A 1,075,083-nucleotide genomic window follows, 5' to 3' on the forward strand; every position below is an offset into this window, starting at 1 on the left:
AGGCAGTGAGGGAGGACCCTGACCTCATGTTGACAAACAAGCTTGGTGATCCATGGAAGGGAAGGACACTGTCGTCTGTAATTCGACTTGATTTGACCAATGCAGTATGAGTACAGTGACACATGTCACTTTGGAACAAAGGCCTCAAACACCACTGCCTGTCCCCACCATCGCTCTTTTACCACTGACTGACATGACCCAGAGATGGGTGACTCCGAGTTCCCGGGGAATGAAGATGCGGAGCTGAAGTTGGCCTTGAACCTCTCACATAAGTTTTAGTCACATGGTTTTAGTCGCTGGGATTTGGGGGTACTTTCCCGCTGGCAGCAGGACTGAGATGGAGCTCATTGATCCAATAGGCGGCAGACCGAACGACACTTAGAATCCTCTGAGAGCCTGTGGAACGGGCTTCTCAGGGTCTGACCCACTTAACAGTGATGCATTTCCTGTGAATTTTGTGCTATCACTCAAGGTTTCCCCAGAAATAAGACATTAGCCACATGGGCATTGTCTGGGAAGACAAAGGAGGGCTGTTTTGCCAAGTTCCGGGTCTCCCACGGCAGAAGGAAAGCAGTTCTGTTCCTGTTCTTTCTGGTGCCCCTCAGCAGCAGCAACTTGTGTGGGAGAGAATGAGAGATGTGAAGGTTCCTCGGGCCAGGAACAGCTCTTTGAAGCACACCACAAAGCGCCGAACGCAGTAGGCATGAAGGCAATGAAAAACTATGGGATGTAGATTACTTGCGGTGCAAAGCCTACTCCGCCTCATTTTCTAAAAAACGCTCCCTTAGCCCAGGCGCGACAGGGATGAAGAATAGGTACGCTACACTAGAGCTCAGTGAAACAGGTTTCAAAGGTGGCACGTAAACAAAGCACCGCCTTCAGGAAAGTAAAGAAGCCATCTATTACCCACACAAGGTACATAATAATAAGGACAAGCACTTCATCACCCGGGGTGACGGCTAGAGGTCAGACACTCCCAAGGAAAACACCATACAATTTCATACTTCAGCCGCAAAGGGCTGTGCCTGACTCGGAGGACTGTTCTGTGTCCGAGGAGATTCTTAAGTACCCCTGGACTCCTCATGACTATTACCTTTAGGCACTCATAGTTTTAAATCTTTTTATTATTGAAACAGGTCTGCACTAAACAAATTATCCTAATGACTTAAGGTGGGGAACATGAAGGACTAGCTTGCGAAAGATCTGCCCTGCAGTTCTTTGCTCGATGGAAAGTTATCATAGGAAACTACAGTTTATTGCCCAGTTATTAACACCCCCTAGTGGAATACGTTTTCTCTAAGAAAGTGTTCAAACTTCTTATCATTATAGCTTATAAGATTTTATTTGTTACTTAATGCTATTTATTCTTTACTAAGCAATTATTTGCTGCCAGCCTACTGTTTAGCAGGGGCTATTCTTGGAGTAAGGGAACAGCAAAGATTGCCCACCGGATAACTGCATTGTAATGGTAGGGGACAAAAACAAAATACCCAAAAATGGAAGCAACAGGAATATCTAATGTACATGTCCTGTGGCAATAAAGACTCAGAAAACAATAAGGCAGAGTATGATAGCTTTTGAAAATGTTTTATCATATTTGTGTGTAGAGAGAGAAGGCTTTCAATCCAGCAACATGGCTGGCTCTTCTAGCTGGAGTACAGACACACCCTTAGAACACACCTTTAATCCTAAACAATGAAGGTAAAGTCGGTTGGCAGAAGGAAGCAGCCAGGCTGGAGTTCTTTCCCGTGTTCAGTGCAGGTTGTAGAGAGAACAAGCTAGAAACAGGCAAAGACAGAATAAGTCAGGGAATGAGAAGGAGCCAGATGATTGGAACAAATTGCCAAAGTTAATATGAGGCCAAGCAGAGCAATTCAGTCAGAAGCTGAATGGAGTCACTGAATCAGTCAGCTTGGAGAGGAATTTTGAGCAGAAAAGCTGAGTTGAACCAACCAGCCAGAGTTCAGAAAGAACTAGAAAGGGTGAGCTTATTCAGCAATAAGTCTCAGAGGCTGAAAGCATTTTAGTCCCAGATTAGATTATACAGAGGCTAGAAGCTTCCAGGACTAGGCCTAGTTTAGCAAATGGAGGCAGTAAGCCTCCAAGCCGACATTTAAAACAGGCAAACACAAGTTACTTTTACATTTATGTGCTTGCATACCTACAGAAGCCGGAAGAGTATATAAGCTTTCCTTGGAGCAGCTGTGAGCTGCCCAATATGAGTGCAGGGAACAAATCTTGTGTCCTCTGGTCATGAAAGACTCTTTCTCTAATCTGATAGCTTTAATGGTCAACTTCACATAATCTAGAAACCTGGGAAGAGAGTCTCAATCAGCAATTGTTTAAACTAAGTTAGCCTATGGGGGCGGTTGTTAATTGGGTTAGTTGAGGTGGGAAACTCACGCTGAAAGTGGGTGACGTCATTTCATAGGCTGGACTCTAGACCGAATGAACAGAGGAGATCCACCCACCCACTAGTAGGCATGTATTTTCTCTGTGCACTTTACTGTGGATATGGCTAGCTGCTTCAGGTTCCTGTGCCATGATGGGCTGTTCTGGCATCTGTGACTTGGTTCTGTTTTGTTCTTTGAGAAACGGTCTCACTATGTAGCCCTTGGCTGGCTTGGAACTCACTGAGATTCCTCTGCCTCCATCTCCTGAGTGTTGGGATCAAAAGCATGTACCACCACACCTGGTATAACCTAGAACTTTGAGCTAAAATAATTCTTTCCTCTTCTAAATTGCTTTTGTCCAGGTATTTTATCACAGCAACTGAAAGGAAACTAGGACAGAGTAAGGACAGATAAAGAATTATTGCCGATGACTGGATGAAATAAGGACATTTTTTTCACTTTTATGAAAAATCCTGAGTAAACTAGGGGGTGGTCCCCCTTTAAAGAGTGGGGAATAGGGGTTACAACTCTTTTCACTAGAGCATAGTCCTGAATGGTTGTGTGTAGATTGTGCTTTATTTTAAGTATTGTATTCATTTATTATCCATTGCTAAAACAAAATACCTGAGGCTGAGTAATCTACGAAGAAAATGTCTGTCTCACTGTACTGGGCGCACAGCATCGGCCTGGCTTCTGATCAGACCTGGTGGAGACTTCATGACAGGGCAAAAAAGGAGCATGTTTTAGGGAGGTCACACAGTGAGACAGGAAGTTGGAGAGTCAAGAGGGGCCAGCCCACCCTCTCAGGAACTTGTCTGCTGAAGGTCCAGCATTCCTTCCGGCCAAGGGCATTGACCTTTATGACTTTAACACCTTGCCCTCAACCTCATTTTCAAAAGGTTCCACCACCAAATACCTTCCCACTGAAGACCAGACTTCCAACATGGGAGGCTCCTGTGAGTACGGGATGTGGTTAATTCACACCATATTAAACCAGCGAGCATTTTATCGAAGCCTGCTGTGATTTAGACAGAAGTCTGTTTTATGCCATGTGTAATTACAACAATCCACACTGCTGCTTAGTTGCATCTCTGAATGAACAATCTAAAGGCTTTGGGATTAGCACATACAAATTATATCAATTATTGCTCCCGCAATGCTGGTCCATGAAAGAGGACCCCCATGATTGGCTTGGCTTTCTCCATGTATTCTTATTTATCCTGAGAATGTTCTGGAAACATAGTTAAAAAAAAATTAGCAGCGGGTATGACCCAAGCCTCGGGTCACAGCTTCCAGATAAGGGTCATTCCACGTGCACTATGGCTTCTTTTCTTTTGAAAATGGCCTTTTCCTGGTGTATTAGCAAGAGTTCTATCACTGTAACAAAACACCAGAGTAATGAACTTAATAGAGGAAAAAGGTTATCTAGGCTCATGCTCTGCATTTATGATCTCATGTTCCAGCTGCTATAACCAGGAGTGTGCATGGTGAAGGAGGCCTGTTCACCCCACCAGTGATGGAAAGCAAAGAGAGAATGGAAACGTCCCATAATTCCTTTCAAGGGTATACCTCTGCTGACCTAAGAGCTTCCATCAGAGCCCATTTCTTCAAGGCTCCATCACCTCCTAACAGTGGCACACTGAGGATGGAGCTATCAGCACAGGCCTGTGGGGGACATGCCAACTTAATCTGGCATCTGGGTTCATTGATTGTTTTGAAAAGCTACACCCCTTCTAATTACAGAGGACAGCAAGTTTCCAACCTTGTTGCCGTAACATTTCAAAGTAATCTTTCTTCATAAGTTTTGATTTTATAACAAAAACGACCTAATCTGGTGGTTTCACAGCAAACCTCAGGCAGTGTGAGCTGTGATCGCCATTGGTAGGTGAGTATGCTGAGATTGTTGCCATTGGTAGAAACTTTACTGGAGAGAAGGCAAGGAGTCAAGAGCCATGGTTCCTGGTCCCCTGGCCTCTCGGCAGTATTTTCTTTCCTGCTGACGTTGGTACAAGAATAAGGCACCAGCCAAGGACAATACAGGCGGTAAACCTTAAACCCCTACCCAGATCTAGACAATGGACAGAACACTCTCCCCAGTAGAGTGGAGAGTGGGATATTACTTTCTCACATACTCTGGTGCCTCACCTTTGACCATGTTCCCTGGAGGGGGAGACCTGGTGGCACTCAGAGGAAGGACAGCAGGTTACCAAGAAGAGACTTGATACCTTATGAACATATACAAGGGGAGGTAATCCCCCTCAGGAACAGTCATAGGGGAGGGAATAAGGGGAAAATGGGAGGGAGGGAAGAATGGGAGGATACAAGGGATGGGATAACTATTGAGATGTAACAAGAATAAATTAATAAAGGAGAAAAAAAAAGAATTGGCAGATCCACCTTCCTAGTATTGCAGCCAATTTATGAATGGTAGTTTTGGAGTTCTGCTCCTAGAAGTGAGCCATTTTTTTCTCCTCTGTCCACAGCTGAGAAACACTCATGAACAGTCTAGACTATTGCATTGTTGCTGCCACGTGCTATTAAAGCTTGGTTTTCTTCGGGTTGCCCAAGATAGTGTTTTTCGCATGTATTTTCTTTCTTGAGTTAAATGGCACACCTGTAACTTTTAATATGTAAAAACACTTGTCTCTTAATGGCAGATTGGTTATTTTATAAGCAAAACACTTCCATCTTTATTTTTCAGATGTACCAGACCAAGCTTTTTTTTTAACCTTAAAAATGCTTACAGTTTATTATTTTTTTTTAAAAAAAGGAATCTGTTTTCTATTTTTTCCTGTGTGTTTTTTCCAAAAGAATCTATTTGTTTATATCTGGGCCTTGAATTAGGGTTTGATGGGATCATAAGACAAGCAAATTCCCTTTAAATCAAAAGACAACCAGATGGTAGAGATTTAAGGATTGAGTTTCCTTCTAGTTCTAGGCTGCGTGTGTGCGCGCGTGCGTGCGTGCGTGCGTGCGTGTGTGTGTGTGTGTGTGTGTGTGTGTCTGTGTGTATTTATCATCTATCTATCTATCTATCTATCTATCTATCTATCTATCTATCATCCATCTATGTATCTATTATCTATCTTCATCCATACATTACTGCATCCATTCACTGACCTTTTCAAAGTGATAGATGCTTGTTTTCTTTTTTCAAAGTTGTTTTTTTAAATGAATTTTCTCCTTGTTCTTCTGACTTCTATAATCTTGTATCATCAATCGTTAACAGGAAGCACACAATGACAGGAGGGGGCTGTGTTGGAGGCATGTCTAAGGGAAATAGAAGAGAAATCAGAGTGTTGGGGTGGATATGATCAAGATATGTTATATACATGTATAAAATTTTTGAAGAATAAATATTTAAAAAAGGATTGCCAACTGCATAGATTAAAACAAGCTTTATCTAATACATAAGCAATACATATATGTATTTTCTCATGTTAAATATATTTTGTTTATGTGTTACTATATGTGTGTGCACAGATATGCATGAATATGTATGTGGGGGCTAGAGACTGACATCTGGTGTTTTCCTCAATTGTTTCCATCTTAAAAAATATTTAATTATTGAAGTGTATTAGTGCATGTATTCTCGTGGTATGATATGGTATGGTGGTGGTGGTGGTGATGGTGGCTGTAGTGTGTGTGTGTGTGTGTGTGTGTGTGTGTGTGTGTGTGTGTGTTATACATGTGGGTGCATATTTCAAGGTACTCTGGGGTTGACAGGTAGATGAGGAGAGCTTTTACCCACTGAGTCATCTCACTGGCTCACTAGCTAAGCCAGCGCCTCTCACTCAACGTGGAACTCAAGAGACTGAGCTAGCCTCGCTGACCTGTGAACCCCAGGGATTCTCCTGTATCTGCTTGCCCAGTGCTAAGTCACTGTATGGCTTTTATGTAGATGCTGTTGCTTCACACTCAGGTCCCATGCTTTCATTGCACATACTTTACTTTCTCTCCAGATCCCTTTTTTAAAGCCCTTTCTTTGGTAAATTTTAGATTATAAATGGATACATTTTTTGCAGAGTGAGCACAGTCAAGTAAACACCATTTGGCTCAAGAAACTAGAGCAATTATCAGCAATCTAGAATCTTCCAACATATTCCCTCCCTGTCATTATCTTTTAAAAATAATTTCTGTTATAGTTTCTGTCACTGTGAGTTTTGTTTTGTTTTGTTTTTGTTTTGTTTTGTTTTGTTTTGCATGCAGTTCAAGAGAGTAGGGCTCCCTGAGCTCCTCCTATTATTCTAAGGGTCTAGGATGGAAATCCTGAGGGAGACTCTCAGTGTCAGGGCTGAGTTGGAACAGGGACTCCTCAGCAGCCAAGGCCCTCTCTCTTGTTTTTGTGTCCTTGCTAGAGTGGTGGTCCAGGACTTCTTACTCCTTGGAGGCCATGTAGGCCATGAAGTCCACCACCTTGCTGTAGCCATATTCATTGTCATGGCAGGAAATGAGTTTTACAAAGTTGTCCTTGGGAGCAATGCCAGCCCCAGTGTTAAACTGTGGAACAGTGGGTATCACTGTTGAAGTTTCAGGAAACAATCCAGTCCTCAGTGTAGCTCAGGATGCCCTTTAGTGGGATCTCTGAGGCTTTACCACTTCATGATGTCATCATACTTGGCAGTTTTCTCCATGTGGCATGTTAGATCCATGATGGACACATTGGGGGTAGGAATATAGAAGGCCATGCCAGTGAGCTTCCCTTTCAGCTCTGAAATGACCTTGCCCACAGCTTTGGCAGTGCCAGTGGATGCAGAGATGATGTTCTGGGTAGCCATCACACCACAGCTTTCCATAATGGCTATCCACAGTCTTCTGGGTAGCAATGATGGCATGGACTGTGGTCATGAGTCCTTCCATGATGCCAAAGTTGTCATGGATGACCTTGGCCAGGGGAGATAAGCAGTTGGTGGTGCAGGAAGCATTGCTGACCATCTAGAGTGACTTGTCATAGTTCTTCTCTTCCATACCCATCACAAACATGGGGGCATCAGCTGAAGGAGTGGAGATGATGACTCTTTTGACCCCACCCTTCAAGTGGGCCCCAGATTTCTCCATGGTGTTGAAGACCATAACATACTAAGCACCAGCATCAGCCCATTTGATGTCAGTGGGATCTTGCACCTGGAAGATGGTGATGGCTTTCCCATTGATGACAAACTTCCTGTTCTCAGCCTTGGTTGTGCCATTGAACTTGCCATGGGTAGACTCATACTGGAATATATAGACTGTGCAGTTGGGGACAATGAAAGGGCCATTGAGGAGACCTGGTGGCACTCAGAGGAAGGACAGCAGGTTACCAAGAAGAGACTTGATACCTTATGAACATATACAGGGGGAGGTAATCCCCCTCAGGAACAATCATAGGGGAGGGGAATAAGGGGAAAATGGGAGGGAAGGAAGAATGGGAGGATACAAGGGATGGGATAACCATTGAGATGTAACAAGAATAAATTAATAAAGGAGAAAAAAAATAAAATAAAATACACATAAAAAAAAAGAAAGGGCCATTGATAACAAAAACTCCAGTTTGCCAGATGAACAGGCAGCCCTGGTAACCAGGTGCCCAATACTGCCAAATCCGTTCAGTCTGACCCTCGCCTAAGGGAAGAGGCTGGCCCTGCACAAGAAGATACAGCTGTCTCTGAAACAGGGAGGAGCAGAGAGCCTGCTTGCTTTTTAATGTGATATGCATGTCCTTTTTTTATCTCCTCCTTCCCTCCAGTATCTGGTTAGATATTACCTGTGTCTTCCAAAGGTCTAATATCCAAAATATATAAAGAACTCAAGAAATTAAACACCACCAAACCAAATAACCCAATTGAGAAATGGGGCTTGGAACTAAACAGAGAATTCTCAACAGAGGAATATCAAATGGCTGAGAAACACTTAAAGAAATGCTCAACCTCCTTAATCATCAGTGAAATGCAAATCAAAACAACTCTGAGATTCCATCTTACACCCATCAGAATGGCTAAGATCAAAAATTCAAGCGACACCACATGCTGGCGAGGATGTGGGGAGAAAGGAACACTCCTTCATTGCTGGTGGGAATGCAAACTAGTACAACCACTTTGGAAATCTATCTGGTGCTATCTCAGAAAAATGGGAATAGGGCTTCCTCAAGACCCAGCTATTCCACTCCTTGGAATATACCCAGAAGATGCTCCAGCACACAACAAGAAAATTTGCTCAACCATGTTCATAGCAGCCTTATTCATAATAGCCAGAACATGGAAACAGCCTAAGTGTCCCTCAATAGAAGAATGGATAAAGAAACTGTGGTACATATACACTATGGAATACTATTCAGCTATTAAAAACAAGGAATTCCCGAAATTTGTGGATAAATGGATTGAGCTAGAAATGATCATAATGAGTGAGTTAACCCAGAAGCAGAAAGAGTCAAATGGTATATACTCACTTATATCTGCATATTAGCCCAAGGGGCATGTCCCACGAAAGCCTTCACTTACCAGGAAAGTGGGACAGAGGGGAGGACATTCTAGTGGGACTCTAGATGAGAGAAGCATGGGAGAATGGCAAAGTAGAAGGATGCAGAGGGTCCTAGAAGCCTACAAGTAGAACATTATGATAGGCAGATTTGGGCCCAGGGGTCCCGCTCAAACTAAGGCACCAGCCAAGGACAATACAGGCGGTAAACCTTAAACCCCTACCCAGATCTAGCCAATGGACAGAAGACTCTCCACAGTGGGGTGGAGAGTGGGATATTACTTTCTCACATACTCTGGTGCCTCATCTTTGACCATGTCCCCTGGAGGGGGAGACCTGGTGGCACTCAGAGGAAGGACAGCAGGTTACCAAGAAGAGACTTGATACCTTATGAACATATACAGGGGGAGGTAATCCCCCTCAGGAACAGTCATAGGGGAGGGGAATAAGGGGAAAATGGGAGGGAGGGAAGAATGGGAGGATACAAGGGATGGGATAACTATTGAGATGTAACAAGAATAAATTAATAAAGGAGAAAAAAAAGAAAAAAATATTACCTGTGTCTTCGTGTATAGTTAGAAAGCTTTTATTTTTTATCTTTTTTTTTTTTTTTTTTTTTTTTTTTTTGTTTTTAGTGTTCACCTTAGGAGTATGGTATTATCTTATATGCTGTCATTGATGGACCTTCAAATTTATTCTAGTTTTTTTGTAACCATGAACAATACACTTTATGGATATTTTTGTATGTTGTTAAGTACACCTACATATGTGTTTCTGTAGCTGCTTAAAATTGCAGGCCATAGGGCATGTTCTTAGAGCTAGTAGCTATTCTTAGGTTTTTAAAGTGATTGTACTACTTTACATTCATATCAGAAGATGCTTATATTCTTGTCAACACTTGGATCTTTTTAATTTTAGCTTTTTTAGTGAATATTTAATAAGCATTAATCATGGCATTAATTTGCACCTCCCTGATGATTGATACTACTGAATATTAGTCACTGTATCATTTTGCCACAAAAATGTTATTTTTTGTGTTGAGTCTTTCAAAATCTTTGGCTCTTCATTTTATTATATTCATCTTTTCTTTATTATTAAGTTATAAAATCTTTTACATTTTCTGGATATTAGTTCTTATCAGCGATAAGCAGTTTAGAAATGCATGAGGTTTTGTTTTCTTTTTCAGATGTAGGCATTGGATGAATGTAAGTTCTAACTTAGCCAAGTCAGTTTATCAGCTTTTTCCTTACGTCTAAGGCATTTGTATCTTGATAAAGAAATCTTTGCTTGCCCAAAGCGATAAAGATTTTCATATATTAGTCCATAGATTTATTTTCCCTTTTATAATTAGGCTCACAATCTATTTGGAATTGATTTATGTGTCTCTGTGAACTAGAAGTCAAGGTTGTACCCCAACTCCAATATGGATATGTAATTAATCTACCATCATTGACAATCATGCTTTCTCTTAATCAGAATAAGTGTTTGCTGGTCACAGCTAACTTTCTAGTCTGTTTCATTCATTTAACTTTGTATCCACACTATTTTGCCTTTCTTACAGTAACTCTATAATGTGTTTTGATATCTTAGCAGTATTTTGTAAAGACCCATGAATCTGAAGAGGAGTATGTGGATCAATGGTAGAGCACTTGCCTAGCAGGATAAGTTCTGGGGTTCAATATCCAATCACTCAAAAGAAAGAAATCCCTGAGATATTTTTATTATTTTAAATATTGCCATAGATATTCCTGTGAGTTTTTTTTTAGCTTAATAAAAAATTTAAACTAGTTTTTGAAATTTCCAAACAATGTCTTAGGAATTTTGTTTGTAATATTATTATTAAAGTTATTGAAATGGGTTGACATATCTACAGTATTGACTTTTCTCTTGGATTAAAAATGTCAAACTTCCTATTTAAGTGGAAAGTTTATTATGTAAAGAGTCAGATTATAAACACTTTAGATTTTGTGTGTATACATGTGTGGGCATATGGAGGCCACAGCACGTGTGTGGTAGTCAGAGGGCAACTTGATAGAGTTTATTCCTTACTGATCAGGGAAATGGGAAAGAAGCTCTTTAGAAATGGGCAGGGAAGGAAATACAGGAGGGCAAAATAACACTGAAGATGTTTGAAAAAGCCATAAGAAATCATACTATCAAGTCTGTACCTAAAACTCCCGTAATACACACAAGTATGTATATACATATTCATATATAGTTTTTCTAATTGTGCATTTTCCCTCTTTATCAAAAATAACTTTATTTTTATCTCAGTGGGAGAAGTTGTGCGTAGTCCTGTAGGGACTTAGTGTGTCAGGGTGAGTTGGTACCCATAAAGGACCTCCCCCTTCACACAGGAGAAGGAGAGGGGAGAATGAGGAAAGGAGTGTGTGTGTGTGTGGGGGGGGGGGGGCTGGGAGGAGAGGGGGAAGGGAGCTGAGATCAGGATGTAAAGTGAAGAGATAAATAAGTAAACAAACAAATAATAAATGGAGACAAAAAAAAGAATATGATCAAATACTGTGTGTGAAATCCCTTTGGAGTAAACTGAATTTTTATTTGAAATGGTTATCAATTGGAGACATTTTCTGGGTTAGGGATGGAGTCATGCATGTGTCCACTTCTTTCATTTCTGGCACCTCACCTGATGAAGGCTCTGTACAGGCTGCGTTGGTCTCTGTAAGTTCACGTGTACATAGATCCTGTTGAGTTTTACAGCTTTATTTTCTTGGCGTCCCCCATCCCCTCTGGATCTTACACTTTTTCTGCATTCCTTTCCATGGGGGTCTCTTAGCCCCGAGAGGAGGGATTTGATGGAGACACCTGTTTAGGGATGAGCATTGCAAAGCCTCTTACTCTCTACACGATGTCCAGCTGTGGGTTTCTGTATTTGTGCTCATCTGTTGTAGGGGGAAGCGTCTTTGATGATGGGCAAGCAAGACACTCATCTATAAGTATTGCAGAATGTCATTAGAAGCCATTTTTATTCTAATTTTAAATTTTTACTTACTTATAGAACAGTAGTGTTTGGCTTTTACACTAGGTCTCCGAGCTCTCTAGTTTCAGGTTCTTGATTACTCAAGCAGTATCAGGTGTGGGTTCCGCCTCATGGACTTGGCTTTAAGTCAATTCAGATATTGGTTGGTTACTCCCCCAAGCTTTGTGCCACCATTGCACTGGCAGATCTTGTAGGCAGGACACCATTGCAGGTGAAAGGTTTGTGGCTGGGTTGGAGTTAAAGTTTCCCCTTTGGAGCCTGCAGAATATTTTCCTGTACCATAGATGCCAGCATGTAGGCATGAAGGCTCTGTGCAGGCACCAGCTTGACTTCTTCATGTTCAACGAGTTGTGTTAGGTGTTATCTTCAACAACACCTGAAGGGGCCTTGCTATTAACTTGTAAAAATCACCCTATAGTCTTGGCAGCAGCCTGAGTTTGGGGATTCTCATGGGGCTCCTGTGGCCTACAATTCAATTATTTATAACTAATTCCTGGTACTGGTACTTGGTGACAAGAGATGAACAGTTTGGGCCCTGCCTCCCCCATTACTTGGCAATTTCATTTCTATCACATTCATGTATGTATATATTTTACAAAGCTTCTGCTATATTAGGTTTTCATTCTATTTCCCAAATGGCCCTTTTGATGTCTCTCACCATACTCTCTTCTTTGGCCCCCTCTTCCCTCCTTCTTGCAATATGAATTTCCCATTTCAGTCCCCCTCAAAAATCCCATCTGTAGCTGTCTATTCTATTTCCCTTTCCTACGAAGATTTAAGAGTCCTCCTGTAGTCTCTTTCTTTGTATGTAACCTTTGTGGCTCTTAGGGTTGTAGCTTGGGTATCATTGGCTTAACAGCCAATATCCACAAATAAGCAAATATATGCCGGTATTTGTATTTTTGGGTCTGGATTACCTCACTCAGGATGATTATTTTCTAGTTCAATCCATTTACCTGCATATTTCATGATTCAATTTTTTTAACAGCTGAGTAATATTTCAGTGTGTAAGCATACCACATTTTCTTTATCTGTTGAAGGACACCTAGGTTCTTTCCAATATATGACTAATGAACAGAGCACCAATGAGCATGGTTGAGCCCATGCCTCTGCAGTTAGATGAAGTGTCTTTTGGGTATATGCCTAAGATCACAATAGCTGGGTCTTGAGACAGCTTGATTTCCATCTTCCTTAGGAACATTCACACTGATTTCCAAGGTGGTGGTACAAATTTTCCCACCCACCAGCAATGGATGAGTGTTCCCTTTATTCCACATCCTGGCCAGCACGATCTGTCATATCTTTTATTGATCTTGGCCATTGTGGTGAATATGAAATGAATCTCAGAGTAGTTTTGCTTTGCCTCTCCATGATGACTAAGGATACTGAACATTTCCTGAAGGGTTTCTCAGCCGTTTCTCTTCTGAGAATTCTCGGTTTAGATCTGTACCCCAGTTTCAGTTGGGCTGTTGTCTTAATATCTAGTTTTTGAGCCTTTTATAAATTTTGGATACCAGATCTTTATCGAATGTGTAGTTGGTAAAAACCTTTTCATAGTTTGTAGGTTACCATTTTGTCTGAATGACAGTGTCCTTTGCCATACAAAAGCTTTTCCGTTTCATAAGGTCTCACTTATTGATTGTTGATTTAAGTGCTTGCGCTATTGGTATTCTGTTCAGAAAGTCTCCTGGGCCAATGAGTTCAAGGCTACTAAGCACTTTCTCATCTATCAAGTTCAGTGTATCTGGTTTATATTGAGGTTTTGATCCGTTTGGACTTGAGTTTTGTGCAGAGTATGGCTCTGTTTGGATTCTTCTACATGTGGACATGCAGTTTGAACAACACCATTTGGCTGAAGATGCTGTGTTTTCTAGTGTGTACTTCTGGCTTCTTTATTTAAAAAATCAGGTGTTCATAGGTGTGTGGGTTTATGTGTGGATCTTTAATTCTATTCCATTGATCAATTTGTTGTTGTTTTTTTTTTTGCCAAAATCATGTTGTTTTTATTACTATAGCTCTGTAGTACAATTTGAGGTCAGGGTGACACCTCCATGAGTTCTTTCATTATTCAAGATTGTTTTAGCTATCCTGTTTTTGTTTTGTTTTTCTTTCATTTTGGGGTGTGTGTGTGTGTGTGTGTGTGTGTGTGTGTGTGTGTGTGTGTACGTGCGCGTGCATGTGTGTGTGTTTCCATATGAAGCTTTCAATATCTGTGAAGAATTGTGTTGGAATTTTCATGTGGATTGTATTAAATTTACAGATGGCCTTTTAAAAAAAATTATATTAATCCTACTGTTCCATGATCACAGAAGATCTTTCCATTTTCTTATCTTCTTCAATGTCTTAAAGTTTTTATCATACAAGTCTTTTACTTGCTTCGTTATGTTATGCCCAAATTGTGAGAGATCCTCCCCTCCCCCAACAGACTACCCAAAAGCCAAGTCTAAATGCAATTGCAAGGAAGTCTTTATTGCAGGCTTGAGCCCAGGGCACATCTCCTATGCACTGACACAGCAGATGCAGGGAAGTGGCCCCAAGTCTCAATTGAGAAGGGTTTTTATAGGTTTTAGAAAAAATAGGTTTTATAGTATATGACTGGATGATAGAGATTTGGGCAGAAATCTGAAAGCGGGAGTTATAGCCTTGGTGTTTTGTGATTGGGTAATATGTGTAGGGGCAAGTTGACCTATAGAAAAGATTGCTTGAAGCAGTCATGGGCCATTAAGAACTTTGGCCCGGCTTCTCCTAATTGGTTGTTGCTATGAGCTTGTCAGCTCGACCAGCAGAGAGTGTATTTGGACTTTCCCAAGGTGAACTGATTGTGTTGCTAGGGGAATTTTTCTGTTTAGACTACTTTGTGGTTTTTCCTGGAATGTGGGTTCAGCCCTTGGCCAGGTTTAGCACAAAATGAAATTTCTTTTTCGAAATGGAGTTTGTTTGGTCCTTACAGTTAGAGTTACTCCAAGATATTTTATATTTTTCAAGGCTATTGTAAAGGCCGTTGTCTCCATGGTTTCTTCCTCAGTCTGGTTGTTGTTTTCATATAGGAAGGATACTAATTTTGTGAGTTAATTTTGTATTTATCTACTTTATTTGAAGTGTTTACTAGCTGTAGGAGTTTCCCTGTTGAATTTTTAGGGTCACCTATGTATATTACCATATCACCTACAAATAAAGATACTTTGATTTCTTTCTTTCTAATTTGTATTCTATTGATCCAATTCAGTTGTCTTATTGTCTAGTTTAGACTTCAAGTACGATATTGAATAGTTATGGAGAGAGAGGACAACTCTGTCTTGTTCCTGATTTTAGTGGAATTGTTTGAATTTCTCTTCATTTAAGTTGATATTGGCTATGCACTTGCTGTAAACTGCCTTTATTGTGTTGGGGTATATACATTGTATCACTAATTGCTCCAGGACTTTTATCATGAAGTTATGCTGGATGTTTTATGCCACTTAAATTTTTTTTTTACTTAGTGCTTCCCCCCAATTCCCCCCACCATACACCTCTTTCTTCTATTTTGTCTTCTGTGTCCGAGATTCTCTCTTCCATCTCTTGTATTCTGTTCATGATACTTGCTTCTGAGATTCTTTTTCAAGTTCCAAAAATTTTCACTTCCAGATTTCTTTCAGTTTGGATTTTCTTTATTATTTTAATTTCAACGTTCAGATCTTGAGAGGTTTTTATTAATTTCCTTCCACTATTTGTGTTTCCATAGATTTCTTTAAGAAATCTTAAGGTCTTTGTCTCATGATTCAGCTATGTTGCAATGCTCAGGGCCCAGTGACATCAGACTGTACACCCATGAAGTCTCAACAATATGGCTGCCATAATGTGAGCTGAACAAGAATGACAACAATGGTTATGACCAAGTGGACAGGAAAAAGCCCAGGAGGCTTCTACTCTACACAAAGAACTACAGACAACTGAGGAATGAAGGGATTGGGAGAGAGAAATAGTCTTCCTCAAGGAACACCAAGTGGTTGTCTAATACCAAGTGGTCAGCCCTGAAAACATAAATACAAGTAACATTATATGGACCCAAAGATTATATTTAGTAATGCATATGTATATGCATGCAGTAATAGTCAATGAAAAAGAGGCCATGAATTTGAAGAAAGCAGGGAAGAACATGTGGGGGAGGACTTGATGGGAGAAAAGGGAAGGGAAGTAAAATTAAAACCTATAGTCCTAGTTCTTTTTCAGGGTTTTTATCCTGAAGGAATTTTGAGCTTCATCTAATACATTTTGTTGCATCTATTGAGATGATCATGCGGTTTATGTATTTGGCTCTATTAATGTGAATTTGGTATATTTATTGATTCAAATATGTTGAGCCATTCTTGCACCCATGGAATAAAGATCACTTGGTCATGATGGATGTGTAGTGGAATGCAACTTGTAAGCATCTTACTGAGGTGTTCATACATGCCTGTTAGGGATATTGGCCTGTAACTTTCTTGGTTATGTTTTTTAAAAATCTGGTTTGATAACAGGGTTATATAGCTTTCGTGAGTTTGGTCATGGTGCTTCCACCTTTATTTTATGGATTGGCTTGAGAAGCATCGATGCAGTTCTGTAAGGCACCGCCATGACTTAGCAGCCATGAAGCCATCTGGTCCAGGGCTTCTCTAAGACACAAGACTGATGGCTGCTGCTTATCTCCTTGCTTACCGTGCATATAGTTTACTTGTTTTTATTACTTAATTTAATTTTAGCAGGTCATGTGTATCTAAAAATGTAGTCATTTCTTTCAAAATTACAGTTTGCTAGAATGTAGGTTTTCAAAGTATGCCCCAACAATCCTTTAACTTTCATTAACATTCTTACTTTTAATCTTTAATTGTTAAAAATTTGAATCTTCTCTCTCTGTTTTAAGTTTGGCTAAGAGTTCATTGATCTTGTTTAACTTTCCAAAGAACCAGCTCTTTTAAATTGATTTTTAAATTTGATTTTAATTGATATTGATATTGTTATCTTTGTTTCTATTCCTTTAATTTCTGTCCTGATCTTTACGATTTCTTTCTACTCGTGGTTTTGAGTTTGTCTTGTTCTTGTTTTATTTAAAGACACAGAGGCTTGTAATTTAGTTATTTATTTGAGATTTCTCTTAACAACCAACTTTTTCTTTGTGAATTTCATACAAATATTTAATGTATTCTGCTTATTCTTTCCCCCTCCTTCTTTTGTCTCCCTCCCACCCCTGCTAGCCCCCTTTCTTCCTTACAAATCTGTTTCCCACATTTGTGACTTTATTTTTGTTCTGTTGAGTTTAATGAGGGTTGTCTGTGTGACCGTAGGTTTGGAATTTTTTATTGGAGCCTGTGGTACTCACCAGTGGGTCCACATTTGAATGCTACTCCCAAAATATTATTTGCCCACAGTGCAGCAGTGAGCAATAGGGATCCATGCTCCTGTCCTCCCTTCCCTACCTCTGCACCTTATCCACAGCTGGCCATTGGCTGGGATAACCAGTGCCAGTAAGTGCAGCTGCTATGAGCCCATGATCGTTATGGCCACGCAGTCCTCAGAAGAAAGGATTTTGCAGTCCTTCTCCCTGTGCGGTGCAAATGCAAGGCCTCATTTATTGTGATAGGACAGTTTACGTATCCAAACTCACAAATGCCCGTCCAGGTTCCCTGGAAAATGGTTCTCAAGAGAGTTAAATCAGGAAAGATAAATCCACACCTGAACTGCCTTCTGATGTTGCAGAGCTGAGGCCCTTAATTAAGACCAGACCTGGGACGCTGTCCAGCATCGTTGTCCTGCAAGGGTGCTGCGGTGCTTGGTCCAGCTCTCCCAGGCCTCCTGAGGAAGTCCCACTCACACACCGCTGGCCATTAGCAAGTCCTGAGAGGAAGCACAGAGTACCTCTGTGCTGTAAACGAAACACTTATCTCTGCAGAGCCACACACATCTGTGCACTATTTTTAAAGGAGTGTGGAGAATAACACATCCTGTGAAGATGTTATCTTTTCTCTTGGTATGTATTTCAGTGAGTAGGCTGTTTCATATATGTCAGGTTTTTAAAAAAATTTTTTATTTTTATAAATGGAGTCTAATGTACACAAAGGTTGTCAGAATTTAACCTTTGTCATTAAGGAATAGTGTGAAAAGAAAAATAGAGTAAGCACTGGGGCTTACTGTATAAAACTCAGCCCCAAGGGTTTTTTGTTTGTTTGTTGTTTTTAGTTTTTTCCCCCCAAAAGACTTGTTAGCCACTATCCACATTGAAAAAGAATCTCAATATAATTAATCATTGATGAAATAGAAATTAAAAGCATGTTTAGACAACTCACATTCATTTGCATAGCTATTATCAAATAAATAAAATGACTAGCAAAACCTTTGGGCGTCAGTGAGGAAGTGGAGAAATGCGAAAACGTGAGGGAATATAAACTACTGTAGCCATCCTAGTCTTTAAGATTAAAGATGGGACACCAACCATAGACCAAAGAAAGGACTCCTTCTGCTTAAATCCAAGTAGGTGAATCAGTGAGTTCATCAACATTACTTCAGAAACATGGCTGGTAGTTACCTGCAAGGACGCCAGTGACCTGTGAAGAGCTGATTTGCTGTAAATTCCCGCACAACGTGGAGAGCAGCTTTACACAGGCCGAAACATCACATTCCTGTGTAGTCAACCTTTCACTTCCTATACCCTCTGGCATCTCTCAAGCTTACTTGTAATTGGGGGCAGGGTGGGCAGGTGGGAGTAATGCCTAGTATCCAAGGCAAGTGTCGTGTGATCATCTACCTTCCTTTACAGGGACTATTAATAGCCTCTTTACTCTCCCCCATAGACTTCTGTTTATTTGGTTGTCACAGCTATCAGGTCAAGGTAGTTTCTACTCCAAGATAGGGGTGGTCTGATCATACTATGCCCAGAGGAAAAAGTCACACTACTCCACTCCACATCCATCTCCCTAAAGTTTACCATGAAAAAGTGTGCCACACACATTTTATTACACACACTGGCAGTGTGTAATAGAGTTTGCATTTAATATGCTCCTTGATTTCATCAAGCTACCATGCGAAGTGATTGTCCTCCACCATCTGAATTTGTGTAAATATTCTCTAGAATGTTCTCCAAGGTCACATTGGCTATGTGACCGTCAGAAAATTCACACCATTTCTCTGAGACTCAGCTTTCTTACTTATAAGACAGCACAGCTAATTTCTTAAGTTAAGCCTGTGGAAAAACCCCTGTCTCTTGAGATTTGCTATAAAGACTGTACTTCACAAAGTGTCTTGGCCTCCTTTTCCTCTCTTCTTCAAGAGGATAATTCCAGCACTCAGAAGAACCTGCTTTGAGATGCACATTGAATTATTAGCAAAATGCCACCCATAGAGAGTATGGCCGGAGCACAGTAGGGAGTCTACAAAGAGAGAAAACTTCAGCTTGGGAATATTTACCCTTAGTAGCTAAATTTTCCTAGTGGCAAGTGGGGCTTGGCTGCTTGGGCCAGTATGCTTTCCATGGTCCTTGGAAACAGAGGCTGTTTGGTGGGGGGAGTGATACATCTTTGTGACAAAGTTCCTGCCAGGAGGGAATGCACATAACTCAGCCCTGAGCCTTTCTGTGAGCTCTGCCAAGTCTGTCGGGCAGGTAGCAAAACACTGGGAAGGAAGCAATGTCAGCGCCAGCCTGGTGACTGTGAACACCACTTCCTTAATTACTTTGCCTCGTGACAAAAGCCATTTGTCAAGCTTGAAATAAAGTGGTTTTAAAGTCAGAAATTTATTTGGCAGCCAGTCAGAGACTGTAATTTTGGAGGCATTGGCTTAAACATAAACTAAGATGAAAACAAATTGAAGAGCCAGCCAGCATTGCATATACACAATACCACTGTTGGCTTTATTTATTTTTCTGATTTCCTTACATCTTTCCACTATGTTTCGAGTCAGTTCTAACATTTTCCCCCAAACAACATTCTGCCCTAGATCTCAAAGGAAGATTCATCCTAGATCTCAAAGGAAGATTCATTAAGTTTACATTTTTTGTTATTTATCAAATATTTCTTACACAAATAATTACAGTGAGAAGAAGGCTGAGGGAGTCCTGGAGCAGTTGATTTATTTATTCAACAAATACTTACTGAGTACCTACTATGTGTCATATATAGACCTAAGGACTAGGGAAGTGTAGTGGTGAGCTGGCAGAAAGGGCTCTGCATTCCTGGGTTTACATGTATATAGGAGGAAAACATAGACATAGATGAGCAGAAATGGGCAGTGGTTAGGGTAACTGCACGAGGGTGTTCTGCTTTCCTTCTCTGTTCTTGTGACTGTCTAAGAGCAGCCTGGGAAGGAAAAAAATTATTGTATCTTATAGTTTCGTTCCATCATCATCGTCATCATCGTCATCATCGTCATCATCATCACCATCATCACCACCATCATGTACATCATTATCATGTATATCATTGTCTACATCATCATCATCATCATCATCATCATCATCGAGGAACTGTATTCTGTGGCATGGAGTATTTCCCACATCCCTCAGGAGATCCCTTCGTTTGTGTTCAATAAAGAGGGCTCCACTGTCCAATGAATATGCTGATGTCATAGGGGTTAAGTCACAAGAACTCGACATTGTGGTGGTGAACAGTTATGATGTGTGGGAAGCAGGATCAGTTATCTCTCTAGGCCCCTCATCCTACAGATAAGGTAAGTTGACTAATATGTCACAGTTAGTGGAAGGTCTTACTGTAGTACTCTCTGGAGCACAGTTCTCCCTTCAGTTACTCATTAACAAGATTCTTTTATTATTTTTGATTTTAACCCTTTCCCCCCTCTCTGTAGCATTCCTGTGCATGAAGAAGTGCATGTGCCATGGAGCTCATGTAGAGGACCTGAGAACAACCTCAGGTGTTAGTGTCTGCCTTCTACCTTGTTTGAGACAAGGTCTATATTTTTGTCTTTCCTTTGTGTGTTGACAGTCTGGCTGCACCACGATCTGATCACCCAGGAATTTTCCTGTCTCCACACAGCACACCTCTGTAGGTGCACTTACCACAGACACTCATGTGAATTCTGGGGCTTTTAATTCAGACCCTCACACTTGCAGTGCAAGGGACTTTATCCATGGAGCTGTCTCTCCATCACAGAATTTCTAAAGCAATAATTCTGGTCCTAGCGATGGATATTTTGAACTACAAAGGTGAGAACTGTACCTTCTAGGTAGGCCATCCCACACCTTGCTAGCTGGCACAGTTCACAGATGTGAGTGCATGGCAGGCTATGCCTCAAGCCTTGAAGAAGGTGAAATGTCCTTGGGCCGTCATTCCGAAAAATCACTACACCTGTGGACTGTTTGGAGCTTGGCTGAATGGTACAAGAAACCACCAGATGTGACTCATGCAAGTAGCAGTACGGCAAGAGAGACGAGAACAAATGCCCTAGACATATGGCAGAGGTAGCAACTTCCAGCCTCAAGAACATAGGATTCTACCCAGCATCTAGACTTTTTCTCAGACTAGCCCATAACAGTCACGCTAGACTATAATCATATCAACTGGAAACCCTAGAACTGTTAGGGTTATTGGGACTTCAATGAGCTAGTCTGGGTGCCTACTCATAATGTGAGTTGTCATAATGGGATATTTTATTAATTATTCCTCTATCAAATATAAAAGTATAACAGGGAAAGGGGGAGACTAATTTCCTTTATTCTGCTCCCACTTATTTTTCTTATGCCATAGTTTTTAAAATGTCTTCTTGGTATTTTCTATGTTTGCATGACAGTTATAATAACTACAAAGTTCATAAGCTTCACCAGAAGGTAACCTTTGAGGTGTCACCAGAGAAGGACAGAAAGCAAGCCGTGTAGCTGTCTGGAGAGGTGTATTAGCCAGGGTTCTCTAGAATGACAGCACTTATAACATGAATCCCTTTTCCTTTATAGGTCTTCAGCAGAAGGTGTGGGCCAGATTAAAGGTGTCTTCCCACATCAAGATCCAGAAAGAGGTGTGTGTCTTCCTACCTCAGAGGTATTAGAGGCGGATTAGAAGTGGATTCACTTCTGGATTAGAAGTGAATTCACCCACTTCAAAGCAAGCAAAAGTAATATCTCCCAGGTGTGCTTTCCATTTCTGGACTATAGTTCATTCCAGAAACAGTCAAATTGACAACCAAGAATACCCATCACAATGGGTAAGAGAATTTCAAGAAGAGGGAACAGCAGTAAGTCCTGGATGAGAGTGTGGCTCAAGGGCCTGAAGAGCAACAGAGAGACCTTACTCAGAAGTAAAAGGGGCGCAGGTGGGCAGAAGCAAGGCCCTGTGTGATCCCAGTCAACACCATAGAGAAGCCGTAGGAGGCTGCCAGGCAACGATCAGTTGAAGGATGGTTGGATTGTGAATTTGGACGGTGGTGAAGTGGAGAAGAGGCTGCATCCCAGATAAAGTTTGAAAGCAGAAATAGCTAATGCAATTTATTGTTGAATTCTTTGTGGTGCTTTAAGAAAGCAAGCAACCTCCAGATTTGATGACGACTATCTGCAATGATGTGCTTGCTAAGTTGTGGTGAGGTCAGCATTCAAAGCCAAGCATGATGGTTTGTAGGATCTGGGCTTCTCCTTCTATGCCCCCTGGTCTTGTGGACACTGTGAAACCACCTATGTTGTTGTGCTATGGTAAAATTTGTGCCCTAAGGTAAAGGGCAAAGGTGAGAATATAGTATTCCACTAAATTGTGTCTAAAAATCGCCTCTTTGTGGATTTTTTTTCCTTAGGTGTCAACTCCTTGTGTGTGCGAGGCAACTGCCCTACCACTGAGTGGCAGCTTCAGCTCAATTTATACTGCTCATTTCCCACACTTGCAAGATGCTCAGTAGAGCTTCGGTGGATCATTCTGAGGACTCTGGACTCACTGGTTGGGGGGTAGCATCACTAGCCCATCATTTTAGAAAGCTCTCTGATTCTGCTTTGGGTAACCACACTCTGTGCAGTGCAGTTCACTGTTCACCACACATCGATCACTTTCTGTGTCTTTTAATGAAAACACAGTGAAGACAAATGCGCTATTTATAATTTTCCTCCTGGAGTTATTTCAATTAAAAGTTAATTAAATGTCTTCACATGATAATTTTAAAGTATTCTTTCTGTAATAGCGAGACAATGTGAGAACTGTAAACCCCCGAGTCTAAATAAACTTCTCCAAGTGCCTTTTGAAATGCCACAGTGTGTACAGACAGCATTGCTTAAGCACAATTAATGCTTTCACAACTTTATTAATCATATTAATACAGTATTGGAGAGATGAGCCTGGGATTGAAGAGGGTTCAATTAAAGTATTCTTTAAGCGTTGAATTCTAGTGGCTTGGGCATCTAGTGTTGCATTTGCTAGCCTGGGGTTAGTCAGTCTCCCATTTGGGGCTGTAACAATTGCAATGGGAATGTCCCTTTAAAGGGTCCATATGTTGAAAGTTTAGTCCTCAGCTCACAGTGCTCTTGGATAGCCTTTAGAAGGCAGTGCCTGGAGGAAGGAAGTTAGCCCACTGGAGACCTTCCTTTAAGGAGAACATTGAGACCCATACTTGCCTCTCTCTTTCTTTTCTTCTCCTCTTCCTTCTTCTTCTTCTTCTCTCCGGACTCCTGACCCCCATGAGGTGAAGAGACCTCCTCCATCATGTATTTCCACCAGGATGTGCCATGCATGCCCAAAGCAATAGGGCTAAGCAACCATGGCTGATATCTCTGAAATCATAAGCCAAATCAACCCTCTCTCCCTTACAGCTTGATTATGTTTGTCACAGTGACAAAAAAAGAAAAATCAACTTATGGCTGACACAGGGATGTTACCAAAACCTGATTTGTTAAAGAAAATCACAATAAACTTAGCTCATTGGTGGCCAAGGCCTGAGCGAATGTTTGCATTAAATCTGGAGGTGAAGTCAGGTGGTGGTGGCGACCCTGGTGGTGGCGGCGTCAGCATCGGCGTCAGCGTCGGCGTTGGCGGTGGCGGTGGCGGCGGCGGTGGCGGCGGCAGCGGTGGTGGTGGTGGCAGCGGTGGTGGTGGTGGTGGCACACGCCTTTCATCTCAGCTCTCCAGAGACAGAGGCAGGTTGATCTCCGTGAACTGGAGGCCAGCCTGGTCTACAGAGCAAGTGTCAGAGTATGCAAGGCTACACAGAGAAACCCTGTCTTGAAAATCAAAACAATATCCTCAGCTAACCAACCAAAACAAATCTACAGGTGATTCCAGGTAACACCAAATTGTAAGAACCACGTTTTCCTCCTCCTTTGTATGGGGCCTCGTGTGTATATGCATGTCCATATGTGTATGGGTGCACATGTGTCTGTATTTGTAAGGAAGGTCAAGGGTGATGTTGGGAATTGCCTACCTTTGTCTTTTTAGGCAATATCTTGAAGTCAAACCCACAGCTCACTGATATACATAGTCTCCCTGGTGAGCTTGCTCTGGGAGTCCCTATCTTCTAAGACTAGAATTACATATGGACCGCCTTGCCCATTCAACCTGAGATTTATGTGGTTTCGGGAGATCAGAACTTTGAACTTTGGTTTATTTTCATTTGTTTGATTGTTTGTGTCTGTCTTTCTTTCTGTTTCTTTTTGGGGGAGCTGTGCTTTTTCAAGCAGTGTTTCTTTGTGTAGCCCTGGCTGTCCTGAAACCTCTATGTATGTTAGGCATCAGGCTGTCCACAAATTCAGAGATCCACCTGCCTGTGCCTCCAAATGCTGGGAGTGTGTGTGCCACCAATACCCGCTTGGTGTTCCTGCTTACTCAGTGAATGCTTTAACTATTGAGGCATTTCCTCACCTCTGAGACCAGCTTCTTAAGATCATCAAAATCCTTTATTCTTTTAGGTCAGTGATTCTTGGATTCTGGTCATGATATACCATAAGACTGAGACTGTGACATCTAAGGGGCTGGTACGTTTGGTGTGATGTCCAACTTCCACACTGTGGCTGAGGCATTGGCTTGTGGGTAAGCAGTCTTCGCACTTTCTCCCAAATATGTCCTCTGCTGTAGAAGATCGCAATTCCATTTTGCTGCTAAAACACATTATCTCAGGTAGCCATAACTGTGGCGGAAGGCTTGTGGGCCAACACCGACATCAGGAGTAGTATTCTGCAATCCAGGATGCCTCTGATAAAGTCTCTGCTGAGGAGGACACTTCCTGCAGGGCTGGGGAATTTTAGTTCTATATTCCACTCCAGAGGAGAAAGATGCTCTTCGACTTCCTGATAATAAACCCAGTAGTAAATGATAAGTACTGTTCTAAGAGCTTTCTGGGCAATCTTTTAATTATCCTTAGAAATCTAGGTGAGGGTTAGATTTATGCCTCCCCATGTTATACAACAGGAATAGATGTACCGATAACTTGTTGGGGGCCATCCTGTCTTTTATAGAAGCTAAGATTCAAACCCAGAATATTTGGCTGAAGAGCTTGTAAGCTTAACCCCCTTTATGGTCTGCTGCTTTCCCAGACTACCTGTCTGTATACCTTCTCTTCCATTATATTGGCCTCTGAACTTTGATAAACTGTAGTGCCTCTGAGAGACGGATCTGGGTCCTGTAGGGGCAGATTGTGGAGTGGTCTGATGTTAGCAAAATAATAGGACTTCCTGGGAGGTCTCCCTCGCTTGAGGAAGAAGGGACCAGGTGGGATGGAGCTTGCAGGGTGGTATCCAGCAGGAGTGCAGTGGTTTGACCAACCCTGTGCCTTACAGACAGCCATCCTGATAGGGAAGTACTCACTCTCCCTATTTACTGACTAGTTTGAATGTTGACTACTCTATGTTACTCCCATGAGTGTCAAGGTTTGCCTGATGACATGTCCTTGAGTCATCATGAACCTTCAAGAGAGAGCCACTTATCCATGAGGCTGATAGGTGCTTTGGCAAAGTAGAAAGCTGAAGGTCATTGGCAAGCCTGGCCCTTAAGTTATGGAATAGGTAGGGGTGGAGAGTGGGGGAGACACAGCAAATGAATTGAGAACTATTATATAGGGCAGGATTTCTCACCTTGATCCAAAAGGGATTTCACCAAAGAGAAAAATATAGCATATCCCCAGTGTTAAAAAATTAGTAGTATGGTTATTGGTCATACAAAGAAACAATTAATCCTTCATATATTACAATGTACCAAGAAAGTAGAAACAAAATTACCAGAGCAATAGAATTCTATATTAGATCGCCAGTTAAGTGTGAGGAATGATAATATTTTTGTGTAAAATACCATGGCTTATAACACATCCATGACATTGACACTGCATGCTCTCTGGGTGTGGCCAGCATCATTTTGGTGTTGTGGGATGACTCGGATCTCCTACCACAGTTGTCTTAGGAGCCATTGAAATATCTCTGTTTATGCAGGGCTGTTAGTGTTTATAAGTCTCCCCCGAAGTCAAAGACTTTTTTCCCTCATTTTTTCGAGATAGGGTCTCTCTGGAACTCACTCTGTAGACCAGGCTGGCCTTGAACTTAGAGATCTACCTGCCTCTGCCTCTAGAGTGCTGGAATTAAAGGTATGGGCCACCGGCATCTGGCAAGACCTTTTGGTTTTTTTTCAATTAAGAGATTTTTTCTGAGATAGCACCAGATAGATTTCCAAAGTGGTTGTACTAGTTTGCATTCCCACCAGCAATGAAGGAGTGTTCCTCTCTCCCCACATCCTCGCCAGCATGTGTGTGTGTGTGTGTGTGTGTGTGTGTGTGTGTGTGTGTGCGCACGCGCATGCTCTTGATAAAGATGCCCGGTAAGAAAATAGAGTCCTTTTACTCCTAGATAACTGTGCCAGTGCTGCCGACCCCTCTGGTGCTCCCTTTATCTCCTAGGTGCTCACCACGTTCTCTCTTCTTATCCATCAGCACATGGCTAGTGATGTCCTTTTTTCCATTCTTTCTTCACTGGGACTTCGCTATGGCCAGTTCCTCATGTCCCTTGGCCTATGACTACCAGCTCTCCTTCTTGGGATTCTCCTACTGTCCTGAGCCCTGCAATGACTTTTCAATCAGACCCTTTCTTTTTGGACTATGATGAACTTTCCTCAGAACCAAAATGGACGCATCTGTAACTCCCCAGAACTCTTTTGTTTCAGAAGCCTTAATTTTCCCTTGGCTCCCCTCTCCTGTCACTGTGACTACTAGAGAGTTCTTCATGAAGTGACTTCTTAAGAGTTGTCCTCTGTAGTGTCACTGGCTTTACTTTCTGGACATTTGTTTTTCTTCTTCTCCTTCTCTCTTTATTGTCACTTTCACTGATGCTTTTTGAAGTCTCAGTGGAGGAGAAGGAAGGGGGGAGGAGGGGATGTGTGTGTGTGTGTGTGTGTGTGTGTGTGTGTGTGTGTGTGTGTGCACATGCGCACGCATGCGTGTGTTTACTTCTACTTTTCAGTAACTTGTTATTTTCAAGTCTGTTCAATTTCTGGAGAGGCTTCTGTTTCTGGTTGTCAGCAGTTTTTAGAATCCAACTTCAGGGTCTTCTTCCCCATCACTCACAGCATAGGCCTGTGATGAATCATTTGCTGTCATGTTTCCCCCCAGTACATTTTGTTTCAATGCAAACTCACTGCTTCATAACTCTGCTATCAGCTCTGAGGGTTGCGTCGATGGCCCTGGGCTGTCACCAGGAGCTGAACGTGCATTGATTCCAGGAAGACAAAACAAGGGATCTGTGTTCACATGACCCGACTTGTGACAATTGCTCCACCTGATTTCTTGAATCTGAATGCCAAAGGGCTGATCTCTGATGTTCATGTCAATATCTTTAGCATATTTTTCACTCCAAGTGCCTTTCTACTGTTCAGTTTTTTAATTCTGTCTCTCCTTCAGTTTCTTCTTTCTTCTTGGTTTCTTTTTAACTCTCGGTGGGGCCTCACACATGACAATAGGGACATTCTTTACATGTTCATCTCTCAGAAGCAATAGTTCCAAAGGCTTAGTCCATTATCATCATTCAGGGAACATGGTGGCAGGCATGTGTGATGCTAGAGAAGTAGCTGAGAGCTACATCCTGATCCTTAGGCCAAACACAGACATTTCTGCTGAGATAGACCAAACAGCTCATGAATGAGTCCTTGGTACCAAAGAGGCCCTAGTACAGACTTGGATACTAAGTTGTTTTGGCCGTTCTTGGTTACAAGGGATTGATAACACCTACAATATACTTATTCATACTTTTCTTGATTTTTATTTTTTGAGGTAGGGTGTTGCGGACCATGCCTCCAGTGGAACTGGCACAGAACTACTGAAATGAGCAGGTTCAAAGCCTGGAAACATCACATTTGAGACTTAAAATATCCTAAGGAGGGAAGGTGAGGGACAAAGCTCTCTGTTTTTTGTGCCTGCCTCGGGAGCATGTGATACAGCCCCAGAGTTACAGGTGGTCACTCAAGGTTAAGGGTGGTCAGTCACATGAGCTTTTCTCCTGTTATTTTTCCACAACAAACACAGTATTGCCAGCATCCTAGTCCCAGTCAATGATATGCGTTCATCCTCCCTCCAAGCCCCTCCCACTGCCCAAGGTTTATAAGTCCCTGTTTCCCATGAAAAAAAAGGGAGAGCACCATCCACTTCACCAAAGATCGCCTGAGATTTGTCATTTATTCTTGCGAAGGAAGGGCTCCTCCTTTTTGAAGGATTTGCCTCTGGAAACCCAGGGTTGACTTCCAGCCAGGCAGCCATACAGGAACTGCCTTGGTCACTGCTGGAACCTACCAGACAACCCAGAGTGCAGGGCTCATCTGAAGGAATGAGCCGAGTGGATGATGATCTTCCAGAAGCAGTTGCCTGTCCTGCGTTCTGGTTGCAAACTGACCAAAACACAGAGGTGTTTACCTACATCCTCTGTTTTTAGCAGTTTAAATGAAGCGTTATAACACTGTGGTATCGCCACCATCTTGGAAGTTTCCCTGTACCTGTAATCTCATTTAAAAAGAGCTGATCTGGATCTTGAGGTAGCACTATTCCCACTTTTCTGAGAAAGTACCAGATTGATTTCCAAAGTGGTTGTACAAGTTTGCACTCCCACCAGCAATGGAGGAGTGTTCCCTTTTCTCCACATCCTTGCCAGGATGTGCTGTCCCTTGAGTTTTTGATCTTAGCCATTCTGATTGATATAAGAGGGAATCTCAGAGTGCTTTTGATCTGCATTTCCCTCATGACTAAGGACATTGAGGATTTCTTTGTTTCTCAGCCATTCGATAGTCCTCTGTTGAGAATTCTGTTTAGCTCTGTACCCCATTTTTAATTGGGTTATTTGGTTAGGTGGAATTTAATTTCTTCAGTTCTTTATATATTTTTGATATTACCCCTTTGTAGGATGTAGGGTTGGTGAAGGTCTTCTCCCAGTTTCTAGGCTGTTGTTTTGTTCTGTTGACAGTGTCCTTTGCCTTACAGAAGCTCTTCAATTTCATGAGGGCCCATTTATTAATTGTTGATCTTAGACCCTGAGCTATTGGTATTCTTTTCAGGAAGTTGTCTTCTGTGCCAATGAGTTCAGGGTTCTTCCCAACCTTTTCTTCTAACAGATTTAGTGTGTCTGGTTTTATGTTGAAGTCTTTAATCCACTTGGACTTGAGTTTCATGCAGGGTGATAAATATGGATCTACTTGCATATTTCTACATGTAGACATCCAGGTAGATCAGCACCATTTGTTGAAGATGCTATCTTTTTTCCATTGTATGGGTTTGGCTACCTCAAGATCCAGCCATAGCACTCCTGGACATATACCCGAAAGACATTCTACTACACGACAAGGACATTTGTTCAACTGTGTTCAAAGCAGCCTAATTCATAATAGCCAGAATCTGGAAACAACCCAGATGTCCCTCAACTGAAGAATAGATAAAGAAACTGTGGTACATTTACATGATGGAATACTCAGCTATTAAAAACAAGGAAATCTTGAAATTTGCAGGCAAATGGATAGAACTAGAAAAAATCATCCTAAGTGAGGCAACCATAATGACACACACGGTATATACTTACTTATAAATGGATATTAGTCCAATTTACATATCCTTTGAGAGCCTCCACTCAGTGAGGGATTGAGCCAGATCCTGGGGTTTGCTGCTGGACTCCAGGTGAGAATGGTATGGAAGAGTGGGGGCAGGATAGAAGGACCCAGAAGGTCCAGGAGCCCCACAAAGAGACCATCAAGGCTAGTAGATCCAGCCTGGTGGAGGGGGCGCTGCATGAACTGCTGCACCAGCCAAGGACAATGCATGCACGAAACCTAGACCCCCTGTTCAGATCTAGCCAATGGACATCTCATTCTCCATGGTTGTGGGGAGAGTGGGGACTGCCTCTGACATGAACTCTGGTGGCCCCTATTTGATCACTTCCCCTTGGTGGGGAGGCCTGGAGGCACACAGGGGAAGGGAAAGCAGACTATCCAGATGAGACCTGATAGGCTGTGGTCATATGGTGGGGGAGGAGGTCCTCTTCTGTCAGAAGTCTACGGGAGGGGAAAGGGAGGGCGGGAATGGAAAGATGCAAATAAGAGGATAACAATGGAGTTGTAATATGAATAAAGTATAATAAAAATATCTAAAAAAAAAGAGCTAATCTGTGACACAGTTGAAAATCTCTTTCCTTTGGGTACAGTGCTTGGTGGCAGCCTGGCAACAGGACTACAGAACTAACAGAAGCACAGTGTGTCTTTATGTCGCTACAGCTAGCCTTGAACTAACTATGTAGCCCAGGTGGACCTCTAATTTGCAACTTTGCTGACTTAGTCTCTTGAGTACTCAGGGTACAGGCATGGTCCAGCAGAGCTGGCTTATTCTTATTGTTTAGATTACTGTGAAGTAACATAAGCTCTCATGAAAAAACAACCTTGATTTTCCCATGTTCCTAGTGCTGAGAATAATGCCAAGATAGCTCCATCCAGTGGAAATACAACACAACCCATAAATACGAGCCCCATATGTAATTTAAAAGTTTCAAACAGCCACTTAAAAAGAAATAAGAACAAACAAGTGTAATTAACTTAATAATATATCTTGTTTGACTCAGTACATTCCAAAATTATTATATTAACATGTAATCAATATAAAATTACTGATTTAAATTTTTTGATAAATCTTTTAAAAATGTATATATTTTGGATTTAGAAAACATCCCAGTTAAGACTAACAACACTCCTGAAGTGTTTCCATGGCTAGTGGCAACTGCTTTGGGCAGCATAGATACAGAAGATAATAGATGCTCAGTAAATGCTTTGAAGAAGAATGCTGTGCAGATGACTAAAAGGCCTTCCAGGGCCTCAGGCCTTTAAGATGCCACCTTTGCAGGTTCTGGTGCTCCTTCCCACTTTATGTAGGGGAGCAGGAGAAAAGGCACTTAGCCTCACAGCTATCGTGGTCCTCCCACCTAGTCTTCCTTTCCTCTATCCTGCCTTGCTCCTCTGGAACCATGCTCACATGCAGAGTGCTTATCCCTAAACTGCAAAGCTCACGGAGACCTGCCCCTTGTTTGTATCTTCCTTTTAAAAAAATTTTTAAATTTTATTTTATTAATTTATTCTTATTACATCTCAATGGTTATCCTATCCCTTGTATCCTCCCATTCCTCCCTCCCTCCCATTTTCCCCTTACTCCCCTCCCGTATGACTGTGACTGAGGGGGACCTCTTCCCCCTTTATATGCTCATAGGATATCAAGCCTCTTCTTGGTAGCCTGCTGTCCTTCCTCTGAGTGCCACGAGGCCTCCCCATCAAGGGGACATGGTCAAATATGAGGCACCAGAGTTTATGTGAAAGTCAGACCCCACTCTTCACTCAACTGTGGAGAATGTCCTGTCCATTGGCTAGAGATCTGGGTAGGGATTTGAAGTTTACGGCCTGTATTGTTCTTGGCTGGTATCTTCCTTTCAAGACCAAGACAATGTCCAAATCCCTCGGCAGAGACTGGTGTTAGCCTTGATAGCATGGCAAACTTGCTTGCCTAGTGATTACTCTGTCCTCTTCTCCCTGAATGCTCTGCCTAGCTGCACTCACTCGGCTCTTTGCACTTCCCCTTTGTGCCTTAGTCCAGCTTGTTTCTTATGCTTACATGCTTTCTCTCTCTCTCTCTCTCTCTCTCTCTCTCTCTCTCTCTCTCTCTCTCTCTCCCTTTCATTCTTCATACTTTGGTCACTCTTACATATCTATCCAGTACAGACTAAAGTGTTGCTTCCTCCAGGAAACTGTCCCTGACCTCATGGTCTGCTTCACTTTCTGATCCTGCTGTTCTGCCCTATCTCTGAGATGTTCCTCATACTTACTCCTATAGCAAAGGCCCCTTTTCAGAGCCCGTGTCTCCTATCCCTTGGGATAGGAGATAAGTTATGGAGGATGAAGACTGATTTGGATCATAGTGGCCTGGGAAATTCCATTCTTGTCACAGATATGTTTTAGGAGTGTTAGAAGAACTAAAGAAATGAAAAAATTCCAACCTAGGCAGGAAACATGTGTTAGTGGGTTAGGGGTGTGGACTCAGTAATAAGGACAATACAGGCGGTAAACCTTAAACCCCTACCTAGATCTAGTCAATGGACAGAACACTCTCCACAGTAGAGTGGAGAGTGGGATATTACTTTCTCACATACTCTGGTGCCTCATATTTGACCATGTCCCTGGATGGGGAGACCTGGTGGCACTCAGAGGAAGGACAGCAAGCTACCAAGAAGAGACTTGATACCCTATGAGGCATATACAGGGGGAGGTAATCCCCCTCAGGAACAGTCATAGGGGAGGGGAATAAGGGGAAAATGGGAGGGAGGGAAGAATGGGAGGATACAAGGGATGGGATAACTATTGAGATGTAACAAGAATAAATTAATAAAGTAAAAAAAAAATAAAAAAAAATAAAAATAAAATAAAATGAAGGATAGTGGAAAAAAAAAAAAGAATGCTTGCATAGCTTGTGAGAGGCCCTGGGCTCTGTTCCTGTGGCACAAAAATGAATGAATGAGTGAATACAACATGTTAGATGAGCCGGGCGTGGTGGCGCACGCCTTTAATCCCAGCACTCGGGAGGCAGAGGCAGGTGGAGCGCTGTGAGTTCGAGGCCAGCCTGGTCTACAAAGTGAGTCCAGGATGGCCAAGGCTACACAGAGAAACCCTGTCTCGAAAAACCAAAAAAAAAAAAAAAAAAACAAAAACAAAAACAAAAAACAACATGTTAGATGACAGTTTAAGTAGCTTTCCAACCCTGCACTTAATGTACCAACCTTTGAGAATTCCTCTCTGCACTCACTGTATGGATGGGGAATTATTTCAATGGGATTGACTGGTCATATTTCTCTTCCTTTGGTAGAGAGACATTTGCTGTGCTAAACCTGTGCATACTGTGTCCTTGAGTACTGCAGTTTCCTCCTAGCTCTCTTAGCATTCCATTAAGATGACCTACAGGAATTATGTTCAGCCAGCACACCAACCACACCATTGCTTCTGAATCAAAGGAGCATCTTGGAATCACCAGAGTGCTTTCCTGAGCATGACTGTTTCATAGTTTCATAAGCACTCTTCTTTACCACCTCCCAAGGCCCAGTGCTGGGATCTCTCTGTAAATGGCTAGGCATGTACGCTGAAACACAGGCATCTCTGACAACTCTGATATGTCTTCTCTGTTAAGAATCAGTGAGTTAGGATAAGGCAAAAGCAAATCAGTCTGAAGGCAAAGGAATTGCAGGTTATAACAAGTGGCCTCTTTCCTAAGGCAGAGAATAGTAAATAAGGGAAGAAATGTTTGCTACTCCAGGAGCACAGTTTAGAAATGCCATTAGCTAGGGCAGGGGTGGACAGCTAGTATAAACAGGCAGCACATTCCAAATCAGAGGGACCAGATTTTATTTGTTCCTGTGTAACTCATAATCTTAACTTTTTATTGCTGCACAGCTGTCAATATGTTTTTATAATGCAAATAAAAGTCTGATATATGTGTATGACAATGTGTTTATTGTTCATCACTTCTATTAAGGGATAAAATACTTTATTATTATCATTCTCAAATGCCTACTGACAAGGACAAGCTAACAGTAAAATCTGACTGTAGAGCTGATATCACCAAGCTGTCAGTGCCTGTATATTTGGGTAGGGGTTGGAATAGACAAAGTATTTTTTTGTTTGCCACTATAGTATTTTATGTTCAGTAAACTTGTACTTACTCTTGGGGGAGCAGAGGAGAAAAAGATCCATACACCAAAATTCATGGCACTTACATCTCATGGGGGAAAATAGCGATAAACACAACATGACCAATGACAAAAGATGCTGGAGATGTGACAATGACTGTGGGGTCAGGTGAAAAGCTGTGAGAGTTAATCTGGGATGAGCACGTAGACATCTGGAGGCAACGTGTTCCAACGAAACAGTACGGGCAAAGGCTCTGAGTTCATTACTTTTATCATCACGAGATGACCAAACACATGCCAGCAACGACTTCAGAGAGGACATTTAGCTCAGTTCTTGGTTTTAGCCTGTCACAGTGAGGAAGTCACGGCACATCTCATGGTAGAGGGAACAAGAGGCACCAGCTTCTCAGAATTCAGTGAGTCACAAAGGAGAGGAGGTAGAGAGCTGGGCTGGAAAGAGGGGCCTGTCTGCAATCCTCAAGCGTACCCCGAGCAGCTAATATCTGACAACTAGGCCTCATGTTCCCAAACAGTAACACCAGCTGTTCATGATGGGGGGAGGGGAGTGGATTTCAGACCCATATCATAACCCATATCAGACCCAGATCCAAGGCAAGAGGCCATTTGGTGTGCCTATGAACTCACCAGCCTAGGGTTGGAATGGACAGAAAAAGGAAGAGTGTGGGGGATGAGGCCAAGGAACTGACAAGGGGTATGGACAGTCTGGGAGGCTCCAGCACGGAGTCAGCTGTCACCCTGAGTGAAAAGGTTTTGCACACCTTTGATTGACATGTAAGACGTGTAACTTAATTTTGAAGGGTAATCCTGGTGCTGGATAGAACTACATTCTCCAGGGACATGGGTGAACCAGTCCCCTGGGGGAATTGTTGCCGTTTCCTACAAGTGTCTTAGACCAGAGGAGCAGAGGTGGAGGTGGAGATGAGAAAGGACTGGATTCTTAAAAAGTGTTCTGGTTAGAGCCGACAGGATTTTCCGGATCTTGTGTTGATAAAAGAAAAGGATCCAGAGTGGGTTGGGGTTCTGGGCAGCTGGAAGGGTGGGGTCGGGGTCACTGCAATGGGAAGACTGCAGGGAGGTCCATGCTGCTGAAGGTCAGGAATCCACTGGACCATTTGAAACTGTGTCTGCCCAGAGATGCTGCTTCAGAATCACATCACTTCTGGCTCAGGCCAGGCATCCACCTTTGCTCATCATCTTCTTGGGTAGGAGATATTAATCTTCTCTGAGACTGTCTTTCCAATATAACCTTTTTTCTTTACAAAGAAAACTCTTGCAACATTTCCTTTAAGTTTGGGTAAATAATTTCTTAACCCTAACTTGGATGTTTTCTTTTTTGTGTAATTTCTTTTCTTTTCTTTCTTTCTTTCTTTTTTTTTTTTTTTAAAGCAAGGGACTGGAGTAATTTTTCTGTAACGCTTTCACTTTTTATAAGTATTTTAAATTTGCATACAAGCATACATAGTGTACACTGACCAGGTTAACTCCTTTGCCTGGTTTCATTTCTGACATCAGAGATCCTGCCAAGACTGCTTTAGCTATAAATTTGTCTGATGTTTCAGAAGGCTCAATCAACAAACACCAGGTTTCAAGCAGCATATAGGAACAGAGAGGCACTTCTATTGGGAGCTGCTTCTACAGGTGACCATTGCTGGTGTCAGCCTGTTCCGCATGAGAAAGACCATGAGCTCTACAGTCAGAGCTGAGTTGCATCTGAATTCTCATGTTGTTGAGTATTTGTGGTAAACCATTTAACGGTTAAGTTTCGGGTGATCGGCTGAAGAAAGACCCCAAGGCAGTATACAAAAGCAAAGAGTATTTATTCTGCAGAAGTTCCAGCATGCAGGGAATCCTCACTCTCTACAAGAGGGCGACCCCAAAATGAGCACGCAGGCTCAATTTATAGACAGTCAGAGGGATTTGTGACAAACTTTTCATCAATTGGTCACAAGTGAGTCCGAGTATATGAAGGGATTCAGGATCGGCTGCTTGTTTAGTTACTGGGGCCTTTTTGAGTTATTGTGATTTTGGCTCTTACTCAGGAGCCAGCCTTCAATTTGTTTGGATAGGGCCAGCTGTGTTCTTTACCAAGGCCATAAAGTAATAAAAAACATGGTATCTGGTCATTTTGACCTATAAATTGATTGGCTGTCCATAAGCTGTGGTTTTTCAAGGAATTGTTTTCCTGAAAGAGAAACTTGGCCTAGTTAGGCAGAGTGAAAGCTTGAAGCCTGTCATGGAGTTGGATTAGTCAAGCAAACTGGGGTCTTCGGGAGATCTAGGGGTCCCTGAGGGAAGGTCCCCATATTATCCCATGTTTCTGTTTCATTCATTATAAATGCTAGCAATGTATGAATCTGAGTTATGGCTCTGCATGCCATATAGCCCTCGATAGATACTTTACTAATGTTGGTGTCCAAATCTCTATTTTACTAAGAAATTGGGCCTGGGTGCCTAAGAGACAGGAATCATGGGATGGTTACTGAGAAGCTGTTTGGATGGGAAGATGTATTCTGAAACCAATTGGGTTCAGGATAAGGCTGCTCAAAGCCAAGGAGCTTGCATTATGTATTTGCATATGCAAGGAAGGATATGTATTTATATCCTGCTAGCTATTGCTAGTTCATTTTTGTCCATCTCTTTTAACCAAGAATTTTCAGGAAGGGAGGTGGCTATCACTTGTGTTGAGAACAGAAGTCTAAAAAAACCGCCATTTTATGTTTAGACCACATGATGCTGATGTGGATACCCAGGATAAGTGACACTGGGCATCCAGAAGACTGTGTGTCAGCACAAAAAGGCTAACGCTGGATGCCTAGGGAATCCAGAGATAAACAATGATGGAACATCACTCTTCTTGCCTATACCACTTTTGTGTGATTCTGTACAAATGTGGCCTTGAGGTCAGGAGTCTTGGGTTGAGCCTTTGAGTTCACCAACTTGCATGTGTTTGTCTGTAGGCACATGTGGCCTAGCTCTCTGTGGCCTGTGTGCTGATCTGATTTGTGCTCATGCCCTTCTGTATGCTCAGGTGTGTGCCTAGGTATGTACCAATGGCTGCCTGCTTGGTAGGCTTCATCCAAAGTATATCAGTCTGCCTGAGAGTTTTCAAACTCTCTTCAGTGCCTCAGCCTCCTATATGTCTCCTTTTTCCAGGCATCAGAGCATGGGCCCAACACATTGCCCACTGTGATGTTTGGCAGTGTCCCCCATGTGAGAATAAGGAAGATTACATGAGTGAATGTTGTTCATAAAAGAAATACTAGCATAAACACTTAGAAAGAAGGAGCTGAGCTCTAATCTAGGAACTTACTATTGGAATTGGAAATTTTTATCCTTTCTGTGCATAACAATGTAATGCCATTTATTGTCTACAAAACTGTGACCACGCTGTTTTATGGCATACTTCTATGAAAGTATGTTGCAAACATTTTCCAAATTTTATATACTTTCCTATTTTAATGACCACATAATAATTTTTGAGTATACATATCATACTCTTTATAGTAAACTAATTTATATGAACTTTATATGAACTAATTTCATAACACTAGATAGCAGTCTGTGTAACACTTTGTAAATATAAATAACATTATGTGAATGCCCTTGTAGTAAAATTCTTGACCAAATAACTTACTAGCATCTCTCCCTCAGTGCCTAAGTCCCCTCACCCCCTGCCTTAGAAATGACCGTCCTGTCAGGTATAGAGGTGCACAACTTTAATCCCAGCACTCAGCTGGCAGAAGCAGGCAGGTTTCTGTGAGTCTCACACCAGCCTGGAGAGATCTTGTCCCCACCCCCACCACAACCTTCACATGCTGTTTAAGGACACATAGGAGAAGGGTCGCTCATGCCCCTCAGTGACAAGGTAACATCTTGCATTGCTCTGTGCCACAACCAGGAGACTGACATCGATAAGATCCTTCAACACTCCATTGATGTTTTTGTTAAATGTTTCTGACATGCTACTGGGAAGTACTGTTTTGCTGATTTTTCGAGCATGCGTGCTTGTTCTGTCAACTACGCGTCCTGTCTCCCTTTCCCAGCAGATCCCTCTTGACTGGCTTGCCTTCTTCGCAGTAGTATTCTCACCATGGCGGCACACATGCGTGAGTTCTGGATCCTCAGAATCCCAAGCCCCATGTCCTCTGGCGTTCCCTGTGAAATGAGCTCAGAGCCGATTTCCCCTTCATGAAATTGCAGCCGGTGTGTTGTTGGTTCCTATACTTTAATACCTGTACAGATAACACCCGCAGCATCAGAGATGACAGCTATCACACTTACAACCTGTTGCTGATAGAGTCACCAACTAGAGGTGTGAATCCACCTGCATGGGTGCGTTTCCTCTGCTCTTCAGATTCCGGGAGGCCGTATTTTACATCTGTGAAAAAGGGCACCTGCAGGATAGTAATAAAATTTCATCTTAGGTGTGGATGACAACACAAGGACTTCAACTAAGACCACCAAGAATTGTGTCAACTCAAAGGAGAAGGGGAAGTCAGGGGAAATGGTGGCTGTGCTTCCCTCTGGTTTCACGGGAGCCCACTTCAGTGCTGTGGAGTGGACAAACCCACTGTGCCTTGTCATAAGGGCACTTCTGAAAATAGTGCTGATTCCTGTTACACGCTCAGCTGAGCGATCATCGCTGGTAAATTGGGTCTTTCTGTAATTGGAAAATAATACCATTCACATGGTAACTCACTGATTCTGGCGCTGGTTTTGGTACAGGTTCTGAGAAGATACTTGAATGGGAACGTAGTTGTAATGAAACACGGCGGAAACAAACATACCTACTACAGTTAATTTCAGAGAAAGCTCTTTGTAGACTATTACAGATAATGCCAAGGAAATTTAAGACTGCATTAAAGCAAACCTTGCTACGATGGTTGTAGATTTATGTGCTAGCATCTTCGCACTTAAAATTTATCCCAGTGGGAAAATTAGTCATGGATTATGCAAGTTTTGATTTATGCAAGGTCTTCAGTAATTTATCACTTACATAAAATGCACGCCCCTGTTCTGGGCTTACTCTATACTTCACCTATGACTGAAGTGTTTTGAGCAATTAAAATAGGGCTTTGAATTTTTTTTCACAATTTATAAATAAGATTTTAAAGTCAGTTGCTTGAAATTCAAGAACATATTTCTCAATAAAAAGTCCTAGTTAAGAACTCACAATTATTGATTTTACACACACACACACACACACACTCACACACACTCCCTCTCTCACTCAGTATTTTACATATTCCATTTTAATTTGGTCTTTTCAGCAACTTTGGAGACATCCCTTTAAATGTATAAAACTGACTTCCAAGAGGCACAGAAGGTCAGCAATCCAAGATACGGATATATGCTAGATTCCAGGCCCATGTTTTATTGGAAAGCCCATGGACCCCTGAGAAGTCAATAGATGGGCCATCAGGTGCAAAATTCCTGAAATTTGGTTATTCCATGTACTCACTGTTGGGGCTGGGAGGTCCATGTTTCCAACCAGACAACCATCTGTTGATCTCCCTCTGTTCCTTCCAGTGCCATTTACCCAAAAGTCACATCAAAATCACCCAGGTACAAGGAACTTCTTCACTTTAATCTGTGTATAAACCACTATAACCAGAATTCATGGCTTTGCAAAGCACCCCTCCCAGCAGAAAAAAAGTTCAGGAAATGGGCGTGCCTCTGTCCAGTGTTCTCTTGACAGTGGGGGGGGGGGGGGTAGAGTAAAACCCACCACCATTGTCTTGAGGAAAGTAATGATGACCTTGCAGCAAGATCCTTTAAAAAGCAGAAAGGTTCAACAAAGTGATTAGGTTGAGTTTTAGTAAGTATTTTACATTAAAAAATGAAATCACAATGCTGGGTGGCGGCGGAGAACATCTATAATCCCAGCACTTTGGGAGGCAAAGACAGGTGGATCTCCATGAGTTTGAGGCCAGCCTGGTCTACAGAGCAAGTTCCAGGACAGCCAAGGCTACACACAGAGAGAGCCTGTTTCAAAAACCCCCAAAATAAAATACAGTTATATTTTTTTAAAAAATGAAATTAGAGAACATAGTACTTTCACCATATTTAAACAGTGACAAAGCATGTATATGAAAAGATAGGCAGCGGGCTGTGGGTATAGCCAGCATAGCAATTAGGTAGTTGCCTAGCATCTGAAGCTCTGCATTCAATCCTTACTACTGATAAACTAAATTAATATTTTTAAAAATAAGTAATTACTTTCCCTTTACTTGATTTACTCGTCTTGCTATTTCCTTTCTTTACCACGGGTAGCCCATCTAATAATACGAATTTTATCATCTTTGCACAGTAATGCCTTAATCTTTCCCTGGACCAAGCCTACAGAGGAGGGGTTAAAAAAAAAAAAAGCATCCCCTCTTGACGGCTGTGCCCTCTGACTGGTGGCAGCCACAGAACTTCCTTCAGCGGGACCTGAAAAAGGAATTTCTCCTCGGGCCACACTCCTGAGACCACATACATCGCCCTCGCAGGAAGCTGTCTCTGACAACAGATCCAAAGTTCAGATGAATGAACTTGGAACGGCGCAAGAGGAAGGAACTCTCTTAAGTCTTTCTTGCCCTCTCCTGACCACACAGAAATTGCCTTGTCCCGTGGCTATTCATTTAGCCAAGCCCCTGCTGCCCTTGCGCCTGCCTTTCCTTTCCCGCTTTTCTGTTGGATGGTGTCTCCTCTGTCAAAATGCCTGAGCGATGCTTCCCTTTTCTCAGCTCCCACAGCCATGTCAAATAGAACGCCAGGGGCATCTGAAGTAAAAACAGCATCCTTCCTGGTACCATGCTAGCTGTAACTCAGGGCCTCGGCGAGGCTTACACATCGCAGCTGACATTTGTCAGAGGCTGTGAGTCTGTCTATCACTAGCACCCCCCCCCCCCAGCCTTTCCGCAAGAGGGTCTAGTTTGGATGAGCCTTTGTCTTGTTTCCACTTGTTGTGTATGGAGAGTGCTGCTCTTGAACCTGCCATGGATTTTACTGCCTTTCCCTGTAATGTTTTCCTGACCTCTGCTTGACTCAGTACCCAGCACACTGGCAACCTTGTCTTTGTATTCATGTTCAGGTCTTTTTTATTTTTATTTTTAATTTTTAATTTTTTGGACAGTCTCCTTGATGTTGATCTTTTGTAATGTCTCTCTGGGCTCTGTAAGCTCCTCTCTATGGTGGTCCCTAACTCACTGCACCTGTCTCCACTGCACCTGTCTCCCTGCGGCACTCCCCTCTGGAGGCAAGAGCTAAGCTACCCTCTGCTCTACCACTGGGCCACCCAGCATCCAGAACGTAGTAACCCTATGCTATGCATGCTGATTGCTCACTGATTGGCCAGTTCGTGCTTTCTGCTTGTGGTCTCACATGCCATAAGTTTATCTGTGAGTGACGTCTGTTCCAATATTTCTAACCCACTATTTTCTTTACCCCAAGTGACCTTGCTTATAAATTCCTCTCTGTTATTCCCTAAAATCTGCATAGTCCTGAAGAGTTAATGGGACCAAATGGAAGTTCTTAAATAGCTTGTGCAGTGTCGTCACTAAAGAATAACAGAATGTTCAGTGTTGAGGTGAGAGGTCAGTTTACCAGATCCCATTACTCTCTGGAGGGAGCCATGCCTTAGGCCAGATCACAAAAATAATTGAATGCCACATTCAGCAATATAGGTTCTAGTCTAAGGCCGGTGGGTGGTTTTTACAGTTTTAAGAGGAAAAAATCTAGAAAGATCTTAACGGGAATAAGGGTTAATCATGAGAAGCTGTATCACCTAAGAGATCCTGGTAGCTTGGTCACACTAGTGATGGCGAGAAAGGACAGAGGACTGACGCTAGCATGATGGCGAGGCATTCTTCCTAGAGCCTGTGGATGAGCAGGCTTTAAAGTCTCAGCCCTCGTTCAGCATGAAAAGCAAGATGAGAGGTTCAGGTCAGATGCTCCTGACCTAAGAACAGCTGTCACATAGAACATAAATGTGACGGCATTTGGAGTCAGAGATTAAAGCTGGGTGTCCCAGGACAAGCTGTGCGACATCTCTGAATTTCAGAGATGTACAATGAAGAAAATGAATCAAGATGGAATGTGAATGTCATCAATGTGACAATAAAAACCATGTGTGCATGCATGCCTGCATGCATCAGTGTGTGTGTGTGTGTGTGTGTGTGTGCGCGCGCGCGCATAGGTAGAGCAACTTGGGGATGTCATTTGCATACTGAAGGTGCATTCTGTGCTTGCAGAATGCATTCTGCATTCCGGTTCCTTTCTTTTTCCCAGGACTGTGTGTATAGATCCAGGTTGCTACTGTACGCGTCTAATCAATTGTGTGCTTGACATCCATTTACTATCTCGTGCTGGGCGGCCCTTACATTTTGCTTATTTATGTTTTCAGATGGCAGACCCGAGAGTGCCTATGCCAACCTCCCCAATGACACTATAGTGAGCATCCTGGAGCATGTTCTTCTATGGCAGCGGTTCTCACTGGGGGATGATTTTGCCTCTCTAAAGATAGTTCACAATATTTGAAGACATGTTGTTTGGTTGTCAAAAATAGAGGAAGATGTTCCTGGCCTCTAGGAGATGGAGCCCTAGGGTGCTCCTCAGTACACTGTAGTGCCCAGGACAGCCTCCCCACACTTATAGTTACTTTATCCACGTATTAGTTACTTTTATAGTGTTGTGATTAGAGTAACTTATAGGAGAGAGAGAAAGTTTATTGGGCTTATGGCCCCAGAGGGATAAGAAATAGACCATTATGGTGGGAAGATGTGGCAGCGGGATCAGGAAGCCAGAGATGATATCTCCAATATCACACAGGAAGCACAGAGTCTGGGGAACATGGAGACTGTGCTGAGGCTATAAAACCATGAGAGCTTCCCCTCGGTGGTGGCAGCCTTCCCCCGGCAAGGCTGCACTTCCTAAACCTTCGCAAACAGGATTACCAACTTGGGAACCAACATTTCTCACTCCAACCACCACAGTCCCAAATGTGAGTGGTGCCAAGAATTAGAAGCTCTCCCTATAGATGTGCATGATGACTTCCTGGGATGCGGTCCTGGGAGCAGGCTTGCTAGGTCAGTACACTTGCATTCCTGTCTCTGGTTAGCCGTAGCCAACTTCTAGTCAGCAGGACTGCATTGCTCTCTGTAGGGGTTGGTTGGTGCTATCTATTAATTGTTTATTGCTGCCCCCTCCTACCCCCACCAAGATCTGGTTATATGCCAGATGAGCATGTTCTCATGTACACCAAATGATGCTGTGTAATTTCACCTCTGTCCTTCCCCACTCTGCCCCACCCCCACCCCCTGCAGCTATCCCTGATGGGCTAGTAAAGCTGTTGACAGCCTGAGCAGATGAAAGGTAGGCCTGTAGGAGTTTCCAGGGTTTGGGGTCTGAGAGAAACCACAAGGCAGGAGAAGGGAGAGGAAGCATAAGATGTAGCAGGAGGAAAGAAGCAGGTCAGCGTGGCCAAGAGCAGCTTACGATGAGGACTATCCCGATGGAGCAGAAACAGCCCAACAGGAACATGTGCAAGTATTCATGGGGATTTTGGATAGGAAGCAGCCCAGCCCAGGTAGGAATGATGAAGGCAAGGAGCATGGGCTATGTGGCTGGGAGATGGTAAAGTAAGGGGACTGATATCTGCCCAGCCCCAGTGTTTTAAGGCTTATTATTAATCTAAGAAGTTCCTCTGTCTTTTATTAATAAAATGGCAGATTAAAGAATAATCTTTAATTGTAATAAAGATTACTGCCACTGTAATAATGGCCAGCGTTAATTAATATTGACAGAACTATTAATTCCATTTACATGTCTGTCCTAATTCAGAGGCTGTTGACTGCCTGCCTCCTATCACTGGGTTACCCTGCTATACTTGTCATCTCATATGTGTAAAATGAGACTCATTGTTGCTCTAACTTACACTTCTGTGATTATTAAATAGTTGGTTGCCTTTTCATTATGCTGTGATAATTTCTAGGGACGCTGAAATAGCACAGAATTATAAAGCCTAGAGCCTGTCATTTTGCTTTTTGTACAAGTTGTGACCAATATTTTGGGCTCTTTGAGCATCATTCAGAATAAAAACAGTGAGTTTGTGGCTGAAGAAGTGGCTCAGTGGTTAAAAGCATTATTCTTTCTTGCAGAGGGCCTAAGTTCTGTTCCCAGCACCCTCGTTGCGTGGCTCACAACCACCTGTAACTCAGCTCCAGGGGATCTATCACCCTATTGTCTGCTTCTTGGGCACCGGTACTCATCTGTGCATGACTCCCCTCACCTATACACACAGACACACAAATACACATAATTTTAAAAAATCTTTTAAAATGTACTGACTTTCTTATTTATTCTGATGCCATTATCTAATTATCATAATAAGTGAGATAATGAAAGCAAAGGCTTCTCTGGCACGCAGTAAGCACTAAACAAAAGTGCTATTATTATAACTTGGCCACTGTCTTATTAAATTATATAGCTCCAAGTGTTCAGAGTATAAAAGTGTTTAATTTAGCCTTACTGAGTAAAAAGCCAAGGGATCAAGGGAGAGGGGAGGCGAGGGGAGGAGAGGTGTGGAGGAATGTTGAGTGAATGTATCCAACGTCAATAAAGTGCTGATAAGCCAATCAGCTGGGCAGAAGGACAGGAAGTGGAAGGTGGGACTTCCTGGAGGGAAAAAGAAAGTTTGACAGTTGGGAGAGGAGAGGGAGTTGATGGAAGAGGTGGACAAGGACCAGGAGAGAAATTGCCTAGCACCATCATAGAGGCAAGTGCTTGGGGTATATGTACGTTAAGAGGTTTAGAGTAGTTTGTTTAGTTTTCGAGTAGATTAGAATCAGTTTAAACTCTGCCCAGCGAAGTGCTGGCAGCTTTAAAGTACTTTTCAGTCTCCCTGTGTCAGTTATTTGTGTGGTAGGCCAAACGGATACAGATTACTGTAACAGAGAGGGGAGGAGAGGGAAAGAAAGGGGAGGAGAGGGGAGGACAGGAGAGGAGAGGGAAGGAGCAGATGTGTTATAACTTGACTAACCTCAGATGGAGTGTTGCTTCTGTGGATGCTGTGAATCTAAGGGAAGTCAAATCCAAGGCTACAAGAGACAACCGCATTCTTATCACTTTCTGATGGTCACAAAGACAAAGGAGTTTGCATCTTTAAGGGAACATTCTGATTATTAAATGCTAGCAAATTCCATGTGTTTCATACATACATATATCATTCACTCTTCACAAGTGTAGATAGATATTCTTATCTTCATTTCACAGAAAGCATACACAACCTACCTGTGCTGGCTTGATTGAGGATGGTCCACATAGCTTTGGTCCCCAGTTGTGGAGCTGTTTGGGAAGGATGAGGAAGTGTGTTACTGGTGGCTTTCAGGGTTTAAAGGGTCATGCCATTCCTTCTTGGCTCTCTCAGCTTTGTGCTTGCTTCTCGAGACATAAGCTCTCAATTGCTGCTACAGTGTCATGCCTGGCTGGAACATGCTGCCATGTTCCCCATCATGATAATCACGGACTCTAACCCTTTGAAATTGTAAGCTCCAAGTAAACTCTTTCTTCTGTAAGTTGCCTTGGACATGGTGTGTTGTCATAGCAATAGTAAAGTAACTAGGCTACCATGCAAGCTGCCGCCTGGAAGATTTGAACTTGGGCCCTTCTGACTCCCCTCAATCTTGTTCCTCTTTACCCCAAACTCCAAGTCTGTTTTCAGAGAACATGTAATTTAGGCAGGTCAGGGACTACACCAAAGAAGCCACAGCCGAGGAAAGGTCAACATCTCAAGCTTTTTTATTTTGAGTATCTGAGATGTGTCTGACTGTATGCAAGTGTATAAAATCTAGGGAACTTGTGTTTGGTGTGTGCATCTTGTGACAGGAACTTCTCTACTGCTTCCATGCAAACGAGCTACATAGATAACATGCTTCATGGTGGATGTAGTGCGCAAGCCTGCTATGGTTTTGTGAAGATATGCAAATGATCTTTAGGCTTGGTCTTGAATCAGCTCGGATTTGATATAAATGGCAAGAGCAACTCAGAAATCGATATGAGGGTTGCACATGGACCATAGTTCTGATTTTCAACTTCTTTTTTTTTTTTTTCACAGTTGGGTTTACAAATTGCCGTTTTGACTCTCATGGAAATACTGTTTGTTTGCTCTCCTTAAAAACTGACTCCAGAAAAGGTTAATTCTGGGGTGCAAAAGGACTTGATCTTTTCCTTAACAAGCTTACTTCCTGCCTTATAAGTATAATGAGCTAATTAATAAACATGCTCTTAATTTGGCCATTCTTCCTTAAGCTGGGCAGGCAGAATTTTGACATAGAATGTTAGCAAAAGACAAGGAGAGAGCTTGACCGTTGAGCACTGAGCAGAGTCACCTTTCTTTGTTCCTGGTTCTTCGTAACATTCCTCTTATTTAAAGGCCAGAAGCTCAGATCTGACACCCAGGAACCTGAGAACTTGGCGACAACACCAAAATGAAAAAGAGATGCTTAATTACTTTCTTGACACCATCACTTGTTGCAGGAAGATAGCTATAAAATGCACTGACATGTTCTACTGCAAATGGCTTTTTAAACCATTAACCGTAACCTAATAAAGAAACGCTTTGACAGAGTAAAACCAAAGAGGTTATTTTTTTTGTATCATGTTAAAGCATTTATGGGTTGATATAAAAATACAGTTCAAGTGATGATAACCTGTGTGCTCTAGCAGACCACATCCACCAGGCCAACTCCTCTTTAGAATGGATTCATCAATTTTGAATCTTTTGTGATGTGTCTCAGGATGATTCATAAATTTGGCTTAGCATGGGATTCTTTTGGAAGACCCCGGTATCAGGAGTGCTCAAGGTATTTGTAAGAATAGAAAGTTCTACCAATTCAGAGCTACTCAGAGTAGCAGCGTTTGAAAGCTGGAGTTTTGTTTGAATGTGCTGAAGCTTCTCAGTGAGGCTTTCCACGGGGACACGGGGGTGGGGGGGGCAGGATTTGTTCTGGTGTGGCTGGGCACCAGGGTCCCAAAGCCAACACCAAAGACAACTCCTGTGTAATGGACGGGGTATGTAAAAACCCACACAAACATATTGTCCAAGGACTTTGACCAGACAGGTGGCTAGATTTACAGTTATAAACTTCATGGGTCCCTGGGACATAAAGTAAACTCATCAGTTGGACTTTATGGTACCAGGTAGAAAGCAGACAAGGACACATTTGTGGGTTTAGTTCTTTGTTTCTGTCCTGGCATCATCTCTTTCTTTGTACATATCAGAAACCATCTAGTTGTACTCATTTTCTAATGAAACTCCTTCAAGCTAATTTCGTGTCTCTTCCAACCAGAAAAAGACAGTGGTGGTGTTACTACGCATTCGGCCTTGACTCTTTGCTAACTAGCATTATGGAAGCTACCATCCGTGAAGATGGCAGGGAGTGTACTGAGGACAAGGGAGTGGCGAGAAGCCTTGTGTGAGCAGGCACGGCCATTTCTCACCTTGCACAGATTGGCGTGACACAAGAAGGGCCAATTAGCTTTGAAGATCGTGCATGCTGAAAGTCACTGTGGTGACACAATGATACCAAAAGGCTGTGTGGTGTGCCACGTAGAACCTAGGCGATGGTGAAGAGTGGGCTGGGTACCTGTGCTAGCATGATGCTGAACTGGAGATGGCATCTTGTTCAAAACACAGGTAAGCCAGGGCGGAAGCATGGACAAATTCAGAAGACCACTGTGTCATCCTAAGTTGTGTGCCCAATATAAGGAGAAGCACCTCCAGGCCAGTACTCTAAGGACACTGTGCACTTTGAAGCACATGGGGGATTCCCCTGGCAGAGATGGGGACCAGTAGGGTGACAGGGCTCTGAAGGGAGTGATGGCAACTGAGATTTGGGTGGTCCTGGTGCAAATGCACAGAATGGCCCTGTGACTTACTTCAACAGCAGAGGAAGGTGCATCCCCACGCAGAGGTTGGTCCAGACCTGGCTACCCTTTCAAGGCAGTACTTCTAAGAGCCTGGCAGAAGCCAGAGACATTCATGTGTGGGGAGTAGAGCTTCAGGGGGCGAGGGGGATACATACTATGTCTACTGGAGATGCCTGGCAAGGACTGGCACAGGCATGGTAATCATCGAGCCTTCTACTCACAAACTATCCCACCTAGCCGGGCTGTCCTGATCTTGCATTGTGTCCTCTGGGGTCTTTGTATTCTCACTTCAGCTGTATATGTGCTTTAGGCGTTTTGTTTCTAGGTAGTAAACTACAGCACGTATTTTTCCTCTCCCATTGTTATGTGCTCTTATTCTCAAAACTGTACATCTACTCTCCCTTTAAAAGAACAGATATAGTCTCCAAGCTTCAGTTCACATCGTTATGGCAAAGTTGCCTTGAAAGGGGCCAGGAAATAGTCTCACCTCCTGTTTCAAATGCTCACCTTGTAGGGTAGAAGGATCCAGGGACAGCACACAGGGAGCAGGCATAGAGGCATTCCAGCAAAACTGTGCTGGGTGTGGTCTTTGCCTCAACTTAGAACCAGAGTCCCAGTGGAATGTCTTTTAAATCTTTGAAGGTGAGTCCCAGAACAAGGAATTTCACCGTACAATCTCTATAACCGCAGTAACAGTTGATAAAGCTTTCCCTGACTTCCACTCTGCCTTTGTGCCTTTGACACAATTTAATCTGTTACAATCTATCTCACTCTAAAACCATGCTGGCCTTAATTCAATGCTGTGATCTAATGACCCACCAGAAGTTGCAACCCATCATGGGAGGCCGTGTTGATGTCTGTGGTCTGTGCTGATGCCAGAGGCCTTGTGGATGTCCGAGGCCCATGCTATTGCCAGAAACCACGTGGAGGTTCATGATCTGTGCTGTTTCTAGCTGTTAAAGGTAAAAATCCTTCTTCTGCAGTGGCATCTATGGCTTCAGTCTCACAGTTGAGAACGAGAGACATTGAAAGTGTCTGTGACACTGCCTCCCTCCCCCAAAGAAAGAGTCTAGACAGGAAGCCATTGATGAGAGCCATTAAAATTGTGATAGGGATTCTGAAGTGTAGCTTTTCACAGTTGATGACTTCTGGTGGGGGTTGGTGATGGTGGGGAACTCAGTTATCTCAAATTTGACATGATGTATTTTTAAATTTTCTTCTTTTTTGGGGGGCACAAGAGTAGGGGACATAGATGTGGGAGGACTGGAAAGTGAGTGATGGGGTGCTTTGTGTGAAATTCCAAAATCATATAAAAATATTATGTTGGAAAAAAGTTGCAACCCACAATTTGAAAGATAATGCCCACGATGTTCAGCCTAGGAGTGGTTCATGATAGTGAGACAGCTGGAGTCTCAGTTCATTTCATTGCAGAAGAAATGGTGAAATGAATTGCAAAATAATCACTTTGCTTTTGATACACACTATAATTTAATGTAGATTTCAGAGTAAAGAGAGGATAAGGGGTAGATTTTTCAGAGCCTAGTACAGAATAAGGATTGTAAGTCCTCTCTTTAAAACATTAAAAATTCCAAGATGGCAACAGCAGTACACTGAACCCATGCCAGGGCTTTGTAATTGCAAAGCCTTCTGTGACTGCAGAGTGACATCCACAAGGCCAGCCCTGCTTAGAGTCAAAGTGGTGAGTTTGACATAGCCCTTTACTGAAGAGGGACAAGGGGCAAAAGGAGAAAATGTGAGCTGAGAGGAGGAAAGGGAAGGGTCTGGGCATGGATCCATGTGTGCGTTGCTGTTAATTCAAGTCTCTGGTTCTTTCCAGGCCCTTTGGTCTTCCATTGAGTCTGCGTTCTAATGGTTTATCATCTCAGGGGTAGGCTTTGCTGTGCTGGCTGTTTTTTTCATCAGTATGAGGTACCCACAGTACCCTCTGCAGTAGCCATGGCACCTCTGTTTGTTACCCAGCACAAGAAATGACTGCACAGAGTGACATCCACAAGGCCAGCCCTGCTTGGAATGAAAGTAGTGAGTTTGCACAAGAAATGACCATGCTTGCTAGATGCCCTTATTTATTTCTTCCTTATTGGAAACAGTCTGTTCTCTACTCTAGGATTCCTATGCATCTTGAAAGGAAGCAGTGGGTCTCACCTGGACTGTTGATGCTCATGTACGAAAGGGTAGATTATCTGATATGGTAACTATTACAAGATGCCACAGCCTGGTTGGGTTAAACAACAACAACAACAAAACAACAAAAGAAGATGCTAGACTCTAGAGCTTAGAAACCAGTGATCGAAGACTTAGTAGGTTTGAGTCATTTTTGTAGACTGTGGGGGTAAGGAAAGGAGTTGGGAGGCAGACACACTGCGTGCTCCAGTCCTTGTTACTAACATCTGGGGTTTTGCTGGAAATCTTGGGTGGTCTTTTAATTATTATTATTGTTGTTGTTGTTGTTGTTGTTATTGTTATTGTTATTGTTATTATTATATTTTTTTTTGCCATATCCTCTATTTTCATCTTTCCCTAGTATTCTCCCAGCCTGTGTGTCAGAGCTCAGAGTTCTCCTTTTTATAAGGACCCCAGTCCCATTGCGTTCATGGCCCCTTCTTTCAGTATGACTTTATATTAGCCAGTTACATCTGCAATGATCCTATTTCCAAATAAGGTCTTATTCTGAGCTTAGGGGTTAGGATACATGAATTTTGTCAGAACACATCCAGTTCACACAGGAAGCAGAGCTGCAACAACACCCCACTGTGATGCTTAGAACAACAGCCCCGAGGGAGCCGGGCTCTTGGCTGACTAACTTAGCTGAGTTGAAACCCCCTTCATTCTTGCCTATGATTCCCTATGGAGTCCTGGGAAATCTAGACATGCCCCAGTTTTTCAGCCCTGCTGACCTACTTTGGGGTAAAGATAAGCAAGCAACAGATGTGTCTGATGGTGTCTGGGGAAGATTTCCCCTGCAGGTAGGAAGACAGAGAGGCCCATGGGAGTCATATTTCTGCTCTGCGGCTTTATGAGATGATAATGGTAGACTGTTCCAGGTCTGCTCCCAGGAGGAAAATACCATCAGATCCCCAGTCCCACACCAGCACTGTGGCCTCCTCTGCTCTCCTCTGCCTGGTTGTGATGGTTGCTGTGCAAGACACTTGATTGTCTACATTGTCTGAGATATCTTTGGTTGGGCACTGCCACTCCCAGCCAACAGCATGGCAATGGATATAGCTGGTCTGTGAAAAGTGCTAACACAGATTAGGGAAATGTTGAAAATGCTGAATATTATAATTTAGCTCATAGCAGCATGACTCTTCAGGAAGTTCTGGTGATCTTACTGACTCCCAAGTGTTTTTTTTTTAAACTGTGAAGAGACTTCTCTCCCACCGTCATTATCTCCCTTTATTCCTTCCCCCCTTATGAATACCTTTTAGATTTTTATAGAATTCCTCATAGAAAACGCTAAAGGTTTGGCTTCAGAAATACTTTTGGCTTCATTGAAGCTGAGAGTTTCTGACTTTGCTGAATGCCGATGCCGTCTTCACACAATGCCGTGTCCAATGGGTCCTTCTCCCAGGACTGGGCACCTCATGACCCCCACCCTCCTGTGGAGGCAGGGGGAAGGATGTATGCTTTGGCCCAGTCTTGGGGAGATAGCACATCCCCTGAGGAGCTCTTCTTGCTCTAAATGGCCTCCCTTGACAGAATAGTGGTGTCAAGGGAGCGCCTCTGCCACTTCTGTGTTTCTCTCAGAGACAAGGAGAAAAATGCTGGAGCCAGAGGCCATGCTGGAGCTGTCAACCCAGGAAGAGCCATGGTCTCCCTGGAGCTAGCAGGGACTAAATTCAGAGAGAATGTATGTACTCCCTCTCTGCAACACAGAATGTAGCAGATGGTCTATTAGCCAGAGTGTAGTTTCATTAGCATCCGTTCAAACTATGGAGAAGTGGCTCTGGGGAAAACTACTGGCAGCTTCTGAGGAAGCAGGTCACCTGGGCACAAAACACATGATCCTGTGTTATGTTTTTAATACTTCTGGGTGTGAGGCGGAAAACAAAAACAAGTTTCCACTGCCCTCCGTTTGCATGACCCTCCACGTCCAGAAGGCGATTTCCATCCGCTCTCGCTGTGGGGAGTTCCTTTACCCACCCCTGTGTCAGAGACGAGATCTTGCTTCTTCACCCATCAAGCCTGAGATTTGCATACTGTGATTTACTTAGTTCATCGTGTGGGGCACCTCCACAGAGCCACACATTTGAGTAACTTCCAGATGGAGCTCACATCCGTCATACAGTAAGTTTTCCCCGAAAGATAGGTATTGTCTCAAGGTTAGAAGCAGAGCAGCCTGCGTGCTGAGCCTATGCCTTGCACGTGGTTCTTTATTTTTTCTTAAGTTTAGGAAATGGCTTGTGTTAGGTCCCTACCTGCTGCAGGGCATGGCTGGCATACTCTGCCCTCTACTTAGGGCCAGGGCTTCCCCTTTCTCAGAGACCCTCCACTGTATAATCTAGACATTTTGGTTCCTCCCTGCCTTTTCTCTTCCATTCCAGCTCTCTGTCTCTCTCTCTTTCCTTTCCTCCTCCTCCTCCTCCTTGTCATGTTTATCTCTTTATCTGGTGCATTGAGACCCTCAGTGAATGAGATGAATTCAGTGGCTGGATGTTAAAAAGGAATGAATAAGTGATTAATAATAAGCCCATTCTATAGAAGCTTGAAATTATAGATTTACCTATATGATGTCTGAAGCTGTTTACCATTTTGACTTGACAACCGCTTACCCATAAAATGTATTTATATTATTTTCTTTGAGCATAAATATCAAAAACATGAATAATTAAAGCAAATGTTAAAAGATTCTAGATCTATCCCCTTTGAAATTTGAGCCAAATGTTGGCCATCCATCCCAGGCCTTCTGATCTGCCTTTGAACAGCTTCCATTTCTCATAGATCAAATATGTGAAAACTGCAGTGTGTGTAGAAGCTACACTAAGGCTTCATAGATACACAGATAATAGAGTAACACTGCAGCCATGTGACCTAACTTTGTCTTTTATAATTGTAGGAGGAAAAGGCAGTGTTTCTTTTATTCGTGAAGGTGGAAGTTCCTACCCACTATGGCAGGGGCGCTGTTACATGCTGAAGTTAGAGCAACAAACAATGGAGATGCCTTTGCTCCTCTGAAATGGGAAATCCGATTGACAGGAAGCAAATACTGTGGTAGCAGAAGAGTCTATGTGTAAGTTATGATACAAGCCAGGAATGAGAGATTCAGCATAGGAGACAGGGGAGCCTTCTGTCGGGGAGAAATAGGCTGAGACTTAAGTCAAATCCCAGAGGATGGGTGAGTACGTCCCAGAACAGCAGGACTTCATGATGGGGAACTGCCAGGCCTGGAGTAAGTAGGACTGGGTGATGGCAAGCTCTGCAGGCAAAGGGAGGCCTTGAGATTTTGTATTAAGGGCAGCAAGGGATTCTTGAGAACACAGATAAGATTTTCAAAAAGTGTGTTGCCCAATGGAAGACACGTTGGGATCAAGTAAAAGTGAGTAAGGAGGAAGCCCCTGCTGTGTACTGGACAGGAGATGGGATGGTGGTGGTTTGGAGGTGAGATGAGGTTAAAAAAAAAATAGAGGTGCGTAACTCTTTGGTGTTTGGTGAGAAGTGTCCCCTAGAGTGATTGAAGCACTGGGCATCTGGGAGTTGGAGGGATGAAGGACCCCAGAGTTTGTGTTTAATCAATTGGCTGGATGGACAGGCTGCTACTCAGAAGAGGACTTGGAAGGAGAGCTTGATAAGAACGCCAAGAAACACAAGCACATGATATCTGTTCTGAGTGTATAGAAATGGATCTAGCTTACTGTTCTTGTTCAACCACCCCCCCCCCCTTTTCAAAGCAGCTGTAGACTATATATCTATTGAGAAGGGAAATAAAATTTGCATTTGCAATCCTCATGTTTTAATTTCTTATGACAGACTTGTCAATGGCTCCTTCTCAGTAGCTGCTATGCAGACAGGAATATATTAGCCACCAAACATTCATTCTGCTGAGCTCTGACAAGGGAAGTGTGGGAAATCAGTCGCACAACATAATGATAGAAGTCTACTTGGCATTACGTGACAGAGATGTTGGCTAGATTCCTCAGACTGGAAGATATAAAGAGCAGTGGGGGTAGAAGTTTATTTATCCATCCCAAGTGTGAGAAGATAATTAAGATTCATTTATATTGGAAACCACTTTTTAAAAAAGATCTGTGGAGATGTTTCCAGAATCCACACTTGGTAGCATTAGGCAACTGCCAGTGGGCTTATGCATATGAGGAATGTAGTACTTTTTCTTTAGCCTGGAAAGGAGTTGGGAGTTCTTTCAAGTTCCACAAAGATGTTTATTTTGACATGGAAAGATTCATTTTGATTCTTTAGGCTTATAATGGGTAGAGAGATAAGATACATATTCTTAGGTTTCCCAGAACATCTGGAATGATTTTACTTGAATATAAATCATCTGGTCTTCTTTACAGTTGGGGAAACATGAGAGAAGGACTCTAAGGGTAATAAAAAGAATCACTTAATTATTTTTATCTAACTGACAACCTGAATCAAAAGACATTAGACATGTGACTATGTCCATTAGGAAGACTAGCAACCAGTCTCAAGAAATTCCAGTGTCACCAGATCGTGGATCACATAGTAATACAGGTTGTTTACTGATTGCATTCCAAAACACATAGGTGAAAAAATAAGCTTGCAATCTACTCATCTACCATTTATGTAATGCAAAAGCTAAACATTGTCAAAAAGACTTCATTACCTTACTATCTAGCAGAAAAACATTTTTGGAGAATGTCATGCAAATTTAAGGTTTTAAATTATTTAACATATGAAAATCCATCTGTGTTACTGTTCATGTAAGAAAAGGCTTTCCTGGTCCCTTGGCAGGGGAAATAAGCTCCGTTTTCCATGTCAAAATTTAATAATGACAAAGTATGGTCCATGCACTTGATAGATTTCCTATAAACAATAGACCTGTCTGATGAGTTTAGTATCTTTGAAACACTTTCTCACAGAATTGGGATATTTCAGATTTCAAATAGTCATGGAGCAATGGAATGGTTAGAGAGGGAAAGAGAGTATAGTTACAGAATGTAAGCCAATTGCGTGAAAGTGTGATTGTCTTTTAAAATAATAGGTGGTATTCACATTTTACTTTTATTACCCTAGTATGTCACTAGAGATGATATGGCCTTAGAAGCAACAGTGCTTGAGTCTATATGTGCCCAGCCAGCCCTCCTGAAGATTTAAATGGAGTATTTTTTCTGGCTTTGAAGAATTAGCCTGCCTCCATCTTAGGCTTGAAAGCCATCTTACAGAAAAGACAAACTAGGCTCATTCCTATTTATGATTGAACTGCTGATATTCAAGGATTGGGCTCTGCCCCCACTGTAACCTTAACTATACATGATTCTGTGCTGTCTGTTTGAGGAATGATGATCACGTCTTTGTTTCAAAGAGTTGTTTGTAATCATTTTGTAACCTTCCCTTTGTTTCAAAAGTTTATATGACCACTTTGTTATGACCATCTTGTAAACATGCCTTTGTTTCAAGACGTTATTAGGACTAACTTGTTTTGCTTATGATCTGCTCCTGTCATAAAAAAAGACATATTTATAAAAATAGCAATTTTGCTACTTTGCTTGTATAACCCCCCATTTGGAAACCCCGTACCCCTGAGCTATAAAAGCCTTGTCCTCCTCACATACAATGTTGACCTCTTGAACCCAACCATAAAGAGAGGCAGCTTTAAGTATTATTTGTTTTAATTAATTTAATAATCACTATTCAGAAGAGCAAGGCCAACTCATAAGCATATTAGCATATTTTACACAGCTGCTGCTCCCAACCTAACCCTGCCCCAGCTACCCTATCTCACAGACCAGCATTCCTCCATATAAATAAAATATTTTTATTTTAAATTATGTGGATGTGTGGATGTCTGTGGATGGGTATGATGGTCATGATGATTTGAGTCAGTGGTGCCTTTCTTCTCTCTTTGGGGCTAACAGTTTCTTCCAAATTCTGGTGGCTCAGGATACTCATGGCTTGTGACAGCATGCACATTCACCACATAAACAGTATAATTTTAAAGTTATATTTGAACCTAAGTGAAGCAGAATATAAATGCAATCATTTCTATGGGTGCCAACACTCATATCCTATGTATTATATATGCCAACAGTCATATCCTATGTATGATGTATAGAAAGCCACAGATTCTGAGCATCAGAGGCATTCAGGGAAGAAAGCTTAAATGAATGTGAGTAAAATCCTTGCTATTTACAACATGTGTTAAAATTCAGAGTTAAAGATTAGCCCTGAGCATCAGGAGTAAAGCTGAGAGGTCTTTTCTTGGTTTTCTCAGATATAGTATTCAATGCTATTATCCGACAACTTAAAGCAACCAACATGTGAAGTCTCGGTTCAGAGCGATCAAATCTGGAACTGTATAAGTAAACCTAGGGTGGAAAATTATGAGTAGGGTTCAGTTCTCGGGGCTGGAGACATCGCTCAGTGGTTAAGAACATGTCTTATGGAGGATCTGAGTTCAGTTCCCAGCAACTACATAGGGTGTCTCACAAGCACGTGTAACTCCAGTTTCAGGGGATATGATGCCCTCTTATGGACTCCACTGGCATCTGCACTCATGTGTACATACCCATCCACAGACATGCACATACACACACAATTAAACATCAAAGTATGCTTTAATTATATGGGGGGAGTGCTGGTCTGTGAAGTAGGCCAGCTGGGGAAGAGTTAAGTGGCAGCAGCTGTGTAAAATATGCGAAGTGTATGGGCTGGGCTTCGTCTTCCGAATAGTGAGATTTCTTCTAAATAATTTGTTTCCTTACTCACAGAAAAACCTGTTATTTCCTTCTTTCTAAATAAGCCTGGATGTTAATAGCATCCTTCACTCTTAAAATAAATCTGGAGTTATCCTGCCAATAAGGAGACCCCCCTACCTATACCCTGGGAGCCAGTGAGGGGTTCTTCTTTCAGGAGTGAGGCACAAGCTTGGCAGGACAGTGCTGCATCCTCCTATCCCTTAAAACTTATCTAGTTAATCAATACGTGTATATCAACCTAGAGTAAAAAAAAAATAGAAAAGAAGATAAATTATAGTTGTTGAGGAAGATGGAGCCTTCAGATTCATGAGTCCTCTCAGGGAGAAGCAAGGTCTAATCGGCAATTCTTTTCCTCTTGGCTGTGGCTCAGGTGATGGATGACAATGGACTGATGGACACAGGGTGACAGGCCTGCTGCCCCAAGAGTGATGAGCTTTCTGCCATGCACAGCCAGTCACTTTCCTGGAAAAGGAGAAATTGGTTTCACTTTCCCCCCTTTGTTTTCCTAGGCCTGCCGAACAGTAAAAGTCCCATTTTACAAAAGGGATTTGAGTTATCATTTATCATTTCAGTTTGGCCAAAAGAGAAATTCAATTCACACAAAGATTTTGAGATTTAAATAAATAATCCATGTGAACACCAACTAAAAAAAGGGCCCAGAGTGATGCCACTCATCTGTGTGTAGACGTGTGTGGAGACGGGAGGATCAGGAGTTCCGGGTCATTCTCTAGTTTGTAAGGCATTCAAGGCTGAGTTGGGCTACATAAGAATCCCTTACCCCATCTCAAAACAAAACAAAACAACAGAAACAAAACCCCCTAGTCAAGTAGGAAGGTTAGTCTACCATGAGAGACACATAATCACTGGCGTTCTCTCCTTTCCATAGATCACCTAGAGGGACACTTACCTTTCTGTATCTCGTTTTATGTACACAATTTTCATCCTTAAGCTGTCCTAGGTCTTCCCAGTGCTGACCCTGGCATATTTATAGTGCAGAGGATTCTGTAACTCTCTCCCACTGAAGGGGCAGTGGCAATGGCCTGGGTGAGTTATTGTGATGTGTAACTGGAAATGCATGCTTTCTTGAAGGGCATGGATGGTGGAGTTACCTGGGGGGGGGGGCGTTGAAAATGGCAAGGGCCTGTAACTGTGGTTTTGAATAGGTCATCCAATCTCTTTAAAGGCAGTGGGCAGCACATTACAGTTGCAAACAAGGTGCCTGGAATTTCTGTTTAGAGTCCTGCTTGGAATTTCTCTTAGGAAGGTGATATGGAGGTTGATATGAATGAGGTGAGAGATGCCCCAGGAATCTCTGTTGTTAAGGAGAAATACACCTGGTACCATCTTGGAGACTCATACACTTTCCCCCACAGAATGCCTCCCTAACCTTTTTTGTCTATTTCTCCTCTTGGTGGCTGGAGTCCTGGTACTGCCAGATTTGGGGTGAAATTAGACAGGTCAATAAAGAGAGATGTTGCTGTTTCTTCCTTACTCCATGTCTGTCTCGGTGTTTGTCTCTGTCTCTTTCTTCTATCTTTCTTTCTAATTTTCTTTTTCTTTTTAAAAGTTTCTTTACTTCAGAAGCAACATTTATTAAGCCACCAGACAAAGAGCTGCCTCTTAACTCAACATAAATTTAATCATGGCTTCATGAGTCCAGGAAGCCTAAGATCATAAAGGACATAGGGTTTTCTTCCCAGGTAGAGTAGGAAATTTCCCGAGGGCATAAAAAAGGGCATTTAGAACCTTCCATCTTAGAATCTTATCTGCTTGGGCCCATAGTACATTTACATTCAGTGGTTTTGAGTTAGGGGGCCTGAAAATCTCGTTTAATAGGCATCGTAGGTGATTATTTTAAATTAAGTTTTATAGTTTATTATTAATGAACACATATCACTTATTATTTATTTAATATATTGTATGTACATTTCAAGTTATTATAAACTAATTAAAATGGAGTAATAAAACACCATATGTCCATTACCCAGTTTCAATGATTAGAAACATTTTGCCTTTCATCTTTGTCCTCACTAACTTTTTTTCTTAAATATTCAGGTCTACATATTCAGGTTACTTCATGGTTAATGATTTAAATATACATCTCTTTTAGTTTTACATAATTGTTGGAGTTGTAACACCTTAACATAGTTCTGTAATATTAATGCTTATTCCACATTCAAATTTCCTAATTTATCTAATAATACATCTTTCTCTGGCTGTTTTGCTTCAGCCTAGTCTTAAGAGGCCCATATGCTATGTATAGATGTTGTATGTCCCAAGTCTCTCTATTCTGTTGGGTTTTCCTTTTTTTCTTTATGGTGTTGGTATGTAAATAAAAGGACCAGGGCTTTTATACATTAATGTGAACAATCAGTTACTTGCTCTGAATTTTATTGAAATTCAAGTCCTAAGAGCAGATCTGGGACAGGTTGTCAGTGTCCACATCTCCAGCAAGCTTGCAGGGGAAACTGAGGCAGCTGAGGATGAAAGAGACAGAGCCCAGGAGTGTCTACAGTCTCCATTTGCTCTTTTTGTTTATAATTTTTCTTTAAACTCTATGTTGACTCTAAATGGCAGTTGAGCTAAGAGACAAATAAGTTCAATTGCATGTTTTGAGTTCTGGCAATAATTATTTTGTAGGTGACATTGTCTTATTACTAGCATGTAATAAAATGAACAGTGTCATGGCGTTTCCTTTTTAGTGGTTCAGGCATGTAGGTTCCAAGTAACTACCTTTTACTTTGTTATATGATTTAGATCTGGGGATTGAGCCCAGGACTCCTTCCCTGGTGACGATGACCTCTACCCCTGTACTGTGTTCTCAGCTCAGATCTTAAGCTATACTGACTCCAGTGTTCCATGAATGACAGGATGGGCAACTTTGTCCTAAGAACAAGATTCTAGTAAAAAAAAAATAGTGAATATACTTGCCTACTGTTAATGAAGTGCTTATTATGGACAAATCACTATTTTAATTACTTGAAATTACCTCATCCTACAACAACCCTAAGAGGTAGCCACTGTTAATGTCCATTGAATAATGGAAACAGAGTCTTATGGCTGTTAACCAACTTGCCCAAGATCACACAGGCAGCATCTAAGCAAAGTGAGATTCAAACCTACATCAGCTCCTGTCTCCAAGTTATCGACCTGAGTCCCTGCCTTGACTTACCTCCGTGATAGGCTATAATCTTTGAAGTGAAATAAACCCTTCCTTATCCAAGTTGTGTGTGGTCATGGTGTTTTGCCACCACAACAGAACCCTAACTAATGCACTTGGTGTTAGCAAAGAGAAACAAACAGGAATGATTTGAGGGGTTATTAATGAAAAGACACAATAGAATCCTAGTTTCCTTCCTGAATCTTCAGAAAAGTTGTGGCACAGACTTTATAACCGGATTTTTAAAAGACTTCTAGGTCATTTACTATTTTTTTTCTTGCATCCCCTTTAACGAACTCAGGCAAACATCTCACTATAGTAGCATTTCAAGAGTGTCTGAGGATGGTCACTTCATCAGAGACCTTTGCGAAAATGTACAGTACCCACAGACCACTGAGTAGATACTGAGTTGCCTACTGGAGTGTGTTCTAGCACACAGCTGTGAAGTTGATCCCAAACATCTGCCTTTGGGTAGAGATGAGACTTTTTTCCTCGCCCCTTACCAAAGAAAATCTTGTCTTTCTCATCACTATATCCAACCAAGACCTGGGCAAACAGCAGGTATCCTCTGCAGCCTGCCCAGGGAACTGTGAAAATAATGGTTTCTATATAGACACCTGCTGTCTACAGTTTAGGATCCATTTGGAAGAGTGCTGTTTAAAGGCTCATTTTATTAGTTACTGTAACAGTTCAGTACTTCTTGAAAAAAACCAAGTAGATGGAATAAAAGTGAAACAGAGAAACTATCAAGGCATAAAAGGTTGGGAAACCATAGTGTTAATATATCCTATAGGTGCTAAAGGGCCCTGCTGAAAGGATAGTCAGCTGTACACAGCTCATGTCACGACTGACGAATAAAACTTTATTTTAAGATGAAATAAGAAACAATGACCTATCAAGTGTTGAGAATCACAGCTTTCCTGGTTTTTACTACTTCAACCACCTACAATAAGTTCCTTGCTATTTTATTCACAAGCCATATAATTCACACACTTAAATGTTATGGCTCAGCGAGTTTTGGTACATATATAAAAATATGTGTGACTTTTACCATAATCAGTTTAATAATCTTTTTATGACTTAGAGAAAAACTCTTTATTCCTTAAGTGTCATTTCCACACCCTCCCACCCCTTTCTCCAGTCCTAAGCAACCCATCTTTCTGTCTCTGTGGATTTCACCCTTCTGGGTATTTTAGATGAATATAATCATACAATACGTGATCTCTTTTGCCTCTTTTCTTAACATAATGTTTTCACGGTTTATCTCCATGGTAGCATGGATCAAAACTTTATCCCTGTATGTGGTTCATAATAGATCATTGTTTGGAAATGTTACATTTTCCTTACCCATTCATCAATTCATGAACATTTGGATCCTTCACATCTTTTGGCTATTACAACTATTATTGCCATGAACATTCCTGTAAAGGTTTTGTGTACATATTTTCATTTCTCATGGGCATATTCCTACGAGTGGAATGGCTTGGTTGTGTGATAGCTCCTGGTTTGATCATTTGAGGGGCTGCCAGATTGCTTTTCCAAATGCCTGAACCATTTTAACACCCCCACAAGCAGTGCTTGAGAATTGGGACTTCTCCATGTTTTCCCCAACATTTATTATTTTCCATTTAAAAGTTATTACAGCCATAAGAGTGGCTATGAAGAACTCTCTCACTTATGTGATCTGCATCTCCCTAATGACTAATGCATATTTGGGTATATTGGCTATTCGTATGTATTCCTTGTAGAAATATCCATGGCTGTTTTTGTTTAATAGTCAATTCTTTTTTTAAAAAAAGATTCCTCTGTAAAGTGAGATTGCAATGCCTCCTTGTTAATAAGAGTACAGGAAGCAGTATACACAAATGTCCAGTTCATGTCTACCTTTGCTTGGGTGATTCTAATCAATCACTTGTCTCAGCTTTTTTCCTTATATCTCTCATTCTGATTTTTTTGTAATTTTTCTGTAATTATAATTATGTATAGTAACTACCAGTATATTAACTTAAGTGGTGTTCTTTGCTAAATGTTAATTAATAAAATTATTTAATTCCTGATCGGTATCTGGTGCTGACCCAACACTGCCTGAGTCATTAATAACAATGAAAGGGAGGATATCCTGGGAATTCTTTTGGGGTTTGATGGCTATTTTTGGTTGTCAACTTGACACTGTCTCGAGTTAACTAAAATCCAAATGGCTGAACATACCTGTGAGGAATTTGTTATCTTTAAGTCCTTTGAAGTGTGAAGAACTACTTCTAATCTGAATGGATATTTTCGGCAGGCAGATCCACCTTTAATCCAGGCCATATCTCTTGGTGGCAGCCAATATAAAAAACATGGAAGAAGGAAGCTTGCTTCTTCTTTGCCTGTTTGCTCTCCTTTCAGTTGTCAATTTAGCACATCAATTTCTTCACTGTCACTAGAGCCTTCTTTGGGATACTGAAGACCAGCTGAGACAGCCAGTTTTATGGACTGAACAACTACTGAATTCTTGGAACTTCTGTTGATAGAAAGCCTTCTTGGGCTAGCTAGGCTATAGCCAGTAGCCATTCTAATAAATCTCCCCATCACACATACGAATAAATACATATATACATATATATACACACACATATCTACATATAAACACACACACACACACACACACACACACACACACACACACACACACACATTCTGTTCCTCTAGAGGACCCTTACTAATACAGACTTTGGTACCAGGAGTGATTCTAGAACAGCGTAAAGATAAGGATAAAATTTTAAAGGGATAGGATGTGCAACTTGCCAACACCTGCCTTGGCTGAAGCCTCTCCAGATACTGAAGCCTCTCCTAGAATCTCAGAGGCCTGAAAGCCCACAGTGTAAACTATTTTATAAACTGGAGGTGACAAATACATTTGGTTATTCTAATCCACCAATTGTGGTAATGTCCACAATGTCCACAATGGCCTGATCCATAATGGGCATCACAGGAAAAGTGAATTTTATGGTGATATGGGCAAACATGGAACTTTTCATACTGGGTAATCAATCATGGTGTTTCCAAGTGTGAAATAGATAAGATGTCTACTGAGGTTTTGTTTGATCTGTGTAAATGGAAAAATTCTCAAACAAAGGAAAGAGAGGCTCCATTGGGTCATGGCAAAAAGGAATCTCAGCCAGTGAACCAATTTCCAAATTGGAGCCAGTTTGCAATCCCAGAAACCCTTGAGTCAAGGGACAGTCAGGTTCCAGGTTCCTCCTGAGGAAACACCTTGATAAAATATATATGAGTTTTACTGTTAGCCTTTTCTTAGGGCTTACTGACAGCCCTTGACAAGTATACACTGGGGTAAAAGAAATATTCAGACTTTCTGGGTTCTATTGGATATTGGCTCTTTAAACAAAACTTTTTATGAGTTTCACATCATGCACCCCAGTCCTGCTCATGTCCCCAGCGCCCCCCCATATCCACCCTTTGCCCTTGCAAGCTCCCCACCAAAATAAAACACATACAAACAAACAAACAAACAAAAAACAAAGCATAGAAAACATCTCACCATGGAAGCTGTAGTGTGTTACAGTGTATCCCACACTATACCCCTTTTTCCACATACCTTCTCTTGCAAATGTTCATTGCAATGAGTCATTGGTCTGGTTTGAGTCCTTTGCCTTCTGTGATGCCATCAATATTGGATCCTCATTAGGACTTCTCCAAGTTATCCTGATGTTGTCCTGTGTCGTGGAGATCCTGCAGCTTTACAACAGCAGGACTGTCATTTTATGCATCTCAAGCATTTGCAGATGACACAGATTTTGGTGTGGGCCAATTCAGAGCCCTGGATCTGGGCCTGGATGGTAGCTGAGCTGGTTAGTTCCCCTGCTCCCCCTTTTTGGCACCGTAAGGGTAAGCTCTCCAGCACTGCTGTGGCTAGTCTATCCAGTGCCACCATCTGCAGGAGACAGGGTGAGCCTCATCCACTGTCATGTTTTTCCACATGGCCAAGGAACTCACTTCACAGCCAGAGAAGTGTGGCAGTATGAAAATGTCATGGAATCCACCAATCTTACCATGTTCCCCAGCACCGTGAAGCAGCTAACCTGATGGCAAGATGAAACAGCCAATGGAAGAGACAATCACAGCACCAATCAGGTGACAGCAGCCTGAAGTGCTGGAACAGGGTTCTTCAGAACATGGTATATGCTTTGGTCAGTGTCCAATATACAGAGTGCTTTCTCCCATAGCCAGGATCCATGGATCCAACAGGCAGAAAGGACACAGTGCCACTCATTACCACTCCTAGTGACCCATTAGGAAAATGCTTGCTTTCAGTTCACAAGACCTGAAGTTCTACTGGCCTAGAAGTTTTGGTTCCAGAGAGAAGAACACTCCTGTTAGGAGCCACAACAAACATTCCATTCAACTGGAAGCTCAGACTTCCTCCTGGCTGGCCGCTTTAGGTTTCTGATGCCCTTAAGTCAACTGGCTAAGAAAGGAGTAACAGTGTTAGGAGGGGTGATTGATCCAGATGAGGGAATTGGATTTCTAGTCCACATTGGAGGTAAGAAAGAGTATGTCTGGAGTGCAGGAGATCCTTTAGTTGCTGGCCTGATGATGTCACCATTTCCTGTGATTAAAGTCAATGGGAAACTACAACAACCATATGCAGACAGGATGACCAAGGGTACAGACCCTCCAGGAATGAAGGTATGAGTTGCTGCTCCAGGAAAGAGTCAAGACCATCTGAGGTGCTTGCTGAAGGCAGAGGAAATACAGAATGGGTACCAGAGGAAGGTAATTATAAATACTAGCTAAAGCCACATGACCAGTTGCAGAAATAAGGATTATAACGGGCATGATTGCTGCTGTCATATTTTATTAAGAATGTGTTTGCACAGATAGTTATGTTTTCTTTCCTTGCTTTCTTTATGATGTAATGTAACATCAATTTTAGAGAATATTAATGGTTATTATAATTTTTATATTTATATTAAGTTTTAACACACAGGGGCCAAGTGTGCAAGCCTCAGAATTTATATAAGTTAAGGAGAAGGCTGAAAGTCAATTAGGTGGAGTAAAATCCAAAGCCAACTTATGTAATTTAAAAAAAAAAAGAGCACTTTTATAGTACGTGCCATGTACCATGCCCTATTGGAAACAATATTCACATTGAATATATTTATGTAATTTCACATAAAATGTTTGTGAATAAACGATGAAAAAAAATACTTCACAAATACCTACCGTGTGTCAGATCCTGTGCTAAATTATGTGGCGTCATGGTGAGCAGAGAATACCAAGTCTCTATTTCCTGTGGTCACCACACACAAAGGGAGGTCAAGCTGCTCAACCATTCCTCCAGCACATGTGAACTGCACGGTGATAGAAGATATGAGAGAAGCCATTGACTCGTATCACACTGTGCACATGTATGAGGCGGGCACAAAACCTTGACGCCCCACAGAGGATCTTGGTCTTTATTCTGAGAGCAATAGGAAGTGAAATGGGATTAACTGTGGAGGGACAAAAACAGATCCGATGTCTGTTCCATTGGCTCCAGTGTGGGTACCAACATGGAAGAGCTCAGAAGGACTGGAGTGAGAGGAGCAGGTGGAGACATGAGGGAACAAATTAGAGAGGTTCAAACTCATCATGAGGTGGCTGACATGAAGTGTCTGTGTAAGGCTTGGCTGGGGATTTGTCTTCTCTGCCATGCTAGGAACTGTCTTCTTATTACCAGGTAGCACAGAAAAGGGGGGGGAAAAACCACATTCCCCAGACGCACAGCAGGAGAAAAGGATGCTAACGTGGGAAACCGAGTCCTTCCTGGTGCTGTTCCTCTCTGAATCCCAGCAGCTGAGGGCTGCACCCTTTCCTTCTGTTTCCCCTCTAGGCGTCTTGCAGGACACAACTCTGCGTTCCACAGCTTTCTTGATTCTTTCCCCTACCAATCGGCTGCCTTTGACCTCTCCTCTCTGAACTCTGTGTTTTGCTTTGGGGGGTTTACAAGGCCAGCAGTTGCTGCCTTTCCTGCATGAGATGTTACCCAAGAACAGAAGTCAATAGAATCTACCAGAATTACTGCACGCTAGCCTAGATGTGAATACATTAATAACCCTTATTACCACTGAGAGAGGGGCTTGTTTCTTGTCTGTTCTCAGTGCCGTTACCCAAACACTTGGAAGAGTTCCAGGCACAGTTAATGCTTAGTGGATAAGTGGATGACTGGGGAAGGGAAGGGAGGAAGCAAGGAAGGAAAGCATGAAGAGAGGAGAGGGAGGGAGGAAAGAAGTGTTTCCTGTAAGCCAATTGCTCTTTTAGGTGTTTACTTGATAGCCTTACCCCAAACTGAGTTTACTATGATCCTCTTAAGGAAAAAGTATGACAAATATGGGTTGAATTTTATGATGCTCATATTTTATATTTTTAAATTTATTTCCTTATGTTATGTGCATCACCTGTGTGCCTGGTGCCTGGAGAGTCCAGTTGAGGGTGATGAAACCCCTGGAATTGGAGGTACAGACAGTTGTGAGCTGCCAAGTAGCTATTGGGAACTGAATCCAGGTCCTCTGTAATAGCAACAAGTACTGTTAACCACTGAGCCATTTCTCCAGCCCTGGTATCCATATTTTAAAGACGTAAAAGGAGGGCGAATTTAACTTATTGGATATTATACTTACAGTATCTGAAATGTCATAGGTAATCTATGCAGAAATATTAGCAAAAATTTTAATGCTCACTCGGGAACACCATGTGTGTATTTCATAGTTACCAGGCCTCTCCATTCAGAATGGCTGCACCCCAAGTGCTCAACAGCCACACATGGCTATGGCTGCCATGTTGGCCATCTGGGCTCCAACAGGCAGTATGCCCAGAGAGTCAAGTTAGCATGCAGCAGACCTGGATTCAAATTGAGGTCACTTGGTTGTAGAACAGTGGACTTAAGCACCATGCATAGTACTCCCTAATGAGCTCCGCTGTATAGCAGATTTAAGAACACACAGAGAAGAAGGCAGCAGACTAAGGTTTAATCATCACCAAGTTCGCGTCAATATAACTGTGATCCTCTGAGGACCGAAAAGATTTTCTTCAGTTTCTGCAGAACCTTTTCTTGGCATCCACCTCCTCTGGGGCTTGTTGCCTGTTCCAGGACTGCAGGCCAGCTTGCTGTCAAAGCCCTTCCAAAGGGATGCCTCAGGCACAATTTCTCTCTGTGATAGCTGCAAATGGTAAAAAAACACCCCTGCTCACTTTGTTTAAACTGCGCAAAACTGAAGCACAGCTTCATGGGGCCATGACCAGGAGATCCAGGCGTGGTACATTCTCCTCTGCTGTTTCCAGTGTATGCTGATCAAAGAGCCAGAAAGAAAGCCACACAATTCCCCTGTGAGTGTCCTTACCATCAGAGAGATGCCTTCTCCTGTCACTTTGAACCCGGGGGCTATGCTATTTCAGCCTCCAACAGAATATATCTTTGTCAAGCAGTACATCTTGGTTAGCTAATACAGCCCCGTGTGTACTGACTGTTTTGGACAAAGACTTCTTTTCAAAAGGGAGGATTTAATATGTTCCCTGTTGTGAATAAAAATGCTTCTATCTGGCAATAATCATGCAATCGTTATGCCCGTCATTTAGCCGCAGTCATTGTCCAGCTTCTTACTTCTGTGAAACAAACCACCTCAGCATTTAGGGTCCTAAAAGGTGCATTTTATTTCACTCATGATTTGGTAGACCAGGGCAATTTTAAGTTGGACTCATCCCTGAACGATGAGGCCTCACTGGGGGCTAGCTGAGCAAAACGCCTGATTTCAGGATGCCCATGGCTGGTGCCTCAGGACCTCTTGGCCTTTTTTGTTTTCTTCTTCTGGCTGTCTTGTCCTCCAGGCTCTTCCCAGCTCAGCGTGGACCTCGCACAAGCGTGTGTTTCTTGGGGTTATTGTTCTTACATGATTACTGGTTTCCAAAATGCAAGAAGCAGCAGCTCACAGCTCAGCTAAGGACTGCCTGAAACAGTGGAACTTGTGCAGTCACCAGGCCCAAGTAAATGTCCAGCTCTTGATGACCATGTGTCACACTGCACAAAAGCCCGTAGGTGGGAAATATTGTGATGGCCATCTTTGGAAAATGTAATGTTTTGAGTCTCTGCTATTCCAAGTAGTATGTTTCTTCTCATCTGGGTATATCTTTCTGTCATTGAGAATAAAAGCATCTTATACTTTCTTATTTCTATTTTTTTTACGTGTATTTATTGTACATGTATTTGTGTTTGTGCACATGCACATGCACATGCACATCAACATGGATGTGGAAGTCCTAGGACAATTTGTGTAAGCATGTTTTTTTTCTGGGCTCTTGGGTTCTTGGAATTGAATTAAGGTTGCCAGCCTTGGCAGCAAGCACCTTTATCCATTTAGCCATACTGTTGGCTCCTTACCTCTAATATTTAACAGTCTCCAACAATCTCATAATAAGCACCGACTAGTTCTTTTTGGTTTGTTGACATCCACAGATACATTCATTGCTGGAATTTTGGGGAAATCTTAAATACCTACTTATCCTATATATAAACATCAGCTTTGGCCAAATGGTTCATTTTTATTACTCAAATAGTCGTGTTGTTTTCTTCTTCCTGTCCTTTCCATACCTTTCAAAACTCATAACCATTTTCCTTCATGCTCTTCTTTGCAGTTAAGTAGCTATTTCCTTCTGTGTATATTAAGTATATATAGTGTCTCCTTAGCTGTTTCCTGCTGCCACCATCCTGATGTTGCACCGACCTCAACTGCTATTTATAGTTTATTACAATCTTAACTTCTTGTTCTTTCTTCTTCTGGTCTTTATTTTAACATTCTTGAGATGAGAGATTATCTTTTGTTTCCTTGTGGTTCTTGTGACATTCTGCACGGTGGCTTGCACTTAGTCAGTGTTCCTATCTCATAGTTTAGGCGTAATAAAAGCTTACCAAATTTTTTAGTGGAGCAGGTAGTCAGAACAGCTTCAGCCTGACCTGGGTGGTCACATCACATCACGCAGGACGTGAAGGCTCACAGAGCAGAGGGGCCTTCTCCTTACATTGTCCCTGGCTACTCTGGATAACTCTATTTGTTAGTGTAGGAAGTGATGTTCTGACCAAAGTGAAGTGTTTAAACCTTATTTGAAAGTGCTAGAAACTATTTGGAACATGGGAATTTCTATGATCTCTTTCATTTTTCTTTGGTAAAAAATACGTGATGATTAATCTATGATATTTGGTCACAAGGTAGAAGTCATTGGAAGAAAACCTCCTTGCTCCTATATTGGTAATGATTCCTCACTAGACTTTTGTGTCATTTGGAGACGGTTAAAGGCCACCATAGTGGCTCAGATCACACTCACAGATGGACATTTCCCCATTAAGTATAAGAAAGAGTAAAACAAAAATCTTTAGTCTGTATAGCTTTCCTTAGTGTCTGTGATGCCTAGTTTTCATTGTCAACTTGATAGCGGATGAAAGGGAACCTCAAGTGAGGAGTTGCCTCCATCATATTGGCCTGTGAGTTGTTTTCTTAATTACTAACCACGGTAGGATGTAGGAGAGTCTAGCACACTGTGTGCGGGGCTATCCCTAAGCAGCCGAGTCTGGGCTGTGTAGGAAAGCTGAGTGAGGTAAAAGAAGAAAGCCACTGAGTAGCATTTGCTATGGTCTCTGCTTCAGTTCCTGCTTTGAGATGCTGCCCCAACTGCCCTTGATGGTGGAACCTGAGAGACAAGCTTTTTCCTCTCCAAGTTGCTTTTGATCAGTGTTTTATCACAGCAAAGGAAAAGCAAACCAGGACACTATCAAACAATGAAGCTCACTCATCCAGTCCCTAAAGCTGGCAATCTAAAGAACTGTGTTATGTTTGCTTTCATGCACCGTATGTCAGTGAAACGAAACACATTGCCAACTGCTATTACCAAAGTTTATCCAGATAATTCCACAATTGTCCCAATTCCTTTTTGCCTGGAAAGCTGACTTCCTTTTGTTGTGATCATAAATATTTGAGTGCTTCAATAATGTTTGGTGTTTTCTGATATTAGAGAATGATTTAAAATAAATCTAAATTATTAAAAATTTAAGGTATTTGCACATGCGTTTCTGGACCAGGAATTAATCACTAATCCATGGAGAGATAAATCAGGCTCCAAGGCAAAGTCTGTGGACCATTTTAAAGTTAAGAGATGCGTTTATAGCTTTCAAAAGTGTTTGAAAATTAAATGTTTGATTTATTAGGGCTGTGTACACAGAGGGCTCAAATTATTCATGTATCACTTGGGAAATGTAAAATGCTTAATGTGCTGACATTATGTGATAATTGCTATTCTAATATATAGTGTCTACTAAATCTTTCTGGGAGCGGGGAAGGGTGGCACTGATATACAGGAGCGCACGCTCCATGTGCCAGTAAATCATTCTTCCATTGAATTAAGGCCAAGGAGGGAGCACCGGGTGGAACTTAAAGTGATATTACAGTGTCTGGTGCTGTTCTAATCAAGAAATATATAGCAGTACCAGTGAGAGATGGGCAGAAACACAAAAATCCACTCAGGAGAAAATGTAATCCGTCTTATCAGTGGTGACTTTTGCAAAGTTTCCAGGAATCAGGACCATCACTCAGCAGGGCTGCGACCCACGCCTGATGCCATCTAATTGTCCCTTTCGCAATGGCTCCTTTCTGATGAAATTCTTTAGAAGCGTTGAACTGTTGTGGATGCTTGCTTTGTCGCTGGACTGGAGAGAACCCCGCACCCCCCTCGCACCCCGGCTCTATCACTAGCCATCTGGATGCGTCTGAGCAAGCTGCTGTGATGGCTAAGCTGCTGTTTGTCTGGTGGGAAGGGGGAGACAGTACACACAGTTACCTTACAGGACCCCTGTGGGTAATGAGATCACACACGTGGAACACCGTGACATGGCCTGGAACACGCTAAACACAATAGATACAGCTATTATGTACCTTCTGCAGATTATTATTATCTACCTTCCTGCAATTTTGATGCATTTTGGCACACTATGAAAGTTCCTAGAAAAATAGGAATGACTACAGAATTGGTACCAAATCCTCAAAGTACTAATGAATGCTAAAGGCATTCTCCACACAGCCATAAGGATGGAAGAAGCCCAACAAATCCGTATAAGAGCTTATTAATCCTATTTCTTTTGGAGTTGCAGGATCCTCCGGGTGAACTTTGTGAATGCTTTGCCTGGCCTGTATCAGTGCGCCGAATTCTTGACAAAAACAGGGCTCAGCACTTGAGGATAAAGAGAGATTTGGTTTACGGTTACATTTCTCCTACAGAAAGCAGCAGTTAGGGAGGTGGTCTGGGAATTTCGGTCAAGGAAGGGGTTGGGGCAAGGTGCGTGGGGACAGATTGGACCGTTGTTTTGTCAGTTTTAAAATCCTAAATCTGCTGAATGCTGTCACACAACCCTATAGTTACCCCATAGTCCCCAATAGTGGCAAAAATTCTAGTATACAATAAGAACACCAGAAATTATATATATATATATATATATATATATATATATATATATATAGTGTGTATGTTGTTTCGCTTGCATGTATGTCTGTATCACATGCATGCTTGGTGCCTGTGGAGTCCAGAAGACGGCATTGTGTCCCTTGGGACTGGAGTTACAGATGGTTGTGCGCCATTATGTAGGGGCTGGGAATTGAACCCAGGTCCTTTGGAAGAACAGTTAGTACTCTTAACCATTCAGGCATTTCTCCAGCCATAGCCCAGCTCACTCTGTCATCTTTTCTTGCTTTTGAGGATATAATCATTCTACAAGCTATTTGGCTAGATGTTCTTTTTCTTTCTTTTTAAAATGTTTTTATTGAAAAACAAAATCATTCATATTACATTTCAATTGCTATCCCATCCCGTGCATCCTCCCATTCCTCCCTCCCTCCCGCTTTCACCCCATTCCCCTTCCCTATGACTGTGACTGATGGGGACCTCCTCCCCTTGAATATGATGCTAGGGTATCAAGTCTCTTCTTGGTAGTCTGCTATCCTTCCTCCGAGTGCCATCAGGCCTCACCATCAAGGGGACATGGCCAAATAAGGGGCACCAGAGTTCGTGTGAAAGTCAGTCCCCAGTCACCACTTAACTGTGGAAAATATTCTGTCCCTTGGCTAGGTCTGGGTAGGGGTTTGATGATGACTGCACATATTGTCCTTGGTTGGTGCCATAGATCAAGCAGAACCCCTGGACCCAGATCTTGGCTAGATGTTCTAAGGATTTTTTTTTTATAAAGTAAGGTTCTCTACCCCTAACACCACCATTATATGTGTATGGGAAATTAGCAACTCTGGTGACATACTGGATTTTTACCATGTTTGCGATTCCTTAAATATCCGTTGGCACTAAGATTATTGAATCGTGGGTGTTCTGTTGGTCCTAGCAGGTGTTGGAGGGAGCAACATCCCACACAGTTAATAGTAGACACTCTAGAGCAGCGATTGTCAAATATGTTCTTCACAGGATCCATTTGCACAAAAAATGAGAGAGAGAGAGAGAGAGAGAGAGAGAGAGAGAGAGAGAGAGAGAGAGAGAGAGAGAGAGATAGATATCTGGGCAGGAGGACAGAGGGCCTGCAGAAAGAAGAGTGACCGTAGATGAGGACATCTCTGTGACAGGCTGGAGACCTTAGACTGGGCAGGCTTCTGGGAGGATGAAGGGGTGACTTTAACTGAGACTCTTAGTAGCAAGAGTCATGGAGACTGAAGAGAAATTCTGTAAGTAGACAGGACTCCTGGGGGGGGGGGAGGGGAGCCACCAACACACACACAAAAACTCTGACTTCCATTATCCAGTGCAACACTATCAAGAAGTGGATCATTTAGGGGTAATCAGATCATGAGCTCTCTGGTCCTACTGATCACATCAGTGTCTTTTCAAGGGATGGGGGAAACAGCCAGGCCCATTTCCATTCCTACCCTTTACGTCGTGAGGACACAGCAATGGGTACTATATTACAGGCAGAGAGAGCAGCCCTAGCCAGAAACTGAACATGCCGGACCTTGGAGTGTCTAGCCTCTGGACCCGTGTGAAATGAATTTCTTTGATTTAGAAATTATACAGCCTCAAGTTTTTTATATATTGTTTTAGCCATTCTGGCAAACTATGACAATTATATTTTCTTTTCTTTTTTTTTTTTTTTTTTACAGAATAGTATAAATGTTTATTTTCTATATGATTTATTCCTCTGCCCTGTTTTTACAATATAGAAAAGTGTATTTTTGAATAGCTCTAGTAAATATAATCTCTCTACTTTGGGATGTAAATAGGGCTTTAAAATTATATACCAAACCCTCCCCAAATAATCTTGTGAAATTTTCGAATTACTGTGGCTATTAACTTTGTTCAGCAATTTGATGCAAATGCCTAATACAAAAGTTGTTTAGTGGGAACCACACAGGAAGAAAGGGACTGATACTTTAGAAAGCTTCTTAAAAATCACAACTAGTAGCATTTGATTGCTCCTTCAAATTTTTACAAGCAAAACATTCTTAAGCAATGCCATCATACATAATCTACAATTATAATAAAAAATTCACAAACATTTTGTGCACACTGTATATAAATACATATCACAATGGTGCAATTAGAATGAACACATAATATATACAAAATGAACAAAGCTTAGGTTTAGACCAAAAACTTATTGCAGCCTTTTGAAAAATAACTTGATTAGATATTATTTTGTCCTCTTAGACTAATTTACATTTATACAGAGTTTACTTAGACACGCTAGCCTGAGGTGCTGAGAACGCCTGCATTATCTACATTTAAAGTTACTGCACTATAGTTTTATGAATCCACATTGTAAAAGGAGGATACTTTAATGAATAACGGAATCCTCTTGGGGTTAACTTCTATTACCTATATCTTTCATGTTCATATGAACATATATACATACTTACTACATACAACTATAGAGTCCTTGTAGGAAGGGTAATAACCATATGCTAATAATTACCAAGGATTAAGGTACCTTACAAAATGCCTCGATTCCAACATATTTCCCCCTTGTCCTAAAGACAATTATATTTTCAAAACAAGGAATTAGGAGAGTCACATTGGGGTGTGTGTGTGTGTGTGTGTGTGTGTGTGTGTGTGTGTGTGTGTGTAGCAAATCTAAAAAAATCTTTTTTTATTCAAGATATACAGATTCTCAGACTGGCTGGTTTCTGAGTTAAGTATGCTGTGATCTCTCAATACAATAAGATTACTACACATTTGTGAGATTGTGAGAACAAAAAGCAAACATCATCTTAGTACTGATATGAAATAATTACAAAATTTAGCCTTTAATTAATTAATTAATTAATGTGTGTGTGTGTGTGTGTGTGTGTGTGTGTGTGTGTGTGTATGTGTGTGTGTGTTGGTGCACAAGTGCCATGGCCCTGTGTGGGGTTCAGAGGACAACTTTGAGGAAGTCTCCCCTTCTGCTTTGAGTTCTGGGGACAAAACTCAGGTTTGAATGGCAACCATTTTACCTGCTGAGGCCTCTTGACAGCCCATGAAAAGGAATGAAGATGGGAATTACACTCTTTAAACTAATTTCAGAGGAAGGAAGAAGAGCGAATTACTCTTGCTGGCTTGGGAACCAGAAAGCTGACAGATCAGAGACAAGGCCATGGGTCTAGAATCAGAGCAGGTCCTGCCACCATGTGACTTGGAAGTTAACTCAACACTGTATCATGCTTTTTGCCTTTAAAGTGTCCACCATTCCCACCCACCGCCACTGACGGTGATTATGAAAATGAGACGTGGGCAAAAATGACTGGCTAAGGCAGGCGATCGGTTTCACCACCTGCTTGGTTTTCTCCTGCTGTTGAAGACCCCCCCCTTTCACTCCCTAACACCCCCAGCTTCCTCTGTCTGATGCAGCGGCTCTGAGTGGCTCTGGGCTCATGTTCAGCTGAAGGTTCAATGATTTTCTTCAAAGCTCCCCTTCCCACAGTCAAGGCGTGAGCACAGGGAAGGTGTTTGCGATTCAACAAGGCACTTGTTTGTTGCTGATGCATTTGGTGGTTTCTCTCCCTTAAAACTAGATTTAAAACCGGGAAACTTAAGAATAAAGATTGGTGAAAATATGTTGTTTTCCCCTGGGAAAAAAAAATTAAATTTAGCTGTTTCAATTGGAACCAATATAGATATCAAAGCAAATAGAACTTAAGAATTTATTTCAAGGTTCTATGGTATTTTTAGGTCAAAGTTATAATAAGGTTTATTTCATGTCTAAATTTAATTGAAGAGTAAATGAAAATATGGTAAAAGACTTTGCTGACATTTCAGTTTATAGAAATACACAGAGTAGGAAATTGCCTTTTAATGGTGGAGGGCACTGAGGAGCCTGGATTCATGGAACAGGACTAACGGAGACAGACAGTAGCTAAAAGGCATATTAAAAAAGGCAAGTGTTGCACCTACAGTTTGATTGAGGACCCAGATCAAAAGAAATCAATACAAATGCTTTGGTTTATTTTTTCTCCACTTTCACTGAAATAGTAGTCTCTAATACAATGAAAAACAGTCACCAAGCATATTTGAAAGGAAATAAGACAGATGATTCCCAAGGTAATAGGATTCCCAGAATGGGGTTCATACTTAGTGTAAATTTACCAGAGCCTTACTGCAGAGTCTTGTGGACGGGCAGGAGGGTGTGCCCATCTGAACTTAATGGGAAGAGGATACGTGCGGAAGATACTGACCCTGCTACAGCTGAAGCGTTTTTATTTACCGTGGGCTCAAAGACAGCACAAAATATGAGGCTTAACTTTGGCATGAAATGCACTAGAGCTCAAACGACAGAAACTTGTGTTGAGAACGAGGCGTAACATGACAAAGGCAAAATTTCCAGGATAGCAGTAATAGAGTTTATAGATGGAAGTGTTTGCTTGGTGTAGAACTACCTTGGGTAATGTCTGTGCTACTGCTGCTGGGAGGGCTATGCTTATGTCATCTTTTCCCACCAAAAGCCACGAGAGAAAATAATTGAAAGCATAGGGTCCTGAAGGCTGAGAAGCAAGTTCAGATTGAACAGTGAACTCCTCCTGACAAAGAGAGATGTATCTGTGCCCACAGGGAAAGGATTTTAGCCTTGACCAGATATACTAAGGATTCTGGTACTTGCAGTAATCATTGGAAAAAATGAATAACATTTTTTCATCTTTCCCCAAAAATATGTAGATCTGAAGACGCAAAGACTGGTTTGCTACCATTTGAACCCACAGAACCTATCTCTGTACCTTAGGCCGAATGAAAATAGCATCCACCCACTTTCAGCTTGTTTCATCCTCAAAGCGGTGTTCTGCCATCTATCCCAGGAGGCTCCCAGGGGGCAGCGTTACAAACACACCCAGATCTCCATCTCTCTCTTTTTTTTTTTCCTGAGCAAATCTATTTCTGATTATGTCCTCAAACGTGTCTTCAAGTTGAGGACACTACAATGCTGCCTGACACTTATGAAGCATGAGGCAGTGAAGCCATCCTCGGTCAACTGGAGTTATGGCTATGGATATACAGGATCAGGTATCCAGGGAGGTGTGCATCAAAACGGCCAAAGAGCTGTGGGTGGAAGTGAAATATGCTGCCTTCCATCCAGAACATTCTTTTGCCAATGCTACCTCACCTTAGAGAACTACAGTGATATGCTCCTTATCTCAGGCTCCTGTGGGGTAATATGGAGCAGGTGTCTTGCTATTTTCACCCACACCAACCACCTGGGTGTTACAGTGGTGCTCTGAAGTACCCTGCGAAGGCTCATGTGTTGTAGGGCTTGGTCCTCAGCCTGTGGGACCAGTGGGAGGTGGTGGAGCCCAGAAGGTGGAGCCTAGGGGAAGGAAGGTAGACCACCAGAGGTTTACCAATGAGGTGCCACATCAGGGATGTGCCTGTCTTCTGCATCCTGACTCCTGTGAAATGAGCAGCTTTGGTCTGCCACATGCTCTACGCCAGAATGTTATGGCTTTATCATAGGCCCTAAAACAATGGCGCCAGGTGACCATGGCCTGCAACCTTGGGAACTACGAACAGGATAAATATATTTTTCCTTTAAGGTGAATTATTTCAGGTATTTTGTCACGGTGATATAAAACTGACTATCACAAATTCATGCTGAACATATAGATGGAACAAAATATGAAAATTTCCCTTCTGGGATATGGAAGTTAGTCCTCAGCATAATATAACTTTTACTTTGACTAATATGCAGTCACCATTTGACTCTTCATCACAGTTGGTTATGAGCTGCCCAATAAGGGTCTAGGAATTGCTCATAAGCACTGAGCCATCACTTCAGGAGGATTTCCAGGACCTGCTGGCTGCCAGTCTAACTGAAAAACTTTAGTTCTAAATTCAGCCAGCAATTTTTTCCCTTAAACAAGGGCAGACAGTGGGAGAGAAAGACATCCAATGCACTTCTTTGATCTCTGTGGGTGTGCACGGGTGCATCCCCCAACCCCAGATTCTAGCTATGGCTTCCCAGGTTCTCCTAATCAGGCATGTTCGAACATTAGTGAAACGTTCAATGCACTGGGAGTAGGAACCAGTGTAAAGACAACAGAGCTCCCTAGCTCGACCTCAAGTCTCTCTGAAGCAGAGATAGAGTGAAGACACAGAATTGGTGATAAATAGGCCTGACCACTTTCTAAATGAGAATTCCAAAGATTGTAAATCATTTGAAAATTCAAGTGATGGCCTGGGAAAATAAGCCCCAAATTAAGAAATATCCAATGAGAGATGGATTAGAGGAAATAAAAGTATGATCTTAAAGTCGGATCCATGGGACAATTTCTTCACAGCTAGCTGGCTCGGTCTAGTTGGAGGAACAGGAGCTGTGGGGTCCATAGCAGACTTGAGAAAGGACTGGAAAAGAAGAGCCAAGGTTTTTTTGGTTTTTTGCTTTGGTTTTTCGAGGCATGGTTTCTCTGTGTAGCCTTGGCTGTCTTGGACTCACTTTGTAGACCAGGCTGGCCTTGAACTCACAGTGATCCACCTGCCTCTGCCTGTCGAGTGCTGGGATTAAAGGCGTGCGCCACCACTCCCGGCTGCAAGTTTTTAATATCATGTAAAAAGTTCATCTAGAATCCAGGGTGATTCAGCATCTTGCTCTGTGCCTATCATTTAAAAAAAATCAGTCTTCAATGGAAGGATTTCAAATGTCTGCTCCTTTAAAACTGATAGGTATTTAATCCATAGTCTTTTATGGATTAGATTAAAAGAAGGTGCAATTTTTGACCCCTATTGTAGAAGTTTTGGTTTCTTTAAAAACTCAATTATGGTCCTCTTCCGGGGACGGTGCTTAGAGACACTCAAAATAGTCCAGCGTTTGACATACCATCATAGGCTCTCCTACAATACAGGCTTTAACAAAACTAAAGAGCCCCTGGCAACAGAATTGTTTCCCTGTACACCCATAAGGTTGGGAAAGCACCTAAATCGACATGTGGTGTGTGCCCAGGCCGACTGTGAGGGGTTCGTGCTGTGAGGCCTAAAATCCTGATGAGACTGTGCAAGACAAAGAAGCACGTCAGCAGGGCCTATGGTGGCTCCATGTGTGCCAAGTGCGTCCGCGACAGGATCAAGCAGGCTTTCCTTATTGAGGAGCAGGCAATCATTGTGAAAGTGTTGAAGACACAAGCACGGAGTCAGAAAGCAAAATAAACACGTAGCTTTTGTAAGTAATAAAAGTCAAGGGTTAGTCTATAAAAAAAAAAAAAACCTCAATTATGTTTGATAAACATGTTTTTGTTTTAATCCCAGGCATAGGGTATGGAGGCTGCTCCAGTTTGTCCACAGCTGATAAAAGCCTCAGGAGAGGGCATGTGACCTTTGTCAGCTGGGAACTGCCTCATGTGGAGGTGTGGTCTTTGCCAGTCGGAAAAAAATATGAGAGGAAAGGGGAGGGGGAGGAGAAAGAGGGGAGGGGGAAGAGAGATACTTGGAGGAGAAAGAGAAGGATGCTGCTGCATTTTCTGTTGCTGGCTGAATATCCTGATAACGGAGATTGGTATTGCTCCGCCCCCCCAAACCTGATAACACTAAACAGCAGAAGCAGCCAAAGAGAACTCTGCCCCTTCTCCCCTCTCCCCTTCTTTCTCTCCTACCTGATATTGGGGTGTTGGAAGGGATTGGGGTGGAGGAAGGAAAAAGAAATATAAGAAACCAAAATAAAGTAAGTTTTAAAAAGATCAAAGCCTATAGTCTTACTGCTAGCAGATTCTACTTAAAGCATAGAAAGTATATCTATAGTTTGATACAAATATATTTTGCAGGTATATCGACTTTTATTTTTTCCATTTGTTCCCAGCTCTTTATTTTTTTCTCCTAGGTACTAGCTTATTTTTTTTTTCAACTCATGTTTGCAGATACTTGAAATTAATATAATTGTACCAAATCCATGAATTCTGCTGTGTGTTTGTGTGTGTGTGTGTGTGCACGCGCGTGCGTGCGCACGTGTGTGGTCACTTAAGACTCTTTTCTCTTGCAGGTTATGGCAGTGGTTGCCTCCTGTGATTGCTGACAGCAGCTATAGCAACAGCCAGCAGCACAATGTCTCAAGACTACGTAATCCACTAGAGTGTATGGCATCTCCGTGCTTCAGACAACAGCGGGCAGTGCACAGCAGGGCAGGGGCTTCGACGGTTCCACGGAAGGAAAGCAGAGTAGTACCAGCCTCAGGCACTAACTCCAGCATCTGTAGTCACTACTGCTGTGTTGCTCTGTCTGTCTAGGAGGAATTTCTTTTCCCTGCAAGGCTGTCTTTGTGGTTACTTGTAAACACACTTCATTTGCCTAAGCCCCTCAGGAAGAGAGGCAGAGGAGGGTCTGTGGTTTTCTTTTCTTGGGTTTCAAGTGGATTGTAAGCTTCAGTCCTTTGCACTCACCCTCTACTCTGAAGATGATCAGCGTATGTGGCTCCAAAGCACACCACTCAGGAGAATTATAGAATCCATAGACACGGCATGAGCTGGTTGCCTTTCCCTATACACCAGAAAACAGAGCATACAATTCTCCTTTGGAGCCATCTCACCTGGAAAGGGATACCAGTTTATTACTGGAGACAAAAACGCCACTGAGAACTATCCCAGCTAAACCCATGTGACTGACTAGCTCTTCCGTAGCTCCTTACGTGTTTGCCTTCCGGCAATTTGTTGCCCCTTCAAGTTCAAAGTCCCTCTCATCTATCTCGTCAGTTCTATGGAAACTATTGCCATTTGCTGAGATGGCATACAAGGTCAAGTCTAACCAGTCTTTGAATGACTCGTCACTGAGAGTTTTGCTGTTGTTGCTGCTGTTTTCTAATCTGATTTTTGTCAGCTTCATTTTTCAGGAGCCAGCCAAAGAAGCCTACCTAGGGAGGATAATGATACGGTTTCATCTTCCAGCCACATCATTTCCCCCATGCTTTCATTGTAGATTTTGAATAGTGTAACTTACAAGGAAAACTTTAGCTTTAAACAACCGTATGAAAAATTGAACTTGCATATGCAGAAAAGGTGTGTGCACTTACATGCACACACCAGCGTCCCAGAATAGAGAGTTAATGGCACCTAAGTCCAAAAGTGCCTGGAGCTCAGCCCTTAAATTATGTTTCTAGCTGTCTGTTCATGTGTCCCTCAGACCTGCCCTTTCCTGCACTGACTTCAGTCCCAAGACAAGTCTTTCTAAGAAATGACCAAAGCAAACACATATACTCTTTCTTTTAGATTAAAAAGATAAGTAGGTGAATTCTTACTTTTCTGCAGTTGCTTGGAGCTGTCATGCCCTGGTTCCGCCTGGTTGGTCAAGGGTCATGTCCACCTTTGAGCCTGGTTCTGAGAACATGGAAACGGATGGTGCTAGGCCAGACCTTGCCTGTACTTCTGGATACAAGGAAAGATGGGAGATGAGGGAAGGAAGTTGTATCCCAAAATAAAATAAAATAAAATTGTATTTTTACTGGAAAATTTAATTTCTGGAAATAAAACCTTTTTTAAAAAATGCACTGTGTACTGTAGCTACTGTGTTGACATCACTCAGCTTACAGGTTTATTTAGCCAATAGAGGCAAAAGCTGGGTTTATTTCATCTTCTCCAACGTATTAATTCATAAAAATAAAGAAGTCTGGTGCCAAAGAATACTTTCCTTTATTAAGCCTGTTTTAGAATCCAGGAGTGAATCTGCATAAATAGGGTTAATATTGATTTTTTTTATTAACCAGTGCCACACAGTCTGAAACCCTTCACGACTTCTATTACACACATCCATTTCACTGTAAGACCCAAGCTTGTCAATTTTGCCAATGTGAAGTGCATTGCCACATACATGGTTCATCATGTGTTTCATTATTTTATATTTGGCACAAGATTTTTTTATTGCTTTTTGTAATGAAAGTGACTAGTTGTCATCGTGCAGCTATAAATCAAAGTTCACCTTGACATTGAAGAGGCTTCGCTGGAAATAAAACTATGCAGTTCTGTGCCAGATTCCTTCACATTACAGTGAGTGGTGCAGGTGGGCTCTGGTCCAGCCCCAGCCTCTAAACTGATCAGGGTGATGCTGGCCTGTAATCCTAGCATTCAAGAATTAGAGGCATTTGAATAAAGAGTTTGAGTTTTCCCTTGGCTCCATAGTAAGGTTGAGACTAGCCTGGGCTACATAAAATACTGTCTTAAAAAAAGACACACACACATAAAACAAAATAAATTTTAAAAAATCCCAATATGCCAGGTGTGGTAACACATGCCTGTAAAACCCCAACACTCTGGGAAGCAGAGGCAAGTGGATCTCTGTGAGTTCGAGGCCAGCCTGGCCTACAAAGCCAGTCCAGGACAACAGCAAAGGTTACACAGAGAAACTCTGTCTTGAAAAACAAAGCAAACAAACGAAATCCCAAGGCCATAACTTAGTGAGCCTGCCTTCATGTTTAATGCAGAGTAAGAGAACCCTTTTCATAGTGCTTTGGAAGGTTCAATTAAGACACGTGACCATCTTTACAACATTGGCTAAGGTTCAATTAATGTTGGCATATTATATAAGATCTAGATGATCGATCACTAGTCCTTTTGGCAAGTACTTTGGCAACTTACTGTGGTATTTGAAGGTAGCCATGATGGTCTGGGATTTACAGCTTTCATAATCCTAAATGCATTCTTTATAATATAAACAGAACAATTTTAAAAAGTTAAACATTGCATGGCATTTTACGTGGAGACATTCTAACTCCTAAATTATAGTGAAAAAGAAAGATAAACCTATAAAAGGAATAGAAAAAAAAACAACATTCACTTATTGATGCAAAGAAAAGAAAAAAATGGGAGTGAGGAGATGCCACCCTGGTAAAAAGCTCTGGTTGCTCTTCCAGAGGTCCCATCTTTAGTCCCCAGCACCCACATGACAGCTTACAACTGCTTGCAACTCCAGAAGTTCAGATGTCCCTTTGGTGTCCATGGTCAATGTATACACATAGTGCACCTACACACGTACAGGCAAACATATATACGCATAAAATGTAAGTATTTTAAAAAGTATAGATACTTGAACACATAAGCCACTGAAGGACAAAAAAGGAGCCCCTTTCAAGGGACCCGGCCCCTCTTAACTGCACCAAGCTGCCAATGTGACTCTTTTAAGATACGGATCATTTGTTTCTTCTGGCTTCTGCCACTCACTATACTGGACTCTAAATTTTGGCGTCTGCCTCTTCGGCTGCTTCTTCCCTCCGCTTGCTCTCTCCTGGGAAGGTGTCTGCCTCAGAGGCTTCTGCTCTGTCTGCTCCTGGAGCCCGTGGCTGCTACAAAACTCACACTAGAGCATCAGCAGCTTTCCTGGCCCCCATCACATGGCAAGGGGCACCTCTCCTCCTGATTTGGGACATTTCTCATTGACAGGTCTCTTGGTCCCCTTGGGTCTACCCTAGATTGAAAGTCTTGTCACCAGGACATTTATCCTTCTCTATCCCATCTGTGCTCTCCATTCCCACCCCATACCCCCTTTTCCTAAAGTCTTCTTGCTCGGTTTGCTCCTGGAGCTTGTTTCCCCCCTCTTCCGATTGACAGCTTGGTTCAGTTAAGAGAGGCCAGGTCCCTTGAAAGGGGCTCTCCCTTTTTGTCCCTCAGTGGCTTATGTATTCAAGTCTCTATATTTAAAAAAAAAATTTACATTTTATTTTATGTGCCTGCTGGAGTCTGGGCTCCATGGGCTCGTTATATCTTTTCCTCCTCAGACTTAGATTTCTTTAAATCCTCAACATCTTACTGAAAATGGCTTGGCCTCAGTAAGGTTCAATGGCCATAGATGGCACAGTCAATTTTCAAGCCCTCACAGATTGTAACAACTTCTGCCCACAGCACAAACCTATGATCCCCAAATCTCTTCTCTCTAAACTTTCTCTGCTTTCCTGTCTCAAAATCTCTTTTCTCTAGGTCTTTTTTTTTTTTTTAACACTTTCTAGTCCCTCCTTCTGATCACTAAATCTAGTTTTTACAGAGATTCAAATATCTTTTGTGTATGGGTAATATTAAAAATGGACACATGGCTTTTCTACTTTATATATATACATATGAATTTTATAAATTCAAAAAAATTTAAATAGATTTTTTAATTGAAAAATTCAAAAATTTAAAAATTTATAAATATGTATTTAATATATGAATAAAATTTATGACTTTATAAAATTTTATAAATTTATTATATATAAAGCTGTCCTTGGAGCTGGCCTATTGTCCTCCCTTTCCAGACACAAGCATTCATGTTTAAAAGTTTCCTCCAAAATTTCTGTCCTGGGTCAGGTGGGTCACTTGACTTTGTGACAGGAAGGAGACAAAACAGATCAGCCCAGGAACAGATATAGTGTGCTTTAAAACAGCTAGAGAGCAAACTATTTCCCAATAGGCATTGCTTGTTTTACTCTCTAAATAATCTCTAAAACTTGCTAAAGTATATACTTTATCTCAAGATTTTTAAGATCATTGTGTAAACTTTCTGTATCTCAGGATTTTTAAGTTCATTGGGTGTGGTTAAAATCTGTAAACTATGTAATAAAAAGTAAACTTAAAACTTGTAATAGACATCTATAGCTCTCTAAAACATTGGAGCATCATCTTCAGCCTTCTGGCCCAGTGTATCTGACAGACATATTTGTGAGGCAGGAACCATTGAGGACTTGCTTACCCTGTTTTGGCAGAGTTTGGCAATCAACAAACAGCCAAAACACTATGAATGTAGCATGAATGTAATTCCTGACTGTTCTGTGGTTCTTTTTGCTGTATGTAGTTTATTTTATATAGGTGTAATAATATAAATGTATATGTAAAAAATAAAAAAATTAACAAAATATTTGTAACAGAAAGGGTCAACACTAAAAATCTAAGGCATGCTTGAAAATAACTTAGATTCAGCACATGTTTAGGAAAATATTTATTTTAAAGGGTATGTGCCTGAGGGTCTCACGTTGGAGTAAATAGCAACCATCTTGGCTGATGATCCCATCAGCACGGGAGCAATATGGGTGGCAGTCATCTTTACTAAGGTTAAAGAAGGCCAAATGACTTCACTGCCATTTTGGTTAAGGTGCCATTGGTTAAGGGTATAAACCAATAAGGTATCACCTCAAAAATCTTCTTAGACCTACTGAGCTCTTTGCTTATCATTGTGTCCTTTTTCACACCAAGGAGGCAACAGTAAGCCCCTAAGAAATTTTGCTTTAAGATGGATTTTTGTGAGGATTTTTTTGTCCTGAGAGTAAAAAATGACAGATGAGGACAAAACAATGAACAAGAATTATGGAAAATAAGACTGAAAAACAACATATATTTAATGATTCAGGTTTATAAATTCCTAAGGTTATAAAGGTCTACTCAACTCAGATTAACAGAAAGTGACTTTGAGGTTTATGTCTGAACATTTAAACCTTTGCTGTACTCAATATCAGGTTTCTAAAATTTTTTTAAAAGATAAGGAACAATATATATTAGATAAATAAAGTTTATGAACTCTTAGGGTCTATTTAGACTAGCAAAAACTGACTTGAAAATAAACATCTCACTTGGTAGACCGCTATCCTTCCTCCGAGTGCCATTGGGCCTCCCCAACAAAGGGACATGGCCAAATATGGGGCACCAGAGATCCTGTGAAAGTCAGTCCCCAGTCTCCACTTAGCTGTGGAGAATGTTCTTTCCCTTGGCTAGATCTGGGTAGGGGTTTGATGATGACTGCCCGTTTTGTCCATGGATGGTGCCTTAGATCAAGCAGAATCACTGGGCTCAGATCTAGCCATCATAATGTTCTTCTTGTAGGTTTCTAGGACCCTCTGGGTCCCCCTACTTGCCTATCCTCTATATTTTCCTCATCTAGAGTCTCAATAGGATGTCCTCACCTCTATCCCCGTTTCCTGGTAGGTGCAGACTTTCATGGGACCTGTCCCTTGGGCTAGTGTCTGGTAATAAGTGAGTATATACCATTTGACTCTTTCTGCTTCTGGGTTAGCTCACTCATTATGATCATTTCTAGTTCAATCCATTTGTCCACAAATTTTGGAAAATCCTTGTTTTTAATAGCTGAGTAGTATTCCATAGTGTATATGTACCACAGTTTCTTTATCCATTCTTCTACTGAGGGGCACTTAGGCTGTTTCCATGTTCTGGTGATTATGAACCACAGCCACCGTCATAGGGAAGGGGGATTGGGGTGAAAGTGGGAGGGAGGGAAGATTGGGAGGATGCATGGGATGGGATAGAAAATGAGATGTAATAGGAATTATTTTTAATTTTCAATAAAAATGTGTTATTAAAAAAAATTAGAAGTCACACAGTGAAATAAACATAATTCAAATAATCTTGCTCCTTTTATTTTTTAAACAATATTTTCCTCCTTATGCATGACATTTGAGCAGACAATAAAGTTTTTTAAATTAAATTCAAACTGATAACATTATTCTTGATACTAGAGTTTTGTTATTATTATATGTGAATAGTTACTTGTACAGAGAAAAATGTATATTATTGTCACTTCATGATAACTCATGTGCTGGGTGTGTGTATTTGTGTATATATTGGTGTGTATGTAAAATTTCTTAAGAGTGAGAGGTTGGAAATATACTTTTTAAACAAAACACTAAGCAAAAGTACAAGACTAATCCAGTATGTATTACCAATAAGCTGTTATGCTAACAAGCACTTATTTTCAATAAAAATTACATTGTAAAAAAATAAATAAACATCTCACCTCTTTGTTTTTGCTAACTTTGTTAAGCTTTAACTTTTTGAGATAAACTAAGTCTTACAAAAACAAAAAGCAAAAACAAACAAACAAACAAAAGAAAAGAAAACAAAAAATCCTGTGATCTTCTGTAAAGGCACGCTATGAAAGGACCAGAAAAACAAGGTCCTCAATTGCTCCCTGACCTGAATTTATTGTTTAAATTTTATTTTTATGCTAAAGGACTTTTAACTAAGTCTTCAGTTCAAATATCTAAGATTCAAACTTAAGGGGGGGATAACACTGTAAAATCCCAGCCTTATAAAAGGTACTAACCTGTTGCAAACTGTTAAAGATAATTAAGACACACATGTCAATGATCAAATTCTTAAACGTGCTTGGAGCTAAATTTATTGTCATGCCGAGTACAAATACAATTAACGTGTAGGGACAAGCTTCAGGGAGTCGTGACTTGGCTCCATCTGTCCCAGGACAAGTGGACTCTGGGATCTCTTTCCTCCGCTCTTGGGATGCTTTTCCACACCTCCAACTACCAGGACCACAGGCCTGAAAGTCTCAAGTCTACTACCAAGATAAAGATTTTTCCCCTAAACGCCTTGACTTTATCTTCAGTCCCAAGTCTATATCTTTCCCAGCATTTTTCCACTCAGCTGACAGACATCATCCAGGAATCCACTGTGGCCTGCAAACTTCTCTAAGAGGGGCTGCAACCCACCAAGCCCCAGGTGGTCCTGCAGAACCAGTGACCCTGGACTTGCTGACAGGCATGGCGAACCAGTCCAGCCGTGGGATTGCTCCCTGTCTCTTCAGATGCTCTGACAAATGCCTCCTGCCAGTGTCTGAATAGCCTCCCTCCTCCAGCCTTTGACCAGCATTCCAGCCTTCCTGGGCCCTGACAATACCCCTCCCTGCAAGGACTAAAGCAGTCAGAGGCTCTCTACCTTTATCATCAACAAAAGGCTGGAATGTGGGGTTTAAAGGCATTGCGATTACCCAAACTCCAACGGACAGTTCATACGTCCAGAAATAAGCTCTGTTTGGACTGTAGGAGGATTTTGGGGTGTTAGATAAAAGCCAGCATCCCTCATGAACTTGTGGAGCCAGTTCCCATCTGCCAAAAAGAGAGACTTCCCTTACCTCTGGCAAAAAAAGGCATGTGGCTTTCCAATTATCATATGTCTGTGGCACCTATTAGTATATCCAGGTCGATGCCTGCCTCTAGGACCCATCAGACCTTACTCAAAAGTACCTGTTACACATTTAAAAGTCCCCACCTGGTCTCCTGGTCCTTCCCTCCCCTCAGAAACTTACCCTCTTTATAACCCTTGCTAGTCTCACCTTGATCTCTCTATTCCCTGTCTCGTCCTACCCTCCTGTCTCTCAGAGATAGTTCCTTCTAGTTTTTTCTATCTCTACTCTGGACTCCTTCGGAAGCTTCTGAATCTTTCCACTCTCTTACACCCAATAAAAAGCTTCCTTTTAACCATAGCATGGTGCAATTATGTCAGCAGTTTCCTTACTGTGTTCCCTCACATCCACCTGGCTGATACCCTTGCATACAGGAACTGATTACAAAAATCTTTACATTTGTATTATTTATTCTATAATAATTATTAATTATTTGTGAATTTGTATAAACATGGACACTCACGGACACCATGCCCTCGCTCACTTGCGGAAGTCAGAGGACAGCTTGAGGATGTCTGTTCTCTCCTTCCTTCATGTAGCTTCTGGGCTCCCGACTCAGGTCATCAAGGCTTGGCAGCAAGTGCCTTCACCTGCTCATCCACCTAATCCTAGTTGTGAGAACTTTAAAGTTACTAAAGACTCTACCACTTGTCATATTGTAACTTGCGTAAACAGTTACACAAGGTCACAGGGAGAGAAGAGAGGAGAGAGCCAGGCTACCCCTCCTGCCTGCCTGGGTCTGCACAGTTGCACTTTCTCTTTCCCAGAATCTCGTTCTAGCCCTCTGAGGGTCCTCTGGCTTGACTGGGCTCCATGGCGTTTCTATTTTAGCTTCACGAGGTGAATCTGCTTTGGAGTCTGATGTATTCTGTCTGACCTTGGGCATGGGGCCCAAAGTTGGTGTCCCCAACTTTGTTGGGGTACGGTTGGTTCAGCAAGAAAGAAGAAATTTTTCCTGGTGTTTATAAGTTGAACTTTCTGTCTCGGAGACTGAAAGGCTTAGCATTTCTACCAGGACATAATTTATGTGACTGACAGGCTAGGGAAAATACTACAAATTGATACAAGAATAGTATTCGGTATAAAGGGATGGCCCTTCCATGGGACTGTGTATTTGACCAGATATGTGCATGTGACATTTCCTCTTATCTTTTTCTATTGACGTTTTTCTGTTTGAAATAAGTGGATTTTCACCCCACTAGGAGATACTGATGAGAAGAATTCTATAAGATGTGGAAAACAAAAACATGAGGAATTTAGACACTCATTGACAATCAAAATGTTACAAGAAAATGATTATCAATAAGTGTCTAAATTCCTCATGTAAGGAAATGCTTCATGGTACAAAACAAAAATTTAAAAATTGCCTAATGGGATAGGCTTCAATTATTACCCATTTTCTCTTGTTTTACTTTAAACTGGCTTTAAAAAGAAAGGTAAGTGAGTGCGGTGGCCTGCCCACAGTTCCAGTGTTTGCTGGTGGAGACAAGGAATCCCCAGAGCAAACTGCCTGACTAGACTAGCCGAATGCGAGAGATCTGGGTTCATCTAGAGACCCTGCCTCCGAAAATAACGTGGAAAGCAATAGAGGAAACACTCCTGACATCAACCTCTGTCCTCCACACATGAATTTACACCTGTACACACACATGCACCCCTACACATATGAACAAGAATGTACACACATACACACACACACACACACGTGCACATGCACGCACGCACATGCACGCGCACAGATACACAGAGTGACATACATCTTATTTTTTTAAATGCATAGAAGAAAGCTTTTAAGCAGTCTTTATTGTAGGCTCAATTTTCTTATCAATTATTTTTTATTATGAACTTATTAAACGAGCCTACCTCCCTAACAACCTGACTATCCCAAAAAAATCTGAAAAGGACATTAAAGAACACTATAATGAAACCTTAAGGATATCAATCCGGAGGAATGATTCTCCTGGCGTAATCAGCAGGATTTCAGCAGACCAGCAAGTCCATCAAAGTTGCTGCTGGAACCGGGGAGCCTCAACTGGAGTCCAAAGCCTTGAAGCCTTCCCTGGAGCAATTCTCTTTAGAAGCTTCTTGAAGTGCTGGGATGAACAGCCAAAAAAACCAAGTCCCAGCAAAAAGCCCCCTCTCCTATTTTAGGCTCATGTACATAAATTCTCTCAGTCTGTTCAAGGATATTTTTCACCAAGCTCCCCCACGAAGTACTTCGACTTCTAAGTGGAAAAACATCCGGCTTTCTCACATCTAAATGGTAAACATCCTGCCCTCTTCTCCATCCCACACTTGGGATCAAAACAGAAACAGGTTTATCTCCCCTTCATTTCATTTTTTTTTAAACCGGTGGACGTGATAAATGTGAACCACAAGACTGTTTGACACAGTGGACAAGATGTGCATTCAGAAAAGAAAAAAAAAACCAAAACCAAAACAACAACAACAACAACAACAAAAAACAACTTAACACTGTAGGAGCTCCTGGATGAAAAGAGGAGAAAAAAGAAGTGGGAAACCAGAACAGTGCACACCGAGAAACACAGAACCTTGGCTCCCTGAAGGGGGTACAACAAAGTGCAAGAGAGGCACTGTGAAGACCCAGTGATAAAACTGCAGCTTCCGAGGCCCATGAAAACATGCAATTCGATGAGTGCTAACTGTAAAAAGATGAAACACACAGTTACTGTTTAGTTTGCATTTTTTGTATGTGTATCTATCATGTTCTTAGAAAGAGGGAACTCCTGAATGCTGTGTCTGTGTTTTCTCAAGCCAGAGTGGTGTGCACTTACTCATGGCAGTGTGAAGTTTGTGAGCCCACTGAGACCCCTCAAACCTCCTGATTCAATTACCTGTTTTTCACCCTTTCTAATTTACTAGCAACCCCCGCCCCCTTTCTGTCTGCTGGCAGAACAACTGAGTGAAATGTCCAGGGGGCAGTTGGAGATATGGTCCAGATGTCAGAGGAGGTGCCAAGGTGACGATAATGATGTGGGAAGTAAGCTTTTAAAGGCCATTCATTCTGCAAACAGTCATTTAGCTCTGAGCTGATTAACCAATACAATTCACTCCACAGTATTTATTAGGAGCCAACTGCGTGCCAAGAACTAAATCAGAGGGAGAAGAGGTTTAAAACAATTCTCTAATTGCTCCATTCTTTGTATTCATGGAGTGCTTGCTGTGTGCATAGCCCTCTGACTTGGACTTTCACAATTTGTTTCAATTTGTATTAACTATATATTGAATTAAAATATAACCACATCATTTTCTCCTTTTCTTTCCTCCTATCTTTTGGCTGTACCCCCCTCATTTACTCTCAAATTCGTAGTCTTATTGTTATGATTTACATGTATGTAATAATGCCCATCTAGGTTTGATTGTATGTATATGACTTGAGGGATGACCACTTGGGATTGGATAACCAATTGAGGGGCTCATCTCTGGGATGACAAATTCTCCTTCTTCCGGAGTCATTAGTACTTGAAGTTCTTTGTCAAGCATGAGACTCTGAGATCCCTCCCTTCCATGATAGTGTATCTCTTGATATCATCATTGTCCAGGTCCTGCTTAGGCAGCCATATTGTTAGGGTGTAAAGCCAGTCTTCTGAGCTGGAGGTGGGGGGATCCTCTGGTGGTGGGGAACGAGCATCTTTGTGAGTACCAGGATCATTCAGGCTCCAAGGTAAGCTGTGGGATTTCCTGAAGAGGTCAGCAGGGATCCTAAAAGAAAGGATTAGACGTGGACAAAAGTGACCAACTGGTTCACAGGTTGTAGGGAAAGATTCTAAATGATGGGGAGCATTTTCGTGTGTCTTTAGTGCATATGGGAACTCTGTTTTTGCATGCTTCTCCCTACGGGTTTTTAGCAATCAAGTTGGGGGTTAGGAGAGAGATAAACAAGTAATTAGAAAATAAGACAATAGGCACAATCAAAAGGCTAGGAGAGTCCAGAAAGGGAAAAACACTGCTACATTGTATGTTAAATATTTACACCTACTCTTTAAGAAGTTGAGGTAACTGTTTTCATTGGATGGGCCAAACCATAACTGTTTTCACTGGATGGATCAACACATACTCAGTACCAGGATCATTCAGGCTCCAAGGTAAGCTGTGGGATTTCCTGAAGAGGTCAGCAAGGATCCTAAAAGAAAGGATTAGACGTGGACAAAAGTGACCAACTGGTTCACAGATTGTAGGGAAAGATTCTAAATGATGGGGAGCATTTTCGTGAATGAGCTCAAGTCTGTTCTAAGGGGAAGAGCCCAATTTCTGCTTCTAGATTGAGCATCTCTTCCTGAAGGATTTTGCAAGGATGTTGCTGCATCGTTCTGATGAATTTCCACATTTAAAAGTAAGACATGGGCCAGGAATATAGCTCCGTGGGTGAGGTGCTCTCTGTATGAGTGTGAGGCACTGAATCTAGATTTTCAGAACTCAGATAAAACTGTATGCTAGAGCAGTTCTCTGCAATCCCAGTGGCCTATGATAAGGTGTGCAGCAGAGGCAGGAGAATTCCTGAAGCTAGCCTGGGGTAGGGGACTTCCTTTTATGAACAAGGCAGAAGTGAGCTCACAATGACACATGCACACACACACACACACACACACACACACACACACACACACACACACATACACAGACATGCACACGCACACTCACTCACTCACTCAGAGGTGGGGGAGAGAAAGAGAGGTATACATTTGTTTTATTTTTGAATTCATCTTAGTTATCCAGTATGCGTTTTCACATCCATTTAATAACTGATTTTGATAGCATTATTTTTCCAAAGAGCCAAAGCCAGAATGGGCAGTTTAGATACTTGGAGCATCAGTACAATGCTGTGGACCCCAGCATCTGTTCAGATTTTGTAGAAATGCTTGCTGCAAGGCTGTTTCTTATTCATAGACAATGATAAAGATTAAGAGAAGGCTGAAGATGATGCTCCAATGTTATAGAGAGTCTTAGGTGAGTGTTCAGGCAGCAAACTGTCATTTTTTTCATTTTGGAAGCTACTAACCTGTACTTCCTGTTTACTCAGGTAATTAAGTTTTATTCCTTTTCAAGTCTCTGATGGGGTTGAAGACCAGAGAGTTTAGTCTTATAATTAAGCTTAGTTGTTTAGAGGTTAAGATATTTTTAGGTCTAGATAGAAGTTTTGAGCTGATAGAGATGAAATATGATAGATATCGATTTTCATTCAGAATAATTTTAGACTCACCAAGGTAGGAAAGATGTTTTCTTTCTTCAAGTTTGCCAAATACAAATAGCCAAATCAATATGAATGTAACATTTATATAATTCCTGATTGTTTTGTGATTCTTCTTGATGTATGTAATTTATTTTATTTATGTGTAATAATATAAATGTATATGTAAAAAAGAAATATAATAAAAAATTTGCTAAGAAAAAAAAAGAGTCGTTGTGGTTTTCTGAGTTTGCAAGACACTGTCCCATACATGATCTTTTATTCTCACAGCAGTTCTGTAAACTAAGAATCTTTATCATTATCTGTACCCTATAAAAGCCATCATCTCTACTCTATAAATGTAGACCGGAGGCCAGAAGTACTTTAGTGATGTTCCCTAAGTTACTAGGCAAGCCTTGCCATTTAGCCCAAGTCTTTGGTTGCAAACTAGGTGCCCTGGCATCAACCGGTGCCTCTCTCAGTACTCAAGTGTGTGTTCCTTTAACGTTTTGGTCAGCAACTATCAACTTGAAAAGTCACCGTGACACACCCCTTACCAACTTTGCCTGAAGAAGTTGGTGGATGCCATGCATGGGAGACTGTTGGGTTTTATTGTAGAAGTAATGGGCTGTCAATGTGTTCCCTGAATGGTACGTCTAGCTCACAGTCCTATGCCTTTGGAAAGCTCTGTAGATAGCGAATGAAATATCCTCTTGTTTTTTGTCCATTCAACCCTTTCTTCCACTGCGTCCCTTTCGGAAGCACTGCTTTTAATTTTCGGAGGCTTTGCAAGTGGGTGGAACAGTGCTGAGTGAGGAGACGCAGCAGGTGTGGGAGTTTCATTTGTCCAGGCTGGTGTCTGCTGAGCAGAGCGTCATCCCAGTTGCTCTCCAAGCACCGCAGTCCCTCTCTGGCAGCCTCTGTTGAGTGACTCAGGCCCTATCTGGTTTCTGGCAATCGATTCCTGTGGCATCTGCTGTAGTGCTCTTGTTCCACCTCAAAGTCACCTAGGTCTGGTGCTGGTCTTTGACGTCGTCTTTATAGAAAGGGCAGAGGTCTCGAGGGCCTCAGGGCGTGGTCAGAGGCCGCGAAGCTGTGGTAGCAACTCCGCAAAAAGCCCTTCAGAATTCTTTTTACATTTCTAGCCCCACAAAGCTGAGGAACTTCCTGACAAAGCCTGTGTTCTTCCCGCGCAGCACTGGGAAGGGCATTTGTTATTTCTCATTCAGACCTATCTCAACGCGACATTCACCAGGGTGAGCAGTGTGCAGGATTCCTTCTGGGAACACCATTGGCTGTCTTGTCTTCCTCAAGATTCTGATCCATTTTCTAGTCCAAAGACTTTATTTTTTTTTCTCTTCTTTCTTTCAGAATTCCACCCTTAAGATTTAGTTTAATTGCTACTTAGCTTATTTGTATTATCTATATGATAATTACTTGATTAACATTTTAAAAAATTTTATGTTCTTCCCTTGCTCCATACTTATAGTAAGACAACCATTTTGATTTATGTAAATGTAACTTGCATACCTTCTTAAAATCCATATTATTTTGGATATATTTAAGTGAACCAACATTATTTGCACAGCAACGCATACTGACAACGATTATGTTCATGAATTATGATTGCCAATGTGAGAACACTACTTCTCTTCTTTGACTGTCCTAGCCTTGTTGACATAGTTGCCGGTGGGGGACCGGCATGAAAAGTAGAAAGTTTTCATTTTTGTGGACACTCTGAAACACCTCCATTTTTTTTCTTACTTGGATAATTTATTCGTTTTAAATGATATGGAGGTGACGGTATAAAAAAAAATAGCCATTATTTCAGCTATCCAGGTAGCTTCTGGTTTTGACTCAAGTGAGGTCAGGATCACGTGACCTCCTGTGAGTGAAGCCTCTCAGCCTGTGTCAGCTCCTCTCATGTAAGGAGGTTAGAAGACAGTGTCAGGGACGGTGCTTGGGTTGAGAGGAGATGCGCTCACTGCAGCCTCTCCACAGAACCCTGCGAGTCAGCTCCTGTCAGAGCTGCTGCTGCTGCAGGCAGAGAAGACAGCTAATCCTGGTTTATGTGAAAGGAGATATTCCAGGAAATGGCAAGGGAATCTGAAAAAGGTACAGTGTAGATAAAAGAGTCCCCACGACACTCAGTCTGCATCTACTGGAAGCCTAGACTTGAAAGTTGTGCGTTCTGTGCTAGTATGTTCTTTTTCGGCAACTCTGACGGCACCTGAGGCTAAATGTGAGGAGGAGGTTTTATTTTATTTATTTCTTCTTTCTTTCTTATTTACTTTCGTTTATTCTTCATCAACTCTGTGTGTGTGTGTGTGTATGTGTGTGTGTGCGAGCGTGCGTGCATGCGTGCGTGTGTATGCGTGTGTCAGAATCATATAGGTCCCAAGAATCAAACTCAGGTCATCAGGCATGGTGCCCTTAACCTCCTGAATCATCTTGTTGGTGACTGAGGAGTTTGAGTTCACTGCTGGCTAAGTTTGGGCTTAGTTTCTGGCTGCAGTGATAAGGGATCAACATGGGCCTCCTCTTTGAGGTGAACTTTTAGCATAACCATCACCAGAGGGAACAACGCTGCTGTAAAAACAGATGTGTAAGGGCTGGAGAGACAGCTCAGCAGTTAAGAGCAACCCCTGTTGGCCAGACTCTGCAGACCAGAATTCTGTTCCCAGCACTCACATTGCGTGCCTCACAATTACCTGTAACTCCAGATCCGGAGACTCAGCTGCCCCCTTCTGGCCTCTCCCCGTAAGCTGAGGAATTGGGATCTGACAAGAGGATCTTAATAAAATGGAGATGACATTAGAAAAAGGGAAAGAGCCAAGAATTTTCTTACTCAAGAGTCAATCTGGCCTCTGACACCTAACCTTGGAAGGCCTTTCGTTTCTTCCCTACCCCTCCTCTTTGCTCTGATGGATGCTCCTGCACCACTGACCTTTTGCACCCTCTCCTAAATGCCTTGCAAAAATCAACTTATTTCTTCTCCCCTGCCAGGAGATTTTATATTGTTATCCCGGAACTAGAGCTGCAGAGGCCTTTGTCTATGTGATTTGATTTGCATAAAACTCAATTCACTCAGGCATTTCTGAGGCATCCTCTGGTAGGAAACTACGCTGGCCTCCTGGAAGTGCGGCAGGGCTCCTGTAATATGTTCCCAAATTTCTTGAGAGATTCAATTGTGAGGCCATCTGGTTCAGAGGCTTATGTCCTTGCCATGAGATGATTGCATTATCTACACGTCAGCAGTGTGTCCCCTTGAACTGAGTCAATACAGTTCCTGAAAGTGTTTTGAGTTGACCCTTTAGTTCTGACTGAAGGGCTAGATGTAAATGCAACTATGGACACACACAAAAAGAGGTTGAATGTAGCATTTCTCTGGGTTCAAGTTCTTCCACAGAGCTGAGCTGGGCCTCTTTTGCTTTCTTGTGTCCTGGTCCTCATCTGTCCTCCCGAAGACAATCTTATTAATAATATACACAACAGAAATGCCTTCTATAAGTAGTGACGATGGGTAAAGCAGGAATTTTTTTGTTAACGCATCTAGAGGCATGTCCTTGGGGGAAGTTGTGACCCATGACTCTGTACCTGGCTGAGACCTCACTACTATCTTTAAGGTAGCATATCTTCAACAGTATGTGGTTCTGACAAATGGGGCAAAAAGAAATGAAAGGTTTTGTTATTGGTGTGGGAGGACAGATGTGTGTGTGTGTGTGTATGCACACTAGTATGTGTGCACTTTGGCCACCATGCACTGTGTTTTGTTCACGTAGAGCTTAATTGAATAGGCTAGGTTGGTTAGCCAGTGAGCCCCAAGGACCCACTTGTCTCTGATTCCCAGTGCTAGGATTAAAAGTGTGCCACTGAGGCACAATTTTTCATTTTTACATGGGTTCTGAAGATCAAAATCAAGTTCTTGTGCATGCGGGGCAAGCAGTCTATGAAGCCAAAACCTTGTTTTTAAAACAAATGCCCTTGGGAAAAGGAGAACTGTTGTCTAAAAGCCTCATGCCCTATAGACAGGGAAACAGCCTGTACAGCTGATCATTGATGTTGAATTCTGGGATCAGCAAAGCATCCAATCCTTACTAGTGACCATTAAAGTTATTTACTTACAATGAAAAATATTACCAATGAGTTGTGGATAAGTACCCCTTATCAATCATTTCAAGTATGTAGACTATTGCCAGGAATCCAGAGCATCCACTCGGGTTGTCTTGAGGCATCCCGCCCTTGGTAAGGCTCCTCCTCCCCACCCCAACAGGATGTGCTGACAGCTCACTGTCAGGAGAATGAAGATAAGTGACCACTTAGAACGCCCCAGCGATTTAGACTATCACCGTTCTAAGTAACTAAAAGCTTTACACTTAGAAACCAATGGCAGTTTCTCTTCATCCTTTCCTGCTGTGGGATGGCCCCAGCACTCAGGCCAGCAGCGGCTGCTCTCCAAATGCCTGGACCAGGACTCTTTCAGAGCTGGGCTCCTTGCCCAAAATGTACAGGCGAGAAAAAGGAAACCACTCACGGAATGGCACTGGGCAGAATGCAGTCTTGTTTGGAATTCGTGAGGCCCCGCAACCTCCTCACCTGGCAGAAAGGCTTCAGGTGACCATGACTAAGGTTGATTTATCTGAGAATACAATCCTGATTATATTGTATATAGAGAGATTTCAGATATTTTAATGTGTATGATAGCTTTGAGTCCATTAGGAGAAATCCAGGTCCTAATTCCTTTGTTTTTCCTATTTTTAATCAGATTAAAAAAAAATTACCAGCACCACCATCCCATCTTGAGTTCTTCTCCACCAGGTGGGATCCTTATGCTTGGAGCCTATCCAGACCCTGGTGCTCCCATGTGGGTGGGCCTTTCAGCTGTGAGCATTTCACTCCATGGGTGACCTCAGTTTGCTGAGGAAGTCAGTACATGGCCGAGTATTAATGACACAAGATGGCTTTAGTGATTTAAAGTGTGTGTGTGTGTGTGTGTGTGTGTGTGTGTGTGTGTGTGTGCACATAAGTGTGCCATGGCACACATGTGGAGGCCAAAGGAGAACCAAAGGAAATGGGTGCTCCCTTTGTAGCATGTGGGTTCCAGGGACGGGAGTCAGGTTACTGGCTTGGTGGCAGGAGACTGAGCCGTATCGCCGATCCTTCAGTGTTTCTTCCTTTGTTTTTTCTTTTTTAAACATTTATTTTCATTTATATGTATGTGTGTGTATTTGTGTGTGCATGCGTGCATGTGCCCCAGATGTATACAGATAACCCCAGAAGCCAGATGAAGGAATCAGACCCTCTGGAGCTAAAGGTTCAAGCCACTCTGAGCCACTGGATGTGGTGCTGGGAACTCTGGTCCTTGGGAAGAGCAGCAAGTACTTCTGACCACTGAGCCACCTCTCTGTTCCTTTTTGATGCTTTGTAGGTAAGTGCAGTTTTCATCTTTTGTACCTTTTAAAGGACCAACAATGGAGGTTCTCTGTTTCCTTGGATGTTTCCTTGAGGAAGGCTTCCTTCCTCAGACATGAGCCTTTATGGGCTTTTAATCCACTCTGCATCCCTGGAGGCCAAGGCAGTTGTCTGATACATAGTATTTTTTTTTAATTTATTTATTTACTCATTTACATCCACAACATGCCCCCTCCTTCCTCTCCTTCTGGTCCTACCCTTGTACCCTCTTTCTCCTTCCCCTTCTTCTCCTCAGAAAAAGAAAGTGCCCCACCCTGACACATTCAGTCACATCAGGGCAAAGTGCATCCTCTTCCAACGAGGTCAGACAAGACAGCTCAGTTATAGGCAAATGATCTAAAAACAGGCAACCAAGTCCATGTCAGAGACAGCCTCCACTCTACTTACTAGGGGACCTATATGAAGACCAAGCTGGCCATCAGTTACATATGTGTCAGGGGCCTAGGTTCAGTCCACGCATGCTCTTTGGTTAGTGTTTCGCTCTCTGTAAGGCTCCATTGACCTAGGTTAGTTGATTCTGTTGGTCTTTTTGTGGACTTTGTGTCCCCTCCAGGTCATTATAATCTTCCCTCAACTCTTCCACAAGCTTCCGAGCTCTGCCTAATGTTTGGCTGTGGGTCTGTCTCTTCTACTAGAAAACAAACTTCCTGGGGGCAAGTGCCTTGTCCATATTCCAGGCTGAGTGCTTACACATGGAAGAGTGGCAGCACACAGTGGGCAGCCATCATCAAAAGTTCATTAGCTGAACAAAGGAAACACGGCTTCTCGCATGTGGCTTATTCAAAGGACATGGACTTAGTTTATCCCAGGCTGTTGCATGTCTTGTATCATTGTTCCTAAAAAATGCACTATGCCATATGTTTGTGATTTCCTCCACAAAGGCAGAACAGAAGCCATGTTCTTGAGGGGCAGTTCTTCAAAGCACATCATCTCTACCTTACTTGATTCATTTTTCTTTGCCTTTGTTCTTAAATTTTCAGGGTGAGACCATAGAGAGCAAGAGACTTGGACAGAATATACTAATTCTTCAGTGCCACGGTGTTTCGTTTATTGGGCAAGCACGCATGTGTGGTACCCAAGCCTCTCTGGTGACTAAGAACCATCTGCTCTAACTTAGTCTTCGTTTCGCAAAACACCTGAGGCTGCTCATAGCCTCGAGCGCAGTTCCCTGGATACCCTCTCCACCTGCTGTTGTTGTCTATGAATCGACTGCTTTTCTCAGACTTATGTGCCTTGGGATGTATATTTTTCGTTGTTCTACAGAACCTCTGAGCTTTCTTATTGTAATAGATGAAAAGAGGTGCCTGATTAACATATATTGGTGTTTTCCCATATAAAGGAGCATCACATGGTCTTGTGCTAAGAAAGAACATTTCTATACTGCTAAATATGTCTTACTTAATTAAGCCTTAGAATTCTTGGAGATTTACTTATATATTTTTGTGTATTTTGCCTGAATATATGTGTATGTATCATGAGGATGCCTGGTACCCTGAAGGTCAGAACTAGAGATAAGAATTTCTATGAGTCACTATGAGGATCCTGGGAACTAGACCCAGGTCCTCTGCAAGAACAACAAGGCTTCTTAGCTACTGAGACACCTCTCTAGTCCTTTAATTATATCTACATGGAAACTATAAGCAGAATTCTTCATGTTTCTGATGAACTCTGATGTTTGTTGTTTAACAGACACAAAGGAAATCAAACATAACCCAAAGTGCCAAGTGATTGGCAGGTACTACTCTCCAGAGGATGATTAAAAGTCAGAAACACCAAGAAAAAAAGAAGGGATTAGATTATGAATTGGAAAATTTATCTTCCAGTATTTATCTCTGCTGAGTTTGTGTCTAAGAATTAGAAGTCATTTGCTGGCTTTTCAAGTCACTTCACTGGCCTTTATTGCTGCCTCTTTTATAGCAGGTTTCTCTGATGTTGCAATACTCCATCTTAGGGGGAAAATTCATGAGATATAGGATGTAACAATGATGTGAAGCAGGACATTTTAGGAGGTGAAACAACTGGATGTTCTACATGGAGGTAAAACGCTCCACCCTGCAGGGAAACTCCTTAAGACAGGAGACAAAATATTCCAAACAGTTTCAGGAAGTCCCTGAAACTGACTAGATTCACTAGGCCACTTCCTTTTTAATCGTGTATAAGCAGTAAAGACTGCTGAGGGTCACTCCCATACAAGCAAAGCTGCAAAGGACACTCTTCAGAAAAGGCTCCCAAGACGGAACAGACAGAGAGTAGACAGAGATCAGCCGAAGTGCCTAGAGGAAACAGAGAGCAGCTGAGCAGCTTTGAAGACTCTCAGATCAACAAAGCCACCAATAAAAGACACCCTCCAATTACTGAGCTATTTGTAGGCTGTGCAGTGTGCTCCAGGTTTCCAGATATTCTGGGAGTGGAGGTGGGGAGCTTTTGGTAATTTAGCTATCGGTGAGTCATTTCTCTTCCTATAACTAAACCCTAACACATATTTCTGTAAGTAGTTCCAATAAAATGTGTTTGTTCACCAAACTGGACTTTGGTGGTATCTGTACTTTGGTCTGTCATCAGTCCCTATCCGGAATGAGCATGTTTTTTTTTTTTATGTCTCCCCAGGAATAGTGTCACACAACACTGGCTTTCCAGGGTGAAAGTCAAATTTAGCAGAAAAACATTCTACTTGCACAGTGCAGTTGATTTGCATCAATGTTTGGCTTAATAATGCTTGGGATTTTTTAATGAGAAGATGAACATTAAAATAATGTCTCACAAATGTGATGTAGATTTGATAAAAAACAATGCCTTGTTTCTGTACTTGGAAACACCTTTAAAAACTGCTTCTGAAAACCCATTTTCTCAGTTGTTTTGTGTTGGCACTGGAGCGTACATACCGTTTTCCAGCCAAGGATATGCTGCTTTCTATGACTTTATTGTTAGCCTTCTCCTTCATTTTCTGCTATACCTAATTTAGCAAAATTACATTTAAATGAGTCCCCAATGAGAGGACCTGGAGCTCACATTTTTGCTTTTAATAGACACATTTGTCTTCCTACATGGGAAGAGTTCATAAATGGCTTCTCATTTTCTTCTGGGAAGATAGCTATAGCACATCACTCAGTGCCTTTCTAGTCTTTCCTTAGGGAATTTACAGGGGTTGTCACTGCTTTGTACCTTGTATTGGTGCTCAAAATTGAGTAACATCTGTGTTCATTTCAACACGAGTCCTGTAATGGTTGCATTTGCTGGGCTCATCTGAGTCACCGAATGTTACTTTCCTTAGTTACCTGAAGGTTGCTGGTGCTTCAACCCTAGAGCGCAGATGAAGAGGAGCAGGGACGGAGGCAAGAATGAGTTGGTGCTATCTACAGGATCGTTCATGACCTGGCACTGGGGCCTCAGGACTGAGTCACTGTTATCTGACCAAGTGCAAGGCTAGTATGCTGGTGATATTAACTGCTCACATTAGAAAGTTGCTATACCAGTTAAAAGAAAAGAAAACGAGACTATCCACGATGCCACTATTGAGAGGTAAGCATTAACATTCAGAGCCCAAGCTTTATAGCCTTTTTGTCTTTGTTTCTCTATAAAAACAGAAGTGGAATCCTCTTATTAGAGACTGATGTGGGCAAGGCCCAAGCTTATGTGGCTTCTCTCTTGTTTTAACCTTGTCTTTCTCTGAGTGTTAGATAAAAGAAAGGCACTGTTTCTACCCTGTGACATCCAGATAGAGACGGACAAGGGCCGAGGGCTACTGTAACCAGCCTGACAACTGCCCTGCAGGAGCTGGTTCCTAGCTTCACTCAAACCTTTCCCTTCTCTCAGACAAGTCAACTCTTTGTGAGTAACTCTAACCCCTCGCACAGGAGCCCAGATACTTCCTTCGTGTGTTGGCCCCTTTCTGTCAACGAGAAGCAAACACATTTCTTTTTTTTTAATGCTATCTTGGTATAAATCTTTGCTCTCTGTGACCCTGGCTTCAGTTTATAACTAACAAAGGGGGGGGGGGCTCTATAATACAAACATATTTGTGATTACCTAGTATAAGTAACCATTAGCTGTGCCTCCCACATATAGTGCTTACTGAGAGAGGATGGCAGGCTACTGTCTTGGGGCACCAGCTCAGGTGACTAGCTTAACTATTGACTCAAAGACTCAAGAGAGAACAGAACCGTGCAAACACTGCTCGAGCAGAGACCTTTGTCACAACAAAACCAACGTGTGCAAGATAGCAGCTCTAGGATGGGACTGAGACTTACAATTCTCATTAGGATATATTAATTATAGTAACAATGAGTTTCCTTATGATATTTTCGCATAGTTGTATAATGTAATGTGAACGTCTTCCCTGCCTTACTCTTTCTTGTCTCCTCCCACTCCTATTGATTCCCTTTCTCATCCCAACTGGTACCCCTCCATTAATCCCCCAAACTTGTGTTAGGATTGTTTACAAGTGTGTGAGAGAAAGGTTAGTTCCAGGAGCACGGAGGACATCTTACTACATTACGTGTAAGTAAGCCACATTGCTTACAATGTCTCCCCTCCCCCAGCAAGTCATCCCCAGGGAAGGATGGGGCCTCCTGGTTCTCTGCCTTCTCTGAGAGAGAATATTGACAGATCCATCTTGTGCAGGTGATCATGACCTCTGTGCATTCAATAGTGCCGCAGCCAAATCATGGCTGGAAGGCACCTGGATTGTACATTCTCTTCATCTTCTCTTCTGTGATGCTCTCTGAGTTTTGGAGAGGGAAACTGGGCTTTCCCCCTAAAGATTCAGGCAAACGATTAGATTGGTGAAGTGTAAGTGGGTGTCATAAGGTTTATAGTTCTTGACCTTCTGGTTGCTACTTGCTAGTTGTCAGGAACTGGAAAGGCCTGATGTTTGTACCCTGCAAACACGCTAGCTATGAGCCTTATAAAACTCCATAGTTACTGGTTAAAGACGTAAGACCTTTAGATGAGGAACAAATGGCTTTCTACCTTAAATCGTGGCAAGATACATGAGATTTATGTTTGAACCATTTTTTTTCTTGTGCATCAAGGCCCTTTGAATGACATGGGGGAAGCCAAGTTATTTGTTTCCTGCAAAAATGAGACATTTCCTTTACTTCTGGTACTTTTCAATGTAGCTATCAGAATGACAGCTTGTCCTCAGATCAGTGATACAAACAATAAAGGGCATGCTCTTCCCCATTAAAAGAGAATGTGCTGGGCGTGAGCATCTTTTTGGGACCTATTCCCAGACTCGGTTGTGGAGACTCGGTGATTCGGTCCTTGCTTAAGAGGATGGCAGATCATAAATTCTCACAGGAGATCTGGGGAGTTTACACTGCGCGTTAACGGCTTCTCAGATGGTATCTCATTTGGGGAATAAACACCCTTGTCATTAGCCTCAAGATATGAAGAGGTGTTCATGCTAGCACCTTTGTTATCAGGATTTCATGCTGCCAGCCTCAGTCAGTTTAAAAAGCCTGAAGGTCTGTTCAGGAAGTTCCATTAAGACATCCTGTGTTTAGGATTGATTTCCATCCTGCCTATATGCCTAACATGATTAATACAGTGTATTACTACTTGCTTAGAGGATAGGAGTTTTGATGTCTCTTATTCCACAGCGTGCTTTATGATGTAGTGCTGACATACCTGGCAGGTGTGATTTCAGGCCCTGGTGATTTCAGGCCATGAGCTCGATGAGGCTCCGCTTTCCTCCTTGCTGATGAGAGCTTTGGAAAACTTGCCTTTCTTGCTGGAGCTCTGAGCTTCTTCCTGGCCCTATTGTTAGTTATGTCCACTGGAGGAGTGCGCTCAGCCAGCTTCTGCACTCTCTGGGAAGACTCTGTGCTCCATTCCCATTTTCATGTTGCACCCAGGCCTTTGCTTTGCTGTGTCCTAGAGGTGAACCTAAGCCATGCTCCAGGCAGTCCAGCCAAGGTGCAGTCTCTGACAACCTCTCTCTGATTAAAGCATCCCTCGTCTTTCTTATCCAAAGCCACCCGGTGTCTTTACTAACCTATTTGTCCAAGCATTCATTCCCCAAGAAGGCTGCATATTTTGTATCCTGCAAACAAGGTGGATGCCATTCTGGTGTTTATTCTAGAGTTTATTATATTAGGGAATACAGGCACATAAAGACTCAGCATTTACAACTTAATTACTGTAGTCCTATTGTCTAAAAAGAAGAAAAACCTGAACGCCAAGGGGACTCATTTTGAATCTTTTATATGTCTTTCCTGAGGGGGAAAGATGTAGCAAATGAATGAAACACTGAATTGGTCACTAGGAAAATGGACTCAAGCCACCCTGACATCCACCTTTTGTAGGAAGTAACGTATGCATGTCTTTCAGAGATGGAGGCCAGGAGTTAGCAAAGTAAAGGAACCACATTTTGCTGAGTAATAGAAGATTAGAAGTCCTTTGTTGACTTTCAAAGCCCATAGTGCCCATTTCTTGTGCACAGAAAGGGGATTCTTTAATTCACTTATGTGCAGACTATGAAGTTTGGTGACATGAAGTTCACCTTGTACTCTAATCTGCTATCTTAGAAATGGAGGGCCTGAAGTAAGTGATGAAATAATAGTGTAAGCACATAAGGGACTTGAGGACTATCCCAGGGAAATATATATATTTATATAACCACCAGAGGGAACACTGTGAAACAATTGATTTTAGGTTGGATGGTTTTGTCTTTAAGAGGGCAAATCCCTTAAATCACGAAGCCATCCAAAGGTTTATCATAAGAGACAACTGTGGGGGTGGGGAGCGGAGACTCCCGGGGAAGAAGGTAATTGTGGGTCCTGAAGGAAGCTGCTGCCATTCAGTGCCTGCATGGTTGTCACTGTGTGAGAGCCTGCAGTATGGTGGGCAGAGGACTGAACAAGATTTGGATGTAAGATTGATTTTTCAGGTTGCTATTTAGTTTACTTCTTGGCTCCTGCACATTTTTGATTTCAGGAGCATGGGTCAGACAAGGTCTGTGAATTTCAAAGTCCAGGCTCTGATCCTGTCAGGTTATTCTTTCCTAGCTTTCTTTCCAGAAGGTTGAGGTGTTCTGCTTTGATAAATGAAGGGTCTTCAGCCATTTGGTGATATTACAGTAAGTCACTTCCCCAATCTTTACCTTCTATTTATTCTGTGGGACATTAGGACTCAACAGTAAATAACTAATAACTCACTGGGCCCTACTGGTACAACTCTTTAACTCTGTAAACACGGCTACTTGGAAGGCTGGCACAGGAAGACCACAAGTATAAGGCAACTTAGTAAGACTATCTCAAAATAAAAACTGAAAACAAATGTCCAGGGATATAGCTTAGAGATTGGGCACTTAGTATGCACAAGTTCTAGGCTCCATTCCCGGGACACAGGAATTCATACCTCATTCGTCAGTGTTCAAATTAGAGTTGAGTCTTCAAGTGAACACATGATTTGAGAAGAGTTCTTACGGGTATTTCTAAAAAAAAAAAAATTATCAAAATGTTAATTTGCATCAACTTTCCAAACAGCTTATAGACAAACATTATTTTTTCATATTAAAGGCAGGATGCCTAATCGTTACTGGGAAATACATAAAATGTGCACCATCTGTAGGCTAGTCAATTATTTATAATATTAGACTACTTACTCAAGTATCAGTTAGCCTTTACTTATAGGCATATCTTAGGGTGCAGAGCAATATTGGCTGGGTTTTGTCACACTATTGATTTTGTACTAGGCTAGACGCCTTGGAAAGATCTGTAGAGTGTGGTGAGGCTCAGTTCTGAGATATTGAATAGTCTTTCCCCTCAGATTCATCATCTGTTTGGTCTTTGACCTAATCTAATCTTGTCACTCAGTTCAAGTCTGTCTCTGTTTCCATTCTTATGCCCTCATCTCCCTCCCACTCATCTTCTATGTAGGAATTCAAGTATCTAATTTCCAAGATTGTAGTTCAACTTCCGAAGGGAGGAAGCAGCCAGTGTTTATCTTATCACTAGATTGAGGTAAAGTTCTCTCTCTCTCTCTCTCTCTCTCTCTCTCTCTCTCTCTCTCTCTCGTTCCCTCTCTCTCTCTCTCTCTCTGTGTGTTATGTGAATAAAGAGTTGCATTTCTTTATTCCTTCCACAAACAATGGGCTTACTGTCATAGATAACAGAAAATCAGAATATCTCATTTTCTTTTCATCACATGATATATAGATTCTTACAAACCTAGATATTGGAGCAATGGTACCCAAGGACAAGAGGGAGAGTAAAAAGAAATAAGAAAATAGTATGTAAGAAGCTCAGTAGAAACCCCCCCCCAAAAAACCCCAACAAAACAAACAAACAAACAAACAAAAACAAAACAAAACAAAAAGAAGCTCAATAGCGAAGACAGATAAGGCAGAAGCAATCACTAGAGGCGAAGGGAGGAACCATGGGGGTCATGCCAAGCGAGAACCAATAACTGGTCAGTGAAGTTTTGAGAGCACAAAGTGTACTTATTTGCTAGTTGTTCCTGAACTCTCTGAATACAGCTCAGAGGCACAATAGGCAGAGGACTGAGTGGGAGGTGCTGCTGCTGAACTTGTGAAGTTAGACACAGCGTGTCGTCCTTGCTCTTGTATCCCAGCGAAGATTAATTCATCCTTATGTGCTAGTACTTAGGTATCTCAGCAGACACCTTCAGATGTTTCTGCAGACTGCCCCCAACTGTCACATGGAGGACTGCACTGCGATGGATTGCTGAGACTCTGGGCTTGTACCAGTGGAACCTTGGCAAAGCTTGCTCACCTAACTTTCTCTTCAGCTGAGTTCTGCTGCCTGATCTCTGCACTCTATTTCCTGATGCCAACTTCTGTCTTAGGGTTTTACCGTTGTGAGGAGACACCATGACCACGACAACTCTTTTAAAGGAAAGCGTTTCAATGGGGCTGGCTCATGGCTCAGAGGTTTAGTCCATTAATGTCATGGCAGGAAATATGGCAGCATGCAGGCCGACATGGTGCTGGAGAAGGAGCTGGGAGTTCTACATCTGGATCTGCAGGCAGCAGGAAGAAAACTGAGACACACTTCCTCCTCCAAGGCCACACCTACTGCAACAAAGCCACACCTCCTAAAAGTACCACTTCCTATGGGCCTATGGGGGCCGTCTTTATTCAAACTACAACATTTTAAGTTCTTCTGTGATTTTTGGTTCAAATGTTTCCAAGAAGGATAATACTGTGATTTCGTATTGAAGCCAAAGTCTAGATATTTATTATGCAAAGCCTGGAAATTATATTAAATGCAGAAAACGGCCAAATCCTCCATTCTAGATGTCACAATTTTCAAAGGTAAAAGAGGCTGGAGGGATGATTTGGGAATTTTACATCTATTTCTTTTTCTTAAAGATTTATTTATTTACTTATTATGTATGCAGGGCTCTGTCTGCATGTACACCTGCAGGTCAGAAAAGGGCATCAGATCACATTTCTTTTAAGCAGTTGCTTAGCACTGCACAGAATATATTGTTTAGAATGAAATGAAAATAGAATGTTTACTAATATTTTGAGCCTAAGTTCCTTAAGTCTAGAGGTTTTTAAATTAGTTTAGCCATTTTATAACAGTTAATGATCAGCTACCAAAAAAAAAAAAATGATAGTGATTTTTAAGCTAGCCTCCAATTTTAACTCCTTTAAAATTTAGCATGTAATTTTTGTCTTACATAAAATGGCAAACTCTGTTGGATAACATTTGCTAACTTTTAAAATTAACTTTCAGAGTTATTTATAATTGACATGCAGCAAAAGGCTCAGCTGTAGGTGTATAGCTTCTAGCTTCTATGCTTATGTCTTTAAAATTTTTATGTTAATTTATTCACTTTACATCTCAACCATAGTTCCTTCCCTTGTCTCCTCCAGGTCCCACCCTTCCTCCCTCTTTCCCCCATCCCTTAGTCATCAGAAAAGGGGAGCCCTCCTCCCTTACCATCTGATCCCAGATTATCAAGTCTCATCAGGACTGCCTACATCCTCTTCCTCTGTGGCCTGGCAAGGGCGCCGCACCACAGGGGGAAGTGATCGAAGATCAGGCAACAAAGTTCATGTGGGAGACAGCCTCTGGTCCCCTTACTGGGGGACCCACGTGGAGACTGAGCTGCTTATTGGCTGCATCTTAGCAGGGGGCCTAGGTCTTCTCCATGCCTGGTCCTTGGTTGGTGCCTCAGTCTGCACAGGTCCCAGTGGGCCCAGGTTTTTTTGGCTCTGTTGGTCTTCTTGTGGAACTCCTGTCCCCTCTGGTCCTTCTATCCCCCAACTCTTCCAAAAGAGTCTGGGCACTCTGCCAAAAGTTTGGCTGTGAATCTCAGCATCTGCTTCGATCCCCTGCTGGGTGGAGTTTTTCAGGGGACATCTGTGGAAGGCTTCTGTCTTGTGTAACCATCACAGGGATCAACGTAGGGAGCCACAGAGAGATGAAAATTGCTTTAAGATTCCATTTTACACTAGATCAACAACAAAAGTGACAGCTCATGCTGGGCATGGATGTATAGTAAGGGGAACATTGCCTCATTGCTGCTAGGAGTGCAAACTTGAACAGCCTGTCCATCTACTTCAAGACCTATTTATTCCACTTTTAGACATATACTCAAAGGACACCTCATCCTACAAGGACAATGGCTCAACCATGTCCATTGCCACTCTATTTATAATATACGGAAACTAGAAACAATCTAGATGCACCTCAACAAAGAAGGGGAAAAATGTACATTTACACAATGGACTATCTCTCGGCTATTGAAAAAAAAATGACATCATGAAATTTGAAGGCAAATAGATGGAACTAGAAAAAAAAATCATCCTTAGTGAGGTAACCCAGGCCCAGAAAGATAAATATGGTATGTACTCACTTATATGTGAAAATTAGTCATTAAATAAACAATAAACAACCTACAATCCATAGACTCAGAGAGGTTAGGTATAGAGGAAGGGACTAGAAGGGACACGTGGATCTCCCTGGGAGGCATAAATAGAGTACATTTTGTGGGTGGACTGGGGGCAGATGGAGACAAAATGGGAGGACCATGTGGAGAAAGGGAGAGGGGATGGGGTTAAGGGAGAGGGTATCTCTATCTAGCTGTCTCTCCCAGAGAGACAGCTGGAATTGAGGGACATTTGAGGATAATATGGAAACTTAATGCAGTGCAAACTTTCTAGAATATATGAAGGCGATCTGAATAATATCTCATAATAGGGGAGTATGGAGTTTCATCTGGGCATCTCTTGTCACCAAACAAAGCTTCTAGTACGGGGACTAGGTTGCATTCAGTTGAGTTGATGGCTAAGGGTGTTTCATGGAAATCCCCCAAACAACCCATGCTGTTGCTAAGACAAACTGATAGAGGGGTCCCATTGCCAACACAGCACCCACCCAACCAATTGGACATGGAGAAGTTGAGATGGTGCCTACATGGAGTTCTTACTCCTATATAGTAGTGTCTCTGGTGCGGGAAGGTACTCTTCAGCCTACCAATGGAGAAATGGAAACACAACCCAGCTACAAAACCTCTGACTTACAATCTGTTCTGCCTGCAAGATATACTGGGGCAATGATGGCACAGAATTTGTGAGAGTAGGCAACCACTGTTTGATTTGACTTAAAGCACACTCCGTGAGACAGAACCCATACGTGACACTGCTTGGGGGACCAAGAACCAGAGAATAGATAGGCCAGGAACCTAGGATGAAACCAAACACTACTGGTCTAAAAAAAAAAAGGTAGCAGTAAAATGAGTCCCAGTGATATTCTGTTATATGCATACACAGTGCCTTATTCAGTCACCACCAGAGAGACGTCTTCCTGCAGCAGACGGGAACAGATACAGAGATCCACAGATGGACATTGACTGGAGAAAGAGCCATTGGAACACACAGGTCTGAATGGGATATCTCCATCAAATTCCTCCCCTCAAAGCTCAGGGAACTTTGGGGAGGGAGAAAGAGTGTAAGATGCGTAAGAGATGGAGGACACTAAGAAAACAAGACCCTCTGAATCAACTCAGTAAGGCCCAGGGCAAGCAAAGCACCTACACAGGTCTACACCAGGTCCTCCGCATTTATTTTACTGCTTTGGTTTAGTGCTTTTGTTGGACCTGTGAGTGCATGAACAAGTGGCTCTCTGATTCTTGCGTCTGCTCCTGGGACTCCTTTTGTTATGTTGGGTTACCTTGTCCAGACTCTATGTGATCATTTTTACTTTATCTTATATATTTGATTTTGTCATGTTTGGTAGAAAGGGAATGAATCTGAAGGGGGAGGGGGTAGAGAGGGACTGGGAGAAGTAGAAAGGGGCGAAGACTATAATCAGCATATATTGTATGAAAAAAGAATCTACTTTCAATAAAGGGAAAAAATGAAAACAAAACCAAATATACCTCTTCTACCGCTTTCTTCTAACATTTTCATTTTTATGAAACCCCATTAACATAAAAAATGAAATGTAGCCTGGAGGAAAATGAGACCATTCCTCAAAAAACTGTCAAGGAACCTGGATCTGCAGGTAAGAGGGAAAAAGTGAGGTCTTTGGGGTCACCAACACCCGCCTGAGTGTGAACGCCTCCGGTCCGGTTCTGTATAATCAAGTCATTATTATTTTTTGCCTAGAGCCTGAAAACTCAGCAACATTGCATAGAACAATGTGATCAGAATTCACACTAGTCTTTTTCTAGAGTGGAGTGGACCAGGAGGGGAAGTGGTGAAGTTATTTTGAGGCTCACTTCAGTTGCCTTACACAAGAGAAGAATGAGTCATGTACTGTATTTGAAGGGAAGATGGGGTCAAAACAAAAAGGCTGGGTGTATTTTGAATATGTTTTAAAATTCTCTAAGCACACAATTCCCTCAATGTGTATGTGCACATATTCTTATATACAACACACACACACACACACACACACACACACACACACACACACACACACACACCACAGGATGCCCATGCATTAGAGAGTGAGGATGAAGACGAAGAGGAATAAAGTGATGACAACCACAGCCTAGGGAGAAGTGGATCACTATCCTTGCCACCATTTGTAAATGAGTTAAGGTGATTTTTCTTTTTCCTAGTAGACATTATCTTTCGCTATACAGTGCCAAGATTTCATACATGTTATTTAATTTCATTACTTGATTGTTACAATTGAAGATACAAGAAACTAGATTTCCAGTACACTTGGTGATTTCCTAGTTGGTGCCAATTATATTAATTTTATGAGAATTGTGCTTCCTGTATGGAATATATGAACTTCCACTTATGTTTTCTACTTATCTTATGAACCAATAAGGACAAAAAATTAGATGAAGATTCATGCTGTTTCACAAATGCATGCGCAGTTGGTTGCAGCCACTGTGGAACTCGTTGCAAGCAGGATGTCCATAGAGTGTGAGTGTAAATGTTTATTACTCAGACAGGGTACGGAAATGCGGGAGTTCTGTGGACAACTATGCTTCACCTAATGCCTCTCAGAGACAAATATGGAAGATAAACCCCAGTTGTAGCTGCTCAGCATCAGGCAGGATAACTTCTTCTCATCCACCTCTTTATCCTCTTCCTTCTCAGAAGCCAAAGACCAAGAGCCTGACTCCCAATTTTAGCTGCACTGTTTGATTCGGTAACCACAATAGCTCAACACATTGATTTGAATGGCTTTACTGTACTTGAAAATTGGATATTGCTAATAAAAGACAGCACAGATGGCAAGCAACAGACCAGAAAGGCATCAAGCCAGTCCCTAATAGCAAGAGTGTGGGTACTTGCCCTTGCCTACAAGGGAGAGCGTCAATTGCTCTAGGATGCCTTCCATGATTCTGCCTGAGGAATATTTTTAAAGCAAATGCTTTAGCAATTGGCTTGGCTTTCCAAGTATCTGGCCAATTTTAGTTCTAAAACCAAACCATTTTTACTACATAAAGAGATCAAAGGTTTTTGTTTGTTCGTTTTTGAGACAGGGTTTCTTTGTGTATCCATGGCTGCCCTGGAACTCACTCTGTAGACCAGGCTGGCCTCAACCTTACAGAGATCCACCTACCTCTGCCTCCCAAGTGCTGGGATTTCAGGCGTTCATCACCACTGCCTGGCTAGGAATGTTTTAGAATTCTCTAAGCACATAACTCCCTCGATGTGTATGTGCATATATTCTTGTATACAACACACACACACACACACACACACACACACACACACACACACACACACACACCACAGTTGCTGCCTCATGATACTTGTCTTTAGAAAGTACAAACTTTATGTTGTCTGACACAAACATTAGTGAGTGAAGCCTCACATTTCCACATTTCCATTAGTGAAAGCTGCTCATTTGAGGAGCTTGTCTATTTCATCTTTTTCTTCATGTAGCTTATATAAGGAGATGGTACCTTACCACTTAAACTATGTATGTATGTATGTGTGTATGTATGTATGTACATACGTATGTGCATATTTGAGACATGGTCTTATGCATCTTAGTCTGGCATCAAACTTGCTAAGTAACCCCAGATGACTTTGAACTTCTGATAATCCTGTCATTACCCCTTGAGTACTAGGATTCCAGGCATGTGCCACCATGCTCTGTTTATGTGGTGCGGGGCACTGGGATCAAATCTAGGGCTGTGTGCATGGTGGGCAAGCTCCCTAGTAACTGGGACACATAGCCAATCCCTTGAAAACCTCTGTTTTACATTTTCAAACATGTGTTAGATATGCTTTATAAACCATGATAATAACTCAAGCACTCATGAATTCACTTCCTGCTTAGGAGTGAAGTTTTCTTTTACCCAAACTGTTGAAGTTTCCTTCTTCTTCATCATCACATTCTTGTCACCTTCAAGAGAAGTCACCATTTTCTTGACTGATGTGTTTTTCATTTCCTTGATTTTTCATTTTTAATATAAAAGTCTACATATTCCTAAGCAGTCTAATGCTGTCCAACGTTCAGTTTTGAGCACTACACAAACTGGAATCAGACTGAATAGGATCTTTGCAAGTGTCTTTTCTGCTCAACATTATGATTCTAAAAAGATTTATTCATGTTGTTGCATTAGTCAGAACTCATTTATTTTCACTGAAATCTGATCGCTTATTATGCAAATATCTCACAGTTTACTGCACATTTTCTTAGCTGCAGTCTTCAGATTGCTCTCAGTATTTTGCTTTTGTGAAGTAGGTTGTGGAGAATTCTTGCCAAGGTCCTAGGTGCACATTTACAAGGACTGATGTAGGAAATGTCCCTGGGAATCTTGTATCAAAGGCTAGGTGTAAACGGTCATCTTGATGATGGCATGATTATTTCATCATATCAGTTTGCATTTTGAATGTCTCAAAGCAGGATGCTGAATCCTAGCACACACCGGAATGACAGGGCTTTTTCATTTTTAAGAAATGGATTAGAAACCGTGGCTCTTAATTTTTGTCCTCTCATTTACCTAAAATAAAATGTGCTTAAAATACCTCAGCTTTTTCATCCTTCTGGCCTATGTATTGCTCCTGCGCCATTGACGTGCTGCTGGAGAGCTGTGCTGTGGAGTGGGGCACACTTGGGACTCCCCTGTTTACTACAGCAGCACTTCACTTGTTCTTTGATTCCTTGTAAGTCTCATAGGTGAGGAAGGATGTGCCCAACGGCCTCTCATGCATTCAATCCCATCTTCTAAAAGCAGTGCTCTTAGTGTTGTCCCGACTGTGCCACATCAGGAGGTATGCCACACAGGGATGGCCTTCTGGGAATGATGCCACAATTAGTTGGTAGTCACCTCTGGAGTCCTCGCCTTAATCTTTCACTATTGATGATTGCTACTTGAACCAACTATTTTGCCTGATATTGAAAAGGAAGAATTTGCTTAATTCTATCATTTCCCCCACCTCCTACATTTACTCACTGGAATACTGGGAAGCTCAAATACAAGTGTGTGTGTGTGTGTGTGTGTGTGTGTGTGTGTGTGTGTGTGTGTGTGTGTGTTACATATGTGTTCATTATGAATTGGGGACTAATTATGGATTTTAAGTTTGTCTTCTCTTTTACTTACAATAAGCCACAAAAACCCACATCTTCACTTTTTTCTTCTGGAAAATGTGTATTTCTTTTTACCTGTTTGCTCAGATTATTGGATATTTATTTATCATCCCTTTCTTTCCCTACATTTTCCCCATGTGTGGCTGTGGTACCACGCTGTGTCTACCTCTCTTTTGCCCTACTAGTGCTGGCTTACGGAAACACTCTGCTCTGTCAGCTTCTCTGCAATATCTGAACTCATGTCCTTTACCAACTGAGCCATCCACTCAGCCCTGACACTTCATTCTTCATCACTGTCAATTTTCTTGCTGTATTTGTTGTCTATCCTTTTAACCAGATAACCAATAAGATGCTTCCGTTTTTATTTTGGCTCCTTTTCAAAATTTGTAATTGTGATTCATGGATTTCCATATCTGTCTAATACCTTTCCGTCTCTTGCAGCCTCAGCTTATCGAGTATTGCCATCATTTAGACTATCTTCAGCCTCAGGAATCTTTCTCTTTATGTTGACTCGTGTTGACCCATTGGCCGCCATTGGCCCCTGTACTGCACTGAACTGGCAGTGTAGTCGTTTCCTACCACTAGCCCTGTCCAGTCATGCCTCTAAGAAATGTTAATTCTGAGAGCATTACGTGTTCATGGTAATCTAGACACTTTGGAAATAACTGCTTGTATCTCTTTATGGCCGAAAGAATGAGGAATTAAGTGTGATTTCTGTTTGTTCTTAAGAAGAAAAAAACAGTCTTGAGTTTCTACTGATGCTGGCAATTGAAACTTAACCTTAGGACGAATTTCATTTATTTTTGTATCTTTTAACTTGGTATCCTGTGTGATTCCTGCATGAATTCCTGCATAGTTACAGCTATGATTTGAAGTGTTTATGTCTTCATTTCTCTTCTCTCCACTCTGTCCCTTTTCTGGATGTGTAAGCAGCTGTCGTGTTTGGGGGAAAATGTCCTCCGCAGGCTCATGAGTTTGGACTCGAGGTCCCCAGCTGGAGACACTGCTTGGGAACGATGGGGCCTGTGGGGGATGGAGCTAGCCTGCAGGCATAGTCCCAAGGGTAAGTGAGCCTTGAGTGTCCCTTTCCAGCTCTGCTTCCTTATCTCCTAGACTTGGGAAGCGGTGGCTGCAAGCTTCTGCCCCCAACACAGAGCTTTTGTAGTTCTCTGACGGAGCGTGCTATGCACCATTTAGGCTCACCCCAAGTTGACTTGGGGTACTAGTGAGCCAATAATACACCCAAGCTAAGCCCAAGATTTAAATTTATGCCCATCTGGCTCTACCCTTTCTAAGGAACTGGTAACCTTAGTCAACTTTCCATTTACTTGTTCCCCGATGCAGTATTTTTGTCAGCTCTATCGGTTTTATGCTGTCAAATTGTATACCATTTCCAAATTAATTTTCCTATAATCCCTACTATAATCAACAATTTTACAGTTAAATCCACTCAGGGCTCAGTTCGTTCTTTATGTCAAAGCTTGTCGAACAACGTCATCTTAATCCTGAGCTCTCTCTCTAGTAATAATGCTCAGGAAAGATGTCCTGGAATTTTTACACAGTTGTAACTGTTTGACCAGACCAGAACATTTACCACACAAAATTCTTATCTTACATTCTTTTTCTTGGACATTCTAAGTGTTCTACTGTTTTCCACCATTAAGTGTTTCTTTTGAAGTCTGATGTCAGTTTGGTTCTATGCTCCTCATCTGCAGCCTGATGCTTTTGTTTAGTGTTCGGGTAACAGTTTTTCTTTTTCTTCAAAGTCCAGTAGTTTTTTTTTTTTTAACTAGAGAATATTTTGTATTTAATTATGGAATACTTTATCTGGCTGTGCTGTGTGGATTTCTTGTATGAAAATTAAAGTATTTTGTATAAAAAATGTCTGGAATTATTTAATTTTTATGTTTCATTCATCTTTTCTCTTGGGTGCTCAAATTACAAGCATGTTGGACTGTAAATTTGCCTTTATTTTCTTTTTCTCATATTTTCTATCATCTTCTCTATGTTGTTTTACCTTTTAACTTGTTTTCTTTTTTATTGAGTATTTCACTCCTCAAAATTCCATAGGGATCTCTCAGCATTCCACTTGTTCATCATTTGCATTTTTAGTTCCTGAAGTGGAACAAATTTGCATCTTATTGTCTTACCATTTTATTTGTGGGCATATTCATTACTGTAAAATGACTTTTGTTTCTTTCAGATCATGTATGTATTTCTTGTTTAGTTGTGCACTGTATTTTGTGATTGATTTTTATCTTTTTAACAATAACTTTGTATAAGATTAGTGTATTCTTCTCCAACTGTATTTAAATGAGATGGATTTTGTTACCATGAACTAAGTGCGAAGACAGTTTCTGAGGAGCCGGTGGCTATTTCTTAAATATGCTTCTCTGGTTCACAGCTCGCAGCTCCTTGTTCTGTGATTATAACAAGGCAAATGGACAGCCTTTGAGGCAGTTATGATAATTCTGTCTCATTGAAAAACATAGTGCATGAGGTTTTGTTTGCTTGTCTTTTCCTTCAGTTCTATTTCCTAGCACATTAGTGACCTTGACTTAAAAGAAGGCCTTTAGCCAGGCTTGGTGGGACACACCTTTAATCCCAGCACCTGGGAGGCAGAGGCAGGATGATTTCTGAGTTTGAGGCCAGTTTGAACTACACAGAAAGTTCCAAGACAGCCAGAGCTATACAGAGAAACCCTGTCTCATAAAAGAAAAGGAAAAAAAAAAAAAAGGAGTGTTCTTGCTTTTGGACAAGCGCTGTTGTTCTTGCAGCCCCCCTTGGCACCACTGCCTCTGGCCTGCCCTTGCTGACTCCTCTCAGTTGACTGTCGGGATCATGTGGGCCTCAGCGGATTTTCATTTTGTTTCTAGTGATTTTTCTCTAGATGAAGTTTGCTTCTTTCCTCCCTGACCCTTCCCCTCTTTCCTTCCTTCCTTCCTTCCTTCCTTCCTTCCTTCCTTCCTTCCTTCCTTCCTTCTTTCCTTCCTTCCTTCCTTCTCCCCCCCCCTCTTTGTTTAAGACTAGGTCTCATGACATAGTCCTAGCTCATCTGAAACTCAAATGTATATCAGGATGGATTCAAACTCACAGATAAACTACTGCTTCAGTTTCCCAAGTGCTGGAACTAAACATGTGCATCAGTATGCCTGGACTTTCTTTTTTAAAAAATATTACTGTGTTTGAGTGCACATGCCAGTGAGTGTGTGTGTGTGTGTGTGTGTGTGTGTGTGTGTGTGTGTGTGTGTGTGTATACAACTGTGCATATCCCACATCATGCATATTGAACTCAGAGACCAGTTTGAGGGAGTAAGCTTTTCTGCCTTGCTGAGGCAGGGTCTCTCTTGTTTCTGTTGTTTCATGCTAGAGGCTAGCTGCATGCAGGCTTCCTGACAATTCTCCCATCTCTGTTTCTCATCTCTCTGTGGGATTGTCGGGATTACAGATGTGTGCCTGTAAATCCAGCTTTTTATATGGGCTCCAGGGTTTGTCAGGCTGGCACGGCAAGTGCTTTTACCCAGTGAACTGTCTCACTAGCTTCGTTTCTTTCTCTTGGAAATTGTACCATAAAAATTTTAGCACTCCGATGATGTCCAAGTCTGTTATCAATATGTCAATCCTTAATAGACATTAATTAACACACACACACACACACACATCTATCCTAAAAACACAATATGCTCCTCTCCAGCTGAGTAGATTACATGCTGGTATTACCTGTTATATTATTCTTTCACACAGACTCTTAAAGTTGACTTTGTCTTGTGGGTTTTATGAAGTCATAGGCTTAGAGTTACCTTTATCATTTCTTCTCACATTACAAACATTCGTTTTCCATTCTTTTTTTCTGTATGCAGTAATGAACAACTTCTATAATATCAATATTGACTTAAGCCAGGAACCCACTGTGTGCTCCACAATGGCCTCAAAGCCACAAGAACCCACTGTGTGCTCCAGAATGGCCTCAAAGCCACAGGAACCCACTGTACACTCCAGAATGGCCTCAAAGCCACAGGAACCCACCGTGTGCTCAGAATGGCCTCAAAGCCACAGGAACCCACTGTACACTCCAGAATGGCCTCAAACCCACAGCAGTCTTTTCACTTCAACCTTTCAAGTGTAGATCCACATCTAGTTTCAAACATTATTTCCTTAAAAATTGGTTCATTTTTTCTCAATTTTCGTCCTTGCAGACTCCAAATCACCCTATTTTATACTTTATGCTCAAGATTTAAGACATATCAGATATTTCCAAAGTTATTTGTGACTTCAAAATAATCTGTTGACTCTTATTCATGAAGACATTTTTTCATGCATTTGTGTGCAGTCTTAACTTTATAAGCTCAATGGAAGTTTTATTTAAAATTTTAAATTCATTTTTAAAAAAAGTTTTAGAGCTATTTATTTAATTAGTATATATATATATGAGTATTTTTACTACATGGATATTTACATATCATCTGTGTTCCTGGTGCCCATGGAGGTCAGAAGAGAGAGAGCATCAGATCTCTTAGGACTGGAGTTACAGACTCATGTAAGACACAAGGTGGATTCTGGGAATCAAACCCTGGTCCTCTGCAAGAACAGCAAGTACTCTTAACCACTGAGGCACTTTCCAGCCTTTAATGTCATTTCAGTTATACTAAGGTTTTAATACATTAATCATTTCTTCATTGTTGTAAAATTAAGCCATTTCCAAATTTTAGGATATAATATTATGATAAAGTTTTGTGTGCATAGACTTTTTTCAGTATTACTTCCTTGTACACACTTCATTTGGAATTACTGTAAAGAAGTACATGAGCATGCTAAAGGACTTTTGATAAGGATTGCCAAATTGCTTTGCAAAAAAAGCTATATCCATTCAAATTGTTGCCAGCACTGTATGAATATGTTTCAGGGCACTTAAGCCAGCATGAGACATCATCATTTGTCTATTAGTCAATTAGTGTTCTTATTGATTTTTAGTTTTCCTGTTGTTGGACGCTACTCAGTCTACCTCTTCGTGTCACTAGAAAGAGCTGGGCTGAGTGACAGTTGAAAAGATGGAGGGTAGAGGGCATCTCAGTTGTTTGGACATCTGTCACAGAATCTAACTGACATCTGTTTCCTTTTGGCCTACCAAAGTTCAGGTCACTTAGCTTCTTTGAACCTCTGTATTGTCTTTCTTGAAGTGAAGGGGTACGGCTAACCACCACCCTGGGTGTCATTTGGTCTCTGCTTTTCATACATCACTGGATGTGATCCTCAAATTTCAAATCGGTACAGTTATTTCCCTGGTTATCTTGCCAGTAGCAGTATACAGTTCTGTCTATCATGCATATTAAATTTTTCCTTGGTGTCTTCACTATAATGCACTTTACATTTTATTCCCCTTATGCACCCTTCCTTTTAAAAGTTATGATTTAAAATGCAAATATGGTATATGAATATTTAATATGAGATTTGCATTTAGCAAATTACACATGATCACATAATTCCCAATATGCCTTTGCATCAAGGAAGGAGTAAGGATATGTATTTTACATTAAAAGCATAACATTTAAATACTTTAATACAAACAAACTACATTTTAATCATATTAATCTTTTTCAAAAAAGACCTTGTAAGATACATTAAATATTTAAAACATTTTTTTTTACAAAGTTCTTGTATCCTTTCAACAGTTTAGTTTTTCTCTGTTATTTTTAAGTTTGAGGAATCCTGGTATTTTTCTGTGCATCTATTGTGAGTTGTGAATCTTTCCCCATGATTCTTTGCCTCTACAGGGATATGAGAAACTGACAGGCTGGCTGAGAATTCTCCAGGGCAGAATACAGTGTGAGCCCAGAGAGCTAAACACGGCAAAGAGGGCATCTGAATATGTAAGAAATGGAAGGAAACTGGTCAACATGCCATGCTCTGCCTAAAAACCTGAAATATAAATGTATACTTTTTTATTTCAGTAGCAAAGACTGAAACCAATGTTTCTCACTTAGCCAATCTCCCACTGAGCTATAGCCTCATGCCAGACCACAGAACCTTTGTACTGATCATGACTTTGAACGTCACCAGTTAAATAAGCTACCCGATGAAGGATCCAACACATGTGCTGATGTTTGGTCAGCCAATTACTTCTTGAATACTTTGAGTATTTGGGAGATAAACATTTTATTAAGCTAAGCCTACCTAGACTGCAGATAGACAGTATTAATTTGTAAAGTTGTTCCTGATTTTGACTTCAATTACCATATCCTCCCTGAAGCAATTAGTAACGAGGTAATTATCAAAATGATTTTGTGTAAAATAATATTCTATAGTCTTCTGTTTTTAATGACCAAAATAAAGTTTTATAAAAAATAAAAGAATAAGCTGAGCATGGCAGGGCACGTCTTTAATCCCAGCACTCTGGGGGCAGAGGCAGGCAGATCTCTGTCTACCAAGAGAGTTCCAGGACAGCCAAGACTACCCAGTGAAACCAACTCTGTCTCAAAAAACAAACAAACAAACAAACAAACAAACAAACAAGACCAAAACCCAAACCAAACTAAACCAGAAGAATGGCAGGAGCAGCAATGACATTAAAAAACAAACAAACAAACAAACAAAACCCTAAGGCATGAATTAGGAAACCAGTTGGGCATCATCAGTAGCAACATTGATGATAAGAACAGTGGCTCCAACAGCCAACCACAGCTATGTGTGTCCTCTGTGTCGGCGCTGGCAGACACTTCAGATGCCGCACATGCTTAACCTTATCCTGTGCTTATGGCCACCTCAGTTCTGTGCTGTTGCATGGTATACAGATGAAGAAACTGGAGCACAAGTAAGGTGCATCTGATTTTATAGGAGAGGGAATAAGTATGTATGATATGCCTCCTGGTGATTTAATATGAGGCCCATATGCTGAAGCCTCATACAGGGCTCTATAGAGGCTGACGCCCTATTACCTGCCAATTGCAGGCAAGAAACCTAGAAGAGTTAAGTGATGTATCAAATGCCTGGAAGCCAGAGAGCTTATGACATAGGAGTGTCTAAGGGTTGAGGACAACTCTGAGGATAGGAGACACCCCATCCACCCATCCACCCCCGCCCCAATGTCCAAGGTGAACAATTCACTCAGCCTTTTTGCACCTTTTTATTCCAAACTTGCCTGATGACTGTCAGTGGGACGGACACCTGCTTCACACAGTCTACCATCTCCAGTGTTACTATCTTCTGGAGGCATCCTCATAGCCTCAGAAGCAGCTAACCAACCACACGGATATTCCACAGCCAGTTCAACTGACAGAACAGTACATTCCTTTCTTCCAGTGCTCCCCACATAACTGGTAAATGATGGTGACTGGTTTTAAAATCAAGACTTTGTCCCCAAGTTTGTGTCAGAATGGATTTTGCTGCCTGCAGAATGCTATAGGGTGTCCATTTAATTTCTCATTTATTCAAAGCAAGATACTTTTGGGGGTTCTTTTGTTTTGTTTTGTTTTGTTTTCTTGAGACAGAATTTCTCTGTGTGTGTAGCCCTGGAATTCACTCTTGTAGACCAGGCTGGCCTTGAACTCACAGAGATCTGACTGCCTTTGCCTCCCAAGTGCTGATATTAAAACTGTGAGCCACTGCCACCCCATCAGGCCACAATACTTTTGAAAGTAAAAGAGCATACTAGTGATAGTTGCTCCTAGTACTACCTAGTTACTCTCTTCCTAAATGACAAGCTTGTAAGAAGAGCTCCGTATCACATGACAAGAAGATTATGATGTTATGAACTCATTAGATATCTAAGTAATTTTTTTTTAGAATGAGAAATAAATTACAATAAAAAACACCAAGGCTCAGAGTCAATTTTTTTTCTCTAAGATCTATTTGGAAAAAATTTCAGAAAACCACAGCCTTCACCTTGAATTCCTCCGTACTTGGGAGTATTTGACAACTCAACACTTTCTCTTCATATGTGTTGCAAATCTAGAGATTTCCTGAGGCTCTGTACACGAACAGTGTCATATTTTCACTAACAGAGAGTAAAAAGACAAGTGCTCACTGAAAAAGAAAAAAAAGAAAAAGAAAAGAAAAAAAAAAAAGAGCTGTTTGTGGTTCTCCATGCAGTTCTGTGCTCTCACAGATGCGAATGAAAAGCTTCTTCATGTTATCCTGGGCAATATCAAGCCCTCCTTCATTTCCGTTTTGTTGGACAGTCCCGCCTCCTCTATCCGAGGATAGAGGATCCGAGGATCCTCCTTGCGATCCTTGCTGTCTCTCACTTCCCAGTGTCTCTCATCTTAATCCTTCAGGATATCAAAGTGCCGATGTAGGTAGAAGAGAAATGCTACATCCCATCTCAGGGTTTGGTGGGGACGGTGGTGAAGTGAGGGGCTATAGTCCTCGGGACCCTACAGAGTGATGTGGAATAGCTGTAGATGTTCCTCCCTGTGGTCCTCAGAAACTTTCCTAGGGAGTCTGGGATCTGAGGCTCCGCTGCCTGTCAGCCCAAGTCGTTCATTATACGCTTGTTTGTCTTGTTTGGATTTTTACATCCCCTGGGCAAGAGGCCAGGCAGCTTTATTACAGTACCCATCTCTCTGTCAACACCATCTAAATTAAAGCAAACACTCTGTTCATATGGCACAGTTTGATCATGTCTCCCTGGGCCCAACTACTCGGGACCGAGAGATTTGAGTTAGCTATGACACCATCAAAATGGATTGGACCACAAATGACTGGGATGTTCCTGAAAAAAAAAATCATTTTCTTATTCTGACACGAGCTGCAGAAGACACATGGAAGCTGTAAAACACAGCTTTGAAGTGACTAATTTTAAAGCCTGTTTATACAGCTGCTCCACCGAAAGGCCGACTTTCATTGTAATTCTTCGTCTGGGAGGGCTTACCGTTTATTTAATTAAAAATGATCGGCAGGGCAGGTTTTTGATAGAGCGGGTCCACAGCGAGACTGTGAGGCAAGTGTAGTTGCAGCAGCTCTCTGACATTCTGCTTTATTAGATGTCACTTTATAATTAAAAATTTGAGTGGCAGAAGTATGAGCACCCAGAAAAATGATCTGGAGGACCTTCGTGCTTCGCAGCCATCTTCCGGAAGCAAAGATGAGACTCCAACACCCAAGGCTGTATTTGCATTGCCCGTACATTTCCTTTTGAAAGATGCAGAAAAAAGAAAATGCTCTAGGGGTTAGGATTGAGGAGAGGGAAATTCTTATTTGAAAAGGCACTGAAGCCATCCCCTGTTAGGTAAAGCTGCTACATGTTTGAAGCTATAGACATTAGAAGCAAAACAAAGGGAACCAGAACCCTCTGGGAAGGCGTCCATCTTGATTATGAAATTAATTAGAAAAATAAAAGTGCCTTTCCCTCTTCCAGGTACACTTGTTATTACTTGCACCATGACATTCACTTTATAGGAATGGTATTTAGAAATTTCTCGATTTTAATGAAAAAAAAAAAGAAAAAAGGAGAAACATTTTCATTTGTGCACATGAATATAACTATTTCCTGGACTTTGAGAATCATTGGATGTTTTATTTTTAATAGCAGGTTCTCTATAGTGAATTAAGCACAGCCATCAAAATTTTTTTCTCATAAAGGCAATTTATGTGCCTGAAGTTCACACTGCAAAACTGAGCTATTTAGAAACTTCTAGAGAGCCAGGCGAATGAATTGTTAATCATATTTGCAAATTACGCAATATATTATTCAAATAAATTATATATTAATAGACTCAGGATGACTTGCAATCTACTTTAAGGTGGCTGCCTTCACCACACTACACTACACTACATCTAAAAGATCAGCTGTTAATAATAAGAGCACAAGCAAAGAGCCCTTGAGTCTACTCTACTTGGATGGTATTTGATTACATTAAAGTGGCAGTTAAGGGACTTAAAAACAAAACGAAACAAAACAAAAAACCATCTTTTGTTATCCAGTATTGTTCAATATAGTGACCAATTAATTCACACATTAGGAAAAGTGTGAAGAGAGATTGTGCACGCTCAAAGACAAAAGACTGAGTTGGTGCTCTGCAGTCTTTGCGCGTCTTTTTTTAGGCATGGGTAGTAGCAAGAAGGAACAGCCATTTTCTGACATCATCAAGGTGATAACTCCCTGAACATTTTTAACACTCATTTGAAAGCCAAGTTCAGAAAATACCAGATCATATTAATTTCCAACAACTACAAATTGGCACATCTCTGAAGTGCCTGATGATAAATTCAAATGTGGTAGGTAAGTTGAGATTTTAAATGAAGTTTGCATGGTGCTCGGAGATGCCTTTTTTTTTTTTAAAGCAGGCAAGCTCCTCTCTAATTAGTTCCCAAGAGGGGAATGAGGTTTTTGGGATTGTATTTTATTTTGTTTTAAGTTCAGCTCTAAACAAAGTGAGCCAGCAGCATTAGTCACCCCTTGGCGCTCAGGTAAAGCACAGGTTAAAATTCTCCAACTCCTGTCACTAAAAGTGACACCACGACACACAGGAGACCAGCTGGCTCAGCTTTACACAGTGAGCTTCGTGATTCCTATGGTTAAAGCATCATCTACTGCTTAAGGCTCTCAGAACCATCATGTGGAAACACACACACACACACACACACACACACACACACACACACACACACACATTGTATGACCTTCCAAAGTAAGTGTAAGAGGGAGGCAGGAGCTCTGGGAAGTGGGCCCTGGGAGTCAGCGGGAAAGCACCACGGTGAAGGCTGAAGGGACTGTTCCACACACACACACACAAAAGCTTTCAGCCCTACTGGCAAACAATGCTCTCATCAAGTCCTGCTTCAAATTCCCTACTGCACTAGCCAGTTTGGCTGAGTCCCCTCTCATCCAGTTAATCGGCAATGTTGGAAAAATAAAAGGCTAGTGAAAGAAATTATTTATCTTTTGTAATGCGTGTTATGAAAGAGCAAATTTGGCTCTAAAACTCTTGGCAGAGAGTGCTAGTGTCCTACGTAATCCTCCGCTTTTTCTTTTTGCCATCTTTTTTGGTATGTTGCATGGAAGGTATTTTAAAATTTAGATTTTATTTTCCAGTTCAATAAAAGTATTTCTCCGAGCCCTACTGCCTCTCATCACCTTCTTATGATTTTGCGTTTTATTTTTTAATTATAATGACATGCAATCTTGGGGGGAGGGGATGCACAGGTGTATCTGTACGCACGTAGAACCGAGGAGGACATTGGGTCTGCTGCTCTCAGCCTCATTTCCTTGAGACAAAGTTTCTCACTAAAGCTGGAGTTAGGCCGCTGCCCTTCTCTCCGGGCTGAGGTTACAGATGCACACAGGGCTTTTCTTTTCTTTTCTTTTCTTTCTTTTTTTTTTTTTTTAAAAACTGTGTAGCCCAGGCTGGCCTCGAACTCGTGATCCTCCTGCCTCTGCCTCCTTCAGCAAATCCTACCGGCGTGTGCCACCACTACCGGCACACACAGGGCTTTTCATATGCGTGCTAAGGGTTTGAACCAAGGCCCTTAAGCTTGCACAGCAAGCTCTTTGGGCTGCTGAGCTGCCTCCCCAGCCCCCACTTATTTTTAATTTTAATAAGTACATGCCTTAGGGTACTCACTTAAAGGATTTGGGCTGTGGAATAATGGGGAAAAAAAATCATTGCAGCTGCCCCAACTAGCTTATTTGTTCATTCATTCATTCAGCACGAACACATGCAGTCCTCCTAATGTGTTAAAAACTAGAGACAGTCAAGTTGCTGGAAAGAAGAGTGATTACAGCATAAATCCTTCTTAAGGGTACAGTGAGACAGGACAAGACCAACAAATAGATAAAGACCTTGCAATACAGCAGCACAACAGTGGTAGGCAATGAAGGGCCTTTATCCTGATGAAGGACTGCTGTAGCCTCATGTGTTCACACACAATCCCCAGACAAACCCCGTAAGTCATCTACTTTTTTTCCAACCCACTTTCAAGGTAAACAAAACACAACAAATGTGTTCAAATAACTAATTCTATGCCGTGTAAATACGAGCAGCTGACTTAGGGGACCAGGTAAATGAATTACCTAATTACTGCTCAGAGGGACAATGCCTGTGTTTTGAAACTCTCGATTTACAGTCCCCTAGATCTTTCTCTACTTTCCTCCCCAACACATGGAACAAGTTCTTCTTTAAATCTTCCAGGGGAAATATGTACATTTTTGTGTTTGAGACAGTTTCTTATGTATTCCAGATATTCTCTCTCTCTCTCTCTCTCTCTCTCTCTCTCTCTCTCTCTCTCTCTCTCTCTCACACACACACACACACACACACACACACACACACACACACACACACACACACACACATATATATACCAGGAGCATCTCTAGCCCCTGAGACTACAGGTATGAATCTCCACCCATGACCATGCTGGGTATATGTGTTGCCCTGGGATTTGTGCATGCTAAGCAATCTCTCCCAGTTGAGCCATATTTTCAGCCCTAGGTCCTGTACCCTACAACTGTTCCTTCCTGGCCTGGGTTTTGGCCAGTTTCATCCTCCTGACTATGCAATGCAAAGATTGGTCTACAGATTAATACCTCATGATGTTGAAGCAGAGTAAGTGTGAGGCGTAATTTTCCCACTTACAGGAAAGATGTGGGGGGAGGGGGGAAGTATTACTTTGAGTTAAAAGTTAGAAGCTTCAAATCAGAGTGCACAGACATAGAGGAGTGTGGGATCTGAGAAAATGCCTGAAGCTTTGTAGTGTTCCCAGGGTTACCATGTATTTCTAATGTAAATTGGAAAACAAGGAGGCCTTGGTAGCAAGCTAGATTGGACATTAGCCTTCATTATGGACAAAGTATTTTCTATAGATTAGTTTTATTTATGGAATTGTGCTGCCTATTTCCTGAGACATAAGTCTCCGTCTTAATGTCTACACTCTTTGAAGGCTGGCCAGCCTCCTTACACACAGAGAGGAGACTGTGTCAGCTGCTTTTCTCTTTGTTATGAGCAAATACTTAACAAAAGAGAGGTTTATTCTAGCTCGCAGTTTGAGGAAATACACTCTATGATGCTGCAATATCCATGCACGCAGGTCACTCTACGGGAGCAGGAACATTTGGCAACAATTTGCTCACACCTCAGTGAAATTGGTACAGAAAGCAGGCCTAGCCATACGCCTTGAGGTTCCTCCTTTAGCTGCCCGTAACTTTCACCTAAGCCCTCCGGCTTTAAAGGGTTTACACCTCCCAAGGCAGCAGAACCAGCTGGGGACCAAGTACTCAAACACACGAGCCTACACAACTACAATTGCTTCTGCGCTGGAAGCTAAGCACTGGAATCACTACTTGGCTCAATGTGACTGAACCTAAGAAGACATTTGCCCAGACAGCCATTTCCCAGCAATGTATCCTGAAGGCTCTGCCTTTTCAGACAGTCTCCTTTCAAATGAATCTACACTGCTATGTTCTAGAACTCTTGACGAATGAAGTCTTGTCCTCACGGCACCTGATGCTTCCTGTTCACGTTGCCAATAACTTTAGCAATTACATCTCATTTTTTCTGAACCTGCCCTGTCTTCGAATTCAAGTTCTGTTCTTCACCACACTAAACAATTGTGTTCACATTTTTTTTTAAGATAGAGTTCACACCCCTTTTCTCAACAAACTGGAAATATTACCCATCTTGCTGCTATACTTTCTGGCTCTCATTGAAATTTTGGGGAAACATAGTATACAATAGCCATGCTGCTGCCTGCATATTATATAGTCTTCAGATTTCTCCTGCCAAAAGCCCAGTCCATTATTTTGGAACTCATCCCCACTTCAGTCATATTTTCAGGACAGGGCAGATGTAACTAGAGTCTTTGCCGGAATAAAAAAGAATGGACTCTTGCTTAGATCCCAATAAAGGCCTTGCTTCTCTCTAAAAGTCCTTGCTTACAGGGTTTCTGTATGCATTTCTGTTGGTATTTTTGTCGTTCGTTCTCTCACCAGAGATCCAGGAATATTCTAGTGTTTCTCTAGGCCTAGCCCATCCTCCCATGGCACTTCTTATATGGCTCACAATGACTATGGAGTCATATACCCGAATGTGGAGGTCACTGAAAAAAAAAAACATAGCAATGGTAAAATACTTCTAAATGAGCAACAGTAAAAAAAAAAAAAACATCAAATGTGTAATTGATCCCAGGTGTTTCTGGACATGCCATCATATTGTAAGACTGAATTGTAGTCTGGGCACACAACACACACTTTGTCATGTCATCTGTTGATGTTTTACCGGAAACATCTCAACTCAGACTTGAGACTTCCATATGCTAGGAATCACGGTGTTTTTTTTTTTTTGTTTTTTTGTTTTTTGTTTTTGTTTTTGCCAGTATCCAAGGTGTTCTAACTTTACACAAGACACTGGGTAAATTACAGAAAATAATTTTAATGTTTTCCTGCTTTTGACTTACTTTACCATTCATTTGTTACACTACCTGATTTTAAAAATTATTACTTAAATTCCTGACTTAAGCTTCACAAAAAACAAATAAGTTTTGATGTTGGGATAGAACAAAATTTCCACTATCTTCTGGAATGGTCCTAAACATACTTTCATAGTTATCTCCTATATATTTATGGAAAATGACATCTTAACACTGAGATTTATAAAATCACAATACAGATCAACTCTAAGAAACATTGAAGGTATCCTAGATCAGGCAATGTCAAATGTTCAGCAAAGATTTATTATTATATAAAAACAAATGCACTCATCACACTAGCAGGTGAATTTGTTAAACTTTAATAAATAATAAATATTTTATGTAATATGCACATAACAAAATATTATTTTTAATATATGTCTATGATTTATCATCAGTGAATGTTTGGTCTGTATACTTGCTTTACACCTCCATATGCCTGGGGCTATCTACAAGTTTCCTGTGTGTAAAGGAGTCATGAGTAGAAAGAATTTAAAAAACCCTGCTCTAACAGGGCCCCAAATGTTCATCTCTTGTCAGTACCAGGAATTAGTTATAAATAAATTGAGTTGTAGGCCACAGGAGCCCCACGAGAATCCCCAAACTCAGGCTGATGCCAAGACTATAGGTTGATTTTCACAAACTGATGGCAATGCCCCTTCAGGTGTTGTTGAAGATAACACCTAACGCAAATCGTTGAACATGAAGAAGACAAGCTGGTGCCTGCACAGAGCCTTCATGCCTACATGCTGGCATCTATGGTACAGGAAAATATTCTGCAGGCTCCAAAGGGGAAACTTTAACTCCAACCCAGCCACAAACCTTTCACCTGCAATGGTGTCCTGCCTACAAGATCTGCCAGTGCAATGGTGGCACAAAGCTTGGGGGAGTAACCAACCAATATCTGAATTGACTTAAAGCCAAGTCCATGAGGCGGAACCCACACCTGATACTGCTTGAGTAATCAAGAACCTGAAACTAGAGAGCTCGGAGACCTAGTGTAAAAGCCAAATACTACTGTTCTATAAGTAAATAAAAATTTAAAATTAGAATAAAAATGGCTTCTAATGACATTCTGCAATGCTTACAGATGAGTGTCTTGCTTGCCCATCATCAAAGACGCTTCCCCCTACAACAGATGAGCACAAATACAGAAACCCACAGCGGACATCGTGTAGAAAGTAAGAGGCTTTGCAATGCTCATCCCTAAACAGGTGTCTCCATCAAATCGCTCCTCTCAGGGCTAAGAGAATCCCATGGAAAGGAATGCAGAAAAAGTGTAAGATCCAGAGGGGATGGGGGACGCCAAGAAAATAAAGTTGTAAAAACTCAACAGGATCTATGTACACGTGAACTTACAGAGACCAACGCAGCCTGTACAGAGCCTTCATCAGGTGAGGTGCCAGAAATGAAAGAAGTGGACACATGACTCCATCCCTAACCCAGAAAATGTCTGCAATTGATAACCATTTCAAAAAATTTAGTTTACTCAAAAAGAAAAAAAGAAAGAAAGAAAGAAAGAAAGAAAGAAAGAAAGAAAGAAAGAAAGAAACCCTGCTCTAATCCACATATCTAAACTCGCAAATAGTTTATGGAACCACATGGTCACATTTATTATGGGAAACGACTTCACTTATTCTTAGTGCCAACTCTATATATGAATTGCTTTCCTCATCTCTGTGATCAAAGGCCTAAGAAACAGTAAGTTAGTGGAGAAGGGGCTTATTTTAGCACCTGGTTTGAGGATTACAGTCAACTATGGTGGGAAGGGCACAGCCACAGTGGCCTGAAGGCAGCAGGAGACTAGGAAACAGAGATGGGACAGGGAGAAGCCCAAGCCATTAACCCCAGGGCCCATGGCCCAGACACGAATGGTCCATAGTCTCCTAACAGCACCGGCAGCTGACGACCAAGTTCAGACACGTGAGCTCATGAGTCAGTGGGGGAATTTTACATCTAAACCCCAACTAGGACTAGACTTTGGATTAAAGCAGAAGGAAAGGGAGACTCCATTCTGGACATAGGGTAGTGTTGGGTGTATGGGGTGGCTGAGGGGGTGTCTTGTCATTCTCTGAAGAAATATTGGGGGTATCACTGGAAAAATACACGAACCTTTAGAACCTTTGCTCAGGATTGGGCCTGGGTCCTCAAGTCATATAACAAAAAAATGAAGGCTGTTTATAAACTTCTACAGTGTATGTGCCTTTACCTTAAAGATACATTTTTAGCTCAAAAAGAAAAATATTTGTCTATTATAAAATGGCCTCATTGCACAGAACACAACAATACAACACATTGACAACTCTCTACTGTACTACCCACATTACACAATCCAGGTTTTCTCCTCTATTTTCAGGGAACTATAGGTAAGTATTCGAGCATATTTCTTCTCTTACCATTATGCCCAAACTTTCATCATGTTTAAAGATTAATAATATTTTCAACTCAGTCTCTAAAAAGTGATAAAGTCATATTGGTCTTTGTGAATACAATAAGCATACGAATACAATAAAGTCAAAGTAGCCAAGCAGTAGATAAGAGGTTCAATGGTTTATTAATGATGCTATGGTTTGAAGAATTTTTGAACCCAATGATAATATCATATTAGTAGAATAACATTATTAAATAACATAATAATGTTGTTAGTCACACATGGCAAAGTGGAAATTTCACCGGCCTTGGACTAAAGAAGAGTGGAAGACAATTTCTAAATCTATCATTTTTACCTGAGTGATACTGGGCATTTCTTTAACCTGAGTATCACTCCTTATCTTTATATTGAGAATGCCAGTTGTCTGAGAAAGGAATTAAAAAAAATAACTGTATGTATACAAAATCCCTAATATTAACCATAAATTACAATAAATGATGGCTACTTAAAAAGATCTAAATTAAACTTTAAAAGGTAAATTTATTATTTTCTAGTTTATGTTTTATGTGTACTTTTAAAAATATTGTTTAAAATCAACTTTGATTGAACATTATTCAATATTGTAAGAATCTTATGGTGATAGAAACCATCTTCTCAACTAATTCAGGAAAATCGCTTTCAGAATTATGTTGTCAAATGCACAGATATTATTGGTTTGGGAACCACCCTCTGCAAGACCTTGTTTATTCCATAAGTTTCTTTGGCCCTTCCTTAACTTTGTGGCTGTCTAGCAAAATGAACTAGGAAAGTCCTATGATTTAAGTAGGCATGGGTTTACTCCTACTTAATTAACCCTAATTAATGAGTGATATTAAAAAGATGGAAATTTACCCCGACTCTGATGTGCAGAGGTGAGGCTTTGAGAAAATAATTGGGTTTGAATAAGTCATTAAGGTGGGATACCTATGACTTTAAATGAAAAAGAAGGAAGAAGAAGAGGAAGAGATTAGATGTGCAGATATACACACACATACATGTGTGCTCAGCCTTTACCTTGTCATGTTATGCTCTTTGCAGTGTCGGAATTTTGCCCTCAAAGCTATGACCGTATGAAAAACATTCACCTGCACAACTAAGGGCCAAAAATAGTTTTCTTTAAAAAAAAAAAGGATAGATTTATTTCTATTTTACATGAGCGTGTGTGTGCCTGCTTGTCTGTGTGTGTACCATCTGTGCAGGTGCCTGTGAAGGACAGAAGAGGCAATGGGTCCCCAGGAGCTGGAGCAACAGGCCATTGTGTACTGCCTGCTTGGTGCTGGGAACAGAATCAACTCCTCTGCCAGTGCATAAGCTGCTGAGTTCCCATCAGTCCTCAACTCTTTCATTATGAAGCTATCTTTAATACACACACACACACACACACACACACACACACACACACACACACATATATATATATATATTTATATATATAAATTTAATATTATCTCACCTCCCAGAACCCTATTCTTATTTAGGTCTCCAACTTGTCCCAGAGATGTCCCCACCCACAGTTTTTCTTTTCTCTGTAGGCCTTCTCAAGACCCAGCTGTACCACTCCTGGACATACACCCAAAAGTTGTTCCACCATACAACAAGGACCTTTGCTCAACTATGTTCATAGCAGCTTTATATGTAATAGTCAAAATCTGGAAACAACCTGGATGCCCCTCAACTGAAGAATGGATAAAGAAACTATGGTACTCTACACAATGGAATACTACTACTCAACTATTAAAAACAAGGAAGGCAGCTGGGAACTGTGGAGCATGCCTGTAAACCCAGCACTCAGGGAGGCAGAGGCAGGCAGATCTTTGTGAGTTTGAGGCTAACCTAGTCTACAAAGTGAGTCCAGAACAACCATGGCTACACACAGAGAGACCCTGTCTCATAAAACCAAAAATCAAAAACAAAAACAAAAACAAAAAACAAAAAAAATAAACAAACAAGCAAACCAAACAAACAAAAAAAGGAAACCATTAAATTTGCAGGCCAATGGATGGAACTAGAAAAGATCATCCTGAGTGAGGTAACCCAGACCCAGAAAGAAATGCATAGTATCTAGTCATTTATAAGTAGATTTTAGCCATTTAGTACAGAATGAACATACTACAATTCACAGACCCAGAGAAGATAAAGTAGCAAGGAGGACCCAAGGGAGGATGCTTAAATCTCAATCGGAAGGGGGAGTAGAGTAGACAGAGGCAGTGTTTGAAGAGAGGGAACAAGTTAGGAGAGGGAACACAGAGAGAAATAAAGATGGAGATCAGACCTGGGGAGAATGGGGATGGGAGAATAGAGAAGAGAGAAATTGTAGATGGGGGCATCTCTGTGATAAGCTGGAGAACTAAATCAGGATAGGCTTATGGGGGGATATGAGGGGGACTCCAGCTGAGACTCATAGAAGCAGGGGCCATAGAGACAAGACTTCTAGTGGAGGGAAAAGAATACCAACACACTACAAAAACTTTGATACAAAACTTACTCTGCCTATTATTATTAACATGTAATCCTGAACAATTGTCTACAGATGGATTGTCTGACCTGAGCTGGACTCATCTTTTCTGGAGGTGACTGGAGAAGTCAAGAATAGAGAAACAATACAGCTATCTTAATTCAATTTTAGATTTAAATTAGGGATTCTTTAATGGTACAGAAACAGCTACATGTAAGAAAAGCAAGAATTCATGTGTTGACTAAATACACATTGATGACACACACATTTTCCTGCCTTTGGGGAAATTGCTAGTTTACGTGTTTTGTGGAAAGAAGATGTATGTACATTAGTTAACCAATAGAAGTCCAGGAATTATCTTAGTGTTTAAATAAAATAGACAATATAACAAAAACTTTCCATACTAATGGAGTGTTAGAATGGGAAAGAACACTACAAGTAATTTAACACATTAGTTCTTTAACCAGAAGTCAATTAGGTACTGAATTGTATTGTGTAGCTATTACCTATTTATATTTATATTTATTTTTGAGTTAACTTTTTTATTTAAATAAGCTACATTATGGCTTAAATAAACTATTATGAAAGCATAAGTAAATCCGTTTTATGTGCTATAAATATAAAAACAAATTCAACAAAGACAAAGCAATATTTAAATTCTAGCTACCTTTGGAAGGCTCTGAAACTAAGCCCTGGACCTCTCTTTATTAAAAAGAAGATTTGCTGGTATTAAGGAACAGTTAAAGCTATGCAAGCACCAAGCTTAGACTTTTACCTTGACCTTTACAAAAAAGCTTAAAGGGACACTGAAAAGAAAACACCGTCCTTACTTTGAGAGTCAACATTATTTAACATCTGTTATTAACTCAGCTTTTATTTTAGTCTGGAAAAAAATCCAGCTTCTCGGAGATCAACATTTGGACTTGAGAACACAGAAACCTGCTTTCTCCTCCTTGCACCTGTCAGGGTAACCAGAAGTGGGACCCTTTTCAGAGGGGCTTGCCTATTCAGGGCATGAGCAATCAGAGCTGACCATTTGTGGATGGTGTCATGGTAGCAGAACATTCCCACCTTGCCCTCTCTTCCTGGATCGATCATTTCCTTTGCCTGATTTCCCTATTTGTAGTTAAACCCAGTGTATGTAGAGTATGGATTTGGAGGTTCTTGAAGGCAAGAGAATAAATAACTTCAGCGACTTAATGATTGCGATGAGTCTGGTCCTCCTCCTCTGCAGACTCCTATTACACTGCACCAGGAGAAGGGTGAACAGCTGGGGTTTTGCTATCACCCTGGGAACAGTTAATTTTGTCCTTGTCACAGTCTACCTGCTTGATATTCTGTGTGTCTTCTCATCAGAGAACGGAAGCAAATATAATATTCTGCTTTTTTAAAAATGTATGTGACACCAGAGCTCATGGCAATGCCAAAGTAACACACCAGGCCAGGGTGTGTCTCGGGCACACCACTCTTTCCCTGAGGCAGTTCTTTATCATATTTTTCTTATGGCATTTGACACTTCAGTGTGAAAGGCAAAGGGCCACATTGCAGCCCAAGAAAGGTTAGAAGTAAAATTACATGTGTGCTTTTGAGTTTTTAGGTCTTTTTGCCTCTGGAAATAAGTAATAACTTACGGGTTTTTTTTTCTGATTTGTTCTTTATTTTGATCCTCCTTTTTTTTTGATACTGAAAACCAATTTTCTATTGTAGTTTTCAAAACATGAATGAAGATTTGTATTGAATTAATTTCATCTTCACTACAAATGAAGATTTGTAATTAAATTTTAGAAGTCCGAAGGCTTTTAAAGTCCCCTTGCAAGGGTTTTCTATGTCCACTGTAAAGTCTCCACACACTTAGTATAATGAGACAACAATGGTTAAACACATTGGTTATCTCACATTTCTGGAGGTCAGAAGTCTGACACAGATCTCTTTAGCCCAACTGAAGGGGTCAAGCAGGCCTTGTTCCTTCTGAAGGCTCTGTAGGAGAATCTTCTCAGTGCCTCCTGCTTCCTAGAGGTGCCGGCAGTTCTGGGCGCCTGGCCTTCCACCTCCACCTTCGAAACCATCTGTGGCTGGAGGGGTTCCTCACCTTGCATCAATTTGACCATAATTCTCCCTCTGTCTCTGCTATGTAGGAACTGCTGATGGCTGTGGGCCTATGGGAGTCATCTTGGTAAATCTACTGGCTTAACGTCAGTCATCAACAATGAGTCTCTCATAACACTCTTAATTCCCCTGTGTCATTTAATATAATAGATGAACACATTTTAGGTAGATATCTTTTGAGAGGGCATCAATCTGCCTTTCAGAGTCCTTTCCTCAAAGCTAGATAGTCTTACATGTAAAAGTATATCTTGAAAAATATAAATTCATCATTAAATGATTATAGATCAGTTAGTGGATTTAAAAATCAACTGTACCTCATTATATAGATGCAACATTTTCTAAAAATAGTATATTTACATTTAAAGATATGAGTCATTGTAAAATATCAATATTTTATAGTTAGGAAGACATTAAAAGTCTTCTCCTACCAACCATTTGACTTTAACCCTTTATGTGCTTTTGGTATTGATTTGCATGTCAGCTTTCCTGAGATTCTGCCCAGCTCTTTGGTAGTAGTTTATATAGATATATGAAATTATTCTCAACTCACTTATCATTTATTCTGCTCTCAACACCTTTCTCTCCATGTTATCTCTGCATTTCTTTCTACTCAAAGGTTTTCAGGAAGTTTATCAGAGCAAATCTACCTCAAGCCTTTCAGTAAAGGCCTGTCTGCCTCTATCATAGAGGCGAGACTGCGCCTCACCCTGGTCTTGATGCATTGCCCAGTATACCAATATTCAGATTTTGAATTCCCTCATAGCACCAGCCAATATTGCAATCTGTCACCTCCTGTGTGCAAAAGTGCTACCAGAGAAGTTAAAGCATTCTAGACGTGGCTTTTCTTCTCAGGGGCACGGAGGAAAGAGGCAGAAATCACAGCAGCCTGACAATAGTGTTTTAGTACAGACTGACAAGACAAGAAATGCCAGAGGCAGCACATGATCAATGATTGATTGGCAAATCAGCGGGACAGGAAATTCGAATAATGAGTTTTGAGAAAGGGGAACTGTCTGGGTGTCCATTACCGACTACAACTTAATTAACTCCGTCAAGCATGCCTCCGAACCCATGGCAATTTTTCACACCATCATCAACCTGCCCTTGTACAGGAAAGATTGGGTATTAGTCATGAATAAGGTCATAGAGTTCATGCTAGGGTTTGGTCGTGCTTAAATGGTTTCTAGATGTCAAGGTTTATGGGGTCATTTCCAAGAAGAGGACAGAAAAGAGCTTGAGAGGAAATGAGCAACGAATAGCAATTGGAATTAAATAAATATGAATGTTAATATTAATATAAAATTCATTTTTAAAAATTCAATGTTTTTCAAGTTAACAGGCAATCTAATTTTTTTGCTGTATATTACTCAAGTACTTTCACAACTTTTTTCATTAACATGTGTTAAGTAAAATCAAACCCAGCCACATTTTAAGTAGTGTTTTCTACCCCAAGACAGACTTAGAACATTTTTGATCATTCTCAATTTTGATTTGTGTTTACCCACAGTGCTGGTATTATTCTATGTATTTGAATGGGAAAAAGCCATTTGGCTTTAATTATAAAATTTAGCTCCATGCTATGAAAATTGAAACAACAGGGAACCATCTTTTAAAAGGCTTTAACTGTTTAGTTCAGGGTGAAAGGTCAAGGTTTTCACCTGGAGTTGTTTTCATTAGATATTTATTTAAATTTTTTTCTATTCTCTGCTTATTTTTTCATATATATATATACACGAAATATATATATATATATATATTTTAGTTTTTTTTTATGTCTAAAATATTTTCTATAGAGTATCCCAGTTTCATTGTCTGAATCTGATTTCTGCTTTTCCCACATTGAGATTTTCCTGTTGATGTAAGTGGCACAAGAGATAGTTTTTTATGAGTCACCATGGTGCGACACAGGTGACTCTGAAAATACAATGTTTCAGCACAGACTTCATGAATAGTCTACTGTAACATGGAAAAAATCATAAATCAAGACACTTCCAAATGGATCAGTGGAAACCTTGGGTAGGCAAGCTACAGCCAAGCAGGGCGACCACCTTAGACATTGTCTGATGACAAGATTAAGCTTTGGGTGGATGGAAAATGGGTGTCATGTTTGTACATTACAAAGAGTATTTGCCTAATCATCACCATGATGTTAGGTCACACACAGAGGTGGGTAACAGATAGCTATTAAGGGAGTCTATAAATAAGCTAAGATAATTTGTGTCCCTAACCTGTAACATTTCAGACTGCCATAGTCAATCAGTCTTGAATGATATTTAAAACAGGTATGCCTCCAACCTCAGGACCTTCACCTCCATTTCTCTTTCAGTTTATCCACTGTACCATTAAATTTTTTTTCTGCATTTAACTCTCAGTAGGTCACTAAGTATTCATTTGCCATGGCTAAGAATGCGTACTCCCACTAAGAGGGTGACTACTCTATAGAGAACTTACTGGATTAGGAGGGAGGTGACTTGGTCTGCTGGAGACTAGCTCTGTACATACCAGATCCTTTCCCCATCTTCCGATTGAACTTCATTTCCCAGCCTTTGGTGCATGGTGGCCAAGGTACTATGCCAACGCATGTGATCAGAGGTGATGTGGCTCTCCTCGCTGGGAATAGAAGGTTGGCTTCCAAAGTGACTCTGGAGAGCACGTGTTGAACATGACAGGCACAGTGTAGAAGGATCCTGGGTCTCTGAATCACTGCTTAGAGAAGAGGTCTCCACTGCCTAAGCCAAGAGGTACCATGTTTTAAGTACAGAAGACAGCTGTTTGCTTTGAATTTGAGGCATTGTTATTTTGGTTGCAGATAAGAATCTTTGTCATGACTCCAGTTCTCTTTTTTACAAAATGAGGGAATTTGCCACATTGGTAAAACAAGGCTAATAAAGTCTAGATGAGGAAGAATATTAGCAGTTAAAAGTGGAGGGAGAGAGAGAGAGAGAGAGAGAGAGAGAGAGAGAGAGAGAGAGAGAGAGAGAGAGAGAGAGGGAGGGAGGGAGGGAGAGGGAAGGAGGGAGGGAGGGAGAGAGAGAACAATAAAATTGCTAAATAAAAAACAAATCTTGTCTTCAAAAATGAATGAGTGTGTGTGTGTGTGTGTGTGTGTGTGTGTGTGTGTGTGTGTGTGTGTGTGTGTCTGGAGGTCAAAGGATGATGTTGCCTGTCTTGTTCTGTCACTCTCTACCTTGAATCTTTCACTGAACCTTGAGATCACTGTTTTTCTGCTACAGTGGCCAAGAAGCCCCAGTAATCTCTTTGTCTCTGGCTCCCCTTCCAGTGCTGGGGTTACAGGTGGCCTTTTATGGATTTGTACATGCTAGGAAACCAAACTCATGTCTTCACGCTTGTACTGAAAGCTTTGTTGCCCACTGAATCATCCCCCTGAGCCTTATTTCTTTACTTTTATTTAATTATGTTAAAGTGTTTATTACTTTATGCTATGTTCACGTGTGTACCTGTGTGTGTTTGTGTGCACCACATACATGCAGGAGTCTGTGGAGGTCAGAAGGGGAATTAAATTACAGGCAGTTAATTTCTAGTCCCATCCATTTGTCCACAAATTTTGGGATTTACTTGTTTTTTATAGCTGAGTAGTATTCCATAGTGTAATGTACCACAGTTTCTTTATTCATTCTTCAACTGAGGGACATTTAGGCTGTTTCCAGGTTCTGACTATTATTAATAAGGCTGCTATGAACATGGTTGAGCATATATCCTTGGTGTATGCTGGAGCATTTTCTGAGCATATTCCAAGAAGTGGAATAGCTGGGTCTTGAGGAAGCCCTATTCCAGTTTTTCTGAGAAAGCGCCAGATAGATTTCCAAAGTAGTTATACTAGTTTGCATTCCCACCAGCAATGAAGGAGTGTTCCTCTTTCTCCACATTCTTGCCAGCATGTGGTGTCACTTGAATTTTTAATCCTAGCCATTCTGATGGGTGTAAGATGGAATCTCAGAGTTGTTTTGATTTGCATTTCTCTGATGACTGAAGATGTTGAGCATTTCTTTAAGTATTCCTCAGCCATTAGATATTCCTCTGTTGAGAATTCCATAATGAGTGAGTCAACCCAGAAACAGAAAGACTCAAATGGTATACACTCACTTATAACTGGACACTAGACCAAGGGACATGTCCCATGAAGGTCTTCACATACCAGGAAAGTGGAATAGATGTGAGGACATCCTATTGGGACTCTAGGTGAGAGAAGTATAGGAGAATGGGGAAATAGAAGGATTCAGAGGGTCCTAGAAACCTACAAGAAGAACATTATGAGGGGTGGATCTGGGCACAGCGGTTCTGCTCAAACTATGGCACCAACCAAGGACAATACATGCAGTAAACACTGAACCCCAATTCAGGTCTAGCCAATGGACAGGACATTCTCCACAGCTGAGTGGAGAGTGGGGACTGACTTTCACATGAACTCTGGTGCCCCATTTTTGACCATGTCCCCTTGATTGGGAGGCCTGGTAGTACTCAGAGAAAAGATAGCAGGCTACCAAGAAGAGACTTGATACCCTATGATCATATAGAGGGGGAGGAGGTCCCCTTCAGTCACAGTCATAGGGGAGGGGAGTAAGGGGAAAACAGAAGAGAGGGAGGATAGAGGGGATGAGATAACAATTGAGATGTAATATGAATGAATTAATAAAAAAATTTAAAAAATAAATTACAAGCAGTTGGGAAGCACCGATGTGATTGCTGGGAATCTTACCTTGCTCCTCTATAAGGGAAGCAAGTGCTCTTAATTGCTGAGCCGTCTTTTCAGTCCCTCTTTATTTTATGATTCATCATAAAATCTGGTCTTGAACTTAAAGTTTTCCTGATTAAGAGTGCATCATGCTCAGCCTCTGCCCCCTTCTAGAGAGTGGTTCCATAACCCACTCCACAAGTCTCTTTATGAATGACTTTGAAGGGGCTTCTGAGGTCTGGGAGGACTTTTCCTTTCGGTCCACAATCTTGAGGGTATAATTAGTGTGAGCATATACTGCTCCAGGCATTGGGCAATAGGCATTTGATGGTCTGAACAGAGAACAGATTATCTTCTGAGTACACATATCTGTGGCCTCAGACCTTTCTGGATGGAAGCAGCGATGTGAGGAAAGGGACCTAGGGTAATGGGGGGAGGGCGGTGCAAGTGCAATGGCCTTGCCACTCAAGGGCTGATATCGTCTTTACTGAGATTGCTGTCAGTCAGATCTATACTCTATAGATGTTGTCTCCTCCTAAGGGGAGTGATTCCATCATAACTTACAAATTTAATTAATCTTGCTGAAATTTTCAATTGAGGAAGTTGAATGATACCCAGCTGAATGCAACGTATTTACTGATACTTCAAACATGCACACGACACCAGTATGACATCTTCAATAAATATTTATACTCCCACTGCAGATGTGGGCTTAATCAGAGTGCTCCATGGAGAAAAAGAGATCCAACTCCCGTTTTTAATGCACTTTTGGTTTTAGGAAAGGTTATTTTATCATGAGAGCCATTCCTAGTACACTAAAATTAGCCACCATGTGATTATAGCATTTACAGCAACATCGCACTTGTGTCTGACAGCTGTGTCTGTCTCTTTGTTGATTCCTCGACCTTTTCACTTATTTTCCATGTTCTCAAAGGTTAATTGTGACGTTGGCTACTGTTTATATGAGGAATTCCTCGGTGAGTCTTAGTGGTGGTCACTCTGTGAGGCTTCAGTTCAGGTGAGGGAAGAACTTTGATCGTCAATCTACAACGTTCTCTAGAAGGCCAGCACATAATTGAATTAGCACCGCCCCGGCTGGGATATTGTTAGGCATAGGGAAATTTGATTTCCTTTCCATTAGGACTCTTTCTTTGGATTCTAACACACAGGCTTCCCCTTTTGCTAAATACTACTCTAGTGATTTATTAGTTATGTCCTGGCACCTTATCTTTTATATTGAAAAGTGTGGCTACAACCTATATGTATACTGGTTTCCTTTTGGTGTTCAAATTTGGTGTAAATAGTGTTTTTTTTTTTTTTCACATAGCAACACCATGAAATAAGCAAGATGCTGCTTCTCCCCATGCAGGTCCCTTCACAGAGAACAAAGGATTTGAGGCTAAATTGCAGTGTTAGGTGATGGAGAAACCAAACCATTTGAGATTCAGTGACTCTCACAGACTCAACTTTTTGATTCTGAGGTGGAAGTTGGCTGGATAGTAATTCTTCATTTTCCATGCCTTGGAGTCCTGTGTGTGGTGGCTGTACCAAGCTGTCATATTCACTGATAGGTTTTTCGGGGCTTGAAAGTATCTTAACTTGTTGTTGTCATTTAAAGATATGTGTATAATTAAAAAGGGGGGAGAGTTGAACCCAGTCTCTTGTGCATACTAAGCAAGCATTCTGCCACTGAGCCATATCCCAGATCAAAAACATATTTGTTCATAGCAAAACATACAGCAATAAATATAGGATGACATCCATCAGAGTATTTTACACTATCTAGGGCTTTTATATCTATTGTCACCAGCTAGAACTGAGGTGCTTTGAGGAGCTGTTGATAATGGTGTGTATGTGAGGACATCAGATCAATTTTCTCCTAGATAAATAAAGGCTCAGAATGGAGCTATCTGCCTATCACTCCCTTACAAGTTTAATGTCTTAGCCCTCGTCTCTTGAATCTTGAATCCATAGTTATCAGGGGATGAAGCTTAATAGCCTCACCCCAGCCCCCGTCCACAGGTTCAGTTGTGGAGTCCAGCCAGTACCTTGGCTGAGGTTTTTGTGGCAGACCCAAAGCATAGCTGTCCAGCCCTCGGCAGGGAAGCATCTGTGATTGCTGCACTGCCATGGTCTCTGGGTATGGGTTGGTAGCAGAAAATGCCAATCTCCCAGCCCTTCTGGCTGAGATGGACAGCTCCCAACAGATCTTTCATGAATAACCATAACCAGAACATCAAAAGACTCCCAGACGGTTAGGGATGAGTATGAGTGTGTAACTGTCCACACTGGCACAGGTGTGCACTTTTTAGGCTCGGAAAAACACCTAGGCAGCTTTGAAGCTCGCTTTCTGTAACTGCATTGATGAGTGGAGACTGTCATGGACTTGCAAAGCAGCTAGGATGAGTTAAAAAGAACCACAAAAATTCATAGATGTAAGAATAATTTTGTAAAAAAAGACTAGCTATAATGTCAGTGTTTTATGTGATTTTTTAAATCCACTTACTATTGGGTATGTGTGACATCAACCTGAAGGATCTCAAGTGATCACTCTATGGATTTAAGTGTGTGGCCAACATCTGACAACCAGCAGTTGCAGGCGTTCCTATCCGTTGCTGTTTTCTGCAAGTCTGGTAGCCAAGCCTTTTAAATCAAAGAGAATCATCAGGGAAAACAAAAGGTAAGACTCTGCTCTTGAGAGGTGGGCCCTTATGTTGTTCCATTAACTGTCTGCCTTAAACATCTGAATAGTTTAAGTAAGTGGAGTGCATTTATCTCCCTGTCTCTGTCCTCATTAGGCAAGATGAGCCGTGAATCTACACAGCAGTGTATGAGTGCACATATGAATGCTCTCTCTCTCTCTCTCTCTCTCTCTCTCTCTCTCTCTCTCTCTCTGTCTCTCTGTCTCTGTCTCTGTCTCTGTCTCTCTGTCTGTCTGTCTGTCTGTCTGTCTGTCTGTCTCTCTCTCTCTCTCTCTCTCTCTCTCTCTCTCTCTCACACACACACACACACACACACGGTGCTTATGTCACTGTTTGCCATACATCGCAGTGTATGAGATCTCTGTCATAAGACGTTCTATATCTCCAAAATCAGATATTGCTTCTCTTAGAAAAATACTTTTGGCTGGGCCTCTGGAAATTTAATTAAAATCTCTGTCGCAAAAACCAAAACAGCAAACAAAACAGACAAACAAACAGAAAACCAGAACCCTCACCATGTTATTGTATCTTAGAATGCAAACCGATGAGGTCAGGAGCCAGAGCTTGTTTGCCTGTTGGTAGGATGGGCGGGATGGTGTGACAGATCAAAGGGTTGCCCGGGCTGCTGTGATGGCTCTCAGGGGACTGTTCTTGGGAAAAATCCCCCATTTAATGAGGGCTAGTCCATCAGCCAGAGTCCCCAGGTTTGAAGATAATTACCCAAAGCACTCACAGATTTTCTTCTATTTGTGTCCTTGACATTGTCTGGGTCATTATGAACAAAAAACCTAAGAAGCTTACGGTGAACTAATTAGCAAATTCATTTACCTTTTTCAGTTATTCATGGCACCATTTAACTTCCCTCGCCTCACTAGATGGAGAGTCACAGGAGGACACAGGCCACACTCGCTTTTCCTTGCTACTTGTTCTTGGTGTCCTAGCCCAGAATACGGCAGTAGGTAGGCGTTCAAAAAAAATGTGCAAAGTTTGTAGAGGACTGTGTCACTCTGGGTGTGAGGAATTGTGACAGAGACCTTTGTTCTCACCTTCAAGGAGCCCACAGGCCACAGGTATCAGAAGCAAGTGGAAATTTGTTATGGATTTCTATTTCTTGAGTAATTTAGGATCTTTCAGATGCTTTTTATATTTTGAGTCACCCAATGACTCCATAAGTCAGCTTTTGGTTTCTTTTACAAAGGGGAAAACCAAGAGGAACTTTATTTATTTTTTTTAGGCAAGGTCTCCTGTATTCTGCTTGGTTGGCCTCAAACTTGCTAGTAGTGGAAGAAGGATTTGAACTCGGATCCTCCTCCTCGTCCTGAGTGCTGGGCCTAGAGGCCTGCATCACCGCTCCTGCTTTGTGTCATGCTGGGGTCAAAGCAGGGCTCCGTCAGCTGAGTTACATCACTAGCCTGGGGCTCACCCAAAGGCACAAGGCAACTAAATAGAGAATTCGGTCTTTTACCACAGGCCCGTCTGTCTCTAATCTCTTTGTATTGAACATTACTGCATTTTGTTCTGTCTTTTGGTTTCAAGGTTTCCCAGTGTTCTTAAAAGAAAGCAAGAGGAGACAGAAAATCATTATTTTTTTTTAAATAGCGTTATTACAGAAGGTGGTTCATGTTTCACTTCATCACATGGTCTTTGTCTTCAAGACATCCATCAGGGTTGGATTCTTCCCAAGTGAATGAAGTGGTGTTCATCACAGAGGGCAAAGGTGCCCTATGTGCTGGACTATTCTTATTCTCACTGTGTGAGTGTGTGTGTGAGTGTGTGTGTGTGTGTATGTGTGTGTGTGTGTATGTGTGTGTGTGTGTGTGTGTGTGTGTGTGTGTGTGAGAGAGAGAGAGAGAGAGAGAGAGAGAGAGAGAGAGAGAGAGAGAGAGAGAGAGAGAGATGGAGTGTTGGGCTGGGCAGACTATCTGGCAAATTCTCTTCCTCCACCTCTGAGGAATGGCCTGAGTGATCTTTTGTCACCAGCAATTAGTAAGAGGGGACCTGTCCAGTGCAGAGAGTTCTGTGAGTACTGAACCCCTCTTCCCAGGCCCTTGCACTTCTTTTAAGAGTATCTGTTGGAGGCATCATGTGGCAGCCTGGCTTCTGGCCATCCGTGTGTCCACACAACTGAAGTTCTAAGATCTGCCACTCACCCGGATGCTCTCTGTGATTAGGACTGAGGCAGCTGCTGAAGCAAAGGATGGTGGGAGTTGGCAGATAGAGCAGTGCTAATGCTGTGGAGTCCTCAGCACGCTTTCATAGGAATGCATAGAAAGTCACTCTGATGAGTGTTGGGACCCTCACTTCTTAGGAGGAAGGTTTTCCCTAACCAGATTTAATTTGCTGCAACTGGGTACCACTTAGCCACACATCCCATGTTCTAAGCCTTGCCCTCTCTAGAGCACACATGTGGCATATATTGGCTCTGTTGCAGGAGGTCTCTTATATTTTTTTGGTAAAATAATTATAGACTTGCAGTCTGTCCTTTTGTTCTACAGAAAAAGGGGCCAGTGGGTAGAGAGGTTGTATAAATGAACCACAAGTTTTAAGCTTTATTTTTGCCTTCACCTTTGGCTTCCAAATTCACTCAGGGTTTTTCAGATTCAAGCCTTGGGTCACACTGATTTTGTATGAAATTTCCCAATGGCTAGCCCACCATGACCCAGAGAGTGGTCAGCTCAAGTAACTCTGTTGACTGTGTCTTACAGCCATGGGCGGGCTTGGCTCCTCCTCTTATGGCCGCCAGGCTTTGTCACCATGATCTTGACTTGAAGTCACATCTGCGGGAGGTGAGAGAAGTCCCATCAGAGTCATGAAGGGAGATTCTCAGAGCATGCATATGGCTCTGCCTGTCTCATACTGCCATCAAGAGTGATTCCAAGAAAGAAGGAGGGCTGCTTTGAGCACCAGCAGTCATGAGTCATCCTGATGCCCCCTGCCCAGTCTACACTGACATTGACAGTAGCAAACTCTGAAGGAGGGTCGACATGTCATTGTATTCTGCACAGTACCTGGCATCTGCCTCAGTAAATATTTTTGGATGAATGCTTGAAGCAAATGGTCAAGAGGGGGAATAAAAACTTCTGGACAATAAGGAGCACTGGACTGTGAGAAGGGTTAGACGTGCCCCTAGGCAATATGTGTTTATTGAACATGCTTAAAGGTGAATCTAGCTTTCTTTAGCTGTCTGGCCATGGACTCCTTATCAATTAACATAAACACTGAGCTGCCCTTGAACTCAGGAGTTAAAGCAATAAATAGCTTAATTGGTCATCATTAATTCCGCTATAGATTTATTACTGGTAAGTGTGGCCTTGGAAAGAATTACACCCACATTCAGCCTGGGAGCATTTTATCCCTGAGCCTCTCAAAGATGCTCTTGTAGTAAAACAAATAAAATCAGTCTTCCTCCTCCCCCACCAGCCCCCCCACCCGTCCTCCCATCAATAGCATATTCACTATTGAATCCAGCCAAATGGCCATTTGCAAGGTTGGATGGGTAGTTAAGCCACACAGGCACCATGTAATATGACAACATCCCTCATGGTAATATCGTCCTCCACTCATTACATTTGAATATAGATTGCCAGAGCACATTGCCCACGGACCCTGCTCTATGCCCGAGGTTGAGTTCTTCAAAGAAGGTGAAGGCCATGAGTGCTCCTCAGAACTTAGTAGCCTGTTTGGAAGCCTAACAAGTTTGTGGCTATTGTCCTTAAGAAGTTAATTTGCTGAAGCTCTTTTCTTCCTGTCCTTAATTATAGACATATTTATAGGTGTAAGCCCCCTGCCTGCTCAGGGATGTGCAGGGCTGTACCTCTGATGTGCCACTTAGTGGCTCGGGGTTCTTTCTTTATGCTTTCTGCACTTCAGACTCTGTTTAAATATCAGTACTCAGCTCAGCTTCTAAGTGTTATGAGGGTTTTTCCCCCCTCTACTTCACGAAGAGCTGTATATAAGCCTTTTAGCATTTTATCTGAACTAAACAGTAGTGGCTTTTCAGGAGAAATGAGAGCTCTGTAAGTAAACCTATGTATTTATAAGAGCAAACTGCATTATAAAAAGAAGCAATGAATCCAGTTTTCTACATAAAAGGAATTAGATTTTCCAGTTTACCTATGCACTGGGATTAGTAAAACGTGCAACAAATAGCCGATGGAACAATCCATTTTGAAGTTTGTAAAGGCATCTGGGGGAGCTGGCCAGAGTACCCTTTTAATGTTTTCCCAACAAGAATTGATGTTAATATTTTATTCGAGCCTGATCCCGGAATGGCTGTTCTTAAACGAGCTCGTCTGTTACCTGCCCGTTTCTGCGTGGCTGAGCAAATTCACTGGGAAATGCAAGTTCTCTCCAATTCCATCAACTATCCATCTCCAAATTACAGAGAATTCATTCCTGAGTTGGAGAGGTGCCAGAAGGTTCTCGTCTCGCTGTCTGTGGGCTGCCTTTCTCTCTCTCCTCTTTGAGGCTCTCTAGTGCTTAGAGTGAGCTCAACTCAAAGGTTTCCAGCCTCACACACGCTCTGCATTCCCCCACAGGCACATCGGGCTCTGCGTTGCCGAGGAACCCTGTGCGCTAGCCTCTGATTCAGCCTCCTCTTTACCTGCAGGTGCTCTAGAAACTTCAAAATGCGACTGGTAACGTATTTGCTTCTCTAACATGCCACTTTCGGGTGCATTAGATGCAGCTGCTGACCATGTTTTTCTAAAGGTTTCTCTTTTGAATAGCATGCATGCAAAAAAGCCTATGAAAGGGGGCTTAAAGAGCAGGGGATTAATTGCTGGTCTTGGTGTGCGTGTGCACGCATGCCTGTTAACGTATGCATGTGTATAGAAATATGGGTAATTTATGTGCACATATGTCTGTTCAGGCAGCTTTCACTAAAGGAGCACGAAAGGAGTCTTGTTGAAAGCAGTACTTTTTATGCGCAGCCAGGTTTTCTAATCAGATCTGGAAAGATCTTCTACAGCAGCAGCAAGTATAAGAAAAATACATTCTTAAACCCATGCAGATGGCATGCTTTAGATAGCTATTCGAATCCTTCCCCCCCCCAAAAAAAAACAAATGAAAGAGGTGTGTGTGTGTGTGTGTGTGTGTGTGTGTGTGTGTGTGTGTGTGTGTGTGTGGTATAAGGGGAGGAGGCTTGAGGTTTTGAAGATTTGCCGAGAAGAGTTACCTGGTTGCTGCAGAGCATTTCCACCCCATGTCACCTGCCTTCTTAAAAGTCAGCAGTCGCTGAGGGAAGAGATGTGGCTGTGCGCTGGAGTAAGCCCAGGGGGACACGTTGAACTCCAGTGTTCCGCAGGCATTTTAGCTACTCTAAATATTAGTGCTCGCGTGATAGGTAGACAGAGTGGGTTTGCTGTAGCTGAATCCGGTAATGTGTTTTGGCTTGTAGGAATCACAGTTACGCAGTGCACAGGATGTGCCTGTGGTTGTTGAACCCCTAGAAAGCGGCATGAGTGTGTGGGCACTCACATAAATCACAGTACTTATTTCCTAGTGTTGGAAGTTAGATTCTAAAATTAAGAAATTACTTAGCAATTAATAATGCACTCGGCAGCCCTGTCTCATTGGGTGAGATTTACATTCTTGGGACTTGCGCCTCTAGTTATAGAGACAAATGATTTAAGGTGCAGGCTTAATTGTTATTTCAAATCCTCATGCTAGAAAGCTACTTCCAATACTTTATTTAAAAGGCTTGGTTTGAGGACCATGTGTGTGAGTGCTCTGTGGTGGTGAGCTAATTATGACTGTAGTGTGTTGTACGCCCAAGATAAAAACAACTTCTCATGAGCATTGCTCACCGAGGTGATAGCAACTTGCTTCTGTATCCTGGTCATTTTGCATGATTTTCTTGCTCTTGGAGACAAGTATCGACTACTTGTAAAGAGGAGAAAGTAAGCAAGTCAGAACCCACAAAGAGAAGCTATTTTCTAAGAAATTAAACAAAATGCATCTTTACAAACAAGCATCCTAAATGTCTACATTTTGGTATGGGTATTTGAAAAACGGAGGCTTCTTAAATAATAACCAGGCAAGTGGGAAAGTCTAAGTCTGTGTTGTGCTGTCTGGCAGTCTCTTGTATGTGTAAACAAGGTGGTAAATCGCCTCGTTATTCTATTATTGACTAATCATTATTTTTTTCCGTGATATTGACTATAAAATAAAAATATGTTTATTTTCTTTGAATTTAAGATGATTGAAAACTTCAGTAACAGTTTATCTAGTTATAATAACAAAAATAAATATTCCTGAAAGTTAGTGTGAATATCACTTTTCCTTCTTATTTTTCATAATTTAGTATTTTGGAACTTAGCTGTGTACTCACAGAGAACTATGTGTGATTTTTAATTGCATAACTTTTAATAGTGATTTTTACTGGACATGTCCAATTAATGTTTATTAAAAGTAGTATAGAGAATTTCAATATGTAAGGGTGGTTTCTTAAAACAGCACCGAGTACTAGGTGCCTTTAAAAACCAGTGTGAAACATTTGATGTTATGTTCTTATATTGCTCTGTATATAACTGGTTTTTATTTTGGGTACTATTTATTCCAGTTCTAGAAATACATCTAAGACTATCATGTGAGAATCTTGCCTTTGAATATAAGCCTTTGAATATAAGATGGTGATGGTTTCATCTAAATGCCCAGGACAGTTGAAGAATCAGTACAACTTTACATATATTATAATATGCTAATGTATGTTATTAAGAAGTGTAAAAAAACAATTTTTTGCACTCCGTCATATTATAAAACACTTTGCCCTACTTCTGAAGTTGGCAGTTTGTGTGAAGTTAGTTTTATGGGAATAAAAGAGGTTTCAAGTTTCTGAGCTCTTATGGCCTTGTGTGGAAACATTCTGTGCTATTTGGTAGGATGTATAATATGTACTCAATAGTGAAAAGAAAGAGTGTTTGCCATCTGCCCTTGATTAAGACTTCTCACTCACTTTTAGATGCTTTCTCGACTGAGTCTTTATTTTATAAAAACCCATTCATGTGGATCCCACACTTAAGTGATTAAAAGACACTTTCTCCTATGTAATAGTGTCCTCATTTGAGGACCAAACATTTCCTTTTTTATGCCTTATGTATGTTAAAAATATAACGTCTTGATTTACTATGTATCTGAAATCATTCATTCTTTAACCATCTACTAAGCATCACACTTCCAAACTGCTTCCTGGTCTGGGACAAAAGGGTGGGGAGGGGAAGTTTTTCTTCCTCAGAAGCAAGAAAGAATTTTTCTCCTTAGCAGCAGTGTATGAAGGCACAAACCCCTCAGCACGGTTTGAGCCTTACCCTATTTCTCATTTGTTTTACCTGGTTTCAAAATGGCACCGTCTGCAGGCTTTGTCAGATAGGACAGTCACACTAGTGGTGGGGAGCAACTCCTCACAGGATTATAAAGGAGAATGAATAGCCACTTGGGGTGGCTAGGAAGAGAAGATGGGAAGAGAGACATGACAGCAGCGGACAGGAAGGTGGGGCACCGTGTGGAGAGGAGCCGCACTGTAAGTAATAGGAAATGGAACTGAGAAACACATTGTGAAAATTATTTCAAAGTGTTTTTAATTATCTTCATTTGCCTTAATAGAAGGAAGTGAACAGCTTTCTGAAACAGGATCTGGCATGCGTGCCTATGTGTGTGTGTGTGATGTTTAATTACTCTTTGTTGAGCATGTTCTTCTATCTGTCATATGTGGGACGTGCACTGTGTAAGTATTGTGTCTTGAAGATTTGTCTATTTATTTTATGTGTGTGTGTGTATACCTGAGTGAATGTATGTGCAGTGCATTCAGAGGTCAGAAGAGGCCGTCAGGTCCCCTGCAACTGGGGTGACAGGCTGTTGTGAGCCACCATGAGGGTGTTGGGAACTGAACCTGGGTCTTCTGCAAAAGCAGCAAATGCTTTTAATTGGTGAACCTTCTCATTTCAGCGCCTGTGCTAAGTAATTTAAATAAATTATCTCACACAGCCTCCGGTCACTGTTAATAGTCCCATCCTGTACATGAGATACCCAGAAGTCATAGAGCTTGTATGGTTGCATAATGGACAAATGGACGAGCCTGGATTTGAACCTCGACTCCAGAGTCAAGTCTTCTGATCATTACAGAGCATAATCATTGGGATGCATCACCTCGTGTCTAATTCCAGTTACCAGCTGGCATGCCTAGTTGTTTACTAGATATGTCATTTTCATCCTCTGGGAAGAAATGATAAGAGCCTTAGTACACTAAATGGTTCATAGAACAATAAAGATGAAAGAGAAGAAATGAAAATGGCCATTGAATGGTTTTATACCGTATTATTGGCATCCCATGCTGGGAAGAAATGACCAGGACTTGTGTGTCTGTCGTGTTCTGTCACTGGTTGGCAGTTCCTAGGAAGAGAATTAACTTCTTTAACAACTGATTCATATCTGAACATTGCATATCTACAGACTTCAATTAATTGCATTTCTTTATAAACTGTATTTTATGTAATTATTAGTGCATGCTAATTGAACATATTAATGGGTTTCAATGTGACATTTCTATCCATACAAGTTACGTAATTTAAATTGTATTTAAGCTCCCAGACGTCCTCTCATGATTCTTGCCCTTCCCACCTTACTTCCTCCATCCCCTGTCCCTAGTAATCTCTCTACCACTTTCAGGTTGTCTTCCTAAATTTTAGTTATCTCATCTGCAAGAACACATGCCATAGTCACTTTTCTGTTTCTGACTCACTTTATTTAACATGATGGCCATTGGCTATATCCATTTTCCTGCAAATGATGTAGTTTTATTATCTATTATGGGAAAACAATGCTCCTTTGGGTATGTGTACTCTGTAATCTTAATCTGTTTGTCTAGTGATGTGTTTTTAGACTGACTCCATAGCTTGCCTATTGTGAGTAGGGATACAATAAGCTTTTCCAGTATTCAGGCATTTCTTATGCATGCATACCTCATTTCTCTTAGTTATATGCCCAGGAGTGGTACATCTGGATCATAAGGTACTTCTAATTATAGTTTTGTAAGAATTTCCATAATGTTTCATATGGTGACTATAACAACTAATATCTGCACCAACAATGTATAAAAAAAATCCCATTTTCTTTCTATCTCCAGCAGCATTTATCGTTTTTAAATGTAATATTCATCCTGGTGGCAGTTAGGTGGAATTTAGTCTTGAGCTGCATTTCTCTATTCTAAAGCTGTTGAGCACTTTCTACATAGTTACCAAGGGTTCTTGTTTCTTCTTTTGAGAAATGCCTGCTCAGATAATTTATCCATTTGCTGAATAGATTATTTATTGTATTGTTAAGGTCTTTATGAGGTTTTTTTTTGTATGGTATGGAATTGAATATCTGGCAAAGACTTTCTCCCATTCCGTATACTGTCTCTTTCCTTGATGTGATCAAAATAGTTTGGGTGACTGTGGCCATAGTATAGAGGCTGTGGTGACTGGAGACCAGCTGGATGAAGGACTCCTGCTAGAAGCCCATTTTAATTATACGTTAGAAGGAAACGAGATCTTAAACTAGGTATACAAAGAATGGGGAAGATGAAAAAATACAAGGTGTGCCTTTATGTGTGTGCGTGAGTGTGAGTTTGTAGTTGTATGTGTTTAAGATTTTGAGATTAGTTGAAGTCAGGGATAAGGAGAAGATAACACTCAGAAGGGTCTTAATAGTTTCCTTTGCTTTGAAGAAGCTTTTTTTTTCCAGACGGGGTTTCTTTGTGTAGCCTTGGTTGTCCTGGACTCACATTGTAGAGCAGGCTGGCCTCGAACTCACAGAGACTGTCTGCCTCTCCCTCCCTGAGTGCTGTGATTACAGGCATTCGCCACCATATCCCAGCTGAAGAAGCTTTTTAATTTGGTGTGCTCCTGTATTTCAGTTCTTGATTCCACTAAATGGTACCTGCTTGCAGGTGATATAATTTTGTACGTGGAAACCCCTGAAGATTTCAGCAAAAGACTCTTAGAACTGAAAAAGCGGTTCTTCAAAGTGTCAGGCTACAAAATCAATGTACAACCATAGAGATTTGCTCTCCACCAATAATGAACTCACCAAGAAAGAAATCAGCAAAACAGTCTAAAGTACAGTAGCTTAAAAATGTATTAGATCCAACCTAGTGAAGCCTTGATGATGAAACTCTATGTCAGTAAATAAAGAGGCTGAAGAAGACACTACAGCATGGAAAGGCACCCCCCCTCTGTTCATAGAAATGAGAATTAACAGCAAACTATAGATTTGGTAAAAACCACATAATATCAATGGCATTCGCCACAGTTCTAGAAAAAATGCCAAATTCATATGGATGCAGGAGACTCAAAGAGCTCCAGCTGTGCTGAGTTAAGACAACAAAACTGGAGGCATACATACTGATACCTAATTTCTTTTTTAAATTATTTTTATTTTTTATCTTTTATTAAGTATGTTTATTTTTTACATATATATATATACAATAAACTACCTATAGCAAGAAGACTAATGAAACAATCAGGAATTATATAAATGTTACATTCCTACTGTTTTGGCTATTTGTATTTAGTAGCCTTGAAGAAAACATCTTTCCTATCTTGGTGCATCTAAACTTCTGAATGTAAATCTATCTCTATCATATTTCATCATTATCAACTTAAAACATCTATCTAGACCTAAAGACATCTTAACCACTAATATAGAATTCAAATTTAAGATTATTCTTCACACACATTTTTATATATATATATATATATATATATATATATATATATATATATATATATATATACATATTACTCTAATATGAGGTATTATACCCATATATCTCAATTGTAATACAAGGTTTACTTCCAATACTTTGAAAGTACTATTATAGGCTGTCTAAGATAAAATAAGTCATACAAGTTAATTGTTAGTTGATCGAATCATGCTCTATTTTATTACTAGTCTATTTTTATCACAAGAATATATATCTTGGGTGCAATAGATAGATATAATTTATAGAAAGATAAGGTAAAATAGATAAAATCTCCAAAAGCATCAGAGACATACAGAATATTTTTAAATGTTTTTGTTATTTTAAAGATTCATAGACAATGACACAGGTTGACTCCTGGCAACACCCAGCCTACCTCGAAGAGGATGATGAGCATCAAAGAACCTCCTTATGCAAATGGCTTCAAATGTGGCAAACAAATCACTGGACAAAATGTCCTCATTTCTGCCACAGACAGGATTCTGCCTAAAAAAGGGCAAACTTGGATGCAGACAGAGTTGACAGCCAAACTCTGCTAAGACAGGGTAAGCAAGTCCTCAATAGTTCCTGCCTCACAAGTATGTCTGTCAGATATATTGGGCCAGAAGGCTGAAGATGATGCTTTAATGTTATAGAGAGTTTTGGGTGACTGCTCATGTAGTAAACTGTAGCTGCCATCTTCTCATTTGGGAAGCTACTAACCTGCACTCGGGTATACTCAGGTAATCAATTTTATTCCTTCTCAAGACTCTGATTGGATTGGAGACCAGATAGCTTAGTTTTACAATTAAGCTGATACCTAATGTCAAGACATGCCACAGAGGTGTAGCAACAAAAACATCATGGTGTTGCAATAAAAGCATACATAGATTGATGTAATGGTATAGAGCACATACACACAGGTATGCATCTACAGCCAGCTGAATTTTTGATAAAATAGACAAATAAACAAAGAAAAGGCAACAACTTTAACATATAAAGAGGAAGCACAGTATCCATTAGCAGCGCCCTCCCCCCCCTCCCCCCAGGCCCACCCTTACACCCTCTCTCTCTCTTTCTCCCATCCTGGCACATCACGTCACAGCAGGACTAAGGGCATCCTCTCCCACAGGTGATGCCAGGTATGGCTTTTGGAAGGAGATCTGAGTTACGTATGTAACCTTCTTTCTGACAAACCGGTATCTCTATGGAGTCCACTAGAGGAACTTAGGGTAAGATGTATGGGACACGGAAGCGAAGGCGCTTCCGTCTCTTAGAACTGGTGTCTCCTGAAGCATGGCGTTCTAGATGTCTCGCCCTCTTACCTGGTTCCCAGAGCCTCCTGTTCAGTGGTTCTCAGCCTTCCTAATGCTGTGACCCTTTCATACAGCTCCTCATGTTGTGGTGACCCCGCCAGAAAATTATTTTTGATATTATAACTGTAATTTTACTACTGTTATGAATCTTAATGTAAATATCTGACGTAAAGGCCATGACCCACAGCTTGAGAACTGCTGATCCAATTGAACACATCTCAGGCACTATTATTCATCTCCTCAAAACTTTGGTTAGTTGTAAATGTACTGCTATTGAGAGACCTTAAAAAATACTCCATTAAATAAAAGATTAGGGTATGGAATAAAAGTCATGTTTTCATACCCCTATTTTACTGACCAAATATACTTTTCTCTTTCTAAATTCAACTGTAAGGAAACATTTTCTTTGAACCCACATATTTCTAAGAGGCAGCGTGAGCAAATTGCATCATTATACTTTATTTTGGTACAAAGTTATCCTGGCTTCATCCAGACCTGATCTTGACTAGCAAGGCTGGTACAGGCTAGCCCATCTAATTGAAGGTCTCCGTTCATTTTGTGGGGAGACACAAAGGTCAACACTGTTGACAATGAGCTGTTTCACCTTCTCACAGGGGAATCTACACCGCTGCATTGTGCTGCCTAAATAACAAAAGGACAAAGAGTTGATCAAACACAGGCGAGGAAGAAGAAGACTAAATATCGTCACATACTATACAATTGAAAACCCAACAGAAAGAGAATAACAGGAAAGCCTGGATGCTAAATAAATTACAAGAACAGACATGAAGAGTGGGTTTCACAAAGATTTGCCCTGTAATCTGGGGTGCACAGAGCAAATATTTAATTGCTCTTAAAACTGATTGACTTGATTTTCAAATTTGCATATTCACCCAGCCTGTCATGTTTTATTGTACAGTGCAGGAAAAGCCTTTAATTAACTTTACATTACTATCATAATGTACAAAAAGAAAAACTTTTCTGGCTGAGACCAGTCCTCAGTGATAGAGTGCTTGTTACTATACATGAGGCCCTGGGTTCTACCCACGGCAGCAGAAAACAATCAAAATAAAGAAAGAAAACTTTAAAGAGATAAAACAAATTAACTGTCAAAGCTTACTAAATAACCATGTGCACTGGCCTGAGCCTAACAAGCTGCGATGATAAAGAGACCATCGGGTGAGGTGTTGTTTGCTCGCTAGTTGACTTTGAGAGGATGGTAACAGGTCTGATGGCCGTTCATAACTATGGCTGCCTGGCGTATATATCCGCTCTGACAGCCGTAGCATGGAACTTTCACAAGCCAAGCCTCCTTTTGGTTTTAGATATAGCTATAAGATATCGTGGTGGTTTTTTTTTCTTTTTTCACCAAAATAAAAAGAAATAAAACATGGGAGAGGAAGTGATGATGGATGGAGTGGGGGCATCTTTTGATTGAGGTTATTCTGTGCTTTATGTACAAACTTTAGGATAGAGATCTGCACTAGACAGTCTGAGTCTTAGTGAGAGCCTGTGGATGCTGGTCCTCTAGGGGACTTAGAGATGAGGCTAGTGAGGATAAGTCCACACAGTGGTAGTGGAGGGGTGTACCAGGATATCTTTGAACCCAGGCCTATGCTCTAAGATGCTGTGCCAGTGGGAGACTGGTCATGAGGAGACTCTCCTTGGTTGCTTTTCCTCCTGCTGCTGCTCTCATGTGTTATGGGAAATACAGGATTGGACATTCTAGACTTGTGGATGGGTAATGCTGCTCTTACTGAGGTTACTGTTGAGTTCTAATGACCTGTTTCTGCAATGAAGTAGATTTTTCCTAATCGCCGAGCTATACCCTTCTTTTCAAGGTGGAATTATTCATGTTTAGAATGTGAAGACATTAATTCTGTCAATGTCTGAAGAGGCAAAGTTTCAGTCAACATTGGGTAATTAGAGCTAGCATTTTTTTCTTTTGTACACAGAGTCCAGTTAGTACTGCTAATGTGAGCATAGGTATTGGAGCCATCCACTGGCACATGGGCAAGTAACCAGGCGCCACCCTCACAAAGGAAAGAGACTCTCCCTTCCCCAGCAGCCTTCTCTATTCATGCTTGACTTTTTAACTGGCGCCATCTGGTGTACTCTTGTGTAAGTGACTGTAGTGGCTATGCATTTGTGTGTACAGTGAGCGCACATGTCCAGAAGACAACGGTTCTGAGCATTCCCTGCCCAAGGCTAGAGGAACATAGTAACCTTGAACTTCATGGGGGAAAAAGCAAATTGCCGCTGTATGTTATATACAAGGATATGCATGTGATTAGGTGGATGCTAGCAGGCTGTTGGAGTGGAGTTCTGATGAGGGTGGATACAGCATAAAGCCACTTTAAACCACTGGGGTGCGAATGATATTTTCTTCTTTGTGTTTCTGCTGCTCTCATCACAGACTGGGTTTTTCGTAATGTGACTAACACATCATTAGGAGCACAGAGGTATAATGTACAATGTTTAAAGTATCTGACTCTGGGCCTGAGCTTTCTAAATTCAAACTGAACTCTACCGTTTGTTAGCTGGGTGACCCTGGGGATTTCCTAAGTTTTCTATGCCTTGTTTTTTCTTATCTGTAACTATATCAGTGTCTTCCCTGTAGGTGTTGGAAGAAATGGGCGCCTTAATGTGGGCAGTGCACTTAGAATGGTACTGACACACAGTACCGGTACCATGACTGTTAGTCCTTTATGAAATTCAGTTCTTTCCAACACGGTTCCTAAAGTGTTTAGAGATTTCCAGTATACCTGAGGTCAAACATTTATCACTTCTGATTCTCAAGGCCTATTGGCATTTAGTCCAGTGTCCACTGAGTCATTCATAACATGTATCTCTGGTTAGTAGTCTAGTTCCTTATGAAATCTATATCTGCATACAGGGTCCTCATTTCTGTGTTAGGGGAAGAGAAAATAATACAACTACCAAGAGAATGCACTCATATATGTCAATATTTAAACGCACAGTATTTGATGCTTTAAGATACTGTCTCACTTTACAACGCAGATTGGCCTGGGACTCACTATGTAACACAGGCTGGCCTCAAACCAGCAATGATCTCCCTGCTGGGATTGTAGTCATGGGCTACTTACTATACCTGGCTTTGTGACTTTTGACTTACGGATGTCACTTCTTTGAGAAGCTCCCTGCAGGGGGCAGGAGACACAGATCAATGGGTTAGAGCATTTGCTCTGCAAGCAGGAGGATCTGAAAGCTGGATTGGAACCCCTAGAACCCACATAAAAGAGCCAGGGGTTGCTGAACGTACCTATGATCCCAACATTGATCTGGTGTAGCCTTGTGCAAGTGACCGCAGTAGCTATGTGTTCATGTGTACAGCGAGCACGCATGTCCAGAAGACAATGGTTCTTAGCACTCCCTGCCCAAGGCTAGAGGAACATAGTGACCTATGTTAGGCTACAGGTACAGAAGATACAGGCAGTTCCCAAGAGCTGGTTGGCCAGCCAGCCTAGCTGGGAAAAAAAAACCCCAATCTTCCAATTCAGTCAGAGACCCTCTCTCCAGGCAATAAGAGAGAAGAACCCATTTGACATTTGCTCTGGCCCCCATATGCACACACTGGAACACATGCACCCACATATTCACATTCATTCAGCAAACACATCGGCATGCACTTATACATATATGTGACATTTTCTTGACATAACCACGTAATTAAATGAAGATGTGGTAAAAATTGCCCAGGATGCTAAAAATCTATAAATAACCAAATCCCAATCCAGAGAAAAACACTTCAATAATTTATGACCTAGCCATGTAATGAGATACTGCTGAGGAAAGTTTAAAATGGTGACAGCCATGCATATGGATGTGAAAACTAAAATCAAACTTTCAAGAGAAGAAAGGCATTTACAAGAGCCATCTACAAGAGTGGCATTGTATTAAACTAGATATTTATAGCCACTCGCTTGTGTAATCCTTGAAGATGTTCAAAGTCCATATGAGAAATCATCAAAGGGAAGCAGAAATATGCAGTGAGGGTTCTGCCTTTTGCTTCATGTGGACCATTTACAATTTTAAACATGACCCCATATCACTTTTATAACTTATCCTAATTTTAAAGTAGTGTCAAGAAAAAATCTCTTCTCTTCACCTTAAGATATTAGGTTTTGTTTTGTTTAATATTATGACGGGCAGATCTGGGCCCAGGGGCCCTGCTCAAACCATGGCACCAGCCAAGCACTATACATGCAGTAAACATTGAACCCCTACCCAGATCTAGCCAATGGACAGGACATTTTCCACAGTTGAGTGAAGAGTAGGGACTGACTTTCACACGAACTCTGGTGCCCCATATTTGACCACGTGCCTGGGTCAGGCCTGGGAGGCCTGGTGGCACTCAGAGGAAGAATAGCAGGCTACCAAGAAGAGACTTGATACCCTATGAGCATATACAGGGGGAGGAGGTCCCCCTCAGTCACAGTCATAGGGGAAGGGAGTAAGGGGAAAGAGGGAAGGAGAAATGAGAAGATAGAAGGATGGGATAACAATTGAGATGTAATATGAATGAATTAATAAAAAAGAAAAAAAGATTAGCCCTCATGCTACTATATTCCTAAGCCTTGTTGTACTATTTTTGAAGAATTGTGCCAGCTCTCACATGGAGTTAAAACAAAATGTGTATTAACTCACTGCCAAAGCTCTAATTTGCTTCCGTGGAGCAGAAACCAAAGTGAGTAACATCAACTCACTGGAGGGTTAAGTCCTGTGGCAAAGACCTTCTGCCCCTAGCATGGAAACATTAAGTCAGAGGCATTAGACAGGAGATGGGGGCACTGAGCCAATGGTTTTCTTTGGGACTTAATAGTGGTAAACTTGGGGAAGCGCTACCCGTGGGACTTCTTCACATTCAGGTTTCTACACATCTGTAAAATCTCACTCTGTCTTTTGCAAATCACTTATAAAAGGTACACTGCCAGGGTTGGGGCAGAAGCAGTTAGTATTCAGGTATGAAATCAGGACTTCTTGATCTTCATGCATTGGGAAGTGTGTACACATACACTATCTCATCCCATACTCACAGATCAGACACTGATGACAAGTATTATCAACTTCGTTTTCGATATAGGGTTCTGAGGCTTGCAGAGGCTGAGAGGTAGCGAGCCAGCAGGAAGCTGGACACACGAGGCCTTAGGTGATGCCTTGGGCATCCTTGCTATCAGCAGCCAAGAGCATTGACTTGTGGCAAATCACTTCTGTGGCTGGACAGTGGGTTGGCGTTAACTTCTTGAAATCATGTTTTCAGGTCTAGGAACACGTACCAGTGGCCACCTGAACTCTTTCCTCAAAGACAATCATCAAAATCACTTAAATATTATTATTTAAACAATTATATTTAATAGTGGTTCTCAACCTTCCTAATGCTGCACTCTTTAATGCAGTTCCTCATGTTGTGGTGACCCCAAGCAAAAACTATTTCATTGCTACTTTATAACTGTAATTTTGCTGCTATTATGAATTATAATGTAAATATCTGATATGCAGGCTATCTGATATGGGACCCCCAACAGGGCCACGACCCACAGCTTAAGAACCGCTGAATTACTAGAAGATGCAAGTAGAACTGGCTTCTCATTTGGATGCTATGTCTTCCTACCTATATAATCTTAGGCAACATTTTTCTTTATCTAGAAAATGAATAATTATAGCTTTACTCTTCCAACATTGTTGTTAAGAGTTTGGGTGAAATATGTTTGGAAGTACCTGACAGAGTAAATAGCAGAGTGTGGGTAAAACTTGGTGACAATAACAATGACTAATATTATAAGTAAATCTGCATCTAGGTTAGTAGGTGGGTCTCTGCTACAGCCTGCTTGGAAATGGGAGGCAGGAGGTCCTTACCGGAGTGGATGCAAATCAGGTTGTGCCCTAATTAAGGAAATCACCAAGAAGGCACAAAGAACCAACCAAGCACAGAACAAAAATTTCCTGATCCGCCCCCCCCATCATTAGTCAGTACAGGGTCTGGAGATTGATAGCTAGATGTCTTGCTTGAATCTGGGTATTGGCTGTCTAGTTCATGGTCAGTAATAGGATATGTGGGAAAGAAGACACAGCACATAGTGTCCTCAGAGGAGTTTCATCCCCCAAGAAAACAACCCTAATATTTTCTTGTCCTCAGTTTGTCTTGAATCTCCTAAGTCAGATCATGAGGGAAATTTTAGAAGCTAGACTTGAAAGTTGGTGTGTTGGTCAGTTTTTGTCAAACATGTGCAAACTAGAGTTATTTAGGAAGAGGGAATTTCTACTGAGAAAATGCCTCCATCAGATGGGCCTATAGGCAAATCTGTGGACTGCTTTCTAGATTGATGTGGGGGAGTCCATGCCATTGTGTGGATGTCATCCTTGGTCAGGTGGTCCTGGCTTATAAGAGCAAATTGAGCAAGTCATGGCTGCATCCCTCCACGGCATCTGCATCAGTTCCTGCCTCCAGTTCCCTCTGTGAGGAACTGTGATATGGAAGTGTAAGCCAAATAAAGCTTTTCCATCCCAAGTTGCTTTGGTCAGAATATTTTATCACAGGAACAGAAAGCAAACTAAAAGAATCTATATAACGAACAATGATGAACTTTCTGTGCTGTTTAAATCTAAAAGTACTATTTTTTTTCTTTTGAGTGTTTAAAAACTGCTTTCCTTTCCTATACAATTGCTTGTTGCTTACTACAAAAAAAGGAAATGTGAAAAAAATTAGAATCAATGTTCATATTTATTTGGTTTACAATATTAAAAATTTTATGAATAAATACATTAAATTTAATTAAATTATAATACACTGCAAATAATGTATAACCTTTTAAAATCCTATAGTGTCATGTGAATCCTTGCATGCCAATAAATGTCTTTCTATGATTTCATTTTCAGTAGTTATAATGTATTTCCCTAGGTAGACATTCTGAAACATTCTCTTGAATGATTAGGCTGTTTTCTTCTTGTAATAATATTTTTTAATTACTGCCTGGAGAGATTGCTCAGTGGTTAAGGACACTTGTCACTCTTGCAGAGGACGAAAATCAGTTCCCAGCATCTGCATGGTGGCTTACAGCTGCCCTAACTCCAGGTCCAGGGATCCACCACCCTCATTTGGCCTCCGTAGGCTCTAGACACAAATGCAGTGCACACACACACTCGTATATACAAGCAAGGTTCTCGTACATATAAAATAAGTAATTACTGTATAAACATTCAATTCTGTCTTTCAAAAAAAATTCCTGGAAGCAAAGCTTCTAAGTCAAAGTGTAAATGCACCTTTAAGACCCATGATATGCCATTATCTTCTAGTTACATGATAACTAACATTAGTCCTATTATTATGTGGCATGCAAGTAGATTAGTGACTAAGTAAATATGACTCTTACTTATGATAAAAGTTGAGTGACCTTCATAATAGCCTGTACTTCTAAGACAGTATTAAAGAATGTGTCTTGTGAAAACCAAGCCCTAGTTTTGTTTCTATGTTCCAGACACAATATAGCCTTAAGATAGTATGTTAGTTAATTGTATTCAGATGGTGGGTGATAATTATTGAGAAATGATTAGCTTTCGCTGCAGTGTCACAGAACCTGTGGAAATGACTTGTAGAGAGATGCTTACAAGCATCCTTCCCTGAAGTCCATTATTTCCACCCACATACTCTTTCTGAGGTGTGAGAATAAAACAATCAAGGGTGCAGAAACCCTTTGATTGTGGATCATCACATCAATTTTCTCCAGGGCTGGAAGCAACCCAGCCTGAGCTCTCTGTAACACAGCAAGCTTCATGGGAGAAGCATTATGATTGGAAGGTTTTCAGCAGAAATTACTCTTGATGCCACAAGCCCCACTGTCGGAGTGATTTCTGCTTGGAAAGACAGCATCTGAATTAATGGTCTAATAAACTGAGTTAGTGTTTCATCTTAGCGAAGGATTAATTAGGGGAGAAGAAACTAACATTTATTCTGTTTCCTATTTGACAGGCCTTTATTATTGCATGATTGCATTTAATATTCAGCATCAACCTAGTGGGTAGGCACGGCTGTGGGCATTTTACAATAAAGGACCTGAAGTTCCTTCAAATAAAGCATCTTGCCTGGGGCTGTATAGTTGGTGAGGTGCCCAGGTGGGTTTTGAACCTAGGCCTCCTGTGTCTTTTGTTCATGCTCTTTATCGTCCTCCCTTATCATGTGTACAGCAAGCCTGGCTGTTTTTCTTCTGGAATGTTAATTGAGAGCATGGACACAGTTTTAGCCAACTAAACTGTGGGTTTCCAATTTAAAAATCTCACTGTCAGAAAGACTCGGTGTTAGACTTTAAATCACTGTGACCAAACTACCTGATAGAGAGAGAAGAGCCATTTAACCTATGATTCCGAAGGGTTCAATCCACCATAGTGAGGAGATTGGAGCAGAGCCATTTGCCTCATGGCAGACAGAAGCAAAGAAGGACGGGAAAGGCCTACAGATAGGATAAACGTAAGGACTTGCCCCATGAACTACTTCCAGTTTCCACAAATAATGGCTCATTTGGAGACCACGCCCACAACACCTGAATCTGGGGAAGGCATTTTAAATTCAAACTATAACATGTAGAGAGTCCACCCAAAAGCAGTGTCAGTCGAGAGACTTTTGAAGCCTAGAAACACAGAGTCCATGATGCTGACCAGAAAGGAGAGGCAAGCTGTTCTAACAAGGTATCCTGAGCTAGAGGCATTCCTGCTTCTTTTCCAAACCTGAGTAATTTTCATTATGCACCAAGTTTTCTGCTCCTCCACCCTATGTTGGCTTGTAGGTATCTAGAGCTCAGAGCACAGCATCTTCATAAAGCTGAAAAAGACAGGGTGTAGCTTGGCTCTCTTCTCATATCTGTTCATCTTGAGAACAAGACAAATGTCTCATTGGCCCCGCTTCGTACTGCATTGCTAAGAGTGGGTCATGTGCCCCTCCCTAAGCCAAATATTGGCACCGGCACTGGCGATGGCTCAGCCAAGATTTCCTCCCTTGAGCTGGTGATACTGCATTGTGAAACCAAAACCAGCTTTGTGGCAGCAAGTGACAGCTCAAATGCTTGCACAGAGCTTTTGAGAGATTTCTGAGGTTGTTTTTTTATGTTTTCTCTTACTTTCTGTGGATACATAGGTGTAAAACTGTACAGCGTGGTGTGGTGTTTTGATACAGATATACATTGTATGACGATCGAGTCAGATAGTTTGCATGCCCATCTCCATAAATATTTATCATTTCTCTATGGTGAAACAGTTGGAATTCTCTCTTCTGGCTATATCGAAGTACATGTTCCACCGTGTTAATTATAGATACCCCACTGCGCAGCAGAACACCAGAACTTATTCCTCCTACCCAGCTTTAACTTTGTACCCAAACATTCTGAGTTCTCCCTTTGTAGTTAATTACGTCTGTATTCTGAGCTTCTCAGCAGCAGAAAAGATTCTGCTGCTTTTCTAGAAAGTTTTCTTTTTATATAACCACTTTCCACACATGAATTTGTCATTTTTTTTTCAGTCTGGTCTGTCAAATCCTTCCCTTTTCCATCAGCTTTATTTTGTGGACTCCTGAATTTTCATTCTAAACTACAATGCTTAACTAACTCTTCTTCGCTAGCACTCCTTGATGCACCTTCTTCCAAAAGTGTGGGGAAGTCAGGTGTGGTGGGATGTAATGTTGAAAGGGACTCAATAGTATCTGTCGAATCAAGTTTGCATGTTGGTTTTGCTCTTAAAAAAAGAAGGCTGTTGATTAGGAAGGATACTGATTATGAAGAAGCAGAAGAAGGAACAAAGGAAGAAAATGAAGGAGATAAAGAAGAAGGAGGAGGAGAAAGAGGAGGAGGAGGAGCAGCCACCACTGCTTGTGCCTACTTTTCTGTCTCTATCAAGTAACCTGAATATCCCTTCCTTCTGTAGGTCATTTAATTTTCCAAGTTGCAATAAAATACAAAACAATTGAAGAAGAGGGCTATTTATCAATTAAACCATCTGTTGATTAGAAGTTGCTCTTTTTTCTTTTGAGCTGGCATAGTAATTGAAATCAAATATGCAATTCAGTTCAACAAATGCGTTCCAGAGCCTATGGTGACCTATTGTAAGATGTACTACAGAAAATGTTATGTGATTGGTGAGGAAGAGCAGTAAGTAGTCAATGCATAACAGACATCTATTATAAACTATTGCACGACGTTATTATAATTACAAATTCAACAGCAATGATTAACACATTGAGAACTGATTGTGATCTAGGTTAGCTCTTATTGTACTTTACACGTGATTTAATTTAGTTTTCAAAAACTCCAGAAAATAAGTTGTTTTCCCGTGAGTCTCATTGTGTAGAGGGAAAGTTGAATAGGACGTAGAGGACTAAGAATGTCAGAGGCATGCAGAACAGGGCAGAAGGTTTCATCCACGGAAGAGGAGCACAATGTCATGGGGGAAATACAGGAAACATGACCTCCTAATCATGGTTGAGGGGGAAGGCCATGAAAAGCTAGTTCTACCATGGGAACAATGGCCCCTAAAAGCCTGAGGTCACCTTGGACCTGTGGACATCAGTGAGATGTGAAGCTGAGGAAAGCTGCCAGGTTGTCTGGACTTCATGTGATGAGCTAAGGACCCATGTCCTCCCATGAAAAGCTAAGCCTCCACTTGCCCACAGGTCTTATTAAAAACTCACAGAATGAATTGGAAACTGCAATGTAAAATACAACACTGAGAATAATTTAGGGAAACATCCGTAGGAAAAAAAAATCTTTGGGACCTGAGGCTAGGTGAAGAACTGATGCTGAAAAAGCACAATCCACAAGAAGAAAAAAATTAGCAAGCAGGGTTCATCAACATTCATCCTGTGAAAGATGTTGGAACAAAAGGCAAAGTGCAGGCTGGGATACAGAGCAAGTCACATATCTAGCAAAGAACTTGAATCTAGAATATATTTAAAAATCTTACAAACTTAGAAGCCAACAATATGGCTCAAACAATCAAACTGGAAAATGGGAAAAGTACAAAAACAAGCCTTTCACTGAAGACATGATAGAGATTCTAAACAAGCATGTGAAAATGTAGTACACCTGTGAACTACTGGTGCAAATGTAAATTAAAATGACAGAGACCTGTCACTATACACTGATCAAAATGGTTATTAGAAGAAGTAGCAATAACAGCAAATATGGAGCAACATGCAAAGACGCTGGATCACTCACACATTTCTTGTGGGGATGCAATATAAAATAGCCACTCTTGAGTAAAATGGGTCAACTTAACTAAAAGTGTGCTCATCATACACCATACCATTAGCTTTGTTACATATTTATCCAATAGAAACAAAAAAGCAAAACCTGACAGCTACTCAAATGAATTTAAAGGTGTAGCTAGCTAGGCAGTTTGTGGTGCCTCAGAGCGTGCTGACCCATTCAGCACTGAAAAGCAAAGAATCACTGATAATGAAGGCTTTGACTATTTTGGGGGGAATAATGATGATGGTTTTAAAAAGGAAGTATCAACACTTTGTTTTCTGACTCTACTCTTGTAAGTATCATGGAGTGATAAAACTACAGAAATGATGGATGAATAAGTAAGTGGCTGCCAAGAATTAGGGACAGGAGGAAGAAAGAGGATGCTATGAAGCAGTAGTATGAAGGATTCCTGTGATATAAAGTGTCTGCATCTTGACTGCGACAGTGACTATATGGACATGTACATATACATGAGATTACACAGAACTAAATAACACAGTGCCGGAAGAAATCTGGCTAATGGAGGAGGGTTGTATCAGTGTTAGTTTCCTGCTTATGATATTACATTACCATTATGCAAAACAACTCAGCAAACAATATACAGTATCTTATTGTGTTATTTTATTTTTTTATAATTGTGGATAAATCCTCAATTATCCAAAAATATTTTAAAAATTAAAAAAATGCAAGCGAGGGAATAAAGATGAATATCCTAGACACGGGAAATGCAGTGTGAATGGGTTTGGTTCTGAGAAGCTAGAATAGTCTAGTAAACTGTTAATAAATGGGACCTCACGAGGCTGAGAAGCTTCTGGAAGGCAGGAGACACTGTCAGGAGAACAAAGTGACAGCCTACAGCCTGGGAAAAGACCTTCACCAACCCTACATCTGACAAAGGTCTAATATCCAAAATATATAAAGAACTCAAAAAATTAAACACCACCAAACCAAATAACTCAATAGAGAAATGGGGCTTGGAACTAAACAGAGAATTCTCAACAGAGGAATATCAAATGGCTGAGAAACACTTAAAGAAATGCTCGACCTCATTAGTCATCAGAGAAATGCAAATCAAAACGACACTGAGATTCCATCTTACACCCATCAGAACAGCTAAGATCAATAACTCAACTGACACCGCATGCTGGCAAGGGTGTGGAGAAAGAGGAACACTCCTTCATTGCTGGTGGGAATGCAAACTAGTACAACCACTTTGGAAAGCTATCTGGCGCTTTCTCAGAAAAATGGGGATAGGGCTTCCTCAAGACCCAGCTATTCCACTCCTTGGAATATACCCAGAAGATGCACTACCACACAACAGGGACATATGCTCAACCATGTTCATAGCTGCCTTATTCATAATAGCCAGAACATGGAAATAACCTACATGTCCCTCAGAAGAAGAATGGATAAAGAAACTGTGGTACATCTACACTATGGAATACTACTCAGCTATTAAAAACAAGGAATTTCCAAAATTTGTGGACAAATGGATTGAACTAGAAATTGTCATAATGAGTGAGTTCACACAGAAGCAAAAAGAGCTAAATGGTATATACTCATTTATATCGAGACACTAGTCCAAGGTGTACGTCCCCATGAAAAACTGTACCTACCAGGAAAGTGGGTAAGAGGGGAGGACATCCTATTGAGACTTTAGGTGTGAGAAGCCTGGGAGAATGAGGAAATAGAAGGATCCAGAGGGTCCTGGAAAACTACAGGCGAGTCTGGGCCCTGGGGTCCTCTGCAAACTATGGCAACAGCCAAGGAAAATATAGGCAATAAACCTCGAACCCCTACTCAGACTAGCCGATGGACAGGACATTCTCCACTGTTGAGTGGAGAAGGAGATCTGACTTTCACACAAACTCTGGTGCCCCATATTTGACAATGTCCCTTGGATGGAGACGCCTGGTGGCACTCAGAGGAAAGATAATAGGTCACCAAGGAGAGACTTGATACCCTATGAGCATATACAGGGGAAGGAGGTCCCCCTCAGACACAGACATAGGGGAGGGGAGGGGAGTAGGGGGGAAGTGGGAGGAAGGGAGAAATGGGAGGATACAAGGGATGGGCTAATAACTGAGATGTAATATGAATAAATTAATAAAAAAACAGTCTTTACTATTTAAAAAAAAGTGTTTCTAGAATGTAAGACTAGATGCTGAGATGAAGAATACTGAAAAAAACCAAAAGGCTATTCGCATTGAAATGGGTAACTTCTCTATGAGCTTGCCTAGGGAGCATAGAGTCATTCTATTAATGACAAGGTGGATGCGTATCATCGACTGATGAAATGCCAGATGCTATGAGATCTCGTGAGCATGGTTTTCATTCTATTACAACACTTCTATGATGTCATTGCTATCACTGGATATATTTTATGGGTGAGGAAAGAAATACTAGAACTGTTAAATAAATTTGCTACACAGATGGTAATCAGAGGGGCTAGCTTAGGGTTTCCAGATGTTGCCTTCTCTCCAGCTCTAGAGAAGTCAGGATGAGAGCACAAGGTGTGTATTTCATTTCTTTCATTTAAAGTTTTGGCAGGAAAAGAGAAAGCCATGAAAATAAGAGAAGTTACCCCCAATCTACATCCAATTTCTGTATTGTGAGATTTATTGAAGGTTTTTTTCTTGTCTTTTAACTTGAGGTTTTCAGTGTCTGTTAGTAGCTTGTTTTCAAAGGAAATGCATTGATTCCATGGTCATGGTGTTGTAGGAGGGAGGAAGCTGCTTCTTGTAAGTATCCTGCTAAAATAATTGGTGGTTGAGGTTGGTCCATGATCCATCATTTACAGAATCAACAGCAAAGGATGGTAATTAGACTTGGAGTTGGGAAGTGGGAACCATGTTACAAGGGTGTCATACTGGAGAATCTAGGAAGAGAGAAATGGTTGGAGAAAATGCAGGTTAGCTTTGAGTAGATGAAATGAGATGATTCTGGAGCTAAGTTTTCAGTGAACTCACTTCCCTATAGCTGGCTGTCTTTATAATTTATCAATTAATCACTAACTTTTATAACACTGAGTAGATAAAACACTCCTAAAGACATGGATAATTCTAAGTGTGTACAGGGAAAATTTCAGAAAGAGTATTTTAGTTTGCTTCGGCTGGGTGATGGTTAGTCTTAATTGTCAGCTTGACACAATCTCTTTGAGGGATTGTCTCAATCAGATTGGCCTGTGGATGCTCATGACATCATCTTGAGTCCTTAATTGAGGACACAAGACCTATGTACTCCAGGCAATATCATTCCCCAGGAAGGAGATTCTGAAACTAAGAGGAAGAAAGAAAAGACATGTACACAAAGCTACTCTTCACACAGTAGCAACTAATAAATGTAAAAAATGATAGTAAAGATTATTAGCAGACCCTAAAATTATGTCATGAATTCAAATTGCTCTCATACTCTCCAAGTCTCACACCTCTGTGGACTTAGATTATTGCCAGGGAAATGTGTGCCTCCAAAATGGAAAGATCTTCTTGAGAATACAATATTACTCAACTTAGTGCATCAAGAGTGGAATAGCCTGATGTTATCTACTTCTTAATGCCTTCCAGGAAGAAGAGAACAGTATCATCTCCCCAGTGCTCTTGCCAAAACTGTCAAACCAGAATGCAATCATAATTCAATAGTCAGATGAACTCAAAACATCAGACATTTTATAGGACAAGTGGCTGGTATCATTATGATAATCAACGCCATGAAACATGATGAACAAAAGGCAGTGACACTAGTTTAGCTATAAAGGAATCAGAAAGGGAAAGAGGGAGAGAAAGAGGGAGGGAAGGAGGGAGGAAGGGAGGGGGAGGGGAGGAGAGAGAGAGAGAGAGAGAGAGAGAGAGAGAGAGAGAGAGAGAGAGAGAGAGAGAGAGAGAGAGAGAGAGAGAGAGAGAGAGAGAGAGAGAGAGAGAGAGAGAGAGAGAGAGAGAGAGAGAGAGAGAGAGAATATCAAAATGTACCCTGTGGACCTACTTCACCCCAGATTCTTCTTATACCTCCACTATGACAAAGACCATAGGAGACAGTGTAGAAGAAATAAGAGACAAGATATTCCTTGACTGTCTGTGAGATCTTATTAAGCTGATTGAGTTTACTTAGCTGGATAGTATATTGTGGTTGTGTAAGGTAATATTCTTGTACTTAGGAGACACACCCTGAAGTACTTAAAGGGAGGGACTGGGTTGTCATCTCTACAATGTACCTCCAAATAATGACATTTCAGTGGGCTTATAATCTGATGCAGTTGCCTAGAATCTTAATTTTGTTGTTTGCTTGTTTAGAATTTCTCATTCCTGAAATTTCAGCAGATTATTTAAAAGCCCTTCATGGGGCAGTCCAAGTTTTGTCTTTCACCTTTAAATGCTTCTTGACTACTTTTTACAAGCTTCATGCTTCCTCCACAATGACGAAGCAAAGTGCCTGAATTTGTGTAAACCTCTGGCGTCCATCAGCATTCTCTACACAGATTGAGACCACACATGTAGGTAGAACATAGATTAGTCCTTTTCCCATTGTTTGTCCTCTCCCTAAGGAAACTTGTGCCCAGCACCTGTGTACCAGGACGTTTCTTCCTTCTGGAGTCTTTTGAAATACTCCATTTTTTTTGTAGGCCATAGTATAACGTATTAACTAATGATTAATTTCTAGCCATGTCTCTTTTAAGAAGTGGAAGTGAAGCAGAACTACTTCGGCCACGGACAGTCCCTGCCTGCAGTCCTGGGCCAGGGTCTCATAGCAACCTATTCAGCCTATTGCTGAAGACACCACATACTTGAGTCTTAAGATATAGAAAAATCAAGCTAGTACTGACCCTGAAGCTTCATGCCTGGCAGCTAGCTCTCATGGTGCTGGGAGGTGCTTGCACACTATCAGAAGAGAAAAGCAATCATCCATCATACCCAGCTGTGAAGTCTGTGAGCTGCAATAGTAGTTAACCTGACATGATATGCCCATTTGTGCAACAGTGGCATAAATGTTATGGGAATCCTCAAACACTTTCTGATTTGGATTTAAGGCTTGCTCCTCCAGACACAACCCACACCCGGCATCATTACTAGGGCCAAGAACTTGGTCTAGATAGGTCATAAACTCTAGGGTAGAACATATTACTATTAGTTTGCTATGGTCACATAGCGTTAAACTGATTCCTAATGAGTTATCTCTAAATCCATAGTTTATTGCATGTCTCAACCCTCACCAGAGAAGCCTTTCCCCCCCTAGTAGGTGGCAATTAACAGAAACTGGTCAATATGTAGTGAATAAGAGACTATAAAGTACTTTGCCGTAAATGGGATATCAATACCATGTTCCTCCTCTCAAGTCTCAGGGATCATTGAGGACTAGAAGGAAGAAAAGATTGAAAGAGACAGAGGAGGTGGATGATTACAAGGAAACTGTGTTTTCAGGATGTAGCAGGGAAATTGTAAACATGATAGTGACTGGGACAGTGTGATGAAAATCCACTCAAGCTCAAGGCAGATAACATTCACCACGGACGGAAGGTGTGAGCATAAAGTCTGACTCGTAGCTGAGGATGTATTGGTGTACTATACCTCCTGGGTCAGTTTTCTTTAATGGTGTGACTTCTTTACTACAAGGGGTGGTCCAGAACCTAATATTGAGACAACATACATTGTACTAGATAAACTTAAAGCAGGGGGAAAAAAAAGACTTGATGCTATAGGGTAGAGGTAGAGATAGGGTGTGTTGGGGTAGGGAGATGAATTTAAACAAAATATATTGAATACAATTCTGAAAGAATTAGTAAAAATAATATTTAAATTAGGAACAAACAGTAAGTCCAGGAATATTAGTTGATTATTTAATTAGTTAATATTGTACTTGCTATAACACAGTATCTGACAAAAGTAACTCAAAGAAAGAAAGAAGGGTTTGTTTTGGCTTGTGGGTCAAAGGATATGACTCAAGATGGCTAGAAAGTTATGATGCTGGGAGCTTGTGGCAGCTGGTTATCTCACAATCATGAAGCAGAAAGATCTGGATGCCTGTGCTCAGCTCTATCTCCCTTAAACAGCTCATAACCCCAGTCCACGACATAGTGCCACTCACAGGTAGGATGGATCTTTCTGTCTTATTTAAGCTAATGCTGAAATCCCCTCACAGACATGGCCAGAGGCAGATAGTCTTGGTGATTTGAGATGTTGCTAAATTAGCAATCATTATTAGCCACCACATACGGGCGCCGCATGATTCGTTTGGTTCTAGAACAAAGTGTAGGCCTTGGGAAAAGCTGAGAGGACAGTTATCAAAGCTTACAGTAAGCTACCCCTCTTTCACTGTTGTGTGACTTTGCACATCTACAAAATAGAAAGAGTCCAACGTGTTGTCCTGAGTTGGTACACTGAGGAGCACAGCACACAGGAAACCCTTGTGAGCCCCTTAGGATTCTTGTTGGAACAGTGAGGTGAGGCTAATACAGTGGAAGACATGCGTACCTACTAGGTCCTAACTTCATGGACTTACATTGGGGAAATGGATTTGATTGAAGAGGGCAAATGAATCTTAAAGAAGTCTTTGTTGTTTATGGCTGGTTGTCATCATAACCAAGGTGATATTTAACTAGTCTACACTCATAATATAATATGAAATTATTCCTCATCACTGGTAATAGATACCATTTTATGAGAGCTCTCAGCTCCACTCTCCTGGCATCTACCTCCAAAATAAATTCACTGCACAAGTCTGGATGCTAAGCAATTGGCACAATGAGGAAACCATTACATATTTTGAATGTCTCCTTTTTACCGGTTATTATATCATTTCAGTTTTTGATATAAATCACCTGTTTTAAAAATAAGTTTATGCCCTAGAGCTTGTCCCACTGATTTTTAATTCTAGCTTTTAAAACCACAGTGTTAGGTGAAAACACAAAATGGTAATGTTTTTCTATTTAAGGTTGTCAAAATGGGTTATGATAGTTAATACTCTTCATCAACTTGACTGGATTTAGAATTCCTATGGTAACACAATTTTTAAAGTATTTATTTATTTATTATGTATATAGTGTTCTGCCCATATTTACACCTGCACAGCAGAAGAGGACACCAGATCTCTTTATAAATGGTTGTGAGCCACCATGTGGTTGCCGGGAATTGAACTCAGGACCTCTGGAAAAGCAGTCAGTGCTCTTAACCTCTGAGCCATTTTTCTACCCTCCCCTGCCCTTTTTTAAAAAGGGCAACACAACTCTAAATTGAGGATATTTAAATGAAGTTTAACTGATGAAAGACAATGAGCCACGCTCCTGAGTGTGAGTGTGAGCGACACCAGTGATAGATGGTGCCTGGATCTCTCTCTGCTGCCTGACCGTGGGTAAAATGTGACCAGCTGACTCCTAATCCTGCTGCCCTGCCTTGCCTTCCCGCCATGACAGATTTCATCCCCTCAAAGCGGGATTGAAAACAAACCTTTCCCTTCTTGAGTTACTGTTGTCGAGCACTCTTCTTTCAGCAAGAGAAATAATTACTATTTGAGTATGAATACAGTCCTTAGGGCTGAGTGCCTGATACAACAGGTGCTTGCCTTGGCAGTATGGAGATCATCAGCAGAGGCAAACTTGAAGGGAATCATGTACAGCGAAGGGTGGTGTTCTAGGTATTCTGTGCACGTTGTTAGTTTGTTCTCTAGGGAGCAATGCTACTCCACAGGCTGGAGGAGCTGACTGAAGGTGCTCCCTACCATCCTGTGCATTGCTCCAGCTGTTGTCTTACCAGAGCTTCGTCATTGCCTGCAGAGCAACAGCTAAGAAAGAGAGAACCTATTTATTGGAGAATACTCACTTATATCTACATGCCCAAGGGGCATGTCCCATGAAAGTCTTTACTTACCAGGAAAGTGGGACAGAGAGGAGGACATCTTATTGGGACTCTAGGTGAGAAAGCATGGGAGAATGGCAAAATAGATATATCTGCATATTAGCCCAAGGGGCATGTCCCATGAAAGCCTTCACTTACCAGGAAACTGAGACAGAGGGGAGGACGTTCTATTGAGACTCTAGATGAGACAAGCATGGCAGAATGGCAAAGTAGAAGGATCCAGAGGGTCCTAGAAATCTACAAGTAGAACATTATGATAGGCAGATTTGGGCCCAGGGGTCCCGCTCAAACTAAGGCACCAGCCAAGGACAATACAGGCCGTAAAACTTTAAACCCCTACCCAGATCTAGCCAATGGTCAGAACACTCTCCACAGTAGAGTGGAGAGTTGGATATGACTTTCTCACATACTCTGGTGCCTCATCTTTGACCATGTCCCCTGGAGGGGGAGACTTGGTGACACTCAGAGGAAGGACAGCAGGTTACCAAGAAGAGACTTGGTACCCTATGAACATATACAGGGGGAGGTAATCCCCCTCAGGAACAGTCATAGGGGAGGGGAGTAAGGGGAAAATGGGAGGGAGGGAAGAATGGGAGAATACAAGGGATGGGATAACCATTGAGATGTAACAAGAATAAATTAATAAAAAAAGGAAAAAAAAAAAAGAAAAAGAAGGACCCAGAGGGTTCTAGAAACCTACAAGAAAAACATTATCCACCAGCCAAGGATAATACATGCAGTAAACTTCAAACCCCAACCCAGATCTAGCCAATGGACAGGACAGTCTCCACAGTTGAGTGAAGAGTTGGGTCTGACTTTCACAGGAACTCTGGTGCCCCATATTTGACCATGTCCCCTGGCTGGGGAGGCCTGGTGGCACTCAGAGGAAGGACAGCAGGCTACCAAGAAGAGACTTGATACCCTATGAGCATATACAGGGAGAGGAGGTCCCCCTCAGTCACAGTCATAGGGTAGGGGAGTAAGGAGAAAATGGGATAGAGGGAAGAATGGGAAGATACAAGGGATGGGATAACCATTGAGATGTAATATGAATAAATCAATAAGATCAAAATAAATAAATTTTTAAAAATACAAGAGAGAGAGAGAGAGAGAGAGAGAGAGAGAGAGAGAGAGAGAGAGAGAGAGAGAGAGAGACCCTAACGCTGACCTTTGCTGACTCCCATAATACACCCTCAAACCCCCTTACCACCGCCACTCTTGGACCTTCCTTACTAAGTTTCACCAGATGTAGACTTTCTTTTGGGATCAATATTTTATTAACACCAACACTCCTTGCTCCTGTGCCACATTCAGTTAAACACAATTTTTCTTAGGCATAGCAAAGGCTAAACTCATTGGACTATTTTGCAGTGGATGTGAAAATATTTCTATTCAAGCTCCTGTGAGAACGTGGTTCTGTATAGTTTCATTCACCCAGTATTTGCACACAGCAGCTGCACGGGTCTTAGCTGCTGAGGGGTTTGATTGCTTTTGAGATTCAAAAAGGAAAAAAAAACCCATAGTAATCACAGCTGGTGTGAGGGGAACAGAACGGCTGTCTTTGTAGTTTCTCGTGCTGCCTTGTGGAATGCGTGTCATACCAGTAGCCGGCCAACAGCATGGTCACCTGAAAAGGTTTCCTTTTATGAACAAGAAATACAACTTGAGTGCTACACATCAGTTTCCAAGCTAATAAGATAATCCACTTTTCATTTCAAAGCCAGAGCTCTTAATCTGAAAACAGAAGTCTCCCTTCTCTGCTCTTTGCAGCAGTCCTTGGATGAAGATTCTGTTATCGTAATCCTATTAAAATGTACTCACTTTTGTGGCACGCCTCCGTAATAGTATTTATCCTTCTAAGCACTTAGGGAGAGGAATGATAAAAGCCAATGCTATTCAAGATTTCAGGAAAAAAAATAGTGGTAGAAATTGAGCAGTTATGATAAGAGCCCGAGAATGAATAGCAACCAATATGCATAGCAGGGAAGAACAGCCGTGAGTTTTTGCATCAGGCTTCTATTGAGGCTGTCCTTGGGAGAGATGGCAGTTTCCCCACTGAAATATCCTGCACTGAAAACAAATGTTGGCTGCCGCAAGCTTCGCAGGGACCGCCACACTTACCCGTAGTAGTCATGATATGCTTAAGGGAAGTCGCCATCATCGAATTCCCTTTAGTGAAAACACCAGGTGTCCTTCAGTTTTTAATTGGTTTATATATTATTTTTCTTCATTGCCTTATAGAAGAAAGAGGAAGATTCCTCATGAGTTGGGAAATCGTTGCTTTCAGTGAGGCTTTTCCCTTCCCACGTCTTTTTCTTTCCCTCCTTGCCTCCCTCTTGCCTTTTCTCTCTTTCTTCTCTCCTTCCTTTCCTTAATTTCCTCCCTTCCACTTCCCTTCATTCCTAACTTCTTCCCTTATCTCCTTCCTCCCACTGACAGAGAAGCTGAGTTCTCTGTTCCTGACATGACCACCCCACACTCATCCTGCTCCATTTAGGTAAAGGTTGCATACAAATCACTTTTCATTGCCACAGGATTTTCTCTGCAATTTTGTTCCAAGTGCATTTCCAATCATCTCTAAATCTTACATTAGCTATAGTACTAGTCTTTTCATTTATTTTTATACCAGCAGTCAGGCTTCTGTGAATTAATGTTATTTTATGTGTGTGGTATTTTCATCAATTGAGAAATAATCAATTTTTGCTCATGAATATTCTAAAAGTTACTTGCAAGTTGATCTAAACCCAATGTTTCCTCATGAGTCCAGAAATGAGCAAAGAGGATGTGAGGCAGTCAGTGACAGAGATCTTGTCTAGAGTGCACAAGGTCCTGGGTTCAATACCTAGCACTGCAGAAAACACACAAGCAAACAAAATGAAATTGTGGATTAGTCTCAGGAGAAAAGAAAAGGCTATGCAGGTCCATTGCCTCTTCCCCAACACGCCTGGCATGTTCTTCCTTCAGGTTCCTAATTACCGAGTCTCTGGCCTTTCTCTTAGCTTCACTCATTCAGTTATTCTATTATGCCTCCCCTGTAGACCAGATTTCAAACTGAGCCACCTACGTAATCCAGAGTTCAATAGACTCTGACCAGGAAACCATGGAGGTCTCATTCTTAATTTATTAACTCATTTACTTCTTTGTCCTTGTGAATATACTCACCATACCCCTCCTTCTTAAGACATCTCCCTGAATCAGGTTCCTATGGTAATATGTGATTCTTTAGGAGACACACCATTTTGGTATGTGTTTATGAGCCACCATGTGGTTGCAGGGAATTGAACTCAGGACCTCAGAAAGAACAGCCAGTGTTCTTAACCTCTCAACCATCTCTCCAGTCCTTGGTGTGTGTTTAAATTTATAATTTCTATGATCTGGTCCTCATTTTCTTAATTTTTTTGTATGTTTTGTTTGTTTGTTTGTTTTTGGTATAGCTTCATCACGCATTTCTAATCATTGTCCCAAAGTTCCTGCCCACTCAGAGCCTGCTTTCTCACCATTTCTTCATACCCAGGGTCTAGCTATTCAGCCTTCTTTATATCCCTAAGATATTACAAAGTTTTTGAAATAGCTGTTTGGTCTCCATGTTCACCAATTCAACAGCATTTGATGTTGCTCATTCTTTATAGATTTCCTCCTAAATGTAATAAAATTGGAAATACTGTGCTGGTTAGTTTTTATCAAAAACTAGAGTCAGTTGGGAAGAGAGAACCTCAACTGAGGAACAGGATTGGCCTGGAGGCATGTCTGCGTGGAATTGTCTTGATTGTTGGTTGATGTGAGAGGGCCCAGACCATTGTGGGTGGGCAGGATGTCCTGGGCAGATATAAGAAAGGTAGTTGAATGTGAGCAGATTTTGTCCTTGGCTCCTGCCTCGGCTCCTACTTTATTTCCTGTCCTGACTTCCCTCAATGATTGGCTGTGGTTGGAATGTGTAAACCTTTCCTCCCTAGTTGCCTTTGGTCATGGTGTTTATCTCAACAACAGAAAGTAAGCTAAGCCAGACGTCTCTCCTGATCTTTCTTCCAACATGTTTACGCCCCTGTTCTGTGCTGACTGGAACCTCTCCTTCCCTTGGTGATGCCAGGCTCAGACTTTACTAAGCTGCTGTGCTACTCAACAACCAAGATCCTAGCTTGTATCTGTTTCTTCTCTATTGAGTGGCTGACTTTTCAATTATTCATCTACTTGGCAATGTGATAGATTCTTATTAAAATACATTGTAGTTAATGAGTGAAACGAAGACCTAAGCTCTGAAACCAAGAAGTCCTTAATTCACACACACACACACACACACACACACACACACACACACACACACACGAAACCAGTAAGAAATCACATGCTCCTCTCACTTACGGTGTAACTGAAGCTCAAGAAGATGAAATGAGTTGTTAATGTCATACACAGATGAATTAGGAAAAGAGGCCTAGAAAGAATTTTCATTTAACTCATGAGATAAAATGAAATAAAATTTTTATTTTCATTTGTGAGGTAGTATTGTAGACTCAGAAGCCCTTTGATAATTTAACTACAATCACCACTATCATTCAGGTTTGTTTACTCCACCTCTGCTGAAGATGTAGATTGTAGAGGAAGAAAACATTCCAACTGTTATACCTACAAAATTCTGAATACAGTCTTGAAGAATCCAAATGCAAACATCATTGGAGTAAACAGGTACACTCTCTACTTCCGTGGAGTTAACATTCTCCTGATGAGCACAATAGAAACAAGAAAGGCATAGTTTGGAGTGTTGTTAAGGGACTTTGGGATGATCCTCTGGTGATGGAAGGTAATTCAAATTGATGCATCAAGACATTTGAACAAAGATATAAATGAAAAGCCATGGAAAATCCAAGCCAAGAGCAATCCAGACTCAAAGCTGGGGGGTGGGGTAGAATATAAGCACTGTGATTTGACCTGGGTAGACAGACTGATGCAGATGCGAGAGAGTGGAGGGGATGAGGTAGATGATTGGCACATCTCATGGAGCCTTATGAGACATTTGGGATCATTGAGGATATGATAGGGAACCATTAAAAGTTTAAAGCCATGGAGTTATTGAATTTTATTTTTAAAAGATCATTTCAGTTATTATAGTAGAAAAAAAAAAGGAATGAGAGATAAAATGCTGGTTAGGAAACTATGACAATAGCTCAAGGTAGTAGCCAAAAGTGGTTAATAGTTTAGATATCATTCAAAAGTAGAGCAAATACAATTTGCCAATTCATACATTTGTGCAGAGGAAATGTGATAGATGAGGTTGGGGAGTGAGAGGGAGGAAGATGTGATGAGCTGAGAAGAATGACAGAGCCATTCACTGAGGAGGTAAAGTCTGAGGGTAGAATCAGTGTTGGGTAGAGAGCCAGAAGGTATGTCTTAGCCCTGCTTCATTTGAGATATCTTCTAGACGTTCAGGGACCTTGTCAAGCAGGGAGTTAGAGTAACAGCCCAAGGCTCAGAGGAGAGATGCAATCTTAGGATATAGATACAAGATTGTCATCCATGTGTGGACTGTGCTAAAGTCAGGATCCTCGAGGGGCTTGTCCACAAATGAGAGGGGAGGACAAAGAAGGAAGACAAGCATTAAGGCTTAGTCCCAGAGGGCTGAAATGCTTAGAACTCAGGAATATAACATATGGGGCATCCAGTCAAAACAGACAAACAGGCAATGGGGTGGACTAACAAATGAGGTAGAAGGTGGAAAGAAGGAAGGAGGTGGGAGCCAGGGAAGTGGGAGAGAGAGAGAGAGAGAGAGAGAGAGAGAGAGAGAGAGAGAGAGAGAGAGAGAGGAAAGAAGAAGAAGAAGGAAGAGGAGGAGAAGAAGAAGAAATAGAAGAAGAAGAAAAAGAAGAAGAGGAGGAGGAGAGGGGAGGGAGGGAGAGAGGGAGGGAGGGAAAGAGAGAAGGAGACAGAGGGTACAGCCTTTTCCCTCAGAAATGTCCATCTATCTGCTAATGGTAGCTTAAACAGACTGCTTAAGTGTGGCAGAAAGGGTAGTAATTTGTTTGGTAATGCAATGTGCTGGGGAAAATGTCCTTGTTGTATGGTGGAGCATCTTTCGGGTTTATGTCCAGGAGTGGAATAGCTGGATCTTGAGGTATAGCTAGTCCCAGTTTTCTAAGAAAGCACTAGATTGATTTCTAAAGCAGCTGTATAAGTTTGCACTCCCACTAGCAATGGAGGAGTGTTATCCCTTTTCCCACATCCTTGCCAGCATGTTCGGTCACTCGAGTTCTTGATCTGAGCCATTCTGACAGATGTAAGATGGAATCTCGGGCATTTTGATTTGCATCTCCCTGATGACTAAGGACATTGAGCATTTCTTTAAGTGCTTCTCAGCCATTCAAGATTCCTCTGTTGAGAATTCTCTGTTTAGGTAATTTTTAATCAGGTTATTTTTTTTTTGCTGGTATTTAATTTTATGAGTTCTTTATATATTTTGGATATTAACCCTCTCACTCAGAAGGGGAAATAGAATAGACAGAGGTAGTGGTTGCAGTGAGGGAACAAGGAGGACAGAAGGTCTGTAAAGAAAAGAGAAACTGTGGGTGGGGGCATCTCTGGGACAAGCTGGGAGACCTAAGTCAGAATAGGCCTCTGGGAGATAAGAGGGGGACTATAACTGGGACTCCTGGTAGCAGGGGCCATGAAGACTGAAGAGGACACTCTCTGGTTAGATGAGACTCCTAGAGGAGGGAGAACACAAAAACTTTGATCCAAAACTTACCCAGTCTATAAGACATGCAGGGATAAAGATAAACCAACTAGAACAAAGATTGAGGGATAGTCCAACCAATGCCTGACCTAACCCAAGTCCTACCCTATGGAAGAGAGCCAACCCCTGACACTACTGGCCATATTCTGCTATGCTTGCAGACAGGAGAGGAGCCTATCAGAGTTGTCCTCTGAGATGCTCCACCCAGTAGCAGTTTGGAAGAGATGCTGAGATTCACAGCCAGACATAAGGCAAAGCATAGGGAGTTTGGGGGAAAAGTGTGGGGAAGGATAAAAGAATCTAGAGGTGACAAGAGCTCCACAAGAAGGCCAGGAGAGCCAACTAACCAGAGGGGTCTGTGGACTGGATCTAGGTGTTCTATATAGATGTAGGCAATGGGCAGCTGGGGCTTCATGTGGGCTCACTAGTAAGGGGAGTGGGGACTGCCTCTAACATTACGCTGTTGTCTGTTTTTGATCATTTCCTCCTGATAGGACTGACTTGCCAGGACACAGGGGAAGAGGACACACAGTCCTGATATGACTTGATGAGCTGGGGTGAGTGGGTAGCAGGGCTTCCCTTTTCAGAGGAACAGGGGAGGGGGGAGGGACGATGGGACTGGGAGTAGAGGAGGGAGGAGGCTAAACCCGTGTAAAGTGAATTAATTAAGTAAGTAATTAAGTTTTTAAAGTAGAAACTTCTTAAAAAGCAAGCAAACAAAAACCTCTCCAGCAGTAATTCATTAAGCTGGCTTAGTTAAGAAACTACATAAAAAATTTATTGGGGATTTCCATTCCCTAAGGTGGGGCTCAGCAGTAAAATCTCATCATATTAATACTTTTATACACCCACAATTTAGTCTGCCATCTATTTCAAGTCTGCCATCAACAAATGACTTTTCTATAAACTCGACGTATTTTCTTGTTTATGTTTTTATTCCTTGTCTTCAGATATCCGAAACCATTGCAATGAAAAATAGCCTTATCCGCCACATAGAGGGAATGGGATTGGTTTTGTATGGAACTGAGTGTGGGGTCAATTATTACTGAGTAGCATTTGATCCCAGGACTGTGGAAGACACTGTATGTATTAACGGATTTAAGGCTTTCAACGATTCTGAGGTGCAGGTGTGATTGCTCCTTATTTCACCAAATGACAGGAGGCGTTCACATGGGACCACAGGTCTCACCGGCTCAGCTTTGCCCTGTGTGGTGGAACTAGTGAGTCTGGGCCCACTGAACCTCATACACAGAACTCAGTGAGGTGGAGAGAAACTGTACCCGCCCTATTGTGTTATGATTTGCCCTTTTGTGATAAAGGTGGCAATTTTCTGAAGATAGACATCATACGCACTCTAGAAATTTAAACAATAAGTGGGCCAATTCTCTACCATTCCTGACCAGAAGGAAATAAAAGAGTGCTACTCCCAGACCGTCTAATATGTTGATGGCACGGACTGGGAGCGGAGCAGTACCGCTAAGGAAGGTGCCTGACTTACACACGCAAGCGCCGATGAGGTATTCTAGCAATCAGACGGGCTTTTTCTCTCTACCTCTGACTTCATGCTGTAGCGGTACCAGGCTATTTATAGCCTTCTGCGCAGCAGGCAGGGAGGTGGGAAGCGCAGCTGTGAAGGCCTTGCTTCCACCTGAGCCGTGCCACTTAGTGGATCGGCTAGGATCTTGGGCAGATTGACCTCCCTAAGACTCAATTTTTTTTAACAGGGCAACTGTCTTGTGATGCTTTAATGAAATAGCATACCAAAGTGGTTGTCGCCATGCCTGGGCGACATTTTCACTGTGAAAATGGCTGTTCTGATTCTCCTTGTTATCACTTCATTGCACAGGCTTTTGGTGCCTTTGTGTGTGTCTCCTGTGCATCTTCTCCCACTTAGTCTTCCCTCTAGAAAACACCTTCCCATATTTTCGAAGAATGTCACTTTCCTCACACCCAGCCAAGACACAACACTCATCCTTCTCCACTGCCTCTTCCTCCCCTTTCACTTGATTCTTCTGTGGCATTGCTCAGACCACCACAGTGCCTGTTTGCAGGGAAGGGGTTGTCCTGCAGATCTGGCCTGTCTTACCCAGCACTGCATCTCTCCCCAGCTCGTGCCAGTGCTTTGCAGCGCCTTCACAACTGGATTTCCTCCCACCCTCCTTCCCTCCCTCCCTCCCTTCCTTTTTTTCTTTTTCTTTTTATAAAGTAACAACATGATTTTTAAAAATAAACACACATGTGACCAAAGTAGATTATAATCAATATTGGACTTGGCATTTTAGAGCTAGCTGTCTTTATTTTGTAAAATAGAAAATCCTTATTAATTAAAAATGCTAAAGACAAGAACACCTCAGTGGTTTAGCTCACTTTAGAGCATCTCATATTTTTGCCCAAGAAAGAGCTGGGCTTCAGGCAGCCGGGGAAAAGCAGTTGCATCAAGTCAAGCATGATTTGAGATATTGAACGCTGACTTAGTGGGCAGCACAGTCTTGGCTGTACCTATTGTAAAGGGGCCCAAGGGCAGCAAATCTGGAAGTTTGGGTCTCTACTCCCACATCAAGTAGACATCTGCCACCAACTGAAAGAAAACTCCATCCTGAAATTATGAGTAAAGGAATTTTATGGTGACATCGTACACAATGGAGCTTAAAATGAAATGACTTAGTGCTAGAAAGTGACTAGTTCTTCAAGGTAATGGAGCACACAGCTAAGCTTACTGATGTGCCTTTTCCTCACAAGTCACCTTCTCGGGTGCATTGTATGGGACGCGTTGCCGCTGGTGTCGCCTTGGTGCTATTGATGCTCCTGACTCCAAGCTGAGGATGAAACTGGAGGTTTTACGTAACTGCCACGGTTGTGATCTGCGCTTGTGACTCCAGTGTTCTCCATTCTGGCAAAGCCTACAAAAACATAGAGTGCGTATCTCCTGATCTCTGACCGCCAAAATATGTAGAGTCCATTGGCGCTAGCGGTTGGAAATCGAGTATTAAAATAATGTTCTAATTTGGAACGATAGAAAACATTTCAAAATATGTCAAATTATATTGAACATATTGCTCTTTGGCCTAGTTTCTTTACCCTTTGGTTGTGGAGTTACAAATGGCAAACCATCTAAAGCCTTATGTAATAAATATGCAGTACTTCTCAGTCTGGCTTTGACTATATTCTCAGGGCCAGGTGCATTTTCTTTGAGAATCTCAAAAAGCTTCTCAAGGGGTTTTGTTTTGGTGAATGTGTTGTCAGAATGAGAAATGTGCCCCACAGGCTCATAGATTTGAATGTCTGGTTTGCAACTGCTGAATTGTTTAGAAGGGTTAAAGAGGAGGCCTTGTTGGAAAAGGTATGTCAGTGTGTGTGTGTGTGTGTGTGTGTGTGTGTGTGTGTGTGTCCTGCTAGTGGATCAGATGTAAAACTTCAGCTCCTGCTCCAAGCCTGCCTGTCTGCTGCCACACTTCCTCCTGTGACGGTCCAGTACTCATCCTCCAAAACTATAAGCAAACCCTTAATTAAATGCTTTTTTTTATTGAAAAAAAAAAGCATGTTGTCTTTGGTCATGGTGTCTCTTTACAGCAATAAAATAGTAGCTAAGACAGTGATAGTTTGAAAATCAGCCTGGACATCTCTGGACTATCCCTTCCCCATGGGGGCTGCATTCTGTTCACGCTGAGGTCAGCCATCTCCTCTTTCCCTTTAGAGGAGGAGCCAAGACTGAAATGACCGACTTCCCAATTAAAATCACATTGCAGAGTGGGATGGGACGGGATGGGACTCTTCAACCCTGTAGAACTTGGGTCCTAGCGGCTAGTGTCACCTTCCCGCTCCATGTCACTTAGTTTCAGCAAAAGACTACAGATTTGTTACATTTAAGTACTGCTGTTAATTGGACTTGGGGTTTTTTTGGGGGGGGGTTGTGTTTTTTTGCATTTAATTTAAATTTTTGCTCTGGTTTAATAGTCTCTCAAAAGAACAATAAGCATAAAGGGTTTAGTTTTACATATATACATATTTAAATAACTTTATAGTTTTTAATGTGAAGCATCTTTGTGTCTTGATCCCCTCCAATTATTTAAAAACAATTCATGTAATTAATGGAGGCTATTTACAGTTCTAAGTTTTCTGGAAGATTCTCTCAGTTAGCAAGTGCCCTTTACATGCTGCCCTGCAAGCAAAGTGGAAGACGGGGTGGAAGGATTGTAGCAGCCAGAGGGCTTGAGGTCCCCACAAGAACATGGCTCACAGAATCAACCAAGCGGGGCTCATAGGAGGTCACAGAGACTGAAGTAATGATCATAGAGCCTCCGTGGGTCTGAGCTGGGTCCCTTGCACACATGCCTTTTGTTTTGTTTAATTGTTTTCTTTTGGTTTTTTAGCCTGGGGTATTTATGGAACTCCTAACAGTGGGAGAAGAGGGTGTCTCTGACTCATCTGCTCATGGAACCCTTTTCTTCCTACTGGGTTGTCTCATCCAGACTTGATATGAGGGTGTGTGCCTGGTTTTATTGTATCTTGTTATGCTGTAAACATATGTTGATGTCACTGGGAAGCAGCTCTTTTCTGAAGGGAAGTGGAGGAGTGGTTTGGGGTAGAGGGGAGGGGTGGTGCTGAGAGGGGGGGAGGGAGGGGCGGCTATATTAGCGATGTATTGTATGAGAGGCTGATGATGATGATGATGATGATGACGAAGACGACGATGATGACAATGATGATGAGGACAATGATGATGACAACGACGACGACGATGATGATGATGACGACAACGATGATGATGATGATCAGGCACACAACACAGGCTTGGTGAACTGAGGCGAGTCCTTGGTTTTGTCCTAATTCTGTAGCAGGTTTGTGCAACAGTGAACAAGCTGCTCATTCTCTGACAGAAATAGTGATACTCTTTAAGCATCTTTCTGCCTCTTATGTAGAGTTTATAAACCCTAGAGACTCCTGCCACTTGTTTAGTTTTGGGCCTCACAATATTGCCTAGCCTGACCCATAAAATTGAGGTTTTTTTCAGGTTCTCAGACACTGGCAACTACAATGCCACATTTGAGTTCATTCAATCAATTTTCCTGAAACATGAACTCACCTTCCTTTTTGGAAGTTGAATGCCTTCCCCCTAACCCCCTTGAAAGAGAAAAATAAAATAAAATGAAAAGAAAACACTTAACCCAGACCTTTGGACACATAGAACTAATAAATCCTTTTGGGAAAAGCTTTAATATTTCCAACAAAGGTGGCTGGGCAGAAACTGAAGCACAGTCTCAGGCCCTCCCTGCCTCTGATCCCGAGGCCATCAGAACTCTTAATTGCTGTGAAATCTCCCCCAAGAGTGTGACAGACATGGGAGGTTGCTCTGCAGTCTGAAGGCCTTTGCGCTGAGAGATACATGCTGTGGCACTTCAATACAATCCCTGAGCTGAATGAATGTGCGAGCTTGTTTGAGCATCCACACCACGGGCCCCACGTTATGGGCTCATTTAGGGCCTGTAGAGACGGACAGGCATTGAGAAAGAGGAAATGCTCTGAAATGGTCAAGTAGCCCTAATGTAGAGCCTAAATCAACCTCAGAAGCCACCAAAGATGTGACCAGCTTAAGAAACGTCTCCTCTAATGCGTGATTGCTTCTGGTTAGTGCATGCTGGGTAGCAGATTAGAAAGAGAGAACGGACTCTTATTGTCACCTTTTGGTTGACGGGCTGTGGGTGAACTCAGCTTTGATTTGAAGCAAAACACTATGCCACAGAGAAAAATGTTTATAGTTGCCATTTGGTTAAAAGATCCCCCAGGCCATCGAACTTTATTATGAAATACTGTCTTGGAACAAAAGGTAGTCCTCCGTGCTTCTGTAAGTTAAAATCTGGTTTCTCCTTAGGCTTATGATTTGAAGTCAGGTTCCTGACTGAAGTGAGATCATTAAAAGGAAAAAAAAAAAAAAAAAAAAAAAAGAGGTGAAGGGATGATGGATGTGGCCCTCAGCCTTGGCATACAGAAAAGCCCTAGCTGTTAGTCTTCTGCTCAGTGTGCACAGCAGATTTATCATCAGGACAGCAACCATATTCAAGGGGAGGAAAAGAAAGAGAAGTTACATATGATCCCCGTAACAGCAGCTGTCACGGAGAAGCAAGTGAATATTCCTATAGGGACATTCTACTGAAAAGAATTGTCTCTTATTGTCCTCTGAGTTGCTTTATGTTCATTTAATAAGCAACATTGAGTTTAAAGATAGCTCTGCCCTTACAACACTCACGATAGGAAGTGATATTCTTGGCACCTCAGTACAGTGGGCCTAGACAGTAATTACATCATCAGTACCTGTCAGGAGCCAGTTGGGAGAGCAGAGGGGCTGGATGGGGAAGGCACTTAGACATGGAAGACTCACAACTCTAATTAGCTGCTGCTTATTCAATGATCTCTGACCATATAAACTGTACCGACTCTATGGAGCCTGAAGTGGTGAATAAGACAAATGAGGCCATAATAGGAAGAAAGCCACCCAAATATTTCTTTTTATGCACTGGGACATTAGGAGGCGGGGCAGTTACAGAACAATGCAAATACTGAATGGCATAAGCTTGCTAGAAACAAAAGAAAGTTAGATAATAATTCTAGCCGATTCTTCTTTTCAGCTCCATTCTCGTCTGCCGAGGATAATTCTATTATTTTCTTCTTCTTCTTTCCACCCCAAAGAAAAAGAAATTAGTCAGAGTGTTGCGCAAAAGTGACACCGGCTGGTTTGCTCACCCCATCTTTCCGAGTGCAGAGTGCTGCCAGCAGACCCCACGTTCCCTGCATAGGTGAGGTGACGATGACTTGTCTGTGAGGAAACAGGACAATGTATTTTGGGGAGTCCTTCGGTGTGTGAGTAATTCTTTTGTATTTTATATTTATAAGCAACGTCGGTTTAATTTCACGCAAGACTTCTTGCTTCTAAGTGATTTTAAGGAGTTTCTAGGGCTAACTTCTGAGTCCCTTTGCGCCCCCTCCCCCAAGGAGAAACCTTATTCCGGAAACATGCCTGGTCCTTTGAGAAACCACACCCCTTTTCTTAGCTTTGGCATTTTCCTTTTTTTCCTCTCTGCCAGTGCCTTCCTATAACTTAGGTAAAAAAGGAAGCAGGTCAGCAGCAAAACCGAGCAAACTCAGGTGGTCAGGTCTGCAGGAATTCTCCGCGCCTTGGGGGGTTAGTATGGAAAGCTTGCTAAAGTAGCCCATGTGTGAAAGCATCCCTCCCCGGGAGGCCTGCACGGTTTCCACGCCAGGCCTCTGCAGGAAATGCATCATGTGGTTCTGCTCTGCTCCTGGAAAAAGAAATGTTCTCAGTCGCCTTCCTGGGTCAGCCAGCTAGTTGACAAGCAACTCCCATAGCTTAGTGGCTTCAAAAAAAAAAAAAAAAATATATATATATATATATATATATATTTCTTGCCGCCTTGCCCCGCCCCCACCTGCCACCTCTGTCTGATTTGCCGCTGTTGTGAGGGGAGAGGATCTGCTTCCTCTGTGTTCCACAATGAGAGACCCCTTTCTTTTGTGGCTCTATCGTTGTCTAGGTCTCATCTTGTCCCCAAGTAGCAGAAGAATGTCAAAACAGAGAGATCATAAAGGATTGCGGAAGCGAGTTTTGAGGCAAGTCTTCCAAGTGGAATGCATGATTTCTGCTCAATTTCCAAGGGCGTCTTGGTGTCTTGGAGGCTCCATCACACTGCAGGGGGAGATGGAAGCCCAGCTGTGCACTCTAGACAGATACAAGCTGTAGTGAATAGGCGACACTTTCCATGTCACAGACAGTGAAATTTGGAGTTTTTCTGGTTCATTCCGATGAGGGGGATCAGGAACGATTGGAAGTCATGATGACAAACATGCACTGTCCTTGCCTGATCAGTGTCGTGAGGTTTTGCCTTGTTGCTTAGGTCTTTCACCATTGATCCTCCTGAGTCTTGCTTGTTTCATGCCATCATCTGTATCCAGGGAGCCTATGAGAAAGGATCGATCAAAGCCTACCCTGGTATTTGGCTTAGAGAAATACTGAAGGCTCTGTCTGCTCTTTCCAATACTGTCCTTCTTTTAAAGATCTGTGGGAGAAATAGAAGTTGGACCCTTCTCCTTAGCAGAGGGCATATCTACAGCCCCCTCTTTGAGTGAAGATCTTCCCAGGGAGGGTCACTGTTTTCAGCTAGCCCTGGGGAAAGGGTTAATAGAATCAGGAGGTCCAAGTGCTTTGACCTATATGGAAATAAGGCTAGAAGTCCACTGTACAAACTCCTTTAGTTAACATTCAATGACTGTTTCTTATTGGTTGCTGCAGAGTCTGCCCTAGTGCCCATATATGCAGAGCAATTGGAAAGCACAGTGTGTGCTTGCTGCCATTCCCTCCTCCCTAGCTTTTATTAAAGGGTGCACACCTTAATCCCAGCACCGGGGAGACAGAGGCAGGTGGATCTCTGTGAGTTGGAGGTCAACCTGTTCTACAAAGATCCAGGACAGCCAGGGCTACACAGAGAAACCATGTCTCTGAAAATAAAAAAGGCGTGTGCACCTAACCTTAAACTCTAGGGCACACTCAGTTGAATCCTCATAGGCATGGTTAATGAACCCTAGTCACCTAATCCCCTAGTTTCGTGAAATGTGCTCATGTTCGAACTTTTCTTTTGTTCTATGTTCTGCTAAGCTATCCCTGTTGCTGGAGATATTTAAAAGGAAACCCATGCATGCAGAGAATCTATGTCATGGATTATACCCTTCCTGCACTGATCCTTGACCTGTCAGGTCCAGGCTCTGGTTCTGTGATTTCACAATCCCTGGCTATTTTCCCCCTTATTCTCTACTTAGTTGAGTCTCCAATTTTATTTACCAAACTAAAAACCAAATCTTCTGTATGTACAAAGGCTATTATCTACTAAGAACTTGGCAACTTACCAAAGTAGCTCAAGTTTTGTGAAGTTAAAGACTCATGGTACAAGGGGAAAAAAAGGCCTTTGGACCAAGGCTTCTGTTTTGGATCTTCTGGTTATGAATTGTACATCAGAAACTTGCTTGGCAGGTTTTCAACAAATAGCTATTGGATGTCTACTATTTGATATATGATGTGCTAAGCCTCGAAATACAGAACCAAGCTAAAGAGACAGCTGCTGCCTTCAGAGAGTGTGTAGCCTATCAGAGAAGATAGTTATTTAACACGCAAAGTTCTAACAATTAACTGGAAAGTAAAGGTTGGTGGCTTTGCGGAGTCTACTAAATACTCTGGGTCACTACTGTCCCCTGTACACCACCCACATATGTTCTTCCTTATTATAATCTTTAGTTTTTGAAATTGTAATATAATTACATCATTCGCCCTCTCTCCCTTCTCCCATCCAACCCCTCTCATACTTGTGCACTTGTGTGTGTGTATGTGTGTGTGTGTGTGTGTGTGTGTGTGTGTGTGTGTGTGTGTGTGTGTTCCTAAACATAAAAAATACAACCTGCTCAGTCCATACACTGTTACTTGTATTAAGTGTTTTTAGGGCTGCCCTTTGGTGCACTCTTCCCTAAGGGAGAGTAGTTCTCCCACTCTCAGCTTTCCTTAGTTGCCTGTAGTTCTTTGTTTAGATGCGAGGCCTCCCTCAAGTCAAGAGCTTTCTCTCTTGCACATTAGCATGTCTCTTGGCGTGGTCCTTGTTTGGGTCATGTTTAGTAGTCCATGTTGTGAGGCTACATGTGTACAGCTTTTCTGATGTTTGTAGGAGACACAATCTCACAGCAGATTTCTCCAGCTAAGACAATCTTTCCTTACCCCCTTCCACAACGATCTATGAGCCTTGGAGGCAGGAGCTGTGTTGTAGATAATTCATTTGGGACTGGGGGCCACACCTCTGCATTTTGATCAGTTATGGCTTTCTGTAAAGGCCTCTGTTTATTTGAAAGAGAAGTTTCCTTGAGGAACACTGAAGACTATACTAATCTGTAGGTAAAAGGATGCATGCTGTAGTTAGGGATTTTGCTGGTTTAGTGCAGTTGTAGGTTCTCCTTTAAGATTCATGACTTCACCATTCTCAGGTAGGTGACTAGGCATCCGGTAACAGGCATGGTGTCCCTCTTGCTGAGTAGGTCTAAAGTCTAATTAGAGCTCTGTAGCTGCCAAGGAATGATTAAACGACTGTACCCTTAGGGTGATGGTGCCATGCTGGTTGGTGTAATGGCTCATAGGTATCACAGCTGGGTAGGATTATAGGTTGCTTCCCTCCTTTGGAGGCTTGAGTGACACCTGTTCTGGTACTAGGAAAGCTACTTGTCAGGCAAGAGAATGTCAGGCCAGATTCAGCTCTCTGAGTCCCATGTCTGAAGTGCATGGTGTCATCATCATCAGGGACGTACGCTTCCTCTGGCAAAGGAGATCAGCCAAGGGATCAGCCCAGTTTATCATGGTGTTAGAGTCTCTTGGACAACTTTGAGCAACAAATCAAAAAAGGGCTTCCCATGCCTGATATCAGGGCTTTGGCTATAGTCTATGACTCATGTTGGGGGAGTGGTGTCAGCCCACATGGGAAAATTTTATTAAGAATATCTATGTATATATGTATACAAAGAGTTCCATATATTATAGGTATTTTTAGGTAGACAGTTAATTGTATTATTTCCATATACATTCTTCTACATATGATTCTTTATTATTCTGGGCTTTTCCATTATCCACCAGCCAGCCTGCCTTACGATAACCAGATGTGGGTACAAAGTAGCTTAAAGTAACTCTCCAGATGCTTTCTCTTTCTCTAGACATCATGTTCTCTTTAATAAGATGAAGGAGGAAGAGCAAAATCCTGAGATGCCATGGAACAAGAACCCTCAGGGCCCTTCTGATAGCTTTCCTCTTCTGTACCACCAGCCATAGTACATCTCAAGGAAAGTGTGCTCAGTCACTGTTGAAGGGTATCTGTGATCCAACCATTGTAAAGTGTGCATACCAACCGGAGCATATTAGAGGATCTGTTACTTAGACAGAGGTGAAAAAAAAAATACTGTCCAGATATATTCAGTGTATAGTACTGGTTTGACAAAAGGAGGTTGATATGTTTGCTTGTCTATTATTTTGTCCGAGCTTCAGTTGGCTGCTACAGTCTCTCACAACTGGCCTTATGGGGTTTGAAGAGGTGCCTCATTTGGAAAGTGCTTGTCACACAAGCATGTGGATTCAAATTTTATCCCTAGCACCCAAGTTAACAAGAAATGCTGGGTATGAGTCAGGGTGTAGGACAGAGAAATTTTTATGTAGTACTAAAACTGGAGAGATAGAGAGATCTCTGGAGCCTAGGGGAGCATAATTAGCAAACTCCATGTTCGGTGAGAGACTGGCTACAAAAATATGGTGGACAGTGACTGAGGATGACACCCAACATTGGCTCTGGCCTTTCCATACAGGTCATCCAGCACATCACATGTGCACACATAGAAACACAAACACACACACACACACACACACACACACACACACACACACGAATACCAGAAATTATAAATTGAACCATAGTTCTTTAAAGTTGAATTTTTTTGTATGTGTATCTTTTCTTAGTTAACAATGAAAAAAAGCCATAAACAGACTTTTGACATGAATCTTGGCATTTAAGTTCTGACCTTTTGTTGCTTGCCATAGTCCTGGAGAAGCTGACACTTGGTAGAGAAGAAGAGGCAGAGTGGCTCTCCATCTTCTGCATTGTATAACACTGAATCCTGCAACACTGTTTCTTTCAGAAGAGTGTACCCAATGCAAGCAGTTCCCCATGAACTTCTTGGACACTAAGATTATGTCTTTATCAGAACAGGGTGCTATATCTTCAACTGTGGGGCTTACAAATAATATGCTTTTATGTTTCCTAGTTTGGGACGGAGGCTGGAAATCCAGGGTCAGGTTCCACCCGTCATGTGCTAGTGAGGAACCCTTTGCATTATAGGCTGCCAATTTTGTAGAGTCCTTACATGGTGAAAAGAAAAACTGAGGGCTCCCTGGGTCCCTGTTCTGAAGACATGGGTCCCACTCATGAGGGGGGGATACCATTCCTCACATTGGGGTTCAGACTTTCAATACATGAATTCGCAAAGGATGACTCCAAAACAATTTCCAACAGATTACGGACACAGATAATAATGAATGAAAAATGTCTATCAACCAAACTTTGCTGTCTGCAGTCCCAGTTTGGCCTAAGATTGGTGACAAGGAAACATGTCCCTCTTTTAATAATAAAGTATACTCCTTAGTGGGACTCTAGAAATGCATGACTGCCTTCCCCTTGCTGTTTGTTTTTGTCTTGTATTCTAGAAAATTTGTAGCCAAGTTGGTGCTCACACAAGTAATGTCTTACTTTGGATTCTGCTTTTAACCATCTTCTATTGAATACAGACTTTTTTTTTTTTACAGTAAACTGACTTTTGAAATATAGGTGAAATAGAACCAACAAATAAATAAGGCAAGCATAAAAGAGACAACTGCAGATTGTTTATTAGTGTCTTATTCCACCACAGCCGTTCCCTGAGGTGGGAGTAATTTGGGCTGTCAGATTTTTCTCGAAGTCTTTGGGTGGCAGAATGACACTCTCACTTTGGAAGTAAATAAATAAGCTTCACTCTTCAATCTGCTCATCTTTCTGCATTTTAACTAGAGCTTAAATCTTGAGAGGGGTTGGCATGAAGGGGCAATTACTACCAAGACAGGCGGTGATGGTGTTTATCATGGCAATGCTGCTTCTTTATTTGAAATTTTAGAGGGAGGCCATCTTTAGCTCAGTCAGTCCCTGAACTTGAAAAGCAGGAGTACTAGATTCCCTGTTTCTTCTAAAATAGCAAATTTTAAATGAGACGGGTACTACATAAGTCATGTTCCAGAGTACCACAGTGTTGTTAGCGGACAATACAATTAAGTGAAGTAAATATGAAAAGGGATATTTCTGTGCATTGATAATCTTTCTTCTGCCCCATCACTGTATATTTAACTTCATACCTCTAGTGGCTCCCATCTCACTCAAAATAGCTATGTGCGCCTTCTCTAGATTTCACTGCAGATGCTGAGGTCCCTGGATGCTTCTGCCCAATCAGCTGCTAAGACCTGGTGGGTTGGGGGCGGGGTTAATGGAATAACTGCTTCTCTTGGGTAAAAATAGTAGGTAGTTAAGATATTGGTTGTGTCCTGTGTCTCATGCCTGTCTTATGTTGTCCCACTTTTTCTAAATATTATTGCCTGACATTTAACACCCCAGGACAAAAGAGCAGAGTGATTCCTCACCGTTCTGGCTCCTCCATCTTCTTTTTTCTTTTCTTTTCTTTCTTTCTTTAAAAAAAAAAGATTTATTTATTTATTTATTATGTATACAGTGTTCTGCCTGCATGTACACTTTCAGGCCAGAAGAGGGCATCATATCACATTACATTATAGATGGCTGTGAGCCACCATGTGGTCGCTGGGGATTGAACTCAGGACCTTTGGAAGAGCAGTCAGTGCTCTTACCCACTGAGCCATCTCTCCAGCCCTCCTCCATCTTCTTTATGGACTGTTCCCAGTGTTTCAGAGCCCTTGCGGCTCACTTCTCCCGGCTGCCCATCGGGAAAAGTCCACTTTCCTCTCCACCCGTTTGACCACTACAGTCTTTGGTCTCTCCGCATCTGCTTGGATCCCATCATGATGGCCAAGCAGCTATGATTTTATCTGTGCTCTGGTTCTACTGGGGCCTATTACAACTTCTTCATTTCTCATGGGACTGGGAAAAATCCATCAGACAGAGAGAATTGGGGGGCTTACGGAAATGGTGCAAAGCCTGGTATTCTGGATCCACTGACCACTGTGGGAACCTAGGCAGGTTTCTAATCTCTGCCTCCCTTAGGCCTCTGTGTGTCGTATTGATTGTCGTTTGCAGTGAAGACTCATGAAATGCTCATAAAATCTCCTAGCACAGCTCTGGTACAAAAATAAGAGCTCAGGAAACCGAAGTTGTTTTTAATCTTGGCAGTACTTATTCTTTTAGCCATAAAGCAATCTGTTTGTGTTTTGAGATTGATCTTGCCAGTTGTACGCTACTCTCGGGATGAACATCAATTTCTCATGACGTGTGCTTATTAAAGCTCTAGGAACGGAAAGGTGGATTGTTCCCGAGCACAGGAGGCAACATGCATTGAGCACTGTGTGTTAGGAAGAGGGTGGGAATTGGAGAGTTTTATCCAATTTACTATCGGTAATTGTAAAATGTAGCTGAGCAATTATCAAAACTTTAAAGGCAAGTTGCATTGTTGATAGCATGCTTATTAGCTCAGTGGGAATGACACTTAATTAAAAACCAGTGGGGATGCCTTTGGGTTTACTGTTAAATGCAAACAATTTTGCTGCACTGCAGAAGTGTAGTGAATGTTCTGTTTTAATCAGGGGGTTCTGGAGTTCTGGGTTTACTTAGGTGATAAACGGCAATCATTGATCTTTGCCGGTTAGTACTACTGTCTATTTAAAAAGAGACCAGACCACTTTCGACCCATTATGTTTGAAAGGCCATGAAGGAAAAAAATTATGAAATTTGTGCTTCCTGGCCACTGGCTATCGTCTCTACAAACCTCTAACGCTATTCAGACTTTTTTTTTTTTCATTTCTTTTTTTGCTGGATAAACCACAGTCTAGAGACATGATTCTGTTATATTGTCAGACACATGCTAAAGTTCAGGCAACCATGAGGGAGAATATCACACAGCATATTTATATTGTTGCATTCTGAGGTAATTTTAGGCTAACATGAGCAAGAAACACTGAAGGCCCACAAAACGTTCATTCTGTTTCATCCAATGACAACTTCTTGACCAAGCATGGTCCAATACCATACCACATCCGGGCAGTGACACCGTCGTTGTCCCTGACTTCTGTCCTCCACCTTCTCCACACCTCTCTGCTTTTCCTAAGGCCTCATCTTGGAAGCAGCTGTGCTGGTTACTCTTCCTGCTGAGATCTCAGTGGGTGCAGCTGGGAAGGGACTCACTTAAATAGAAAGGTGCATTATACTTACTCCCAGATCTGGCAATAAACGAGGGTTCATGAGCTTTCACTCACCTATCCACATGGCTTTGCCCCCCACCCCCAGCATTTTTCCGTGTGTGTGTGTGTGTGTGTGTGTGTGTGTGTGTGTGTGTGTGTGTGTGAGAGAGAGAGAGAGAGAGAGAGAGAGAGAGAGAGAGAGAGAGAGAATAGGGTATATGCATAAGGGTTCTTGGGCTTTCATTCATCTATCCACATGGCTTTGCACCCCCATCTCTCTCTCCGTGTGTGTGTGTGTGTGTGTGTGTGTGTGTGTGTAGCTAATATGTATGTGCACGTGTGCATATGAGTGCATTTGCACATGTATGATTGTGCTTGTGGGTGTCAAGCATCCTTTGCTACCACTCTTTACCTTATCTTTGGAGACAGACTATCTCACTGAGCCTGGTGCCCGCTGATTGACAAGACTGGCTGGCCAGGGGACCCCAGGGATCCTCTAGTCTCCCTCTTCAGTGTTTCCTCTTGTCTCCCTCCTCAGTATTAGTGCTACAGGTGTGTGGGTGCTGGGTATTTGGACTCAAGTTGCCATGGGCAGCAAACTTTAAGTAGGGAACCATCTCCTCCTTGTGAAAGTAATTTCCTTTTGTTTCTCATGCCTTGCGTCAAACCTGTTCTAGATTTTTTTTTTTTAAGGGCAAAGGGGATAAAGGTGACATTGTCTTAGATGACAGCTGAAGAAAGGAGAGTGGACAGAGATGTGAGTGCCTCGTGGCCATTCCCTCAATATCCTTGTCTGAGACGGGATGCCAGGCTTATGGGTTGAGGTGTGGAAGAAGGGATATACACGCACACCTTACATTGAACCACGGTAGCTCCATGGGTATAGATTTATTTCACCAACGCCTACTATATGCTGAGAAGATCCAGGGTCAAATAGAAAGGGTCAGAGATGGTAGATCAGTCTTTGAAACACCCACTTTTGATTTTTGCAATATGATGGCAGAGGAAGACAGCAACAGGAGTGGAGTGGTGGAGTCAAAAATTTACTTCTGCATGGAAACAGATATTTTAGCGGTACTCTGGTTAACTTTATATTTATATATGCATACATCTATTAAAATTATGTCCCTTTTGTTACAAATTAGCTGTCTTTTCTATCTTGCTAAATAGGAGAGACTGCAAGACTATGCTCCTGTAGCACTAGAGAGAAGGAAATGACATCCACCTTTGGCAGCAGAACCTGCTTTAAGAGCGAGCGATTGTCTTAGAAGCTCACAACACTTAATTAACTGGATGCTAATTCTTGTCTTTGTTTATAAGTTCTTGGGGAAAATAAAATTTAGACTAATGATGGAAGATATTTGCAAACTTAATAAGGATTATCATAATAAATACTCGTTAGTGCTCTTCTCATTTAAAAATTTAAATATCATCACATCCTTGCTTAATCTCTCCCATGTTGCTAACATGGGTACTAGGCAGGCTCCATTCAGCGGATCAAAGTCGTTAATTATCACCTACCTTTTAGAAGAAGAGTGTTAATTACTTCTTTGAGCTTTAGCCTTCATCTGTAAAATAGAACTGAAATCTAACCCTCTTACCCCTTCGGGGGGGGGTTATATTTCTGGGGGGGAAATAACGCTTGATAGAATTGGTAAACAGCAAAGGGTATGCACGTGTGAGGTACAGTGTTGGGAGGCTGGCGTAAAGGGGTGAGAATACGCTTGGCCTGTGTTCTGCCACTTGAGCGAGTTCTGTAACCTGGAAGGAACAACCTAATTAGGCCTGCTGTCTGTGTCTGGCTGCCATCCCTCCTTCCGCGTTCATTCCCCGCCCTCCTCCTCACTTCCGTTTTCCCTGTGGTCTGAGCCTGTCTGATCTCTCTTGAGGTATCAAAGCTTTCTGGGCAGCTGGCTTGCAGGTGAGATTGGCCAGTGGAGGCACAGAAGGTCAGAAGACAGTGCGGAGCAGGGAGGCACTGGGGCTCTGTGCCTTCTCCCTGCCTCGGTGGTGGCTAGATTCTGGCAAGGGTTGGGGCTCCTTCCGCCTACAGTGCAGTTCTCACTGCTCTTGGGTTTCCTAAGGCCGCCCCCTCATGCTGCTAGGCTCTGAGCACCTTCACTGCCTCTGGCTTCTGTGCTTAGTCCTCTCCAGGCCCCTATGCTCTTCCTAAGGTCTTTTCTTGGTAGCAGCTTTGCTCCTTATTATTCTTGTGAGGGAACGTGGGAAGGGATTAATTTAACTATAAAGGCAGGCTATTTACTCCTGGATCTGGCAAACAGTAGTAATAAAGAAGAGTCTCCATCTTCGCCTTCTTTTTGTGAGTAAGGCAACTTCCTTTTACTACTCCTGCCTTGCACCAACCCCCTCCCCTCTTTACACCAAGCCCACCCACACTCACACACAAGGAAGCCATGGTTCTGCTGTGCCAGCTTTCCAGCCAATGCACAGGCTCACCCCCTCTGTTTGTAAATATGTTTTTTTATTAATTCCTGAAGATCTTGTGCTAACCAGCAGAATTTCTTCCCAAAACCTTATAGTCTGGTTTTCAGTTGAGAAAATCCTGCTTCTGGTTTTAAGACTGAGGACTATAGCTGGAGGTTACCTTGGGGTCATGTTTTTTATTTTCTCTTCAATACTTAATCTAGCCCTTTTAAGCCCCCAGGCAATTATGAAATGTGATTCGGGGACTGGGGAAATCGCTCAGCTAGTAAAATGCTTGCTTCCCATGCAAGAAACCCTACGTTCAATTCTAGCACTGCATAAATGGGGTGTGACAGTGAATGCCTACAGTCTCAGAAGTGGAGGCTGGGGGATGAGAGTGTAAGGAAATCCCTGACACTATGGTAAGCTCCAGGCCAGCTTGAGATACAGGAGACACTGCGGTCGAACCAACACAAAGGTGTCTGGGGAAAAGAGATCCGTGCATGGGTTAAGATGCTGTCATTTGAGGACCCTTCTGGTTAGGCTCTTCTTCTTTTAAATGGCTGAGAGAGCATAACTTTACATCTGCTTTGGTACTCATAACTTATTTCATTGCATAATTTCCATGAGAAAGATCAACATAATGAAGCTTCATGGCCAGAGACAAGCAACGTGATTGCTGGTGTTCTAGATACAGCCCAAGTCTGCTTCCTGCACATGGACACAGAGACTCCAAGGACTTCAGAGATGAATGGAACAATATTGATGACCTGGTCATCACTCCTAATATCAAAGGCTCAAAGCTAAGCCCTGATTCGATTGTTTGGAAAGACACCTGTTCTCTGTTTTTTTTTTTCAGGGATAAGAAAATCAAAAGCATAATCTAAGATTTGCTATTGACCCCAGGAAGGTGAGAAAGAGACTGCCACTGACTCTTTTAGAAAAACACAAAAACAAGACTGAGAAGTTCTCTGTGCTCCTTCGTTTACAACTAAGAAAATCCCAGTAAATAAGCATGGTGTGTGTGTATGTGTGTGTGTGTGTGTGTGTGTGTGTGTGTGTGTGTGTGTGTGTGTGTTCTTAGCTTTTGATTTTAGGTAACAACCCTCAAGTCTGGTCTACAAAGTGAGTCCAGGACAGCCAAGGCTACACAGAGAAACCCTGTCTTAAAAAACAAAAAACAAACAAACAAAAACAAAAAACCCAAAAACCCAAACAGACAAAAAAAGAGTGTGTCTATCTTTGATCTATGAATGACATTTACTTGTGTGAACAATTATCAGTTCAGTAAGAAAGGAAAGGAGGCATGAAAGCATGCAGAAAGGAAATAGGCAGACTTCTTTTATTTATCATATGTTGTTGGCACAGAGCCCAGGACACATGAGGCTCTCAGGAGAAAAGAGAGCAGATTGAAGCCTGAATAAGAAATCATTGGTTCCAAAATTCTTAGAGAATTCAGAAATTATATTAATAAATATTTAATTAAGCATCTCCTAAACTAACATCATGCCAGGTTCATTAATCGTTCAATTTAGTATTTATGAAAATTTCATGATCTTGGAAAACAGTTGAGGGTTAGCGCTTAGAGCTTCCCCTTTCACAAATTTCCAACTACCATGATAATTGCCAAGAAATCTTTGACGTTCTTCGTTAAACTAGGTTTTGGGCCAACTAATTTCCAAAGCAAAATTGTAAATAATTTTTTCTCATTTTACTTTCCTACCAAGAAAATTATACTTAATATGAGATGTGGATGCCAATGATAGTCACTATCTTATACGAAATGAGGTCTCTAAAAGCAAATGGCGGGCAATCTTTGAGGGACTTTAAACCTGTCCAGTGGCAAGAGGGGCAGCCCCTTTGTAGAGCACATGCATTCCTACACAAAAGGATACACATGCAGTGCCAACAGATGAGGAGCAACAGGGCCAGTAATGATCATGGATGGGAAGACAGCTAAGTCAATTAGTGCTTCATGGCATGAACGTGAGGACCCACACAACCCCGGCATCGCCAGTGGACCTCTGTCCTGGCACCGAGAGGCTGGACAAACGTAGATCACAGGAACTTAGCTTCCAGCCAGCCTAGCTGAACCAGTGAGCTTCAGGTTCAGTGAGAGATCTCAAACTATACGCTTACAAGGAGCACGGGATAGCTCAGTGGGTAAAGACACTTGCCTAATGATCTTACTGTAGTCACCAAGATCCACGTGATGGAAGGGGAAAACCACTTCCTGCAACACCATGACTATAAGCAGCCTTGGGAGGAAAAGGTTTATTTCACTTTACACATTATACTCCATCACGAAGAGAAGTCAGGGCAAAACTCAGAGCAGGAACTAGGACCGAAACCATGGAGGTATGCCTCTCACTATTTTTCCATATGGTTTGCTCAGCCTGCCTTCTTATAGCATTCAGGACAACCAGACCGAAGGTGGCACCACCCACAGTGAGCTCCCTCCTCCCATACACACGAGGTGTTGCCCACAGGCAAGTCTGGTGGGGGCATTTTCTCAATTGAGGTTTCCCCTTCCAAAATGTCTCTGCCTTGTATTGCATTGACATAAAAGTAGGCAGTACCATAAACACCACTACACACGTGTTTGCACATAGACTCTCTCTCTCTCTATCACACACACACACACACACACACACACACACACACACACACACACTAATGAAGCATGCATACTTTATATGGAGTGTGTCAGAAGAAGTGTTAGAAATATTTTATAACTTACTTGAATGTTGTTCAATATTAGCACCATGTTCATGGTACATGGGTATTATTAACAGAATAGGAGGCATTGGTGGGGAGGATCAGTGATGCTGTGAGAAAGTGTACTAATTATCTGTTGCTGTGTAACAAATGATCATATATCTAGAAGCTTCAAACACCGGATTTATTATCTCACAATTTTATGAGTCAAGAACCAAGGCAGCACTTAACTGAGCCCTCTGTGTAGCATCTTACAGACAGTAAATGAGGTGCCTACTAGGCCAAATTTCCCATCTGGGGCTTCGGGTGCAGGAACCTTCTCTTATGAGTGCCTTTGGGTTATAGAATGATTAACTTTTTGTGTGTGGATTTAAGTTATGACTAAGGGTCTCATCTCACTCTATTGGTCACATGCACTAGAGACTGGCCTTGGCTATCAGAGGCGACTGTAGTTTCTTGTCTTGTTGTCCTTGCCATTATGGGTATTTTTGTCATCAAGTCAGTAGGGAGAGGTCTTGAGTATCCTGTTAGTTTGACAGTAGTAGCCACGCAAACATCATAATCTATAAGTTTTGTTGCACTTTCCACAGCAGAAAGTAAGTCAGATCTCTTCCATACTCAAGGAGAGATGGCTGCACAGCAGCGTGACCACTAGGAGGCAGGGGTTCACAGTAGAACCACCTATAAGTGTGCCCTGTGCTCAGAGAATTCCTGGGGCCTGTGTATTCGCTGGATCTATTCATCTGTGTCTCAATTATTACCTAGGGAGTTGTGAAACAAAGCCAAGAGTGAATAGAAAATACAGGACCCCCACCAAAGCAGTTGTAACTTCTTTTAGTGGCCTTGTCTACCTTTCTAGGACCTTCGATAGATGGCTTGCTAACACTCACATGGTTTCCCAAGCTGCCTTTCTCAGAAGCTGTCCATACAGAGTCCAGACCTTCCCATCATCAAAATTTATGCATTTCCTCCCATTCATGTAAGTTGTGAGATACTGCTCTTCAGAGCAATGCTCACTGACTCAGCATTTCCAGATTGAAAAAAAACTGTATTTGAACCCAATATAAATTACATGGGCTTGTGAGAAATGTAGGGATTGTAATCAGACAAGACTGCCTGGAAAGATGTCTGGGCACTTTATACTAAATTCAAAACCTATAATATATCCACAGACTTAGAAAATTCCTCATTAGGACAGTTTTGTTTTATTTTTGTTTTTTGTTTTGTTTTGCTTTGTGTGTGCCAGTGGGAAGGGGAATGCTAGTGAACAAAAGGAAGTTGCTTTCAAGAAGTTATTTGGAGCCAGCTGGACTAGTGTGTGTCCCTGTGCTTTGGACAGCTGTGCTGGCAGCAGCCATCTTTCAACTCATGTTTCCTCAGAGAGTCCTCTGTTTTTTTATTTAAATTTGACACTTCCTGGGAGGCTTACTTGCACCAGCCTTTGGCTGACCTACCACTCTGATTTACTTTCTGAATGTCTTTTCAGTATCACCCTGTTCTCCCGACATCTAACCTCAGCTCTACCCAATAGACACTAGTTATCCCTCTACTGTAGCTTACAGTCCCAACCATGAACACTGGAATGTGTGGTTAAGGTGAATTAGTAGCTACTGTCATGACATCATAGCTCACCAATGGTATTCATTTATTCCTCAATGACACAACAGGGGCTCGGGGCAAGCTGCTGTGTGTCTCTCTCTCATAGACACTCAAGTTCCTTCCTCTAACACATGATTCTTCTTTTGCTATGTTTATCTGTTTCAAACTGTTCTGGAAGAAAGCTTGTGAAAGGCTGGATTAAGAGATTGTGCACTAACCTTGGCATGGTACCAAGCATTTCTCGCCTTTGCTGGGCATGCCCAAGTACAAATGGGTCTGCGATATGTAGTCTGTGTGGCCAGGGAGAAGGGAAGACATAGCTGTCCATTTCTGCCAAACAGAACCACTGACACTCACGAGGCTGTATTCATGTGCACAGTGAGCCAGCATCCTGGATAATATCTTTAGGGGAAAGGCCAGTGTCTAATAATTTATTCACTAAATAACAAACAGGTATAATATATCCGATAAAGATATAGAGCCTAAAGGCCTAAGTACTGTTATCTGCATTTACAGATGAAAAGCTGAGGCACACAGTGGCCAAAAAGATTTCTCAATATGGCAGGACAGTAGATGGCCACAGGGAGGATCTGAACCTGAACTTACTGATTTTAGAATCAGTGTTTGGTGACAACACATCACAGGAAGTGTGACACATGAGGAAAGATATTCTTATTGGTGAGGGAATTGGGTATCTTGGTAAGCTTCACCCAAAAAGGAAAGGTACTCCCTTCTTTCTGTGGTGCTGGGTGTTAAACAAAGTTCCATGTGTGTGACACAAACATTCTGCCATTGTGCTGCACCCTCAGCCAGGACTTTACTGTCCTTCCTTTGTAGATGACCCAGCCATCCATGGATGTGCTGCACAACCAGAGGCAATTAGTCTCTATGCTCACGCGGGAAGGTTTATGCTTCTCATTAATCTTAGAGCTCCTCATAGCCTTATGCAGGCTTTGTTGGGAACTTTGTACTCCCAGCAAAAATGCTATTCTGATGCTCCTTTATAGGCAAGAATCAGAATGCTCTATCTGAGCTTTCTTGCATCTTACTTGCATTTTAGTCAACTTGAGCTGCTATAACCAAGTGTCACAGACCAGGAGATTTATTTTTTTTAAAAAAAATCTCAGATTTCTAGAGGCAGAGAGAAATTCCATGTCTACTTAGCATCCGCTGTCCAGATGGCTCTCTTCTATGTCCTCATGTGATACATGAGTGAAAGTTCTCTGGGATCTCCTTTTAAGGGCATTAACCATTCAGAGCAGCTCCACCTTCTAATCACCTTTCCAAAGTCCTCCTCAGACCATCACTTTACTGGTCTGAACTTCCATACATAAACAGTGTAGCAGCAATGTTGCTAATGTTAAGTAGCTGCTTACTTAATCCAAGAGGGGAAGGACAGGCCTAAGAATGAATACCAGATGTTGCGACCTCAGACCTCCAGCTGGCATGGGGCCTTAAGTGTGGCATAAATTGGCCGCACAGATTCAAAAGGCTTTTCTGTGTCACAAGAATCCAGCAGCCACTGATGTCAAAAAATACAATGAGCTTCAGAAAATCCTTCACACAATTCGAGTTTGCTTATTGTTGAAAAATAACACCTAGAGCTCTTGGCGTGACCTTCATACAGAGAATATTTAAGAGCATCCCCCGGCCATGCACTGACCTTTGTGCTTCTTGGATCCATCTAGGAAAAGAAATCTAAGCTCAGTCTTTTAAACGTATGCCTTGGATCTTCAGACCTGGGACTGAGTTATCATAGCAGTGTCTTTAAAAACAGAAGAAAAGCAGAGCTGTATTCCTTCGGCACATTAATTACACTCATCACACAGCTCTGTAACTTCAGCTCTTATTTTTGGATTTGTGTAAAGAAGAAGAAGAAGAAGAAGAAGAAGAAGAAGAGGAGGAGGAGGAGGAAGAGGAAGAGGAGGAAGAGGAGGAGCAAGAGAAGGAGGAGGATGAAGAGGAGGAGAAGGAGGAGGAGGAAGAGGAGGATGTAACATAAGACATGTTTTCTTCCTTAGCTTTGCCTATTGAGAATTCTGGATTTTTATTTACTTCCGTCTGCTGACATTGATGGGAAAATGGACCCTAAGCTACCACTGTCAACACTTGTCCTGAAATAAAAAGAGGGAAAGAAAATGAATTCATTATGTCTGTGTTTATTCCCTTACACGTAGAACTATGTATGCAAACAAGTTTACTTTTTAAAAACCCCTACATTTGTGTCGCAGTATTGTTACAATTTTCACTGTGACTCCAACTGGGCTGGAAGATTCCCAGTTTTCACGTAGTGTCATGGATTTTTTCTTTTGCCTGATATGATTTACATGTATCTTTATGGTCCAGTGGCCAGATGGTCTGCTTTCAGGATATCTGGTGCATTGCACTTCCCCCTGGGGCTGAACTCCTCTTGCCAGAGCCCTGCCTGGCTGAGCTGCCAATGCCTAACAGCTGGGAAATAGCATTTCCATCTGTTGAGGCTGCTACTGTGAAGAACCAGGAGAACAGCATTCCCAGAGTTCACCAAGGAGACTTGGGACCCATTCCCCACTCCCTGCCAAGCGGTGGGCTGGACTAGCTCTTGGAAGCGCCTCCTAGGAGAGATTCTCTTCTCACCACAACCCCTGCTAGAAGCACCTGACACTGAGATGAGCCTTGAACAGACATGTACTAAGACCTAGTCTTGTAGATTTCTTCAGTGCTGCTCTAGAATTGCATCATATGGTAATGGAAGATCAGATAGGGGACCTAGCATCAGGCCTATTTCCCTGACAAAGATACAATACAGTAAAGGCATGCTGGCTGAAGTTGCACATCTGGGGACCAACAGGGCCAAGAGGTAAACCTGAGTACCTAAAGTTATTGAAATGTTCAAGTAGAACCCTACACAGACTAGCCTACATTCTAGCAACCTTGGGACAGCAAAATGGAGCAGAAAATACAGCATTCAACATACTCCAAAAACCAGCAGAGTGTCACTGGACACAGAGAGGATCGTCTGCCAACTTTTGACACCTCAGTGATGTTGGAATATAAATGGCTTCCTTCGGTTACTTAGCAACCTATGACTCAGAAGTCATCATTTTCCACTGCCAGGTGTGCCAGATCATAAAGGGGCCGACCTACCACCTTGTCTCTCTCTTGCTTAGGCTCTTACTCTTACTCTCTCTCTTTCTGTTCCTATGAGGCACCCTTCCTCTCTCCCTTCTTTTTCTCCCCACACCTCTACAATAAGTCTCTCCACATCATATCCGCTGAGCGACATCTCATTTTAAAATCCTAACAAGTGGTACATACACTACAGCTGCTGAATGCACATCAGTGCCTTGTGCACGCCCAAAGTCTCAGTTTGCATTAAGACTCACATGGTATGGTGTAGTTTATGTGTTTAGAAAAATGTATAGTGGCATTTTTAGGTCGCAGTAAGAACAGCCTTCTGACTTCAGATCCACTGCATGGTGAGCCCAGGAGAAGGAGAGGAAACCAGAGATAAGCCAATATGGATGAAGCAACTGGAACGCTATGTGTGTGTCTGTGAGTCACACTTGGCGTGTTGAAAGCCTCTGGTACCTTCTATAGCTTGAGTAGTTCATGCTATAGGACATCTACATTTAAAATGTACGTGGTGTAGCAGCACACAGAAGACTTGCACAGGTTCAAGCCGGACTGAGCCTCTGACTTGGGATGAGGGAGTGGACACAGTGTCCTTTAGCTTTAACGAAGACGCTATTGATCCCTCTGGCAAAAGGAAATCAGTTTTCTCCATGAAGTGTCACTGGGTATCTCAACCACACTACAGGGCTCGGCCCATGCCCAGGAGTAGTTGGCCAACACAAAACCAACTCAATCGTATTTTTGTAGCCTTTTGTTCTGTTTTGGCTTTTTTTTTTTCATTTTTGTATTTTGTGAGGTTTTGTTATTTGTTTTTAGTTTTGAAAGAGAAAGAGAGAAAGAACATAAAGTCAGATGGATAGGAAGCTGGGAAGGACCTGGGAAAAGTTGGAGAAGGGAAAGAAACATGATCAATATGTGTTGTCTAAAAAAAATTAAAATAACAGTAAGAATTACATGCTAATCCACAGTGTGAACTGTTTAGGTCATTTTCATTAAGGTACCTAAGATCAAGCATGGTATGCCAAAGACATAGTTTAAACCAGAAGCCCCAGGTCTTTAGGATTCCCGACATAGCCCTGGTGAGAGAGTGCTCTATCCAAAGCTGTATTTTCTTCCAAATCATCTAAGCATTCACTATGTGCGAAGTGTGCTGATGGGTTCTGCTAGAATCACTTCCACACATGAACAGTAATTGTAGGAAGCTACTTTTAGGAAGCAAAGCTCCCTGTGTGTGCTCATTAGCCCTTGGTCTATTGTTTCTTTGGTGCACATGAAGTTGAGTCGGTGCCATGGATGCATACCTCTTTGTAGCTAAAGGAAATAAACAAAAACCAGTGTCCTCCAGTTGGCTTGGCAACGTAGGCATAGACCGATGCTTTCCCTTACATCTTTGCATCCTCCTCCTGGGTTCTGCCTCTGTGCTGGTAGCACTAGCTCAGTTGCTTCCCTTGTACATCGTCTTAACAGTTCCTTGAAGGGGGACAGATGGAACTGTGTTTTATTTTGCAGTTGCTGTTTCAAAACTATCTGTTCCTGATCATGCTTTAACTCATTTCCTGAGGGTTCGGAATAAACCGAAGTTAAAAGGCCTGTTGCTTGTGTCCCATGAGACCACAAGGTCTGGTGCTTGTCACAGCACATGTGCAGGCCATGTGGGCCACCAGTGAATAGCTGTATTGATGACACCAATGAAGAAGAACAGCACTGTGAGCTGGAGAGCTTTAATCAGGCAGTGGTAATGAATCCACGACAGCTCTGCCCTGTGCCTTCGTCGCTTCCCCAAAGGCAAAGTTCTTAGTTATAAATCTACTGGGAGTTCTATACACTTTTTTTTAGAGGGGACATAGCATTGGATACAAGCAAAGCTCAACAGAAATCAGAGAGGAAAATGATGCCAGAACAGATGAGGTGATGTTACAAGTTGGGCAGTGGTTAGCTTGCAGATCTTGTATTGAATCATCTCATATTGAATCTAAGCCCCTTGAGTCCCCCCTTTACTTCAGCATCCTTCCCCCTAGTTATCTGAAGATAGTTATACAAGCACACTAGACTTGGTTTTGTGTAAAGGCACAGAATAGCTCACGTGCCTCGGGCATGTCTTAAGAATCACCAAGATTTCTACTATTGACCCTAAGCAAAACAGAGATTTGATTGACAATTCTCCGCCCTCCCCCCCTCACCAAATTCTCACAATAATCCTGTGAGGTAGGTTCACAGACATGATCAGGCTCTTCTACTGGTGGAGCATACAGGATGAGGGATACAGGATGCAGAGATGTGGAGTGACCTGATTCAGGTCACATTTCTGTGTAAACAACTGAGCTGCAGTTGTTTACTAGATCCCCTGACTTCTGATGTGCTTCTCAGTCTTACACACACACACACACACACACACACACACACACACACACACACACACACACGCCTGCATGCGCACACACACTCACACACACACACACACACACACACACACACGTTCACACATGTACACCACTTCCTATTACCTGTAAAACCACCCTAATGGAATGGGTCGGATGCTGTAAGGGCTTTGGACTTTGGGTAGGAAAGATAACCTCGATAAATTCAAAAGAAAATAGATGAGTGCTTTAAAGGGATCTTCTTTAAGTAATTGGCTATGAAGAAATAGCCTCATTTCAAATAAAGAAGCTGTGTGCTCTTTTACTTTGCTTAAATTATTTCCACGTTGCTTGAGGGATGCTTAAAAGTTTCCTTAACAAGAAAATTGTTTGAGTCTCTCTCTTTCTCTTTCTCACTGCCCCCCTCCCCCACCCTGCCGCCGCCCCTCCCCCACTCCGGGCCTGCAATGATGATGAGATCATCTTCTGCTTCCTTTCATTGGTGCTGTCTGGGTTAGCAGGAAATTCTACTTCCTTCATCTGTAGGAGCTTCAGTCCTTTGCTTTCTTTTGAAATCTGACCCCTGCACAAGGCTGTGCCATCCAGAAAGCAGGAGCTGAATTGATTTATTTCAGATTGTTGCCATGGTGATTCTCTACCAATATAGAAAGAAAATGAAGACTGGAAAGGAGCCTGTTGAGGACGATGGGCAAGGAGTCGGAACAAGGAAGGGCCTGAGAGCTGTGGGTGGAGTCTTCTGGGCTTTCTAGGAGTTCTTTGTGGCAAGCACCAATAATCCATTTCATTTTTTAGGAAATAGCGTTTTTCTCATAAGAGTAACAAAATGTACCATAAGTGGCTTTACAATTTCCAAAGATTAGTGAAAATGTATTTCAAAGATATTTTTTTGTGTGTGACCACATCATTTAGATTCTTAAAAATTGTTTTCTTGGTTATACTTTATTAAGATATTTTCTGAAATAGTAGGAAAAGAACTTGTCTGGAGGGGAAAAAATGTATAATCATTATACTAGGTTGCCTGTCATTCTTTATGCATTCTATCAGTTTTTGTTTTCTTCAGTTTTCCACTCATCCTTTCACTCACCATAATTCACGGGCCCTAGATATAGAATAGCAAACATAATACATATTAGTAAAGTTAGCATGTGCGAATATCGAGGCTTACCTGCATGCAAGACAACAGGTAGATCACAGTGGGATGTGGCTTTGAGGACTGTGAACAGGCAGAAAGCTCAGACCCACAGCCGGAGTCAGTGCTACCCATCTTGGTTATCAAAGCCACTGTGAAGACATTTCTGTGTCAGTGAAGGCTACATAAAAGAGATGAGGGGACCCCCCCCCCACTAAAGTGGGATAAAAGGAAGGGAATCTGTAGGAAAAGCATGCACTTGTGATTGAAAAGATATGACACTGGGTTCCTTTATGACTCAGATATTGATGGCATTTGTAGAAATGTCAGCTAGTTAGCTGCAGCTGAAAGAATGGCAAGCAGATGTCATCGGTTCAGGTGGAGGGAAAGGTGAGACGGAGTTGTCATAAACACTTGCTGCTTCTTGGAATTTAAGGGTGAAAACAGGAATAGGCAGTGAAATGTGACAGAACAGAATGCCACACAAAAGACCGTTGTGGAGACTACTTTTTAGGCCCTTTTCTCTCCTCATGGCCTCTGAAGATCTCCTTTATGTGAAAAAGAATTAGGAGAAGGTTGTTACACACATAACCTTCTAGTACGGTCTCTCCTTCACTCTGCCTTCCCATAGGGCTAGTACCTCGGATAATGAGGGGCAAAAATTAGGGGTATCTTTATTTCTTAAGTCTGAGAAGAACTGTAATGGTTTAACATTTGTTTTTAGTACGCAAATAAGAGCCCAAGGTATAAAGTAATTACATAGAATGATTTGAGCCTTACCAGCTCATCAGACAGAACATTCTTGGAGAGAACACTGTGATTCTATCTCATTTTGCAGCCAAGATTAAGCCATCAAGGGCTGTCTAGTGGGATTAGCCTCCTCGGCCTTCACTGATGTTAAAAATATACTTTGAGTGATTATCATAAATAATTCAATGTCAGTTATTAAAATAAATGAAAGGCTATATTCCTGTTTTTCATATGGTGTTTCCGCCATCTGTAAATCCACACTCCATTCAATTCCAGAATTTAGCCTGGAGAACATTGGATTCATTTTTCACATTTATATAATCTCTCTTTACTTATGTCAGTGTGGAACTTATGCTAATTTTGATGAAGTCAAGCCTTCATAGAAAAAGGAGGCTGTCTTTGAGCTCCTTTAGGAAGAATTGAGAGAAGAGACATTTGTTGGGAGCTAAGGGAAGTGCTGTTGTAATTTTCTCCTGGAGTCTGGCCTGAGCTTAAAATCCGGGCTCTGATGTAAAGGCTCTCATTTTCACCAGGTTGTAAGGAATCGGCCAGCACATGGCTTTTCAATCCCAGCCTTTGCTCCTCCACTTCCTCAAGCTGTACATCTTGGGGCAGGATAATAAGCTCTGTTCTCACATCAAGGCAGAAAATATAAGACCGTCCGAGACAGAGCACCAACCACTCTGGGCATCCCTGGGCTTTCTCCAAGGCGCCTGCTGTGAACTGGGGACTGACCTTAACCCAGATCCTGAACCATCCAGCAAACTGACTGCGGCCTCCTCGCATAAATCTCAGCGAGTAAAACTTCCATCTCTTCTTCCTTTGGAGTGAAGCTTTGACTGGTAGAGGAAACCTGAAAGGGAGGGGTAGTAGGAAAAGCACTGTTACAAAATAACAACGGTTGTTCAGTTCTAGATAAATGTCTCAGTTTATGCTCACATAACTAATATGCGCCGTCTTTGTGGTTGGCTTGTCTACATAAGTTTTGCATTTTAACTGGCCCTGGAAACACATGGCTGATGGTGTGGTATCGTTTCTAAGTGTGTTTACCAAAGTGGAATCACCAACTGTGAATTCATTTGTTAGATATTCTGCTAAATCCATTTATGCCAATAGTTTTCAAAGCCCACCCCTTAGACCAGCAGTATTAATGGTATCTGAGATACAGAAAATGCAAATTGGGCCCAGTGAGATGGCTCAGCTGGGAAAGGCACTTGCTGCACAAGCTTGGCCACTGGAGTTTGACCCCTGGAGCCCATGTAAAGATGGAAGGAGAGAAGTAATTCCACAAAGCTGTCCTCTGACTGCCATGATGTATGCCCACACATGCATATCAAGTACTTGTGTGCTCATACACACACAAACAAATAAGTGCTACTACTAACTATAAACAAACAAACAAATGTAGGGGCAAGAGAGATGGCTCAGCAGTTAAGAGCACTTCCTACTCTCTCAGAAGAGCTGAATTCAATTTCCAGCACCCCTGTGGGGTGGCTCACCTGTAACCCTGACTCCAAGTGATCCAGTACCCACTTCTGGCTTTTTTGGACCCCTGCACACCTATGGGAAACTCACCACCCCCCTCTCTGTCTCTCTCTCTCTGTCTCTCTCTATCTCTCTCTATCTCTCTCATTTTTTAAGAAATAAAGGAAGAAAAACTACTAGGCTCCATGCCTAATCCACTGAATTAGAATTGGATTAGAGTGACAGTAAGACCCAAATGGCCGTGTTTTTCCAAGTCTGTCTGTTAACGCAAGCTACGGCTTGAGAACGACCAGTTCATGGCATTGGTGAATATTAGCTATGTTAACTTGTTGAATTAGAAGTAGCACCTAGTTTTAAGGAAACAGATATCTTAGCTATATTGTGCCTCTTTGTTCATTGTTTATGGTTACTATGCAGACCTCAGATCTTTTCCTCATAATTTTTGACTGTTAGGAATCACACAGAATTGAAGCTTTATTCGTCGTCTTTCAGCCCTCCTTCCTGGGTCTCTTTTTCTTTCTTATCCTTATTTTCCCTTTGCTTCAATATCTTTCATACAATTATTTTTACCAGGTAAAGGTATTGTATTAAGTAAATGGATGTGTTTTTAGCATGGGAAATAAACAAAAACTCTAATACTATTTCCCGGCACTAGTTCTTAGCTGGTTCATTTTGTATACAAAGCCAAAGCTTCACTTGAGATGAGACGCTCTCAAGAGAATTTATAAGACGTAGGTTTAGATAGCTGAGCTCTTTGGTCTGATAGCACCCACATACAAAGTGATCCATTAGCTTAAATACTTTGAAACCCAGAAGTCTTTTTTGCCTCTCACTGGCAGCGCCTTCCCCTAATGGCAGTAAAGTTTTCCTCAAGGATTCCCTTGCCATCAAAGACACTCCATTTGACATTGCAAAATCACACCCATCTGGTGGCTTTATCAACACACCGGGTGCCACTTGTGATTGCCAACAATGGATTTTTCTTCAAAGAGCCATTGTTTCGGGAGGAAGATGCCAAAAGTTACATGCAATTTCAGGCAAAGTCTAGCTCCCAGCAGCCACTGGCTCAGAGGGCTCACCTTGGCAGACACCTTAATGAACAAAGTCAGGGTCGAACATCCTGCCAGCCACATCAGCAGGGTGACTGACAAGGCTCTTTCAGGTACCTTTTAGATGACACTGTTATCATCATTTAATTGTGTCACATCTGTGCACATTTAGCACACACATTTAATAAGAGTCATGTGCCCCTATATGTTTCGTAGTGGAGCTTGGGACTCCACTAAACAGTCAACTAAATGAAGGCTAATTTTCTTACTTTTAATTTTCACCCAGCCCACAATGGTTAATAATTTACAAGATACAAATGACTCAGAACTCCAAATGCCTTCTCTGCCTGCTCTCACGTGGGCACGCTCTCTGAGCAGATCCCACCTTATTGACTGTTCATTTGTACCAGAAACGACCCCAGAGAAAACAGTCTTCAATGTGAGCCGAGCTTTAATAAAAGGAGCAGCAGACTCTGGAGGCTTTTTCATATTTCCATATAATCCCAGGATCATTTGTCTGAAGCTGTTTCTGAATTATTCATACCGACCATAGCTCTCTCAGATATTGGATAGGAGCAGTTTCTGTGCTAGGGTCTTTTTTTTTTTATGGCGTTTTAAAAATAGAACATTTTTTTCCCTATTCCAGATAGCTCTTAGGTAGTTCCGGGTGAGTTATATTAGCAAAAACATTAAACATTAAGAAGCTGTTTGAGAGCTAATGCAAGACTTCCCTAGGTGAAAGGGAGGAGAATGGAGAATTAGAAAGAGAATGAACCATTCCTGGGAAAGTGCTCACTTTGGCTCAGCTTTTGAAACTCTGGGTCGGTCTCCCAGTGTATTGAAGAGAGGGGAGTCAACATTTGTTTTCATTCATTGCAGTCTTAGCACCAGTAAATTGGATTTAAGGGATTTACTCTGCAGATCCTATTGTTCTTCTGCCCCATTTGACATCAAGCCTTGCATCTGTGGTTTCAACTTCCAAGAGAAAGGCAAAGCTCTGCTGGGAGGCTTCCAAGGGTAGGAGATAGGCCCCTCCCTTCCCAACCTGCTGCACTCACTCCCCACCCCCAGGCCTGAGTTCTTTGTGGTCTCTCCTGCTCCAGGGAAAGTTTCCCTTGCTTTTCCTGACACAGATCCATTTGCCTAACATGCCCAACATGTCCAACCTAACCTAACAGTACCCCTTCTGCCTGCTTTCCCTCCATTTCAATTCTTTAAATCAGCTGTTTTCATCCTGTAGGTAAGTGACTCCTTTGGGGGGGGGGGTGTCATATACGAGATAGCCTGCCTATCGGATATTTACATTGCGATTCATAACAGTAGCAAAATTACAGTTATGAAGTAGCAATGAAATCATTTTACGGTTGCAGATCACCACATCATGAGGACCTGTGTTAAAGGGTCACAGCATTAGAAAGGCTGAGAACCGCTGCCTTAAAGGAAGATGAGTTCATATTCTCAGCCCCCACTGGGTTGCTTTGGAGCACAACTCCACCAGGCACCATTCTCCTCCCCAAGGAATGAACCCTCAAGAATGGAGGCAGATGGGTAGGGAGGTGGATAAAGGCGAATGAAGTTGCAAGGAACTGATGAATGCCTGCTATGATCTGTTTACCAGGCAGGACCCTGACGAGAAGTCAGGCAGAGGTAGGCCTGCATGGGAGGAGCCAGCAAAAGAGCAGATTGCAGCTCGGTTAATGGCTGTGACTCGTTTTTGGAGGCACAACATAGACCCTGGGAGCCTGGTGTGAGGTCAGCTTTGAACCGCTAACTGCAGAGAATTGTTGGTAGGCTCAGCATGACCCACAGCCATGTGTTGAAGCAGCAAGCACTAAGCAAGACATGTACGGGGCACCAGGAGCATCTGTGTCATTGCACCCCCATCCCTATGCACATCGATATGCAAAAATACTGGGTGTTGAGTGTCTCCAAGGCAACAGCTACTTAGCTATCTTCATACCCTTTATGTCCTATTGTAGCCTTGGGCCACAGGTACTTACCAGCCAATGTTGGCCAAAGCAGCAAACGATCGAATGACTCTTTTGAGCAGATCTACCCGAACTTCATTTCTGTTCCTTCCTCTAAACCTACTCTATGTATTACTAAAGTGTCTCCTTCCTTCCTTTTAATCTAACTTTCATGGTTCCGATGCACGCGTGTGTTTCTGAACACCTACCATGGTGTTTTTATATTTCTACCCTGAGAGCAATATGGCAGCCTGCCCATCCACTTCGCTGCAGGTACTTCTCGGTCGGGTGTTTCGGCTAAAGGAGGCCGCAGTATGGGATATACGGGCAAGAAGGTGAGGGGATGGGAGGGTGTTGGTGCATCTTCCTGCTTCTTCTTTAATGTTCTGGGATGGGGTGGCCAAAGGCCCCAGAGGTCTGGCTCTCTGGAAGGAGCAGAATGTCTCTTCAGCAAGGAGTTTGCCCAAATTCCCAGTGAAGGCAGATGTCTACTGCCCAGCTTGGTAGGCAGTATTCCCTTAACCAAGCCTCATTTTTGCATGTGTCCAGCCTGAATGCCAGCCAGTTTTTAGGAGCCAGGGTATCCTGCCAGGGCTCCGTGGATCCAGCCAACTTGGCTCAAGTCTACTATTTTGGCCTGATTCACTGGGCAGTGTCCTCAAAATTGCTGCAGCCTCACTCCTCTCTTCTCAAGCCATACTGTCCCACTACTCCATCTAGCCTACTTTGTCACCATCCTCCCTCTCTCTCCCTACATCTATCCTCTGTGGCATCAAGTTTCTCATGGTCCAGGTTCTGGAAAAGTTCAGTCAAATCACTTATCTATTCTGGTCTCAGCTTCATTGTGAAAACAAAATAAAATAGAAGAAATTTAAACTGAGTGATTCCTAAAACTCTGACCAAGTCTTGCATTCAAATTCCATGACTTGAGATTGTTCCTACTAGCCACTGGGAACTCATTTGTATGTATGCTATCCATCCTAAATGTGTTGAACTTCAAATGGTACAAAATTCTCCCCAAGGCATGTGGTGGGCAGCAGTGACACCACTCCTGAGGACCCACCCTGTGATGCTCATGTGTGGTTTGCAATGACACCTGTGGAGTTTTTGTGGCAGTTTGTGGAGTTTGTCTTGTGCTCAGAAGTAAGTGCTGAGCTGGAAATTCTGTTCATTCTGGCAACTTGGGGCTGTGGTTTCTTTTCTTGGAGGTCCTGTTCTCCACTGTCACACTCTCTGAGGACCACAGCATTAGAGGGGTGAACAGGGTTCTGAAGTACCCTCCATTATAGGTAACTGTGATTCTGCACCCAGAGTGAATATGGACATTGAAGCCAGACTGAAGATCTTATCAAATACAAGCCTATTTTTCATTTTTGCTTCTTCGAATCTCATTTTCTTCACTTAAAGCAAGTGGCTAATACCTGCTTTTTTAGCATTATATGAAATTAATTCCATAAGTGCTAATTGAGAACTTACTGTGGCCCAGATTATTTATATGTATTTATGGAAAAGAGACACAGAGAAAATCAACTATAATTATTGCTTCATCCCTAACTCAGATTCCAGTAAGGGACATAGAAATAATAATGATAACCTAGTCTGAAAAGTAACAATTAATAAAACATATCACTCATTTTCATAGAAACAAATTCCAGTAATATTTATCTTCCTTCTCCTTCCTCAGTAGGAAAAATAAATCGACTGCTAGAAGATGAGCTAAGATGGCTCATCACAGGCTACAGGCACCATACTACACACGCGCTAGTGCAAACTTTCATACTTCATACATATATCAAAGATTTTGAGTCCCATAATAGTACATCATTTTCATAACCTTGAGTCATTAAGAAAAGGTGAAATAATGTTAAAGAATCAAGGAGGTACAGAATATCTTTTTAAAACATTTTAAAATCTCAAAGTCACTAAATAGGACCTCTGTGTCACACCCTCTCTTCCCAGGGTCATTGCAGAAGAGGACACAGACGGATTGTAAGGGCCAAATGTGGTGTGACTACATGGTAACAATAATTTCCGGGCACAGCAGGGCAGTTGCTCTTATGAACCTGTAGCGATTAGGACAGCATGTACAGCCCCTGAACATGCTCACACAAAACCTCAGTGTGAAGAGGGTAAGTGGGGATGAGGCTCCACCCCCTTAGCTGAGGAGCTGTTGGCAACTGTCAGCTACTGCGGGAAGGGAGAGTTAGGACTCTTTAAGGATGGGGCCCTCCCCCAGTAGGTCAACCAAGCTCCAGTGCATAGCCACACACCCAGCAGTGTATGGGCAGCACAAACTGGATTTGACATAGATTTTTATGGATAGGTCATATTCTGTTCTATGCTCTTCCTCCTTCCTCCTCTCCACTTCCTTAGAATAAGTTTATGTTAACTAATTTTCCAGTCTTCCACAATAGCTGTAATCCGTCGATATTCTTTTGCTTTACTGCAGATTATTGTGTGAACTCAATACCAGAAGCCTTAAATGTCAATTTTAATTCCAGAAGACCGATAGTATTTTACAAAAATGAAATGATCCTGAAATCTTTAAAAAACATGTAATATTCATGCACCCAAATAGCACAGACAGCAGATGGGCATCCACAAACATTTATCCAGTGATTTGCAGATAATTTCGGGAGGAGTGAAATTTGGCTCTTTTGTCCAGTGTTGGAATCGACCACACATTTCGAAAGTTGAATTGTTGTCATAACACGTACACCTGAAAAGGATGGTGGGGACTGAACGCATGCCTTCTCATTTCTAAACGCACTCATGTGTTTAGCACTCCACACATTTTGAGAGCCTCCTGCTTTCATCTAGTTTCCTGTGTGTTTTCATTTAATATTCCTTAAGCTCTGCTATGTGGCAGATCAAAGAAATGAGAGGAATCGACAGACTAGGTTCTCTTTTGGAGGTATTGCTAATTTGTTGGAAAACTGAATGCAGTTTTTAAAAAAATGAGTAAAATGGGGTGAGCAGGCCAAGGAAGAGATGATTCAGAAGGCAGGCAACCTGAGGGAGGTAGGCCTTGAAGGCCTGGGCTCCACAGAGCCTGTGAGGGACTCATGGGCAAGGCAGGGAAGGGTCTTCAGCTGAGCAGAAAGGATGTGTTGGCTTCACAACGTACTTCAGGAGCAACAGGCAGATTCACTTGATGGTTCACGGTGGCGGCTGGTGAGGCAAGCAGTGAGAACCTGTTTCTGGAAAGTCTTGAAGAGCAGGCAAAGCAAATTGAACTTGATTTTTTTAAAAAACAAACAAATAAAATAAAAATAAACAAAAACAAAACAAGAAAAAAAAATGTCTGAGGAGACCACAGCCTCTGTGAAGTTGGCTCTGGTTCTTTTGTAGGAAGATAGTGAGTGCAGAGGGAATGGTGGGACGACAGAGCTCTGAGTGCCCTGCTTTCTTTTTTTACTTACATACTCATAAGTACGTGCATTACGCTTCTTTAAGAAGGCTCCTAGTGCTAAGGTTAGTACAGAGACTGATGCCAAGTCAATAAAAAGACAAAGGGTTTTGAGTACACCCAAGGCTTAGTTACTAAGAACTTGCCTACCAGATTGGATGCCAGAAGGAAGTGGTCTTAAGTCTTAAGTCTTCACAGCATATACCTGGATGCTTTAGAAGAGCAGAAAATCTCAAATGCTTAACTTTGGGTGGCACTGTCTGGTCTTTCCTCTGGCAAATTTACCTCCCTAATTGTGCTTTACTTAGCTCAATTCTGGCATTAGTCTGTGTTCCCTGAACACAAGTCTGGGCAGCAGGAGGAGGGTGGGAGAGAATAAGTGGAAGAAATGGAGAGGGAGGTTGTTGTCTAGGGAGCTGGCTCAGGACATGGAATTAGACGCATAATTTGCTCTGTGGGAAATTCCCCCCCATCCCCCCCCAGTAATTACAATCCACAAGGGTCTAGAAAACTGACTATTCCGTTGACAAGCTGTGGTAGGTCCGCTCCAAATAAATGTGTTTACAAGTGGCTGCCTTTGAAATTCATGAGTGCAGGAATGCACTTCTCGACTCTGTGTTGCAGTTAACTGTTTCTGGTGATTGGCTTTATTGGCTGAAAATAAGCAAGCAAGCCAACAAACAAACAAACAAACGGGACATTTAATGCTTCTGGTCAAAGGAAACCTTAGGCAACATGGCTTGGTACGAAGCCATTTGTCTTTACATAATGTAAGTAGTGGATATATGCTGGCCTATTCATGGGTGCCAGGTACAACTATAACGGCATTGTAACAAATCTGTCCTGGATAAGGCATTACATCACATGGCCTTGGCAGAAATGCCAATCTATAGGTAGAGACAGAGCAGCTTAAAAATGAATTTTTTTTCTTTCTTTTTCTAACGTCTGCAGAATTCCTAGTGGTCCACATTCAAGTTGGTCTCTTAGGCCTTTCTTTTTTTACACACCATACACACACACACACACACACACACACACACACACACACACACACACACTTTTCCTCTCATTTACACACGAGCGGCACATATACACAGCACAGGACATGTGATGCATGATTTCTTTCACATAGCATGTCCTGATGATGTTTCCATTTCAATACATAAAACCTTATTTTTCTGAAGGATCTAAATTGCATGAATGAATACACGCTAGCTTGTTGTTGTTTGTTTGCTTGGTTGTTGGTTGGCTCTTTTAACCAGCTTCCTACAGATAGACATTTGGACTGTTTCCAGTTTTTCTTCATTACAGCCAGTGACAAAAGGAATATTTCTATACTACTATAAGTCACCATTTCCTGGAAGAATTGTTAGATCAAAGAGAAAGTTTGCTTTAATACAGTGGATTAGTATACAGAAGATTTCCTTTCATATCAAAGCTTCTCTGTCTTATTTGTGTATGTGTGTGTGTGTGTGTGTGTGTGTGTGTGTGTGTGTGTGTGTGTTAATGATAGATGCACACAGTGGGTAATGCCAATTGGATTTTCTGTTCAAAATATTTATAAGGCACCATTCTGTGACCACCCAACACATGTGTCATTGGGCTGTGTCTTGTGACTCTCCCTTCTGAACCATAGCTGCAGTGGCTCAGTGATTTGTGGGACTGATGCACTAGAGTAGTGACTGTGCACTGGAGTGCTGACTGTGCCCTGGAGTGCTGACCGCGAACTAGATTGCTGACTGTGCACTAGAGTGCCGAGTGTGCACTGGAGTGGGTAGAGAATTCTACGGAATAAAGGAAACTTTGGGAGGTACAGACAGAAGAATATCTCTGAGACAGAAGAATATTTCCCTCATGATTGGCGTCACTAGTCAGAAGTCACATGGTGAGGCTTGCTTATGTCACTGGCTGTCCTTAGTGGCTGACTGGAAAGCAAATGTCAGAACTCAAACCTGAAATGAGCTTGGCAAAGTTGGTGGTCTTGCCATCATTGTAATACCAGCCCCATCTCTTCCTGGCAGTTCTTAACTTGGGGTCCTTGCAGTATGCAATTCAGGGATCAGTGGATCGCATAGGAGGGAAAACATTCATTTTCTTATCCCTGTCCAAACTGAAGCATTGCTTTCCACTACGAATATGGGTGCAGCACAGCCAGATCAGCCACAAGCAACCTTCTCACTGAAGGGATCACAGATGGAACCATGGCGCACTACCCTGCAAATCATCTGGCAGCCCACACACTCACTGTAAGATCACACACTGAGGCTGGTGTGAGGCACACAGTGCTCTCCTAAAGTGTGGACTTGCGCTTGCTCAATCAGGAATGGTGACGTGTGCATGGCCCTGGCCATCTGAGAGGTTGGTGTTCCCAGGCCTCTGGCAGCAGAAGGTTGAGTGGACTGCTCAAAGCTCCAGGAGAGCACGGGGTTGGGGGGGAGGTCATCGTGCGTGAGGTAAAAGAGAGGATCAGCATGGTCCTCCGCCATTCCTGGGTTTTCATAGGAAGACTCAGAAGGCACAGGGTCGAGCTTAGGTCTGTGTAGTTTGATGGACTCTGAGCTACAGGGGACACCCCAGTTGTACCTCACCTTGATTAGCTTGGTAAGCGAGCTTGATGGAGGGATGGTTGCGGTTATGACTCTGTTCATAGACATACTTTAGTTCTCGGAGGACCAGGAACTCAGGGATCAAGACCTCAGATGTCAGAGCATCAAAAATACAGAAAATAAACAAAGTGTGGCTACACCTGTAATCCCAATACTCAGGAGGAGGAGGAGGCAGGAGGATCTCAAATTCAAGAAGAGCCTGGGATGCAGAGGGTAAGGTTCAGGCAAGACTTGGACCCGAGATCTATCTTTAAAAAAAAAAATGGAGAAAATATAATCAACAATTTAATAGCTCAATTATATTCTAAAAAAAAAGACATTGAAAAGGTGTGATCCCAAAAAAGACATTGGAAAGCTGTGACCACAACTGGGATCTTAGTACTTCAACCTAATCAGCTTCTTTCATCGTTGATTTTATATAGTTGCATTGTCTTGAGGTAGAAACTACGCTCTCCACCGTGCTGCGTCAATAATAGGTTCTGAAGACAGAGATGGTATCTTTCCTCATTAAAATTGGTTTATTGATTAACGTCCAGAACACATGGGGCAGAACACACTGTGCTGTCACCCAATCCCTCCATCAACATCACCATACCACTTGTCGCCTGTGCTGGCTAAAGATACTTGTCATAACTATAATCTATTGATCCTTTCCTACTTGCCCGAAATACCTCGATACACCTTTCACATGCCATCTCATTTGCTCCTTATGGAAGTTTTATACAGTATGTGTAGCTCTCACTCTCATTTCACAGGTGAAGGAACAAGGTCCAGAATGTTAACCATCTGGCTGAGGCCACGCCCTGGCGGCAGGAACGTGCTGGCGTTGGGGCAGTGTGGATGTGACATGCCTGGTGTATGCATCCATTAATTTGTCCTTGTATGGTGTTGGGAGAAGGGATTCTTGGGTGATTGACAGCCTGTGTGTATAGAGGTTGGAAAGCCAGTGTGGGTACAGATCTAGCAAGCATCTGTCTTTAGTCTAGAAGCTCTAAGCCGCATATCAAAGTTAGGTAACTTGGTGATTTAGGTAAGGCAGCTGTGGAAATGAATTGATAGTATAGTTAAGCTGTGTTTGTTAATAAGTTATTTGCTAAATTAAGCTCACCTGAGCTGTAGCCACTTGAAACTCACTGCGTGTGACTTGATCAGGAACCGTAAAACAGAAGAGGAGTTCCAGGCCAGCCTAATCTACAAAGTGAGTCCAGGACAGCCAAGGCTACACAAAGAGACCCTGTCTCAAAAAACAAACAAACAAACAAACAAACAAAAAACAAATGAAGAGGAACTGGCTGACATCTCTGACAGAGCCGCGATCAGTGGCTAATGTTTTTGTTTGTTTGTTTGCTTGCTTGCTTGTTTTTGTTTTCAGAAAGAAAGAAGCCGAGGTCTAAGGCGTTCTCTCCACTCAACTTTCACATGCAGTGTCAGATGCTCCCAGTGTCGGAGTGGCTGTGGCGTTTTTGCTACTGATGTTCAGACATAATATTCCGTCCTAGTGTTTGTTGGGTTGTGTTTGACTTCCTATGTAACCTTGACTGACATGGTACTCACTCTGTAGCTTAGGTTGATCGCAAACTCATGGGAATCCTCCTGCCTCGGCCTACTGCCTGCTAGAACTATGGATGTGTATCACCAGGGTACCCCTAAGATTTCTGGGGTGGTCTTGAACTTGAAATCCTCTTGACTCATTTCCTGAGTAGCTGCAGTTTGGAAACTTGCACCATGAGGATTGGCTTCATTATTATTTTTTAAATTTTATGAAAAAATTCTCATTAACTTTCCTGTTGAGTCTTTTGTATGAGCCTATTCCAGTTGGGATTAGGTTTAGCTGTGTGTGAGCACAAACCCCCAATCACCGTAGACTATATTACATACAATATACAGTTCCCTATTCATCTTCCAGAGCCGTTTTAGAAGATGCATGATGATAAAGCATCTCCAAGATTGTAGTTACATTACCCTTCCATTTGGATGTAAGTATTCAGTCACAGTCTTAGCCACACACACTACTTGGGCATCTTAATGGTGGTTGGTAACACCACTAGAGTGGCACGTCATAAGCTCAGTTGCCTTCCAAGGCAAATTAATGCCTTGCACATTATATCTACCAACCCAAATATGGCAGTGTAATGCTGCCATATACCACAGAGTATTATGGTACCTGCCCTCCTGGACAGCATACTGTGCAAGGGTGACAAGTTCAAGCAAATCCTCTACACAGACAGCACCCTAAAGGGTGGTAATACCAGGTTCTCTGTATCCTTGAGAGATGTGTGGGTGGAAGGCTTTGCTTATTTCTTGAGTTCTATCACTCAGGCAGTTGCACATGCAGCTTGAACAGAAGGCAGTTTCTCTATTTTCATTTATGACAGAAACTCTATGGAAATAAGCTTCATTTAGGAAAGACTGGGCCATTGTCAAAATTTGTTAAAGTGCATTTTTTAAAGAAATATTAGCGTCTTTGAAGGAAGTAAACATGCATATATCTTCGGAAGCCTGGAATCAAGCAAGCACACCATGCATTCAATTGAGTCACTGGCTCATTTTCCTACTTTTTTGATTTGCAAAGGAATAATTTTATTGATGCTTTTCTCTAGCAGGTGGAAATCATAACAGAATCATGCAAGGCAGGAAAGAGTTGCTAGGCAACTATTTTCAGTGTTTAGAAAATTCCCAAACCTTTCTTTTAAATATCAGAAAGATTAGTTATTTTGGAAGCCGACTTTGAGTGAGACCTCTGTGGTGTACAGAAGTTGCAGCACCCTTGTCCTGTTTCCCACTCGGTAACAGCCTCCACTAGTGACAGCACGTTCTTCAAAGGCAGTTTCAGACCTGGGTCATGCTAGCTGAGGAATGCTGCAAATAGAGTTAAAATGCTTGATCCTCTTTCAATTATAGCTTTGTAAGTCTGAGATCTATTGACAAGAGGATTCTTACATGCTGTTTTCAGTGTCCTTGGATTTAAAATTATGCCTGCGCTGAGTCTTGGATAATTCAGAAAAATGAATTCACTGTAGGCATTGGGTTGTAATTAAGCTTTGATATCAAATCCCTTGACCTCCTACCCCTCCCCTACTCTGAAAAAATAAAATCAATTGGTTTGCTGTGAATAAGTTCAAGGATTTGAAAATACTGCTGGTCATTGTACCAAGGGCAGCCATGTGGGCTTAAGGGGGCGTTTACATGTATGTATCAGCTATGGTGCTGCCTGAGGCCTGGAGGATGGTTACCAAGGTTACAGACATATTTTATGCAAAGGGAAAATTGAATGCCCTCTTCAAGTCGGCCTGTGGCTGACTGTGATATCCACTGAGTCCCCAAAAGAAGACAAAAACAGTACTTTGGCATTCCTAGTGGGCTTCCATCATCATGACTGCCCACGGGCCATTGGAGATGATGCCTTGGCAAGCTGAGGCAGACCTGCTGCTAAGGGGCATGTGTTTAATGCATGTCCAGATGTTAGAGATGCGGGAGTCATTCGTTACCCTCCTCATAGTGTCATTGTAGCCTACTAGCATTTCCTAGTTTGGCTAGTGGTCTTGAACAAAGTGAGTTTTGACATAGTTTGCCTTTGACCCATGTTGATTTCTCCCTGTGCTGTTCCATCCAAAGTGTCCTCTGTTGACATTCCAGCTGCCCAGAAACCCCAGCACAGAATTCTCCTGCTGGTTGAATGCACTGTGCCTCCATGAAGTTTTTGTCATGAGTTTTCCCATTCCTCACAACACTTGCTTCCATAGCAACCCTTCCAGGCTAGGACAGAGGACACATTCTCTGTTTCTGATAAGGAAGACAGGTCATCTGCAAGCGCAGTTCAGTTTGGATCTGAGAACTTCCTGCGTTTGGCAGGGCTGGTCTAACCAAGGTATGGGTCACACACACACACACACACCTCTGTTCTATGTCTCTTTGTCAGCGGATTCCAAGAGACTGGTAACTTTGCGCTGTAAATTGAAAATATGTGAGGCAGGAGCTTGATTTCCCTAAGCTCCGGAATGTCTTACCCATCTGATCCGGTAGAGCCTGTGGATCTGCTGCTCTCCTAACAAGGTAGCAAGGGGGAGAAGTGGCTTCCCCATTGCCGTCGTTAGGAGCACTTCTAGCGAGGATCGTTAGAAAGTAGATCAAAACTCAAAACTCAGTACAATCCCATCAGCGTGCAAGTTCTTTCTGAACAATCATGAAGTTAAAAGTTGTAATTCCAATCAGGATGAGTCAGTGACATACAAAATAAACAGTTAAAAATCCCCATTGGGTTGCCTTGGGTAAAAAAAAATGACATTTCTTGGGGGCTTTGAATCTCAGCTGTGGAATTCAATGGCATCTTTAAAAGCAGCCAGTAGATGGGTCTCCAGCTAGGATGACCCCCTAAAATAAGGAGCTTAACTAAGCAAGGCAGTTCTAAAGACTCCAGGAGGGGTATTGGAATTCAATGTTGTTCACTTCATTGTTTTGAAATGAAGATCATAGCCAATAAGCTACCCCATGAGAAGGTCTGGTGCAGAGGACCACAGAGCCAGCCAGGGCTTTCTCTCATAGCCTAGTCACAAGCATCTGGCTCCAAAGCCTCAGCTGTGGGTTCCTCTCTCCAAAGCCCAATTTAAAAAGAGAGCAGTGAAGTCATCCATCATTTTAGTCTCGTCTAATATTAGCTTTCCAGTCCCAGCTAATTAAGGTGCAGTGTTTTCTTTAGTCATTCTCCTAGGCATGATTATATTTAAATAACTTTTCTGGTCTCTCCTTATGCCCATGGAAAGCTTTGTCTCCATTATTTTGGTCTTTCTAAGCTGCTAATTTAATAACCAGCCAGTTCCTTATAATATATTATCTTACCAATCAAAACCTCAAACTTTATTTTTAAGGTCATTATTCTTGGGTATCAGTTTGTGAAGAAATATGGACAATGTTTAGCTGAGTTAGAAAGTAAAAAATATAATAAGTCAGTAACAAGGTACTATTGAACACCAGCCCCTAATGAAATTAGTCAGCATATATGACCGTATGTGTATAATAACATGCACAGATGCACGCACAGTCCCCTGGTGTCTGTGGATTCCACACCACTGAATTCCAATAACTGCAGACTGATTGGAAATATTTGAGGAGGACTGAGAAGGTGACTTAATGTGCAAAGTGCTTCGTGTGCAAATGTGAATGCCTGAATTCAGGAGCCCAGGCTAGGTGCCACTTCTGTAACCCCAGTGCCCGAGGGGTAAGATAGGAAGATTCCCGAGGCGTGCTGGCCAGCCAGCCTAGGTAATCTGTACCCACCAGGCTCCGTGAGAGACTTCTTCTCAAAACTAAGATGGAGGGTGTTAGAAAGGACAACCATCTTTGACTTCTACCTTCCATATATTTACCTCCACCTGTGTATGTATAAGTGTATATATTACACACAAGAAAGCATTTTTTAAAGTGCACACATATTGAGTATGTACAGAATATTTGTCTTGTCATCATTTCTTAACCAATACTGCATAATGTCCAGTTACATAACACTTACATTGTATGGGCATTATTGGAAATTTGAAGATGACTTAAAGTATTTAGAAGGGGTTGAGTTGTAGCTCAGTTGGTAAAGTACTTAGCATGCATAAAGCTTTTATTGTGCTATCCCACAGAACATAAACCAGATGTGGCAGCACACACCTATAATCCCAGCAGGCTAGAGGATCAAGAAATTCAATCCCAGAACTCAGGAGGTAAACATAGGTGGATCTCTGTGAGTTCCAGGACAACCCAGGTTTTACACAGAGAAGCTCTGTCTCAAAACAACAACAACAGCAAAACAAAACAAAAGAAGAAGGAGAAGAGGAGGAGGAGGAGGAGGAGGTGGAGGAGGAGGAAGAGGAACTTGTTCAAGGTCAGTCTCCACTATATTACACGTTCAAAGCCAGCCTAGGATCCATGAGATTCTGACTTTAAAAAAACGCTATCTCAGAATTTGAATACAGGTGATTTGTAAGTGTTATGGTTTTTGCTAAGTAAAAGATGAGGATCGGTGGATGTTTGGATCCCAGGTGTCCTAGAACCAGTTCCCTGTAGATACTGACTAATGATGATAGAGACAGATGATTGATAGATTGAAAAGGAGATAGATGATAGATAGATAGATAGATAGATAGATAGATAGATAGATAGATAGATAGGTGATTGATGATAGATAGATAGATAGATAGATAGATAGATAGACAGACAGACAGACAGACAGACAGTAGACAGAACATTCTAGAAGCTTCCCCATAGGGTAATATTCTGAACTCTTGATTTCCAGCTGAGGGCGACAATTTTGGGAGCTATGGAATTTCTAGGAGGTGAAGGTCAAGTGTGAGAAGTAAGTCATTAGGAACAAGTCTTTGAACCTGCCCTCAGCTCTGGGTACTCTCTGCTTTATGGTGTGCTCTGATGTGAGGAGTCTTTCCCACAGCTGTGAACTCCACCATACCCTCCTCACTATGATTGGCTAAACCTTCTGACACTGAAGGCCAAAAGAAATCACTCCTCTCTTGAATGTTTCTGTCAGATTTTTTTTTCATCATAGTTATACAAAAAGAATAGGGGTGTGGGTGTAATTACAGCCACACAGGTACTTGCGCTGCATAGGTACTGTCCCTATCTAAATAGTCGATCAGACAGGTGAGCATTTATCAGATGCTCAGACTTCAGCATCTATCAGTTTATTAAACAAAGGTGATTTTTAGACCCTGCCCCTAAGATTCTGGGTGTGTGCTGAGAGTCTGTACTATTATGATAAGGTCCTAGATGATCCTGATGCCACAGATGCCGGAGTCAGGAGCAAACGCCACTACCTGAGACTGGTGGGCCCCAGCGCTGGAGGTAGGCTAGCATTCTGCAAGAGTACATCAATGTCTGTGTTCTCCACAGAGTCAAATCTAAACTCTTGGGACTGTTCCTTGGGTGGGTTGTAGAATACCAAAGGTTATTGTGTGTGGGTGGTGCAGAGCCACTGCTGTCTGGTTAGTAGTCTTCAGATTTGTGTCACCTTCCAAACCTCCTGGAAGGCTTGTCAAATACAGATTTCTGCCCCTGACCCAGGGATCTGACTCAGTATACATGGGGCTAGCCAGGGAAGTTGGAAGCCTAGGAACAACACAACATTGAGAGGCGGCTGCAATGTTTAGAGCGACTGCCCTAACAGAGGCAGAACAGGCTGAGCCATAACCTCCGTGCTCTCACTGCTAGCACACATTGTTTGAAAATATTGTAGCAATAAATGCTAAGATACATGAATACCTTTGTGGCTGTTGATCTAGTAATTCCATTTAGAAAACTCAATCTGAAGAAATAAGCTAGTTCTGGAAAGTAGCTATATGCTTGGTTTCTGAAACTGGTTTTTATAATGGTCAAAATATGACATAGCTAAAAATGTCTACAAGTAGGTGGTTGCTTTCATAAATCATAGTATATCCCCATAATGGCATAGCTGTGGAAGTTAGCAACATGGAAAAATGTTTGTCATTTAAATCTGATTTAAAAATACATAAGTGCTGTATTATAACCATGAAACAAGTGTAGAAAAACAGCACGAGGAAATAAACTAAAACAATAAATGTCACATTACCAAAATAGGATTATGTATTGTGTCTTTTCTCATTTTCAAATTTTCTACAACTGTTTAAATGCACGATGCATGTGTGTGTGTGTGTTTAGCTGTGTGTGTGTGTGTGTGTGTGTGTGTGTGTGTGTGTGTGTGTGTGTTGAGTGATGAGCATACCAACGAAATGGTATCTCTATCCACCATGCTTGCAATATCTAAAGAACTTACAAGACATGCCAATTATGACCTGATTTCTGTGCTGGGCCCACAAAGGAGGTAGGACTTAGTTCCCCATGTCACTACTTAAGACAATGTAGCAGATCAGCTTCCACGCCTGGAAATATTCTTTTATAAGACTGCTCACTGTATTGCAATAGATCTAAGGATTAGCTCTCCAGTCTTGCTCTGAAGACTGTGTTAAGACTAGACTACCTGTCATAACGCCTCATCCAGCTTTGACCATTCTGGACTAGCCTTGAGTGACACTCAGAGCTTAGACTGAAGAAAATGTGTTTACATTGTCCTCTGCACTCCTCAAACACCCCGGAATACCAGTACTAACTAATAGGATTTAAAAAATTGTACCAACTAGGGCTGGAGAAATTGTCTCAGGAGTTAAGAACTCTCACAGCTCTTTCAGACACCTCAGTTCAGTCCCTGGTACCCACATGATAGCTCACAACTTTCTATATTTCTAGTTCCAGAGGTCTCAATACCATCTTCTGGCCTCTTCAGCTACTGCATACACATGGCACATATACACATGCAGGCAAAACACTCATATGCCTAGAATAAAAATAGAAAGTTATACCAAGCATTGTTATAGTTTATTGTCAAAGCTATTTGCATCAATGCTGTTCAGAAATGAATTGTCTTTGAACTCAAAACGGGGATTTTAAAATATCATCAACCAAACCACTTACTGTATTTTTGGAGGGATTATTTTCTACTATCATCAATGCCTATAATAAAAAAAACATATTTAGATTTATAAATGAGTCTTATAAATTTCTTTGCTGACTCCTCTTTCATTTATTTCATTCTTTCCCGTTTATCTTTTTATGGAAATATGGTCCCGCATGGTAGTTCCTTCAGAGATCATGAGTAAAATTTTATTTCCTTAGTCCTCTCTCAATATTTTCATGCTCCTCAGCTAACTGAGACAGAAAATTCTGCATGTTTTCTTCCACACTCTGAAGATATTCCCCACTGCTCTGCACATCTCAGCTTACTGTCATCTGCTTGTCATTCCCTGTGAGAAATCCTTCTTGTCCTCAGATCATTTTTTGACTACCATATGTGTAGACAGATATTACATTTGATGCATTTGTGGGTTTTTGACCTGAAGACTTATTTTTTTATGACTGAAAAAAATTCTAAGTCATTATTCCTCCGGAATCATTTCTGCAGGTCCTACACCTGTCTTTGTCTTTTCTCACTATTTTCGTTTTTTCTGCAAAGTTTTCCCCATTTAAGCTTTTACTTCACTCTTGTCTCATTAATTTTCAATCAATCTACTGAGACTTTTTTTAATTCCATAACTTTATTTTTCATTTTTGAAGCATAAAGTGCTGTTGTTCTATATCTACTTGATCCGGTATCACATTTTCTTGGTTTTATTTCCTGCATCATCTACGAGCCCAGGTTAGTTGATTCTGTGGTTTTTCTTGTGGTGTCCTTGACCCCTCTGGCTCCTACGCTCTTTCCCTCTTCTGAAGGGTTTGCCTACGGTTTGCCTGTGCATCACTGCATCCGCTCCCATCAATTGTTGGACGAAGCCTCTCTGGTGACGATTATGTTAGGCTCCTGCTATACTCTGAACATAGCAGAGAATCCTTAGGAGTCATTTCATTGACTTTCTTTTGTTGTTCATATTTGGTTCCATACTAGATCTCTGGGCTAGCCAGCCATGTATTCCTGGCCTCCAGGCAATGTTAGGCACGGGCTCCCTCTCGTGGTGTGGGTCTCAAGCTGGACCAGTCATTGGCTGGCCATTACCACAATTCAGGTATCACCTTTACACTAAGCACATCTTGCAGGCAAACACATTGTAGGTTGAAGATTTTGTGGCTGAGTTGGAGTCCTAATCTCTTCCCTGGAAGCCTTGCCTGGTTAAAGAAGATGTCCAGTTCAGGTTCTGTATCCCTCATTACTAGGAATCTTAGCTAGGGTTGCCCTAATAGATTCCTGGGAGTTTCCATTGCACTAGGTTTCTGCCTTGCCTACCAAGTCCCTCCAATTGCAGTAGTTTCTCCCAGTACTCTTCCCCCTCCCCCCTCCCCCTCCCACCCCTCCCCCACCTGATCCTTCCTGCTCCTGTCCTCACCCAGCTCCTTTCTTATCACTGCGCCCTGGCAGCCACTGGTCTAGGGTCTCCCTCTCCTAGAATTGTGTTTAGAATCTTGATTTTGACATTTATTCAGGTTGTTATGAGTTAGTAGCTTACTTCCATTTATTGCCAAAAAGTAGTATTGAGGCATATGCACATTCTACAGTATACTTACCTGTCAACTAAGGGAAGTAGAGTTTGGCTTGCAGTGTGAGCGACCATGACTGGAGTTACCATTCTCTTACAAGTCTTTGTTTGGATTAGTGGAGGCCTTTGGCTAGAATTGTTGAGTTGTATGATACCCAGATGCGCAATGTACAGCATACTGCCATGCTCTTTCCCAAAAGGCTTTACCATTTTATAATCCTATTATCAATGCGTAAGGATTGCAGGTATTTCATGTATTTAGTCTTCTTAGCTGGTCATTTTAATTGGTGCATACATTTCCATAAATAACTCATTAATCATGTTGAACATCTTTTCCTGTACTTAATTTGCCACTCATATAAGACCCTTAGTGATGCTTCTGTCCAATTTTTTGACCACTTTTAACTAACTTGCTTATCTTTTTAATTCTCAGTTGTAGGAGTTCCTTATATATCTAGTTTTAAAGAACCTAATGTTTGATTATTAAATATCAAACTCATCTTACTACTTTCAGTGGTTGTATGTATTTATTTAAAAGGAATAGTAGATTTTGAAATGACCAATATGATTTGAGAAATACAAGTAAAATTTTATTTATTTTTTATTTTTTGGTCTTCTTCTTCTTCTTCTTCTTCTTCTTCTTCTTCTTCTTCTTCTTCTTCTTCTTCTTCATTTATTCAGATTACATGTGAATTGTTATCCCATCACTTGTATCCTCCCATTCCTCCCTCCCTCCCACTTTCACCCTATTCCCCTCCCCTTGGTCTATGACTGAGGGGGGCCTCCTCCCCCACTATATGGCCATAGGTTATCAAGTCTCATCTTGGTAGCCTATTTATTCTTTCTTTGAGTGTCATCAGGCATCCCCACAAAGGAGAAGTGGTCAAATATGGGGCACCAGAGTTCATGTCAGAATCAGTCCCTGCTCTCCACTTAACTGTGGAGAATGTCCTGTCCATTGGCTAGATCAGAGTAGGGGTTCGATGTTCAGTACTTGTATTGTCCTTGGTTAGTGCAATAGTTTGAGCAGATCCCCCTGGGCCCCGATCTACCCATCACAATATTATTCTTGTAGGTTTCTAGGACCCTCTGGGTCCTTCTATTTCCCCATCTCCTATATTTCTCTTACCTAGAGTCCCAATGGGATGTCCTCACATCTGTCCCAATCTCCTGGTAAGTGAAGACTTTCGTGGGACATGCCTTTTGGGCTAGTGCTTAATTATAAGTGAGTATATACCATGTGAGTCTTTCTGCTTCTGGGTTAACTCACTCATTAAGATCATTTCTAGTCCCATCGATTTGTCCACAAATTTCAGTATTTCCTTGTTTTAAATAGCTGAGTAGTATTCCATAGCGTACATGTAGCACAGTTTCTTTATCCATTCTTTAACTGAGGAACATTTAGGCTGTTTCCAGGTTCTGACTATTATTAATAAGGCTATGATGAACATGGTTGAGCATATATCCTTGTCATGTGGTGGAGCATCTTCTGGGTATATTCTAAGGAGTGGAATAGCTGGGTCATGAGGAAGCCCTATTCTCAGTTTTCTGAGATAGCACCAGATAGCTTTCCAAAGTGGCTGCACTAGACTGTATTCCCAGCAGCAATGAAGGAGTGTTCCTCTCTCTCCACATCCTCGACAGCATGTGGTGTCACTTGAATTTTTTATCTTGGCCATTCTGATGGGAGTAAGATGGAATCTCAGAGCTGTTTTGATTTGCATTTCTCTGATGACTAAAGACGTTGAACATTTCTTTAATTGTTTCTCAGCCATTCAATATTCTTCTGTTGAGAATTCTCTGTTTAGTTCTGAGGCCCATTTCTTAATTGGGTTATTGGATTTGGTGGTGTTTATTTTCTTGAGTTCTTTATATATTTTGGATATTAGACCTTTATCAGATGTAGGGTTGGTGAAGATCTTTTCCCAGTCTGTAGGATGTTGCTTTGTTCTGTTGACAGTATCTTCTGCCTTACAGAAGCTTCTCAGCCAGATAAGGTTCGATTTATTAATTGTTGACTTTAAGGCCTGGGATGGCTTTTTTTGTCTGTTTGTTTTGTTTTGTTTCTTGAGACAAGCTTTCTCTGGGTAGCCTTGGCTGTCCTGGACTCACTTTGTAGACCAGGCTGGCCTTGAACTCACAGTGATCCACCTGCCTCTGCATCCCAAGTGCTGGGGTTAAAGGTATTTGCCACCATGCCTGACCTAAAATTTTATTTTATTTTTTAATAACAGCTTTATTTTCTACTGTAGGGCATATACATAACTATATTCATAATTTTACATTTATTTCATCTATATTTAAAAATTAAGAGAAGTAGTTGAAGTTAGTTTTAGTAATATAATTTTAATTAAACTATATAAAATTTTTGCCATTTCAACACATACCCAATATAAAAGTTAATGAGATAATTTTACTTTCTTTCAGTCATACTCTGACAGTAGTTTAAAAGTGCTTTATCTTAAAGGCTTTCAATGTAGGAGTTGAAGAGATGGCTCAGTAGATAAGAGTGCTTACTGATCTTCCAGAAGATCCAAGTTTAGCTCCACACACCAATACAGAATGACTTTCAAACCCCTGGAGCTTTGGGGATCTAGTGCCCTGGTCTGTCTTCCGTGGGCACTTTCATACTTGTATCATGCACACACACAGACAAATATCCATACACTTAAATAAAAATACATCTTTTAAAAACGGTTTAAATATGGTACATCAACATTTTAAATGCTCAGTTGCTACCTCAGGTCAGAGGGCATCACTTTGGCCAGTACAGTTCTTGAGGGAGGACAAACCATTTTAGTTGAATAATCCACAGTTTGCACAATGTTCCACAAAGCAGTGATAAACTATATGAGAAGCACCTGAGTACTCAGGAAAATATCAAAACGTAATTTCAGCTTTGAAAATGAGTTTTCCAGAAGCACAGTTAGGAAGTCCATTATAACTTTGTCACATGATAGGACGTGGATCTTATGCTCAAAGATCCCAGGAATGACAGCAAAACTTAAATTCTTTAAAAAAGTGTTTTAGATCATTAAACAGAAAGCAGTAGGAACTATTTTAGGTTAGAAAATCTATGGCAAGTTTCTTGCTCTGGGCAAAAGCATTATTGTTTAAGAATGTGTTTGCTTAGTGGTCAATATCAGTAGGGTTCCTTCAGCATTGTCTTCCTGAGTTTCAATATCGCAAAAATTGCATACACAATGGAAGAATCCAAACATGCCCTTGCTTTCTTTCTTTTACCCAACGGTCTATGTATTATGTGCTTGGTTGCCACACAACTGTCACAAAGCTTAGTGGAAACCAGCAGCAGACAACACCAGCTAACGGGGATATGGAGTATCTGAGACTCTTGGACATGGCGGTAGGAAGAGACAATGGCTGCCTAAGATGCTGTGCAGTTTCTTAACTAATTTAACATGTTAATAAGATTAGCATGGGAAGTGTATGTGGACCACATGACACCATCAATGCATGTGGCACAGACTCATGTTTCTGCCCGCATCCTTTCTAGCCTTGGAGTAGGCCTGAGGCACACCTGCACTTGTAACAAGACTATGTATGTTACTAAGGCTGTGAATCTTAATGAAGCCCAACTTCTCATCACCTCTGGTGGTCAAGGGACCCATTCCTCAATATTGGGTGGTGCAGAACTTACTAGGTTAGCATTCACAAAAATGAGGCTTTTTAGCTTTCCCAGAACTAGGTGAAGACCCATGCCTCAGGAGAACAGAATCATTTCTTGACCTACATCAAGGCTCAAGCATAGGCCTCAGTGCCCACCTAAGAATCCAGCTACTTGGGGCTTTAATACCTATTCCTCACCAGCTTGAGGTCATCGTAAGCAAAGAAGGGACTCCCATCAGCAGGGCCACTCCAATGTATGCAATATCATGTGGTGCAAACTCGATTTGCTGAGGGTTGGACAGGGTAATAGGCATACGTCTTAGATGCTGGAACCTAACTCTGGCCAGATCCTAACATTACCATGCCTGACCTTGCTTCTGGATGGAGCCTCTGGAACAGAACTAATACCCGGCAGGCACACCACCACAATCTATGAGACAGTCACACCAGCAACTGCCATTGTGGTCTTGTCCCATTAGCCCACTTCAGCAGTCAGCAGCCCCTAACAGTAGTGACTCCGTCACAAGAGCTTGGAGTGTGCTTTTCTAAAAGTGTAGGCTACAGTGGAGCCCGTGAAAGGCCTACTGAGGGATTAAAAGTAAGACAAAATCTTGGCATATTTCAGTTTATATTGTATCCATGTTCTTGGCTACCTTAAACTCTGCGTCTGCTTCCTGCTCAAGTGCATGCTAACCACTCAAGGAATACTCAATTAAAGTTGATCATTTTTTCCCACTCCAAGATTGACATGGTAACCATCTGATTATCAACTAGCAGCTATACATCTTATTCTTTTTATTTTATTTTATTACAAATGCATTTATATCATTACACATATATACAATAAACTATGTACAGCAAGAAGAACCATGAAACAATCAGGAATTATATAAATGTTACATTCAAAGTGTTTTGGCTATTTGTATTTGGCAGCCTTGAAGAAAACATATTTCCTATCTTGATGCGTCTAAAATTCTAAATGTAAATCAGTATCTATCATATCTCGTTATTATCACCTTAAAACATCTATACAGATCTAAAAACATCTTAACCCCTCAACAACTAAGCTTAATTGTAAAATTAAACTATCTGATCTTCAATTCCATACATCGTATTCGTGATCACCATTATGGCATTTGGAATTTTCCAGTCATCATCCAAAACTTAAATGTGGACTCAGATCACTGATCTAAAGCCTTTTTAACTTTTGCACTTGAAGCCATGGTTTCTTGCGGCCACATGCGATCCCAGGAATATCAAGTCTGATCGACAAATGTCTTGTGAGAAAAGCTGCTGTCTTCTCTCCCTAACAAGGCTCTGCCTCTGATCTGAGACAATAGCCAACCACATTATGACCTGGCTGACGCTGCAAGCTGTGCAAGCCCTTGACCTTTACCTTTGTTCCTCCTTTATCTGACCTCAGCAGTGTTGCTAGGCAGCCAATCATTACATGGTTGGTTTTCTCCTCAGTGTGGCTGCACTGACAGCTCTGTCTCCCAACTCGTTGCTGTCTTCGGGGGTAGGTGGTTGGACCTACCTGTATGTTGAGATCTCCCAGACCCCGGCCTCTGACCTAGGACTCTCATATCAGTTCTACTCTAATGTTATACTATCTTGGCTGTGTGTTCAGGATGTGACACAGCTTGGTGGCATTGGTGGCATTGGTGGCCATAGGATCAAAGGTCTAGCCCATCCACATGGTCTCTACCAGAACCAGATAGAACTCTATAGTTCCTGACCATGTTACATGATTGCCCTATTCCATGGAGAGGCTTGTGGGGGCAGGCCTATTTCCAGGTACATATGGCTTTATCTGAACAACACACCAGCAATATACTTGAGACAAATTTGATTTCCCATTTTCCATATTTAATTCTTTTTCAGTGAAAAGTTGGGAGAGGCTGGGACATATTTAAGTGATAGCGCACTACTGTAGCATGCATGAGCCCTACATAAAATCCCCAGTATCAGAAAAATGTTTGGAGAGACTATGGGAGTGTGCGATCTATAATCTTCGAAAACTATGTAGCCACATTAATACATTATAACATTGAAGCATTTCTTTGCAGCCTATATATATATATATATATATATATATATATATATATATATATATATATATATATATATATATATATCCCAGAGTCCCCCACGTGCTACAGAAGCACTCTATCACTGAGATACTTCTCCAGCCTTTTAAATTCACTTGCATACTCATTTGTTTGTTTATTTAAGTATGAGTGCTCTGCCTTGATGTACATCTGCATGCCAAAAAAAAAAAGGGCATTAGATCCCTTTATAGGTGGTCATGAGTAAGCATGTGGTTGCTTGGAATTTAGCTCAGGAGCTCTGGAAGAGCAACCAATGCTCCTAACCACTGAGCCATCTCACCATCCCAACATCTCCAGCCTTTTAAAATGCTCTCTTTTGAAACAGCATCTTACTAAGTTGCCTAGATTGGGCATCAACTTGTAAACTTCCTATCTCAGTCGCCTATTTAAGAACTGAGATTATAGGTCTATATCGCTGGGCCTAGTTATATTTTTAATTTAGATGAATTTTGTCGCCAAGTGGTGTGTATATTTCTGTGCCTCATGCTCTTTTCTCGGTACCTCAGTAAAAACTCTCAATGAAATCAATGTTCTCCTGGATCAGTATCTGTCTGCTAAACTCTCCTCTTCTCCTCACAGCTTACACTTCTCCAAAAGTAGTCTCCAAATCTGGCATTCCCTGCGGATTTCCATGTATATTCTTGATTACTTCAAAAGCCTTCTCTCCAAGCCAACTCTACACTTTGATCTTCGTATCTCATGGCTGATGGTGGTGTCTTCCTGAGGTTTCCATAGTCATTCGAATGAGCACATCCTCACTGCCACATGCTTCTTGGTTTTTCCCTTCTATGCCCAAATGTTCCTTGAGTTAGCCATCACATAATTCGGATCATCTACCTACATCAGAATCCTTCAGAATCCTTCCATGTCCAAAACAGTAAGTCCTGTTGGCTCCTTTCTATTTCTCCTCTGTCTAGGCCTCTATTTGTACTGTCCTGGCTTAGACTTTTATTTACTATGTCCTGCATTCTTCTTATACAATCTCCAAATCGATGTTGCTTCCTCCAGTCTTATACGTTATTATGTGTGTACTGGAGTGAACAGCTTAGTGGGAATTTGACTATTTCACTTTCCTCTTTAAATCCTTTAAAATGCCAGCCCCTTGTCTTTACTGTCAAACAAAGTATTGTGCCTTAACATATATTTCAAGCTTTATGTGAGTTATCCTTTGCTCAATAAACTCAGATCCCTCCACAGTTTTTTTTAACTGTCCTTCTAACATATCTAGGCTTATTGCTTGACAACTATTTTAATTCAGTGCTCCACTGTCCCTCTCTGTCTCTCTCTCTGTCTATCTCTGTCTGTCTCTGTCTGTCTGTCTGTCTCTGTCTGTCTGTCTGTCTGTCTGTCTGTCTGTCTGTCTGTCTCTCTCTCTCTCTCTCTCTCTCTCTCTCTCTCTCTCTCTCTCTCTCTGTCTCTCTAAGGTAGTCTTTTTGGGGCCTATGAGATGGCTCAGCTTCATCAAGGTATTTGCTACCAAGCCTGATGACATGTGCTCTGTTCCCAGGATACACATGATAAAAGGAAAGAACCAACATCCACAAGTAGAACACACACACACACACACACACACACACACACACACACACACACACACGCATGTGCGCACACACAAGCACACACACAAATAAATACGCATGCAATAAATAAGTAAATAAACAAATAAATGTGATTTAAAAATAGTGGTCTGGAGAGACCACTCAGCAGTTAAACGTTTGTTGCTCTTTCAGATGATGCTGGTTCAGTTCCTAGTACTGAGGTCTGTAGCTCACAACCACCTGTAACTCCATCAACAGGGTGTCTGATACTCTCTTCAGGACTCCATAAGTACTTGACTGCATGAATGAATTTACCCACAGAAACCCACACAAATAAATAATAAATACTTTTTTAAAAGTGGTCTTTTTATACCTTTAAAAATTTGGCTAATTTTATTAATTTTTATAAACACTAATATTTAAAAAAACAAGAAATCTTCCATATACTCCCAATTACAGACATAGCCACAGAACTCTGCACCTATGTGCACCAATGTGGAAGCTATTTGTTTCCAACCTTGCTTCATTTCCAAATGAGAATTCTCCAGACAGTATTTGCCCATGGCAGGTGCTTGGTAAATACTTACTGAATGGAGTCCCTGGCCAGGTAGCTGTAATGAGGGAACTAAGTGATTGGCACGTGGAACAAGAGGTCATGAGTATGATGGGATGCATAAAATTCTGAGTCATGCCTGGGGAAGCACTTATCCGTAGGGTCCTTTAGCTTGCCACGGGGGTAACTGTGAGGCAAAGATAAAGTCAAGAGAAAATGTCATAGAGCTAGGAGAGATTGAAAAACCTTTACCAAAAAACAAAACAAAACAAAACAAACCCCGCTATTCATTTTTCTATTGCACGAGTCAAGCTTTCTTCACAGATTTGCCTCCTAGAGTTTGCTATACACAATAATAATGTATATTTGTACAGCTCGTTATACAGACTTTTCATAGCACCATAAAGGTTTTTTTCTCCTGACAGGTTTCCCTACATTCTGCCGCTGTGCTCCAAAGTGATGTCTTTATCGCCATGGCCCGTCTACAGTGTGATGCAGCTTATTCCTAGACAATCTCAGGAACCAGTCTTTGAAATGTCACGGATTCACAACTGACTTCTGCTTTCATGTCTCCCAACCAGACCTGCTCCCCTGATTCTTATTTTCAATTGCCAGAGTGGCCAGAATTCATTATTTAAAAAAAAAAAAAAAAAAAAAAAGCTCTTCACACTTCAAAGACATGGCTCAAGATAGCAACCTTCTCAAAGGTTCAAAACCTGCAGTGGGTTTTGCTTCTTAACGATGCCTCCTTTCCACGCCTTCCTTCAGTGGCTTCCTTACGAGATAACATGGAGACACAAAGTTCGTCCACCTTGTTATTCTGTGGCACTGTGCTTGAGAGATCACCTGACCTGTCTGGACGCTGTCCATTGGGTTGGTCCTCAGAGCCTAGCAGCCATGTTTAATTTGTCCTCATCTATCACATACCATCAGAGGACCACCAAAACGTCCCGTGTATCTGTGTATTTGTCATCATCCCTGCTCCTGCTCCAATCACCACCATTTCTTGGCTGGGTTCACCCAGAGCTTCCCAACTTCTCTTTCGTACAGTTATCTAGGCCACAGCTGAAGGGCAAAGCCCAAGTCAGGCTGTGACCTGCATGCGCTTAAAACAAATAAACTCATTAGTGTGTTCTACAGAAGCTGTCATCCATCTTGGTCTGCCTTTTAGGCTTCACCTGACAGTACCCTTCCTGGAACTCCTGTCTTCTTTGTGCTGTCCAAACAAGGCAAACAGAAGATAAGAGCCCTACCTGGAACCCAAATTACAATAGAAACTATTGCTTTTCTCTGACAAAAAGTTACTTATGAGATACAAATAGCCAAAACACTAAGAATGTAACATTTATATAATTCCTGATTATGTCATGGTTATTCTTGCTATAGGTAGTTTATTGTATATATGTGTAATAATATAAATGTATAAGTAAAATATAAAAAATGTTTAAATAATTTTAAAATGTCAAAAAAAAATTAGAAGCTCCAACTTCTGCCACCTTTAGAACCATAGCCCTATGGCTGTAAATAGGAAGCATCTAAGGTGTCTGTAGTTCACCACACGTGATTAGGGTACAGTCAAATATTACCTGATTTACAGTGCTTAAAAACTTGACCGACTCAAATACAAAGAGTCACATGACCATTTGCATGTGGCCACTGTACCTTATCACATAAGTTACTCCATGTAGTTACTTGCCTGTCTTCATGCCATGGTGACTGATTTCCCTGAAAGCAGGAGACCACAAATATCTGAAGTCTTTTCTGGAAGTCACTTGCTGCCACCTCTGTGGTGAGATGCAAGCCACTAAGTGCAATGGACTCTCAAAGGGAGAGAATTACAAACACCTCCTTCCAAGGCAGGGGTACCAGAGAACCTGTGTACAGGTTTAAAATCACCAGTTAGATATACCCATCAAAGGTGGACAGAGAAGGGAGCTGAAAGGAGTTAGCCAGGACTGAGGTGACACTGCAGTGACGGGCAATGCTACTGAGGCCAGAGCTTTCAGGGTCTGGGCTAGCTCTAATGCATCTGCATCAACCCAAGGATTCTGAATGTCCCCAGATGCCAGCACAGTGTGACACTGTGATCCCTGCTCTCAGCTATCAAGAGAGTAATGAGGGAAGGAGTGATTGAGTAGGAGCATGATGGCTAGATTTAAAATTGTCCCAATTTTAAGTATCTCATGCCATAGTTAAATACACTTTAATTTTATTTTAAAAAGTATTAGTGTTTCATGTGGTGAGTCTGCATATTTTAGGTTCAGCGAGCCATTTCTTTAACAAGAAGGTAGCACACCATGCAACAATTTGCTAAAACTCAAGCACCAGGGAAAGCAGTTTGAGCTTAACTGTATACCTGCCATTCTGTGTTTGTATGCATCAAATAGACGCTCCAATCAAGAGCGTGCCAAAAGCCTCACATATGAGGGAGGGAACCAGGCATTGCTCTGGAGCACTGGGACGTGTGCGCTCCTCCAGGCTCTGCAGACTCAGAAGATGGGAGGAAAGGTGATGTTACCATTCTGTATTAGCAGCTTTTGCCCCCTCCCCCCAGCCCCAGTGTGCTGAATTGCTGGTTGTTTTGAAAAGCTGTTTCCTGTCTAGCAGGATGCAGCTAATGAGAGAGCAGCAGTTTCTCAGTTGTCAGTCTGAGCTAGCAGGTCTGAGCCAGCTCTGCATGGCTGAACGTGCTGAGGGTGAGAGAAACAGAATGTCAGACCGGTCATCTTTGGAAGGCTATCTTCCGTCACGTGGCTAATTTTCTGAGAAAAGCAAGCCCTAGGGTGAGGCCACTGAGGTGTGCAGACAGACCTTGAGAAACTCTGCGTGTTCTGCTTTCAAACCCTGGGCTGGTGGTGGGCACTGAGTTCTCCTACTTGCCTTGGAGCCTCAATTCTATAGACAGTGGATTAGACATGCAATTCTCACCATTTTTTTTAAAAAAAATTTAGATAATTGTTCTACAGTTCAAGACATTTTGCAGCATTTATTTTATTCAACACATGTTTACAGAGCTCTGATTAAACATTGGCTGCTGTGCTAAGCCCTGGAATAAGAAGTGAACTGAAGAAAGTAGCTTTTCCTTCCATGGTGCTTAAGTCCAGCTGGTTATACCTGACTAGAAACTCAATATGGAATCAAGTAAGCCTGAACCTTCACTGCTGCAAGAGAACGAAGCTTAGGCAGACTTCCCGGAATGGAAACTCAAGCCTCTGTTGCTTAACTTCTTCATCCTTGGTGTTGCTCTGTTTTCAAACTTGTAAGCAAGCGCCTTAAAGGTTGGGACAACCCCGTCCCTTTCAGTGACTTTGTCTTTGACACAAGGAGGGTTCCATCATGGCAGGGCTTCTCTTCCTCATGCCCTGGTCAGCTTGGTCAGTTGGCCACAAGCCAACCTTGAGGCCAAGGCTCAGAGTAGGTCCAAAAGGTTAGCTGGAACTTTCTATGCTTGTCTCTGGTGGCTTTGTCCTCTGGGACATCTCCAAGGATGACACCAAAGGCCCTGTTCTCCACCTTGCTTCCTCTGGATGTGTGCAGTCTCAGAGTGTCTGGTGGTCTTGTTTTCTCGTTTCTATTTTTCATTTGTTTAAGCTTTCAGAGTATAATGTAGTAGTTAAATCATTTCCCCTTTCCTGTGCTCCCTCCAAGCCCTGCCATACATCCCTTCACTCCTCGCTTTCCTTATAGAGACAAGAAAGCTGAGGCACCTGGTGCTTGGTGTCCTCACACCCACTCCTGTCTGGAAGAAGAGGAAAGGATTTGAATGGCACCAGTGAGGCCTCCTGGAATCCCACTGCTTGGCTCAGTACATGTTTCTGGTTTTGTTTGTTTGTTTGGTTTGGTTGGAGGTACAAGAGGTTGAACCCTTTGTACATGCCTGGCAAGTGGTCCACTCTAACATATAACCCATACTCTTTTTAATTCTTTAGTTTGAGGAAGGGTCTCACTAAGTTGATCAGGCTGACCTTGAGCCACTGTGTAGCCCGGCCTAACTTCAGGCTTGCGGTCTTTCTGCCTCAGCATCTGGGGTAACTGAGATTATAAACTGGTGTCACCAGACCTGGCACATGCAAGAATTTTAGCCAAATTCCTGGGCAGGGTGAGTAGGATATGCTGTCAGCTAAAGCCAGGGAGAGCATTTTATCCAAACTGGGAATGGATGAATCCCCCCAAGCTCTGGCAGGCCTAGTGAGAAACAATTTCATAAAGAAAGTTCAGGTGCTCTGAGGAAAAGGAGAGGAGGGGGTGGTTCTGGATGCTTCGTCTTGCTCTTGCCATCCCTGGTCTTCTTCTCTTTGCTTTTATAAAATAAGCCTTTTAAAGACCATTTTTAGATGGACAAAAAAATTGGTAAGAGATTACCAAGGAAATTTCTACTAACGGCAGGCCTGATTTATCTCTTAATCTCTTATATTTCATAATACTTTTAATACAATTAATGGATCAACATTGAGGCATTCTTAAGTAGGGGCCATACCTTACTGTGATCATCTAACTTTTACTAACTGCCCCCTTTTCACTCCAAGAATCCATTCAGGATTCTGCCCCCACCTTCTTAGATGCCCTTGACTGTGACAAACTTTTTTTTTTCTTCTTGCTACCCTCTTCTTTCTTGTGACTTAAATCAAAGGTGACCTTTGCAAAGCCACTGCATCCAGCTCATAGTAGAAAGCTAAGGAAATATTTGCTGAGTAGTTAAATTATTAAAAGGCAATTTACATATTCTGTCTATTTAATAGCATGGATTTTTCTCCAGGGTAATTTGTATCTTAAACTAGAATGTGATCAAAGACAGCACAAAGGTTCACCGAGGCTGTAGTAATGGAGTTAGAAGAAGGCGTATTATTTTTTTTCTTCCTTCTGAAATGCAGTGGTGCACTGAATTCACACTGTACGGTGGGACAGGCCTATGCAAGCTTCCATGCCATGGGGAAGAACTTTAACCTAAGAGAGCCAGAGAGTAACTTATGTGGTGGAGGAACAGCTGGCAGAGTACCTCACCTCCTCCAGTCAAAGGGAAGGGAAGGGTGGAAATCGAGGCTAGGCTCAAATGCGTTATGAGTTGCATTTTTGCTACTGTCTTTTCTTCACTTGTGAGACCAGGGATTTGGCTTGAGCATTCTTATCAAGTTCAGCTATCTGTAATTAACAATCATGGCTTAGTGTTTAGTTAATAGCTAGTTAAAGTCGGCCTTGGGACATTCAAAGTCAGGTTGTTCTAGCAAATCTTTACTCTTCCATCTTTTTTATGCTGAACAGACCTCAGCCTCTAGGATAGAGGGGGCTAGAGACAGGCAATGTTGACACCAATAGAATAGTAAGTGAAGCTTTAGAAAGAAATGGTGTAATCAGTTCTGGTGACTGAGGCACACCTAACGCATTTCCCCCAAGATATTAGAGTTTAGTTTGGGTAAAGGGTTGAATGTTCCGAGTCCCTTCCAAGAAAATCCAAGTTTGAGTAATGCATAGAGGCTGCTGCACTGTCCCCCTTCTGTATACAGGCACCTGGTTCTCTGTGAATACAGTCATCTTGGGCTCCAACTCTCTGAGGTTATGGATGAAGCAGGCAAACCTTGTATTCTATGTTCTGTCCCCACGTCGGCCCTCACCCTGAATTCACGTGCCTCCTCCTTCAAAAGCAGGACCTTTATTTTAGAATCCTAAGACTCTGCTGTCTCCTTTTCAGCTTCCTCTCTTAAATGGTTATTTTATTATTTTAACATGATGTATATGTCTGTGTGCAATACTCAGTTACAAGCAGTTGTGGCCTGCCTGACATAAGTGTTGAGAACTGAAGTGGGTCCTGCAAGAGAAGGGGCTGTCTCCTCAACCCCTCAAATGCCATTGTAAAAGAATGATCTAGCTAACGTATTTGTATCCAGATAGGAATACATAAAAAGCTCTCAACGTTTGTCAAAGCTTGACTCTTAATAGTGGAGTTTCAAGCATTGTACAGACTGTGGCCAGGGTAGATACAGTGTTAAGTAGAGTCACCCCGACCCCTGAGTTTCTGTAGTAGATGGCCCTGAGCATCCAAGTCCACTCTGTACAAGTCTAGACATGGGAATGGAAATTAACACTGTACTTGGGAAAAGGAAGAGAAACCTCTTCTGTTGCTGAGGAAGACTCTTGGGTTTGTGGCATTCTTTGGTCCAATGGTCTCAACATTCTACTGGCAAATTATTAAGAAAACAGCTACTTGCTTAGTACTGTGCATTCATGTGCGAGCATTTCATTTAATAACTGGTGCCTGGGAACTGCTTCTGCCATGTGATATGTGAAGGTCTGTGGGAGTGATGCAGAGCTACCTTCTTATGCTTGCATTCTCATCTGGGAAGCCAACACTGAGTAAGTCATTCTGTTGGGAAGCCCATTAGGAAATCTATTCTTCCCTGGTGATGGACAGATGTGCAAAGGATGCAGTGAGGACAAGGAGGGGGTGATCTGGACCAGGAAGCCGTTCTTTAGCTGCATTTGGAAACGGCAGTGCCCTCTTGGATTTGACCGGTTTCAGGCAGTGTTTTAGTTTGAATGTGAAATCTCTCCCATGAACTCAGAGTTCTAAGCTGGTGTTGCTGTTCTAGGAGGCTATGAGGATTTTAAAAAATTAAGTAGCTAATTAGTTAATCAATGAATTATTCACTTTACATTCTGATTGTAGCCCCCCTCTCTCCACTCCTCCCAGTCCCACTCTCCTTCCCTCTTCTCCCATCCCCCTCCCTATTCCTCAGAAAAGGGGAGCCCCGCCCCACTACCAACCTACCCCAGCTCATAAAGTCCCATCAGGACTGAGCTCCTCCTCTTTCCCTATGGCCTGGTAAGACAGTCTTGCTTGGGGGAGGTAAACATAAAGCAAGCAACAGAGTCTATGTCAGAGATAGCTGCCTCTCCCCTTACAAGGTGGCCCACATGAAGCCTGAGCTGCCCATTGGCTATATCTGTGTATGGAGCCTAGGTCCAGTCCAAGCATGGCCCGGTCCTTGGTTGGTGCTTCAGTCTCCACAGCCCCTCTGGAACCTGGTTAGTTGGTTCTGTTGTACCTCCAAGTCCTTCTATCCTTCCCCAACTTTTCCACAAGACTCCCAACACTTCACCAAATGTTTGCTTGTGAGTCTCAGCATCTGTTTCCATCTACTGCTGGGTGTAGCCTCTCAAAGGACAGCTATGCCAGGCTCTTGCCTGCGAGTATGGCAGAGTATCATTAATAGTGTCAGGGGTTGGCACTCTCCCATAGGGCGGGTCTCAGGTTGGGCCAGGCTTTGATTGGACATTCACTCAATCTCTGCTCTATCTTTATCCCTGGTACATCTTCTAGGCATGATAAATTTTGGGTCAAAGTTTTTGTGCCTGGGTTGGTGTTCCCCTCCCTCCACTAAGAGTCCTGTCTAGTTAGAGAGTGTCCTCATTAGTCTGCATGACCCCTGCTACTAGAAGTCTCTGCTAGAGTTACCCCAATATTCTCCCAGAAGCCTACTCTGTCTTAGGTCTCTGGTTTTTCACAGCAATGCTTCGGCCCACAATTTCTTTTTTCTTGGCAGGGCCTCGGTCCTCCTGCCCCTTTTCTCCCTAGGTTTGATCTCCACCCTCATTTCTCTTTGCACTTGTTTCCTCTCTTCAGCCACTTCTGCAGACTATTCTATTTCCCCTTCTGAGTGAGATTTAAATTACATCCTCCCTTTGGTACACGTTGTTACTTATCTTCTTACATCTGTAAATTGTAGTATGTTTATCCTATACTACATGGCTAAAATCTACTTATAAGTGAGTGCATACCATGTGTGTGTCTTTCTGGGTCTGGGATGCCTCACTAAGTATGATCTTTTCTAGTTCCATCCATTTTCCTGCAAATTTCATGATTCTCTTGTTTTTAATAGCTGAGAAGTATTCCATCATGTAAATGTACCACAGTTTCTTTATCCATTCTTCAGTTGAGGGACATATAGATTGGTTCCAGATTCTGGCTATTATGAATAAAGTTGCTGTGAACATCATTGAGCAAGTGCCCTGTTGTATAATGGAGCATCTTTTGGGTATATGCCCAGGAGTGACATAGCCACTTCTTGAGGTAATACTATTCCTAATTTGCTGAAAAAGTACCAGATTGATTTCCAAAGTGGTTGTACAAGTTTGCACTCTCACCAGCAATGGAGAAGTGTTCCCCTTTCTCCACATTCTCACCAGTATGTGCTGTCACTTGAGCTTTTGATCTTAGCCATTCTGACAGGTGAAACCTCAGTCATTTTGATTTGCATTTCTTTGATGCCTAAGGACATAGCACATTTCTTTAAGTGATTCTTGGCCATTTGAGATTCTTTCATTGAGAAATCTCTGTTTAGCTCTCTACCCCAGTTTTAATAGGATTAGTTTGTTTATTGGTTTTTCATTTCTTGTGTTCTTTATATATTTGTCATTTGTAGGATTGGTGAAGATCTTTTCCCAGTCTGTAAACAGACATTTTGTTCTATACAGTGTCCTTGACCTTATAGAAGATTTTCAGTTTCATAAGGTCCCTAAACTTTATATTAAAAAAAAAAAACAAACAAACAACAGCAACAATAAAAACCCAGAATAGCTAAAACAATCCTATTCAATAAAAGAACTTCTTGAAGTATCTCCATCCCTTACTTTAAACTATATGACAGAGCAATAGTAATAAAAAACTGCATGGTTCTGGCATAGAAATAGACTGATTGATCAATGGCATCAAATTTAAAAATCCAGAAATAAACCCACACACCCATGGATGCTTGATTTTTTGCAAAGGAGTCAAAACCATACAATGGAAAAAAATATAGCATCTTCAACAAATGGTGCTGGTCTAACTAGATGTCTACATGTAGAAAAGTGAGAATAGATCCATATTCATCACCCTGCACAAAACTAAAGTTCAAGTGGATCAAAGACTCCAACATAAAACCAGAGAGACTAAATATATTAGAAGAGAAAGTGGGGAAGAGCCTTGAACTCATTGGCACAGGAGACAACTTCCTGAACAGAACAGCAACAGCTCAGGGTGAAGATCTTGAAGTCCCAGGGCCTAGATGACAAAAGTAGATAATTAAGGGAAGGTTCTTGAAGATGACCCTTGGCCATTGGTTTCACACTGTGGTCTCTACTTCCTGATCTGTTAGGATGTGAATGGCTGCCATTTGCTCCTTTTTCTGAGCTGTTCCCCACACTTTCCTGTGAGCCAAAGTGGTCTAAAATATATTTTCTTTCCCATAAATTGCTTTGGCAGATATTGTGTTATATGCAAAAGTAACTACTGCAGACAGTAAGTTATCCACAGGTGTGTGACCTGATGAGGCTGCAGCCATAGACACAAGAAATAAAAAGATGAAACAAGGGAGATAAATGAACAGTGACCTGTGGCTGAGGAATGCTTAGCATTGAGCTCAGAGCAACCTGGTCCCCACTTTGGTCTTATAGCTCATATGTACTGTAGCTTGTGCTGAGGTTTGTTTTGGTGTGTGTGTGTGTGTGTGTGTGTGTGTGTGTGTGTGTGTGTGTGTGTGTATGTGTGTGTAAATGCCTCATTGTCTCATTTATAAAGTCAGGATAATTAGCCAGGCATGGTGTCACACATGCCTGTAATCCCAGCACTCAGGGAGGTAGGGGCAGGCAGATCTCTGTGAGTTCGAGGCCAGCCTGGTCTACAAAGAGAATCCAGGACAGCCAAGGCTAACACAGAGAAATCCTGTCTCAAATAACCAACAATGACAAAAATCCAAACCAAACCAAACAAACAAACAAAAGAGAAGATAATTATAGTAGCTGACTTGCAGCCTACCATCAGAATTAAAAGTACACACAAGCTCATTATTTGGGAACATATCTGCTATATTTCAGCAGTTCAGAAAGTATTTTTGTGTAATTTCAGGTAATGCTAAACCTTGTGGCAAGTAAATTCCAGTGTTAACACAACTAGAAGTCAGCTTTTTCCCCCTTCATGTAACATCCTGTACAAATGCTCTTGTTCTGAAAAACATTCTTCAGTTCACAAGTCCACAGGATTCCAGAAAGCATAATATTTAGTTAGAAGGGAGTAGTGGGGGAAAATGTTCAATTTCTTTTAACATTTACCCAGGCCTGAGAACAGTAATAATTTGGTGAGAACAGGTCCCTCAGCCATACCTTATCCAGTGAGAAATAAGCAATCCTGTGCCTGGCTCTGCTCAGGGAAGAGTGACATTGGGTGTGGTAGCCATCCTTGGCTCCCTGGAGAAGATAAAGAGGAGGGGAGGTTAGGATTGGATGGTGGCATTCTTGCTTCCCAGACTGGGATACCTAAAATGACTTTGCCCCAGAATGTTGAAGGACAGCAAGGGCATTTCTATTAGACACCTTGTAGCACTCATTGTCCAGTTCGTCATGCTCCCCAGGGTGAAGTTGTGACATTTCCCAGGGTCCTTGGAGAAATCAGTCATCTTGTTTGCCCTGCTGCCACTGAAATGAAGTGGGCAACAGGATTGATAGCTTCTGCAGGCATGCGAGTTGGTTTATTGGAGTAAGTTCATGCAGAGGGTGAGCCAAACAGCCCTCCAAGTTGAAAAATAATAACACTGCAGTTTTATCTCTGCTTTTATCTGAGGAACCACAAAGTACTTCACAAAACCTGACAGCATCCCCCTGAGGTGACTAATATTATAGATATTTTAACAGGGAGATTTTATCTCTATTACAAGTTAGTATAAAGCCATTGTGAAAACACTCTGGCCAAGGTTAAAAATTCTCTTCAGGAAACCGAGGCTGTTGGACTCAAGTTCTATTTCCCATTCTCCCCATTAGGGACTATATAGAGTTCTATATTTTATCATTATGATGATTTTCTTGTCAGCATCTCCAGTACATTTCAGCACAGAGGAGACTGTGGAGGCCATTTGGAACCCTTTCTCAGATTTCGGCAGGAAATTATTTCCCTTAGGAAGCTTGCCTGCTTTCCCGAAGGTATGATACTGTGTCTTCTAAGTTGAAGAAAGCAAGAAGAAGGCCTTTCCTTTTAGCTAAATAAGTACCTTAGTTCACACCCAGAGATTTAGGGGAGTTTGATATTGAAGATATCTTTGTATACAATCTTGCATTTGGAAAAAATCAGAATTTTGGTCTCTTTAGACACACTCTGTTATCCGGGGTTTTTTTGTACTTGTTTCGTGCTGGAGACTGTAGCCAGACCTCCTGCAGGCCAAGTACTACCACAAATTCTACAACTGTGCAACACGCTTGTCCCCTGTTTAACAATAGCACAATTAGCAGGCAGACAAAGCATCTGCTACCATCAAGGGTGAAATCAGGCTGGGAGAAGTAGCTTTTATCTTACTTGTTCTAATCCCTTGATTGTGATGCTATGGATCTATGCTACCATACTTAAGACAGATATTTGCAGACAGGGTACCATTTGCAGATGGTGCCCTGGCTGCAAGAAGGAAGGCCTGCTTAAAGATATAAGTTGAACTGTGAGGTTCCTGTGACTAGTCCCACTGGGAACTCTGGAGCTGGAAAGGGCCTTCATATTTGTTTGGACTTGAGCAAGAAGAGATTTTATAGGAAAAAGTCCTTCATAACCACTGTGTGTTGACTACCTATGGAGGAGGTTATGAACCTGGACCAGGAAGTCCTCTTCAGGCAAGAACAATGTCTAGAAGAGATAATTGCATATGACCAGAGGCCCACAGGCTGCACTGAAGGAATGAATGTCTTGATCCTGAAGTGAGACTTTAAAATCATACCACGTTCCACACTGTTGCTCATCCCTTACATATGTGGATCTGCTGTGTTCAAATATTAAGTACACGCAATTTGGAAAAATCCAGGAGAATCTCATCAGCTGAAAGTTAGAAATTTATTCAAGTCCTTGTAGTAGAGCTGTTCTTAGAGGCAAAGCTGCTGCATATCTAATTACTCCGAGCCACTCATTCATCCATGAGCTTCCTGGTAATCTATCCTTAATTTCTTTGTGTTATATGGACTATGAAATACAGTGGTTGATGTTTGCCGACCAAAGTGGCCCTGATATTATGAGACACCCCAAGCTCTCATATCTGATGGGGCTGAATCCTTGGGTCACCAGCCTTTCTGTTTGTGACAGCCACATCTGACCTCTAAACATGGGTAAGAAATAACTACAGCCCAAGCTAGAGGGACATAGTCACTCTCGTCAGGTGGAAACCTGAAGACCTAAAAGGTCCAAAGTGATGAAGATGAGACCCAGTTTCCCTAAGTCAGCCACTACGAATGACGTCAGGATGTCAGCTGCATCCACTGGTTACAGATCCTCTCTTGCTATTGTACTGTCCTGAAGGATGTCATCTCCATGCTGATAATTCCATGAGACTTATGATGTTTGGCTGAGACCAGAAGATTTGAGCCTGCCCCGAATATGACAGATGCATACTCTGATGTCCCTTGCTGAATGGGTTCTGTGGTTCAGTATGATATTAGCTATGTGGTTTCACGCTCTAAGATCAAATATCGGAGGGCTTTTATACACTGGAAACAGAAAAGACAAATCTATACTCAGAGCACATGTCAACCTTAATTGTAATGAATCACTAGTCCCTTTTAATTAGAAGCGGTTCAGTGCAATAAACTTGCCACCAAGTGAATGTTTAGTCATCTCAAGGGACCATGCCATATGGAAGATCATTGGTCTTTTCTTTTTAACTAGCATGTGGGATATTTGTCAGTGGAAAGAGCTCAATAAAACTTAGCAGCAGAGAGCACCCCTGCTGTTGAGCTCATGCGTACCCTCTGTCCCCACCACCATGGCTGCTAGGCTGTATGACTGCTGTGCTGAAATCAGTATAACCATGACATAAGGTAAGGAGGTCCTCTATATTCTTTGAGATTTCTCTTTCTTCTGTCTCTGGATACCATATAAATGGTCTTGGAGAAAGACCTTTTGGAGAAGAGACTGAGGAAACTAACTTATCTACTTGCCATAATGTATCAACATCCTTTCTCTTACCTCTCTTCCGGTTAATATGGCATAGATATAACAACTCACTCAAAAATGAAAATTATGCAAGAAAGTTACACACACACACCTTGAGTCTCCTGGTAATCTATCCTTAATGTCTTTGTGTTATATTGGTTGACTTGTCTCTGGAAATACATATGGTGTTGACAATGACTGTTAAATTCTTTTGAAGACACTGATTTTGTCATTGTTTCTGATGCTTAAATATCATCACTCTGTCTCTTTCATATTAGGATCTTATCAAATCCATTATTATAGGGAGTCCAGTTTTATAAAATCTTCTACATTGGCTCTAAGCTTACAAAGGCTGGACATTGTTGATCCTCTTAATGATGCTTATACTCCCATCAGCTACACAGCAACATCCTGGATATGCTGGGCATTCTGAGCTGATTCTACTGAGTGAAATAATTACATTATGGGAGTTTTAGTTTTATATAGTCTATGCACTTTAGCCTACTACTGCTCTTAGGTCCTTGATATTTTTTTCTGTTTTATGCCATTGTAAGAATTCTATCAGCATACAAACACGTCTTCCAGCATCATCAGTAGGTCTTTCAATCTTACGGCACTAGAGAATAATCCCATGTATAAGTTATTACATTTCTAGCCTGAAGCAGTACCCATAGAATACAGTTCTACACATTCACTGCTAGGTTCTTTAGCTCTCCCTAGGGAACCATCACTTCATCAGCTGGTTTTGTTAGAACTGGAATCCAGATATTGGCCTGGTAGCCAAGGGAGGACATGGAGGGATAGAAGACCCAGGAAGCACATGTTTTAAGTTCAAGATCTCTGTCACATTATGACCAAGCTGTGATAGGAAGACGTAGGCATCTCAGATTAACTCACTGATTCACCAGGATCTGGAGTTACAAAATGGTTAAGCACTTTAAACCAGATTCCCATATTCCAAATATCAGGACCTTGTTTCTCTTCAAGGCTTTAGCAGCCAACGTAGAAGGTGGTAAACCCAAGTTTCCTTGAAATTTCACTTTCTTTATGAATGAGCCTTTCCAGCTTCTTATGACTTTCCTACTCTGCTTCCTTGTTCAGAAAAAGAATTCTAAATTTTATAGCTTTTCTGACATGTCTGGCCCTGGAATCAATTCCTATACCTGATCACGCCCACATACACATCCCCCAGAATTCTAGCATTAATGAAAACACTTCTTAAGGGAGTAGCCAATCATCCCTAGTCTTTTTCTAATACACTGGGCATGCACACACATCCAACGCATTAATAAGGGTTAGTGATTCTTTTCCCAGCATCTGCTAGGTTATTCCTTTCCCCTTACATTCCATTTCAGTGCACAACTGTTGAACATTTAAACCCCTGCACTAAGAAATCTTTACAGGGGCTGTTCATTCTTCTCTTTCTACTCTAAAGAGACTAAAGGTGACTTCAGTCAGGTGACTAAAGCTGGACCATCTGAAAAATCCCACTTAAGAGTCTCGGGTTGGGTCACTCATGACATTTAGGTGAGATTCCAAGGAATTGGATCTGAGATGAAGAGTCTTGTGCACAAAGTGAACTTTAGTGTGCTCAGGAATGGTTTCCATCAGAGAGTGATAGAATAGTGTTAACAGAGTTCCAGAAAAAGATAGATGAACTGATCCACAGTGAAAGTTGCAGAGTCCTGATGCTCCTTACGGATGTCAGGGAACCAGACTGCTGTATCCCTACAGTCACCAGTCATTGGCTGGTCTCAAGAAAGGGGTGTGGTCTTGTGTGAAAACAGTTCTTTTTAACCCAATGGCAGTTCATAGGGAGGATGAGACCCATGATCCCTCAGCAGAAGCAACATCCATGACAACAGGAAAATGAGTGACTCGGTGTCTTGAAAGCGCATCCTGGAAACACACTACCTCATTCACTACACATAGCTGGGCTGGAGATCCAAAGGTAAGCACCCCCTACTGCGAAGATAAGTAGACTTATTGCACACAGGTCTATCAGAGTGTCTCTTGAGTGGAAAATAGAAAATGAATATATTTTTATTGATTGACCTTTGGTAGGATAAATATATGACTCCAGTTGGCATGTCAGTTTGTTTTCCTGTTGATTATAAGCACATGGTACAGTAGTGCCTAGCAGAGAGCACTCAATAATGACATCAAAGACATACACAGCAGATCTTTACAAGGCACTTGCTCGGTACCAATGCACCATTCTAAGTTCTTTTCACATCTTAATGTGTATCACCCTCTATGACCGACAGTAATGGACTTCTCATTTTACAGATTAGAAATGTAACAAAGAGTTAAGTAACTTCCTCAGACCCGCAGAGTAAGAGCTAGAGCTGTGAACTTAACCAATTTCAGAGTCTGTGCTCACTGTCACGGTGTTATTTTACTATGATTGCCAAGAAGTGGCAGCTATGACTTTTAGTATCTTCCAGCAAGTCTGACATATGGCAACCCGATGAGAGAGGACTCAGGAGTATTACCATTTAGATCAACACTGAGGTGAACAATCTTATTTGACATGAGGGTCCTAGAGCTTGGGTATGCCTTTCAGAAGTGTGGTCTTCCAAACAGGCTGCATGTTAGAATCACCTGAGTCACTTTTAAAACTCCCCAAACTCGGGCCACACGCCAGAACAATTCAGTCAGAATCTTTGGGACCAAGAGACTCCCAGTGCCAGTAATTTTGGAATTTCTCGAGTTGATTGCAATACGCAGTCACGTTTGAAAACCGCTGTTCTGGGACCCATCTGGCAGCTCTGCCTCACTGCAGGGCTCGGTGTTTGGCTCTCTTCCCTCTCAGTGAGGGGTGTTTTCCCAAGGGGGTGTATTCATTTTCTATGTCTGTGATGGCTCTTGTCTTTCTCAGGCCTCAGTCTCATTCCTGCACTGCTTTTTGAAGCAGGCAAGATTGTTGTCATCTCTTTCAGGGCACTGAAAGGTTAAGCGACTTCTCAGATGTCATCCAGCTGGGCAGGAGGAGGAGGAGGAGGATTCAAACCTAAGCATCCTGATTCTAGAGTCCCTGTGGCTGACCTTTAACCCACACACCGCTGATTGTATCCATGGCTTGAATCTTGTTTGCTAAGCTGAAGTTGCCTTTCACATTCAGCCTTCTTCTAATGCTCCAAGTCTGCTAAAAAGGAAAAGAAATTGCTGTTTATCTTCCAACATTCTTTTTGTTTTCTTTCATTAAAGGCGCCAGCTTCATCTTTCCACTTAAAATGTAAGGTTTAACTTTGACCCCTGTGCTCCCTTCACCACATGTATATAACCAAACCATTAGGCAGAGAGAAAACTATGAACCATGAAGCTGATTGAAGTAGGAGGGAGACTATGGGATGTCTGCTCAGCCCTTCCTGGAGGCAGGAGTGAGTGAGTGAATGTGAAATCTAAATCCACCTGGATGCTACTTCCCATTCATTCTGCCCTCCTTGAACTGTCTTAACACCGTCATTTTCATGGCTATTACCCCTGCCCTAGCTCCACAACATTTCTTGTCTTCTAAACCATCACACGTGTCTTTGATCCAGATGAAGTTGGCTAAGACACGAGCATCTGAGCCTGTGTTAGGCCAGCTGGAGAGAGATGCATTCTCAAATCTGAGCACAGCTTACGAAACATCATTAGGGAACTCAGGAAAAGATGTGAATGCATTCAACAAGAATCAGAAATATAAAAGTAAAAACCTAAGGGTCATGTGGTACAGGACAAAAGCCAAACCCTGCTACCTCTAGGCAGGGTGTGTTGGTGTGGTGTGGGTGTACAAGAGTGCAGCAGTTTTCTGGTGACCACATTATTGCTTTGTGGCATTGAGGACCCTGTGCCAGCTTTTCCTGTGCCCCCCCCCACGCCAAGCCAGAAATTCCAATGCAGTGTTTTGGCCTTTAAATGCTGGCAACCCATTCCTATACGTTACTATCATAGTGTAGGTAAAGAAACCATGCTCTGCATTATTGTGTTCTGTGGGGTTGAGAACCAATGGTCCAGGGAAGGTTGTTTTCCCCTCTGGTTGAGTTGTAAATGCCCTAAGACCATGGATTTTAAAAGCAGGTCCTGTAAATTCTAATAAAAAGTGCTTTCTAGCAGGCTTTGAAATGAGCATTATCCTATTAAACAAAGACCGTGTGGCAGAAACAGAGATGTTCTCTCAGTGGTTATGGGCTAACTAGATGGACTGTGACATTTTAATCAAGGAGAAAAGCATGTAAACCGTGCTCTTTTCTGCATCACCATTTCCCCTCAACAACTAGAAAGAGGGAAGGAGAAAATGATGGTATCTAACATAACTGGGCATCTAGTGTAGGCAAGGCATGCCACAAATACAGTAAGCAATCCACTCCCACTGGCATGGCAGAACTTTCAATAATGGAGAACATTGTTCCTCTAGGTATGTTTCCATCTACCAATAGACTGGCATTACCAAGAGCTATTAGCTTTGCCAATCAGATGTTAGGGATTAGTTCTGAGATAAATGTCTCCAAAAACTCATTTCCTTGAGAAAGATGTGAGTTCAGGTGAGGAGCATGGCTCACTCCCAGTAGAGGTTAGACTTGGTGTATATCCATCAGGTTCTGGGTTCTTTCACTAGTGAAGAGGTAGAGAGGGGCATAAAATAACTCACCAAAGACTATAAAGCTCGTTATAGGTAGTAATAAGATTCACGTACAACTGTGTGGAATGCTAAAATCTGTGTCCTTTCTCTGGTATTTCTCTTTCTAATGAAGGAGGTTGAATGTTGAACAGTGCTGTGATAACTTCAATGATCCAGAGAAAATGCAAATGAAGTCATAGATTGCAAAGTCTATGAGTCCTAACTCTAGAAACTCTGTAACTTCTCACACAGTACAGAAAGTGGTACAAGCAGCTCAAACACCTGACTGTGCCAAGCACAGAAACCCATCAAAACACAGACTCCCTTCCTTCAGAAACACAACTAGACTGCATCTCTCAGCCTTCTATAACAGCACTAACTGTATGTGAGCTGAGACAAAGAGAGTCAGGGAGCTCTTTCTAGGAAATAAAAAAGAAAACTCTAAGCTGGGGCTGTCTGGATATAAATGGAATATAATAGTATTCCCACAAGATGAAAATCAAGCCCAGGCCACTGAATTATCACATGAAAGAAAGCCAATCACTAACGTGAAATGTCTATATTGGCTTGTATCATCAAGAAGTAAATTTTAGTCATTCCGAAGACGTCAGATGCCTGAGATTCAACTGTTACTATAACAGACTAAAAGTTGATGCCACAGCCAAGCGTGATCATAGCAAACATCCTGTACACAGTCCATTACATCTGCAGCCAGGCTGGAAAGGATTTGGGATTTCAGACTGGAAGAGTGGAGACTCTGGGGTAGAGCATTTGGGAAAGAGGTTCCATGTAGATAGAAGGTGGGCCATGAGTCTGAGGAGATGATGTTAGGGGTATTGTATGAAAAAAAAAGCTACGTGGTGCTGTGCATTTGCGTTCTGTTCTGCTGTACACCTGGTATTCAACCAAAAACCAATGTGAAATTTAAAATAATAAGTAATGTGGAGAATTCCAGAAAAGTTGTGTCTTTAATGAGCTGGAAAAGCCATTTTTCACTAGGATTATGTCATAAACTATATAACAAAGAGTGCATTGAACAATAAAACACAAAGACTTCCTACTTGTCACTCCTCTTATCTTCTGGATGCCTGTCTCTATTTACCCAGGGGGACTAGACCTTTTGAAAAGTGTTACCTTAGGGCCTAGGAAGATGGCCCAGTGGGTAAAGACTTGTTCTGCAGGCATGAGAATCACAGAATTCTCAGCACCCACAGAGATGCCAGCTGAGTATGGTACCTAGGCTGTAAGGTGGAGCCAGAGGATCCCTGGAGAAAGCCAGCTGAGTGAACCAGATAGCTCTGGGTTCAAGGATGAGAGAACATGTCTCAATATATAAGGTGGAGAACTACTGAGGCAGATACCTGAAGTCAACCTCTGGACTCTGCATGCATGTGTATACATGCGGCCCTGAACACGTAGGTGCATCTACACACAGGCAAAGACTCAGACACACATAAGCAATAAACAAAAAGAGGGAAATATTAACTTGGAATATCCTGAGAAACAAGGACATTCCCCCTCCCCCCAAAGAATACAGAGATGGAATGTGAAGCAGTTTCCATTATTGTAGATGGCTTTATATACAGATAACACAATAGGCATAATAATACTCACCCAAAAGGTTCTTTATATTTATCTCTGGAATGCACATGCGCCTTAGTCACTTTTTTTATTGCTGTAATAAAACACATGCCCAAGACATTAAAAGAAAACATTTAATTTGGTTCACAGTTTCAATGAAGGAACAGCTGAAAGCCCACATCTTGATGTGCAAGTGGGAGGCTGAGAGAGAGAGAGAGAGAGAGAGAGAGAGAGAGAGAGAGAGAGAGAGAGGAGAGAGAGAGAGAGAGAGAGACAACCCTGGGAACGGCAGCAGACATGTGAAACATCAAAGTCCACCCTCCCACCCCCAGCCCCAGTGATACACATCCTCCAACATAGTCATGCTTCCCAGTCTTCCCTTGTTCCACCAGCTAGGGACCAAGCCTAGGGAGCAGATTCTCATTCAAATTACCACTCTGTGGTAAAGGGGACTTTGCATGTGTGGTTGTTAAAGAGCTGGAGATTTCTAGGTTATGCAAGTGGACCCTAAGTGTAGTGTAGAGATTCTGTAAAAGAATAACGGACTATGTGATAAGCAACACAGTGTGTCAGAATTATAAAGGTTGCTGCAGTTTTAGCTTAGAAGTTGGAGGAAAGGACCAGGAGCCAGAGCGCACTTAGCTTCTGTAAACTGCAAAAGGAAAGGAGTCATCTCTCTTATAGAAACTTCAGGAAAAACACACCCTGTAAAGTGAGACCCATGTCTGAAGGAGAGATAAACATGTTTTTTTGTTGTTGTCGTTTAGATCACAAATGGGGGATGAGAAAAGATTTGTGAGAGAGCAGGTGATGTTTATCCCCTTAGAAGTTGAACCACTACGTGAGGGAGATTGGTTGTTAACCAGCTGAAAACCATCCTTGAACAAACTCTGAGAGGAAGTATAAAAATGAGCCAAAAACAAGAGGCGGGGCCTTTGGAGACTTGGGACAGTTTTGGCTGTTCATCGCTCCACTTCGAGAACGCTCCTAGAGAAAATCGCTCAAGGGAAGGCTTCGGGGCTCCAGCTCCTGCTAAGGTTCTGGGTTCTGGTTGCTCCAGGTTCCAGCAGAAGAAATCCTGCTGATTATGCCAGGAGAAATGTTCCTTGGAACTGAAATCCTTACGGTTTCATTATTGTATTCTTTAATCTCCTTTTCCTAATGTTTAGATTAGTTGGGTTATAAGTGAGATACTCTTGGTTAATAAGTTCATAATAAAATATATTTGCTAAGAATATTGAGCCTACACATGTCAGACTTCTGAGGGCCAGAATTGTAAGATAACAAAGTTGCTTTGTTCAGAGTTGCTAATTATATGACAATGTGTGGTAGTAACAACACAAACATGAAGACAGCTAAGATGATAACCATTACTAATGTGGCGAGAAGAACAAAAACTTTTCTCTGTCTTGATTGAGTGGGTCTTGCAGGTGTTTCTCAGATTGGACACTTTCATATTACTGAAGGGAAGAACTCTGTGCCGAGCCTCCCTGGGTGATGTTACTGAGTTACATTGGTACTGTTATATGATTAGCACACACACGTCTTCCAACTAGGAACTTAGTACTCTCAGGGTCACCATTAAAGCTTAAAGAAAAGAAGATCAAGACCCAAAGGGTTGAGGCTAGAGCATATATCTTAAGAGTGAGGCTTCTTCCTAACTGTGTGGGTTTTAACAAGATAGTAAATGTTTTGATGCTTCAGTTTTCTACCTAGAAAATGCATGTGGCTACAATTTCCATGTCAGACGGCAGTGAGGAGAAAGTAAACATTATGTTGATCACTGGGCGCAGTGCCCAGCACATGATAAATACCCAGTGACTGTAAGGTAATCTCCTGCTGGTTAGCTGATAAGCATGGAGTCTTAGCTAGTTATTGGTTATACAGTTCCAAAATCAAAATATCTTGTCTCCAGTTCAAGGATGTCATAGCTAGGGTTTGTATTGCTGTGAAGAGACACGATGACCATGGCAACTCTTATAAAGCATTTAATTAGGCCTGGCTACAGTTCAGAGGTTTAGTTCATTGTCTTTATGGTGGAAAGCATGTTGGGATGCAGGCAGAAATGATGCTGGGGAGGTAGCTGGAAGTTCTAATCTAGATTGCCAGGCAGCAGGGAGAGAGAGACACTGGGTCTGGCCTGATCATTGTAGACCTTAAAGCCCACTAGTGACATACTTCCTCCAACAAAGCCACAGGTAATCCAAGAAGGTCTCACCTCCTGATGGTGCCTATGGACCTATTGCGGCCATTTTCACTTACACCACCATAAAGGACAGTTTTATCTATGAGGAGAGAGATTTCAAGAAGTAGCATGCTGTGTTAGTTTAAACAGAATTTTAAAATGTCATTAAAATATAATTTTATGGTATTTTGAAATCACTGGCTTTGAAACAAACAGAATATCAAAGAGTTGGAAGCACAAAATTGCATTAATACAAACGAAACAGTGTTAGAATAAAGGGAGAAGAAGGTTTGAGAACAGCTTGTAGAGATTTGCTTTCCAGCCACCTCTTAGACCTTCTTCCCATTGTCCAGAATGTTCTCCATTCTATTTTATGTCATGTATATTTGTATGAGTAAATGTTCAATTTAGATCTGCATATGAGAGAAATTATGTGATACTTATCTTTCTGGATTTGGCTTGTTTTGCTTAGTAACATGATCTCTAGGTTTATCTACTTCCTTATAAATGATAGAATTTCCTTCTTCTTTATAACCAAATAAAACTACATGTATAAACACACACACTCACATGTGTTTATATGTATATTCATTTTTCTTTTTCTATTCATGTTTTGATGATTCTGCATCTTGGCTCTTGTGAGTGGTGTAGCACCAAGCTTAGAAGAACAAATATCTATAACTTTCTGACTTAGATTCTTTTAGTCTATACACAGGAGTGATATAGCTAAACCATATGCTAGGTTCAGTTTTCAGATTTTTGAGGAACCTCTGTTAATTTCCATAGGGTCTGAACCAACTGACAACTCTCACAAACGGCATCAAATTCTCAGCTGTTTTGTTGCCACACCTTTTCCTTTTTCATGATAGCTATCCCAAACCGGGCAAGATGGAATTTTAAAATTTTTCCTTTTCATTTGTTCTTCTTTCATATATTACATCCTGATGGCAGTTCTCCTCCCATTGCCTCTTGCCCCTGATCTACCTCCCACTTGACCTTCCCTAAGAAAATAGCAGGCCTTTTAGGGACAAGTAAGGCATAACAGGCTACAATAAGACCAGGTGTATACCCTCGCAGCAAGGCTGGACAAGGCAGCCCAGTAGAAGGAAAAAGGTCTCCAAGGCAGACAAAAGAGTCAAAGCCAGTCCCTGTTCCTACTGTTAGGAGTCCCACAAGAACATGGAACTACTTAACAATAACACATATGCAGAGGACCTAGGTCAGACCCATACAGGCTCCCTGATCTCTGTGAGCCCATTGGAGTCCTGGTCAGTTGAGTCTGTGGATCATGTTACAAGATGGATTCTTGATGTACTTTTCATTTGCATGTTTTAGATAGATAAGAATGCTGGATACTTTTTCTTTCATTTATTTGTTTCTTTAATCACTTTATTGTTTGATCCCAGCCCCCCTCCCTTCTCTCCTCCAAGTCCCACCTTCATACACACCCGTTTTTTAATTTGGGTCCCTTCAGGTATTCTCTGCCCCAAAACAGCTTTTAAAAACTTAAAAAAAAAAAAAAAGACGCCCTATTTCCCTTAAGGGGGGGTTGGATAGATTTTTGGTCTTTTTCTTGGGCTATAGATGTATATTGTTATTAAAAGGTATAGAGATAGGGGTTGTAAAAAAAAAAAGAGGAGTACAGAGATATGTAGGGATGATAGGACAAAAAGTAGATTATTGACTCTACTCCTCAACTTGAGGCCTTAATTGTTATTCACAAATAGGGTTAATTTTGTTCATTGATATAGAATTTTGTATATTGATACAAAGTAGGTTTAATTTAGATACATTGAAATGGAATTCAAATTTGGTATTGTTCTTCACACATTATATTTCTACTCTAATATGAGGTATTGCTCATATACAATTCAATTCATACATGGTTGCTATCGTAGGCTGTTTAGGATAATTAAATAATACAAGTCAATTGTTGATTTATTCATGGTCATATCAAGTGTAAAAATATACATACCAGGTTTAACAGATATGATTCTATAGCTAGATATGGTAAAATAGTTAGATAAGGTCTTCAAAAACCTCAGAGACCTACAGAATATGGCATTTAAAAAATATTTTTTATTGTTTTAAAGATTCTTTGACAATAAAAAAGTTAACTCCTGGCAGTACCCAGCCTAACACAAAGAAGATGATGAGCATTGAAGAATCTCCTTGTGGAGATGGCTTTGAGTGTGGCAAAACAGCCACAGGATAAAAATGTCCTCGTTTCTCCCAAAGACAGAATTCTGCCTAAAATGGGCAAACTGGGATGCAGGCAGAGTTGACAGCCAGACTCTGCCAAGACAGGGTAAGCAAGTCCTCAATGGTTCCTGCTTCACAAATATGTCTGTCAGATATACTGGGCCAGAAGATTGAAGATGATGCTCCGACATTGTAAAGAGTTTTGGGTGTCTGTTCAGGCAGTAAACTGTCTCTGTCATTTTTTCATTTTGGAAGCTGCTAACATGCACTTCCCTTTTACTCAGGTAGTTAAATGTATTCCTGCTCAAGTCTCTGATGGGGTTGAAGACCAGATTGTTAATCTTAAAATTAGGCTTAGTTGTTTAAGAATGAAAAAGATACTTTTAAGTCTAGATACTTTTAGGTTGATAGATTTGAGCTTCAATAGATGTTGATTTAGGTTCAAAACTTTAGATTTACCAAGATAGAATAGATAATATTTTCTATAAGGTTGCCAAGTACATTTTGATTAAAAATTATATTTGTAAGGCTTTTATAATTTTTCATAATTGTACTTACTGAATATATTAAAAATGACTTATTTAGATAGGAAAGGGGAGATGTTGGGGGATGGTCTGATGTATTTTGATGCTAATTAGTGCTTACTGTCTCTGTGACCAACCTTTTGCTTAATAAAAAGCCATTCCACCTGGACAGGACAAAAGAGCTAGGTGGGGCTAAGAGAGAGAGGAATTCTGGGAAGAAGAAGGACTGCCACCAGGAGAAGGAGACCTGAAATGAAGAGAGGAAGGCCACCATGGATTAGCTGGAGGAGAAGCACATGGCCCATGGCGTACATGGAGAATCCAGCCCAGATAAAGAACATGAACAAGTATTTGGGATTATGAATGGGAGGTAGCTTGATAAAAGTAATTAAAAGTAAATGGCATAGGATTGAGACAGGGATCCCATGCCTGCCCCACTATGGGAGGCAATTTAGAGGATTGATATCTGCCCTGCCCCAGGTTAACTAAGGTTATCTTAAAATATAACAAGTGTGCCTACAGATAATACTTGTAATTTTGAATACAATACACCGCCTACCTGTGGGTCTCACATTCTTCCTGTCCTCTCTTCTAGGGTGGTCCCTGAGGCTTAGAGAGGGTGGTATAAATGCCCTTTTTAAGACTGAGCAAACGTTGCTCCTCCTTACCCAGAGTGGCCATGAATCTCTGCACTCCCCACTGACCATTACAAAGACACACTTCTCAGCTTGAGGCTGAAAGTAGAGTTTGTGGACGTAATCCTGAATGTCTAGTAGGCAGTTCAGAGCCATCTGCTGCACTTTCCTGGGTTTCCCCTGCACTCCCCAGTGCTCTTCTTTTCCTTGATTGTAATGGAGTGTGTTCTTTGTTTTCTTATCTCTCCTTCCTTGAAATGGTTTGTTTTGTATATTACTTATTGGACTAAGACATTCCCAGGGTACCAGGAAGGCACACCTTTGAGTGTGTCTGTGGAGCCTTACTCAAAGATTAACGAAGACACCCCGCCCCTAGTGTGACAGCACAATCTCTCAAGCTCGGATACTAGTCTGAATAAAAGGTGAAGGAGAAAGGCCGCGAAACGATGGCATGTCCTTGTCTCTGCTGCCTGATCCACAGTGACGTGAGCAATTAGCATCCTGCAGTGTTCACCCTCAGACTCCGAGTCCAAGCAAACCCTTGCTCCTGAGTTGCTTCTTATCGGGCATTTGTTCACAGTAATGAGAAAAGTAACTAGTGTGTCAGATCACACACAGACCTGTCTCCTAATCCACCATCTTACCCAGGTTATAGTGATTTTTGATCCTTTCTTTCTTTCTTTCTTTCTTTCTTTCTTTCTTTCTTTCTTTCTCATTTCTTCATCAATGAAGTAAGGAGACAAATTGCTTGTTCCTTTGTCACACTGATGCTGTATTGGTAAGCAGGACTTACCTCCATGGAGTTTATGGGTTAGTGGACTCAAAGAAGCTTCCCCCTCCCCTCCCCCCAGCCAATGCATAGTGTCGGATCATGAAATACGTTGCATTGGGAAATGGGATGTTGCCCCATTCAAGGTATTTACAGTCCCAAGGGAGACACTTTATTTCTAGATTCATATTAATTTAGAGGTTATTTGAAATTATATGTAAGGGTGTGTGTGTGTGTGTGTGTGTGTGTGTGTGTGTGTGTGTGTGTGTGTGTGTGACTGTAAGCTTCTGGCTCTTCTTATCTCTTTTGGGATATTCTAAGAGAAGAGTAGAATACGCTAGAATTGAAGGGGCTAGAAATTATTTGATAGATTGCTATCATATTCTAAACATGAAAACTAAAAGGCCAGATGGAAAGAGAACTGGCGACTTAATAGCAAGTTCCTCGGTTTTGTTTTCCCCATGCCTCTTATGGATGACTCCTCCTCCTCCTCCTCCTCCTCCTTCTCCTCCTCTTCCTCCTCCTCCTCCTCAGGGTGCAGGTTGGTTATCTCTTGAAATGTGGAAAAAAATGGTGGCAATTCCTTCACGGTTCCTTTTGGTCTTGTTGGCACTCCCCGATCCACCTCTCGGCTGGCACAGTACAGGAGGCTGTGCAGCAGCAAACCGAGCAACCCATAAAAGCCCAATTGCTGCATTTGTTATGGAGCTAAGTGGCAGCTGAGCAGGACTGTACAGATTGCTGTATGAGGCTTTGAGTAGGAGAGGGCGCTGCCTTCATCAGCACTCTTTTCAGCCCAGTGAGCACAGCTGAGCCTAGACAAGCAACGGACTCTTTTTGTCTTATGTAAGGTTCAATGGATTTTTAATTGACTCTTACATTGCTAACTGCTTTTGGACCCACACTTGCTAACTGTTGGTGGATCTAGCATTCTGAGAAATGCCATTAGCTAAATCTCTTTGTATTGGCAGTTTGTTCTTACAAATGAGTTGAATGACTTTGGTTTGTTTATGTGGACTGTCCCTCTTTTATTCCAAGGTTAAGCCTCCAGCATCATGGAGTGAGTTTGGCATGGGTATTTTCTCTTTGTACAAGTCAATTAATTTAAATGTGTTTCCTAAAAGACTTGAAGCGGGAGTTTGAGCATGTCAGCAACAGTTAAGGAGATTATGCCTGCCTCCAATGACAAAGTCGGTGTTCCTCTGTTAAGTTGTAACAAGAACTCAAGTTCATAGCAGTGATGAGGGCTGGGCGCTTTAGCTCTTAGGTTTTCTGATTTAGTTTGTCCTGCTGTCACAACATGGTTCCAAATGTTGCAATAAACCCCCTTCATTTACTCAGAATCTTCTTGAAGATTAAAACTTAGACATCCCGCCCCTAGTGTGACAGCACAACCTCTGAAGCCGGGATACTAGTCTGAATAAAAGGTGAAAGAGAAAGCCAGCTAAGCAATGGCATTTCCTTGTCTCTGCTGCCTGATCCACAGTGATGTGAGCAACTAGCATCCTGCGGTGTTAACCCTCAGAACCCTCAGACTCTGAGTCCACCCACTATCTCTCACAGTTTTGTGGATTTGATATAAGTGTAGGGCACAGAGGGGAATGGCTGGTCTCTGCTTCTGCGTTGCTCTATTCTTGAGTAAAGTGATTCAAATGACCACAGGTAGGTTGGCCCTCCAATGTGTGATGCTCCTCAATTCACCACTAGATTACATTTTCAGAGTCCGGGACTTGTAAGAGGTACTGTGTGTGAATGGTTGGGTTGGAGTTAGTCAGCAATCTTTTCAAGTGGTTATCTTGAACCTGTGTTAGGTGGCTGTACACTTTTGAACCTGGTGCTCCAAGGTATAAGGAATGGAATCTATTAATGTCTAGAGCTTTGATACCCCAGGTTGTAGAGTCACTTTCACTGTATTCAGTTGGATCAGTCATTAGAACCTGCCCAGTTCCAAATGGAGGTAGCATATATTGCATTTAACAATGAAATGATTGCTGGAAAATGTGTGGCCATCTTCAAGTCTCCAGAATGATTCATGGGTCTATAAATTGCAGCTGAGTCCTCAGGGATAGAGAAAGCAAGATTTGTAAGGGTGGAAAAGGACTCTTCCTCTCCCCTGTTCTTGCAGAGTAGACTTTAGAAATAAAGGACTTGTGTGACCATGTGACTGGAGGCTGGAGGGGGTCAGAGAGCATGGAGGTTTCTAAGTAGGACTGATTGAATAATGTGCTTCAGTGTTCTGTTGGTAGTTTTTGTTCCTGTTGCTTCCTATGTTTGTGGGAGCACCAGATGCTATGGGGAGTGACAGAAACAAAGGGAAAGGACTTTCTTAGTTTCCACTCTGAGATTGTCCTACTGGCTTCACATGCTTGTGTCAGGTTGACAAGCAGCAAGACATTCCGTATCATGTGGCGTTTCTTTGGGATGATTTTGGTCAACTTCCAAAGTACAATAAATGGGTTTCAAGACTGCCTTTACCCCTTAAGTCAGCTGCAAGTTTAGAGGTCACAATAAACCACTGTCAGTTTCGATAATTTTCTTATGGGTGCCACAAAACTCCACGGAAGCTCTTATGGTCTAGGGAAAAGATGAGGTTAAGATTGACCAAGAAAGAACATCCAGGGCAGAGTTGAGAAAGCACCACTGCATGGCTTTTGTACCCTCCTACGGTACAGCAAACTACTTTTCAGTGTCCGACAATGCACAAAATATTTCCAGTGAAGAAAAACTTACCCAAACACCTATGTTCAGAGGATCTATTGAAATTCCATTATGTTGGAAAGTTCAATTGCATGTCTTTGGGACACTCTCCAGGTCAACTTATGTATGATCAGAAGCCCCTACCTAAGTAACAAATCTTAGAATTTGTCAGCCTCCACTTTCATAATACTGAGTAAATTTGATTAGCTCAGGGACCCCAGAAAGCAAAAATTACTCCTCAGAAGCTGAGTCGAATGTTAAGACTTCCTTTTCAGTGATATCAAAGTATTTGTTACCCAGTTTCACAATGAGACAGCAATGCCAGGGCATTTCCTTATGTGGATATTCTTTGGGACATCCTGGAACAAGGATAACATGTTTTTCAGTATAACACAAATTCTGGAAACTTAAATATTTCTGCTTTCAAATTGCCAACTGTTTCATGTTTTCCCTCACTCCCACCTTCTCCTTCATGGTGTTATCTGTAGCCCCACCCCATCCTTGGGTACCACCTATCTAAAATCATTGTGCCTAATGGCTTGCTGCCCTAGCTCAGCTAGTTGCCTTATGGAGCTAGGTCCATTTGCTCAGGGGCGGCACAACCCACAGTGGAATAGACTACCCCAGATCGATTATCAGTCAAACAGTTCCTCACAGACAAGACCACAGGTCATTCTGACTCAGGTAATTCTTCAACTGAGATTTCTTCTTCCCAGTTGAGTCTAGTTTTCTCAAATTGGCAATAAAACCAACCAATACAGTATCTAAATAGATACATGCCCTTTTCGGTTTTGTGCTATAAAGTAAAATAGTTAACCTCATAGTTAATAGTGTGCAGTATTTTGCCTGCTTCAGAAACTCTCTTAAAAAGAACTAGTGGTTTAAGCATCCATCTGAGGGTACTCAAAAAATATAGACAATAGCTCTACTGTTTTATTTGTCAATTGGCATTTTTCTTATCAATAAAATACGAGAGTTAAAAGCTATGCCATTTTAAAATAAAGATCTGTGGGTAATCAAGATACCAAAAAATGATCAAAGACAAAAATAAATGTCTAGTATTCTATTTTGATTAAAAAAACAAAATAAAAAAGATGACTTTGAAAATCACTCGACTATTACAACTTACGGTTTTCAGAGCTATTTCTGCTTTCATGTCATGGGAGTAAGGCATACATTTTCACTTATGGAAGTTGTAAATAAGATTTCTGATCATTCATCAAACACTGATAAAAAGGGAAGCTCTTGTTTGGGGAATGGAATAAACTGCAGCTAGAAAGATGTTTCTGAGAAGATCCATCTTTGGGGGACATTTGTGGTACTTTTGTTCTCCATCTGGTTGGCATTGGGAGTAGTGATAACTAAATTTACCTTGAACCTTTGAGATGCTTGAATACCATACTGGGTTATTTTTCCTTCCAGTGAGCATCCTCAGTGGACAAGCTGAAAACAAATGCTGCCAGGTATGACTTCATTTGCACACTCGCTAAGAAAGCAAATATACAGTAGTTTGGAGGCAATTAGGGCTATGGTGCACTGCACCACTATTTTAAAAATTATCCTTTAGCACAGTTTTGACAAGATAACGAATGTACATTGGCTAGTGTGGGAGTAAAACAACTTAGAAGGGAGGAAAAATGAGCTCATTGAATCTTCATGGACCATCAAGTCCAGAGACCTTTCAGTGTGAAAGTGCCCTGTGTGGGTGCTGCTGGAGAATTCCTGATAGATGATATAAAAGGGCCCAGGCTATTTCTCAAAGCCATCACCAAAGTAGCTGTACTATGCTCAGCCTAAATGGTCCTACTGATGCCTCGGGCTTCTAAGCAGCTCTACCCTCTTTCTATCAGAAGGAACCTCAGCTCCTATGCCTGACAGTTCTCAAATTGTCCTGTGTACCTCTGCCTGATGAAATGATCTCTGTGGTATTCTTGCCTCCGCTGCACTCCTCTGAGATCACACTAAGTAGAAATCTTTCTTTTCCACACCTTGTGTTGCTTATATTTTTAGTCTTTTCATAGGACACTCATCCCTCACACAGAGCATTGCTCTTAGACAATGACCTTCAACTTACAAAGAGCAATTTCATTTTCTCCCAGTTTCTGTTCATGAAAAGCTTTTGAATTAATTCAAGGGAACTGAATAATGGTTCTACCAAAGATATGCCTGTGTTCCAACCCAAGCAACATAAATCTGGTATAATCTGGAAAATTCATCTTTGCAGATGTCTGTTGATGTCTGGCTATAAGATTATCATGGATTAAACAATGTCTTATATCCAATGGTAAGTTTCCTTATAATCAACAAGACCAACATAAGGAAGAGAAGGAGAGAAAGGGACAAAGAAAGATGGAGGAAGAACTCAGAGCTCTGTAGACAAGATAAGGAATACCTGGAGCCATCAGTAAATGCAAGCAAACATTCTCCAGTGGCATTTGGAAGAATGTAACTCAGATGACTTTACTCTGAAGCCAAGAGATGACAATTTGCTTTCAGTTTTGAGGAGCCTAGATTCTAACTAATATATCTTAAATGACATAGTAGAGCTTTAAAAAAAAACAAACACACAAGATCATTCTGTGTGGCCCCTTAAGGCTTGTGTTTATGACCGAATGAAATAATCAAATAGAACACAGTTATAAGACAATTTACTTTATTTCATACATAAATATTTTACTGAGCTTCAATATGTTCAAGAATAAGAATCACAGGAAGATAATATGAGCATGACTGGTTATCAAATAGTTACTACAACAAATTATGCTATTGTGTGAAGGGGGCCTGTTAGAATGATCCACTGTGCGCTTTAACTATGTGGGACCCACCATTTTGTGGATGAGGAAAAGCAGGAAGTAGAAGGGGAGGAGTGGTGTATTGTATGTTCAATTCCCCAAACTTAATGTTAGCCCAGTCAGCTTGTGTGAAATGCATGTTCCTTATCTTTCATCTGTCCAAGGATGTGGGCTACTGTCACTTCCTAGTGACTGTGAATAGCGTGGCAGTAAGCACCTATGAACAACCATGTCTCCATTAAGACTTAGTCTTTGGTGTGTAGACCAAGTAATGGCATAGCTGGGGCATGTGGTAGGTCTCTTTCCAGGTTTCTGTGAAGCCTCTGTAGAGGTTTCACCTGCTTATGCTCCTCTTTCCCCACATCAGCATTTGTTATTTATTTGGCTGATGTTAGCCATTCAGATTGGGGCAAGACAGAATCTTAAAGTAGTTTTAATTGGCTCTTTCTTGATGACTAAGGATTTAAAGCACATTTTCAAATATTTATTATCTGTTTCTTCTTTTAAGAGCTTAGACCACAGTGCCTTGAACTGTAAGTTGCCCTGTGTGGCAGCACATAACTGAATATGACGTTCATAGAAAACGTAGAATAAGACGTTCAAATGTTTTAGGACACAAAACAATGAAAAATGAATTCAAGACCAAGGATGTGATGAATCCCAAATGTGTCTTCTGGCCATCTTGCCCATGTTGCATTTCCTGGCCTTATTGCAGCTTTAGTTCTAAACATGTTACATGCAACTGCGTACAGCATCTTAACATGAAACATTAATGAACACTGCCTGGCTCATATTAGTGACTGCTGTATATTATGCATTGCAGTGCTTTATTACGCAGTGTTGTGGTTATTACAGTAAACAACAACTTAATAGTTTACTATTGTCATTTTCAGCATGTATTGAAGAAGTGTGTCTTTGGATGATATTGTGTTTGAGTGCTTGATTTTAAGACTTCAGTTTGACTTGCTGTTTTCAGTTTTATGAAGTGTTTAAAGGTAAGTTTGATTTGAGGTTAGAGGGAATTTCCAACTATCTACCTGCAATGGCCCTAATGAGATCTCTGCCACATTTCATCACTTATTAATATGAAACAACATTCTCAGTATTAATGGTTAGATCAAGTTATTTATCATATCTGTGTCCTGGAGTTCAAATATTCAACCAAGATTTAATTGTTTATGAAAATAAGCGAGCATACCCATCAATCAATAGGCATAATTTGGTTTATTTTAATAAGTGGAAGAGCTGTATGTATACCAAAGAATTATTTTAAAATAAATTTGTGTACTTTTATCAATATACCTGTGTTTGTATACCTATTCTACATGTCTATATAACTATGGTTATATAAAATTTTCTCTGGATCCTGTGCTAGAACATGGGATATAGGAATCTAAATATCAATCTATAGTGACAATAGTTTAAGCTCTATAGAAAGTAAATAATATAGCACAGAGCATGGTTAACCAGGGTCTTAGTGGAGGATAAGCTTGAAACAGGCATTAGAAAGTGTTTCCAGGGGGCTTGGTTTCTTGACTTAGTCTTAAATAATTGGTATCATTAACACAGAATGATCGTGTGTGTGTTTTTTTTAAAGCCCTACTATGTCATTTAAGATATATTAGTTAGAATCTAGGCTCCTCAAAAGTGAAAGCAGAGATGTAGCTTTTGCTTTCCATATGTGCCTAGATGTAGTCTTGTTATTATAGGCTCCTCATCTGAAGAGACCGTGCTTTCAGTTTGGTGGCTCGGGTCTTTCCTTCCTCATCCAGAGAGCTACCTTGGCTGTCCTTGGGAAATCCCACTCTTCCTGACCCAATCTTCTGCTTCCACAAGTTCTGTGTCTCTGAGTTGCAGACCTCCCTGGTGACCCAGATGCAAAACAGGGCCACTACCATCTCTAGTGACAGGCTGCCCTGTCTTTTCATTCTTTCTCTTCCTGGTATTAACGGCATTCATTATTCCTGTATCCATGGAGTCAAACTCAGATGCCATAGATGACTCTCCTTTTTCATACTTCAGTCTAGCTTAGCTTATTCTGGCCTTCCACGGAGCACCTGACTCCGTCTTGCCTGCTCTGGATACTCCCTGTCAGTCACAGGCTTAGCGCCTCCTCCACCTGCAGTCTGTCTTGCCTGAACTCTTCACAGCTTTTCTTGCTAGAGTCACACAGCATTCACTCGTTTACACTTTTTTTTTCTTCAGTTTATTTTTCTGGCTTCAGATTTCTGTCTAACTACTGTTTCAAATTCAAGCTTTCAAAACACAAAACCCAGGCTGGATGTCTTCATCTTTCAATGATGATTCCGTTTCTCTGGGCACCAAGGCAGGCAGCTATGGAAGCCATTTTTCTGCGCCTTTTCCCATGCAGGAAACATGCTTGTTGGCTTCCAGACTGCAGAAGAAACGCTTCTCACCTTATTAGCAAGTAGCCAGCTGCACAGTAAGAGGTGGTACCTGCTGCTCCTCTGTGACCCTCAGGACTTGAGCAATGGCTCATAACTGTGGCTCTTATTTCTCCACCCCTACTCTCCTTTTCTGGCACCTAGAGGTTACCCTTTCTTCATTTTGAGTTTCTGCTATGTATCTGTAGTTTTTCTTCAGGTTCAGTCCTCATGTTTGGGCCCAGAGGGTGTGTTGCTAGTTCTCCTTTGTTTGCCATCCTCCTGAGAAAGCTACGGATCTAAGACCATTTCTAAAGAAGGCTTTGGAATGAAAGACACCCCTTTCCTCTATAATATCCTCTTTTCTTGAATTCCTCTAGCACAAAAATACTCACTGTGCTGTGGTCCGTGGCTGGGACTCCAGTAAAAATGGACAGTTAATGAAAGTATATCAGTTTACTTAATACAAATTTTACATAACCCAAGGGCCTTATGGAAAGAAGCCTTGAAGATGTGGGTAATCCTGGGAAGGGTTTTGCTCAGGTGTGACACACCAGCAGGTGGGTAGCAGGGCTTGCTTGAATTCTTCTCTATGTCCTTTCATCATCAGAAATCGAGCCACTTCTTCCCCTGCATAAAGCCTTTCTCTAGGTAGAGAAGGGTGCTAGGTTCCTTCTTCCACAGGGGTGCCTGAAACACCTTCGTATAAAATACTCAGTATTCCCCACTGCTGTATTTGGAGGGGGGGGGGGGATAACGTGTCCTGAATTGGTCAAGGGCAAAAACCATAGCTCTCATCCAAATGAAAACTGTAAAACTTAGCAAAATATTACCACCACCAGGTCAAACAAAAGCTGCTGGAGAGGGAAAAAGCAAGGAGGATGGGACAAGAGGGGTATTGAGGTCAAAAATAATGAAATGTGAGGCCAAGTAGAGGTAACTGTGCCTTTTTCCATAGTGAGAGAGAAGTTGATTGACCCTGCACTGGACAGGACAGTGTATGCATCTATAGAGAAGGATTGCTCTGCACTGCTGCCAGTTTTCTATGACCTATGGAGATGTAAAATACCTCAAGGATTATAACCGACTGGGCCAGTTAGCCAGGAAGAGTGCGCTGAATATGTCTGCAGGTTCCTAGTTGAAGCACAGTTCTCCCTGCCACTAAGTTAGAACCAATGTCATGTCAGGAACTGGGCTGGTTTGTCATCCCAGGCTCTGAGAAGCTTACCACTTACATGGGCATGTCTCACTGGGTGCATGGGACTGCATGAAGACACCCAGCTCTGGTGGGAACTGGTGGGCTTTCTCCACACCAATGTGTGTGTGTGTGTGTGTGTGTGTGTCAGAAAAAAAAACTAGAAGTTCTTCTGTCCTTCCTTATTCCCTTCTCTTGCTAACTCTGGACACACAGAGGGCTTGGCCCATGGGCCTCTGTCACCCTGTCATTAATCTATCATGCTCTTGTTGATAAAGAGCAAAAATGAAAGGTCAGTTGACCTTGTCAGTTGGGTCTAAGTTCTTAAGCCACATTTGCCGAAATCTCTTCCTTTTGATAAATAATGCTATCTTCTCCCCCCAGAATACAGGGAAAGAAAATTCTTAATTCCTCTTGATTTTTCAGAGGCTTCCATGTCTAAACTGCCTAATGGCTGCTGCCCCTTAGGTCCTGCCTTATCAGGAGGGAATCTTAGAGGCCTTGCCAGAAACACCATCAGTCAGGTAATTTGCATGAATAGTTCTTTAATAAACATCCAGCCCCCTTATCACCGTTCCCTGCAGGAGCCTCATTAGTCAGTAACCTAATTCAAGCTTGAAAGATTTCCATTATGGTGCCCTTTGTTTCCTGACCATTGCCTAATTTTCTGTTCAGCAGGACATTTTTTTTTCCTGCAGCCTGTGACTTGTTTCCTGACTGACATACATGCATTTCTTTTTTTTTTTTCAAAATAAATGACTGCACAGTAGCACACTTTCCATCTCCAGTTAATGGTGTGCTCACTTTGTCCACACAATAAAAGGTCACAGGCAAATTATCAAAACGACTTCTAAGCTTATCTTTAAAAACAAAATAATGTGATGTAAACAGAGAAGCCAGCGACCCATGAGTCTGTGTGAAGGTAAGGAGACAGCCCAGATCCGAGGGGTCGATTCAGTCACTGACAACGTACCTTCTTCCATTTTTATCAATTTGACAGCTTGATTATTTCTTCAAATTTGCTCAATAAATTGGGGTTCAAACACTAATCTGAGTTAGATTATTTAGTAGAAAAGCTGGGACTCTTCCCAGACCCTTAGCGCATTACAGACAGCATCAATCTTGCAGTTTCATCAGTAGCTGTGTATCACCGTCACAGATGCTTTTGAACACACTCCATACATCCATACTCTCACAGAGGAGGCCTAGGATAGGAAGCTGTGATTTTCCATAGGCGTCTACATGATTTTAGTATGTGCCCAGGGTTGGGTTTTTTTCAAGTACTTGTTTTCTACCACTCCTATAACATTTAGTTGTTATTTTCTTATTATCAAAAAGTTTTCTCCCAAAGTTCAAAATGGCTCTTCAAGACATGTCTCTTTGGAGAAGCTGCACTCTGCCTGCTGTGTCTGCTGGGCATGCTTTCATGGTCAGTGGGCCTTATTCTGCAGTCTGGACCTTACACATATTATCTAGAGTAATGATCTTGAATTTGCAATGTTGAAATAAAAACAGGATTCGTCTTGCAAGGCTTCAGTAAATCAAGAGCTGCCTCTTACCTCAGGCATTCTCCCTCCTTCAGCAGCACCCCACTTCTCAGTCTTCCAATCAGAACATTCTTCTCTATTTTCCAGGCTGCCTCACAACCTTCTTTCTACAACCTGTCATTCTCTCTCTTTTTTAAAAAATAATGTATTTTTATTTTATGTCCACTGGTGTTTTGCCTGCATGTATGTCTATGTGGGGGTGCCAGATCTTGTGGTTACAGACAGTTGTGAGCTGCCATGTGGATTCAGGGAATTGAACCCGGGTCCTTTGGAAGAGCAGTCAGCGCTCTCAGCTGCTGAGCCATCTCTCGCCTTTCTCTCTTGTTAGTTATTTTTCTAACCACCCATCCATGGCTTGAGGATGCACCTCTTTGTGGCAGAGAATGGGAGCTTGAGGCTGCCTGGCCTTATCTAGATGAACCAGGTGGCTGAGAAATGGGGCAGAAAATGAAACTGGGTTACGTAACCACAAGGCCCACCCCCCAATGGTGCACGTCACTCAACTAGGCCTCCTAAAGGCTCTAGAACCTCCTGGAACAGTCTTGCCAGCTGAAGACCAAGTATTCAACGTTAGTCCTGGGGGGACATTTTATGTCTAAACTATCACACCAACCAAGTCTTTTCTTCCCAGGTCACAGCTGAAACAGCATTCTGCGGGCTGACTTCCACTCCTGTCCTTCTTCTCCCCTCATTGCTTCCGTGTCCACAGACAAGCTTGCAGGGCTTGCTCATACATGGAGACACTCATTGGGTCATGTTGGCTTTTATCTCCTCTCAGGTCTCTCTCTTTCTAGAAGGTGACTTGAGGACCGAGACTAAACTATGTCACTACTTCAGCTTTGGTGGCTGCCATACAGCAGGGGGTCAGCGTTTAACAACAATAAATAAAGATAAAATATCTGGTGGTGCTTACCACAAGGCAGTTGCTGTTCTTAGTACTTTTAATTACTTGTCTATGCAGCCCTCCACAACAACCCCATGAGGTAATGATTGCTACTCTTCCCATTTGAAAGGAGTATTCACCTCTCTCTTCCCTAGGTGTAGGGCACAGAGCTATTAATTAGAATTGCTGAGATACAAATTTATGCATTGTGCTCCAAAGCTGATGGGTTCTTACATACTGTTGTACAAACATTGTATGTTAAAAAAAAAAAGTCATCACAAGGCCTAGGAACACAGTGTGTAGCTTTCACTGAGGACTACCCTAGAGAGTATGCTGAAACTTAGGCATAGTGGTAGATGGTTTCCCAATAGAGACTCATATGTGTGTAGGGGGCACTAAATATTTTTTCATCTTTTAAGGAACTAGGTGGCCATTTTACTTTTTAAAATGGTTGTGATGTGCACACAGTGCATCTTGATTGTTTCCCCTTTTCTCCTCCCTTCCATTCCCTCCAACACATTTCCCTCCCAACTTCACAGCCTCTTTTTTTTTTTCTTTTTTTTTTAATGGACTCAGTGCGGACATTCAATTTGAACACATGAGTAGACCGGAAGTCGTTTGGGGGAATGGTTGTGATGGCCTGAATGTCAGACAGGAAGCACTGTGGTACTGTGTATAACATGGATTTTTATTATACGTATAGTAGGTAAGATCCGGTGTCAGCATCCACGTGTGGCTTAATTGGACTATATGACGTCCTAGCTCTTTCTGACACCGACCTCTCTGCCACCATATATGAACTCTTGTGATCACAGCAGGCCCTAACTCGGTGTCTACAAAGCCGCCTTGCACATTTATGCTTAAGGAAACGCTTTCTCCTAGAAACGCCAGTCAAAATGACTAGGAAAAACGCCTCCAATCAGCAGCTATTCCCACTTAGTGGGCCAGTTTGAAGAGTATTGTGGAAAACAAAGGCGGACTCCGAATCTTTTCTCCAGACTTTGATTTTAATCAGGGAAAGTCTTCTTCAATGGAGATGCGTTACAAGGAGGATGCATTACAAGGAGGATAGCAGGCTTCTTCCTCAGCCAGGGGAAGGCTGGCTGTACAGAGTGTCGCCGTGTGAGAACAGTGTAGGGCCCTCTCTAAGCACTGAGTTGTCAGCAGAAGCGTCGCTCTCTTGACATTTATTTGGGAGACACGAGATCATTTGATACCCAGCAGAAAAGGTGTAACTAAAGCTTCTAGTTGTAAATTGCCAACCTAGAGAGCCTAATGCAATCCTTCTGACGAGGTTGGGCCTGTTGTCCTGTCTTAACGCTGCGGAGGGATTGTGCTCATTAGGTCAGTGATGTTAGGGGACTCATGTGTTCACAGCTGGGAAATGCTTTGTGGTCCAGGCTGAAATGACTTCATAGTGTCCACTTTATGTCCAGACCTGCAGTTCTGCCTTGACGGCAGCAGGCTTGATGACAGGGCCCCAGGCAAGAGAGTTAAAAAACACCCGCCTGATGGGATGCTTTCCTGCTTGCTGGCTGCTGTCTCTCCGCAGAAGTTTGACAAGTTTCTCTTTGTCCTTTATGGTTGTGAAATTCCTCCCCATTGAGGCACAAAAGAAGCCTGACGGTCTGTCGAGAGACCAGCACCCAGGCAGTGTGCCTCTTTTCTTCCCACGGCACAGATTTCTGTGACATGTGCGTCCTTAAGAGTCTTTGATAATCCTTTTTACCACCACTTTGTCAGACTTTAAAAGGCAGATTCAGCAGCCAGTACACAGGGGAGGGGGCTGATGGGACAGAGACGGTGAAACACTGTGTGCCTGGGGTGTCTGAACTGAGCTGTTTCCTTCAGGTTCATGTGCTGCCTCCTAAGCCCAGTATCTTACAGTGTAGTTGGAGACAGAGACTTTAAGCACAGGCTTGAACTGAGGCCATGAAGACTGGCACCCTAATAAGAAAAGAGAAAGACAGAACGGAAGCATGCACACAGCAGGAGGGCCAGTGGGACACAGCAGCAGATCAATTGTTTGCAAGTCAAGGAGAGGCCTCAGGAGAAAGGAATCCTGCTGGGACCTCCTCTAGGATGGGTAGCTTCTAGAACTGTTTAAAAAAAATCACTGGAGTGATGTCTGAGAGGTTAAGAGCACTGGGTGCTCTTCCAAAGGTCCCGAGTTCAATTCCCAGCAACCACGTGGTGGTTCATAACCATCTATAATGACATCTAGTGCTCTCCTCTGGCCTGCATGTGTGCATGTAAACAGAACACTGTATACTAAATAAATAAATAAATAAATAAATAAATAAATAATTTTTTTTTTAATTTGTTAAAGGAGCCCAGGCAAGCTACTGCAGTTTCTTGTTTATTCGACCTTAAGAGATGGAAAGTGCTGATGGTGGAGTGGACACTTCACTTCCACCATCAATGCAGTGAAATCCCAGCACCCAGGGAGAACCCATGGTGAACCTGGAACACAATCAGACATCAGCCATGTGGTTTTAGAACACAAAGACTGCAGGAGTTCCATAGTTTAGCTTCTGACTATCCCTGTGTCCATGTGCATGCACCTGCCTGTGAGTGTTGGAGTGTTGGAGCTGAGCTCCATTCTCAGAGACGGCACAGTTGCAGGACAAAAAGTTGTATTATGACCAAGCCAACTTGCTCTTTATGGGAGTAGGAAAAGAAAGTGGTCCTCAGCTGCGGCAGCGGGAATCTTATACAGGCCCTTCACGACTTTTGCAAGCAGGCAAAGCTTAATACAAAAACAGACTCATATTAGTGCATTCGGAATTAAAGAAGGATGCCAAAAGTCTATCGCCCTAGACCTTATATTTTTTGAGACACCCTCTCTCACTGAAGTTGAAGCTCACTGATTTGGCTAGGCAGGCTGGCTGATGAACTCCTGGGATCTGCCTGGCCTGACTTGAGATGAAGGAGTTACTGGCATCCCTGGCCATGCCCAGCTTTTTACATGGATGCTGAAGGTTAGAACCCTGGTCCTCTTGCCTTCCTAGGCAGTGATCTGACTCACGGAGCCATCTCTCCAGCCCTTTGCATGTTATTTTTAACCTTCAAACTAGAAAACAAAGAAGATAGTTCAGGAAACTTGCCTAGCTGCCAGGTTTTCAAGAAACAGGCTTCCTGGACTGCATGCAGTTCCCGTTGCAATTCCGTGCTGTATCCACATCAGCTGTCAGTTGGTTTTTAAGTACTTGGTTATTTTAGAAGTTGATTTCAAGTAAGAAGCCTTATGATGCAAGGGCACCATATGTATTCTGAAAAGAGAAACAGTCATCAGCATTTGACGACGGAGAATACAACAGCTGAGAGCAGTTGATCCACCGAAGCCAAAAAAAAAAAAAACAAAAACAAAACAAAAAAACAAACAAACGACACCTGCTTTTCTGCTTAGTTGTTTTCAGATTTTTGTATTTGTCAAACCAATACATAAAAGCAAGTCTTACATATACTATAGAACAGCATCTAATGTTTTCTCACATGGCACAATGTTTAAATCAGAATTATCATGTTCATTTCCTTGTTTGTCATTTCTTTATGATGAAAACCTTTAAATCCCATGGTCTAGCTTTCCCACAGTGCATAGTGCATTTTTTTTCCTCCCTACAGTCACCATTCTGTCCATTAGAGCAGCAGGACCCATTTCTCCTTTGAAACTGTATCCCTATCAGCCAGTCCTCTGCAGCTTCTGATAAACACTCTTGATGTCTATGACATCAACTTTTAGGCTCCTTGTATGAGTGACATCGCATTGCACTTCTCCTTCTGTGCCTGGCTTTGTCATGCCGAGATTACCCAGATCGCAAGACCCCTCCCAAAAGACCACCAGGACTTGATACCGATGCAACAAACACAAGGTCCTGTATTTGGACCTCAGAGCTTCGGATCACAATCCTTCCTATGGAGCAGGATAGGAGAGTGATACCAGAGTTTCAAGAGTAATGGGTTTATAAGGAAAAACTGTAATTAGGGGTGGAGGTCACAGGAAAGTAAGGAGAAAACCATAAGCCAGGCTCATGAGTCTCAGGAGTGTAGTCCTTCAGGCAGATTGGGTGGAGGCTGCATCTCCCGGGAAAGTTGTGAGTCTCAGGAGCTTTGACCTTCAGGCAGGTTGGGTCCAGGAGGCTCAATCTCCAGGGAAGTTGTTTTATCTCAGAGGATCATTGGGTGTTAATTGTATCTAATTGTTCCAGTGCAGTTTCTGGAGAGTGCTGGCAGGTGTCATTCCCAGAATGCAGGGGGAAGGGCACCTAGAGGACAAGTTCTCATAAGGACCATCATTAAGTGCAGAATGTAAATTACATATAGGATATGGCATTAATTTTGCCCCTAAAGCTTATTTCATTTACCCTAACAATCTTCAATTCCACCAACATTGACACCATGAGAGGATTTCATTCTTTGAATGGGCGAACAGTATTCCATTGTGTATTTGTATCACACATATCCATTCCTCAGCAGATGGACACTTAGGCTGTTTTCATCTCTTGCCCTTCATGACTAGTTCACCAATGAACAGGGACTGTAGATGTCTCTTGAACACATCAATTTCAATATCTTTGGCTATAGTCCAAGGAATGACATTACTGGATATTGTGATAATCACAGTTTTAATCTCTTGAGGAGCCTTTATAATGTTTTCCTTATCATTATACTAATTTACATTCTCATCAGCATTGTGAAGGGTCCCATCTCCTCCATGTCCTCACCAGAACCTTTTGAGAGTAGCCATTCTTACTAGAGCAAGGATGTACCACCTTGGGATTCTGACTAGCATTTTTCTGATGATTAGGGATGTCCAGCATCATTTTCCATGTGCCTATTGGCCACCTGTATGTCCTACCTAGACCTACTGGCCATTTTCAATTGGGTTGATATTTTCTAGTTCCTTGTATATTCTGGATAATAACTCTTCACCAGGTCATGTTTGTAAACATCCTCCAATGTTCTGTAGATTATTTCTGAACTCTCTTGATGGTGTCCTCTGCTATACAAAGTTTTTTAGTTTGGTATGACCCCACCTGTCTATTTTTGCTTCTCTTCCCTAAGCTTTTGGGAGGACATGTCTAAAATTCCCATCCATGCCAATGTCCTGAAGCATTTTCTCTATGTTCCCCACCCCCCATTCCCACCCCGGCCCGGTAGTTTCATGGTGTCATATTTTATATTAAGAACTTTATCCGTTTTTTAGCTTTTTCTTGTAACCGGTGAGAGATAAAGGCCTTGGTTAATTCTTCTGCATGTGGCTAATACTCTTGCCCCCATTTCCTGAAAACACTATCCTTTAGCAGTTGCTATTCGTAGCATCTTTGTATAGGTCAGTTGGCTGTGTGTACATGGGCTAGATTCTAGCTCTATATTCTGTTCTATTGGTGTTTTGTTGTTTTTAAATTTCAAGCAGAAGGTAACACAGTTTATGCTCACGGAGTTAGACCATGCCTGTAGTCAAGAGCTGAGCTGTTTTGTGTGCTTCCAGATAAATTTCTTAGTTCTGTAATTGCTTCTTCTTTAAAACATTCCTGGTTGGTATAGTGTCCTTATACTTTATGTCCAATTAATTAATATAATAACTATAGCAGCTTGACACCAAGTGCTCCACACCCTGTAGACTGCTTTCTCCAGCATCAGAGCGATGTGACAACAGACCTTGAAGGGTTAAGTAATACTTTCCTGAAAACCTGTTCTTAAAAGGGCCTGCATGGCCTTAGAACTGTGGAGGGAATACCTGCAGGTGATTGCTCCTGAGTGTCTTCCCACAGAGAGCAAAGTCTGTATAAGTTATAAACATTTCCTCTAAGTAGAGACAAACACCAGTGCTTTGAGAGGCCCAAAGGTCCTGCTTGCTGTCTCAAAGGCTCCCGGAGATTTAAGTATGGACCACCTGGCAGCCTTCAAGTCTTTCCCAGGTCCAGAGTTTTCAAAGCTGCAGACACCTGAAGTCTCACCCCAAAACAGACCCAAAAAGAGGAGTTTTTGAAGCAGTTTTTAAAAGCCATTCAATTTCATTTACTCTCTTCTGTCTTAGAGGGTTTGTTTGTCTATAAGTCTTCATCTCTGTTGAGGAGATGACAGTACCAAAAATGAATTTATAATTGTAAAATTGAGCATTAAGCAAGTAAAAACACTGAATAAGCACCCAGGTAATTCCGTAAGTGCAAAAGAAAGTAAAAAAGAAACATGCTGAAAATCCGAAGTAATTAAGGGAAAGAGAAAAAAAGGGAACTTAGACAATATGCTAAATATTGAAAACACATAGGAAGATCCAAGGAATTCAGTCTCTAAGGAGGAACACCAAAGGAAAAGTAAAGAACCCTGGAGCCACATCCAAATGCAATGTCTACCCACCACAAAATTCCTTCCCACTAGACAGAGCCAGTGTTTCTTGAGAGGAAATGGTTGGTTCTGGGTTTGTAGTAGGAAATGTGTAGGTTCAGACAAGTTTGCCATGACCAATTGTCAGGAAGTTGCCAGATACTACAAAGCTTGTGCCACAGAGACTCAAGGAGAGTGTTTAGAAGATTTGGTAGAAGAGGCTCCTATTGCTGCTAAGTGGAACCATTTTGGGTTTTCTTGCTGTTTGTTTGCTTTGAGACAGGATCTCCTGTAGCCCAAGCTGGCCTGGGACTCATTATGTAGCCAAAGAAGACCTGTACAACCCATCTTCCTGCCTCCACCTCTGAAGTGTTGGGATTACAGATAGGATACACCATGCTAGGTACACAGTGCTGAGAATCAAACCCAGGGATTCACTCAAGCCAGGTTAGCACCCTACCAATACAGCTGCATCCACAGCTCATATTTGTGTCTTATGGTAAGAAAGCCAAAGGTTACTGGAGATATACAACGTAATAATAATAAAAACGATTGCATCTGTTCAAATTCATGCATTCCTAACGATGGGAAAAATAATTGAGCAAGTGTGCAAGATGGCAAGGAATCATCTTATTCTGAAGGTTGAGAAAGAAAGGAAAATGCCAACATTCACCCTGCTGCCACAGTATAATGCAAATGAGGAAGGAAAGAGTGTCTAGACAAGTGTTTCACACAATAAATAAAAACATACAACGAACGTAGGACCTTGCCCACATCTCCCACACCCAAATGAATAGATTTATGCACTGAGCTTTAAGGGTTATCACCAGACCACCCTGAGCCTCCTAAGAAAGAATACCCCTGAGGAACAGCCTAGATCTCACCAGAGGGTCAAATTACATCTGAATAAGTCCCTGGATCCAGCCTCCAATTTAAGTTCATATGAGCATATACTCAGAAAAACCAGTCTAGGAAACTCTGTAGGTTAACCTGCCTGGGATCTTCACAAACTAACAGAAATGAAAAGAAAAACAATGCAGAGAAATCTATAAATTAGTCCAATACTATTAAATTTTAAAGTGGGAGATGCAGGATACTAGGATACTGGAAAAGACTTGGAGCAGTGGGGTCACTCATGTATTACTGGTAGGAATGTGAAATGTTACAATTACTCTGGAAAATAGTTTAACATATTCTTCTAAAATAAAAATCACACACACACACACACACACACACACACACACACACCACTGAGCATACAACCCAGAAGTTGAAATTGCACTCTTCAGTTATCATGGGGAAATAAAAGTTATGTTCATATAAAAATCCACACATAAATGTTCATAGCAGCTTTATTAGAATAGCTAAAAACTGGATTCAACTAGTGTGTTCTTCAATGACTCCATCCTTAAACCAACCAACATAACTGTTTAATGGCTTGCTACCCAACCATAAAAGAGCACAGCTATTGTTGGGCAAGGCTAATGGGCAAAAGGGAAATGATGCTATGTGGGAAAAGGCTTATGCTATATTAATTCACTCTTGAAATCCTTAAAGAGGTCATGAAGATGGAAAACAGATGAATAATTGTCAAGAGTCAGGAGATTTAGGATGAGAAGGGGTATTTGGGGCCGTAAGGGGATACTGTGAGGAGCCTAATGATGAGGAGGCAGTTATGTGTATTGATGAAGACTGTGGTTACCCAAAGTTGCATATGGGGTATCCTGTGACTATACAACATATCTATATAATTGATGAAATTCAAATAAATTCTGTGAATTATCAATGTAAAACAAAACCCGTCTCTCTATAGTCACAATATTTCTGACACCAAATGTGGATATGGCGTTTTTGTTTGTTTGATTTAGCCTTTGCACTAAACAATTCTCCATTTCTATGTGGACAGCAATGGCATATTTTGGCATCTTGCTGTGACTTGATACAACTCTGATACACATGGAGTGAAGGAGAGATAAACCTGTTTTTTAGGATCGCAAGGGTAGGATCGGAACGGTCTCGTGAGAGAACAGGTGATGTTAATCCACTAGAAGACTGACCACCTCAGGCGGGCGCTTGATTGTTGCCAGCTGAAAAGATCCTGTGAACAGACTCTGGGAGGAGATAGATAAATGAGCCAAAAACAAGAGGCAGGGCCTTTGGAGACCTGGAATAGTTTTAGCTGTTCATCACTACACTTCGAGATGCTCCTAGAGAGAACCACTCAAAGGTAGGCTTTAGGGCTCCGGCTCCTGCTGAGGTTCCGGGTTCTGGTTACTCCAGGTTCCAGCAGAAGAAATCCTGCTGATTACACCGGGAGAATCGTTCCTCGGAACTGATATCCTTACGGATTTGTTATTGTGTTCATTAATCCTCTTTTCCTATTGTTTTGGTTAGTCAGGTTATAAGTGACGTACACTCAGTTAATAAGTTATAATAAAATATATTGGTTAAGAATATTGAACCTACAATGGAGTTAGCACCAAATCCTATATATTAAAGGGCTCCAGCCATCGAGGCTGTTCCCACTGTTCAGAAGTCCCAGGCTGCTTTCTATAGTTGAGCTGACAGAGTACAAATTGAGGTTTCCCGCAATCTCAATCCTGACAGATAATTTTCTCAGAGAACTCAAGCACTTTAACGGTTTCTTATCAAGACTGCAATTCAAGCATTGAGAAATGACAGCTATGCAAAAGACAGCATTATGAGAAGAACTTTGGCGTTTCCAAGCTCTCTGCAGATGAGAAGTCTCTCAGGAGCTCCACAGCATTGCCAGGTCTTTGAACCCCATTTGTTGGGATTTTTATGGAGGTTCCATTACATAAGCATGATTGGTTAACCATTTGTTCATGATCACTAGTTAATAACACAACCAGTCCCTTCCTGAAGCCATCTAGGGACCCAGTCACTCGACAGCTCATTAACATATGAAAGGCATTCTTATAAGTTGGAGATGCCAAAACACTTATAAGCCACTTATCAGGAGTCAGGACTAAGGTCAGTTATTAAAATAAAAGATGCTGCCCAGGCTCAGTGTCACTGGCCCGTTTTTCCAGCATTTGGGAGGCAGAGACAGGAAAATTGCTGCAGATTTGAGGTGAGCCTGATCTGCACAGTAACACACTGTCTTAAAACAAACAAACAAAAACACCTCTGCCACCAACAAAATAAGTGTTCCTATTAAACATTTTTTCAGAACTTTCTCTGAATCTATAATTATTTCAAACTAATGAGTTCATGGGCTGAGGCTGTAGCTCAGTTGCTGGGTCTTGCCTGGTTTGCTTTAATAGCTAGGTTGGATCCCCAGTACCACAGAACATTGGGTACAGTGGCACATGCCTATAAAGCCAGCACTGAGGAGATGGAGGCAAGATGACCAGAAGTTCAAGGCCATCCTCCGCTATGTAAAGGGGGCATAACAAGAAGGAGAGGAAGGAACTGTAATGGAGGTAGACCATGTTGCTTTGGATCATAAGAATTTCCGTGATAATCCACCAGGCTGCCCATGTGCTGTGTAAGTGCCTTGTGTACTGGCAGACATGTCTTCTCTCTGCCTGTGCTTTTGTTTGTGGAGCATGGTCTATTGGATGCCAGTGACACTCAAGTGCTAGATTGCAGTCAGCTAATGCTAGGCAGCTGCTGGAAGCAGAGGGCTTAATGACATAGTGAAAACACTCTTAGCTTTATGTCTCTGTGTTAGAGGAAAACCTCCAAATGATCCAGGTTTAAGTAATAGCATACATTCTAAGCTAATAAAATCAGGCAGTTGTACGAGCGATGAACATAGCAAATGCCATGCTTCACCTTGAAAATGTGTGTTTTAAAAGATATTAGGATATCTATAGGTTTTGCAGTGGTGAATTACAATCTAATGAATTGTCAATTACCATAAATTATTTAGCTACCATGAAATTGTAGCTAACTGAATTCCAAGGTATATTAAAGCATATAACTCGTCTATTGATATCTTCAAAACCCTCTTGCCTAGAGTAAGCATCTTTATTATTCTGTGTGTGGCAAGGTAGAGTGAGATATCACATTCCTTCCCTTAAGGGAATGTTCCAGAATGTACTTATTTGACTCTGCTCAATTTACAATGGGGTTAATGCTGGGCAATATAATAGGCTCTAAATGCAGCATTATGGATTCGGTGGCTCTACTTCAAAGTTGTTGATAGCCAGGACCACTTGTCTGCACCTCAACAGATGCTGGCTATCTGGAGACTACTCTGTGTATCAGAGTCTCCTCACTGATTCTGGCTAGAGCATTCCTCAGAGAGCACTGATTCTGGCTAGAGCATTCCTCAGAGAGACTTCTAACAGATTTCTATTGAGCAAAGTTTCAATGGAGACTGCTGTAACTATTTCATGGAAAAACAAAAAACCAAAACAGAATGCAGTTCCTTTGCAACACAGAATGTGATGTCACCCCAAAGGCACTGGGAAGCTTCAGTCACTGCAGCACCTAGCATGCTAACCATGAGAATTTCATTGATGTTAATGACAACAATTTCATACTACATGAAGAATAAGAAAGCCTCGCCAGGAATCAAGTTAATGAGAATTGGGAAGAGAAAGAAGAGGAGTAACCAAGCTGGGAGTGAGAGCTTTCCAGGGCTCTGCATTGGAGGTTAGGGGTGACATGTGTGGACTTGATCCGTGCTGGGTAGTGGGGACAGCACCCAATGCTTTTCGTCCTGGTCTTCTCTCTCCTTCCTTGTTCTTCATCTTTAGATGACTCACTTTCCCCTACATATATCTCTGGTTTTTTGTTTGTTTTTGTTTTGTTTTGTTTTGCTTTTTAAGGCATCAGCTGTGCTAATCTCGTGAGCACATAGAGATTAACAATTTACATACCTAAAGGGAGCTATAATACCAGAGGACCCTACCAAGACTTGATGTCTTCTTGGAACTGAGACATTCTTTCCACACATTCTGCTATAACAGTCTAAAGAAAAGTTGTCAATTCTGTTATAGCTTGGTTCTCAGATAAAATACTTATCCATACCAAAGTGTTTCATCTTTGTGAAGCAGTTCGGAGAATGGCTAAGGCACAAAGAGGGGCTTTCCCTGGTGAGCAGAATGATGCTGTCCTGCTGGAAATGATACTTGCTTTTTGGCTTCAAGTGATGGTGTCCTGCTTCCATGAACCTAATATCATGTTGTCCTTATGTGGATTTGTCTACTCAAGAAAATCACCATTTGGTTTAGAATGTGTGATTTTACAATCTTGATCTTCTGCAAGCTCTGCCTTCTGGGTGTTACTAGCCACAGCATGGTACCGAGAGGCTCCTAATCAATTAACACATATGGGGAGAAACAGGTCCTTCTTCTTGGTAGTTGTGTCGTAGCTTGTGACAAAGCCCTCTCTGACACATTATCCTTTGTTTTCTTGTGTGCTCATCATCCCTAATGCCCACATTGGCAGTTAATGTTTGAGCTCTAGTGGCATTTCCATTGCTCTTTCCATGGTCTAAGTGTTGGTAGACCATAGAGAGCCATGAGGAATAGCTGCCCCCGTGAGCTCATGACTTTCGTTAGCCCTCCCAAGGATAACGTCTTGAAACACACATGCATACGTAATTGACTTGCAGTCTGCCCCCAGACTCAAAATGTATAAACCAATTTTTGAATAGGAACATTTCCAACAATTCCTACAGCTCATCTTTCCTCCTCAGCTGATGTCAGACTGTCACCCAGCCGGAGGATGGGGCTGTGTCCCCTGTGTCCTCCACTGCAGCCTCACAGGAAGAACAGTGCCTGACACTTGACTATGCTTGCTAAGTAATGGCTGGAATGACGAGCAAACGGCTGAAGGAAAGTTGGCTGATTTATAGCATTCCTTTACTGTCTTCCTTAGCTTTAATAATTGTTTTCTAGAGAAAGATTTAAATGAAGGTTTCAAAGTACCATGGGTAGGATTGGGACAGTAGCTGTGTTTATGTGTCATTTGGACCTTAAAAGCCTTTCCATCTAGGTTCAAAGGTATGTCTCCAAGTATGACATTTCCTGAACCTGCCCTCCAGGTAGCCAGAAGACTGGGAAAATTATGGGGACAAAAAGGAATGATTTGATGATGATCTGTGTGCACTATTGCATATTGTAGCGTATGCTACAGTCATTTCTCTTTTTAAGGATTTGATTTCTCTTTACTCTGTGAGGATTTTTTTTTCTTTTGAGATGGAGTCTCTATGCAGCCCTAGCTGGCCTAAAACTCAATGTGTAGACCAGGATGGCCTCCAACTCACAGGGTCCTCCTGCGTACCTCTAAAGTTGTGGGACTGAAGGGGTGTGCTGCCATGCTTGGACACCGTATTTTACTAAATCATCCAGGCTCTGAGGCTGACTCACTCCAAGATTTTGAGGGTCTGGCCTCTGGACCTCTAAATCTCTAAGAGGTTTATATGTGGTGAGGGTAGAAGGATCATGGGAAGGGGCTGAAGATGTATCCACAGCAGGATGCCGAGACTCTTCTCTGGGGTCCTGTGAGGCTTACGGACTTAGGGTCTACCTGTTAGTGATGGAGAAGAAGAAGAGTTCCAGGCAGGTGACTGTCCTAATAATGTTTGTATAGGAGGTTGCTCATGCTGGCCAGCAATAGCTTCTCAATTAAGGACAGAGGGAACATTGAACCACTAGGAAGTAAAGAGAAAGATATGGATTAAGAGTGAGCTGGGAGACGGTGTCTGTGCATGCCAAAGTCTTATCCAAGTATGAGAGAGGCCATAATAAGAGTGTAAGCAACAATGCAATTAACCTATTCTCTAGTGCACGGCAATGATTAGCATGATGTTTGAGCATCGTACTTCTTAGGAACTCTTGGAATTTGGGACAATTAATATCCCCATTTTATAGAAGATGCAACTTAGGCTCAGAGGGGCCACAGAGGCAGAACCAAGCAGTCCAGCACACCACAGGAATGATAAGTGAGATATAACGGCTATCTTCACTCTGAAATTTAATGACTCCCTAAGGATGTGAGCACCAAAGAGTATGCTGAACACTTTTAAATTTGTCACTGTAATTATTCCTCCGCAACAATGTGTGGTAGCCACTGATAACATCATCCTATAAATGATGCAACTGAGACCCAGAGGGGAGAGAACAGATTACCTAAGATCAGGACACAAGCAGGCAGGTAACATGAATGTGCCAGACAGTAAATACGAGTATATTGCAAATCATTGTAACATCTTTATGAGCAAGGTAATGTCACTGATTACCAGACCTCAGGCCTCAGCACATTTGTGGGACCAGAGTGGCAAGGGTTAAGGTGAGATTCTGGAATCTGGCCTCTCTGATTGGCTAATTACATCTTCTGCAAACACGATTTTGAGTGTATATGGGAATGTGTGAGTGTTCATATGTGTGCAGGTGTGTGCACGTGTGCCCACCTACATACAAGCATAGTGCATGCTTGCATTAGTGTTTGGGTGACAAGAGGTTAACCTTTGTTGTTCCTTAGGAGCTGTTCACTGTATTGTCTGAAACAGAGTTACTTTTGGACCTCCGAGACTTTCCGCTTAGCCTAGGCTGGCTAGCCTTAGGCCCCAGTGACCCTCTCTGTCTCACTTCCACATTTCTGATACTGTAAGCACGCAGCACCATACTGATGTGGCTCCTGGAGATTGACTGCAGGTCCTCACGCTTGCATGGCAGATACTTTACTGCCTGAGCTACCACCCGGCCCCTGCGGACAATGATTTGAGAAGGTAGTTTTGTGCAAGTAATAAACCTCATCAAATGCAGTAATAACAGTCATTCAAAGAAATGACATGTGGTTAGCTGTGGAAGGAAGTACTCAAATATATAATCCATGTTTTAAAATGAATTTTGAAGGATTTCTGGAGGGATAAAGGGACAAAACTGTATGTGTGGGGGAGTTGGGAGTGTTTTTAATCCCAAAGATTATTTTCCTTTAGGCTAACAGTAAGTTTTAGGAGAAAGATAAGACACTGCCGAATGATGGTTTGCTGCCCTGCATGGAGATGCCTTCCTGAATCAAGTATAAGCGAGTGGGAGCCACATGCTATTCCCACTGCCAGTGCACTGTCGTGGTCCTGCGGCTCAGGAAAGCTGGGCTTGGAACATGGATTCACTTCTCCACACTCGCTATTCCAGCTGCGTTCTGAGAGTTATTCATGTGTGAGATTATGCAAAGATACATAAAGCGCAAAATATTTGTATCCAGTACTCCAGGTTCCATCGACTTTCTTTTATGACTATCCTGCTGTTAAACTGGATATACTTTTTGAAAAAAAGTGTGTGTGTATGTATGTGTGTGTGTGTGTGTGTGTATGTATGTATGTGTGTGTATGTGTGTGTGTGTATGTGTGTGTGTATGTGTGTGTGTATGTGTGTGTGTGTGTATGTGTGTGTGTATGTGTGTGTGTGTATGTGTGTGTGTGTGTATGTGTGTGTGTGTATGTGTGTGTGTGTATGTGTGTGTGTGTATGTGTGTGTGTATGTGTGTGTGTGTGTGTGTATGTGTGTGTGTATGTGTGTGTGTGTATGTGTGTGTTTGTATGTGAGTGTGTGTGTATGTGTGTGTGTATGTGTGTGTGTATGTGTGTGTGTGTATGTGTGTGTGTATGTGTGTGTGTGTATGTGTGTGTGTGTATGTGTGTGTGTATGTGTGTGTGTGTATGTGTGTGTGTGTATGTGTGTGTGTGTATGTGTGTGTGTGTGTGTGTGTGTGTATGTGTGTGTATGTGTGTGTGTGTGTGTGTGTGTGTGTGTGTGTGTGCACATGCACTTGCTTGTATGCATGTGTGAGTAACAAGCCAGGAATGTTATGATCAAAGGACTGCTAATGGGAATCTATCCTCTCCTTTACCTTGTGGGCTCTGGGGATGGAACTCGGGATGCTGGGCTTGGCAGCGAGTACCTCTATTCTCTGAACCATTTATTCTCATCAACTCCCCAAATAACCTTTGAGTAAAGCGACCACTTTAAGATCATTATTAATAACGCCTAACTGTCTTAACGTTCTGGGTTTATTGGAGTGCATAAGATTACTCACAATGAGTGTCTTCATTTTTACAGGGGTAGGTAGCATTAGGATATGTGTGACCTGAAGTCATCAAAAGCTCATGATGACATGCCATGCCAGCTTAGAAAACGACAGAGAGGGCATTTCATTCGGAAGCATATTTTTCAAAATAATGTGAGGCTGACTCATTCCACGGCGTCTCTGGGTGCTGGTAAAGGGCTGGCCTGAGTGATATCATTGTCAGTGGATCTTTCTATAAACAACATGTACTCTAAGAGAATCCCAAGGACTGAGATCACCTCAGACCTGGGGACCTAGGACAATGACTCAGAAGTTTTAATTGGATTTTTGTGTAATATGGTCCCTTGGCATTTGTTTCAATGAGTTCAGGTGTTTGGCACTCGTATTGATGGTCAAAGGCTAGGGTGTCCTGTGAGTGTGATATGGGTGGTCGGGCAGGAATAAATAGTGAGCGATCATAATTCCTGCTGTGGCTTATGTTAGTAAGTGTCTACATTTACTGTGAGTAATAACTGCTGTGAACAGACACAGGCGGCCCCACACTCTCTCAGTCTCTCACCTGATGATTACTGCCATAAACGCACGACCCCCTCTACTAGAAGGGGGACTGTCAAATGTCCACAGAGTGCTAGGAACAGGAAAATGGCTTTTACAGTCTACCATCTTACCCATGTGCCCATCACTTACCTGAATGAGTCCCTTAAACGCGCTGTTGATGTAGCATTAGCCATTTATTTCTTCCTACAGAAATTCATGTTCAGCTGCTAGGTAACTTCCCGGTGTGAAATTTACAGGTCTGCCAGCCCTAAAGAACACAGATGCATAATACATAAACAAACTACATGCTCTTTTAACGGAAGATAAAAATGAGAAAGAAAATAGCAAAAGAAAAAAAAAAGACGAAGAAAAGGAAAACTTGCCTCCTCCGTTCTTCCAAAGGGAGAAAGCATAAGTCTTGCATTTTTATTTTTGATGCCTTTTTGCCTTTAAATATATGGGGTGACTATTAGTGCCCATATTCACAGCAGGGGTAAGGGGAAATGGCAGTAAATTGTAAGCACATTTACATTACAACAAGGCCCATGGAAGCGTTATAATTCACACAGTTATTTCAACAGAGGTTGGACTCCCTCCAATTTAATTTTCTGAAGTTGAGCCATGCAGCTGGGTCATCCCTGGTCTAATCTGGGAAATGCATCTCCTCAGGCTGTGGATCAGAATGCCTGCCTCCCAGCTGTCACCAAGGGGCATCATTTACAGCCACTGGGGCAAAGCATCAGGCTCACTTTATGTGGACACAGCAGCCTAGCTAGCTTCATAAACTCAGCTACAAAGAGCAATAATCAATATTTCATGTTTAATGATGCAGAGCTAAAATTAGTATAGATTTTATGTCTTCTGCTTTTCCAAATTATGCAAACATTAGTAACCCCCCTTTTAGTGCACTTATTATACTTCCACTTAAAAAAGGATCTGGTGGGGGAGGGGTTGGTGAAGAAACCTATTAATATTTAATTGAGTGATTAAATAGTCAAAAGCATCAAAAGTACATTTGGCCTTTAACTTTTGTTAAATAGTTACCCTTAGGTTAATATGAAATTATTGCCAACACACACACACACACACACACACACACACACACACACACACACACACCCTGATTTATGTGAGTGTCACTGGTTTTGTCACCCATTACTATACAATGAAGTAAAATTGTACTCACATTTTAAGGCTCCCTAGATTCCCTAGAGCATGCTGGGAATAACATGGCCAATGTGCAATTCAGACGATTTAAAAGGTTCTACTTTTAACATAAGACATAAGTGCACTTTAGAGAGAAGGCAATATTGAAAAGATTTCTGATTTTAAACCTGTCCAAACATTATACCCTACTTATTTAAAACAGGTGGGGTAAAGACAAGGAAATGAAACAAACGGACAGTTTGTTTGCTTGCTGAGCAGGTCCAGTAGCTGGGCATGGGGCCACAGGACTGAACTTGCCAGGCTCTTAGTTGTTTCCCACTGTGTTTGACAGAGCACTTGGCAAGATTAGGATGGGAGGAGGAAGCCAGACACAAAAGTCAAATGCCCTATTGGCCATTCCTTCAAATACTTCACATCCAAGTTACTTCAGAAAAAACCCTTCTTAGCAGTGAGAAGCATGCATGACAAGGAATCGGTCAATTATTCACCATAACAGTGTAGCCTGCTCTCCCTCACCACTCACAACAGATTTCATTTGGAAGAATTCTCAATACTGTGTGTATGGGTGGTACCCGAATAATTCAACTTGAATTTTGCAAGGATTTTGAGCTTACATTTTTGAAAAAAGACAGTAGCAAAATAGAGTTGAGTAGGAATTGCATTATTGTTGTTGTTGTTGTTGTTGTTGTTGTTGTTGTTATTTTAGTGAAACTGAGACATAAATTAAGTTTGGAGCTTTGGGTTGGGGCAGCTTCTCGTACAAGGGGTCAGCTTTGAGTAGATATGGATTCTATTATTTAATATGACTGATAGTTTTATTCATTGAACTTGGAATTGCCAGGAAGAGCAACCAAAAGCAACTTGGGATACTGGGAGTATTAGCCAGGGCCCAAGGCTAAAACAAATAACTCACATAAGTGGGCAATTGGAAAAGTTCCAGGAAGTGAGGGTAGAGTCTAGGGTCACACTCCAGGCTTGGACAGGAATCTGGGGCTGTCAATGGATGATTTGGAAAAGGGGAAAGGAAAGGTGGGAGAGGAAGAAAAGGAAAGGACAGAAAGTAAAGGAAGGGATGGAGGGAAGGGAAGATGTTGGAGAGGGAAGAAGAGTGAGAAGTTATGGGAATATGGCCACAAGCACCGTGTGAGAGGCCACCAAGAGCCATGGCCTTCACCTCCCACCTCCCAGCACACTGCAGCAAGAATGTACATCTGCTAACATGTCCTGCTCCTCTCTCTCATCTCGGTGCCTCCCTCCTGAGAGCCCTAAACAAAGGGTCATGGTTGACAAAAACCCAAATCACACGCTCCCCCCGGGACAAAGAGGAGAGTGGAAAACAAGAAAGGGAGTATTTAGAAGAGCCGAGACTGTAACCCCGGTCACTAAAGTGTCTGCATCTTTGCCACAACGACAGATTTGGTTCATTTATTCAACATGCATTTATTAAGCCATCTACAAATGCTTCGTTCTGGAGTAGATACACCAGGTGGATGAGTCAACAGCCCTGACCCCTCCAGGAATTTAGTGAGGGAGGCACACAGAAAGTAAAAGAAAACGAGAAGGATTGCTGAGCACCTGGGCCTGAAGACACAACCCTCCTTGAGGGTTGGGAAGACCTGTCTTCTACTGTGCTAAAGCCTCGGCCATGGACCCAGGGCCCATCCCCACAGCAGCAAGGAGCTACTAATGGTTTCTGGGGAGAGCAAAAACAAACAAACAAAAATGCCAGAGAGGACTAGTGTGAGAAACTGATGACAGAGACTATTTACATGTGTTTTTAAACGATAGAACTTTCCCAAAGACAAAACTCCCAACGGAGATTGTTGAGCAACCCAACTTCTCGATTCACCTCTGAGAAGATGAAGACATGGGGTGAAAGTTCCAGGCCAGTGGAAGTGAGAGGCTTTGTATGGTTAGCTTAAGTAACCAAAGGACAAAAATCAATCCCCAAACAGCCAGGAGAGCCACTGCTCAGAATGCTTGGGTTGGTCATTGACCTTCTGTTTGATATGATTTCCTAGAACATCGGTGGCCAGGGTGAATGAAGCACTGCACCAAAGCCTGCCCCGCCCAGGAAACTCCCACAATTGAAGAATGGAAGGAAGTGCCTGGCACCGAGTGCGCAAACCCTCTCCTTCCTGCTCTTCTCTCTTTCCCCCAAAAGGAAAATAACAATGTGTACATCACAGCACGTCATAGATGAGAAGGTGCTAAGACAACCAACAGCTGGCGCTGTTTATAACCTTAATGTGGAGGGTAAAAAGAAACCATGAAAAATTCACCTCTAGTTTTCAAAAACAATTATGATTTTCCCCACAGAAATTGCTTCTCTACAAAAGCAAGTCTAAGCACTATCTACCATTACATAGCTTGCATCTGCTGACTGTGCCATTGAGGGTGTGGTGAGGTAAGTGGAAAGGATCAGAGAGAAGAAGACAGATAGAAAGAATAAGTTTATAGAATGAAAGAAGGAATTTTCCCATAAAAGCAAAATTCTAAGTACAAAATTGAGAAGGGACAGTTGATTACCTACCAATATCTATTGACTTATCTATGTAGACTGGATGAAATCCCATAAGAAGCAGGGGTAAATAGTAGTAAGAGTAGCAGACAGAGCGAACAAAGCCCAGATGGGTAGCTGGTACATTGTCAGAGGAACTGAAGCCACGTAGGAGTAGAAGACTCTAGAAGACACAACAGGAGTGAGGAGGACCCATCCAGTCTCCAATCCATGCACTATGTAGCTCATAGGAAGGAATGGTCATCCTAAGTGGGCTTTGGGGAGAAGGCATACTGAGGGGCACCACTACGTTCAACAGGAAAATCCCATAAATGCTCAAACTCTTCTCTAAATAGTCTGTTGATCTTGCTCTCACAAGAACTCAGCTATTCCCAGAAACACAAGTCATGGCTCAAATAAAACAAAATAATTTAGAGAGTGCTCAAAGGAACTGAAGGAAGAAGTTGTTGCTGACGATAGACTGAAGTGGCAGGCAGCCCAGCGGTAAGGTTAGAGGGACTGGAGAGAGGTGGGGGGTTGGGTCAAGTTCTGGAGCGTGCAATGCAGTGCAGGTATGATGTCAAGGGAGTTCCAAGAGACGTGTAAGGTATATACAGAGATATGCCAACATTATGCCACTTTACACCTGGGCATCTGGGATACTGGAGTCCTTAGAAATCCTAGAGCAATATCTCTTTCAGGGAACACTTTCAGGGAACAGCCTACCTATGTTAGCCTAAGGGAATTGCCTACCCAGGAATAGAATACCTCACACCATCTTTATATTTCCTCTTCTATGATTATTAAGACTGAGGCCCTGTTGGCAATCGTGTCAAGTATCCACATCAACTTCTGTAATTTCCCTATAGCTGTAGAAATAAGATCACAGTGACTATAAATATTTTAAATTCAGAGGAGTGTGTGTGTGTGTGTGTGTGTGTGTGTGTGTGTGTGTGTGTGTGTGTGCGTGCACATCTGTACCACATAGAAAAGGTTACCACGATACAAGAGAGAATGTTTGTTACATGAACAAACCCAGCACACATTTGTTAGAGTCACATTCAGCAGACAGCAAACTACAGTGAACTCATATTTGGAAGTAGTATATAAATGTGGGCTCATAAAACCATGTCCACCATGGAAAAATAGTAAGAAGCTTTCTCCTTAGTGATGAAAAAATCAATTCATTTACATATCAATATCATATTCCAATTAAAGCAAGGATTAAACTGTATTGCATATTTAAAGACCTAACCTTTGCTACTTCTCCTCTCTAGAATCATCTCAATGTTGATAACAACTGATCTCAAATAATATTGTCCCAAGTACAAGGTATTAATTTGTTATTCTTTTCTGCTTTACAGGAAGAACTGAAAAGATTACAGAACCCTTTAGAACAAGTTGATGATGGGAAATATCTGCTTGAGAAGTAAGTATAACTTCAAAGGAGGTCACATTATTTGCTAGCTTGAAAAGACGACATGAAAAATAAATTCTAGCAAGGGAAAAATGAGAAAATAAATTTGACAGTTGCTTCTGGTATCCTTGGGCTATGAAATGTGCTCAGTTTGAGATGTAGGTAGATAGGTTAGGAATAGTTCCACTGACTAAGTGATCAGTGAAAATACAGAGATGTCTGCTGTGTGCACAACAAGTCCAAGATCTTGAAACTGAACCCCGTTTTGTCTTTGGCTTTAATCACAGAAAGCATCATTTTGGACACAAGGCAAGGACAAACTAGACTAATCGAGTATACATCCAAAATAGCACTTCAATATGAAATGAAAAAAATTGCTCTACAAAAAAAACCCCACAAAAAGATAAATTGTCTTACACTTACATTTAAAAACATGACTACTATCCAGGACAGGCAGGGCAGAAAAACCCTGTCTCACAACCCTCCCCCCCAAACAACAACAACAACAACAACAAAACAACCAACCAACCAAAATCAAAAACAAAAACAAACAAACAAACAAAAAACCAAAACACTACTATTTAGCGTCTATGAGAATTCTATCCTGATTTCAATTTAAGGCCAAAGGCTTTGAGGGTTTATTTAACTTTAGCTTATGACTGTATAAGGATGATAAAGCATTAATATATTCAACTAATAAACGAACGTGTGATCAAGACATAGGGAGAGAAAGTTGCCATTCTTTACAGAAGACTTACAATGTCATCTGTATCACTAACGCTTAACTGACGTTTCCTCCTCCAACTCTGATTTTGGCCCTTGACGTAGCAGGAAGATGACCTTTCCACAGATAAGAAAGGAGACACAGGCAGGTTTCAGTAACTTCTCCAAGTTACTTATCCTCAGCTAGTTAGCAAAGATGAGAATGAAACTGTGCTGGAGGCCGCCAGAGCCCTTGAGTCAACAACCATCAGCTGAGTCCTCATGTACTGCCAGCGTGTATAGGTGTCCAGTGTGGTTCTGGCCACTAAAAATGTATATTAGTGTCTTTGAAAACACAAAAGTAGGTAAATTACAGCCATGAGAGCTCTCAAATCTCCAAAACAACTACAGGGACTAAAGATGAGGAGCGTGGGAAGGAGCAAGGGGTCTCAGAAGAGACACAACGGCTGTTGTTAAATGCTTCGAGGGATGGTCCCTAAGCAGCAGCTAAGTTGCTCTTCTGTGCCAGAAAGTAGAACAAGGATTAGTGGGGGGGCGGGGGGGTTGTGGAAACAGCCATGTTATTTTTTAAAAAAAAAAAAGAATGATAACCATTTTGAAATGCCAGCCTGTACCACACCAGAGTGGACGTTCTTATTAAGAACTGAGGTGACAGGTACAAGGAGCGCCCCGTGAGAGAAGCAGTGACAACACTGAGGATGCAGAAAATATTCTGTAAGTGGAACACCTTAGGTGTGATCTCTCTTTCTGCCATTCCCTCGACTTGTGAATCCGGATACAGCGTTTAACCACCCAAGCCCCATGTTCGAGTATCTATTATAAAAGGAAGATATCGTCACTAGCTGAGAAGTCTTCCCCTAAGGCATCAGATAAGGCAGCCCAGGACAAATGGCACCATCAGAGCCAGCCCACTTACTTCCCATCTAGGTGGGTGGGTGTTTGGACAGGGCACCTCAGGTTTTCCCGTTTCTGTGGTCTATGGCTTTGCCACGTCACCTACTGAAGGACAGTGTTTCACCGTTGATTAGATGAAGTTTCTGAGTTACTTACTCATTTGACTTAGGGAGTTATTGCTGTGCCTGGTCTCATAATATGAGTAGATAAGAATAAAGGAACTTATCCATCATGGAAAATAGTGTGAAAGTTTCTCAAAAATTAAGAAAAGCTGAACTGCTTTTTATTATTATTATTATTATTTAGAAACCCCATTACAAGCTATATAGCCAAGGGAAATGAAAACAGTCTGTCAATAGACATTTGTACTCTCATGGCTACTACATCATGACTCTGAACCGCCAAGACATGGAGACAGCCTTGGGGACAGTGAACATATAAAGAAAATGTGGCACATAGACAGGATGGCATATTATGCGTCTACAACAGAATAAAATCCTGCCATTTGTTATAATATGGATAAGCTTGGAGACATTATATTAAGTGAGCAAGCCAGGTACTGAAAGAACCCTTTATATCACTCATATATAGGATCTAAAACGTTTGCTCTCACGGAAGTGGAAGGTAGAATGAGAAATTCCAGAGGCCAGGAAGGGAAGGGTGCAGGGGCAGAGAGCACTGGGAAATGAGTACTCTGTTAGGTACTGTTGGATAGGACCAAGAGGTTCCTATGTGTTTATTCCTTTGGGATGGGGTCTCTCCCTGGACCTGGTACTCGTGTTTTCTTGGCTAGTCTGTTAGCCTAACCCCAGAGGTCTTTCTGTCTCTAACACATTAGAGCTGGGGTTACAGGCATGCACAAGCCTCTGGGTTTGCCTCAAGGGTGATGTGGTCTGATCCCTAGGCCTCATGACAGCATAGCAAACAGTTTTAACAGCCGAGCCACCTGCCAACCCTAACATGTCCATGTTCTCTCCATTAGTTGAAAATAAACTTAAATTTTAAAAAGTTAATCCTTTCCTATCAACACTTTCACTGGCTACGCCTAAACAATAATAGTGATGATTTTAGCTCATTCGGGAAAGATTTTTTTTTTCTTCTCTGAATGCTGTAATGACATTAGGTCTATGTTATATTTCTTTCTCCTGGCTATTTAGAGTTATCTTACAGAAAATGTCCTGGCTGAAGCCCCACCCCAGTCAAACTAAATCTGGGGCCCTGGAGGTGGCATCTCACGGCTCTGTTCAAGTGGCTCTGAGGAGGAGCTGGTGTGAAGATCAGTGGGTAGATGCTTATTAGTCTTTGCAATTAGTAAACTCCATGAGCAGCTATGTTCTCTGAGGGTACACTGTTTCTGTGATGAGTAGCCCATTCATCTATTCAACATGGCTGTGTCTGTTTTTCATTATTGATTTAAATGTAGGAAATAAACTCCAAAAGTTGTTTTTTTTTTCCCCCTTGCTAATTGACCACAGCTCCATATTAAATCTCCCGTTACCACCACCATGTAAATCCCCCAGCTCTCTGATCTCAGGAAGACATGTGAACAATTGAGAAGTATGTAGGGTCTTCACCCCACCCCACCCCCAACACCAGCTTACTCTTGTGCTATCCGGAAAGCCAGGAAAGCTAAAAGTGGTTGAGAATAACCTGTCTGGTCTTACAGGTTTGTTGTGTTGTCCTGTGAAAGTGGGGGATTCTAGGCACGGGAACTGGCTCCCTTCAAAGCACACAGACAGGCACAAGTCCTTCCATGCAGGAGAAAGGTCAAGTGAAACCGCCCGGTTTCCTGGTTGTCAATGGCAGAGAGAAAACAAATGCAATGGGCACCAGACCCAACATTTACATGGATTTCTTCATACATTTGCATAGATTGCTGGAAGAGTTTCCTGGTTTGCTTCCAGGTAGGACTATGTCCTTGCAAGCTGTCAGAGTTGATTGAAAAAAAAAAAAAAGCCCGGGGTGCTTTGAGTGAGCAGATCAGGCATTTCATTGCAGCTGTAGCTGACTTAGGCACAGGTGTAAATCACCTCTGCTATTCAAAATGACCGTAAGTTAAGGGATCATTGTGTCGTAGCAGTTGATCGGTTATTCCCCCTTGGAACATTACATTTATTCCAAATGCTCAACAGGAGTTTGTGGTAGACAGTCAGTGTGAAGGGCAGGGAAGCTACAACTCCATACTGTGTCTGTGTGCACAGATGAGCACACATATATACACACACATACACACAGGTACAATAGAGGCTGGCAAGTGTCCAAAAAATAGAGACAAGTAATTGGTAATGCTGTTCCGTTGGCATCTCCGGTTGCCCTCCCCTTCCCCCACATGGTCTGTTAAATCCCACTGCTCTCTCCAACCCTGCCCCCTAGAAGGAAAGCCTCTGCATATTCTTAGCATTTCTGGGGATACTCCAAGCCCTCCCTTGGAGCCACCAGCTCCCCAAGTCCAGCAATCCTTACAAACCCCTGACTGCCATAGCTGGGGTGCAACTTCCTCTGGCTGCTGAACTCGCTCAGGAGCCTCAGTTCCCAAATAAACCTGCCCTTTTTATACCTTTAATCTGGCTTCGATTGGCGGATTGGCAGATTTCGGTCGGTGGAGATCACCCATCAAATGCTATTAATTAGGAGGCCTCTTGGGAGTCTACTGTTTATGATACTTACTTATTAGCTGAGTGCCTTTCTTTTTTTTGTTGTTATTGAACTAGGCTCTGTCTCTGGTAGGAGACTTGTGGCTGTATGCCCCACCATTTCACTGACCTGTCATGACTTGAATAACCACAGGAAATCATTGGTGACCAGTGCTAGTCAGTTTAAGCCAATAGATGTTTGCCATTTTCTGTTGTGAATGTTGCTGTTGCTTCCTTCGCTTGTTGCAGGTCATGTTGCCTATATTGCCAAAGTACTCTGCCAATTTGCTATGCTTAACAGACTCAAACTTTGTTGTAAGGTTGCTGCCTATAAGATCACGTGATCGTGAAGTGAGTCTTTGTATGCTCATTTACCTTGCATTGGGTCTGTTTAGGTTTCCTCTTTAATAGCATCAGCCACACACACAATTATACACATTAGGCACACCTTCCAGACTGAAAGGATGAGGGGGGCAGGGGGGTTGTGGTTGGTGTTCTCACCGTTTTGACCCCATGCTTTGAGTAATTTCTGGGACACACATGGCTGAACAGCGAAGAGTTAACAGCACATCCTGACTACCAGTGCCACACAAGGGGCAGAAATAGTTTCCTACCCCTCAACAATCAGGCCAAGCAACAGCAGAACTTTTTCGGGCTCATGGCGCCACCTAGTGGCCATATAGAATTTATTGGCCTTGTCAAGTTTTTCCACTAGGGGCTAAAGGAAAGACTACTCAAGTGACCCTAATAGGCTAGCTCTGGGATGCTTTCCTCCTTACATGACTCTGTTCTTTCCTGCTGTCTCAGTCATGCTTCTCATTAATTTATGTCGCTTTCTAATGAGTTTATCTCACTTTCCCTGGTCACCCTTGTTGTTATAAAGAAAGAAAATCCCAAAATGTTCGATTTTTCCAATAAAGACTCTGGCGCCAGATGCTGAGGTGAAAGCCTGCTAGCTCAGAGAGGCAAAGACCTTCCTACTCAGCCAATGTCCCAGATGGAAAAAGCCCCTTCTTCTTCTCCCTGCTGTCTTTAAAAACCCTCAAACTGAAAGTCCCTCCTTTCTACTTCCTGCATGTCTCTCTCTGTCCTCCAGACTTCCTTTTGATCTATGTTTTCTTCCCCCATGTTCACTTCTGTCAACTGGATGCTTGCTCCGACTCTTGACTTAGGGTTAACTTTATTTAATCCTGTTTACAGAAAACTCTTGGATTAAGGTGTGTGCTAGGGCTGAGCCACACCATAATTAGAAACAGTTTTTTCCAGTAGACAATCTCAGGGCTCACCGTGTGGCCAACTTTTCTGCAATAAGTCCCCTGCATCAGTCTTGAACATCCTGCCCAGACTCCTTGCTCTAAATCCTTTGCTTCCCTGCAGCTTTGGCTTTCGTACTGCACTGTAACTGGCTTGTTACAGCTTGGTAGGTCCCCACTGGCCTTTGAAGATGCCTAAACACACAAAGATATCAAAGTATGGCATAAGTTTTTTGTTCTACACACACACACACACACACACACACACACACACACCTTGCATGCACTCTATGACTAATATTATAGTTTGATTTTTCTGCTGCTGTTATAAGGCACCGACTAAAAACAACTCAGGGAGAAAAGGGTTCATTTCAACTCATAGCTAACCATTCCTTTCTAGAGGAAATGAGACAGAAGCTTAAGTCAAAAAACCTGGAGTCCGGGGCTCAAGCAAAAACGCTAGCCATAGAGGAATGCTGTTTACTGGCTTACTTCCAGGCTCATGGTCAGTTACCTTTCTTATAACTCCCATGACTCCTTCCTTAGGGGTGGTGCTGCCCACAGTGGGCTGGACCCTTCCACGTTAATCAATAATCAAGAAAGAAAATGCCCCTACAGACTTGCCTACAGGAAGCATTTTCTCTGTTGAGGTTCCCTCTCCCCATATGACTCTAGCTTTGTGCCCAGCTGACCGACATCTAGCCAGCACAAGAGGCATGGATCCTGGACAGTGCTACAAAAGGCCTGGCCTCTGAGCTGCACTGAATCAGAGTAAGTGTCTCAAGTGTGAGACCAGATCTTCCAGCCAGTGTCTTGCAGGGAGCGAGTAGCAAGACACAGTGTCGGTGCAGTTCTCTGCAGTGTGAGATGGACCACACCCAGCTTCTAATTTCCTAATTACAATATGACCACAAGATCTTCCTCTTCCTGCTTATTATTTCTTTGTATCTTTCCCCATTTATCATTCACTTCTGCTAAATTACTCCTTATCTCTGAAAGAAATAGCCTTTGATTTTTTTCTACTTCTACCTCTGTTTTATGCTTTATATTATTTCACTCTCAATTTCTTATCCAGTCTTTAAAACCCAGACAAGGACAACATTCACGCTGGCCAGTGAGAGACCACTATATCTACAAGAAGCGGTGGCCATGTGGCTCACAGTTCATGTTTCATTCACAGTGGGAGCTCAGAACCAGCTTACAGGATGCAAGGGGAAAGCTCCTTGGCAGTGGCATCTTTAGAGATGAATAAGGGGTAGAAATAAGAGGAAAGTAAGGGGCTAAACTAAGCTCTCTACAGCAGGCAGATCTCTGAGTTCGAGGCCAGCCTGGTCTATAAAGTCAGTTCTAGGATAGTCAGATCTATATATAGAAACCCTGTCTCAAAGAAAAGAGGGGCGGGGGCGGGCCAGGTTTCAAGCAAACAAATTCTCTACAAATACCCAGTCATTGCAAGGCATGCACCATTTCCCTTGGGTCTTACCCCTCCAGGAAGGGCCTCACCTTTCTTCTTTATTTCTACAAAAGAGGCATTTTCATGTTTTATCTGCAAATGTTTAGTTGAATAGCAGAGATGGGCAAAAAAAGGCAGCACAGAATGCAGCGGTTTCTCTCTAGAGTGATGTCACTCACTGCCTGCTTGCAGGATTTTGTTCCGTCTATATCACCTATTCCAAAACTGTGTAAGTTAGAAGTGTTATTATTGTAAACAGTGACTTTCTGTATCACGCTGCATTGACACATTATTTTTCTTTCTAGTCACCAGCTGGCTATGGATGTGGAGAATAACATTGAAAAATATCCCCTTAGCCTCCAGCCCTTGGAATCAAAGGTGAAAATGTAAGTCACTACAAAGTTACATGAAGCAGATAGTACTGCAAGTGTGTGTGTGTGTGTGTGTGTGTGTGTGCGCGCGCGCGCTTGTGAACACACTTGGAGTGCTGTGAAACAGAATCATGCATTTCTTTATTTCACCTTTGTGTGCTACTGCTTCATCCAGGGCCTAAGCAGCAACAGAGATGCTTTTGGCCCACACCGCCATCTACTGGGCAACGGGAGGAAGTTTGTTATGGAATATTCGCTCACTGTTTTTGCTTTTCCTTTCAAGTCGTTTTTATCACTTTGCATGCATGCACAAACACTGCATTTTAAAGCAAGCTTTTCATCCTGTTCCCATTCTCACCTCCAATGCTGAGAAAAATGACCCTCACCTCTCCTGTTCCTACAAAGGGAGTGATGCTTCTGCATAGCCCCTCCCAAGAAAGAACCATGCAAGCCCTGCCTCCTGTCGTAAGTGGTTACCACAACGAGATAGCGCTAACTACGCTGCCACATTAATAAAATGAAGCTGGTGAGGCCCGAAGTGAAAACAAACCCTACGATAGAGCAAGTTATCAGCCCAGTAAAGGTATTTTCACTAGAAAAAGAAGCTACCAGAATCTCTTTAGTAGTCACCAGAGTATTCCATTCACAACTGATTTCTGTGACTCTCCCCCGGTTCCGAGTCTATCTCAGAGGCACAAGAATAGCCAGTGCGGGTATACACAGTCCTCCCCTCCCCCACCTCCTCCCTACTCCTATTAAAACTCTAAGAAGTTTAGCACCCCGTAGAGCTCATACATGTTTGAACTTGAGGACTACGGATAGATCATTTGCAGAGAGGAAGTCTCTCTGAAGAAGGGTGCCTGTGTGTGGGGGGGGGGGGGGGCGTGGCTTGCGGAGGCAGCGCATCTCCGAACAGTATGTCATTGCTGGATTAAGGATTTAAACCGGAATGGAATGGTAGGTTTATAATGTCCTGCTGAGTGAAGAAAATAGCCATTCACACCACTACAATTTGTACCAGCCTTACACATCCTTAAGAAGATTGCCACAGTGTGAGCATCCAGCCTTCCCTCCGTGGTAAGCCAGACACAGCCTCTGAACCAGCCAGGTACCCCGCTAGGAAGTTCTGTGCCTCACATCCTGGCTGGAATTAATCTCGATATTGAATTGCATTATGCAAGCCAGGGTCACTTTCACTGCAGAACATGCCGGCGTGTGAGCACGGGTTGCCGGATGATTGTTAGCAGTCTCATTAAGATGAGCCCTGTTAAACGAAAAGCTGCTGCAAAGGGAAGTTGCTGTGTGGGGAAAAAAATGAGAGTGCATCATTGAGTGGTAGAATTAAGTTAGAAAAATGGCCTGGTCTTTTAAGAAAAGTTTTCATCATCTCCAATATATCAAGGCAGAGGAATGGGTGCCAACGGGAGGAATAAATAGAGAAGGAAAAAAAAAAAAACCTCTGGGTTTGTGAGTCTAGCTAGCTGAGAGAGCCGAGGCTTTATGATTCTGTGTTTGCTGGTTTGATGGAGGAGTCTCAGCTCAGTGAAGTATAAATGAATGCTTTTTATCTCCCCTAATAAGTCTGAACCCCATTTCCAGGGGGATGAGGGGAAAGAACTTAATCTTGCCCAATAATGGAATTTGTGTCCTATCAGAGAGTTTCCTCCAGCTCAGTGAGTTCTGTCTAATCTGGTTATTAAATTCTTAACTCCCAGGGCAGGTTGCACATCTCCCTTACACACACACACACACACACACACACACACACACACAGAGAGAGAGAGAGAGAGAGAGAGAGAGAGAGAGAGAGAGAGAGACAGAGACAGAGACAGAGACAGAGAGACAGAGAGAGACAGAGACAGAGAGAGAGAGACAGAGAGAGAGAGAGAGACAGAGACAGACAGAGACAGAGAGAGACAGAGAGAGAAGGGGGTGGGTGGGGCAGAGACACAGACAGAGAGCACACATCACATAGCCTGCACCTTCACCCCCTCTGTTCTCACCTCCTTCTCTATTCTCCTCTCTGCTGCAGACTGTCCCACATACACACTGGGACAGTTTACTCCCTGTGGCTGTCCAGGTTTCTTGCCAAAGATGTCACTCAGGCTTCTAGGCAGCTGTCTCCTTTAAGGTGGCTCCAAGGCATGGATTCCTGGAGGTTGAGGACACGGGGCCTCCCACAAGCCCTCACTACAAGAAGACTGCACCACCTCACTGGTTGTGCCTCTTGCTCTTCTGGGGATGTCTTTTGTGGCAACCTTCCTCCCAAGCCTTGGTATCTTTACAGAGGAGAGCACATCCATCCTTGCTTCCCAGGAGACAATGCTCAGGCATAGAGAGAGCTAACATCGAGGTGCCCTTTGTCTGAGCTCTTAGGGTCACCCTCCAATGTCACAGGCTTTGTCTTAGGGCCTTGGACCTCTGTTGGTGGTGACAGCATAAATATCTTTCTTCTCCTGATGAAAGAGAAGAGAAGGGGTCATTTTATCTTAAAATCTACTCCTCTGGAGACTTCTGCCTCTTCCCTGATAAATTGGCATGGTAGGCTCCAGCACAGGCGATAAACAGTCCTGGGCATCAAAGGCAGCGAGAGACCTTGGAAGGTAGATCTCCAAATGCAAAAGACAAACAAGAAGAGGACTTCTCTCCATGTGGGCAATCCATCCTGTGTGACTGACTAAGTGTGACCCCCCCAGCATGTGATGTGGGGCAGAACAAGATCCCCTCAGTTAGCTCCTCACACCCAGGATATTGTGAAAAGGAAAGCATTTGGAAAACAGTACAATAGTCATATGGTAGGGCAAAGTCACAAGAAAGATGGGGAATAGGTGACAAAATGGGGAGGCGGTTTGTAAAATGTTGGCAAAGGCATGCTGCCTGGCTCGCAAACAAGTAAGAGGTCATTCTGAGTTTTAGACTTGGACGATCAATGGACTGTATCAAGATGAGAAAATAACCAGGATCACACACAATTATGGAAGGCATGTGGGGGAAGTGAAAGGCAGGCTCCCCACACATCAGGTAGAGGCAAGCCTCCATCAGACCATCTAGTCTAATGAAAGCATGTTGATGAAGGATGCTGGCCCAGCTTGGGGAGGGGACCTGAGCAGGCTCTGAGTGGAGGCTAGAATGGTCTGGCCAGGAGTGTGTGCAACAAATGAGTGTCGGTGCCCTGTGGGAAGATGAGCCTCCTCTCAGCCCCTAGAGCATCATCTTTCATGTCTAGGTCATAGTTTACAGGTGATGCACATCAAAACACACCTTCCAATTCCAGCCATTACTTATGCTTTGAGACTATGTTCTGATAGAACAACATACAGATGGATTGAACATTAATACATTTTAAAATTTAAAATATAGTTGACAAATTTTGATAGCTTGCAAAGTAAACAAAACAGAACAAAACAAACAAACAAACAACAACAACAAAAACAAAGCACCACCTGTTGAACTTTCAGATTTTGTGACGATATTTCATAGGAAGCTTTGCCGATGGCATTGTAAAGGCACAATATCCCCCTGCTTGTGCTATCTTATATTAACGGATGCAGCTAGAGCCTCCATGGAAGAGTGAACCTCAGTGGAGGAGTCACCTCCATCCATCACGTGGCCTGAGGGTGTTTGCAGGAGCGTTTTCTTGATTAATGAGTGATACCAGAAGGCCCGGTTCACTGTGGGTGGGGCCACACTTTGGCAGGTGGACTTGAGTTACAGAAATCAAACTAAAGAAGCCAGGAGGAGCAAGCCGGTAAGCAGCACTCTCCCCACTCTCTGCTTCGGCCCTTGCTTCCGGGTTCCTCCCTTGAGCCCCTGTTCTGGCTTCTCTCCATGAAGGACCAATAAGGTGAAATTAAACCCCTTTCTCCCAGAGTTGCTTTTTTTTTTTTTGCATTTTTTCTCCTTTATTAATTTATTCTTGTTACATCTCAATGGTTATCCCATCCCTTGTATCCTCCCATTCTTCCCTCCCTCCCATTTTCCCCTTATTCCCCTCCCCTATGACTGTTCCTGAGGGGGATTACCTCCCCCTGTATATGTTCCAGAGGGTCCTAGAAGCCTACAAGTAGAACATTATGATAGGCAGATTTGGGCCCAGGGGTCCCGCTCAAACTAAGGCACCAGCCAAGGACAATACAGGCGGTAAACCTTAAACCCCTACCCAGATCTAGCCAATGGACAGAACACTCTCCACAGTAGAGTGGAGAGTGGGATATTACTTTCTCACATACTCTGGTGCCTCACCTTTGACCATGTCCCCTGGAGGGGGAGACCTGGTGGCACTCAGAGGAAGGACAGCAGGTTACCAAGAAGAGACTTGATACCCCAGAGTTGCTTTTAATCAGTGTTTTATCACAGCAACCAAAGCATGGCTGTAACCAAAAGCGTAGTTCCTAGGAGATCTGTGGGAAGAGTGGTTGGAAGCACAATCTTTGGAATATCAGCCACTAGAGTCAAACTCCAGCCCAGCTCTCACCTACCTTGTGGCATTTGGGACCCTGGCAGCCTCTGTCCTCCCTTGCATGCCTTCCCTCTCAGGGTCATAATAACCTTTCTGGGAAAGCATCAGAGAAAAATGTTTCGCCTACTTAATCTTCCCTACACATATGCATCTTTTCCAAACATGTTTCTATGTCTACCTGGTACTTAAAGCAAAGCCTGTGGGATTTTTAGGAAGCCAAAATAGCACACTGATGTCCCATTTGCACATGACTTCAAAGTGTTTGCTATGTCTTTTGTTTTCTTAAGTAATAATAATAGCTTCTCCAGACCTGCTCTGTTTGTCAAGTGTGGAGCTAAAAATGATGTGCGTATCTTACCGGTTGACCTCTTGAAAGGGTTAGAGAGAATTTATTATTTTGCCCCTGTTGTGGTTGAGCAAAATGTAGGCCACAGTGTTTAGCATTTTGCTTAAGGCCACAAATAATGAGAAGTAAAACCAGGCAAGAACATCTAGCATGCCAAACACACTTCCTCTTCGTGAGATAGAACCTTTTCTTTAAGCTAGTTCTGGAACAAGACGTTAGAAAAATGCGTTTGTTAATCAGCCACTCACCATTATCCCGGAACTAGAGGCCAGTGATGCGTATATGCAGGTGATCATTGCTCGGGGCGGGGGGGGGGGGGGGGGGGCAGGGGGCGGTTAAGTCTTGTGTGAGGAAATTGGACTCTCTGGGAAAGAGAAACGGTCTGATGGGCTTTGCTCTCAGTGTTTAATACCATCTTGGGGGATCTCTCCTCAGTGTTGGACTCCTGGCTCCCTACGTACCTCATATCAGAACTCTTATCTTCCTGAGGAGAAGAGCGTTACAGAATTAAAATTCAATTTCTCCAAACTATGTAACCTGTGGGAGAGCTGTCTTCACAGCCTGTTAGCTACGCCACCTGTAGCTGATACCCGCCTGCAGCCTGATATTATCCTCTTCTTCCTGCCTTTTCTTTCATCCCTAATCCACCCTTTGGATGCAACTCAAATCCCAGATCTCCCTGCAGCCTTCCCTGGGCATCTCAGCCCTCCTATCAAAGTCCTCGCTTCCACTCTCAGGTGTCAGGCTGTCAGGTGTCAGTGAGGATGGTGTCCACTCTCAGCCTTCTGTTGTAAAACATGGAAATAGACCAACTAAGGTCAGAAGCAGCAAATCACACAAGAAACAAGAAATAAGAACTGATAGCCAAAAAAAAAAAAAAAAAAAAAAAAAAAGACTTCAAAAAAATGTTCAACTTCTGCTACAAATTATATAGGAGTAACAAGATACAGTCCCTTCTTTTAACCAGTTTTTTAAAGCATTATATGGTAGCATAGATTTTAGATATTTTAAAAATAAATAGATTTTTTTTTCTGGTACAGTGAAACATTTTTTTCTTTTTAAAAAATTTTTATTTTATTAATTTATTCATATTACATCTCAATGGTTATCCCCTCCCTTGTATCCTCCCATTCCTCCCTCCCTCCCAGATATTTTAAAAATAGATATTTTAAAAATAGAAATGTCAATACACTGCATCATAAGAGAGATTCCTGAGTTGGGACTGTGGTAGAGCTAACAGGGTGCATGACTAGTGGGTGAGGCATGTCTAGGTTCTTTAATCCCCTTTCCAGCACTTAAAGATGATATTAACCATACTTGATATTGGAACACTTTACTGTTTGAAGGTCATGTTGGAAGTGTAGTTTAAGGTGAATAAGTAGTGTTGGATAAAAACACTTTTCTCAGGCCCAGAGATCATTAAAAATAATAATGTTATAATTTATTGTAATAGTCTAATTTGGCACAAATGGCTTGTTATTTTTAACCTCTGAAATAAGCTTAAAGGCATTATCCAGTCTGCAATGTAGTCTTTAAAATTACAATTACCAAGATCAAGAATAATAGGGCAATATGCTTTTAACTACATACAACTGTTTTTGTATTATATGCACAATAGCTACAAATCATCTGCTCAAAAATAAAATAATGTGTATTAAGGAATTAAAAGTGGCATAGAGATATTTTAATGTACAGTTAAAATATTAAATACTTTACTGTGTATTTTTATACTATTCAAAGATATTAACTATTGTTACAGTAATTTTTTTATGAAAGAAGTTATCTATCCACTTCTAAGAAATGAACCCTGCTTTCTTAATCTCTGATATAAGAAAAATTAGTATGTCATCCTCAGAATTCCAGAAAATCAAGATGGAAGAGGGGATGTTTAACCAAGTTCACTTTTGCAAACCCCTCACTTTGGGTTTGTTCAACATTGTTTGAGTCTCCTGTTGAGTTGTACCGCCCCCTGGTGTTCAGCATGCTAAAGTTTAACAAATTTCAAATGGCACACTTTTATTTTCTTAACATCTGCTTGTGTTTTTCCTCTCTTTTCTTTATATAGAAGGGTGCCTTAGAATCTTAAAAACTCTTGGATATTATATGGGCCATCGATATATTTTTTAAGTTTTCACTTTTTAAAAAAGGCAACATCTTTTTTGAGACTTAAATGATTAGGTTTATCCAAAGTGCTACTGAAGTGTACTGAAGTCTCCCAAAACTTCAGATCATGTGATTCACTAGTAGTTTCCAATAGTTTTCAGCTATACAATAAAGTATGTCCCAGAAGAAACAATGAGGCGACCACTCCTCTGTAGGATTTAAACATCTTAAACCTAAGGAAAAATTGAGGACCCACTTTGTTCAAGCAGTAAGGAATAAAACAGTGACCTGTAATCATTCAGAACAGAGTCAGAGCTTGCCTTGGGAAGGACTGAGCTCTATGTGAGGGACCCTTATCTTATGGTTTTATTGCTACAAAGAGATAACATATAAAGGAACTCTTACAAAGGGAAACACTTACGTGAAGCTGACTTATAGGTTCAGAGGGTTAATCCATTATTATCATGGTAGGCAACATGGCAGTGTGCAGGCAGCCATGGCGCTGGAGAAGGAGCCAAGAGTTCTACATCTGGCTTAGCAGGCAGCAGGAAGACAGAGAGAGACACTGGGCCTGGCTTGAACATTTGAAACCTCAAACCCTACCCCGAATGACACACTTCATCCAACAAGGCCACTGTAGTGAGAATTTTGGGGCTTTTGTTTGTTTGGTTGGTTTTTTTAAACATAGACATGTTTTGGGAATATGTTTTTGCTTTAGTCTCAGGTGTATGATATGGGGCTGTTTCACATTGTCCACAGAAGCAGACTATGATTTGCCTCATGTCCTGATAGGGGTGTTTTTTTAATTTTTATTTTTAATTTTTATTTTTTTTATTTTTGCCAGTTGTAGAAAGTGTATGATGTTTGGAATTCTGGGAACTCTTGAGAAGGTATAAATCCAAGAGCCCCAAGAGTGGTAGAGCTTCTGTTGTTCCTGATGCTGCTGCTACTGGTTGCTGCTGCTGTTTACTGTTTGCTGGGTCACTGTTTGCTGGTTATTGGTTGGAGATATCTTGATGACAAGCATTAAAATCGCCCCAACGAACTCGACACCCCTAATCAACAGGAAGTAGTCTAAAGACATCAATGCCCCCATTTCCTCTCTAGCCTTCTTTCTCTCCTACCTAATGTTGGGGGGATGGAAGGGAAAGGGGTAAACAATGGCGGTAGAAATAAGAACTCATAAAGTAGTGAAGAGTCCAGCAACAGGCCAGACCACCTAATAGTGCCACTCCCTGGTAACCAAGCATTCAAATATATGAGTCTATGAGAGTCATTCCTATTCAAACCACCACAGGACTTAACGATCTTTCTTTCGAACATAGACCAAGGACCTAGAAGAGGGATCTGGCCTGTAAGCATCAGCCCCTGTGATTCAGCTTCCTGGCTTCAGGGATTTGGCCCTCAACTCCAAGGCATTGTTTTCACAGTACCTTCTGGAATTTTACTTGAGCATTGTGACTCACAAAGCCTTAATTAATTACGAAAACAATTCGACATCGATAATATGATGGTGTGCTTTGCTCTTTATAACCTCTGGCTGTTGAGAAGTGATGGTCTTCCAGGAAGAGGTATCAGTTTATTCATATGCCAATAACTTTAATGATTCAGTTTATAGGAAAGAAGAGTGGAAGGTCTGGTGCTTCTAGGAGTCTAACAGAGGCCGTGGCAGATACAGCTATCTTATGACCTTAGAGTGCTGCATCCTGGAAGTTGGCATGCACATCCAAGTACCCAGGAAAAGCTCCAGAACATACACCGACCACTCACAAACTCACAGGTGTTAAAGCTTGAGATTGGAGCCAGAGATGCACGAAAAGTTCTTAAGCTTTCACACAGGAACAGAGCAGGTGCTCATTTTCCAGAAAGTTTTTTTTTTCTAATATTAAGCACAGGCTCAAAAGAAAAAAAAAAGACTGGGTGTCGTGGTGCAGGCCCCTAATCTCAGGACGCAGAGGCAGGCAGATTTCTTCAATCAAGGCCAGCCTGGTCTGGTTCCAGGGCAGTCAGGACTACACAGAGAAACCCTGTCCCAAAAACAAACAAACAAAACAACCCCCCAAACAAAACAAAACAAAGCAGAAAACCCCACCAAAACCAAACCGAACCAAAGAGTCACCTAATGACCTATTACTTTAGTGTCATAAAAGGCACAGGACACTTTCAGGTATTTCTTTACTACCTGTGTCTCTTCTGAAGTATGTCAAGCAAATGGCTGCAATGTTCTTGTGATCTTGTCACCATATCAGGGCCACCAGACCACTGCATCTGGCCCTATGTTGTGAATGACACCCTTCACCTTGAGGTCTGTGCGAGTGCAATCCCAGAAACGGCGCATGGAGTGGACCCTCTATGATCATGCATGGAACGAATGAGTATATAATCAGCAGCCAGCTCGTTCTTCTCAACGATGAGAAACTGAAAGATTTGGTGCCCCATAAATCAAGAACATGTAGTGTGCGAACCAGTCCGACTTTGACTGATGCGGGGGGCTTTCCCCTGTGTCTAAACTGACCTTTTAAGGCTGAGTTAGCCTACTTAAGTCTGAGAAAGACAAGCCAATTGGTTTTTGCTCTTTTATTTTACTTTGAAATCTGGTCTTGGTGGCCAAAATGGAGGAGCTACAGCCCAAGTGGTTGTTCTTGAAGCAGTTTCTCCATCTCTAAAGCCAATCCCCACCCCCTCGGCCCCGACCCCCCCCCCCCCCCTGTGCCCTTCTGAGTCTGTGGGTGATGACTGGCAGTGACACTTTGCTGGTTTTTTTTTTTTCTGCAGCATTCAGCGAGCATGGCGAGAGTACTTGCAGAGACAGGACCCCCTGGAAAAGAGGAGCCCGTCCCCGCCCTCTGTCTCTTCAGACAAGCTGAGCAGTTCGGTCAGCATGAACACCTTCTCCGACAGCAGCACACCCGTGAGTGTCCCCTGTCAGCTTGTTTGCACTGGCTTGCACGGCTATGGATAGCCGAAGCTCTGGTTCCAAGAAAAGATCGTGACCGTGGTTTGTGATGGTAGGCGGGGGGTGGGTCTTTGTTGCTTATTTCCTACACGGGAGCCCACGGCGAGGCTCTTGTCATCCTAGAACTAAGATTCATGAGCCCCAAATGAACTTGATTGCATCCACAGGGAGGGGATTTTGTGCCATCTCGCTTCTCTATCATGGAGGTGTGTGCGACCCCCTCTGCCTTTCTCTTACGGCGTGCTTCCTCTGGGATGCGCTTGCGTGGTGCTCCTCCAGTGGTTTGAGAGTCAGCTCCGATGTCGGGAATATGAAGAGAAATTTTGCCGGAAAAATTAAATGTGATCACAAACTGAAACGGTTGATATGGGTTGTGTGTCCGTAGCTAAATGGGTTCCTCAGGCCCCTCACGAAAGGGCTGCTGCCAGGGCTCTGAGAAACTTACTGCTATGTGTAGGTGCAGGCCAGATGTTGGCAGGCACAGCTCTCCAGGAGATGCCTGAAGTCCAGAGTTTTAAGTGATGTCAACTATTAAGATTTAAAAGAGAAACATGGTTCTTCACTCTGCAGTTCTCTCGCTGACCACCAGTTTAAGAACTTTCTAGTACAGGGTTATGGATTATTCCTTATGGAATATCTGCTACAAGCCTGTGTTTTATAAGCACTCAGTGTGGGAGGAAATTGATCATTAGGTGCTGGTAAACCGGAGATCAGTGAGTTTCGCCATTGTGATAATTTATTTATAAGTAGTCATTGAAATGACAAAAAGATGGGATGAGGTGATTGTTTAATGTATATATATATATATATATATATATATATATATATATATATATATTTTTTTTTTTTTTTTAATTCTTCCTCTACTTTGCTGGCATGCTTTTTCAGTCATATAATGAGATCAGGCAAATGTTACTTTCTTTGAAATGTGTTCAGAAGACTACATGGCTTGGCATATTATCTAATAGTTTTAGCTAGATATGAGCTGTTTATTTTTTGTTTGTTTGTTTTAAAAGAAATAATAAGCTGGTTTTACAGCTGTGGAAGTAGAAAAGGCAGATCTGTTTCTAATTGACCCCAGAACTGGACATTTGGAGAAACAGCTTGCGGTGACTGGCCTTCCTGTCACTAGAGGGCGCCTGTGAACCACATTGGAAAATGGGGGCCGGCCAAGCTGGGCAGTGCTTGATTTATGAGTAAAAAAGAAAGTGAGAATTGAGCACTTAGGATGCCTTTGCTGTGAGTGCCAATAGAAAAATGCAATTAAATGATTGTGAAGATTGTATTTGAAGGACGGAAACTCGATTCCAGAAATCATTTTGACTGTGAATTAGGGGTTTGGATTCACTGACCCTGTATTTTCCAAAGCAGTGGTTCTCCATCTGCAGCAAACCTTTATTTCCAAAAATATTTACATTACTGTTCACAATGGTAGCCAAATTACAGTTATGAAGTAGCAACAAAAATAAATCGCAGCATTAGAAAGGTCGAGAACCACTGCTCTAAAGGTCCTAATTCAGGGCAATTAGCCATCATGCAGAATCTGGTGACCCCATTGTGTGTGTGTGTGTGTGTGTGTGTGTGTGTGTGTGTGTGTGTGTGTGTGTGTGTGTGTGTCCTTCAGCCTTTGGGAGCTGTTGAAATCTTAGAATGTGTCTTAGCCTCACGTTTCCCCTGTCTCACTCCTTCATTCCAAGCACATCAAGTGTTTTGGTAGACCCTTGAGTAAATGGCTGGTCTCCTGCACCTGTGGGTCATCCTGTTTATTTGTGTCTGTTTGTGCTGTTGAGTTCTTTAACTCGCCCTATATCCTCAGTTCCCTGAGAACTTTCCTAAGAGAGGAGCTTGCCTTGTGCAAACTTCTTCCTGTCAATTGGCTTTTTCATAAGGTGTGTCCGGCCTGATAGTCTCTCTTATCATCATCTCTTAGCTCTGAGGGGTGAAGGACGAAGAGGTCTCTGGACTTCTACAAAATGTAGGTAGGAGTCAAACATGCTAAAAAACCATCATTGCCATCTGCTATCAGAAAGCAAGCAGAACTTGATCAGAGTTCTAATAGAGGTCATGGATTATATTAGTGACTTTGATACTCGTGATGGCAGTCATGTGATACCAAATGTACAAAAATAAGACATAAAAGATATATGTAAAATATGACATAAGCAAAATTAGAAGTTGAACTGTTTCCAGGCCTCCAGGCAGTCAGGAAGGCAAATATCCAAGACTTAATTGTATTCTCTCAGTGTTGGGCATCAAGCCTACGTGGGCTCTACAAGTATTCTACCATTGAGCTACATCCCTATCCTACAAGGAATATTTTTTTTTTAATCTGTGCTTAGTGGTTTGAAGTCAATACAACTGGAGAAATGTTCCTTTATATTCCATGATTACCATTGTAGCAGGGTCCCTTATAGAAATTTTATCTTTATATCTTTTGGGACTTGTAGCCCACATGGAAATAAAGTGGATTTATTCTGGCTTACATTGAGACACACTTCCTCCCATATCCTCTTAGGAGGTCTGTATTGGGAGGCTTGGTTTCCCTGCTCACTGTGAGTGGGGTTCACGTTTATGCAGGGTATAAGGTGGCCCCTGGTACAATGTGAACTAAACCTGTCTTAAAGACAGGAGGTCATCAATCGACTAACAAAATCTTTCAGAGATTTGGTGCTTCAAACCATCTGGCTGTTTGTAATCAAGTCACATTATGTTATCTGAATCAAGTCACATTATGTTATCTGTTCTTTACTTTTTGAAGCCTCCAGCCCAAGTCCACTACTGTGGCCACCCTGGAGAGTTCCTTGGGCCTGCCGTGTGCTTCTCTTCCATCTTTCTGAGCTTCTTACCGTTACTGCCTTGACCATTCGGTTTTCTTGAATTTGATCAACTAACTATCTTTTCTCTTGAGCCAGCTCTTCACATTGTTGTAGCTACAGTATCTTCCTGTTTGGTCCCAGGCATGCAATACATGGGAAGCCAGGCTCCTTGGTCCAACTGAATCCTCCCCCTGACTTGAAAAATGGTGCTTCTGAATACTTCCGCTTGTGCTTGGGCAGAACACAGTGGTTGATAAAGTTCTCAGAATACACCTGCTTTAAAATACGTAATAGCAGTCGCGTTGAAACACATGCTCTTGGCTTCAGCTTAAGGGTTGGACTGTCACATGCCCATACTGTCCATGTGTTACTGCATTCAGTAACCACCCTTGGGTTACACCCTGGAGCTTACACGATTCTCTCTTCCACTATTTCACATCACTTGAATACAAGCCTGCATTAAGGCATGGTCAAGCCAGAGGAAGAGCAATCAGCAGATGCTTTTATAAGACTACAATTTGATAGCTCTAAACACTGAATAAAACAATTGGAAAAACCCATTTGATTTTATAAATTGCCTTGTTCCATGCTCTTTGATTAAAATCTCAAACCTCAGCTGTTCAGCGCCAAATTAAAGAGCAACAGGAGGGAAGATAATATTAAGTTATGTTAGCAATTTGCATATTAAGTGCCCTCGTACTGTAGTGTATCATGTGGTAACTGGAAAGTTTTGGTTTAGAAATAAGAAACATGAAGAGCAACTGTTATTGGGGAATGGAAATTGTAGGTGTCAGGGTGAGAAAAAGTTAATGTTTCTGCCTCAAAAACATGCATTATTTTGCAAGAACAGCAGTGTGCTCTTTCTATTAGTCACAGCCCCATGTTAAACATACACCTAGTTCTCAGTTCTAAATGCTTTGTATTCTGTCTAATAAGGTACAGATTCTGAGACTGGTAACCGGTTTAGAAATCGCTAGCATGTATTCCTGCAGACAAAGTCAGAAAACTCTCTGAGGTCTTAGGAGAAGTTTTTAGTCTCATCTGCCTTAAGTTGGTTGCCAAGATACTTCCTGCCCTTATAGCCATGGCCACTTCCTCGCGATGGGTCTCATCTTGTCTTCCTGCCTGTAAGAGGTAGCGTGGCACAGGGACTGAGAGGTTGGCATGATAAAAATCATGTGACTAAAACAGAGTTACCCCACTCTTTCCGAGGGAAGACCTCCTTCGTCTGCAGCTGGAAGTAACCCCCACCTCACAGGTGGACTCGCATTGCTACGAAGATGAAGCGGCATGCCCTCTGTGAAACCTAGCTCAGCCCTTGGGCCCTTGCTCTCAAAATCCAGTCAAATCTGATCTTGGTAATATTCAGTGCACTTTTCTCATAGCACTGTGGAAAATTTGCACACTACAGAGAGGAAGTTCTTTTTGACTTGCTACTGATTGCAGCCCAACACCTGTTTGAGATTCTCCAATTTAATCCATCAGAATCAGCTTGTCCTAGAAAGAACGTGAAAGAACATGTGTATGTGTGTGTGTGTGCGTGTGTGTATGTACCTACATATACAAATATATACATGCATATATATCATTAAGCATGTATTTCAGTGTCATTCTGACCAAAGACTTTGAATTTCTGAGAATGAAGAAAATTTTGAGTCTGTGCTTCGGTGTTAGTGGGCATTTCCTGAGAGACCAGAGTTCATGCATAGCAAAGGGTTTGCAGATCATACTCCTCTTTCCAGAGGACTGGAAGAGCCTTGTCCACAGGAATGAGAGATAAGCTCCAACCGAGCAACTGCAGAAGCCCAGTCCCAAGGAATCACCTCAGTCCCAAGCAGTGGGATTAGAGTTGTGAGCAAGTTAGAAGAGGTTTGAACCACCCGAAGGTCCTAGTGCCTCATTCATACTGGGGGAAAAAGGTTGTCAGCTCTTTTTTAATACTGGCAATTGCTCAGCGGCCCTAGCTTTTAGCAAGAGTAGCTAGACATTCCCCAGCTGGTGACCATTAGACCCACCAAAGCTTTCCAAATACTCCAAAAAGTCAATGATACCCCCCTGAAGTCAGATCTACTCAAGTCTTATTACTCATTTTGGATCTCTAACCTGTGGACTTTAAATACACCAGGAGAAATATGGTGACTAAAGGGGTTTATAGACGAGTCATACCCACGCAGAGGGAGGGAACACGGGCCCTAAGAGACGCTTTGCAGTGACCCTTTCCAATACAAGCTCAAGTGTTGTAATTGCAGAGAATGCAAGCCGTGTGTGCATGTGCACTGAATAATTCAACAGCCTAAATATGCAGGTCAAGGCGAGTTATAGGCTGTTACAAATTTAGGCCCCTTAAGTCTTAGTGTTTCGGTACCCGAAATCTATCTTCCACCCTGTGTCTCCGACCCACAAACAACACAGAGAATAGAGTAACCATATGAAAAAAGAAAGAATTCTTATTTACATAGGAGCTAATACAGTTCTCTTTAAACCTGAGTGATCAAAAGTAAACTTTCAGGGTTTCGTAAATGATTTTAATAATGTATAAAAATGTGTTACAGTGTGCAAAAAGATACTTTTGTCTAAAAATGTCTTCACACACTTCTTATTTATTTATTCATAATACAGATTCCTTTCCACAATATTCCTTAATTTGTTGTTCGAAATTATTTTTCCCCTGGGATGTTTTTTTTTTTTAAACGAGCAAGAGCTGGGCATAGTGGCACACACCTTTCATCCCAGCAGTTAGGAGGCAGAGGCAGGTGAGTCACTGTGAGTTCGAGGCCAGCCTGGCCTACAAAGAGAGTCCAGGACAGGCAAGACTTCGCAAAGAAACCTTGTCTCAAAAAAAAAAAAAAAAACTAAAAATAAGCAAGCAAGCAAACAAACAACAACAACAACAACAACACAGCAACAAAAATTAAATAAACATTGTAAGAGCCAGAGAACCAGATAATTTGCTGTGAGATTTTTGTCTCCTACATATAACAGGAAGATACACCCATAATACTTCAACACTATGGCTGCTTAAACAAGCCATGAACAGTGACAACACTAGTAGACATGCTAACACAGAAGGAGAGATTTCCATGGGGCCTCACCCCTGGACAAAGCTCCACAGACAAGAAATAACAGCTGAAAAGTGGAGAGTTAGTCTTCCCTGGGGATGAGGGAACCGCTAATTGGTTATCCAACACCTAGTGCTCAACACTGAACTCATTTAAATACAAGCAATGCTAAACTGACTTAGCAGGTTGTATTTGTATATTTATGAAACCACACATACACACAGCAATAATAACTAAGAAAAAACGATATAGAAGGGGGCCTGAGGGGAATTTGAAGGAGAAAAAGAAGTGTAGATATGATGCGATTATATTTTAATGTTAAAAATGATAAAATGATATGAGGCTGGAGAGGTTGTTGACTGTTTAAACATACTGGCTGCTCTTCTAGAGGACCTGGGTTTGATTTTTAGCACCTATACGGTGGGCCTCTTCTGGTTTCCACAGGTGCCAGGCATGTATGTGGTTCACAGATGCTTATATATGCAGGCAAAACATACATACAAATAATAACAATGATGAGTATGATAATAATAATTAATAATAATAGTAATAAATTCTAAATTTAAAAACTGATATTTAAAAAATAAAAAATAAATAAAAAATTTAAATTTCTAACACTAAACCTTGACTGATGTGCAGAATTGTGACTTCATTGCTCACTGATTCCTTTACTCTCCTAATATATAATGGAGATGCCTTTGGTACCAAAAGCTTATGTAGAGGCCTATGTGTGGATGCAGAGCACTAGTTAACAGGTACCTTGCCTTTGATAAACATAGTAAGAAAGACATCTTGTTTTGTTGTAGTTTCCTCAAGTGCTGACCTGGCATTTGTCCTTGCTTAGTTTTGTCTGTGCTTTATAGCTTAAGTGAGAGAATATGGCAGGTCTTTGTCTTAGACCCACACTGCACCCTCATTACCACTGTACCGGATCACACCAGATCACTGTGTTCATTTTATGAGAATGAAGAAAGTGCCAGGGTCCAAAGAGAAGTGGGATGAATTCAACTCTTGTAGCTACTTTTCTTGGAAACATTTTGGACCTTGGGTTCCCTTGGTTTACTATTATAAATGAGACATCTTTGGTGGGACCAGAGGGCAGAGTTGCTCATATCCTGGATTAGGTCTACTTCTTTAAATTTCATTCACTCTTTCTGTAAATATCTGGGTGGCTATTATGTGCTAGGCCACTTCACTAGGACACTGGGACATAGTGATCACCACTAAACCAAGCAAACTTTACAACCTGTACACGTGGAGAATTCATATAATTCCTTAAGCATGATTGGCAGTTCTTGTAACAAACATGCTGGAGACACTCAAATTTTGTTTTTGTTACTTCTGTAGAAACTGGGGATATTTTATTACTAATAAAATCTAACTGCTACAATATCTTCCAGAGCAGAATTTTCCAGAAGGTGGTACCAGAAATAGTTTTATAGTTATTAACAGATGTTACTTGGAAGAGATATGAGATAATCAATTCACTCGGCCTAGGACTTTGTAGATTTCCATTGCTGTGTCACAGCCGACTTGCATGTGCAAAACTAGGCACTTCCCCACACTCCCAAGTTTATACCTCCACAAAAACACCATGTTCATTTTATCTTATTACAACTGATCCTTGGAACTCAGTTGGAGAGTCGTTAAAGAAAAATCACATGCGTTGGAATTCCTAAGTGGCTCAATAATAAAATTAATATGACTTGAGCATTGCATTGCTTAGTACTTTCAGCTAAGACTTTGGCATCCCTCTTTATAGGCCTATATTATAAACTATATTATACAATTTAATGTTTTATTGTTAGTTTGCACATAAAACTTCTTATATTGACTGGCTCATACAATTAGTATATATATACACATACATATATATATGTAATGTATATATGTATACACACATATATATGTACACACACACACACACACACACACACACAACCCAACCAAGTCCAGCCAACAAAACAATGTTATTGGAAGGTGGGGTTTTCAGTAGTTAGTAGATAGCTCTTTTTTTCCTTCTTGGTTTAGAAACTTTTTCTTGAGAGATAAGGGAGATAAGCAGAGGGAAATCCAAATGTGAGATTTAGTTCTCACCAGAATTGGAATCTTGGCTATAACTCAGAGGCAATACTGAGCTTCCTATTAACGGACTCCAGAATCGAAAACATTGGCTGAAAGATGCTGGCCTTACCCACAAGCAAGGTCAAGAGACTCCTGAGCATGGAGACAGATCGGGACCACAGAGGTCCTGGTTCCTAGTCCTTCAGCCTGAGTGACTCCTTCCCGCCTCATGGAGAGGAAGAAAGGATGGTCATGAGTGTCCACGGGCTCTGAGGGAAGTTACTCCTTAGGGAAACTTGAGGTTGCAAGAAGGAGATCCAAACACTCCATGCAATGATATTCTGACTTTCTATCCTGATACATAGCACCCTTATTTTTCATTTGCTTTTATTTTTAAATGCTTATATAGGATGTAATATGTTAATTATTTCAGTGTTGTATTAATAAGAATTTTTGTGACGACTTTTTAATTGATAATTTTATACAAGCATTTAATGTGTTTTGACCAACTCTACCTGCACTCCCTCCTCAGCAATTCCTCCCCTAGCCTCATCCCACTTTTTCCTCCCTTGCATGCTTCCCCCTCTTTTTATCCTACTGAGTTCACTTAGTTGCAGTTTATCAGTTGTTACTGAAAATCTTTAACTAGTGTATGTATCTAAATAGAAATAGAAAATAGGCACGATGCTCAGAATAAACATAGGCATTCCCATAAGTTCCTTAAACATATACCTTTATATTACTTGTTACAGTGACTGTTCAGATTATATGGATAACATTTTAATTATTTCTTCACTCTGAATTTAAAGCATCTACAAATGCTTAAAGTTCCCTCCCAACTTTTGAAAAAATTTTAAATCTTTCCAGAAGTAATAAGTTTTAAACACTTCTGAAACATTCTATTCCACTAAATAAAATAGTGTTGTGTTAGGAGTTGAAGGAAGTCACTTTAGCTTTTATTTTGCAGTCACGGTGATCCGATTTCTAAAAGACTACAGTTTTTTTTTTAAGTGCTAAAGATCCTGAATTGTTTTCTAAGTAGATTCTGTTATCTGAAGAAATCCTCTCATTTCTACCACAGCTCCTGGGGAGGAGAGAAAGGCCTTCATCACTCTTCTCCTTATGAGTTAATTATAATTACTCATTTCCTGAGGCAGCACCAGAAGCTCATCCTGGCTCACCCAGAGACTGCTTCACATGGGAGCTGCGAATTGATTTTCTCTTTGAGGCATTCTAGTGATAGGGTTAAACATATTGGTAGAAGACTGAATTATTTGATGCAAATAGATTTTCAAGAAAATCATTATGCTAAATACTTAATAGAAGGACTTCATCTACATATGGCAGCAACTGTGACCTGCCTTCAAGATGACATCACTGGGTGTCATGTGGCTCTTTATACATTTCAGCCTCAGAAGGAGATAATCTGTGAGAGGCAGGAGAGTCTGATCTTTGCTGTGAGAATCTTCAGCAGACGGAAGCCGGGACTAGAGGGAGGCAAAGCTACTTGCACAGTGTGTATGGTGCCTTGTGGAATTCTCGGTTTTCTTTTTCTTTCTTTCTTTTTTTCCTTTTGTTAATGTAGATTAAGTAAATCAGCTGCTTTGGACTAACGGGGGCTGTTCTCTTCATAAGTATCAGGAGCTTGTCTGGATTCCTCTATCCTCCTAGGAGCCTGGTCATCTGTGTATTTTTTATCCCAATTTAAAGAAAGCAGACAAAAACCAGGCAGTTTCATCTCTCTGGGAACTTACCCTTTTCTTCCAGTTTTGAAGATTTCTGCTCCAAAATTTGCTGGCTGGATTGCTAACCAAAGGGGAGACGCTTGCTCCCTGCAGTATGTGCTGTAGAAAGTCTCCAGGTAACTTTATCTGCTAACAAAGTGGCCCTCTGTGGATTCCCTTCCAAGCCAATTTCAATGAACAGCCCGTCCTTCTCAAATGGACAAGGGTAGCTCTTCAGCACCATGGAGAGGTCCGAGCAGCGTTTAAGGGCAGCGTGGGACTGTGACCCAGACAAACAATCTGACAGTGTAAGTTTTGCGCATCCAATCATCTATTACTTACCCATCACCCCAAGTCTAAGAATGTCACTCAAAAAGGACACTCTAAAATATAGGCTTTTGCCACATATTTTTCATTATAAACAACCACTTAAACTTATTTTAGAGAAAGTTAATAATGCAAGTTAAAGAATGTTTTAATATTGCATTCTTTGATGTGAATGCTTGTTCTTTGAATTTTGAATGTAAAAACTTAAAAATCCAACACCAATTAATTACAGTGTAATTAGACAAACCAGATGTTTTGAGAACGTATTTTATAATCATACATACATAGTTTCAAATGTGCAATTTGTTGTTGTTGTTGATTTTTTTTTTTTGTAAGCAGAAGACTCTTAAAGGGGTTTCTGATTTGTTGTTATCCAGAAGAACAGTTAAGCTCTTAGGCCAAAGACCATAGTTTCAGTTCCAATAGAGGCCTTACCTGTTCTAATGTTCAAACACATAGAGCTATTTGGTGATTTAAAATACTGGCAGACACATACAGTGAAAACTTAAAAAGTTACAAGCAGCCCTTTTTCTAAAAAAAAAAAAAACTAGATATGGGCTATTGAAGTTCTTATTTTAACATTACTGAAATATTTTATTTATTTTCAAAATTTTCCAACTTAACTGTTTAAAATAAAATTTCCAAAACAAACAGTTTATTCCCCTCAAGATAATTCCTTAACCACTTCTTTTCAGACCTTGAGATAACTGTATATTAAGATCTCATACAACGAATGGAGAAAATACTTTGAATTACTACCAATAATGACCCCAACAGATATTTTGGTTTGTTGTTCAGAGTTGTGTAAGAGAACACAGAACTATTTAAAACATAATTTAAGAAATATCTTTTTCCAGGCCAGTTAAATACAGTTTTAGACATTTATACTGGATCATTTACATTAAAGTATAATGAAGCTCTTTTAATGTTATTGTGACATAAAATTTACTCCTCTCTATAGTTCTTATATTCAAAAACCTCAAGTATAGATATTTCTTTCTATTATATATAATTTTCAGGTGAATTCTATTAATCTTAGCTCTTCAGCAAGTTGGCACTTGATTTTTAAATAAAGAATGCTTATTCATGAAACTATATGAAATGTATAATTTTAAAGCCTATGACATAATTTTGTATTAAAGTGATATTGTTATATATATTTTGTCAACTTCACTTAGAAGGTGCACTAGTGTTTTCCTAAATTGATCTCAAATTCAATAGATCTAAGCATTTTGAAATGTGTGAAAGGTAGATGTTATCACCCAGCTCTTTCAGTTTTGACTCCTTGGATTTTATGATTCTGCATAGATTTTAGGGAGAAGCAGTATTTTTTCCATAGTAAGCATGCTGTGTGACTTTAAGTTTTAATATCTCCTGTACTGTGAGCTCCGACTATTCCCTAGTGGAGGTGGACCTTGGGCAAGTCTTTCTGGGTGATGAGGCTGTCCTTCAATAATATGGACAATGTGATGCTTGTGTCATAACCTGTGCCTGCCGTATGCCCTAAAGTTGGGTGTGTGAGGCTTGCTAGATTCACAGATCTGTTATCTTTGAGAGGCTTCTCAAGGACATGATGCAGTGTGATATTGTCAGGAGTGTAACATTTCACATTTGCTCCTCTTTCGAAAACATTTTGGTGATATATTTATAATCACAGCTACCTAGCTTAGACAGTTTGAGATATGGTTGTTTATGTATCTGCTTAACAAGAAATTGTTGCTGCATGACAAACCACCAACAGATGTTAGCTCCTGCTCTGATAGCCTTTCAATCATTATTGAAAGAGTACAAATCATCCAAACAATAGAAAATACCCAGATCTATTTAGACTGGGAGCGGATCCCCATTTCTTTCTTTCTCTTTTTCCTTTTTACAGCATTCTGTTGGTAGCAGATGTGCGTGAACAGTCTTAAATTTAGTTGACTGACATTTTGTTTTTCTTGCCAATGTAAAAAATATGCTCACAGTTTTGTGGTCCACCCACCCTTGCAGGGCTCTGTAACCTTTGGCTGATTGGCTGAAAAAAAAAAAGAAAAAAAAGGGGGTGGGGATTGTGTCTGTTTAGCAAAACCCACCGTAGCTAAAATTCTTTGTAGGGATGCTGAACATAGAAGGGGATGATAAGTATGTTTCACTGCTATTTTTAACTTTTTTTTTGTAGCATTCAGAGAAGCTGGTCTTAGAAATGGTTCTTATCATTACATCTGTCTCCATCAAAGCTTCTTCCAGATGTGACATATCCAGTTACAGTCACAATAGAGGCTCCCCATAGGGGAGAGCTTGAGGGTGGGTTGTGGAGAAAAGAAAGCATCTATTTAGAGAGGTACTGGATTCCTTAAATTAGGATGTTCATTGGTCCCGTAGATTTCTAGACTTTGGTTTCTGCCACAATAAAGAGCACTCATTGAATGTCGGGGCCCTAAGTGCAGAACCCAGTTGCCCAAAGAATGTTTCTGAATTTATCCGTTCACTCAGCTCTCACACACTGAGCATTCATTATCTGCAATTCCTGGCACCACAGATAGTGAATTTTGGACTCAAATCCAAACATGCAATTAACTTATTTTCTTACATATACTTTATGTATATAATCCAAAGACTGAAAGTTTCAAACAATTTGTACATTACATAATTCCATGACACAGCATGATGCTAGTTCTCAAAAACTCAGATATTTTGAGAAATCTTGGACTGAGGATATTTCAGCTGTAGGTTCTCCGGTGGGTTTTATCTTGGAGTCTTCCCTAGTTAACCTTTATTGGTTATATACTCTGATCGCTGTATCAAAGGATAGATATGACTAACGGACCACTCCTGAGCCCCTGAGAAACAAATCATTTAAGAGAAATAAGTTAAAATAAACTTAATGGCTCTGTTTGTTTGGTTGTGAGCCTAGCCTTTAACAACTGAGCCATCACTCCAGCCCAACCTAATGGTTCTGTTTTAACCCTCAGGAGTTGGAAACCATCTAGGAAGCAGCAGAGGGAGATGTATCATTTGGAGCTGTTGGAAAAGGAAAACAATATGATAAAAGGAGCAAGCAGGGTCAGGAATATCATTTGTATCTTTGTTATTTCTACTACAGAGATGATGGACTATGTGGAAAAGAAACACAAAGCTAGGACATATCCATCTCTAACCACCTCGATGGTTATGCTCAGAGCCACATAACCTCCAGTTTTGCACCTTTGCCTGCATCTGCCCACCCTGTACACTGGTACTCAATAGTAGATCCTGAGAACCTAGCTGTCAACACTTCTCTTTTATAATTAGGAGGAATTCTGTAGCTGTATGCTATCCATTCATGAGCTCAATATTGTCAGCTTTGCTCTGAATGAAAATGTCTGTTTGATTAACTGTTTAACTATTTAAATACATAGTATATTTTTGGGCCCATTCACAACAAATAGAATGCCAAAGGTTTGTTTACTTTAAAAAAATATTAATTAATGTGTGTGGGGGGGGGTACAGAGGAGTGAATAAGATCCCTGGAGCTGGAATTATAGGCAGTTGTGAGCTACCCAATATGGGTGCCAGGAACTAGTTGAGCCATCTCACCAGCCCTTTCTCTTTTTAATGAGACAGCACAAGACCTTAGGGACTATTTATTATGCCCATGCATACATGGGCACATGAGCATGAGCACATATGTGATTGCGTGGGCATGCTTGCATATACATAATGTACATGAGAGACTTGACTCCAAGTCACTCAGATTCTTAGTCAACACTTCTTCGATAAGGCTACGACTGAACCAACACAAACTCTATCAGTTAGAATTTTGAGCCCATTCACAAAGACACCAAAGACTCAAAGTTTTCAACACCTCAATGCTCATGGAGGTCAGAGGGTAACTTTGGGAGTCAGTTCTGGCCTTCCATCTTGCTGAGTCAGGGTCTCTCTTATTTCTGCTGCTGCACTGCACACTGCAGGATAGCTGTCCTAGCCAGTTCTCCTGTCTCCTCCTCTCATCTTGCTGTGGCAACGCACACTGAGCATCCATACTTTGTACATGTGTTTGGACGATGGCACTCAGGTCATCAGTCTTACATGGCTAATATTTCTGTCACCCAGAGGTTTATTTCATAATTAGACATTAACACTGGATGGATGAGCCAGTCAGCGGAGCAGTAGTTTCTCCTACAGTTGTTCAGAAAACCCAGGATGGCACGAGGTCGGCCTTCTCTAGCACAGGGTTCTCAAAGCCAATACGCAATATGTAATTACCTTCCTTCCAGAAAACCAGAAGTGACAACACAAAGAATGAAGTGACATATGTGGGAGGTCTAGGTGATCCTGTTTGCAAAGGGCATACAGCACTTCACTCATATTATCTCTGGCTGAACCTACTGTCAGGAAGATTGGGAATGCAGTTCTCATTTCCAAAATAATAAGAAAAGGAAAGGAATTTTAGAGCACTCAATTCTTTCTTCCATACCTTGAACTCTGTTCTGTGTCTGCTTTAGTCTTTCAGGCTGCAAACTATGGAAACCAACCCTGGTTAATTTCAGACAAAAAGTGATGCATTAAAAACATGTTAATCCACAGGAATTCTGATGAATTAGCTTTAAAAATTAGACAGGAGCTAAAAGAATTTTATTTCCTAGAACCTCAGGAAAGGGACAATATTGCTAAAGTACAATATTATTTGGTGTGATGGCCACAGGATTCTAAATTGTCACTCATTCCTCTAAGAGACAGTTCATTCAGATTAAAGAGTTTGAACTTAATGATCCCATCACCTGGGTTAGATTGCTAAAATGCAGAAAGGGAAGGATGCTTCTGTAGGTAGAGCCTAGAGACATCTTCAAAAGTGACTCATCTGTGGAGAATGTCCTGTCCATTGGCTAGATCTGGGTAGGGGTTGGATGTTTACTACACGACATGAACTCTGGTGCCCTATATTTGACCCCATCCCCTTGATGGGGAGGCCCAGTGGCACTCAGTGGGAAGGATAGCAGTCTACCAAGAAGAGACTTTATACCCTATGATCATATACAAGGGAGGAGGTCCCCCTCAGTCACAGTCATAGGGGGGAATAGGGTGAAAGTGGGAAGGAGGGAGGAATGGGAGGATAGAAGGGATGGGATAACAATTGAGATGCAATATGAATGAATGAATTTTAAAAAGTGTTACTTCCATAATAAGCTTTATAATCCATAAGAAAGGGGAACACACACACACACACACACACACACACACACACACACACACACACACACCACACGTACGCACGCACGCAAAGACTCCAATACTGTGCCTGGGGCTACAAGAGTCTCTTGCTGCCTCATTAGACCTAGTGATGGCCCATGCTGGTTCTTATCCATTCCAGTTGGCCATATGCCCAAACTGCTTTATTGCAGTGCCGAAGACTAAGCCTCGTTGCCTCTCCCAGGATGTGTTTTGATGACTTTCACCAGTTGATGACTCTGATCCATCTAACATCCTGCGTGAGTCCTGCTCTGGCCCTTTTAGATGCTAGCTGAGCTTTTCAGGACCGATTCTACAACACTTGGCCTTGTTTGAGAACTCAATTCAGACCTGAAGCCTGTGTGATAAGTCTGCTTGGCTCTTGCCCAGACATTCGACCCATCTCCTGTGGGGTTTTCAAGTTTGTAGAATGCATAAAGTCGGCTCAGTTCCCATTAGTCTCAAAGGGACACCAGGCTTAACAAGATGGTGCTCCGAGATATTTGGGACACAGGGTGGCATTATCACATTATTATTTCCACAAGCTGTTAACCTGAATGGGGGAAAATAAAGAGTGGGAATTTAATGCCAGAGAAGTTTTTGGCACTTTGTCAGTTCGACATTAGCTTTGAGGGCTTTGGGAATCTTGCCTGCAATTTTCAGCACCAAGCAGCTAAAAGCTGTGCTTTTTCTGGGATCCTGATGGCCCTGACCCCAAAGGGACAGCATTCAGTATTTGTGGGGGTCTGAACTGTGCCAGGCCATCTTCCAGAGCCCACCAGCAGCTACAGAAAAGTGACATGCTGTGAATCGCTGCCTGCACCACTTGGTTCACACTTGGCATAGCACCTCTGACTTGTGCCAATAGGATACGGCTGGGGAAACAGCCATCCACACGTTCATGCGTCGTGGGCGTTCCCGGTTCCCTGTGCCCTGTGGGCTGTTTATGCCTGGGTGGCTTCTGGGTAGTCATGCGGACCCTACTAACAACCACAGAAACTTTTTAGGCTTTTCAAGTGTCACCGCTGGCGACTCAGCCACTGAATAGGCTAATTAAAATATAGAGCAGAGGTGTGCACCCTTTTGGAACTTAACTTCAATAGTTTTGGAAGAGAGAAGACAGGAAAACTTGCCTAATCCAAAGGAGCTGGTTCCAAATGGCTTCGGCCACTTGGATGGGATTCATTTTCAATTCTTAGGTTCCCATATTTGTGCCTGAAAATGCATTTACTTAGATCTTAGAATACTGATGTATCAGAGTGTAAGAATCGCTCAGCGCCAAGGGCTGCACAGCACTGCTTGGAACCTACTTGCTGTTCTCTTATTGTTTTTGCTTTTTGGTTTTTGTTGTTGTTGTTGTTGTTGTTGTTGTTAACTCTTCGAGATTTTGACACATACATACAATATATTTTAATCATATTCATGCCTCACTCCCTTACTCCAACTTGTCCTACTCCCAAATTCATTCCTCTTATTTAAAAAAAAATAATCCAACTAATGTATCCCATAAAACCTGGGTGTGGTGCCACCCACTAGAGCTGTTCATAGTCCTCAGCTTGGCTGGAAGCTGCCCTTGCCCAGCCAGGCTGGAATATTAATTGGCTGGATCTTGTATAAGTCTTGTGCAGGCAACCATAGCTGCTGTGAGTTTATGAGTTCAAAGCTCTTCTTAGGCCCAGAAAACAGTCTTGCCTCAGTCTTCCATAACCGTGGACTTTTCCATCACTTCCAAGTCTCTTCTTGAAAAACCCATTTACTCTTTTAAGTAAATTGTGCACCTTCATAAAGATCAGCAGGTACGAGATTCGTCAACAGACAGTGCTGCTTACGTCTCATAACCAAGTGCAGAGGCCTTTTAGGAAATGAGGCTTCTTCATAGCTGAAATATGTCGATAATGGCAAGCTACCTTTCATTAGTCAACACATTTTTTTGACTTTTTTTTTTGACACAGAGTCAACACATTTAGAGAGTTGTCTCCATACTATAAAATTTCCTGTCACATTTAAATCAATATTTATTGATTTCCATTTATAATATGTATCTATTTTCATTTTAGGAAATATAAACAAAGCTTAATAAACTATTTCAACTTTCATCAAATATGGGTACCCCCCCTTTTTTTTTTTAGTATTTTGATGTATTTCCCTGGAATTAAATATATAAATTAGGAAAAACTGGATATATACTTATGGCCTGAAGCAAGTATTTATAATATTTTGAAATTACTTTTTACTCAATATGTAAGCATTATACAATTTATATGATACCAAAATATGACATAACATCACACAAACATATTTTACTTTCACTTATCAGTTAAGAAAATTAATTTTAAAAAGAGTAAAAATAGAGATCAAATTTTTGTTTCTGTTGTCAAAATTTCTCAATCTTTTAGGCTACAGGAACAATAGTTATATGAATACACATGCTATAAGTCACTGAGCTATGCCACGATTATCAATGTCAACACCTTTGGGGATATTCACAGACTTTATATCTCCATTATATTATAAGATCTGATCGTGAGTATTAGATTTTTTTTTAACAACGTCTTCAAGATATTTGTAAATATTGTCACAATTCTAGAGCTACTTTAAAGTTATTCTGCTTGCATGTTATCGCATTGGTAGTTATAAGTACATATATGACTTAAAAAATAAAAAAATGAAATTTCAGCCATTTGTTATCTCTCTGCAATATTTTGAATAAGTGCTCATATATCCGAGGAATATATATTGAGCTTCTGAGCCTTGCTGGACACTGGCCAATGAGGGAAATCCGATGGACATTGCAGAGATGCAGTTCCTGTTCTCCTTAATGTTCTCCCTGTCTTGTCACTTCCTCTTGTACTTCTCAGACTTCATTTATATAATATAACTCAGATTGTCCCCATGTCTTTATAACCTTTGAAATTTTGGCCTTTGCAAGAACTGTGTTTTGATATTTATATTCTGTTTCAAGACACCACAATAACTACAACACTTAATATATGTTTTCATTTCATTTAAATTTATTTTTCTTTTCATGCATATTTATAATGCATTTTAATCATTCTTATTCCCTATTGCCCTCTTTCTCCTCCTGCTTTGCCACTGTTTATACTACACTTTTACTATTCTTATTTTTATTTATGTTCTACTCTGAAATGGTTTTATTACTTGAATATGAGAGTATGCATCTGTTAATTTTTATGAATGGATCGTATCAGGGCTGGATATAGGATTCTTAAGTCTGGGTATTCTGTATATTCTTTCATTATCTTTAGTATTTTGTGCAGTCAAGGGAATTTTAAAAGGAAAAAGCATCTTAATTTTGGACAATTTTGATCAAAAGGGTAGGATAGATTCTATTTTCCATTACTGTCTAGCACTTAGCTACGGTAACAATCATAGTAGCTTAACCATATAAAGGATTGCTCTGTTAAGGATCCTGTAAGTATATGAGGTGCACTGACCCCTCTTCACAGCAGCCTATGGAGTAGGTCCTCCAGGAGCTTGCTTTCCTCTCACAGGCAAATAACACGAGGGAGGAGTTGAGTAACTTTCTCTAGTTAGTAAGAGACAGAAAAAGAAGGCAGCCTGGCTCAGAACATTATTTCTTAACGTCTTGGCTCTTGTGCCTAGCCAAAAAATAAATGGGCAAATAAAAGAATTTTCTAACTTAAAATGGGAAAGTAAATGACTAATATTCAAGCGTGTTCTGTAGAGTTTAATACAGAGCTTCATATACAAAATCAATCTCTGAGGTGCTGTCAGAATAGCAGACAGCTGATGAAAGTGGAGCTTCATGGGCAAGTAGGAAATGAAGAAAAAAGGAGGAAAAGCAGGGATGTGTCAGATGTGATGTATGGAGCCCGATTTAATCTTCTCAATATCACATCGAGATACATTACATGGACTGAAGCTATTTAAAGGCATGTCACGGGAGTTCGAGTCCGTTATTCCCTCTGCTCTGTGGGTCTGAAGTACAGACTCTGTACGGGCTATAAAGAAAAATGAAACAAAGACACAACCAAGTGCAGTATAATGAATCGAGCCTCCTTTGGTGACAATATCATTTCTTAGAAACCAACTGATAGATTCCAATCAAAAGTGACATGCATGTTGCTATCATCTCTTGTTAGCTCGCTGATATTTTATTTAAAAAAAATCTGTGTAGCCACACTAATAGGTTAGAGTGCACTCGACATTGCGAGCACGGTAGCTGACGAACGTTCTGCGTGTTCTTACAGGATATGCACCAACAATAGACTCTGAGCTGGAGAGTCTTTGGCAGTTGGCTAGTTAATTAGGACAAATATTCCTTGTTATGAGTAATATACATCTTCCTTGTCTTTGCCAGCCATTCATTATGGCGAGATCAGGACCTTGATGGTTCTTAAAGGAAGAGTGAAATAAATGTCAAGCAAAGGGGGAGTGGCACTGTTGGAATCTAAGAGAGTGTGAGAACCCGGAGAGTAGAGCTAAGGGGCATTGGCATATTCCTAGCAGGAAAGTCACAAGGCCTAACTGTTCTCCAAGTGCTGGTGGCGGTGTCTAGAATGTAAATAAAAGTTAAGTAACTAAGACGATTTGCAAACATTTCTGACTACCCCAATTCTATGACTGCACATTTTCATTGGTGTGTTCATTCAGCGCATAGACTTCTGGCCATTGGCAGCAACTTCTATTGAGAGTTTTTAGGGACTCACAGGAATTACGTCATGTATACGAAGCCATAAGGTGATGAGAGAAGAGGGGGCTGTGGAGAAGGGGAATGGGAAGAGCATGAAGATCTTGAGAGCTATTTGACCTGGTTAGTAGATGCATGAAGACTTACCAAAATAGTCTCTCTGAATCTGCTAGAGCCAACTCTGATATCACTTCTGAAGCTACTTGCCGGAACTTTGCTATGCGATCTTAAATAAAGAATTAACTGTGCCCACCTGCTTCTAAATCCAAAGGGAAGGCATATCATGAAAAAAGGATGTCCCTGAGGTTTTTGTTAATATATCTAGGCAACTACATTTGCTTCATCCCTTCATCTTGAGCACCCGTGTCTATGCAGAGGCAAGAAGGAGAAGGGGGTGTGACGGGCAGCTTTGTTTCTGTTCTAAACCTGTGTCTCTGAATCACTGCTGCAATCCTGAGACATCTTGTTAACAATGCAAAGGAGCAGCCTGTCTGGAGGAATTATAAATGATGCAAGGAGCAGGTGGTTAATGCAAAAGGAATCTCAGACAAATCAGAGGCATAAGCCTTTTTCTTCATCCTTCCTTCTCTCTGTTTGTTGTCCTGATATCAAATTCCCTTCTGGAGATTGGGAGCCTGTCATGCTCAGTATGCCTTTCAGACTAATTAATTCAATAGTTAAGATAGAGACTAATCCCTTCCCCCAATTGAAATGTAGGAAATAGACAGAAAGCATCCAATGAAGAGAGATGCTCATTTCTTCTTCATGTAATGATTCTCTTTAGAGAAAATTAAAGTAACATAGGAGACTTCCAAGAACCAACAGAAGCAAGGATTAACAGCAGATTCCTGCTTTAAAATTCAGAATAGAAACCACAGAACAAGCTGGATCTGTCCTATGCCAAATCTAGTATTCGGCAAGAGCATGCATCTGGGGGCTGTGTGATCATGTGTTTGGAACTGTGTCATCATCCATCCTGAGTATATCATGTGGTGCCAAACAGCGTGGACCAAGTATTTAATCACTGCAGGCATGGGTGTTGACATTGGTATGATGAAAAAGTTGGATTAGTTGCTTCTTATGACCTTTCAGAAGTACTACTCTGGTGGCTTTGTATGCTAAGTCAGGTGGCACATTTCCAAAAGCCGCAAGCATTTGTTTAAAGCAGTGAAAGAAAATGTTGACTAGTTTCAGCCTACCAGCATCAAATGTCTATTTATTTCCACCTCCTCCTCAACAATAAATGGCAAATACTATTATCATCATGTTTGTTTGCACTTTTCAAACACTCTTACAAGGCAAGGCTGCTAATGAGATGCTTTAAGATATTCCCTGCCCTGCATGAGAAAACAACTTCAGAAATTACAATTTCAGGATATGTGGGCACTTATTTATAGCCCACCTTTTGGCTAAGATTTGAGATGACATTTTTCTTTCAGCAGAACTCTCAAGTGGCGCACCATGATTTATAATTTTATTTGTCTGCTGTCTGCATACACTGCAAAAAGCTGAAAAATTATTCAAATCCTGCCAAGTATATTTACAGTTATTTTTCAGCGTCTTCCCTCAAAACACTTTAAAGTCTTCATAGAGAATCAAGATCCAACTTCTTGAAGAAGGAAAGAGCGAATGGGAGGGAACCAGGCTGCTGATTTTACCCATAGAAGTAGGTCTCAGGTGCTCATACAAAGGGCAACAAGTCAATTTGCAACAGGGCCTACAGTCTCTATAGAAATATTTTATGTATTGTGTCTGTCTGGTCCATAGAATTGGAAACATGTAGATTAAGACTCTTATAATAGATCCCAAACCAGAACATGACTAGAGGGAGCAAGGAATAGAGGAAGGGAAGTAGAGAAAGAGGATGCCGGGAGGAGAGGGATGGCGGGAGAAGGGGAGGTTTTCTGGTAGGTACCAAGATCCAAACTCAGGCCCTTCTGCTTATGCAGCAAATGCTTTTGCCCACAGACCCATCTGTTCTGCTTTACAGCTCTTGTTCTCCGTTGCCGCTGCCCTGAGTGAAGCTGTACACATTCATGTTTTTTTCCTTATGGACTGTGACTGAACACAGATGTGGCTGGTGTTGGCCACTGTATCACCTCTCAAAAATTACACAGGTTAGATGCTGCATACATTTTAATGGAACCCGCTTGCATTTACTCACCATTAATATGTAATTTATAATAATCTACCTGACTATGCTAGTCAAATACTTAAGCAAGAGGAAAGATAAATGCGAGAGTAAAACAGTAAGACTAGAAGCCTCAGATATTACTAACATTTGGGTTTTGTGCCAGGTTGCGGTTATATTTCACTGTCCCAAATCTCTATTCTCAATAATAAATGATGATTTTCCTGAGAGAGGGAAAGAAGAAAACAACCAAGATTAAGGGAGGCAGTTTCCATACCTCAAAGCCTTTGTTCTTTATAGGGAAGAACATGCAACCAAAATTATTGCATATAGCAACAGACACACACATACATGTAACTGTAACACACACACACACACACACACACACACACACATATATCTGAGAATATAGGTACATATACCTCCTTTTAGCTGGATCTGAGTTGCCACATACACAGATCCTGTAGAGTGTTTATTTTTTTAAAGAATAAATTATTTTAATTTTTGTGTATGTTTTACCTACACATATGTCAGTGTGTCACACGCATCTAGTTCTAGTCAATCCAGAAGAGGGCAGTAGATCCTCTGTAGCTGGAGTTACAGACCATTGTGAGCCACCATTGTAGAACTCAGAACCATTGCAAAAGCACCAAATGCTCTTAACCACTAAGCATTTTGTTTTAAAATATTTAATTGACAAAAAGTTGCATATATTCAGCATGAAAGTTTGATGCACATAAGTATTATATACTGATTACCACCACCCAATTGGTTATCAATACTGTTACTACTTGTAATTATAATTTTGGCTATCTGAATGGTTAGAATGCTTTAAAGTCTGTCCTCTTATCAAATATCAAGCAAGCAATATGTTATTAATCACTATATCATAGTTACCATGATATATATTAATTACATCCTCAGAACTCATAACTATAAGTTTTTACTGCTTGACCATTTCCCAAGTTCCCTTATCCTTTAGGTCCTAGGATCCAACATTCCATTCTCCTTTTCTTAGAGTCATCATATAAGGGAGATCATGCATTATTTCTCTCTCCATGTGTGATTGATTTCACTCAGCCATTGTTCTCCGTGTTTGTTCATGGTGTCACAAACAGAAGGGATTCTCTCCCTTTAAGGCTGAGCTGTATTCTACCATACAGTATTTTCTTCTCTGTTCTTTCATTCACTGGCACTTAAATTGCTTCTGTATTCTGGGTGTTATGACTAGTATAGCAATGGGTATAGGTACAGATCTGCTTTAACAATGATTTCGTTGCTTTCACGATAAACCCAGAAGTGTGACTGTTGGCCCATTCACTAGTGTTGTGTTTAATTGTTTGGGGGGAACTGCCATTCTGATAACTATAATGGTTGATCTATCGACATTACCACCAACATTTATACTTAATGCTTTAAGATAGGTGTTACCATTCTAGTTATTAAGAGGGGGTTAAGCTACTAGCTGGGCTCGTTATAGCTGATAATGGCTCTTCCATTACATATATGGACCTCCCAAGTATTAGTGAGTTTAAGATTTTAAGAGAAAAAATGGTAGACATGCTGCTGCCCAAGAGAGCTCAGATTTCTTAAGTTTCTTTTATAATATAGAGACTAAAAAATTCTGTATAAATTATAAAGAACATGTTGATCTTTTGTAATCAATGTTCTCATCCTGAAGCTTTTCACTTTTGTTCCAAAAGTTTCTTTTCTCAAGGAGTTTGACATTCACTCCCTCACTATCCCCAGATCCCATAAACTAGCTTTGGGAAAAGAGAAGAAAAGTCTTGGGGGTTCCGTGGTAGGGAGAATTGAGCTGGTGGGGGAACTGTCAGTTAAAGGAACCAACTGTTGGTGAGCTATTAGTTAAAGGTACTAATTGTTGAGGAGAGATTGAGGAATGGAGGAGGAAAGAAATATTGAGGCCCAGGAATAAATAAGGGTGAAAACTGAAAGATTTTTCTAGCCCAGGAGAAATTTATTTTCCTTCTATTCTTCTATCTGTTCTTCTTGGGCCAACCCCAGTACTTTATTTAAAGTGAAGTTTAATTTTCTTCATTACATATTACATCATGATTTGCTTTTATCTTTTATAATCAACATGGCATTTAAAAACCAACAGAGCAAGAAAATAATCAAACAAATACAAACAGTTCTGTATAACCTACAGTAGCAAAATCAATCAATATTCAAGAAATGGTCAGCATTACCTGATTGTTATTTCTTAAACAATACTCAGGAAAGTGAAATCATAAATTTCCCCAAGTTTTAAGCCATTGTGTTTACATGATTATCATAACAACATAGCTTGAAACTAATTATCTTTAACACATAAAAACTTGACTTACTGTCCACCCCAAATCAACAGGTGTGCTATACATCTTTATACCTCAGCTAACTGCCAAGATATTTTATAGATATTGTAAAATATCTGTAAAGCATCACCTTCTAAGCCCACCTATTGCTTTCAAAGTAGGTTCTAAAGAAATTTTTTATTTATGATTAGAATAAGTTTTACTTTTCTATAGCTAACAATATCTAACCAGGTACTGTTATGTCAAAGTCCTAACTTTCTTTTTAAGCAGCTTCTGCCTGGCTGCTCACCATAGTCAGAGCCAAAACTCTCTCATTGTCTCAAGCCTTTTGCTGTATGTTCTCTTTCAACATCCTCTGTGGGAAAAAGTTTCCCAGTGTCTATTTCATTAGGGCTGGACTCAAAGTGTGAAATAGAGAGAAAAACAGTTTTAGGATAAAAAGCAGATTTCAAATTAGTTTTTAGGCAAAATTAGACCTGAACAATAAATAAGATTTAAGGGCAGTGGTGATTGGCCAGAGATCTTTGGGACTTTGTCAAGCAAAGCCTCAACAGCTGCTCTGGATGTCTAAAGTTCATGCTGGGCAGTCGGAGGTCTTCGGAACTTTGTCCAGTAAAGCCTCTATCACTTGTCCTTATGTCTCTGACATGTGGAGCTTTGCTCAAATGTCACATGCCATCTACTTAGCAGATTTTCCTTGGCCACCTTGGCAAATTACCAACTCCATCCCTGACAATGAAGCTTTATGTCTATCTATCACAGTCAGAGAAATCTCCTCCATAGGATATCTTTGTGTGTGTGTGTGTGTGTGTGTGTGTGTGTGTGTGTGTGTGTGTGTGTTGTGCATGTGTATGCAAGCATGCATGTGCACATACATATGTGAATATGTGTCTGTGCATGTGCATGTGGGTGTGTGCACGTGTGTATACATGTGTGCATGTGTGGTTGAGTATGTGTGTATTGTGAGTGTGTGTCTGTATGTGCATGCATGTGAATGTGTAAATGTGTGTGTGCTTATTTGCATATACATCTGTGTGTGAATGCATGTGCATGTGTGTGCAAGTGTATTTGTAGGTGTGCTTATTTGTCTATGCACATATGTGTGTGTTTGTGTGTGTGTGTGAGCACATGTGTGTTTTTCTTATCCTCTGTTCAATAATATGACAGAGTCTTCCTCTGGTATGTTCACTGATGTCTCTCTTGCATCCAGATTTTGCAGCTCATTTTGACTCCAAGGCCTAATGTTTGGGACACATGATTAGATAGGACTGTGTCACTCCACTCACTTAAAGCCAGTGTTCCTGAAGACTTCTCAGCACCTGCAAAGCCTGGCATCCTTCTTCCTCAGTTTATGCTCCTACAGTCTTGATGCCTCCTGCCTCTTACTCCAATACTTTCCCAACTGTTTCCTACTAGTCTTCCCCTTTCTGCCTTGGCAACTTTTATCACAAATGACCCACATGGATGTAGAGGTATTCCTACATGTAAAATTTCTGGTAACAAATCATACATGTATGTCATCTGCAGGCTTCCTGGCATGTTCATACTACAATGATTGATTCGTCATACAAGTTAGGGACTCTGAAACAAAAGTACTTCGTGGCCGATTTCTTTGTGTTATGTCATAACTTTACTAGTCTAATAGTTTTTTGCTGAAAGCATTTATAACATGCCCAATTACAAATTCTCACTGTGTTTTCCTCTTTGTGTTTTTCATCTACATAGCCACGCCCTAGATAAAAATCTAGACAATTATAATAACTGTTAATTTGATTTCCTCTGTAATTTAGATTTGAATCATGTCTACCCCGAGACATTGGTGTCATAGCCACTGGTGACAGAAGTTTAGAAGTATAATCAGTTGTAGTCTGAATATGAACTATCCCCCAGTGGCTCGTGAGTTGAGAACATTGTCCTCAGTTACTGGCACTATTTTGGGGGGTTCTAGAGGCTTTAGGAGTTAGGGCCTAGCTGAGATAGTAGGTCGCTGGAGATGGATTTCAGAAGCTAACGTACCACTGCCTCCATTGTGACCCTCGCTCTGCTTCCTATGCACCAACCTGTAAATAATGTGTGCTTTATACTCCTGCCACCATATTATTCTTCCTAAACTTAGGAAACCAGTAGGCTGTGGGCGGAGCTCTCTGAAATCATGAGTAAAATAAATGATCTCCCCACCCTTTCAAGTTGTCAATGTCAGGTGCTTAATAACAGAAGTGAGAAAGCTGACCAACACATGCCACGTCTTTGCCGATCGTGGAGTTAAGTAACATCTTGTTGGTGAGCCTTCTCTGTTGTGGTTGTCACCAGCATAAAAGGAGAATTTAGATGCAGAGACAGACTTGTGTGGGAGAATGTCACATGGGAATGATGGCAGAGGGCCAGGTGATGCTTCTGTAAGCAAAGGAATGCCGAGGGTTGCCAGAAGACCACTAGAAGCAGAAGGAGCGCCATAGGAAGATTTTTCTCCTATATTTCTCAGACGTTCCAACCCTACTGGTTGGCCTTGGGGTCCCAGCACTCAGAATCACAACACCATTGTTCAAACCATCTAGTTTGTAGTACTTCGTCATGGTATCCTTCAGAAGCTGAATCACTTGACTTCTCTCCTGCCATCTTGGTCTCTTCTTAAATTTTCCAAGTTATACAAGAAATACAACCTCCTTGTAAAAACTAGAACAATGCAATACGTACCAATTATAGGAAGCCACTGTTTGTGTGACAGACACTAAGTGCTTCAAATGTTATTTCATTTAGCCTCTAGGCTGACTTGTTCTATTAGCAGTGCCATTTTACAGAGGACAAAATTGACGAATGAGATATCGAGTAACTTCCCTCTGGCTTTATAGATATGAGACAGGCAGGGATTCAAAACCTCAGTGTAAAACATCATGGAATCATAGCCTGGTTGACTCCTATCTCCAGGCCATGTTTGGTTTATCATGTGTTGTTCCTTCCTGTATACATAACTTCCTGTTACACGAGTTTGCTGCTCTGATCATTTATGTTGCCTTGCAAGAAGCATACAACCTCATTTCTTCCTAAAAGGATTATACTTCACTATTTTTTTGCTTTTTTCCCTCTGCTTATCTTAAATATTTACCTATAACAGAAAGTTTTCTGCTTGTAGCTTACTTATGAAAATATGGTTATAAATATGATACCATGGATCCTTAAATCTGTCTGTTGAGGGCATGGAAACAGCTTTGTACATCCTTGTAATACCTCGTAAACAGTTGGTTGAACTAGAAAGCTCATACTAATGAGAGTATGGCGTAGAAGAAGAAGAGAAGAAAGAGGTGATGTCACAGACCCAGATTCTGTGGCTTCTGGTGTTCAACACTGCTGTCTTGTTCAGAAAAGTTTTGGAGATAAAGATCCAGAAACCCTAATATTAGGGGTTCATATTTACCTGGTTTCACTGTTTTCGAATGTGTTTGTTGTGTTTAGAAATGTAGAAACAAGGAAAGATAATGCTCTTATCGTTCCTTAGCATAGGATTCCTGGGTGAAAAAGATAGAATTAAATACAAAAATAGCCTGCAAGCACGATCACTATTAGAGTTGTTATCACCTTCACACTTGTTCTTGTTACTAGATATTGGAAATTACGCTTTGTAGGGTCCTTGGGAGAAAACCCACTGTGAGAGATTGTTTTGTGATGATGAAGTGAGGAGACAAGGGGGAAGATGCATAGATGTCCCAGGCCCTGGGTGAAGTCTAGATGCCTTCTGCTTCACACCGTGAACAGGTGTCTTTATCATCTAACTCTTTTTTTTCCAGTTTTTTTTATTAGTTTATTCTTGTTACATCTCAATGGTTATCCCAGCCCTTGCATCCTCCCTTTCTTCCCTCCCTCCCATTTTCCCTTTACTCCCCTCTCCTATGACTGTTCCTGAGGGGGACCTCCTCCCCCTGTATATGCTCATAGGGTATCAAGTCTCTTCTTGGTAACCTACTGTCCTTCCTCTGAGTGCCACCAGGTCTCCCCCTCCAGGGGACATCATCTAACTCTTTATTCAAAGTTCTGCATTTCCATCATGCAAACGCTAGAAGACTTATGACTGAGAAGCTTGCCAAACTTTCTAACAAAGACAGCTCCAAATCATTATTTAATTTTAAAGCATGCAGTTTATAGACCTCCCAGGATTTAAGAGGATTGTTTTTATGTGTGTGTGTGTGTGAGCGCGTGTACATGTGTGTATATATGTGAGAGTACTGTATATGTGTATGAGAAAGTGCATGCATGTGTCTGAGAGACAGTGCACACACGTGTGTGAGAGAGTGCATGTGTATGAGAGAGTGCGTGCATGTGTGTGTCTGAGAGTGTCCATGCATGCATGTGTGTGTTTTCACACTTTGCTCTCTCAGAATCAGTTAGTGAAGCCTGCACAGACACCATGTTCTCTGTTTTAGTCACCCCGGTGCCGCTTACCCCAGCAGTCTGAGCTTCAGCAGAGACTTACTTTTCAGCCACGAACAGGAACAGAAACATGCATCTACTTCTCCGTGTGAAACACAGCAGGCCCACATGTCATTCTGTCAAATTAAAGACACAGGTGGCTCTTTAAACACAACAGCGAAATATAAAAAGATGTGGGGAATTTGAAGAGTAAGTGCTAGAGCATAGAGATGCTTCCACAGAGACAGCCGCTGTCCTGAGAAGATTCACCAAGACCTCAGGAGAAGAAATGTGTTTCTCATTCCTGCAACTCGGTAGCTTCCTTCCAAGCTTCCAGTTGATGCTACATGATTTTCATACAGCACAGTGTGACTACACAGGACGATTCCTTTTGGGCTGTCTGGGTGGATCACTCCATGTGGGACAATGGTGGTAACAGGGGTTCCACATGCCTGCAGGTCCCTCCTGACCTTGTACAATATGTTTCGGAATGTCACAAATGGCCACAGGTAGCTCATCTCTGATGTTGCTGTGACTGTTGTATGGAGGAGTTATTTCACATACATTGTACCGCAAAGGGTTTTTGTTTGTTGTTTGTTTTTGAGACACCATCGCACTATGCAGCCCTGGCTGGCCTAGGATTTATTCTATAGTCCAAGCTGGCATTAAACTCACAGAGATCTGTCTGCTTCTTCCTCCCAAGTGCTCGGATCTCAAGGGTGACACTGATGATTTTAAATCTGTTGTGGAGGAAAGATATATATATTGCTAATTGTAGCAATTCCTAGTCTCTTAGGATGAGAAAAGGAAGCAAGAAGCTGAAGGCAGGGGCTTCAGCAGATTTTCCAGTGTTTCCTCTCCCCCAAGTTCTTCCTTTGACTCCTTTTTTCTGCAGTCTGCTTTTAATTTCAAAATCCTGTCCTTCATCTAAGAAATATATATAATTAATATATAAGCACACACACACATACACACATATGCCAACATGTTAAATGGTTGTCAAATTGATACCTTGAGAAGATGCTGTGGCACACTGAGGAACACCAGCCAACATAGTGAAGTCCATCTCCTCAGTGTGACATTACTGGAGGTAACAGCTCCCTCCTCCCCTCCCTCCTCCCCTTCTCCTTCCCTCCCTCCTCCCCTCCCTCTTCCTCCATCCCACAGCCCTTCTCTGCATCACTATCCAACCTCAACTCCTTGCATTTTCATTTGGCTGAAACTTAACTCTTACATGAAACTCTTGGAGTTTCTTCAAAATTTACCAACTGTTATGGCCAGTTGCCACTTACCATGAAAGCCAGTGAAGAACCACACTGTCTAGTGATGCTGCTGTGCCTCCCTCTTGGTCTTCTGTAAGCCCTTTGCCTTTTCCCTTCCCCCAAGCCACTAGTCTATTCTTTCTGCCTGGTGAATAGAGCACCTTTATCATCATTATCCACAGAAAACCCCACTCAAGCTACACTGCCTCTTTCTTAGCTAGCCGCTGCATGGCTTCTTAACCAATCTTGTGACATCCTCCACATTGTACCTTAAAATTAATTAGGGCATACTCATCTACAGCACGTACTGTGACAAGTGCTGTTTTAAGCATCACTTTGTATAAATTAACTCTTGAGCCTCACTTCAGCCTGTAGAACTGTTATTGTTTTTCTTCACTGGTGAAGGAATGAACCTCGGAAGAGCTAAGTAACTTAGGCAGCCACACTAGTGCTGAGGAGTAAACCACATTCAGACCTACTCCTCTACCCAGAGGCCTCGCTTCTGCTCCTCGACGTAGTTTCTTGATAGTTACTTGTAGGCTTGACTTGTAGTGTCCTCGCTTAGCAGTTTGTGGCTCTTGGCACATAGAAAGCATTCTCCAAAGAGTTTAGGAGTGAAATAACCTAGATGAATTTTTCTTGGAAGGCTGTAACATTCTGAATTTGGAGAACCATTGGCTATACAGCCTCTGGCTTTCTCGAGCCTGGCGTTTCTGGAGGCAGTAAAGGACGGCACGTGGATTTCTTCTGGAAGTGAGCATTTCCCACGGCTGTTCCCCATTCCTAAGTGCTTTTCCTTTCTTTGTTTTCTTAAGGCATGTTCACACTTATATTTTAAACACTGGAAATGAAAAGATCACTTGCAAATGCCAACTTGGATGAGTATTTATTTTAAACAATGCCGTTCCGTGTACCAGCTGCTGTTGCTATGCTTGCTCGTCGGTTGCTAGGAGTACCACCATGGAGAGTTAGGCTTGTGATGTCAGGGTGACAAGTTGATTCAACCCAACGTTCAATTGGCTAGCATTTTTCTGGGATGAAGAATCTTTAACCTTCTGCCACAACAAGGAACTTGATTTTAACTTGCAGAAATAATTCATACTGCAGAATAATCAATTAAAAATCTAATTGTTCTCTAAGGCCGGGAGGAAATTTGGCAATTTATAAGACATCTGTGAGCTTAGGATTCAGAACTTAGGACAAAGTTGTTTGTTTCTTCATTTCTCCTCAAGGCATAATTAAATCATTCTAGAAGGTTAATATAAATGTTTGGTATTTATCATGGATACATTCCACAATTCTCTTAGTCTTTATATTTTACTGCTACTTCTGAAATTTTCCTTTCATAAAATAACACAGGCTGATGTCTTCATAATTGTATTTGCCCACATATTCATTCTCACACAGCTTTCATATCTTTTTTTTTACCTGCCACATCCCTATAAAGAAACAAGACTCTTCACACCAATGCATGAATAAATTTGTATTGTCTCTTGTGAAGTAACAAAATGTGTTTCATTAAAGAAATACTGATTTCAATGGAATTTTAATTACTTTGGACTTTTGGCTCCATTTCCTTCTTTCTAATCCCCTTTCACACATTTTTAGCCACCCCAGAAATGTACCCTCTATCATGTCCGTAGTGTCAGGTTTATTGCTTAGCTATGCCACTTTTTTTTTTTTTTTAAAAAGACTCATTTCAGATTAACACTGTCTCAATTATGACACAAAATACTTTTAGGTCAGAAATCCCTGGGCTTCCAGTTAACACACCATCCTCGTCTGTGTCACAGCCCTGTCCTCATGGATGTCGCTCTTTACACTTATTGACATCTGTGGGTTCTGGATTCTTCTTAAGTCCTTAAGCTCTTACAGCCACATTCCTACGCTTGTTAAGTAGCTCCTTCAACTGCTCTGTTTTCTATGGCCTTTACCTTACAAATACCAGTTCTCCAGTCACCCACCCCACTGGATGCCTTCATCTCCTGCACCTGTTTCAAGGTCTGCTGGCTTGATAATAAAGGGTTACCACATAAAGGTGCTCTCCGATCCAAGCACGTCCTCGTGGTTTCTCATCAATCTTTTCTCCTGGGACCTCCTCTCCTCCTCATGTCCCTTGACTCTCTAATTCCTTATCTTGTGGATATTAAACAACCTTTGGTTTACTATCACAGAGAAAATAGGCTATTAGGTATAAACTTATTGACCTTCCCATCCTATATCTGTAAATTTATCTGTGTTAAAGTCAACTCTTATTTTTCTCTCTCTTTTCTCAGAAAAAAAATTGTTTCTCTTCTTGGCCAAAGCTGACACTTTCAGATTACTCTGTAGGTGTATCAAAACTTTTGATATTATGGAATGAAGTTGTCACCTATCAAGGTCACATTAGGGAAGCACAGATGAGTTAAAAGAACACACACACACACACACACACACAATCTCATAAGGCTTTAGTTAAGTTTACAATGCTGTGTTGGGGAGCATCCATAGCTATCCTGGGTATATACAGCATGTTGGTCATAGACTAGATGTAGCTCTCACCATCCATTCAATTCACCTGAAATCATGTCTCATCAGTAATAAGTTCTCTGAGTTTCTTCTTATAATAAGGAAGTATACGTAAGACTCTCTTGTCTTAAAAAGGAGTTTTAATAGTATCAAAGGCCTTCTTTCTATTGAACACTTGAGATTACATTGTCTTATTTAAACTCAATAACAATTTTATGTATTAGTTGTTATTACTTCCATTTGAGGCCTGATCAGAAAATCAAGATGTAGGCAGGTTAGTGGGACAAAAATAAGTAGCCAGTGTCAATGTCAGAATTGAAACTGGTATGTTCTAAGGCAAAGATATGAATGATGCTTCCATGAGCCTTGATGTCTCTTCATCACTGTATTTCTTAATTTATTAGTCACTCACATTATATTACCATCTGGTTTTCTAAGAGTTGTTTCTGTCAGATTGTTTAAAATGTGCCTGTACATTGAACACAGTAGCTTCTCACCCAACCTACATGAAACTTGGCCAGGCTGTAATAAAGCGGGAGAAGCTGCTGATGTTAGTGACTTTAGCTTTCTACATGACTAGTACAAATCACCTTCTGTAGTAACTCTCCCCACAGAATGGATCAGACTATCTCATGTATAAGGAATGGCAGTCAGTGGTGTGGTAGTGAATGCTTAATAACTGCCATCTGAATAAAAATTCTTGACCAGTACTGTTGGCTAATTTGTGTGGTATAAATACTGCCCTCATGAGGTCTGTCTGAGCACCCCCCAGGACACTACTGAATCAGCTGATTGCTTGTGATGGATATTCTTGGTTGTAAACTTGCCTACATCTGGAATTAACTAAAATCCAAATGAATGGGCACACTGGTAAGGGAATTTTCTTCATAATTAAGTCACTTGAAGTGGGAAGACTCACTTCTAGTATGGATCTTTAAGGTGGGAAGATAAACCTGTAATCCAGATCTTTTGAGGTGGGGAGATCCATCTTTAATCTGGGCCTTCTGCTGGCAGCCTATATAAAGGACATGAGAGGAGGAAGCTCTTGCTCTTTGCCTGCTGGCTCTCACTCTGGCTGGCAACTCCATTCATTCACTGGCATTAGAACCAATTCCTTGGGATTCTGGCATATACTGAAGACCAGCTGAGACATCAGTTTCACTGACTGAACAACTACTAGATTCTTAGGCCTTCCATTTGTAGACAGCCATTGTTGGATTAGCTGGACCACAGCCTGTAAGTCATATATATATATATATATATATATATATATATATATATATATATATATATATATATATATATATATATATATACACACACATTCTGTAAGTTCTGTTCCTCTGGAGAACCCTGAATGATACACCATTATTGAGAACTTTCCAAGTGTCACACATCATTCATAGTAGATGATATTAATAATGCTAAAACACACCCTTACATATTTCCCAGAAGAGGAAACTGAGCTTTAGTAAATTGTCCAAGGATATGTCCAAAACATGGGAATGTATCCTGTACTGGGCACCTAGCTGTGCTACTTTTCTTCCTGGAAAATAAATACAAATACTTCACTGCGCTAACCTTTGGATTTTTGATAATTTAGACAGAACTGTTTTCAGTTTTGTTATAATATAACTCAAGAAAAAAAATATGAAACAATTGGTCAATCTTTATTTGTATTTCAAATTCTTTCATTAATTCTTCAATTGAAAAATTTGACTCATAATTCATTACTTATAAGTTGATGAATAATGTTTTAGGAACAAAACCAAGCCTCATTATCTCATAGTCATGCTCCACAAAAGAAAAAGGAGAGAGAGTGTGTGCCTGTTTATTTTTTTAATCTTCCTTCTTTCTTTCTTTCTTTCTTCTTTCTTTCTTTTAACTATTGATAACATTTTCCTGTTCTTCCCACATTTTGCTGCACATTTTTCAACATTTTCTCCAGCATATGATTCTATCTCTTATCACAACTCGCAGGCTGTGCTAGCAATTGTGGCTTCTCCTTAGTTATATGCACATGAGAGGGAGAAGACACAATTATTCCAATCATCTTATGCCACATCTTATCACACGTACCCCACACATGGATCCCAATTAGAATCCATTTAAAGCAACATGAAAGACCATGAGAGGAGTTTGTCATGCTGTATTGAATTCTTATTACTTTGATTTGTGACATTATCAACTTGGATATAATGCCTTTAATTCCTCTTTTTCTATATATATATATATATCAGAACAACTTTCTATTAACTAATATGATGGTGTGGTTTTGATTTTTAGAATTTTAGTGTAAATATCCAGGGGAAATTCAGTTGATTACATCCAAAAGATAAATTGTCTCTTTGATTGGATTATAGTTATAGTTATAGTTATTTTTTTTACCACAGTATAATTATGTACCAGAAAGAATAGAACTGATATTCTGGTGGGTTTGTTTGTATACTTAAAATCAGCTTTGTGTTCAGCATACAAAAGTAATGCACAGAAAATGCTGAAATAGTGTTACTGAAATAATTCTAACTTGCTTATTAAAAAACCTTCTAAAACTTCTATAAGATGTATAGGCATATATATGGATTTACAATAACTGAATATTTTATGTTTTTATCTCTTGCCAAAATGAATGATACTTCTGGGAACTTGCCTATAGCAACTGACTATACACTAAGAAGAAGAAAACCAGGATTATGTAAGAAAATGTTCACTACAGTGCTACCTATATAGGAAGAACAATGAGATGTACATAAATATCCTGAAAGAGCAAATCTATTAAATTAAATAACTATTTCAAGTGAGTTTTAGTAAACCAATAATTGAGATGAGAAGTTGATTTATCAAGATAAAAAGGCAAAGGAAGGGTATAAAGTGACCATTCCTGTTTGTACCATGTAAGACAGGAGCTGCACTCTACAGTGGCCAAGGGTATTGGGACATTAGATTGAAACTTTTCAGAACTCAGTCTTGGGATCTTTTGGTTTATCAGACAACCTATTGCAAATTTCTAAGCTTTCCTAGGCCTTGGTTCCCCTTTGCAGGAGGTTTTGTGGGCTTTAAATTAGCAAGTGTTCAGAGGGCCACAGACAAAACACTGAGAACTGATTTGTTACATAGCACAAAGCAGGGACTGACAGGGAAAAAATGATTTAAAATATTGATGTTTTCAGTGGGGGAAATTTCCAGGTTAATTTTGAAATGATTTTTCTATTATGTGACACATCAACAATAGGAGAAAATCAGCAGCAAGAGAAATCCCTCAAAAGTAGACTACAAATTAGGCTTGTCTCTAATTTAAGTGCTATCAGTTCAAGTAGGCCCCATCAGCCCATTAGAGTACCACGATTCCAAGGGCAGCCATGGGCCACACTGATGCTTCTGTTTTCTGCTGTTCTCAAACTCTTGAAATTCTGCAGCCAGTTACTGGTTCATCCAATTTTCACCCCATGGATGTGGGTATGACTGATGAGTCATGCTCATCTGATAATGGTGATGAGCCTTGGGAGTCCCATTCCCATGAGTCGGGTGTTCTGTCCCTTCCAAGTTACTAGACCACACACAACTATTTCTCTTCCTCCTTTTATAATTTCCTTCTACCAGACTAAAATAGGAACAGATGAAGAAGGAACCCATACTATTATTCCTTGGTCTGAAAGTGACTAATAATGTTTTCAACACCTAACCCATAGTCCCAATAAATATGATTTAGCTGAACACGTTGCAAAGTCCATAGTGAAATGTTTGTGTCACAATTTAACTGAAAGCAAAGTCACTGGGTGCTTAATGTATCTGATGTCATTATGACAGAGTTCCATGTAGTAGAAATCAATAATAATTATCTTGGTATAAATTATTTTCATTCTGCAGGGCTTCAGGACTCTGAGAAGTTTTTCTAAGTCTTTACTTCAAAAAGATATAAAATCCAGAGTTCACTGTATGCCCCAAGCTTGTCAGCACCTGCTCAAATGTGAGAGCTGGCACTTTAGGCATGCCCAAACCTGCTTAGATTCCTCTTATTAGTGGGAATATTTAATTAAACCAAGATAGTCTTTGTGCCTGACCAGGGCATCTACTGATGAGAATAAAATTGATGGGAGATGAACAGTTAACAGCAGGAGACACATGAGAATGAGAAATAAAAGAGCCATAGTCAAACTGAAGAATATTGCTGTAGTATATTATATTTGACATTTACTACTGTGTCTAATAATGTATCCTTACTCTCCAGCAGGCGTGTTATTTCATTCTTTTAAAGTTTGAGAGCTTTTGTTTTTGAAAAGTGACAAAAATCTCAGCCCTTCATTCCTGTATAGAGTGCATGTTTAATTGTTTTCCTTTGTTCATTTTATTTGAGTGTTGCCATTCAACCAGAGGAACGCTGAAAAATTCATACAAATAGCCATGACTTGCTTTTTTTTTTGAGGTATTTAAAATTCTATTGTTGTTTCCATAAGCCACAGAGGGTGAGTTATTTTTCACGGACAGACAGTGCATTCTTCTCTTGGGGTTTTTAATGGACATACTGTATAAAATGATAACACAATGAATGGGGGACCAGCTCTACTATATCAAGGACTTAAATCAGCTATTTCAGACAGAAACTCAATGAAGTAGGACACGTTTCAAATAGGTCTGCAGGTGCAAGCTATAACACAGAATTCCAGCATGTTTTGTGATTAATTCTCATGAATGGTTAGTGGCATTCTGACACTAAGTTTCAGCTAAGGTGAAAGAGATTTTGATGATGTAGGTGCAGGTGATGACCTGAATAAAATCAATCTCATTTGCATGCCAGAATTAAAATAGATTGTGGTCTGTCTTTAGAATGGCAAGTGTTTGGATTACTGAGGAAGTACAGGAAAGGTGAATTTCCTCCTTGTGTATTCATGTCATATGATGATGGTCACAGTTCTACACCCACAAAGCCCACTCCCATTTCCAGACTGTCTCTTCCTGAAAGGGAAGGGCCTTTGCTGTCATTATCTAAGAAGAAACCATTTTAAGGTTACTTTCTAATTAACCCTGATGTCATCATTATAGTTAGAGCTTCCCTTTTATTGTCTCATTTTAAAACCTGTTTTGAAAAAAAAAGTTCAAATTGAAATGATTTCTTCAAACTATCTCAAAAGAGTGTGAAGAAATGTCTATTTGCAGTTAATAATGCAGAAAATAAGAATTACTCCCCATCTGGCAATAAACTATATATATATATATATTGTCAATTTGAAATTCATTTAAACAGAAAAAATTCACATGGAATTAATTTTTAATGCATAGACTTTAATGCAAGCTTAAGTTAATAGATGCACAGGTGATCAATTTCTCTTTTCCACTTATATTTCTCATGAGAATTCTAAGCTCATGGGTAGATTTTCTTTATCCCAAACCATTATGCTATATTGGTTTATGATATTAAAATGATCATTTGATAACTGAATTTATAACCACATGATAATAATTATAATGTACTATACAATATCCAGCAAAACAATTTTTAAATCATTGAACGAATTCCAAAGTGATATACTATGGGTTGCCCATTTAATCTTTTTTCTAATCACTGCAACTGATAGGTTCATAAAGAAATTGTATACATATAATATCTTGGGTAGAAAGCACATATTTTGACTATCTAAAAAAGTGATAGAAGAATCATACAACTTCACCTACTCACAAAATAAGATATTCTTTGTGATAGTCTTATTTCAGTCATTCCTTAATTTTTATCTCATACACTCCCAAGGAGGAGGCAAAAAGATTGCATAGGATTATAGTAACCATAGAGTTTAAGGTACAAAATTTGAAAGTGAACGTTTCATGCTCGTCAGCATATTGAGGTACATGATCATCTCGCTTATCAAAATTTCAAAGTACAATAAAGTGTTAACAGACAAGAAGACAAAAGGATAAAGAGGAGACAGATGCTGGAGAAACACCCAAACATGTCTCCTGACTTTGATCCATTTGGACACAACAAGCAACACTTAGCAGGTTGAGATATGGGTGCTTCTATATCACCGTTTTCTAAGTCATAAAACAAACTCTATTATTAATGGAAGGCTGTCTGTTGTAATAAGAAACTCACCAACTTCATCGGCACGAGACAAAAGTGTCTATTTCCACTCACACCATCAGCCATTATATCGGTGAGGGAGTAATGGCTAGTATGCCACAGTTCAGAATCCTCTAAAGACAAGGACTTCTTTCTCTGTGACATAGGACAAGCAATGGGCTTCTGAGGATAAGTACCTGGCCAGGGGAAAAAAAAAAGGGCAGAAGGCATAGAGAAGCAGTCACAGAGAAGAGGTCACCTGCTATTCTGCAAATGGCACTCACTTTTCCCATTGCCAGAACTAAATCCATACCTCCTCCTGTTTGCATGTGAGGTCTGAGCTATTTAACCAGAAGGAAATAAAAAATGGGTTTTGGGGCAATGCATAGCAAGATCTGTCAGTCCTCACCAGTTAGGTCACCAAGTACTTATTGTCACCATGGCAATAACATCTCATTGCCTGCACTGCTTCACACGTGACCCTCTGGTGCTCTACTGTCCTGCGATCTTCAAAGGCAAATCATCTATTCCTTGGCCCCCACTATATGTTCCATGAAACAGTGAAAAGCATCTTGGTTGACATTTTCTGCACGGAAAGTAGACAATCAACAGTCAGGCAGGAAGCAGTTTTCTTCTCTTTGCTTTCACAGAATTGTGTGTTTTTCTTTAGATTCAGTCACAAAATGTCATCTTTCTTTTTGGTCTTACTCCTCTTAAGAAACCACCAATATATTTGTGTCATATTAAGAACCTACTCAACGTGTCTGCTCTCATGTAGCCCAGATTAGCAACCTTAGAGCTACTTAGTAAATCCTCTACAGTCCTTATTCTTTAAACCACACAGCAGAGTTAACAAAAAGAGGAGCCTCTTTATCAGAGATTATGAGGATTGGGGAAGATTTATAAGACTAAACAGAGTTGAGAAAATTATTTCTGAAGTAAGATATGCAGGGAAGAAGGGCACAGTCTACAAACAGAGTCTTTTGCTTTTATGGCATTTGAATCATTGCTACATCTCCCGAAACTTAGATGCATTATGAATTTGTCTGTTAATCTGTTTACTTCTTAGGTACCATAGTGACAGTCACAAAAGTCACTGTTGTAAATAACCAGAAAAATATGTGAGTTTGATCATATCTACTGAATTTTCAGACCTAGAAATAAGAAAAGGAGAAGTTTTAAAATCGTTGCTTGGAATTTTAATTCAGAATAATTTTGGATTTAGAAGAGCTGTAAGCAAAGTACAGAGAGTTCCCTATGCCTCGAAACTGTTTTATTTTCTTCTTCTTAACACTCCCCCAAAAATGATAGCTCTAGTGAGGAAAGAGGATCAGTTGATATAATGGCACCAACAATATTGTGGACTGTGGATCTCATCCTGTGTCCCATGGCTGTCCTCTTTCCATTTCTGCATCAGACCCAGGATCCTAGTTATACTGCCTTCTCATGCCTCCTTCACTTCCACGAACCTCAAGCTGTTCTGTATCATTCTCTGGTCTTCCTGCATCCTATCACCTTTGAAGAACACTTGTTAGCATTTTAAGATGTCCCATAATTTTGATTCATCTGCTGTTTTATTGAGGTCACATTGAAGTTATGGGTTTGGGGTAAAAAGAAAACAACCAGCAATATAAATCCTATCCGCTTGTATCACATGAGTCATCTGAGTCTTCACTAAAGTGTTGTAACTGATCCATGGTTTCTATATCTTGATAGCCTGTCAGGTGACAAAGGGGCTTTCCTCTTTGTACCAAACAAATATTTTGAGAGGGAAAGTTCGGTCCAGTGCTTGCACTTTATCTTCCTTTGTAGATAACCTGATTCTTCCCATACTCTGGGTCATCGGCTGACCTTTCCTTTTGTAGATTACAGAACAACTGTAAAGTTGATTTTCTCTGTAATTTTGTTGAGTTTATTTGAGACCAGTGCTGATTCTACTTCTCAGCAGCAATCTGAAATTTGGTATTTGGAGTTCAGATATGTTCTGATTACATCAGTTGCTACATTGAGTTGTCCTAGTGGTCAGTGCCTTACGATTCCATTCCAGATGTTACTACAGGCCAACTCACATCATTCTGTTCCTTCGCCAGCACTTTCCTTTGGAACGGCTCTGCCACTGACTTTTGGCTGAGACACAAGGTAGAGTTGTGTGCTAGGACACTCTAAAGGAAATATTCTTTCCTAATAAGGAAATATAATTAGATAACAACTCACTTTCATAACCTCCATAGCTATAACTGTATATATGGGAGTCTGTTAGCTCTATGCTTTTCAAAATAAAAATAAAGACAGAAAATGCAAGCTGGAAAGAACTTTGATGCCAGAAACCATTTCTGAGTTGTTTTCCCAGCCAACCTTATGACCCAAGTATATACTTTTGTAAAAACACATGAACCAGCTAATAAATGGAAAACAATGTCTTTATGCTATTCTTAAAAGTGGCAAAAGAGAAAGGCAGCAGCTATGTGTGTCCTCTGAGTGTGCTCCTTCTTATCCATGCTTCTCATCAGTTCCTTTCTTGTGCTCATCCATGTTCTTAAAGATATGAGTTATTCTTTAGAACAGAACCTGCTGAAATCTATGACCTGTGAGAAACAAAACACACCAGCCAACTGGACAAGAATTGAGAAGCTCAATGGCAGAAAAGGTTATTTCCATCAGACCGCTTACTCAACGGTTATGTGAAGGGTTGGGTTGGATAGTTACCACATTTATTTTACATTTTTAAATTCTCCTGTTACTTGTATTCCATATCAACCACCAAGACCACATCAGAGATGGAGAGGCTTTGCTGACATTGATGTCCTAGAAAAAGCCTTTGATGCTAAGCTATCTGGTTCACATGTAAAGGTAGAGTATGGTGACATGAGGTGTGGACATTTTTCTTGAGAAAAGGACTCATTTTCCTACTGTGTTGAATTTAAACCAGTGAGCACTAATCAGGGTCACCATGACACATACTGAAGTACAAAAAGCCTCAGTTGTTTGAAGAAGAAAATGCCAAACAGGAGACAGCTATTAGAATCTAAAAATACTTTTGAGAAAAAAGTTCTTTATGTAAACAATTTAATTGGCTGTTATAAATTCCCACACATGTCTGCACACTTCCTGAAGGTGTGATCTTAAGCCCATGGATGATAGCCAAGAATGGGGCCAGATCAGTCACCCAGGACGTTAAAGCCCCATTAAAGTGTCAACAGTTAACAAATTTCTCTGCATTGATGTTAATATTTAAAGTTTAGTTGAGTAAGCAGATACTTTCTCTAACATTAAGGATTTATTTCTATTTGATTTACAAATTTGTGAGTCTTCTGTTAAAAAAAATTAAGCCCCCAAATGTTATTTTCTACTTTCCAAGTATAATTAGTGATAAAAGCCTTTTTCTCGAGGTCTTTTATAATCATGATTTCTTTGCTTTTCATTTGAATCTGTCAAGCAGTATTTAATGTTGGCCAATTAAGTGTTGAAGCATTTCACAGGTTTGCTCTGTTGACACTCGCAGCATCTCTTTGTGGCACACAGAGAGACATAAGTTGGCTTAGCTTCTGGTGTGATTGCTTATCACCCCGTACATTTCTACATAAAAACCTAATCAACAATGTGATGTTAGTACGAAGGGAGGCCTTTGAGAGGTGAATCTCTCAATAGAGTGGAGCCCTCATGAGTGAGTTCAGCAGCGTCTTTATTAAAAAAAAAAAAAGATACAGAAAGACCCTTCCAGCCTGTGAGGGCACAGGAAGAAATGGACAGAATGTGCCCAAAAGAGGATCCAGAAGGGATCCAAGCATACTGGCACCTTAGCTCAGACTTCCAACCTTCATCATTGTGAAAAATAAGTTTCTTAATTTTGTTTTTGAGACAGAGTTTCTCTATGTAGCTTTGGGTATCCTGGACTTGCTTTGTAGACCAAGCTGGCTTCGCACTCACAGATAAGTTTCCATTTTTAGAAGTCACCCAGTCTGTGGCATTTTGTTACAACAGCCAGAATGGACCAATAGCTTTGGCTACCTGGTTCTGGTGGTTCATCTCTGACCATCAGTCAAATGGCGGCAGCACAGCTCTTCATGGCATTTTGTCTTTAAGGACTAATTATGTCAGATATATTGTGATAAGTTGTAGTGTTTCTGTTAATGGATATATATATAAAATCTTCACTAATAGAATGATGAAAGAGTCTACATATGAAGTGCATTTTTGCCAATAGGCTACTTTCCTATTTTCTATAATGTTCAAAACATGCAGAAGGCATCAAGTAATGAATTTGTGCCACAGAGAATCATAGTTGTGATTTCAACAACAGCTCTCTTGTCACCAGCAGTGCAGCTCCTGGGAACTCCATGAATCTGCCTGGAGATTTAGATGTAATCATTTTAAAGTGGAAACTTGATATTCTATGGTTATTTTAATTTCAAGTAGTATCCCTCTTGTTTTCATATGTAGTGGGTCCTCAATAAGGAGAACTTTCATGTCCTGTGGTGACATGAGGATCTCTGTGTTTTAATTGAACAAATAACTGGGAACCTGAGAAATAAAAGCTTCTACTATTTCCAGAGATGGCTGAACATAAAAGATCACATTTTTTTTCTGTATATGAAGCATATTATGATAACATAGTTAAATGTGAGAAAATTACATATTTATTCTTTAAACATTTTCTTTATATTCATTTATTTATTATGAATATGTGCATATGTGTGTGTGTGCACACATGGCACATATGTGGAGGTCAGAGGGCAACTCTCAGCAGTCTGTTCTCTTCTTCTACCATGTGGTCCAGGGGAGTGAGCTCAAGCTGACAGGTTTGGCAGGGAGTGCCTTTGCCCACTGTGTCTAGGTGGCACCACCAATGATTTAGTCTTACAGAAAATAATTTAATATGAATTGAGTAAATGCCAATTTTTCAAAAATATATTATTCTTATTGGCTTCTAACCTTCCCTCTCAAGAAATTAGTGCTGTTTAGAGAAGATAAAATTATCTATTGAGATGGACTTTTGTAAGATTTTTTTAGACAAATGTATGCATTTGAACAATTAGGTGAAATACAGATTTTGGAATTTCTTTTCATAATTCTTTTGAGCGCAGTGATGTGATTTCAACACTGTATTTAGTAACTGCTGGTGATAGTTGGGAAATATCTCATGGATTACTAATTCTTAGCAAAGTTTTGGTCAGAGACTTAACACGAATATCTTTTGCTTTAAGTTCAGTAGGTATCCTTGCATAAAGCATTATTCTAAGAGCCGTCTTGGGCAATATTTACATCACTTTGCCAGGGCAGAAGAGACTGAGACTGTGGAGGTTTTAGAGCACAGGATCCAGTCTGGAGTGATGCCAAGCAGGAAGATGGAGGACCAGAGCCCGGATCCCCAGAGCATAGCATCCAGGCTGAAGTGATGCCAAGCAGGAAGGTGGAGGACCAGAGTCCAGATCCCCAGACCTCACATACATGCATGGCGGCTGTGGAGGCCTACCTACTGCAGCCTCCAAAGGCAGGGATGGCATTCCCAGACCAAGATTCCTGTCAAAACTAACCATATTGTTGAGCTTTGATATTCACTGAGAGAACTTGCTTCAAAGAACAAAGTGCTAGAGTATTAGAGCCATCAAAGAGATGCTTGACATCAACCTCAGGCTCCATACACACACACACACACACACACACACACACACACACACACACACACACACACACACACACACCAACCTACACACATGTGTACCCCACCCATTCAAACACATGTACACAGATGCATGCACTCCACACACATATGCATATGATAATAAGGGAAAGAACATACAACACTAGGGCTGAGTCATTAATGGATAGAGCATAAGGCTGCTTTCCTAGCCATGATGATGGGATGCTGGGACTTCTGGTCTGATGGGTTTGTGCTGAGCACCCATTGTGTGGTTGACACTAATTGTTTCAGCGATGTTGGCATCAGGTCAGTGTGGAATCCCCGAAATCCATGGTGAGGCTAGCATGAAGTTAAAATGGCTGGGGAAATGCTAATGCTAATGTGGTCTGCTTCTCCCCGTGAAGTCCACTGGAAGCCAGTTTGCTGCCTGACATGCAGCCATCTCTTTTGTTAGGGTCTGCGGGGTCCATACCATTACCAGCCAAAGCACTTGGTGTCACTGCTAAGTAAGATCTCCATGGGGTGCCACTGAGTCTTCAACCAAGTAAGAGTCCTTCTGAAGCTCAACAGATCTCATGAGGCAGCCCATTGGAGAAGGGAGGTCATGTTTAGTCAGTAGCTCACTGATGACTCAGTGTACACTGTGTGTTGCGGAGAGGTCCTCTTACATTCTGCATAAAAATGATCTGGGATGCTTTTGGAAAAGGCTAAATTAGGCATGATTTATACTTTAATACCCTCCCCCATCCTGCCTATGCCACATGATACAGCATGCAGCAGGTATCTAAGTGACTTTGAGAAGACACTGTTTGAGCTCTGCTTTTTGAGAGTGGAAGGGATAAAGGAAAAGCAATGTGCTTATATAATGATGTGGTTGTTACTGAACACGTGGGAGGCAGTGGAGCTTTGTTCTGAAGGTACAAACTGGGACTGCCATGCATTTCTGTCTGTCACTGTTGACACTTCAGTGGCCGTCAGAGATAACTTAGGGGATACCTCAGTTGTCATCCACAGTTCTGTCTTCAACTACACTTCTTTCACTTTGTTTTGATTTTCAAGGCAGAGCTTCTTTCGTTACAGTCTTAGCTGTCCTGGAACTTGCTTTGTAAACCAGCTGGCCTCAAACTCACAGAGATCCGCCTGCCTCTGCCTCGATTACTGGGATTAGAGGCCAGGCTTTCCAACTGCAACTACCCTTCCCTTGAGTACTCAAAATATGGTCTCATTGCCTTAGTTTTGGTGACTTAGTCAAGGGCCTAGAATTAAAATTACTGCAATGTGTTCTCATTATTTTTTACATTTTCACTTATTTATTGCATATGCATGCACACCCTTGAACCCGTACAGCACACTTGTCTTGAAGAGGTCATAGGGCAACTTGTGAAAGCAAATTGGTTCTCTCCTTCCACTACATGGGTTCAGTGGATTGAACTCATATCAGGCTTGACACCTCTACCTGATGAGCCACCTCAACAGTTCTGTTATATATCTGGTGGTGAAAGTTGCTTATTGATTTAAAGATCTTTTAAAAAACCTATTTATTTAATCACTTTACGTCCTGATCGCAGCCCTACCTCACCTCCTGGTTCCTCATCACACATCTCTCCCCCCATCCTCCCCTCTGTTTCTCCTCAGAGAAGGGGGAGGTATCCCATGTGTACCAACCCACCTTAGCACATTAAGCTGCTGCAGGACGAAGCATATCCTCTCTCACTGAGGCCAGACAGGCATCCCAGTTAGGGGAGTGGGATCCAAAGGCAGGCCTCAGAGTCATAGAGGGGCCCTTCTCCAGTTGCTGGAGTACCTACATGAAGACCAAGCTGCTCATCTGCTACATATGTGTTGGGGGGCTATGACCTGTCCCTGAATGCTCTTCGGTTGTTGGTTCAGTCTCTGTGAGCCACTATGGACCAGGTTAGTTGATTTCTTATGATTTTCTTATGGAGTCCTTAGCCCCTCCAGCTCCCACAATCATTCCTCTAACTCATCCATATGACTTCCTCCGAGCTCTATCTAATGTTTGGCTGTGTGTGTCTGCATCTTTTCCCATCAAACACTGGGTGAAGCCTATCAGAGGAGTTATGCTAGGCTCATGTCTACAAGTGTAGCAGAGTAACATTAATAGCATCAGAGATGGTTTCTTTCCCATGGGATGGGCCTCAAGTAGGGCCAGTCTTTTGTTGGCCATTCCCTCAATATTTACTCCATTTTTGTCCCTGCACATCTTGTAGGCAAGACAAGTTTTGGTCAAGGGTTTTATGGGTGGGTTGCTGTCCTTATCCTTCCACTGGGAGTCCAGCTGGGCTACAGGAGGTAGCCACTTCAGGATCCATACCCCTTGCTGCTAGGAGTCTCAGCTAGGGAGATCACAATAGATTTCCTGGGGCCTCCCCTATCTCAGGTGTGTGGTACAACCCAGAGATGCCCTCCACCTCAGATTTCCATTCTCTACCTAGCACTCTTTCTCCCCTGCTCTCCTTATTCCAAATCCCCATACCTGCTCCCCTCTCATATCCATTCTCCCACCCAATTTCTTCCTCCGGATCCACCTCCATTGCCTATTTTATTTCCCTTTCTAAGTGAGATCCAAACATCCTCCCTTGGGATTTCCTTATTACTTAGCTTCTTTGGGCCTGTAGATTGTAGCGTGGTTATCCTATCCTTTATGGCTAATATCCATTTATAAGTGAGTACATACCATGCATATCTTTCTGGGTCTGGGTTATCTCACTCAGAGTGATCTCTTCTGGTTCCATCAATTTGCCTGCAAATCTCATACTTTCCTTGTTTTTAATAGCTGTAAATGTGTAAATGTACCACCATTTCTTTATCCACTCTTCAGTTGAGGGAGATCTGGGTTCTTTTCAGTTTCTGGATATTACAAATAAAGTTGCTATTAACATAGTTGAGCAAAAGTACTTATATTATCATGGAACATCTTTCAAGTATATGCCCAGAAGTGGTACAGCTGAGGTAGAGCTATTCCCAATATTCTAAGAAAGTGCCAGATTGATTTCCACATTGTTGTATAAGTTTGTATTCCCACCAGCCATGGAAGAGTGTTCCCTTTGCCCCACATCCTCACCAGCATGTGCTGTCACTTGAGTTTTTAAACTTAGCCATTCTGATGAGTATAAGATGGAATCTGAGAGTCGTTTTGATTTGCATTTCTCTAATGTCTAAGGATGTTGAACATTTCTTTAAGTGTTTCTTAGCCATTAGAGATTCCTCTGTTGAGAATTTTCTGTTTATCTGTGTATCCTGTTTTGTATTGTTTTGTTTATTTATTTTTAATTTTTGGTTATTTCATTCGTTTAAAATTTTAAGTTCTTTATATATTTTGGATCTTAGCCTTCTGTCAGATATAGGGTTAATGAAGATCTTTTCCCATTCTATGGGCTGCCGTTTTGACCTATTGACAGTGTTCTTTGCCCTGTTTTGCAGAAGCTTTCCAGTTTTATGACGTCCTATTTATTAATTGTTGATCTTAGTGCCTGAGCAGTTGGTGTTCTGTTCAGGAAATTGTCTCCTATGCCAATTCATTCAAGGCTCTTCCCTACTTTCTCTTATATTAGATTTAGTGTTATCTTTTTTTGAGGTCTTTGATCCACTTGGACTTGAGTTTTGTACAGGGTAATAAATATGGATCTATTTTCATTTTTCTTCATGCAGACATCCAGCTAGACAAGTACCATTTGTTGAAGATACTTCTTTTTTCATTGTATGGTTTGGCACCTTTGTCAAAAATCAATTGTCCATAGGTGTGTGGGTTTATTTCTGGGTCCTCAATTTGATTACATTGATCCATCTGTCCATTTTATTCAAACCATACAGTTTTTATTACTATTGCTCTGTAGTATAGCTTGAAATCAAGGATGGCAGTGCCTCAGGAAGATCTTTTATTTTACATAACTGTTTTAGCCATTCTGGGTTTTAGTTTTTCAATACTAATTTGAGAATTATTTTAAGGTCCACAAAGAATGGTGTTGATATTTGATGGGAATTTCATTGAATCTGTAGATTGCTTTTGGTAAGATGGCCATTTTTACTATGTTAATCCTACTGATCCATGAGTATGAGACATCTTCCCATCTTCTGATACTTCCTTCAATTTCTTTCTTCAGAGACTTGAAGTTCCTTTTATACAGGCCTTTGATCTACTTGATGAGAGTTACTCCAATATTCTTTATATTATTTGTGGCTATTGTGAAGGGTGTAGTTCCCCTCCCCCCCTTTTTTTTAGTTATTTTGTATCCAGACACTTCACTGAAGCTTGTTTATCAGCTGTAGAATTTTGGAGGTCAATTATGAATACTATCATATAATCTGTGAATAGCAATACTTTGACTTTTTCCTTTCCAATATGTATCTCCTTCATCTCCTTTAGTTGTCTTATTGCTTTACTTGGATTTCAAGAACTATATTGAAGAGATACAGAAGAGTGGGCAGCCTTATCTTGTCCCTTATTTCAGTGGATTTGCTTTAAGTTTCTCTCCGTTTAATTTGATGTTGGCTGAAGGCTTGCTGTGTATTGCCTTTACTGTGTTTGGGAATGTCCCTTGTATCCCTGACTTCTCCAAGACTTTTAACATTAAAGGGTGTTGGATTTTGTCAGACATTTTAGCAACTAATGAGATGATCATGTTTTTTTCCATTCAGTTTGTTTATATGGTGGATTATGATGATGGATTTTCATATGTTGAACCATCCCTGTATTCCTGGGATGAAGCCTACTCAATCATGATGGATGATACTTATGATGTAGTCTTGGATTCTGCTTGTGAGTATTTTATTGAGTATTTTTGTATTAATGTCCTTAAGGGAGGTTGGTCTGAAGTTCTCTTTCTTGGTTGAGTCTTTGTGGCTGTGTACTCACAGAATGAGCTTGGCAACTTCTGTTTCTATTTTGCAGAATAGTTTGAAGAGTGTTGCTATTTCTTTGAAAGTCTGGTAGAATTCTGAGCTGAAACCATCTGGCCCAGGGCTTTTTTCGGTTGGGAGACTTTTAACGACTGCTTCTATTTCCTTAGGGATTATAGGACTATTTAAATAGTTTACCTGATCTTAATTTATCTTTGGGAAGTGGAATCTGTTTTTAAAATCCTCCAATTCATTTAGATTTTTCAATTTTCTGCAGTACAGGCTTTTGAAGTAAGACCTAATGGATTCTTTGGATTTCTTCAATGTCTGTTCTAATGCTCTTGTTTTCATTTCTGATTATGTTAATTTAGATATTGTCTCTCTGCCTTTTAGTTAGTTTGGCTACAGGTTTATCTACCCTGTTGATTTTCTCAAAGAACCAGCCCTTGCTTTTGTTGATTCTTTGTATTGTTCTCTTTGTTTCTAATTTATCGATTTAATCCCTGAGTTTGATTATTTCCTGCTGTCTATTTCTCTCAGGTGTCTTTTCTGCTTTTTGTTATAGAGCTTTCAGGTGTACTGTTAAGTTGCTCATATGAGGTCTCACCAATTTCTTCATAAAGGCATTCAGTGCTGTAAACTTTCTTCTTAGCACGGCTTTCATTGTGTCCCATCGGTTTGGGTATGTTGTGCCTTCATTTTTATTGAATTTTAGGAAGCTTTTTCTTTCTTTCTTTCTTTCTTTCTTTCTTTCTTTCTTTCTTTCTTTTTCTCTGACCTGGTGGTGATTGAATAGAGAGTTGTTCAGTTTCCATGTTTGTAGGCTTTCTGTTCTCATTGAAGTCCAGCTTTAATCCATGGTGATCAGATAAGATACAAGGGGCTAATTTAATTTTCATGCATTGAGGCTTGTTTTGTGACTGACCATATAGTCAATTTTGGATAAGGTTCTCTGAGGTGCTGAGAAAAAGATATATTCTTTTGTGTTTGGGTAAAAAGTTCTATAGCTATATGTTAATCCATTTGATTAATGATGTCTATTAGTTCCATTATTTTGCCCATTGGAGAGAGTATGGTATTGAAGTCTCCCAATATTATGTGGGGCTCAAAGCATGATTTAAGTTTTAGTAATGTCTCTTTCACAAATGTAGGTGCCCTTGTATTTGGGGCATGGATGTTCAGAATTGAGATTTCATTTTGGTGAATTTTTCCTTTGATGAGTATGAAGTGTCCTTCCACATCTTTTTTGATTAATTTTAGTTGAAAGTCTATTTTATTAGCTATTAGAATGGCACTCGAGCTTGCTTCCTGGGTCCATTTGTTTGGAAAATCTTTTTCCAGCCCTTTACTCTGAGGTTATATCTATTTTGTTGCTGAGATGTGTTTCATGTATGCATCAGAATGATGAATCCTTTTATACATCTATTCTGTTAGCTTATATCTTTTCATTGGGGAATTGAGTCAATTGATGTGGGAGACATTAATGGCCCAAGACTATTAGTTCCTGTTATTTTTATGTTGTTGGTAGTAGTAGTGTGTGTGTGTGTGTGTGTGTGTGTGTGTGTGTGTGTGTGTGTGTTTCTTATTTTGGTTTTGCTGCAGTGGAGTTACTTATTTCCTGTGTTGGGTGTAGTTGATTTAGTTGGGTTGGAGTTTTCCTTCTCATATCTTCTGAATGGCAGGGTTTGTTCATAGATATTGCTTACATGTGGTTTTTTTGGTGGAATAATTTATTTTCTCCATCTATGATGATTGAAAGTTTTTCTGGGTATAATAGTCTACGCTGGCATCTGTGGTCTCTTAGGGTCTGCAAGACACCTCTCCAGGCCCTTCTGGCCTTTGGAGTCTCTCTTGAGAAGTCATGTATAATTTTGATATGTCTGCCTTTATATGTTACTTGGCCTTTTTCCCTTGAAGCTTTTAATATTCTTTCTTTATTCTGTACATTTTGTGTTTTGATTATTATGTGGTGTGAGGGTTTTCTTTTCTGGTCCAGTATATTTGGTGTTTTATAGCCTTCTTGTATGAATGTAAATATTTCTTTCTTTAGGTTGAGGTAATTTTCTTCTATAATTTTGTTGAAAATATTTTCTGTTCCTTGGAGCTGGAAATCTTCCCCTTCTTCTGTTCCGATTATTATTAGGTTCTGTCTTTTCATAATGTCTCTGATTTTTGTTTTGCATGTTTTCTGTCAGGAACTTTTAAAATTTAACATTTTCTTTGATCAATGTATCTATTTCATCAATTGTATCTTCTATGCCTGAGATTCTCTCCTCCATCTCTTATATTCTGTTGGTTATGCTTATGTCTGTAGTTCCTGTTCTCTTTCCTAAGTTTCCCATCTCCAGGATTGCCTCCATTTGTGTTTTCTTTATTGTTTCTATTTTTATTTTCAGGTCTTGAACCATTTTAGTTATTTCCTTAACCCATTTGATATTATTTTCCTTTATTTCTTTAAGGGATTTATTAGTTTCCTCTTTAAAACCCTGCATCATCTTTATAAGGATAGATTTAAGGTCTTTTAAAAAATGTTTTCTCTGTGTTAGAATAACCAGTGCTTGTTGCAGCAGGATAGTTGGTTTCTGGCGATGCCATATTACCCTAGCTTGTTGATTGTGTTCTTACACTGGCCTTTAGCCATCTGGTTGTCCCTGGTGTTGAACACTGGCCTTTAACCATCTGGTTATCCCTGGTGTTGACTGGGTGTTCCTGGTGCCTGCTGGACTCCTTGGGAAGGAGTGTAGAACTGGATGATCCTGGGGCCTGACAGGTCTCTTCTGGAGGTGGGGAGATCTGTGGGCCAGAGGCTGAAAGTGGCTGTTCCTGGGGCCCAGCAGGCCTACTCAAGACAGTAAGTAGAGCTATGGGCCAGAGTCTAGATGCTCCTGGGGCCCCAAAGATTTCCTTTGGAAGACTGGTAGGGCAGTAGGCTGGAGAATGGATGTTCCTGGGGTCTAATTTAAAGGTCTTAATGAGAAAATGGTGATTATTTCATTATATCAGATATTGTAAAAGTTAGTGTGTGGCTCAGTTTGTATAGTGTTTGCCTATCACGTGAAAGCCTTGATTTTAGTCCCCAGTATCTCATGTACTAGGCCTGGTAGCATAAGCTTGTAGTTCTAATACTGAGTATGTAGAGGCAGAAGGATCATCAAATTCAAGGCCATCCTTGACACACATAGCATGAGCTGCATGAAACCCTGTCTCAATATTTGAATCATGTTTAGTTTTCATGATGGATAACTCATATAATAAAAACCAAAAAAGAAAATACATTTGCATCCCATCCTCATTTTTATATTCTCTTACCAAGCAGCTATTTTTACCAGTTTCTTGTGAATTGACTTAGAGATACTTAGGCTTGTACTGTTATATTCAATGCATATTTCCTGGCACACGTTGAACATTTCTTTATTACGTGATCTACTTTGTTGACTGTCCATTTATATACACATTCCTCTACCTCTTTCTTGTTAATATGTCTCCACAATTCCACTTATGAATGGAACACATTAGTAAATAAACTTCTTCTTTGGATGGACATTGGTTTTTAGCCCTATGATACATTAAGCAGTACTGGAATAAATATTTTTTATGTAGCTTTTGCACACTGCAGAAATAAATGAAGATCAACTGAGAAAAGCTAAGCCTACTCCAAGCTGGTCATTACTATTTGTATTTGGCAGATTATCAAAAGTTTGCAGAGGAGAGGAAAAGCTTGGAGTGGGGAAAGAGGCAGATTTCTCACATAGAGATACTGGTTGGAGACTGCTGGCATGGACATGGCCTCGCTAGGAGAGGGACAGCCTGTTTGATTGGTTAGAAGTGCATATCGGGCTTTCTCTGATTGGCGCTAAGTTAGAAGAGGGAACAAAAATTAGGGACACAGTTAGATTTTAATCAATAAAAGGTCATAATTGCTGAAGAAAATGCTGTTTAGCTTCCTGGATTGTTACCAGAGAAAGCAATCTGGCTTCCTGAAGTCCTGATTCATAGCCGTCTGTTTACTGAAGAGAACAAGTTAGTTTCCTGATCAGGTTGTTGTGGGTTAGAGTCCTATTTTTATATATGATCTAACGGTTATCAATTGATATATTTAGCCTTTCTGCACATATGTATGAGTATATTTATAATATGATTATTTAAAGCAAAATTGTTAGGAAAAGTTATCTACCCATATGTCAATATACATTATCTATCTATCTATCTATCTATCTATCTATCTATCTATCTATCTCATCAACTATTTATACTCAATCTATATGTAGGGAAGAGTCAGAGGGAGGGAGATGGGTAAATTATTTCTACAAAGTTAAATAAGTTTGTAGTGACTTTATATGAGTAGTGATACAGCAGATTATATTATTGTCCCTTTTCACCTCTGTGCTTCTGATAACTAAAATATAATATATAGGACAATTTAATTTGTGATTGAGGTTGAGAAATTTTCTGTAAAATTGTGTAGTTTCCTTTGAAGATTACCTATTCATTTTCTCGATATTTATTGTATATTCACTGTGTATGCATTTGAATTTCCCCCAGGATAAGGGACATATTGATAAAGGAATAATTTTCTGGCATTTGGTATTATCACCCTAAAAATTCAACCTGAAACCAAGAAGGGGCATGTCTTGAACGTGGAAATTAGATCACAGGATTTCTTACCTTATCCCTTATTCAGCACTCCTTTTAAAAGGTCTTTTTCTCTCATAGAAGATTAACAGTATAAAGTCAAAAAGTGTTTATGATGAAGGTAGAGCTGAAACTTGGGATTATAATTGAAGAAACTGAGAAACACAGCTATTTTACAAGAAATAGACTATCATTCATATGATTGGTCTAAAATTAAACAATGAAACAGAAGATATTACCTTTGACACTTCTATTTGATATAATTTGAAATAAAACTGATCAAGTATATGGTTAGTTTTGTGAAAAGTTGCTGTATTTATGAGGTAGCTGTGTTACAGCTTGAACCAAATATTGATAGAACAGTTTCCAATACATACAATACAAACCAATTCCATGTATTCCATACAGTATGTAATATGCTTACCACTGTGGCAGTTTTTGGAGAGGAATGAAACCCTGCCCCCATCTCTAGAAGCCATCTTAATTACTGAGATGAACATTAACAGTATTTTATGACAAATTCATGTATTTACCACAACTTCTCCAAAATATGTTCCTAGTTTATGGTTAAGCAAACACACTTGTTCATTAGGGGCTAATCATATATCATTTACCTTTAGTATACTCTACAGTGTAATATGTGGAATGGTGAACAATATGGCACATAAACTCTTTCATGCACATGTATGCTCGGATGTGTTTCCAGAATTCTCTTAGGATCTACTTTCCTTAGTCCAGGAAAGTAGGCTTAGGGGCGAATTATGATTATAATATATAAGGTGTCTGTGACTCAGAGGAATGTTGATTTTTATTTTTATTTTTTTCCTCCTTTATTAATTTATTCTTGTTACATCTCAATGGTTATCCCATCCCTTGTATCCTCCCATTCTTCCCTCCCTCCCAATTTCCTCTTATTCCCCTCCCCTATGACTGTTCCTGAGGGGGATTACCTCCCCCTCTATATGCTCATAGGGTATCAAGTCTCTTCTTGGTAACCTGCTGTCCTTCCTCTGAGTGCCACCAGGTCTCCCCGTCCAGGGGACATGGTCAAAGGTGAGGCACCAGAGTATGTGAGAAAGTAATATCCCACTCTCCACTCTACTGTGGAGAGTGTTCTGTCCATTGGCTAGATCTGGGTAGGGGCTTAAGGTTTACCGCCTGTATTGTCCTTGGCTGGTGCCTTAGTTTGAGCAGGACCCCTGTGCCCAAATCTGCCTACCATAATGTTCTACTTGTAGGCTTCTAGGACCCTCTGGGTCCTTCTACTTTGCCATTCTCCCATGATTGTCCCACTAGAGTCCCACTAGAATGTCCTCTCCTCTGTCGCAGTTTCCTGGTAAGTGAAGGCTTTCGTGGGACATGCCCCTTGGGCTAATATGCAGATATAAGTGAGTATATACCATTTGAGTCTTTCTGCTTCTGGGTTAACTCACTCATTATGATCATTTCTAGCTCAATCCATTTATCCACAAATTTCGGGAATTCCTTGTTTTTAATAGCTGAATAGTATTCCATAGTGTATATGTACCACAGTTTCTTTATCCATTCTTCTATTGAGGGACACTTAGGCTGTTTCCATGTTCTGGCTATTATGAATAAGGCTGCTATGAACATGGTTGAGCAAATTTTCTTGCTGTGTGCTGGAGCATCTTCTGGGTATATGGACTGGATTTCTGTTAATTATTTATTTATTCCTCACTATTATACCTTAAGAATGCCTGAGGTTCCCTTACTGTTATTTCTCCATAGAGTGCCTACAGCCCATTGTAGGCAAGTTAAATTCTGACTGAAAACAAGACAAACAAGCAAACAAACACAAACAAATAAACACAAAACACCATACACTCCAAGGATGTACCATTTGTTTACACTTTTCCCTTTAACATTTTTAGTTTTGAAAGAAAGAATTACTGTCCTCCTACAACGTTAACTGTAGTAATAGGCTTAGCACCAAAAGGCTTGGATGACTATAGCTATGGACTTTTACAGCTGAAATTCCTGTAGTAATTCACCTTTCATGTTTACAGTGAACAATGGTTGGGCTATTACAGTGTGTCAAGCTTTAAGAGGTTTAAATGCACACCTTCATTTATTCCTCATAGCAGCCCTGTCTATTAGTTACTGCTATTATTATCACTGATAGACAGCAGTACTAAAGCAAAGAGATGCTAAGTAACTGCCCAAGGTCCTGAGAAGATGGCGGAACTAGTTCACAATGACCATTCTTGACTACTATTCTAATTTGTAGCTGTAGTTCACTATTATTTCTTGTGAGGAAAAACAGTTAAACAGTTAAATCTGATGAATTTTTTTTATTAGTCTCTCATACAATGCATTCTAACCACAAGATCCCCTTCCTTCACTAACCTCCCCCAACCTCCCTTTGTCCTCAAATCCACTCTTCTTCCATTTCTCTTAGAAAACATCAAGCTTCACAGGGATATCAACCAAACATAGCATTACAAGATCCTATAAGACAAGGCAAAAACCCTGTTATCAAGGTTGGGTGAAGAAACCTAGCAGGAAGAAAAAGGTCCTAAGAGCAAGAAAAAGATTCAGAGACACTGTTACTCCCTCTGTTAGGAGTCCCACAAGAACACCAAGCTACACAACCATAACATATATACAGAGGACCTGGTGGAGACTCATGGAGGCCCAGTGATTGCTGCTTCAGTCTCTTTTAGCTCCTATAAGCCCTGCTTAATTGATTCTGTGGACTGTGTTCTCCTGGTGTCCTCAACCCTTATGGATCCTATGTTTTTTCTCCCCTTCTTCTGCGGGGTTCTTCAAGGTCCAAGGGAAGGACCCAATGGAGATCTATAACTTGGGCTCTCTCTCTGCCTAATGTTTGGCTGTGGGTCTCTGCATCTGCTCCCATCAGCTGCTGGAGGGAACCTCACTGATCCATGGGTATAGCAGAATTTGATGACTATTATTGTCTAGACTTTAAAGATAGGATTAAACATCTATTTAATACAGATAAACCTATTTAATATAGATTCTGAGCTCTATATTATTCTGTATTCTATTATTTTGTAGATTAAAACACACATAATAAAGGTATACTAAGCCAATCTTGGCTCCTTAAGTATGACACTTATTTTCTCTTATATGATATAAGAGACATTTTACTATTACAATTACATCCAAACATTATATTATAGGGTGAGCATTTCATTTCTCCATCTCTCTGCCCTACCCTTACTAAGGATGCCTCATAATTAAGTTGAAGTCTTTTACTAATTTAATAAGCATGCTAATTATGTAAATTATACATATTAATGATAAAGAAGCATTAAGATTAGATTTGTTTGATGTAGCAGTTTTATATGCATGGAATGCTAATTCAGTTCTCATAAAAACTACCATATAGTCCCTGTTGTTATTTTGATCCCTTTATGGAATGAGGCAGTTGAGAACCAAAGGCAAATTAGGTACCCGACACTAATATTTGGCTAAGCTCAGCTTTGCTCACAGTATGTTTATAGCTGGTTCTAGTTCCTTCCACAAAATGTTGCTTGAATTCAGCAGAGTGGTAAATGCAGCCACTTGCCATGCCAAGCAGCCCACAATAGCACAGGCCTGTTCTAGAGTTCATCTTCATGATTATGAAGATATTAGAAACTTAAAGAAAACAAAACAGAATTAGGATATATTTATTATATATATATATTAGGATATATATATTATAAAGAAATCAAAGGCATCTTTGAAAGTATGATTCATGGTAATGAAAGTTTTTATATAGATAGGAAGATGATTAAAATTTTAATTATGTGCTCTAGAGTTCATTAATTGCTGGACTGATAACTTGACACCTGAGAAGGGTCAAGAGGTTTAGTTGGAAGAACACAGGGTTTGCATTGGGAGCTCCCATTGTAGGGGAAGTAGTAACTGTTCTTCTTCCTCCTAGTCCAGTGAAATATAGTCCCCTCCGTACAGTACTCAGAAGTTCCAGGATAGGGGTAGAGGATTTAATTTTTGTTGGCATGCTGCCTGTAATGTTGTCAGTACCTAATAGTTTAGAGCTTTTTCTTCTCATGGGTGTTAAGAGGAATTTTTGTCTTCCTGAAATTTTGTGCACTACCTAGACTTTTAGTAAAGATTTCAAGTCAAGCCCCCCCAAAGAGCCAAGAACCCCAAAGCCTTCTAAGTTGGCAGGATCCCTTTAATTAAAAAGTCTCAATAATTCAGTGGGCAGGAGGATGGGAGCTGAAGTGGATGTGTGTGGCATAATTTTGTTGCAAATGCAAATTAGTTTTCCTGTCATTTACTAGCAAGCCCACTGTTTATAGTAACTGATCATAATGAACCAGGCCGATATTTTGCTCATACATTTTCCCTTGAGGCTTTAATAGCTCTGCTTCTGTGTTTTATGGTTACATGTGGTGGAGGAGACTCTGGTGGAAATACAATCCTGTTTTATAGCCTCTATAGAACTGAGGAACAGGGAAGAAACTGCCAAAAGAAACAAATCTGTGGTCTGGAGGGGTTCTGAGACAGAGAAGGATGGTCCATCAGCCAGGCCTCGAGGGTGTATGGGCAAAATGAAAGATGCCTCAGAAGTTCCCATCGCTGAAGTGATTGAGAAGAATTTAAAATAGAGACTTGAGCTAGGCCAGAGGGAAAACGTAGGTGACCTAACAAAAGAAGTCTTGTCAGCTTCAGTAAATATTATACCTGCTATTTCCAGACCCCGGTAAACCCTTTAGTTAAACTATCTGATATAGTAAGCATTAGTCACTTGTATATATGTGAGTTTAATTTTCTCATAGAAAATTAATAGTTCAATCCCTCTGATACGTTAACCATATTGTAAGCCATACAACACATGACAGATGACAATTGTCACTTGTAGAATATTTTCCTCCATTCCAGAAAGTCCTATTGGACCCCAAAAGCACATGGGTAACTAAAAGGAAACTCCTATTGTGAGGAATTTGCAGTTCTATAAGTCGGGATGACTAGAGTTGTGTTCTACAAGTTGGTCAGCATGCTGCTGTGGAGATGTTAGGGATCAGGTCAGGAGGTTTATGTGAGACAATAGTTAAATATAGTAGATGAGGCACAGCTACGCCAAGACTGGCTAGGCATAGCTGCTAGTTCAGGTTGTTGACAATCATCCGCATTCTATATTTTCCTCCAGAGTGCTAGAGTAGACTTATCAAAGAATCCACAGATCAGTCATTCTTTTTGCCAGTTTGAGAGGTTGCTTAGAAATGAAATTGAATACATGATATCTTCTAAGACTACACACACTAGTTTGGAAAATATTTGTCACAAGATAGATAATAAGAATGGTGGGTAACTTTAAGAACTCTTAAAAAAACACACACACACACTCACACAAGAGCTGTTATGATCCTAGAATCCCAAGGCTAACTTTTCTTCTTGTCAAATTAGAGTTTTTCCTGTTTCTTTCTTGCCTGTAGTTGAGATATTTTAATAAATATTTGACTTAGAACACTCTACTTAAAATTTTTAATCTTTGTAGATTTATAGTATTGCGATTTCACTGTCAAAATGACAGATCCTGATAGGTATTTTACGGTAATGTTCTATGATTATTTTTCAGAGCACTGTATCAATCAATGCCCTGACAGGCCATAAACTGTTACAGCTCATAAAGAGCCAGTAAATATTCAATTTTCAAGGTACAGGCAGAAGAATCATAAATTAGATTGATTATATAACTATAAAATAATTAGTCCAGTATTTCCAGGCAACTTTGAGAACTTTCCTGACACTCATTGTTATTGGAGAACAAGCTGGAAAGTCTTAACACTATCCAGTTCCCAAACTTTCCTGAGATTCTTTTTCATTTACGTTACGTTGCATCACCATCCCAGGCTTCTCTCCCCAAGGTGAACTCATTCCTTGCTTTGCCTCCCATCACCTCTTACATGTGGGAGTTTCTAAGTTTATCTCTCCTTCCCATACCTCATCTAGTACACATACGTGCGTGTCTCACGTCCGCTAGGAGTGTCTGCCTTGGTGGAGCTCTACAAGCTGACTCCCACACCAGGGCTTACAGTGATCTGAGGAAGCTGGCTCAGATCGCTCCAGCGGGAGCTTGAGAGGTGGCATAGGACTGAAGACCATAGAGAAGACTCCTGTGGTGGGCACCTGGCTTTGACCCCAATAGGGAATTCTGGGAGATGATATAGATGGCGACTTAGATTTACTCCTGGCCCTCATTCGTCACGCTCTGCGTGTCCAAACCCTGTTACAGCAGCATTCATCTCCATCCAGGCAGGAACTTCTCTCCACCCTCCACTACCAGCTTCCTCTCGAGTCTTATCTATTCTGCCTCATATGTAGCTCTAACTTGGACCAGTTTTTTTTTTCTGACACCATGTTACTTCATCCTAATTATTTTCTCCACACTTCATACGTTCACCTCCTCCTGGTTTGTCTCTCTGCCTCAAGTCTTGCCAGTGGTATATAATCCTTCCTGTAGACAGGATGAGACTACTAAACACAACCTGACTGTAACCCTTCTCTGATTAAAATCATCAGTAACCATGCAGGACACTGCAAAAGAGGCCCTTCATGTGGTCACTTTCCTGGCCTGACTCTCTGCTACATGAGCAGCTCCTGTGTCTTTATGTAGGCTCTGCTGGTCCTAGCTCACCAGGGAAGCCATAACAGCGCTTACCTACGCAGTGTCTCCTCCTGACACCTCATCTCTCCGTCCCAAGAAGAAGCTCACACTACTCAGCCAGCTTGGTGTTAGTGTCTTCTTGTCCATGTGCCTGACTCAGAACACATTCTCTGCAGACTGGCTCTCCATGAATCTCAATTTTAGAGCATTTTGCCAAGTGTTTGTTCATAGTAGGTATTCATTAAGTGGCTTTCAATCACTTTGCTTATCTTACCGTTGATAATCCTTTAAATTGCCCCATAAGCCATCCTGATCTTTGCATTAGTGATTCAAACACCTTGCTCAAAATCACAATTAATAACTTACCAAATTGAGATTTGACATCAAGTTAGTCTCAAAAGCCTATAGTCTTTCCATTAAATCATGTTAATATGAGTGTTGCAAAGCACCAAATATTTCTTCCGTTTTATCTTTTGCAGGAAAAGAGCCTGCATTTTTTTCTTTACTTTTAAGCTTTTTCTAGAGATGAACTGTTCATCCACAGTATAGCTGCAAGTTTGGTTGTGAACATCTTGCTGAGAAGGCCTTGTACTTTAGTAGAACTCATATGAACCACTTAGCTCTCATGATGCATCTGAGCTCAGGAATTTAAAAAATCTTGGGTCCATTGGACAGTAGAGAGGCACAGGGTTGGGGGGGGGGTTGGAGTGAATATATTTGGGACATAGCAGTAAATTTTCACACATCACTAAATGTGGAAGGGAGAAGATTATTCATTAGATTACCAAGCAGATTCATGGGTGTTTTGGGGGATTTCTGCATTATTTATAGATTCAGGTCCCCTAACAGAGTTATCTGTCTCAGTCTATTGTCTTCAGAGTGTGTTGGCATCACAGAGGAGTCACTGTGTTTAAGCCAAATGAGTGACACACAAGAATGTGTGGTACAATGCCGGGCATGGTGGCGCACGCCTTTAATCCCAGCACTCGGGAGGCAGAGGCAGGCAGATCGCTGTGAGTTTGAGGCCAGCCTGGTCTACAAAGTGAGTCCAGGACAACCAAGGATACACAGAGAAACCCTGTCTCGAAAAAACAAAACAAAACAAAAAACCAAACAAACAAAAAAAAGGAATTTGTGGTACAGTATAGTATTGTGTCACTTCTGAAACAAAGCCCATACCCTGGAAAATATAAGGAAATAACTTCACAAGATAAAACTGTGTCAGCCTCAAAGGGGTTTTCTTTTTCTTTTTTATGTTTTGCAACAAAATTCATCAATTTCCTTATTTTCAAAATAAGCAATATTCACTGAATTGTCTATAAAATTAAAATTGCAAGCATGTTTTCTTTATATCCATTTATGTCTGGGACACTTAGATCCCCAAGGACAGATATAAGGCTCAGAAATTCAAGCTCTGTGAGAATTTATAGGAGGAATAATTGAAAATATAAAGCAAAACTGTTCTTACAATATCTAGAATAAACAAATGTTTGCTGTGGGTATCACTAATATGATCTTATTCTTCTGTTATGTTGAAACCAATCAATATCTGACTATTAGCAGTGCACTCGTACACACACACACACACACACACACACACACACACATACACACACACACACACACACACACACACACACACACACACCATTGATGCTTCCTTTGAGGATAAAATTAAAATTCACAATTTATCCAGTTGTCATGGTTCTGTTAGACTATCTGTTAGACTAGGTCACAGGAGACATTAATAGGAAATAGAAGATATTAAAGATTGTTGTTATGAACATAGGCTTTCTTGCAATGATTGTTTTAGACACACTAGCTTGAAGCCAACCTTTAGGCCAAATTCTTGAATTAGCTTGGTATCACATGGTATCAACTTTTTGAAAATTCCATTATTACCTCAGAACTGAGAGATACTTAAAACTTATATTACATGAATTTTATATAACTTCTTAAATAAACATTGGCATATAGGAATGATGAATTAGCATTTAGTAGTGATGGGCTAGAAACATAATTCTGAATTCCAAGGATGAGCTCTATACATTTTACTGAGACAAACAGATAATAGGAGAAAGAACAAGACCTAAACACATTCCTGCCAGTTTTGAAACATGAGGCTCAATGGCTTAGTCAAACACACGGCCAAGGTCACCTGAGAGTGTGGGAAGCATCTCAGGTGAGAGTGCTCACCATCTAATTGTGCATATAGCACAGGGGAGAGGTGAGTAAGGGCATGGGTAAGGGTCAGTCATCCACAAACAACACTATCAGACACAGGAATTGATATGCATTCCTTCAAGGTTTCCCAGAGCCTGTGCTAGAGAGTCCTGCCATGTCTTTCTTGTTTTTCAATAACTGACATTTATAAAATTTTTAGTGAAAGAGTTTTGTTTTGATGAAAATTCCTATGAATTTTGACATATGTAAGTAGGTATTCAGGTTACCAGTACTATGATAATGAGGAAAAACAGTCATATATATATATATATATACTTACCATGGCTTTCTTACATTGATTCTTCAGTCAAACCAGCCTACGTTCCCTAATTCTTAATAAAGCTAACCTGTTCTCTGTCCCATGCCTTCTCCAAAATGGCATATAGATGGAGTTATCTACCATACAAGACTGACAGATTTCTTCTACCTAGTTTTTTGTTTGTTTTTGTTTGTGGGTGGTTTTGTTTTGTTTTATTGGTTTTTTGAGACAGGGCTTTTCTGTGTAGCCTTGGCTATCCAGGACTTACTTGTAGTACAGGCTGGTCTCGAACTCACAGAGATCTACCTGCCTCTGCCTTCTGAGTGCTGGGATTACAAGTGTGTACCGCACAGCTTCTTCCACCTAGTTGATTGCTTTTGAATGCCATTCATGTTTTTACTGGTATTTACCAGTAGTTTCAGCCTTTATATTGACGAATACTGTTTATTCCATTCTGTTGCATGGTTGTAATTTTGTTGGCTTATTCTCCCATTAAATGTTTGAACTGTTAGAGTTTATGCCTAATTAGTTACAGTTTGCTTAATGCTGTCATAAATGTATATATACAATTTTTGTATAAATGTAGTTTTTTTTTTGTTTCCCTTGAGCAAAAAAAATCTAAGTAGGTTGTCTGAGAAATTCTATACCCTAACGAGGCCTTGTTACAGTCAGTCACCTTAATTTTAGCTATCCTAGCAGGTGCTAATATGATTTTTTCAAGTAAACATTGGAATTCAGGAGATGATTAAGTTGTACTTACTTACTTAGTCCTGATGGGCTAGAAACATGGACCATAGTTTTATTCTTTGCCCCATTAAGGGCCAAGTAATAACTTTGTACCAAAATCCTTCTGTCAAGGAATCTTGAAACACATTCTTTAGTTGGTACTATTTGTCTTGTTTTAATTAAAACAAGTGTATGGTTAGTGGAGATAGACATGGATACCATCAAGCATCTAAAATACTTTTTATTGTTAGCCATAAACACACCCTGCTATTATCTAGATGGCATTTGTCTTTGCTTACACTGGTTTGGCTTAAGTGTTGACACTGAAAAAAATGTCAGGCAAAGAAAATACCCCAGTAAGTAAAGTGCTTGTTGAGCAAGAATGAGCACCTGCATTTGCTCCTCAGAACACAAATGGGGAAAGTGTGACCTGCTCATTGGTACTTCCTCACAATCCCAGGTCTGTGAGGTAGAGAGAGGTGGATCCCAAGGTTTGCTGGCCAACCAGTCTAGCTAAGTTGGAGAGCTCCAGATCTCAGAGAGAAACCTTGTCTCAACAAAACAAAATGGATGTCTCCTAAAGAATAGCACCCAAGATTACCTTCTGGCCTAAACAGCCATGCCTGCGCAAGTGCACATGTGTGTGTGTGTGTGTGTGTGTGTGTGTGTATGTGTGTGTGTGTGTGTGAGAGAGAGAGAGAGAGAGAGAGAAAGCGAGAGAGAGAGAGAGAGAGAGAGAGAGAGAGAGAGAGAGAGCGAGAGAGAGAGAGAGAGAGAGAGAGAGAGAGAGAGAGAGAGAGAGTGCATGCGCATGTGCACACGCGCACGCGCGCGCACACACACGGATAAAGACAGAAAGTCAAGGTGGAATCAATTAGCTTCATTTGTTCTTTTTTCATAACTACTTATGATGTAGCATAAGTCTGGTTAATTCTTTCACAACCCAACATTTATAAATATTTGCTGAGTTCTTTCTTTGGGCCAGAATTTTTATTGGTTACTGGAAATAAATAGATATAAATGCTTGCCTTTTAATGCAAAAAAAAAAAGAGAAATAATAATAAGAGATTAGGGAATTATTGAGTTTTGTAATCTTAAATAGGAGAGCCAGGGAAAGCTGTGCAGGTTATTGTTGAAGAAGATGGTGGTGAACCTTCCAGATAGTTCTGCTTCTGTTGAAAGGTCAAGGGAAAAAGTTGGTGGGCTGAGAGAGCAGCCTACATGGCAAAGACAAAGATCAGCTAAGACTCAGGGTGGTAGAAGTAAAAGTAAAGTGGAAGATGAGGGAACAGAAGTAATAGTAGACCATATTGAGTAGGACCTTAAAGCAACTAAAGTTACCATGAGTTTTATTCTTGGCCATTGCAAGTAGGACACAGGCTTAGATCCAGGAGTGAAAGCAGAAAAACCAAGTTAGAAGCTATTCTTGTAATCCAGGTAAAAAATGACAATAGTTTGGATTGTGGTAATAACCAGTGCAAACCTAAATCCATGCACACAGCTGTTCAGCTCTCTGAATGGTCTAATAGGATGTTGGGTTCTATGGCTGATCCTAAGACTCATTTTTAGCACATTGGAATAAAGTCAATGATTTTATTTCTCCAAATATAAAAGTCTGTGCTTAGAGAACATGTATTAAGCATAACATAATTCCCAGCCAAAGATACTTTGGAAACATGAGCGCATATACCCTGGAGATGGCTTCTAACTGAGGAAGAAACATGTTATTTCAGTTTGCTTCATTTTGATAACATGGTCCATCTCTAGTGTTGAGATCTTTCCTGACACTGACAGCCAACTGTGTAAATATTCCTAGGTTCCATAGATATCCACAGGCAGCTTGATGAGAAAGTGAAAAGAAACTAGCTCTAGCTCTCATCTGTTGTATCCATACCCTTTACATCAAAGAATTGCCATCTTGGGCCATTTCAGAAAGTACAAAGGTTTCTGAAATCTTCAAAATGATAAATCCTGTCTTTGCCAAGAATAACATAATTAGAAGAAAACCCCCTTGGTGTTTTTGACTAAGGTGACAGCACTGTGATGTTTGATCACACATCTGTTTCCTTGCTATTTTAGTAAAGAAACTCCTTGTTTCCCCTTGAATGAGCACTGTCGTTCGTCTCTGCCAATGGGCTTTTAAGTCTATCCAACGTAACAAGCATCCCCTTCTTCATAACTGCTGACTCTTTCATGAAGTTTCCTCAAGAGGCAGGAGGAGAGTTAGGAAGTGTCCCTCCATGGATGTTTTTTACAGAACACGAAGCTGTATTTGAGGCAGTGGTTCATGTATCTAGACACAATGCTCCCTCCCATGACATCTGATAGAAAGGCAAGCAGTCCATGCATTGACTTACTTAATGGACGTTTCAAGTCCATGGCACTCAAAGTGCAGCTACAATAATATTTGCCAAGGACTGTGAGGGCGTGGGTGGAACTTAATGGACTAAAGTTCACAGAATCTCACCTTGCTGTTAAGCATTCTCTACAATGAATATGCTTGAAAACACTCCATCTCCTTCCAAAGCTACCCTTCTCCTTAAAGCTATCTCAAATTGTGTGCACTGCATTTACCAGAATGTGACTCTCCAGGATTAAGGCATGTTGGTGTTGATTTTTAATAAGAAGACTGAGTCTAATAACTAGGTGCACCAGTTAGTTTATACTAACTTGACACACAAGCTACAATCATCAGAGAGAAGGGAGCCTCAAGTGAGAAACTGGCTCCATAAGATAGACTACAGGCAAGCCTGTAAGGTATTTCCTTAATTAGTGATGGGGGAGGGCTCAGTCCCTTGTGGGTGGTGCCATGCCTGGGTCCTGCATTCTATAAGAAAGCAGGTTGAGCAAGGCATGAGGAGCAAGCCAGTAAGTATCACCCCTCCACTTCCCTGCTTGAGTTCCTGTCCTGACTTTCTGTGATGATGGGCTGTGATATGGAAGTGCAAGCTGAATGAACCGTTTCCTCCTCGACTTGCTTTTAGGTCACGGTGTTTCATCACAGCAGTAGTAACCCTAACTAAGATACAGGGCAGCAAATAGCTTTACAAGTCACATAGTTTCTATTTGTCTTCAATACAATTGAAGAAGATCCGAAACAATCATTAATTGATAGATAATCAAACATATTATTTGGTGACAGATGCTGGTTGGTAAGCATCTAATTATTAATGACAGTCAACAAACGGATTCTTATCCATTCTCACATAGATTTTTCAGGCTTATTTAAAATGATAAATAGAAAAAGAATCAATGGATAAACCCTGTCTTATTCTGTTGAGGTAATTCTTGCTCAATTATAGATGATCAGATGAAAAATGATTTGATTCAGCTCACAAATATTATTCAAATAAAATAATTCAACCTTTAATATTTATCTCTCAAAAGTTGTTTTTTTATAATTTAGTTAATTTATTCAGATTACAACTCAATTGTTATCCCATCACTTGTATCCTCCCATTCCTCCCTCCCTTCTGTTTTTACCCTATTCCCCTCTGCTAGGTCTATAACTGAGGGGGACCTCTTCCCTCACTATATGATCATAAGCTATCTATCAAGTTTCATCTTGATAGCCTGATTATTCTTTCTCTGAGTACCATCAGGCCTCCCCACGAAGGAGAAATGGTCAAATATGGGGCACCAGAGTTTATGTCAGAGTCAGTGCCTGCTCTCCACATAACTGTGGAGAATGTCCTATCGATTGGCTAGATTTGAGTAGGGGTTCGATATTTACTGCTTGTATTGTCCTTGGTTGGTGCAGTAGTTTGAGCAAAGCCCCCTGGGCCCAGAAAAGTTGTTGTTTTAATAAAACATGGCACATCAGCAATAATAATGATAATTAAAATGATAATAAATGAGATCTTTAAAATACTGGAACCTTAATAATCAGGACACAACTTTAAAATTATTTATAATTTACAATTTTACAGAGAATTAGGTAGAGTAATCAATGAGGGGTTTTATAGTATAAAATTCATGTTGTACTCAGTAGGTAAATTAAACTATAAAATTGCTCACTCCCTCATTCTGGTGTCCACCCATACTCTAGACCATTTTACAAGGTCAGCGTGGTTACTTTCACCTCCTGTGGAAAACCCAGACCTCTGGGCCAGTTTGGAATCTACCTTTGTTGATCCTCTTCTCTCTTGTTTACAAGTCTTACTGTCTTACTACTCTTTGTACATTGTGATGTGTGTGTGTGTGTGTGTGTGTGTCCATTTTATATAAGCGATCAGCAGGGACTGAAGAAAATATAACACCACTTTCTATGAAGCTCTCGCTGTGGCTTTGAACTGTATTTGATCAGACTTGGAGCTTCCTGCACCTATCTCTCTCTGTGGTCCAACCCTCACTGCAGATACCTGAGAGGGAGGGCCTGGGCGTTCCTTTCAACATGGATTCATGCCAAAGCACTGGGAAGATTCCAGAAAGCCTTCCCGTGCTTTTAGAGGTCAGCTGCCAAGTCCTGGAGCCACGGGTGATGTCTCCCTGCTTACAGCCCAGCTGTTGGCTTTTGTGTCAGCCGGGAGCTGCCTTCATTATCTAGTCTTGTCACTTTTATTCTGCAGCAGGGGCAGTATCTTTAGCTGACTTGTCTGCAGCAGTGTTGCTGCCCTGTTCCTGGTGAAGACCTGGAATGGTCTGGAAGGCACACCTTTAGTTCTCTTGCTGCTGGCCACTGGTGTTTGGTAGTTGAAATCTCAGAGAGCCTCTGGGGTCCGCTGTTCTTCAGTGTCCCACAATACTTTGCACCTTTCAGGAGAGTTTGGCCTGGGACAATATCTACGTACTTCAAAGGGACATCGCCCTCAGCTTGCCTCCTTTGATATCCGTGCTTTGGACATATTTCCTTTCATTACTCCTGGGAGACCTGTGAGTGACTATGTAGATAAATGAATATTCTTAGAGATGATAGGCCTCCTGGGGGAAATCATCCATCATGCCAGCCCACCAGCAGCTGCTCAGTATTCATTTAATGTTGCCTGGCACCTTCCCACCTGTCTCTGTGGAGCAGCGATGGATCTCTACTCTCCCATGAAGGACTTGCCACTTTCTGGAGCTTAATTTAGGCATGTTTATACTCTATCAGGCTTTTTTTTTTGTTTCGGTGGGCTTATATATATATATAGTAATAATGATTACTACTTTTAATATCCAAATCAGGAGCCCTTTGCAAATACATATTAAAATGGATAGTGGCCAGCATTGAATCACTTCTTATCCAATTCTATAGTTCTACTTAAAAGTAATGCTTCAACTTGATCTTTAATATATGTGTGTGTCTTTTGTATATATATATACAATACATACATATATATACAAAAGACACACACAAATATATGGTGTCAAGAATTATATCTTTTAGAACTATTAACTTTATGATAAAAATTTTTAGAAGTTGGAGCTGGAGAAATGGTTCAGAGGTTAAGAGCATGTGCTGCTTTTGCAGAGGACTTGAGTTCAGTTCCCAGCACCCACATTAGGTAGCTCACAACTGCCTGTGACTTAGCTACAGGGAATCTAAAGGCCTTGTCTAACCTCTGTAGTCACCTGACCTCATATACATAAATCCACACAGAGATAGATCATTTAAAAAGTAATAAAAACAAAAGTTAAAATAGCTAGATGTCAGCTAAAGTGAAAAGAGAGAGATGTCCAGTTTTTCTGTATTTTTTTTTGGACCATGTGCCTGTGCTGCACTGACAGAAAGACCCATTGGTGTGATGCAGTGACCCAGCACTTTGCTCTTTTCCCAGAAATGCAAACCCACACCTGACCTATGCCTCTCAAAACTGTCAGGGTCATAAAAAATGAGAAACATCTCAGGAACTCCCCCTCCAAAAAAGGTATGCCAAAGACAGGATAAATGAAGGTAAAGAAGTGAAGGTGTCCTGTATGGGGGTCCAGCAGAAAAGGACCTGAGGTGCTATGGAAAGTCTGAGTTAAACAGAAACTTAAGCTAACAACAATGTAGCTATTTTTATGTGTTGGTAGTGTCAGATTTATATTCAGAGAAGATGCTAATAGTGGAGGAAGCTGAGAACTAGCTATGCTTTCCACAGATTTCATGTAAATGTTAAACTATTATAAAATAGAAAAAGTTTACTAGGAAACTTTAATTCTAGTAGGGGCTAGAGCAGTGGTTCTCAACTCTCCTGATACTGCAGTCCCTTAATATAGCCCCTCATGTTGTATGGTGACCCCCCCAACCATAAAACCGTTTTCACTGATACTTCCTAACTGTAATTTTGCTACTGTTGGGAATTGTAATATAAATATCTGTGTTTTCTGATGCTCTTTGGAGACCCCCTGGGAAAGAGTCATTTGATCCCCAAAATGGTTGTGACCTACAGGTTGAAGGAACACTGGTAGAGAGAGATGGCTCTGTGGTTAAGAAGGCTGGTGTTCTACTGACCCAGGTTCCAGGACCCACGTAGCTGCGTACAACAGTTGCAAGGGATCTGAGGCCCTCTGATAGCCTCCTTGGGTACTGTGTGCAGACAAAACACCCATCAGTAACATCTACAAAAGTACCTTTTTAAAACTAAATTATGGTGACATAGTGGAACATAATAAAACAAAAAGAATAGGAAAAAAACATTTTTAAGAAAGAAGATGCTAGTGATATGTGTCAATTAAGAAAACCAGTCAAAGTTCAAAACGACATGATTATTGCTAAAATGTGTCTCACTGTGGCCATTAGCATGTAAACTTTAACCATTTAGAGCTGAACATTCTGGAATAATTATCATGGGACTCCTTCAGGCAGTTATGGGAATATTCAAATGCTGGTCTTGATGCCAAGGACATCTCTTAGTGACAACATCTCTTAGTCTCCCTCTCACTTCACTGGATCTCTAACACACACACACACACACACACACACACACACACACACACACACACACACGTACACATGCATGCGCACACACACACACACATACACACACATGTCTGAGTGCCATCTGTCCTTCTTGTGGTTTTAATGTTCACCTCTAACTGTCACCCTCCACAGTCTCCCCATCACATAGTTTCACTTACTGGTTTGTGCATCTTGTGCTGGTAAAGGGACAGGAAGGTGCTCAAAGGGAGCCCAAGGGGCCGAAGAAATAACTCACTCCATAATGTGTTTGCCACTCAAACATGAGGACCTGAGTTCAGGCCCCAAGCCTATGGAAAAGGCTAGCCATGGTGGCTTGTACCTGCAATATCAGTGCTGGGAAGGCAGAAATGAGCTGGTCCTTGGCCTCCCTGACCACACAGGCTAGTGGAAATGGCAAGCCCTAGATCATAGTGAGAAAACCTGAATATATACATATATATATTCTCAGATACACATGTGTGTACCCTATATACACACACACACATGCACACACACGCACACATACACACACACACACACACACACACGCACATGCACACACATGCATACAAACACACACATACGTGCGCACACACACACACACACACATGCACACATATGTGCACAAACACACACATGTGCACACACACACATTGAACAGAACTGGACAGTAAGGATATGCTTTGGAATAGTAAGGGTCACCCACTAGGCTGCCGAGAACATTTGAGAGATTTTCCCAAATCATTCATGGTGAGGAATGAATGAAAACCCCATTATTTGCATAAAATGATTAGTAAACATCCCTTTAATGTTCTTTTTCCAAAGCAGTAAAACTTTCCAGAAAATATTGGTTTGACACTGCCATAGCTACAATGGCTTCTGGTGGCAAACCTCTTTCTCTATGCTTTATTTTATTGTTTTCTTGAGAGACCACATAACATCACATTTCTGGTTCATATGGCTTACAAAAAATGTCAGCATATTGTCAGTCATGTAATTGATACACTGCACTTCTTGACATGTCTATTTTTAATTAAGACACATTTTAATTAAAAAAAGGAGAGAGCAATTTTAAGAAGAGATGCTCTCTGCCAGATGGTGATTCCTAATTTACCTCAAATGTGTCGGGAGCCACTTTCACTTTGCAATAGCTTAGGTTTGTGCACTGTCGAGAATAGTAATTTTATTATGAAGAATAATCACCCACAGCATCTCCTCTAAGTGAGGGAAGTCGCTGGAGTCACTGGCATGCATGGGTATACCTTACGGCAATTCACCCTACAGTTCTAATGGCATGAGCAAGAGTTTTGTGTCTAAGCTTAACGCTTGCACCCTCAGTAAAGAAGTGGACTCCTATTTCTTCATTGATAAATTAAACCCCTGCAGTCTTAAATTGGGATTTGCAAATGCAAGGTGACTTTAAGTGCAAAGAGTCAGAAGCAGAGCACACTGCTGGTCAGGGGCCCATTTATGGTGGCCAGGGCTTCTACTAGGCAGGGTGGGAGGTTCTGTTGTTTCTTCTTTACTTTTCCCACAGCTTCACATCCAACTGACTATATATCTGAGTTCCTCGCAAACTTTGTCCTCCACAGAGACACCCCACACAGTCCCCATGTGTGGACTGCAGAGGTGTGCAACAGGAAGTAGTTCCGTGTCTGTGGGCTCCAGGAACAAGAAAGGGGGTGGGCCAGAAAGCAGTGGATGTTCTGATAAACTCCTCCCACTGAGAGGGAGCAGATGAAACTGATCATGAGGACCGAATCGCAGTCCTTGCACTTAGTCCTCTCAGACAGAAATGATCACAGTTGAAGCATCATTACAAGAAACTAGTCTTAAGAGACTCTTCGTCTCCATCCATCCATTCTCCAGGGCTACAAGGATACAGGGACACACCTGCCCACGGAGCTGTAGTTTTATTAGCAATGCAATATATTTTGGCATTCAGCAACATCTGTCAATCAGTTCTACTGGATTTGAATATTCTGTTATCTGCAAGAATTCCAGCGGTGTGAATGAGGTCATTGTCCTTTAATATCTTTGAGACTGTGGAGGAATGGGACAAGAAAAAAATAGTCTAGAGTATATTTAGAGCATGAAGCAAACCAAAATGGTTATTTTAACCAAGCTTTGGGGTTTATCATTTTAATCATTCACAAGAAAGGGGTTTTTTCCCCCTTTGCCTGGATTCAATCTCTGTGTCATAATCAGTGGTAAAATAGCTCAAAAGGGAGACATTGAAATAATTGTCAAGAACAATCACACCTTTCAAACCAAATGCCCAATGCCCACCCCCACCCCCGTTTTTTAATCCTGGAAGAAATATATCCCCATGTGAAAAGAGGGAATCGTTCGGTGAACTCAGTGAGGAGGTTGTGCATTTTAATGTCATTTCACAGGTCTGAGTGTTAGTTAAATGGCAAGTTCTGAGCACAGGCTTCAGGGATCATGGGCTTAGGATGATGCCCTGACTCTCAGAAGCCATAATGTGTGGCAGGAGAATTGACTTGATAAGCTGTAGTGAACTAGCATCAGCGCTGATGATCTTTGATAAAAACCCAGTTAATCCTCTCGTGACGCAAACCCACTCGTGGCACATAGCTCGCACCTTCCATGCAGGCTTGGATGCAAGCAAATCCCACAAACCCCACGTCACAAATTTTCCTTGATTAAAATGGGGGGGGGGTGAGGAAGTGGGATAGAAAAGAAGGCAGCACTCAGGTGTCATGGGATCTCAGGTTAATGTTAACCTGGCCAAACACAGCTCTATTTCTAAATATCAGACAGTATTTACACAACGGGAATAAAGAAATGGTTCATTACTTTTACCAAAATCCGCTTGATCTGGCACGGCTGTAACTTATCTATATAACGCTTTCTTTTTATGTTAGTTTACTTTACATTGGCATGATTTTGAGAGTTTTCAGATCTTTTAAATTTGCATTTCAAAGTAGCTGTAAAATATGTATCCCATTGCAAAAACATTAGCATAAAGTGATTCGATATTATACATTCTGTCGGAAATGCCAGGAAGAATTCCACAACTATTGCATTTCCATCTGGCAGCATCTTCCTACACTGAATATTTGCATAAATATTTCAGCAATAAAGTAAAATTATGAAACGTAAACTCTTTAGGTTATCTTCCAAATTGATAACCTCTTCAAAATTTAATAAACTCCGGAAGTATTGCTATAGTGCTTCCACCCATTTAGGACCGTCCTGGGGAAGCGGTTCCTTCTCCCACACACTCTTACCTTTTCTGTCCGTGAGGAATGAGCGGTTGAAAAAAAAATGAATTCCTACTCAACATATGTATGAATGTTTAATAGTCTGGCTGCCTTTTCAACAACACTACTCAACCCGAATGCAAGAGTTATGTGCTGGGTTAATGGCAGGTGACTGGTATAACTGGGAAATGATTGAGCAAGAATCTTCTATTTTGTTTAAATGAATGCCATCTTTTTGAGTGCAAAGATAACATTTGTCCTCAGAGCTACAATTTCCAGGTTGGGGATGATTGGCATGCTAACCATGTTTCCAAGAGCTCATTTGGTTTTCCCCAGTGGTAATAGACAGCATCCTTATCTGTACTTAAATTGTGAGGTGATGTTTATGGTCTCCTATGTAAGTAGGGATAGAGATAAGACAGGATCTTCATATGCTGCTTTTCTTAATATTATACAGCAAATGATATTTATACCTTAGGAGATAACTAAAGATCACCTAGTGTACTCTGACAGAACTGGTCCTGTCACCTCCTAAGGTCTTCCAAGTATGTGTATGTGTCCTTGAATCTCAAGGTGAGGCCTGAAGGTGATAGGCAAGATGCCATCTGTCTAGACCTACCTTTCCAGAAGGCATTTTGTCAGGTGTGAGCGGTGATTTTAGAACACTAGCCTTTTAACCTCTATCAGAACACTCTGGCCGCCTTCCCTCTCTGACTCTGTAGAGAGCTCAGCATTTGGTGAGCACAAGTGAGGTCTACTCTTGTCAGTACGAAGATAGTCCTAAAGAATATGACCATATAGTGGAGGAGGAGGTCTCCGTTTGGTCATAGACCTAGGGGAGGGGAATAGGGTGAAAGCAGAAGGGAGGGAGGAACAGGAGGATGCAAGTGATGGGATAACAATTGAGTTGTAATCTGAATAAATTAATTAAAAAAAAGAATAATACCCCACAGTTCTTTTGACCTCAGAGACGACATTTGGTCCTGTGTCTATAATGCAACAAACATCATTCTTTTATCTTTATATCTTCTCATCAAGGTTTTTATGAATGTGAAAAATTAGAAATGATATACTAAAAAAGAATTTCTAAATATTTATTCTAAAATGTGAATTTGAAAGTACTAAATTTTATAATCTGAAAAACATTAGGAAATGTATTTTTCCTTACTTTAAAATAGAAATGGTGTGAAGGATAGCAGGCTACCAAGAAGAGACTTGATACCCTATGAGCATATACAGGGGGAGGAGGTCCCCCTCAGTCACAGTCATAGGGGAGGAGAGTAAGAGGAAAATGGGAGGGAGGAATGGGAGGATACAAGGGATGGGATAACAATTGAGATGTAATATGAATAAATTAATAAAATGTATTATAAAAAATAAAATAGAAATGGTGAATATACAAATTAGAGAGGGCAAATGTCTTCTTTCAAATTAACCTGATATTTAAATATTAACTTTCGAAAAGAACTAATACACCATGATTTTTTCTGTAATTTATTAGGAAAACTTATTATTTTATTATTCTTTTCATTTAAAAATAAACATGGATAAATTGTACTCCTCTGAAAATGATTAGGAGCCATGACCTAAACACAAACATATAAACAATTTAAGAATAAATGTGTATATTACTTCAAATTGCTTCTCTAGTAAGAATATCAGTGTTTCTTCTCTTGAGAGACCTGACAGAAAGTTCCAGAATACTATGGAGGCAATGATGTGGCGATCTTGTTTTGACCAGTTTCAGAAACTTTCTTGTTCACATAGCTGGTGGACTGAGGACATAGGAGTTTGTGATGCACAGGTGTCATTTTATGTGCCTCCCCAGGCAGCACTGCAATTCCAAGGGTTATAGCTGTGTGGATGTAAATATACCAATTTTGCACACACAAAAAAAGTCAGTGTTTGGAGAGGCAAAGAGGCCTTCCCAAATTCCCTTGGCTGGCAAGTGACAAAGGCTGGGGTCTGTCACACCCACAGTGCTTCAATCCAAGTGCAGTCTTTCCCCAAACCACACGGCTTAGGGTGGCACCCATTTCAGCATGACTTGTGGTTTTCTGTTTTCTCAGAGTCAGAGGAAATTACCCAGCATCCTGTGCAGCACATACTGCCACAGAATAGCTGCAGTAGCTAGTGCATGTAGGCACAGGTGCTGTGGCATTCCGTGGATGCCGCAGTGGGGTGGAGATAGACTTGCAAGATAGCTTCTTAGACCAACTGTTTTCTATCACCTCCTAGGTCATGTTACATGAATACAGACCAATATGGCGGAGAGAAGGCATAGACCAACAGGGCAAAGGATTCTAGAATCTGTTAAGCTAATGCTATACAGAAGGGGGAGCTGATTTTTTTTTTTTTTTACAGGAAGAGAATAGCTCTGGTTACTCAGCTTATTTGGGGCACAGTATAATAAACACAACCATTGGTTTCACCAGTAAGGGGGCTACAGATCACTAATACCAGAGAGTTTTGGATATTACTGAGGTGAAAACTTTACTTACTGATCTATCTAATTTATATGTGTACATTTAGCGCGCGCGCGCGCGCGCGCGCGCGTGTGTGTGTGTGTGTGTGTGTGTGTGTGTGTGTGTGTGTGTGAATGTGGGAGGGCACAGGTCATGGTATGCATGTAGAGGTCAGGCAACTACTTCATCCTTCATCTGCCACCTTTTTAAAAACACCTCGTTACTGGTTTTCCACCGAATGCCTCAGGCTCCCTGGCCTGCAAGCTCTGGGAGACTCCTGTGTCTCCACCTCCCGTATCTTCACAGGATCACTGGGATCACAGACCCTTGAACTGCACACCTGACCTTTTATGTGTGCTCTGGGAATTGGAGCTCAACTCTTCATACCCGCACAACGAACACTTATGCACTAAGCCATCTTCTAGCCTCTGATCTATTTGTTGTTGTTGTTTTAATTCTTTCTACTAAAAGGATAAAAAGTGGCCAGGCGGTGGTGGCTCACACCCTTGATCCCAGCACTTGAGAGGCAGAGGCAGGCAGATCTCTGAGCTCAAGGCCAGCCTGGTCTACAGAGTGAGCTTCAGGACAGCCAGCGCTACATGGAGAAACCCTGTCTCAAAAGAATAAATAAATAAATAAAAATAAAAATAAACAGGGTTTTTTTCCCTACTATTTGGAAAGCCATGCTTTATCTAAGCCTGAATAGGTCCCTTGCTTTGGGGTGAGGTAGGGAAGGCATCACTAAGGAATTTTCCGTTACAGCACAAGGAGCAGAAGTCGCAGGGATCAGAGCTCTGATCACACCCTAAACTGTATGTGGGAAGACAACAGGAGCTTGAAACCCATACAGCATCTTGTCGGCTCCATTTCCCAACGGAACTCACAAGGCATCATTCAGTTTGATAACTATATCAACCGCGCTCTTGTCTCAAGCCCATGTGAGCATTCTCTGCCAATAATGTACTCACAAAGCTCTTCTGCTTTCTGTAACATGTTAGATGTATAATGACCACATAAAACACAACCTTGATGTGATGCTTCCCTGTAATCTTGACACTGGAAGAGAAGGTGAAGGCAAGGGGACCCCAAATTCTAGGAGAGCCTTGGTACATATCAAGGCCTCTTCTCACAAGGAAGCAAATAAGATATACCTGACCAATACTAGCATATCAGATAAACCATAAATACACATTAGGGCAAATGTATCCTAAATGCTGCAATGAACACACACACACACACACACACACACACACACACACACACACACACACACAAAACCAACTTGGTAATTGTCTGAAGGCAAATTTAACAGAGGAACTTATGTATTTTTTTTTTACTGTTTTTCATCTTAACATAATTAACAAAGTCATAGGTAGTTGAGAAAAAAAAACAATATAAAGAGATCTTGTATACCTCTTGCCTAGTTTTCCCTATGAGAACACCTTGCATTGACACATAGCACGAAATCTCAGTTTTAGTTGATTCAATTTGGTGTGAGCATCACAGTCAAGACACAGGACCACCATGAGGCTGCTGAGGTACCCAATATGTGCCATCACCTTCCTTCTTGGAAGCCATCGATCTGTTCCCATCTCTCATTTTGCTAAGAGATGACAATTTTAGTGGCTGTGTTTTCAACCTTAACACAGGAAAAAAATATGCTATATCAGAACCATGATTTCAATGGCACCACTTAGGATCAAAGAAACTTGGTGAGTTAAATTTTTTGAAAGTAGTCCATTTGAATGAATAAGGTAAGCAATAATTCAGGCGATACACGAGCTGGACCAAAACTGTGAGGGTGACAGGTAGGCAATGTGTTTGGGAGAGCAGTGACAAATACAAGGAGAATAGAGCTATCTGGATGGAGAGAGCACACCTGTTTGTTCACTCTTCTTTAATTCTAAAAGTCACCCCGAACTGGCGGGGTTTTCCAACCCAATGTGCAGGGTCCACTTTCAGAATTCATTTATAAACCTGGCTGGTGTCTCCCATGTGAGCAGACACAGGAAGTTACACTCTGAAGAACCTCCGTATACCCTGCCTTCTGGGCTGCTGGACAAGAAAGTCATGAGGTAACAGCACCTCGGTACTCAAAATTCTCATGGAAAATCGCTTTGTGTCCATTTATGATGCATAGTTGTTGAGTTGAAGAGGAAAACAAAGCATAGATTAAAATAGCGAAGGATTTTAGTTCTTACAAAGACAGCAGGAAGAATTCTCTGCTATTCATGTATTTTTAGGAGTTTACATGTGTTCACGAAATTGTGTCTTTGTTATAAATGAAAGAAGGAAGAATCAGGGTTAAAATATGATCTTGTGAGTATGAGCCTCACCTGCTGCTTCATTCTCCTAAAGACATGGCTCACAGAAAACATGAGATTTTCTGTTTTTAAAGGAAAATGTAAGCATCAACCTTTAAATTTTTTTATTATTTTCTTCATTTTTAAAGTAAAAATTTATAGTTTTATTATGACAAAATATCTGACATTATTGTATTAAGTTTACACTTAAACAGATTTTTCACAGACTACTGACATGTAACTTAAAAGATGCAGGTCAAGGCACAGATCTCTGCAATGCCAGCTACTGATGGCCCCTGATTCAAGACAGAGCAACGTGGGTATCAGTTAATCTGGAGAGTTTGTATCCTCAAGCGAGCCACTAATCTAATACAAAAGGTAATCTCCTGAGACCAGGCTTGTGGAGTCTTTCAACCCTTGAACTGACTCAATGGAATTTGTCACCAGTAACTGAACCCTGGCACTTCCAGATTTGGAGTTCAAAGATGAAAAAAGGTTTAAGGCAGTGCACTCTAAGAGGACAGGCCTTCTTCTCCAATCTCCCAGCCCCTCCTTGAGCTTGGATGGACAAACTGACATTTATGACTTCGCAATCGGGAATGGTCTTTGATGCTCTCTCTGCCTGTATCTGCTGTCTGGGAAAAAGACTTTCTCTCTTCAGTCAGTTTCTATCTGCAAAATGGCAGCTTTGGTAAGTCAGGACCTGGCTTTGTCATCATCTGTGGGCCACATTAAGCTTGGTAGGTTACACTTTGCCTGTAGGTTTGGTGTTCTTGGTTTTTTAATTGTGTCTCTCTGTCCTCATTTACCGTGTCAATAAAATTTTTTTAAGGCAAAATATTTTGGAATATAGAACCAAACCATCAAGTTAGTTGTTCATACCATTGTTTCACCATTTCCCCCACTCATGCACCAGATGTTGAACAAAATGCCGTGCTCACCTCCCTTCTTTCTTGCCCCGTTCCTCCAGCTCCCAGTGAATACACTATCAACAGCTCAAATCTGCTCACATGCTTTGGTCCAGAGGGAATGAGTACCAGTCCCACCAAACACCACCCCACTCTACACTGCTGCCCACAAAGCCAGCCTTCAACAACACTGCTGGCTACTTTTTGGATTTATGGCAATTTCGTCTAGTTGAACAGTGAAAAGTTATAAACTGCTTTATTTCTGGTGAAATAGAAATTGCATTTGATGGAAAGTAAGTTCTAAATCCCAGGTTGCTTTAAAACTTAAACCTGTGCTTTCATTTTCTGTGATGTGCTAAACAATAACAAAATTGAAAGAAAAAAAAATTTGCTACTCACTGACTTACAACACTACCAACAAATCTATTCTCTCAATGAGATTCACTCTGTAACTTCATTACATTCTAAACAAAAATTAGTCAGCTGTCACTGAAAACACATGATGGGGAAGTGTGCCTTAGTGAGTGTCGTCTTTTACACGTTATTCTAATTCTGGCTTTTAATATGAAAGAAAGAGATTGTGTTGCAGGACCCTGCTGCATCCTAATTAGAAAACAGCATGTTACTATGTATTGAGGGGCTATATGCAGTATTTATCACTGCATTAATTCATAGGAATTTCCTTTAGGGTGTTATGAGAGGTAGCGTAATCTCTTTCAGAAAGATGTGTCTTGAGTTTCTCAATGGTTATTTGGGGAGAGAAGAAATCTCCATTTCATGTTCTGAATTTATGAAGTCATCTTGTTTAGCGATCTTCTTATTGGAACTTATAAGCATGTAAAGTGATTATTCTTCTGAAGAAAAAGTATGTATGAAAATGGCTTCATGGTGGTCTAAAATAATCTCAACGAACAAAGTAATTCTGACTTCCACATCTGACAAGTTCAGGGATAGAGAGAAGAAAATTCTTTAAAGGGGACTAGTGGTGCGAGAATGAACAAACCACAAGGTAAATAGATATTTAAATGAAACTTACTTGCAGCATCTATTTCCATCTTGTGACTAGAACTGGTAGGCAGTAAGATGTCAACAAGATTGTATTTCTATTCTTTATGGTGACATTAAAAGGAAGGAAGCACGTGGAGAACTGTACGACCAGAAGGGTCTCCTGCTATGCTTGTGCCATTAAGATATGACAGGAGAAGCCAATGAGACAGTTCGTTTTGGTAAAGTGCTTGCTGTGTGGTGTGTCTTAGGGCTTCTATCGCTGCAATGAAACACCATGACCAAAAGCAAGTTGGGGAGGAAAGGGTTTATTTGGCTTTCACTTCTGCATTGCAATCCATCCCTGAAGGAAGTCACGACAGGAACTCAAACAGGGCAGAAACCTGGAGGCAGGGAGCTGATGCAGAGGCCATGGAGGGGTGCTGCTTACTGGCTTGCTTCCCCGGGCTTGCTCAGCCTGCTTTCTTATAGAACCCAGGACCACCAGCCCAGGGATGGCACAATCCACGATGGGCTGGTTCCTTCCCTTATCAATCAGTAATTAAGATAATATCCTATGTTCCTGGCGGTGGTGGTACATGTCCTTAATCTGAGCACTTGGGAGGCAGAGGCAAGTGGGTCTCTGTGAGCTTGAGGCCCACCTGGTCTACAGAATGATTTTCAGAACAGCCAAGGCTATACAAACAAACCTTGGGTAGATAGATAGATAGATAGATAGATAGATAGATAGATAGATAGATAGATAGATAGATAGATATAGGTAGATGATAGATAGATAAATATAAGAAGAAAAAGAAAATGTTCTATGCTGTATCTTATATAGGCATTTTATCCATTGCTATCCCTCCTTTAAGATAACTCTAGCTTGCTTCAACTTGACATAAAATATCCAGCACACCATGCAAGCCAGAGGATCTTAGTTCAATCTCCAGAACCCATGTAAAAGCAAAAAGCTAGGCACAGCCCTGTGGGTTTGTAATCCCAGTTCTGGTGAGTCAGTGACAGGCTCACCCCAGCTTACTAGTCAGCCAGCTTGGCAAAGTCAGCAAGCTCCAAGTCAGTGAACCATCTGTCTGAGGAAGAAAACAGCAAAGTGCACAGTGCTGAGGAAGAGGCCATCTAAGGCTGTTCACATGCATGTGTAGTCACTTGTATGTTTACCCTCACATGAACATACACACACACACACACACACCATATACATACATACATACATACATACATACATACATACATACATACATACACACAAAAACATTGAAAATGAACTATGCTATGAGATTAAGCAGGTCAACTCCATTGTATCCTCATCACGAACATTTTGTGATACTGATGGAACATTTTCTAGGGATGCTAGAAGATCTTCCAGACTTGTACCCAGGCTGCAGGAAAAGGGAGACTGAGTCTCATCAGCAACTCTCAGAGTTCTATCCTGAAGACATTATAACAATCCAGTCTGCGCCATGCTATATGATGGTTTTTAAATGCACTGGCACAAACACATTCCACTACACATACCCCAAACATATTGGAAAAGTGTCTCTTAAAAAATGGAGTAAATCTAAAGGTATGAAGAGGAAGTAATGATCTGCTCCCTGGAAGTCTGTCAGAGGGCACACATCAATAGCACTCTTCTGAACACAGCATCTCTCTTGCACTCAACCTCCCAACACTATTACAGAACAAAAATAAGGAAATGTCAGAGCAAAAATAAGGAAATGACTAATCAAAATAGCCAGGGCTGGGGATATCCATCTTAGTCATTAGAGCACAGGAAGGTGACATTATATAAAAGCAGATAGCTATAAACCCAGAATCTGAAAATCGATTTCCTGAGATGCATGAATAGAGACTTGATAAGAATCCATTGTGTGTCTGGTCCTCAGTGTTTATCCTGAATTCAAAATTATATTCTGTTTCTTGGAGAGTTTCTTTCCTTAATAGTCTGCTTCCTCCTGGCCCTTCCCTTTCTGCAGTTCTGCAGCCCACCCTTTGTGCTCAACCCACAATCTTACTCTATTATATTTTTCCTGATGACGATAAATTTGACTTGGGCAAATTAAATAGATTTTTCTTTGGGGCTGTTAAATCCTAGTGGGTTAAAATATTACTCTTTTTTTTTTTTTAAATCTACTTCACAGTCATTTTTTAAACCCACTACCTTGTTTTAGAATTCTGAAGGAATAATTTGATTCAAAATTCTTTAGTGAAAAATAGTCCCATCCATAAGAATTCTTCCACTTGGGGTTTAGTTGTGCTGTTCCTTTGAATATGCCGTGAGGGCAAAAAATACTGCACATGCCTTGTACTTGTGTTCCTTTTAGCTGTGTTCATCTGCTTCTCCCCTGATGCGTGCAGTTTGGTCCCTCAGGCTGGTTGGCCATGTGGAGGCTATGCTGGAAATTTTTGTTTGGATTTCAAAAATAGAGGTTTACTATTTTGGAAATTGCTCTTATAGTCCTTTTTAGAGAACAGTGGACAGAGAAATATGGCGATCTGTTGTTGTTGTTGCTGCTGCTGCTGCCGCTGTTACTAGAACCTAACTAGGTATTTTAATTTAGAAAAAAAAAAATGGTCTGGAGAGATCACCCACCATTAACTCCGGAGACAGCTTTCACAGCAAAAATGAGTTTATTGAACCACTGGCAACTTTTCACAAAGTGTCTTGGGGTCTGAAAGAGTTAAGCATGAAAGGATGTCCTATTTACTCCCTACGAGTACGTTAGGCCCTGGGAGAATTCTGACTCATTATAGTTTTACCTTTCTATCTGAAGGAGCAATTCACACAGAGGCAGCCAGACAGAGCAGGGCCTTCATTAGAAGAGAAACACGTGTCGCCAGCCCCCTTGACTTCTTGTGGAGGCCACGTGAAAGGGAGCGCAGTTTTAAATTACACTTCTCACAATGCTTCCCAAAGAGAGCGTGGCAAATGAATTCAATTCTTTTAGACTAAATTGAATATCTGAAGCAAAATAAATCTGAACAACCAACTGAGTTTTGTAGATTCCTTTCTCATAATTTCACTATGCTATTTGAATTGGGTTAGATCAGATTTAAGATAAAAAAAACACTTTGACACAAATTTGGAGAATGAGCTCTTTAGAGGCAGAAGGTGTTTCAGGATAGAGAGATGACTTCCTTATAGTTGAAATATCACTTGAATCCGTAATGTTTCGCTGCCCACTCTGTTAGGCTTTGTTACTAAAACAAAGCTCAGAAAACATAAGTTCAGAATGTGGACTACAGACACTCCTGGGGTATTACAGACACCCAAAAGTGAAGACGCAACACAGAGTAAGGAAAAGCTCTCTACTCAAATATATTTCAAGATCCATGAGAATTACACACAGGGCTAAGCATGTGAGAGCATACATACATACATACATATATACATACATACATACAGGCATGCATACACACACACACACACACACACACACACACATACGTGCCGGACAACCAGTCAAAAAGACTCAGGTGCATTCATCAGTGAAATGACAGAAAGTGTACCCTTCTGAATAGATGATCTTTAGGGAGAAATTGCTGTGTAAACCAGCTGACTCACTAAGCAAGGGTCCCAAGTGGACTCTGACAGGGGAACTGCTGAAACAAAGGTGTTTGGTTCATCACTACAGAGTCAGCATGTGCATTTCATTGGTTCTGGTCCCTCCATTATATCAATATGTATGAATTTTAAAATAGCATTTATTTATTTAATCAAAAATATTTATTGGGCATCTAGCAAGCATCTGGTACTATTCCAGACGTCTGATGAAAGCTCAGTCACACAAAAGAGCTGGTACCCTTGGGATCTATCATCTGGCAGGCAGTGGCTTAGGCTGAACCATAGACTAAGTGTCAGAAGTGTTGTGCGGATGCTAGGTAAAGAGTTCAGAATGAAGTACAATGTATTCTGTCCCCTCAGATATGACATCACTTGAAACACAATTTGAAAAATAAAATACCATGCCTGGGGAATATTCACAAACGGACAGAGGTAAGAGGAGAAAGCTAGGTAGAAGAGAACTGACATACTAAAAGTCAGGAGCTAGCAAGGGATGTGATGACAGCCAACATAGAACCTGGAGAGAAGACAGGAGTCAGAGGAAGCACCAAAAGGCCACATGGCACGTCCCTATTGGGTGTGCCTGTCTGCCCTGATGTCTTCTACTGTCAGTAGCTTTTCTCATAGGCATTCCTGAGATACCTCCCAACCAGGAGACCAAAGAGCAGAATCAAACTCGGGAGTGTTATTGGCAGCGGCAAGTGGGCTTCTGTGGCTTGAGAATGAGGCGTGTACAAAGTGTATACTATTGTAGCACTTCCTCTTGGGAAACAATGCCTCCGATAGGAGTTGTGTGTATACGTACGGTATGGACTTCACAAGTGAGTAGAAAACCCCAGACCCTAATGCAGTTTCTTCTCTTCCCCCCGAAAAGCCATTTGCTATTGAAGAATCTGCTTTCAGGAGAACTTGGATGGCTTTTAAGCTTTCTAAGCAAAGATTTCATATGTAAAAGACATGTGCCTTGAGCACCTGCCCAGTAACTGGACGGAATTGTAATCGGTATCTTACATAGACTTGCAATTCCTCCACCTGTTCAAGTTTAGAAGGCAACCTACAAATAGGTGTGATTCTGGTGACCAGGGAGGGGCAGTCCACAGCACTCACAGGGCAGCCTCTGGTAGCATACATGAAAATGTCAGTGTGGCTTGGTGCTGAAGAGCATATGGAATTTCATATGGTAATTGAATCAAACATCTGTGTTACTTAGTATTCACCCACTTTTTAAAGGACAAGGCAAAGAACATGATTGTGTGCTGATAGGTTTCAGAGTCACATAAAATGGTGTGAGGATTCATTTTTCATAAAAGGAGTGAGGATGACTGATCTCATGCATTTAATGGAATCTAATTCTCGCACTGCTTGTCTGATGGGTCATGTGACCTTGAGAAAGTTACTTAACCAATTTAGACCTCTGAGTCAGAATTTTTGAAATGGAAATGATGCTACCTGAATGTCAATTCCACTTCTTACTATGCGGTGAAAAGATGCTGCACTGATACATTTATCTGGCGAGCTGTAAGATGCACACAAAAATAAGATATTATCATACTAATAAATGCAATAACTTCAAAGAGCACACGATGAGGTTTATTTGAAAATAAGTTAATACCACATATTAATTTGGAATTCAAATAGAGCAAAAAAATGTGAGGTGGGGTAAGTACGGATTGTAAAAGACAACAGCTTGTGCTTTAAGCAAGTATGAGACACAACACAAGCTCAGGAAACCAGCCTCCTATAAAAGAACCAGTTAATAGAAAGCTGAAGCAAGGAAGTCTAAAGAGGAAGCAGGCCTAAGCATATGCAGCTCCTGAGAAGTGCAGGCCTGCTGTGAAAAGCAAAGCTGTGCGCATGAGTTTTGTATACCTCTTATTTGTTAGCTGACAGCACACATAGAGATGACTGGCCGGCTCTGACTGAGTGGGATTAACAAATGACACCATAGAGGAAACACATACCCAGAACTTTCCATTGCCAAATAGTGCATGACTGGACAAATGTGAAGAGCTGGGCCCAGAGGAGTCCTCTTTGATCATCTAAAGATGCTCAGTGCAAGCATCGTGAGGAGCCCAGGGACCATTAAGCTTCCACTTTTTTCAAATTTATGAGCAAGTGGCCTCCAGCTTAGATTTTAGCAGCGCATCAGCAGTATCTTGTAAATGGGGGATGTCATTTTAAACAAATTTACATGCAGCGGTATTCTTTTTTTTTTTCTTTCTTTTTTTCTGGTTCACTGTACTGAGAATTTAAATATATGCAGAGATTCTTATCACCAGCATGCAAAACAGGAAACAGTCCTAAGACCCCATGGAATGAATTCCCTTGAACTGACAGACCCTTTTCTGTTAGCCTCTTCTGCCTTGTTTACCATGTGGCGATTGCCAGTCTGTTCTTTGTGTTTATGTTCTTGCTTTTCCCCGGAAATCACATGAATGGGATTACTCAGTGAGCGGTCATTTGTTGCTTGATGCTGCTTCTGAGGTTATTACAAACGTGCACTTAGACGAGTGCATCCAAAGAAAGCAAAGCTCTGATTCAGTTGGTCAGCTTTGTGAACCACATGTTTCTCTCTTCATTCTTTTACTAGTACAAGAGGTTGACAGGACCATGTTCTCATTGGTGCTCTTTGTACTGAGCCTGTCTTCTCAAGAGCATCTGTAGATTCCTATCATTAATGAAGCCAAGCTTTAGCCTGTAATCTCTAAGCAATCATTTTTAACATCAGATGTCATATACAATGCTGATGATTTGGAGGTTGAAAGGCCCTCATATCTGTCCTCCACCAACCCCTCCCTGGTGCCAGGTGTCTGCTATGGAATTCCTGATCCTCCTTACCCAACATCTGGGTTATTTTCACCCTGATTTATTCAGCACATGAACATGTATAAAATACCACACACCATTCTTGACACTTGGAATGAAACACTGAACAAAACAAAACCAAATCCTTATCCATGTGAAATTTACAGCCCAGCCGGTGGAGGCAAGTAGTAAATCACAAATAATAACACAGTAAATTGCATGGCACATTAGAAAGTGAAGAGCTATATGCAAAGGAAAGGCCAGCGTGAAACCCATAAATGTTAGAGAAAGGTAGTGGTGTCACTGTTAAATGATGGTCGGGGATAATTTTACAGGAGGGGACATTTTGGCAAAGAGGTTAAGCATGAAGTTTCTGGGGAGAGTTCCCCCAGCCAAAGACACAGCCAGTGCAAAGACTGGGTATGCTCCAGCTTGTCTGCAGCAATGACTATGGGGTGGTGAGACTGTATAAAAGTAACTGAGAGTGGGGAGTAAGTTCATGCATGACTGTAGACCGTTGAACAGAGCCCAGAACCTGTGTTTACTGTGAGGGAGATGGGAAACAGCGCAGGGTTCATGAAGAAACATTGCTTGGTACAACTTAGGATTTAGAATGAGTTCCCTAACAATTGGGGTAAGGAGCCACACAACGCAATGGAGATAGGATTTATTATAGAAATTCAAGAGAAAGGTAGTGTTAGGTGAGACAGACCGTGGTATAACCAGAAGCTAGTTCTGAATCTATTGCTAGGTATATAAAACATTGGTTGTGATCAGAAGATAATACCGAGATATCACATCATTTTATGCTAACATATAGGTGTGCCTGTACTACCATTGACTCAGGAGACTGAGGCAGAAGAACCACTTGATGCCGTGAGTTTGAGACCAGTATGGGAAAACTTATATTTAAAAAAAAATAATTTACTTTTGAGCATGGGAACTGGAAAGTTGGAATTCCAACTTCCAAAGTAATCAGAAAGAATAGGAATATCATAGATATAGGGAAAGTCGGTGTATAAGTTTTGGGGTTTTGTTTTTAATTTTACACTTTTTTTTTTTTACTTCATGTGTGCATAGGAAATCAGAAGGTAATTTATGTGAGTCAGTTTTCTCCCTCTACCATGTGGGTTCTGGAGATCATACATGGGTCATTAGATTTGGCAGTGAATGCCTTTACCTGATGAGCTATCTGCTGTGTGTGTGTGTGTGTGTGTGTGTGTGTGTGTGTGTGTGTGTGTGTGAGAGAGAGAGAGAGAGAGAGAGAGAGAGAGAGAGTTGTTTCATGATAGTCTTGTGTATCTAAGGCTACCCTTTAACTCACTATAGTCAGGACAACCTTGATTTTCTGATCATTCTGTCTCTACCAGCTTAGTTTATGGGTAAGAGGTTTGCACACCATACTTAGTGTACTTGTGCTGGGAATCCAACCTCATTTTTTGTGTTTCTACCGAGCTACATGTCCAACCCTAGGGCATGGCTAACATAAGATGTCAAATGTCTAGGGATATTTGGGCTATATGTGGAATTTTGAAGCTGGAAACACCTTTAGAGTTACCAGTTTGAGATTCATGTTATATGACATCAGACCATGCTAGATCCATAAGATATAAGAACTGCAAAATAAAAGTCAGGACCAAAAAGCAGCTTTAGAGCCTTCAGCATGAAGGGTTAGGGAGAAGGCAGAACTAGCCAGAGACACCTAGATAGAGAATAGTAAATGTGGGGGGTTGAAATCAAAGGTCACATGACTTCATTGGAGCCAATGGAGGACACATGGCAAAAAGTTTGCGGATAAGCATATGTTAGGTGAAACTGAGGATAAACCATTAGTTCTAATAGTGTCGAGATGGGAGTTGATATCTCTTTTTTTTTCATTTCTTTTTTAAAATTTTATTTAATTAATTTATTGAGATTACATCTCAATTGCTATGCCATACCTTGTATCCTCCCTTTCCTCTCTCCCTCCTGCTTTCACCCTATTGCCCTCCCCTATGTCTGTGACTGAGGAGGACCTCTTTCTCCACTATATGGTCATAGCCTATCAAGTCTCATCTTGGTAGCCTGCTTATCCTTTCTCTGAGTGCCACCAGGCCCCCTCATCAAGGGGAAGTGGTCAAATATGGGGCAAATATGTTAGAGTCAGTCCCCACTCTCCACTCAATTGTAGAGAATGTCCTATCTATTGGCTAGATCTTAGTAAGGGTTTGATGTTTACTGAATGTATTGCCCTTGGTTGGTGCAGTAGTTTGAGCAGAACCCCTGGAGTTGATATCTTTATCACAAGCAGCTTTGCTCTAAGAATGTACACAAAAGCACAAGTGGCCGTGTTTAATGAGGAACGGTGCCAGGTCTATAACTCAGTGCTAGAGCATTTACCTAGCTCATGAAATGCTCTAGTTTTTTTTCCCTCCAGAACTGAAAGAAAGAAAAAAAAGGAGAAAGGGACAGTGGGACGGAAGGAGAGAATTGGAGCCAGTGAGTACAGTTGACTTGTAATATCAGTAGCTGGGCAGTGACCACATTGGATTTTTCCCCATGTGGCTTCCTGTATGCTGACTGCCCACCCTTGGTCTTCCATCCTTGACAACAAAATCTCTCAGAGAAGCCTTTAAATGCAACTACAAAGAGAGCAAGAAAACTGAAAAGTGTTGAAAGAGTATACGGAGCAATTGGGGGACATGTTGCAAACTTCAGTGCTGAGGGTACCATAAAAACAAATATTTGTAAAATGGGTGAACTGGAAGCTAGATGCGTAGGTGCGTGGATAGGTAACTGCTAGACATGTCTGATTGCACTCTTAGGTGATTTACGTAAGAATTGCTCACTGCCACAGGGGAAAAGGGTGCACTACATTGTCTGCAGCCCTGGTGACCTATAGCTGCTTCAAGGACAAGTGCCTCCTTTACTCTTCCAAACTGCATGTGTGCTACCTCAAAACAACATTATTCTCAAGTGCCTCTTCCAGTGCCGTGAAAATATGCCGTAGCACAATGAGGCCACGCCCTGGCTGGTTACGGGGGCAAATGTAGATTCCACAACTCCTGAATGGGAGTTTTACTGGCAGCAATACTTCTAGGTAGAGCTGGAAAAGTAAAGGACTCTTCAGCTTTGCCTACTGACTCCTGCTACCCGACAGAATTCATCAGGCCTTCTGTAAGCAAATGTGATGCCACAGGCACCTTTTATAAGGCAGTTTTGTTAACTACAAACACAACCTCTATAAGCAAAGGTTTAGCTATAACTCTCCTCTGGTAATTCAGTGTCCTTGGATCCTGTTTCTACAATGTCACCTGAGAGCTGGTGACATTTTTTCAGGAGTTAGGTGCTTAGGTTTGCTTATTGCTCGATTCAGAGACCCTCTTTTTGTTGTGGTTATAAATTATGACACAGGTTCACAGCCACTTCCCTTGAGTCCCCAGCTACACTGGACTATGAACCTGAAGCAAGGTGAAGAAGCCATATTTCTTTCCATAGTAAGTGCTCCCTACAGTTTGGCCTGGCAGTTCTCTGGAGCCCCTCCCTCCTTTCCATCCTTCCTCTTCCTCTGAACCTTTGGTCTATCAGCACTGTCAACTTCTTCCATGCACAGGCAAGGAAAGGGGAGGAGAGATTTCTGCATAGTGCTGAGTTTTAATCATCTAATCATGTTTCTCCGACTTTTACAATGAAATATTTGTCAGTCACTAAATCTCTGTGAGCACTGATTAATAATGAAGATAATTTTAAATTATTCATGTATCTAAAGAGCCAAGTGAGCAAAAATTAACATTTTCCCTATTTGTTAAATGTACATTTCCACTTCCAATTTTTATTCAGAAGTATGATACAGAATTTTCTAGTCTTAGCTGTGAAGGAAGAGGTCTCCAATAAGATTTGCTATTGAAGTTTTCTTGATACCAGGATTGGGTTTTTGGATTTTTTTTGACACTTTTAAATTCTCATGTATCTGGATAATTAAAGTTGCCCGGTATGACCAAGATTCTGGAATAAGTCAGACCTTTCGTAATGCAGAACATGATGTTTAGGTCTTATCAAGAGCTGTCTTTGATCTCCCCAAACCAAACGGCCTCAATATGGAAAATGTCCATGTGTTCCTCATCATATTCCCTCAGTTATTCACAACACTGGTCTGGCTCAGGAGCACGCAGCCCAGCCCTGGCCACCAGCTAACCTTGAGTATGCTCCTCCAGTTGGGGGCACCATCTCCTGCTTGTTCTTGCATTGCCCATTTACCCCTTATATTGTTATTGCCACAAAGCTCATCACACTAGAATACTCCGTAGGCTTTGGCCTCTTCTCACCCAAATATTTCCACCATGGGATGAGTGATATACATCACCCTCTCCTGTGTTGGGGTAACTACAACTAGCTATAGCCAGAATTGTGGTCTAAAGAGCCCCAGGAATACTCACCCCATTTTACTCTACCATTCAGTATCCTACATTTTACATTCTCAGTTACAATGATTTTTAGTATAAACTTTCTTGTGTTCTTCTTACGGCCTTACATTTAGTTGATGATGACCACGGCCTGGTTTCAGAAAAATAGTCACACAGAATGATGTTGAAAGTGAAATGAGTAAAATAAAGGGATTTTACAAGAGAAAATGGGCTAATAAGTAAATCACCTTAATGGGATATTTTATAACGTATGTTAAAAAAATGATCAAAGACCTTATATTTAGATCGCAAGCAAAAGTCCTATATTCATAAAGAGCAGAGAGAAATACAGAGGGCTAGCAAATGGGTTGAGCAGTTAATATGTTGAGTTTAAAGTTTGTAATGTGATTTAACAAGCTCAAAGGATGGAGGACCCTGACATGCTGTGCAGTAATGAAATATTGAATAAATACAACACACATTGTTCCTCCCTACCAGACAGATACAGAGCTGTGCAAGTAGCATCTGCCAGGGACCAGTCGTAGAAATTTCCATGCCTCGTTAGCTATATGTCTTCATGACCCCTAACAAAACACTCTCCACCCCAATAGACACCCCCAAACTACTATTTTCACATCAAAACAGGATGAGGACTTGCCAGTTCTGCTCCAAAGGCCGTGGTGGTTGTCAGCAGCACCAATCCGTCCCTAGATTTGCTCCTGTGATGGCAGTGGGCAGAGTCTTAGTGAAGGTCTTTGCTTACTATTATTTAGTTCCATTCTGCCAGAAAAATAAACATACAGCTATTGAATTGTATCATGAGTTCTATTTTTACTTGTTGAAATGACATTTAATAAAATAGAACATACCTGAAGCCAAATAGGGGGAAAAGTAGAAATTCGGTAATGTGTTGGTCTTTTGTTTTTGTCTTGTTTTGGTTTTAGTGCAAACTATGAACGTCTTTGGCCATTCTAATCGAGGTAGCCAATCCTGGTTCTTTGTCCCACTCACAAACCACTCTCCCATGGTCCTCATTGCTTGTTATAGTATTGTAATAATTTGAAACAAAGTTGGGGACTTTTCCAAAAGAGGAGACCTATTATTTCCTGTCAATACTATGTCTTACTACCATAACTCTGATGATGCTCCATTGATCTGAGGAGAAGAACTGCACACTTAGCACAGCTGGGATGCAGGAATCTTGATTTTGATGCCATCTTCCAAGTGTCCCATAAATCATAATCTATGAGGGTGCTACTTTTAGCTCACAGTAGACACTCGATGAAAAGACTTTCTGATTTATTAGGGAAAGCTCAGTGCCCATAAAGATATGGATTTCTTAGAACTACTGGTATGTGGAGGAAAGCAGCATGGTGATGATGAAGCCATTTGTGGCCACCACATTCAGGCTTGCAGAGAGAAGAAAAGATGTGCTGCTGTCTGCACTCCAAAGACCTTGGTGTGTAATGACCTTATGTCTGCCACGTAGGTATGCTAAGAACAATGGCTCTACGGCGGGGAGGGGGGGGGGATTAAACATGTTCTGATATTCTTCAGGTGCTTTTCCCAGAAAGAATATTGCCTCAATTTACTGTCAGGAATTTAAAAGAACTCTGATTTTAGACCGAAAGAAACAGAAAGCAAGTCTAACCAACACCAATGAGGGACATCACTGGCTCAAAGAGTTGGAAGGGCAATGTGGAAATCTTCCACAAATCCTTTAATCATACATAGTTTATGAGGCTATTTCTTCATTTTTTCTCTCTCCTCTCTCTTTGTGGATGCTGTCTCTCTCTGTCCCCCACTTTTCTGTTTCCCTCTGGATGGCGACTTCCCTGGCCTCGCTGCTTGGGGCTGGTGAATCTGCCCAAGAGCTGGCTCAAATAAACATTAACTTTTGCATTTTTCCTTTCTTTCTTTTTGATTTTTTTTTTTTGAGACAGGGTTTCTCTGTGTAGCTTTGGCTGTCCTGGACTTGTTTTGTAGAGCAGGCTGGCCTTGAACTCACAGTGATCTGCCTGCCTCTGTCTCCTGAGTGCTGGGATTAAAGGCATGTGCCACCACACCTGGCTCATTAACTTTTCCTTTTAATTTTGTTTGAATTGGCTCATTTCGTTGGCAGAGATAACCTATCAGTTTTGAGAACATTTCATTGCAGAATAAAGCACATAATGAGCTTCATTCAGAGTTCAGAAATCCACACACCGGCTTTCAAAACTATCATTTAGTATCCTAGCAAAAACAACCTCAAAGTAGGTTATAAGCACCACCTATGTTGAATCAGTTCCATTCCTATTTCCACACCCTGAAGAAAGAAAGGTTGAGGTGGTACCTAAGGGCTAGCCTATCTTCTGGTGTGAAATATGAGCATATTGGCTTGACTTAATATTTCTCTGTAAACCGATGTTCTGCTTTTAGAACACCATGTAATTGTAACTGAATGGCATGGATTACTTGATAACATTCTGTTATTAGATAATATGTTGAGATATGTTAACCTCTTTGAAAGTGGAATCTCAGGGTCAGAAACCTATGATGCATAGAAATGCTTTTTAAAATACCACCATTCTGAGTCTCTCTCTCTCTCTCTTTCTCTCTCTCTCTCTCTCTCTCTCTCTCTCTCTCTCTCTCTCTCTCTCTCTCTCTCTCATATCTTAGTTTCAAGAGAGCATGGAGTTTGTCTACTTGTTTACCAACAGCCCCTGGTGTGTGATAAATACTTCAAACATTTGCCAAATTAATAAATGATATTCATCACTGGAATAGCTCTACGCCCAGGACTAGTCTCCTGTTACCTATGCACAGTTCAGTTGATTTTATTAGGAGCTAGCTGCCAGAGCCTAGCTTCTGCCTTACACAAGTCCCTACCTTATATGTTCATAAGGATCTCAGCCCTTGACTCCTATGAACTCAGTAATCAAAAGCAGTATGATGCATGCTTTAGTTTTTAAACTGAGTCACCTCTGTGTCTTGCTAAGGAACCCCATCTTGGTCTTATCTCCCACACTGGATCTCCAGACACATTTAAAGACTATTTAAAACAGACATTTTAACACCAATAGAAGTCAGTACATCTCAGTGAGTAAGATACTAAACACTAAATTCAACCAAATATAGGTCCAAATCTTGTCAGCTTGCTTCCTTGCACACGTTACTCTTTTCCTATCTTCAAGCACCTGCTCCTGTAAATGGTAATGGTAATATCTTGCTCCTTTGTGGCATAGAGTCAACATTCAACGTGCATTGCTTTTTAATATTACTAATAATTTCTGTCTATACATTCCTTTTCAACTTTCCAAAACTGTTTCTCACAATCCCCACTGGACTTTAAATTGGTCATCATGAGGTAAAAGGCATGCCATATCATCTCTCTGCTACACAACTACCACAGTTATCTCAACCCAAAGAAGTCTTCCTACATGTTTCATGGGTCAGCAGCATCTCAGCAATACTTTGAGAGGGGAGAAGTTTACATCGTAGGAAAAATAGTCATTATTTAACAATAGTTCTATGGATGGATGGAAAATGACCTCCATTTGTGCATGTATTTGAATACTTCATTTCCCAACTGGCAGAATTGTTTAGGGAGCAGGTAGAAACTTCTGAACTTGTGACCATTTGGCTCATGTAGGATCATTAAGGGACTGGATTTGCTTTTTTTCCCTATCGCCCTTCTTTCTGGTAACCGCCTGACACAGGCAGTTGCCCTAAGCCCCTGTCCCCCACAGATGATCTTTCTGGTGGTCAAGGTCACTCAGTCTGAAGCTCCAATCTCATAGGAAGCTTTATGACTAGGATGTTGTAACTTGTTCCTTATTGTAATATGTGTTAATATCTTCTCAACGCCAGCTGAATAGGAGGCACATGCCTTCATGCGAGACAGTTTGCTTATATGATGTGAATAGCAAATAGGAAATGCAGGATATATTTGTGATAGAATTCATCTATGCACGTTTAACCACTGTGCATTTCCTGCCATGATAGGATGAACTACCCTCTGAAGTGTGAACCACAATAAATCTGCCTGTAAGTTGCATTGTCAGGCATTTGGTCATAGTGGCATGAAAGTAACTATTATAGTAACACTTAAAATTTTCAGTTTATTCATCTTCCATGACTCCATTAAGAATTTAATGTCAATTCTACCAGTGCATGGGTACTGGAGGTCTTTCAGGCTTGCACTGTCTTCCTCACCTAGTGTGCTTGACAGATAGCACATGGCTCTCTTTAGTTGTCAAAGATAGCTCTCTTTATTTTCATTGCAAATGTCTAGCTCTTGCCTAATTCCTGATTTTAGGAGTCTTTACTTAATTTTTAGTTAGTTAGTTAGTTTATAATCTCATATCTGGGAATGATATTTACATAATTTCCTCCCTCCCTCTCCTCCTTCTAACTCCTCCCATGACTCCCCCAACTCTTCAAATTCATGGCCTCTTATCCTTCCCTTATTATTGTCATATATACATTATAAATTGTGAATATACCTATACACATACATGTATGTATATACACAATTTATAAATTTAATCTGCTGAGCTTTCTTGGTGTTGCTTACATTTATATGTGTTTAGTGCTGACTACTTGGGATTGGATCACCTATGAGGGGTCATTCCTAAGCCGATGGATTCTTCTGCAGTTATTGCTGGCCTACAGCTCTTCATCTAGGGATGGGACTTCCTGGGATTTCCCTTTTCCATGTTGGCATGTCAAGTGATGCTGTCATTTTTTAACTCTTATTCAGGCAACCATATTTTTCAGATTCCATGACTGTAGCCTTTTTTTTTTTGTCATATATAGAAGACTCTATTTCTCAGCAAATGTCATGGTTCTCCAGCTCTTACAATCTTTCTATCTCATCTTCTGTCATGTACATTGAGCGTTTGATGCAGCGTTGTGTTGCTGATACATCAATAGGCTTGGTCATCCCACAATCAGTTGTTCTCTGCATTTTGACCAATTGTGTCTTTCTGTGGTGACCTCTGTCTACTACATAAAGAAGCTTCTTTGATGAGGGGTGGGACTTATAACTAAAGCCTTTCTAAGAGCAACCTCCCTTTCTCCCCATCTTGAGTCTTTGCAACTCCCCTCACCAAACCTCTCATTCTTACATGCACCTAAAACAAGCCTTTTTGAAACATCTGCATTCAAGTTTTTGCAGACTCTTGAATATTGGCTTCCTTCTGATCCTTTCTTCCTAGCTGTTTTTTTTAAATTAATTCATTCATTTTACATCTCAATAGTTATCTCATCCCTTATATCCCCCCATTCCTCCCTCCCTCCCGCTTTCCCCCTACTCCCCTCCCCTATGACTGTGACTGAGGGGGACCTCCTCCCCCTGTATATGCTCATAGGGTATCAAGTCTCTTCTTGGTAGCCTGCTATCCTTCCTCTGAGTGACACCAGGCCTCCCAATCCAGGGGACGTGGTCAAATATGGGGCACCAGAGTTCGTCTGAAAGTCAGTCCCCACTCTCCGCTCAACTGTGGAGAATGTCCTGAACATGGGCTAGATCTATATGCTCTCCCATGTTCATAGCGGCCTTATTCATAATAGCCAGAACATGGAAACAGCCTAAGTGTCTCTCAGTAGAAGAATGGATAAAGAAATTGTGGCACATTTAGACTATGGAATACTACTCAGCTATTAAAAACAAGGAATTTCCAAAATTTTTAGACAAATGGATTGAACTAGAAATGATTATAATGAGTGAGTTAACCCAGAAGCAGAAAGAGTCAAATGGTATATACTCACTTATATCTGGACACTAGCCCAAGGGGCAGGTCCCATGAAAGTCTTCACTTATCAGGAAAGTGGGACAGAGGGGAGGACATCCTGTTGGGACTTTAGGCGAGAGAAGCATGGGAGAATGGGGAAATAGAAGGATTCGGAAAGTCCTAGAAACCTACAAGAAGAAAATTATGATAGGTGGGTCTGGGCCCAGGGGTCCTGCTCAAACTATGGCACCAGCCAAAGAATATGCATGCAGTAAACATTGAACCTAGCTGTCTTTTTTAATGGATGCTACCTCTTTCTTCCTTGGCTACACACTTCTTAGTGAGTCAAGCCTCAGTGTTTGGATTTCCCCAGCCTTCCCCTTATCTCCACCACATTTATTCCCATGCATATAATGATACTAATTTTTAGAAACTAGTCATATGGGTTTTTTTTTAGGAGATAGGCCCACTCTTGGGCACTGTTCTAGAAATCAGAAGACCAAGGTTTGAGTCAGAATGGAAGGAACTTATAAAAAGTCACTGAAGCAGTAATGAACACAGGAATGCAGAGATACCAAACATACATAAAAGAAATTTCATATTTCAATAAATATTTTAAAAAGGAATGAAAATCCTCTGAAACAGCCTCTGCCTGTATCATTAACATCAACAACAAAATTGTCTTTTTAAGTGTCACTAGCCAAACCCAATCACACACCCTAGGTAAGCCCTAAGTAGCAGGTATGATGAGAGACAGAAGTAAGAGACCATATGGTTCATTGTTTACCAAATGATACTTACCTCTAAATTAAGGATGTGTGTGAAGCATGGACCTGAAAAGCCAGTGAGTGGTTAAGCTAAGGATAACAGGTCCAGATATACTAGTTACCATACATTTATGGTAATATGGTATTAACCAAACTGAAACATAAGCAAATGAGATGCATGTGTGGGCTGTACTTTGTAAATGCTGAGCATCACTTGAATAAGTCAACAATTATTATTGTGCAAACTGATGCTTCACTCTGGTCCCTGGTGCTGAGACAAGAAAAGCAGGAGGAGTTGAACAGCTAGGATAGCTCTAGGAATGCCCAGACCCACAAATGATTTCTCCTTCCTGGGATTTTATATTCTTTAATGAAAACAGAAGTGTTTTTTCTCTGCTTCCAAAAATTGTGTGAGAACAGTAACAACTAATTTTCTATTTATTTTAGTTAATTATCTTTAGTGAAAACTTACTAGATATTTATAGCTCTTCTTATCTTCAAATCCTGAGACTGCCATTACTTTGATTGTTCCAGTAATTTATTTAATAATTATCTATGATATTCTTTTGCCAATGAAATAATGAACAATATAAATGTGTTGTCTGGGGAATCTTCTTTCAATAATGAAGTGTAACCTTGTTGCAATGCTGATAACTCTTTGTTGTGTTATGGCTTATTTGACAGCTATATAGGTGAATATTATTTCTCATTCCAAGAGTACAGATTTCAGAACATGGTGGTCAATTCTATGCTGATATAATGTTATTATCAAGTCAATCATGCGTAGCTGTGGTATCTCAGATTAAGTTGAAAAATAAATATGTGTGGTATTTACATGCAAGGATATGATAGTTTTAGTTTTTGCGTTTTGTTTCTGAAAGGAAGGAATGCTGCAAGCTCTTTCAAGTTTCCTGATGACTTCTTCCATGTGATTCTTGTCATACATATAAATAAAATTACGAAGGATATTTTGGTGCATAAACTCTGACAGGCAGGCAACTGACAAATGAGCAATTTGGCCTCACATCTTGATGCTTTCGACAGTCACAAACACATGCACGAAGAATGTTGGGCTTGCCTGCTTAGAATATTGGGATTGATTAATTTCTTTTCTGATTTTTATGGAAGATAATCAACAGGCCCAAGACATAATCAATGAACAGTTTTCAAAGAAACTAAATCATTTTTTCAACTGTAATCACATTCTTGAAAATTATTTCTGGGCGAGCATTATGTGAATCCAAGACCAGGAAGCCAATGTGCAGGACTCACGTATTCTGTGTACCAGCAGCGTGACCTTGGGCAAATGACATCTCTTTCATGCATCAAGTTTTCTAATGTACATTATTTCAACAGGTCAATAAGCTGGAATAAATATCTAATATGTCAATACTATGTCCAAAACCTCCAATGCTCTCAAATGAGGCAAAAACCAGTCTTTGGAGCAGTGTTTCAGATTGTCCACATTTCTCTTCCTCTCTTCCCATTCTGTCTTCAACAAAATGTTTATACTCCTTCATTTTCTCTCTATTTTTCCATGAATGAGGTTGGTATCCACCTTTCCCTAATTCTTATTTAAATGTGACATTCTTGTTGAATAATCACTACCTTGGGATGCCTTACAACCTCCTGTGCTCAACTTGGGTGTATGACACTGGGAGCTTTCAAACATACCACACCCATTTTACATCCTACAATAGGTAATTCTGTGTCAATTTGAATAAGCTAAGGACTGCTACATCTGGGCATGTCTTTGAGAGCGTATCTGGAGTAAAGCTCTTGAAAAACAGATAAAGTGAAAACTGATGCACCCCATCAAGGGCTCAGGCAGTGCACAAAGGCACAAGAATAGTCAGTTCTCTCTCCTTTCTTGAGCTAGAACCTCCATGTTCTCCTGCCCTCTGACATTGCACCTCCTGGGTCTGTTCTTGGTCTTTAAACTGCAGAAACAGCAGTATTCCTTTCAGATTACATTCTCTATGTTAAATAATATGCCATTGTCATCTTGTTTCTCAGGCTTTAGACTAAATTGCACAGCCAGTTTTCTAGGTTGTCTAGCTCAAGATGGCAGATGGTGACATATCTTCATGTCCACGATCACATGAGCCAAGTCTTATAATGGATATTTGCCTATCTTCCTGCCAACATCATCATCTATAATCAGCTAAGAAGCATGCCACCAATTGCGTGAGGCAGAGGTACTAAGCATAGGAAAAAGTCATAGGTAAGCCTTTTAATAGATCTCTAAAAATGAAAATAAATGGTATCTGGAAATTCTTTCTAAAGTAATGTGATGATGAAATATGTGGAATATCACCATAATTTATGTGTGTTAATTTTTGTCATTGGAATAACTTCTTAATATACTCTTTTGTGCAACTTTACAGCAAATGAAATTCCAAAATGAATGTATTCATATTGATCAAATAATATATGAAATACTTACCATGTCTAAGCATTTCATGTAATTTTTCAGTAATTAAGTTTTGTATTTCTGATTTCTCAGGCTAAGTACAAATTAAATAGGACACTGAAAAAAATTAGTCTTAAAATAAGTCATGCTGTGTTTCTCAAGTGAAAAAATTGTTAAATAGAATTGAGAACTGAACATAAGGGGCTTCAAACAAAGACTTTCAATTTCAAAAATACAAAAAGTAGGCTGTGTTTGGAACTGGCATTAATAGAGCTAAGATATCCTGGTGAGACCTAATAGGCTGTCACCAGATATTTGAGTTAGGAACCACCCCCACTCAGAAGTCTAGGGGAAGGGAATAGGCAGAAGAAGGAGGAAGAGTGGGAATAGGAAGATAAGAGCAAGGGGATAAAAATCAGGATGTAATATGAATTGATTATAATAAATAAAAGATACATTGAAAGAATTATATCAATGGAAATAGCTGAGCACATCTAAAATATTTAAGTAATTTCTGTTTAATTCTATTATATTTATTGACTACCATGTATAATTTTATTTCATTTTGATAGTTTTTTTAATATTTAAGGATAGAGATGATTTTTTTTATTATTTATGTATTTATTTTGGGTGTTTCAGGGGGCTTTTGAGCAGGGTTTTGTATAGATACTACTTGCTTTGAACTAACTCACTGTGTACCCCAGAATGGCCTTCAACTTCTGATTCTGTTACCTTCACATTCCACACGCTGAAATTACAGAGAGATGCCACTATGGCCAGCTTAGAACTAAAAGAATTCTAGGCAAGAAGTTATTTCTATATTTACGTTTTTGTAACACATTCAAGCTTGGTATGTATTTGAGACAAATTTCCTTTTATTTCTGCTTCTTTAGATTATTTTATTCCCCCTTCTGAGTGAGAGTCAAGCATCTTCCCTTGGACCTTCCTTGCTACTTAGCTTCTTTGGGTCTGTGGATTGTAGCACAGTTATCCTGTACTTTATGGCAAATATTCACATTTAAGTGACTAGAAGTGGGTGTGAGTTACTCACTCAGTATGATCTTCTGCATTCCATCTATTTGCCTGCAAATTTCATGATTTCCTAGTTTTTTTATGGCTAAATTGTTTTCCATTGTGTAAATGTGCCACCTTTTCTTCATCCATTCTCTGACTGAGGGACATTTAGGTTGTTTTCAGTTTCTGGCTATTACAAATAAAACTGCTATGAACATAGTTGAGCAAGTATACTTGTGACATGGTAGGGCATCTTTTGGGTATATGCCCAGGAGAGGTATAACTGGACCTTGAGGTAGAATTATCCCCAGTTTTCTGAGAAAGCACCAAATTGATTTCCGAAGTGGTTGTACAAATTTGCCCTCCCATTGACAGTGAAGAAGTGTTTCCCTTGCTCCGCATCCTTGCCAGTGTGTGCTGGCAGTTGAATTTTTTAACTTAGCCATTCTGAGGGAGTTAAGATGGAATCTCAGATTCATGTTGATCTGCATTTCCCTGAGAGCTAAGGATGTTGGACATTTCCTTAAGTGTTTCTCAGCCATTAGAGATTCCTTTGTTGAGAATTCTGTTTAGCTGTGTACCTGAATTTTTAATTAGGTTATTTGGTTTGTTAGTCTTTAATTTTTTTTTTTTTTAGCTTTTTATGTATTTTGGATATCAGCCTTCTGTTAGATGTGGGGCTGGTGAAGATCTTTTCCCAGTCTGTGAGCTATTGTTTTGTTCTGTTGACAGTGTCCTTTGCCTTATAGAAGCTTTTCCATTTCATGAGGTCCCATTTATTAACTGTTGATATTTGAGCCTAAGCTATTGGTGTTCTGTTTAGAAAGTTGTCTCTTACGCCAGTGAGTTCAAGGCTTTTCCCTACTTTCTCTTCTATTAGATTTAGTATATTCAGTTTTATGGTGAGGTATTTGTTTCACTTGGACTTGAGTTTTGTGCAGGGTGATAAATATGGATCTATTTGCATTCTTTTACGTGGAGACATCTAGTTAAAAGGTGCCATTTGTTGAAGATGCTGTCTCTTCCCATTGTATGGCTTTGTCTTGGTCAGCAATCTGTACTATGAGGAACTCATCTAACCTACACGAGCTCTGTATTTACTTTTCAAAAATACTTCTGAAACAATTATCAATAGACTGACGTTTCTTTCATGAAAAAACTTAGAGAGCATTGTAATTTTAGTGTGATAAATAGCACAGCCACACCGATCTGTGCACATGCTCTTTCGTTGTTTCTCAGCAGCATTGAGCAAGGGCAACAGAGGCTGCGGCACAGTGCAGGAAGTGTTGTTTATCTCTTGCAGAAAAGGTGTGCAGATTCCCCCTCTGGATCATCAACATCAGAAGAACACAGACTATGTGGAGGCCTTGATTATAATAGAATATCTGAAAGAAAAGAATAGATAAGAGAATTCTTCCTCCTCCTCCTCTGCTTCTTCTCCTCCTCCTCCTCCTTCTTTTTCTCCTCCTCCTCCTCCTCCTCCTTCTTGTTTTTCAAGGCAGAGTTTCTCTGTGTAGTCTTGGCTGTCCTGAACTCCCTTTGTAGACCAGGCTAGCCTTGAACTCACAGAGATCTGCCTGACTCTACCTACCTGAGTGCTGGGCCTACTGCCATGCACCACTTCACGCAGCTCTCTCTCTATTTTTTTAAGATTTATTTATTTATTATGAATACAGTGTTCTGCCTGCATGTATACCTGCACACTAGAAGAAGACACCAGATCTCATTATAGATGGTTGTGAGCTACCATGTGGTTGCTGGGAATTGAACTCAGGACCTTTAGAATAGCAGCCAGTGCTCTTAACCTCTGAGCCATCTCTCCAGTCCCCTATTTATTAATTCTATGTTTAAATTAAAATATTTATAAGAAAGAGGTTACATTTTATTGATCTCTAGAAACAAGAAACACTGGGCCACAGAAACACGGTCTGTTTAAATAAAAGAAAAATTCAAAGATATGCAGATGTTTAGATTTTTTTGTACTGAAGCTACAATGACTAAAATCCTCTACTGATTTCTTAGCTCTTTTGAATTATGCATATATAAATTATTACTGTGATGTTATAAACTATGAATATAATATGAAATTATAAAATTGATTTGACTAACATGATTGTCAATTAGTGGTATCTAATTTCACCCTTGTTATCACAAGTGAGAACGTTTATTTTTAAAGGCCAAGTAATATTCCACTGTATATGCACCACTCTCCGATAAATACTTCCACCAATGGAGGTTAGGGTCAATTTTACCCTTTTGCTATTGAGTGATACCACAATGAGTGTGGAGATAAAGATACAGATTAAAATTGCTGGTTCCAAATATCCAAACTGTGATTTGTAGGTCATATTGTAATTCTATCCTCAGAGTTTTGTTTTCTAAAGAACTCACTTGCATATGGATGTGTGCCTATAATAGCAGTACTTGGGAGGTAGAGGCAGGGGGAGGAATAGTTCAGCATCATCCTTTCTTCAGAGCAAGTCTTAAGTTAGCCTGTCACACTCAAATGAGACAAAGAAAGAAGCCATGTGTGTTTCCCACAATGGCTGTACTAATTAATGAGCTAACATTCATATCAAGTTATTATTCAGTTTTGTTACTCCTCTAACATGCTAATATTAATGAAACGTATAAAACCATAGATACAAGGATACATCGATTTTTTTCATATTATGAATGTGTATTTGACAAGAGACAGAAATATGTCTTATTCAACTGTTGACTTGTAACCTTTATGTGTTTAGATGTAGGAAAGAGAAAACCTGGCACTCTGTAGACCAGAACAGCTGAAAGAACACAAACAGAAAAAAGTAGGAAGGGCAGAGGAGGTGAACAGTGTGATGAGCAAGCAATACATCTGACAGAAGACACCTTTAAGAGAGAAGAGGGAAGAAAAAGAGTCAGGGGAGGACATAGGAAGAGACTGAGCAAATTAGGGTCCCTTAAAGCAAAGTAGCTACAAGGAAAGCTGCATCCCCTATATGTCACAACGAAGTAGGTGAAAACCCAGTTAGATTAATGGTCATACTGTTAAGTGAGAGTGTGACTGAATCAATCCCTGTTTCAATCCAATAGAATACAAGTATACATTCCAACATGATGGCCACTTGGTACATAAGAATTTTGAGCACTTCAGCTATGGCTTGTCTACACTGGCGTGCATTCCAGGTATACAAGATACATTATATTTTAAAGACTTACTATAAAAAATACTTTTTATTCTAAATTACATCTTAGTTACATATTTAAAAGTAATATTCTACTATATATCATTGCATTATATAAATGTTTTAATATTAATTTGCTTTATTCATTTAGACTTTAATAATGCGGCTACTGAATATTTTCAAATATTCATGTGGCTTCTATCTCATTTCTGCTGCAAAGTACTGAATAGGAAAAAAAAAGAGTTTAAGTATGAGGAAGACTGCAAAATAAACTCCTCACTCACGGATGACTGTGGTACCAGGCACAGTGCTTTGAAGGCATCACCCAAGAGGGTTGGGCCATCCCACAGTAAGAGGCAATGTGGGTTGAGTCTTCAAGCATGGTCAGAAGACAATATTTTGGGGCTGGAGAGATAGCTCAGTGGTTAAGTGCACTGCCTGCTCTTCCAGAAGTTCTGAGTTCAATTCCCAGCAACCACATGGTGGCTCAAAACCATCTATAATGTGATCTGATGCCCTCTTCGGCAGACAAAGCACTCATATACAATAAATAAATAAATAAATAAATAAATAAATAAATAAATAAATCTTTAGAAAAAAGACAGTATTTCTTCCCATGGAGCATATTTCATGGAGGGAGTACACATACCATGCCACGGTAGTTTGAAATAACTTTACTATGGTTAGAAAATTCATAATTTGATACAATGAAACAGTATGGGTTTGAGGGAACAGAGAAAAATACATTATTGAGGTTGTCAGAACTCACTGAGAGAGACATTGAAAGTAAGGCAAATTTTTTAAGACAAACTTAGACTAAGTATAAACCTGGTTTCACATCAAAAGTCTTGGGCAGGCTCTGGTCAATAATGTTGAAGAAACAATAGCCTTTGGTGTAATACTTCCTCCAAATGGTCCAGTGCGCATTCTAGAAATGTGACTTACAATTCTTTCACAACTAGACCAACTTGCGACTAACTAGCCAGAAGAGAAATGCCAGTGGTGTTGGTGTGTGGTGTCTCACAATACAGAGAATGCCTAGAAAAAAACTGAAAAGCAAATAGATATAGAATATGTTTTCTGGAGAATGCAAAAGTGGCATAGAAAAGCTTGTAGTTCACAAGCTTAGTACGGCAACAGTAGCATGCAGTGCCTCATGGACTTCACCAGAAGTTGCCCTAGGAAAAAGGATTTTGTAGGGGACTCGCACTTCTGGGCTAGTTCCATATTAGAAGCTGGTCACACTGAGAAAGTCACAGGCTCTTGCCTCTAGAATTTCTACCAAAACCTGAGTCCACCTGATTCCCTGGAAAAACCTTCAGCTTCGCCTTTATCTTGAAACCTCTTGATCCTTAGGTAAAAACAGTGCATGGGCTCTCAATTCGGTTCCTTGTTTGACTCATTTGTTCTTCCCTTGGGCCCCAGATAAAGGAAGTGGGGTTTTAAAAAGAGCTTATTTGAGCCTTGGGGGTCTCCTGCATCGACATTTGTCATTCTCTTTCATCTTTTCCAAGTGCTAAACTTTGTGATTTTGCCAGGAACATCTCCCACTCTGTAACTCGCTAGGCTTGTACTACCGTTGCTCATGCCTTAACTGGGTTTTCTGCTGCCCCTGAGCTCCAGCACTGTCATCGATGGACCTAGCTCCTGCTGTTTCTGTTCAAGCTGGTTTTGAGACTCAACACTAATGACGATTACTGAGAGGAGAACATCTACGAAAGTGTCAGGAGAGTGTACGGCAACCATGGAAAGGCTGTTTGACACGCTCGTTTCTCAGATGTGGTGACTGATTAGTTTATGAACTTGTATTTTTAAAAAAGATTTATTTATTTATTATTTATACAGTATTCTGCCCACATGCCAGAAGAGGGCATCAGATCTCATTATAGATAGTTGTGAGCCACCATGTGGTTGCTGGGAATTGAACTCAGGACCTCTGGAAGAACAGAGAGTGCTCTTAACCTCTGAGCCATCTCTCCAGCCCCTGAACTTGTACTTTTCTCATCAAAGGCAAACTACTCCACAGCAATACATGCAGCCAAAGTCTTCAAAGTTGTGTAGTAAACTCCTCCATTCTAACTTTATTCTTCGTCAGAGCCTTAGCTCATTTGAACTCAAAAGAAGTTTTGCTCGCTCAGGGTTGGTGGTAATTTTAGCTAAGGTCTTTAGCTGGCTTGAAGAAATGGAATAAAGAGTTTTGAAAGCCAACACCTGTGTGACACAAATGACTCATTGCTTACCTGATTTCCAGCTGAAACAAGCTAGAAATTTCAATTTGTACCAAAGAGTACCCAAAGAGCAGAATGACTGGTTCATATTCTGCCAACACTTTCCTCCTGGCCATGCCCCAGTGTGTCTTTGGCTTTCACCAGTGTAGGACAGACTCTGTTTTTCTTTTTGCTGTGGTTGTTTTTGTTTGTTTTGTTTTTGGTTAGTTCATGATAGTCTACAGATCTATGTCCATAAATGAAAGGAAATAAGAAAAAAAAAAAACCACCCAGAATCTACAACTTTGTTCAATCCACTTGGGCAGGAAGGCAGATAATCAAAAGCTGCACTGACATTTGGGGCCCTTCACCATCATCTGTTATTGCCACCTAGACACAGCCTCTCAGGAAGGCTTAACATCTCAAAAGTCAGTGCCCCCAAAGTCATGGCGGCGATGAATAATGCCCATGTCTGAGTCAGAATTCCTGCTGAGGCTCTGCTGGTAATCGAAGAGTCTTCCTGCAGCTTTCATAAATTAGCTGATAACTGAATTGCTTTTCTTGTGAGTGAAAGGATTTTAATTACACGATTTCAGGCTTCCAAAGCTCCATCTCCAGGGCACGGACAGTGGAGACCCCTGATAAAAGCACATTAAACCTTCATTGAGGTTGTTTATACATTTGTAAAGGCAGCTGTGGTCAGCTCTGATAGCAGGGACAATAAATCAGGACCTAGGATGTTCTTTTCATTAGCCAATGATTTTATAGCCTGCAGCGGTTAAACATAGATGCATAAAATGGAGTGATATCAGTTGCAATTATTGGGGCAAGTGAGTTTTAATTTCCCCCAAAACCTTTTTAAGGCTTTTGTAGGAGTCTGAAGATTAGAGTGCCACAATCACTAGTCCTCTGCTAGTAAGGAAAGTCTGCATGTTGTGCCTGGGTATGGCTGTATGAATCTTCTCTGGCCTTTGGCAGGGTTAATTTATTTCTGGAATTCAGAATATGGCTAGCTACTTTAGTGCCACTGTGAATCCCAATCTAATGACAGAAAGAAAAGCTGTCTGATCTCCTGGGAAATGAACAGGAAGAGGAGACAGGGAGAGTCACACAACTCTGAGAACCTGGGCTCAGCAAGGCCTGTGAGAAGGCTGTAACTTGTAGCCTCACCCCATGCTCCGCCCCCTCCCCCCACCCCACCCATGCACAGGCTATGCGGAGGCAGCTTTCCTTCCTAATTCCTCCCAGCTTCAATTGTCAGGTGGGCCAGACCACATCTGTGATGATGCCACCACTATGCCTCCTCAGTGGATCAAGTCTTCCATCTGTCCACTGCAACTTATGTTAGAGAGAAAGTGCCTCATATTTTCTAAGAGAACTGCATGGCAAGATGAGAGGTCTGTGAACACCATGGTAGAACCTCCTTTGGATCTTCTGCTAAAAAGACACTAACCCTGGCACTTCAGAGTCCTGAGTTTGATGAATAGAATGTAGGTTTAATTTAAAGGGGGAAAAAACACTAAAAAGGAATTTGTGTGTGTGTGTGTGTGTGTGTGTGTGTGTGTGTGTGTGTGTGTGTGTGCATGTGTGCGTGCAAGTTCTTTGAGAATTTCATACAATGTGTTTTGATCCTATCATTCCCTTTCGAACCCCTTTCCAGATCCTCTCTCTCTCTCTCTCTCTCTCTCTCTCTCTCTCTCTGTTTCTCTCTCTCTCTCTCTCTCTCTCTCTCTCTCTCTCTCTCTCTCTCTCTCTCTCTCTCAAGCTTATTGATTCTAATTTGTACTACCCATAAGTTTTGAACACGTGACCTTTCACAGGAGTGTGGTTGATTAGCCAGGGAATATTCTTAAAGAAATCTGACTCTCACAGGAAGGAAATTTTTAAAGCACAACTACTTTGAAGTGCTGAGTCAAGAAGCCTTCATGGATAAAGGTTATGAAATAATCTGTAAAGATGAGTAGGTCTGAAATCTGGGGTGGCTGGTAACACAGAACGTATTTATGCTGGGCTTCTGACAGACAATCTTCCTCTGTATTCTCATCCTTGAGAGATCACCACATAGGAAAACAGCTGTCAGTTGCCTTGTTTCTCATCAACTGTTGATGTGTTTAAGGCTGACATGTTTTTGAATTGTGTGTCTCTTTTCCTGCATAACCAGTAACAATATATGGGCCACCAAAACTAAACCCACCATACGGTCACATAGGACTTCCTTATGTATTCCGATTTTTCAAAAAATGATTAATTCTTCTTTGGCTCTGCTGTATGACATTGTTATTTCATTGAAATTGTGATTAAATCATATGAAGAAATGTGTTCATATAGAAACTCAACATTAAAATCTATCAATATGTAATAGCCATTGGCACTTGCATAGAGCAAGCTATGATAGCAACTCTATTGCTAGGATCTACCAAATTCCAGTCTTTATATATATAATTTAAAATCTTCATCAGGTCCAAGAAAGTTGACATTGTTGCCCCAAGGATACAGACAAAAAGTGAGGTTCAGCACTTCTTTCACTGCCTCAGTTTGTAACCTGCCCGGCTTTGCTCAGTCTGGTCTGACTCCAAAGCCCTCATCTCTCAGGAGCCATGGGCCATGCTCTAGTTAAGATACTTTATGCATGGGATAACAGAGTCCAAGTTAGTTTATAAGGGCCTAAAAGCACTTGCTAGTTAAGTCAGTGTTAATGCTGTAAAAGTTCCAGATAAGTGTGATTTTCATGTGGGCAAATGTTAACTACCTCATGAACTGGATTTACAAGGAGGCGCTTAATTTACTGCCATTTGTTTATGAGTCTTCTGGTGTGAGGTTGGTCGTTGAAGGCAGTTGATGCTGAAAGTTACACAAGAAGTGGATTAATAAAACACAAACAAGGGCTTTAGGCAAATCCCACTGGTTCCCAGTAGATAGTGAGCTACAAGTGCTCACTTGTTGGCTTTTGAAGCCATGTCCCATTCCTTATCTGGAATTGACAGCTGCCTTACATATCATGTATGAACTTTCTAATTGCGGTGGTATTTTTCCATTTTAGGAAATCTGTTAATTTGGGCCAAAACATTAGAATCATGCTTTACTAGGTTGTCTCACATCCCATATACAGTCCACCCAGATGCCTTTCTTTGGATAACATGACCTCATCTTCCCACCAGCATCACTAGGCTCTGGGCAGTACCACCATTGGAAGTTCAATGATCTCTGTATTGGTCTGTGATCTACTTTTTTTTTTTTAGCTTATTCACTTTACATCCAGACCATATGCCCCTTCCATGTCTCCTCCAGGTCCCATCCTCCCTCTTCCTGCTTACATCCCTCCCCTAGTCATCAGAAAGGGGGAGCCCTCCTCCCCTACCAACTGACCCCAGCCTATAAAGTCAAAAGAGCAGGCAACAGAGTCCATGGCACAGACAGCCCTTGCTCTCTTTACTAGGGGACATATGGAGACTGAGATGCCTATCAGCTACATCTGAGCAGGGGGCCTGGGTCCTCTCAATGCACGGTCCTTGGTTGGTGCATCAGTCTCTGCAGGGCCCTCCCTCAGGCCAGATTTGTCGGCTCTGTTGGTCTCCTTGTGGAGTGCCTGTTGCCTCCAGGTCCTTCTACCCCCAACTCTTCCATAAGACTCCTTGTGCTTCACCCCAAAGTTTGGCTATGAGTCTCAGCATTTGCTTCGATCCTCTGCTGGGTGGATTCTTTCAGAGGACCTCTATAGTAGGCTCATGTCCTGTTCTCCCTTTTCAACCACTTCCAGTGTCTATTCTATCTGCCTTTCTGAATGAGAATTAAGCATCCTCCCTAGGGTCCTCCTTGTTGTTTAGCTTCTTTAGGTCTATGGATTCCAATATAGTTATCCTATATTATATGGCTACTATCTGCTTGTAAGTGAGTATATACCATGCATGTCCATCCTGGTTACCTCACTCAGGATGAACTTTTCCAGCTCCATATATTTGACTGAAAATTTCACGTTGTCATTGTTTTTAATAGCTGAGTAGTATTCCATTGTGTAGACGTACCACAGTTTCTTTATTCATCTTCTGGTTGAGGGACATTCGAGTTGTCTCCATATTCTGGCTCTTACAAACAAATGTCCTTGTTGTACAATGGAGCATCTTTTGGGTGTATGCCCATGAGTGGTATATATATGGGTCTTGAAGTAGAACTAATCCCAATTTTATGAAAAAGCATAAGATTGATTTCCAAAATGGCTGTACAAGTTTGCCCTCCCACCAGCAAATGTTCCCCTTTCTCCACATCCTCACAAGCATGTTCTGTCCCTTGAGTTTTTTTATTTTAGCCATTCTGATTGGTATAAGATGGAATCTCAGAGTTGTTTTGATTTCTGTTTCCCTGATGACTAAGGATGTTGAATATTTAAGTACTCTTGGCCACTTGAAATTCTTCTGTTGAGAATTCTTTGTTTAGTTCTGTACTCCATTTTTAACTGGATTATTTGGTTTGTTGGTGTTTAATTTCTTAAGTTCATTATATATATTGGAAATTAGCCCTCTGCCAGATGTAGGGTTAGTGAAGATATTTCCCAGTCTGTAGGCTGTCATTTTATTTCATTGACAATGTCTTATGCCAATGAGTTCAATGCTCTTTCCCACTTTCTCTTCTAATAGATATTGTGTTCTTGGTTTTATGTTAAGCTCTTCGATCCACTTAGATTTGAGTTTTGTATAAGGTGATGAATACAGATCTATTTGCATTTTTCTACATGTAGACATCCAGTTAGACCAACACCATTTGTTAAAGATTCTATCTTTACTCCATTGTGTGGTTTTGGCTTCTTTATCTAAAATCAAGTGTCCATAGGTGTGTGGGTTTATTTCTGAGTCTTTGATTCATTTCCATTGATCTACCTGTCTGTTTCTATGCCAGTACTATGTAGTTTTTATTACTGTTACTCTGTAGTATACAGCTTGAGATCAGGGACGGTGATACCTCCAGAAGATCTTTTATTGTACAGGATTGCTTTATCTATTCTGGGTTTTTTTAATTTTTCCATATGAAGTTGAGAATTGTTCCTGATTTTGCCACATGCCCTGAAGGATGTTTTAAAATTTTAGTCAGCCAGGTATGACTTTGTTCTAAGGTTGAACTGCCTTCTTACTTCTTGGAGCCAGTCTGCCAGCCCACTGTAACCAGCATTCTCTTCCTTGCCTCTCCAAGTATCTCTCCTCCCACACCTATTACTTCCCCAATTTATCCTCTTGTCCTATTATTGTTCTTTGTGTGCCCTGGGCACCCTTCTCTTTGGGACTTTTCATTGGTTGTTTCTTCCACTTAGAATACTCAGTTCCATATATCTGCCTAGATATCTTTGATGCAGATATCCCCTTGTCTCTGGCAGTCTTGTCTTACCAATATTGCTCTTGGTACTTTCACCTTCCTCTAACATCTCCTTCTTAAATAAGATGTGCCAATGTATGCGGCATGCACATTATCTGACTCTCCTCTTGGACATGGGCTACGGGACAGTTACTACTTTAGTTCACCCACTAACATATCTCAAGGGCACAAAGAAGACCTGTTACATAGCAGCTGCTCAATACGTACTTGGCATTGTTGAATTGCTAAAGGTAGGAAAGAGGGCAATCGTGAGAGGTTTATTCTTTGTCTCAACACTTGGCTAGTATTTTGTAAACACATTATGTGCTGCACATATTAGAGAAAAGTAGCACTTGGCTGACATTTTGAACTAAGCTGGAATCGAGATCATTGCCTGGGCTTTGACACAAGTGGCTTTCAAAGAACACAATGGATACTGGCTCATTTAGGGTGGAGAGAGCTTCTCTGGGCATTATGCCTGGCAGTTTTCTGACTCTGAAAGATAAATGATATTCATAAGAAATTATACTTCAGGAAAATATTAAAGCAGTTGTTTATTATAGGTAGCTTTGATTTTTCAAGGTTGCTATAAGTTTAGCCATCCATTCTTATTCAAAATCAAAATGTAGTTTACTCTTCCCTGAACAAGAATAAGATTTTGCTTTGTGATATTGTGGCATTCTTTTTGGGGGACAGGCATGAGGATCATACATTGTTCACAAAAAAGAGACAGAGAACATTTCCTTGAGGTCCTGTGTTATCTTATCCTAGACTAAAGATGACATTTCTGTGAATGGGGAAGATGTTACAGGCACCAATCTAGAGACATTGCGTACACTCATTTAAAAATGTTTCTTGTGCTTTCTCTTTGACATTTATTTTCTGGTTTGTTTGTTTGTTTGTTTGTTTATTTGTGTGTGTGTGTGTGTCCTAATCTGGTTTGTTTGTTTTTATTTTTATATGTCCTTGTTTTCTAATGGAGAAAAAAAGGGTATGGATTTTGTTGGTTAGGTGAATGGGGAGGCCCTAGGAGGAGTTGGGAAACATGAAACCACATCAGAGGCTATTGTACGAAAAAAATCTATTTCAACTTTTAAAATACACCAAAAAAAAAAAGCAAACAAGCAAGCAAAACACCTTATAGCTCCAGTAAACATGAATGTATTAGAAAGAGCCCTTGAAAGAAAAAAAAAAAAACATTCTCGCCTTTCTTCCATGGAATAGACAGGGGCCTGTTCTAATCCAACCTGCCAATCTGGGCTGCAAGCATGGGTTATGTGTGGGGTAGAAGTGGAGGCAAAAACAGTGCAGACTTCATCATGTAGCCAGCTCCTTTTTGCCATATAAGAAATGGCTGTGAAGCGGTGGTGGCGCACGCCTTTAATCCCAGGACTCAGGAGGCAGAGGCAGGTGGATCTCTGAGTTCGAGACCAGCCTGGTCTACAAAGTGAGTTCCAAAGCTACACAGAGAAACACTGTCTTAAAAAAAAAAGAAGGAGGAATAAATGCCTATGAAAATGGAAGAACAACCAAGGAGCTTAAGGAATGAAAGATGTCAGAAGATGGAGGTTGCCTGTGAACTGTGCAAAATGCCACTTCCGTCTTCCCATCACTATCAGTTAATCACCTTATAAAACGCCAGAACCGTCCAAGCCTGAGCTGAAAGAGCAAATTCAATTTTCCCTCTCCTTTAAATGTCTCCTTTTCAGTTATACAGTATTTTATGAAAAATTGATATCTCACTAGTCAACATGATGAATGCTGAGACATGCAGAGAGCAGTTTAAGCAGTTTGTTTTAACAGTTATGCATTTAAATTGTCCCATTATAGTGGACAAGTTTCTACTGCTGCTGACAAAAAAAGAAAAAAAAAGAAAAGAAAAAAGAAAAAGAAAAAAATCAACTCTTAAAGGTCTGATTCTTCTAGACTTTTTGTTGTTGCTGCTGATGCTCTCAATCATTTTTATTGCAATCCTGATAAACTCATGAATTAAACTTATCTCATCAAAATGTTAGAGTTTAAGGTGGCAGTTAGGGACCTCTTTTTTCTTATTGCAGGGATTTAATGTATAGTACTGAAGTCATAATGTAAAAAAAAATGATACATTTTCTAAAGCAAACCTTGAGCTGTGTAGGCTCAGTGGTGCATTTATCTGGAAGCAATTAAGCTGTGTAGTATGTGTCTATAAACAAATTATTTCTGCCTTAAGTGGAATTTTATTCAAGACCAGTGCCTATGTCAAGGCCCATGACGCAGACCCGGAATGCAGTAGATCCTAATAAATATTTATGGAATGAGTGAACATGTGGGAAACAGCATCTATCCTTCGGCCCCTGCAGAACACCTATGTGCCCCCCCCTTTGCCCTCCTTTTTGGCCGACACCCACCCTGTGCAAGGTGGAGCAGTGTGGCTGGAGCCACTAACGGTAATTCTACATTTTATAAATGGAGCAATGACGTCTGAGTTTTGAGTGACATCCAGCTCTTACATGTAAAGGTGGCAGTGCAGCAAGCCAGACTTCAAGTCCAGCCTTTCAATTCCAAACCCAGCTCCACTGACTGTCCAGTGTTTGCCTACATTCTTAATAAAGGATAGATGTAGGCTCTGGAAATCTGGCCAGGATATTTAGCCATGTTTCTATTTGAAGGAGGAAAGGAAATCCCTCAGAATCTCCTTGCCCCGCACTCCTATTTTTTTGCCTAAACTTTTGGAAGCACCACAGGACCAGTGACCATCTCATTGCCTGGCTGTTGTGCTCTTGCTTTTTTTTTTCTTTAATAGTTCTCTTTTTAAAAAAGATTGATTGATTAATTGAATTAATTGTGTATACAGTATTCTGCCTGCATGCCAGAAGACAGCACCAGATCTCAGTATAGATGGTTGTGAGCTACCATGTGGTTACTGGGAATTGAACTCAGGACCTCTGGAAAAGCAGCCAGCACAAGCACTCTTAACCTCTGGGCCATCTCTCCAGCTCTGTCTTCTGTTCTTATGTGCTCCAATTCATAGCAATTTGAGTCATTATTGAGCCCTCACCACATCAGGCAGAGTGGCAGTGTGAGTGGGTTCTAGCCTACGGTCCTCCTCCAATGAAGACTGAAAACACACCTAAACTTTAAGAAAATGCACTGCCCAGAATTTTTATAAGGTTAAAAAAGTCGAGCAAAGGCCATAAGAGCCACAATGGAAGCCAGGTGTGGTGGTGCACGCCTTTTACCTCAGTACTAGGGAGGCAGAGGCAGGCGGATCACTGTGAGTTCAAGGCCAGCCTGGTATACAAAGTGAGTCCAGGACAGCCAAGGATACACAGAAAAACCTTGTCTTGAAAAAAAAAAAAAGAGCTGTAATGGAGACTCTGATGGGTTAGCAGTGGTCATGAAGGAATTTCAATGTAACTAATGAAAGTATCCAACTGGCTCTTTCAAAAAGTACCTTGGGAACAGTGACTGTGGTAGCGGAGACAAGAGAGCAAGAATAAACAGGAAGGATGGGTTGGGGCGTCAGCTGCGAAGCTGGAGGTCTGTGCTGTGTGGCCTGATCGCAGACACAGAGGGCATGCAGAAGAATGCTTAGAGCGCCTTGAAGTAACAGCCAGGACTTGAGCACTGGCTTAATTGGGGGAAGCGAGGAGTCTGAGATGCAGAGGTGCAGGGCTGACTCCAAGCTTCCTGCTTTGGCCTGATGGGTAGATGTGCTGCTAGGAGAGAGGGAGGGATGTAGAGGATGGTCACGAGTAGATGCTTTGTTTATATTCACTCGGAGTGAGCTGGTTATTCACCCACCAAGTTCAGTACATAGTCATATTTCTAGCAACGTCTGACTGGGTGTTTGACGGCAAGAGCATGGGCAGAAAGGATCTTACTAAGTGAAAAGTGCCCCATACGTGACATTGTATGCAATATTGAATGATACCTCTATGGTGACATCAATCATTTTGGGTGATAGTTAAGTGGTTGCCATTCCTTGTCTTAGAGTTATATGTCTTTAATTTATTGCTAGATTGCACACACGGTGCGCATGCGCGTGCGCGCACACACACACACACAAACACACACACACACACACACACACACACACACACACACACACACACACTCAGTTCATCTTCATACCAAGCCCATTAGATAGGTACTATTTCATCTCTTATTTAACAGGAAAGTTAAATGGATAGTTGTAGTGCAAGTAACTAAAAAAAAAAAAGTGACAGAGAGGAAAGCTATTGAAATGAAGAAGAACTAGTATTCAAAACCAGGGAAATGTTTTGACAACTTTTCATTCTCTTTTCCTCCTTCCCACACACATTGTGAGCTACCTATAGAAACACGGTCCAAAAGTCCCAAGAACTTATGGACCTTAGAAGCCCCTCAGTGTAAAGATAACTTTGTGTCTAAACTGAGAAGTCCTGGGAACTCTCAATTTGCAAAGCATCCCACAGCTGCTAGGATCTCTCTTTTATTAGTGGCCAAATAGGACCTAAAGATAAATAACTGAGAAATGTCTCTGCAGAAGCAACAACTGGGGAGGATTAAATGTGCCTCTTACATCAATGAGAGTATGAACGATTCTCACTGGAATTGCAGTACAAACACAAAAGAGTAGCAGTGAGAAAACAGAAGGTCAAAGATATTGGTACACCAATGTGTACTGGAAGATTGATAATGCCCAAGATAAATGAAAGATCCTAAAGACAGTCCTAAGAAACTCTAACTTTGTATTTAACGAGAAATCCACCATTTCCCCTGTCACTCATTCACAGAAGTCTTAAGTTAGCTTCTGCACCTTGGGTCTGGTTCTCAGGTCATAGCAGGGCAATGAGAAGCTGCTGCCATGTAACCACGTAACCACGGCAAGAACGGAGGTTTACGCTCACGTGGCTCAAGAGTCACTCTGAATCAGGCATTGTTTATGAGGTACCGTGACCGAGACTGATAGGGACGATGAAGACACTATAGGGAGAATGAATTACAGTAACTAAACAAAGCCCAGAATTAAAATAAAACAGAACAAATTCAAAGCAAGAGTTAAGGTCACCGATAGGCTGTGGTGAGATAGTGGGGGAGGAGTCCACCCCCCCATCAGAGGTCTAGGGGAGGGGAATAGGGCAGAAGAGGGAAGGAGGGTGGGAATGGAAAGATTCAAGAGAGGGGATAACAATTGGGATGAAATATTAATAAATTATAATTAATTAGTTTAAAAAACAAAACGAAACAGAAAAATAATTAAGATCACTTAAGGGAATGGAAAGATACAAGGGAGGGGATAACAATTGGGATATAACATTAATAAATTATAATTACTTAATTAAAAAATAAAACAAAACAAAAAGGAGTAAGGTCACTTAACCCTTTTATGAGTATTGATAGATTGTTGTTACTAAAAGTAACGTACTTGTCACATGCCAGAGATTAGGCTAACTGTCTTCTACAGCCAGCAGCTGGTCACTCTTCTCTGTCGGCAGTTACAGTTGAGGAACTGGGCTTTAGAAAAGGCAAGCAAATTTTCCCAGGATCACTTAGCTGAGAAAGAGAGAAAGCCAGATTTTGAATCTGAAGCCCATGGTCTCAAAACTACCTTCCAGGTCTGCCATTGCATCCCAGTTTTAATGTTCTATCCAGCCAACATGCTATCAAAGGTAAATCTGAGTCTCTTAATGTAAGGGCTACTGTTCAAACTAAGATTCTTTTATTAATAATTTTGGTGTGTATTTCCTAGAATTACAATCATAGGATCGATGAGCCTATTTATTATATTTCTAAATTAATATCTTAACAGTGTCTGTCTGTCTGTCTGCCTGCCTGCCTGTCTGCCTGTCGATTTGTCTAAAGAATTCAAGCATCGGTTTGTAATTTAGTTGGGCATACAAGCTTAGACGGTATACCACAACAACCTGCAGGGTACCATTGTGATATACAGTACATTAAGAGACCTCTGGTGCACTTAGAGAAAATCTATTTTCCTGGCTTGAAAGGGACCGATCAATTGTACGGATCCAAACTGGTGCTTTGGGGACTCTGAGGAGTCATGTTGCACTATGAAATTTCAGGAAGGCAAGAACCTTTATAGAGATGATGAAAGGCTGATGCGGAGTTACAAAGCCAGAGCCTAATGCCCATTAGTCAGCAGGAAAAGCAGTTCTGTCAAAGAGGTGACGATGTAGCGTCCTAACCTGTGGCCTGCATCCAGGACGGAGTAGGAATGGGTAGAACAAGAGGAAGTCAAGACACAGGAAATGATTGAAGGATGGCAGGAGAGAATGAAGCAGCAGAGCTAAACAGAGATGTGCCCAACTGCCATGCCGATCTCCTTCTGGTATGAGCACTGGCCTTCCTCTGGAAATTCACTGTATTTATTAACCCAAAACAAAACAATAAACCACCACCAACAATAAGAACAGTATAAAGTGACTATCCATCTACTCAGTTAGTCTTTTAAACCACTATAAGGCATGCAGCATCTTCAGGGAGCTGAGCGCTCCCATGTCTGTTTAACAACCTCCCCGCCCAACCTGCATTAGCGGTTAAAGGAAGGGTTTCATGCATGCAAGGCAGGCACTCTACCACAAACATAGCCTTGGCCCACTTTTCACTTGTTTTTAAATATGAAGAAAGATGTCTTAGTTAGGGTTTCCATTGCTGTGAAGAGACACCATGACAAAGACAACACTTATAAAGCTAAACATTTAATTGGGGCTGCCTTATAGTTTCAGAGGTTTCATCCATTTTCATCACGGCGGGAAGCATGCATCATGCAGGCAGACATGGCACTGGAAGAGCTAAGGGGGCTACATCTTGACCCGAAGGCAGGCATGAGGAGACTAGCTTCCACAGGCAGCCAGGAGAAGGCTCTCATTCCACACTGGGTGTAGCTCCAGCACAGGAAACCTCAAAGCCCACCCCCAAAGTGACGCACTTCCTCCAACCAAGCCACACCTACTCCAACAAGGCCACAACTCTTAGTAATGCGACTCCCTATGGGCCAAGCATCCAAACACATGAGTCCATGAGGGCCAAATTTATTCAAACCACCAAAGCAAGGTCTCAAGAAATTGCCCTGGCTGACCTTGAACTCACTTCATAGCCTGAGTAGATCTAGAATTTTCAATTCTTCTGCCTCCATCTTGTTAGTAACTGGAGTCGCAGGCCTACAGCACCAGGTCCAGCAACAAATACTTTTTGAAGGGTGAAATAGTGTCTCTGAAACATTCTAAGATTTGTAAACTCAACAGTGAGCTTGACAAACCCCCTCACTTTATATGTGTGTGTGTGTGTGTGTGTGTGTGTGTGTGTGTGTGTGTGTGTGTGTCTGTGTGTATGTGTGCGCGCTCACACACACACTCTTATACAAAGTGGCACATTTTAAAAGTCATTTATATAAACCACCATTTTCCAAGTCACAGACATTCCGCCTCCTCTCCAGCCTTCGGCTCTGGTGGACACTTGCCCAGCTCTCTTCTGGCTCTAGAGTCCTGTGCCTTTGTGTCTCTGTCATCAGGTCAGCCTCAGGGGGTGTTTTTCCATCTTAGGCAAAATGGTGAGAAGCAATTGGAAATGCATCCTTCAGCCTTTTCCTTCTCAATATTAAAAGTCTAAATCTATTTAAATGCATGCCATTGGGTAGTTTCTGTACCATGCAAATAAAAAAGATAACACACAGATCAACAATGGGGCTGATCTAGAGGTGTAGCAATAAAACCACTGTGCAGTGGGTCTGTCCAGTGGCCTCTGCTGGGGACATTATAACAGAAGACTGACTTTGTTCTTTGTTGGCCTTAGGTGACCCAACATTCCAGTCAGTGGCAGGGGACAATGGCTGGGGAAGAAATTCCATTTCCCTTTCTACTATTATTACATTAGAAACGGAGCCAAGACTCCAGAAATTATTGCCCCTTTCCAAAATAAGAAGAAAAATCTCATTTCAAGGTCAGGATGGGTATCATTTGCCAAGTTAGTGCAAGGAACGGAAAATGAACATTCCTATTCTCTCTATTTGCCAACCGTCACAGAGGTTTACATGTGTGACCTCTGAACCTTCCAAGGAGTCTATCTGGTAAGCATTATTCTCTTCCACTTAAAAAGAAGGAAAGAAGGGCTGGAGGAATGTGCAACTGATTTCTCAGAGGAACCAAATTTTGTTCCCAGAACCCGTGTCAGGCAGCTCAGGACTCTCTGTGACTTCAACTCCAGTGGATCTGATGCCTCCAGAGGTACTTATGCACACATATGCAGATGTAAGACACACACACACACACACACACACACACACACACACACACACACATACAAGATCGAATCCGAAATAATTTTTAGAAATGAAGATAAGGAAATGAGATTTGAGGAGAGATGGTAAATCATATATGGCTAAGCACTGGGAAAATAAACAGTGCATTGGACCAGCCACCACAGTGGTGAAAAGAGAATGGTAAGCAATGAACTAACTCACCCTTTAGAAAAGAGTAGAAAGAGAACAGATAGATGAATCAGGCCCACTGCAAAAGGTGCAGTTAGTGTGCTACCTGCTTCAGTGTAAAGCCATGGGACTCGGGGTCTCTATTACAAGAAGCATTTGTTTGGTTAGGGTGAGAAACTTCATGTGCAGTTTTCTGGAAAAGAATCCTAGACCATTGGGCAGTGCCGATGGCAGGGGTATGCTTTTCTGGGAGCTTAGCATGAAGCACATGCCTCTGATTTCCACCTGTGCAATCTCTGCCACATGATGAGTGTCATCCTGTGGGACCAGTGTTGGATGCTGGGCAAAGGCTCAGGCCATAAGCATGGGCTGCAGGACTGTGACAGATGGCTTTAGCCCTCTGCTACTTGCAGCTATACTTGAGGTGAGGGGTTTGGTTTTGGGATCGCAAGAACAGGCCTCTGAAAATTCCATGATGGGGACTCATTCCATGTTTCTGGTCACTTGTTTGTGGCCTATCATCCACAGACAGTTGAGATGCTGTTTGAGTCCAGAGCCGTGGAAAGCAACCTATTCCTGTTTTGTGGCTACTCCAATTGAAGGACTCCCTATTTGGCTACAGATTCAAAATATTAACTGTTCATTCCATTTTTATTTAGCCTTATAAAATTAAAAAATGAAACATATGGAAATGTAAATACATCATATATTAAAATAATATATGGTAATATATGCATTATATATTAAAAGCAGTATACTGAAGTGTCATTGGTACCTGTTGGTTGTCCTTTCTCTAAGTGAGTTATGATTTTTCTCATGAAAGGATGATTTTTAAATCAAATTCTAAACACTTGGAACTTTAGGCTTTGGAACGCTAGGTCTTGTTTTGGGTCTATGGGGGATGTTGTTATTTTTTCTTTATCCAATAACTGATCCAATAGCACCAGGCCTTTACTTCACATTAGCTTCTATTGCTTACAGTTTTAGCCTTAGATTGGCATTTTACAGCCCTCTGACCCTATCTGCTGAGCTGGAAGGGTCTTTGAGAATAGCAGTGTACTGCCAAGTACCTGTGGGTGCTCACATTCGCCAGCTGTGCTCTTTAAATGGTCATGCTTGTGCCTATCACTCTTGACTAAATCCCCTGGTTAAATATTATTTTATTTTGAGGTCACACCAGCAGCTAGGCTAAATGAATGAGAATACAGTTGACTTAACACCAATAAGTTGAGGAAAAGTCTAGATCTGGAGACTAAATTATATATGTACCAAATCCTATTTTCTCCACTTAAAGAGTGAATTACTTTGAATAAATTGCCATGACCATCTGAGTTTCTGTTTCATCCTCTATAAAATGGAGTAAATAATATAATACTAGGTAATTAGGGGATTAAGTAGTAACAAGCAAAGTTAATACTGAGATTGAAGCATATAAGTATATGCATACAGTGAATATAAAATATAATTTACTCAGAATATACAAACTACTCAATGAGCATTTTTTATTTTTACCCTTCTTTAAGCAAACGCATTCTTCAGTAATGACAAGCTGTGAAAAGACAAGAGTGTCGGCAATGCCGTCAGCGTGCGTGCTGCATTAGTTGTTGCTCTTGCTACTATGACAAAACAACTTGAGGGGGAATTGTTCCTCTTGGCTCCCAGTGTCAGAGGGTTCAAGACCCCAGGGGCAGCCAGGAAGCAGAGAAAGGGCAATGCCACCTTTTCCTAATCATGTTTTATTCAACTGGGCCTCCAGCACAGGGGCACTGCTGTCTGCCCTCCAGGTGGCTCATCTCCCCCACTTAATCCCCTCTGGAAACACCCTGACCCCTACACCCACAGGAGTGCCTCAGGTTGTTGGTGATCCTAAATCCAACCAAACTAACAGAGAATTAACCATTGTACAGTGCTGCTTTGGTTTTGTTTTACTTCTTTTATTGAAAGTAAGTTTATGGTTTGGTTTGCTTTTTCAAGACAGGGTTTCTCTGTGAAGCCTTGGCTTTACTGGACTTGCTTTGTAGACCAGGCTGGCCTCGAACTCTCAGAGATCTACCTGCCTCTGCCTCCCGAGTGCTGGGATTTGGGCGTGCACCACCATGCCTGACAAAACTAAAATTTTAATACACTATACTCTGACCACATATTCCACTCCCTCAGCTTCTCCCAGATCCTCCTCACTCTCTATTCACCCAACTCAATGCTCTCTTGTTGTGATTATTACTGTTTAATATTGATTCTAATGATCACTAATGTAGTAGTTATTATTTAACCTTCCATATAGAAAGAAATGACACAGACACCTGTTTGAATTTCAATAACCTTAAACACTGGAGCTGAGCAGATATAAACCCCCTCAGCTGCCTAGTTATCTCCCATCCACACATCCCAGGTCATTTGCTCTGATCATTCCTATCCTGGCTACTTTCCATCCAAAATTCCCATAATACTTGCACATGTTATCCATTTGGGCTGCTTTTCTCCATCACTCTGATCCTAAGAGCAAGCTCCTCTCAGCCTCCAACTTCCTGCTACCACTGACCCATGGTGACCTGCTCCTTTCTCCTTGCTCCTTCCTCCCTCACATCCTCTCTCCTGTGATCCTTCTGCCCTCCAAGCCCGTAAACCTTAGCTCCACCTACCTCTCTTCAGTCCAGCCCAGCTGTAGACATTTATTGGCCAATCAGGGATAATTTGGGAGGCAAGGTTACATAGCATCACTTGGTGTACATGAGCATTAGCTCATAGACCAGTAAAGGTCTCAGGGGACAAGCAGTTAACACTTGAATGGATAGTAGCTCCAGATCAGCCACAACACTCTCTCAAGCAAACAGGCAAAGAAGAAAAGAAAAACAAATTTTCCTCATCAGTGAAAGGTGCTTGTGGGCTTATGATGGGCTAAAGCCCCTTGTATGACAGTCAAAAACAATGACAGATGACCTCCAAGGCTTCCATGATCCATCTTCCTCCCGCCTCAAAAGTCTCATTCTGCCACTTTTCTTCTAATCTCACTTGTCCTGAGTATGTCTCGTGTCTACCCCAAGTCTCAATCTCAGAAACTTTGTATTACCCATGTCGCATTCTCACAGAATTCTGTCAGTGTTCTGGAGTTATTTTGTTATTTGTGTCTCAGAAGAAATGTGACAGATGTGATCTTTCTGGACAGGTCTTAGCAACTCATCTCAGGTCCTGGTCTACTTCTCCTTTACGTGTTCATCGTATTAGCCTTGTTTTCACTTATAGTATGTATCACAATTTGATATTATTTTATTGATCTATTTATTTCTTATTATCTGTTTTACCCACTGAAGTAGTACCTAGCTCTATGAAACACACATCTTAGCATTCCTACTGTGATATCCCCAAAGCCTAGAATGATATCCTCACAGCTCACACTTTCTTTAATTCTTTTATTAGTTTTTCCTAGAACATCCATAAATATTATTTGTTCACTTAATTGGATTTTTTTTTTACTCTCTGGTCCCCCAAACAGTCAATAATTCATCAACCTACTTTAGTAAATTTTAAATCTGGATTGATTTCCACATTTAAAATCCTGATTTAGTAGTGTTAGTACAGAAGAATCCAATGAAAGTAGGAAGACATTAATTTTTCAGCTTCTCAGCGCCTAACACACCCATGTGGTGTGGCTGTGTGGGGTAGCCCAGCAGGCATTAAATTATGTAACAATAACTGAATACCAATGGCATAGCAGCAGCTGTATCAGACCTGTCCATGTGGCTAGAGCTCCTGCATCCTTGGGAGAAAGCAACCTACGGTTGTGAGAGTGAGTAGGGCTCTGTTGACAAAAGCAGCAGCCAGACACAGTCATCCATAAGAAATACACACTTAGTGATGATTTGGGGTCAATGCCAATCTATGATGCAGCTGGAAACAAACAGGGGATGTGTGTTCAATTTCAGGCCAAGAGAGGTTTTCCCTCACACCTGTCTATTATGCACGTCATATTTCAATGCCTTTTGTCCACTTCCTTTGGCAGGGTTTGTTCAAGGCAAGTCTGTGTGATTTATCCTGCCTGCTAATGAGCTCTTCCTCAGCAAAGCCATGGCTCTGAGCTGGGGGCTCAATCATTAGCGGAAGGATCTAAGAGACTGCTTAGAACCTAGGAGATATAACTAACATAAAGAATTTGAGATTCCAAGTCAGACTTGCACAGTCACCCTGACCCTTGTGGCCTCAATAACCCCCCAAAATTAATTAGTTCATGATAACCATGCAGATGATATAGCCTTAGAGATTCCAGAATTGATTTACAAGCTTATCACATACACGTTCACAAACTCACATTCGCAAGAAATAACCTTTCTTATAAGTTTGCTTGCAAACCTCCTAAAAATGTCTAGGCATAGGTAGACCTATAGGTATATATAGATACCTATCTATGCCTTGCAAGGATAAATAGACAGATGGATGCACAGTAGTGGGAGCCATCAGACAATATGCTCTCCCTGCCCCCAGTTACCCCCCACCTAATCTAACCTTTTAGATCCTCACTCCGTTCTGGGACTTGGCCGCCCTCTCCTGCCGTGGGAGATTGACCTGCACAGATACTGACCCTGGCCTTGCCACTAGACACAGTCATGCCCCTTCTTGTGGTGAGTAGTGTAGTAGCATATATGAAACAGTGGAGATTTGAAAGAACTTTGTACACTGAGACCCCACCCCACCCCACCCCACCCCCATAAACTTCTCTCATCATCTGGAGAGATTGCCTGGCTCACCTTCAGAACACATGAGAAGAGTCAAGTTATTTCCCAGACTCCATAAGCCCAATAGTCTGGCAACTTTCCACTATGTGAGTGGGGCCAAGGCAGCAAAGCCTTTTAGCTACCCCTGTCCACATGTGACCACCACGTCATGGGAAACAGCAACTTAGCGGATGGCTGCCAAGCCCAGCAGTTTGTTCAGCAACGACTCCGTGACAGTAGGTAACTGATGTGTCCTCAAGCTGTGTCACCACAGAAAAGTCTATTGCTTTGAACTACCAGCCGGAAAATTCCAAGTGTGCTCTGGTTTCATTCATCCTTTATCACCAGAAATCTAAGTTGTTTCCAGGTTTACCAATTGGAAAGTTCCAGGTATACTCTTGATTGAATTTATTCTTTATCACCAGAAATCTAAGTTGTTTCCAGTTTTTTTTTTGCTAGCCAAATAACATTGCCAAGAACACACACATCTTTGCAGATTCAGCACACTGATATAAAGGATATATTCCTAGAGAAAGAATTGCTAGGCCAAAGGATACCTTTCAGGTTCTGCCAGTTGCTTCAGTTAAAACTTGCCTTGCAGTTGTCTGCACCAAGGCAGCATTTTATTTTGAGAATGGAGAAACCTTGCACCCTCTTCTGAGAAAACGTATCTTTTGAAAGGAAGGTGTAGAAATTTGGTGCCTGTTAACTTCTAAATTGTATTAACTCCAGCATACAATGTCTAGTCCTTCAGAGTGTACAAACTCTTGACTACAACCAACACTTACGTTCTGACAGTTTTTAATGTATGTGTGTGTATTAGGTACTTTGCATGTGTGTGCATGTGCATGGGTGTGTGTTTGCATGTGTGTGTGTGTGTGTGTGTGTGTGTGTGTGTGTGTGTGTGGTGTGCATGCACCACAGGGAGGCTAGAGCAGCTCATCAAGTGTCCTCCTACTTTTTTCCTTCTCAGCCTTAACTGTTTTGAGATAAGATCTCTCAACAGCTCACTTTTCAGCCATGCCACTGACCCCACTGGCCACCCAGGAAGACTTGGTGGTCACAGGGGACAGAGGTAGTTAAAAGGCTTCACTAGTTTGGTCCCACTTGCATAGTAGAAGGCTGCCTGACTCTTCGGATGACAGAGCTGGAGTCGGTCTGGAGTAACATCTCAGATCAGCCTGTGTGTCTTACAGGTGACTCAGGCAAACTGTCAATAAAGTTCTCCACAGATGGCCGTCTTTACTCTTAATTCTGGGATTACAGGCACATGCATCCATGCCTAACTTTTTCTGTGGGCTGGAAACATGAGTTCCCATCTTTATTCGTGCGGAGCAAGAGCTCGTACCAACAGAGGCATCTCCACAGCCCCTGTACATGTTCTTGAATATAAGAAATTACCGGCTACCAGTCAGACTATTGGCTCAGCAGGTCTGGCCTGGTGAATTCTCACTAAGGATTAGAAGTGCACTGTTCAAGTTCTCAGATCCAGTAAGAGTGTGCAGCCCAAGGGAAGCTGGTGGCAAAGTTCTGTGGCCACAAGCACTTTATTGCTCTTCCTGAGACACTCACCTATTCAGTGTTGGACAAGGCATTAGTTCCTCTCTGATGAGAGAGAGAGAGAGAGAGAGAGAGAGAGAGAGAGAGAGAGAGAGAGAGAGAGAGAGAGAAGACTTCTGCTTCCTTCTGCATCCTTGTTTTAGTGTCTGAACCCGTGCACCTGGCCAGGATGTAATGGCAGTAGGACAGGGGCAGAAGACAGACGTTTACTTCAGCCTATCCAGAAAGTTGGAAACAAGATCAGAACTGGTCAGACGTAATAGATCCCCAAAGATCTACCTCCAATTACCTGCCTCCTCCAACTCTGCTCTAGCTCTTGTTTCCACAACTTCCCATCTGGAAACCAAACACTCAAACCCTGAATCTATATCGGACGTTTATAACCAAGCCATGACAGCAATGGAAGGAATGGGAAATCTTCCCCCACTAAGACCCAGACTGTGTCTATCTGAGCATGCTCCAAAAACCTCCCACCTTCAGTTTCCTCATCAGTACGGGAGAATGGTGATATATTTTGTGAAATCTAGTTTACTTCTCAAATCTATGGCTGCTTATTAACAGAAGAGCAGGAGGTAGCTAAGGGGTGACACACACTGTTGTGGTAGAGAGAGCATTCATTTCAAACCTGACTGGCAGGCTCCCAGTGCCTCTTCCTGAGGGACCTTGAACATGAACAGTAAACCTCTCTGTCCCTGTTTCTCATCATGGATAGCCTGGCACAAGGATTGCAGGCACTTCGTAAGAAACACCTAGGCTCAGGATGTCATACTTAGTGCCTTTATTTGTGTAGCTGGAGTAGGAGCACATTCTTTCACCCACACTTTAGCATATTTTTTGATGTTAGAATGTATCTTTATTTACTTATTTCAAAGAAAAAGTCATTTTTAATTTTTTACATATACATATATTATTATACATATATACAAAAAATTACCTAGAAGAACCACAAAACAATCAGGAATTATATTAATGTTATACTCATAGTGTGTTGGCTATTTATATTTTGCAGCCTTGAAGAAAACATCTTTCCTATCTTGGTATGTCTAAAATTCTGGATGTAAATCAATATCTATCATATCTTGTCACTATCAATTTAAAACATCTATCTAGACTAAAAACATCTTAACCCCTAAACAACTAAGCTTAATTGTAAAACTAAACTATATGGTGTTCAACCCCATCAGAGAGTTGAGAAGGAATAAATTAATAACCTGAGTATACAGGGAGTGCAGGTTAGCAGCTTCCAAAATGAGAAGATGGCAGAGACAGTTTCCTGCCTGAACAGTCACCCAAAACTCTCTAACGTTGGAGCATCATCTTCAGCCTTCTGGCCCAATATCTCTGACAGACGTATTTGTGAGGCAGGAGCTATTGAGGACTTGCTTATCCTGTCTTGGTAGAGTTTGTAGAATGTGCTTTTAATTCTAGTATTATATTTTATTCCCCCAAACCTCCAGTGTGTGTGTGTGTGTGTATGTGTGTGTGTGTGTGTGTGTGTGTGTGTGTGTGTGTGTGTGTGAGAGAGAGAGAGAGAGAGAGAGAGAGAGAGAGAGAGAGAGAGAGAGAGAGAGAGAGAGAGAGAAATTAGATGAACAATAATTTTGGTGCATATACAATTAGAATAACAATGTCTTCCTTTAAAAAAAACCTCTTCCCTTGATTAGAATATAATGTCCTTTATCTCTTCTGATTAGTGTTAGTTTATTTTTAAATTTCATTTTATTAATTTATTCATATTACATCTCAATTGTTAGTCCCTTGTATCCTCCCATTCCTCCCTCCCTCCCATTTTCCCCTTACTCCCCTCCCCTATGACTGTGACTGAGGGGGACCTCCTCCCCCTGTATATGCTCATAGGGTATTGAGTCTCTTCTTGATTAGAATATTTTAATATTGCCTGTGGATTATAGTAAATATCTTATATGTAGAGTGGTCTGCAGTCATAATGACATCACTATTGACTGGGCATGGGAGAAGGTGGTGACCAGACCTAACAACTAGACTTTCTCATAGTTTCCATCCACAGACATTCAAGGAACTCTTGAAGAAGACCTGGAATCTATTCTTTGTTGATATAGCTAAAAAGGTCCTGTTTATTAGCTATTACCAATAAAGACTTAGGAGTCAGATGCCTGGGTGAAAACTTGCTATCTCAGAGAGGCAGAGAAAGCATCCAGCTTACCTTCCTACTCAGCTCACATCTCAGAGGGAAAAGCCCAAAAAGCTCCTTCTTTTTACCCACACTGTCTTAAATACCCTTCAACTCAAAGTCGCTCCTACTCTTAAACTCCTGTCAGCTGGTTTCTTGCTCTACCTCTTGACCTACAGTTAACTTTATTAAATCCTATGTATAAAAAACTCTTGCATTAAAGGTATGTACTACATCTGGCTGAAACACACCATAATCACTTGTTTATAATTAAAAGAAAACTCTTAGGCTAAAGGTGTGTGTTAGGGCTGAACCATACCATAATCACCAATTTACAATAAACAGAAAGTTCTTGGATTAAAGGTTAGGGCTGAACCACACCAAACAAGAAACAGGTTTTTACACTTCACAGTCTTGAGATTCACAATGGGATAAAATATCCTGCAACAATTTTTATTGGCTGCAACTGATTCTCCCCACTAAAGTCATCTCATTTCCATCAGTCAAAAATGTAGCAAATGAAGGAATCTGAGCTGGGTCCCAGAAATGCAAAGTCTTTGTGAGTCTTTTGGTGTCATCAGGAATTGGGGGCACAGACATAAAACATAATTAACTGTCCAGTAAAGGCTATAGGTGGTGCCGAGAAATAGTATAGACACCAATTATAATATGCTTCAAGGAGGCAAATAAAAGACAGTGAGAGTGTGAGGGAGAGTGAGGCCTTGCCAAGAGGAAAAAAAAACAATGAAGATTCAAAATCAGACTAAGATATAACTAGAACAAAGCCATAAAAATGTTTTAAAAGTCAAGGAGGATAAAAATATAAATAATTTCTTAGTGGCAATGTCAAGAGCACCAGGTGAAGGGGATGGAATGGCAGATAGGGGAAGAGCATTATTGTCAGACTGGATTATGACCTTAATGTCACACTGTGTGTCCTTCCTTATTCCTAATTCATAAGTTAATGATGTGAAAGCTTGTGGATGGTTGCCACGTAGGCTACTGAGAATAAGAGGGAAATCTCGTCTTCATGGATCATTTGGTCTGATTGTTCAGAACTAGAAGAGGTCTCAAAAGGCATCTTGTCTTGCTCTCTGACTATTACTGGAAACAATGACACAATTATCAACCACTCAGAAGTGAAGTGGGTTATTTTGGGCAGATGTCCTTCCAATGTAATTGGCTCCATTTGATCATCCCAAGAAGCAAGTTAGTGTGTTGGTCATTGAGATGCTTTATTAAAGCTTGACAATGGCTTATGGTGGACAGTTGGTGCCACTTGCCTTGATGATCATAATACCCAATATGGCCATATGAAATACAATTGTTTTGGAGACAGAACTATTACTTGTGCAGTAGAGCTTAAGGCAAGCCTGTTTCATGTGGGGGAAAGGAAGCAGTGTCCATCAGGGGCCAACTTACTTTTTCGGTAAGACCAGAGATTGTGACCGATCTACTGAAATTTTCAACTTGTTTCCATCGTACCATAAGTCTAAACTTGCTGTGCCTTTTTTCCAGGTGGGTTTTCTGTTCTTGTCCCAAAAGACTTGTTACTTTCTCTCACGTGACATGATAGTCTCATTTAGTAAGTTCATGGTTCATTATACGTTTTACTGAAATATGTACTTTTCAAGAGCAGGAGTTTTAGTCTTCTCTGCTCCTGCATCATTAGAAAGTTTGCAAACTTCAGATGTTTGAAGAAGCGTTTACCTGGATTAGCAATCTCAGCCACAGGTAGCCTGACAGTGTAGAGAGAAGCCCTGCTATTCACTCAAGATACCTGTTCCATACTGGATTTTGTGGTCTAGTGTTTTCATTATTCTAGAAATCGAGGACTTCACCCAATACAAAAGGAGAAAAATAAGCCGATGAGGAGTCGGGTGCTAGAGACAACCCCCAGGCTCTTGCTTATGCTAGGACATCCACATTAACACTGAACTACACTCTCGGTCCAGCTCACCTTCTGAATTGTTTCAATATTGATTGAGTGTGTTTACAAAAAACTGCCACAAATATATCTAATGATAACTGGGTCAATCTTACTTGATCAAGAGCCAGAATAAAGTTTGTTATAGAAAGGCCAACAGAAGTCATAAGTGTATTATTACATCCCTGATTTACCATAAAGACATCTGCCTGTGGCTTTTAATAACTGCAGTTTAGTATTGGAATATGTGTTCTTATATGTGTGTGTGTGTGTGTGTGTGTGTGTGTGTGTGTACGTGTACATATATATGTATATTCAAATTAGATACTCATTTTACCCAGGAAGTTTGTTTTTTATAGACTTCCTTGTTTTCCACTCACCCCAAAATCTTTAAGTTTACTGTTACTCTGAAGCCCGTCAGAGGCATATTCAATCATGCTGTGACTGTGTAAACACCACTGTATTTCAGAAAGAAACCCAAGAGAGAAAACAGGGCAAATGAGAACTTAGGACAGACTTTTCCAATGGCAAATTTTGAGATTAAATGTGGGGTATTTGGGTGAGCATCCCATTATATTTTGTTATTTAACTATTGAATTTAAATACTAAAGACCATCTGTTGAAGCTGTCTGTCTTTCCAGTATGTATAGTGACAGGCCTAGCAGGAATCTGAGGGTTCCAGACTACTATGAATTAAAAAGAGGGAGGGTATGTCACTACCTTATCTTCTGACACCTGAAATTCTTCAGTTTGTGGGATTTCTGCCACATGTACCTAGCAGAGCACTCACATGAGATGTACCTAGCAGAGCACTCACATGAGATGTACCTAGCAGAGCACTCACAGGGATGCACCTAACAGAGCACTCACATGGGATGCACCTAGCAGATCATTCACATGGGATGCACCTAGCAGAGCAGTCATACAAGATGTACCTAGCAGAGCACTCACATGGGATGCACCTAGCAGAGCACTCACACGGGATGCACCTAACAGAGCACTCACATGGGATGCACCTAACAGAGCACTCACATGGGATGCACCTAGCAGAGCAGTCATACAAGATGTACCTAGCAGAGCACTCACATGGGATGCACCTAATAGAGCACTCACATGAGATGCACCTAGCAGAGCACTCACATGGGATGTACCTAACAGAGCACTCACACGGGATGCACCTAGCAGAGCACTCACATGGGATGCACCTAACAGAGCACTCACATGGGATGCACCTAGCAGAGCAGTCACATGGGATGCACCTAGCAGAGCACTCACATGGGATGCACCTAACAGAGCACTCACATGGGATGCACCTAGCAGAGCAGTCACATGGGATGCACCTAACAGAGCACTCACATGGGATGCACCTAGCAGAGCAGTCATACAAGATGTACCTAGCAGAGCACTCACATGGGATGCACCTAATAGAGCACTCACATGAGATGCACCTAGCAGAGCACTCACATGGGATGTACCTAACAGAGCACTCACACGGGATGCACCTAGCAGAGCACTCACATGGGATGCACCTAACAGAGCACTCACATGGGATGCACCTAGCAGAGCAGTCACATGGGATGCACCTAGCAGAGCAGTCACATGGGATGCACCTAGCCGATCACTCACATGGGATGCACCTAGCAGAGCACTCACATGGGATGCACCTAGCAGAGCAGTCACATGGGATGCACCTAGCAGATCACTCACGTGGGATGTACCTAGCAGAGCACTCACATGAGATGTACCTAGCAGAGCACTCACACGGGATGCACCTAACAGAGCACTCACATGGGATGTACCTAACAGAGCACTCACATGGGATGCACCTAGCAGAGCAGTCATACAAGATGTACCTAGCAGAGCACTCACATGGGATGCACCTAATAGAGCACTCACATGAGATGCACCTAGCAGAGCACTCACATGGGATGTACCTAACAGAGCACTCACACGGGATGCACCTAGCAGAGCACTCACATGGGATGCACCTAACAGAGCACTCACATGGGATGCACCTAGCAGAGCACTCACATGGGATGCACCTAGCAGAGCAGTCACATGGGATGCACCTAGCAGAGCAGTCACATGGGATGCACCTAACAGAGCAGTCACATGGGATGCACCTAGCCGATCACTCACATGGGATGCACCTAGCAGAGCAGTCACATGGGATGCACCTAACAGAGCACTCACATGGGATGCACCTAGCAGAGCACTCACATGGGATGCACCTAGCAGAGCAGTCACATGGGATGCACCTAGCCGATCACTCACATGGGATGCACCTAGCAGAGCACTCACATGGGATGCACCTAGCAGAGCAGTCACATGGGATGCACCTAGCAGATCACTCACATGGGATGTACCTAGCAGAGCACTCACATGAGATGTACCTAGCAGAGCACTCACACGGGATGCACCTAACAGAGCACTCACATGGGATGCACCTAGCAGATCATTCACATGGGATGCACCTAGCAGAGCAGTCATACAAGATGTACCTAGCAGAGCACTCACATGGGATGCACCTAGCAGAGCAGTCATACAAGATGTACCTAGCAGAGCACTCACATGGGATGCACCTAGCAGAGCACTCGTATGAGATGTACCTAGCAGAGTACTCACATGGGATATACCTAGCCGAGGACTTGCATGGGAAGTACCTAGAAGAGCACTCTTACGGGATGCACCTAGCAGAGCACTTGCATGAGATATACCTAGCAGAGCACTCGTATAATTTTATTTTCAAGCACCTAGAAATTCAGCTTACCTAATGTTCTTGGAATAATTTGTTTTGTTAACTTTATTAAATATTTCACTAGAATTTTGGGTTTTTTTCATTTTATATTTATATTTTTGAGGATTTTATATAAATAATAAGTATAAACTCCATCATATTTTCACCACAGGGAAGTACCTATGCCACCTCCACACCAAGAAGCAGAACATTGACAGATGTGCTGACGCCCTGTGAATCCTTCCAGTTACCACTCCCCTTGCTAGCGTCATCCCTCCCCTCACTAATGACAGGGCAGCTTATTCTCTCTGTGTTTGGTTCCTGGGATAAGCGTGTGCTCCTCTGTTCTGCTTCCTTCTGTTTTTACTATGTTTATAAAGTGTGTGCTTTTGGAGTGGCTTTAGTGCCAGAACACTCATTTCCATTGTTATGCTGTATTTCCCTCTGTGACTGCGTCATTATTTATCCATCTCTTCAATTCTCAGAGGGTATTTGGACAGTTTCCAGTGTGTGTCAGTTGTGAGTGATGCTGTCCTAGGCACTCCATTGCTTGGAACTAAGGTGAAGGTGTTCAGCAGATTCCATATGCCACGGAGTGCGGTTCCAGGTTCTACGTACTCTTCTGAAAGTGAACTGGTTGTTCTCCCAAAAGGAAAAGAAGAGCGAAGCACACATGCTAATGATGGGCTGCACTGATAGCTGTTCGCTCCTGGGGGTTTCCTAAAAGGTTTCCTGAAGGTCCTTATTTCTGGTGCTGTGAAGAATGAAAATTCTTTACCTCTCTCCCACAGAGGAGTCAGAGTGGGGAGTAAACACTCCCTTCATCACAACAGAACGGCTTCTCTAAAACCAAAGCCTCTAAATGATAGATTAGAGCAATGCTTCTTGTTGCAAGAAATCAACCAATTTGTTTCTGCATCCCAGTAAGCACCAAGGAGAGGGGCGAACCATAATGAAAATTCACACTTGCGTATCACTTTCCATCGGCAGAGCACTTTGTAGATATTAACTAATTAATCCTCCACGTCTCTCCTGCTCTCCCACCATGAAACAGGTGGCATCTCCATATTATGTCACTCATTTGCAGAAAGATAAACACAGGGGCAGGATATGCCACATCTTAAGTGGGGTCCAGGAGTGTAAAATAGACGCTTCGCTGCCTGGGGCCTTTGTGAAATAAAATTACCACATATTTTCAGGCTGAAAAATCTAAATTGCATAAATAAGGCCTCTAAAAAAAAGCTTCCGTTGCATGTGATGGGAGAGACGGATTTATCATCTGGTTTGTTTACTAAACTGTCACCATGGTCGCTTATGAATATCAATGATGTCACAGCCCCTGGGGAAGCCCTGGAAGAGGAGGAAAAGGCTGCTAAGTGTTTTCAAACATGGAACCCAAACAAGGATATTAAGTTGGTTCCACTGGGCTTCCTCCATCCCCAATCCAAGTAATTAAAAAATATTGTTTACTTAGGAAAAAAAGTGCGGGTAAATGACACAGGTTTGTAAATTCAGGGAGAACAAAGGATTGTGTGTGCCTTCATGTACTGAGATCAGATATGGGCATTTCGTTTTGAATTGCTTCTCAAGTTTTATTAAAATAGCTGCTCCGTAGCTATTTTATAGCTCTGTAAATTGTTATTTACCAGGGAGAAGGGGTCTGTAGAAAAATTTCACCATTTTATATTTATGATTTGTTAAAATGAAGCCATCTATTTTAATTTTTATATACAACTTACATTTGTAAAACCCGGAGGCTGATTTTTGTACCAGACAAGAAGGAATCCTTCCTGACACGTGCTCTGCCCTCTGGTTTCCCAACAGTCTTCTGGCAATATTGGGGGCACTGGAGAGTTCCTCAGGCATTAAACGGGACACAAGGAAGTTTCTGCAGACTCCTTCTCCCTGGTAAATAACAATTTACAGAGCTATAAAATAGCACGGTAGGGATGAGAAGCCTGCAACAGGAACTGTACCCTGAGACTGCAAAAATAAGAGGTGTACATCTAGTCTACAAGGTAGACCAAGAGGATAGTGGTCTTCAGGAAAGTAACCGAGCTACTGATAAAGCCCTGGATCTCTATTCCCCGCACCACGCAGGTGTACTAGCACAGGAACCCAAGGCAAGACTTCAGGTAAACAAGAAAGAAGCTGAGACTCAAGAGATAAAGAGAGAAGTTGGGGCTGGAATTGTGAATAGGACTAAAGGCAAAAGCTCCAAGGAAGGAAATCTACTTTAGAGCCTGCACTTTGGACTCCAATTCAAAGCACAGTGAATGACTTTCTATGAGAAGGAGTTGCTTTTCAAGAGAGAAGTCAAGCACCTAATCCAGGGAAGGAAAGCAGAGAGCACCAGAGAGGCCATCTGCCAAGGTTGACTTAGAAAAAGCCCAGAGGGCTACCGGCAAACATTGCAGGGTCAGAACAGTGACTAGTGGGCCAAGAGGGCGCTGGGGACTGGGGACTGGGAGCTGGGGCATCTGAGAGGAGCCATAGGGATGGGTAGTACTCAAAGTAAGTGTCCTGTCAGTGCGTAGAGGCCAATCAGGTGGAAGGGAAAATAGGGATTGAGGAGAGAAGACAGAAAAATGAAATAGAACGAATAAAGCCTTCTTTGAGGTTGTTTTTGTTTGTTTGTTTGCAGATAAAAATTATTCATGGGGGTAGAAGAAGGGAGTGGATGAGGAGGAAAAGAACACAGTGGGGGATTGAGAAGGGACAGAAAGGGAAGAGTTAGAAATAGGAGTAGCAAAAACAAAGAGGAAACAGAAAAAAATCGGCTTCAAAAGGAGGCGCAAGGCTAACATTGGAAAATACGTGAAACGTTTTACAAAATCTCATTACTTTCAGGCACTGCAGCTGATGGCAAATGTGTTGGCTGCAAAAGTAGGTGCAAGGTTAACATTAGAAAATGCGACAAGTGTTTTACAAAGTTTCATTCCTTTCAGGCATTGCAGCTGATGGCAAATGTGTTGTCAGGAGAATGCCGATGCCCTTTTGTTGCGGTCCCTTGCCTCCTTACCTGGACACTGTGTTAATTGTCCATTTTGCTGTGCGGGTCACTCTAAAATGTAGTAGCTTAAGACACTCACAAGTTCACATGGTTGCTGTGGGTCCCCTTGCTGGGTGGTTCTGGCTAAAGGTCTGTGTGAGGTTGGCTGAGCTGACAATTAGAATCTAGAGAGAATTTACCTCCATCTTGGGTCACTGAACACTTGGCAAGTTGGTGCTGACTCTTGGCAGGAAGTTTTATGAGCCCTCTGGGGGGACCTATCTATCATGCTGCTTGTACCTTCAGAGTGTGGCAGCTAGCTGTCCCTAAAGTAGGTGATAATAGGAGCAGGGCATATCACACGTCCTTTAGTGACCTGGGATCAGAACTCACACACCATCCTTTCTACCATGCTCGGCTCACCTAGAGTGCACATCCTTAGGGAAGGTCACCAATCTCTACGCTATCAAATGAAGAGTACTAAAGAATTAGTGGACGTGTTTAAATGTCTGGAGGCTAGGCGTCTTGTGATGGCTATTAAGTGGTAATAAGCATGATGCTGTGGCTGGAGTACGCAGGCAGCTAAATATACAGATGGCTTCAATTAAGAGTACATGTACATGTAATGAAAGTGTCTTGATTTTTATTGCCACGGGACCAAAATAAGCTTTCTGTACACATAAATAATATCAACAGCATAGGAATATATTTTTCTCTCTTTGACTTAATTACACCATGGCGTTACATGCACATAAGCAGCTAATGTAAAGGGTGTGTTGTAATAAAATGTCCATATTGTATCTTTTAAAAGGAGGGTTAGGGAATCTCTCATTGGAGATGTGATATACTTAAGAACCTGAGATTCACTGGCGTAAAATAACCCATGCTATACTGTTCTGCATGCCCATGCCTGCACAGATGTGCACAAATCTGAGGATGTTGTCACTCCCTTGTTGTCTGTGGGGCATCTGAGACAGGACTGGGGAATACTTACTCTCCTAATGTAATAGGGAAGGAAAGCGGTACCATGTTACCTCTCCTTTGTAGACATCAGCAAGTACACTTCGGTGTATTACTCAGGAAAAGCAAATATTCCAGTTAGAGTTTCTGTGTGTTCTGACCACTCATCCAGCTGGCAACTTTGGACGAGTGGGTAGAGTCAGATTTGAGCTGAAGTTGCCCATGGAGACAATAACATGAGAAGAATTTGCCCTCCCCCAACATTCCTCTGCCATTTTCCTTCAGTGAGCTTGAAGGGAAAAGGAATTAATGAGGCTCATTGTGTATGCAAGGGTAAGCACAGTTTGTGTTGAGCTAAGTCTAGCAGAAGCTGAAAAAGCATATCTAGTGCAGCTAAGTAATTAGACTTCTCATTTCTCACATTTTGTAAGGGGGAAAAATGTCTTTAGTGGAAAATATTTTTAAACTCGTTTTCCATATGCAGGAAAGACTCTCTTTCGCTTAGGGCTGGAATTGTGTTGACCACATTTAAGATACAGGTAGAAATCAGTGGCGTCATGTTTGAGGTTTTCCGGGTGCTCTCTAAGACAAGCAGGGCTGTTTTGGGCACAAAGCTGGGGCCTGCTTCCTGCTTGGATTAAAGCCCAGAAAAAAATGTATTCAGATCAAATTCAAGGAGCATCTATGTTTATTCTCAAATGTTTGGAAACCACACGGAGAACAGTGAACATGGCTTTGATATACCGGTTAGAAGCTGCCCCTTGGTGTCTCATGGCCTGGGTTCAGTTCTGATTCTGCTACTTACTAAATGTGTGTGGGGAGAATTAATTTAATCTCTCTCTGTCTCTGTTTCTTCCTATCTGTGAAACGAAAAGATAACAGCACCTACCTGCATCCTAGCCTGTGTTGAATAACAAAAAACCAAAACCAAAACCAAAACAAAAACACAAAAACAAAAACAAAACCACATGTATGTGAGCACAAACAGTGACTGGTGCGTTCTAAGCTCTGTGAAGATGAGCTGCTTTACAAGGGCTGCTGGGAGATAATAGGAACGATGCTGTGAAGAAAGGACATATTGACTAAGTATTTGCTACTGTGACAGAACACTAAGATAGTTAAATATATCAAAATCTGTTCAAAGTCTCTCTTAGCTTTACCTCTAGTCAAGGCATCATTAGTTTCTCTGCATACACATGTGGACGGACACACACACACACACACACACACACACACACACACACACACACACACATCCCGTTCTCCAGCAACATCTTACTATTGCCCTGTAGCAGGGTGCTTCCCACATGTCAACATTGCATGTATACGTGGCCACCTCTTTTTATCTATATCTATCTCCCTGCCTTATATAAAATTGGAGTGCACAGAGACAATTTGGGGTAATTAATTAAAATGAATCAGCAAATAATTACCACATGCCTTTCGTGTGCCGGCCACTCTGCTGCCTGCAGGAATGCTCCTATGACAATAATACCTCTATGCCTAAGATAGACACAGTCCATGCTCTAACAGAGCTCACAATCCAGAATCCAGGATCTCTCTGGGATACCAAGAGAGAAGGAAAGTAGCAATTCTGTCAGCTGATTCCTGCGCCACACCAGTTAGGCTACATAAGGCAACAAGTAACAGCCAACTGAGCACTATGTGCCTTAACCCTTCAAGACACAGTTCTTGATCAACAGATTTGGGCTTTAATTGGTTCTGCTTCTTCATGGCTTTCCTGATATCTGGTCCTAGGTAGGTGTAGCAGAAATATCTGTGCTTCCTCTCAGGACATCAGGATGAGTACTGCCCCAGGCAGCAGATGCTCACACTGAAAGCTCCAGAAACAAGATTATGGTTTCCCTATGCCTGCTTTTTCCTCTTCATTTATTTATTCATTGTACATCCCAATTGCACACTGTCCCCCTTCTCCTCCCAGTCCTACCTCCACAGCCCTCCCCAAATTCCTCTCTCCATCTTCTCAGAGGAAAGGAGGATCCCCACGGGTACCAACCCATCCTGGCATATCAAGTTGCAGTAGGACTTGCATCTTCTATTGAGGCTAGACACAGCAGCCCAGTTAGTGGAAAGGGATCCAAAGACAGGCAACAGAGACAGCCCCCCTTCAATTGTTAGGGGCTCCACATGAAGACCAAGCTGCACATCCACCGTATAGGGGGCCTAGGTCCAGCCCATACATACTCTTTGGTTGGTGGCTCAGTCTCTGTAATGCTTCATGGGTCCAGGTTAGTTGACTCTGTGGGTCTTCTTGTGGTGTCCTTGACCCCTCTGGCTCCCTCAATCCTTCTTCTCACTCTTCCACAAGACTCCCCAAGCTCCACCTATTGTTTGTCTGTGGGTCTCTGAACCAGCTGTTTCTATCAGCTCCTGGGTGAGGCCTCTCAGAGGACAGTTATGCTAGGCTCCTGTCTGCAAGCAAAGCAGAGTATTGTCAGGACTGGCCCTCTCCCATAGGATGGTTCTCAAGTTAGGCCAACTTTTCCCAAATTTCTCTAGAAGGTTTTCCTCATAGATCATTGTCCAAGATAGCATCTCTACTCTCAAAAGGAAGATGAGGGGTCAGGGAATTGAGTTTCTAGTCTGTTTGTAGAGTAGTCAGAAGCAGACAGAAGAGAAGATAGTTGGGGATGGCTTTGGGTCAGTGAAGCAACAATGTAGAGGGTGGACAGATGGATCGGCAATTAAACATGCTTGGTGCTCTAGCAGAGGACCCAAGTTCAGTTTCCAGCACTGCCCTTTACACACCTGTGAGTTGGGGTGGTGAATACTTTGTGCATTAAGGCGGAATTTTTGAAGCTAATCTGTCTTGTTGCTAGTCAGAGCCTTGAGCAATCATATAGCCTTGTGAAGCTTCAGTTTTCCTTATATAAACAAAAGTCTCACCCAAAAGCAAGGTTGTAGCCAGGCATGATGGCGCCTGCCTAGCTCTCTAGCTAAGGCAAAAGCATCTTGAATTAGAGGTCAACTTGGGCTGCTTTGAGCTTAAGCCAGCAAGAGTCATCTAGGGACAGAATATCTCAGCAACAATAATGACAAAGAACAAGGTTCCCATGTGGGCTAAGCGAGATACTCCACACAATACGCATCTTATTTTATGGACTGTGTAGTTTCACAGGACACCTGAGGGCGATGTTCTTTATAAACTGTTTCTCCATGTTTCTTTATGTTTTCAGCTTTCAAAGCATATCAAAGCAACAGGCAATTCAAAACAAGACCCTTCACATAGGGACAAGTGCTAGCTCTCATGCAAAAATTCACAGCGTCTAACTTCAGATGCCAGCTTGTGACTTCTTGATTTAGCATGCCCCCTTGGACTTCTAGCACCTTCAACATGATTAAATGTAAACCAAGAGAGGGGGTAGAGAGCCCTCTGCCGTAGGCTCTTCACAGCTCCAAGGTTCATTCAGAAAGGAAGAACCTTCTTTCAGACACTGTGCATGTGAGTGTTTTTGATCTTGCTGAGTACTTGGTGCATGCTAATAAGATTGTGTGGTGTGCAATTATGCTGCATAAATGCCTCTCTGGGGGGTGTCGTCTCCTTCAGACCATGTGTGATGCTCCTTGTACTAAACAGGTGTGACTTTCACTCCTACCAAGCTCAAAATCTTTGCAGACATTGGAGGGACATACGGATATAAGAATCAAATGACACTGATTTTAGCTGCAGAGCCAAGCTCACTGCATGGCATCACTCAGCACAAGATACTGGCAGCCAGGCCAAGTGGCAACAGACCAGGATGATTCCTGATTGTGTGATAAGAATGTCTGAAGCACGTGTGTTAACTGATGGAGTCTGACAGCAGCTAAATGTTCAGCTAGGAAATGAGGATGAACTGAAAGGGGCTAAAAGTGGTCCAAGGGTGTAGTACCCAATGTGAGCCACCATGTTGTTGCTGGGAACTGAACTCAGAACCTTTGGAAGAACAGGTAGTGCTCTTAATCTCTGAGCCATCTCTCCGGCCCAATACCCAATGTAACCATGCAGATTACCAGTGATTTAATTAAAGCTGGTAACCAGCAACTCAAGCTGGAACCTTCTACACACACATGCCCATTCAAGCACACTGTATCTTTACTTTCCCCCCCCCCCTTTTTTTTTTTTTGAGATAAACTGTGCGTGAACAGCAGCAGTATAGGTGTTGCTGTCAAGAAGAACGGAGCAGGCGTACCACCAGCACCTACTCTAGGAAGCGCAGTCGTGTCTCTGGACCTTGGTGTCTTCATCAGTAAAATGTGTAGAACACTTGCCTCATGCAGGTGCTTTGAGGTATAAGCTATCGTAAGGCCTGGCGAGGATCCACCAAGAGCTCTGTCTCCATGGTAGGTGTTCGGCACTAGCCCTGTTATTTCATTTGATTTCCCCCCTGTGTTATCCACCTATAGGGATTCTTACCTTTTCGCTTTCTTATTTTAAAGTTTGCTAGCTAAAATGATTAGTTTGGGGCAAAGCTTATAAACATTTTGGTACTTTAATTTGGCCTGAAACTTAGATGGTTAAGTCTATTTTAACCAAATTATGAAAAACAAAGGAAGGTGGGATTCGTGGTCAGCTGAAATTTTTCAGCAAAGGAGCTAAACACTGAGAACAGGTAGGATGTTGGCTATGCGAGTTGCCATGGCCCTACATGCCCAGTAAGGGCAGCTCTGGGAAAGTGAGGGTGTCCACATATGGTACACACTAGGTGTCCACACTCCAGGGGTCGCTATACTGTAAATAACACCAACATGACCGACTCCTTCCAAGTCTTAGCCATGGATTGCAGATACACGGTTCTATTGACTCTATCTGAACACTGTTCGTTCTTCCCACTCTTATCTCCTGAGGTTCTTTGCTAGATCTATACTGCACATCATTTTCTTGAGGACAAAATCCAAAATCTTTAGTAGATAAAGTTTTCCCCTTAACAGGTACTTAGTTTTCTTCGGAGCCAATTGTAGGAATAACCCTACTACCCCCTTATCTTTCCCGACGCACCAACTATTTGAAGAGTCTCAAGAATATTATGGTACTTTTCATCTGCATGCCATTGAATATATCATTAGCCAAAGTATGCCCCTCTCGATTTGTATAATTTGTTAAATGCTTCTGTACACGTCTGTGCTACGACTCCATGTTCTATGTAGCCATGTGCTCTGTAATCATTGTCTAGTGCTTTACATGGTTGCTAGGCTGTTTCTTAATACTTAGGGGATTGTTAATCTCAACGAGCAAGAGTGGGAATAAACACTCATGTAATATTTATTACGTGCTAGACTTTTTTTTTCTAAGCCCCCTTCTACACTTACCAAATTGCTTTCTTTTATAACAACTCCCAGGAACGGCGTAACTATCCATGCTTTAAGAAGCTGAACTGGTTTCAGTTTGCATGTAACTGTGTAAAGGTTCCTCTTCTAGAGTCTTTCTTGTCTCTTGCCACCAAGTAGCTGGTGTTCTTCGTTAGCATGGCATATTGCGATGTCTCAGGACATGCTCTGTGACTTATACTCATGTCATTCAGATCCTGAGATCCTTGATGTCAGAAACTGTGACTCCAATCCTCTCATCCTCACCGCCTAGCTTATTTTCTGGTCTATGAACATTTATCAGCAAATGTTAAAGGAAAGAAAGCGTAGAGAAGAAAAATTGATCATCACCTGTCTTTCAAATGTCTACTTCCTACTAAGGAAAACCAAGGTCATTTTCTTACCTACCCTTTGCTGAAAGGTAATAACCCTGAATTTTTGCTCAAAGGAATCCTTATAACGTAGAATTATTTGTAAATCAAGATCAGTTTTATAAAACAAGGTTTATATGTCAATGAGACCAAGTGTCTAATATTGGGGCAGTCTTTGAGCAGGCATGATAACCATGAGAAGTGGCAGTGATGCAGTCAGATCACTTTGGTTCAAATCCCAGTTTTATTGCCTATAGGATTTATTACCTTGGGCAAATTGTTTAACAGTTCTGTTTCTTTAACGGTAAAGTGTAGATAATAACACTGTCCTCAGGGTTGTTATAAAGTAAAGCAATTTGATAAGTGTAAAAAAGGGGATTAGAAAAAGTCTTTTTTTTTTTTTTTTTTTTTTCATACTCTTTCTTTTTTTTTTTTTTTTTTTAATACATTTTTATTAATTTATACATATTACATCTCAGTTGTTAGCCCATCCCATGTATCCTCCCATCCCTCCCTTCCTCCCACTTCCCCCCCCTACTCCCCTCCCCTATGTCTGTGTCTGAGGGGGATCTCCTCCCCCTGAATATGCTCATACGGTATCAAGTCTCTCCTTGGTGACCTATTATCTTTCCTCTGAGTGCCACCAGGCATCTCCATCCAAGGGATATGATCAAATATGGGGCACCAGAGTTTGTGTGAGAGTTAGATCTTCTTCTCCACTCAACAGTGGAGAATGTCCATCGGCTAGTCCGGGTAGGGGTTCAAGGTTTTTACTGCCTATTTTTTCCTTGGCTGTTGCCACAGTTTGCGGAGGACCCCAGGGCCCAGACTCGCCTGTAGTTTTCCAGGACCCACTGGATCCTTCCATTTCCTCTTTCTCCCAGGCTTCTCACACCTAAAGATTCAATAGGATGTCCTCCCCTCTTACCCATTATTCTGGTAGGTACAGTTTTTCATGGGGACGTACACCTTGGGCTAGTGTCTCGATATAAGTGAGTATATACCATTTAGCTCTTTTTGCTTCTGTGTGAACTCACTCATTATGACAATTTCTAGTTCAATCCATTTGTCCACAAATTTTGGAAATTCCTTGTTTTTAATAGCTGAGTAGTATTCCATAGTGTAAATGTACCACAGTTTCTTTATCCATTCTTCTGTTGAGGGACACGTAGGTTGTTTCCAAGTTCTGGCTATTATGAATAAGGCAGCTATGAACATGGTTGAGCATATGTCCCTGTTGTGTGGTAGTACATCCTCTGGGTATATTCCAAGGAGTGGAATAGCTGGGTCTTGAGGAAGCCCTATTCCCATTTTTCTGAGAAAGCACCAGATAGCTTTCCAAAGTGGTTGTACTAGTTTGCATTCCCACCAGCAATGCAGGAGTGTTCCTCTTTCTCCACACCCTCGCCAGCATGAGGTGTCAGTTGAGTTATTGTAGAAAAAGTCTTATACATAATAAATATTACATGAGTGTTTATGCTCATTCTTGATTATTGAGATTAATAATCACCTAAGTATTAAGAAACAACCTTAACAGATTTCATATGTATATAGGATAAAATGTAGAACCATGATGTTAAACAAGGGGCTGGAATGAAATACAGAGTTTTCCCCTTTCCACTCCCTAGGAATTCCTTAGAACTCTTGGAACTATGGGAGCCTGGCTACAAAGTCGTGATCATTGCAAGGTCCCTTACTTTCAGGAAAACTGATACTGAGCCTTCATTTAAAGAGTGCTCCACTGTCAGGGACCCTACAACCCAGGACACCCAACCCTTAGTCCCACCAAGGCTTCTCCAAAAAACTACCCTCATCCAGCCAAGCACCCAGATGGGCTAGACTGAAGGAGCTAGGTTCTATGTTTTTTTTCTTCTGAAGTCATTCCTGAGTTGGCCTTCAAAAAGTTTTGCTCAATAATATGGCTGCATCTTGCTGTCTTTTGTCCACTGGAGAATGGTGCTTAGATAGAGTCTAAGATCTGTATCTCACAGTTGGAGGCAATATATATGACTAGCGAAGATATGGGTTTCATTTCATCCTCTTTGGTGAAATTATAACTTCCTTCCTTCCAATTGATAAATATCTTAAAATTTTCCCTGCCTTTACCTCATTACTAAGTGTCTTAGTTTCTTTTCACGTTGCTGCAACAAAATACCCAAGAAAAACAACTTAAAAGAGAAAGGGTTCATTTCAGCTCACAGATCAAGTTACAGTGCATCATGGTAGGACAGTTGTACCAGTGCAGGCTTAAGGCATCTTGCATTCATCACCAAAGAGAGAGTGATGAGTTCATGTGCTCTACCTACGTTCTCATTCTTATGCAGTCCAGGATTCCATTAGACAGAGTAGTTCTGCTCAGGCTTGATAGGTCAATTAAAGCAATCTAGAAATACCTCTGAACACACACACATACACATACACACACACACACACACACACACACACACACACACACACACGTGCACAATTACTTGTGGATTATTTGTTTTTAAAGAGTAAACCTTATATAAGTTAAAGGAAACTTTATGTGCAACAAAGGTCCATTGTTCTTTAAGCAAACATTTGGGTTCTGGATGATGACAGAAACTACCTGTCTGGTTTTATTATAGGGTTGGGATTCTCCTGTGTGTTTGTCTACTTGAAAGAAAGAAATCAGCTGAACGACACAGAGAGTCTAAGCAGAAGGTTGTTTGGCAAAGCAAAGTGACCACAGTCTCCGAAGAGAGATGGGAGCATGTTGACGTGATGGTGCTCAGATAGCTTAGTAGGTCTGTGTTGTAAATTTTTAAGTATTGCCATATAGTCTCCTACCTCTTTTGATATCATTGCTAAGTTCCACCCAGTCTCATTTCCCCTCAGCACCAAGATGCCCCTGCTGTTTTTCTTTCCCTGCTTGTCAGGATGCTTGTCGTTGTAAACGTGTGTGCCATTGTGACAGTGTCTGCTGCCTTATTTTCTGATATAGTGGAAGAACCCAGCTGAATTTTTAAGGCTATCTAACCACAAAGAGCAATTTTAACAATCAAAAGACATAGTGCCATGATGCAGCTGTAGTTTCCTTGGTTACCTCACATGGAACTCCCTAGAGAACCAAGAGACACAGCTACCAAGATACGTCTCCTCCCCTCCCCCCCCCACCCCGTTACTTCATGTCTGACTCCTTGCCTTCCTGCTCTCATTTTCACACCAATGGTGTAAAGTAAGCAGTGTTACCCATTTTAAGGTGAACCTACTTAAAAAGCAGCTTGTTGGCAGGGGAAGAGTTGTAGAGAGATAAAATTTAAACCTACAATGTTCAACTCCTAACCACCCTGTGACAAATGTAATCTCCATGTGACAGAGTGCCCCTTGGGTAATGAAGAGGAAAACAGTCATAGACCTTGTCTTGAGGAACCTTGTACGCATGTATAGAAAAGGCTGATAAAAACAGTAATAAGTGCTAGAAAGAACAATAAAACATGGGGCCTCAGCTAGAGAGGAATCTAGTATATTTGGAGAGTAAATAGCAAAGACAGCAGAAAGCAGCGTCAGACCTTTGATCTTGGCCTTCAGAGGAAGGCAAGGATCCTCAATTGAGGAAGGGTGGGCTTTTTCTTGGTTTGTTTGTTTGTTTGTTTTAATAACTAACTAGCCTTGTGCTCAGGAAGTGATAGGATAATGCAGCTGAGTGATAGGATAATAAAACTGGGTAACCTGGCAAGAGTTGAGACTAAGTAAATCTCAGTTCTAGAATCCATGGTGAGCTCTGCCAGCCAAGGTTTCTTTCTTGTCAACAATAGAAACAGACTGTGTCTAAGGTAAAGAAAATTATGTGAGTAGACTGAAAGCAAGATGCACGTCCGTAGGCCCAGCAAAGATGAGCCACTGATCAGAATGCACAGGCTGCAACCCTTGTTTCTGGCCTCGACAGCCAGCTGAAGATGGAAAATTTAGAAACATGGCACCCAGCTTTCTTCCCTACCCCTGAGAAGAAAGAGATGTAAAGAAGAACATCCTAAAAGAGAACGGAAATTCCTCTAAAAGGAAACAGAAGGACATCTTCTGTGAGGAGGGGAGTGTGGATGCAGGGTGGACTCTAAAGTTCCCCCAGAGAAGCTATTGACCATCGCAGATCCGCATGGTTAGATCTATAGTTTGATGAGCAAGGTACCATATGACATCATGGAAGATGGATTAGAGACATCTACCAGGAAGCGCTGTGGTCTCAGTGGAAAACTGCCATTTTGGGCCAAGTAAAAGCTGCTAAACCTTCAAAACGTGGATTTGAAGATGAAGCTGAGGAGAGAAACCCTCAGAGCAATGAGAACTGCTCTTCCCCATGACAGTCAACTAGAACATTCTCACACGAGCAATGGTACATTTGTTTGAAGAGAATATTATTGATCTAATGAGGGATCATCCTAAGCCTTATGATTATATAAGTGAGAAAATAGCACGCACCCCTGGGAGACTTCACAGTTATATTAACAATAAGTGGAAAAATCTGACAACGCCAGACTTGGAAGGCATGCTTACCATGAATATTATGGAGCTGGGAGAGTTGGTCGGAACCCAAATACATTCAGTGTAATCCTCCATAAACCTGCCGCCTCTAGTTTGAGACTATTTCATGTGTGAGACTGTGATTTTCTCTAGCAGGCAGGGATAAGGAGAGGAGGAAGCTGGGAAAGCAAATTGCTCTTTTTGAGTGGTAAAAAATGTCATTACTGTTACAAGTGCGAACCTTTCTGATCAGGCATGAGCTGCTTCTGTGATCCGCTGCATTCTAGGCAAGCATGCTTGAGAACTCCCAAACATATTGGAACCAGTTTTGTTTTGTTATCCAAACAGTAACGGGAGGGGGAGGGCGAGGGTTTTTCTCATGGCCCTCCAGCATTGCTCAAGGCTGGCAGTCTCTCTGCTATACTCTGGCTGCAGCCTGAGCAGGCTCTAATGGCTTTGGTGTAACCTCCAGCTCTGTTGCCTTGATTGCACCTGTGGATAAGACCTACCTATGGTATCTGTAGGAGAGATCGAGACCAGTCTCTGTCAGTTAGATTCACCATGCTCCATATAGTAATCCCAGAAACACTTAGAACATGTTTGCTTCCGGTTCCCCCAAGAGCATTGGAAAGGGAGAGAATTTGGTCAGTTTCATTCTTCAAACTACAGATGACCCTCCAGAGAGAATTTAGGAGCGGTGCACTATTTAGGGAAAACAGAAACAGGCCTATCGACGGAAGAGTAGGAACAGAAAGAAGACAGAGGGATGCCACACTGTGGAGAAGAGAATAGAATAATTCAATGTCCGATACCTTCAAGGGGACATGTGGTGCTCACTTAAGAACAACACCTACAGGAGAGGAAGAGGAAACACTTAAGCAGCTCCTCACTTGTTGACAGTTACTCCTAAGGAAGTATGTACTTCTAGCCTATTCCGTAAGTGTGGTGCAGAACGTGTCTGCAGACGGGGGATCATAGAATGTGCTGGAGAAATATGTATGTGCGCAACAATTGCCCATGGGGAGCCTCCAGGGTAAGCCAAGAAGATGCGACAAAGTGGAAGCAACATCTGGCACAAAAGGAACTGGGAAAATTATTGCATCATTCAAAAAGCCAATTGTATTTCTTTAAAGACATTCCCACTGCATTAATTGACGTAGATTGAATCTCTCCAAGGGACGCACTCAGGGCTGATATTCAAGCACGAGTCATATTTTGCAAGCATGTATAATCTTGCACTCTAAGATGAATTAACATAAGTCTTAAGAAGAGAAATGAATGAAGAGAGGCAGCAAGTCACATGCAGAGACAAATGAACTCTAGGCAGGAAAAGGGGTGACCTAAAAGTGACTTCTTAGAGAAGACAGAAATTGGCTTTTGCACTCAGAATCAGGAATGATGGACGTTCCACACAGAGGCAACAGAACCATCATAAATGCAGAGGACAGAAAACAAAGAACACACAGATATTGGAGAAAGCAAAGGGTAAAATTTGCATCAAAACAGCATGACATTTGGGTGGTGACGATAGGGAGTTGGGGTAATATAATATAATAACTTCTACTGGACTGAAATTGTAAAAACTCTTAAATATTAGAGTCAGGGTATTGTTTGTCCTGCAGGCCTATGGCTTCCCACTGATCTACCAGGCACACAGAGATTCCTTCAACTCAGATAAGTGTGCTATCCCTTCCTTTTTATATAAAAGCAAAAAGAATGATTTTGCTACAGCTCACACATACACACACACACACACACACACACACACACACACACACACTGTTAATATTGTTACAATGATATATCCTAAGTAAGCCTATTGGGTCATATGTCTTAGTGTTTGGCAGGACTCTCCTTGTGAGGAACAGTTAAGAAGTAGAACAGGGCAAGACAATATTTACTGTGATGCAGGGGATGTTGCCTTGTGTGCATATATGCAAACATGGGCAAAGTGATGGGAGACTGCAAACACTTCTCAACAGCAAAAGCACAGCTAAGTTAACAGTTCACTGGCAGTGGCTCTAATCCTCGTCCTAAATTCTTTCATCCCCATCTTCTGTCCCTCGTGCTCCCTCCTTCCTTCTCTTTTTTCTCACCCTGTCTCTCCCTTTCTTTTTTTCATAGAGTCTTGCTATATAGCCCAGGCTATCCTCAAACTCAAAATCTTCCTGTGTCACTCATTCAACAAAGAACCTAGAGATGTGCCCCCCCCCTTCAGAATTTAGGAGTGTGCAAAGAAGTTTAAAAGTTCACCAATCATGTTGAGAAGATGAGAACGACTTTGTGTCTTTGAGAGGAGAGCGCCATGACCTGTTTATCGCTCTGTTGTTAAGAGCTGTACATGAGCAAGAATTTCTGTGATCAAATATGTGTTCAGGCCACTTTCCATTGCTTATGTATGTGACAAAAGAGATCAAACAAGGCATGTTGGGAATAGAGGCGTGGAAGTGAGTGTCTTGGTCTCCATACTAACATCATTAATATATTTTTGGCATTTATGTGCTGGACTGCACTATATACCTGAAGGATTTGTTTGTTTGTTTGTTTGTTTGTTTTTTAAGCACTGGCAGTAAAAGAAACTACTGCTTGACTTTGACAAGGTACTAATGCTGGTCTCAGTTTGCTCACTAGTAAAGTGAAAATAGAGTGACATGATTTGTTAAAAGTCTTAGTCCTTTGGGCCAGAGAGGCAGCTCAGCACTTCAGAACCCATGCTGCTCTGGCCCAGGCCCCAACTTCAGTTCCCAGCACCCACACTGGATGGCTCTCAACTGCCTGTAACTCTAAGTCCAGGTGGATCTGGTGCCTCTGGCCTGCACTGGCACTTGCACTCACATGTACACCCCCACGTGCATGCACATTATTAAGAAAAAAAATCCAACAGAACTTCTTGGGCCTTGACAGAAACTTAATAAATGTGAAATCATGGATGCTTTAATAAGTGTCATCAGAAAGATATGTTGAAACCCACTCCAGGTAAAGATAATAGAAATTCTTGGTGACACCACATTATTTTTTCAGAGAATCTATAAGGTCTTCTGTATAAAATTTATGGCACACTATAGATTGTACCTGCTAATTTGGGGTTCAGAACCACGGAAAATGGCATGGATGTCCAGATAATACTTATCTATATCATCTCAATATTTTGATTATTTAAGTTATCCATACCCTAACCATTTGTCAGAATAAACCATAAGTCCTAAATATGAAAGACACAAAAATATAGATCATTGTATCATATAGTCTGTATTTAAAGATAATATATGCACACATATTGATATATTCAAATATAAAATAAACACACACATACATTGTGTGAATAGCTTAATAGTGTTATTTAACAGTAAGTGTTAAAACAATAATGATTTGCGTGACAATAAACATAGATTCTCTCCTAACTTAAATGGGTTGTGTTCCAGTAAATTTATCGTAATCTGAAAAGACATTTGATATGCACCCTAGAAGGCAGGATGTCTTAAGGATCTTAGCTTAGCCTCACAGTACACTGTGGAGCATCCATTAGTTACCTTGGTGCTGGCATGGCTGACTGGGCAATGTGGCTCATTGCTGCTACCCAGAATGGAGAAGGAATATCACACCATGCATCTCTAGCTCAGAAAAAAAAAATGTAATTAACAACCCATTCAATCCCTAGTGCTTTCGAAAATAGATAAATAAATCCAATGTAACATTTCACTGGGATATGTATTGAGTCTGCATCACATTAAAGGAGGAAAATCCTGAGTTGAACCACCACTTACCCAGGATCCACCTGTACTAGGATTGGTTACCAAGTCTGCATTCAAATGATTAAGAATTTTTTGGAAGATACAGAGGCTAATTCATTTATTGGAGAATGGCTGGGTGAGCATCGTGTGGGACCTTGCTGCTGGCCTGATGAAATGGCTGAATGTTAGGAGAGTTGTCTGAGAGCTAAAGAGCCATGAGACTGTACAAAGTTCATAAGAAGTTCGTTCTCTTTCAGCATCCATTCCAGTAATCCAGCCTATGGTCAAAATCATGACTCCAACTGTCTTCTTAAGCTTCAAGGTTTGTGGTACCCTGGAAGAAGAAATTGGAGTGGCAGGAATGATGGGGACGTAGGTGTTCAAATTCAAGAGTATCTGAAACACGGCGAGTTCCAAACTAACCACGCCTCCAGACCAAAATATTAACCAGACCACAGATTTGAACTGCTGTCCAGACCTTTTTTCTAGGCTCTCACTGCCATGCCTCCAAATCCTCCTCAAAATAAATGTTCAGGGCATGTGTAAACTCTGAATCATGGTTTTCCCACTTTTCAGTCAGAATAAATAACCATCTTGCCTTTGGCATTATATCCTCACTACGCCACTGTGAGGGTTAAATCGCTTCATGAATATGTAAAGGGTTGCCAACCCCCTCACACTGTTCAGTCTGGTCTTCCTGTAGCAGTTGCAGTGGACAGCATGTGTCTTAGAAGACTGCTGTGTGCTAACGAAATTGTAGCATTTTAGAAGCTGCTACAGAAACAGTGTATAGTGACGCATATTTGTAATCCCAATACCTAGGAGACAGAAACAGGACAATTACCACAAGATGAGGGCCTGGCTGGTCTCCATAGAGAGCTCCAGGACAGCCAGAGCTCCAGTGTGAGACTCTGTGTAGCCCCTGAAGAGGATTTACTATAGAAAATAAGTGTGACTGGATGTCCAACAAACCAAGAGAGCTACCTTTGCAATTCATGCTTGTTGATAAAGAAGAAGAGTAATAGAATTAAAGCAGAGAAATAAGACCAAGTGTGTCATCCTGTGTTACAGACAACGGCACTGCATACCACAGCCTCATCTCCCTTTAAAGTAATATGGTCCTTGGGACAGCATGGAGTGTGCAGAAGGGGACAAATGTCTCCTAAGAATTACTCAGAAGTGCCAACAAGAGAGATAAGGAGTAGATCTGGGCTTCCCAACTTCCTGTACAGCCTTGCCAGTGTCCTTATCCACCTGCCTTTTAAAACAACACACTGCTTAACTCAAGTTTCTAGAAGGCTATTGAAATTGAGTGGGGGGGGGGGAAGAAAGCAAGTCAAAGCACAATTTGTCTATGCACCTCCCAGCAAGGGGCCTGAGATTGCCCTTCTGGGTGTCAGGTGCCCTTGACTCTGTCACACTCTGCTTTAATCATCCTGCATGCCTGGCCTTACCTGCTGCTAGCCTGATGCCCTTCTGCTTTGCCCAAATGTTAGAAGGATGGATTTACAGTTCAATCAATATTTAATCTAATGTACCTCTCTTGACTCCATTTGTAAAATGGTGTGTAGATCTTGGATAAGAACATAAGCCTGCAGGCTGAACCAGAGCCATTTGCAAGGCAGTAAACTCGAGCAGGGGGCCTGATAATAAATGTAGAAGAAAAGGGGGAGGTTTTCTTGGCAAGGAACAAAGTTCTGTGTCTCTTTGTCCTCCCCTTTTTATTACAGATACGGAAAAATGAAGTCAATAGTCATTTAATTGTGTCTTTGCAAATGAAGCTTAGGATTCCAACAGGCCCAAAGACATTACAATAATGAAGAAAAATACTTTAATAATAGCAGTAAGAGTTCTTTTCAGCCCTGTATTACAATACTTCTGAAGACATTTCCACAACTTGGAAAGGAAAAGGCACCTAGCATGCCATTTTTTTTCATTTAATAAAGTAAGAAATAAGTACGTGGATACCAAATGAAACTTAAGTATTTCATTATTTATGTAGATAGCTACATTGCAAACTGCTATTGGTTCAAAGTGATTTGTCCAAAGCCATGGAGGTGTAAGCTTTGAACAAGAAATGGCCTTGGGCCTTGGTCTAATCTTGTAGACATTGATTGAGCTTACAGTATTGGAAGTAAGTTGTTTTCTATGGGATGGAAATGAGGGGGAAAAATGTGAGCTTGAGAGGAGGAAAGAAAGGAAAGGGGAGGGAAGGATATTGGGGTATGTAAGAAAATACCACTGTGGCAAAACAAAAGGGGAAACATACAAATAAACCACATAGAACCCTGGGCCTCTGTGGTATTGTGAGTGGGGAAGAAAATGCCACTAATCATCAGAAGGAATCAAAGTCTCTTACTAGCGAGCTTTTACGTCTTTCTTATGGGCGAGAACAGACTCATTTTTTAATGAACATTTCAAGGTTTCCAGGTCAGTGAATTGTTCTACTTATTTGGAGGTGTCCTTGTCCTCCCTATGCTAATACATAGCCCCACATTCAGTAATGTTCTACATGACCATGTTTTTGATTGACAGTAAAAATCACAGCAAGGGATTCCTACCATGAATTCACAATTAAGTGATGCTGTGAGGCATAGGAAATGAGCAACGTTTCATCAGTGGGTTCTCCTGCCTGAATCTAAATGCCAAAAAAAAATGTCTCTAACTCGAGGGTCCCATAAGCATCACGTGTTGTGTTGATATAATCTTCATGGTTGCTAAAGCTTTAGAAGCAGAGTTGGACTCGGGAAAAAAGAGTACATTTTTATAAGATGTATGTTACAGACGAAGAATTGTTTATCTATGGTGGTAAAAATGTCATCGCTAATCTCCTTTAGCCACTGCCCTCAGAGCCTTCTCCAACGGACACAATCAGAACAGATGTGTGGTGCTTAGTATACAAATCCAGCTTCATAACAAATCCATTCTCTCCTTCGATACAATGGCCTCCTGTAAATTTATCCTCAGTCATAATTTTGAAGCATCTTCTGAATCAAAATACTTTTATTTTGCAAATACGCTCAACTTTGTAAAAAAAAATGTACTCTTTATGGTGATTAGAGTTTTAAAAGACTTCTCTCAGTTCTCTGCATAAGCTGGGATCTCATTATAAGCATTCACTTAGGGGCAGGGCTGACAAGAGGTGTGCCAGGCCTCCACTCATCCAAATCTTGCCAACTTTTTCGACTCTAGAGCACTTCTCAGTGATGGACAAAGGCTTGGTTAGCACATTGTGTTGATGCATGTGGTTGAAGGGGGCTATTAGACTCTAGGGGGCTTCTCTACCCAGCTAGTTCCCAACTAATCGAGACAGAGACCTCATGGATTCATAAAAATCTTTAACACACAGCAACTGGGCAGCTATTTTGCTATTTCTCAGGTACACACCCCATGTTACTTGCCTTAAGTGTTCCTGTCAGGCCAGCCCTCATGGCCCTATATGACCCTATGGCAACTTCCTTCCCCCAGCTTCCTCACTCTCTTCCTCCCAGGGAACGTAACCCAAACCTGGGAACATAAGCTCCACCTATTTCTCTTCTGCCCAGATATAGGCTTCGGACAAATACAGCTTCAATTATCTTTAGATTAGGCAGAGCAAGGTTTACACAACAAAGACTGGTGTGTGCGAAAATACATTCATCTGGGCAGTAGCCAGATTCTTGGGGGCCAGGAATTAGCATTAGAATACATAGCACCAGACCAACCTCCATATGTGCACATGCCCCTGTTCCGGCTGCTTCTTCTACCTGCCCTCTATCTCAGCGTCATTATTTCAGACCCATCCCCTTTCTCCTCTGTCACACTGTCCCTGAGCCCCAGAAAGGGGCATGATATTTGCAGAACTTGACAGTTCTGGGTCTCTTTGCCTTGGGCTTGTAACTTCATGTCTAGACCCTTGGAATTCCTGTCTCATTTAGTTCTTTGAAGACTCAAACACAGTAATGAGTCCCGTCATTGGCTGGCATTGGCATCTTGAGATTTATAACTTAAAAAACAAGTGTGTGAGTAAACACCTCTCAAAGGATGACATAATGCAACCCGGAGAAATAATCATCAGGATTTTTTTTAAAAAATGACTCACATGAATGTAATGAATAGCCAAAGTTGAGAGCCAAGCTATGCAGCTGTTTTCAGCCAAGCTGTATTCTGAGCTAAGGGCAAGGCCCACTACCAGTGCACCTCTCGTCTATCTTAGGTGGGATGGCTGGAGTCTACAAGAGAGAAGGTTCCTAAGAAGCAGTGTTTTATCAGCTGTTGAGCCAGATCCTATGGAAACCCATTCAAAGCAGCATTCTGAATGGAGGATATCACCAGATGATGAATTCAGTAAAGAGAGGACAAGGCAGGCAAGCGGAGATCTGGGTGTCCCTAAGCTCCGACTGCTCACATTTTATCCTCGAATTCGGTAGTCGAGCAGAGGCCCCATAGTCAAAGATCACAAATGTGGTTCTCCCTTTACAACAAAATGAGATTTCTGTGGTCATAAGAGCTACCTTTTAGTTTGTATTCATTTTCGTATATCTACAAATTTGGACACTTTTGGTACCCAAGAAGCCTTAGCTTTTCCCATGTTCAAATGGTCTGATAGAGAAGCAGAGATAAGGCAGAAGGGACCTGAAAGCTCAAGCCTTTCATTTTACACATGAAGAAATCGAAGCTCAGAAAGGTCGATGATTTGTCCAGGCTCAGACTGTGATGTGGAGAGAGAGAAGAACAGAGCACAGTTTTCTGCCACCATCCAACAACAGGCACGGAATTCACTCAGCACCAAGTGCTTTAGATATTAAGTCAAGAACTATGCAAACAAACAAACAAACAAACTTAAAGTTGATTGCTATTCATAAATTTTCTGACTAATACAGATTTAAAAACACCTCTTCCTCCTCCTCCTCCTCCTCCTTCTCCTCCTCCTCCTTCTTCTCCTCCTCCTCCTCCTGCTCCTCCTTTCTGAAACCATAACAAGATACAATGCTAAGGGCAGGAGCCCACCAAGTAAGACCAAGGTGCTGCACAATTAATTTGAAGGGAGAAAGCAGGCAGAAATAAATTAAAGTATTTCTTTGGATTCTTTTTTCCAGTATCAGGAGGTTAATTCTTATAAATGTCTTATATGTGTGTTCTTCAATTTCCAGAGGAGGGCAATTATATAGTTAGAATGCATTTCTCTCCTTTAGCCAGGAGTGGTTCCTCTAAGGACTTACACTACACTAAGGTCCTGTGGAGAGATAAGGTGGATATGTCTTTGCAGGTAAATCTTGGGCCAGGAGTGATCATTATACTTGTTCTTGGAAGACTAGGTCTACCGAGAGCCTAGTCTGGCAGAATCTACCCACAGGATGGCCAAGGAGGATAGACAATACAGGACAATGGTATATGGCATTAGGCTTTATGGTTTCCAAAACACTAGGGAATTATCGTCATGCCTTGCAAAGCATAGAAAGCTAGCCAGAGTCACAGAACAAGTGAGAGACAGAGGAAGGATCAGTAGGGCATAGTGGCCCTGTGGTTGGAGGAACCCATTTTACAGGTGTTGAAACTGAATTCAGTCAGCAAGATCAAGATATTTGTCAGTGTGATGCAATAGTAACAATAGGCTACATTCTAGACTGTGGCTCTTGTTTCATATCTAGAGTCTATTTTACTGTCTTGCTGGAAATTCTTCTTTTTTTTTCTTCCTTTTCTCAAAACGGGGTGTGTATCTGGCTGTCCTGGACTCACTTTGTAGACCAGGCTGACCTCGAACTCACAGAGATCCACCTGCCTCTGCCTCCCGAGTGCTGAGAATACAGGCATATACCACTGCACCCAGCTCAACAAAGAGATGCAGGCAAGGTAGAGAGGCCAAATGCCAGGCATGGTTAACTTTGATTGCCAACTTCATTATACTGAAAACTGCTTGAAAACTGCTGAGGAGATGAGCAAGGAAGACCTTTAGGTGTGTCCGTGAGGGTGTTTCCAGAGAGGAAACACTGTGTAGGGGAGACCTGCCACTCCATAGGCTGAGGCAGACATGGAACAAAGCAAGGAAGTAAGAAAGCATGTTGGGTGGGCATTCTCTCTCCCACCCCCTTGCCACCAAGTGAACATCCATGGCAGCCATGAGGATATGAAATATACACAACTTTAAGCAACACAAATCCCTCCTCTCAGCTAATGAAAATCTAACATACCAGGAAGCAGACTTGGTGAGTCTAATTCTGGGTGTGAGCTATCCTGGCTTGGTGGAAGTCAGAAATACCCGCATTCTGAGTGATTTGGATAGCTCGTGTGCGCCCCGGTTGTACCCGCATTACACTAAAGATCATCCCGGCCAACAGAGCAGTGTTAAGCCTCCCTGGAATGGCCACTCAGATATAGCCTCAACCTCATAAAATAACTTAATGGAATTTTTTTACTCTGATCAGATGGTTTTGGTCCCAGTTTAGGATGACTGATGACATTCTCTCTGTGACTCTCTCATCCCTCCTCAGGAGCTGGGTGCATGAGCTATGACAGGATTTGAGGGATTTCCTCTCACAGTTTGTGTCTCCGTTTTCCTCAGATGAATATGGTGAGACTTACAGAAACTGTTTAACATAGCGAATGAAAGTCTTCCTGGGTTTTTTTATCCGGTGGTGAGAAAATGATAAGAGAGAACAATGGGCTTCATTTTAAAGCAAATCAGATAAATCGATCTTTTCATTTATATGGCTACGAGGAGTAGCTACACTTTGATTTGGAAAGATGCGAAAAATTCATAGGCGACTAAATGCCTTAGACCCAGAAGAGTTCCCTCCATGAAAAAAAAAAAAAAAGATCTTACACGAAACCTAAACCTTACACCTCCCCTCACGTGATAGATATATCACTGTATGTGTATAATTATATACATGGCTTAAACATGGTGGAGGGCAGAGAGCTCAGAAAAGAGATGGTAAGTTGTCAGGAAAGCAAAAGTCAACAGAGTGAAATACCCCACCTCATAGCAAACTCATTAGGATCTTGATGGGCATTTTTCTATACAAAACCACTCAGTCAGGCATGCGTGGACTCTGACCTTGAAAGTGGAAGAGTGAGAAAATTGAATGTACCGGTCTCTAGGTGTGGATCTTCATAAAACTAAACAAGAAAAGGTGTAGCTTTTATTTTAAAATTGTTAGAAACACACCAGCATGCCAAGAAGGCTGTAAAAGCTACATCATCCTCACAGAGCACAAATTTATTTGGTTGATTTTTATACAATTAAAGTGGTAAAATGAAATCTATCCGTATAATTTTGATTAAATTTTTTTAAATAAGAGTTTATGACAAAATTTTTTTAAACTTATAGGTACCCACTATTTCCTTTAATATTCATTTTTACATTGTACTTATAGAAAAAAGCTGGTTATGGTTACTGACAATCATGCTTTTAATTAGCTCAACTTTCTCATTAAGAAATGCGGCTTTAATAATTAGGTATTTCCAAGAATGATGGCTAATCTAATTGGAAATAATTACCAACAAATTAGAATGTATTCCGTGTTGTGTTAATGATGCATGTTAACTGTATGAAGAGATAACGTGGTGAACAAATATGGTAAACACCTTTGTCTTGTCCATTCTTAGTGACTTTTTATTTTTCTTTTCTTTCAGATATAAATATGATAGATAGATAGATAGATAGATAGATAGATAGATAGACAAATGATGTGTGGATAAATGGATGGATGAATGATGTCTGGATGTGGACAGATAAGTAAAAGGCGGAAGTTACAAAATTTGTACAGCACTTTGGAAACTTTATTGTAAGTAGATCTAAGTTTAACTTTATGACCAAGAGATCTCAGGTGTAGATTCTTTAATGAAAAGAATGAAAGAAGCTAGAGAAAGAATGATTGGATTTATTGGTATTTTATTCTAAATGGCACTTATTAGATATTAAGTCATCAGTAAAATATGCCAGGCAGGCCTAAGGAAAATCTACATATTTCAATAAATATTACATAAATTCTCTTTTCGTTTTTGTATATGTGTGTTTATGAATGTGTGTAAGTTTATATGTGTTTGTGGTGTACAAGTGTGTGTGTATGTGTGAGTGTGTGTTTGGTTTTGTGTGTAAAAGTGTGTATGTGAGTGTGGATGTATTTGAGTGTGTTTGTGTGAGAATGTGCATGTGAGTGTAAATGTATGTGTGTGTGTGTGTGTATACATGTCCAAGTGTGTGCATGTGCAGGCCTGTAGTTGATGTCAGAAATCATAATCTATCTTCTGCTTTGTGTATTTTGATAAGGTGTTTCAATCAATCTCAGAGCGCACAAATATGCTTAGTTTTGCTGATGACTATGCTCTGGGATTCCAACCTCTCTGCATTTCTGATTTACAGGCAGGTCACTGTGCCATCCCGCCCCCCACCCTGCCCTAGCATTTGTGTATGTGTAACTGGGGATCCAAACTCCCTTCTTCAAGCTTGCACAGGGAGTACTTTAACTGCTGAGCCATTCCCCGAGTCCCTTAATATACATTTAATGACAAAATATATTAAGCTTCAAAATGAACTTGGCAATTTGTAAAACTTTTAAGGATGTCTTCTCTAAAATATATATATATGTAAAGAACTTTCTCAACCCTGGGAGAGAGTTCAGGCAGTAAAGCCCTTATTTCACAAATACTAAGACCTGAATTTGCTCCACAGAACCCATGTCAAAAAGATGGTCATGTGACACCTGTTATAACACAGGCAATAGGAAGGCAAAGGCATGTAGGTCCCTGGAGCTTGCCGGCCACTTACCTTAGGCTAACCAATGGGAGAACATGTCACAAAGCACAATGGGCAAAACCTGAGAAATAACATCCAAGTCTGTCCTCTCCCCCTACACGTGCAAGTGCATACATGTGAACCCACACACATAAGTCATGCACCAAGAACAAAATAAAATAAAGAACACTTCATCTTGCATTTTATGCAAACTGCTGTAGAGTTCTGGAGAAATAACCCCAAAGAAGTTTAAAATATTGTGACAATGAACTCAGACTGGTCTCTCCATCTCCATCCCTTTAGTTTGCTCTAATAACTCTCCTTTGGCAGAGTCAGGTACCAAGCTCATGTATCCCTCTCTTAAAAAGGGTCCACCTCTTCCCAGGACACCCCAACTGCTCATATACAATCCCTAAGCGACTCTTGGCAACTACAACCTCCCCAAGTGAACTCATCATCCAGGAAGATGATCCCAGCTGGCATGCCAGATATATATCAGAAGGTTTCTGGCTTCAGCTGTTGCCCTCTGGCTTCTTTTCTTCTTTGACTCCTGAAAACAAAGATGTCTGTTGAAACTTACACATTCAGTTTAACCTCCTAACAGGGAGATATCTTCTTCTTCTTTTTTTTTTTAAGTTAATGGTTTGGGATGGTTGTAATTGCCGCTTGTAATAGGCAGTAAAAAGGGGTTCTTGGACTGATGCCAGACTCACCGTCAGTGGAAAGCGCAGAGGTAATTGCTCTCAGAGAGTCTGTGCACTGAACAAGAAGAATGGTTTATGACACCTGAACTTGATAAATGATGGTGAAAAGCCACTAGGGGATTAACCTTTAACCCTTGGGAGCTCAGATGTTAAGAAAGGAAAAGATGAAAATAGTCTTTTTTTAAAATCTGATTTAGAGAAAGAGAGAAAGGGAAAGAAGAGACAGAGACAGAGACAGAAGGCCAGCCTTGGGGCAGCCATATTTCCTCTGGGAAGTGCAGGAGAAACAAGAGCTATTTTAAAATTTTACAATAAACTATTCAGATCACATCCCAACTGTTATCCCCCTTCTTGTATTTTCCCATCTCCACCCTTCCTCCCTCTTCTGCCCTATCCCCCACCCCAGACCTCTGACAGGGGATCCCTCCTCCCTTACCATCTGACGACAGCCTATCAGGTCTCATCCAGATCTGGACAGCCCACATCCCTTTCCTCTCTGTGTGTCCACATGGTCTCTCCACCAAGGAGAAGTGATCAAATTGGAGTTCATGTCACAGGCAGTCCCCCATTCTCCCCACAACCGTGGAGAATGAGCTGTCCATTGGCTAGATCTGGGCAGGGGGTCTAGGCTCTCTGTACACTTCTCCTTGGTTGCTGCCACAGTTTGTGCAGGCCCTCAGAGCCCAGATCTGCCATCCTTGATAATCTCCTTGTGGGGCTTCTGACAATGCACTTTAACACATTTCCATGAGCACCTGAGACTTTGTGGAGTAACTTTCTCCAGTCTCTGTACTTACGGTCTTCATCACTGTTCTAAACCTTGGCATCTAAAATCATGCATCTATTTGACAAATCAGAGAAAAGATAATAGCAAGTTTCTTTTCTCTCGGGGTTTATTACGCCTCATGTCGTGAAGGCATGTGGTCTCTACAAACAGTGATTCCTGCATGTTTGTAATTTCTTCATATTCCTTACCCTCTTAGAGATCCCCTGCTTGCCACCACTACCGTCCTTTGTCTAGCAGCCATGGAATAATGCTGAGATCAGAGCACAGAGATTCCATTGCAACCATCATAGGGCCATGGCCTTAAACTGCTAATCCAAACAGTAAAAATGAAGAACAAAAGGATCTCCACTCTTCCAGGCTTCTTGCTCTTAATAGTAAATCAAATTTTCATTCATTTGACAAGTATTACCAGCCTTTTACAGAGCGCGTGTCAGAACCTAAAGGGCTAAAATTAGAGACAAGAATAGCAGCCTTCACCTTCAGACGTCTACATACAACCTAGTACAGAAGGTTGAGATCTGACAAGTTATTTTAGTACTATGTGAAAACTGTACTTAACAAATGCGACAGAACTCTATGCAAAAGAATATTTCTGTGAAAATGACACTGAGTAAAAATTAAATTGAGGGTAGCCCCCAAAGCAAAGGTAATTCATTAGGTTACACATAACTAAATCAGAAATATTTGAGGCTTGACATCCCAGCACTGAGACGGTAGCTGCTTCTAGATGTGTGCTCATCAAAGACATAATTAAGTCAAAATCGGATTATTATTGAAATATAACCCAAGTGCAGGATGTTTTGTATAGAGAAATTTTGACAGAGGATGATTCCATGAAGACATTAAGTCACCCAGCCAGTTTACTTTACCATGGCAACCATAGAAAACCAACTCAGGGTACCACATAAGGCTCCCCAAGAAGCTTCTTTTGCTGGCTCCTGAAACCACACTGGTGACTACAAAACACAGCTGCGAATTCTGGATGAAGACTTTCTCACTGCACCATCAGCTGCCATAAGAGGCACTTTCTAGAGAGTGGTATAGAAGAATGGGGTGACAGAAAAACCCAGAGGCTTCAGGAGCCCCACAAGGAGACCATCAAGACCCGTGGCTCTGGATGGAGAGCCCGCACAAACTATTGCACCAATCAAGGACAATGCATGCAGTAAACCTACAACCTCTGTTCAGATCTAGCCAATGGGCAGCTCATTCTCCACTGCTGTGGGAGGAGCAGGGACTGGCTCTGCTATAAACTCTGGTGTCTCTGATTTGATCACTTCCCCTTGGTGGGCAGGCCAGGCAGGTACACAGACCTGATAGGCTGTGGTCAGAGGGTGGAGGAGGAGGTCCCCTTCTGTCAGAGGTCTAGGGGTGGGGAATAGGGCAGAAGAGGAAGGGAGGGTAGGAATGGGAAGATACAAACAAGGTGATAACAATTCGAATGTAACTGAATAAATTATAATACATTTTTAGAAAAAAATAAGTAGATGGGGGAGGCAGTTTCTAGATACTTTCTACATATTTGAAGATTCTCCCTCTCCTCTCTCTAAGAGGTGTTGTCTGGGCACCTGCTTGTGGCTTAGGGAATGTGATTCATGAAGTGGCTTTGACACCATAAGGACACACCCAAAGATATGACCCCAAGATCATTTCTGTCCAAAACACACAATGTAACATCCCAAAAGAAAAGTTTTTGTGTTAGTTGGTGTAGCTGTGAAAATAACCAACAAAGAGCCAAAGAGAGAGCAAAGAGACATTTTTTTTAAAAAAGTCTACCTTGTAATGCTGAGCAGAAGTAATCCTGAGGGGAGTTTGGCATTGGGTCCTGGTGAAGAAATAAGTCTTCTGTGGAGAGGGACTCAAAGAACAATCTAGACAAAGGAAACAATGCACGAGAGAGGCAAAAAATGCAAGAGGGCCTGTGCTGTTTGGTAGTGATCAGCCTGTCCTGCTGTGGCAAGGGCCTTCCAGGCTCTAATACTTGTATCCTGGAAAACTAGTACATATAATTTATTAAATCAGCTTATGTTAAAATAATCACAACAGTTGTCTCACAACTGACAGACTGAGAACCTTGTAGTTGCCTGGTCCTTAAGGCTGGGTGCCTCCGCAGTTGGAGTGGTCCTCAAGAACTCAGTAGATGCCCCATGAATAAGGCTGTGTGCCTCAGCAGTCCCAACATGGCACTGCAAATCAGAAAGGTTCCTTGACAGCCTCTTGTCCTCAGTCTAAGGTGAAAGCCTGTAAACCCTGGCCCTAATATCAGTGGAGAAATCATTATCATCATCATCATCACCATCAGCAACATCACCATTAGCATCATCACCATCACCACCACCACTACCACTGCCACTAACAGCAGCAGCAGCAGCAGCAGCAGCAGCAGCAGCAGCAGCAGCAGCAACAACAACAGCAGCAGCAATGGCAAGAGGGAAGCCAAGTAAACAATAAGCAAAAGCAAATGAGCTTCCTTCGCTCTGTCCTTTTCATCTGGGCTGCTAGCGGAAAGTGTTGCCTATGTGGGTGGGTCTTCCCATGTCAGTTAAGGCATTTGCGACAATTTCTTAGTTGAGGCTCCTTACTCAGGTGACTGCAGTTTGTGGCAAGTTGACTTTAAAGGCAACCATCACAGCTGAGGTACAAACTGAAGCAGTTGGGCAGCCTGTATCACGGGAGTTAGGACAGAAGTTTATGGAGCAGAATAGCCATAAGATAGAAAAGAGGGTCTCACATGCTAACTTTAAGTAGCCAGAACCTGTCATGTTCCTCTGCCATGTTGAAAAGGCAATGTAGGGGCATGCAATTCCACAGATGTGGCATCTGATGTTGTTTCCTGAGTTCCTTGGACATTTGCCATTTGGCCTGTCAGAAGAAGTTCTTAGATCTTGAAGGTCATGTGACATTTGGGAGTCAATTGTCCGACTCAGAGTCATGCTGATCATGGGAGCCAATGGTTCACACTTCGGTTCAAGTGACCTCCAATTTACTCCTTAGTCAAGGGAATCCTTTTACTAACTTGAATTATTTGTTCATTACTAAATTTCTCTGTTCCCTAAAACCTTATCCCCACAACCAGAAGTATGGCATCATGAGAAGATGAGGTACATAGATAAAAAACAGATCACAGATGCATATAAGAAACTTTCAGTTTTAATATAAATGACATCCTATGAATATTCTTTGTGAGCTAGTTGTTTACATTTAAGAGCACATGTCTAGGGAGGTAGAGGCCAGAGGGAGGGGAGTTCAAAGCCATCCTTAGCAAACTACTGTATTTGAGGCCACCCTGGCCTATGTGAGATCATGCCTCAAGAAGAAATGAAAAAACAAAATAAATACTGCCTTCCTATATCTTTACATATTGAGCATCCTCAATTTATATGTTATCAGTTTTATAATAATCTATTTTATGAGGGTACTATATAATCATTTACCTGGTTTCCATGGATACAGTATATGCTGCCTGTAAATTTCATTGTTATAAAAATGGTCTTATTTCTACCACTGGAATTTTTGAAAGTTCAGCAGCAATGAGAGAATCCAGCCTAGCAACCAGCTGATGTGGTTTTTTGATGTTTCATCTCTCATAGCCAGCATACTTAGTCCAGCATCCCCTACCTGATGTTGAGAGAGAGAGAGAGAGAGAGAGAGAGAGAGAGAGAGAAGAGAGAGAGAGAGAGAGAGAGAGAGAGAGAGAGAGAGAGAGAGAGAGAGAGAGAGAGAGAGAACACGGGGCATGTCAATCATGTGCTTTCTGGAAAACTAAGCCAACAAATGATGACTTTGGCAACTTCCGTTTCTTCTTCTACCAAGTCAGACCCTCCAACTTCGAACTCCAGCAGCCTGCCATTCTTAGCTCGAAATAACTTTTTGCTATCCCGACATCCTAGATATTGAAAAATAACATGCATATCGTAAAGTGTTATCTTGCCTCATTGAAGTTCAAATAGTATGGTGATAAGACTATATTAAAAACATCTGTAAAACTCCACAGTAAAGAGTTCATTGTACTCCATTAAATCCCCTCACGCTTTGATTCGCTTTACTGTAATTCCTGTAAATGGGATTGGCGCCAGGGCCACGTTAACACCATCTCGCTTTCTGCCATGCTATTATCCACTGAGTTTGAATCAATTGGATGAAAGAGGCCTTTTCAAGTGCATTGATTTTCATTTATCCACCCTCATCCGTTTGTTTTGCTTGGTGCTCATACATAAGAACAGGGCAGAGTGGGACTTCCCCATGGTTTTGCTTTTTAGTATTTAATTTTTAAATAGCCATGCAATCAACGTTGGCATAAGAATAACAACAGAACTGTCACTGGAAACATGAGTTTTCTTTTTAGTGGGGTAACAAGAGGGCTTGGATTTTCTCATGTCAAAAACAAAGCTGCCTGAAGAAGTACGCTGTAGACAACATTGTGAAGACACGCCCTCCCCCTTCCGGCCTCCCAGCTCCCAGGGATCGCAGGGCAGTGGTCCTGTTCTTCACCTCAAGAAACTCAAAACAGAGAGCTGTTGAATGTAGTCTACGAAGTGACTCTTCTGTATGCGACGTCTTTACTCGTTGTGTGAAGCTAGGTGTTCTACCGTGTGCCCCGCAGTCACTCCCCTGCTTTATGGGCCAAAGATAATCTGAACAAAAGGAAGCATGATTTGGAAAGATTTGTCACATTCCTAGGCTGATGTATAGTGGGGTGAGTGAGTGAATGAGTGAGTGTGTGTGTGTGTGTGTGTGTGTGTGTGTGAGAGAGAGAGAGAGAGAGAGAGAGAGAGAGACAGAGAGACAGAGAGACAGAGAGACAGAGAGACAGAGAGACAGAGACAGAGACAGAGACAGAGACAGAGACAGAGACAGAGACAGAGACAGAGACAGACAGGCAGGCAGGCAGACAGGGAGGCAGGCAGGCAGACAGAGGCAGAGAGACAGAGACAGACAGACAGACAGATAGGCAGACAGAGGCAGAGAGACAGAGACAGAGAGAGAGTGAGAGAGACAGACAGACAGAGACAGAGACAGAGAGACAGAGGGGGGAGGGGACAGCACGCGGTTAAGATTTTGAAACTCAAACACTTTATTAATTGAATTGCAGTTACTGGGCATTGTGTGTCTATTTGGTGTAGGACTAAATGAAATATCCTAGGCTTCTAGGAAATAGGTTTTGACTCTTCTGGTAAATACTGAAACTTATTTACATGGGTAATAAATATTGGCCAAAAAAGAAAACCAAGGTCAACATTTACTTTTAACAGTTGTAAATATTTGTCTACGCCGAAATAAGATTTTATGTTAAGGTTAGTGACTCATATAATACTCTGACTTCAGAGCATCTTTCTTTTGCTCTTAAAGCTGTTGGTTCCATTAAGATATGATGGGAGATGTTGGCATAAAGGCTGGTGAATGCCTGAGTCCGTCATTATTGTGAAACAGGAAATAAGATTCGTTCACTGCAAGTTCAAAGTACTTAAAGAACCAAAGGGCAGGCAGTATTGATAAAATGGACAACAAAATCTAGCAAAAATATAAATATGGCCTGAATAGTGACCGAGTTGATCGTCTCCTGAGTGCATTTCTAATAGCACTGCAGGGTTAGACAGTTTTTGAAAGATAACTTACGCAAACAAATTTTAGGAACAAATTCTTTTCAAAAATGATTTTTTTTAATTTGAGTAATTCATCTGGAGACAAGAAATAATGTAGAAATTACTTTCAGGAAGGTGATAATCTCTGCGGGCACAAGATCAGATACTTGCAGGCACAGTACTGTGTACAGTCTAAGAACACGGGGTTTGGGATCTCAGTGAGTTTGACTTCCTGACTTTCTGCAAGATTTGCTCAGCCTCAGTTTGCCAATCACCACAAAAAGGAAAAAATGGCTGTTCTCCGAATTAAAGATCCCCAAAGCTCTGAAAAGATCTAAAGAAGAGTGTCCCATAGGCAGCTGCTTTTTTGATGACAGATGATTTAAGTAACCAGTGAAAACACGCCCTGGGACACGAGTCACAGAGGTGCGTAATTACGGGATTTGCAATTCAGCAGAGAGCAAAGCTGCTCTCAACAACTCTAATGTATGAGCTGCCGGTACATGTCAGAAGAGGTGGGATTTGAACCAGAGACTGGCAGAGGAATAATTTCATTAGCTGCAGAAGAGAGTCAATGAGTATTCAGCTGCCAATAGAATAGCCATCTATCCAGCCACGGTTCTGAGCACATCTGCTTTGATTAACTAATCTTCGAATGTCATCTCCTAGTTTCCTTAGTGTTCAGTTACTCTCAGTGTCCTTTCAGGTCGCCATTTTGCCTGTTATTATTATTTTTGTGTGCTTTTTCTTTTAACCACCTCCAAAGGAAAAAAGGAAAAAGTCACTTTAAGTAGCAAACGGCAACAATAAGAAGAACAGGGGGCAATGGGATTGCTAAGTGCCCAAGGGGACGTACTGCCACGCCTGATGTACTGCCATGCCTGATGTATTGCCACGCCTGATGTACTGCCACGCCTGATGCGCTGAGCTCTATCCCCTGAACCCACATGGTGACAGTAGAGGTCTAGCTCCCTGAAAGTTGTTCTCTGATCTCTATACCTGCACACACGCATGCACACACGCACACATGTGTGTGTGCACACACACTAAAAATAATGAATAATGTAATAATAAATAATATGTGTAATTTTTTTAATTTAAAAAATAAAATGAAAATGAAAATAACCAGACTGCCTCCTGTTCCCTGTGACTTCTCCTGGTCGGTTGCTGAAGCTCTCATGGAACATGAGAACATGTTTCTCTACCTCTGTCTCCCTGCACATCCACACCCACAATAACACACACACACACACACACACACACACACACACACACACACACACAATAACACCCACACACATACAATAACACACACATACAATAACACACACACACACATACAAACACATGCCTATCTAATCTCCCTTTTCTTCTATACAAATGTATTTATTGTGTATGAATGTTTTGCCTGCGCCTGTGTGTGTGCACTTCGCGCATGCCTGGTGCACAAGGAGCCAGAAAAGGGCATCAGACATCCTGGAATGCAGCTCTGGGTTGGTGTCAGCTATCATGTGGGTGCTGGGAATCAAGCCCAGAGCCTCTGCAAAAGCAGCAAGTGCTCTAAACCACGGAACCTCTTTTTCAGCCTCAGTAAGTTTATTTTTTCACTTGCTAGGTAGTAAGGCATAAGTATCTTCATATCTTGAAAAACTGTTTTCTCTAAGTGGGTACATTGAAGTTGACTATATAGATGCTAGCATTATTAAAACTCTTCAATTAGTGTTTTAAGTTCTAGTTTTTTCCTTTAAAAATCAGGTCACATGCTCATGATAACCATCTTAGCACATTCTTTTAGCCGCTTTTATCATCATCTTAAAACTTTCTAGAAGTGGACTGGAGGGACTAACTTCATGCTTGCAGTCTTAGTGTTTACACAAGTTTATGACAAGTTTGATAACTGTATTTTTATTTCTTGGCTTAAAAAAATAATCATCATCAACCCAGTCTTAATGTTTATGCAGAAAGCAAGTTTCTTTTGAAAATTAGTTTCGTAAACAAAAACTTGAAAAAATTCAGGAATCATAAATTTATCCTACTTATATGACTTGATGCAAAGTACTATCTTAACAACAAGAATATTTATGAAAAAAAAAGGTGGTTGACTTCATTTCTTTGTAGGAAGACTTGCCTGTTCAACAAACCAAACTTTTTAACTGAAGTGTCTGATTTCACGGCTAAATGAGCCGGCTCTCCTGCAATGCCTGGCGTTTTGGAGTTACAAAGGGATGTTAAAATGAGCTGCATTGTTTCAAGAGCACACTGTCGAGAGCTTATAACCAACACTGATTTAGCTCAGTGCAGTTTTCTCTCTGGTTTCCTGGGAGACAATTGAAGACTGGACCCTCGGCTCATTGTTGGATGTCTGGCCACACTCACATCTGAAACTTCCTGACAATGTGACTTTGTTGTTCAAAGTCTGTCTTCTTGATGTGCCGTGCTTATCTCCCCAGACACTTAGTGGCTATCGAATTTGATAAATGAGCAGTTTTGATGTATTTGTCAAGGTCTCTATCATTTTCTTGAAGTAATTCTTGGTCTTATCTTTGTAGACTGGATGTGAGGGTTTTTCCCCCTAAGGTTATATATCCCTAAATAGAGCAATCTAGTTCTTAAACCCCTAAAATGCTGTTTATGTCATTGTAGGAATTTGAGAACTAGGAAAATTTGGATCCACACTTACTCAAAGTTTGTCCCTGTATATCTTTTGGTATTAAAATTATTGTGATATCTAAAAAAGGAATATAAATGAGAAGTGATAAACCACCCAGGAATCTCTGGAAGAAATAGCAAGCAAGTTTCCTAAGGAAGAGCTTTGATCTGGCATGTGCCAAAATTTACAGACTATGTTTATTTCCATAAGGTACATATTAACTAAGGCAGGGTTAACTTTGTTACTAGATAGGCTGCACAGACAGCCCCATCTCATCACTTAGTCAAGAGATTAAGCTACTTCAATATCGTAAAACAATAAAGATTTTATTGCTGTGATTAATTATGAATTAATTATGACCAGCAGGATTTTTACCAAAATCAGAAACAAACAAACAAGACTCATTATGGTCCTTATTAATTGCAGGGAAGAGAATTCTCAAAGTAATTATGCTTTATATTTTCTAAACATAAATATACATTTTATATAAGACAGAAGAAAGAGATGTTGTGAACACACACACACATACACACACACACAGCTGAAACTGGTAAGCAAGCAACAATAATTTGCCACACAAATTATTCAAGATAAATATACACTTACTATATTATGTATTCTAGAGAAAACTATTCAAAGATATTATTCTAAAAATATTTTGTTTACATTAATGACAGAATTACAATGTTGCCAAATAATAATTTAGGTAAGAATGTATATTCTATTTGATGAAAATTATACATATATAATTTGAGAACTATAAAACCCTTAAATTACTTTCTTTTCTAGCTAAGAAAAATAACTTCCATAAGATGTTATTTTTTGCCTACAAATATAGCTATATAAATACCAACTAACTCTTAACAGTATTTTCTAATAACTGAACAATATTTTTGAAAATTCAAGTGGGAAAAAAACAAATACAGTTGCCTACACAGAACCCAAGGTGCAACTGTTTATAGTGATATTATGCCCAGTTTCCAAAGGCTATAAACAACCCAAATGTACCTTAGAGAGTGAATAATAAACAAATGATGCTATATTCAAAAAACGGCATAAACAAGTCAGAGAGAATAGAGATGGCAGGCTGGACTGAGTATTTGCTTTGAAAGCTCTATGCCCTGGGTTCATGCCCCACTGCCACAGAGAGAGGTGAGATGGAGGGAAGGAGAGTAAAGGAAAGAGAAGGAAGGAAGGAAGGAATGAAGGAAGGAAGGAAGGAAGGAAAGAAAGAAAGAAAGAACAAAGAAGTGGTTAGAAATCAAGATCTAATTTTCCGCATCAACATAGATGCATTTCAGAAGTGTTAGGATATAATAAAGGAGATACAATCAAAGCTCAGTCTTAAATCTACTGTTCTATTTATATGGTATTTAGGAGAAGTAAAAAATGGGAAAAACAATGAAATAAACAATTGACTGGACTGGAAGAGCGAGGAAGATGTGTGAATGGGGAACAAGAGAATTTGGAAGGGTGGTGAGAATAATGGCTTTGGAAAATTTCCCAAATGTATAGAAGGTTGGATTTTGTTATCTGTAAATTATACCTTTTTTTTTTTAGACACCCAAATAAACCCCCTAAAAATAGAGCAGATGACTTGGGAGATGGCCTAGTGTATAAGAATGTTTACTGCACAAGGATCTGAGCTCCAATCCCAAGCTCCCATGTAAATAAGCCAGGTATGGGTGTGCATGCTTGTGACCCTAGCCCTGAGGTGGCAGGTCTCAGGATCTTGTTGCTCAGCCAGCCTAGTCAAAAGCCCCAAACAGCAAGGTTCAGTGAGAGCTTCAGTCTCAAAGGAATAATGCTAGAAGCATCAGAAGAAGACATGCAGGGTCTTTATATGGCCTCTATATGCACACACACACACACACACACACACACACACACACACACACACACACACACACTATAGAATGGACAGTTACAAGACTCTTCTTGAAATGAGATGAGCTGGTTCCTCTAATCCTACTTGATGCTCAAATGTCTTTCAAAGCAAGAGCATTGCAGTGGGGATTCATCTGTGGGAGGACAGATGGACCACTGTTGTGAGGATATGTACACCGAATCAGCCACTGCCTACATGGTGACTAAATACGTTTTTCAGGCAGCCTCGCCGAAGCAAGAGAAAAGGATAACTTGCCAGTCTACTGTCATAGAACACCTGTGCTGAGCAGGCTGTCCATTTAGATCCATATCTCATGTCAAACAATAAAATTAATATCATACAGATTATTTGACAATCGGTAGAATACCTTGAATGTTAAATCATTTCCAAGAACTCTAAGAAAATTTAAAACTCTATCAATAAATTACAAGAGTCAATCTACTGTCTAATCATACACATCTCCCATAGATAAAAAATTAACAGGCGAGATGCGTGGCTTTCAAATACTGGCAGCAGAGAGGCTGTGCTTTCTTAACAGAATATAATCCGTGTGAAATATCTGAATTCTGCAATAGATAATTGAGCACACAGTCACTAGCAACACAAAAGCACATATAAACAGTCACACAATAAACGAATGTGGCAAGTATAAATGTTTACTGTAAGTGATCGTGGCGTTGATGAGCTATTCTAATCCCTAACAGTAAAACTTATACACCCCACTCAGAAAAACACCTCGGAGTTACAAATATGTCCCACTTTCATTATTCTTTATTTTTATTATTTCAAACAAAAGATATTTACCCCAGCAGTATTGATAGCAGAGAAAAGATAAAATCAACTTGAACACTGTATGAAATAGACCAGGACAGTCATTAGAATGCCAGAGCTATAAAACAGCATGGGAAACAATTATTATGATAGCAAATGAAGCACGCATGACCCAGAAGTGGGTATTTAAAGAGGCATGGACAGAGAAAATAAGGCATTACTGTTTATGTTCAGCTGCAAATGCTTATACAGTTCACACTGCCAGGCAGCCTTCCAAGTCTTTCTGTATAGTTCATGGACGCCTCAGAACATTGTGACTTCCACTGCATCGATTAGGAATTTGGGATACAGAGAGATTAAGTAACTTGCCCAGGTTCACACAGCACAATGACTAATATGTACCAGTCACTTTAACTAGTGTGTTCTATGGCTTCAGTAATAAACTCCGACACTTGTCGAGATAGACTTAATTAAATATGCATATTATAACATTTGAAGGAGAGGCATTTAAAAGTCTCGGGGGAAGAAATGGAAAACATGAAGAATAAAGATCACATCACCTATGCATTGGCCACAGGCCACAAAATGAAGCTCCCCCAGTCCTGGGCTGAGCAGCAGGAAGCTGGGGCACAGGTGTGAGTCATGGGCAGGGAGCTGAGAACAGAGACAGCCCAGCTCTTGCCTTTGTCTCTCTGCAAAGCTATGCATCCTGTGAAATCACCGCAGGGGCTTGAGCAGCACCCCTGCATTCTCTCCCTGGCTGATCTATGCTGATACCTTAGGGCTAAGGAATCCTGAACCACCAGGCCCAGTGTGAGGTCATTATTTTGAGCTGCATAGAAAACAGACATAGTTCTGTTTTCTCAATGAATTGAATTAAAAAAAAAAAATAACACATTGCCCCAACTCAAAATGGAATCCCTGTACCAATTGTACACAAACCTGCGTAGCTAGACAACTAAACAGCTTATGAAAGTCCGCTGGAGCAGTGTTGACTACAATTGCCTAATTTATCTCCACTTACTGGAAAAGAGGACACAATGTCAGTGCTCCAGGCTGCAACTGGAGAATAATAAGAATTATAAAAATTGCCCATATTTCTTAAAGTACCATTAGGAAGAAATGCATTGACTCTGTTACCTGTCATCTGAATATGAGGCATGCTTCTTTTTTTGGCAGAAAAGGCAGCAATGCCTATAATAAAAGTTACCCTGGAGGATATGTAAGCATAAGCTTGGAAAAACATGAATAAAAGAAATCATCAAGTATTACTTGGAGCTACAGTTGTTGATCATGAGGATTAGGTTTGACAGGAAAATATATCCTTTGGGAAATCCTATTTAATTCTTCACAGCAAATTTCACTACACCCTGTACAACCGTGGAAGTGAGCCTGATGCTGAAGCCTAGTTTTATTACATTTAGAAAATGGCTTCTAATGTGCTCAGATCTACCCTACATGAAACTGTGGCTGCAGGATCCCAGATGTGTAGACATAATTTGGAAAGATTATCCTGTGACTGATTCCATCTCTCCTCTCCTGTAGACATGGCTCAGTATTCCACACAGATTGTTCTTGTACCAAAATGTAGACTGAAGGTGATGGACACTGGCCCACTCTGAAAACAGGCTGGTTCTTATCTTTCTATCTCGTGTATTGGTTGATCTCCTTTGAAGCACCCTTCAGTAACCTCTAATTGATGCTCTTTGATGACCTCGAGTCTTCCCGTTACAGGATCAGTAGCAAAAGGCCACACTTAGATTTCATCCTTGCTTGCTTTTCATCATTCCATACCATTGGTCCAGCGATGGGATTTTTTAATTTTCTTGACAAATGTTTATGTATATAATATATTGTAATAATATTTACTATATCACCTCCTTTTGTCTCCTTTCTACTCCTGATGACTCCTTCCCAACCCAACTAGTTCCCTTCCTTCTTTCTTCCTTCATTTTCTTTACATGTTTCTGCCCCCCTTTTCCCTTTTTGTTCCCCAGACCATGGGATCTTTAAGCAAACTTCATGTTATTTTTTTTTTTTTAATCAGTGTAACTAAGCAACACAGAATGAGTCTTTTACGATGTGTTCCTGTCATTTTGTGGTCACTAAATGGGCTTTGGCAATGTTCAAAATGGTGGGTCACAAATGGCTGCAACTGGAGAGACACTGTTAAGTCCCAATTCAAGGAAATATTCAGAATATTAAATATCTTAATTAATCTAAGTTTTATAGTCCAGAAAGCTTGAGCCCACCCAGTATTTAAGTCTTCCTAAGTTGTAGCTTAATTTACTTTTCTTAACAGCAATAGGATAAAGATACCCAGATCCTGAGGTATGCAGTTTAGATAGGGCACATGAGGGGTGGCTTGGTAGGTAAAGTGTCTGCCACACAAGCCTGAGGGCCTCAGTTTACACCCTATCACTCGCGTTACAGTTAGGACATGTTGACACATTCCTGTAACTGTAACCCTGAAAGGCCAAGACAAGCAGGTCTTGGCAGCTCAGTGGCCAGCCAGTCTAGCTGAAATGGTGAATTCCGGGTCCCGTTAATGATCGCTACTCAAAAATAAGGTGGAGAGTGATAAAGAAAAAATATCAATATAAACCTTTAGACTCCACATACACATGCTTAAGTGAGTGTATACACACACACACACACACACACACACACACACACACACACACACACTTAAAACGACAAAGTACAACATGAGGAGTGTATCCATCTGGACAGTAAATAAGGTAAGAGGAAGGGAAGCCTCGAGGCAAGTGAGGACCTGGAAAATTGAAGCCCACAAAATGAGGTGAGACACATCCCTGATCAAATCTGTCTCAAGCAGAACCCTGCATAGAGAACATCAGTGTCAGTCATCAAAATATGTCCTGTGTTCAACCACTCATCCTGGGCTGGCTGTGAACATTACTTTAAAGCTTAAGCGTAGACCATGACGCGATAATATTTCACTTCCAAGAGTGCTCTGACTGCCTTTATGTTAACTTGACACAAGCTGGAGTCATCCGAGAAGAGGGAACCCCAACTGAGAAAATGCCTCCATAGGCTGCTCTGTGGACTAGCAAGTCTGAAAGTCATTTTCTTAATTCCTGATTGATGTGGGAGGGACCCAGCCCATTGTGAATGGAAATACCCCTGAGTTGGTGGTCCTGGGTTCTATAAAATTAAGGCTGAGCAAGCGATGAGGACCAAGCCAGGTGAATAGCACTCCTCCATGGCCTCAGCATCAGTTCCTGCCTCCAGGTCCTGTCTGGTTTGAGTTCCTGCGTTGGCTTCCTGTGGTAGACTGGGATTCAGGATATGTAAGCCAGATAAACTCTTTCCTCCCCAAACTGATTTTAGCTTTGGGTTTCATCGCAGCAACAGTAACCTTAACTGAAATGAATATGATGTCTATGATTTTAAAATATGCACAAAAATGAGGGGTGGTGGAGACAAAAAGAAGCCTAAAGCCTCACACATTGCAGGTGAGATGCAAATTGACACGATTGCCTTGAAACCAGGTTGACAATTCTTCAAGAAATTAAAGACAGATTTAAAGATGTCATTCAGCAGTTCATCAAGAGAATGGAAAGTATTTCTCCATACAAATGTGTGGACATGAATGTTTGTAGCAGCACAATTCAGAGACAAAAAGACTTATGAACATTCACAAGTTGATCAGGAGTTAAACTGTGGCCTTACCAAGGTGAAATATTAAAATATTCCTTAACCCAAAAGAAGAATAAATTATCAATGCTCACCACAGGTAAATGAACCTCAAAGACACTGTGGTATATTGTATGACCTCATTTCTATAAAATGTCCAGAACAGGTAAATATAGAAAGATGAGGTAGCCAACCAGAGCTTTTCAGTGGTCAAGGACAGAGATGGAATATAGTAGTTCAGAGATACAGAGATTTGAGGAGAGAGTGAAGAAATTGTTCTGGAAGTGGACAGTGGTGATTGCCAATCAATTGCAAGACTATTAAACACTCCGGGAGTTTTAAAGGAATTTTAAAGGAATAAGCTTGGTAATATGCAAATCACTTTCCAACTAAACAACTAAGCCTGGGCCCTCGTTTGTTTATTCTTACTTAATGGTTTTACTCTCTTTAGAGCTTCCTGCTGATATCCTAAGCAACTTCAAAAGCATCACTAAGTTGTCTTGAGGATCACTCAGTGTGGACATAGGAACAGAAAAATTATGGAAAGGACAACAGAGCATGAAGCGGGGCAGTGGGCACCACAGGAGCTAAAGCATCTGGTGAGAGCTCCGGGTGAGGGTAAAGGCGAATCTGAGGGCAAAGGAGCCAAACCACAGTGCATTTCTGTCTGTGTTTCATCTTGTTGTTTTGAGACAGAGTCGCTTGTACCCCAAGCTGCCCTCCCTGTGTAGATAGGCAAACTGGATCATGTGATTCTCCTATCTCTACTTCCCAAGTTCTTGGATGACAGGTACATACCATAGCCACTATTTTATGCAGTATCGGGTCTCTAACCCAGAGTCTTATGTACCCTAGGCAAGTGCTCAACCAATTGAAGGAGAACCCATGCCTCTCATCTCATTCTGTGTCTGGGAGGCAAGCATTGAGCTGCACACATAAGAGACATAAGCTGTGTCTTGGGTCTGGCATTCAGGATCAGGGCAGACCATCTCACACCAGGAACTGTTAGCGCTGGAACAGCTAAGATGAAGGGCCAATCAGAGAGGCACAACTGTATTTCTCATAGACGGCTCGTTCTGATACATCAAAAGGACTTCACAGGGACCTTAATGAGGCTACAGGAGAGAATCCAATCGTCTCAAGGTTCTGTACATCTGGTAAATCAAATTGGTTTGCTGTACTCAGAAGCAGTCCTGTATGGCAGAGCATACTATGGGTATAACCTGAGATACTAGTGGCTTAGAGTTATCACCCTTACCATTTATGCTTAGAACCTGCAGCCTTCTTCTTTTTTCAAAGTATGTCTTAAATTCCGCAGGGATGGTGTGCCTTAAAGAGTAATTTTCAATGGCATTTAGAAAGGTAACTCGAGAGTTTGATTGAAAGAGGCTCAAAATAGTTGGATGTATAAGTTTTAGATGTCCAGGTTTTGCAAGGACATCAGGCTCAAGAATTTAAAGAGTCTATCACAGTAGAGGTACTCAAGGGGACCAGGTGTATTTCTCGTGCTATTTTGGTGGCTCAAAAAAGTCTTGAGGTGAGCCAGTGGACATGGGAGCTTGGGGGAGACTCAAAGACGCAGAGCCAGCAGAAAGAAGGGTGCTGGGTTACTCGCCAGGTTCCTTAGGTGCGTTGGCTATTAATCCCTTATCAAATGAATGTTCTACAAATATCATCTACCACTCTGAAGGCCATCTCATCAATTTGTTAGCTGTTTCCTTTACTGTGTGGAGTTCTTTCTGTGTGCTAGTATCTTATTTGTCCATCTTTCTGTTTGTTGCTGATGCTTTCAGTTATACCCAAAGGGGTCAGTGCCAGCCTGCCATAGGGCTCAGTCCCTAGGTTTTTCACACAATCTGAGTCTCAGGGACTACATTTAAATCTTTAGTTGTTTTACATTGACGTCTGCATGTGGCATGCTATATGATTCGCCTTCACTCTCCTGCATGAGTATCCAGTCTCTCAAGCATCACTCGTGGAACAGCTGTCCTTTTCCAGTTGCTGCACATTACGTGACTTGTCATCTTCATCAACAGTCAATTCTATAGAAGTGTGTTGGTCATTTCTGGCCTACTATCCTGTTCTGTCAGCCAGTATATGTTTGCAGGCCAATGCCAGACAGCTTTGCTGGTAATCACTGTATAAAATGCTTTAAAATCAGAGCATATACTGTCTCCAAAGTTATTCATTTTTATTATTTTGATTATTTGTAGTTTCATATGTTTTCCTTTGTCTACTTTTATTAAAAATGATATTGCAGTTTGGTGAGGGATAGCATGAATCTGTTGTCACTTTGGGTAATAGTATGGACACTTCCACAGAATTAATTCTTTGCATCTCTGAGCATGAAACAACTTTCCAAGCATTCATGTTTTCTCTGTTTTCTTTTATCAGATTCTTAGAGATGTTTGTAAACAAGTCTTTCACCTCTCTGATTAAATTAGCATGTGTCTCAGACAGTGTTCTATTGTTATGAAGAGAAACCATGACCAAGGCAGCTCAAAAAAAAAAAAAAGCATTTAATTATAGCTTGTTTACAATTCAGAGGTTTAGTTCATTATCATCATGGTGGGAAACATGGTGGCACCTAGGCAGACATGGTGCTTGAGGGGAAGCTGGGAGTTCTATACCCGGATCCACAGTTTGCAGGAAAAGAGAGAGACTGGGCCTGGCTTGGGATTCTAAAACTTCAAAACCCACCCCCAGTGACAACTTCCTCCATGAAGGCCACATCTAGTCTAACAAATAGTGCCACCCCTAAGCCTCCAAATATATGATCCAATGGGGGCCACTATTATTCAAACCACCACAGCATGTAACTCTTTTCATTTTTATTTGTTCTAACTGCAAATTGGATAGTTTTTTCTTCATTTCCTTTGGGATGATTGGTGGCATACTGAAACACTGCTGACTTTTGCATGTTGAGTTTGTAACTTGCTACTCTACTAAATGTGTTTATTGGTTTTAATGGTCTTTTTTTTTTTTTTTGATAGAACTTGGGTTTTGTGCATATGGTACATCATTAGGAAACAGTGAAAAGTTCACATCTTGCTTTCTTCTCAAGATGCCTTTTCTCTTACTTAACATGTACCAATATTTAAAAATAATATTTACAAAGGTTTTTAAATGCATGAGGTAATCCATTTAATATAATATTAAACTAGAACAGTGGAATGTCAAAGCCTAAACAAATAACAGAATAAAATGTTAAGGACAAATTTTAGGAGATTGAATGACAACTTGGTCAAGAAAGTGTTTGTTGTACAAGCATGAAGGCCTGGTGTTAATGCCTAGTACCACATGTGCGCGCACTCGCGCGCACACACACACACACACACACACACACACACACACACACACACACAAACCATATGACAGGGATTGTGTAACCTCCAAGCTCAGAGGTAGAGACAGACAGATCCTTGGGGCTTACTGGCTACCCAGCCTTGTCTATTTAGCAAGTTCCAGGGCTCTGAGAGACTCTGACACCAAAACCTAAGGTAGATGGTGACTAAGGAATGGCACCGAAGGGAGTCTCTGGTCACTTACACACACACACACACACACACACACACACACAGAGAGACACACACAGACACACACACACAGTGCTAAAATGATTGCTAAGTAATTTCATTCTTAGATCTTCACTTACTGAATTGGGCAAAGAACATACAAATGCTTAATTAAAGTGGGATTTAAAATAAGCATGTGAATTTCTTATTTTAAATATGTCCCATCTAGTATTTGGGACATCCTTATATTTTTTAAAATGTTGTTTATCTCATATACCAATCTATTTAGCATCCTGTATTTGTATTTTTGAAGTCTACCATCCCAATCACCACTTCACTCTTCTGTAAGTGAGTTCTGAGAGGTGGGAGTTCCTACCAGTTTGGTGGCACCAGGTGGCCTCCTGTTTGATTCTGTAGCCCAGCCCAGCAAGCTGGCAAGGAAAAACTACCATGTAATTCACATCTTTGTTTTTAATAAGCACTTTGTTGCCTGATGTGATTTGGGAAAATAGTAATTATCATACTTAACATCACATGTTTAACTGTATCGTGAATAAAAAGAACCTCCCCCCACCTGAATAGGAGAATGCAAAATGCCCTCCTCACTGGTCCTTCCAGAGGATTTCAGAAAGTCAGTCAGAAAGACAGAGGAGGATACAGTTTGGGCATGGCGGCTTGTATAAGAACTAAATGACAGGGGGCTGGAGAGATGGCTCAGCAGTTAAAAGCACTATTTGCTCTTCCAAAGGACCCGGGTTCAATGCCCAGCAACCACATGACAGCTCATAACTGTCTGTAATTCCAGTTCCAACAGCTCTGACACCCTCACACCAATGCACATAAAATAAAATAAAATTAATTGTTTTTTTTTAAAGAACTAAATGACAATGAGCAAGCTAGAAAGAAGTGTTTTTATCAAGGGTCTGTGCACACACATAGGTGTACTAGGATGGGAAAGGCCCATGTAAGATTAGGAATCTGGCACTGTGTTCCTGATATGTGATACTCTACACAGCATCCTTGAGAAAGGTGTGTTGGAGACAAGTAACTTAGGTCCCAGTGACAACATTTATTCTTCTTGACACTGCATACACTCCTTCATAAGCCATTGTCCCTATTGCCTGCTCAGGCAAAAGCATGTACCTATCCACAGTTACCAGCCATGCCTCTCAAAAAGAAAAATGCAGAGTTTTAAGAGGAAGATGAGCCCTGAAGTACAAAGAATTAAAGTCTGATGATGCCTTGAGCAACAGTCTTCTTGACACAAGTTACTGAAGCTAAGTGACTCTGTGAGATGTAGGAGGAGTCAGGGGGACCCACTGAACACAGCTCATGCATCTAATCATCTTGTTGAGTATCCTGACCTGCAGGTACTAATTATAAAGCACTGTGAAAATTATGCCACACGACTCTCTCTTATCAACTATTTTACATAAACATGTATTTCTTAACTGGGAATGGAAACGGCTGTTATTTTCAGTTTGTTTTTCTCCTATCTAAACTCATTAGCTAATAAGGAGTAAGAAAAGGTACATAAGCCATCCAATTCCCACTCCGTATCCTGCCTCCAAAATGCTAAAAGGTTTCAGCTAGGGGATGTGCTCAGGGGCAAGCTGAGCCCAAATGGCCTCTTTGTTCCCTTGATGCTCCACCTTGCAACAGATGTGACAGCCAACGGAAGTCTTTCTTCTGCCTAACAGTGAGCAGTGTCTTTCTGTTGAGTGACAAATGGAATGGGGTAGTGAGAGAACAGGAAAGGTGGTGAGGGAGAGACAGCTCGGCCTCAGGGGTCTGGACTTCCTTGTTTCTGTTTAAGAGGAGATAAGACAGAAGTCTCTTCTTCTTCTTCTTCTTCTTCTTCTTCTTCTTCTTCTTCTTCTTCTTCTTCTTCTTCTTCTTCTCTTTACATCCTGATCATAGCCCCATTCCTCTTCACTTCTCAGTCCCACCCTCTCCTCTCCCTCCCCTGTTCCCTCAGAAAAGGGGAGCTCCCCCTACCCACCCACCCCAATCACGTCAAGACTGAGTATGTCATCTTCCCCTTTCCTGGCAAGGCAGTCCCACTAGGGGGAAGTAATTGAAAAAGCAGGCAAAAGAGTCCGTGTCACTCTAGGTGAGAGAAGCATGGGAGAATGGGGAAATAGAAGGATCCAGAGGGTCCTAGAAACCTACAAGAAGAACATTATGATGGGCAGATCTGAGTCCAGGGGTCCCGCTCAAACTATGGCACCGGCTAAGGACAATACATGCAGTAAACATCGAACCCCTACCCAGATCTAGCCAATGGACAGGACGTTCTTCACAGTTGAGTGGAGAGTGGGGTCTGACTTTCACACGAACTCTGGTGCCCCATATTTGACCACGTCCCCTGGATGGGGAGGCCCGGTGGCACTCAGCGGAAAGATAGCAGGCTACCAAGAAGAGACTTGATACCCTATGAGCATATACAGGGGGAGGAGGTCCCCCTCAGTCACAGTCATAGGGGAGGGGAGTAAGGGGGAAATGGGAGGGAGGGAGGAATGTGAGGTTACAGGGGTTCGGGTAACAATTTAGATGTAATATGAATAAATTAATAAAATATATTTTAAAAATACAGAGTATATATAGACAAAAAAAAAAAAGAGTCCATATCAGAGACAGCGCCCCCTCCCTGCTCCCCTTACTAGGGAACCCATATGGAGCCTGAGCTGCCTATGGGCTACATCTTTGGAGGGGACCTAAGTCCAGTCCATGCAAGGCCTTTGGTTTGGTGCTTCAGTCTCAGCAGGCTCCTCTGGGCCCTGGTTAGTTGGCTCTGTTGGTCTTCTTTTTTTTTTTTTTTTAACACAGAAGTCTTTAAATAGCATCATCTCTCCACAACTGTGAACCATATATTCAACCCATCTTCAAGGCAGCCTCTCGAGCAATCAGCTTGGCTACAGTTTGGAAACCCACTGACATAGCTCCCACTGTCTTCACTAGTCATTAACCAAACAGCTGGTTAAGGGATTTTTTTTTTTTCCTAAGTGAATTGAAATTTAGGAAGCACTATGGTGAATGGCTCTTGTTATTTTTCCCATCTCTGTCAAAGCTGCTGTTTGGTAATTTCTAGCATAAAAGCAAAGGGCTGTTTGATGTTGTACCATTTCCTTTGCTAGTGTGAGGTATAAGGCTGTTAATCTGCAGCAAATAGTGAGAAAAGCAGAAACTATCTACGGGACCAGCACGGTCATCTGCTCCGTGATATAAATGGATTATCAATCACACTGTCTGTATGGGAATCCATGTTCTTGTTTCCCAGATGCTCATGTGGGCTATTGAGCCAAGTGCTGGAGCAATGGGAGGAGATGCTTGCATCAATCTCAGTACTGGACAGGACCATAGGGACCCCAAATACAGCCAAAGGCGCCAGAAAGCTTAAGAAACACGAGTTACGTCAGCTCTTACACTTCACTTACATCAAGACATACTGAATTGGGATTTATTAGAAAGAAAATAAGTGATGAAACTAATAGCATTTTTGTATTACATATTGTATTATATTATATATTGTATTATAAATATATTATATTATAACTGCCTAATGGCAGATTTAAAGTCATGGATATAAACCACGTAAATGCATATGTATTCATGCCTGATATGTTCTAACACTATAACAGTTTGACCAACAGTAACCATTATTGTTAACAAGAGGAGCAAAGCCTTATCGTGACATGGTAAGCAGATATCGGAAGGTCCAAAATGTGGAGTGTCTTTGCTGTAAAAAAATGTTTTCACTGTGTCTATAAGGTCATAAATGTCCAAAAGAATAAAACAAAAAGTGTGGAACATTTTTTACGGTTGGTGGGATTTTGAGACTGAGTCTCATTTGAAGCCCAGGCTGGCCTAAAATCTCTGATGTAGCCCAGGATGGCCTCAAACTTTTTTCAGACCTCCTATCTCAGCTTCCCAAGTGTATGAGCCACTTCGTCTGGAAAGAGGGTGAACGTTGTTGCACTTAAAGTACGCAACATTAGGTAAGACAGTTCTATAGACAAGTATTGTCCTCTCGTGTTTTAAAATGGCAGTGGCAAGCCGGATGCAGTGGGACACCTCTGTCCCCAGCACTCCAACAGCAAGATGGCAGGCTCAGGAAGAATTGCCGAGAAACTAGCTGGCCAGCTAACCTGCAGTGCGCAGTGCAGTGACAGAAACAACAGGGATTGTGTCTCAAAATAGGTGGAAGGTGAGAACTGACTCCCAAAAGTTGTTCTCTGACCTTCACACATGAGCTATGGCATGTGCATACCTGCATGTGCACGTGTGCATGCACATGCACCACACACACACACACACACACACACACAGAGAGAGAGAGAGAGAGAGAGAGAGAGAGAGAGAGAGAGAGAGAGAGAGAGAGAGAGAGAGAGAGAGAGAGAGAAGCCAGTTATCATTTTGGACCCAGCTTCTGTTTTCTTAAATATGGGCATTTACCTTTGAAAAATTCAATGAGGGTCTTCGCTTAAATATCACTAATTTTGCACTTTCTGTGAGAAAAGCAAAGAAACCTGCAAAACAATTGCCCAGCTGACTAAAATCATGGGCTACATATGAATTAAATCTATTGACCATTTAGAGAAACCATTAGAAAGCTCTACCATGCATTAGCATAGGATCCCATCAGTTTTCTGCCCGGGCTCCTGCAAAATGTCTCTTTCCATTCCTACAGCTCATTAATTCCCAAGCTGTGTTATTAAGGATGATAGCATTTAGTTTTTCAGTGTGTTGTCTACTCCTCTCTTTCGTTTTTAAAAAGCAAATGGGCATTTTGACATCCTGGGTATGGGCGATCATTTCCAAGCTCTGCTGAGAGCACTAAACAGTGCCTTCTGTGTTTGACCTTGAGGAACGGCGTGCCCGGTTTTATCTCTTGGCCTAATGAAAGCAGAATTCTCAAAATCAATGTTCAGTTCCATGATGGTTTCAAGGAAATCCATTTCCCCCTACCCTCCTCACATGCCCTGTACAGCTAGCAACACCTGGCCTGATCTCAAGGCAGCTCTTAGAGGCTAAAAGACGTGGAAGGAAGAGACAGAGTCAGAAGCCCGGTGCTCTGGTCAAATCCCAGCCTTTAAGTGGTTCCATTTCCTGGTCTCTTAAATATGGCCACCCATAGGACTAGCCACCTGCAGCACAGTTAGTTAGTGAGAGGAGGTGCTCTGGAAAGCTCTGGGGGTGCCACATGTTGGTAGAAAGAGCCTCTTATTTAGAACGTAAAGAAATTGTGAGGAAGTGGGCTGTTAACTAGCCATCCCTGAGTGCTTGTCTGGGTTAAATAACAACTGCAATTACCTCTGGCCTTATCAAGAAGAACAAGATCCTTGTGCTGAAAGGGCACGGCTCTTCCACGTCTCTCTGTGACCTTGAGCAAGATGCTCTTTTTGTGTCCTTATGCCCAAAGACCCACCACACGTGTCTCCACAGCAGAGTGCTATGAGAACTTAAAGTCCATATGTATAATGTTCTTGATATATAGAGGGAGGTGGACAAGTGGCAGACATTTTGTTTTCAGAAGCAATTTGCCATCAAAGAGCACTATGTGTATATTAGCTGCCGACTTTCTCAATACTAGTGTTGTCCCTCTAGGCAAACAACTAGGGAGCTGTATCTCACAATGCCTGTTTACAGCTTGCAGAAACCTGTACCAGTTAATATGTCTTGGGATGCCAGGTGCATAGACCGCGAACTTAGGAAGTGAAGGTCTCCTGGCTTCTAATATTTGTTTCAATTTTGTATGGGGTAGTGTTTCGATATGCATAGTGGATAATTAGGCAAATTATCACATCCATCTCTTCATATAGCCACCATTAGTGTACAGCAAGAACACTTATGATACACTCTTTTAGCAAATTTCAAATGTGCAGTGCTATGGAATAAATCCCTAGAAGACTTCCAGGCTCACAGTTGAAGCTGTGTATGTTTTTACCAGGGTCTCCCCATCTCTCACGGCCTCCATCCCTGGTAGCTACCATTCTATTCTCTGCTTCTGTGAGCTTGGGTTTTTAGACTCCACATGCAAGTATAATTATCAAATATTTCTTTTCCTGATTGTAGCGTGATGCTGTATTTCAGGTCAGTTCACATTATTGCAAATGGTAGAGTTTTCTTACTCCAGGAGGCAGAATAATGTGTGTGTGTGTGTGTGTGTGTGTGTGTGTGTGTGTGTGTGTGTGTGTGGTGTGTTTCTGTACATAACAATTTCTTTTGCAGTCCTTTCTTGATGGACACTTAGGCTGTCACGTCTTAGCTGTTGTGAGTTGTGTCATAATCAGTATGACCCTGCTATCGTCTCTCTGAGACACTGATATCATTTCTTTTGAATAAATGGACAGAAGTACCATCAGTTGATCACGTCAGAGTTTATAGCAGAGTTATAGTTTTATTGAAGAGAGATCCCTAAATTTCTTTCCATAATAGCCACATTAATCTGCATTCCACCACAAAAGACAAGGTTTCCTGTTCCTCACTTCCTCACCAGAACATTTGCCTGTTTGGTGGCCGTCATGCTAACCGGTGAGAGGTAATGTGACCTTGTAGTTTTGCCACTGTTGGGGTTAGTGATGCTAAGCAGTGTTTTAAACACCTATTGCCCATTTTGTATCTTGTTTGAGAAATACCTATTCAAATCCTTTACCCATTTTTTTAAAAAATTCGGGTTGTTAGTTCTTTTTACTATAGAGTTCCTTATACATTTTAGACATAATCTCTCATCAAACATATTAGCAAATCTTTTCTTTTGTGTGATAGGTTATTTCCTCATGTTTGTTGCTTCTTTTTCTTCTGAAATACTACTGTTTGTTGTAATCTCACTAATACTATTTTACCTGTGCTTTGGGGGTAACATCCAAAATTAATCACCAAGACCAATGTCAAGGAGCTTATGCCCTTTACTTTCTCCTAGAAATTTATGCTTTAACATCTCATGACATTTATTTTATTTTATTTTTTATTTTGTTGTGACAGTTTCACAGTGTTCAAGACTAGCCTCAGACTTGTAATGTGGCCAAGGCTGGTCTTGAACTCCTCATCTTCTGCCTCTATTTCCCGTTTTGCAATTTCAGACAAATGTTATTATACCCATGTTTTTAAAAAAACACTAAATATTTTGCCTGCATGTATGTATGGGTTCCACTTCCATGCCTGAAAGGGGGTCAGGTCCCCTGGAACTAGAGCTCCAAATGGTAGCTTTTAGAACTTATGACTTTTGAAGTCTCAGGAACACATTTTTTTTCTAGTGCCAAAGGAAAGCATTTTTTCAGAAAAATTATTCTGTCAAGTATCTGCTTTTTTGTAAGTATCAGGAATCTACACACAGGGCTTTCTTCATGTCCCAGGAAGATGCGGGGAAGGTGAGCTGGAGCCTGCTCAGCTCCTCTGTGCCGTCATCATCATCACCATCGGCGGCGGCAGTGGTGGCGGCAGCGGCGTCATTGGAGTCACAGGCTTTTCCTGTAGCTTTTGTTTTCATGGCATCTGTAGGAATAGAGTGTACAAAGGCGGAAAGTGGATGGGGATGTCAATTCTCCTGTTATCTCATGAGCCAGACGTAGATTGGGTAGCCACCCTAGCTGCAGGAGAGTCTGGAGGAAATGTTTCACCAGACATACGACTTTCTCAAAACCAACCAACCAACCAACCTGTCTTCTAAGAACAAGGAAGAGGGATGGAGAGATGGCAATGGATCAGTACAGTAAAGAATGCTGGCTGCTCTTCCAAAGGACCTGGGTTCTATTCCCGGCACCCACATGGCAGTCACAACTGTGACCCCACTTCCAGAGGTCTGGACACCCTACCTTATGCATACATGCAGGCAAAAAAAAAAAAATCCATGCACATTAAATAAATTTCTGAACAGAATTTCTTTAAAAAAATAAAAAAGGAAAAGGGGAACCTTGAGCTGCCCACACACAATGGCTTGAGGGATATGGTAGTGACAATAACCCAAAGATGCTTCGGGAGGCAGCTTTGCATCAGGAATGCTAACAATTCTAAAACAGAGAGGCTTCCCATCTGTGGAGTAAGCTACCATCTACTTTCTTTGCTTTAAGTGCAAGGACTGTGGGTGTGCAGTTGTGAGGCACAACTCACCACTCTGGTTACTGTTTTGCTGGGGTTTGGTTGCCTTTAGTCACTCTGTGTTTGGGGCTTACTGTTGCCTCGGGGGTCATCCAGACACCTGCCTTTCTCCTAGGTGAAGGTCATTGCCGACCAGTCCCCACACAAGTCTGGGCCTCTAAGGGCTCTCGGTTACACTCTGTAGACTTCTGGACAGAGCGCAGCACAGACAGTGTAGTATTTCCCAGGGGTGCTACTTTCTTCAGTGTGAAGAAGGAAGCATTTGGCTCAAATGCAAATTCCATTCAAATCAACCCTGACTCCACAGGAGCCAAAGGGCTATCTAGAAATTCTCTGTCTGTGATACAAAGATAAAACAAATGGGTAAACCATGATTGGGCCTGAAAATTTATAAAAATGGGTAACATCCATAATCAAGCTTGCGTGAATTAAGACCATCTAAGAAAACTGCCTTCTTGTTTGCTAGACGTGAAAGTGCCCCTCAGCACAAAAATAAATAAAAATCATTCTGTTCTGACCTTGATCCACTTTCTCTATTACTTACTTTTTAAAGGTCCTGTGCAACTATAGAGCCCATCTAGGGGATGAGATAAATTACTTCTCTTTATTTTCTGCAATACTTGGTCATACAGAAGTTTATCGAATTAACTCTAGAAAATTCCACCCTGTTGAAATTTTCCTAGCAACAGGCATTGTGATTTCTTCCTGCATCACTAGGCCTGGTGTGATATAGGGTGCAGTGCAGATGTTAACGAGTGTCAGCTGAATATAATAAGGGAGGATGAGACGTGGCTGTGAAAGCAGAGCCGCAGAGGCAGATGGCTCTCTTAGGGCACAGGGACAGTCTGGCAGCTAGGAGAAAAATAGACATCTGGGAGAAAAGAGTCACACAAAGGCCATGGCTGCCCACAGAGAATGGGCATTCTCCCTTGTGCACTTGGCAAGGGCTAAAGAGCCCATTGACACCACCAAAGAAGAGCTCAGGAACCAACTGTGCAATGCCCCAGAGAAGAAGCCCATGGAGAAGGTGAGGACTTGTTACCAGATCCAGTTGTGACAGCCACTTGGATTTATTTTTAAATAATGCAGACCTTATTAAAGTAGTTAGCCAAGCTGTGAGAATTGTGTCCCTCATTCTGGAGCTCCCAAAATAATAGAGCATGTGCCGGATGGAAAGATGCTTCATAGACCCCCATTTTTCTCTAGGGCCCCTTTTTGGGGTACATGCTTATTTCCCAAGTCCATAAGTGTTGAGCTAATGTAATGTTTTAATTGCGCTTGCTTCTCTGTATGCAGTGATAGAACGTGAGCCATAACACTGACTCATTTCACATTTTGATTAAATTATAAAAAAATACTACCATCTAATTTTTATTTTAATTATACAATGCTGTTACAGTATGTTCTTTTAAATTTGGCTTGAAAATGAAGCACTGATAGTCATATCTTGATGAATACTAAAATGCTTATTCTACTTTCTTTGTGCCAGTACTGACTCCCTTTGTCACTGGGAACTTGTGTCATTTAAATGGGGCTATGTATATGCTTAGGGATACTTTTAATGTCAGTCAGATATAAAAGAAGCAACGGTTCACATTTAATTATCATCACATAAACAAGAAAACATTGAATTTGCTCAGTTATACTTACACATGCAGTACCAGGTTATACATACCTGTATATACTGTGTATATCGTACCACTGTTTATTTATATGTACAGTGTGCAAACAAAATAAGGAGTTGACAATCCCATCTTCTCCTTTTTTTTTTTTTTGGTGTTTATTATTTTTTTAAATTTTTTATTATTAACTTATTCTTGTTACATCTCAATGGTTATCCCATCCCTTGTATCCTTACATTCCTCCCTCCCTCCCATTTTCCCTTTACTCCCCTCCCCTATGACTGTGACTGAGGGGGACTTCCTCCCCCTGTATATGCTCATAGGGTATCAAGTCCCTTCTCGGTAACCTGCTGTCCTTCCTCTGAGTGCCACCAGGTCTCCCCCTCCAGGGGACATGGTCAAATATGAGGCACCAGCCCATCTTCTCCTTTAAAGTGAGAATGCCTCACTCTAGGCTTTATGAAACATTGCTGGAAATTAATTAATTGAAGAAAAATGAAGAAAACTTAAATTTCTGAAAATGGAAAAAGCAGATAGACTGCTCATAGTTTGGCAGAATTAATATGAGAATCATTATATTACCAAAAGCCATCTGTAGATTTAAAATAATTCCCATCAAAATTATAATGAGAGAGTTAGATTAAAAAATTATAAAATGTATGTGGACACACAAAATACCTCATTCACTCTAAACATAAATTATGAATATATTTTGGAAGTACCAGGGTATCTAATGTCAAACTGTACTACAGAGCCATAGTAATAAAAACAGCATGGTTCTGGCACAAAACTGAAGTAGAATAGAGAACCCAGAAAGACACTCACATGGCTACAGCTACCTTAGTTTTAAAATCTTGCTCAACAGATGTATGTGGAAGACTGAAAATAGATCCTTATCTTTCACTAAAAATAAAAAAAAATAATTCAAAATGAGCCAAAGGCACCTAGAACTCTGAAACTGATAAAGGAAAGCCTAGATGAAACATTTCAGGATACAAGGATAGACTAGGGCTTTAGAAAAGGAGCTCAACAGCAAGGAAATAACTCCAAGAACTGACAGATTATGTTACATAAAACTAAAAGGCTGCTGCATAACAAAGGAAATAGCCAGACCACAGAGAGGGAGTGAGGGGTGGGGAATCAGACGGGATTAATATCTGAGATCTTCTTTCAAAACACTACAAAAATTAAATAACCAAAAAGCCATCTAATCAATATATGGGCTACTGAATTGATTAAACAATTCTCAGAGGAAAAGCACACATGGAAAAAGTATATTTGAAACAATATTCAATATGCTTAGCCTTCAGGGAAACCCAAATTAAAGCTGCCCTGAGAACCATCTCATCCTAGACAGAATTTGTTTTCTTAGCATCAAACACAAACTGTAGTGGGTGGGGGAAAGATCGCGAGGCATCGATACGGTGAAGAAGAACAAGCAACTAAGGAATGCTGGGAGTGGGAGGAACAGTCTTCTCCAGGGAAGGGCACGACAATTAGTTCTTCAGCGCCAAAGGTCAACCCTGAAAACATAACATACATGGAACGTTACACAGACTAAGCATATGATGTATGCTTAATTCACACGCATATGTGTGAATATATGTATATACTTACATATAGTCAAGTAACAATAACTAGTAATTAATTTGAAAAAGAACAAGGAAAGGCATATAGGAGGGTTTGGAGAAGGAAAGAGGAAAGGAGAAATGATGCAGTTATATTAAGATGTCAAAAATAAATAATTTTTTTTTGCATAGTCTGCCCTAAGCTGGATCTGATCTAGCCTGTCCCCACTTACACATCACTGAGTACATTTTGTCACTCTACCTTGGAGCAGGTCTAGACCACTCCTCACCATAGCCTTTCTTCTCTTCTGTCCTACACCAACGGCTGGCTGGATAGCTGATTCCTCACGTGAGAGAAAACAACAACGTTCCTCTTTATGGGTCTGTCTTATTTTATTTAACATAATATTCTCTAGTTCCATGCATTTCCTGAGAACATCATCATTTAAGTTTTAAAAGTAAGCACATTGCCGTGGATGCTGGCAAAGGTGTGGGAAGAGAAGAGGAAGCCCTTTCCCAGATGATGGGAGGATAAACTGGTACAGCCATGATGGAATGCGAGCTTCTTTAAACACTGAAAACAGAACTGCTGTATGAGTCAGCTGTACATTCCCGGGAGACTCACAGAGATATTTGTGCATCCGTGTTCACTGTTGCGGTGCTCACATTAGCTAGAATGTGGATTGTTTAATGTGATACATATACATAATGCAATTTTATTCAGATGTGAGGGGGGTGACGGGTGGGAAACCAACTCAACCCTGCTATGACTTAGTCCTTGAACAATTCACGTGTCTCCATTGAAAGAAAAAACACTTTCTTTCAGAACAGAAGAAGGGGGATGAAGTGAGGGAGGAGAGAGAAAGACTCAACCAACAATGTACTTTAGATGTACAAGTATTTGCAAGAAGTACACACACACACACACACACACACACACACACACACACACACGACAATGTTTTTCTTCCAAAATTAACCAATCCCATGTAAATGACCCCCAATGAGAGCAACTTAGAAGACATTTCCTAGAATTCAAAAAATTACTACAAGTGTTCAAACAGCTCAAAGAAGATATGTGCTCAAAGAGAACAAAACAGCTGAATGAAAGAAGGAAACCATTTCAAGCTACAGACACAGAATTCCCCTCCCCCTGCCGAGAAAAAAGATAGGATTATTGAAAAAAGGGAACTAAAATGCTGCTGGTAATGAAACACTCAGTAGGTCAACTAAAGCTCATGAGGCCTCACCAACAAAGCCTGGGCAATGTGGAAGACAGAACACCAGGGCCTGAAGACAGGCTAGGGGAATTGGATCATCCCTTCAAGTCAAGGAAAGAAAGAATTTTTAAAATGCAAATAGAACATGAGAGAGTCTGGGCACACACACATCTACAAATTATAGGTCTAGGAGGGAACAAATTTCATGTCAATAGCATAAAAAACTTGAATAAAATCATAGAGGAAATTTCCCCAAATCTAGAGAAAGTGATTCCTATCCAAGTTCAAGAGAAATAAAAGCAGGAAGGGAAGATGAGAGGGGAGGGAAGAAGAGTTTTAAATGGGAAAAGAAGAGGAAACCAGAGAGTAACAGAGTGTATTTGTCCTGAAAGCAGAAGGAGGTATTTTAGGAAGAAATGGGAACCAATAAGAAGGGGAGAGGAGAGATATGGAGAACAAAGGATAATGGCATATACGTGTGAAAATGTCACAACAAAACCCATCTCTTTGTATGCTAACCCAATTTTTTTAATATGTGAAGTCTTTTGGGAAAATAAATTGTGTCGCGGTTTTAAGTACTGAGCTGTGTGTTTCTGGACTGAATGCCCTCTGAGCAGTACTTTGCCCCTCTAGTCTACGGGGCCTGAGACCCTTACACATATGAAGAACATGAAGCTCCATTCTACAGCATGACAATCAAGAGACGCCTTAAAAGCAGAGGCTGCGGAGAAGGCTCAAGGGTAAAGTGCCTGCTGAGCAAGTGTAAGGGCCCAAGTTCAGATCCTCGTTTCTGATAGTTGATGCTACTATGTCTGTCTGCTGTCGCAGCACTCCTGTGGCAAGATGGAAGGTGGGGGCAGGAGAACTGGACGCTTATGGGCCATGCATCCTCATATATCCAGTGTCAAACATTAGAAAGCCTGTCTTAACTGATATGGAAAGTGAGGACCAGCATTCGAGATGTTCTGACCTCTGCACCCACGCCTCACATATCGGTTCCTGCACTCATGCATATAAGCGTGCCTACAGATATACATTATGTACAAACAAATATTAATTTTAAGATAGTCAATGTGTGGAGAGACTGAATGAATATGACAAGATGTCTTTATTTTAAAATCTTACACATCTAATGTATGTAACCTTGTGAGAATGAAATCAGAATTACTAGGTCTGGCTACTTTTCATCTATTATGAAAAGAGCTGTCAGTATGCTAAGATGTTTTACAAACTGAATATTTCATAATGAAGTTGTGTTTAAGTTTCTGTTAGCTCATTTTTTTTTCAAAGCATCTTTGGTCTTACTTTGAGGGTTAAAAATACCACAATGTACCTAAGTTTTATTTCCGAAAGTCAAGGTAGTTGCAAGTACCATGAATAGGCATACAAAGATGTAATGTGGGAATATAAAGCAAGAGTAATTGAGTGAATTTTTAGAGTCAGATACATGTTTATTGTAGAATACACAGTCAAACAACCCCCTTCCTCCCATCACTGACATAACAGATATCTACCATTCGCCTACAGTCTGTCAAGTACTAAGATAAATGTGCAAGTGCATACACACAAATACATAAGCAGTGGAAAATGATGAAGCTAAGAATGAGTTGTTCCCTTGTCATCTTCCAATGCTGTGAATACAGAATATAGTCGTTTGTGTAGGGGGAAGGGGATCACTAAGATCAACTATGCAAGTTCCACAGGAGGAAGATTTGGAGTGGAGAGAAAGGAATAGGTCTTTAGATTTCTACCTACAGGGAACCCAGCAGATTGACTGTTTGTACAGAGGTGCCAACATGGAGGAAACATGATTCACTTGTCAACGTAACTACACCAAGAAGGCTGCATGCTCAGTTACCTAGAGTGTCATTTTTTAAAAATACTTGTCGGCTTTACCAAAAAAGGTCTTGGCTTGAGTTTCAATTGCAAAGGAGTCATCCTGTAAGTGACATTTGATCGACCAGTTTATGAACTCGTCAAAATTCACAGTAGTTCGGAAGTAGGCACTTCACATTAAGTTCTGGGCAGGCAGAAAGAGAGCGATGCTGGCACCAAGCCCAGCCGCCACACTCAGACTCACGTACAAAAGGAGCAGGTGCTAGCTCTGCATTTCAAGTCGACACCATTTTTCATGTTGATATGGGACTTTTATAGCTGTCCTATCACACACTCTTCACAGCCACATTTTAGAGTAACAGTTGTCACATACTGAGAGTCTGGTGTGCACCTAGGCTATGTACTTTTCTTAGGCTGTCGCGGTCCTGAAAGTCACCTTGAAAGGGTGGATTATTATCATATTACAATGTAAGGGACAGGGCCGGAATAGTGAGGCAAACTGCCAGTGTCACCACACTGCAGAATTAGCATGTCAGACAACATCTGTCTAGTTCTGAATTCAGTATTCTGGCTCCTACAAGGAAGGGAATAAGACAAGAAATGGAAGTAACAGGAAAAGAATGAGACAGGGAGGGGAAGAGGAAAAAAAGAAAGGAAGGAGAGACGGGGCAGGAGGAGAGCACGGACAGAAGGTTTGGGAGCATCGTTAATACATTGTTTTACACATTTGTGTTTGAGGACTGGAGAGAAGTGGGTTGAGTTTATCAAAGTCACAACTGGTAAGAGACAAACATCATAACAAAGCTCACATGCCCGGGGTACCTCCCACCATGCCTCTCCTGGCTCTCCAATGTCAGGGAATAATTAAACTGTAGTTAAGTCTAACAATTCATTACATGCTCATTTTAAATCTGTATATTTTCTCTAAACAAATACTGGAAAGGATAGAAAAACTAATTCAAAAATATTTTTTTTCAATCTCTGCCTGATAGAAGTAGTTTTCCTCAATCAAGCTATACTGCAGAAGTGAAAAAAACTATGTATTATACATTCAAATTATGCAGAGCAATAAATAATTCTCAAAGGAAATAAGCAATGATTTCCAGAAATTCAATTGACATCCCAAATTAGATCTACATAAAAAGATCAGCCAATTAACTGTGCCAACAGCTCTTTCTATTTTCTATCCTCACTTGCATTCTGAAATTTTATTTATATAATTACTTCAGAACCATGGGGGAAGTAAACTCATTTCTATGTTTTAGGGAATAATTGTCTTGTTCAAAGGGCAACAATTCTATCCATGAATATGAAAAAGATGTGAAAGAATAGCAAATATTTCTTCCACTGTGGGAGAAAATTGCTGCAGGTTGCGAAAGAAAGGAAAGGTTAGGAAGACTAACTAAAAATAATCTAATCATTTTACTTGGATAAATGTCAGAGGAAAAGGAAATTGAGTTGGTCTGTTTTCTACTTACTAAAGCAACCACCCAAAGGCTTGAGTGGAGGAAGAGTCTTCCATCTCCATGCTTGCTTTGTGTTGAGATTTAGGACCATCCAGGCCTAATAGAGAAAAAGGAAAACTGTCATGTTCCCACCTACAGATCGTCAAAACAGTTTCTCATCAGGTATATTTTGCCTAAAGAAAGAATCAGTTACAGAAAAATACTTGGATCCCAAGGTCCTCAGAGCCGACTATGAATGACAGCAGTGACTGAAATTACTAACAAAGACATGACTCAGTAGGTTATGGTGTGAACATCTGCCGTATTTCCCTGATCATAAATGCCATGGAAGACATTGGTGGTGAGGCACAATCTCATTTTATAGGCTTCTGTGGGGGAAATGGCATAGTGTATTAAGTATTCAGCAAATAGTTTTTAATTTACTGACATTGTCATTTACCTATATCATTATGTCCTCTTACAATTAAGGTTAGGGTCTTCTTTATTTAACCTTCTGCTGTATTTTTAACCGTCAGCTTCTGCAGCTCAGCATGAAACACATTTTTCTCATCTATGCCCTCATTTCATCCCTGCCTCATTAATATCTGTGTGATTAGCTTCTTAACGTGTAAGCTTAGAGTATAATGTCAGAGCCTTGTTTGCATTTCCAAAGATTAAATGCAGACTTTACGGAATTCTACCATGGATTAAGTAGCTTCTCTTCAGAGCAATCTGGAAACCGTTTTAATTTTATTTAATATTTGTGTGTGTGTGTACCTGTGGTGTGTGCCTCTGTGTGTGTGTGTCTGTGTGTGCCTGTGTGTGTGTGCGTATGAGAGAGGTGGGGGTGGGGGGTGAGGAATGGACAGACAGAACCAACCAATCTGGAAGTTTTTCATGAAGTTGTTTAGTGCTTAGGCCATTGTAATGCATGATGGGTCATGTTTATGTTTCCAACTTTGAAAATACTATAATCCAGTAAAAAAAAAATAGTTGACAGTTTCTATAGCCTTTAATTCCACTGCATTCTTCTGCATACACCATAGCTTCGCTTTTCACAATTCTTTCATGGTGTGATCTCTTTGAAGACGTTAAGTGATCATTAGGAATCCATATCTAGACATAAGTAGAAACTCAGGGCCAGCAAGATGGATCAGTGAGCAAAGACAGCTGCTGCTAAGACACAAGCTGACCTTCTTGAATTCAGTCTCCAGAGTGAAGAAGCTGAACGGACATAAGTGACTCCTGAAATTCTTCCCTGACCTCCACATTATGCACCAAGGAATGTCCATGAGTGTGCACAGGTGCATGAATGCATGTACGTGTTTAAGGGTGGGTGTGCACACACATGCGTGCATGCAAGTGCCTATGTGTTTATAAAAATAAATAAATAAGACCATTTAAAGATTTATTATGTTGAAATTGAAGTGATTTTGTATTGCCAATTGAACTAAGCTAATCAAATAGACAGTTTGTGCCACTAGGTAGGATCACGGTTTCAAATCATGACAACTCTTTTGACAGGCATCCCTCAGCCTGCATGTTCCTTTGCCTTCGATTCCTTCAGAAGCCTTAATTCTTGAAACATTTAAATAAAACAATTCAAAGAATAGAGGACACCACCATTTTGTTCAGCCATTTTAAAGTTATCATTAAAGAGTATTCAACCCCAGGTTGAACTTACCTGCCAGCTGATGCAGCTGTGATGTGACTAACCCTCTCTGCTGAAATATCCTCTATATCAAAGAACTTCCATAACGATGAAATGAGGAAAAGCCACTGTACTCAATGCGGCCCTGGATCAGTAGCAGTTGCTTCACCTAAGATCTGATCCAAGTGTCACCTCCGGGTGACTTGATGCATACTTAAGCTTGTGAGCGACGGGGATGCTACATCTAAAACATCAAGCATGTAGTACGAGCCATGTGTACCAGTTTCCAAGTATGAAGCCTCTGAATGGTTTAGCAGATAGGGCCTGGTTATAATGTTGAGCAATCAACCCTCAATGCTGCTACCTCATCAGTGAGAAAACTGGGGTGCAGTGAAGACCTTTGCCTTCCTCTCTAATTTAGGTTCTCAGTGGCAGTGGCACCAATCAGTCCCCTGAATGTTGTCACCTGATCCAGCCTAAGCCTACCAGTCTCTTCGAACCGATTTTCTAGATAACACACTTTTCTCAGAGACACACTTGACTTTCCAAGAGTCAGATATTTCACAGAAGAACCGAGCATGAAAATGACATTAAAGCTTCCAGACTAGGGATGGTTTAAACAATTAGCTTAGATGTTATTATAGCAGAACTTTAGTTCCTTGAAATCAAGTACTTCCTTTTCTCCCCTGTTCAAAAAGAATCAAAATGTTTTTGGCCCTCTATCTTTTAACAAGTTGCAAGTTGTTTACTACTTTTTCCTAGTAGAAATTTACTTTAGAACAAATTATTAGTATTTTTTTTATAATTTTATCACATTATCTCTATATAATGAATTATCAGCTTATCAAATAAAACTAGTAACTTAAGTGGACTCTCAGGTATTCAATCAAAAATCACATAGTTAATTTCTCTAATGAATTTATTTTAAGGGCCGGGGACAAAGCTGAATTAGTAATGTGATTGAAAAAGTCAAAACCTTATTATTTAGCTTCATTAGGTCTATGTATTGTAGTGTGGTTATCCTTTATTATGTGTCTAATATCTGCTTATAAGTGAGTATAAACTATGCATGTTTTTCTAGGTTCAGGTTACCTCATTCAGATGATCATTTCTAGTTCCATCCATTTGCTTGCAAATTTCAAGATTTCCTTGTTTCTAATAGCTGAGTAGTATTACGTTGTGTAAATGTATCGCAATTTATCCATTTTTTGGTTGAGGTACATCCAGGTAGTTTCTAGATTCTGGCTATTATGAATAAGTATGTTATGAACATAGCTGAGCAAATGTCCTTTTTGTATGGTAGAACGTCTTTCTGGGATATGCCCAGGAGTGGTATAGCTAGGTCTTGCGGTAGAGTTATTCCCAATTTTCTGAGAAAGTTCCAGATTGATTTCCAAAGGAGTTGTACAAGTTTTCACTTCCTCCAGCAATGGAGGAGTGTCTCCCTTTCTCCACATCCTAGGGAGAATCTCAGAAGGGAAAATAAGAATAGACACTGGAAGCAGCTGAAGAGAAGGAACAGGCCAGGAGCCTACCAAAGATGTCCTCTGCAAGACTCCACCCAGGAGAAGATCCAAGCAGATGCTGAGACACACAGCCAAACTTCGGGGTGGAGCACAGAGAGTCTGTGAAGGAGCTGGCAGATAGGAGGACCTAGGGGGTGGAGGAGCTCCACAAGGAGACCAATGGAACCAACGAATCTGGCCAGAAGACGGGGGCTGCAGAGACTGATGTACCAACCAAGGACCATACATGATGAGGACCTCTGCTCAGATGTAGTAGACAGGTAGCATAGACACCTTGTTTTCCCCATTATATAGGAAGCAGAGACTACTACTGACATGCACTCTGATTGCCATGTATTGATCACTTCCTCCTGCCTTTGGGGCATTCATGCAGACAGAGACAGTAACTGTTAAAACAAATGCTAGGAAGGAGGTGGAGAGCAAAGGACAAACTGCGGTCACAGTGACGGCCCCCTGACCTGAACCAGAGTTGGCCTTCCATCGGTCAGCCACTAGTGTTCTTCAAAGGCCATTCCAGAAAGGATAGCTGCTCAGATCAGGACTGAGGGAGCAGGACAACCAAAAGCAGAAAGGAAAAGAATCAGCAAGAGACCATGTGACAGAGGGACAGCGAGGGCTCAAAGTCAAGCAACAAGAAATATGCAATGGTCACATCCGTTGTTTCGAAATGGTACAGACAGACTAGAACCAGCACGGAGAAATGATGTAGAACGACCTACAGAGCTAGCTAGAAGCTGTCAAAATTCTCCTCTCAGAATATCTTACATCTAATAAAATCAGCTCTTACTTGCCATTGAATTAGAAGGTTTTATAATTTTGATATATCATAATTACCAAAGCATTAGTGGAATCTTAAAGAACATTTACATTTCAGGCAACTTAAAACAGCAGATGTGATCCTAAAACCTATGTACACTCATAAGAAAAACTGATTATAATGCAATAACATTTTTGTATACTTAGCCTTAATTCATTAATTCTTCTCTAAAATTATATTTACTCTGTGTGTGTGTGTGTGTGTGTGTGTGTGTGTGTGTGTGTGTGTGTGTGTAGGTGGGTGCATACACCATAACATATGTACAAGGAGGTCAGAGGACAATTTGTACAGTTATTTCTTCTCTTCCACTGTGTGGGTTCTGGGACCTTAGGATCAACTCAGGTCATCAGGCTTTACGGGAAGTGCTTTCACCCACTGAGCCACCTTGCCAGCCCTAATCCATTAGTTATGATTTATACATACAAGAATAGTTACCCACCAGACTCTAGGCCCTTCCAACTTGCAAGTTCAACTTTTTGTACACCCTTAGCCAACCCCTAAGAAAAGCCTATTACAAGCATTTTCCTTCTAGTAAATAATCAATATACAAAATTATGTTTATTGAGCACCAACCAGATGCCCAGTGTTAAGAGACTTCCAGGAGCAACCCAGAACAATGCTGTCCTCACTGATCTGAAAGGCCACAGGAAACAAAGAAAACCACTGTACCACAGTGGGAGGCTTATGGCAGTGGGGGCATGGGGACCAGTGAGGATGCCTACTGCACATCATCCTACTGAACAAGACAAAGGGGATTCTCAAGAAAGGGAAATGTATGAACAGTGGGAGTAAGTGAGATGAGAGCCAAGAGTTCTCCAAGCAGAAGGAAGAGAATCTGCAAACCTCAGTAAAACAGAGAGAAGTGTGGAACATTTGCTCATAGGGAGGAGGCGCCTGGTGTGGGAACAGAGAGCCAGGTGGTATGCAGCTAGAAGGGGGTTTAATAAGCCAGGTCCAGATCAAGATGCTCCCTGTGTAATTTTAGCACAGACTCTGGCATGGGCCAAGCATTTGAATTGCTATATTAAGCGGTGTACATCACATCCTCTCTGTCTACCCAAGTTAATGTATTATTTCAAGGCAACCCAATGGAAATTTTACAGAATTTTCTGAATTATTTGTCAAGATGATGTACACACAATAGGAAGCACACTGCCAAGACAATTACGAAGGAGAACAGGGTTGGGAGAGCTGCCAGGCTTGTTCTTATTCTAAGTAAAGGCTTGTTGTTAAGCCATGGTGATTTTAACTGTGTAATTTCCATATAAGAATACACAAATAGACCATGTGGACAAATATGTGTACGAGGATGGGATTTGGTAAATCCTTATTTGAAGATCACAAGAAAAAAATGTAAGTTATTAAATTATATCAAGCAAGGGGTGGTGGTACATGCCTTTAACCCCAGCACTCAGAAGGCGAAGCCAGGTAGATCTCCATGAGTTTAAGTCTATCTAGCTTGGTCCATAGAGCGAGATCCAGGACAGCCAGGGCTACATAGAGAAACCCTGTCTTTAAAAATAATAAAATGATAATAAATTATATTGAGACTATTAACTATGAGGAAAGCAAAATGGTGACCAGTGGCTGAGGCATACACAAGATCAATGAAAACACAAAGCATGAGAAACAAAACTGGTGTGTGGTCATGTTAAATTTTCATCTCAAATTAATCAATATCACCACTAGAAAAGTGAAAACACAGCAATAGATTACTATTGAGAATATAGAAAATGTTTATTTATTCACTTTACATCTTGATTGCAGCCCCCTCCTCTCCACCTAGCACCCCCCCCCTTGTACAGTCCTCCTTCTATTCTCCCCTCCCCCATGGGTATCAACCTGACATGGCACATTAAGTGCATCCTCTCCCACTGAGGCCAGGCAAGGCAGCTCAATTAGGGGAATGGGATCCTAAGGGAGGTGTAAGACTCAGAGGGGGCCCCCAGTCCAGTTTTTGAGGGATCCTCATGAAGACCAAGCTGCACATCTGTTACACATGTGCAGGGGGCCTAGGACCAGTGCGTGCATGCTCTTTGGTTGTTGTTTCAGTCTCTGTGAGTCCCCGTAGGCCCAAGTTGGTAACTCAGTAGGTCTTCTTGTGGAGGCGTTGATACCTCCAGCTCCCTCAGTCATTCCTCCAATCTCCCATAAGACTCCCTGAGCTCTGTCTGATGTTTGGCTGTGCGTCTCAGTGTCTGTTGCCATCAGCTGCCTAGCGAAGCCTCTCTGAGTAATTGTGCTAGGTTTCTGTCTATAAGCGTAGCAGAGTAACAGTAATAGTGTCAGAGGCTGGTTCTCTCCCTTGGGATGGGTCTCAACAGATCCAGTCTTTGGTTGGCCATTCCCTCAATTGTTGCTTCATCTTTGTCACTGCACATCTTGCAGGCAGGACAAATTTGGGGTCATAGGTTTTGAGGATGGCTTGGTGTCCTTATCCTTCTACTGGAAGTCCTGCCTGGCTACAGGAGATGGTGACTTCAGGCTACATATCCTCTACTGCTAGGAGCCTCAGCTAGGGTCACCCCATAGACTTCCTGGGTCCTCCCCATCCCAGGTCTTTGGCAAATCCCAGAGATGTCCACACCTCCAACTTCTGTTCTCTCACCCAGCCCTCTCCATGCTCCTAACCTCCACCCCTGCTCCCCTCTTACATACCCTGTCCTACCACGTTCCCTCCATCCATCCACCACCAATGCCTCTTTATTTCTCTTTCTGAGTGAGATTCAAGCATCCTCCCTTGGCCCTCCTTGTTACTTAGCTTCTTCAGGTCTGTGGATTGTACCATAGTTATCCTGTACTTCATAACTAATATCCACTTAAAAGTGTGTACGTACCAGGCATGTCTTTTTGGGTTTGGGTTACCTCACTCAGGATGATTTTTTTTCTAGTTCCATCTACTTTCCTGCAAATTTCAAGATGTCTTTCTTTTTAATAGCTGAGTAGTATTCCATTGTGTAAATGTACCACATTTTCTTTATCCATTCTTCAATTGAGGGGCATCTAAGCTGTTTCCAGCTTCTGGATATTACAAATAAACTTACTATGAACATAATTGAGCAAGTGTCCTTTTTGTATGGTGGAGCATCTTTCGGGTATATGCCCAGGAGTAATATAGCTGGGTCTTGAGGTGGAATTATTCCCAATTTTCTGAGAAATCTCCATATTTATTTCCACAGTAGTTGTACAACTTTGCATTCCCACCAGCAGTGGAGGAGTGTTCCCCTTTCTCCACAACCTCATCAGCACATGCAGTCTCTTGAGTATTTTTATTATAACCATCCTGACAGATGTCAGATGGAATCTCAGGGCCATTTTGATTTGTGTTTCCCTGATGACTAAGGACGATGAATATTTCTTTAAGTGTTTGAGGGGAGGGTTTCTGACATGGACTCTGTTGCCTGCTTATGGATCACTTTTCTCTAGCTGGGCCTCAGTGGAAGAGGACGCACTTAGCCTGATGCAGCTTGATGTGCCGGGGTGGGTTGGTGGGGGAGGCTCCTCTTTTCTGAGGAGAAGGGGAGAAGGAAAGGGGAGAAGAGGGTAGAAGGGACGGTGGAAGGGTGGGAGGGTGGGACCAGGAGGAGAGGTGGGAAGGGGCTTTGGTAGGGATATACAGTGAATAAATAAATTTTTTTTAAAAAAGAAAGAATCTTCAACAAATGGTCTAACTGCATGTCTGCGTGTAGAAGAATGCAAGTTAATCCATATTTATCACCCTGCACAAAACTCAAGTCCAAGTGGATTAAAGGCCTCAACATAAAACTGGATACACTAAATCTAATAGAAGAGACAGTGAGGAAGAACCTTGAACAAATTGACACAGGAGACAACTTCCTGAACAGAAGAACATCAACAGCTCAGGCTCTAAGATAAACAATTAATAAATAGGACCTCTTGAATCTGAAAAGCTTCTGTAAGGCAAAGGACACAATCCATAGGACAAAACAGCAGCCCACACAATAGGGAAACATCTTCACCAACTCTACATCCAGCAGAGAGGACTAATGCCCAAAATATACAAAGAACTCAAGATTTTAAACAGCAACAATACAAATAACCGAACTGTAAAAATGGGGTACAGAGCTAAACAGAGAGTTCTCAACAGATGAATCTCGAATGACTGAGAAATACTTACAGAAAATATTTTTTATAATCAATAGTAAGTATAGAACAATGATGGGAGAAGAAAAAGAGAGAGAAAGGATGGGTGTGTGGGGTGGGTGACTGCACCAGAAAAGGACACGGAACATATTGAAAGGCTAGCGTCACTTATTGGGGAAAGATAGGCTCCGTCATGAAGACAGAACATCTCAAACCATCAATTTGCTGACAATCTCAAAATCTGACAGTGCGAAGCTCAGTCAAAAGTGTGAAACATCTAAACCTTATTAAGAGCGGTATGCATTATAAGAGTAATGTGCCAGACCAAAAAAAAAAAAGCAAATTTTCAAATATGCATACAGAGGTAAGGACCCTTTCCCAAAATCCATTACTAGACACAGAAGTGTCAAAATAGTACAAGACACAATTTGTTTAAATCAAAGAATGCCATGGTAGTATATTCCATTTGTGTTATTTATAAGTCATTTGTGTACATAATTTTGCACATGTAAAGTATGTGCCTGGAATGAATACGTGTTAAATTCCTAATCACTTTTACATGAGGAAGGGATTTGATATAGGGGCGTACACCATGGCTATTGTATTTTGCTTTGTGCTCAAGCTGTGCTGATGCATGTATGCTTATTACATAACACTCTGCGTGCTTCAAGTATTTCATTATTTTCTTTAGAAATGACAAGCTTGGCTCAGTAATCTATTTGCATCACAGATGCTCACCCACAACTATTGGCATTTCACATTAGGAAGATTCACATTTATTTCCTTTTACCTCCCTTCTTTCATTATTCTAAACCAGGCTGATCTTTAAATTGAGTGTCTTTCCTGAACCAACTAATTGAATGACAGAACCAGGACTCAAGCCAGATGTTTGGCCCTCACAGTGGCTCCCTCCAGCCCAGCTGCCACTCCGTGTCAAGAGTGAACTGATGCCATAGAGACTGTCTGAAATGGCTTGATTGAAGGGGAGACAGGAACTGCAGCTCTCTACGAATAATTCTCAGGCTCAACAGAGCAACTAGCCAGTTTCCACCGCAGATGCTGGTAGTCAAAGGCTAACACTGCCTGCCACCCATAGGGATGGCTATGGAAATGCTTCTGGCAAACTGTGGGAGCCCAGTTGCCTCTCTTTTCCTATTTCAGGACACAAGTATAAAAGCCCTTCTTAGCAGCATGTTAGTGTTCCAAATACCCACTGAAACATGAGGAGAGGTGAGAGAGAGAGAGAGAGAGAGAGAGAGAGAGAGAGAGAGAGAGAGAGAGAGAGAGAGAGAGAGAGAGGCAGCAGGCAGACAGAGAGACAGAGAGAGACAGAGACAGAGGGTTTGTGTGTAATATAAATGTGTTCACAAGTGTGTATGTGAGCCAGTGGAGGTTAAAGATTGATGCCATGTCCTCCAAAATCCTCCACCTTGCTCACTGAGACAAGGTTCCTCAGAAGAACTCAGAGCTCCTTGATTTAACTAGTCTAGCCTTCCAGCTTGCTTCCAAGGATGCTCTGTCTCTGCCTCTCAAGCACCCGGTATATAGATAGGCCACCGTGCCTGCCCAGCATTTACATGGATACTAGGGACCTAATGTGGCAAGTCCTTTAACGATTGAGCCTTCTTCCCAGCTCAAGATTGGATTCTTTGTGTATAAAATACCGTGTCTGTCTCACATTAGCATCCCATTTGAAAACTGATCTCAGCCATGATTCAGATAAAGGATGGGCAGTGAGCCTGCATCAGCAGGGAGTGGTGATAACCAAATCAGTGAGGAATTAACTTCTGGTCAGCTGGAAAGCTGCCATTTCTGAGTCCAAGCACTTTTCACAGATGGTCCAGCTCTCCACACGCCCAGAAGACAAGAAACTAGGAAATTGTCCAAAGCATGGCAAACTACAAGTCTGCATCAGGAAAGCCTTTGTGTTGGTGGTGTTCGGAAACTTGTGTTTGCTGACTCATTTTCCCAACTTACAGATCAGTCACTTCTAAGCCACTTAGCTTCCTCTAAGGCACTTCTGAAAGGAATTACTTATTTGCTTATACAGTGATTCTTAATGAATTCTAAACAAGCTATCAGTTCAGTACATACCCAGCTTATTAAGAGACTGAGATAGTTCTTTTTTGACAGTGTAACCAAACCTAACAATTCTTCAGCCTTGCATAAGTAAATTAATCAGTTTCATTGATGACAAGCGGGGGTTATGAAGCCGTTATCTGGGTACTGGCAATGAGTCACCCTGTTTTATGAGTAAAGAAAGAGAAACAGAATATTTTTTACTCAAAACTAATTTTATCGAAGAATACTTGTTTGGTGTTTCTAAACATAGTGTGAATCTCAATTTATCCCCTGACCTGAAATGCAATTAATGTGGTTAAATCTATCCCCCTGAACATTGGGCTTGGGTACCCAACTGCTCAGTGTATCTATTTCAGGCTATTCAATCACCATCTCTGCTTTACCATGTTCAATAAAATTCTATACATTCCTTCCCAAACCCACTCATAAGCATCAATGAAAAGTATTGTTTCATCATTCAAGGAAAAAAAAGCCCTCAGGGCTACTTCAAATTCTTCTCTTTTCATCCTATGGCATCTGTGTATCTGTATATCCACTGTGTCAAGAAATTCCCCGTATCTTTCTTCAGTCTCCAAACAAATCAAGAATTTGGTCACCTCTCAGAGTCTTCAAAGCCATGCTTTGAGATGACTTTGGTTGTCCCCGAATGTCCATCATTCCTTCTGCCTTTGATTTCCTCTCACTCTTCTCTTATCATAGTTTTCAAATTGCCACTTCACAAACCAACACAACCCTCCTGGCCCTTGCAATCATTTCTGTCACATTAAGCAACCAAGGCAGATCTGTGGCTCTATATGAAACTTCATTTATTTCCACTCCCCACGTTCTGACCATTTTAGATAAGTACAGGAATGAAAGAGCCAAGGGTTCTATTCTGGGGCGTAAAAGCTAGAATGCCCATGTGTGAAGAAGGGAATAGGTTTGAATTTAAAACACAACCCATCAATTTAGCAGCTTATTTATTCAAATGGATTTAACACAAAGGTGTCAGCCATACTAAATGATGCAGAAATATCAATGCTGATTATTCTGGCTTGATGAGAATATAAGAAATACATGGATTGAAATATTCCATGATATAACAAGGAAATGTACAAGTTGTTACATGTGTCTTAGTTAGGGTTTCCATAACTATAAGGAAACACCATGGTGATATGCAACTTGAGGAGGAAAGGGTTTATTTCATCTCACAGTCTACACAGCTCATAAGTAAGGGAAGTCAGAGCAGGCAGGAACCCAAGGCAGGAACCTGGGGGCAGGAACTGAAACAGAGGCCACAACGCTGCGTACTGGCTTGTTCCCCCTAGCTTCCATAGTCTGCTTTCTTATACCATCTGGGACCTCCTACCCAGGTTTTCACTTGTTTCCTTCCAACCTTAGCTTCAGTGCTGTAGAAGCAGCCAAGGAAGCACAGAAAGGGAGCTTTGAGGGTGGAAAGAAAGTGTTGGGTGCTCCTGCACCCTCATGGTTCCAACACAGTGGGGCAAATTTTAATTCAAAATATTAGCCAAGTGCTCTGTGAGTTATGTTATTAGGGGAAGGAAGCTTTCATTTTTCTTATACTAGGATGAGCAATGATCACAAAGTCCTTTTTATCATACAAGTTTCAAAGAAGAAAAAGAAGAGAAAGAGGAAGAAGAGGAGGAGGAGGGAGAGGAGGAGAAGGGAGAGGAGGAAGAGGAGGAGGAAGAGGAGGAGGAGGAAGAGTTAGCAAACTTGAAACTGAATTGATGTTTTTCCTCTCAGGAACATTGAGTGCTGTGAGTGCCTGCCCTTCACTATGAAGAAAAATGACTTTCAGACCAGTTACCCTGCATATACCTAAGATAACAAAATAAATATAACCTTCAAAGTGAAGTGATATTTGGATCTGACATGAAAAATTAACTGTCTACGTAGATTTTGCTATGAGGAGAATATTTTAATATTCTAAGCATGGAAATTTTTTCAGACAAAATTTCATTCTGTGAACCAGGCTGGCCACACACTTCTGTCTATCCTCTCCCTCTGCCTCCCCCACACCAAATGCTGGGATTATAATGTGGGCTACTACACAGGGCCTTCAGTGGTACTACTGGTACATACTGTGTCAACTGCTGAAATGACTAATCTTTAGGCCCTCAAAACTTGGAATTAAATTTTTTCACTAGCTTAACATTTCCTCAGTAAAGAAGTTTGATGTTTTTAATTCATTGATGCATATCTATATAATATATACCATATAAATGTATGCATATATTATATACAGAGATCTGTTTAATTGTGTGCGTATGTACATACAATGCACACCAAAGCCATCTTATTAGCTTAGGAGATTGACATTCAGTGAATGTATGTGGCCAATTTAAAAAAAAATAAAAGCACTTTATCACAACTAGTGGAAGCCCTTAATGAAATTCTTAATGTAGGTTTCCATGTACCATCTCCATTTGGAGCTGCATGTCTGTGAACAAATGTTCAATGGGATCTTGTTGGTAGTAACAAAGAAGATGAATGGGCCTAAATGTCCATCACTATGGAAATGGAAAATGAAATTATGGTCTATCAATCCAATGCAATTCTATATAACTGCAAAAGGAAGAAACTGGAACTATGTGTAATATGGATAATGTTCAGAAACAATTTCTGAGCAAAAGAAGAGATGTGGGCGGCAGGTGGGTGTATAAAGGTTGAAGCCATTTATGTATCATTTAGGAACATACAAAATGATATGAAATCTTGAGTTTATTATTTTAGGTGTATTCATATATGTAATAAAAGTGAAAATGACGTGGCATGCGCCGAGTCCCAGTAATGGTAGCTTTCAGTTGGAGAAAAGGAATGAGATCCAGGGAGCAAACTAGAGGGGCTTGGGCAGCGATTTTCGTGTCTGAATACTCACACTGGTGGTGGATGTGCGGGTCTGCCTTTGTTATTCTTTGTGCTTCTATGGACACTGATTTTTTTTATTTAATTAGAGATGAATTTCTTTCAAAAATCCCTTTGGAGACATTACAACAGTCATAACTTTGCAGACTTATATCCACAGTAAAAAGCATTCTGTGATGTTCTATTTATTTTGCAAAGCTGTCACAGAACTGCCGTGGCTTCCTAAAAATATATGCTGCCCCACTTTCCACCCATTGAGAAAACTCCCTCAGAGGGTTAACTATGAAATATCGAAAGACTGAGCAACCAAGAGAGATATAACTTCTAGGGCTGGAAGCAGGTAAAAGCCCAGGAGGAGGGGTGGGAATAAGGCACTATTCCCTTGTTTGGACTTTAATCACTTTTTTGTATTCTTCCAACAATTTCTAGAAACATGACATCTTTTATAAATACAAGGAAACAAAATATACCAGTAAAGACAAAACATTTAGTGCTTAGTAACTCCCACGACATCCACTGTGTTGTGACTATTATCCTGGGGGACAAACGTTGTCAGGCTGGTCAGTACTGTAGCTTGCAAGGCTCACAGCTGGGTAAGCGTGATGGTAACGTTTCTCCTTCAGAGAGTGCACAGCATCTTAGAGCACTATGAAAGCGCGAGTAAGGATGAAGGAGATGCGCACCAGCTTGGTTTCTCCATGTTCTGTGATGCAAGCATGTGATGTCTTCAGCAATAGGATGTATTAGCAAGCCCTTAAGGGTAACCAAGAGCAGTGGTTCTACCCTGAAATGTTTGGGGTGTATGTGTGTGTGTGTGTGTGTGTGTGTGTGTGTGTGTGTGTGTTTTGTATATGTTCATGCATATGTATATATTTTAGGAAGCAGCTACAGTAGTAGATTTCCATACTTTTTATTTTTTTCAAGACAAGGATTCTCTGTGTAGCCTTGGCTGTCCTGGAAGTTGCTCTGTAGACCAGCCTGGCCTTGAACTCATAGAGATCCAGCTGCCTCTGCCTCCTGAGTGCTGGAGTTACAGTTGTGTGCCACCATGCCTGCCTCCATGCTTTTTTCTCCAAATGTCTTTAGTGTTAGTTAATTTCCCAATGCCCATTTTACATAATGGAACCCATAGCTGGCACCAAGAACTTGAGTTTAGGCAGGTCACAGACCTATGGGGGAGAACTTGCAACTATTTTTCTGCTAAATGTACATACTATTAAACCAACACTTAATGACTTACTGAAATACCAAAGTGCATCTTTTGTCCTCATCAGAGAAACCTCTTCTTACAATAGATGGTGGTTAACACAGAGACTCACTACAGGTAAAAACAAAAACAAAAAAAATACCCCCCAAAAAACCAAACCAAACAAACAACAACGACAAAACAGGACCCTGTGAAGTTCTGAGTCTTCAATGAAACATCTGTATCACATCCACTCCTCCTAAGGCTCAGGGATCATGGCAGAAAAGAAGTTAGAAAGATTGCAGAGACCATGGCAGCAGGTGACTACATGGTAAAAAGTGTTCTCTGTGCACAACAGGGCAGCTGCACATAAGAACTCACAGTGTGTATGACAGCATGCACAAGACCTGTGTAAACTCAAGCCAGTTAGCATTCCAGCAAGGAGGGAGGCAGTGAGGGTGTGAAGTTCCATTCCCAGCTCTGAAGGTATTGGCAATAGCTAGTCTCTGGTGGGTCCAGCATGCTTCGGTGGAAGGCCTAGCACCTAATGAGAGATAGGTGACACAAACAGGACCCAATGATATTTTTTATAAGACACAAAATTAGGCAGGTAGGGAATGGAAGTAGATCTGCAAAGAGGCAGGAGAAAAGTGAATACGATCAAAGTAAGTTTTAATGGAATTCTCAAAGAATGAATAAAAATACTTTTTAAATGCTAACACATCTCGGTTAAATCATGTCAAGGTTGATTTCAAATAGATTTATTCCTAAGAAGCCAAGTAAGATTTTGGTAAGAAATATATATATATATGTCTAAGCCAAGATAATGTATGGTTTCTATTTATTTAACTTGGATTCTATTTCATTTATTTAATATATGACTTTCATTTAAGAAGCCAAGTTTTATAATGCTAATAATATATGACACTGAACAAAAAAGTAATGTTTAATAAGATAAAATATTATGAACCTAAGAAAGGTTGTCCAAATGTAAAGATTTATACCTGAACCCCTACCCTAATGGAAATATAAAATAAAGAAACAAACAGAGGAAGAAAGGAAGGAAGGAAGGAAGGAAGGAAGGAAGGAAGGAAGGAAAAGAAAAGACAGTTCAAGTTGTTGAAGAGACAGGTTAGCAGCTAAGAACACTCGCTACTCTTGCAGAGGACCTGGGTTTGGTTACCAGCGCTCCCACAGCAGCTCACAGCCATTCATAGCTCCAGCTATCCTCTCCTTACCTTCATGGACAGCAGGCATGCATGTGGTGCATCAACATATATGCAGTCAAACACTCATGCACATAAAGTAAAATAAATAAATATTTAAAAATTATAAACAAAATGTAGGCAACGTCTATTCAAGGGCCGAGTTATCTCATTTCAAAAAGAGATGCGAACCGAGAGAGCTTCCCAGTGTGATGTGGAGGAAACAATTTGGAGTTGGAAGTTTTTCAGGTATGTGTAGCATTTGGAAAAGTCATTGTTCTAGGCATACATGGCCTTACTTTCCAGACTTGTGAATGACAATGATACTATTACTATAGAAACCAAGGGATCCTCATATGTTTTTAAGTGCCAGTCTAAACATCCGGAAGATCACAGCATAAGAGAAGGTGGGTCAGGAGCTTCTGAGAAGATGGATACTCAAACGAAGGGCTGGAGAGATGGCTCAGTGGTTAAGAGCACTGGTCACCCTTCCAGAGGACCTGGGTTCAATTTCTCGCACCCACATAGTGGCTCACAATTGTCTATAACCCTAGTCCCAAGGCCTTTCAGGGCACTAGGCATGTGTGTGATGCACAGACACACGTGCAGATAAAACTCTCACACCCATCAAATAAATCAATAACTATTCTTTAAGAAAAGAAATCCAAATGACCCCAACAAAAACTCATTTAAATTTCCAAATTACTGCACCCATCTACAAATTGTTGAGATGAAGTGTCACAAAAGATGAACTGCCAATTGATAAAATAATGAAAAGAAGGCATTCTCAATAAAAAATACTATTTGTTGGAATAATATAATAGCTTGTTTTTATTAATGTTAGCCTTTCCCCCATATTTTAAAATAGAATTCTAAAGGCCTTTAAGGTCCCAAACCAAGGGAAATTTGAGCTTATATAATAAAAATACAGCCTTTAGAGAAAAGCTGTGCCTGAAGTCTGTACAAAACAATATCCTGGGTACTGGGTATTGGGAGTTAGGTTCTGGGGACAGGTGTGTAATCACTCAGTCAAATAGAAAGCAGGCCCTAAAGCTATTTAGTAATGGAAAAAAGACAAATATATGTGTGCAGTGGAAGGCCACTGAGGTCCAAGGCCACCACACACAGCTAGTGAGTCTGGATGGGGGAAGGTGCACAGCGCAATTCCAACTGATAATTGATAGGGAACTTAACAGTCTGGGATTGCTGAAAACAGTGGGTACTGCAGACTGTACAGGTGTGTGTGTGTGTGTGTGTGTGTGTGTGTGTGTGTGTGTGTGTGTATGTGTGTCCATGTGTCTCTGTGTGTGTGTCTGTGTGTGTATGTATGTGTGTGTCCATGTGTCTGTATGTGTGTCTCTGGGTGTGTGTATGTATGTGTGTCTGTGTGTGTGTGCACATCACAATTGCCCTTTATGAAAGGGTTCTCAGCCAGGTGGAGGAGGCAGAAACCTAAACAGATGAAAATCTGTGAGTGAGGACAGTGATGGGAGGGGACTCAGCAAAGGGTTGTGGTGAGATTCTGCCATGGTGAACTTGAAAGAAAAAAGAATAATTCGAGAAGAGGAGGCACAAATGTGAGCAGCAATGACTGAGACACAAACCTAGGAAACCGCCCAGTGTATTTTACTGATGACAAGACCCTATGGGAGGAAGTACTGGAAGATGCATATGTGACTGTTCAGAAGGCTGGATCTGACTGTTAAGCAATACGCTTAAGCTACGGACGCAGACACCACCACAGCCTTGCAGTAATGTCCTGACTGCAGCATGCATGCATGCTGTAAGCCTTGTGTTAGCTTACGGCACCACTCTGCATCATTTTTGTACACATCCATTCATCCATCAAGCTTACTTCTTTTTTGACCCTTTATCTGTACATCCTTGTATTATATAAAACTAAAAGCATTCAACTAATTCTCCACCCCAACAAATTAGGTTTAGAACTTCTTTATGATATTTAATGTCTTCAAGTTCCTTTCCTTTAAAATAGTATTTGTGTTTATCTGAATACATTACATTACACAAAAGAGATATCATACTTGACTCAACTTGCAACCACTACACGTTTTGATAGCTTCAAAATTAACCACCACAAATAAGAACTGGGCTGGCCAACCTTCTAAGCATATGTCCCTTTAAACCTATGTGACTTAACAGTAGTAGTTTTCTTACAAATAACATTTGTAAAAGTATAATGGTTGAGTTGAAGACAGCATATAAAGATAAAAGTCTCTTGAACATTCTGCTCAACTGCTCTCTCTGAGTTGTTTCCAGATTACACCCGCCATCCTGTAAGCACAGTGCAGATTCCCCTACCTGCCCTGCTGTTTTCAATCTCCTTTGTGTCTTCCCTGGGCAGGTGCAGGCACCTTAGGACATTCTTATCTTGAGTAGAAGGAATGTACTGACATGCTGATGAGCTAAGCAAGCTGTAGCAATTCCAGAGCCGTGGTCAGCGGTGAGGTCCTTCACCATGGCTCAGTCCAAATCAGTGGCAGCTTCATGAGAGAAGCACATGTGATTTCTTTGTCCCACATTTTAAAATGAAGAGATTTAATACCAAAAAACTTGGGGGTAACGGCCTCTCTAGAAATCGTGGGTATCTGATGTTTGAGCAAAAGGTATACCTGGCAAGGGCTAAGTGTGTTGCCCTTTGGCGAGGGAAGACGCCTCCCAAGCTTTGCACAGCCGGTGTCGCTCTTGTTTGCTACTGTCTCGCCACTCTCAGCACTTGCAGAGTTTAAACACATTAGGTGTGGCTGGAGTGATAAAGACTTCTAAATGGAATTGTGGTGTGGATTTTAATATATTGAATAGCAAACCATAGCATCTAAAAATAGCAGTAATTGCAGTAGACTTGGCCTGTGACTGGTTAAGTCCTATCCAGTTCTACACTGTAAAGAAATTTTTACCACACAATGCATACACAAATCTATTCACAATGTGTGGATGTAATATACACAGCCACAAACAATATAATTGTTAATCTATTATCTGAAATGTATGTAACATTACATTTCAAATATGAAATACAGGGATTTTGCTCATATATACTTTCCAATATAATTCAACTTCAAATTATAATAAGCTCACTTGGAAAAATAATAGCCAATTAAAAATTTAAATATCTAGCTTGTGATCAGAGGGCATTCCACTAAGTCCAAAAGCATAATTAGGTGCATGTCTGTGCATGGTGTCATAATTCTGCAAGTAGTTAGTTATGCAAGACCATGTAGGGATGAAGGCATGTGAAATAGGTGTCCTGAAGTCTTCCCAATTGCTACATAAATACAACCACAGAATAAAGATGACAAAAAAAAAAACCTTCAGGAGAAAATTTGAACAGAGGATAGAAATATAAGCACAGCTTTGTCCAAAGAAAGAAGCCCAGGGTTTTATGTTAGCAAATCTTAGTTAAACACATCAAGAGGATTTACACTAAGATTTACAGGTAACAGAGGGTTGCTTTAAAGCATAATGCATGGGACTTAAGATATCCTCCATAAAGGGATTTATGTGACAGGTAAGAAAGAATGTGCTCAATCTGTGGTTTTGTGTCAATGGCTGTTAAGATAAAAACAAATGTTTCTTTTACCCAGGCATCTATTGCCCTATGAATATACAAGTACAGTAGCAATAGATTCGAAAGTTTGTGCTGGTATTAGCTACTTTTTTGTTTTGATTTTTGTTGTTGTTGTTGTTTTGTTTCTCAAGACAGAGTTTCTCTGTGTAAAAGCCTTAGCTATCCTACAACTCACCTTGTAAGCAAGGCTAGCCTGAAACTCATAGGTCCTCCTGCCTCTGCCTTCAGAGTGCTAGGGTTAAAGGCATGAGCCTCCACTTCCAGGCTTAGCTAAAATACCTTGCCGAGGGCACCATAAAAAAGGAAGGCCTTATTTGAGCTCACAGTTCCATAGGACAGTCTTTGGAAAGTCATGGCAGAAAGAGCTTGAGGAAGCTCAGCACACTGTATCCACAGTCTAAATGCAGAGGGAGATGAATGCTGGTCATCAGCTAGCTTTCTCCTTTCTGTGTACTCCTGGGTGCACACGTAAAGAAGGGTGCAGCGTACATTTAGGGTGAGACTTTCTACCTCAATTAATTTACCCAAGATAGTCCCTCACAGGCACAGAAAAAAAGACGGCTTCTTCATAAATGTGATAGGAAAATTTGATAAATAGTCCCTTCTGAAGAAGAGTGAAACTATATTCCTAGCTATCACCCTGTGCAGATCAACTCAAAATAGATATAATAATAATAATAATAATAATAATAATAATAATAATAATACCTGAAAACATTAGAAAACGTAAGAAAATCACTTTAAGACATAGGTATAGTCACAGACTTTCTATAAAGGATGCACATAACTCAGCAAGTAAAATCAATAACTGGCAAATGAATTATGTGAAATTAAAAGGCTTCTGTACAGCAAATGAACAGTTAATTTAGTGGAAATACAGCCTACAGAATCAGAAAGAAATATTTGATGGCTGTATATCTATCTGACAGAAGATTGGTTTTTAGAATATATAAAGAGCTCAAAAAAAGCTCAATATAAAAAAAATGCCTATCCAAGCCAATGATGAAATAAACAGACAGTTCACTAAGAGCAAGTGAGCAGGAAACATATGAAAAATGTTTAGTATCTTTAGCCACTACAAAAAAAATGTAAATTAAAACTATACTGAATAAGATTGTATCAGTGAGGTAACCCAGACCCAGAAAGACAGGCATTGCGTGTTCTGTCTTATCAGAGGCTCCGAGCTCCAGATCTTTAGATGTGAGCACATTTCCTGGAGTAACTGTAGAAACCAGGAAAGCGCTAGGGGGCCACTGCCAGAGTAGGGGGTTGTAGGGAAGCAACACTGAGGGGAGTGATGGGGTACAAGTGGTCTTATCAAGGAAACAGAGAAAGGGGATTCTAATTAGAGATGTAGAAGGGGAGACCTATGAAAGAATGAGGGAGGAGGCTGAAACAACACCAAGGATATTGAAAATGTCATAAGGACTCATGCTACTAATTGTCTACCTAATTTTAAAAAAACCTTTAATACACATAAATATGTATGTAAATATACATGATATACTTTAAATGAAAGGGAAGGAGAAAATGTTGTAGTAATATTATGACTACAAAAATAGAAGAAACAACAAAGAAGCAATAGGGAAAACGCCATCATAGTATGTGAGTAAAATCTGAATAAAGATATTTTTAAACCATGGTTATTGATAAAGGGATGAAGGTAGACAAACTAAGGAGAGGTATGTCTCAACCAGAGAACCATTGAGCAATAAGATTAAAACAACAAAACAAACCTACCTTGAGAGTCTGTCTCATCTCACCGCAGTCGGAATGATTACCATAAGGAAAACAAACAACAAATGCTGACAAGAATGTGAAGGGGAACCCTTATGCATTGCTGGGGTCCCCCTAAAAGTCAGTGTGGATCTTCCTTTTAAAATGAACTTCCATAAGACTCACATATACCACTCTGAGAATATAATATATATACAACAGCGATACCTGCGCATCCTTGTTTATCGTTGTAATACCCACAATTCCCAGCCTAGGAATCCGCGATGGTTATTCTTGGTTGCCAGCTTGACTACGACTGGGACTAAAATCCAAAAATGAAGGGGACACCTGTGAGAGACTTTTCAAATGGGAGGATACATGAAATGTTATGTATGTATACAATGGAGTTTTATTCGGACACAGGAAGAATGAAACTGTCATTTCTGGATAATGACTGCAGGTGAGGACACTCATATTAAGTGAAATAAGCCAGACATGAAAACACAAGCCTCATGTTTTTTTTCTCATTTGTGGATCCTAGATTTTACATAAACACATAAAGCCACTTATATGCATATGGCATAAGCAGAAGAGAAACAGTGCGTGGTCAGCTAAATATCCTCCTGCTGCCTCTACCTAAGCAGCTAAAATGCTCAGGTCTAAATGTTCACACCTGGGCGTTTCTGTCTCCCTTACACATTCTATGCCACGATGTGCCAGCTGTCTTCTGTTGTAGGAAATGGTGAGCGTCCCAAGCAGGTGAACGATCCTGAACCCTGTGATGGTAGGGACTGTGTAAACAATAGAAGGCTGAGCCCAAGAAGTGCACTGGGTCTGTGATAATTCAGTGAGAACGGGCAAACACGGGTGGTCTCGGTGAGTTCACCTGTGATACTTGGTGAGCACTTGGAGAGTTATTCTTTCTCCGCACTCACTATCCAATCAAATACAACACTCTGGGGGGTTCGCTCTTCAGTGTATTCTCAGCATGGCATCACCCCACTGCCAGCAACCAACACCTCTCACCAACACCGGGCCTTCCTGCTTCCCACCGGAAGTGCTTCCCTTCCCCTTATAATGAATGCCCTCTGCTGGGAAGTTCTTCCCTGTGGCATCCTTAGTGCTCACCCTCTACCCCTCAGAGTTTGTTTATTCATGATGCCTACCCTGATTCTCCTTCTTTTTTTTTTTTTTTTAAGATTTATTTATTTATTATCTTGTACACAGTGCTCTGCTTGCATGTACTCCTGCAAGCCAGAAGAGGGCGCCATATCACACTACAGATGGTTATGAGCCACCATGTGGTTGCTGGGAATTGAACTCAGGACCTTTGGAAGAGCAAGTGATTCTCCTTCTTAAAGGTGTAGTGAGCGGCCACTCGCACCAGTTGGCGGCCACTCGCACCAGTTGCCTTGGTGTCATTTCCCTAGTACATTTTTCTCTACTTTATATTTAGCATTTATTTGTTTATTGCCTACCTCAATACAATGTAAGCTCTATATAATCAAAGATTTTTGCCCGTTTCGTTCACTGCTATATTCCTAGTGTCAAAAGCAGTCTCTAGCAGATAGTAGATGTTTTACAAATCTTTGCCAAATGAAGGGGTGAGTAAATAAAGTGATGCCACCCGCCTCCCAGTAGGTAAGGGGCCCTCTGTCTGATGCAAAGCTAGATATAGCACCCAAGGTGCTAAAACAGCCATTGAACGGCAATACCAATGACATAGATAATATTGTTATTGGGCTGAACTGGAAGTGTTGGTACTTAGTGATGGGGTGGGGTGGATTTAACAACGCACACTCCTAGAGAGCTACGGACATCCAAGCATAAGGCAATGAGGACCGGATGCCAGACAAGAAGGGCCATGGCTACACGGCATTTTGAGTTTTCTTGGTTTAGAATAAGCATGGCCTGAGGTAATTCCAGGACTTAGTAACCCTATCAGCTGGTAAGGCAGCCCATGTGTTCTCATGTGTCCGTCTGAAGTGAGTGGGACAAGTGGACAGCTGGCTGGATTAATGAGTTCATCTTTAACGTATTTCCTTTAATGGGCTTACAGAAAACTATTCTCTATTAATAAAAATGCATGATTTTTGTTTAAATTCAGACTAAACTGTTTAGTTCATTCTTTGCAATACTACCATTTTAAAATGCTTAGAATCGCCTTAGTTCACAGTTTCCCACCAGTCATAACTACAGTTAGTCATCAAACTCACCAAAAATAAAGTTCATTTCCATGAACATGCTCAAAACATGTTTAAATCGTCTTTTCTTCTTGCCTCCATGTTGGCAAAATATTCCCCACTATTCTCTCTTTGGCTTTTTACATGTAGGGTTTTTTTTGTTTTGTTTTGTTTTTTGTTTTTGTTTTTGTTTTAGCACAACAACTTCTTGAAAGATGTATTTAAAAGAGTTTAAGGTTGAAGAACGAAGACAGAGCACTTGATCTTAGGGGTCAGTGTTGTTTCTACTTAAGTAGAGTGAACCGTCTGGTCAAATGGTAGCTTATAGAATTAGAGGTCTGTGTCTCCAATGCCTGCAATGGACCGGACCTTAATTGGAAAGATTCCAACTTTTTCCTTTCTGTGAGGAGAGTAAAACTCTTCTACGTGTGCTGGACCAGTGAACATTGGAGTGAATGAAATGATAAAAACAGAAAAGAGTGAGGGAAAGCATCTCACAGGTAGAGTCGCCAGTGCCAATATTGTCCTTCTGCCCCCACTCTCAGGCACTAGGCAGCTGCTTTCATTCTGTGAGGAGACAGATCCTCAGCAAAGCTGCTTTGCCCTGCTAATCTGCCTATGTAAATGAGGACATTTAAATATGATGTTCTCCACGATTCTATGTTTTGTTCTAAGCTCAAAATAAAGCATCCCAGGTGTTCTTTTATAAATAAGACTGCATGGATTTCGACAAACCTTCACATTTATTCATTGCAACAAAGGTATCAGAGTTTCTTCTCCAGATGTGACTTATTCTAACACTCTGTGAAGTACTAAGCTCCTGGAGGTAGTTAGTACATTACCATACATTTTCTTCCTCGAGAGATGTATCAGTTTTGACTTGGCAATCACCTTGTCAGATGAACATTACTCTGAAAACCACTGCAAGTTACCTGCCATCGTTCGTTGTGCCGTGTGACTTTATATGAGCTGAGACTGTTTTTCACTCATGCCTTTGGCAAACAATTCAAATGAGGTTCACAACATAACAGCGCTAATTTCATGGTTGAAATATTAAAACCTCATACATGAAAGATTTATTTTTTTAATAAGATCAATCACACCGGACATTAGTTACCCTCCCCAATTAAAATCCACTTCCCTCATGAGCAATTTATTAAGAAGTCTGCCCACTACAAATGCAAATTAGTGTGATAGATTTTCCGACCCAGTTAAGATAGACAACTGCTGGCTATTCCTAAACTCCAGTTCTGCCACAGCAAAAATTCCTCATTGACATCGTTTGAGACTTTTAAAAAAGCAAGAATTTTTCAATAGTTTTTATAAAATAGATACACCAAAGAACACATATGTACACACGCCTGCACGCATAGACACATGTATACCAAAACTATATCTTCACGGCTCCTCCCAAAGTTCAGCTAGCCTACCATATTTTGAGGAACAGTTAGTTCTGTGGCCACACCAGCTGCAGCATGCACCCCACCCCACCCCCAGTGACAGAATGCCACACATCAGCCTCAGAATGCCCATACCAACCACAGAATACCCCACACCAGCCACAGAATGCTCCCACACAAGCCACAGAATACCCAGCACCCTGCCTGCACACAAGGTAGGAGATCTGGACACCACCTCATGGTGGGAAAATGATGGATTGTCATGGGGATACTTCAGGATTTCCCAGAGAGAGCTGCTAAAACTGAAAAGTTCAATTCAGTTCTGGTCCCAAAGAAAAAGAATCCTATAAAAATAAAGCTGAAGTACAATTCCTCCACAAATGCCAGACTCTGCCACTTTTTTCAATGCACGGGTAAACAATTTTTCTACCTCTAAGAGATCTCAACCGGGACACCAGCAACCTGAGTGCTTCTGATGTCAATCACCGGGAGTGATTAGATATTCGGAAACTGCTATCACTGCATGGTAGTAGCAAGTTAGAGTACACACATCTAGGGATATGTCTGCCTTATCTGTAGAGTGTGGACACCAAGCACGCAAGATAGGACACCGTAGAAGTCAAGAGTCACTGACCGAAAACCATGGCAAGCTCAGGACACACGATAATCCTTCATTATCTAATACGATCTCATTCATAAGCTGAATTTTCCTACACTGAATACAATTTGAACAAATAATAGCTTGGGCTGCTACCCACTAGTGAGGGTAGAAGTTCAAGACATAAGCTAGAAGCTAGGTTGGAAGTCAGGAGGCAACCTTGGAGCTAGATGTGGACCATCGTTTATGCTTACCTGCCTCCACCTACTTTCTTGCAGCTAGGTGACCGTCCCAAGTCTTTTGGCCAGTGGCTTGCCTTTCCAATTCTCCTTCCACAGTGGATGGACCAGCTGCTCTATGTTCACAAGCCCTTACGCTTGCCTGACTGTGTAAGCTCCGTTCCATTCTCCTTCTCGCTATCCCAGCCCGCCCATCCGCTTCCCTCCCAAGAGAAGCTGGCCTCTTCTTGCCCTCCAGTCTCTTTTACTCCAGCAGCCCTCTGATTCTCGCAGTATCCATCTCTGCCCACGGAGGCTGCCGCTGCTCTATGACGCACGTGAGCAGATAAATGCTTCGGTTTCACTCCGCACTTCATTCTGCTACGGCCCTCTGAGGGCTCCAGGGAAGGAGAGAAATAAGTTAACAGGTTAACGGAAACCCATTTACTGTTTTCCTAAACACATCCAGCTCGCACTGGGGACAGAAGCTCACTGCCCCCATGCTCTGTGCACCCTGCCAGAGAGTCCTTTACTGCCTCTGCCTCTGTCCTATGGAGGCACTACACTGCCCACATAATAGCAGGCTTTGATCACAGGAGAGAAGGGAACGGGAGGTTGAGATGCATGTGCGGAGTGTCAGAAACACTCATTGATATTCTCCAGGGAGTAAGGGCCTTCAACACGACAGCAGCCACAAGTTTACTCGTTAAAAAAAATCCCAGAGGTAAAACCTACCTCATCACTACACGACCAAAATGGAATCTGTATAGCACAAGCCTTTACCACAAGAGAACATTAAACAGTCCAAACTTTCAAAGAAGGTTGGATATTTTTAATTAATAAAACTTTATGCAATTATTTTGTAACTGACACTCATGAGAATCTGATACTACCTATAGTGATAAATTATTACTTAAAATGCAAGTATGCAGATATACTAGGGAATAGCTACACTAATTACTCACTATGCCCATGAAAAGGATTCTTGGCGATGTTTCATGCAGTTCCCACCACCTGGGATAGCCATCTGCTTTTTTTTTTTTTCTTTCTAACAATACTGAGCCATCATCCCCTGCAAGACGCAACTAAAGTTTCACCTTTTACAACAAATCTTCTTCCAGCCCAATCTCAAGCCTACATGGGGATGGCCTTGTAACCACATTCTCTCTGTGTGAGGGCCACTTTCTCTGCGTTGCTTTCTTCCATTTGCTTAGTAGTGGAAAGTGAACACAAACAGCTAACTCCCCCCTGCCCCCTCCCCCGCCCCACTGCAGCCAAGACACCTACAGAAACTAGTGGGCCGGCGGAGAAATCCAGCTGCCCATTAGTCAACAGAACAACACGTTTGTTTGGCAACTTGACCCAGAAGTGTATGTCCCCATGGTTAAGTTAACAAACATGATGATCTTTGACCGACGGTAAAGATTCCAATTTGGAGAAGTGAAATAAGAGTCCAGGCTCCTTGTGAATGTTTAACAAAACATTAGATGATTCGTCTTATGGGTCTTGGAAAGTGTTTTTTATTGGTTTTTAAATGTTTTTTTTTCTTTAAAGCATAATATCAAATCAAAGGATAGGATGAATAGGCAAAGCCTCGTGAGTGATATGAATGCTCGCAATCACAAGCTTTATTTCATTGAAGACAGTAAAAAGAGACACAGAAAAGCTGTATAGCAAACTGGGTCAAACATGAGATTTTTGAAATACGCACAGAGAAACAGAATATTAAAGCCAAGCCAAAGTATTGTTTTTCCCTAATATGCAGTATGTTTATATTCCCCGGCTTATTATTCTGTAATTGATAGCAAAGCTATAAGTGGCTCTGAGGATTGCTGCCTATCTCACATGATTGCCTCGTTGTGAAGCAGCATAATCAGATGGAAATGGAGAAAAATTTCTGTCAGAGATTCCTTTCTGTAGGCAATATGTTGCTTTATTTCTAAGTGTCTTTTGGCTGTTGACTATTTTATAATCATTGGCATAAATATAAAAATGGTAAACAATGTTTATTGTTTGCACACAAGTGAGTTTGAATTGGGGCCTTTTACTGCCAGTCATTGCCGGTGCAATCTCAAGAACGTAATAGGCAATCAGACAGTGATTTATCTGACCCATTATTGAGAAAGAACCAAGAAAAATCTAAACATCACTCAGCTCACTCGTGTGCACACTGAAAATGCAAACCATTGAATTATCCGAGCTTTGTTCAGAAGAGTGTATGCTATAAACATTTTTGAAAATGTGTTTTTATTGCTGGTCTTAATTTTCCTTTGTTTAATCATAAGAAGAAATATAGAAGCAAAGCAAATATAATTGTTTCTTTCTTAAAGAAAAGATATCCAAACCTCAAGGCAACAGATATGCCAGAAAAGTATTTCCCTGGGCTTTCTTGTGGTAATGTGTGTTGTTTCCACGGTCGTGACTGAGTTATAGCCAGGGTAATTACTTTAGTCTCTGCTGCCCATAAGGAATGCTCCTGTGGCCTGAGCAAGTTCTCAGAGCTCTTTGCTCCCTCAAAGAAACTCATGGTCAGGGCTCTGCTAAGTAGCTGTCATGTTGTTACAATGCAAGTGAGAATGAAGTGACAAGGAAGTGTCAAGCAAATTAAAAGTCACTAAACAAATTCCAATCACAAAGTGTACTTTTTGAGCGTTACCCACACTTTCAAGAGGAACTTACCTGAAAGTCAACCCAAAGTGTTAGATGTACATCTAAAGAAGTAGATGAATATTTGCTGGTTGGTTTGGTAGGTAGTCCGCCATTGTTTCCATGCCTGCCTCATGGGGTCATGTAGTGACTAGAACGGGTATTATCCAAATGGCCAGACTATACCAAGACAGGTGGGGAGTGAAGCTAGCATCCAAGCCTGGACTGGGGAGGGTCTGGGACAAGAGGCTGAGGTAGTAAAGAGAGCACAGTAAGTTGACAGCTGCCACATCGAGGGACACCAGAGGCAAAGGTAAAAGAAAGCAACGTACAAGAAGAGGAGGGGTGGCAGGCAGAAGCAAATCATCCTGAACCGTGTAGGGTGGCAGTGCTTCTACAAAGTATTGACCTTGAATTTTAGTGGGGAAATATTTTAATATACTGTTTTGGCTTTCTTTCCAGAGTAGCCAATAAGGCAATTATAATACGGAGAGCACAGATTTGGTAAGCTCTCCAAGGTCACGGCCAGTGTGTGGCTTGAGAATTCACATCTCTAAAGTCCTGCTTCCATCTAACCTCTGACCTGTGGTACTGCATGGGACAGTTTTGTCAGACTTTCGAGGGAACATTTCCAGCTTGTCCCTTCAGAATGGCAGTGGCTGCTCAAAGCTGCACTTAGAATGGGTCCTTAGTAAGCATAGAGTCTCCTGGTGACTCAGAGAAGAAAGAGGAAACTTTTAGCTTTTAAAATTCTGGTTTTTTTGTTTGTTGTTGTTGTTATTGCTGTTGTTGTTGTTGATTTTTTTTGAGACAGGGTTTCTCTGTGTACCCTTGGCTGTCATGGACTCGATTTGTAGACCAGGCTGGCCTCGAACTCACAGAGATCCACCTGTCTGTGCCTCCCAGGCATGTGCCACCATGCCCGATTTTTAGAACTCTATATAAGCCAATAATTTTCCAGACAAGATACATTAGAGCACATTTTGAGGATAAGCTGTAATTAGCAGTCGCGTTAATTCTGGATTCTGAAAGGTCACCTGCGCCTCGGCTTCCCTAGCAAAGTGTCGCCACCTCCTTCCTGTGACTGCAAGGGCTTTTGTTGCGTTTATTGTTTATGCACACTTGTCAGCTGCAAGGATTAAAAACAAGATACTGACCTGAAGGAACTTCTCTTTCCAAAATGTGAATTCGGTTTTGTTTTGTTTTTTGAACTACCTTTGCCATAGTTCCCCTTTCCTGGAGATGTTTGGGTTGCCTTAAGAGCCAATCAAACATTGGTTTCTTTCTAGCACAAAATGGTCTGCCCTTGCTGTCCCCAAATAAAAGAGCCATGCTTGGTCATGTGAAGAGACGAACTACATACGTAGCCCTTGTTTGTGGTATAGGGAGGAGAGGCTGGGGCAGATCTGTCATATTGACGGACAGAACCCCAAATCTTCAGTAGATGTTTCTTTTTCAAACTCCAGCAATCACAAGAGGGAAGCTGCTGCCCACACACTGTGGCGACTCGGGCCACAGAGGCTCTGCCATACTCAGTATGTACTTCTCATGGCTGCCTAGGGTGTCACTGCTCATTTGCCAGGTAGGAAAAGAAAGAGGAAGTGTAGGGTTGTGGGGAAGAGTCTGTGGACCATGCCCTGGATGCTGTGTATGTCGCCTGACACATTTCATGAATCAGAACTCCATCCCAAAGCCACATCTAACTTGATGGGAGAAGTGGGGGATATAGTCACGTGGTCCACCTGGATACAATGTTGCAGAGATTCACAGCCTCTGGACAAGAAGCACTTGAATTTTTTTTTTCTCTTCTAAAGCCTACACTCAGTCTGAAACTTTAGAGTACAGAGAAAATACAACCCATGCTTTAACATGTAAACCAGATTTTTACATCTAGGAAAGTGCTTCTGACTCTTCACCCTAATTCGATGAACATCCCACTCTTCCCTCTGGCAAGGAGTAGCCTCCTGGCATACCCTCTCCTAGAAAGCACAGAAGCAAACACAGCTCCTTCTCATTGGTCTAAGTCCCATTTTCTACCATAAAATAAGTCTAGCATCTATGTAGTACATCTAGGATAGGTGTGTTTCACGGGCAAGTCAGTGAAAATATAGGACAAGGACAAGGGTAAAACAACTGTATAATACTTATATATGTCCACTATAGTAGATATTAGACATCCAATAATACTTTGTAATTGCCCCTCCTATTGAAAATCTCTCAGAGGATTCCTCTGGCAGCTGATGGGAACAGAAGCCAAACATTAGGTGGAGCTCTGAGAATCCCTCAGAAGGGGGGGGGGGGGGAGGCGAAACATTGTAGGATCCTGAGGGGTCAAGGACACCAGGAGAACCCAGCCCATGGACATCAACTAAACAGGGCTCATACGGGCTCACAGAGGCTGAAGCAGTATTCATGGCGCCTGTGTGGGTCTGCATGAGACCCTCTGAAGGCATGCTGTGTTGTTTAGCTTGTTTAGTTTGTGGGACTCCTAACAGTGGGAGTCGTCGGGGGGGAGGTGTCTCTGACTCTTGCCTGCTCTTGGGATCCTTTTCTCCTCCTGGGTTGCCTTATCCAGCCTCGATATAAAAGTCTGTGCCTAGTCTTACTGCATCTTGTTATGCCATGTTCAGCTGATATCCCTGGGAGGCCTGTTCTTCTCTGAAAGGAAATTGAGGAGGGGGAGAGTGGAAGAGGAACTGGGACAAGTACCCGGAGGGATGTATTGTAAGAAAGAATAAGAAATAAAAAGAAAAAAAAAACAATTTCAGATTCTCAATCCTTCGCTAGTTATTCCTTTCCATTCATTGACAGCTATGGTGGAAAGGCCCCTTGCTTTTCTAAAAAGCTCTTCAGGCCACTATTTTAACTGCACAAGCAGGACCAGCTTACTCCTGCCTGTGGACTCGGGTGTGTTGCTACTCTGGCCCAAAATAACCCCCTCCCCAGACAGCAGCCGTGATGGCATGCCTGCATCCCTTTTACTCCTGCTTCTCCTTTAGCCTTGCTTCTGGTCCTCAGTCTCTTAGTCCATGCCTTGCACCTGGTTTCCTTCTGCTCAGGTTCTGTCCTCCTGTTATAGGCCTAAGACTCTCCTCGGTTAGCCGTGGCTTCCCGGAGGACCTCAGGATGTTTCAGGGATGAAAGAACTAGTTTCTGTCCTGACTTGTCGTGAGCGACATCATTCTAGCATGGTCAATGCGGTATCTACAGGGAGAATTAATAAATCATTTCCAGAAAAACCACACACTGAACACTGTAGGTTGCAGGTCATATAAGTCTAAGTGCCACAGTCTTTGTGTGGTTGTGGTTTCCTTCAGCATCAGAAAAGTTTAGAAACCATTGACCATTACAAAAACAAATATAGGCTGGATTTGGCTTGGATACCGTAGCTTGTTGATTTCTGGTAGAGAGCTACACTACCCACTATGGAACATCTAGCAACATACAACTATTTAAAACAAAAAGTAAATTGTTTGCTATTGAATAAAAGTAACTGTCTTAGGTATACTGGTGGAATATCTGCATTGCAAATGGTTGCAGTAATCTACAACTATTGGCTACTATGTTGGGCAGCAAAGGATATTCCCATCATCACAGAAATCTTAATTACTCATCACAGGTACAGAAAATAGTCCGGACTAGTCACTTTTATAACATTTTATCAGATAAGTCCACAAATTGCAGTCCGCTCTCCACATCTATACTGTTTTTCTTGAAATTAAGTCAGCCACTCACCCCTCACAACAACCCACTCACCAGACTACAACATTCTTTCACAAGTAGTAGGAGCCAAAATCAGGGGGAAACATGAAGAAGTCGGTTTGCAAACTTGACTTTTGCCCCAAATAATGATCAGGATTTTTGATAAGAATTAGCCAATCAATCTTCATAATTCTCTTAAAGACGCATCTTATGATCGTTGGTTTTATTTATGTCCTTTCCAACTTCCAGTCTCAATCTGCAAAGCAAACCCCAAGATACTTATCTTCGTGTTCTATTACCAAATCAACTGTTATAAAAGAAAGCATTTAATTGGGGCTGGCTTACAGTCTCAGAGGTTAACATGGTGGCAAGCATCTCAGCATACACGTAGACATGGTACTGAAGAAGCTGGGAGATCTATATCTGAATCAACAGAGAACAGAAAAGGAGAGAGAAGCCACTGGGCCTGGCTTGGGCTTGTGAAACCACAAAGCCCACCCCTGGTGACACACTTTCTTCCACAAGGCCACACCTCCTATTCTTTCTCAAGCAGTGCTAGTCCATGATGACTAAGAGTTCAAATATGAGAGCCTGTGGGGCCATTCTTGTTCAACCCACAACGAAGTCTTTCACAGCAGCCAGGAAGCAACGATAACCTCAGCTCTAAGTATCTAACTACAACCCAATCGAAACAGAGACTAGACCATTCCAAGAGCATAAGAAGATAGACTAATAAGAAAGGCAGTTGTCCCTCCAAATGTCCCTAATAGGGAGTAAACGGGAAGGGAAGCAGATAAACTAGGAAGGGAAGTTAAAGATGAGCTGGGGTCATCTCCTACAGGTGAGCCAAAGCCAGTGACGTCATCAGGATTTTGGGGAGCCCACTATTAAACAGTCATTGTTTTAGAGCTACATATGTGAATTTACACTTAAGTCAGTCAAATTGGAACTAAAGATAATAAATACGTAAAACCCATCTCTTGCTAATTATTTTACTATCATTAGATTTGGGGGCTACTTGCGTTATTATGTGTGTGTGGCAGCAATCAATTCTGTTGCCACGCATCTTTGCCCACACCCATACACCATGTTGATAGGTTGATATGGAGCACAAGTGGTACTTTAGGTGAGACTTATTTTAAATAGGTGTTAGTGGTCCAGGAAATAATTGCAAGAACTGACAAATGGGAATTCACAAATTTTTAAAACTTCTGCATGGCAAATGAACCAATCAGTAGAAGGAGGAGTCAGCTTACAGGATGGGAGAGAAATCTTTGTCCGCTGTGTGCTAAACAGGGGATTAATATCTAAATCTATAGACAACCACAAAAATGAAACACCGCGCAAACAAATTCTCCAGTCCATAAACCAACAAAAGAGTTAGAAAAAAAATTTCAAAGGAATAATTGCAAATGACCAGAAGATTTTAAATTAAAAATATGTTGAGGTTCATCTAATACAGTCAGAATGGCCAATATCAGGAAAACCAATGACAGTAGATGCTGTCAAGGATGTAAAGGGGATCTTTATTCACTGCTGATGGAAATGAAAACTTATACGACTACTATAGAAGTCAGTGTTGTAGTTCCTGAAAAAAAGTAAAAATAGAACTACCTTAATATGCAGTTATACCACTCCTGGAGTTGTATACATACTCATTTAACAAGGATACTTGCACATTCATGTTTATTGCAGCAAATCTAGCTTATAAGTCACAATAGGCAAGATATGGAACCAGCCTAATATCTTTTAGTAGAAGAATGAATAAGAAAATGTGGTGTATGTACACAATGAAATTTTATTTAACCATAAAGAAGAATTAGATCATTTGTAGGCAAGTAAACAGAACTTAAAATAATTTTAAGCAAAGTAAATTAAACTTAGAAAGAAAAATATTGCACATTTCTTCATGGAATCTAGATTTTCAAAAAATTATATATATATATATATGTATATAATTATACAAGTATAGAAATGTATATAATATATTTAATATAATATGTATTTAGTATACCATAAAATATATATAACATGTAATATTTGGTCTAGAGTTTAAATATATAGCTAGATTTAAACACACACACACACACACATATAAAATATAAAATAGAAAGAAGACTATGTGGGGCAGGGATGAAACCTAAAGGATATGAGAGGGGATTAAGAAAAGGTAGTTAGGAGAGATTCTGCAAGTTTTCTCTGATGCAGAATCTAGATTCACCTACACATACAACATGAAAGCAGGACTCTTGCTGTTCCTAGACCAGCAAGAACCGTATCAAGCTGGACCACACCTGCCTGCTCATCTAACGTTAGCTTTGACGTTAGATGAGCACAATCCTGCTGATGCTCCTTCTCTGTCCCTTCCATTACCTGTGTTCAGATGACAGAACACAGTCATGGCTTCTCTATAGGGGAGGCTTTGCCTATATATAAAAAATCTACATAGTGTCTAGCATAAGATTTATTTTTGTGTCTACATTTACCCTTACAAAACATGGGTTTTTGGTTTGTTTTGTTTTGTTTTGTTTTTTGGTAAAACTAGAATGCCACCCCAGTGGAACTTAAAAGAGACTAACCATTGCAGTTGTTTGTTTGTCTTTGGTTGTTTGACACTTGCTCTCACTATGTAGCCCAGGATTTCAACCCCAGATTCTCTTCCTCAGACTTCCAAATGTTAGAATTTCAGGCGTGCTCTACTGGGCCTGGTAACTGTTAAGAGTTTTAAAAAACTTAGTCTGAAGAATAGTAACAAATGTCATTAATGAATATTCATCCTGTATTAAAAGTAACAAATGTCCTTAACAAATATACATACATCGAGATTAAACCGGTTCCTGAAGAATTGCCTGGAAGCTTTGCCTAGCCTTGAAGACAACAGTAACAGACTCAGGTAACTATAGACACAAGTTGTAACCGTCTTTCTCATGACCTGATCTGTGTACACTGGGAATGATCAAAAAATTGGTTAGCCATGTTGCTGGAGAAAAAAAAAAAAACAGCTGTTCTCATTCCGAGGAGCCCAGAGCAGCAGGCGTCGGAGGCACATGACTACAATGACTAGAGAAAAAGCCCCTGGACTTGAAAAGAAAGGAGGCAATGCAAAAAGATAATTTTAAATTAGGAAACCCAAGTAGCAGCCAGTGTCATTGAAAAAAGGGAAATTTGAAGGCACAGTCATCAATTATTCAAGCAATAGACAGCGACTATGATGACAATTGAGTGGGAGGAAGGGAAGACCTAACTCAAGCTTTCCCTCTTTCTCCAGTGTAGTGGAAGGAGTTAACTTAATCCCCTCGTGGTACTTTTCTCACTTATAAAGTGTTTTCTTCTTATTTAGCAAAACTAAAGGCTATTTTGTGCCCTTTGTAAAAGTCCTTTGTACAGAGCTTGAATTTGCAAACATTTGGGGAATTATTATTATTATTATTATTATTATTATTATTATTTCTATTTTTAAAACATAACACCTCTTGTGTCATATCACCAAAAATTTGTTTTTAAACATTGCTTTCAGCCATATATTCAAAGTAACTACTTTGTATAATTGCCTACCATTTTATTCATTGACTAGTATACAACGTGACGTATTTCTGCCATGTTAGTCTTCCTAAATGTACAGTGACTAACTTGGCATGGCTACCAGTGCACAGGGATTTGCTGCTCCATGTCACCTGCCTTATTTTAAGAGATCCACTGTAGACATAATCTCTAGCTGAACAAAGTCATATTGTATTACAAGAACTTCTATGCTCCTTCAGTCTGGTACACTGAAGGGCAGTCCTTCACCCATGGGTGTTCACTGCACAGCATTCACCCTCCCTGCATTCTCCTATGAACCCCTGGCACTAAGCATAGCATTGATTCAGGCTTCAATAAAAAAGAATCAGTACTCTGTAATGCAGTATTGACCTATAAATGTTGCATATCTGAATATATGGTACCCTTTAAAAGTTGTTATCTGTGCCTAGGGAGATGGCTTCATGGGAAACAAACACCTCAGTTCTGGTCCAGCATACTACGTGAGGCTCACACCTGTAGTCCCACCTCTGAGAGACACACACAGGAGGATCCCAGGGGCTCCCTGGCCAGTCACTCCAGATACTGTGAGCTCCAGGTTCTGCAAGAGAATCTAGTTCAAAAAATAAAGAATGACAGAGGAAGATATGTGGTGAAAGCCTCTGGCCTCACAGGTATGCATGGGTGACAGCATCACCCATATGCACACAAACAAAAAGGTCATTTATGCACGTCTGTCTATACCCCGAATGGTTTTTTTCACTGTTTTGATAGTCAATAATACAAGTCAATTTCCGAAAATTGGCAATTAACTTGGTGCTTACAATCTAAGAAGCTTTGTTTCATGTGAAAACTTCAGGTCATGCTAATCAGCAATATTAGAACATTAATGAACTGAAAAATGTAAAAACTAATTAAAAGGAGAAAATAAAAAAATTATCATAATTAATTTGCTTCAGAAAATCTGTTTATCTGGAATGGACTCTGGTTAAAATTAAAGGATAGTGTAAGATGAGACTGTCTGTGCAAAATATTGCAGCTTTTATTTGGCACATTTTTTCTGACCCTTCTTTGTTTATAATTCTCGTCTAAAAGGATAGATCCGTGAGATTCAATATACATTCCTGTGTATCTCTAAAATGCTACACGTCCTGGGACTATGTAGGACTGCCTCAGTAGCGATGAGTCCCCAACTCAGCTTTCTATTTCAATTCAATTTTATTTTATACATTTTTTTCTTCTCTGGTTACTTTTCAAAAAATTTTACTTCCTTATTTCTATGTGTGCTAGATAATAAAAAGGAAGAGCATTCAAACATATTATGACATCACACACACTGCAACCAAAAGAAAACAGAAATTTATGTTTGTGTTTACTGGAAATCTCACATGAGAACTTTGACACTGAAGAGATAACTTCTATTCAGGAAAAAAAAGGGGGGGGTCCCTTCATGGTATCCTAAAGTAACGAGGAATTCTTTAAAGAAATCTATCATCCATCCATCTGTCCTCTACCTGTCTTCTTGTGTCTATGAAAGATTAGATTGTGATATATATGCCTTATATTCTTATATTATTAGATGTTAGATATATATGGATGATATATAGCTATATAGATAAGTGAGTGGTAGATAGATAGATAGATAGATAGATAGATAGACAGACAGACAGACAGATAGATAGATAGATAGATAGATAGATAGATAGATGATTAGGTAGAAAATAGATAGATAGATGATAGATTCTATCTTTCTCTTTCCTCATAAGAATTCCTTTAGAATAAAAAGACTAGATTTCAAAGAAGAAACTCAAAATAGCACCACATTCACCCTTTTCTAGTGTCACCTCTACCTTTTTCTGTTTCTTGACGCTTAATTGGGTCTGTGCTATAAAATAAGTAGTTTCTCTTCAGTTGTCAGCTCCTTGGCAATTTTTCATTCCCATCATTTCAGAAATGAACGAGGAGAAGTCTTCCTACCCCCAGGAATTCCTCCACCTGCTACCAGAAATAAGGTAATTAAGGGCTAGACTCTCCTAGGAGCACATTCAGAGATCTTTAGACTCTGAAAATTAAATTCCCACTCAGTTACCGACTTCAGCCCCCTCGTCTCTGTGCCCCTCCCGAAGCCAGCTATGTCCGGTTCATTTCTATGATGTCCCTGAAATGCCAGCAAGGTCGCAAAACCACATCCTGGCAAGTGTCTGTACCCACTTTTAAAATCTGCAAAGAACAAAATCTGTGTGGTATTTACCCTAGAAAAAGTGAAATGTGAATAAAGGGCATGGGTGACCTTTTTCTGTTCAACAATGGGAGGGGCAGACAAGTACCCTAGAGTAGAGTTTGCTGTGTGACCTGGTGGAAATGCTTTAGACATAAGGTTTGGCTGGGTAGATCCTCGGAGCTCAATCTAGAAACAACATTTAGTTTGCTCTTTTGTGATACGTCATTTGGGAATGAGGATGGCTCATGCCACTATAAGCATGCGAGTGTGGGAGTCAGAGGACAACTGTGGAGTTGATTCTCTCCTGTGGGTCCTGGAGATTGAACTCAGATCATCATGCTTAGCAGCAAGCACCTCTCCCCCGCTGAGCCATCTCGCCCACCCCACTCTCTTATTTCCTGAGAAGAGCTGTTGATAGTTCTGCAAGTGATTCCAGGTGTTTCTATGTGTATACAGTCACTTCCTTGTTTTAAGCCCAGTCTAGAAATGCTCTTTTTCAAATTTAAATATTTTCAAAGATACCTTATTTATTTTTTGCCACTTGTAGAGTGACATACCTTCACACATGAATGGTAATACGTTACCACTGAGTACTGAACCTCATGACGGTGGTACTCTTAGGTGGGCATTAATTTTCACACACATATTTCTATGCACCATATTTTTTGTTGATATATAAAACAAACACTGGTCATATGCATATAATAATATATGATCTCTAAGTTCAGTCCATCTGTCAACTTGTAACCCACAGAGAGCTGGGCATGTCACACACTCCTAAAACCATTATGACCGAGTTACATTTTGTAAAAACTAGGTGGGTTGAATGTCTTTTGCTGCTTTTATTGGTATACGAAAATTATGCATATGTATGAGTTGCCATATGATTTGATGCATGCATAACAATGTACAGTACAGTCAGAGCGCAGATCGCCTCAAGTTCCTTAAATGGCTGTCAGTCATTTGTGCTGGAAACTCTCTTTATAAAATGTAACAAGTTATTATGGCACACTCTCACTTGACTGTGAGAACTTGCTCTTCCTGTGCACTCATGGGGGTAGCCGCTATACTACCTGCATTTATCCTGACTGCCCCTGCCCTCCCTTAGCACCCCGAAACCACCATTCTCCCTGCATCTTTGAAATCCACTATTTTTAGATTCCACATATGAATGAGATCGGGTGCACTTGTCTTTCTGTGCCTGACTTACTTCCACCTACCATAATCATATTCACTTTTATCCATGTTGCCATGTTCTAAAAAATGACAGGATGACAGTATATACTTTTAATGGGTGAATGTAATATTCATATATGCTTTTTCTTTATCCATTCATCCATCAGTGGACACGTTGGTTAATTCATACTCTGGCTATGATGAACTGTGTTGGAATACACATGGAAGCATAGGCATTTCTCTGGCATACTGATTTTTTTTCTTAAATGTAGACCCAGTGGTAGGGTAGCTGGATCATATAATTCCTCATTTTTAGTTTTTGTATGAACTGCCTACTGCTCTCATCAATGGCTGCACCAGATTCCATTCACACCACCAATGTGCCCAGTACTTGTTTAACTATAGCCTTTCTGTCTAGGAATAGATCATATCTCACTGTGGTTTGAATTTGCATCTTCTGGATGTGAGTGATGGTGAGCATTTTTTTCATATATATATGCCATTTGGTGGTCTCTTTTGGAATTGTCTTTTCAGAAAATCTGTTTAAATTGTTTTGTTCTCTCTCTCTCTCTCTCTCTCTCTCTCTCTCTCTCTCTCTCTCTCTCTCTTTCCCTTTGTATCTCTAATTCTCTTCCTCTCTCTGCTTCCCCACTACCTGCCTTCTACTTCCTCTCTCCCTCCCTTTTATATCATGGACAATTCAATTGTATTTAGACCCCATGCTTCTTCAGAAAAGCAAACAGGCCTGTTTTGTGTACAATGCCCCAGGCCTGATAGCTTAAGAGAAAAAGTTATTTATTCCAAAGAACCCCAACCACTGGGGATGGCTTTGAAATGTTCTTCCTTCCCTTGGATCTCTGCATTTCACCACGGGAAAGGTCTATTTGGTGCACTCTTCCAACAATGCAGGAAAATGAGGCTAATACATTAAACCGTGTGCAAAATTGGAGGCCCAAACTGGTAATATGATAAAAAATATTTCAACATAGTTGCAGTATACTTAGGGTCTTCACACCAAGAGGAGGTAGAGTTTTCTTAACCATCTAGCTAATTTTCAGAAATCTCAGACAAAGCTTAAACAATTTGGCAAGACCACGGAGGAGTCATGGGGCCTCCGCTGTAGCTCCTGTCCACAAAAGAAAAGATGAGCCCAGCTTCTGCCGACTTGACTCATAGAAAGCTAGGAAAGTTTTACAGTAGCCCTTTCTTTTGCTTACGCAAAAACTACAAGTACAGGTGACTGAATGAAAAGAAAAGGAAATATAGTTTGTCTAAACATTTACATTTGATTCTGTCTTAATTTCTTGAGACCCATTATGTGTTTATCAAGCCGCGTAACAGCTTTAAGTTAACAATGCAACAATGCGTCGTTAAATGTACACCAGATGTTCCTGTGTTGGCACCTATTGCAGAAAGCCCTCAATATGCCTGTCAAGGGGAGGGGGAAATGTGTGTAGTCCTTTAATAACTAACACTAACCCATCAAAACACGAGGCAATAACAGAAAGTCTCTGACACGTTGCTTTGATAAAATACTGCCTGGAAACTCATTAGTGTAACAGGCAACCGGGAAGGCAGCAAGCAGACTCACTCCGCAGCCGCCGCATTCCTGGGGAGCTGAGTAATAAAGACGCTGAACAGAAGGTTAAGCCCAAGGATTGAACTGCTGATGCAGTGCGAAATGCTGGGCACATCGGCTGCCCTTGTGAATCGCAAGCACGCAGGGCTCGGGAGTTAGATGGAATCGACAGCAAAGAGTATCAGCAAGCCCATTCAGAAAACGGGTAATATGTGTTTTGGAGGATCATAAGCCAGGATGATACGAAAAAGAGTTGGAGCAGATGGCAGCAGGAGCGTAAGCATTCTGAAATGTTATTTTAAGGGAGCTTTTTATGGGACATGTGAATTTGGATCCCGGAACAGACTAAAAGCGCTGGAATTATGACGGGTTCTTTGCTGCTTTCCCTGCCTGATTAATTTACCTCCCAGAGAGCAGTTACTTAAAGGGGCTTTCATGGATCCACTGTAGCAAATCCAGTGGAGACACGGCACACTCCCTGGTGGCTGATAGATTTATGGCTATCTCTCCAAGCCAAAATCTCAGCATGGAAAAGCAGGAAGGAGGAGGAGACGGGAACAACTCATGCCATTCCTTAGTCGGTCCAAATCAACACAAATCTACTTTACTGTTCCCCAAGCAGTTAGAATGAGCCAAGGATTGCAAAGGTTTTAGAAATAAAGTCAAATCAAAGTCTCTCTAAATTCTGGAATGTTCCATCAGGCTCATACTCTACGAAGGAGAACTTTCTTTTCTTTTTTTTTTTTTTTTTAACCTAAAATGGTAAACTCGAAACTTGTTCAAAGAGAAAAATCCAAAATAATAAATGTTAAAAGAACTGTGGAATCGCTCTGAAGTGTCCAAGGCCACTATTTCACCACCTTCAGTTTACTGCTGAAGCTTCGGTCTCTATGGTGGTCCCAAATGCAAATGGCTTTCAGAAAACTCTAGAGGTGAGGCATCCAGGGTTTCATTTCCCTTTTCTAATTCTTCTTCCATCTTAATTTACCTTATTAGTGAAAATAAAATACAGCAGTGTTTTCTTAATATTACAACAATGAACATAAGCTCCAGCTTCTGCAAGAACTCTGTTGGGTAATACACAAAGCCACTCGTGAGCCCTTCGAAAGGGCTATTTAGTTTGCTCCAAGTGACTCCACGCCTTCAGGTGACCAGAGCCTAGGAACTGAGTCGTCGGCAGTGGCAGGCACCCTGCCACCCACAGGTAACTTCCGCATGAGACATGTAAGGGACGCTAAATGATAAGTTACAGGCTCTCACACACAGAATTTCCTGAACCTGCCATTTCCTAGCTTTGTCACTGAGCTATGATTCCTGTAATCGAGAGAAGAGAATTCTGCCTCCCACGGAGTGATATGTTTGGCCTTTCAGTACTGAGATAAAAATAAAGAAATTAACATGCATGGTGCAGATTGTCAAGTGTACTTTGTTTCTGCGGCAAAATTAATAAAATCAACTGACCCAAGAGCTTAGGGGCCTTTTCCAAATTCTGTTGGTAGGAATATGACACCTTATGAGCATATACAGGGGGAGGAAATCCCCCTCAGGAATAGTCACAGAGGAGGGGAATAAGGGGAAAATGGGAGGGAGGGAAGAATGGGAGGATACAAGTGATGAGATAACCATTTAGATGTAACAAGAATAAACTAATTTACGCCGGGCGTGGTGGCGCACGCCTTTAATCCTAGCACTCGGGAGGCAGAGGCAGGCGGATCGCTGTGAGTTCGAGGCCAGCCTGGACTACAAAGCGAGTCTAGGACAGCCAAGGCTACACAGAGAAACCCTGTCTCGAAAAAACCAAAAAAAAAAAAAAAAAAAAAAAAAAAAAAAAAAAAAAAAAAAAGAATAAACTAATTTAAAAAATAAATAAGTAAAATCTGTAATAAAATAAATAAATAAATAAAAAGTTTAAAAAAAAAGGAATGGTTTTGAATAAAATGAGTTCAGATATGTGTGTATGGGCACACTTTAAAAAATACATACAGAAAAAAATGGACTATAAGTTAACAACTTGATAAAGAAAATGACCACAAAAAATGACCACAAGTATATGACCAATTAAATCTATAACATTAACAATTCTGACAGTCAAAAAACCCTGGTATGTCACCTCCCAATCATCTGTAATGGCAACCACTAGTCCATTACAGTAGATTGGTCTTATTTTTGAGCTTTATATATATTCCATAATGGAACATATTGTCTCTAGGCTTATTCATACATAAACTCCTGTTTACATTGTATCTATGAAATTACTCCATATAATAGTTTTTCATATTCATCACTGTCCTTCCATTATAATTTCTTTAACCATGCTAGTGTTTAAGTTCTCTTGGGGTGGCGCCATGTTCGAACATTGTGAGCAATGGTTCAAAAGTATTCATATGCTTGTTGTCTATATACCTAAGGATACAATTGCTGAATGTGTGCACATGTTCAAGTAGCATGGATGAAGTCAGAGACTTTTCTGATGCACCTTATACCAGCTTCCAGCCTCACCATCATTACACACTGGTGCTGGGCTTCCATGTCTGTCCATGATCATCCTACAGAAAGCTTGCAGAGTCTCCTAAGACACTCACAGGACATGACAAGGAGACACAGTGCAGCAAAGCATACCATATTTAGTTATGCTTTTAAATGATTTTTCTTCCACTTCAGGTTTAAATAGAGAAATTATACTTTGAAGTAGGCTGTTTGTTGTGTTTTTGTTGTATATTTTAGAGAGTTAAAGAAAGCATCTTGAAATCAGGCATGGCGGTGTTTACCTTTAATCTCAGCACTCAAGAGCCCGAGGCAGGCAGACCTCTGTGAGCTCAAGGCCAGCATGAGATATATAGTGAGACCCTATCCCAAAAAAAGAAAACATCTTATTTACATTAGCAATTTCTGTAGATGTGTGTGTGTGTGTGTGTGTGTGTGTGTGTGTGTGTGTGTGTGTAATCTAAATATGCAAGTATGTGTCTGGCAGTGGTCATTTTAATATTTTTGCAACAATTAAATTCAACCTTTTGTTTTTCTTCCCTCCTATAGTACATCCCAACCACAAGTTCCCTTCCCTCCACTCCTTCCAGGGCCCCCAGCCCCCAGCCCCTTTCCCCCAGATCCTCTCCTCTTTTCAGAAAAGGCTGGGCCTCCCAGTGATGTCAACCAGGCTTAGCATAACAAGTTATAGTAAGGCTAGACACAAACCCTCATATCAAATCTGGATGAGGCAGCGCAATAAAGGAGGAAAGGAGCCAGAGACAAACCCTACTCTCTCTGTTAAGCATCCCACAAAAGCACCACTGGAAACAGCTACAACATATATGCGGAAGAACTAGTGAGACGGGTACAGTCTCTGTGGTTGCCGCTTCCGTCTCTGTGAGCTCCTATGAGCCCCGCTCAGTTGATTCTGTGGGCTCTGTTCTCGTGGTGTCCCTAACCCTCCAGTTACATGATTCTTTTGTTTTAATATATTTTATTAATTTATTCTTATTACATCTCAATTGTTATCCCATCCCTTGTATCCTCCCATTCCTCCCTCCCTCCCATTTGCCCTTTACTCCCCTCCCCTATGACTGTGACTGAGGGGGACCTCCTCCCCCTGTATATATGCTCATAGGGTATCAAGTCTCTTCTTCTTCCCCCTCTTCTGTGGCTTCCTGGAGCTCCAAGAACAGAGAGCCTGTGGAGATCTCCAATTTGGGCTCTCTCTCTCTCCCTAATGTTTGGCAGTGGGTCTCTGCATCTGCTCCCATCAGCTGTGTGAAGAAGCCTCTCTGATGACAATTGGGCTAGGCACTGACTATGTTTGTTTTTCTGGGTCTGGGTTGCCTCACTCAAGATGAATATTTTTCTAGTTTGATCCATTTGTCTGTAAATTTCATGCTGGTTTTTTTTTTTAACAGCTGAGTCATATTCCTTTGTGTAAATGCAACGCTTTTTCTTTATCCATTCTTCATGTGAGAGATATCTAAGTTGTTTCCAGTTTCTGGCTATTATGAATAAAGCAGCTATGAACATAGTTGAGTAAGTGTCCTTGGAGTAGGGTCAAGACCTACTGGCCACACTAAGTGTGCCACTCAAGAGTGGTATATCTGGCTCTCATAAATTCAATCTTTAAAACTTTAATGACATCAGTTGCTTTGCTATATTTCTCAACATGAATTGCAGTATTGTCAATGTTGTCATATACATTGGCTGTGATGTCAATGCCCCATTTAGGGCTAAGCACGTTGGCAAAAAAAATTTTTTTTCAATTTAAAATGTTTTAAATTGATGTTTATGCTTTCAAAAGGAAAATTATCAAATCCACCCTCATACTCCCATTTCTTTCTTCCGATTTCTCCCCTATCCTGCCTCCCCCCACTATTCCCTCCTGCCTCCATCATTTGCTCTTTCTTTAATCTCATAGCCCCTATGTAGTGCTGCCAGTACGCACACGAGTGTGGAGCCATTTAACAGATGGTGGACAGCATCTCAAAGTTCCACATTCCCCCCACCCCCTGAAGAAAATGGACTCCTTTTCCCTGGCAGCCATTTACTGACAGTAGTTCCTCAGTTAGGGAGAGATGTATGTCACACTCTCCTTACTCCACATGTGGACTTTGTCTGGCTTGATTAGGGGTTGCTCTTGTGTGTGTGGTCACAGCTGCAGTGAGTTCATGTATAAAACAGCGATTTCCTTTCCAGAAAAGGCCACTTTGCTGAGGACTATCCATTACCTCTGCTCCTCACAATCTTTTTGTTCCCTCTTCCTAGGTGGCTCCTGAGCTTTGAGAAGAATGGCTGTAATGTCAATGCTGTGATTTACATTGGCTGTGATATAAATTGGCTGTGATGTCATTGCCCCATTTAGGGCTAAGCCCATCTCAGTGTCTTCTCTGTTAGCCAGCTGTGGTTCTCTGTCTTAATCTCCATCTACTGCAAAAAGAAACTTCTTGAATAAGGATTGAAAGACACACTAATCTGTAGGTATAAAGAGAAGTGGAGAGGGCAATTTAATGCTCTGTGGTAGTTTCCCCCAGAGCCTATGATCTATCTAGCCTGGGTTCTTGGCTTATGTAACAGGACCAGGCATGACTTTTGTCATGTAGAAGGGGCCACAATCCAATCAGAAAATGATTGATTGGTCTCACTCTTACACTACTAGGCATAGCTTTCTAGACCAGTCATTATTATGGTTTGTAGTTGGGTGAGACTGTTTATTTCTTTTCTCTCCTGATAATGTACTTACTGTCTCCTTGCACTCTGAAAGCTACCATTAGGGATGAAGTTTCCAGACTGATTTCTCCATGGCCCATGATTCAACTATTTATTATCATTTTATTTTTATCTTGGAAATGCTGGCTCAGATAAGATGAAATTTCAAAGCAGTTTAACTTGCATATTTCTGATAGCTTACAATACTGAATATCTTCAAAAATATTTTTTAGCCATTTGTATTTCTTCTTTTGAGAACTCTCTGTTCAGACTTGTGGCCTATTTTAATAGGGTCATTTGTTTCCTTGATGATTTTTGTGTCTGAGTTCTTTGTATATTCTGGGCATAAATCCTGTCTGAGATATATAGCTGACAAAGACTCCAGTCCACTCCGGTAACTTCCTCTTCACTTAATTATTTTTATTTTTCGCTGGACAGAAGCATTCTAGCTTCATGAGGTCCCTTTTCTCAATAGTTGGTCTTAATGCTTGTGCTTCTGGAGTCCTGTTTAAAAAGTCTTTTCCTGCGAGTTGAAAACTCTTCTCTACTATCTGATATTGGGTGTCATATCTTTTGTTGGGGTCTGTCACATATTGTTGAGTTTTGCGCCTGGTGTGAGATAGGGATCTAGTGTCATTCTTATACATGTGGCAATCTAGTTCGACCATCTCCATTGGTTGAATATGCTTTCTCCACTGTATATCTTTGTCATGCTCACCAAAAATCAAGGGACTGTAGGAGCTTGGACTTATTATATATAGGCCAATGTTTCTATTCCATTGATGAATGTGTCTATTTTATCCCAGCACCATGCTGGTTTTATTACTATAGTTTTGTAGTACAATTTGAAGTCAGGGATGGCGATCCCCCTGGCTGTGTTGTTGTTGTTGTTGTTGAGGATTGTTTGGGCTATCCTTTGTCTCTTGTTTTTTCCACATGAGTTCTTCTATGAAGAATTGCATTGGGAACTTTTGGGGGATTGCAGTGAATCTGTAGATTACTTTTGTCAGGATGGCTATTTTCACAATATTAATTCTACCAGCCCACGAGTGTGAGAGGTTGTTCCATCTTCTACTATCTTCTTCAGTTTCTGTCTTGAATTCTTTAAAGTGTTCATTGTACATCTTTCACTTCATTGGCTAGATTTATTAAGAGATTCTCTTGAAGCTATTGTGAATGGAATTGTTTCCCTGAATTTATTCTTGCTGCTTCTTGTTAGTATCTAAGAATGCTATAGATTTGTGCATGTTAATTTGTATTCTGCTACTTTGCTGAATGTATTTATCAGATTCAGGAGTATTCTGGTAGAGTTTACAGAGGTTTTATGTATAAAATCATACCATCTATAAATAGGAATACTTTCACTATTTCCTTGCCTGTCTGTATCCCCTTGATCTCTTTCTGTTACCTTATTCCTCTAGTTAATTATTCAAGTACTATATTAAACAATGGAGAACAGGCATCTTGTCTTATTCCTAATTTAAGCGGAAAAGCTTTGAGCGTTTCTCTATATAGCATATTGTTGGCTGTGAGATATATATATATATATATATATATATATATATATATATATATATATATATATCCTTATTATGATAAGATATATACCCTATATTCCTAGAGTCTAGGACTTTTATTGTGAAGAGATGTTGTATTTTTTGAAGGTCTTTTCTGAATCCAGTTAGATGATCAGGTGGTTTCTCTCCTGGAGTCTATATATATGGTGAGTTAAATTTATTGTTTTGCAATGTGGAACCATTCCCATATCTCTGGTTTGAAGCCATATTGATCATGGTGAGTGCCTCAGTCAGTGTTCTATTGCTGTGAAGAAACACCATAACCACATCAACTCATATGAAAGAAACCATTTAACTGGGGACTTGCTTACAGTTTCAGAGGTTTAGTCCATTGTCATGATAGTGTATTGCAGGGAGACATGGCAGCACATAGACAGCCATGGTGCTGGAAAAGTAGTTGAAAGGTTTATATCCAGATGCACAGGCAGCAGAAAGAGAGAGACTCTAGGCTTGGAATGGCCTCTTGAAACCCCAGAGCCCACCTCTAGTGACTCACTTCCTCCAACAGGCCACACCTCCTAATCCCTCTTAAGTAGTGCCACTCCCTGATGACCAAGCATTCAAGTATATGAGCCTGTAGAAACCATGCTCATTCCCACAACCACTATAAGTGATCTTTTTAATGTGTTCTTTAATTTGTTTTGCAGATATTGTATTAAGAATATTTGTGTCTATAATCATCAGGAAGATACTCTATAATTTTCTTTTCTATTATTGTTGGGCTTGAGTCTTTATCTGGTTTTGCTGTTGGGGTAATACTGGCTTTATAAAAAGAACTTAGAAATGTTCACTCACTAGTTATTTAATGGAATAGTTTGAGGAGTGTTGGCATTACTTCTTCTTAAAATGTTTGGTGGAATCCTTTCCTGAATCCGTATAGCCCTGGGATTTGATTAGTAGGGAGATTTTTGATAGCCTCTTCTATATTATTGTGTTATGAGTTAGTTTAAATTTAAATTTAACTTTAACTTTGGTAGGTCATACACATATATAAATGTATCTATCTTTTATTAGGTTTTCCAGGTTAGTGTAATATTACTTTTAATACAGATCTTTGAGACTCTCTGAATTTCCTCAGTGTCTGTTGTAATATCTCCCTTTTCATCTCTAATTTCATTAATCTGGGTTCTTGTTGCCTTTCTTTTTTGGTAAAGTTGGCTAATGGTTTGTCAATCTTGTTAATCTTTTCAAAGAACTTTTGTGTCTCAGTATTTTAGTCTGTTTTAGTCACAGTTCCATGGGCAATCATGTCTTCTAAGATGTATTTTCTCAGGGACCATTACTATGGGCATATCAATTTTTAGAGGAAAGTATTGTCATTTTGGGGTGAGGCTGCGTGTGTGTGTGTGTGTGTGTGTGTGTGTGTGTGTGTATGTGTGTGTGTGTGTGTTACACCTGGAGTGAGGTATTTAATAATGTCTTTTCTTATGAATATCTGTCCCACCTTGGTTGAGTGAGCATTTAGGTCTCTCTTTGCTGTTACCCCAAGTTGCCATGTTTTGGAGTAGCTGAATACTGTCTGAGATTCAGTCATAAATCTACTAGGTCCTGGTGTGAGACCAGGATTCCAGAAGTGGTCCTGAGTCAGATGTAGTTTGTAAGCATGAGAAGAAACCCCTGTAGAGTTAGTGGGTTCTGGATGCAGATTGTCGGAAGTGTGAAAGGGCACAAGGCTCTCTGAGGGCCTCAGGAAGCCTCAACTGGGGTCAGCAGGGTGGGTAGTACCAATAATCACTTTTTAATGTTAATGATAATTCAACACTCATCTATATCTTTGCATAAGTAAACATATTGTCTATAAGCATAATGTTTTCTTTCATTTTCAAAATACAATTTATTTTTATTGCTATATTCTTCTTCATCCAAATTCTGTGATACATAATGAATTTTTATTATTTGCTAAGACTTTTGAATCACAAATAAATGTAGAATTCAAGTGCTTCTATTCCATCTATTGAGATGATCCTATCATCTTCTTAACTATCCTATCAAGAAGAGGAGTCACATTGATGGATTTATTTTGAATGTTTAAATAATCCTTTTATAATCCTTCAATAAACTCATCTTCACCATGAAGTAATATTATTCATCTTCTCTATCCTGGAATGTTATTTACCAATATTGGATTTTTCATGCTTATGTTCATAAATAAGATTGACCAGAAATGACTAGAAATGGCCTGTTTTGTTGTTCTTAGACTACGCTTGTTGGATGTCAATATTAACATCAAGTTGACATCAAGAGCAAAGTAAATTGGACAGTTTCCTGTGAACTTCTGTGCCATGAAAAGGTTTGTGACACAGCTGGTCTTGTCTCTCTATTACCTGCACTTTCTAGGGATATTTATGTATACATTCCATCCACTTTATTTCTTCACTGGGTTATTATACACACTTGTTTCTCCCTTCTGGAGCTAGTTTTGACAAACATTTAAAGGAAGTTTGTGGTTCACTTAATTTTTTTTAAGGTCACTGTTCTTAAGTTCGTCATAACATCTACTCACTCTGTTATATAGAATCTATATAAATAACCCACTTTAAGGCTTATATATTCTCTCTCTCTCTCTCTCTCTCTCTCTCTCTCTCTCTCTCTCTCTCTCTCTCTCTCTCCCTCTCATCCATCCTCCCTCCCTCATCCCTCCCCTTTTTTTTTTTATCTTTTCCTCCATTTCTCTCCACTACCAAAGAAAAGGTAATTTTATCCCATTCTCTGCCTCTTTTTGGAACTCCAGTGAAAGCTCCTATTACTATCTCACAAACCTCTGAAGTTCTGTGTTCTTCCCAAATTCTTTACAACGTATTATTTCTCTCTCTAAGTTCATTTAGAGTTTCATCTGCCATCTCCTTTTCACGGTTAAGTACATCTATTTTTAAACCTCCAGATTTTGGCATCTTTTGTTCTACAACTCCATTTGATTGTTTGCAGCTTCTGTTTCTCTGCTGAGGTCTTCAAAATCTTTTCATTCATGGTCAGCACATTTTTTTCATCCTTGAGCATAGAACAGTAGCTGCTTTTAAATGGTGTGGTGCTGAGTTCAGCATCCAAGTCGTCTCAGATTTAGACTCCATTGATTTTCTTTGCTTTGAGATGCTCTCGTTGTCTACTTTCTCCATGTGTTGAAGGAGCATTGCACTCTGGACATCATGGTCATTATGAGATTTGTATTTTGATTTTCTCCTTAGAGGTATATTGCCATAAACATATTTAATGTTACAATCATTTATCTTGGTGGGACTGAAATTACAAACTCTCCTTGGATGGCAGATCTACTAAGATCAGTTCCTTTACACCTGGATGGTAAAGTATTTTCTATAAAAACATAATCCATTAACTAAACATTTGGACATAGATCACTCTTAAATTTGAGGTTTCCACACAGACCTTCTTTCTGTGACTACCTCCTTAATTTTTTAACTCTAATTTTTCAGGGAAAAGGCCATTTTTCTACTAGAATTGTAGCTAATTCATTGTGTGGACTGGATGTTTTATTTTCCCCCAGAATCCTTGTGTTGAAGCCCTTAAACCCAGCACGACAATATTGGAAAATAAGGCTTATGAGGGACTTGTGAAGTTGAATTCATTATAAAGGGTAGGTCTATATCAAATAGGAAAAAAACCCTCAGAGCATGCTTACTCCTTCTCCATACATGTGCAAGAAGTCACATGAACACAGAGTGAATCAGCCCCATCCTCAATCCAAGAGGAAAGCCCTCCCAGACACCATCCCTGCTGCCATTTTGCCTTTGGACCTTCCAATCTATGAGACTACAAAGAAAACATTCTATTGCTTGCTTAAGCCAACTAGTCTGTGATGTTCATCATGGTTGCCTAAGCTATCAGCACATCAATGGGGCCCTGATTTTGCCTAGGTTGTGTTGCTGTTGTTGCTATTGTCATTGTTAGTAAAAGCCGTAAAACCAGACATCTCATATTACATCATTCCTTTCTTCCAAATTTGAGCAAGCCCCCAACCCCAGAATCTGCCTGGTTTTGTTCACTGTCCGGTAACTCTGAACTGAGGCAGGGGGTTGACTATTGTGGTGTATGGTGTCCAAGGTTCATATTTTTTATCTGGGGAGAAATAAGATCATAGGAGAAGTAGTCTATCACACTTATTTGTTGTTTTAAAGAACCATCTGTGCCGATTTTTTCCATTACATGTTTGTTTTCTCTTGTAGTAATTGGTATGTTTACTTTATGACATTTTACTTTAAGACATTTAGAAGAGTTACATTTGTCTTCTTTTATAATGTGCATGTAGGATGTTTAATTTACTGCTTCCTCCAGCATGCTGAAATGAACTCAAATCACTGAATTTTTGAGGCTTTCTTAGCACATGGATGCTATTAATTGCACTTTCCTCATCTTTTGCATTATTCATTAATTTTGACTGATAGTTATTTACTAAATGAATACTAAATTCTCAGACTCTGTAATGAAATGTCTTCTTTTCTTAGTCTTGCTCTTTGCTTATTTGTTTAGGTGAATGTTTCCTCATTTATTTTTGGCCTACATCACTAGATTTAAGTGCATTGTGTCTTCATTGCTCTGTGTCCTGGAGAACTGTCGTTGTAATGGTAGGCACTGCACCTCCTTATCGCTAATAATACTCCTTGATTTCCAGACAGATGTGCTTGGGATTCTGTAGCTAGCCCACCCTCCTATAGGTTTCTGCTTACCTAGAGAGTTTTTATTCCATTTCCGTGAAGAAAATACAAAGTTCCAATTTCTTATATTTAACTGCTTTTATTTGTGCCCCCTTTTGTTTTTTTGTTTTTTGTTTTTTGTTTCTTAACCTGCCTAACTTTATCTCATACTTGTAATACTAAGGTAAAATCATTCTTTGCTTAGGGTGGGCTGAATCTCACCACAGTTGCAGAAGCATATGCAACTATTCCAAGAGAAACTCTTTTCCTGGCAAACGACATTCTGATAGACACTAGCATATACCGCATTCGGCACAAGTCAAAAGTTAAGCCAAACCTAAGACCATGAAGGCCAGACCAATCCATCATTAGGAATTAGTACCACCCCCACATACAGCATTTGTTTACATATAGCTTTACTTTTTGTACAAAATTGTGAAGTATGAGCAGTCAACTTTGTATTTAGTCTTTAAAGTATATTCCTTAATTCTCAATGAGAATACTTATTTTGTTCATAAGGCAACAGAAGTCCCCAGTGAAAAGACCAATATGAGAGGTGCCAACATAAACTCAACTATCTCTTCACTAGCCCTGGACATATTTTATACCATGTTTTATTTTTTTAGGAATGGGAGTCGAATGTCTTTATCTGTTTCCTAAAAGAACCCTCACAAAACTTATAAACATTGATACCCCATTAGTGTAAAAGTCCAGGAGCCCCGACTGAATAAAACAGAGAATATAATTCTCTTACAGATGCCTGTTGTGATAAGGTTGGCTTTCAAAAGGGCGCGCCAGACTGTGTAGCAGGGCACGGTGGCACAGGCCACACTGACCCTCATCTGAAGTACATGGCTGATCAAGGCCCCTCAAATGGCTTCCCATGTCATGTTTTTCTATTGGGTTCTGTAGTCTTGTGCTCTTTTCTTCCCTTGTGTGCCCAGCTTTAGTGCAGTGGTGAGGCATGAAGCCTGTGACTTTGAAGGAAAAGCATTTTATCCAACAGAATAGAATTGGTATTTATGAAAAGATATTCTTGACCCTACAAACTATAAAAATGATATAGAATACTTTCATTATAAAGCCTACGGTGTGCTAAGAAGTCCGACCCTTGCATATGCTTTCCAGATATGACAGTTGCTAATCTTTACTCCATGGACATTTTGTTGTTGTATAGCCATTAAATGTTATTTATGATCACCTAGTCTTTTCCATTTAAAAAGATTTAAAAATTTGAGTAAAATTGGCAAAAAAAGTAATCATGTGGTCAAAGGGATTTCATTACGTCACCATATAAAGCTACACTAGAGACTGCAGAATTCCATGCTGAGGCATTATTTCCAGTGTATACTGTCCTTACACAGCGCTAGGGTTATTTACAAAACTAATGTGTTACACAGACACTCTGTGGGGCTTACTAAAATAGAACATGGACTCGCCTAATTTGGAGCTGCATAGCAATTCCATGGGAACAGACAATCCTCCCAGCAGCTACGTGGCGTTTGAATGAAAACACTGTGTGTTTGGACAAAGGCCTCAATAACTCAGCTCACCTTGGGAGCCTTAACCCTCACTCCCTGCAACAAATATCAACAGAAGCAGTGCCTTACCTTTTCAAACTTGACTCCCCAGGTGTGACATGGCTGCTATTTCTAACTGTAGTCAACTCAGTTTTAAGATTATTCTGCCAGAGAGCCAGGGCTTCGAATAGATGCAAATTTTTGAAACATCCTCTGCCTGTGTTCCTAAAATAAACTCTTGGGTATAAGGTCACATACTTAGCACTTTGAAAAAAGAGTCAATCTATGTTTTGGGGCTTTCAGGTTTTTTTATAGGAAAATTACTTTCCTAAATATAAACCGACACAAACTAGAAACATTTGAGGTGAAATTATTAAACAGCATTAAAATTATATCCACAAGGAAGCTTCCAGTGCCTGTGTAACCTTACCATTGATTCAAAGAACTTCCTTTATTACCTGACAAGCTTGCTCATTCTGAACATTTATTTCTATTTTCTTGGGCTTTCAAGCATGCCTATAGTGTTGCTGAGGAGTAAAATATCTTCTATAACCCAAATCATAAATCTTTCTTATAACCATGAGACTGTATCTTTATGGCCATACATCATCTTAGTGACTGTCAAAAAGTGCCATCGTATCACCTTACAAATTAGAAACTTGAAAGACAAGGCACGGTTGACAATACCTATTAAGTCCAGGTAAGGAAAATAATTTTACTTTGCGGTAAGCCAGTATTCCCATTATAAAACTTTTATGTAACTAGGAATTATTTGTGTATATGCTCTAGCCAGCTGCTCGTGGCTTAACTGGGTTAATATCAGGAAACAAAATTGATTTATTTATTTTAAAGAAAGAACACTCATCAAACATAAAAGATGAAACACTAGACATGGAAAATAAGGAAATTGACACTTTTGTCTCATGAGAAATGACATAAAGGAGTTAGTTATGTTGTTTATTTTATTCACCTACACAGGGATGTTGCAGATTCAATCAGGAGAGAACATCTGAGTTTCTTTGCAGCAAGAACTAACCATTGTCTGGATGTTCATTGTCTGGCCTTTAATGATATTTTCTAGGCATTGCCATATTACTCTGCCCAGGAGGAGAAAGGTGACATTTGATGACTGAGGCCAGGAGAAGGGTTCAAAGTCGAGATCACTTGCTGGTCTTACAGAGGGCCAGGATTTGGTTCCCAGAACCCACACCAGGGGATTTATAACTGCCAGTTCGAAGTGATCAAATGCTCTCTTATGGCCTCTGTGTGGGCGTATGCACACACATGACACACACACAGAGTGTGTGTGTGCGTGTACACATATATATGTAGATATGTATATATGTGTGTGTGCTTAGACCAATGCATGATGCAATATATATACTCAGGTACACACACCATTATTTTTAATTCTATAATAGAGTTTAAATTATTTAACTAATGTAATTTGGCATTCTCTCTGTCTGTCTCTCTGTCTCTGTCTCTGTCTGTCTCTGTCCCTCTCTCTGTCTCTCTGTCTCTGTCTCTGTCTCTGTCTCTCTCTCTCTCTCTCTCTCTCTCTCTCTCTCTCTCTCTCTCTCTCTCTGTGTGTGTGTGTGTGTGTGTGTGTGTGTGTGTATGTGTGTGTGTACGTGTGTGTGTGTGTGTTTTAAATGGCTTCCTCTCAAGATTTTGTAATAATTGTGTCTAAGTTGTGTTCCTTTATTAGAATTCATCAGTTTGCTGCTGTACCCAGGCTGTGCTATTCTTGGTGAAAGCCATGTGGCCATAAAACCCATGATGCCCATGCATTATGCATGTCTTTCCTTGTGTTTGTGTATGGAAGAACTTGTATAGTGGCTGGAGCCTTGAGTGAATGAAGGCAGTGGATACAAAAGGGGACCTCAGTGGTATTTTGGCACCCTTTGTCTTTTTGCCTTTCACATCATCCCAACACTGCCATGCTTTGCGACGGTTGAGAGGAAAACATCCCATTAGCGTGGATCCTACTTTGGTTTGGTTTTCTGAGACCCTGAGAGACTGGTCTCAAAGTTGCAATGCTCCTGCCTCAGTCTCCTGAATGCTAGGATTGCAGGTGTGTGCCACACACCTGTCTTTAAGAAGGTATTTTGTCTAAACTCCATTGAGGTTTAGCCAATAGGGGATGCTGGAAGAAACCAGCATGGGAAGAAGCCCTGGATCTGCCCCTTCTCTCACTCAGCTTAGATGGCCTCCAAACTGCTGGGTTTTGAAGCATCATGTCTTCCTTTGGATGTCCAGCCTACAGGGTGCTTGTGGTGTCCTGAAACTGCTTGTCTCTGAGCTGCCTTCCCTTCCCCGCTTACTCTCTTAGTTCCTCTAAAACATTTTATTGCTTTTAAAAGGACCTCATGATTTAAATTTTTTTATTAATTTATTCTCTCATACATTATACCCTGACCACAGTTTTCCTTCCCTGTTCTCCTCCCAGTTCCTTCCTCACTCTGCCTCCATTTCCCTTCAGAAAGGGCCAGGCCTCCCAGGGATATCAAGCAAGCATGGCATCTGAACTTACAATAAGACTGGGCACTTGGCCTTATACTAAGGCTGGATGAGGCACTCCAATAGGAGGACAAGGATCGTAAAAGCAGGCAAAATCATCAGAAACAGCCACTGTTCCCTCTGTCACGAGTCCCACAAAAACACCAAGCCACACAAATATAGCATACATGCAGGTTAGACCCATGCAGGCTCTCTGATTATTGGTTCAGTCACTGTGAGTCCAGGTAAGAGGAGTCTGTTCTTGGGGTGTCCTTGATGTCTCTAGCTCCTTCCATCCCTCCTCCCCTTCTTCCACAGGACTCACTGAGTTTAGACTAATGTTTGGCAGGGTTTCTCCACATCTGTTTCCATCACATATATGTATAGTAGTATATATGTATGTATTTATGTGTGTGTATATACATATATACCACTAATGGGAACCTAGATTGGTTCTATTGTGAATTGTTCTACATCTAGCAAGGATTTACTAGGTTCAAAAGAAGACATACAAATGGCCAATGAGTATGTGAGTAAACATATTGCCATCTTGCCATCAGAGAAACACAAATCCAAATTCAATGAGGTATCTTCTCATTCCAGTTAGAAAGACTGTTAGCAACAGAATAAAATAACAAATGCTGGCAAAGATCTCAAGGAAAAGAAACCTTCCTGTGCTGTCAGTGACGATGCAAGTCAGCGCAGCCATGGACAGCAGTGTGGAGATTCCTCACAACTCTAAAAGGAGGAAGTGCCCTGTGACCTGACTACCCCACTGCTCAGCATATACCATCCAGCGTCTTAGGAAGCCAGGTGTTTCTTGTATTTCCCAAGTTACTGTTACCCTTACTAGGCTCTCACTTTCTAACATCCTCAGGCCCCTCACTTCTTCGTTAAGCTAAAAGGAATTTACGGTCCTAGCAGAGGGAAAGGAATGACCCAAATTGATGTGGATACATGGAAGGTTTTAGAGGAAGGGAGAATAGTAAAAGTTATACCTACCTACTTAACAGCAACACACACACCAAATATGCTGATTATTTTTTTTTTAAAAACTTAATCTCCTCTGCTTAACTGATGTTTCTTGGTACCTACTTTAAGTCAAACTCTGGAGTGAATGAGTTCAGAAGAGTCCCAAGTCTTCATGTTTTCCTGAAGGCCATGGGCAGGGCTTCTTCCCTTCACTTGCCACCAAAGCAGGCTAAATCCAGTAGAGCCAGTGACTCTGGTCTGCTCGCAGTGCGAGGTTAAGGAGGCCGGACATGTTTGCTTACAGAACCTGAGCTCTCACTGACAGCTAATTCTGTTTGCCCATTTCCTGGTCATCTTTGTGGCTCATTATGTTTTCTGCTGATTGGCACTTGAGACACTGTCTTCTGTTCTGTTTTGTTTTGTTTTGTTTTGTTTTAACTTTTGTTATGCAAGATCCAGAGATGTATGTTCTCCACTGTGAGTTTTTTTTTTTTTTTCATGGTCGCAGTAGGTAGAAGCAGGATACTCTATTAAGTTGAATGTCATTTGGTGCAAATTGGACTAGATAACCGTCAAACTGCTCATTCACTGGAAGCAGGCATCAGGCTGGGGTTTTCTGAAAGTTTTATTTTTAAATATGTAAGGGTAGATGGATATATGAACGGGTGGGCGGGTATATGGATGGATGGATTTATGTGTGTGCGTGCATATACGTAAGCCACTGATTGTGCCTGTTGATAAGCACAGAGGTCAGAAGAGGTTCAGGTGTCTCATCCCTGAACCTGGCACTCTAATTCTCTACTACGCTAAAGACAACAGTGCTCCCTGAGATCCTCCTGGCTCTGTCTTCCTCGTGGCTGTGGTTACAGGCATTTACAGAGCATGTGGTTTGTTACATGAGTGCTGAGGTCTCAACTTGAGCCTTTAAGATTTTGGAGCAAGTGTTCTTAATCATTAGGCCATCGCTCCAGCCTCAGATTGGCTTTCCATTTTTCAGTTTTATCTCTATTGAAGGTCTCAGATTGACTATAACCAATCCTAATAATTGATTGGTTATGATAGATCATAACCAATCCTAATAATAATTCTGATTAGAAAACCAGGAATATGTTGCTAGATCAGAGCCTCATGTTCCTGTCTGTATAATGATTTGTTTTCAAAACCAAGATCTAAGATACACCAATTATTGGTATTAGTGAGTGATTTGGGGGTCATTCTACCTTAGTTTTCTAATACACTTCCCCGTCCCATCACATACTCCTTTAGAACATCCTGCATCCCCTCCATCCTTATCTTCTGCTTGGTACCACCTCTGTGGCTGTGGAACCCCACAGTTCCAAACTGTAGTGGGATGGAATAGAATAAGAGGCTCAGTACAATGCCTTGGGCCATTTAAAAGGAATTTTTTTAACTCTTGTATGACATTCTCAAATAGTTTTTTTAAGATAATAAAAGGAATTTTGCTCAGAACTGAGTGACTCCCTAAGACCTGGAAACACTGTGCAGACGAGAATCCTGTTTTCGTCTGCAAAATGTGTTAAAAGCCCAGGTCTCGGCTCAATTTCTCTCATATTAAGGATGGTTTTACCTTCTGTACAGAGTCTATTTCAAGATAACAGTATTACTTTTTAATCCCAATTTTTTACTATGACATTTTTCGACATGCAATAAACTCAGATGAATCTTAGAGTAAATCTCATGTAACTGTTAATTCCGTAGATGCAAGACCCAAATCATGATCAAATTAACTAAGGCAAACAATTCATTAAAGCCAGCTTTTTTTTTTATTCATGTATACAAGCTATCTTCCCCTAAAGTCAGGATTCAAGAGATCAGCCCTGGACATGGGTGAGATAAGGGCTTTCTTTTTTAAAATATATTTTATTAACTTATTCATATTACATCTCAATTGTTATCCCATCCCTTGTCTCCTCCCATTCCTCCCTCCCTCCCTTTTCCCCCTTACTTTCCTCCTCTATGACTGTGACTGAGGGGGACCTCATCCCTCTGTATATGATCCTAGGGTATCAAGTCTCTTCTTGGTAGCCTGCTATCCTTCCTCTGGGTGCCACCAGGCCTTCCCATCCAGGGGACGTGGTCAAATATGGGACAGATAAGGGCTTTCATAGTGCAGGAGTAGGGGGTTTCTAATGGAGGACTTGGCACAAAAACAGTCGGGGTTACAGAAACAGAACATAAGCATAGTACGTTGGTTGTAACAGCCTCCTGAAACAAAGACATGGCTGCAAGGCAGTCATAACAAGCTGCTCATAAAAAGGTACTCACAGCTTTTCCTCCCGCCTCTCCTTCCCCCAGCTGGCATGGGGCTGTAATGTACATAAATAACTTAATCAATTAAAAATGCTGATTTTCATGATGATGTTTAGGTGGGATCAAAAGTTTCTGCTGCCAAAGCTCATGGTCTGCTATTGGAATACTTTGTCCTGTATATAAATGCAGACTTAAATGTAACCACAGTACACAATTTTATTTAAATTCCTATTATTAGAAAAACCTTTGTCTTTGTCTGGTTCCACTGAGTTGTATGCAATAGCTTCCAGACTAAAATAGAACATTTTGGAAGGAATGATGGAAAATTATAAATTGTTAAAATTTCAAGACTTATTCCTCACTCCCAAAACCCAAAGAGATGCAAGCAATAAACATTTGAAGCGGGGGAAAGGTACTCACAATAACCTTTTGAAATAAAGGCATGGCTGCCATTTCTTGGAATAAGCATCACAGAACCATTTGTAGCTAAGGTTACAGGTGGGGCATAGCCCAATCCTTGAGAAACAGAGATTCAATCATAAACAGGAATGAGCCTAATTTATCTTTACTATAAGATGGCTTTCAAGCCTAAGGGGAAGCCAGGCTGATTTATCATAACCCACGGTGTGAATTATGTTATTAATCTGTTACTGTGTTTGTTGTTTTTTACAGTCTACACATTTGTGCATCCTCCTAGCTATGGGCAAATCACTGCCTTATGCATTTCAAAGACAAGATACCTGCATCTAAATGCTTTAGCATGGAGGTCACTTACTACAGGCTCATGTTTACAGATGTTAAAACAAAATTCACCAGACTCTCGGTGTCTCCATACTGAGTTTCTTTCATCTCGCAGTCTGGGCAAAGGTGTCCACTACGTGATCTTACTCCTGTCGACGTCATCTCTAGCACTTCCCTTCCCAGTCAACCACCACCCACCAACCTCTGCTAGAGCCAGCAACTCATAAGATGAGCGAACGCATTTGCACGCCTGCATGCTAGGCCATAATCGTTTTAGTATAAACCCCTGTGGTCAAACTTTAGGGACATTTGGCTTTAACTCAAGACAAACTGAACATTTTCCGAATGCCTGACAGTTCTCTATAAGTAAAAGGAGGCTGGCTATGTTGTAGACGTCTCCCTTGCCTCTTGCTTAGTCCCGTACAAAACCTCACTAAGAAGCAGGGTACACAGTTTCTGTGTCTAATCCACCTGCACTTCTCCTTTGTCTTATGGTGGCAGATCAAGGACGGTCGGTCGTCAGCCTCTAAGTCCCCACAGGACAACAGTTCCAGTGCTGCCAACAAGTTCTTTTTGTCTCCTCCATTATAATCCCTTACCAACAGTACCACAGTGTCCTGGAAAAGTATGTAAATATAACAGATACGTGATGCTAAATCAACAAGCCATTGATGGGTGCAAGTTAAAAAAAAACAAAACAAAACCAGAGACTCTGATTTCTTCTTGCAGGCCTGAAGGAGGCTGAGTGAGGGGTTAATATAGCATATATATGGCATTGTGGCCCAATATGGCAACATTTGACTCAGGAGAGTGAATACTGCTTCTAACAGCTGCTGGCAGGAAGTAGCTTTCTGTCCTATTGTTTTTACAACTGAAAATACAGCTCCTGAGCCCTCTGGTGTCTTTACCTTAACCACGTGGCCTTCACTCTGCTTTTTCATTTGCGTTTGGTTCTGACGGCTGATATTCGAAGTCACCCTCTGTTTCTCCGTACTAAGACCTTCATTATCTTCCCATGTCACTTTCCCTCGTGTCATTTCACTTTTTCCCCATCATTGAACTTGCTGTTCATGTAAATTCCCATCCCTCTCATTCTCCCCCTATTGCTCTCCAGTCACCCCTGTTAGCTTATTGTCTTCATTGTATCTCTTTTCCTGCTGCATAATGGTTCTTCCCTGCTGATAAGCTGTGTTCAAAATACTGAGGGGCCAGGAGCACTTCTGGGCAGTTCATCGGGCTGGCAAGTGTCAAGTGCCCCTGAGCAGATGGAAGTAGGACTCTGGTCATTTTGTCACAAAACTGCCTTGTTGTGATGGGTGAGCCTTGTAACATCCCATCAGCTTTGGAGTTAATGGACCTGTGTGTTTCCAGTCTTTCCTATATTAAGCTGGAGTTAGCTCTCGTGGCAAATATGTATCTGTTGCAGCCTTAGGTTTGGTGCCATCTTTTGGAAGCAAAAGTAGCCTCCGTGTTTAATCATTTTATCTTCAGGATCGACAGTTCTTTGTTCTAACCAGCGGATAGAGGGTGCAGTAATAGATACTAATAGTTAATGTGTCGGCATCTCACTAAAAATGCATCCTCGTGCATTGTCCTGTTAGTGTCTAGTAACAACCCTGGTTATTATTTTCAGCTTAAGTCAAAAATGTCTGCACATATTACAGTGGGCAAATGACTCTAAATCACTATACTTAATCCATCAGTCCAGAAACCAATCAGGACATTACCTCTTCTTATAAAGCTAATGCATGGTCGGCCTGTCCCTTGCCTGCTGGGTTTCCTCCAGGAGATCTGCAGCTGGAAAACAAAACTTCTCATGAATTGTCTGCAGCAGCTGCAGTTATGAACTTGGCTCCAATGACTGACCCGACCCCAGCACGTGCTATGCTGAGATGCAGAGCCATATCAGTAGCCATCGTGAATATACAGACACTCTGCTTTTGACCCTGCAGGTGTGTGTCTTGAACAATTGTATGCAGATAAAAATTACCGTGCCAAGAATTGTATTGCAAAATACACCAGGGAAATATGCTACTTAAAGGAATCCTGTGGTTCATTTCTGTGCAAAGAATTCTTTCACTGTGGCAATAATCTATGTTTTGTTTGTAAACGAAAGTCTCTAGGTGTGAATCTGAGTGAAGTGAAGGACACATCAATTTTAATGGGCTAAGGTAGATGTTGGTCTGAGATACACCCTCCGAGCTACTCAGGGGGGCTCAGCAAACATTCGATGGAACAAAGGGACAAATTAGTCCCTTTGGAAAAATGAAGCTCAGCCATTATTCTTAATATGCACTGATGTGAGCGTGGAAGGTCCTTCTCTCTCTCCCACTGTGGTTTTGCTTTTCCTGGTAATTGTTTCCTTAGAGTAAACTTAAGCATTCAGTTTGTGAATAGCACCGGAATTCTTCTTAACAAACCACAGGACCACCAAATACCCTTGACCCGGGCGTGTAAGGCTAGGTGCGTGTTCTCTGAGTTTCCCGAACTGGAGGCCACGTTTCCTGACAGTCTCTGCTGTACCAGGCTTTGTGAGTCCTGATTTACACCCTTGAAATCATCTCTAAATCCTTTCAGTTCTCCATGCCCTTTTATTCTCTGAAAATATGTTTTTTCATACAATATATTCTGATCATGATTCCCCTTCCCCAATGCCTCCCAGCTCCTCCCCTCTTCTCCCCACACCCAATTCCACACCCTTTCTTTCTTTCATTAAAAAACAAACAGGTATATTTTCAGTTTGTAGACAAATAACTACCCTGCCTTTAGACTTTGACTTCTTCACTCTATCATCATTATCACTAGAGAAATTAAGATATATATATACATAAATTTAAACATAAAGAGATTAAGAGATAAATAATAATCATACTGTAGTAAGGAAGCCACTTGCAAAGTCTCCCTGAGGAGGAAAAAATAGGGTATGGCCACAGGGACATGTTCTGTGTCCATCATAAGTGAATGACCTTCCCAAGAAACAAGCCCAAGAATACCAGAGCTATTGTTGCCATGGAAAGGAAGCAACTAGGAAGTCAGCATGGCACAATAGTGATGGAAAATGGAATAAAATAGTGTTGGCAACCAAACTTCCTCAAAGTCATAGTCTAGTTTCTGTGACAAAATTGGTCGAGAAAGAGACACCTTGAGTGCTCAAAACATTTGGAGATTGTTAGTCAGGTCACAGTCTGCCCAGGTCATACTCATAAGGATGTTTTTAAAGCTCCTGACTTAGAGATTTTACAAGTCTATTCTCAGTCTTTCCTCTACCAAATGTAGCCACACAGAAGATTGGAAAAGCATGACAGGATAGACAAAATTAATAAACTTGGTGCAGCAGTTGGGTAATCTATACTTTCTACCCCAGCATGCTGTCTTCTTCTATAACCTCAACCTACTATTTGATCTATTAGACCAGGACTCAGATTCTTTGTTGCCTGCATTCAACATCTCGAACCCTGCCTTCCAGATTGACAAGTTCTTGTAGGTGGGTAGTATAGCCTGCCTTCTGGTACTTCAAAGATATCCCAGCCCTGAGGTGGGACAGCGTCCCAAAGGTATCCTGAGGCATGGGAGCCCAGCAACCTCACAGCTCTGAGGGGAGGCCTCCTCAACAGAGATGATGCTGCTCTCAGGGGAGGGTTGCTCCAAACCCTAAGGAACTGAGAAACCATGGGGCTTGAGTTCCACTCCTTCTTCAGTTAATGTAGCTCCCAGGGAGGGTTGTCCCAAACACCTGAGGAATCTTGGAGCATTGGAGCCTGACCTCTGTTCATTCTTCGTTTCTTTTTTCTTCTTTTCTTCTTCCAATGAGAGAATCACATCAAGTAGTAAATCTCTTAAAGGAGATTTATTGGAGGTATGAATCCAGGAGTTGCTGCCTCTGTGCCTGGGAGGACATAGGTGGAAACTTGGCAGACACAGCCTTTATATGGGGCTTCTTAGGAGTGGAGCTTTCTGGGACAGGGATTTCCAGAGTGTGCATTGATGAGAATCCAAGCCTGAGCTGGGGGATGCTCAGGGATTGGTAGGTTTTTGTGCAGACTTCACACCCCATAATCTGGGATGAGTCCTACTGAGGGGTTGGTGATGGCAGTTACAGAGATTCAAGGATGGCTGCTGGACCTTTCTCAGGCAGAGGTCTGGCCACTTTACTTTACTGTTAAGTATATTGGAATCTCCCATCTCAAAGTAGAAAAAAAAATCACAAAAAAAATTCCAAAGCAAAAGCATTGGTTACTATAAATAATTCAAAGAGATGGCACATCTTAGCCATTTTTCCCTCCCTCCCATTTTCCCCTTACTCCCCTCCCCTATGACTGTGACTGAGGGGGACCTCCTCTCCTTCTATATGCTCATAGGGTATCAAGTCTCTTCTTGGTAGCCTGCTATCTGGTGGCACTCAGAGGAAGGATAGCAGGCTTACTGAATTTTTAAGAGTTAAGAAAAAAGTATATAAAATTAGATGTTCATTTAAAAACATGAATACGAATGAGATGATCAAAATGAATGAATATGATCAAAATATGTTACCTGCTTAGTTAAAATTCTCAAAAATATAAAAAAATGTTATTTTAAAATAAATTATATAATATATGTGGTATATATTATATAATTGAACATATTGAATTAAATAAGATACATTTTTTTAAATTAACTTCACCTGTTGGTATTTTACTTCATTCAATATGACTTGTAGAAATTTTTCAGTTGTGTATGTAGGATTTACAGTATATTTATTTTTACTGTAATATTTATGTAGTACTTAACCAAAATTCTGTAACAAACTACCATAAATTAAATGGCTTACAGCAACACAGATTCACCCTCTTACAATACTGGGAGCAACAAAGAATCTACGGGAGATATTTTTTTTTTTTTTTTTAGCTTCTGCAGGTCACCTGTGTTGTCTGTTCTATTATAAGGAGCTGTGTGGTTGTATTTTGTTCCTCTAAGTAGTGCAGCATGATATTCCCATCTCAAAGCCATTAAATACATGGACAAGGTCACTTGAGCATATGAGATTAAGACGTGGATATTTGGTTGGGCATCTTGCCTATTACCATGTTTATCTGTTCTGGATAGCCTGGTTGTGTTTCCTCATGCTCTCATCCCTTCATCACTGTTTAAGTGGATTTAGGAATATGGAACTCAGGATTTTACTATTTCAGTATCACAATCCCAAGTATTGGGTCCAAAAACCCAGTACATTTTAGTGTTTCTTTGTTTGGGTTTGGGTTTTTGTGATCGTGGAAGAATATGAACCCAGGGCCTCATGACCACTTGGGAGCTACTCTTTCATTACACTGTTGGAGGATGGTCTGATGTATTTTGATGCTAATTATTGCTTGCTGTCTGTGTGGCCCACCTTTTGCTTAATAAAAAGCCATCCCACCTGGGCAGGGCAAAGGAGATAGGTGGAGCTAGGAGAGAGGAATTCAGGAAAGAAGAAAGACTGTCACTAGAGAAAGGACAGAGACCTGAAGGGAAGAGAGGAAGGCTGCCATGGGTTAGATGAAAGCACATGGCTGGCATGGATGGAAAATCCGGCCCAGATGAAAAGCATGAATAAGAATTTGGGATTATAGATGGGAGGTAGCTTGATAGAGGTTATTGGAAGCAGATCCCATGCCTGCCCCACTATGGGAGGTAGTTCAGAAGACTGATATCTGCCCTGCCCCAGGTTAACTAAGGCTATTTTAAAATATACCAAGTGTCTGTGTCTTAATTGATCGCTAGCTGGGCCTACACATAATATAAATAATACATGTAAATTAAAAACAACATCATACTGTGTTTCCAGTCCTACGTCTGAATTTTACATTGTTTCAATGGATTATCAAAAGACTTTGTGGCTATAACAATCACAGATTCCCAGGAATCCAGGCACTGGTGAGATGGCTTAGTATGTAAAGTCTTCTTTCCAAACCTCACAGCCTGAACTCAATCCTGGGACCTACATGATACAAGAGAACTGACTCTTGCGTGTTGTCCTCTGACCTTTACATGCATGTCATAAAAGAGAAGGAAGGAAGGAAAGAAAAGTTACTGGGACCTAATTCAACAGGTGTGTCCTGGTCCTCAGCTCCCTCCATTCCTTGGTAAGGGATAAAATCTGGACAGATAAGTGCAGTTCAACTACTGCATAATATAGCTGCGGGCCTGGGTATCCATTGGAAGAATTTTTAAATTATTTATACATTTATTGTACAAATATGGGGGGGTGGGATTCCTATGCGCAAGCTTCTGTGGGAGGACTGGCACCAGTCTGGACCTCAGGAGCTCACCACCTAGTGAAGAAATAAGATGCAAACACCAGTGCTAGACACCGCAGTCAAGAAGTAAAATACACACACAGGAGTTGGGAGGGAGCACACAGAGCATAAGCAGAGGTTAGGGCTGGGCCTATACAGTCCCAAGACCTGTCCCCAGAGACGTACTTCCTCAAGGTTCCACAACCTTCCCAAATAGTGTCATTAGCTGGGGACAACTTATTCAAATGCATGAGAGTATAGGCAACATTTCACATTCAAACCACAGCAAAAATAGGTGCTGGGTCTGGAAGACTCGAAAGGAATCTTAAGCATCAAATCTAACAGCTGCATTGCCTGACTTCGATTTCATTTAAGAGCGAGTTTTCCTCTTTTCATTTCTTAAACATTAACCTTGGGGGTTAGATCAATGGAGGAAGTAAGGACACAGAAAATGAGGGCAAAGGGGAAGAAAGGGAGGCATGAAAATTATTGCAGCCCCCACACTTCCTGTCTACAGTATAAAACTTATATCTGAGAAGTGCAACCATAAACTAGCTTGTCAAAATAGCAGAAAGTAGCCAGTTTTCAGGAATATTGGAAGTGCCTGGTCTAACTTATTATACATCTCAAAACATTTAAGATTCTGCTATGGTCTAAATATACCACCATGGCAGCACATTTGCATACTCATAAATTATACATAGGCACATTATCCTCCTATCTATGCTTTCATTCCTCCATCTATTAAACAGCAACTTTATCCTGAGGGTTCTACCAAGAATCTGATTGGAGGAATCTGTGAGGAACAGCCTGGAAAACCATGTCACGATTATTAATTAAGCATCTCTAAGTACCGGCGTTTCCAGAGCCCGCACAGGCACCCTGCCTCACACTTTGCTTTGTATTTGAGGCTCACAGATGACTGGACAGCAATTGGTCCCAACTGGCAGGAGGAATGAGCGAGAAAGATGCACACGCTGAGCCGGATGGTGAAGGCTGGGCTAGAGAAATGGAGCTCTTCAACAATCCAGAATAGAAAAGCATGTCTCTATTCACAACGCTACTGGGATGGCTCATGAAATATTTACTGGATAAAATACAGAACACACACACACACACACACACACACACACACACACACACCATATGATATTGAGTGTTTTCACAACAAAAATTATAATGCTAGCGAGAAGGGGCTCACTCCTGTGGGAATTCAGCTTGCTTAAGACAGTCTTGGTGACAGTAAAGGATATAAATAACTTCTGTAGAATTTTCTGAGAATAATAGGATCTGGCTGTCTTTCAAGGAACTGAGAGAAGTGTAAAGGCCCCGTAGTCTCCACCTGGCTCAAACCACAACCGGAAGCAAGTTGGCCTCTCAGTGAGCTAGCTTTCCTCTTCAGAATCAAAACTAGTGGCAGATGGAGCCTTAGGCAGGACCCCCACCAAGCACATTCTGTAATCCCGGGGACTTCCACAGACTGTGACAAATATACGTCCTTGCCACATCTCACAGATAAGAGTCAGGTCAGTCCAAAAAACTGTGCCTCTGATCTAAAAAGCCTCTTGACGTGTGTCACAGTCTCTATCACCTCTGCTTCACAAGTCACAGTGAACGCTTAGCAATGCTAGTATCATTTTATGGACAAACATTACAACTTGTGGGGAGAACTTCTGTTTCTGGGAAGACAAGAGAGACATGTGTCTCTCTCACTGCATGACACATGAAAATCCTGGCTATTACCCATAAAGCAAAGAAGGCAGGGTGACCAAGACCTCTGGGTCTTCAGGGAGGGTTTCCTTCTTGCCCCCATATGTCCCAGACCTAAGGATAAAGAAAATGAGAATCCAGAATCACCAATGGATGCAGGCAAAAGAAATCTAAACTGATGCCGGATTGCTTTGACCAATGGAAGCCCCGTAGGACAGAGAGCTTCAGATGATGTTCACATTACTTCAGTCTAATTGATACTGCTGACAAGCCCATGCAGGCCTAACCACACTAGCACAAGTCATGTGAGCCTAGACCTACACACTAGAGTGTTGCAGAAAACCAAGTAAAGAACCAGAATGCCCACACTTGCCAGTAAGCAAGTCGTGTGCAATTCACCATCCCCACCACTACTACCACACCACCACTTCAAGCATCAGAGTGTCCCCCATGTGATATCAAACATCAGTGTACCCCCACCTGTGACATCAGACATTAGGGTACCCCCACCTATGACATCAAACATCAGTGTACCTACACCTGTAATGTCAGACATCAGGGTACCCCACCTGTGACATCAGATATCAGTAGGCCCCCACCTGTGACATCAGACAGCAGGTTACCCCACTTGTAACATTAGACATCAGTGTGCCCCCGACTATGACATCAGACATCAGTGTGCCCCGACTATGACATCAGACATCAATGTGCCCCGACTATGACATCAGACATCAGTGTATAAAGAGCCTAGACTTCCAGTCTCACCTGGGAGATAATTCTAAAATTCATATGTTAAGGGAAAAGAACATAAATGTCTAAAACAGTTTTTAAAAAAAACAAAGTTCATTCAATTTTAAGATAGTGCTTAGCTAAGTAATCAAGACAGCATGAAGCTGGCTGAGGGAGACATATAAATCAAGGAGCATAAATCTTCAATTGCCTCAAATAAAGACTTAAATTTCAAAATTATTATACTATAGCCAACATATGTAAGTAAGGCTCATTTAATATTATGTCCTTTATATGAATTCATGTTTTGCAGGAAATATGGAATTGGCATTTCTCTCTAAGCAATTGTCACAAGTCAGAAAAATTGTGTGTTATATTTATATAATATTAGCATTAAATTTTGCAATATTTATTTATTTATTTATTTATTGTACATGTATTTATTTGGAGAGGGTGTGTGTGTGTGTGTGTGTGTGTGCGCGCGTGCATGCGTGCACATGCACGCATGTTACAGTGTGCTTGTGATGGCCAGAAGACAATCTCAGAGGCAGGCCTCACCTTCCACCTTGATAAGACAGCATCTCTCTGGTTTGCTGCTGCCTACCCAGTGATCTGGAAACTCTCCTGTCTCATCTCCAGGTGGGGGTACTCTGCAATTATAGATGCTTGCACTACTATGTCTGGCTTTTACTTATATCTGAGGGTCCAAACTTGGGGTGTCTTGCAAAGCCCATTGAGCCATCTCCTCAGCCCACATTTTAAAATATTTTGAGTAAGATTTGTAAATCAAAAATCCACATGCAAAGTCATGCAAAGGACCAGTCTGTGTTTTTAAAACCATTTTAGATAATTTGCATAATTTTATAATATGACCAAATAACAAGTTGTAAATTCATTAATAAGAGCTTTATTTATCTTTAAATGCCATATTCTGTGTGTCTCTGGAGTTTTTGAAGACCTTGTCTTTCTATAGAGTCATATCTATCTGCTGTACCTAAGATGTATGTTCTTGTGATAAAAGTAGACTAGCAATTGATATGACCATGATTTAATCTACTAACATTTAATTTTTATAACTTATTTCTCCTCACCAGTTTGATAGCACTTTCAGAGCATTGGAAGTAAACCTTATGTTATAATTGAGTTATATGGGTACAATAACTCATATTACAATAGAAATATATATGTATATAATGTATATGAAGAATAATCTTACATTTGAATTCTATACCACTGTATCTAGAACTTATTTTGCATCTATATACAAAATTCTATATCAGTGAATTAAAAATATCTTGTGAGTGACAATTGAGGCATTAAGTTGAGGAGTCGATTCACTAATCTACTTTTTGTTCTATCTTCCCCGTACATTTCTATATTCCCCCTTCTTTCTTTTCAATCATTTTCTCCAAACAGAATGTCAACATCCAGTATGCTGCGAGGAACGCATCCTGTCAGGTCTGATCCAATGTCAGTATCTGGTTCTTTTATTCTGAAAGTATATAATTTCTCACAAGCATTATACAGTCCTAAAATTATAAGTGTATAAAAGGTGTGTGTGATGCATGGAACAATTAAGGCTGGATTTCTGCTCTTGGTACAAGCAGGAAAAGAAGACATCTGTAAATCTCCATTCGTGCCATACGAAGAATGGCATCTAATAGTAATTCATAAGGGTTCTTTAGCCAACAAGAAGCATTGTCTATGCCTAGACATTCATGTTTCAGCCAGTCTCAGGGCTAGTCCCATATGGTGGGGTTAGCAATATAAGTTACCTGCTTGTTCTGTAGTTTAAATTCTTCACATCTTAATTGTAGTCCCCTCCCTCATTCCCTCCTAATGCCCTCTCCCTCCCTCATCCTCTCCCCTCCCTCCCTTAGCACTCAGACAGGGGAGCCCTCTTTCCCTAATATCTGACCTCAGCCTATCAAGTCTTGTCTGTATTAGCTGTAACCTCTTCCTCTGTAGCCTGGCATGGCCGTCTTGCCAGGGGAAAGTGATCTAAGTTCTCAGTGGCCATAGTGCATGCCTGAAGTACTCAAACTCTGAAATGTAACCATGTGTCCTCCAGCCAGACTTAAGACTCAATTACTTGTCATGTCAATAAATAATAACACTGAGATGACTAGGGCTGCGTTTTAAAATATGTATACGTATGTGCATCATATGGAAAATAGTTTTTCAAGGATGTTATCTGTGTTAAGGTTCTCTTGAGTAACAGAACGAATAAAATTGGCATATATTACAGAGAGAACCCATTAAGCCATCTCATACAATAGGGGTTGGACAATCCTACAGAGACTGTCAACATGCTGGAGAAGCTGAGAACTGGTTCCTCAGTCCATGAACCTGGAGCCCTCAGCAGTCCCATTCTGGCAGGGTGGTCTAAAGAATCGTTCACTCATTCAGTCATTCATTTCTTTCATTAAACATTATTTGTTTTATCCTTCTCTCATATATTACATCTCAACCAGTTTCCTCTCCTTCCTCTTCTCCAAGTCCCGCCACGTCCCATTTCCCCTATTCCTCAGACCCACTCACTCATCCTCCTCCATTTCCCTTCCGAAAAATAGCAGACCTCCCCTGGACAGCAGTCATATCAAGTTGCAGTAAGACTAGGCACCTCCCCTCATATTAAGGCTGAAAGAGGCAACCAAGTAGGAGGACAAGGAGGTTCCAAAAGAAGCCAAGAGTCAGAGACAGACCCCCCCCCAACTGTCACACAAAGAGTCTCATGAGAAGACCAAGCTGTACTACCATAACATATGTGAAGAGCACCTAGGTAAGACCCGTGCAGGTTTCCTGGTTGTCAGTTCAGTCTCTGTGAGCCCCTGTGAGCCCAGGTTAGATGATTCTGTGGGTTTTCTTTTGGTGTCCTTGACCCTTCTGGCTCCTGCAATCCTTCCTTCCCCTCTTCCACAGGATTCCCTAAGCTTAGCCTGGAGAATTTGTACAGTGCCTCAGATCTTCCAAGCATACAGAGAGGCAGCAGTTGGCTTCTAGTGTAGACAAATGATGACACCAGCAGTAGCAGTGCAGGGTAGATGCATTCAACAGTAAGGAGCAAAGGCAGCCAAGCAAAGGAGACCTGCTCTTCCCTCTTCATGTCTGGGCCACTACAAAAAAAAAAAAGTGCTCCCAACTCTAGCAGACAGAGAGGAACTTCACAGGTCAGCCTAGGGGTGGGTGCCTTAGTTGATCTCAGGTCTAATCAAGTTACAACCAAAATTAACCACCTTGCTCTCAAAACATATAGTCACTATTCTTTTCTTCCCTTCTCTTTCTCTTTTTTATTCTTTCTTTCCTTTACCTTTGAGACAGTCTCACTAAGCAGCTCTAGGGGACTAGAACTCACTGTGTAAGCCAAACTAGCCTTACATTCACAGAGATCCCCTTCCCCAGCCTTCCTCCATGCCCAGCAAAGCCATATTCTTAACTTATGATAACTCATCTGAAGTAGGTTTGTTAAATGCAAATTTGTGTTAATTAATAGAGCTGGTGAGCATGATTTTCTGATGCAGATATATACTCAGTTCTACTCATTGTGACTTTCTACACACATCTCCCAGGTGTTTAATTCAGTTTTTACTGTTACTACAATGTTTTGTTGACATGTAAATACTCCATTTATTTAAACATTTTCATGCCCTCCAGCAATAGTTCTCTCTCCAAATGCTATTCACACAGATACCAAATTTGTGCACAGCACTTCAGGGTGTTAAAAACATATTTACACTAAATGCTGTATTTGATCTGTCCACAGCCTCTCAGCTGGAATCACTGAGGAACAAAGACTCTAACCAAGGTGACAGAGACCCAAGTCTAGTAATTTTTCCTAGTCACCAAAGTTCCTAGTTAGCTATGAATTTTCGGATATACAAAGTGGCACACCTATTCCTGAGGTGGGGTCTTCATGAAGAGACAGTATTGACAGTCATATGCCCCTGTTCCTTTGGGTGCGCACAGCATCAGCTAAACATTATAGAGGTGCTTAACTGTGATGTGGCCTTTGTTAAAACAGATAGTGGACAGTCACCTTGCCATCAGCTAAGAAAGGGGCGGGGAGGGGGGCTACCTACGAAAAGAGAACATAACATCAGAGAAAACCAAAGAGAGATATACATGGGAAAATGACTCAGTAATTGCTTCGAAATATGAGGCACTGTTTTATAATTTAAATCCCCCCGAGGGTTGACATTAATCAGTCAGGTGCAGAAATCAGAGTCACTGGATTATAGCTCAGCTTCTCACTGGTAGAAGCAGCACATGTCATAAGGAAATGATTCTATTAGTCTGTATGTGGTTTCAAACATTGCCGGGCTGTCCTCTTTACTCATTGGAGCACACTTGTGTCTTCATTATTTGCATTCTCAACATACCAGTTGCCTCTCCACTCTCTGGCTGAGCACCTCTTCTCTGAAGTGTCCAGGTAATGCATAATTGTCCATGCTCAGCCTATAGATCAAACTCCAATCTAATTTGCAAAAGCTAGTAAATGCACAGTAGGTTGCACACATTGCGGACCTCGTGTTGCCGTGATTAAGTTATCTGATTCTGGCTTTCACAGTCCCGTTTCCTACTTAACATTCTTTACACTCGCTCCTCGAGGCAAGTGCTTCTGCGAGCATTTCTGGGTTCTGAGCACTCCTTCAGCTTCTCTTAAAAAGCAGTCACACAAATCTTGTATTATTCAGACGTCTAGTGATTAGTTACCTCTTTTTTTTTTCTCAAGACACAGGTGCCATCCTGCTGAAGAGGGGCTGCATGTGAAACACCAGGTCCTTCATCTTCCTTTCTGGATACACAGCAGAGCCATGTGCTCTGACGGAAGGGGATAAGGCAGGTCCAAGTGTCTTTGATTCTCTGCTGCAGAAATAAAACACTCTGATCGGAACCAAGCCAGGGAGCAAAGGGTTATTTCATCTCACAGGTCCATCATCCAGGGATGCCAAGATAAGTACTTGAAGCAACAACCATGAAGAAAAGCTTCTTCTGGCTTGGGTAGTGTATTGGTTACTTTTCTATCAATGTGATACAGCACATGATCAAGGAAACTTATAGAAGAATGGGTTTATTTGGAGCTTACAGTTCCAGAAAGATAGACATTCATCAACATCCTGGCAGAGAGTGTGCAGCAGGCAAGCAGGCATGGCACTAGGGGATATGGCTTCAGAGCTCATATTCCCCACCCACAAGCAAGAAGCAGAGCACACACTGGGAATAGCACAGGGTTTGAAACTTGAAGCCATCACTAGTAACACATCTCCTTCAAAAAGGCCACACCTCCTAATCCTTTCCAAACAGTTCCACCAATTGGGGACAAAGTATTCAAACGTATGAGTGTATGTATGGGCATTCTCATTCAAACCGCCACATTCCACTCCCTGACCATTATAGGCTCATGGGCTCATGGGCTTATGGCCACCTCTTAATGCAAAATGCATTTAGCCAAATTTCAAAAGTCCCCACTCTTTTACAGTCTCAACAGTGCCTCAGTGTACAAAGTATAAAGGCTCTTCCAAGACTTAAGACAATATAAACCTCTATAAAGCCAAAAGGCAAATTGCATACATCCAGCATATAATGATACAAAATATTCACTGCCATCCCAAAAGGGAGGAATGAGGAAATACTGCACCAAAGAATTGTAGAAACCTGAACCAAGCAGGGAAAACACTAAATGCTGTACCTGTGGGTCTGGTATCCAAAGGCTTAGGTGGCTCTGCCCTTCAAGCTTTGCTGGCTGCAATACACATCTCTCTCGGGCTGGCCCATGCCTTTGTGCAGCTTTCCTTGGCATATATCTCATGGCTCTGGCATGTCAAATATCTTAGGGTCCCCAGTGTAATCCAAGCTTCACTTGAACAGCTTTATGCAATGATCTCTCATAGCCTCTTGCCCTTCAAGGGCCTTCATGCAGGAACCTGCACTGAAACATGTTCTTTCGCCTCAGTAACACTTCTTAACCATGGAGGAAGAAGCCACAAACTCTTTATTCATGTATCTCTCATGACTTGTATGGACAGCACTTGCCAAATTTGGCTGCTCTCTTGGGATGGAGCCAGGGATCTTTGAACCAAACGTGCAGTAGATTTCCTTTGTTGTTGCTTTTTAAGAGGAAAAAAATACTTTAGTCCATTTTCTTTCAGGAGTTTAAAGCTTAGATGAATGACGTCTTGCCCTGAGGGCACTTCTCTCTTTACTCCAATTTAGATCGGGCCTTTCCTTAATCTCATCTCTTTTAGCACAAGTCTTGGCTGCAACGTTAATGTTTTTGCTGCCTTTTTTCTCTTCATACTGTACATTTTGTATTTCTTTCTGCCCCAGATGCTCTTCTCCAAGGTAGCCGTGCAAATGACAGAGTCAATATTAGGTTGTCTTGAAATGTATTTCTTCCTCCAAAGAAATTAGCCCATTACTTTCAGTTTTGTGTCTGTCCGGGTCTTAGGGCAAAGGCAAAGGCAAAGGAAGCCATTCTTTGCCAAAACATCGTAAGAACAGGTCTCCAGCCTTGTTGCTAACGCCGTTGCCTTCTGGAACCTCCTGAGTTGGACTCCAGCAGGCCACACATCTCGTCATACTGTCTTCCAAGTTCCAACTAGGGTAACCTGTTAAGCTCTGCACCCAGCGTTCAGCTGTGTTCTTACAGAGTCCTAATGTCTTCCACATTCCTCCAAACAGCAGCATATAACAGTAGCCCACATCCTGTCACCAGCCCCCATCCTAGTTAGTTTTCTACTGCTGTGACAAAACACCACAATCAAAGCAACTTGTAAAAGAAAGTGTTTAATTTGATTAGGATCTATGATAGTGGAGCGAATACATGGCAGCAGGAACAGCTAAAAAACCTACCTCTTGGTCCATAAGCAGGTGGCAGAGACAGAATCCTGGAAAAGGTGTGCATCTTTTGAAATCTCAGAACCAATGGAACACATCCCTTCCAAAAGGCCAAACTTCCTGATCCTTTCCAAACAGTTCCATTAACTGGAAACCAAGTATTTAAACACATGAGCCTATGAAGGGGAGGGATTTCATCCAAACTCACACACTCTAGCTGAGCTTGGCGGGCAGTTTGGGCCCAGAGACTCTAGCTGAGCTTGGCGCCCAGTCCCAGTCCTGAGACTCTGGCTGGACTCGGCCCACGGTTTGGGCCCAGAGTCCCTGGCTGAACTTGTCGGGCAATTTGGGCCCAGAGAACCTAGCTGAACTCAGCGAGCAGTTCGGGCCCTGAGACTCTAGCTGAGCTCGGCCACGGTTTGGGCCCGGAATCCCTGGCTGAAATTAACTACCTTTCTTCTTTCTTTTTCTTTCTTTCTTTCTTTCTTTTTTTTTTTTTTTTTTTTTGTTTGTTTGTTTTGGTTTGTTTTGGTTTTTCGAGACAAGGTCTCTCTGTGTTAGCCTTAGCTGTCCTGGACTCACTTTGTGGACCAGGCTGGCCTCGGACTCACAGCGATCCGCCTGCCTCTGCCTCCCGAGTGCTGGAATTATTAACTACCTTTCTTATACAACTCAGGCTAACTCATGTAGGGTTGGCACTGCCCACATTGGTCTGGGCCCTTCAATATTATTTAGCAATCAGGAAAATGCCCCTAAAGACATGCCCACAAGCTAATCTGAGGAAAGCAATTCTTCAGTCAAGAGTCCTTATTCTCAGATACGTCTAGATTTATGTTAAATTGACGAAAACCAACCAGCACACGGGGGGGGGGGGTTGGGGGGGGAAGAGTCTTTTAATATTAACATTATTCCAAAAGGCCCAAATTTATGTTGGTATCAAGGTCCATCACAATGTCTCATTCAGTAAAAATAATGAGATGTGTTTATAGTGGGACTGAAAAACTTTCATCGTCATAGCCAATAGTTTAAATCAGAAATATTGTCAGAGTTGTTTCCAGCCTACCCTGGGTTTGAGATCAAAGCTTGTGCTTCCTCTCCAGTCAGTTGGAGGGATGAGGACAGATACAGGAGCATCAGGCTGACCTATGGATGCTTAACCAACCTATCATGTCTTGGAATTCAGATTCCTAAGTTACAGGCTGGGAAGAGTTCAGGTACCCAGCAACACCATGAAAACATATATGTTTAATGTTTTTATATTAAACATATATGTTTAATGAAAATGTTTAATGCTGTAAATAATTATTTTGATAGCATTAAAAGATGCTTATTATATTACTAATTTATATTTTCTCTAGTGATATATGTAAGATACACCAAAGAAAGAAAACAATCCTATTTGAATATAAAGGACATATTTTCAAGTTTTGTAGACAATTTGCCTGTAGAGAGATATCATACAAAATATTGAAACTTTGCACAATAAACTCAACTGACTCATTATGAAATATATAAACTAATGGGACTGTGTTCTAGATAAGCAGTCTTCAAACTGTGTCCCCGGATTTCAGCAGCAGCCTATCCTGGGTTTATTTGTTAGAAATGTTAAAAACACTGGACCTCCACAGATCATGGTTTCAATAGCCCTGCCACATGCTCATGCTAGGCAGTCATTGCTATACAGAAAGGATAGACAGCTCTCCTCAGGCACTAATTTCTCCTCTCTTACCTTCCTGGCTTGCTCAACTCTAGCCACACTTCTGTCTGGCTGGTATCTCTGGTATGCCATCCCTCAGTACAATGAACCTGGACATGAACTTCAAACACTCATCCCCCAACACATATGTAATCAACTCCCACAGTCTCCATGCCCTTGCTCAAATGTTGTCACGTACCAAGTTCTAAATCCGCCCACCTATTTTGAATGCTGACCTGTCCCACTCCACCAGTGCTCCTGACCTCTTTTCTTGGATTTTTTTTTTGCATATATCACCTTTTCCATATTTTTTGTCTTTCTTTTTTGGCTACTTGCTTATTTCTTTTGCACTCCAGAATGTAAACTCCTCTGAGCAGCCATTGTGACTTTGCTCCCTAAGAACCCATGATTGTATTTAGCACATTGTGCATACATCACTATTGCCTAATAAATATTTACAACAATCAATGGCCCTATTGGAAACAAAAGCCCTGTTCCAGACACAACTTGGCATCTTTTTTCAGAAGAGATTCTTTTCTTATAACCAACTTACTCACTAGTATCTGGGTTTGTCACACAAATACAAGTGTGTGCTATTTGGGCAGCGTGATGGAGACAGGTGTAGAAGAAGCTTGAGAGGAGTATTGGGAAGGAATTAGAAATATTTGCATAAATTCCCTATTTGATTCTATGTTTACCTTTCATATACAATCTAGGGCTTAAAATGTGTGTGTGTGTGTGTGTGTGTGTGTGTGTGTGTAACACATTTTAATCCTCCCAGAAAGCTGATGAAATACATACTACATTTACCATCTTTTTTAAATGAGAAACCAGAGTACCAAAAGATTAATTAAGTTTGCACCGGTAGTATACAGAAACGACGAGATTTTTGCTGAGCTCTCTGGTTCTGTAGTATAGAGTGTATGCATGTGTGTGTGCACAGAGGCCAAAGAAGGATATCAGATGTCGTCCTCATGTTCTCTCTGCCTTATTCCCTGATACAGGTGTGCTGGTTAATGTTGTTGTTGTTGTTGTTGTTGTTGTTGTTGTTGTTGATGATGATGATGATGTTGATGTTTTGCTTTTGTTTTGTTTTGTTTTGTTTTGTTTTGTTTTTAAACTTGTTACAAGCTCTGGCTATTTGGAAAGAGGGAGCCTCAATTGAGAAAATTTCTCCATCATATTAGCCTTTATCTGTGGGTCACTTTCTTGATTGATGATTTATGTGGGAGTGTCCAATGAGCTGTGGATGGTGCCATTCATGACCAAGTGGTCCTGGATTATACAAGAAAGGAGGCTGAGAAAGCCATCGGGATCAAACCAGTCAGCAGCTTTCTTCCATAGTCTCTGCTTCTGTTCCTGCCTCTAGGTTCCTGTCCTGAGTTCCTGCACCGACTTCCTTCAATAATGGACTGGGAGCTATAAACAAAATAAATCCTTTCTTCCGCAAGTTGATTTTGGTCATGGTATTTATCATGAAGCAGAAACCAAACTAGGAGGCAGGGTCTTTTCACCGAACCTGGAGCTCAGGGCCCACCCCCACACCCAGGCTGGCAGCCTTAATTATCATCCTGTCTCCTCCCACCAGCATTTGGGTTTAGCAACCTGGAGCCACACCTATCTTTTTACATGGATGCTGGAGATTCACATTCCGGTCCTATGCTTGTACAACAATCTCTCTTACCTGTTGATCCCTCTCTTTACATATATCAACCATTCCTACATAGTTATCCTTGTCTTAGCATTTGAGATACATAACCTGGCGGGATTGTATTTTCCCTGCTAGATTAGGAAAAAAGTCTTAAAGAGGGTACCATTTTTATATATTTTATTAATTTATTCATATTACATCTCAATTGTTATCCCATCTGTTGTATCCACCCATCCCTCCCTCCTTCCCATTTTCCCCTTACTCCCCTCCCCTATAAATGTGACTGAGGGGGACCTCCTCCTCCTCTATATGCTCATAGGGTATCAAGTCTCTTCTTATTCATTATTTTTACAGACTTCTTGTTCAGCATAAAATTACTAGATGGATGAATGAATGGATGGATGGATGGATGGATGAATGCGTTTTATTCTGATTGTGCTATTTCACTCTAAGATAACTGACCAATCCCTTGGAACTCCAGAAACAAATTAAAAGCTTTTTTTCTCTCTCTCTCAAATTAAATCTGCCAGATAAACCTGGGGTTTTGTAATTGAAAAACTATGTTGGAGATCAGATCAAGGCAAGTGAGTGATAAGGATATTTGTCTCTGGGTGCTGTGGGTCATAGGAATGTCCTTCCCTCATTCCATCCTTCTTTCTCTCCACAGAAAAATAAGGAGCAGCATCTCTGGGGGAAGCTAAGGGTTGTGGGGCAGTGCCCTATCCCCTAAGTGGAAGGCGGGAAGAATTAATCACTTTAGCCTCGCTGACTGGACTCTAATTCCCATAAGTAATCAGGACTCAAAGGTCAAAGTTAATTCAGAAATCCAGGCCATGAGTAGAAAGTGGTAAATGAGCGCAGACCCACTACCTCATGGCTCCTCTCACTCTGTTCTTCTTTCAGTCTATTAAATGCGATGGAGAGGAAGCATGTGTTAATTCCAAGACATACACGCTTGTAAGCGGACAGCATCTCTCTTGGTGCTCTAGCCCACTTCCTGCCTTGACTCTGGGTTGGCTGGAACAGGAATGTTCCCATCTTAATGCTGATCCTAAAGACAGTCCACAACCACCTTCTGCAGATCTACAGCAAAGCGTAGGGCCCTCCCATTTCAAGTGCCAAATGTGTATTATAAAAGACTCCAGGGCCTGGGAGACAATAGAAGAGGCAGGGACCTGAGGGTAGATACCTAACACCCACATAAAAACCCAAATATGACTGGGGAGGTGGAGAAAAGAGAATTTCCTGGAGCTGGCTGGCCAGCCAGTATAGCTGAATCTGTAAGTTGCAGGTCCGGTAAGAAACCCTACTTCAAAAACTGAAGTGGGTAGTGACTGAGAAAGATAGCTGGTGTTAATCTCTGGGTTCTGCATGTGTACACGTGTGCATGCGCATGCACGCACACACCCACACAGACACACATACACACACACACTCACACACACACACACACATACACACACACTCACACACACACACACATACACACACACACACACACACACACACTCGAATCTGCATGTACATGTGTACATACAAATTCTCTCCCTCTATGTCTCTGTCTCTGTCCCTGTTTCTATCTCTATCCCTGTCTCTCTCTGTCTCTGTCTGTTTGTCTGTGTCTCTCTGTCTCTCTGTCTGTCACTGGCTGTCCTCTCTGTCTCTCTGTCTCTCTGTCTGTCTCTCTCTCTCTCTCCTTCCTCTTCTTTCTCTCTCTCTCTCTCCTTCCTCTCTCTCTCTCTCTCTCCTTTCTCTCTCTCTCTCTCTCTCTCTCTCTCTCTCTCTCTCTCTCTCTCTGTAAGATTGCTGGTGCAAATAAGCAAACTAGCTCAAAGGAAGGTTCCAGCAGCACTTAGGAAATTTACTTGGCAGCAGGTAGCATTGGACAGGTGGCTATTCATCCTCATTAGGGCTGTCACACCCCAGTCGGCAGAAAGAGGAGGGTTTTCTTCACACGGAAGCAACCTAAGTTGTTTATTTCTAAGTCTCTATCTCCTGAAGGGCAGTCCAAGGGCAGATGCCACTTTGGCTCTATCATAAGCACTTGGGAGACTTTTCAAAAATACTACATTCTGGGACCCAAACCAGGAAGCAATGTGTAATTTCTAGGAGCTCTTCTTTAAGTCATTCAGTTATATGACCAAATTTGGTAAGACTTTTAAAAATGTGTCATCTTAGAACATTAAAAAGCTTTTTTTAATTAAGGTCCATTATTTATGATGAAATGTTACACTCTCATGTTAAACACTTTAAGTCTAGAAAAATAGTAACCAGAAATGATTGCACTAAATATTAACAAGAGATGATCACTGTTAAGCCAAAGAACATTATGTGCATGTGTATGTGCGTGTGTGTGTATATGTGTGTTTCTGTGTGTGTGTCTGTGTGTGTGCATGTGTGTGTCTGTGTGTGTGCATGTGTGTGTCTGTGTGTGTGCATGTGTGTGTCTGTGTGTGTGCATGTGTGTGTGTATGCTGTGTGTGTACATGTGTGTGTATGTGTGCTGTGTGTGTGTGTGTGTGTGTGTGTGTGTGTGTGTAAGCCACCAACTGCTATTCGCTACCTTCCTCCTCAGTTGTTCTCTACCACATATTTTGAGACAAGGTCTCTCCCTGAACCTCCAGCTCACCATTCAGCTATTCAGGCTAGCTAGCTAGGGAGCTGCTAGGATTCTCCTGGCACCCTGAGGATCTCACTGGGATTCTAGGCATGTGTCACCAAGTATAGATTTTTACATCAGTGCAGAAGATCCAAAAATCAGGTCTTGGAGCTTACACACGCTTACACAGCAAGCATCTTCCCAACTGGACCATCTCTCCAGCCCCTGTGAATCCTGTTTCTTTTCCAGATGTTTCTAACAAAGGCTAGAACAGAAGCCCACAAGGCTGCTTTCTGTGTTCCAGGTTCAGAAAGACCAACGTGATTCATCTTGACTAACTCTCCAGCTGACTCTCGCACTGCCCAGACCCTCACCCACCTGCATGGAAACATCCACGACATAGAAAACTCCCATATTATTCAAGGAGTCACTTTGGGGCCACTCCAGGCCTTGCCCTCTTTTGACCTTGGCTATCCCCTATGTGGGAAGGACCTGGCATATTATCAGAAGGATGAGGCCCTGACAATGTAGCTGCCACATCCTTCTGAGGTTCTGGGGACACATTAGCTCTCTGTGTTTAGAAGGCTGTTAAAATGACAACTGCAGCCAAAGGGAACTGGTCAAGCAAAAGCTGAATGAAGGCAGGCTTTGATGGCTGGGAAATTAATTAAGGAGGAAAAAAATTACCAAGTAATTCTTCCTGTGCATGTTTGCTTTGTCTTTGAGCATGTTTTCCCTTGTGTTATGTCAGTGGGTTAATTGCCTTCTGACACTGGGTGGCAATCAGACACGTTCACCTGCTAAGATAAAGCAAAGTTAATTGAAGGAAGTTAGCAATGAAAATGCTGGCCTTGGTCCATTCCAAGCAGCATACAACATTTGAAATTATAGCCAAAGTGACTTTTATATGCCCACATATAACACTTCGGAGAGCCTGGCTTTCAATCAAGCAGCCATCAGTCATCCAAGATTCTGTGTCCATCACAAATGGTGCAGGAGTCCATAAAGCACAAAGCCCAGCCATCACCGAAGCTCAGAAATCTATGCAGCTAATCTCTGGAAAATGCATTGCCAATGTCTTCAGCATGGAGGGGAGTCAATTGTTTCTATATTTAACCATAATTTCATGTCTGGGTATAAACTCAGATGGCTGAGTGCATTCATTTCTGAAATATGTTTACCCCAAATATACAAATTGTTCAGTCCGCTAAGTCCTTCCGTGATGGAAACACTGCCTGATACACCATGAAGCCCGGCTGTTTGCTTAATTGGCTGCTGTGTAGTTAGAGCCATACAGATGAAAATGGAGAGGATGCTGGTCTCCAACACAGTGTCCACCCACAGCCTAATTCTCTTAAAATGTACCCCAGAGCCCAATTCTCTTAAAAATTCCACCCCCCTAAATCTACCAGTTCTAAAGGGCCCGTAGCCCAACATCTGTCATACATTCCAGAGAAAACACTACAGCCACCCAGGCAGTGACAAGGCAAATGAGATCCCATTAGTCACTGGCTGCAGCAAGATCTGCTAGTGGAAAGAACTGCTTGCGTGCATGAGTATCTGTAACCGCCAGCTCAGAGAGGGCAGGCCCTTTCCTGAGAACCAAGTGTGCAGCTGCTGGCAGACACAGAGTGGTCCTCATGCCCACTGACCTCCTGGTGTACCAACTGTCTTCAAAATGAAAGGAGCGGTGGCTACAGCTGTAAAGTCAGGGAAACTGGTTTAGGGGATGTTCCCTGATCACTGTGAGAGCTGCAGACTGCGCAGATGCAGCCCAGTGAGTGGCTCGAGAGCCCTATCCAAGGTTTTTCTAAGTCTTCAACAGGACTGAGCAGCTTGGTTTAGTTCTTGAAATTCAGACTAGATAAATGACAATGTCCACAATTACAGACAAGCTGGAAAAGGATGAAATGTCAATGGAGGGACCTGGGAAAGAAAATTATAGCCGCTTTAGAACTGTAGTATGTCTTACACATTCTCCTGTGATCCTTCCTATTCTGCTTTCCAATAGAAGCACCTTACAAACTGAAGCTAGCAGTAAGGGAAGATGGTACCGACATTATTTATAAATATGTGGAACAGGATTTCGGCCAAGTGAAAGGTACAATATCATGGATCTAGCAAAAGTTAAAAATAATCTCTCCTACCAGTGAAGATACTTTTTAAAAAGCACACACATGCCAGACAAGAATTTGTTGATCCTTCCTGATAAGTGGCAAGGAGACACACAGTCACAAACGGCAGCACTCTGGGTTAAAACAGTTCAGAACGATCCATTGCCCTTCTTTTAAAAATTCACACCGGACCAGTCAAAGCTACTCAGGGTTTGGAAACCAAGATCTTACTCCATCAAATAATACCTCAACCACCACTCACATTTATTCAAAATGTCTTACCCCTTTAAAAGGAAATGGATTCCATGTAAGATAGTTTAGGAGATTTTAGTGCAAGACTACTTGAGGAGAATCAAGGAGACCACAAGGATGCTGAGGCAGCCTGAGCAGCCTCAACAAGAAGCCATTTGCCACCCTGATCTGAGGGACCCAGGAGGAGACACAAAGGGAGACCCGGAGCCACAGAGAATGAGTGAAACCTTCTCAGGAAAAGAATATGAGACAAATGGGCATCCACGGAGGTGTCAAAGACAAAGAGAACCAGACACAGGGTAAAAGATAAGCTGCCCAGCAGAGCCTAGGGCTGGAGCTGCAGAGCGTAGGAGTCACCTGCGGTAGAAAGATGTGAGTGAGGGCCGATGCTAAGTGGGGATGTAAATGTCCATACTAGGACACCTCCTCCAGACACTTAAAGTTCAACAAAATGATATATGCAAGCATAACTGTCTCATGCAGAAGGCAGTTGGGGTGGGGGGAGGGGGAGGGGGAAGGCACCGAGTTCCATTTGTGGCTCAGTGTGAAGCAGGATTAGGTAGCAGTTGTAGAAGCAAGGCCCTCACATGACTTAGAATCCTGAGTAGTGAGGACTAAGACACGGCAATAAGAGGACACAAGCCCTCAGGCCACGGGGATCCTGAAGAAGCCACCTAAAGGGTTCAAATTGTCAGGTGAAGGTGAAAGCGCAAGCCAATGCCTTTTAAATCTCAGCAAGACAGAATGAGTGGTCTTACTGGGCGGTCGGAAGCAAGCAAGGCCTTCCAGAAAGCTGGGACATGCCGATGCTCGTGGGCAACGCATCCCAAGTGATTCAACTTTACATATTTACAGAATTAAAGTCTAAATTAAAGGATGGAGATGTCCATGCTGTCTCCAACATAGATACTAGTATTTATAAATTAAATAATAACATGTATGTTTCCCAAAAGTGGGCCCCAAAGACATACATAAGGATAATCAAGAATAAACAGATCAAGAAACACATAGTTCCCATGACATCGGGCAATGACACTGCTACAGTGTTTGGACCAGACAGGTGCCATCTTGCCAGTCACAAGACACTGCTTATTTTGTTTGCCTTTTCTTCCCAGCAGTAGCATCTGACTAGGGCTGAATTTTAGAGTCTTGCTAACTTACCCGAGACTTCAAATGCTCTTAAATAAATCCATCCAATGCCAGTGTCAGTCGTTGGACATGCCAACATTTGAAATCACATGAGGTTCTTTTCATGGTAATGAGATGCAAAAGAAACAAATCTGTAGAAGAGGTCTAGAGACCTCAGCAAGAGTCTTTCGCTGGCATTAACAAATAGACGGTCATGGATAATTTCCTTGCCTTTCCATGCCTCAACATGTTCACCCTAAAATGGACAGCTTAAATGCTTTGTCTAGTAAAGAGATGATAGCTGATGTTCTAAATAATTCCATGAATCTCCCAATTATCCTTCTTCTCTCCTTTTTTCATGTTGTTGCTGTAGTTAGTTACCCACAGTGAAATGCAAGCCTGACACTCAGCCACTTTAACTTTGTTGGCCTTTAAGTGGAATCACTGGCTTGACATTTCTACTTCTACTGAAGCCACATCCAGATCAAATACGATCCAGGAAAATAGAACATTCTAGGGATTCAAAATAAGAATAAAATATAATCTCTACTCTTGAAAAACTTTCATCTTGCTGAGAAGATAGATTCCTTCAGCTAAAAATCTATAATCAAGTAATATGTAAGTGCTCATCCTGAGGTGGCAGGGCTGTGGCAAACTGCAGCAGATGATCTCCAACACATTGTGAAGGACACGCTGATGGGACAATTACCGAACAACCTCCTCACCTCCTCATCAACTAGGCATGAATCCAAGCTCTTGTGGAGGGTGATGGGCCACGCCTGGCCTGTTCTGGCTTTTGTTTTGTTTTTGAGTTACATTCAGTATTATTTTTTCCTTGTTCTTAAAGCGTGCACCCAGTTTGTTTTCACACTTGGAATGCCAAACATAGTTCCAAGCCACTTGCAGAGAGAGAGAGTCCCCTGTGGCTTCCCCCTTCTTCCGTCTCCACTAGGGTGCCCTGTTTTCTTTCCACATCAAACACTTATCATGTGAAGCTTGAAACCAAATCTATTGGCAGACAGTTTCTGAAGCTGGAACACTGTTTATGGCTCTTGCAGCTGGTGTTAGTGTAATCAACATCGTTTGCCTGGACCCCTGGTCTAGCATAAGACCGCAAAAAAAAAAAAAAACTACCGTCCTCTTCGCTCATGTGGAGGATGGATAAACTGAAATTCATGCTCTAAATAGTGTTGTGGACGGATAAACTGAAATTCATGCTCTAAATAGTGTTGTAACATTGACTTTTAAAATTCTTGTTGTCGTTTAGCAAAGGCCATAGGGAACAATCAAAGGGAGAGCCCAGAAACCAACCTTGCCCATACTGGCAAGTGTGCTTGTGCTTTGAAAATATGCCATTATGACATGAATGGAAATTATGTGCAAAAGCTATGGGATAGAGTGGTGAGTCGACCAGAGGTGGTGTGATCCAGAAGTCCTGGAAACCTTAGGAGACAGGATTATTTGGTGAATGCAGTTCATTGGACGTGTGTCCTTCTGCTGTGTCTTGTCGCAGGCCCCTTTTGGTCTGACTCATTCATTGCACTGAGAACTAAGGACCCTCTGCCATATGCTCCTACTACACACTATTCTGCCTCATGCTGGCTTTAGACTTAATAGAGCCGTGGATTATGACTGGGAAATTAAAAGACCAACCCCACCCTTATGTGGCTGGTGCCAGGTGTTTTTGTCAGTTGCCCAATGTCTAAAGCAACCTCCATACTTAATGACATTACTCTACCTAGTATCTTAGAGAATGTGACAAAAATTTTCATGTTTATTGTGACATTTTGTCTTCTTAAAAACTCTAAGTAGTAGGCATGGTAAGAATTACCCCCATTTACAAAAGAAGGAGACCTATTTTGATTAGGTCAAACTTAAGGAATGATTCTTAGAAGTCAGAGGTCATGACCTTTTCAGTTTGAACATTCCTTCCTTAACAACTAGCACAATACACAATAATGTACGATAGTATTCTTTTTAAAAAGAAAGTCTCCTGCTCATGGTTGTTTGTGTCTTCATAGATTTTTTTCCTCTTCCAAGTATCTCACTTCATTTTACAAGTAAAGGAAACCATCATTCCTAAAGAAATAAAAAGCATTCATAATCTAGCAAAACACTCATGAACACTAAAAACACTGCTCTAATAATAAAATGGGGGTCAAGTATTTCCTGGCTTAGAACTTCTCCTTCCTTGGTTTACAAGGAAGAAACTTCAGCCTATGGCTGTGTGGCACAAGGCCTGTAAAGGTAAAGCAGAAGTGAGATTCAGAAACCAAGTGCCAACCTCTTAGCATATCATTTCACAAACTTCATACACATGCGCCTGCGCACACACACTCACACACATGCACTCACATGCACACACATGCACGTGCACATATGCGCACACACACTCACACACTCTCACACATGCACACACACTCACACACACATACATGCATACGTACACACACTCTCACACACACACTCTGTCTCTCTCTCTCATACACACACACAGACACACACAGACACACACACACACACACACCACACACACACACACACACACACACACACACACACACACACACACACACACCTCAGTCCCTTTAATCAAGTCAGGCTCTAGAGTCCATGCTTATAGTGTCTATCCTTAGGCATATCAGCTGCTCCTTCAATGTTTGTGAGTTTATAAGCAGCCTAGATGAAAACCATGACTCTGTCAGTATTCTGCCAAAGAATAACACACTCTATATTTTTGTCCTGTCAACATTTGACTCCATCAGTACACTGAAGATGCCTATTAGTGCACCAGCAGGGTCTGTGCCTCTGCTCCTGTATCCTAGGTCTCCCATGCCTCCTTACCTTTATCTTTGCCTCCTTTTGTATTTCTGGATACTACTTCCCTCCTCTCCCTTCTTTCTCTGTCACACGGCCCCCACTCTCTCTCCTTCAAACTCAAAATCAAAAGCTTCCATACAGTTTCCTCATGAATTAACTAAGAAGTAACCACAAATTATAAACCATACCAAACAATCGTTATGAACAGAATAAACATTAGTCAGTAGATACTAAGTTATGGTGAGCTAAATGATACAATCTTGCACTGCATTTCACAGAGAATGTCTATGGGTAATAATAACAATGTCTTGTTACATTTTTGAAAAGCTAGAAGAAAGGATCTTTTGTGTGTGTGCTATATTTTTTAAATTCATACAATTTATTTTGACAATACTATATCCTCTACCCCAACTCCTCCCACACCTTCCCCACTTCCTGCCCATTCAACTTAATTCCCCCCTCAAAAATGAATATCAAAATAAACAAACGATAGGACAAAAATAACAAAATAAAAATCTCACAAAGACTATGAAGTCTGTTTTGTGTTGGCCAATTTACTCCTGGGCATGGGGCTTGCCCTGGAGGGTAGTTTATATTCCCGAGAAGACTGAATCTCAGGTGCGCAATCCCACACACAAATAATGTTTGCAGGGACAGATATAAAGGCTCTGATCTGAACATTGTACTATGTATATAAAAATCAATACGCCCAAGATATATACAATTATTTTGTGCTCACTTATAATACTTTTAAAGCTTCTTAAGAATATTCATGATAGAAATGATTAACATTATTATTAGATTGAAAATTCCATAAGTATTAAAATGTACTGCTGAAATTTACTATCTAAAAATTAGTGGAAATATAAGCTATTCTTGAGATAGTTAGGAAAAGCCTGGTCCAAGGAAGCTTCACTTGGCAAAAATAATGACTATAAGAGAAAAACATATTATATCCAAAGCTATAATAATTTTTAAAATAACTTATCAGTGACAAAAATGAATACTGACATAAGTTTTAAGTAAAAAGAATTGATCTTAGTGAGAAGAATTTTAGTAAAATCAAAAAGGAGATGGAAAGAAATTACAAATCATTAAACACACTCCACTGAAAATTAATCAAGAAGTTGAGTTGACCTAAAGGTCTTAATCCAGAAAGCACTTTTATGAACCAAATTACTTCATGTTGGTGTGATTCTGACTGCAATGATTATGCTAAAAATGTCCTCAGAGTCAGGATATTGAGGTCAAACAGTAAATATTAAGAAGACTTTCCCAGGAATATTAAATATCAGACGCCTGTGAATGGTTTTCAGCGTCAGGCAAGTCTTTCCTCTGGACCTATGCTCTCATCTCACTGCATCTCATCTCATGCACCACAATTGTCTCCCTGTGTTTGTCTAATTATTATTTGATTAACAAGGTGACCACTGAATTTCCCAACTTCTTAGAAACCAAATTCCAAGTCAGTATAAATTTAAAAGGATCAGAAATAAAGCTCCCTTTTGGCCAACGATGAAGAGAATGACAATTAATTAACCACGGAAATGACAGCGCTAAGCTATGGGAACACTTGGTCATTTCAACAAATAACAAAGCACTGAATTTGCTTTATAAACAGAGACCAACATTTTCATTGTTCATTTCTGAGATTCAGTAAGACGGAATGAAAAGATCCTGTTGGATGAGTCTATCTGAATAGCGGAGCACACGGTAAAGACCTCAAAATTGGACTTTTTTTTTTTTAGTCACTAACCTGAGAAAACTTTTAAGCTATACTTCATATTGAACCACACAATTCACTCAGGGAACTCACAAAAATAAAAACGACATGAAGGCAGTTTGAAAACTGTTATTAGTTGGATGATCAGAAAAGCTGAGTAACTAAGTAATCAGTAGGTTTGTGGATTTATTTTGGGTTTGGTGTGTTTTCCTCTTAACTTCAGCATGTATTTCTGATTTTGCTTAAAACATTAAACTCAGTTAAAGAGATTCCTACTTTAAATCATATTCACTAACACCCACTATTTTTGTTAAAGAGATTGGTGTGATGCACACATGTTCCTTCAGTCTCCTTCACAGAACACGCAGAACATGCAGAACATTGGTTTTTAAGCCTCTGGTGGATACAACAGGCCACAGAGGCTGTTAATGAAAGAATCAGTCTTGGTCTGCGACTGCTGGACAGCCTTCCTGTTCTAAGACTGGAAGAATTATAACCCACTAAAACTAAAGCGATATAGAAAAAGAAAGGAAAACAGGAAACTGATGACTTGGTCTTTACATGTTATATTTGTGAAACGATGAAAAATACTTTTTAACCACATAAATATGTACATCTATGATTTAACAGTATACAATTTTTAAATGAATGAGAAAGCAATCACTGTGCTTATTTTTTTTCAAACTGTAATGTCATATAAAATAAATCATTAAATAAAAGTGGATTTCATGCAAAATTATGAAAGAATAACAGCTCAGGGGCCACTAGGACAACGTCCCTCCTCAGTAATCACTGTGGACTTTGGTGGTGATGGTAGTGATGGTGGTGACAGGTGGTGATGACGGTGGTGGTGGTGGTGGTGATGGCGGTGGTAGTGGTGGTGACAGGTGGTGGTGGTGGTGGTTGTGGTGACAGGTGGTGGTGGTAGTGATGGTGGGGGTGGGGGTGGTGGGGGTGGTGATGGTGATGGCGGTGGTAGTGGTGGTGGTGGCAGTAGTGGTGGTGACAGGTGGTGGTGGTAGTGATGGTGGTGGTGGGGGTGAGTGCGGTAGTGGTGGTGACAATGATTTTACAGATGGCAATGATACCAGCTAACACTGAGCTGCTCACCATTCTAAATGTATTTCTACTAAATTCTTGCTAAATCCCCGTGGGAATGATGCCATTATTATCTCCATTTCACAGATGAGGAATCACGCCCTCAGAGAGATCATATGATGTGCCCAAGTTTACACAAGTATAAAATACTAGACCTAGGGTTTCAATAAAGGCGACGAGTGGCCAGAGTCTGTGAAGCTGAGCGTCCTCAGATGCTCATGTGTATCTTTGCACAGTAATTGATTGAGAGTCTGAGGACTGAGCCTTCAGTTTGATGCGAAAGGTAGCGCCCTCCAACTGTAACGCTAATGCATACATTCTTTGACCAGATTACAAATGTCCTTTCCAGGCAAAGATTTCATTTTCTCTCATCTAAGTTTTTCCTCTCATAACCAACTTCATTTAAATTGATGCTCAGAGTTGAATGCTTCTTAAGAATTCTGGGTGAATGTCTTTATCTGGGTTTTGCCCAATTTGTTTCGGGGTCACAGTTGCCTTATCTCTTTAAACCTAATCACAGTGCTGCTGTGTTTCCCACTTGCATTTTGGGAAGATCAAATAAAAGAAGCAATATAAAACCACCAGCATATTCAACTGTGCTTCCTCCTCGCCCTCCCAGGCCAGCTCCTCCCAAGCCAGCCATTCATAGTTCTGAGAAGACTTTGGAAATAACAACTTCACAAAGGCTATTGTGTAGTTTAAGCCATTGTGTTTCAGTAAAGGTGAAGGGAAAGCTTAAAATTAAAATAGCTTCCATCTCCAGCGAACCAAGCATCTAAGCCTAAAGTCAAGTTGCCTTCATTTCACAGACATTTAAGAGAAGCCTGCTACCTGTGGGTATTGTGCTTGGTCCAGGGAACATAGTAAAATAAGCTATGGCAGATGCTGCCCTGCGGAGCTTTGAGAACAGTCTAGAGATGCAGACAGGATGACAGATGTGCAGCTTGAAATGTGCCATTGCTGTAGTGGTCGGGGCCACTGAGAGAACAGACACAGGTGTCAGTCCCCCTCGTGGGCAGTTAGAAAAGTTTTCATCAGAAGAAACACGATAAGCCTCCAAAGAGAAGGTTCTAAGACAGCCCAAGGAAAAGTAGAGGGCCAAGAGTCTTTAAACTTTAGACTGTTAGGGTGTTAGACTTAAACCACAGGGCCTGGGAGAGGGGGAGATGGCTCAGTGAAGAAAGGCTTGCCCTGTGTGATGGTTAGTGTCAGTTGACAACTTGCCACAATCTAGAATCACACAGGAGTTGGGCCTCTGGACAGGTCTGTGGTAGATGATCTTTATTACATTAACTGCAGTGGGAAGACCTGTGTATTGTGGGTAGCATCATTCTCTGGGGGGTGGGGAGATCCTGGGCTGGGTTAGGGTAAGGACTAAGAAAGTGAAGCCAACACCAGCATGCACGCTCTGACCCTGCTTTTTGGGGATTTTTGAGGTTTTTGTTTTGTTTTGTTTGTTTGTTTGTTTTATATTGTTGGTTTTTCAAGACAAGGTTTCTCTGTGTAGCCTTGACTGTCCTGGACACACTTTGTAGACCAGGCTGTCCTGGAACTCACAGAGATCCACCTGTCTCTGCCTCCCGAGTGCTGGGACTAAAGGCGTGCGCCACCTACTCTCACTGATATAATATGGTCGGCTTCTTCAAGCCCTCATGCCTTGACTTCCTCATGGTGATGAACCGCAACCTAAAACAATGAGCTAGAACAAACCCTTTCCCCCTTAAGTTGATTTTTTTGTCAGAGTGTTTTCTTGTATCTTGAAAAGAATTAAGACCCTCCTTGGAAACTTGAGGTTCTAAGTTTGGATCCACAGCACCCAGATAAAACAGGGCATGGTGGTACACACTTGTAACCTGGGTGTTCATAGGGCAGAGAGAGGAGATGCTGACGCTCCTGAGCTCCTTGGCCAGCTAGTCTAGATAAATCTATGAGCTCCGGGTTCTGTGAAAGAGCTTTCTGATAAAGTCAGATGTGGTGTGGTTAAGGAGGAAAGCAGGACGCTATTTAGGGATATAACAGAGAGTATCTACATCACACTTGCATTGGCAGATGCTCACTATGGCTAAAGGTTGAACTGGAAGAAAAGGAAGCAAAGAGCAAGAGCCATTGCATTTGAACAGGTAAATTACACAGAAAGGGCTGGCCTTTCTGACATCTATGGGACACAGGAAAGCACACCCTTCTCGGTTGTGGACCCCCACTAACATTCACTAACAGTCACCGCTGTCAGCAAGGTGCTTTTGTGCTGTGTGCAAACTGCTCAGCATACACACTGTGTTCGTAGATGATACTCAGGTGAACAGGAAGGAGAGGGCATGACAGACATGGGTGGATTGTAAACAGTGAGAAGCTAAATTGAAGATGACTCCCGTATTTCACTCAAGGTGACTACGTGACATCCCAAGGGGAAAATGCGATAAAAATATATTTGAAAAGCATAAACTCGAATCAAAAGGAATCCTCTGGAGCACACAGCAGAGAACCAAAGCACCACTGTCTCCTCCGTGGGGCTGTCTGCTGATGAGTGGGTGCCCAGCTCCACTAAACAGTTCTCTCTGTAGCATGTACAGTTGCCCATACATCAGGCTTCTGTCAGGGGCTTGAATCCCATTACAACCTCATCAGCCCTGCTCCTTTGCTCCCAGCCTCAGTAGTGAAATCAAGAGTTGCAGGGACGAGCCCTCAGGACCAGTTACAGTGCCCCTTTATGCAGAGCTGACCAGGAACACTACAAGCTAGGCCCAAGGCTCTAAATTCCTAGAAGATGCAGCACGTCCAGTACTTTCTCTTCTATTCAATCAGTAGAGTCCTATTTACCCTCTGGAAAATCAGGTTAACTCTATCAGGAGGGTCGACAGGGAGAAAAGTGTGTATGAGAGTCAGGGGGGGGGGGGACGCTGTCTTTGACGAACCCCAGGACATGGTACCATATGGAGAGGTAGCTGCTTAGGAAGAGTTCAGTCTTAGTTTATGAAGACAGAGGTGAAAACAGCAATACTTTCCTGTAGATGACATAACACAGTAGGATCGGCTATACCGTGGTAGGAAAATAAGCCTCGGAGGCTTGGTGGGAACATTCGTCTGTTTCTCATTTGTTCTGAGCGTCTCTGGCACGATAACTGAGACACTGCCTCCACTACAACATCGTCCCCACTCCTGGACTCATATTGATAAAGAAGCCACGATTGTTATGACGAAGTCACCAGAGAAGCCATTTGGACATGGATTCAAACCAATGGAAAATCTTTCTTAGCCAACCTGTAACTACACTGAGTGTTCAGGACCAGTCCAGAGCCTTTCTCTAGGTGGGCTTTTAAGTACAAAAATGACATCCTGACACACCTCAATTAGGAAAAACTTAGTGAAAAGCAGAACTACAGAAGCCAAAAGGCAAAGTGACTACATCTAGGGACTTTCCCAAACTATAGCCTTTGATAAGTTAGGTATCTGTTCTTGTTTTGGCAGGTGGTGCTATCCACATGCTGGGTTCCAAGACGTGAATGGTACGCCCATCATGGTGTCAGTTGTGCTAAGGTCTGGGGTCATATTACACCATCTACATAAAGTTGGGAGGGAGAGTATGGGTAATATTCAGAGATTTTGAGAGAAGTATGGGATGGATATGACAAAAAAAATTTATGGGTAAGATTAGGAGAATGTGAGAGAAGTATGGGATGGGTATGACAAAAAAAATATCATTTTGCTCCAGCATATCATGAATAAGTTGTAGATTCAGAGTTAACTTCTTAAGAACAATTATAGGTCCAGGGAAGTGGCTCAGAGGGTAAGAGCACTGCACAGACATAAGGACACGTGTTCAAATCCCCAGCAACCACATAAGAACCAGCTGAGGCTGCAGGGGACTAGGTAAAGAGTGACACGCGTGACTCCAATTTCATGAGTCCCTCTTGGGTTGAGGGTCCTGGGGACAGCCTCAAGGGGCTTATTGACAAGTTCCAGAAGCCATGCAGTGAGGCTGCCCATCCTTTGACTGGTTATATCAATCACACCACCTTCCCTCCATCCTCCTCCTCCTCCTGTCTTTTCTTCCTCAGTATTCCTTAGCCAAGCTAAGTGCCATTTCAGCAGTTTTAAAGGAGCCTTTCCATAAAAAATGTGCATGTAGCTCTACTTCAGGGGTGGTAGGCCGGCCATAAACCTGCATCAGGGTGAAGCATGGAAATCGCTTCTATTAAAAACGAAGAGAAAATACAGAAGGTGTGGTTCCCATCAGCACTTAACTCTCGATTAAAGCCATGTGAACATCTTTCTTCTTTCTTCAGTAGAAAATAACAGCCCAAGAAGAGCACCTGGCTGTAGCACCCCCACAGCCTGATTTATAAATGTTTCTCAAAATGTCTGGAAAGAAAGAGACACCCTTGGTGAGGCCAGCCGTTGCCTCACTGACTTGCACGCCTGACAACGTTCACCTCTGGGGCACTTTGAAACTTTGCCATTGGTTTCTCCCTCTGCTCTGAAAATAGGGGAATTAGCAGAGCCTGAGACAGATGCCCCATGGAGCTGCCAACATCGATGGCTCGTAAGCTTTGTCCTCCCACTAGCCAGAGTCCTTCCCCGTCTTGGCACCCCTCTTTCGAGGAAAACTGTCTCTCGTCCCCATAAATGGATACTCTTTGGCTCCAGCCAAACAAAGGCTGCAGCTTGCTTTGCCCTTTTTATTTGCCAAGAATTTATTGGAGCCCATAAAACAAATTTCTACAGCTGGGGAAACTGTGCCCTTTTTGTTTGTTGTTATTGTTGTTTTTAATCTAGGCAGCCGTCCAGAAGTTTGCAGCATCAGTGAACCACTAGCCTCTGCTTTCTAGCTTTATTTGGCCTGGAAAAAAAAAAAGCAAACAAATGGCAGTGCTTTATGTAACATTATATAGTCAAGGTTCCTAGCCTCCGGTGTTTGCTTTATCATCGTCAAAATAAAATCCTAAGAAAGGGGAGAGCTAAAACATGAAGCCAGTGATGTATAAAGCTGTTGTCAGGTAGTAAAAGCATTAATAAGAGCAAATTTATCTTCATAACCACACCGTGTCTGGGTAAACGGAAGATGGGTCTGTCCCATTTTATGGATGGCTGTACTGGCACAGGTCAGGGCCCATCTTGTTCTTAGATCATACACTGAAGTATCACAAATCAGCAAGAAGTGGGTGAGCCAACATTCTTGTCACAGCTTCCGAAGCCTTACTCTCCACGCCTGCTCCCTGACTACACAGTGATGGGGACCCGTTTAATTTTTGTAGCATAATACTTCACATAAAAGCAACTCTTAAAGAGTGCGACAATGCCTTGTTAATTTTACAACTAGGAAAATTCACCCTGGGTGCCGTTACATGTTCCATATTGATCTGAGATGCTTCTTTTAGTTCATCGTAGGAAAAGTGGGCAACATGGAAGAAATTAAATGGCATACGATAGCAGCAGCAATAGTACTGGTTGCATTTGTAGCACAGCACATCCTTTGAAGATTTAACTTACCTGTAAAAAGGACACACATGCACCCAGTCTCAAATGGACAAGGATATTAGACAATAGCCACCAGCAGAGAACTCAGTATCTTGAAAGACGCAAAGAAAAGATAATATACTATGTCCTATGTCTCCCTTCATTGCCTCATCTCACCAAAGAAGTGGTCCTGTGCTTGCTGAGAAATAATACCACTGGCAGGACATTTCTGAGGAAGGACGGATGGAGGCAGGCAGACACTGCATCCCTCTCAACACCAGCATAATTCTAGGCTCTTTTGGTGTGGTCGTTGCTATGTGGTGGCTGTGTGCAGCTTACTGGGTGCCGAGATTGACTGTCCATGTCAGGAAAGTGACAGGGCCAGGAAACAACAAAGGCGAAGCCCTTTCCTTTTTATCTATAAATTCTATTGTAAATTAGAACAAAAAATATTCTTATCCTGGAATTCCTTAACCTGACCGTTCGTTGCAGAAAGTCTCTGGCAATCAGGTCATACCCGAGAACCTTTATTTTTCTGCAGTTTGCAACAAATACCTGGCCATGTAAAATGTATCCCATTTTAATGTGCTCTGGTGAGTAAGTAAACACTTGACAGCTTTCTGGCATCTCAACTGAGTCATTTGAGTTACCCTTGTGGCCAGAAAAAAAGCACAAGCAAGCAAAGTGATGGGAAACACTGGGTGATGTGGTGTCATTTTTCCACCGGCTGGTACCCTCAGGTTGTCGCCTAAAACCCTGCAGGTTCGTCAGATGGAGGGGGTTGGGAAGATTGAGAAGGTGGTGACAAGAAAGAAAAGAAATTAGACACGTTCCCAAGACATGCCACCTGTGTCCTAAACTCACAGTGAACTCAGCAAGGGGAGGGAACATGACAATTTCAGGCACTCAAGACTGAAAAGTTCCTCACAGGCACTAAGCTCTCCTAATCTTTGTACATTGTGAGAGTACACTTCGATAAAACACAAATTTATTGCCAGCTCTTTCATGCTATTCATATCTAATACTTAGAGTAAAACCAACTTGGAGGGAACATTGTGCTCCCCCTAAGCAAGTTGCTAATCCTCTCAATCTCCCATAAGACAATGGCCATGCAGTGTGTGTGTGTGTGTGTGTGTGTGTGTGTGTGTGTGTGTGTGTAAGGACATCTGTCTTCCAAATACAAGACCTTCTACATGGAGTGTGACTTCGCCTTTCATCACAGCAGCATCCCACTTTCTTATAGAAGCAAGTTAAGTGAACAGTTCCAGGGATTCCAAAGGTGACCCTGAAGAGGCTGGTTTGGTCTGCTGACCCAGATCCACGCTGCTTCAGATGCAGGACTGCTAAGCCAATGCCATGCCTCCCAATCAGGCAGGGAGCCAATCAAAGCACATGGGCAGGTGCAGAGCTCTCGAGAAGCTAACGTGACCACATGAGCCTTGAGTCCAAGACAGCAAAGTTGAGACATCGGTCACTCCAGGGCAGTTCCTCTTGGGTTAGAGGACTTTGCCCATTTCAATCTAGCACAGCTATATAAACCAACACTGGTTTATGTCTGAAGGGCATATTGGGGGGTTCTGAGGTGTTTTGTAGAAGCTGAACGTGGTTCCATCTCACAGAGCAAGATGTCAGACTTATAGCATAATTAAAGTTCTCTTCACCCCTAAATCTGAAAGACCATTAAAACTGCAGTAATTTTCACAGCTAGAGCCTCAGAAAACATTGCTTTCTATGTGTCCACACCCTTCCTATCAGTAATTCCAATCCAACAACTTTCTTTGCAAGGAATTAACTAACATGGTGGAAATATATGTGCAAGGCTCTATATGTGTGCGTAAACACATGTAATATGTTACTTTAGGCACCCATATACATTGTAAGATGTTTGTTATCATCTTAGCTATACAACTGTCAATAGCCTATATATTTGCTATTAGAAAAATATTGAATTACAGTTACCTCTTTCAACTGAATAATTTGTAAGTATTATAAAGAATGCGCTTAAAACTGCAGTAAACTTGTCTTGAGTGTTATTTTACTTTTTCATTAGTATTTTTAATTAGCATACAAATAATATGACTCATTACGGCCTTTTCATCCATACATTGTTTTTGTTCATCCTTCGCTCCAATTCCCTCCCCAACCCTGTGCCTTCCTGCTTATCCCCTTCCTCCGCAAATTGCTCCCACAAGAATGTCATGTGAAGTCCACTGCCCTCTTTTTCCCTCCCCCACAAGGGCCTCTTTTCAGCTGTGCGTGATCCCCTTTTTAGTTTCATGACTCACACAAGCCCCAGTACACACCGACCTATGTACACGTGGAAAAACTGAAGCTTGTCCTCTGCATGTGAGCGACAACTTGCAGTGATTGTCGCTCTGCGATGCTTTGCCTAATATAGCCATTCTTCCCAGGTCCACACGCTTTTTGGCAAATCTCATAATTTCAGTTTCCTTCATGGATAAACCTGCACGGTGTGCGTGTACCACATTCCCTTTATCCTTCCATTTGCTTATAGGAATTGGGCTTTTCTCCTCAGCTACTGAGAACGGTGATTCAAAAAACATGGCTGCGCAAGAACATCCGTGATAGGGCTGAAACCTTGTGTTCTTACAACTCAGAAGTTATAAGGCTAAGTCATATGGTATTTTCACTTTTCATCTCATTATTTGCTTGTTTTCTGTACAGTCCAAAGAATGATGTATGATAGTCATGCTTTTAGTTTCAAATGAGTGAGTTTAGTAACTACATGCCAAACAGAAGTAAAAGAATAAACAGCAGGTGGCAGGTAGATAAATAGGCACATAGCACAGCATCATCAGGTTGGGAAGTTGACCCATTCAACAGAGATTGACTGAGAAGGGCCCACTGAAGCAGCCAGCTGGAGATTTCCATCTCGGGTCCCAGGCAGAGAAGAATGTCCCCTCAGGTGAGGCTTCCAAGCAAAGAACAAATAACAGGATCAGAGACAACATCATTAGCTTGGTCTCACTCAACATGCAATAGAATCCAGCTGCGGAAGTTGGAGAGGTCAGCTGGGGCTCCCAACTGAACTTCCTGTGGATGAGATTCCCGTGGCTGACTGTGGCTTCTTGCCCTCCGTGGGCACATTTCTATCATGAGGCAAGCAATGCTTTATTCTCTGTAGGAAATGGTTTGACCTCTTTGGGAAATGCTCTAGTTTCTCGAGGATTGATAGTTTCATCCTCTTTATTGTCTTCCCTCCCTGTCACAGAGTTAGGGGAGCCAAGGCAACCTCAGGTAAGGAGCCTTGAAGGACATTTTGTGACAAACATGCTTGAGTCTGAAATGGGGGTAGGGGTTCTTATGGCATCCCACATCTAGAACCAGCTCCCCAGTGAGGACAGATAACTCATGACCAATACAATGTGAACTACAGTTTGTTTTGTTTTGTGATACTGGAAATTGAGCCTAGGCAATAGCTAGGCAAGCCCTCCACCTCTGAGCTCAGCCAAAGCCCTGGTTTTGGCTCATGGAAAATTCCTGCACATTGATTTCCGCAGTGGTTGCCCCAGTTTTCACTGGCATCAGCAATGAACAAGGACTCTTCTTTCCCACACCCTCACTAGCTTTGCATGTCATTTTTTTTCTTGATGTTCATCATTCTGATAATATTTTTAATGATGTCTAAGGATGTTGAACCCTTAAAATATTTATTTTCTATTTGTTTTTTCCCCTTGGGAGCTATGACTTATTGGCTGTGTTTGGGTTTTGCAGGTCTTTATAGATTGTAAATATTAAATCCCTGGCAAAGTTTCTCTCCATTATGTAGTCTAGACTGCCGCTTCTCCAACAGATGGCTTTGCTGAGCAGAGCTTTTTAATTTCATGCAATCCCATTTGTAAACCCTTGGCCTCTTTCCTGTCCACTTCGGGGAGTTCTCACCTGTGCCCGTATCAAGGGTTTTCCTTGAGCAGCTGCATGCGGAGTTTTAAACTAAGGCCTTTGATCTACGTTGAATTGGTTTTGTGTAAAGTGAGAAATGCGTATCTAATCTCATTCTTCTACACGTGGAAACCAGCATTTTCCAGCACCATTTATTGAAAAACTGTCTTTTGTCGGCTGTGTGCTTTTGACACGTCTGTCAAACATTAGAGGGGATTTATCACCGAGACCTGTATTCTCCTTTTCTGTTTGTTATTTGACACTTTCGTCGGTATGGATACTGTTTCCCCACCCCTACCTCCCTCTCCCATCCATCCCCATCTCTCCTACTGAAATCTTTCCTGCTAAGCCTCCTCCCACTTTGCTATCTCCCTCTCACCACCACCACCACCACCACTGAGTTTAAATTATATACTTGCTTCCATGACCATGCACTTACTAAGACATGGTAACTTAACAGTGGGTATGTTACTGAAGAAACTGCATCCCTCCCCCAGCTCACTAACTACCCATAATCCCTCAGTGAGAGGGGCGGGGCCTGGTGATCCCTGACCCACACATGATACAGTGGTGATGGGTGTAACTTCGTACAGTGAGTTCATGAGTGCTGTGGCCCTATCATGTCCCAAAGACACCGCCTCGCAATGCTCCTACCCGCGCTCGGGTCCTTACGTTCTTTCCGTTGCCTCTTCCGTGATGTTTCCTGCACGATGCGGAGGCTGATTTGGATGTCCTGTTTGTGACAGAGCTGAGTTCTCTGTCCCATTCCACTGAGCTACATGTCTGTCTTGTGCTAGAACTACACTGTCGTTATCACTATGGTACACGATGTGAAGCAAGATATTGTGGTGCCTCCAGCACCATTCTTTATGCTTATTATTGCTTTGGTTATCGGGAGGTTTTTGTGTTTCCATGTACATTTAAAATTTTTGTTTCAACCTGACATAGTAACACATGCCTATAATCCTAGCACTCAGGAGGCAGAGGCAGGCGCATCTCTGTGAGTTCTAGGCCAGCCAAGGTCTACAAAGAGAATCCAGGACATCCGAGGCTACACAGAGAAACCCTGTCTCCAAACAAAAACAAAACGAAACAAAACAAAAAACAAATTTCTAGTCTGTGAAGACTATCATTGGAGTGTTTATGGCCTCTTCACTTTCTACTGTTTTCTTAAATTTCTTTCTTCAGTGTCTTTTTGTTTTGTTTTGTGTTTGGAGACAGGGTTTCTCTGTGTAGCTCTGGGCTGCTTTAACCTCGGAGATGTACCTGCCTCTGCCTTCCTAATGCTGGCGTTAAAGCTATGGCCCGCTACACCCAGCTTTCTTCAGTGTCTTAAGCTATACATTGTAGATTTCTTTTACCTCCTTGGTTATGTTTATTCTTAGCGGTTTCTAAGCTCTGATAAGAGGAATATTTTTCCTACTTTCTTCCCAAGTTTTGTTTTGTTTTGTTTGCAGTGATGGTTAGTATATGAGAAAGCTGCTAATTTTTGTAGATTGATTTTATACTCCCTCTAACTTGCCAAACGTATTTCAGATCTACCACTCTGGTAGAGTGGTCAGGCTCTTTTTAAGTATTTGGGATCATGTCATCAGCAAATAGAAACAGTTTGGGTTCTCCACAACTTATCTGTAGCCCTTTCATTTCTTCCTCTTGCCAGGGTGCTCTCGCTAAGAGTCCATGCACTACTGAGTAGGAGAGGTGTAGTGAGGAAAAGGCACAAGCTCTCCTTCAGGCTTTCAGAAGAGACTTGTCTCCAGCACGCTGGAAGGTTGGCTGGAAGTCTGTCCCTATGTAGCATTTGTTATTTTGAGATAGCTCCCTTTTATCCCTGTTTTCTTCAGGACTTTTATCATAAAGGTATATTACGTTTTATCAAATGGGTTTTTTTCCCTCTGCATCTACTGAAACTGTCATGTGACTTCTATCCTTACGTCTACTCTTAGGTTACATTACATTCCTTGAACCAACCTTGCATCTCTGAGATGAAGCCAACTCAACCCTGCTATACAATCTTCTTGATATGTTCTTGAGATCAGCTTGCAAGGGTTCTGTTAGAATTCTGGAGGCAACACTCATCAGGAAAGGGTAATGAGTTTGGCATTTGTTCTTTCCTTTTCTGTTTTATAGAAGCATTTTAAGAAACCTCAGCAATAGGTCCTGAAAGTCCAGTGGGATTTAGCAGTGACTCCATCTTTCCTTTATGAGAGACTTAACGACGACGTCGAACTCATTATTTATTATAGACCCCATCAAAATCAATTCTTGATTAAATTTGTCAGTTCACATGTATTTAGACATTTTTCCATTTCCATATTCTTGGAATATAAGTTTGTTAAGGTGGAATTTTGTAACAACTTCTTTAATTTGGGCTTTCTCTTTTGGTTTGGCTAAGACTTTGTCAGTTTAGTTTATCTTTACAAAGAACCAACTCATTGTTTGACTGGTAATGTTTATTTTCCTTTTAGTCTACATCTTATTGATTTCTGCCCTAATTTGTATTACTTCCTGATGTCTACTACATTTGTGTTTGGCTTCTTGTTTTTCTATAACTTCGCGAATCATTGAGTTATTTATTTGAGGTATTACTGACTTTTAAAATATAAGCAATTATACTATAAATTTTCTAGTTATGACAGTCAAGTTTGTAGCAGAAGTTCTGATAGGTTGTGGTGTCATTTTCATGCCTTTTGTTCCAGCTACAGTTATTTGCAGATCTTGTGTGGGTTCTCTTGCTGTTGGTTTCTAATTTATTCCACCATAGCCTAAAAGAAAGAATGAGTTATTTTTCAGGGTATATGAATTTTATTTTTTATTGGTTTTATTTTTTGTGTTTGTTGTGGTTTGTTTTGTTGCCTATAACATTATCAACTTTATAGAATAGGCCAATGGCCACTGAGGAGGTTATATATGTGTTCCTCATCTGTTGGAGGGCACATTCTGTAGATATATGCTAAGTCCAATTGTTTTGTGGTAAGTTTAGCTCTTTCTTTGTTGATTTTTAGTTGGGTGATTTCTCTAATGATGATTTAATGATACATCATTAAACAAAACGTCTATATCATCCCCTCTAAGGCTGCAGGAACATTGGAGAAGAGGGGGCAGAAAGAATGTAAGAACTGAAATACAGTGAGAAAGCCTACAAATGTCATCAGTGCAAGACATAACTATGAATTCATGGCAGCTATCGATGCAAAAGAATGGGCCTACCAACAATCAGGCTTGGATGAAGAGAGAACTCAGGGAGTCCTGATCCTCACTGCAAACCTATTAGCTACTGTTGGAGTCAGGAAGGTAAAAAATCATGGCCTGTCTTTATGTACCCATCAATGATCCCACCAGGCTCTAGTGGGCATTTCCAATACAAGAGTCATGCAGATGGTCCTAGGTAAATTAAGTGAGTTACAAAGCAAATCCTAAAGTCATGAACCTGGGGACAGCAGTGAAATAGTGAAGAAGAGTTGACAGAAATAGGACAGGGATGAGAGAAGAGGAAGGGATAAATAATCAGAATACGATCTATATTAAACTGTCAAACAACAAAACTAATCAATTAAAAAGTGCATGCCAAAAGATGAGAATGAGGTGTTAAAGCCATTCACTATGACTGTATCAGGGCCTATCTGACATTTCAAACAACATATTTTTCAAACAACAGATGGTTGGACCATCTTATCAAGATTTAAACATAATATTTTTTATTAAGTCTTTGATAATTTAATATATATGCAATGTATTTGGTCACATTTTTCCTTCTAAAGTGGATCACATTGATCCACTTTTCCCTCTAATACCTTCAGCACCCATGGAAAAATCCCTGTCTCTTTTACTCAGAAGCTGATATAATTCTTTTTTTATTATTTTTTATTAATTTATTCTTGTTACATCTCAATGGTTATCCCATCCCCTGTATCCTCCCATTCTTCCCTCCCTCCCATTTTCCCCTTATTCCCCTCCCCTATGACTGTGGCTGAGGAGGACTTCCTCCCCCTGTATATGCTCATAGGGTGTCAAGTCTCTTCTTCATAGCCTGCTATCCTTCCTCTGAGTGCCACCAGGTCTCCCCCTCCAGGGGACATGGTCTTTTAACTCTTCATGAACCCAAGAGAAAGAGAAAGAAAACCATGCACTCATACACATAGTCAATGGGTGAATCAAAGGGAGCTCCCACAAACTTCATACATGCACATACACACATGCATATAGACAGACATACAGACATATAGATATACAGATCTATACTTATATAAAACTGGATGAAGTAGATCCTAATAGGCTGCAACATTTATTCTTTGTTCTCAGCTGTTTTTATACCATCAAAGATAAAGTCTTTATATCAGAAGTGACAGACACTGGGCATGGCTTAAGCATTTGAAAACCCAAAGCCCATTTCCAACCACACACTTCCTCCAGCAAGGCCACACCTACTCCAACAAGGCCAGGCTTCCTCATCTCTGCCAAGTATTGCCACTCCCTAATGACCAAGCATTAAAATATATAAGGCTCTGAGGGCCCTTCCTATTCAAACCACTACGTAGGACATGGAGAAATCAAGATAGTATTGACCAAGAAGTTTCCTCTCTACTGGCTAGCTTTTACAATACTCGAAGGTTCTATGCAGGCTGTTGAAGAAAAAGCCATTAACAGTGTCACACAGCCGCAAACACAATGATGACGAACATGGTGAAATGTGTTCCTAGGTTCAATAGTGGCGTGAACATTACAGGGCTAGTTTTTAATCTGGCCAGTTAATGTCTTGTCTTTTAATTGGTGCACTAGGAGATATTTCTGTATTACACTTGTGTGCACAGGAAGGTTCTGGGCTTTCTGTGACTGAGACTCTGAGATGGCATGGAAAGTCTGCCTATATGTGTTTAGCTCTTTTGCACCCACAGGATAAGGCACCAGTTTTCACAGCAAACCCCATGAAGCTCACTGAGGCAAAGGTGGGAGATGGGGATTGCCTTATTTGAGGAGTATCTTCCAATCCCAGTTTCAGGCTCTCATACCACTCTCCTCCTCCTCCTCCTCCTCCTCCTCCTCCTCCTCCTCCTCCTCCTCTTTCTCCTCCTCCTCCTCCTGTTTCCACAGTACGCTCTGTTCCCGCCCTCTTTCCTCTCACCACACTGCCTTTTTCAATCTCTGTTTGTTGCTGCCCAGACAGACCTATACTCTCTGGCTTTCACCCATGAAAATTCTTCCCTGGCAGCTACAACTGACACTAGCTGGCCAGCAACATGGCATGGCTCGATGGCAGCACCTTAGCAGTTTCTTTATGGAGAATTCCTCACTTCAGTTGCTCTCTGTTGTCTGAAGCTCTTTCTCTTCTGAGATAATATGCTGCTGCTTGGTCTTAGGTGGTTTTCATCTGGTCACAGATGCAGACCACTTTCTGCCTCACCTACAAGTTCCCTGCACCCTGTAACAACCTCTGTAAATATTCATAATACAGTAAGTTTTGTAAAATTTACAATTAAAACATTGTACATAAAAATGGTGTTTACATATGGAGAAAACCTGAATGGAAACTCTTTAATGAAATTATAGCACAAAATTTCTCAGCCATGGACATCCAAACATAATAGGCATTTAAGAACCTACACATAGGCACAACCAGAGAGGAGCCTGATCACTCACAGTCAAGATGCCAAAAATTCAAACAGGTGGAAAATGTCTTTAGTGGAGAAGAAAACATACTTTTAAAAATATCTCTTTCATTTAAGTATTTACTTCCTGCTGCTTTTCTTCTGTTATGGTAACTGTCTTTATCATATGAAAGCTGTAGGGTTCGTGTGTAAAACTGGGAAACTTGGAGCAAAATAACCTGCAATAAAACTATAATATGTAAACTTCCCCCCAAAAAATAACATCCCCTGGGCATATTTTCAGATTCTGCCTTGATTTCGAAAGAAGCTTTGTTCTATCCCACAATCTCTTTCACACAAGTGCAGGAGAGTTTGGCAGTGCTGGGCCAGTAACAAAAGGCTTCCTTCTGCTAATCGTGCAATTTCATGAAGAGCAGGCTGTTTCTACGAGATGGAAGTTTAAAGTTTCCAAGTCCGTGCATAACTAGCCAAAGAGCTAGTGGCTACTGTTGCATCTCATATGTCGAAAACAGCTCATCAAATATGTATAGTGCTACATCCTAAGAAACAGCTGTATTAATATAGTATTTACTGTCTTAGTCACTGTTCTATTGCTGTGAGGAGTCACCATAATCAAGGCAACTCTTGTGGAAGAAAGCATTTAATTGGGGGCTTGATTACAGTTTTAGAGGCTTAGTTCATTATCATCATGGTAGGGGGCATCCCAGAACATGTGGTGCTGGAGTACTAGCTAAGAACTACATTCTGGTCCACAGGTAGGGGGCAGGGGGTGGGGGTGGGGCAGGTCCTGGCTTGGGCTTTTGAAACCTGAAGCCCACCACCAGAGACATACTTTGTCCAACAAGGTCACTCCTTCTAATCCTATCCATCCTATCAAATGTGAGGCTTATTCTTGGTGACTGAATAATACATACATATACATATTAATATATACGTATTAAGGACTCACTCCTTAAAAATGTGGTATCCAAAACCATAAGGAAGGCAGACAGATAAACTCACCTAGAGATCAAAAGAACAGCTGCAAATAATATAACACAGAAAATACCCTTGAACTAGAATAAGATGGACTCTCACCCAGAAGTTCACCATCCCAAGAACAGCCTAAAAGCAAAAGCAGGTCACAGTCCCTGATGGACTGATTCAGTCAGGCCCTGGGGTTGTGGCAAAGCTCCCCAAGCGCCCTGAGTCTAAACACACCAACACTCCAAAGTACACCTACGCCAGAGCTTTTCTCCTCGGCTCCCAATTTGTCTCTGCCCACCTACCCCAGAATAGACTCAGTCTCTGCCATCCTCCAGCTTCACAGCTTCCTGCTCTCACCCCTCCCCTGCCCTGCCCTCCGCTCCCCTCCTCTCCCTTCTGTCTGTAAGAGGACTGTCTGCACTTCTCTCTAGATGTAAAAGACAGAGAAGAAACAAGCTGACAAGACAAGACAGCAGAGGGGTGGGAGCAGGCTGTTCTTAAAACCTCTCACAGGTGAATAGTAAGTTTCCCTTTCGGAGGACTGGACACAAACTATTACTGTAGTCTGTCTGTCTGTCTGTCTGTCTGTCTGTCTCTCTCTCTCTCTCTCTCTCTCTCTCTCTCTCTCTCCTGTGCTACCTTTTAAAACCAAGGCTAAAGAGCCCCCCTCCCCCACTCTGGAGATCAGCTCTTTTTTTTTCTGGCCTTCATAAGAACAAAAAGGAATAACTTGTTTACTTGGGGAAATGAGGTCTTGAGTGCACTTTCATGCTCACTTATTGACCATGTTCTCTTTGGGCCACTTTCTCATTTGGCAACTGAAGTCAGTTGTTCCCCTCTCTGCTTCTTGGGGTGCCTAATCAGACATAGTCTCACTCATTTCCACTGGTGCTGTGTCTTTCATCCATCTACTATGGCCCACCTGGGCCACAAAGAGACCACTATATGATGTAACAGACTCAAGAGCTGAAATAATTTCTCCACCATACAGTACTTAGCAAACAAACAAAACACCGTGCCTGAGATAGAAACTATAAATAGTAATAGTCATTTTCACACTTCAGGCCAAGCCTAGGGAACCACTCAGTTGCAAGGAATTTCTTCCACTCTCTGGTAACCTAGCAGCTGTGATGTTGTGTCTTCCCTGAAGTAATTCCTGAAGAGCCATTCTCCATGTTGCATTCCTCACATATTTTAGTACATGCCCTGGGATTAGCAAGTGTCTCCGGGAAGACAGCAGAAGTTATGGAGTTACTAGTGAGACTGCAGGCCACAGGCTCTAACTTATGCTAAAAGATATATTTAAGTCTCTCTTACACTCAAATTCCATGACGGGGCGAAATATATTATGCCCACAAAGGTGTGCCAGGCAAAAGATGAAAAGTTGGCTCTCTTACTTGGCTCACTATCTGTCAGGCACAGGGCTGTCATTCAGTCATGACCCTGTAAGAATATTGTTATTATAACCCTCACTTTACAGAAAAACAAACAATGGCTCAATGATCCAAAATAATTGTCCACAAGCTGGCAACTGCTTCATATTAGCTAAGCCAGAGTTTGCACTTAGGTCTGTCTGGTACACAAAGCCAGATCCTTACACTGAAGTGTGCTATGTCACCTACTGATGAAAGCCTAATTCACAGTGAGCCTGGTGACAGCACTTCTCTCTGCATACCCCAGTACATTTTGAGCCAACTTTAAAAGCTCTGATAAGAGACAAATTCTGTGGTTTTGAAAGGAATCACGTAAAGATAATAGGCTCACTAGGCCTTTACTCACTGTTTTTCTATGCATGCAGGAGAGTAAGAAATCATCACCTTTTCTATTACTGTGATAAAGCACCAAGGCAATTTATAGAAGGAAGGATTCATTTGGTTTGAGATTCTAGAGAGGTAAGATTCTGTCATTGTGGAGAAACTTTGCAGCAAGTAAACTGGAGCAGGAAGCTGAGAGGTCACATCTTGAACCACAAGCAGCACCACAGGGAGAGAGAGCAAATTTAAAATGATATGAATCTTTAAATTCTAAAGCCTGCGCCAATAACATACTTCCTCCTAGAAGACCACGCCTCTTGGGCCTCCCGAGACAGCGCCACCTACTGGAGGCCAGATATTTAAATGTTGGAGACAAGAAAAGAATTCTCATTCAGACTACCAAAACGTCATGGCTAGATTCAACGTATTATAGAAAAAAAAAATGATGGCGCTGGTATGCTGAATAAAACTGAAAACATGCTGGAAGGTCTCTAAAGCATTAGAGGACTTGAGGGCCAAGACTGTAAAGAAAGGAAAGCTCCCGGAGGCATCCCCAGCATGGCTGTGTTGTGCTGGGTTTCTTTCTCTGGGTAATCTCTATTTGCTTATTTCGGAGACTTGTGTGCGATCTCATTTGGGCAAAGTCTTTGAGCTTTCCTTTGAACTTCTGAACGAATATTTTATTCCTCCCAAGTCCCCAAGTCTTATTTGTTCTGGGTTTGGGCGCTTGGGTTTTTACAGATCGCCGAGAATTCTGTTTTCTAGAATGAAAACGCTTTATTACAGGACAGTACTGACACCTTATAACCTCAGGCTGGTCACAACCTTCCCTGATCCTAGGCACTTGGAGCCATTATACCAGCTCATGTGGACCACCAAGTCTAGTTGAGTGTTTAGTTGTTTGCTGCTTTTGTTTCCTGAGCTCTGGGTTATGGGTGGGGGAGGGGGCAGGAGGGCACTAAAAACTCAACATGCTTGAAACATTGATAGGACATGCTTTCAGCACTCAAGAAGTCACATAGCCTAGAATGCACGACAGAAAGTAAATAACATTTGTCAACCAATGTGAGAAGGAGCAGAGGAAAAAGAGAGGTACCAGCTCTGATTCAAAAAGGGCGAGAACTGCAAGAGGGCTCAGCACTTAAGGTTGCATGCTATCCACTCAAGAGGATGAAAATTCAAATCCACCCCAGCAGCTGCTTAAGAAGCCTGGTTTCCCCCCCCCAGGCTGGAAAGATAGATGGCTCAGAGGTTAAAAGCACTGGCTGTTCTTCCAGAGGCCCTGAGTTCAGTTCCCAGCAACCACATGATGGCTCACAACCATCTATAACGTGATCTGATGCCCTCTCGTGGCCTGCTGTCTCACATGCAGCCAGAATAGTGTATAAATAATAAACAAATAAATCTTTTGAAAAAGAAGAAGAAGCCTGGCTCCCGACTCATGCCTGTAAGCTTAGGTCCAAAGCAGCTGGAGACTGAACAATCACTGTGCAGAGCTCTATCCTGTCCTGGAATTCCTCTACATCAAGGGTGGGGTGCCATACTGTGTGCAGCAGGCTCTGCTGGCTATACATAGCCACCTGCCCAGTCTTATGGTGGTAGACCATCCCAGGTCCCGGGATCTTCTCAGTATGGTTTAGAACAAAATCTCTACTGTAGCCAGCCTACTACAATGACTTGGAACACCCGGGAAGCAATCCAGCCAGGTCCCAAATTTGATGTTATGAGAGATAAGGAATTCTCCATAGATCAGTGAAGGGATTTAAGACAGAGCAGCAGTCATTTGTAGATGTTGTGGCCAACCACCCAACAGCCAGAGGCAAGAACTTACAGAAGCTTTTAAGATCATGTGTGGTAAGGGTTTCATTAAAGATCTCCAGTCAGAGCTGAGCAAAAACAAGAAAAGTTTATATCTTAATTAGGGTTACTATGGCTGAAATGAAACACTATGACCGAAAGAAAGTTGGAGAGAAAGGGGTTTATTTGGCTTACACTTCCACATTATAGTCCATTACTGAAGGAAGTCAGGACAGGACTCAAACATGGCAGGAACCTGGCGGCAGAAGCTGATGCAGAGGCTGTGGAGGGGTGCTGCTTGCTGGCTTACTCCTTGTGCCTATTTTCCTATAGATCCCAAGACCACCAGCTCAGGGATGGCACCACTCTTAATTGGGTAGTCATTTGTCCACCAAATACTAATTAAGAAAATGCCCTACGGCTTGATCTTATGGAGCCATTTCTCAGTAGAGGTTCCCTCCTTTCAGATAGCTCTAGCTTGTGTCAAGTTGACGTAAAACCACCCAGCACAGTTTGCTCCTTGTCCTGTCTGTGCCATCTAGGTCTTAGGCTTCCCAGAGGCTCTAGAAGCAATCCAAGGAGAAGGGAGTCCAGAATGTGAAGTGACAGAGACTTTGGGAACAAGAAAAAAAAAATCAAAAAATTCTAGAAACTGTCAGAGGCTATCAATCAAAATTTGCACAAGACCTTTGACAATGACATTATGTCACCTACCCCAGGACATTTGGAACATCTACTTGTATCCGTGCACCAGGGAAACTGTAGCAAGAGCTGAGGTGTAACCCTCCAGATGTGTTAGGAATGTGCTCCACATCTGGGTGACGAGGAAACAGGGACAGGTGCATCCTGTTTTAACCTTATCCTTGACACAAGGTATTTTCCTCAGCTGGAAGCTGAAGCACTACACGATGGAGATTTGTTTCTGGGTGGCTAGTTGAGGTTTGTTAAGCAGGGCCAGCCATGTGATTTCTGGATACGTTGAAAGCGACTTGAAGACCATCTCGCAGTGTTCCCTAAATGTGCCTGCCTCTTTGCTGAGCAACTCTGACCATTCAGTGAAAGGCACCTGCATGAATGACTCCATCCTGGTCAGAATTGTGGTCATGAAAAGGTGACGTGACTGACCTTCCTTGTTCAGACAAAACAGATGTTCACTTGATGTGTGAGAAGACCCTACTTCAATGACCACAAGTGGCACAGTAGGTTACTGAAGCTGCTTCTGGCCACTGGAGACTAGTGAGAGGGATATTTTTGATGAGTGAAGCTATTTATAGCTTACCCTTTAAAGCAATGAGACTTGCACGCAGCAATACCAGCTAACACCTAACCAGGACAGCTTTTTACTAGGGATTGTGTCAGAGACATGTGCTAATGCTCTCTTTTCTTCTGTGTCCAACAACATAAAAGCCATGTCGATGATGTATAAATTATATAATATTGATAAAGCTTCGTTCTCACTGCTTACATTTTAATGAGACTCTGAAATCACAGTAATCTCTAAAAAAAATAATAAAATAAAAATGTAGCTTAGGAAACCTCTCTTGTCCTGATCCGGTGACCATCCTTAGAGCTCTAGCCATATAAAGTGCCCATACTGCACAAGCCAAGATGTCCACAGCCTCCAGCTTCAAAGAGATGATCCTCCTTGGAGAGCAGCCGCCTCGCTGCCCTGGAGGACTCTGCAGATAAGGAAAGGAGCCAGAGCAGAAGCCCTGCATGGGAAAGAATGAAGGATGCCCCCCACCAGCCTGGTTTTCCTGGGTTTCCATCTCCTTTGAGGGTGTGTGGTGCTTGTCCAATGTGAGGGAGTAAACACTTGGCCCCAAGACTTTCCTTGCTCCATCCCACTCACTTTCCTTTGGCTAGCTGCTGCCAGGAGTGAGCAGAAACAAAGAGAACCTGGATGGTACCTTAGTTAGTTGTTTATTATTATTATTATTATTATTATTATTATTATTATTATTATTATTATTATTACTATTACTACTACTACTACTACTACTACTACTATTACTATTATTATTTATTCAGATTACATCCCGGTTGTTATCCCCTCACTTGTATCTTCCTATTCGCACCCTCCCTCCCTCCGCCATATTCCCCTCCCCTAGACCTCCTCCCCCACCTTCCGACCACAGTCTATCAGGTGTCATCCCAATAGCCTGCTTCCCCTTCCTCTGTGTGCCGTGGGACCTCTCCACCAAAGGGAAGTGCTTAAATCAGGAGCACTAGAATTCATGTCAGAGGCAGTCCCCTGCTCTCCCCATAGCCGTGGAGAATGAGCTGTCCATTGGCTAGATCTGAACAGGGGGTCTAGATTTACTCCCCTGCGTCCTTGATGGTCTTAGTTAGGGCTTTATTTATTTGCTGTGATGAAACACCATGACCAAAAAAGCAAGTTGGGGAGGAAAAGGTTTATTTGGCTTACACTTCCATATCGCTGTTCACCATGGAAGGAAGTCAGGATAAGAACTCAAACAGGGCAAGGACCTGAAGGCAGGGAGCTGATGTAGAGGCTAAGGAGAAGTGCTACTTACTGGCTTGTTCCCCATGGCTTGCTCAGCCTGTCTTCTAATAGAACCCAGGACCACCAGGGGAGGCATGGCACCACCCACAATGGGCTGTGCCCTCCCCCATCACTCACCAACTATGAGTAATGCCTTACAGCCTGCCAACAACCAGAGCTTATGGAGGCATCTTCTTAATTGAGGTTCCCTACATTCAGATGACTTCCGCTTGTGTCAGTTTGACAGAAAACAATCCGGGACAGATGGTAAAGTGAGGAGAGTCTCCAATCAAGAGAAAGCCTTAGATATTAACTCTCAGCAGTGGGTCTGAAGAAAACAGTCTGGTTTGAAGTGGTAAAACAGAGGGCTAGAGAATAAAAGGTGTCTGGTTAGACCCGAGTAGAACAATCAAATGTCATCCCATATTAGGAAGGTATTAGCACATAGGCATCTGATAGAGCTTTGGGGCAAAGGGGAACGGGGAGTTCTGCAATGCAGATGTGAGCCCACACGTAAAGTGGAGAAAACCATTAACCACTGGGGGGGGGGGGGGGCGAGGAATCTGCAAACTGAGACTAAGTTGCTGACTCTCCAGTACCTATTGTCTAGTGGAAATAATTTAAAGACTATTTAACGTAGGCAAATGTGGTGACAGGTGACTAGCACAGACTATGGAGAAGTTTAGAGATGTTTGGAAGAGTCTGGAGAAGTAAGTTGAGAGCTTAATAAAAGGAGGGGAAGACATGGTGTCTAAAACTGGTAAACAAACAATAGTGACATCAACATGCTGCCTAGGAAGGAGAGAGGGTGTATCCCAGAGAAAAAAGGCAGTTGAGCACGGTAAGATGAGTTGCCTCTGGGAGGGAGAAATGAAATATCATCTGTGGTACTTGGAACACTGTAAGTGAGGGAATAAATGGGGAATCATATAAACGTTTCACTCTATAAACATCAGGGGCTAGGCAGATTCCAATTAGTAAAGCACTTACCTTCAAGCTTAACTTGAGTTCAACACCAGGAAGCGCACACTTGTAATCCCAGGACCAGAGAAGTGAAAACCATGGGGTCCCTAGGGCTCTGACCAGAAGGTCTAGCCAGGCAGGCTAATTCTGCACCAATTAAGATGTGGGTGGAAAATAAGAAAAAAAGATGTGCGTGGAACTCCTGAAGCTGACACCCAAGATTGTCCTCTGCCTACACACACACACACACACACACACACACACACACACACACACACACGTGCAATGGAATCAAGGATTTCCAGCCAAAGTAATCTGCACAGCTGGAGAGCTACCTCTCAGTTTGGTAGCTGGTTTAACAAAGACAAACAACTAAATGTTATCTCCCTTTGTTGTGACTTCCACACTGATTTTGACAGATTTCCCGGGGGCGCCTGAGCTCCACTGCAAATTGATGCTTGCTTGGGTGGCCACAGGAGCACCGGCACAGCGTTCCGGCTGAAGGGAATTGTAGGTTCCTCTCAGATTTGTTTGTACAGCACTTCCTCCCTTGCCCAAAGTATACATTATGTGTGAATGAGGCTCGTCACCGCTCTGCATAATTACCGCATTTGGAGCCATTCTTTTCAGAGAGTTTTCTCCTGTTTCTTATGATTTCTGGTACTTTGCAGCAACCGTTACGGGTTTTTTTTGATGCTGAGGTTTAATAGCGCCTTCAAATGCAAATTTGACAACACAAGCTGGAAATTATGGGTGACAAACAAAGGAACTAAACTTCCCCTCCAGTGTTTCCACAGCTCCACCTGATCCATAAAAGACCTGCACACAACGAAGGCTTTTGTATTTTATAAGAAGAGCCAGAATTTTCTGAAGACACTGCAAACTTGAGTTCCACAGTGGAACCGCGGTGCCATATACAATCCTAACTTCACAGACAGTTACGTCCAGTGTGCATCCCAGTGAATCTGTCCCAATTTTTGTCACGTCATTTATCCAAGAGCAATAAATCAAATATTTCCTTACCAGAACCACCCACTAAATGACCGATCCAAAGAGCTGCCCAAGGCTGGTGCTCCTGGCCAGTACATGTTTCCTGGGTTTTATCTGCAGGATTATGGGAAAAGGGAAGGTGATCTCCAGCCAGGAAGCAGGGGCAAGGTGGGTGACTGACAGACATAGGAAGCATTTAAGTGTGGGAACACCTGATAGTGCCCTATCAGTGAGTCTCCTTGGTCTATAGCATAGTTACGTCAGAATCCAGTCTCTTCTCCCGTTCCATCCTGTATGTTCCCTGTGGGAGGCAAGGAAGCAAACGCCTCTGTGTGACACTGCCTCTGGGTGAGGTAAGCAGATAACCACATCAATGAATGACAACTGATCCCTGCTTCCAAGCCCTGCTTACTTAATCCCACGGGTGTCATCTGCCTCTGCACCCACCATTTCAACTCGGTCTGCTTTGAAACTTGACATGCTTTAGGGTGTGGAAGACTTTTCGGAATCAAAAATACGGTCCTTTTGGTGGGGGGTGAGGGGGCGGGAGGTGGGGTTGGGGGGTGATAGTTATCATTGACATAATGGGTGCTTCAGAGAAAATGTGAGAATATGTTTTGTTTGTCAGTTTTAGAGGTGGATGTGAAATGTTGTGGGGAAAAAAAAATTCAACCCAGAATGTTGTCTTTGGAGGAAGATAAAGATTTCATTCATTGGGTGGCTCTAATAGTTATTTTCCTTGTGATGACAAAACACTTAACAAAATCAGCTTAAAGAAGCAAGGCACTGGTTATGGCTTACAGTTGTGGGGGCTACAGTCTATGGCTTCCCTTGTGGTGGCCAGAGCCTAAGGGCACACTGTGTTTGCAGCCAGGAAGCAAATGGGAATGCTGGCCTTCTCCATGCAGACAGTGGCAACTAGGATAGGTCAATTCTCTCAGTAAATGCCCTCCCTCATAGACACACCCAGAGGTACGTTTCCATGGTGATCCTAATCCAATCAAGTTAACAATGAGGATTAAGCATCAACCAGCATTCTCATTTTGCAGTGTTTCAGGCTTGAATTAACACAAGACACTCAATCTATAAGCATCACACTGGCCACTCCACTCCCCCCCCCCAACACCCCTGCTGAAGCTAATTGAAGAATAGAAAAGGGAAGAAATCCATAAATAGCAAGCAGGAAATTAGATTGTTTTTTTTTTTAAATCAATTCTCAGGGCCTAAGTTATCAAGCTCTAAGGGTAAGAGACTGTAAAGAAATATGATTTTTATCTAGGTCATAAAATTTACAGCTGTTTTCCTTCCTTAATTTAAATGAAGAAGCCATCGGCACGTGTAATGTGCCAATCCGGCAGGACCTGATGTGTGGATTCACAGGTGAAAACGTTTATATATTTATCCAGAGTCAAATTGGCATAAAATAAATTTATCAAGGGATTAGAGTTTTAAAGCATGCATTGCATGGCTGCATGGGACAAGAAGAGAATTCTAGAATATTAAAGTAATAATTCCTTTTGAACTATGGCTATTAATGTAAGATGAGAGAAGCGGGCTGAAATAAACAATTTTCAAAGAAGGGACTAAAGCCAAATTATCTTGCCTTTCTCATACTTGTCAGTTGTAGCTTGAGCTATTCATGCTCTCAAAAGATAGCTACCTGGGATTCTCTGCCTCGTTCTGGGGCTGTGACAGAATTAAATTATTGATAGCCACCCTCCTGACATGAATCAAGCGCAGGGTGTTCCGTTACAACAGCTGAAAGGTTTCCTGAACGCAGGAGCCGCTGATGCTTTGAAGGAAAGCCAGTTACTATGACTCGTCTATGTTAGACTGTGGAGTTCTTGGCACTGTTCCTTAGCACGATTTTTACACTTCACTTTTCTCTAATAGTGCATTGCAGGACCTAGACACTGAGGTTGTAGAAACAGAAGAGACACAATCGAGGGACTCTTGGAGTTCAAGACTTAGAGAACAGACAATGCTACAAGTGCCTGCAGAGAAGCCTAAGGAACTCCATAAGAGCAGCACACGCGCACACACACACACACACACACACACACACACACACACACACACACATCAAGAAAAACCAGCTCGCCAGCTCTCCACTGAATGCAAGAAGCTAGGGGAACCTGAAGGTCTGAGCAGCCTGTCTGCTAGGTTTGCCAGAAAATTGAGACCTTATCCAGGTAGGAAAGGCATTCCAGACAGGAAGACGGAAATTCACTCTATGTAGGTACAATTACAGGAGTGTAAAAATCTCCCAGAAATCATTCAAGGAAGCCCTATGTTTAAATGATTGGAATGTACAAAGGTTGAAGGAGTCCTTTGGAAAAGTCATAGAAAGTCACATAATTAATATTTTTTGTTTGAAAGCTATCATTGCATTATCTTCTCGGTTGGTTTCCATTAAAAAAGAAAGAGAAAGAAAGAAAGAAAGAAAGAAAGGCTTTCCAAGTACTCACTGTAAAAACACTTGGAAGAACACCAACATAGGCCGTTACAAGATATTTCTATCATATCTAAAATGGTCTGTCACTGAGAGAATAACTAAAATATTAAATGGTTTATGCCTGGAGAATTAAGGCCAAGACTTGCTGAATTTAGATATTTTTTTGACGTTACATATAGTTCACCCATGCAACACCATACACACTTGCCTGAGTTAGGGTTTTTATTTCTGTGATAAATCACCAAGGCTAAAATCAACTTGGAGAGGAAAGGTCTTGGTTCATCCTATAATTCACAGGTCACCCTCCAACACTGAGGGAAGTCAGGGCAGGAACGTGGAAGCAGGAAGAGAAGCAGAAGCCGTGGGAAAAATGCTGCTCACTGGCTTGGTCCAAATGGTTTGCTGAGCCTGCTTTCTTATACCATCTAGGACCACCCACCCAAGAATGTACTGCCTCTAGGGATGGGTACACCTACATTAATCATTAACCAAGAAAATGCCCCAAAGGCTTGCTCACAGGGCAGTCAAATGGGGAGCATTTTCTCAGTTGAGGCTCCTCCTTACCAAATCACTCTAGCCTGTGTCGAGTTCTCCTCACCCCTCCCTCCCTCCTTCCCTCCCTCCCTACCCTGCCCCCCCAACACATACATATGGTTTGCTATACAAGAGAGAAAGAAAGGCTAACATGTCACATAGCATTTACATTCCTTATGGTACTGCCTAGGGCTACAAGAATGTGTTCGTTTTCTCCATTGATTTAAAGAATCAAAAGGCAGGAAAGGTTTGAAAATCAAGTAAAACTGAAGTTTATTCAAAATGGACAGTTTTATCAGAGTTTAGAGGAAGATCCCCAGGGAAGGCAAGCTGTAAAAGTCAGAAGCTGCCTGGAGGAGGAGAATGACAGAGAGAAAGGAGGGGAAAGGACATGTCAGTTGAATTAAGCCAGCATGGAGGTCAGCCACATCGTGGAGGTCAGCCACATCGTGGAGGTCAGCCATACCGTGGAGGTCAGCCACACCAAGACAAGCAGCCACATGACAGAGAAGAGAATTTCAGAGAAAGAGTAGGAGTCCCAGAGATCCTGAAAAAGCATACTTAGGCTTCCTCTCTCCCTCGCCAGTAATGGAAAGAAAGACCTAAGCAAAGAAAAAAATAAATCACCATGCACAGGGCACAATGACACACACCTGTGATCCTAGCACTTGGGAGGCAGAGGCACACAGATAGCCGTGAGTAGGAAGTTAACCTGTCTACAAACTGAGTCCAAGACAGCCAACGCTACACAGAGAAACCCTGTCTCAAGAAACCAAAAAAGAAAAGAAAAAAAGAGAGAAAGAAAGGAAGGAAGAAAAGGAAATACAAAATCCCTATGCCTTTTTGAGTCAGGACTCAGATGGACAGAGCCAGCCAAACATCACAGCAGCTCTTGGACTGCTCTAGGGTGCAAGGGTTGGGAATTCTGGGAAAGGAAAGTCCAGTAAAGTACATAAAGGGATAATTAATTATTCTTTCTCTCTCTTCATCAGGGCTTAGGGCAAGCCTGCCTTCCTAGAGGTGGTCTACCCTTCTGAAGGGTGGTCCCTTGGCCAAATAATTGGTGGCATAAACTGGGTTAACTCATTTATGTTTGGGGTCACTTGGAGTTTTCCCACCCAGACCAGAGACTTCATCCTCTTAACCAAACAATGCAGCTTTCCCTTAATGCCCATTACTATTGTCCTGTCACTCACAAAGTACTATGTCCTCCTTTTGAGCCTGGCTAAGATTTAGGTTGGCTCAGAAAACACTATCCTCACATCCTACATGAATGAGATGCTTGCTCTGACACCAGGTACCTCGTTTGCTACCTTGGTGAGGGTGGACCGCATGATGCTCCATCATCCTCCAAATGATGACAGCAGAGTTTCAAGGGCCCAAGAGAGGGTCCAAGTCTTCAGTCCTGTAACAAGGAGCTGAATGGCCTGCACATTAGAAACAGAGGAAAGTTATTAAGATATATTTCCACAGGAGGAAGCAGGCCAAAGCAAAGGGACAGTTTAGTGGCTCAATGGCAGTGTTATTTTAAAAAAATATTGGGGCTTTGTGTCACATTGTATGGTCTTTCTGGATAACTTGCATAGTGTGGGCTTTGGGGCTCAGTGAAAGCTTTCTTGCACATGCTATGTAACATGTATTTCTATTTACAATTCATATATCATATGTCTTATTAGTATTTTAGATCTCAACACAGAGGTATGTGTTTTAGTATTCTAATGAGTCACAAATCACCCTCAGACACTCTGGATTGCCTCTAAACCTCTACCAGTGGTCAGATTTAGCCAAGCTCAGCTGAAGGCTTTCTAGCCTTCTTCTATCAACTGTGTCCATTCTACACGCTAACTCTGCAACCTTTGTAAGGTCTTCCAAACCCCACTTCCACCACACTCTCCTGCCTCACTAAGGCTTCTCAACTACAATAGTCTCTCTGTGGGTTGTAGGTAATTTTTTTGTCTATTATAATTCATAATTGACATTTAGTGACTTTCCTAGACTGATCAGTAAAGGCCTGTCATCAGCAAAGGCCCCAGCCTTGATGATCAAGGAGCCGTACATGGCCTTCTCTTATAACCATAGGTTTTGACTATTTAATTAGGTTCTTTTTCCTACCTCCCTACACCACCTCTATCCCTTCTAAACCCCTAACACTAGGTAGGAGAGAAAGAAGATTAGACTAGGTAGAGGGGGGAAGGGCATTGATATTGTTAGATTACTTCCTGCCAATTAGGGGTGTTGAATTCCTTGGGGCAAATTTGATGATCTTCATCATCAGGATATCTCCAACCAGAAACCAGGAATCCAGGAAACAGCAGGGGCAGCAGAGGAGATGTCAGCTGTCACGTGCTCTCTCTAGCATTTATACCCTCTCAAGAGTCCCCAGAATTCCAAATTGGAAACTATCTTCACCTGGCAGAGCGTGAGACAAATCATAGTCAGCTACTGTGGTGACTCTGAAGCAGCCCCATATCCCACAACATAGCCCATAGCCCATAACATTTCTGAGTTCTTAAGGAAACCAAAGATTCTCACTGTGCGGTGTCTCCCCAGAGTCACGCTTGAATGTCTCCACCTGAAAGTGAAGCACTTTAGATTGAGATTCTACTTTTGAACTTTCACCCAGCAATGGCAGCTTACTCAGCTGTGTCAAGTCCAACTCACAGCTAGAAAAGACTATAAGTCTGGCTATCTGAATATCACTCTAAGCTACCTCATCTTGTCTTCTCTCTATAGGGCTTGGGTATTATTGAGATATGGGAATATGAATTATTCCAAACATTCAAAGTCATCTCCAGAGGCCCTTATGGTCTGTGTAGAATACAATCAATCACCAAGGCTCTCCTGTTAGATGCATTTATGTTGTTCTCACTGAGCTTGCCCCTTGTCTTCAGCCATTCCAACCCTGACTGTGCCTGATCTTGGGAGCTAAGCAAAATCAGGCCTGGTTATAATTAGATAGGGGCTTGTTCAACTTATGGATCTGCATGGGTCTAGAGCATCTCCCCCAAAGTGTTGTGATTGTATAACAACTCAACATTGAATATGTCAAGATTTACAGAAACACTTTCATTCTTACATGTATGTATCATACAATACTCATATATATGAATATGAATTCATATATGTATATGAATGATGTCCATGTAATACCAAACTGATAAATATGAACCAAAAAAGGCCCCTCAAGGGCACGAGAATCTAGAAAGTGAGTAGAAATGGAAGTTGCAATAGCCTCTTAATCCTTGGCGATCATCTTGAATGCTTATGAGTTGTTCAATTAAAAACACTCCTCTGAGTGACCCAGACATTTGCATCATTAGTGTGCTGCTTAATAAGTACCCATCTACAATCTTAAAACTTGTTTTTATTTAAAATTGTTAGGCTTCTATACTTATATCAAAAGTGGTCAGTTTTGTCTTTTTTCTTTTTTTTTTAATTTAAAAAATTTTTATTTTAGTTTATTTTATTACACATGCATAAAACAAACTACATACAGCAGGAAGAATCATGTGATAATCGTGAGTTATATAAATGCTACATTCATAGTGATTTGGCTATTTGTGTTTGTCAAACTTGAAGTAGACATCTTTCCTGTCTTGTAGGGTCTAAATTTCTGAATGAAATTCAATATCTATTCCATCTCATCTCCATTAACTTAACTTCTTTATCTTGATGTGAAAAGATCTTATCCCCTAACCAACTAAACCTGATTGTAAAACTAAACTATCTGGTCTTCAACGCCCCTCAGAGACTTGAGAAGGAATAAGACTTAAATGCCTGAGTGAACCAGTAGTGCAGGTTAGCAGATTCCAAAATGAACAAAATGACTGAGACCATTCACTGCCTGAACAGTCACCCAATACTCTCTATAACACTGGAGCATCATCTTTGGACTTCTAGTCCAATATCTCTGCCAAAATTATTCATGAGGCAGGGACTATTGAGGACTTACTTACTCTGTCTTGGCAGAGCTCAACAGTCAACTCTGCCTGCATCTAAGCTGCCCATTTTTAGGCAGAATTCTGTTTGTGGCAGGAACGAGGATATTTTATGCAGTGGCTGGTTTACCACATTTGAAGCCATCTCCATAAGGAGGCTCTTTGATGCTCATCATCTTCTTTGAGGTTGCCTGGGTGTTGTCAGGAGTTAACTTGTCTTGTTGTCAAAGAAACTTTAGAATAAAAAAAAAAATCTTTAAGTGCCATATTCTGTGAGTCCCTGAGGCTTTTGAAGACCTTATTTAACTATTTTACCTCATATAGCTACAGAATCATATCTATCTGTTAGACTTAGGATATATATTCTTGTGCTAAAATCTGGCTATTATTTGGCATGCCCATGTTTCGCATCAATATACAAAATTCTATACCAATGACTTAGAAATAACTTGTGAGTAACAAGTTAAGGCCTAGACTTAAGGAGTAGAGTCAATAATCTACTTTTTGTTCTATCCTCCCCTATATTTCTATATCCCCCTTTCTTTCTTTTCAGCTCCTATCTCCTTACCTCTGGATAAAAGATAAAGGAAAAGAGAGATGTCCCTGAGTTCCACCTAGTTTTCTCTCTGTATAAGACCAATAATAACTTATAACCACCTCCCGATGAAAATAAGCATTTGTAGACCAAGAGAACAAACAGAAACCTACCTGACACCCTTAGAGAGAATGGGGTGTTGTTCTCTTAAGGTTTCTTCAGGCTGAACTGGCGTGAATAATTCCTTAGAAGAGGCCAAAAACATGGGGAAAATGGTTAAGCAAGTCAGGGATTGCATTTGTGGTCCAGATTCTAAATGTTGAGGCTTAATAGGATATTGAAATCCTGGTCCAAATGGGATCAGAAGCTTTCTACAATGCTGTCCAGGGAGCTGTCCAATCCTGATGGGTAACAGCAACAGAGGCATCTGGGGTTGGAGCAAGGAGGATGCAGGATGTCAGCATTCAGCATGCTGAGAGGAATGAATCCTGTCAGGTCTGATCGAGAGGAATGAATCCTGTCAGGTCTGATCCAGCATCCGTGTCTGGTTCTTTTGTTCTGAAAACATAATTTCTCACAAGCATTATACAGTTCTATCATTATAATTGTATGAGGTGTGCAGGATGTACACAGCAATTAAGGCTGATTCTCTGCTCATTGTATGAGCAGAAATAAGGCATCTGCAAATCTTCCTTCGTGCCGTACTAACTAACGATGGCTTCTAGTAATAAGTCGCAGAGAATCTGTGGCCGACATGAAGCCTCTCTATGCATTTGCATTTGTAACCTTGCTACTCTCAGAACTATCCCCATGTAGTGAGATTAGGAATATAAGTTACCTGCTTGTTCTCCAGTTTGAATTCTTTACATCCCAATTGCAGCCCACTCCCTCAGCCCCTCCTGATCCCACCCCCTCCCTCATCCCCTTTCTGTCCCTCCCTTAGTCCTTAGGAAGGGGGGCCCTCCTCCCCTAACACTTGACCTTAGCTTATCTAGTGTCCCCTGTACTACATATAACCTCTTCCTCTGTGGCCTGGCAGGGCCACCCCACACTCTCAGCACTCTGCCCAGTGTCCAGTTTCAAGTCTCCTTAACTTTCCCTATCCTCTGCTGGGTGGAGTCTCTCAGAGGATGTCTATGTTGGGCTAAAATCCACATATAAGTGAGTTTATACCATGTGTGTCTTTTTGGGCCTGGGTTATCTCACTCGGTATTATCATTTTTATTCCATCTATTGGCCTGCAAAATTCAAGATTTCCTTATTTTTAGTAGCTGAGTAGTATTCCATTGTGTAGATGTAACACAGTTTCTTTATTCATTCTTCGGTTGAGGGACATCTCAGTTGTTTCCAGGTTCTGGCTATTATGAATAAGACTGCTATGAACATAGTTGAGCAAATGCCCTTGTTGTATAGTGGAGCATCTTTCAGACATATGCCCAGGAGTGATATAGCTGGATCTTGGGGTAGAACTATTCCCAATTTTCTGAGAAAGCATCATATTGATTTCTAGAGTGGGGTTGTACAAGTTTGCACTCCCATCGGCAGTGGAGGAGTGTTCCCTTTTCTCCTCATCCTCACCAGCATGTGTTGTCATTCGAGTTATTGATCTTTGCCATTTGGATAGGTGTAAGATGGAATCTCAAGGTCGTTTTGATTTGCATTTCCCTGATGACTAGCAATGCTGAGCATTTCTTTAAGTGTTTCTCAGCCATTCAACAGTCCTCTATTGAGAATTCTCTGTTTAGTTCTGTACCCCATTTTTTAATTGGATTATTTGGTTTGGTGGTTTTAATTTCTTGAGTTCTTTATATATTGTAGATAAAAAAAAGACAACCAAAGGTCAAGTTCTCCAAGCACATAGTAGAGCTTGATCATTATCAGTAAGACTCTTCGCCCATCCAGCCTTCAAAGTGCCTCTTCATAATCTTCCACCTTGTTCATACAAGCAACCATAATTAAATGTACACAAACACACACAGAGAGAAACACACACAAAGCCAACAACAGAAAGGGCCTTAAAATAAGAGAAGGACTTACTGGGGAATAGAGTTCAATGGCAATAAAAATGGATGAAATAAGATAATGGATAAATCCATTTTTTGTGTGCTCACACACACACGTGTGTGTGTGTGTGTGTGTGTGTGTGTGTGTGTGTGTGTGTCTGTCTGTCTGTCTGTCTGTCTGTCTGTCTGTATATGAAACTGCCAAGGAATAATGTCTAAAAATAAAAACACTTGATTTTAGAAAATTTTTATACAATTTAATTGATTTAGTAAAATTTTTATTTGTTCATTTATTTACTTTGGGAGACAGGAGTTCATGTAGCCCAGGCTGGCCTTCAACTCACTATGTAACCGAGGATGACCTAATACCCTGATCTTTTTGCTGCTGCTTCTCAACTACTGAGTGGGTATTAAATATGTTCCCTTCTTACTGGGAAGCTTTCTTACATGCATGTGAAGTATAACAACAAGATGGCAAGTGCTGACTCAGTAACAAACGCTCCTGAGTACATAATTACATCTTACTATTGCAGGCTCACTTTTCTTAACCAATATATTTTATTACAACTTATTAACTTAGCATACGTCATTTACAACCTGACTAACCAAAATAATAGGAAGAGAGAATTAAGGAACATAATTACAAAACCAGAAAGATATCAGTTCCAATGAATGATTCTCCTGGCGTAATCAGCAGGATTTCTTCTGCTGGAACCAGGAGTAACCAGAACCTGGAATCTCAGCAGGAGCTGGAGCCCTGAAGCCTTCCCTCAAGCATTTCTCTCTAGGAGCGTCTCGAAGTGGAGTGATGAACAGCCAAAACTATCCCAAGTCTCCAAAAGCCCCGCCTCCAGTTCTGGGCTCACTTATAGATCTCCTCCCAGAATCTGTTCACAGGATCTTTTCAGCTGGCAACAATCAAGCCCCAGCATGAGGTGGTTGGTCTTCTATTGGATTAACCTCACCTGTTCTCTCACAAAACTGTTCCAATCCCACACTTGGGATCATAAAAACAGGTTTATCTCTCCTTCATACTATTTTATGATCACACTTTGCTTTCTTTCCCTTATTGCTTTTTAGTTCTGTTACCCGGTTTACCCACACAACTCATACACTGGATTGTCCTATTAACAGCTCTTGATAATTTCCAAATCAGACCCAGACAAAAGATGCTTTGCGTTTGCGTATTTTGTTTGCATTTACAAAGCAAATGCCTGCTCTCCCTGAGTCTACTGGGCACATGATGTTCTAGAGTTGTCACAGTAATGCAACGAGGATTGGCAACATACATGTCACAGTATATAAACAGTCCGTGCATTAAGGAAACAGCATAAACTATGTTTTTAAATCCATTTTATTTCCTCATAGATGTTCATCACTTCAGCTGGATGGACATCAGATATACATTGCACAGAGCCTTAAAGCAGAGTTTAATCTCTATCACTAGCCAATGACATAATTAGCCTTGAATGTTGCTCCCCTGCCAAGTCTGTGTTTCATCTTCTGCACAATAGGACACTATGTACCTTTTAACCTTGCTGTGAAGGCATGATGTTTACAGACCTGTTGGGACACTGTCAACAAAGAGCAGTCACATCCTTATTAAATGACAGCAGTGCTTGCTGTTTTTCCCCTTGCTCAGTAGCGAGCAGCTGCCTTAGCTGGAGTCAGTGTCCAGTAGTTTTCTATTGACTAATACAGATAATCCCTTACCCTTTGGTAGTTTTATTGAACCCCATGGAAGTAACTGATGCTCCGATGCTTCTTACATTTTGGAGATTGAAGATAAAAGAGCCTGAAAGGCATAAAGCAATAGGCACAAAAATTGCTAGTGCATTCCTGTCTGCTCTTCTGGGAGATGGCGCCTCAATTCCCAGGGTGTGAAGTTATCTGAGAGCTGAAGCACAAATGAGAAATTGAGGTGCTCTAATCCAGATTCTAGCAGCAACTGTGTGAGATAGAGCCACAAATCCTTTCTCAGGGTCAGCCCTACAATGCAAGTCTCCGCAGCATCTGGGGGCCCAACTCTAATCCTCTCCGTTTGGTGATGTGAGTAATCCTCCGGCCTCCCTCTTTAGGGATAAACCTTATCTTACTTCTAGGAGGGAAGCAGGGAACATTGGCTTTTCTGCCCAGATGTGGTCGGATTCGGCTCTGCATGAGTTGTGTCTGCACATAAAAGAAAAACTGTGACTCTGCCTTCATGTATAAGAAACATGGGCCGGAATTTCTCTTGTAAACTCCCAAGCAAGAAAATAGGTTAAAAAAAAAAAAACCTTCCAGACCAAGAGAAGGTACAGGCTGGTAATGAGATACACAGAGAGGCTATCATGCCTAACCTCAAGGCTTCATCCAGTGGGATGGCCAGAAAGTCCCACACTAGTGCCCCTGGGACTGACAGATGCAGTGAAAAGATCATCATCATCTTCTTCTTCTTCTTCTTCGGCTGCTGGTCCCCCTGTGAAGAGAAACACAGAAAGTTCATCAGTTCTGAGGCGCCCTTTGCCAGGCTTAGAAGACAATGATTACATTTGTATAATCTGTTTGGAAGGGGGTCTGTCACAGTGGATAGACAGTTTTGACGGAAAATCAGATGACCTGGGTTAGAATTCATTTTTTTCCCCTTTACTATTTATGTGAGATTGTGTGTGCGAGGGGGAATCCTAAAATAGAAGCTTATATGGGTTCCTTATATGGAAAATGTGTAAGATAATACCGTCCGAACAGTTGGGAGGAGAGCTGGTTAAAAAAACAAGCCGCCTCCTGTCCCTGGTACCTGGTGGTCTTTCACTAGCTGTTATTTGCATTTGGTACTGATAAGAAGTATCAGTTCTGTTTATGTTCCTGTTTGTGCCTTCTTTCCCCAGCCTGGGATTTGACAGAAAAGTTAAGTTCTCTTTTAAAAGCATTTATCATTGATGAGGATTTATGCTCCTCTGGATAATCAATTATTCATCATTAATGATTTTTATTGCATCAGAATTGAGACCTAAAGATTTCCCTCTGTACAGATTTTTAACACTCCTAACATTTGCCCATATTTGCATAGAACTATGTTCTTCTAAAGCTTTCCTATTTTTCTCATTCATCTAAGAGTGAGTACAGTTTTGCCCTTAAATGTTAATATCAATTTCAAGGAGGTGGTTTTAAATGGTTTTTCTATGGCTGGATATGAACAGGACTTTTTCTTTTCAAAACTTCATTTGAGAACTGCAACCACATCCTATAACTGACTGAGAAAAGGCACTTGAATGAAGCAGTATTTCACGGGAAATTCATAAAAACTGTAAGTGTGAATTACAAAGCGAGGGTCTGGTATTTGCGTTGGCTCCTCACTGAGCATAATTCACCCAAATGGGTGGCACGTGTTTGGTTTCCAGTGCACTGGGAAATACCAGAGGCCCACTCTCAACAGTAGATGCCCTGACATGGGTGGGAAAAAAATGTTAGGCTCCAAAGAATAAGATAGCAGTGTTAAATTCTTTATGGACGTTTTATTGAAGCACCAAGGATGTCCACATTAAGGCAGAAAAGGGAAATGATTTTGTTAAACTTTTACATGAGATTTTTTTTTTATCACTTTAATCTCAATTTGAGCTAGATGTCCATACAGCTCAATTTTGCAAACTCACTGTGTGTGAACAGAGGGGGGAAATGGGGAGGGGACACTGGCTTTTGAATCCCCCTTCTGCCTTTTGTTCACTCTGTGATCAGTGCCTTCACTTCGGAGCTTCCATATCTCTGTATGTAGGATGGCTGCGCACAATAAAATAAATAAATAAATAAATAAATAAATAAATAAATAAATGCCTCGCTGTTTACTAGGAGGGCTAAATAAGATAAAACAGAAATAGCCCTGGATCCTCCCTAGGGTAGTCAACCTGAATGGTAGTGTAGAGTTGCTATGGGAATAGTGCTGGCAGTAATGCTGACCCAACCCTCATAGTCTCCCCTGCCTGCCCCCCCACTCCCCGCCCCTCTTTGCTCTAAGTATATAACAGAAACTGACCTTGTTGCTATATGAAAACCCACCTCTGCCTCTGGAAAATCTGTACGCATAGACAAGCACACAAGTGCCGGAGAAGACCATTGCTATCCTACCCAACCACACTCAACCTTATTTCCTTGGGACAGGGACTCTTACTGGATCTGGAGCTAGCGTGATGGTTACAAAGCCCCAGAACCCTTCCTGGTTTTTGTCCCCCATGACCCCAGGGTTGCATGCTCCCACATGGACACATCAAGATTTTTATATGCATTCGGGGATTTGAACTCGGGTCCTCCTGCTTGCTCAGGTGGCACTATTGCCCACTTAGCCATATTCTCGGCCTCCAGCTGTTTGATTTCTATAGCCGGGCTCTGTAAGCACAGCAAGTGAACAACTAACCCCTCAGGGTAGGTTTGCATTAGCCAAGTTCAGGGATGCAGAGCTAACAGGCCAGGAACTATTACTATCACAGATCCCAGAATCCTCAGTTGGCTCAACCAGAACATTCTCTCCTTAAGCAAGCCCATGAGGAAAGCAAGCTTGCAACAAAATTGTTTAGTGAACACAGGTTTAGAGAACCAGGAAAGAGACTATTTGGATACCTAATGGCATTGAGTTACGATCTGAATAGGACTATTCTTGTCTATCTGAAGAACCAGAACCCCACTGTTCCACATCTCTTCCTCCTTGAACTGAACTCAGCGAGGCATGATGGTTCATTTTCTCTATGATTCATTTCTTCCCTAGGGTTCCACCTCTCTAATTGGTGTTTTCTTCCATATTCATTTAATGCGTTTTTAATCTGGCATAGAATCTTTCTCATCACACAGCATGCACAGAATGGTATGTTTTTACCTAGGAGTCACTTGCAGGAAGGCTGAAGTCAGTGGAGAGGGCAGAGGGCACCCTCACCAGCATCCCTCTGTACTCACAGTAGTTACAGCACATTTAAACTGAGCCTCTACTTTCCCAACTAGACATAAAGCATAGGAATTGTCCCTGTGCATATCTTTTAGCTTTACATGCCTCGTGGAGATGCACAGTTTAATGGTAGAGCACTTGCCTATCGTGGGTGCAACTCCAGGTTCAAGCCTGGTCAGTGGGGGTGGGGGGGTGGGGGAAACCTATTGCAGGTATGGCTTAAGGGTCTCTCTGAAACTGTAATCCAACCACACTCTTTTCTCAGCTTTCCACTTGTAATAATTCATCCTGAGCTCAAACCAAAGACAGCTCTCAGCACCCGTGGTGCATTGTTGACTTGTATTCAAATAAATGGAGCGCCTGAAATTGCCTTTGAGGTCACACTGTGTCTCCCTGACTTTTGAGTTCTGCGTTTTCTCTACTCATTGTATTAGTTGCTTTTCTTATTGCTGGGACAAAATACTTGTAAAATCAACTTAAGGAAAAAGTGGGTTCGTTGTGGCTCACAGTTTGGGGACATAGTCTACCAAATGTGACGAGGTAGAGAAGTGAGAGCCCGAGTCTGCTGTTATACTGCATTTACTGTTAGAAAATGAGGGAGATAAATGCTGGTAGCCAACTCACTTTTACTCTAGAATTCTGTCAGGGTCCCCAGCCTTTAGAAACCCCCTCATAGAAGCATGCACAGGGACATTTCCAGTGATGCTAACAGTGGAGAGTAACCACCACACCTCCATTAAATTTTTTCCCATATGTTGTTATATCAATACAGCCTACCAAACATGTTAGAAGAGGTTTGTCACTAATGGTGATCTATAGAAATATTTGATTACATATTATAGACTATCTACAAATGGCTGTCTTCTGTGACAACTGTGAGACGAATGTCCCCAACGCCACCACCACCACCACCACCACCACACACTTCCTCTTCATCTTTTTATGAAGATCTATTTGGATCTCTGTGAAAGTCATTTTTCTTTTCTGCAAGTGACTACAGGAGGATAGGCACAGGGTTAGCTTAAACATTCATCTCCCAGTGACCAATAAACAGGACCAAATAGGTGTTCCCTGCAGCAAGAGAAAGCAAAGTGGAGCACAATTCTAAAGACTGAGTAATCCAATCAAGTTCAAGCTAATTTGGTTGGGTTGTTGCATTATTTTTTTACAAAATTAGAACAATATCGGTTTTTCTAACCTTTCAAGTTGACATGTAAGCATTCTGTAACAGATAGTGCCACAATTACCAAAGAAAGAAAAGACTTGAACTATCTGCCATAAGCTAGGAATGCTGCGGAGGTCCACCCACACGATAGTGTGGATGTGGAAGGGCTGTGACTAGGTTATTAACCTGAACTTTGATAGTCCTCTGATGATGTGGCTGCTTCTAAAACACACACCAGCAGTTTTCAACGGGAGGCAGAGGCAGGCAGATTGCTGTGAGTTCAAGGCCAGCCTGGTCTACAGAGTCCAGGACAGCCAAAGATAAACAGAGAAACCCTGTCTCGAAAAACCAAAAAGAAAAAAGAAAAAAAAGAAAAAAAAAAAGAAAGAAAGAAAGAACACTTACTTGCCTTGACCCTCTTTTCAATTTTATCTAATAAATGTATATTCAAGTAGAGAGGAAGGTACAAGGTAGTTGTTTTCACTTTTAGAAGTTCTTAAAGGGCAAGATAATTCATAGGCGTGGAGTGAAAGAAACTATGTCTGGGGCATAAACTTCAGAAAGACCCTCCTTCAGTTGCTTCCTCTCTTCCCAGTCTGATCCTTTGATCACCCTTATCTAAAACAAGGAATGCTACCTACAATAGTATCCAAGGCCTAGGACTTCTGATAACCCAAAAGTGCCCATCACATTGGTTTCTTCAAAAGCAGACTCTTCAAAAGTTGACTCTTCCTTAGACCTCTCTAACCAAAAAAAGACATCCTGAAAGGTTCTTTCCAGAACAAAGTCGTAGATTGTTGTCAGGTTGGGTTTTTCCTCCCATCCCTTAGCTCCTAGAATAGTGACTCATGGGAGTGAATTGTTATTTTACAAACCATAGGCTATATAGCTAGCCTCTTCTCTGACTGGCTCATAACTTAAAAAAAACCATTTATACTAATTTAAATCCTGCCACATGGCCAGTTACTTGAGCTCAGGTACCATGCGTCTATCTCCTTCACATCTTGTGAGCTAAATCCTGCATGCCTGGCTCTATCCCAGAATCCCTTCTGCCTGCTGAATGTCCCACCTATTTCCTGCCTCAGCCATAGGCCATAAGTTTACTAATTGACAGGTGTTGCATCCGTACAATACACAAGAGATTCCTTCTACAGTGGATTACTCTAAAAGTAAATGCCATTTCACACTCAATAACAGAGAGCCAGCTTGCTACCTCCAGAATGACCACTGCAGTCTTGCAGTGATTTATGGGTTCTGCCTCTTCCAGACACCTACGGGATGCTTGGCTCACTTGCACTGTGCTATGGAGAATGGTTTGGGCTAGGGTGTCTGGACAGGGATTCACTGGCATAAAGATGGTGAGGAAGAATCCATGGGACAGGAAGCTGGTCCAGTTTTGTTCCTGTTATGATGAAACATCCTGACAAAAGCAAGTTAAAGAGAAACAGTTTCTTTGTCTTACAATAATGCCAGGTTACAGTCCACCTCTGAGAGAAGTTGAGGGAGAAATTCAAGAACCTAGTCCCATCACATCCGCAGTAGAAAGCAGAGAAGTGAATGTGTGGATCCTCACCTGCTTGCTTTCTCAGTTACGTACATGCAGCTTTCCTCATTCCCACAAGCAACTTAAAAGGAAAACTTAAACTTGGGAACAGTCTCTCTATGGAGCCCAAATGAACCCCAACTTGTAATCCTTCTAAATACATGAGATTACAAGAAGGACCCACCATACCCAGCTGGATCTGAAACTAGTATTTAACATAACTAGGTGTGTAAAGTAAAGATGGGTAGGAATGAAGGACCAGTGCCGATTTCAGGCTAGAATGACTAGGTGAACAGAGGTGCAGCTTGTTGTGAAAGATGAAAAATCTAAATGAAGACTGCCATGGCCCGCCAGGGCTTTAGGGATTGACCTAGCCAGGGCAATGAAGAAAAGACAGACACACATACAGAAAAGCTGGGATATGGAAAGTTATGCACTCTGTGGAGATGCATCAACAGCAACCCAAAAACTCAACTCATTCACTACACAAAGAGGAAAAATGAGGAGGAAGAGGTGGGGGAGGAGGAGGAAGAGGAGGAAGAGGAGGAAGAGGGGGAGGAGAAGGAGGAGGATGAGGAAGAGGAGGAGAGGAGATCTGGTAAACTAACCTGAGTAGGCTCCTCTGTAGGGAAACAGTCTCAGGTTGCATTGATCCAGGAGAAGGAAGCTGCAGTCGCTATGTTCTGTGCTTAACGGTTTTAGCAAAGTATCAACCTTTCATAAACGTCTGTACTTGGAACACAGGAAGGTTTTCCCATTCATCTGGCCTGACTGGGGAAAGCCTTGCCATTCCCATGGATCTGAGGCAGTGGGATCCCTGACATGGCTGTGCCCTTGCCAATTACAACCACTCATTCAGGACTTTATTGGCTCTGCGCAGAATACAACTGCGTCCAGTTTTCATGCAGTTATAAAGTTTCCGAAAAAAAATAACAAAAAAAGAGAAGAAATGAAAAGGAAAAAAAAGCTGGGTGTTGGTAGTACACACCTTTGATCCCGGCACTTGGGAGGCAGAGGCAGGGGGATCTCTGTGAGTTTGAGGGCAGCCTGGTCTACAGAGTGAGTTCCAGGATAGCCAGGCTACAGAGAAAAACCTTGTCTCAAAAAAAGAAAGAAAGAAAGAAAAAGAAAAAGAAAGAAAGAGAGAAGAAGGAAGGAAGGGAGGGAGGGAGGGGAAAGCATAGCCTGATAGGTTTTCAGCCTGCGGTTAGGGCCTCTGGATTTGCCTGCAGCCAGTGCACACCAGAAGTTCTGCTTCCCAGGAAGATTGGTCAGGGTGAGGGGAAGCTGGATGAGCGGAGGGAGAAGTCAGACGAGGATGTGATCTCACGCAAGTATTCTAGAGTATGAGCTTTAGCCTGGGCCCTGGAGAACTGAGGTAGGTGAATTATAGCTTCCACTTATGGAGCCCCAGCAGCGAGCATTTCAGATCCATCTTCTAGGCGTACACTGAGCTGAGAGCAGTTAGCTCCTGGTACTCGCAGCAGCAACTCCCAGCTGAGAGCCTCTAGCTAACAACTAGAGTCACATGACTCACTTATGAGCCTCCTCTAAGAACACCTCTACACTGGAAGCCCACACTAGGCTTTCCAGAATGTTCTCAGGGCCATCCAGGTTCTGTCTGAGGCTCCTTCTCTGAGTCCTCCTTCCTTCTTCCTCTCTTCACAGGAGTCAAACCTGCCTAATGCTCTACAAAATTTCTCTGTCTCCTTTTTCTCTTCTTCCCTTTTGTCCTCAGACACATTGTACTCAGTTATGAAATAATCTGAAAACTTCTAACTCCATCTTGGCCTCTACGTCCCGCAGCTTCAGCATACCACACCACGTAAAGAATGAGTCTTTCACAGTCAATACCCAGTGGCCACTGTCAAGGAGTTGGCAACGGGCCAAACAGGGAGATGAAAGGCACATAAGCACACAAGAGGTTGCAACTTTCAATTCATTCAGGCAAAGCGATACCAGGAAGCCTCCGTGGAACAACTACAATGGCAGGCCTTGGAGAGAGGACAAGGAATGTGACATACAGAAATTCTAAAAAAAAGAGACCTAAAAGGATCTGAGAAGAGTATTAACATCATGAGCTATACCCAGCAAGGAAGCCGCTGTCTGCATGGGTCTGGAACACAGGAGAGCAGTGTGTGCTCCAGACTGGAAAGTCTTGGTAGGATCTAAGGTCCCCAAACCAAGGTAGAGAATGTTAAGGAAAGATTTACAACAGCTGAGAAAAGAGCCAGAAAGTGATCACACTGAGAGTTCAGACTTAAACATGAAGTCAGTAGAAAGGGACGAAGCAGAAAGACAGAAGGAAAACTAGAAGAAAGCATTGTGAGAAAAAGCCAAGAGGAATAAGAAAGGCAAAAATAAGGGAGGAAGGGACAGTGACAAATGCTTCAAAGGTCAAACGAGGCCATGAGTCAAATGCATTCAGTGTGTGGTGAGGCTGGAGAAAGAGATGGCCAAGCTGCCAGAGATGAGAGTTGGGCAGAAAATGCTACAAGACTGGAAATCTCCAATGTTCCTCGTAGAACTTTTTCACTGAATTGAAGGAGAGAGACAGAACTCTGGGAGGAGGCTGTCTCTTTCAAGGTCTTTGTGTTTTGAAGGGTGCTGTGTGCTTGTGAGAATTCCCAACAGTAACAATGAATTTCACATGGATAAACATGCCCCCATCGTAGTATCCATCCATGAAGGCCTTGTATTATTGAACATATAAGATGTCAAAATACTTTACAGTGATGCCAACTGCGTGGCTATTTCCATCCTGTGTCAGCTGCACTGTGACCAGATTTTGCATGAACCCAATGAGCAGCCTCTAGTGACACCTGAGAGCAGATGACCTATGAGCATCTGCTTCCTGGTTTTAGAGGACTCCATGAGCTGTGGCCTGCCACATAAAAATCTACCTGGGCTCCTGATTCCTGTTGAACTCCATTAAATATTTCCTTCCACATCTGCTGTCCTTGAAATAGCCAACCCAACATGAGCCAGTTCTCCTTTTCCCACTGGGCCATCTATAAAATGTGGCCTTTGAATACAGCCCAATAATCAATACAAATTGTCACAAGCCAAGTCTCATGGGTTATTACCGCCAATAATGCTCTTTACTCGGCTCAATGGCTACATTTCCTTCTCCTTTCTTCAGCCACATGGTGTCTGTGCTCACGTATTTATCCTTCTGTCCATTACTGCTTGGTGCTTCTGCTTATACTTTCTACGCATCAAGCATCTCTTTTATCACTCTATCCAGCTTAGCTATTGATTCAATTATTGGAGGGGGCTCAGTGGTTTGAAAATAAACTGGCCCCAGCACACTAGCATGGCTTTGATAGAAGGGCTTACAGGTACCACACCATATTACTGCAAAGTGTCAGTTGTTCAGGTAAAGGATCAGGGCTGGACACTGCAGCAACTATTGAGGGGACTGACTGAGTGTAGCTCTAACCCACAGCCATTTTCCAGATTCCCTAACTCTTGTTCACAAGCTGTTCTGAGCTATTCAAAGAGCTTTAGGCTGAGCAAATAATCTCTACCTCTCTTAACTCCTTGATGATTTCTGTAATTTCATCATAGTCCCCAGGCTGCCTATACTGTTTGGTATTTAAAACACACTCTGGGTAGACAACATGACAGGTTCCCATTTCATCCAGTCACACATAGCTTCCTTTACCCTTGGACCCAGCTCTATGATGGTGGTCTGTAGGGTGTGCCCCAGCAATACATATGCCCCATGAATGTTCTCTTGCAGTGGAGAAACACACACATGTACTCCTGGGAAGGCTAGTTGTCCATATCTGGCACAAGCTTGGTCCTTCTTACTTATGTGGGTTTAGCCTGGTATCCATCCATGCTGTACATGTGCCTGGAGCTTTGGGTGCTGAAGTGAATTAAGTACCCTCAGCTCCAGTTTTTACCAAAGCCCTGGTATTTTGTGCATTGATAGTGGGCCAATGAATCCATAATTTGACATGAGATTTCTGGTCTCCATGTATGGCCCTCACCTGAAGGGACCTTTATCACCAATCAGAGGAGTGGCTTAGGAGGTCTCTACCTCAGGACCTCAACTTGTGCTATAACAAGAGGTGCAGTAGGAACCACCCTACCTCCTTCTCTGCCACTCAGTTCAAACCTTTGGTAAACTGCTGGCCGGATTTAAAGTCTCCCCAATACTCACAAGCAGAGCATTTGACCTTGTATTATTTCCCCCTAGGATTTCACCTCAGTACAAATGTTAACATATTTGTTTTCAAGTAATTTTGACAGAACCCATCTTTCGTTTTCTCCATCTCCTGAGTGCTTTAACACCTGTCTTAGTCAGGGTTTCGATTTCTGTGATTAAACACCATGACCAAAAGCAACTTGGGGAGGAAAGGGTTTATTTTATCCTAAAACTCTTGGGTCATACTTTCTTATTGGCACCACCCCCATCAATCATTAATCAAGAAAATGACTGCCAGACTTGCCTTTAGGCTAATATTATGGAGGCATTATCTCAATGAAGAGAGTCCTTCTGCCTAAACGATTTTAGCTTGTATCATACGGACAATAAAACTAACCAAAACATCATCACACGATTTTGATTTGCATGATGGCGTGGATCACTTAGGTTTTCAAATCCCTCCTACCACATAAAGATTATGTACCATCATAGGACTGACTCAGTAGAATTGAACTGACTCAGCAGAATTGTACTGACTCAGCAGAACCACTCAAGCTCCACAACGGTCTCATGCACCCTGCTGAATCAGCTTCCTTCTGAACTCTCTATGAACTTAGTCCTATCTGGTCCTAGGCATCAAAGACTGACTCGTTTCCAGTTCTCTCAGTAATACCTGTCCATCCTCTATTGTATTCCTCTCCGTGTTACTCCTGTGGGCACCTCGGCTGGTGATAAACATGTATATGAAGTAATATAAGCCAGTCCGTGGCAGGCATATTTCTCTTACATTTCCTCAAGTTATACAGCCTTCCAGTGTCTTAAGTGGGGATGGACTGGCGGTTATATGAGGTAGTTCTTCTGCCTCCAGACACTCAAATTGATCCCATCTGCCCCTCCATCTGGCAGCTTTGTAAGTGGAATTTTATTACCCGCTAAGAAGTCTTTCCCAGTTCGTGCATTTCAGGTGCCGAGTGTCCGTCCGTTCTCACATTTTTTTGTATTGGACCATTGATAAGGCCTGGTCTGCATACTGAATCATGGACTTTCTCTTCTCCTCTATTAGGGGAGAGACCTGATGGGGATCTTCTGCTACTTCTACCATGTCCTCTGTCTCCTCATGCTGCAATTCTGCCCATGGATTTCAAGTTTTTGGATCCTTGGAAGGACCTTTTAGTATAATCTTATTGATCTAACTGTAACTTGTCTCCTTCACCCCAAGTCATAAGATATGACAAGCCAGCATGACTACCTCATCCTTTCTTTTATCCAATTTACTCACGAAATCAGAGACCAACCAGAGGAAAATAGTCATGTGTCCCTTTTGCACTACAATTTTCCCTTTACTTAAACAAGAATGTTCTGGGTAGTCATCTCAGCCCCACATGTATTTCTTATTAAACATAGCAATGGCCAAGCTAACTCTATACCTGCTTGTCAATACACTCATCCCTTACATGTTACGCTCAGGGACTACAGAATTTGCTATAAACCTTGGACCATTCTCCAAGCATCTTCAAGCCCCCATGTAAAGGTGGGACAATCAGCTCCAAAAGTTGTCCATTGACAGCCACATGAATGCTATGGTACATGCACACCTACACACACACACACACACACACACACACACACACACACACACATACACATACACACACACTAATAACAATAATAATAATAATAATAATAATAATAATAATAATAATAAATTTTACTAATATTTTAAAGTGGATACTAGAATATTGTCCACTGAAGACTTGGAAGAAGAGGTAAGATTGAGTAAAGTTACAGTTTCCAAAATACCAGAGCATAGTTGGGTACAAGCTCGTGCTCTGAGGCACATTAGGGAGAGACCACAGATGACAATGTCAGCTATAGGTTTTATAAAGAACAAGGGAGAGGCACTGAAAGCCTCTCAATACAAAGAGATGCTAAGTGTTTAAGGACCTGTACATGCCAACGTGGTCACTGCACAGTGGGTGTGTGTACCCAGTGACCACCATGCTGGGTGTGTGTACCCAGTGACCACCATGCTGGGTGTGTGTACCCAGTGACCACCATGCTGGGTGTGTGCATCCAGTGACCACCATGCTGGGTGTGTGTACCCAGTGACCACCATGCTGGGTGTGTGTACCCAGTGACCACCATGCTGGGTGTGTGTACCCAGTGACCACCATGCTGGGTGTGTGTACCCAGTGACCACCATGCTGGGTGTGTGTACCCAGTGACCACCATGCTGGGTGTGTGCATCCAGTGACCACCATACCCATTCAAAAAACAAAAAAGCTATGAAATGGGTAAAACGCAAGACAAAATACAGTTTACATTGGATAAACCAGGTTTGGGAACTATGCAAAGTTGATCAAAAGATTTATATCCACTTCATGAAGTCTGTCTCAGTCATTGAATCTAGAGATTCTATTTCCTGGGACAGAGGACACAGGCCATGTTTTAATAACATAGCTCCAGGATCTTCTTCTTCTTCTTTTTTTTTTTTTTTAAATAGAACCACACTCCCTATAAAATCACAGGCCAGCATCCTGAAGTGTGTAGCTTGACTCTTTTTCCCATTCATGTTCCTCAAGAGTTTTTGAGCTGGGTGGGACTTTGGAAGATCATCTGGCACAAACCTATTGGAGACAGATGGTGATCGGAGAGACGGACGAGAATGACTAGCCAGACTGAACCTGGTTGCCAGAAAAAAAAAAACAAATCTTAAAACTGGGGAAAATTCTAAACTTTTAGTTCCCCCATTTTCTTTTCCTTTTCCTTTTATTCTTGTTTCTTGGTTTTTTGAGACAGGGTTTCTCTTGTAGTCCTGACTTGTTTGGACTCGCTTTGTAGACCAGGCTGGCCTCAAACTTACAATGATCCGCCTGCCTCTGCCTCCCTGAGTGCAGGGATTAAAAGCATGCACCACTACACCCGGCTTTAATTCTACCACTTAATTATTTTTGTTTCCACTTATTTAAGTGGCTTATGATCAGCCCACAAATATTGTCTTAGGAATAAAATAAAATAGCAACAAAAATTTATAAAATGTCAACCATTATAATTATATATGTATGTGTGTGTGTACTTCAATTTTTATTAATTCATTTATTTATTTATTTGTATGTGTGTGCACATGCCGTGGGGCATGTGAGAAGGTCTAAGCACAAGCTTTGAGAGTCAGTTCCCTTCTTCTCCTACATGGATTAGTAGAAACGCAACTCATCAGGCTTGGTGGCAGCACCTGTAATTGCTGAGCCATCCTGCTGGCCCCATGAAACTACTTTCACTCAAAAGACTAGGTGGCAAAAGGAGACTTTGGCTGAGTAGACTGAGCAGGTACCTCAAGCCCCTCCTGGCACAACTACAAGTTTCCACATCTGGGAGAGCTAGTGGCAACATTTATTAAGATAATTTGAGAACAATAAAAATGCCAGTACATCGGTTCATATACAGAGTGGAATTAAAGCAATCTACATGCTCATCACAGGCTGGAGGCAAAGTAGCCATTCACATGCATTTCTGGATCAATCCTTATTACACCACAAAAAGAGGAGTGATGTTGTTAGGTGTATGACAAGACCATATGACACATGATGGACAGTCCTTTTCTGTAAATGAGCCCAAAACACTGAGCATGAGTGAGCACAGAACATAGTGATCAGGAACACCTGCATTTGACTGCTATGTCTGCTAATCAGTAGCCCCATGACATTTGGGGAATTAATTGACCTCTCTGTCAGCTTCCTAATCTACAAAATAAAATGAATAAGTGAATAATTCTTTCATAGGGTTATGTGAATAATATAATACAATAGCTATCTAGTCCTTTAAAAAGTACTTGCTGTAGCCTACGCACTGCCTAAGTGTTGCTATTGTTTTATTATTATTACAGTTCGGCACAGATGTTTATAAGCAAAAGAGAAGTATAGACTTCATATAGGTAGAATTATAAGACAAGGACTACAATTTTCACAGTGATAGTTCATCTGTTTGAACTATTGTGTCAGAGTGTATTACTTTTATAGATAACTGAAAGTTTTAAAAGAAAAGCAGGAAGAGATGTGTTTAGCAGGGTGATGGGTCAGTCTGGTTAGAAATGCCAGGTTGCACTTGAATCTTTGCTAAGTGGACAGTGTAGACAGCCAAACTCTTGTCGACACCTGGAGCAGAGATGAGCCCGATGTCTCTAAGCGCCACATTCTGGGCCACGGCCACCACTGCTGCTTATGCCATGCTTCCTTGGTTATTGCCTCAACTACGTTAAATGCATTTTTGCTTCCATGAGTGCACTAAAGATTTGACCTCTGTAGCACCTCTGTAGAGAAGTTGGAAAACAAAAGAAAGAAATTGTATAATTATGAAAGTGTTCAACCATTTTTTTGTCATTTCTATTACTTTTAGATCAGTAAACCTTCTTTTTACTTTAAAAAAACACCACCACATAGAGCATTTGCAAAGGCCTATAGCAGTTTATTGCTGCACTCTTCCAAGCATCATAAATACAGCAGAGTCGCTCATACTACATTAAATGTACAGAGGAAAGTAAAGCGCGCCTTTGCTACACCTTTGCGCACTTGGGCCACACTGGCTGGCTATAGGCAGTTTCTTCATTCATCCAGGCTCCTGCTTTCATCAGGACCTGTAGCATCGCCAAGATACTGTTGCTATCAGGAAAAAATTGCTCTTGCTATTTTGCATGTATTTGCTGCATTTATTGTCTTCGATGATGTAGTTAGTTCAACAGCTATGGCTCCTGCTAGGTACACAAAGGGGAACTGAAAGCAGAAAAGTCCCTGTTGACCTTGAGGTTATGAAAGCTTAGCTTCCCTGAGCTAGTGGGCGAACCCCGGTGCAGTCTGCTCCTTGGTGGGCATTACTCTGATCAAGTGGCAGCCCAGGTTGGGAGGATCCATGGTGCAAATGCTTTACAACTGTCACGACACCATGGGTGTTGTGATAGACATGCTAAAGGCAATATGAAGGGGATGAGTGCATGGGCAGAGTAGGTGTCTGGGACCACTGCCACGGAGAAACCTCGGAGGAAACTTCATCGGAAGTGTACCCACTCGTGTGAGTCCTGGCTCTCTGTGACATGGAGACCTGAGCTTGTGTGAAAGGGAAAATGGAGTCATGGGGCAGGGTATGTGCATGTGTGCTTGTGTGTGTATATGCATGTGTGCTTGTGTGTGTATATGTGTGTGCATGTGCGTGCGTGTGTGCGTGCGTGTGTGTGTGTGTGTATGTATGTGTGTATGTGTGTGTGCATATGCGCGTGCGCGCGCGCGCGCGCGCGTGTGTGTGTGTGTGTGTGTGTGTGTGTGTGTGTGTGTGTAAAATAAAGATCCAGATAGAGCTTAGGTGTGGACAGGATGGAGCTGAGAAACACTGCAATGCCTATTTCTATCTCATTGAAAAATTGAAGCTACTTTACAATACAGACTAGGACCTTAAGTAACAAAATTCCCCATAAATCATGCAAAGACAGTCTGCATACATGCCAAGTAGCATGTCGATTTGTTCTCAGTTGACATTGGTGGATGACAGTGAGCAGTGCTGACTATTACTGGGACTGGCTGCCTCCCAGGCCCTTCATGTCACTTCCCTAGCTGGGCTTCCAGGCACCCATAGGCCCTCTCAGGGGAGTACAGTTAGGCTGTCGGGGGCATGGAATTCGACCAAGACCTCTGTGTTGTTCCGTGAACTTAAGCAAGTCTCCGGAACTCTCGGGGCCTACTTTATAAAAAGGAAAAAGGAAGCATCTAGCACATAGTGGCTGCTTCATTAGTGGGATTAGCTAACTAGACTTTGGCATAAATTACTTGATTTGCATATCTAAATGTGGAATAAAGGGCCATGAATGACTTTTAGATGTCAGCCTTTTTGGAATAGATAATCCTGACACAGGTGACTGGAAATGGAGCAGCAGTGGTGTTCAATGACTACCAAGCACTTATCCATAGCCAGCTAGTTCGCTCTCACACAGAACAAGGTGTGAATTCCTAATCCCTCTCAGCACTCAATGATCTGTGGCAGCAAGGGGTAGAAACGTCACCCAAACAGAGAAGGACACAGTCCAAAGAGACACTGAGGCATGGAATGGAGGGCATAGCAAGGGTTTTTGTGGACTGGGTCCTGAAGGATGAACAAGAGTCTTTCAAAATAAGGAGAAGAGGTGTATTCCCAACACAGCAATCTGCAGATGTGAGCTGGCAGCGCTGGGAAGTCTGACTGTCTGGGAGTAGGTCAGAGGGCTAATTGCTCGGCAGACAATGGAGGTAGAACACAGATCTGGTCTGACGACTCTGATCACTAAGCAAAGGGAGGGGGGCGTGTCACAGATGATCTCTGTGAACTCTGAATATCCAGGAGGATTAGCTGTGCTCTCTCTTTACATAGATCCTGAAATTAGATTCAGCAGAGCCCCAACTGCCCAGACACCACAGCCCCATGGCACAGCCAGCAGAGCATAGATGCTTCTGACTCCTAAGCTTCTTCCTCCTGCCCACAGCCACCTGCTGGACCCCAGAGAGGTCCCAAGGGAGGAACAGCCCTTCTGACTCATCCTGCCATCCCCAGGCTCCTGCACTTCCAAGGTGAAAATCAGTGACCTATTAATAGCTATGTCACCATGTCATCTATACTAACTCCTTCAATAGCCCATACAAGAACACGGTATTCTGAGGTTACAAAGCACTTTGGGCTGGTGACTTTGGGAAAGTCACCCAACTTCCTCAGTGACTTGGTTTTTCTTGCCTGGATTATACGATGCCCGCTTCAAATGGTTTCCCTGAGGAAAATGAAACCACGCGGGCAATATCCTTCAACAGTTCCTGTACTAAAAGTCCTAATGTGCTCACTGTGAGGTACTCATTACCTTCATTAGCTCCTTAACGCTCTGGATACAATCATGTGTGCAGTTCAGGGATAAAGAATCCGAGGCCCAGAGGGATTTAAAAACCACCCAGCTACAGCTATACATCTGCACGATGACAGATAGCATCCCAAGCCTGGTCCTCTGCTCCCAGCGCTGCCATCTCCCACACCGCCTCTTCCGTGGTGGTGATGTATACCCACAAGACAGCCTGCCTCTTTCTTCCAAGTGACACCTTGGTGCCCTTAGAAACACATGACTGTGTCCCACTATCCTGTCATACTCATAGAAGCTGGGTAGGGAGTCATGTCTTAAGGGCGAGCTCTCGCAAAGCACACAGCAAAGAAATGAGTAGAGATACAGTGGATTTGCCCTGCACATCACACTTTCATTGACATTCCATACACATTAAGAGCCACAGACATCATGTCAATTACTTTGGATGAAAGACGCTTTGAAGCAAGAGCGAACCACTAGGAAGTAGACGAAAGTGACCATCTTCCAACAGAGACACACATCAGTGACCTCCTCAATTGCCCAAGCTTCACCTAAAAGCTCAAGTCAGCCACCAGAGCACACCTACAGCCCCCTTCAGACTTATGCCACAGGCACTGGTGTGTCCATTTCTTCCAGCCTTTATATAATTAGCCTACAGATATTATTAGATGCTGATAATGTCTGGGCACATCACGCTCCGTTTACAGGCTTGTAGTTAAGGCTGTTAGTCACGCTCCGTGTGACTACAACCAAATCTGTCACACAGTCTAAACTGACCAATAAATCCATGTCAAGTGGGGAGAATAATTTAAGTGATAATAAAAGGCAACCAGTTTAGGTTTTGATTTTATTGGCAGACGTTTCCCGCTGCCTGAATGTCATTTAACTCGCCGGGAAGCAGTGATAAGCACTCAGAAGCTTCTAGGCAGAGGTGCAGCAGTGGGAATCAAAAGAGATATTAGCTTCCTGAAGACAAGCTAATTGTTGGATCTGATGTTGAATTAATAAGTGCCATCCATGGGGAAGAAGCGACTGGAAGGATCTGAGGGGCACTCGGTTGTGCAGCACATGAATGTGGTTGCTATGGTGATATGTTTGTTCTCCGGGAGACCAGAAGCTGGAACACAGGATGCTTGGAACCAAGGTTGTCATTGTCTGCATGAAGACCTTTGCCTTGACTTACAGCTATGAAGCCTCTGAGGTGACACCAAAGGCTGTTTTGGGTCCAGCATCATTCTGGCAGAAGCAGAGGCTTAGGGGCTAGTGCCATGAAGTCTAGCAGATGTTCCAACAACAGAGACTGGCTCACTTCCTACCACTAGAAAGGGCTGCAAATTGCCTGCCAAAGTGAGGAGGAGGTGAGAGGGAGCCCTGACATCAAAAAGACAGCTGCAGATCCAGGTCCTTCTGATGCACAGAACCAGCAGGGCCATTTAGCTCACTCACCAAATCCATTCTGTAACAGACAGGCAGGCAGGTGCCCATACTGTGGAGTCCTTTCCAAACCTGACACTGAAGGGTAGGGACTAGATCTTCAGGTCTCTGAAAATGTGGACAGTCACAAACACACACACACACACACACACACACACACACACACACACACACACAACTGGTTGGATAGTCTTAGACTAAAAATCTCATATAGCATTCCAGACACGCGTGCGTATGTGCATGCATGTGTCTGCATGCACTGTGTGCATGTGTCTGTGTCGGTGTCTGCATGCATGTGTGTGTATGTGAGGGAGTGGGGAGAAAGAGAGAGGGGGAGGAGAGAGAGAGGAGAGATTCTTGTGCATGTTTCCGTCTGAGACAGAGGAAAGCACGGATGCTCTGCACCTACAATTCTACTGCGGAAAGCTCTGCTCCTCCACCTCATCACCTTGCCTCTTATAAGCTGAGCTGTCTCCAGCTCTGCCTCCTCAGCCTGTTCTCATCTGACTCCTTCCTCTGCAGACCTAGTTCAATCTCTCAGCTTTAACTCCACCCAGCTCCAAATAGAGATCTTTAGTGCAACTTCCTGCCCAGTTCCAGATCCACATACCCAGCATCTACTCTGTCCGCCTGGCACACCGTAAAGTCTGCTCTCTTACAGTCTTCCCTTCTCACTGGCTCATCCCTTTTCATGTCTATGAACTCAGATCACTGGAGTTTCTCTAACTCATGCACCCCACATCTAATCCAACAATAACCAATGCCATTGACTTTTCTTCTCCCAGAATTACCCGATGGCCCAACAATTCACATCCCTAGGTATAAACTGCTCTAACTCAATAAGTAGCAAATGTGGTCCTATAGTATAGAATAAGTTATACTGTATTTCTGAAAGATGTATGAGACCTGGCACATACTATGTACTAAATGAGATTTTTTTAAATAATTTGTTTTTTTTTTAAGTACATTACTGTTTTGCCTGCATGTATGTCTGTATGATGGCATCAAATCCCCTTGAAGAGGAGTTACACCCAGTTGTGAGCTGCCATGGGAGTGCTACGAATTGAACCTACATCTTCTGGAAAGACAGTCAGTGTTCTTAACCACTGAGCCATCTCTCCAGCCTCCATACTAAATAAGTTTTAACTGGATTTAGAATGTGAATTTTGTTTGATGAGACTTCAAACATATTAATTTTATTTTCCTTTTTATTTATTCCTCTCTCTCTCTCTCTCTCTCTCTCTCTCTCTCTCTCTCTCTCTGTGTGTGTGTGTGTGTGTGTGTGTGTGTGTGTGTGTCTGTGTGTGTGTCTGTGTCTGTGTGTCTGTGTGTTTCTGGGCATATGTAATTGTGTATGGCCCTGTGGATGTGTGTGTGTGTGGATGTGGAAGGCAAAGGTTAACATTGGGTGTTTTCCTCTATAGCTCTCTTCCTTACTTTTAGACAAGGTCTCTCACTGTACCTGGAGTTCCCTGACTGACTACATAGATCTGCTTGTCGCTGTCTCACAGTGCTGGGGGTTCAGACACACAGAACAACCCTAGGCCTTTATGTGGACACTGGAGATCAAAATCTGTCCTTAAGCTTGGAGAGCACGTTCTTACTGCGTCATCTCCCCATCCCCAGGCACAGTATTATCAATAATATCAATAAGTAACCTATAAGCCATCTTCACTGCTGTTCTACACTGGCATGTTCCTGGGCTCGGTGTAAAGATCCCAAATGCTGTGGTGATCTGGCACTGAGACAGCAGCATGAGAGCAGAGCAACCTCGCCTGCCACCCTGCTTGTGCCAGTTCCAGCCTGCCTCAAAGTCATTTGGAGTGTTGCTTGGATTAAGACTAGGCACTCAGTATTTCTAATTGATGAGCCTTTGTTGTTATTTTATTTATGTTTACAAAAATGAAGGTTGAGCTGCTTCAGCAAGACATTGCTTCATTAGCTGTCGAACCACACACCTTCATTTCCAGTCACTGCCCCGAGTCTGATAGCACCGTTCACAGCAGCCTACTGAAGGGACAGAGTCCTCAGTATCTGTTTCACCAAACATTCAGTACTTCTAAAATTGTGTTAATAAGGTTGAGGAGAAAATGAACTAAAACTCTAAAAATAATGCCCATGTTAGTGAGTCATGATACCTTTTTGTGGTACTGCATTATTTTTGGGGGGGGAGGGGGAAGTGAGAAAGCCAAATGAAGGAAAGTCATGACATATTAATGATTTCAAGTGTGTGCTGAGCTGGAATTGGCAGAACAGAAAGTGGCATGAATAATTCACATAAGACATCAATTGTTCCTCCTTCATGCAAAAGGTTAAAATGTGAAAATGGGGGGAAGGAGACATGCAGAGAGACGGGCGTGTGTGTTACTGTGCCCCTTGATACAAGTTCACGCAATGCCGTCACCACCAAGTCAATTCAGGGGATGACACTGACCGCTCTTGACGCCGCCTTTATTTCTTTCTCACTCTGGTAGCTGTTGGAGAGAATTAAGACTATGTATTTGATGCCCAGCGAGTTTGAGTCTATTTTTGAATCCAGACCTCCATATCCTGAAGGAACGATCCCCAGGAAAAAAGGAAAGAGGAAACAGCAGTGAAGGCCTTTGGTTTAACCCAGTCTCTGCTTATCTGCACCATGCCAGCAACCTCACCAGGGAGGGGTGGGGGATGGGGGGAGTAGAGCTGGATCCGAAAGGATGCTCTAACAGACAGCAACTATGAACTAGCCAGTGGACCAAACCCATAGGGTCACGCCTTCGCTTTACTATGATCCCATTTGGCTTTTTTCCCTTCAGCTGCTTTTGGAAGCAAAACTATAATACACCAAAGAAAAGTAGAGCCTAAGCCCGGTGTGGTGTGCACAGCTGTAATCCCAGCACATGGGAAGCTTAGCAGGAAGACTACAAATGTGGGGTCATCCGGGGCTGCACAGTGAAATCCTGACACTATAACTTAATTAGACAATAGCGTATTTCATTTGTATATAGGTTGTCATGTGTTAATGCGTGCAAAATTGAATTTCTGTCAGATCTATATGATGTAGTTATCTTATGTAAATAGAGCACATTGTGTGTATCCATATATATTAAACTTTCAGTAAGTATAGAAAATTAATTTAAAAAATAAAAAAAGACCAGCAGGGGCTGGAGAGATGGCTCAGTGGTTACGAGTACACACCGTTGAATCGTGAGCACAGGAGTTCGGGTCCCAGCACCCACATCAAGCAGCTCATGACCACTCGTAACTCACAGCCTCTGTAGGCACCTGCACACACTCTGTGTCACGTAGTCACATAGAGACACATACACATAATCATAAAAAAATAAGAGTAGATCTTTTAAAAACAATTCTGCTGAATTCACACGGCAGCTCCTCCCTTACAAACTGCCAGGCCTCGATGCATCTCTTGTCTTCAGGTGCTTCAATTTCCTGTGTGGAGGAAAGATAAGAAAAGCACCTGCCTCCCGGGAAATGTAAGTCAAATGGTGTATGTATGTGTTTATACACTCACCCATCACCTAGGACAATGCCTAGGCTGCTAAAGGCAGTGGCTATTTTCCCTGTTTAGGTGCTTCCTCAGATGGAGATATATATTCATATATATATATATGTACGTGTATATATATATATATATGAATACAAATACTTCCCTCCTATTACTACTGTATACCAAATGTATAATTACATTTAACATGTGTAATGGAATTGCTTCAGACCTCAACTTTGGCAGCCCTGGTAAGTTTTCCTTACTTTTAAAATCACTAACTCAGAGTAAAAAGGCCAAGCTTACACTGGACAGTGTCACTGATTTCATCATCTGGATTTTTCCGTGTTTGCTTGGGTTTTGGTTTGGTCCCTTTTCTGGAGCGTTATGGAAACAGGGGAGCCTTGTCCAGCAGCCTGCAGGAGAAAACACTGTTTCTCTCATCACTCAGCCCAGTGTCTTTCTGCTGGAGCAACAGCATCACCACCACAAAAGGAGGAGACGCTGGAGAGAGAGCGGAGAGACGCTGCACCCATCGGGTATTGACGCGCTTGGTGTCACATTTGTGTTTCTACTGTTAATAATATAACAATTCTTTATAATTTATGGTCTGAAGAGACCCAGAGTGACGCAAAAAATGTGTGAAAACATCCCTGGTGCCTTTTCATAAGAGGACAACCGTGGTTCATTTTTGGACGCCCTCCAACGTGGGAATGAAAACCTTACTTAATGAAAAACAGCATGTTGCAAAAGTATGTATATATTAATATTAACAAATTCAATACAATTTCCTTGATTGGAAAAAAGACCAATTATGGAAAATGGCATTGTGGAGTCTTTTCAGGGTAGTGGTTTGTCCCCTTCGCCACATGGAATAAAGCTGCGGGGAAAGGCACAGACATTCAGAGACCCAGCTGCAGGGCGAGGCAAGCACACTGCTTGAGAGGATCTGGATGAAAAAAACAAGAGTGGGAGAAAAGGCAAGAACTGAAGCTAGAAAGAACCCGAATCCTGATGGATGCTAGTTGACTGTACAAGTGACCCCTAAGATGTGGCTTGGAACCAGGAGCAGAGGCCAGGAACTTGTGAGGCATCTACATCCTCCGTCCCGTCTCCCGTCTGCTGAATAGTGACTCTGGGGTGAGCTTCTGCAGTCTGTTCTGCAAGAGCACCTGGCATCAGACTCTGATGCTTCAGGTCTTAGTGGGCGGAGAGCAACTCAAAGGTACTATGGAAAGGTAACCCGTTAGCCCAGCCAAGCAACTGTAACTACAACCATAAGTACGGACAGCTGAGACCCACCCAAACCAATTAAGTTGGTGTGTGAAACACACACAGTGGTGTTTTCTGAAAGCCCACCAGGTCACGTTAGTGTGGGACCAGTTCTGAAAAGTGCTTACTTAGACTACAGGCTTGTAACATGCAACACACCAATCACAGGGAGATGGTTACGTGGAAAAGGAGTCCTCTCTAGTTTCAGTCTGATACTGTTGGGCTGTAATTAACATCGTCTTCTAAGAGCCAACACCAGTTGCCCATCAACTTGGTAACAATGCTCCATGACTGTTGATATCAGAAACTTCTTCTTTTCTAAGTAATATGAAGGCAACTTTTGTTTGTGCATAGACATACATACATGTATATATAGACACATGTGTATAAATGCACACATAGGCGTACACACATTCACACACGACAGCAATAACAATAACAAGCCAATGGTAGTATCTCAAGCTCCCTCTCACCCTGCATTCTGGTACTATTATGGCCAGCCTTGTATTTTTGTTGAACGCTGTCCTGTTTTAGTTTTTAAAACACTGCTTTATGAGGAAAACAAAGAAGAGTCTGGCAGTAGGGGGCAGGGAAGGGACCTGGGCCCAAGCCAGTAAGAAGTTTTGTTGAAAGAGGCACTCAGTAGTAGCCTGGCTCAGCAGTAGACTGTATCAGTGACTCACTAGCCTGGTTCCTGAAGCGCTTATGCCTTGTGCAGAGAAGGTCCTCAAGAAAGGAATTTTAACCAAACAAGCTGTCTTAACTGAAGGGAAACTAGTCTGCTCAAATGCGCAGGCCTCTGGGGGCCCAGCTTAATAGTCTAACCAGGACTTGTATCCTTACCTGACCTTGAAATAAAGGCGCTTACAGGAGAGAGCTGAAGGTTACACACTCAAGTAGGGCCAGAGCACCAGGCTTCTCTGAGGGAATTCTCCCAAGGGAGTTAGTGTTCGAGTTGACATCAGTGGGATGCTTCCTGAAACTAGCTCGGGCTATTACATAGATATTCTAGAAACGTTGCTCAGTCGATTCCTGTTCCTTCTCTCTCCTTCCTGGTCCTATGGTACAGATCTGCCTTTTTTTTTTTTTCTCTCCTCTCACTCGGTACAATCAGACTTCTGACATTAAAATGTCTGTCAAGGTGTCTTTTACTAGCAAGTGAGTGTAAGAGAGGGAATAGCCCCTTCAGAGTCAGTACAGGACACATCCAGACACCAAATTCTCGGCACAAAGGAGACTTATTACTCCAGAGGGGCAAAGCAATGGGAGAAGTTGCAAAAGCAGACAGCAGCAGAGGCAGCAGAAAGGAGCAAACAAGCAGAGTTTGCTGGGTCTTTTGGTTTGGTTTGGTTTGGCTTGGTTTGGTTTGGTTTGGTTTGGTTTGGTTTGGTTGGGTTGAGTTGTTGTTGTTGTTGGTGGTGGTGGTGGTGGTGGTTTTGTTTGGTTGGTTTTGAGTGTTTTTTGTTTGTTTGTTTGCTTGCTTGCTTGGTTATTGGTTTGGTTTGGGTTTTTGTTTGTTTGTTTTTTGTTTTTTTGGGTTTTTTGTTTTTTGTTTGGTTTTTTTTCAGGAGTGAGTCTTTTTAGGAGAAACAGGGTGAGTCTGTGCTAGGGTAACTTGGTGAGTCCTGATTGGACATGTTAGCCAAATAATGAATTTTGGTTGTTGGACCTTGGTGTTTAGTCTCAGGAATGAGTCAGTGGCCAAACAAGGGAGTGGACCTTGGGGGCCAGCTTTAGGAATGTACTCTAATGGTTTTTTAGCAAGGGGGAGGGATAAGGGGGAAAGGCCTGTGTTGTCCATGCTCTGAGAGTCCTTCAGTAAGTACTTCACCCGTTCCAGAATTATGAAGCTGAACTAAGAGGGAAACATTGATGAGCAGGCTATAGCCAAGGACTGGCAATTCCCTTTCCAGGCAATGTGGTTGGGATCCGCCCCCTCAGCCCTTAGCCTTGGTGCTCCTGGAGGACTGCTCTCTAACACTAGGTGCAGGCTACAGTGAAACGGGAGTGGGAGCCAGCTGCTGCCAACCTTCATCGCCACGTCTGGGGCAAGTCGCTTTATGTTCTGACCTTCCATTTCTTCTGGAAGACTAGCATAATAATAAATGCCTTGTGGTAGTGTTATAAAGGTCAGAAGTAACGCATGTAAGATGGGAGAGGACCTGTCATTCAGCATGTAGAGGAGCGGGAAAGGATCACAGCTGCACTTGTCATTGTTATTTCCGTTGTCAAAGGCTGATTGACAATGGAAGAGGAAACGGAGAGTGACTATAGTCACCATGATCCATTGTGTAGGAGGTGCCCTCTGCCCACCTCAGTACACAAACAATACTGGAGCCGGCGCCTACACACTTGGAAGGTCCCCATGGAGGACAAGATGTGTTTGAAATGGCAGCAACCCAGTCACAGTGTAAAGAGAGGCTGGGCAACTGGCTTCCCTGGAGACCAGAAAGGTCTTCTTAATTCCCCTACATTAAGAGACACCTCCTCCCAAGCCCTAGATCATAGGCTTGTTTTCACTGTCTTTAAATTCTTCCAACCCCTCACTTCACTGTTTTTATGCACATAGGGATGCTTGCCAATACCTTGCCGTGAGGGATTGAACAATCCTGCAGCTCTGAATTTGATACTTGAGAGGCTTCCTGATGGTTGGGGAGTAAAAAGCCAACACAGAGTCTCTTTGCAAAGGTAGCATGCTGGATTCTATCTGCAAGCCCAGGAAGGGGTGCACTAATGCTTTTCAAGTCAAGTGGTAAGGGGTACCTGAGGGGAGATGCGCCTGAAACTATGGCAGGAGCCATGAGTCAATGTCTCCACTGAGCCATGAACCCCATGGTAAGGGCCTCTTTGGAAAGAAAGATGTGTCAGTCCAAGAATTTTGCACAGATAAGAAATATTCACACTGAGGGAAGATGTCAATCAAAACTCAGAAGATGGGCTGATAGGAGCAAAGTTTGCTCGGCTTGATAGTAAAATCTTGATTACATAATTAGACCATTTGGGCTGTTAGGTCAGGCCTGACTGAAGGAAGATGAGCAGAATAATCAAACTCAGCACAAGGGAAAGCTGGATGGCTTCCCCCTCACTGGTTCTCTTCCTTTCCTTAGCGTTCTGAGACAGGGTCTCGTGTAGCCCAGGCTGGCCTCAAACTTGCTGTGTAGCTGAAGATAACTTCGAACTAGACTGTGGGGATTACAGGTATGAGCCATCCTACCTGGTTTATATGGTGCTGTGTATGGAACACGGGGCTTTGTGTATGCTAATTTGGCAAGTACTCCGCCAGATGAGTCAGGCCAGTACACTAACTTTCGACGTCATCAGTTAAGTCTCAGAGTCTATGCATGCTTCTGGCGGCTCCGAATCCTTTATCTTTCAACCAATCTCAGGAGAAGAGTACCTTCATTGCTATCTTTCAGATTTTACCAATGTTTAGTTGGATGTAAATGATCTAAAAACAGTTATTAAAACTTAAGAGATGAAATATCAACTCTGGATTTGCTGCCCAGGTTATGCTTGAGAATCCTGGGCAAGATCAATACCTTCCCTTGATGTTCAAAAGTCAAAGGCTGATGGCTCAGGAGTTACATTTCTGCCATTCCCCACCCTTCTCTTTTGTTACATAGTGTCATATTTTCTTAAGTCTGTGTAAGTTATATAATTTATATCAACAAGTGTATTTACTTTTCTATGAAAAGAATTTGCCACTAAGCCTGTGAAATGTCATATTTGATGGGATATTTAAAAAGGTGAGCATGCTATGGGCACTCTTAAGAACCTCCTCCGCTATGTCTTCACACAACACTTGATTTGCTGATGAGCCTCATCTTGGCTAAACCCATGCTTCCTGGAGTCCCGGAGTGGTGGGGACATGGCACATGGCAAAGGTGTATTGAGAAAGAGCTTCAATGACAATGGAAAAACCACCAGTCAAGCCTCATTCTTCAATAACCATTATGAATTCCAAAGTTCTAGCAGCTGGACTTTGCATAAGCACAGGACATGTGGCCATGTATGTGTATGTGTGTGTGTGTGTAGGTGTATGTGTATGTGTATATGTGATGTGTATGTGTATGTGTGTGTGTGTGTGATGTGTATGTGTATACGTATGTGCCAAAAGAGTTGGTTATGTTGAACCTTGAACACCAGGCCAGGCTTTGTATTCACAGAAAGCCTTTCCCTACAGACAAGCCAGGCTCTTTCCACTGAAATCTCCAACTACATCCTGCCATGCATCCTCGCACATTCTGTTAATACTACATACATTCAATTAGCCATTCACTCTTACAGAGGAGTGGGCGAGTGTGGGAGGACATGGTGAAGCCTCGGGATACCTTTCCCTGTGAGTATGAAGAACTATAGCTTCCCTCTGAGTCTGGACCATTCTGACAGCTTATTCTCACTGATTCGTTCTTACCATCCCTTAAGAAGCACCTCCCCCTTATGATCCAGGTATCCTCTGTTTATGATTAGCATCTATGCCTGTCTCAGGTTTATCTTTCTTGCTGCCCCTTGTTCAATCATTGTGTTCCATAAACCAACCCTCACAGAACATTCGGAAAAGAGATTTAGTATGATTACTGACCTGAAATTAGATTTCTTCTCTGTGTCAACTATACTGTAACCCTGTTTATTCTCAAGGTATAGACGAACTTCAAGGTATAGAAGCCAGGTTGTCCTTTGTATGGAGTGTGCTGCCCATGTCTGTTGTCTTCTGCTAATTAGTCTTTAGCTGCTTCTCCTTGAAACAATCACTCAAGTTATTGACTTAATCCAGTGAGCTGTCAGTCGCATGTCTTTTCTGGGACTGGAATTTTTATTTAGAAAATACTTTCAAAGGAGTTGCAGAGTTAGCTCAGTGGTTAAGAGTACTAGCTACTCTTCCCAAGGGCCTAAGTTTGATTCTCAGCATCTTCTTGGTAGCTCACAACCCTCAGTAACTCAGGTCCCAGGGGATCCAATGCCCGGTTTGAACTCCTCAAGCACCAGGCATGCATGCAGTGCCCAGATATACATTCAGAAAAAAAACACTCATACAAACAAAAAGAATAAAAAATTCATTAAAAAAAAAAAAAAGAATAATTCCAAAACCAATGGCCTCCTAGGAGTGACAGTGTTGGGGAGCCAAGAATCAGAAATGCAAGGGCCAATTTTAAGTAGATCCTGTTTTCCCAACAGGCCCACATACACACACTCTCCAAGGAGCCAATTATGCAGAAGTAAAGCATTTGATACCAAGATGGATTGTATCACCACATAAACTACCTGATTGACAAGGTGACAATTATTGAAAACGATCTCCCTTTGCGAGTTTGGCCAGGCATACACTACAGTCATGATTAATTAGATCCACAGGTGTCACCAAAGCCTGGTTACACATAGAACTACAGATCTGAACTTTGAAGGCCATTATAGATGCTCCCCAGTACTTCCTCCTCACATTTGGATTTACTGTGTGGCAAAGCTGCTGGTATATCATTTCCCACAAGGCTTTACAGACGATTAAGTGCACAAGTGTGTGTCAAGAGCAAGGCGTAGTCATTGAGACAGGGCAAGCGCTCAATAATATTTGCAATTGTTATTATCTCCTTTAGTCTGAAATGACAGCCCGAGTAGAGGAGATAATGATGCTGCTGTGCAAGGCCGTGTGATCACATGAGTACCACTGCTCTTGCGTTCCTTTCCTTCTCCGTGGATAAGGGCTAGCTTGGAAGGCAGGCAGGCTCAGCTTGCAGTCTGAATCAGACATTTGTTCTGTGAGCAGTGATTATTGACTAGCGGCCATGTTGCCTCCCACCCCCCACCCCCACCCCCAAATCAAGTGCATTTGGCAAAGTCCAGAGACAGTTTTCTTTGTCACAGTTAGTTTCACTCTACTGGCAGCCAGAACATAGAAGTCTTCCCATAACGCAGAGTTCAACTCCTCAGTCTCATGTCACCATTTACACCACATTGAGAGAATGCACTCTGTGAAACCCGTGTGTGTGTGTGTGTGTGTGTGTGTGTGTGTGGTGGGGTGCATATTGGACCTTGCTGGGACTCAGCTTCCTCACTGTCTATAAAGGAACCTGAGTAGCCCCTGCCTTCGTGGGCTCTTATGATATAAATGTGAGTGGGAAGCAGGCAGCAGATTCCTTGCCATATAGCCAAACACAGTGATGCCAGTGTTGACACAGGGTAGTATGGAAATGGTAGAACCTCCCCACAGGCTTCAGTCATGAGCTGCAAAGGGAGACATAAGCCACGTATGTAGACTTTCTGTCACTCAGAAAGGAAGTGGGTCAGACCGGCTTCCCTCTTACTATTTAAAGCCTCCTCAAATTGCCTAGCACATGCATTGAAAACACACTGTGTTCTATTACTCTGTTACTGATACATTGTCTCTCTGCCTTCATTAAACTGCTGCTCTCCTGGTAGGAAAGAAGATGTGTTTGAGCCTGTGTATTTGGTCACAGGAAGGTACAAGCATCTTAGCAGGCTAAGGGCAGTGGTACCACACAAAAGCAGTCTGCGTGATTGCATCCCAGTCACCATACCAGCACCCCAAAACCAAATCCAACTTATTCCTTCATCCTACCAGCTGATCCCCATGCTTCTGACCCCCCAATTCTGCACTATGCCACTTCTCAGACACGTGGCTATCAGAATTACTCTGTATTTGATTGTATTTATAAAAAGCTGTCACTAAGACTGACTTGACAAGTTCTCATGCGGGGACCTGTACAAGTGCAGGAGATGAAATCTTCCTCTGAAGGGTAAGTGCAATCCTCGCTTCCTAATGGAAACAAGGCATGTCTTTAGACATGCGTAGGCCAGCTTGCTGCTTACCAGAGGGAAAAGACAAGGAAGATGAACATCTATGTGGCTTACTATAAAAGACTCCTGTGGAGGCTTCATTCACTTTTCTTCAGTGAAAGAGAAACACATGTTGGGTATGGTAGTGCACACCTTTAATCCAGCACACAGGAGGCAGAGGTAGGAGGATCTCTGTGAGTTTTAGGCCAACCTGGCCTACAAAGTGAGTTGCATACCAGCCAGGGCTACACAGAGAAACCCTATGTCAAAAAAAATTAAATAAATACTGTCCATCAGACACTGAACTGTGCCTGAAGACACAACAACGAACAAGCCCCAGTCCCTGTTCTCCATCCTGTTCTCAGCACCCTCACTGTGCGTTCCTCTCCTCCTGAAAGCTTGTCCACCCTGCCACCTGCGAGTCTGAGATCAGTGTCTCCATCATTTCCAGGGAGTTATTCAACCTCCCTAAAATAACCTCTCTATGTTTGACAAGAATGCTTTCTTTGTCTATCTGAGTCAGTTCCACATCTAAACCAGCCACAAATTCTACTCCAAGTAACATGTATGCTCTGTTCATGCGGCAAAGTCACTCTCTTTCCCTCTGCCATTCCCTTTCTATGTGAACAAAACATAATTTACACACTCCTGTAAGGCAGGCCCACCTATGTTATGACCTAGCACAGGGCATAATTACTGATCCACTCTGAAAAGGGACACTTAGCTAAGTTGCTCTCGTTGGGTGGAGAAAGCCTGGCAAACAAGGCCAAGTACAGAGATGTCCTAAGGGAAACTCATTTCCCATGTCTGTACCTGACATATCCAGCAGGGAACTAGACCAAAGTTTGGAAAACAAATGGTTTTTGAAAGTTCAAGTCCGAACGTTTGGTACTTATTTTGTAAGAGACTTGTCCACACAAGGCAGGGCCTCAGCCTGGTATTTTAGGTATGCACCCAAGATCCAAGCATCCAGCAAGCACTGAGAAGATATAAACCTAAGGGGGAAATGGATCTGAATTGAGAATAGGAAGAAGAAGGAAGCATAGATGATGTAAGCAAATTCACTGATCAGGACACTAGAACCAAGAAAAATACAAGCCTAAAGACTAGGTCGCTTCCTGCTATGATCTCGATCTGGAGCATCTGGGTTGATGGAGCATGCCTTGTGAATGTATGGGACTAGCTCTAACTGGCAATCACTCATGAAGTAAGAGCAGGGATAAATAGACAGCAAGGAAACCTACAGAGGCAGCGGGGCCTGCAGAGCCCAAGCCGGGCACACCTTTGTTCTCACATCAGGAAGAGAGAAGAGGAGGATGCTGTTGGCAGCCATCCTACATCAGACCAGAGGAGCCAAGAACTGAGCCCAGGATACAGGCATGAGCTTGTGCTCAGAGGGTTGCAAACAGAGCTTCAAACAGAGGTAGGGAGAGTTTAGAATGGCAGATGTTGTGTCTTTAGAGAAACCGGGGCAGAAATGTTGGCCTTCTACTGGGACAGAGTTGTGTATCTCCTGACGGAGACTGGAAGACTGAAGATTGCAGGGCAAGATTCTCTCTGTTCTACAAAATCCCATGTTTGCTGTGGCTAACAATAAGAAGCAAACAAAGGCATACATAAATAATACACTCTGCAGGGGAACAAAAGCACAGCTGTGCACACGTGCCAGTGCGTCCCCAAACACTCAGGACGCTGCCAGCATGCCATCCCCGGAGGAGACAGTGAGCAGATTAGTTCAAGTGTGAGTCACACTGTGCTCTTTGTTTCTCACACTCTCAGAACAGTTATTGTACACAGGAGACACACAGTGTATGTTACCACACACTTTTTCTCCAGTACACTGCCAAACAACAGGAAATTGCCCTCGGGGCCTAAACGAATGGGTTTGGACACCTTAGTTTTGGATCAGACTAGATGTTTCCTCAGTTCTGGTGAGAACAATTCAGGAACAGCCTTAGCTTCACTTAGTAGTCAGTACAGTTAGCATCACGAATGTTCTCCCTAAAGTAGCAGAGAGAAAGAAAAGTCCTTCCTACCTAGCGATAAAAACCCTGTACATGGAGCTGTGGAGGTTGGCCAGCTTTGCCTCTGGCAGAAACGTGCAGTCGTGGCTAGGCAAAGCACAAAGTGTTGTCATTTATGACAAAATTGAGGCTTGTCTTTGTCCATAGAAGGTTCTAGAAAGAACCTTCTTCTGCCATTCTTCTTCTGAAAAGATATTCTCTATAAGAAGGATATTTTTCCTAAGCTCCCTCTGTCCGCATAGATTATGTTACACAAAAACAAGCTTGTCCCGCTCACGACTTGAAATATCTTCTATTCAAATCATAGCTAATTACTATTTAGCAAATTAAGCTCATGGAGTACTTCAGAAAGGGCTGTTTCACTGTTAGAATGGATGTTTAAGCAATCACGCCGTGTGGGGTTAATGTCTCTTAACACAATATTATCAGACTGGCCTGGGCAATTTCTTCTGGTCTCTTAAGCCAAATAAGCAGTTTCTCTGAAACATCAAGTCTTCAGGTGGATGTCCCTCTAGCAGATGGAATAGCCTATTGTCAACTTGATTGAATTTAAAGACACCTAAGAGACAAAGCTCTCATGTCCTTATGGGGAAGTTCCCTCTCAGGTTTAAGTGAGGGGGAGAGGCGTGGTCTGGATACAGGCAGGACTATCTTGGGATGATCCAAAGAAAGCAAGCTGAGCACCAGCACTTCTCTTTTCCTAACTGTGGATGCCATGTGACCAGCTGCTCGGTGCTTTTCCTTCCATGCCTCCCCACCATGACAGACTGTACCCTCAAACTGCAAGTCAAAGCAAGCCATTCCTTCTTCTCATTGTTCACGTCGAGTGTTTTCCCACAGCAATGGGAAAGCACCATGTCATGACATGGCAACATGTCATTATCTCTAGATGTGGACTGAGTCTCCCCCTATTTCTAGCCTCATCCCAAGCTGCAGGTTCTCTGTATGTCAAGGGGTCAAGGGGTCTTGTCTAACTGAATCCCCTGGCTGCCCTTCTTGGTGATGATCCAGGGACTCGGGACCCTAGGATTCTCTATTCAAATGTTCCTAGCCAGCATTCCCAGCTCACAAAAGCCCTTCCCCATTGGCTTTCCCCAAGGGCAGTCTCTGCCACTAGTATGCACCCTCAGAAGCCTAAGGAGGAATCTAGGCAGAACTTGCACATATGGTAGATGACTGAGGGTGTCCACATGTATCCTCACAAAGCCCCAAGGTGCAGAAGTGAGGAGAGAAAGGAGCAGTACACAGGACGAATAGAAGTAGACTTTCCTCCCAGCAGCACCACACTCTGTAGGAACTCCCAGAAGTGTTAGAATTCTAAATCTGAGCCTAATCCTCCAGGTATTTTTATGTATTAGAATATACTGCTTAGGGTCAATTGTTTTGGTATCCCAGGCTAGCTCCAAACTCACAACATAGCTGAGGAGAAGCTAGAACTCTCGACCCGCCTGCCTCCACCTCCCTGGAGCGTAAGTATTAACAGTTAACAGACAGCCTAATTGACAGCTTCTAACCACCTCTACAGGTTCCTATCTGTCCTCCTGTCCTCCTGTCCTCCTGCCCTCCTGTCCTCCTGTCCTCCTGTCCTCCTGTCCCAGGGCTCTTCCATGTTAGAGCTGCCAGGGCTGCCAGGGGCCTGCTCTGCTGCTCTACGGGCAGGCTTCCAGCCATCTCTTCCGAGCACAGAGTCCTCACTGACCCATCTGTCACTGCCTAAAGCCCAGCTTTGTGTGGACCTTTCCAGATGTGAATTTCTGCCTCTAGTTATTTCACACAAGCCCATGAGAGCTCTAGGAATTGAGGAGGGAACATTTTGAAGCATCTTATCAGCCTTTAATGTACATCTCATCTCTTTAAGTACGCGGCTTACATATACTATTTCCGGAGTTCCCACCCAAGTTTTCGCTCTCTTAAATTGTCCTCGTCTCCCCTTGGCACACAACTCTGTTACCGAGTCCCTCTTCCACAGCGAAAATAATTTTTTCCAAGTGAAAGAAAAGCAATCTACAGATTCTGATTCACACTAAAGTATGGATGATTGGCAATCACCTTCTTCATTTCAAGTACAATTGACTATTTCACAGAACTCTGATTGGCCAGGCACAGTGGCACATCCTTGCAGTCTCAAAACTTAGGAGGCTGAGGCTGAGAGTCACAAGTTCAAGGGCAGCCTAGAATATGTAATGAGACTGTCTCAAAAAAAGCTTTGATTAAATAAAGTTCATACGGTAGCTATTATATGTATATATTGGACACAAGATAGGTAAGAACTTTTGCTTTTCATGGTAAAACATTTTGCACTATTGATATTAATAAAATATAGTTATAATTTATTTATATTTAAGACCAACATAGTAAAATAAAAGAATGCAAGCTAATTGTAAATGTAACTGCTTATTTATTAAACCAGGGATGTGAGCTGACAAAACACAGGAGACACTTGCACAGTAGTCACTGCTGCCCGGAGGATGTTATTGATGAGCTATTTCCTCTAATCCCCAAGTTAATTCTCAGAGTACGAGTTTAGGAAGTCGTAATTAAATTTACATTGCAACCCTCTCCATTCTTCAAGCCTGTGGGAAGATGATTATAACCCCAGAGAATTACTTTTAAACTTGGCGAGAGTTTATTGGCAAATATGTATTATGAAGAGGGGAGAGATCCGCAAAGGGGTTTCCAATGCATCCAATACCTTTTCAAAGACCAAAGTGGATGGAGGAAAAGAATTGATTCCATCCTCCCTACCCAGCAGGAAAGGCTGTTCAGATCTGAATACTGGGGTGTGTGAGGGTAAGCTTTCCCTGGCTTTGACAGGAAGAGCGGGCAAGATACCGATGCTGTGGACCCACAGTTAACCTTATTTGTCCTCAGTAAAGGAACCTGTGACTGTGTAGTTAGGGGTGAGGAGACAAACAGTTCACTTCATATTCTCTCTCTCTCTCTCTCTCTCTCTCTCTCTCTCTCTCTCTCTCTCTCTCTCTCTCTCACACACACACACACACACACACACACACACACACACACACACACACACCCTTGACTTTTTGAGATGGGATCTCATATAGTCCAAGCTGGATTTGAACTTGCTATATAGTTGAAGCTGGTCTAGAACGCCCAACTCTCCTACTTCCAAATTCCAAGTGTGCAATTAAAGGGATGTGCCATGGCAGGGCTTCAGTCAATCATTTCTGAGACATATCAGAGGAAATAAGAGGATCCTGATCTCACTTCATCACAGGTGAGGCAAGAGGGTCACCCAGGAGTCTAGGGAAAACTGACTCTTTCTAGCCATGTGTCCCAGAAGACACAAATAAAGAGACTTCCTTTCTTGTCTGTTTTCTAGGGCTCTAGGCTGGAGGACTCAGTATTTTGCAGAAACTGCCCTGTGTCCCTGCTCCTGGACGCTGCTCCTGGATCTCAAATGCAGCATCTTTCTCATCCTCTTGATGGCACCTGCCTCTCCCTGCATCACACCCAGCACACTTGCAATTCAGGGCCTTTGCATCTGTTACTGCTTTTCCTGGGACTGCTCCCCCTGCAAGCTTCCTTTTTTTTTTTAAAGATTTTTTTTCTAATTATTGTTACTTATTCTGCCTGCATGTAGACCTGAAAAGGGCACCAGATCTTATTATAGATGGTCATGAGTCACCATGTGGTTGCTGGGAATTGAACTCAGGACCTTTGGAAAAGCAGACAGTGTTGTGCACTTGACCTCTGAGCCATCTCTGGCTGCCACATCTGTCACCCCGTTGATTGCCAGGGTTGATTCGGCTGATCTGGCTGGCTAGGCGGGTGTCCCCTTCCTCCCTCACCACCCCATGTGCATCCCTCCCAAAAGCTGCATGCTCGGTCAAAGAGAACAGGACAACGTTCCCCGAATAGAGGAGGACCGGTTTTCAGTCAAGGGTATATGAGTAGCTGCTCTCCCCTCTAGAACCTCCAAACAAGCTCAGCCACCCATTTCATGCTGCCAATGGAATTCCACCTTTCTCAGGGTCTTTTTTCCGCAAATCTCCCTTCCTTGCTTTCTTTTCTTCAAATCTCCCTTCTTTGCTTTATTTTCTCCTCAACATTCACAACACAGGAACATGTTTCTTATTTAACCAGTTTCTTATACAGTTCCCCATTAGAATGTAAACTCTTCCAGGCTCTTAGTAGGACTGCAATAATGCTTTTACAAAACAAAAAACAAAAAAACAAAAACAACAACAACAAAAAAAAAACAGCCAACAACAACAACAAACCACTTAGCAAATGCTTTGCATTGACACCATTTTTAGAGTTGCTTACTACAATAAACAGTGTCCTTTGGGGTTTTGCACAAAGCCTCATGAACCACAAGGTCCAAGGAATTGCATTCCTTGTTCTCTTCTGAATGCTCAGTGTAAAAACACATATTTAAAAGTGTTATTTCTATTGAATATCACCATGATCAAAATCTCATTGCCAAATATATTTCAGATACTAACTGATACAACCAAGTGCTTGTGACCCACTTATGCTATTTACCTGAGAGAAAGTAGCGAGTACTGCACACATCAGGAAATAACCACTGATTCGTTAATGATGGTTTCTCAATGCTAGTTCCCCAATTCTCACTCCTTGGTGCTGGTTCCTTGCTGTTCTTTCTGCAGTGCATAAGGCTGCACGATTTCTTCATTCTTTGCTTTGATGGCTGTGGGGAAAGTAAGCAAAACAGCAATTTCTTGAACTCAGATGAGGAGAAAAATGTTCTTATTGAAAATAGGTTTTTTTTCATATAATCTATCCTGATTACAATTTCTCCTCCCAGTTCCTCTTCACCTCCACTCCAATCTAGATCCACCCCTTTCTGTCTCTTATTAGAAAACAAACAGGCTACTGTGGGATAATAATAAAATATAGTAAGATAAAACAAAAACATTAGAATACGACGAAACAAACAAACAGAAAGAAAAAGCACAAGAAGCAGATATAGATGAAAAGATCCACACTTCCGTACAGTCAGGAGCCCCATAAAAGACACAAAATCAGCCGGGCGGTAGTGGTGCATGCCTTTAATCCCAACACTCGGGAGGCAGAGACAGGCGGATCGCTGTGAGTTCGAGGCCAGCCTGGTCTACAAAATGAGTCCAGAACAGCTAAGGCTACACAGAGAAACCCTGTCTCAAAAAAAAAAACCAAAAAACAAAAAACAAAAACAAACAACTCCCCCACAAAACCAGAGGCCCATAATGTGTATGAAGAAGATCCGTAAAATAAGAATAAATGAATAATCAACAAACAAAAACAAAAAGGTAAAAATTGAAAAGAAAGCCCTGACATGACATTGTGAGACAAGGAGCCTCCAAAGACGCCTTTGAGCTTGTTTTCTATTGGCCATCTACTGCTGGGCATGCACTCTACGCTTAAGAGTAGTTTGTTTCCCCAGTGAGACTCCCTTGGAGAAAACTAAATTGTCATTTACAAGTGTCTATCAATTGGAGATAGCTTCTGTCTTAGGAATATGTGTCCACTTCTCCTCTTAGCTCTAGGCCCTCACCTAGCACAGGCCTATACAGTCTCTATGTTTGCTGCCTCAGTCTCTGAGTTCATAAGTGCAGTGGTCCAACTTAGAAGGTCTCTGTCCTCTCTGGCTCTTAGATTCCCTCCACCTGCTCTTCTGCAGGGCTCCCTGAGCCCTGAGGGGACCGATATGATGTAGACACCTAGTTTTGGACTGAGTGTTCCAAGGTTCTTATCCTCTGCGTAGTGTCTAGCTTTGAGTCTCTGTACTTGTCCTCATCTGCTGAAGGAAGAAGCTTCTCTGGTGATGAAAAGGCAATGGTGTACAAGTCTAGAGAACATCACTAGGAGTGAATTTATTGCTGCATTCATTTAGTAGATCAATAGTAGTTGGTTTTACCCTATGTTCCTTGGCTATCTGGTTTCACGTTCTTGGTCACCTAAGCAGCATCTGGTATGAATTCCATTTTGTGCAATGGGCTTTAAGTCAAATCAGATACCAACTCAAGTTTTGTGCCACTATTACAGTAGCATATCTTGCAAGCAGGATTCCACTGTAGAATGAAGGGTTTGTAGTTGGGTTGATGTTGACATTCCTGGTCTGGTACTATGCAGAGTACCTTCTGACAGCAAGAGCAACAGCCCATAGGAGTCAAGCTCTAAGTAAGCACCAGCTTGACTTCTCCATAGTTAATGAGTTATATAAGTGTTGTCCGCAGCAATAGAGCCTTGCTGTCAGTCTGTAGAAAGCAATCTATAGCCTTGGCAACAGGCTGGGTTGTTGGAGATCCCCGTGGAACTCCTTTGGCCAACAGCTCAATTAAATATAACCCCAATCTAAGTACTGGAAGTTTCACTTAATGACAAGACGTGTCCAGCTGGGTCTCTGCTTCCTTCATTATTTGGTGATTTCATTTAGATAGCCAGTGTGTGTGTGTGTGTGTGTGTGTGTGTGTGTGTGTGTGTCCATGTGTGTCCCCGAAGCTTCTACTGTATTAGGTTTCCATACTATCCTTCAAATGCCCCTTAGTTTTAACTGTCTCTTCCCATATTCTCTCTCTAATCTCCCCTTCCCTCCCTTCCACATTTGATTCTCTCATTCCAGCCCTTTCCCATCAACACCTATGTATTTTGCCTTTTGTAGTGATATCTGTCCCCGCTAGACCTTTATTCTATACATAACCTCAGTGGGGTTGTTTGTTTGTTTGTTTGATTGTTTGTTTGTTTGTGTTATGAGACAGGGTTTCTCTGTGTAGCCCTGGCTATCCTGGACACACTCTGTAGACCAGGCTGACCTTTAACTCAGAGTCCCACCTGCCTCTGCCTCCCAAATGCTGAGATTAAAGGCATGCATCACCACCACTCAGCAACCTCTGTGGTCCTAAGAATTATAGCTTGGTTATGCATTCTACATCACATTTTTATTAGGGTTATCTGTTTTCTTGATATCTAGTATTTTTTAACTTTTTATATATTTTAGATATTAACCCTCAATCAAATGTGTAGTTGGTAAAAAAAAAAAAAAGTATTTTCTCATTCTGTAGGTTGCCTCTTTGTTCTAATGATGGTGTTTTTTTTGCCTTACCAGAGAGCCTTTCAATTTCATGAGGTCCCATTTATTACTTGTTGATTTTTGTGCCTGTGCTAATGGTGCTCTGATCAAAAAGTCTTTTCTTGTGTCAATGAGGCAAAGTATACTCCCCCCTTTTTCTTCTATCAGCTTCAGTGTACCTAATTTTACATTGGAGTCTTTGATGCATTTGGCATTGAGTTTTGTGCAGGGTGATAAGTATGAATTCATTTGGATTTTTCTACATGCAGACATCCAGCTGGACAAGAACCATTTGTTGAAAATGCTTTCTTTTTTTCCATTATGTATTTCTGGCTTTTTAAAATCAAAACTTAGGTGTCTGGTATATGGATTTATGCCTGTATCTTCTATTTAATTCCATTGATCAGTTTGCCTAGGTGTGTCAGTGCCATGTTGCTTTTATTATTATAGCTCTGTAATGAGATTTGAGGTCAGGGATGAAAATAGTTACCCTGGTTTTTTTTTTGTTTGTTTCCATAAAAAGCTAAAATTTTTCATTTCAAGATCTGTGAAGAATTGTATTAGAATTTGTGTGAGGATTGCACTGGATCTGTAAATTGCTTTTGGTGGGACATCCATTTTCTTTCTTATTTTTTTCATGTGTTTTTTATTTTTTTAATTTTTTACATATACATTTATATTACTACACACACACACACACACACACACACACACATATATATATATAATAAACTACCTATAGCAAGAAGAACCATGAGGCAATCAGGAATTATATAAATGTAACATTCATAATGTTTTGGCTATTTATATTTGGAAGCCTTGAAGAAAATACCTTTTCTATCTTGGTGCCTCTAAAATTCTGAATGTAAATCAATAAGTATCATATCTCATCACTATCAACTTAAAACATCTATCTAGACCTAAAAACATCTTAATCCCTAAACAACTAAGCTTAATTGTAAAACTAAACTATCTGGTGTTCAACCCAATCAGAGACATGAGAATATTACCTGAGTATACAGGGACTGCAGGTTAGCAGCTTTCCAGATGAAAAGATGACAGAGATAGTTTGCTGCCTGAACAGTCACTGGGGAAAGTGTCCTTGTTTCTAACACAGATAGGACATCCATTTTTGCTATATTAATTCTACCAATCCATGAGCACGGGAGATGTTCCTATCTTCTTCAATTTCTTCCTTCTTAACCTTTTTCACTTGCTTTGTTAGAGTAGGCCCAAGGTATTTTATATTTTTGAGCCTATTGTAAAAGGTATTATTTCTCTGATTTTTTTCTCGTCTATTTGTCATTTGTATATAGGAAGGCTATGAAGTTTTATGAATTAATTTTGTATCTTGCTACTTTGATTAAAGTGTTTTTCAGCTGTAAGAGTTTCTGGGTAGAATCTTTATGCTCACTTATGTATGCTATATCACCTGCAAATAATGATACTTTGACTTCTTCCTTTCCGATTTGTATCCCCCTTGAGTCCCTCAGTTGCCATCTTTCTCTAGCCAAGACTTCAAGTGCTATATTGAATAGGTATGGAGAAAGTGGACAACCTTGCCTTGTTCCTGATTTTAGTAGAATTGCTTTGAGTTTCTCTCCATTTAAGTTGAAGTTGTTTGTAGGCTTGCTGTCAACTGCTTTTATTACATTTAGGTGTGTTCCTTGTATCCTTAATCTCTCCAGGACCTTTGTGTGAAAAAGTTGGGTTTTGTCAAAGGCCTTTTATGTATCTAATAAGATGGTTATGTGTTTTTTCTTTCAGTTTCTTTATAAGGTGGATAATGTTTGTCAATTTATGCATGCTGAGCCATCTCTGCATATCGAAATTGAAACCTACTTGATCATGGTGGATTTGCAATTATTTATTGAGGTTTTTTTTGCATCTGTGTTCATAAGGGAAATTGATCGGTAATGTTCTTTGTTGGATCTTTGTTTACCACGCTAAAGGAAGAATGAAGCCTAAAACTGAGGCAGACTAAAGTCTCATGCAATAACCAACTTTATTCAGAGCTTCAGACAATTTGTACTCTAAAGGTTAAGAAAGGTCAGTTGAGTAAAGTTCTCATGAGTTCAAGCTGTATGCAGTCACAATGACAAGCTGCACATGGCAAATACACATGTTTCCATAGGGGCACATAAACAAATAACAATAGTCAACTGCAATGAATAGTCAAGTAAACTCCCTCTCACCTGCCAAACCTGGGAGGAGCACAAAGACATTCCAAGAACAATACCCTGTTCCGAAAAAATTTTGAGGTCACAAGACTCTTGTCTTGTTTACTTGGATCTTTCTCACAAGCACTCAGAAGTCTCCTCACATAGACTCCTTTCTGCACCGCATTCTGACAAGTCTTTGGCAATATTTGAGTCTCAGGGTAACTGTGGCCTCATAAAACAAATCAGTCGATGTTCCTTCTGTTTCTATTTTGTGAATTTGAGTATTGGCACGAACTCTTCTTTGAAAGTCTGGTAGAATTCTGCACTAAAACCGTCTGTCCCTGGGCTTTTTGTTGTTTTGTTAGGGGTGTTTTAATTGCTGCTTCTATTTCAGTAGGAGTTGTAGGTCTGTTTAAATTGTTTTTCTTATCTTGATTTAACCTTGGTAGATGCTAAATTAAGAAAATCATCCATTTCTTCTAGATTTTCCAATTTTATGGAGTACAGGATTTTAAAGTATGTCCTTATGAGTCTCTGGATCTCCTCAGTGTCTATTGTTAATATCCCCTTTTCAGCTCTAATTGTATTCATCTGGATAGCCTCTCTGTCTCTGTCTGTCTTTCTCTGTCTCTCTGTCTCTCTCTCTCTCTCTCTCTCTCTCTCTCTCTCTCTCTCTCTCTCTCTCCATCTTTTAGTTAATTTATATAAGGGTTTGTTGATGTTATTGATTTTCTTATTTAAAAAAAACAACTTTTTGTTTCATTGATTCTTTGTATTATTTTTTGATTGTTTGTTTCTATTTTATTGATTTCAGCCCTGAGTTTATTTTTTTGTCGTTCACTCCTTTTGAGTGGAATATCTTGAGCTTTCTAGAGCTTTCAGGTGTGCTATTAAGTTACTAGTATGAGATCCCTTGAATTTTTTGATGTAGGCACTAAGGCTATGAACTTGCCTTTTAGATTTTCATTGTGTTCCATAAGGTTTGAGTACATTGAGTTTTCATTTTCGTTCAATTCTAAAAAGTCTTTAATTTTTGTCTTGACGCATTTTTCATTCATTAGTAAACTGTTCAGCTTCTGTACATTTATGAGCTTTCTGTCATTTCCTTTATTATTGATATGCAGCTTTAATTCATCATGGTCAGATAGGATATAGGGTGTTATTTCAGTTTTCTTGTATATGTTGAGATTTGCTTTGTGTCCAAGTCAATGGTCAATTTTGGAGAAAGTTCCATGAGCTTCTGAGAAGAAGGTATATTCTTTTCTGTTTGGATATAAAGTTCTGTAAATATCTGTTAGATCCATTTGGTTTATGACATCAGTTATCCCCAGCATTTCTCTGATGAGATTTTTTTCTGAATGACCTGTCTATTGGGGAGAGTCAGAACTAAAGTCTCCCAGTATCAGTGAGTGAGGGTCAATATGTGAGGCTGGCTTTTATAGTGTTTCTTTAATGAAATTGGGTGCCCTGTGTTTGGTGCATAAATGTTAAGAATTGAAAGGTCCTCCTTTTGGTGGTTTATTTTCCCTTGGTGAGTATGTAGTGTCCTTCCCTATCTTTTCTGATTAGGTTTGTTTTGAAGTCTATTTTGTCAAATATTTACTCCGGCTTGCTTCTTGGATCCATTTGCTTAGAATATCTTTTTTTATCCTTTTATCCGGAATTGATGTCTATCCTTGATGTTAAGATATGTTTCTTGGCCACAGCAGAATGATGAATTCTGTTTTCATATACATTTTGTTACTAAGTATCATTTGGGGGGGCAGCTGAAACTATTGATGTTGAGAGTTAACAATGAGCAGTCTTTATTGATAATTGCTACGCTGTTGTCATTCTGGTGGTGGTGGTGGAGTGTGTGTGTGTGTGTGTGTGTGTGTGTGTGTGTGTGTGTGTGTGTGTGTGTGTGTGTGTGTTCCCTCTTTTGATTGGCTGATCTAGGATTATTTACTTTCTGTATTTTCTTGAGTATGATTTACCTCTTGAGGGGATCTGCAATTAGCCCAGCTGCTTTCTTGGTCTGTGTGGCCTGCAGGTTCCCAGAGAATTCCTGATGGAGATGGGGGCTGGGATAAGGGCATGAGTATGGAAAAGGAAAGCAGTGTGAGCTGCTGGAGATGAGGGGAGAGACAGCAGCAGATAGTCTGCTACAGAGCTGGGAGTGAAACTGGGGTGAGTGGGGAGAAGTGGAAATCTGTGTTCAGCCTACCTACTTCTCTGGCTGGTGTGGTCCATAGGTTCCTAGCAAATCAGAAAATACGTTTTTTGTTTTTTTTTTCTAGAGTTTGGTTTTTGTTTTGTTTTGTTAGTTTCTTTTTCTTTTTAAAATTTATTTATTTGCTTTATATCATGATCATAGCCTGCTCCCTCCTTTCCTTCTGATCCCATCTCCCCCCACCTCTCACTCTCTCTTTCTCTTCCCCACTCCTCAGAAAAGGGGAGCCCCACCACAACGACCACATCTCAGCACATTAAGTCACATCAGGACTGAGAACATCCTCTTCCTCTGAGGCCAGACAAATAAGCCCTACCAGAGGGAAGTGATCAAAACTAGGTTACAGCGTCCATGTCAAAGACCGCCCCATTCCTCTTATTAGGGGATCCACATGAAGACTAAACTGCCCTTTGGCTACGTATGTGCAGAAGGCCTGGGTCCAGTCCACGCATGGTCCTTGACTGGTGCTTCAATCTCTCTGTGCGCCCCCTAGGCCTTGAATGGTTGACACTGTTAGTATTATGACCTATCTTTTCCAGGTTCTTCTAGCCTTCGCCCCCACTTTGCCACCAGGTTCCCCATGTTCCACCTAATGTGTGGCTATGAGTCTCAGCATCTGTTTCGATACACTGCTGGGTGGAGCCTCTCAGAGAACAACCCTGCTAGGCCCCTGTCTGCAAGCACAGCAGAGCATCATTAATAGTGTCAGGGGTTGGCTCTCTCCCATGGGGTGGGTCTCAGGTTGGGCCAGTCATTGGCTGGACCTTCCCTCAATCTCTGCTCTAACTTTTCTTTTCCTGCACATCTTGTAGTCAGGGTAAATTTTGGGTCAAAGTTGTTGTGGGCGGGTGGGTGTTCCACTCCGTCCACTAGAAGTTCTGTCTGGCCTCTTCAGTCTCCATGACCCCAGCTACTAGGAGTCGTAGGCAGAAGACTATCCTCCCAGAAGCCTACCCCTTCACGGGTCTCCAGCTTGTCTCAGCGATGCCCCCGCCCTCAGTGTGTCTTCTCTCTCCAAGCCCTTTGACACCCCCACCCCCACCCCCACATTCTCCCCACATCTGATCCCCACCCTCATTTCCTTCTGCACTCTCTCCTGCCCTATTCCCCTCTCTTCATCCACTTCTGCTGTCTGTTCTATTTCCCCTCCTGAGTGAGATTCAAGCATCCTCGCTTGGGCTCTCCTTGTTTTTAATGAAAAGGAAAGGACAATCAAATTCTCAGGTGATATTTCCTTACTTACTTTATTATGACGCTAATAACATAATAAGTAGCAAATTTTTTGTACAGGCTTTGGTGGGTTCCCCCACTTTTTTCCCTTTTGTCTATTTTTAGTTTTCGGGTTAAAGATTGCAACTTCGTTTCTGCTTGCCCTTTGCTAAGAGCTACAAATTCTGCTTGTGTGGAAGCCCAATACCCATTACTTTCTCCCACCAGGAAAAGGAGGCACTCTTCTTCAGAAAGAGGGAGGGCAGGGAGGGAGCAATCATCAGAGGAAGCGAAAGTAATTAACTTCCACCAGGCAGAGGCAGAGGCAGAGGCCCTGAGGACTAACTTGATGGCCCTGAGTCCTCCAAGAATAAAGACCCAGACAAATCACGGCAAATGCTGAAAACTGGGGAGCTTCCTGGCTTGTCCTCACTTCCTGTTTGGCATTCTAAGTGAAAATCTGCAGAATATACACAACCATTGCAGGACAACTGCAAACAGAATGCAACACAGCGTGGTTGCAGCCAAGGAAGGTGCCACCACGGCAGTTTCTCAAGCTCCGTTGGCTCCTGTACAACAGGTTCTGTGTGCATGCATGCCTTCGTGGTCACAGGGTGTTATGCAAGTGGTTTCTGGTGTGCCTTGAAAACAAGAACCATCCAGGTCAGTGTGAGATGACTGACCCAAGAGTGGGTATTGCAGAGCATAGCAGGGTTCACAAGAAACGCGTGGCTAAAATAGAAGGGCCTGTAATGTTCAAGAAGGTGGGAGAATACAGCCCTGTGGGCCATCTTGGACATCAGTGCTGACTTTGCTGTCACTACCAATAGTGACAGCCAGGTTCTTCTCCTGACAGGCTCATCAGAACCAAGAAGTGTGCTGTCCTGAGTCTCCTTGTTTTCCCTGGAACCCAGACCCACCAATATGCTGCCTTCAGCATCTACCCCCACCTCAGCTCAGCTGTCACCTGTGAGAGACCACACTTCATAGCATATGCATCTTCCCCATGCCCCTACTACAGGGGCTCTACCTCACTAACCTGGACTTTGTCCATCCTCATGCACATGAGGTCCCAGTTGGGTCAAAAAACCGATGGCGACCGAGCCGTCCTCCTCCAATAGGATGGCCCAGGATAGATGCCAGCTGTTGTTCAGGAGCCCATAGGAACATCCTGAGTGGTTCTGCATTGCCAGACACTTTGAACTGCCTTGTGTAAAGCCACATGCCCCAACCTCAGTTCACCATTTCACAAACAAACATCCATTTTCATTATTTCATGTTTCCTTCCACTTCCAATTTAGGTGAATACCTATTTTCCTGTCATTACAATTAGAGCATAGATAGTAATTTCAAATTTTAGGATTTTTTTCTCTCTCTCTTTAATGACTCACTAGAAACATTACTCACATTATCTCAGTGTTTTAAAACTCATTATTTTTGTTCCTGAATAACAATTCTGAGTCACTGGCAGTTCAGGGAAAGTTGCCCTCTCTGCCGGCTTTCTCGTCTCTTTTCACTGGACTTGCTAGGGGTTGGACTTTGACTAAACATTTCAGTTTAGTTGGCTTAACCTGGCGTTATCCCAATCCCAATCCGCAAGCCTCTTTGTGCCTGGGAGACTTTAGCAGGTGAACTATACAGGACAGGTCAGAGGGAAGGCTGCTTAACGTTGCTTATCCTGCTCTGAGGCACCTTCCTTATCTTACAGACTCTGGGCTTGGGATGTAGCTCAGTTGGTAATGTGCTTACCCAGCATGCATCTCACCCTGGGTTTAATCCCCAGCACCATATAGACGAGATAGAAGAGATGAAGGCGAAGTTCTAGGTTAACTTGAGATACGAGAGACCCTGACTCTAAATCAATTAAATGTATTGTTCTTTACTTAGCTCAGCTAAAAGTAAAAGCCTGTAAGATAAACTTTTAAAAATAAGTGAAGTAGACTTCTAAAAATGTATTATTTTAATAAATAATTTTAAAAATTAATGCATGGTTCAAAGGCCTAGCCTATGGAAAGCACTCAATACACGCTGGCTTCTCCCCATTTCTTTTCCTATGGTAAATAAATAACAAGTGTTTTTAAAAGACTCCTTCTCAGATACAGTAACAGCTACTGGAAAAGCCAAAGCTTGAGCTGGCTCCTGTGGGAGGATGGGGCCTGAGAACGCGGACATTGGCCGGCGCTGCTCCTCCAGGGGCAGCTGTGGTGCTTACACTGTGCTGCTCTGTGTGGGTGCGCAATGATGTTAAGAACTATAAGTTCAAATGGTGGGTGATATATTCAAAATGGAGGATGGTTAGTGTAGGTGCTGAATCTTGGAGAACTCTGAATCTTAGAAGAAAATGAAGTTTGGTCCATAATTCTGAATGACAGAATTCCAAACACCGTAATCCTAGATGCTAAAACCTAAAAAGATCAAAATCCCAAAAATACAATTATAGAAAAAAATAACGCCAAATTTATCCTTTTCACTATGTGTGTATGCAGTATTGTTTATATATATGGTGTGTGTGTGTGTGTGTGTGTGTGTTTGCATGGTGTGTGCACAGGTGTATACAGCAGTGAGTGAGTATGGAAGCCATAGGTAAGCATCTGGTGTCATCCTCAACTGCTCCCTACCTTATTTTTTGAGACAGGGTCTCTCGCTGAGCCTGGAGCTCTCTGAGTCAGTGAGGCTAGTTGCACAGGGATCTGTCCTGACTCCTCTGCTGTCTCCACCTCCTCAGCTCTGGGGCTACAGACCTCTGCACCAGCTTTTGATATGGGGGCCAGGGATCCAAATTCATGTCATCAAGTTTACGCCATGGGCACTTTTATTTTTTATTTTTTTCTTGATAAAGACTTCTCCTTTGCCCCACTTTGTTTACATTTTTTAATTTTATTTTTAAAACATCATAAAAAAATGACAAAAAGGATGTATTGGTGCTCAAATGCATAAACCCAGACAAAGACATACACTCATACACAAAAAATTAAAAATTTTTTAAAAATTTAAATGGATGAAAAATGCCATCATTAGCCAATGTGAAGGATGTGATGTTTTGAGGTTTTTTTTTTTTTTAATTATTATTATTACTTTCATTGTCTGGTAAAGTGTTGTTTTGTTTTGAGGGAGCAGAGCTATGAAAATTGAATAGCCATAGCCACAACAATCCTATCAAAAATGCATTAACCTTGTCCCCAAAATTACCTTTTATATCTCCTTTATATGATATTTCCCCCCAATGAGAATTACACTCAAAGCCACAAAAAAAAAAATTGAAAGAATTTCAGTGTCAGGATTTCAACACTAATGCTTTTAATTATCCAAGATTGAGATTTTTCTAAAAAATATTTGGGGATTCTTATCTTTGTAGATTTTGCCTTTCAGGATTGTGGCTTTTTAGGATTAAATCTGCCCAAAGGAAAACTATGTTCTTTTTTCTAGAACCCCTTTGAGTTCATTAGAGCTTTGTTGCTGTGAAGAGACGACACCATGACCGTGACAACTCTTAAAAGGACAACATTTAACTGGGGCTGGCTTACAGTTTCAGGGGTTTAGTCCATTATCATCATGGTGGGAAGCATGACAACATGCAGGCAGACATGGTGCTGGAGCAGGAACTGAGAGTTCTACATCTTGATCCAAAGACAGCAAGGAGGAGACTGCCTGCTACCCTCGGTGTAGCTTGAGCATACATCATACCTCAAAGCCCGCCCTTACAGTGACACACCTCCTCCAACACTACACCTACTCCAATGAGGCCACACCTCTTAACAGTGCCACTTCCTTTGGGCCAAGCATTCAAACACGTGAGTCTCTGGGTGTCATACCTATTCAAACCACCACACATACGCATGCCTGAGCACACTAGAGAACGGATGCCATGTTAGTCTGACTGCCTTGATCTGGTTCTGGCAACTAGGACTACTTCTGTCGATGTGCTGCCAAAACCAAGGTGTCCTTTGTATAACCCACTGGTGTCTTTAATCATACAGCTGACTGGGGCAGCAGCCAAGAAAGCTAGGGGCTCGTTTGGGTTTTAAGCATACCTTTCACTGTGCAAACCAGTGCATCAAATCTCCATCCCCAGACCTCCACCCACCCTACCTCTCCCTCATCAAGCCAGTATTCTCTCTGCTCTAAAGCACTTGGGTTCAGAGAGCAGGCTGGAGGCCCTCCAGAGCCCCAAGCCCATTGCCCAGTAACCAGATCGCTTGCTTCTCACATCCATCACAGTTTCCCACTAAGGCTTCTTCCTGCCACCTGACACTGTGGCTTGCTCCCTGTGGCAGATACGGCATGATACATTCTTGCAGTGGCATTAGCTTCTTTGGGTTGAACTCAAGCATACATCTACAAGTTAATGTCTAGGTATGTTTTTAAAACACCCTCTGGGGCTGGAGAGATGGCTCAGAGGTTAAGAGCACTGTCTGTTCTTCCAAAGGTCATGGGTTCGATTCTTAGCAACCACACGGTGGCTTACAACCATCTACAATGAGATCTGGTGTTCTCTTCTGGCAAGCAGACACACATGTGGGCAGAATACTGTATAAATAATAAATAAATCTTTAAAAATAAACAAATACAAATAAATAAACAAATCACCCTCTGTCCCACTTCAAGGCTTCTGTTCTGGTTTCCTTTGTGTCACTCTGATAAAAGCAGCTCAGGAGAGGGAGGAAAGGGTTAATTTCATCATACAGGGGGTCATGATTGAAAGAAGTCAAGGCAGGAACTCAAGCAGGAACCTGAAGCAGAAGCCACGGCCGAGCACTGTTCGCTGGCTTGCTCGCTCGCAGGCTCACACTTAGCTAGCATTCTTACATATCTCAGGACCACCTACCTCTTGGATTTCCTCTTGGTTGACTGACTCCGGCATCTCTCAGGTTGACATAGTTAACTAGGACAGCATCCTAATGAACAATGCCTGACCACCCACCAACCTTCAAAGCCATCATGAAGACACAGCTATGTCCTACTTAACAGGCCAGCCTCAGGGTAGTCCTTCTCACCCTCAGCTCAGGAGAACTCCCTGAAAAGTCTTTATCCCAACTGCCATAGCATTCAGTTCATAGATATCCAGCCACTGCTCACCAAGATCCACTCTGGCCTAGAAAATGTAATAGTGAATAAAATGGACAGATAATCCTGCCCCTTTAGGAATCTGCATTTTTGTAGTCAAGATGACTTCTGAGAGACATGCATTTCATAACAGAAAGTTGGTCTCACATCCTTTCAGAGGGTTCAGTAAAACTAATTCAATTAAGCTCATAACAGAAACATACAAATTTAATGACAGAGCTATGTTCTATCCTAATGTCAAAATCCAAAGTAAAGAAGTCTTTATTTCAGTGAAAATTCAAAATGTAATTATGAATCTTAGCTTTTTTTATCTATTTATTTCCTGTTCATGCTTTAGGTTCTGTTTAGAATCAAAGACCCAAATTTCTTAAGGAAAAACTAATTATTGCAAATGGCTGTTGGATCACAGTCACAGGTGCCTCACTCTCTGCCCCTGTAGTTAGAGCACATCCTCTCTCTGCTGTTTCTCTCTTTGGGACAGAGAATTGATAAAGCATGCTGTGTGACCTTATAGTCCCCCTTCACAGCTGCCAACCTGTCCTCCTTCCTACTGGCCAGACCCCAAAGCACTATGAATTACAGCTATCCTCATCAGTATTTTCTTACTAGCCTCTTGGGCTAGGGCACATGGTATGGTGCCCGCCAAACCCAAGCCTACTCTACCCCTACCCAAAAAAAGCTTATAAAAGTCAAAGCTCCCTTTGTTCCACAGACCCAATAGGTCTGTGTCCCTTCAGCCCACTTCACAAGACTTCAGGTTGCCTTGAATCCTGGTCTCTGAGGTTCACCCAGCAGCCTTCAATCTCTCCCACTGAACTGCTCAAGTTCCCTCTCTATGAACTTGCTCTATCTTTTGTAAGTTACAACAATACGCATACATTAGATTTTTTCTCATCCCTTCACCTTGCATAACTCCATTATCCTTATAAGGAGACTTGTTGCATTGGGTGTGGTGCAGCATGCCTTCAATCTCAGCATTCTGGAGCAGAGGCAGGTAGAACTCTGTGAGAGTTCCAGGCCAACCAGGGCTGTGGTGTGAGAGAAAGAAAAAAACTAAATAAATAAATAAACAAGCCTAAATCTATCAGTGTGGATTCACTTCTGGTGCAAACCCCTAGAAAAAGCTTAACAAGGGGCAGTTTTATCCCACCAGTTCCGACTTCAGACCACTTACTTTTCTTGGGCTAACTCTAGGTACGGTGAGCATGGATTTTCCTGCCCACATCTCAGGTCTGACTTCTGGTATCCAGTTATGATTGGATAATTTATTCATACCAACGTTTCCACTTCCACTGAAAATTACTAAAACTATTGAATATGTTTTAATCTCTTTTAAAAACATTAATAAGCCAGGACACAGTGACGCCAAAACCAAGACTAAGGGAACATAAGGAGGCAGCCACTTACCGGAAGCTATTTGTGTCCCAAGTACGGTTGCCTATTTAGACTGTGGGACTAAACTGTGGCCTCCCTGCATTCACTGGGTGAGCTGAGTGAAGTCAGATCCCAAGACCCTTCAAAGGGAGACCATCACAAGCAAACGCCATGTAAAAGTGAAACACGAAAGGCTCAGCTGTGAAGAGCTGAGTCCCATCCCATAGTCATCAGGAAGGTGTTTAACCCAGAGCAAAGTCCAGGCAGGAGGAAAAAGGGGAAACTCGATTCTGAGAGGCCATAGGCACATGAGTATTTAAAACCCATACACAGGTCCCAGCGTTGCATTGCTGCCCAGAATCAATGCAGCTTAGTGTCGCCAGACTGATGTGACTCTGTGCCTCCTGGACAGCAGATGCCAACTTTCACCTAAGAGAAGAGCCCTAGTTGTATCAGACTCGGAGAGTCCTCAGCAATGCTTTGTCTCACGTGCCGTGAGCAGCACATGCTCAAAGGTAGCTAGGCACAGGAAGAAATAAAACACTGCAAGCAAGAGCCAGCAAGAACGCAGGGAAGAGAATCACTCAGACATTCCTTCCATATGGAATGGCCACATACGGGTTGTTAAATGAAAAAGCAATTGGCATATTTAATGAAATTTTAGAGCAAACATCAAGAATGGTCAGGAACGCATAAAATTTTTAAAAGTTCTTTTAAATGACAGTATCTCTACAAATTAAAAAGGGAATGATACAGGTCTTCATTTCCATAACTGAACCTAGCCCCAGTCTCATTGCTGTGGCAGAATCTCTGATGAAGTAACCTAAGAGGGGGGGGCAGAGTTTATTTGGCTTACAGCTCCAGGGTCTGCTGCCCACTACGACAGGGAAGGAAGGCCGGCAGGAGCATGGGGAAGCTGCTCATGTTGTGCGCACAGATCATATTTCTGATAAGGGTAGACATTTTAAATAACTGAAGATGGTCTGGTCACCTGCAGGTTAAGTTCAACCTCTCTGAAGGTCAGCAAGGACCCAGCACCCAGCAACCCAGAGGTTTGGTCTGGTCTTCTCTTGGGTAGTCTCCCCTATTTCCCCCCAATTCTTCTGAATTTGTTGTTTTATTTTGTTTTGGTTTTTGTTGTCACTGAGCCTTCCACAGATGTACCCACAGCCCCTCTCCACTGTCACTGGTGTAACTCCTTCACCCCAGCTATGAGGCATATTTAGGTCCACTGACCTATGGCCTGGTCTTCATTGTTCCTCTAATTCATGGAATTTTGTAGACTGAGAATCCAACTGGTTTATGTTTCAGGAGCCTAATCCTCTAAAAATGCATTAATTTACCATGTACTTCCCACAACAGAGGCAGACATGGTGTTTCAGGATCACTGAATTTTCTAAATAAAGACTTAACATTAACTTCAGCTGCCAATTATGAAGGTAGGATGAAAAATTTTAAATCCCAGAATTAAGAATGCTATCCTTAACATTAGAGGGTTTATTAAATTCATCCCTGAATACCAATGGAGGGATGTTATTCTTAGTAAGAATTGATGTCAGAGGGTTGGCCCTTGTGCTCTGGTGGAGGACCCAAGTTTGGTATCTAACACTCACGTACTGTGGAGGAATGCTGAGTGAATGTATCAGTCATCAGTAAAGCACTGTTTAGCCAGTCAGCTGGGTAGAAGGAGAGGAAGTAGAAAGTGGGACTTCCTGGAGGAGAAGAGAAAGTTTGACGGTTGGGGAAGGGACAGGAGTTGGACGGTTGGACAAGAACCAGCCCATGGGTCATAGTGGCAAGTGCCTGGAATATATGTATATTATAAGGTTTAGAGTAGTTTGTTTAGTTTAAGAGTAGGTTAGAATCAGTTTAGACTCTGCCCGGTGAAGTGCTGGCAGCTTTAAAGTACATTTCAGTCTCCCTGTGTCAGTTACTCGCTTTGTAGGCTGAACGGATACAAAATACTATAGCACATACTATCTCACAACCGTCCATAACTCACGTTCCAGGGGATCAATGCCCTTGTCTGACCTCTAAGGGTACCAGGCACGCATGTGCTATATATACATGCATAAAGACAAGCATTCAGGCCAGGTGGTGGTGGCACACGCTTTTAATCCCAGCACTCGGGAAGGCAGAGGTAGGCAGATTTCCTTGAGTTTGAGGCTAGCCTGGTCTACAAAGTGAGTCCAGGACAGTCAAGGCTACACAGAGAAACCCTGTCTCGAAAAAAACCAAAAACAAACAAAAGAAAAGAGATCACACACATTAAGTAAGACAAATAAATCTATTAAAAAACTGATTGCATAAACTGATAACACAAAAAGGACTCTGCTCATCACCTGACATCCTGCAGTGTCCGCAGTCCCCTGGGTTTCTTTGGAGGAGAAACTTTTGCTAAAAAAAAAAATTAAAAAAAAAAAAAAGGAAGAAAAAAAAAACACCACTCTTTCTTCAAAGATAAAAGCTACACATAGAGAGCTGGAGAAGCCTTCCCACTTTACACTTGGAAAGAAATTGAGAGATGGCTTTTCTGCCAGCAGTCTTGGATATAGACCAACTAGATACGATTAGCAGAAATGATTTAGTGGATCTCAACCTTCACACAACTGGGCTGTAGCTTTAGGAACCTGGTTCTCAGTGTTTTAGATGAGCGTACAGTGCCTTCCAGCTAGCATTGAAATGCTATGAAGGCAAACTGGGAAAAAAGCATTAGGAAGAGATGGCAATACCCATGATTCTCTTGGCACACTCCAGACGTTGACAACAGGCAGAGCCCACATCAGTGCCGTGGAATTGGCATTTATTTTCCATGCCTGCACCCCAAACAAACAACAGTGAAAAATCCTCCTGTTTCAAGGACTTAAGGTTCACCTAGGAATGAACTTCACAAAAGCAAGACTGCCGAATCTTTCTCTTTTCTAAGGTTTCCGTTAATAGGTTGTAAACATTGTTTCAGAAAGCGCATCCACCCATTACCCACTCATTTACAGAATGGATCGCTGAGGACAGATGTGTGGTGATTAATGTTTCCAAAGCACCGTAGTCTCCTTCAGTCCTCACTCTGTGCTTTAGTCTGTCTGGGCCAGTAACTCCGGTCCTTCGTGAGAACACACAACTAAGGTCACACACACACCCTACTGTGGGGACAAGGCCTTCTCAAGGTCTCTTTACATTGTGCCAGGCTCTATTTACCCTGTAGGGTTAGACCGTATGGGGTCTTTTTCAGGACTGTCAAATCCCATGCAGAGCCACAAAGTGTTTTTGCAATGAAAATTAAGAACAACCGCATATTTTAAAAATCAAATGACCACACAGTAAAACTTACCCAAACCCCTCTGGCTTCACAACAAATTCTGCCCTTGGTTCAAAATACAAGTTTCTCCTTGGCCCACTGTTAATGCCAGAAACTGCTGATAGCATAAATGGATATTTCAGCTCAATTTGCCTTGAAACTTGGGCTGTGGGGTTCACACAGCAGCCTTCAATCCCTTCCAACCGAGCTTCTCGATTGCTTTCTGGTTCTTGATAAATTGGTTGAACAAGCTCAATGTGTCCATCACACCAGGTCCCAATGCTCTGCTGATGGCTATGTAGTACAATTAGCAGGGTGATTTATTTAGAAAGCCTGTCCCCGCCGTGACTGACGATCTCCATCCTAACTGCTTGTGCTCCTGTTTCAGTGGCAAGATCTCCTTCCAAATAAAATGGCCCTTTGCAACTTGGAAGTGGATTAACACAGCCAACATTTACAGAATGCCTGCCATGTCGAGGAAGGGGCTTTGGAGGCTGTAGGCTGACCCTATAACCAAGCAGGTTCAAGGGGCTTTGTCAGGTACCCACAACACAGAGGACAGTAAGAGAGGAAGTTCTCACTCATAGCAGCCCAGCCCTTTAAATGGCTTTAAAATTAACCTCTCTCTCTATTAACCGTCTCATTACATTTCCGTGTCCCTCCTGCAAAGGCTTCCTTTTTCTCATGCATCCATCTCTCTTACCTTCAAAATTTGACAGTTGTTCCCCACTCTCACCCAAATCCTGCTTTTTAATTTCTAGAAAAATAGTAGATTTTTTTTTTCTAGAAACACTCAGCTAGCTGTTCCAACCAATGGCTATGCACTCTGTTTTGTTTGTATCGTGTGCTTTGGCTTGAGTGGTTTATTTTGTTGGCTGCTGGTGGCGGCATTTTCCTACTTTCATTTCTTTTCTCATTGAGGATTCTGAAATGTTGAAGACACAAGAGGGCATCCGTCGGTCATCATGAAGGTCCTTGGAGCTTGATGAAGTACCCGGAACCAGAGTATATTCTGGTTACCGTGAGCTTTGTGGGCCTCGTGCTGAGTCACTGCGTCCACTGCTCTAAAAGCCCCCATGTTTCATCCCTTCCTGTTACCTTCATCTTCTCCCCAAACCAGCCAGAACTCAGGACCACCATCCATCAATCACCTAAGCCAGAATTCTAAAATCAACGCAAGATAGGTCCGTCCCACTAGCCGTTCCTTACCTTTTGCAAACCTCTTGGGTTTAGTTTCACATCTGCCATATTTGAACCCTTATCCTTTCTGGCCTGAATTGTAGTCCTACCCTCTCAGAGGACCCCCTTCACCATTCAGAGCCATCTTTCCCTGCACCACAATATTTTTTTAACATATCGTTTCATGTCCTGACTCCTTACAGCTTTCAGGCTAAATGTCAGAAGTCTTGATTCTGTTCTGCTTTTCTGTTGCTGTGACAAACACCATGACCAAAAGCACTCAGACCGCACATGTGCAGCTGTCCTATTGTGTCCTGAAAGCTCTGCTTCTCTGTAGTCATCTGCCCCTTCTGGCTCCTATACTCTTTCTGCCCAGTCTTCCTAACGATTCCTAAACTTTGAGAGAAGAGGTTGTGAGGTAGATGTTGAAAAGAAAGGTATCATCAGCTCAGGTCCTCCAGAACAAGTTCTCAGCACAGAGGAGATTTATTAGTCCCAGAGGGACAGGGGGCTGAAAATCAGAGACAAAGACAGGAGAGAGAGGATGTGGGAGAAGGGGAAGGGAACAGGGGAGAGGGAGGAGAAGGATTTGTCCCAGGAGACTGACTGCCTTTGGATCGAGAGGAGACAAACATAGCACATGGGAAAATGGCAGTTCATCAAGGTACACAGGGAAACCTCATGTTAGGATGAGGTATTTCATTGTAATTTGGCATGACAAGTAGGTGAGCCAAAGGGGGCTTTTGATTGCTAGATTTCAATACTTTGATAGCTGGACCTCGGTGGTCAGCTTCAGGAGGAGGAAGTGGTCAAGTAAGGGAATGGATCTCAGGAGGCAGCTTTAGGAATGTACCGTAATGATTTTTAGAAAAGCAGGGGCATGGGGGAGAAGGACAAGACCTGCCAGAGCCGCACTCCCCATGCTCGAGCAGGACAGAGTCCTGTCAGATGTCCCATGAACTAACAGGTGATTGGGACAGCATACGTGAGACCTGTGCAAGGTTAAGCCAGGGACAATCCCACCACGGAGGGGAAAGGTAGTCAGGAAGTCTTCCGCTTAGCTGGGGAGCTGTCAGCAACTGATGGCTGCATGGAGTAGAAAGGGTGTTCTTGTAGACGGTGAGTGGATTCAGTCGCCAGGGAGAGAAAACAAAACACGAAGCAGAAAGAAAATAACGACACCAGGACAGAGGAATTGGAGTGGAGGAAGTTGGGGGTCAACATGATCAAAACACACTATGTACGTTCAGAGAATTCTCAGACAACTTTTAAAGCAACTTAGGAGACTTGAAAGGGATTATTTAGCCTATACTTCTAGGCCACGATGCATCATTAAAGAAAGTCAGGGCACGAGCTCAAGCAGGAACTGAAGCAGAAACCATCGGGGGGGGGGGGGGGAGTGGCCAGGGGAATGCTGCTTTCTAACTCAATCACAGGCTTACACTTAGCTTCATTAGGCGTGCATCATATATCAGGCCTTATCTAGGAACGGTGCTGCCCACAGTGGGCTGGGCCCTCCCACATCAATCATCAGTGAAGACAATCTCAGGCATGTCCACAGACTGGTCTGATGGAGGCAAGTCGTCAGTTGAGGTCCATCCTCCTGAGGCTGTGTCAAGGTGACGATAAAAACTAACCAGCTTAACGATCGTATCCCGTATTGTTTTCATTGTCAGTGACATCTGCGACAGAATGCCTGACATTAACAATGTAAGAAGAGGAAACCTAAGAAAAAGTTTGCTTAGGTCCACTGTTTCAGAAAGTTCAGCCCATGGACACTACTACACTTGGCCCCATCTACTTGGGCAAGAGTATCTCAGCAGCAGGAGCATATGACAAAGGAGAGCTGTTTACTTCCTGTCAGCCAGGAAGCAGAGGAAGCAAGACAGGAAGCAGCCAGGGACAAAATAGCTCCAACACACACACACACACACACACACACACACACACACACACACACATGATCTTCTTCCACCTAGCCCTCATCTCCACAGCTTCTCAGAACCTCCCAGAATGGCACCACCAGCTAGCGACCCTTAAGCATTTAAGACGTGAGACTGCAGGGAGAATTTCATACCCAAACCATAGTGTGTCCTGTCTACATTTGTGGCTTCATTTTCCACCCACCTAACATGTGTCCCTCATCTCCATCCATCCATTTGGAATATTGTATAGCACCTCTAATTTCTGCTGGCTTGGCCTCCATTATTTCATAAGTGACTGCTCTTTCTTCTCCCTGGATGTCTCTCTTCCCATGAATATTGACATTAGCTGGTTTTGGTCCTTCCAATTTAGTTTACTATGTGTCATACACTATGTTAAAAAATAGTGCATCCTGGAGGCCAGAAACATGTCTCAGTCACTCAGTGGTCTTGTTGCTCTTGCCTAGGACAAGAGTTCAGTTCTGAGTACCCACACCACACACCTTACAACCATTGTGACTCCAGTTCCAAGGGATCTGACACCTTCTGGTTTTGAAAGACAGCCACATACATATGCATATATATATACATGCATTGAATAAATAAAATAATTTTTGAGGGCAGGTTTTGAGACAGGGTTTTTCTGTGTAGCCTTGGCCGTCTTGGACTTACTTTGTAGACCAGCCCAGCCTCGAACTCACAGACACCTTCCTGCCTCTATGTTTATATTCCTTAAGCCCCAGGTCCACTTTGATGGCCATCACTCACTCAGCATCTATGAACATCTCCATTAGAATATCAAAGATAACATTTCTGAGTCTGACTAGGCCAGAAAAAGTCCTTGCAGCCAAGCCTGAAGCTCTGAGTTCGGTCCCCAAGGATCCACAGGTACAAGGAAATACCCTACTCCTGAAAGTTGTTCTTTGACCAACACCCCCCCCCACACACACACACACACTCATGCTGTGGCACTCATGCCTACTTACATATACACACAAATGAATAAATGCACCTTTTAAATCAAAGAGCATCTCATGCATGTAGTCAAACGCTATTTTCTGCTGTGTCATACAACAGTGAGCAGCAACTTAGGTGATTTGTACTGACAGGCTAATAGGAAGAAAGACACCTGAGAAATAACATGTGTGATCACTAATACCAAAGGTCAACTTGATTATATTAAGAAATGCCTGGGGTGGGGGGGAAGGCAATAATGAGGCGTTCCTCTTTGGGTGTGTCTGGGAAGGCTTTTCCAGACAGGATGACCCGAGGGAGGAAGAACAACTCAGTATGAGCAGCACCATCCCCTGGGCTGGGGGCAAAGACTGAATAAGAAGCCAGATGACCTCTGCCATCTCCACTTCCTCTGTCTCCTGACCCACTAGGACCTGAGAAAATAGCCTGGTGCCCCAAAAGCCTTAGAGCTACCAGCCCACATGCCTTTCCCCACCAGGAAAGACTCCAACTCTGAGCCAAAATACACATTTTGCTCTTGAGTTACTTCTGTCAAACATTTGGTCACAAGAATGAGTAAAGTAAGTGATATAGTAGTTAAGTATGATAACAGGCAAAATGAAAATGTCAGGGTGTTTAGGGGCTCTCAAGCAAACTTGAAGGCCAGGAAGCCATCCTTTAGCTGAGCATGAGGTGTTTTCCAGGAAAAGAAAGTAGCCTGTTAAGAGCCTAGATATGAGGGTCCCTCTCCTGGGTGTGAGAAACCCATTTCAAATGAAGAAAGGCAGGAAACTGGCAAGACTAGTAGGATGGAGAGATCAGTGGGATGCTGGCTGGTAGATGCTCAGAAGACATGGTTAAGGAATTACGCCTTTAGCCCTTAAACAAAGGGGTGGCTTTAGGAAGAGAATAGCTTTTCTGTGAGGTCCCTGTGGCTCTCTGTCCTAGTACAGGGGGTATGGCGGGGGGGGGGGGGAGTGTTGGCAGTGAGCTGGACCACTTAGCACCAGAAGAAATGAAGAGCTGTGGAAACATTTTGCTTAATGTTCACAAGGTAGAATTGACAAAGCTGGTGGACTTCCTGGGGAGAAAAGCACTCGAGACTGAGCAGCTCAAGGTAACTTCAATCCAAATGTCTAGATTCCGGGAGTTGTAGGCACTGTTTTTATGTTCAGAGCATTTGGATGAAGATCCTCTTTGTGCCTAAGGTCAGGACATGCTGATGGGAGGGGCCTTTAAGACTAGAAGAGTTGTCTATGATGTGGTTTGAATATGCTCGGATCTAGAAGGTGAAAGGAGAGAGACAGGTATATGTAGGGAGCTGATGGTCATTGCATAGATTGTAATTAATGCCGAAACAATGGTCACAGTGTCATTACACTCTCGGTCCACTGAGGTAAGGACAGGGGTGACTCACCTCTGGGTCTCCAATACTCAGGCTCTTATACTGTGCCTGGAACGCAGCAGATTCATTGGCAGTTTTATTGAAGAATGGATGTAACAATCAGCTTACATTTTAAAGCCTTTTGAATGTAAGATACTGAAAAACAAAATATGTTATTGTATTGATATGACTCAACCAAACTTTTAGACACGCTGTACCAGAATGAATAATCTAAATTAGAAAAAAAAAGAGAGTTGGGTGGAATAATAACTGCTTTGAAGACAAATAAAATGCATTTCAGTTGTACAAATTAAGGCACAGCTACAGTCCAAAAATTACCAAAGCAGATTGCAAATGCTACTTTATTATGATCATTAGTACAAAGTCTGTGGCAGTGCAATTAAAATTTGATAATTGTATTTGTCTATGCATAATAATTAGCAGAGACAAAGAGATTAAAAAGGATAAAGAGAAATGAAAAACTTAGCAACCCCTAATCCATGCATTTGGCACCACCCAAGCTTGCCTTCAGCGAAGGCCAGTCATGGAGGCTCACTCGTCCTCCCCCACAGTTCCCATCGTAGAGTGTAAGTATGGCAAGACAACAAGCTTCTTTACATATTATTATGGTGATTTTGTAATTATTTTCCAAGGGAACTCATTGTATCTTTTGGTTCTTTTATTGAAATTATGAATCCATTCTCTGGGACCAATGTCATGGATATTGGCTGGACCATTCCAAGAAGAAGTATGCCCCCAATAATTTTTAAGCATGTCTCTTTTCCTTCCGTGTGTGTGTGTGTGTGTGTGTGTGTGTGTGTGTGTGTGTGTGTGTGTTTGTGTGTGAGCACTGTATGTTGTATGTGTTTGTTGAGAGGCTTGCACTCAATGTGTGGAGGCCAGATAATAATGCCAGATGTCTTGTTCTATCACTCCCTGACCTATTTTCTTGAGATAGGGTGTCTCTCACTACACCTGGAGCTATGTTGACAGCCAAAGTCCCTTCAGTCTTTCAGTCAGCTTCCCACTGAGCTAGAGCTATAGGCATATGCAGCCATGCCCAGCTTCTTACATGGGTTCTGGTGATTTGAACTCAGGTCCTCAAGTATTCCACCAAGCAGTCTTCTCTACTGAGACATTTCCCGAATCCCCAACCCCTCCTTAATTAAATTACTCTTTATTCTATCTATTAGAATACACAATTCAGAGTTTTCTTTCAATTTTTGTATATGATTCCATCATCCGTGTGAGGCTGACAGATAATTCTCATCAGAATCTTAGATAACTGTGTAAGGCAACACTCATGTAGCAATGGGACTGTGGTGAGGTAAAAAGTGTTAAAAGGAAATCTTGCAGCTTGTCTGCACCTTGACTTGTCTTGACTCTAAATTGAGAGATTAAGCTGTCTACTTGTAAGCTCCCTTCTACCTCTGTAATTTTACAATTCTCACCTTAGGAACATTTCATTGAGTTAAGCTATCTCAGCTTTATTAAAATTGACTTTACATCATTATTTTATTATAGTTTCTCCATTAAATGCTAATAGTTGATACACTGTGTCTCCATCCCCAGTGAAGTTAAAGGCCTAGAGATGTAGCATCACTCTTTATGGTCTAAGATGATCTAGCCAATGATAATGCTCCCATTCTCTAAGCATTGACCATGATCCAAGCATCTTCATAAGCACTTACCTCACTTTACCTTCACAAGAAGCTTATGTGATCAATACTAACAGTATTATAAGGAATGAAACTAATATTTGCACTCTACAGCAGGACAAGGCCATGGCTGGGCCTTGGCCCCAGGTCTACCTCTTTCCAGAGCCTGTATTCTTGACTGCAATGTTGGTATATATCTGATTTCTTGACAACGTCTTGCTCTGAGGGTAGAATCGAACCCATTGGAATATTGCTGAGTGAAGCCATCAGAGAAGTTTATCCACAAAATGCAAACTTATGGAGTAAGAAAGAAGAGAGAACCAAAAGTGTGCCGCAGGTTGCCAAGAAGACTGTACAAAGCATCACACCCAAGAGTGGAAGAAAAGGTAGGCATGCAGAGGTGAGGGAAAGCCTGGTGTAACCTAGCAGAAGCTTCTCCATGTCAGTAAATCAAGGCAGGTGCTGCAGGATTGCGTGGAAACTCCCTTCCAAACAGTACTTGGTAGTGGTATAAAGAAATGGGAGAGTTTTACTAAGGCAGGGAAGCAATGGAGTCAGCCCCAGTTGGCCAGTTGTTTGTGCTAGACCATCTCCCCAGGGCCCTGGATGGGACGGAGGAAATGAGACGGAGGGAAGGTAATCTAGGGAGTGATCTCAGGAGCCTGCAGCCTACAGCTAGGAAGACAAGCACAGCTGCTGTGTTTGTGACGTCAGGACGTCCACCTCCTCTGGTGTAGTCATCAGAAGTAGTCAGATACCCACAATCATATGCACAGTGCATTATGTTACACACATACACAAATAGAGAGATGATGGAAGGAAGGAAGAGGAAGAGAGGGAGGGAGAGAAGGAAAGAATGAAGGAAGGAAGGAAAGCAAGCAGGCAGGCCAGCCAACCGGCCATTCTTGAACTTGAGTCAGGCCTGACAGAGCACTTCAAATCCTAGCACTTGGAAGGCAAAGACAAGATGTTTCAAGTCTAGCCTCTGCTGGGTGGAGGCCAGTGAAATCCTATTTTCTTTAGGACAAGTCATATGGTTTCTCCAACCAGAATGACTCAAGTTTCTCCAACAAACCAATGTCATGAAATAGTAAGAATTGGAGTAAAATGTTAAAGATTATATATATATAATAGTACAATTTTTATTTTAAAAACCAATATATTTGTGCTGGGTGTGGTGGCACACACCTTTAATCTCACCACTCAAGAGGCAGAGGCAGGTGGATCTCTGTGAGTTTGAGGCCAGCTTGGTCTACAAAACAACTCCAGGTCAGAGAAATCTTTGTCTCAAAAACTAAAACACACACACACACACACACACACACACACACACACACACACACACACACTCACACAATAATTTTATTAATTCTTTGAGAATGTACATGTATTTTGACCATTTTCAGTCCCCCAGCTCTTCCTCAATCCACACATTCACCTTCCCACCCTCCCTCCCAACCTCATAATCTCACTTTGTGGTGTTTTGATAAACCACTGAGTCCAGTTGCCCATATACATATGGCTGTGGGACTTCCACTGGTCAACCTGCCAGTGACCACAGCCCTACGGAAGGTTGACCCTCCTTCTCTTGGTGGACATCAAGCTACAAGTGAAGGCTCATGAGCCCCTCCTCTCTCCATGCTGGAACACTGACTGGCTTGACTTCCTGTGAGTTCATGAGCACAATGGTCTGTCACATCCATAAGACACTTCTCTGCCCTGGTCCTTGGCCACTTCTGGCTTCTATAACCTGAACCTCCTTCTTCTTCAATGTACCCTGAGCCTTGTGGGGAGAGCTATGGTGTGTGTGTGTGTGTGTGTGTGTGTGTGTGTGTGTGTGTGTGTGTGTGCGCGCACTCGCCATGGATGGCTCAGGACTTAACGGACACTGATTCACTGTACTGTGACCAGTCAAGACTTCTGGGTTAACCATCATCCACTGGATAGAACAAATTTTAATATTTCTCCTAAGCATATATCTGGATAAGAGAGTGTAGGTGTATATGAGGTTATTCATTGCTTTATTATTACAGAGGTAGAAGCACTCTTCTTCTATTATAAAAGGTGTTACTAAGCTGTAAATTAATGTTGAGCAGAGGCACGAGTTACAGACCACAGCTATGACATGACATGGTACTGTAATCGGAAAACCTAGACTTTAATGTAAAGGCCGCTTCCCACTATTAGATCTTGAGTAAATTAACTTGAGACCTTTACCTCATCTGCAAATGAAGATGATTAACATTTCCATCTCCTCCTATGAAATTATATGCTAAGCATAAGGACCGGCAGAGTAAACATGCAGCAGCGTATCCTGCTGGGATGTCTGCTCGGCTTCCTGGCCTGATCACCCCTACCCAGAGGGGAAGCTGGGGCAAGAATTTTACCCTCCCTCTCTTAAGTAGACTGCCAAGTCTAAAGGCATCAGCTTCAAACAAGAGTGCTCTCTGCTGTGTATGTTCAGCCAGCGCCTCTTCAGACTCAGGGTAAAAAAATCTAAAAAATAAAACAGAGAGAGCCCACGCATATGTATCACCTTGGTACCCATAAACTTTATTTGTGGAGCAGCTTTGTCTTCAGAGCAACGTTGAGCCAACAGTGCAGAGCTCCCACATCCCCCTCATGTGTGTCTACCCGACACGAGAAATGGCGAACCCTCTTGAAACTCAGTTCCACGGGTGCACTTTTTAAATATCTGAAGAAATGGGTACTTTTACTATGAATATCCAGTGCACTTGCATACCCATCAGAGGAGTGTGTGTTTACTAATTTTATCTTTAAAGGATTTACGTTTGAGGCTGGTAGCTCAGTAGCACAGTGCCTGTCTAGCATGCAACCAGGTCTTAGGTTTGCTCTCCAGCCCTGCAAAAGAAAATATTCAAATTTTCTTTTCATGTGCAAACTAGCAGTAACAACTACTTCTAGCTTATATAATCTGTATGATTTGTAGTCTGTGTTTATTTGCGGCCTATATAATCTATCATTTTTGTATGTGTGAGTATAGATGTGTGGTATATTTGTGGATATGTGTATGTTCATATGTGGATATGTGTATGTTGGTGTACCTGAACCCAAGCACGTGGAGGCCAATGATCAATTGTAAGTGTCTTCCACTGTCACTCTCCACCTTTCTTTTTTCTTTTTGAGACATTGAACCTGGAATTCTCTGGTTTAGCTATTCTGTCTGGCCTGTGATCCCAAGGTGGGGGGCAGGGGGCAATGACAAAGCTTGAGTCAAACCGAAAGGAACCAAGCGTCTCTAATGAACAAAGCAAGTTAACTTACACTCATGGCTGAAAATAGGTAGCTCATAAACACTTAGCCCACATGAAATATTTATTTCTAATCTGCGAGTTTTAAATAATTGTATGAGCTTGGGGCTTTCTGAAAGAATCTCTAGATTTCAAAGTATAGCCTTTTGCACCCAAATTCCTGCAGTCAGTGATAACTGAAAAGTCTTGATCTCCATCCCTGTCTGTAGTCTGCAGCGGTCCCATACTTAGGTCATCTGCCTGATTGCCCCTCACTCCCACCCCATCCCATACCAAACACACAAGACAGATTTGTGAATAACCGGTGTTCATTTATACAGCACTTCCTGGCGCTATCTTATTGTTTAGATTTATTTTATTTTATGTTCATGAGTGTCTTGACTGCATGTATGTATGTGCGCTATGTACATGCTTTGTGCCCACAGAAGCCAGAAGAGGGTGTCCGATCCGCTGGAACTAGAGTTACACTCAGTAGTGAGCCACCATGTATGTGCTGAGAATCAAACCAGAAGCCACAAGCCCTCTGAACCACTGAGCTGTCTCTCCAGCCTCCTATGTATTTTTAACGTTTATATTTTGTTTTATGTGTACGTTTTGCTTTTGTGTATGCATGCACACACTATGCATGCCTGGTACCCACAGATACCAGAATCTTCTAGATCTTCTGGATCTTTTGGATCTCCTAGAACTAAAGTTACTGACGGCTGTGCTCTTCCACGTGGGTGCTGGGCATTGGATCCAAACTGAGGTCTTTCGCAAGAGCAGCGAGTGTTCTTAACTTCTGAGCCAGTTCTCCAGCCCTATAAGGCTGCATCTTGATCCTTTCTCATATGTAAATGCAAGATTCTTTAAAAAAAAACATTTTTAAATAAAAATAGTTTTTGAGACTGGGTTTCTGTAATTCAGGCTAGTCTTGAATTTCTGATCCTCCTGCCTCCACTTCCTGAGTGCTGGGATGGCAGGAGTGGGGCCACCCATTCCACGCTGCGCAGGCCTGGGAATAGCCTCACGCCTGCTAAGCAAACAAAATTATTTCAATCAACAGAGAAACCAATACAGTACACACTACAAGAGATCCTAGATAAGGAACAAGCTTGAGATTCCTTAGTTTTGAGTGGAGAGCAGGGTCTGACTTTCACACAAACCATATTTGACCACGTCCTCTGGATGGGAAGGCCTGGTGGCACTCAGAGGAAGGATAGCAGGCTACCAAGAAGAGACTTGATACCCTATGAACATATACAGGGGGAGGAGGTCCCCCTCAGTCACAGTCATAGGGGAGGGGAGTAAGGGGAAAATGGGAGGGAGGAAGGAATGGGAGGATACAAGGGATGGGAGAACAATTTAGATGTAATGTGAAAAAAATTAATAAAATATATTTTTAAATGTAATTAAAAATAAAGATAAATCCAGTCAAAAAAAATGTACAAAGCAAACGAAACTGTCCACACTGTGTTAGGCCAGGTTATTCTTTTGAAACGCGCTTCCCAGATTGATATTTGTTCAAAACGGCAAACCTGCACCTTTATGCTTTTGTCATCCTTTTGGAAAATAGCCTATAAATGTACATAGGAAGAAAAAAAACTGCTCTTAACCAGAGAATATCTGTAAAGTAACTGCCCGTTGAGTCACATCCTAACTCCAGGTGCCTGATGCAGAACTCTCTATATCTGAAAAATGTCAGCTAGCAAGAACAAGAAGCTGAAAGCTAAAAAATAAAAACTAAAAGGCACTCTGAGAACAAATCGCTCTTATTTCCCATAGCAGGTGAATTTCAAAGCTGGTGTTATTCCTGACTGAAATTTTCAGAAAATGAGAAAGCGTTTAAAAACTGAAAGTGCAATTACATTCATGAACTTAATTTTCCAGGCTTCAAGTATCACTTGGTTTGTACATTGAAAACCTTTAAAATATTTTTTTTTCAGTTCAATGTAAGGGTCATTTTCAAAACCAAGTCACAGCAAAAGTTAGTGATGACAACTTTTGAAACCAGTAGATTTGTCCATTAAAGCATACAATGCAATCTTCCAACATCTGTCTCCACTCAGAAATGACAAGTCTTCCTTTCAAAAGAACTGTCAGGATTGTTGACAGTGTGTACACGTTCACTCCTTGTCTGTCACACTCTTCACAATAGAGTTGTTGTAAAGGAGAGGACTGTTGTTTGGGACCTTGAGCTGACTCGTGGCTTTGATCTTAGCTCAGCCCAGTGACTCAGACCCAGTGTGATATGTTTCTGCTTGGATTGAAGTAGGGAGGAAAGATCAGGCGTAAGCAAAGGAATTGAGAACTTGAGTTGCAATGCCAAGCACAGTTCCGGGGAATTTGGTTAAACGAATCAGCAGCTTACTTCATTGAGGGGCTGGGAATGAAGTTTAGTTGGCAGAGGGCTTGCTTAGCATGCACAGTGCCCCGTTTCCTATCTCCAAGTCCACGTAACGTGGGCACAATAGAGCGCCTATAATTGTGGCATTCCAGAGTGATGGAAGGAGGAGCAGAATTTCAAGGTCATCTTTGTCTATAGACCAAGTGTCAGGCCAACCTGGGCCATATGGGAACCAGCCTAAGTATGTGTGACTGAGGAAAAGTTGAGCTGAAGCTTGCTATTAGGAAAATGTACCTAAATAGCCCGCAATGGATTTCACTCCAGATTTGTAGCTGGCCTGCCATTGAAATTAGGGTAAATTATGTCACACATATACTGTAGAGCTGAACCAGAGGTCCCTAAGCAGGACATATCACAAGATAAGCAGACAACCCTGATAGTGGAGTCCATCCTAATACATCTCCACTTTCAGAAGCATTGTTGAAACTCCACTGCCTCGCAGCATCATTGAGTTCATCCTCACAGCAAGCATTGAGTACCGTCTGCTTTCACTGCCTAGCTTTTATCAGTGGGGGAGAGAAAGAACAGGCTTTCAGAGAGCCTGAGCTCTTTTCTATTTGTTGATTTCTGTTTGAACAAAGGCATGTCAACGTGGCCTAACTCCGCAAAATTTGCCATTCTCCAAACATGATCCTTATCCGCTTGCCTCGGCATTTCTTAAGCTCTGAAGTCTCCACCCTGTATTTCTTCACTTGGTAGCTTTTCACTCATCCTAGCAGTTAAAGCGGAACCCTCACCTGCTCTGGGAATCCTTCTGTGACCTCCTCTCTTGTGACTTTCTTTGTATCAGATAACCTAAGTACTCTTGAGAGCTCTTACTATGTTACCTGCCCACAGACATGTACCATGCCTTCCCAGCTACATGCCAAAAGTGAGGCTGAGACTCAAAACCATGCTGAGTGAATGGATGGATGGATGGATGGATGCGTGGATGGATGGATGCATGGATGCATGGATAGATGGATAAATGAATGAATTTTTCCCCACAGCAAAATTGTGCTATAATGTTCCCTTATTAGAAGACACTACCTTCCTCATTAACAAAAGGCATATTGATTCCTGTGGTTCTGAGGTATATCCCTTTTTAATAAAGGAAGTAGAAGAACGAATCTTTTTGGCACCTAGCAGTAATTTTATAGAGATTTAATTGGTGAATGATTTTTTGAATGAAAATAAATTTCTCATATTAGGTAATTCTATGGGCAATTAAAATAGGAATTTCATTAAAAAGAAAATAATATTTTCAATGTGAAAGAGGTCTATCCATAATAATTTAGATCCCATTCTTAGACTAAAAAAAAAATCAATAGCACAAACACACATAGTGCTTATCAACAGTACAAGTGTAAAATGATGCTATCTTTAAAAATTCATTTTGTGCCTTTTCTTTTACAACTCTCATTTGTGTGACTCAAAGAAAGTAGGTTTGAGAATAAGAAGAAACGAATGCTTCGTTGTCATTTTGGTTTTGGGTTTGGTGTTTTTGTTTGTTTGTTTTTTACTCTGAAGCAGGCTTTTGAAATCTGACATCTTGAGGCGGTCTCAGCAAAATTAAAGGATATTAGATAAAGATCAATCCACCAACCTCCATCCTTCCCAAGGAGGACCACAAGGTACAGAGATGCTCACTCAATGCCTGCAGTAAGGGGATGAGAAGGAGATGTTCCAAGCTAGGGTACAACAGGGGGAAAAAAAGGTTTGGTGTAGATGAAGGCTTGAAAGTCAAACCACCAAGGTTGTTGAGTTCAGTGTTCTGGGAAAGTACACCATACAGCATACAGGGAGGTACTTTTGTGGTGGTTCTTATCAACAGGTGCTCCACCTGTAGCTTTTCCAGTTTAAGCACACCCCAAGACTTCTGAACCCCACTCACATAACTCCTTATAACTCAGTTACTCAATATAGCCTAAAGTTTCTTGCCAGTCTCTCTTAGTCAGGGTAAGTCCTTGATTTCCAGGGACTGCTGTTCAGTAGCAGAATGCTTGTCAAGCATATGTGAGGCCCTGGGTTCAATCCCCTGGGCTGGGGAAAAATATTTGATTGCCAGTGTGGCAAAAGGAAAAGAATGCCATGAAAGAGAGGGACCGAACACAGGTGCATAGAAGACCCTGAGTGACGATCAAATTATCGCCATTATTCACTTTAAATGGAAGTTGGATTGTCCAAAAGCTAAATATGGATCAGCAGTGAGAAGTTAATAAAATCTCTGCTCAAAATATAGTAAATCTGGGTAGAACATATCCAAAGTCCAAACACTTTTGGTAAGATCTGGATATTAGGGACACATAGTCAGAGAATCTAGACAAGATGATCACATGAGAACAGACTAACATGAAACATACTCAGAGCCTGAAGAAAAGATGCCATGTAAAGAATAAGATAACACTATTCCTTACAGCAGTCCCCAACAATTCTAGCCTGGGCAGACGCTTGACGCTTGTTCATATGGCTGCCCAGTCATTTAAAATGGTGCCAGAGAATCGGTGATGAATGGAGTTGGACTTTTGACTGTGGGTCTATAATTCCATGCAATAAGGAGAAAGAAATCATTCAATTGGATGACAATTGTTAAGCTTTCATTGTGTGTCAACCCATGTAATGGAGCAAAACAAGGCATAGACTCTACCATAAGCTTACAGTCTAGAGGAAAGAAGGCAGTCTGGCCAGATAACCATATAAGCAAGTACAAATTGCATTGGTGATAAGTGTTACATGAAGAACAACATAAGGCAGGCATGGTGACTCATCATATTTATAGTCCTAGAATTTTTAAGGCAGAGGCAGGAGGATTACTGCAAGTTTAAGGCTACCCCAGTATACTTAGTGAATGCCAGCTCATCCTAGTTGCAGAGTGAGACCCCACCTCAAGCAAATAAACAAATAACAACAAAAAAGATCTACCCACACACTATGAAAACCTTTATAAGGGGCTATATGAATACGGCTTTCTTAGTCATTTCCCTATTGCTGTAAATAGGCAACTGATAAGAATTAACTTTTAATTGAGGGCTTGCTTACAGGTTTAGTTTCCGCCATTATCATCTTGGTGGGAAACATGGCAGGATGTAGGCAGGTGCTGGAGCAACAGCTAAGAGCTACTTCCTGATCTCTAGGCAGAGAAAGACACACTGAACCTGACACAGGCCTTTGAAACCTGAAAACCCACCCTCCGTGATATACTTTTTCTAACAAGGCCACATCTCCATGTCCTTACAATCCTTTAAACTGTGCCATTCCTTAGTGACTAAGCATTCAAATATATGAGCCAATGAGGGTCATTTTTAATCAAGCAACCACATTGGCTCCCTTAGGATATTTGCCTCCTGATCAAGTATACAAAATATTTAAAGGATAATAGGGGAGAAAAACCAGGCATGGTGGTGCATACCTGTAATCTCAGGACTTAGGAGGCAGGCAGATATCTATGAGTCAGAGGCCAGCCTGGTCTACTAAGTGAGTTGAAGACAGCCAGGAATATTACATGGAGAAACTCTGTCAAAAAAAAAAGGGGGGAAGAAAAAAGAGAACAGTTGAGGTCATTGGAAGGTGCCTTTCTCTCTTTCCACTTCCAGGTTAAAAATAATAGATTTCATTGTAAGACGATGCATCATAATCTTTAAAAAGATAGAATCTCATACATTTTTATTATGTATATATCTTTGGACACCTTATAAGCTCATTAATCCTGACTTCTTATCTGTAAAATCAAGAAAATATCCCTGATTGTTGAATAAGATAAATGAGGTTAATGGATGTAAAGTGATTAACCTAAGTCAAATATAGACTATTTAGTAAGCTTTGGCTCCGGTACATGAATGGACATGACATGACATTGAAGTAGAACACAGAGACAGAAGCCCTTGGACAGGGGCTGAATAGGCCGGCAGTGAGCATGGCACACCAAGCTACTAACGGAGAAAGAGCACACTTGGTGTGAAATTTCATGACTCTTCATTTTTCTTTAAATCTAATTAAACCCTACTTTTACACAGATCAAAACCTTTTCTTTCCTGGATCAAAGAATTATTCTCTATCAGGAAATCCAATCTTAATTATTATTGGATTCTTGCACCCTCTCTAACCTGCAGTCTAGCAAAGTCATTACTGATAAAGTCATTGTCCAAGATAGCTTTGCCACTTGATGGTAAGAACACAACTGGCATTTTTTTTTCATCTAGGTGATTCCACCCTCTCTAATATTCCTCTTCCTCCTCTTCTTCTTTTCCCCTCCTCCTTCTCTTCCTCCTTTTTCTTCATCTTTCCTCTTTCCTCTCATCCTTTCTTCCTTCTCAAAGTAGCTCTTCTCTCCTCCAGATCACAAAGCTAGTGTCCTTGATGATTCATGCTAGACCACTGCCATGCTCAACATAGAGTCCGACCAACAGAGAACCTGAGGACCAGCTTTTGTACATCTTATACAGGGAGAGATGAAAGCACAAAGAAAAGGTACATGGAATTACTTCAAAAAGTAAGCTATGCACTCATTCCAAATGCTGATAATGTAGGAAAACAAATACATCTTACACACAGGGTGGATCTTCAGATAAAGCTGAGTCCTTTCTTTGGGAGTATAACTAGATAAGAGACTAAGCTGGAAATCTTCCTGGTACAGATTTCAAAGTATCTAGATAAAGCGTTTGGAATTTTGCTAGTGGTCAAGAAGCAAAGATGAAGAATGATGCACATAAAAAAAAAATGAGAGAATGAACACAATTAAATGTTTGCATAGAGGGATAGAAATTTGATAAGTAAGATTTTGGGCTCTTAAAGGCTTCAAACCAGGATCATGGGGAGTCCGTTGTCAAATCAGCTCATAAAGTCACCATCAGTGAGGTCCTAGCAAGGAGAGATAGGAACTCAAATAGTGTGATTGACGAGGTATCATGAGCCTTTCAACCTTTGCAGAGCTATGACAGAAAGAAGAAGGGAAAAAAAAAAGGTGAGATACCCATGAATAAACAAGACTAGGGAGCTGTCATCATCCCCAAGGCTGAAAGGAAGCAAACCAACTTACCAGAGCCTAAAGAGTCTCAAGCACAGGAAGTAGGCTCTAACTAGTAAAAAAACAAAACAAAACAAAAAAAAAACACCTGAACCAGCTAAAGTAGCCAAGTTCAAGCCATGATGAGGAACTGAGTCAGGGAAATGCACAGGAGAACCAATTATCAAACATCTCCCCTCGCCACCACCCTACCACCCCATCCTGACTCCTCCCACCCAACCCTGCCTTTCTTTGGCTAGTGCCTCTAGAGCTGAGCCCAGTTGGAAGCCAGAGAACAAGGAATCCTGAGTAATGTGGTGCCCCAGAGGGCAGCCCCCTGAGAAGCAGAGGCGTTAAAAAGGAAGAGATAATAGTGGGATAAAGTGGGAAGAGAGTGGTGTTAAATATAGTCACCCGTGATGATCATTGCCACTGCTATCAAAAAGATTTAATTCATTCTTAAAATGACAAGAGGTTAAGGCCATTTTCAGGGGGAGAAAAATGATCACCACAGATAAAATAAGGGATAGTAAAGGAATTAAGGCAGAAATATTGTTTATCTTGACAATAGCAATGTTGACATAGTAGGTCTGGTATTACAGTGTTGTGGTTTAGCTATGAAGTGTCCCCACAGGCTGAAGTGTTTGAACACTTGGTCCCCAGCTGGGGTCGCTGTTCTGGATGGTTGTAGAACCTTCTCCAGATGGACCTTGCTGTAGGAAGTGGGTCACTGGAGATGGACTGTGAGGTTTTGTGGCCTATCTCTACTTGCTGCCTGGGCCCTGCTTCCTGGCTGGGGGTGCACTGTGACCAGCCACATCATGGTCCTGCTGCCATGGCAGACTGTAGACTAATTAAAGCATGAGCTAAGGCAAACCCTTCCTTCCTTGGCTTGCTTTCATCAGGCAGTTCATCCCAAGAGAAGTATGTAATGCGTGTGCCGCAGCACCTAAACACTATTTCTCCATATTCTATTTTTGGGCAAATGATACACAGTCCTTCATATTATTCTTAAAACTGTGTGAATTATATCAAAGTAAAGTGTTTAGACAAGAAAAACAGGTAAGCTAAGATCAGTCAGTGGGTGTTTCTCCAGAGAACTGTAATTATTTGCTCCTCAAAATGTAGTGATTTCCATTTATCCAGACAGAAATCTGTAGCTCCTGAAAGCTTTATTCAGTAGTAATCATAAAATAAATTAGTTTTACTGAATGGCCTTAACACTTCAACTTTGCCCCATTAAAAAAAAATAGTTTATTACTCTTTTGAGAATTTTTTAAAGATTTATTTATTTATTATGTATATAATGCTCTGTCTGCATGTATGCCTGCATGGCAGAAGAGGGCATCAGATCTCATTATAGATGGTTGTGAGTTGCCATGAGGTTGCTGGTAATTGAATTCAGGACCTCGGGAAGAGCAGACTAAGCTCTTACTCTCTGAGCCATCCATCACTCCAGGCCCATCCCCCTTTTGAGAGTTTCATACCTCAGTGCAGTATTTATATTTCTACTCCCCACCCCTCCCCCAACATCTCCCCTGTCCCTGACTCCTCTCAGCTTTATGACCTCTTCTTCAGTTATTATTGTTACATATAAACGTGGATGTGTAAAAACACCTTATCCCTTCAGTGTTGCTTATATGTACCTGTGTTTAGAGATGACATTTTGGGATTAGATAACCTCTTAGGGGTTCCTTCTTGGAGAATTCTGACGTTCTCTGCAGCCAGGAGCCTGTAGCTTCTGTGCAGGGAGGAGGCCGTGTGAGAGTTCTCACACTGATGTTGAAAATAAACTGGTGTTGTCATTATACAGGGTCTTGTATATATTGCCCATACAGGCAACCAAATTGTTAGTATTCCATGGAGATAAAATTCCCATCTTTAAAATATTGTTAGATTGAAAAAAAAAAATGTTCAAACACAGCCAGGAAAACCTTGGTTGGCTGAGACGCAGGAGGAAATTCCTGGCTGAGGACAGGGCCAGGGAGGTTAAGGACAAGTGTGCCTCCAAGGTAATAGCATAACACCACAGTTAAGTGGGGCAGTTGGTCTAAGTCCTTCCTCACTGTCCGTCTTGTTACAAGAAGATCAAATATGGATGCAGCAGGCGTGCAGCCCAATAACTATCTCACACCTCTTAGAAAGGCTTATCAAAAAGCAAAATAAGAAGGAAAAAGCTTAGAGTTAGCAAGACATGAAGAGAAGGGAACCCCTGTACACCGTCGGTATGAATGTAAAGTAGTGCAAGCATTTGGGAAAACAATATGGCAGTGCCACAAGAAAATTAAAAAATAGAACTCCAACAGTGTGGCAATTCTACTTCTCGGTTCACGGCTAACGGGTATAGAGTCAGTGTGATGAAAGGATGTGTGTGCTCCCTTGCTCCCTGTGGAGCTATTCACAATGGCTGAAATAAGAAAGTGACCTAAGTGTCCATCAACAGATAAATGAATGTTTTTAAAAATACGGTATATATACATATTGGAGTAGTATTCAACTACTAAAAAGAGTAAAAAGCCTGTTATTTTCCGAACATAGTTTAATGCAGAAGACATTATATTCAGTAAAATAGGCCCTTACAGAAAGGCAAAGTGGCGCACGCCTTTAATCCCAGCACTCAGGAGGCACAGGCTAAAGGATCTGTGTGATTTCAAGGCCAGCCTGGTCTACAAAGCAAGTTCCAGGACAGTCAGGGCTGCTACCCAGAGAAACCCTGTCTCAAAATAAAATAAAATTAACAATTAAAAATCAGGGCTTGGGCTATAGCTCAGGGTAGCATGCTTGCCTAGAATGCACAAGGCCTTGGGTTATATCCTAAGTCTCACAAACATAAGAGGAAAGAAAGAAAGAAAGAAAGAAAGAAAGAAAGAAAGAAAGAAGATGGGGAGAGAGGGGAGAAGACAGACTAGAGACACAGCTCAATAATGTGTTTCCCTAGCATTCGATCCCCAGCACTGCGTAAACTTAGAAGGACTGTGCAGTTTTGCAGTGCCATCACTCAGGAAATAGAGGCCGAAGGGTCAGGAGTTCAAGGTTATACTTAACTACATATAGGCCAGCCTATCCTATATAAGATCTTTCTGTTTTGAAAATAATAAAATAGAGTTTAATTTCAATTTCTCAAGACCAATTAAGAGCTTCAATGTGAACACATGAAACTACAAGACTAAACAATGGCAACAGCAAGAAGTTTGGGGAGTGGAATGGATGGCTCAGCAGAAAAGAATAAGAACGTTGGCTGCTCTTCCAGAGGATGGAGGCTCAATTCTCAGCATCCACGTGGTAGGTAGCTCACACCCATCTGCAACTCTAGCTCCAGGGGCATCCAAGACCCTCACACAGGCACACATGCAGGCAGAACACCAATGCACATGAAATAAAAAGTAAAGTAAAAAGAAGGGGGGGGATGAAAACTTTTTTTTAAATCTCTAAAAGAAAAGAAAAAGGACAACAAAATTTCCTAGAAATGTGTGAGTAGATCCAAGTAAGAAGAAATCAGGATGGGAAGTGACAGAGGAGGAAGTCCAGAGGAAGATTTGACACCTTTGACAGGCATGAAGTCTGCTACTGCAGTCCCTGGTCTGTCCGTTCTAACAGTAAAGTAGCAAGCAGAGGGCTGAACGTCTGAGACCAAGTTTGACATGAAGTGACTCCGGCTGTGCCCTTGCTGCAGTCCACCCAACGGCATCACTAGGCCTGGCAAAGCTAACTACATATTTTGGTAGAAGCAGCAGAGACCCGGCCAGGGCAATTTAGGTATACAGCTTCCTGGCTGCATTGAGACTATTTTGGAAGATGCTCAAGAAAAGGATAACTTTTTTCAAGGAATCAAAAGTAGCTTTTAACCCAGGCGTGATGGCGAATGCTTGTAATCCCAGCACTCTGGGAGGCAGTGACATATGGATTGCTATGAGTTCCAGGCCAGCCTGTCTCAAACAAAACAAAACAAAACAAAGCAAAAGAGAGTTTTAAATCTTTAAGCAGAGGCTTTAATCCCAGCACCCAGGAGGCAGAGGCAGGTGGATCGCTGTGAATTTGAGACCAGCCTGGTCTACAAAATGAGTTTCAGGAAATGCAAAGGTACACAGAAACTCTGTCTCGAAAAAAAATAATAATTAAATTAATTAATTAAAATAATGTTAAAGATGTATTTTATTAAGTGTGGGCCTGTGTGAGTGCACACGTGTGTATGTCTGTGTGCACACGTGTGGGTAACTGTGGAGGCCAGGAGCTTTAGAAAATTCTTGGAGCTGGAGTTGCAAGAAATTGCCAGCTGCCTGAAGTGGGTGCTGCACGCCTCTAGGACTGAGTTCCCCTAGAAGAGAAGTAAGTGTTCTTAACTATTGAGCTGTCTCTCCAGCCACGGGAATTAACGAGGGCGCGGCGGGGGGGGGGGGGGCGGGGGGGGGGAAGAGACAGAGACCGAGAAATTAAATAATGAACTTTATTTTCAACCAGGTTAGGATAAGACCCAGAGAGAACTCAACTCAATATAGGGCCCGAAGGAAAAATGATTAAGAGAAATCAGATGCCTGTCAAAACAAACACTTGAAGTACAGGTGAGCAAAGTGGCAGCTGACAACTAGCTGCAAGGTATAGGGGAGACGCTGCCACCCGAGGGTCCCCTGCTCCTCCCCAGCCTCTGTCTTCATAACCAAAACAGGGACCAGATGTTGCCAGCCGGCTTCCCTTTCCTGTGGATTACGGATCTGTTACAGATGACAGGAGTCATTCTATTTTAAGTACAAAGAGCAAAGCGCTTCAGCACGGGAAATGAGGTGCTGAACATGAGCTGAGGCTGGGCTGACAGAAGAGCGAGGAGGAGCCAGCTGAGGCTCATGGGAAATCAGGATGACCCTCCCACTTCCCAACAGCTCAGAAGGAACGGCAAAGGTTAGGAGGCGCTGCTGCTGATTCTCCAGAGCTCGGTATACCCACGCCAGCCGTTGACATAGCAGTAGCAACCGATAAAGGATGCCACTGCGCCCCCCATCCTCACCCTTTGACCCCACAAAGCTGGTGGCCAGAATGTTGCTATAAAAAAAATCCCAACGTACCCTTGACAATTCAAGGCCTTGTCACTTGATGTGGCAAGACACACAAGATGCCACCTGATAAATGTCACTTCAGTGCGTATGACTGACTGATCAAAGACGACACAGGTCATAGCTGCACGTCTATCTCAGAACCAACCATTTTAAGTGCATGGCGGTGGGTGGACTGTAGACAAGACAGTAAACCTTTTTACCCACCATTTTGTATCTTTCCACAAAACTCATTTGTGATGGGTGTGGTGATGGCTTTCTTGCTGGCAGAATCCTGAGCCGGGCATGGAGGGAGTTCTTGAGTGACCTAGGCTAACTAATGTTTATATAAGATTCACTTTGGAAACAACCTATTGACCTATGAATCCATTAATCGGCTAAGAGTGGAGCCCCACCATTCCTTCCGGCTTCCTCCTGACCCTCTCTTTCACTATCGCGTAAAGGGGATTAAATTTTAACATGAGTTTCGGAGTGCACGTATCCAAATCATAGCACCAAAAAATACTTTCCACTTAAAACATAATTGTGGGCCTACCCAAAATGTGGAAGTGGAGAAAATACAGCAGTAACTGGCAGGGTGTGCTTCAGGGCAAGAAACCTGATCTCCTGCCTGTGTGTAAGTAGCTGTTTGTGCCGTGCCATACCATGATCAAAGCACTTAGACCTGCATTCAGTATCACAAAGGCAATAAGTGTTGGGTAAATTGCATGATATGGGTAGGGGCAGCTGAGGTGGTCAGGCAATGGTGGCACAAGCCTTTAATTCCCAGAGGCAAGCAAATCTCTGAGTTCCAGGCCAGCCTGGTCTACAGAGCGAGTTCCAGGGCAGCCAGGGCTCCACAGAGAAACCCTGTGTTGAAAACTAACAACCAATCAAGAACACATGAGGTGATGCAATAGGTGTTTTTCTCCTTGGCATGGCTGTGTGAAAGAATTCAGTTGGACTTCATGGTGTTTGAAATGGGATCTTTTGGGAGCCCCCTTTGTTTCTTGTGATCTAACTAAAGAAAAGTAGAGGCAAAACTATTGGAGTAAAGAGAGATGCCGTCCAGTATGGATGGAGTATGGAAGGGTTTGATTCAGCTGGGCAGTGCAGCAATCACAGAGTGGGCTAATCCTCCAGAGTGCAGAAAAACAAAATTCAATTTCTTATAGCCTAGAAAACAAATACAGTTTCCTGCATAATGTATTTTATGTGTTTTGGGCTAACTGTCCACATTTATTGTTAAAATTTTAATATCTTAGAGATTTCTCTGTGAACATTAAAAGAACAGAGCTATAACTTACTATATTCTAAAATGCTGTAGCAAGTGTTGGAATTTAAATAAGACCTTGTTTCCATGGCTTGTCTCTCAGCAACCTTTCTTGTTTATGGGTTCCTGTTTTCACCAGAAATAGATATTCTTTAACCTTTTCTTCCTTACCTGTGAAAAAGACTCATAATGAACATTTCTCAAAGCTCTCAGGTCATCCAGACTTCTTCTCTAAGAATACCAAGAAGTCCAGTGATATACAATTTCACTGAAATTGAGCCAAGGCCAAATCATGGCTTTAGGCTTCTAATCTTTGTAGCATTTGTAATATACAGATGTTTTGTAGATAGATGATGATGATGATGATGATGATGATGATGATGATGATGATGATGAAGAAGAAGAAGAAGAAGAAGATAGATAGATAGATAGATAGATAGATAGATAGATAGATAGATAGATATTCAGTGTGTATGTTTACAATTCATGCAACCTTATGAAGAAGCATATAACCTGTTAGGATCTCCATCTTACTGTAGCTCAAGAGGCTTATGACCTCAGTAAGATGACTAATGAACCAGATTTGGGTCCTGCACAGCTGAATCCCATACTCTTTTTCCTACACTGCACACCTTCACACAGCACACATTCATTAGCTATAGCCAAACTACTTGAAAGTTCTCAGAGAAAAGTGGAGAGCATAAATACAAATAGCCAAAACACTGTGAATGTAACACTTATATCATTCTTGATTGTTTCGTGGTTCTTCTTACTGTAGGTAGTTTATTGTATACATGTGCAATAATATAAATGTATATGTAGAAAATGAAAAATAAATAAATATATTGTTGCTAATTGAAAAAAAGACAAAATGCTTGTGATGTGTTTCAGGCATTGCCTATATATGCAAATCCATCACAGCTTTGTGTCTGAACACATAACACGCATGTTTCATGATGTGCATGTTGGCATACCATGCAACAACAGTAAGCCCTGGGACCCCTCAGCTGAGGCAAGACTATTGTGAGTTCTGAGTCACCTGATTTCCCTCTACATACAAAGCTTTCTGCTCTTTTGGAAGCATCATGATTTAGTATGAGAACACAGAAATTTGTAATGATCACCTGTTATAATTTCACAGCATGGCTATCAAATTAGTACATCTTTGTGTTGTGTTAGAATGTTTTATTTTATAAATTGCTCTCTGAGTGTCTTAGTTGGGTTTCCTTAGCCATAATGAAATATATATTTGGCTCAGGATTAGGACAGACTTTTCTAACAATTTCTGGAAGAGCCCTAAACATACTTCTGCTATTTTCTACTACATATGTCTGTGTCACGGTATTCTCAAGATTGACAATTATAAAACAAAATGGCAGTCAACTCAAAACTGTTGAAGGTATTTTCTGCCCAGCAGAATAAAGCACTCAGTCACTATCTAACCCTTTACAGAAAAAGAAATGAACATATTCATCTCTTGGGGGGAAAAAAAAGATGGGTAGCTACGTCTTCCTCACCCATTTAGCTTGCTGTCACTGCCAAGCCTGCCATGTGCTCTCTGCTCAGGAACTGGGCAAGTGTTGGCACTCTCTTGCCTGAGTCCCAGGCCAGCGTCTCTCCACCAGGAAGTAGGCCCTACTCTAGTTTCCAATCCTCTTAAAGCCCAACAAGTCTTGAATCTTGATTTTTGTTGTTGTTGTTGTTGTTGCTGTTTTGGTTAAATGCTTGCAAAAGCTTATTGTAATTCATTCAGAAAGAAACAATTTCCGAGCTGGAGAGATGGCTCAGTGGTTAAGAGCACTGAATGCTCTTCCACAGGTCCTGAGTTCAATTCCCAGCAACCACATGGTGGCTCACAACCACCTATGATGTGATCTGATGCCCTCTTCAGCAGGTGTACATGCAGGTAAAGCACTGTATACATAATAAAAACAAACAAACAAACAAAAGAAACAGTTTCAGAAAGACTAGACATTTAAAATAGCCGATTGTCCCTTCTCCCAACTATCCCTACCACATTCCTTCCTTTGAGAGCACATTAAAAATGTGAAAGTAAATTGTATACTCTCTTTTGCAATTCTCTCTCATCAGCATGGGCCGATTTCCACATCCTTTATCCTCTTTAAGGCTATTTTTAGACCCAACATTGTGTCACACTCTTTTAATCCCAACAACAGGGAGCCAGAAGCAGGTGGATGTCTGTGAGTTTAAAGCCAGCCTGGTCTACACAGCACCTTCCAGAACAGGCAGAGCTACATAGTAACACTGTCTCCAGAGGGGAGAAAAAAAATGACTATCTCATTGCATGATGTGAGAGTTTATTTCTTACTCCTGACTGGATTTTTAAATCAGTTCCATTCTTCCGCACAGTAGATACGCTAGGCGTATCTCACATCCCGTCTTTTGCAGAAAAATTGACCCTAGATCCACACGAGAACCCTGAAAGATGATCCCGCCCATCATGTCACGTTTCTCCTGTCATATAAACAACAGCTAACTGGATGAAGTCAATCAATGTACTGGCACCCAAGTCACTCCTTTAAACTGATTAAGACTTAGCCAAGAGAAGCAGGGGAACGCAGTAGAGAGGAGGCTTTCCAGACACATTTGCAACCCAAAGAACTTTGACTAAAGTCCACACTGTGGTAAAACCTGAGACAATCTTCCTGGCACACCTGTGTTCTCTTCATTAGAAGAATTCTGAGCCTGGGGGTTGCCAGCTCAAGTCTGCATGTCCTAAGACTTTTATGTGGATTGTCTAATAGCTGCCTACATTCACAGAACCCTTTATTCTCCACCCAACCACCACTAAATATTAATTTTTTTTCTAATTTGACTTTCCAAATGTTATTTGTTGTCTTAAGTGACAGCTCCATGATCTCAGAGGGGGGTTTAACATGTTCTGTGGGATTAGTCTATTGGAAATTCTTCTTGTGGGAACTGCCTGTTCATATCATTGGCCCAGCTCTTCATGATGGAATCATAGTTTTCTCGATTTAAAATGACTCCTTGTATATTGCAAATTTTTATTTTGATCATAAGCCTTTTTTTTCTGTGATCTAGTGGGAGTCAGAAGTAAGGACAGGAAAAGATATGCCAAGCAAGGATTTCTGGAAAGATCTAAGGCCAAGAGTTTCAGGAAAAATCTATAATCCTAAAAGGATTGGGCTAGAGGTTCCTTAGAAGCTCTTCTCCAAGGCTCTAGCCAGTCCTGATTCCATTTTTCATCTCTGTTGTCTCAAAGTTATTAACATTTAACCATCAAGAAAGTGACAAGTGGGTGTGGGAGGAGAAAAGAAGAGAGGAGGGAGAAAGAGCAGGGAATAGAACCCAACCCAGCCTTAGGACGTCCTGACCCAACGGCTCCACGTCATGACACTTGTCCCCTCTTCTCTAGTCCAGTGTCCTCACTGGGCTACAATTATCCTTGGCATCCATTCATAGAGACATTCAAAGACATGTAGACACATATGGTTGTAAATAAGAGCCAGATCTCATGTAATGAGTTCTACCCAGCATCCTTTTCTAATAGCACATTATTATTATTATTATTATTATTATTATTATTATTATTATTTATTATTTTTTTAGACAGCATTTCTCTTGTAGTACTGGCTGTCCTGGAACTAGCTTTGTAGACCAGGCTATTCTCAAACTCACAGCAATCCCTCTGTCTCCCAAGTGCTGGGATTAAAGGCATGAGCCACCGTACCCATCTGTCCAATAGCATTCTTAAAGCATTTTGTGATGGTGATCCATACTGGTGTGCAAAGTACCCTGAGACCCAAACTAAAATATAAAGAAGCAAATAAATACAATCTGAAATATTAATTTAACATGCTTTTAATCCCAGCACTCGGGAGGCAGAGACAGGTGGATCACTGTGAGTTCAAGGCCAGCCTGGTCTACAAAGTGAATTCAGGACAGCCAAGGCTACACAGAGAAACCCTGTCTCAAAAAATAAAAATAAAAAAATAATAAATAAATAAATAAATAAATAAGGTTGGTAAGAATGTTAAGAAAATGAATTACTTTCATGTCTGAGTAACAAATTCCTGTGCAAGTCAAATGGTTGCTAAATCTTTGACTTCAGTAAAATTAAAATGGGATTCAGCTCAGTCAGCCGTTGATAGATTGTTTTAAAATTTTGTTATAGATCACTGTATGCATACACCTCTGTAAGCGGTGAGGGACACAGCCAGAGCGGCCTTCATCCCTATTCCATGAACAGGATTTGTTTTCACTGAGTGCACTTTTAAATTTGCTAAGTTATTTGTTTTCTAATATACTGATCAAAAGTTATAATATGCCCACAGGGCTTTGATCAGTTGTGGCAGTACCCTCCCCAGGATGACGAGAGCTGCCTTACAACTGCCAACACAGTAGCAGACTTAGAAGCTGAGTTTCTCCTATTTTTACTCATTAATAGTAGTGGTAATATGTTGATTTTTTTGGGGGGGGGGACTATGTGTCAAGCTGGAAAGTGGTGGCGCACACCTTTAATCCCAGCCTGCAGGAGGCAGAGGCAGGTGCATCCCTGTGAGTTCGAGGCCAAGCTGGTCTACAAAGTGAGCCCAGGACAGCCAGGTCTACATAGAGAAACCCTGTCTCAAAAAATAAACAAACAAACAAACAAACAAAGACTATGTTTCATATAACCGAGGTTGAAGTCCAACTTACTACAGAGCCAAGGATGACCTTGAAATCCTTATCTTCCTGCCTTTGCGTCTCCACATGTTAAGATTATAAGCATATGCCACCGTATCCTGTTAGAAACCGCATATCCTGTACACCACTGACCCACAAAGCTGAAAGGTAGTTCATGCCTGCCTGTAATTAGAGCACCAAGGGTATCTGATGCCCCTGGCTTCCTCTGGCACCTGCACTTATGTGCATATCACCACATATGCACACAATTAAAATTAAGTAAAACTCTTTTTAAAAAATAAAAGAGGTAACAGACTGGAAATATAGCTTAAGTGGCAGAATACCTGCCTAGAATCCTGAAGCCCTAGGTTCAGTGCCCTGTGACAAACTGGAAGCAGTGCTGGAAATTCCAACAAAAAGCTAAAGTGATTGTAAGTGGAACCACTCTACTTTGCTGCGTTTTGCCTCTCCACTGTCTTCAAAGTACAGGCATTTGTAACATCTGCGTCCTGGAAATCTAGGCAAAGAAAGTTCCAGGCACAGAGGTGTTGCCATTCTTGGCCGAGTTCACACATCAAGATAACAATCAATCCAAAACAAACAAAAAAACCAAAACAAAACAAAAACAAAACCAATAAACAAAACAAAACAAAAAAACAATCAATCCAAAGACTGCCATACCTTCTCAGCTTTTCAGTCAAGGTCAAGCTGCCTCAGGACTTCGGAATTCTGCACTGAAATCGAGTTCTTATAGCCTTGGTCATGAGCTGGTCAGACCCAAGCACTCTCCCTAGTAAACAAAAACCTACCTCTTCAGAAGAGCCTGTCATTTTGTCCGCTGCAGATGGCAGTTTGAGATAGGGGTCTAGCTCCCCTCCCTAAAAAGGCCCATTGACCTTTATTGCAAGTGAAATAGCTCATGGGAACAGTAAATGGCTAACCTTACTGTACTATAAAACAGGGCTCCCGGTAGCCTCTCTCTGCTCAGCTCCGCTGAGAGTCCTGTTAATAGCACTCCTCATAAAAGCCCTGTGCCACTGCCCAGGTGCAAACCTTTACAGAAATACAACTGGAGCTTCCAAAACCACTTGAAGAAAAAAGTGTCAAAGGATTGGCAACTATTTAGCAGCTGCTTCTTGGCCAGAATTTGAGATGACTATTTTTGCATATATATATATATATATATATATATATATATATATATATATATATATATGTTTTTGCTTTTATCTGGAGGAAATGGAAACTACAACAGGAGAAGCAGCATAGATTAATTCTGCACTGATAGCTCCATCTGACCTGGAGATCAAAAATAAATCAAACTCTGAACCAAAGAAATTAAAATCCACAAAAAGCCAGCAGTTGGTCTTCCAAAGCTTTTTTCTTAGTAAAAATAAGTGTAAATGTTCACTAAAGATAAATAAGCATGGGCTGGAGAGATGGCTCAGAGGTTAAGAGCACTGTCTATTCTTCCAAAGGTCCTGAGATCAATTCCCAGCAACCACATGCTGGCTCACAACCATCTACAATGAGATTTGGTGCCCTCTCCTGGCCTTCAGACATACATGCAGACAGATACTGTATAAGTAATAAATAAATAAATCTTTTTTTTAAAGATAAATAACCATGACATGCTTCAGGATAATATTAAGTATGAACATGAAAAGTAGTATATTATGCCTTTAATTCCAGCATTCCCATTCTGGAGGCAGAGGGAGGGAGATAACTGTGAGTTCAAGGCCAGGTTACATAGTGAGTTCCAGGACAGCCAGAGCTACATAATGAAACCCTGTCTAAAAAATAAATAAATAAATAAATAAATCATACAGAAAATATCTGTTACAAATACCTCTCACCGCAGATCCAAAAAGTATGTGTCCATCAAAGGATTTATAACTACCTGACGCACATTGGTGATTATTTTTATTGTAATCATTTTTTTTCCAATATATATAATATACTAAACTATGATTTTATTGGTTACTTTTCATGACTGGGACAAAATCTAACAGAAGCAACTTAAATGAGGAAGGATTTATTTGGCTCACAGTTGAGGAAAGCACATTCCATCATAGCCTGGAAGGGATGGTGATTTCATGACGGTGGGATCGTGTGATGAGGCTTTCTAAGGAATTAGAGAGAGAGGGCTCTCGGGCTAGAATTGAGGCTGGGATACATGCCAAGACATCCCCTCCCCACCCTCATGCGCGCGCACGTGCACACACACACACACACACACACACACACACAAAGGCCCCAAAATGCCCCATGTATTCAAGCTAGGCCCTACATCTAAAATTTCCACAGCCTTTGAAAACATCACCACCAGCTACAGACTAAGCATTATAACACATGAGCCTGAGGGAGACAGCTGACATTCAAATGATAACATCCCACTTCTGACTCTCATAGCTTATAGCCACCTCATAATTTAAAGTGCATTTAGTTCAATGTGAAAAGTCCCGATGACCTCATAGTTACAGCAATGTTCAACTCAAGGCAACCTCTTAGCTGTGAGTTCCTGTAAAAAACAAAACAAAACAAAACAAAACAAAATGACTCCTACTTCCACCCCACAAAGGCACAGAATTAAACAGTCCCCTTCCAAAGAGGATGAATGGGGCATAGTGAGGACAAGTTAACCAGCATGAAACCAAAATCCAGCAGGGCAGACAGAAAGCCCTATAGTTTCACGTCCAGTGCTCATGGCAAGTGATGTCCTCATCTGGACTCTAAGCAGCTTGGATAGTCCAGCACACATATGTCTGCTGTCTGCAGCAAAGCATACTCTCTTTGGGGCTGCTCCTTTGGGTGCCGTCTGCTTTCCAGGGAAGATAGCACCTTACAGTGATATATATATGTGTGTGTGTGTGTGTGTGTGTGTGTGTGTGTGTGTGTGTGTTTATGTATGTATGTATATGTATGTATACATATATGTATATATATCTACATATGTATGTATATATGTGTGTGTGTGTGTGTGTATATATATATATATATCCAGTCAATAAGCATATTAAGATATTAAATAAATTAAGCCAACCTATATTTCATTTAGTGAATTATGGTTGACATAATTACCTTTTTAACAGAAAAGTCTTAATACGTTTACTCATTTTTAGGGTTGCATTGTTTCCTTTTTCCCTTTCTTCTAATTACTATGAACAGCATTGTTAGTAGGGGGCCACACCAATGATGCTACAGCCAGTCTCCTGCGTTGGTTGCTTTGCTTGTAACTGATAGCAACAGTGTTAATCCCACTGGACTTAACGACTATCAGATAGTTTTTTAGCCAAATCTGAAGCAATCTTTATTAAGTCTGGCCAGGATATAGACACTAACCAGGTACATACCCGGGATTTCCAGAGGACGGCTGCAAGGTAAGTTAGTCTGGTGTTTATAAAGGCAAAACCCACAAGGAGATGTACTTCCTGCCTTTGTCCAATTGAGGTGAGTATACATCTTGACATCCTGCCTGCCTCCCTCCCATTTCCATGTGACTAAACACATCCTGTGCAGTTGGGGCAATCAGCCTTATTTACTGAAGTGAAAATACTTCAGTGACTTGTTATCTTACGGGAATAATGGCCCCCAGCATTCCAGGACATTGTCCTTGGGCAAGTAGGGTTTACAGGTTTATCTGTCCTTGGGCAAGTAGGGCTTATAGTTTAGAGGCATTTTTGTTTTATAGATCTCTTAAGCACAGTAATTAAAACTTAAAACATAACTTTGGCCCTCATAGCAACTTAACAGGTAAATAATTTACATTGGTTCATGGCTTAGAGAGGTAGGGTTCATCACAGCAAGAAAGGCATTCCAGAGGTCAGTCTGTGTGTCAGCTGCTTACCAAGTGACGCTTAACAGAGGTGATGTGTCAAGAGCCACTGACACAAGATTCTTGACTTTGCTACAGAAAAGAATTTTAAGACAAGTCAGTTTGAAGCAAGTTGGAGTTTAATAAGAAGAGATTTTAATTTAAATTTAAGTGATGGGTCAGCAGACATTTAGGAAAATGGGGGCACACACCCAACATGGGCGTGTGGCTTTCAAGTGAGTCACATTTAACACTCACACTTTGATTGGTTCCTGAAGTTACATCTCAAAGGGTTGCTAAGGAACTGAGATGAGATTATAGGGTGGGGCCTGATATACTTTGAATACAAGTAAGAAGAAAAACTATAGTTCCCAAGGGCTGTATCTGAGCTAAGATATGTTTTCACTATAAACAAAGTTTATGGCCTTGTTTATGAGATTCCCTAAAGATTGCAGGTTCACATTTGGGAAAAGGCCATATTCCAATGTCATATGTTCTCAGGCCTTAAACATAGTTCATTGCTATTTTAATGTTTTATTTTAAAATATCTCTACATAAAAGGGTATTATCTCTGGAAGGGGAGTGGGTTTGGTTTTTCGAGACAGGGTTTGTCTGCATGGCTTTGGTTGTCCTGGACTCACTTTGTAGACCAGGCTGAATTCCTCTTTTTTTTTTTTTTTAATTAAAATATGATTACATTATTTCCCCTCTTCCTATCCTTTCTCCCTTTCAAATCCATGACCTAATTTTCTTTGTTATACACACACTATATATATATAATTTATTTATATACTGTGTACATGTATATTCATTTATATAATCATTTATATGATTATATATATATGATTATATAAATGAACATATGTAATCATATAAATACAAAAATATATCTGCATCAGTTCTGCCTCCAGGTTTCTGCCCTCTCTGAATTTCTGTCTGAGCTTCCTTCAGGAAATGTAAGCCTAATTAACCCTTTCCTCCCCAATTTACTTCTTGGTGATAGTGTTTCATAGCAGCAATAGAAACACAGACTAAGACAGTACCTCAATTCAAATACCAGTTTCTGCATCTCCCCACCTCCGTCTGATGGCCTAGGATGGCAGGATGGCCATTCCATCTTAGAGGTTTGTCCTGAGGGTTGAGTTGTCCCTAGGAATGTTCTGGAGTAGTGTGTGGTACATAATGAACAATCATCAAACAAGAGCCGCTATTGCTGGTGTACAAAGTGACCTTGGAGTCTGAGCCACTTCTTATTTTCTTCACTACAAATAGTGATATGAGCCGAGCATGGCGGTGCAGGCCTGTAATCCCCAGCACTCTGGGATTTTGGGGCCAACCTAGTCTACACAGCAAATCCAGGACAGCCAAGGCTACACAGAGAAACTCTGCCTTGGGGGTGTGGAGGGGGGAGCAATATAAGGAACATCTTCACATCATGAGTTCCTTCTGATTAGTTATTTCCATGAGATCATGTTATGGGATCAAAGAGGTAGCCGAATGAAAACTTTAAAAAGTATTTTCTTTGATCTCTGCCCTTGAAGAAAGCTTAATGGTAGGGAAAAGCAACACTAACTGAGCTAAAAGAGACAATGAAGCAAAGAGGCCCACGTCTATTGGACAACAACTTCAACAACTTAGCAAACACCCACTGTGATCACAGAACTATACTACGGACACCAAACAGAAGCCCCTGCTTCTACCCAGGTGAACGACTTTGACAAGTGCCTCCCAGTCTGCTCTGTGCATCTTTCACGGTACATGTAACTGGAGTATGGAGGGAACCGAAGTGCTCTTTGTCCCTAAACACACAAACAAAAATCTGTGCAAGAAGGTAACACGAGACTATGTAGCCAGGTGCCAAATCACATTCTTCAAGAATCCCAGATCTACGGTACAGGCAGAGTCAGCTAAACAGTGCAGAGTGGGTGCTGGCTAGAGCTCGCTGGCAGACTTAAAAGCATTTTCAAAGGACCATAGCCAGTTGGCTGCCAAAAAAAAAAAAAAAAAAAAAAAAAAGCACCCAAGTAATGACTACATTAAATTCCACTTTCTTCCTACAATGTAGCCTTCTTATAATTGCCTTTAATCCATCCTCAAATGAACAGGACAGCTTTGCATCCAACATCAGCAGCAGGAACCGTTTTTTCTCTTGCTGAAACACAGTCCCCCTAACCCTGTTGGAAGGTGAAGGCATCTGCCAGCTTCATCTGGAGGTTAAGTCCAGAGTGGTGACTGCTGAAGCGGGGGACTGATGGCCCTGGCATTTGTCTGTTTGGGAAGGAGCAAAATAAATACCGATTATTTTTAGGATGCGTTATGGTAGGTATGGGGGTTGGTGGGCATCCAGGGGTTAGTTCTAGGTTCAGATGCCCTAAAAGAAGAAATTAGCCACAGGCGCATGCATGGTTGGTTTCTTGCTGGAGAAAAATCACTTCTAACAGTGGAAATGCTAGAGCTGGAAACAGGTCCAAGGCTCAGTGGCTCCAGGACCAGAACCTTGAAAGTGTTCCGGAATGCTACAAAAGGCCTGCCCTTTTTTGTGTGTTATTTTCATGCCACCTGTTGTTGTTTTGTTTTTCCTGCACATGTTTTATGTTTTATTTTGTTACCTGTAGGCCAGAGTCTGGGGTTTCCAGTCTTTTACTTTGCCGGTGGTGTCTTTCATCTGATGATCCTAACGTTGCTTAGACCTCACTCTGCCTCCCTTTCCTGCCTCTGGTACAGAAGTAATGTGTCCTCAACAAAAATCACATCGCAAACCTCACCACTCTCCAGTGCCTTTGCCTCCTTCTCTGTTTGCCTGGTTAAAGAGAGCAGGGCCACTCATTTCCAAAAAGCCAAAGAACCCTTTCCTGGCATTCAGGAAAACTTTCAAGTTGCCAGGAATCTCCTATGTAAGAAGACAAACCCCTATAAAGGCTTTTCTGGCCTTTAAAATGCCCAGACAAGCATTATTCATGTGCCTTACCAAGGCTCAATTAACCTGCCTCCGGAACTGACAGGATCCAAAGGACCCCAGAAGCCTCCTCAACACTCAGAGACCAGCTACTTTCCCCAAGCAGCAGACAAGCAAAGCTGCCTTCCTTATATGGTGAAAAGTGCCCTGCCCCTTTAAGGCCAAGATACTTGGCTGCAGTCAGTCCCTGGGAAGTTTGCGGGCAGCCAGGTCCTGTGTGGCTGATCCTTGCTGTTACCCTGCAGGTGAGTTCCCAAACCTTCCCTTCTCCCCTTGCGACGCCCCCCCCCCTCCCAGAATTGCTCCCAAAACAGTTTGCAAATGCTTTTATGAAAGGCTAGAGCATTTTAGGGTCAGCAAATAGGGGGTTGCTTGCAGAAGTTTGAGTTGAAGGAAAAGCAAGGTTAGTAAAGACATGTGCAGCAATGCAGGCGATGCGTCTAACTTCCCAAGCGAGGAAGCAGGAAGATGATGACCGAGGCCCTTGGGCATTCTGGGACAGGAAAAGTGAGAGCAGATTCTAGGCTATGCCTTAAAGGGTGAATTTAAAACTCTTGAGCTATGTAAGCTGGCGGGTTGCGAGTTTAAAGCAAACAGGAGCGGGAGGAGAAACAACGCTTCTGCAAGTGCTGGTGGCTTGGGGAAGCTGGAACACGGGGCTGACTGCAGAGGAGAAAAGTACCGGCGAATGCTCACGCAGCTGGGGCATGGAAGGCTGCAGCCTTAACCCTTTGTCTGGATGACTGTAAGGCTTGGCTGTCACGCACTCAAGGTGGGACTAGGGAGGGGGGTGTCTTGTGATGTTTTGCAATCGGATGAGGTTTGGGCAAAGTGTCGCTGCTTGCTCCCTAGCACCACGTGAAAGAAAGCGCTCGGGAATTCTGTCACCCTCCAGCCTTTGGCTGGCAGACTTAGTCGCACTTAAGCTGATTATACCTCCGTCGTTTACTAATTCAGCTTCCAGCTGCTTCTTCCCAGGAAATATAGCCTCTTAGTTTAGCAGTCTGAAATCAACTACCAGAACTTTTGAAGGTCTAAAGACTCGCCAGCCCGGAGTGTGTGTCCAGGAAAGGCTAAAATGCATTTTCATCTGGGACTGGGATTTTATTGATAGCCTAAGGAGAAGTGGGTGTGGCAGAGGAGCAAAAAGACTTGATGGTCATTTTATCTCCTGCCCCAAGCCTTTTTTTTTTTTTTTTTAAACCAAGCCCATTCATCAGCTACAGCCAAAAGAGAAGTCCGCCCAGGAATTTAAAAGAGAGGTGGTGTGTTGCAGGGTGTGGGTGTCGCCTCTCCTCTTTGCTCAGTCAGGGGTTATTCATCATCCTGAGCCCAGCTGGTTTCAGTGCAGTGGTGCAGTGGTCAGCGGTGGGAAGGTTTAAAAGTGGATTAAAATTCCTCACATATTCCCTGCCTTGTAAACATATTCGTATATCTTGAGTATTCGACCGAAGAATTTATTAACTGATTCATTAACTAATGAGTGCCCTATGTGCTCGTTAATGCTTCCTAGAGAAGACTCCTTGGAAAAATACTTTGTTTTTTATCAACAGGGCTTCCTCCATTCAAAGGCTTTTCCCTTGCCTGGCTTCTCATGGGTGGGTAAAGCCTACTTTGAGCTCTGAAATCATAAAAGACTCTCTTGAGCTTCACCTACACACAAATACTACTGTCCAGGAAAACAAAAAAAGTTCGTAGTCACAACATAGGCAAGACCGGAGCTTATGGGCCTAGATCTGCTTCATTTTGCATCAAGCTAATGCAGAAAGATGAGTCAAAGTATACCGCTTGCTGGCCTGGTGACTTGAATTCAATCCCTGGATCCCACGAGGTGGCAGGAGAGAACTGACTCCTAGGGATTGCCTACTGACTTCCAAGGGCACCATAGCATAAGAGCATCTGTCACACACACACACACACACACACACACACACACACACACACACACACACACACACACGTGCACTCTGCTTTCACTCTGCACGTAGCCAAGAAAAGGGAAATCTCATCCCCGGATCTGGGAAATCTCTACAAGGCAAACACTGTGATCTTTTGTAAACTAAATCAAGGCATTTAGCAAGCACAGCTTCTTAAACATCTCCCACACTGACCTTCAGTCACATACCAACTGCATGACTTCACAGGGCCATTTAGTTGAAGCGTGCTTCAGTTTCCTCACTACTAACACGTGGATTGGAAGGGACTTTCCGACCATGTAGGGCGACCAAGTGGAATTCAGCAGGTCTGGGCTATATTCCCGGTCTCTTTACTTATTCTAGGACTGCAGAGAAGTTCCCTAGCTGGTGCGCACCTTAGTGACCTTGTTTGCAAAGTAAATGAGTAACTCATTTTTTTTCTCTCCCTGCGACCTGGAGAAACATAGCATTCCTGGAGGAGGAAATGAGGTTTGGAAGCAGAAACCAGCTCTGTAGCCCTTTAGAACCACAGTGGGATCTTGTTCCTCCTCCCCCCCCCACCCCACCCCGGTCCCTTTAAAGGAAGGGCACCCAGCTCCCCGGAAAGCCATCCCTAGTTATTAGCCAGGCTTAGAGTAGATGCTCCTCAGCCGACTCACTTCCACTTATTCTGTTAGAATAGTTGGCTTTTTCCTTCGGTGCAAAAACATTTCATGAGCTCGAGGAGCAACATAAGGCATCTTAGCTTTTTGTTTGTTTGTGTTATTGTTGTTGTTGTTGTTGTTGACAGTTTCTCTGTGTAACAGCCCTGGCTGTCCTGGATGCACTTTGTAGACCAGGCTGGCTTCGAACTCACAGAGATTAGCCTGCTTCTGCATCTAAGCATCTTTGTAAAAGGGGTTTATTCCAGTAAAAAAGCATGTAAGGGAACTTTTTGCTACTATAAAGCAATTCTTACAATAACACCAATGGCTACTTTTCTATGAAATCTCTTAACACATTCACATTCTTTAAAAATGCCACTGTTGTTTGCGTTGTTTTCATCATTCCGGCTGCTCTGAGAGCAGAGTGTTTTACTGTAACAGGAATGCATAAGGCATGCTTCTATATGGAAGACAATCTCTCTGCCCTATTTGGAAAGCAGAGAGACATTTCAGCAGCAGAAATGCTTCAAGTATTTGTCACAGCACATAACACCAGTTGAGGATGCAGAATGACCCCCCAGCCCCACCTTGGCCACTGATCTCCTGGTCTGGATTAACACCTCTTCTATCAAGAGGCTGGATTTAGAGTTCACTGGACTGAGAGGTTAAATTAGTTGTGAGACTCCAGGCATCTTCCTTAGGATGTCCGAGCCTCAGTTCAAGTGCATAAAGCAAAGATGATGGTACCTGAGCATGCAGCCGGGGAAGAGTCAGAAACACGGCCAGTGCTGGGGGTGCTCTGTTTCATCCCAATGTGACATCATTTCTGCTACATCCCAAAGCCTAACAATTCCTAACAGAGTTGCTGTACTTCGCCTATAAAAAAGTGGCCCTGGGGGCTCAGCTGGTAAGAGCACACTTGCTGGGAAATCAAAAGGACCTGACTGCAATACCTAGCGCCCACATAGATATTGTCATGCCAGAGTTGAAAAGCAGAGACAGGTAGAGATCCCAAGACCTAGCTGTCTAGCTCCTGGTTTAGTGAGACATCCTGCCATTAAAAAAAAAAAAGTGGAAAGCAATCGAGACAGACACCCAATGTCCTCAGATTTCTGCATGTACACACACCTGATAACATACATGCACATACAACACACACATACATATACATATTCCACATATTTGTACAAAAATGGAATTCTGAAAGGACACTAGGCCTGGGTCTTGTGGGCTCTTCAAAATATTTGCAATTATTGGTATATTTCTAATAATACATATAGGAATGTTTAATTTTTGTAAAATTTATTTTATGTGTATAAATTTTTACTTGCATGTATGTATGTGCACTGCATGCATGCCTGGTGCCTTGGCAATCAGGAGAACATGTCGGACCCCCCAAAGACTGGAGTTACGTTAAAGATGGTTGTGAACCACCATGTGCATGCTGGGAACCAAACCTGGGTCCTCTGCAAGAGCAACAAGTACTCTGAATGATGGAGACAGCTCTCCAGCTACATAAATTCATTCTTTAATAATAAAAAAAAAAAGGTTAAGTTTGTGTTTAAGTAGAACCAAAAAGTAGTTGATGGGGTTTAAAAGCTGCTAGGTCTCAGAGGGCTTTGGATTGTCTTCTTTAGCGCCTTAAACCGCATGGAATGAGGAACCGGAAGTGAGCCTGCAGTTACCCAGGTGAGCTGGAGATGTGGGCGGAGCTGATCTGAATCTCTGCACACAGCTCCAGCTGTTTGCTTCCACTTCTGCAGCCCTGATGGAGACACTTGCGCAGTTGTCTTATCCAGTGTCTATCCTTCAGCTAAAGCTGTACTTGGAACAGTCCAGAACAACGGTGCTTCCCTTAAGGGAAAGGGGCAGTTCTCTGTTGCCCGTCTGCCTTAGGGCTGCCTTTGAAATAGCCACACACTTGCCTAGTGTTCTCTGAGTCTGTACTCAATGTTTGTGGCAAGCTGATATCTGCCTGCGGGAAATTGTCACTGGAGCAAGCCTTGTGGGATCTTGCCAGAGATGTGTGCTTGGCAGGACCTTCTGGGCTTTTCTCTATTAACCATCACAGAGGGAAGCAGACATTTTTCTTCTTCTTTCATCACACCTACCCTGGACTACTCTGACTTCCCAAACTAGAGAGAGCATAAAATGTTCATTAAGATGAGGTTGTGGCCCTATCCCTTGTGTTACTATATGTGGGTGTGGCCTGGGGCCAGAATATCTGCAATTTTCTGTCATTGCGGATGGTCTGGGAGCCCTACTTTGGAAACAGGTCTTATAACCTAACAGTAAATTTCAGCACCAGTGCTCCCAGGCCCTGCACCTCTTCTGTTCTGGTGTGTGTGTGTGTGTGTGTGTGTGTGTGTGTGTGTGTGTGTGTGTGATTTGCATAGCCATCTCTCTGTTAAAAAACAAAGACTAATGCTGGTGTTGCACAAAGGAACACAACAAAATGAAAGTACACCAGCAAGGCAATTCTTCCTGTAAAAAGGGTTCACCAAAAACCAAACCAGTCTAGAAAGCACACCAGGGACAAATGGCTTCCACCTTTAATGCCTGAGCTAGGTCAGGTGACATCTCATCTCATTAGTGGGGGCTCAGCTTCACAATCTGACTGGGTTAGCTAATGGGCACCAAGAAGAAGGGAAAGGTTCAGGAAATGAGAATCCTTGCTAGGCTTACTGCCTTTGACAGAAAAAAAATTTTTTTTCATCTCCTCACCAGATTTGCTTATTACTGTGTATTAAACTCTAATCATACAAGCATTGTGTCTTATCTGTATAATATGAAGTTCTCCCAATAGCCCAACCTACTTGTTTTTCCTAAAGCAAACTAGAAGGGATAAGATAACCAAATTCTCACTAGTGACAAGAGGGAGATTTGATCCTCAAATCAGACCTGTCTAGGAACTTCTCTTTCTTTCCTCTCTTCTTGGATGGAAAGTTAGTTCGAAGTTGTCTGTCAGCTCCATTTCACTGGTAGCAGCTGCCTAGGGTGCTGGGTTGCAGAGTCACAAGTGGGTTCAGTGATTGAGGGCCTGGGAACAGAGGGCAGCAATGTGCTCTTGCTCTGTCAGAGTCCTCACATCATGCCTTCCTTTGCCCGTGGACCATTTCTGTTACAGGTCAGGCTCAGATAGCAAGTGCAAGTTCAAGTTTCACTTCATTTTGATGCCGGCTCCATAAGGAAGGAAGAACAAAGTTTGCCTTTCCCTCTCCATCTGACAAGGGGAAGTCTTTTTCTTTTTCTTTTTTCTTTTTTTAGAACGCTTAATAAAAATAAAGGCAAAAACTACGTAGAAGTTGAAAAAAAAAAACAAGTAAAGAAAATGGGATGCAACTAATTTATAGGCAATAGTCCCTAATGTAGACCTTCTGCCATAAACTAGTGAGGACACAAGCCATTATGATTACAGCCAAGACGACAGCGTGAGACCCCGTCTGGAAATGAATGAATACGGTCCCTTGGGCCAGTAAAGTGAAGGGAGAACTAGGAAGAGCACAGAATCAAAGAACATGACTTAACAGGAAGTCATTCCAGAGTCCACTACAGAGATGCGGGTGGCCTGGATGAGGACCATAGTGGAGAGGATTCCAGAAAACACAGCATTCAAAAGGAAGGCTACTGTCAGGCGCAGTGTCACGGTCTTTCATCCCCGCACCTTCAAGTCGGAGGCGGGTAGATCTCTGTGAGTTCCAGGCCAGCTGGGACTGCACAGAGAGACCCTTTCTTGGACAAAAGAAGCGTACTAAGTACATATGTCGTTTCTTATCTACTTTACCTTCCCCGTTTTGAAATCAGTTGGTTTCTTCTATTCACTAAGGAGTCTTTGTGGGATCAAGTTCTAGAACTTAATCTTTCCAGTGTAAGCCCTTGAACTCTCGCCCTGCCATCCACCCACCTGCATTTTCAGATGCTCCTTCCTTGGGGAGAGAAGCCATTTGCTTCTAGTTTGAAGGGAGAGGTGAAATAACACCTGCTCCCTGAGCAACACTATGTAATTTCCCTCCACAAAGGTTAACAGGAGTGATCTTACTTGTACCATTTTACAAAACCTGTGTCTAATCACATGACAACAGGTACCAGCTTTACATTTTTTTTTTCTGCTGAAAGTATAGCATCAAAATATCTGGAAGAGACTGCAGGCATTTTAGTGCTAATTTTACTACAGTATTAAAATCTTGCAAATAGCTTCCAGGTGCACTAAACTCCATTTCCCCAACCCAGGCAATTCAGCTCCCATGACTTTAGAGGACCCTGTAACTGCCTCTCATAGCTGTGTCTTCTGTGTTCCTGAGCAAGTGGTCCCCACTTTTCCCTACATGCACAAAAAACAATGGGACCCTATTGAGTCACCTTCACAGGACCCATTTCTTGCCTGTAGGATAAGCGTCCTGTCCACTGGCTGAGCCTAGAGGCAGATAAAAAGAGGGAGAAAGTAGGTGGCTGGTTGGCTGCCTACTGCTAAGTGTCTCCACTGAGCTGCAGGTGCCTTGGCAGTCTTACGTGGGTCATCCACACATGTACGTTCAGAGTTGAGCATGGTGACTGGTCATGATAGGAACGCCCTACCGTCCTTCTAAGTGGGCGGAGTCACGTGCCCACCAGCTTGTACCCTGCCTTCTACTTTCTAAATAAAACTGAGGAAAACCAGAAAGACAATTAGGCCATTCCTGACCCCCCCCCAAAAAAACCCAAAACAATTATATCTTCTTTAAACTTATGAAAACTTTATTAGCCCAGGAACTAAAAAGCAACCAGGGAGAGGTGTAGCTCAGTGGTAGATCAGGCATGCTTAGTATGCATGAGGTCCTGGGTTCAATCCCTTATACTTTCACTTTTCTTTATTTTTTTTCGGTGGAGGTGGGGGGTTATTTGTTTTGTTTTGCTTTGTTTTGCTTTGAGACAGGGTTTCTCTGTGTAGTCCTGGCTGTCCTGGACTCACTTTGTAGACCAGGCTAGCCTCGAACTCACAGAGATCCGCCCGCCTCTACCTCCCAAGAGCTGGGATTAAAGGCGTGTGCCAGCACACCCAGCTTGACACTTTTCAAGGTACAAAATATTGTAGGAGTCCACCTCTTCCCTGGCCACCTTGCTTAGTGTGTGGGAGGCAGAGGCAGGCAGATGTCTGTGAATTCAGAGCCAGCCTAGTCTACATAGTGAGTTCCAGGATAACCAGGATTGTGTAGAGAGACCCTGTCTCAAAAGAAAAAGTAAAAAGAAAAAGAAGTGTGGCAGTGATGGCTTATTCCATTGATTTAAGCACTCAGGAGGCAGAGGTAGGCAGATCTATGTGAGTTCAAGGTCAGCTTGGTCTACAGATTGAGTTCCAGGACAACCAGAGTACACACACACACACACACACACACACACACACACACAAAACAAAACCCAGTGCTGAAGAAAAAAACAAACAAACAAGCAAAAAAGTAGCTAGGCTCTCTTATAGTAATAAAAACCCAGAGAGAAGGCTGGATGTACCTCAGTTAGTAGAATATTTGCCTAAGGTGCATAAAGCCTTGGAGATATATTTATATATCCTAGTATAGGCAAGGAGGGTGGTGGTGCATGCCTTTAATCCCAGAATTTGAGAGGCGGAGGCAGGCAGATCAAAGTGAATTCGATGCCAGCCTGGTCTACAAAGTGAGTCCAGGATAGCCAAGGCTACACAGAGAAACTCTGACTCAAAGAAAAAAAAAAAAAAACCCAAAACAAACAAACAAACGAAAATCCCAAAAAAAACTAGTATAAACTTACTAGTAAAAATTTCCAGATTCATGGGGTAAAGGTGGTGCATGCCTTTAATCCCAGCACTCAGGAGGCAGAGGCAGGCAGATCTGAGTTCAAGACCAGCCTGGTTTACAGAGTCAATTCTAGGACAGGCAGAGAATCAGAAAAACCCTGTCTTGGGGATTGTCAGGGTGTGTGAAAATCCAGATATCTTACTTAACTTTATGCCTCTTCAAGATCTGCCTAGTCGAGAAAAACAAGTACAAACTCTGAATTTGAGAGTATAAAATGGCCTGCCTTATTTGTATGAGCTTGGAGCCTTTTATTCTTAGAAATACACAACTTCCAGGCCTCATCATTAGAGTTACTAAAGAGCACAGTTGAGACTTCTGGCTTGTCCACACATGTTACCAAAAATGGTGATGCTTTGCTGATGCTGGAGCCAGGAGCAAGGAGGCAAAGCCAAGTCTGGATGGATTCTGGGAGATTGGACTTAAGTCAGAAACAGGAGCTGTGGCAAAACTCTGTCTTAGCTCAGGGATGGCTGGGCACAAGGCAGTTGAGGCCACCCTCAGGAAAGTGTCAAATGTGCCACTCCCTTTCACAGAAAGACCCTTTGTGAGGGATGCTGCCACCCCAGGATTACAGCAAGAACACTGACAGTCCTTCAAAGCGTAGAATTGCCAGTGGTATTCCCCCACAGCACTGTGTGGATATTTCCTTGAACACATTGTTGAACATAAGGAAGCTTCATCATCTGGGTGGGCTGTGGAGGACTCAGTCATCCATTTTTCTTTTCTTTTTTTTTTTTTAAGGTTTATTTATTTACTTATTATATATACAGTGCTCTGGCTGCATGTACACCTGCACGCTAGAAGAGGGCATCAGATCACATTATAGATGGTTGTAAAGCACTATGTTGTGGTTGCTGGGAATTGAACTCAGGACCTCTGGAAGAGTAGTCAGTGAGCCATCTCTCCAGCCCCATCCATTTTTCTAAGCCCTGCTTGCAACATGGATGGCAAAGGTTTTGAACTCAATTGTTTGTATTTTCCTGTTAACTTTGTAAAAAAAAAAAAAAAGGAAGTTCCTTGGTCTCTTATAATTCTGTCCTGGAAGTGACCCGTGATATAAATGGAGGTTGAATGGTGTGCTGCCTGCTTTTGTGTCAACTTGGCACAGGCTGGGGTTATCTGAAGGGAAAAAAGCTCGACTGAGAAGATGCTCCATAAGATCTGGCTGCAGGGCATTTTCTTAATTAGTGATTGGTTGGGGGTTGGGCGGCCAGCAGCCCATTGTGGGTGGGGCCATCCCAGGACTGGTGGTCCTGGGTTTTATAAGAAAGCAGACCTAGCAAGCTAGAAGGAGCAAGCAAGTAAGCAGCACCCCTCCATAGCCTCTGCGTCAGCTCCTGCCTCCAGGTTCCAGGACTATTTGAGTTCCTGTCCTGACTTCCTTCAGGGATAGACAGCAATGTGGAAGTGTAAGGCCAACAAACCTTTTCCTCCCCAAGTTGCTTTTGGTCATGGCGTTTCATCACAGCAGTAGCAACCCTAACTAAGACACATGGTGACAATCAACCTTATTCTGGCTCACTTTGGACATATTCTTCCTCTGTGTGATGGGTGTTTGGTACTGGGGATTTGACCCTGGGACTTGGGCATCCCCAACAATCACTCTGCTGCTAAGCTACATCTCCAATCATATGGGGGGGAGGTGAGGGGCCCAGGTTGGCCTGAAACTCATTATGTACCTGAGGCTGGACTTGAAATTCTGATCCTCCTGCCTCAGCCTTCACGATAGCAGGATTACCATCATGTGTCTGTCTCTGTCTCTTTCTGTCTCCCTCTGTGTTTCTCGGTCTCTGTCTCTCCCACTTTTCACACACACATACACGTTGACTGAGAAATACTTTGTGGGATTATTTGTGCATTTAAGGGGAAATACCCTCCCTGCCCACCCTGCATGACAAAGTGGAAAGGTCCAAGGACAGCCTCCCCCTCCCTAGAAGCTATTCTGGTATTGACTATAGGAGGTATTCTAGTACAAGGCAGCACTGGGTAGAAGCCTGTAGAACATTAGAGCATGTAGGATGTGGCTGTGGTACAACCCAGCACCAGGTGAGCATCTTGCTCTTAGCAGCCCTGCCTGGTGTCGCTCCACAGTCACATGGAACCTCAGCTAGCTCATTTCTTTTTTTCTTTTCTTTCTTTTTCCTTTCTTTCTTTTTTTTTTTTTTTTAAATCTCTGGCTTAGCCACATTCCCTGCATTTGGTTTCTCTGATCTTTCTGCTAAAATCGATCTCTTCTAATTATCTTCTGCTCCACTTCTTTGAACTCCTTCCAGGTGCCTCCATTTCTCAGGTGTCTAATACAGAATCTGGGTGAGGTAGAGGCAGCTGCGTACCTCTCTAGGAGCTAAGGTGCGTTGCCAAGGCACCCTCCACTGGAGAGCCAAGTGAGCCTGGCGCACAGGTGGCGCACAGCAAGTACTACCAACAGGGAGGGATCCATCCATCACGATGGCTTATAAGTACTGGCACACCCCAGCTGGCACTAAATTCGTTTCCCACCCCACCCTCAGCTCTGAGCTCTTTCTATTTTGTTCCACTCCCCCCAAGTCTAATAGTTATTTCAATGATTATTTCTTTGATAGTTTAGTTTGTGCATTAAAAAAAATAAAATTCCTTTGATTTTTACCCATATATTTAATTAGTTTAATGTATGTGATAGGAATTTGACAAATTAATATTATTTACGAATTACTCTGTTTTATCCCTTTCTGGAAATTACTCCTAATCATGCTAATATTCTCTTATTTCTAAATCCTATTAGAGGGTAGAATTGGTCTTGGTGTTGGGTAATTTTTAGTTAATGAGCTACAGAGCAAGATTCGTGCTGCTTTGATTGTGACATGGGTTTGGGCTGAGAAGATGGAAAAGCCGTGTCTTAAAATGGCGTGATTATCTGGACTGTGCTTCCAAATAAACCTGTTGGGGGAGGGAGGTGAGAGGCTCTGGGGAGTGAGATTGCAGTAGAGCCCCTTGAAGTTGAGAGAGAGCTGCTCTCTCACCCAGCTCTTCAATTATCCGATTATCTGGGTGCTGAAAGTGTTTCCATATTAAAAAGAGGGTCTGCCTGACATGGTGGCACACACCTGTAATCCCAGCACTCTGGAGGCAGAGGCAGGCAGATCAATGTGAGTTCAAGGCCAGCCTGGTCTACAAAGCAAATCCAGGTCAGCCAAGGGCTACAGTGAGAAACCCTGTTTCTGAAAAACTTGAGAGAGAGAGAGAGAGAGAGAGAGAGAGAGAGAGAGAGAGAGAAGAGAAGAGAAGAGAAGAGAAGAGAAGAGAAGAGAAGAGAAGAGAGAAGAGAGAGTGTGTCCAAAAGGAGGAGGGTGTTTTTAAGGAGCAGAAAATGGTATAGTGTAAACAGGCTGAAACCATTCTGAATTCTTGACAAATTTACAGACAGGGAAGGCCTCTGCTACCCTCACCCAGGCCACTGATACTCTGCAGGGCTGCAGCAACTTTTGTTTACTTCAAGATTCAGCTCAAGCATCTCTTTTGTTTGGGGGAGTTTTCTGAGTTTGATGCCTCCCTGGCATTTTTTTGCACAGCACCCTTTGATGATGCCTCCCTGGAGACTTAGAACCCTGACTGCGATCTCTGGTACCCTTGTGGACTGTAATTGGTGACATCCCTGTTGACTGTAATGGCTGGCATCCTTTTTTCCATCCTAGTTCCTGAGCCCTTTGGCCTCTTCCAATTCTCTCTCCACAGCCTGTGCCCAACACATAGGTATCTGGATAAGTAGACAACAAACTAAGCAAAAGAATGCACAAACACACACTATGGTATTTTCTTCAGGCTGCAGCTTTCTGTGCAAGGAGCTCCTGCAGCCTCGCCAGCCTCTGCCTTTTAGCATCCCTCTTTAGCCACCTTGTGACTGGCTACCAACCTCTGCTAAATCCTTCTTTGATGTTTCAACAGTGTGATACATACTTATTTTTTGATGGTACTCAGTTACATGTATTTTAACAGTTTATTAAAACTGTTTTAAAACTATTGTAAATTTTTTTTTACATTTTACATTTACATCTAAAAATTGTAGAATATATGTTTCTATATTCATACACACACACACACATACTGGGAAGAGGAATCACTGCATAAATCCTTGTGGTTTCACACAGAATATTATTTAGCACAAGATAAGTATAGGCAGTGCTATGTTATGCAACCTTACCCAGCCTCAAAAATCAGGCACAAGGTGCTCAGATGTAATCACATACCTCCCAAGCCCTCTATAGCTGAACTCTTGGCCATGCCTGTTAGAAGGTCATGACAGGATCACAGACATACTGAAAGGTCACTTTCTGAAGCTGCAAAGTATAAATGCAGACACTTTTTTTTTTCCTTATGAGATAGTATCTCCTATAGCCCAGGTTACCTTGAACTGTATGTAGCTGAACCTGGCCTTGAACTCCCAATGGCTGAGATCACAGGCTTATGCTACCACACCTGGCTCTACACATAGACAAAATTATAGCAGATGAGATGGTTTAAAATCTTTTGAGCTATACACCCACATCCTCACATATGCTCAGAGTTCTCGTGTGGGCTAAACTAAAACCAGGCAGGTGTGAATTCTTATCTTGGCGAGTCATGATCCATCAGGAAAGCCAGTGTTGCTCTTTCTCTTTAATTTAATGTGTTTCTCAAGTGCTGTGTTTGCATTTTTGTTTATAAAAGGTTAATAAGAGCCAGACGTAGTGGTGCATGCTTTTAATCCCAGCACTAGGGAGGCAGAGGCAGGTGGATTGCTGTGAGTTCCAGGCCAGCCTGGTCTACAAAGTGAGTCCAAGACAGCCAAGGCTACACAGAGAAATCCTGTCTCAAAGAACCAAAAATAAAGAAAGGAAGGAAGGAAGAACAAAAGAAAGAAGTGGCAATGAATGGGGCCAGAGAGGTGGCTCAGTGGTGAAGAACATGCGTACTGCTCTTCCCAAGGACCTCCGCTCAGATCCTAGCACCCACTTCAAGCAGCTCACAGCTGCCTGTAATTCCAGCCTCAGAGGACCCAAGGCCCCCTGTGACACCTGCATTTACATGCACTCACCCACCGGGCTCCCCATCTCACACACACATAATTTTGAAAGCAGAACAGCAGTGGGCTGGCGGGGGTGGGGGTGGGGAGCAGGGCACATCGTGTCTAGTGTGTATGAGGCCTAAGGTTTAATGCTCAGCACTGGCTCACAATATTTCTGTTATTTCCTAATCATAATTGCAAGGGCTGTGGCTCAGTAGTAGATCTGATTGCAAGATGCCGTCGATGCCTCCTAATTTCTAAAGTGTGGCTTAAAATCGATGAAATACAGAACTCGAATGCCACTTCTACTTTAACAAACAGATGTTTGTACTGTATTGATAGCAGCGATGTAAAACTTTGCCTTTGAGTGAGTTTAATTTTAAAATGAGCCACTTTAAAGAAAAATATAATAGAGACTGTGATACATCAGGACCCCAGTGGTGGTACTTAGGTCTTGGCCTAACTTCTGCTTGGCTCCATGTTCTTCAGAGCTCCACCTGCTTCGTGGAGCATAAGAAAATGGTTTGGGTCTAGGTTGAGGAGTATAACTATATAAAGAAAGTTCTAGAAAGTAGACAGATTATATATCCTAGAATGACTCAGAACTGGCTCTACTTAAACAATAGCACATTCAGAGATTTGCTTTGTTTTGAATCCATTCTCTAACAAGGAAAGGGAAGTGATGGTGGTTTTTAAATTTTAATAATTTATTAAAGAAAATTGCCTGACGAAACGTTTGGTTTCTGGGATTATCAAATCAAATCATGGTCTACTCTCTTTTCTTATAATAAGTTTGACATTTGGAATAGGAAGTTCTATCAAAACGTATTTCCTTGGGAATGTGCAAGAAGTAGATGGCTGCTTATTTCTGAAATAAGAAAAGTGAGGAAAGAATGGCATTGGTGTAGTTTGGGAGACTGCAGTACCCATTAGGATGATTTAGCCGGTACATGGATTTGTGCTTCTCAACCTCGTAGCTCCCTACCCTTGCCCTCAGCCAGGCCTTCCACTCCTGGGCACAGTGGCAGCATCTCCCAGAGAGCCTGGCAGTATCCCTTGTTCTAATGTGCACTTATTCCTGAAGGTTATTGTGGGCCGTTAGCCCCAATGCAACAAAACAGGAGGTCTCAAATCAAACAGGCTCTGCTGCGTGTGCATAGCTGACTTTTGTAAACTTCACTGGGATGGTTCTAATGTAGGTATAATTGAAAGAGAAATGGCATATCCTAATAAAGGCATTCTTTGTAGTCAGCAAATATTCATATAATAGTGTTGTTACAGTATAATAACATGTAAAGGTCCTAGAAAATCATATATGGGCCATTGGCTATTAGTGTGGTTCTAAGATATAATCAGTAACAATGAACAAAGCTGATCATGTGGCTGCAGCTATTTCTGCTCATTGGCACTAATGGTACTAGACATTCTGAATGGTGACGCCCGTTCAACACTGTCTCTTCTAAGCTCTTTGTGGGTTCTTCCATGTAATAACTTTATAAGGAGTATTTCCTGGTATTTTAAATAAGCCATTAGCACTGTACACTAAATTTGAAAAGTTAGACATACGAAAATAAATTTATAAGAATAGCCAAGGCTGGGCAGTGGTGGCACACCCTTTAATCCCAGCACTCGGGAAACATAGGCAGGCAGATCTACAAAGTGAGTTCAGGATAGCCAAGGCTATACAGAGAAACCCTGTATCGAAAAACAAACAAAACAAAGCAAAACAAAAATAGTGTAATTGCTCAAATTTTCCAGGCGTGGTGGTGCACGCCTTTAATTCCAGCACTCTGGAGACAGAGGCAGGCGGATCACTCTGACTACGAGGCCAGCCTGGTCTACAAAGTAAGTTCTGGGACAGCCAACACTAACACAGAGAGACCTCATCTTGAAAAACCAAAAACCAAACCAAACCAAACCAAACAAAACAAAAAAAACCAAAACCAAAACAAAACAAAACCAAAAAAACAGAATACCCTAGCCAGGAACTTATCTCCAAGCAGACATGCTGGTTAAAAGGGCCAAATTTCAAGGAAAAAGGAGGCGGGGCAGAGTGGGCTGGGAAGATGAATCTGCCAGTATTCCAGCCACAGCAGGACAACCATGAGGACTAGAGTTCAGTCCCCAGCACACACTTAAAGTTGCCCAGCCTGTGTGTGCCCGTGCACCCAAGGCTTGGGGGACAGCTTGTGGAAAAGAGACAGATCCTTGCGTTTTACTGGCCAGCTGGTCTAGTCAAAACACTGAGCTAGCTCCAGGTCCAGTGAGAGACCCTGTCTCAAAAAATAAGGACACACACCGAAGCATGATGAATTAATTTTGTCTTAGTGTCTTTTTCCCCCCTCCTCTTCCAGATAGGGTCTTCCTGTGCAGCTATGGCTGTTCTGGAACTTGCTGTGCAGACCATGGTGGCCTCCATCTCATAGAGATCGGGCGTCTCTACCTCCTGAGTGCAGGGATCGTGCCCAGCCTTTGTCTTAGTGTCTTAACGTCAGCTTCTCAAGGGTTTGCTACAGGCGGTTTGCTGAGAGAAGGCAGGGAGGAGAGGACAAGTAGACTGGATAATCATAAAGCCTGCTCGGATGGAGGCACGGAACTCATTCCATCCTACAGGAGGCCTGTGAGTCCTGTGGCCAAGCACAGCAGCTGAGGGTTAAGAACCAAGTCCTACTTGGCGCAACAGTAGCTTATAGCTCCAATTAGTGATGTGACTGGAAGGGAGGACAGCGTGGCTTCCATATCTATACCATGAAACTGAGCACAATGTTACGCTGAGCAGAACGTTATAAAGGCATAGAAGTTCCCTTCACGACATGGCACACCTTAGCATTTACAGAGGAAAGGTGAAAAGACTTTCGCTTAATTTTTTTTTTTTTATCTTAAACTTTTCCTTTAGCTTTTAGCCTGGAAAGTTAAAATGCCAACTCCGTGACGTATTTGCATAGAATCAATTTCCCATTAAAAACACATAAGCTTTTAAGATATTGCTCTTTTTGACCTTTTCCTCTTAGTCAGCTTCCTGTGGAAAACAAAGACGAATTCCCTCACCCCTAGGCTGATCTCTTTGTCTTCCTTTTTGTACTGGGAACAAACTCAGAGCTTCCCAGTGCTATTATCTGATTAATTGAAGATTCGTCTAGTTCCAATCCAAATGTTCTAATAGCTTCTTACTTTTATCTATTGATTTTTCATGTGTATGGGTGTTTTCCCAGTACAGTGTTAAGAATCAAAGGTCCTCTTAACTACTAAGAGATCTTTGCACTCCACTACCAGCTTTTTAATAAAAGTAGCTATAGTCAGGCATGGTGGTGCATGCCTCCAATGCCAGCACTCGAAAGGAAAGCAGATCTCTGTGAATTTGAAGCCAGTCTATTTTATATAGTGAGGTCCAGACCAGCCAGGGCTGTTACATGTGAGACCTTGTCTGACAATGAAATAAGTAATTATGTTTTTCCTTATGAATTCAATGAATTCATCTACTACTCCAAGCATTAACAGTCTCTTGGATATTTTCTATGATTTTTAAATTTACTACACATTGCTTTTTATTGATCTATTTTTGTTGGGATTATCTGGGAGCGTCTTTAAACGAGGTAGCATTCAATTTACAGAGCCACACCACCAAATGCACATGCCTTCATCTAGAACTTTGGGTGAATTTGGAGTAAAACGAGTGTCTTTCTCGAAGTTCACTTAGACCTTGACAATTACCTTCTAACTTGGCTGGGATTCTTTGGAGAATGAAAACCTGGTGATGACAATTAGGCCAAGACAGCAGGCATGATGCAGGACCAACCACACAAAATAGCAAGGATGAAGCAGGACCGTCCACACAAGCCTTATAAAATGCCAGTTCTTCAGCTCGGGCTTTGCAGACTTAAATTCTGGGTAGCCTGGAGCTAAGAACTGAAGTTCAAGTGATGATAACGAGGCAGGCAGAGAATGAACCTGCTGTTGGTTTTGAGTTTGAACTTACAATGACGCGATGACTGCTCCGGCCCTCCTTGCTCCCCCTAGTGCCCACTTCATGCAATTGCCTGGTTCCTACTGGCATCTAAGTCGCAGCACCTGAAGCTTCAGCAGTTTCTGGGCTCAATTTCCACTTCACAAGGATGCCAATTGGGCCAGAGAGCCGCAGGGATGGCCTTGTCCTCGAATACAGGCCTGCTCAGTGCCAGTGCCAATGTTCTTGGAAAAATTCCTTCCTCTTCCACAAGCTGTGTCCACTGTGCGTGCTGTTGGCAATGCCAACACCCAAGTCATATCACAAAGTGACCAGAACAGAGTTCTCACCTCCCCGAGCCTCCTGCAAAGATGTTCTTTGGCAAGCATAAGACACAAAGCAAAGCACAAGGCCTCCATCGCAGCTCCTCATGTACTGGGGTTAAATGCCTCAGGCGTCTGTGCCTGTCCTCTGGGATGCTCCTGTGAACCCTTGAAGCAAGTGCACTTACAACCTTCCCCAGCTTGCCGTAAATGATCTTCTACATTATACCTTCCAGTGAAGCTCAAAAAATTAGCCCAGCGTTGCTTCCAGATGGAGAGATAAACCTGTTTTTTGTTTAGATAACAAGTGGGGGGGGGTGTGTGTGAGAAAAAGACTTGTGAGAGAACAGGTGATGTCTATCCCCTTAGAAGTCGATCCATTGTGTGGAGGATATTAGTTGTTAACCAGCTGAAAAATCATCCTTGAACAAATTCTGAGAGGAGGTATAAATGTGAGCCAAAAACAGGAGGTGGGGTCCTTTGGAAACTCGGGATAGTTTTGGCTGTTCATCGCTCCACTTCAAGACGCTCCTAGAGAGAACTGCTCGAAGGAAGGCTTCGGGGCTCCGGGCTCTGGCTGAGGTTCCGGGTTCTGGTTGCTCCAGCTTCCAGCAGAAGAAATCCTGCTGATTACTCCAGGAGAATCGTTCCTCAGAACTGATATCCTTATGGTTTCATTATTGTATTCTTCAATCTTCTTCTCCTATTGTTTAGGTTAGTTGGGTTATAAGTGAGGTGCTCTTGGTTAAATAAGTTCATAATAAAATATATTTGTTAAGAAAATTGAGCCTATATCTAGACTTCTCAACTGCTGAGGACTTTAAGAACATGGAAGATGATGGCAGAAAACTAAAGTTTAGGCAGTTGACTTTTTGTTCTTTGCCTCTGAGGTATGACTTTATTAGAAGCATACCATGTTCCTTTCCTTGTTCTTGTCAAAAAAAAAAGAGCAAAATTCCTACTAATGGGGTCCCAGCAGGGCCTCTGGACACTGTTGTTCATATTGTACACTGCACATTCCCAGAGGGTTCCATTCACGTCGTCAGCTGTGTGAATAGCGCCAAATGGTCCCACCGATAGGGACCTATTGTGTAGGTGAGGGCCTGATGGACATCTTTATGTGACTTTTCTCTGATGAAGATAACATCTTTGCTGTGCTCAGCCATTTTGGATCACTAACCATGTGGGGTACTCTTCATCATAAACATACATTCTCCCCATTTCTGTAAAGACCAAATAAGGGTCCTGTGGTCAGGATGGGAAAACATGTCTCCAGACCTATTTTGCAAGTACTATTTGGTCTAGCTCTAACCATTGAGGAATTTATAGTGGGCAATCACATCATTTAGTGGAAAATCAAAACCATTAAGATGTATATTTTTTTAATTTTAATTTGCTTTATTAATTAAAATTATTTGTGTGTGATGAGGGTGAATGTGCCATGATGTATGTGTGGAGGACAGAGGACAACTTTCTGGAGTTGGTTCTCTCCTTCTACCGCCACAGGAGCCAGCACAGGGTGTCAGGCTTAGGCGGCGAGCTCCTATAACGGCTGAACTATCTCTTGCTGGCCGAAGAGGTGGGTTTTAAGCAATTTTTTCTATTAAAGTATAGCATTGTCAATGATGGGGGGAGGAAATATAATCTTAAACATATTAAGGATCCATCTCTAAAATGTATACACAGATAGGCTAGCAAGTGAAAGCTGACTCCTTGTGGAGGTCTCATGCACATGAGAGGTCCCACTTGCTTAACAGACATACACTTTGGTTTTAGATTAATACAGGAAATGTACTTGATATCTGGGGAAAAAAAACCTTTTTATTGTTCTTTGTTAATTTCCCTTCACGCATCTCCCCCATCCCTTTGTGTTCACGCTCTGGGACCTCCTCCCACTCAAATAAAATAAGACAGAGTAAAAATAAAACCTTGTCACGCACACTGTAGTGTGTCACAGTGTGTCACACAGTACACCCTTATGTCAACACGTCTTTATTTGCAAATGTTCATTGCAATGAGTCATTGGTCCCGTTCAAGGCCTCTGGCTTCTGCTACACTATTAGAAGAGTAGGCTCCTCTTGGATAAAGTTGTTTAGAGATTGTTGTTGCTCTGTGTCATAGAGATCCTGTAGTTTTGGATCTATAGGACCGGCCCTTTTGCTCACTCCTGCAGATCCTGGGTGAGGTGGATGTTGGGGGTGGGCCAACTCTCCTAAGCCTGCTCCATCAGGGTGAAAGCTCTCAAGCACTGCCCGGGCTGGCTTACCTAATGTGGCAGCCAGCGGGACAGGGTCAGTTTTCTTGCTCTCATGCTCTTGGGGCCAGCTCACCCACATCTTAGCCACTATGGCTAGCTCTAGCAGGCTGCCCATGTGAGGTGTACAATCACTCTTCTGGGTTGTTACAGCTGGTGAGGGGTGGGGGACAGCTCTCAGGCTTTCATGACCTCAGGGCCAGCTCTCCCACCTGCCCTGGGATGGGCAAGAGGCTGGGGAGATGAGAGCATTGGTATCTTTTGATAAGGAAGATAATAAAAGACTGAGGGACTTTTTTTTTTTTTTTGCATCCATTTCTCATCTTTCCTAGGATGAAATCCATAGGGTCTTTAGACTGGAAGAAACTCATTAACTTCCAGACATTTAACCAATCCCTGCTTTCTGCCAACTGCCTTCAACACGCAGTCTACCCTCTTTCATCCGCAAACTGGTCATAAAGTTGTTTAGAGACTGAGCTGGAAACAAGGCCCAGATGTTCTACATCCAGGACACTTCGCCCTACAGAGCTGTTCAGTATCCCCAGAGCTACATGCAGGTGATGAAACAGCAGAACATCTGTGTTCTGTGTGTGACTTGCATGGAATTCACACAGCACCGATGAAACACAAGCCCTTTGCCAACCAACTCCTTATATGCCACAATGTAAAGAAAGTTCAGTCTCCGGGCTGATTATCTCAGAGCTAGCTTGGAGCTTTTGCAAATAATCCATCCCCCACCCCCCACCCCCTCACACTCCTTTCCAGCTCATGTATTTCAAACAGGTCCTTCCTCAGATGTTGCCTTCACAAATTAAAGTCCCAGAAACAGCACTAACCATGACAGGCACGACCATCTCATCCCCATGGTCTGATTATAAATCTAGCTTCCTGTCTATGACAAATAAATACCTAAGCTGACCTTAGATGGCTTCCTCCTTAAAGGATGTTTTTTGGGGGGGTGAGTGGGAGGGAGACAGGGAAGGAACTTAACACAAGTAGCTAATAGCAACGTGGTATTTCCTTTCCTTAACTGTCTATACACTTCCTTTAAATTTTTTTTCCCTGTGGTTTGTTTTTAGAGATAGGGTTTCCCTCTGTGGCCTTGGCCATCCTGGAATTCGCTCTGTAGACCAGGCTGGCCTTGAACTCAGATCTGCCTGCCTCTGCCTCCTGGAAGTACAGGTGTGCGCCACCACTGCCTGTCAACATTTTTGTTTATTCATATGAGTGTTTTCCCCACACATGTGTGTGTGTTGCTTGAACATGCCATGCTTCTGGAAGCCAGAGGTAGGTGTCTGGAGTGTAAGAGATGTGAGAAACCATGTGGATGCTGGAAACAGAGCCCAAGGTCTCTGCAGGAGCAGCAAATACTCTCAACCACTGAACCATCTCTCCAGGCCCTATACTCTTCCTTTTCTAACGTACTCTCCTAATTTGTTGAATATTGCTGAATGTAGATGCTAAGCACTGAGCCTCCTTAGACATAGACACAAACACTATCTGCTGGGCCTTTCCCAGTAGGAGACAACGAACTAGTCTGAAGGTGCTGCAAGGAGACCCTTTCTGAGATTTTTTTTTCTCCTAGTAAATTAATCTACATGGCACCAAGAGCTATTGAGCTTGTAGACGAGGGAATAAGAACAAAACTTCTAAACTCAGAACTACGCAGTGTCAAATGCTGGCCCTGTCAGCTACCTTACCAGTTGTGGTATTAGGAAAATGACTTAATATCCCAGCCCTTGACCTCTTCACATGCAAATGAGTAGGAAAATAGTTTCCTCACAGAAAATTTGAGGATCGGATGAAAGAAAGTATTTGTAATAACTCCAACAACAAATGTCTGCCGAGTTTTTATTCCTTTCGTAGCCCTACTGGTCATGGAGTCCAGGGTGTGTAAGTGAAGAAACAGCAACGTTGGTAGTGTGCATCACACTGCAGTGAATGCCACAGGCTCAGGCAAATGTCCTCAGATCCAGGTGAGCAGGAAGAATCAGCTAAATCTTCCAAGAGGAAGTGGCCTGTTGGCTGAGATTTAGGATGAGTTTAAAAAAACAAAAAAACAAAACAAAACAAAAAAAACTGTGGGAGAAAGTTGGAGGCAGTGATAGGAAGCAGATCCTCTAGAGGCACCCTGTGAGGAGATTTGGAGAGATCTGCATTCCTAAGAATGCAGCTATTCCAGGCTGCAGTCCACAGTCAAGGTGAGCTAGGATGCTACTTTAGAGAGCAGTACTTGAGGTGAGGGCAGTGGATCTTCAAGAGGTACTCTTTTTTAAAATTTATTTATTATTATGTACACAATGCTCTGCCTTCATGTACACTTGCAGGCCAGAAGAGGGCATCAGATTACATCATAGGTGGTTGTGAGCCACCCTGTGGTTGCTGGGAATTGAACTCATGACCTCTGGAGGAGCAGTCAGTGCTCTTAACCTCAAGAGGGACTCTTAATCTAGACAAAGCTGACAACACTAGACGGACGGGGAAGCTTCTGGAAGTAGGACTCTCTTGTCCCATATCTCTGATGTCTGATTTACAGAGGTCTTAGGGTATAGAGCTAAGGAAGAAAACGCCAAACTAACTTGAGAGAAAGGCTCCCCTGAAGAGGAAGAGAAGACTCCTCAACCACTTTGCATATCATTTCTCTGTCCTGCTGGACCTAGCTGCTAACTGCTGCTACCTTGCAATTGGCCAGCCTTCCCGTTCCAAAGTGGGAGGGTTCCTGGCAAGAAATGGAAGCTTGGAGACAGAATGAATGATAGCCAGCCAAGCACCTTCCATGGAGAGTGGAGGAAAAGGAAACTGGGTATTTCCCATCTGAGGCAGACTGTGTGGTCAGAAAGCCGTGTGAACATACATACAGATAATTCCAAAATGTTTACAGCGGGCTTTCGAACGCTGTAAATTTTTTGGCAGTGCATTTGCCGTGCCGAATGTTTCATTTAGGTCTTATTTTACATTTCCTGGTCACAGGCCATCAGAGCAGATGAGGAGTAGTAAGTGCACTAGCTGTGTGCGTGGGTGGCTCAGGATGTCCTGGTGCTTAAGAACTGGCCTATCGCTTTAATGCTCCTGTCACCCCAGTTGATTAACATTCAACATTTGTCCACCTGCATCTGCCACAGAGCCGGTAGCTCTGTGTATGTGTCTTGTATGCATATGTATACACATGTGCATGCAGGTATCCTCGCCTGCGTAGCCATGTGAGGCCAGAGGCTGACACCAGGATGACTTCCTCAGTTACCTCACTTTTTATTTTTATTTTTCTTGAGACAAGGTCTCTCTCTCTGAACCCAGGGCTTGCAGTTTGGGGTAATACCAGGGATCTGTCTGTCTCCTCACCCAGATCCTGGCTTTCATAGAAAGGTCTTTACTCACTGTGTAGCTGCTATCACACGGTAATCTTTCCAGGGGAAAGTACTTCCTGCCCCCATCACAGAACACAGGGCCACCTCTCACTGCAACCTCACATCAAACCGTATGGGGGGGGGGCACTAAGCAGGCCGTTTACAGATGTTCCTGTGAATCATATTTTAAGCCATAACCAGTGCACTTTCCACTGAAGAGCTGGCCAGACCAGAAGGCCTCTTTTCCTGTTATTCACAGGATTGCTGCTTCCAGGCAAGTTAAAAGATTTGCTTACACTTCCTGGCCAGGGGCTTTAAGGAGAGGAAATGTCCGAGACAAAGGATCGTTGCACCAAGTCCCTACGGAGAGCCTAGATGGCCAGGGTGGCAGCCACTCCTTGCCAAGGAATCCCAAGCATGTTTCTGCTCTTCCATTCGGAGGGTGCCAAGCAAGGATGGGGGTTTGGGTCCAGACTAGCCGGCTGGAATAAATTAGCTACAGGCCTAGATCTGGAAGTCCCGGGAACCGAGTTTTTTCTGTTCATTTAGGCATTCTTCCATTCTCACTGCAGAGGAGGTATTTCCTAGTTCATATCTTACAGGGCAAGGCTGTTCAGAGGAAAGTTTTAGTCCTTAAAAGGTCGTCTGCAGCCCATCTACATTATCCAAGCAAGTATTTTCATATTATCCAACCTTCTTCCTAAAGAGAAGAGCTGGCAAGTTCAGGTAGCCCGTGTATGATCCTGGAAAATTCCCCATAGACGACTTTGATTCAATTTTCTGAAGGGGGAAAAAAATCAAGGAAGCAAAGCCAGCCAGTGAACCAGGGGCACCACCACTCAGCACCACACTTCTCTCTCCTTTACCATCTTCTGTGGGTAGGGATGCTTGGCCCCGCCCACCTCCCCACCCCCTTCAGGATAGTTCTCCCGACTTCCACTTGAAATAACAGTCTCAGTTCACACTCCCCCTCCTAGCCACACACACACCTCGCTGAGGTCATCCTCGGCGCGGCTGGGAAGGGGAAGGAAACGTGAGCAAAAGCAACAGGTTCCACCCACTGCCTGAACTTGGAAGTAGATAGCAGGGCGCGGTGACGGGGAGTTGGGAGGTGAAGGGAGAGGAAGCGGCTAGGGGAAAGGTGGAAAGGAAATGATGGGGCCTGACCACTGGTCACTTGAGCTCCCACACAGTTTGTGTGTTTGCTGGTGAGGGTCACAAGAGGTCCTTCCCAGGGTCACTTGGGGACTTGTGCGTGACTGGGAGGCACTGGGCCCGCGCGGCCCTCCAGGAGGCTTCGGCTCGGTAAAGAACCCGGCGGAGGAGGCCTTGAGGTGCGTTCAGGACACAACACCCTTCCCTGGATGCTCTTGCAAGCCTGGGGTCGGTACTTCCCCCACCTTCAGCCTTTCCGAGCTCTCCCTGCCGGCCTCTAGCTCTAGCCTCCGGCTGGGAAAGCCAGGCGAGCGGACTGCGCCGCACCCCGCAGCCTCTGGGCATGCTCCGTGGCGGGACCCGCTCAGTCACCGCCACCGGGAGGGCGCGTCCTCCTTCCCCCAAGGCGGCGGCGCCCGCAGCGGCAGTCGCTGCGCCTCGGCCCGGCACACCTTTGGCGGAAGCAAGAACTGAGGAGTGTCATCCTGCCGGGCGGGCGTGGGCCAACAGCGCCTCCGTCCCCAGCTTCCCCGGCTAAGGAGACTTGCAGGCGGGATGCGATCTGCGACTACAGCGGTTCCTTAGAAAGTAAAGCTAAAGCTCGCCCGGCGCGGGGCTCCCAGCGGCTGCCGGGAGGGGGCGGGGCGGGGCGGGGCCAGGTGGGGGGTGGTCCCAGTGCCCCCGCGAGGTGCGAAATCAGATTCCACCTCCTTCTCGGGTCCCGCCCCCAGGGAATCAGAATTCAGTGGGAAAGTGTAGGGGAGAATCCTTGGGGCGGAGTACCAGGGCACGCCTGGCGCAAAATGGTTAACACAAAGTCCGCGCGCGCCCCTAGGCTATGAGGGTGAAAAGTGCGCGCCCGTGGCTGCGCACCCTTTTGCTAATTTGCAGGTTAGTTACCCGGAGGAAGTCAACTTGTGTGGGGAGGAGTGGGGACGACAGCTCAGGCTGCTGCTGGCTCCTGTCCCCAGGCCTCCAAGGGCGATCGCACTTAACGGCAGGCGGGCGCCAGGCGCGGGGAGGTCGGGGCGGGCAGCGGGCGGCGGGAGCAGCGGGCTCGACCCGGCCACTCACTCTTTCTACCTCCTCCCGCCAGGACTACCGAGAGGATGGGATGGATCTAGGCAGTGACGCCGGCGGCAGCAGCAGCAGCAGCAGCCGCGCCAGTTCACAGTCCAACTCCACCAAAGTGACCCCTTGCTCCGAGTGCAAATCCTCTTCGTCGCCGGGGGGCAGCCTGGACTTGGTGTCTGCTCTGGAGGATTATGAAGAGCCCTTCCCGGTCTACCAGAAGAAGGTGATTGATGAGTGGGCTCCGGAGGAAGACGGGGAGGAGGAAGAAGAGGACTATAGAGGGTATCGGGATGACCGCTGTCCGGCTCGCGAGCCGGGGGACGTGAGTGCCAGGACCGGCAACAGCGGCGGCGGGGGCAGAAGCGCCATGCCATCCCCTATGCCTAACGGCAACCTCCACCCGCATGACCCCCAAGACCTCAGGCACAATGGCAACGTGGTGGTGGCCTGCCGGCCAAGCACCTCCCGGGCTCCTCGGCGAGCTATCCAGAAGACCCAGCCTCCTGGGAGCCGGCGGGGAGGCCGGGGCCGGGCATCTGGGGGGCTCTGCCTTCAGCCTCCGGACGGCGGGACATGTGTCCCGGAAGAACCCCCGGTGCCCCCGATGGACTGGGAGGCTTTGGAGAAGCATCTGGCGGGGCTGCAGTTCCGGGAGCAGGAGGTGCGAAACCAGGGTCAGGCGAGGACCAACTCCACCTCTGTAAGTTGGCCAGGGTGCGTGCCCACGCGCGCACACCGTGTACACACCTCGCGCGCAGCCCACACTCCCGTTCTCCGCGCTCCCGCCGATGGTGGCCCCATTCATCCTTTCCCGGGGGTGGGGGCTGGGCCGGAGAGCCTGCCTCCTGTTCCCCTGGGGTATGCTTGCTCAGTCTGTGAGCTGTCTGGGTTTACAGGATGGGCGGAGAGAAGGGAGGGGCAGCCAGAGGGCAGCGAGCGGAAAGTCGGGCTAGAGGAACCCGCGACTCATTTTGATGGAATTACTTGTGGAGACTAGGTTGTGAGTCACTTGCCTGAAAATAAATCTAGGGAGATTTCCTCACCGAAGCCAGCGCCTAAGGGCGCACTATTTCACATTATAATGTTGTGGCTTTGTCCATTCTGGTGGGTTGCCGCTCACATCTTCCTTAGCTAGGCTATGTCTACGCACTTGTACGCAGTCGCCTGCCCACACTTCAGATCTGGCAGCCGGGTGTATTCCATCCCGGCTGCTGATTCTGGATGGATTAAAGGCCCTCCTTTGACTTTTCTTCCACGAAACCTGAGCGATTGCTGACCCGGAGGAAGCCGGTGAATTGAACTGCCAGGATGAGGGAGGGGTTGCTGCCTCTGTAGCCTGACTCACTCCCTGTCGGCAAATCCCTTCTTGTTTTGATAAAAGAACCACTTATAGTTCCTTACCGGAGGCTACTGCCTCAATTCTGGAAAAGCCAGACAGGGAGGGAGGAGTGCCGTGCGGAGAGGGAGGAGGGAGAGAAGAAGGCTACATCTATAATAAGCTCAGGCAGGTTTGTACTTGTCTCAACATTTTTTTTTTTTTTTTTTTTTTTGCCCAAGAGGAGACCAGATAAATGACTTTAAAAGAATCGTGAACGTAGCTCCCCCTTTTATCAGTGTTTGAGATAAAGCAACAGTTGTAATTTGAAATCATTAGCGATATCCCTAAATAGGGCTGAAGGGCACAGTTTAAATGAGCTGCTTTCTGTGTGTGACAGCTGTGTGGCAGCGCAGGAAAATGCTTGCCTCGAAGGTGTAATTTGGGCTACTCTGAGTCTCCTGAGCTCCTGGAAATTGGGTGCATGCACTTCTGACTTCAGGGGTGAGGGTGGTAACAGGGTTTTACAGAGAAATTGGCACAGCGTCTGTCCGTCAGAGCCCTTGGTTGACAGAGCCCATTGGTTAGTGTCTCTTGAGAGATTACCTATTAAATTAACACACTCGTTTTAATCCCAGCTGTTTATAAGTTCACCATGTCACTAACAGACGTGGAATCTTTCCATTACAGCCACTGCTATTTCTTGTACCATGCAATAAACAGGAAACACCCTTTCCCCATTAAACTCCCAGGATTTGAGCCATGCTTAAAGATAAGCAGTTACATAGCTGTAACTGGGCTGTGAGTCTGGTAAGGTGAGATAGGGGCCGACCTGTCCACCTTCTGGGACCCTGATATTTAAAGGGTTACCTGAGAGAGCCCTTTTCACCCCAGCGCTCACACACTCTCTGCTTATTGCGGCTTCATCATTGGGTGGTCTTTAAAACCTAAGGAATTCCTTCCTTCCTCAACAACTTGGGGTTTCCTCCTCCTAATTTCCCAGATCCCCAGGCCTCCAGCTCTTCTAAAAATGTATGCACTTGTTATTTTTTAGAAGTCATTGCACTTTGTTTTTATTTTTAAAGAAGTTCATATATATATATATATGTATATATTCAGATATAATGTATAAATATACATATATACATATATACATACATACATATACATAAACATATGTTGGGGTAAAGGAAGTGCATGTGCCATGGTTCACATGTAGAAGTCAGAGAAAAACCTTTAAAAGTCTGTTCTCTCTTCCTGCAGCCCCTGAGGATTAAACACTGGTCATAAGATTTGCTGGTATTTTGACATGCTGAGCCATCTCACAGGCTGGTTTTGGTTTGTGTTTGAGTAAAGTTATTACTGCATGTTCACTTAGAATAGTGTTTTGAAATCACCTTAATACTTTTTTAAAAAAGCATTTTAGTACATGCATACACACTCACAGAGAGCTTGGTTTCTATGTCTTTTGGTTTTTGTATATGCACTCTGTGACAATCTGAAGTTTGTTACCGTGGGTTCCTATTTTAAAAAGTTTTAAAAACACAGTTTGAATCTCATTTATCATTAAGTCACCGTATGGTCAGGGGCCTGCGAACAGCAAGTAGTTGGTGCAGACTGCCTACCTTGAAGGAGACAGTCTAGTCCAGCGGTGTTGTAGGGCTCTTTAAGATGTGGTATACCAACATGTTTACAGGGCTGGGTGCATCCATGAGCAGTTGGGTGTAAAATGCAAAAGAGAGGATAGGTTTTCTTCACCCCAAAATCCAACAGCCCCATCAAGGATTTGTCCCTGGTCTCTCTGTTAGTTGCTTGATCAGTTTGGTTCCTCTGACTCTTCCAGGTTCTGGGCAGCTTTCACCAGCACGAGAGGTGACTCCTGACCACCCTCCCTCAAGCAGAGTGACAGTGCCCGTCACCCCAACCTTACCTCTGTTATTGTTTTCTCAGTGTTAGCATGGTCTCGTTTATAAACCCCCACTATTTTGGCTCTCACAGAAACCTAGGTGAGCTGGGACACAATGGTGCACGCCTTTCATCCCAGCACTCATCAGGCAGGGGCAGGTGCATCTCTGTGAGTTCGAGGCCAGCCTATGCTATGGAGTTCCAGGACAGCTTAGGCGACAGAGAAACCCTGTGTGGTGGTGGGGGGGGGGGAAGAGTGGTAGTGGTGGGGAATGTAGCCGAAGGCACAGGTATCTTACCTCACTATTTTGACCTGGATTGGGAGTTGTTTAAAATAATATTTTAGGCTTGTTTATTGTATTTTATGTGTAGGACTGTTTTTTGCCTGTGATGTATACATGTGTACCATGCCTGGTGCCTGCAGAGGTTAGACTGTGCCTGTGGGATCCCCTTGAACAGGAGGAGTTTTGAATGGTTGTAGGCCACTGCATTAGTTACTTTTCTACATGCTGTGTGATACAACACCATGACTAAGGCAGCTTATAGAAGGGTTTATTTGGGGCTTATGGTTCCAAAAGGTTCGAGTCCATGATGGCAGAACTCGAACTGCAAGTAGGAGGCAGAGGGAGATAGCTTGAAATGGCAACACAGTCTTTTGAAATTTTACCTCCCCACACGTCCTGATCCGCCCCAAACAGCCACCAACAGGAGACCAAAACTATTCAATGCCCAAGGCTTATGGGGGTTATCTCATTCAAAGGGCCACAGCTAGTATGCAGGTGCTGGAGACTGAGCCCAGGTTGTCTGGAGTTCTGAGGTAGGCTCTTTTGTAGCCCAGGCTGGCTACGCAACGTTCTCTAGATAGCAGAAGCTGGCCTTGAACGTGTTCTTCCTGTACTGGCTTCCCAAGTGCTGGGATCGTGTACCTGCTGTGCCATGACAGTGCCTGGGATGTTCGAGGTTCTCATCTATCCAGTGAGGGATGAAGTGTTTACAGCACCCACACATCCCAGACCTTATCAGAGCCCTGACATTACAACTGAGGACAGAAGCCCTGAGGTGCTGCATGGATTGCCTGAGATCCCAATGAGAAACCTTCAAAAGGGGTTTTTTGATCTTTCCTTCTTCCCATATAGGATCAACACCCCCCACTTTCCGTACTTAAAATGCTTTGAAATAAGAAAGGATGGAGTACCCTCCTCCCATCCCAAATAAGTTAAACAATTTCTTTTGCTTTTTTGTTTTTGTTTTTCAAGGCAGGGTTTCTTTGTGTAGTCCTGGCTGTCCTGGACCTCCTTTGTAGAACTCACAGAGATCCACCAGCCTCTGCCTCCCAAGTCCTGGCATTAAAGGTGTGTGACACCACACCCAGCTTAAACAACTTGTTGTTGCTGCTGTTTGTTTTTCCAGACAGGGTTTCTCTGTGTAATAGAGCCATAGCTGCCTGGCCTCACTTTGTAGAATTAGGTTGGCCTTGAACTCAGAGATCAGCCTACCTCTGCCTCCTAAGCACTGGAATTAAAGGTGTGTGCCACCACACCTGGCTGTGAAATGACTTTTCTTTTTGTTTTTGTTTCTGTTTTTCAAGGCAGGGTCTCTTCTCTGTGTAGCCTTGGCTGTCCTGGACTTGCTTTGTAGACCAGGCTGGCTTCGAACTCACACACAGCAACCCGCCTGCCTCTGCCTCCAGAGTGCTGGGATTAAAGGTGTACACCACCATGCTTGGCTGTGAAATGACTTCTTATTGACAAGACCTCTCCCGTAGCTTCCTCAGCAATAAAGATAGATGCACACTAAGAACTGACCAGTCCTACAACTTCCAACTTCAGCATCTCTCCTCCCAGGCAAGGCTTGGGTTGGTTTCTGACAGTGTCGGGCTCCTGCGGAGCTACATAGTAATGCGGTCAGGGTTCCCCTCTCCCACTCCCATGATTCTCCGGCTTCTCAGCTTCAGCCCCCCCCCCCCCCCCAAGAAAGTCTGAAGTCTCAGATGTGGCTTGACTTTTAGGCTTCCCTGGTCCTGGGAAGAGTCAGGGCCGAGTTTAAAACATACCTCGTGCACATGGAACTTAAAACCCCAAGCTGACCTTTACATGTGGAGTTCAGGGAATGCACACTCCCTTGAAGCCAGCTGATGGCAGGGTGTGCGCTAGGCTGCTAGAGAGCTTCTGGGGTCCTCACTGGGAAAGCGTCGAGTCCACACTGATGGAAGCTTGCTGATGACCAAACTCTATTGCCTTCACAGTCCTCCGTCGCCTCTGGTGGTCCAACCCCAACAGCAGGTTTAAACTATTCTGTAGCCCTGTCTCCAGTGGCTCACTTCAGGCTTGTCACACGTGAGGAACTCAGCTACCCTGAGAGGGCTGTCCTTGACAGGACTGGGCCTGCCCATGTGTTTGTCTTGTCTGGGCCTGCCTTCAACATCCCTTGATGAACTCAAGGGCCGGATACAGGCTAACGATAGTCCTGGATGTTGGTGGACTTGTTGTCAGATGAGAGCCTTGATCCCGGAAGTCCATCTTTAATTTTTACTTCCCTGCCTGTTTTTATTCTGGAGAACTGGTGCAGACAGTCCTGAGGGAAACAGAAACATCTCTCTTCCTTCTCGTGGCATCCTTCTTTGTGCAGTGACCATGCAGGCCTCCCCTGAATCTATCTCCAGCTTTAGTTGGTGCCCCACTCACTTTTCTTATTTGAGGGGAGGATGCTCCCTGGACCCTTCACTTAGGTGGGATTGTGCACTGGCTCACTGCTCCAATGTCTTCCTTCCCAAATGGAAGACCGTTCGCTTGCTTTCTTCATGGTTTATCATGAAGGACCGCCCTCTGGTATGTGTGATCTCTCATCTGCCTCTAAAGACTTGGCTCTGTTTCCTTCTCATCTTTCTCTAGAAGCAGGATCTGGTAGGCTGGGGATTTGGCTCACTAGGTAAAGCCAGATACAGTGCTCCACACAGGGCTTCCCAGCCCTCCCACAGTGAGATAGGGGCAGAGACAGAAGAATTGCTGGAAGCATATGAATCAGGAGGTAGTGAGCTCAAGGGAGAGCCTGTTTCAAGCAAGGTAGGAAGTGAAGCCCCACAGGTGAGGTTAGCTACCCTTTGACGGCTTCGTCTGTACCACCACAGGTGCTCTTACTCATACGACACACACACACACACACACACACACACACACACACACACACACACACACGCACACACATGCACACACACACACACACACTCAGAATCCTTGCCCCATGTTAGTGGCTGTCTAGCTGATGTATAAAATCAGTTGCATAGTTTATAATGTCAATTTGATTTTTTTTTAAAGATCAGAATGGACCAGGCCTTTATTTTCTTTATTTAATTTTATGTGCATAGGGGTGTGAGGGCGTTAGATAAACTGGAGTTACAGACAGTTGTGAGCTGACACGTGGGTGCTGGGAATTGAGCCCAGGGCCTTTGGAAAAGCAGACAGTGCTCTTAACCACTGAGCCATCTCTCTAGCCCCAATTTGATGCTTTCTATAATACTTCCTTGGCTTGCCATAGGTGTGAAAACATCATCCAAATCAAGGTACTAGATCTCTCAGCCCCCCAAGAACCATTTGCATTTCTGTTATCTTCTTCCCAGTCATCCCTGACCCTCAAATTCTGGGCTATAATTTGACTTACATTTTCGGAAATGCACATTCCTTAGTCATCTGGTAATGGGCACTTGGATTAGTTCTAGTTTTTAGCTATTATATATAAAATCTCTGTGCCAGTTATACACGAATCTTCATGTGAACTTTCATTCCTTTTTCTATATATGCATATGTGAGCGTAGGACTGGATCGTATGGTAAGATTGTGCTCAACTTCCTGGGCTGCTGCTTTCCGCTTCCAAGAAAGTATCATTTTAGATGGTCCTTTAAATTTCTCTCTTACATTTTCTTTATTTCTTTATGTATTCTCTCTCCCTGCCACCGTGTGTGTGTGTGTGTGTGTGTGTGTGTGTGTGTGTGTGTGTGTCAGTCAGTGTCTGTGTGGACACACGCACATGTCTGGCTGTATATGTACCACCATATGTGTTCCAGAGGTCAAACTCAGGTCATCAGGCTTGGTGGCAAGTGCTTTTACCTACAGAGCCATCTCCTCTGCACCATTGTCCCATTGTTGTGCCCCTTACACCGCTGACTCGCCCTTCTGTCCCCTCTCCTAGCAGCTAGTCGGTCCCATTGGATTCTTGCATCTCCATACAGGCTACTGGGAAAGCTGCTAGCAAAGACGTCATCCATTACATATAACCAAACTCATTCTACCATTGTTCCAAAGAAGAGAGGTGCTGTGCGGTTTTTTTGCTTGTTTGTTTTTCGGTTTTTTTGTTTTATTTTGTTTTGTTTTAATTAGATAAAGGTTCTAGTTGTAGACCCCACCTTTTAAAGTGCAGTTTTATTATATTTTAGTGGCCTTGGCAGGTATATTTTCCTCATTTAATGAGATCTTAAGAATTACTTTAATTGACACATTAATTGAAAGTAAACTTCCCCAATGAGGTCATTTCTAAAACACTTAGAAATAGTTCGTCTTCTTATTTGTTTATACTACTAGCGAGGAGCAAACTTTGAATTACTTACGTTTCTCCCTAGAATAGTGCTAATCACCAGTTATACTCAATATATTGTTCTGTAAGGATTACAGCCCAGTTATTCGGCACAATACTATAGAAGTAACTAAATGGCTGAGCAGTTTTTTCCCTTAGTTACTTGGGCTGTGGTTAAATGGCACGAATTCCTGTTCTATAGACAGAACTAAAAATCTCTTACTAGTCCTACAAAATCCAGGCAGGTTTAGATGTAAAGTCCGTGGATTATGCAGCTTGGAATCTAACAGTGGACACTTACTGAGTGGACACAAGTAGCATTTCTTTTAGAGAACACACTCTGTGACAATGGGAAAAGCCAGGCTTGTTTGTTTGTTTTTCTGTGATTAGAAATCATGAGGGCGCCAGACGCAGTGGCGCACGCCTTTAATCCCACTACTCGGGAGGCAGAGGCAGGTGGATCGATGTGAGTTCGAGGCTGGCCTGGCCTATAAAACGAGTCCAGGACAGCCAAGGCTACACAGAGAAACCCTGTCATGGGAAAAGAAAAGAAAAGAAATCACGAGGGCTAAATATATTTATTCTATGGTTCAACAATTTGCCCTGAGATATCTAGAACCATTGTCAAATTTTCTTTGCCTACTTTGCTAATGTCTGCTGCTTCTTAAGTGCACAGAGGCCAGCTTCTGAATCAGCATGAACCAGGATTTCAGAGACAGGTGGCTCAGTGGAAAGGGTGCTTGCCACCAAGCTTGATGGCCTGAATTCCATCTCTTGGAAGGACAGAAAACATGGACCCACACTATACATACAACATGTACCATGCACACCGTATGCACATGTACCCATACATAATAGCAACAAAAAGATATATATATATATCCTGTTAATATAGCCCTGGTTGTCCTGGAACTCACTCACTGTATGGATCAAGCCGACCTCAAACTGAAGATCCCTCTGCCTCTGCCTCTAGAGTTCTGGCATCAAAGGTGTGTGGTGCCACACCCAGCTTGAAGAAGAATTGTTTTTTAACTTAGGTTCTAAACACATTGGCTTGCCAGAACTGAAGCTACAGCTTAGTTGTGTGGTCCTGCTCAAGGCCCTGAGTTCAGTATCTAATATTAGTTGTAGGGTCCTTGTAGGGTGTTTGAGGCTCTAGATTCAGTGCCTAACAGTGAAAAAAAGAAAGAGACTTAAGGAGTACCTGAAGTCAGAAACTTCTTTAATATAATATTTTCATTCCTTGAAATTTTCATACATGTACTTTGGTCATATTCACCGAGACCTCTGTCTATCTATCTTTCTATCTAGTTATCTATATCTATTTATTTATTATAACCCACTGAGTCTAATTTGTGCTACCCCATACACTCCTGGGTGTGGGGTCACTGGGGCAACATGGTCCACCAACCAGGGGTCTCACCCTTAGAGAAAACTGACACCCCCTTCCTCAGAAGCCGTTATCTGCCCACAGTCCTCAGGTAGGGATGGGGCTTGTCAGTTCCTTTCCCCTCCATTCTAGAGTGCTGACTGGCTTCATGTGTGTACCGCGCATGCCCCTCAGAGGCAACCACAGCTGCCCTGAGTCCATGCACGCAACACACTTGTCACGCTCAGAAGATACCAGTTACCTCCAGCCCTTCCCAACCTCTAGCTTTTACAGTCCTTCTGGCCTCTCTTTCTTTGTGGTCCCTGAGCCTCGGAAGGGGGAGGGGTGTGATACCCCCTCCATTTCTAGCTGAGCACGCCACTGACACTTAACTCTGCACTTTGACCAGTTGTGAGTTTCTATATTAACCATAGTTCACAATAGTAAGAAAATTTGAAAATCTATCATTAACTCTGGATCTCTCTCTCTCTCTCTCTCTCTCTCTCTCTCTCTCTCTCTGTGTGTGTGTGTGTGTGTGTGTGTGTGTGTGTTGCAGAGGGCCATTTGAATTGTTGAAATGGAACTAAAAGACACCTCTGCTTCCTACCAGGTTTGTGTGTAGCAGTTTTCTCGAAGGGAAATGTTTATCTGAAACCCTGATACTGATATTTACTGTCATCACCAGCTGATTGAGCTCTCTCACTGCTGGCATCTGGCACCTTCCCTGCCTGGCTGTGCCCTCTAGAATGCTCTAACCACAGATCCCTGCCTGGGATTCCTTAGGAGGCCCACATGGGAAGCGTGTGCCCGCTCAATAGCAGATCCACAAGTTCACATCAGCTTCCACCAGGCCTATTTGAAAGTTGGCCCGTGCCTGCCTGGTCAGCTGAGCTCTGGGCAGCCCCCTCTTTCTCTGAACTTTTATTCCACATAGATACCATTTATCATAAAGGGCTTTCAGGATTTCATTTTCATAGTTAACTTCATGACAGACACCCAAATTGGACGAATTAAAGAGCCCCACTTTAAGAGATGGAAAAAGGAGGAACAGGAACAGAATTAAAGGCTAAACTTGGAGGCCATCTTAGGCTCCTGTAAGATCAAGGAACCTGGCTAAAACTTTGTGGCTAACAAAAATCAAATTAGACCTGTCGGATGCTGCCTGTGGTTCCAGGCTTTCAATGACAACAGTGGTAGTCTTGTTTCTATGGTTGTGGTTGGTTATTATCCTCCTATAGATAACAATATAGGTGTTATCAATATAAGTGTTCTATCCCCCTTGCCTTCCCCTTTAAACACACAGGCCTGAGTTCATGGCCTTCCTTGAAGAGCAGACCTCTGTTGCTCCCAGACTAGTTAGTTAGTGTATTTTGTACCATATTTTTTGAAACTCAGTTCTTTAATTTTCTCAAAGCTGAGAGAATCATGAACTTTATTAGTGCTAATAACTATAATTTCATCATTATTCCTTAACGCCTTGCTCAAATTATATGATATTGCACTTGCATATTAAAATAGAAGTTTGCACTCTTGGGCCTTGTCCCCTAAAGACTTGTGTAGTTTTGCTTTCTGAATTTTTGAAGTCCAGTCCTAGGTAACCTAACAAGAGACGACTCCCCAGCTGAGGCGCCTCTTCTGCTCTGTGATTCTGGAACCCCCCTAGGACAGGTGATGTTCGAGACTGTTAGTCTGTCAGGGACCCAGCTTCTGGACAGGTCAAGGGCCAGTTGTAAAGTTGAGGATTCTCAATAGGAAAGATAGAAGATTTTAAAGGGAGCACCTGGGAGGTCACCTCAGCAAACCTTCCCCCATTCAAAGGTAGAAATGGCCTGTGATCACCACTGCTTTAGTCCAGGCCTGACTGTCCCCCCCCACCCCCCGCCCCAGGCACCCCATTCCACTCTAGTGGCTAAAGCCATGCCTAGGCTGAGAATGCACTCTCTGTGGGTCCATTTGTTCCACCCTAACACTAGGACCCTTTATTTAATACAGTTCCTCATGGTGTGGTGAAACCCAACCATAAAAGTATTTTTGTTGCTACTTCGTAACTGTAATGTTGCTACTGTTACAAATTGTAATGTATCTATCTAATATGACCCCAGAAGGGGTCAAGACCCACAGGTGAAGAACCACTGATCTAGATGTTTTGAAGTGGATATTTTGTAGTGAACTAAAACACAAAACAAACAAACCCTACAGAAAGAAAAGAAAGTAAACAAACAAGAAAAGGCCTTCTTTAAAAAAAAAAAAAGTATGTTCAAGCCTAGTGTAGTAGCACGTGCTTCAAGTCCTGCCATTGGGAGTTTGAAGGCTGAGGTTTGAAGCCAGCCCATTTAGGAAGTCCCTGAAGTCAAGGGAAGGCCCAAGTCCCTTTGAAAGGGTGCTGCAGGCCGAGAAATGGGAAACTCAGTAGGAACCTGGGACCTGCGGGCAAAAGACCCTGAGTGGAAGCAGGCCAGCAGCTCAGGCTGGGCCTGCAGAGGGAAGAAGAGTTTATAGCCAAGGTGGCTGCAGCACTGATGTGGAGGAGCCCCAAGGGAAGAGGACCATCCTCCAGAACAGACATGGTGACCTGGATAATTTCTTAGCCTTTGTGTGGCATCAGGCCAGGAATCCAGGAAAACCACTACAAGAATGGATATAGATTGTTGGTGAGGGGTAGGATGCCATCACAAAGCATGGATTCTGTTCTCCTGAAAGGCATTATGTCATTGCTCTGTGCTGCAGTAGATGGGTCACTCTGCCCTTTGCAGGAACTTAGCCCTAAAAGGTACTCTTGTCACCTTGTGTCTTCGAAATGTAATCAGTATTTTTTTGTCTGTTTTTAGGCATCCATGTTGACTTTTGTGTTTTTTTTTTTGGTCTAGGACGTAAATAAGGCAATTCTTTGAAGAAAGAAAAAAGGGGGAGGATCAAATTGTTCTCAAAGGCTTTATCTGTGAAAAGTTGTGAGCAGTTTTGTAACTCTGTGGAGCTTCACGCTGCCCTCCATTAGTCTGTTCTGGATAATGAATGCTAACGCACCTGCCCAGGTTGCCTTCGCTTTGTTGGAATCCACATTACTAAAAGATAAGGCTCAAACCTGTTACCTGCCGTTTATGTATCAGTAATCATTTAACAGAAAGTATTTGTGATGTGAGGCACATGAAATAGTCTAAGTTGGAGCTCTTGGTTTAGTCAGAGTATGGATGAGCGCAAAGACTAGAAAAACAGGCCTAAGGAGAGGGAGGAATGTGTGAGCTTTCTGTTTCCTGTGTGATGTTCCTGCAATTTCCGGTGGATTTTTTTTTTTAACTTTTAGTTAGTTTGCTTTGTACTGTTGCAAAGACTTTTCAGAGACATATTTCAACTATAAGGTGTACACATTTCCAGAGTTTAAGCACAACTTTAAATCTCCCATCCTTTCTATCTTTAACTTGCTGGGTTTCGTTTTTGTATCTTTATTTTTCATTAATTTAAAAATTAGCGTCTGCAGTCATGTGTTCTGTTATGAAATCTTCATATAACTCTGTTCTCCGTGCTCTTCCTTCCCACCCGCTCTGACCAGCCCCTTCCTCTCCCTACAGCTCCTTTTCTGCTCTCCTGTCACATGGACTCCATTGCCTTTCTTTTTCTCCTCTGGTTAAGATCTTTTTCCTTTCTCATGGTCTTCTTTCTAGTGTTATGACTTAGACACAAACACACATACACACACACACACCACACCACACCACACCAGAGACAGAGACAGACAGACAGATACACACACACACACATACACACACACACACACAGAGAGAGAGAGAGAGAGAGACAGAGAGAGAGAGAGAGACAGAGACAGAGACAGAGACAGAGACAGAGACAGAGACAGAGAGAACATGGTGTTGGTCATTCTGAGTCTTCTATAGTTGTCTTTATTGTGATAACATCACAGTTCCTTTCATTTTCCTGTAAATGCCGTGGTTGCATTGTGCTTTATGGCTGAATAAAACTCCCCTGTGTGTTTATACAACACTTTATCCATCCCATACTGATGGATACCTAGACAAATTCTATTTCTTAGTGACCATGACACTAATTATAGCAGCAGCAGCAGCAGCAGCAGCAAACACGCATGTACAAGTGACTCCATGGCAGGAAACACAGGATCTTTTGGGTCCTGCGGTGTGTATTTGGGTACTATGGTGTGTAACTGGGTATGTTGGGAGTTCTCTTTTTATTTATTTATTTATTTATTTACTTAGGAAACCCCATGCTTACTTCCATAGTATCTGCACCAGTTTACACCTGAGCCAGCAGTAAATAAAGATTCCCCTGACATCTTCCACAGCATTTGTTGTTACCGTTTTCTTGGTGGTAGCCAATCTGACTGGGGTTAGATGAAATCTCAAAAGGGTTTCAGTCTGTATGTCTGGATGACTAAGGGTGTTGAACGTTGTTGGTAATATTTATTGGTCATTTGGTCTTTTGAGAAGTACCACATGTATTATATGGAGCCCATGCATTAGTGAGAAATTTATGGGTTTTAATGTATAATTTTTGTAGTTCTTACTATGTCCTAGCTATCAACAGCACCACCTCACCTGATACAGTTAATGAAAAATTTCCCGAATTCAGTAAGTCATATCTTCACTCTCCTGATAGCCTCCTTTGCTGTACAGATGCTTTTCAATTTCTTATAGTCTAATTTCTCAGTTCTTGGGGATATATCATGTGATATTGGAGTGCTTTTCAGGATGCACTTGCCTATATCCTAAAGTGTTCTCTCTAACAGTTTTCCATGTTTCTGGTTTTATATCAAGGTCTTTGATTCATTTTGAATTGATTTTTGCTAGGAGTGAGAGATACAGATCTGATTTCTCTCTCTGCACAGGGGACCTAGTTTCCCCAGCACCATCTGTGACATTGGCTCCGTAGTATCATATGTGCTCAGGTACTGTGGTATGGGCAGCGCTGCTCTGGTTGCTTAGGATTGCTTTCGCTATTGGGGTCTTTTGTGTTCCCACATGAGTTGTAGGACTGATTTCTCTCACTCCCTGAGGAACGTCATTGGAGTGTGGGTGGGGATCCTGTTGTGTCTGTAGACTCTTTTCAGTGTCAGCCGTTTTGACACTATTCTACCAGTCAATGAGCAAGGGAGCCTCTTTGTGTCGTAATGTTTCATTCTGTTTCTTTGTGTCTTAAAAGGCACTAGTTAGCAGCTGCTTTCCCAGGCATTGTCTGTTCAAAGGCCCTGGTTTTCTGTATCCTGAGAGAGTTGGTTGATCCTGTCAGAACTCCAGCAGGTAGAAATGTCTTAACTACTTTCGTCATCGGCTTTCATTGCTGTTGATTTGTTCTGTTCTTGTTTCACAAAATATTACAAAACCTCTTAACAAGCAGGTGTGTGTTGGGCTAGAGAGGTGGCTCTGTGGTTAAGGTTTCTTCCAGAGGACTGGGGTTTGATTCCCAGCATCCACATGGAGACTAACAACAGCCTGTACTCCAGTCCCGGGGGGGCCCGTGCTCTCTTCTGTTCTTCCTCAGGCACTGCATGTATGTGGTGCACAGACACGCAGCCAAAATAGCTATACATGTGAAAAAAAAAACTAAACTAAAAATAAGAGGAAGAATATGTAGCCTATAGTGGCAAACACCTTTAATCCTAGCACTTGAGAGGCAGAAGCAGGCAGATCTCTGTGAGTTTGAGGCCAACATGGTCTACAAAGTGAGTCCAGGACAGCTAGGGCTATTAAACAGAGCAGCCCTGTGTCCAAAAAATCAAGGCAAACCAAACCAAACCAATCAAAAAAATGTGTGTGGGTTAGATTTTTCTTAGGCCCATAGACAGAAGAAGATGCACCATTTCCCATAGGCAATTGATGTTAGGTTTTGGGATGCTTGGCAAAGGGCAGGAACTCAGCACCACCCATCTCTGTAGCAGAGCAGCAAGTCCTCAATACAGTGGCCTGCTGATCCATGTCTTCCCAGGCACAGTGATAACACTGCTTCCTCCACAAGCCTCTTTCCGCTATGGCCTTCAGGCTTCCTGGTCCCCCCATCCCCACCCCCTGGGCAAGTTATCTCTCAGTGATTTCTCCAAAGTCCCTGAGAAAATGACTTGCCTACCATGGGGGCCCCTCTGGTGGCAAGAACCCTTTGCTAGGTCTCCTCATGGTCTGCTACAGGATGGAGAGGAAGGGAGCCCTTCTACCTGGCAAGTGGCTGTGGCCGGGTGTGCCTGCTAAGGAGTGGGTTACAGGCATGCTGAGAACAAAAAAAAAAAATTAAAATAAATAAATAAATAAATAAATAAATAAATAAATAAAAAAAAGAATAGGTAACTTGTTGTAGTTCCTAAGCTAGTGTGGCTTGACTCTGTTCCCTTCTTCTTTGCCACAAATGGAAAGAGCTTAGTTCCCTAAAAGAGTTGAAAGGGAATGAGGTAACTTCTTGACAATTCCTAAAATCCCTGGCAGTGGGATAAATTTAGATTTCAAGTTAGGGAATCAAAAACAAAACAGTGCCGGGAATGCTGCTGTTATGGAATGCTGGCGTTTTCAATACCAAGCTCAGCAGTATACCCAAAGAAGAGTGTAGTGTTCAGTTGTAGGCAGAACAAGCGCCTGAACTTCTGGAAGCCTGGTGCGGTGTCTTAGACCCTTAAGGCTAATCTTCCCTCTGCTAAAAATAACACGTTTATTAATAGTTTCAAGATCAATTTAGTTCTCTGTGTGTGTGTTTTTTTTTTCTCATGGCCCCAGTAGCTAAATGCTATCCCGCTTATGAAAATCACAGGTTTTTTTTTATTCTGCAATCTTATACATTTTTGACCCATTTTTGACCTGATCTGACCATTTATTGTGGGCAGCTTCATCTTCCATGCCCCTGTCCACTCTGTTTTTACTCTAAAATTGGTTCCTTAAGGAACCAAAGAGCGGACAGTTGGTATTTTATTTTTGAGCACTTACATTATATAACCAGTGATCTGCTAGAGTGTTTTTATCCAGCCCGCAGAGGCCCCGTAGTCTGACCCAAATAGCCCTTAAAATAAGATCTCATTCTGGAAGGAATGAGTAAGGGGGAAAAAAAATCTGACTTACTATAGAATACAGTGATTCAATTTTTAGATTCACTTTTTCCCATGTGGCATATAGAAACCCTTAAGAAGACAGATGTACAGTATTGTTGGTGCGGGGACATAGGTACCCTCTCCCCCAAAGACCCGCTGTGCTTGAAGTGACATTGATTCATGTCTTTTGGGAACAATCAGCATGTCTTTTGGGAACCAGAGCAAGAGAGGTTCATTCAAAGGCTTTTCCAGACAAGCAACACATGGAAGCTATCCTTCAGGCAAGCAGACCCTTAGTCAGCTGCAGAATTTGTCCCTGAGATAAAAAGGAGGCTCTTCTTCCTTGCCGGCTACATACTGACACCCCATAATGTAGTTTTGGAATTCTGATATTTCAGGAGAAGCCAAACCCAGATTTTTGTAAGGAATATCTTAACTATCAGGACTCCAGGGATAAGAGGGCCTGTGGCCAAACCTGACCCACCTGATTTGGATTTATAGAACCTGTGTGGTTAAAGGAAATAGATTGTCCCTTGACTTCCACACATGTGCTGTCAGGCATGTGTCCCCCCCCAATACAATTAATACACTAAATACCTTGACTATCAAATACTGGCAAGGCACCATAAATACACATCTAAATGTGTGTCCGTCGACTGACTGCAGGTCAGAAGACGATTTCAGGATGCCAGCACCTCCTCTCACACCTCAACCTGCTAAGGTCTCAGATGAGAAAACCGAGGCCCAAGCAGATGACATGCCTTCCCTGAGGCGGGGTGAGTTGGGCCAAAGGAGGCAGTTTATGAGAGGTCTATGAGCTTCTAGAAATGGGGATTTCAAAGAGAACCCATGTGGGAGGCTGTTCTGAATTAATTAAGAGGCTTTTTGTTTGTTTGTTTTCTTTTCAGGGGTTACAGTACTTAGAAATGATGATATCGAGAGGGAGGAAAAGGGAAGCAGAACACATCTCACTATTTCATTTAACTTTCAGACTCATTACATTCGTTAGCATTTAGTTCTTTTTTTCCTCTTTAGGGTGGTTCCAAAGGGATTTTCTGTTTAGATTCAGGGAGGCTTGTCAGGATTCCGTGTTCATTATCATGGATAGTGAAAAGACAAGAGTTCTTTAAGAACAGACTACCTGTGTGATGCAAAATTGCAGTCTCAGGTCTGATGTCATTGGGAAGTCCTCTGAGACCCTTTCCCAAGGGTTGGCCATGGTGGTGAGATTCTGGAGGGGACTATTGAAGTTTGCTGAACCTCATGCATGCCAGCCTAGTGCTCAGCCACCAATTTCTGTCCCTAGCCCTCACTATGTAGTTTGACACCACATCTCAGGAAGCTGTTGAGACTGGCTTTCAACTCTGTAGCCCAGGAAGGCCTTCAACTTGGGATTCCCCTGCCCCAGCCTCTAAATAAGGCCTATTATTTATGCCATATGATATGTCCCACCATTACCCTCTCTCTTCTCCTTCTTCCTTCCTTCTTTCTTCCTTGAACTTGCTGGGTAGCCAAGGATGACCTTAAGTTTCTGGTCCCCCTGCCTCAACTTCCAGATGATTACAGGACTGTGCCCCCCCACCACCACCACCACGCTTGGTTTATACTGTGCTGGGGCTTTGTGTTTGCTGCCCACGCACTCTACCAACCAAGCTACACCCCAAACCTCTACTGGTTAGCTACTCATTTTGACAAAATTACAGCCCTTAGCCACCACTCTTAATAAACTCTCATGTACCCAGAATCTAGAGAAATTTCAACATTGCTGGATGGTGCTGAGATGTTATTTGATACATTTCTTTTTCTTAATATGGAGAAGGATTTGTTGAAAGATAACCGTTTAGATCTTTTTTTTTTTTTCCTTATTAGAACTTCTGGCTTTAAGTACAGAGTCAACATAGACAACAAACTAGACAAGTTTGAGTTATTCATTTACTTTCTTCCAAAAATGAGAGAACATCAATGCCATCTTTCTTTCAAAACCCATTTCGGAGTACTTGTAGACTTATAGAGAAGTTGCACCCGTTGTGAGTGACCCTTGCTTGCTGCTCCTAGTGTGACCCTTTTTGTAGCAATGGAACATCTGTCAATTCCAAGAGAGGAGCAATGCCACAAATTTGAACTGGACTTGTAGTGACTTTAAAAAATTTTAAGCTACCCAAGCTTGTAATCCCAGCACTCAGGAGGCAGAGGCAGGTGGATCCCTGTGAGTTTGAGACCAGCCTGGTCAAACAAGTAAGTCCAGGACATCCAGGGCCACACAGAGTAACCCTGTCTTGAAAAACCAACCAACCACGTAAATGAGTACATTTAATGGTTATATCAAAACTGTAAGACAAAATTCATTTAAAACACACACACACACACACACACACACACACACACACACACAGCCTACATTACAACCAAAGTCTTTAAGTAAGTAAAAGTTAGGCTACTGGACAGTGTTTGCTTTGTCCATGCGATTTGAAGATGGGCTTTGGGGCCCTCCTTCCAGCCAGCTGTTTTGCCTAAGCTCCTCTGGCAGGGAGCCCTGCAGCTGCCTCTGTGGAGAAGGCCAGTGTGAGAAAGGAACAGAAGGGAAGACAAAGCCAATCATCTCATCAGATGTGAGCTGGGAGCTTGAGGGATATCCTGATCGCAGAGTGTTGAGAAACACCTGGGCAGCTCTGGAGGCCTTGTCCCCCGAAACCAGACAAAGCAGATGAGAAAGGAAGGCAGCTGGAGAAACGAGAGAGGAACACCTGGTGCAGGAAGCGAGGGGCTTCAGAGTTCGTAAGCCGAGAGGAAGTCTGCATGATTCTTGCCCCAGGCTTTTCTTTTCTTTTTCTTTCTTTCTTTCTTTCTTCTTCTTCTTCTTCTTCTTCTTCTTCTTCTTCTTCTTCTTCTTCTTCTTCTTCTTCTTCTTCTTCTTCTTCTTCTTCTTCTTCTTTGGACCCCCAGGGCTTTTCTAAATAAGCAGTGGATAGCCACAAGCTGTCACTACCTTTGGCACTAACTCTGTGTTCACTAGGGAGCCTTATGGGAAGGTGATCTTCAAAGCTAAGTTGGGGTGAGGTGAATGTGCTGGGTGCACCCTGGCAGAGGGGTTGAGTGACAGTTTTAACAGAAAGGTGGAAGCAGCCTGCCGCTAAGAGGACTGGATTAGTTTTAAGGACCTTGTATGGGAGATTTTCCCACATTGGAAACAGCATACAAAGAGTGTTGAGACCCTTGCAGACGTGCAAAGAGAAACAGGAATTGGCAAATTGGGGTGTTCAGCATTTGTTGACTGGCCAGATGATTTGTGTTTCAAAATTAAACCCTGAATGGGTGCTGAGCATAGTGTGTCTCCAGGAGACGCTTGTTCTGGTGACTCAAAGTGGCCTCATAAAAATGGGTTTTCTGTTTACTCATCCTCTGCCTTTGTCTGACAAGACCAGTGAATTCTTCCCCGGGGCTTGTTAAAATTCTCTTCCTAATTACATGTTTGATGTATTGTAGATTATGATAGCACTAACCCAACATTTCTTTCAGCCGAACTGTGTCTCCCAAACCAAAATGTTTTGATTGACCGCTTCCGTTTATGCGATCCTTCCAACTCATTAGATGCCTTTGGGCATCCTGGACTGTAATCTGCAGCTTATTCCTCCTGGAGAGGATGCTTGTGGGTGTGAGGGCCAGCATGGGTTACCTTCCTAATGCTCTGCAGTTTCCTTTCGGTGGGGGAGGGGGGGTGCTGACCTCTTTCCTTTGTGTGCTGTGTGCTTTTGGTTAGTGACTGATTGTAAGTGGCTGACTCATGTTCTGGGAGCTTCCATCTGAGCTGCTCCTCCTCCGGCTCTGCCGTGGGTGGAAGAGCTCCTTGGACTCCACGTTCAGAGTTCCGGCTGTGAGGTCCTCTGAGCCCTCAGAAGGAACTGCTGCCCGCCCAGCCTGTGTCCTGATGGAAATGTGCTGTGCCTTTTCCCCTCCCCCAGCTCCTGCCTCTGCCCAGTGCCCTGTCCCCACCTCCAGGCCATTCTGTGCTTTAACACCAGCACTGATGGCTTCATTGTTTACCAGACAGGAACCCTAATGATAACAGCAGACAAGATCTTTTGGCATAAGACTCGAACTCAGATTGTGACAGTGGTAAGCCTGTTATCCCTTAACAGACCTCTTTAGCCAAGTTGTGGGATTTTGAAGCTTTGTTCAGCCTTCAGGCCCTCCTGGCCCAATGTCCTTTGTGCTGCAGATAGGGAAGTAACCACACAAAGTGAAAGAAATAAATATGCAAGCTGTCACAAACTGGGCACGATCCGTGAGTACTCACACAGACCACAGGACTCATCTGCCCCAGGGCATCCGGTCCACACACCCTCCACTCCTGCCCTTGTGCCCCATCATGCCATTTATGGGGCGATTGTATGGAAGCAAGGTAGTATTAGTGCCTTGGGAAGGGTGGAAGTGACATGCACATGGACGCATCCTGCTGTGTTAGCGGTGGAGGCAGAGACTGCTGCATTGTAGGCACACTTGTCCACTGTGATTTCAACCCATAAGGGAGGGGCTACTAACCTACCCTGGAGCTGGACAGCAGCCTCGTGCTTATCGGGGTGACATCTGGTAACAATACAGTATAGGTCTCATTTTAAATCTTAATTACATAAAAGAAATGCATTGCAACCATTCCTTATTTTGTGGGCTATGTTTCTGCGGGTGTTCTGAGATGCGAGGCTCTGAGGTTCTGAGGGTGTAAGTGCTCACTCTGTTTTGAACTGAGGGTTATGTTTTAAAGTTGTTTCTGCAAAGCTTTTCAGAAAAGCATGGAGGTACCTCACGAAGGGGTCCCTCTCATGCATTTTCTTAATCTTCATTGCTGTAGCTGCTCTGTAGCTACATGTGGAATACATGCATGCATGGGTGGATACATGTGTGCGTGGGTACATGTTGCATGGGTACATATGTGCGTGTGTGTGTGTCACAGCCTTTTCTACCCTTTGACACCCTTCTAAAAATTTTAAACACTAGCAGAAATAGTGAAAGAGCAAGCACATCCCCACTGTGTGGCGTCTAACTGTAATACCAGTAGCTGTGAGGGCTAATCTTGGTTGTCAACTTGAAACCTTGGCAAGAGGGCACCTAAAATGAAAAATTGCTTAATTAGATTGGCCTGTGGGACATTTCCTTGTTTACTAACTGATGTAAGAGTGTCCAGCCCACTGTGGGCAACACCATCCCCAGGCAGGTGAGCTATATAAGAAAGATAGTAGAGCCATGTGGTGGTGGCACATGCCTTTAATCCCAGCACTCAGGAGGCAGAGATAGGTGGGTCTCTGAGTTCAAGGTCAGCCAGCCTTGTCTACAGATCGACTTCTAGGACAGCCGGGCCAGGGCTATAAGGAGAAACCCTGCCTCAAAAAAAAACAAAAAACAAAAAACAAAAAAAGGAAAGGTGGCAGAACTTGAGAGCCTGGGAGTAGGCCAGGAAGCAGTGTTCCTCTGTTGGTTTCTGGTTCAAATTTTCCTGCCTTTACTTCTTACCATGGCTCCTTTTGATGATGACTGCAACCTGTGAGGGGAAATAAATCGGGTGTCCTTCCCAAGTTGCTTTGGTCATAGTGTTTATCGCAGCAACAGAAAGCCAGCTAGAGCAGGGACTCAGCTGGACACTTTTCCTTTGTTGTCGCTAAGGCTTACATGGAGGCAAATGGCCACTGTTAAGTTCTTTTCTCGTACAAGAGCTGCGGAGCCACAGAGACAGTGCTGGCCCCTCTGTCTGCAAAGGCCTCATACACTTTCAGATACAGCAAATATTTGGAAGTCAGCCACTTAGGCCTCCGTCACATGGGAACTGCCTGCCTGCCTACCTGCCTTGCGGTTTTGTTTTCCAGACAGGGTCTCACCATGTTGCTCTAGATAGTATTGATTCCAAGATCTTCCTGCCTCATGCTCCCAGATGCTGTGTTAACAGGCACGTGCCGCTTACGTAGTTTGTTTTTCATTGCCTGCAGCATGGCTACATCTGAAATTCTGTAATCTCTCGACACTTTCTTAGGCCTATTTTTCTTCTATTAAAAATCTGTCATAAATAACAAATGAGCTGGTGAGCTGACATTTTATTTAAACATAAGTGTACATGTGACATGCTTTTCTTTAAAGGTCTCCTAATCTCTACCTCTATGCTTATTTCCATTAAACCATTAGTCCTTAGGTGTCAAAAACTCACCGTGTGTATTGGATTAAAGAAATGAAATGATGCCTAGTTGAGCCAAAGCGGCGGCTGAAGCCCAGCAGCACTCTTGTTACCTTTCAGAGCAAGCTGATCCCAGCAACCCCTTTGTTTGCAGACTAGATCACTGGTCCTGGATGCTACAGACAGCCTGGAGATTATGGGGGCCTGTCTGGGAGCCCTTGCTAACTTGGAGGTGACACCTAAAGAACTCACCCTCCTCCTCCTGGGAACCCTGAAACTACATTCCCTAGGAACCTTGAAACTACATTCAGCAATTGCTGAATCTGTCACAGTATGTTATGCAAGAAACCCTGGGTTCTACACAACACCACCAAAGTACTAGTATACAGTGATCAGACTGGCACATTCCAGCACTGCAAAGGTAGAGGCAGAAAGACCAGGAATCCAAGGTCATCTTTGGTTACACAGCAAGACTGAGGCCAGTCTGGGCTACGTGAGATCCTGTCTCCAGACAAAACACCGCCCCTTGCACCCATCGCACGTGTGCGCTCTCTCTCTCTCTCTCTCTCTCTCTCTCTCTCTCTCTCTCTCTCTCTCTCTGTCTTTCTCTCCTTCGTTTTAGGTTATTCGAGACAGGGTTTTTCTGTGTAACAGTCCTGGCTATCCTGGACTCGCTTTTGTAGACCAGGCAGGCCTTGAACTCACAGGGATCCACCTGCCTCTGCTTCCCCAGTCATGGGATTAAAAGCATGGGCTACCACGCCCGGCTTTTTTTCTTTTTACTAACCTTGAAGTGCCATTTCTTTGTGCTTAGATGATAGGTGTGGTGTGGTCTGGAATGGCATCTTAGGGAACTAAGGGTTTGAATTTAGTAGTGACTTCCTGTGTAATTCTCAGGCCTCAGGAACTTCCTGAGTATTTTGGGCACGTCTTTGGGAGGGTCTGCAGATCTAGATACTGTGAGGTGGGACCATGTTAACAGGGAGAACCTGTCAGATTCGCACCACATGTCAGGTACCTCAGTAAGACATCGGGTAGAGATGTTGACAGTTGCCCATAGGTTAGGACACTTGCTGTGTGAGCTAGTCACACCCCCACCCCTTCTGAAATCCAGTGTGACGTTGGAGAAACAAGACAAGCCCTCCCTTCCCCAGCCCAGCCGCCTGGATTTGCAATGATTGGAGTTTGCAGTTTGGGTTTGGAGTGAAGGGTAATTATTCTGTCAGAGCGTGACCAGTGAATCGCAGCAAACTCGGGGGAAAAGGAGAAGACTCCCTCTCCCCACCTGCCATGAAGAGCTGCTGAATGTCAAATCTGGTTTGAAAATGTTTCCTTCCACGTGTCATCTAGTTGAGCAAGTTCACACCTGTTCACTCAGCCACTGGTGGGTGGAAAGAGTGAAGGGGAGCAGCGGGGCCTTGGAGTCAAGACATTCTCAGCATTGCCACTGTAAGCCCCTCTCCAGCTTTCACCTCCTCTGCATGTCCCTTCCATCTTAACTCTGTGTGATGTAGCCAACTGCGCCCCCCCCCTCCCGCTACCGCCCCAAAAAGAGTCTGTGAGATCTCCTTGCTGTGGTAAAAGCCTCTTCTGCTCAGCTGACATATTGGCAGAGGAGCCACTTGCTACACAGGAAACAGGAAAGGCTTGCTGGGGAGGAGCCGCTAAGAACTCCTTGGATGGTGGGCATCCTTTGCCATAGTCCTTTAACCAATGGCTTGTGTTCTTTTCAGTTAGCCTGCCAAATGAACGGGAAGTTAAATGGCTTCACAGCACTGTGTTCGGCTGGAGAAAACGGTTTACAAGTTAGTCAGGAGCAAAACTTCAGGCTGAGGTGATGGCTCGCAGTTAAAGGGCTTGCCATGTATGTATGAAGACCCAGGTTCCGTTCCCTGAGTCCAAGGCAAGCTGAGAAGATGTAGTGGCCTGCCTAAGTCTGGTATGCTGGGACCAACTGCAAGAGAAAAGGGCCAAGTAACATACGTGGGCAGACCTATTAGAACCTATTAGAATTAGATTAGAATTCTCAACAGAGACTCTAAAAGCTAGAAGGGCCTGGACAGATGTCTTGTGGCCCCTGAGAGACCACAGATGTCAACCTAGACTACTAATACCCAGCAAAACTCTCAATCACCGTAGATGGAGAAAACAACATATTCCAAGACAAAACCAAATTTAAACAGTATCTATCCACAAAGCCAGCCTACAGAAAATACTAGAAGGAAAAAAATCCAACCCAAGGAGATTAACTACATCCAGGAAAGCAAAGGAAATAAATTACTTCCGCACCAGCAAAAACAAAAGCACACACACAAACACCACCAACATCAAAAATAACAGGAATTAACAACCATTGGCCATTAATATCTCTCACTATCACTGGACTCAGTTCCCCCCAATAAAAAGACACAGGCTAACAGGATGGGTGAGAAAAGAAGATGCACTTTTCTGCTGTTTACAAGAAACACACTTCAGCCTGCTGGGAGGTGGGGGCGGGGCATTCCTAGAGGACCTCCTGAGTGAGCTGGTGTTGGGCTGTAGGTTCAGTGAGAAACCCTGCCTCAGTACATGAAAGACCAAGAAACAGCACTGATGCAAGGGCACGCACACCACACACCCATAGAGAAAGGGGAGAAAAAAAGAACAGTGAACTTTAACCTTAAGTAAAGGTGAGAGACCATCTGACCTTTGGCCTTATGATAACTGCCTGCTGTGTAACCTAGTGACTGAGCCTGGCCTGGAGCTAAGAAGGAGGTAAGGATGGTGGGGGAATTCTACAAACTTTTCTCCATCCTTAAATTTTAACAGGCAACGTGCGTTAGAGAGAATCCCACCTTCTGTAATACTTTTTCAAAAGTCACATTACGCATGACTCATCTTGCCCGCCTACCAGTTATTACTTAAAATGCTGCAGCAGGGCATTTTGTACAGACCCTCGGTTTGATCACTTCTCTAAGAGGCCCAGCCAATGCTTCCACAGACAAATGAAAGTGTTTTTCCATATTAAAGCCATGTTATTGGGGGCACGGAACGCTTCCCTCTGCCTGCATAACTGCACAGTGATTAAATATTGACTAAGAGCCAGCGTTTGACAGCCGGCAGCCTCACCCTGGTAAATGCTGATGTGCGAGGCTGAATGTAAATACAGAACCATCCCCGCAGGGCCCAGCCTTTTTCCTTGAGACGTGGGCAAGTCCTGAGTTATGCATGAGGTGTCAAATTCAACTGCTCAATAGGAGGGTGCGATTGGAAACAAGTAATTCCTTAAGAAGCAACCCAGTTCTGTCAGAAGAAAATATATTTTCCCAATCAATTTGAATAATAAAGAGGATGTTTGTGAGTTTTAGCAGAGCATCCAGGGTGCCCACTGAACGCCCTGTTTGATGGGAACAAAGGAGCTCTGACGTCACTGGGACAGCTCTTACTTTCAAAGCCTCTGATTGTTTAGTGTATATGAAACAAACCGATTGAAATCATCAGATTTACTTCTGGGCCATGACTATTTGATTGAGAAGTTTCAATACATTCTTTCTACCCGTTGTTTATCGCCTGTATTCTTTCTCGCCACGGTTGTAAATAGGTTGACCGTTGAAGTCACAGAATTGTTTTCCCCTTTTTATGGGGGCAGGGGAAATTAGATGCTTAGCTTGGTTTTCTAAAGGAAAATAAGATTATTGTTGGTTTTTAAATTTTCTTTCTTTTTTTTTGGAGATTATAATATAGTTACAGAAAATAAGTGTTCATTATTTTTCCTGGTAATAAGGTTTATTATAAAATCTGATCTTTTTTTTATTTCAGTGCTTTTTTTCATTGTGTACATACATCTATATGAATATGTTTTCATGTGCATGCTTGTGTGTATGTGTGGGAGAGAGGGAGGGAGAGATACAGAGACACAGGGACACACAGAGAGAGAAAGAGTTAGTTCATGTGAAGGCCAAGGGTCAATCTCTAGGGTATTTTTCCTTTTTTTTTTTTTTTTTTAAATAGATAAGGCTGGCTGCCCTTTCTATTAGGCTGACTGGTCACCAGACTTCAAGATCCTTTTCCCATAGGTGCTAGAGATCAAAATCCGTTCCTCACATTTGCTCAGCAGGCAGTTTACAGACGCAGCTGTCTCCCCGGCTCTATTAGGCTCTATTACAGGACTCTTACGCCCTGTAATAAACACCTAAAGACAAACCTCAACAGTTGTTTCTGCATGTTTGTGAAACTGTTTATTCATGAGAATGATTTAAACACAGGTCTCCTTCTTAGCAAGTACAGTCATTTAAAATGTCAGCATCTTATTCTATCAAACTTTCTAGACATTTCCCCAGCCGAGCTGCCTGGACCATGTTTGTGGTGACAGCTGTCTGATCATCAATGTCAACACCTTCAAGGTGTCTTGAACTTAGCAAATGCTTTATGAGAACGCTGTGTTTTGTTTTTTGTATTTTTCGAGACAGGGTCTCTCTGCGTAGCCTAGGCTGTCCTGGACTCACTTTATAGACCAGGCTGGCCTCGAACTCACAGCGATCTGCCTGCCTCTGCCTCTCAAGTGCTGGGAGTAAAGGCATGCTCCACCACCGTCCAGGGAAAACATTGTATTTCTTAGCTAGGTATGGTGCACACAACTGTAAAAATCAGCACTTAGGAGGCAGAGGCAGGAGGATCAACATTATGAAGCTATCCTGAGCTACATCTGGAGAGCTTGTCTCCAAAAAAAAAAAAAAAAAAAAAAAAACAGAAAAACAAACAAACAAAAAAACCAAAGACTGAATATTTGGCTCAGTAGCTCAGTGGTAGAATGTTGCCTAGTGTATACCAGGTCTTGGGTTCGAGTCCCACCCAGCACTTCAAAAAATTTTTAAAATCATATTTCTCAAATGATTCAATTTAGCCAAGACGGACTGCATACATACTTGAAGGGTTTAAAAATAATGTACATTGGAGGTATTTTTAGTATATGCCTATTCAAAAATGTATTTTTCTTAAATATTGATGATTCCATTCTCCTCTGAAGCATACAGAGGCATACTTAGTGGGAATGGGAGTTGCACGGGAGGGCACGGAACAGCCAGTGAGGTGCGAGGTGTGGGTCAGTGTGCTCTGGCTCACCCTCAGTCAGAAGCACAGCACTGAGTCCCAGAAAGACCAATCAGGTGTGCTGCTGGGCCAAGGAGCTGACAGACACGAGGCCCCACGTGAGACCAGCCACCTGTGCAGCCCTCACTTTGGAATAGTCTCTTTGTCCTTCAGAAAACCAGATGTTTTTGTGAAAAACAGATTGATGTAAGCATTAAAGACAGGTTTGGGTTGGTGTTTTGTTTTGTTTTGATTTGATTTTTTTTTTAATTTTTTAGTTTTTGAGATTGTGATTTCATCATTTTCTCCCTTCCGTTCCTCCCTCAAACCTCTCCTGTGTACCACCCCTTAATCTTTTCCAAATTCATAGACTCTTTTTCTTTCATTGGTGTGTGTGTGTGTGTGTGTGTGTGTGAGAGAGAGAGAGAGAGAGAGAGAGAGAGAGAGAGAGAGAGAGTGTGTGTGTGTGTTTGCATGTATTCTTAAATAATAAATACAACTTTCTCAGTATGTATAATGTTACTAGTATGTATGTTCTCAGGACCAGCCACCTGGTATTGGATAACCAAGTAGAGGACTTTTCCCTAGGAGGACTATTTCTCCTAGTCCCTTATATGTCTTGACTGGATCAGGGATGGCACTAATAGACATGCCAACATGGAAGGAAGCCCATGAGGACATTTGAAGACATCAGAGGATTCACAGAGAGACACAGCCTGGCAGAGGAATGAGCCGAGGACAAAGGTTGGTCAGCTGTGGTACTGACAGGCAGGAGAAGGCCTGACTTTGAATCTGACTCTGTGCACATTTTCAGTAACAAGATGAGGCAGGAAAGACCCAGGAAGATGCAGTACCTTCCATCAAGACAGCAGGGAATTATGTCAAAAGGCCAGATCTGATGAGGCATGCTTTAAAATCTATTTCAAAGCGGTTCCTGCATGAGTTCGCCAGAGGATGCTTGCCTCTGCCTTGTTCCCAGCCCGTTTGTGTGGCCCCACACTTGGTCTCTGTAAATGCTGAAAGCCACTGAGCCACCTTCTCTACTTTTCCAGTTAGCCACTGTTCGTCTCACGTGACCCTTCACCACGCCCGGGCTGCTCAGGAATCTTGTGCCGGCTGTGATGAGCTAGAGGAACTGAGTGGATGTGTAATGTAATAAGGAGTCCTTTTCTCATTTTCATAGTTTATTTTTTTTTTTTCTAAATATGTGACTGGAAAGCAGATTCAACAAGATGTGAGAACACATTTGGACTTGCACAAGGTCCTCAAAGATGCAGCCTGAGGGCTAGTGGGCGTTGGTGGCATACGTGCAGTCTCAGGTCCTCCCTCGGGCCAGCTGCCTTCATCTTCCTACTTTCAACCTGAGTGAGCGAGCATGGTCAACTAGCCCTGAGAACCTGGCAAGGCTTCAGAGAAAACCTGATTTAGACTTAAGTAGGAGGCATGAAAAAAATCAACTAAGGTGTGCTTTTACTCCTTTATAATTGTATACAGTAGGTGAAATTTCCATCCTGGAGGCTGAATAAAGAACCTCATCAACATGGCTTTCAGTGTGTTGAAGACGGTCTTCAAAGCTGGGAGACAACCTTGCTTTTTGTTTTTATAGCTCCCGCCCCCTGAAACTCACAATGTGGAAGTCGTGAATTCTTTTCTCCTGTCAGAAAACTGCATTATGTATCGTGGAAAGTACTGAAGTATACAACATTTTAGGGCTGAACTTTCGATCTTACTCTTTCAGAACAGCAGCGCACTGATAAGAACCTACCCTTGAGGCTCTCTCTGGTATAAAGCCTGGAAGAAAGGACAAGATGCAGCCACTACAGCAACATGCTTACAACAGCAGGGCCACGGCCTGGGGGGGCAAAGCTGAAGAGGGGCCTGCCGAGTGCCAAGTGTTCTTCCACTTATAAGAAATTAAACAAACCACACTCAACACATCCTTGGATGTGACTTCCTGTTGGCTCATGTATACAATCTGGATGATTCCTGTGGCGACGTTTGTTGTCCACAGAAATTGAGTGGAGGTGTCTTTGGGGTTGGCACTTTTCCAAGAGACTCCTCAGAACCAAATTATCCATTGCCCTTTCTTAGTGAGTTTACCAAAAATATATGGGAGGTTACTAATTGTGAACATATGGTGCTGGGGAAAAGAAAGAAGAGAATAAATTCCTACTCTTAATATAGGTTACTTTAAATCTACGGAACATATTAATCATAGTTCTCCAAAGAAAGAACCAAAAGAGTGTGTGTGTGTGTGTGTGTGTGTGTGTGTGTGTGTGTGTGTGTGTGTGTAGAGAGAGAGAGAGAGAGAGAGAGAGAGAGAGAGAGAGAGGTGAGGGAAGAGGGAGAGAGATGGATTGTAAGGAGTTGGTTTATGAAACTGTGTAGGTTGGTAAGATCAGGCCAACTGAGAGGCAGTCAGCCTCCTTTTCTGGGACCTCTGTTTCTTCTTTTAAGCTTAATGGGAGAGGCTGGCCTAACAAATGGAGAAGAACCTACTGTATTGCAAATCAGTTGATATAAATGTTAATCACATCTAAATCACATCACAGGGATATCTTACCCGATGTTTGACCAAACAGTGAGATGCTTTGGCCTAGTAAAGTTGGCACATAAAATTACTCATCCCTCCCTCCCTCTTTCCTTCCCTTCCCTCTGTTACTGCATCTGCCTCCACGTAATGATTTCCTTTCATTTAAGGACTCTGAAGTTTGCACAGACATTAAGAATCCCCTGGAACACTTGTTAAGACACCGATAGTCTGTGGAAGACTGGGTCCAGGGACTTGTGTTTCTTTTCTTTTCTTTTTAAGATTTTATTTATTTATTATTTATACAGTATTCTGCCCCCATGTGTGCCTACATGCCAGAAGAGGGCACCAGATCTCATTATAGATGGTTGTGAGCCACCATGTGGTTGCTGGGGATTGAACTCAGGACCTTTTGGAAGAACAGACAGTGCTCTTAACCTCTGAGCCATCTCTCCAGCCTGGGACTTGTGTTTCTAACAAGCCCCAGATGATGTTGCTGCCACTGTTTGGCCCAGGGGCCACATGTTGGGAACTGCTGGGTCTCTATGATCCAGGGTCTGCACTTTAGCCTCATGGCTCCGAAGATGATTTCATGCTCAGAGGAAAGTTAGGTTTCTTGCTCAGGGATGGGCCCAAGCCAAGCAAGATTGCACTAGTAATATATAAAACGCCGATGCCAATTCCCTGATCTGCAGTAAGAACTGAAACTTCCACTGCCACCAAATGCCTCGTAGAAGCAATTGCAAGGAGGGAAGAGTAGTTTACAGTTTCAGAGATGCCAGTCCAAGGCCCTTGACTCCTTTGATTCTGAGCCCATGGTGACGTCATAGAGGCAGGGGCATGTGAAGGAATTCATGTCATGATTGACAGGAAGCTTGAGTTATGAGGAAACTGGGGTCAGGTGTGACCTTTGAAGACACACCTCCAGTAACCTATACATTCCAGTTTAGGTCCCACCTCCTAAAGTTTCCAGAGCCTTCCAAAATAGCACCAGTCCCCAAAGGCCAAGTGTTAAGTCTGTGGAAGCCATTTCCTGTCCACACCATAATAAGCAGTAAGTAAAACAATCCCACTGGTGTGGGAGGCAGAGCAATCTCAGGCAGCTCTGTAGCAAGCTGAGCACCACACATAGGAAGGAGTCGGGAGATCAGTCAGGATTTGTGAGTTTGTCGCAACTACACCCAGCCCTGGGAGGGAGGATCGGAGAGTAGACCCTTCAGGCTTTGCCGCTGTGAAATGATGTCCTCTGTGCTCTGAACACTCTACTCGGCATTGGAGCTCAACATGCTGAGATTAGACACTGCTTTTTACAGAAACATGTGCGTGTGCATGCGTGTGCGTGCGGACACATGTGCATGTGCATGCTGAGGCTAGAGGTAAGTGTTAACTGTCTTAATCGGTTGCTCTCCTCAGTTTTTGAGTCAAGGTCTCTCACTGAACCGGCAACTTGTGAGTGGTGGGATTAGCTGGCCAGCAAGCTCTAAGGATTGTTCGGTCTTGACTTCTTGGGTGCTGGGATTTACAGAGTACATGGCCACACCCAGCTTTTACGAGGTTGCTGGGATCTGAATGCAGGCCTTCCTACGTGCACATGGAGCACTTTACTGACAGAGGCATCACCCCAAGCACCCCGAGACTTTTTGTTGCATGTGTCACACTGTTTATATGAAAGGTGAATTTGAGCAGCATGAGGATTTGTGATGTGTGTCCTGCATAGTCATTTCCTTTTCTGACTAGAATTTCTACTTCCATCTTTGCCTGCTGGTTGAGAGACATAGAGAAAACACATTTATCTGCTTTGGGTTTTCAGCTTTTGTGGTGTCTATTTAGAAGTTTCCTGCCTTTGTTGTACTGTTTGGTGATTTTCACACTAAGTGCAGGGTTCCTTTCTTATTTAGGAAAAAAAAAAATCTGTGGGGCAAATGAGATGGCTTGGTGCGCTCAGTGGATATCAAGTCTGATGAGCTGAGTTTGGTCCCCAGAATCCACATAGTGGGAGCAGAGAACCAGCTCCAGGCTCTCTAACTCACTCTACCCGCCATTTGCTAGAGTATGTGTGTGTTTAAATGATACATTCTGTTGGGTTTTGTTCATTTGCTTATTTGTTTTGTTTTTCGCCAAACCCTGAAATCCCTTCTATCCTGCAAGGTCCTCCTTCTACATAAGGACAGACCTTCAGAATTGCTTCTGAGTGCTCACATGTGCGCTGAGCCTGTGCTGGCCCCTCACACTTTAATTTAACTAAAGGTCCCTGCTTTTATCTTAAATTGTACAAATTAGTGTACGAATAGCATTAGCATGTAGGGACACTTGGCCTTGGAGCTGCCTCTAGGTGACATGGACAAGATAGCGACCTCAGCGTGCTGAGAGGTAGATCGACACAGGCTCAGCGTAATGGAGTGAGAGCAGTGTAGTCTCATGGTTAGCCTTAAGAGCTGTTGTGTCAACCCAGGCCCTTGCAGCAAAATGAAGCCATTTTAAGAAGTTCAGCACAATGAGTTGATTACACAAGTGAAGGAAGGCTGAAAGAGAAAAACAGACCCTGAGCTAACCCAGACACACTAGTTGCTAGAGACTATCAGCTGATTGCAGGTGCTGTTTTTGAACTCTACTTTATTTGGTGTTCCTTAATCATCTACCTCCCTTCCAGCCTCTCAACTCTAGGTAGGAGAGAAAGAAGGCTAGAAGGGAAAGGGGACATAGACCTCTTTAGACTTAGTTCTGTCAGGTTAGGGTTATAGGTTCTCTGGGAAAATGCCAGTCTCACTTGTCAGGATAGCTAACAGTCCAGCAACAGCAAATGGCAAACGTAGCAGGACAAACAAGCAGCCTTCTTTCTCTTCCATCCATCTCCTTGAAGCTCTCTCTCTCTCTGGGCTCTTGTATTTATACCCTCTCTGAGTCCTCAGAACTAAACTCTTTCCAGCTGGCAAAGATCATACCCTTCTCCAAGCCACATGAGGCAATTGTCAGCTGTGGATAAACTAAAGCAGTCCTATGTCCCACTCTTGGGATTAAAATAAAAACATATTTATATAACATAATTGAGTTGTTAAAAAAAAAAACAACAAACAACCCAACACTTCCATTATAGCCAATACTGCAGAATGGAGACAATCAAAGGGAAAGAGATGTGACCAGGATTTCCTTGGAGCTCTGTGACTCAGTCCTCTTTTGCAGGAGGGACAGTCAGAGCCACTGTCAGAAATTTTGTCCCAGGCTGATATTCCTGTGGTGGCTGGAGAGATGTCCGCTCAGGCTCCAGGTACTAGAGCCACATCTCACCATCTCCCTCCTCTCATGATGTTCAGCCTTTCCCTTTCAGGGAGTCAGGTGACAACAGAGCCTGGGGAACATCCTGCTGACAGTGTCAGCATCAGAGAGCAAAAGCCCTATGCTTTGGTGCCAGGCCTCATGATCGACTGTATTCACTTATCTATCTACAGATTTTGCCTTTGTAGATTGGTGCTAATGACAGGAGGGTGGGAGAAGGAGTGATGCTGTTAGTCTTTTTCAGTTAATCATATTGATCTTCTCTAGTTGTTAATAATATTATTAATGATGAAAACAAAAAACGTAATGCCAGAGAATAGAGTGCTGTGAAATTGTGAGTTTCTCAGACATTGGGATGCCTGTAGTCTGATTTCACTATTGTGGTGTAAACCCATATCCTTATAGTAACCATTCCTATCTCTATTTCTGTGTGTTCTTTCTTTGCCTGGGGGGCAGGGAGATGGGAGGGGGAGGGGGCTCATTTTCTCTCTAAAGTTCAGAATTCCATGGGTATCTCCTTTTGCTGTAGTTCCTTTGTTTCTTTCTAGAGATGATGGAGTTGGTATTGATGTTTCTTTCTCTGTATTGTATTGAATAAGCCATTACTATGGGCATGTCAGATGCCTGCTGTAGGATCTCAGGAGGTAAAGGGACCAGGTGGAGTATGGATTTGGCCATTTTACAAACTTCGACCTTCAAGGCTGGAGAAATGGCTCAGTGGATAAGGGCACTGTCTGCTCTTCCAGAGGTCCTGATCAATTCCCAGAAACCACATGGTGACTCATAACCATCTATACTGGGATGTGATGCCCTCTTCTGGTGTGCAGGGGCACATGCAAGTAGAGCATTCATACATAAAATAAATAAAATCTTAAAACAAACAAACTTCGACCTTCAATTTCAACATTGGTCCTTAAGTGCTCCTTATCCTATGGTGTCTGGTACCCTGTGAGGACAAACTCTAGTATATAGGGTTACCAAAGAACCAAGTGTGGTGGAACCAACATCAGTGTGGGCCACAGTGAATTTTCCATCAGTACTAATGTGTTACTATTTTGGTAACCATTCACAGTTTTGGTCCAGATATTTTACACACTATTCAACCTAGTAGAATTTACATTTGCTAGGATTTTTGCCTTTCAGTCACACATCTGACATTTTAGTTGTTTATTGATTCATATCATTTCCATAGAAGGGATGTTTGTTTTAAGTTGGTAGTTTAGGATTTGTCCTGTTCTGTTGTTCATATTTAGAAAAGAGCTGAGAGGACTGGCTTTAACCGTTTCTTGGCATCTGGGGTTACTTACAGGTTGACGGCTTGCTCATGAGAATAGAGATGTGGTGTGTGATTGAGTGGAAATAGTCTATCATGACTGGTACCCTATGAGGACAAACTCTAGTATATAGGGTTACCGAAGAACCAAGTGTGGTGGAACCAACATCAGTTGAAATTTAAGTAGGAATGTGGATTCTGGTTATAATCATACAGATACTTTATAACCATAGTAAACTATTCCTTCTGTTTTCTGTATGTCTTTTACTCCATTAATTCACTAATAAATGAAGCTGTTGACAAATAGTAAACAAGGGGCTCGGGAAATGGTTTAGTAAGTAAGTCTTGTACAAGCATGAGGACCTGAGGATCCAAGGTCAAATTCCAGCACCCATTTAAAAAGACAGGCGTGTGTTCCTGTAACCCCAGCATTGGGGGACAAAGACAGGCAAATCCACAACCTCCCCAGCCAGCCAGTCAGCCAGATAGTCCACCTAGCTGAAATAGTGAACTTTTGGTTCTGTGAAAGACCTATGTCATAAGAGCAATAGAGAAAAACATCCGATGTCCTCCTTTGGCCAATGGATATATACATGTAAATTAAAACAAAATAAATACCCTGTAAATTTACCTTGGCTATAAAGGGTTATAACCTACCCTAGCTTTGTCTTTATGAGGTAGGGTTCTTGGCTGTTCCTGTGGATAATGGCCCTCAAATAACTTTAACATGTTCTGGTCCAAGGTATTATGCACCCCACCATAGATTCTGATACATCTGGGGCCCCAACATTAGTATGTATGTGGTATGAACTATCTGTCAGAATTCATTATCTCTATGCTGTGTCTGCCTATCGCAAGGTCAAAAATACTGGTGTAACATATGGACAAAAGATGAAACTATGTGCTTAGCCATTTTGTCCTTTGTTGGAGAAAGGCAGATGCATCCATTTCTTATCGCTGCTGTAACAAATTGCCACAAAGAATTTTTTTGTGCGTATTTATTATCTCACAGTTCTGAGATCAGAAATCTGAAATGGGTTTACAGGGTTAAAGACAATCCTTCAGGAGCTAGAGGTTCTCTGGCCTTTCCTAGCTTCAAGAGTGTGTCTACAGCCCAGCATAGTGGCACACACCTGTAATCCCAGGACTTGGGAGGCTGAGGCAGGCAGATCTCTGTGAGTTCAAGGCCAGCCTGGTATACAGAGTGAGTCCAGGACAGCAGAGGCTACACAGAGAAACCCTGTCTCAGAAAAAAACAAACAAAACAAGAGGAAGGTGTCTGCATGCCATGGGGCATTGCCCTGCATTCTTCTCTCATCAATGTCAGCTGTCACACTCATCTTTAACACTCCTGCAGCGCTCTTACAGGGACACTGGTAATTGTGTTAGGGCCGTCTTCATTGTCCTGGATTAAATTTCTCCATACTTATGAAGTTTCCTTTGCTGTGTGAGAAAACATAAAGACCTAATCATGAGGTCTGAGAATTTAGACATGATATGCTGGGGAGGGCAGTACCCTGCCTACCTAAGCAGGAAAACATCCCCGCCCCCCCCCAACTCGTCTAAGTAGAGCAACCTCTGAGTCAGACCCACTTCCTCACTTCCTTTCCCCATAGCATCTGAAGGCAAGAGAGGAACGTTCTGTAAAGTCTGGAAGTGATGACACAGTGTTTAGAATTTTAATTCCATTGATTTTTTTTTTTTAAATTCTACCAGTTTTTAAGTTTTCAGATGCCCTAAGAATTTGTTCTAGAAGTAGATTATGTAACAGTAGACTCTTGTAAGCACTGCCATATTTTTCATTTCTCACAATTAGGGGTGCTTTCCTGCTCCCAAACCGAAAGTTCTCAACCAGAAGCGGGTGTGGCTTATTATTACATCCCCGGGTATACAGTCATCCACAGAGCACCAACCGTATGCTGGCCTCCTAGACATAAACATAACGAGTGACACTGGCAAGCTTTCAAGGGCAGGGACAGAGAAGTTACTGCTAGTGGTCAACACATCTGTAGCTCATTGTAACTGCCTTTCTTTGTGAGCCTGTTTTTATATGTTAGGATTTGTTTTTAATTTTGTTGTGGTGGTTTTTTTGTTTGTTTGTTTGTTTGTTTTGAGACAGGGTTTCTCTGTATAGCCTTGGCTGTCCTGGAACTCACTCTGTAGACCAGGCTGTCCCTGACCTGCCTCTGCCTTCCCGAATGCTGGTATTACAGGTGTGCGCCACTGTGCCCGGTATTGTTACTGTTCTTTGTGTTTTTAATATTTGCACATAGAAAGAACCTCTTGAAAAGAGGTCCCTTGTGGTGCAAAAATGATTAAAAACTTCCATGAGAGGCCAACAAAAAGGATTTGAATAAAGTGGTTGAACATAGCAAAGAGATGACCTGGAGGTATAGGAACCTGGCCAGGAGGTGAGGAGGCTTCAACCGCACTCCCGACTCCAGCTACTTACTGGAATTGTTGGAAAAGGGAAGTGTTACCCTTTTTCAAAGCCTAGACCATGAGGACCCACCCTTAGCAATTTAATTTAATTTAAAGAGGGCTGAAGCATCTGTCACAGAAGAAACAAGGTTGAGTTTGGGTGTATAGAAATGAAACAATGAAAAGACCTAAGAAAGAATGCCAGCGCTCAGGGACTCTGTGAAGGACTATAAACCTGTTGTCTGGGCTCACACATGTCCTGTAAAGCCTTCTGCCTATCCTGGCCTGGTCTGCCCTAGCTCTTCTGTCAGACTATCTGCTGAGGACTCTCTCTGACCTTTGAAGAGGACAGAACCAAGCTCAGATCCTACAAGTCCACTAGCTTCTGCTCCTCCGGTAGCTGGTTTATAACTGGGAAGGTCAGTCTCTAGGAGTTATGGCCCATGATGCATGAGCCTGGCTTCTGATCTCACTTTCTCACTTACTAAGTGTCCCGTCTTTGGAAAGTGCTTAATCTCTGCCTCGGTCTCCTCGCTGGTGACAGGAGTATGTGCGAGGAGGTGTTCCAGGCCGAGGGAATAGCATATGTTCAATTATGAGCGAGGATGTGCAAGGTGCACTGGGAGCCCGGTAGCCATGGAGAAGGATATATTGAGGAGGCCAATGAAAAGAGGAGGTAGAGTCCTGTCTGCAGGATTTTGCTGTATATGATATATAGATTCTGAGCCTTTCCTAAGTTAGAACGTGGAAATCTGCATTTTTTTAATAAAAAAAAAGGTTTTAAATGTTTACATATTATGTGGGGGGAGGGGCTGCCCACAGAGGACAGAAGAGGGTATTTGGACCCATGGGAGCTGAAGTTGTGGGATGTTGTGAGCCTCCTGGTAGAAATGCTGGGAACTGAACTCTGTTTCTCTGAAAGAGCAGCCACTGTCCTTACCCCGAGTTGTCTCTCCAGGCCTGAAATCTACATTGTTAAGTGAAGCAAACCACTTGAATGTAGGAAGACTGAAGTGTACTGTAGCACAGACAAGGATTCAGGCAAAAGCTAGATCACTTAGAACCTTGTCCTGTTAAGGTGGATGGTTTGGACAGAGCCCCTGAAGGCCAGATTCAGGTTTTCAGAAATATCACTCTCAACAAGCGGATGTGTGGGTGGGCGGATGAAAGGGACTTGTAGAGTGGTGAAGTCTCTTCCAGCAGGGAGACCACAGCCCTCAGTGAAGACTCCTGAACCTGGAGAGGCGGGAGCAGTAGATGACAGGGTGGCAGAAACAAAATCCACATAACGGAGGATGGACCAGCCAGAACTTGGTGATAAATGGTCTGTGTACGAGGGTAGCCTTGGGAAACACCAAGGAACCAGACAGAAGTCTTGCGTGTGCAGGAGTAATTGACACAACGGTTGGAATATGTAACATAACTTTTTGTAAGGGAGACCTGCATGCCCGGGAACCATGTTTTCTAGATGCCCTTACAGGAAAGCAAGATGTAAACACAGCATGACTCAGGCAAGGACACCTGTAGATAATGGACGCAGACACAGCTCTCTCTGTCTAGCACTTGTCAGGTGATGCTCTAGAGAGAAAATGGGGATTCCAAGTTGTGCTTTGGGACATAGGTTGCAGTGGAGCAGCATATCGCTGAAGCAAATGCTTTTGTGATATTGCCCGTACTCTGGTGACAAGTTCTGCATGGACTGTGGAGAAACAGAGAGTAGCGCCTACTCTTAAGAGAGTGCCGGGGGACAGTCATGGATGGGAGCTAAAAATCAGAGTTCTGCATTCTGAATGCCAGGGAAAGAAGTGACTGCAAGTTTCTGGACAAACCCCACAGTGTCTTTCTCCAGATGACATCATGGCATTAGAACAAGGACTCAAAGGGATAGCTACTGAATTAGTCAGTGTTCCCATGACTGACTTTGTCTATTGTCTTTGCACCCGGGTTGCCAAAGAGATTGGTGTCTACTGCTTCACCCTCAAACCCTTCAAACTTGTTCTTGACAATTCTTCTGTTGTATGGCTCTATTCCTGAGAAGTTGTGAACAAATGTCTACTTGCCCCACTTAGGGGACGGATGACAGACCAAAGTTCAGCTTGATAAACTAATAAGTTTTATTGGCGTTACTTGCAGAAATATGATTGAGGGGTTTGCTTACCAGAGCAGAAATGATTCAGAGACAGCAGCACTACCAGAGCCCACCCAGGATGGGTGACAGCCCACAAAAGCTAGGAATCTAGAGCACACTGTATAGCCTGAAGACAGCTCAATAGGTTGGAGAGGATCCATCCTTCTAGGTAGACCAGTTGGCCTGAGCCTCTTCCAGGCAGCTTAGTGTGTAGCAGAGTGCTTTAGCTGTCTTTACTACTTTTATATACTTGGGGAGGGAGGGGTCTGGAGAACCTGGTCAATTTAAGGGACTTTCTAAAGCTACTTTGATTTGTTTACTTCCTGAACTTAACAAGCTTTCCTGCAGGATGAAATACTTCACCTCTCCTTGGGAACAGAGTCTATCACCCTTCCTGACACTATGACCCTTTAGTAGAGTTCCTCATAGCCAGGTGGTGGTGGTGCACACTTTTAATCCCAGCACTCGGGAGGCAGAAGCAGGCGGATCGCTATGAGTTCGAGGCCAGTCTGGTCTGCAAAGCGAGTCTAGGACAGCCAAGGCTAAACAGAGAAACCCTGTCTCGAAAAGAAAAACCAAAAAACAACAACAACAACAAAAATACAGTTCCTCATGTTGTAGTGACACCCCCCAACACACACACACACACAAAATATAAAATTATTTCATTGCTACTTCATAACTGTAATTTTGCATGGTGTAAAAATCTGATTTGCAGGATATCTGATAAGGGGTCAATTGATAACTGCCGCCTTAGGACAACCTGCGTCTTTACATACTTCTTTAGAATATCCTGCTGTTTCAGCTCCCCCTTTTACCTGGAGTGTCCTTATCAGCCTCCTCCAAAGAAGGAAGCTTTAAACTGCCACACAGCCTCATTTCAGCTGGTGAGAGGCTCTGGCCCTACTCCTTCCTGCTGCCTCCTGTTGACAGTTACGTCACTCATCACATGCTTTTGAACCTGAACTTTTTGTATGTTAATAATAGTATCCCGCAGGTCACAGTAAAACTTGATCTAATAGAAGTCTGGGTTTCAAATGTGAAATTTTTTCCCCCCGAGATAGGGTTTCTCTGGGTAACAGCCCTGACTACCCTGAATGTGCTCTATAGACCAGGCTGGCCTCAAACTCACAGAAATCCACCTGTCTCTGCCTCTGCCTCCCAAGTGCTGGGATTAAAGATGTGTGCCACGCCCATTTAAATGTGGGACTTATACTTTCCTAAAGCTTGCCCTAAGATTCTTTTAACAAGGTATTTTTCTTTCTTTCCATTTTTTACTTTGAAAGGATCAAGCAGAATATTAGCATTGTAAAGTTTCTTATTGAAAATAGCATGTTGATAAGATAAATTTTTATTGAAATATTGTCAGACTTTGTTAAATTTTAAATTGATTCTTTTGGGAAAATAAAACTCTAATGATTAATTTGTATTACTGTTCATTCGTGTTATACAAACTAGAAAGTTAGGGGGAAATACAGGCTTTGAACAAGACAGACAGACAGACTCTGTGTGTGTGTGTGTGTGTGTGTGTGTGTGTGTGTGTGTGTGTGTGTGTGTGTGTGCATTGTGAGCCTGTGTTTGTGTATTGTAAGTCTCCGTGTGTGTTTGTGAGTCTGTGTGTGTGTGTGTGTGTATATTGTGAGCCTGTTGGTATATGTTTGTGTATTGCAAGTCTCTGTGTGTGTTTGTGAGTCTGTGTGTGTGTGTATTGTGAGCCTGTCAGTGTGTGTTTGTGTTTGTGTATTATAATTCTGTGTGTGTGTGTGTGTGTGTGTGTGTGTTCAGGTGTTTGTATGGTGTGTGTGTGTGGAAGCCCAAGACTTATTTCAGGTTCTTCAGTTGCCCTTCACCTTATTTTTTGAGACAAGAACTCTTGCTCAACCTGGCTTCTTCCCAGCCCGCAAACCTTGGCTCCTCTTGCCTGCCTCTGCAGTGCTGGGGTTACAGGTGTGTCCTAACATCCTCATGGTTTCTGGTTCCCATGCTTGCAAGGGAGGCAGGCCACCGAGGAGCTCTCTCCCCAGGTCGCTCTAATCCCTTTAGCTATTCACTCTTGAAATTTTCCACGACTCTTTGTTCTGCTTTCTGCATCTGTGGAGTGTGAATGTCAATGAGGATGTACCTGGCCCATGGCTAATGTTAGCTGCTTTTCCTCATCTTTATAATCATTATCATCTATTCCTTGTTTCCTGTGCTGGGGGACCCTTGTGTGCCAATCAAGCACTGTACCACCGAGCTGTACCTTAGCCCTGGTCCACACTTACAGCGTCCAACAAAGGCTGATTCTTTTTTTGTTTTGTTTTGTTTTGTTTTTTGGTTGCTCAAGACAGGGTCTCTCTGTGTAGCCTTGATTGTCCTTGACTCACTTTGTAGACCATGGTGGTCTCGAATTCACAGCGATCCACCTGCCTCTACCTCCTGAGCGCTGGGATTAAAGACGTGCGCCACCACGCCTGACTCAAAGGCTGACTCTTGCCATAGTGTTTATACCTGGTTGGTTGTTCACAAGTTGATGACTGTGAGATTTTTGAATTATAAGGAGCATGCACTAAAACAGAGGACTTGAAAAACCCTTAGTTTTAATGACAGCTGCTAAACTGGAATTTTCCATCTGGTGATTTTAGAGCATGGCCACACATATGCAAATGACAAAAGTTAGGCAACCAAGAGAGAGACTGGTCAGGGCAATTGTTTTGACCTACATTCCTCCATTCTGCTGTTTTAGAAGCTTTGTGCATATTTGAGCCACCACCAGCAAATTCTTTCTCCCCCAGGCATTCCTTCTTCCTGAGGTAAAAGAGGCCAGCACTGTGGAGGGCAGTTGAGCTCAGGTATGCAGCCTTAGCTACCCTCAGGGTAAAGAAAGGTGAAGTAATGCCAAGTAATGGAAAGAAAGCCAAGTTAGGAGCCTAGGAATCCTAGCCCTGTGCAAGCAGCTTCACCTTTCAGAACCTTCCTTCCTGTGAAATCAGAGTGGAGTATTACAACATTCACGGCATTGAAATTGGCACAAAATCAAATATGTTTATGCACTAAGAGTTGCCAAGTGGCCTCCTGGAGGCGTGACCAAAGTCACAGAAAAGCAGGACAGGGTTAACCTGGCACCTGCGAGACCCACCCAGCAGGGCTTGTAAAGGACACCTCAAGGGTGAGGAGGGATTAAGAGGTGGCAGACGTGGAAGACGTCAGAGACCCAGTGGCTGAGTTAGGAGTCTGCCACCCAGCTGGTTGGGGGGACCTGGACACACAGACATCAATCGCAGTTCTGGCTCGAGTGGGAGGGACTGGTGGGGCCAGGTTCTTCTCAACTTTGTCAGGAACTGTGGGCTTCATGCTAGGATGATGAAGACTTATCGAGGCATTTTCAGTAAAGCGTAGCAGTCCACTTGGAGTCTGGAACAAAAACTCAGGGCAGAGATTGGATGGGGAAGCTGCAGCAAAGCCTGGCATCCAGCTGAGGTAGAATGCCTGAGTTGAGGTCCTGCAGGGGAGATGGAAGGGGCTTGGGCCGGCCTGGAAAGGTTTCCAGGAAGAAGAGTTACTTTCAGCCACTCACTCCTTCCCCATGTGTGAATGGAACATCTTCATGAGCCACATGATCTTATGTACAAAACAATGTCCCCACCCCAGTGGAGCTACAGTCACCATATACCAGGAACCCATGAGTGAAAATAAATGAACTACCGCTGGGCATGTTGGCACATTCGCTGGAGGCAGAGGCAGGTGGATCACTGTGAGTTAGAGGCCAGCCTGGTCTACAAAGGGAGTCCAGGACAGCCAAAATAACACAGAGAAACCCTGTCTCAAAAAACTTAAAAAAAAAAAAAATTAAAAATTAAAAAAAAAAGAAATAAAAAAGAAAAAGAAAATAAATGAACTGACACTGATGCTGTGACCATGTTGATAGCCTACTTCTACAGTTTCTACCATAAAATGAGAGGTCAAGTGTAGGCAGAGGTCAGCCTCTCTAGCACCCTGAAGAGCACAGTGGTCACATATTGACTTGGTAAAAGTCATCCTTAGTCCCAAGATCCAGTCTTTGGTCTGTTCTGAGCCCTTCGTGGGTCCTCCCTTTCCCTCCAAGAGATGCAGCAAAGGGACTGATTCAGAGCTGCTCAAAACAGGATTCGCTATGTCCTTCACAGCTTCAAGGGTTGACTCACCGGGTCTGTAAGGGAATGAAGAAAGGACACACAAGGGCACACAGACAGGCCAGGATTGGGTGGACTGCGCTCTCTGATGCCGAAGCCACAGCATCCCAAAAGCTCCGCCTCTTTCTACCATACTGTGAGAGAGGGAGGTGGGATTTTTACATACAGATAAACAGGGAGTTAAGGTTATTATATACAGCTGAACAAGGACATAGGTTTAGATAATCTCAGTAGCACAGCCTCTGTAGGGAGCAGTTTTCAAGCACTAAACATCTGGGGAGATATAAAAATCCCTGGGGAGAAAGCGATGTCGGACTTTCTTTCTTTTTTTTTTTTTCATTTTCTTTTCTTTTTTTTTTTTTTCACACACTGTCAACATTCACACTTAGGTCAGAGGAAGTCTTTGCATCCCTCAGCCTCACACAGAGAAGGCTTTACCACCCCCTTAGCGTTAAAGCCTTAGTCCTCAATTATGGCCGCACCCATGTAAACAACACATATTTGGACTTCACTCACTCAGGGCTTCCCCGGGGACACAGCCACAACCCCCCCTGCCCCCTCCACCCCCCACCCCCCCCACCCCCATGAGGACAAAATGCCCTTGTCAGTTCTGGTCACTGAGGCGGCATCTTCCAGCAGGTCGCAGGTCTAGGGGACACTGACTTCAGTTGCAGTTGCTACTGGGTAGCGACCTGGAAGGAAGTCTCTACATGTGATCTCTGCTGAGTGCTAGGCTGTGAGGGTCCCAGTGACAGAAGAGGAGCTGAGCCATGCCAGGTCTGACCAGTCTTCCATTTCAGTGGGCCCTTGACCCACAGGGGCTTGTGTGTTCTCACAGGGGAGAGTGACAGGCAGGCCCAGAGGCCTTCTGCTCAGAGGTTCAGAGTCATAACCCCTTCAATGCAGGCCAAGCAGAAGGGGGTCCCCGTATATAGAGGGCAGGGGCGAAAGGGCTTCCGCATGCTCTGACCCAGTACTCTGCCTGTGCTGAAAATGCAGAGTGTGTGGGGTTAACCTAAAACATTCCCATGTTAGAATCTGGGCATCCCCCACCCCCACCCCCCCACCCCCGTTTTCATTTCTCAACCCTAGAGCTTATAATCCCTCTTTGTATGCAATACAAATGAACAACAGCTCTAATTTTTCTCCTTGCATTTATGGGAAAGTTATGAACACACACACACACACACACACACACACATAGGGAAATTTTCAGCTGAGGATGATAGCAGTTATTCTAAGTAAGATGTTTTAAATATTGTTCCTCTAAGGGGAGGAATTTCAGAATTTCAGACAAGTTGCACACATTCATAACCAAAAGAGAAAAAGCATATATGTTTGATATATGTTTGTATACACAGCACATATCAGTCATATTTTTCTTTATTATTTACTTTAAATTATGTGTGTGTGTGTGTGTGTGTGAGAGAGAGAGAGAGAGAGAAAGAGAGAGAGAGAGAGAGAGAGAGAGAGAGAGAGAGATGCAGCTGCCTATGGAGGTTGGAAGAGGGCTCTGTAAGCTGCCTGGGGTGGGTGCTGCAACCAGGCTCTCTGAAAGAGCAGGAAGTACTTCCAACCATGGAGCCGTCTCTCCAGCACCATATTTTTCTTAAAAATTGCCCAATACTTATTTTTGCCTGGACAAAATGATGAGGGACATTTAACGCAAGAAGGAAGGGAGTCCAGTATGGTCTGCGTTCACATCTTGTCATCTTTTCTAGAGTAAGCAATTCATAAATATTTTATCAGTATTGCCTTAAGTCTTTAAAGAAAACAGATCCACCCATTACAGTTTAAATCTTCTGGGATCCTTTTCTCCTATATTCAATCAGTAACAATTCCATATTTATGTATATCGTATCATCACTATGTAGTCCTTTTGGCTTGGAACTCTCTCTGTAAGCCAGGCTGCCTCAAACTCACAGATAGCCACTGGCCTCTGCCTCCTGAGTGCTGAGATTAAAGGCGAGCACCACCACCTACCATGTCTGACTTGAAATTTTCTTTTATAAGCAGCGTCTGTACATTTCTTCATTTTTATTCCCACCCTACAAACATCTCTAGAGGATGGGGGTGGGGACAGCGACAAGATTTTAATGCAATAATGAAAATAAAGGACTTGGCACGGTGCCTAATATCTGATAATCACGCAACATGTTAGCAATTTTTATGGTTACAATTAATCATTTCATTGCTGTTGTCACAATCCTGATGGAAGAAACCCAATCTTCAGTAATTAAGGGTACTATCGTTATAAAAACTCATGCATAAGGATGCAGTTCTGCAAATTTACAAGTAGTCTCTCGCTTGTACCAATGGAGAACCAAAGGAACAAGCAAACGAGCATTGTTTCTTAGTTTAGTTAGTGTTTCTGTTGGTGCCATGAAACACCAAGGCCAAAAGCAACTTGGGGAAGAAAGAGTTTATTTCGGCTGACTTGTCCTGATCACAGTCCTTCATGAGGGAAGTCAGGGCAGGAGCTGATGCACGGGCCATGGAGGGGTGCTGCTTACTGGCTTGCTCCTCACCACCTTCCACCTCATCAATAAAATGTACCACAGACTTGCCCACAGGTGACTCTGGTAGGGGCATTTTCTCAGTTGAGATTTCCTTAAATGACTCTTACCTTGTATCAAATTGTCATAAAAGTAGCCAGGACATTACTGAAACACCCAGTAAGTACTGGGAGACCTGCACGTCTTGGGGCATTTCGTCAATTAAATTTTTTTTTTTTTTGCAACCATAATGCGAGCTTTTGTTTTATAAGTGAAGAAGCTGGAAACAAGAGCCTAAGTCACTTAAGTGTAGAAGTTTAAGAAGGTGGCCCTGCCGCAGCTTGAGACCATTTTCTTATTTCCATAAAACTGCCAGTTACAGTAGGCAAAAGCAGTGGTTTGGAATAGATCAGTTTTCTCTATTAAAAAAAAAAAAGGGAGGTTTCATGCCCAGCTTTTTTTTTTAAGCCCCAATTCCTTTCTGCATCTGTGAGGCAACCTTTCCAATATAATGGAGGTAGGTAGAATTCATTCTGTAAGCTGTGAGTGGAATTTTAGATGAGAGTGACTGACGGCCGGAACCCCATTTATAAGTGAGTCATCATCTTAAAAAGCAGCGTGGTCCTGATGCCAGAGATGAGTGAGGAAACATAAACAGTAGGGTTGGCGGTCTCAGGCTATCACCGCGAGAGAGAGACCCGTGCCAAAGCTTCAAGGGGGAGTTCCGCTTTCACAAGGAATGTGGAGAAAGTGTGGAGGTCCGCTTCCTGACACAGCTTCAAGCCGGCTGAAAAGTCCGCTTTAGTGTTAGCTGGAGATTCCCGCACTGTCTTCCCGCCCATCCTCAGTTTCCTGTTTCCTGCTTATGGTCCAGGCAGGCTGCTTAACCTGTCATCACGGAATCCAACCCGTAGGAAGAACGCACACTTTAAAGACGTCTTACAGATGTTGTGGGAAACCGTGTAATTTTGCCAGAGAGAGAAGGAAAAGGGGTTAGCCATGCAGCATAGAGAGATTGCAACCCTTGTTGCTCCTGTCCACTGCCTTGAACGGGAATCTTGAAACAGATGTGTGTATGTGGGTCCTAAACTTCCTCTCTGGGCACTTGACTTTGAGTGAACGACTCAAATCCTTACAAACCAGTATTTTCATAAGAAGGAAACCAGGGGCCAGGGATACATTCCTTGCCTTACAGACACAACAACCTGAAGTTTATCCTGTTGCCCTGTGACAGTGCCAGGCCTGGTGGCACCGGCCTTACAATCCTAGTGCTGGGGAGGCAGAGGCAGGAGGATCCTGGGCTCACAGTCTAACCTAACTAACTGAGGAGCTCCGGGCCAGCAAGAGACCTCACCTCGAAGGATGCTACCTGAGGCTGTCTTCCATCCTCCACACACAGGCAGGCACTCACAACTGCGCACAGGTGCATCAACACACACACAGACATACTTGCAGCAAAGGAAAGGCAAAAAGGGCATGACTTTAAGCTTTTAGTGGCTCCTCATCAGGGAGTGAGTCATTCCCGAATCACACGCCTTAACCCTGTAGTTACCCTCAGAATCCTGTGGCTCATCTTAAGATTCCAATCAGAGATACAGACCCTGCATGGGAAGAGAACTGCATTTGGAAGTTGCTGCAACCCACTTTCATCAGCCTATACCTAGAGGATCTTGTGACAGGTGGGAATAAATAGAGACACTGGGAATGTATTGAGAGCTGGCTGCCTCTCTGACTTTGTAGGTCACAGCATGCTTTCCTCCTAAGGAACAGTGCAATTAGAGTCATGGCAACTGTTGCCTTGAATGCTAAAATCATTACCTGTGTTACACTAAACCTGAGAGCAGCCTGAAGGACAGATGTCGTCCACCACCTGTTTACGGATGGAGATGGAGTCACCCAATCCCAAGGGACTTGCCAAGATTCGAGCTGACGTGATGGACTCTGACAGCCACACCCTTTGTAGATGGGACCTCTTCAAAAGTATGGGAACACATGGCACCTTGGCCGTGTTTTGTAGTATGTGATAAACTGAGGAAAGCGACAGGTGGAGTCAGGTTTGCCTGTTCCCTGGAGTCTTATGTCATCCCTTGTGTCCTCTGGGGACTATTCCAAGACTCACCACGGTTACCAAGATACACAGGTGCACGTTTCCCAAGTAGTGCTTATATGCGGCCCATTCTGTACAGTGAGCCCTAGGTCAATTGCTTCTAATGACAAATACAGGGCAAACGGGATGAAAATAATTTTTATACTGCGCTCTTTAGAGAATAATCACAATATGAAGGTCTGCACAATTTCTTTACAGACACAACTTTAAAGTTATTACATTTTTTTATGCCTGTGTGTATCTGCCCTAGTCACCCGTGTGGAGGTCAGAGGTCAACTGACCTCTAAGGTCGGGAATACGTTTTCTCTGTTTGTGACATGGGTCCTGGGGATTGGGCTCAGGACATCAGGCTTGGCAGTAAGCACCTGTAGTGCCAGGGATCATCTCAACAGGCCTAAATGTCTCTTTTTGTTTTTAAAAAATATTTTTATTTTATGTGTACGATTGTTTTGCTCTCGTCGTATGTATGCCAAGTTTGTGTATGGTGCAGGAGGAGGCCAGAAAAGGCATTAAGGATAGATGTAAGCCACCATGTGGGCACTGGATACCAAACAGTGGCCCTCTGGAAGAGAAGCCAGTGCTCCTAGCCACCAAACCTACTCTGTAGCCCTCTTAGAAATATTTTTTTTATCTGTAGTTGATCCACAGATGCAGTCCTCACTGCTGTGGAGAGACGGCTATCTTTAGTGTTCCCTTCGTTCCTGGTTCTCTGCTGAGTTTCATATAAAACCATCTTCCTGCATGAAGGAAACAACCAGGCTGTTGACCTCTGAGGACCCAGAAAGGGCTTAGGGTGGGGCAGATGATGGACATTGGCAGACAACTGAGTGGAGGCCTGTGCTCTCCACTCTGCTTTTCCGAGGCCGTGGCATTAGTCTCCTGTTCATGTGAAACAAGAGAATATAATTCTGATCACACACACACACACACACACACACACACACACACACACACACACACGTATACACACATGTGTACACACACCCATATATGTATATACATACATACATATACACCTACACACATACACACACATATGTATACACAAATATATGTATATACACACATATATATACATATACATATACACACGCACACACATACACACACACACACACACACACATATATATATATGCTGAGCACATGGGAATGAAGAGGAACCAGCAATGAAATGGTTTTCACAGGAACTGGAAAGGAGAAAGAACCTGAGTATATAAGGCCCTCTTCTCCAGGCAAGAGTTCTGGGTACTTGGCCTCTTAGTTCCCCCATAGCGCTCTGGTGTCCCAGCACTGGTTGGGCTGGCATGAAACTTACAAAGTTTGAGCTTGCAGGTCACTAGCTCTCACATTTTCCATCTTGAAATGCTCTGCCCCCTCAGTGTGTTATGTAAGATGCCACTAAATGCAAATATGAAAATCCATGTTCAGCCTGGCTTCACAGCGAAGAGATTTGGCTTTTAAGGAGCTAGAAAGTTCTTTGGAAAACACTCCGGGAATGCGGCTGACGCTCAAGGGAAGAATACCCCTCTACAAAGCTCTGGGTTCTATTTTCAGCACAGGAGGGACACACACACACACACACACACACACACACACACACACACACACACACTTTAGAGTTTGTTTCCTTCTTTCGCTCAATAGGATTTTACCCAGAACTTGATCATTTTTATTAAACCTCTGCTGTGTTTCTTGCAGACAGCTGCATTCTATTGCTGTCCCTCCTTGCCGCACCTGGCTGTTGCCAGACTATCCATCACATGACTCGACATCTTTGAGTTTCTTATCCTAATTAGAAGAAAAGAGTGGTAGGGGGAGAGGCTTCCAGGCACTCTGTCAGAAGAGCCAGTTGTCCTTCCCAAATTTCTCTTTTATCCCCCCTCCATTCAATCTTTTAATAAATTGTAATTATGAGAGACAGACAGACAGACAGAGACAGAGAGACAGAGACAGAGATACACAGAGAGAGAGGGACAGAGAGAGAGAGACAGAGAGAGAGAGAGGGAGGGAGGGGGAGAGGGAGGGAGGGGGAGAGAGAGAGAGAGAGAGAAGAAAGAGGGAGGGGGAGAGGGAGAGAGAGGGAGAAAAAGAGCTCACTAATGTGTGAATGCCAGTGCCTGGCCTGTGGGGTCCAGAAGAAGGTGTTAGATCCTTGAATATTTACAGGCAGATGGGAGCCTCAAGATGTGGGTGCTTGTAAGTGCTGGGAACTGAACACACCTCCAGAGCACTGGGGGTCTGGAGTTGCCTGCTGAGCCACCTCTTCAGACCCTGCCCCACCCTCATTCCCACCTCCGTCCCTCCCATTTGATCTAAAGGAAAGTCCCAGAAGCAGGCTTGTGGATCTCATTGTCCAAATAGGGTCATATTTCTATGAACTGGCAGACAGGGCCAGTGCTGTGGGAGGTGTTAGCGTGGGCTGTGCCACAAACCCCATGACCAGATCAGCATCTCCCAGCACCCAGGCTCTGCAGGAGGACATCCGAGACCCGAATAAAAGTTAAAGCTGCTGCAAGGAGGAGGGTTAGGGTTGGTTAGGGAAGCAGCCACAGTGCTGGTTAGAAGCTTCCTGTTGTGGGCATCACTCCATCAAACCCCTGGGCACTAGGGCTCCTGGTCTCTCTCATAACTTCTGGGAATCTGCTGACCCCTAGTGTCTTGAGTGAAGCATTGATCTAAGATGGGGAGACCTACTTCCCACCTCTTCCCTCACAGGAGCCCCAGAGCTGTGTCACATTCACAGAGGTGGAGGTTGTGAGGGGAAAACAAACAAACAAACAAACAAAAAACAAAACCCCAATCTGTAGAACTTTAACAAACCCTGAGTTTAATGAGAAGCCTTCCAGGCCCCTTTAAGACTCAGCACAGACTTTTGGGTGGTGACTCCCTAACCTGTGAATCTCAACACTTAGCTGGTTAAGGCAGGATTTTTGTGAATTCAAGGCCAGCCTGGACTTCTAGTAAGTTCCATCCAGGCCGGCCTGGTGTACAGAATGAGATCAACAACAAAAGACTGAATATACATGCACGGGCCTTCCTGACCATCATCCTAAGAGAACTTTCTGTAGTCCTGGTCGCTCCTGTGAATCATATTCAAGTGGGTCTCTTCCTGGGATGCAGGACATGCTTTTGGAGGTGGGTCATAGGTGCACAGTGAGCCCCTTCCACTCTTAGGGAGTGTCGCCTGGGTACATGAAGAGCCCCACTATTATCCCAGCATTGAAGAGGCAGAGACAAGAGGAGATTAAGTAGGAACCCAGCTTGGGCCACATATAGCAAGTCCCCCACCAGCCCGGACTGTGCAGAGAGCCATTTCAAATAAACATAAATACATAAACAAACAAATGAAATAAAAGTGCAGGTGTTCCTCAGCTATGCTGTGCTCATAGACAGCACCTCTATCAGGGTAAATACACACAGTGATGAAGTCAGCAGTGTGGAAGGCACACCTGAGCAGCTGTTCCCTACTGTGGACTGGCTACCATGTGGCGAGCAGCCCTATCACTCACTGTGCAGAGCTTTTAGTACACTGTATCTGCCTGGGTTGCTGCTGTGAGCCAGACAGGAGCCATGGGTGAAGGTGTGTTACATATGACCTTCCTCTGGTCTGTGCACTTGGAGATACAAGACTTTAACTGCTTTCCCGGATTTGGCTTATAGGAAAAAAGGAAAGGCACAGACTTGGTAATTATACAACAAGGTGATGCCCAAGAAAAAAAGAGAATATGTCTTTATTTGTTTTGCTTGTAACTAATTTCTAACTGAAGTCTGAAATGAGGCAGCTCTCCAGCTAGGAGGAATTTTACACAAAGCAGGGATTAGAAATTAACTGCTATTTTATCCGTGGAGGGCACTGAAGGACAGATAGAATTTTTCAATCTGGGATCTGAGGAAAGTTCTGGAAAACAAGGGCAGCTGTTTTGACAGCTGTTTGGTTTTAGCAAGCAGAGGTCCTTCTGCTGCTGCTGCTAAGTTGCACTGCTTGCCGGCTAGGGATCCATGCAGCCACTGTGGAGATGGCGCCACCTTTACTGCCTCTCCCCACAGGGAAGGAGAGCACCCTCAGGTGAGCTGAACCCTCACTGGGTAAGCGCTGGGAGGAAGCAAAACCACTGATGATGCAGTGACTGGAAAAGCCAATCAGACATTGGCCTGGCTTGTGCTTGTCACTAGATTAGACAAACCAAGCTGAGTTTGCCATGATGATGCCTTTGATATTTTGCAGACAGTAAGTACACATATTAGATAGTTGTTCTATCTTTCCATTGACAACCTTGGAGTTCACCTTTGTGGTACATAGCTTTCTTGCTGAAATGGGGACCGGGACTGTATTCAGTCCCAATGGCTCAATGGGAGCTGTATAAAGCTACTACACTTGTATACAACTTAAAAGTTGTAGACTGATGTTTGTCAATTTGAATAGAGTCATTTTTTCTTATTCTTTTACATTTACACTCTCTCTCTCTCTCTCTCTCTCTCTCTCTCTCTCTCTCTCTGTGTGTGTGTGTGTGTGTGTGTGTGCGTGCGTGCGTGTGTGTGTGTGTGTGTGTGTGTGTGTGTGTGTGTGTGTGTGTGTGTGTGTGTAGATGGGATGGGGAGGGAGGGGGAGAGAGAGAGAGAGAGAGAGAGAGAGAGAGAGAGAGAGAGAGAGAGAGAGAGAGAGAAATGGTGCACATGTGGAGGATCAGGTCTTTGGGAGTCAGCTCTCTTTCCACTAGTGGATCTTGGGGATTGAACTCAGGCTGTCAGGCTTGGCAGCAGGTGTCTTTGCCAGCTAAGCTGCCTTACCAGCCTTGACTATATCTTGTTATAGGCGCATATTCATATTCACCCCCCACTGTGGTTTCTCCCACTCCCTCCCTCTGACCCCTTTTACTCCTTTTATGGATGACCTGAGCTTGTATCTGATGACCCTCACAGCCACTTTCACAAGCACCCAAACTGGTTTCTGCCTTTTGTCATGTCCCCAGGACTTGGACAGGTCAGCGTGTGTTCCCCAAGTGTTGTCTATGGTTTTGTGAAAGAATCAACCGTCAGGAAGATTACAACATTTGGCGGGTTTGTTGTTGTTGTTGTTGTTGTTTGTATGCTTTTATCTTTATTTTTGTTTTTCCTGGATTTGGGAGTTTGGGGTTTTTTTTGGGGGGGGGGTTGTTGTTTTGTTTTGTTTTGTTTTTTCTTTTTGTAGGTTGGGCTCCCCCACCCCCACCCCCTTCCCCAAATTAGTGTGTGTTTGTGTCTGTGCTGAATGGATGATCTCTAATTAGGAATTCCCATGAGAAGCATAATCAGCCTGGGAAATGTGGGGAAACTGTGGCTGGAAAGCTGTTTAATTTTGGCAAGAGAAGCAGTGAGTCCTCACCCTTTCTAGCTGTGGGAGGCAGCTGTGGCACTCTGCTGTGTGAGCCTTGAGAGCTAAGCACAAAAGCAGGGCCTTGATCCCCCTGTGTTTGCTCAGGCCTCTCCTCTCCTGTGAGGCAACTGTTGTGGAGACGAAGAAATTGAGGCTGAGCTACACTGACATTTGCCCAAGGCATAGTTACTTCAAGACACCACCAAGTTTCAAAATGCAGGCATTTCTAACTTGAGAATCCTGTTTTTCTACTGTACCAAATGTCCCAGCCTTCAGGTTTTTGTCTCTCGGAGCTAAAAATATAGAGAACAGTGAGCATTTGTCCAACTAACACACAGCTTCTTTGGAACCCTTCTGTTTTTACTAAGGGACTTGTTTAGTTTTCATTTTAATTAGCAACCAAGAGTAACAGGAACATCCTGGATCACCGCCTTATGCCCAGACACCGCCATACGGCGGCGTGAGCAGTGCTGGCTGGGTTTCTGTTTAGATTGACGGCAAGAACCATTTTTCACCACTGAGTTTGTGAGCTTTTCTTCCATCCTTTCTTGTTACTGGAACCTCAGGTGACTGAGAGCAACAACGTAGTCCTACTTTTCCTTGATGTTAATGTATGGGCCGAGTCCAGTGGTTCTCACCCTTCCTAATGCTGAGACCCTTTAATATATTAATTATTAATATATATAATATAATATATAATAAATATAATAAATATAAAATAATATATTTAATATAATATATATGGACCCCATCCATAATATTATTTTTGTTGCCACTTCATAACTGTAACTCTGCTTCTGTCATGAATCATAATGTAAAGATCTGATATTTGATATGTGGCGCCTCCTAAAGGATTGGGACCCACAGGGACCCGCAGGTTGAGAACCTCTGGGCTAGAACCATGGCTCAGGGGTTAAGAGCACTGCTTCTGCAGAGGACCCAGGTTTGGTTTGCAGCATCCATGTTGCATGGCTCATGATCACCTTTAACTTCTGTTCCAGGGGATCTGATGCCCTCTTGTGTTATCCTAAGGCATACAAAACACAGACATACGTGTGCACACACACACACACACACACACACACACACACACACACACAAACACACACACAATGTGTGGTGGAACATGCTTTAAAATCCCAGCATTTAGGAGACAGAGGCAGGTAGATCTATGAGTTTGAGGCCAGCCTGGTCTACGTAGTGTGTTCCAGGCCAGCTAGAGCTACATAGTGATTCCCTTTCTCAAGTAAATGAATAAATGAACCTTTAAAATGGTCATGTGCTATGTGGCATGGTGATTGGTGTTTCCTTGATAAAGTGGCCGGCTTAGCTAGCCAGTAACTTTGTTTGTTTGTTTGTCTGTTTGTTTTAACTCTACTAAGGGGTATTCTATTTCTCAAGGTAGAATAATGATAGAATTATGTGTGAAGTACGGGTCAAGTAAGCGCCTACTCTACCTCCTTGTTCCAGAAGTCCTCATAGATCTGTTAAGAACAGCTACCACAGTTGGTCTCATACAGAAGGCCAAGAGGCAGTGTGGCCAAGGTCTTCTCCACTGTCTAATTTCTTCTCCTTTGTAGCTAGGAAAGAAATTGGTGAGAGGGAGCCGAGGCACAGAGAGAAAGTCTGTTTCTTGCGAGGATCAAACACCATCATACCAGCCTGGACTTGCCAGCCCTCACTGTGTGGGCAAAATAAGCTCTCTAATTTTTAACTGTTTTACTGAGATAGACTTACATGCCACACCACTGGCCAGGTTCTGGTGCACAAATCAGGGATTTCAGTAAATGTGTAGGGTCATGCAGACACCACAGGAACCAATCTCAAAGCATTTCTGTCACCCTGAAGTATCACTTCTGCCCATTGGCTGTCACATTCCAGGCAGCCAGTACTGTGCTTGCTGGCTCTGTGGGTCTGTGCTTTCTGTGTCTTTCATTTAAACGGGATTATATAGTATGTCATCTTTTGCCTGGGGCTGCTCTCCCCTACCCTATTTCTGTTTTCTATAGACATCCATGTTATGGCCTGTATTCCTGTTTCCTTCTTGATATTTAAACACTGCCTTGCTGTATGTCTACAGCACAGTTACTCTATTCACTGCTGTGTATATGTGTTGTCTTCACTTTCCAGACTTGATGACTAATGGCCCTGCGATGGCTGAGCTTGACACACTTGGGAAGAGGAAACCCCAGTTGAGGAACTGCCTCCATCAATCTACTCAACAAGCCTGTCTGTGGGGCCTTTTCGTGATTGTTGAGTGAGGTGGAGAGCCCTGCCCACTGTGTGCAGTGCCACTCCTAGGCAGGCAGCCCTGAATGATGATAATAATAATAATAATAATAATAATAATAATAATAATAACAACAACAACAACAACAACAACAACAACATGTGTCTGGCAATAAGCTAGTAAGCAGCATTCATCTATGGTCTATGCTTCTGTTACTGCCTGGAGTTCCTGTCCTGAATTCTCTGCCTGCTGGACTGTTACCTGGGAGTATTGCTTTTGGTCATAGTATTTACTAAAGCAACAAAAACCAAAGTAGGATGGTTGCTATGAAAACAAATAAACATTCACACACTCTGCGTGTGCCCACACATGTGCATATTCTCCCAGATTATCCCTGTATTTCTTTCCTTTTTTTTTTTTCTTTTTTCTTTTCAAGACAGGATTTCTCTGTGTAGCCTTGGCTGTCCCGGACTCACTCTGTAGACCAGGCTGGACTCGAACTCACAGAGATCTGCCTGCTTCTGCCTTCCAAGTGCTATAATTAAAGGCGTGCGCCACCACTGTCCGGCTTGTCTGTATTTTCTTACTGATTATTTGAAGCCTATTTGTTTTGCTGAAATCATTTCCCCCCCCCCCAAAATTCTCTTCAGTTACCTTGATTTTCGATGTTATGTTTAGCCTCTCTTTGCCTAGCTCAAGTTTGTAAATATTATTTGTGTTTTCTTCTTCAGTTTTTAAAACCTACTTCATGTTCTGGTTCATTTTGAGTTCATTTTAGAATAGTTTGGCAATTTCTTAAAGTAAATTTAGGAGTTTGTCACATGGACTTCATTTCCTCTCCTGACAGCTTATCCCTTAAGTCCAGTTGGTTTTTGTTTGTTGGTTGGTTTTTTTGGTTTGGTTTGGGTTTTTTTTTTTTTTTTTTTTTGGCTTTTTTGTTTTTTTGTTTTGTTTTGTTTCTTTTGCTTTGTATTTAGCAATCCAGTTGTCCCACAACTGTCTACCAGAAAACCTACCCTTTTCCTATCCCATTTTCTTGGCCCCTTTCCCTAAAACCGATGCACTATGTCTGCAAAGGTTTGCTTGTAGAATCTTAGCTCTGCTGCATTGATTTACATGTCTTCCCCTTGCCAGTACCATGTTATTTTAATTAAGGTAGCTTACTGGTAAATTTTAAAATGAGAAGTATAGATTTTTCTCCTTTCTGCCATTCAAATTCATTTTGGCTTTTTGTTGTTGTTGTTGTTGTTTCATATTTTCATTTGTATTTTAGAATCAGTTCTTCAATTTCTGCTCAAAAGACTTGGAATTTTTTTTTTAAGACTTCTGTTGGATTCACAGATCAAGTTGAAGAAAATGTATGTCTTAATAATATTGAATCTTCTACCCTACTTCTTTAGAAGCATATGTTGATTATTAATTATTTCCGTAAGCCCTGCTAGGATATAAGGGTAAAACTTTTGGAAGCATTGAAGTCTCAAAAGAGATAAATCTAATTACCACACAGTACACAGAAGCTAGAGTCAACGTAATAGATTCCCCCCAAACCCAGCCCATAAGTTCTCATGGCAGAAGGCTGACTAAGTAATCTAGGGGGGCGAAGCACCACCAGAGCCGTGCAGACAATGTGGCTAGACTGCCCTAGCCAAGACACTCTGCCCGCCCCTTTCAGGCAGTCAGTCCTCCTTCAGCTGCCAAGAATGTTGGCATCTGACAGCGCTCAGCTGAGACCTTCTTTGGGGCTGACCAGAGCTGTTTTGCCTGAGGTAGTGCCTCCTTCTTCAGCTAAGGCCCTCTTTCTCTGGGGTTGGAACAACTTTGAAGGGGCCACCCAGCTCCAGGCCCACCCAACCCCCTGCTGCTTCAGCGAGACCCTGGTGTACAGGTGCGCTGGAGTTCAGGGTCCACCTTTGCCCTGCCTCGCTGCTGCACCGCTCTCAATTGTTGGTGTGAAGGGCACTCTTTGTCATTCGTCTCCCCTAAGATTCTGCTTAGAGGCCAGAGAAGTAGGACCCAATAGTGAGGGACTTTGAAGGACGCAGTAAGATGTTAGCCTCGATGGAGAACATCCTGGCATGCTTTAGCGTGGCCTTCATGGAGTATGTGATGCCAGCTAAAGCCACTGGGGACAATCCTGTCCTGGTTTGGATATAGATGCTTCTCAATGGCCTCCTGTGCTTTAATATTTTACTCCTCTTTCGGTCGTGCTGTTGTGAAAGGTGGTTCCCTACGTTGCTTTTCTGTTGCTGTTCCCAGCCAAGCTGGGAAGGAAAGGGTTTATCTCATTTTCTGCTGCTAGGTAGGTTACAATCCATCACTGAGGGAAAGGGATGGGAACTCAGGCAGAACTAGAGTGCTGCTCGCTGGCTTGCTCACACTCGGCTGGCTGCTTATTTCATACAGCCCAGACACACCTAGGGATGGTCTGCAAGTAGTGGTCTGGGCCTTCCTACATCAACAGCCAAGACAATCTCTTCTAGACAGACCACAGTATAGTCTCATGTGGGCAGTTCTTCAGCTGAAGTTCCCTTTCCCCAAGTGACTCTAGGTCAGCAGTTCTCAACACCCTGTTGGCAAACCTCACCCCACCCCTTGGGGGCATAGTCAGATGTCCTTATCAATAGATCTTGTGACAGGGGCTGGGAGGTAGCTCCATTGGTAAAGGACCTGCGTTTATCCTTATAACCCATATGAAGAAAGCCAGGGGTGCTAGTGGCGCACATATGTAATCGCAGCACTGAGGATGTGGAGCTTTGCAGAATCCTGAGGCTTGCTGCCTAGCCAGCCTCGCTTATTTGACAGGTTCCAGGCCAGTGAGGATGCCTTGTCCTGACAACAACAACAACAGCAACAAATAGTTCCGGAAGTATGGTACCAAGGTTGTCCTTTGACCTTCACACTGGGTGTGTATGTACACCTGCACTATATACAAACAAAATATATATGTAAGATAAGTATGTAACAAGCAGAATCATTGTCTCTGTGTCTAGTGTGGGAATGGGTCTTATTTTTTTTTTTCGAGACAGGGTTTCTCTGTGTAGCCTTGGCTGTCATGGACTCACTTTGTAGACCAGGCTGGCCTCGAACTCACAGCAATCCGCCTGCCTCTGCCTCCCGAGTGCTGGGATTAAAGGCGTGTGCCACCACGCCTGGCCTTATTTCTTATCTGTATTCCTGACTCCTCTTTTCATGCCTGCATTAGCTTAAGCCTTCAATTAACTGTGTCGTTCAGATGAGGGAATTAAATGTCAGTGATAGAAAAAGTTAGGCTGACAGTAGGCCAGGCGTACACACGAGGAGCCAGCTGCAGCTGGAACTTTCACCCATGCTCAGAGAATGCTCAGCGAGGAAGGCGCTTCTTTTTTTTCTTCATACTCTCATTAAATGGCCCCAGTTAGATAGAGCAGTGTGTCATATTCAAGTTCTAGGGGGAGGAAAAAATCACTGAAAAGCTGCATATAAATAGTAGTTGAATTTACTTTGAAATAGGGGCAGTTAGAGTATTAAGGTATAACAGTAACATGTATGTACCTCCTGACAACACTGGTAGACCCCACCCACTCAGGAGTATCATCCAGTACCCTTGGGTTCATATCTTTACCGGAAGGGCCATCAAGCAGCCACGGCTGGGCACGCTGGGCTTCCACAGGGCCAGCAGACCACCAGGCAGCGGCAGAGCCTCTGTATGACCATGGGCAGCATGGAGCTTAGTGTCACGGACAGACACCAGCACTGCCATCAGTGCCAGAATGGTGATGAAGGCTGGGCATCCCTGGTCTTGTGAAGCTTTCGTGCCTCACTCTGAGCAGGCTGTGCCTAAGGCTGCAGATAGGGATCAGCTGTGACCCACCTCCAACGCACAGCCAATCGCATCCTCTTCCTTTCCTTAGTAAAGTCATGTATTCCAGGATGTCTGAAATTCATGACCTAATTACCTGTTACTTTAAACCAGTTTACATACGTCAGCTTCTCCCAGGCTCTGACAGCCAGGAATCTGACTCAAAGCTCTGTAGCTCGGGTTCTAGCCCTGGGTGACTGAAGTCATCTGAAGGCTTGACTAAGGGGAAGGAGGAACACGTGGCTGGAGGCTGGGTGGCCAGAAGCCTCGCTTCCTTATCCACGGCTTCTCCACAGTCTGTTTGTTCCTAAGACTCAGGGCAAGCTCTGTCTGTACCAGTCATCCATCTACAGAACACAGTCTGTAAGCCCCGCCCACACTCACGGCAAAGAGAATTAGACCTACCTCTTCACAGAAAGGTATAAAGGGGTTATGGGTTCATTTTCAAAGTACCTCCTACTCCCTGACCCCTCTGCGTACATTTTCTGAGGCAAACAAACAAAGGAACAAGTGAGGAGCAGCGGCTACCGGAAGTAAATTACGGAGTTCTCGCTCTGATTTACTGTCACCTGTGTGCTTGCCCACCAGTGGCTCCAGCTGAGAAAGTACCTCACCACCCTGCTCTGCTTCCCAACGGAAGTGGTGTTGGCCTAGCACAGGAATCCAAACTCTTCAAAGGAATTTCGAGATCGTGTAGAGACAATCACGGCTCACCGTGATGGAACCCTGAAGGGCCAGGTAGTTACCTCTTAAACCCAATCCCCACTCTCCTGCTTGCCAGTGGGCTGAGGGAACCAGCCAGTTGGCAGAGACAGTGCCTGCCACACTCCTTCCAGGTCCTACCAGGCATGGCTTTCTTCCTGTCTTCTTTAATTGGACTCACTCTCAGAGGAAGGGGTTTGCGTCCGGGTATTCCCTTGGTGAACGTAGGTGGCTCGGGGAATCCGCTTCTGGGTGGGACTCATCTCCCCCTGCCTCAGGTAGGCTTTGTTGGGTTTGGTCAGGTCTTCCAAGAGGCTACCACACAGGCTTGAGTGAAGTGCTCCTACTGACACGTGATAGCCTGGACACTGTGTAAAAGGCTTCTGTGGCCCCAGAGGACAGCCCAAAGGATAACTGTAAAGTTGCAGAACCAGCTGGAGAGGCCAGGTATTTTATTTTCCCACCCACCATAGCCACCCTAATCAAAATATAGGCTAGGAACTTCCTTCTGACGAGAATTCAGACACCGGGGCCAAGCGCTTGGAATTATAGCTTCCTAAGAGAAGAAATGATTAAAACCTCTAACGGTAATAATTACAGACAAGTCATTCTTCAGGGAAAATTATATACATAGTCAAGTCAGTAGATTATAGAAACCTTTCAAATCTGTAACTTTCGTTCAGTCTGAAATGAAATGAACTTGACACGTCACGACAAGTGATGGTTGTAAGAACGAAAGGAGCTGGACCCGGACAGGAGTAGAGAGCGCATGCATGCAACAAAGGTGCTGGGCCCGGACAGGAGCAGAGAGCGCATGCGTGCATTTCTCTGCCGGTCAGGCTCAGTCCGAGACCCTGTACGGAAGTGACTTCCTGATGTTGCGCAATGTCTAAAGCTCGAAACAACTGAGAGCAAGATTGTCTCCTGACATCTTGAGGTCTTTGTAAGCTTGGAGTTCAGCCAGAAACAGCCAAGCACCAGTGTCACTCTTAGCATCAAATAAATGCGGAGACAAGAACTGGGGAGGGTGGGGCAGGAAGGGATATCCAGGAGAGGTTGCTACGTTTGTGGTGGAGTCCAGAGGCAACCCCGTCCCCCACCCCTACCCCCCAAGACTCCCTGGCAGACTCAGCGAATGGAGTGCTCAGCCTTGCCAAGGATGACCGCATCCTGTACTGTACTGCTTTGGGTTACAGTCTGAGCAGAAGGAAGAGTGGATCTCATTGGTGCTGCGAAGCAGGTGACACTGGCTCCTGCCTGAGGTTTGGTGTCTATTCTTAGAGAGGTGGAAGCTTTTTTTAAAAATTTGAGGGGAAGTGATAGAATCAGATTATCCTGTTATATTCTGGTTATTTCGCTGAGACTAGGCCAAGGTAGGAGAGGCTGGAAGGGCAGAATCAGGGAGTCTAGGGGGGAAAAAAGTGTATAATAATCCAGGGAAAGATGGTGGAATCCAATAATTCTAAGGGTTTCTGAAAGATCAGTCAAAGAAATTTTGCTCCTAGATTGTGGGAAGAGGAGCCAGGGAAGAGTCCAGGGTGACTCTTAGATCAGTCCAAAACATGAAGCTTACTTACCAGGAAATGAGAAAGACTGAGGCAGGAAGTTGAGGAGGTCAAAGGTCAGGAAAGGCCAGGAGCTTCCCTAAAGGAATCTGGAGTTCAAAGAAATGGCCAGGAGAGAGACAGGAGTATGAAAGTCGCTGGGGGAAAAGATGAAAGGCACATCAGAGAGAGTGGGAGAGAAGTTGGGAGAGGCGGGGGTGTCGTGTCAGAGACACAAAGAGACAGTTAATAAGCCTGTGAGTAAACCTCACATAGTCTAGTATAGCCATGTCCTATAGAGCATTCAGGGATTACAGAAATATTTTTTTATATATCATCCAGGTGTCCAGACACTAGAGCCATGCAGCTCTGGAACGCTTCAAACATGATGCGTGCAACTGGAGGGCACGATGCTTAACTCAAATACGCACACACAGCTGGCGGCAGCCATATTGGACCGGAAGCTCTTGTACATTAACAGAGCGAGAAACGGGAAGGGGCATGAACAGAGACAAGGCCTTGACCTCAGGAAAGGAGCAGAGGGAGCGGGGAGCCTCAGAAGATGACTGGGTTGAATCCTTCCTACTGGAGGATCTGACACAGAGAAGACCCCACGCAGATGTGGGGCTTAGGGAGGTATAAGGCAGCTGCTTCTGGGAACACAGGCAGCATTGCAGAGTATGCAAAGGAAACCGAGGAGAAGAGAGAAATTGCAGGCAGCAAGTCTGGATGGCTCTTTCAGAGAGTTCTGTGGTTGTGTAGGACAGCATGTGAGTGAATGGACCAGGGAAATATACCCAAGGGAAAATTTGAAGGTAGTATCCGTGAGTTTAAAGAAAGAGTAGTTAACATGACTCTATTTTTCTCTAGCCATCTACATCAGCCTGAGGGCTAACACAGGGTACCTGGGGGGGTGTGTAGGGGGGGGATTTAACTTAGTAAGTATGAAGTGAAGGGGCAGGTGAGCCGAAGTGAGGGATTACAGTAACAGGCCATAGAATCTAGGATGGGGAGATGTGCCAATATTAGAGCAAGGGAAAAAAATGGTGGTGATGCAGGGCCAGCTTGACACTCAGCAGCTGGCTAATGGGAGCTGCTTGGTAGAAATTAGGTCTGCTATGTTCTTCTTCATCTCCTTCTTGAGTTCCGTTTCCTCTAAGGGGGTTCTTTTTTTTTTTTCATGGGTATTTGCATGCCAAAAGTCATCTTATCTGCCTCCATCTCCTACCCCCCCCCTTTCCCCACCCCATCCAAATCCCAAATCCCAGGGCCTAGCACATTCTTAGCAAGTGCTTTACCACTGAGCTACGCTGCAACCTCATCCTGAACTTCATACTGAATTTTTAGCTATGGGTCTACAGTTGCATTTTGCTCAGGGCCATAAGAAATATTTCAGTGCGCAAAATGTGGAACTGGGGCTGGAGAGATGGCTCGGCAGTTAAGAGCACACACTGCTCTTACAGAAAGAACCGGGTTCAGTTCCCAGCAGTCACATAATAATCAAGTTCACACACACCAGTTCCAGAGGGTCCAACACCCTCTTTTGGCCTCTGAGGGCGCACGCGCGCGCGAGTGCCCACACACACACAGACACACACACACACACACACACACACACACACACACAAATAAATAAATATCAAAAGCCCACATAAGTGATAAGACATGATCATAGGACAGTCAGACCATTCGTCCTGTCATTTCATTGATGTGTCAACATTTTAGTAACAAAAGGTATGGTGGCTTGAATAAAAATGCCCCCCCATAGGCTCATGTCCCCAGTTGGCAGAGCTGTTTAGGAAAGATTTGGGGGTGTGGCCTTGTTGGAGGTGTGTTGCTGTGGGTGGGCTTTGAGATTTCAAAAGCCTACACCATCTCTCTGTCTTGTGGTTCAGATGTGGCTCTAGTCTCATGCTTCCTGCCACGCTTTCTTCCGTGATGATCATGGACTAAGTCTCTGGGACTATGAGGGCCCTAATGAAGTGCTTTCTTTTATTAGTTGCCTTGGTCGTGGTGTCTCTTTGCTGCACTAGAAAAATAAGTACGACAAAGGGTATTTTTAAAAAAATAATGAAAAGTACCATCACCATGTCATTTGTAAATAAAAAATATAATTGAGTCTATATTAAATCTTATGATGGACTGCCAATATTTAGTCACTTTTTTTTTTCAGAATGAAGAACTAGAGTCTCTTTCAGAAGGATTTGTTATCTTTGTTAGTTATTCTTAACTGAAAGCAAAGAGCAACTGAACTGCCAGTCAAGGCACAGCATTGAATCCTCCCTCCTGAGCATTTCTTGCCTAGAGCTGGGAGCTCTCCTGTTTGCACAGGAAACATTGATTTCCTGCAGTGTCTTATCTCAAGAAGATAACAGGAGCGGAGCTGAGCCAGAGCTCACACCACACTGTCCTCATTTGCACACACAAACAGGATTCTAGCTGACTCACTATCTTGGAAAAAGCCGTGTCCCTTCTCCTCTGTAGCCATCAAGCCGAGATGGTGGGGACTGATGTGAACCAGGAGTCCACAGGGCTTTTAGTCAACCCAGCCAGGTCTGCACTCTCTGAACCAAGCACAGACCCGTGACTGGTCTGTCACCACAGCCTGGAGTATGAGGTTGGCAGCCTCGGTAATTCTTCTGTGTGATCCCTTTCTGATGGCTCTGGGGTGAGGACAGGAGACATTTGCTACAGAGAGAATATGGGGGCTGGGGAGATGGCTTAGGGGCCAAGTGTTTGCTGTACAAGCGTACGGGCCGTAATGTGACCCCCTAAAACTCAGGTTTTTAAAAACCATACATACCAGTCTTTTTTTGCAATCCATGCCCCATGGAGATCAAGACAGGCTCAGCCTTGGGGCCAGTTGGCTGGCCAGTCTAGTTGAATCATCAAGCTCCAAGTTCAGTGAGAGCCACTGTCCCAAAAATTATGGTGGTGCGTGATCAAGGAAAGTTCTTGACATGGATTTCTGTCTTCCACATTAGTGTGCACACATACATAGGTACTCACATATACACGCACACAAAAATAAAAGAATGAATATGAATCAGAGAGACACAAGCCATATACTATCTCTAATACCTTAGAATATTTAATGGAAAGCCACAGCTTTTTTTTTAAAGATTTTATTTATTTATTTTATGTACGAGTGCTCCATCTGCATATACACCTGTATGCCAGAAGAGGGCATCAGATCCCAGTAGAGATGGTTGTGAGCCACCATGTGGTTACTGGGGATTGAAGTCAGGACCTCTGGAAGAGCAGACAATGCTCTTATCCACTTAGCCATCTCTCCAGCCTGGGAAAGCCACAGCTTAAACTATAGGTCTTACCTGGGTTTTCGGAGTTTGTTCTCCTTCTTTATTCTTTTTATCTCCTTTTTAAAATGTACCCTAAACTCCGTGGTCAGCAGGCAAATAGAAAAGTATCCATCTTTCACAAGCCCAGGTTGCCTTCAAACCAGTCTCTTAATTAGACAGTCACTTGGTATTTTATTAATCTATAAAGGTGAGAATTGACTTCATGTACTTATCGGTATGCTTTTGGAAGGTGTGCAGGTTGGCAACTGCCTATTTTACTAGGTTATTCCTTCCAACCAAAACTCTGTCCCCTAAGGTGGCAAACCAGGGAGGGGAGGGGGAGGACTCCATACTTTTTCTCTTTCCACTAATTTGACATCAGATTGTGAGCAGCCAGCTATGGCAGTCTTAATTGTTAACCTTACCTGAGTTCCCGTAAACAATTATTTGCTCTTAGGTCCAGGGGATGCAGCCAGTCTTGGCCCCGTGGTAGGTCGATCTGCAAAGTTAGGGGTCCCCCTAGAGCCTGCCATCACCATAGCTCAAAGAGAAGAGGGAATTGTGGCCAAAATGCCTCCAAGGCTTAGTTCCAAGCTGGCAGTCAGCCACTTGGCTCCCAGGTGAGCTTCGGCTGACTTCAGACAAGCAAGCAAGTAGCACGCGGGTAGCTTGGCTACATTGCAGTCCTAACAGCTGGCTATGGGCACATCCCTTCCCTGAAGAAAGAGACATCCTGGTATTGGTGTTTTAACTAAGTCAAATATCCATTGCTACATACTGCATGCCTGGTACTGTTCGATGCTAGATGCAGGGCTGCAGATATGAGCGATAGGACTCCAGCTGTGTAACGGAGCAATTCAACACTATACATCTCCAAAGTGACTGAGGTGTGGGGAGGGAGCCTAATAGAACCTGATTTAAAGTAGGGCCTAGGGAAAGGTTCTCAGCTTTAAGCAGTCAAGGTGGCTTATATGGTGGGGGACTAGTGTCCAGGGTAAGAAGCAGCTTGTGTGAAGACCCGAGCAGATGCAAGCATGGCTTTTCCCGGATGTCCATCCAAAGGCCACCTGTGGCTTACATCTCAATGAGTAAGTTCACTTTGCATCGCTCTGATAAAGTGCCTGAGGAAATCAACTTATAAAGGAGAAAGGTTCACATCTTCTAAGTTTTCGGTGTATGGTTGCTTGGCCCTTTGACGTGAAGCTATGATGAGAACACACAGCAAAGGAGGCCTGTTAACCTCATCGTACCCAGGGTGCAAAAATGGAATGACGTAAAAGGGACCAAGGTCCTAACTCCCTTTTCAAGGGCTGTCTCCCAAGCACTTAATTTTTATCCATTAGGCACCAAACGATCCATCAGTTCCAAACAGCTGGTAACCAAGCCTTTAATGCATGGGGGATGTTTAAGATCTAAGCTACAGGAGTGAGCAAGGTTTTGAGATGTGAGAAGGAAGTCTGGAGGAGAACTCAGCGACAGGACTAGGTTTTAAGGATGTGGTCTTAAGTGTTATGGGAAATGACTGAGGGTTTAAACCGAGATGTGTGACATCATCTGTAATAGTTTGGGATGCATATTTAATTTAAAACGGTAAGGCTGCCAGGCCTTAATATTTTATAACACTGAGACTGAAATCAAGGAGCAAGAAATTATCAAGCCAGAAGAATGGATAAAGAAGCTGTGGTACATATACCCTATGGAATACTGCTCAGCTATTAAAAACAAGGAATTCCCAAAATTTGTGGATAAATGGATTGAGCTAGAAATGATCATAATAAGTGAGTTAACCCAGAAGCAGAAAGACTCAAATGGTATATACTCACTTATATCTGCATACTAGCCCAAGGGGCATGTCCTACGAAAGCCTTCACTTACCAGGAAGCTGGGACAGAGGGGAGGACATCCTATTGGGACTCTAGATGAGAGAAGCATGGGAGAATAGCAAAGTAGAAGGATCCAGAGGGTCCTAGAAGCCAACAAGTAGAACATTATGAAAGGCAGATTTGGGCCCAGGGGTCCTGCTCAAACTAAGGCACCAGCCAAGGACAATATAGGCAGTAAACTTTAAACCCCTACCCAGATCTAGCCAATGGTCAGAACAGTCTCCACACTTGAGTGGAGAGTGGGATATGACTTTCTCACGTACTCTGGTGCCTCATATTTGACCATGTCCCCTGGAGGGGGAGACCTGGTGGCACTCAGAGGAAGGACAGCAGGTTACCAAGAAGAGACTTGATACCCTATGAACATATACAGGGGGAGGTAATCCCCCTCAGGAACAGTCATAGGGGAGGGGAATGAGGGGAAAATGGGAGGGAGGGAAGAATGGGAGGATACAAGGGATGGGATAACCATTGAGGTGTAACAAGAATAAATTCATAATAAAAAATTTAAAAAAAAATTATCAAGCCAGGGGAACAAGGCGAGTAGTGGGTTTAAATTTCTTTCTAAATGCTATTTTCTAAATTTATGCCATCAAAAAATAAGGCTAAAGGTTTGATTGCTGCACTTGTAGTGACGTCACTCAGAAAGCAATCTGTTCTGTGCTCTGGAAAAAGCACCGAGTGTGAGAATCGTGAGCAGCACTGCATTCTCATCAGCATGTTTCCACTGGTGTCTGTGGAGCAGATAGACGCCTTCAGCCACTCACTGTGCACAGTCACGACAGTGACAGCAGCGAGAGGGAGAGGACAGATATGGGTGTTGCACAGTGATCACGCTGCCTTTTCTAGTGTTTCCTCCTGTAGGTTAATGTCAAATGTGAAAATGGGGGTTGGAGAGATGGCTCTGTTGGCTAAGTGTTTGCCATGCAGTCACAAGGGCCGGAGTTCAAGTGTGTGTGTGTGTATGTGTGTGTGTGTGTGTGTGTGTGTGTGTGTGTGTGTGTGTGTGTATTGGATGCAGCTGATCTAGTGCTGCAGAAGACAAGCTAGGAGGACCCCAGGGGTGTGTGTGTGTGTGTGTGCTCATACGTGCTCGTGTGTGCTGGATACAGCTGACTCAGTGCTTCCGAAGACAAGACAGGAGGACCCCAGTTTTACTCCCTAGCCTGTCTGCTTGGTGAGCATCAGGTTCCGTGAGGGACCCTGACGCAAAACAGTCAGGAGGGAAATAATTGATGGAAGATACCAGAAGTCCACCTCTGTCCTGCACATGCATGCAGATGCGTAGACATGTACAGAGAATTAAAAACAACCGAGCCTCTAGAGAGGAGGACATCTGGGAGGAAAGCAAGCTTCTCTACAGTACCCTGAGCCTGAAACACGCTGTTCATTTTTGTCTTGACATAGTTAATAAATACTGAAGAAGCCCTGACAGTGAGCATCTTGGGGGCCCAGGTTGTGTGTCTGAAAGAGTCTGTCTTTGCTATTCTCAAAGGAGGAGAACTGACTTAATGTGAGTTTTAGAGGAGTTGGGTTTTACATCCTGATGGATGCGAATGCTTCGGAGCAGCCCGTGATGATGTCCGCCCTCCTCGGAGGTCGTCTTCCAGCTCTGTTCCACACGCCATCACTTCCTAACCCCCACTTTCACATCCTGCAAAGACAAGCCTCTCGAACAGAAGCAGCCTTGTGCACTTGCTTTAAGTTAAGCGAGTTAATTAGATCATTAAATGTGTTTCTGGCAATTTTGTTATACACATCAGAAAAAAAAAATCAGACTAGCGTTTGCGCTAAGCTAAAATCAGGTAAGGCCACGAGACTGCAAAGGATTGCAAAACGTGCTGTTACCCAGCTGGTTCTAGAAAAACTGACAGAACATTCCTGAAGAAACTTTTAGGAACCATCCCATTCTAAATAATAGCATTTCAACAGTACTCCTGATGAGTTTCTATAGTTTCTTAGAGATTACATTAACAGCTTAATCATACATTATTACATTCCAACGTGGAGATAAAATAGTAACTAAGGGCTGGCTGGCTCAATGGGTAAAGCATTTGCCATGGAAATGTGAGGGCAAATGTTCCAATTCCTTGAGCCCATGTAAAAGCTGGTTTTGGTAACACATTTTGTAATCTCAGTGCCCTGACAATGAGGTAGGAAGTGCAGACCGGAGACCTCAGAAGCTCGTGGGCTGGTCATCCTGGTGTCCACTGGGCAGACCAAGGAAAGAGAGACTTGGTTTCAAATGAGGCAAGGTTAGAGACCTGGGGTTGTCACCTGACCTCTATATGTGTGTCGTGACACCTGCACAAGTGTGTCACACACATCATTCACAGACACACAAAAATCAGTAACTGATTTTACCTTAGTGAAATTTACCTTCACTTGAAGTCTAGTGGGTTTTTCCTCCTGACTCGTCCCCTGTTGTGCACAAAACATAGGTTGTGATATGAATTTTGTATTGCTAATTTGGAAAACTCAGGATATACAAATCAACTTGACTTGAAAACACAGTCATCTCACAGCCCCCAAAGGGGAGAGGACAGTTTTTAAATCAACCTGTATTATACATTAGCAAATAGAGGGCCTTAGATATGAAGCAGTTGACCAAGGAAACATATATTGTCAAGCCTAGAAATAGTTATTGTTTTGTTTTGTGACAGAGTCTCATACAGCCCAGGGTACCTCTGTGCTGTGTAGCCAAAAATGACCAAGAATTCCAAATAGTTCTTAAAACCCTAGTCCAAGGCTATGTTAACTATAGACACATCTAAGAATGTCCTGGATGGTAACTTTGGATATGAACATTGTTGTAACCTTTATAATGCTTTCCCACATGACAGAGGACTTGTGCATATTATTATTGTTTCTTTGGATGGCACTTAGATTTATGTCTACCTTTGAGGATCTTTTTGTTTTGTTATCCTATCCCTAGTTGAAATTAATTGAGTGAACACAATTGCCCACTAGAGGTCACCTTTCCAACTGGTTTTAATCAACCACTCCCACTTTAGAGGAGTAAATAATAGTCTTCCTCACTGTCATTACCACCACCACCACTATCATTACCACCACCACTGCTATCGTTGTCATTATTATTGTCAGAAGTTCCATGTAGTGCTTTAGCTAAATGTACCTGTATCGACAGACAAGATTACATGGGCTACTTGATGGCCTTCTCTTGGAAAACTCGTTGATTTTATTTGCAAAATTGGAAAGCCTCAGTCTCCCTCATCCACCCCACCCCCCCCACCCCCCCCCACCCCGCCACACACACACACACACCCCACCTTCCCTGGAAGAGACCGATTAAGAACATAAACAGCTGGAGAAGAAAACATGCAGGCATCGCACCATATACGCATGCATTGGTTGCTAATTTTCTACAGCATGCAAGTTTCATCTTGCCTTGGGCAGAAAGCACCCTGGGGAGAAGCATAAGACGATGCGGTAAACAGGCACCTTGGCAGTTCCTGTGGCAATAGAACGGCCTCATTATTCTGCAGGGAGAGTGCTGCTGGAACACCACCCAGTGTCATCCTGTGTCTATAGAAACCCAGGGCGGCAGCAGGTATTTTTAGAGACTAATTTGCACTTATTATAGTGATCTGCTAAACACCTCATCCCCGCGTCCCCAAAACATAAAGCTGGAAATCAGAGTCTGAAAATGTAAAAGGAATCTCTGAGACATACACGCACGAGGTGGTCTCTAGGACTTGCTAGAAAAGTTGTCTATGACGTTGTGGTGAGAAGAGCTCAGCCTCCACCAATCACGCGAGTCTCTCCCCTTCTTATTTATGGGAAGTATTTCCACCTCCATCTTTGACGCCCCCAGCAGACTGAGTTTTTTCCCTGCCAGGTTGTCAGATAGTTGGACTGGTGGATATGCCTTTGACTGTGAAAGGGGTAGCTCTATGCCAGCCTCGCTGAAAACTTCATGCCTGCAAATCTTTAGAATGATCTGAGTTGCCCAAGAAGCCAGGCTTGGTTCAGCGCCAGGCTAAGGTCAAGGCTCATCTGCTTGGCACAGCTTGCCCAGTGACAAGAGAATAGCCAGCCCACCAAATGAGGAAGTCTTGTACAGATTGATGTCCTGCTGCAAATATTGGTCTTCCATCTTTTATTATCCTGTTTATAAGAAATGTGAGTAATTGCTGTACGTTGTCAGTAAATCACTGTGAATAAGATTCTCGCTTCGCTGCTACCACGGAGCTTCTGGATGTGCTCAGCCGGCAATTCTCCAGAGATGACAGCATCCACCATTACAGAAAGCTGGCTCCACTTACAACTACTTGCCTCCGCGAAATGGGATTTTTAAAATTAATTTATTCATATTACATCTTGATTGTTAGCCCTTCCCCTGTTTCCTCCCATTCTTCCCTCCCTCCCACTTCCCCCCTTCTCCCCTCCCCTATGTCTGTGATTGAAGGAGACCTCCTCCCCCTATATATGCTCTTAGAATATCGAATCTCTTCTTGGTAACTTGCTATCCTTCTTCTGAGTGCCGCCAAGCCTCCCCATCCAGGGGACTTGGTCAGAAAAGGAGCAGCAGAGTTCGTGTGAGAGTCAGATCTCATTCTCCACTCAACGGTAGAGAATATCATGTTCGTTGGCTAGGTCTTGGTAGGGGTTCGAAGTTTACTGCCTATTTCTCCTTGGCTGGTGCCTTAGTTTGAGGAGGACCCCAGGACCCAGGTCTGCCTGTCATAAAGTTCTTCTTGTAGGTTTCCAGGACCCTGTGGGTCCTACTATTTCCCCATTCTTCCATGCTACTCTTGCCTAAAGTCTCAATAGGATGGGGATTTTCGATAAGACACAACAGAGCAAAATACAAAAGGGAACGTCGGGATCTGATTGGAATAAGACTATAGCAGCCCTCTTTACTATTATGCCTTCAAATGTTCGTGCTTAACAGGAATGGCATGCTCTCATCTGATGAGATGCCTACTTGAGCTCAGGTTAATTTTCCCCTCACAAAAAACTTTTTAAAAGTCATTTTGCATTTAGGCCTTAGTTTTAAACGGTGATTCTAATACTGTATAAAATAAAAATACAGCTCCAATGATTCACACTAATACTCTCTGAGGAAGTTATTTTCAGTGCAGCCTAAAATAATAAGCATTAAACTGGAGTCAGAGCAGTCAAACTTTAGAGCAAATTATTTTACATTCTTTGTAAGTATCTCAGGTTTCTTGCTTGCAGTTTACAGGGGTAGAAAACTAACATGTCTCATTTTTATCTTCCTCCAAGTTCCAGTTTCTGGTCTTCTAAGCATTGCTGGGGGAAAGGGTAGAATTATCATCTTCTGGGACTCCTGCTCCTCTGTAACATGGAGACAGGCTCTGATGAATAGTAGCCTACAAGCGCTCTACGAGGGTCCCCACCCCAGAAGTTACAGCCCCAGTTAAGATGCTCGTTTTGACCATGTAGCTAAAACTCAAAGCAAAGATAGGAAAGAGGCGGGATGCACTGAGATACGGCGATGTAAAGGCTGTAGGAGGGCAGGATACACTGACATACTGCGATGTACAGGTCTGTGCAAGGGCGGGATGCACTGACATACTGCAATGTACAGGACAGTGCAAGGACAGGATGCGCTGGCATACTGCGATGTACAGGGCTGTGGGAGGGCCACCCTGCCTGCATTTTGCCAGCCTCTCCCCAGCAGCCTACCTGGCAGGTGATGAGGCTGTGCACCAAGATAGCGGTTTTGAAAAATGATTCGCAATGAAATAGAAGGTGTCTGCCAGCGGCACACACTTCCCTTATCAGAGACACAGAGGAGGCTTCCACTGACTTCTTTCATATTTCACCTCTTCTCCGAGAGTACAAACTGGGCAAGAATGGAAGTGGCCAGTAGGCAGTCCTTGAATCTACTGAACACTGGGTGTCCCAAATGTGCCAGGTTATTCAGTGTGTGAGTGGCAAGTGGTTCTGTAGACTTCTCATCTCTTTCTGTGCTCAGCACACCTGCTTGGTGTAGGTCCAACACGGTACTGAACGTGTGTCATGGCCTCTGACTGTGTCTGCTTGTTTATCCATTGTCTTATTTACACACACACACGCTGCCCTCTCACCTTCAGCTCCGGCCTGCTCACTAGCTACACTTAACACATCCAGGAGTTCCAACTGCCCTCTTTGTTTCTGTTGTCCTTCTGTACCAGAGTTCTCAAAGAACACAACAAAACTCCTAGGAGATCTGTTGGGAAAGGTCTCCCTACAATTGCCCAGCCGCTCTGACCTCTCTCCAGCCCCTCTGCCATCGGTAGCTCATGCCCACCAGAACATCCTCCGTAGTCAGCGTTCTTTTTGTAACCTGACATTCATGTCTTCATTTACAAAAAAATGGGATGGACATGGGCCAGATGTTCACTATCCACCTTTCTAGTGCCTGGCTTTTTTCAGTTACTTCCCACAACATTTGCCCAGCCTCTCCCCAGCTGGATGTTTCCTTCCCTGATGCCCTTCTGGATGTTTCCTTTCCTGATGCCCACCTCATGTGCCCTTCCCCCTCCTCCCCCCTCTTAAGACAGGCTTTCTCTGTGTAGTCCTGGCAGTCCTGGACTCACTTCATAGGCCAGACTGGTCTCAAACTCCCAGAGATCTGCCTGCCTCTGCCTCCTGAGTGCTGGGATTACAGGCGTGCGCTACCATGCCTGGCTCCTCTCTTTGTCTCTTTTTTTTTTTAAACCTTTATATAGGTATGTATAGGTGTTTTGCCTGCATGTCTGTATATGCCTGTGAAGACCAGAAGAGGGTGTCAGATCCCCTGGCACTGGGTTTCAGACAGTTATCAGTCATCACGTGGGTGCTAGGAGTCAAACCCAAGTCCTATGGAAGAGTAGCCAGTGACCGTAACAACAGTACCACCTCTCCAGCCCCTGGTCCCTCCACTTAGAAGCACCAGCAAGGTTCTGTAGTATGCTCATGGACCCACCCTGGCACTCCAAATGATCAACAGGATTGTTTAGAGACTGCCGTTTTTACTCAGTCTCGCAACTTCCTAACCACAGCTGCAGGGCTTTCTAGCCCTGACACTGGACTGCTCACAGTTTCCTAAGAGTAACTTATAACTTTCTCTTCCTCAGGGCCCGTGGCTTTGGCTGCATTTCTCCTGTACTGAAGCATCTGAAGCAGATTTCTGTCAGCTCCACTCGCTCTTTACTCTTGCACGGCAGTTCACCTTCCTCTCACCTTGCTAACCACATCCCCGTGCCTTCTTGCCCTAAAACTGTGGGCTTTCACCAAAAAGGCTAGTTTCGGATGCATGCAATTATAAGCCATTCCAAGTCAAGCTTAAAACACAAATACATGAATTTACTGTATTACAGCTGCAGACGCAAAGAATTTGACAGGAGTCTTGCTTGACAAAAATCAGGATGCTAATCAAGTTTCGTTCCTTTGGGAGGCTCTGGAGAAAATTCATCTCCTGCCTCTGGAGCACCTGATCGTCCTTTCTCTTATGGCTTCTTCCTTTATCTTCAAAGCTCACACTACCAGGCAAACCTTTCTTATACAGAAGGAAAAAGAATCTCAGTTTGTTTTTGGGTTTGGTTTTGGTTTTTGACATGTGCACGCCTGCGTGCGGGGCTGGGGTTGGGGTTGGGGGTTGGAGGCGTAGGGAGGTGGGGAGGTAGAGGTAGAGGTAGAGGGTATTATTAATTGCTAGTTTCTGAAATAAAGACTTGCTAGGTAGTCCAGACTGCCCCAGTATCTTCATTGTCAACATTAGTCCTGTCCCATTGTGCCTGTTGAGATCCAAGCTCCAAGGAAATTTCTTAGATCAGTCTAAGAAAAATGGGCATTCAAGAAGTGAACTGCAGAGTGAGCAAGATGCTTGCATCTCGTGTTTCCCCCTAGCTGAGAGCTCTCTTCATCTTTTCATTTCCTGGTGGGCACACACACACACACAAAGCCTCTCTGGGGGCGTCTGGTTCACTCTTTATTATATCCAGTTATCTGTGCACTGTAATCTCTCCCAACCCTGAGGGCAGAAACCCTGCATTGAGTCGTACCTAATAGGAATTTGTTTTAATTACCAGGTTGTAAGAATCAAAAGGACTGTTGGGAAAGTGCTTGCTGGATTGTGAAGCATCTTCAAAGGTTAGAGTTGACACCAGTGAAGGTGACAACAAAGAGAACTCCCCCTTCTTCAGGCTGGACATTCAAGGACTCAGATTTTATAGGATTTGTTTTCCTCCCAACTCCCCTGCCCTCCAATTTGGATTTTTTGAGATAGGACATCTCTATGTAGCCTTAGCTATCCTAAACTTTGTAGACCAGGCTAGCCTCAAACCCACAGAGATCTGCCTGCCTCTGCCTCCCCGAGTGCTGGGATTACAGGCGTGCACCGCAGCACCCGGCCAAAGTTTTTTCTTTTATCAACCTAAAAAGTCACATACCTATCTGCAAGCATTGCAGATCATCACTAATAGTGTCAAGGGGGTGGCTCTCTCCCATGGGGCTGGTCTTGGGCTGGTCCAGGCACTAGTTGGCCCTTCCTTCTTTTCACATCTTATAGGCATGATAAATTTTGGCTCAAAGTGTTTGTGGGTGGATTGGGGTGCTCCTCTCTCCACTAGCAGACTTGTCTAGTTAGAGGGTGTCCTCTTTGGTATCCATGGCCCCTGCTACTAGGAGTCTCAGGTATCGTTCCCCTCATAGCCTCCCAGAGGCCTATTCTGACTTAGGTCTCCAGTTTATCGCAGAGATGCTCTCATCCATAGTTTCTCTTCTCTCTCTCTGCAGGCCCTCTATCCCCCCACCCCCACTCTCCCCGGGTCTGACTTCACCCTCATTTCTCTCTGTGTTCCCTCTCTTACCTTGTTCCCTCTCTTCAGCCACTTCCACTGTCTGTTCTATTTCCTCTTTGGAGTGAGATTTAAGCATCCTCCCTTGGGTCCTCCTTGATGCTTATCTTCTTTGGGTCTGTGCATTGTAGTATGTTTATCCTGACCTAAATGGCTAAAATCTGCTTGTGAGTACATGCCATGTGTGTCTTTCTGGGTCCGGGTTACCTCACTCAGATGATCGTTTCTAGTTCCATCCATTTGTCCACAAATTTTGGAATCCCCTTGTCTTTTATAGCTGAGTAGTATTCCATTGTGTAAATGTACCACAGTTTCTTTATCCATTCGTTGGCTGAGGGACATCTAGGTTGTTTCCAGATTCTGGCTATTACAAATAAAGCTGCTATGAGTATAGTTGAGCTGAGTTATCCTCTGAGAGGCTCCACCCAGCCGCAGTTCGAAGCAGATGCTGAGACTCACAGCCAAACATGGGGCGGAACACAGGGAGTCTTGTGGAAAAGTTGAGAAGGATAGAAGGACCTAGAGGGCACAGGAGCTCCATGAGAAGAGCAACAGAGCCAAATAACTAGGGCCCAGAGGGGCTGATGTACCAACCAAGGACCATACATAGACTGGACCTTGACTCCTACACAGATGTAGCCAATGGGCAGCTCAGGATTCATGTGGGTCCCTTCCTTAGTAAGGGGAGAGAGGTCTGTCTCTGACATGGACTCTGTTGCCTGCTTTTTGATCACTTCCCCCTTGTGGGTCTGCCCTGCCAGGCCACAGGGGAAGAGGAAGCGCTCGGTACTGATGTGGCTTGATTAGTTGGGGTGGGTGGGTGATGGCGGGGGGAGGGGGGCTCCCCTTTTCTGAGGAGTAGGGGATGGAGGGGAGGGGAGGAGGGAGAGAGGGTGGGACTGGGAGGAAAGGAGAGAGGGGGTTACGACTGGGATGTAAGGTGAATAAATTAGTTAATAATTTAAAAAAAGTCACATCCCTTAAAGGTACATACCACCTAGCTGCTTTCCATTGTCGTGAAGGGTTGTTACTGCCTGGTTTGTCCCCATTACTTCATTTACAACCCCTAACATTTCATTGTGAACATGATAAAGCGGGAATTTATTTCACAAATACTAATTTATATATTCGGTTTTTTTTTTTTCAGAGCCCATGAATCTTCACCCTTTTACAAATGGTGGGTTTTATACCACTTAAGAGTCTGCAATTGATGTTTTAGCAAACATGCTTTGTCAGAGCTTTCCACTGACCTGGCCCTCTTACTCATCCATCAATTCTTTTCATTTATTTGATTCATCTCAGTGTAAGTTTCGCATATCAGCAAGTGTCGCTGTAAATACTTTAGCCTGCGTAAACTTAACTAGAGTGAAAAACAAGTGTATAACCGGCTCTTATTTCTATTCTTTGGGGCAAATACTATATGTAATAAAATGCGCAAATCTTAAAATATTTTACTCAGTGAAGGTTGGCAAATGCATAGACCCATGTAAGCCAAACAGTCTGCTCTTGTTGCTTACGCCGAAAGTCTCCTGTGCTCCGTTCATATCAGTCCCTGACCCAAGTTCAGTTTACTCCGAACTGGGCCAGGAGGACCTGTGAATGTGATGTTTTACTACTTCAACTGCTGTTCAAACCGGCTCTCTGGGGCTGCGAAGATGGCTCAGGAGGTAAGGGCACTCGCTGCTCTTCCAGGGGGCCCAGGGTCCAGTCCCAGCATGCACAGGCATGCAACATCTCTTACTCCAGTTCCAGGCTATTTGACCTTCTTCTGGCCTCCATAGGTGCTGCGTGCATGTGGTACCCAGACATGCATGCGAGTAAACACCTATACACATAAAATTAAAAAAATAAAATAAAATAAATCTAAGGAAAAAATTTTAAAACAGCTCTGCATTGTGTTTTCCCCTACTTGCCACAATAGGGAAGGAAAAAATAAAAAGCTCCTTTTGAGATTTAAAAACATAGCTATTTTATAATGGCATAGACAGGATGTTAGTTGAGAAAAGCTCTAACTTTTCTTCCTTGCACGCATACCTTAAATGAGGTCTAGGTAAAGTCATGCTGACTTGGGTTTGTGCCCAGTCCAGAGGAGCTGGTTTTTAAATATGAAACATGAAACGCCAGGCAACAGAGATGATATGGAGAAGTTTATTATATGAGCATGGGGGAGCAGGAAAGTGGGAGGGGTACCCCAGAGAGAAAAAGTGAGAGACAGAGAGAGAGAGAGGAAGGGGAAGAGAGAAGCAAGAGAGGGGCAAAAGAAGAACAGGGGATGAAAGGGAAGAGAGGGAGGCAAGAGGGAAGAGAAAAAGAGCGACAAGAAGTGAGCTTGCCCTTTTTATACTCATGGGCAGGGCACACCTAGTGGCAGGCCGGTAATGATGTCATAGGTTGCTAGGCAGACTCGGGGCAACCTGCTAACACTGGTCCTACTGAGCGCTGGTCCTGGTCTACGCAGGCTGCTGTAAACTAGAAACTCACAGCTTCCCAACAGCAGAACTTTGTCCCTGCCATTCTAGAAGCCCCGCCCCCCACCCCACCCCCATCAAAGCCCCTCAGGCTCTGCGTCTGGTGAGGACCTGCTTTCAGATTCACAGACAGCCAGTTCCCACTATGCCCTTATGTGATAAGAGGTGCAAGGCGACTGCCTGGAGCCTCCTTTAAGAGGGCGTGAATCCTATTCATGAGGGTTCCTTCTCCTGACCTCCCAGAAATCCCCTCCTAATGCCTTCACATTGTGGATAAACTGTCTTTTTTAATCAGGCAAAAGCAGCCTTGTGGGACCTAGAGACGACTCAGTTGATCAGAACCTGGCAGACAGTGTTACTGGTGTTCCTTTCTTGGCTTTCCTTACTTGGATGCTCTTTTCTTGTTAGTAGCCAGGTTACATGATCCCTAGGTCTCAGTGTACATAGCTGCAAAGAAACAATTTTAGGTTGGATAATTTCTGAGAGTCCCATTTAAATATGAAATATTGGTAGGGTTGTTGCTGTTGGTTTGCTTCCTTTATAGATTTCATTGTGTAGACCAGGCTATTAGAGATTTCACTGTGTAGCCCAGGCTATTGTGAATTTTACTGTGTAGCCCAGGTTATTATAGATTTCATTGTGTAGTGCAAGCTGTTCTCAGATTTAATCCTCCTGCCTCAGCCTCTTCAGTACTGGATATACAGATATATCACAGTGTTTGGCACTCGACTTAATATGTGTATGTGTGAGTGTGTATGTGTGTGTGTGAGTGTATGTGAGTATATGTGTGTGTGTCTGTGTGTGTGTGTGTGTGTGTGTGTGCATGTGTGTCAGTGGACAACTTTGTAGAGGCTCTTCTACCTTTATGTGGGTTCCAGGAATCAAACTGAGGTCAGACTTAACAAACACTCACCCACCAAGATATCTTATTTGTCCTTCAACTCACTGGTTTTAATGGAAAGTGAAACTAAAAGATTTTTTAAAAAATCAGTGCTATATAGACTTGAAACAAAAAAAATGTATTTTTAGACAAAAATAATAAATATTAATGTCCTTTGCTGAATAGTTTTAGCTTAAATGTTCTTGGGGCATCTGGTTTTTGTTTAAAGCCCCCCCCTTCCTTCATGTACTGGCAAATCATAATTTAAATCATAACATAAAGTCCTTTCTGGTGGATAGTTACACAAACAAGCCTGCTCAACCCATCCCTTTTTGTCTTGTTTATATCTTCTGGGAAGGGTGGTTTTGACAGCATTTGGGATGAAAGTGTCAGAAATCTGTTCTCTCCATAAAGCCACCTCTGAGTCACTCCCACTGTCTCTGGAACAGCAGCTGTGAAGAGGGGGCTCGTGTTTAGGCATAAAAAAAATAAAAATAAAAATAAAAAGCAACACTTGATAGATATCTTCAGGAGCTTATGTAATATATACCAGAAATCAACAGGCTCCAGAAAGCGAGTCTGTGTGTGTGTGTTTGTGTGTATGTGTGTGTGTGTGTGTGTGTGTGTGTGTCTATGTGTGTGTCTGTCTGTCTGTCTGTCTGTGTGTATGTCTGTCTGTCTGTCTGTGTGTATGTCTATGTCTGTGTCTGTCTGTCTGTCTGTCTGTCTGTCTGTCTGTCTGTCTGTCTTAGGCTCGTTTCCAGGTCTTAGGCTCGTAGACTCAGGAACCAGAGTCAGGTCATCAAGACCACTGCCTGAGTGAAGGTCCAGCAGCCTTTGAAGGGAGCTGTCTCGGCCAGTGTGAGTGCCACTCATGTCGCCTGCTCCCTTGCAGTGCGCACAGGTCTGCTCTCCGTGTGGATGGCACGGAAGGCTTGGGTTTGGGTGGGCTGAGTTGCTTGTTGTTTTTCTTTCCATCAGTGTTTGAGTCTTCTCCCATCTTAATGTCACATACTCCTTGTCCGACATGGCTGTCACCCTCTGTCCTAGAGAGTTTACAGAACACAGGGATGGGCCTCTCCTGTCACTTTTTATCCTCCTAATAAGAGGCCTGAAATGGGCGTACCAGAAAGCTAAAATAGGAAGTAGCATAGATGTCATCCTTGGCAACTTTTTTCTTTAAAGTTTGAAGCCAGTTCAGGACTCTCTGAGGACCATTTATGTCAAAGGGAGAGAGAGAGAGAGAGAGAGAGAGAGAGAGAGAGAGAGAGAGAGAGAGAGAGAGAGAAGTGATTAACGTGCTTGTCACCAAGGCTGATGGCCTGGGTTTGATCTCTGGAACCAAAGTGGTAGAGGGGAAAGACCTAACCTGACCGCCACATATGCACCAGGGCATGTGCACACCTACCCTACACAGAGACACAAATAAAAGAAACAACAATGTGAATTGTCTTGGGCAACCAAGGAATATAAAAAAGAACATTTTATTGTTTTCCCCCTTAACTTTATTTCATTATGTTGAAGAATGCCTTGCTTTCCTCCTAGGGACCTTGAGATTATTCAGAGATCGGCCCCATTGTCTCTCAGAAACATACATGATCCAGCTTGTATTTCATTTGATTACGACCTGCAGGTCCGAAGTTCTTCCCATTGCAGACTCTGAGAACATTCCGTCCCAAGGATTATCTGTGTTATGTTGAGTTGTCTGTATACTCAGGTCGCAGTATGGAGTAATATACACATGGGAGGCCCTACCTTAAAAAAAAAAATCTTAGTCTTTAGTTTTTATGAAATAAATAAATTATACTGACTTTAACATTTTAGTAAGTTTCCCTCAAAAAATATAGAAATAATGGTTCCATCATATTCTTATTTGACTTAAAAACAGTTAAGAAAAAGTAAACGAGGTATCTTTTTTTTAAATTACAAAATAATGACTATTTTAAAGAAAGTCTTACTCTAGTTAGAAAGTTGACAAGATACTTTAAAGGAAAGTATGAATACAAACCTTGCATGTTAGTGTTCAGAATGGACTGTTGTCCCTTCAGCACGTCGAAAGTTCTAAAAAGCTCTTTGAGGTCTGGCTTTCATAAGCACCAACCTAGCAACATTAGTGGGCAGGAAGGATGCTGCCTGCCGCAGGTTAGGGATGCCCAACTGCAGCATTGATTTGTGACTGTCTCTCTCTCTCTCCCTCACTGGCCTTTTTCTCTTTAATGAGTACTAGAATGTTTCCACATCAGTTAACTGCCTTCATAAAGCACCAGAAGGTCACACCAGCCCCAGACAGATCCTTTTCTTTGTGCCTATAATATAATTGGCTGATTGTGCGGGTGATGCGCCCGCCCCCTCCCCCAGGCCGGTCCCAGCTCGGCTCAGCAAGCCTGCCTCCTGGCTCCCGAAGAGCAGAGCAGCTTGGAGAGGCTGCAGAACGGAGCTCGGTGGCTGCGCGCTTCCCAGCACAGGCAGTGCCACTGCGCAGGTTGCTCAGCGGAACAGCATCCATTTTAATCTGCGGGGAGCCCCTGCCTAACCAGGGCGTTCTCCCGCGCCTGTGGATGCTCCGCGCTTCCCCTGCGCAGCCTCGCCCAGCAGTCCAGCTTTAGGGTTTGCGCCCTAGGATGTTCTGAGATGGTACATCAGGAGAACTGCTCGTACCAGGTAAGCTTGGAAAGCCTGATTCTGAGGCCCTCGCCCTATGGGAGAGGCCTTCCTCTTCTAGGGCAGCAGGTTGCCTCTTGCCGGATTTTCAGGGGAATTTTTTTTTCCCATCCTGGGCTCCGCTCCCGGCCCTTCATCGCATACAGTAGCTGAATTCTAATGAGGCTTTCTGAGGAGTAATGGGGCAGAAACACTGTTTCTTTGGCCTTTAAAGCGTTCATGGAATACACGGAGGTGATGCATGCTCTGCACACTGTAGGTCTGTGCAAATAAGAAGAACCTGCCCTGAACTGTAATTGAATTTAAGGGGGTTCGTACAACACTGAAAAATGTGATTATTGTTCATTGCATAAGAAGTGAATTACTTAGAGTTTTTAAGACTGTCTGTGAGAAAATTATGTAAATCAAGAGCCCTAATTGATGATCGTAGAGATTTTCATGAACCAGGCAGCAGGCATTTGGCATTTCAAGTTGCACTCACATGCCTTCATGAACCTGTGTTTACCAGTATGGCCTTTTAAATGGTTAATAGGAAAGAATGACAGTGCCGGTGTGAATTTAAAACTTCGCATAGAAAAAAAAAATCGGCAACACATGTTCATCTTTTAATGTGCTAATTTGCTATCTTGGGCTAGGAATTAAACGCTTAAACAGTTTCCGAAGCCCCCTTCTAGACTGTTTCATAACTCCTTCCTACCTCTTGGCCTGTGGAGGCCACACTGTAAACAGCAAGAACGTTCTCAGAGAAATGGCTCTATGCAGCGCCAGGCGTGGTTGGTCCACATCCTGGGCGGTTGGTATCAAGATATTCCTCACCTGATGGAGTTTCTCAGAGACCAGCTCTCTAACCTAACAATGCCTCTTCCTTGTGAGAGGTAGGTTACCTGAGACAAGCAGGTGTTTCTGTGAGGGTCACGTTTCACAGTGTGAATGTCTCCAGATAGAATGGTGCATTTCACGAGACTCCAGGCAGCTGTTGCTAGCTAAATGCCTGTAAAAACATGTCCGTATGCTATTTTTGTGCCTAATAATTACTTTTGTGCTTAATAATTGGGATTTTATAATCATGGGCTTTTTTTTTTTAAACAGCATTTTCATTTTATGGGACATTTAGCTACATACATAGATTTTTAGGTATCAAGATTCTGTATCACAGGAATTCTCTCCATGAGAAAGTCAGAGAGCTTAGAAAAGAGTCTCACATTTAGGGTGGGGAATAAATGTCAGGCATCCATGGAGGGCCTAGCATGTGGATGGCTCAATGCTGCTCTAGAAGATTAAATTATTGTCATAATTAAAATAGTTTTTCATCTCTCTTCAGAGAAGCTCTGTAATTTATGTTGTTGGGCGGGTTACCGGAGGATCACTCCCTATATTTTCTCATTAGGCTGACCATGAAGTCATTGTTTTTGGAAGGTGAAAAATTGGTCAGTATCAGCAAGTTCATCTGGAGAGGGAGGGGCCGTGTGAGCTAAATATTTCTTCCAAAGGAAGACAGATGTGACTTGACAGGAACTCAGTACTTAACAGTAGCACTGTGTGTTTCATAGTTTGAAGTCTTTATTGCTTATTTCCACAGTAAAATTATGTGTGTTAGAGTGATAATGGTAGTTAATAGACTGTATCACCAGTGGGGCACATGTGTGAACTCTTTTGAAATGTTTTCCTTCAAGGCCAGCTAAAAAAAAAAGCATAAATGTTGGCCCTGAAGCCAAGTCTTATCCCTCTTAGAAACCTTAGTTTCAGAACTCATCTGGCAGTACTTATGTTTGGGTTTAGAAAAAGTGATTCCTCTAAATTCATAGCTTGATATAGTCCCAAGTCACTGGTAATACCAACAATTTGATTTTTTTTTTCTCAGAAACTTTGCCCATTTTGGGCCTATTAGGGCCTATTTCTTCATTAAAAATGATAGTGTAGAGTGGTGTGCCATGTTGTTTAGGTCAGTGGGTTTTGTTTTGTTTTGTTTTTTAAAACCAGGCTCTCACTATGTAGCCCGGCTGGCTTCAAATTGAATTCACCTCTGCCTTCCCCAGTGCTAAGTACTGGGATTAAAGGCCCATGCTGCCACTCCCAGCAAGTTAGCATTCTTAATGAGTTAACTGAATTTTATTGGAGGATTGATTACTTTTCTCCCATTAGTGATGTCTACTGAGATTTCTGGAGAACATTCTAATGGAGTGGCCAAGAGTGGGGGTTCAGACTCGAGTCTCTTTAATGTTGTGGGCATATTTTGACGCACATATATAATGTAGGTTGCTGCCACTGCCATTGGTATCATCCTCATATGGCAACAAAGCTTTTAAGTTTCTGTCCTTGCTCTCTGATCACCCTGCTTTCTTTTCAGCACAGTATCCAGAAAAAGCAGTTAAAATCTAAGTCTGATCGTGTACCACATCCCCAAATATGTTCAAAGTTTATCATTCCACTTAGAAGAGGAACCCAGTTACTTACAGGGCCTGGATCTTAGCACCAGTGTCTCCCACCTCCAACCCCCCCCACCCCCGTTTCCTCCCGGAGTCTAGCTCTGCTTGCCTCTACTCTTCCGTTCAGTCCTTCTGGTCTGCCTGGCACACACTCCTCCCCCAACACCCTCGGTAGGGTTGTCGCGTTTAACATCAGGCACACACTTGTGCTAAAATATTGTTCACCCTTTATGTGAAATTCACAATGCAACGAGCAATCCTTTAGTGTTCCTGGCAGTCCTACCTCATACCTTGATCTTTCTTCAGGCCTCTTCTGGAAGGTCACCTGGACATCTTCTCTGGGTGTGCTCCTCAAACCTTCCGTTCTCCTAGCTTTGCGCCAACATTTCCATTACAGTCCCCAAATTTGTTTACATCCTAAGCATTTACTACCATCCATCAGTGCAGACTTTACTTAATTTTTTTTCCTGTGGTCTCTTATCTTGCTGTATAAACATGGGTTCTTTTCTACCCGAGTACCAGGGGCAGATGTACGTGACCATGTGAAAAGTATGGTGCGCTCACTCAGCTTCTCCCCTCCGTGGGCTTGCCCTGTGTTTCTGAGAGAAAAGCAGGTTTACCTCTTTTCCCCCTTGCTGTTAGCCTGTTGACACAGCGTGATGATTGTCTGCCACGGGCCACCCGTCTGCACAAACAAGTCAGCCACCATTAATTCAGAGGCATCTCTCTCTCTCTCTCTCTCTCTCTCTCTCTCTCTCTCTCTCTCACACACACACACACACACACACACACACACACACACACACAACTGTTTCTTCTGTTTCTGGGACCTCATCAAAGCTTGGGTCACTTCAATCTCAACTGTCGTGGCTTGACAAAAGTAGAATCAGTTCTCTCCCCCCCATTGGTGCTTGTGTCCCTGCTGAAGCAAATCTCTGGGTATTCTGGGCTCTAGGCAACATGAGCCACAGGAGAGTGGGCAGAGGCGGGTGCTGCAGGATTTTTCATGATCCTTTCAGGTCGTCCTGCTTTTATCATCTCCCTCCCCGGGGTTCACATGAGCCTCCAGCTCCCCAAGACATGTGTTGTCACTTTTGGTCTTCACCCTGTTAGAAGAGTGAGCTGTCGACCTCCATTTTCCCCCGTCTTGGGAGGAAGCCAATCTCTTCGCGAAAGAATCTTGCCCACAGCTTCAGGCCTGGCAGCCTTCAAAAGGCCAAATTCTTCTAAATGCTTTCTGATAGACAGCTTAGAAATATTGTTAACTTGTAAGCACAAGTTTAGGTCAAGGGGGGTCTGCTGAGCTTTAAAACTCCCAAATATTTTTTTTCTCTTTTCCTGCAGTTTTGTTTCAGGGTAAGTACCCAGTGCAAAAAAACAATGACAGGCTTTCATCCACCCCACCCCACCCCACCCCCTTTCTGTCACAGTTAAATGACCAGCTCGCATCCATCTCACCCTTGAGCTACTGTGGGAATGGAGACACACACACACACACACACACACACACACACACACACACGAGAAAAGATAAAATGGCATGTGACTCTCATCTGCCTCCCCTCGTCAGCACAGAGTCCCTTTCTTCTTCAAGCATGGTCGGTAATCTTTAATGCTTCTCTGGTCCCTTAGGATGGATTCCAGACCCTTTTTGCGTGGATTCAAGGCCTGGCAGGGCTCCAAACCCTGGATGAAGTACTCCTCCCTCCCCTCAGCTCTATGCTGCCCCCACACTCTCTCCCTGCTGCTCTGCCTCCAGCTGGGATGCCTTCCTCCCACGCACCACCTGCCCCGCACCTTTTGCCAGCTACTTTCAAGGCGCAAATGCCACCACCTCCTGCAGAACGCTTCCTCCTCACCATCAAAATGTCTCCCCAGCACTCTCTGTCCCTTGCACCTCTTCCCAAGGTTTAAACATGGCTCTGCCTCTCCCATTAGAAGTAGATTCCTGAAGCGAAGAGCCTTGTGTCAGTTTTTAGAAGGCTCTGCCTTACAAGTAGATTATGTGTCCAGTGAATGTTGGTTGGTCCAAACTGCATTTCCTAAAGTTGGCGTGTCCTGATCCATGAGCATCAGAGAGCAATACAGATCCCTGCCTCGCAGCAAGAAACCAGCGGAAGCTGGCCCCAACAGATCAGGGACCAGCTGCTAGGCTTCTGAGTCGCCCTTACCAATGCTTTAACCTTCCCAGTATGTCTATACAGAGACACTGGGCAACACCCAGTCAGCTAAGGAAGGGAGAGAGATGAATACACAGCCCAGCCCAGCCCAGCCCACCCAGGGATACGGCACGAAATCTCTGCACACCTGCTGACTTCACCCCGAGGTTTTGCCAAGCTGAAACTCATGACCTATCATCGGGCACTTTTGCACTTTCGTCTTTTCCTGTAGGCTATTATTATTATTATTATTATTTTGAAACCTATTGCAAATAAATAAAAACATCACACACCACAAATCAGCCAGACTCAAGGTCTGCACAGCTGGATATAACTTCTCGGTCTCCCACTAGAGTTGACCCTCAAACAGAAGCTCTGAAGTGTCTCCCATCGAGTGTTCCTCACTCAGTGCTGAGTATATCTTGTGCACGTCTCCGCCTTCCAAACAAACAAATCCACAGCAATTAGAGCTAGAAAGACAGCTAGCTCTGTATTCTCTCCCATAACCCATGCCCGTTACCTGCATTCAGTCCCTCCTCATCCCTTGTTGCATCTCGGTTTCCTAGCTCACCTCAGGGATTTTGCCAAGGTAGTCTGTCTCCAGGCACTACCCACCCATACTTAGTTGAGGCAAATGCTCACCCTCAAGCTGCCTCTCCAACTCCCCCCTCCCCACTTTTCTTCTTTTCTTTCTTTCCTTCTGGTCTCCTCTTTCCCTTTTCCCTTTATTCTCTCCCCAGTTTCTGGGACTGTACCTCTTTTTAGGACCAAACGTAGAGCCTCCTTCCCGGATGTCAGGCAAGTACTCTAGCACTGAGCTGAATCCTCTGTCCCTAGTCTCTCTTAGTTATGACTTTGAACCACTACAGGCCCATGACCCTGTTGCTTAGCCTCCTAGGAAGCTGGCATTACAGTCTTGCACTGTCAAGTCCAGCTGTTGCTTTGGTTCATACATTAAATCTTCTGAAATTTTTGGGTGTATTTCTTTTCATGCACGTAATAGGTGGGGGGACATGACGCACAATTCGTGGGAGTTGGCTCTCTCCACCACTTTGTAGGGTCCAGTATTGAACTCAGGCTATCAGGCTTGGCAGCAAATGCTTTTTTCCTGCTGGGCCTTCTCACCAGCCCCTCACATTTTACTACACTCCTTTATAGTACAGAGTGGTAATTCCACCGCCTCTTAGAACACTAAGTTTTTTGGAGCAAACGCCGTGGAAGTGTCATGCCCAGTTCACAAAACAAAAGATATCGCATCTTGGTCTCAAATGCTCAAACTGGAGAGTCTTATCAGTTTAAGTAGTTCATCAATATACCCCAAAAATTCTCCATAGAGAAAGCAGTAGCCAGTCCAGCACGGCCAGGTTCCGGTGGATCGTGCAATGGTTAACAGAAGCAAAGGAAGCCATCTGCCCCTGTTGACACCAGCCCCTCTGCCTTTTCTTTCCTGAGGATGAGAGAACATGGTATCAAACTAGAGTTCTCCCGAGAATGCCAAGATAAGCCTGGGTTCATCTGCACAGGGGAACAAACCAGGAAACTTCAGGATGAAAAGGGACCTCCCATGCACTGTTGTTTCTGGGTTTTGTTTGTTTGTTTGTTTGTTTTTTGGGTTTTTTGTTTGTTTGGTTGGTTGGTTGGTTGTTTTTTGTTTGTTTGGGGTTGTTGTTGTTTTGTTTTTTGAGACAGGTTTTCTCTGTGTAGCCTTGGCTGTCCTGGACTCGATTTGTAGACCAGGCTGGCCTTGAACTCACAGCGAATTGCCTGTCCCTGCCTCCCAAGTGCTGGGATTAAAGGCATGTGCCACCACGACTGACCAATGCACTGTTTTGATACAAGCTTTTAAGTATAAGTTCAATGAAGTAATTGTCGCTATTAGTCTATAGATTTTGCTTCTGCCAGGAAGTTTGGTTTGTACCATAGATCTTCCTGAGTGTTCCAGCCTCACACTTTCCCCTGGTTACAGACTGGCTGTGTTCTGTGTGAGAGATACAGTTTTCTTTCTAAGTAGCTGGTAACAGTAACAATTAAGAAAGAAATTCTGGAGTATAAATGCCTCGATGTTTGTCTTTAGCCAAATATGTCTAAAAGTCTAATTCCATGATTTCTCACAAAAAGAAGTGCAAGTGACAAGGGCCGGGTAAGTGAAAAAATCCGCTGTGAATGTCATCAGACATAGACGTGTGGTATAGGGCTTTCTTGTAGGGGCTCGATCTTCGTGAGTCAGACTTGGTGATTTAAGGAAGTAAATATCTACATCCCATTTTAATCCAAAGATATTTTAATCTTCTCTTGGAAGGGATGCTGGTGATAGGGGATGGGAAAATAATGGGGCATCTTTGTGGTACATATCACTGCCCTGAAGCTTTCTGGGGAGTAGGGAACCCACATTCACATATATACGTGTATATGAATGTACATATAAATATATAATAATCCTGGGTGGCCAATCGCAGTTTCACAAACAGAAGGAAACATTAATAGGGCTGTACACCAACTGAACCATTTTTCATTATATATTAATATTCTCTATACCAGGGGGAAATCTCAAACTTTGATGTGCACTGTAGTGACGCATCAGAGACGAGTAAGCCTCCTGAAATAGAAATGATTTGACAAAATTGCTTGAGCTCAAAAGAAAGCAGCCATCAGGGGAGCCTGGTGGCCGTCTGCGTAGGGGAGCCATTATGGAGTGGGACACAGAGAGAAACATGATGAGGGCATTAGTGTTCCTACCTGGAAGTCAGGCCATCAGCTGGCTGCCCGATGAGTGTGGGGGTCATTTCTGGTACTCAGGATTTTAGCCTGGCAGGAAAACTTACACGCGTGGTCCTTGCTCCTTAGGAATGGAAAAGCATTTGACACCGGCTGCTTCCGGCACTGTCTCCCCTTCCTCACCCCTCCCAATGCCATTATTTTAATGTTCTTAACCTACATTTTTAAAGTGCTGCAGGTTTGCGTGTTTCTAGCCATATAAACACCTTAATTGAAAAGCAAAGCCAAGTTCATGTACACCATGAGCTGTACATAATAGAAAAAGTGATATGAAAGAGATCATTAACGTTGAAGGTGGAATAGAGATGTTAAAAGAAGGGAGCAGGAAGCTGAAGGGTTAATGAAGATTAACTAGAGTTTCCACCTGTGCATGGGAGAGGCTTTTGACAGTCCATAAGTGATTTTCCAGTAATGTACTCAGGGTTCGCAGAGTCAATAATTTCCACCAATGGCTGATAATGATCATTTAAAAGCATTAGATCACAGGAGAAACACGCCTTGCCATTCAGAGCATGGTTTGGCATCCTTGGATTTCAGGGTAGGGAGTGGAGCTTTCAACCTCGGATTCTGAGAGGCTATAAGCACATTTCCTAAGAGAGAGCATTAGTGTCTAGGCCTTTCTTCTTCCTGGATAGGCCCTTTTAGACAGTTCCCTGCAGGAAGGGCAGCATAATGTTATGGCCCCCCCTGCTTAGCTACCTTCCACTGCGGCGTATTCAGCTCCTGTCTACCAAGGTGGGGGCTGCCTTGGTTTCATCCAGTCTTGGGCTTGTTAAGACTGCTTGCAAGTGAAATTTATTATTGTATAATTTGTGTGTATAATTAATGATAAACGCTTGCTTTTTCTCATTTCAACTGTGTACTGAAGCTAGCCCAGCTAAAATGAAGGTAAAGAGATAGCAGTAGAATTTTGTATATCTTAATGTCTTCTGATCTCTACCTTTTTTTATAGCTTTATTCATGCTTGTTATTGCGTTGAGGTTGTTTAGTAACAATAGGAACCCAAATAAGTAACTAAAATTGAACAAGAAATGAAACAAGCAGGGATGGAGAAATGTGTCCAGCAGTTTTGCTGTTTTTTGGGGGGATGTTTGTTTGTTGGTTGGTTTTTTGAGACAGGGTTTCTCTGTGTAGCTTTGGGTGTCCTGGATTCGCTTTGTAGACCAGGCTGGCCTTGAACTCACAGGGTTCTGTCTCCCAAGTACTAGGATTACAGGCATGTACCACCACACCAGGAGCCTTCAGTTTTCCTGAAAGAGCTATCCTAATGGCAAGGTACAGCATCCTACAGGCAGGTGGCTTTCTTCCTTTTTCCAGCCAGCCTCATGTGGGTACCACAGACACTGTGGCTTGAAAAACACTAAGGTTGTCTCTGACTGTTCCTCACTGTGGACAGAGCGTTTGGAGGAAGCATTTCCAGCACCTGTTCCCATGTGGGGGAAAAAAGTCTAAAGCAGTAATAGCTGTCAGAAGCCACTGTGGCTCTAACAGCTCCTCGTAAAGCAGAGAAGAAAATTCACCAGACTCTGTGCTAGGTCACGAGGGCTGCAGCTTTCCTTTCATCTCCTAAGCCACCAGCAGCAGGAGGTGTGTGGCAGTGCGTGCTGGGTGTTCCAGATGTATGATTTAGAACATTGTTACTGGGGAGAGCTGCTGGATTTCTCTTTAATGCATAATAATTTTTTTAAATACATTTTATCATGCTTCCGGGGACAGCCAGTAGGGGGCTCTAGCACCTGTTTACAATATGGGCCACCAAGGCAGAGGACCTAGGTCCAAATTCCTGCGGACTACTGCCTAGCTACCATGCCTTGGCAGGGTTATTTAACATCCGTGGGTGCCTGTCCCCTCCTCAGCTATAAAATGCAGCTGACAATACTACTTACTCCTTATGGTTCCTGAAAGGATTAAAGATACAGGAGGCATGTGTAAGGTGCCTGACCCCAGGAAAGCACAACTGTTGTGTTTGTTTGGTTACACGTTATGTAAGAAGATGTGTGCGTCCTTCATTTCTACCAACCTCCTCCGTCCAGATTTAGGAGAGTATATAGCCTTGACCTTTGTGATTGCTCTGCATCGTGATCACAGCCCTAGCCAGCTCTCAGTGGCCACCGCTGCCACACAATCCAGACAAACACACCAGGACACTTCCATCTGGAATGAGGGTCCCAGGGGTCTGGGCCGGAGTAAGACAGGGAGACCGCAGCAAAGGGAGGACGCCCTTGCAAATGTAGCCCACAAGATGAAACATGCCACTGTGATACCTTTACAAAAGGGCTATTCATCCCCCTTGGGAAGGGAGAGGACTTGCTGGGAGGAGAATGGAATAAAAGGACTTAGATTTCCATCTGGGCTGCAAGAAGAAAATATTTGCTTGATAGAAACAGGCCTAGCACAAACCACACCGAGACGTCTATATCACAAGTCCGACACAAACCGAACTTAAAACTATTTATGGAGAGAAATAAAGGTGAGCCTGTCAGCAGAGGTTGAGATGCCAAACAAGGGGTACACTGAGTGGTGTTTTGCTTCAGAGCTGTTCCTAACAATGTTGCAGTTGCTCGGGAGTGCGTACTGGAAAGTTGATTGACTAGCGCCTTTGCGATTTTCTGTGTGAGCGTGTCAAGAGGTAAGGCCTGTTGCTAAATGGAAGTTCCCCTGTGGCTGGCTCCTCCTGCAAACTATTGTTTTGAAGTAACGGCATGTTTTATTTCACTTATGGGAGTATTCATTTGATGTGTGTGCGTATGCTTGCGCATGTGCCCGTGAACTTCTGTTTGCCTGCTTCTTTGAGCCAAGCATCCTCCAGCTGTGGACCTTTCCCCTGGCTGCGTAGAAAGCCTGTAAACAAAACCAGAAGCCATGGGAAAAGGGTAAAGAGAGCAACAGGAAAAGAAAGCACGCTTTCTGTGAAAAAGCCCGCCACTGGCTGAATCTTAAAGAAAAGTTGATGGATCCCTTTCTCTCTTGCCTATATTGCTAGAACAAAGCCGTGCTCCTGGGGGGAAGAGGGTTTCTCTGGTTGGAATCCGTTTCAGTCTTGGGCTAGGGGCTCCTTCCAGATGGTGAAGCTTTTACATCTTGTTTTAAGAAATGACTTGGAAAAACAAAGAAATAACGTGGTTCCCATTGGCTATGGGAAAAAGAAAACTGGTGAGCATCTGTCTCACAGATCACCTTAAATGATAGTTTTCATTCTGTGTAGGGCACCCGACTCAGCTCACAGTAGGATCTCTTGGGCTGCAAGTTTGTTTTGTTTTTTTTTTTTTCAGTCTATTTTTATCCTGCCGTCTACTGGCTTCAGAGTAAGTTCCTTGCCCCACCAAGCTCCAGTTCACATTGGGCCCAGAACTGGGGTCGGGTCAGCTGGCTGACCGTAGTTCCCCCCTTGTTCCTTTTTTTGGGGGGGGGGGAGCAGGAAAGGTGCTGTGGAGAAGAATCTGGACCAGATCATTCAGGGAAGGTGACAGCAGATGGTGGGGAGGCTGGACTCTCTCGACAAGCCGATTGTCAGGAACGGAGTGCGCTTTGCAGCAGGCAGCTGCCCAGTGCCCGGGAGAAAGGAGCCAGCCAGGCAGGCCAAGGCGGGGCAGTGTCTGAGGCAGAAGGGGGCAAGGACACTACAGCCAGGCACAGGCACTTGGCTGGCTCTCCATGCCAGCATGAGTGGTAACCAAGGCACTGGGCAGTTGGCACTTCAGCCTGTCAGAATTCATGGGAGATTGTTCCTTAAGTGAAATTCTAAAGAGTCTAAAGGATGAATTTGGACAGTGTTGGAATGGATGACATCACCAGTCAAGAATCCCCATTGGATTTGGAGGGGAATTATAAAAAGGTAAGGGGGGGGGAGCTCTTTTTGTTTATAAACAATTGGACCTTTTTTTTTTTTTCTAAATGGGAAGAAGGCTGCCCATGAGAAAGGTTGCCAAATTCCACACACAGTGGTCATTGCTGTTAGAGAGTGAAGAAAAACTAAATGCACAGAATTACCCACAGTAAGGGCAGACAGCCCCGGGTCCTCCCAGCTTACAGACATTAATACAGCAACAACTTAGCCATTCGTATAGTGGGCTAAAGTTGAGGGCGGTTCTATTGTATACTACTTCATTGCTAAGCAGCGGTGTGCAAAGGGATTTTTTTTTCTAATTATTGGCATATTTTAACAGTCCAGTGGAAATTATTACTTGGTAGGCCTAACGGATCTAAGTTTGTTGTTTTAGCATTGAAAAAAAAATAAGAAAAGTTTTACAGAAAAGTTTGGGGTCTGAAAATATGGATACAGTGTCTGTTAATTCTCTTCTTGGATTTTCTTCTGAAAGTCAGAAATCATATTTTGGGAATGTTTTGTGTGGTAATTATCTAGTAATAACAGGCCCAAGTAAAAATAGCTTTAGTTATATGGGTGAGGTCATGAAATCCAACCACAAGTATATGCTTGTCTGTCCACAGAAGCCTAAACACACACTGCCGTCCCTCTCCTATTATCTGACAAAAGTCAAGTGTAGTGTTTAGCTGGCCAACATGAAGAATAGCCTCCCTCCATTGTGGGCCTGGAAACAAAGGGTTACTTTTCTTCAGAAGTAAATATCAGTGAATATACCCCATTAGCATAGTAAAACTTGCTGGTTTTTAAAAACATTGGTTGATCAAAGAGGTCATTAGTGTTTTTGCCCCGAGTGACATTTAGGAGGAAGGTTCTAGCATGCACATTCCTCAAATATAGTCAATGGTGACAGACATCTGCATCTCAATTCAGAGGCTCTTCAAAGTACTTATTTTTTTCAATTATTTAATAATAATTTGTATTATTTCATTTAGTGCATATTATTTAATAATAATCTTTTTTTCCAGTGGGTAAAACTGAAATGTGCAGGAGGTTTTAGTGACCAGGGCCATGTTACCCTGTGTATTTTTTTTTTTAATAATCTCTTTTGATCTGCACAAGGGACTAAGTGCTCAATGCGGTGAGTCTGTGTCCTGAAACCCCAGCTGTCCACCCTTCCCCCACTCGGCGGAAGCTGATATACAAAAGTCACTTGGGACACTCTGCCATCAGTCAGATCACTTATCCAACCTTGCAGAGCAAGGGTGTAGTTCTCTTGTGTCCTGTTTTCAGTGCCAAAGAACTGGTTTTCTTTCTCAATTCTTTTTTTTTTTTTTTTTAAGGCCAGATCAGTTCACACTGAGGGAAAAAAAATGAAAAGCATACCGCTGTTAATTCGCTAACAATAAAATCATGATCACTGTCGCTTGGATCCTACCTAGAAGCAGGGAGGAGACCAGGTGCCCAGAATAAGGGAGCTGTGCCACACTGGCAATCCAAGACAGGGATGGCCAAAGCTACAGATATGCAGGGCTCAGGGAGCTTTAAGGCACCACCTTCAACAATGACAGCTACTGTAGCCCACCATGAAGCACAGGCAAGGGAAGGCCCTGTGTGATTTCAGGAGAAACAGTACCTAACGCAGCAAGCAAACGACCTATTAGTCGAGTTTCTAGACATGAGGGGTGTTCGCAGGTCAGTATAGTGTTCAGGCCTGTAAACATACAAATTTGCTCCCTGCCATACCTGTTCTTGGTTACCTTCCTTAGGCAAGTGCCTTGATGGTCTATGCAATGTTGTTTAGACCTGTGGTCACTGTGAGGGCTTCATTATATTTGGGGGGGGGGGGGGAATGCCATTTAGTTATGAGCTTCTAGTGAAATAGAACAACAGGCTTTTTTCAGAGTGAAGAAAATGAGGAAAACAATTCTTAGTATAAAAACCACTTTACCTAATTAGGATCTTCCTTTTCAAAGTTTTTTTTTGCCCCATAATGTTTTTGGACTTTGGCTGATTCCGTAGTAAGTACTCCTCAGGCATTTTGTTCTTGCATCCATCAGTTACATGCACTGGGGCCTGTGCCTCTGGTACACATTTATTTTATTCCAAAATTACATTGATTGACCATCATAAATATAAACGTTTAAATGTGTACAAATAGCTAATGGAGAGAATAAAATGCTTATAAATAAAAGGAAAAGTTTTAATGAAACCTTCTTCCCTGTGAACGCTCCCCTCATTGAGGGCCATCATTGAGGTCCACCATCAAAAATGGCTGGAAAAAAAAATCAGTGTTTGCTGCCCAGATGCCACACAATTCCCTGAGTGGGTCACATTAATAAATACCACATGTGTATAGGGATTGTTTTACAGGGCTGTTTTAAAGTCAGACAAACAGCCTTCAGGGGGGGAAAGGTCACTTTCTGATGACTAAAATTAGATTCACCAAGGCAGACAAAAGGGAAAGATTATGCATCTGTCCTTTTTCCTTGGGGAAAGCCTTGCCTGTAGGAGGGATGTTTTATTAAGAACCCAGCTTATTCAATAACAAGGGTAAGACCAAACCAAATAGAGAGCCGATCCTAGCACCCAGGAGGAGAAGCAGAGGCTTAGCCATGTGCAAGGGATGTGTGCTTAGACCACCCCCCACACCTTGCCTGCTCCACTGTGGCCACTTTTGAGTCTCTGCTCAAGAATCCAACAGAGGCTGCAGAGACAGCTCAGCGGCTAACAGAGCATGCTGCTCTTCACAAGACCCACCCCGCTTTGGCTCCCAGCACCCACAGGGCAGCTCACAACTACCTGTAAATCCCATCTCAAAGGGTCCAACACTCCCTCCTGGCCTCCTCAGACACCAGACATACATACATGTGGCACACATAGACCTGTACAAGTGAACACTCAAACTCATTTTAAAAAATAGTAATTTTTTTTTTTTTAAGAAAGAAGAACCACACAGCATGTGTCAGGCAGGACAAGGAGGCCTTCAGCGTATGTTCACCATCTTTTTCCCTCCTCTGTCATTTGCCAGTAGCCTTGCTCATTGCTGTCACACTGCACCAGGATCATGGATGGCAGGCCGAGTCTTCCCTCTGGGAGCTTAGGATCCAGGTGGGGAGGCACAGAAAAATAAGCTACATGAATAGGTGCTGCCCCCCTCTTTGTGGACCTCCCACATTTTTACCCAAGGCTGTACCAGGGTAGAGGCTATCCACAGGCACATTAGCAGGCGGAGAAAAGAAGTCATGAGTATTTGGCTTAGCACACAGCCTAAGACTGGCTCCAGCTCTGTCCCCGAGGAAGCTTAGGAGGGCTGCGCTTGGCTTCTGTTCCCGGGCCGCTTTGCGCAGAATAAGGGAAGCCATGAAGTCTCGAGACCTGGCAGGCTCAGCTTTGTCCCACAGAGGTGCCTGTCCCCAAGTGTCTTCCATCTAATTACAGTGAAAGACTAGGGAGGACCCCATGGGGGGGGGGTGGGTAGTGGAGGTGGGGGGGGAAGGCTGGAAGGAAAAATATTTAAAGTGAAGCCACAGCTGCGCCTCATGTTTTTTTTAAAAGGTGAATGGAAATGACTGCCTGAGATAAACTGCAATAAACAGGAGCACGGAATGCCAGCTGCCATTCCTGACAAGCTCTGCCCTCCCCACACAATTACTGAGGCAAAGCCGCTGCCGACCTCCATTAACCCTCACATCTCCCTGCCTCAGAGGCATGAATACGCATGAAGAACCATGTTAGTTACCCAAGCCTCCACCCTGTGTACCATGTGTCTGGAGTCTCTGTGTGTGTGTGTGTGTGTGTGTGTGTGTGTGTGTGTGTGTGTGTGTCCTGCCCCTCCTCCCCATCCCTCTCTTCGCTCACCCTTCATCCCATCACTCAGGGGAAATCCTTTCCAGTTCTGGGGGCAGGCTCGCCCTTTCTTTCAGAGCAAGGAATGAGATGTTCTCAATGCGAAGCCCTGAGCTTACAGTCCTGGATTTTTTTGCATTGTGTCATGCAGTTGCCACACCTCAGTCAGCCATTGTGGTCAGGGAATAAGCTGTTTCTAGAACGGTCAGTGAAACACTGAGCACGTTGGGTTTCTTCTTGTTCATCAAACCACCTGCAACCCCTTTCTTGCCGTGGCTTCCTCCTTCTCTACTTAGGAATTCCTTGAGGTCTCTAGCTCTTTCTTTCAGGGGTTTAGCGTGGCACTTTGTGAAAACGGAAATACAATTCTCACATGTCAAATCCTCCATCTTAACATTCCTTTTAATCCCAGCGTTTAGAAGACAGACAGGCAGATCTCTATGAGTTCAAGTTCAAATCCGGTGTGGTCTACATAGCAAGTCTCAGGCCGCCCAAGGCTACATAGTGAGACATTGTCAAAATAACAACAAACAAAACAAAAATCCACCTTTAAAAAAAATGGTTTTTAGTATACTCGCAAGCTTGTGCAGACCACTATCTGGTTCGAGAATATTGGACTTCGCCCAAAAGGAACCTGGGACCATTAGCAATCACTTCACACTCTTTGTCCACTTAGCCTTTGACAGCTACTTTGTGCTGTATGGATTTACCTGTCCCACATATTTCTAGCACTCGAAATTTTCTTTTATTTTCTACATTCCCCATCTTGCCCATTCTCCCTTTTAATGTCAACACCAGCTACCATTAATAATAAGCCGTCAGCCATCATTTTCCCTCTGCATCAGACAGCACGGAGAGCCCTTCCAATATTAATTGTTAAACAACGTGAGAAGTAGATGTTGTCTCTTTTTAAAAAACGAAACACAGAACCTGAGACTGAAAGAGTTTCCGTAACTTGCAGGAGCATCAGCCTCCACCCTAGTCTCCTCTGGCTCAGCTCCTGCCCCCGCCCCCTCGTCAGATCGTCCATCTGTCTCCCACTCTCCCAGATCCTAAGTCCATCCTGCTAGTGGGTTGAAGACACCCAATCCCTGGCACCTGGCCAGGGCCGTTTCATAACTAGGCAGTGTTTGGGACTGTTGTGTTCCTGACAGTGACACTGAATGGCTGCAAGATAGGCTTACAGGCTTCTAAACTGGCACCTGTTAAAAATAGGGTGGCCAGATAACGCTACCCTGCACAGAAGTCACTTGTGCAAGCCATCCTTTGAGAACTAGAGATGAGCGCAGGCTGTTCCCAACAGCTTCTTGTTGGGATAGGCTGCTCAGAGGGTGGAAAGCCAACCACATCCTGTTAGGGTTTTGTTTAAAGGCTTCTAGCAGTCAGTCTTGATAGTTGCACTTTCCCCCCATGACCAAAGTTCAACATTCTAAGTGACAACGGAGCTAAACCTGGGTCTTGTTAAACACCTTAGCTCTAGTCCTTAAGAATCAGAATGCTCTGGTATTAGGCCCTTGTATAGCGACACTCGTTCCCCCATAGTATAAGAAGGCTGACAGTCAACAGCACTGTTCAAACCCCCTTCGCAGTGAACTAATGTGAAGACATCATCCTAGGAACTAGCAACCCATTACTTTTTGATGTCAGCCATTCTCAGGGGAAACACGGACTTCACCCCATGACACCCCTCCTGAGTAACAAGTGCTCAGAATAACAAGCTTTCCCAAGTAGTGGTCCTGAAGGCTCAAAGGCAACTCAAGAAACCCGGGTCTGGCATTTCATGATAGCCTTTTTGTAAGAATGTTTTGTGTAAGTGTGTGAGATGGAAAATGTCGGAAATACTAAATGAAGAAGAAAGTGTCCAGGCTTAGTATCCATTCAACCATACAGGGGGAAGACGAAATAGCCACTCATAATCTAAAAGTACGTCCCAGGGAATAAAATAATATGCAAAAATGTGAAATAACCTGAAGTATACAAGCACTTATGCACTTGACATGCAAGCATAGTCTATTTCTCTTCTCATAAAACTCTATTTCCCTATTCTGTTCTTGTTACAAACCATGGTTTATCTCAGTAAGAAAATAATTAAGGAGTTATCATCAATATATCTGATCCTTCTTTTTACTGTTTAACTTAAAAGAAAGTCAATGAAATTTGCCACCAAAGAAATACATCCCGTGCGTCTGCTGCCTGACGTTTAAAAGCCTCAGCCTCGCCCACACTGGAGAGCTGCCTACAATTATTATAGCCCAGCTGATGTCCAAGCAAAGGAGAGAAACAAGAAGTGACCACCATTTCCTAAAGGAAGAGCACATTCCCACAGGGAACTTCAGACTCCCAGTCAGGTTCCCTGGTGGATGCTGCTAATGGTGATGAAACAGGCATCACTAGGTGATAGAGTGCACTGAGTCAAGATCATTAATTGCTGCAAAACAGGCATCCTCACAGGGCCTTGAGGGAGGCCAGACCGCTGTGCAGATCACACACCCCTGGCTGCATGGGCGGGGCATGCTCCACGGAACAGATGTGAGCGTGGGGGAAGGGGAGTCAACTCCGTGCTTACAACAGCAGCATCTGGAAGCCTGTTAGGCCTGCGCACTCTCAGGCCAGACCTCAAGCACAGAACCCTCCGAGTGCTTTCACAAGCCCTCACGGGTGACGGCCATGCGCATTCAAGTCATCGAGCTCCTGACTCAAATAAATGTGTCACCTGCAGAGAGCAGTTGTGTACACGCGTGTAGCCTCTATTTGGTAAACTGATACCTGAGCAGCTCCTGGAACCCTGGCTTCCCTTGAGTGAGGGAGGACAGTGGCTCCTGAGATGATGCAGACAGATAGGCAGGCAGGACAGAGAGACAGACAGACAACAAATTCTATAAACGTTCAAGTCTCCAACATAAAGTAGTGTAGTTTGCGTAGACCCTCATAGACTTTATTTGTCATGCTTGGTACAATATAGATATTATATCGGAATCTTGTGGGTAGACATTGCGTTGTTTAGGGAGCTGCAAGAATGAAGTGTGTGTTCGAGCTTAGTCCAGACAGACTCCATCCGAGCACTTTTCACTCTTGGCTCTTGAGTCTCAGATGGGAAGCTAGTTGATGGGGAAACACATTGCATTTACTTCATTGCCTTTGCAAGCAATTCCTTGAGTTGGTAGCAGCAGAGAAGATGGAGAAAGGGCAGTGAAGGCCCATGAGCAGTCAGTACTCTTAATCACTGAGCCATCTCCAGCACCATTTACACTATTCCCCGGCACTTCTGTGCAATTCTCATCAGTTAGGTCCTGGGATCTTCTAGATAGAGATTCTTTAAATATATGATTCCTTGGTGGAGATCAAGTTCCTGGCGAGCCTTTCTGGCTGGCTTTGGTTATCATGTGCATGAGTTAGGAGGAGGAAGCCCTTGGCATTGTCCTAAACACTGCTGACTTTATAACTAGGCTAAGGGTGTTGTTTCCCAGAGAGTGTTTGGTATGCCTCACAGATGTGTCTCCATGCAAATGGCTATGTGCCTGTTAAATATATTTTGGAAATGTAAGAACTACCCAATCCTTCCCTTGTAAATGTCTGTGCAGATTATTATGTTAAATGGCCAGAACCTACTGTTTCAGAGACACCGTGGTGCTGCCAACAAAGTAACATGGGCCAGAAATGAGCAGGAGAACCTAGCAGAGGATGCAGAAATGAAATAACTGTATTAATATAAGGGATGGGTTTGTCCTGTGTCCTGGAAACAGTGTAGAAAGGACCTGGCGACAGGTAGACTTCAAATAGACACTGTCTACCCAAGCAGAATGTCCTGCTATTTCCTCTAGAAAGTACTTCTCTTACCACAGCTGGGGGATTTCAGGAGAGCGATTTTGCCCTGGGAAAGGAGTGCTGTGTGTGTAGTCTACATGTCCTGTGAGACTCCTGTAGCTTGCACTACACTCTTGATGGCCATTGTATGTTATATCTGTCCAGACACACTATGTGGTGGCAAGGCTTGAAGTCATAGCTAAGGACGAACTGCCTAAGGCTGATTAAGGGTCAATGTCTAAGCACAATTTCACTTCCATCTTGGTTTTGAACAGCTTTTCTATCTTGCGGTCCTGAGCCACTCTCAGTTGCTCTTTGGCTTTTTGCTAGCAGTGTCAATTTTAGACACTTAAATTTGGTTTTATGAGGGTGTTTCCCAAGGCCCTGCTGGCCATAATACCTCCAGACCAGTGTCAGTTTGTGTTAGTCTCTCCCTTTCTCCGGAAGCTTCAACCTAGAGTGTCTTCAGCGTTGGGAGCTGTGAGATGCACTTGCCCTGTGGATAGAATTCCTCAGAGAACAAAAGATCCCTGCTTTGCTAGTAAGTGCAGTTATAGTACTCGAAACACTTGGAATCAGATGTTCCAAAAAGGAAACTGGGCTGTGGTGATGAGGAGAGGGACTGGGAAGATGTTTGTAAGTGTCTGTGTTTACGGTTTCTCGTGATAATATACGCTCTGCATTGTGGTGTTTGCAGAGATCTCTGTTTACGGTTGGTTGCTCTGTGTTAATATGCAGTCTGCAACCCAGAGTTTTCAGCTTTCTGAGGAGGGAGCATTCCATGTCAAAGAAATTGATTCACACCTCTAGTCTCACCGTGTGTCTTCGCCACAGCTCCCATTGGTATCCTTAGCCTGCTCTTCGCCATAGCGCCCATTGGTATTATTAGCCTGCACACTTCTGAGTGTAGAAGAGAAAAAAAGATATCGAACCAGAAGGCATATACTCAAACCCTAGTTTTTCTCCCTAACAAGAGAGTAAACTCCTGTTATCTTCCGTTCCTTATCTTCAAAACAGAAGTTACCGGAACGTCTATCAAGACGTTACCATTTGTCGCTGGCTGTGTGACCACCGGCCATCTGCAAAGAACTCCTGGTTAAGCCATCAGAGATTCGTTTCCAGACTGAACTGAGAGGAGCCAGCATGCACGAAAGCCACCAGCAGCGTGGCAGAGGAAGCAAGCCATCGACCTAACCACAAGCACAGCTAAAAGTCAAAAGGACAGATTCCCCCAATGTAGCAAAATTTAAACTCTCAGATCTCTGTAGAAAGATAACCCTAAGAATAAGTCATTCAGAGGAAAGAAGACACAGTAAAACACCCATTTATTCTCACTGATTAATGGGGGAAAAAACTGAAACGAAGAGAGCCACGACGGCCAGTCGAACTAAAAAAACGACAGCAAGTGCCCCACGTTAGCCGGAATGCCGCAGACGCCGGCTTAGCATTGCTGGTGGGCACGTGAGCTGGAGCAGCTTTTCTGTGGAGCAGTGTGACAAGATTTGTCAAGAGCTTCGACAAACCGTTCACACACAGCTGGTCTGGCAATCCCACTTCCAGGAAATCATCCCTGGGAAGTCATCAGACACGTGGGCAGGGATTTCTGTAGCGATGCTATTTTTAATTTGACTCAACCCCAAATGGCTAACTGTAGAGGGAAACTCCATAGGGTGGGATGATAAGCTATCGCCTGGAAGTGTGTTTTTAAAGAGTGTGAAGTGCTTATATGGGAAATTTTCCATATGTGCACATTGGAAGGAAAAAAAAAAACCTAGGAGGAACTACATCAACTGTTAGCAATGATCGCTCTAAATAACAGGATTGTCGTTAAAGTTTATATTCTCTTTATTTTCCTTAATTTGTCCAGTGGGATCCAGAAAGGGAAACAGAGGAGGAAAATGGTTTTTTAGTGCTCCCCCAATATCTGTAGCATTCTGTCTTCCAGAAAGAACCAGTGTGCTGTGTGGTGTGCTCACACAGTACAGCAGGGATATAGGTGTTGCCCTTCCTTCATCAGAGCCTCTTCTAGGTCCAGCCCAGTGTTGGACCAGCAACGTGCGGACCATTAATCATGAACATGCACCTTATCTCCTGGTTTTTATTTAGAGACTCAGTTCTACTTGGCAGTTTCCTGACCATTGAGGACTTATGGCTGAGACATAGGCTCACTAACTTGAACTGAATTTGTGCTAAATACAGATGGTATGGGGGTTGTGCCTCACAAGGCTGGCCTACATTTTAGAGGGTGGTAGATTTTTGAATGGAGGTGCCAGCACTACAGTTGTGAGTGGCCAGCCAAAGGAAAGGCATTCCTGCTGCTTTCCTCAACAACCTCATAGTGACTTTTTTTTAGCGCTCAGTATTGGAGCAGGGCAATTTTCCCTGTTTAAAATTATATATGTATGTATGCATGTTTGTATGTATAAAAGCAGTCTTTCATTTTGTGGCTGTATTGTATGCATGTGTATACACACATTATCTCCTTGGTATGTACAAAAATGGGGAGGAGGGGGACGGAGACTGGCTATATAGGTAGATATCATTTCTAAAGTGTACATTAGAAGAATGTTTATGGTATTCAAGAATTAAAAAGTGCAGGAGCAGAGGAGAGCAGAGGTGAGCTTCTTTGAATTACAAGTTTTCAAACCTTCTGGAATTAAGTGTCTGGGTCTAGCACCCCAGGTTGTGTACTTTAAGAACCCTAGTTCATTCTAACATAGCTTGCTGAAGCCAGAACATGGAAAGCGCTGTAAAATACTGTGCCGTCACATTTCACTGTGCTGTTCAATAATGATATCCACACTCATCCCGCCCCCCCCCCATAGCTTTTCAGCTCCTGAAATGAGGCCAGATTGACTGAGGAACCAAATTTAAATTTTAATTAACCAGTTGTTAGATTGAAATGCAGACAGCCCCATGTGACCTGAGCGTGGTAGGAGACAGAGCAGTCCTTACTGTCCTGCTTTTCATGTGGGAATGAAGGAAGGCATTTGTCAGCCCATGGATGCACAGCTCAGCTTTCTGATGCAGGAGTGCACAAGGGTGGCTCTAGAACTTTCCATAGGGAGAACACCAGCACCACTAAGTCTTCTGACTGTGCAGGGATGGGAGCAGTCCTCAAGAACCTGCTCAGCACACAAGATGGTCCCACTTGTAACCTTATCATCCCCCCCCCAAAAAAAAGAAACCCAATACTTTCCCAACCCCGGTCTTCTGGTTGTCTTTGTAGTAGTAGTTTTATTTTTAACTAAGGAAATAATTTCCAGTCTCCTCCCCTGTTGTTTAAAGGGCTTAGAAGTTCAGCATGGTGAGTTTTTATGGGGCGTTTAATAGGAAGCTGAGTGTTGTAAACATACCCAAATGATCACAGGATCATAGTTCAAGCCTTTTTACTAGGCATGCTTCGAATCGAAGTATGAGACCGGCGAGGCCAATTGCAATTCTCCAACTATCACAGGCATTATATATTCATGTTCATACATACTCCAGTAATAGGAGGCAAACTCCAAGACAGAGACAGTCAAGCCCAGAAAGACTGTAAGCCCAGTGCAGGCAGACGTGGTGTTGGTCTCATAGGCTCTGTGCCGAACCAAGCTATGACATCAGCCAGCGTACAGAATCCAGCGTGCATAGCTGAGTGCTATGGAGGGTGTGGGCTGAAGGGACAAGCACGGGAGAGAGAAGGAAAGATCTGGGGGGAAGCCTTATCTGGGATTAGAATGGTTGAATTTAGAAGTTGCCGGCGGCCCTGACTAGGTAAGAATGGAACTTGTTACAGACTAGCTCCATCCCGCCCACTGAAGATGGGCTGGCACCATGCCAACCACCTAAACTGGAGATCAAAAAAGGCACCAAAAAAAAAAAAAAACCTGGAATTTGAGCCAGAAGAGACTGATTTCATTTCGGCTTTTAATAACTGAAACATCTCTGGACTTCGGCCTGTTTATTTTCTGTCTAATGTTACGTGCCAGGAAACTTACTTAGCAAGGTGGCTTGCCTACGCTCGCGTTGTGCCTGCCCACTCATTGGCGCTTTCTTTTCTTCCTTGAAAATTTCAGGCACAGAAAAATGAGAGAGAGTCTATCAGACAGAAGTTGGCGCTTGGAAGCTTCTTTGATGATGGCCCAGGAATCTATACCAGCTGCAGCAAAAGCGGGAAGCCAAGCCTTTCCTCAAGGTGAGTACGTGTTAGGGTTGGTTTTTCTGGGATGGACCATGTGGTGCCTGTATGGCTAATAACCAACAGGCTTATGTCCTTGTGCTGGGTAGTTCTGGTTTTTAGGCAGGCCCCTCCCCACTTGGGTGTTGAGCTATTTTCAATGGTGATTTTTGCTATGGCCCCACTGCCCAGCTACGTGAGGTCACATTTTTATATTTCACTTATCTTTGAACAGAACTCTGATCTCACATCCTGATCGGGCCACAAGCCTAAGCAAGTAATGCCTTATACATGGCAGACCACCAGATTTTCCATTAAGCAGCCCCAAAGCACCCAGAAACACCTGGTAATATGCTTAATTGCAATGAATACCAATACGTGAAAAATATGGTTCTCACTTTGATCAATCAGGGTTCATCACTGTTTTTAGACTGCCACGTAGCCTCTCTGGTCTTTATTTTAGGATAGTTGTTCTCAGCCTGAAGGTCACAACCCCTTTTGGGGTCAAATGGCCCTTTCACAGAGGTCACCTATCAGATATCCTGCATATCATATATTGTACATTACAATTCATAACAATAGCAAAATGAGTTATGAAGTAGCAACAAAAATAATTTTATGTGGCTGGAGAAATGGCTTGGAGGTTAAGAGCACTTCCAGAGGTCCTGGGTTCAATTCCCAGCAACCACACGGTGGCTCACAACCGTCTATAATGGGATCTGTTGCCCTCTTCTGGCCTGCAGGTGAACATTGCAGATAGAGCACTCACATTAAATAAATAAATAAATCTCTTTTAAAAAGATATACACACAACACACACAGAGAGGGGGGGGAGAGAGAGAGAGGGAGAGAGAGGGAGAGAGAGAGAGAGAGAGAGAGAGAGAGAGAGAAACATGGCTTTAAAAAATAATAATATGGTTGAGGGTCACCACAGCATGTGGAACTATAGGAAAGAGTCTCAGCATTAGGAGGGTTAAGAACCACTGTTTTAGGAGATTGTTACTTCCTTATAATTATTCATTTCAAGATATTGTTGGTAATTTGCATAGCTTTCCACTCCAAATAAAAGATGTGAAGGGTCCAGTTTTGCCAGGAACACAGAGAAGGCTTTTCAGCCTTCTTCACGTCTGTGTGTCACCTGGAGAATTATCGTGACTCAGTGTGTCGCGGCTGAGCTTGAAGTCCCACATTTCTGTGCCACTCCTAACTGATGTCCATGCCACCATCCCAAGCTACTGAAAGCATATGGAACACTGTTTTCACGGAGAAGGCAGTAGGAGATGTCCCATCAATACCTCTTGTTCCCTCTGCTCTGTCCCCCACTGTGTCTATTTCTCTGTCTTTTGACTCTAAAGCAAACATACCCCACGTCAATACTGCATACACTGACAATGTTAAGCCCACTGCTAGCGACATGCATTCAGTCAATCAGATTGCTACAGTATCTCTGCCTCATGTGAGGTCTCGAATGAGAACTTGATCCCCACCTAATCTTGCCCTATCTGTGATTTTAATAAGCCTTGTCTGGTCCTTAGAGAGCCATGTAAATCAGTGGAGATGGGAGAGCGGACACATGCTCACACCAGTGCATAATTTCAAAGAGTACAGGTGAGTGGGTGCACCACGAGGCAAGCATCAGCTTGCCCATGGACTGTTAAGGCATCGCTTCCTTAGCTGGGTGCCAGCCTCCTCCCACGGTATTCCCCTGAGGAGCTAGAAAGTTAGTCTGCCCACTGACGTCTCACGTCCTGCTATGGCAGGAAGCATTCTGCCCTGGAGACCTGCAGCTTTGTTTTAATCTACTTTGCATTATGTGAATAGCAGTCCGTTCCGTTTTACTTGTCCTTAGTTTTAAAAGCGGGAAGTGAGGAGACTGGATCACTGAGTATGGCCTTACAGATTTCCCTAGTGCTCTCTACTATGTCCCTAAGGAGCCTCATCTGTCTGCTCTTCGGGGTCACTTCCATCTGGTACAAATGGTGAGGCCCTGTTTGTAAACTCATAACCTATGTATTCTTACCAGATGTATTTAATATATGTGTGATAGGCCATGTATTTTGATATGATGTATCTACATATTAATCAAATGCGTGTTTGTGTATTAATTAAATGTATCCATGAAGGTGGCAGTAACCATTCCTTGACCCGCATATCCTGCTGTCTTATAATGTACAGAACTGTGTACTGTAATGTATATACATGCACACTCCCACATCTTGTTCTGCTCTCTAGAATCCATACATTGTAGCTCTTTGGCTGCTGCCTCGGGTATTTACCTACATATCTCTAAAGAAAATGCTTCTAGGACCAAAAAGCAAATTGGAGAGGAGAGGGTTTATTCAGCTTACATGTCCACATTGTTGTCATTACCAAAGGGAGTCAGGACAGGAACTCAAACAGGGCAGGGACCTAGAGCTGGTGCAGAGGCCATGGAGGAGTGCTGCTTACTGCCTTGCTCCCCGTGGCTTCCCAACCTGCTTTCCTGTAGAGCCCAAGACCACCATTCTAGGGATGGCCCCACCCACAATGGGCTGGGCCCTCCCTTACTGGTCACTAGTTGAGAAAATGCCTTCCAGCTGGATCTCATGGAGGCATTTTCTCAATTGAGGCTTCCTCCTCTTTGATGACTATAGCTTGTGTCAAGTTGGCACAGAACCAGCCAGTGCACCCATGTAGCATGTTTCAGTTACTCGAAGCATGTTACTGTTTAACATGAATAGGAAGTGACTCTTTGTACTCTCTGCCCATGCGTGCAATAGTAGTTTATATAGCCATGTTTGTAACGATGGGCTTTGGGATGTTTTGGGATACTCACTGTAGTCATATTGCTGCCCAAACCCTCTTGTCCATGCCTTCTGCATAGGTGGGGAATTTCTCATAGTGAGCACATGAGGGTGGACTTACGGGAAAAAATGCATGAATATTAATGTGTGTACAAGATAATGCCAATCATTTACTGCCACGGTAGCCACCGGATACTCTCCTACTAGCACTCTCTCAGAGATCTTGTGGCTCTGAGACCTTTCAGCACATAGTATTGCCTTTTAAAAACTATTTGTTAATTGAATAGGAATAAGGCAGCATAATGTTGTATTTAACAGTTACATTTCTTCTTCTGTAAAATGCCTATGCCTTATTTCAAATTTCTGGTTTCTTTCCTTCCTTTCTTCTCCTTTCTCTTCTTCCTCTTGTTGTTGTTGTTATATTATATTATTATTATTATTATTATTATTATTATTATTATTATTATTATTAGTGCTTTTCCTTACCAAGGTTATTTAATCATGATTTTATTTCACATTATGAATCCTAAGCACAGAGTGCAAATATCTTTTCCCAGCTTGTAACTTGTTTTTCACTTTCTTATGTGTTTTGTGACCATAAGTCTTGATTTTAATACAGGTAATTCAAAATTTTTTCTGTCCAGTATTGCCTGTAGTTTTGTATAAGAAATGTTTCTTAATTGGGCATGGTGGCACTTGCCTGTCATCTTAGACCTCAGGAGCTGTTGGTAGAAGGATCAAGATCTGAAAGGCGCAGCACTTGGGAGGCAGAGGCAGGTGGATCGCTGTGAGTTCGAGGCCAGCCTGGTCTACAAAGCAAGTCCAGGACAGCCAAGGCTACACAGAGAAACCCTGTCTCAAAAAACAAACAAACAAACAACAACAACAACAAAAAGATCTGAAAGGCTACTGTAATGAGATAGCAAGTTTAAGGCCAACCTGTGCTACATAGAATCTCGTCTCAAAAACCAAGCAAAAACTTTTTCTACCCTATGGTGCAATAGATATTTGCTAGTCTTCCCAAGAGTTCAAAGTGTTGGTTTTTTAGAAGTCTGTAATCAGTCAGTTGGTTTCTTATATGGTATGGAGAGAAGACTGCTTTCTCCTTCCCCTGAATAGCAGCCATTTTATCATGCTGGATGATTAACCCACCCACTCCCCACTCACAGATCTCATAGACCACCCCTCATGCTCGACAATCATGGAAATATTATTTTACTCATTTATTTCATTGTTTATACTCTTGCTCCAAAAAAAATTTTTTTATTATTATAGCTTCAAAATACATCACAATGTTTGGATAGTCAAGTCTCCTTAATCTTCTTGAATCAAAAAATAAAAATAAAAAATAAAAGAAAGAAAGGAAAGCAAAAGAAAATTAGCAGTTTTAATAAAAACAAGAGAATACATCTTGGGTTTTTTTTTCCTCCTTATAAATTTAAATCATCTAATCAGGGGCTAGAGAGATGGCTCAGTGGTTAAGAGCGCCGCCTGCTCTTCCAGAGGTCCTGAGTTCAATTCCCAGCAACCACATGGTAGCTTACAACCATCTATAGTGTGATCTGATGCCCTCTTCTGCAGATAAAGCACTCATATATAATAAATAAATAAATTTTAAATGATCTAATCAAGTTCAGCAAAATACTTTGATAATTTTTTTTAAAGATTCTCATTGAGTCTATGTATAGATCAGTTTAGGAAGAATTACATTTTTATAGTAGAAAAATCTTCTTATCTATGAACATAATCTGTCTTTCCAATGCATTAAGTCTTTTTGAACCTAGGGATATGTGTCTTCCCACTTAGAGATGCTGCAAATGTTTTGATGTACTTATTTATACATACTTCTGGTCTTACACCATTAATTCTCCTTAGTAAAGTCTTCTTAGATGCTGCAGAAGAGAAATGCAACTAACCTCTCACGCTACCTAATCCCCCTTTACCCCCTTCCTGGTCAGGGATCAAGGGAAGTCCTTGTGCATGCTAAGCAGTGCTCTACCACTGTGCCAGGTCACCAGGGGGCCTTGTTCCCACTTTACTATTGCTTCTATCACCTCTGAAATTTCTCATAGTTGTCTGTGGAGTACCAAAGAGTCTTTGGGGATTTTTAAACAATTATATCTTCTGGAAATTACAGTGGCTTGATTTACTTCTTTGCAATCCTATGCCTCTGGTTTCTGTCTCTGTTTCTTTTGTACTGGATAGGTATATGAATACAGTGAATAAAATCACAGTGGTGAGAAGCCTTAGCTTGTTCCTTATATTGAACAGATCATTTCTACCATTTCCCTGTTTAGAGTGATGTTAATTACATGTCTTACCTAATTATTCTCTTTATAGAATTAGTAGTGTTCCCTTATACTAATTAGAACTTTGATCATAAGTGAACCTTTCATTCTGTCACATGATTTTTCTTCCATTGCTGAAATAACTTTGTCATTTTAATCTTGATATGTTCATAACTGACATGAGTCTTTCATATTCTTATAATATTTTGCCTGATTTTAGAGTTATGCTGGCTTAAAAATGAGCAGGGGCTTATATTTCATATTATCCCCCCCAAATGTCTATATGTTATGTATAATATTATTATAATGATCTGCTTCTGTGATGTCATCTGCCTTGGTCAGGCATTTATGTGTCTATTTCAAGATGGTTTCCATTTCTTAAAAGGTATCTCGTTGCACCTACTTTTTACTTCTTTCTTAAGTCAATTCTAATGAGATGTATTTTCTAAGTATTTCTCCATTTTCTTTATACTTCTTTACACTTTCAGAATCGTTGGTACATTTAATTTCACTGAAACATTTAAGTTTTGGTTTGATTATTTCAGATTTTTTTTTTTAGCTTTCTATTGCCCAAATTTCTTTAAGTTTTGTTTTGTTTTTGCTTTCCATCTGATAAATAATTAAGTATGGGATAATAAAGTCTATTTTACTGTCTTACATTGTGGATCGAAGTTTTGTGACATACATCATCTCCTCAGAGAGACCTTCCCTGGCCACTTTATGAAAAATAAACACACATGTTCCTATCACTTACTCTTTTATCCTTCTTACCCACTTACCTTGACTTAGTTTTCTCTTAAGCCCTACATTATAGAATGTATTCAGAGCTATTCTTTGTCTTTTGCCAGCACACAAATATAAGTTACTGATAAGCAAGTCTTTCTTGCATTCGTTACCAAGGCAACCACAGGAAGTGATGTCAAGTCTCTTGAGTATTGTTAAACAAACAAATGGGATCTTCAGACCAAACTAGGGCGCTCCTTCACCATAATGCCACCAACAGAAAGTACCCAGTGGTCTTCCCTCATAGACTGTGACTTACATACAGTCAAAAAGAACCTTTGAACCACGTTATGAGGGGTCGTAAGCCTGACCGGTGGTGTCTGATGACCCTGGGAAGGGAAAGCTTGGAAGTTTAGCCTGTGTCTAGATGCTGCAGTCCAGAGCACTTCTGATTTGAGAATAAACTTCCCGATTCTTCCAGGCCAGAGATTAGCCAAGCAGCCAGCGAGCTGGCCTAGATGGCCCTTTCAAGTACTGAGTCTGTGCCTGGCTCTACCCTGCTCCTCGGAACATTTCCAGGATTCTGCAGTGTGAGTTCATGCACCTCCCTTACCAGCTGCTCTTGCAGGCAGCTGAAGAACTGAGGCACTTAACTATCTCTGTATATTTCGTTTTATCCTCCAGAGTGTTGGTTGCCCTCTTATGCTGTTGTTTCCCTTTCCTTTGTATCTTTCTTTCTTTTGACAGATGTTAGTTTAGTAGGATTTCATAAGAGCAAGTAGATAACGGTATTCACAATGTTATGGTTAAGTCTCATGGAGGCTTTCAATGTTGGTCTTGGTTTGGTTTGGTTTTCTGTTTCTACTTTGAGCCAGGGCCTCACTATATAGCTCTGACCAGCCTGGAACTCAATATGTAGACCAGGCTGGCCTCAAACTCACAAAAATCAGCCTGTCTCTGCCTCTCAAGTGCTGGGATTTCAGCAGAAATATCTTCTCAAGTAAAACCCCATGAAGAAACCCCACATGTAAAACAAAATGGTCCTTCTCCAACAGAGGAGTACTGAAGGTCAGGAATTGGGGTATCCAGGAAATTCTTCTTCCATTCCTTCCTCCTCTGCCTTCCCTACTCTTTAGTGCTCCTCCCCATCCCCTCCCTAGAATTCCCAGAGCCACTTAAGACTTCAGCAGAGCCCAGTTGGAAAAACACTGAGTCCTCTTTCCCCAGAGACAGCTAGGCAAGCACGAATGTGCTTCTCAGTAGCACATAACAGGACGCTGCGCTTCTTGGCTTGCCCTGGAGAGCTTATTTATAGCCTGTTCTTTCAGAGGGCCTCATCTCTCTGTTCTGAGATAGCTCATCATCTGTGAGAACGTGGTGACTTTCCTAGTTTCCCTCAAGATGATATTTAATAAAGGTCCTAAATATTTCTAAGAAACATCTTGTAAAGAGAAAGTCTGCCATGACTGACCACCGTCATCCTCGTCAGCGGTAGGGTAGGTGGGAGGAGGAAGACACTCCAGGCGAGATCAGTCACTATTATATATCCCTCTTATATAACCGGTGGTCATTAAGGCTATTAGGATGTGATTTGTCTTTGTACATGTTTAGAATGGATGCTGGTTATTCTCTCCCATCACCTCCTGCATCTCCCTCCCATCGCGATCGACCCCCCCCCCCCCCCCCCCCGCCTCAGTCGCTACCAGGCATTCCAAAAGCATTTCCTTGGGCTGCAAATACCTTGCCTCTTACAGAACTGTTTGAGGATGTCAACTCAGCAGTACAGTGCTCCAGAATGTGTGTTTGGTTAGTTAAACAACCAGAACTGGAGAGACCGGTTATGAATAAATAAACTACCCCCCCTCCCCCCGAAGAGCTCAGTCCTCAATATGAAGAGGAGTGCAGGATTTAAGATTCATTGCCAGAGCCATGCATGGTAACAGAGGCCCAGCACAGAGAAGGCTAAGAGTGAGTTTGAGGCTGATATACCAAGTACCAGGGAAGCTGGGGTCACCAATGGAGACCCTGTCCAAAGACAACCCGCCAAATACTGTAAGTGGTGAGCTTGGTTTTTAAGGCAGGGCCTACTGAGGTGAATGGAACCTTTGGAAACCTAATCTGGCTTCTGCTTGTGTTTTTTAAAGGATGTGAATTAACATCCTTTGCAAAAAAAGAAAAAAGAAAAATTAGTCATATCTAGCATCCTGGTGTGCCAGAGAGCCTTCAAGATCAAGTTTGAAGTGGTCCACTAGGTTTCAGCACTGCTGGATTTTTCTAGGTAGTGATATCTCTCTTAAAGCAGTTTTTAAAAAATGGCAAGATGTTAAATGTAAGCTAGGCTTACAATAATCCCATAAAGACATTTTATGCCTAATGCTATAGCCAAAGAGCGTTGAATATTGCTGCTTAACGCAGCTCGCTAGACCTGACTGGTGCTGGAGGGTGGCATCCGCGAGTGTCACGTTTCCCTTCAAGATTTGCTAATCCAGACATAATCATCCTCTTAAACCGAGACCGTGTGATCTTCTTCGTTCTTTATCATACTGAAAAAAAAAAAAAAGGTCTTAACTGCTTAATAGGAAATAAGAAAAATGGATTACCTTTTTTTTTTTTTTTTAAATGAGATTTCCAGGAAATACTAGGGTTAGTAATATTCTTGGTGTGGAACAGGGAGATCGTGCTCCACAGGAAAGGCTGGCACTCACCTTGCAGTCCTCCTCCCCCCCCCCCGTCCCCCCCCCCGTCCCCCCCCCCCCGTCCCCCACCATCTTCCCGGGTGCTGGGCATACAGGCATGCCATCGCGCCCAGCTTTCCTTTTACTACCAGGATAGTGCTTCCCTGAAAAATGTTTCCTTGGCCACAGTAATGATGTGTTAGTGTTCTGTTTCCATATTAGCACTGAGCAGATAGGGACAGGCCTAGCTGCTGTGGGGACACAAGACGGAATAGTCACTACCAATAGGCTTCTAGGAGATCTCTAATTTTTGGACATTACAACCCAACCTGACATCGAGAAGAAAACTTCCCCTTCCGTCTCCTTCCTTCACAGGAGCCCCCACATCAGCCTGATTTTCACCCTCTTCTTGCCTTAACCCGAGATGGATTTTCTTTAAGTATAAAGGCGTCTTCACCGTGCCTGCGCTGCCGTTGAGAAGCCTAGACGAGCTGTATCCTTCCCTCCAGGCTGTTTGATAAAAACAAGGTCCCCAGAGTGTTTTTGAGCAGCTGGTTTGAATAATGATTACTGTTTACTTATCTCAACCATCCAACATCCCGAACCAAAATTCATTTCTTTCTTGGCCTTCTATGTTTATTGGTGAATGGCTGAAGCAAGGCCAAGAACAAGCACCTGCTACCTCCTCTGTGTTTGGGTGGGAGGGCGAGAAGCAAGGCCAGCTTAGCTAGACTCGTAACAGTGAACCTAGGAGGCTTTAAAGAAATGAGATTCACAGGGCTTTGAATATGCGTGCGTGCATGCGTGCGTGCGTGCGTGTGAAATGAGCCAGCACATTTGCCAGGAAAACGAGTCTGTGTCTTGACTCAAACAGTAATAATTTTTGAATAATTTCCTGAGACTGAATGGAGTGCCTGTATCATGAGAGAAGAAAGAGGCTGACCTGTCTCCGTGCAATGCAAGTCACTCTGCAGCATCTTCCTTGAAATAAGAAGTGCACCACTTAAAATCCATGGTGTATCTTTAAAACTTCACATTAATCTCATACATCTGCCATTGATTTGTTCTAAAAAAACAAAAAAACAAAAACAAACTCTTCACATTGGTAGTATCATGGCTATACATCTACTTTTTGCATAGTCACCTGGTACGCTGCAGAAAGCCTATGTGTTTCAACTGCCTTCTTTCAAGGAGACCCCCGGGATTCTAAAATATTACTCAATTTCAAAAGCAAGGCAGAATCTTAAAGTGGATCTTTTGAGAAGTAATAAGATTAAAATAGCAAAACAAACTTAATTATGTAACTAATTCTTCTCTTTCACAAATCTGAAAGAAAAGTAAATTGGTATTTGTGGCATTTTCTTTGTCTAATAAATAGTCTTGCTTTACAAATAATGCCAGTGACCCCAGTTTAATTAGGTGCAATTAATTTTATGCAGGCTGAATCTGACATCTTGCTAAAGGAACAACCAGCTGTACCCTGTCTTATGAATTATCAACAATGAGAATTCAATTGCCTGAGCTATTGAAAAAAAAAAAAAGGTGGGGGGGGGGTGCATGCAGGGCTACATGTTATATTAAAAAGTGGCTTTAGTGAATAGCTGACTGTTTAATTAAAAGAGCTTCTAGAACTTAGCGTCCATTTGCATCATCTCTGACATGTTCTTGTGATGCTACCAGAGCAAGTTGCACCCCCTTTAGACAGTGGTCACACACACGTGTTGGCCCTTGGGCGAGCAAACACTACCGCCAGCAGATATGCCCGCTGACAGCAGTGAGCTGGTTGCCCAGGGGTCTGCCAGCATCCTTTCTGCTCTTTCAGTGCTGGTCACTGAGCTCAGAACCTCATGTTTATTTGCCAAGTGCTCAACCGAGCAGCTCAGCTGAGCCATCCCCACCCAACTCCATCTTTTAATCCAATCTTATAAAAAAAAAAAAAACCTTCCTGCGTCTTTCAGATTGTTCTCTTGCAGATTAGAACATGCATGAAGCCCATGGGAAATGTTTTTTACTAAAAACACAAACCCTTACAGGTAGCTGTTTAAACAGATTAATATGGGGAGAGGGAACTGGTGGCCATGATTGTCATGTCCTTTCAGATGTATAATAGATCCACGGTTAAATAGAAAGATAAATAAATAGATGGTTTCAGTAGAAACACCATTAGAAGAACAGAGCCTTTCCATCACAGTGCCCCATTCTTTCAGGCTCTGGAGGTCTCATCAACCCTTCCCAGATTCTCCTCCCACACCCACTCAGAGGACAAAGAATCGTCGTACCCACTCACTGTTACAGCAGCACCCTTGCACCAATAAGTGTGCCAGAGCGCTATCTGGATCAGTCACAGGAAGGAAATAGAGCGTGGCAGGCTCTTAAGAGCCTAGGACCTGACTTGGAATCCTGACTGCCACTTAGTAGCGCTTGCTGATGACGTCAGTTGTGCCTCAGCCTCCCAGTCTGTAAAATGGGGTGATAATGGTGCCTTCTTTGTAAGGTTCCTATGAAGACGGCAAGTGAAGTACCCAGAAGAGGGCCTGGTCTGCACTGCCTTGGTGTTTGCTGTCATTATTTCTGTTACATTGTTTATTTGCTTCTGCATAGCGCTAATTATAGCACATGAATGTTTAAAAAGAAAAAAAGCTACTGCCAATTAGATGCCCTCTGAACACTTAGAATCAAGATGTCACCTGCTGGGAGTTGCATTTTGGACGTCTTTAGACATGTACTGTTTTATATGCTGTCTCATCCGTTCTTTGAGAATTTCACACAAATTGATTTGATCATTCATCCCCCACTTCTTCCCCTAACTCCTCTCAGAACTCCCCTCCACCTCTCACTCCTCTCAACTTTGAGTTATGTTGTTGTTTAATAATCCACAGAATCCAACATGTGTTGCTCATATGCTCATAGGAGCGGGGGTTGGGGGAGGGGTGGGGTGTGGGGGAGGGGCACCCACTGAAGTATGGCCAGCCCTCCAGGGGCCACACCCATAACAAAAACCCATCTTCCCTCCCGCAGAAGCTTCCACACCTGTTAGCTTCTCAGTCAAGTGTAGAGCCTTGCACACCTCCTTGTTAGGATGCGGACTGACTTGATCATATACAAGGTTGTGTGTAAAAGCAACAACAGTGCTGTGAACTCATGAGTGCAGCCATCTTGTCATGGACAGACACTTTATCCTATGTGTTTCTTGCACATAAAAGAGAAAAGGAAAGAAAAAAACAAGACTGCATTGGTGAAGGTCTCTTGGAACTTGCCACATCAGAGTTGAGCTCTCTTACACCACAGGTAGCACCAATGCCTTTCTTGTCCCCACAGTGTCACCCTTGCTAGGAGGGTGCTGGCTACAGAGTCTTCTGCAGGAGCAACAAATGCTCTTGACCACTGAGCCACCTCCTCACCCCCCAGAAGTTAATCTTGAAAGGACTATTTTTAAGGCAAACATTACTGTGGAACCAACCTAAGTAGCAACCTTAGCAACCTCTAAATGTTTCTCAGTATGACCATAAAAGAGGTGAAAACTGTGTTTCCATGTTGAAATGTATAAAGTAACTTGAATTAAAGTATTCACCGAGAAGTGAGGGTGAAGATTGCGCGGGCTGTGTGAGGCTCTGTGTTCCATTCCGTCACCAAAACCAAAAGGCAAACAAACCTAACTAACCCAGTTGTTCTCAAAAGTCACTCAGGCCCTGGCCTGCTACATTCTTACAGGAGCCTCTGAGACCCCTGACAAAGGAAGGCTTGCTCCTTTTCCCTGCATGGCTCTAACAGCTGTCAGCAGGAGAGAGAAGTTTTGGTTCACAGCCTGAGCAGAGTAAACAGGATGGCTAGCTTTGAAAAATACAAAACTGTACATTTCTGCCAGTTACCTAGGGTCTGTGGTTTGCTGCCAGTGCAAGGAGAGGAATGGGACTGAGATTGAGAGGGGTGCCCGTGGTGAGTGGGACTGAGATTGAGGGGGGTGCCCGTGGTGAGTGGGACTGAGATTGAGAGGGGTGCCCGTGGTGAGTGGGACTGAGATTGAGAGGGGTGCCCGTGGTGAGTGGGACTGAGATTGAGGGGGGTGCCCGTGGTGAGTGGGACTGAGATTGAGAGGGGTGCCCGTGGTGAGTGGGACTGAGATTGAGGGGGGTGCCCGTGGTGAGTGGGACTGAGATTGAGAGGGGTGCCCGTGGTGAGTGGGACTGAGATTGAGGGGGGTGCCCGTGGTGAGTGGGACTGAGATTGAGAGGGGTACCCGTGGTGAGTGGGACTGAGATTGAGAGGGGTGCCCGTGGTGAGTGGGACTGAGATTGAGAGGGGTGCCCGTGGTGAGTGGGACTGAGATTGAGGGGGGTGCCCGTGGTGAGTGGGACTGAGATTGAGGGGGGTACCCGTGGTGAGTGGGACTGAGATTGAGGGGGGTGCCCGTGGTGAGTGGGACTGAGATTGAGAGGGGTACCCGTGGTGAGTGGGACTGAGATTGAGGGGGGTACCCGTGGTGAGTGGGACTGAGATTGAGGGGGGTACCCGTGGTGAGTGGGACTGAGATTGAGAGGGGTACCCGTGGTGAGTGGGAGAGGCTGTCCACAGAACTGTTCACTTACAAGGAACTGCGTTCCTAGCTGCCCACGGAGCATCTCCCACTGTCCACAGCAGCCTGCCAAACAGAGCTCAGGCTGACTCAAGTGTGAGTCACAGCTCCTGCTTCAGTGTGCTCTGAGTCAGATCGCTGCTGCCAAACACGGAGCCCCGCTCACCTTCCTCCAACACACACGCTCAGCCGCCACCTCTCAGCTTCTCTCCTTTTCCTTCGTTAATTTTTATGACGTGCCCACACATGACAACTCAGAGGCATTCAAGGGAGGCAAGTCTAAAGTCAACTTAATGTCTTTCGTCAAAAAGTATTTAAGCATATTTCTCTTCATCTTACCTATACGTTGGAAAAGAGTACTACATCTTCTCAGTTTATTTTTGCGGGGTGGGGACACACGTGCCATGGTATACGTGTAGAGCTCAGAGGATAACTCGGAGGAGTAGGTCCCTGCCATTACGGTGAGTCCTGGGGATTGAACTTAGCTCATCAGCTGCAGCAGAGGGTGCTGAGATTCTGCACTGGCCCCTGTGTATGCATTTTTATGTATAGAACTGAAACCACACTGTAGCTACTATTTCTGGGCATCTTTTTTTTTTTCCACTTAAAACTGTATCAGGACATTTCAGCCATTTTCACAGCTATTCCGGGGTGTGTGTGTGTGTGTGTGTGTGTGTGTGTGTGTGTGTGTGTGTGTGTGTGTGTTCTAGCTGAGTATCTACCTCATCATATTCCGTCTTTTATTCATAAGCATTTCAATTTTATTTCATTTTGGTTTTATTTTGTTTCTTTTTTCGTCTTCTCTTTTTCTCTCACTTATGAATTCATTTCACCCATTGTAAGGCGCCCTAGCCCCTCAGCAGGAAGGACTTTGTGCAGTTTCCTGTCTAGGTCATTGTTTTTTATATGTAGGGCAAGGACCTCAAGCCATACTTCCTCAGTTAGGTAGGTAAAGTGTCTGGCATATGATAGATGCTCACAAGTGGCAACTTTTTATTTCATAAATAGGCTGCTTGGAAGTCATCAGAACTCAATTAAAATGAAAATAGACCACATCTGACATCTAGGAGAGATGGCTATTTTATGCCTACGATCCTGAGAGGGCTCGCTCTAGCCTTCCATTCATACTAGAGAGTATTTCTCTTGAAAATACATTTCCCCGCCATTAAAATCCTGTAATTCCAAATTCAATTACATGGAAGTGGTCGTTAGTGAAGGAAATTGACACCAGTGTGGAAGGAGAACCAACAGCTGTCTGAAGAGTGCAAGTATTTATAGCACTCTGGGGCCCAGGTAGGGAAGCTGATGCTGCTCCAGAGAAGAGCCGGTGGATGGTGGCCACCAAGAAGACTCTATGGCCATGAGGTCCTGGAGACCTATCAGCAGAAGTGGGGGAGTGTGTAAAGTGCAGAGAAGAAAAGCCCGTGATAGTTTTTCACACACCCACTTCCTTTAGAGTTATTTCCCTTTATTTTTAGATGCCAGGTCAGGACAAGACAACCTACAAGTTGGCACATAGTCAGAAATACCCGTTAGCTTCTCTGGACACACAGTTTCTGGAGGATGGTCCTCTGCTCTCTCTCTCTTGGCTTCATCCTTCTGCCAACATTATTTCCTTTCATCTGAAGCTCTCTACTGTAACACTCCTGGATAGCATCTTACTTAATTAATGTCCGGGTAGCAAAAGTATTCACTTTCACATATAGGGACCAGGGACTGTCCATCAAGTGTTTTTAAGTTCCCTTCCACATGTCTGCTTATACATTCTGATAGATGACTCAAGCACTTGCTACCTCCTAGAAGACTTTGGTTTTATTCTTTGCTCAACTGACATGCCCCCACTAATAGAGATCAAGAACTACAAATTGCTGTTAGGGTCCCACAAGAAACTGGAATGAGTGAAGTAATCCAAATAAAAACCAATAAAGTGTAGTAGGACTGTAGCAAATTAGAAAGTGTGTTGCCTAATCTTTGAATGAATGAATGAATAATGAATGAATGAACAAAGAATCAAGCAATCATTTTCTCTGAGTACATGTGCTTTTGTGTGGTGATGCCATATGTTAAATCAGCAACATTTGCAGCTGGTGCATAACATGATTTTTTTTAAAGTCGAATAGAGTGTTTTCCTGTTCCTTGACTGTACCTCAAAGCAAGAGGAAGTTTACACAATCCCACTAAAATAAAATAAGCTGTAGCACTGTATTTTCATAACAAATGTGGAAAAGTAGAAACCTTGTTCTCCTTCGTTTTGTTTTTTTTTTAAACAGCAGTAGGCATTAGCGTAGTTGCCTAGTTAAATGTCTACAAGGCCCAGTAAACAGGGAGAAGAAAGAGACAGGGTTTGTGAGATGAAGTATTTTACAGTTCTCTTTACTAAGCCCTAGTGTGTCCTCTTGACCTACCACCATCCCACATAGAGTGCAGCTAAAGCTCACCCAAAACTCAGTTGTTCTCACATTTATCATGACATAGTCGCAGAAAAATGAAGTGCATTTATACATACCCTTGGGTAGTTATAATCCATATTTTATGCTCCATCCCCTTTGAAATCAATATGAAACAGAAAAAATGGCATGAAAAATATGGGTGATTATTCATTATGTATAAAACCTTTGAATAATGCATCAAAGATCCATTCAAATGAATGGAAATGATGTATTCTAACAGCTTGGCCACAAACTAGTTGGAGCTGCTGAGTTATGAATGGCACTGCAGGGCCATGCCCCACCCCCCCAAGCTGCACTGGGTGTAGACACTTAATGAGCAATGCCAGCTTGAAACCCACAGGTATATGGAAGCTCCCTCTTGTTTTGTTTCCTAAGTAGAGCCATACAATTGCCTCGAAATTATGAGCAACTATAGGAGGCATGAGCCATGTCAAATTATGTGCCAAGCGCAGGTACGATCTAGTAAATTAAAATCTATAATTAAGGGTTTGTGGGGGGAATGTCACTGGATTCAGAAATCACAAGCCTAGCATGTGGTCTCATGCTCTGCAGCCCTGGGCCAGTCACCTGTTGCCACGGTGATGATGCGTGGTGAAATACACTGCCATCCATAGTAAGCATTCAGTCCCACTCGGGAGCCTGCCCTTAGCCGGGCGCTTCTGCTGATCCATGCTGGACATGGATGGCCTTGCTCAGATGTCTGCCGCCAGCTAGAGACCACCGAGGTAACTTTATTGCTCTTGTCAGAGCTCTCGCGTGTCCCTGGGGCTTTGGTTCTGAGCTCTGAGGTGAAGTTACACATCCAGCAGCAGGAGAGCCCACTCGGAGAGTGATGGCGGAGTCAAGACATGAGAGAAGACTGTGACATCTTAAAATGGGGGAGATGCATCAGTGAGGGAGGATGCTTGCTGCACAAGCATAAGAACCCAAGTTCAAGTCCCCAGCACTGAGCCTGACAACAAATGTCTCTAAGCCCAGGACTGGAGGCAGGAAGACAGGTAGATCCTGGAGTAGATCATGTAGGTCACTGGCCAGCCAGCCTAGCTAAAACTGCAGAGTCAGTGAAAGACCCTGTCTCAAAAGAATATAATGGATTGAAATAGAGAAAAACCTACTCCAACCTCTTCATGTGTGTACATAGAGAGCATGTGCACGCATGTGTATGCACAGTTGCACACACACACACACACGCACACACACACACACGCACACACACGCACACACACACAATCTTAAATATTCATGCATTGATACCCAAGCCAGATCCCCATTTCTAGAACCAGAAAGCAAGGAGGAACTCTGAGCATCAGAGACACTTCTAACCAGACTTTAATCATCCCAACCCAAGACCAAGGACGAGAACCTACTTTATGATCTTTTCCTCTCTCCTGCTGGTCTTTTCCAACAAACTTTAGAATCATGAGAAGGTGCTTCTGTCTGGAGAACACAGGTATTGTCTCTGTATTTTGAAAGAAGAAATGCCTCCCCACTCCTACCCCACCCCCTCCGCACTAGCAATCAGATCCAGGGCCTTGATTGCTTGTCCTAGTCCAGTGTTCCACCTACTGAGCTGCATACCAGTCCCTTCGCTTTTAGAGAAGAATTCCGCCTGCAGCCCAGGGTGCTCAAGCTTTTTGCCTGTGCTTCCTGTGTGCTAGGACGTGGGTGTAGTGTGTATCACTGCCCTGTGAAGAGCTGGCTTTGCTTTGTTTGTTGTTGGTTTGTGTTTTGAGATCTCCTTTGGTAGCAAAGAGCTTTCTGAGTCTGCCATCCTCCCGGCCCAATGCATACGGTAACAGGATTCCCTCATAACTGAGTTGAAGTCAGCACAGCCCTTTTCCAGGAGACAGTCCTCTCACTGTAAAACACAGCAGCTGAGTCTCCTCATGCAGTGCCCTCCCACTGCAGCAATCAACACCGTCACACGGCAGCCACTTCTGGTCATGCTGATGTGCCCGGAAGACAGGCTGAACCAGCCTTACATCTTCAACAAGTTCTGAGCCTTCTCCAACAGCCCCTCCATCCAGACCCAGATGGGATGCTCTGTGCCCATAGCTCTGGGCAGCTCTGCTGTATGATGGTCTATGTGGTCCATAAAGAAGAGCTTCCTGGGGTACTTTGCCACCTAGACCTTCCAGAAGTAAAATCAACCAGCAAGACAGAACTACCAGTGGCGGTTTTATGCAATGTTCTGCTCAGCACCACTCAAAACATCAATTAAGGACTTAGAAAGAGATGGCTCAGGCCAGAGTTCAGATCCCAGCACCCATTTTTCAGTGACTTCATCTCTGAGGGCTCTGAGACCTTCTTCTGGCTTCCACAAGCACCATACTGCTGTGGGTATGCATACACTCACTTAGACACAAACACGCATGAGTAAAAACTAAATCTTGCTTTTAGAACATCAAATGACCCTGCATGAGAGGCTTTGAAATGATAGCTTTCGTAAACACGATCTTGTTGTTTTCACTTGGCGCTCTGCTTGAGAGATGGAGGAAGTTGTGACCCAGACTGAACTTCGCAGGACTTACAGGAGGCCGCATGAGGGCGGAGACCCAGGGAAGTGCAGTGTTCAGAGCTAAACCTAGCAGACAGCTGCACATCTCACTGCCAGGCTGGAAGGCGAGAATGGGGATTATCTGTTCTCTGACTCTGTGGCACAGAGGCCTTCAGAAGACCTGGTGGCCCCAGCACCCCACAGGCAGGCCTCTGCTTGGGGAATGTGGTTGAGTTTCACCCAGAGCTCCTAAAATGTGATTAAAGGCTAAGGGCAAAGAAATCCCTCTTGAAACGGGAGCCCATTGGAGATGTCTTTGCTAAAACCCTTTCTGAATGGGCGATGATGTCACACCATCCCCGTGACATTCTTGGCGATTACCACTGTAAGGAATTACAAGCCATTCCTCCCCCCCCCCTTCAAAAGCTCTGTTCAGTTTCCCACAGGGCTACTGTGCTACTAAGGTGGCGGGGTGGCGGGGTGGGGGTCTGAATTTGTACCTGAGGCGTTCTTCTACTACCTCCACTGTTAGAAGCTCCTTGTGGGTGCTTGACCAGATTGGGGTAGAGCTGCAAAATTTATAACTATTATTTTCCTCAGAATGAGGACATTGGTTCTTGTGCATCTTTAACTTGGTTCTGTGATGCTTTTGCTGGTTCTTTTATATTTTTCCAGTCTTTATCTCCATCAGCCAGGTGCTTCTTTGTAAGACTTTCCACATATCTAGGAAGTGCTACATAGTCCTAAACATAGGTGAGATGAAAATGTGCCCCCAGTCTGTCTTTGCTATCACCCTCCAAGCCATAGATCTTGGTTGTATTGGTTAAAATGTTGGATCCTACTTTTTAGACGACCTGCAGATATCATAAATTTGTTAAATTCAATCTGTCTGGATCGAAGGGAAACCCGAACATACTAGATGCCACTAGAGACATGAAGGAACTTTGAGGGAAGCGTGTCCCAGCATAACTGAAGGGCCAGATGCTTACTAGTTGTGGACGGACAGCTGTCTGCATCAGGGATCGCTGTGAACAGCATCAGGGCAAGGTCCCTTTAGGAAGTCATAGCCGCTCTAGGAGTCTCTGTCCCTTGGCCCAGCTTCCAGGAGGCGGAGCGAGGAGGTCAGTTCACATGTGCAGAGCTCTGAACAAACTCTGGATTTGGAAGCCACTGTGAGCCAGTCATCGTAGAAGCTGTGGCCTGCTTCCCTGAAGCTCTGGCCCTGGCCTCCTTGTGTAGCCTCCTCAGGGAGAGAGGCTGCCTTTTCTTGAAGGGAAATAAGCTGGAGTTTGTGTTATTATAAAGTTTAACAATAGGTGGCAGTACATGCCTATCTTGATTGCAGTGCTGACGCTAAATAGGTGGGGGCGGGGGGATGGGGAGGAGCAATTCAATAGAGTCTGTGTTTTCAATCAAATCAGTCATATGAGCAATATGTGTAAACTTTCTCCATTATTGGGATAAAGAAAACCAAACACAAATACCAGGTCTTAGATTAGATCCTTGTAGTAACATGGTAACAACACCGGAACAGATTCTCTGTCCTCTGCTGGCTTAGACTGTGGTCCCTTGGCGCACAGAGTCTCCGTTGCTTCTCTGTAAGAGAATAGTATTGAAATGTGGTTCACCTTCAAAAGCCAGTTACAACCAAGCACAGAGCCCACAGTCTGGCCACGTGCATCGCCAGCACTGACCCTTTCTAACTCCACTGCCAAGAGCATCCTTTTGGAGCCTCAGAATCCTCATGAGCTCCCTGGAAGACTCTCTTCTCATGGTGCTAGCTCCGCAGAAGCTCGTGTGTTCTAAGACTCCAAACACCTTCAGATTTCTTTATGCTTCTTGGGGTGAACAAACCTATGGTGTTTTGTTGTTGTTGTTGTTGTTTTTTGTTTTGTTTTGTCTTTGAGTGACGTAAGTGAGCTTCTTCTATTGGCTTTAAATATAGGTTTCTGAGGTGATCCCATCTTATTGGGAAGGAGGGAGACTTTCTTCCCTGGCTCTAGTGAACTTCCTTGGGTTGCCCTTCTAAGACAGAATACTAAAGAACGGCACACAATGTCACTGCCTGACGTCTGTCTGTCTTGATTGACAGACCTGTAAACACAAAGCATCTTTTTTTAAATGTGCCAACGATGTGTTTGTTACTCACTGGAGGCTGTGACATACAACTTTAAACAACAAACTGATATGGAAAAGAGAATGGAATCCTGGGAGGCCCTCTAATAAGATTCACATCTACAGAAAAGAGTAGGCTGCAGCAGAAGGGTTGGCAGCCTGGGCTACATAGTACAATCCTATCTCAACAACAACAACAAAAGGACATATATAGTTAAAACTGTATGGACTTTCTATATCCGCCCCAGCTCTGAATAATGACATAGAGACTTATATTTATTTATAATAGCTTTAGGCCTTAGCTTACTGTTGTTCCCAACTAGCTCTTATAACCTATGGTAACCCATTTATATTATGTTTTGCCACATGGCTCATCACCTCTGCTCAGTTTCATTCATCACTGTCTTGTAGGTAAATCCTTTTTTGACTCTTTCTATCTCTCCGGAAGTCCTGCCTCTTCTCTCCTGCCTTTCCTATAGGCCAGTCAGCCCTTTATTCAACCAATCAGAAGGTGGTGGAGAATAATGCTTACAAAATACTGAGACAGGAGATTCCTAAGAGCACTGCCTGCTCTTCCAAAGGACCCGGGTTCAATTCCCAGCACCCACATGGCAGCTCACGACTGTCTGTAACTCCAAGATCTGACGCTCCCACACCAATGGACATAAATTAAAATTAAATAAAATATTAAAAAAAAAACAATACCAAAGTACGATCGATCTGTACTCAGCTCCCTGCTAGTACAGAAATCAGCATGTGAATATACGAAGGCAACCTTTACATAGTGCACAAAAGCATCACTCCAACACGCAATGATTCGGTCACTTCTTCTTCCCACATGAAGAACACCTAAAATCTATTTTCCGTTAATAAATGCAGTTTAATCAGCTGCAGCCAGATGACAAATAGCTGAACAGACTGGTGTCCTGTTTGTTTCTGCCCAGACTACAGAGTGGGATGAACCTCCAGATATGCTTTGTCAACGACAGCGGCAGTGACAAGGACAGTGATGCCGATGACAGTAAGACTGAGACCAGCTTGGACACCCCCTTGTCTCCCATGGTAAGTCCACACAGCTACCGGCTAAGGCATTGCCTCATCCTCTCTCCTGGCTGGTCAGCTCTGGCTCTGTGGTGAACCAGGAGCAGCCATTCCCAAGGTGGAAAGGGGGGGCATCTTGGGAGATTACAGGCTTTGAGAACTTGAGAATGGCTGCAAAATCAAAATCAAAATCACGGCACGATAAGGTGAATGAGACTGATTAACGTGGCCGACTTTGAGAGAAATCACTTATGCTTTGGAAGACTGTAAAAGGAAGCTGGGCACGGCGGTGTGTGCTTGTAATCCCAACACTTGCAGGTCTATAGCAGGAAGGACCCAAGTTTGAGGCTACGTGTAGTGAGTTCAAAGCTGACGGGGGCTAGATAAGGAAACTGTACCACACATTCATAGACTTGTGAAAGAATCCTTCCCCACTGGGCTTAGAACTAGCGGCTTGGCCCTTTCCCCACATGTTCCAGAGGTTGAGAATAATCATGAGTGCTTACTGCTCAGGCACGTTCCCCTCTATGGTGTCTTTGACCATTGTACCAATGACCAGCAGGTGTGTGTTGGCCTCTGCGCATAGAACAAATGTCATTCAGTGCCTGATCTATCTCAGAGGACTATCTCAGACCCTGATCCTGGGTTCCATAATTGCACGCTGAGCCTGCTATAACTCTTCCACCACTCTCCGTTTGTGCTCAAAGCAAACTCAGTCCAAACAGGCCTCCTTTTTAGGTTTCTTGTGATTGGCTGCCATAAGACCAAGCGGGTAGTGGAATTGCTGCCTGACCCTCCATTTGTGCTGAGTGACCCACTTACTAGTGCCCTTCCCCGCCCGAGGGCGTGGCAACTGGACTGAAGTTTGAGGCTGCTCTCTCTTCCTTCACAGAGCAAGCAGAGTTCTTCCTATTCCGATCGAGACACCACTGAGGAGGAATCCGAATCCCTGGATGACATGGACTTCCTCACAAGGCAAAAGAAACTACAAGCTGAAGCCAAAATGGCCCTGGCCATGGCCAAACCAATGGCCAAAATGCAAGTAGAAGTGGAAAAACAGAACAGGAAAAAGTCTCCCGTCGCCGACCTTGTAAGCAGCAGAGGCTGGCATGCACGCGAGCGTTTGGGGCTAAAGATGGGTTCTTTCCCAGAATTATGCAAACTTGGGTTTCTCTGAGGCAGTTGGTCAAAAGCACTGGCAATTGAGAAACAACGAAGTCTGTTTCTTTTTCCTTTCTACGGTCACATTGAAAACACATGGGCAGCACTTCACAGAGGAAACCTCTTGCCCTTGATTCAGACCTTCTGTGTTCCTGCGTGGTATCGCAAGTTTGCCGTTGCTATCACTTCTCACCTTACCTTCCGAAGGAGGGAGGGTGATGTAATGAATTAGTGGCCCGGCCTTCGCAGTCACAGTTAGCTCTGCCAGTGACCTGCTGCAGGAGTGTGACAGGGGCTCACATGTCAGTTTTCTCGTGTGCAGTGTGGATAACGACAGCACCTGGGTGAGAGTATGGTTGTTGAAGACCCAGTGAAAAAAGCAGTCAGAGCTCTTAAAGCAGTACATATCAGCTGATGCTGTTGCTTTTTTATCCATCCTATTCCTGTCGCATGTGTTCCCTGTAATGTGTCAGAGACCACACAGAAAGCCTGTGACGCACCCAGTGTATCATTTGGCATGCAGAGGGCATCCCAGTAGGAAATGGATGCTAGATATGGGACCACATTGGGAAGCTCAAAGGCGGGGAAAGCTTTTAGCCTCAAAACCTGGGTAGAAGTGGGTGGCTGAGGGCGGGTCTCCTGAGAGCAGACTGGGTCCTTCCCGGAGTCTTTGACACTCTACTCATACCTCCGCTGCCCCCTTTGCATCTTCAGCTGCCTCACATGCCTCACATAAGCGAATGCTTGATGAAAAGAAGCTTAAAGCCCACCGACCTGAGAGACATGACTATTGGGCAGCTCCAAGTGATCGTCAATGATCTCCACTCCCAGATCGAAAGTAAGCGGGGAAGTCTGCTTGGAAGGGAGCTGGAGGCAGGAGATGCTGAGGGGCCAGGCTGCTCTGTGGGCTCTTTTCTTCTGCTCCCTGTTTTCCCTGGGCTGTCTGTGTGTTTGCAGGATCAAGGCAATCCCAGGGCTCTGTTATTGTTTCCTCCTTCTTTTTCTTTAAACTACAAAATGTCAGGCACTTTCAGAGCTGTTCAAGGTTCACCATGGTTACGGGTCTTTTTTAAATTGCTAGCTTCCTAGCACAGGGCATGTATTTAATTGCATGTGTTTCTGGCATAAACGTCTATAGCTGCAAGCTTTGCACAGTTATCCCTCCTGCCCCACTCGTGTACACGTTTGTTCTAGGTGTTGTTGGCACCACTCACATCAAATGAGACTTATTTTTTTTAAAGGTGGTGAATGTATATTTACGGATATGGGAAAGATATAAGGTATACGCTCTCCCCGTCAGTATAAAAGCAGCATCCAGAGAGGGTGGGGAGTTGGTGTGGACTGCTGTCATTGGAGGTCACCTGTCATATAGAGAGTGGTTGGCCCAGAGAAAGATGGTGTCCCCACAGCAGGGTGGTCAGCCAGATGATGTCACCCAGAATATGACTGTATAATCCTGTGGATTTACACGATTGAAAGGAATTCCCAGAGGCAAGAGAAATACCCATCAAATGCATTCAAACAGACCTTTTTTTTGTTATGACTGTTACTGTAGGTTTGCTAAGGTATGGGAATCTTGTGAGTTTTGAAAGCCCTTTCCTTTAATGATGTATATGGATGCATTTGCAGATAAAATGGTGCATTTCTATAATTGCTGTGAAATGGTCCTGTAGACTCAGGAGAGAGATGATTCAATCTGGCTGGTCATTGTTGAGGCCAGTGGGGGTCTCTTGGGGCATCATTAAAGATTTCTCTGCTGTTATGTTAGTTTGAAATTTTTCCTTAATAGAAAGTTTAAAACTCAATATGGGCTTGGGGGCTGGAGGGGCTGCAAAAGCAAACTTCCAGTGCACCAAGGTCCCATGTGCAGACCCTGTCGGGTGGGAGTTGAGAAAGCCCACCCAGGAGCAACTGAAAAAGATACTTTTTTTTCCCACTGGACCCAGACATCTTTCTTTGGATCTTACACATTCTCCTACACCAGAAATCTAACTTTCCAGTATTTCAGAGAATATTCTTTCTCAGAGCCATGCCTCTCCCTTCAGCCATGGGAAGGCCCTGGGCATCCTGGATATGCCTGCTTCTTCGAGCTAGGTGTCCCAGGTGGTACTCCCAGGCACTGAGCAGCACCTAAAGATGAAGGGTGAAGGAATTACTACAACCCAAACACTGTCCTCCACACTTCCTCAAAGCCCTGTTTTTTCTTCTTTTAAAGACATTTAGCACATAGTTTTAAATTTTCATTTATTTATATTTTATCTGTATGTGTGTTTTGCCTGCCTGTATGTCTGCATGTCGCATGCATGCAGTTCCCATAGAGGACAGAATAGGGTGTTAGCTCTTCTGGAGCTGGAGTTACAAATGAGCGTGAGCTGCTATGTAGGTGCCGGGAACCAAACCCAGATCCTCTGCAACAGCAGCAAGTGCTCTTAAGCACAGAGCCATGTCTCCAGCCCCAAAGCCCTGCTTTGATTAGCAAGCTATTTTTCTAGCCCCTAGCAATTTCTTTTCCGACAATACTATGAGTGAATTGAAAACACAGATTGACTATTTCTAAATCTAAAATCCAAAAATATTATGAAGTATCCAAAGAGTTTCATATCTTGGACTGGGGGTGCTTAACTGATCAAACCTCTAATAATGTATAATCATCTAAATAATTATATTAATACTCTAAGACTCAAAAACTTTGAGGCATTTCTGGCCCTGTACATTTCTGATAAGAGTTCCTCAGTAATCCTTTTCTTCGGCACCCTTTTAACTTTACAAACAGGTTGTGTTGCTCCAGCGGGTGCTTCACCTGAATATGTAAGAAGCTCATATAAGAGGCCACTAGAATTCAGATCCTCAGAAACCCACATAAATGCTGGGTGGGTGTGATGGCTTCCCTGTAATCCTACCTTAGAACGTAGAGACAGCAGATCCCTAGAGGGAGCTGGCTAGCAAGACTAGCTGTGTGAGTAATTAATTACAAGGTTCGTTTGTTTCAAGGTGGAAGGGCAATTGATGGTCATTCCCAACATAAATTTTGGGCCTCCACATGTACGGTGGTACATTCATACATGCAGAATTATACATACACACATGCAAGTTACACACACACCCACTGGAAAAAGAAAAGATTCTTTCCTACAATGTTTAACTGCTTACATGTATACTGTGTCTGTGAACATGTATCATGGGCCATACGTAGTTGCATGTCTTGGGTATGGCTTGACCTGGTTTTTAATGTTCCCATTTTTTGCCCCAGGTTTGAACGAAGAGTTGGTCCAGCTGCTCCTCATTCGAGATGAGCTGCACACAGAGCAAGATGCCATGCTGGTGGACATAGAAGACTTGACTAGGTCAGTCTGGCTCCCTGCTTCCAAAGGAGAAAAGAAGTCTTCGGTAGCCTGAAGTAGAAAGACAATGGCAGGACTTAGCTCTCAAAACTTAATCCCTTACTTTTGTGCCTGACTCACTAAACAGCCGTTGACATTTGCCGTTTAGAAGGAGCCCAGAAAGCCTCTTTAGGATATGCATTATTTTTAATCTATATGTTGGGGGGAGGAGGGGCACACGTGGAGGTCAGAGGACAGCCCTAAGTGTCTGTCCTCCTCTTCCTCTTTGAGATAGGATCTCCTGTTCTCTGAGTTTCTGTTTCCAGCTCCCATCTCGCGGTAGCAGTCCTGGGATTGCGGAACATGCTGCTGTGTCCACCTTTCTGTGATGCTCTTAGTTGAGTTTCTGTTGCTGCAACAATTACTATGACTAAAGCAACTGAGAGGAGGGAAGGGTTTATATCATCTTACAGTTACAGTCCATCATGGAAGGAAGTCAGGGTAGGAACTCTACAGCAGACACCATGGAGGAATGCTGTTTGCTGGCTCGTTCACCGTCTGGCTCACTAAGGTTAATGCTCAGCTAGCTTCTTCGTACAGTCCAGGGCCACTTGCCTAGGGAATGGTACCACCCACGGTGGGGTGGGCCCTCCTGCATCAGTTAGCAATGCAGACAGACTCCCACTGATGGGCTTACCAGCAGGCAATTCCTCCATCAAAGCTTTCTTCCTGGATAACTCCAAGCTGCGTTAATTTGACCATTAAAGGTAACAAGGCACGCGGGTTCCAAACTCCAGTCCTCACACATTTGAAGCAAGCACTTTACTCACTGAGCTGTCTCCCAGCCCAGAAATGATGATAGCTGTCCATCCTGGAGGAATTCTTACACTTCCTCTGAATCAGGCCAACAGTTCTAGCCTAGAACTATGCCAGCCTGCCAAGTTCTTCCCCCAAGGCCATTGGCCCTTATCCACTCCTTTCTATTGTTCCCAGCACACGAACAGCTCCATGGTTGGTGGCACAGACAGACACCAGTCATGTGGCCCAGCTCTTGGTCATTACTGCCAAGCCTGGAAGGCAGGGATCCTGGCATCTCTCCATGGCCTAGGTGTGCCACCATATTGTTCTCACCATGGGGAAACAGATGTGAGTGTCAAGCTGGACATAGCTCCAGCTGCCTTGCAGGTTAAAGTAATGAACCAGGCTTGTGCTGGTCAGAGTAGCTTCCCTCATAGGAGAGCCCTACCATACATACACAGTATGTATCATACATGTATGTTATTGATGATGTCCATAAGCACATACAATACCTCAGATATTCCTGTGATTTCACATGGACTGTGGCACCTTCTCCAAGACACTGTTCATGACATTCTTAAGCCAGGAGACCACAGTGGCTGTTAGGCCCAGAAATCTATTGAAAGCAAAGAGAGCCACTCCCCAGGGAAGAACTCCACCCTCAGCCTCCTCCCTCAGCCCTGCCACAGGACTTCGCCTCACTGAGGAACAAACAAGTGACAAAATAAATTTCTAATCATGCGATGTCACCGAAACAATCTTTATAAGCAAACAAAAGCTGCATTACCGTTGAGGCTCGATTTTAAGACCCATGGTCAGCTCCTGCATGTGAAAGCCGCAAACTGATGTCAAGAATCCTGATTGCTCTCTGTTCGGCCTATGTGGCTATTCTGGCTAGCCAGGTTGCTCTGGGTGAGGGAGGGGGGGGCAGGGGTGGGGGGGGGACGTCCCCCATCTCCTGTAATTACAGGCAAGTCTCCACACCCACCCACGTATGCATGGATTCTGGGGTTCAACTCCAGCCCTCGCACTAGTACGGCAAGTCCTCTAACCACTGAGCTTCTCCCCAGGCTCTCGTTTTGTGTACTTTAAATTATCTTCCCCCTCACCCGCAAAAGAAAAAAAAAAAGTAGGCCTGGTAACTTGAGGCTGTTTACCAGCAGCTGAATTGTTACGGGAACACTCACCTGCTGTTCCTCCCCAGATGATGAGACATTCTCTGCCCTGAAAGCAGAAATGATACCGTTTGAATTCTCTGTTGTGTCTCAGATTCAACACTGGGCCTGCTGTGCACATAGTAGGCCCTCAGTAATGACTGTTTACAAAAAGACATTTTTGCAGGGCCTGAATGAGATACGTCTTATAAAGGATTTTAATTTTTTTTTTAAATGATGAATGAAAAGGTTGATTGAAACTCTTTCCCTCTTAAATGTTTCACGAAATCCTTCCTATGTATGTCTCGAAAGAGCTTTGAATATTTTCTAGCTGTTTATTGCAACTTTTCCTTGCCTCTGCAGAAAGTTTCTTGATGTATGTACCTGTGTGCACAAGTGTGTAGATATACATTAAAACAAACACTGTGTGAACTATGATTCAGTTAGCTACGATGACCCTTCCGTCATAGGAGCCACCAGAACGTTTCTTGAACTGAATTTCCTTGAGATTCCCACAGACTGCTCTATGAAAATGACCCATATCTCTTCAGATGCATCAATGGGGCCATGGTCTGCATCATTAGTGGAGAGACCAATATTAGCATTTCCCTGCATTGCTTGATTGCTAAGTGTGCATTGCTATTTGTTCCTGAGTTTCTGCATGTGGCAAGGATGCCCAATGGTTTTTTTTTTTTTGAAACTGCTTGTGGTTTGCCTTCTCTGCACCAACCAAGGCATTAAGCTCAGCGTCACTGACTCCCCACATCCACATGCTGTCCCCAACCCTTGATGACAACTAGAAACCACAGCCTTAGCCTCTCACAAGATTTGTCATTTCCTAAAATCGCCCTTCAAAACCATTAAGGCTTGCAGCCTACAGATCTCACAATCCTATGGGTTCTGCCTGTTGGGGAGGTGGGGGAGGTTGCCAAGGGCCCAGCCATTCCTTCCATCCTGTCCCCACCCCCAGCTTTCTGGATTGGCAGTGGTTTGCGTCATACCCTCCTTGGCCATGTGATTGTCATAACTATGACCTTAGGATTAACTGGGGGTGGGGAAGCTTACCGTTAACATGGGAAACCTTCAGATCCAAAGAGAGATTTGCATTATGTGTTTGACATAAGTTATCATAAGAGCAAATTAGCCAGCTCCAGGTTCTGGACAGCCTGGCTAATGCCCGAGTCTATGTGGGCTTAAATATCACTCAGCTCATGTCCAACCACTCAGTTGCAGTGCATGCTTTTGACTTGTTTTGCATTTTCGGTTTCTGGAGCATTGGGGCGTCCTCTGTGCTAGGCAACCTCTCTATGTTGAGTTGCAGTCCCATCTTCAATGTTCATTTTCTGTCTGTCCTTTCTTCATTTGCCATTTGGTCTCTTCCTGCCTGTGTCCACTGGAACACTCCCTACAAAGACCTTTTAGCCTTACTCAGCCCTGGGTGCAATGCCCAGCATATGAAAACACATTTTAAATATTCACCAGGGCGAGCATTCCGGTTCCTCGCCTCCTGGCATCTTTAAACACAGCCCTTTTCTTCTTCACGGTGTTAATGTCTGTCAGCCTCACGTTAATCCTGTGGTTCACAATATCAAGGAATCAGGATCGGCTAATGTAAAACCTAGAGCAGTCGGCTGGGCTTAAAGGAAGGGCTCCCCCGCCCTGACTGGGGCGTTTCACTCTGAATCTTGGTGTGCAGACTGTTGTGGCTGTGGCTGTTGGGCGGAAGGCAGCCTCGCTCCTTCTCACTGCTGAGTAATTGTATCGCTGATTTTGCAGACACGCCGAGAGTCAACAGAAGCACATGGCGGAGAAAACGCCTGCGAAGTGAAAGGGAGTCACCCACCAGAGGACAAGCTAGAATTTATTTTGCTTCCGTGGTCGTGCAAAACGCTGTTGCTAAAGGTGGCTCAGAAACAGACATCAGTGTTCGTCATTGGTAACGTCCAAGCTTACTGTCCCGTGACTGGCCTTCGCTTCCTTAATTTATTTTAATTATTTTTTTTTACTCGTGCCACTTAATATCAGGCCTTTTAATAAAATATTGTGACAAGAAATGTACAGTACTTAACACCACCAAGAAACATGGATAAACAGAGGGTAGTTTTAATTTTATTTTTATTTGTTTAGAGATTTTTAAGTTGGAACAGTATTTTACCATTGACTACTTCCATTCTTCGCTGTAGTTTTGAAGAGGAACTGCAAATGACGGTGCTATACAAGTCAAAATACATGCCTGCCTCGTAGTGAAGTCGTAGCTCTCCATACTACGTATATTTTAATCAGTTTTCAACATTTTGTGAATGTTGACTACCTGAAGTTCATTCTTAGACGTGCTATTAACATTCTGTTGGATCCACATGGCTCCTTGAAAGTTTTATGTATAAATATGTAAAATAAAAATTAAAACTTTGTTTCATATGATATGTCCTTTTGCTCACTAACAAAAAATGGGCTGGGCCTCCTTTCCCTTTTCCCCTTTGTGACTAAATCCCCCCCACCAAAAAAAAGCTTCTCTCAGGAAAGAGAGAGAGCCCAAGACACTCTCCTCTGCCTGGGGATGTGTGAGCAGTTAACACTTGCTGGGGCTCGGAACGACTGCCCTTGGGTATTAGCATCTCCTGATCGCCCACACTGATTCATCAGGTTACTCAGGGCGGGATGGTTTTGTTGGTCTGTTGTCATTGCCCTATTCGAAGGAAAGTTAGGTGTTTTTTCAGCCTCCTCCGGAAACCTAACGTAACACGTTTACCGTGTTTCTAAAACTACTTCTTGCTGTTTGTAATTCTTGAAGGACTTCTACCGATCTCAAACTTTCAGCTCTGAATAAGACTGGAGGCTGTTTTCTAGTAGAAAGACTCATTTACCAGCTAGTGTGCACAAGGGCATTAGAAAACCACCAGCTGAGAGAGATGAGCACTTCCCGGGGCCAGCTTCACCCCTACATCACCTGCTCTCTGTGGAGTTGGCGGCGGCATAGGTGAACCTTCTGATGCCCCTAACCCATTCCCCTTTCTCAGCAGACCCCGGAGCACTGTAAGTCGCTTTTATGCCTTAGTCAGCATTTCCATTCAGAATAGAAGACTGTAACCCTGAATGGCATTCGGTTTTGTGAGTTGGTTACTGCCTAGGCCGGATTCCTGCTGACTGTTGAACTCCACCAACTTCTGTCTCCCAGAGTGAGTCCCTCAGCCTGTGCTGCTCCCACTGGGCAGGCCTGCAGTTCTCAGGTGCAGCCATGCAGTGGCAACATGCGGAAGCTCCAGAAACCACTGGTCTAGAGTCTTGTCATGGCCTTGCTTGGCACCTTTCATATTGGTTAGGGGTGGGTGTGGGTGCACCACACTGATGAATGGAAACCGGGGTGACTGTCGGGAGTTCATTCTCTCCTTTCCACCACACAGGTTCCAGGCGTTGAGCTTAGGTCATCAGGCTGGGCAGCAAGTACCTTTGCCCACTGAGCCATCTCCTCAGCCTCTTGGTACCTGCAATAGGCCCCCACGTGAAAAACGTGGATTTTGTTTGTTTGTTTGGTTTTTCTGGCTTTTTGTTAAAACATGTTTTTCGGTGTCGAGTGATTTTTTTTTTCAGTTTAAATATTATATCCCTATTCGTGTGAGCCTTTGGGAAAGCACAAAGTTAGAAAAAAAAGTATGAAAATGCCTCTCTGCTCAAGTGTGTGTGCACGCGCGCGAGCGCGCGCGCACGCGCGCGAGAGAGAGAGAGAGAGAGAGAGAGAGAGAGAGAGAGAGAGAGAGAGAGAGAGAGAGAGAGAGAGAGAGAGAAGTTTGGCCAACTAAGCCTCCTGCCTTGTTACCCGCAGCTGGAGCCAACACTGACGTTTATTTACCAAGAAAGACAGCCTCTTTAAAAACCCTCTGCCAGAATTCACCAACTCCGGTGAACTTTAGAAAGACCTTGTGTCTTAAGCACTGCACTCTCCATAGCTCCAAATACAGGTCTGAAGAGACCCATGGCCCCTCAACCCAGTCTCTCCACCCATCCCCCAGCCCAAAACTATCACAACTTAAGTAATGAATCCCTACTTAGGAAGGGCACAGGACATGAGAACGCACCAAAGGGGGCCCCTCAAGATATCCCCAGGGTCAATCTTGCTAGGAGCAGAATGGTTCCCCTCATTACCCCAAGAGTTTTGAAGGTATGTATTCTCAGTTAGTGGCCATTTCCGTGCCCCTTGCCCCCGGGAGGCACACCACAACGGTGTTCTTTCAAAGTCTTCTTGGTCCTTCTGCTGAGGCTCGCCAGCAAAGACTGGGTTAATCTCAGCAGCACGCTCGCCTGCATCAGGTCACCCGTAGTCCACACATGAACTAGGATGCTTGCACGTTAAGTCAGCTACATGAGCTGACCCAAAGTAGGGCCACCACCTCTTTCCCATGTGAAGAGAGTGAGTTGTACTCCAGAGGACTCAGGCCCTACAGCCAGGCAAGGCTAAGAAATGTTCACCCAGCTTCTCAGGGATGTGATCTCAAGACAGCTGCTGAAGCTCTGTGACTTGTCACCTGTTAATACTGTCTCTGGGAACCCCGGCAAGGACTGTGTAAAACCATCCTGGCCAGGAAAGCCCTGGGCACTCACAGTAAGAGCAATGAGAACCACTGAGTATCAAAGCAGATGATGAGGACTTGGGGGTGGGCTCCCCGTTTCTAGATTGGACGCCACCATGTGAGTTCATCTCTCATGTTAACAGAGCAGAGATGCGTAATGGAAGCATTATCCCAGTTGTTTGCATGTTCAAGCTTTCTTCCTCTAAGTATCAGTGCAGGGCTGTGGGCGGTTTTTTACCCCCTTCTTTGTGCCTACATAGACAGATGCACATGGGTAGGGCTTGTATTCCAATTTGTTCATACAAAGTAGAATTACATAAAACAGCAGCTCGCCACTTGCTTTGTCTGTGGAAGTACACACACACACACACACACACACACACACACACACACACACACACACACACACACAAAGTAATACAAGAATGTGGTATCTGTCTTTCTGAGTCTGCTTTTTTTTTTCTCCCTATAATAATTTCCATTTCCATCTCTTTTTGCAAATGGTCAAGCCACTCTTTTTAACTGTAATCCAAGCCATTTAACCACAGACCCAAGCCATTGTTCTTAAAGGCAAACAACTATGCCCTGGTGGCCCGTGCTTTATTCAACTAGTCAGTCCTTTGGAGATCTTTCCAACGTTTTGCCATTGTGTCACATTTTTGCTTGTGCTTAGCTTCTCCTTTTTGCCTTTTATCCTGTGTTCGCCTCATTGCTCTTCTTGTACTGTCTCTTAGTATTGTGCTGTACCTCAGACTACAGGGAACTGACACGGGGAAGGCCAAGCCAAGGCCACTGCAGAGAAATTTGATTCCTTGTGACAAATTAGGCCTATATCTGACAAATACGCAACTCGTTTTTACCATTAAACACTGAACCTGAATGACACTTTCTTAACTCTTTCTCCCATGCACATGTAGCCTAAAAGATTTCTCTGTCAGATTTTTCTGTTTCCTGCTTAGGAGCAGAAGCAACACTCTTGCTTGGGTAGCCAGCAGCCCTCACCACAGAACCAAGCAGACAACTCGAACTTGAAGACACTTGTGTATTGATAGACGGCACTTCCCTTGTCCTAATGGGCAGTGTCTCCCTTGGCTGAGGGATGTGCCCTGCAGACTGACTTTTACTTGGGCTACTCTCACTGTTGTCAGTTTTAGTCCGCATCATTGCCTCATTTTTCTCCCTAAAGGATTTGGCCTTCAGACCAGATATCTGTTGATTTCTTCTGCTGAATCTGTCATCTCTAGTAAATATATATCCCAGCCACAGATAACAGTTATCCATATACTAAAATCCATGCCTCCCTGTCTGTAGTTGCAGAATTGTTCCTAGGACATGGCTCATCAAAGACATTCCCCATTCCTTGTGGCTAAGGTGACTCCATGACTAATTGATTTTACCAATAAAATGTTAAGGGCTGTGATGTGTCTTAGCTCCAGCTTAGGCATTGCAGAGGATATGACCAGCATCTTTCTCCTCACACCAGCCGCAATCTCAAGGCGTAGGAGATGCCAGAGTCACAAGACGGAAGGAATACAAGTCCCTGAGCACCGCACAGGGGCAGCTGCCTGCTGTTCTAGTAGGATTCACTTTTGGGTGTGATGGGAGAGAGAAATAAACAGACCTTTGAACTGTAACACTTAGTTGAATCTAATTTGGGGAGGGGGGTTATTGTTTGGCTTTTGGTTTTGTGTGTTTGTTTGTTTGTATGTTTGTTAAATTAGCATTGCACTAGCAAATGCAGACCCTCAATATGGGCAGCCATAGTTTAGAAAGACCTGGAAAGCCAGTACTGGTTTATTAGAACAAACTGGTAACCAATATACCACACTGTTTCATTTCTCTGGAAAATGAGTGACTCTCTGTCCACTGACCTCTTCAGCTTAGTTTAGATCCTATTTCCCATTCCATCTTCTGTCCCTAGGGCAGAAATCAAAAGAAAGTTAAGATAAGATTCATGAACAAACAATCCTTTCTAAAAGTAAATATGGATTTTATAATGATGTCATGTGAACATAGGAGGTCTCTTTGATAGCTATCTGGAAAAGCCTTCAATCAAGCCCAGCTTAATTCTGGGAAGTGCAAAATATGATTTGCACTGATGCTCACTTGTTTTTTGTGTAAATAAAATGTGATGCTTTCATTCTGATATAGGTTGATTGGCACTAGGTTTTACAGAATATTTTAGTAGAAGCTTGTATTCGGTTGTCAATACGAAGTAATATAGCTAATTTATTAATCAACTGTCTGTACAAAATGAAAATAAGCCAGTGGGCTTTACAGTCTTGGCGCTTTGGTTTATAAAGAACTGCCAAGAATAGTTCGGATGTAGCAGGTTCTTTTGCAGAATTCCCTCCTGGATTAATGTCAATCTACACTTATAACACAGCCCTTGCTTTAAAAGTTATTGAGTTCATTTCCCTGAATGAGGTACAGTGCACAAAGTAGAAACGGATAGTTTGGGGGAAGTGATTGTGTTCTGCAGTCCAGACTCAGGCTTCTGTTTTGATTCTTTACCACATGATTCCTTGATTCTTTATATGCAACCACTACTCTGTGTTCTGGCTTTTGAAAAAAATAGGCATGTGTTTTCTAACTCAGCGAGGGTAGAAGTAGGAGGCTGTTTAATGTGCTGCTTCATAAGGTTACTTCCTTCCCAATGTCTGTCCTCAGAGGAAATCAGCCTGTGGTGACACACCATCTCACCTTGTGCGTGGGTCCTCCTGTTCTCTGTGCTTCCCTGTGGATTAGACAAGGCGTTTTAATGAGGCTTGCGGCCATCCTTCACCTTCCAAACAAACAGTTTAGATGTTCACAGAGAAGACAGTACGGATGCTATTTAGGGGGAGGGGGCTTTCCTGTTTATCACAAAGCATCCACTTCCTTTTTCCAGTAAGCTAACAGACTCATGTCCCCATTGATAAGGCAGCTGACTTTAAAACACGATACTAACTCAGATATGGATCAGGTCGAGAACAGAACATCAGGCAGGCTAAGCAACTTTTTAATTGTAATTTTTAATTGTTTTACATTATATCATTTCTCCCATCCCCTTTCTTCCCTCAAAGCTCTCTCATTTATCCCTCTTTGTTCTTTCTCAGAATTTTGGGAAAAATATATATATATTTCACATGTGTGTCTGTGTGTGTTCCTAGCTACATAAATGCATCCTGGATAATGTCATATGATCTTAGGGATGATTACATAGTATTAGATAACCAACTGTGAGGAGGGGATTCTTCCATGAGAAAAACCATTTCCCCACCCTCAGCATGAGTCTCTACTAAGCAACTTTTAAGGGAAGTAATGAATGCCTCAGAAAAATAATTACAAGTGGGGATGTTTTGCAAAGGAGTCATAAACCTATTGCAAGCAGTTCTGGCTAAACCAAGAGTAGGGGTGAAATACCACACAGGCCTTTTTGGAGTCCCCAGCCCATGCTATGTAGTTAGAGTGTGCGGCTTGTAAAGAGACGGCAGCTTAGGCTACCGGATCTCTTCTAAGAACAGAAGGAACCTGGCCAGACATAAGGACTTGGGACAATGGAAGTACGGCTCCACAGCGGGCCTGGGGACCCAGTGTTACCTGCAGACCTTGGCATAGCAGTTCTCTCTAAACACACCTTGGTGAATCGAACCCTCAGCCCAAGCAACCCCTTGATGGTTGTAACCTGCTGGTAAGGGAGCCAGAGAACCAAAGACTACCTTTCGTCCATCTGCAGTTGCCAAGGAAACAGTCTTTAGTCACCAGAGGGGTACCCACTGAATGAAAGCCACCCAGGTCCAGGAGTGCTAAGGTCCAGAAGGCATTTGTCAGAAGTAGCTGAGCGATTGTATGTTTTGCAGGCAGTATATAAACTATGGAAAGCCTCTTTTGCTGGGGCTTGTCCCTGGCTCTGCGGTAGAGAATCTCCCTAGCGTGCAGAGGTATCGAACCTCCTGCACCACATAGTGAAAAATCTTGAGCTGATCTTGGGGCCCGTCTCCTCCCCAAATCTGAGTCAAACATCATTTGAGAAATATAAATCAGCGTGATTTAGAGGGAAGAGACAAAACTAGTAATTAAAAATAAAACACCAATGGGGCTGATTAAAGCATTCTGGGGCCACACTTCAAATTTAATGTTCAATTGTATCTTGCATGAAAAAGCCTTAGGGCAACCATCTTCCCTTTTGAATCTAAACTCCTTGCTTTTTTGTTTTGTTTTGTTTTGGTTGGTTGGTTGGGTTTTTTTTTTTTTTAACTTTCTTGCTGCTTTTACAATCAGCTCAGTCCCTTGATTTGCATAGATCATGTGTCCACTTTAAAAGAAAATCAAAATGCCCACTTCCTTCTTTTACTATGCATTATATGTATCATTTCCTCAATCATGGCTTTTGTGAAGAACTCATGGCTACAGTTATGGCTGTCTTGGTTGGTGTCTAACACTGTTGACTACTTCTGTCAAACATCACCAATGCCTTAACTTCACGTCCCAGGGCCCCTTTAAACTTACAAGCTGCAGCCAGTTGAACACTCTTTTCAGAATTTTAAAACTCAAAAGAAGATGTTCATGTGCCAATGCATGGAATTGCCTGTACCCCATCTGAGTGGACAGGCAGCATTGCTTTCACATTGCCCCAGAAAATGAAAGGCAAGCCTCAGGACGTCTTCAGATTTCTAAGACATTGTCATTCCCAACTTAAGTTTGTCCCAAGCTTAAGAGCAAAAGGGTTTTCACTGGGAATTCCTTGGGCTTCAGTTTCCAGGCCAGTCATGCATACCATCGCAAGTGGAGACAATTCTCAACCCACTGCAGGTAAGAAGATGGAAGGTGGACCCTTTAGGAATAGACAGTGGCTTCACCCCACAGATCTTGCAGCCAAAAGCAAAAAAAAAAAAAAAAAGAATGAACAACATGAGGCATTCATCCTCCAAAATTCGGCAAGCGAACAGAAGATATGTTTGATGAAACTAGGATACATGTGCAAAGAGGGAAAGAGAGCATCAAAGTGACTTCATGTGTTCATAGTGTACAGTGTGAAAGCTTGGACCACTCTGATTTTCCACATTATGCCAGGGGTCACAGAAACACGAAGGAACCAGACTGATAAAAATAATCAAATAGCAGGCCAGGTGTGGTGGTGCAAGTCTTTCTTTAATCCCAGCACTCAAGAGGCAGAGGTAGGTGGATCTCTGTGAGGTCAAAGCCAGCCAGGTCTACAAAGAGAGTCTAGGACAGCCAGAGCTACACAGAGAAATCCTGTCTCAAAAAAAAAAAAAGAAAGAAAGAAAAGAAAAGAAAAGAAAAAGAAAAAGAAAGAAAAGAAAAAAATCAAATAGCTGAAGCAAGTTGAGGATAAAACAATATGAATGATAAAGGAGTCCTTATACAGACGAAGGGGATTTATAGCCAAGAAATGCTAGTTGCTCATGTGAGTTGAGCTGACCTGATTTCTGTCATATTCTTCTAAGACTTCAAAATAGTTTTGGTTTAGCCATGTATGGTGGTACTTACCCACAATTCTAAAATTTGGGAGACAGATGACTGCTACCAGTCTGAAGGCAGCCTGGGCTGTACAGAGGGCTCCAGGCCAGCCAGGAGCAAGAACCTGTCTTAAGAAAAATACCAATAGTTCTAGAGAATTCTTGCCTAGCATCCACAGAGTCCTGACCTCAATTCCCAGCATCACACAAAAATAGCCATGGTAGCAAGCACTCGGGGAGGTAGACGCAGAGTGATCAGAAGTTCAGGGGCATGTTAAAGTGTATAAGGAATTTGGAGCCATCTTTGGATGCATGAGGCCCGGGTCTCAGAAGAAATTTAGTTAATTGCCTATATGAAAATAAACCTTGATTCTGAGAATACATTTCTTCTACCGATCAGTGCTTGGCTGGGCAGGATTCATCACTGGAAGTCACTTAAGGCTCTACAAGACTCGCATTCACTGATACTTGTTGTAATAAACAAGGACAGCTTCACAAGCGCTAGACAGATGCTTCTGTGAGGTGCAGGCACCTCATACTCAAGCTGCCCTGACGACGCTCATTGTAAGTTCCTTGATAATGGTGCCCTCTTTGCACTGGCTTCCAGGAAGCAAGGAATGGGTTGCATGCCACGTCTGGCAAACTGAGTAAAGGCCAAAGCTTGGGTTGGCTTGGCTTGGCTTGGCTTGGCTTGGCTTGGCTTGACTTGACTTGACTTGACTTGACTTGACTTGACTTTGCTGCATTAGCCCTCTAAGTTGCCTCCAGTTCTTGTGGGGAACCAAGAGAGTTGTCCTAAGTGAATCAGTCTGTCTTTTGCTTTTCTGTTTTTATTCAAGCATTGATGTATGTACTAACTTGAATCTGACTGGCTGCTAGCATTTGGAATCTTCTCCGAGGACAGCATCCGGGGCCTGAGGACTGCCAAAAGAAAGTGTCTTCTCAAGGCCATGTGGATAAAAATCCAAGTCCTGCTATCAACTTCACCTCTGCAAACATCTTTCATGTGTCATCTTTCCTGCATTTTTACAATAAAATATGATCATATATACTCCTATTTCTACCCTACATCTCTCTCCATGCCTCTCAATATATACCTTTCCTATCTTCCTTCCTTCCTTCCTTCCTCCTTCCCTCCCTCCCCCTCCCTCCCTCCCTCCCTCCCCCCTCCCTCCCTCCTTCCCTCTGCTGTTTAGTCTCCTCTGCTTACACTATTTTCCCCTTAAGTAATTCTTTGTTCGTTATTCAGGCCTTCCTATTTCCATTTCAGCAAATGTACTTCAGAACTAAGTTTGGCTCAGGATCTTAAGGGATGATGGAATGCCCCACAAAGGCTTGGGAATGCCTTCACCCTGAAAAGATACTGAGTTTGGAGCCGGTAAGATGGTTTGGTGGGTAAAGGTGCTTGCGGTTAAAACTGAGGAGACTAACCAGCAGAGGGAGGTGGGGAGGGAGGGAGGAGGGAGGGAGGGAGGGAGGGAAGGAAGGAAGGAAAGAAGGAGGAGGGGAATTTGTTGAGACTGGGAGTGCTCAGGATTTCCTCGGTGTTTGCAGTGTAGAATAGCTGAGCGCTGACATCTGCAAGGACTCTCAACTTCCTGACTGTCTTGATGTGTGCATTGTGGTTGCTCCTAGTGACCATCAGGGTAGAGCTTTGGATTCAGCCTTGATAGACAGTTGATTCCTGCTGCAGAGGCCGTTTTAATCCCGTGGTGGTGGATTGCTTATCAGTGTGTTCGAATGACCGAATCATTCCTGGAAAAAGGGGGAAGTAAGGTCAAAATAGAAGCAATAATAGCACAATCTTCCATGTACCTTTTATGGGGAACTAACCAGTACTCTTACAGGCTGAAAAAGTTATTGAAACTTCCCAGAGATGTTCAACTTACCCCCAGGAAACAATTTAGGCTTTTTTTTTACACCACTTTATTACCTCATATGGTCACGGAACTTTCCTAAGAACAAGGAAAGGCAAGCCGGTGTGATTTTTATTTTGCAGAAAGGGAAATATACATAGGGGATAAGAAGGGCATTTCCCAAAGCTTTAGAGCAACCGTAGGAGCAGAATTAGATGGCTGCATGTGCATGCTTGTCTCACTGGACCGATTCTTAGGCTCTTTGCAAAGCCTCCCTCCCCCAAAATGAAAGTGTATTCCCTACTCATGTTTAAGTTGGCCTCAAATTTTCTACCCTATGTTTAAAGAATTGCAAATAATATATTATTTCCAAAAGTCTCTGAGAGTAAAGCATGCAAATATATCGGATACAGCCAGTGGCATGTTTTCTCTAAACGCGTGCAGTGGGATATGAACGCTGGAATAGTGTGACCCTGAGACCCACTTTGACATAGAGCTTGAGTGTGTCATTTGGCAGCAGGGCACTTGCTTAGTATGAGTGAGCTCTGGGTGCTGCTGCTTCCTGCAGACTTTTTAAACATGTGTTTGTGTATGTGTGTACGAATATTTACATAAATGTAAATATGTACGTATGTATGAATTCTTATTTAACTAGAAAAATGACATTTATTTGCTAGGAGACCAGAAATTTTTATTTCTCATTCTACTTTCTCCTCGTACTTCAGTCCTAAACATCATTGTATTTCATTTTGAGAAATGTTTTATTTCTCTGTGAAACTTTTTTTATATAAATAAAGACACTTTTAAAAGTACCTTTACTTACTAAGCCATCTCCCTGGCCCCCATTTCTCCTTTCTTGAAGGGAAAAATAAAGCAAGCCTGGCCAAGTAAGATGATTTTCTTTTTAAATTCCTTGGAATCACAAAAAATAACTGGGTCTCTTAGAAAGACCAATCTACAAGCCTACGTGTGCTTTCTTGTTTTCAGTCTGAACAGTCATAAATGGAATGTTTCGTGACTGTGAGACCTCCACAGTTTCATAGTGAGCTTGACACCTGTAGTCTGGACCAGAGTCCAAATTTCCCATCAGGGATTGGCAGGATGATTGGCAGGAAGACTCTTGCGGTGTTCTGAGGTCTCAGGGTCTTACTGCACCTCCAGAGGGAAATCCCTATGGTCAGATTAAAGAGGTTCCTCAGAAAAGAAACGAAGTTATTTAATTGCCCTGGCACAGATAGAAACTGAAGAATCAAATAAAGAAAGTGTTTCTAAGAAGGGAATTTGCTTTGGTTTTTACGTCTGGCCCCTGTGGTTTTGCTTTTCATTTCTGTGGCATTTGGTTGAGATGGCACTGCCTCAATGGTTCCTGCTCAGTGGCCTTCTAATAAGAAACCCTGGAAAACACTGAGGAGTGGAAGCTCAGAAGAAGAGGCCATCTCCTGGCTGGCCTTTGAGCTGTCATCTCCCTGATGCCTCCATCTATGGCTGGCTAACCCCCCTGGCGTTCTAAGCCCGGGATTCCCATGTGCTTTTTAGAGGTCTCTGCTTAAAACATCCAAAGATGCTTCAAGCCCGTTCCCATCATCCTCTAAGACTTCTCACCCTTGATTCCTTCCTGCTAAGCAAATAGCCCCATCTTTTATCCAGGTACCCAAGTCTGAAACTTGGGGCTTATGTCTGACCCGTTTTTATCTTTTATCAGTGCAAATGCAGTCATCAAACAGGACCTGCTGTTGCTGCTTTCCAAATGAACCCCATACACTTCTCCTGAGCAGGCTGAGGATCATTGCCTTCTGGGCATTGTCAATTCTCTCTGGGACTGCTATTAAAAGCTTGCCAAAGTGCCACCCTCCGTATGAGTCACTTTTGTCCATTCTTGACACTGCCCTTTATGGTCTTTCAAAAACAAAACCACGGGCAGTGGTGGCACACACCTTTAATCCCAGCACTCAAGTTGCAGAGGCAGGTGGGTCTCTGGGCTCCAGGCCAACCTGTGTGGCCTCTACAATGAATTCCAGGACAGCCAGGGCCACAGAGAAACCCTATCTTCAAACAAACAGAGCAAACATAATCTGTAATGAAAAGCATTCTTCTCTTTGTTGAATGGCATTCTCATGCTAATTATATCAAAAATATGAGAGAAATCATTCGAAATGAGAACATAGCTAAGGGGCCTTGCCAGTCTGACTTGAATGTCTATAATGTGGCACAGAAAATAAAGACTTCTGCTTGCACTCAACAAAGTGCCCCAGGTGGAAAGGAAGGCCACGGAATATTATTTGGTTGCACCTTGTGAAGAGTTCTGGCCAAGAGTCCTCTGGATGTTACGTGACTTGACATCCACAGAGAATACACAGGAAGTTGAAGGAACGGTCTGTGGTGTCACGTGCTAGCAGGTTTCAGTGAGAGCCTTGGATGTAAGAGTGGGTGTATGTGAAAGCGGGCTTTGCCACCACGCTACCGTCAAGCACAGAACCAAACATTCCCACAGAGAGCAAACACGAGTTGCATTTGCACACCAACCGCTCTCTCTTGTTATCCTCTGGTTTCCCTTCTTGTCCATTTTCTTTTTCTGTGTCGCTGACCAGCTCACTCTGTTAACTTTCCTTCTTCTTTCCCAGTACTTTACTGTTTTTCAAGTTCAGCCTTGTGTCCGTTCCGTAAGCCAGGCTCCAGGCTCCAGTGCACACTAAGATTAAAAACCGGAAGCCTAAGAGCAGTGGGCCAGTAAGCACAGTTCCACCTCACACGTACGCCCATCTGGCAGGTGGAAGCCCTCAAGAGCCAATGAGAGGAGTGAAAAAGGGCTTCTGCTGGACTCTGTGACCACCACAGAACATATCAGCCGTGACAGAACTACATATATGTTCGCTTCCCTACGGCTTTGTTTGGCTTGTGTGTAGAGAATTCGTTCATTTGTATTATCCAGCAGGTTACTCTGTTTTTCTTACCAGTAGGCAAGGGAGAAATGTCCACATCTGACATTTTCAGTCGAAGCTCTTCCTATGACAGAGTTCTGTGGGAAATGGAGGGGCTTAGGAGCAGCTGGTGCACCCTGAAAAGCAAGCCCTCACAAGCACATCTAAATTAACTCTGCAGAGTTCTAGTCAAAAACAAGGGTAACAATGCCAGAGAAGAAGAAAGAGCACAAAGGTCAGAGGATGTCAAGAGCCAGCCTGGCTGTGATGGGGAATGGTGAAAGTCTGCCGCCATTGTGGGTGGTGTAGGCACCACCCTGTATATATTCTACATGCCACTGGAAAACAGCCGGGAACCCGAGGCAGAACAGATGAAGCCAATTATTCCCCCAAGGCTATTAGACTGGAATTGGGGTTACCCATTGCTGGACAAACTTCCCTGAAAACAAAACATTAACTCATGTCAGAGCTCTGAAGCAAGCACTCCTTGACACCTTTTCCTTTAAATGGCTGAAATTGACTCCCCCCCCAAGAGGTTAGGGCTGTTTGATGGACAGATGTTAGACTCTGCCCCCCCCACCAGCCCCTCTTCTCAACCTGTACTGACAAAGTCTGCCTAGGCCCAGCAGGATCACAACCCAGATAGGAGCACAGCTACTGTGTTCAGGGCTCTGAGGCTGGAAGGGTCTCCAATAGCTACTGCTATTGCTTCTGAAGGTCTGCCAGGCACGGGTAACCAGAAAGTCAACCCCAATGTTTGTGGGAACTGTGGGAGCTGTCAATCAAGCCAATCAAGCCAATCGAGCAACTGCTTTCCTGGCTGCTCAGGGGACCCGATCTAGCCGCAGAGGTCTGAAGACTTCAGAGTAGCTCTGGGTAGCGTGAAGACACCTCTGCCACCTTAGAGTAGCCAACACTACCCTGGTTGCCTGCTCCAACCCCAACCTCACTTTGTAGGACTTGTTTCATCCATGATGGCTTCACATAAATCTAAGGTCACCCAGCCCCCGACATAGTTTTGCTCATCTGTTCAGACAGCAATACCTCTTTAGCTCCTGGAGGCCAGTGTTCTTTGTGACCAGCCAGCTAGACATTGGAGCAGTAGATCGCCCAGCTGCCCGCTCTTTCCTTGGTGTTGTAGACCAAGCCACAATAACACATCACCCAAGGATGCCATTGCCTATTTGCAGTCTTGTGTTGGGTAGCCCGGGGCTGAGCTGGTGACATAAAAAGCAAACAATTCCTGAGGCTGCCGAGCTCAAGCATAATCATCATCAATAGCAACCAGCAGGCAGCGGAAGTTCCGGGGAGGACGGCAGGGAGTCCACTCAGAGGAGACTGGGAAGGAGGGCAGAAGAGCTAAGAAGATGAAAGGCCATGAGGAGGCCAGCCTGCAAAAGAACTTCAAGCTGACACACACATTAAATAAAAAAAAAAGTTCTAGAAAGCCTCTAAGAGTTGGTTTTGTTTTCCAAGGGCCTATAACACCATTAACTAGGTGCACTAACTGACTCCCCAGGCTCCACGCTGTCACGGTAGCTGTTGAGTGTTGGAAAACTGCACTTAAAACAGAGAAAGTGGAGGGACAGGTCCCCTACACTTAATCCCTCCCACTGCCCAGAGTCGACATGGCAAGACTGGAACCATAGGATTTGGCAAATGGGATATGGTGTTAGTTTACAGGGCGATCATAAACCAACTCAGACTGGGTGTTTCAAACAACTAAATTCTTTGTTTTGTCCCTGGAAGCTGGGAGGCCAAAATCAGGGTTCTAGCACGTCCAAGTTCTACCTGAGCCCACACTGGCTTTTTACTGTGAGTTTTAAGTCAGCTTGAATAAGACTAAGCAAACTTCCCTTCTGACCAGAGCTCTGTCTTATCACCAAGGTGCCACCCTCAATCCTTCGAATAAATTACTTAGCTCTAAGCCTTTATCTTCAAGTAGCACCTTTTTGGAAGTTTGAGCTTTGAGGGTTTGGGGTAGTTCAGGAAAGAGACTCGTGATGACGTTGGAGACAGCAACTGAGGAAGAGTGTGGGGGACAGAGCAGTGCATAAGGGTAGGGGGTACCCCCTTCTATCTGTAGCCCTTTGTCCTGACTGAAGCTGATCTTGTTTCACAAGTGTTTGGGAGACATTCCTGAGTTTCCCTGGCCCCTTCCTAACCTAACAGGTACAGTATACCTCAAATCTCTCTGCATTCTGCCTTCAAATCCTTCAGAACAACCATGCTCTAAACTCCATAACTGTTCTAGAGAAAGTTCTGGCTGACCACACCCTCAGTCACCCAGAGCACCCAGAGCAACCAGTCCCGGCCCTTGAAGCTGGGGAGACCAAAGTGGAGAAGCATTAGACCAAAAGTCCACAAGACCACGAATAGGACCATGGGCTAAAGCATGAACAGAAAGCCTTAGGAGAGCTCTAACAGGAGTTATTTGTGCAGATACAGAGCTGGACCGGTAAAGTAAATGAGCAAGCTGGCTGCACATGGGCTGAAGAGAGTGGTGGTGATGGAGTTACACTGGGGAGTATCCTCGGGTCTCTGAATAGGGTGGCCTCTAAGCTGTTCCAGCCAACTGTTGCCATGAAGGATTATGGGAAAGAATTGAAAACTCTAGGTCCCAAGAGAAGGCATAACTTCACACTATGATATAAAACTGACCAATTTTTGATGACTAATTTGAATTAGTTGCAGGGGTTAACAAGGCACATTGGCCAGGAGATGGGTGGGTCACATGAAAATTGCAAGTTGCCTGTGGTGGCCTCTGCCTTGGATCTCGCAAGGGTTGAGGATAGATGAAGAAATACTCTACAACTGTACAATAGACAGTAAAGTTAGAAATGTCATTAATCTGTAGGCATCATGAAAACTACAAATAAAAATAAGCATCCCCTAAGATCTTACAAGATGTATTGAAAACCAATCAAAATTAAAGGTGCAGGGGGCACTGTGGATATCTGGAATGCCTCTTACTGCCTTGTGTCAACAACACAGTTCTTCTTCACAAGAATGCCATGAGTTGGCTACGGCCTAAGTGTGTCTCTAAACACGTGGTGCAACCAGTGAGGTGATGTGAACAGGAAGGGAGTGGAGCCTTTAAGAGATGGAGCCTAGGACTGGCACATAGCTCAGTAATAAAGTATTGCTTATGAGTGTAGGGCTCTGTGTTCTATTATCACACTGAACACCAGGAAGAGGTGCTGCCTAAAGAAGGTGATTATGTCATTAACAAAGCCACCACCTCCAAAAGGGATTGATGCTGGTTTCGCAGAGTAATGAGAAAAGTCTTGAGAAAATGAGTTGTTTATAACAATAATGGCTCCTGGGTCTCTTTCTCCTGCTCATCACACTCTGCTGTGATGTCATCTGTCATGAGGCTTTCACCAAATGCTTCACCAAAGGGATTGCCAAATCTTGGAAGCTCCAAATCTGTGAGCTAAGTAAACTTCTTTTCTTTGTAAGATACTCACTTTAAGTTTGGTTGTTATTGTTGTTGTTGTTGTTGTTGTTAAAGAAATGGAAATGGATTAATACAATGGGGAGAGGACCATTGTAATTCAGGATGGTGCTGGAAGCCAAATGGCTGTGAATGTAAGTGGGTGGCAGGAAAATCATGACCGCTTCTATTTACTTGACTGCTTATACTTTCTATTTCCTCATGTGTCCAACAAGGAATGTCAGCCTGGGATGGAATCTGCAGTGCGCAATGCCTGGTGGTCTAAACTCATTTCTGCTCCCTTGGGTGGCAGCATTTTTGTTGTTGTTGTTTTGTTTTGATCAGTAGGCATAAGCAGCAATTCTTGGACTTGATGAAAAGTGGTTGTTGCTGCAGCCTCAGCCAGTTAGCACTATGAATAAGCATCTTGTGGAAAACCAGGGTGAGAAATTGATCTTTATAATCAGTGTCTTAGTTGGGTTTACTATTGTTGTGATGAAGTGCCATGATCAAAAGCAACTTGGGGAGGAAAGGACTTATTTCACTCACAGTTCCTTTTAATAGTTCACCATCAAAAGCAACAAAGCTAGGAACTCAAGCAGGGCAGGAACCTGGAGACAAGAGCTGATGCAGAGGCCATGGAGGGGTGCTGCTTACTTGTTCTTCATGGCTTGCTCATCCAACTTTCTTATAGAACCCAGGACCGGCAGCCCAGGGATGACACCACGCACAATGGACTCAGACCTCTCCTATCAACCACTAATTAAGAAAAATGTCCTACATTATGATCTTATAGAGGCACTTTCTCAATTAAGGTTCTCTCCTTTTGGACGACTCTAACTTGCATCAAGTTGACATAAAACCAGCCAGGACAATAAGTAACAAAACTTTGACAAAGGAGAAAGATAAGACTAAAGGGATAAACTAGTGTTTCCCTGCCCCCCCCCATATCCTCCCTTTAAAAAGCCAGAGAAACAACTTATCAAACAGTCTTGCTCTTCAGCATCCATTTATTCAATAATTCAGTCAACAAGCACTCCCTGATGCTTGCACAGCATGTGCTTGGCCATGCAAGGATGAGGTACTGTGGAGCAGGCATGCTTGTATTCTCCCAGGAAAGACATCTTATTAAGAAAAATAAGCACAATAATCTAAGTTTGAAAGTATTTTTTAGTAAGTTGTAAAAGAGTATTACATGACACTCTATCAAAATATAAATATATTGAAGGCCGAGTGATGGAGCTTAGTGGGAAAGTGCTTGTCTAGATTGTGGATTTACTCCCTAGCAACACACACACACACACACACACACAAGGTTCCACATCTCCCTGAAAATATCCTTTAAGCTGGAAAGAGGAGAAGCACATTGTAGACCAGCGGTTCTCAACCTGTGGAGGTTGAAGGATCCTTTTACAAGAATTGCTTAAGACCATCAGAAATATCAGATATCATATTGTAGCAGAATTACAGTTATGAAGTAGCAATGAGAATAATTTTATGGTTGGGGGTTCACCACAACATAAGGCACTGTATTAAAGGGTCACGGGATTAGAAAGGTTGAGAATCACTCTTGTAGACACTGTCCAGGACACACATAACATGCCTATAAGACTGGAGTGAGGGCTGGAGAGATGGCTCGGAGGTCAAGAGCACCCTCTGTTCTTCCAAAGGTCCTGAGTTCAATTCCCAGCAACCACATGGTGGGACACAACCATCTATAATGAGATCTGGTGCCCTCTTCTAGCATGCAGGCTCACACGCAGGCAAAATACTGTATATGTAATAAATAAATAAAGCTTGGGGAAAAAAAAGACTATGGTGGAAAGAGCTCAGCAGACCGCAGAAACTGTTGGAAGATCAGAGCCTGTTGAAGAGGGTGAGAGTTCTGAGCTACAGATAGCTGTTGAGGAAGCTGTGACCCCAGTGGCCATCCTAAGGCATTGGGATTCTGTGTCAAGGGCGGCAGAGAGCTCTCAGAGTTAGCAAGGCTGTTTAGATGGGAGACTGGGATAATCTGATTGTTTTTCAAAGAGCCCTTCAGTTTCTAGTAGACATTTGGGGACAGGAGAAAGTGAAGCAGGAGGCACGCACAATTATCCAGGACAGACAGGATGGATATGAGAGAAGTGAGTGGACTCAGAGACCTCTCAGACAACACCCTGATAGACCCCATGCAGGTTATTCAGGAAAGTAAGAAATTGGGGATGACTCCCACATTTTGTTGTTGTTGTTTTCTGGGATAGGGTTTCTCTGTGTAGCCTTGTCTGTCCTAGATTCACTTTGTAGACCAGGCTGGCCTCGAACTCACAGAGATCCGCCTGCCTCTGCCTCCCTGAGTGCTGGACTTTTATTAAAAATTTCTTACATGTATTTAATAAAGTCACTCCACACCCTCCTTAATCTCCTTCCCATCCCTCTCAACATTTCACATCCCTCAGTTTCTTGCCCAGATTCACAACTTTGGGATTTAATTTAACCAGGGACATCTGTGTAACAACTGGATTGGCACTGTCTACTGGAGCCTAATGGTGACAACACACATACACACACACATACACACACACACACACAAGCACAAACACACACACACACACACACACACACACACACACACTTTCTAACCTGAGATGCTGGTATTTTTTATTGTGTGTTTAAATGAGGAAGGCTAGAGCAGTAGGTTCAAAGACATATTTTAAAAAATAGTTATTGTATTAAGTAATGGGGATACATATGAAACACAGTGCCCATGTCAGTGTCAACCATCACTGCCTTGCCTGAAACACACCCATCACTTCGCAATGCCACTGAGACAAAGCACTTAGTGTGGGATTCAAAGTGCTCCCTCATTTGGAGCCTGCTTTGATTCCCCAGCCCAATCTGTTTCCAACTCACAGTCAAACCTCCTTCCAAAGTCAATGTTACAAAGTCAGATTTTCATTTCCATAATTTGGCTTTCCTTGAGTATACTTTTCTTCACTCACACTCTTAGGTTTTAATAAATTTCTTTCTCAGCAGTGTCTTTCGCCCTATCCACCTGCTGACCTTGACTCAACTCAGTGTGAAGGGGAGACCTCCTTTTGGAAGCCTGCCTAGCTGCTTTTCTTCTTTCTTTTTGTCATCCCAACTTCCCTCCTTCCCTTTTCCCTCCCTTCATCCCTCCATCCTTCCTGGCACAGTGGGACGTGCTTTCTAATTGAGCAGGGAGAGTATTAATTGGAATTGAGTATGATTTGCCTAGGCTCAAGGTCTGACCACCTCAGTGAGTAGCTGGGAGGTTTTCAAGGTCAAGACTCTTCCTCAGTCTTCATAATTTATAATTCAAGTTCATGCTGTCTTCAGCAATGCAGTATTACCAGCAAGTTCTGGAGGATAATAAAGAGCAGTAACACTACCGTGACATTTGGGGAAGATCTATGGAAACCCCACTGTCCAACAATTCAAAAGGAAGTAGTCTATACCTCTTCGTGGACTTTATTTGGACAGCTATTGATAGCCAGAGAGGTGTTATCCTCCTAACCCACCTCCTTATGGAACCATCCCATTTACCCTACCCCTTTATATATGGAATTATTTTAGGAAGTTTCTACAGTAGTAGACAGACTGTCTCAACTTTTAAAGAATGGACGGCACACCTAATATGAAGGGCAGAGCAGCAGTAGCATTCAGGGAGGAAGTACAGCCAGGAAGGACAAATGTTGATGGACCTGAGCTGTGATTGGTAAGTAATGGCATCTGACTGGGCTGTGTCTAAGGAAACTCAACAGAGCTCACTGAGGTGCAGCTCTGAGAAAAGGAAGGGAAAGACTTATTCACTCTAGCTGGCCCCCATGAGGTCAGGCTCACTTTCTGTATCAAACACCAGAGGGAACCAAAGGCAGGTCTTAAAGGAACAAGTCTGAGGAGAACATGGGTTTTTCACAGAAGAGAGTGAACATGGGCCCTCACTTTCTTTTGGTGCCTGTTTGAACAGCAACTCCTAAGCATGGGCTATTTCACCAGAAAAAGCATTACATCATTACTTTCAAAAACCACCCTGATAAGTCTCATTCTTCAAAGCCAGTGGTTTAGAAATCCCAGAAGGCTTGATGGAATGGCGAGGCATGCAAGGTGGTCCTATGACCAGGCCCCTGAGGGCACTCTGTTCCTGACGTCCTGGTGCTGCACTCATTGCAAAAGCCAAAGTGAGGAAGAAGCTTCAGCTCAGATCAGGTGGAAGAAAACTAGTTACCTCACAAAGAGGAAAACTAAAGATCCCATACATGTTAACTGTGGGTCTGTGAGTGGAGTCTGGTGAGTGAATTTTCTGCTTGTTGCTTAGAAACTGGAGCTTCATGAGGCAGGTCTCTGGATAGACAGAGCCACAGTGATGGTGCCTGGCCACAGTGGGCTCTAGAGTGTGTTTCATAATCAGAGGGGCTTCGGGGGGAAAAGACTGTCTGATGTTTGGAAGCTCACACTAGTCATTTCAGAGACCTCTTGACAAATAGAAACCACATCTGAAGTCTTTCTAGTGTTAATCCCACCAGATGAGGTTAAGACCACTACCATAATTTCTGAGCCAAATTTGAAGCAAGCTGTATTAAGTGCTGGCCAAGACTATGGATACTAGCCAGGTCCATAACAGGACTTCTCAGAGTATGGCCATTACTTGCTTTAGTCAGAGGCGTATAAAGGCAAAACTCATAAGGCTATGTACTTCCAGCCTTCATCCAAGCTGGGGACAAGCAAACACCATGACACACTGCTTCCTGCCAACTTGTAATCAAGTATGTGCCTATGCAGTTGGGCAATCAAGCTTGTGTACAGAAGCAAAAACACGTGGCTTGTTATGTTACATAAACGGCAGCCCCCAGCATTCCAGGGAGTTATCTGTTCTTGGGCATGTGGGGGCTTACATATTAGAGGAACTTTTATTTAATAGATCTCTGAATCACAGTATTTTAAACTTAAAACACAACTTCGGCCCTCACTTCAGGAGTAAGGAACAATTCTCAAGCAAGAAACAAGCAGTTATTTGGCAGATGTGTGCTAAACCAAAATCCCTGAACATCTTTATTGAGCCATTACAGACGACAACTAGGAAGAACTGTAGCTCCCTTGATATCAGGCCTTGATAGTATTTATCGATGCAGGGGACAGTTGGCATAATTGTATCTACTTTATTGTACTGAGGTTTCTTATACCTCTTCCTCCCTTTTCCACCCCTTATCCTTTCTCATTCCTTCCAACACCCAACACTAGGTAGGAGAGAAAGAAGACTGGTAGGGAGAAAGGCCATAGGTCTTATTACTACTTGCGGCTGGCTAGGGTCATGAGGTTCTTTAGGTCAATACCAATCTCAGTTGTCAAGATATCTAGCAGTCCAGCAAACCAGCAATCTCAAACAGCGAATAGCAAAGACAGTAGGATGAACCAACAGCCTTCTACTTTGGAGTCCTTGCCCCCCCCCAATATTTATTACCTCTCCAGAGCTCTCAGATTTAAACTATCTGCAGGTGGCGAACATCCTGTGGCTGCCAGAGCATGAGATGATCACTGTTAACAGCTGTGGACACTCTGAATCAGCTCCACTCGCCTGGGGTTAAAACAAAAACATATTTACATAACATAGCTGAGTTTTTCAAGAAACCAGAACTTTCACTACAGGGGACAGCACTATGGATAGGCTTGGTTAAGTGTGGTTTCCAAAGATAAGTTCTTAAGCCAAGAGAATCTTGGTGATCAATGAAAATAATGAACGAACTGGAGAAGTGAGTTGATGAAGAAAAGCCCATGGATCGGGCTGGAGAGATGGCTCAGAGGTTAAGAGCCATCTGCTCTTCCGAAGGTCCTGAGTTCAATTCCCAGCAACCACATGGTGGCTTACAACCATCTATAGTGAGATCTGGTGCCTTCTTGTGGTGAGCAGGCACATATGTGGACAAATATTGTAGAAATAATAAATAAATCTTTTAAAAAAAATAAAGAAAGAAACGCTCATGGGAGTTGTCAGTACTTAGGGAATGAGAGTGCTGAGACTCATCATCAAAGCATAGAAAATGATATGTAAAAGAGTGTAGCAAGATCACTTAAAATCTACAGTAGTGTACTGTGTGCCTCCTTTCCCTCAACTACAGTCCTTTGCCCCAAATGCTATGAGGGAGTCTTCAAGCGTGTGACTTTGTGGAAGTCATTCTGTGACTTTATCTCTGGAACTGCCAGTCTCCAATGTGGCTGCTGCATATGTACGGTTGTATATGAATAGGTACAGTACATTTGCCAGCACCTGCATCCTCTAAGGTTCTTTCTCCACCATGGCCAAGATCACCTGAAAAACAGTGTTGATAGACACTGAAAGGTTCTAGAAGGCCCAGACATGACAAACATGGGACCCACAGGTTTCGCCTTTTACCCTCCTTCTCCCCCTTGCTAAAAACCATAAGATTAAATTCTTAAAGCTAGACCCCAAGGCCCATTCCCTATTTAGCCACCAACTTTTTCTGGAGACAAAACATCAAGGTCCAACAATTAAGACTCATTATTTGGTTAACACGTCCAATCAGGACTCACCAACTAACTTACTCTAGCACAGACTCACCTTTTTTCTCCTCAAAAACCCACTCCTTCACAAAAATGCATGCTTGCTTGCTTATTGCTTCCTTGCTTCCTTGCTGCTGCCCTTGTTACTGTAGCTATTGCTGCTGCTGCTTGCTGTTTACCTTTAGAGACCTGTCCCCCTTGTCCCTCTGGGGTAATAAATCTTATGCTGAGAATTTGGTGTCCAGATGTGCCCTGTGCCAATTGGGGGGTGGGGGAACTTCACTTACCAAAAAGCCTGAGAGATTTCAAGAGCTCCGGAGGCTTTTCACAGCTCATACTTGGATAACAAACCTTCTCTCACTAGTCAGATTTCCTATGATCCTGCTCTGTTCCCGAGCACAGGCTCTGCAGGATGCCTGCTGTCCGGAGATACTGGTTTTGCTCTGCTTTGGATGAGTTGCTGTCGTGTGCTCAGTTTCATATCTTACAGCCTGTTATCAAATCTCAGCCCACACTCCAGATGCTCGCCAGCACCATGACAGCTCAGCTCCCGGAAGAAGATGCTCACCAGGCAGAATGCTAAATGAGATCAGGAGGACCAGCCATCTCCTACAACTTGTATTAGAATAGTGAAAACAAAAAACAAAACAAAAGCCGGGCGTGGTGGCGCAGGCCTTTAATCCCAGCACTCGGGAGGCAGAGGCAGTTGGATCACTGTGAGTTCGAGGCCAGTCTGGTCTACAAAGTGAGTCCAGGATGACCAAGGCTACACAGAGAAACTCTGTCTTGGAAAACAAAAACAAAAACAAAAACAAAAAACAAAACAACAACAACAACAAAAAACAAAAACCCAGAATCCTAGCTCACCATGGTAAAGCCTATGCGTAGTTTTCGATACTTGGGACAAAGGTGGAAAACCACCAGAGTCAATGAATTTCAGACTAGTCTGGGTGTTAAGATTTGGATTAAAATCATGCCCCCATGGGCTCTGAATGTGAGCCTCTTCCTCCCAGCTTTTGGTGATATTTTGGGAAGCTATAAAACCTTTGAAAGTTGTGGACTCGCCAGAAGAAGCAGCTTCCTAGCATGAGGCCATGACAATTGTCCCCACACCCTGATTTCCATCACACACCCTGCTTCTTAGTCTGTCAGACGCTTCTACAGCCTTGAACGAATCCACTCCATCACGCCTTCCTGACACCCTTAGAAACCACGCAAACAAATCTTTCCTCCCAGAAGTTGCTTACGTCAGAAAAGGGTAAAATTATATTTCAGAACAAACACAGATAAAAATGAAGCACAGAACAAGGCCTGGCACCAGTTTCTGGGGGATAAGCATGGCAGGCAGTGCTTCGAGATGGAGTGTAAATTAAGTGTCCTATGACCAGTGGAGTGCAGATTCCAGCGATGCACTGTGCTGTGAATGTGGTCAGAAAAGCTCGTTAACTTGGCATCTACAAGGCAAACTCGATCAGACACTGAGGAACCCTTCAAGGAACTCAGTTACCAACTGCCAGTCAACCAGAGGTGCATTCTGTATGCCAGGAAGAAAACTTCCTCTTCCTCAGAACCCTTGTTTGGGCATGGAGCAGGGGCAGGGGGGAGCCATAGGGTTCTTCCCTCTGAGCCTTTTGCCCCTAACTTTTTCATTGGCACTGTTGGCTTTAGTTAAGGTGGTTTTTTGTTTGTTTGTTTGTTTGTTCATTTGTTTGTTTCATCCTTATTTTTACCATTAGACTTTATTCTGTACTATTGAAAGCCTTTTCTTTGGTATTGGGAGTGACCAAAGTTTATAGCTGGTGTGAAGAAGTCATCAGATTATTTTTCTATTCATTTCCTTTTAATGTGAGTGTCTGTTCTATCAGGTAAGAATGCAACAGCTGGATCCGACTGCCACTGAAGTCATCAGCTGAGATGCATAGCACAGTGGAAGGGCCCATGTCCCCATATTCAAGTTGCCATTAGCATCAGTGGTTCTTAAGCCCAGTCCTCTTTCTGTGTGGTGACTTCCTGTTACAAAAGCAATTAAAAAGTTGGCCGGTGCCTTTAATCCCAGTACTCAGGGAGGCAAAGGCAGGTGGACCTATGTGAGTTCAAGGCCAGCCTGGTCTACCAAGTGAGTCCAGGACAGTCAAGGCTACACAGAGAACAGAGAAACCCTGTCTCGAAAAACCAAAGAAAAAAAGTTGTCTAGGTTAGTGTGTGTTGCCTGGCCCTGGGTTAACAGCTCAGCCTTTTCTTACATATATCCACCCTGTGCTTCAGACCAAGTAAAACCTCCCCCTCACCCCCCACCCTCCACCCCCACCTCTTTGCTAGTGTGCTAGTGTGAGTCTGTCTTTTTTGGTACTGAGAAATAGATACACAAAATATGTTTATAAAAACTGCTCTCCAGGAACTGCCCCACCACCACCACCACTCATTTGCCGTGAGGTGGAAAGGGCGAGGAAGGTGATGCCCTCCTCTCCCCGACCCCTTGTCACCGGTGGGAGTAGGGAGAGCTGGCTCTGTGGTCATGAGAGCAGGAGAACTGACACTGCCTCCTGCTGATGGTTGGCCTAGCTGGAGCAGTCAGTGCTGGAGAGCTTGCCCTGGTGGTGCTGATGAAGGAAAGCCTGCACACTGACCGGTGAGCTACCACCCAGGCCCAGCTCCAGGTTTTGAGTTGGCCCATCCCAAAATCTACATCATCTGTGAACTGTTGGAGCACGTGATAGGACTGGTCCTGCTGAGCCAAAGCTGCAGGATCTCCATGACACGGAGCAACAACAGATTAACTGGGAGGACTCCCAGGGAGGAGCCAATACTGATTGTGTGTGTGTGTGTGTGTGTGTGTGTGTGTGTGTGTGTGTGTGTGTGTGTATTTTACAGTGAGGGGAGGTTGCAAGAGTGGAAGATGGATATGAGGGGATGGGGACATGATATGAAACTCACAAAGAAACATAATAAAGAGAGAGACAGAGACAGAGACAGAGACAGAGAACAAGCTAGTAAAGAGCATCCTCCATGGCCTCTGCATCACTTCCTGCCTTCAGGTTCCTGCCTTGAGTTCCTGCCTGACTTCTCTCAGTGATGGAGTATGACCTGAGAGATATACATTGAAATAAGCCTATTCCTCCCTTGATCTCCTCCAAAAAAAAAAAAATTGATTTCCAGAAGGCTTCACTCAGCCTTGGATGGAAATAGATGCAGAGACCCACAACCAAACATTATGTGGAGCTCAGGGAACCCTATAGAATTCCAGGTGGAAGGATTTTAAAAGCCAGAGGGGTCAATGACATCATGAGAAAACCCACAGAATCAACAAACCTGCTCTCATAGCAGCTCACAGAGACTGAACCAACCATCAGGGACCCTGCATGGGACTAACCTAGGTCCTAGACATATATGTTATGGTTGTGTAGCTTGGTCTTCTTGTAGGACTCATAACAGTGGAATTGGGGTCTGTCTCTGACTCTTTTGCCTGCTTTTGGGACCCTTTTTTCTCTTACTGGGTTGCCTCATCCAGCCGTAATACAAAAGGATGTGTCTAGTCTTGTTGCAACTTGATATGCCATGTTTGATTGAAATCTTTGGGAGGCCTGTTCTTTTCTGAAGGTAACCAGAGGAGGCATGGATGGGGACATAGGGGGGAGGGACTGGGAGGGGAGGAGGGAGGGGAAAACTGCAGTTGAGGATGTAATATATAAGAGAAGAATACATTTTTAAAAGTTAAAAAAAAAAAACCCGCTCTCCAGATCTCTAGTATTCTTAGGACTACCATCTCTCTGTCTCTCTGTCTCTCTGTCTCTCTGTCTCTGTTGCTGTCTCTGTCTCTCTGTCTCTCTCTCTCTCTCTCTCTCTCTCTCTCTCTCTCTCTCTCTCTCTCTCTCTCACTCACCACACACACACACACACACTTTATAGATCATTAGTTTCATTTTTTTAATTCAAATTCAGGCAGGCTCAATTCTTCTCTCAGTATTTCCTACTCAGTGACAGGTCTTTGGGGACATCCCCTGCAAAATTCAAATAAAGACATTCATGGGAACTTTGAACCTGGCACCTTTGTTTGCCAGTCCTCCTGAAGGGCAGGGGGAGTTTTCCTTCCTTGTTAAAATGAGGTTTCCTCTCATTACGCAACAACCGTAGGCAGGTAGCCTGGAAAAGGAACCGAGGAGGATTAAGAGGAAGTCTCGATGTCTCAGACATGTACAATCAGCAGATTCCAGTGTTCAGAGCCCTAGGACTTGGACCAATAGAGCCAAGCATGATGTGTAAGGAAGTGATTGTGAAAAACAGCAATATAATGACCATGAGCCTCTCTGCAGCTGCTGGGTGCCTGTGCACTGACCAGGTGAGAAAACTGAGGCTCCAACTTGAATGGAGTGAAAGCCGGAGTCCGAAGCTTGTTAACTTCATTGCATCACACTGTGGGCTTTTTCTGCCAATTCTTTTTCTTTTTTTTTTTTTTTTTATGGTATGCTTTTGTATTTTTATGGCCACTGGTGTTTTGCCTTGTGTTTGTCTATGTAAGGGTATCAGATTCTGTACTCTGGAACCAGAGTTACAGATGGCTGTGAGCTGCCATATAGGGCCTCGGATTTGAACCTGGATCCTCTAGATGAGCAGCCAGTGCTCTTAACTGCTGAGCCATCTCTCCAGTCCCTCTTCTACCAGTTCTTGAAGCTCACTCAAAAAAAAGAAAATTACATAAAGCATGACCTGAGTATTCCTCATGATCATAAACATATTTTCATGCCAATTTTCATTAAATGGCTCCAAATCCATGTTAAAGTACAAGCATTTGAGTTCCATATGTTCTAAAGAAGAAAAACTTTGAAAATTATAGAATAAAATTCTTATATGAGGTAGTAAAATCTACTGTTTCCTTCAACCGTTTCATCAAAGGTAGAAATTCGAATTCATCCAGTTGAAAGAAACATAGAGGCACTACAGAAAGACTGAACCAAGCCCTGGCAATGGGCAAAAAGACACCTTACTGGTGGCAATGTTCTTATCTATCAATCAGTCAGGGGGCAGATCAGCCCTTTGCATCCTAGCTTGATGCCTGGCTTGGTGGCCAAAGCTGTTTTATGCCTAGGACACATTAAAAAAAAATCAAATCTAGGCAGTGCAGTGTGGGAGGAGGAAAGCAGACAGAGACCTGTGGACCACCATGCTCCCCACAGACCTGCCCTCCAACGCCTGGCACAGGAGGGCCATAGACACCCCCTCTTGCCACCACAGCAAGAATCGTGGACAAAGGCTGTCAGGGGCTGGCCAGCTGCATGGCTAGTTTGCATAGGGAGCTACCACAGTGTGTGAGTATGTGGTGGACAGATGTGAGGGAACAAAAATTGGAGCAGCTTGAGCACTATGAAAAGAGATGGAACCGGAGACCCGAGGGTGGAGAGGGGTAGCCTGTTGTGAGTGAACAGTCTTGCCTCCTGGAGCCATGGTGAAGTGCCAGCCTGTGTTGCCACTGAGGGACATGTCTGAGGGTCATGTCTATGCAGCAGCAGCGGTTGGTGTTCATGTCCTTGGCTCATATTACCATTAGAGAACATGAGGATGTCCCTAGTTGGGGCAGTCATGGGGGACCATGTGGGTGTTCAGGAGCTGCGTAGAACTGGCCCTGACCCTCACTGGCTGTGATTCTCTGGAGAGCTCACCGCATTTCTTACCAGTGGCAGCACTTGGGCGAATGGGCCCTGAACCCCATCTGGGCAACACAATAGAAGCTGGTCCTGATGTCAAAGGCATGGGTGAGCCAGGCACAGAGTGTGAGAACAAGAGAGCTAACCCTTCCTCCTGCCCATGGTGGCACTGGGTGGCCTTACTGGGACAGTGCTGGAGAGCTTGCCTTGGTGGTGTGGATAAGGGAGAGCTAGCACACTGACTAGCTACTGTGAGGCCTGTATAACCTCGTTTATGAAAAGAGAAACTCCATTTTTAAGGGAAAAATGGCCTGGGTATGAACTCCAATTTCAAAAGCCCACAAGAATGTGCTTGGATCAACTCACCTCTGATAATGTTTAACCATCACCCCTAGCAACGAACAGCTATCAGGGACAGCCAGGAAACCTGGCCTGAGAAAAATAAGGATGCTTAGCTACAAGTTTGAAGAGCCCCCTAACTCCTGACCAGAGTCATGTAGCCTCAGGAATACCTGCCGGTTTGGGCTGGTTTGAACCAATTCAGAAAGCCCCTAGCCTCGGACCAGAGCCCTAAGCAATCCCAGATGTACTCTTACTCTTACTCCTGATCTGTGCCAATAGAAGTAAAGGCTACCTAACCCACCTTGGAACTCCCCTTTCTGGTCTTTAAAAGAGGCCTGTGTGTTCCTCTCAGGGTGGTCGCCATTTTGTTTGAGGGGTCAACCCCAGCATGCTGGAATAAAGGCTCTTTGCTTGTGCATATGACTTTGGATTCCTGGTGGTCTTTGGAGGGTCTTGCAATCTGGGCATAGCACTATCACCCAGGTCCTGCTCTAAGGCTCCGAGTTGGCCTACACCAAAAACTATACTATCTGTTGGGATGTGTGAAAAGGCCAGTCCTACTGATCCAAAGCCATAAGATCCCAATAACACAGGAGCAACAGGAGAACAAGGAGAAGGCCCGGTAAAGATCCAATATTGATGGTGTCACAGAAGCCAGAGATCTCAAACCAGACCAATGATTCATTTCAATGAACATTTGCAAGTGAAGATGTGTGGACAGAGAGATATATTGTGGGACACAGTACAGCTTCCACAATGAGATGTTTTCTAAGCTTTGGGTTTTTTTGTTTGTTTGTTTGTTTGTTTGTTTGTTTTGTGTGTGTGTGTGTGTGTGTGTGTGTGTGTGTGTGTGTGTTATTTTGGGTGGGAGGTTGCCAGGGCAAAGGGTGGATATGAGAGAACAGGAAGATGAGCTGGACTGGGGGACATGATATGAAACTCACAAAAAATCAATAAAAAGTTTTAAAAGCAAAGAAATAAATAAAATAAAAGCTCAACTGACCAGGTACGGCCTAACCTTGACTTCTGCGCTCTGTTTCCTCTACTATAGATGTGACTGGATTGTCAGGACTCAAGTGATGAGTGGCAGGCCATGTGTGTCACTCAGGTAGTGGAAAAGGTGCATTTTGTTTTTTTTGGTTTTTTGTTTTATTTTGGTTTGCTTGTTTGTTTTTGAGCCCTGTTTTTAAAATTCAAACTTACCTGTTAGGTCAGGTCCAACATGACAGAAAGAAAAGGGGAGAGGAAAAAAGGAAAGGGGGAATATGAAAGGAAAGGGGAAAAAAATAAGGAAATATGAGAAATATTGTTGTTTGTGTCAAAGGTAGCTAGCCCATTATGTGTTGTAGAAAATATAAAAATATTTAATAATGTTTATTATTAGTAAATACCTATAATTATTATGGTGGTATTATCTAACTTGCTATCATAATCAATAAAGGCATTTTAAAATAGCCTCATTTTATCTGGGACTGGGCAAATATTAACCCTCTAAACTGTCCTTAGCATTTCCCAGACCCCATCCAGGCCATTTGCTTTAATCATTCCTATCTGGGCTACTTCCCCCATCTAGCTGATCCAGCCGTATGCTTCTCCTCATGCTAACCCATGGAGACTTCTTCTTCCTTCTTCCTCCCCCTATACCTGTCCGTGGTCCCTGGACCCAAGGCCTGCGAACCTCAAACCCCACCCTTCTCTCTTCTGCCAAATCCCAAGCTTCAACATTTTTAAATTAACTAATCAACTTTACACTAGGTAGAGAAAGGTTTACACAACAAGGAAGGGTTTACATGAGAATGTGCTTATCTGGGCAGCAACCAGATCTTGGGGGCCTTAATTAGTGACAGAATACACACACCAGATCAACCCCGAACAGTCAGGGACTCATTTACCATAAGCCTCCCCCATCTGGTAAAAGTTTGGTTTATGAAAGGGCCTCACTGTGTTTCTGGAACTCAGTGTCCAGAGGCCACTCCTTTCCCCCATTCCTTCATTTCTCTAACACAGATTATTTCAGAACCAGCCAATCTTGAAAGACAAGTCATTATCTGCATTGCAATAAAACCAAGTTATCTTCCTGGCCCAGATGCAAGCTAACCGGCTCTGATGGTGGCATTTGTTCATATGTTCCTTTGTGCTAAATCAAGATTATTCTTTATTTCTAACACAAGAAAGGAAAGAAGAAAAAAAGGGAAGGAGAAAAGGGGGAGAGAAAATAAATACATTCCATCCAGATTTAATAAAAAAAAAAGTGTTTTGCAAACTAATTTTCAATTTAAGTTTTTTTTTAATGTATATCTTTACTGGAGAATGATATAAAAATAAGTAGTAGCTCCATGAAGCTTTTATAGTAAAGAACAAAAAAAGTCATAAAGCAAGACTTTTTAAATATTTATTTTCTTTTTTTTTCTCACTTAAATACAATTACATCTTTCCCCGCTGCCCTCTCCTCTCTACAATGCCTGCCATGTCCACCACGCCTCTCACATTCATGAACTCTTTCTTTAACTATTATTGTTACCTATGTGACTGTAAATAAATAGAAAGCTATGTACAGATACAAATACAACCTGATGAATCCATTTAGTCTTTCTTGGATGTTTATGTGTTTAGGATTGACCACTTGGTGTTGCATGACCCACTGGGGAGGGTCAGCCCCAGGAAATACTAATTCTCCATCTCTCAGGAGTCATTACTTGCCTGTAAGCCTTCATCCCCCACATCCACATTGGAATGACAGCCGGTATTCTCATTGTTTGGGTCCTGTTTAGGAAGCCACGTTGTTGAGATTTCAGGGGCGTAGCTTCCCTGTCATGTTTAAAAGACAACATCCTGCCGCAGACATCTAGGTCCTCTGGCTTTTACAGTCATCCTGCTTCTGCCTCTGTGATTGTCCCTGAGCCTTAGGTGCAGGCGATGTGCTGTAAATAAGTCTGTTGCAGTTAGTTAGGCATCCCCACCCCCACTCAGTCACACTCTGTATTTTGACCAGTTGTGGTATTTGGTAATTGTCTCCATCTGATGCAAAGAGAAGTTTCTTTGATGGGTGGGTGAGAGCAACACACTTATCTATGGATGTAAGGATAAGTATTTAAAATGCAGTTTGGGGGTTACGCTTGCAGCACAATGCAGTAGCAGGCTACCCCTCTAAGACCCATGACCTCAGTAACCCAAAGCTCAAGATAAACGGTCATTGGGCTCTGGCCCTGCAACATTCCATTCTCGCCACATCCCTAAAGTTCTAAGCAGTCAGCCAACTCTTGAAGATACAGCCTCTTTCCAATAATTCTCATTACCGAGTGTCGTCGTCAGTCTCTCTGCACCTTAAATATTGGCACAGGTCTCCTATCTAGTCTAGCAAGCCATTGTTCTTGGGGTCCGCTCTCTCTCCCCCAAGAGCTCTTAGATTACAGACAGGCCTCTATGCTCCCCGGGCACTTACACACCTGAGCTAAGGATCCGAACTCAAGTCCTCACACTTGTGCGTTGAACACTTTTACCCGCTGTGCCATCTTCCAAGATCGCTTTCTCTGTGCTAATTCAGTAATTGTAACACTAGCAGGAGGGGACATCTCCCTTCGGTCCGTGCATTAGGAGCTTCCCCCCCCCCACCCCTGCAATATTGCTAAAGGCAGCCTTAGGGGAAGGGGATATTGCCAGAAACAGCTGTGGCCCACGCCTTCCAGCAGGAGACAAAGCATGGAACTACTGTTAGCCTCAGAAATACCCCCAAAGGCACCGGGAGCGCCTACTCCCGGAAATGGAAGGAAGGAGAACCCTGAGAGGGACTCCAGGCCAGATTCCGGGGAAGCCAGTCAAATCTAAAGTTAGCTTTGGTTCCCATTACCGCAACAGGTGTCAGCAAACTTGATGCCTTGTTTTGTTTTGTTTAACCTTTCACAGTCGATATGGCTACGCAGCTCTATGGAAAACCCTGCTGCGTAAATCCTCCTGTTTCCAGAGAATGAAGGTTATCTGTCAGCCCAACCTGGGGAGTTCATTCATGTTCAGTAACTGTGTTAATGAGTCAGAGCCTGTGAGCCTAATCTCATTATTAAAGAACTTTTTCTGTCCTAAGAGGAAGTAGCAATCTGGACAATGCCTCTTTCTGCCTCTTCTAACTTTAGGATATGAAACTCAAAGGTGTAAAGCACATTTCTCTATGAGGCCACAGAAATCCCTTCTGAAATCACAGCTGGATAGGAGTTGGGAGTTGTCATGAGGTGTGTGGATTCTGGGGTCAAACTCGGGTTGCTAGGGAACCGGCACAAAAACACAGCTCTCACTTCAAAAGGAGTAAGAGATAGTTTATTCAAGAGTCAAATCTGAGAGACCACAGCCTGGAAACACAGGATTAGAATATCCCAAATTCCATGTTCCAACTTGGAAGAAGACTCGTGAAATGTTTATGGTAACAGAACAAAGGAAAGCCAGGAATCATTGAAATATCATCTACTTCTGAGGTTAAGGATCCCTTGTGTTCCAGAATTTATCTGTCCTTTTGCTAAACACTAAGCCATCTTGTGTTCAAGATTTTTAATTTAATGTTTCATGCCAGAACGGAAAATTACCAAAAAGAGCTACAACAAGACCAACTGCTGTTGATTCTGTATTTACCTAGAACGTTATCTGCTATATCAGTTTTGACCCTCAGGATGATCCTACAAGCAAAGCTCACATGGAACATCCTACCCTAGCTTACAGAGGAAAGAAACTATGCAATTAAGGCCTGACTTCACGAATTCCTTCCTGGAATCTGACTCTGCAACAGTCCTGGGCAGGAGTTCTGACCTGCACACCATAATGAAAAAGGGCGTGGGTCTCAGGTTCTGCCCACAGGGAAAGAGAGAACAGAGAAGGAGAAATTTTGCTGTGGCTGTTTCTTTTCTCCACATGCAGGGCTCACATAAGTCAAATAGAGCAGCATAAGTCTCCACTTGAGTTGTGTGATGTACAAACAAGCATTTTACGAAAACAGCCTTTAGCCTTTTATATAGCTCTTGGCAGCTATAAGCATGGTAGATATAAAACATATCCAAAAATATTCCTCCCTTTAGAAAGTAGAATAATTCCTCTTGCTGTCAGCAAGACTCTGCTTGGTGCATACATGCAAAATGATTAGGTCATAAGGGACATCATAGCCTGTTTCCTCCTTGTCTTTGATTACTGTCTTGGGAAAGCCATCAGCCAAAGTAGAGAGGACCCAGCAACACGAGACAGAGAGCTAAGCCCCCTCGGTCAATAGCAAGGGACCACACAGCAACCTCCCAGATGAGACACAAGGCGATGGAGCCCCAGTCACGTGCTCAGATGACTGAGCCTGGCTTAGGTCCTGAGAGCGCCTGAGCCAGAACAGAACTGAGCCGCTCCCAAACTCCAGGCACAGAGAAACCAGCAACAAACACATACTTTTCTATGCAACCATAGATAATGAATATGCCAACAACTGGTAACTAAGTCGCTTCATTCTGACCTGTAAGTATTGTTAAGAGTGAAATTTCCAGGTAGTTATTGTAGATTTGGACTGCTTGGTTGTTGTTGTTGTTGTTGTTGTTGTTGTTGTTGTTGTTGTTGTTTCCTTAAATAAACCAAGCAGCTGGAGCAAGTCACTTGGCCACTTGTAAGACACTAGGAGCTAGACAGATTCTCCCTGGTAGGTAGGCAGATAGGGGGAGGGGGAGGGGCTATGTAAGAAAGGTGGCTGCTGGTGGACTGGCTCAACAAGTTCAAGGCCTGCTCCAAACATGTTACACGGACACTTCTGAGCCAATCAGCCATCCTACCTCTCTCCGAACTGACCGACCCTAAATAAAAAGAGGAAGACTCTTCAGAAACTTTAAAAGCCCAGACCTCCAGAAGAGACCAGATTTTTGCCTCTGAGTCCCCTTTCTTTTTCTCTGTGTCTGCAGCACGTGTGTCTCTCCCTTCATCCCTGATAAATGCCTTTCTTCAGCTGTTAATTCTGCCTGCTGTGCTTGTGATTTCTCTGCGGCTACCTAGTGGGCATCAGATTTTTCCTGCCTCTTCATGACAGAGAGGATGAATGTGTGCACGGCCCCTAGGCTATGTCGTCTTGGAGGCGTGTCTGGGGTTTCTTCTGTAGACTGCATCACTTGCTTGGCAGCTTACAGGCCTTTCTTTGCGCCTGGTTGCCTTGAGTAGGGAGCTATCAACCAAGCTGCCCCTTCTTTGGAGCGGATTGGACTGCTCTCAGGACACTGCTGCTGTTGTTCTGAACACTTGGGGAACCACGCTCAGGAAATGCCATTCCAGTTGGAAGGGCTTCTGCAACCGTAATTGTTGATGAGGCCAGGGCTTGCTTCCGGCAACTCATCCCAGTTTTGGAAGACTCTACACACAAGTCACAAGCAAACTCTAAATGCCTCCCCTCACCTTGCAGTGTGTCCCACTGTAGGAAAGACGGTATCTCCTTATTGACTTGGCAAAAAGCCCATGAGTGGTACAACGTAAGACTTCTGATTGGCTCATAAGTGGGGCCTGTGATTAATAGAATCAGAAGCCACGCCCATCCATGCCTGTGAATGGTACAACTGTGAGCCAAGCACATGGATCACTCCCTTCCCTAATGCTAGAACAAGCATTCAGGTAGTGTCCCTAGGATTACAACATCGAGCCCCAAATTGAGATTTTCCTGAAAGTTCTTTTCTTGCTTTCTCATGAAGTGAGCTGCTGACACCAAGTGGACCAAACTCTGGCCTTCAAGCCCCAGATCCCAGACAGCAACAGCCGAAAGCTGATTAGAGAGTGACTCAAAGGCCGTGAAGTCCCAGGAATTCTGTGAATCCTTAGCATCCTTACACTTCCCGTGGTGGCCAATGGTGGAGACAGTGATTAGGGAAACTACAGGGGGCACTAGGAAGACAAGTTGTCAACAGTAGAGGCAGTGAGCCCTGCTTGCTGGAGGAGTTTCCAAGAGCCACCAAGACTTAAGAGCTGACAGTCCCAACACTCAAAGCTCAGGGCTCACACTACCAGCTGCTGACTGCCGGGCTGCTGGCTTTGATGGGCCAGCCACTGCTTTGAACTGAATGCCTATCTTGGATTATAAACCCAGAGCCTAAAGTTACATATCTCTAAAGTTTGAAAGCCTGGCCACCAGCATGCAGGAGCGTGGGGATCCCAGCACTAAGGCAGTTGCTCCTTGTCTATTCATAATTTCTATCTAAACAGAGCAAAAGGACCCTTAAGCAAGTGGTGTATGACAAAGCTATTCCATAGGATATGGAGTGGGTGGCATTATGTAATACATCCAGCAGTGTACAATGGCATTCTTGGGTGATAATGATGGGTCAACATAAGCTCAACAGTGGCACCAAACATACAAATGTAGTGTGGGGTGCAGACAATGGGGAAACTGTGTCAGGAGATATAATAGGGCATATGGGACATTTCTGTGCTTCCTACTCAATTTTGCTGTGAACCTAAACTGTACTTTTTAAAGGGTCTAAGAACCTAAAACTGTACTTAGTGATGAACTTTTTTTTTTAAAGCAGAAGGTTACTCTAGACACATAAGTTGTATTAAGAAGAGACAGGCAGTGGGAGAATCTATGTGTTTTTAAGAAGGGTCTAAGTCCAACACCGGAGCATGGCACCCATGCAGTGAGAACCACAGCAGAGCCTTGCCCAGAGCTGTCTGCTTCTTGACTGCTTGGTTCTCCACCATGAGCTAGACGCTGCAGGCGCTGGGAGCACAGCCACTGTAGACAGACGCCTGCTGGGGCTTCTATGAGGAACACCGTGCACACAGAAGGAATAGGAACAAGAACAGCCGGTGCCACTCAGGATGGAGGAGCCAGAATGTAAGAAGGGAGCAGGCGGGCATGTTGGCCAGTACACAGGGGACTGAGAAGACATGAGGGTGAAATGACAGAGAAAGGATGCACAGCGCAGAGGACAACACATGGTGAGGGATACAAAAGCTGGTGGTAAGGGTGACTCCCCTGGGGGAGATTCAAGCCAACAAGCCCTGGAAACGCTGCATTCCAAGTGATAAGTGATGTTCTAGACACAGATGTTTTTTTCCAGAGAAGTAATTTCCTGGAGTGGACTCCATTTAACTTTCTAGAGATTCAGGAAATGGGAAGACACTTACAGACGATGAACATGGGACATCACTGTGCCTTTTATGCTCCCAAATAGCCACACACATGGCACCAAGTCTCTGTTGTGGCAAGAGGTGTTTCCACCCAAGCATATTCTGTGTTTGCAGACCTTCTCGAACCAATTGGCGAACCCCAGGTAGGGGGTTGAGAGCACAGAGAGGTACAAGGAGAGGCCGGTGAGTTCAGAGCCCTGGCCACTCAGACAGAGGTCAGATTAATAGTCAGACGCTACCATGGAAATGAAGGGTCAGGGTGAGGGGCAATGAGGAGAGAGGCAAAGTTGGGAAACTGGATGAGTTGAGGATGTATAAGACAGGAAACCCAAAAACTAAAGTGCCCTTCTTCAGTGCGGAGAGGGCTGTTCATGTGCAGATCTTGAACTGTGCCATGCTTCTTCACCTAGTCCCCCAAAGTGTTAAGTCAGAGTCCCAGCTATTCCTACGCTGTAGAGCTTTTGTGAGGAGGAGTAGGTGAACTTAGACATGCGTGCGCACTTACAGCGACTGCTCAGTGAGATTAGCTGTTGTTGCTATTGTTTCTGGGTTTGAAGAGAAGCACAGTCCACTCCTGAAAGGGAGGGAGCCAGAAGCACCCGCAGCCGTTGGGGACAAATAAACAGCTTTGGCCATGTGATGAGAATTTTCTTTCTTTCTTTTCTTTTTTTTTTTTTTAGTTGTTCCAGTTTATGAACTTCTAATTTGTTGAGAATTTCACACCCATACAATGGATTTTGGTCATATACATCCTCTACTCCCTCATAAGTCGTCCCAGAACACTCTGTGTCAATATAATCACTTTTTACAACCCACTGAGTCCTATCAAGAATTTCTGTGTGTGAATGTGTGTAGCATCTTTCCCTGGAGTATGGGCAAGTACAAGGGGCCACTTTCCTAAATAGCACAAAGTCTGCCTACTCTGGTAGCCTTTTGACTATGAAGGATCCGCAGCTAGGGGTGAGGCTTTATGAACTCTTCTCTCACCTGTGCTGAAATTTTGGATTGCTTGGTCTACAACATGCTATGCGTTCATGAGAGCAATGACCCTGTCATTTCTAGAAGACACTGTTTGACAACAATGTCTCCCCAATCCAGCTCTTACTTTATTTCTCTTCCCTCTTCCACACTATTTCCTGAGCCATGGGGGGAGTATATTTTCAACAAGCACTTTGTGGGGCTCCCTGCCTTAGCTTTGCCTTCCCGCCAGGCCAGAGAAGTGTGACAGTCACGTCTCACCCGACCAGTGTTTAGAAAGCCACAGAAGGCTGCCCAGGACTAGGGTCTCCTGTTCAGTCACAGTTTGGGCCTGAGAACCATTGCCCAGTTGCACTGCTTGCCAGGGGCCTTTCCCTCAACAGGTGGCCTGCAGCCAATAGCTGCTTTCTTCTTGCACAGGGAAATTCAGCCTGAGGAAATCAAGTTGCTGCTATCTCGGCACAGGAGAACAGGGAGCTCACAGCAGTCCCCCTCGATTTAATAAAGGGGCAGCTTCCAGACTTATCTTGAAAAGTCACACCCCAAATGCCTAAGCAAGGCGAGGATTTTGCTGATTAGCTGCAGAGTGAAACTGCCCATGCTCAATTCACCACGGTCACAAATGGAAGAACCCCGGCCTATCAGTACAGCAAGGAAATGAGTGCTTGTAAAAAGCAGGCAGACCAGAGAGCCTAACAAACCTGCACTTTCTCCCACCGAAGCATCTCTTGTGCTCCCACGTATGTTTTGTGTGGCTAGGGGTGAAAGGTTTGGACGTTTTGGTGTCCCTTTTCTGTTTCAGCAAAGAGCTTGTCTCTTCCCCAGTTATTTTTTATGCCAGAATTGGGGTGCTCTTAGCCTGGTTTGTTTCTGGATGTGAAAGCATCTAAAAATGTGGTTTGTTTGCTCAGAGATAATAAGGACCTGTCATATGTGCTGTGCTCAACCCTAGATAAGCTGTCTGCTCTCTGGGGTGCCTGCCACCAAATAGAGGCACAGACATGAAAAACATAAATAAAATGGAAGCAAGATACACATTCTGCTTTATAACAATTGATGGGATCCAGGATGCATGTGACTCTGACCTAGAACTCATCACCTGATGAATGTTTCCCGGCCGAGTCCATGTGTGGTCTACATGTAGGATAAATGTGCTCAGGACAGGGTTGTATGCAGCTCAACACAATATCGTAAACTTACTCAAAGCGTTCTGGGAATTTTTGTGATTTTTTTTTTGAAAACAGGATTTTAGATCATGAATTTTGCTGATAGCAACACTGGGTCACAGTATCAAAACAGTGAGCACACCTGTCAAAGTTCCCCTCTGCCCAGGAAAGTTGTGTTGTGAAGAAAAAAAGTACTAAAAGTAGGAAGGCTTTCAGAATGAAATAGAATTTGTCTCTGTGGTCAAAACTCTCACAAGTGAGAGAGAGAGAGAGAGAGAGAGAGAGAGAGAGAGAGAGAGAGATTTGGAGACAGAAATTTTCTTTGTACTTTTTAAGCACTCTTCTTAAGAAAGTAGTACCAGGACCCATAGTTGTCCCTTAAATGTCACCATATCTACACCAAAGTCACCCAAAGTTAACATCTTTCTCTGTAGGCTGGGGAATTCAGAAAAGTGAGATTGCTACCATGTCTCTACACTAAGGGCAAGGTTTATTCCAAAATTACAACCACTTTTCAAGGAAAGATGATGTCAGGAGCATGTTGTTAGCATGTCATCATGTCCCTGGAAAGGGGTTTACATGGCTTTCTTGGATTTGAAGGAAGATGTTCTCTGGTCAGTTCGGTAGAACATGCTGAAATGAGGCATTAGCTCACCTGTTAGGGTCTCCCACTTTTGTGTCAGGGGGAGATCTTTTGTGACAGGCGAAGGGGTCTGGTTCTTGCATATTTTTTTTTACAACCCACTTCCGGCTAAGAGTGACTTCACTGGATGATCACAACCACAAAGAAAAGGGGAACCATTCTTCCTGCCCTAGGCAGCCTGGAAAGACACTTGAACTCAACCACTGCCTCTGGCCATAACCAAAATTAGGCTCAGGTCTTCCTGTGGCCAAACTCCTGCTAAGAGCAGACACTTATTTTTACAATAAACAAAACTGGAAACAACAAAAATGGTGTTACTCATGTAGGTCAACGGTATATGCAAAGCACAAATGCTGTGTGAAGGAGCTCAAGCCATAAGCCTAGAAGAAATAAGACACACATTTTTGCCATGTTCTGGAAGAGTTAGTAACCTCACTCTATCCACAACTGCCTAACAGTCAACTCTGTCCAAGACCTTAGGCGTGACTAATACACTAAATGCTACAAAAGGGACAAGGAAGGTGAGGGCAGTCCCTGGGCTGAAGGGTCACAGAAGACATGGGACCTGGGTTGAGTCCTTGGAGCCCAGAAAGGAGTGAGTTCCAGGATGAATAATTGTAACTCAGATGAGATTATCAGGGACCTGAGGCAGGGATTTGACCTGAACACTGAAGGAATTCAGCACATCATCTACTGAAGTCTGAGGCAGCTTACCTACCTACCAATCATTATTAAGCTACAAGTAGACATTAAGTGGAAAAATATTTCTTTTTATCAAATGGACGAAGCAACTCAAGTGGAAATATGCCAGTATATCTTTCCCAGATGACTGCGCCAAATGAAAACAAAGACATTTATTCACTGTGTGAGTAAATGTATTCACCAGTGCTAGGCAACGACACAATGGAAAAGATGCTATCTAAGGTTCCAGCCTGTGTGGCAAACATTGTGTTAGATAAAACAGAGATGATGGAAGGGAAGAAGAAAGGAAGGAGGGAGGGAAGGGAGAGAGGGAGGGAGGAAAGAAGGAAGGAAGGAAGGAAGGAAAGAAAGAAAGAAAGAAACCAAACCAAGAAAAGATGAAAATAAAACTAAGTTATGCACTGGAACCCCTAATCCATACTCAGCTGTCAAGGAAAGGTTCTCTGGGGATAGTGCTCATTAATAACAATGAGGTGGGCAGTGGTGGTGCATGCCTTTAATCCCAGCATGCCAGAGCAGAGGCAGGCAGATTTCTGTGTGTTCCAGGCCAGCCAGGACTACCTTGGCTGAAAAAAAACAAAAAAAAAAAAAACAACAACAACAACAAAAAAAAAAAAAACAAAGAAATGAAACATTTTTAATGGACATGACAAGAGATATAAAATGCCAGGTTAGAATGATGGGGTCACTCTAGGAAAAAGGAAGAAGTGTCACGGCCCTTCAGAAGATACAGGCATTCTATCTAACTCTTTCTGTTGTTGTAATTTAAAAAACAAAACAAAACAACCCTGACAAAAGCAACTTATGGGAAAGGAGGGTCACTTTGGCTCACAGTTTAAGGGTGCGTCATGATTGGAAAGTCAGGCCAATAGGAGCATACAAAGGCTGGACACAGCGCACTCACGGTGAGCAAGCAGAGAGTGGTGAGTGCTGAACATGGCAGCTTCCCCCAGGGAATGTGCCACCCCTCTCCTTTAGGGTAAGTTTTCTCATTTCTGTTAAATCTTTCTGGAATTTCTCTCACTTAGAGTTTGTCTCCTTGGTGATTCCAAACCAGTTCAAATTGATTTAACAATCAAGATTAACATCACAGGGCCAGCAAGATAGCTCCGCCTGATGAACTGACTTCAAACTCCTGATAGAAGAACGTCCACTGGAAGAAGGAGAGAAGTAACCCACACAAGGTGTCCCCTGACCTCTACATGTGTGCTGGGACACATGCTCAGCCATGCTTATGCCTGTACACACCAACAAACACACACATACACACACATGTGTGTGCACAGGTGGAACCACTAAAAATGTAGTAAAAATTAATATCACAGTTGCACAGATAGCTAGTGAAAAATTGTTTATGAGAATGTGCGTGAAATTGTTTCTGAAAGAGGTTAATATTTATATCAACCGATTGTGTAAAAAAAAAAAAGCCCCATTCTCACCACTGTAGTCTGGCGTCCAATTCTTTGAGCACCTGAACAAACACAGGACAGAGAAAAGAAGAATTTCTTCTGTCTTCTGCCATCCACTCAGTGCTGAGCTGTACCAGCACCACTGGCCTCTCAAACATGATGCTCACCCACACATTCCCAGCTACCTCCTGCTGGGCTGCTTCTCTGGACTCCTTAACTAATATGGTTATGGATCCCTCCGGGTCCCTCTGAGTGCCTCAACAAATTAGTCGCCAATCTAAAATTGGATTTTCTTGGCTAAATGGGCAAAGGAGGGAATCCTCTTTCACAAGCCACTGAATGTACAGAGCACTGTGCAAGATGTACAGAATTTTAAGAGGCATTAGTAGAATTATTAGCCAGATGCCAACTGCATTTATGCACTTTATTTTCTTAGTTAGTTGTCTCCATTTTGTAAATTAGTTCAAACCAGTCATTCAAACTCTATTTTTGTGCCAGAAAAAGGCTGTGGCTGTGCTAGTGAGCCCTAAGTGGGATTGTTTATAAAAGAATAATAAAGTCAGGCTTGTGTCTTAATGTCCATTTTATATGCATGGCTTGAGTTGAGTCCTTTATACATAATTCATGTGGTCATTTACAGGCTTTTACATGACTTCTCCATTAAGAGTTAACTAAGGAAGAGGATGTTTATCAGCCATGGTAACCAGGATATTATGCAAATCTTTCTATCGCTAAGCCAACAGAAGGGCCTTTGTGTTGATTAATTTAAGAGATGGGGCATCCCCATCTCTCTTGCTGTTACTTGTCATTTATTAATGCAGCTAGGTAAAAATAATTTTGAAGGGTAAATGTGTTTGCACATTACCTTTGGGTGCGAAAGTGCTGCTTCATCCTGAGAGGAGGATGCATGAATGAATGAAAAATGCCTGATTGCATTCACTTCATTTTCTCTCCTTCTGAAACGATGAACAGAGTGTTGCCTATAGTACCAGGCAACCTATATATACTATAGCATAGGATGTATAGGATATAGTATCAGAAGACCCTCTCCTCCCTCCCTCTTTTACTTGGGTCTTGCTGTGTATCCTTGGTTTCTCTGGTACTTTCTAGGTAGTTCTGGATGACCTTGAAAATATAGCAATGCTCTTGCCTTGGCCTCTCAAGGGAGCAACCACACTTGACTATCTTTATACCAATTTATTCACAATTATTTTAACTTGGCGGAATATCAGCTTATTTGTAGAGATCATGGTCAGAGATCTGAGAGAAATAGGACCAATTACACACACACACACACACACAAACACACACACACACACGAGTGATATTTTTATTGGAATTGGCTCATATGACTGTGGATGTCAAGAAACCCCACTGTCTTCCATCTGCGACTTTGAGACCCAGGAAAGCTGGCCATGCCATTCAATCTGAATCCCAAGACCCGAAGACTAATAGAAGGGGATACGGGTATGACAGTAGCCTAATCTCCCAAGCCTAAACATCTCACAGAAAAGAACTTCTCAGATGTTTGAGGGTAGGAAACAATAGAAGTCTTGGATCAAAAAGTGAGAAAGAAGCCAAGCAAAATAATGCACCCCTATAATCCCAACACCCTGGAGGCCCAGAGAGAATATTGAGCATCCATCCTTTTTATGGTACCAGGCTTGAGGTCATTTTCTTACAGCTGTTTAGTCTACATCCCCATTAAATTCCCACCACACAGAGCTCGAAAGGGCAGCTGGAATCAGCTCCCAAAGACCCTTGAGACAAGATTTAAAAGGAGCAAACCATAGAAGAATCGCCTTTCTCAGCAGATAAAGCAGGCGATGGAAATCACAGAGAGACTAGAGTAAAACAAACAAACAAACAAACAAACAAAAACAGTCCTGGGGACCACACTGCCCGTACTTAAACAGTGATGTGGGAGTTAGAGGAAAGAGCAGATGTAAGAGACTTTCAGGAAGACAACTCAAGAGTTCGAGGGCCCTGGTTGTGGAGTAAGGGAAGTGGCCGAGACATGACCTGAGGTTAGCTGTCCGGGAAGCTGGAGGTACAATGACCTCATTTCGGTAGCACACAGGCCTATCTTAACCCTCCGGGGGTGAATAATACTGTTTTCTAATGGGATAGCCATGGTGGAACTTGCAGGCAGTGAGAGTCCTGCGACGCCCTGGTCACAGTGATCCTTTCTCCTCAGCTCTTCCATGACATACCCACAGTCAACCAGCTTCGGAGCCAGCTTCCTTTTTGCTTAAGAACTAGGTACCACCCTCCACAAACAAGTCCAGAGCCTGGATATGTCTGACAGGATATATCGGACAGACTCCGCATCCTGCGCTGATGGGTGATGGAAGGTGATCCTTGTACCCTCCCACGTGCTAGCTGAGGGTACCAATACAACCCTGAAGCCTGCTCCCAAAGAACAGTGAAGTGGCTGAGAAGAAAATTAGCCCTAATGCAAAACTATTTTCAGAGAGATGGGATGATTTAAAGAAGGAGAATATTGGGGAGACTATGACATTTAGAGTCACGCTAAAGAGAACGCTGAGACGAGAAACTGAGGAGTTGCTGTGGGCAGAGGCACAAAAAGGATACAATGCACATAAGGAAGGGGTGTGTGTGTGTGTGTGTGTGTGTGTGTGTGTGTGTGTGTGTGTGTGTGTGTGTGCACGCGCACATTAAGCAAAAAAGGTTTCTCGAATGGGGTACCAAAATCTAACTCAAATTCACCAATAATGCATTACTGTTGCATTAGATAAAGCAATCAAAGCATGCCCTCATCAATCATTTCATTTAGTGAAGATGGAGCCCAGATGTGAATTCTGTACTTCATTCTTCTGTCCTTCTGTCTGTCTGTTGTGCCTGGCTGAGTCTTTGCCTGCCTGAGTCTGAGGACTCTGCCCCTGTGTTGAGAGTGTGTGCACCTGTGACTGTGTGACTGCATCTGTCCGTGTCTGGTCCTAACACAGGGCTTCGCTCCCTCTTTTATTGAATACCACGGGCAGTATCACATGGGGAAGGAATAGGGGATACTATATAGAAATCTTGAAGAGTTTTACAAGGGACTTAAGTCACTGTCCCCAGGTGACTCCGATAACAAACAGCCCCACAAGCATCATGGTTTGTCAAGCAGTATGCACATTGTGTGGTTAACATCTGTGGTGGATACTCATTTGATAAAATTGCTTTCAATATCTATTTTTGCTGTCTTCAGCAAATGATTATTATTACATACCTGCGACATCCATGCATTACTCTTGGGCCAGGGACATGGATGATTACAGCTACACATTAGCTTAGGTTGTAAATATTGACCAACTGGGAAATACAAGGCAGGTAAGGCTGGTTGTTACGTTGCTCTCCTACATCCAAGCTAAAGAAACAGACTAAGTACACAGAGATCTTAAGTGTGTTGTTAACTCTGGCTGCGAGGCCTAGCAAAAGTTCCAGCCTCTTAGAATGTAAGAGATATTTTACTAATGTTGTGTCCCTATACTAGTTGGCACCATTCTTTAAATCAACACATAATTGTATGGTTGTTGTTGGGTTTTTTTTTTTATCATGAGGTGAGGCACAGGTTTATTTGGGGGGAACCTCTCTAATTACTGCCAAGAAGTTAAGGACTGGGTACAGACCTAAGAAAGGTCTAGGTACATCTGAAAGTCTTAGCTGGTTTTGGAAATGGGGTTGGCACAACCTATGGAGGAAATGACTCCTGGGCGGAGTTCAGTGTGGTCTTCCTAACCCCTGCCTAAGGACAGTGGGAACAATGACGTAAGGCTTTGGTCACTCAGGAGAATGCCTACAAAGCGTTTACGGATTGCTCAACCCGCCCCCCCTTCCCCACCCCCAACCAGGGCACCTGTGCATTCATAGCACTGCTGTGAGGTTATTTTCAGACAGGGTTTCCAAAGCCGGGGGAAGGAGGTTTAGTGGTAGGAGGAGCTATGGGCCCAGGCCCTTCCTGGTCACTGGCAGGCTGCACCACCCCTTTCTTTTTGGGGATTAGGATCTTGTTCTTGCTCTTGAACACTTCACTGGGGTCCAGCTTGTTCACGAATTCTGTGAGTAGGCTTATTGTAAGTGCTGGGTTTGTAGCTGCTGAACCATTGCTTGGCCCGTGGGCTAATGCCATAGCTAACGAAGACCTACCGCCACTGTGGCAGGCCCCTGTGGGTTATGAGCAGGCGGTGGTAGAAGGCGGGGACAGGTATCTATGAGGAAATGCCAGTATAATGCTCTGTCCAAGGACCAGATCTGAGTGTTGTGACCCAATCCAGGTTTCCCAGTTTTATAGACGAGGCAAACTTTGCCATTCCCATTACACAAATCCAGCTCAAATATCGCACTGCGACAGCCAAAGGGAAGCTTCTCTGGCTGGTCCTCATTGGCTTCTGGAGTATCGTCCCCCAAGTCAGCCAGAGCTGGGGCATGAGGAAGTGAGTACATGGGAGACTGAATGAGCTGAGTCAGTTCTGAAATGCTGTCAATCACCATGCTTCCCAGTGGAATGATATGGCCAGCTGGCTCCACGCTCCATGTCACGGGAAAACCACTGGTCGTCAGGGAGAAGTTCCTCACGTCCACAGGCATCACACAACTGTTTTTCTGTCCCCAAGAAGAAATCACATGACAGTCAGCAGGCAGCTTTTCTAATATGCTCACTTCTGTCACACCTGGGGAAGATTCTAGGATGCGGGTCACGCCCAGGATCAGCTTCTCCTGGGGCGGCTTGCTGCCGGCTTGCAGAAGGGGGCGCGCGTTCCATACTCTGCGAGCCGGCAGCGGCCACAGTCCCAGGCACCACCCCGGAGTTGGCCTGCCCCATAATTGTATGTTTGATATAGGGCGTGACATGTATAATATAAAACAAGCAGATCAGAATAATAGTCATATTCTGTACCTCAATCTGTTATTCCTTTATGCTGAGAGTTGTCCTAGTTAAAACCTTAAAAGTCCCACAGGTTTTATAAATTCAAACACATAAAACTTTAGTCTCTTGGGTATATTCCAAGGAGTGGAATAGCTAGGTCTGGAGGTAACCCTATTCCCAATGTTCTGAGAAAGTGCCAGATTGATTTCCAAAGTGGTTGTACTAGTTTGCATTCCCACCAGCAATGGAGGAGTGTTCCCCGTTCTCCACATCCTCGCCAGCATGTGCTTTCACTTGAGTTTTTTGTCTTAGCCATTCTAATGGGTATAAGATGGAATCTCAGAGTCATTTTGATTTGCATTTCTCTGATGACTAAGAATGTTGAGCATTTCTTTAAGTGTTTCTCAGCTATTTGATATTCCTCCGTTGAGAATTCTCTGTTTAGTTCTGAATCCCATGTCTTAATTGGGTTATTTATTTTGGTGGTGTTTAATTTCTTGAGTTCTTTATATATTTTGGATATTAGTTTTTTGTTGGATGTAGGGTTGGTAAAGATCTTTTCCCAGTCTGTAGGCTGTCACTTTGTTCTGTTGATGGTGTCTTCTGCCTTACAAAAGCTTCTCAGCCTCATGAGGTTCTCATTTATTAGTTGTTGACCTTAGAGCCACTCCTTGGAATATACCCGAAAGATGCTCCACTACACAACAAGAACATTTGCTCAGTTATGTCTATAGCAGCTTTATTCATAATAGCCAGAATCTAGAAACAACCTAAATGTCCCTCAGTCAAAGAATGGGTAAAGAAACTGTGGTACATTTACACTATGGAATACTACTCAGCTATTAAAAACAAGGAAATCTTGAAATTTGCAGGCAAATGGATGGAACTAGAAATGATCATCCTTAGTGAGATAACCCAGACCCAGAAAGATACACATGTTATCTACTCACTTATAATTAGATATTAGCACAGCATGGATGTCCTCTGAGAGTCTTCACTGGGGCGGGCCGGGGGTGGGGTGCAGATTGGGACAGATGCTGGGACTCGGTCCTGAGACTCCAGGTGAGAAAGGTATGGAGAATGGGGAAATAGAAGGACCCAGAGGGTCCTGGAACCCTACAAAAAGATCATCAAGGCTGCTGGATCTGGACTCAGGGGAGCCTGCACAAAATACTGTGCCAACCAAAGACAATGAATGCAGTAAACCTAAACCCCCTGTTCAGATGTAGCCAATGGACAACGCATTCTCCACAGTTGTGTGGAGAGAGGGGACTGACTCTGACATGAACTCTGGTGCCCCTATTTGACCACTTCATCTTGCTGGGGAGGCCTGGTGTTACTCAGAGGAAAGGGAAGCAGGCTACCAAGATGAGACCTGATAGGCTGCGATCGTATGGTGGAGGAGGCGGTCCCCTTCTGTCACATAAGGTATCCACTTAGTGTTTAGTATGCACCATTCTGAAATGATGGTAAATTTCATTCTAGTTCCGTATCACAGATGGTTTGTATATTATTCTAATTTAGATGTGGGATACACAGCACCATGTTTCTGATCCCAAATAAGCTCCATTTTTAAAAATTATACTAATAGTGTATACTTATATGTAAGCTTTTGTGGGGCCACAGAGCCATGGAACTCAGGGAACCAGCCCAGAGTAGGAGTTAGGTAAAGGCATATCCAAACCCCAGAAATCTTGTCCTGAGGTTGACAGGAATAGGACCACTCTCCCATTGCCCCATGCCTGCCAGCCCTGGAGCACCTGGAAATCCTTCTCATGCAAATGAGGCATCCCCAGCACCCTGGCTACAGCCAATGATGTACACTCATCCTTAAAGCCCCACTGCCTTAAGCCCCCAAAGTTTAAGTAGTCTTTATTTCCCCCCAATTAACTGAGCTGTCTCACTGAAGTCTGTCTCCCAAGAGTCTGCTCTTACCATGCTCACTGCTGCCTGGGGCCTCTCTCAGCCCCTACCATTCCTGACCCCACTCACCCTCTCAGGATCTCGCTGTAACTGGCAGGGAAACGAAGCCTGCATGGCATTTTTTTTCTACTTTTTCATTAGCACATGTTAATCATATATATATGTGTGTGTATATATATATACATATATATATATAAAATAAGAAGTTTCATTATAACATGTTTACATGTATATAATGTATTTTGGCCATGTTCAGCCCATTCCCCTTTTCTGTGTCCCTTTTATTCCCATTGATTCCCTTCCTCTTCCCAACTAGTCCCTGCCTTCCATGTCTTAAAAAAAAAAAAAAAAAAAAAACCCAACGAGAGTTGTTAGGGTTGCTTACAGGAGCATGGGCACCTCTCAGTGTAGAAAATGTCCATCTTTCCCCTATCAACTATTAACTCCATATAAGACCTAAAGGAGGGCTGGGGACAGGATGTTGGTAGGACCAATCTTGGTGCAGCTCCTGTGCAGGTAATTACAACAGCTGTGAAGTCAAGAAAGTCAGCATTATATAACATTCCCTCCCTTCCTGTAACTCCTACATTGTTTATTGCCCTAAGCTTTGGAGAAGTGACGTAGCTATAGCATGCAGCGAGCACTCAACGGGCTGCCCATCACTTCGACCACTTAAGAGTTTCTGCAGTTACTTCTGCCCACGGCAAAAAGAAATTTCTCCAGACAAAAATCTGACAGCAGCACCAATCTATTAGCATAGGCATTTGCTATTTAGATGACTTGACAAAAACATCAAGGCCATATAGCAAAACCATAATACGCTTCCCCATTTGAGTCTCCCACTAGCTGTGAACTCTTGGCCCCAGTTTACACTACCAGATGAGAATTCCCTCCTATGGTGCAAACCTCAATTCAATCAGAGAGCGGTTGGTTGCCCCATAACAGACTTCCCACTATTGCATCAGTGGACACATCTTGCCTGGGTGGTCAGTAGCGTTGCTTGGAGGGTCCGGAGCTCAGTAAGAAAGTTGATGGCAAAGCAAGCACACTCTAGTACTCTGGGGTCTACCCATCAGGAGGGCACATCCAGTCCAGTTCTAGATATATGTCTCTATGCCTTGTTCCAGAGCATTCCATATCCCAGCAGTAAGGTCTTGACAACTACCTCTGGCAGGCAGCACCAGTAGTGGCAATTACTTGTATTTTGGGTGGGGTGGGAGGTTCAGTAGTCTTCCACAGAAGTCCCACTCATAGGAGCTAGCCTACCCTGAGCATTCAGATTTTCACTGGATAATCTGAAAGCAGCTTTATCAACTCACACAGGGGTAACTCCATTCCAATTCTTTTGTCGTTGGTCATTGTGGTTTGTTTGTTTGTTGTTTGTTTATCAAGACAGGGTCTAGCTATATAGCTCTGGTAGGCCTGGAACTCACTAGGTAAACCAGGCAATCTTTGAATTCATAGAGATCACTCTGCCTCTATCTTGCAAGTGCTGGGGTTAAAGAGTGTACTACCATGACTGACCCAATTTTTTAAAATTAATTTTTAAAATATTTTAAAAATTACTTTACTGACTGTTAGACTTTCTTATAGCTCTTTCCTACATCATTAGCTTTATTTAGCCCCCCCGCAAGCCATATCTTTCCTATCTTCTTGTCCCCTACTTTTCATTCCCAAAATACAAATTTCTTTTCAGAATTTGATGAGTTTTCTTAGAGATTTTTTTCTATATCTTTGGATATATCTGTAATTATAACATTAGATATTGCCTTTGTCTCCTGGGAACAATGTTATAATTGGAGCTACCATCTGGTTTAGACTTCAGGGTGTGTGTGTGTGTGTGTGTGTGTGTTACCAAGGAAAAACTGGAACAAGCCCTCTGTCTTCATTCGCCTTACTGACCTAAAAAATCACTAACTTTGGAGATCACACAGCTGAGGAACAGATGACTAGCTCCCACTAGCCTTGCTACAGATTGCACTCAGCTGTGTGGGTTATGATGGGAACAGTTGCCCAGGTTACTTTTCCGGGACTTGAGAGCCACTGTAGTTGAAAATACTGACTCCTGGCTTAGGCTTGCAGGTGTCTGACAGAGTGGCTGAAATATCTCTCTGTCTTCAAACTATGCCTGTCTTCTTTGTAGCCTCAACCTGTGGGCTATGACCACCATGACCAGAGAAACATGAAGTCCTAAAAGGGTACCCTAGTTCCTGAAAGTTCTCCCTCTTATTAGCCTCCCTGACTCTCCCGTTATTCCTTCCTTCTATCTGTTATATCCTACGGTCAATGCCCTGGAGTGAAGAGGCTGGCTTGTCAGCAGGGTCTCCCTCATCTTCACTGTTTGGCCACCGGATGACCCTCTTCCCTGTCCTGCCACTCTGTTGAGTCATTGGCCTTATGGAGCTGCCACAGGACCAAATGAACCCTCTCTGGGTTTCATGGCCACAAATAATGTACCATAAAGCTCTTCTCTGACTACAAACTTTTGCAGCCACTTACAGTATAAAATGAGCACCCTGTCCTTTAAAATAAGAAATTGCTTCTGCCAACTGCACCTGGAATGATAAAGAAGAGAGAAAAGCCTCCTGGCCGCAGAGTGCCCAGCAGCTGTTTCCAGCTGTGATCACTGTGGAACTAGAGCTGCTTTTGCAAGCCTCTGGAAGGGCACTCTCCAGGACCACTAGGACAAACCGTCCTCGCTGCCTTACAGGATTCCCAGGAATGCCAGTGCCCACAGCCCCAGCCTTCAAGTCTGACTAAACTTACAGCACTGGACTCTTTATTGTTGCTCTTTGGAAGGCAGAGGTCATCAAATATTATAATCCTTTGTTTACTGTCGTGGTGGTGGTGATTGTGGTTTTTTGAGACAGGGTTTCTCTGTGTAGCCTTAATTGGTCTGGACTCTCTTTGTAGACCAGGCTGGCCTTGAACTCACAGAGATCCACCTACCTCTGCCTCCAGAGTCCTGGGATTAAAGGTGTGCGCCACAACACCTGGCCCATCCTTTGTTTTCTTTCTTTATTTTGTTTTTATCTTTTAGGCGTGTTTTGCCTGTGTGTACATTTGTGCACCACATGCTTGTCTGGTGCCCATGGAGGTCAAAAGAGGGCATTGGATCCACTGCAGCAGTTGTGTAGATAGATGTTTGTGTCGATATATCATGTAGAGTTGCATACAGCTGTGAGCTGCCATGTGAGTGCTGGGAGTTGAGCCTTCCCAGAGATGGCTAAAGAGAAAATTCATGAGCTAGAATATACATCAGAAAAAATAAATAAATATCCACAGTGCAACACAGAAATAAAAAATAGAAATTACAGATAAAAGGAAACATAAAAGATAGACTTGAAGGTCTACCATACACTTAATTTGTGACAAAAGGAAACCCCTAAATAACAGAAGACTATCTGAAAAGATAACTCCTGAGAGTGTTCCAAAACCGGTCAACCCATAATTCAAAAATCACTATAACACCCAAGCAAAATAGACTGTTTTTAAAGATCAGATTCATTACAGTAGAGGCAGAGAAGATTATGTCTACCTCAAATTTTATACCCAACAAACAGAACCTTTAAGAAAGAAGGTTAAAAAAAAGAATCATTCTAACAAAAACTGAGAGATGTTCCCATCCTAACATCTAGGTGAAAATAAATTCAAAAAACTACACTTTTCGCATAATAGAATCATTTCCAAGAAGAGGGTTGAGCTGTGAGAGGAGATAAGAGCAAAGAAAGCACATGTTTAAATCTAAATCAACATGGGGCGTATGAAAAATGATAGCTTAGCTGGGAATGGCAGCACATGCCTTTAACGCTAGCCCATGAAGTAGAAGCAGGTGAGTCGTCATGAGAGCTCAAGGTCAGTCTGGTCTACATAGCAAGTTCAGGGCCAGCCAGTGCTACAGAGCAAAGCCCTGTCTGAAAACCAAAAAATAAAAATAAAAATAAAAAAATCATGTCTTGGTGCTTTAAAATATAGGGAATTGTAGACAGAGCGAGCTCACTAGATAGAGCGCTTGCCTGCGTGAGTATGAGACCTGTTCATAACCTGAACCCCGAAATCCTTCTTAAAACGGTTTCATTTCTTTGAAGACACAGAAGCAAATAACAGGCTCATTGTAGGAAAAACAAAAAAAAATGTTTTTTAAAGAAAGGGACACACACACTTGCACACGTGAAACCCCCAAACAACCCATCATCCCACCTTCAAAAGCAGAACATGGCTATGACCACAGAAATCTGGGTTTCTCCAAGAAAGACAAGAGATGCTGAGGATGGCTGTGTCCCCAGCATCATGGGAGTTCAGAGGTCTCGGGTTTCTTCTGACATAAACCATCGGTTTGCCTTTAGCAGGTCACTCCTCACTCTGGATAACATTACTACCTCCATTGAACAAAAGGGTTGGCACTAATGGCCCTGAAGGTTCTTTCCAATAAGGAAAACTCATACCTTCGTGATTACCTTAAAAGTGCAATTCAGAGGATTAGTCTCAGAAATTATCTGCGTGTGGAGCTGTCTGTACCATCAGGGCAAATGGCTGAAAATGGCCAGCACTTCACAAGACCTGCTGTGTAAATGCCCGGCCCTGTTGATAGGTATCACGGTGCATATTTAAGCAGCAGCTACTATAAGGACAGCGTTTCTTCATCCGTGCTTCCCAAGCTCCCTGGACACCTCTATCTCCATTCCCGAGTGCTACAGAAATAGCTCGCTTCACTTCACTTCACGTGTCAGCCTGTATCAGCACCAAGGCGGAGCACGCTCATCTGAACTGGCAGAGATTAAATAATTGAGGCAGACATAAAAGCTTTTTATGCTAGTGTTCTTACATATCACCTAGTGACAATCTGCTCTGTTTAATGCTTTTCCTGACCCATTTTGGGGGTTCGCAGAGACACGCTGGGACGCTGTTCACAAGCCGTTTGTGCTGACTCCCCGGCAAGAAAATGAAACATCCTTGAAAGGTGGCAGCCGCACACCCATATCAGGAAAATTCAGACTCTGGAGCTCCGTGCTTGATGTGGGAGGCTGTGGGTGCTGGGATATGAACCGGGTCCTCTGCGAGAGCAGCTGGTGCTCTTACCTGCTGAGCCATCTCTCCAGCCCCACCTCAGGGTTGTTTTGTTTGGCTTTTTAGTTGTACATTGTCAAAGGCTTTTTTGAAAACTGCTGAGCTAATAAGCAAAATATATTCATCTTTTAAATTTTTAAAAAATATTTTATTTAATTTTAATTTATGTCCGTTCATGTGGGAGTGTCAGATCTTGGAGTTACAGACAGCTGTGAGCTGCCATGTGAGTGCTGGGAATTGAACCCGGGTCCTTTATGGAAGAGCAGGCAGTGCTCCTAACCACTGAGCCATTTCTCCAGCCCCTTCATCTTTTAATTTTTTTTTTCCTTTTCTTTCTTTGGTATTAGCTATGTAGGGTGTATTTTCATCCCTTCCTATTTTATCCCAGGGGCAGTAAGTAAGCTTAGCTACCTTTACCAACTGGATTCCCTCCCTTTCTATCAAGACTGTACTTAAGCCAGCACTGGTGAGTGAATTAAGTAATGAGTGCTTTGGCCTTTTGCTTGTTATTTTTGTTTGTTTGTTTGTTTGTTCTTTTCTTAGACCAGCTATCCTAGAGTCCCAAATTCCCTGTGTCATCATCCAAGCTGGGATTACGGGCACGCACTTAGGGCATCCAGTTGTCACTGGCCATTTCAAAAGTAAACAGGCAGAAACAAACAGAAAAGAGTCAGTCAGCACTGGTGAGTTACTGAGGCTCACCCTCTCTGTCACCCCACCACTCCCCTCCCCTCCCCCAACTGCAGTGCATTTCACTTCGGATGGTTGATATTACCAGATAAAGTTGCAATCGCCATATTTGCACAATTCTATATTTTCTTGTGTTGTTAATTTTAGGGACACCATTATAAAGAGAAAATACAGGGTTCTTGTGTGAGTTTTATCAGTGCCCTACCACCTCAGATACACCTTTAACCTTCTAAAGAAGGCAGTTTTGTGCACATGTGCTGAGCAATTATTTTTATAAATAGTTTGTCAAGCAATCCCCTCTTATAAAACCTTACTTTTTGCTATGCCCATCCCATGCAGCACTTGTTCAGAAATCAGAGCAGGGAAAGGGCTGTCTACACCTCTGTACACATGTTATGAAAAATAATTCAAAAATAGTTATGGGAGAAAATGGGGTGATTTTAAAATAAATATGTACAGTCCGTAGCCTCAGAGACCTGCCATTCCTTTGTTTCCAATTGCACAAGCTTTTAGAGCTTGCTATGTGGTCTGTCCTTTTCCCAGCCACCCCCAAGTGTAGGCGCCTTTGTTTTAATCCCCGATGTGCACCCGCGTGCTGTGACAGTGTCGGGCACACAGTACACATTACTTGTTTGGTGGCTCTCTGCTGAATGACGGATTGCTCAAACTAACATCCCCCTGGCTACCCTCACTCCCTCTCACTTCCTGCCCAGTTCCTAACTTGAGTTTACACAACACTCATTTTTCTCAGCCTCTGATGCTGTGGCTTCTGCTATTCTTAGGCTGCGGAGAGATGCTGGGGGTGGGGGCGAGGAATCCTACTTCTGCCGAGTGGACCTACAAGAAGGCATACCGCCAAACCTTACACAGGCCCCTTGGGCTGAACCGGCGTGTGTTTAATCTCCTGTGCCTCCACACAATGATCTTCAGACTCAGCTGTGGCCAAAGCTGTCACTCTAACAGTTAAGGACAACTTTCGTGGACGGTTCTTCCCACTTCCTATGGCCGGTCCTAGGCTGCTTCAGGGTTAGGCAATCTTACTGCACCTTGAGACTCCTCCCAAATTGCCAGAAGTCACTTTTTAAAACATAGGACGGATTAGCGTTTATTTATTTATTTTAATGTTCTTAGGTTATTTTGTCAAAGCTCTTTGTAAACTTAATTGTGAGGCTGTATAATACTCTGTAACAGACTACATTTAAGCTTTTCTAATGTCAGACCTACATATACTTTTTCATTTATTTCATTATTACAAAATTTTTCTCTTGCATTTATGAAATTTCTTAGGATAGATTTCTGGCTTTATTGGGGGCAAAAGCTACAAAAATATAAAATTCTTGATAAACTTGTCAAGTTTATCTTCAGAAACCGTTTTATTATGAGTTGGCCAAAACTAGGAATTCTCTTTTGACACTTTTTCAACTTAAAAAAAAATAATTATTTCATTTACCTATATTTGGCCGATCCTTCTCATATCCTTTTAACATATTCAAGAACTGTTTATAACTTTCTCAGGTAAATTGTCTTTTAATGGTTTTCCTCACTGGTCTACTCGGGTACTCATTTTCTGGATTACTTTTGTTTGTGCTACTGATAAGTTTGACAGTGTGGCAAACTTTCCAGTGTGGTAGCTGTGATTCCATGATTTTCCTGTCCCTGCCTCCCCTCTACTGGGATTGCAGGTGGATGCGCCACACCTGCCTTGGCCCTTTAATCTCAGATGGATTCTCTGGTTTGGAAATCTTGTATTAATTATCTCTCATGAAATTCGGTGTTTAGACATTGTCATATGTTCTGTTATGGTATAAAATGTAACCCATCTGCACAGGGAATTATTCTACCTTTGGAGCTTTTAAATATTTTTTATTAATTCTTTGAGAATTTCATGTAATAGATCTTGGTCATATTCGTCCCCTCCTCTCAGATGCATCTTCCCTCCCTCCCCCACCCCCATCTTTTTTTTAGCCTGTTGAGTCTGGTTTGTGTAGCTCAACTACCCTTGAGTGTGGCCTGCCTGGGATATGGTTGACCTACCAGGTGCCATACCCTTAAAAAACAAAACAAAACAAAAAAACAGACTCTTTCCCAGTAACTGTTAGAGGTGAACACATCTCTAGCTGGTGCTCAGACTTTGTGCCCATTGAACCCCGCCCCCCCCCCCAGTTCCATGCTGGGATTTTGATCCTGAGCAGCTGTGATTATAGCCCTGCACCCCTGGACCTGCCTGACCCAAATGGTACTTTGAAAGTGTAGCCTTTCAATCATTATAAAGCTCTCAAAATACAAAATGAAACGTGAAGGAAGCCTAGTAGATCAGAGGAAGCTGAGGGACTTGCATGTTGGTAGCTTTGCCATCATGCTGAATGCCAGCATTTAGTACATCCATGACACTCAACTCTACCGTAGCCATAGCCATCCAGACCAGGAGCACTAGAGCCTCCTGTCTATAGTATTCTAGCTAGCTGTACTATAAAACTACAGTCTAGTGGCTCGCCACCCACCCCTCTCAAAACATGCATATCCCTCTCTGTTTCCCATTCCAGAGACACTTCCAAGATCCAAACACAAGAAGACTCATTGATACGGCCTATTATTTTACTCTTTGTCCATCCAGGCAACACCCTCATGTATCATGGGCTCTACATCTGCTTCTACTGTCGCCCTGTCATCATCTCCAAAATCAGCACGAATTGGAGTTGGATTCAGTGCTGAGAATCAGCAATGTTATTTTCAGTCGTACAAAAAAGACAACCCTCTTCCTGTGTTCAAACTAGCAACACCGGCAACAGCACTGTGTCCATCCCCAGGGCCCACTCGCCACCCGTCATCAAAGCTAGCATTCCCACAGAGATTCACCACAGCTACCCAAACCTCAGTAGCTTCTGGAACTATAGACAGCCCCGACCTAGCTCCGTGATATGCCTCCTCTTGCAGTCGGTCTATGATATGGTCCCAGAGGCTGTCTCAGAAATGTTCTGAGTGAATCACAAAATCCTCTAAGTCATCCTTGCGACTTCTGAAGGTCCCTATCCAGCTTTAAATAATTGAACTAGTCCCTCTGATGAAACCGGGACTCACACCGCCCCATCTTTAGCATCAAACTGAGAATTACATTTCAGAACCCAACGCACGTCAACACTGTTGATTTAAATGCTTCTTAGTGACAGTAACTCCAACTTGGCATTTGTTCACGATATGTTTTGAGAAGGAAAAGCCCTCTACTTCCTGCAAGGTGCACAACTACTCTTACAACCATCTCTAAGCGAGGAACTGCTAAGGAAGCTACACAAGGGAGCCACTGTCAGCCTTAAGTGGCTCAGTAACCAAGTCCCCTCTGCCTCAGTTCCTGCTAACCAGTCAGCTAGGTTTTCTGTTTTGTTGCTTCTCTGACTCTACTCAGACATTAATCGCTCCGTTGTTGTTGTTGTTGTTTTGTTTCTGGGCAGGGATGCTTCTGCTTTCTTCAGCCTAGTGTTTTTTTGTTTGAGGCAAACCTCATTCTGGCTGGCTGAACTTGAGATCTTCCTGACTCAGCCTCCCAAACGCTGGAATTGTAAAGTTAGACCAGCACATTAGGCTTTTCATCTCCCTCTGTCTATGAAACCAACTTCCTCTGCTCAGTTCATCAGAACACTTTTATTTCATGAATGAAATACCTCCCAAGTAAGTCTAGAATTAAAAAAAAAAAAAGACAAGACTGTTAAGCTAAATTGTTGCAGTGTCATCTTTTGCCCAAATACTGTCATATCTGTTGGGAATACAGAGGGAAGCAAACTGGACTGAGTTCTTGTGTCCTGCACTACACGCAGTAGTGCAAGGCAGCACTGGATAAGCAACTGCATCAGCTACACACACACACAGAGTGAGCCGTAACAGATATTAGCTGAGTCAATGAGAAAAGTGGCTAAAAATCTTATTTCCATCTGGATGCAGCGGTGCTCTGGGTTGGATATTAGAGTGGAGAATGGCACTCCCTCTGCTGCCCTCCTTGATGTGTCTCTACGTGTCTGCATAAGCCTCACTCAAATGTCTAACTAGTGCTGCTAACTAGGGCCTTAAAACTAGAGTCACTTGGTTTGCTAAAACAAACAACAACCACAAAACCTATTTTTAAAGGCTTTTAATTAGGAACTCCAAAACCATTTTCCAAAAAAAAAAAAAAAGCGGTATTTGCATAATACTCTCCTGCTTCAAGCCCCCTTCTCACCACACTGTATTTTTAAGAGAGCAGCAAACATATGCTGGGTTCAAATCCCGCCTCTTACACTTCCTCAGGAGGTTATTTATAGCCAGCTCTTTAAAGCTGTTTCCTGGTCTGTAAAACAGTGACAGCAATGACATCTGGCATATAGGGTTTACGAGGATTGAACAAAATGAAAATGGAAAACTGTCTGTGACAGTCCCCTGGCAACGACATGTACTCAGTAAACATTAGCAACTGTCACCAGCAAGCAGTAATGCTACTCCTCCTGAATCACTCTAGCTAGAATAGTTTGGGGGTGAAAAAAATCCCCTCAACACAAGTGGAGAATGTACCAAGCTTCTCTGAAGAACAACACATCCCAGGGGCTGAAGATACTCAACTATTTTATTTACATAAAAGACCCTGGACTAAACACTAGCAGCCTAGCCAGGCGGTGGTGACTCACACCTTCCATCCCAGCACTCAGGAGGCAGAGGCCTGTGAAGGTGTGAATTCAAGGCCAGCCTGGTCTACAGACTGAGTTCCAGGATAGCCAGGACTACACAAAGAAACCCTTTCTTGAAAACTAAAACAAACACAAACAAAATAATGGCCTATATGTTCCTACTGGAGTAGACAGGGTCTTTCTGAAAGGCATTTGCTATATTCTATGTAATAGTGGGGTATTTTTCTTTATTATTCCACAGGCAACAGTTGTTTTATTTTCTTTTTAAAGGGGAAATAGCTCCAATTAGAAGGCACACTTTTTCCGAAAGGCATGGAATCAGTGTAAACAGTCTCGTAGTTCATCCCCATAACACAGGCCTGGAGGCATCCATCTGTCCATAACTCCCCAAAGAGATCTGAGTTATGAAGCTTAAAAAAAAAAAAGTCCCTAAGCAGTTTGGTCAAGAAAAAAAATGTTATTATTTTGGCAGTCTTCATGGAACTTCATAGACAATTCAGTGAATTTTATTTCTGTCTGGTGGCTCACCACTTTTTGGTTCGGATGAAATGGCCTGTTGTAGAATTGGTAGAATCCATTTTTGTAGAGTTGTAGAATCCATTTGTCAGATGGCTGCCCTGAAACGATTGCAGGAAATTAGTTTAGCCCTATTTAAATACAAAATAGATCATTTTCTATTGCATTACAAGAATGCATTTGCTTAATCTCTTTATAGAACTATATATATTTTTTTCTACGTGGGACTATTGATTGCTATCTAGTTTCTAGAGAGAAACCACTCAAAGCAGTTCCACACCTGTTACATAAAGAGTGTTATTAGCAGGAGTAACAGGCAGAATATGTTCTCAGATCTTTGGAGCTCTCACACCAGTTAAGTTCCTGTCCTTTCTCAGGAGAGAAACACTGGGGCATGTCACGCTGTAAAAACAGCAGGGGAGCCAGGCAGTGGTGGTGCATGCCTTTAATCCCAGCACTCGAGAGGCATAGGCAAGTGGATGTCTATAAGTTCGAGGCCAGTCTGGTCTACACAGTGAGTCCAGGACAGCCAAGGCTACACAGAGAAACCCTGTCTCAAAAAAACCAAAAAAAAAAAAAAAAAAAAAGCCAGCAGAGGAAATGAGACTGCAGGATATTTGGACAGGTCAGTCCGCCTGCCGCTTCTTCTCAGGAGATGGAGACGCAAAGCTTTGTTCTGACACTAAAGGAAACATTCAGCACAGAAAGCTAATCTGACACTTCCCTCGGAAGCACTAAGCGGCCCAGTGCTTTGCTTTCCTTCTCCTTTCTTTGAAACAAATGTCATCAGTCACTGTGGTTTCCCAGGCAGTGGGTCATGGAGTAAACAGAGGTGCGGAACAATAAGCTGCAGGTCCAGACTGTCTTCCTGCAAAGATGCTTAACTGCACAGTGAGATGCTTAGGCACTGACTATAACCCAGAACTGCCCAGAGCCACAACGTCTTCCATGCTGCAGTGAGGAACACAGCTCGGTCCAGAGAGCACCAGAGACACTTGGCCCTGATCTACCTCCTCACCCCGGGCCACACAATCACAACTCACAACTCTCATTTTCTTTTAAAACAAATTTTTGTAATTAAAATATAACTACATAGTTTCTGAACTTTCCTGAGTCCCATTCTACCGCACTCACTCTCAAATCCATGACTGTTTTTTCTTTACTTGTTACTGTTACATATATGCATAAATATAGAAACACATTTAATCCCTTTAGTGTTGCTTGTATGTGTGTGAGTTCGAAGATGATACTTGGAATTGGGTGACCAAATAAAGGCTGATCCCTGAAGAAGATTAATTTTCTCACTCTCAGCACTCCTTGGCTAACCATAGTGTTTTGTCTGGGGGATGGGGCCCCCTAAGAGTTCCCTCTCCACTAATTTTTTAAAATCACGTGTCTATACGTCTGTGTGGGGAAATGTGAACACGAGTGCAGGTGCCTTCAGAGGCCAGAAGATAGCCTTAATCCCCTGAGGGTGGAGTGCCAGGCAGTTGTGAGCTGTCCCTTCCCAGTCCCAAGAAAAGCGCTGGGGCCGGTATAGGGTCCTGGAGACCAGCACCCAGATCTTAACCACTGAGCTGCCTCTCCAGTCCCACCAAGTTTCATTTTCACAAATATTTTCCACAGTAACACAAGAAAAGCCACAGCGACAAATGGTAAGATCCAACTTTAGACTTCAGTTCACTTGCAAAACCCAAATGCTTCCCAGCGAATGTCTGTGTGCCTAGTTGTTCACAGAACTTCAGGGTACGAAAAGGCAGATTTCACCACACAGAATCCTCTCTCAGCACCGCTCGTCACGCCAGCTAAGACGCCCCGTGCCCTACTTCAGGCTCTGCATTTGTAAAGATGGGCGTCGTATTGGTTTCTTTTGTAAAACTGTGGCCAAACTCTCTGACAGAAAGGACTTATGGGAAGAAGCATTCCCTTTGGCTGGTGGCTGAAGGGCATTCAGTGCGCGCTCGGTGGCTCTGTTTCACGTCCCGTTGTCAGGCAGACTATCACGGTGACAGGAGTCTGTGGTTGCGGAGTATCTTCATTTGTTGGCAGGCAGGAAGTAAGAAAAGGACAGAAATTGAGAGGGGGGGCCTGATGAGCTAGAACCCCAAGGAAATATAGCCCACGGCACCCCAACACTCTCTGCCGATGACCTCCTCCCTCTGATGAGGTCAGACTTCTCCTTTGTGCCATCTCCCAATAATGCTGTCTTATTATGCATTCAACAAGGGATCAATTCATTGATTAAACCAGAACTCCCATGACCCAGTTGTCTCTGAAACATCATTACAGACGTATTCAGAGGTGGGCTTCACTAATCTCCTGGCCATTTCTTAATTTAATCAGGCTGACAGTCAAAACTAATCATCTCACGTTTAATAGTAACAGTATCGGCTTACGTTATTATTACCCCCATCTATCAGAGCTTGCCTAGGACTGAGAATATTAGGAATAACTCCTTCTCTCTCTCTCTCTCTCTCTCTCTCTCTCTCTCTCTCTCTCTCTCTCTCTCTTTCTCAAACATGGGCAGCTGGAGCTTCAACTTCAGAACTTTGAGCACATCCCACATTCAATGTCACTTCTATTCGCACGGGTTGGGAGAGTGTCTCAGTGGTAGAAGGTTTGCAAAGCCCTGGGGTCAATGTCCACACATCCCCGCCTTCTGTTTTCAGCTGGTAGGGGGACTATCCCATTAAAAACAACTAGAAGAATCTTCCTCTTTTTTTCTTCTATCCCAAATGCGTTGATGAGCTCTCACGTAGCTAGGGCCTCAAAAAGCCAACATCTTTGAGAGATAGAAAGCCCAACGTGCTGCTGCTCTCTACTAAGGCATTTGCTAATTCATATGAACAGTCAGTATGACTGGAAAACTGAGAAGCTGGGCAGAAAATGGCTATTAGCAAGAAAGAGAAACAGGCTTGGGGAGGCTCAACGAAGGAAAAAAAAAAGTTGAAATTCAGAGTCATCAGGTTAATCAGGACTTCAGACAAAATCCTGGATGGAGAGTGTAAAATGGCCATTCGTGTGTAGAAAGAGCTGCTCTTGGCTCCTGTGTACTTTCCCATTAGTGAGCAGAGCAGGGCAGGAGTTAGGCAGACAGAACAAAGAGTAGCTGAGAAACTATGCAAAGGTAACCACAGCCCTGTGGAGATGAACAAATAAACACTGGGCTTCAGAGCCCACCAGAGCAGAGAGGCCTAGGGAAGCATCTTCTGCTTTCAGTAGGATCTCATGGAGCCACACTCTAGAAATAAGCACAAATACATAAGCACCAGATTTTGGAAACGGAGCCTCAAGCTGGCTTGATCCCTGATGGACTCAGGGGCTTCTGGGTTTGGTCTGATGGCTAACATCTCTAACCATGAGCAGTTTTTCCGTATGGAATGTCTATCAGTCAAAAGGAAGTTACCAGCCATGGAGACATAGGGTGAAGAGCGAAATGTGCATTAGGATCGTACGCAAGTCATTCAACTATGGGGACATTAGACTGTCAACATGATAAGGAAGATGGGTGACGGGATGGACAACTGCATCCAGAAAACACAATTTTAAAAGTCAAGTCAAATTTCTAAAATCCAAACAAACAGTAACTGAAATCAGCCTTCAATGGGTGAATTTGGTGACTGTTGAGACATAAGTGAAGAAAGAATTAGTGAGCTAGAAGACTGAACTGGTAGAAAATGGACACATGGAAACACCCAGAGCCCAGTTCTTAGAAAGGGAGAGGAAATTCCAAAGTCATAAACCATGCAGGACGTTTCAAAAGGTTGGCTTTGTTAGAATCCTAGGAGGTACCAGATCGAAACCTAAAATGAGACCACACTGCAAACAATAATAGGCTATTTGAAGAACGAGTGAATAGCCTAGAACTTTCCAAAGCTGATTTAATCAAGCTACAGATTCACAGAGAGAAACCTCAACCTGGAACCCCCCACTGACTGCCTCAACTTCCCCCAGGCAGTTTCTACTGGCTGTTTGTAAGCCCCGGCTTGAGCTGCCCGCCCCCCCCCCCAGTCAGGCTACTCCGGCCGTTTCCACTGGACGTTGTGAATTCCTGAGTGGATGGTGTATTCCTCTTTCCTTCCTGTTTCCACTGCCACTTGCTATTTATTTTTGTTTACTTTTGCTCGCTTTAAATTTAATAAACTTACTCAAAGCTGAGAAAATGGCTGTCGTAAATAATCCTCTGAACAGTTGAAAATAGTGACTTACTCAAGAGTGAGTGGCAGTCCTCAGCATCCTCACACACAGAGTTGCCCATGCTAAGGAAATGCTCTGCCACTGAGATACATTACCAGCCTTCTTTTAAAAAACATGTTTCTAGTTTTGAGAAAGACTGTCATTTCATTGCTCCGGGTGGCCTGCCACTCTGTAACCAGGCAAGCCTTGAACTTTGTGCCTCAGCCTCACAAGTAGCTAAATTACAGGCCTGTTCCAGCAGCTCAGCTTCTACCAAATTATGTTAAAGGGTGGTCTTGTCTTTTCATTTCCAGCAATGAAATCTTTCATTCGTTTTTCTTTCCTTATAGCATTGACGTCCATCTCCAATACAGTGCTAAATACTATGTGTTAGTACTGATAGGCAAAAAACTTATAGAAAAAATAGTATTACAGAAGAAAGAAATGAAAACACCAGAAAATGTTTGACAGAGTGTGCAGAGAGTAAATACCCGTGAAGTGCTCATCTGAGAAGAGACAAGGCTCAGGGACCATAGAGGAAGAGAGGAGACAAATAGTAAAGGGCAGTGTGGGGGGGGGGGGGAGCACTACACTCATGAGCCCATGGCAGCTGTGGTTGCCTGAACAATTCCCTTCTCATGATCACCCCAGGCAACACTCCAACACGGAAGGGGTGCATGAGCCTCCACCCCTAGCTGAGGAGCTATTGCCATTGATGACTTCTTCAGGAGAGACATTTAGGCCTCTCCCTCCCTCCCTCCTTCTCGTCCTCCCCCCTCCCCCTCTCTCTAGAATGTGGCCCCTGGCTAGATGCCTGCGCTCCTGTGGATGGCCCCACACTCCTGAGTGTCTAAACAGCACAAGTTGGACTCACATTCTTTTTAATAACTGAGGTCAGGACATGTAAAAGGGGACAGAGGGTAGGTAGTGGATCTAAAAGTTAAGAGGCATGGGGGAGGAATATAATCAAAATACATTGTATGCCTGTATGAATTCTACAAGAATCAAGAAAAAGTTGTATAAAAAAAAAAATGGGTCCAGAACTATATCTGGTGGCCAAGAACCCACACAGAGCTGAGGGTCTGGGCTCGCCTGGATAGCAGGGATTACTTTTTTGTAAGAGGTGTGTCTTCTTTGTGATGCTTTGTGATGAAGGCCACCTGAATCTTCTAGACACAAGTTCGGCTCCTCATCTGTCGTTTGCTTCACATAGACTATTATGACACTGTGGATTCTGGCCATTGATTGTCCCTTGTCCCCAGTTCATAGTCACAGGGAGGGACCTTACAGAGCGGGGCTGCTATGGCTTTCTTCTTCTTCTTCTTCTTCTGGGCCTTGTTATGCCCTTTTGAGCAGAGGCCCACCCTGCTGGGTGCTCAGGGCATCTCAGCTGATACTGCCCCCCCACCCCTCCTCCAGGCTTCAATGGACTTCAGAGGACCAAGCACCCACCCGTCTCCCCTGAGCTCCCAAAGGCTTGTTGGCTTGTTAGTATTGAGATGGTTGCCTTGGTAGGAGGTGGGCTCTGACAGGACCCCCGCCCGTGGCACCGCCCCCCAACTCCTCCACCCCCCAACTCCTCCATCCCCAACTCTTCCCCCCCCCCCCCCCGCCCCGGTCTGGGTGGCAATCACATGGCTGGCTCCAGGACAATGACCAAACAGGCCCTCCTCCCTCTGCACGCCCTGCGAGACCATCCTGGAGTAAAAGTTCCAAGGACCATTTCCAAACCTCCAAAACCCAGCTTGTTCTTGCAAGCTCCTAACTCTTAACACCTCTGCTGCAGGAACTGCGTCGTCAACTCTCATTCAGCCTGGACAGTCATCGAGCTCTAGCCTGTGGCACCCATTGAAAGTCCCATCTGCTCACCTTTGTTCTCCATCTTCAATAGAGCCATGGTGTGGCCACATCCCGCCACCTACTCCCTGTGGATCTGAGCTGGACCCCTTGCCGCTCAGCTTCTACATTACTGCTGAAGGGATCTTCCCATCGTGCAAATCCAAAGCTATCTATCTGCTGAAACTCTAGAAAGGCTAAGGATATTGTCCCAGATCTCAGTAATGGCCAGATACATCTCCAACAGTATCACAACTTGGGCACTCTCTGCTCCCATCCCCCACTCCACCTCCCGACAGCGTTGATTCCCATTTCCAGAACTAGTTCAGAATTCATCCCACTAGCAGCCACTAATGCCTCCTTGCAGATCTGGGAGGCTTGCAGGAGCCTTTGCAGCCTCCAGGACTCCTGCAGAGCTGTGCACAGGCTTGCTCCCTCTAGGCCTTTTCTCTCAGGATGCTATGCACTAAATCAGAACCGCCAGAACCGAGTTCTAGGAGGTATACAGCCACACCGGTTTTGTCCCCTTTCTACTGTTTAAAGTAGGACACATTCGCAAAGCACATCAGACTCGGTGTCCACAGAGGGGACAAGAAGTGGGTAGCGCTTGCCTTCTTCGGAAGGGGGGCTGGGCAGCATGCTGTGGCTAGGGGATAGTGGGCGGGACAGACCTGTTCCAGGACTAAAGCGGCTACTTGCCGGCAGGTTTCGCTTTCGCTCTGAATGCGGTGGGTGGCCGGTTGGGTCCGGGAACCTCCTCAGAGAGTTAATCCGAAAGCACCACCCACCCCGGGGGCGATGGACAACGACGCACACGTCCTTGAGATGCTGAAGTAGAGACAGAGAGAGAAAGCAAGAGGCACAGTCCTGGGAAAGTCCTGCTGGGTCTCCAGACAATTATAAAAATGTGTCCCGTGGGATCAGTGTTCCAACAGCCTCACCTCCAGCCTTCAGCTACCGGGTTCAGTGCTAGCCCAGCATGTGTCAATCACGCCGCAGTAAGTAGCCCAAGGCTGGAGACCAGGTCAGGGTAGGAGGCCCCTGGGAAAGAGTAGGCAGAAGCCGTGGACCCACTAAGGGAGACTAAAGGGTGATCAGCAACTGCCAGCTAAGGGGAGGACAGTTGTGCTAGGTCTGCGCTGCACCGGGCATGCCCTCTTTAATATGGAATAGCCCGCGCACTACCACTATGCCCATTTCACAGAAGAAAACTGAGGCCCAGCCCTAAAGCTAGAGCAAGGAAAACGCAGATCTCAGCCAGCCGTCCCCCCTCCCCCGAAAAAAAAAAAAGATCTGGGAAGTCTTGTTCCACCTGCCAGCCCTGAGGAAGGAGTTGGGTAGAGGAAGGACAGTACCCAGAAGAAATGGATGACAGAGATGGCTGAAGAAGGAGGCAGGCTAAACCAAGTTGACAAGCTCAATCTACCTCCCATTCCCCTTCCAGCCCCCCTCTTTTTAGCCATCGTTGTGCTAACCTACCTCAGTTTGGCCAGAGCCAACCCAGTCCACCACGATCCTGCCCAGTGTCTTCACCACGCCCAAAACCTGCTGAAGGCTACGGACAACATGATGAAGACGGTGAGTTTTTCCGTGTGCTTCTGGCTTTGAAACGCCACTGTCGGAAGCTCCGCGGCTGTAGTGACTTCTAACCCATGTGGCGTCTGCTGGGAAGCTGTCCGTTCCCAGGTAGCTGGCAGGAATGGTTGGAGGAAACTTTTCAAACCTTCCTAATATAATCTAAAGGAAACTGTGTCTCCAGAGACAGGAAGAGCGGCAATAAATTCTAACGACATCAGTTTGGGCTTTGTTTACACAGACGGAAAGTGGATACTGACAGTGTCCCTCCTAGCCCTGCCTGTGCTATGGCATTGTGTCAGGTGCTCTCAGCTTCTGCCCCCCTTTTCCACCCACAGTGAAGCTGTAAAGTTTCACAAGCTGTAAGGATGAATTCGATTTGTCTCCCTCGCTGGTCACCAATGTCTAACACAGCTGATGCCATTCCTCGTTGGATGGACACATCTCAGGGAGGACCAGGACACCAGATGTGATGTCTAACTTTCCCTTTTCTGGGGCAAGTGGGATCCAGTTTTATTGATAGCTCCATTCATTTTCCTCAGGGTTCATGTTTGAATGCAAAAATATCCTTTTTTTGTTGTAAAATGTGGCGATTTCCTCTCGCTTTTGCTACAGAGCTACAGTATACTCTAATGTGTTCAAGATACCCTGCATCTGCTAGGACGGTAGCTCCGGGCCAGAGTTCAGGCTTAATTATGAATGAGAATCCGTGTTCCATCCCAACAGGACATGCACCCCTAAACCCCTAGAACAGAGGAGTGGGGAGGGAGGGAAGAGGGGGGAGAGGAAGAGAGAGATGCCTTATTTTTTTCTGCTGTGTTTTAAATCTCTTTTGAGGGCCTTTTAGCTCCACTCCAGCAAGCCTTCCTGGAGAATTTCCTTCCTTCCGTTCTAATCTTACATAATGCCCTGCTGATTGTTCTTGAAAGCTCAAACAATTTTCATTAAGTAGGTTTCCCAGGCAGGAGAGATGGCTCAGTGGTTAAGAGTGCGGCTGGCCGCTCTTCCAGAGGACCGCGGAGTTCAGATTGCCGGCACTCACGTGGTGCCTCACAAGCATCTGTAACTCCGGTCTTAGGGAGTCTGTCATTTTCTGCCCTCTGTGGGCACTGTGCACACGGCCCACAGATACACACGCAGGCGGAACGCCTGCACACATGAAACTTTAAAAATGAGGAGGAATTTTAAGGGAGGCTCCCTAAGGAATACTTGCGGAGAAGAGAGACTGTTTTCCTAAGGTGAGGTTTGATATGAAAGGGATTGTAGGATTTCAAAGTAAACTACATATTCCTCACTCCTCCGCTCCCAAGTAACAGTGCTGCTGTTCAAGACAGTACTACCTAGTCGAACTTGGAATTCAGGAGGCCATGTCACTGTCCTTCTTTTGTCACATCCCGAGTACCCCAGCTGAATGGAAAAGTTATCTCAACCTCCCATCCGAAAGCTGTTGACTTCTTAGTGCGTTGTGTAATTCTGTCCAGTGGTGCTTTCCAGCACACCACTGGGTCAGAGACAGTCCCTGTGTATGTAAATTAAGCGCAACTAGTATTTAGAGCTTGCAAGTTGGTTACAGCCATCAAGCTGTGACTTTAACAGTTCCCCTTTAGACGTTATACTTGAGAGAAGATATTCATACAGCACAGCTGCTTGGCAAAAGGAAAAACAACGGGACTCACCGGAAGCAAGCATCACAGTGTGGCGCAGATGCTGATTAACGCAGCCTGTGGCAAAGACCACAGTGTTTGCATGGTGGGAAAAAGATCCTGCTGGCAAACAGCCTAAGCCAAGTGGGAGGAAAGGAAAGGTAGGAACAGAGTGTAGGAGGCCTGTTTCTTCTGAATTTTCTACAGGTCAAAGAAATGATGGTCCACAGTGGCCAGCTCAGGCTCTGCTGGCACCCTGGGGTGCCAGCCTCAGAGGGAGCCCCTATCTTGCTGAGAGGGTCACCCCAGCTTCTCTTTATGGTTTTCACAGGCCAGAGAAAAGCTGAGACATTATTCCTGCACGCCTGGAGACATTGATCATGAAGACATCACGAGAGACAAAACCAGCACACTGAAGGCCTGTTTACCACTGGAACTAGCCAAGGTACAGAGATCCCCCCCCCCCCGACCCCCGGAAAACATGCAGCACAGTTAAGAGCTGTGTGGCAAACCTCAGCTGTCTCCAAACATTTGCATGTAGCTATCAAAAAATGACATTCTTGGAAAAAAAAATTGTCACAACAATGTGAACCCTTCAACAAGCTGAAGGCTATACTCAGTAGCTATGAGCTGGTGTGGTACTGTATACCTTTCATTCCAGCACTTGGTGGGCAGAAGAAGGCTGATCTCCAGTAATTAGAGGTCAACCTGGTACACACAGTGAGTTCCAGGCATCCAGGGCTACAGAGGAAGACCTCATCTTTAAAAGAGGAGGGGAGGGGCTGGTGAAGCTTCACCTAGTAAAGTTCCCACTACACAAGCATGAGGACCTAAGTTCAGATCCCCTACGCCCATGTAAAAGCTGGGTGTGATGGTCCCACATGAAGCCTCAGTGCTAGCGGAGGCAGAGACAGAAGGATACCTGGGACTTATTGCCAGGCTAGTCTAGTTGAGCCAATGAGTGGCAGGTTCAGTGAAAGGCCCTGTATCAGAAAACAAAAGGTCTGAGGAAGCGATTGAGAAAGACCCCAAAGATCGTCCTCTGGCTTCCACTTGCACACACATACACCTGCACACACATATACACCTGCACAAACACACACATGTGCACACGCACACACACCTGCACACACACGATTCCACAAAAGTTGTTATGATGGTGAAGTTTGTTATGCTTTTTACTATAATACAAAGTTAGTTTGAGATAAAATATCAGAGAAATGTATATTAAGAATTAATGGCCAGGCCTTTAATTTCAGCACTTGGGCGGCAGAGGCAGGCAAATCCTTGTGAGTTTCAAGACAGCCTGGTCTACAGAGGGAGTTCCAGGACAGCCAGGCCTACACACACACACACACACACACACACACACACACACACACACACACACACACACACCCCAAAAAGCAAAAAACAAAACCTGTCTTGAAAAACCAAAACCAAACAAAAAGCAAAACAGAGCAAAACAACAAAAACAAAAGAAAATAACTAACACACTCTACTGTTTTTCCTCTAGAATGAGAGTTGCGTGGCTACTGGAGAGACCTCCTCCACAATAGTAAGTAAGCAATACAGAGGTTTCTTCCTCATGACAGATTCATAATCCTGATGCCTGGTCATTCTTTCCTCTAGAGAGGGAGTTGCCTGCCCCCACAAAAGGCTTCTTTGATGATGGTAAGTTATACCACTTTTCTCCAATACAGCAAGGCCATGTAGTTCCAGACCATCTCAACGGTTTCTTTCCCATTTTGTCCTGTCATCTAGACTCTGTGCCTCAGTAGCATCTATGAGGACTTGAAGATGTACCAGACAGAGTTCCAGGCCATAAACACAGAGCTCCAGAGTCATAATCAGCAGCAGATCACTCTGCACGAGGACATGCTGGCAGCCATTAATAAGCTGATGCAGGTGAGGCTTCTTCCTATTAGACAGAACAAAATCAGCCCTTCCTGGCTTGGGAGACACCTGCAAGCCACCACCCCCCAACACAAGCCTGGGAAAGGCCTTGTGAGGTTACAGCTGGTAAGACAGCCTTGAGGGCAAATGCAAGCAGCCTTCTATTTGTTGGCTGCATAATATACACCAGGCTCTTTTCCAATACCTTTTCTCCTACCATGCCTACAACAAGCAAATAAGGTCAGCTCAAAGGAAGAAGCCAAAACTTAGGAGAGTGGTGATACTTATCTGAGATCACACAGCCTATGAGAGGCTGAGCTAGGGGCCCCTACAAAAGAGGTTTTGCTTGTTTATTTGTTTTTAAATACGTTCTTCACTTAAGAGTCCACTATTAGGACTAGAGAGAGAGAGCCAGTGATTAAGCGCACTTGCTATGCAACCATGAGGATTTGAGTTTGTCCTGAAGCACCTATGCAGCCAACAGGACGTGGTTTTGAACTGGCCTTTAGCCCCAGAGAGTGGAGACGGGAGGATCACGGAGACTTTCTTGTACCCTACCTCAAATGAGTAAGACAGAGAGTAACACAGGACTCCCTTCTCTAGTTCCTGCATGTTGCAGGCACAGATATATGCACGCGTACATGCATGCAACACAGACACACAAACATACACATGTCCTTTCTAAAAAAAAGAAAAAAATTCAGGGTGAACACTCTAGGGGCTGCACGCATTCAGATATTACTAAGGAAAACAAGTGGAGCTGACGTCCAATTATAATCTATTTGGAGCCACAACGTGAACAAAATGAGAAAGGATCTGTCATCTAGGGAAATCTACAGCGTTAGGCACCTGAGAGAACTCGCAGCCCCAAAAACAGAGATATGCACACAAGAAAGATAAGAGCCTTGGCAACTAGGGTATGGGATGAAAACGTGTTCAGAACTCACTGCCTGAAAACCATTTGCATGTCGTATATACTGTCTTGGCTGGGGTGTCTATTTCTTTGATAAAAAAAACATCATGACCAAAAGCAAGTTGGGGAGGAAAGGGTTAATTTCATCTTCTAGTTTGTAGTGAGTCCATCCTCCAGGGAAATGGAGGCAGGAACTGATGCTGATGGGCCCCAGTACCTTGCATGTTCCACATGGCTTGCTCAGCTTGCCTTCTATAGTATAGCACCCTGGACCACCAGCAAAGGGTGCTCCCACATCAATCATCAATCAAGAAAATGACCACAGGCCAACCTGGTGGAGGGGTCTCTTTCTGAACAGACATCTCCCTCTTCCAAAGTGACCCTAGCTTGTGTCAAGTTAACATAGAGCCAGCCAGTACATTATACATTGCCGGAATACTTATTTGAAAGACAGTGATGTCTATGCCAGTGTCAAACAGCCTACCCTACAGAGGTTTGTAATTGATAATTACATGTACAAGCCCAGAAGTCAGGGGATTCAGGCTGTAGACAGAGGTCTACCAGGACCCAGACAACTATGCTGACAGAGTTAACTCCTGTTTGCCTGTTTGGAAAATGGGATGGCTTTCAACCTTCTACCTCTCTTTCTATCTCTAGAAACTTCGTAAGGAGCAAGTGAGGATATTAAGCGTCATACAAACATAAGTTCTTATTCTGTGCTATCAAGTCAAAAGGGGCGAGTGAGAAGCACTCGCTGGTTTACCGAACACAAATAACATTTCTCTCAGAACCAGGGGGTCACTGATAGTAATCTCTCAGTGATAGCCCCTCTCTCCCCACTCCCTCCTCTTAGCATAGCCTAGACAGTTATTTAGTGATTGCTGCAGGTGCCATGCCCTAGACACATTCCTTCTGAGACACAAGCCCTAATGATGATTTTTTGGGCCAGTTTAGGGGGTCTTTTCAGAGCTCACTAAAGACATAGGTATGTACTTGCAAAAGGGTATTTCTTCCCCTGTTCCTGCAGGAATACCACAGGAGGAGTTGGTATAAGATACGCCTTTGAGTGTAGTGAGGAGCTAGGCTGCAGGCTCTGGAGTGGGCATTGACCTCACTCAACCTCGCCCGTTTCTGCTGACCAGTGTTTTCATGTTGAAATGGTACGTACATCATGCTTGCGTTTCCTTGTAGACTCTGAATCCTAACGGCGAGACTCCATCCCAGACACCCGCCCCGGAGAGAGCAGATCCTTACAAAGTGAAAATTAAGCTCTGCATTCTACTCCACGCTTTCAGCATCCGCGTCACGACTATCAACAAAGTGATGAGCTATTTGAATTCCTCCTGAAAGGCTCAAGTCCTTCCCCCATAGTGCCCTCTTTGCCAAAAAAAAAATTATATATATATATATATATGAGAAATTTTAATAAGAGGTGGGTTAAGAATCAGGAAGTCTTGGCCTGATTAAGCTCCTGCAGGAATCTATGTTCCCATCACATTCTCATCCCCCCATCAAAGGTGGCACAGCTGCCTCAGCATCGTCCCTTCAATCATGTCTCGCATATTTTCTATGCATGTTGTTTGTAAGTTTTCATGAAAACTTGTTGAGGTGAGAAAGTGTCCTCCCTGAATGTGTCAGCAGACAGGCAAGAGCTGATGATAAGCTATTATTTTTGTACCAAGGTGTTTATGAAAAACCACATATTTAAGCATATTTATTATTATATTTTTATACTCATGAAAGTATATGAGCTTATTTATATTTATTTATGTTCTATTTATTATAATATTTCTTATCAAATGAATTTGAAACATACCTTGTGTGGTCCTAATAAAGTGATGCAAGCACTTCACAGATGGTCTTGGAATATTTATTTATCTGTTTCTATCTATCTATCTATCTATCTATCTATCTATCTATCTATTTATTCAAACAGAGTCTCACTGAGTCAATCAGGCTGATCTCCAACTTAGAGATCAGATGGCCTCTGCCTCCCTAATGCTGGGGCCAAACCTGTGAATCACTATACCCAGCTAACTGCAGTATATAAATGTTCCAAGATACACTGCAAGAAAACTGTTAGTTTGCCCTCTATGGCTGTGATAAACACCATGACCAAAACAACACGGAGGTGGGGACATATTTCATGTTACAGCTCACAGTCTATCTATCATGAAGGGAAGTCAGGGCAGGGACCTGGAAGCAGGAACTGATGCAGAGAGGATGGAGGGATGCTGCTTACTGCTTGCTCCCCATGGCTTGCTCAGCCTGCTTTCTTATACAACCTAGGACCAGCAGACTAGGATCGGCCCTGCCCACAGTGTGCTGAGTCCTCCACATCCATCACTGATCAAGAAAATGCACCACAGACTTGCCTAGGGTCAAGCTGATGAAGACATTTTCTCAGCTGAGGCTCTGTCTTCCTAGATGCCTCTAGTTTGTGTCAAGTTAACAAAACAAAATTAAGAAAAAAACAGCACAAAAATTCGGATGAAATATGACAGGTTGACCTTGCAAAGATGACCTTGATGGGCCTGGGGAGATGGCTCTGTGGGTAAAGGGTTCACCTCACAAGTGTGAGGATGTGAGATCAGATCCCCAGCACGCAACACGCAGGCCCAGTGCTCATAAGGCAGACACCGGGACACTGGAGCAAGCTGGCTGGGTTGACTAGCCAAACTGACGAGCTCTAGGTTTGAGTGAGACTAAGCCTTAATATATGAGGTGGGGAGTAGTTATGGAAGACTCTTAACATCCACCTCTGGCCTCCACACCCATGTGCATACACGGGAACACACACACACACACACACACACACACACACACACACACACACACACACACACCTGTGTATCCATACATACTTGAACACATTGCACAAACATATACCATGGATCTATACATGAAATAAAAAATGGCCATAGCATTCTGACTTGTTTCCCAGTCCCTTTAATCTTGTTATTGCAGGGAGACTCGGCAGGCCTCGATACTCAAGTGGCTGTGCGAATTATAGTTTTTTAAGAATTTACTATTTTTGTTCAACATTTGAGTCACAAAGTAAAGCACACAAAAATGTTCTCCCTGACAACCACAGGGCACAACCTGCTGAGCATTAAATAAATACATTATTTTACTCTTCAACTTGGGGAAAAAAAAACTGTACTCCAAAGGCTCTCTAAATTATTCTAATTCTTGTGACCCTTTGGGCTCTCAGAGGGCAGTCCTCTTTAAATTGCAAACAGAAAATTTCTACTTGCCTAAATTACATAGAACGTGTTCCTAAACCCCAGGTATAATTGCCTTCCTTTGGTTTAAGAAGTGTCTTCCTTCTGGTCTTAGTATTAATCTGTCTTTCCAGTTCTTTATGGCATGTGCATTTAAAGGGTCCCATAACAGAGAACTACATCATTTGGTTCTGGGATAACCATGTCCCCTCCTAAGAGGAAAAGGCTCTCAGATTTTTATTTAAAGAGACTCCTTTTTTGTTTGTTTGTTTGTTTGTTCGTTTTGTTTTATAAGATAGGGTTTCTCTGTCTACCCTTGGCTGTCCTGGACTCACTTTGTAGACCAGGCTGGACTCGAACTCACAGCAATTCTCCTGCCTCTGCCTCCCAGAGTGCTGGGATTAAAGGCATGTGCCACCACGCCAGGCTAAGGGCTCCTTTTCTAAGTTGTTTCTTCCCACCAGGCTCCCCACTCATCCAGAGGGAAGTACGTGTGGCCTCTCCTCTGTGACAAACTCACTGATGAGATTCTCATTCTTCACCCATCATCAGCCAAAATCCTCTGGAGGTCAAATTCACCAGAGAGCTGGGTAACTGCAGGCCCCTCCCAGGCAGGGCCTCCTCCCAGGCAGGGGCTTTTTCCTTTGAGCAGCACAGGTCACAGTGAGCACTTTGGCCTGGGAGGACTCTCATGTTCTGTGGAGTAGCTGGCCACTCCTTTCTGAGCATGACACCTGCTGCCTGTCTCCTCTTTGAATCAAGCCCAGCAAGGGGAAGGTCTCCTCCAGGGACTTGCATCTGTGCAGAAGATCACACTAGTTGCATTTGTCCTAGGCAGCATCATGAGATGTGCTTTAAGCAATGACAAGAGAGATGAACGTCGTAGTACATGTCTGCAATCCCAACACTTGGGAGGCTGCAACAGGAGGGTCATGAGTTCAAAGTCAGCCTAAACTACAGGCCAAGACCCTGTCTTGGGCTGAAGAGATGGCTCAGAGGTTAAGAGCACTGCCTGCTCTTCCAAAGGTCCTGAGTTCAATTCCCAGCAAACACATGGTGGCTCACAACCATCTATAATGTGATCTGATGTTCTCTTCTGGCCTGCAGGTGTACATGCATTTAAAACAGTGTACTTAATAAATAAATCTTAAAAAAAAAAAAAAAAAGACCCTGTCTCAAAGAAAACAAAGGCCAAACACAACTGACTCATGATGAATTCCATTTCTCAATATAGTTCTTTACATTTCCCTAGCTATATGTAATAGTGCTTATAAACTATGACCAAGTAGTTTAATGGCTCGTTCCCTGTGCCCTCTTCCCATGAATAAGGCTAATACTCAAACTTGCCTCAAAGGATCAGAGTGATGGTTAAATAACATGATTCAGGCAAAGCATGTGCCTAGTCTTCAGTGCACAACAAATCTTAGGAGATTTTAAGGGTTATTATTCACCTCCGGGCACGAGAACTCAGACAGGGCAGTCAGCAGTCAAACCACCCACTACTTCTTCTTCATTGGTGAAATGAAAAGCCCCAAAACCCAAATCACAGAGTTGCTGTGAGGACGAAATGAGACAGTGATGCAGCCAGCTGTGGTGGCACATGCCTGTAACCCCAGCCCGTGGGAGGTAGATGCAGAGGGACTGCAAGTTCAAGGCCAGCCTTTACTACATGTGAGCTTGAAGGCAGCGTGGGTCAAAGGAGACGCACATGAAATAACTGCAAATAAATGAGACACTGCAGGTGCCTAATGGGTGCTCTAATTCAGATCGTTAAAGCTCTGGAGTTATTTCCTTCAGGACCTCATCACTCACTGGTCCCACCAGACGGGGCCAATAAGATGGCACTCAGCTAGAGTGTGTGATCAGCAAAGGGTGGTTACCTGGGGAAGATGCAGGCAAAAAGGCAAGGTCTTTCCCTCCAAGAACCAAGGGTGACAGCCTGAACCTTCTCAGACCAAATCCTTCAGTTTTAAGGCATGGCCAGGCACAGCTCAGCAGAGTTCCCCTGGCTTAATGCTACTCCAGGAAAAAGAAAACAAACCTGAATGTGCTCCTGACTCAGAATCAACAGGGGAAACATGGGGATACTTTTGGCTGTGTCGCTGGGCCACTCTATTGTCCTTTTATAGTCAACATTTGTTTTCAGCTAGCATCATTGTGACTTCATAATTTAAGCTAAAGTACATATAAAATAAAAAACTCCTACACACACGCGCGTGCGCACACACACACACACCAACACATATATGTTAAAATCTGGGCACAGTGGCATTTTTTCCATTAAGAACTTTATCACATTTATTTATCGCGTGTGTGCACATGCATGTGAGCATGGCACAGTACACTTGTGAAAATCAGAGAACAACTTCCAAGCGTTGCTTTTCTCCTTCCACCACGTAGGTTCTGGTGATCCAATTCAGGTGGTCAGTCCTAGGACTCTGCTGGACAAGGTGGAAATCTAACTTTTCCAGATAGCCATTTTTGCTCTTGATCTATGTTGGTAAACTCCTTTTTCTCAGCAGGGTTCTTACTCCACCTGATCTGGCAACCCCAGATCTTGTAAGGAGCATCACATGGCCCTCAGGGAAGATTACAAGCCCAACTCTTTCCTGATGAGGAACTTGATCCGCAAGCTCAGGGAATTCCTGCAAGTACCCCACCTCCAGTACCCCAGCAGATCCTAACCTCCAGCAAATGACCTTTACTTGTACCTAGAAGTCATCCCCTCACATATCCGATAACTAAGTACTGTTTTCTCTTGTGCTAGGGCCCTGTGTTACTGACTGTAAACCACAGCACATAGAGCAAGTATCCTGGCACCCGTAGCCCTAGCAAACCAGGCACATTTACCCTGAAAACCCCTCCCCATTGTTCAAGGTTTATAAATAAAGGCTGGCTGGCTTGGCGGGGGTGGGGGTGGGGAGGAGTGCTCACAGGGAGCCTACTCATGCTCGGGCTCAGGCTTCTGCTCTCTTGCTGGCCCGTCTGTCTGAGACTCCATTTATTCCTTCCCGGGAAGTGGAGGTTATCGCATCTGGGCCCCTAGTGGTCAGGCCATGTTAGAACTGCCTTTGCAGCCGCTGGGACCCTGCTCCGATCACTGCCGCTGGCTCAGTGCTGACCCCGCTCCGAGGGCCTGCATCTCACTAGACCTCCCTTCCAGCGGGTTTTTCAGACATCCCCTTCCTTCCTCAGCTCTGTTTAGCACAGCCGCTCAAATAAGGAGCTGTTCCCCTTGGTGTCATCACAGGCTTGAGTCCCCACTGCCTTCTGAAGCCGGCAGTCTAGTTCAGAGACTGCAACACTCCATGGAAAACTCATTTTCCACCTCCACCAGAGAGGCCAGGAACCTGGCCTAGTGCCCAGGCGCCACTGAGCAAGAAATGGGCCCTTGGGACCTTTGATCCCCAAGGCCAGTCCCTTCTGGTCTGGAGGCAAGCACTGCCTGGGCCAGCTAAATGCGAGTGAGGCTTAGCAGCAAGCACCCTTACCTCCTGAGCCATGTTTTTGGCCCTCAAAAGTTTTTATAATTAAGTGTTTACCAACAAGTTTGATGAAATATATTTGGTAAAAATAAATAAATAAATAAAAATTTTAAAAAATTTAAAAATCTTCCGTTGTATCTACGTATCAAACTTAAGTTTGATATTAAAATAGCAATTTAGGGGCCAAGATGTGGTGCATGCCCATAACCCAAGCACTGAGGTGACAAAGGCAGGATTACAAGTTAGAGGATCCAGTGATGCTCTACCTCACCAAAAAAATAAAACAAACAGATAATAAAATAACTATAAGACATCAAATTTGAGCGTGAAATTTAGAGTGCAGCTCTCTGTGCCATGGATGAAAGCCCAGGTTCAATCTCACACCAAAGAAGGGGGATTGTAAACTAGGGTGTCAGTGTAACATCAGAGAATGTAGTTGCGGGATCCTTTTTGGTAGAAAAATTAGCAGCTGTGTGTGCTTGCTACCTAGCAGGCAGTGTTTAGGTGTTGACTGTGGTGTGTATGGAGCCTCTGGTAACCAGCGCGATACAGAGGGAGCCTGAGGCGGGAAGCCATACACGTTCTCACGGTGAGAGGGTGGCCAACACACATCTGTACCAGGGACCCCAGATATATGCCTCCAAAGTCTCTCTCTCTTCCCATATTAGAGCACAGTAAGGCAGGGGAACACTGCCTGCCCATATCTATGCACTTAGCGACTGGGGCTTCTGTCACATTACTGAGATAGCTGGGCCGCTAGCTCCCGGTACTCCACAGCAGGGGTCTCCCCCTGTTTCTCATTTCTTTTTCTAAACAAAGCATAACCAACAAAGTATTCATTCTTCGCAAATTATTTCCAATTACCGAAAGCAAAGGTTAAAACATTAATTCTATATGCTTGCTTGCTTTGAAACAATTATACATGCCACAGCATACAAGGTGCATAAGTAGGCCTCTTAAGTCAAAAATCACTTGAATATCTGGTTTGGGGCAAAGCGGTTACCAGACTTGGAAAACAGTGTCTTGCTAACAGAGCCTACCACACTGGTAAGTGTGGTTTCCTTCCTGTTGGCTTGTAGAAGTCTTAGAAACACATCCTGGGTTGGCCTGGAAGCTTCATTGGTGAAGTATTTGTTTAGCATCCATGTGGCTGGGATAACTGAATTAATTCCCAGCAGTCTGCGGGGTTTCAGAGAATGGCTTCTGCACCCCTTTATGAGGAGGCAGAGCCATGGCTGGGAGCAGAGGTGGAACAAAGTGAAAAACCTCACAGTGGAGCAGAAGCAAAGAGCACAGGAGGGATGTTTCTCATGTCATCCACAGGGCCACCTCTGCCCTCCAACTGTGCCCCGCCTCCTAAGGTGTCCACTGCTCCAAGCAGGCAACCAAACCTGAGCACGTAGGCCTTGATGGCACTTCAGATCCAAAGTGTAACACCTAGCAATCGTTGCATGTTCTGTTCCACACTGCTCCTGACAGGAGCGCCTCGGGGGTCCCAAAAGACTCCTGATAATACCACCTCCAAAAACAAAAACAAACAAACAAACAAACAAAAAACCCTCTCTCTTCAATGGCCGCCCACAGAGCAACTCCACTTTTGACTGCTTTTTGAGTACATGTTCCAGATATGTTTGATTTTTCTATCATGGTTTAAATGTCAAAGGCACCCACCAAAGCTCAGATGTTTGAACACTTGGGCCCCATCTACTGACAATATTTTGAAAGGTCGTGAGATTTTTACAAGATGCGGTCTGGATGGTAGAAACAGGTCTCTGGGTCCAGGTGCATGCTTTTAAGATGACGGCTCAGCCAGCTGTCAGCTGGAGCCCCCTACAACCTGACTGCATGACGTAACCAATGGCATCACATGCCCTTGCCACAGCTGCTGCTGCTGCTGCAGCCTGTCCCAGCTGTGGGGACTGTATCCCCCTCCAACTGTGAGCCAAAGCAAACCCTTCCCCTCTCAAGTTGTTCTTGTCAGCTATTCTGTCACGAAGACCGGAAAGGGAAGTAATACTCTTATTCAAAATAGGTTTTGAAACTGAGGCAAAGTTAAAAAACAAAACCAAAAAAAAACTTCACTAAATTCATTCAAGCCACCTGTGTACTTATTTCTCTAAGTAACGGGACCTTTAGCTTTTCACCTTTTATTTCATAGCTTTCCAAGCTTGCCCAGGAGTAAAATGCTGCTACAAACCCAAGGAGCGTCCTCTCCCTTGAAAAGCAGACTTGTTGCAAATGTGTGTGTGGCCTTCTGAGAAAGGAGCCAACAGTAAACGGGGCCCTGTGGGATGAAGGCAAATGATTGGCACAAGAGGCTCTCAGCAAGGAATGCCCATCATCCACAGGGCACAACTGCAGGTCTCAGCTCACCAGCAGCCAGAATTCACCCAGGGCCTTCACCAGTGTTAGTACCGGAAAGCCCCTGCCAGAACTCCTCAGAGGAAGCAATGCTGCCTGACTTGGTAATACCTGCATCCCTGGTCCCCTAGCCTAGGGTTCATCCCTTTCAGCAGGCAGCAACTGCTCTACCCCAAGAACTCCAGACCATGGACAAATGTCCAGCCTCACCTGCTAGAAGCCACCGTTCTTGTGAGGACACAATCAGCAGACAGGAGTCCTTAGGGAATAGCATGAAATAAGCTTCCACTACGAAAATTCATAGGAGGAAACTCCTTGTAAATCCAGGCACCAACGTAACGCAGTGAGCCCAGGAAACACAACAGTCCCCCCTCTCCCTCCCCCATCTGCTGGGGGGGGGGGTGTAGCAATTAACAGGAAACTATTTGGTTTTAAACAAAAAACCACCCTGGATATGAACAGGCTTTACTCATTCTTCTAATGATGCTTTAAGGGGAAACAAACAGTTGTTCCAAAAATGTGGAAATACCCGCGTGAGCTACTTTACCTGAACTGCAGCCACTGAGCCATGCAGCTCAAACATTGGAGTGCTGAATTCAAAACCATCCACTGCCTACAGAGCCCAGTTGACAACAACCCCAGAATAGGACGCTATAACAAGTGACTTGTGTGGACAGACACTCACTGGTTAAGAGCCCATACTGCTCTTTCAGGGGACCCAAGTTTGGCTCTCAGCACCCACATCAGGTGGCTCACAGTGACCTGTAACTCCAGGGGATCTGATGCCCTCTTCTGGTCTTTATTTACCTACATTCACCTGTATACACGTACACACACACACACACACACACACACACACACACAATTTTAAAATAAGGTAATTAATAAAAATGGCTCACAGAATTGGGAGTGAAGCTCAATAGTAGATCACTTAGGCAGCATGCGTGACCCTGAGCTTCCTTTCCCCTCCCTCCAAAAAATTAGCTTGTAAATAAATAATAGTATAAAGAAAACATGAGCAGCTGTTAAAGGGTGATTTCTCTTCATCTATAAGTTGTGAATTCTTTTTTAAAGCAGATGAGTAAACATATCTATCGTGTTAATTACCACCAAGAGAACGCCTGGAGGCAGCGACATCCACCACTCTCCTCCCCTAAACATCTTCCCAACTCCATTATTTTCTTGAGAAAGTCCTTTCACGCTAAGGCCGGTGCGTGGGAAGCGGGTGCAAGGCAGAGCTGGAGAGCCAGAAAAGAGGTGCTTTTCTCTCAGTTCCGGTTCAGCTAAGGGTATGTCTTCCATACCTTCTCCTCTCTTCCCAAAGTAAATGACCCTGACTTGAAAGTCAGACCTTGTAGTTTTGCGGCGGCAGGAGAATGAAACTTGAAAGTCCTCGGAAGAGATACTTAAATTCTCCAGAGAGCTTCGGTGCTAGAGGATTAGTGATAGCGTTTCGGGCTGAAGCTGCTGTATGCAGACGCCAGAGGGCGCCAGACCTCAGGCGCCGTCCAGAGAAAGAACTTGGCTTCTTAGGAAGCTGAGCAGCCCTGCCTGGAAAAGCACTCTAAAATGAAGGCATTTGATTTTGATTTGTTTGTTGTTTTCTTTTCCCTGTTGCAGGGGACTGCTGGAGGCTTTCAACATGCTGGGCAATTGCTCCGCCGTGGAGAAGATCCCTTTGTTAGTTATTTGTCTTCTTCTTGTGACGAAAAATCTGACAAGAAAGCGATTTAAGGAAAAAAGGGCTTATTTGGGGTTACAGCTTCAGGATACAGGGGTGCAGTCTGTTGTGGTGGGGATGGCGTGGCGGAAGAGCAGTTTTGTGTGAGACAGTTCTCTGTATTGCGTAGTCAGCAGGAGGGACTCAAAAGAGATAGAAGCTAGGATTCCTTTTCCCATTTTCATTTCCCATTTTTATTCAATCTAGGATCTTTTGCTTTTTTTTTTTCTTTTTTTTTTTACATTTTTGGATTAAAAAACAAGTGAACAGAGTCTGAGACACAACTCAATGTTTCTTAATAGTAACAATGTTGCAAGCAAGAAAACACACACACACACAGAGCTTAAAAACAAAGGAAGGAACTCTGTGGTTTGGCTTGAGTCCAGAGTGATTGTGAACCTTACTGGTTTTCTGGGTTCTGTAAGGTCTTGGCCGAGCTCCACTGGCGCCACCCAGTGGCCTCCCTGAGCACCGCTTCAGTGCCTGGAGATCAGAAGGCTCAGTCTGTGCTAGCTGGGTCTCTACTACCCGATAGCGGTCATCTACCCTTTAGTGAGACTCCTTGCCTGCACAGAATTTGACAAGCATCTTCTTCTGTCCGTCTCATCACAAGAGGACAGGGGGGATGTTTGCTCCTGGGGAAGATGGGGGGCAGAGGCTTTGAAGCCAAGTTAGCAATTGCTGAGGTCACCTGAGCTGGCATTCCAGCCCTTCCTCGAAGTACAGCTGAATCATCACTATTGACTGGCCGTTAGCACAGGACCAAGGCAGCCCCGTGCTTACCACTCCATTTGCATCCTTCTCTGAACTCAAGCTTGCAAACAGCCAACACTTTCCGCATTAGAAATGGCTCGTCCCCCTAAGACGCACCTTGATTACAAGTAAGCAGCTAGTTAGATCATTTCCTGCTCATCTTCCCGGGGGGCAGAGATGACATCTTCCAAGAGGTTATCTACGGGCTGAGCAGGAGGCTGCTTATCCTGCCTCAACTTCAGTGTCCTCAGCGCACACAGTATAGCATCTTGTGACTTTGGTTCAACGTCATCAGTACGGCTACTCTCCAGCTCCACTGGGTTGAGCGATAGCCGTTTTTATCCACTCTCCCCAGCCTCCTAGCCAGCGTTAGCTGACTACATATCTGCTCAAGGTGTTTCAGTCTCCATTCTACATAAAAACGAATGAGGCATTCAATAATTCCTCTCACGGTGCTACAGTCACTTATAACAAAACAAACTCTCCTTATTTAAAAGGTACATGCTAACCACCTTTCAGATGTACCTGCGCGTCCCAAAGCCCATTGCTTCTTTAAAAAAAAAAAAGCGCTTAGTGATTCTTTGTGAATTTCACATCATGCACCCCAATCTCACTCAGCTCTACATCTCTTCCTATTCGCCCTCTGCCCTTGCAACCCCCCCCCACAATAGGAAACAAAAATAAACAAATAAATAAAATAACAATAAACATTTCACCATGGAAGCTGCAGTGTGCCATATTGTGTCACACAGTACACCCTTTTGTCCAAACAGGTTTACTTGCAAATGTTCATTGAAAATGAGTCATTGGTCTGGTTTGAGGCCTCTGGGTTCTGCTACACCATCAATACTGGATCCTTACCTGGAATCCCCTGAAATATCCTGTTGCCCTGTGTATTGGAGATCCTGCAACTTGGATCTGGTACAGCCAGCCCCTTCAAGTGTTCTAGCAGTTCACAGATGGGGTAGGTGTTAGGGGTGGGTCAACTCGGGTCCCTGCATCTGGGCCTCCCCAATGCTGTAGCCATGGAGGGGGTGGGGCCAGCAGTCCCACTTTCTACATCATTTCTATACCTGCCTGTCGCAGGCGGGGAGGGTGCATCTTACCCTCACTCACATGACCTCACAGCAGATGAGGTGAGGGCCCAGCTCTCCCATACCAACACCACCAGAGCCAGGTGTCCCATGCTGCCCAGGCAGGGGATGGAGCCAGCTCTTCCGAACGTGGTGGCTGGTGAGGGGCAAGGTCAGCTCTCTCACCACAGGTGAGGGACAGGGAAAACTCAGCACAGTGCTTAGACATCAACATAGCCTCAGACAGCAGCCCAGACCAACGACATCCTCACGGCCTTTGGTGGTAACACAGGCCTTGGACAACACAGGACACAGATCCTGGCTGTGATAGGAACCTGGACTAGGCAAGCAGCAACAGCATGGGCCCAGATGTCACCATGGCCTCAGGTGGCAGCACAGGCCACTCAAGTCAGTATGTCCCCCCTCCCTGGGGAAGTGAGGGTGGGGGCAGATGGCCCTTGGGCATCCACATTGTCCGGCAGCCCATAGTACTGACATCTATATAGCCTTTGGTGTTGGGGTTTGATCTGGCTGCTGCTCAAATGAACAGACCCATGTACCCCAAGATGTTTGTAACCTTACCTAAACCCTTGTTCCTGTCTGACCAATCAAAAGCCAACACACCTGGGCAGGGCAAATGGGATAGGCATTGGCTAAGGTTCTCAGGCTGGTGGGACAGAGAGGCTCTTGGGAAAAGAAGCAGGCAGAGACCAGAAGAGGAGAGAGAAGAGACAGAAAGAGACGTACCATGGGTTAGGTGGAGGAGAAGCACGTGGCTGGCATGGATAGATGATTTGACCCAGATGAAGAGCATTAGCAAGTATTTGGGATTATGGATGGGAGGTAGCTCAATAGAAATCATTAGAAGCAGATGGCATTGGATTGGGGCAGAGTATGGGATACCCGCCCCAGTGTGGGAGGTGGTTTAGGGGATTAATATCTGCCCCGCCCCAGGTTAACCAAGGCTACTTTAAAATATAACAGGTGTCTGTGTTTCATTGATTGCCAGCAGGTTAGAAAATACTGCCATAATAGTAATAGAGCTAATAATAAACATTTATTAGGTCTTACCAATAAATTAACTGCAATATTTTGGTGGTAACTCAGGCCATGGGCATCAACACAGGCACCAGCCGCAGCAGGATCACAGACGCAATCATAGCCCTCAATGGCAGCACGGGCCACTCAGATCAATTTGGCCTCTGCCTGTCAGTACAGACGTCTGACATCAGCATGATCGTAGGCAGCAGCCCAGATCACTGACATCCAGGTGGCCTTTGGTGGAAACATAGGCTTCAGCCATCAGCACAGACCCCAGCTACGGCAAAGCTACAGACCCAGACACGGGCCTCGGTGGCAGCCTGGGCACTGACATCACCATGACCCCAGGAACATATGCTCTTGTTCCACTATCTTATCTCCCGTTCCACCTCTCTTCACAGTGCACTAACGCTCAGCTTCGTTTTTTCTCATCTCTCCACCACCTGTATTCCTCTTGTCCATCTCTCCATCATATATTAGCTCATCGAAGTGAATCCCACCGTAACACCTAGGGTGGGCCCTCGGGTGTCTCTCTCTTCTGGCCTCCCCCCGCCCCCCAACCCACTGCTTCTTAACAGTTCTTAAAGACTGAGCAGTGTATTCCTTCGTATGATATAATTATTAGGCAAGTGTGCTGGCTGGTTTTATGTCAACTTGACACAAGGTAGAGTCATCAGAGAGGAGAGAGTCTCAGTTGAGAAAATGCCTCCATAAGATCAGGCTTTAAGCCAGGCACAGTGGCTCACACCTGTAATCCCAGCACTGAGGGAGGCAGAGGCAAGTGGATCTCTGTGAGTTCAAGGCCAGGCTGGTCTACAAAGGGAGTCCAGGACAGCCAAGGCTGGACAGAGAATCCCAGTCTTGAAAAAAAAAACTAAAACAAACAAACAAACAATTAGGCTGTAGGCAAGCCTATAGGGCACATTCTTAAATAGTGATTTATGTAGGAAGTCCCAGCTCATGATGGGTGGTGACATCCCTGGGCTGGTAGTCCTTGAGTCTGTAAGAAAGCAGGCTGAGCAAGCCATGAAGACCAAGCCAGTAAGCAGCATCCCTCCATGGCCTCTGCATCAGTCCCTGCCTCCAGGTTCCTGCCCTGTTTGAGTTCCTGCCTTGGCTTCTTTAATGGGCTATAATCCAGGATACATAAGCCAAACAAACCCTTTCCTCCAAAAGTTGCTATTGGTCATGGTGTCTCATCACAGCCATAGAAACCCTAACTAAGACAAGTATAACGTTCACAACTCAAAGTCAGGTGAAACTGTTTTGCAAGTCAAATTAAATTGAAATTTAAAAGTTCGGTAGCAAAAGTAATGTAGGTGGCTCAAAAGTAAAAATTATTCAGCTTTGCCCTTGCCCAGCTCCACAAGGCAGATGTCACCTCAGTGGCTGACAAGGAGGACAGAAGAGAGCTCCAGTTTCTAGTGTGTTATTTCTCAGTGCTGGCACAGAAAGCGATCGTCAGAAACCTCAGAGATGGTGAGAGCTGCCTGTATCTTATTTGCAGTACCCATGGAGCTCTCAGAAACAGCAGCACGTTCTTGCGAGAACCTGCATCTGTCCGTGCAAGCCACTGGTCCACGGAAAACATCGCCCTCTTATTACATTTCCCACGTTTGCCTTCGTGATCTTGCTATGCAGTGGTACAGCAAAGCCCCTTGCTGCGAAGGCCAAGGGAAAGCACCCACGCATCACTGGTGACTTAAGAAGAAAGAGGGTGAGGATGCGTCCTGCCTTTCCCACATCATTTCATTTCATCCTCAGCCAACAACTGATGGACAAGCATCTAACATGTGGACTGGAGCCTTCTGCATCCCACAAGTTTCCCCCTTTAAACTGCTGTCGGAACTGGAGTCTAGATTTAAAAGTGATAAGGGGTGGCCCACGCCACGGAGTGGCTTCCTGGTGTATGGCTTAGTACTCCTCAGGAGATCCTGTCAATTATGAGCCCTGACCAGGCTTTTTAAATCCCCGCAGTGATGGGCTGAGTCCGCAACTACCAGAGGGGTGACTGGGTAGCTCAAAGATGTCCTTAAAAGCAAAGACTGTACACCGTGACCATCGGAGTCTAGAAAGACAGGGAACGTGGGAAGGGAGGCGTATTTCAGCACATGTCCTGAAGTGGGTAAGATGGTGGGAATAATCTCTAGTGTTCGGTGGCTAAGCAGTATGACAAGAGTTTGCAAGAAACTGCTACATGTCTGTTGAGGAACTACATGGGAAGAGTTCAAAGGCCCAAACATGAAGAAATGATATCGGAGATGCCAGAACACAGTTGAAAGAATGATGCACGGCTGGAGAGATGGCTCAGAGGTTAAGAGCACTCTCTGCTCTTCCAAAGGCCCTGAGTTCAATTCCCAGCAACCACATGGTGGCTCATAACCATCTACAATGAGATCTGGCGCCCTCTTCTGGCGGGCAGGCACACATGCGAGCAGAATATGTATAAATAATAAATAGATAAATTTTTTTTTTAAATGATGCATGGTAAACAATGCCTTGGGGAGCTGTGAGAGAAGCTCCAGGAAAAAAGGCAGAGAGACATTTTCCTCAGGTACATTCTGTTCGCTGGATTGTTCTTGGACGTGATTTTGTGCCTCCCGTGTGAAACATTTACATTTCATCTATAAGACATGTTTACTCTTGTTGGAGGTCGGAACATAGCTATAGGACCCAATCTGGTCAGCATACCCTGAATCTAGGTGTGGCCTTTCACCCCGCTTTCCTGCTTTCCCAGATAGAATCTGTGCCACACCAGGCAAGTGTGTTTCAGTTGCTCTGTCCTGAGGAGGTTCTGGGAAGGGCTGCTCTGGTAATACTGAGTGTGTGCTTACTGGCCTTTATTTACACGTTTATCTGACCATGTTCTTCTGAACTCTAACACCCTTCCTCAGGATCATTGCTTTCTGTGTCACAGTTGTGTATGGAAGTTCCCTGGAACTGAAGTAAGGTTGCCTACAGCATCAGACTGCGGTCGGCCCCGTTCTTTCAGGTCCTCAGACCCCAGGTCCAGGAGACAAGATCTGCGCAGGTGGATGAAAGTCGACAGGAGGTGTTTCTCAGAGACAGGAGGATGACTGCTATCACTTGCCAAATGAGACATGTTATTAAAATAAAATGAACATTTCATTGTCTGCGTGCTTATGAGCCTCTACCTGCACAGAGGGTGGAAGTGGTGTAGAAAGCCTGGCCATGCAATCTCATCCCCCACACTGGAAAACACGGTGCTTGCAAAGCTCTTCCTGGACATTTCCCTCCATGTGGCTTAACCCTGCTCTCTCCATCTGAATGTAGCCTCTCTTCTGCCAGAGGCCTGTGTCTGCCACGGCTTTACACATCTCTTAAAGGAGGAGTCCAAAACCATGGTGAACAATATTAATTGGCTGCCGTCTTAGCCCAGAAAATGATAGAAGACACAAACATCTCATAATGCACAGAGTCACTTAAAATGTTTCTAAGCTCGGAGAGGTGGCACACGCCTGTAATTTCCAGCCCTCTGGGAGGCAGAGGCAGGTGGATCTCTGTAAATTCGAGGACAGTCTGGTCTTCAAAGCTAGTCCAGGACAGCCAAGGCTGTACAGAGAAACCCTGTCTCAAAACACCAAAAACCAAGTTTTTAAAAAGCTAAACTATCTGGTCTACTGAGGCAGGGTAATCACAAGTTCAAGGCCATCTCAGGCTATGTAGTCACATCTTGTCTTTAAAAAAATTAAATCAGGCTGGAGGATGGCTCAGTGTGTAAGAACACTCACTTTGCAAGCATGAGAACCAGAGTTCGAATCCCAAGCACCAATATAAAAGACAGACATGGTTTTACAGGAATAGTTATATGTGTCTATAACTCCTGCACTGTAGAGCAGATATAGATGGGTCCTGAGGTGCGGCTGCCAGCCGTCAGGTCCCAGCAATCCTCCTGTCTCCACCCTTCACAGCACCAAAGTTACAAGTGCATGTGGCTATATCCAACTCTTTATGTGCATTCTGGGGATTCAGGCTCAGGCCCCCTAGACCTGAGCAGCTCTCTCACTTGCAGAGCCACCTCCCCAGTCCCCAGACAGATTGCTTTAATTGAAATATGCTCTTGGTTTTCCTAACTGATGCTTATTATATTCTGTCAGGTGAGCAGGTTCATGGTAAACAGAACGGGACCACTTTGAAAAGCATCATTAGTAGTAGGTGCCAGGGCATTTTCTGGGTATATTCCAAGGAGTGGGATAGCTGGGTCTTGAGGAAGCCCTATTCCCATTTTTCTGAGAAAGCGCCAGATAGCTTTCCAAAGTGGTTGTACTAGTTTGCATTCCCACCAGCAATGAAGGAGTGTTCCTCTCTCCCCACATCCTCGCCAACATATGGTGTCATTTGAGTTTTGGATCTTAGCCATTCTGATGGGTGTAAGACGGAACCTCAGTGTCATTTTGATTTGACTGATGACTAACGAGGACGAGCCCCTTTTCTGACCACGTCCCCTGGATGGGGAGGCCTGGCGGCACTCAGAGGAAGGATAGCAAGTTACCAAGAAGAGACTCGATATTCTAAGAACATATATAGGGGGAGGAGGTCTCCCTCAATCACAGACATAGGGGAGGGGAGAAGGGGGAAAGTGGTAGGGAGGGAGGAATGGGAGGAAACAGGGGAAGGGCTAACAATCGAGATGTAATATGAATAAATTAATAAAAAAAAGTAAAAAAAAAAAAGTAGTAGGTGCCAGTCACAAGCAAGGGAAGGGCATTGTGATGTGGGGGTTTGAAGAGCTAAGAGCTATCAGCCAAGCATCTGGAAACCACTAGATGGCGTGAGTCACCCTTTTATGATCATATTTTAAAAGTGCTTTTTTAAAAAGTTACTTGAACATTACAGAATTATGGGGTACATGGAATAACTTGAAATGTATAATGAGCATATGAGGTGAATTAACTCTTTCAATTTTTTGGTTAGCATAACAAGTTTGTATGTTTGTTGGGTGTATTATTGTAAACAAGCTTTGTCAGAAACATGGATGAATTCTTCCTCGTCTTCCTACCAGTGTCAGGGTTATTTAAAAGGAGTTAAGTTGGTGAGCTCCGCCCACGCTTTCCGTCAGTGAGAGTCGCTTTCACGTAGTACTCGTGGCCATTGAAAACATGGGTTCTGCACTGCCCCCCAAGTGCTAACCACCAATATTAACTCTCAGATCACACATCAATTGCACACAGTGACATATAGGTTAGAGTGGCTTTAAAGAAAGGTTCCAGGGGCTGGTGGCCGCAGGGTTAGAGAGTGCCCTGCTGAAACAAGACTTGACGCAGTTGTACAAAGAGCCATTGGCGGTGGTAAGAAGACAAAACAGAACATTTTGCACGCTAACTTAAAATTAACTAAAAAAAAAAAAAAAGAAAGATATTAAGGAACTCAAGCTCAAAGATGGCCAGGCTTAGGGTTGCCTAAGTACCCACTGGTTCAAGACACAGAACCTGGCTGCTCACCCCATTAGAATGGCACTGTTTGTTTGTTTGTTTGTTTGTTTTGTTTTGTTTTGTTTTGTTTTTAGAGACAGTTTTTCTGTGTAGGCCTGGCTGCCCTGGACTCACTTTGTAGAGCAGGCTGGCCTCGAACTCACAGCATGTGGGGAGCAGGGTGCAGGTGGTTCCCATTGCAGCCTGGCAGACACCTGCCTTTTAGATTTCTGCTCCAGCATGCACTTAGCTTCTCATCAGCAAGCAGTGTGGATGAGCACTGAGCGTCCTAACACTAGTAACTAAACTTCTAAATAAACGCTCTCACTTCACGGACTCTTGGTTGACCTTGAAACGTGGGGCCAAGTTATGATAGTGCGCATCTGTAATGTAAGCATTCGGGTGCCTGACATAGGAAGATGATGAATTCCAGGCATGCTTTGGCCACACAGTGAACTTCTTTCTCAAAACCACTAATTTGAAGGCCCCTGAGACGGCTTAAGAAGTAAAAGGGGATTGCCACCAAGGCTGGCAACCTGAGTTTCCTCGATGGGACCCACAAAGTGGGAGTAGAGAACTGATGTCTACAAGCTGACCTCTAACCCCTACACGTGTGCAGTAGCACGTGCAAACACACATACAGAGAACTACTTAATCAGTGCAACAAGAAGTCATTAATTTCAGAGGTCACACAGCTGGACAATACATCACTGCCTCCCAGCTTTTGTGGACTTCGCTTCTGAGGGCTGTTGTGATAACAGTTGCCTAGATTCAGGGACCTATGTGTTTTGATACCATATGGGACCGTAGATGTTCTACAGAGTGACTAAAACAAGATGAAAAGATTTAAAGGCTCTGTCTCCCTAGTGTGTCAGTCTCCTCTGGGCATAGGCCCTCCCCCTCCGGCCCCCATGACTAGAAACAGTAGCCTGTGAAAGGAGTGGAAGGTGACATCTGAGCTCTTGAATGACCTCCACCTTGCCCCCAGAACACACAAGACTATCTCTTCCCTTTGCTAGCTCCTCGGTGCATCATTATTCCTACTCTGCATCTGTCACTGCACCCACACCCACACCCCACACCCACACCCACACCCACACCCCACACCCACACCCCACACCCCACACCCACACCCACACCCCACACCCACACCCACACCCACACCCCACACCCACACCCACACCCCACACCCACACCCCACACCCACACCCACACCCCACACCCACACCCACACCTACACCCCACACCCACACCCCACACCCACACCCACACCCACACCCACACCCACACCCCACACCCACACCCCACACCCACACCCACACCCCACACCCACACCCACACCCACACCCACAACCACACCCCACACCCACACCCACACCCACACCCCACACCCCACACCCACACCCACACCCACACCCACACCCCACACCCACACCCACACCCACACCTACACCCCACACCCACACCCACACCTACACCCCACACCCACACCCACACCTACACCCCACACCCACACCCCACACCCACACCCCACACCCACACCCCACACCCACACCCCACACCCACACCCACACCCACACCCACACCTACACCCCACACCCACACCCCACACCCACACCTACACCCCACACCCACACCTACACCCCACACCCACACCCACACCTACACCCCACACCCACACCCACACCCACACCCACACCCCACACCTACACCCCACACTGACCCTCTGGACTGGAGAAGCTTCTATGAGTAAAGATGCCACGTCTCTATTATTTGGCCACTAAACTCTCTTTCCTGTTACCCTGTCACTGGGGTCTTGGGTATTGTATGTGCAAAACCAGATCAAACAAACAAAAAGAAAAGCCCAGAATGCATTTGGAACCCCGGACCTGTGTAACAGCACAGCCTAGCAACGAAGTACAGTCGGGTAAGGGCTGTTTACCTGTTGGTCTCATGGCTGGCTGGAAGCTGTGATTGTTTTTTTCTATTGTCCAGGATCAAAAGATAGCCCTATATCACCAACTTGGAAAGAAAAACAACAAAATTTAGAATGTTAAGTTCAGTCTGTATTTAACAAGAATCATTTTCCACCATTGAGAAATTTTTAAAAAGTGGTTCTTTGAGCCTCCCTAAGTTAATACCTGATCTGTATTTAGAAGTAAAAAAAAATCAAGCCTGACCTTTTGCCTTAATAAATATTCCTATACGATGCTGTGGAAAACCAGGGCAAGTCAGTCTCAGACCCCACAGAGCTCTCTGGTGCTTCCAGGAACATCAGTACAGCAGGCTCAAGGACAATGGTCCATCGCCTTAGATTTGGAACATCAGACTATCTCTGTGCTCGGGGGCTTGCTGTGGGAGTGCGGACCATCAGGCTTGCATCTTCAGGCTCTTCACACACACCATTAAACAAGTGCCTTACGGTCTTCCTTAAGAATACATATGTGGATGCTCTGCCAGGCCACAGGGGAAGAGGACATGCTCAGCCCTGATTCAACTTGATGAGATGTGGGTAGGGGGCTTCCCTTCTCTGGGGAATAGGGGATGGAGGGTGGGCAAAGAGGGGGCAAGGTGGGGCTGGGAGGAGAGGACGGAGGGGGCTATTGACCAGGATGTAAAGTGAATAAATAAATAAATAAATAAATAAATAAATTTTTTAATGGGGGAAAAGAATAAATACTTGGGCCAGGTGCAGTAATTGATGCCTTTAATCCCTGCACTTGGGAGGCAGAGGCAGGCAGATCTCTGAGTTTGAGGACAGCATGGTCAACAGAGCGAGTCCAGGACAGCCAGGGCTACTCAGAGAACTCCTGTATTGACAAACCAAAAAGAGAAAAAGAAAAAAATAAGAAAGAAGGAAAGAAGGAAGGAAATAAAAGAAAAAAAGAATAAATACTGGGAAAAATAAAAATGAAAAAATACACACTCGTGTTTGAAATTATTGTCATTTTTATCTGTTAGAACCAGTAAGCAAATAAATTGAGAAAGTGTTTATATTTGAAAGTACATAAAATTTACATTTTTTAAATTTACATTTTCTTTATCTTCTTCTTTATCTATGTCCTGTTTTTACATCAACTGACTTGGTTTAATTTTTTTTAAGTGATTTTCTTTACTAGCTTTCAAATCAACTGTTTACCCACCCCCCTGCCTCAACTCCCCCCCCCCAACCCAAAGATGTTTTAAACAAGGATGGAACCAAAGCTAATGTAAGTAAACCCTGAGGAATTTACAACACAAAATAAAAGCTTTTTCCCCTTTTCAAACAATGCTACAGAAGTTGGGGTGTGGGGAGGGGAAGGCAATGAAGAAATAATTGCTTCCGTTTCCAAGGAGAAGAAATGTGCATAAGAAAACCCAGGGAAGACCGCACCTTGCGCAGGCAGCAGGAAGATCCAGTGGGCGCCTGTTCATAACCACCACTGAAGGTCCTGTCGGGAGCGGGGTGAACAGGCCTTCTTTTCCCACCTATGTACCCCCAGTTCCAGAGTGACCTGGGGTGGGATCTAAACTCCTCTGCTGTGTTTCACCTGAGAAACTATGGCCCAGGAATGTGGCTGCTTTATTGTCTCTCTCACTTGCGGGTTCTGCTCAAAGCCTCCATGCAGTCACTAAGTGTCCTCTCGCTGGATGGGACACACACTGGAACATTCTTTGACTCAGTGATTTGAGTCAGCAGAATCCTTAAATGACATTAAAGATTTCCAATCAATTCCCCGTTCCCTTTCTTTTTTTCTAAATAGCTACCTCTGACTCATGCAGGACATGTCACACTTCCGGCATGCTTCTTAGAAAGATGCACTGTTGCACGTTCAATCTTAGAATTAGCTGGCTGTCTGGCCCTACTTCTAGGGAAAGACAGGAAAACTCAGCTCAAGCATTACTGTCAAAACCACAGGCTCAGGCTGCGGAGAAGGCTCCATTGGCAAAGTGTTGGCCATGAGAACAGAAAGGCCTGAGTACAGATGCTCAGCACCCACATAACCACTGCGGAAACTGCTGTGCTCCAAGCTTAATGAGAGACGCTATCTCAAATAATAAGGTAGAGCGTGACTAAGAAAGACACCCAGGGCTGACCTCTGCCTCCTCCACACACACGAGTATGTGAGCAGGTTCACACTCACATAGCACACACATGCAAGAATAAAGCAACTTTAGGTTCAATGCAATACTCCTAGAGTCAGTCCTTGAACCTTAACCGCACAAGTTTAGACTCCTCTATTTCCCAAAAATGTTCTCTCTCTCTCTCTCTCTCTCTCTCTCTCTCTCTCTCTCTCTCTCTCTCTCTCCCAACCCATTGTTTGCAATCCTCAATGTTTTTCCCTAAACTTCAACTCCTTTCCTTGGTGCTTGAAACCCTTCCCAAGTCCAAAGAGGACCACAGCTTTTCATTCCTAAGTTTTTAGTCACCAGCCCAGTCTGCCTCTGCAATTCCCCCTCTAAGATGCTCATACTCCAGCCCAAAAAGCCTAGTGGTACTTACCAGCTGGTATCTGACCTTAGGTTCGTCAACAAGGGGATGGTCCCTGTATACCCTGTTATACCAAACCCCTGTACCCTCTTGAGAGATGCCCATCGGGACTTCCTGGTTACAATACTAGACCTAAATGATGTTTCTTTCTGTATCTCAATACTTCCTGGCCTCCAGTTCCTATTCGCCTTCGAGGAACAAGACTCTCAACTACCAAGTTACTCAGTAATTGACCTGGACTGTCCTGGCCCTGAGGTTTCCGAGACAGACCCCATCTCTTTGGCCCGAGTGAAGGACCTATAGCTTATTTTCAGTAGCATCATCCTTCAGTGGGTGAATGATCTGCTCACCTGCAGCCTACACAAGGATGGCCCTCACCTAAACACCATCTGAGTGGCACAGAGCTTTCTGTAGCTACAAAGTCTCCTCAAGGTTAAATATCTTCCTGTGAGGCGCAATTCTTGGGATGAGCACTAATTCCAGAGACAAAACCATGCAGGCACAAAGAAGTTCTTAGACACGGAATGATGGGGCACACTACTGCATCTGCATCCCCCAGCTGGGGCTCAGTGACCTCACTAGATGTCTCACTTGACCCTGAAGATAAGCCTCTAAGGTGACTTCTTCTCATATACAAAAGTGCCTTACAACCCTGTCATGGCCTAACCACTGCCCCTACCTTGGTGTTATCAGACCTAAGAAAACCCTTCACCTTGCATGTTCAGGAAGACTGAACATTGCCTTGGGGGACCCACCATTTGCTCAGTAGCCCACCTGTTAAAATTCTTAGACCCAGTAGCTCAGAGATGACCCCCATGTCTCCAAGCTTAGGCTTCAGTTACCTTCTTGGTTGAAGAAGTCTCCAAGCCAACGCTGGTTCAAGGAATCACTGTATGTGTACCACACCAGCGCTAGATACACTTAACCTTAAAGCTTTCCTGACATCAGCATTTGCAAATAAAGGGCCCTCCTCATAAAAGCCCCAACTCAGCTTTCGGCTTATCAAATTCCAAATCTCACTACCTTGCTGCCTGCCCCAAACTCCACGTTCTCACTCCAACAAGCCTGCCTGAAGTGTCAGACCACATCTTTGTGGCATTCATCCCCTGGTCCTAAGGCTACCCGGTTCACTGATGGCAGGAGGTATCTCGAGAGAGGTCTGGCTATCTATGCAACTGTCAGCCATATGGAGGCTACGAGATCTCGCCTCCTGCCAAGCAACACCACCACATCAGCACAGGAAGCTGGAGTTACCTACTTCACCCACACCCTTCATTTAGGCCCAAATGGGAGGCTTAATAATCTACACTGACAGTCTATGCCTCCCATGTGGTCCACGCTCTTGTCTCCATAAGAAAGGTAACTGCTGACGGCACAAATGCGCTTCTCAAACACGCCCCCTGGAGCATCACTTTGCTGGAGACTATCAAACTCGCAAAGCGGGTAGCAACCGTTCATTGCAAGGCTTACCGAAACCAAGAAGACCGATGAATGCCGTCTGAGGAATGAAGACCACCCCAAATGTGGGTGGCCCTCTTGCGAGGAGTAGGCCTCTACCCAGTGAAAATTAGGGGTGGCCTAAGAACTAGCTTGCATGCATGCATGCATGCATGCCAGATGCCTGCAAGATCACTGCTTTCTGATCTTGATTGTGCATGAGATGTGACCAGTTCTCTCAGACTCCTGCCTCTGTGACTTAACCTATGACAGACCATAGCCTAGACTATGAGTCCAATGGTCTCACTTAAGTTGATTTTTCTAGGGGTATTTGATCACAGCAACAGAAAAGAAATTAGGACATTTTTCACCCCAGTAGATCAGGAGGAGGTTCAGGGTGATGTAGCTAAAGGTTTTTCTCACAACCTTGAAGGTTGCTTGGGAGGGCTAAATACTCCATCCTTACCGCGCCAGTGTTCCCAACGGAAGACCCGAAACACCGTCTACCAGAGAACTAGATGCTTCCCGTCCGAGAGGAGACGTACGCTCACGTACCTAGAATTCTGAGGGGGCTCGGAGACGGCTCAGATGGCAAGGGCATGCTGGGAGAGAGTGAGCGTCTAAGGGCAGATCCCCAGAACCACAACGTAAGAAGTGTAGTGTGGCAGTTCACACAATGATCGTAGCCTTGGGGACAGAAGCAGGAGGATCCCAGGAGCTCACTGAGAAGCCAGTCTTGCTGAATTGTGAGCTCCAGGTTAAGCAAGAGATGCTGTCTCAAACAAAACAAACCAGCAAATAACTCAGAAGAGCAAGGGGTGGGTGGCCTCTCAGCCCAGCTCTCCACTGAATGTGTGAGTGAGAGATAGCTGACGTCAACCTCTGGCCTACACACAAAAACATACTCAAGCTCACTCAGACCTATAAACATGTACACATGTATACAGTACGTACACACACACACACACACACACACACACACACACACACACACACGGAGACTGCTGCAATAAGCAAACATGTTTCAACAATATTTTGGGGGGGTGCTGATTCTTTTTTTTTTTTTTTTTTTGTGACAGGGTTTCTCCGTACAGCCTTGGCTGTCCTGGACTTTGTAGAGGTCTGCCTCTGCCTCCCGATTGTTGGTTTTAAAAGTCTGTGCCACCACTTAACATTTTCTAACCACTATTTGAAGAAACTGTTTTCCTAAAGACTATTTCTTTCTAGAAGGTTCCTATTACAACTCATTTTGAGAGGTTTATCCTGAGGACTTTTGTTTTTCAGAAAGTGACTTTTTTGGGGGGGCGGGCTGTCTTCCAAAATTCTCAGCCTTCTGAGCTTTTAATCCAAAACTACAGAAAAGTAAATAAAATTCCTATAGTAAAGCAAAGCAAAAGAAAAATGGAATCCATGGGCGTCTAAGCCAACCTCAGCAGCTAACTGTGAGAGTCTCACTGGGAACCAAGAGAATAGAAAACATCCCCATTTTGAGAATTACACATCTTTAAAAGCCATATCATTATTATCATTATCACCATTATTATTATTATAGACTATCTAATTGCTACTGTGATAAAAGGAAAATTCTGAGGTGTCCTCTATTTGATTAGAAAGGTCTAAGCTAGAGGGAGGAATGCTCAGGAGGTTAAATATTAACACTGCAAGTGACGTCATGCTCTTCAGTTTATGCTAAAAACCTTATCTCCAAGTCTGTGCACAGCATTCTGCTTATAACCCCGAGCCACCCAGGATCAAAACTGTCCTTGCACCCCATCCTTTCCCCAATCTCCACTTCCATCGCCTGCAAGCTCCCTTAGCTCCACCAAATGTGGGATCACTGGAACCGATGACTCCTTTCCTTTGCACAGTAAGCTTTCTGCCTCTGAGCGTTCTCAGGCTCCGGAGTTTTGTTAAACAATATGATGGCAACAGTAGACTCTAGGATCTGGTTGTTAGGAGGCAGATCTGGGCGTGATGCTCTCCGCGCTGAGTACAGCTGCATAGAGCGTTTGCGTTTCATCAGACCTGGCCGAGCACATCTGACCCACAGCTCCCAGTACGGTCTGTTGGGCTGTCTGTTTCCGGCCAGCGGGTAAGCCCTTGACTTCTGTGGCATAAAGACCGATCTGGAAATCCAGTGAGCTATGGAGAGATGCCTTCAAGCAAGGGGAAGGGAATCCTCTAAACTGACGCATTTGTGAGGGACAATCACTTGAGTTTAACAATGCACCTTTGGCTTGGTTTGGGATAGTTTTGTCTAAAATAGTTTTGATTTATAGTGACACCTTGTGGTCATTTGGTACAATCACAATTTGGATTTAACTAAGAAATTTAACACCTGGGGCTTCTAGGCTTAGTTGACTGAAAGCAGCGATTCTAAATTGTGGTGAGTTAAAAAGAAAAAGAAAAAAGAAAAATTCCCTAATTCCCCCTTTCAGGAACACCAGCTGGTGCTGTGTCTAAGAAGTACGGGGTCGACTTGTGCACATTTTTGTCAGAATGGGGTAACTTTTCTAAAGTCTGTAAAAGTGGACACTAATTTCCAAGTTGCCCTTTGTCAGGCTACTACTCCCTAAAAAGAAGCTGCACATAAATGCCTAAGATATTAACTGCTAAATAACTTTTCTCGGTTCAGCCGTTAGCCCTGGCTGCTTTTCCAGAGGACCCAGGTTCGAGTCCCACCCCCACCCCCACCCCCACCCTAGGGCTGCTTACAACTATCTGTAACATCACATAGTGCAGAGATATTCTTGCAGTTAAAAACATCTGTACATATAAAAAAATTAAGTTTTTATTTTTAAAAGAAAAATCAATATTTTAATGGAAAAGATAATAATATTCTCTAGACTTACGGAACGCAGAACCACTGGTTATCTGCAGAAAACCACCCAATATCGAATGCCCATATATATTCTTTAATCCTGCATACTGATTGGCACAAAGCACAAAACCGCTTGTTGCTTTTTACCTTGCGGTAGCATTCTTGTTACTACCTCCAGGAGGTCAAGGTTAGCTGCCACGCGGGGAAGAGCAGGTAGCTTTCCAACTCTTCTCCAGCCTTGCCCCTTCCCCCTTCATCTAAGGAACCTTGGCACCCCTGAGTTTCCTAGAAAAGAGCTTTTGAAGACAATATTATGCTTCATCTTCCAGGGTCGAAACCTTGGAGTAAACTGAGACTGATCTTTGAGAGGTGAGCCCCCTGACCTGAGTCAGGTTGTGTAACAGTTTCCTCCAAGATTGGAGGGACGCCCTTTGAGCAGGAAGGTAAACAACTCAAAGTACCTACCGGAAGTTCCTGAAACTGACTAGATTCACTAGGCCCCTCCCTCCCATAGTAAACAATAAAACTTGCGAATCCCTCTCAGAGGAGAGGCTGTAGAGAAGACTCTGAAACCAGACCAGCTGACTGGAAGAAGCAGAACCCAGCGTGCTACCTAGAAAAGGTTTAGACCAAGTGAGGCACCCAGAAAGGACACTCTCCAGGACTTTGGAGATGCCTGCAGGCTGTGCAGAGTGCTCCAGGTTTCTAGCTTTTGTGAGCTATCACCCCACGCTGCGCTGGACTTTGGTGATGCAGCTGTCTCTGAGTCATTTCTGCTGCTGTAAGGAAATCCTCACCCATACTCCTGTAAGTAACCCCAATAAAACGCATGTCTAACTATGTTGGACTTCTGTGGTATCCAAACATTGGTCTGTTGTCTGCTCCCTATCTACCATGAGCAGACATACGTGTGTGTGTGTGTGTGTTTGTTTGTGTGTATTTCCCTAGGAAAAGTTTTGAGCCAACATAATTGGTGCTCAAACAGGAACACAACAGAACCAAAGTTGGGGAGGAGTGGATGAATGGTCCTAGCTATGGGTAGCAAGGCATGCCATGCAAATGAGGGTGAGAAGCCTAAGGCGGAGCATCTGCCTAGGAAATCCTGACAGAGTTGTCCTTCCCTGTGTAGTATGTTTTAGTGTGCCTTTGTGCTATGACAGCAGCTACATGGCTCTACACATGGATGGTAACGCATGGAACCAAAGCTGAGTCTGAGGATTAGGAGCATCTATGGGAAAATCCCAGGACAGCAGTCTTTCATTTGTGTGATATGGGGTGGCATGCCTGCTTGATGCACGGGCTCTACCATGTGAATACTAAGATGCCATGAAAACAGTTAAAGGTATAGAGTAGAGTACAGGAGGCAGAGGCAGGCGGATCACTGTGAGTTCGAGGCCAGCCTGGTCTACAAAGTGAGGCCAGGACAGCCAAGGCTACACAGAGAAACCTTGTTTCGAAAAATAAAAACAAACAAAGGTATAGAGAAAATTTTGCAGTCTTTGAGCTTAGCATACAGGGGTTGGTGTTGTTGGCAAGCCATAGCAGAGGTTAAGTGTGGTTAGAAATGTGTCTGAGGCTGAGATGTGTCAAGCAGGAACTTGTTTGTGTAAAGGAGCAATTTTAAGAAAGAGAGATGAGGCAGCATCCTCTGTGTGAGTCTATGATCCGGAGAGTAAATTAATAAAGGAGAGGGTGAGGTTCTGACTTGCCTCTTCCTGGGGACTGGGAGCCAGAAGAAAGAGAATACAAATTAGATCTGTGCTCAAAAGCCCTCCCTGGGATCCAAGAACCTGGAATCATGGGAGGATTCAGAGAGGGAGGAGGAGGAAGAGGAGGAAAAGGAGGAGGAGGAGGAGAATGTGGAGAGCAATAGAAGATACCCTGTGACCTAGTATAAAGATGGCGGCCTTCATGATGGTCCAGTGCAAGAACCCAGGACGGTCAGGACATGCTCAGCACTTGAACTGCCGGAATTTGGAAAGATTTGAACAAGCAACGGAAGAGCCCATCACAGCAGCATGGCTTGTGAGGCTGTGGGACACGGGAGGACGTCTGACTGCTGTAGAGACAGAAAAAGTAAGTAGTATAACTTCTCCTCTCACCGCACCCCCCCCCCCCATGGCTAAGGCTGCATAGCCTGTGCACTACGAGGGAATTCACAATGGACCGGCCTATCAGAGCCATTGGGAATACTTGGTTATCTCCATCTGAAGTCCCCGTAAGCCCAAGAACAGATAACAGCAGAGAAGGGACATGTGCTATTAAGAAGAAGCTGTGTTTGAACCCCAGTTCAGTGGGCCAGCTACAACTATGTTCACAGAAGAGTTAAAGAAAAGCCTGACCCAGCAGGGACTTCAAGGCCGATATAGACCTTTAGTGGCTTTCCTGACCCCTTTGGTGGTGCAAGATCTTTATAAAGCTGGAAGGGCTTTGTGACTTAGACCAGCATGGACAGAGTGTCCTTAAAGAGAGAGCAACCTAGAGATGAGAAAATGGTAAAGCAAGGGAAGAGGTCTGTCTGGGTTACGTGAAGAAAAATGTAACAGGACTTCTGTCTCCCTAGAGTTCCTAAGTAAGAATTGCTAAAAAAAAAAAAAAGGGGGGGGCTGGAGAGATGGCTCAGTGGTTAAGAGCACCTCCCACTCTTCCAAAGGTCCTGAGTTCAATTCCCAGCAACCACATGGTGGCTCACAACCATCTATAATGTAACCTGATGCCTTCTTCTGGCCTGCAAGTGTACAAGCAGACAACACTGTATAAAATAATAATAATAAATAGCCGGGCGTGGTGATGCACGCCTTTAATCCCAGCACTTGGGAGGCAGAGGCAGGCGGATAGCTGTGAGTTCGAGGCCAGCCTGGTCTACAAAGCGAGTCCAGGACAGCCAAGGCTACATAGAGAAACCCTGTCTCGAAAAACTAATAATAATAATAATAATAATAATAATAATAATAATAATAATAATAATTAATAAATCTTTAAAAAAAAGAATTTCTAGAAAGCCAAACTGCATGCTAAAAGGATTCTGGAAGGCTATAACGTTTGTGGAGCAGAAGGCATCTGTGATAGAACAATACAGGTAAAAATGATCAAGCCCATCCCAGGGGTAAGCAATTGTCTCCTCAGACTAAGGACATTTCTCTCTAGCGAATGGCCCTCCACTCTAAGAGATGGAAGGAAACAGTTTGCCCAGCCAGGAACACCCTCAATAGCCCAGTATGGTGCATGGCAGGTAACAGCTGCAACTATATCCACAGTGCCATCCCAGGGTCTCTCTGACCCAGAGACCCAGCAGGTGCAGCTGGGGAGGGCAGGGCCTTGTTTTGTACATGGCCCTGAGTACTGAATTCATCAAGGGTAGAGAAATATAGGGAGACTGTGGAAGAGCCCCAAGATATAGAAACGTAATGGCTCAGAGAGAATGACTGAGGATTACAGAGAGCTAAGTAAGTTAGCTATCCAATCTTTGCACCTGACTTTGATCTGGAGAGGAAGCAACTGCTAACAAATGGATGGGACCGTGTTAGGCCCTCTTATGTTCCACTTTAGTATCTTCTGACTTGTGAACTTCCAGGAGCACCTGGCACTTGCTGAGAACAGATGACGACTGACTTTGATGGCGCTTCACCAAGGTCATCTTTGTAGCCCCGCTATTTGTTACGGGATGGTGGTTCGGCGTGTTGCCTTGCCCCACCGTCCTCTCAAAAAGACACAATGCTAACTTCTGAGTGTTTTGCAGAAATCTACGAAAGAGATACACAGGTGCATCTAAAGGATCAAGGATGGGGGCCCATTCTGTACAAGGTGCAAGGACCAAGACAGCTGTAAAATGCTTACTGTACTATGGTCTGGTAATATGCATCTGACACATGACTGTGTTATTGACAAAAATCCTACAGCAGCCTGTGCTTGTAAGTGTAAAGACGCTACAAGCATTTGGAGGACTCTTAAGCTGTTGGCAGATCTTCATACCTGTCTTGCCTAAGCTGTGAGTCTTTTGTATAACTTTATAAAGAGTGTTATATGGGACCGGGACAGAAAGGCTCAAGAGGCTTTTGAACAGGCTCAGATTCTTGGAGGACAGGCTCAACAGCTGTGTGCCCCACTACCCCAGTGTCCCCTCCTGTCTGCAGTCACCAGGAGTTCAGAAGGCTATAGCCCATGCCAATGGCACAGCCTAACTGAGCACATGGTTCCAGTAGGGCTTTGATCTCAGGCAGGGAACGGAGCAGAAGCTATGTACATAGCACTGGAACAGCAACTGTGCAATATAGATAAAGCATTGCATCAGGTGGGATCCATAACTGGTGCCACCTTAGTGACTGTAAAAGCAGCTTTGAAAAAAAAAAATAGATTGAAGGCCTCCTGGCCAGGCAGCTTTCTGGTGTGGCACAGAATCAAACTCTACAGCATGCATACTTCCGGCAGTGAGATGTGGCGTCTGCAAGCCCCAGCGCCAATGGCACGCAGGTTGTCCTAGAACCCATGTCCTCTAAAGCCACTGAGCATCCCCCAGTAAAAGAACTAACAGCTATGAGAGTTTAGATCCGAAAGGTACCCTTCAATGTCCTCCAAAAGGACATTTTCAGAGGCCGTAAGTTTATTAAATGAAAATGTCAGAAGTGGGTTACCTTCCTGTGAGCTGTTGGGTGCAGAAGCCCCCGAGGCTCCACAAATCATACAAGCTACCAGTCCTGCTGTTGGCTGTATGCTAGAACTAGAGGAAAGACCTTGTGGCTGGAGACACCAAATGTGTGTGCTTTGACTGTAGGACACGAAGAAACGAAGTTGGGATTGGACTGGAAACTCCCATCCTGCTGGCTGCTTTTCATTGTACGCTCAATTTTCTTGACAAATATATTTTATTACAAACCTATTAAGCGAGTATTTTTCCTTTATAACCTGACTAACCGAAACAATAGAAGAAGAGGATTAAAGAATACAATAACAAAACCTCAAGGATATCAGTTCTGAGGAATGAATTTCCTGGTGTAATCAGCAGGATTTCTTCTGCTGGAACCTGGAGTAACCAGAACCTGGAACCTCAGCAGGAGCCCAGAGCCCTAAAGCCTTCCCTCGAGTGGTTTTCTCTTAAAAAAAAAAAAAAAAAAAAAAAGGTCTCAAAGTAAAACAATAAACAGTCAGCACTATCCCAAGTCTCTAAAGGCCCCGCCTCCAGTTTTGGACTCATTTATATATCTCTTCCCAGAGTCTATTCACAAATCTTTTTCACTGACAACAATCAAGCTCCCACACAAGGTGGTTTGTCTTCTAATAGAGGAACATCACCTGTTCTCTCACAGGACCTTTCCCCATCCCACACTTGAGATCATAACAAAAACAGGTTTCCTTCATTTCATAGTGCCAGGGGGGGTCCTGCAGGCTGCCAGTGGAGAACTGTCACCAACATTCTTGCTTGGCTATGGACCCTGTGTGCTAAAATACCAGCACACCAAGCAGGATGTGCCTGCTTATGCAATAGTGGCTCAGCTGTCATGGGTAAGACCAACAGCTTTCCCACTGCATATAAGGTCTGTGCCACTAGAGGGAGTTCCAACCTAGTATTGTACACCGGAACAAAACCTGTGGCTGGGGAGGGCGTAGGTCCCAATGGAGAAGTGACTTCTATGGCTTTTCTAGACATCTATGATGTACTTGTCAAACAGCCCTCTAAATGTGTGTTTGCACGTTAGATGCTAAGGAGCATTTACTTAAGTTTCCCTTTTTCTTTTCTTTTTTTAAAACAAGGTCTCAATAGGTACCCCAAACTGGCCTTGAAGCTCTGGTCCTCTGCTTCAGCCTGCTGAGTGCTGGGGTTGTAGGTGTCAATGACCAGGCCTGGCCAGCTGAGTGCTTTCTAATGCCCAAACATTTGAGGTCAGAGCTCTGGCTTAGGCAGCGACCACTGCCATCCACACGCTATGAAAGTGGAAATACTGGAGGCCATGGCTGGCCAGCTTTACCCAACGCCTCATAAAATGTCTGCGGGCAATTTCAGACATAGTTGTTAAAACAAGTGAATTTGTGAATTTGTTGAGCGTGAAATGGGGTAAACATTTGTAATGTGAGCATTTCACAGTTCAAAACTCTGTCTCAGGGTTGAGGATGGCGCTCAGGAAATAAAGTACTTGCCCTGCGGGCATGAAGGGCTGCACTTGAACCTCAGCTCCCGATGGAAAGGCAGGCCTGGAGAGACCATGCAGGGTCCACAGGGTCTGCCAACCATGTCTAATCAGTAAACCTTATGTTCCAGTGAAAGATTCTGTCTCAAACATGAAGGGGGATAGCACCTAAGGAGCAACACCTGAAGTTCCTCTGGCCCCTGCACACACACACCATGACACATGCAAGCACACATACATGCATGCATATGGACACTTGTTTCAATAACTTGAAATATTAAGATAGCATGTGTTTTAAAAGATGTATTTATTTATTATGTACACAGTGTTCTGCCTGCATGTACACCCACCGGGCAGAAGGGGACCTCAGATCTCATTATAGATGGTTGTGAGCCATCATGTGGTTGCTGGGAATTGAACTTAGGACCTTCGGAAGAGCAGCCAGTGCTCTTAACCTCTGAGCCGTCTCTCCAGCCCAAGATATCATATTAAATTAAGCAATAGATACTAAATACTTATGAATAATTTTTAATTTGGGAGAAAAACTTTTAGTGAAGTATAATTACATAATTTCCCCCTTCTCCCTTTTCCTCCCTCCTGCTCCTCTTACATCTCCCCTCATTCTTTCATGTGTCTGCACTTTTTCCCCTTCAATTACATATATACATGTATATATATTTGTATATATGACATGTAATATATAATAACATAATATATGCGCATAAATATAAAATAGAACCTTCTGACTTCATTTAGTGTTGCTTGTATGTATGTGATAGGTATAGTTTTTAAATAGGTAACACACTAAAATATAAGTGATTAAACAAAAGTTTACTTGTTTATTAGTGTGTATGTTGTGTGTTTGAATGGTATGTGTTGTGGTGTGTGTGTGTGTGTGTGTGTGTGTGTGTGTGTATGAATGTGGGGAGGGCATGCCATGGCCTGTTGAAGTTAGAGGGCAGCCTTCAGTCTTGGTCCTTGCCTTCCTCTTTAAGACAGTTTGTTGGTGTTGGTGTTGGTCTTGGTGGTGGTGGTGGTGGTGGTGGTGGTGGTGGTGGTGGTCAGTGTGCACACCCATGAGTTTCTGGAAATTCTTCTGTTCATGTTCCCATCTCGCCTGAGGAGCACTGAGAGTACAGGTGAGTACGATGGCATCTGGCTTTATAAGAGTTTTTGAGATGCAAATGAGGTCCTCATGTTTACACGCACCGAACCACCTCCCCACACCAAGCAAAAGTTTTATGTACTTTGACATTTTGCTTGTGTATATTTTTTAAAATGTAAATATATTTGGTTCTGATAGTTAGCAAGGATAATGTCATTTTATCAGTCAAAAATTTTGGTATAAGAAGGAACATAAAGTGACACAGGGAGAGCATTAGAGTTGAAAATGTAAAATCCAACCTAAAGATCCATGGCTTCCAAACAGCTACTCTAGCTGCATAGCTGATGCGATGGATAAACATCGGGTCTGCTTAGTTTCAGAGTATGATTTTTTTGTTTGTAAACTTTTTTTTTTTTCAAGACAGGGTTTCTTTGTGTAGCCTTGGCTGTCTTTGACTGGCTTCGTAGACCAGGCTGGCCTCAAACTCGCAGCGATCCACCTGTCTCTGCATGTGGATAAAATAAATGACTGGATGTTCCAAGATAAGGAAGAGAGGCACAGGACAAAAATTCAGGGTTGGACAGTGTGGTACTTGGAGTGAGAATGGCTCCCATAGGCTCATAGATTTGAATGCTTGATCCCTAGTTGGTGGACCTGTTTGGGAAGGATTAGGAGGTGTGGCCTTGTGGGAGGAGGTGTGGCCTTGTTGGAGGAAGTGTGTGACTGAGGTTGAGCTTTGAGGTTTCAAAAGCCCATGCCACATCCAGGGTCTCTCCTCTCTCCTCACCTCCCAATCCCATCCTCTCTCTACTTCCAACTTTCAGATAAGATGTAAGCTATCAGCTACTGCTTCAAGGTCATGTCTGCCACCATCCTTCCTGCCATGATGGTAGAGGACTCAGCCTTGGGAACTATAAGCAAGCCCCTCCCCCTCTTTTTTGGAGATTGCCTTGGTCATGGTGTCTCTTCACAGCAGTAGAACAGTAACTAAGACAGTCAATTGTGAAAGGATTATAAGAAGTAATAGATCTTAGGGGGGAATTTGATGTGATCTGCTGATAGAGGTATTTCTAGATTCTCTTAGATATTGACCACTGATACTGTGGCCAAGCTGCTGTGGAACTGAAGTTCATTCTCCTTGCTTCAAATGACAGCATTTCTCTGGAGCACTGTAGTTGTATCAGGCCTGGTACTCTCTAGGTAGCCCAGGCTGGCCCTGTACTCACAGAGATCTGCCTGCCTGGGTCTCTTGAGTTCTAAGATTAGAGGCCTGTGCCATCATGCTCAGCTAAGCTTTTTATTAATTATTCTTACTGTGTATGTGATCTGATGTGAAAGGGTGGCATGTATGTCACAGCACACCTGCGCAAGTCAGAGGATCCTTTGTTGAGTTGTTTCTCTACTGATCCTTTTGGCAGGGTTCCCAGAAATTGAACTGAGGTTGTCAGGCAAGTGACTTCCTGGCTAAGCTGCCTGTTGCTTGATGATGATGATGATGATGATGATGACGATGATGGTGGTGGTGGTGGTGGTGGTGGTGGTGGTGATGATTATAAAATAGTACTCTTATTCATCCTCACAAAATTAGGCCAAAGTAACTAACTGAGGACCCATAATGCTGAAACAGTAAAGACCTCCCAAGCTTTGTAGACAACTCCAGCACCAATGCTGGATCAGGTCATTATGCCACCCTCTCTGAGATGTAGGCTTTTCGCTCTTTTGAAGTCATAATAGGAAGAGCCAGGTGTATTTCCCTGTAGCCCGAGCCAGTTTAGCAGCCAAAGAGTATTCGTATGCATGTCAACAGCTTATTGAAGCTGTTGGGAAAACCTACTCTTTAATAACATAAATTTTTTTTCAGTGACAAGAATAATGCTACCCTCTACCATTTCAAGCAAGTCTGTGGTTTCATGAGAAAATTATCTCCATAAAAACAGTCTGTGCCCCATTGAAAAGGTCTTTTTCAGGTACTTCTTGTTAAGTCTTCTACTGCCAAATTAGAGGGAATTGACTCCTAGGTCCATGATTCTTAAAAAAAAACAAAAAACAAAAACAAAAAAAAAAACCTTCATCTACGTGAGCAGCCCACATCACCATCACTGGCTGAATCTGTAAGCTCCAGGTTCAGTGAGAGATCCTGTCTCAAAAAGTAATATGCACAGCAATCGAAGAGGACCCCATATGTCAACCTCTCCCTCCTCCTAACCCCGCCCATAGCTATGCCTCTGGATACTGTATTCTTACCTCTGGCCTAATAAACATATTTCAGTCACCACCCAGCCCACTGCCAGTACTTATGGGAATTTATCCCAGATCCCGGTCCTTTCTTTCTCGCTGCCATCTACATTAGCTTACTAAGCCCTTTTATTTCAGACATCATAAGGTATTAAAAGCTCGTTTCTTACCCCTCAGAAGCTGAGGCAGCAGGGTCAAGAGTTCAAAACTAGCCTGGGCTACATAGCAGGTGCCTACCCGGAAAGAAAAAAATCAAATCAAATCAAAAGAAAACAAAACACCAGTATCATTTTATGGTTGAAAAAAAACTTTTCAGAATCCAGATAAGTCAGACAACTAGCTTAGAGTTGAGGGAGTTGTGGTACCTAACTCTACCCATCACAGGGGTCATGGCCAACACTTCTACAGCAAAATACAGGTTAGCAAGACAAAAGCAAAACAAACGTATTCAATCAAACTTTATATAATATAGGTGATCCCTCAGAATGATAACCTCTAGACTCAGAAAAAGCCTATGTTTATGTCTGGGTTCAATTAAAGAATGGACCACGGGGTTGTAATTAGGTGAAGCGCACAATGGAAGCACACTAAAGGAAAAACCCGGAAAGGCGTATTATGTCTTCAGAGTCTCCTTGACTGCATGTGCACCATGGGACAGAAGTCTCCAGAATGAGGGTTCTGAAGGAGGAAAGGGAGGGGAGAGTGATGTTCTAGTGTCTCTGCCTGAGATGCAGGGGCGTGGGGTATGGATGGACACACAAGGGATGTTGGGACAGGGGATGGCAGGACAAGGGGATGTCAGGACAAGGGATGACAGAACAAGGGGATGTCCGAGAGACCTTTTCCCTAAGGCTTTCAATGCCCACTGACCGAAGTGCTCAGCAAGCCATGGCACCTTTCTGTGAGGTGTTGAAACCTAAGCCCTGACAGACTCCATTGCCTGTGACTGCTGAAGAGACTGCTGTAGAAATTAAAATTTATCCTGTCTCTCATCATCCGCAATTTGACTTTTATTATTATTATACATAAGAGAAGAGGCAGCTCAAGGAGCTGAAAGCAGTTGTTATTTAAAATTGATTTGTCTTGCTCCTTCACCAACAACCCGGTAAAAATAAGCTTTTTTCCCCTTCTTTTGGTCTTTTTACATCTTTTCTCTCTTGAGGTCTCAATTTTCGTTTTGGATTCTACACCAGAAGGAGACGCAGCTTAAAAAAAATATAAATAAATAAATAAATCAGCCAACCATAGCGAGAGTGAGCGCAGATGCTTACTTTCTAAACTGAGTGAGCTTGGGGTAGAGCTCACAAGCTTGCTGGAGTCTTCCTTGGAATTGCAAATTGCGTTAGAGAAGCTGCCCAGAATGCCAGAGCTGAAAAAGAAAAAAAGATGATGATCCCATTTTTATTCTTAGAAGGGGAGGTTGGGCCCCCCGGGCTGCGCAGTTGGCAACAAGAGCAGCTGTAGTCGCAGATTGCTGGCTTCCAACTTGGGCTATGAAACTTACCAGCTGGGTGACCCTCTGTCACAGGGCTCCCCTTGTAACATGCGCTACCTGCTGCCGAGCCCTCCTCGCGCTGCAGGAGGGAAGTTCTATCTGTGGACTGCAACTACATTGCGGTTTGCAAGTCGGTGCTCTGCCAATTTTCTGAGGGGCTTTGGATGGGAATGGCAGCCATAGGCTCATAGATTTGACTAGTTTCTTTTAATTTTGTTTTGTTTTCCAGAGACAAGATTGGGCTCAGGTATTTGACTGCTGGGTTCCCAGTTGATGGGCTGTTAGAAAGGATTAGGAGGTGTGGCCTTGTTGGGGGAGGTATGTCCTTGAGGGTAGGCTTTGGGGTTTCAAAAGCCCAGGCTAGGGCCAGCCTTGCTCTCCCTGTCTGCCTCCTGTGTGTAGGTGAGGGTGTAAGCTCTCAGGGACAACTCCAGCGCTGCCAATTAAGTACTTCCTTTTAGGAGATGCCTTAGTGTCTCTTCACAGGAATAGAACAGTGACCGAGACAGTGTCCAGTGGGGAAATCACCACAGATTTCCTTTCAGTCTAATCCATTTTTAATTGCAAAACTAGCATCAGACAATGCTCCTCCCTGTACAATGGAATAAGTATTCTGATGATTGGAGGATGGTTTTGCAGACAGGAAGGACTGAAGAAAACAGGAACAGAGAACAAAAAGTGGATTGGTTGTTTCCAACTTACTTTCCTTTAAAAAGTTAAGGCACCTTTCAGTGTGACCGCTAAGAGCCTCTAGCCTCAGAAAATGTTGCTTCCTCTCTCTCTTGCACCTGCTTTATTAGAAAGTTGGATAAGCAATTGTGATGGGGCTGCTGGATTTAGAACAGGAACTCAGTCTAAACCAATAGCCCCCCTCACAAATTTTCTTCAGCACGTTTTTTCTAAAACTCACATTAATTTCAAGCGTGTTGTTGTTGTTTATTTTTGCTGTTTTGAAAATGTATGTGTGCTTATGCATGCATATTCATGTGTCTGTAAGTGCATATACATGGCTGCACATGTAGCGGCCAGAGGTTGGTGTGGAGCGGCTTCCTAGATCTCTCTCCACCACCATATAGTGGAGAAGGGTTTCTTGCTGAGGCAGCTTGCCCTGGGATCCTGTCTCCACCCCCAGAAGCTAGGATTTACAAGCAGGTTGTCACAGCCATCTGGCTTTTTATGAGTACTGGGGACCTGATCTCTAGTCTTCACGCTTGATGGATTTTACCCACTGAGGCCCTTCCCCAGCTGCTGCTTTTAGAGTAGATTTTACTGGCCATAATGAACTGGTATTGGGATCTCTCTCTCCCTCTCTCTCTCTCTCTCTCTCTCTCTCTCTCTCTCTCTCTCTCATGCCCCTCCCACTTTCTTCTTCTCCCATGCTCATATAGTAAATGTCTCCATATCATATCTGTTGTCTGGCATCTTATTTTTTAATCATTACAGTTACTTGGCATGTTAACTTTATTTTTTAATTTAAAAATTATACTTTAGATTTCACTTAAAAGTCTGAATTTTCCACTTTTTTAGTCTGGAACCCCCCCACCCCCACCCCCAGCCATTATGACTCCCATCTTTTTATTTTATTTATTTATTTATTTGTTTGTTTGTTTTTTGTTTTTCAAGGCAGGGTTTCTCTGTGTAGCCTTGACTATCCTGGATTCACTTTGTAGACCAGGCTGGCCTCGAACTCACAGCGACCCACCTGTCTCTGCCTCTCAAGTGCTGGGATTAAAGGCGTGCGCCACCACCACCCGGCATGACTCCCATCTTGTTGCTAGACTTCATTTCAAGCCTGTCCTCAAGGTCATCCCAGTTACTGTAAAAAACACAAACTGCTCCAGGAAAAGAACCACCCTAGGCCTGAGCCAATCAGGGGACAGCAGGAAAGCACCTAACATGCCCAGATGGTAAGCATCTCATGGTCAGGCTTGACCAATCCCTTAGCACCAACCCAACCTTGCTATAAATGTCAACCAATCCTATAACTGCCAAACTGGAAACTCCTGTTCTTTGTCATAACCACAATAAAAACCCTGCCTAACGGCAGTTCGGGACTCTCCTGCTGATCTGATGCTTAGGTGAGGTTTGAGAGCCCTGGGCCTCAAGTTTAAATAAAGACCCCCTTGCTTTTGCATACGGCTTCAGACTCCTAGTGGTCTTTGGGGATCTAGTGATCCGGGCATAACACTTAGGAAACCATGTAGGTCCCTTCAACATTAGGCCCACACCTCCACATGTAAAACTGAGGGGCGACTCCTGCCTCGGGAGAAGCACCTGCTTTCTAGGCTACTCTAGTACCCACTGCTCCCCTTCACTAACAGGAGCTGCCCCGTACAAACCAGCAGGTAATGTCTTAACCACTATGAAGGCATGGCGTGCGATACTGGGGCAGAGGTGTCTTTATTCAGACATCTCCCAGGATCTGTGGCGTCCTCTCTTCACACTGGAGTTGGGTTTATAAACTAGACCCTTTGATAATATTGGGCTTTTCTGAGCCTAGTTTCTGACAAACAGACACTTAATCGTCTGAACCTTCTGTTTTCTGCTGTTACCAGGACTTCGGCGAATAGCCAGCCTTCCCGATATGATGTCATAAGATTCAGAGTGTGACTTCTTGTTTGTCTGTGGAAGCACCAGGCACAGAGCCTCCCTTTCCACCCTCTCAACCACGAATTGTTAGTTCAGCTGTTTCCTGCTTTCTCTCCCAAACAAGAATCTCGTTCAGCTGACTGGCATAGACTTCCCCAGTGACAATGCAGTACCAACTGTCAGGTCACTCCCCCCCCCCCCATAAAAGTCTAAAGTGGAGCCACCCCATGAGAGACTTTGACCTTCAGGCCACTCAAGTTTCCCGAACTGCAATAGTCTGACCACAGCCTATTTCCTTACTCACTTGCAAGCCTCCCCGCTTTTCTTTTTGCCCTGCACACCTGCCTCTTCAACTCCGTTCTGAAAATTGGATAGGTCTTTGTCCAGAGTGTGACCCTTTCAGAGTATTTCAGAGGCAACTGAGTTGCAGCAACTGGGAAGAGACTGGGCAACTCTAAGGAGAAGCAGGAGGCCGCCGTGGGCGGGGGGCGGGGGAGTGGTGCACACCTGTGATCTCGCTCTGCAAAGCTTAGGCAGGAGGATATGGCATTCGAGGTCAGCCTGCAGTGCCTGAGATAACTTACCTCACAAACAAAAGTGAACAAACAAAAGCTCAGCATGAGAAGCAGGGTTTGCGCAGCACGCCTCGCCTCAGGCTCTGCTTCAGGTTAGCTCACTTTGTCTCCTGGCATCCATCCGGATAACTGGGTTGTGGCCACAGTGATCAGATTGTCCTTTGCTGATGCTCCACTGTGCACAAGTGCACTCAGTCTTACCTCTCACCAATCAGGCAGCCCTTGTAGACTTGGCGTTCTCTTCCAAGTCAATACAAGCCTCTCTTTAAACAGCTTAATTACCTTGTCTAATTAAGCTCCCTTTCCTGCATAAGCCCCAACTCTTTCAGCCCTTCGGTTCTAAGACTCCAAATACAGTTCTTTGTTCTTTACAGACCTCGTGCCTAAGTTGACTGGCAGGTTCTCCTCGAAGGGAGAAGGGCCAGGGATAGATAACTGGCAGCAAACTTGGAGATCTGGGAAAGAAAGCATTTACAACGGACAACGATCCTCTAAATGTCCTTTCCGTTGCTTAACAACACCCATCCAAGTCAACATGGCTCCGTCTTGGCCCCCACCAGGGCTGCCTGACGCAGCTTCAGTTCTGTCACTTGTGCTGCGCCCCTCACACCTCTCACCTGTAGGAAACGCAGCCCTGACCCGCTTGAGATATTTTCCATTAAAATCATATTTTGGATAAATGTTCAGTCGAACGGTACAAGTGGAACAGTCTTGTAGGCTACCACAGACCAAACAAAACCTCTGCGGGGGGTGGCAGGGGGGGAGTAGGGTGGAATTCTGTCACCAAATCACCTTCGTGCCCTTTTCTATCTGTGCTGCCTTAGGAAATGGATTTTCTGTTAAAAATCAGATGCCCTGTGTGACCCACTGAATCAGCTTGCTGAGCGTAAAAGAGCGCTCTGTTTTGTTAGTTCACACTTTGGGTTCATGTTACTCTCCAAGATGGGAGTCCATACAAAATAGAATCTCTAAAAATGTGGCTGCAATTGACTTGTTATTTTTGTTGTTGTTGTTGTTGTTGTTGTTGTTGTTGTTGTTGTCATTGTTAATTTGAAAAATGATTGTAGATTAGATGGCTCAACTTGAGGAGGACAAGAAATTATGATCACAGACACATTTTTCTGCATTTGACATTGGAATTTTGTGTTTTTGCTAGCCAAAGGTGTAGTTAAGTCAACGCCATGCTGGAGAGACCAAAACAACTGAGAAACAGCACCCTGGTTTTCAACCCTGGTTTTCACTGGAAAAGCCTGGTGGGTCTCTAACAGGTCTGTGGTAGGGAGTGGGCAAATTGAAACACTGCTAGGGAAACCAAGTCAGCAGACTGGAAGACACTGAGGTCCTTCACAAGAAGCCTTTTTTTTTTTTTAAGGATTTTTAAAAATTATGTATATAGATGTGTGACTATGTGTGAATTCGTGGTCTTGAGCGCAGTGGCCACAGAGGCCAGCAGGCAGTGTCAGGTACCCTGAAGATGTAGTTGCAAGTGGCTATGAAACATCTGAGTTGAATGCTAGGAACCAAACCTAGGTCCTCTGCAAGAATAGTATTGGTTCCTAACTGCTGGGCCATCTCTTCAGCTCCCACCATCCCAGGCTAATTAAGGGAGAGTAAGTATTGAGTACCAAACGAAATAGTAGGTGTTAGCCAGGACCACAGCATTTTGTAAAGGTCCTCCATTTTGCTTGAGGTGGAACAATTCTTGAAAGTACAGTGATTTGATTCCAAAGTGACTTCTTTTTCTAGAGTCTTGCTCTCCCACACTCACAGCTGATTCAGAGACAGCCTAACTGCAGGTGCTACCATGTCAACCACGTGGCACGGAACGCCCCCTGCTTACTCTGTAAAAAGGAGCTCCCCACTCTGCCACATGGGCCTGAACGTTCCTCAGAAGCCCAGCCTTCCTGCTGTCTGTCTATCTGTGACATAAATAACTTCTACTAAACCTCTTATATGAAAGGACAGTCTGACTGAGAGTCCCCCTAGTGCCCCAAAGCTGAAACCTTTCAGTAGAAACTTACAAGCATGGCTAGACCAGTGCTAAGACCTTCGGATAATGGCGAGACATCATTGACTAAGTGCTGGGAAGATTACACATGCCACTATGGATCACCATTGCAGAGGGGAAAGGACCGTGAATCACAGTCCTGTGTGCGCAGATCCAGAGCTGAGGAAACCAAGCATAAGAAAAGGTAAGGATATTGGAAGAGGAAGGAAAGAGTGTCTAAACTGTTCTTGGCCCTGGACCAGACTTTCATGAGTAGCTGATGACCTTGGAATCTAGCAATCTAAGTGTTGACATCCTTCTGCCCGGCTAAGGATGACTGGGTGGCACAGGGCTTGCGGACCTCTAGGCTTTAGCCTGCCCAGTTTTTAGTGTAAACTTTAGGAATCACCTCTCATCCAAAACATACAATCCAATCATGTGTCCTTGGAGCCTGTTCACAATGACTCTGCACTCACTACACAACAGAACTATTGTGAAAACAGGAAATGCAGTAACTCACTCGATTCCCCTGATGTGCTAAGTAGTCACACGTCACTGATCTATAAGCTGACGTGACCTGAACCTCTCAAGGTCACATAACTAGTAAAAAGTAAAACTGAACGTGCTCCCCAGCGTTCTGGTTCCAGCCAGCTGCAAGGAGAACAGGGAAAGAGTCCTCAGTCACCCCAGCCTTTCATTTAGAGGCAAGTAAGGAAAACTGGGAGCTGTTGACTGAGTCACCTCGTGCCTGCCAAATCTCACTGGCCAGCAGCTTTCTCCTCCTCTGCTGTTAGCTCTTCCTGCTGCTTTCCATGCTCCTGTATGAGCCCTACAGTTGTCCAGTGTTACCTCGCTGATCTGTGTGAGCTACGTCACAAGGGAAATCTCACTGTAGTCTTGGCAACCATGCACATCACTTGAGAATGGCAGATCCCATTACGGAATGTGACAGACGATGAAAGACGGCCCAAGTGTGCGATTGATAGTGGGTATTGATTCTAGCATGCCTGGGAAGATATAATTCAGCATATGATCCTTTAAGCAAATGGACAGCATGGGAGTGTATTTCTATAAAAGATACAGCCGTGCATCACCTAACAGCACTTAGGTCAACAGTGGATGGATGGCATATGCCGTTGTAGTCTTATGCAGTTATGATGGACTTGAAAATTAACACCTGGTGAGGTCATATCTGTCGGAACATTATGATGCTATATATTTCTTATGGAGAAATCTGGTACATGCCAATGATTGTAAATCACCAATAATGATAAAAAATAAAATTACAATATTAGACATGCATCATTATTTTAGATTATACTCCTGTTTATATAAAATGTCTAATTGTAGATGCCTCTGGCTGCCTCTTCAGAAGCTGTTATTATAGGACGACAGCTCTGTGTGTGCTATTGCATAACTAAAGGACAGTGGGCTGACCGGGAAGCTCAGTGGGCAGAGGTTCTTGCCAACAAATCTGACCTCCTGACTTCAACCCTTGAGACCCTTGAGAGAAAATCAGCTCCCATGTGGAGGGAAACGCTAGAGAGGAGAACAGAAGTATGTAAGTGATTTAAAGGGGGAAGTAGATAAGACGAGGGACTGACTCGGGGAAGGAGGCAGGTAAATAACAGCGAGGAGGTCTGAAAAGCCATACAGAATCATATTATTGACTTAAATAAATGTATTGTGTGTGCAATACATTTAAGTTTGTGTGTGTGCCTATATATTCCAAATGAAGCTGACTAATAATACTTTCCCCAAGACCCATAGACTACCTAACAAAAACCCAATACCCAAAAAGAGAAACCCCCTTTTTAGTTTTCAGAGACATCTAAGAGGATCCCCAAACAATATAGCCTATAGCTGTTGCCCTTGGTGGCCTCCTAGAGATGGAAGGTAAGTCCTTACTGCTGAAAGGACCGTGTACTGCAGTCACAAGACCTAAGGATCTGAGCTGGCTCTCAGCCTCCTCCCTGGGACTAGCTTTCCTAGTACCAGAAGGCACCATGCAAGCTTCCAAGAGAGGGAACAGCAAATACTCCTATCCAGCTGTGACTCCTGTGACCCACGATGATACAGGCATGACACAGTAACCCTGAGGGTGCAGTAGCGGCATTCATATCTCATGAAGGTCATAACCAACAACTCTCTAATGGGACATAAGGCCCACTCAACCAGAAAGGAATCATTCCTGGTACTGGACGCCTACTCAAACATTCAGGGATAGCTAGGCCATGGATATTAGGGAAGAGTTTACTACTGTCATTTCACTAAACCAGCGTAAGTCCTAACTGCATCCTAAATAAATATCTTTTTACCCACAAGTGCAGACCTCGGTCACTAAAGAAACTCCTCCTGGCAACAGAAGGAGACGATTACAGAAATCCATAACTAGTCAGGTTTTCCCTCCCTGAGTAGGAATGAATGGGAAGTGTCCAGACAGTTGGTTTTCTTCCAATAAGCACCTGGCACCAGGCATTCTCAGACCTGGCTTCCTTCACAGGCAAACAGACAGACAGCCCTCTCTGGTTTGAAGGAGAGCTTCTGCCCCCAGAGCCCTATGGCATTGACAGTTTACTTTGAAAAAGATTTGAAGGCATCATGGAAGAAGTTGCCTGGTCAGTTTATGCAGCCCAAGGCCTCCTTGTCTTAGGGTGCGATGTGTGTGTGAGGGGGTGTCTCTTTGACCTCCTCGGCCAACAGAGCATTGGTCCACAGGAAGCAAGAAGACAGTGTGGCTCCGCACAACTCAGTAACTAGTGCTGATTCAAACTGCACCAGTCTGACCCGAGTCATTTGTTTCAGGCATATGTAAGCACAGCACAATTTGGTGAAAACTTATTCTGGTGATAATTAAATCAACCCTGCATTTGCAGCAAAGCATTCAAGCGGTGGTGGAGGTGGGGGGGGAGGGGAGGGGGAGAGGTCTGGTATGGTTTCTGGCCACACAGATAGTGCCCAGGTCACCGAGCTGTTAACCACATCCACTCCCAGCCTTCCGGGTGGATAATAGGTTGTGCCACAAGTTCCTTCAGGAAGGAACAACTCTGTGTGATTAACACAATTCTGGACCTCCAAGCCTCTGACACTTGTCAACAACTTACAGTCCCCTTTCCTCACTCTGACTAAGCCCTCGAGATCTACTCCAGGACCTTTCCCAGGATTCACTTACTTTGTCTCACCTCTGCTCCACCCGACAGATTTCTAGAGGCTTGGGAAGACCCCCCCCCCCCACACACACACACAGTTGCATGCAGGGTGGTGATCCTTACTGCCAACATCTGGGCTGACCCACTGGAACTTCCGACAATACCGTGTGCCATTTCTTCCGGGGAAAGTGGAACAAAAGAGGGTAGCAACTTTCCCTGGTTCAGCATCTGTTCTTGGGCTACGGCAAGAAATGAGATCAAAGAATTGCTCTGTCTGTAGCTTGTTGCTTTAACTGGCTCCTCCAGCCGGGCTACTTCAACACTGGTGCCCAGCTCTCTGCAGTTCATGTGCTGATTCTGGCGTAGGGAGAGGAGGCTGCTTGTGTACATGCTGGCACTGCTATTCTTCCCCTCCGGCCTCACCTGTTACGTACAAAGGCTCTGGACATATATGTCTTGCTACATGTCCCCTTCTTCTCTCCCGGGGTAAAAGGATGAACTCTCTGCGTGCCTAGATATTGGTGTGGTGTGGCTTACAGAGCGTGCTGACCAGCATCTCTGAGCTGCACTGGGAGGAGGAATCAGGCCCGTAGCAGCATCCTCCCACTAGGAAAGGGTGACACCTGTAATACGGAGGACACCTATGATGAGTCACAGCATTATGCCTGACTGAGGTGGACCTGGCTTTTCTTGATTTTATGGGTCATTGAATTAGAACTTTGGGGTGAGTAAGGCTTGCAGTTTGGTATTATGTGGTTCGCTTCAGCCTTATACATGGCTACTTCAACAGACACAACTGTGAGTCTCCCTGTAGATTAAAAGGTTCACTTTCCCACAAGACTGAGGAATGCTGAGGACAGAGACCCTGGATAATTCACCTTTCTATCCCTCAGCTGGTAAAGTGCTACATAAGCTTGAAGTTCAATTCCCAGCACCTACATAAAAAGTGGGCGGAACTCACTGACCCTGTCTCAAAATCAAAGTAGATGGCTCTTGAGGAATAATGCTAGATATTGACTGCTGGCCTACACACACACACACACACACACACACACACACACACACACACACACACACAAACACACAAACATACACACACAGAGTAGGGTGGGGTGGGGGGATGACACAGTTATATGACAACTATGAAATGAGTTATAAAGACGTGTTCTTGGTCTACTGAAGAAATGGAACTCCTGGGGTTCATTATAGGACAACTTAATGTTGCCTACCACTGTTGTCTCAGTGGTACTCATTCTTCTACTAGGTCATTTGGTTTCCTAGTAGATACTGTAAGCCATTTGGATGTCATGAAATCTCCATCCATTTCATCCATTATAAAGCCCATCTCAAATTCAGGGTTTAATAGACAGAGACCATGATTTTAAAAAAAAAAATCCCCATCCCTAACAGAGCTTTTATTCATTTTCTTTTACAATTTAAAAAATTTTAATTATGTGTATGTGGGGGTGGGGCATGTGCACTAAAGTACAGGTACCCATGGAAGAGGCCAGGTGCGTCAGATGCCAGGTTCTGGAGTTACAGACAGTTGAGAGCTGCCATGTGGGTGCTGGGAACTGAATCTTGCTCCTCTGAAAGAACAGCCCATTCTCTGACCTGCTGAACCATCTCTCCTGCTTTTAAAATAGTAATGGGTCCCTTGGGTGTGTGGCCCCATGGGCCAGTGGCCAACAGGAGGCTTCCTTTTGAGGAGGAGGCTGTGCTTTCTTCTCTCTCACCTTTGTCTTGCTAGTTTCTGGCCTCCTTGCTCCTATAGAGTTGGTTTTCTCCACAGCCTCATGGTCCCTGAAACGTTCTCCATTGACAGATTCTGCTCTCTGCTAGGGCTGAGCTCTCTGGGTCTGGTGAGTGTTTTGAATGCATGCTTCCTCTTGATGTCATTTTGAGGGTTCACTCGACCGCAGAGCCCCAAACAAGAGTACAGATCATCCAACTCACAGCTATGTGTTAGTGGATACTTTTCTGCTTCACCAGCACTCAACTTGAAACACCCTAAGAACTCAGCCAGAGCATCCCTGTTTACTCAACTCTGTTGTTTCTAGGATAGATGTAGGGTAAGACCTAGGTGATCTCATACCAGTTCCCATGCTATGACCTAAAATCAGTGCAGAGGAAACACATGTCCTTAGTTCAGTAGTCTGTTAATGCCATCTGGTCCCACTGTCTCATATGCTTTGGTCATAACAAAATCTGGTGGCCAGCCACCCCTCAACACTTAGTTTCACTTCTTAAACAAGTGCCCACAGCACTAGCTCTAGAAGCTACCTTCTTCCCCCAGTACTCCATGGGGATTGCTTAAAGCTCCTTTCACTGGGTTTGGGCGGGGGGATTCCTTGTCTTTTTGCTGGCATCACCAGCATCACTTTGAAAACCCTGTATCACAATGCTTTCCCAGTCTATACTCTCTTCCCTGTTTGTTTTGTTTTGTTTTGTTTTTTCCACTCATGTGGCAAGTGTAGTGCTCTGGAGTCTGTAGGGACTTTCCTGCTTGGGAAGTTATGTTATTAGACTGAACTATCTATTGCCTGGACAGTATCAGCTGCCTGGCTGGCATCTCAGCAGCTCTGCTAATCACCAAAGGAACTGAACCATATGTAAATGCTATCAAATTTAACATCAAATGAATAGTCCTGAGGAGCTTTCAGGACCAAAGGCCCGAATGACTCACTGGTTATCCCCAACAGCTTAGAGGGAGCAGAAGTGGTCCCACAATCAGGAGGTCAAGTTCTGAAGGCTTTCCTCCTTTGTGGGTGTGGGGGGAGGGCTAAAACCAGATGACAAGCCATACCTTATAGCTGCTCATTGACCATGGTCACAGGGAACTTGGGTTTGCCGAGATGGCTTTCCCATTATCCCCCAGGGTGAGAAGAAATACAAAGTCTGTAATAACCCCAATTAGCAGGTCAAGGAGTTGAGAGAGTGTACAGAGAGCTGGGGACAGCTTTAGGAATGCTACACTAGGGACCATCTTCCCCTCTGCCTGTTCCAAAGATACAGAAATGCCCTTATGAAGGCTCCTGGACTCACACTCTGGGTGACATACTGGGATATCGGTCAACAGACTTGGTTGACATTTGTAGGCAAGGCATAGATACTGTCAGCATTCTGGCTAGGTAAGAGAGGCCTGGTAGACCTCCCTGCAGGAGAGCCTTCCTTTAAGGGATGGAAAGAGACAAGAGGCTTTGGGGCAGGAATTGGTATCCAGGTCATTGAGATAGGGGACTGGCACTAATTGCAAGGACATAGCAACTAATGTATTCCACAAAGCAAATAACCTTACATTTAATTCATGGCGTGTGTACGCTTGTCACATGAGACATGGCTTTTGTGATCTTCATTGTAATGGTTAAGCAGGTTGAGCCTTGTGTTAGGAATTCTCCATGGACCAATTCCTCTAGCCAACTGATCTCCTTTTGTTCAAAGAAAAAGTGAATCCTTTAATGGGATTTATATTCAGTAGTCAATAATGGAAGGAAGAGTGGATAGTGAGCATGCTCAAGAGAGTAGAATGAAGCAATTTGCTTCGGCCTGATACAACTTTTCCTTTCAGACCACTGTAGACATCATTGAAAAATCTTAGTTTCTTTTATTTTTCACAATCATCTCTACTTTTGTCTGCACCTGAAAATATAGATATCCTTGAATTATTAGGTGACAAAATGTGATTTTTCTTTCTTAAACTAGGGGAGAATATAATTTACAAAGCAGCTCATTGTTTGTCTCCACCCCTGTCCACCAGAGAACACTTTTCCGAATCTGCTCAGTGTTCTATCATCAAACGCCAGTTTATTGGTCAAGGTGACCCAAAGTAAATGCCCAATAAATGAGGCTTCACGGTGTAAATGGACCTCTATAAAACATACAAGGCCAAATCAGCAGTAAAATTCCCACGAATCACCAGAAAAGTGGGAAAGGGAAGTCATGAAAATGTACACACACACACACACACACACACACACACACACACACACACACTTTAAACCTATGAACCCTGAATGACTGCACCCTCTACCAGCAATTGGGAACTGCATGCCCAGTCCACTGTAGAGATGGCCGCATGTGGGAGTTTCAAAATGCGTACCTTCAGCATGGGTTCTGGAGGGCTAGCTTTTTAAAATACCGCTGAATAAAGACTTTCCATCAAACACACTTGTGGTAAACATGCTTAAAACACATAGTTGTTCAAAGGTGATGCTCCATAGGTTTTCTTTGAGATATCCCCTAGACTTGACAACTGGTTTACTGAACATCGTCAACACAACTAAATGACGGAGATACTTAGGCCTCTGGTGAGCAATAAACAGGCCTGGTTTTTCTCTGGATCTTCGCTCTTGGTCCCAAGGTCATGCATGAGCAACTAGAACTTGCTCTTAGGTTTTGTCCTGAAGGTGCCATTTTCCTCAGTGATTAGTGGCGGCCAAGGGCCTTGCCACTGGCCGTTGTCTTTAGTGGGGTCAGATGTTCAGTTGTGGATAATCCTAGAGTAGACTGCCTAGTGTCTTGGCTGCTGTAGCAGCTTGTTGAAGACTTAGTGGTTTATAAACAACATTTCTCACAGATCTGAAAGCTGGGGAGTATAAGATTAAGCCTTCTGCAGATTCAGTGTCTGATGGGGACCTGTTTCTTGGATCATAGATGACAATCTTTTTTAATGCTGCACACACACACACACCCCATGAGAGGAGCCTCAAAGGGAACTCTCTGGGGTGCCTTATCTAAGGACACCAATGTCATTCATCCATGATTTGATCTCCTCCCAAGGGCCCATCCACAGCCAAAGCCATCACACTGAGGATTCAGTTTCAACACATCAACTGTGGGAAAGGGGACACAAACGTTAAGCCTGTAACACTCAGCACTATAAGAAGCTGCAACACAAGCCACAGGGGTAGCCGTGGTCACCAGAGCAAAGTGAGAGGTTTGGTCCTACCAGATGCTAGTGAGGCACTGGGCCACCCATGTATGTCATGGTCATCTTTGGTCCACACATTTGAATGACATCACCAATATTCACTTCAAGGACCATCCTTTGCTAATTCACATGGTTATATAAGACACCGCAAGACCAAGTTCTCAGCACAAAGGAGACTTATTTGCCCCAGAGGTATAGAGGGCAGAGATAAAGGACAAAGACAGGAGATAGAGGAAGAAGGAGAAGAGGAAAGTAACAAAGGAAAGAGGAGATAAGGGGCAAGGGAGAGAGGGAGGGGCATTTGTTCTGGGGGACCACAAAGGACTATCGTTGGACAGAGAGTAGACAGATATGTCCCATAGGCAAACGACACTGTATAAAGGCAAAGGAGGAAGCCTGTGCTAAAATGAAGTGTCTAATTTTAACTGGGCATGTTAATTAGGTGAGCCTGCTGGCCGGACCTTGGTAGTCAGCCTCAGGAAGAGGAAGTAGCTAGCTTTAGGAATGTACTCTGATAGTTTTTAGCAAGGCACAGGGAATGGGCAGGAGGGCAGGGCCTGCCAGAGCCGTGTTTGTCACGCTTGAGCTGGCCAGGGTCCCTTCATCCACACTGCCCACTTCTGGCCTTCAGTCTGGCTTCCTCCCTGAGTTCTGTAAGATCTTTTCCCTCAGAATGTAAAGAAAAACAGGACCTCTGAAAGGATTTTCTTGATTGAATCATGTGCTGTTTGTACTTTGTGGTTTTATGAGCTTGTAAGTAGCACAGTCTATGATCAGCCGAAGGGGGAAAAGCAAAGTAATAGTGTGAAGAGGAAAATAACTGTAATTTCCTACTCAAATTTAATCACAGCTTTTGCTCTGTCTTCTCATTCTAGAAGTCTCTATCTCATGTGTTTGGATTCTTGGGTTTGCACATTGTGGCTTCTCTCTTGTCTGTGCCATTTTTGTCTCTATTCCTTCTGGGAAACTGTTTCATTTGTCTTCTTGTTCCCATTTAGGACCGCTCATGTGTCTCTACTGCACTTCCAGATCTGTTTGATTGTTTTTCATATGGGTCTCCATTGTTTAGGCCACTATTGCAAGGCTCTAGAGACCGGATAGATCAGAAGCAAGAAAGAGCCATTGCTTTAAACCCGCAACCAAGCTGGAAGGCTCCTCCCTATGAGCGACCCCTGCAGGCTAAACTACCCATCTGCCAGATAAGATCTGCCCACTGGTGCAGTTGTGTCATGGCTACTGTGAGAGTAAACAACCACTTTCTGAGTAGATTTTGGGCCTATTCCACAGAAGGGAGGTCATACCTGATATTTTAAACCTGGTCAAAAGCCTATGACTAGGAGGTCACAAGTCACAGGGGGAGCCTGGCATTGCTGGTTTTGGTAAATGGGTACGTTGTCAAACTGCCTTCTGGTTGCTTATATGGTTGGCAGTGGTTAATGCAGACCCACAACTTATCAAACTGATAAGATTAAGTGATTTTTTTTTGAGTGCTTAAGCCTAAATAGGATATTTATATCACCACCAACTATACCCCTCAACGAGGATCAAGAAACATTCTGGAAAGAAGAACAAGAGGAAGGGGAAGAATGCTGTGAAACACTCCCTTCTGGACATGACGTGGCTACTGCCCTCATGAACTCACAATAACTACAGTTGACTTCATGACGTATAACCCATCAACATTACAGCAGGGATGGGGGAGGGGCACAAGGGACCCCACCCCTACCTGAGAAGCTCCCAACAATTAATGGCTGCTGAGGATGGAAGAGTAATTTTTTCTCCTTCAGTATTGTAGCCACTGGTATGTTGTCCATGCTGTAGTAAATAAATACTAACTGTGCTTGTGCAAGCAACTTTTTTTTTTAAGATTTATTTATGTATACAGTGTTCTGCCTGCATGTACACCTTCAGGCCAGAAGAGGGCACTAGATCCCAATATAGATGGTGTGAGTCACCACCATGTGGTTGCTGGGAATTGAACTCAGGACCTTTGGAAGACCAGACAGTGCTCTTCACCTCTGAGCCATCTCTGTGTGAGCAACTTTAAATCAACTTAGTGGGTCTTTTTTTTTTTTTAAAGACACAAAAGGAGAAGAAGAAGAGTTTGGAAAGAAGAAAATGGCGTCAAAGGGAGACACGAGAGGGTAGTAGATGGTAGTGGGAGATGAGTGTGATCAAAATGCATTGTTTACATGTGTAAAACTTGTCAGTCAGTTAAAATATTTTTTACAAGAAAATTCATTTCTCACAGTTCTGGGGGATGCAAGTGCAAGGCACTACGTGTGTGGTTATGGTGACAGCCCTCCCTTTGGGTGTAGTCTGTCCTTCTTTCACATGGAGGGGAGAAGGTACTGCGGGTCCTTTACACACAGGGATTGTATTTTCTGTAATGACATGCCTATGGCAGCCTCACTTTGTACACAAATGGGGTTTATTCGTGCTTACATTCCTCTCTATTTAAACTAAATTAACAGAAAGTAAGTTGCTTTTTACACTGTGTATTCTACAGATGTTGGTTAACTGGTTAGAACTTCAACAGAGAGATTGGACCACTGCAGATTCACAGCCAAATTATCTCAGGCCATTTTTAGTCCCTTAGTAGCTATCCATTGCCTACCCCTGTGTCTGACCTAATGGTCTGTGACTACCACGTGACGCCTTATGGGGAGTGCTAACTCAGCACGCCACTAGCTTCTATCAAGCCAACAGCTAAGCATGTCATCGGGTACATCTGAGTCCTATAACAGAGATTCCTCTGCTTTGCCATAACCCGCCTACTTGATGTACCCACCAATGTACTCGAAAAGTGTTTTTATTTGAAACTTCCTTTTGTTCTATTGCTATAAAAGCGGTTGCCTCTTTGGAACATGGACTTTGAGGTAAATTGAATTTGTGCTCCTGCGGCATGGTCACTCAAATTTGGCTCTAGATTAAACTGCCTGTTCTTATCCCTCTGTGAGGTCAGAGCTGTGTTTTTGTTGTGGTGGTTTTAGTGTTGTCAAGATCTAGGGACTGTATTCGATGACAATCTTCTAGCTGGGAGAGTCTGAGCCACTTCAGGGCATCACATTGCAAGAAACAGGGAACATATAAGTGTGCACATGTGCAGTGTGTGTGTGTGTGTGTGTGTGTGTGTGTGTGTGTGTGTATAAATACAACATGCTGAGTCCATTAGTGTTGCTTGTCTGTATTTTCAGGGCTGACCACTTGGAATTGAACAGCCATATAGGGTGCTCTTCCCTGAGGGGCGACGAATTCTCCCTTTCTCAGCAGTCCTTACTTGCCAGTAGCTCTTTATCTAGGGGTGGAGCCCCATCAGCACAGGAAGCTTTGGGGGGGGGGCGGAAATGACACTAGAATCCTGTCCAAACCATGGTAGGCCCTAATTCTAGTCCCCAGATCTGCCGTACTCCCTTCCTCCCTACTTGCTGCCACACTGGAGGATTTCACAATACAAGGTAACAGTCTGCGTTCGGTTGGTTTCCTGTCAGCCTCCTGCTGCGCCCTCAAAACCTTTCAGAAGGAACCAGGCTTATCCTTCAGGTTACGGCTCCTTTTCAGTAAGTCCACACCGAGGCGCCGTTTCTGTGCGTCTAGTACTGGAGGGAAACTGAGGGGCCCTCGTGGTTTTCCAGTTCTAGCGCGGTAGCGTGTGCTGTGAAGGCTGACAACAGAGTGTGTCTCTCACCTAGAAATGTTTCCACTAAGGATGTCAGAATAGCAGAAAAATCAAGGCCTGAATGCATCTGAGCTCAAGCGTGGCCTTTACCGGTTACTTTCTGAGAATTAGGCTAAAACTTGGGTTTACTGTGAAAATATCCCTCCTTCCTTCATTTCTAGGAAGGTTTAAATTCTAACTTATCAACTGTAAATTCTGCCCAGGGCAAAGCAAGAGCCACCATGTGGTCTTTATTTAAATTCATTAACCACCCTCTAAAGAGAATAACTTCAGAACTCACAAAATTCTGCATATGGATACTGTAACCATGATGAAAAAGTAACCGTCCTTTTGTGAGCCCACACCCACACTTGGGCTTGCCTTATCCGGTCCCTCCCCTTAGCCTTCTCCCACCACAGCGTCCTGGTGCTTCCCGCCCCCTCCCCCCGCCCCGCCCCCACCGCCCTCCCGCATTCACCCCGCCCTCTCCCCCTCCCCACCGGCTTTTTCACGTGTGCCCTTCAAGGGCTGGAGAGATGGCTCTGTGGGCACAGTGTTTCCTACAGAATCCAGAGGACTCATTTGGATTCCCAGCACCCATGTCAATGCTGGGTGAGCGTGGGAGACCATCTGTAATCTCAGGAGATCTGGGGAGCAAGCTGGCTGCCTAGACTAGCTGAACCAGGGAGCTGCAGGTTTGATTGACAGGCCTTTCCTCAACATAGAGTAATGGTAGAGGGCACCCTGCATCAACCTCTGGCCTCCACACGTATTGTGCACCTACACTCACGTGTGTGCACACACACAAAAACAGGAATATACATAGTCGCCAAAAAAAAAGGCGCTTTTTAAATAAATCCAAGCTCAGTTCATACTGGCTCAACCTCAAGTTCCTTTTTATGGTGGAGTCAAGTCTCTGGCTTTACCTGAGAGTGGCTCTGAAAAGACTTAGCGGCTCAGGGTCTCCACCCCACCCACTGCCTCTGACAGCAGCACCTGGTGCCTCAGTACTCCAATGCCCCAGACCTAGCCAGGAGAACAGCATTAGGTTTTCTGCATGTCACCTTCTCCACGTTTCCAGCGGGAACCTCCACGTTTCCGGCTGGAAGTGCATGAGGCCTGACAGTTATTTCCTTCTCTGAGTTTGCTGAATGGCCCAAGATTCACAGGGCCCACAGAGTTTAACGCCAAGCCTCAGGTGCCCCATCATCTCCTGACTTTCCCCACAGCGCTCAGCTCGCTGCCGACACGTGCTCGGATTAGCTCTCTGAGGATTTCCAGGTTACAGTTAGGGAACCCTTTGAAACTGTAGATGAAAATGGGTTACATGATCCACTCGCTGCTTTCCGCAGCGAAGCAGCATTGTAAGTGCTTTTGTTTCTACATTTGGTTGAATTGCGATCTTACTGTTTAGCCCAAGGTACGAGAGCAATTCACCAACCGCACAAGTGCTGCAATTACAGTTGGGAGGCACCCTATCCAACAGAATGTTGTTTTTTTGTTTTTTGTTTTGTGTTGTTGTTGTTATGGGAGCATGCCTTTTTTTTTTTTTTTTCTTTTCTTAAAGAAAAAGAGTAAAGGGGGAGGTTTATTCTGCTAGGACTAGATCTCAGCAATACATGACAATCCTGCATCCCACTATCCCTGCCCCACTGTCCTGGACCTGCATTGCTTCCCTGCTTCCTCCCTTCTTTCTGCTGGTGTGCTGACACCGCTGGTAGGGCAAAGAATCCAAAGAAGATCAATCCATTTGTCCACAAATTTTGGAAATTCCTTGTTTTTAATAGCTGAGTAGTATTCCATAGTGTAAATGTACCACAGTTTCTTTATCCATTCTTCTATTGAGGGACACGTAGGTTGTTTCCAAGTTCTGGCTATTATGAATAAGGCAGCTATGAACATGGTTGAACATATATCCCTGTTGTGTGGTAGTGCATCCTCTGGGTATATTCCAAGGAGTGGAATAGCTGGGTCTTGAGGAAGCCCTAGTCCCATTTTTCTGAGAAAGCACCAGATAGATTTCCAAAGTGGTTGTACTAGTTTGCATTCCCACCAGCAATGCAGGAGTGTTCCTCTTTCTCCACACCCTCGCCAGCATGAGGTGTCAGTTGAGTTATTGATCTTAGCCATTCTGATGGGTGTAAGATGGAATCTCAGTGTCGTTTTGATTTGCATTTCTCTGATGACTAAGGAGGTTGAGCATTTCTTTAAGTGTTTCTCAGCCATTTGATATTCCTCTGTTGAGAATTCTCTGTTTAGTTTGAGTGAGTTCACACAGAAGCAAAAAGAGCTAAATGGTATATACTCACTTATATTGAGACACTAGTCCAAGGTGTACATCCCCATGAAAAACTGTACCTACCGGGATAGTGGGTAAGAGGGGAGGTCATTCTATTGAGACTTTAGGCGTGAGAAGCCTGGGAGAAAGAGGAAATAAAAGGATCCAGCGGGTCCTGGAAAACTACAGGCGAGTCTGGGCCCTGGGGTCCTCCGCAAACTATGGCAACAGCCAAGGAAAAAATAGGCAGTAAACCTTGAACCCCTACCCAGACTAGCCGATGGACAGGACATTCTCCACTGGTGAGTGGAGAAGGATATCTAACTTTCACACAAACTCTGGTACCCCATATTTGAACATGTCCCTTGGATGGAGATGCCTGGTGGCACTCAGAGGAAAGATAATAGGTCACCAAGGAGAGACTTGATACCCTATGAGCATATACAGGGGGAGGAGGTCCCCCTCAGACACAGGCATAGGGGAGGGGAGGGGAGTAGGGGGGAAGTGGGAGGAAGGGAGGAATGGGAGGATACATGGGATGGGCTAACAACTGAGATGTAATATGAATAAATTAATAAAAAAAAAGAATAACAAAAAAAGTGCACAATTAAAAAAAAAAAAAAAAGAACCCAAAGAAGAGGCAGTTTAATAAGGATGAAAGAGCTGCAAGAGAGATACCTCCTGGCTCAAGTGATGTCTTGAATGTATTGAACCTGTGGGGAGGCGGGAGACAGAAAGCTCTAATACCAAACGTGTGGGAGAAGTCTCAACAAAGGCACCAGAAGAAGTTTTCTGTACATCCAACTGATAACCTATTGCTCGTCTCTCCTCCCTAATTCTTGGGCTGCCTGATCTCATTTAATATCCCAAGTAACTCAGGAGCACCCCCAAATCAGTCATGGTGTGGGAATCACCACTGTAGAAAATACCGTGAGGGGTCTGTGTGTCCTCCTGCACCTGCGGAAGCTGCTCACAGTCTGTGCAGAGCACCCTGTGGTGAAAACGTATCCAGTCCTAGGGATAAACCACCCTGTGCCTCTCACTCTTTGATGCCTTCTGGGAAGATGCTTGGGTAAGGCTTGCATGGTGTGAAACCCCCACGCTGCCATTGCCAAACCCAGAGTTGTCATTGTCGCTGTGTCACACTGTGTTCTGTTGTTAAGCAACACCAGTGACAGAGAGGAAATGAAAGCAAACCTGTTCATCTCCTTCGAGCTAATTATTTAACTGAAGTGGTTTTGCCTTAATTATGGGCCATTATCTAATTATATCCCTTTTGACTACCCATACGTTTTGTTCAAGAAGCACTTCATATATTCACGCGCCCTGATCAAGCACCGAGTGCTTTAAACATGCACACTTAACCCAATAGATAGAAGTATAACCATAATGCATGATAATTTCCATGATGAGTGGGGAAAAAATTAGCCAGTACACTTGATCTTGACCTAGAAAGAATGAACAGCTACCAGCACTACTGAGGGTATCATGGGGGGAGGGGGGCTACGGGAAAGATACCTCAATTACATTTGCTATTCAAAGCCCAACACTCCGGGAGACAGAGCCAGGCGGATTGCTGTGAGTTCAAGGCCAGCCTGGTCTACAAAGCGAGTCCAGGACAGCCAAGTCTATTCAAAGAAACCCTGTCTTGAAAAAAACCAAAAAAAGAAAAGCCGAAGCCCACTGAAGAGCTTGGAGTCGTCCCTGCACCTAAATGATTAGACTACAATAAACTTGACTTTATTTAATTACAACCAGCAGAAAAATAACCAGGAACTGTTTAGCCAGAGCAGAGAATGTGCACTTTCACCTGGGGGGGGGGGATCTGACTTCTCTCAGGCCATGTGCCAGGCACTGAGGCTACGTCAGTAGTGGGGAGACCCTGTTCTTGCTGCCTCAAACAGGCAGTTTAGTGGGACAGATGAACAAAACAGTACTGAGAAAATCAGGATGCTCCTGGGAGACAGACAGGCCAGGAATCTGATCTTTTGTTGGGGGGGGGGGGTGGGGGTGAGGGGTGGGAGGCGTTCAGCACAGAAAGTGATGGAGAAGCCACTGGGGAGGTTTCCACAGTGGTATTTGCATCGGTTTGCTCTGTAGAGCCATCTCTCTGACTGCCAGGTGGAGACTGGATGGAGAAGGAGCATTACAGCAGGAGTCCCTGCGGCAAGGGATGAGGATATGCGGGAAAGATAAGGAATAAAGGCAGGGATATTAGGTGTCTGGGAAGAAGACGGTCAGTGAGCACGCTGGAGAGGACTTTGCTGAACGGTTGGACGCTGTTAGAATGTCTGTGAGCCACTGAGTCTGAGATGGTGTCCAGGAAAGTGCAAGCCAAGACTTTTTGAAGATGATATTACTTCACCTTTTCACTGGGTGATGGCGGGACTGGACACTCAATCTGGCAAGGGATGGCCCCGGGTCACTTTGTCTGGCGGTCTCTTGGCACTTCCGTCTAGTCTCTATTGGATTTTCTCCTAGCTGTCTCCCTTCCAGGAAGGGCTCCAGGCAAAGTGAAGGTGACAGATTTATCCTGCAGATAATTTATCACTGGGTGCAGCAGCCGTTGAAGAAAACATTACACAGCCTTGGTGCCAGGAGAAGAAGAAAACGGCCACTAACGGCCTGCCTTTGGGTTGCGTTTTGGTATAGATGCTAAAATTTTTCCCCTTTGAGCCAGCAAGATGGGTCAACAGGAGAATGAAAGTTGCAGCCAAGTCTGATGACCTGAGTTCCATGTGGCTTAGAGGACTGGGGTCCCCCAAGTTGTCCTTTGACCTCCATATGCACCCCATGGCACAAATGCAACCACATCCCTACCTTAGATCCCCTACTCCCTCCCCAGACATACACACATAAATGTCATAAGAAGTAAAGAAGCCAACATTATCTCATCACAGGAATACTGTTCTTGCATTTCTAACGAGAAAAGATGGAATTCAGAGGAGGTACATGATGTGACTAAAATCACATCATCAGACTTGTCTGCCTTACCACACTGCCACAGCTGCCCTTAACAATCACTGTTCCTTTGTTTTCCTGTCTTGAAACAGCTCACATTCAGCAGCCCAGTCTGACTGAATCCTCGTCCTGTTAGGCCTTGCAATCTCTCCTTATTGATCACCCATTAACACATCTGCAGAAAATGCAGTATTTCAGTCAGTTGTTGGCTGGGGCTGTAGAGCTGACCTTTCACTCACATAAAGGAAGGTTTTTTTTTTTCTTTCAGAGACAAGTGAATGAATTCCAGCTGTCTGGGGCTTCAGCCCCCACACCAGCTGTTTTGAATGTTAAGTTTCCTGCCCAGTATATTTTCCCCCAACAAGTTTGGTTTTTAAACAGCAGGCTGTCATCCCTAGGGATCCTGAAATCATTAGCACAGCAAAGCAGCCCTTTATAATATTGGACTAAAATGGGCAGACTCTTAGCAGGATGCTTCCTTTTGGCAAAAAGTGTTATTTGACAAAAACACATATCAGGTGTGATTGTAGGTGATGAAATTATGCGCACACACAGATATACACAGATCCATGGACACTCACATTTAGAGTTTGTGCTAAGAAGTTGGAAAGCTCAGCAATCATTCCTATGTGGTCCTGGATGGAGCAGCTACCTAGGCTCATGGGGGAAACTAAACTTGCAGCCGAAAACCAGAAACCCCTAAGGACTGAAGAAGCAGAAGGCCACACTTTCAGGCAGGAAAATAACAACTTACACTAGCAGATATGTCTACTCAGGCTGCCTGTGGCTGAGAGCAGCTACAGAAATGGCCCAATACAGACCATAAACATTATGAGATTTCTTTTTTTAAAGAAAAAATTTTTGTAACACAACTGCATGGCTCTTAAGTATAATTTTGGTAGATTACAATGTTGAGCCAGGTGTGGTGGCATATGCCTTTAATCCCAGCACTTGGGAGGCAGAAGCAGGCAGATCACTGTGAGGTCAAGGGCAGGCTGGTCTACAAAGCGAGTCCAGGACAGCCAAGGCTGCACAGAGAGACCTTGTCTCAAAACAAAACAAAACAGAACAAAAAAACAAAACAAAAAAACAGAAAAACAAAACAATGTTGAGCCACAATGTGAAAAGGTTAGACAAACGCTTGGGAAATCCTGTCAGCAAGTGATTGAAGGCCAGGGTGCCTGGACCTTGCCACATACAGTCCATTACCGTCACCCCCTCCCCCATATTGTCAGTGGTTTTGTGGGTGCTGTACTGTGAGCACCCAACAGCCTGGCCTGGACCCTCTATGGCCTGGCTTTCAGAATGCATGTGTGTGTGTGTTGGATTCTTACCTGTTTATTACGGAGAAATTTTAATCTATGGCCAAGTAGTCATTCAAGTATAACAGAACGCCATGTTCTATCCTCTGCCTGCTATAATGAGTGGCTTGGGGCGAGTCTGGTTTTACGTGTGCTCTCCCTCCCCAGACAGCATCCCATTTGACCACAGACATCTCAGCAAGTACACATATGTACACAGAGAGGCGGGGTGTGAACCTCTGCCAGTAGCCTTCAAGTGTGTGGCCCACACACTCATCTACAGAGAACTGAGCTGAGCAAGAATGTGCCAGGCCTCATAAAAACCAGCCAGATGCTTTATGGTCTCTTGCCTTAACCAAGACCTCAAAACAGAACATATCTCAGGGTGGTGGCAAAGGAGGATAGATTGGAGGTTTTTGTTGTTGTTTTGTGTTGTGTTATTTTTGGTTTTCCAGATAGGGGTTCTCTGTGTCGCCTTGGCTGTCCTGGACTCACTTTATAGACCAGGCTGGCCTTGAACTCACATCGATCTGCCAGTCTTGCCTCCGGACTGCTGGGATTAAAAGTGTGCACTGCCACTCCTAACTCAGATTGGAGTTTTAAAGAGAAATGGCACATGGTTGGCATAAATTAGTTCTCCATTGCCTTGGCCTACCAGTGTGACCATTAGAAAAATGTCTGGACCAGCCAGGAGTGGTGGTGCACTCCTGTAATCCCAGCACTCAGGGAGACAGAGGCAGACAGAGCTCTGTGAGTTCAAAGCCAGCCTGGTCTTGGGGTGGGGTGGGGGAACACCACCAACAAAACAACAAAACAAAATTCTGGACCAGCATGGTTCTTATAGAGATGAGGTAAGTGAAGCTTGCAAGATGACTTGAGATAAAGCCCAGTGATGCCTGTTTGTCCCTAGTCCACAGGATTTATGCACTACATGACTACACTTCCAACCCAGGCTTGGAAGAAGCAGAGAAGCCAGGGTGGCCTGCTTAGGAAGGACAGATTCATCATGGTGTCAGCCACGGTCGTGGTGTGTCTTCAGAGCAGAATTCTAGATCTTCAGTTTCCTGAGTCATGTTCCTGCGACTCTCACAGAAGACACAAAATAGCACACCCCACATCTTCTTCAGACCATCTTCCTCCAGAAACAACAGACTCCATCCTTTCCACTTCCATGACTCTGGCCTACCTCAGGGTGAGTTCAAACTCCCAGCCTGCTTTTCCATGGCCTCCTGCCCTACATCTCCATGTTGCTCATCTCCCCTCAGAGCCTTCATGCTGTCTAGTTGGGGTTGTTTGTTTGTTTGTTTCTGTCTCCTGTTGCCTCAGGCTGGTTCCCTGCACACCTTGTAGAGGATGCTGCCCTCTTCTGGCCCCCATGCTTTCTCTGTGCTTCTTGGCAGCCCTCAACTCACTAACTTGAAAGCCTTGTATCCAGTGTCCTCCTCCAAAAAGGCTGATGCCTGTAATATTTTCTGTCCGTTTCATCCAACACTGGAGATTTTTTAATAGTTTATTTTAATTTTAATATTGCCTTTGAACTGTTTTACCTTGATTAGCCCAGTCACTCGTCTGGCCTCTGTTCTTCTTGAAGTAAACACCCAAGCAGACAGCATAAGAGTCAAAGAGAAAAAAAAAAAAAAAAAAAAAAAAGAGAAGGGGGGCGGGAAGAGTCATAGAGCAGGACTTGGCACAATGTGCTCTGGAGTCAAGGCTCCCTATGTTCCAATCACCACTGCTGGCTGTCCACACATGAGACTCTGACAGGTTTCTCGCCCATCCCAAGCCTCAGTTTCTTAGTATAACATAGGAGAATAAGACTTGCCCAGCAAGAGAAGTACAAAAATACCTGCTTCCCCACAAATTTATAATTCATAGGTTTGTCTCAGAAAGCCGCTGGAGAGCATGCAGACATGAGCACCAAATTCAATTCCATCATTATTAACGTTCTCAAAAGAGATACTAGGACAAAGCTGTTCCATCAGCCTTGTCCATGAACGTTAAGGTGGACACTGTAAATCCTGGGAGGCAATGATGCCTGACCGGCCTTTGGAGTAGTCAGGATGGATTTGGCAAGCAGAGAAGTAAGCGTTGGGAAGACACACTCTCAGAGATGGTTCCTAAGATGCTGTGCCAGGTAAACCTGAACTGTCTCCCGAAGGTGAGCCCAAGGAAAATCTGGCATGGTGGCTGGGCTGAGTCAGGAGAACAGCCTCCATCTTATAACTGTGAACTTGGAAAACGTGACTTGACAACTGACACCACAAGGAGCTGACAAACAGAAGGAGCATGTGGCCTTTGGGTGCTCTGTCACCGCCATGACCTCTCACCTAAGAAGAAAATGCACAGTGAACTATTTGGCCCAAGAGAGTCTTGCAAGATATCGCAGCCTGCTGCTGACTGATGCGCTCATAGGACACGGTTACCCAGAGGACACAAGAGGGGACATGGTGCCATGGAACTCTCTACATGTCCCTCTGGATTCTGTAAACTTCCTCACGGATGCCTGTCTGTGCAGCTCTCCTTTGCTCGGCTCTTCTCTCATGTTTCTAGTTAGATGAATCATGGACCAGATACCCATTAGAACCAAGATGGCAACCTAAAAGGAGGCTAAATTAGATTCCCCCAGGGCCTACGTCGGCCCAGGTCCTCAGTTCCTCCAACAGATGTTTGGGCAACAACAAGATCATTTTATTGCTGTGCTCACAGTAGGGTGCTAAGACAGCGATGCTCCTGTAGTGGGAGATGGAGTAGGTGACGCCCACCTTTGTGTGATTTGAGCTTTGTGGCTTCCTTGTTCTCAGATCTGCATAATATATAATATCTCTGTGCTGCTTAGAAAGGTCAGCGTGTACAGGACCTACTGCCTAGTATATCTGCACTGCACATCAGCTCCCGTTATTAAGTATAGCACAATATATGTAGTGCCTAGCTCATAGGGAGCCCTCTGAAACTGGCCATGTTGTGTAAATTATTAGGGAAAATTTTCTGTCTGATTCATCTTTTATTCCTCCTATTGTCTGAGACAATGGAAACATGTTTCCAAGCATTGGAAACATTAACTAATGGCATTAGTTCTCCAAACGTTTATTTACTGATGCCTCTCTGGATGAGGAATCGAAGTTGGCAGGAAAAGTACCCGCCTTTATGGAGTTACTATCTAATGGGTAATGTCAGTCAATAATGACCAGATAAAATCAACTGTTGACAAATAATAAAGGAACTCACAGTGAGATCAGAAATAGGGAGCATTGAGAGTTCTATTTTAGATTCCACGAGTTGAGGAGCCTTCCCAGAGGAGGTGACACCTGGGAAGGATAAAGAAGCCACTGAGATGCTGTGTACCAGAGAAAAGGGTCACAGTTTCATTCATCACCCCGAGATCAACAGCATGGGTAGGCTGGTGGCGCTTTTATCGGACAAAATGAACATCGAAAGCTTTTAAGTGGGCCCCTTTCCTTGAAAGGGCTCCCGCCCTCCTCCCTTTTCTCCTCTTAGCTCTAGCTACAAACAAAACCTTCTCCTGCTCCTGCTCCTTTTCCCAGGCGCTTCATTCAAATTTTATAGCCCCCCTCTTTCCCCTCCTGTTCCAAACCGCCTTGATCTTTTGCCCTTTTTCCTCTCTAAGTGTTCCACGGCCCTTTTCTGCAGAAGATGCACATTTTCAGCAAGGCTCTCATCCCTGCGCCCTCAGAGACTATCACAGAACAGCTAAAAGTGCTGAGCGCATTAGGGAGGCAGAAGCTGCAGACAGGAGGAAGGTCAGAGAGAGCTGAGCTGACACAACTGCCTGGGCAGAGGTCCCAGGGCAGGTACGGTGGCTCATGGGATCTACCAACCAGCTGCCCGTTACTAGAGACGACGCTGCTGGCCCTCACAGCTTCCCCATCCTGTCTCTACTGAGTCCAAGGCGTACTGTAGTGCACACACACTCAGTGCCTCTGTCAGCTCTTCTTGGTTGTGACAACTCAAAGTGAATCCCATAGACAAAGCTTGGAGGATGCTCAACGGAGCGGCATGTTGTAGCGGTCACCTGGGACCTCATACATCATATCTTGTCACATCATACATCTACCACTTGTACCATTTCTTGCCTAATATGTTTTTAAATGACTCATTTCCTTTATTTTCAGGGAAATCTTTATATCATGTTCAAAAGGAAATAAGCAACGAATGGCTTAAACAACATCAACAACAACAACCAAAACTAAATGATGCCAAAGCAATGATGACGCTTGACAAATACTCTAAGCCTAAAGCTGTATTCTGTCTGCTAAGATGGAGAACAAAAATAAAAAACAAGCACACACACAAAGTGAAGAGGGTGGATGAGCAAGAGTAGAGACGTGTTAAGGTATAGTAGCACTGCTTTGCTTTTAATCAGCAGCTAAAATTAAAGGGGAACTATTCTCCATACAAACGCAACTGAATGAGGTATTGTACTGGATGTAAACACGTTTTTGTTTTGATCCCAAGTGTGAGATAGATATTGGATGTAAACAGGTCTTTGTTTTGATTCCTAAGCGTGGGATGGGGAACAGACTTGTGAGAGAGCAGGTGATATTTATCTACTTAGAAGTCAAACCACTTCTGGAGGGGGCTTGGGTTTTGCCAGCTGAAAAACATCCTAGTACAGGCTCTCAGAGGAGATATATATATAGGAGCCCACAACTGGAGGTGGGGGCTTTTTGGATCTTGGTATTGTTTGGCTGTTCATCGCTCCACTTTGAGATGCTCCAAGAGAAATCCCGCTCCAGTGAAGGCTTCGAGGCTTTGGCTGAGGCTCCAGGTTCTGGCATTCCAGGTTCCAGCAGCGACTTCAGTGGAATTGCTGGTCCGCTGAAATCCTGCCAAGGGAATCACTCCCAGAAACTGAATTCAACTAGGTCTACCTCTCCTGTTCCCATAAACCTCCTTTCTCTCCAACCTAGGGTAGGTGAGTTGGAAGGGAGGTATAAGCATTTAAAGAATCCCAGATAAAGTAGGTTTGGAAAAGTTGAAGCCTACATATTGTGTGAATGTAGCACATTAATTCATAAGGAAACTCATCTGTACATTTGTATAACAGGCCCGCTGTGGTGCCCACCCAAACTGCGTTTATCTATGTTTGTTTATCTATTATTTTTTTGTGTGTGTATGTGTGTCTGTCTGTGTGATTATATTGCGTGTGTAGGTACTTATGGAAGTCTGAAGAGGGTATTGGATCTCATTGAGCTAGAGTCACAGGTGGTGACGAGTCCCCTGATGTGGGTGCTAGGAACTGAACTCGAGTCCTCTGGAAGGCTCACTTTATTACTGAGCCATTTCTCTACATCTATACACTGCCTTCTTTCCAAGTACGTCAGCATTGGCAGGGTATTGCCTCCTCAAGCAGACTCCTAACCAAGCACCGCCCCCTGAAAGCACCCTTGGGAAGGCATGGATGACCACCTACTCATGACATTTATTGAACTTTTATTATCTACAGAGATCTTCATTTTAGCATTTGACTGGAAGCCTCTGAGGCATGGATTGCCATCTGAAACCAAGAAGCTCAGAACGTAGGTGAAACTGTAATTCCAGCTAGGATGCACCTTCTCTGAAAGTCCCCGTTCCCTGTCAGCTGCCTAAGTGAGCTGTCTGACTTCCTCGTAAAGCGATTTTCCAATTCTCTGTTCAAAGTCTTTCCCCCCAGTGATCTATATCTGGGTGGCAAACGACCCAACACAAAGTAAATGAAAACAGCCACCGTGTAGTGTGAACACCATGCTAAGGTCCAAGCAGGATTGGTGTGTTTCTGCTCAGTGCAGTGTGGGCTGGAGACAGTATGCCTGGGGTGTTTCTCCAAGGCCAGCATGGCTACTTGTGGTGGCTGGAATAGGAGGCGCGGCTTGGCTCTGAACACCTCTCAGTACCTCGGGGCTTGGTTGGTTTGTTGGTTTGGGGTTCCTTTTGTTTCGTTTTCTGTTGTGTGTGGGTGTTGGTTTTTGTTTTGTTGGTGGTGGTTTTGGTTCTTATTTTCTACTGTGTGATTTCCCACAAGGTGAGAGAACATCGCAGCCGAGGCTGCGAAAGCCCATCTGTTGAGGAGGTGGAAGCTGCCCGTCTTGATTTGGCTACACCCTTTGGTTAAAGAGGTCATAGGATCAACCTAGAAGCAAGAGCAAGGGAAATAAGTCCCGCCCCCTGATGATGGAGTGGTAGGCTTTCTAGCTGTCATTGGCATACCGCCACTGTAAAACTATGGAGAAGCTAACTTCTTTTTTGTTTTTTTGTTTTTGGTTTTTTCAAGACAGGGTTTCTCTGTGTGTCCTGGAACTCACTCTGTAGACCAGGCTGGCTTGGAGCTCACATTGATCGACCTGCCTCTGCCTCTGCCTCTGCCTCTGCCTCTGCCTCTGCCTCTGCCTCTGCCTCTGCCTCTGCCTCCCGAGTGCTGGGATTAAAGACCTGTGCCATAACCGCCTGGCTGAGAGGCTAACTCTGAAACTGAATTGAATGCTAAAGGGATTCAGAGAGGCAAACTGGATAGATGTGGGGATTCAGGGTGGGATGCAGAGCATTTCTCTCTCTTGTTTTCTTGGATTTTTTTTTTTTTTGCCTAAAACTAGGTCTCTAGGAAAAAGAAAAGGTTTAAAAACTGTTCCAGATGGTACCCAAGCTTTTCAGAAGACTATAACTCCTTGCTGGACCCAAGAGACTCTGCGACACAGCCTCTGCCTATTGCTTTTGTCTTGTCTAGGTTCCTTGTCCTGCCTTCACCTTCCAGCCCGTTCTCTCATCCCTAGCCCACTGACCTTCCCTGTGGCTCTCTGTAACAGGGCCTGTGCATGAGAATGCCCAAATGCCCAGAACCCCCACTCCATAGGCCTTCAGAGCACCAGACTTACCCAAGCACTGAGAGCAGGGAGGCCACGCCCAGCCAAATAGCCATCCTAAACTCCAACAAGCCCTATCTCCTTTCTCTAGCTTCTTTCCTTTATTCTACCACTTTCCTGTAATACACTCGCCCACTTATTTCTTCTCTCATTTTTTCCTCCACTAGGAGCAATCAGGTTCCCCAATTCTGAGAACTCATCTGTCCCGTGTGTGGCCTTCACTCTTAGACCCAGCACCGAGCCTGACACTGACGAGGCACTGAGTAAGTGCTGAACAACAGCATGATTCGTTTTATAAAGGAACGGCATTTTGTTGTAAGGTCATTTTTTTTTTGCCCTGTCTTCTCTTCTAACATGACCTAAGTGTAAAATCTGGAAGAGGAGGGATTGTGTAATGGTCCCTACACAGGAAGCTAAATTAACACCCCTTACAAAAATTGGTCCTGACAGGGGCTTGGTCACTCCACACCCCTCTAGCCTGGCTTTCTAGGCCTATTATATATCTTTAGGGCATGGAGGGAATAGGAATACAGGGTCTCATTATCTAGGCCAGGTAGCCTGAATCTCATTCTGTAGTTTGAGAACTCCCAAACCCTCTGTCTCAGCCTCCCAGGTGCTGAGGTTATAAGTATTCAACACTACACCTGACTCCAAGCGTCTTCCTGAATCACGCTGTTTCAAGGTGAGTCCAGCTCTGCAGACAGGTCACCAGGTTCTGAACAAAGAATCTTCCTAAATCACAAGAAAAATCCTAGCTCGTGGATGCTCTGGCTCACACTCGCTGTATAGAGTGATGCTCTACAGGTCCAAGAAAGCCAGTGAGAGCCAGCTTGGAGTCCACTCTGGCTTCACTGAGGCCCTCTGCTCCCTGGGAAACCTGCTGACCCCTGCTCAAGAACAGAGGCCGTCTATTTCTTCCTTCGGTATCCAGCCCTGACAAAAGCCTGGCGTTCAGCCTCTCAGTGAGACTTCCCACACACAGGAATCCTGATCTTCTGTTTCACAGTCACCCAAAAGTGTATGCATCTGTATGAGTATGGCCTGCCTGGCCAGAGTGTCCACTCCAACTGGACTGCCATGAGCTCCAGCTGTGGGACACATTGCAAAGGAAAGATTATTTTAACTCACACTATCTGTGCACTTAAACTTGAACTTAGTTCCGGTCAATTAAGATCCATACTTCGGGCACTGGCAGAATCTAGCAAGCCTTCTACCAAGGACCCAGAGTTATAGCCCTTTAAAACAAAATGTCTGCATCCTCCAATCCCTCCCCCAAATTTCAACCACACTCTACCTGAGTGTTTTAGAAAAGATCCCAAGGCCGCAGTTCCGTGACTAAGCTCCAAATGGATTGAGAAGTGTTTTCCCTGAAGACATTAGGTCTTGATTTCTTTTATTTCTACCTTGATGATCTTAGCTTAGGCGATTGTCCTTTAAGACAGAAGTTCTAAAAATGTGAGCCAAAGATCTTTTGGCTTAGAGCACTAATCTCCACAGTATGTACTTTAGGAGCATGAATTAATCATTAAGTCATGATCAATTTACTTGCGATAGGCCTTCTTGGTGTCTCACCAGGAACACCGCCATCCCATCAGGAGAGCCTCTTTGTCTCCGCAAATAGGAGATGGGAGGTAAGAAAGGAAGAAAAAGGAAATGGAGTGATTCATATTAGAGCACCCCGTGATCAGCATCTACCTGAGATGCCTAAGACACACTTGCAGAAGGCACTGTGGTCACCCTAGGGCTTGGTGCCGCACAGTGCACCATGGGTAAATTAGTTCTTCAGCCCCATTTAAAAGCTGGCAATCAGAAAGCCACTAGAATAATCGGCATCGTAGTCCAGAATAACCAGAAGATAGAAAAGTCAGTGCACAGGAGTGTGATGAGAACCAGCAGAGAGAGAGATAAATAAAACCCTACAAGGGCCCCACTGAGTATGCAGAGAAAAGCACAGCTTTGGAGAAGCAGATGCTGTCAGAGCCACCTCAGGCAAATGGTCCACATACATATTATCCGTTATGCACAAATAGACACTGCATGCCCTCTGACGCAGTGTGGTGGGAGCAACTTCTGTTGTTGTCATATGTTTGTTCAGTGGTACCAAGAATAGAGCCCAGGGACTTGTGCTGAGATTAGTACTCTACCACTGAACTGAATCTCCAATTTTGAGTCTATTGCTTGTTTGGTTAGCTGTTTTGATTTGGTTTTGACACAGGTTCTTCTTAGCTTAGACTTGCTCTCGAACTTTGCTGTTCTGGCTTTTGAATCCCAGATGCTGAGATTGTAGACATGTGCTATCATGCATGGTAAGGGTAAAGGGTATTCTTGGTAAATATGTGAAAACCTGCGTATGACCATGAGGAGAGACAGAGACATTTACCCAAACCGAATCTTAGACATGTCCGACAAAACAGAAAAGCAGCACCTTTCAAAAGCTTCAGCATCTGAAAAGACTAGAGAGACTAAGACATAGACACGGCCCTTGATGTAACTTGTGAGCCGAGATCTGGTTCAGGAGGATGGACTTAATGAGACAGTTGGAAAAGTCTGAAGGAGTCATCACTGTGAAAGTGCCTGGTTTCGAACCTTGCACTGTGGTTACAATATGTTGACATTTGGGGTTTGAAAAGTGTGGGGGAGTTTTGCTAGTTATTTCGAAAGTCTGAAAGTGCTTCAAAATGAAAAAAATTTTAAAAGAAAATATTTGGACTGTGATAAAATCGGAGAAAAGAAACACCAGAGCAAATTGGATCAACAAGTGATGATTGAGAATGACCAGGAATCCTTATTCCCTCGATGAACAGGTTTTCCACAAGCTGAGGTTAGGAATATAGAGAAAGGGTGAGTGGCAGGACCTTCATCCTTGAGGATGAGGAGGTGAGAGTTTCTTTATGGATGCTTACACTGAGGGGCTGACTCCCTGAGAATTAGCTAGAGACAGATGTGGGGAGCACTGAGAACATACTGACTGTGAAGACGGAAGATGATAGTTTCTTGGAAGGCAGGAGAGGGTATTGACTTGTCAGCCAGTGTTACCATGGCAACGAGAAGGTAGTAAGTAGAGCAGGCAGGCTATAACCAATGATGTAGGAACTCCACAGGTAGAGTCTGGGGTCTTAGCATCCATCCTGGCCTGGTGATGTTTTCTCCTTCTCCTTCCCAGGTCTGCTCTGTGGCAGAGTCTGTGACCCGCAGCAATGGGAGAACCCCCACAAAAGGCCTGGATCTCAGAAACTTTAAGCCCCAGAGCCAAGGCCTATCTTGGCCTTTTTTGTCCATTCCGAAGTAACTCAGTTACAGGCAATATTAACTGCAGCATTCTATAGTACCTTAAAAAAAAAAAGGCCAATTCAGAGGTATTTTTCTCTCCAATGAAAGCGTAGTGGGAATGCTGTGTGCACTGATGACAGAGCTAATGGTTCCTGTGAGTGGCAGCTGTGAGAGAGAGGAGGGAAAACAGGAAATAACACTAACAGAGGGTCTCTTTCCTGGGACAGTACTTCAGACTGATTCAGACTGATTCTACAAGGCAGCCATGGCCTGAACCCAAGACAGAAATTCCACCCTGGAAACAAATTTTTTCCAATGAAGTGGTGTGCCAGTGATTAGCCAGCACTAAGCCCGGATGCTGACCAGACACCCATCTGAGAGTGTGCGAGTGTGCAGATGTGTGAGAGGGCAGGGGAAGCTGAAGTCACAGTAGCTGCTCTAGGAAGCATCTGTGGATGAGCACAGATGTTTACTTTTAATTCTTTCCTTTTATTGAAAACAGGTTTCTTTCTTACATAGTATATTCTGATTATGGTTTCCCCCACCTCAACTCCTCCTCACACAGATCTACGCCTTTTCTGTCACTTATCAGAAAGTAGACAGACTTCTAAGATAAAACAAAAACAAACACAACAGAACAGGACAAAACAAACAGAAATAAAAGAGTACAAGAAACAGATACAGACACAGAGACCCACTTGTTGGCACATTCAGTAATCCCATAAAAAACAGAACTGGAAGCCATAATATTTACAAAAAAGAGCTGTAGGGTAAAAAGAGAGATGAATATAAAACATAAAATAAAGTTCAATTAAAAACAAAACAGGCTGTAGTGGTGCACACCTTTAATTCCTGCACTTAGGAGGCAGGGGTTCGAGGCCAGCCTGGTCTACAGAGCAAGTTCCAGGACAGCCAAGGCTACACAGAGAAAAATCCTGTCTTGAAACGCCCCCCCCCCCAAAAAAAAACAAAGAATGGAAAGCCTCCACACAGCATTATGAGACAAGGAACCTCCACGGAGTTAATCTTCTGTTGGCCACTGCTGTTGGCAGTGCAGCCTATGTGTAAATGTAGTTTGTTTCCCCAGTGAGACTCCCTTGGAGTAGACTGTTTCATTTGTATTATTATCAATTAGAGCCTCTTGGTTAGGGATGGGTGAATATGTGTGCCCATTTTTCCTTTTATCTCTAGGACTCACAGGCCATGTGCCTGCTCCCTAGTCCCCATGGGTTCACATATACATCAGTCTTGTTGGTTCAGAGGACCTTGTTTTCTTGGGGTCTTCCATTCTTTTTTTTGTTTTGTTTTGTTTTTTGTTTTGTTTTTTTGTTTTGTTTTTCGAGACAGGGTCTCTCTGTGTAGCCTTGGCTGTCCTGGACTCACTTTGTAGACCAGGCTGGCCTCGAACTCACAGCAATCCTCCTGCCTCTGCCTCCCAAGTGCTGGGACTAAAGGCGTGCGCCACCACGCCCAGCTGGGGTCTTCCATTCTTTCCACCTCCTCTTCCTCAGATTTTCTTGAGCCCTGTGAGGAGGGATTTGGTGGAGATCTCCCACTAGGGATGAGTGTTCCACGGTCTTCACTCTCTCCATGTCTGGTTGCAGGTCTCTGTATTTGTTCCCAACTACTGAAGGAGGAAGGTCCTCTGATGATGACTGAGCAAGGCACTGATTTATGAGGATAGCAAAATACCATTATGAGTCATTCTATTGCCATAGTTTGTTATTGTTGTTTTTAACAGCAGTATTTGCTTTTTTACCATAAGTCCCTGTGGAGTAAAGGAACACACATCCATTGCTGATGGGAGTGCAAACTTGTACAGGCACTGTGGAGATCAATGTGGTAGTTCCTCAGGAAGAAAAGGATCAATCTACCTAAAGATCCAGCTATAACACTCTTGGGCATACACCCAAAGGACACTGAATCCTACTGCAGAGACACTTACTTGCTCAACCACATTCATTGTTATTATGTTTTTAATAGCCAGAGGCTGGCAGCAACTTAGATATCCCTCAGGCAAAGAAGGGAATATTACTCAGCTTTTTTATATATAAAAAAAAGGAAATAGTTAAAATTTCAGGTAAATAGATGGAACCCGGGGAAAATAATTCATCTCATGTGAAGTAATCCAGACCCAGAAAGATAAACATAGTACATTTTAGCTTATATGTGGATATTAATGGTTAAATCAGTGTTAAGCAAGCTACAATCCATAGAGTCATAGAGGTAGGTAGAGTAAGGGACTCTGGGGGCAAGAGTGGATGGGTTGGGTGGCTGGAGTTGGGGGGATCAAGTGAGGAGTGGGATAGGAAAGGGAGAAGAAGTTAAGGAGAGAGAGAGAGAGAGAGACAGAGAGAGAGAGAGAGAGAGAGAGAGAGAGAGAGAGAGAGAGAGAGAGAGAGAACACTAAACTTAAGGGCCAGTAAAGGATAGCATGGAAACCTAATATAGTAGAAGCTTCATAGACCAAATAATGTAGGAGGTAGGTCCCCAACTGGACATCTCTTGTCACCAAATGAAGTTTCCAGTATTGGGATTAGAGTACATCAAATTGAGTTGTGCCCAAATGGGGCCCCCATAGGAATCCACAAACAACCAGGCTGTTTCCAAAAACTATAGGTTGCTCTCCACAAGTTGTCAACAAGTTCCCGTTGCTGAAGACAATACCTACAAACTCTCTGAACATGGAGAAGTCAAGCTGGTGCCTTCCTAAAGCCTTCACCACTATATTCTAGCACCATAGATACCAGAAGGCACTCTGCATGGTACTAAAGCAGAAACGTAAACACTAACCCAGATACATAACTTTTGTCCTGCAATGGTGTCCCATCTGCTGGGTCAATGGTGGCCCAAAGCTTGTGGCAGTAACCAACTGATGTCTGACTTGACCTAAGGCCCACTCAATGAGATGGAACCCCTACCTGATACTTCTTGGATGACCGAGAACTTGAGACTATTTTTTAAATTATTTTAAAACAATTTTTATATTTACTAATTTATTCAGATTACAATTAGATTGTTATGCCATCACTTGTATCCTCCTATTCCTCCCTCCCTCCTGCTTTCACCCTATTCCCCTCCCCTACATCTATGAACAAGGGGGACCTCTTCCCCAACTATATGGTCACAGGCTATCAAGTCACATCTTGGTAGCCTGCTTATTCTTTCTTTGAGTGCCACCAGGCCTCCCCATCAGGTGGTCAAATTTGGAGCACCAGAGTTCATGTCAAAGTCAGTCCCTGCTCTCCACATAACTGTGGAGAATGTCCTGTCCATTGGCTAGATCAGAGTAGGGGTTTGATGTTTACTATTGTCCTTGGTTAGTGCAATAGTTTGAGCAGACACCCCTGGGCCCTCATCCACCCATCATGATGTTCTTCTTGTAGGTTTCTAGGACCCTCTGGGTCCATCTATTTCCCCATCTCATATATTTCTCTTACCTTGAGACTATTTTTAATTCTTAAGTGTGGCCACCAGATGGAGATAGGTCTTTATTGTTAGATAACAACTATCACAAATAATCAAACTGTAACTTTGGGGGGGAAAGCCAAATGAGAATCTTTGTTTCTGTGCGTCAAACAACAGCAGAAGTATCATGGCGTCCTTACACAAGTAATAAGCAGACGTATCTTTCTTCCTTATATATTGAGTACTGTGCATGAGGCACTGTACTCTACACTTTACCCCTATGCTGGCTCTACAAGACAGTTAAGGAGATAGAAATCTACTTGTCCAGAGTTGCAGTGGACATACTCTAGCACGTGCTATGTGGTAGAATCGAGATTTCATCTCATCCTGTGTGCTCCAGGGTCTGCAGCTCATCCATTACATCATATCCTCCTTCCATGTAACTTGAGACTTGCTGCAGGGTAAGTAGATTTGGTTCAAGCCTGTAAGGGCTGAAATGAACAAAGGGCAGATTAAAGGGTCAGAGCAGACGGATCAGTTCAGAAACAGAAACTCGACCAAACACCTCTCTGTGCTCCCAAGACTTGATAAGAACTTGTGGAAAAACAAAACCCAAAGAACTTTAAGAGATGGAATGAAATCTGAAAAGAGAGCACAGTTATTTGGAAACTATGATAACAGAGTGTAAACTAATAAAGAAAACAAGAAAGCCACATTAGAAGGAGCAAGAAGCAGACTAGACACTGATGAACCGGCCAGGAAAAACAACTGCTATGTGTGTGTGTTGTTTTTTTTTTTAAGTACCACCTTAAAACATCTATTCTGATCAACAAAATAGAGAGTATAACTTCCTAGTAAACACATTAAGTATGCATAATAACAAGATTCATGTTGACATTTCCACACATGCATGTAATGTATCTTGAGTTTTGTTTTGTTTTTTGCTTTTTGAGATAGGGCTTTTCTATGTAACACCCCTGGCTGTCCCGGACTCGCTTCATAGACCAGGCTGGCCTCGAACTCACAGAGATCTGTCTGCCTCTGCCTCCCGAGTGCTGGGATTACAGGCATGAGCCAGCAGCCCTGGCTTACTTGGATCCTTTTCATTCCTGCCCCTCTGTCTTGTGCCCCTCTCCTGTTGTCCCTTTCTCTTCCCATTCTTCAGCAAGAGGAGCCAGGCTGTGTATCACACCCACTTGAAGACGCAGAGCTGAATGAAAGCCAGGTTTCAGCTTCAGTCCAATTAAGTTATTTTTTTTTCAACCACAAAATTACCAAAACTCTAGGATATACAACAACTTTTAAAGTCTAAACCACATAGAATGTATACCACAACTCCAAGATGCAATCGAAGATGACTTGGCATTTGAAAAGTGAGAAAAGTGTGGTCCAGTCTCTAGAGGAAAAGCAATCAGGCCTACCAATCCCAGCATCACCCCATCACTCTGTGGTAAGGTGAGCAGCCGAGGATTTTAAAGCATCTATTCTGCTCAACATCTACTCCTAGTAAACACAAAACTGAGGAATTGCAACAGAATAAACAGAATAAAAATATAAAAAATCCCAACAGAAGCTGTCAAACAACAACCTGAAATGTAGAACTAACTAGAAGAATAAATTTCACATTAAAATGAACTTTCCAAGCTGAGGGTGATGGTACCTGCAGTCCCAGTGCTTGGGAGGCTGAGGCAGGAGATTTGAAAGTTCAAGGTCTTGATCTACTGACCGGACCCTATCTCAAAAACACAAAATTAAATAATTTCATAGAAGAATGGTAATGGAAAAGCCAATGAACTTGAATATTTATCATTGGAAATCATCCAATCTAAAGAACAGGGGGGAAATATGTCAAATCTCAATGAACTGTGGGACTTTATCACAAGGTCTAGGAAAATACTTCAGGAATCCTAGAAGAAAAACAAAAGAATTAAGCAGAAAATGATCCTTAAAGATATAGTAGAAGAAATTTTTCCAAGTGATAATAAGGCAGGGCAATGCAGTTTTGGCCTTGCTGTCAGGAGAGACACAAGCTAGACATCTAATTTGAAGAGCAAGAAGATGCCTCATAAAGCTAGAGATTTAAAGTGCTTAAACAGCATATATTTAGTCCTAGAAACTTCTACATAATTATGTATCTGCTCTGTACATAATTGTACATCTGCTCTGTAATAATAGAGTTTCACTATTTTAACAATACAAATACAGCCAATGAGCAAAACTGAATAAAAGAAAAATAAACCAAAGCTTACACTTAAGGATGTTCACTGCAACATTGCTTGTAAGGCAAAAGGCAGAAATATGTGTCCCAGCAACAGGAGATTAATGCAGTGTGTACAGTAAAACCATGCACAAGAATGAGACATTTACATATGGATGCAATATATACTAAGTACGTTATTAGTGAGTAAAACCAAGCTGTAGCGGAGTCACACATCAAATGACCCCATCTGTTTGTATTTAAAGCACTGTAGTGTTCTCGTCTATACACATGTTACAGTCAGCTGGCAGGGGTCCTTTACCTCTACCCAGACAGAAATCATGGGCAGGCAAGGAGCATGTTTCCAAGTTCCTGGCTAGAGCTGGAAGCCCATGACAGTGGCTAATGTTACAGCGCTCGGGTCTGCAGTGTCTGAGACCAGCTCTCTGAATGGCCAGGGCAGTTTCTCCTCTGACTATAGCCTTCTGTCATTCCATCCCAGCTCTCTCTCATCTCTTGCTCTCTCTCTCTCTCTCTCTCTCTCTCTCTCTCTCTCTCTCTCTCTCTCTCTCTCTCTCTCTCTCTCTCCTCCCATCATTCCTCTAGCCCTAACTATTGTCCTATACTATGTTGTGGCTACTGTACCAAGATCCTTGGCTGAGGAACCAACCATGATGACCCCACCCCCTTCTACCCCATTTTGTGCTGCTGCAGCTTCTGTTGCTGGTGGCTCTACCTCGTCTGCAGGTGTCACTGCAGTTATCCCTCTTTGCTGCTTAAAGTTCAGCCTGCTGACTCTCCATCTCCATCTCTGCCACTCCTCAGAATCACTCAGCTCCCATGGCAGCTCTGCTTCTGTGGCTGGAAGGCTGTCTCTGTGGCTCAGCCTCGGCTGTAGCCATCAAAGCAGCCAGCCACCCTGCCACTTCCATAGCTGGGCATGCTGGGAACATTGCTGCAGATGCGCAGTGTCTGTGGCTTTTATGTATGAGAATGAGATGAGAAGATAATAAAGTACCAGGTTGTATAAGGTTTATTAAATGATCATGGGGAGAGAAGGAAAGAGGAGAGGGGTACCCCAGAGAGAGACAGAGACAGAGAGAGGAAGAGGAAGAAGAGGGGAGAAAGGAAAAAGAAGGCCAGGAAGAGGGACCAACCTTTTATATGGCCCTGGGCAGGGCCACGCCCACCGTGGCAGGTAGACAATGATGTCACAGGTAGGCAGACTTAAGCAGAATCCTAACAGTGTCCATCACTCCTTCACCACTCTGTCTTTGCTGCTTCCTTTCCTGCTTTGACCTGTGGCAAGAAAGAGCCATTTCAGAAAAGCCTTTTATTGAGTCTAAGATTAGAACATTGTCTCCCAAGTGGCTCACCAGGTGAGGTGAATGGCCTGCATATGTAGCCAGTGAAGAAATGTTTGTAACAGGTCACAATCAACTTTCTGAGAGAACACAGGTTTCGGATTTGCAGCAGTCACAGTCTCGTTGTTTCTGCACCAGTCACAGCAGCTTCTGCCTGAGTGGAGATAGTCTCAAGGTCACATAGGGCTGGGTCACTGAGTCCTGTGATGGCAAAGTCTGATGCCAACTATTTGAAACAGTCATGGCCAGGGTTGCACCTTCAGGTACCAGACAACCATCTGTGATTGTCAAGTAGCTTAGCTTCCTTGAGGCATCTGTGGGGTGTTCCAGACAGCCAGTGCTGATCTAAGGATTGGTTGGCTATTTGACTAACAATTCTCTGCTCAAGGTAGCCAGGGCATGGAGTGAGGAATGGGGGGGGCAGGGTGGGGGTTATGTAATGGCTATCAACTAGAGAGTCAAGTTGTCCCATCCTTTGAATCTTTTCCCTAAACATCAGAAGTGCTTTCTCAATGCCTGGCAACCCAGAGAGAGAAACTCTCTTATCCATCTCACATGCATAAACATTTACTGCAAGGATGTTTCTTAGAAGTGAGATTGGGGGAGTAGGTGCCCTTTATTTTCTAATTTATATTGTTTGAAATTACTTGAGTTATTTTCTTATCCATGAGCATTATTATTTTATTTTCAAATAACTTTAAAAAATGTTGCTCATGACAGTAGTGTTAGCCCCAACCTCCTGTTTTGGGCAACTCAGCACCAGAAGCTACATCATCACCAGCCACCAAATGTGATTACTGTGCCCTTTAAAAGGTCCCGCCATCACAGAGTTCCACCATCACAGACTTCTCTATTATTCTCTTTCTCTCTCTCTCTCTCTCTCTCTCTCTCTCTCTCTCTCTCTCTCTCTCTCTGTGTGTGTCTGTGTGTGTGTCTATCTGCCTCTCTCCTGTCTGACTCTCTCTATCTCTCTCTCATGTCCCTGCCCCAAGACTGGCTTTTGATCTCCCCGACCCCCAATAAATCTATTGCATGATATCTGTTTAGTGGTGTGATCTTTGCAACATACCTAATCCCCAGAGGAGGGAAAGGAAGTACTCCTGTGCTTAAATCCTACCACTGGTTCTGCCGCAATAATCCTAACAAGTAGACTATGATTTAACTTGCTGAGTCAGCCCATCTGTATGATTTAAAAAAAAAAACAAAACAAAACGAGCCTTCCTTTTCTTAAATATTAACCAGTGGTAGCTGGTTGCTCTTCCAGGGGTCCTGGTTTCAAGTCAGGCTGTTAGGCCCCAAAGAAACCTGGGACATTCTCCCATGCTTCGCTCATCTAGAGTCCCAATAGAATGTCCTCCCCTCTGTCTCAGTTTCCTGGTAAGTGAAGGCTTTCGTGGGACATACTCCGTGGGCTAATATGCAGATATAAGTGAGTATATACCATTTGAGTCTTTCTGCTTCTGGGTTAACTCACTCATTATGATCATTTCTAGCTCAATCCATTTCTCCACAAATTTCGGGAATTCCTTGTTTTTAATAGCTGAATAGTATTCCATAGTGTATATGTACCACAGTTTCTTTATCCATTCTTCTACTGATGGACACTTAGGCTGTTTCCAGAAACCTACAAGTAGAACATTATGATAGGCAGATTTGGGCCCAGGGGTCCCGCTCAAACTAAGGCACAAGCCAAGGACAATACAGGCCATAAAACTTTAAATCCCTACCCAGAACTCTCCACAGTAGAGTGGAGAGTGGGATATGACTTTCTCACATACTCTGGTGCCTCACCTTTGACCATGTCCCCTGGAGGGGGAGACCTGGTGGCACTCAGAGAAAGGACAGCAGGTTACCAAGAAGAGACTTGATACCCTATGAGCATATACAGGGGGAGGTAATCCCCCTCAGGAACAGTCATAGGGGAGGGGAATAAGGGGAAAATGGGAGGGAGGGAAGAATGGGAGGATACAAGGGATGGGATGACCATTGAGATGTAACAAGAATAAATTAATAAAAAAAGGAAAAAAAAAAAAGAAACCTGGGACAAATGCTAACTGTGGTACCTATTAACATATCAAAGCTGATGCTGTCAGCCAGGCTCTCTCAGCATCACAAGTACTTGGCTCCTCTCTGCACCTCTCACCTCTCCTCATACTCTAAATGTGGTTCTGCCCTTGGATCTCTCTTGGACAGCTTGTCCTCTTTCTTCTCTTTCTCTCTCCCTCCTCCCCAATGACCATGTTCAGTCTGGACTCTTCCGGAGGCTCTGGTGTTGGGATTCTGCTTCAGTCTGCCTACCTTTGATGTCCTTGCCTACCTGCCATGGGGATGTGGACCTGCCTAGGGCTATGTAAAAGGACAGACCCTCCTCGTGGCTCCCTTTCTCCATCTTTCTTACTTCTTACCCCCTTCTCTCCCCCACCCTCTCTCATACCCCTCCCCCTTCCCTTCTCTCCCCATGCTCATTTAATAAACCTCATACAATCTAATATCTGACATCTGGTATCTTCTTATCATCTTGTATTAATCATAAAATTCATGGCCCTCTACAAAAAGGCTCTTCCATAATTATCTTAAGTCTGGAATCTTTTCTACTGAATTCGGCCTGCTGTGCCCAGATCTCAAGAACCCCAAAAAAGACCACCAGGACTTGATACCGATGCAATACAGAGGAGGACCTTTAATTTGTGTACTCTGGCCGGGCTCTGACCGTCACCAACACAGTGGTATCAGGAAAAGAGCCTCGAACTCAGAGCACACCCAAAGCAGGAAAGTGGTATTGTGCTTTAAAATGATTGGTTGTGAGAGGGCGCCAAAAATCACAAACGGTTCTGGTTTTCTTCGTTCTCTCTCTGGGCCAGTTTCCTAGTAACCTTATCTCCTGTGGGTGCAAAGGCTGATCACTCCCTGCAGCCGGCCATATTATCTCCTATAGGCCTATTTCTTAACTTTTGCCCCAGGTGACCCTGAAATCTAATTTTATTTTTTCTGGTATCTCAGTCCTAACACACTTCTGCCTCCATTCATCCTCGTCTGAGGACATCTGCAGCTTTCTAATTTCTTCTAATTGAAAGTACTCAGCCTTCCAAGGTTAAGCACTTTGAGGTACTGCTACCTAGCTCTGCCATATCTCATTCCTTCCAGTACCTCAAACGGACTGAACATCCATCTATCTTATGACTTTTAAATTGTCACTCAGACCACTCTTCTCCTTGGTTCTTTGTTCATCCAGCTCACATCCCATGGGCACTCTCAGGTGTCTGCCTCCTCTGCCTGTGCCTGCAGGAGAACTCACACAAGATTTCTGGGAGCTGAAAAGATGACCCATTCACTATCCAGAGAAAAGCATGTTTGAGAAACCAAGAATAGGATATGCAAACATCCAGAGGCCCAAGAGTTTACGGAGACCCAGGAGACTAGAAGCCCAGGCAGCTCAGCAGGATGAATGAATATGCTGTGTCTCTGGGAGGACGGTCACTCATATTGATTTTCATAGATCATGGTAAGGTGTGACTTCTGTGTATTTAGTTTTGAATGAGAGGCTTTTAAAAGTTTTTGAAAGATTCAACAGGAGTTGGTCTGTGTCTGCAGAGGCTCCTCTGGTGGTAGTAGACAGAGACAGCAAGATGGAAGACTGACAGCTGGGCAGATGCCTGGGGATGGCCTGATGCTGGTCCTGCTTGGTAGGTACACTAGATTTGAGGAGTGGTTATATGTGAAATGGGAGCAGTTGGGAAAGAAGCCATCCGTGGAGATGGAGAACATGGTGGATGGAGTGGGGGTGATTTGTGGAAGTCTCACAGAAGCCTAATCTCAACAACCTTGTGCTAAATTGTTCTTCTTCCATCTCTTCCATCCTCTTTTCCTTCTCAGCTTTTCCCTACAGTGGATAACGGGATGTCCTTGATCCGTGGGCCCTTCATTGGCTCAGGAGTGTAAGTTCGCTCCATCGACAGTCTCTGAATTCAGACACTCTGTAGACAGTACATGTTTCAAGAGGAGGGGATGCTGCAGCTGCAAGAACAAGGAACTGGAGCTAAGCAGGTAAGTAAAATAGATGCCGCTGTTTGCAAAGTTTACACCGTAGATAAAGCATCACCTTCTGATTCAGTTCTATTTTTTAAGGTGTGTTTATTTGTGTGTGTATGTGTGTATGTGTGTCTGTCTGTCTGTCTGTCTGTCTGTCTGCGTTTATGCCTCTGTGTGTGTGTGTATGTATGTATGTGGTATGTATGTGTGTACATGTGTGCAGGGGCTGGCAGAGACCTAGAACTGGAATAAAAACAAACAAACAAACAAAAACCAGTTGTGAGCTGCCTGATGTAGAACCTGGCAACTAAGCCTGGGTCCCTTGAAGGAGCAGTGAGCACGCTAGAACGTTAAACCATCTTCCCAGCCCCTCAAGTCTTTCTAAACTGGTTACAACTGCAGAAACAATCAACACGCTTTCTTCTGTGTCAGGGATGCAAACGTGAATGTCCTGTGGTGGGATGCTCTCCTGCTGCTGTCACATCCTTTCCCTGCTTTCTCCTGAGGCAGATGACCTTAGCCAAACGGTGTCTTGCAGGTCAGCAGGATCCCTTCTGGAGGTGTGACTTGGCAGGAGGCCAAGCACTGTGGTCTAGCCATAATTTCATTTTTATTTTAAGGACATCAGTTGGGCCAAATGAATACCTTGCTCCATTAAGAATGATCTTAGGTAATGGATCTGCTCATTGTTTGAGACATTCATCTCTCTAAAGACTTCAGATAATGCCTTTTCGCAATTAATATCCACATTCGTACCTGCCTTTTGCAAACTAGGACAAGCCATTTGATCTTCATGAGGCCACACCCCAGTGCACCCATGTAAGACTGTTCATGCCGGTCACTCATTCAATAAACCCACCAAAGTAGGGCAGGACTTAGAGGCTAACAATATCCTAGGGTGTCACAGCCACCCACTTTTGTCATTGCTTAATGGGTCACCTGAGGGACGCAGCTTTCCATGATGCTGGTAGGCTGGGGTTAAGGTAGGAAGCACAGTAGCTGGGCTCCCCATCCCGAGCCAATAGCTGAGTTAGATACTCTGACATGTGCCAACACCATGGCCTCAGAAACCTGGTGGAGTCAGCTGTCCCTATGAACGTGTCAGCTTCAGTCCGTACCCATCTTCTCAGGAGCTGGCCCTAAATAGACATTGGAGTAGACCAGGGAGGATGCAGAAGGCACATGTGAGTCTATCACCCTATTCTCCTTTTGTTGACCCTAATTCCTCTCTTCCCAGATTCCATCTTGGAAAGGAGTAAAGAGAAAAATGATATAATGGTTAAGTTTGAATATATGATGCTTTGGGGCCTTGCTCATCCTACAGAGACTGCCTCTCATAGGATGAGCTAATTACTGTAAAGAGAATAACCCTTCTGCCTGAACCAAACCTCCCATACAACTGACCAACTCTCCCCCCTTTAGCCATACACCGCCCCCCTTCTTGACTTAACTATCTCATAACAAGCCCATATCGTTCCTTTACTAAAATCACCTAAGGCCAAGTCCCAGACAACTTAGATACTTCTGCAGCCCAGAGTCGCTGACATTGTTGAAACCTGTAGTGCTAACTTGGCTAACTTGGCACATAGACTTGGCCTTGCCCATTCCGTCCCTCAAAAACTGCAGTGAGACTGTTGCCCAGGACTCCCCCATCTGCTCCTGTCACCAATTCTCGCATTTGTCCATGTGGCCATGCTTGGGGCAGTGCGCCTTCTGCCCTTGGAACATGCAAGTAATGATTTCTTCTTTTTTCCACCCATCATCTAACCATACTCCATTAAATAAAACCAGAACAATTAAAAACAAGAGACAACAAATATTTTCTTTTAAGCAGAGAATAGAATCATTTATACCATATTACCATACTAATCCATACTACCTGCTTACATTTAGTAATGCATCAAGGATATTTTCTCAGTAAATATCTATTCTTGAACATAACACTTTGCATGGTTGATTAGTATTACAGTGTTACTCTTATGACTGACTGGTCATGTTGAAATAGAGACCACAGTAAGTATCTTTTTTTTTTTCCAGATATCAACCATATATTATCCCACAAAAGTAAAATTTTTTATAAAAAGCTACTTTCTTCTTTTCATTATTTAGACCCACCTTTATGTCTTCCCCATCTCTCTCCCTTTCTCTACTCTCAAAACAACCCCCACAAAACCAATAAGACTGAAAACTGCTGAAGATACAACAAGCATTTTTCAAAAGAGGTTACCTTTTTTTTTTTTTAAATGAGATAAGATCTCAAGGGGCCTCAAATTCCCTATGTTCCTGAGACTGACGGTGAACATTGGCTCCTCCTGCCTCTGCCTCCCAAGTCTTGGATTACAAGCGTGAGCCAGGCTGCCTGTTTTATAAGATGCTGAAGATTAAACCCAAGGCTTTGCACATGCTAGACAAGCACTCTACAAATCCGACTGCTCTGCCCCCCGAGTCCCCAAGGGAGGTTACATAGGAGACACTACGATGCTCTTTATCTTCAAGGTATAATTTATGCTGGTTTCCAGTGGGAGGGGGGAGACTTTCCCCAGGTGAGAAGGGCTTTCAGGAACCCATCACACAGGTGCCAGGATGAGATGACAACTCTTGCTTTGTAAGCACAGGTGACCGGGCCTTTGTCCGCCTGCGACCTTTTTGAAGTGCTTCTTCATGCCTATCCCACCTCATTCTTGTTAACTCCTGAACAGGGCAGGCAGTGCCTGCTTCGCAGATAAGAGTTCGTTGTCAAATACACCTCTATACTTTGCAGTGTGACCTTGGGCACATTATGAGCCTCTCTGTGGTGCTGACTCCTTATCTGTAAGTGGAAATAGCATTTGAAGACTGTGGCTCAGGGGAAGATGTGCCCTAAGGTATCAGAAAGTTGGGAAATGTCTCAGGTGGTAAAGGGTTTGCCACAGGTGGAGTTCAGAACACCAGCACGCAGATGAAAAGACTGAGTGCGGCAGTGTGCACCTGTAATCCCAGCCAGCGCTAGGGAGGCAGAAACAGGAGGATCCCTGGAGCGTGTTGGCCAAGCAGTCTAGCTGGATTGATGAACTCCATGTTCTGTAAGACAGCTTGTCTAAAACAAGGTGAAAAGCAAGCACTTGGACCTGCTGAGCCATCTTCCTGCAGCCCTTATAAGCCAGCTGCTAAGCAACCCATGATTTTAAAAATTATAGTGATTAATTGAAAATAATGTCCTGGTTGATGATGGGCTATATATACAGCAGGTCCCAGAAAATTAACAATGAAAATGAAAATTCCCTATTGCCAGTAAATGTCAGAGCTATGTAGAGAGCAGTGGTCTCAGAAGATTGTAATGGGTATGGAAAAAATCCCTGTTGGTAATATGTGTAAGCCACTCAGTGAAATGCATTCTCACATGGTGGTAGCAATGCTGATATAACAAACCTATCACGTCACAGGTTTTATATCAGCATGGCATATGCAATTATCAACAATACCAATTATACGATAGCAATGACTAAGTTACCAGTTTATGTACTTACTGGTCAATACCTTCTATTAGTTTAGAATATAATCCTTTTGGTACTGCAAGCCCAGCCAAGAACACAAGGCTGGAGCATTTATAGACCTTAAAGAATAATATACTACTATTATTTTAAATGGATACAGTGTCAACCTGCATCCTAAATATTCATCTTTATCCCCATAAATGAGTGCTGCTCTCTGCCCTCAGCAGCAATACACAGTAGTTAAAACAGAGACTCACACGTGGTCAAAGTGTAGATAACAAGTGACTGTGGAGTGCTTGGCCACAAATGAGACGTCTGTATCACACCCTGCCCACTCAGATCTCAGGGAACATCCAGGAAGAGGGGGCGGAAAAACTGTAAGAGCCAAAGTTGAAGAAGAAGAAGAAGAGGAGGAGGAGGAGGAGGAGGAGGAGGAAGAGGAGGAGGGAAGGAGGAGGAGGGGAGGAGGAGGGAAGGAGGAGGAAGAGAAAGAGGAAGAGGAAGAGGGGAGGAGGAGGAGGAAGAGGAGAAGAAGAACTGCTGCGAAATCACATTGTGTGGACATGACAGGATGCTCAACTCAGGTGCTGATGGCAGCTGTGGTTGCTTGAATACGACCTGCACAAGATCGAGCCCGTCAACATGGCAGCATGGGCAGGGGAGAGGTCCACAGCGTCCCGCCATTAGCCGAGAAGTTGTTGTTAGTTGAAGAGCGAGAGTCAGTTCTTTGGAGGCTGTTGCCTAGCATGTCAATCACGCCCCAGTGGACGGCACCCGGGGGCATATGGTGAACGCTACTTGTGTTATCCAGAGCAGGGAGGCATGACGTAGGGAGAGGAGTACGGAGCATGGAAAGAGTCTGGAAGGAGTGGAAATGGGAAGTAAGGGGTGGACAGGATCAAAAGACATTATACGCGTGTGTGGTAGTCTCAACGAATAACTTAAAAACTGTTTCGAGAAAAGATTATAGCAGGCTAAGCAATGCCATCGCCAGCTTTGGACATACTGACTTTACTGATTCTTTAAAAATAATTTTCTCTTGTGCTTAACTTAACTTTGTGCAGTTTTATGCACTGTGGCCCCTAACCATACAGAACCCACTGCTGCTATTGCTGGAGAGAAGCCACACTCTGAGTGATTGACCTGAATACAGGATTTAAAGCAATTAAGAACTGCGTGATGGGAAGTCTATGTGGGTTATTGCTCACTGGTCAGCCTCGCCCCATTTCACCATAGATACGAACTTGAACAAGGGCCACGTGACAGGTACCACTGAAGCATCTACTATATTAAGCACAAGAAAACAAACCAAGGTTTGAGAAGGCCCTAGAATGCATGCAGACAAACTCTTAATGACTTAGACGAAACACAAAACACAAGGGCCTATCTCTGAGCACCATGATAAAGCAAGGGGGAAAGCTGCCTCTGATGTTAAAGGCATAGGCTGACCCAGTGACTATATTGAATTCACAGCTAGCCATGGCTGGTTTAAACTACTTAGGAATCCTTATGCATTCATTACCTGGTGTGAAAGTCAGTGTGGACTCTGCCAGTGTGGGTGTGAAGCCAAAGAAATTTTGAAAATTATATATAGGTTGGTCCTACAGGAAAACTCACCAGGGCACATCTTTAATTTAGATGAAATCTCCATATTCTGAAAATGATGCCTAAGAGAACTGTTATCCCCCAAGGAGACAAAGTCACTGCTAGGTTTCAAGATCTTTAAAGAGCAGAACAACAGAACTGCCTGGGAGTGATGCTGCAGGCACAAATACAAACCATTTGTTAGCTGGCACGGTGAGAAGCCATGCTTTCCTGAGTCCAAGTAAACACACGTGGCCACTCTGCCATAGAAGCAGTCAGAAGGCAGGCACGACCCAGTCCTCTTCCAAGATGTCTTCCTCAGTTGTGCTGCCAGCAAAATGGATACATGCTGTTTGGAGAAAAATACAATGTGTAAAATATCTCATGTTAACTGTGTTCCCACACACACTCCTATCGGCCATCTGTATCTGTGTCAAAGCCTGTTTCTCAGGGCCTGGGGGATGGTGTCCCAGGGAAAATGCATCCCATGAGTTGGGGTCCCCAGCACCGAAGTCTGTCTGTAATCCCAGTAAGCAGGGGGTGAAGGCAGGATACCCAAAGCAGGATTAGTTAACTAGACTGGGCAAATCAACAAGCTCTGTGCTTGAATGAGAGACCATGCCTCAAAAAGTAATGGGGAGACTGATCAAGGAAGACACAACTTTACCCTCTGGTCTACACATACACACACACACACACACATACACACACACACACACACACACACACACACACACACCTGCTCATCCATGTAAAAGCACATATACACACACACAGATGCTGTTTCTCTCTATAAAAACACGGCCTCTCTGGTCCAAGTAGTAGATCAAAGTCTGCTCCCTGGGCACCTTTGTCCAGTTGTTCTTGCCTTTAAGGAAGACAAGGATGCAATCCTGGATGGATGCTAACAGCTATAGCTTCATCAAGCATTGTGCTTTGGCTCAGCATAGTGGCACATGGCTGTCCTGTCAGCACTCAGGATTGCAGAGGCAGGAGGAGCACCACAAGTTTAGGCCAACCAGCCTATGTAATGAGTTCTAGGCCAGCCGGAGCCACACAGCAAGACCGCTTGAGTTTGAGGTATTGTCATCAAATGGATTATCATGGGGCCAGGAGTGGTGGCCCACGCCTTTAGTCCCAGCACTCGGGAGGCAGATGCAAGTGGATCGCTGTGAGTTCGAGGTCAGCCTGGTCTACAAAGTGAGTCCAGGACAGCCAAGGCTACACAGAGAAACCCTGTCTCAAAAAACCAAAGACCAAAAACAAAACAAAAACAAACAAACAAAAAACTTGAAAGGCCCATGGAAGAACACACTCAAGAGGTTTAGATGGGACTCCACAGGGTTCGTCAAGGAAGAAGAGACTCTGAAAATCAACAGGTTATGGATGCTCCTTGAGGCAACCTTAGTAAAACTTCCAAGGAATTGTCTATTGATGTCTTAGAACTTAGCAGGGAAGCACAACCAAAGAAGAGGCAAGACAAGAGGTAAAACAACCACCTTAACACTCAACAGTTTGGGGCTGGAGAGATAGCTCAGTGGTTAAGAACACTGTCTGCTCTTCCAAAGGACCAGGTTCAATTCCCAGCCACCACATGACACCTCAAAGCTGTCTGTTATTCTAGTTCCAGTGCCTCTGACACCCTCAGGCTAAAATAAAATATAATATTTTTTTTAAAAAATCTCAACAGTTTAGGGTTCAGAAAAAACCTCTGGAGACCCCAGCAAGCTCCTGGTGCAGCCAGAAGGATGGCCTAGTGTGAGTGTGAGTGTGAGTGTGAGTGTGGTAGGGCACGTCTAATGTCCAGCACTCAGAAGACTGATGTAGAAGGCTGTAAAGCTCAAGGCCAGCCTGGAATGCAGGCCACATAGCAAGTTCCAGACCAGCTTGGGGTTCAGAAAAATTTAAAAGTATGTGGTATGGACCTTAATTCTAGAAGCTTCCATACTGGAGCTGGCAAGATGGCTCACCAGTTAAACACACCTGCTACCAAGCATAAGAACTTGAGTTTGATTCCCAGGACTCACGCGGTGAAAGGAGAGAACCAGCTCCTGTGAATTTTCCTCTTAACCTCCACATGTGCACCGTACATGCTTGCCTGTACACATTCTCCCATTCCCCTCACCTTGCAAAAAAAAAATCAACTAATTAAAATATAATAAAAAGAAAAAGAAAGTTTGTGGTGTGCTATCTACTTACAGACAAATCTACCGTGAAAGCTGTAGTGAACATGTTTCTGCAAGGAGTGACAGAGCTTCAAGAAGAGCCACAGGTATGTCCCCAGGGATTCCAGAAGGCACTGGCAACATAGCATGACAACTCCATGTGTGCTGTGCCTGAGGCCTTCCAGAAGGACACACACAGGTAGAGGAGACAGTGATGTTGGTGATTCTGGCCCTACATAGGCCTAGCCTCATGTGTATGTTGATGTCTTACTTTTTACCAAAAAAAAAAAAAGAAAAAAAGAAAAAATGACAAAGAAAAGATAGAAGAAAGCTTATAAAAGGAGGGCATAAAGATGTCTATTTTTACACAGCTGAATGTGTTTAAGCTAAGCACTATTACAAATGTCAAGAGTTTTTTTAAAACTAAGATAAATGTATCATTAAAGAAAGAGACCCTTTTTAAAAATAAATTTAGCACAGAAAAGCCAGGCAAGTGACATAGACCTATATATAATGTCAGTGCTTGGGAGGTGGAGGTAGCAGCATCCTAAGTTCAAGTTCATCCTTGGATATATTATAAGTTCAAGGCCAGCCTGAGCTACATAAAACCCTATCTCAACAACAGTAGCAACAACAACAATAATAAAATGTAGTGTAGCCTACACATACAAGTTGATGGAGCAAGTGGCAGTGCCCAAGGCTCTGGTCCTCATTCTCCACCCACCCCCTCAGTTCTACACGCTGCACACCTGGAAATGTGTTTTAAATGTGTACCATTTCTTAAGCGTTTCATGCCACATTCGCTTAACTTTGAATTACAAATACATATTGCTGTGCTCAACTGCCTGCGGTTTTCAGTACAATTGCCTGCCTCAAAGACGAGTAAGCCAAGCCATGTGGCCGAGATGTGTTCTAGGCCCTACTGTCTAGTTTGTTTGTACTTTCTATAATTGGACACAGTGAGAAAATAATCTATGTGGCATCTGACTGTATATCACTTAAGCTTTCATAAATTAACTCAAAATATGGTAATCTCACAGTACAATAATATAACAAGTATGTAACATTTGCCATCTCTAATCATCTTATGACCGTTTATTACTACCAGTACTCTGGAACTTAGCGTAATATTTGTTGCATGTGTGGTGAGGGTCCCAACAGCCATATGTTACTATATATCTCCCCCAGTTGTTTAGGTGGTTTCATATTAACAGCTTGAGCTCAGCAGTAGTGAACAGTACTTTCTGTCACACTAAGGACCGAATCCATGCTAGGCATACAGTCTACCACTGAGTGACATCCCCACACACACACACATTTGTGGTGAGCATTTTTAGACCATGAGAGTTGGCAAACACTGCAATGGTGTGTGCAGTTTTCCCACAAAGCTGGTTGTTAGCTATTTGTCAGCACAGCATTGGTATCACAGACCCCAAGAAATCTGCAGATTAAAAACTAAAAGACATGTGTAAGTTTCTCTGCCAAGATAAGCAGCCAACACGACAGTTATATCAATATCACCAGACTAGAAAATATCATCTGCAGGTTCCTTGTTCAAAATTATTAAGAATAATCAGTAGGAGTTGGAGAGATGGGTTGGCAGTTATGAGGACTTTTTGCTGTTACAGGGGATCTGAGTTCAGTTTCCAGCACCCACACAGTAGCTTACAACCATCTGTAATGTTAGTTCCAGGGAAATCCAATTCCCTCTTCTGACCTCTGTAGGCACCAGGTATGCATATGTGTGTGTGTGTGTGTGTGTGTGTGTGTGTGTGTGTGTGTGTGTGTGTGTGTGTGTACGTATGTATGTATGTATATACAGGCAAACACACACACACTAAACAATTCTGTTTAGGATTAAAGAAAAAAGAATATTAAGTAATAGCAGAGCACTGAAGCATGATGTGCGGAACCCTTCTAAGGCAAGGACTTGGGACTGTGCAGGCAATAGGCCTGCGAAGCCAGCCCTGCAGCAGCCACAGCCATCTTGTAAAGGCAAGGCCACCACTGCTGAGATCAGTCTTGCAGTATCTGGACTGAAAGTGTGTCCCTAGTAAGAATCTGCATAATGCAAGTGAGGACACACACACACACACACACACACACACAGACTCACACATTCACACACAACACACATAGACATGCATATCCACATGTATATCCACACACATATGCACACACACTCTCACACACATATAAACACACAAAAACACACATGCACACACATATACATACACACATACTCATGCACACACATACACACACATTCACACACACACATGCACACATACACGCATATACACACACTCACACTTGCACATACACTCATACAATCACACAAATTCACTCATTCACACACACACACTCACTCCTGCAGTCCCCTCTGACACTTTATGGACACCCTTCACTAGAAACAACTTAAACACTCTGCCTCCTCTACTTAGAATTCCTGCAGGGATTTGTCAACCACAAACGTGGATGTTTAAGTCCAGCCTCGGGCCACCCTGAGCAGCATTGCCAAGCCTGACAGGCAGCAAGAGGGACTTTGAAAGCATGAAGGAAGGCATCTGCAAACATGGCACCCACGTGACCTGAGGCCCAGGCCTAAGAGGAGAATCTGTAGGCAGGTCAGGTGGGCAGAACACAGGACGTGTTTAGTGAAGCTGGCTGCAGAGGAGGCGTCTAGTGTTTTTCACAAAGTGGAAATGGCACTATCCCAGGGTGAACTGCCCGCATTCTCTAGATCCCCAGATATGTCTCCTGTCTTCCTCTCTGCTTCTGCTTCCTGTCTCAAAAGAAGTCATTTCCTATTCTTTGGGCAAATAAGTAACCCCCTACCCCACCCCCAGCCTTCCCAATCCCAGCTTTTATATGCTCAGTTTAAATTGTGCTCCTTCTTGAATTTCATACTTTGTTTTTCTCTCTGATATTCCTTGCATCTATGTGCTCCCTAGCTCAGGGTAGCTCCAGACATTTTTGAGAGCTGGCTTATGAAAATGTGCAAAGGCTTATGTTCCATACATTAAGTGGTCAGTAGCACAAATCCAGGCAACAAGCCTCCAAATAAAATACGTTCTAGTTCCTTACCTTGACAAAATTACCAGAGACCAGGGCACCAGAGACTAAATTCTGGGGCATAGGATGCTGTGCCAACCCCGGATCTCAAGTGACACAGCACCTACAGGTTGTAAAAACTGTTTTTATAATTTTATTTTGAAATGTAATAATTAAGTTTATAATATTTATTCCCTTACACCAGCGGTTCTCAACCTGTGAGTCATGTCCCATTGGAGGTTGAATGTTCTTTCATGGGGGAGGGGGGTCTCATGTCAAATATCCTGATTTTACACTACAATTGTAATAGTAGCAAAATTACAGTTATGAAGTAGCAACGAAAATAATTGTATGGTTGGGAGTCACCACAACATGAGAAACTATATTAAAAGGTTGCAGTGTTAGAAAGGTTGAGAACCACTGCCCTAGACATGCCTTTGAGGTTAGTTAATTGTGCCACAGGTGTTCTTGTTAATGAGGGTTCAACGCAGGACCACAGCCACCGTGCCTTAGCATTCGCCTCCCTCCCCTCAGGGTGGAGACATGCTTCGGTCTTCCATTGAATTTTACACCGCTGTCAGGTTAAAGGTCACAGGGCGCCATTTTGTAAATGTCTATTTCATAAACAAGGCAAGAGTAGCTCCTGCTTATTCTTCCCAGCAGATTGAAACCCGCTGGTCAAAAGACCGTTGGTGCCAACCCAAAATTCATACACATTGGTTGTTTTCAGCATTTCCCAGATCAACAAGGTCTTGGTCATTTGACTCTGCCTACTTTGTATGCCCTGAGAAACTGCACTCAATGCCTGCTAGCAATAGCTAAGATGAACACTGTCCATCTAGAAGGCCCCAAGCCACTGCTGCCCACAGTCTCTGGGCCGGAGACTCCCAATCACATGCTGAACCGAGTCTCCTAAACACACAGCCTCTTCTAACTTCTCTACTCCCTTGGGAATCACTTCACTCCTGGTGGCCCCCATACCATGTCCTCTGGAGAATCTTATTCTGGGAGGCCCTTAGCTAGTCCCAGCATCCCCAATGCACCATGCACATCTCTCACTGGGGTGCTAGTTTGTCTGATGGATATATAGAGGCATATATCTTTGGCAAGAATATCACAGGAGCAACCTTATGGAATGCCAGTTGGGGGAAAGTGATGCTGATCTGTCCCTTTACTGATGCTAATAACATCCATCGTTTGGTTGCAGTGGTGCCCTGATGTAAAGATGCCTTTCCCTTCGTTAACTAGAGAGTGCTTAATATGGAGATCCTTATAAACTATATAAGTAACTCTTTCCTCATTCTTCTTTTATGCACTATTTGTAGTGCCATTGATGTTTCTCACCTGAATAGTCACTATGATGGATCCCATATTGTTGTTGTTGTTGTTTTAACTTCTACATTCTTCTGTGTTCATTACATCCTAGTCACATCACATGCCATTGTGATGGCAGCTTTTTTTTTTATCTACTCATTTCTTCGTCCTCCAGTTTCTCTAATTGCACAAAGTTGGGCAAACTCTCACGGGCTAAATCTGTTTGTCTTGCAAATAACGTTTTATTAGAACACAGCCGCGTGTTCATTTTGATCATGTCTGGGGCCACTTTTGTTCCACAATGTTAGAGCAGAATAGCTGTGACTGAGACTGTACAGCTCTTAAAAACGAAACCGTTCATCATCTAGTGCTGTATGGGCAACACCAACCCCTGACTCACGCCATGTAGACTGATTCACCTTTATTTCCGGGTTGTCCCAGATCTGTTGAGTAGGACCCTTCACATTTGTCTTCTGTGCCTTTTTTGCAAGTTTTCTGCTGCTCTTTAAACCTCCCTGACTCTCATTTGCAGTGAGATGTGCTGGTGTAGTTCTTACTCTTCTTGTCTCTGTTATGAATCACGAGTTTCTCCAAGGAGCATGCATTCCTTTTACTTGGGAGCATTACTTTCAGCTTTGGGGGGTGGGGCAGAGGCAGGAGCTACAGCTCCCCAATGTCACCCTCATCAGTCTTAGAAGGCTCCCCTACACATCAAGGACCTCAACTCAGGCCAAATCAGGACTCATGGTTTGGGCGTTAAAAAGAATTTCAGAACCACACAGTTTATGAAGCATAATTGAGGCTTAACTTATATATATATATATATATATATATATATATATATATATATATATATATATATATTAGAAGATTTAAGGTTTAAGATTAGAAAAGGAAAGACACTCAGGAAGAAAAACAAGACACTGGAGTGAGTATGGGATTCTCTGAGGGTCACAGACAATAAGACCCGCCAGGTGTGGGTGTGGCTTCTAGGGAGGGATGGCACCCATTGCTTTTCACAATAGCTGCATTTAAGCTTTTGGTGGGGTTTGAAGTTACTGTCTTTAAGGAGTTGGAAACAAACCTAACTAAGATCACTGGGTGGACTCTGACAGGAATACAGTTGGTAAAATCCCCATGGTGCTGGAAGAGAGACTATCTTTACAGTTGTTTACAGCCTTGTTTAAGATTCCCAGGCAACCTCTGCAGAAAAATGCCCATGCCCTTCCCAAGGTCATACACATTCAGGCCATAAGCCTGAATCTTGTTGCTTTAACATAAAATATTGATTTATGGACGGAATAATAACGGCATGTAAGAAACTTTTATTTAGAAAACCAGAAGTAGTCAGCTTGCTAGGGCCCATATTTATTTCCTCATCCTCATCTTTATCCATCCAAAGCCTTCCTCTTTGCCAGCACAGTAGCTGATCAGGTCAGACTGAAATTAAGACCTCGATAACAGGATGAGACACCACTACCACCTGTGCCAGGGGTAAAAGACAGAGATTGGTTTGGCCAAATGTGTTCACTAGCCCTGTGTGGATTCAGTCATACCCTTTTGGAATACATACATACATACATACATACATACATACATACATACATACATAATCACCTTGCTAAATTATTTTGTTTCTCTGTGTGACCATGAAATTATTCTTTTCCCAGTATATATGTCAGCAGCACATTTCTGTTAATCCCAAAGACGAGAGGGGAAAGACCACCCACCCAAATCAACATGGTCAAATTAAAGCAAACAATTCATTAAAGTGTGTGTGTGTGTGTGTGTGTGTGTGTGTGTGTGTGTGTGTGTGTGTGTGTACGTGGACTGCCTTCCCTTACAGGTGGGGTTTGCAACCTCAGCATTAGACATGGGCAAGATAACGGTTTTTATAGCTCAGGCAGGGTAGGAGGGTTTCCAAGTAGGGAATTTAGCAGGAAAATGGGCAGGGTTCCAGGAGCAGAACACAACAGCTGGTGGTAATCATAATCTTCTGAAACAAAGGTAGGGTTGCAAGATGGACATAAGCTTCTGAAACAAAGGCACAGTTGTTACAAGGCGGTCATAACAACTTTCTGAAACAAAGACTCGTCTGCCAGTTCCTAGAACAAGCTGCTACAGAACCATCTGCAGTTAAGGTTACAGGTGGGGCGTAGCCCAATCCTTGAGAAACAGAGTTAATCATAAACAGGAAGGAGTCTGGTCCCTCTTTACTATGGAATAGCTTTTAAGGCCGAGACAGGGGCAGGCTGGTTCATCACTTCACAAGGGGTGTTGTTAATTGTGCTAGAATTCTCGTTTCTCAGCTGGCCAGGGGCTTACACTCCTAAGGAAGGGCCTGCTTTGCTTTCACATATCCCTGTAATATCTTTGTCTATCTTGCGGCAAGTCCTTAGAAACCCGTGTATGGGCACTAGGTGTCATTGCCACTAGCGGCTGCTGAGAAACATCAGGATATGGTTAACCTGAATTGGAAATTATTCCCATATAAGTGACCGATAAAGTTATGGGGTTGGGGAAGATGGCTCAGAGAGCAGAGTGGAGCAATCAGGACGCAGGCCAGGCCCTCCACAGTACAGCAAAGCACACTAGGAGCAAGATTCTTATAGCAATACAGCCCAGGTTTCAAACAACTGTTTCTACAAAGAGCCCATGGAGGTAGGTAAGAGACAAGACCCTCTTGGTGAGTAGAGCATCATGTCGAGACAGTCACAGGAAGATGGGACAGAAGAGGAGACAGAGCATGTTCTTCCCTGTGCCGTGTGTCTGTCCTGGTCTGTTTCGTGCTGCTCTAACAATACCTGAGCCTGGGTAACAGACTGGCTCAGCAAGTCCAGTATCAATGCTGGCAAAGAAACACTGGGAGGGAAAAGTCACAAAAAGCACGGAAAGGTCATTTTATAAGGAACTCATTGCTGTGATAATGTGTTCACTTCCATGCTAATGACCCTAAAATGTTATGGAAAGCTATACCTCCACAGCCAAACTAAAAGTTTCTTTTTTTCTTTCTTTCTTTCTTTCTTTCTTTCTTTTTTTTTTTTTTTTTTTTTTTTTTTTTTTTTTTTTTTGTCTGTTTGTTTTAGTTTGGCTTTGGTTTTGAGAAAGGGTGTCTTAGCCCTGGCTGGCCTGAAACTCACTATGTAGACCAGGCTGGCCTTGAATTCAGTATGTAGACAAGGCTGGCCTTGAGCTCACCGAGATCCATCTGCTTAGGCCCCCCCATACTGGAATTAAAGGTGTACATTACATCAATTTAGCTTAAAAGTCCCACTTTTTAATATTGCAACAATGGCAATTAAATTTCAAAATGAGTTTGGAAGGGGATAAAAACTCAAACTGCTGATATACGATAAATAGATTTAAAACTTGTTAAGGTTTTTAAAAAAGTTAACAGATTTTTGTATTCTTTTCTGTTAGGTCACTTGAAAGCGAGCTGTGGTTAACACAACACTTTATCCCTACATCTCCTCAGATTTTTATATGCAAAAATACCATTACCATACCACAGACTATTAATCATTTCAAAAAAATTTTTTAATGTTTTAATTGCTTTAAAACTCATATTGCTGTGATAAAACACTAATCAAAAACTACTTAGGGAGCCTGAACCTATTTTAGCTTACAGATCACATCCCATCCTTGAGGGAATTCAAGGCAGGGACTTGAGTGAAAACCATGGATGATGTGGCCTGCCTGCTGGACCACCTGCCCACAGAACGGTGCTATCTACCATGAGCTGGACTCTCCTACATCTATGACCAGTCAAAACAATCCCCCACAGGTCAATCTGATTTAGGCAATCTTCAAAACAGGCTTTCCTCACAGATGGCTCTGTGCTCCTATAAAATCAAAACCCACACGTTGGAATATGAGGTCTGATGTCACAACTCAGTGGTCAGGCTCCTGCCGAGTGTGCTCACAGTCCTGAGTTCAACCTCAAACCCTTTGAAGAAAAGGAGGAGGAGGAAGAGGAAGAGGAAGAAGAGGAAGAGGAAGAGGAAGAAGAGGAAGAGGAAGAGGAAGAAGAAGAAGAAGAAGAAGAAGAAGAAGAAGAAGAAGAAGAGGAAGAAGAAGAAGAAGAAGAAAATTCAGTGATGTTAAGCATGGTCACATTGTCATGTACCAAATCTTCAGAACTTTCTCACCATGTAAAACCAAAGCAATAACATCCCATCTCCCTAACTAATTTTCATTCAATACTTTACATAATGTAAACATCAAATTCCAATCTTACAAATTATCGCTCCTCATTAATCATGCTATACAAATACTCAATGAGCTACGGCCCCAACCCTCTCTTTCGTAGTCACCCTGCCGCCATACTCTCTGCCCTCGCTGGGTTCTCACTGGTGCTATTTTTGCTCCCTTTGATGTGCTGTTGTCACAGGAGGCCTGTGGGAGCTTGTTTTTCCATGTGGTCCTGTTAGCCTTACAGCATCTCACCATTTTTTTTTTTAACTCAACAGAATTTGCCAGGATGGATTTCTATTTTTTTCTGCCCGTGACCAGGACGCTGACATTTCTGAGAACACTGATTTCTTTAATGGGGAATGGGGTGCAGTTTGGGTGCTTTGATGTGCTTATATCTAGTCACAGACACCCTTGTTTCTAGTCACTGTCACTGTGCAGACAGGGAAGCACCCACTCACCCACACTCCCTCTATCCCACACACATGCATTTTTGCTGATTCCTCCAATTCAAACCCAATAGCTCATAGTTCATCTAACCTTCCCCCATACTCTGTTTCTCCCTCTTCACTCATTGTGAAAGCCCCTGCCTCACAAAAAAATTAATGTGCCCATTAATTCCATCTGTCTGATAGTGCACACCAAACTGTTTAGAATTTCATTATCAGCTCCGCTGTTAACCACAAACATGTTAAGTCCAGACCTTTTTTGTCACCTTAGAATATACTCCACTGAGAATATACACGTGAAGTTTTGTGCTTTAAAAAATCATATACTCCACTGAGAATATACATTTGAAATTTTGTGCTAAAAATTATCTGCACCCTTTTTTTTTCATGTTATAAATTCGTTTCTTCTTCCCCTTGGATTTTCAAGACAAAACCTTGCTATGCCACCCAGGCTGGTTGAATTCATGGGTGATTTTCCTGCCTCTGTCTCTCAGGATTATAAGCATGCCTAGCTCCAAGCTACCAAGATAATAAACAAATTTTTATTCCTATTTTATTGAACTTGATTCTTCAGTTTTTAAAAATGAAAATCCAAAAGTTGAAACAACAGAAAAAAGTATGCTCAGAGAAATTTTAATCTCGTCTTATTTATTTCACCCTATTTGCTCCTGTCCTGTCAAAGGTTTGTGCGTATGCGTGTGTGTGTGTGTGTGTGTGTGTGTGTGTGTGTGTGTGTGTGCATGTGTGTGCATGTGTACTAGCATGTGTGTGGAAGACAGATGTTTATGTTGGGTGTCTTCCACTGTCCTTTTGAGACAGGATCTCTCATTGAGCCCAGAGCTTACGAATTAGGTTAGGCAACCTGGCCAGTAAAGTCCTGAAAAACCCTTCACTCTGGTCCTTAGCATGAAGATTACAGGCCTAGGCCAACACACTTGGCTTTTTTACGTGGGTGCCAAAGATCCAAACTTAGGTCCTTGTGTGGAGGTCACTTTTACTGACTGGGCCGACTCAATGGGACAATTTTTAATAGTTTCTAGATAATTCACCTGTGTTCATTTGTGAAAAATCCTTTTATTGTAGGCCTCCTGACAAGCCTTGGACAGCTCCTCATGAGGCATATCAGTGAGGACATCTCTATTAGCTGGCTGTGGTGGTTTGAATAGGTATGACTCCCATAGACTGCTGGGTTTGAATGCTTGGCCCATAGGGAGTGGCACAATTAGGAGGTGTGGCCTTGTTGGAGGAAGTGGGTTACTGTGGGGACAGGCTTTGAGGTCTCCTATGTCCAAGCTGTGCCCAGAGTGGCACACAGTCTCCTTCATGCTGCCTGCAGATCAAGGTGTAGAACTCTCAGCTCCTTCTCCATCACCGTGTCTGCCTGCACGCTGCCATGCCTCCCGCCATGATGATAATGGACCAAACCTCTGAAACTGTAAACTAGGCCCAGTTAAATGTTTTCTTTTATAAGAGCTGCCATGATCATGGTGTCTCTTCACAGCTAAACCCTAACTAAGACCCTGGCAGAAAGACTCTAATCAATCAGTCTCCCCATCTGCAATAAGAGGGGGCAATGCCTCACTTGAGATTACATCGTTGGGAAGTGGCTTTGTTGTGCCTGCGCCAGAAATGGTGCTGATCGTACTCCCAGCCACCGTGTCTCAAGGACTGATGACAACGGACCAGGCAGCTTCACTCACAGGAATTCACTGACTCCCCACCACAGCTGACTCGGGATTTTCATTTCACACGTCGAAAGCTAGACTAAGCAAGCAATTGAGTGAGCCTGTGAAATGGCGGTGTGGTACCAAATCCAATTATGAATGGACTCACCACCAGGCCACAGATAGCACGAGTCTGTTATCTCAGATGCGCTTCCTTTATTAACAAGAAACCCTGGAAGTGAGCCAGTAGACTTACAGATTGATCTCTCCACAACATGGGAGCGAGCGGGCGTGTGAGAAACAGACCCCACCTCTGACTGACACTCTCTGGTACGACGAAACTTCCTTGTCTCACTGCAAGTTGCTCTAATAATAAAGTACAGCCCACTCTCTTTATTTCACAGCTCAGAATTTAAGATTAAAATCAAGAGGAGCAGGCTGAAATGCCCAGTAGCTTACCCAACCAACACATCGCTACAAGCCTTCACAGGAGCATCAACAAAATGCTTATGGAGGCCATTTAAAAATATTGGAAGGAGCTGGGCGTGGTGGCGCACGCCTTTAATCCCAGCACTTGGGAGGCAGAGGCAGGCAGATCACTGTGAGTTCAAGGCCAGCCTGGTCTACAAAGTGAGTCCAGGACAGCCAAGATAACATAGAAAAACCCTGTCTCAAAAAAACCAAAGGGGGGAAGTATATACATATATATATTTGAAAATATCCTTGTAGGATTCTAATTGAAGTATAGTATACCTCTGCAATACTTCAAAATACTTGAACAAGAATGAAAAAGATTTTAGTGGGGATAAAAAATAAAAATGTCCCACATGTAACTGTAAGTGAAAACGCAATATGCAGAACTGCCTGACTGGACTCTACCGTTGAAGATGACTGGCACGCCTTGTAGACGCATAGAGAGAAAGCTAGAGGGTCAACTAACTGGTGCCAAACAGTGTAAAAAAGGAACTGGGTGATTTTTGTGGCTTCCTAAACTATAACCGGTTATTTAAATTATTTATAAAAAACCGATTTGCCTTTGATATCATAAGAAAACACTACATTGTTTCTTTAGGCAGAAGAGACAGGGTCTGTCAGAGATGGAGCAGAGAAGATGCAGTGCGAAGCATGGATCTGCTCCCCAAGTCTGTCAACTGCTGCCCCGGTTCCTGGCAGCAGGATTTTATGGCTGGCTGGCTCAACGATGCAGCCTCCTGCCAACAGGACATTGGCAAGCAGCGACATTAGAAATCTTCCTTGAGAGAATTTTAACAAAAGCCTAATAGGCATTACCACTTGGAACGATGGCCAAAGGGGAAAATCCATAAAAAAAAATCCCCACCCACCCACCCCCTAAGCCTCTGTCCATGGTAGAAAAAAAAAATTGCAGCCATTAAGGCAGTGAAAGGAATTAGGATCATTATGAAATCAAACTGGCTTGGCTGCAGAGAAAATGAGAACCCAGTAAGTGCAATCCATCTTCAGAGAACTCCCTTCCCATCAGGCCTTGGGACCTACTGGGCCATAAAAAGCAGCAGAGATAAGATAAATAACCACTAGGAAAGCTGACATCTTTATAGTGATCCACAAATGTTGGAGTAATTCACATCCATTTTATGCCCCGCTGCTTCTGTCTGTCCCTTCCAGAAACATGGGGGACACAGGATTTTCAGATGAGGACACTGATGGGTGACACAGCAGGATCGGAGGCAGGCTTTTATACACCCACTTGCACAGAAGGTCATCTTTGCTGTCACCCTGCCATTACACCCACTTAGGACAATACAGTGCTCTTGCTGAAAGTCAGGTAAACAATATCTGCATTACAGGCCAGAGGACTGATGCAGAAACTGACAGGGCAACTAAAGGTGCAAAGGACCACGGATAAGGAGAGAATCTCAATGGTTGGCTTTCCTCCAGGTGCCAGGGACTGGCTCAGATGAGCTCTGAGTATGGTGACAGGGGTCCAGGAGAGCATGGTCCCATGGATACATGATAATGTGCCCTTTATCTTCTGTGGCCAGACCAGCTCCTGGAGCTATGGCGTCCCCACAGTCCTGACGTGCAGTATGCAGAAAAGAGCCTGGGAAACCGTTGCATCCCAGTCTCCTTGGGAGGGCTACACTTCCCTCCCTGAAAGTAGGAAAACAAAAACAAAACAAAACCATCAAGGATAATTTTTGTGAAATTAACTCCTGAGCCTGGCCTCACACAATTCCCAACAGCAAGCCCAAGTTTAAAATAATAATAATAATAATAATAATAACTTAATAATAATTAATAATAATAATAATATAATCCCAGAGTGCTTTACTTAACAAAGCAATTCTCTTCATATTTTTCTCTGTATACTAGAAGGTAACTTTGGTTTCTTGATTTTTTTTTTTAATGAGACACATGCTTCTGTCTAAATCCTAGAGTTTCCTATGATTTCCTATGATACTGACTACAAAATAATTAATTTTTGAATGACCAGGCACAATATCCAAATGTTAATCAGTGTCAGCTCAAATTTCATGAAACTATGGTATTCAAGCTTGCTTTTTCATTTGGTTAAGAAGTTATTCAGAGGGTTTTTCAGACTTTAAAAATAATGAATAATTCCTTTATTTTATTATGTCTGTATTTGTCATTACAAAATCAGAGAGTATCAATTAATTTTTTTCCTTTAAATACTGTGTAAATGTATATACAAGGATTTTTAGCCTTGTTGGAAGTACAAAATAGTATCCAAAATGACACTGGGTAAATAAAGTATAATACCTTCAAATATGAAATAAAGTACCATGAGTCTATTAAAAAATATGCACCTAAATGTGTAGAAATTATTGTAGAACAACCTCCAAGATACATTGTTAAGTATACATATTTAAAAAAAGAAAAAACTGTATATAGATCTGGGTCCAGGTTATTCTTTGCTGCAGAATAAGATAATAAATCAAAAAGAAAATGAGAGAGGGAGAGGAGCGAGGGAGGAAGAGAGGGAGGGAGGGAGGGAGGGAGGGAGGGAGAGGAGCGAGGGAGGAAGAGAGGGAGGGAGGGAGAGGAGCGAGGGAGGAAGAGAGGGAGGGAGGGAGAGGAGCGAGGGAGGAAGGGAGGGAGGGAGGGAGAGGAGCGAGGGAGGAAGAGAGGGAGGGAGGGAGAGGAGCGAGGGAGGAAGGGAGGGAGAGGAGCGAGGGAGGGGCCAGAACTGCTACATTACCTTCTATAACATAGGAGAACACAATTGTAAGGTTTAGGTATGTAGGCATAGACACACCAGACTGGTAAGAGTGTGTTCTTAGAAGGAAAAGAATTAGGTCCTTTGGGGTTGCCCTGGTAGAGAGATAAATTTGTCATTATGCTTTCTTTAGAACTGTTAGAATTTTCACTATTTACAGTATCATCCTTTGATTATTTGTGTTTTAAAATTTTAGCGCCTCGGGATGGAGAGAGAGCTCAGAGGTTAAGAGCACTGTCTGCTCTCCCAGAGGTTCTGAGTTCAATTCCCAGCAACCACATGGTAGCTCACAACCATCTATCCTGGGATCTAAAGCCCTCTTCTGGCCTGCATGTGTACATGCAGATAGAGCACACACACACACACACACACACACACACACACACACACACATACACACACATATACACACACACACACACACACATAAAATAAATAAATAATCTTAAAAAAATTTTTGTGGATAAATGGATTGAGCTAGAAATGATCATAATGAGTGAGTTAACCCAGAAGCAGAAAGACTCAAATGGTATATATTCACTTATATCTGCATATTAGCCCAAGAGGCATGTCCCACGAAAGCCTTCACTTACCAGGAAACTGCGACAGAGGAGAGGACATTCTAGTGGGACTCTAGATGAGAGAATCATGGGAGAATGGCAAAGTAGAAGGATCCAGAGGGTCCTAGAAGCCTACAAGTAGAACATTATGATAGGCAGATTTGGGCACAGGGGTCCCGCTCAAACTAAGGCACCAGCCAAGGACAATACAGGCAGTAAACCTTAAACCCCTACCCAGATCTAGCCAATGGACAGAACACTCTCCACAGTAGAGTGGAGAGTGGGATATTACTTTCTCACATACTCTGGTGCCTCACCTTTGACCATGTCCCCTGGAGGGGGAGACCTGGTGGCACTCAGAGGAAGGACAGCAGGTTACCAAGAAGAGACTTGATACCCTATGAACATAGACAGGGGGAGGTAATCCCCCTCAAGAACAGTCATAGGGGAGGGGAATAAGGGGAAAATGGGAGGAAGGGAAGAATGGGAGGATACAAGGGATGGGATAACCATTGAGATGTAACAAGAATAAATTAATAAAGGAGAAAAAAATTAAAAAAAAAATTTAGCCCCTCATGTGACCAACCCAGATCAGCTAATAGTTTTATTCTAAAAATACAAAAATCAATTCAAATACTCTCGCAACTTTTGCCCTAAGCCAGGTACATACACCTTCAATCTCAGCACTCAGGAGGCAACAGAGTCTACATAGTGACCTCCAGGATGGCCAGGATTACATAAAGAAACCCCATTTCAAAAAACAACCCAAAAAACCCCAAACCAAAGCCCACGTGTCCCAGTGCAGCAAGCACCTCTGATCACATTACCTTAAGACTTTGATTTGCCCATCCCCAAAGCAGAGATGCCATCATGAAGACTGGAGCATAGCATTTGCACAACTTGTTCATAAATCAGCCTGAGTGATGGAGATGGGCCTTGGCAAGGGCAGCTCCCTCCTGGGTATCAGTAAACTGGGATCAGCTACAGAAGGCAATGGATCTCTCGGTCCTGGACACTTGGTACTTACTCATCGTTGGGCCATTCAGGTTGAATTGGACTTGACTTACAGTGATCAATTATGTCTTTTGGTATTACAGGACTTAATTCACTGCCAGGTTCCCTACGGACGAAGTTGAGCATCAAATATGTTTGTAGCAGCAATCACATTAATAATCTGCATGTCAGTTCAGTCCACTGCTTGGTCATCCTTCCGCCTCCACCGTCACTCAAGAAACAGTGATGCACAGCTTAAACTTAACGACAACACAAGGCAGCTTGCAAAACACTTTCTGTATTTTTTTTTTCCCAAATCAGGCTCTGTTTGCAGCCCTGTTGGGGAAGCAAACAGACATTAATGTCTATAGATGGCTGTACTTACATCACCTAACCAGGAATTAGAGAGTTAGGACTAGAAGCTGAGTCCCCGACACCCCATCCCATTAGTTACATATGTTCTACAGTGTTTATGTGAAAGTTCAGAGAAAGGGGAGCTTGTGTATAAATGTACTTTGTTGAATGAGAGCAATGTGTCACTTTTGTAATTTCTGTAGTTCCTGAATGGTGTTCACATGGATATTGTGTCATTTGCTGTTTTAACCTGCCTTGACAGTTGGAACATCTGAATTCATGTGGGTGGCCAATGTGTGTTCTCATGTGATGGGGCCATTCATTTTCAAAGTCTCATTTATGACTCATGGCTTTGTGTGGGTGTTGAAAAGCAAAATCCAAAGAAAGAGGAACAGGAAAAGATTTCTTGCTATATTTAAATATAAATAATAGAGAGAGGCTGAGCTAAGTTATAAATATCAGAAGTGAACTGTTCCATGGTAAGAGCATGGCCACAGCCAGAGGAGTGGCACTGCTGAAACTCCGGTTTGGAAACCCTGATCACTACGAAAAAACAGATGCCTTTCGATTGTTGCTTTTACATCGAGTCATTTTCCTGATATTTTCAGGCTTGCAGATGTAACAGCTGGTTTTGTACATGTCAGGAATTCTGTATGTGTTATTTTTATCATGTGTCCTGTGTTAGGGACAGCACACCTATCATGTGGTATGCTCTCACCACAAGAGTGCACACACACACTGATTATTTTACACCAAATGGTCCTTAAAATGTCAAGAAAAATACTATTCAAGGTTCAAGCCACCCTCCTACACTGTACTCATTGAAAAGGCGTTAGGTGGCAGGCCCTAGACTAGACTCTGGGAAAACTCACAACATCCATGGCATTAATGTGATTTCACTGGAGTGTTTTCACATTTTAATGAAGATAAGTCATTAAATTTCCTTTTAGACACTATCCTACTTGTCAGAAGAAAAAAAATAGCATAATCTGAGAGAGAAGATTGCACAGTCTCCTTATACCAGTGCTGAAACCGTCTTCAAAGCTTGGGGGGAAAAATATTTCCTTACAGCAAAATGCTTCCTATTTCCCTTTGTTTGGTTCCAACTTGCAGAGTCATCTCGCTTCTAAAATGGTTTCTGAGCCGGAGATGGGAGGCATTTGAGTCAGAGAGAAACACCCCTCATTCTTGAATATGTCCCTTCCAGAATTCGATGCTTAGGGGCCAAGTGCTTGGCTGTATTTTCAATGCTTTAAAGTTTCCATACGATACAGTTAGGTGATAAACACTCATTTGAAGACCGCACAGGAGTGAGTCTATTCATCATCCAGTCACCTGCAGTGGTAAACTGCCCTGTCTTCCCAAAGATCCTGTGTCAGTGAGAAATGCCCTCTCAAGATAGAGAGCAAAAAGAAAAGCTGATGTGCCAATGGGCACCTAGTTTGGTTATCTGTTTTTCAAGGCTGATTTATCAAATTGGAGCTAAATAAAAACTAATCACCTCGTGTTTGCAAATGTTGGACCACCTTGAAGATGAACACTTACCAGCCTCTTAGTAATCATATGCATGATTTATATGTGTCATTACGTGTGGTTTTCATCTCAGAGGGTGAGAAAACAGGCAACGGTGTGAGAACATTAATTATCAGAGCCGTACCATGCAAGAGGGCGGAGCTACAAGCATACATGTGTGAAAGGGCACAGGTAACAGGGACACCTGTGTAAGCAGAGTAGGAACCATAAATCAGATTCTGAGGTAAGCGTTCATTTGCCTTTCCCACTAAGATGGGAACTCTCAAGTCCATGGTCCTTTCACTGCTGTGTTGACTTACGACGCCCAGATCAATTTGTTACCAGGATAAACTGAGTTACAGCTGTTTCCCCAAAACCTTCTAAGCTCAGCTCCTCCTCTCGATTGGTAACAAATGGGAAATTTGAAACATGCGTGGGCACAGGTGATGACACTTAAAGGTCAGGAGATAAGCACTCTACTGATGCCTATGGTGGAACCACAGTGCCTAACAGTTTGGCGTGTAGGAGCCTGAAGAAGTTGCTATGGAAATGTGGTCATATAGCTGGGATGGTTGCACCTCTTCATTGAACCCTGGTTTCAAGGTCCACAGAAAAAAATGGAAAGAGCTTTCCTTGGTGCTGGGTGTTTATAGGGCAGCTATTTAACCTGTGTGATTGCGTGTGGCTAGCTACCTCTGAGAGCCTGGGTGAGGAGGAAGATGACGCCACCAGAGGCCTGGGCATGGTCTTGTGAAGGAGTGTCAGGAGCTCCTGAGACTAGACATTAGGGGATGTTAGGGACTTCCTACCTACAGACCTTAGTCTCTATGGACTGTTCCGTTCTTCTCATCTGCCCCTGTAGTTAGAGCAGGGCTCAGTCTGCAGATTTTTGAGGGGAGGGCAGTCGAGAGAAGGGCAGGAGCTGAGATCAAAGGGTGAAGATAAATGAGAAGGGTGTTAGGGTTCCAGGGAGGTGGAACAAATCCATCATGCAGAAATCCAAACTGCTGAGGAGGCTTCCAAAACCAAGGCTACAGGATAGCTCAGGCATCAAGTGTCAGGCGGGCAAAGGGCAGACAGAGGCAAGCAGATGCACCAAGACAGCATTTCTGTGAAAGATCCTGTGTCTGATCCAAGGATTGTCTCATCACAAGATACCTTGCTTCTCTCTCTCTCTCTCTCTCTCTCTCTCTCTCTCTCTCTCTCTCTCTCTCTCTCTCTCTCTCTCTCTCTCTCCCTCTCCCTCTCCCTCTCCCTCTCCCTCTCCCTCTCCCTCTCCCTCTCCCTCTCCCTCTCCCTCTCCCTCTCCCTCTCTCTCTCTCTCTCTCTCTCTCTGAAGATTACTGCTTCAGAGCAGAGAGAAAAATTGCACTTCATGGCCGAAGGAGAATTCTGACAATATGGTGTGATTGGAGTATCTTTAAGGTCAAATATGTCAGTTGCCGGAGGTAAAGCTTGAGACAAAAGGGAAAACAAACCTGTTTTCGTCCATTTCTATGAGAGCCCATCAGAGTTAGAGCTAGCCACCGTGGGCATTTTCTGGGCCAGCCCTTCATTTTATGCACTGCAGTTGGAGTCTGGGAGGCTCACAACACACATAGTGAGGACAGACCAGGGACTGGAACCTTACCCCTCTTGGTGTCCCTGGTCAGTGTTCTGTCCGTTACATGGGCTTCTGGGAGCCACAGAATATTTTAAATAAAGGACTGTATCTCTGGAGTGTTGGCCAGCAGAGTAGCAGAAATCCACAATTCCACAGAAGGGAAGAGGAAAACATACTTAAACCGCAGCAGATTGAATGATAAAGACAAATATTAGCTATCTACTAAAGACACTTTATATTTGGCCATGGAAACCTAGGTGTACAATCTAGGATGTACTGGGGAAATGCCCCACAAAAAGTTACAGATATCTGAAGTCGAGGGCTGAAATGAATAGGGGACCAGAGCTCCCACCCACAACTGTACATCTGAAGACAGCTAACTGTCGGCAGTGGCTTATGCGCTACGTGGTCTACAGGTTGTATCTTTCTGGTTTCCCAACTCATCCTCATGGTCACAAGAGGCTGCCTATCTGCAAACTCGCATCCAGACAGGAATTGTGTGACTGTGAGATGGTCACCCCTAGCCGTGAAGCAAGCCAGGCAAACAAATATTTAGGCTTTCCACTGCCCAGTGGATCTGTGCAAAGGGAGAAAGCATTTAGAATGGATGTTGAGTAAGGCAATACCTAAACCTGGGGAGACAGGTACCTACATATACTGATGTTCTATCCCTGAGACAGACATTACTAATCAACCAGGACAATCTTTTCCACTCGGCTTAATTATAACCTTAAAACTGTTCCCTATAATTACCCAAGCAAGTGCTGCTAAATAAGAAAAGCTGGCCTAGGAGATGAAAACTATAGGCTGGCATTGTTGCTTTTGGCTTTCACTGCAGCTTTGAGATACCATAATAAAGCTTGCTTTCTTTCTTTCTTTCTTTCTTTCTTTCTTAAGATGTGTTTATTTATTATGTATGCAGCATTCTGCCTGCAGGCCAGAAGAGATGGTTGTGAGCCACCATGTGGTTGCTGGGAATTGAACTCATGACCTTTGGAAGAACAGTCCGTGCTCTTAATCTCTGAGCCATCTCTCCAGCCCCAATATAAAGCTTTCTTTTTAAAAAAGCAACGACTGTCTTAGTTTGGGTTTCAATTGCTGCCACAAAAGACCATGACTGAAAAAGCAAGTTGGGGAGGAAAGGGTTTACTAGGCTTTCCTTTCCATACCACTGCTCATCATTGAAGAAAGTCAGGACAGGTATGCAAACAGGGCAGGAACCTGGAGGCAGGAACTGATGCAGAAGCCATGGAGGGGAGATGCTCAATGAGTTTCTCTTCATGGCTTGCTCAGCCTATTTTCTTAAAGAACCCAGGAACACCCTGCCAGGAATGGAGCCACCCACAGTGGACTGCGCCCTCCCCCAGCAGTCACTAATTAAGAAAATGCCCTATAGAGGGATCTTATGGTGGCATTGTCTCAACTAAGGTCCCCTCCTCTCAGATGACTCTAGTCTGTCAAGTGAACGTAAGTTTTCGTTTGGTTTTTGAGGATTTCATGCAATGTCTTTTAATAATAATTATTCTTTTCCCTCAACTCCCTGCCTAATGATACTCTCTCTCTTGAGAGTCCATGTGGTGTTGGTCAACTGCTCCAGGGCATGGGCTTATCCTAGAATGTGCTTCCTATACCAAGTATCACTCCAAAGAAAGCTGGCTTTGCCTCACCCAGCGCCTTTGCTGGGGGCTGGACTTGGCGGCCACCTCCTGTGCTCCATGCTGTCTTGCTTGGGTTTGCGCAGGTTTGTGCCTGCTGCCTCCACTGCCATGAGCGCATCATGCACCTCTCCTGCTGTACTTGGAGAGCATTGTTTTCCTTGGTGTCCACCCCCTCTAGCTTTGTTTTGCCCCCTCTTCAGTGTAGGTCCCTGAGCCTTGAGGGGACAACAAAGTTCTCTTAAGACTAACAATGGCACCAGGTCGTAGTGACACAGACCTTTAATCTCAGCACTTGGAAGGCAGAGTTAGGCAGATCTCTGAGGTTGAGGCTGGCCTGGTCTGCAAAGCTGGTTCCAGTACAGCAAGGGCTACACAGAGAAACCCTGTCCAAGAAGGGGAAAAGATAAATAACAATAGTGTTTAAGTATCCGAATCGCAGGTCGGCAGAAAGTACTGGGCGATAGCATTTGTTCCTCACTTTGCAGCCAAGGAGACTGAAGGCAGAGTGGTTGGGGATCTTGACTGTGGACTCCATCAGGCAGTTAAATGAGGTCCTTTTATAAGCAGTTAACCTTGAGACCTGTGAGAAGGTGCAGAGGGTAAAAGTACTTGTCTCACAAGTTTGGTGATGGGAGCTCAGGCTCTGGAGCCCACAGAAAGGGAAAAGGAAAGAACCAGATTCATGAAATGGTTCTTTGACTTTCACCTGCACACTGTGGCACACACGCCCCTACACACACACACACACACACACACACACACACACACACACACATACCATGCACACACACACACACACCATGCACACACACATACACACAAACACGGTTCTAGACCGTTCTCTCCACTTCCTCCACTCAGGTTTCCTTATTTTCTAAGTACCTGGCTCAGACACAGTTCTGCTCTTTCCTCAGGGACCCTTGTGTGTTTGCTACAATGAACCCCCTTCACTAGCCCAGTTCCCCTTTCTTGTGGGTTTTGGAGCCTTTGGGTGCACCTCTGGCACTCCCACCTTCATGTAGGGCAGCCCAGCTTCTTTGCGTCTGCCACGCATGGAGGATATCCAGGCTAGTGCTGTAGCTGCCGGTCTGTCTGGGTTCAAATCCTCCCAGCTGAGGAAACAGGCACATAAGAAGAAACTGAGATCTGCCTCAGCCACATAGTGACGAATTACCGCTGTGGCTTTGGGCGTGTCGGGACTGAAATGTTTTCTTGCCCTAAAGATTATCCAGTGGTTCAGAGGTAAACACGGTGCCTTCAGATAAGGCACTGTTGGGGGCAAAAAAGATCATATTAAATTGTATAGAACCTTGTTCAAAGGAGGCCTGCCACCAAGCAGCAGACATGACAAGGCAGAATCAGCTTGGGCATCGGGCTCATGTTGCTCATTTGTTGTTCAGTCAATACCTAACTCCCCTGGGGGTGATCAGCATTCTGACTTAGCTCAGTTGGCATTATGTGATTTGAACTTGGCATATAGTATGTCTATGCAGTCATCAGCATCTGGCTTATTTTGCTCAACACAGTGGCAGAGATTGGCCCACATCAGCAGTGTCTATTGGCAGTTTATTCCTCTTCCTCCTCCTCCTCCTCTTCTTCTTCTTCTCCTGCTAAGATTTATTTAATTTTAGTTTATGTGCATTGATGTTTTGCCTGCATGTATGTCTGTGTGAGGGTGCCAGACCCCCTGGAATTGGAGTTACAGACAATTGTGAGCTACCATATGGGTTCTGGGGATTGAACCCAGGTCCTCTGTAAAAGCAGCCAGTGCTCTTAACTGAGCCATCTCTCCAGCTCCTGGTTTGTTCCTTTCAACTCCTAGGTGGTATAGGGCTGTGTGGTTGTAGTGTGCTTGTGTATTTGTTCACCCTAGTAGTCATTTGACTGTGTTTCTTATACATAAGTCAGATTCTCATGTGTGGGCTGGAGAGTTGTTGGCTCAGCAGTTGAGAGACACGTGTGGCTCTTGCAGTGGACCAGCAACCACATCAGACAGCTCACAACCATCTGTCACTCTGGCTGTAGGGGCTTCATTGCCCTCTCTGACCTCTGTGGACACCTGCACGCACACATGCACATATCCCCACCAAGATGCAAACATACACACATAACAAAATAAAAATAAATATTTTTTAAAATGACTCCCATCCATGTGTTTTTATAAACATATACACTCACTTATGTTGTGCAAGATGCATCAAACTGGTGAGTTGTAAACTAGCAAATCTTTAGCTTTAGTAGAAACAGTCGCGTTTGATCAGCATCACATGTTAGAATAAATGAGTGAATGAATGAATGGCGTGTATTTCACAGTTAACATGTAAACACTAACGTGTGGCTATGTGAGTTTGGGCCTAAAAGAAGAAAGCTCTTAAATACCAAAAATAAGCCCTCTCGCTGGGTGTGGTGGTGCACACCTTTAATCCCAGCACTCAGGGCGGCAGAGGCAGGCTGATTTCTGTGAGTTGAAGGCCAGCTTGGTCTACAAAGCAAGTCCACAAAAGCCAAGGCTACACAGAGAAACTCTGTCTTGGGAGGGGGGGGGGGGAGAAAAACTCTTTCTGCTACGTTGCCAAAGTTTAATGCATGTGGCCTTGGGAGGCAGAGGGAAGAGAAGTCAATCCAAGGAGCTATGGGGAGAGGCAGGTCGGAACTAGAATACAATGTGGGCCAATAGGCTCTATACAGTGCAGAGCAGGGACGAGACCCAGACACTGACCCCACACATATCCATGCTCACAGAAAGTGGGGGCGGGGTTGTGCATCCATGGATGCCCTCTCCTGTTTCCTAATTGGTTATCTTCACCTTGGGAGTCTTCAGTCATAAAGCATTTAGCTGCCAAAACATTATCAATTGAGCCATATGGATAATGTATCAGCAACATAATCTGCAATTAGTGCAGCTGTCAGTCAAGAGCTAGCCTGGGGAATACAGCAGACCCTGACGGAGCCCTACCCCCTCCTTGCTGCTTTGGCTTCCTCTCCAGACCTATGCTGAGGATCCAGCTCCAGTTTGCTTCCTCTAGGCTCATAAAGGATGCTCTTAAATGCCTCCACCAAAGCTACTGTGCTCCAGGATGGGCAGCCATCCCCAGGAGCGCTGGACTAATTTCAGCATATCAGTGTAGAACTGTGGGAAGACGGAAGGGATTAGTATTGACAGGGGCACTTCAGCTATAGTGGGCAGAGTCACGGTGACTCCCGGTGATCTGAACTCTCACCTGCTCTGTCTTCACGGGTCATGGTACTGCTGATCACAACCGTCTTCACATGGCACTTTGCCCGTATGGCTCAAGTTCAAAGCCCTTACCCAGCAGTTCGTGCCTCTTCTCACCTCACTCTGGCTACACAATCCTTCCTCAGCCCCCTCCCACGAAGCTTCCTGTCTGAGAGCTTCAGTAAACAAGGCCCCAGCCTGTGCACCACCTCATAAGTCCCCATCTCCAGCCACTTCTTTTGACTCCTTCATCTCCATGTCTCTTAGAAAACCGGCTCCTATTCGCTACACACGAGAGAGTTGCTGAGTCTGAGGACATCATCAGAGTGGGTACTGTTCAGAAGGAAGCGCCTTGCAGATGTCACCATAGCAGAAGAGTCCAGACACGTGCATCCAGCATATGAAAGGACTCTGGGAGCTGAGACAGGTTCCCAAGACACTCCAAGTAAACTAGGATGGAAAAGAGGAAGTCAGAGTGAATGGCATCTCTGTCCAATGGTACAGCCTCCTCCACCCTGCAGCATACGCTTGTGAGGCCGGCGCCAGAGGCCTGAGCTGCTACTTTCCTCTGAGTCCATGGCATCAGAGATTTGAAAGGTAAACGCTCTGGACTGGAAGCATGATTCTCTTCATTCTGTCCAAGGTAGTGTCGTATCCTGCAAAGAGAGATCTAAAGCCATTGGGGGAATGTCTTAGACAATTGCTGATTTTACGGCACAGGGATCAGGAAGTTCACGTTGGAGTCACATAAACAAACATTGGTCCAAGTCCCAAAGATATGGCCTGGGGGAAGCTATAAGCATTAAAGATGGCTCAGCAAAATAAGGACCCTTGCCACCAAGCCTGCTGGCCTGAGTTTGATCCCCAGGAGTGTGTGTGTGTGTGTGTGTGTGTGTGTGTGTGTGTGTGTGTGTGACCTACACAAATAAATACATGTAGTTAAGAAAACTTTAGACAAAAGATTTGTTTTTCTGGACAAGACCTTGCCATGCCTTGTCTCACACCATGAGTCTCTAATTTTGAACACAGACATTGAAGGAAAAACAAAAAGAGTCTCCATGAAACGGGATGATAACAATAGCTTCTTGTAGGGTGGATGTGAGATTAAGATACCCAGTATACGCTGTGGGTTGTGGTAAATTCCAAACATGGGGAAGTTATAGCCATTGTGGGCATCACTGCTCTTGGGAGATTGTTTTCTTCGGTGTGTTTTGCAGTGCTGAAGATCAGTCCCCAGGTCTTGAGTGTGCTAAGGCAAGTACTACATCCCCAACCCAGTAAAGGGACTCTTTAACTTAAGACTCTGGGAAGATGTCAAAGAAATTTTGGAGATGTCTGAGCTGACTCTGAACTGATGTTAACAGGCAACTCAGAAGGCAACGGAAGAAAAATGACTTAGGCATACACCACGTGACCTGACATCAGTCTGTTTCTCTTTGCTAGGCCAGCTCCTGGGCTTGGGTGCCTGGGTAAATAGCTGCTCCGCTGGTCCTGGCAAGTCTGTGTTCAGGGGACTCATGCTGCCATGGTACCAAACAGGGTGTTGGTGTCCTGGTTTGAAGCTCTGGCCTGGTGTCTTGGATGTTGCTCAAAGCCCTGGACAGGGAACACTCGGAGGAGGTTGGCCTTCCCTGGTGGGAGCAGAGGCAGCAGAGGAAATGCTCTGTCCACAGTCAGTCAGCTCCACAGCCTGCCACATCCTCTGCCTTGTCATCTCCCAGGGACAGATGGGATATGGCAAGGGCATCAAGAGCCAGCCAAGGAGGTGGCAGGAGTTGGTTTGAGTCTGTTCTAGAAAATGATAGTTTATTGAGAAGCAACAAAGCATTCCCTGAGATACAAATAAAAAGCATCTTGGGTATTTAAAGTGACCTCCCAGCCTTTGTCACACAGCACCATCCTCAGACGAGGGCAGCTGGGACCACTTCTCTGAACACAGAAGCAATACCTGGAGGGCCTCTCCGAGCTAAGGAATTACGAGGCTAAGGGGATGTGCCCATCCAGAGCTCTGCTTTCTCTTCCAAATGGAGCCATGGGTACCTAGGAGTCAGAAATGTCCTGGCTAAATAGCCCCAAACCCACTTCCAAGGCCCACATGCACCTCTTCCCAAAGGCAAGCTTGTTACAAACCAGCTTTCAATGCGGAACCCAAAGAGCTCAGGAATGGGTCTTTATACGCTTGAATAGCCTATTCATTTGATTTGTAATAAAATATAGCCATAATGCATGTGAGCCTCCAATTGCTTTCTAGCCCAGAGCTGACAAAGGATAGCCTCTGTAGATAACCTAAGTATTGTTTCATTAAAGGTGCAATGAATAAAGACATTCTCAAGAAGAATGAATAGAGGTCACCAGAGTCCCCCTCAGGGCCAGCCTTGGAGTCTCTGCTGAATTGTGCATCACCCAAGCAACAAGTGTGTCTCGTGCTTTGAGATCCTGTGGGGCTGCCCCTGAGATTCTGTGGGGCAGGCAGCCTCAACAGTAAGGATCTCATTAGACCAATGGTTCACACTGCCACCAATTTCCAGGGAGGCTGGGAAGGCAGTTCTTAGATTCCAATAGATTCACTCCATCACACCTGACCCCTTGCTAGGACTTCAACCCCAATGGCACATGTTAGTAAGGCATCAAAAGGACAGCGTGATGAATAGCCGACCCTGTCTTATTTTCCCTGGGAACTGTGAAGTTTGCTGGCTAGGCCTCCAAAAAAGATAATTTAACCAAAGAAGGGGGGAAGAGGCGGGGGAGAAGACTTAATTCCATAAAATGAAGAAACTGCTAAGTCAACTTCTTTTAAAACATCTCAGAGATTCTAAGGTCAAGAATTAATGGTCCGCTTACTTCAAAGGAATCAATTTATTTCTTCAGCGTTCATTTTCAGAATCAATCATTTTGCGTCACCTAGAGGACTTAAGACACTGAGCTTTGAGAGCCCGTTACCGTAAATGCGCATCAGTCTGTGCATGACTGCCAGCTACTGCCAGTTTTTTCCACATAAATCCCTAAGATGGTTGGCTCCTTGTTGCCTCGCTTGGGATGTATGCACCCCTGTGGGGGGGGCATTGTAAATAATGGGCACCAGAGCAGAGGCCTGCAGGCACCGGTTCATCCCAGCAAACATCTGGGGAGCACCCAGGCCTCGGGAAGGGCTGCTGGGGCTGTGGTGTCGCACCCAGCCCTGGCTGCATTGTAAAGTGTGTAGCTATTTGACTTCCCCTTTGCTGTTATCTGACTTCCTTCTGTAAGATGGGCTTGGCTTGGGGCTGTGAGAGGTTGGAGGGCAGCAAGTGGACAGCGATGAGTCTCTGGATGTGTGTGTTTAGTTTCTGCTTCGTGTAAAACATCCATTCCATCTCATTTAAAAGGCTGGCGCTGGTGGTGTCCCAGTGTGGCGCTAACAGCCTGGGTGACCTTGGACAGTCTTTCCACTTCCCCTAAGCTTCAGTTTGGATGGATGATCAGTGCTGAGCATCTGACAAATCCCGTGCTAACTGACACCACCAGGGACTCAGACGTAGACCAGCTGTTTGGCTTTTAAAAAAAAAAAAGGAAGCTTCCAGAAGAATGAGAGTGCTTTAGCTTATTGGCTTATTAGTGTCTGCAGTTTAGTTAGGAATGCTTGGGTAGAGAGAGGCCTGGCATTCAAACCCTAAGCAGCCTAATCAGTCAGAAGTGGCTTGGCATTAAGCAGCTTAAAGACCCTTTTAAAAATTACTGCTGTCGTGTTCTACCTAGTGACCTAATTTAATTGGCCCATGGGTCACCTCCCCATTTATTTTAAATCCTCCCAGGGGTACTATAATGGACAGCAAGGCTGCTTTAGAGAGATGGTGACGTGGCATGTTTGACACACACACAGCTACCAAAAGTCACTCTAAGCCCATTCCCCCCTCCCCCACTTTGTTCTCATAAGAAGCCAGAAAACTAAAATGCCACTCCTCTGTTCTCCCACCCTGGCCAGTGAAATTCTCTGGTTAGAGATCTGAGACAGCTTTTCAAAGGACACTGGTGTGGCTGGCATGCCTTGTTTCATCCTGCTCTTTGCTTTGCTTGAGCTCATGCCTGAAACACAGACGCCATAGCTGGAGCTGGAGCTACAGGGCCATGCATGTTTCAGCGAAGTGGATGAATGGCAATCATTGAACAGAAAAAGAGGCCTGGACTTCCAGAAGTGTGGTGAGCAACGGCACTCACGCTGCTCTCTACCTGAAGCCGTGAGGTGGGCAGTCTCTTACCCACCATCATCTGTCATGCATGATGCCGAACATCATCCTTAAATGATCTAGTGCACAAAACACCTAAACCACAAGTATGCCACCTTTTCAAGGCTGCCTCAGCTTTAGAGGAGCTTAGAGACGTTCTTCTTTGTTTGAAGATGGCCATTACAGCAGAGGCAAGTGGATCTCTGTGAGTTCGAGGCCAGCCTGGTCTACAAAGCAAGTCCAGGACAGCCAAGGCTACACAGAGAAACCCTGTCTTGAAAAACCAAAAAGAAAAGAAAAAGAAAAAGAAAATGACATTACACTTAAAATGCATTTGTACTTAAACCAAGAGTACCACATTGTCAGTCCTTTCAGGAGCTCTTCATCCCCCTACTTTCCCACCGTCATATAGTGCTATTTAGAGAAGCAGGGAAGCAGCAAGAGAGATGTGGATTTAAAGCAGTGATTTGTTTTCTTTCAGACACATGTGCCTACTGATGGCGGCAAGGTGGTATGGAGGGAGAGGCTGACCATTGAGAAAAGAATGGAAAAACTAAAAGACAACATCCTCAGGAAAGCAACAGGATCCTGGGACAAGGGCACAAGCAGAAACTGGCCTTTGGGAGAAGGAATACCAGTTCCCTATTCAGCAAGGGGTAAGTCCAGCCTTGAGTTTAGATGGGTGAGTTTGGCTTGTCTGCCCAATAATGCAGAAGCCAGGTGTAGTGGTGCACACTTGTAATCCCAGCACTCAGGGAGGCAGTTGGATCTCTGTGAGTTCAAGGCCAGCCTGGTCTACAAATCGAGTTCAGGACAGCCAGAGCTATGCAAAGAAACCCTGTCTCGAAAAAACAAAACAAAACAACAACAACAACAACAAACACACACAAAAGAGTGACAGCAGAGATGCAGATGTGGAAAGCCAAGGAGGAGAAGCAGGTAGAGGCACGTGTACACACACAGACACACAACCACACACACCATGTGCACTGCCACCAGGTAACAGGCTGAAGAGTACTTGCATAAAGTTTAGCTTTAGGCCCCGCCCTCCCCTTGCCCTAGGCTATGAGATCTAATCTATGTTCAGAAACATTTTCATCGAAGGATATTGTCTCGTGCATACGATCCTGTTCTCCCACTAGATCCAAGTCTATTCCTACAGTTTCTCCTTACACCTCAGCATCTTAGCTTGGTGATGGCAAGAGAAATCTTTTGCAGAGCATCAGAACTGGTCTGTGGCAAATAAATTTGGAAACCCAGTGAAAGGAAAATAAAACCTGGCAAAGAAAAACCAAGGTTGTGTTAAGTACATCTGAAGTCTCTGGACATCCTGTGGCACCTCAGAGTTCCCGGTGCAACTTCAAGACGCAGTAGAAACAATAATCTCCATATTAGTCTCAATATTAACCTTAACATTACATCTCACTGTTACTAGAACTTTACCTTAGTTGACCTGGATCAATTCTTCTGAATGGCATTGAAATGACCTATGGGTGTGGAGATGTCGGAGGGTGTAACACAGCTATAGGAGAACAGGATAAAATCCCCCCAGCACATCGCCAGGAACCCAAAACTAGGCAAGGAAGCAGAGCTATTGCCAAAAAAGAGGGACAAAAGATGTGGATACCTTCTGAGGACTGTCAGGTCCCAAAGAAACCCAGAACAGGAGGTTAACTAACTGTGGTGTCTATTAGCATACCAATAGTACACGCTGGGCCTCTGGGCACACTGAGTGCCTGTGGCCTCTCTCAGCACTTCTCCCGCCACCTTTCCAGCGCCTTCCTCCTTTCCCCATCCCCCACCTCCACCCCACCCCCCGCAGTTTCTTATTCCTATAAAAACCTGTCATTTTGTCCATAAAGTTCTCTCCCCCTCTCTCCCAAAATCCCTCTCTTCCTCTCCCCCTACTCCTCCGTCTCTCCTTGTCCTCTTGGCTTTCTCTCGGTCCCTTCTCCACTCCTCTTTCTCTCTTGCCTCCCCACCTTCAGTCAGTCGACTGGTCATATCTAGTCTACTTTCTCTCCCTGCTCTGGACCCTTCCACATGCCCCCTGACTCTTCTCTCTCTCATATCTACAATAAAAACCTTCCCCTCAACCCAACCTTAAAGCTGTCATGTTCTTATTTTCTTTCATCTTGTGCTGAAACCCGGGAGGAGCATATATGAGCCTCCTTCCGAGGGCCCAGGCACCCTCCTGGTCCTGGAAGACCGCAGTTCAGGGCTCCAACTGTAACTAAGAGAGCGGGCAATTCGGCCCACAGCTCTATGAGCAGAGCCGAGGAAAACAGCACCCCACGTCTTCCAAGAGGATCCCTTTACTGTAGCCTTCTAAGTCAGAGTTTGCCATGGTTGCCCTTCTTCTCCTGTGGCTCCTGCTCCTCCGTGTGAAGTCTTCATCATCCCCTGACTCCTCACAGTCCCAATATTTTGGGGGACATTTATTCTGTGTGCATGTGTGGGTTCGTGTGGCTGAGCTCACACTCTGGCACACAGAGGCCCGAGGACAACTTTTGGGAGTTTAATTAAACATAATTAAAAATATAGATTAA

At 42.8% G+C, this 1,075,083-nt stretch overlaps 3 protein-coding genes and 2 pseudogenes across 13 annotated transcripts; 3 read left to right on the forward strand and 2 right to left on the reverse strand.

The window, feature by feature from the left end:
- The first annotated feature begins 78,227 nt into the window (after positions 1–78,227).
- Positions 78,228–78,613, forward strand: LOC311590198 (large ribosomal subunit protein eL34-like; annotated as a pseudogene). Its single transcript has one exon. The product of its transcript is annotated as a large ribosomal subunit protein eL34-like (transcript).
- Positions 78,614–147,256: 68,643 nt separating this feature from the next.
- On the forward strand, positions 147,257–882,905 carry LOC311590602 (IQCJ-SCHIP1 readthrough transcript protein). Of its 9 annotated transcripts, XM_084769751.1 has the most exons (11): positions 147,257–147,383; positions 295,891–295,955; positions 303,205–303,285; positions 312,954–313,089; positions 748,482–749,159; positions 852,811–852,929; positions 873,960–874,077; positions 874,949–875,146; positions 875,932–876,055; positions 878,468–878,561; positions 882,266–882,905. In XM_084769751.1, the coding sequence occupies exons 1-11, from the start codon at positions 147,375–147,377 to the stop codon at positions 882,315–882,317; spliced, it is 1,674 nt and encodes a 557-aa protein (XP_084625877.1). In that variant the 5' UTR covers positions 147,257–147,374; the 3' UTR covers positions 882,318–882,905. The 9 variants fall into 9 exon arrangements, with proteins under 9 accessions (XP_084625877.1, XP_084625878.1, XP_084625880.1 ...); XM_084769752.1 differs by lacking the exons at positions 147,257–147,383; positions 295,891–295,955; positions 303,205–303,285; positions 312,954–313,089 and adding an exon at positions 323,025–323,105; XM_084769754.1 differs by lacking the exons at positions 147,257–147,383; positions 295,891–295,955; positions 303,205–303,285; positions 312,954–313,089 and adding an exon at positions 723,135–723,224.
- On the reverse strand, positions 498,687–582,448 carry LOC311590603 (uncharacterized protein). The gene is made up of 4 exons (XM_084769760.1): positions 581,907–582,448; positions 580,931–581,083; positions 508,168–508,252; positions 498,687–499,840 (listed from the first exon to the last, which is right to left on the reverse strand). Exons 1-4 carry the CDS (start codon positions 582,024–582,026, stop codon positions 499,665–499,667), a joined length of 534 nt encoding a protein of 177 aa, XP_084625886.1. The 5' UTR covers positions 582,027–582,448; the 3' UTR covers positions 498,687–499,664.
- A 45,232-nt stretch (positions 882,906–928,137) lies between the features above and the next one.
- On the reverse strand, positions 928,138–929,099 carry LOC311589782 (tubulin polyglutamylase complex subunit 2-like; annotated as a pseudogene). Its single transcript has one exon. The product of its transcript is annotated as a tubulin polyglutamylase complex subunit 2-like (transcript).
- Positions 929,100–948,806: 19,707 nt separating this feature from the next.
- On the forward strand, positions 948,807–955,377 carry IL12A (interleukin 12A). Its single transcript, XM_084768899.1, has 7 exons — positions 948,807–948,970; positions 949,417–949,550; positions 951,522–951,635; positions 952,707–952,748; positions 952,823–952,864; positions 952,955–953,098; positions 955,191–955,377. Exons 1-7 carry the CDS (start codon positions 948,952–948,954, stop codon positions 955,344–955,346), a joined length of 651 nt encoding a protein of 216 aa, XP_084625025.1. The 5' UTR covers positions 948,807–948,951; the 3' UTR covers positions 955,347–955,377.
- Positions 955,378–1,075,083: the final 119,706 nt, after the last annotated feature.

This window comes from Acomys minous (genome assembly GCF_964271855.1).
Source record: "Acomys minous genome assembly, chromosome: 19".
NCBI lineage: Eukaryota > Metazoa > Chordata > Mammalia > Rodentia > Muridae > Acomys > Acomys minous.

What these genes read in the sequence shown, in the direction of transcription:
- LOC311590602 (XM_084769751.1), top strand. An exon ending in GGGAAATATCTGCTTGAGAA is followed by an intron (nt 295,956 to 303,204) that starts GTAAGTATAACT and finishes TTTTCTTTCTAG; the next exon opens with TCACCAGCTGGCTATGGATG. An exon ending in GACATAGAAGACTTGACTAG is followed by an intron (nt 878,562 to 882,265) that starts GTCAGTCTGGCT and finishes CTGATTTTGCAG; the next exon opens with ACACGCCGAGAGTCAACAGA.
- LOC311590603 (XM_084769760.1), bottom strand. Translation starts at nt 582,026, where the DNA reads ATGAGATATATGCCAAGGAAAGCTGCACAAAGGCATGGGCCAGCCCGA. An exon ending in TCTTGAGAAAAAAAAAAGAG is followed by an intron (nt 508,253 to 580,930) that starts GTAACTAATCAC and finishes TTTCTCTATTAG; the next exon opens with GCCTGGATGGTCCTAAATCT. An exon ending in GCCTTTGGGTGGTTGCTTTA is followed by an intron (nt 499,841 to 508,167) that starts GTAAGTAGAAAA and finishes CTATTCCTACAG; the next exon opens with ATGCCATGAAAACAAAAGCT.
- IL12A (XM_084768899.1), top strand. An exon ending in CGGACAACATGATGAAGACG is followed by an intron (nt 949,551 to 951,521) that starts GTGAGTTTTTCC and finishes TGGTTTTCACAG; the next exon opens with GCCAGAGAAAAGCTGAGACA. An exon ending in GAGAGACCTCCTCCACAATA is followed by an intron (nt 952,749 to 952,822) that starts GTAAGTAAGCAA and finishes TCTTTCCTCTAG; the next exon opens with AGAGGGAGTTGCCTGCCCCC.